General features: G+C 42.5%; 1 protein-coding gene across 2 annotated transcripts; it reads right to left on the bottom strand.

The window, feature by feature from the left end:
- Window positions 1-251,223: 251,223 nt before the first annotated feature.
- On the bottom strand, window positions 251,224-974,541 carry ARL15 (ADP ribosylation factor like GTPase 15). 2 transcript variants are annotated; one of them, XM_030193123.1, is made up of 6 exons: window positions 974,344-974,541; window positions 922,659-922,715; window positions 707,914-708,058; window positions 689,134-689,193; window positions 606,527-606,735; window positions 251,224-253,632 (listed from the first exon to the last, which is right to left on the bottom strand). In XM_030193123.1, exons 1-6 carry the CDS (start codon window positions 974,353-974,355, stop codon window positions 253,480-253,482), a joined length of 636 nt encoding a protein of 211 aa, XP_030048983.1. In that variant the 5' UTR covers window positions 974,356-974,541; the 3' UTR covers window positions 251,224-253,479. The 2 variants fall into 2 exon arrangements, with proteins under 2 accessions (XP_030048983.1, XP_030048984.1); XM_030193124.1 differs by lacking the exon at window positions 922,659-922,715.
- Window positions 974,542-1,016,261: the final 41,720 nt, after the last annotated feature.

Genomic DNA, 1,016,261 nt, shown 5'->3' on the forward strand with positions numbered 1-1,016,261 from the left:
GCAGTGAGAAAAAGGCTGTATTTTTTGCTGCAAAAGAAATGCCTGTGCGGTAAGTAAACCACTTGCCGTGTAGCCATTTCGGAGGGGGAGCGTTTATCAACATCCATGTTTTTGTAGCACTGGAAATGGCATACCCTGGGGGTAGGAACTACTGCTGAGCTCCTGCGGTAGCCCGGCGGTAGTTCTGGATTGGTGCACAGCATGCCTGTTGTTTTGTTTTTTTAGACACTGAGAGGAAACATTTTGAATGTGAAAATCAGGCTTTTTCCTGATGTTGCTAACTGAGAGGGAATCCTAGCCAAGATATAAGTAGTCATTGGGAAGGGATCCCCTTAAAATTAAGCAATAGCAAGTGCAGGGCCTCAGTGCAGTTTGAAGACAAGTTTAATAGGACTAGCTTTAACAAGACATGGAGGTTCAATAACACTGACCTTAGTTGCGATAAGCAAGTTAAATGTATTCACTCTTACAGTAGTCCATTAGTCCATATAAGGTTCAAATAGGCATGAGCATAAAGCATGAATCTATGAGACATAAGGTATAAGACTAGATATCCAGGAATACAAAGAAATTCAACAGCTGAAATCATGAGACAAGCATCCAGGAATACATTGGAACAAAGGCCGTCTTAAATCTGAGACATAGTCTAGGAATCCAGAACAGGAAAGCACAGATAAATTACAGATAGGTCCAGAAGCAGAGCAGATAACCCCCCTCCCCACTCTCTGGGCTGACCCCTCCAGGACCAATGAGGTTAGGGCACACCCATAGCAAGGAGACACAGAAGCACATCTGCCTATTCAAGACAGAAAAGAGAGATAGGAAGACAGTTCTCATTTAACCAAGACAAGAGGAACAGGAACACAGCTCCCTCTAGAGGAGCAGACGCAAGTGTCTAGCTGCAGCAAGGGCTGCCTGTCTTGGTATATATACACCAACCCCCTGCTGGTACACATACTAAAGCATTTCAGAACAGGGATAGACAGTTCTTATGGATAGGTCCAATGTGCTCCAACTTGGATCTTCATTTATTTTGAAATTTCTTTGTAAATATCATGTTAAATATAACTATTTTTCCTATCTTTTCTTGACCCTCGACAGTTGTCAGTGTTTCTGAGTGTCAAAATTGTGCAGGAGGGACTCTTCAAGTTATTTTTTATTTCTATGCCCTAAGGTTTCTCTTAGTATTCTGTATTGTTACATAGGAATGTATTTATTCTTGGATAGTGGTACTGCTCTTTCCATTTAATTGAGGTCTGGGATTTCAACTATTTGATTTGGTTTTCTTCTTATTTTGTTTCTTTCCTTTTGTTTTATGCTACACTTGACTGTAGATTTCCTGTTGAATTTTTTCACGAAGTAAAACTATAAAAACATGCATGAATCTGACCAAGTGAACTTTGCTCCTTGAAAGCTCATGCCTCAATAAATTCGTTCAACTATAAGATGCCACTTACCTCTCAATTTTGTGATGTAATTAAAATTTACATAAATAAATAAAGTTGGCCAGGTAACCTAAAAAAATCTAAATTATAAAAATAGCAATGAACTGCTACATACATTAGGAAAAGAATGGTCTGAATTCTGAGGAATGCCTGCAGCAACAGAACTTTACCAATAAATTGTATTATGCTATAATAAGTATTCTGTTTGTGCTTATGAAACATTAATAACTATCTGCATTTATATAACCAAGAGATAGTGTTAATAGTTGTCTAGTTCTCAACTACAAATTTTCTGACTTCTACTCAGCCTAAGTACCACAAATGTTTGGGAGGGGTTTTTTATGATTTCTTATACTGCATATTGATTGTATTGCACTCATCTTACAGATTGCATTTCTATATAGCTATCAAGTAGTCTGATATGGTGTAATTCTTATATCGAAGTCAAGCACAAACAGAAGAAAAAAACTCTACTGAGGGAAAGCACCAGGCAGCAAACAGTAGAGGAAAAAACCTCTAGCAGATGGTGTCCAGGGAAAATCTTTTTCACACAGTGCTTTGAGAGTCAGTTTGTGACCAAACTGATTATATAGGAGAGATTGCTAATAGCAGACTTTGTTTCATGACTTGTCTAGGAATATGTTTGACACGATAAATTCCTAGACCCATGATGCAGGCCGTTGGGGCCGAAACATGAGTTGTTTCGGGTCCCCTTTACTGTTATTGAAGACTGTTGTTGTTAAATAAAGTAATTCTTATATGACCAACAACAAAAGGAGGGAAGTCAAAATTCCACAATAATGCAACAGCAGCAAAAGGAGGGTGGAGAAAAAAACATGTCAAGTGATGTGCAATTCCAAACAGCCTTTATTTAAAATGACCCAACACGGTCACCATGTTTCGGCTGGAAAGCCTGCATTAGGAGTCTATGAGAACAGAAAGGCTGACTAATGGAGACGCAGTTTCACAGAGTGTTAAAAACAGTTGAATAAAACTTGCGAGCTAAGTACAAAATAAATACAAATGGTAATCCAAGACAAGCAGCTTGCAAATGTGGTACAGTATTAATAGCTCATAAATAAACTAGTCCTCCATTAGTCAGCCTTTCTGTTCTCATAAGCTCCTGGTGCAGTAATTCTTATATGCCACTATGAAAGACTTTATTTCAGGCTTGTCCAAACAGGCAGGGCTGGCTCAACAATTAGGCAAGACTAGGCTATTATTGCCCAAGCTAGTGACTTCTGAGAGACAGCAAAGAGCAACTGCAGTCAAAGCAAAACAATAGATCCTGTCAACCACACCAACACAAAGAACCATCAATAACTACTTTTACCTGCAGAAAGGGTGGGCAGTTTTCAAATAGACTATTTACCGGGGTAATTTACTTTTGGAAGCTGCCTAGGTTAATTAGCTGTTTGGAAATTGTCCACTCTTCTTGCAGGTAAAAGTAGGTATTGATGGTTCTTTGTGTTTCACTGCAGCTGGTCTGTGCTGCCTCATACAAGATGCAGTCTTGGGCAGCGGCCTAGTCCTGCCTAATGGTTAGGCCACTGGGTCCTAAACCTGATCCTGGAGGCACCCCAGCCAGTCAGGTTTTCAGGATATCCACAATGAATATTCACAAGCTAGATTTGCATGAGGTGGAGGTAGTGCATGTAAATCTCTCTCATGATCATTGTAGGTATTCTGAAAACCTGGCTGGCTGGGGTGCCTCCAGGATCAGGTTTGGGAACCACTGGGTTAAGCCAACCCTGCCTGTTTAAGGACAAGAGTCTGAAATATAGCTTTTCATACTGGCATATAATCATACACACACAAAAGTTTAATGTTTAAAAGCATGCTGAATTGGGGGGGGGGGGGGCAGGGGAGAGATTAGGGGCCTGAAAGTTAATTAAGGGGGAGGGGATGTAAAGTGGAAAGTTCTCCTAGATCACCCAGTACCCCCACTCTGGCCCTGAAAACAGGTAGTAAAAACAAAATAGTAGTTACAATGTAAAGAAATATTGTTTAAGGGTCATTCTCCGAGGACAAGCAGGCTGCTTGTTCTCACTGATGGGTGACGTCCACGGCAGCCCCTCCAATCGGAAACTTCACTAGCAAAGTCCTTTGCTAGCCCTCGCGCGCCCCGCGCGCACCGCGCATGCGCGGCCGTCTTCCCGCCCGAAACCGGCTCGAGCCGGCCAGTCTTCTTTTGTCCGCACTCGGTACGGTCGTGTTTCGCCGTGTCGAGCCCCGGAAAGTCGACCTCGCGCGTCCAATTTGTTTGAACGTGTTTTTTTCCTTCGGGAAAGCTTTGTCCTAGTCGGGAAGTGCTCCGGAAACCCCCCGCCGGGTTTCGTGTAAATCCTCCCCGTACTTCCAGCTTTTTTGCCCCGGTAAGTTTTCTTTCGTCGTCGGGGTAGGCCTTTTTTCGGCCTCGGTCGAGATTTTTTCTCCCTCTAAATTTGGTGCTTCGAATTTCGCCATTTCGGCTTTTGATTTCGCCGGCGTGATTTTTCCGCCCATGACATCGAAGCCTTCCAGCGGCTTCAAGAAGTGCACCCAGTGCGCCCGGGTTATCTCGCTCACTGATCGACACTCGTCGTGTCTTCAGTGTCTGGGGGCCGAGCACCGCCCTCAGAACTGCAGTCTGTGTTCCCTGCTTCAAAGGCGGACTCAGGTAGCGAGACTAGCCCAGTGGAACGTGTTGTTCTCGGGCTCTTCGTCGGCATCGGCACCGGGATCTTCGAGTGCATCGACGTCGTCAGCGTCCAGACCATCTTCCTCGGCCGCCCCTGCATCGAGTGCATCGAGGCCATCGGGCCTCTGCATCGGCGCCGAGACATCGGATAGCTGCATCGACGTCGGTGGTACCAGGACCTCGTCTGCTGATGTCGTCGGACGGTGGTGCATCGGGTGGAGTGCAGGTGAGGGCTGTCCATTCCCCTGCTGGTGGCGGTGAGCCCTCGGGTGGGTCTCCGCCTACCCTGAGGGCTCCTGCGGTACAGCCCCCCCGAGATCGACCTTCTTCAGTCTCGGCCCCGAGGAAGCGACGGGTGGATTCGACGTCCTCCTCGTCGGTGCCGGGGAGCTCCGGTGACATGCTTCGGAAGAAATCGAAGAAGCATCGACACCGGTCTCCTCCCCGTGTCGGCACCGAGAGCTCTGGGTCGCCGAGGGATTCGGCACCCAGCAGGCATCGGCACCGAGAGGACCGCTCACCCTCTGTTCAGGAGGTGTCGATGCGCTCCGCTCTGGACAGCCCGGAACAGCCTCCACGCCCGGAACAGGTACTGACGTCGACGCCTGCATCGACCTCTCAGCCTTTCTCTGCAGCCGCTCTAAACGAGAGCCTCCGGGCCGTTCTCCCAGAGATTCTGGGAGAGCTGTTGCGCCCTACCCCTCCGGTACCGGCGGTGCTTGCGCCACCGGTACCGTCGAGCGTGGCGCCGGCTGGCCCATCGCCCAGGTTGAGGTCCCCGACGTCGGTACCGCGTGCGGTACCGACCGCGGCCACCTCCCAGGAAGGCTCCCCGACTACGTCGGCGGAGGGAGCTTCGCCGATGCGGGCGAGGGAGTCTACCTCTCGACGCCCCCATCGTGGACAGGGTTCCACGGAGTCGAGCAGGGCGAGGTTGCAGACACAGGTCCGTGAACTTGTGTCTGACACCGAGGGTGAGGCCTCGTGGGAGGAAGAGGAAGATCCCAGATATTTCTCTGACGAGGAGTCTGGGGGTCTTCCGTCTGATCCCACTCCCTCTCCTGAGAGACAGCTTTCTCCTCCCGAGAGTCTGTCTTTTGCCTCCTTTGTCCGGGAGATGTCTACGGCCATCCCCTTCCCGGTGGTTGTGGAGGACGAGCCCAGGGCTGAAATGTTTGAGCTCCTGGACTATCCTTCTCCACCTAAGGAAGCGTCCACTGTTCCCTTGCACCATGTCCTGAAGAAGACATTGCTTGCGAACTGGACCAAACCATTAACTAATCCCCACATTCCCAAGAAGATCGAGTCCCAGTACCGGATCCATGGGGACCCAGAGCTGATGCGCACTCAGTTGCCTCATGACTCTGGAGTTGTGGATTTGGCCCTAAAGAAGGCTAAGAGTTCTAGGGAACATGCTTCGGCGCCCCCGGGCAAGGACGCTAGAACCTTAGACTCCTTTGGGAGGAAGGCCTACCATTCCTCTATGCTCGTGTCCAAGATCCAGTCTTACCAGCTCTACACGAGCATACACATGCGGAATAATGTGCGGCAGTTGGCGGGCTTGGTTGATGCTCTTCCCCCTGAGCAAGCCAAGCCTTTTCAGGAGGTGGTCAGGCAGCTGAAGGCGTGCAGAAAATTCCTGGCCAGAGGAGTTTATGACACTTTTGATGTTGCGTCCAGGGCCGCTGCTCAAGGTGTGGTGATGCGCAGGCTCTCATGGCTGCGTGCCGCCGACCTGGAGAATAGAGTCCAGCAGCGGATTACGGACTTGCCTTGCCGTGCGGATAACATTTTTGGCGAAAAAGTCGAGCAGGTGGTAGAGTCTCTCCACCAGCGGGACACCGCATTCGACAAGTTCGCCCGCCGGCAGCCTTCAGCTTCTACCTCTACAGGTAGACGATTTTTCGGGGGAAGGAAGACTGTTCCCTATACTTCTGGCAAGCGTAGGTACAATCCTCCTTCCCGACAGCCTGCGGCCCAGGCTAAGCCCCAGCGCGCTCGCTCTCGTCAGCAGCGTGCGAATCAGCAAGGCCCCGCGGCTCCCCAGCAAAAGCAAGGGGCGAGCTTTTGACTGGCTCCAGCAGAGCATAGCCGACATCCAAGTGTCAGTGCCGGGCGACCTGCCTGTCGGAGGGAGGTTGAAAGCTTTTCACCAAAGGTGGCCTCTTATAACCTCCGATCAGTGGGTTCTCCAAATAGTCCGGCAAGGATACACCCTCAATTTGGCCTCTCAACCTCCAAATTGTCCACCGGGAGCTCAGTCCTACAGCTTCCAGCACAAGCAGGTACTTGCAGAGGAACTCTCCGCCCTTCTCAGCGCCAATGCGGTCGAGCCCGTGCCATCCGGGCAAGAAGGGCTGGGGTTCTACTCCAGGTACTTCCTTGTGGAAAAGAAAACAGGGGGGATGCGTCCCATCCTAGACCTAAGGGCCCTGAACAAATATCTCGTAAAAGAAAAGTTCAGGATGCTTTCCCTGGGCACCCTTCTCCCCATGATTCAGCAAAACGATTGGCTATGCTCTCTGGACTTGAAGGATGCCTACACACACATCCCGATACTGCCAGCTCACAGACAGTATCTGCGATTTCAGCTGGGCGCACGCCACTTCCAGTACTGTGTGCTACCCTTTGGGCTCGCCTCTGCGCCCAGGGTGTTCACAAAGTGCCTAGCTGTGGTAGCAGCGGCGCTTCGCAGGCTGGGGGTGCACGTGTTCCCATATCTCGACGATTGGCTGGTGAAGAACACATCCGAGGCAGGAGCCCTGCAGTCCATGCAGATGACTATTCGCCTCCTGGAGCTACTGGGGTTTGTGATAAATTACCCAAAGTCCCATCTTCTCCCAGTGCAGAAACTCGAATTCATCGGAGCCCTGCTGGATTCTCGGACGGCTCGCGCCTATCTCCCAGAGGCGAGGGCCAACAACTTGTTGTCCCTCGCCTCGCGGGTGCGAGCGTCCCAGCAGATCACAGCTCGGCAGATGTTGAGATTGCTGGGCCACATGGCCTCCACAGTTCATGTGACTCCCATGGCCCGCCTTCACATGAGATCTGCTCAATGGACCCTAGCCTCCCAGTGGTATCAGGCCGCTGGGGGTCTAGAGGACGTGATCCACCTGTCCACGAGTTTTCTCGAATCCCTGTTTTGGTGGACGATTTGCTCCAATTTGACTCTGGGACGTCCCTTCCAAATTCCTCAGCCACAAAAAGTGCTGACCACGGATGCGTCTCTCCTGGGATGGGGAGCTCATGTCGATGGGCTTCACACCCAAGGAAGTTGGTCCCTCCAAGAACGCGATCTACAGATCAATCTTCTGGAGTTGCGAGCGATCTGGAACGCTCTGAAGGCTTTCAGAGATCGGCTGTCCCACCAAATTATCCAAATTCAGACAGACAATCAGGTTGCCATGTACTATGTCAACAAGCAGGGGGGCACCGGATCTCGCCCCCTGTGTCAGGAAGCCGTCAGCATGTTGCTCTGGGCTCGCCGTCAGGGCATGGTGCTCCAAGCCACATATCTGGCAGGCGTAAACAACAGTCTGGCCGACAGGTTGAGCAGGATTATGCAACCTCACGAGTGGTCGCTCAATTCCCGTGTGGTGCGACAGATCTTCCAGGCGTGGGGCACCCCCCTGGTGGATCTCTTCGCATCTCAAGTGAACCACAAGGTCCCTCAGTTCTGTTCCAGGCTTCAGGCCCACGGCAGACTGGCGTCGGATGCCTTCCTCCTGGATTGGGGGGAAGGTCTGCTGTATGCTTATCCTCCCATACCTCTGGTGGGGAAGACTTTGTTGAAACTCAAGCAAGACCGAGGCACCATGATTCTGATTGCTCCCTTTTGGCCGCGTCAGATCTGGTTCCCTCTTCTTCTGGAGTTATCCTCCGAAGAACCGTGGAGATTGGAGTGTTTTCCGACCCTCATCACGCAGGACGACGGGGCTCTTCTGCATCCCAACCTCCAGTCCCTGGCTCTCACGGCCTGGATGTTGAGGGCGTAGACTTTGCCTCTTTGGGTCTGCCAGAGGGTGTCTCCCGCATCTTGCTTGCTTCCAGGAAAGACTCCACTAAGAGAAGTTACTTCTTTCATTGGAGGAGGTTTGCCGTCTGGTGTGACAGCAAGGCCCTAGATCCTCGCTCTTGTCCTACACAGACCCTGCTTGAATACCTTCTGCACTTGTCTGAGTCTGGTCTGAAGACCAACTCCGTAAGGGTTCACCTTAGTGCAATCAGTGCATACCATTACCAAGTGGAAGGTAAGCCGATCTCAGGACAGCCTTTAGTTGTTCGCTTCATGAGAGGTTTGCTTTTGTCAAAGCCCCCTGTCAAGCCTCCTACAGTGTCATGGGATCTCAATGTCGTTCTCACCCAGCTGATGAAACCTCCTTTTGAGCCACTGAATTCCTGCCATCCGAAGTACTTGACCTGGAAGGTCATTTTCTTGGTGGCAGTTACTTCGGCTCGTAGAGTCAGTGAGCTTCAGGCCCTGGTAGCCCAGGCCCCTTACACCAAATTTCATCACAACAGAGTAGTCCTCCGCACTCACCCTAAGTTTCTGCCAAAGGTCGTGTCGGAGTTCCATCTGAACCAGTCAATTGTCTTGCCAACATTCTTTCCCCGTCCTCATTCCTGCCCTGCTGAACGTCAGCTGCACACATTGGACTGCAAGAGAGCATTGGCCTTCTACCTGGAGCGGACACAGCCCACCAGACAGTCCGCCCAATTGTTTGTTTCTTTTGACCCCAATAGGAGGGGAGTGGCTGTAGGGAAACGCACCATATCCAATTGGCTAGCAGATTGCATTTCCTTCACTTACGCCCAGGCGGGGCTGGCTCTTGAGGGTCATGTCACGGCTCATAATGTTAGAGCCATGGCTGCGTCGGTAGCCCACTTGAAGTCAGCCTCCATTGAAGAAATTTGCAAAGCTGCGACGTGGTCATCTGTCCACACATTCACATCTCATTACTGCCTGCAGCAGGATACCCGACGCGACAGTCGGTTCGGGCAGTCAGTTCTTCAGAACCTGTTTGGGCTTTAGGATCCAACTCCACCCCCCGAGGGCCCTGTTTGTTCTGTTCCAGGCTACACTCTCAGTTAGTTGGTAAATTTTTTAGGTCAATCTCAGTTATGTCCTCGCCGTTGCGAGGCCCAATTGACCAATGTTATTGTTTTGAGTGAGCCTGGGGGCTAGGGATACCCCATCAGTGAGAACAAGCAGCCTGCTTGTCCTCGGAGAAAGCGAATGCTACATACCTGTAGAAGGTATTCTCCGAGGACAGCAGGCTGATTGTTCTCACAAAACCCGCCCGCCTCCCCTTTGGAGTTGTTCTTCCCTTGAAGTGTATTGTCTTGCTACATACTGGACTGGCCGGCTCGAGCCGGTTTCGGGCGGGAAGACGGCCGCGCATGCGCGGTGCGCGCGGGCGCGCGAGGGCTAGCAAAGGACTTTGCTAGTGAAGTTTCCGATTGGAGGGGCTGCCGTGGACGTCACCCATCAGTGAGAACAATCAGCCTGCTGTCCTCGGAGAATACCTTCTACAGGTATGTAGCATTCGCTTTGCCCACTGCCCACTAACAGCTTTAAACTTGCTACATTTTTTTGTGAAAAGACAATAAAGCAACAAAAAATTCTTATCACATAATATTTCACTTTTATTTTACAGCAAAGTCAAGCATTGACTACAAACAGAAAATATGCAACTAAAAGATGAGTTAGTACTGAGTTCAAACTTGTTTCATCCCCCACTCCCTTTTCCCATCAATCATCTATGCCCCCTCCTCCTTTTGGCAGTAGCATATTCCTGTGAACTGTGTTGGTCCTAATTCCTTAGGGGCTCCCTGTCTTTTCTGCCTTTCTCACAGTCCTCAAAGCCTAGCAGCAGGGAAGAAAAGGAAAACCATGAATGACCTCCTCCAGAGTGAGGATTAAAAGAAATGCCATCCCTGGCACCTAGTTACATCAGTTTCAAATGCTCAGTAGTAGCTCTGGTGGGTAAATACTAGATAAGGATCTGACAAACCTAGAAGTCTATTCACATCTGCTGTTTTGTGGCCCTAGAGGAAAGTTTGTAGGAAATCCAGTTTTTGCCAAATAGAGTAATCTGTTTAGGGTGTTCAAATAGAATGGTTCAAAGGTAGAAATTTAGAATGCTCAGCATAGCAAAATGTCATACATACCCTTATAAATGTCTCTATTCCACCCCAGTTTTGACTCCCAAGGGGTTACTTATCCAAACATCTATGCTGCTTTTATTTGCCCATCCCTAGAATCTTCAACCCTAAATATATTTATTGTAGCTCAATACATCAGTATTATTGGATGGCTAATTGGAGCAATTTTTTTTCCTTTTCCTATCATGATCAAAATAGAAAATCAAGCTCAAACAGCCATGTTTACTCAATCACATCTCATGAAATTGAAAGGTAACAAAAATAGCTATCCAATAAAAACCACTGGTTACACTTTAAAGATAATTTTAAAAAGCATTTTACTCACATTATTCTATTGTCTGAAAATTTTCCTCCTTCAATGTAGCTGAGTTTATGTGGTGTTCTACAACGCACATACTTTTTAGACATATCGAGAGGAGATGTTCCCAGAAGTGTGTTTAGGTCGGGGATGAAAAATAATACATGTATATTAAAACATATACGTGAATACATTTTATTTCTTTAAAAACTATTTGTATCTGCCAATCACTATCATTTATAGGTGATAAACAATATAACATAAAAAATATTAAATCAAAACAGCACAAAAATAAACATTTAAAACCATAAGAAAATACATGAAATAGTAATACTTAAAATATTACCAAACAAAATAAAGCAATCATAACTTTCCTGCAAAGGCACATAAAAAAAGAATATTTTAACCTTTTCCCAAAAGACTAACAAACAGTTAACAATCTAACAAGGTCTGTTTTACATACAATATAGAGATCAGAATTGGGAGGAACAGGTCTGGATATGTTCAGTTCCAGAGGTATGATAGAAAAGACTCTGCCAACATAGAGCCTTTTCTAAAATAACTGATGGAATGCACGTGTATTTGCTGGCATGTACTGCAGGAGTAGCAATTTAACAAATATACATGAGTATAAAATGAATTCCCCAAACCCACTGCCACATGGAAGTGGCAATTTGCAACTTCCACATGTATGAACATAACATAAGAAGAGCCATACTGGGTCAGACCAATGGTCCAGCTAGCCCAGTATTCCAGTAGTGGCCAATCCAGGTCACAAGTACCTGGCAGAAATCCAAGTAGTAGCAACATTCCATGCTACCAATCCCGGGGAAAGCAGCGTTTCCCCCTATGTCCATCTAAATAACAGACTACAGACTTTTCCTCCAGGAACTTGTCCAAACCTTTTTTGAACCCAGATATGCTAACCATTCTCTGGCAACAAGTTCCAGAGCTTAACTATTCTTTGAGTGAAAAAATATTTCCTCCTTTTTGTTTTAAAAGTATTTCCATGTAATTTCATTGAATGTCCCCCTGGTCTTTGTACTTTTTGAAAGAGTGAAAAAGATTGATTCACTTTTACCCATGCTACTCCACTAAGGATTTTGTAGACCTCAATCATATCCCCCCCCCCCCCCCCCCAGCCATCTCTTTTTCCAAGCTGAAGAACCTTAACCTGTTTAGCCTTTCCTCATATGGGAGAAGTTCCATCCCCTTTATCATTTTTAACATAGTAACATAGTAAATGACAGCTGATAAAGACCTATACGGTCCATCCAGTCTGCCCAACAAGATAAACTCATTTTACATGGTATGTGTTACTTTATATGTATACCCGAGTTTGATTTGTCCTTGCCTTTCTCAGGGCACAGATCGTAGAAGTCTGCCTAGTACTGTTCTTGTACTAAGTTCTAAGGTAGACCTAAATGTTGAGATTTGGGCGCCTCCAACCGTATTATTGAAACGAAAGACGGACGCCCATCTTGTTTCGATAATAGTGGTTTCCCCGCCCATTCGCCGGGACGTCCTTAGAGATGGGCGCCCTTAGAGATGGTCATCCCCGTTCGATTATGCCCCTCCAAGTTACAAGTATTTTAAAGAAATAATACTTATTTTAATCCATCCTGAACTGCTGCTGTTACTGGTAGGTTAAAATTATTAAATTAAATGAAATTAAGTTAAACACTACAAGAAAAACCATACAAATAAACCAAAAGCCCAAACTAGCTGTTCAAACAATTAAGGGACCCTTTTACTAAAGCTTAATGCATACTAACAGACATTAACATGCACTGTGCCATGTGGTCCATAGATGTAAAATAAGTCACACAGCATTTAGTGCCTGCTAAGCTTCACAAAGAACAGAGAGACACCGGGAATGAGGAACCAGTGCCCTCTCCCCATTTTACACTGGAATCCTATTGCAACACACATTTTCCCCCTTTAAAACCAGACACTGCCTCTCTCCACTCTTCCTCCACAAACCAGGCTCATACTCTCCTCACAGACATATACACTCATGCCCCCTCCCTGTCCTTCTACACACTTTCCCCACCTTTCCTCTTCCAGTCCCAGAGCCCTAATGTACTTAATACCCATCTCCCACTCCCACTAAGCTAGCTACTATATATTATCCCACTCTCTGATTATCAAAAGGACCAACTCAAAAGCACCTGCTCATTCATCCTGTCCTGCAAAGAGGCTAATGCAATTTTATATCTTCTTGCAGATACAACACTATGTAGGTACCATGCAGGCAGCCCTGAACAGTTAAAGCAAAAAAGAAGGTTCATGGATAAGGTGGAGGAAGCATGAGCAGGGAGAAATTTTACATTGTAATGATATTGGATTTGTTGAGAAGAGTTCTAGGATGACGTGCCTGAGGCGCTGGCCCAGTACTTGCAGGGTGAGCTCGGTTGTGGGGTGGCACCATGGGATATGGAATGATTGTTTGAGGATATGCACAGCATCACAATGGATAAGGGGTTGCAAGAAATGCAGTTTAAACTGCTCTACCACTGCTACACCGATACAGTAAAGAGATGTAAAATGGGGTTAGCTGTTTCTGAGGAAAGTGTGGGATAGAATGAGGGGCGGAATATGCTAGTGCATACCTTTTTATTGTGCAGAAAAGTGGACAGTTTTTGATAAGGAGCCTGTGATGTCATATATATATATAAATGCATGGGGACTCCATTGCCCTTTCCAGGGAGGGTTTTGCTATTAGAGAATTTCTCAGGTTTAGGGAAGCCTGGTGCTTGGAATTTCTCAACATTTCTTTATTGGTGGCTTGCAAATGTGTATTCTTGGCTTTGTTAAATGAAAAGCCATCCACTTGGCTGGACAGAAGGTCTGAGCTATTGCTGTTACATAAGTACATAAGTAATGCCATACTGGGAAAAGACCAAGGGTCCATTGAGCCCAGCATCCTGTCCACGACAGCGGCCAATCCAGGCCAAGGGCACCTGGCAAGCTTCCCAAACGTACAAACATTCTATACATGTTATTCCTGGAATTGTGGATGTTTCCCAAGTCCATTTAGTAGCGATTTATGGACTTGTCCTTTAGGAAACCATCCAACCCCTTTTTAAACTCTGCTAAGCTATCTGCCTTCACCACTTTCTCCGGCAACGAATTCCAGAATTTAATTATACGTTGGGTGAAGAAAAATTTTCTCCGATTTGTTTTAAATTTACTACACTGTAGTTTCATCATATGCCCCCTAGTCCTAGTATTTTTGGAAAGCATGAACAGACGCTTCACATCCACCTGTTCCACTCCACTCATTATTTTATATACCTCTATCATGTCTCCTCTAAGCCGTCTCTTCTCCAAGCTGAATAGCCCTAGCCTCCTTAATCTTTCTTCATAGGGAAGTCGTCCCTTCCCCATTATCATTTTAGTCGCCCTTCGCTGCACCTTTTCTAATTCTACTATATCTTTCTTGAGATGCGGCGACCAGAATTGAACACAATACTCAAGGTGCAGTTGTATGGAGCGATACAACGGCATTATAACAGCCTCACACCTGTTTTCCATACCTTTCCTAATAATACCCAACATTCTATTCGCTTTCCTAGTCGCAGCAGCACACTGAGCAGAAGGTTTCAGCATATTATCGACTACAACACCCAGATCCCTTTCTTGGTCCGTAACTCCTAACGTGGAACCTTGCATGACGTAGCTATAATTTGGGTTCTTTTTTCCCACATGCATCACCTTGCACTTGCTCACATTAAACGTCATCTGCCATTTAGTCGCCCAGTCTCCCAGAATGTTAGTTCTGTTTGATAACCACAGAATGGGAACAGAATATATAGCAGCTTGGTAGGCTTTCTGTGAGGGGCTGCTCATCACTAAACAGGCGGAGGTTGGGTGTTCAGTCAGCAGATTCTTATCAGGAGCAATATTTGTTATTTATATAGAATCTTTGGAGGCAAAATCATTTTGAGAAGGTCCAATCTTCCCAGTAATGAAAGTGAGAGATCTCACAATGTCTCTTGTTTGCACACACTATGTAGATGCTCTTGTATGTCCAAGACTTACAGCTTTCCCATCTCCCTGAGGATCCAAAACACTAAATATTTTAACTTGTCCATCTCCCAGTGCAAGGGAAAGGGGCCACACATGTACTTTTTTCCCCTCACATTTAGGAAGAGCAGTTGTCAGCTATGCAATTTTCCCAGGTAATTACTATTTTTTTGTTACATTTGTACCCTGTGCTTTCCCACTCATGGCAGGCTCAATGCGGCAATGGAGGGTTAAGTGACTTGCCCAGAGTCACAAGGAGCTGCCTGTGCCTGAAGTGGGAATCAAACTCAGTTCCTCAGTTCCCCAAGACCAAAGTCCACCACCCTAACCACTAGGCCACTCCTTTGGAAACTGATCTCTTCATTTGTAATGATTTGAAATATAAATAAAAAGTCTGAGGGAGAAGTGGCCCATTGGTTAGAACAATTGGCTGAGAACCAGGAAGCCAAGGGTTGAAATACTGTTTCGACCATTAACACTCCTTGCGACCTTGAGCAAGTCACTATCTCCCACTGCCTAAGGCACTCACTTAATTTGAATCAGGGACATTTTGGGGCTCATTTTCAAAGCACTTAGACTTACAAAGTTCCATTGGTTACCATGTAACTTTTTAAGTCTAAGTGCTTTGAAATACGCCTCATTGTACCTTATACATATCAGCACTGTATAGCACTGGGGTGAATGTAATCCAGCCTCAGAGGAGGAGGTTTTTTTTTATTTTATCTTATTTTTTCTTTTCTTTTTCTTTTTAGTTTTATGTTCTTACTAATGGAAAAGTGCAAGAGAGAGTACTGGGTATGTGTGTTCTGACTTGATCTAGTCTAAGCTAGCTATCTGTGCCAGTCTCATGGGATGTATATGCACTGTGGATGAACTTTATGTTGGCATTTATGGTATTTGTTCATGGTTGGCAACGTTTTGTGCTTGCAATATATGTATTCTGTTCTGGTTGTATCTTTCTCTTGTCAATAAAAATATAAAAAAAAAGATTTTAACTTTTCAATAGTACTAAACCACCTAGCAGTAGTCTTACTAAGCTGCAGTAAAATCTGGGCTTAATGACATTTTTAGAGCTTTTCACATTGTGTTGAATGCAGGCTGTAACTAATATTCCATCAGCAAGAGGTACCCGTAAAGAATTAAAGTAAGAGTACAAACCGCCTTCTGTGTAGGAGGTCTAAATGTTCTTGCATTAACTCTGCATTATCCAGAACAGTGTTTCCCAAGTCCGGTCCTATGCATGAAAGATATTTGCATATAATGGAGGCAGTGTATGCAAATCATGTTCATGCATATTTATTATGGATATCCTGAAAATCTTACTGGCATGGGGTACTCCAGGACTGGACTTGAGAAACACTGATCCAGATAACTTGAGACTGCCCACGACATGACTCCCTCCAAAAATATTTATTAAAAATTGGTAATGAGCTTTAATAGCATTCTGTGGTAGCCTATTAGCTTGCAATAACTACACATTAAGGGTTTAACGCCCTTTAGTAAAATGACCCCCAGTCTTAGTACTGTTGGAAAGTTTCACCCCATTTTTATTTATTAATAAAAATAAAATTATGGAACACATAGACAAACATGGTTAAAGGGACAGATTCAGCAAGGGTTCAGCTAAGGGAAATCTTGCCTCTTCAATTTGCTTCATTTCTTTGAAGGCATGAATAAACATGTCAATAAAAGTGAGCCAGTTGTAGGGCTAGTTTTAGACAGGCTGGGGCCCAGGCAGAAATTAAGGAGGGCCCCCCACCAATCTCCTCACCCACCACTGCTACCACATATGAAACAACTTTAAATGACTTCTTCACACACAAAACACAGACAGGCCTTAACCAAATGCAGAACAAAGGGTCAGAAATTAGAAAAATGGAAATATGAACACCGATATTGAAACATAGCAAGTACTGTAACACTAAATAAATATGCACTTCCTTTTTGTATTGAACACAATTGGTAGCATTACTATGGGGGGCCTGGGTTCCCTCCACTTTGGGCTGAGACCCCCCCCCAAAATTAGCCATCACCCTCACTAATTATCTTGCCATCCCTTCTTGGCAAGTCCCACATGGTTCCACAATTTCCACTATGTCTTCTCCCTCTCCCTCCCTCCCTCCCTCCCTTCATTGTTGGAGCCCAATATTTACACTCCACATCCTCCCCACCACCACCACCACCACCTTGGCCTAACATCTCCCTATCCCTTTTTCTCCACACCCCTATCATCTTCCTGTCCCATCTTTCTACCCTCCTGCCTCCCTCCCCCATTATCAATCACATCTCTTCCTCTCTTTCTCTCCCCTCCACAGTCTAACATTACTCCCTCCCTCCCTCCCTCCCTCTCTCTTTCCTGCTGCTGTTGTTCTCCTCCCACCCTATCCCACATACCTCCCACACTATCCCTCATAACAGGATGGAAGGTAGTCAGGAAAGGGATGAAGACCTCGGATTGGGGTGGCAATTACTACTACTACTACTACTACTATTTAGCATTTCTATAGCGCTACAAGGCATACGCAGCGCTGCACAAACATAGAAGAAAGACAGTCCCTGCTCAAAGAGCTTACAATCTAATAGACAAAAAATAAATAAAGTAAGCAAATCAAATCAATTAATGTGAACGGGAAGGAAGAGAGGAGGGTAGGTGGAGGCGAGTGGTTACAAGTGGTTACAAGTCAAAAGCAATGTTAAAGAGGTGGGCTTTCAGTCTAGATTTAAAGGTGGCCAAGGATGAGGCAAGACGTAGGGGCTCAGGAAGTTTATTCCAGGCGTAGGGTGCAGCGAGACAGAAGGCGCGAAGTCTGGAGTTGGCAGTAGTGGAGAAGGGAACAGATAAGAAGGATTTATCCATGGAGCGGAGTGCACGGGAAGGGGTGTAGGGAAGGACGAGTGTGGAGAGATACTGGGGAGCAGCAGAGTGAATACATTTATAGGTTAGTAGAAGAAGTTTGAACAGGATGCGAAAACGGATAGGGAGCCAGTGAAGGGTCTTGAGGAGAGGGGTAGTATGAGTAAAGCGACCCTGGCGGAAGATGAGACGGGCAGCAGAGTTTTGAACCGACTGGAGAGGGGAGAGGTGACTAAGTGGGAGGCCAGCAAGAAGCAGATTGCAGTAGTCTAAACGAGAGGTGACAAGGGTGTGGATGAGGGTTTTGGTAGAGTGCTCGGAAAGAAAGGGGCGGATTTTACGGATGTTGTAAAGAAAGAAACGACAGGTCTTGGCGGTCTGCTGGATATGAGCAGAGAAGGAGAGAGAAGAGTCAAAGATGACCCCAAGGTTTCGAGCTGAGGAGACAGGGAGAATGAGAGAGCCATCAACAGAAATAGAAAACGGGGGGAGCGGGGAGGTGGGTTTGGGGGGGAAAATGAGAAGCTCAGTTTTGGTCATATTTAATTTCAGGTGACGTTGAGACATCCAGGCAGCAATGTCAGACAAGCACGCTGAAACTTTGGTTTGGATGCAAGGTGAGATATCAGGGGTAGAAAGGTAGATTTGGGAGTCATCAGCATAGAGATGGTAGGAAAAGCCATGGGATGAGATTAATGAACCAAGGGAAGAAGTGTAGATAGAAAAGAGGAGGGGACCAAGAACAGAACCCTGAGGTACGCCGACAGGCAGAGGGATAGAAGTAGAAGAGGATCCACCAGAGTGAACACTAAAGGTGCGGAGGGAGAGGTAGGAAGAGAACCAGGAAAGGACAGAGCCCTGGAATCCAAGTGAGGACAGGGTATCGAGAAGTATGCTGTGATCGACAGTGTCAAAAGCAGCGGAAAGATCAAGAAGAATGAGGATGGAATATTGACCTCTGGATTTAGCCAGTAATAGGTCATTGGAGACTTTAGTAAGCGCAGTTTCGGTTGAGTGGAGAGGGCGAAAACCAGATTGTAATGGGTCAAGAATATCATGTGAGGAGAGAAAATCAAGGCAGCGGCGGTGAACAGCACGCTCAAGTAATTTGGAGAGAAAAGGAAGGAGGGAGATGGGTCGGTAATTAGAGGGACAAGTAGGGTCAAGTGAAGGCTTCTTAAGGAGAGGTGTGACCACAGCATGTTTAAAGGCAGTAGGGACAGTTGCAGTGGAAAATGAGAGGTTGAGAATGTGACAGATAAAAGGAATAAGAGTAGGAGAGATGGCATTAAGAAGGTAGGTGGGAATGAGATCAGAGGAACAGGTGGTACATTTTGAGGAAGAAAGGAGAAGTGTAGTTTCCTCAATAGTAACTTCAGGAAAGGAGGAAAGGGAATGAGGGGAAGGAGAGAGAGGGGAACGGACTAGTGGAGGGAGAGGTGGTGAGGTAGAGAAAGCAAGGTTTATCTTTTGAACCTTGTTGTGAAAGAATTCAGCAAGGGTCTGAGGAGATAATGAAGGGGGAGTTGGGGGAGGGGCACCTTGAGGAGAGAGTTCAATGTGGTGAAGAGAAGTCGAGGATTAGAGCCAAGAGAGTTGGTCAGTTGGATATAATAATCCTGTTTGGCACGTAAAAGAGCAGATTGGAAGGAGGTCAGCATGAACTTAAAGTGTAAGAAATCAGCAAGGGCCCGAGATTTCCGCCAGAGGCATTCGGCGGAGCGGGTACAGGAACGTAGGTAGCGGATATTAGAAGTCAGCCAAGGTTGGGGTTTTGTACGCCTTACAGGGCGGGTTATCAAAGGTGCAAGAGTGTCTAAGGCAGAGGATAGAGTATTGTTGTAAGAAGAAACAGCCTCGTTGACAGACGTGGATGGTGCCACAGTAGAGAGGAGGTTTGAAACATGGGAGGATAGAGATGAAGGGTCAATATCGTGAAGATTCCTAGATAAATTAGATAGGATAGGACGGGACTGGGAGGGGGGAATAAGGGGGAAGAGATGGTGCCCTGTTTGCACCCCATCCCTCCCCCCCCCCCCCCCCCCCCCCCCCAATGCCAGCCCTGGCTGGTTGATGTAGTCTATCTAGATTTTCAGAAAACTTTTGATAAAGTTCTTTATGAGAGACTCCTGAGAAAATTAATGAGTCATGGGATAAGAGGCAATGTTTTGTTTTGGATTAGGAATTGGTTATTGGACAGAAAACAGAGGGTAGGATTAAATGGTCATTTCTCTCAGTGAAGGAAGGTAAATAGTGGAGAGCCGCAGGGATCTGTACTGGGACTGATGCTATTTAACATATTTATAAATGATCTGGAAATTGAAACAAGTGAGGTGATTAAATTTGCACATGGCACAAAACTATTCAAAGTTGTTAAAACACATATGGACTGTGAATAATTGCAGGAAAATTCAAATGGCAAATGAAATTTAATGTGGACAAATGCAAAGTGATGCATATTGGGAAGAATAATCCAAATCATAGTTACCTGATGCCAGGGCCCACCTTGGGAGTCAGCACCCAAGAAAAAAATCTAGGTATCATTGTAGACAATATACTGAAATCTTATGCCACTTTGCAGTGGTAGCAAAGAAGCAAAGGGAAGGGATAGTAAATAAGACCAAGAATAGAAACATAGAAACATGATGGCAGATAAGGGCCAAATGGTCCATCCAGTCTGCCCTTCCTCAGTAACCACTAACTCCTCCTTTTCCTAAGGGATCCCACGTGCCTGTGCTACACTTTCTTAAATTCTGACACATTCTTCATCTCCACAACCTCTACTGGGAGGCCATTCCATTCATCCACCACACTGTCCATGAAAGAGTATTTTCTTAGATTCCTCCTAAGCCTATATCTGCTTAACTTCATCCTATGCCCTCTCATTCCAGACTTTTCCTTCATTTGAAAAAGGCTCACTTTCTATAAATTAATGCCACTGAGGTATTTAAACCTCTCTCTCATATCCCCTCTCTTCCACCATATACATGTTGAGGTTCATGAGCTTGTCCCTATGTGTTTTATAATAGAGACCGCTTACCAAATTAGTAGCCACCATATGGACTGACTCCATTCTGTTTATATCTTTCTATAGGTGCAGTCTCCAGAATTGCTCATAGTACTTTAAAAGCGGCCTCACCAGAGACTTATACAAGGGCATTATCACCTCTTTTTCCCTGCTGGTCATCCCTCTCCTTATGCACCCAAGCATCCTTCTGACTTTGACCGTCACCTTTTCTACCTGTTTTACCACCATAAGATCATCAGATACAATCACTCCCAAGTCCCACTCTTCATTCGTACACAGAATGTCACCTACTATATTGTACCGTGCCTTTGGATTCTTGTAACCCAAGTGCATGACTCTGCATTTCTTAGCATTAAATCTTACTTGCCAATTACTGGACCATTTAAAAGCTTTACTAGATCCTTCTTCATGTCATCCACACCCTCCGGGATGTCCACCCTATTACAGAGTTTGGTATCATCCACAAAGAGACAAACTTTACCGGACAGCCCTTCCACAATATCACTCACAAAGATGTTAAAAAGAGCCAGCCTGAGGACCAATCCCAGCGGTATACCACTGATAACATCCCTTTCCTCAGAGCAAGCTCCATTTACCACTACAGTCTGTCTCCTCCCATTTAACCAGTTTTTAACCCAGTCAGTCACTTTAGGTTCCATACCAAGGACACTCAGTTTATTAATCAGTCACCTGTGCGGAACCACGTCAAAGGCTTTGCTAAAACCCAAGTATACCACATCTAGTGCCCCTCCCATGTCCAATTGTTTGGTCACTCAGTCAAAGAAATCAATCAGGTTTGTCTGACATGACCTGCTTCTAGTGAAGCCATGCTGCCTCGGGTCCTGCAGGCCATTCGTTTTAAGAAGCCTCACAATCCTCCGCTTTAGAAACGTTTCCATTAGTTTACTCACCACCATAGACGGTCGGTAGCCCAACTGTTTGGGGAGGCTAAAGGGGGCGGAGCTTACCTCCATACGCTCCGTGGCAGCGACGTCAATGAAGAAAAAGACTACAGGCTAGCCGCCAGCTTCTCCCTTCTCTCTGCACACAGTGTCCCGTGATGCATTTCCTGTTTCCGCCAGAGCAGAGAGAAGGGAGAAGCTGACGGCGAGCCTGTAGTCTTTTTCTTCATTGACGTCACTGCCACGGAAATAAAAGATGAAAATCCGCGGGGCAGGAGGGTGGGCTCCACAACAAGCGGAAGTCGACGATTCGGCTGGGGAGGCTTAGCCTCCCCAAGCCTCTTATACGGGGCGCCTATGCTCACCACCAAGGTTAGACTGAGAGGTCTGTAATTCCCAACCTCCTTCTTACTTCTGCTCATATATATTGATGGCAGTAGCCAGTATGAGGGAGGTAGGAATACTGTAATGCCTCTGTACTGCTCCACGGTGCAACTTCACCTTGAGTATTGCATCCAATTCTCGTAGCCATATCTCAAAAAAGATATAGGGAATTAGAAAAGGTTCAAAAAAGAGCAACCAAAATGATAAAGGGGATGGAAAATCTCTCATATGAGGAAAGGCTAAAGAGGTTAGGGCTCTTCAGCTTGGAAAAGAGATGGCTGAGGGGAGATATGATTGAGGTCAGGTAAAAGTGAATTGATTTTTCACTCTGTCAAAAAGTACAAAGAGTAGGGAACACTCAATGAAGTTACATGGAAATATTTTTAAAACAAATAGGTGGAAATATTTTTTCACTCAATGAATAGTTAAACTCTGGACATCATTGCCAGAGAATGTAGAAACAGCAGTTAGTGTATCTGGGTTTAAAAAAAGGTTTGGAGAAGTTCCTGGAGGAAAAGTCTGTAGTCTGCTATTAAGATAGACATAGGGAAGCCACAGATTGCCCTGGAATTGGTAGCATGGAGCATTGCTACTATTTGGATTTCTGCCAGGTGTTTGTGACCTGCTTTGGACACTGTTGGAGACAGGAAACTGGACTGGATGGACCTTTGGTCTGACCCAGTATGCCATGTTCTTTTATTTATCTCTCACCTATCGCTGAACAATATTACATACATAATTATAAAACATACCTAACAATAGGTATTGCAACAATAAAAGATCAACATCCATATCCATAAAGACTAAAATTTCACCCAAAACCTCCAATTACAGAAACTCTCTGCTTCAGCCACTAAATGCTTTATTAAATAAATGGACTTTAATAGACTTTATAAAAGTCAAATAATTTTGCTCCTTTCTATTATTCAGAGGTAACTGGTTCCAAACCAAAAGGGCCAATACTGAAAAATCCAGCAACCTGGTGAACAACCAGAAAACTGCTTGAGAAGGACACTCCAACAGAACCTGTAAGCTTGAACGTAACACATGAGCAGGCACATAATTACAAATTAACTCTGCCAAAAGACAATATCCTTGTTTTTACAAGTTTATCCACATAAGCATAAAACTTGAAACTTGATCAGGAGACAGTACATATCTTCCAGTGCTGGAGACATACAATCTCTAAAAGAATAACCCATAACTAACTTTGCTGCTGCATTTTGTGCCAGTTGTAATGACTTAATGCTTTCCGCAGGCAAACCCACATATATAGATACAGATATATGTGTAAACCATTTTTTATTGAAGAAATAGTGCAGAACAGTATAAACATCATACTGCAAACCAGTGAACAATTTCCAAGAAAAAAAACATATAGAAACCCCCACCCTGCATCTGACAACAGAAGACATATTCAGACATATTCGATATGACGTCTAAGTCCAACTTTGGACGTTTTGTTCAAAACATCCAGAATCCAAATAGCAAATATAGCCATTTTCAAATCATCAAAATGTCTATTTTTTTTTTTATTGGCCACTTGCTAGATGTTTTTGTGCTCTGTGCATTTATCTTTTTGGTCCATTTTCGCAAAAAAAAAAAAAAAAAAAAAAAAAGGCTAAGTGAAAAATGCTCAAAATCAAGCCATTGGGATGTATGGGGGGGGGGGGGGGGCAGCGTTCTTAGTAGACTGGCCACACAGACATCCCAGCAGAACAATGGGGCACTGCAGTGAACTTCACCTAAAAGCTCCTAGGTACACATATCACCATTGCTCCCTTAAATTATAGAGTGAGCCCTCCAAAACTCAGCAAAAACCTACTATACCAAACTGTACACCACTACAGTAGCCCTTATGGCTTCAGGTGTCATCTATATGACATCTATATGAAAATGATAAAGGGGATGGGACGACTTCCCTATGAGGAAAGGCTAAAGCAGCTAGGGCTCTTCAGCTTGGAGAAAAGGCAGCTGAGGGGAGATATGATAGAGGTCTATAAAATAATGAGTGGAGTTGAACGGGTAGACGTGAAGCGTCTGTTTACTGCAACAAAGTTTTGGCAGAGGTGCTGGAAGGCAAAACAATGCCCATGAGACAAAAATGAAATGATCTCAATGGAGGGAGAAAGACCTGTGTCAGTACAATAGGATGGTATAAGTGAGCAGACTGGGTGGGCCAAATGGGTCTTGTCTGTCGTGTTGGGGGGGATTGTAGGTTTGCTTCAGGGAGGGCGGGAGGGAGGGAGTTGTCGTTTTTTGTTTTTTTTTTTAAATCTGACCTTTCCTGACAGTGTGTGAGCCAATCACCACTCTCTCTCTCTAACTGGAAGGGTGCCATTTAGCAATGAGCTGCAGATTACTGCCACAGTTTTAACGTGGCAGTAATTTGCATGTTCAGCAAAAACTGTCAAAATCTGTCTCTAAGGGGTCCTATTACTAAGGTGCACCGAAAAGTGGCCTGCTGTGATGTAGATGCACGTATTGAACACATGCAGGTTCATTTTTAATCACACCTGCAAAAAAGGCCTTTTTTTTGGCCGAAAATGGACGCGGCAAAATGAAAATTGGCGCACATCCATTTTGGGCCTGAGATCTTACCACCACCCATTGACTTAGTTGTAAGGTCTCACTTGTTAACTGGGTGGTAATCATCAACATGCATACAATGCCAATTACTGCCCGGTTAGTGCCGCGCACTGGAAATTTTCTGGCTCATGTGGAGGGGCATAATCGAACGGAGACGACTATCTGTAAGGGCGCCCATCTCTAAGGATGTCCCAGGAAAGGGGCGGGGAAACCGCTATTATCGAACGGAGACGACCATCTTTCGTTTCGATAATACGGTCGGGGATGCCCAAATCTCAACATTTAGGTGGACCTTAGAGATGGTCGTCCCCGGTTTTCAGCCATAATGGAAACCGAGGATGCCCATCTCAAAAATGACCAAATCCAAGGCATTTGGTCATGGGAGGAGCCAGCATTCGTAGTGCACTGGTCCCCTCACATGCCAGGACACCAACCGGGTACCATAGGGGGCACTGCAGTGGACTTCACAAATTGATCCCAGGTGCATAGCTCCCTTACCTTCGGTGCTGAGCCCCCCCCCCCCCCAAAACCCACTCCCTACAACTGTACACCACTACCATAGCACTAAGGGGTGAAGGGGGGCACCTACATGTGGGTACAGTGGGTTTCTGGTGGGTTTTGAAGGGCTCACATTTACCACCACAAGTGTAACAGGTTATCACGATGGTGACTATTTTCCTTGGCTGTGCTCACCTCGCCCTCTGGTGGCCAGAACCAGTGGCTGCCATAGACTGTCTTGCTGTTTCCCTACACATTCCAGACTTTCATTCCAGTCCGGTGCAGATATTCTAGCCCGCCAGACTTGGTTGGAAGTTTGGCAGCTAGCCTCACCCTTATCTGCCTTGAGATTCCTGTAGCTGAGCCTCAGCTGCTGATTGCCTTTATTAGGCACCTGGCCCTTTCAGCAGGGCCTTTGCATCGCCAAAGGTCCAGGTTGGTGTTTGTGCTGTTAGCACTTCTGCCTTGTCTTGCCTTGTTTCTTTGTTAGTATTCCTAGTTTGTGTTTCCTGCCTGCTTGACACCCTGTACCTTGAACCCTGTTCTAGCCAAGCTTATGTTTGTTTACTGCCTGCTTGAGACCTTGTACCTTGAACCCTGTTCTAGCCAAGCTTGTGTTTGTTTCCTGCCTGTTTGAGTCCCTGTATCCTGTACCCTGTCGAGTCAAGTTTGTCTTGATCCACTCTATCCAGTAAGTCCTGCCGGCTGCCTGCACCTAGGGGCTCAACCCCTGGGGAACGGCAGTCAAGTGTAGATGAAGCCTAGTTCCAGTCCAGTGTATCCCAGGTCGTGTGTTCCGGCTTGCCCAGTGCTGTTGGGGAGTTTTGCCTGCCGCTGCTGCTCCTCGGCAGTGGTCCAAGGGCTCACAACCCAGTGTTTCCGTGAGAAGTCTGACACAGGTGGGGGGGATGGGCCTGGGTCCGCCTGCCTGAAGTGCACTGCAGTACCCACTAAAACTGCTCCAGAGACCTGCATACTGCTGTCATGGAGCTGGGCATGACATTTGAGGCTGGCAAAAAAAAAATTTTAAGTTTTTTTTAGGGTGGGAGGGGGTTGGTGACCACTGGGGGAGTAAGGGGAGTTCATCCCTGATTCCCTCCAGTGGTCATCTGGTCAGTTCGGGCACCTTTTCGAGGCTTGGTCATGAAAAAAATGGACCAAATAAAGTTGGCCAAATGTTCATCAGGGACGCCCTTCTTTTTTCCATTATCGGCTGAGGACGCCCATCTCTTAAGCATGCCCCAGTCCCGCCTTCACTATGCCTCCGACACCCCCCCCCCCCCCCCCCCCGTGAACTTTGGTCGTCCCCGCGAGGACTGCAGTTGAGGACGCCCAAAATCGGCTTTCGATTATGCCCATTTGGGTGACCCTGAGAGAAGAACACCCATCTCCCGATTTGTGTCGGAAGATGGGCGCCCTTCTCTTTCGAAAATGCCCCTGATAGTGGGCGCACATAAAAAGTTAAATTACTGCTCTTACTGCGTGATAGCCAGGCGATAGTTCTGAATTGGCTCACGTTGGGCAAGCATAGGCACCTACACGGATTAATAAAAGGGTCCCTAATTGTGGTTGAATATATATATGGGCAAAGTTCATCAGTTGACATTACACAGCTAACTGTCTGCTTTGCAGACACTGAATATCAACTCCATAGGAGTGCATGGGGCTGAAGACCACAGTAGTAGTATTAAAATGAGACGGATACTAGGCAGATTTGATGCACCTTGCAGTCTATATCTAACCCCCCAACTCTCTGTGACTGTTACCTACTAGAGCCACAATATATTAGATTTTTTTCTAAAATGCAGCTGCTTGTGAAGAAGTATCCTAGACAGAAGACTAAGCTTACTTACAGCTTGTGTCAAAATTCATTTGTTGATTCAATCAAAAGTATTGCACAAGAGTTGTTCATGTTTCAGTTGATAGACAACATGGTTGCACATCATTTGGAGAGAACGATTATAAACACCCTCCTCTTTGCACTCTTGCTATATTGGGTGGAGTTTGGACAGAGCGAATAAGTATGTGCACTGATTATGAAATATGATAATGTATGCACGTACTTGCAAAATGTGGGTGCGGTCATTTCATAGAGAGAGACAAAGCACTTTGTTTATTTAGGATTTATTAAGAAATTCACCCAAGGAGATATACAGCAAAAATAAGCCAAGTCTACTGATCTTAACTGCTCTCCTTTCTTTTAAAAGGAGATTGAATGGTGACTTTTAACCTAGCACATCAAAGACGCTGAATAGACTCAGATAGTTAAACCTGCAGAAATTAGTCAGTGCAAAAAGAACTGGAAATGAAAACATAACTAGTAAAAGTTTGAAGAGGTTATAAATCTTCACTCTCTGCAATGTATATGTAAGATGCTGTGATCCAAGCAGCAGAGAGTCTGTAAGGAGTGGTTGAAGATTGTGCAATTGCAGCACAATACCTAAGTAAAAGTCTTCGCCCACACAGTTCTTGTACAGAGCAAATCTTCTCTCTTTAACAAATCATCAAGCATACCTGAAACAAATATTGATTCATTTCAGCAGCCATACAGCTGTTGATGTTACCTTTTGATTGTGAAATATTCTGTGGAACTTTATAGAAGGCTGAAAGACAGATCCAGATGTGTTACAACTAATGCAGATAACTACCTGAAACTGAAGCAAAATCAACCCTGCTTTGTGCCAGGGATTAAACTAATTACAACCTTTTTAATGTGAACCTGTTTTAGCACTGAGTTGTATGATGCAGTAAGCAACTTTGAAATGTACTTGAAACATTTTTTCAGTGAAAGGAAGTCATAGAGACATGGAAAATGGCTGTTATAAAATTGTGTGTGGGTATACCTGAGCCAGAAGTAAGTGAACTGCAGGATTGTGCTTAGCTTTAGGTGGCATGTGAATAGGCATCCTCGAGGGCGCTGTTTGAGCACGGATGCGATGAGGTGTCAGTGTACACATATACAGTGAAACCTCGGTTTTCGTTGACTTCGGACTTCGTCGTTTTCAGTTTTCGTCAAATTTGTTTGCAAAAAATTTGTCTTGCTTTTCGTCTGTTGTCTCGGATTTCGTCAGCGTGCCCATGCTGCTAATTTAGCATTCTCCCGCGGCGTTCTTCTGGGGCGTTCTCCTGTGGCATTGTTTCTCGTTTTGCCCACACTGTTGATTTTGGTTCAGTGCCTCTGCATAAATGACTGTGGCTTCAAAATAAGAATTTTGTCGTTTTGCCCACACTGTTGATGTAAAAAAAATTCTTGTTGCCTCGGTTTTCGTTGGTTTCGGATTTCGCCGATTATTTTTGAATGGATTATCAACGAAAACCGAGGTTTTACTGTACTTATGGTTAAAGATCAGGGGTTCTCAACCCAGTCCTCAGGGACACACCTAGCCAGTCAGGTTTTCAGGATATCCACAATGAGTATGCATAAGATGAAATTGCATGCACTAACTCCATTGTATGCAAATCTATCTTATACATATTCATTGTGGGTATCCTGAAAACCTGACTGGCTAGGTCTGTCCTGAGGACTGGGTTGAGAATCAATGGGATAGATATATAGAATATATACACAAATTTACACCTTTAAAGCAGGTGTAAATCTGTGTACTACTACGGATCATTGTACAAACCTATTTCATAAAGGCACAAAGGTACCACAGAAGTTGCCTTTATAATGCGGGTGCTTTTTGAGGAATTTCACTTAGTTGTGCCAATATGATATTTACCGTCAATGTGGGGCTCAAAATTCATAGAAGCAGAAGAAACATTAGAAACTATTGCTTCACAGAAAGAATGGTGGATACATGGAACAGCCTCCCAGTGGAAGTGGTGGGAGCAAAAATGGTATCAGAATTCAAGAAAGCATGGGAATTAGTGCATGATGTGCTTTAGTGCTTTAGTTGCAAAGAAATGAAAGGAAAGCTAGAGATAAATTAAGACATTATGGACCGAATTCTATATATGGTGCCAAAAAAACTGTGCATAGCGCTATTCTTTAAACCTTGCCTAAAGTTAGACACAGTTTATAGAATACATGTAGCGCTCATCCCCACAACTAAAGTGACCATTTATATCAACTAAAACCTGATGTAAATGCCTGCACCTAACTTAGGCGCAGGTCAGGGGCATAGCCAGACTTCAGCAGGAGGGGGGTCCAGAGCTCGAGGTGAGGGGGCACATTTTAGCCTCCCCCGGCACGTTTGACCCCCCCCCCAGCACTGCCGCCCCTCCCCCATCCCTTTCAACCCCCCTCCCGCCGCTGCCAAGTTCCAACCCTCCCCCGCCACTGCCAGGTACCTTTGCTGGTGGGGGTACCCAACCTATGTCAGCCAAAGTCCCCTTCAGGGCCGGTCTCTGAGTCCAGCGCGTTCGCTGATCTGAATTCTGTTTCTGTGAGTCCTGACGTCCTGCGCATTCCTACGTGAAGGACGTCAGGACTCACAGAAACAGAATCCAGATCAGCAATGCACCAGAGACCGGCGCTAAAGAGGACTTCAGCTGGCGGGGGTTGGGGACCCCCGCCTGCAAAGGCACCTGACGGCGGCAGTGGGGGGTTCAAATGTGGTGAGGGAGGGTCGGCAGCAGGGGGGGGTGAAAGCAGGGAGGCCAAGGCTAAATTCATGCCCCCATGGCCCCACCTAGCTACGCCCCTGGTGCACATCGGGCATATTTTATAACAATGTGTATATTTTTAGGAACGCTCATGATCCACCCATGCCTCTTCATGACCATGCCCTCTTTTGAGATCCAAGCTTTAGAATTTACGCGCACCACTGTACAGAATATGCTTAGAAAATTGAGTGCATAAATTCTAATTAGTGCCAATTAGTGCCAATAATGGCTTGTTATTGGCCAATTACCAGTGCCAATAGGCTGTTAATTAAGTTGCGTGCACAATTTGGCATCACTGCCAAATTTGCATGTGCAACTTTAGTCGCCATATATAGAATCTGAGCTTATGGGAATAAGGATTTTCACATGTAAACCCTATTTGCTATGTTTACATGTGTAAAAGGCCTCCTATAAAATTCAATAGAATACACATGTAGACAAAGTGCATTCTTATACGTAACCCACATGTAGTTATGTATTTTTAAAAAATATGCACATGCACACATACTTTCCCTGTATGCATTTACACTTCTTCCTTGTGCAGGTATAAATGTACACAAATGCCTTTTTAGCCACTCTTTTTGCAAGTTTTTGTAGCTAAGTTATGAAAATAATATTTATGATGGAAAATAGCAGAGCAACAATGAACTATCACACAACAATCTGCTGTTAGATAACATGTATCACAGAATGTGTAACGGTCCTCCACCAACGCAGTCCATTCCTTTCAGGGCCACTTGTCGTGGGCCTGCTGGGGCACTGACCCCAACCCCTGTGGAGTCTCAGAGGCAGCATCCTTCCACACCTGTGTACACCCTCCTCCTGGACAGCGCACGTATGCCATGGCCCGCTAGATTGGGGTTGGCAGCAGAACATCAGAGGAAGGACGCGCCTGGGAGTAAACGGGGTTCAGCACTCTTAAGGAAGCTCAGCCCCATTTACAGTGCCTTTGCAACAAGAAAGCCTTGTTCCCAGTTCCTGAAAGCCTTGTTCCTGGTTCCAGCATAACCTGCCTGGCTCCAGAGTTCCAGACTTGCCTAGCTCCTGAGTTCCAGCTGCGCCTAGCTCCTGTGCATGGGCGTAGTTTGGGGGGGGGCGAGGGAGCATTGCCCCCCCCCCAAATGCAGGGCTGGCACAACCCGGTTGCAGGCAGCTCATGGCCCCCCTGCCGGCCCTCAGCTCCCTGATAGTCCTCCTCTCCGTTCCTGCCGCCCTGCATTTAAACCTTTTATTTTAAGTTGCAGCAGTGGCAATGAAAAAAGCTGCACAGCAGGCTCATCTCCAGCCTTTCCCTTCCCTGTCAGTGCCCCGCCTTCATGGAAACAGGAAATACATCATCAGAGGAAGGTGGGACACAGAGGGAAGGGAAAGGCTGGAGGCAAGCCTGCTGTGCATTTTTTTTTTCACTGCTACTGCTGCAACTTAAAATAAAAGGTTTAAATGCAGGGCAGCAGGAATGGAGAGGAGGGCTGTCGGGGAGCTGAGGGCGGGCAGGTGGGGCTGGGTTGGAACTCAAACTCGGGTACTGAAAAGGGGGGGCTGAGGAAAATCACTGGACATGGATTGGAGGGGAGGATAGGGAGTAAAGGAGAATCGTTGGACATTGATAGGAGGGGAGGGCAGAGGAGAGTCGCTGGACATGGATGGGAGGTGAGAGCAGGAGAGAGAGAGGAAAAATCACTGGACATGGATGGGAGGGGAGGGGCAGAGGAGAATCACTGGACATGGATGGGAGGGGAGGGCAGGGGAGAGAAGAGAAATCGCTGGACATGGATGGATGGAGGGGGCAGGGGAGAGAAGAAATTTGATGGATATGGATGGAGGAGAGGGCAGGGGAGAATGGAGAGTTGCTAGACATGGATGGATGGATGGAGGGGAGGGCAGGGGAAAGGAGAGTTGCTGGACACAGATGGATAGAGGGGTGGGAAGACAGGAAGGAGATGCACATGGATGGAGGGGAGGAAAGAGTGGAGAAATGCTGGACATGGATGGAGTGGAGGGCAGGGAAAAGAGGAGAAATGTTATAAAGGATGGAGGGAAGGAAAGACGAAGGAGATGCACATGGATGGAGGGGAAGAGAGAGAGAGGAGAAATGCTAGACATGGATGGAGGGGAGAGAAGACAGAGGAAGTAGATGCACATGGATAGAGGGGAGGGGAGTGAGGAGAAATGCTGGATATGGATGGAGGGAAAACTGCTGAATTTAAGGGCTGGATCGGAACACTTTGAGGGCAGATGCTGAAAGTGGAGGAAGGATAGGGACAAGGTTACAGATGGTAGACAGGACGCATAAGGACACAGGAGGATGGTGGATATGGTGAGAGAAAAAATATCAAATGGAAAGAAGGTGCTGCATAAAACAGAAGACACTGGGACCAAAGCAAATAGAAAAACTAAATGCTCAGACAACAAAGGTAGAAAGAAGTATTTTATTCAGAATTTATTAATTGGACTGTGTTAGCTTTTGGAAATGTGCATCTGTGATATTTTGCATGTACGTTTCAATTTCTCTAGTATTGCTGCATGCCGAGTCTGACTTCTTGAGGTAACTTTCCAGTTCAGTATTTTGACTTCATATTTTTTGACTTCCAGTTCCTTGTGTCATGTTATTTATTTATTTATTTATTACATTTGTACCCCGCACTTTCCCGCTCATCGCAGGCTCAATGCGGCTTACATAGTAACAAGAGAATGCAATCTCTAGTATCAAAATCAACAAAGGAGGTATGTGATAGGACAAATGAACAAGGAGTAAATGGGATAAAAGAGGTATGAGAGAAAGGGTAAGGATAGGTAAGGAGGTGGAGCGATAAAGGAGAAGTTGAGGAAGAGCATGGAGGGTAAGAAGGTTGGTAGGCGATATTATCTGAGTCATTGTTGTTAATGATTAGATGAACTGGTAAATAGATGGGTTGCTTATGTTTGCTTATGGCAGGTCAAGTCGTTCGGGTAAACCCATAGGCGTAGTTTGACTGTTTCATTTGGGGGGGCAAAGGATGGGCGGAGCATATTAGCATATTCATTTGCATATATACATATGCAAATGAATATGCTAATATGGAGGAAGGAATTGAAATTTACAGGCAAAATATCACAGATGCACATTTCAAAAAGCTGACATATTTCAATTAATAAATTCTGAATAAAATACTTTTTCTACCTTTGTTGTCTGATCATTTAGTTTTTCTATTCGCTTTGGTTCCAGTGTCTTGTTTTATGCAGTGTCTTCTTTCCAGTAGGCTTCCCTCTGCTCCCCACCCTCCCAGTCCCATACATCTCCTGCTCCTTCCCTCTGCCCCCCACTCCTCCCAGTCCCATCCATCTCCTGCTCCTTCCCTCTGCTCCCCTCCTCTCCGTCCCATCCATCTCCTGCTCCTTCCCTCTGCTCACCTCCTCTCCCAGTCCAATCCATCTCCTGGTCCTTCCCTCTGCTCCCAACCCTCCCAGTCCCATCCATCTCTTGCTCCTTCCCTCTGCTCCCCACCCTTCCCAGTCCCATCCATCTCCTGGTCCTTCCCTCTGCTCCCCACCCCTCTCAGTCCCATCCATCTTTTGCTCCTTCCCTCTGCTCCCCACCCCTCCCAGTCCTATCCATCTCCTGGTCCTTCCCTCTGCTCCCCACCCCTCCCAGTCCCATCCATCTCTTGCTCCTTCCCTCTGCTCCCCACCCCTCCCAGTCCCATCCATCTTCCCTCTGCTCCCCACCCCTCCCAGTTCCATCCATCTTCCTTCTGCTGCCCCCCCCCCGCGAGGTCCAAGATCGTGACTCCGTTTACCCCCCTCTCTTCCTCTCTCCCTCTGGCGCAGGCAACAGTCTTATTCAGTTTTTCTGTGTTCCTGGCAGCGGTAGCGATGTACACGCTGCCTTCAGTCTGCCCCGGAAGCCTTCTCTTCAAGTTCCTGTTCCCACCTATGCGGGAACAGGAACTTGAAGAGAAGGCTTCGGGGCAGAGACGAAGGCAGCGTGTACATCGCTACTGCTGCCAGGAACACAGAAAAACTGAAGAAGCATGCTTGCATTGCTTGCTGCCTGCGCCGGAGGGAGGGAGGAGGAGAGGGGGTAGGCGGACAAGCTCCTCTCCATCTGCTTGGCTTCCCTGCCCTCTCTGTCTGCGTTCCGATGGAAAGGAAATGACGTCAGAGGAAGGCGGGACGCAGACAGAGAGGGCAGGGAAGCCAAGCGGACGGAGAGGAGCGCGTTCCTGCTTGTTTTTTTTTAACTACTGGCGCGGCGGCGCCAGTCTCATGTTGTCATCATTTGGGGGGGCATTGACCCCCCTCGCCCCCCCCAGTCTACACCCATGGGGTAAACCTGTTTGAATAGATGGGTTTTCAATAGTTTCCTAAAGGGAAGATATTGATTAATTAACCGAATGTATCTGGGTAGAGCATTCCAGACTTGGGAACCCAGGTAGGGGAAGTTAGATGCATGATAGGTTTTGTATTTTAGTCCTTTGCAATTGGGAAGGTGCAGGTTAAGGTATGATCGTGAAGATGTAGACATGCTTCTGGTCGGAAGGTTTAATAGATTGACCATGTAACTTGGTGGTACTCCATGGATGATCTTGTGGATTAGTGTGATGGCCTTAAAGTTGACTCGTTCTCTAATAGGGAGCCAATGAAGTTTCATATGGAGGGGTGTTGCACTTTCAAATCTAGGTTTCCCATAAATAAGTCTAGCTGCCATGTTCTGGGCAGTTTGAAGTTTTTCATGATTTGGGCCTTACATCCAACGAAGATACTATTACAGTAATCAGTGTGGGTGAGTACCGTGGATTGTACCAAGTTGCGGAAGGTATTCAAGGGGAGATAAGGTTTCACACGTTTCAACATCCACATCATGTTGAACATTTTCTTTGTGATGGATGTCTGTTGTGTCATGTGTTTTTTATGTGTGATCAAGGTGCAGTATTCTGCTAGCATGTAGTATTTGCAACACTTTTTGTTTTGTTGTTTTCACTAGGTAGTGTATTGGTGTTTTAGAGCCCGGTGTAATTACAGTGCTGCCTTTCCACGTATAAGGTTGTAGCTCATCCTGAGCTTGGAATTAGTGCTGTTTTGGTTTGGTAAAGGTTATGAGTGTGTTTTTGCACAAGTTTGTGTATAGTGTTTTGCAGTGGAGAGATTGTGTGTTGGCCTTACTGAGGTGGCACCAAAACATCAGAAAGGGTTTTAGAGCCTAAATCATGACATACTACCTCTTGAAGGATCTTCTACATATAAAGCCTGTGCATTTCAAAGGTCAACACTGGCATGGTATGGGAAAGGAGGTGGGGAAATAATACCGGCGAGGAAGAGGGAGTGCTGGGTATGGAGGAAAGAAGGAAGGGAGGGAGAAAAAGCTGGCTTTTTTAGGAATAACCATAATGAATATGTATGATATATGCAAATGAATATGCTAATATGCCCTGCCCCATCCTTTGCCCCCCCCCCCCCAAATGAAACAGTCAAACTACACCCATGCTCCTGTGTTCCTGTCCCAGATGGCTTCTGTTTCCTGCTTGGTCCTTGGAGGTGATCTATCTGCCACAGTCAAGCCTCTGACAGGGGTCCAAGGGTTCATTACCACAAAACATAACAGAATGTTTGCTTTCTCTACCATTTGTACTTTATTTTGGTTTTTTTCATATATTTTTATTTGGAGAAAAAGACACCAGAGACAGATATGTATCCTTAAACGTCTTCTCCAATGGAGCTCATTTTGAAAACAAAAAAATTCAAAAAACATCATATGTTTGCAGAAGGATTTTTTCTTTCAAAAATGTCCAAGTTGCAATTTTCAGCAGCCTGATTTTAGACATTCTGTTCTATAGTTTGTCCAAATTTTAAGGGGATGTGTTTTGGGAGGCACATGGCACCAAAAGATAGATGTTTCTCTGCAATAATGGAACAAAATTAAAACATCTAGGGCCAAAATTAAGATGTTTTTGGCTAGGCCTGTTTCAATCATGACTAATTGACCAAAAGTTGCCCTTAATGATTAAATGACCACTGGAGGGATTAAATCATGACCCCCCCCTTACTCTCCAAGTGGTCACTGACCCCCTCCCAGCTCTAAGATGTGACAGTGACAGTACATACCATGGTCTTTGACAGCTTCAGATATAATGGCAATTCCTTTTAGAGCAGCAAGCAAGGTAGCCTAGAGGACAGTGCAGTGGGCTATAGAGAAGGGGATCCAAGCCCATATACCTCTCTAACAGGTACACTTGTAGTGGAATATGTGAGCTTTCAAAAAAAACACTAAATTTCTACTGTACCTACATATAGGTGACACCTGCAGGCATAAGGGCTGTTGTGGTGGCGTACAGTTGGGTATAAAAGGTTTTTGGTGGGTTTTGGAGGGCTCACCATACAGTACCTGTATACAATATGTAAGCCGCATTAAGCCTGCCATGAGTGGGAAAGCGCGGGGTACAAATGTAACAAAAATTTAAAAAAATAAAATATAAGGGGGTAATGGTGAGATGTATAACTGGGACCTTTTATGTGAAATCCACTGCAGTGTCCCCTAGGGTGCCCCATTGCTGTCCTGGGAAGTTCGCATGGCCAGTGGCGTACCAAGGTGGGGGCGGTCCGCCCCGGGTGCCAGTGGGTGGGGGGTGCTCCGCTCCCGCCGCCTCCTCCTTTAAACAAAAATCGGCGAAGCAGCATCGCAGGCAGCGCCTCGTCTGCCCTGCTGCTTGTGAAAAAATCAAATCTCTCCTTCATCTCCTCGTCTTGACGTCTTCACGTCGACTCGGGCCTTCCAATCAATCACTATGTCCCGCGCGGCGCCCGCCCTCGCGGAAGATACCTTAGAGGATGGCGGGACATAGTGATTGATTGGAAGGCCCGAGTCGACGTGAAGATGTCAAGACAAGGAGAAGGAGATTATTTGATTTTTTTACAAGCAGCAGGGCAGACGAGGCGCTGCCTGCGATGCTGCTTCGCCGATTCAGACAGTAGTGAGAACGGGACTGAGGTGGGGAAGGAGAGGGGCGAAAAGGGACTCGGGTGGGGGTGTTCAGAGGGGAAAAGGGGAGGGGAGAAGGGGACTGGGGTGGGGATCTCAGACAGGGGAGGGGATAAGGGGACTGGGGTGGGAGTCTCAAACAGGGGAGGGGGAGGGGAGAAGGGGACTGGAGTGGGGATCTCAGACGGGAGAAGGGAAGGGGAGGGGAGAAGGGGACTGGGGTGGGGGTGTTCAGAGGGGAAAAGGGGAGGGGAGAAGGGGACTGGGGTGGGGGTCTCAGACAGGAGAAGGGGAGGGGAGAAGGGGACTGGGGTGGGGGTGTTCAGAGGGGAGAAGAGGACTGGGGTGGGGGTCACAGACAGGAGAAGGGGAGGGGAGAAGGGGACTGGGGTGGGGGTGTTCAGAGGGGAGAAGGGGGCTGGAACTGGGGGCTGAAAAAAGGGGCATAGAGAGAGGGGACAGATCCTAGATGGAAGGGGGAGCGAGAGAGAGGGCAGACCCTGGATGGATGGGAGAGGGAGGGCAAATGGTGGATTGAAGGGGCAGAGAGAAAGGGCAGACAGTGGAGTGGATGGAAGGGAAAGGGCAGACAGTGAATGGAAGGGGCAGAGATAGAGGGCAGATGTGGATGGAAGAGGCAGGGGGAGAGGGCAGACATTGGATGAAGGGGACAGCAGAGAGGGCTGACAATGGATGGCAGAGAACGAAGACAGATGCTGGATGGAAGGAAGATGGTGAAAAGAAGATGAGGAAAGCAGAAACCAGAGACAACAAACTGTAAATAAAATATATATTTTTGTTTTTTGCTTTAGGATAAAGTAGTATTGTAGCTGTGTTAATAAATGTTTATAATAGAACATGTAAACAAGGTAATCTTTTTATTGGACTAATTTTAATACATTTTGACTAACTTTCGGAGAATAAAACCCCCTTCCTCAGGTCAGGATAGGATACTGTAACAGCACTATACTGTACTGACCCGAGGACGGAGGTTTTGGCCTCTGAAAGCTAAATGTATTAGTCCAATAAAATGGTATTATTTTACTTTCTATATTTGTTTTATTTCTATTTGTTAATTTGTAAAGTGGTGATTGGTACTTGTTAGTTTTTTTCAAATTTACATCTGCTGTCTTTATATTTTGCATAGTACTAGGGGACAGTTTCTGTTTCTGTGGTGTTGCATTGTATGCAGAGTCTGGCATTGGGGGTTCAGTTTAATTTTTGTCTAAATAGAAAGTTTATGATTACTTATTCTATAGTGGATTAGGGTGTATCTGTGTTTGTGAAAAAGACATGGCTTTCAGTTGGCATTGACTGTGCAGGATCTACGATCTGTACTATTCTGTCTGGTTTCGTTTTACAATAGGTGAATTGATGTTCTAGTGCTCACTGTAGTGTTTAAGATGCTTTCCTTTTCCTTGTGTGACTCGTAGAAATGACTGCTTATGGTATGGTAGAATTGCTCTATAGGTCCTGAGTGTTTTGTATTCTCGGCATGCCTAGTACTGGATTTTTTTTTTTTTTGGGGGGGGGGGTGTTAAAAAATGACCGGCCCCTGGTGTCAACTACCCTAGGTAGACCACTGCGTATGGCCAGTCTACTAAGAATGCTGCCCCCCCCCCCCCCCAATACATCCCAATGGTTTGTTTTTGTGTGTTTTTCACTTGGATGGGGGTTTTTTTTCTGAAAATGGTCCTAAAAGATATCCAACTTTTTGTTTCGAAAATGGCCATTTGCTAGATGTTTTTGTGCTCAGTGAGTCTGTTTTTCTGGTTTGAAAATGGTTATGTTTGCTACTGGATTTTTGGACGTTTTTCACAAAATGTCCCAAATCAGATTTAAACATCATATCAAAAATGCACCTCAATGGACTAGATTCTATATATGGCACCAAAAAAACTTTGCTTAGCGCTATTATATAAACCTCACCTAAAGTTGGGTGCAGTTTCTATGACTAAATTTAGTCACAACCATTTATGCCAACTAAACCTCGTGTAAAAGTGCATGACCTGCCCAACCCCTACCATGTCTATGTTCCCTTTTGAGATCTATATAGTCCGATTTATGCACATTGCTTTATAGAATAATCTTAGTGAGCTATGCATGTAAATCCTAATTAGTATCCACAAATTGGCTATGCGTGCTGATTTGCGCATGGAACTCTAGTCACCATATATAGAATCTGGGGGAATATGTCTAAAAAAAACTCCATTTGTTATGAAATCCAACTTCACATATTGGCCCTTTTACTAAGTTGCGTAGGCACCTACGTGTGTCCAATGCACTCCAAATTGGAGTTACTGCCCAGTTACCACATGTCCCTTGCAGTAATGTCAATTTTGGCATGCATCCGCTATGCGCGTCTGAAAAATATTTTTTATTTTCTGGTGCACGGCAGCAACATGTGTCAAGTGGCATTTTATGCGCGTAGACCATTACTGTTAGGTCATTGGATTGTGGAAAGGTCTCAGACCCAAAATGGATGCGCGGCAATTTTCATTTTGCCGCACATCCGTTTTCAGCAAAAAAAAGGGCATTTTTTGTAGGTGCGCTAAAAAATAATTCTGCATGCGCCCAAAACATACAGTGGGGGAAATAAGTATTTGATCCCTTGCTGATTTTGTAAGTTTGCCCACTGACAAAGACATGAGCAGCCCATAATTGAAGGGTAGGTTATTGGTAACAGTGAGAGATAGCACATCACAAATTAAATCCGGAAAATCACATTGTGGAAAGTATATGAATTTATTTGCATTCTGCAGAGGGAAATAAGTATTTAATCCCTCTGGCAAACAAGACCTAATACTTGGTGGCAAAACCCTTGTTGGCAAGCACAGCGGTCAGACGTCTTCTGTAGTTGATGATGAGGTTTGCACACATGTCAGGAGGAATTTTGGTCCACTCCTCTTTGCAGATCATCTCTAAATCATTAAGAGTTCTGGGCTGTCGCTTGGCAACTCGCAGCTTCAGCTCCCTCCATAAGTTTTCAATGGGATTAAGGTCTGGTGACTGGCTAGGCCACTCCATGACCCTAATGTGCTTCTTCCTGAGCCACTCCTTTGTTGCCTTGGCTGTATGTTTTGGGTCATTGTCGTGCTGGAAGACCCAGCCACGACCCATTTTTAAGGCCCTGGCGGAGGGAAGGAGGTTGTCACTCAGAATTGTACGGTACATGGCCCCATCCATTCTCCCATTGATGCGGTGAAGTAGTCCTGTGCCCTTAGCAGAGAAACACCCCCAAAACATAACATTTCCACCTCCATGCTTGACAGTGGGGACGGTGTTCTTTGGGTCATAGGCAGCATTTCTCTTCCTCCAAACACGGCGAGTTGAGTTCATGCCAAAGAGCTCAATTTTTGTCTCATCTGACCACAGCACCTTCTCCCAATCACTCTCGGCATCATCCAGGTATTCACTGGCAAACTTCAGACGGGCCGTCACATGTGCCTTCCGGAGCAGGGGGACCTTGCGGGCACTGCAGGATTGCAATCCGTTATGTCGTAATGTGTTACCAATGGTTTTCGTGGTGACAGTGGTCCCAGCTGTCTTGAGATCATTGACAAGTTCCCCCCTTGTAGTTGTAGGCTGATTTCTAACCTTCCTCATGATCAAGGATACCCCACGAGGTGAGATTTTGCGTGGAGCCCCAGATCTTTGTCGATTGACAGTCATTTTGTACTTCTTCCATTTTCTTACTATGGCACCAACAGTTGTCTCCTTCTCGCCCAGCGTCTTACTGATGGTTTTGTAGCCCATTCCAGCCTTGTGCAGGTGTATGATCTTGTCCCTGACATCCTTAGACAGCTCCTTGCTCTTGGCCATTTTGTAGAGGTTAGAGTCTGACTGATTCACTGAGTCTGTGGACAGGTGTCTTTCATACAGGTGACCATTGCCGACAGCTGTCTGTCATGCAGGTAACGAGTTGATTTGGAGCATCTACCTGGTCTGTAGGGGCCAGATCTCTTACTGGTTGGTGGGGGATCAAATACTTATTTCCCTCTGCAGAATGCAAATAAATTCATATACTTTCCACAATGTGATTTTCCGGATTTAATTTGTGATGTGCTATCTCTCACTGTTACCAATAACCTACCCTTCAATTATGGGCTGCTCATGTCTTTGTCAGTGGGCAAACTTACAAAATCAGCAAGGGATCAAATACTTATTTCCCCCACTGTACATCTACACTACTGCATGCCATTTTTTAGTGCACCTTAGTAAAAGGACCCCTTAATCTTATAACTCAAATATAATTATGATACATCAATAGCTTATATGTGTTGACTGAAGAATAACATCTTAAAATTTGGAAGAGTTGTTGGGAAAATGATTTCTACCTGTTTGTCAAAACAGCTTATGCTTTATCCGCTCATAAGGGCAGCTACATTTAGGGACCTTTTACTAAGCTGCGTTAGATGCTAATGCACACCTAATGCAGCTTAAAATGGCATACCACAAGATGCGGTAAATGCCATTTTAGCACACCCTAATCCACGCGCTAAAAAAGGTTCTATTTTTATGGGAAGGAGTGTGTCAGGAGGTGGAGAGTGGGCATTCCTATGCTAATCAGTTAGCACAACTACATTTCTGCATGCCAACTGGTTTAGCACAGGATTGCTGTGTGACCCCTTACCAGGGCTGCCGAGAGGGGGGGGGGGCAGGGGGGACAAAATTCCCCTGGCCCAGGCCTCCAAGGGGGGCCCGGCATCACAGTACCCTCCACCCGCCCCCCTCCATCCACCACCGGGCCGGGCCCCCCTGAATTCAAATCATAGCGCCTCACCTCGACCTCGCTCCATGTGAAAGAAGCGTAGCAGTGGCAGTCTGCAGATCGCCTCCCTTCGGGCCTTCCCTCCCTGTATCCCGCTCTCGTCTGACATAACTTGCGCGAGGGTGGGACACAGGGAGGGAAAGCCCGAAGGGAGGCAATCTGCAGACTGCTGCTGCTGCGCTTCTTTCACACGGAGTGAGGTCGAGGTGAGGCGCTATGATTTGAACTCATGGGGGCCCAGCCTGGTGGTGGACGGGGGGGGGGACGACGACGACCTCGGGGGGGGGGGCCCAGCCCAGTCTCATGGCAGCCCTGGCCCTTACCACAACATTACGGCACAGCCATAATACAAAAAATAGAAAATTGGCCATTTTACAGCTGCAGTAAAAATGGCAGCATGTGGGAAAAATGCACACAAGGATGTAGTAAGGTCATTTTTTGCTGCAGCTTAGTAAAAGTGCCCTTTAGTTATCAGCGTGGGATACCATTAGGACTCATTATGGTATTGCTAACCTCAGTTATTAGTAACTAGGTCTCATTGCATAGGATTAGGCATGTCCTAAAACAGCACAAGTTAGTGATAAAATAACACTGCCCACGTTGATAATTATGCCCCTCGGTGTGCTGGATCACAAACTAAAACCTTATTATCCAACGGAAGGCCCCCATTTTGCTGCAATGCTGCTTCAGCAGTAAAAATCTATGAATTTAAGCCTATTCCGTAAGGAAAGGTAGGGTGCCTACTTTTCATTGGAGAATATTAGCACAAATAGCTGGCAATACATTTAAATTTAAGGTACAGTCACGAACACCAGCCATATAGCTGGTGTGGATACCCATGCTAGATGTTAGCATGAATATGCATAAAAGAATGCTGTAAAATAGAATGTTGTGCATTGCCCAAATCCTATCCGTGTGCAAGCCCACCAGCAAAATACAGCCTATCAAATTAAGGCGTATACTTCTCTGCTAGTCAGTATTCTATAAGAGGTCATTTATGCATATGAGTGATTAGAATACTGCCATTTACACACCTTTCATACCTAAAACTAGGTGGCTCCTTCTAGAATTACCCTCAAAATGGCCAGCAGTTAATCAAGATTACTTCTCATAAAGAGAGAAAATAAACATTTATTTCTTGTTACTCTCTGTGCTCTCTCCCATATGTTAGTGCAACCTACTCTGAAACAGGCAAACATGGTAACTGCGTTTAAAAGAATGCTGAGATTCACATTGGTCCAATCATATTAATGGTCTTATCTCAGAGTTTATAAAATAGCCACATATGTGTACTTCACTTGTGTACATTTGCACCTACTCCTGAGCTGTCGTAAATGTCTGCAGATGCATTTTAGCCATGATTTCTGCAGGCTTTTGTGGCTATTTTACAAAGAATCATAGACATCTCTATTGTCTTTATAAAATAGCCCAAAAATAGATGCCTACCTGCCTTTCCTACATAGGCAACCTTGTTGTAAAATTACCCTCCACAACAGTAAAAATTTTAAGTAGACTAGATGGACCTTACAGTTCTTAATTGCTTTTACAGTCTTTGTCATCTTTTCTTCAAGCTTAAGGGCCCTATTTTGTTGATCATAGGGGAGCTTTTCCATAATCTTTTATCATACTTATTGCCTTTCTCTACCTTCAAATTCTGTTCTGCTATATTAGTTTCAGGTGGAATAAACAGAACTATACGTGAAGGCAGATTTTAGAAAGAATGTATAAATCAGAATTGAGATATCTAGGTCAGCACATGTCAAGTTCCACTAATATTTTAGAACAGGCTATGCCAACAAACAGTCTGTTCGAAATTGCATGCAGAAATGGATGTGTATGCGCCACTTATGTGCCGCAGGAGCATCCATTTTACATACAATGACATCTAAACTGTTAACAGGCTTAATACAGCAACATAAACATGTATGACAGCCATTTTAATATCATTCACATCTGTTTTCCGAAGCCATCACAGTGACCTATATTCTTTGCCAGTATTGCTTTTGGGGGACAAAAAACACTGGGGGATTAAAGAAAAGACTATCCCTAATCCATCCAATGGAGTTCAGCACAAAATGAGCAATTTTCTAAAACCTAGGCTTCCTGGAAGCAGGTGTAAATCTCAATATTCACATCAGCAGAAATAAATGTACATTCTCCCTCTGAAATGGGGAATGTATATGTATCTTTCAAATCCACCCTAGTCCCACCCAAAACATGCCCAGACCATATCCCCTTGCCATATGCACATATTCACATTTCTAAAACTGGGTGTTAGACATGATATGTAATATACAAATCTAAACAGCATTTTTTGCACATCCGAAATGCAAATGGGTCTTCTTAAATGACAGCTACAGTTGTCAAGGTGTAATCACACCCTGGATTTACAGTGTATAGTGGCATTATGAATAATTTATGATAGTCATAGTTTTGTTTGGTTTTGTTTTCTGAATTATTCCTATTGTTGTATTTGTTTTTTTAACCTCAGCGGCAGACTGATTGTATGATTTACAATGACTCCAAAGTCCCTTTTCTGACTATCTCTTTATGCAATACCTAGCTTTGTGTACATAGGGAGGGTAATTTACGAATCAATTTCTACAGGAAAACAATATTTTTTTAAAACATGAAAATGGGCTTTTATAAAATTGCCTACCCTTTATGGGAATAATTTTCTATAGATCACCTAAAGTTAGGTGCCAGGATGATGCATGCTAAATAGTAACATAGTAGATGACAGCAGAAAAAGACCTGCACGGTCCATCCAGTCTGCCCAACAAGATAAACTCATATGTGCTACTTTTTGTGTATACCTTACCTTGATTTGTACCTGTCCTTTTCAGGGCACAGACCGTATAAGTCTGCCCAGCACTATCCCCGCCTCCCAACCACCAGTCCCGGCACAGACCTTATAAGTCTGCCCAGCACCATCCCCGCCTCCCGCCACCGGCTCTGCCACCCAATCTCGGCTAAACTCCTTAGGATCCATTCCTTCTGAACAGGATTCCTTTATGTTTATCCCACGCATGTTTGAATTCCGTTACCGTTTTCATTTCCACCACCTCCCGCGGGAGGGCATTCCAAGCATCCACTACTCTCTCTGTGAAAAAATTCTATTTCAGCAATTAAGGCCTTAACTGCCATTATTGAATGCTAGTGTATGCCCACGGTTATACTACTACTTATCATTTCTATAGCGCTACTAGACGTACGCAGCGCTGTACACTTGAACATGAAGAGACAGTCCCTGCTCGACAGAGCTTACAATCTAATTAGGACAGACAAACAGGACAAACAAGAGATAAGGGAATATTAAGGTGAGGATGATAAAATAAGGGTTCTGAACAATTTTAGGTGCAAGCACTTGCTGCCGAATTCTATATAGCATGCCTATAGATCTGTGCCCAAATCCAGGGGTATTCTGTAACAATGTGCATAACTTAATTGGCTTAACAAGCTAATCAGCATTGATAACAGTACTTAACAAGCAATAATGAGCACTAATTGGTAATAATTAGAATTTACACTCACAACTCGCTAAGCATATTCATAAGTACATAAGTGTTGCCATACTGGGGCAGACCAAAGGTCCATCAGACCCAGTATCCTGTTTCCAACAGTGGCCAATCCAGGTTACATTTCTTTTATGAAGCTGTCCAATCCTTTTTAAATCCTGCTAAGCTAACTGCTTTTACCACATTCTCTGCCATTGAATTCCAGAGTTTAATTACTCATTGAGTGAAGAAATATTTTCTCCAATTTGTTTTAAATTTACTACTTTGTAACTTCATTGGGTGCCCCCTATTCCTAGTACTTTCAGAAAGACAAACAAGCGATTCACATCTACCCATTCCACTCCACTCAGTACTTTATATATCTCTATCATATCTCCCCTCAGCCATCCATTCTGTAATTAACTGTGCCTAAATTCTGATGTGCACAGTTCAAAAGGGGCGTGGCTATGGGTGGGGAATGAGCATTTTAGGGGTGTTCCAAATTTTACGTGCATAGTTATAGAATATGGCCCAGTGTGCGTAAATTTATGTGCAAGGATTTACACCATGTGTTTGTTAGTGTAAATGGAGGCACATAGTTTCAGGCACTGGGATATCAACTAAGCATATTCTATATACCATGCCTAAATATAGGCACCGCTTACAAAATACGTTTAGGCGGAAATGTTTAACGTACAGATTTTTTAGATGCCTTATATAGAATCTGTCCTTAATGCTGGTTCAATGGCTGGTGTAAATGCTTGTGCATAACTGCTGTCAGTTAGGCATGTAACTGATAGTATTCTATAACCTGTGTGAGTAAGTGCTAGGCATGCCCCTTTCAGGTCCATGCCCCCTTTGCAGCTGTGTGCTATGGATTTTGCACACTTAATTTATAGAATACTGACTAAGGGAAATTACTTGCATAACTGCAAATTAGTGCCAATTAATACCAGTTAACACCAATTATAGCTAATTACTGGTTGTTAATGCCAATTAGCAGCTAATTTAACAATATACACACAGAATTGGCACTATAGAATTAGAGGGCCTGTGGGTAAAAAAACAGAAGTACATGCAGAATAAGCATATCAGAATGGCTAGAAGTGATCTTACAGTTGGGATCTGCCTTCCAAGCAGTGCATTATCTTATAATGAGGATGTGTCTTTGGGATTTTGTGCCCATGGGAATATAGTTAGGATGACTCTTTTTAAGGGTGATTTGATATTTTGGACTGTATATATCTCTACTTCAGGAAGCAGGTGAAAGCTTGGCTCTTCAACCAGGCCTTTAATGGAAGAAGTAACTAACTTGTTAGTCTCACTCACACACACAAGGAGTGACTCGGGCTGCGCATACTGCAGCAGGACATGTTTATCTACTCCTACTCTAGCTGAGATATTATTTAACCATCTCTCTGACCTCATGTGCAACTTTCTTTAAATCAATCACCTTACTTTCTAACTCTTCCTACTTTCTTACCTATGTATATGTTACTTCTTTGCTTTACCCTTCATTATCAATTATAATGCTCTATTACGTATTGTATTGACATTGCTCTATTACGTATTGTATTGCCATACTTTTTATTGTTTTTGAATATACTGCTATAATTGCCTATTGCTCATGTTTGATCTATTCTTACTGTACACCGCCTTGAGTGAATTCCTTCAAAAAGGCGGTAAATAAATCCTAATAAATAAATAAATAAATATAGCTGGTGGCTGATGGTCAAAACGTTTGTTGGTAACTTTCCTGCCTGGAAGAACTATAGCAGTGCTATTAATGCTCTGGAAAAGGAGTAATGAATGAGTTGATCAAATTTGTGAATGACAAAAAATATTTAAATTAAAACAGAAACAGAGAATTCAAGATGGCATCTGCAGGTTAAGCTGGGTCAGAGGTGCACTTTACCTCATTGGCTTTCTTTGCATGTTATGGAGATATGAAAGGGCAGTCAGACACAGAGGTCTTCTCAATCTTCTGCTTTGCCTGGTCTGATTGATGGGTCTGTCACCCACACAGTAGAGTAGAGTAATGATCTTGTGATGAGCCTGTCTGTACTAGAAACTGCTAGAAGAGAGCAGGAACTGTTCTTTAATCTGGGCTCAGTGAAACTTCCAGCCTAGAGAGCCCTGCCTCCGTAAACACATGTGGTTATTTTGCCAACCCCTGTTGAACAGCCTGTGGTGCAAGAGGGAGCACTGGTTGATGGAAGGGAAGGGAAGGGAAGATGCCATGGTAAGAAGGTGCTTAGATAGTGAATGCTGAGGTTCAACAAGATGGCATTATTAAGAAAAGGATGGTAAATAAGACCAAGAATACTATAATGCTTCTGTATCGTTCCATGGTGCGACCTCACCTTGAGTATTGCATTCAGTTCTGGTAGCCTTATCTCAAAAAAGATATAGGGGAATTAGAAAAGGTTCAAAGAACAGCGACCAAAATGATAAAGGGGATGGAACCCCTCTCGTATGAGGAAAGACTAAAGAGATTAGGGCTTATCAGCTTGGAAAAGAGATGGCTGGGGCGAGATATGATGGAGATCTACAAAATCCTCAGTGGTGTAGGACAAGTAGAAGTGAATTGATTTTTTACTCTTTCAAAAAGTACAAAGACTAGGGAACACTCAATGAAGTTACATGGAAATACTTTCAAAACAAATAGGAGGAAATATTTTTTCACTCAACAAATAGTTAAGCTCTGGAACGCTTTGCTAGAGGATGTAGTAATAGCTGTTAGCATATCTGGGTTTAAAAAAGGTTTGAACAAGTTCCTGGAGAAAAAGTCCATAGTCAGCTATTGAGATAGACATAGGGAAGCCACTGCTTGCCCTGGGATTGGAAGCATGGAATGTTACTATTATTTGGGCTTCTGTCAGATACTTGTGACCTAGATTGGCCACTATTGGCAACAGGATTCTGGGCTAGATGGACCATTGTTCTGACCCAGTATGGCTATTCTTATGTTCACAGAGAAAATAATGCAGCCCCAAGGTGGATATATTTGTGTTGAAAGTTTCTAGAGATAAAGATAGCAGGGAGGCAGAAGGTTCACATGAGGACAACATTGCAAATATTTTGCCTCCCACATTGTTAGATAAAATATCAGTTATGTCTCTAGATATAAATAATTTTGTTGGCAATTTCAGGTTTGGCAAAGAGTACTTCCTATGGTTAACAGATATGACAAGTCACATTCATCAAGCGTGTGACACATGCATTCGGGCCCCTTCTCTAGCTCACATGCCTAAGAGTTGCAATCCCACACATTGTCAGATCGTCAGCAGGAGCACGGAGCCATCTTTCTCTCCCCTCACTTTCCTTCCCCTACTGCGGTACTTCTCAATGTGCCATGTTGACATCCTCACCCCCAGAGACCGGGATAGAAGCTGCAGGCAAAGAGCATCTTCTCCCCCTTCCCCCACAACATAAGCGGCACAAAGAAAATAACAGCTTGGAGCCTTAAGACCCATCCGCATGCTCAGTGCCTGCTGGTCCCACCTCCCTCTGACCTTAGAAGATGCATCAGAGAGGGCTGAAGGAGGACTAGCATGCACTGAAGCTCTGAGGTCCCGCACTGCCATTTTCAATCAGACCAGCACAGAAAAAAGTAAGATTGGGGGGACATTCTGGACACAAGAGGCAAAGTGCATAGGGAAATTGAGGGGGGGGGGGGGTCACTGGCTAGCTGTGAATATTCAACGCTGTGTTGGATAAGTTTGGCGACCAAATCAGGCTGCCCAAATAGCAGGCCTATCTTTGGTTGCTATACACTTAACTGGCCAGCACTAAATATTGGTTTAGCTGGTTAAGGTGGGAAGGGGAGATCAGGAGGATACACTAGGCACTGAGGAAGGTGGGAAGAGGAGATAGGAGGGACACAATGGGCATGAGGAGGGTAGAAGGGGAGATTGAGGGACACACTGGGCAAGGAGGAAGGTTTGAAAGGGAGATCAGGGTGATATTCTGTACATGGAGGAAGATGGGAGGAGAGTTTGGGGAGGAGGAAAATGGAATTGCAGCTCTTAGGCATGTGAGCTAGAGAAGGGGTCTAAATGCATGTGATTTGGCATATCTGTTAACCACAGGAAGTATTTTTTGCCAAATCTGAGATTGGAGAAACATGCTGGATATGGTGGAAGGGGAGATTGTGGGCATGCTGGACACAGAGAAATGTGGAAGGAGAGATTGGGGAACATGGAGGTATGGAGGGTGGAAAGGGAGATTGGGGGGTCATGTTGTACATGGTGAAAGGGATGTCCTGGTCATAGAATAATGAGGGAAGGGAAATGGGGGATCATGATGGACATGGACGAGGGTGGAAATGGAGATTGGGGTGACATGCTGGGCACAGAGGAGTGAAGGTGGAAGGAAAAATCAGGGGGAGGTTCTGGAGAGGAAGGATGGGAAGATAAGCGAGATGCCTGGTATCGATGGAAAGGAAAAGAGAGAGGATATGTTAGAAATGGGTGGGGAAAATAGATGAAGAAGTAGATAGAAGCAGTAAAAAGAGGGATCTGGAAGACAGCCATGGACAGCCAAAATAACAAACAAGCAGTTCTGGAATGTATCAAACCAAAAATCTCGCTGGAGGCCAAGGTAGCAAAACCAAAGCTCTCCTAGTTTGGTGACATCGTGCGAAGCAAGTCCCTCAAAAAAGACATCATGCTTGGAATGGTTAGTGACAAAAGAAAAAGAGGCCACCCAAGAATTTGCTGGAAAGATACTATCAAGGAAGATACTGGAATGAACATAGCAGAAATGAAAGAATCTGTGAGCGATCGGAAGGCATGGTGAACATTGATCCATAGAGTGAACGAGAGCCGTACTCAACAGATTGGATAAGGTAGGAAGGAGGAGGAAGACTGGAGGATGAGAAAGAGGAATAACATTTGAGAGGCAAAAAAAACTGTACTGGAGAAAGCTGAACATGAAAAAAATCAATGTCTGAGTGGAAGAAATTAAGATAGGAGGAGAGAAAAACATGGCAAATGAACAGGAGGCCCTTAACAGCAAGTTAACAGATAAGAAGGAGCAGAGGCTAGGACCACTGTGCTTAAAAAAAGACAGTCACCAGGCACAAAGGTAGAAAAATAATTTTATTTTCCATTTATTGACTTCAATGTGTCAGTTTTGTGAATTGACATCTGCTATCTTTATATATTGCACTGTACATAAGGAAATGCAACTTTTCCTATTTCTCTGGTGTTGTACTGCATATAGAATCTGGCTTCTTGAGGTTTCAAGCTAATTGTTTACATATTTCTACTCTTAGGGGCCCTTTTACTAAAGCTTAGTTTGTGCTAACGGAACTTAGTGTGCACTAGGGGCCCTGTGGCCCATAGGTATAAAATAGGACATGCAGCATTTACTGTAAATGTATTAATTCCATTAGCACTCACTAAGCTTTAGTGAAAGGACCCCTTAGTTTGTCGTCACTTATCCTGTATTTGGAGAGGGTTTATTTGTGTTTGCTTATGTTATCAAGGCCCTGATACTCTGTTAGTGTTGATTGTTTGTTGGGACCTGTAGTAGTAGTAATCCAGCTTGTTCAATTTTCCCAATAAGTGTATTAATGCTCTGGGCTCACCGCAATATTTACAATGCTGCTTTTTCCTAGGAAGGTCCTTGGTAGTGCTGTTATGGAATGGTAGATTTGTGTCGGGTTACCATATGGCTCCAGAAAAAGGAGGGCACATTGATCCAGTCCAGGTTTTGCTTCCTTTAAAAGCAATGGAAGTAAAACCCAGATTGGTTCAATCTGTCCTCCATTTTCTGGAGCCATATAGTAACATACATAGAGGGGCATAATTGAACGAAAACGTCTATCTCCATGGGCGTTTATCTCCGAGAACGGGTCCGTGAAGGGGCGGACCAAACCGTATTTTTGCACAAAATAGACGTCCATGTTTTATTCGACAATTTGTGAGCTGGGCATTTTTGTTTTTCAGCGATAATGGAAAATGAAAGCGCCCAGCTCAAAAACGAATAAATCCAAGGCATTTGTTCGTGGGAGGGGCCAGGATTCGTAGTGCACTGGTCCCCCTCACGTGCCAGGACACCAACCGGGCACCCTAGGGGGCACTTTTACAAAAACAAAAAAAAAGATAAAAGAGCTCCCAGGTGCATAGCACCCTTCCCTTCTGTGTTGAGCCCCCCAAATCCCCCTCAAAACCCACTGCCCACAAGTCTACACCATTACTATAGCCCTAAGGGGTGAAGGGGGGCACCTACATGTGGGTACAGTGGGTTTGGGGGGTTGGACGACTAATAAGCATTAAGCAGCACAATTGTAACAGGGGTGGGGGGGGATGGGCCTGGGTCCACCTGCCTGAAGTCCACTGCACCCCCTAACAACTGCTCCAGGGACCTGCATACTGCTGCCAGGGAGGTGGGTATGACATTTGATGGTGAAAATAAAAAGTTGTGAAACATCATTTTTTTGTGGTGGGAGGGGGTTAGTGACCACTGGGGGAGTCAGGGGAGGTCATCCCCGATTCCCTCTGGGGGTAATCTGGTCATTTAGGGCACTTTTGGGGGCCTTATTCGTGAAAAAACAGGGTCCAGGAAAAGTGCCCTAAATTCTAGCTACAAACGCATACTTTTTTTCCATTATCGGCGAAAGGCGCCCATCTCTGTTCGGGTGATAACCATGCCCCAGTCCCGCCTTCACCACGCCTCCGACATGCCCCCATCAACTTTGTACGCTTCTGCGATGGAGTGCAGTTGAAAACGTCCAAGTTCGGCTTTCGATTATACCGTGTTATTCGTTTTTGTGAGATAAACGTCCATCTCCCGATTTAGGTCGGAACTTGGGCGTTTTTCTCGTTCGATTATAAGCAGGATAGTAACATAGTAGATGACGGCAGAAAAAGACCTGCACGGTCCATCCAGTCTGCCCAACAAGATCAACTCATATGTGCTACTTTTTGTGTATACCCTACCTTGATTTGTACCTGTCCTCTTCAGGGCACAGACCGTATAAGTCTGCCCAGCACTATCCCCGCCTCCCAACCACCAGCCCCGCCTCCCACGCCATATGGTAACCCTACATATGGGTCCTAAGTGACTTTTGTAGGGTTTTGTATAAATTCATAACATTGGCACTGGCATCCACTTTCGTATTCACTCACAAATTAAATCAAACAGCAACAATTTTTAAAATGGAAGAAAACTTGGCCATAGCTTTACTTCATTAACAACCACTAAGAAATAATTACATGCAACTAAATATCAAGTGATCTTCAATTTACATTACCTTTCTATGAGCTTCTTTTACAAAGCCTCGCTAGCGATTCCCTCGCAGCAAATGAAAGGAAGCCCATAGAAACTGAATGGGCTTCCTCTCATTTGCCGCAATGAGAATCAGTAGCGCAGCTTTGAAAAAGAGGCCCTATGTTGCTAGTCGGTGCCAAATTAGTTGCCCCAATTTCAATAAAAAATATATTTATTTATTTATTTATCTTATATGTATTCCAGTGAGACCTGCGGTGTCAACAAGGCCTCACCTCGGCTTGTGGTGGTCTCGCACACCAGCATCTTATAGCCAAAGAAAATAAAAATTCAATCATAACTGCAAACAGCTTGCCAATTATTCATTGTTTTTCCGCAGCTTCGACCCCCTAACCCAACCTCAGATTAACAACCCAAACACCAAATCTAAATATAAAAGCACAGAACACTTTAAAAAATGTTTGCTCATTCCCAGTCCACCCACTTTTTGTGGGTTGTTATAATTTGCCTTTTGAAATGTTTGAAGGGGACAATGTTTTAAATTATCACCCTCATCCACGCTTCCACCACCCACCGCCCTAGCTCTTCTTCGCAAAATAACTCCACAGATTGAATGTTCCATTTCCTTCCCTACCCTTCCTTCTCAAAATTCCAAACAAGCCACCAGTTAACCTCTTCCTGTCACCACTGCTTCTATAATATAAATACCACAGCAAAAGTTCCCTTCACTCGTTTTAAGTGTAATTTTTTAATTTTAATTTCATATCCAGCAGCTCTCACCAAAATAATTAATTTAACCAGACTACTCTTGCCCTCCCTCTATTAAATTCCTCCTCTTTCACAAATTATTTTAAATAAAATTCCCATGTTAACCGCTCCTAATTTTTCTTCACATTCCACCCTACCCCTCCCACTTCTAGGATATCCTAAATAAGAAAGCATACACGTCAATTGGAGTGATGCCGATGTTATATCGCCCTCAGGTAATTCCTCTGGCTTCCTTAATATGCTTGCTACTAGAGAGAGGTTATGTTGTTACTTCTGAGATGAAACCAGAATCAGACTGATGTGGACTACGTTTTCTTTGATCTGGCACAATTAGAAAGATTTCTTATTGATAAAGAAGGTAAGTGATGTCTTATTGTGAGTTTGGTTATGATAGTTCAGGTTTGATGAGAATATTAGTATTGTTCTTGATTTCCTTAGATTAATATGTTTGTTTTTCTCTTCTTCTCATTGATGAGGATTTTGTGATATTTATGTATCAAGCTCTTTTAAGTACTGTGTAGTAAATTTTCAAAAGAACAAAACAAAAATAAAATTACCAGACAACAAAGGTAGGAAAAAATATTTTCTATTTATTGATTAGAATGTCAGTTTTTGGAATGTACATATGCTAGAGCTGGTTTAAGACTTGAAAGGGATCTGTGAGAGAAATCTCACTCATTTGGCCTTAAATCTCCAGCATTGTGGTGGTAAATCTCCAACTTTGGGATGGGCCACTCTTGGCATCTTTGGGTTAATTCTTTATCAGCGCAAATTAAATTTCTGGGAAATAAGACTGCTTTATTTGTTAAGTTGAATTTAGTTATGGAAAATAAAAACTGACAATAAACTGTTTCTCAAATGCAACAGGTTCAGTCAAGTTACTACAGATATTGCTGCAATTTGCTTTAAGCTTAAGAATGGTGAGAAAAGTATTATGAGGGTCAAATGAAAAATAATGCCTTCACTTTCATAACTTTTGTTTAAAAGAAGATATTGTAATGAATATAAAATGAAAATGATGCTTGAAACTTTCTCTTTTATTATATTTATTTACTTCTACATAGTCATCTCACATTTCTGCCAACAGTGGACCAGTTTTTGAAAGCCATCATGAATGAACTCCTCTGCTGAGAGCATCTCAGATTGCCTTGAATGCTTTCCTTTTCATTACTGCTAATGGCTCCTAAAAGAAAATGCAAAGGCCAGACTGCCTCTGTGGTATCCCAAAGCCCACGAGCTTTCAGCCTCAAATTATCACCTATGCTAAGCATCTCTCAGTCACAAACGATGTTGAGGAACCAGCACCACAAAGAACAGAGGTTAGCCTCAGCCTGTATTTAATACTCCTCTTCTTCAGCTGAATACCCTGGATGCAGTTCATGTGAGGGCATCTGTAGGTTTAGACTTGGCAGGAGAAGCTATAGAGGAAACATCTGTGGCTGTAAACCTGTTGACTCTGCAAGAAACTGACAGTGGAAGTGAGATGCCAGGCTGGGAATACACAACAGCAGCCAACACAAGTGAAGTAGTCCCTTGGCTTTGAATCAAGGAACGGCAGCAGAGAGAGAACATGATGCTTCAGTTACAGCAGGTAATCTACTATCAATACCTACTTCTGCAGTTTTCATGGAAAACCATTTGGGAGATGATAGTTAAGTTAGACTCAGCTATAACAAAATGTTCTTCTGATATAGACTCATTGATACAGACAGTTGGCTCTTTGTCTCAAAAGAAGAACAGTTTTTGTACAGAATATTATGAGAAATGGTTTGTGTGAAGACGAAGTAATTGTCTGGGGGCTATCCTGCTATTTGCCTTTTCTTGTTTTCTTTATGCTCCTAGTGTGATTACTCAAATAATTTCTGAACTTCTACCCCTTTATATTGTGGTCTAAGTAGAAGGGATTGTCTGGATTGGTAATGTTCCTCTTTAATTGTTTTCTTTTTTAAGTTTCTATGGAATTCTTTCTCATTAAATGTTTCTGTATTATTTGTGATTGTTTTGCATAACTTTAAATTAAAAACAAAGTACATGCATTCTTTGCATCGTGCATAATTTCACTACGGATGTGCATATATATAGGTTTACCAGCCAATTAAATCTTAATAACAGTTAACATCTGCTTAAGTGTACCAACAAGTGAAATGTACAAACCAAGCCAAGCCCTCCCCACACCAATGAGTTGGTTTGAGTAATAAGGAGACTAAAGGGAAGGTGTTTGTAATTTTTGTGCTTGATTGGAGGAGAGGAAGAGCACATATATATTTGTCATGTGTGTTGAGAAGTTTGAAGCTATATCCTCATCAACTGACAGGTTCTGGTTGTCAGCAAAAAGAACTGATGTGGTCTCTATCATTGTGTGAAGTATGAAATCTGGTGCAGGGCTTCCTAGGTAAATCCTAGTTCCACCCTGGTCTGAACCAATAAATAATAGTATGTGCCCCTGTTGTCCACGTTTCCCAAGCAGAGTCTAGGCAGCTGCCTAAACACCTTAACCAGAGGGTTATATTTTCATTCCTGGAAACAAATCACAACAGATTCCTGGGTCCTTAGTATGGTAAAAATTGGCTATTAGCTGAGTTATCTCACTCAACCTCCAGATCATCTTCTGTACCAGGGCCTTGAGAGGAGGGAACTGGGTGGGGGGAATTCCCTGGGCCTGGCCTCCAAGGAGGGTCTGGTGCCAGGCCTTTGGAGGGCCGTCACACCAACAATCACCACGGATATGGGAACAAAATGTTTTACCACCCCGTGGGAATGGTAAAAAGTTTTATTCCCACAGTAAAAAATGCTTTCCTCCCTTCCCTTCTTCTTCCTCCCCGTAGGTCTCACCTACAGGGTCCTACAGCCGGCAGTGACCTTTCTTCTGCCATGTCCCACCCTCACTGCTGCCATCCATCCAATCCAATTTGCTTGGCTGAAAATAAGATAGCTTCAAAACATCTTTTCATCATTCTTCTTCATCCCTCAATTTAACTCCAAACTATGAAGCGGCAGTAGACATTCCTATCTAATCTGACTTTGGGTGTCCCTTTGCTCCATTGGAATATTAATCTATCCTAACCACAAATGCCTCCAACACTGAGTGGGGAGCTCACATAGATTCTCACCTCACCCAGGGTATATGGTCAAGCTCCATCTGCTCTGAGACATGTGAGTCCTTAATTCAAACAGACAACCAAGCTATTGCAGTATGTCAACAAACATGGGAGTAAAAGGACCCCTCCATCTCTTTGACAGTGAGGTAAGGCCTTTCAAAGCTCTGGTAATTGACCCATCTGGGGCAGTGTTGTTGGGGATAAAGGTGCAACACTGTGCACCTATTTTGCGTCATATGCCGCCGTCTGCAGCTAGCAATTGGTCAAGCACTAATCAATTTTCAAGCGTCATTCTGCTAGTGGCATCTAACTGCGCTGCAATACCTTGAACCGCATCTCTGGTATAATTCACAAATCTCTGCTGATTGTAATATATGTAGTTAATCCAATCTACGTTCTTGTTGATAGTTGACCACCAAAAGAAGGCAGATTCGAATCCTGCAGCAATCTGGTTTCTGGTTTTGAACTCATCAGGGACCCCTCTTAGAACTCCAATTGCATCTATATAGACCCGATCATCAAAAGATCCAGGCATGGCATGTCTCTTCACTCGTGAGGAAGAGCTGCTGGAATGGTGTCTATGTTGTGACCTGAATTCCAAAACCTTTGCCATACCAGCTTTCAATCAGACTCTCTAATCCGATAATTTTACAGGATACCTTCTGGAATGGATGGTACCATAGTAAGATAACCCTGGTGTCACCCTATGAGATAGGGTGAAGAGGGGAATGTTAATATGTGTCCCAGCTTGAGACCCATCCACTGGAATAGTGGTAGGCCGAGTTACATAGCTTAAACTGCTGAAAAGCACTGACTAGGCCTAAAAATTTGATGATGGCCTTGTTGCTGAGCACCTGCAGAAGCAGGACTGCTTGATAAGCCTTATTAGAATTTAGTGTGACATTCAAAAGCAGTGTAAAAGCCAAGATCAAGGAATTGATGGCTAAAATCCTAAAACGTTTGGTTCAGAACATGGAGTCTGTTGCAGTTAAGATGGCATCTAGATACAAAAACAGATCTCTCTATATTAGGAGAGATGTTTACAAGTCCGGAAATTGACGTTATTAAGAAATATCAGAAAGGAGGGGCAGGTGGGCACCTGACCTGCGGTTAAGTATGATTTACAGATGAAAAAAAAAAAATAGAAAAAAAAAGTCTTTCTCCATTGAGTTGTATGGACTGCAAATACTATATAAGGAATGTAAATCTGAGTTAAAATCGGAGTCCTTCCCCGACGCCAGTCAGACGGCGAAGCTACGGTCCGTTGAACCCAGAATTTGACTGATTTGTGCACCAGCTGGCAGTTTCACTTGGTGAGAATAAAGACTATTTGTATCACTAAACTTCTCCAGCCTCAGTTTCAATCTTTTCCTTATCTATCTGCCTCTTTGAACTGTCTCACACAAATAACATACACACAAGTAAATTATCTTTCACTCATGTAGACATTATGTGGGAAAATAAATGGCCAAAGATTCACATAGATCCTAGAAGGCAGAAAGTCGAGGTCATGGGAATTAGGTTTGAACTGCGCCTTCTGTCACCCCCTCTACACCTCCGTGTCCGAAGGCGATCCTTTGGTCCCCTGTTCACCTCACCGTGGAAAGGGGTTCCACGGAGGTCTAGAGAGGGGTGGATAAAACAACTCCTCAATAAACACTGGTTAAGTGCCATATTCAGCACTTAACCAGCTATAAGTTGCTGCATACAGATAAGACTGAATTTTATGTGGTCCTATTGGTTAACCTGGCAGGTTAAGTGCTAAATTTCTGCCAGCCAAGTGCTCATTCCGCTCCTGGAATGCCCCAAAATAGTTGTTTTTCAGTTCAGCACTACCTAGATGTTAAGCATGCTGACACTGGGTTGCTCTAATGTTCTATAATGGAACCTAGGCACCTAGGTTTTGTTCTAGGATAGGCTCCTACTATATTGCCTTGGGGTACCTAAATGAAGACGCCTAGTTATAGGATTACCCTATCAACACTGGCCCTCTCTTTGCCAATGCCTGCCCCTAAGGAGTAGCTCCAGAATTCTCGAGGTCACAGAGATCGTATGCCTCCCCTTCCATGCCTGGTCACTTGGTCACAGATACAGTGATTAATATATCCACTTTAGTTTGACATTACATGAAAGGAGTGTATTACAAAAGGACTTCTTGCAGGAGGAACTGGAGCGAATCTTGACTCAGCACAATACCAAGGCCTCAAGGACTTTGATGTTGACCATGGCTACACTCCAACCAATCCTCAAGGCACATGCTTTATCCATTGCTCATTTGTTGATGCCAGTACCTTAAAGAGGTGCCGGTGTCAGAAGAGGTGTTGCTGTCCTCCAACCCATCGGGAAAAGAAGCACCCCCAGTGTCCAGGAAAGGGCTGTCTCAGAACTCTCATTCTGAGTCTGGAGTTGAGTCCAGTAGACTGAGGCAGACATAGACTCAGCCCACTCAAGTGTATTTTGCTGAGTCTGACTCAGACCACTCTTGAGCATCTGAAGTTGAGTCAGAGGAGATCATAGAGGAAGGCTTCCCCTCCCCACCTCAGGAAAGGAGAAACTTCCCACCAGAGGAACTCTTTTTTGTCAGTGTTTTGAGGGAGATGATTAAGACCATTCCATTTGATTTGGAGATAGAGGATGAGCCCAGAGCTGAGGTGTTGGATGTCCATGACTATGAAGATCCACCTGGGGAAGCCGTGACAAGCACAGATGAGGAATTGGGATACCCCTCTCTCTGTACACCTGTCCTTCAGAAGGAAGACAATGTATAGAGTCCAAAAGGCTCCCGGATTTGAAAATGCCCAGATTTGCAAGTGCAAAGTGATGCATGTGGGAAAGAGGAACCTGAACTATAGCTACATGATGCAAGGTTCCATATTAGGTGGCATCGCACAGGAAAAGGATCTAGGTGTCATCGTCTATGATATGTTCAGTCTTAGCTGCGGCGGCAGCTAAGAAAGGCAATAGAATGTTAGGTATTATTAGGAAAGGAATGGAAAACAAAACTAAGGATGTTATAATGCCTTTGTGTTGCTCCATCATGTGACTGCATCTCAAATACTGTATGCAATTCTGGTCACCACATCTCAAAAAATTAGAGGTGGAATAAGAAAAAAGATACAGAGAAGGGCAACGAAAATGATAAAGGGGATGGGACGACTTCCCTATGAGGAAAGGCTAAAGCAGCTAGGGCTCTTCAGCTTGGAGAAAAGACGGCTGAGGGGAGATGTAATAGAAGTCTATAAAATAATGAGTAGAGTGGAATGGGGAGATGTGAATCACTTGTTTACTCTTTCCAAAAATACTAGGACTAGGGGGAACGCAATGAAGCTACAAAGTAGTACATTTAAAGTAAATAGGAGAAAATATTTCTTCACTCAACGTGTAATTAAAATCTAGAATTTGTTGCCAGAGAATGTGGTAAAAGTAGTTAGCTTAGCGGAGTTTAAAAAAGGTTTAGCTAGCTTCCTAAAAGAAAAGTCCATAAGCCATTATTAAGATGGACTTGGAAAAATCCACTGCTTATTTCTAGAATAAGCAGCATAAGATGTATTGTACTGTTTTGGGATCTTGCCAGGTACTTGTAACCTGGATTGGACACTGTTGGAAACAGGATACTGGGCTTGATGGACCTTTGGTCTGTCCCAGTATGGCAACGCTTAAGTTCTTATGTAAGATTTTTTTGTGCTAGGTCCCGCATTACATTCTTTGACAGCATGATTGTACTCATCAGGGGTCTAACCAGAAGTGCATTTTGGGAGGGAGCCCAAACGTGAACCGAGGAGGCCATGTATTCTCTCCCTCTCCCCCCCCCCCCCCTCCCCGGTGCCATTGCAACATTGATGCATATCTTTGCTAGCAGAGATACCAAGCCACACCAGCTGAAGAGATCTCTTTCACAAGTCCTGACTGTGCTGTCAGAGCAGAACTGAAGTCAGCAGTGCACCTCAGTTACTGACATTACTGAACTGAGCATACACGAGAAAGCCAGCATCGGAGGCTCCTGTTGACTTTAGTGCTGCTCTGACAGCACAGGCAGGACTCGCAGAAGATCTCTCTTCAGTTGGTGGGGTTTGGCATTCCCGCCAATCATTAAAAGCAGAGGGGGCCCAGAGCCCTCATCCCCCTCCCTCCCACCGTGGCTAAGCCACTGGCACTCATGCTATCTGCTGAGGAATGTAATGCAGGCCCATATAGTATATGGCCTGTGTGGTACATGTAGGACAGATGATTACACCAGTGACAGAACACTGCCTTTGCACTTACAGCACTTTTGCACTTAAGGTGTGGTAAGGCCAAAAACTTGCTGCGCTTTAATAAAAGGATCCTAGTGTGTGCTGTTGAACCTAGAAAGAATATGTACATCAGTTATCCATCAGTTTCTCATCAATTATCCATTCTCACAGTCCTCTTGTGGGGAGAAATCATGAAGGCAGCTGAAGGACCCCAGATCTATCCACCCATGCCTGCTGTCCTTGCCTCTCTGCATTTAAACTGATTCTTCTTCAGCGCAGGAAATGCAGGATATATTGGCTACTTATGCATTTACCAATGAATATATTTGGAAACCAGTGTGACCCCTGATGAAGGTTATCCTAAACTTGGCCAGGTTGGGTCTAGTTTTTATTAAAGTTACATTTGACTGAACTTTTGCTGTCTCGTCCTTCCTTGGATCACTGTTGCTGTTTGTACTGCCAGTCATAAAGTAAACAACAGTTCTCTCAGCTCAAATATCTTGCATAAGCCAAATATACATATAAGTGCTATGAAAAATAAAGCTTGTGCCAAAGAATATTGTTGTTAAGTTTAGAAGACCTGAGTCCATCGGGGATGCATGGCACTCTGTGGTTCAAGCTGCATAGACTCAAGTAATAAAAACCATTCTGTCACACATTTGTAGAACAGTATAGTATTTGACAATAGTCTCACCTCCTGTGGTACATTCCACACAAGTCCATTCACAGTTTAACTGCATGCATGCTGTATTCCTGTTATCCTGTGATGATTGGAAACTGAGCCGAGAAATACACTTGTGCCAGTTCTTGGCACTATTCCCATTGAACAGTTCTGGGCACTATTCCCATTAAAATCAAAACAATCTATACATTAGGATAACCCAGATTTATAGTTAATTTTCATATATGTTTTCTTTTTAACCCCCCCCCCCCCCCCCAACACACACACTTTAAATTTCATTGGAGCTGATTCCCTATCTATATGTGGTTGTCTTCTTATGTATCAAGTAAGTTGGAAGGGAAACATGGGACAGCTGGTATTTTACCCAAATCTATGGGCAATTATGTAGAGTCAAGCTACTTTTGCCCAACAGAGACTGGTACCAACTGAGCTATTATTAGGGTTGGGCCAAAAAATAAAGGTTGTTGAAAATTAATAAATCAAACAATTTTTCTCAATATTATTGGAGTCTTAATAGGTTTGTGATACTTTTCAGAAGACCAAGAAAAAAAGATGTTAAAATAACATATGAACGCTCAGGACCTCAATGGTCCCTTTTACAGATCTTCAAATGTATCACAGTCTGCTAAGGCACCATTTTGCTCCAGGACCAATATACTTAGTAAAACTGCACCTCACACTATTCTTGTGTGCGCCAAAGATCAATTTCTCATAGTTTCCTCCCCTCCTTTCAGATTCACACCATTTAATTTTGGTATGGCTGTAACTCTAGGTTTTCAAGTTTGTAATGGAGTCTGTCTCTTCTGTATTCTCCTGATAGGGCATTGATGCTACTGGGACTGTGGAGAAAGGAGTAATCACAGAGAATAGACAGCATGTTGCAGACAGAAAAGAAAGAAACTAGGGAAAACATTATGCTGTGCCAAAAAGTAAAGGTACTGGTAGAGACAGGACACTGTGCCAAGAGGGAGGGAAGGAGGGAGGGAAGGGGAAAGATGAGTTAGGCCTCGTAGCTGATTGGGCCTGCTGAGCAATAGAAAGGCTATGGCTGACAGTCTGCTGACATGGAAGCATAGGAGAGAAGCCAGGGGAGACGCTTGGCTGGGCTATAAGGCAGAGGAGCTGGTGGAGATAATTGGCTAGGTGAGAGAGAGTCTGGGAAAGGAGCCAGGACAGACATTGCATTCAACTCAAAGGGAGAGAGAACTGCCAAGAAAACCAGTTGGCTGAGGCAAGTGGAAGAAGAATCAGAGAAAAATACTCTAAGTTAGGAGGGAGAAAGAAAAGAGTCAATGCAGTATGGGTCATGGTGGAGACTAGTGTGCTGGGCAGAGTGACTGAACAAGGAGAGAAAGAAAGATTCCTATACATCATAATAGATGTGATGCAGAAAGCTATATTTCCTTTTGTAAAAAAAAAAAAAAAGTCTTCTCCATATCACATTCTTGCTGCACCTCACAAATGGATTTTTTTCATTTATGTTCTAATACTCATGTGAATTTATACAATTATTTTTTTAATAATCCTAGTGTATTTCACAATTTTATATTTGTGAAACCTAAGCACAGTTAGTTCTAGAATGGACAGTTTAACTAATCAACAACTTTGAAAATGTCTAAAATGTCTATTATATCCGCACTTATGTGCCTTTCTAAAATAAGCTCCCAAAACAACCCCCGACAGCACATAAATTCTCTCACACAAATTTACACCTGCTCCAAGGTTGGCACATGGCCAAAAAAAAAAGCTAAAATAACTAAGATGTAATAAACTGTTTATTTTTTTTTTTTTTGAAAGACAATGAAAAACAGTATTGAAGAACACAAAGAGGAAAACCTCTTGATAATAATGGGGAGAGCTCTATTTTCATGTCTGTTCAGCAGACTGAAAAAAAAACCTGGAGTGATGAAGGGCTGCACATATTCAGAGCTTTACACTTTTTTTCTGAGTTTGGGAGAGCTGTTTTGTCCTGGCGATGCCTGATGGCTGCCCACTTGTATGCTTGTCGACAGAAAACTCTATATGTTATAATGGCTACTGAAATTAACTGCCATTTAGGGTAATGCACCTCCCCTGCTCTGTAGCAACTCCACACACACACACTCCTTATGCTCCAGCCGAATTTAGTTATCTGAGACATCCCCTCCTCTTCCCACCTACCCCTTACCAGTGATAGTCCAGGATCCAACATAAAAAGAAGCTACTTCTATGAAACACAGAAACATAAAAAAATGCCATCTGCTACTCCTTGCTTTCTCTTAGAGATCCTATGTACTTGTCCCAAGTTTTCTTTAATTCAGATACAGTCTTCGTCTCCACCACCTGCTCCAGGAGGTTGTCCCATGTTCACCACCCTTTTCGTGAAGAAGAATTTCCCCAGGTTACTTCTGAGTCTATCCTATTTCACCTTCATCCTATGCCACTTCATTCCAGATCTTTCTTTTAATTGAAAGAGACTCGCCTCCTGTGCATTTATGCATCTCTCCTTTCCCACCTCTCTTCCTACTATATATACTAAGCTCTTTAAGTCTGTCCCCATAGGCTTTACGAAAAAGACCATTGACCGTATTAGTAGCTGCTCTCTGGACTGACTCTGTTATGTTCCTATCTTTTTGAAGGTGTGCTCTCCAGAATTGTACACAGAACTCCAAATTATGATTCACCAGAGACTTACACAAGGAGATTATCATCTTCTTTTTCCTACTGGCCATTTCTCTCCCTATACACCCAAGCATCCTTCTGGCTTTCAATGTCACCTTTTCTACCTGTTGGGCCACCTTCAGCTCATCACATACAATCAAACCCAAGTACCGCTCCTCCTTCATGCACAAAAGTATTTCACCCCCTATACTCTACCACTCCTGTCAGTTTTTGTAGCCCAATTGCATAACCCTGCATTTTTCAGCACTAAATCTTAGCTGCCAAATTCTGAACCTTTTTTCAAGCTTCACTAGGGGGTCCTTTTACAAAGGCGCGCTGAAAAATGGCTTGCGGTAGTGTATGTGCGGGTTTTGGGCGTGCGCGATCCATTTTTTATCGCACCTGTAAAAAAGGCCTTTTTTTTTGCCCCAAAATGGACGTAAGGCAAAATGAAAATTGCCGTGCGTCCATTTTGGGTCTGAGCCATTCACCTGGTGGTAAAGACTCACACGGTAACCGAGCAGTAATGACCTATGTGTTCCAAATGCCACTTGGCATGCGTCCATTACACGTGCCCAAAAATAAAAAATATTTTTCTGACGTGCGTATCGGACACACGCCAAAAATGAAATCACCACAAGAGCCTCGTGGTAGTCTGGTGGCAACTCCATTTTGGTGCACGTAGACATGCAGCTTAGTAAAAGGACCCCTAGGTCCCATCAGGGGTGTCTACTGTATTGCAGACTTTGGTATCATCAGCAAAGAGGCAAACTTTACCAGGCAGCCCTTCAGCAATATCCCTTACAAAAGTGTTAAAAGAATTGGACCAAGAACTGGACTTTGATACACACCTATGTTAGCATCTTTTTCCTCAGAGTGAGGGCCACTTACCACTACCCTCTGTCATCTTCCACTCAATCAATTCCTAACCCAGTTAGCCACTTTAGTGCCTAAACCGAGCGCACTCAGTTTATTTCTAAGTCACCTATACAAGAATTGTGTCAAAAGCGTTACTAAAATCTAAGTACACCACATCTAGCACTTCTCCTCAATCCAAACCTTTGGTCACCCAGTCAAAGAAATGAATGATTTATCTGACAAGACCTGCCTCTAGTGAAACCATGCTGCCTTGGCTCCTGAAATACATTGGATTCCAGAAACCCCACTATTCCTTGTTTTAGAAGTGTTTCTATTAATTTACTTAGTACAAAAAACAGAAGAAACCAGTCTTCGCAAGGAAATCAACAAGAAACAAAACAGCAAAGATGACCAACAAAAGCAAAAAACAACAAATATAAAAATAAAAATAAAATATGTATATATAAAAAAAGTCAAAATTTAAAATTAATCATAAAATATGTATTTAAAAGATGAATCCATCAAAATCAAAAAATTACATAAAAAAGACGACACTTTGGATGTAAAAATGAAGAATCAACTTTATTAGCCAAACTGTAGCAGGGAGAAAAGGACTCGACACAGCTATGTTTCAGCCGTACTGGCCTGCGTCAGGAGTCTTCTCTGCTGTCTGTTGATTATTAATTCTATCCAAATATAAAAAGAATATGTATGTCTTACCAATAAACTGAAGGTATAGTGCTCAATTGTACTGGAAACAAAGTAGTTGCTCTGATTTCTCCGCTCATCAACTTTGTTTCCAGTACAATTGAGCACTATAGCTTCAGTTTATTGGTAAGACATACATATTCTTTTTATATTTGGATAGAATTAATAATCAACAGACAGCAGAGAAGACTCCTGACGCAGGCCAGTTTCCCTTTCTCCCTGCTACAGTTTGGCTAATAAAGTTGATTCTTCATTTTTACATCCAAAGTGTCGTCTTTTTTATGTAATTTTTTGATTTTGATGGATTCATCGTTTAAATACATATTTTATGATTAATTTTAAATTTTGACGTTTTTTATATATATTGTGATAAGGAAGAGGCTATCCTACCCTGGTTAGGCCCCTAGAGGGCGCTGTACCCCTGAAATGTCCAGGGAAAAGGGCTGGGTGAGTTGCTAAAGGGAGCCAGAAAGGGGAGGTATAGCTGGAGGTCGCTAGGACCGGGGAGAGTCCTGGAGGTGGAAACAGGTGCAGCAGGTTATGGGCTGGGTCCTGTTTGGCCATTAACTACTTAATACCCCACCTGGGTGGTGAGGAGGAGAAAGGAGAGCTAGCGGCTGAAGAAGAGAGCTGGGAGCTGGAGCTGGGAGCTGGAGAGCCCCATGTGAAGTACTGGCTGAGCCCTTTAGGCTGGTGGTGAACTGTGTGCAAAGCAAGGAAGCTGGCTGGGGTAAGAAGGCCCTAGATAACCAGGTAGTAGAACTGTGTGTTCTGAAGAGGTACTGTGTGTCCCAGCTGAAAAGACTTGGTGTCCAGAACAGTGAAGAGGTACTGTGTGTCCCAGGGGAAAAGACTGGGTGTCCGGGGACTCTGTGTCCGGGGACTGTAGGTCCGGGGACTGAGTTAGAACTGAGCCCAAAGGCCTGTGTGAGAGGGCTCAGGGGGAAGAAATCTATGGATATTGAACTGTGCAAGAAGAAATGTTTGAAAGGGAAGATTGCACTGAGTATAAAGAAATGAAATGGTTAAGCTGGAAGAACTGTTTAAGCTTGTGAAAGTGTTTTAAGCTGAAAGAAGTGTGCCCCAGAGGCTGGAATAAAGATGTGTATGAAAATAGCCTGATTGGTGAAACCTGACTATGTTTGCTGTTTGAGAAGCAGGTCACCCTGAGCAGAAAAGGGTGGTAGATTAATTTGCATAAATCTGCATATTGAGAACCAGCTCACCCTGAGTGAAAGAGGAATCTGGGAGCCTGAGGTGGGAGCTTCATCAGCACAATAGCCTCATCATTTTTCACAAAATATATATTTTATTTTTTTGTTTTTTGCTTTTGTTGGTCATCTTTGCTGTTTTGTTTCTTCTTCTTCTATTAATTTACTTACCATAGAGGTCAGACTAAACTGCCTGCAGATCTCAACCTCCTCTTCTGCTTTTGTGGAGATGGACTACATTTGCCCTTGTCCAGTCCTCCAGAACAACTCTTGACACTAGAGAAGCATGGAAAATATTCAACAGAAGCGCTGCCAGAACTTCCCTAAATTCCTTCAGTACCCTCAGATATCTGCCATCTGGCCCCATTGCTTTATCCACCTTTTGTTTAGCTAGCTCCTCACAAACATAGTCCTCTGAAAATCGTTCAGAGTCTAGCAAACTTCCATTCCTACTTGTATTTGTCTTCTCAGATTCTATTCCTGGCCCTTCATCTGTAAATACAGAACAGAAATATTTATTAAGCAACTTCACCTTATCCGTATTAGCTTCTACAGACTCCTCCCCTTCACTCTTGAATCTCACAATGCTACTTTTGCACTTCCTCCTATCACTAACATATGTAAAAAAAAAATCTTGTCCTCCCCATTTTACTGTATTACCTATTTTTTTCTTTCATTTGCATCTTTGCTTTCCTGAGCACTTTGCCAGGTTCTCTTAGCTTTTTTGTTGCCTGTCTTCCTCTTTCTGTGATCTCTTATAGTTTATGAAAGCTAATCTCTTTTCCCTTCAGCTATTACTTTTGAGACCCAAAATGGCCTTCTTTTCCTCTTTTTATGGTGCAACCAAAGTGTCATATTATATATAGGTACTTTCTCTGTCCCCAGTGGGCTCACAATTGAAGTTTTGAACCTGAGACAATGGAGAAAATTAAGTGACTTGCCCAGGGTCACAAAAACCGCAATGGAAATCAATCCCGGTTCCCCTGGTTCTAAAGCCACTGTGCTAATCATTAGGCTACTTCTCTATAAATAATGAGTGGAGTGGAATGAGTAGATGTGAATCACTTGTTTATTCTTTCCAAAAAGGGCTGCATTTCTGAAGTAGGCTCTGAAAAACTGAAAGACTGTTTATAGCTATTCTGCATGCTGTTCTCAGTTCTTTAATTTGTAATTTTTCCATTTGTATTTCTTATCTTTATATCAAATCCCATCTCCCTTTCATTACTTTTTATTCTTTAATTTTTTAGGGCTGCATTTTGATTAAAATTTGTAATTGCAATTAATTGCACAATTAAAGATATGTTTGGGGTTTTTTTCCCCCACTGCAGCTCTGGGCAATAGAGGGTTAAGTGACTTGACCAGAGTCACTAGGAGCTGCAGTGGAAAAAAATAAACAAATAACATACCTTTAATTGTGCAATTAATCACGATTAACATTTTTATCAAAATGTAGCCCTAAATTGCAAGGACTAGGGGGCACACAATGAAGTTAGTAAGTAGTACATTTAAAGCACATTTGAGAATATATTTCTTCTCTCAACCCATAATTAAGCTCTGGAATTTGTTGCCAGAGAATTTGGTAAAAGCCGCTGGCAAAGCAGGGTCTAGAAAAGGTTTGGAGAAATTCCTGGAAGAAAAGTTCATAAACCATTGTTAAGGTGGACTTGGGAGCATCCACTGGTTATTCCTGGGGTAAGTAGCATGGAATCTATTTATGACCTGCTGAGTGAAAAGGTACCAAAGTGGGGTATGTGACTTATTTATACCACAAGATAGAGGAAAATCAACAGCATAATTCTGCAAAATTTCAGCCTGAGGTATAAACTAATTACATCTTTAAAAAATGAGAAACATTTGTGTTGCAAACCATACGAGGAGAGACTTGCTGACCTCAACATGTATACCTTGGAGGAAAGGAGAAACAGGGGTGATATGATACAGACGTTCAAATGTTTGAAAGGTATTAATCCACAAACGAACCTTTTCCACAGTCGGGAAGGTGGTAGAACTAGAGGACATGAATTGAGGTTGAAGGGGGGCAGACTCAGGACTAATGTCAGAAAGTATTTTTTCACGGAGAGGGTGGTGGATATGTGGAATGGCCTCCCGCGGGAGGTGGTGGAGATGAAAATGGTAATAGAATTCAAACATGCGTGGGATAAACACAAAGGAATCCTGTTTAGAAGGAATGGTTCCGTGGAATCTTAGCGAAGATTGGGTGGCGACGTCGGTAATTGGAAACAAAACGGGAGCTGGGCAGACTTCTATGGTCTACGCCCTAATTGTGACTTAATAGGTAGGGATGGGCTGGAGTGTAAATTTTAAGGGGCTTCGATGTTAGCTTCAGAACTTAGTACAAGAACAGTACTGGGCAGACTTCTACGGTCTGTACCCTGAGAAAGGCAAGGACAAATCAAACTTGGGTATACATATAAAGTATCACATACCATGTAAAATGAGTTTATCTTGTTGGGCAGACTGGCTGGACTGTACAGCTCTTTATCTGCCGTCATTTACTATGCTACTATGTAATAAAAAAGTACATTTTTCAGAAAAATGCATTTGAAAAATAGAAATCTTAAAACATCTTTATCTCTGTAATCCAAAGTTGTGAAAAAATTGCATATTCCCTCTCTACTTACCCTATAGTACACTATTGGAAACAGGATACTGGGCTTGATGGACTTTCAGTCTGTCCCAGTATGGCAAGCTTATATACTTATGGTTCAGATAGGCATCAAAGTTACAAATTTTTTTTATATCAATAAGCATGGAAGGTTGGGATCCCTCTGCCTATGTTTTTGTACCTCATCTATTCTCATGCCGCCTCAGCTACACAAATGTGCATATTTGATTCCACTAGAAAAAGTAACCAGTACCCATAAAGTGAAAACATCAGAAAATACCTATTCTTGTACACTCAAATATCCCATATTAGCTCAAAAATAAAGACTTAAAACACCTTAAAATAGATGACCTAGGGGTCATGTGATGCACAGGACCTGAACAGATGCCCTGCACCACAGCTCCAGGGCATGCCTTGATAAAACTGCACAATTATTCACTTTAAAATTATCATCCCCTTCAAATACAGACCCTGATGAACCCATATTCTGAAGGAGATCAGCTTGCACTGCTTTTCTGGCCCATTGGTGGAGGGAATGTCAGATAAACCGCAGCGCGGGGCAAAGGAAAATGAGCAGCATCAGGAATCCAAGATGGCGGAGGGCCATGTGGCACCAATCTTTACCCTTCAGGAGACAGCAGTACAAGAACTAACCCTGGCAATTACCATGGTAATGGAAAACAAACTGGCAAAAATTCATACATCTATAGAAGAAATCAAGGAAGGCCTGGACCTCCATGCAAATCATATCCAGAGATCAGAAGACCATATTGCTCAGCAGGAGAACCAGATAGATAACTTTGAAGAAAGAATTCATACATTGGAAACTGCTAACAAAGCCCTTGCCAACCACTTGGAAGATCAAGAAAACAGAGGTCATCAAAATAATCTTTGGTTTATAGGTAAAGTGAAAGACTCTGACTTGCATTCTATGATCGAGCACTGGTTATCAGAGGTCTTAGGCCTGCAGGCCCTCAATCCACAGATGGTGTTAGAACATGCACATCACCTGGGGCAGCATAGAGAAAAGGATCAGAGACTTTGCCCGGTAATTGCTCATTTTCTTAACTATGCTATAAAAGAAAATGCTATAAAAGAAAGTGCTTTTACAATACCTACGAAGATGGGAAAGTGATTATTTTCCAGGATTTCTCGGCCCAGGTCTTGACCTGACATCAAACCATGGCTCCTTATTAAATGGAATTTAAGAATTTTGCTAATGTACCCGGCTCGAGCATGAGTGGTCTATAACAATAAAGTCTTATACATGGATTCCGCAAAAGAACTGGAATTGTTCGTGCAGAGTCTGTCACCGCAAGCAAGGCCTAAATCACATCCCTCCACGGGGAACCATGAAGGATAGACAACCTGACTATAGATCTATGGTCTTTTTGCCTATTGGATGGTTTGCATTGTTCCTAATCAATCTTTGCATCGTGATGCAGGGAGTTATGATCCGAAGATCTATGTCTATTAGTTGGTCGTCTTTGGGATTTAAAAGCAGTCTCATCATCATCATCTACCATCTATACTTTAGCTATTATATTGGTCTTTCTTTGTGTGGAACATTGAGCACCAGAGTCATTACAAATTCTTTCCCTGTCCGCCCTGAACACACAGAACAGGCCTAAACCATTTTTCAAGTTTTTAACGTGAAAGTTTCATTGAGATCCCCTCCAAATTATTGATCTATATAGAGAGATCCTATATGATGTGTTTTTTTGCTGGCTAGACTGTGAAGGGCTGGATTCGGACATCTTGGGTACAGGCCTTGCTTGCTTGCTCCAGCTTACATGACAGGGAGAATCTTATTATGCAGCTAATCGCTCCTTCTGGGTTTATTCTCAATGTTAATGTCTCTGGTAGATGTATTTGAAATGGAATTTCCAGTTATATTGCATTAAGTATGCTTCCTTTATGCCCAGGAGCTGGTGTATATATAAGGGGAACTAGGAAGACTGTACAGTCGAGGGGGGGGGGGAAATTTGAAGGGAGGGGGTTTGAAATAGAGGGAGGTGATTGTGTGGAATGTGTGCTGGGTGAGTGTGAGAATGAACATACGAATAGCCATACTGGGTCATGCCAGTGGTCCATCTAGCCCAGTATTCTGCTTCCAACAGTGGCAAATCCAGGTTACAAGTACCTTGCAGAAACCCAAATAGTAGAAACATTCCATTCTACCAATCGCAGGGCACGCAGTGGCTTCCCCCATGTCTATCTCAATAGCAGACTATAGAATTTTCCTCCAGAAACTTGTCCAAACCTTTTTTAAGTGCGTATACGCTAACTGCTGTTACCACATCCTCTGGCAGCGAGTCAAAGCTTAACTATTCTTTGAGTGAAAAAAATTCCTCCTATTTGTTTTAAAAGTATTTCCATGTAATTTCATTGTCTCCTAGTCTTTGTACTTTTTGAAAGAGTAAAAAAAATCGATCTACTTAGGATTTTGTAGACCTCAATCATATCCCCCCTCAGCTGTCTCTTTTCCAAACTGAAGAGCCCTAATCTCTTTAGCCTTTCCTCATATGAGAGGAGTTCCAACCCCTTTATCATTTTGGTTGTTCTTCTTTAAACCTTTTCTGATTCCGCTATATCTTTTTTGAGATACAGCAACCAGAATTGAACACAATACTCAAGGTGAGGTCGCACCATAAAGTGATGCAGAGGCATTATAATATTCTTGGTCACATTTACCATCCCTTTCCTAATAAGTCCTACATCCTTTTTGCTTTTTTGGCTGCTGCTGTATACTGGACAGAAGATTTTAACATATTGTCTTGGGTGCTGATTCCTGTGGTGGACCCTAACATCAGGTAACCATGATTTAGATTATTCTTCCCAATGTGCATCACTTTGCATTCATCCACATTAAATTTCATCTGCCATTTGATGCCCAGTTTCCCAGCTTCCTAAGGTCTAGCTGTAATTTTTCACAGTCCTCATGTGTTTTGACAACTTTAAATAGTTTTATGTCATCAACAAAATTAATCACCTCACTTGTCGTTCCGATTTCCAGATCTTTTATAAATATGTTAAATAGTACTGGTCCCAGTACAGATCCCTGTGGCACTCTACTAGTCACCCTCCTCCATTTAGAAAACTGGCTTATCACACCCGAGTTTGGCAACTTTTACAGTGCGGAACCCCCTACCAAGTTTTAAAAATTTGTTCCTTCGCTTTTTGGCATCTCTTTTTAAAGCTGGCAGCGGACCTGTCTTTTTCAAGACACGTTTGTTTTCATCATTGGAGTATTTGTTTCTTTGGAATCAGATACCCTCAACAGACCCCTGACGCGGGCATCTGTTGCCGAAACGCAGACCGTGTCATATCCTATTAATAAAGTGCAGCTGAGATGCTCTCATATTTGAAGGCTCCTTTTGCTTCTTTTTGGATATTAGCATTTAACCCTACCCTAATGATTTTTTACATTATTTTTATTCTTTCCTTATTGTGCAGTTAGACTGGATTCAGAGGTATTTTGGCTTATATGCAAGGCCAGTAGGGGGAAGGGGTTTGGCTGGGATGACCCCTAATCATGCATATTAGCGTGTATTATTTCTATTTAAAATAGTGTCTCTTTTGATAATGGCTAATTAGAAAATAGTATACTTAAACATTGATGGTTTTCTGCTGACCTATTTGAGAAAAGAAGGTGCAGATATGCATTTTTATAAGAAACCCATCTAAATAGTATAAAGCACTGTCAAGCTTATTAAGTTTGTTATTATTAGGGCTTTACTACCCCATGCATCGTATATCCATCTAGGCGGCTTACATTCTAAAAAGAAAATAAATAAAGTAAGAAAGAAAATAGACTGGGAAACGGGGGTAAACTAGACTGATACCATAAGGGGAGGGGGTGGAACTACAATATTAATAGGACAGCAGGAAAAAAACAAAAGGAGGGAGTAAGCTCTTATCCAGACACAGCCTCACAAGAGAACGGTCATATATGTAGGGTCTTGTCCTTAATTATATGCATCCTGAAAAAGGAATGTTTTCAAATCAATCTTAAATTGTTGTAGTGTTGTGCTGTCATGCAAAGTTTTGTTGGATTTTATTCCAGGTTTCGAGGCCCTTCACTGAAAAAATAGCTGCCCTTATGTTCATGAAACATTTCTCTAAATGAGGGAACCATTAGATGATGCTGAGACGCTGATCTCAAAGATCATGCAAGGATATAAAAAGTCAGTAAATTATGAAGGGATTGGGTAGGCCAACTATGCTTCTCCTCGTACAATTCCAGGCAAAGAGGGGTGGTACTACTACTTATCATTTCTATAGCGCTACTAGACGTACGCAGCGCTGTACACTTGAACATGAAGAGACAGTCCCTGCTTGACAGAGCTTACAATCTAATTAGGACAGACAAACAGGACAAATAAGGGATAAGGTAATATTAAAGTGAGGATGATAAAATAAGGGTTCTGAACAAGTGAATAAGGGTTAGGAGTTAAAAGCAGCATCAAAAAGGTGGGCTTTTAGCTTAGATTTGAAGACGGCCAGAGATGGAGCTTGACATACTGGCTCAGGAAGTCTATTCCAGATATATGGTGCAGAAAGATAAAAGAAACAGAGTCTGGAGTTAGCGGTGGAGAAGAAGGGTGCAGATAAGAGAGATTTACCCAGTGAATGGAGTTCCCGGGGAGGAGTGTAGGGAGAGATGAGAGTGGAGAGGTACTGAGGAGCTGCAGAGTGAATGCACTTATAAAAGTCAATAAGAGGAGTTTGAACTGTATGCAGAAACGGATAGGGAGCCAGTGAAGTGACTTGAGGAGAGGGCTCATATGAGCATAGCAACATTGGCGGAATATTAGTCATGCAGCAGAATTTTTAACAGATTGAAGAGGAGAGAGATGGCTAAGTGGGAGACCTGTGAGAAGCAAGTTGCAATAGTCTAAGCGAGAGGTGATAAGAGTGTGGATGAGGGTTCTGGTAGTGTGCTCAGAAAGAAAAGGGCAAATTTTGGTGACATTATAGAGAAAGAAACAACATGTTTTAGCAGTCTGCTGAATATGTGCAGAGAAGAAGAGGGAGGTGTTGAAGATGACCCCAAGGTTACGAGCTGATGAGACAGGAAAGATGAGAGTGTTATACACAGAAATAGAGAATGGGGGAAGAGGAGAGGTTGGTTTAGGGGGAAAGGTAAGATGCTCATGTTTAGTTTCAGATGGCGGTGAGACATTCAGGCAGCAATGTCAGACAGGCAGGCTGATACTTTGGCCTGGATTCCTGCTGAGATTTCTGGTATGGAGAGGTAGATCTGGGAGTCGTCAGCATAAAGATATACTGAAAACCATGGGATGAGATCAGAGTACCAAGGGAAGAAGTATAGATGGAGAAAAGAAGAGGTCCTAGGACAGATCCCTGAGGTACACCAACTGACAGTGGGATAGAAGTAGAGGAGGATCCACCAGAGTATACACTAAAAATACGCTGGGAGAGATAAGAAGAAAAGTATCTTGGATAGGAAAGGGAGAAGGGAGCTGTTCACCGTCATTGGGGCGATAGTTGGAAGGACAGGTAGGGTCCAATGAAGGTTTTTTAAGTAGTGGTGTGACTACGACATGTTTGAAGGCATCAGGAACAGTCGCAGTGGAAAGTGAAAGATTGAGTATATGACAGATAAAAGGGATGACAGTAGAAGAGATAGTGTTAAGTAGATAGGTGGGAATAGGATCAGAGGAACAGGTAGTTAGTTTCGAGGAAGAAAGAAGATTTGTAGTTTCCTCTTCAGTGATTTCAGAAAAGGAAGAAAAGGAGGCGGGGTTGGAGGGTTGAGAGAATGGACTAAGGGAAGGAGAGGTGGAGGTGACCTGGTTGTGAATTCAAGGTTAATCTTGTGAACCTTATCATGAAAGTACTCAGCCAGAGTCTGGGGAGAAAGTGAAGGGGGAGCTGGAGGTGAAGGCACTTTGAGGCGAGAGTTCAGTGTGGCAAAGAGACGTTGAGGGTTTGAGCAAAGAGAATTTGTCAACTGGATGTAATAGTCCTGTTTGGCAAGTAAAAGAGCAGACTGGAAGGAGGTCAGCAAGAATTTGAAATGTATGATAATAAATGTATGGTAATACTTATACGTAAAAGAATCCCTTTTAATAAATAGAAAAAACTGCAGGACTCTGAGGGAAGCTTTATAATTGTAATGGGAGAGCTTTGGGGAAAGAAACTGACTCTTGGAAACATCTATGCCCCTAATGTGTATAACCATGGTTTTTGTTCTAAATTGTAGGACATGTTTCTTCGTTTACACATTATCAGTTTATCATAGGGGGGAATTTAACATTACAGCGAACCCCCAAATAGATTGCAAACCTGCAAAGTCCCCAGTGCAAGGAGTACATGATCAGGAATACATTTTCTAATGCAAGAGCTAGAACTTTTTGATACATGGTGAACCTTACATCTGGGGGAATTAGACTTACTTTTTATTCCCATCCTCATTATATCTATACTAGATTGGATTACATGTTCTTGGCAGATTCTCTCTTCCCCCCCCCCCCCCCCCCCCCCGCCTAACAAAAAATCAGAAATAACTAACCCAGTACTCTCTGACCATGCATGAACATTATCTTACAGTTTATACAAGCGTCACAAGAGCATATTTGGAAAATGTTGCCGAGTTTGTATGAGGACAATAATTTCCATCTATATTTAAAGAAGCAGTGGCAACATTATGAGCTCACTAATTCTCTGCATGATGTGAGCCCTGTTCTATATTGGGAAGCTGCAAAAGTAGTTATACAGGATCACATTCTGGCCTATTCGGCCATGCTGAAAAAGAAACAGGAAGGGGCCTTGCTATTACTTTCCAAAGAATTACAAAAACTTAGGGCAGTGGCGTTCCTAGGGGCGCTGACACCCGGGGCGGATCACCGATGTGCCCCCCCCCCCGTGCAGCGTGACCCCCACCCCGGTGAAAGAACCCCCTCACCCCCGGGTGCATGCCGGTCAGCGTCGTTGTTCCCATGCTCCCTCTGCCCTGGAACAGGTTACTTCCTGTTCTGGGGCAGAGGGAGCATGGAAACGAACGAAGCTGACTGGCACCCCCCCAGCAGCGTGCACCCGGGGCGGACCGCCCCCACCCCCCCCCCCCCCCTTGGTACGCCACTGACTTAGGGTCCTATATATTTCTCAATTAATTCCTGCAATAAGGATTAAAATGGGGGAGACTAAGAGACAGATCAACACTCTGCTGACACAAACAGCGGAGTGTAGTACACATCTACAAAAATACCAATTGCATAGATGAGGTAACAAAACTGGGAAACTTCTAGCCAGGCTACTGCAACTATATAAAACAAGGTATGTTACAACCAGCATAAAAGACAATATGGGTAGAAATTATACCTCCCAACAGGATATTGTCTCACAATTTGTTAATTTTTACAAATGTATATATAGTGCTCAGGCCTATAACGAAGAAGCTCGTAACAAATATTTTGAACATCTACCTAAGCTGAACCAGGATCAAGCACAATCCCTTAGTGTACCTGTCACTTCTGGGGAAATACAGGGGGAGATCAAGAGGCTGAAGCTGGCAAAATCACCGGGCCCAGATGGATTGGGCCCTGTCTTTTATAAAATCCTGTTAATGTTTCATCCACCCTGTAACATATGTTTGCAGGGCTATTACAAGACGTTCCTCCAGAATCTACTCATAACAGGTCATTGTTCCCAAGCCTGGTAGACCCACTGATCAACTGGGGTCATACCGTCCAATTTACCTGCTGAATCAGGATGTGAAATTGCTAGCTAGCATTTTGGCAGCATGACTGAATAAATATCTTGCCTACCTCATTCATGAAGATCAGATGGGTTTTATCCCAGGAAGGTATGCATCCATAAACCTATTTAAAGTCCTGCAGGTACTTGACCAGACAGAAGATAGGGTCATGAATGCCAGTTTATATGGGGAAAAGGCCTTTGATATGGTCTCTTGGAAATATCTTTTCTGGGTGCTTGAGAGGTATGGCATCTCAGGTGCATTTGTAGATCAAGAACATAAGAAAATAAGTGTTGCATACTGGGACAGATAGAAGGTTAATCAAGCTCAGTATCCTGTTTCCTACAGTGGCCAATCCAGGTTACAAGTACTTGACAAGATCCCAAAACAGTACAATAGATTTTATGCTGCTTATCCAAGAAATAAGCAGTGGATTTTCCCCAAGTCCATCTTAATAATGGCTTATGGAATTTTCTTTTAGGAAGGTACCCAAACCTGTCAGGCCCGCCAAGTGGAGATGTGAGCCCTTGTGCCCGATGAAGGAAGAATCCCCACCGAGCTGTCGGCCAACCCCGAGTTCCCCTTGTGTCTCTCTCCGTTCCCCAGGGGTTGAGCCCCCAGGTGCGGGAAGCCAACAGCAGGAAGAACTGAGTCCAGAACAAAGTCCACGGGGCACAGCCAGGCAGCGGGCAAAGAAGGACCAGGAGCAAACAGTGGTCAATACCAGGCAGCAGACAGTAGAAAATCCAGGATCAGGCAAAGGTCAATACCAGGCAACAAATAGAAGCAAATGCAGAAGCACTGCAACTACCCAGAGAACTGAATAGAAGCCGAAGCGTGGGAAGACTGGTGGCAAGGCTTTAAATAGTGCAGGAATTAGGCCCAAACATGCACAGTTGTCTTCAAGATGGCTGCCCCAAACGGAGATGCCCTCAAGCCCAAACATGGACTTCCTTCCTGTGGCTGCCCAACACCAAGATGGCCGCTCCATCCTAAGACACCCACCTCTGAGATGGCCGCCCTCTCCTGGATATGCCCAAATCCAAGATGGTCGCCATCTCCTCAGATGCCCATACTCTGCGCAAGCAGGGAACATGACACAAACCTTTTTAAAACCCTGCTAAGGTAACTGCTTGTACCACATTCTCTGGCAATGAATTCCAGAGTTTAATTACTCTACTCAAGTCCAAGGGCTAGCCTAGTGGTTAGTACAGCAGACTTTGAGCCTGGGGAACTGGGTTCGATTCCCACTGCAGCTGCTTATGACTGTGGGCAAGTCACTTAACCCTCCATTGCCCCAGGTACATATAAGTACCTGTATATACTATGTAAACCACTTTCAATGTAGTTACAAAAAACACAGAAAGGCAGTATATCAAGTCCCATTCCCTTTCCATTTAGCAGTGGAAAATCAGAAGCGATTCCTAGTTGGGGGGGATACGGGATGCAGGGAAAGCATGTTTGCCGATGATGTGCTCCTCTGTGTGGCCCAAGCAGATATCTATAGGAAGTGCCTGATGTCCTTAACAGACACTTTTGGAACATTGAATTCTCAGGGTTCAAAATCAATTATAAGACAGAAGCCTAACTGCTTGGTTCTAATGGGCAAGGGCCCTGGCATGACCATTTGGGAATGGGTACAGCTAAAGGAAAGTTGAAATACTTGGGAATTATTTAAAGTTGCGACTCAAAGGTGCTCTATGCTAGTTATATCACAGCTGCCATAGCCAAGATTAGGTCTCTTTGCTCCCGTTGGCAGTCCTTGCCACTTTTCCTTTAGTGTTGTACTGCCTTGATAAAGATGGTTCTTTTTCCCAAGCTTTCGTATCCAGTTCATGTTATGCCTATTTAGATCACTAAAAAAAGATGACTTTCTTTTTTTCTGCCAATAGGTATTTTATATGGAATTCTAAGGCAGCTCAAATTAGTTTCCAAAAACTGTCTAAAGCTAAAGAAACTGGAGGTCTTAACTTGCCAGATTTGTGACTATATAATGTCGCTGCCCTCTTTAGATGGATTCACAAAGCCTTAATGGACCAATAGCAATAATCTCCTGGAGGGCTCATAGCAGAATGTTGCAAACCCATATCAGTGTCTACTTTCTTACATGAATTTTCTCATCTCTTTCTCTGGCTCCTATGGTATGATGTTACAGGACTCGTTCTGAGTCTGATTGCAATGACTTTATTTATTTTGATTTAATATTTTATGGTATTTTATTTATACATTCTCATTGGGCATACTTCATGTATTTCTTTCTGGGGTTATGATCCACCAATATTAGCATAATAACATATATGCTAGAAGTAATGCACCTAAAGTTACTTTTGTGTGATTGGGGAGTGAATGTGTTGAGTTTGGGATGTATGTGTGTTTTATAGGGTTTGGTTATGGGTTGTTCTTCAAAAAAGGGGTAGTATTGTGCCTTATTCTCTACTTTTATAATTCATTACTGTTCCATACTAGTTTGGTACGAAACCCTGTATGATGTACTACTGCCTTAATTAACATGATATTTAAAAAAAAATAGAAGCCCTAAATATATGTCACTCAGCAGTATTCAAGGAATTTGCTCATCATATTAGTACATAAGTACATAAGTATTGCCACACTGGGATAGACCAAAGGTCCATCAAGCCCAGCATACTGTTTCCAACAGTGGCCAATCCAGGTCACAAATACCTGGCCAGATCCTGAAAAAGTTCAATACATTTTATGCTACTTATCCCAGAAATAAGCAGTGGATTTTCCCCAAGTCAATTTAATAATGATCTATGGACTTTTCCTTTAGGAAGCCATCCAGACCTTTTTTAAACCCCACTAAGCTAGCCGCCTTTACCACAGATATTTCAAACAAGATTGCACAATGTATTTGTCTTTTGGAGGAATAGATTTCTTCTCATCTTCTAAAATCGAACAAAGATAAAACCAAATTTCTTCTATTTTAAGAGCAGCTAATCCTCAATTTAAATTTGAATCTAGACTGAAAATATTAGGAGTGATCCTTACTAATAGTTAAAGTCCAGATTTGCAGGTTCAAGCCTTGGTTAATAAAAAAAATTTGTGATGAAAAAGTTAAGAAGAGTAAGAAATTACTTTGATTTGGATGCTTTTAAGCTAATTGTGCAAAGTTTTATAATAGGTCAGATACAGTAGACTACTGTAATAGTGTCTATCTGGGATATTCTAAGTCTGCTGAAAAGGATTCAGATGATTCAGGATTCAGCTGCTTGCCTGATATATTCTTGGCTCATAAAATTGATAGGGCTTCACCATTTCTGATTAGGCTTCATTGTTGCCGGTAGAAGCTCGACTTCATTTTAAATTGTGTATCTTTGGTTTTAAAATACTTTATGTCAAGGTCCCCACATATATGAAAAATTTCATTAGCCTGTCGCACTTATGGAGCACCACTACCAGAAACCCTTTTTTTGTTGCAATTTCCTAGCCCCAGAGGCAGTGGCATAGCCACAGGTGGGCCTGGGTGGGCCGGGGCCCATCCACTTAGGGCTCAGGCCCACCCAATAGCAGCAGCACATATTTAGTGCTAGCTAGTGGGGATCCCAAGCTTCGCCAGCTGAAGACCTCCCCCTGATGGTGCTGAAAACACTGCTTTCCACTTCAGCAGTCTAAGCTTCCTAAGCTGCTAATACTGGCCTCATCGCATTGGGGGGGGGGGGGGGGGGGGGGGGAGGAGAACACTTGGTGCCCACCCACTTCTTGACTAGGCCCACCTAAAATCTGCTGTCTGGCTACGCCCCTGCAGGATTGCGTTCAAAGCAGTTTTTTTTTAACTACTTTTCAGTATCTGGTGGCACAAATATGGAATTCTCTTCCAAATTAGAATTTGAATAATTTCAGATTATGTGGATTTTAGAACAAATTTTAAAACATATTTTTAAATAAATATTTTGTAGAATGAGGCTGTGCAGTAGTGAGATGCTAGAATGCTGAATTTAATTTTAGGACTCATGTTTGTTTCTTCAGTATTGTTTGAACTCTTTATTATATGTTATCCACACTGAACTGTAAGGTAGCTGTGGAATATAAGAGTGTATCAGTAACTGCCTATCAGGACTTCACATGTATGAGTGATGATTTTATGTTTCAATCATTTTTATTATTTGAACCCAATACAGTAACAAAGGAGAGGATAAATCCAAAGATAAATTGAAAGCCGTATGCATAGTGCATCACATAACTCTAGTAAGTCAATAACCAACAGCAACTCCTCCCCCCCAAACCCTTCCCCAACTTTCCTTCCCCCTCTCCCCCAAGCATGGTTCTGTTAAATAACAATAAAAGTGATTGATGAGCACATATTCAGACAAAAATAACATTTAAATGAAGAATTAACAATTGAGCAACCGACTTCTGGCCAGAGGTGTAAAAGTCTGCAAAAAGGGCTCTCAAACATTACAACAACGTTTGCCCATTGCATCAGAAAAATCATGTACCTGGAGGCTGTCCACTCGTAGTTGAGAAGTCATGTAGGCGTGTCAATGCTGTTGTGAAGGCGCCCCTGGGGACAACCATAAAAATAATATGGTTTTGAGGCCCATCAAGATCACCAGGCTCAGATAATCTCTATATCCCTGTGGTACAGGGTCGTCAAATATATACTCATCTAACAACAGTGCCAGCAGGCATTCAACAGTTAAAGACCATAATCTGTGAAATCCATTATGCAGTGCACTCCAAATCCATTGCACAGTCGAGCAGGACCAAAACATACGGCATAAAGAAGCTTCAGGAAGGTCACATTTCAGACAATGTCTAGTTGTATCCAGTCCTAGCAGCATGATGTGGGGAAAAATAAAGCCATAGAGCAAATTTGTAGAGAAGTTCACATAGAAGAACATTAGGTGTGCGCTTAGGAGTAGAAAGAATAAAGGCCTGAAGCTTGGATGATTGTAACTGAAATGAATGCTCTTAGTCCAAGCATCCGCCATCTTACCATAATCCACATCTGCAGTTGTATCTTGTAAATAGCGATGATGAAATGTTAAAGGTACTGATTGTTGTGACCCCAAGGTGTATGCCTTAGAGATGGTCTCCTGGACATCTTCTGTTAGATTTTCCCAAGCCAATGATTGAACATAATGCCTCAGCTGGAAATAAGCAAAGTAATCACGAGGCAGAAGGCCATATTCACGCTGTAGGTCCTCAGAAGGTCTTGTGTGTCCATCCTCAGTCACAACCTGCAATAAATATGTTATCCCATTTCCTTACCATTGATCAAACACATCTGCTTTGGTGCCCTGGAGGGAAAGAAGGGTTGTCACGTATGGGTATGAATGGTGTCTCATGGGGTAGAAAATGGTAATGCTTGCAAACCCATCTCCACACTGCCCTGCCTGCTTTTAAAATAGGGTGTGTCCTAAAAATCCCTGGGGGGGATCCAACCTGTGCCATGGAGAAGATAGCTAAAATGTACCCCCAGGACAAGATGAGTCTCAAGGTCAATGATAGAAAAAACCTGGGTGCCCCAAAACCAGTCATTTAGGTGGTGCATTCCAGCTGCTACACTTAAGTATCAGAGATTTAATAAGCCCATTCCCCTGTGAGAGATTGGTATATACATGTAATCATGTCTCAGATCTACATCTCCACCCCTGAAACCTCTACCATAATCCAGGACAAAATTTCTTCCTGCTTGTCTGACATTACTGCTTGGATGTCTCAATGCCATTTGAAGCTAAACATGACTAAAACTGAACTTCTCATTTTTCCCCCTAAACCTAGCTCCCCTCTTCCATAATTCTCTATCTCTGTTAATGGCTCTCACATCCTCCCTGTCTCCTTGGCTCGTAACCTTGGAGTCATCTTTGATTCCTCTCTCTCCTTCTCTGCGCATATTCAACAGATTGCCAAAACCTGTCGTTTCTTTATCTATAACATTAGCAAAATTCGCCCCTTCCTTTCTGAATATGCTACCAGAACCCTTATCCACACCCTTGTCACCTCTCGCTTGGATTATTGCAATTTACTTCTCACTGGTCTTCCGCTCAGCCATCTCTCTCTCCTCTTCAACCTGTTCAAAATTCTGCTGCACGACTTATTTTCCACCAAAATCATTATACCCACACTAGCCCACTCCTCAAGTCACTTCACTGGCTTCCTATCCATTTCCGCATACAGTTCAAACTCCTCTTATTCACCTATAAGTGCATTCACTCTGCAGCTCCTCAGTACCTCTCCAATCTCATCTCTCCCTACATTCCTCCCCGGGAACTCCATTCACTGGGTAAATCTCTCTTATCTGCACCATTCTCCTCCATCACTAACTCCAGATTCCATTCCTTTTATCTTGCTGCACCATATGCCTGGAATAGACTTCCTGAGCCAGTACGTCAAGCTCCATCTCTGGCCGTCTTCAAATCTAAGCTAAAAGACCACCTTTTTGATGCTGCTTTTAACTCCTAACCCTTATTCACTTGTTCAGAACCCTTATTTTATCATCCTCACTTTAATATTCCCTTATATCTTGTTTGTCCTGTTTGTCTGTCCTAATTAGATTGTAAGCTCTGTCGAGCAGGGACTGTCTCTTATGTTCAAGTGTACAGCGCTGCATATGTCTAGTAGCGCTATAGAAATGATAAGTAGTAGTAGAAGTACGTAGGTCATTACCACCCGGTTACCTCGTGAGACTTTACCACTAGGTCAATGGCTGGTGGTAAGGTCTCAGACCCAAAATGGACATGCGGCAATTTTGATTTTGCCGCACGTCCATTTTCGGCAAAAATTTTAAAAAGGCCTTTTTTTACAGGTGCGCTGAAAAATATTTTGTGTGTGCCCAAAACCCACACCTACACTACCGCAGGCCATTTTTCAGCGCAACTTAGTAAAAGGACTCCAAAGTCCATACTCCAGTGTTTGCAAGATTTCATTCTTGAGCTCCAACAGTGCTAACACCAAATTTTCAAACAAAGGTTTTCCTTATTTTGCAGCTGTAAGTAAAATCATCTTTATATTATGATCTTTTAAACTGTAAAGTTTGATGTTAATAAATTGCAGTAAATTAAAAAAAAATAAAATGATCTTAAATATTTTTTTTCTAAAATACAGAAGAGCTTTACAGGGAAAAACTAGGCTTATGAGTGATGGTAACTAAGAGAAGGCAAAACTAAAAAATATATACGTCTGCAACTGAAGTGCAGGAAGATACATTTTGAGAGGAAGGTTTGAGGATACAACTGTGTTAAAAGTACATGAGCTGTGAATGATTTCATTTTAATCTAGAGGTTAGATTTTTAAGAACAATCAGTCTACCTGCTAGCATAAATCACCAAATGGGATTGTAATGTGCCCAGGACTGTGGAAGACATGTATTGTTAAGGGCAGACTGAAGTTGACAGATATATAAACCCCACAAAAAAGGTTCTCAGGAGAAGGGAGAAAAAAGCCCAGAAAGCATCCATGGCATGCTGCGTAATTTAAGTTCAGTCTCTTCTTCAAAGGCTCACTTTCTGAGGGGTTGCCTGGCCTCCAGTTCTCAGAGAAGCAGCCCTCTCCTGAGAGTAGAGGCATGCCAGGGCAGGACACACACTCGTTTTCCACTATTTATCATCAACTGTCCTTCCTCGCTGAGACCTCCCAGTGCCCTCTTAGCACTCGCCGGACATTTTCAAAAGGACACAGTGTGGAATAACAGAAGATGCAGCATAGCACAGCTCAACAACAATAAAACAACACTGAGCTCCGATTGAGGTATGTTAGGATTCTCTTACCAATATATCACACAAGAGACATCCACATGCCCCAAAGCTGATTTTCTCTCCTTCCTCATCAATTTTAATATAAAACAAAGGAAAAATAGCAAACCTACAAATGTATTTATTTATTTGTAGCATTTGTATCCCACATTTTCCCACCAATTTGCAGGCTGAATGTGGCTTACATTTGCCGTAATGGCGGTTGCCATTTCCGGGTAACAGAATTACAAATGGTGTTGCGTTAAGGTGCATACATACATGGTAACATACATGGAACATAACATACATGGAACAGATCATGGTATATATATACCATGTGCATGCATACATGGTAAAGAAGAATACATTATGGTGTTGCATGAAGGTTCCTGAGTAATAATTGGATTATAACATACATTAGGTCGTCGACTATGGAGAGATCATATTCGACATAAGGACTGAAGTGGTAGTGCTTGTTCACTAATAGCAAAGAGGTTAATCAGTCAAGTGATAAGATTTTGGTTGTGTCTAGGTCGTGCATAGTTTTATTATTTAGTATTTAAGATGGATGTTTATGGTATGCCTTCTTGAACAGATCTGTTTTCAGTAGCCTTCGGAAGATAGTTTGATTGATTGATTGATTGGCATAGGCATAGGAGCCAACTCTGTGGGTGCTCTGGGTGCTTGAGCACCCCCAATATTGAGAAAATTCCTTGTATGTGTCCAGGGAGGGATTATTTCCACTGGGCTTAGCACCCCCAATAATTTTGAAAAGTTGGCTCCTATAGGTAACGGTTCTAAGCAGAGTTTGAATATTGTACAGTGCAGAGCATGCTATTTTTGGTAACCTGTGATGTCTGGTAAACTGCCTTGGTGAACAGAGATTATAGAAGCAGAGCAATAATACAACATGGGCACAGCTGCTGGAAAAGAGAGGGAACTGTCCCTGCATAAAATCCCTGATGTCAAATCTTGGTTTATTTCTGCTCTCTGCAGGAATGGCAGGTTTTGCAGTCAGATTGTGCGGGGTGATCAGAAGAAGACCATTACAGACAGAGAGATAAGAAGAAACGGTGATCCTAAGGAAAACTATAAATAGGAAAGGGAAAGATGCTCTTTTTAAAAGGTCCTATTTACTAAAGTGCATACCAATGACAAGACCTCTCTGTTAATTGTTCATGGACTTCTCAGCATTTGGGGGAGGATTGCCCTGCAGTTAACACAAAGGAAAAGCCACAGGATATTTAAAGTTTCTTATCATTTTCTTTTTTTTTAAACTGTGTTTCTTGCCTGCTGTTAAGATCTGTGCATTTATTATTCAGTCCTACTTGTAGACATGGTTTGGTTTATCAATAAAGATTTTTATATTTATTTATTTAAATAAAAAAAGGAAATGCCTGGTAATGGCCTCAGTTTCAACTGTAAGACATGGTACCCAACCATTCCATACCTCAAAATGGTATTTTTCACATTAGCTATTGAATATGAAAATTAGCACATTCTGATATTTAACACACAGGTGGCACCAAGCAGTAAGCTCAGGGGTCCTTTTATCAAGCTGTGGGAAAAAGGGTCCTGCATTAGCTGCAGGAGCTGTTTTTCCTGCATTCCAGGGCCAGGGTCCTTTTTACCACTGCAGGTAAAAAGCCCCCAGACAAACATGGCTACTGAAAACACACTTTTTTTCGACAGACTTTTGATGTATAGGCTCAGGTTGATTCTGTGACGAGAGACTGGGGATAGTAGATGTGAGTTGTATGTATGATTATTTATGTTTGGATTCTGGTTTTGAATCTTTGTTGCTGTATGTACGCTTTTGCCTTTTTCTTGTGTGATTGGTACGTGATTAATAAAGGTGGTTAGTCCTTTCCTATCCTTATTGGTCCTTTTCTGTTTTTCCTGTTTTTATTATGTTTTATTGTTTTTAATGTAAACTGCTTTAATTTGCTTTCAATGAGAGCAGTATAGCAAATTTAATAAATGATAACATGCAATACTGTGTAACGTATACACGCAAGTGGGAGCCCCACCATGTATACACTCCCTTGAATTTGTCCGCTATTCGATTACATTTGCCATTACAGAATACCTCATAGGCTCCTTTCTGGCACTTTTGTGGGTAATTGTACTGATACATGTGTAAGTGCTAGTATTTAAATATTTGTGCATGCACAGGAGTCTGCGAATGTGAGTGCCTAGATTATAGAATTGCCCTTCAACTGTTTTTCCCTGACTCAGAATTTCTAGACTCTGAGGAGGTAATTATTTTTAACTGAGCACATGTGTACATAGTATGCATCTATTTTTCCTTGCAATTCAAAACTACATCAGTACAAATATACCTCCATTATAAATATAGCATGTCATAGATTACGACAGTGAGAGTTCTCACACATACATTTTCAAATTATCATAGTTTTAAATTTTTCAAATTTTTAAATTCTTAAACTTTTAAATTTAGAATTTTAGGAAGGAAAAAGCCTCAGAATCTGTAGACGGCACCAGGCGGTACTCTCTTATGTCCAGGTACCTGTGAATTTTCAAAATGAAAGTATGCACATGCTTCTATTTTGAAAATGTCCCCAGAGAATTTATGCATTTACATTTACACCTGCTCTCAACCATGTATAATTTTCCTGGGTTCATTTATGTGCATACATGTATGTTTTATAAAGTATACACATAAATACAACCCCCCCCCCCCCAACCCCAATCCCATCCCCATCCCCAGAAATGCTTCTCTCAAGGCCAAGGAAAGTTGCACACATACAAGTTGTACATGCATTACTTTATGAACAATTTTACAACAAATGTTTATTTCTCTACACAAAGCATTGCTTTATGCCCAGAAAGGGATTTCAAAATTGTCCTTTAGTGCAATACTTGAAAGTGATATACCTTATTATTCATAATCTCATACCTTCTTCCAAGGCGATTTTCATTCAGGTACAGTTAGTGCTTTCCCTCTCCTTTGTGGGCTCATCTTTGTTTTTACCTGAGGGTTAAGGGGCCCTTTTACTAAGCTACGGTAAAAGGGGCCCTGCACTAGCGGCAGCAGCCATTTTTGCCACACTCCAGGGCCCCTTTTACCACAACAGGTAAAAAGGCCGAAAAAAGAACTGGCCGTGTGGTAAGTGTCAGCAATCGAAGTTCACACTTGCCGTGCAGCCATTTGAGGGGAAGCACTTACCACCACTCATTGATGTGGCGTCAGGGGCCCCTGTGCTAACCTGGCAGTAATCAGGCAGTAATTACCGCCAAGTAACCCTCTGACATACCTAAGTTTACAAGGAGCTACAGTGGAATTCAAACCAGGCTCTCCTGGTTCTTAGTCCACTGCTCTAACCATTAAACTAATCCTCCATCGGTGAATAGGCCTGTCTGAAATTTGCCCACCTCAGCTTATGTAAAAGTACACACAGACGTCTATGATTTCCACACGTTTTATCCATTTTAAACATAAACATAAATTTCCTGTCAATGTCATTAGGTCATGCTTGTGTGGGAGTGAAGGAGTAGCCTAGTGCTTAGTGCAGCAAACTTTGATCCTGGGGAATTGGGTTCAATTCCCACTACAGCTCCTTGTGACTCTGGTGAAGTCACGCAGGGGCCCTTTTACTAAGCCATGTAAGTGTCTACGCGTGCTCAACACACACCAAAATGGAGTTACCACCCAGCTATTGCGTGACTCTTGTGGTAATTTCATTTTTGGCGTACGTCCGATATGCGCGGGCAAAAAATAATTTTTTTTTGGACATGTGTATCGGTCACACGCCAAGTGGCATCTGATGTGTGTAGGTCATTACCACCCGGTTACCACATGAGACTTTACCGCTAGGTCAATGGCTGGTGGTAAGGTCGCACATGGTAATTTCGATTTTTCCACACGTCCATTTTCGGCAAAAGTTTTTATAAAAGGTCTTTTTTACAGGCACACTGAAAAATGGATCGGCACATGCCCAAAACCCACGCCTACACTACCTCAAGCCATTTTTCAGTGCACCTTAGTAAAAGGACCCCTTAACCCTCTATTGCCCTAAGTACAAATAAGTACCTGTATATAATATGCAAACTGCTTTGAATGTAGTTGCAAAAATGACAGAAAGGCAGTATATCAAGTCCCATTCCTCCCCCCACTGTGTGTTATATAAGTCTTATATGTTGTTTGATCCCAGACAACTGATAGATTTTCTTGTGTCTAGAGAAGAGGAAAAAGTCCAAGTATCTGTTCCACAATCCATCGAGGTCGGCTAGAATTAGCAGGGAGCAGGTTCGCATCTTGATGATTTGATTTAATATTTCCTTTAGTTTTGAAAGTGTAATCTTGGATCATTTATTGTGGTCAAATGTTTAAGTATTTGATTTCCTAATTTTGCACAGATAATTGTGTATTATTGTCATTTGTAATATTGAAATCATGAAAATAAAAAGTTTTTTTTTTAAATGTGTTTAGGTCAGGGCAGGAAAATAATCGGATTGATATTTAAAGCGATTTAACTGGCCAGAAACAGCTCCTGGTCAGTGAAATCACCTGTATGGGGCTAACCGCTAATTTTCAGCAGCTCTTACCATTTAGTGCTGAATTGTGAACTGACTATTTTGGGAATGTTCCAAAGCAGAGTCAGCACTTGGTCAGTTAAGTGCTGATATTCAGCACTTAGCAGGCCATGTTAACTGCATAAATGGGACCACATAAAAGGCTGTCCTTTCTTTAGGGTACTTTTACTAAGTGGCCTGGGGGAGTGTGGGCTCATGTTTCGGGCATGTGCCAGGCCATTCTTTTTACCGCAGCTGGGAAAAAAAGGCTTTTTTTAATGGGCCGGAAATGGGTATGCGCTGAAATTAAAACTAGCTCGTGCCTACTTATGGCCTGAGTCCTTACTGCCACCCATTGACCTAGCGGTAAGGGCTCCCATGCTACCCACGCAGTAACCATGCAGTGAGTGCCAACTGCTGATTACCGCAAGGGAACGCAACCCCACCACACACACACAAAGAGTAGAAAATTATTTTCTACCATGGGATTCGGCACGCACCCAACTCAGAATTACCGCTGGACACACACGCTAGCTCGGCAGTAGTGCTGAGTATGTGCTACCTGCATGTCATGCCATACTGGGAAAGACCAAAGGTCCATCGAGCCCAGCATCCTGTTTCCAACAGTGGCCAATCCAGGTCACAAATACCCGGCAAGATCCCAAAAATGTACAAAACATTTTATACTGATTATCCCAGAAATAGTGGATTTCCCCAAGTCCATTTAATAACGGTCTGTGGACTTTTCCTTTAGGAAGCCGTCCAAACCTTTTTAAACTCCGCTAAGCTAATTGCCTTTACTACATTCTCTGGCAATGAATTCCAGAGTTTAATTACATTTCCGTTGAGTGAAGATACTGTGCTTGGAGTTAGCATGGAAATACTTATCCTGGGATTCTATATGGCACGACTTAAGTTGCATAAGCAAATCCAGTCGTATTCTGGAGTTGTGCATGCAACTTAATTACTTAACAAGCCAATCAGCACTGATAATTGCTACTTAACAAGCAATTATTGACACGAATTGCCATTAATTAGAATTTATGTGCAAACTGTCTAAACATATTCTATAACATGATATGCATCAATTCTAAGTCACATAGTTGAAAAGGGGGCATATCTATGGGTGTGGAATGAGTGGGTAGTGGGCATTTACCTCTAATTATATGTTATTGGTAGTTGAAGATTTTTCACTCTCTCTCTATACATGGTACAGCATAGCTGCTTGATACCAGTGCTTCTGTTAGCAATGCCAATCTTGTCTTTTTCTTCTTTACTACAATGTCAAGATTTCTTGAATGAAACTTTTTTGTTGATAGGAATGAGAATGTCCCAGGTGATCATAACATCATCATTCTGCATAACTCCAACAGGTGATGATCCCTGTTTCTGGCATAATGATGTTAATGATGTTATAGTGTTTTCCCTGTTTTCAGTGGACATGACGTGCTACTTTATGGTGCCTTTCCGTCTACAGGCCATATGACATCGACATGTCACATGGAACAAGATGGGTAACCATTTCCAGTTCTCTTTTACAAAGTCTAGCTCTTTTACTGGAGGGTTTCCATGCAATCTGTGGCCATCTTGTTTTAGACCACTGTCCTGTGCTACAGTTATCAGCTTGTGATTGCTGAAGTAATTCTGTGCATCTCCCACTGGATTTGTGCTTTAACCAACTGTCTTTCTTTGTTTGCTGGTCCAGCACTTTAAAGAGCTGCTTTCTTTAGTTGCAAATTCTTTTGCCTTTTTGGCTATACATATTGGTACACTCTCACTCATCTCTTCAACTGGTCCAAGATTACGCATGGAAGCCAATTTTGGTTGTTCACTTTTGTGTTCAGCACTTTTAGAATATTTGGATCAGTTGATACCTGAAGATCCTTAATAGCAAATCTATACCACCTTCAGCTCTTGGGATGTCTTTTTTTATGGAGCTGTCACCAAAAGCATTCATTTTGTTCAAATTATGAGAGTAATTAATCTCACTCTAAGTCAGGGTATGTTGAGTATGATCCTTTTGTAATACTAAATGTATATTCTCTTATACATTTCCAACATTCATGATGTATTGTTAGCCACATTGAGCCTGCAAAGAGGTGGGAAAATGTGGGATACAAATGCAATAAATAAATAAATAAAATAAAATAAATAAATATTCAAAAACACTTATCCATATACCCAGGATTCTATATATCACACCTCGATTTCTGCATGGAAATTGAAGCATATTCCATAATAATGTGCATAACTTAATTAGTTAACAAGTTAATCAGCACTGATAATTGGATGCTAACAAGCAATTATCAGCACTAACTGGCATTAATTAGAATTTATGCACACTACTTGCAGAGCGTATTCTGTAACGTGGTGCTCGTACATTCTAAGTTGCATAGTTGAAAAGTGGGCATAGTTATGGGAGTGGAATGGGCAGGTTGTGGGTGTTTCTAAAATCTATGCGTGTTGTTTTAGAATACGTCCACTCCGTGCCTAAATTAGGCATCAGGATTTGCAGCAGGTTTTAGTTGGCATAATTGACCACGACTGCATTTAGTTGTACAGAGCAGCATTCGGCGTATTCTATAACATTGCTTAAATTAAAGTTAACTTTATAGAATACACTTTGATTTCCACATGGAAATTGAGGCGAGATATATAGAATCTAGCCCATAGTGGGTGGGATGTAGGCCAGACTCCCACTTACACATCTAAATTACAGAATACCGTAAGTTATATGCATTTCTGCTCCACCTAGGTCAGCCATTCCCAACCCAGTCCTCAGAGGACACCTAGTGTCATCGGGTTTTCAGGATATCCACAATGAATATGCATGAGATAGAGTTGCATGCACTGCTGCAATTGCATGCAAATCTAACCCATGAATATTCATTGTAGATATACTGAAAACCCCATGGGACCAAGGACTGGGTTAGGAATGGCAGACTTAGGCACTTGCATTTACAGTAAATGTGAGTGCTTAAATATTAGGTGTCTCTATACTGGATTATGCTAGTATTCTTGAATGGATCCCAGGTGCCTAGGTTCCTTGTTAGAACAGGCTCCTAAAGTGCACTCTCAGGGTGCCTAATTGGAGGTGCCCTGTTGTAGAATTTCCCTGTTAATGCCTGTGATGACTGACTGACTATCCACTCACTCTATATTATAGATTGTTAGTTCTATAATGCTCTGTTGGGCAGACTAGATAGACCTGCAGGTCTTTATCTGCCATCATTTACTATGTTACTATCCTGCTTATTTTCGAAGGAGTTTACCGGCCATCTTCCGACACAAATCAGGAGATGGCCAGCCATCTCCTGAACCTGGCCAAATCGGTATAATCAAAAGCCGATTTTGGCCGGCTCCAACTGCTTTCCATCTCAGAGCCGGCCTAAGTTAAAGGGGGCATTTCCACTGGGTACAGAAGGCGGGACAGGGGCATGGTTACGAGGCCGGCTTCGGCCAATAATGGAAAAAAAGAAGGCCGGCTCTAACGAGCACTTCGCCGGCATCACTTGGTCCATTTATTTTTAGGACCAAGCCTCAAAAAAGTGCCCCAATTGACCAGATGACCACTGGAGGGAATCGGGGATCACCTCCCCTTACTCCCCCAATGGTCACCAACCCCCTCCCACCCAAAAACAAAAATTAAAACACATTTTTTTGCCAGCCTCTATGCCAACCTGAAATGTCTTACCCAGCTCCCTGACAGCAGTATGCAGGTCCCTGGAGCAGTTTTTAGTGGGTGCAGTGCACTTCAGGCAGGTGGACCTAGGCCCCCACTTGTGGTGGTAAATGGGAGCCCTCCACCCCCCCCAAAACCCACTGTACCCACATATAGGTGCCCCCTTCACCCCTTAGGGCTATGGTAGTGGTGTAGAGTTGTACAGAGTGGGTTTTGGGGGTATTTGGGGGCTTAGCACCCAAGGTAAGGGATCTATGCACATGGGAGCAATTTTTGAAGTCCACTGCAGTGCCCCCTAGGGTGCCCGGTTGGTGCCCTGGCATGTCAGGGGGACCAGTGCACTACAAATGCTGGCTCCTCCCACAACCAAATGCCTTGGAGTTAGCCGGGTTTGAGATCGCCGGCATTAGTTTCCATTATCGCCAGAAACCAATGCCGGCCATCTCCAAAGCTGGCCCAAATGCTGAGATTTGGCCGGCTCCAACCGTATTATCGAAACGAAAGATAGCCGACAATCTTATTTCAATAATACAGTTGGGATGCCGCTTTACGGCACCGGCCATATAGATGGCCGGCACCGTTCGATTATGCCCGTCTATGGCACCCACTTTTCCCAATGCCTTTGTCATACCCATCATGCCCCTACATCTTGCCCCATCCTTGGCCACCTTTAAATCTAGACTGAAAGCCCACCTCTTTAACATTGCTTTTGACTCGTAACCACTTGTAACCACTCGCCTCCACCTACCCTCCTCTCCTCCTTCCTGTACACATTAATTGATTTGATTTGCATACTTTATTTTTTGTCTATTAGATTGTAAGCTCTTTGAGCAGGGACTGTCTTTCTTCTATGTTTGTGCAGCGCTGCGTACGCCTTGTAGCGCTATAGAAATGCTAAATAGTAGTAGTAGTTGTTTATGTCTCAACTGCACTTAAGATGTTTTATTGTATTGTACTGACATTGTGAGCATCATATCTGTGTTATTTGAATGTTGTAATGCATGCCTTTTAAAGTGTTTCATTTGTATTGTGCTGAAATCATGTATATCATATGTATGCTATATGAATGTTCCTATCATGCTACCTATGAATATTATTGTGTATGTTTTGTAGTCTGCTGACATTAATCATATTTCTGCTATACCAATGTTCTACTGTGCTGTTTCTTATACTGCATCACATCATTGCTATTATTAATTTGCCAGTCTCCAGGTTTAATTGATTTTATTTTGTGCATACATTGAACCGGTTGACAGCACAAGTATGTTTTAGATTTTATTCAATAAACTTTGTCCTTTAAAAAAGTTATTTTTCCAATGTTTAGTTAATTGAGTTTTTTCAACAGGCTATTTTTCGGCTGGGTCTCCAGCAGAAGCCATTTGCGAAACGGGTCCCAGTCGGGACCTTAGCTGACTTTAGGAGAGAACCGACATGGGGCATAGCGAGCACAATGGGTGTTATCGCCTGAAGATTGGATTCTCCATGTATTTGACTACAAGCCGAGCCACTGGTGGTGCTGTTAAATCTTCACACAGTAAAAGCTGCATTGCTTAGCGCCCAAAGTTAAGTGGGATTTCTAATTTTGATACATTATTTGTTTGGTAGATATTACAGATGACAATTAAAGTTTTTGATATTATTAAAGCTATCAAACAATATGTGGAGGTTTTTTAGACCAATGATTACTTATTGACTGACCACAATGTTAAGTGGCTATATTCAAATTTGTTGATAACGGTCTTTGTGAGGTCTTTTCCTGCTTGTTTTTGAAAAAGCTATTTACATATCCTGTTATTTTTGTGAAAATTCACCAGTGTTTGTTTAGACTTTTTCAGATTTTTTTTAATATGGTGTAATTGATCTAACCCCTTTTCTTGTTGTACATACATTTAATCATTTTACTATTGTTATGCTGTTAACATAATGTATGTACGTTTATCTGAAGCTATATCTGTTGTACATTGCCTTGGGTGAATTTCTTCATAAAGGTGGTTATTAAATCCCTATAAATAAATAAACAAGTAAGTGCATTAAAGATATTTAGACCACATCTATAAAGAAAACAGTCAGTAGGAGCTGGATATGATCTACTTCTCTGCTTTGGGAGGCGTATAACAGCGTGAACCATTTAACTTTCCAGACTGATTGTGTCCATAGAGGTAGGGGAATAAGTGCCATAAGGTGGTGGAGGGAGTGAAAAAGACAGAAGAGACAAAGGTACTTGTCTGGGAAATGTATGTGCATTGGCAAGCTAAGCTAGACATAAAGGAATGGAAGACGGCAAAAGGTTGGAAAGGTGGGGGAGAAATATTTGTACCAGGATACTCAAAAGAAACCCTGCAAGTGGGGGTGGGGAGGAATCAATGGTTGAAAAGTAAAAGCTCAGAAGTGAATGGGTTAATGCATGGCCAGAGTGGAAAGAAAGAAAGAAAGTAGACCGACAGTCTTTCCAGCTTGTTTGAAGGAGATGCGACCTGGCAGCACTGAAAAGCTTGCAGATTAATGGAGAAAAGGCAGAATCTGACAGCTTTTCCGCTGGTTTCAGTGTTCCTGGGTGGGCCAAGTGGTCTTGAATGTCACTCGCTACTTAATCTTGTGTATCTGAAACAGACTGACGTGTTTGGGGAGTCCTGCTTTCTCTGTATAGACATCAATTGGAAAGACAGATAAAAGGAAGCTGCATTGAATTACTCCTTTACGCCTTTTACCGAGCACTTTCTGCCTACAAAATAATTAGTGGCCCCATCAAACAGAACCATTTCACTTTTGATGCTTAAGAAGGACCAGAAGTGCTAAGTATTACAAGCTTGGAGCTTTGCAAAATTACTCCAACTTATGTTTACAGGCTGGAGTACAGTCACGTGGAAAAGTGTTGGACATTCTTTCATTGTTTCACATTCCCCAAGTAAATTATTTCAATTCTAAAAGTCCTTACTTGCAAAAATGCTCCCTCGCACTATTTAGTATTCATTAATATCAAATTGAGAATATTTTTGTTTGAACTCAACATTCACAGGCCAGTTGAAAAATAACCTGTTTTGTTTCCAGATAAGACTTGTTAGATTGCCTTTCCATAAGCAAATATCGGAGCAGTTTACAGAGTTTCAGCCCTTACTGCTTTCAAAATCAAAGAAGAAAATAGAAAAGTATAATTAAAGCTATTAATAAAACAATCAAACTATCAACCAAAATACCTTAGGAACTCATACCAAAAGAGAAAACAATTTCTACGGGCAAAGTACAAGACAGTTATTCATTATTGACCTGATTTTATTACAGGACACCAATGTGAGAAATCTATTTTATAAAGGCATCATAGACACCTGTGTATGATAGGCTCCCAGATCCAGAACCAATAGCACAGAAATGCCAACACACAAATTTACACGTGCTCTGAACAAGGTGCAAGCATATGTATATACTTTAGATGTACAATGCCCATTATTTAAATATTTCTCCAAAATTTATAGGCAATAAATCTGGAACCATCCACAATTCATGTTACAAAAACAATGATGTTTCCTCAATATAAACTCCTCACCTCAGATCTCAGCGGTGCAGCTAGCCAACTTATCAATACTTTTGAATTGACAAGTCTTACGTCTCCACCTCATCATCGGTCATTAAGGTGTAACCATCTATAATTCATTCATTGATATCTTAACTGATCTTCAAATCTCATATGTTCATATTATCTTATTTCTATTAAATACAGGGCTATTTTTGAGGGGGTACTTGGGGGGTACTCAGTACCGGCACCTTTTCCATTGTCTGCTAAAATTGACCCATGGTCCCCAAGTTTTAATAAAAGAGCTCAGGCTCCACACACCAATTCTGCCTTGTCATATATTCTGTGACTGGTTGCAGGGGGCCTGGCTATTGTGGGGTGGGTTCTTCAGTGATCACCCCAGCCCTGAAGGGTGGCCTGGCACCTTTTTCACTAGAAAAAATGCACTGATTAAATATCAAACATGATATGCATACTCATCTTTTAAATGCAGTATATGCTTTAACTCAGGGGTATTTAAAGGACTTTGTAGCACTGATTTTTATTTGTATGTTCACTAGAGTGGGTATGAGCACTTTTTATATGTTTTTTTAGATAATCTTTTGATCACGTCTTGATACAGCGTTAAATATCATATACTGCATTTAAAACATAAGTATGCATATCATGTTTGATATTTAATAGAAATAAGATCATATGAAAATATGAGATTTGAAGAAGATCAGTTAAGATATCAATGAAAGAATTGCAGATGATTACACCTGAATGACCAATGATGAGGTGGGGCATTTCAAAAGTATTGATAAGTTGGTGAGCTACACCGCTGAGATCTGAGGTGAGGAATTTATATTGAGGAAACATCATTCTTTTTGTAACATTATGCATTTATATTGTAATACTGCCTCTGCACCACCCTTACTAGACATAAGAGCAGACTGCATAAAAATGGGCATAGGGGTCGATATTCAAAGTGATTTAAACAGCCAAACATGGCTCCTGGCGGGTTAAATCACCTGTTCATGGCTATCTGCTAATTTTCAGTGGTCTGTAACCGGTTTGTGCTGCTGAAAATAACTGGTTAGTGCCAAACTGAAAACCGGCTATTTTGAGTGTGTTCTGGGGGCGGAGTCGGCACTTGGCTAGTTAAGATAATATTCAGCACTTAACTGGGCAGGTTAACTCCATACATAGGACAGCATAAAATTCAGTCCTATCTTTAAGCAGTCATCCATAGCTGGTTAAGTGCTGTATATCGCATTTAACCAGCTATGCGTTAGCTGGCTCCAAAACCCCATAAATTCAATGCTGGCAGCCAGACATGGCCCAGCATTAAGTTTCCAGGTTCAATGTTGGCGGTGATCAGCAAAACACTGATAGCTTCCAGCTGCAAGGTGAATATTGGGCCCATACTATTTATGCACATATATAATAGTGCAGTGTTTTTTAAGAGCCCTTTGAACAGGGAACAATGCATTATATATTACTGATAATAGATCTGCAATTCCATTTTTTTATTTTTCTCTGTACTTTGGAGTGTATACCAGTTGGCCCACCAAAAGGAGAAAGGATAGATAGAAACCAAACCCTGTATACAAATGATCTACTGTACTAGCCTAGGAAGTCTTACAAAGGGTCGGTAAGCCCAATGTGGGCTTACCAAACGCTAAATTGGGACTACCGCCAGCCCAACGCGGCCACTATCTGTTGTTCCACACCTAGCATGCATCATTTCTGGGGGGAAAGAAATCCCCGGGAAATGGCTTTCACGGTGGTAACCCAGCAGTAATCTGCCATCACCGCTCGCTGTCCAGTTACTGCCGGGTTACCATGGGAACCCTTATCGCCACCTCAGTGGATGGCGGTAAGGGCTCCCTGATGCATGGCCATGCGGTAAGAGTTCTCTTACCGCATGGCCATGTTTGTCTGGGGGCTTTTTACCCACTGCGGCAAAAAGGGTCCCAGCACGTGGGAAAAACAGCCCCCGCCGCTAGTGCAGGGCTCTTTTTCCCCACAGCTTGGTAAAAGGACCCCCTAGTGCTTCATGTAAGGACTACAAATCAGATACATGTTATGTCCAAGAGCAATTATAGGAAAAGGAAGAAAAAGCCTCAGAAGGGTCTAGATAACACATATACTTTTTAAGTGCTTCTGCGTTTCAGTCATGGGCAAAAAACCTCCCAAAATAGCTACTCAAAGTTTTTTTTATTAAACCATTTCTTGGCAAAGTCAATCCCAGTGGAAAAAAACAAGAAAAACTTAACTGTGTTTCAAAATGAGATTTTTCCCACTTCTGATGGTGGTTAGCGTTTCGACAAACTGCACCAGGAAAGTCCAGGACATTACCTGAAATGGCATATAGTGGCAGATAAAGTTTTTCATATCAAAACATTATTATGAATATGCTGTACCTACATACTCAAAATGGCACCCATTCTAATTCAAAAATACTCTCAACGTTCTTAGTACATCAGTACATAAGTATTGCCATACCGGAACAGACCAAAGGTCCATCAAGCCCAGCTTGGCAAACATGGCCACGAGCCTTTAACTCCTCCATTTTCAATCCTAAACTTTATTGAGTTCAAAATAAGATAAAAGCATTTCCGATACATGGTTGATAGTTTTTTGGGTTCAAAGATGCATATATTTCCTGACACATCAAGGGAATCGCAGATTGGGAGGTGTGAGGTCTTGGCTTTTAAGCCAGGAATCATTGCCCTAGGTGGGACCTTCCTAGCGCGATTCCCTTGTAAGTGTTTTATTTCCTTATTACTTATTTGTTTGAACCTAAGAAATTATAAGAGTTTGTGGAAACAGATGAAGAATCCTCTGCAGCAACTTCCTTCAGTTACCACTGTACCGGCTGCAATAACCGATTAACCTTCCTTCCTCAGAAAATGTGAAGTGTAAGATTAACCATTTTGAGTTTTTCTTATTTTCTTTAAGATTGTTTTCCTGATCTTGGATCTTCCAATTGTGGACAATTATGTAAATATATATTGTTGAGAGAAAATGTTTTCCTTTTTATATTAATTTCTGTATTTCTTTACATTTATGTGATAAATGTGAATGTAATTAAGTAAAATGATAAATAAATAAATAAAATAAGATAAAAGCAACCTAATGAAAAAAATATGCTACCATTCCATTCTGGAATTCAACTTGTAGGGTTCAACAATATTAAGATGAAAAAATCCAATGCTGTTCCAAATGGAGTAATTGCAACTCACGATCACCTCCTCTCTTCTTTGGAGCAACATGATCTAAAACAAAACAGTTCAAAGAACTGAACCCATGTCCATATTATCAGTAGTGGGACATAAGTGGTGAAGAATTTTTATATAAGGCATGAGTACAGTTAGCTCAGCTTTATTATTGGTGTCTGATGGTCCAAAAAAAAATGTTCAGCGTGAGGGTACTCTGACTTTCACATCATAGAAAGTTGAAATCACAGACAAGATGGACCAATGTCTATGCAAAACTTTGACGATTTGATTACTCTATGAAGAAAAATTCAATATTCATGTGTGACATTCAGATCATCGTTGTTTACAGATCAAGAGAGATGAAACAAAAGGTCACAGTTATTAAATAATACTCACTTATACACTCTCTTTGGATACCCTCAAGCATACAATCTCTTCTTAAGATCTATAGCTTGCTTCTTATATTCCGTAGAGGTAGAGCAGAAATGACGGTATCTCAAAATCTGTGAAAATGGCAAACTTACTTTTGCATTTGCTTTTCTCTTTTCCACTATAGACATTTCAAGATCCTGTGGGATATTGAGGCCCTCAGGGCCATCTGGAGGACCTAGCCTGACCTGCTGCAGCAGATATGCCAGCAGCTGGTGGCTGAAGGAGGAATATAGCAGCTGTACCTGCAGCATATGTAGAATGTAGGTACTTCTGATGTCAATGAGGACAACAAAGTATTATGACCACTGCAGGCTCATGCGATTAGATGCATGCTCACACCATGCAGCAAGGACACAGACCCTTTATAAGATGTGCACAACCTCACTGTTGTAACAAATAACTTATTGAGATTGTTTACATATTTTAAATGGCTAATCCAAGTTTATTTTGGCTACCTGATCTGCTGTTGATTGCATCTCCACAGGAAAGCTACATGTTATTCCCATATCACCTATCAGTTTAAGGCCATATGACACAGAACCCCATCTGTACACTTATACACACCCTTTTTTCCATGTTATAATGCAAACTGCATTTTAAACACCATCTATAGGCATGGGTACTTCAAGCTGTGCAGAGATTAGAGGGGTCAGGGATGTCATCACCTGGACAGCTGGTGAAACAGCTAATTTGCAATACCAATGGGATCCATCTACAATCTCAAATGTTGACTATACAATCCCTAGCCAATTCATTATATAGGATATGTTAGGAAAGCATATAGGACTGTGTCTGCTGTGGCCTATTTATAGACTAAAGGAAGAGTCAAATAGAGACATCTACACAAAACACTGATGCAGATTAAAATACCTGACACAATGAGTCCAGTACAAAAGAGGATAGAAAGAGACCAAATATGTTACTTATTCGAAATAAACTCTTTCTTCTAGTTAAGACTGAATAGTACTTAATCAAATTACACCACAAGATGGAGTACAATCAAACAATTGGAAGGGGAAAAGCCTCAGTACCCTTCCTCCACCCTATATATTTATTTTTGTTACATTTGTACCCCATGCTTTCCCATTCATGGCAGACTCAATGTGGCAGGCAATGGAGGGTTAAGTGACTTGCCCAGAGTCACAAAGAGCTACCTGTGCTGGGAATCAAACTCAGTTCCCCAGGAGCAAAGTCCACCACCCTAACCACTAGGCCACTCCTCCACTCACTATTTGCTTTAAAGGTGGCAGGATTTAAACAGGATTCAAACTCTTCACACGCATTTTTTTTTAAACCTTCCAAAAAAAACGATTGTCAAAACTCCACTTTGTCTTCAAAGTTAAATGGAACAAAACTTTTGACTTCAAGAGAAAAAACATAAAAGAAAAAACTTAGCTTTGGTAAAAGGTGCTTGTCCACTGCCAAATATCAATCCATTTAGTTTGTTTGTTACCATTTTCCTCATTTTATTGTAGTCTCTTTTTTTTTTCAAAATCTTTTTATTGATTTCCCAAAGTTTGACAAAAAAGACAATACAGCAATGAAATTTAACTACAGAGAAGCAAATGCTAGCACAGTAGATTTCCTTAATGTCCTCCCTCCATTTATTAATTCAAATTTGATCATATTATGATCACTTTTGCCAAGAGGCCCCCAGCACTGTTACCTCTCGCACCAAATCCTGTGCTCCACTAAGGAATGGATCTAGAATTGCTCCACTTCTTATCGATTCTTGAACCAGCTGCTCCATAAAGTAGTCAATTATTTTGTCCTGGAAATTTACCTCCCTAGCTTGTCCTGACATGACCCAGTCAATATTGGGTTAATTGAAACCACACAAAACCAAAATGTTCTTCTTAAAAAGCACAGCTAAGTAAATTACACACTGGCTGAAACAATCAGCTATAATCTTTAACTAAAAATTGCCTGAGAGTGTACATGCTTTCAATTGGGCACCTAAAAAACATAGAAGGCAATTCTAGAACTTGCTGGCTTCATACAGTCACCCTGAGGCTGTGCAGTAGGAGCACTTCTATCACAGAACCTGTTACAGAATACTAGCAAAACTCAGAGGTCCTTTTACTAAGGCACACTGCAAAATAGACTGTGCTACTGTAGGTATGTGCAGTGGCATACCAAGGGGGGGCAGTCCGCCCCGGGTGCATGCCGCTGGGGGGGTGCCGTGCGCCTGTTGGCCGAGTCTGCTCGTTCCCTCCCTGCTGCTCCCTCTGCGCGGAACAGGTTACTTCCTGTTCCGGGGCAGAGGGAGCAGCAGGGAACGAGCGGACTCGGAGCCGACAGGTGCGCGGCACCCCCCCCCCCCCTCCCCAGCAGATAAAAATGCACCCGGGGTGGGGGTGTAATTTCACTGGGGGGGGGGGGGCGCATCGGCGATCTGCCCCAGGTGTCAGCCAGCCTAGGAATGCCACTCGGTATGTGTTTTGGACACACACAGGTCCATTTTTCAGCGCGCCAGTAAAAAAAGCCTTTTTTTGGCCAAAAATGGACGTGCAGCAAAATAAAAATTGGTGCATATCCATTTTGGGCCTGAGGCCTTACCGCCACCAATTGACTTAGCGGTAAGGTCTCAATCATTAACCAGGCGATAATCATCAGCACGCATACGCTGCCAATTACTGCCCAGTTAGCACTGCACAGTAGAAAATAAAAAAATATTTTTCACCACGCGTATCAGACATGCGTAAAAAATGGAATTACCACCCAGGGCACGCGGTAGCCAGGTAGTAATTCCAAATTGACGTGCTTTGGACACACATAGGCGCCTATCAGGCTTATTTTCGAAAGTGATCGCCGGTGATCTTCTGATATAAATCGGGAGATGGCCAGCGATCTCGCAAAAGCGGCAAAATCGGTATAATTGAAAGCTGCTTTTTTGACACCATTGCCGCTTTCCCGTCGCCGAGCCGGCGAAAGTTCTAGGGGGCGTGTCGGCGGCGAAGCGAAGGTGGGACATGTGCGGGCATGGGTGTGGCTACCAGATGGCTGGCTTTTGCGGATAATGGAAAAAAAAAGCAGCATTAATCAGTATTTCGCCGCTTTTACTTGGTCCTTTTATTTTCACGACCAAGCCTCAAAAAGGTGCCCTAACTGACCAGATGACCACCGGAGGGAATGGGGAATGACCTCCCCGTAGTCCCCCAGTGGTCACCAACCCCCTCCCACACTAAAACAATAAAAATAAAAACCTTTTTTTGCCAGCCTGTATGCCACCCTCGAATGTCATACCCAGCTCCCTGACAGCAGTATGCAGATCCCTGGAACAGTTTATGTTGGTTACAGTGGACTTCAGGCAGGTGGACTCAGGCCCATCCCCCCCACCTGTTACACTTGTGGTGGTAAGTGTTGAGCCCTCCACCCCCCCCCCCAAAAACCCACTGTAACCACATGTAGGTGCCCCCCCTTCACCCATAAGGGCTATGGTAGTGGTTTAGAGTTGTGGGTTTTGGGAGAATTTGGGGGGCTCAGCACCCAAGGTAAGGGAGCTATGCACCTGGGAGGTATTTGTATATTTTTAAAAAAATTTTAGAAGTGCCCCCTAGGGTGCCCGGTTGCTGTCCTGGCATGTCAGGGGAACCAGTGCACTACAAATGCTGGCTCCTCCCACAACCAAATGCCTTGGATGTCGCCGGGTTGGAGATTGCCGGCATTTTTTTCCATTATCGCTGAAAAACAAAACCGGCCATCTCAAACCCGGCGAACTCTGGCATTTGGCCGGGCTAAACCATAGTATCGAAAAAAAAAGATGGCCGGCCATCTTTTTCAATAATACGGTTCCGGCCAGCTGTAGCTACCGCCACCAAAATAGATCGCCGGCGATCTATTTCGCCAGCGACATTCGATTATGCCCCTCCATGTGCCTTTGTAAAAAGGCCCTCAGTGATCTGCACAGCTAATAGTTAGATCAGCCATAGAGCAGGCTTAAGTACAGGTACCTAAATGCAGCAGGCACACATGCAACTTACAGTATTCTGTAAATTATGCATGTGGATTAGGGGGCACTCAAAGAAGATACTAAGTAGTAAATTTAAAATGAATTGGAGAAAATATTTCTTCACTCAACAAGTAATTATACTCTGGAATTCATTGCCAGAGAATGTGGTAAAAGCAGTTCGTTTAGCAGGGTTTTAAAAAGGTTTGGATTATTTCCTAAAAGAAAAGTCCATAAGCCATTATTAAGACTTAGAAAAATCCACTGCGTATTCTAGGATAGCGTATTCTAGGATAAGCAGCATAAAATCTGTTTTACTGTTCTGGGATCTTGTCAGGTACTTTTGACCTGGATTGGCCACTGTTGGAAACAGGATACTGGGCTTGATGGACCTTTGGTTTGTCCCAGTATGTGGAAGCCTGGCCCATGTTCCCCACATGCTTCACACCTGTGCATGCCCCTATATGGTAACTTGACTCATAGTATTAGTACTGCAAGACTACTGCTAGGGGTCACCAACACCATTTTGAACCTGGCACTGGAAGAAGTAGGAGCAAATGGGGATTGCTGCTGCCCTGAACCCACTAGATACCAGGGGTTAATAAAAGTAGGCCAATGGGGCCTGTGAGAGGTTGGGAGTGCTTTGGGTATACTTGGGGTTGGGGTCTTTGGGATAACATAGTAAAACGGCAGAAAAAGATCTGAATGATCTATCCAGTCTGCCCAAACAGACATAAGGCAGGAGGTTAGAAAAGAAATTGTGACTGGAAAGGTGGCCCTGGAAACAGAGTTAAGAGCACAGATAGGGGAAAGCAGAGCCAAAGATTGGGAACAAAATGATTGGAATAAAAAAAATCACCAGACTACAAAGGTAGAAAAAATTATTTCAGTTTCAGCTTAGCAATTGAATTATATTGATGTTGAGAATTTGCATCTGTCAGCTGTATTTGCACTGTACAGGAGGACATATTCTATTTCTCTAGTGTTGCATGCTATGCAGAGTCTGGTATCTCTGTTTTCAGTTTTTGATTGCATGTTTTTTGCAATTCCATATTTTGTATCCAGTGAAAGTCATGCTCTGCATCTGCAACTAACATGAAGGATCCTGTTGGCATATGGCGTCTGTGTCCATCTTCCTTTAGTGTCCCAGTAGCAGGTATATTGGTGTTCTAATGTATTTCAGTAGCATAATTAAATGGAATAACTACTTCTGAAGGTTACAGGTACGGGTGGGGATGGAGGAGAATACTTGTGGAGATGGAATGGATCTTAGCAGGGACAGACGGGTATGGGTTAGATTCCAGTGGTGTGCCTTGACAATTTTTGCACCTTGTAAGTGTGCTGCAAGGTGAAAAGGGTTGAAAATCACTGGCTTATGGTGTTCTATGCAAGCTGCATTATTCAGTTTACAAAGTAATAAGCTGTTTTGCACCTGATTACTATGTAACCTGTGGTACCCCTTTACAGACATATAATGTGAGTTAGTGCCCTTTAACACATATTATGGGGATCATTTTCAATGCACTTAGACTTACAAGGTTCCACAGGTTATTATGAAACTTTGTGAGTTTCAGTCCCTCTAAGGGACAAATAAGGCACATTAGGACTGTAACACACCTTAATAACTGCACCCTTATTCTGCTCTCTGAATAACATAGGACAGCCTTTATGCTGTGCTCTGTTATCTGGATAGTGGGCTGAATATCACTGCTATCCAGATAATTCCTGGGACTGGCCATGCTCTGCCCAAATCTGCTCCAGCATTATCTGAATAGATATGAGGAGGTTGGTAATGATGTTCAGCTGAACTATCCAGATGGTACTGCTGAAAATCACTGGATAGACCCGGTCAGTGACATTTATCTGGATAGCATGGGGCCGAGCCGGATATTCAAGGTTGGGCCCTTTCCGGTGACCAGCATTGAATATCCAGGATTTTTTTGGCCAGTTTCAACTTAACTGGCTAAGTCAATATTCATTGCTGGCCGGTTAAGTTGAAACCAGCCAAAGATAGGCCTGCTATTTCGGCTGCCCAATTTGGCCGCCAAACTTAGCCGGTGATCGCTGAATATTAGCATATTGCTGGTTATATCGCATAATGTAGCTGGTTATATGCTAAATGTTGACCACGAATATTCAGCTAGAGATAACCGGCTCTCTCCCACTGAATATTTTCAGGTAGTCAATTAAGTGCTATTTAACCAGCCAGGAGCCATTCCTGGCCAGTTAAATAACATTAAATATCGAGCAGCGTGTGTTTTTAAAATTGAGGATATATTTTTTGTTTGATGTGTGGCATGTGTGGTGTTAGGAAGATTTTCTGACCAGTGATGGTTTTCCTTGTGGAAACTATTGCATTTATTGTGAAAAACTTCATTTTCAAGGTCTCACAGAGGTCTTGTCTCCATTTCTATATCACTCTTGTTCCAATATTTCTGTAGTCTCTGAATGCTCTTGGGTGGTGTGACTTTTTAAATATCTGGCATATAGGTAAATAAGATCAGAAGCACACGTCTGTCTGTCTGTCTGTCTGTCTGTCTGTCTGTCTATCCATCCATCCATGTCAGAAGGGTGCACACATGCGTGTGAATGTCCATATATATTTCACTGCACTCATATTTCCATGATTCCTGATAGCCTGTAGAAGTGCCGGCAAAGTTACCCTCCCCCACCCCCCAACACCTGGTGAAAAGACTGGCCCAGACCCAGATTTTCAAGTTTCAAATTTATTTAGTCCTTGATATACCACCCAGAGACAACTTTCTGGGTGGTGTATATATTAAATCGCTGATGCTCACAGGCTCTCATAAAAACAACTTCCTCTCTGCCAATCAAGTCCACACAGGAGCAACAATATCCTGCTCCTATTTGCCTCTCTTTTTCCTCTACATTTTCACTCTATTCAAGCTGACTCCACCCCCATACCATAAATCTTTGTCATTCTTCACTCATTCCATTCGTATCCTACATCTCACCACACCCCTCACCTACCAGATACCTTACCTACACCCTTACCCACCATACAACAACCCTCCTCCCTCACCCATCACACACCCCTCAGCCATCCTCACTAAACACTTATCCAAAACATCAAGGGAGGAGGAGAGTGGGTGAGTGCAATGGGACAGGGGACAGTGCAAGGGGGGGAAAGAATATGGGGAAAGAGGTGGGATGATAGAACGGGAGCAGGAGAAGAAGGTTGAGAGAGCTGTATCTGGTTAACATAGGGTCACTTAGTAAAGACTTTTGCCTTTCACTGTACCTGAATCTCCACAGATGAAAAGCAAGAATTGTTGTTCAGTGACCCACTATGTTATCCAGGCCCATGTCTTCTCTATCACACATTCCACACCCCAATCTATATATCTCCCCTCATGCACCACACATCCTACATATTGACCACCTCCCTTGCGCTGTCCTCTGACCCTGTGTATTCACTTCCTCTTTATCCCCCCCCCCCCCCCTTCCTTCTCATTTGTATTAACATAGTAACATAGAAAATGATGGCAGATAAAGACCTGTATGGTCCATCCAGTCTGCCCAACAAGATAAACTCATTTTACATGGTACTGTATGCGATACTTTATATGTATATCTGAGTTTGATTTGTCCTTGCCCTTCTCAACTCTGTTCTTGTACTAAAAGTTCTGAAGGTAACTTCACAGCCCCTTAAAATTTACACTCCAGCCCATCCATATCTATTCAGTCACGATCAGGGCACAGACTGTAGAAGTCTACCCAGCACTGGTTTTTGCTTCCCAATTACCGGTGTTGCCACCCAATCTCCACTAAGATTCCGTGGATCCATTCCTTCTAAATAAGATTCCTTTGTGTTTATCCCAAGCATGTTTGAATTCCATTACTGTTTTCATCTCCATCACCTCCCGTGGGAGGGCATTCCACATATCTACCACCCTTTCCGTGAAAAATACTTCCTGACATTACTCCTGAATCTGCTCACCTTCAACCTCAATTCATGTCCTCTAGATCTACTACCTTCCCATCTCCAGAAAAGGTTTGTTTGCAAATTAATACCTTTCAAATATTTGAACATCTGTATCATGTCACCCCTGTTTCTCCTTTCCTCCAAGGTATTGTAACCAGGTCACTCTTCCATGTGGGACTGAGGCTTCAGCTGACTCTAGCACGCTGGACCATCCAGTTCACCTCTTTGTTAAGACTGGCTTCTTCTCACTCTGTCTCTCTCTCTGCTAGTCTGAGCCAGTAAAACCCTCCGTCTCTCTCTCCACATGCTTCCAGAGACTCCAACACACTCAAAGTTCTTAGAAAAGTCACAGGCTTTATTGCTCAAGTTCTTTTAACACAGTATTAGTCTTCACTTAAATCACCTCCTTCAGCATGAATAGTTCAGCTCATTATTAACAGTCATCATGTCACATAGTTCAGTCCTATTTCCAACATGACAGTTGCTGATTCTACTTACAAACACAATCTAACCCCCAGCAGCACTATCTTTTATGAGCAGACAGTTTCTGGGTTAGTTGCTTCCACCAGCCTCCTCTCCACTGGTTCACTTTTGCCTCCCCCAACATCCACGGTCTAGGCAATAGAGGCCACAAAAGCTTTTACCTTTTCCCCTTGAGTTTGAGCCAAACCAACCACCTCCGTACATTCTTCCCCCTCTTCTTCCTCCACTTCCTCTTTATTGCACTCCATATCCTCCTCCTCCTCCCCAAGCTCCCCCAGCTGTTCCTCATTCCCCGGATCAGAACACATCTCCTAATCATTCACCATTTTTATAGCTTTCCCTCCCTCTTGTCTCTGCATAGTGTGCCATAGACCCCATGTCCTATTTGCTGCACAATGACCCTCTCCCATCCACCACACACCTTACCAATTACATACCTCACTCTTCACCCACCTCACAGATGACACATCCTCTTACCCACCACACACCCACTCAGTGCCGCTCCCACATCGCATATCCTACATCCACCCTCCACACATTCTAGCCTACTCCATCCCTACCAGCACTGAAGAAAGGATGGGAAGGCTGGGCCAGCTTGCTCCCACTAGTCCTTTCAGCCACTCCAGCATCATTGAAGAAGGCACACTGAAGATCAGGAGGGGCAGAGGAGTTAATTGCAGGAGCCAGTGAAAGTGACCAGCGCCTGAATCCTTGCTGGTAAAGACTGCATCATCCTCAGTCAAAGTTCCAGCTCGAATACTTCCCCCATCAGCACAAGAGGATGGGAGAGAATGAGTAATGGTGACAGGGAGGGGGCTGTAGTGAGTTTTCAGTGTCTGAACTAATGAACTAGCCCTTCTGCTGAGTTTCAGCAGGTCCACACTAGTTATTGTATAATATAAGATCATTAATTGATTTAATTTCTGATGACTAAAATTGGAACTGATTACTTACAGAAGAATTACATTACAACACTAATCATTTAGTGTACTCCTTCCAAAAACGATTTCTCCCTAGAGCAAAAAGCCCTTATTCCGCTCAGTTTATCATCTTCACATTTCTATAGGGGCAGCCAATAACATGATGCAGTGACCATTCAAATGGTTTAATCACAATTAGCTGATGCAAATCCTCCTAGTGTCAGCTGTCCACCCTGATGACTTTATTGCAAGGACAGTAGAACATGAGAAGCACATGTTAGAAATCCAGAAAGAAATGAAGACACTGTCAAACAGTTCCAAAAAGTAGGGCATAGCAATTATATGGTTCATTATATTATTCGTGATATTTTGCTACGGGTTTTCCATAGTCTGGCCGGGTACTTCAAAGGAAATAATACTTAGCCATAACAAGCCTCAGGAACACCTGCTATGTAGAGCAGTGTTAATACTTCATCTCTCTAAATCTTCTGTCCTTCTGGAGAAGACAGCAGGCATAAAGTGAATGATGAATCACTGTAGTGCAAGCATCACAGGCCTCCATTATTTTTTTGAAATAGTGGGACTCTCAGACATCCCACTATTTTTAAATGAACAGCTGTTCATTTCTGGCTGGGCATGTCTGTGGAAAAGGAGCTACAGACATATTAATCTTGCCAGGACGTTTAATCCTACAGCTTGGGCAGTGGTCATAATGTAATCATGTTCCCAGCAGGGACAACCTTCATACCGTTCAGGTTCTTAATCTTAGCCAAAAAGGCAAGAAAGAGCAGCTATCAGCACACAACTCAGACCTCACAGCTGGATCGTAGCCAAAAGGCTGGGAAGCAATGCAAAAGCAGGCAACTGCATTATCCTGTGTCCTGTTTACCGAACCTTTATCAGTCAAATGTGGAAAAGGCATATTGTTATGTTGTTAATGAGGAAGAAGGACAGTAGACTCTGAAGTGTTTTACTAGTTTTGAATAAGTGGTTTCACACCCAAATTTGTTCAGTTGTATTTTACAGAATTGGAAAAAAATGAAGGTTATCAATAGAAATCAAACAAAATAAAACATGGAAAAGAAAATAAGATGATACCTTTTTTATTGGACATAACTTAATACATTTCTTGATTAGCGTTTGAAGGTTGCCCTTCTTCGTCAGATCGGAAATAAGCAAATGTGTTAGTTGATAGTATGTATAAGTGAAGCATCAAAACATTTCAATGACAGTCTAGCAAGGTGGGGGTGGGTACCAGCAAATTAACTATATATTGTTAAAGATTTTTTACCATACTGCTTTGTTTTCTTCATTCTTTTCCAACTCTGTTTTCTGACTGTCAACTGTCTGTTGATTTTTGCACCTCACTTTGACGTATTTTATGCAGTGGCTGCACCATCATTAGGCAAGACCAGGCAGTCACCTAGGGTAGCAGCTTTTTTTGAGGAGGGAAACTAGCAAATAATAACTTCCCTAACCCCCCTTTTACAAAGCAGTGCGGCAGTGCCAACAGCCCATTCACTTTGAAAGGGCTATGTCAGCATTACCACACCGGCAGTCGCTAGTGTGGCTTTGTAAAAGGGGGGGGGGGGGGTTAGTGACCACTGCCCTTGTCTATTTTGTACAACACTGCTCATCCTTCGTAATGTCTCTATGGGCCCTGTTACTAAGGTGCATTAGTGTTTTTAGTGCGCCTACACTTAGCACGCGTGCTAACCATGTAGGCGCCTATAGAGATATTGTAGGCACGTACATGGTTAACACGCATACATGGTTAACGCGTGTTAAAAACATTAAAGTACCTATAACGCTGTTTAGTAACAGGGCCCTTAGTTCTGTAGTTAATTTTGTGGTCTTGTTTCTATTTCATTATTATTATTATTATTATTATTATTATGCTGCAATTGTAAGCTAGATCCTATTGTGTGTTCCTAGTCATATCCCTTAATTTTATTTTTAATTGATACATTTTGTAAACTACTTAGATGTACCAATGATGGGTGGTATATCAAATAAAGCTGAATTATGACAATAAATAGCAGCTTCACTCAAAGGAAAAGAACAGATCCTGACAGCCACACAAACTCAAGAACCATGTTTTATTTATTTATTGGGATTTATTAACCACGTTTATAAAGAGATTCACTCAAGGAGGTGTACTGTACATACGATTTAACATCAAACTTACTGTTAGAAATATGCAATCTGTCCCTAAAATCGAGTGTAGTACCGGAAGACTGGAGGGTAGCCAATGTTACTCCGATTTTTAAGAAGGGTTCCAGAGGAGATCCGGGAAATTATAGACCGGTGAGTCTGACGTCGGTGCCGGGCAAGATGGTGGAGGCTATTATTAAGAATAAAATTGCAGAGCATATACAAAAACATGGACTGATGAGACAAAGTCAGCACGGATTTAGTGAAGGGAAGTCTTGCCTCACCAATCTAATGCATTTTTTTGAGGGGGTAAGCAAACATGTGGACAATGGGGAGCCGGTTGATATTGTATATCTGGATTTTCAGAAGGCGTTTGACAAAGTGCCGCACGAAAGACTCCTGAAGAAATTGCTGAGTCATGGAATCGGAGGTAGGGTATTATTATGGATTAAGAACTGGTTGAAAGATAGGAAGCAGAGAGTAGGATTGCGTGGCCAGTATTCTCAGTGGAGGAGGGTAGTTAGTGGGGTCCCGCAGGTCTGTGCTGGGTCCGTTGCTTTTTAATGTATTTATAAATGACCTAGAGATGGGAATAACTAGTGAGGTAATTAAATTCGCCGATGACACAAAATTATTCAGGGTCGTCAAGTCGCAGGAGGAATGTGAACGATTACAGGAGGACCTTGCGAGACTGGGAGAACGGGCGTGCAAGTGGCAGATGAAGTTCAATGTTGACAAGTGCAAAGTGATGCATGTGGGTAAGAGGAACCCGAATTATAGCTACGTCTTGCAAGGTTCCGCGTTAGGAGTTACGGATCAAGAAAGGGATCTGGGTGTCGTCGTCGATGATACGCTGAAACCTTCTACTCAGTGTGCTGCTGCGGCTAGGAAAGCGAATAGAATGTTGGGTGTTATTAGGAAGGGTATGGAGTCCAGGTGTGCGGATGTTATAATGCCGTTGTATCGCTCCATGGTGCGACCGCACCTGGAGTATTGTGTTCAGTACTGGTCTCCGTATCTCAAAAAAGATATAGTAGAATTGGAAAAGGTACAGCGAAGGGCGACGAAAATGATAGTGGGGATGGGACGACTTTCCTATGAAGAGAGGCTGAGAAGGCTAGGGCTTTTCAGCTTGGAGAAGAGACGGCTGAGGGGAGATATGATAGAAGTGTATAAAATAATGAGTGGAATGGATCGGGTGGATGTGAAGCGACTGTTCACGCTATCCAAAAATACTAGGACTAGAGGGCATGAGTTGAAGCTACAGTGTGGTAAATTTAAAACGAATCGGAGAAAATTTTTCTTCACCCAACGTGTAATTAGACTCTGGAATTCGTTGCCGGAGAACGTGGTACGGGCGGTTAGCTTGACGGAGTTTAAAAAGGGGTTAGATAGATTCCTAAAGGACAAGTCCATAGACCGATATTAAATGGACTTGGAAAAATTCCGCATTTTTAGGTATAACTTGTCTGGAATGTTTTTACGTTTGGGGAGCGTGCCAGGTGCCCTTGACCTGGATTGGCCACTGTCGGTGACAGGATGCTGGGCTAGATGGACCTTTGGTCTTTCCCAGTATGGCACTACTTATGTACTTATGTTAACAATAGTAAAATGAACAAGTATAAACGTAGACAGAATGAAAGAGGAAAACTTGAAAGCAGCATATTGAAACCTAATAAGACTACCTTGAAACAGGATCAAAAATATACATATTTAACAGCACTGAAATTCAAATAACAGAGATATAATACGATATATGCATAATAGCGAAGGAATTTTTAATGAGCACACAAATAACATTGCTATGATACTAATGCTTTTCTATAATACAGTTTACCATATAGCTCTACCTTATAGAACAGTGTTTCCCAAGTCAGTTCTGAGCCAGGTCCTCAGGATACTCACAACGATGTCCAATTATGCATTTTTACGTCATTGTGGAGTTGTGATCATCACAATTGTTGAGTTGCATTATCAAGACTTGGTTTGGGAGGGTGAGCTAGGGACCTGAAATTTATTGAGAGGTGGGGGTAGGGTGTAAAGCTGAAGATTCACCTATCCAGTATTCTTGCAGCACCCTGGTTTTGTGGATGATAGTATTTATTTAAAAAATAAGCTGATTCTAGTCTTGTTTAGTCTGCTATTACTTTTTAAAATAAAACTACTGATTTTTCCCAAATGTTATGTACTGAAGACGTGATGGCTGGCATGTTATCAGTTCCGTTAGTGTAGCTGGTTTATGTGTGCTTATTACTTATCAAATAGCTCACTAAAGTCAGATGCAAATTAAAGAAAATCTTCAGTGTTATCTACTATTGTTCTGTGGTTTAATGACTGAGTCACGTAACATAATGGTCATTTAAATACAGTAGAAACTAAAGCCCAGAGGTGCTGGTGTAGTGTGACAAGCTTTCAAGAATTACACTTCATTGATTTGATGAAGGGCATTATAAGCCTGGAAAAACTAGTCACCAGTGTATTAAGTTACTCTAATACAGTGTTTCCCAAGCCTGTCCTGGGAACAGCAGAGGCGATGCATGCAAATTCATTTCATTAAAGTTCACCACAGAATGGCTAGTACAGAGATTCCCAAACTTCCCCCCCCCCCCCCCCCAGGTATTCTGGGGAAAAAGGTTTTCATGGGGGTGCACCTTTAATCCCCTGTGCATAGAAAGAGCTGCTATGTACTTAGGGTTACCATATTTGGTCCCCCCAAAGGGAGAACACATGCCCTGCCCTGCCCCCACCACACCGATTGAAAATGGCCGACGAGAGTTGAAGCGGCCTCGCAAGTCTTCATCTCTCGGTGGCCATTTTGAATCGGCACCGGGACCGTCAACACTCAGCATTACAAGGGGAACAGGATGCAGGGCAGTGCTCCGGGCAGGAAAGAGGAGGCTCTTTCCTGCCCCGAAGAGGTCTCTAGACTAAGTAGAGTAAGAGAAGGGGGAGGCTAGAATAGGACACCATTATACCCGCCTGCCAGCCTGCCCGTTTGTACAGAAATCCGGACAAATGGGCAGGCTGGCAAAACCCGCCCGGTTGCCCGGCCAAAACCGGACATATGGTAACCCTACATGTACTCACTGCTGTCTGCTTCTCCTGCCAGCTTGTTCAGCTACTGTTGAGGCCCGGTGCCAGTATCTTACTCCCTCTGCTGTACTCCCTCGGTCTATCTCCTGCTCCTGTGTGTCGGGCCCCAGGTTGTTGCGTGTTAACATGTTAACTCTGCTCTGCCGCCGGCCATGGGTTGGATCCTTCTTCCTGTCACATCAAGAGGTCTCAGCACTCCACCAAAAAAAGGAGTCCTCCTCCCTTCAGGATGGGTCCTCAACTCTAGATGGCCCAACAGGGCCAATGTCTGTTGTACCCTATTGACAGCTCCTAGAGTCCTTGGTTCTGGGCTACCCTCACACACAGGGTGAACAATCAAGTTCAAATCCAGACATTTGCATCACCACTGTATGTTTTGAGATCAGTTTGCAATAGGGTAAATTCCAACTTTGTATTCCTCCCACAATACCTCATAATGCAGCAATTTTAACTGTCTATCAGCCATATAAAAATGAGGTTTCAGAGAATCCAGTACCTTCTTTCAGTCACTGGCTTGGTAAGGGCTTCCTAGCCTTAGGAGTTCTGAGATCCCGGATAGTTCCTCCCCTTGGTATAGTTTTTTCTTATATATTAGGAACTGTCCCCAACTCCATAGCTGCCAACCAGAAAGCTATAAGTATATCTTCAAAGGTGTCTGGGAATCCCCCCTTTTATTCTTACATTTTCATACTTTTGGGTTCTACCCAATTGGCTGCATCAGAGCATTCCATAAACTCCACTTTGGACAATTGGTCCTCCCCTAGTATCTCAGACCCCTACACTTCCATAGGGGTAGGTTCTTCTAGCCTTTCGGGTCCCATTAGGAGTTCCATGCCCCTGGACCTACTGAGCCATTACATATTGTTTATGGATCTAGGGAGGCTCATTTTCCTCAGTGTTTCTCTCTCTGCTAACCCTGCAAAGTCTCCTAGACACCTATGACCTTCCTCACAAAATGGTGATAGTGGGCTAAAAACTTACCAAATGTGATGACATCATCCAATGTCAACACCATGGAAAGCAGACTGTGAAGTACCTCAAGGATCACCACTATCACCACTCCTCTTCAACCTAATGATGACCCCACTAGCCAAGTCTCTATCCAATCAAGGCCTTAACCCTTTCATATATGCTGATGACGTCACATTGTACATCCCTTACAAAAATAATCTAACAGAAATCACCAAAGAAATCAAACTCAGCTTAGACATCATGAACTCATGGGTGAAAGCATTTCAACTAAAACTTAACACAGAAAAAACACACTGTCTTATCCTCTCATCCCAATATAACACAACCAAACCCAGCAACATAACTACCCCAGATTACACCCTCCCTATCTCAGACAACCTGAAAATTCTGGGAGTTATAATCGACTGAAATCTCACACTAGAGAGCCAAGTGAAAGCTACAACAAAGAAAATGTTTCATTCAGTGTGGAAGCTCAAACGAGTGAAACCTTTTTTCCCAAGGGAAATATTTCGCAACTTGGTACAAATCAACCTATGCATCCAGCTTATCTTATATAAGCATGCAACTATGGAACGCACTACCAATAGCTGTGAAAACAACATACAACCACCTAAATTTCTGGAAACTCCTAAAGACTAACCTATTCGAAAAGGCATACCCTAACGATCCAACCTAAATGCCTCACTACAAGATAAAAGTCCGTATTGGATATAACCTAACCCTTCTTCCTTACAACCCCCAATATGCCTATCACACTTGATCATTACTCTGCCATAACCTCACTTTGTATTTGTTCATACCGGTATTGGTGATCGCCTCTACTGTACTATGTAAGCCACATTGAGCCTGCAAATAGGTGGGAAAATGTGGGATACAAATGTAACAAATCCTATATAATAATTCTCACCTCCAACGTTCTGACTTGCCTAGGAACGTGGCTCATTCCGAGTTGGTCTGCTAGGCTCCGTAGATCAGGCTGACATCACCGTAGCCATTATGATGTCAACTTCAAAACCCAGGGGGAAAAAAACCCATGCCTCACAGCTGATCCATGTCCAGAGGAGGGTCGCTGGACATGGGTGGCTGGAGGGGGGCAGGGGAGAGAGGAGGGTCGCTGGACATGGGTGGCTGTGGGGGGGCAGGGGAGAGGGGAGGGTCGCTGGATATGGGTGGCTGCAGGGGGGGCAGGGGGTCGCTGGACATGGGTGGCTGCAGGGGGGCAGGGGAGAGAGGAGGGTCGCTGGACATGAGTGGCAGGAGGGGGGCAGGGGAGAGAGGAGGTTCACTGGACATGGGTGGCTGCAGTGGGCACGGGGAGAGGAGGGTCGCTGGACATGGGTGGCTGCAGGGGAGCCGAGGAAAACCTTGCTAGCGCTCATTTCATTTGTGTCAGAAATGGGCCTTTTTTTACTAGTAAATAAATAAAATAACAAACAGCCAATCAATTGGCTGTTTGTTATTGGATGATGTCATCACATTTGGTATGTTTTTGTGAGCGTTTTTAACTCACTATCGCCATTTTGTGATTTTGTTGTGAAAATGCTTGATTTTTCCTCCTGAAGAAGAATACGAAACAGGGGGATTCCCGGTTCCTGTAGAGAATTGATATCCAGTGTGCTGGGATGCCATGCTGAATTATGACTACATAATGAACTGCCTGCAGTGATTTGGGTGTTTTTCAGTGGTCTTACAGCTGTGAAGATAAGTGTACTGTGCACATGGATTTTGTGTTCTTGAATTTTATATATATAGATAGTGCCTTTTGGAATGTTATTTCACCTGTATTCATATTTTGTTGGCTGGTTGGTTTTTTGGGAACACAATTTTTACTCTCTTGTTGTAGAGAGTTGTTTTCTGTGTTCCTTTTTTCAAATAAACGCCAACTGGAACCTGTGATGGAAGCCCATTTCAGGATGATTACTGTTTAGTGTCTCCTGGGACAGTTGAGGTTTCATTTATTTAATGTCATTAGTCTTTTACAGGGTACTAACATCCATTGGTATGTTATAGCAAATATAGGGGCCCTTTTACTAAGCCGTGTAAGAATCTATGCACGCCAAAATGGAGTTACTGCCCAACTTCCATGTGGCACTTGTGATAATTTCATTTGGCTGGCGGTAAGGTCTCAGACCCAAAATGGACGCGGCAATTTTGATTTTGCTGCACGTCCGTTTTCGGCAAAAAAAGGCATTTTTTGTAGGTGCACTGAAAAATAATTATGTGTGTGACCAAAACATGCGTCTACACTACCGCAGGCCATTTTTCAGCGCACCTTAGTAAAAGGACCCCATAGATTTTTTTTATATTTCAGGTTAATTCAGAACATACTTGTTTATGTTCCAGCACATAAAAGTTTATGTTTCCATGCCAACCCTGTTAATATTGCAGACATTTATAAGCAAAAATGGATGCTCCAGCCATACATAACAGGCACATGAATGTCCATTTCCTATATAATAATTCTCACCTCCAACGTTCTATGCTGCCTGGGACCGTGGCTCCTTTGGTCTGCTAGGCACCATCAGTGACGTGATCCCCTCATGCCCCTGCCACTGAGTTCCAGACTCCGCCCTCCCTCTGATTTCAACACCCCCCTCCACATTACGGACTCCTGGACCCCCCTGCCGCAACCCTGTCGACCCCCCCTTCCTAACGAAAACACTCCCCCGCCACCGTCGTGTACCTGTGCTGATGGGGGACCCCAAACCCCGACAGCCGAAGTCCTATTCTTGGCTGCGCGGTGTTGCTTGATGAATGATCATCTGTTCAAGTTTCTGTGCGTGCATCTGACATCAGACGCACGCACTGAAACTTGAACAGATGATCATTCAACAAGCAATGCCAGCGCAGATAAGAACAGAACTTCGGCTGTCGGGGGTTGGGGTCCCCCATCAGCACAGGTACGCGATGGGGCGGGGGACAGTTTTTGGCGGAAAGGAGGGGTCGACAAGGTCGCGGCAGGGGGGTCCAGGGGTCCATAATGTGGAGGGGGGGTGTTGAAATCAGAGGGAGGTCGGAGTCTGGAACTCAGTGGGAGGGGCATGAGGAGGGCATGAGGGTCGCGGTAGATCCTGTTGTAAAATACTAGCAGAACTTGAGATGTCCTGATTTGGATGTCTCAATTCCAATTTGTATGTCCTTTCTAAAATGACAAGCCTGGATATCTAATCTGGCAATTGCAATTTTGTGATACTTAAAAGCCATTCATTTTTTCTCTCTGTATCCTGTGAAAAATCATTCTCAGTTAGCAGCCGATATTCTGTACTCATTATACACTCAGCTCTCTCTGGTTAGGTAGTCCTATAGTAAGAAACCAAGTAGGAAATGACACAATGACTTCTAGTGGTTTTGATGTCAAAACCAATCTTTATTGAACAAGCACCACTACAGGGCCTGGCATAGGACCATGTTTCGATAAATAAAACCGCCTACCTCAGGGGTCAAAAAACTCTGTGCCAGGCTCAAGTTCTGCAGGATCCCGCACATGGCTGGTGCAAATTAGTTTCTATTTCCTAAAGCACCCCTCCTCCTCAGAGCGATAAAGCAACAGCTCAAGGAGGCTACCCGAGGTGAATCCCACTCCCTGCATGTGCCTCTCTGATGCCCTCCTTGCATAAGGAGATTCACCTTGAGCGACCTCTTTAAGCCGTTACCCTTTCACTCTGAGGGGAGGGGGTGCTTTATTAGAAAGTAGAGGCTGATTTGCATTGGACGTGTGTGGGATCCTGCAGTACTCAAGCCAACACAGAATGCTATGACCCCTGAGGCAGGCGGTTTTATCCACCAAAACATGGTCCCGAGTCAGATCCTTTAATGGTGCTTGTTCAATAAAGATTGGCTTTGACATCATATGCCCACTGGAAGTCATTGTGCCATCCCCTACTTCTTCCTTAGTTCCTTTGACACATCATAGGGTTTCATTTCCTACCTTTTCCTGTGTATAGTCCTATAGTATACATTTTTCTCAAGTTGAAATCTGTACTTGTATTCCTAAAGGCATGTCTCTCTATGCAGGTTTAGCTTATTTTCCTAGTATAAACTACATTTCTCAATAATATATCTAGGGACTGCTACAAGATTTGCAAGGGTTAGTTTACATGTTGGAAAAAGAAAAAAAAGAGAATGATGACAATTAGAGACAGAGAATTAAATTAAATTACCAGGCATTATGTTTGATAGAAAAACGATGCCATTCAATTTAATAGTTTTATGCAGACATTGAACACCAGCCAAATTTCTGGTCTTGGACTTAGCAAGATAAAAGAAAAAGAAGACATATGTCCCCCCACTCCCACCCCATCTTCCACCCCAAAGAAGAAATAATATAAATATTCTTAATTTTATTTTTTACCAATTTCATGAACAAAGGATCATTTTAAAATAATATTTATTTTCTTGTTATTTTCTTCTCCCTCTTGCTAATTGCTAAAATTCACTCTCTCTGGTTTGTACCTCTAATCTGTGCTACAGATGGAAATTTAGAGTTGTACTAGATCTACTTGGGTATGTTCTTCAGAACTGACTTGGGTTCACTGAGGTAAAGCCAAAATTCCACAAGGCTAAAATAGTAGACAGATTGACTGTTCTTCATAAATCCATTGCTCCTCAGTAGAATTAACGTTGACAGTAAGTTTGCTGCATCTTTAACCAGATGTAAGGGAGTCTGAGGAGTAGGGGACACATAGACTATCGCAGAAGATTTTAAGAGAAATATATTTTCTCAGCAGCAGTAAGGCTGGGTCATTTGAAGCTGATGGTAATCACTGTAAGAAACACTTTCCCCATCATTCTAAATTTAGGACCAGACTCTATTTATGGTGCCTGAAAAGTCAGTGCCAAAAAATTACCACTTAGGCATAATCTATAAACTGTGCCTAGATTTAGGCGTGGTTTATAGATTACGCCTAAGTGGATTTATAGAATAGACCTAGCGGCCATGCCAGCACCTAACTCCAGGCACATCCATTTATGCCAAGGAAAACTTGGTGTAAATACTGGTGCCTAAGTTAGGCCCAGAGCAGGTGTATTCTAGAACCATGAGCGTAAATGTTTTTGAATGCCCATGAACCGCCCATTCCACACCCAAGGCCGCTCCATCTTTTTACAGCACGCATTAGAATTCATACACACCACTTTACAGAATATGTTTAGCAAGCAGTGCAAGTAAATTCTAATTAATGCCAATTAGTGCTAATTGGTTAATATCCAATTATCAGTGCTGATTAGCTTGTTAATCAATTAGGTTGTTAACTAATTAGGTTATGCACATTATTATGGAATACGCTTTAATTTCCATGTGAAAATCTCAGAATCCAGGGGTTAATGCCTAAATTTAAGCACCATTTGAGCACTTAAATCTATAGAAATACAGTCATTCAAGTACGTGTACACTTAACTATGTGAATGGCAGAACCACGCCTAACTGGTAGTCTGTAATTATGTGCTAAAATGTTATAGCATGTAATTGTCAGAGGGGTGTTCACAGGGCAGAGTCAGCATTTCTGCATGGAACTTATAAAATACTGTAAGTTATGCACATAACTACTGCATTTAAGTGCGCTCATTTACTCCAGCTATAGACCTGGCCTAAATGTTTATTCCTAAATTTATGCCCACTATCAATCCATAAGAATATTAGCACGTGTTAGTGTTTTTATAGAATAGGCTTACTGCCCATGGAACTGTGGCACCTTATATATAGAACTGTCTCCTTTAAAGGTAATTTTATAAGGTATTCTGTGTGAAACACAGCATTTTAATTTCATAGATTTCAATTTATAAAATTGCCTATGGTTTATATATGTAAACTTAGGGGATAGTTACTAGCATGGGTTAAGGAGATACCACAGGAGTTCTGCCACTTAAACACATGTTAAAAGGCAAAATCCTCTGTTATTTCCATGTCCTGCATAACAATGAGATGCACAGCATATAAGTGCATGCAAAGCACATCATTATTATGCAAAGTAAATAATGCAGCTTGGGTTGAGCTTTGGAAACTGCATTACTCATGGAAAAATAATGCCTTTGGGGTCCTTGTGCTAAGCCACAGTAAAACGTGGCTTGCTATAATGTAGGCATGGGTTTTGGGTGCCCGCTGAAATATTTTTCAGCGCATGTACCAAAAATTCAGTTTTTAAAATTTTCCCCGAAATAGACTTGTGGCAAACTCAAAATTGCCGCACGTCCATTTTGGGTGTCTGACCTTACCGCCAGCCATAGACCTAGCGGTAAGGAATCTGTGCGGTAACGACCTACGTGCATCAGATGCCACTTGGCACGTGGCAGAAAATAAAAAATATTTTTCAGATGCACGTAGCGGACACGCGCCAAAAATGAAATTACCACAAGAGGCACACGGTAGTCAGGCGGTAAGTTCATTTTGGCACATGTTGGGCACACGTAGAGCCTTGCACAGCTTAGTAAAAGGGGCCCTTTATTTGGCAGCTTGACTCATAGCAGTAGTACTGAGAAACTACCACTAGGAGAAAATCAGAGCTATTTTGAATTCTGGCAGCAAAGGAGGCAGAAACAATGGGATCATTAGATACCAGGGATAGAGCCACTAGATCTGAGGGACTGTTCCACAGTGAGTGGAAAGTTCTGTTCTGGGGGGTGGGGGGATCTCATAGGGGGGGAGGTAAAGAATGGTAGAATGTCTGTTGGGAGTATCTGATTAGAGGGATCTTTGTTGGCAGGTGGAATGGGAGTGGATGCTACAATTTGAAAACCTCTGGCCCCTTTAAGATGGCCCTAGGGGAGGGAGGACATTGACCAGTACATAAAGTATAAATAATGCAGATAAGATTTATAGCAAGTTGCATTATTCTTTTACCGCAGGAATTATTAACCTGCAGGTTAGTGACTCCCCGTTAAATTAAGATGTGGTAAAATGTGATGCTTTACTGCATCTTAGAGGTTAAACCTCTCATATATATATATAACCTGTATGTTTCTTCCACCTGCGTGGAGGCTTTCATAGGCATATGGTTTGGGTGGGATTTGCATTTATATAAATATTTTATAACATATGTGAAATTGCATAAAATAGCATAGCAAAATTGCATATACCTCAGACCAGGTGTAATGTTGTTGGGGATAGCATTAAAAAAAACACCTAAATTAACGTACAATAGCATACATTAACCATATCATTAAGAAATATAGATAAGAGGCAATGAAACACAAAATAACAACCCCGGCCTTCATAATGTTAGCCCCACAAACTCTATTGCATCACCTTAGAACTTCACAACCACAACGTAAGCTGAGCTATCAATTAAATCAAGGAAAGAGCCATATTTTTAATAATTTATGAAACAACAAGTAATTTAGCTGTTGTCTGATCTTAGCTGGCAATATATTCTATAATGTGGGGCCAAAAACCAAAAAAGACTGCACTTGGATCTTAGCTCTTCTACTTCTTCCACATGATGGCACAGAAATCAATGCTCCTTAACTGGATCTGAGCAATCAAGTGGGAATATACCACATCACTTTGTTAGCCACATCAATTGGGCCCTAACCTCATATAACCTAAAAAAAAAAAAAAACAATAAAAGCGGTGCCTTGTACAACAGCGCCCAGGTATATAGACACACCTATGTGTGTAGGTATGAGCACTTAAGAGCATAAGCGTTCCCATACTGGGACAGACTGAAGATCCATTAAGCCCAGTATCCTGTTTCCAATAGTGGTCAATCCAGGTCACAAGTACCTGGCAAGATCCCAGAACAGTAAAATAGATTTTATGCTGCTTATCCTAGAAATAAGCAGTGGATTTTCCCCAAGTCTATCTTAATATTGGCTTATGGACTTGACTTTTAGAAAATTATCCAAACCTTTTTAAACCCTGCTAAGCTAACTTGCACCAGCTATAGAGCCTAACTGCCAGTGATAGTAACATAACATAGTAAATGACGGCAGAAAAAGACCTGCACGGTCCATCCAGTCTGCCCAACAAAATAAACTCATATGTGCTACTTTTTCTTTATACCCTACTTTGATTTGTACCTGTCCTCTTCAGGGCACAGACCGTATAAGTCTGCCCAGCACTATCCCCGCCTCCCAACCACCAGCCCCGCCTCCCACCACCAGCTCTGGCACAGACCGTATAAGTCTGCCCAGCACTATCCCCGCCTCCCAACCACCAGCCCCGCCTCCCACCACCAGCTCTGGCACAGACCGTATAAGTCTGCCCAGCACTATCCCCGCCGCCCAACCACCAGCCCCGCCCCGCCTCCCACACTGGCTCTGGCACAGACCGTGTAAGTCTGCCCAGCACTATCTCCGCCTCCCAACCACCAGCCCCGCCTCCCACCACCGGCTCTGGCACAGACTGTATATGAAATGAAAGGGACACTTTCTCCTGTGCCTCTAGCGATGCATGTGTTGTAGGTAAATATGCCCTCCTAACTACGATCCACACAGAAACCATGCATGTGCCCACTTGTAAACTTCAGGCTATGTAAGATATGCAAGTATTTACAGAATAGCATGTATTTATTTAGATTTTGCTCACACCTTTTTCAGTAGTAGCTCAAGGTGAGTTACATTCAGGTACTCGGGCTATTTCTCTGTCCTAGGAGGGCTCACAATCTAAGTTTGTACCTGAGGCAATGGAGGGTTAAGTGGCTTGCCCAAGATCACAAGGAGCAGCAGTGGGATTTGAACCAGCCACCTCTGGATTGCAAGACCGGTGCTCTAACCACTAGGCCACTTCTCCACTCCACTGTAGGTGTGTATGTGACGTGTGATGTGTGCACAAATGCACCTCTATGCTGGTATTTTAAATATTTATGCATGTAATTGGCACTTATTTTATAGAATCACCCCTGAGTTCCCTTTATAATATAACTTTTGTATATATTTGCTGCACGCACACAGAGGAATTCTATATATGGTACCAAATGTTAGGCGTTACTTCTGCACCAGATTTTCAAGGTGGAAAAGCATTTTAATGGTTGAAAAATGCCAATATGGGACAGAAATGGCAAATCCATGTGAAAACACTCTTACAAGCTCATTTATAGAATAGCACCTAATGGCCCCTTTTACAAAACTGCGGTAAAAGGGGCCCTGCAGTAACCGGCATATGGATTTGCTGCACGCCAAGGCCCCCTTTTACTGCATTGGGCAAAAAGCTTTAAAAAAAAAAAGAAAGAAAGAAATGACCATGTGGTAAGTGAACCACTTGCCATGCGGCCATATCCTGAGGGAAGCCTTTAATGCCACCTATTTAGGAGGCAGCAGGGGCTCCGGCACTAACCCAATGGTAACCAGGCAGTGTGCAGGTCTGCCCGATTACTTCTGGGTAAGACCCCATCACTAAAAAATAAAACATATATTTTTTAAGCACTGGAAATGGTGCGCTGGAGGCATTCACTACCGCTGGGTTCCTGCTGTAGCCCGACAGTAGTGCCGAAATGACATGTGGAAAAGCAGCAGTACGGGTACTGCCATTTTGTAAAGGGACCTAAGTCTTTCCAGTTGGATCTGCAAAGGGGGCATGGCTATGAGAGGAACATGGGCAGGTCAGGGGTGTTCCCTTAAAATGCATGCAGTGTTATAGAATAATGTGGATCCACACCCAACTTGCATGCCAGAATTTACACCTGTTTTCAGCTGGTTTAATTCCTGGATCCTGGTGCCCATGGCATAACTATGGGGAGCCACGGGGGCCTGGGCCCCCCAAATTGGCTCCAGGACCCCTGGTTTGGCTGGTGGGGGTCCCAAACTCCCACCAGCTGAGGCGTGTGTCCCACACTGCTCTTACATTGCCTGGCATCCTGTCCTGTTTTCAATGACGTGTACACTCGTTTTAATGAAACTGAGCATACACGATGCTGAAAAACAGGATAGGGCACCAGGCAATCTGAGACCAACGCAGGACAAACACCCCTGCCAGCCAAGGTACCTTCCAGCGGCAGCGGGGAGGAGCGGCGGCGGTGGCAGCGGGGAGGCAGAAGTGGCGGTGGGAGGGCAACAACGGGGAGGTGGATCAAAATGTGCCCCCCCCCCCCCACCTTGGACTCTGGCCCCCCTCCCGTTGAGGTCTGGCTATGCCCCTGCCTGGTGCTATATGCTATTCTATAAAGGGCATCAGTCTCAGAATGCTTGTTACAGAAAACCGTTCAGCATCGATTTTTGGGGGGCGCTAAATTTTGATCACCATTTGCCAAATCCAGCCCAGTATGAGGATTTCTTTTTAATGAAATTAGCCTTAGGGCACCAGGCAAATATTTTGCTCCGTTAAAGCAGCGGTAAAACTAGAAACAAACACACACACACAACAGAAAAACAACTCTTCTACAATAATTCATTGAAAGTATACCTTAAATTAGGATATGTACTTAATATATATTCATTGTATTCCTTAACAAAGCAATGATATTATGCAACATGAACCTTGCATTTTAATCTGGATGAGAGAAGGCAAACAACAAACTTGGGAGTTGGATCGTGCAGCTTCAGTCGAGGGAAAAACCATTGTTGCTGATCTGGTATTATTTAATTATGAAGACCATTAAAATTTCTCAAGGACACCACACACATTGCTGGTTTTCAGAAACATCATGAATCATTCCTTTCTGCTTATATTTAAATTAATATTTAGGAAATTCATCAAGCCTTCTGCAAATTGCCTACTTTCACAACCATTTGTTAAAAAAAAAAAAAAAAACCTCCCACGTAAAATAAAACAAAACAGAAAAACTTAATACAAAGAAAACAGTGGATTCATTGCAATAAAAAGAACCAAATGGAGACAGTTCATTTTCTAGATAATTAATGACAGAAGGCATTTTTTTAACCATTATATCCACTTGGCCTTCAGGCTACGTTAGCCAATTTATCTGATCAGAAGTGCCGTAATAGGACGTAAGAATAAGGAAATATAGCCAATCTATTTACAATTCTGTCAACATACACTGCATAAAGATATTTGTTTCTTTTCTTTGTAGCCACAAGAAAAAAAATGAATATAAATGAACTATTTTACAGCACAACACATGCGTCATATGTTTAATTGTGTAAAATAAAAACAACTCATCTTGGCAAAGATATTGAGAAAAACTTGCTCTAGTGTGGATCACAAGGAAACAGACCACCAATGGAAAGTTTGACACATGCTGGATTTAATCCATTAGCCATTTTCTTTTCTTTTTGAAAGCAGTGAAGCAAGACACATTTTAGAGAAATCATATGGAAGGCTGACCCAGGAACTCAGTGGCAAAAGGTCCCCTATACCTATCCGATCTTCTGCTCCACTAGAGCTGAGGATTCTGCAGAAGGGATAAAGGGGAGCTGTGGTCATTTTTTCAGAGGTACTCCTAGTGGCCAGATTCAGGGTACCAGAAGTGGTACATGTCCCTCAGCCCAGGACCTCATTGCAAAGACCAGACTAGGGGGCCCTTTTACTAAGCTGCGTAGGCACCTACTTACACCCAACGTGCGGCAAATTGGAGTTACCGCCCAGTTACCACATGGCCCTTGTGGTAATTTCAATTTTGGCACGCGTCCGCTACGCACATCTGAAAAATATTTTTTATTTTCTAATGCGCATAGACCATTACCACCCGGTTACCGCATGAGACCATACCGCTAGGTCAATGGCTTGTGGTAAGATCTCAGACCCAAAATGGACGCATGACAATTTTGATTTTGCCACATGTCCGTTTTCGGCAAAAAAAGGCTTTTTTGTAGGTGTGTTGAAAAATAATTCTGCACGCACCCAAAACATGCGTCTACACTACCGCAGGCCATTTTTCAGAGCTCCTTAGTAAAAGGACCCCTAGATGGATTATGCAGGAGACATAAGGAAAAAATTCCTGGGTAATTGTGAAGTAAGGCTCCTAGAGTTAAGATCAAGCCCTAATTCCACTTTAGCTAGAAACTAGGGAGAAGAGGGAAGTGTCAAGTAAAAACAAAAGCAAAAAAAAAAAACGTTATATGGAATAATAACTAATTTGCTGAATAAATTTGTAGGACAGTGTCCACTCCAATTTGTTTCCTTTCCCTTCAGGATCTTCTCCCCAAAATGCCATTAATCCTCTGGCTGTTAATATAACTTATTAAATGGGAATTCAGCCTTTAGTTTTGTGTTGATGCCTTACTGAATCAAAAAACTTAAACATTCTCAAAAGGTACAAATTCTAGGGTAGGTTTATGAGTAAATCAATGGCAAAATCTTTCTGTGACCCAACTGAAGGAGTGACGGTACCTGATGGACAGTGATTGAGATGCATGGGCTTCAAACACGCTTTTCATATAGTTTTAGAATGGATGAGAGTCTTGGGCAATTTGACCTCAGAACAATTTATCAAACAGTGATGGAGTTGCTCCTTTCTGCATGAAATATGAAGTATGATCGCAGACAGAGACCACCAGACCTACCTAATTTGCTCATTTTCTTTTCCCACTGAAATGTCTTAGTCAACGTGATTTCTCATTTTATGGGGCCCTTTTACAAAGTGGCAGTAAGCCCAACACGGGCTTACCACTCGCTAAAAGGGAAGTACCACCGGGCTACCGCAGCAGTCCAGCAGTAGTTCCCAACACGCGCCATTTCCAGCGCTACAAAGTGCTCCCACCCGAAATGGGTGCATGACAAAATGCTTCACTTGCCACACGTTCATTTCTTTAAAAAAATAAAACCTGCATTTTACCCGCTGTGGTAAAAGGGGGCCTTGGTGAGTGTCAAAAACATGCTCCGATGTCAGCGCAGGCCCCCTTTTGCCACAGCTTCATAAAATGACCTCTAAGTGACAATGAGGCCCATAGGAAATGGGCTTAGTGCGTCCATACGCGGGCCTTTCCCATGCGCTAAGCCCATTCCTAGGGCCATCTTTACTAAGCCGTGCTCTAGGCATGCTAACATTTTTAGCACGTGCTAAAAATTAGCACACACTAGCACTAGAGACACCCATAAGAATATATGGGTGTCTCTAGCATTAGCATGCGCTAAAAATGCTAGCGTGCCTTAGTAAACAGGGCTCCTAGTGAGGCTGTCAAAAAGACTTCTTGCTATTTCTTGAATATATGGCCTTGCATGGTTAGCAATAGTGCATGGTCATTTCAAAAAATGAATGTGAGAGCACTTACAGCCTCCTATTTAGGAGGCTCTAAGGGTCCCGTATTATGAACACACTAACCAGTTAGCATGGCACTAAGGGGTGAATGCTATATATGGTGTTGAAAAAATCATTGCTGAAAAAGCGCTAGTCTGTAAGCCATGCTTAAATGTAGGTGTGGTTTATAGCATAGCGCTTATGCCCAGGAATCGTGCCTAACTTTAGGCATGGCCATTTGCACCAACTGAAATGTGGTACAAATGTGCATGCCCTAACTGGGTGCATTTCCTCCTTATTCTAAAACAATGTGCGTAAATGCTAGGAACACCCCTGTTCCGCCCATGACCCCCTCCCCCAATTCTGTGCCCCCTTTTTATACTCGTGCCTAAATTTACGCATATAAAATCCAATTACATCTAATTAGTGCCAATAAATGCTTATTAAAAAGTCAATTACTGGTACTAATTAGCTTGTCATTTAATTAAATTGTATGCACAAATTGGGCATACCCAATTTTTGGTGATTTTTAGAGAATTACGGGATAAATGATGAGCACATTCATACCTGTTCTCCACGTCTGACATGCCCCTCCAAAAAAAAAAATACAACAAAATAAATACCCCATGCTTAGTGCAGGCAGATGGCAAATCTAACACAAAACACTTTAACGTGTCCTTTGTAGGCCATTTTTGCTGTGTTAGGCATGCATTAGTGCCTAATGCAGCTTAGTAAAAGGGCCCAAATGTTTGCAACAAAGCTGAAAACATTTCAGATAAGTGTGCTACTATGAAATTATCCCCCTCTGTACAGTGTACATCCATCCTATATAATAAAAAGCACCTCCAACGTTCTGAAGCTGAGAAAGTGAAGCCTTGAAGCATTCGCGCTCCTGCTGTATCCATCTCCTGAAATGACATCACATACTTCTGTGTTCGTAAAGACCAATCACTGGAAGGGAATGCTGCAGAGTTGCCAGGCAAAGGAACGCAACATCACATGTATGAGTGTGTCGTCGTCCCTCCCTTCCTCCCTCCCTCTCTTCCAGTTCCAGGCCCCCTACCTCCAAATTTTAAAAGTCAACTTCACTTACGAAGTTGGGTTTATGGCAGCCGACAGCAGCAGCGGTAACAGTCGTGCAGGCTCGACCCTTCTCTCTCAGCTCTGGTCCCGTCCTTGCGGGAACAGGAAATGAGGGCGGGACCAGAGCTGAGAGAGAGAGAAGGGCCGAGTCTGCACGGCTTTTACCGCTGCTGCTGCTGCTGCCGGCCGCCGTAAACCCGACTTCGTAAGTGAAGATGACTTTTAAAATTTGAAGGTAGGGGGCTTGGAACTGGAAGGGAGGGAGGGAGGAAGGGAGGGATGACGACACTCTCATGCATGTGACATTGCCTTCCAAGGGGGGGATCCTGGAACTGGGAGGGAGGGAGGGGGAACCTAAAACTTGGCAGGAAGGAGGGAGAGAGGGGGGAACCTGAAACTCGGAGGGAGGGGGGGGAAACCTGAAACTTGGTCCCCTGGAACTCGGAGGGAGGCAGGGGACGACCCTGGAACTCGGAGGGAGGGGACGACCCTGGAACTCAAAGGGATGACCCTGGAACTCAGAGAGAGGGAGGGAGGGGACGACTCTGGAACTCGGAGAGAGGGAGGGGAGGACGACCCTGGAACTTGGAGGGAGGGAGGGAGAGGACGACCCTGGAACTTGGAGGGAGGGAGGGAGGGGATGCCCCTTAATCTCGGAGGGAGGGGACGACACTGGATCTCGTAGGGAGGGAGGGGGCGACCCTGGAACTCGGAGGGAGGGGGGATGACCCTGGAACTCGGAGGGAGGATGACCCTGGAACTCAGAGGGAGGGACAACGACCATGGAACTCGGAGGGACAACGACCCTGGAACTCGAAGAGAGGGAGGGAGGGGACGGCCCTGGAACTCGGAGAGAGGGAGGGAGGGAGGGGACGACCCTGGAGCTCGGAGGGAGGGAGGAGGGCCCATGGCACACACACTCATTCTCACACACACACTCTCTCTCTCACAGACACACTCGCATCCAGTCTCTCTCTCTCTCTGTCACACACACACACTCGCACATTATTATTATTATTATTACATTGGTACCCCGCGCTTTCCCACACATAGCAGGCTCAATGCAGCTTACATAGTAAAAAAAACAATACAATTCACTCTCTCTCACACAGTCACTCTCACACACACTCTCTCAAACATACACACTCCAAGGAAAACCTTGCTAGCACCCGTTTCATTGGTTTCAGAAACGGGCCTTTTTTCCTAGTATTTTATAAAATATGCACCTACTCCTAGGAATACCTACGTGTAGTTTGCAATATTTTTTCAGAGAAATACTGAATTGCCAGGAGCTTTCTACAGGCCAAAGACCTGATTAATGAGTCTTGTTCAGAACAGCTAGATAGGTAACCTATAAAAATTACATATTATGAACACCAGAAGGAAGTTCTCTGGCATGATGCAAGTACTACAGCAAGAATTAGCAGTTCATTTGGGAGACTTGAGATCATACTCCACCTACCCTGACTTAGGAGTGAGGTTCATTGCTGACATGGTATGCAGAAAACTAACCCATTGGAGATATTGTCCCCCTCCCCCAAGAGAAGAAGTTGCTATATTTACACAAGTAAATATATTTATCTTATCATCATTTATAAAAGATCTTGGATGCATCAAATTAACTTCTCTAACATCTCGGATTTTATAAGTCTGTAAGTAGTCATCTATAAACATTTCAAGATTCAATATGGTTCCAAATTTAGTTAGCTCTATTGTTCTATGGAAAACAAAGAGATGAAACATGTGTTTTGCAATTTTTCTTGAAAGGCTGTGTGATCTGTTTTGCTATATAAAAGACAAGATAATCATATTATTTCCCAGCATTATACCTTATTTTAGGGGTTGGGAGTTATCTATTCTTATTAATGCTCCTTAATTTCCTGTGTCTTGATCGGTTCCACAAAATGTAATATTAAAAATGAAAACAAAAAGGGGGGAAATAAAGCAACAGCATGATGGACAAAACTCCATATGGACAGGTAATTCATGTATTCATTCAATTCAAGACATTCAGAAGACAATGCCATTACCAACTGTCATTGACACAAACCAGTACTTTTCCTCAATTAATTTCAGGCATGTATGAAAAAAAACAACAACTTGGAATCTTCTGTGATCATATGGATGGATTTAATTAGGGAAAATGAAAAGCAGATAATCATCTTGGGTGTCTTCTACTAAATGCTTTACTAAACAGCATATGCCACATGTATGGACAGAGATTTAATAGAAGATATTCAAAATATATCTGTGAAAGGGGGAAGTACAATTGATAGGTGATTTTAATATGGAAGATGCTGATTGGGTATCCTTATTGCAGGGTCTTTTAGAAGCAGGGAGATCCTGGAATCTCTACAGGGGGAACTATTCCAGTAGTTGGTAATGGAACCCATGTGGTATGGGGCCATACTGGACTTAGTCCTTATTAATGGGGAGAGTGTTTCTGATGTAATAAGAGGTGATCATCTGGCATCCAGTGCTCATCAGATGGTGTGATATGTTATTAAGATAGATATGAAGAGAGTTCATTCAAAAGTGAAGGTTCTAGACTTCAAAAAAACTAACTTTGTTCAAATGGGGGATTACCTCAAGGAATTGTTGTCTGGATGGGAATGTCTAGAAGAAGTTGGAAAGCAGTGGGCAAAACTGAAAAAAAAAACTATCATAAGGGCAACAAACCTTTTTGTAAGGAAAGTAATTAAAAGTAAGAGGAAAAGCAGGAAGCTTTGGTTCTCAAAAATAGTAGCTGAAAAGTAAGGAAATGAGGTTAGCCTTTATAAACTACAAGAGATCACAGAAAGAGGAAGACAGCTGATAATATCTGGAAAAGCTAAGAGAAGCTGGTAGAGTAGTCAGGAAAGCAAAAATGCAAATGGAAGAAAACAAAATAGCCAATACTGTAAAATGGGGGGGACAAGACATTTTTAGATATGTTAGTGATAGGAGGAAGTGCAAAAATGGCATTGTGAGACTCAAAGGTGAAGGGGAGGAACATGTAGAAGCTGATAAAGATACGGTGGAATTGCTTAACATAGGAACATAAGCATTGCCATATTGGGATGGAATGCATTTCCATCAAACCCAGTATCCTGTTTCCAACAGTGGCCAATCCAGGTCACAAGTACCTGGCAAGATCCCAAAACAGTACAATACTTTTTATGCTGCTTATCTTAGAAATAAGCAGTGGATTTTCTCAAATCCATCTTAATAATGGCTTATGTTCTTTGCTTATAGGAAGATATCCAAACCTTTTAAAAACCCCGCTAAGCTAACTGCTTTTACCACATTTTCTGGCAATGAATACCAGAACTGAGTGAAGAAATATTTTCTCTGATTTGTTTTAAATTTAGTACTTTGTAGCTTCATTGCATGCCCCCTGTTGTGTTCATAGCTGAAGAACCAGGAGCAAGACGACAGAAGACAACATAAATAGGAATGGAGGGGTGGTAATCCCTGAACAATTTTCAAAGAACTACGTTCATGAGGTGCTTGCCAAACTAAAGGTGGACAAAGCGATGGGGCCAGATGTCATATATTCTAGTGTACTGAAGGAAATTAGGGAAGCTCTAGTAGCTCTGCTGGCTGACCTTTTCAATGCTTCTGTAAAGCTGGAAGTTGTCCCAGAGGACTAAGAACAAAGCAGATGTGGTCCCTCTCCACAAAAGCTGAAGTAAGGAAGAGGCTGGGAACTACAGGTTGATAAGTCTGACTTCTGTGGTAAGTAAATTAATGGAAACACTTTTAAAACAGAGAATAGTACAGTTTTTAGAATCCAATGGATTACAGGACCTGAGGCAACATGGTTTCATTAGAGGCAGGTCTTGTCAGACAAATCTGAAGAGGTGTGAGCTAAATCTAATCATAACAAACCTAAATACAATGGTTTGCCTTTACACAGTGCTTTGAAAATTATGCAACGATCTTTACATTTAAATCTGGCTTTAACTAAAGCTAGAGTAAATAAAAAGAACTGAAGTCATGCTTTTCTGCCTTGTCCCCTAACAATAATCATGTGGCTGTGTTTTGTATTACTTGAAGCCTTTTAAAACTAGACTTTGGAAGTTCTTGACATAGGGAAATGCAATGGACCATCCTGCTGGTATTAGTGAGTGGGCCACTAAAGTTAATTTAATGGGATTAAAAAATGGCTTTAGGTTGACAAATCATTTGCAATTAAAGACAGACTTTTTAAATTTTGCTTTTGGACCCCAGGAGCCGGGTCTGCAAAGGTAACTAAAGTGGCCTGCTTGTTTGTTTGTTCAGAATTATCTTCTTGGTCTTTTTTGTCTATATTTGGCGTTCTTTTCTGTTTTATTTTATCTGATTTTGTTTTAGATTGTACACAGCTTAGATCTGCTTGATCAGTACATGCAGTATAAAAAGCGTTAATAAACCAAAAACAAGAATGTACCTTCTTACCAATTTTTAATCCCATTTTTAATTCATTATGCAATTTTGTCCCCTAAACTAACCTGCAAATCATACATTATCCTTTGATAGCCAAAAAGCACTAGAAACAAAAAGTTATAATTGATAATTATTTTAGACAGTCACATGGCATCAGATTTCTAATGATTTAAAATAAGTAGTCAGCAATAGTAAGACCTTTATTTAAGTTGCCTAGTGCTAGACTCACACAAGTTGATGTGAGTCTAATAACGAATCAAAGTCTGTACCTGGATATGATTCACCACTCCCCTTTCAGTCATTCTCTTATGGATTGGAAATGGGTTTGGGATGGTCCATGGCAGCAAAGATTCTCTCTTGTTCCGGAATAATATCTTGCGCTTGCAGCCTATACATTGCTTTCCCTTAACCTTTCCTGGAATATGATAAGAATAGCCTTTATCTAGTCTTTCCTCGTTATACATATAAAGCTGAAGTTTAACCAACAGCAAATCAAATGACAGCTTGATATATGGAGAGAAATCTTGTCCTGAACAGTAGATAATTAGAGGGGGCATGAAAGGATAGGGAATGGCCTAGTGGTTAGGGTGGTGGACTTTGGTCCTGGGGAACAGAGGAACTGAGTTTGATTCCCGGCACAGGCAGCTCCTTGTGACTCTGGGCAAGTTACTTAACCCGCCATTGCCCCATGTAAGCCGCATTGAGCCTGCCATGAGTGGGAAAGTGCGGGGTACAAATGTAACAAAAAAAATAAGAATCTGTCCTCTTACACAGTCATATCTATTTGATAATAATGGAGATCTATAGTCTGTTGGCCTTATTCTGACAAAGAAATAAAGCTTTCAAAAGTTTTACAAAGCATTGGGATTTATCAGGCAACTGGGATGGGAATGTTATATGTATGCTGGTGATGCTCAAGTAATTATTCCCATGGTTCTTTTTATTTTGACAAACCCTCTAAATCAAAAATCATAAAATGACCCACTATAATTTCAAAAATATGTATGAACGACAAGGATATATGAGGAAGAAAAAAGCCTCAAAGAGCTCCAGATTAACGTATCTATAGAGCTAAAGACGGTCACACTGATCTGTTCTTCATCTTTGGCTTAAAAAACCTTCCTAATGCATAGAAAATAACTGTGTGAATTGCAGCAAACTGTCCATGTGCAAAGCATCAACCCCACATACACATTGCTTATATTCGCTAATGTCTACTCCAACACAGTGCTGAATTCAGGGTTAATACTTAGCTCAAAAAAACTTGAAAAGGTGTCCCTCCTGAAGTCTTTATTCCTGCATCAACCAGTCCTCCAAACAAGGGTGCACCTCCCAAGTCAAACCCTATGCCTGCTCGGAGCTAGCGTTAGGATGTCTGAGCAGTGATGATGGCAGTGATACCCAGGTTTATGGAACTTGTCATTGCTAATGGTCAGGCACAGAGGGCAGGGAGTTACCATCCTTCAGAGGAGATATTACTGGAACTGCTACATGCATCAAAGGCTATGCTCATAAAGCATGCCAGTCAGACCTGCATAACAAATAAATGTGCTTCTGGTTATAAATACTGTAGCAAAGTGACTACTTATGATAGGTACCAACCCTGACTCAAGGTGTTGTAGCACTCAACTTACAAGAAAGCACTGTCTAATTTAAGAAACGCAGAAGCCAGCCAAATTTTAAGGGAGAGATTTATTCCCCTTCAGCTGCCCTTACCAGCATCTGGCAGCTCTTCCTCCTCCCTCCTTCCTTCCTCCTCTCTGGCATTCTGGGCTTGATGCAGAACTCTTGAACGCATGTGTCAGGTACCATCCTACCCCTTTACTTTCTAATCCTCAAAGCTAACAGCGTGCATATCGTCTGCATACTATTAGCGTCAAGCAGTAGGAAGTAATTCCTTGCACTGTTGTGGCAATATTTTAGTTTTGGGGTCTAAATGTATACTTAGCAAAAGAAATTGCATTTTATAATACCGACCAGTGAGTCATCTCAGGAGTAGCCCCCACACTCTGGAATTCTCTCCCAGAGGGGCTACACCTAACTGAAGACTGCTACTCTACTTCAAGAAGCAGGTAAAAGCCTGGCTCTTCTCCCGAGCCGTTAATGCATGTGACAAATGATTATTCACTCACTTTCTCCATGTGTGAATACTAGATCCAGCGCTGCCCCTTCCATTGTGTGTGCCCAGTGTCATTTCTATTGTGCCGACAGTGTGTTTATCATATTTATGTTATGACTGTTCTAATACATTGCCTATTAAAGGGTTTCATTTATATTGTGCTATCATAAATATTATATCAGTATTATATGAATATTCCTCTGTGCAGTTTTAATGTGTGTATTTCTGTCACTGTATCATGTTATTCCTATTATTTGATTCAATTTGCCTGTCTCCAAATTTAGCTCAGTGATTCTAGATATGCTATTTTGTCATTTTACTATTGTTATGCTATCACCAAAGCTGTAAGTTTATGTCAAGTTGTAATCTGCTACATACTGCCTTGGGTGACTCTCTCCATAAAGGTGGATAATAAATCCCATTAAATAAATACAATCTTCCTGCATTGTAGATTACGTGCAAAAGTTTACAACAAACCTGGCCATGTCTATGATATGTTTTTCACAAACAGGCTTCATGTGGTAAAATATGTAAAAAAAAAAAAACAAATGCCAGAGTTATGGTGGGTTTCAATGCACAAACCCTCTTTTCTGAAACAATATCGCGGCTTAGTACATCAGCTTCTTGGTTACTCAGTAGCATTTTCTTGTGAAAAATGTAGGGCAGCCTAAAGCTACCCTCAATTTTCTTAAATGGTTTGACTTTCTAATAGAAACTTTTCAAGTTAGAACATCTGGCATTGCGTACTTGGGTTTGGGTAATTACTATACCAGGATTTATGTGATTTTAATTAAGAGCAATTTCAGTTTTGGAAGCCTTTCTTGTAGTGCAGTCCAAAGCATCTGCAATATAGACAACATGTTGCATTAAAATTAGAAATGACAGTGGTGTAAGTTTGATCCAGGAGGTGCTTGCAGACAGATACTTTGCTTCCACAGTGCACGCAAGTAGAATTCATGATCAAAAGTTGATGACTTCTTCTGTATAAACTAGTTGATTTACCCAATGTTGCTGGGGAAATCCAATATCTAATAGTTAACATATTAGAAAAAGATCAAGGAAAGTCAAAAACAAACAAGACTTTAATTAATTCTGTTAAAGCAAACAGTAGGTAATACAACTGTCCAAACCCCATCCTTTTATGTGAAAAAAATAAAAAAGTTACAGAAGTTCAAGCATGTAATTTTTGCAGACTGCTTCTGGACCCATGACATGAAAAATTGCTCATTCTCAGAATTTGAGATCTGCTACTTTAGTCACTTTTTCCCAGAGAGGGTCACATATTGGATCAGATTTTTATTGCAAAGCAATGTTTTAAAACAGGGCCGCGGCAGGTCCACTGCTGCCCCCCCCCCCATCATGCTGCTGCCACCCCAATCACTGCCGCCTTCCTGATTGCTGTCGCCCCCTCCATTGCTGCACCCCCCCCGATTCTTGCCGCTGTCATAACAGGATTAAAATACCTTGGCTGGCGGGGATCCCCAGGCCCCACCAGCAGAAGAAGTCTTCCTCCAGTGCTAACTGCCAGCCCCTGTGGCTGCTTTTCCTCTCAGGTCATGCTCGGTTTCAAAATCGAGCATGCGCACCTCGGAGGAAAAGCAGCCGCTCAGTCATGGCCAGAAGAGCAGTGCTGGAGGAAGCTTTGGGTCCCCCCCAGCCTCCAAAGGGGGGCTCAGTGCCGGAGTTTTCTCTCTCCTCCTGTCGGGACACGATTACTCCTACGTCTTGCCCCATCCTTGGCCACCTTTAAATCTAGACTGAAAGCCCACCCCTTTAACATTGCTTTTGACACGTAACCACTTGTAACCACTCGCCTCCACCTACCCTCCTCTCCTCCTTCTTGTACACATTAATTGATTTGATTTGCTTACTTTATTTTTTGTCTATTAGATTGTAAGCTCTTTGAGCAGGGACTGTCTTTCTTCTATGTTTGTGCAGCGCTGCGTATGCCTTGTAGCGCTATAGAAATGCTAAATAGTAGTAGTAGTAGGGTCCCATCAGGAGCAGGAGAGAGAGACCCTGGCGCTGGGCCCCCCTTGGAGGCCTGGGCCTGGGGAATTTTGCCCCCCCCCCGGCCCCCCTCTCGGCAGTCCTGTTTTTAAATACTGTCTACAAGCCTGAAAGCTACAAAAGCAGTGTACATTCAGGTTCAGTAGGTATTTTTCTGTCCATAAAGAGCTCAAAATCTAAGGGGTCCTTTTACCAAGCTGTGGGAAAAACGGCCCTGCGCTTCTGTTTTTCCCACGTGCCAGGGCCCTTTATACCTCAGCGGGTAAAAAAAGCCCCCAGATACATATGGCCATGCGGTAACCCAGAGGTCTGTAGGATGCCTCCAGCTGCTGATGCAGGGACTCACCAAGCATGCTTAGTTCTTGTGCAAAACGAACATGCACTAGGAGAAGTTCTGGCATCGGCAGCTGGAGACACGCTGTCAACTCCCTCATTACAGCAGTAGCAGAAGGAGGGGAATGGCTCAGACACCACATTTCTCTGGCTGGCGGGGCTTCGGCATTCTCACCAGCAATTGAACGGGATGTTGCAAGTTCAGAGGGGGTCTGAGCCCAAAGTGGGGGACCCAGGCCTCCAAGGCCCCCTGTGGCTATGCCACTGCCTCAGGCATTTACCCCTATTAACCACATGTGTGTGGGAGGGGAGGGGGGTTGTCATTTCATGCCTTCCTTACGTAAGTTTTCCTTGTGATGTATTAGCTAAGTTTCCTGTATAGTGAGCAGTAGCCTGTACCTCAGTGGTGGGTAGTTAAACTAAACCCTTTGATGAGCATCTGTTCCTCACAGAATCTATATGCAGGAAGGAGTGTTTTGTAAAGTAAGTCTGAACAGGATGTGGCATAGGATAATGTAATAAAACACTATGAGAGTTCCTGAACTGAGGGGTTTAGTGTCTTTCTGCAGCTCTAACTTGGCTGACAGTGGCCAGAACTCAACAGCTAGGCCGTGTTCATCCTTATGTGACTAGTACTGGAGTGCAGGGGTCCGCATCCTATTTCATCAGCCAACTCTGCTGAGAGGGTGGCCAGGACCCAGGGAGGAGTGCCAGGACAATGCAGTGAAGGAGTTAGTCCTTGCATGGCTGACAGTCATGAAAAAGTATCCAGTAACCATAGTAGCTCTTCCATTGAACCACTAGAGAAGGGAAAGGAGCAGGGGCATAGTCAGACTTCGGCAGGAGGGGGGTCCAGAGCCTGAGGTGAGGGGGCACATTTTAGCCCCCCCCCCCCCCGGCACCATTGACGACACCCCCCGCTGCCGCCAGCACCACCAACAACAACTTTGACCCCCCTGCCAATGACCCTCTCGCCCCCCCTTCGCCCGCCGTCGCCATTGCCTACCTTTGCTGGTGGGGGAACCCAACCCCTGCCAGCCGAGGTCCTCTTCTTCTTTCGTTTTGTTTCTGAGTCTGATGTATGTCAGACTCACAGAAACAGAAAGAAGCCTTGCGATCTGCAGGGCTTCATTCTGTTTCTGTGAGTCTGACGTCCTGCATGTTGTACGTGCAGGACGTCAGACTCAGAAACAAAACGAAGGAAGAAAACCGGCTGGCGGGGGTTGGGGTTCCCCGCCAGCAAAGGTAGCAGACGGCGACGGCGGGTTGGCAGCGGGAGGGGGGGGTTTAGAGGGTCATCGGCAGGGGGATCCAGGGCCAAATCTATGGGGGCCCAGGCCCCCATGGCCCCATAGTAGCTACGCCCCTGGAAAGGAGTATCAGAGAAGGAATTATTCTGTGTTCCCATAGGTAACATGGAGAAAGAATACTAGAAAGGAGGAGGAGATAAAGAGGAAGTAGGGCTCAACAGAGAGTGCAGCATAAAATTCAGCAGCAGCAACTGCTGGATGCTGTGAATCTCTGAGAGGAAGACAATAACATTTTTTTCTCAAGTCCTGCGCATATTGTAACCCTCTTGTATAATATCTAGAGCTGTACTGAATAACACATTTTACTATTCGGGCAAATACTAATAATGAACAATATTATTCGGCCAAATACAAATACCGAATATGAATAATGGGCATTGAGCGTTAATCTAACAAATAGTAAAAGAAGCATGGTGAAATCAGAGATCAAGTGTTTAGGATTTAGCACAGTAGAACCCCGGATTATCATAGTCAAATTGAAACCACTATTCGGTCAAATATGAATAATATATTCAGGGCTGAATCCAATTGAATATGGATATTCAGTAGAGTCCTAAACTATGTATACAAATCTCAGCCAAGGTGATATTATAATTGAGGTATGGATGGAAATAAAGGAGAAATACATTGTTCTGCCCCATGTTTTTGTATATATTAGGCATTGTTTATTCCTGGCTCTGTGCCCTTGAACTAAAAAAAAAACCTGCAATCCTGTAGTTCCCTATAATGGGCTATTTCAGAGCATGTGTCCAGTTCCCTGTGTCTTATGGGATTCTTTCTATTGGCTTGCCTTGTTCTATATGCATGCTGGCCTAGTTACCTCCCCCCCACCCCCACCCCATTCTCGTTCCATCAGGTCTGAGAGTTAGCCTGCAGTATATATCCTCTGTGAACTGAAACTGCCTAAGCTATATTCTGTCATAAGATCCTTTCAAGTTACTCTATCAAGATTTCACCAGTGTAAAAGTGTAAACAGCATTACTTACTCTGCATGTTGTTGAATTTTTCCCAGCTTCTCTGTTGCATGGAGAGAGAGCTGGTTGATAATAGACTCCCAGTTTGCAAGGCAAAAACTCTTGTTCAGCACATCTAAGCTTTTAGTTATTTCTCCTTGTTTGATTACTACATTAAAGAATATTGTGGTTCTCAAGAGTTCTGATTCTTCTCATAGTGATGTTCTATACTCTGGTTTAAATTGTATGCCAATCACCCAGTGAGAGAGCATGTGGTACATAGTCGCCATACACCACAATAGGATAAAAAGGTGACAACATGTAGCTTAGACACTTGGGCTACAGATGGTGGTGGTGATAGTGCACACAATGCAGATGGATATAGCACCCCTACTGCAGATGAAGGACTTGTTCATGGACCTACTGCATCTGGACAGAGGTTAATGAAAAAGTTAAGAGAATTAACTACAATTAACTGGACTCCTGAGGATAAAGAGGAGACAACATGCTGCTATCTTTATGCTACACACCCTAAATTTAAACCAAGAGGGTATATGGAGAGAGTTCACCAAACACTGGAGGAAAAAGGAATTTTGCCAGTTGCCTATACATGTTATATCTAATGAACCACAGAAGGAAAACTTTCTTTGGCACAATGCAAATAATACAGTTATTTATACTACAGTGTTAGCAGTACATTTCAGAGAATGAGACCATACTCTGCATACCTTGGCATAGGAATACGGTTCATTAATGACATGGTATGCACAAAAGTACCTGAGGAGAGAAGAAACTGGTTAATCACTGAAGAGAAAAGAGTGGTGAAATGTTTTTGCTAGAAGATGTTGTTTGAGTTCTTACCCCTGCGTGGTAATCAATAAGATTTAAGCAGACAGAAGATGCTCCTGTCCACATAAACCCTACTCAACAGGCTCCCCCTGGATAGTTACACCACTCTTCATAAAACCTTCATTGGACTCTACCTGCCCTTCCAATTATCGCCCTATCTCCCTCCTCCCTTTCCTATCCAAGATACTTGAACGTGCTCTTCACCACTGTTGTCCTGATGTTCTTTCATCTCAAGCTATTCTTGATCCACTTCAATCTGGCTTTTGCCCTCTATATTCAACTGAAGCAGCTCTTGCTAAAGTCTCAAATGACCTATTCCTGGCCAGATCCAAAGGTCTCTATTCTATCCTCATCCTTCTCAATCTATCTTCTGCTTTTGACACTGTTGATCACCGCCTACTCCTTGATACGCTGTCCTCATTTGGATTTTAGGGCTCTGTTCTTTCTTCTTCTCTCTCCCATCGCACGTTTAGTGTATGCTCTGGTGGATCCTCCTCCACTTCTATCCCACTGTGTTGGTGTACTTCAGGGCTCTGTCTTGGGACCTCTTCTTTTCTCCATCTATACTTCTTCCCTTGGTGCTCTGATCTCCTTCCATGGCTTTCAGTATCACCTTTAAGCTGATGACCCCCAGATCTACCTCTCCACACCAGAAATTTCAGCAGGAATCCAGGCCCAAGTCTCAACCTGCCTGTCTGACATTGCTGCTGGATGTCCACCACCATCTGAAACTAAACATAGCCAAGACTAAGCTTCTTATCTTTCCCCCTAAACACACCTCTCCTCTTCCCCCATTTTCTGTTCTCTGCCTCATCAACTCAGAAACCTTGGGGTCCTCTTTGACTCGTTTCTCTCTTTCTCCTGCATATATCCAACAGACTGCTAAAACCTGGTCGCATCTTTCTCTATAACGTCACCAAAATTTTTCCCTTTCTTCTGAGCACATACCAAAATCCTTATTCACACTCTTATCACCTCTTGTCTTAACTACTGCAACTTGATTCTCAAAGGTCTCCTCCCACTAGCCATTTTCTCTCCCCTTCAATCTTTTCAAAATTCTACTGCACGACTTATATTCAACCAGTGTTTCTATGCTCATGAAAGCCCTCTCCTCAAGTCACTTCATTGGCTCCCTATCCATTTCCACATACAATTCACAAACTCCTCTTATTGACGTACAAGTGCATTCACTCTGCAGCTCCTCAGTACCTCTCCACTCTTATCTCTCCCTACACTCCTTCCTGGGAACTCCATTCATCAGATAGATCTCTCTTATCTGTACCCTTCTCCTCCACTGCCAACTCCAGACTCCCTTCCATTTATCTTGCTGCACCATATGCCTGGAATAGACTTCCAGCGCCAGTACGCCAAGCTCCATCTCTGGCCATCTTCAAATCTAGTCTAAAAGTCTACCTTTTTGAGGCTGCTTTTAATTCCTAACTCCTATTAACTTGTTCAGTACCCATGTCTGTTTTATCATTCCCACCTTAAATAATTCCCTTATCCTTTATTTGTCCTGTTTGTCTGTCTTGATTAGATTGTAGGCTCTGTCGAGCCATCTATTAGTGCTATATAAATGATAAGTAGTAGTAGTAGTGCATTCAGTGGCACTTTAGTGACCATCAAAGTACAGTGTGCAATTAGTGAGGGACGGTCTGTGGGCAGAATCAGGGAGGAGCCAGCAGTTACTCAGTGCTGGTGCCCACAAAGCTAACCAGGCATCCCTTTCAATTTTCAAGTTTCTTTATCATTTGTTATATCGCCCATCAAAGACCATCTGAGCGGTTTACATATACATATAAATTCAATAGAGTGTAAGGGGTGAAAAGAATTCCATTAAGAAAGGAAAGTTAAAGAAAAAAGAAATGAAGATAGCAAGCTTGCAGTGGGTGCCTGCTTAGCTAAATATCGACTGGGACCCACATAAACTTCCAGGTCAGCAGCTGACCTAGATATTCAATGCTACTGCTCTGACATGACCCCAGCACAGAATAGCTGGGTTCCATTCAGCCCATGGTAATCAGGTGGTGTGTGTTTATTCAGAGACTGGTCCAGACTGTTGACTGTCTGGAGTGCCTAGGGAGTACAATGACCAGTACAACACAGTAGGAGGACCTTGAAAGTTAACTCTCCCTCTGCCCAAAACAGTCCCAAGTTTCAGGAGCCTGGAAATTTGCCCCTGTAAACCTGTAAATTCGCTCAGCCAATCAGGCCACTGAACATACATTTCTACCTTAGTAGTTTTCCCCTAAAGAATGCAATATGTAATTTAACAGTTGTGCAGTACTACAAACATATCACCCTCTTTCATAACTAGCATATTTTTGCAGACTAAGGAGTCCTTTTACTAAGGTGTGCTGAAAAATGGCCTGCGGTAGTGTAGGCATGTGTTTTGGGTGTGCACAGATTCATTTTTCAGCTCACCAGCAAAAAAAATGCCTTTTTTATATTTTTGCTGAAAATGGACATGCGGCAAAATCAAAATTGGCACGCGTCCATTTTCGGTCTGAAACCTTATGCCAGCCATTGACCTAGCAGTAAAGTCTCACGCAGTAACCGGGCGGTAATGACCTACATGAGTCAAATGCCACTTGGCGCGCGTCCGATACATACGTCAAAAATAAAAATGATGTTCTCAGACATGCATATCGACGCATGCCAAAAAGTAAATTACAGCAAGAGCCACGCGGTAGCCGGGCGGGTAACTCCATTTGGGCACAACGTTGGACAGGCATAGAAGTCCTTACGCGGCTTAGTAAAAGGGCCCCTTAGCGTCTCTTAGTTATAAAAATCCTGATTTAATTTTAAATACAGGATAAAACATAGCAGAAAATATGATTCAAAAAAGAAAAATTAATTAGCCCATAAAAATGCTATGAAATACCGATCTGAATGCATAAAACCCAAAGAAAATAAATGGTGAGGCCGTTAGCTATGCAGTTATTAGTTACATTTATTCAGAACAGGTTTTGTGTGTGCAGCAGTGGCGTTCCTAGGGCCTGACACCCGGGGTGGATCGCCGATGGGGCGGATCGCCGATGCGCCCCGCCCCCTGGGTGCAGCGTTCCCCCCCCCCCCCCCCCCCCCCCGGAACAGCGTGACCCCCCAGCGAAATAACATATAAAACAAGAAATTACATTTAAAGCATCGAGTACAATAACCCTTCCGGACACTACTTCTTCAATTCTTGTGTCAATGAGCTTTTGCTTTCAGTCAGGGAAGCTTCCTTCATCTAAGCAATATCATTTAGTGGACATGCGTAAGAAAGTCGTTGTCGGGGCCCTTTCATTGGAATCATTAGGGGTGATATGAGATTGACTGAGACTTACTGAAAGCACTGGGCCTGATAATCAGTCGGCAGTGGGCAGCGCTTTGCTGTCTGCCAGTGGCATTAAAACCCAGATATTCAAAGCCGAGCCCTTCTGGCGACCGGCAGTGACTATCTATGATGTTTTAACCACAACTAACCATCTATGCTGATATCCGGTGCTAACCGGTTAATTTTTTAGCAGTTAAAGATAGGATGGCTATTTATGCGGTCCTATTTGACTGCTAAACATATCCAGTTGGGCACTGAATATCGGCACCTAACCAGGTAAGTCATGTGATATAGCCAGTTATGCACTAGGCACTAACTGGGAATATTCAGCAGAGATAACTGGTTATCTGCCACTGAATATTGGTAGTTAGTCACTGATATGCATTTAACTGGTCTGTAGTTGTGTCTGGCCAGTGAAACTGTTTTTTGCTCAGACATTTAACAAATGAAAATTTGTTGATGATTTTAAGGGTCCTTTTACTAAGCTGTGGTAAGCTCAAACGTGTGCTTACCGCAGAGAAAGAGGGATGTGCTGAGGTGTCCTGCAGTAATTTTGACCCCTGCACATCCACACCACACACTAAAAAGCTTTTCTAATTTTTTAAGGAAGTGCGTGTCTATGCTAATTATAATGGCCATGTACTAATGTAACATTAATGCCGGGAATGGAAAATCAGCTATTTTCCAGCCACAGGAATAAAAATGGCTTTAGCACATGGGAAAGACCTGCATAAGGGACACACTAAGGCCACTTTTTCCATACCTTTTTAAAAGGACCCCTTAGTGCATAATGCTGTGATGTGTTTTAAGGGGCCCTTTTACTGAGGCATATAGGTGCCTACATGTGTACAACACGTGTCAAATTAGAACCTCGGTTTTTGTCGATAATCCATCCGAAAACAATTGGTGAAATCCGAAACCGACGAAAACCGAGGCAATTAACGAGGACGCCCAAAATCGGGAGAAGGATGTCCATCTTCCAATACAAATTAGGAGATGGACGTCCTTCTTTTTCGACGAAATCCGAGGCAACCGACGAAAACCGAGACAAATTTCTAGTTGAAAAAATCAACGAAATCCGAAACTGACGAAAACCGACGTCAACAAAAACCGAGGTTTCACTGTACCTCCCGGGGACCGCGTGCCTCAGGCGGTAATTCTATTTTTGACATGCATACCAAACGTGCGGCAGACAATATTTTCTACCATGTGGTGCTAACCGGGCAGTAATCGGCAGTGTACGCACACTGATGATTACTGCCCGGTTAACGCATGAGACCTTACCACTAAGTCAATGGGTGGCAGTAAGGTCTCAGACCCAAAATGGATGTGCACTTGTTTTAATTTTGCCACACGTCCATTTTTGGCCACAAAAAAAGGTCTTTTTTGTATGCACACTGAAAAATGGACCTGCTCGCATCCAATTCACGTGTTTATACCAGCGCAGGCCATTTTTTAGCATGCCTTAGTAAAAGAGCCCCCTAAGTACTGTATGATGTTGTCTGTTGTTTTACCTCACCTAGGGGCCCTTTCACTAAAGGGTTGGTGTGCGGTAACAGGCATGCCACACACCAATCCAGAACTACGGCAGGTGCCGGGCAGTAGTTCCCACCCCCAGAGCGTGCCATTTCTAGCTCTATGTAATTTTTTAGATTTTGTAGCGCCAGAACTTAACTGGTGGTAACCGCTGGGTTAGCGTGGGAGCCCTTACCGCCATCTCAGTGAGTGGCGGTAAGGGCCCCACACTAAATGGCCATGTGGTAAGTGGTTCACTTACCACACAGTCATTTCTTTTCCTCAAAAATGGCCGTCCTTTTACCCGTTGTGGTAAAAGGGGCATCAGTGACATGATGACGCTAGCACAGGCCCCCTTTTACCACAGCTTAGTAAAAGTACCCCCTAGAACAGTGTATTGTGCGATGATAGATATTTTAATAATAAATATAAATAAAATTATTGCTGTCTGAAGGGATTGATTAGTGACAAGTGCTTGGGTTTTGCTACACATTAAAAACCGACATTTGGTGAGAAAAAGTTTATATTCACCACATCTTGAAAAAATTAATTTGTGCTACTTAGAAGGAGGAATCATAAATATTGGACTATGTCTCTCAGGTCTGCCACAGAGCTGTCCCCCTGGACTGATTCATCCAGATAGACATGTGACATTTGTATGAATCACAGAATCCCAAAAGCTGAATATGTTGAGGCACATCTTATTGTATACTCTATTCAAAAAGCCAAATCGAACATTTTTCGTTCACAGTTCTATCATTTTAAAAAGCTACCTGGTTTTTAGACATGTGGAGGTCAATTCCATATTTGGGTGTCTAGGTAGCTCCTATTCTATAAAGGAAAGTAAGCACCTACTTCCCTTTGTAGAATACTAGGGGGTCAATATTCAGCCAGTGGGTTTCAACATTTTGCTGACTGCTGCCGATGTTATGTTAACTAGCCAAGTGCTGACTCTGCCCTGGAAAGCTCCCAAAATAGCTGGTTTTCAGATAAGCATTCACCAGACATTTTCAGTGGCACTAACCAGTGAAAATGATCAGTTAGCCTGAATCAGCGATTTAACTGGCCAGGAGCCATTTCTGGATGGTTAAATCATTTTGAATATTGACCCATAGGTATATAATCATTTATACTATTAGGCGCAAGCACCTACCCGAGCCATAGAACTGATGTAAGTTACAAGAGATATATGCTGTAAGTTACATGTGTAAATGTGAGTCCCACCCAGACTCCGCCTATGTATACCCACACCTGTCAGATCACGCATTTGTGGTTGTAAAACATTGCAGGCTTTGTCAAGGAAATCCCAGGTTTGATGACTATCAACGTTCTTCTAAACAATCAACGAACTGTGTTATGCTTCATCTAAGATCAAACAGTTATAATTAAACCCAACATTCTTAAATGGTCACTGGTCAAAAGATTTTAGTGATTCATCTGTGAAACATATTTAACAACAAAATGCTTCATGTCTAACACTAGCCTTTGCCAGACACAGCATTTCTTCAAAATGTTCATTGGAAACAGACATTTACTTTAGGACTTCAAAAAAAAAAATGCTTATTTGTATAGTAGCTGCGTTCTTCTTCTCCACCAGCACAAATTCACTGATGTTCAAACATGGCGCCCTTGCTTTAAAGAATGCTAATTAAATCATGACATCATCTAGACACTAAAATTGAAAGAATCGCTGCCCATTGTATTCCCGTGTTTAAGCCCTTAGGTTCCAAGGCATGTAATTTAAAGACCCAACTTTTGCTCTAACTGAAGAATATGCCTTGCCCTATCCTCTCCCCTAATAATGGTTTCCACTTGATCAATAACAAAACATCGGAATTGAATAAATTCATGCTTGGTTAAACTACAATGTCCCACCAATGGAGATCCTGTTTTTAACCTCTTAATACAAGATTTGTGTTCCAACAATCATTGAGACAGTCATTAGATAAAGTTATATTTCTTCACCACAATATTTACAACCACATATTTGTTTTGAAAAGCAGTTTTCAATTTGGGTGGCTGAGTTCTTGAAAATTTGAAGAGATCATGTATTTGCACAACAGTGGTGCGTAGGTGGACTTTTGGCATTTGTGCCAGTATTCTCATAATTTACATGCATATTAGATGCATAAATGTTGGCACCAACTTTACAAAAGTACCACTAATTGCTTTGATAGTCCTCTACTGTTTCCTATGTCATTTAGGAGCATTTCTCTTTTAAGGTCAAGATCATTTCTCTTTCATGGCGAGAAATGGAAAATTATGTATGTGAATTTCCTCACATCAGCTAGCTGTCTGAAAATTGCTGTCCCCAATGGGTAAGAGTGCACATATTGTTCCACAACTTTTATCCACATTAGGAGAGGAATTACAAGGGCCAATCCCAAGGTCAAGGGAGAAAAATTTCATGCGTATAAATAAAGCTCCAGATTAATCTCAGGGCTGATCAATGTGGGTCTTCATGTCATCCCATCCAGACCCCTGTGTGTTATTTTATTTTTATTTATTTTTGTTACATTTGTACCCCGTGCTTTCCCACTCATGGCAGGCTCAATGCGGCAGGCAATGGAGGGTTAAGTGACTTGCCCAGAGTCACAAGGAGCTGCTGTGCCGGGAATCAAACTCAGTTCCTCAGTTCCCCAGGACCAAAGTCCACCACCCTAACCACTAGGCCACTCCTGGAAGGAGGCTGGTGATTGGTCCTTGTTGGACCACAAGCGGACAGGAGCAAAGCTTTTTGCCACCCACCCTGCTCTAGTTGCTGGGTGTTTTTTGAGAATGGTGAGAACAGATGGTTCTCCTAGCATGATGGTGGAAATTTGAGCCCTTATGATTTCTAGCTCAAATCGAATGGGGCCTTGGAATTTTTGAACATGGATGCCTTTGGTTCTCTAGCATTACTACTGGAAAATGGTACCAGCCATCAAGTTAAAAATGGGTGGGCCTTTGACCTGAATTATCTGGAATCACTGCAGGAGTTTTGGAAGTCCCAGAATGTGAAAGCAATGTTTTACAGACAGATTAGGACATTCCCATCAAGTCTGGTGATTGACTATGATTTATTATGTTTTGGGCTGGAAAGGGCTAACCAACCTTTAAATGTTCAGTTATATTGAAACGTAGTGTTGGGTTGTAACTAAGGGGTCCTTTTACTAAGGTGCACTGAAAAATGGTCTGCGGTAGTGTAGGCGCGTGCAGATCCATTTTTCAGTGGGCCTGCAAAAAATGCTTTTTTAAATTTTTTTGCCAAACATGGACATGCAGCAAAATAAAAATTGGTCTGAAATTGACTTAGCAGTAAGGTCTCATGCGTTAACTGGGTGGTAATGACCTATGTGCGTCAAATGCCACTTGGCAGGCATAGCGGACACGCGCCAGAAAATAAAAAATATTTTTCAGACGCGCGCCAAAAACAAAATTACCGCAAGAGCCACGTGGTAGCCGAGCGGTAACTCCAAATTGGCGTGCATGGGGTACACGTAGATGCTTAAGCGTCTTATAAAAGGGCTCCTACGTTTGTGAATAAACATATATGTGTGCATTTTATTTCGGGGATGGATGGAAAAGCCTTTTTTGTATTTGTTTCATTTATGGCTGTGCGCTAACCTTACCATTAGCGTGTAACCATTAAAAAAATTTACCATGGGAGCCCTTACTGCTTCATGTTATCCAGTTAGCGCACATGCTAACTGATTACCACTTCCACACCCACTCACTGCCATGACATGCCCCCTCAAAAAAACTTACAAAAAAATAAATACCACAGCTTAGCACAAGCAGATGCCAAAAGCAATGTAGGACACTTTAGCATCTCCTGTGTTAGGCCATTTTTGCTGCGTTAGATGTACGTTAGCACCTAACGCAGCTTAGAAAGAGGGTACATATATTTGCTTCCCTTCCCTTCCCTTCCCTTCCTTTCCCCACTCAATTTAGAGTTACAAAGTTAGCAGCAAAATAATTTTTTAATTAATAAACCCTTAGAAATGTGCGTAAAGGGGTCCTTTTACTAAGGTACTCTGAAAAATGGCCTGCGCTGGTGTAGATACATGTATTGGATGTGCGCAGGTCCATTTTTCAGCATGCCTGCAAAAATAAGCCTTTTTATTTATTTATTTTTTTGCCGAAAATGGACGGGCAGCAAAATAAAAATCAGCACGCGTCCATTTTGGGCCTGAGACCTTACCGCCACCCAATGACTTAGAGGTAAGGTCTCACGTGTTAACCGGATGGTAATTGTCAGCAAGTACACTGCCGATTACCGCCCAGACAGCGCCACGCAGTAGAAAATAAAATTTATTTTCTGTCACGCGTTTTAGACACGCGTAGAAATTATCTATCTATCTACTTATCATTTCTATAGTGCTACAAGGCATACGCAGTGCTGTACACCATATTACTTCCAGGGGCACGTGGTAGCGGGGCGGTAGTTCTAAGTTGGTGCACACTGTATGAGTCTTAGTAAAAGGGCCCCAATATGAACACATTGCATATTTCTCCTCAATGAGAAAGAAACATTGCCCCTTTGGAGATTCCCAGAAACAATGTTAGCCTCATACATCAACTTTGAGCAATACAACCCTCTTGCATTTACTGTTGTCCCGGTGGCTCAGTATTTTTATTTTTTTATTTTACTATAACCAATTACTACTTCATATTTGGGAAGTATGAAGACAAAGGAAATTTGTAACAGCACTTTATGGTAGATTAGGCAAGAATATGACCAACCGTACAATAAACTTTTGACCTCACAAACTGTGTGAAAATTTGCAGTGATCACAAATCTCTCCACCTCTTCCCTTTTGTTTGCTCTGCTCAAGCCACTGTCTCCTCTTCCCCCACTGCTAATGTCAATTGCTCCCACCCCAGGTAGGACAATCACAATAGAACCAGGGCATGGTGTAATTAACTGATCCACACAGCCTCTCCTGTGAACATCACTCAGCTTGCTTGTAATGTCTGAAGCAAGACAGAGAAGGAATAACTCATATTACTCCTATCCCCTGCAGTGGTTTTATACTTAAATAAAACATTCATTATTTATCTGCCATTTGTAACACATTTCAGTGAAATAACATTATCACATTTTCCATGTTTTTAAGGAGTGTTAAGCAGAAAAAAAAATCAGAAAGCTTCACAGTGATTATAAAACAATGTAGATCACACACATGCAAACTGTATTACAGCAAGCAAATTATGCTGCATCAAAGAATATAAAATAAAAACTGCCATACTATCGTTTACTATAATGTACTAACAGTCAGAACAGACTAAAGGCTAAGCTTTATTTCCTCATCCACACAATGAAAAAAAACTAAACCGTTTAGATTATAATGAGAAACTCAAACGGTTTTGTACATGCTGGCAAAGCTTCTGTTTTAATTTTCTCTGTTTACTAAAATCACAAAGTAAGGGGTCCTTTTACAAAGGCGCGCTGAAAATGGCTTGCAGTAGTGTAGGCGCGGGTTTTGGGCGTGCACTGATCCACTTTTTAAGCAGGCCTGTAAAAAGGCCTTTTAAATATTTCTCAAAATGCACGTGCAGCAAAAATGAAAATTGCCAAGCGTCCATTTTGGGTCTGAGACATTACCATTATCCATTGACCTTACCATTATCCATTGACCTAGCAGTAAAGACTCAAGCGGTAACTGGGCTGTAATGACCTACGGCACCAAATGCCACTTTTTGCGCGTCCGTTACACGCGCGCCCGAAAATAAAAAATATTTTTCAGTTGCGCGTATCAGACGCACGCCAAAAATGAAATTACCGCAAGAGCCATGCGGTAGTTGGGCGGTAACTCCATTTTGACTCGTGTAGAGGCTTATGCGGCTTATTAAAAAGGCCCCTAAAACACTTTTAAAAAAAACAACCTCAAAATAGAACACGCTTGTTTTGGCTAGAAAACGCTGTTGTTACCAGACTTCAAACTTTGGAACACTTCTAGTGCTGAAATCTGGGGGTTACCATATTCTGATGTGGGATTTTCCCATGCATTGAGCCCAGATTTAAAGTAGCACTTTTATAGGCCATTTTCAATATTTTGAATTTCAGGTCATGTGCTAACGTCCGCATTAGCATGCAGTACCTGTACAAAGTTAATGTGGGAGTCCTTACCACCTCTCATTAGGAGATGGTAAAAGCTCCGGTGTTAACTCTGCATCAGCCAGTTAGCATGCGCTAATCATAATATGCTAACTGGTTAATGCTTCTACACCCATGCTCCGCCCATGGCATATCCCCTCCAAAAATATTTTGAAATAATAGCCAACAGGCAGTTGCCAATTTTTCTTGCTAAGCACATGCTAGGGGTTAACACCCTTTAGTAAAAGGACCCCTTTCAGAGTTATTTCCTGTGGGCCAGGCTTGTGGATCCCTCTAATTTCTAATGTGCATTTTTGAATTTTATATAACGCTGGCTGTCATTATATTCCACTATTTTCAGATGATTTATGACTTAATGGAAAAGCAAAAGGGGTACACAGTTCAGAGCTAAAGACATCATTTTCTTAGTACAACCCATAACATTCCTGACCTAAATTTTTACTCTGGTTTTTGTTTGTTTGCTTTAAACTAATTATGACTAACGTCAACCCATAAAATTATTTCCATATAGAGTTTTTATTATTATTATTATATTTATTTATTTTAAAGCATTGTTGGCTTGGATCATCCAACTTCAGGCTAAAGAAATATCTATGGGAAAAAGACATTCACTGCAATTTAGGTGGAGGAATAACAGTAAAATGTGTGCTACTAGAAGGTGAGTGTGAAAGAAGGAATGCTGGGTGGATGAATGTTAGTGGAAATGTGCTGGGTTGGCAAATGTTAATAAATGATCATAGGGCTGCTGAGAGGGGGGGCAGGGGGGACAAAATTCCCCGGGCCCGGGCCTCCAAGGGGGACCCGGCGCTGGGATCAGGCCACCGGCACTGCAGTCCCCGGTCTCACCTGTCTGCCTCCTCAGCTCCGGGCCCCCTGCATACGAAGCGGCAGTCACAGATCGCCTCCCTTCGGGCCTTCCCTTCCTGTGTCCCGCCCTCGCGGAAACCGGAAGTTACATCAGATGAGGGCGGGACACAGGGAGGGAAGGCCAGTGAGTAGTCTCAAAAAAAATTACTGCCAGGTAAACACTGGCACTACAAAACGTAGAAAATATTTTTGTAGCACCAGAAATGGCATGCGCGGGGGGTGGGAACTACCGCCAGGCTGGTGTGGTAGCCTGGCTGTAGTTCCTGTTTGGCACACGGTAAGTCAGTGGTGGGCTTGCCACTGCTTAGTAAAAGGGTCCATATCCAGCTTATTTTCGAAAGAGAAAGACGCCCATATTTCGACCCAAATCGGGAGAGGGGCGTCTTTCTCCCGTGTGCGACCAAATCGGTATAATCAAAAGCTGATTTTGGTCGTCTTCAACTGCACTCCGTCGCAGGAACGAACAAAGTTGACGTGGGCGTGTTGGAGGCTTGGCGAAGGCGGGACTGGGGCGTAGTTATCAGCCGAGGAGAGATGAGCGTCTTTAGCTGATAATCGAAACAAGAAGGGCGTTTTGGACGAGAATTTGGTCCGTTTTATTTGGACCCTTTTTTTCAGGTCCAAGTCCCAAAAAAGTGCCCCAACTGACCAGATGACCACCGGAGGGAATCGGGGATCACCTCCCCTGACTCCCCAGTGGTCACTAACCCCCTCCCACCAAAAAAAAACACTTTAAAAACTTTTTTTCCCAGCCTGTATGCCAGCCTCAAATGCCGTATCCACCTCCATGACAGCAGAATGTGTTCTATCCTGTGACAGCCTTTCCCTGGTTTTGATGTGGGTCTCGAGTGAGTGTGACACGTTTTCTGTTATGCGCACTGCAGAGTCACATCAGCAATGCATTGTGGTGGGTGTAGGGTATTGGGCTCCGTGATTCCAGTAGCTTGTGTTAAATGCTCACGATGTTGGTAGTTGGTAGGCTCTACTCCCATGATGCTTTTTCCCCTGCTTACTGGGTCAGAGTGTGCCCTGTTTTGTTTCCGGTAGTCCATGAGTTAGTGGCCATTTTTGTAACACAGTTTTAGATCCCTTTCATGTGTTAGCCATGTTACAGAACTTAGTTCTTCCCTTGAATGTTACTGAAAGAGGGCATTGTACAGCATTCTGCCAGCTCTGACCTACTGCTAATCTCAGTACCAGGAAGACTCTTTGCCAGTGGGAAAAAACCTCTGATCTGCAGTTAACTGTGAGTAAACGTGCTTATTCAAATAAAGGACTTTTTCAAAGAGATTAGTCTTCAGGTGTCAACTGGTGTGCCAAGGTTGTATAGCAGCAACAAGTCCTAGAGGCCTGCGTGTATGCAGGTCCCTGGAGCACTTTTAGTGAGTACCGCAGTGCACTTCAGGCAGGCCGACCCAGGCCCATCCCACCCTACCTGTAACACTTGTGTTGGTAAATGGGAGGCCTCCAAAACCCACTGTACCCACATGTAGGTGGCCCATTCACCCCTAAGAGCTATGGTAGTGTTGTACATTTGTGGGTAGTGGGTTTTGGGGGAGGGGGTTGGGGGCTCAGCACCCGTGGTAAGGGAGCTATGCATGTGTGAACGTTTTCTGAAGTCCACCGCACTGACCTCTAGGGTGTCCAGTTGGTGTCCTGGCATATCAGGGGGGCAAGTGTACTACGAATCCTGGCCCCTCCGACGACCAAATGGCTTGGATTAGGACGTTTCTGAGCTGGGCGTTTTTATTTTCCATTATCGCTAAAAAAAAAAAACCAAACGCCCGGCTCACAAACGACTAAATCCATGGCATTTTGGTCCATACAAACCGTATTTTCGAAACGAAAGATGGACGCCCATTTTTTCAAAAATATGGTCTGTCCCACCCCTTCACGTACCCGTTCTCAGACATAGAGGCCCATGGAGATGGGCGTTTGCGTTCGATTATGCCCCTCCACTCCATTTACATGTGCCCTTACAGAATAAAAGGGAAAGGGAAATGGGACTTGATATACCGCCTTTCTGAGGTTTTTTTTGCAACTACATTCAAAGTGGTTTACATATATTCAGGTACTTATTTTGTACCAAGGGCTGCAGTGGGAATTGAACTCAGTTCCCCAGGATCAAAGTCCACTGCACTAACCACTAGGCTACTCAAGAAAGCGACAGTAGTCAAGTGATGCATACATGGGGATGCCCTGTAATAGAATTGCACTTTTAGTACATGTATTAGCATGCATTAGCTGTTAATGGAGGAGTAGCCTAGTAGTTAGTGCAGCAGACTTTGATCCTGGGGAACCGGGTTTGATTCCCACTGCAGCTCCTTGTGACTCTGGGCAAGTCACTTAACCCTCCATTGCCCTAGGTATACTATCCAGCTTATTTTCGAGAGAGAAAACGCCTATAGTGCGACCTAAATCGGGAGGTAGACGTTTGTCTCGCAAAGGCGCCCAAATCGGTATAATCAAAAGCTGATTTTGGGCGTTTCCAACTGCACTCCGTCGCAGAAACGAATAAAGTTGACGGAGGCGGAACTGGGGCGTGGTTATCAGCCGAGGAGAGATGGGCGTCTTTAGCTGATAATCGAAAAAAAATGCGTTTTTAACCACGATTTTGGGTCAGTTTTTTTGGACCCTTTTTTTTCACGAACAAGTCCCAAAAAAGTGCTCCAACTGCCCAAATGACCACTGGAGGGAATCGGGGATGACCTCCCCGGACTCCCCCAGTGGTCACTAACCCCCTCCCACCAAAAAAAACCCCCACTTTAAAAACTTTTTTTCCAGCCTCTATACCAGCCTCAAATGCCGTACCCACCTCCGTGACAATAGAATGTGTTCGATCCTGTCACAGCCTTTCCCTGGGTCAGATGTGGCTCTCGGGTGCAGTACAGGGTCACATCAGCATTGTGGTGGGTGTAGGGTATTGGGCTCCGTGATTTCATTAGCTTGTGTTACAGTCTCACGATTTGGTAGTTGGTAGGCTCTTCTCCCATGGTGCTTTTCTCCCTGCCTACTGGGTGAGAGTGTGCCCTGTTGTGTTTCCTGTTGTAGTCCATGTGGTAGTGGCCATTTTTGTAAGCCAGTTTTAGTTCCCTTTCCTGTGTTAGCCACGTTAGAGAACTTAGTTCTTACCTTGAATGTGGCTGAAAGAGGGCATTGTACAGCATTCTGCCAGCTCTGACCTACTGCTTATCTCAGTACCAGGGAGACTCGTTGCCAGTGGGGCACAACCTCTGATCTGCAGTTAACTGTGAGTAAAGGCAGTTATTCCAATAAAGGATGTTTTTGAAGAGATTAGTCTTCAGGTGTCAACTGGTGTGCCAATGTTATATAGCAGCAACTATCTAACAAATTTATAAATGATCTGGAAATTGGAATGACAAGTGAGATTGTTTTAACAACCATTCACAGTGTTAAAACATATGGACTATGAAAAATTTCAGGAAGAGACCTTAGGAAGTTTGGAAGACTGGGCATCCAAATGGCTGATGAAAGTTAATGTGGACAAATGCAAAGTTATGCACATTGGGAAGAATAATCCAATCATAGTTACCTGCTAGGGTACACTCTTGGAGTCAGCACCCCCAAAAAAAGATCTAGGTGTCATTGTAGACAATACACTGAAATCTTCCGCTCATGCGTGGCGGTGGCAGCCAAAAACGCAAATAGGATGTTAGAAATTATTAGGAAGGGATAGTAAATAAGTCCAAGAATACTATATTGACTCTGTATGCTTCACGGTGCGACCTCACCTTGAGTATCTCAAAAAGATAGCAGAATTAAAAAAAGGTTCAAAGAAGAGTGACCAAAATGATAAAGGAGATGGGAATGAAAGGCTACAGAGGTTAGGGCTCTTCAGCTTGGAAAAGAGATGGCTGAGGGAAGATGTGATTGAGGTCCTCAAAATCCTGAGTGGTGCAGAAGTGAATTGATTTTTTACTCTTTCAAAAAGTATTAAGACTAGGAGACACCTAATGAAGTTCCATGGAAATACTTTAAAACAAAACGAGGAAATATTTTATTCACTCACGAATAGTTAAACTCTGGAACTTGTTGCTGGAGGATATGGTAACAGCAGTAGAGGGTCGGGACACTGGTGACCAGGGCCCGTATGAAAAAGGAGCATAAGCCCGTTTGGGGTTGATTATCGCTGAAGAGCAGGACATGGAGAGGTGTTGTATAAAGTGTACCCTATTTGGATCAACATTCTGTAATACTTCATCAAAAATTAAGTCAAGCTTATGGGGACCTGTTATCAATTTCTATGGTTTGAACAGACTGAACTGCTGGTTGTAGAGGTTAATAAAAGTTTCAGTTATTTTCATATAAACTACCGGACTGTGGAGTGAGTTAATTTTGGACAGCACCTTGGAGGTTAATTGCTCATTGGGGCTGGTTAAACTATCTGCCAGCTTACATCCCACAGGGGGCTTGAGCTCAAGACTGAGTTTCTGAGGAGAATAGGGTCTCCAAACCCACTAACCATTTCTTTTTCTCAGGTGGAGGCACCGAGCATCAACGGTGAGGTAAAGAGTCTGAAGGAGTCTGCCAGTTGAGAAGCTCTCTGCCCGCTCAGACCAATGGACCCAGGCACCAACGTAAGGGGGCGTTTCACTGTGAAAACACTGTAAATGCTGTCCACAAGTGGATGTGCATTTCTATTCCATGGGGAATACTTTTAGTTACAAAGTTGGGTCCTGATGGGTGGAGGAAGGGGATATGCAGACAACCAAAGATGTGGAATATCATCAGAATCCCACGGGGAAGCCACATAGCAGGAAAACAGGAGTGGGAAATGGATCCAGGCACCTCAAACACAGACCAAGGAACAATCAAAATGAGATTAAAACTTTGGCAGTATTCACTATGCTCATAGTGTTGTTTGATGCAATGCTTAAGACGCGTTTCAAGTTTATTGGCTGTACTTCTGCATTTTGTTTGGAGATATGTCATGCTTATGATATATTTGACCCCTGACGCAGGGCTTGTGTTGGGTCTATTTATTAAAGATTTCTTGATTGTTCCAGTCCTTAAGACCCTTTTGTGCGTTTTTTGTGCTGTCTTTGCTTTTGTACTTTGGACCACTCTCTTGCTACCAGAATTAATTCCACACCATTCTAAAGACCAAGTCCATAGTTTGTTCCACATTCCTACTTCACATAACCCTGTGATTTGAAAAATAACTCTACAGTCTCCCTTTCTGCATTTCTCCTATATTGCTCCACAATTACATAGAAAATAGAAAATTAAGTCAGATAAGACCATGTGGCCTATCCAGTCTGTTCATCCATACCATCTACTGTCCCTTCCTCTCCCTTACAGATCCTATGTACTTATCCCAAGTTTTCTTGATTCAAATAACAGTCTTCATTTTAGCTACCTCCACCAACCTTCCATGAAGAAGTATTTCCTCATATTTTTTCCTGAGTCTGTCTCCTTTCACCTTCATCCTATGACCCCTCATTCTAGAGCTTCCTTTCAACTGAAAGAGAATTGCATCCTGTGCATTTATGCCACAGAGGTATTAAACATCTCTATCATCTCTCCTCTTCTGCCTAACTTATTGAGATTAAGTCTGACTTATACTCTTATGATAAAGACCACTGGCCATTTTAGCAGTTGCTCTCTGGATCGAGCTTATCCTGTTTATAAATTTATAAAGATGTGGTCTTCATAACTGTACCCAATAGTCTAAGGGCCCCTTTTACGAAGGGCTTGCTGCGCGGCAACCTGAACTACTGCCGGCCCAACGTAGCCACCAGTGGTAGTTCCAAGCTTGAGCATGCACCATTTCCGGTGCACCAAAAAATATTTTTGGAATATTTGCCATGGCACTAACCTGGCAGTACTTGCTGCCTGGTTACTGTCAGGTTACCATGAGAGCCCTTACCGCCACCTCAATGCATCCTTGCCACGACTCCTTTTCACCTTAATTCTCTCCCATTTCTTACCTCTTCCTCTGCTCCAGCATTCTTCTTTCCCACCTCAATGGCCTTTTGCATGGCCATGTGGTAAGTGTAATCTTAATGCATGGCCATTTTTTGGGGGGGCGGGGAGACTTTTTACCTGCTGCAGTATAAAGGGCCCTGGTATTGGGGAAAAAAAGCCCCTGCTGCTACCACAGGGCCCTTTTTACCACAGCTTGGTACAAGGACCCCTAAATGAGGTCACATCAGAGACTTTTATAGAAGCATATCACCTCCTTTTTCCTGTTAACCATTCCTCACCTTATGCACCCAAGCATCCTTCTAGCTTTTGCTGCTGCCTTTTTTTTTAATCTGTTTGGCCATCTTAAGATCATCACAAATGATCAACCCCAAGACCTGCTCCTTTTTCATGGACATAAGTACTTCACTCCTAAACTGTACCACTCCCTCTGGTTTGTGTAGCACAAATGCATGAGACTGCATTTTTTAGCGTTAAATGTTAGCTGCCAAATTCTGGACCATGCTTCAAACTTTGCTAGGTTCCTCCTCACATTATCCACATCATCAGAGCTGTCTATCTCTTTTCTCTCTGCCAAATCTCTCACCCCTTACTCACTCTCTCTCTCTTCCCTCGTTCTCTTCCTCTTCTTTAGGCCTCCACTCTTGCTCCATATCCTCATTCCAACAACCCATTCATTTCCCATGTTCATTTCCCCTTCTCTCACTCACCACATGTACTTAGGCTGCATCTTGCTTGCCCATACTCACTCTCCTGATATTTTCCTCCTCACTCACTTCTATGATCTAACCCACTGAAGTTCCTTGTGACTCTGGGCAAGTCACTTAATCCTCCATTGCCCCAGGTACAATAAGTACCTGTAAACCTATATAAACCACTTTGATGCAGTTGCAAAAACCACAGAAAGGCGGTATATCAAGTCCCATTTCCTTTTCATCACTCAGGACTGTGCATTCCTCCTTATGTGCTATCTATCCTTAATCACCCTTTCACCCATTTCTCGATCTCCTTCACACCCCTTCTCCTTCTAGCCTTACCCCCTCTGCTTTCACTCTTCAAACCCAATCCTTCTATATTTCCTCTCCTGCTCTTCCCAAGCCAAGCTTTCATCTTCCATTCATTACCTTAAACACAACACTCTTTCCTCTTCCATCACAGTTTGATCCTGGCACTCTCACCTCCTCCCTCTCCAGCTTATTTCCAGAAATGAATCTTTAGACACCCTCTCCCCACACCTATGTCACCCATCCTTGCCACGACTCCTTTTCACCTTAATTCTCTCCCATTTCTTACCCTCTTCCTCTGGCTCCAGCATTCTTCTTTTCCCAGCTCAGATTGTGATTCCTCTGTGGACAGGGAAGTATCTTCTAAACAGTGGTTGAAAAAAGGCATAAGCAACTTCCAAGTTCCTTGCCCTGCTTTGCCCCCCTCCCCCACTCTTGGCTACTTACTGAAGACCTTCCCTCTTGTCCTTTCCCCCAGCTATCCCCTAAGACTCTTTCCTAAGTGCTATTCTATGATATTCTCTTCCTGCATATTTCCCTGTTCTCCTTCCTCTCATTGTCTCTTCAGCTCCTCCTACACTTCTCGCAACATCCATTTCTAAGTGTCATCCCCTGCCCTGTTTTTCCATCCTCAATGTCTGCCTCTCTCTACCCCTGTGGACCCCTTGCCCAGTTACCTTCACTTACAGCACCTTTCCAAATGCTCTCATTCTTTCCCTCTTTCCCCTCAAAATCCCTTGCAAAGCTTTCAAGCCGCATACTTTTTCCTTTCCCTTCCACCATATCATTATAGTACTCGATCAGTGCAGCTATTCTCCCTACTGTCAGGAATGCCTGGAAACTCATTCTCAGAATTATCGCCTTGCTTGCCTCCTGGTTATATGGAGCAGCAGTCAATGAAGGTATATGAGACAGTATGACCTTTGGCTTCAGAGGACATTCATAAACCATGCTTTTCCCCCATTTGCTCTCCATGCTGGTTCAGGTAATCATCCCGACTTCATTACCATGATGATTCAGGCTCTTCATTGTAGCCATCAATGTTTCTTCTCTAAACATATTTGGATTCCTTAAGGCCACAATCTTGCTCTCTTGGTGTTGTTCACATGGATCCAGTAGCAGCAGAGCTTCTCAGAGGTGAAGTCAGCCTGCTCTTTTTCTCAGCAGCTGCACTTTGGTTGTCACCATTCTGGTAGGCTCTCTGTGATGGTCTTCCTGATCACCTAGGTGTCTAAGGATCTCATGTTGAGTTGGTATTTCAGAGGGGAATGAAAAGATAGCACTAGTGTTGCCATGCATTTACTTCTCAGCTATGAATAATTATTTTTCCATTTTCCATCTCCTAGATATTGACTTGCACCAAAGCCCACTAGGAGGATGATACAGGACAATCTCATGAGAGATGGCTTTCTTTTTTTCATATCATTCAGAAGGGTTTCACATGACAATTCACATAAGTCTGAGTGAGCTGAAAACTTGTGATATTTGATGTACTTATGCAAGGAGAATACATTGAAAAAAGAGAAAGCTGTGGCAGGGATTTAGCTTACTGTTCTGAGAGTTGACCTCCACATTATCATGTTCTCTGCTGTTAGTCTGTGCACATGTGATTTACTGCCCTTATTGTGAATTACCTGTGGCTGTGGACATTTTTGTAAATACCTCAAGACTCTTTCAATAAAAAGAGCCACCAATACTATTCTCAGTTTGAATTAATTTCCTGGGAGTGGACAATATAGCTCATACATCTTATTTTCCTCAAGAAAATATTCTGTCACAGAGGGCCCTTGTCAGCCCTATGCAATGAAGGCTATACATTCAGCTGGTCCATTATACCACCTGTTCAACTACAACCACTTACCCAGTAAACCAGGAAGGGATTGGAACCAGCCTACCCCAAAGATGTCAGATGCAAAATTTACAAGTGCTGGTAATATAGTAAAGGTTGGACCAGTTGACCACCCAGTCTGTCCAGTTATGTCTAACTACACTAGACTAGCAATGAACATCTCCCAGTTGCCACCTCCACAAGCTCGACCTCCTGCAGGATACAATCCTGCTTATAATCGAAAGAGAAAAACACCTATATTGCGACCCAAATCGGGAGATGGCGTCTTTCTCCCGTGGGCGCCCAAATCGGTATAATTGAAAGCCAATTTTGGGCGTTTCCAACTGCAATCCATTGCGGAAACGGGTAAAGTTGACGGGGGCGTGGTGAAGGTGGAACTGGGGCGTGGTTATCGGCCGAGGAGAGATGGGCGTCTTTAAGCTGATAATCGAAAAAAAAAGGCGTTTTTACCACGATTTTGGGTCACTTTTTGTGGACCCTTTTTTTTACGAACAAGTCCCAAAAAAGTGCCCCAACTGACCAGATGACCACTGGAGGGAATCGGAGATGACCTCCCCGGACTCCCCCAGTGGTCACTAACCCCCTCCCACCAAAAAAAACCCACTTTAAAAACTTTTTTCCAGCCTCAAATGCCGTACCCACCTCCATGACAGCAGAATGTGTTCTATCCTGTGACAGCCTTTCCCTGGTTCTGATGTGGCTCTCGGGTGAGTGTGACACCTTTCTGCTATGCGCACTGCAGAGTCACATCGGCAATGCATTGTGGTGGGTGTAGGGTATTGGACTCCGTGATGCCACTAGCTTGTGGCAAATGCTCACGATGTTGGTAGTTGGTAGGCTCTAATTCCATAGTGCTTTTCCCCCTGCTTACTGGGTCAGAGTGTGCCCTGTTTTGTTTCTGGTAGTCCATGAGGTAGTAGCCATTTTTGTAAGCCAGTTTTAGATCCCTTTCACGAGTTAGCCACGTTACAGAACTTAGTTCTTACCTTGAATGTGGCTGAAAGAGGGCATTGTACACCATTCTGCCAGCTCTGACCTACTGCTAATCTCAGTACCAGGGAGACTCGTTGCCAGTGGGGCACAACCTCTGATCTGCAGTTAACTGTAAGCATGCTTATTCCAATAAAGGATGTTTTCGGAGAGATTAGTCTTCAGGTGTCAACTGGTGTGCCAATGTTATATAGCAGCAACAAGTCCTAGAGGCCTGCGTGTATGCAGGTCCCTGGAGCACTTTTAGTGGGTACCGCAGTGCACTTCAGCCAGGTGGACCCAGGCCCATCCCCCCCCCACCCGCAACACTTGTGCTGGTAAATGGGAGGCCTCCAAAACCCACTGTACCCACATGTAGGTGTCCCCTTCACCCCTAAGAGCTATGGTAGTGTTGTACATTTGTGGGTAGTGGGTTTTGGGGGAGGGGGTTAGGAGCTCAGCACCCATGGTAAGGGAGCTATGCATGTGGGAGCTTTTTCTGAAGTCCACCACACTGACCTCTAGGGTGCCCAGTTGGTGTCCTGGCATATCAGGGGGGCGAGTGTACTACGAATCCTGGCCCCTCCCACGACCAAATGGCTCAGATTAGGACGTTTTTGAGCTGGGCGTTTTTAGTTTGCATTATCGCTAAAAAAAACAAACGCCCAGCTCAAAAACGTCCATTTTTTCAAAAATACGGTTCGGCCCGCCCCTTCACGGACCCGTTCTCGGAGATAAACGTCCATGGAGATAGGCGTTTCCGTTCGATTATGCCCCTCCACGTAAACCGCTTTGAATGTAGTTGCAAAAACCACAGAGAGGCAGTATCCCTAAATGGTCAGTATTACCATGCAGCCATGACAGTGATCATTAATTTGCATGCTAATTGCATCCCAAAGTATGGGGTGGAAACTGGGCAGGTAATACATTGAAAGAATATGGTACTTTTCCACACACTGCCAAGGTTGCCAATAGCACAGGTGTAGAAAACACATCCACTGATATAAAAAAAACATCCCACCCCTGATCAGCCTTCCAACCTACCCCCAATTAGTCTTAGCCCCCCCCTTTCAGCCTTCAACTTGCACTTCCCTGATCACCCCCCACCCCACACACACCAGGGATATCCATAGTGGGTTACTGACAGTCCAGGAGTTGTCCCCAGCCAGCCGAGGTTCAAAATGGCAGCTTTTACTCCTAGTGGTAGCATTGGAGTACTACTGCTAGGGGTCAAGCTGCCAAAGAAGCCACCATTTGGAACCCAGCCAGCAATGGGAACATACAGGCTCCTGCCCCACCACTAAACCACCAGGGAAGCCCCTAGTCTGTGCAGTTGAGGGATTGATGCTGCTTTTAACTCCTAACTCCTGTTCATTTGTTCAGGACCCTTATTTTATCATCCTCACTTTAATATTCCCTTATCTCTTGTTTGTCCTGTTTGTCTGTCCTAATTAGATTGTAAGCTCTGTCGAGCAGGGACTGTCTCTTCATGTTCAAGTGTACAGCGCTGCGTACGTCTAGTAGCGCTATAGAAATGATAAGTAGTAGTAGTTGATGGATGTGGGCTGTGTGCCTCTTTGGGTGGGCTGGGCTGAGAGTTGTGTGCCTCATTGAAAGAATGGGGGTGATAAAGTGATGATTGAGGCAAAGCTCTTTGAGAACACTGTGGTGGAGGGGTGGAAGGTGAGAAGTATACTAATGCTGATCAGTGGGTGTGATGCTCAGGGGATTGTTTTTTTAACACATGGGGCTGCAGTAACTGCCTCAGCAGATAGCATGGATGCATATACTGTGCTATTTGCCAATGCATTTATTATGCAGTAAATGCCTGCTCTATGCAGTATCTGCAGGGCAGATGTTGGCCATACCCACAACAGCTTCCATACAGATTTTCAAGTTACCTTGGTTAATATTTGAAGTTAACAGATAGTATCTGTAATACTTTACTGTACTATAGTACACAAGCCCCTTATTTTTATTGCTAACGATTGCTCCTATTTGTAATTATTGGTCCAAGACCTTCCAGTGAAACTGATATTACTACTATTATTATTATTATTTACAAATACTTGAAATATCTTACATTAAAAAAATGCATCAAAACCGTATACATTGTAAATTATTAATCTATATATCATCTCCAACTCTCTCAAACAAAAATATTCTCTTTTCATAAGCATCATAGGACAATCATCCTTATTTCATTACCCTTATATCACAAACATCAAAATGCATCATAAGGCATATTGTCTTCATCCTCATCCATTAAAAATAGTACCTCTCATTCACCCCAACACCACAAGACATAGCAATATAACCCCTCTAAGATAATACTTGCATTTATTGTACTTTGCACTCGTCAAATTATCTCCAATAATTTCCAACAGTGCATCTCAACAGCCTCTGTTCCAGCTTGAGTTTTATTTTATCTAACTGCTTCAAGCCATCAAGGAAGCACTTCAACTTGCAGGTTTATTAGTTCACTGGAAAGACTTTGACAGATGATTACAACTAGCAGTGAAAATAAACGCTGTACATAGTTCACTGTTCTGAGGTTCCTGTAGCTACTGTAGATAAATAACTAGAGATACACAAGCAGATAGATACATTGAAGTTTATTGGATAAGCAGTTTTTTGATATTTTATAAAGCCAAGATATGCACCTGCTTGACTTTATAAAATAATCCTGCAACTCTAACCCAGCGCTGCCCAACCTCAACTTCTCAGAACGCTTACAAATATACCACATAAAAGTACATGCTATGTGGCAGTAGCACATAATTTCATGCATGTCAACCCCTGGGCAAATTTGTAAGAGCCTACTCTGCATGGAAAACTTCTTCGTTACTGCACCGAACAAAAGATTAAGATGCTGGATATTGCTCTGCTGACCTGAGATTCTTAGACAATTAGCATCTCATGATGTCATCTCCTGAAAGAATTCTCATGTGCTTTTCATTCCATTAGAGCAACTCTCCCGCTGGATGGCCATTGTTCATTTTTAGTATTGATTTTCTAATGACTTTCATTTGGAATCCTTACACACCAACATATGAAAAACTGACATCAGATGCCGAATCTTGAATACATTTTAACTTTCAATCATGACCAGTTTTCATTTGGTATGTATTCTAGCTAACACCTATAAGTGGTGCCCTTTGCTATCTGTCTGCTTCAGCTTGTCAAAAATTCAGTTTGCCACTGTAAATTGGTTAGGGAAATGAAGCTGTGCCTGATTAAAGTCTCTCTGGTGATAAAGGTCATCATGTGAAAATGAGACCTTAGTCTTCATCAGCATATCACTTCTGTGATTCAATATTTTCTCATTCCACACTTCATAAAATCATTGTTTTCTACATATACTTAAGGCAAATGAAAGCACGAGTCAGGCTTTTCCTTTTTGTAAGTAATGTCATCAGACAATTTGCTGACATCATTAGACAATAACTCTCTCTTTGAATGCATCACCTACAGAACAAACTGTCTGATCATCATATACAAGAAAGCAGGTAGGCAAACAATATACAAGATCCAGCACGGCATACAAAAAGAAAGTTTTTTTTTTTAAAGTCCAATTTATTACCACTAAAACCATGAATAAATAAATAAATGCCTGACACAGCCATGTTTTATCCTCACAAAGAGCTGCGTCAGGGCTTGAGATCGAAATGTTAATAAACATATAAAGGTATATTAGTGTAAATTATAAAATAAACATAAATATCAGCTATAAACACAGACCATATATAAAAACGCATATACTTGTTAACCATCCATATATGTTCATATATGCCACTTAATCATGAATTGAGAGATAAAATAACTGATACATACCCCAGTGCTATAGTCAGAAAAATTCACCTACTGGTTTTAAAGAGCTGAAACCAAAAACAACATATATATAAAAGTCATACGTCAAATCTTTCTAAATACCAAACATTGTACACTTAGGGCCCTGTTTACTAAGCCGTGTCATAGGCGAGCTAGCGTTTTTAGAATGTGCTAAAAATTAGCACACACTACTGCTAGATACACCCATAGGAATATATGGACGACTGTAGCATTTAGCGCATGCTAATGTTAGCTAAAAATGCTAGCGCACCTTAGTAAATGGGACCCTTAGACTTGCTGTGGGGTGCCACATGATACACTTCATACCTAGAAGTACTGCTTGAGATTCTTCAAATGTACTTCCCTGAATTTTGTATTAACTAATCAGTAATAACAAAGAATAGAAGAGAGGTAATATTATCCTTAAATGTTCCACAAACCATCCAAAGTATTCATTCAGCAAAAAGCAGGGAAAGAGCTTGGTACCACAGGCGGCCCAAGGCAAGATGCCGCCTGAGGTAGGGATAAGATGTTGCCCCCCTCCCCTGGGCCACAGTCTGGCACCTCACCCCTTCCTTCCTCCACCCCATTTCCCGAGTTTACCTTCTTTTCCCATTTTCCAAAATGTAACTGCAGCAGCGACTCTCATACACTGCCCTGCTGCTGGCACTGGCCTCTTCTCTACTGCGGTCTGCCTCTGAGGAAACAGGAAATTACGTTAGAGAGGCAGCCCACGGTAAAGGGAAGAGGCCGGTGCCAGCAGCAGGGCAGTGTATGGGAATTACTGCTGCCCCTGCCTTTTGGAAAATGGAACATAAAACAAACTTGGGGAAGGGGTGGAGGAAGGAAGGGGGGAATGCCACTCCACAAAGAGTTTTGCCTGACACCCCCGCTTCCGTTGGCCTAATGGTAGGGCCTCCACTGCTTAGTGCACACATACGTCCTCTCCTGAAAAGCAGCAACAACAGCAGTAAGTGCTGAATTAAACAAAGTTAATCTACAGCTTGCTTGATATAGAGGCTGTAAAAGGTCAAAGGGTAACCAAATCTCAAACAAGATATATAAATAAAGTTGCTCTACAAAAAAAAGGAAAAAAGGAGCTCACTGATCTATAATATTTCTTCTTTGAAATGAAGAAATCATATGAACTAAACATGCATAACCATATGTGTATATGGGTAGCATATCACTAATAAGTAGCATATAAAATAGTTAAAACTGTAACTAATGTAAATTATAAACTTAAATAAATAAATGAAACTCAGCCATAGAATTTTGATAACACATATAGGTACTCAACAGTATGTAGAAAATCACAGAAGGACAGAAAGGTCCATCTCTTGATTCAAGCCTTTTGGTGTGAAAGTCTGGAATCTACAAATCAGTCTCTGATCAGTACTCAATAGGATCATGTCAAGGTCACGTCCTCTCCATGAGGTCTTTGGACTTGTCAGTACAAAGAATTTATAATCCTCAAATACATGGCTGGTCAGTAAAGAGGGTTCCACCAGTGGTTTATCCTTAATATGTCTTTTAATCGCATTTCTATGCTCAAATGATCCTGGTGTTAAAACTTCGCTTTGTTTGTCTTGCCAATGTCCATGAGCTTGCAGGGGCAGACAGCCTCATGCACAACTCCCCCAGTCTTGCAGTTAGAAAATTGTCTCAGCAGAAACCTATCCCCTGTCACTGGGTGTATGAATTCCTTGATTTCTAAGTTCACTGAACAAACTGAACAAAAAAACCACATTTAAAATGTCCTAGTGGTAATTTCCTTGCAGATGGGTTGGCACGTGGTAGAGCTGATGGTACAAGAATATCCCTTAGGTTCTTCTCTCTTTTGTGTGCTACCAAAAGACCACTATTGGAGAAATGCTTAATGCCCTGAACAATGTGCCAATGTTTTCTTGATATACCTACCAGACTATTGGGCTCATTTTCAAAAGAGAAAAACGTCCAAATTTTCTCACAAAAACATCCAAATTGGCATTTTCAAAACCAATTTGTAGACATTTTACTATGAAGTCCATCAGAAGTGTGTTTAAATCACAAGGGGGCATGTCAAGGGTGGGATTTGGGCATTCCTAACACTTAGATGTTTTTCAGCCATAATGGAACAGAACAAAACATTCCAAGACAAACACTAAGACGTTTTGAGCTAGACCTGTTTTTACAACGAATAAGGCACAAAAAGGTGCACTAAATGACCACATGACCACTGGAGGGAATCAGGGGTGACTTCCCCTTATTCCCCCAGTGGTCACTAACCTCCTCCCACCCCCTAAAAATGTGATGAAAAACATTACTTGCCAGCCTCAGATATTATACTCAGGTCCATTAGAACAGCATGCAGGTCCCTGGAGTAGTCTAGCTGTGGGTGCAGTGCACTGCAGACAGGTGGACCCAGGCCCATTCCTCCCCCTACCTGTTACACTTGTGGAGTAAACTGTGAGCCCTCCAAAACTCACCAGAAACCCACTGTACCCACATATAGGTGCCCCCCTTCACCTGTAAGGGCTATGGTTGTTGTGTACAGTTGGGGTAGTGGGTATTGGGGGGGCTTAGCAGACAAGATAAAGGAACAATGGTGAGATGTGTACCTGGGAGCATTTTATGAAGTCCACTGCAGTGCCCCCTAGGGTGCCTTATTGCTTTCCTGGGATGTCTGGGGGGCCAGTCTACTAAAAATTCTGGCTCCTCCTACATTCCAATGACTTGATTTTGTGCGTTTTGCACTTGGACGTTTTTTTGTTTGAAAATGGACCAAAAAACAAAACATCCAAATTGCAAAACACTGTTCAAAATATTATTTTCGAAAACAAAAGATAGACGTTTTTCTTTTTCGAAAATGACCTTCTTTCCTATTCAGATTGTGGACGTTTTTTGCACAATGTCCAAAGTCGGACTTAGACGTCATATCGAAAATGCCCCTCCACATGACATATGATTAAATGTGAGTGGACAATCGTCTCTTTATCTGCTTTCTTCTTAACTTTAAGGAGATCTTTCCTATCTACCTGTGATGCACACTGGAAGCAGGCATTAATACAGACATCAGGATTCTCCTTTTCCTTAAACCTATTGCTCACTTCTCTAGATCTTACTTTGAATGTTGTCTGGTCTGTGCAAAGTCTTTTAAGCCTAAGAAACTGGCTATATGGCAAATTTGTTTTAAGTGCTCTACTGTACAGTAGTTGTCACGGTACATTACTTAAAATGAATTTGCCATATAGCCAGTATCCTGAGGCCTGCATTAATGACTTCTGCCAGCATGCATCATGAGTAAATAGACAGGGAGTACTTAATTACCACTGGTTGGTGTGCGGTTGGTGGGTTGGTGCACTGATTGGTGTGCACTGATGCCCGATTACTGCCGGGTTACCGCTGTGCTAACCATTTCTGGGATTTTTATTTTTTCCCTGGAAATGGTGCACGCTTGACCCAGAACTATTGCCGGTAGCAGCGTTGGGCCAGCAATAGTCCTGGAATAGTGTGCAATAAGCCCACATTGGGCTTACCGCCACATCATAAAAGGGCCCCTAAGTGTTTTTATTTACCTCTAAGCTTTTGAAATGTTTCTATGGAGGTTCTCCTCTTTTATTTTTATTAAGAATGATTTATTTTTGGATGTTTGACGCTGTTATGGACCAACGCAGCAATTCTTAGGCTGGCTGATGTTGTCTGGTAGACCAGCGAGGTCCCCCCCCCCCTCCTTTTTTTTTAGAACAACTTTATTTATATATCTTGTTTGAGATTTGACCTTTTGTAGCCTCTATATCAAGGAAGCTGTAGATTCACTCTGTTTGATTCAGGACTTACTGCTGTTGCTGCTGTTTTTCAGAGAGAAGATATGTGTGTATTAAGCTTTCTTTCTGCTTTTTACTGAATGGATACTTTGAATGGCTTATGGAACATTTAAGGATAATATTCCCTCTATTCTATTCTATGTTATTACTGATTATTTAATACAAAATTTAGGTAAGTGCATTTGAAGATCCTCAAGCAATATTTTTAGGTATGGAAGTGTATCATGTGGTACCCTAAAACATGTCAATTATAATATGTTTAGTATTTCTGAAGATTTGAAATATGACTTTTATATATATGTTGTTTTTGTTTCAGCTGTTTAAACCAGTAGGTGAAATTTTCTGACTATACCATTGGGATATGTACCTGTTACTTTATCTCTCATTTCATAATTAAGTGGCATATATGTGAACATATATGGATGGTTAACAACTGTATGTGTTTTTATACATGGTCTGTGTTTATAACTGAGATTTATGTTTATTTTATAATTTACACTAATATGCTTTTATGTGTTTATTAACATTTTGATATCAAACCACTGAAGCAGCCCTTTATGAGGGTGAAACATGGCCATGACAGGCTTTTATTTATTTATAGTTTTACTATATTGACATTTTTTTAACTTTATTTTCCTGGTGATTTGCTTCTTTTTGTATGCCATGCCTGATCATCATATACTCCAGGATATATCAAATCCTCTGGCACAAATTGCTGGTGTTTGAGAGATTCTCTTTTTTCCACATCAAGAATCTGACTATTGTAACCTTCTTCCATCATGAGGATAACTTTATACAGAGTTCTTAGTGGGGGAAAATGTCTAATTAGACCTATTTAGAAATACACAAGTATAAAAGGCTTAGAGGGGCATAATCGAAAGGGACGCCCAAGTTTTGCTGAGGATGTCCTCGCAAAATGTCCCAGCGAAGGGGCGGGGAAACCCGTATTATCAAAACAAGATGGGCGTCCATTTTTTGTTTCGATAATACGGTTGGGGACACCCAAATCTTGAAATTTAGGTCGTCCTTAGAGATGGTCGCTGACATGCCAGGACACCAACCGGGCACCCTAGGGGGCACTGCAGTGGACTTCATAAATTGCTCCCAAGTACATAGCTGAGCCCCACAAAACCCACTTCCCACAACTGTACACCACTACCATAGCCCTTACAGGTGAAGGGGGGCACCTAGATATGGCTACAGTGGGTTTGTGGTGGGTTTTGGAGGGCTCACATTTACAAGTGTTACAGGTAGGAGGGGGATGGGCCTGGGTCCGCCAGGGACCTGCATACTGCTGCGATGGACCTGAGTATGACATTTGAGGCTGGAATAGAGGCTGGCACAAAATATTTTTAAACATTTTTTTTTAGGGTGGGAGGGGGTTAGTGACCACTGAGGGGAGTAAGGGGAGGTCATCCCTGAGTCCCTCCTGTGGTCATCTGGTCAGTTTGGGCACCTTTTTTGGGCCTTGGTCGTAAGAAAAAAAGGACCAGGTAAAGTCTCCAAATGCTCATCAGGGACGCCCTTTTTTTCCATTATGGGTCGAGGACGCCCATGTGTTAGGCACGCCCAAGTCCTGCCTTCACTACGCCTCCGTCACACCTCTGTGAACCTTGGTCGTCCCCACGACAGAAAGCAGTTGGGCACGCCCAAAATCGACTTTCGATTATGCCGATTTAGGCAACCTTGTGAGAAGGATGCCCGTCTTCCGATTTGTGTTGAAAGATGGGCGTCCTTCTCTTTCGAAAATAAGCCTGTTAGTGTACAGAAGGACCACTGTTATGTGCATGCCCACTGCTAACTCTGCTGGTCCCGCCCCCTTTGATGCAGACTTCCTATTTCAGAGGAGAGGGATTGACAACTAAAAAATATGCGTTTTTACCTCCAATGCAATATGCCACACACATGGCAATGGTTCCACATCTTTTCTGTTGTTGTTTCTGCCAACACAGACTGCGAAGACAGCAGGCCCAGCAGAAGTGGCAGCAAGCAGGAGAGAAAGAGGAACAAATGATCCTGGATAGGGGAGAAGAGGGACACACAGAGAGGGGGACAGGGTGATGCAATTTAGTGGAAAGAGAGAGATAGTGAGAGAGACAGAGCAATGCTGAATGACAGGAGGAGACAGAGACAGATAGAGAGGAGATGCTAGATGGCAGGGGGAAGAGAAGGGATGCTGGATGTGGTAGGAGATAAAGAGATAGAGACAAAGAGGAGATGCTGGATGGCAAGGGAGAGAGAGAAAGAAAGAGGAGATGCTGGATGGCAGAGGGGAGAGAGACAGAGGAGATGCTGGACATTAGGGACAGAGAGAGAGAGAGACAGAAAGGAAATGTCTGTCAAATGGCAGGGAGAGAGAGGACAGAGTTAGTGAAATACTGGGGAATAAGAGGAAGCAAAATTGAAGGGCTGGGTGAGAGAAAGAGATGGAAAGCTGTAGATAGATACAGTAAATAAAAGAGGAGATTGAAGACTGGACTGAATGAATGAAATCAGTGTAGACAGAGGAGTAGAAAATGGGGAAAAAGCTCAAACAAAAATATCAATGTCAGAGATGAATGTAGTAGAGGAAGTGAAGAAAACAGGAGGAGAGAGAAAAATAACACATGAACAGAAACCGGGACCTTCACAATTAGAAAAATTAAATGGCCAGACAACAAAGATTAAAAAAAGAATTTAGAGGGTCAAGATCAACACTTTTTTAAAATGCTGACATACTTTATCAGGAGGTTTAGACCTCAAAAAGGTAGACAAAAAAAGTCTACCAATAAAACATTTCACTTTATTTTCTATTTTTGCTTTATTTTTATTTATTTAAGGCCTTTTTTACCAAACCACGCTAGCGATTCCCAGCACAGCAATGTCAACAAAGCCCATTTCACTTTGAATGGGCTCTGTACGCATTGCCACACAGGTGTTGATAGTGTGGTTTAGTAAACAGGGCCCTTAGTGAGCAAAATATATTAGAGTACAGGGGAGCATGTATCACTGTTTCTATTTCTGTAGTGCTGCACTAGATGAAGAGTCTGGCTTCTTGAGGAGATCAGTTTAGTATTTGTCTTCGTATTTCTATTTTTCATTTGTAGTTACTTATTCTATACTTGATGAGGATCTATTTGTGATTCTGTGTGAAAGAAGCCAGGAATTCTGTTAGCATTGAATGTCTGTATAAGATCCATCTGAACTAATCTGGCTTGTATATTTATTTATTTATTTATGTTTGTTTGTTTGTTCGTTTGTTGCATTTATACCCTGCTCTTTCCCGCTCGGTAGCAGGCTCAGTGCGGCTTACATAGCATGGAATTACATAGTATCACAGAAAGAATACAGCTGTAGCAATAGTAGAGGTATGATATGGTTGTTAGGAAATAGGTTGAGATAGTTGAAATGGGCAGGGGAAGTAGGGGTAGGAGAGGTAGGAGTGGTGTAGAGTGGGTTCATAGTTAAGTCTGGTCATTTGGGTAGGTTTGTTTGAAGAGGTAAGTTTTTTGATGTTCTATGCCACTGCCTTTTCCTAGGTAGGCCCTTCCTGTTTGACTCCTGGAAGTTATTGCTATTATACCCCCTCCCCCCTTTTATAAAGCCATGGAGCAATGCCAACACAGCCCTTTCAGTTTGAATGGTCCATGTCATCATTACCGCACTAGCAGACACTAGCGAGGCTTTGTAAAAGGGGGGATAGTACGGTATATTTTGTTTTTGTTGCTTCAATATTTTGCTTCAGTATATTATTACAAAGCACAGCATTCTGATATAAAGTTGGTTTTTCCACTCGCAATGAAGAATTTGGCAGCCACCAGTTTTAATGTGGCAGAGGCTTGAGCACACAGTTTTTTTCCTCCTTTTCAATATTTTCAAGTGCTAAAGAAGATAATTAATTTTCTATCCTTGTATGAGGTGTGTTTGTTGCACTTGACTAAAATACTGTCAATTTTATAGTCCTCTTGTATATTTATGGTAGAATTGCTTTATAGGACCTGGGGGAAGGCCAACAATCGCTCAAAAGCGCATGGTTCGGAATAAGGTATCTTTCAAAGATATCACCAAAACAGGGAAGATAGGGAATCCCAATAGCAAGGTTGCAGTAGAGTGCATAGTATAAGATGTCTTTAAATAAAAAGCAGACAGATTTTCTAGATTGCACATTATCACTGTCAACTGCTACACAAGATGTAAATGTCACTGTCAACTGCTACACAAGATGTAAATGGGAACAACAAACCTAGTTTGAAATGTCTATATGTGAATGCCAGAAGTCTAAGAAATAAAATGGGAGCGTTAGAATATATTGCTCTAAATGAAAAAATAGATATAATAGGCATTTCTGAGACCTGGTGGAAGGAGGATAACCAGTGGGACACTGTCATACTAGGATACAAATTAAATCACAGTGATAGGGTGGATCGAATTGGTGGAGGGGTAGCATTGTATGTTCAAGAGGGCCTTGAATAATAGACTAAAAAATCTACAGGACACGAAACACATCTTGGAATCCCTATGGATTGAAATTCCATGTGTAAAGGAGAAAAGGATGTGTTAGGAGTGTACTACTGTCCACCTGGCCAGGATGAAGAGACAGATTTAGAAATGTTATCAGTAATTAGGGAGACCAACAAACTGGGGAGCATGATAATAATGGGTGATTTAAATTACCTCAATATTAACTGAATAAATGTAACATCAGTGCATGCTAGAGAGGTGAAATTTCTTGATGGAATCAAGGACTACTTTATGGAGCAGCTGGTTCAGGATCCAACAAGAGGGGGAACAATGCTAGACCTAGCCCTTAGTGGAGCGATTGATCTAGTGCAGGAGGTAACGGTGCAGGGGCCTCTTGATAACAGTGATCATAACATGATCAGATTTGATATAAGCTCTGGAGTAAATACACACAGGAAATCCAATACATTAGCATTTAACTTTAAAAAATGAGACTGTGATAAAATGAGAAGACCGGTAAAAAAAAAAAAAAACACATAAAGGAACAGTTGCAAAGTTCAAAAATTCACATCAGGCTTGGATGCTGTTCAAAAATAAAATCCTGGAAGCCCAGGCCAAATATATTCCATGTATTAAAAAATGAGGAAGGAAGACCAAACGACAGCCGGCATGGTTAAAAAGTGAGATGAAGGAAGCTTTTTAGAGCTAAAAGAAAATCCTTCAGAACATGGAAGAAGGATCTGAATGAAAATAATAGGAAACTGCTTAAAAAATAGCAAGCCAAATGCAATGTGCTGATAAGAAAGGGAAAGAGAGACTTTGAAAAGAATATTGCATTGGAGGTAAAAACGCATATTTTTTAGTTATATTAAAAGCAAGAAGCCAGCAAAAGAATTGGTTGGACCGCTAGATGACTGAGTGGTAAAAGGGGCACTCAGGGAATACAAGGTCCTAACAGAGAGATTAAATGAATTCTTTGCTTCAGTCTTCACTGAGGAAGATGTGGGAGAGATATCAATGCCAGAAATGGTATTCAATGCTGACAAGTAAGAGAAACTGAGTCAAATCTCTGTAAACCTGGAAGATGTAATGGGGCAATTTGACAAACTGAAGAGTAGCAAATCGCCAGAACCAGATAGTATACATCCCAGAGTATTGAAAGAATTGAAAAATGAACTTGCAGAACTATTGTTAGTAATATGTAATTAATCTTTAAAATCAAGGATGATACTGGAAGATTGGAGGGTGGCCAACATAACGCCGATTTTTAAAAATGGTTCCAGAGGTGATCTGGGAAATTACAGACCGGTGAGTCTGACGTCGGTGGTGGGCAAAATGGTACAGACCATTAAAAAGAACAAAATTACAGAGCATATTCAAAAGCATGGATTAATGAGACAAGGCCAACATGTATTTAGTGAAGGGAAATCTTGCCTCACCAATCTACTATATTTCTTTGAAGGGGTGAACAAACATGTGGATAAAGGTGAGCCGGTCGATATTGTGTATCTGGATTTTCAAAAGGCATTTGACAAAGTACCTCATGAAAGACTCCAGAGGAAATAGGAACGTCATGGGATAGGAGGTAGTGTTCTACTATGGATTAAAAATTGGTAAAAGGATAGAAAACAGAGAAAAGGGTTAAATGGTCAGTGTTCTCAATGGAGAAGGGTACATAGTGGGGCTCCGCAGGGGTCTGTGTTGGGTCCACTGCTTTTTAACATATTTATAAATGATCTAGATATGGGAATAACTAGTGAGGTAATTAAATTTGCTGACAACACAAAGTTATTCAAAGTTGTTAAATCGCAAGAGGATTGTGAAAAATTGCAAGACGACCTTGCGAGACTGGGAGACTGGACATCCAAATAACAGATGATGTTTAATGTGAGCAAGTGCAAAGTGATGCATGTGGGAAAGAAGAACCCAAACTATAGCTACGTCATGCAAGATTCACCGACTAGGAAAAGGATCTAGGCATCATCAATGATGATACGTTGAAAGCCACTGCTCAGTGTGCGATGGTGGCTAAGAAAGCAAAAAGAATGTTATGTATTATTATGAAAGGAATGGAAAACAAAAATTAGGATGTTATAATGCCTTTATATTGCTCCATGATGTTACTGCACCTCGAATATCGTATGCAGTTCTGGTCACCGCATCTCAAAAAAGATACAGTATAATTAAAAAAGGTACAGAGAAGGGCGACAAAAATAATAAAGGGGATGGGATGGCTTCCCTATGAGGAAAAGCTAAAGTGGCTAGGGCTCTTCAGCTTGGAGAAAAGACAGCTGAGGGGAGATATGATAGAGGTCTATAAAATAATGAGTGGAGTGGAAAGGGTAGACGTGAATCGCGTGTTTACTCTTTCCAAAAATACTAGGACTAGGGGGCACACAATGAAGCTACAAAGTAGTAAATTTAAAACTAATCAGAGAAAATATTTCTTCACTCAACATGTAATTAGCTTAGCGGGGTTTAAAAAAGGTTTGGCTAGCTTCCTAAAAGAAAAGTCCATAAGCCATTATTGAATTGGACTTGGGGAAAATCCACTGCTTATTTCTAGGATAAGCAGCATTAATTGTATTGTACTGTTTTTGGATCTTGCCAGGTACTTGTAACCTGGATTGGCCACTGTTGGAAACAGGATGCTGGGTTTGATGGACCTTCGATTTGATGGTATGTTCTTACCTGTAACATTATCAGGTAAGAACATAATTTTTCCGTATTGCAACAGGTTACATTACAAAGGAGAGGTGATATCTCAGGGATTCTTTTACAATTGGAACAGAGATATATTTACCAGTGGAGGACAGTTCAACCGGGTGATTTAAACAATGAAGTGGAATGGAGTGTTCTCTAAATGGATGGATGCTAGCTCTATATTAAGCACATGCACTGGTGTTTTTTGGCAGTTGGAAGACAAAGCAGAGTCTGGATTTGGGGTATCCCAGCTTGAGAATCTTCTTTGCAGAAATTTGAACATTTGGATTTCAGGTTGGACATGATCAGAATAATGATTATGCAGTGTTAGTTTTGAATAATTTTTGAATTGTATAAGGAAGATAATTATGGGAGAAATTTTGACAAACTTATGCTTTGTTTGTAGAATCTCCTGAAGACACTAGAGAGAGCGAAACATGGCACCATGTAGAGATTCTGAACATGCGGATGAAAAGTTTTGATTTATCATTTGGAAGGATCTGTTTGTGATTTTATAGCACATTTATCAGCACTGTATATCATTATTTATTGGTTTGGAAGTAGCACCCACAAGTGGACATCGCCATCACTGTTGCGCAGAAATTGAAATCTACAGCTAGCAGCTAAGTACTTTGAACTAAGTTTTATTCATGTTAGTGGAATGTTACAACAAATTCTTTTAAAATTTATATTGACTGATTTATAATTGATTCCTTGCCATGGCCACTGTGAGCAGCAGCTGCGATGAATGGATGGTGATTGCTCGCCCATTTGTTGTCTAAGCATCACAAATTCTGAGCACCAAAAATTTTTTTTTAAGGATTTATTGTTTTGGTTATAGTTTCTATATTTAGTGCACAATAAAACTATGTAATAAACATATCAAAAATCTTGATATCCAGATAATGAAATGTGCTTCATTTATTCACTAGATTATGCTATGGTGCCTGAACCAATTATGTATTTCTAAATAACTAAACGAAAATGTCTGTTTTATTACAAGAAAATTGCAGTAACAAATTGGAATAGCATGTCAAGGATAAAGAGTGGAAAAGTTATTATGCAAACATAAAATAACTTTCATTAAACTTCAGACAAAGTAAATCCATCTAAAATTGTCAAATAACTTTTACTATCCTGTCACATCTGCTTTTATGTAAAATGGTTTTTATAGTCCCCTTCTGACCCAGTTACAGGGATAGAGGGAGAATGAGTCCCTTTTAAGTGGTCTTGTAGATGTTAAAATGGATTTGTGATTGCAGGGAACAGAAAGTATACCACACATAAAGGAATGCCACAGACTGAGCTGGCATTCCCAATAGCTTGTATTTCTGGGGTGTTGAGTTAGAATGTTTGCAGGTATTTACAATATACAGAAACTACAATCTCAAGGTTGTCGTCACAATAGCTGTGCACAAGATTAATGTCGAAAAAAGTTCTATAAACCAATGCAAGACCCCCTCCCTTCTTGTCTTGTCTTGGGCAGTTAATGGCCTTGTAACCAGCAGGCATTGAAATATACACATTGTGTAGTCTTGTAATCCATAGGGGCATCATTAACCCACCTGAGGGGGATCTTGACTAGCTTCTGAGTTCTTATTCTTTTCTCTGTCTAGATGTTTCCCTTCTAACCCTAACATGCACTGGTATGGCTTTTGGGCATGTGAGCATATAGTCAATCAGGTTCCCATGATTTCATGTGTGTGCGTGTTTTGTTTTTTGGGCCCCCATGACCAATTGGTAATTATGGGGATAAGAGACAGGTTGTCAACACTAACCTCCTCCTCAGGTGGCCCTGACAGGCCTCCCAAACCCAGAATCAGAATCAAAGTCAACACATTTTAGCAATAAACCTGCATTCAGCAGCCATCGCATTGAGAAAAAGAAAAGGTCTAGCTGAGTACTTCCAGTTTAGAATGATGAGGAGGCATGACTTGTGATAGCTTCAAAGCACTGCTCAAAGTCGCTGCGCAAAGGCATGCACTAATGTGCGTACCTTTGGCTTGCGCCTTAGGCTGCATGCTGAGCAACAGTGCACTGCTGGCCACTGCAGGATATTCCTGCAGCATCTGTTGACACAGGAGTGGGCAGAGCCTGCCCCCATGCTCTTATCTCAGCTGACCAGAGATCGAGCGGAGCTTGCACCTGCACCCCACTGCTGCTCTCAATGGCTGGAGGAGCATCTGTAGGGCTTTGTGGCATGGCATGAAGATGGTGTAGCGGAGCTCCAGCAAAGTTGAGAGTAACAAAAGAGGAGGAGGCTCCGAATCAGGGAATCTCGTGGTGTCTGTTGTCACAGGAATGGGCGAAGCTTGCTCCCATGCTCTATCTCAGCTAGCCAGAGGTTGAATGGAGCTTGCTCCCGCACCCCGCTGCTGCTCTCAGTGGCTGGAGGAAGGTCCATGGGGCTTCATGTCATGGCGACAGTGTAGTGGAGCTCCAGCAAAGTTGAGAGTAACAAAAGAGGAGGAGTATCCGGATCGTGCAATCCTGCGGCATCTGTCACAACAGGAGTGGGTGGAGCCTGCTCCCATGCTCTAGCTCATCTGGCCAGAGATCAAGCAGAGCTTGTTCCTGCACCAGCTGCGACTCTCGGTGGGCAGAGAAGAGTCCGTGGGGCTTTGTGGCACGGCGTGGAGAGGGGTAAGCACTGGTACTACAAGAAATAGAAATATTTTTGTAGCACCAGAAATGGCATGCGCTAGGGGTAGGAACTACCACCCGGGCTCCTGTGGTAGCCTGGCAACAGTTCCTGGATTTGGCGTGTGGCAAGCCTCGTTGCCATCCCTTTAGTAAAAATGCCCCTAAGTCCGTGTTATCCAGTTAGCACATGCTAATCAGGAACACACCAGCTGAATAACTCTTCCACAGCCATTCACTGCCCATGGTACACCTCCCTCTCCCCCAATTTTTTTTTAAACCATGTGATTAGTGAACATTGACAGGCAAATCACTGCAAAATTGAGTGGAGTGGAGGAGTGGCCTAGTGGTTAGAGTGGTGGACTTTGGTCCTGGGGAACTGGGTTCAATTCCCCCTGCAGGCACAGGCAGCTCCTTGTGACTCTGGGCAAGTCACTTTACCCTCCATTGCCCCAGGTACAAATAAGTACCTAAGCCCCATTGAGCCTGCCATGAGTGGAAAAGCACAGGGTACAAATAAAATAAAAAAAATGCTTTAACGCATTTTGCAGTAAGCCTTTATCCCTGGTGTTAAACATGCATTAGCACTTAACACAGTTTTGTATAAGGACCCCTAAATGCTGTGGTAAGTTTAAAGTGATTATAATCCTGAACTAGTATAGTTTAAGTTATCAGTAGGACATTCAGGGCCCTATAGCCTTGAATGGGCCAAGCATTTTAATCATACATTATTTTGTTTTTCATTCAGTTATATGTTCTGAAAACTGTCTCTGTGAAATGTTAGGTAAACGTAATTTGTTCAAATAGTCCTCAAGTGAGCCCCCAATTTACAATTCCTTTTTGAGATTCCTAGTAGAAAAACAGGATGGTTGTATTTTCAGTCTCTCTGAATACCCAATTCCTCTGGAATCCTTACTCCTGCTGACTCTCCCAGCTCTCCAGGAGAAGTCTCCAGAAACTCTGAGATCCTAGTATACCAGTGATCTTCAGCCTGGACCTTGGGAATCCCCAAGTAAACTGGTTTTCAGGATACCCACAAGAGGTATATCTGCACACGACACACTGGATGCACTTGCATGTATATATTTGTTAAAAAGCAGCGGTTCCAGCACAGACCCCTGGGGACCCCACTAACTATCCTTCTCCATTGAGAATACTGACCATTTAACCCTACTCTCTGTTTTCTATCTTTTAACCAGTTTTTAATCCACAATAGAACACTACCTCCTATCCCATGACTCTCCAATTTCCTCTGGCGTCTTTCATGAGGTACTTGTCAAACGCCTTTGGAAAATCCAGATACACCATATCAACTGGCTCACCTTTATCCACATGTTTGTTCATCCCTTCAAAGAAATGTAGTAGATTGGTGAGGCAAGATTTCTCTTCACTAAATCCATGCTGACTTTCATGCTTATTTCGAAAGAAGAAGGACGACCATCTTTCAACACAAATCGCAAGATGGGCGTCCTTCTCACAGGGTCACCCAAATCGGCATAATTGAAAGCCGATTTTGGGCATCCTCAACTGCTTTCCGTCGCGGGGATGACAAAAGTTCACAGGGGCGTGTCGGAGGCGTAGCGAAGGCGGGACTGGGGCATGCCTAACACATGGGCATCCTCAATAATGGAAAAAGAAGGGCGTCCCTGACAAACACTTGGATGACTTACCTGGTCCTTTTTTCTTACGACCAAGCCACAAACATGTGCCCTAAATGACCAGATGACCATTGGAGGGAATCGGGGATGACCTCCCCTTACTCCCCCAGTGGTCACTAACCCCCTACCACCCTCCAAATTTTTTTTTAAATATTTTTTCCAGCCTCTATGCCAGCCTCAAATATCATACCCAGCTCCATGACAGCAGTATGCAGGTCCCTGGAGCAGTTTCAGTGGGTGCAATGCACTTCAGGCAGGCGGACCCAGGCCCATTCCCCCTATCTGTTACACTTGTGGTGGTAAATGTGAGCCCTTCAAAACCCACCAGAAACCCACTGTACCTACATGTAGGTGCCCCAATTCACCTATAAGGGCTATGGTAGTGGTGTACAGTTGTGGGGAGTGGGATTTGGGGGGGGGGGTTGGGGGGCTCAGCACACAAGGTAATGGAGCTATGCACCTGGGAGCAATTTATATGCCCGGTTGGTGTCCTGGCATGTCACGGTGACCAGTGCACTATGAATGCTGGCTCCTCCCATGACCAAAGGGCTTGGATTTGATCGTTTCTGAGATGGGTGTCCTCGGTTTCCATTATCGCCGAAAATCGGGGATGACCATCTCTAAGGACGACCATCTCTAAGGTCTACCTAAATTTCGCGATTTGGGCATCCCTGACTGTATTATTGAAACGAAGATGGATGCCAATCTTGATTTGATAATACGGGTTTCCCCACCCCTTTGCCGTTACGTCCTGCGAAGACATCCTCAGGAAAACTTGGGCGCCCTTTTCGATTATGCCCCTCTATGTCTCATTAATCCATGCTTTGAATATGCTCTGTAATTTTGTTCTTAATAATAGTCTCTACCATTTTGCCCGGCACTGACGTGAGACTCACCGGTCTATAATTTCCGGATCTCCTCTGGAACCTTTTTTAAAAATCGGCGTTACATTGGCCACCCTCCAATCTTCCAGTATCATGCTCGATTTTAAGAGAGAAATTACATATTACTAACAATATCTCCGCAAGCTCATTTTTCAGTTCTATCAGTATTCTGGATGGAATACCATCCGGTCCAAGAGATTTGCTACTCTTCAGTTTGTAGAACTGTCCCATTACATCCTCCAGGTTTACAGAGAATTCATTAAGTTTCTCCGACTCATCAGCTTCGAATACCATTCCGGCACTGGTATCCCACCCAAATTTTCCTCGGTGAAGACCGAAGCAAAGAATTCATTTAATCTCTTCCACTACGGTTTTGTCTTCCCTGATCGCCCCTTTTACTCCTTGGTCATCTAGCGGTCCAACCGATTCTTTGCTGGCTGCCTGCTTTTAATATACCTAAAAAAAATTTTTACTATCCAGCTTATAATTCGAACGAGAATAACGCCCAAGTTCCGACCTAAATCGGGAGATGGGCGTTCTTCTCACAAAAACAAATAAAGCGGTATAATCGAAAGCCGAACTTTGGACGCTTTCAACTGCACTCCGTCGCGGATGCGGACAAAGTTGACGGGGGCGTATCGAAGGCGTGTCGAAGGCGGAACTGGGGCGTGGTTATCGGGCGAACAGAGATGGGCGCCCTTCGCCGATAATGGAACAGTTTTGAGCTAGAATTTAGGACACTTTTCCTGGACCCTGTTTTTTGACGAATAAGGCCCCCAAAAGTGCCCTAAATGACCAGATGACCCCCAGAGGGAGTCGGGGATGACCTCCCCTGACTCCCCCAGTGGTCACTAACCCCCCTCCCACCACAACAAATGATGTTTCACAACTTTTTACTTTCACCCTCAAATGTCATACCCTCCTCCCAAGCAGCAGTATGCAGGTCCCTGGAGCAGTTGTTAGGGGGTGCAGTGGACGTCAGGCAGGTGGACCCCAGGCCCATCCCCCCCCCTACCTGTTACAATTGTGCTGCTTAATTGCTACTAGTCGTCCAACCCCCCCAAACCCACTGTACCCACATGTAGGTGCCCCCCTTCACCTCTTAGGGCTATAGTAATGATGTAGACTTGTGGGCAGTGGGTTTTGAGGGGGATTTGGGGGCTCAACACCCAAGGGAAGGGTGCTTATGCACCTGGGAGCTCTTTTACCTTTTATTTGTTTTTGTAAAAGTGCCCCCTAGGGTGCCCGGTTGGTGTCCTGGCATGTGAGGGGGACCAGTGCACTATGAATCCTGGCCCCTCCCACGAACAAATGCCTTGGATTTATTCGTTTTGAGCTGGGCGATTTCATATTCCATTATCGCTGAAAAAGCAAAAACGCCCAGCTCACACCTTGACGAATAAAACATGGGCGTCTTTTTCTTTTAAAAAATACGATCCGCCCCGCCCCTTCACGGACCCGTTCTCGGAGGATAACGCCCATGGAGATAGGCGTTTCTGTTCCATTATGCCCCTCTATGTGTTTTTGCCTCCAACGTAATCTTTTTTTCTAAGTTCCTCTTAGCCTTCCTTATCAGCGCTTTGCATTTGACTTGACATTCCTTATGCTGTTTCTTATTATTTTCAGTCGGTTCCTTCTTCCATTTTCTGAAGGATTTTCTTTTAGCTCTAATAGCTTCCTTCATGAAGCACTAATGTTCTCTGCTGCGAACTCTAAACGCTGCACAACATCCGACTGAGTATTTATTCCTGACCATTTCATGACTTGTTCTTAGTTGATCTTGATGGTCCTACTGCCCTCTTTTACTACTACTGGTTGTGGATCTCACTAGACTCTCCTGTACCATTGTCTAAGCAAAATAAATATGCATGAAATAGTTACAATCAAGAGAGTGCATGGAAATCTATTTAATGCAGGTTCGTTGTGGATGTCCTGAAAACCAGATGGATTCCAGGACTGACTTGAGAAACACTGGTGTAAATAGTGTGTGATTGTTGTAATGATGTTAAATATCTATGCTGGGAGGCACAGCAAGTAGAAACAATGGCTGTATTGCTAAGCAGGAGACAGAAAGTGCATCCATGTTATCTATTAGTACACTTACTGCATGGCAATAATTTTTTCTGTGAGGTAACTGTATGGGAAGTTGCTGGGAACATGTCCAACATTTACTGCACAGGCTTTCCACTTATCAAGCAAAGCAGAACAAAAAGCACAGAAAGACCTTCAGGAGCAGGACAACAGGAAAAGACCCAATTCTTATTAGAAGGACCTGACACGGGCCGTGTTTCAGTGACTCTACACCTGCATCAGGAGTCGCATAAGTTTACAGATCTGTCAATAAAAGGACTCACTACAAATACAAGCCTACTATCAATATCAAGGTATATACTGTCAGGGCGTATTAAAAAAGTGTCTTAGGGCCCCTTTTATGAAGCTGCAGCAAAAGGGGGCCTGCACTGGCGTCGGCACATATTTTCGACGTGCGCTGAGGCCGCCTTTTACTGCAGTGGGTAAAAGGCAGGTCTTTCTTTTTTTCAGGAAATGGCCATGCGACAAGTGAAGGACCCTGCCGCTTGGCCATTTCGGGGGGGGGGGGAGCACTTACCGCCACACCATTGAGGTACAGGTAAGGGCTCCCACGTTAACCCGGTGGTAACCAGGCAATGCACATTGCACGTTCAATTACCACTGGGTACACACCGGTGCTATAAAAATAAAAATATTTTTGTAGCGCTGGATGTGACACGCGCTGGGGGTAGGAACTACCACAGGGCTGCTGCAGTAGCCCGGCGGTATTTCCCTTTTAGTGAGCGGTAAGCCCAACGTGGGCCCTTAGTCTGGTGGACTCTAATGCTCTAAAAAAAACCTGCAACGCGTCCTTTATTGATAGTTAAGCTCATTTATTGGGTCTTTTCCCATTGTCCCTGCTCCTGAAGTTCTTTCTTTGCTTTTTGTTGCTGCTTTCTTGATTGGTGTACTTTACCACACTTTAATGAAAGGACCCCAATCTATTGTTCAAATATTTCCTATTATTTAACAGATAATCTGTTACAGCCCTCCCCTCTCCCCCCACCCCTTCATTTGATGGACAATGTTTTCTGTTTTAGCCAACAGTTTTACTAAGCTGCGGTAAAAGGGCACCTGTGGTAGCATCAACGCATGTCTTTGATGCTCACCGACAGCCCTTTTACCGCAGTGGGTAAAAGGCTGAGTTTTTTTAAAAGGAAATGGCCCCGCACTAATCACAGGAATTGGTGAGTGGCCATTTCCAGGGGGAGCCCTTACCCCCACCTATTCTGGTGACAGTAAGGACTCCTGCAGTAACCGGGCAGCGCTGCTGAGAAAGCCCTGGCACTACAAAAATCCAAAATATTATTTTAGTGCCGGAAATGGTGTGCAGATGGGGGGGGGGGGGGGGGGGGACTACTGCTGGGCTCCTACAGCAAGCCATTTGGAAAAGAGCCTATAAATTTCCTCCAGCAGCACTGTATTCCAATCTTCCTCTCAAAGAATCTCTGTTTGATTGGGGTGATGGAAGATTCTAAAATATGAGTAGACTTTGATTTCTTGACAACATGTGAATTTTAAAGAGAAACTGAAAAGTCTTTTCACTCTTGGAAGAGTTCCTTAAGAGCCCAAGCTAAGTCCTATTTTGATACGTGAACACAGCACTTTTGAAAAATAAATCAATAGCTGTTCTCCAGTAACTCTAAAGGTTCATAATTGTTTGTACATTTGCCTCATTAATGTGTATGCTTCCTCATATGCAAGTTTGCTTAATTTGTCTTTGCTAAAATTATTTTTTCAGCTGTGGGACTAATAGATGGGAGGCTTCAACACACATGCCTAATGCCTTTAATGTAACTGATTGCTTTTCCAGCCATATAAGTAGTTTAAAAGGTCATGATCAACAACATTTTAGTGATACATCATTCGTACCTTGTGAATCAGTCTGTGTTTGCAATTTGGGTAGTGATTCTAGCTCACAGTTTTTAAAGATTTACTTTGCTGTTATACACACTCTTCTTCAATTCTTCTTCTTTATTCTCTACTCACTCTGTGCAGTTGCCCTACCTCTTCTCTTACACTTGGAACTCTTAATTCTGCTTCTGAAAGATTCGTTTGCTCCCTGCCCACAGCTATGTTAGCTTCACAAGGGTTTCTAACTTCCAGCTTTGTTTCAGTCCCATGTCACTGGGCTCCTCACTAGCTAGCAAGCAGTAAGATTCTCTTCTTCGGAAGAAGCCTCTAATTGTTCCTATTCTCCTGGATCCCTGGGCCCAGGCTAGTGCCATTATTTCCCTTACATTAGGAGTTCTCTTCTGCCCTGGTAAATGCTTAGGTAGTCACTGTTTTCCTTGCTCCCCTTGACTGTGATATTCTTAAGGGCCCAGCCCATACAGTACCTCACACTCACATAGAAACACAGAAATCTGAAGGCAGTAAAAAACCACAAGGCCTACCCAGTCTGCTCAACTATGAAATCTGATGAACAAAAAAGTGCATATTTGACGTCACAGTAGGCTTGCTGACCTGACGGCGTCCGCTGTTCAGCATATTCTCTATTGAGGATTTCATAGGAGTTCCACAGCAGGTTTACATTTTTTTCTCTTGAGTTAAGCTTTTCCTGCCACAACACAGAGATCACTTGACCCTGAGGCAGGCCTTTGGGCCAAAACACGGCTGTGTTGGGTCGATTTTATGCTGGGATTATTTTATGCTGTTCATAATAAAAACTTCTTGATATCCTCTTTGAGTTCACCTCACTTATTTGTTCATTGTTCACGTGAGGTTTCGTCTCCTCTTTTTCTTGTTTCAACTATGAAATCTACCACCCCTTCCTCTACCTTAGACATCCCATTTACTTGTCCCAAGCTTTCTTGAATTCAGATACAGTCTATCTCCACCACCTCTACTGGGAGGCTGTTCTATGATTCCTGAATCTGTCCCCTTTCACCTTCATCCTATGCCCCCTCATTCCAGAGCTTCTTTTCAATTGAAAGAGACTTGTGCCCTGTGCATTTATACCACAAATGTATTTATTATGTCTCTATCATATCTCCCCTTTGTCACCATCCTTCCAAAGTATACAAATTGAGATCTTTAAGGCTGTCCCCATGCACTTTATGAAGACCACTGACCATTTTAGTAGCCATCTTCCATCCTGTTTATTTCTTTTTGAAAGTGCAGTCTCCAGAATTGTACACAGTTCTCAAAATAAGGTCTCACCAGAGACATATACAGAAGCATTATCACCTCCTTTTTCCTGCTGGCTATTCCTCTCCCTATACACCCAATCATCCTTTTAGCTTATTCTACCTGTTTCGCCACCGTAAGATCATCATACAATCACATCCAAGTCCCCCTCCTTTTTTGTACACAAAAGTATTTCCCACCTAAACTATACCATTCCCTCAGGTTTTTGTAGCCCAAATGCATGACCCTGCATTTTTAAACATTAAATTTTAGGTCCAAAACTTGGCAGCTTTCTTCAAGATTCATTAGGCCCCCTCCTCATGGTATCCACACAATCAGGGATGTCTACCCTATTGCAGATTTTGGTTTCATCCACAAAGAGGCAAGCCCTTCTGCAATATCACATACAAAAATGTTTAAAAGAACCGACCAAGTTTCAAACCATGCAGAGGTAACATCCCTTTCCTCAGAGTGAGCTCCATTTATCACTACACTCTGTTCCTTCCACTCATTTCATTGAGACATTACTCTTAATTTCAGCAAGCAGCTCATCCAGTTGCTGCATACAAAGGGTCTCCTGAAGAAGCCTCGGTGAAACGGGTGCCTGTTGAGACCCCATTCATTTACAGATATGAGATCCAGCTTGCTCATGGATATAGCTAAGGGGTCTTTTACTAAAGGTTAGCTCGAGTTATCTGCAGCAGGGCCCATAGGAATAAAATGGGCTCTGCTGCAGATAACTCAAGCTAACCTTTAGTAAAATACCCCCCTAAGTGTAGGTGAAAAGTTTCAGCTTTTTGTCACTTTTTTGGGCTGAATTTATGAAGCATATCAGTGAAGATTTGAAGTATAGGTTGAAGTACACAATGATGTGTTGAAATGTTGAAAAGTAATGAAGTGTTTTGAAATATTCACTGAATAGAATTAAGTTTTCAAAACAACCCAGCAGGACTAAGAATAATGTCTCAATGAAATGAATTGAATTCTAATATCATCAGTGTTTTAAGCTATAAGACTATAAAATTATAAAATCACTTAGTGGATGGTAAGGAAGCTTTTTTGACACATGATCGATTTGTCACTAAAAGTATGTGGCTGTAAGCTCTTTGCGATCGCTGAGGTTTTTTCCTCCTGCCACCTTTCCAGTGTTTATTCATAGTAACATAGTAACATAGTAAATGACGGCAGAAAAAGACCTGCATGGTCCATCCAGTCTGCCCAACAAGATAAACTCATATATGCTACTTTTTGTGTATACCCTACTTTGATTTGTACCTGTCCTCCTCAGGGCACAGACCGTATAAGTCTGCCCAGCACTATCCTCGCTTCCCAACCACCAGCCCCGCCTCCCACCACCGGCTCTGGCACAGACCGTATAAGTCTGCCCAGCACTATCCTCGCCTCCTGCCACCGGCTCTGCCACCCAATCTCGGCTAAGCTCCTTAGGATCCATTCCTTCTGAACAGGATTACTTTATGTTCCTTTATATTCATGTATTGATTTTGATTGAGACATATATTGTCAATGGTCTAATGGTCTATTTATCTCTTGTTTGTCTGTCCTAATTAGATTGTAAGATCTGTCGAGCAGGGACTGTCTCTTCATTTTCAAGTGTACAGCGCTGCGTACGTCTAGTAGCACTTTAGAAATGATAAGTAGTAGTAGTAGTAAGTGTGGTTGCAATTCTTTTTGAACATTATTTGTGGAACACTTTTTTGCCATTTCTTTTTTTTTTTTTTTTGAGTGTTCTCGTATGTCTAAAAATTTTCTTTCCAAAGAGGTTGTGTTACATCCTGTTGAGAAACCTGTCCATCTGGTTTCTCAACAGGATATAACACATAGAGATATTTGGTCAATTGTTTCATGTACAGAGGCACTACTAAGAAATATGGTGTCTCAGTTGTGTTCTTTTACTACAAAATCTATTTCTAAGTTTCAACAGGTTGATAGTAAATTAGAGCAAGTTTCCTCGCAAATGTTGATGGTAGAATACAAGATTTCTTCCTTGCAAAGTACAAGTATTTCTGCCATAAAAGTCTCATTCTGCATCGTAAGATAGAGACTATGGAGAATATTGAAACAAATAGGAACCTTTGTTTTCTAAAATTTCCTATTACTCATTATCTTTCTGCAGAAATACTTGCGAGGAAATATTTTAAGGAAGCTCTTGGTTTGCCAAATTCTGAAACTATTGTGTTGGTTAATTTTTACTATATTTCAAAAAGAGGAGTGGCTCAGGAGGGAAATCAAGTTTCTGTGGGTCTATTGGAGAGTGCGGATTTAACCGCTTTTCTAGAGGACTCCTGATTACTTTACTTCAGGAAAAAAACAATGCTTTTCTGTGGGAAGACCATACTAGTTTTTCTGGATGTTTCCTGGAATACTCAGATGTTGAAGAAAGCCTTTCTGGCCTTAAAGGGCCATGTTATAGTGTTAAGAGCTACTTTCTTCTGTGCTTCCCCTGTAAGTGTTATATTTCATTTCAGAGGATGTAGTATATTTTCTTTTGACTCTGGACATCTTGAGAAATGTATGCAGAAGCATAGTGTTTTATAATGGGTATAATGGGCATGAGGGGGTTTTGAGTTCTGTGAATATGAATTGTCCCTAAGGAGTCTGTTTACTAAGCCACGCTAGGAGCTGTCCCGGCGCTAATGCCGGCAGAGCTCAATCATTTTGAATGGGCTTTGTTGGAATTAGCACCGGGACAGCCACCAGCATGGCTTAGAAAACAGGAGCGTAAGATTGTAGGGAAATTTTGTATATTTTCTCTCTTATTTCTTTTATTCTGATTACTGAAATTTGAGATTTTTCTCTTCTCCCTTGAAGTGTACTGTAGTATAATGAGGGCTGTTTTGTACTTGTTCTTTTTCCTTTTTTTTTTGGATAATGGATTCTTATATTTCTTTTGTGTATTATAGGAAATGTATAATTTTATAAAAGCAAATTTAAAAAAAAGAATTTTCTTGTCCCTCCATTTTACCGCATTGGCTATTTTTACTCCCATTTGCATCTTTGCCCTCTTGACTATTTTACCAGCTTCTAGTAACTTTTCCAGATATGGTCATCTGTCTTCCTCTTTCTGTGATCTCTTGTAGTTTATGAAAGCTAACTACTTTTTCCTTACCTTTTCAGTTAGTACTTTTGAGAACCAATGTGGCCTTCTTTTCCTCTTACTTTCATTTATTTTCCTTCAAAAAAGGTTTGCTGCCCTTAAAGTAGCTTCTTTTAGTTTTGCCCATCCACTGCTTTCCAACTTCTTCCAGATGTTCTCATTTAGCTAACAGCTCCTTGAGGTAATCCCCCATCTCAACAAAGTTAGGTTGTTTGAAGTCTAGAACCTTCATTTTTGAATTAACTGTCTCCATCCCTTTTTTAATACTGAACCATACCATCCGGTGATCACTGGATGCCAGATAATCACCCACTATAACATCAGAAACACTGTCCCCATTCTTAAACACTTCCCTGGAGAAACAGAAAGAAAGTTGTCTGCTTTTGGGAGTCAGAAAAATAAAGTACTCACCAAAAACCCGATTCTCCTCTCTTTGAACTGTTCTTTTAGCTTTGCCCTGAGACCGAGGGGTTCTTCAAGGTCCCACCCAGACGAGGACTGGTGGCTGCTGGTCAGTGCTTGTGCTGGGTAGCAGAAAAGAACCAAAAGACCCTATCCCTCCAAAGTGGGACCTTAAATAACCTATGGAACCTCTCACCTGGGCATCCAGCTGAAAATAAATTCTATATAGTTATCTTCTGGGCTGATTCCAGAGCAAGCCCATCCCTGAATAGGCATAAAGTACCTTTTCAAGAAATTCTATTTTATTTGTTACATTTGTACCCCACATTTTCCCACCTATTTGCAGGCTCATTGTGGCTTACATAATATCGTATAGGCGATCGCCAGTTCCGGTGTGAACAAATACAAGGTGATGTTGTGGTAGAATAAGGATCACGTGTAACAGACACATTAGGGAATCATAGAGAGGAAGAGTTATTATATGTCCATTACGAGCTTTGGTTTTGTTGTGTTGCAGGGTACAGGCATTTAAGTTGGGTCGGTAGGGTATGCCTTTTTGAACAGGTTAGTTTTTGGTGATTTCCCGAAGTTTAGGTGGTCATACTTTGATTTCACGGCTTTTGGTAGTGCGTTCCAGAGTTGTGTGCTTATGTAAGAAAAGCTGGATGCATAAATTGATTTGTATTTGAGTCCTTTGCAGCTTGGGTAGTGGAGATTTAGGTATGTTCGTGTTGATCCTGTTGTGTTTCTGGTTGGTAGGTCTATGAGGTCTGTCATGTATCCCGGGGCTTCGCCGTAGATAATTTTGTGAACCAGGGTGCAGATTTTGAAAGCAATACGTTCTTTGATTGGGAGCCAGTGCAGTTTTTCTCGGAGGGGTTTGGCGCTTTTGAATCGCGTTTTTCCAAATATAAGTCTGGCTGCCATGTTTTGAGCGGTCTGAAGTTTCTTTATGATTTGTTCCTTGCATCCCGCATGGTTAACTAAATGTGATACTGTTAGTCCACACTACTTTATAAATGTAATACATCATTGAAATCTCTCATAACTGTTAATTGTAAGCCACATTCAACCGAAACTTGTTTTTGGGAAATTGTGGGATACAAGAATGAATGAATGAATAAATAAATAAATAAATAAAAGAGAAAATTTACCCCATTCTGCAAGAGCTTTAGTAACACGAGTCACAAAAGAAAAAAGATCAATATCAGAGATAACGCAAAGGAGGAAATTAAAAAGCCATAAGGGGAAAAAAATAGAAAGAAGGTACTTAAAAATGAGTTAAACAAGAGGAAAGCAGAAGAATATATCAGGACAATTACTTACCTAAAACATATTTTATGTTCAGATCAGTGATTAAGGGGTGTATATTAAGATGTGTTATTTTACTGTTAACCCCAGTTATTACTAACTAGGTCTCTTTGCAGAAAGCAGGACCTGTGCTAAAATAACATGAGTTAGTGGTGAAATAACACGCGTTCATATTCAAAGCATATGAATATTTAAAAAGACTGAAATGGACATCCACGTCCTTAAAATGTCCAAATTCCAATTTTACAAATGCAGAATAGGGACATCCAACACTGCAGTACATCCAACTAGCAAGGAGGCATGTTTTGGGCAGGATTAGGAAGGGCCTGAAATCTGAATGTCCAACAGTGATTACCAAAGGGGATGACACGTCCATGCCTAAAAAGAAGGACATCCTTATTTAGACCTGTTTCAGGAACGTCCAGGTTACAGAAAGGTGATCTGATAGAGCAGCCATTCACTGGAGGGATTAATGCATGATACCTCCTTAATGCCCCAGTGGTTGCTGTCCTCCTCCCTCTCCCCTGAAAGTTAAACCAGAAGGGGATACCAGGCTCTATGACAGCTTCAGGTGGTTGTGCAGTGGACTGTAAACCAAGGGACCTAGGTTCAAATCCCACTTCTGCTCTTTTTTTTTTTTAATTGTGAGCCCTCCAGAAACAGAAAAATACCAGGGGATTCTCTCCCTAAGGTGCGCTGAAAATGGCTTGCGGTAGTGTAGGCGTGGGTTTTCGGCACGCGCCAATCCATTTTTCAGCGTGAATGTAAAAAAGCCCTTTTTAAAAATTTTTGACAAAAATGGACGTGCAGCAAAATCAAAATTGCCGTGCATCCATTTTGGGTCTGAGACCTTACCACCAGCCTTTGAACTAGGAGTAAATTCTCATGCGGTAACCGGGCAGTAATGACCTATGTGTGCCAAATGCCACTTGGTGCGCATAGCTGACGTGCTCCAGAAAATAAAAATTATTTTTCAGGCATGCATAGCGGATGTGCGCCAAAAAAGAAATTACCGCAAGGGCCACGCGGTAGCCATGTGGTAACTCCATTTTGGCACGCATAGAGGCTTACACAGCTTAGTAAAAGGGCCTCCTAGACAGGAAAAAGAATACATAGATCAGTTCCTTGGTTCTCAAAAGAACTATTGAAACTTAAAAAAGAAAAGCGACAGATTGAGGACTAGGGAGTATAGCTAATGGAATACAGAACAAAACGATCCACAGGAGGAAAAAGAAATTTTACTCAGAAGCCACTACTGTAGCAGAGAATCTTCAAAAGAACCTTTCCCAATGGTAAATAAACTGCTAAATAAATTTCAAATGACCTCTACATTTACTATGTTTAAATCTCCTTTTCAAGAACAAACATCACCACAAAGATCTCAGCATGACCATTAGCTCCACTCTACATTAACTGATCCCATCATTAGACAGATTGCAGTGCAAGAATGATAGGCTGGTGGTCAATTTCTCATTGTTGGACAAGAAAGAGTGATAAATTCCCAGGTTACTGCATTTCAAGAAGACGCTAATTGGGATTCTGAGAAGACCATAGCACAGAGAGGGGCATTTTCGAAAGAAACGTCCAAGTTGCGATTTGAATATCCTTGCAAAATGGCGAAATCCAGGGGCGAGGAAGCCCATATTTTCAAAACAAGATGGACATCCATCTTTTGTTTCGAAAATACCGTCAGAGACGTCCAAAATCCTTAAATTTGGACATCCCTAGATTTGGACTTTCATAGACATGGACATTTCTGACTTTGGGCGATTTTCGAAACCAAAGACGTCTGTGTCAAAAATGTCCTAATGCAAGCCATTTGGTCATCAGAGGAGCCAGCATTTGTAGTGCACTGGTCCCCCTACATGCCAGGACACCAACCGAGCACCCTAGGGGGCACTGCAGTGGACTTCATAAAATGCTCCCTGGAACATAGCTCCCTTACCTTGTGTGCAGAGCCCCCCAAAATCCACTCCCCACAATTGTACATCACTTACGGGTGAAGGGGGCACCTAGATGTGGGTACAGCAGGTTTGTGGTGGGTTTTGGAGAGCTCGCTGTTTCCTCCACAAACATAACAGATAGGGGGAGTATGGGCCTGGGTCCACCTGTCTGAAGTGCACTGTAGTACCCACTAAAACTGCTCCTGGGACCTTCATGCACTGTCGTGGACCTGAGTATGACATCAGAGGATGGCATAGAGGCTGGCACGACATATTTTGAAAGATGTATTTTGAGGGTGGGAGGGGGTTAGTGACCACTGGGGGAGTAATGGGAGGTCATCCCTGATTCCCTCCGGTGGTCATCTGGTCATTTCGGGCACCTTTTCGTGCCTTATTCGTAAGAAAAACAGGTCCGATGAAAATGTCCAAGTGTTCATCAGGGACGTCCTTGATTTTGTCGATTATCGATTATTTTCTATTTTCTACTGCATGGCACTTACCTGGCAGTAATCAGCAGTTTCTGCATGCTCGCTGCTTACTGTCCAGTTAGCATATGAGACCCAGGGACGTAGCCAGACTTCGGCGGGAGGGGGGTCCATAGCCTGATGTGAGGGGGCACATTTGAGCCCCCCCCCGGTGCCGCCGACCCCCTGCCATTGCTGACTTTGCCTCCCCCCCGCCGCCAACCCTCTCAACCCCCCCTCCCACCGCCAACCCGCTGTCACCTACCTTTGTTGGCGGGGACCCCAACCCCCGCCAGCCGAGGTCCTCTTCTTCTCGCTGTACATGCAGGACGTCAGAAACAGAAGGAAGCCTTTTACGAGAAGAGGACCTCGGCTGGTGGGGGTTAGGGTCCCCGCCAGCAAAGGTAGGCGACAGTGGGTTGGCGGCGGGAGGGGGGTCGGGCGGGTCATCGTCGGGGGTCCAGGGCCAAATCTATGGGGGACCAGCCCCCCAGGCCCCATATAGCTATGCCACTGATGAGACCATACTGTTAAATCAATGAATAGCGGTAAGGTCTCAGGCTGAAAATGGACACACACTGGTTTTAATTTTGCCGCACATCCATTTTTGACCACAAAAAAATGCCTTTTTTTCCCAGCCATGCTGAAAACATTGACCTGCGCACATCAAAAACATGCGCCTACACCAGTGCAAGCAACTTTTAGGTGCGCCTTAGTAAAAGGGACCCTTAGACTTGTTAGATCGTTTTAACTGTCCAAGCAGAGCAAAGCGGTGTACAGACTACAATAATTAGAAAAGGGAAATGAACTCCATTAGCAGTAGTAATTAGACACACAAAGAAAGTAAAAAGAAAAGAGGATGTCAAGGGGGGGGGGGGGGGGAAGGTGACAGGGAGTAGCTGGTGGCCAAGGTCAATCTGCCTCTCCAAAAAGTCTATTTAAACAGCCAGGTCTTTAACTCAGATTTAAAATTCTTAAGTGAGAGATTTCCACAGAGTGAAAGGAGAAAATTGTTCCAGGTGTGAGGTGCAAGAAAGAAGATGAGATGGAGATTAAATAGTGGATAAGATGTGTAATATGGGAGTTATTTTGGATACCAAAATAAGAATGAAAGATCAAGTTACTAAACTGATCAGCTTGATTTTTTTCTAAATTCAGGCTTGTGAGACGGCTGCGTGATCTTCTACATTCTTTTAATTTTAGAATGGCTCTATAGTCCTTGATATTTCCCTGCTTCGATTACTGCAATAGTTTGTTACTTGGTCTTCCGAAAACATCTTTAAAAGCTTTACAAGCAGCACAGAATGCTACTGCAAGGATATTGATGCGTGTAGCTAGGTACACTCATATCACTCCTCTCGTTAAATATTTTCACTGGTTACAGAAAGAGCAATGAATGCATTTTAAAATTGTTTGATTGGTTTATAAAGCACTTCACCAAATGCTTTCACCTATTCTTGCTTCTAATTACCAGCTTGTTAGATCTTTTCATTCTAGTTCCCAAGACTCACTTGAGGTTTCTTTTTTCATCTTATCTGACTTGAGACTAGTAGGAAATCTATGTTCAGAATTATGGGACCTAAACTATGGAACAAATTACCTGTATCTTTTTATAGTATTACTTCTTTAGTTCACTTTAAAAAAGAACTTAATACATGGCTGCTTAAAGAGGCATATGGTATTGAGACTCATTAATTAGTGTATCTATCCTGATTAGTACATGATTTTAAATACTGTTTTTATTTGCTTGTATGTGATATTTCTGTTAACTATTATGTATGTTTTTTGTAGTCCAGAAATGTGGATAGAGCCGGATATAAATTTGTTAAATGAATAAATACATATCAAATAAATATGAAATATGAAATCTGCATGGAGGATGTTACATCGTAGGAGTGAGACTGCACTCGCCTCTTGAGAGCTCATGGCATTGTCTCCTGTATTAATTACCTGTTAGTGACCTAGTAATGTTCTCTAGAGTAACATCAGTGGACATTGGTTCTTTGTAGTTTCTGACCATAGTCCAGTGTGGATTGAATTTACTCGAAGGAAGGTAGGGAAGCTCACCGAGGCCATCAAAGTTTCTATTGTTTTTAAGGTCATAAAACTTTATTAATTTTTAGAAAAATAAGAGAACAATGAACATTAACAATAACATACTCCACATTGACTGGAGATGTCCATTATAGGGATAAAGGGGTTTTACCCATTTTTAAGTAAGAACTAGGAGGAATATTTCCAAAGTATTTAGGAAAATGGGAGCCCCATGTCCCATACTTTACTGGGAGACTGCTAAAGTGGTTTCCAGAGGTTAAATTATTGCATTCACAAATAGGAAGCATAAGGAGCTGGACACTTGCTGGATATTTATTTATTTGGATTTATTAACTGCCTTTATGAAGAGATTCACCCAAGGCAGTGTGCAGCAGGTACAGTTTAACATAAAACTTACAATTTTGTTAACAGCATAACAATAGTAAAATAACCAAGAATAAACTAAATACAATAAATGAGTTAAACTTGAAAACAGTAAATTGAAACCAGTAATAGAACTACCGTGAAACAGTATTAAAAAAATATGCACATTTAACAGCACTGGAATTGGTGTAAATGGATGCTAGTTTTAGGCACTAGGATATCAACTAAGCATATTCTATATACCACGCCTCAATCTAGGCGCCGGGGCAGAGGGAGCAGGGAACCAGCGGAGCTGACAGCCGCACGGCTGCTTTCTGCACCCCCCCCCCCCCCAGCGGCGTGCACCTGGGACAGACCGCCCCACCCTCGGTACGCCACTGTTTGAGAGAGACTGAAGGTAGGGCAAGGGATGTTGAGAGAGAGAAAGACTATCAGGGATATGATGTCACTGGCACTTGCTGGTCAGCAGCATTGTAACTCTCTATGGGAAGATATTTTTTTAGCTCTCATTCAGTCACTTTAGATCCAAAATGATTCTCACTTAAAAATTAGTGAAGACCACTAATAGGCCTACTGAGTCATATAGATTTTCTTTGATTTTGTGCGTCTTGTTTCCCTCTACATTGAAATTGAATATATTTTGTCCTGTATTGCTGTTTTACTATGGTTTTATGATATTTAATACACATTTTCAAAAGTATTTACTAAATAATCTAAAAAGCATGTGAATAGTACAAACCAGCAAAATATCTCATATACAGAAAGTAGAACACATCCTATATAATAAAACATACCTCCAACATTCTGAAGCTGACTGCATGGCTGAGGCATTCCTGCTTTCTGTATCCATCTCCTGAATTGACATCACGTACTTCCAGGTTTGTCACAAGCAGAAGTGACCAACCACATGAGGTTTCTCGGCTTCAGAATGTTGGAGGTGCATTCTATTAAACAGGATTGGTCAGTTCCTTGAAGCACAGCCAGAGCTCAGCATCCTGCACAGTAAGGCTCAGAGAGGGGGGGGCCTGACACCAGAGAGAGGGAGGGAGGGGGGCATGACACCAGAGAGGGGGGGAGGTATCTCTGTCACACACACTCTCTCACTCTCTCAAGTCAATGTCTTTCTCTCTCTCACTCTCACACACAGTCACTCACACACTCTCTTGGTCTCACACAGTCTCACAGAGAGTCTGTGTGTCTCTCTCTCACACTGTGTCTCACATACGCACTTGCACACACTCGCACCCAGACTCACTCCCTCTCTCTCACACACACTCACACAGTCACTCTCTCTCTCACACACAGTCACTCTCACATACACTCTCTCAAACATACACACTCCGAGGAAAACCTTGCTAGCGCCCGTTTCATTTGTGTCAGAAACGGGCCTTTTTTTACTAGTTTTCCATAAAATAACAACATATTTGCTCATTATGTTTGTGCTGTCAAGGGACTGAAAGAAATGTCTACTAAGTTTATGTTGCAACAGTATATACAACCTGTCTCCTTTCTTAGAGACCTGACTGTATAATGTGTGATAATTATGCTGTCATTCATATAACACAGTTAAGAAATACAGGTTGTGTAATATGTGCCAGTTTCAGTTTCAAGGAAAACAGAATACAGCAGGGGTAGGGTTACCATATGGCTCCAGAAAAAGAAGGACAGATTGAGCCAGTCCGGGTTTTATTTCCATTGCTGGCTCAATCTGTCCTCCTTTTTCTGGAGCCATATGGTAACCCTAGGCAGGGGCCACTAGACTACCAGAGAAATATGTGTTGGTAGGAGGATCGAGCCAGCTTCTGTTCTTTTCTTGAAAAGTCCAGAAGATCCACCTGTCCAGTATCAATCTGCCTGTCTACTACTGAGTTCAGAGCAGAAGTATTATTCCATTGGTTTAAAGTAGAGGCACTGGGAATTCAAGCAAGCATCCCGTACTGCTGAATTATCAAGGGCCCTTCACAATGAAAGTACCTAAGATCCCTTGTAATTGAAGACTACAGTACACAGGGAGTTTTTAAGATGTGTACTTTACACGTATATCTGAATATAAAATGTACTCATGAAGTTGCCCTCCCCAAAACATGCGTCCTTTTGATGCTGATAAAATAAACATGTAAGGGAACATACGGTACTTTCTAGCTACATTTGAGAAGCCCAATTTTCGGTCAGACCATTTCACTATCATAGTAGCTAAAGTTCATGATTTACTGACATATCTTTGATTTTCCTCATGTAGGGCTCCCACATATAGCATAAGTTAGAGGAAAGTGCCATGTTTGATACAGCACCTCCTTGGAAATTTGCTCCAATGGTTGATTTCTGGATCCATATTAACAAGAGAGTGACTGTGAATATTGGAGTTGATTTTAGACAATGCGAGAGCTTTCTCATTTCATTCATTTCTTTCAGTATTTATCTAAAAGAGTGCACTGCCGACTGAACTAATTTTTCTCATGTTTTAATGTATCAAGTTCTCTGCCTGATTTCTTTTAAAAGGGGGATTTTTAAATTATAAGTTTATATTGCTGGGTTAGCTGTTGGGTAACTTTTTATTGCTTTTGTAGATGGTGATTTTTAACTAGTATATCTGCTGGTTCTAGGTCTTTCTTTTTTTTTTTATCATCAGTTCAAAAGAAGAGGCGAACTATTTATACTCTTTGAAGTCACAGCACTGCTGAAGTGTGAGTTAGCTCGGTTGGGAGTCAGGATCAAAGCTTTACAATGCTTATAGACCTCAGAAACCTCTGCAATCAAAAGAGAAACACTTTGAAAAACGAGATATTATTTCTGACTTTATTACATCAAGTGTTCTGCCCGATTTCTTTTTTTTTTTAATTATAATTTTATAATGCTGAGTTAGCTGTTGGGATATATTTTTATTGCTTTTAACAGAAGGGATTTTTCAAAGAGCTTTCCATTTACTCTAGGACTTTCTGTTTTTTTAATCTCTAGCTCAAAGGGGAAGGCAGACTAATTATATTCTTGTCATAGCACTTCTGGGGTGTTAGAACCCCTCCCCCCACATACACACACTCCAACTCTCACTCACTACATCTTCTAAATGTTGCTACATAGACCCACTCACCAATCTGCTGAATTGAATTAGCTAGATGTTGGGAGTTGGATGGATGGGAAAATCGAGGAAAAAAATAAATCAAATTTGGTTTATCTGTTGCAAGAGAACATCAAAATTATATTTTAGGGGGCTGTGAATGGTAATATCTTATTAAATATTTGAGGTATATCTAAAAACATACTAAATTTCACACCTCAGGTACACTAGACCCTTTTTGGGGATTGTAGTAGTATATTATTTATTTATTGCATTTCTATCCCACATTTTCCCACCTGTTGGTAGGTTCAATGTGGCTTACATGAAACAATGGGGCGGTTACAATGTATCGGTTGGGTTAGCAATTCAATGGAGACAGTGAGAGTCTGTTGAGGTCTTTCACGGAAATATTGAATTAGGTTAAGTCCTTAGTGGATTCCATGTGGCTTGCATGCTTTGTGGTTAGTGGGTAGGATGAGAGTTGAATAAGCTTACAACAAGTCAAAGTAGGGTTACAGTTTGGGCTTCAGCCTTTTCCGTTCCAACTGTCTAGCTTGTGGTTAGGACCGATTGGTTCCCTGGAAAGTTAGGTTGTTTCGACGGGGATATGTTTTTTGAAAAGGTGTTTTCGGAAGGTTAGGTAGTTGTCTTTCAGTTTTAGGTCTTTGGGGAGTGTGTTCCAGGTTTTGGCGCTGATATAGGAAAAACTATTTACGAGAATCGATTTGTTTTTGATTGCATTGATATTTATATTGATAAAACACAATTATGAAGTTTAAAAGGATAAGATAAACTGCTGCAAGCCCCAATGACAGGTATGCAAGCAAGCAGGACTACAGACAGGGAATAAAAACATAGATGCTATATCTCACGTAAAAGAGACTAACTGATTCTTTTGACTCACAGGACAGCTGATGAAAACAGAGAAACTTTGATTGGTCTTTTTCTATTCTCTTTCAACAGGTACCAAAGTTCCTATAACTCAAACATGGCTTGGAAGCATTGTGTCACCAAAGCTATTGCTCCAACTACATCTTCTGCTTCTATCCAGACAGACTGTGTAAGCCAAGTTGAGGGATCAGTTCCATGTGCAAGATGTCTGAAGATTAAATTCCTCATGAAACAAGTGAAGGAACCAAGAGAGGAGGTGGTGAGGTTAAGAAGCATTTATGACAATAAGAAATACATCAATTTGTATAGTATCAAAGATCTCTAGAAAAAAGAAAGATCAAACTGAACTGAAAGAAAACAAGTAGGCACAGATTACCAGAGCCTGCAGAATCAACAATTGAATTCCATCGTACATCAAACTGAAGAGTTGATATGCAGCCCTGGAAGTAGAGGAAGCATGAACATCACAAGAATAGGAAGAAGCAAAGTTGCCAGAGCAGTGGCCACTTGGAAGCAAAAGATTGTGTGGTTGGTGACTTACTCTTGAGGGGTACAGTAATCCACCTGCCAACCAGACATGATGTCCCAGGAGGTGTGCAATATGTCTGGTGCCAAGATCCAAACATTATAGAGAGTTTGCCAAAACTTATCAAGCCTACTGACTATTATCTGATACTGCTCATCCATGTTGGCACAAAAGATACTGCTAGGTATCCCTCTAAATATCAACAGTGACTTTACGGATTAAAGAGAGTGAAGCATAAAGGGGCACAGGTAGTGTCCTTGTCAATCCTCCCTGTTGAGGGAAAAGGCTGGGACAAAGCAGCTCACATTCTGGAGATGAATGCATGACTGCACAGATGGTGTCATTGAGAGCATTTCGGTTTCATAGACAATGAAATGATTTTCCAAAGGCTGCCATTTTGTTTGAAGTTCAATCAACTGAAAATATGTAAAAGTTGAAATATGCAGCACATGTTCCTGAAGAAGCCAAATACGGGTGAAATGGCGGCCCCGTCGAACATAAACTAAGTGCTGTTGTTTATATATTCAGCGCTTCAACATTGATTTGCACATAAATTTTGCACTTTTGAATTTAGTTAAAGCACTAAAAATAAGATTGCATAAAAAAGCAAAAAAATAAGAAGTTTTAATCCATATGATAGAAACTAATCAAAGGTAAAAATCTGTACCTGTTGTAACCTAGGATTTTTAATCCGATAGGTTTCTGAGGGATTTTCTCCTTTTTAATCACTATATGAGTTTGGGAAGCTCATTATTTACTAGTGTTGTCAACGAGCTTGTATAGATTTACCTTATTGTCACATTAGTTTCTACTGCATCCTTTGCATAGTGTTGAAAACTATATTTTCAGCCCTCATATCCAGCAGCCCCACTGGCACTGTAGGTAGCGTGTGCCTGCGTGGTCATGGTGGCCAACTTTCAGACATTTTACCCACATAATTCACTTTGAAAACAGTGGTCTCCTGAGAGACTGATTGACTCTCACACCAGCCTGCTCTGCCATACTACCTTCTAGTTGTTTACCACTGAGCACTCTGAGGAAACCCAGTGTAAATATGAGCTTACGTTTATAAAACTCTCCCTGGTACATTCTTTTCCTTTTAAATCCAGAGGACTATTAAGGATAACAAGTAATTTCTTTCCTTTGGGCTCATGTGAGATGAGGAGGATTAATAGTAACATAGAGACAGAGTCTCATTTATGGTTTTTGTAACTGTTAACAAGCCAAATTAAATGTGATATTTAAAATATATATATATCTCCTTGTAGAATCAAAATTAGTATTTAAAATTACATTTATGAGCCTAAAATCTTTTGGTGGCCCCTGGTGTTTTCTCATGTCCACTTTGCGGCCCTTTACAAGGAAAAAGCTTGGAAAACACTACCTTAGGCTCTTGCTGCCAATCTTCTTTCTGTGTTTCTTCTGTATTCAGTACCCTGCTCCAGGTTCTGCATTTTGGGCAGCTAAGTCTTTGTGGCTACCAGCATTGGAGGGCTCAATCTGAAGGGAAGGCAGCAGCTACAGGCAGAACACCATGTCTTATCTCTCCTGGACGTAGAGGTGCTATATCCAGTGGACAGCCTGTCTGTGGACCTTATCTTTTTTCTGTCCTGGGTCCTCTTTTTACTTGGTATATACTACTACTACTACTAATCATTTCTATAGCGCTACTACTACTGCTAATCATTTCTATAGCGTTGCTAGACATACGCAGTGCTGTACATTATATGCAAGTACTTTCTCTATCCCTAGAGGGCTCACAATCTAAGTTTTTTGTACCTGGGGTAATGGAGGGTTGAGTGACTTGCCCAAGGTCACAAGGAGATGCAGTGAGAATTGAACCCAGGTTGCCAGGATCAAAGCCTGCTACACTAGCCATTAGGTTACTCCTCCAAATGCATAAAAAGTGTGCCCATTGGGAGCAAAGATATTGTGATGGCATGCCATGACCTCTTTGACAAGGAGCTCAACCTCGTCATCACTGAAATTGCTCTTCCTGCTTGGGTCCTTCTTTTTGGGTGCCATAGCAATTCTAGGATGTGGAGGTTTAAAAATCCCAAGATGCACATTTTTTATAGGGTACTGAAAATGTTTCAGCTGCAGCCACTTAGATGTTTGGGAAATGGACTCTTTTTTTGTTGTTGCTATTTTCAACCCTCAACATTGCCTTATCATTCCTAAGGGTGAAGTAGCTTCTCATCTACCTGAAATCTCCCACACCTGGGAAACTAACTTATTTGCTCTCCATTCTGTCTCTGTAGCATCAGGCAGTACGTTCCTGTACCCGCTCCGCCGAATGCCTCTGGCGGAAATCTCGGGCCCTTGCTGATTTCTTACACTTTAAGTTCATGCTGACCTCCTTCCAATCTGCTCTTTTACGTGCCAAACAGGATTATTATATCCAACTGACCAACTCTCTTGGCTCTAATCCTCGACTTCTCTTCACCACATTGAACTCTCTCCTCAAGATGCCCCCTCCCCCAACTCCCCCTTCATTATCTCCTCAGACCCTTGCTGAATTCTTTCACAACAAGGTTGAAAAGATAAACCTTGCTTTCTCTACCTCACCACCTCTCCCTCCACTAGTCCGTTCCCCTCTCTTTCCTTCCCCTCATTCCCTTTCCTCCTTTCCTGAAGTTACTATTGAGGAAACTACACTTCTCCTTTCTTCCTCAAAATGTACCACCTGTTCCTCTGATCCCATTCCCACCCACCTTCTTAATGCCATCTCTCCTGCTCTTATTCCTTTTATCTGTCACAATCTCAACCTCTCACTTTCCACTGCGACTGTCCCTGCTGCCTTTAAACATGCTGTGGTCACACCTCTCCTTAAGAAGCCTTCACTTGACCCTACTTGTCCCTCTATTTACTGACCCTTCTCCCTCCTTCCTTTTCTCTCCAAATTACTTGAGCATGCTGTTCACCGCCGCTGCCTTGATTTTCTCTCCTCACATGCTATTCTTGACCCACTACAATCTGGTTTTCGCCCTCTCCACTCAACCGAAACTGTGCTTACTAAAGTCTCCAATGACCTATTACTGGCTAAATCCAGAGGTCAATATTCCATCCTCATTCTTCTTGATCTTTCCGCTGCTTTTGACACTGTCGATCACAGCATACTTCTCGATACCCTGTCCTCACTTGGATTCCAGGGCTCTGTCCTTTCCTGGTTCTCTTCCTACCTCTCCCTCCGCACCTTTAATGTTCACTCTGGTGGATCCTCTTCTACTTCTATCCCTCTGCCTGTCGGCGTACCTCAGGGTTCTGTTCTTGGTCCCCTCCTCTTTTCTATCTACACTTCTTCCCTTGGTTCATTAATCTCATCCCATGGCTTTTCCTACCATCTCTATGCTGATGATAGTGGGGATGGGACGACTTTCCTATGAAGAGAGGCTGAGAAGGCTAGGGCTTTTCAGCTTGGAGAAGAGACGGCTGAGGGGAGATATGATAGAAGTGTATAAAATAATGAGTGGAATGGATCGGGTGGATGTGAAGCGACTGTTCACGCTATCCAAAAATACTAGGACTAGAGGGCATGAGTTGAAGCTACAGTGTGGTAAATTTAAAACGAATCCGAGAAAATTTTTCTTCACCCAACGTGTAATTAGACTCTGGAATTCATTGCCGGAGAACGTGGTACGGGCGGTTAGCTTGACGGAGTTTAAAAAGGGGTTAGATAGATTCCTAAAGGACAAGTCCATAGACCGCTATTAAATGGACTTGGAAAAATTCCGCATTTTTAGGTATAACTTGTCTGGAATGTTTTTACGTTTGGGGAGCGTGCCAGGTGCCCTTGACCTGGATTGGCCACTGTCGGTGACAGGATGCTGGGCTAGATGGACCTTTGGTCTTTCCCAGTATGGCACTACTTATGTACTTATGTACTTATATGACTCCCAAATCTACCTTTCTACTCCTGATATCTCACCTTGCATCCAAACCAAAGTTTCAGCGTGCTTGTCTGACATTGCTGTCTGGATGTCTCAACGCCACCTGAAATTAAATATGACCAAAACCGAGCTTCTCATTTTCCCCCCCAAACCCACCTCCCCGCTCCCCCCGTTTTCTATTTCTGTTGATGGCTCTCTCATTCTCCCTGTCTCCTCAGCTCAAAACCTTGGGGTCATCTTTGACTTTTCTCTCTCCTTCTCTGCTCATATCCAGCAGATTGCCAAGACCTGTCATTTCTTCCTTTACAACATCCGTAAAATCCGCCCCTTTCTTTCCGAGCACTCTACCAAAACCCTCATCCACACCCTTGTCACCTCTCGTTTAGACTACTGCAATCTGCTTTTTGCTGGCCTCCCACTTAGTCACCTCTCCCCTCTCCAGTCAGTTCAAAACTCTGCTGCCCGTCTCATCTTCCACCAGGGTCGCTTTACTCATACTACCCCTCTCCTCAAGACCCTTCACTGGCTCCCTATCCGTTTTCGCATCCTGTTCAAACTTCTTCTACTAACCTATAAATGTACTCACTCTGCTGCTCCCCAGTATCTCTCCACACTCGTCCTTCCCTACACCCCTTCCCGTGCACTCCGCTCCATGGATAAATCCTTCTTATCTGTTCCCTTCTCCACTACTGCCAACTCCAGACTTCGCGCCTTCTGTCTCGCTGCACCCTACGCCTGGAATAAACTTCCTGAGCCCCTACGTCTTGCCCCATCATTGGCCACCTTTAAATCTAGACTGAAAGCCCACCTCTTTAACATTGCTTTTGACTCGTAACCACTTGTAACCACTCGCCTCCACCTACCCTCCTCTCTTCCTTCCCGTTCACATTAATTGATTTGATTTGCTTACTTTATTTATTTTTTGTCTATTAGATTGTAAGCTCTTTGAGCAGGGACTGTCTTTCTTCTATGTTTGTGCAGCGCTGCGTATGCCTTGTAGCGCTATAGAAATGCTAAATAGTAGTAGTAGTAGTAGTGAACCCTGGAAGCCGTGAGCCAGCTGGATTCCCTTTTTGCCACTCTCTCCAGATAAGCAGAGACCTCTGATCCTACCCTTCCCCTTCTGCTAGGGAGATGACCTGATACCTGGTCTGCCTTATGTCTCTGCTAACAAAGGACTCCTTGCTTTTTGTAGGATCTGGCTTGCTGGAAAAAATACAACACAGGCACTGGTCAGCAGGAACACAAGGGATAGCAGTGGACTGTGATACAAATTGCTTTCATGCTATTTACCTATTTATTGTTTACAAACTGACACAATGGGACTGTGGGGATATGTGCAGTAGTGAATGTCATGGAGACATCCATTTCTGGCTACCTGCCTGACCTGCAAAGGGGGGGGGGGTGCTCCAAGAATGGGTATGTGCACCATGTTCTATGTTCTCCATCTTCAAAAGCCCTCGGCGTTGTTGGTTGTGGGCAAGGAAGCATACAGAACAGAGAATAAAGTATAGTCTAGCCACTATCTATGCACACCTGCTGGTTGGTACCAACCAAATGTCTAGTATGAGACAACACATCTTAACCTTGAGGAGCTCTATGAAGTCTGCCAAAAGTGTGTGAGGCTGCAGGGTGAAGGGGATTTATGAGGCTGGTATCCTGCTGCAAACTGTCAGGAACAGATAGAGAAATGCTTAGAGTAGGGGAATTCTGGCCAACATCAGTAGATAGATGGGCCCCCTACCTGGGGCCAACAATGCAAATATCTACCTAGGATCTTTGGCAAGGGACACCTGTGATGGGAACTTGGTTTCAGCCTCCAGCATGGAGCTGGACTAGAAGACCAGCTTGCTAGCTTTGCACCAATATTAATATCATGGACCGTGCAGCCTCATCAATTCCAGCTTTCCCTCAGACCAGTTATCTGTTGTCAGCATTGGTATAGGATAATGGACAGATTGTGAAACCCCAGAGGACAGATGGCTAGAGAGTGCAATGGTGATGTAGGTGGGCAGTCTGCCCTATACTGTGACCCACAATGCTGTTTCTGTGACCTTTGTATTCTCATATCTAGATAAATGTAGCTACCTTCAAAACCTTCCCCTAATCTCTGGAAGGCATTGGCTGAGTTCATGGCTGTAGGGCATCTGTAAGTGAGGTCCTTCCCAAGCTGAGTCCAAAGGCCAGATATTGCCCTGCCAGACCATAATCCCTGCACATCTCTCAGACATTTGTCTTGGCCATTTCCTTGCCAACTAAGGGGCCAGCCTGGACCTAGGAACTGGAAGGGCAATGTCTGCCTCATGACAGCTTGGAAACAGTCCCATTCCCAGATGCCCTATATCCATGATCTAGGAGGAGTGGAAAGGGAGATTGCAGTCCTGTGTGTTCCCCGCCCCTCCCCCTCATGAAACTAGGTAGCAAGTTGCATAAACCTTACACCTGTGTCAAATGCTATGGTGCCAACCTTAGTTCCACCTTTATCTCTGGCTGTGGCAGACACTAAAACATTTGCCATCACCTCATGTTAGCATGATGGTTTGGGGTGTGGCCTGGGATCCTGGGGGGACCAGGTTTGCATCCCACATGGCCTCCTTCTACTGCATGGCCCATTAGTTCCCTGTCTGTTAGTGCAACCTTCTAGTAGAACCCTTGACATTAAAGGGGAACTGCTCTGATTGTGGACACTGAGTGCCCTTTGGACACTTCTCTCCCCATCTGTCATCCTCTTCCCCCCGCCCGCCCCCATGCCCCCATTTCTGCAGTCTCCCTTTTCTCAGGGCTTGGCTAGTAGTGCTGGCACCACAACACCTGTCAGCCTTTCATATCAGGAAATCAACAAAGTTTTTACAGAGTGGAGACACAGTTCTTTGTATGCCAAAAACTGTAAACATTGTGTTTGTAAAAAATAAACAATAAAAACTACATACATGTTGGGCATTGTCCATTGAGGTTGACGCCACTCTTGATAGAGCATCCTCAGCTCCACAACAACCTGGACGAGCAGTTCACGTTGGGCCACCAGCTTCTGCTGCAAATCTCTATGCATGGTTGAGACTTGCAGTAGGAACTGGACTTGGGGGTCGAGGTGAATGGGCCCTCCAGTGGGCATGGTAGTCATTTCATGGGAGCCCTCAGCTGCTGTGCCTTCCAGTTTAGCTACCAAGGACTGTTCTCGTGCCATTTTTCCCCCTCTAGTGGGGGGCATGTCACTCCAGGGGTCCTCCCTCTCCTTGTCACCACAGGTTGCGGGAGGAATGGCACTTCCCAGGGCCTATTTCCAGTTCCTCCCATGCCGCCTTAGGGGTGTGCTAGTTCTGGGCAGGCTCTTCTGGGGTGGGCTGGTCCTGGGCACCCTGATCCATAGTGGGATGGTCCTGGTCAGGCTCTTCTGGGGCAGGCTGGTTCTGTGCAGGCTGTTCAGCAGCTGGAGGGTGCCCTGTGTGTATATAATTTTTGCAGCTGAGACCAACATATCCTACATGGTTTGCATAGCGGTGCAGCTGGTTCTCAAGAGGCAGGGGCAGTTGTTACCTGGGGCACATGTCTAAGGTGTAGCACCAACGCGATGCCATAGCAGGGAACTGCAAAGACAATGATATCAGAGTTGTTTGTCCTCTGAAAGGGTGGTCTGGCTATGGTCACACAGGATAGGTTCTGGGCCTGCTGGAGGGCCCTGGGTGAGTAGGCAGTGGCTGGGAGGTAGTATTGTACCAAGCTGTTGCATGGTTGGGCCACTGCTACCGTTTTTGTCAGGTATGTGGATATGCGTCCCCATGCCTATGTGTCCTACAGCTAGGTGGGAAATGGCAGGAGACCCTGTCGGGATCACTGATCCTTCTGGTCATCTCTGCTGGGACCCCCAGGAGAAAGGCAGTTTCCAGGCATCAAGGTGGGAAACTTAGTTTTGGGGGCATCTATCTGTGGGGTACTGATGTTATCCTTTTTAGTGCCCTCACTGAGTGGCTGCACATTACTCCATGACTCATGCCCATACTTTGGAGGTGCCCAGGAGGGAAGGGAAGTGTACACATAGGTGGGAGTTTCCATAGCGGGGGTTGGGGGCCTACTATAATTTGGAGATTTCAGGGGTCCCCAACTTGGGTCTTGAGGGATGTCTCACAGAGCAGCATATTGACCTTTGGAGCAGACAATGGTATATCTAATGAGTGTGGGTTAGGGGGCATGAGATATCATCCATTTGGGGGCCAACTAATGCTGTGATGGCCCTATGTTATCAGTGTACTCTCCTCCTTCAACACTCTTTTGTCATATTTGTGTTTGGTGTAGGAGTTAGGGCTGTGTGCCCTGAATGCAGGGAATGTGGGTTTGATTCCTACAGTGGGTGTTTGGGGTTACTGTTTTATTTCCTCTGCTGTAGTGGCTGCAATGTGCTAGGTTGGTGTGTGTAACATGCTGGGCACTTTTGTATTGGTCGCTGGAGGAAATTGATAAACACCCCTCCCTCCATGTTATCTCACAGGTTGTTTGTTGACTGCAACAGGGTTGTGGGCACACTGTAATGAGAGTAGCTGCATACTGAGGCCTTGATCGAAGACAGAACTGTTATAGGGGTGCCAAGTCTGTGGTACTTACATCAGGCCCTGAGGTGCTCCCTCATGTGCCGGATTAGGGCGGGGTCATGCACCTGTACCAGCAGCGGAGTGACTCAAAGTCCCGATGTGTCCTGAAGGGGGCCCCATAATTAGTTGTCATTGGATATTCTGTACATTCTAATTTCAGCAATGTTTTTTTTCTCTTTTATGACAAAGCAATAACATGTATTGCAACAATAAAGGAACCTCAGTGTATGTGACCCTGCCTATGTATGGTGCTTGCACATGACATGAGTGGTGCTGTGATCCTGGGGCACAATGCTGCAGACTCACCTTGCCAGGGTGCCTCTGATGCTTCTCCATGCCCTCATGGAGACATTGTGTGAGGCAGACCAGGAGTTCTGTCTGTGGGACTGTGGCTCCCTATGCACAGACATGATTGTGTTCACTTAGGGACGTTTCTCCACGTGCAGAGGTATATATGAATGTTTGTATATATGCATGTTTTATACATGGAGGGAACATCCTGCAATTGCTGCAGATGTTTTCTTGACTCAGGGACCAGTACTGCCATTGCACATTTTGTGTAGTGTATTTTCGATTGACGAAAACATTTATCTCCAACCATCTATGAAGTTTTTGATACATCTTCTTTCATAACTTTTTTTGGTATATTTTCGAATATCAGAAAATGTTTAGGTTTTTTTCTTCCATTATGGACTTCAGTTTTTAAATGTTTTCCTAGGAACGTTTATTTTGCTGTTTGAACATCATTTTGAAAATGCCCTGCCACATGTATTTATATATATATTTTATCTGTCTCTCTCTTTAGATAGATAGATAGATAGATAGATAGATAGATAGATAGATAGATAGATAGATATAGTTTCAAATAGATAGTTATATTATGGAATCAACCATGAAGATTTGTGTTCAATTCTGGTCACCGCATCTCAAAAAAGATATAGTAGAATTAGAAAAGGTACAGAGAAGGGCGACGAAAATGATATAGAGGATGGGACAACTTCCCTATGAGGAAAGGCCAAAGCGTCTAGAGCTCTTCAGCTTGGAGAAAAGATGGCTGAGAGGAGATATGATAGCAGTCTATAAAATAATGAGTGGAGTGGAACGGGTAGACGTGAATCATTTGTTTACTCTTTCCAAAAATACTAGGACTAGGGGGCATGAGATGAAGCTACAAAGTAGTAAATTTAATACAAATCAGAGAAAATGTTTCTTCACTCAACGTGTAATTAAACTCTGGAATTCGTTGCCAGAGAATGTGGTAAAGGCGGTTAGCTTAGCAGGGTTTTAAAAAAAGGTCTGGACGGCTTCCTAAAGGAAGAGTCCATAGACCACTATTAAATTGTCTTGGGGAAAATCCACTGCTATTTATGAGATAAGCAGCATAAAGTGTATTGAACTTTTCCAGGATCTAGCCGGGTATTTGTGACCTGGATTGGTCACTGTTGGAAACAGGATGTTGGACTTGATGGACCTTTGGTCTGTCCCAGTGTGGCAATACCTAATGTACTTATGTACTTATGATTTTAGGAGTATTGATAAACAATATGTTCTTCCTGGAACCACAGATAAATGCACTAGTCAAACATTCTAGAACACTGCGTGCCCAAAATGCCTCACACACAACCCACAAGGGAGGGGCATAGGCAGGTCAGGGGCATTCCAAATATTTAGGCGCAGTGTCATAGAATGCTGGGGTTATGTGTCCAACTACCTACTGTACTTGAATAAAACTCATCTTGAGTTACCAGCGAAAAGATGCGAGATAAATTTAATCAACAAATGTATAAATATCTAGTGGTTTTCCAGTTCAACTGTGCTTCACAGGAGTTCTGTCTCACTTGTCTCAGTATAATCTAGAGTTTCCAAGTCCAGTCCTGGAGAACCCCTTGCCAGTCAGCTTTTTCAGGATATCCACAGTGAATATGCATGAACTTGATTTGCATACATTGCCTCCATTATATGCAAATCTCTTTCATACATATTCATTGTAGATATCCTAAAAACCTGACTGGCAAGGGGTACTGCAGGATCAGACTTGGGAAACACTGGTATTATCTAATCTCTCCCTCCTCCCGCTTATATTTAGCGTAATATTCTATACTACCCAGTACCTCAGCCTCCTCATTAGTTGATTCTTGAAACACAAATCTTAATAGCCACCACTGCTATTGCTCCAAGTGAAAGTCGCCAAATCAAAACCCATTCATCTCAACTTACATCTAATCCAAAGGAACTTGAGCTAGACAAAGGCTGGAATGCAACAGGCAGAAATCAACAGTGCAGACTGACAGAAATGATTGCTGGAGACACCAGGTATCCTACTGCAGAGCCAACACTGAAGCAAAAAAAGGGTTATTTCTAAAAAATGATCAACCAAGGAAAAATCCTACTCTGAGAACTATTTAAGATAATTAATAAGGTATTATGACTCACTCCCTCTCTATCACCTGCCTTGGCACAAGAGACACCTTGTAATAACTTAACAAAATGTTTCTCTGACAAGATTGCAAACATCTAGAGAGAACTGGATTCTAATACTGAAAAGTATGTTGCTGACACACCAGGTTACACCTACCCACAATCTCACTGCTTTTTGTTTTCTACTAGAACATTGTTTCCCAACCCGCTCTTGAAAGCACACCTAGCTGATTCAGGTTTCAGGATTACCGCAATATGCACAGATGGATTTGCATATATAGCAGACAATATGTATAAATCCATCTCATGCATATTTATTATGACTTGGAAAATGCCCATATTCTTCTCTTGAATCTTAAAGCCACAATATGCTATGAGCACTCCTGCCCCCTCCTGGATCGTCAAGCAGAGTAAATCAGGGCTACTGGATCACTTCCAGCCCATTGTAAAAGTGTCCCCGAGGATCACCAACCAAACAGTTCAAGAAAAGCAATAATAATGAGACCAATCTTGTAGGTTGATTTTAAGTATTAGTGAGTAGTTTGACATAGCAGACAGAGCTTATTCTCAGAAGCAGACAGTTCATCTAAGACAATAAGAACATAAGAGCATAAGAGTTACCTTAGTGGGTCAGACCAGCATCCAGTTTCCAACAGTGGCCAGTCCAGGTTAAAGTAACTGTCAGAGTCCCAAAAAGTGGTACAATTCCATGCTACATAATCCCAAGGATAATCAGTGGCTTTCCCTAGGTCTACCTTAATAATGGCTTATGGATTTTTCCTCCAAGAATTTGTCCAAACCTTTTTCAAACCCGGCTACATTAGCTGTTTTTACCACTTGCGTTGGCAAAGAGTTTAACTATATGTTGAGTGCTAAAATATTTTTCCTATTTGTTGTGAATGTGCCACTATCCTGCTTATAATCGAACGAGAAAAACGCCCAAGTTCCGACCTAAATCGGGAGATGGATGTTTATCTCACAAAACCGAATAAAGCGGTATAATCGAAAGCCGATTTTTGGACGTTTTCAACTGCACTCCGTCGCGAATGCGGACAAAGTTTATGGGGGCGTATCAGAGGTGTGGCGAAGGCGGAACTGGGGCGTGGTTATCTGCCGAACAAAGATGGGCGCATTTCACTGATAATGGGAAAAAAGTATGCGTTTTTAGCTAGAATTTAGGACACTTTTCCTGGACCCTGTTTTTTCACGAATAAGGCCCCAAAAAGTGCCCTAAATGACCAGATGACCACTGGAGGGAATCGGGGATGACCTCCCCTGACTCCCCCAGTGGTCACTAACCCCCTCCCACCATAAAAAAAATGATGTTTCACAAATTTTTATTTTCACCCTCAAATGTCATACCCAGCTCCCTGGCAGCAGTATGCAGGTCACTGGAGGAGTTGTTAGGGGGTGCAGTGGACTTCAGGCAGGTGGACCCAGGCCCATCCCCCCTACCTGTTACAATTGTGCTGCTTAATGCTTATTAGTCGTCCAACCCCCCCAAACCCACTGTACCTACATGTAGGTGCCCCCCTTCACCCCTTAGGGCTATAGTAATGGTGTAGACTTGTGGGCAGTGGGTTTTGAGGGGGATTTGGAGGGCTCAACACACAAGGGAAGGGTGCTATGCACCTGGGAGCTCTTTTACCTGTTTTTTTGGTTTTGTAAAAGTGCCCCCTAGGGTGCCCGGTTGATGTCCTGGCATGTAAGGGGGACCAGAGCACTACGAATCCTGGCCCCTCCCACGAATAAATGTCTTGGATTTATTCGTTTTTGAGCTGGGCGCTTTCATTTTCCATTATCGCTGAAAAACAAAAACGCCCAGCTCACACATTGTTGAATAAAACATGGGCGTCTATTTTTTCCCAAAATACGGTTCGGTCCGCCCCTTCACGGACCCGTTCTCGGAGATAAACGCCCATGGAGATAGGCGTTTTCGTTCAATTATGCCCCTCCATGTAACTTCATGGAGTGTCCTCTAATCTTTGTACTTTTTGAAAGAGTAAATGATCGGTTCATATTTACCTGTTCCACTCCATTCAGGATTTTTTAGACTTCAATCTAATTTCCCCTCAGCCTTTTCTTCTCCAAGCTGAAGAGCCCTAAACTCTGTAGCCTTTCCTAATATGAGAATCCTTCCATCCCCTTAACCATTTTGGTTGTCCTTTTCTTTACCTTTTCTAGTTCTACTATATTTATTTTATATATTCCAGGCACAAAGGCATAAAGCAGTTAACAAGTTAACAATAAAAAAAAAGTTTAAACAATATTGCAGAAGCAAGAAAAGTAAAGTAAAATGTACGGGAGGGACTAGGCAGCCGTGGGGAAGACAGAAGAGAAAAGGTGTGTCTTCAGGGCTTGTTTGAAGGTTGCAATGGTGGGCTGGTTCCTGATGTGTAGTGGAAGGTTGTTCCATAACTGAGGTCCTAGGTGTCAGGTTCTCAGGTTCAGAGCCTGCGGGGCTGGGCTCTGGAGCAAACGTGAGCCCTTGGGCTGCTGACGAGGAGCAACAGCAGCAGGCAAAACCCACCAACCAACGCTGGGCAAGCACATCAACACCGGCAGGGACTGCAGGCACTGCCCAGTGAGCCGGAACACACGGACTGGAACACTGGACTGGAATTCCCCGGACTGGAGGACACAGGACTGGAACCCCCCCGGACTGAAGGACACTGGACTGGAACACCGGACTGGAGCACACCGGACTGGTCCACACAGCTTCACCTGCACTTAGCTACTAAGCCCCCCAGGAGTTGAGCTCCTGGGTTCGAGTAGCCGGCAGGACTTACTGGATACCGGATGACACAGGGACCAGGACTGGAAACAGAAGTACTCCTAAACCTAAACTGATCTACGTGCTCCCAAGCCCTAAACCAGCAGGAGTGTTCCTAACAGTAAACTGACAAAAGGACTTCCTAAGCCCTATACTAAACAGGAGCTCCTAAGCCCTGCTCAAGAAAGGGACTTCCTAAGCCCTAAACTAACAGAGCAGGGAACTAAACACAAAGCTAACACAGGTGCTACTAAGCACCAAGCTACAAGCAGAGCTCTACACTAACAAGCTAAACACAAAACTAACAAGCTACCTAAGCACTGCTCTAGCAAGCTAGATACAAAACTAACAAGGTGTTTTCTAAGCACTACTCTGGCAAGCAACCAGAAGAGCTCCTAGCACTAAAAGGGAAGACAGGGGAGCCACAAGGAAAAAAGCAGGGAAGCTAACACATAAGCCAAAAGTGATTCTAAATCACCAAACACCAAAAGCAAAGACTGCAATGCTCCCGATAGCACAAACACCAGAAGTACTTCTAACAGCAAACTCTGCAGTGTTCCTAACACCACCAAACCCTGAAGTACTTCTATCAGCAACAGAGCTTCCAAAGCCCTACACATAGCAATGCTTCCAAAACCAAGAGGGGAAAAGCAGGGGAACCATAAGGGAAAAGAAGGAAAGCTAAACACACAGTCACCAGTGCACACTGCACTAACACTAACCTGGACCTTAGCAAAAGCAAGCAGGGAAACTAGACACAAAGTCAGAAATGCACACTGCACCACCCTACCTAAAGCAAACACCACCGTTGCAAAGGCTCTGAAGGAAACAACACCACTTCCTTATCAAGGCCCTCCCTGATGATGTCACACTCCCTAGACCTAGGCAAAAGCACACTGACCCAGAGAGGCCCAACCCACACCAATGCAACACCGTGAAGCACTTGAAGCCAGTACACCCAAAGAGAGGTAGAGCTAACTCAGTCCACCCACACAGCTGTAGTAAAGTAAAACAATTAACCCCATGCTGCTGGAAGCTGCCAGCACAGAGAGACAGAGCCAGCTCAGAAAGGACAGAGAAAAGAAACAGAAGCCAGCTAAGAAGCTGACCCCCAGGAAAGAGGTAAGTTTGAGCGGGGTTCTGACCCCAATCATAACACTAGGTAGCTAAAAGCAGATTCGTTGGTGGAGGAAAGATGAATACATGCAGGCGGGGGGAGTGCAAGGAAGTTATTGTCTGTGGAGCGTAGGGAGGTATTAGGGATAAGGAGGTTGTTAAGGTAAGCAGGGGAAGATTGGGCTCTGGACTGTAGACTAACAGGAGGATTTTAAACTTGATACAAGTGGAAATCGGCAACCAGTGTTCCGAACTGAGCAAAGGAGTAACGTGGTAGAATCGGTGAGCATTATGAAGTAGTTTGGCTGCAATGGATTGGACAAGTTGTGACCAGAAATGCACACAATACTCAAGGTTCAGCCTCACCATCGAGCAATACAGAGAAATTATGATATTCTTGCCCTACCACACACTGCCCCACCCATCACACTCCACCCCACTCCTGTCACACCCCCTAAAGGTGTCCGATCATCCCTTCCCCTCCCTTTATCTTACTTTACTGCCCTGGTGGTCTAATGACCTCTTCGGGGCAGGAAAGAGCCCCCTTTTTCTGTCGGAGCAGCTGCAGACTGTCTTGCTGCCTCCCGTCCTTGCACCAATTCTAAATGGCTGCTGAGAGTTCAAGCAGTGACCTTGCAAGACTTCTCCGGAAATCTTGCAAGGCCGCCATGTGAATTCTCGGCAGCCATTTTCAATTGGCGCCAGGACCAAAGGCAGCAAGAGCAGTGGCATACCTAGGGTATTTGACACCTGGGGCCAGTCATTTTTTAACACCCCCTCCAAAGTCCAGTACTAGGCAAACACTCAGGACCTATAGAGCAATTCTACCATACCATAAGCAGCAATTTCTATGAGTCACACAATGGTGTACCGAGGTAAAGGAAGCATCTTAAACACTGCAGTGAGCACTAGAACATCAATTCACCTATTGTAAAATGAAACCAGCCAGAACAGTACAGATCATCATTCCTGCACAGTCAATGCCAACTGAAAGCCAGGTCTTTTTCACAGACATAGATACACCCTAATCCACTATAGAATAAGTAATCACAAACTTTCTATTTAGACAAAAATTAAACTGAACCCCCCCAAGATGCCAGATTCTGCATACAATGCAACACCATAGAAACAGAAAATGTCCCCTAGTACTGTGCAAAATATAAAGATAGCAGATGTAAATTTGAAAAAACTAACAAATAGCAATCACCACTTTACAAATTAACAAATAGAAATAAAACAAATATAGAAAATAAGATAATACCATTTTATTGACTAATACATTTAGCTTTCAGAGGCCAAAACCTCCTTCCTCAGGTCAATACAATATACTGCTGTTACGGTATCCTACCCTGATCTGAGGAAGGGGGTTTTGTTCTCTAAAAGTTAGCCAAAATGTATTAAAATTAGTCCAATAAAAGATTACCTTATTTCCATTTTCTATTTATAAACATTTATTAACACATCTACAATACTACTTTATCCTACAGTTTGTTGTCTCTGGTTTCTGTTTTCCTCATCTTCACTTCACTCTCTCTTCCATCCAGCATCTGCCTTCTCTCTCTCTCTCTCTCTCTCTCTCTCTCTCTCTCCCTGCCATCCAGTGTCTGCCTTCCCTCTCCCTGCCCCCTCCATCCACTGTCTGCTCTCTCTCTCTCTCTCTCCTTGACCCTTCCATCCACCATCTGCCCTCTCTCTCCCTGTGCCCCTTCCAATCACTATCTACCCTCTCTCTCACTTCCATCTAGCATCTGCCCGCTATCTCTGCCCCTTCCATCCAACAACTGCCCCTAGGCCTGGGGCCTTGATAAGCACAGCCACAGAGAGGTTTAAATGTGAAATAAAACAGCTTGTCTATGTGCATGAAAAAGAGTGACCTGTTCCTTTCACAGTTCAGGAGAAAACAAACACACCAAAAATTAGTTTTCTCCTATGGCCTGCTCCTGCAGAGCCACAGCATGTGCTAGTCTCTCTGGCCTGGAGTCCCAGAGTTAAAGTTCCATCTTCCAAAATTCAGTACACTTGGGCCAGGCTTCTGCAGGGGAGATATAAAGTGGAAGGCTTCCCTTCTGTCTTCCATGCCTCCCTGACTGAATTGTGCTGAGGGTTTTTATCCTGCTTTGAACATACCCTCCCTGCTCTACTCCTACTGAGTCATCTCTTCCCTGCTCTGTAGCCTGCCTTTTAAGATGTCTCTGTGACTGTGAGGGAATGCTGTTAAGGGGGAGTGGTAATGTCCTATAGACTCCCTCACATACCCTCCCCCTCAGTTCAATCGTACCTGGTTGAGTGTCCACAGCATCGTAAATCAGTGTTGTTATGATCTTAGCCCGCCCAGTATTGCACTTCAAAACTAAAGGATCTGAGACTCCTTATGGCAATCCATCCACTTAAGGAGTTTGTGATCTATGATTAGCAAAAAGTGGCATCCCAGTAAATAATACTGGAACACTTCCAATGCCCATTTGACATCTAAGGCCTTTTTCTCAATAACCACAAAGTTCCATTCCCAGGGAAATAGTTTTTGGCTAATGAAGTCCATACGATGTTCTTCTCCCTCGACCTTTTAGGCTAGGACTGCTCTGAGTCCGATGTCTGATACATCTGTCTATACCACAAAAGGCCAGCTGATGTCAAGGCTTGCTAGGACTGGTTTCAAGAAGATAGAACTCTTCAGGGTCTGGAAGGCCATGTCTAACTCCAGTGTCCAATGCCCCTTCTTGCATCTGTCTTCTGCAGAAAGCGGGTTAATGATGCTACTTTTTTAGCAAACCCTGGGTTGAAATGTAGGTAATATTGAACTAGCCCCAGGAATGCTCACACTCTCTTCTTAGACTGCAGTACAGGTACTTGTGTGATCACTTCCACCTTCGGGGCCTGGGGACTCACCTGCTCTTTTCCAACAGAATACCTCAAGTGCCAGACTTCTGGTCCTCCCCGAAAGCATTTCTTAAGATTCACTATTAATCTAGCTGTTCTCAGACTATTCAGGACTATTTCCACCTGGATTAGGTGGGTCTTTCTGTTCTTAATGTGTCTTAAGTGTCGATATTATCGAGATAGGTACCATATAACTGCCATGCAGTTTCAGCAGGCAGTCAACAAGGCATCTAAGTGTCACTGGAGCCCCAAGAATGCTGAAAGGTAGTACTGTAAACCGGAAAAGGCCTTACAATATTAAAAAGGCCATTTTCTCTTTGGCAGCCAGAGTGAGGGCCTGCACATACCCTTTAGTCATGTCCAGCATTGAGATGAACTGGGCTCCTCGCAGCCTTTCACAATGAGTTCATTGACCCAGGGCATCAGGTAGGCCTCAGGTTTGGAAATGGCATTCACTGTCCAGAAAATCTATGCAGAAGTGGATGCTCCTGTCCGGTTTAGGCACCAGCACAATAGGGGTGGACTCTTCAATAATCCCCAGTTCTAACCTCTCAGATATCTCCTTCACCACAACCTGTTAACGGGCTTCTGGAATCCAGTATGGGGGCTGCCAGTCCACCACTCCTGGGTCCATGCTGATATAATATGAGATGCGAGATGGGTCCAGCCCGGCATGCTGGAGAACATGCCCCCATTATGGCAGACGAACTGTTCCAAGACAGCTTTCTGTGCAGCAGAAAGCTGATTTCCAGTGGGACTTGTCATGACTCTGACTGCGTCGGACATCGGGTATGAAGTCATCTTCCTGGACTAGTGCTATAGTCCCCGGAGTCTATTGCTTTAATAGGTCACCATGAAAGATCTGTGCTTTACTTCTCTTGTCCAGTTGTGCCACTTTGTAGTTGACAGGTCTAGTCTTTTCTATTATTTCATAAGGCCCTTGTCAGATGCATAGCAGTTTACTTTCTGATGAGGGTAGCAGTACTAGAATTCTTTCCCCCCGCTGGAAGGTTCTCTGGATGGCCATCTGATTATAGGCTTGGGCTTGCCCCACCTGAGCCTTCTTCAAGCGAGTTTCACAGCCTTCCTGACTTTCCAGAGGCATTCTGGCATGCTGAGCACATAGTTCACCAAGTTTCTCCCAGAAGTAGGTTCTTCTTCCCAGCTTTCTTGGAAAACATTGAGAATCTCTTTGTGTCTTCTCCCATATAGTAACTCAAAGGGAGAGAACCACATCAAACTCTGGTGCACCTCACGAATGGTAAGTAAGGGAGGAGGATTCCCCAGTTCTTCCCATCTTCATCCACAATTTTTTTTCATGTGTTTCAATGTTTTGTTAAAATGTTCTACCAGCCCATCTGTCTGGGGATGATAAACAGACGGTTTTCACTTTCAGTAAATCACAGACCTGCTTCATGACTGACAATATGAAGGTTATCCCCTGGTCAGTCAGGATCTCCACTGGAATTCCCAAGTGGGACAAGACTTCCCGTAGTGCATTGACTACTGTAGTGACCTTCATGTTGTGCAATGGTAGCAAGTTGCATAGTCTAAGGTGACCAGGATGTATTTGTTGCCTCGGATGGTTCCACAAAATCGATGGCTATTATCTCAAATGGGGTTTCGACAATGAACATGGGAATGAGACAGGCTGGTGGAACCCTTGCAGGGTTGCTCAACTGGCAGATTGGGCATGGCTGGCAATAGAGATAGTCTTGTTTGTACAAGCTTGGCCAGAAGACCAGGCCATTATCCACTTTTGTGTCCCCCCCCCCCCCCCCAAGTGACCCCCTAACAGGTGGCTATGGGCTAACTGCTGTGAGGAACCCAGGAGGGTGAGGGAAGAAGGAGCTGGGGAAAGGAGTAGGGTGGTTGGTTTTCCCCACCCGAGGGTTAACCCCAAGTCCCAAAAGGGAGGGAAGCCGGGGAGGGCCACTCCACCAGGGAGGTATAGATATCTGAGAAACATGGAAAGGAGGAAGGACTACAAGTCCCAGGATCCTGTGCAATCCGCCAAGGAAAAGGAAAGGGAACAGACAGGGAACTACAGATCTCAGGATGCTGAAGGAGGGGGGAGGGATTGGGGAATAACAAATAAGCAGGGTAGGAACAGGTGGGGAATACAAAGGGAGAAGAACTAATGGACTGGGAGGCGACGGGAGGAGGAGGGGCGCTTCAAACCTCTGAGGCTGATGATCCGGAGCCTATGGAGTTGACTGCTCTGGCCCAGCTGCAGGGAAGGGAATTAAAAGGACTCCTAGCCAACCTGGCTTCTAAGCTGGTGAGCTGGGGGAGGCAAATCAAGCAGCTGTTCCAGCCCCAGCTGAAAGGGTTTTTCCAGAGACAGCTGAAGGTGTGCAGCTAAGTGAGAGAGTTTTGGAACTGTAGCCTTGCCCCGGGCTCCAAGGAAGAGGGCATTTGTTTGAACCTTTTGGACGGTGGCATTTCCCTGTGTTCAAGCATAAAGCCTCTTGGGACTTGGAGCTATTGCCTGGACCTGTGTTTGGAGAGGAAACGCATTTTGACTTTGAACGGTGGCCTTCCCTGGGCTTGAGAGAAAGTTATTCTGGAACCTTGACCTGCAGCCTTGACCTGGGCTTAAGGGGAGAAGACTTTGGACTTTTGAACTGTGGCATGTCCCTGTGCTTAAGGGAAAAAGGCATTTTTGGGACCCTTTAAAATGTCTCCTGCCCTTTGCTAAAAGGGGAGGGGAAACTCTGCAGGGCCAGTAGCATTTTGGCCTCCAATCCCTGGACTGGAGGATTCCCAAGCTGGTCAGGTGGAGGGCCATGATAAGGGAAAACTGTAGCCAACTTTGAATCAATAAACAGCACTGGTGCACAGGAGCCTGCATTTTGTGTTCTTTGAGTGGGATCAATGTACCTGTGGGGCAGAGCGTAGTGGTATTCTCCAGAAGAGGGACCCTGGAGTTCCAGAAGGCAGCCTGTGGACATTGCATAACCTGCTTGAGACACTAACAATTGTTCCACCTTTTCCCTTTCTAAGGATTCTTTAGCCACCTAGTATAACAAGTCACGTTTCAGTATAAAATATGGGTGAACTACCTTAGAGGGGTCCTGATTATCTACTGTTTTCCCCATCTACTATCACCATTGGGGCTCATGCCTTTCTAAGGAACTCATCTTTTAACTGAGCAGTCTTAAAAGTCCACAGATTGTCCTCTCCACTCCATTCAGGGGGGATTGGGGGTTTCCTATGTGTTTTCACCTGCACCTTGGTCCCCATCCACTGCAGTTCCTAAAGTTGAGGTGCAGCATAGGTTCTCCAGGCAGCGCTGCCAGTGGAGTATGGGTAACTTTGAATATTCTCCATATATAATCAGGATCCTCCAAAGAGAAAATTTCAGGGAAGAACTCTTCCTTCTTCTCTGGGCTAGCAGTTAGCTGTACCTGCTGTCACAGTCTAACCATGACTTCTTTCGTCCAAGGTTTCCCTCTCCATTGAGGGCTGCTGTGGGACTGTGGCTCACCCCTGTTAGCTGAGCACCGCCTTACAAGGGCTTGTGTGCATGCCATAGCCCTTTATTGGACTAGTGGCAGGAACCTCCAGGGTTGCGTCCATGATGACATCAAGGGCCTGGGCATATTTCATAGAAGCCTAGACCCTATTCTGGCACCTTTGCAACTTGGAGTTCCAGCCTTGCTTGTTCCTGAGTTCCAGGCTCACTAGTTCCTGTGTTCCAGCTGTACTAGTTCCTGAGTTCTGGCCTCAATCTGTCCGGAGTTCCAGCCTCACTCAGTCCCAAGTTCTAGCCTTGTTTTGACCTGAGTTCCAGCCTCACTTAGTCCTGAGTTCCAGCCTTGCGTGTTCCTGAAGTTCCAGCCTTGCTAGCTCCTGTATTCCTGCCTTGTCGAGTCCTGATTTCCAGTCTCACCTAGCTTTTGAGCAAAATCCACATAAATAAAACACTTAAATAAATAAATAAAACTACTTTAGATTTCGTATTTGGGTTTAAAAAGTATGTGTGTATGTAAGGTTTGGATAAATGAATTAAGACCATAGTAACAAAATAGATGACAGCAGATAAAGACCTGTACAGTCATCCAGTCAAAGTTTTAGGTAAATGCCCAAAATATGTAATACTTGGTTGCAATAATGAAACTGTGATGGATTATTTACATAGCAGGTAGCTATTTTCCACTGAAAATTATTATCTTTTTGTGAACTTGATGGTTAATAGTGTGCTGCTTGCTATGTTGTAGTTTGGTGGTATATTGCTTGCCTGGATAATAAAATCACACTTGCAAATATTTTTCTGTCACATCTTTAATTAACAAAAGCACGTGATTTCCACTAGCTCACATTCTCTGACAAAATAGAGAAGATAATTGTGTTCAGATTTGGGTAATTACTTTTAGGCTTTAGAAGGCACAGCAGGGCCTAGTTCAGTCTTTATTCCCACCCACCATCCCCAACTCCCACCTACCCCTAGCAATTCTCATAATTTATAGTCTTAACTAAAAGTTAAGCATAGTTTATAGAATAAACTCATGCGCTGTTCTCATATCTAAAACTTAGGTGCACCCATTTAGTCCAGCTAAAAACCAGGCCTAAATACCTGTGCCTAAGTTAGGTGCAGATCGTGTGTATTCTATAATAGTGCACATAATTTTTTTTTTTTTAACTCTTTTTATTAATAGGCAGATTAATTTTACAAATTTGTAAAACATATTTAACAGTTGGTCTCTTCTCAGAATAAACAAACATGAATGTTACTATATTTTCTCCCTCTCCCCCCCTCCCTCCCCCCTCCCTCTTCCCCCCCCCCCCCCCCCCCCCCCCCCCCCAGGAAGTTTACTGTTCCTGCTAGTGCATATCTATCTCTTAATGTTCAGTCCAATTTATAAATTCAATATCTTGCTTCGTGCTGATGGTGTCAATGTGTCCCAAAAAGGTGCCCAAGTTGAACAAAATACATCCCCTTTTTTTGAGGCTAAGTCCGATATTCCTGAGCGCTCCAAGGTACAAAATTGAATCATTGACGAGCGCCAATGTGCAATCGTGGGGCCAGCCGGATCCAACCACAGCTGCAATATCACCTTCCTTGCCATCAACATAGCTTTTTTTAGAAAGATTTTCATGCCTCGCGGTATAGGGTTCTGTATGTGGAAGATGTCAAACAATTGATCCGGTGATGGGCGCCAAACAGTTTCCCAAAAGGTAGAAACATGCCTGGTCAGGGCTATCCAAAATTGCTTGATTCTCCTGCAGGTCCAAAACATATGACCCAAATGGGCCTGCTCCTCTGAACATCTTGGGCATTTACTATTTTCCTCGCAGAGTAGCCCGATAGGCTCTGTGAGGAGAGATGTGTAATCGTAGTACAAATTTATAATGTAACTCCCACCAGCTGGCATTGTCTGTTAAATGGTAAACTGACATTAGACATGATTCTAACTGGTCCGGTCTCATATTTAAGACTAATTCTTGGCTCCATTTCTGTGCTTCTTTAGAGAGCTCATATTTTCCAATTCTATCTCTCAACATGCCATGAAAGTATTTTAGTGGAGTGCGGAGTTGGGCTTCTAAATCCAACATATCATTCAGTCTCTCCCACACTTCTGAGGTGAGCAACCTACTATCCAAGGACTGTACATAGTGGCGTATTTGGTAGTATGCAAATATGTCGCCCCCAGCCAGAGCAAATTCCTCACATAGACTCTGGAATGATTTAATAGTCCCCTGTTCCGTTATCACATGGAAGAGATATCGTATCCCTTTAGTGGCCCAAACTCGGAATACCCTCGATGTATCTCCCGCAGGGAAATCTAGATTCCCTTGAATTGGTAGTAGCGGGGATACCTCAGGGTTTATAGCACACATTCTACACATCAGCCTCCACGCCCTACGCAGAGGTCGAAAAATTAAATTTAAGTGTCTCGAGAGTTTGCTCCCTTTCCCGGGGAGTGGAGCCAATGGGCAAAATGCTGTGGCTTTAGAAGGGATATCTCTGATCTGGTACAGGTGAAAAATTGAGTTGATCTGAACCAGTCGGAGAGGTGACGAGCACTACTAGCTACTGAGAAGAGGCGTAAGTTCAACAACCCCAGTCCCCCTTTGACACGTGGTAACATGGCTCTCAAGAGTGAGATATGTGCTCTTTTCCCTTGCCAAAGAAATTAGTTAACTGTCTGCCCAACCATTTCTCATCTCTGTAACTCAACATGAGCGGCAGTGTTTGAAACATATAAATCCATTTTGGAAATAAAATCATATTGTACAATGCCACTCGTCCCAACAGTGATATAGGTAATCCGTGCCAGCCCCGCATTACTTCTTCAATTTTGCTTTTTTGGGCCTCTATATTTATATGGTATAGCTGTGATAAATCCGAGGGGATATATATCCCTAGATATTTAACTACTGTAGATTCCCACTTCAACTGAAAGGGACCGACCCAGCTATCTTTTATTTCAGAACTGAATTGGTAAGACCACTGACTTTTGATAATTTAGGGAAAATCCTGAGTAAAAGGTAAATTCATCTAATGTTGACAGTAATTGTGGTATAGAACTATTTGGTCGGGTGAGAGTGAGAAAAATATCATCTGCAAACGCTAATACCTTCACTGGTTGTTCCGGCAACTCAACCCCTGAAATGTCTAAATCTTGTTGTATAGTGCGCATAAGGGCTCTAGATAAAGCAAAAACAATAGTGGGGAAAGTGGACATCCTTGCCTCGTTCCCTGGGAGACTGCAAAAGAATTTGATTATGTCCATTTACCAGAATACTGGTAGTTGGATTGTAATATAAGGATTGGATAGCCTGTAAAAACCAACCTCCTATACCTATATGTGTAAGGACCTGAAATAAATAATCCCATTGAACCTTATCAAATGCTTTCCTCCGCATCTAGACTGACCAATGCTAATTGTTGCTTGTTAGATTGCATGGGCTATAGATAAAAGTACTTTCCTCACATTTAGGACGGAATGACGTCCTAGTGCACATAATTTTTTGAAAAGCCCACAACCCGCCCATTCCATGCCCATGGCCACGCCCCCTTTCCAACTGTGGACATTAGAATTTATGCACACCACATTACAGAATACGCCTAGAAAGTTGTGCATGTAAATTCCAATGAAAGCCAATTAGTGCCACTAATTGGTTAACTACCAATTATCGTGCTGATTGACTTGTTAATCAATTAAGTTGTGCATGCAATTAGTGCATACAACTTAAGGCACCATATATAGACTTTGGGGATATAGGTATAACAGTGAGCACATTAAATACTCCACTCCCCCGCAGCCCCTCCCTTCCATCCTTTCCTTGCATATGACATAGCTACACAATATTTGGTTCAAACTTGAATAAGAGCTGTAAGCCTATCTTCAAATAGCTCATGGGAAGATGCTTTCATTTATTTCTTACATATACTCTGTAAAGTGGTACCTCCATGGCCACAGCATTAAAGAGAGAGCAGGTTTTTGGGTCCATACCCTGCCATGTCAGTGAAACCTTCACATATTTTAAGATGCATTCTACAACCAAAAACATAGGGGTCAATATTCAAAGCCATTTAAATGGCCAGGAGAGGCTCCTGGCCATTTACATGGCTTGTGCGGGGCTATCCGAGGATATTCAGTGGCACTTAACTGGATAGGGTCACTGAACATCCCCTTCTAACCATCTTGTAACAATTTACATCCCATTTAAACAAGATGTAAAGGAAATTTCCAACGACATCAACCAAAGTCTCCATATCATGCATTCATGAGGGGATGCTTTTAGATTGAAACTTAATGCAGAAAAAACCCAATGCCTAATACTCACCTCTCAACATAACAAGAAAAACCTCACAGCCATTAACACACCAAATCTGAACCTTCCTATTTCAGACACCCTAAAAATTCTTGGAGTTACCATCGATCGACACCTAACACTCAAAAGCCATGCAAAAAACACAACCAAGAAGATGTTCCACTCAATGTGGAAATTAAAAAGAGTAAGACCTTTCTTCCCAAGGAATGTTTTCCATAATCTGGTACAATCAATGGTGCTCAGTCATCTAGATTACTGCAACGCACTCTATGCCGGCTGTAAAGAGCAAATAAACGTCAGACAGCCCAGAACACTGCAGCTAGACTCATATTCGGCAAACAAAATATGAAAGTGCCAAGCCCCTACGAGAAAAACTACACTGGCTCCCACGCAAAGAACGCATCACGTTCAAGATTTGCTCCCTAGTTCACAAAATCATTCATGGAGATACACCAGCCTACATGTCAGACCTGATAGACTTACCACCCAGGAATGCCAAAAGATCATCCCGCACATTTCTTGATCTGCACTTCCCTAACTGCAAAGGTCTAAAATACAAAGTAATGCCGTGTCAAACTTCACCTACTTAAGCACACAGTTATGGAACACACTGCTGCGCAACGTAAAAATGACCTACGAACTAACAAACTTCCACAAACTACTGAAGACCCATCTCTTCAGCAAGGCTTACCACAAAGATCAACCAATGTGAATATACATAAATCTCTACACGTAGTTAGAAATGTCTTATAATATCTGCTTGTCATACTACTATCATGTCTTACCATTATCATGTTACCAAACATTTTCTGAAATACTAAATGCCTATTTTTCTATTATATTTCCAGTATCCATGATGTATTGTAAGCCACATTGAGCCTGCAAAGAGGTGGGAAAATGTGGGATACAAATGCAATAAATAATAATAATAATAATAATAATAATATGGGGATGAAGTTAGGGCAGAGTGGAAACTTAGCCGATTAGCAGAGATTTTCAGTCTGCTAACAGGCTAAGTAACCACATAAAGTTAGGATTAAAAAACAGCTGTCCTAACTTTATGCAATGAGTTAACCAGAAACTGGTCTGAATATCGGCCAGTGCTCAGTTAACTTCTGGGTCGGCAGTCATACCCAAATATTTGATGGAGGGACCTGCACATGCCCTGGCATTGAATATCCAGAATTTGTTTAGCCCAGTGGTTCCCAAACTTGGTCCTGGAGGCACCCAGGCCAGTCAGGAGTGAGGGATATACTGAAAACCCAACTGGTTGGGGGTGTCTTCAGGACCAGGTTTGGGAGCGACTGGTTTAGCCCATGGCCAGAAAAGCTTACCAGCTACTTACTGTCACAGGCTATCAACCCTATAGAGTACTGTAATTCTATGGATACATCTGCCATTCTAGAGAGGTCAAAGACATACAAAGCAAGGAGTTTTTTTTTTTTCAAATCTATGATTGATTCAGCTGAGCTTTACTACCGAGAAATCATGTGTAGATTGCTCTTTGGCATTGAGATCTTTTTTTCTCCTTGCACAGTGTTTCTGCCTATATTGTGTTTTTGTTTTAGGATTACTCCTCATATAGAACATGAGGAATCAGACAACTTGTTAGGTACCCTATTCCTGGTGTGAGCCTGTGCACTATTCCTCATGCCTTGGCCTTCCTCTCCACCCTGCTCCACTACCCTGACAAAATCCTCCAGTGACAGAGGCTGCAAAAGGAACCCACAAGCAATATTCAGAGTGTGCAAAACCACATGCGAGAGCTTTTCTATAGTTGTTGCCTAGCTCTAATGCCTCGACACCCAATTCTCCCAGCCAGAGGCTCTCATTCACTATAGTCCAGCTCTCAGATCTCTGAGTATCAAGGCTAATTGATGAGCCATGTGAGCCAGATATGAAGGTATGTGTATACCCAAAAGAGAAACACCTAGTTACCTGTGGAGAAATATGGTAGCAGTGCAATTGTATAAAGCCATCAAAGGAATGCAGTATGGCATACTTGGTATCCATTCATTCATATCATGTGGCATAGCAGCAGTACAACAGTGCTATCACAATGTAGCCTGTAGAGTGAATTCAGCCTCTATGTAGAGAAAATAATTAGACAGAACATGATCTATGAGACTCACTCTCCAGGGATAGTAACATGTTAGGCACGAATTAGTGCCCACTGTAGAATGCTGATTTGTGATGCCAATAGCCAGAAGTGTTAATTAGCTCACCAACGCAGACATTATCGTAGCAGGGAGGCATAGGAAACATAGGTGTGCAGGCAGGGCTGCTGAGAGGGGGGCAAGGGGGACAAAATTCCCCAGGCCTCCAAGGGGGGCCCGGTGCCGGGGTCAGGCCGCCGGTGCTGCAGTCCCTGGTCTCACCTGCCTGCCCTCGGCTCCATCCGCCACCGGGCCCCCTGCATTAAAATCGGCAGCGCCTCAGCTCAGTTTGGAAAGGCAGATCACCTCCCTTTGGGCCCTCCCTGTGTCCCGCCCTCATGGAAACCAGAAGTTACATCAGATGAGGGCAGGACACAGTGAGGGAAGGCCCAAAGGGAGGCGATCTGCCTTTCCAAATGGAGCTGAAGCGCTGCCGATTTTAATGCAGGGGGGCCCGGTGGCAGACGGAGCTGAGGGCAGGCAGGTAAGACCGGGGAGTGCAGTGGCGGGGGGGGGGGGGGGAACCTTGCCCCGGGCAGGCTTAGTCTCTCAGCAGCCCTGTGTGCAGGGGTGATGTGATATGACATGGAGTTCAGATGGAGAGCACAGAGGAAAGGACCAGGGGCCAGCTGGAGCCCTATATGAGTGAGAGTTGGACCACAGCAATGAGATCCAACAACTGAGTAGGTACACAGGTGCACAAACCATGCACCTGTCAGCCTGAGTAGCCATGGCCACAGAGATGCCCAGTGGCACTTGGCACTAAGTTAACAGGAAAATGTTCTATGAGACTAATTGTAATGTGAATACATATCTCTCTGCAGGGTCTGTTTTAAGAGAGGTAGACTTTGGAACTGGGTGCCCTTTACACAGATATATAAGCATATACAACTGTCACACAATTTCTGTGCCAGTTCTATAATTATGTGCATTGAGGGCCCTTTTACTAAGGTGTGTAGGCACCTACGCGCAGCCAACATGCGTCAAATTGGAACTACTGCCTTTCTACCGCGTGCCCCAGGCGGTAATTCCATTTTTGACGTGCAGGGACTGTATTTCTTCTATGTTTGTGCAGCGCTGCGTACGCCTTGTAGCGCTATAGAAATGCTAAATAGTAGTAGTAGTAGCATCCAAAACACGTGGTAGAAAATATTTTCTATTTTCTACCACGTGGCACTTACCCGGCGGTAATCGGCAGTTTATGCATGCTGACGCTTAACACCCGGTTAGCGCTTGAGACCTTACTGCTAACTCAATGAGTGGTGTGGTAAGGTCTCAGGTTAAAAATGGACATGCGCTGGTTTTAATTTTTCCGCATGTCCATTTTCATCCACAAAAAAGGCCTTTTTTCCAGGCGCGCTGAAAAATGGACCAAAACACACACCTACACCAGTGCAGGCCATTTTTGGGGTGCCTTAGTAAAAGAGCCCCTTAATGTCTGCGCATACTCAGTTCATGCAGCCTGAAGTATGTCTCAGTACAAATGTAGGGAGAGCTTATACTTCTGAGAACAATCCATAGGAATTATGGCTGCTGGGCCCCTGGTCAACTCTAACCAAAAAATAGCACTATTAAGGGGTCCTCAAAATACTTATTGTACAACTAAATATTCTTGTAACACAATGGGTGGGCAGTAGGAAAACTATAAACCTCTTTGAAACAAAGCTGAGTAATTTGGCAAATGTAGAAAAAATATTTTGAACTGAATAAATAAATCTGAGCTGTATAAATTAGGGTCAAGTGAAATTTTCAAATCTGTATCAGAAGGATTTGAAAATTTGAGAATCTTCAAACTTTCTCTCAACTTGTTCGTTAAAAAAAAAAAAAAAGGAACCTGAATTCAAACTAGACTGAATTCACTTGATTCAAGTTTAACCACAAATTCAGGAGCAGGATGGAAAAGGAGAGCTGCATTTTTAATAAAACTGCACCATGTAAAACAAAGGAAAATAAAATAATCCCCTAATCTCCTATTCATAACAAAAATTGCAATGTCCCAAATGCCACATAATATAGTAGGTGAGGGAAGAAAAGACCAGTTGTCTCACCCGGGTAGCAGTGGAAGGCCTGATCACTCATAGGACGTTGCTTCTTACTCATATCAGGGTTTTTTTTCTTCTCCTTGGTTTTCTATCCATCTGAATAGATTAGCCTACAGGATCTCATATTTGTCTCAAACACAGTGAAGCCTACTAAAATTTGTCATATCTTTTATCTAGATTTTATCATCCTCAACTGTCCCAATATGATAATTCCATCCTGCATTTGTTCACTACTCAATATGAAATTCATACAGCCACAGAGTCTTTAAAAGACAGAAAAGGCTCCTGAACCAGATAGTCTAACTTCTATTTGGTAAGTCAGTTTCTTCACATTTTTTGAGGTTCTTTACATTCTTGAACTTCAAGTGTTATGTTTATTAACATGTAAGTAAAAATAACCACCATATAAATTGAGAAAAAAAAGGGAAATCCACTTTGTTGTATGTTCCAGTCTCAATCTCCCCTCACATCTCCCTGATCCTAGTAGCCCATCACAAAACTCTGTGAAACCATCCAAGGGTCAAAGACTCATGTGAAGAGATATGCTTGAGCCTGCTCTTAAATTTCATAAAGGATATCTCTAGTTTCAGATCTAGAGGCAAGTTATTAGTTTGGGGGCTATGAGGGGCATTTTCGATATGACATCTAACTCCGACTTTGGACATTTTACAAAAAACATCCAAAATCTGAACAGCAAAGAAGGTCATTTTCAAACAAGAAAACCATCTATCTTTTGTTTTCGAAAATAGGTTTTGTGATTTGATTGTTTTATTTTTTGGTTCATTAAAAAAAAAAGTCCAAGTGCAAAATGCACAAAATCAAGCCATTGGGATGTAGGAGGAGCCAGCATTTTTAGTATACTGGTCCCCCTGATATCCTAGGAGCGCAATAGGGCACCCTAAGGTACACTGCAGTGGATGTCATAAAAATACTCCCAGGTACACATCTGACCATTGCTCCCTTACCTTGTCTGCTAAGTCCCCTAAAACCTACAACCCCCAATTGTACACCACTACCATAGCCCTTATAGGTGAAGAGGGAACCTATATGTGGGTACAGTGGGTTTCTGGTGAGTTTTGGAGGGCTCACAGTTTCCTCCACAAGTGTAACAGGTAGGGGGAGAAATGGGCCTGGGTCCACCTGTCTGCAGTGCACTGCACCCACAACTAGACTACTCCAGGGAGCAGCATGCTGTTCTAATGGACCTGAGTATAACATCTGAGGCTGGCAAGTAATATTTTTCATCACATTTTTAGGGGGTGGGAGGAGGTTAGTGACCATTGGGGGAATAAGGGGAGGCCATCCCTCATTCCCTTCTGTGGTCATCTGGTTATTTAGGGCACCTTTTTGTACCTTATTCGTTATAAAAACAGGTCAAGCTCAAAACATCTTAGTTTTAGTCCGGGACGTTTTTCTTTTCTTCCATTATGGCTGAAAAACATCTAAGTCTCAGGAACGCCCAAGTCCTGCCCTGAACATGCCTCTGATACGCCCCCTTGAGATTTGGACACACTTCTGACGGATTTCAAAGAAAAACATCTAAAAATAGATTTCGAAAATACTGATTTGGACGTTTTTATGAGAAAAAAAAACATCCAAATGCTGCTTTATGCACTTTTTAGACATTTTTCTATTTTGAAAATGAGCCTGTATGACATGTAAGACTGAACTCCTTACGGAGTCACATCTAATGTGTCTAAAAGAAGGCATCTCTAGTAGGCCTCATTGAGAGAACCTTACAGTAGAGCTGTAGGCTATGAAAAGATACAATTGGAATAAAAGTAAACCAGTATAGCTGATCTTGTATATTAAAGTTAAAATCTTAAAATGAATTCTTGATAAGGTCAGTAACCATGTTCTTCTGTGAAAAGTGAGATTATGTGTTCTTATTTCCTAGCCCCAGAGACCCTTGTCTGCTACATTATGGATCAGCTGCAATCATCTGATGTCTGCTACCTGTATTCCAGGAACTGGTGCACTGCAGTAATCTGACAGGAAAGCACTACAGATATTAATCCACCCACTTATAATAAACCTCTTAAATAGACTGCAGATTGAACACATTATTCAAGCATATAGAAACATTTCTTTACTAGATCAGAGTATGTAATTGGAAGTTTAATTCATTGTCTAGCATTATGCCCAGAATCCTGAATGAACTATTTAATGGAATTTTTGAACCTGAGATATAGGACATCAGAAACAACTACATTTCCTTTCTAGGAAAAGAAAAGGGCACTTAAATTGTCTGGATTTAGTTTAAGCTTATTTGTCTGCAACCAGTAGGGATTGTTGTGGGTTATGAGCTTTTTGAAGGGACATTGTCTGAAAATAATCTGCATACATGAAAGTCCTAGAGTCTGTATCAAACTTGATAATAGGACTATGAAAAACTGAAAAGTATGGATGCTAGAATCATGCCTTGTGGTACACAACAGGGTAGAAAGTAGGGAGCTAAGAGATTATTCTGCCAATACACTGTAGAGGACCTATACAAATAAAGCCATATAAGGACTGTTCTAGTTAGATCTATATCTTGTAATTGGTTGAGGCATAGTATGATCAACCAAATAAAATTCTGAAGAAAGATCAAGTGAAAGAGAAGCATTTTCTAACCCTGATCTAAATTTGTCTGAATGAAAGTAGTCATTACTTAGTAACGCTACTTCTGCATTATGGTGCAAGCAAAAAACTATTTGGTTTATATGCGAGACACTAGTTTTTGCAAATAGTTGAGAAGTTGGCTTGCTATTATGTTTTCTGCCTCTTTGATGCAAATATTAATTTGGATATTGGTAACAGTTTGAGCAAGAGGAATCTGCAGTAGGAACTTTGCAAAGGTCACTGTAGTGGTTTTGGAAAATTCCCATCCATCCTCAAAATTACAGACCAATTACTCTTTCAAATGTCATTTATAATGAGATCTATGCTACAAAGCTGGCACTCCATTTGAGTGCAGTACCACCTAAGCTCATTTGCATACAGTATGATGAGTTGGAATATTACAATGATTGTTTCATAATATAATCCACATGGTGAATCTCCTTCCTCATCCAGCGATCATGTTATCACTTGATGCAGAAAACTCTTTTCACCGTGTAGCGAAGCGTGGGCTTTATTCCACATGATGGAATTGTTTGGCAGCTACTTCTTACACAGAGGGTCCAAGTTTTTGTTCTTCAGACCATTAGCATGAGTATTAGTTAATAACACTCTATCAGGTATTTTTTTTCTTCTTTATAGGCACTAAGCAGGGATATAAGAACATAAGAGTACCCGTAATGAGTCAGACCAATAGTCTATCTAACCCAGTATCCTGTTTCCAACAGTGGCCAAGCCAGGTCACAACTACCTGGCAGAAACCCAAATTGTGGCAAACATTCCATGCTACAAATCCCAGGGCAGCAGTTGCTTCCCCATGTTTGTCTCAATAGCAGACTATGGACCTTTCCTCCAGGAACTTGTCCAAACCTTTTTTAAACCCAGATATGCTAACTGCTGTTACCACATCCTTTGTCAAAGAGTTCCAGAGCTTAACTATTCATTGAGTGAAAAAATATTTCCTCCTATTTGTTTTAAAAGTATTTCCATGTAACTTCCTTGAGTGCCCCTAGTCTTTGTACTTTTGGAATGAATTTAAAAAAATTTGATTTACTTCTACCCATTCTACACCACTCAGAATTTTATAGAGCTCAATTATATCTCCCCTCATCCATCTCTTTTCCAAGCTGAAGAGCCCTAAACTCTTTAGCCTATCCTCATACGAGAGGTGTTCCATCCCCTTTATCATTTTGGTCACTCTTCTTTGAACCTTTTCTAATTTTGCTATATCTTTTTTGAGATATGGTGACCAGAATTCAATGCAATATTCAAGGCGCGGTTTGCACCATGGAGCGATACAGAGGAATTATGGTATATTTGGTCTTATTCACCATCCATTTCCTAATAATTCCTAGCATCCTGTTTGCTTTTTTTGACCGCCACCACACACTGAGCAGATTTCAGCATATTATCTACAACACCCAGATCTTTTTCTTGAATGCTGAACCCCAAGCTGGATCCTAGCATCAGGTAACATGCTTGGATTATTCTTTCCAAGGGCATCACCTTGCATTTGTCCACATTAACTTCATCTGCCATTTGGACACCCAGTCTTCCAATTTCCTAAGGTCTTCCTGCAATATTTCATAATCCACAAGTGATTTAACAACCTTGTGTCATCTGCAAATTTAATCACCTCACTCATCATTCTGATTTCTATAATTTATAAATATGTTAAATAGCACCGGTCCCAGTACTGATCCCTGCAGCACTCCACTATTCACCCTCCTCCATTGAGAGAAATGACCATTTAACCTTCCCCTCTGTTTTCTGTTCAATAACCAATTCCTAATCCACACCAGAACTTTGCCTCCTATCCCATGACCAATTTTCTCAGGAGTTTCTTATGAGGAACTTCATCAAAAGCTTTCTGAAAATCTAAATACACTACATCAACGGGCTCACCTTTATCCGCATATTTATTCACACCTTCAAAGAAACAAAGCAAATTGGTGAGGCAAGACTTCCCTTGGCTGAAACCATGTTTGTCTACGTGTTCTGTAATTTTATTCTTTATAATAGTTTCCGCTATTTTGCCCAGCATCGACATCAGGCTTACCGGTCTGTAATGTCTCAGATCACCCCTGGAACCCTTTTAAAAATCGGTGGCACATTGACCACCCTCCAATCTTCAGGTAGTACGTATGATTTTAATGACAGGTTATATATTACTAACAGATCAGCAATTTCATGCTTGAGTTCTTTGAGTACCTGTGGATGTATACCATATGGTCAAGGTGATGTACTACTCTTTAATTTGTCAATTTGGCTCAGTACATCTTCCAAGTTCACCGAGATTTCTTTCAGTACAGGCAGATCTCTTACACCTTCTTCCATAAAGACTTAAGCAAAGAATTCATTCACTTTCTTGCTATGGCCTTGTCCTCCCTGAGTGCACCTTTTGCTCCTTCATGATCTAACGGTCCCACGGATTCCCTCGCCGGATTCCTACTTCTGATGTACCTGAAAAACTTGTTGCTGTGAGATTTAGCCCCTGCAGAAAGTTTCTCTTCATATTCTCTTTTAGCCTTCTTTATTAATGCTTTGCATCTGACTTCCCAGTGCTTATGTTGCTTCTTATTTTCCTCATTTGGGTCCTTTTTCCATTCTTTGAAAGGACAATCTTTTGGCTGTAACAATGTAACAGACTCTTACTTCACCTTTTAACCATACTGGCTGTCATTTTCTCTTCTTTCCACCTTTGCAAATATGTGGAATGCATCTGGGCTGGGCTTCTCTCCCTACTTTTGAGTTTAGAGACCCTCCTATTAACAATCTGACAGCAACTTGTGATTGAAGGAGTAACATAGTAGATGACGACAGATAAGACGTGTATAGTCCATCCAGTCTGCCCAACAGATAAACTCATATGTGCTACTTTATATGTATGGGAAATGAAATGTATAAATTGTTCTCATAGGAAAATGATATTCTTTTATATGTACTTAACCCTCAGGAGTGGAGAAGTGGCCTAATGGTTAGTGCAGTGGGCTTTGAGCCCAATATCCTAGGTTCAATTCCCACTGGAGATCCTTGTGAACTTGGGTAAATCACTTAACCCTCCATTGCCTCAGGTACAAAAAACAAGATTGTGAGTCCTTTAGGGACAGAGAAAATTCCTGCTTATAATGTGTGACTGTTCTCCACCTTGAACTTGGTGGTTAAGCAGATTATAAATGCCAGAATTAAATCCCCAAGATTTTTTATCTTTGCACTTATTTCAGACTATTCTTTTGTCTCTGTTTAGAATAATTGCACATATGTCTGGCTACAAAGTTAATTGGCATTATACATTCACATCTATAAAGATTATAATTTAAGCTGGGCCCCACAGGGACTAAAATATTTAGTTCAATTCTAGAATGGTAGTACTCTTACTGTAGAGAAAAAATATTGGAATATATATTACAATCAACTAAAGACACAATTTTGCCATGGTTACCATTCACTCTCTCTCTCCCCCCGTGGGTCCAACTAAAATATATAGCTCCTTGAATTAACTATTATTAAAGATGATCCCAGATTTTTTGAACAAGAATGTTATCACCTAATAGGACCATATGTTAGTCAAATTTCTATGAGTTAAAAAGTCCCTAAAAAAGTTAAAGGAGCTTCAGGAATTAATCTTCCACATTTTTAATCATTGTAGGGTATTGATTTTGAGTATGGATTGTGCTCCATTCTGAAATTACTCATGAGCCTACATGGAAATTCTTGAAGATGAACTCACAAGGCTTTTCTCCTTGAAGTATAGTGATGTCTTACCGTCCTTTGTATGTATCATCCCATTCTAGAAAAAGTACACTCAACTCTGATAAAGTTAGAGTCCTTCTTGGAAATGCCACAGAAACAAAGCATACTTGTAATGGTTTAATCCATAATTTACATCAACAGACATGCAGTAGTCCACAAGAAGAGACTGCAATGTTATGCCTGCATCAAGGGTAGAGTTTCCACAGGAGTAGATCGCTAAATCTCACGAGCGAAGATGTAAGAAAATAAAGTGGGAAGTGGACCAATGACTTCAGGACATAGAGACTGAGATGATATTCACGAAGCAAACTTTATTGTAGACTCGACACAGTACTGTGTTTCAGCCACAGGCCTGCCTTAGGAGTCTTTAACAGTGTAAAAATTTTATTGTCGTTATTGAAGAAAGACGCTATTTGTCGTTACACTAGATTTGATCTTCATGATCTTTAAGGTTTTTTGGAGACAATAAAGCATTGGACATTTCTGTGTTAATCCTCTTGGTGCATTACCCAAGATGGACAACCTTTTAAACAACATTTTTACACTGTTAAAGACTCCTGAGGCAGGCCTGTGGCCGAAACACAGCACCGTGTCAAGTCTACAATAAAGTTTGCTTCGTGAATATCATCTCAGTCTCTATGTCCTGAAGTCATTGGTCCACTTCCCACTTTAGTTTCTTACATCTTATGCCTGCATCAAGGGTCATGAACACTGTTCCTTTTAAGTTGAGCTTGTGTCTCATCAGTGAGGGGTACTGGATTCCAGGGAACCTGCCTGAAAACACAATATTGAAGCACCCCCACCCACACTGGCAGCAGTGCAGTTGGAGGACTCCCGCTCAGCTTAAAGGGAACAGTGTGTGATCCCCTTAAGTCCCAACAATATACAGTGGTGTGAAAAAGTTTTTACCCCCTCCTGATTTTTTCACTGTTATTGAATATATGTCACACCGAATGGTTTCTGATCTTTAAACACAATGCAACATTAGACATAGGGAAGTTGAGTAAACAACACAGTTATTAAAGTATAAATGTATTCATTTATTTATTAGGATTTATTTACTGCCTTTTTGAAGGAATTCACTCAAGGCAGTGTACAGTAAGAATAAATCAAACATGAGCAATACACAATTACAGCAGTAAAAATATTTAAATAACAATACAAAATATGGCATAGTACTATTTAAAATGTCAACACAATAAACAGAACATTTTAATTGACAGTGTAGGGTATAAACAAAGATGGAGCATATAGATGGGTATGGGAGTAAGATGAGTTAGAAAATAAGGTGACTAATTTAAAGAGAGGTGCACATGAGGTCAGAGAGATGGTTAAATATTATCTCAGCTAGGGTAGGAGTGGATAAAAGGGAACCAAGTTATCCAGCATTCATAGCACCCATGTGAAAAAGTAAGTGCCCCCTTAGTTGCTCAATTGACCAAATGCAATTGATAATTAGATTCTGTTGATCACAGCCAGTCCTGCCGAATCTAAATCTTACTATATATTGAATCCTACCATCAGAGTGAAGCAGTCACCATGAAGTTCCTACAAAAACACTATGCCATGATCAAAGGAAATTCCAGGAGACAATAGAAAAAACAAGTATTGAAATTTATCACTCTGGAAAGGGTTACAAGGTTATTTCTAAAGCGTTGAGACTCCACTGAAGAGTGGTGAATCTTTCTAGGAGTGACTGGCCTTCCAAACTCACTCCAAGAGCACAGCAACAACTCATGCAGGAAGTCACAAAACATCCCATAAGAACTGTAGCCTCAGTTAAGTTCAGTGTTCATGACTCCACAATAAGAGACTGGGCAAAAATAGGATTCATGAGAGAGCAAGAAGGTAGAAACTGCTGTTATCCAAGGACAACATCAATGTTTGTCTCACATTTGCAAATATACACCAGGATGACCCCCTAGCCTTTTGGGATAATGTTCTATAGAGAGATGAGTCAAAAATGGAACTATTTGGACAACACAGGTCCCATTATGTCTGGCATAAGGCAAATACAGCATTCCACAGTTAAGAACATCATACATCATAGCAACAGTCAAACATGACATGTTGCTGGTGGTAATGTGACGGTGTGGTGATATTTTTGCTGCCTCAGGACCAGGCAAACTTGCCACTGCTGAAGGAACCATGAATTCTGCACTGTCCCAGAAAACTCTAAGGAGAATGTCCGATCATCTGTCCATGAGCTGAAACGTCAGCAAGTGAGATAAACACTTTTTCACATCGCTGTAGGTATCTCTGACTTCATCACTGTTTGACTTGCAGGTATTTTACAATGGCGGGAATTAAAGAGACTATGTATTAACTCACCCAGGTGATTCAAGCATTGGGTTATGAAGCATCACAATTTTATATAATTCTGCAACATTGGTTATGCTCTTATCTGATTTATTTTATTTTTTGTTACATTTGTACCCCGCGCTTTCCCACTCATGGCAGGCTCAATGCGGCTTACATGGGGCAATGGAGGGTTAAGTGACTTGCCAGAGTCACAAGGAGCTGACTGTGCCTGAAGTGGGAATTGAACTCAGTTCCTCAGTTCCCCAGGACCAAAGTCCACCACCCCAACCACTAGGCCACTCCTCCGCTCTTTGGACTTAGATTGTAAACTTTCTTCAGCTCAATACAAAAAATACTGGTATTACACTACTAGAACAGGGGCATAGTTTCCATTGAGTGAAATCGGCAAAAAGCCCAGGGCTGCTCACTGGTAGGAGCCATCTCCTGTTGCACTGAAAAGCCCACACCCGAATCCCTGCTCTCCTCCCTGTCTCTCTTTGTCCCTCCCCTGCCCTCGGGTCCACCTGTGGTCCTGCAAATGTTCCGTGGGCTGCGAGTCACAGAAGCAAAATATGTAGGCCTCCCTTGGCTAGCCCCAACACCTTCCTGTGCTGCATCCTGTCTCCTCTGATGGAAACTCCTGTGGGAGGGACTTGGCAGAGGGAAGGCATCAGGGTTGGCCAAGGAGGCCTGTGTGTAGCACTTCCACAGCCAGCAACCTGCCAAATGTTTGGAGGACTGCAGGGGGAAAGGGGGAGATGCCAGTTCTGCAGTAGGGGAAAGGTGAGATGCCAGACCCACAATATGAAGGGGGAGTGAGAGATGCCAGACCACAGAGGAGGGAGGAGAGATGAAGGACTTGGGGGGGGGGGTGAGGGAGAGATGCCAGACTCTTGGTGGGGGAGGAGGGAAATGCCAGACTGTAGGGGAGAGGGTAGAGAGATGCAAGACTTGCAGTGGGGAGGGGCGGAGAGAGAGATGCAAGACTGTAGGGGGGAGGGATATGCAAGCCCAGGGGTGGATGGTTTGGGAGGAAAGGAAAAGAGAGGGGATAAAAGATGCTAGGTATGGAGGAAGCAAAGGGACACAAAGGAGTAATGCTGATAACAGGGAGAGGGATAGGAGAACTGATAGGAGATACTGGACACAGGGGGAGGGATAGGGACATAGAGGAGAAATGTTGGACAGGGCAAGAGAGGGACACAGGGAAATGCTGAATATGGGAGGAGGATAGGGACACAGAGGGCAGATGCTGAGCATGGGGAGGGGAATACTGTGGGGAAGTACTGGACAGGACAGAGAGGGATGCAGAGGGAAAGTGGATGGTGGACATGATGAGAGAAGAAATGCCCAGTGGAACTAGAATTAGGAATACACCAGAGAAAAGCAGAAAAGAGACACTGGGACCAAAGGAAATGGAAAAATAAAATGCTCAGATAAAAGTATAAAAAGGTATTTTATTCTCAATTTATTAATTCAAATATCTCAGTTTTGGGTAATGTGCAACTCTGATAGTTTGAATTTCAGTTTCTATTTCTCTAGTTGTACTGTACATGCAAAGCCTGACTTCTTGAGGTTTCCAGTTCATGTTTGCCTTCATATTTCTGTTATTGAACTATGGTCCCCCTCCCCCTTTTCTAACTTGAGAGAAATGGTATTATAATAGTTTGTCAGATTCTGAAAACACAGAGGCCAATATTCCAAAGGATATGGCTGCTAAAATGGCACTTAGGCAGCTATCCAGCGCCGAATATCTCCGGTTAGTGGCTTAAAGACAGCTGGTTATATCGGGCAAGATAGTCTGCTATCCACTGATTTTAAAAGTCAAACTAGCCAAGTTTGGCTGCCAAATAGGTGGAATAACTTTGGCCGCTCTGACTTTAACCGGCCAGTGTTGAATATCGGACTGGCCACAGTTAAACCAGATATTCAATGCTGGTCACCGGAAATGGCCTGGCACTGAATATCTGGGTTCAGTGTGGACCGTGGGACACAGGACGACTATTTCCCACAATCTGAAAATCAGGTGGAAGGTGACCTGTCCAATAAAATTATGCTGTTGAAATCTTGTGCTCTAAAGCAGAACATTTATTTATTTGTTAGTATTGATTATCTCACCCTTTGCAAGAGCATCATGGCGGTTTACAAAATACCAGAGCTAATCAGCAGACACAGGACAATATTACAGCAAAATACAAACAAAAGAGGTTATATTGAACAGAAACAGGAGGAAGGGAATGAATAGTACAATATAACTAACAGTGAATATTGTATGTATTGATGGGATAGATGAGGCTGACTCTACGGGGGCAATGGGAGGGCAAATGGGGAAGTGATGCAGGAGAAAACTAAGTGTATTCCTTGCTGAAAACCAGGTCTTCGGAAAATATTTAGATTTCTTTGCAGAGGTTTCCGTGCAAGAGCAGGAGAGTTAATCGAATCCAGAGAGCAAGGCATCGAAAGGGCAGTAAGTGAGAAGAGTCTAACCATATCATAGAAACAAACAGGATAACCAAAAGATAGGTGTTGGATGAAAGAAGAGAGCAAGGGGGAGCATGGGGGATAAGCATTAAGGAAAGATAGCAAGGTATTTTGGTAAAGTATGCCTTGTGTGAAAGAAGAATTTTAAACTGAATTCTACAGTAATCAGAATCCAATGCTCTGCATGTTGGAGGGGGTTCACACGATCTTATTTTTTAGCTCCATAAAACAAACTTCATGGCTGTATTTAGTACCAGTTGTAGTCAACAAATAGAGTAAAGGGGGATAGTCAGCCAGCAGCAAATTGCAGTAATCTAAACAATTTAGAAAAAGAGCATGAAATAATATCTTTAGTACTTTATCATCTAAAAAAGTTTTCTTATTCCCCAAATAATTTTTTTTGACATTTTATTATCAATAGCAATTCAGATGATTTGGGGCTGTTGGAAGGATAGCAGCCTTCTCAATGTACACTTTTGCTGGAATTCATCTTTGGCCATAAAAAAGTATGAAGTATTTTTGCAGAAAAGAGGATTAGATATCCTGTGGTCTGGAAACCAGCAGAAATATTTCTCTCAGTGTATTACGAAGCATATTTCCCCTTGTGTATAGAGTTAAGCCAAGGTCACACCATGTTGATTGAACTTTAGTGTTTGGATGGCTATTACTCTGGTCTGGAATGTTTGTGAATGAGCTTGTCCATTGTAAATGATAAATATTACTAAAATAATAAAGAAACTTGGACATAACAAAAAGCATTACTGGTACAGCTATTTGATTTCCTATTGACCACAAAGGACTTGGACACATTTCAATCTGGCTTTAAGCCACAGTTTAGCATGGAAACTGCTCTAATAAGCCTAGTTTATGAAATATGGCTATGCATAGCAGCCATGCTGATAATTTTCAACCTCTCTGCAGCATTTTGACACCAATGAACATGAAATTCTTACCACCCACTTGAAGGACCTGCTGGCTTGGTGTTAGCCTGCTTCAAATCCTTGCTTCATAATTACAAGGACTATCTTACTGATGACAATATCATTACACTCTCATTCTCTCTTCTTTGAAGTACCATAAGGATCTATTTCCTCACCAACACTGTTCAGTATCTACAGGCTCCCTCCACTTCTCCCCTCCCCCAAGTGAATTCAATAAATCCTACCAGATCACTAACTTGGCCCAGACCCTTACAAAATAACTGCCAACCTGAATGTATGTCTGGGAAATACTTCCTACTGGTTGCATCAGAATAAACAGACTAAATCCACGAAAAGCTCTTTATCTGAAAAAAAAAAAAAAGACTTACATAGAAACAGAGAAAAATATAGGCAGATAAAAACCATATGGCCTATCCATTCTGTCCATCCAAACCATCCATTCTCCTTAGCACTCCTTTTGAGATCCTATGTACTTCTCCCAAGCTCGCTTGAATTCAGATACTGTCTTCACCTCCACCACTTCCACCAGGAGGCCATTCCATGAATTCACCATCCTTTCCATGAAGAAGCATTTCTTCAGGTTACTTCTGAGTCTATCCCCTTTTACCTTCATCCTATGCCCCCTCATAGAAACACAGAAAAACGTAGGCAGCTCAAGACCATATGACCTATCCAGTCTGCCCATCCATGCCATCTATTCTCCCTATTATTTGTCCTATCACATTTGGAGTGGAAAAGAGGGCTGCTAGAAGTTTCTGTATAAATGATTGCACCCGTGGCCATTGATAGTCGGGTATTGCCAGCCCAAGATAGCTTTTCTACTTCCGAGGTGATCCTCAAAGAAACAGTTCTTTCTTTTAGTTATCAGATTTATATCTAGGGATTTATACTGGACTCCCAGATCACAATCAAAGCTCTAGTCTTAGCAGTAGCTAAGTCAACTGTCTTTCAGCTATGTCAATTATGCCGTCTTTATTCCATCTATTGATAGATAGCCCTGCCTTTGTCACAGTCATCCAGGTCTGTGAGTTTTGCTTTACCTAAGGATCCCCAAAAACTCAATCAGCATGCTGCAGCTCACATGATTCTGAGTGCAACTGAATACCTGAGACTCACTCATATCTCAAAATGTCTGGGCTGGTCCCAACACACTAAAAGTTGAGTCATTTAAAATCCCAGGCTATTTTCTCATATTGTTTTTCCTTTTTGTGTTCTCTTCCTGGATTTTCTGTAGGATCCAAGTTGGTGAAGAAAGGATATTGTTTCTTTTGTGAAATTCTTTGTTCTGATTGTTTTTATATTTTCCTCTGTATCCTGTTTCTGTCCAAGTATTATTGCTTGTACATTTTTTTGTTAAAAAGTAAAATAAGTTTAAGATCTCAGTTCTGGCCTTCAAAAAAACCTCAAAGGCTCTGCACACTGATATGCTTCAGCTGTCATCTCATTCACACACCTTTCTACACCTCACATGTACTAGACAGCCATCTTGGGACCAGGTGCAGCCCTATGGAACTCTCTTCCCAATCTACTTCTCTGTTATTCATTTCTTTATTAGAAGTATTTTTTGGTTGCCATCTTAGCCCCCTGACAACTACAAGATACAGGGTTCTTTCACACTGTCATCAGCTCAAATGCCACAATACAGTTCTTTTCTCAAGTTCTGTCCCCTGGTTCTTAAAACACCGTATAAAACAATAAACCTTTATACTGCTGTGTTCTTTTTTAAGCCAAGTGGTATAGCAAATTTTAATAAACTAAAACTGCAAACTTAGTAGACTGGAGAGTCACATACTTTTGCAACAACCTTGTCTGGTGTTACTGAGGTCCCACTCCAGTGTTGCTCACGATTATCTAGTACGTGACTTTCTTTGGTATGTGACTCTTGAGGGCAATGTCTTTTGATTTGAAACAAGAATGCTATCTACCTTATTAGATACATCAGCCTGCATCTTGGTTTAGTTTATTGTTTTTGGACGCCTAATGCAGGCTTCGGCACCGAAACATGGCCCGTGTCGAGTCCTTCACGGCAACTAAATACTACTTGTTTTAATAAAGGACTTTTTAAGATATACTTGCACACCGTTGTGGCATTAGTTACCCAAAGCATATCAATTTTTTTTCCTTCTTGTTTTCTTACACTTTGTTATATATCTGTTATATTTATGATGTTGAATCTGATCTGTTGTAACTCTCTATTGAATGTATTTAGTGTATTTATAATGCACACTTCTGACTTGTAGCATGCTTTGCACTCTCTGGTTGGAAAAGTTTGAAATAAATATTGATGTTCAGACACCTCTCCTTTTAAATATGATTCCTTTCTTCTTTTATTCTACAGAGACTATGAGGACAATATTCAAAAGGGCAATATCTGATTAAAAATAACTACTATAAAATCTTGTGTGTGGAGAACCTAGATGCCTAAATCAAAGAGATAAAAGGTCTTTGTCCTTCATATGTCATTTTAATGTCACTGTATACACACTTAAGAACTGTATTATCTTGCTTAATCTTTATTTGTAGATGGATATTAACTTGGTAATTCATTATGAAATCAGAGAGAGAGTTAAAAAAAAACTGCTTCAATGAATTAGGCCAAAGTATTTATCATGGAAAGTAACATTTCCATTATATATATATATATATATTTTTTTTTTTACAGTTTTACAAAAAATTTCACTTATTTTTCATACTTAAGCTTTCATAGTAGTGTAGCACTCAGAAGGTGATGTATCCAGAATTTCCATGAAATCATTCTCATTATGGTCACAAAGCAATGTCAGGTTTTGCAGGAGTACACTGCACTCCTACTGGAAAGCACAGTAATTAATGAGAAGAGTCGAAACCAGGGCTTTGATTTTAAATACCAAACATGGGGATTCCACCATCTCCCTAGGTAATCTGTTCCACTGTTTAATTAACCTTAGAATTCAAAGGTTCTTCCTAATGCACACTCTTAATGCTAACCTGCTGCTTTAAATCCATCACTTTTTGTCTTATCCCCAATAGAAATGAAGAACTGACCACCATCTTCTCTATAACCCCTCCATGTATTTGAATTCGTTTTTTGAGTCACCCTCAGTCTTTCGTAGACAAAACAAACACAACTCCTTCAACCTTTCTGCACCGGTCAAATTACCTTCCTCATTTTTGTTTCTCACTCCCCCCACCACTACCTTTGAACTTTCCCAAAATATCAATGTGCTTATTGAGCCATGGGCACCAAAACCGAAGACAGCATTCTAAAAAAGATCTTGCTTGTCTTGTACAAAGAGAATTACTTGTCTCCTTTTGAATGAGATATTAATGTCAACATATCCTTGTATGCTGCTAGTTTTGTGGGGTTTTTGTTTTTGGTAATAACTACTATAGTTCTGATTTCTTTTCACTTTGTGACCTCTCACTTTCTGCAGTACAATAAACATCTATGCAGTAATAATTTTTCCCATAGGCATAGAGTAGTAACTATATTAAAAAGTGTTAAGTGGGGAAGGCACATATATGTATATACAGTGAAGAATGGTAAGGCATTTTGGGAAGTTAATGGACTGGATCTTTGTGAAATGAGAAGATTTTATAGACTATGTCCCTGAAGCAGTGTTCAATGAAACACTGGACATTAATTTTTGGACATGATGTTGCATGCTATGGATTCGAAGATGGAATATTGAGACTTTCCAGATATGAATGGGGATCAGATAAGTATTTTGTATGCTAAATAAGAGCACTGACAATTGGCACTCCCAATTTTAAAGATCCCTAATAATAAAAATAATATTAAAAAAATAAGATCAGGGTCTGTTTTGGTTGGATTTATTTATTTATTTTATAAAGGGCAATATATGCAACTATGTAGCTTTATAACATTATCTCTAGGAAAGTACTCATAATTGCAGGCATTTGTACCTGTTCTGACATTCGCTCAAATTTCTCATTTGACATTGCGAATATTATATAATGTGTATAAGTTACAGCTGTGCCCTAGGGAACACCTATGTGTATACTGCATAAAGTAAACTCACTTCAAGCTCATATACTTAACACAAGTCCATCAGATAAAACCATTCAAAATGTATAATTCTGAGCTTGTGGGGCTAGAAACTAAAGAAAACCTTTTTTTTTAAGAAGACTTCAGCTTGGTGGAGTCATGGGGCACTCTTTGGTTTTAGCTTCCACTCTCCAATCGTCACTTGTCTTCAAGCATATTTTCATATATTTTTGTTTTATATATGTTTTTTTTAAATATATTTTTTGTTAGTCTCTTTGCATAAAGTAGGCACTATCCTCCTCAGTCTATAACAGTTGACTAAAGTTAGGCGCCAATTTGCAGAAAGTTATAGAATACTAGAACTTATATGACTGAGTGTTACAGTTATGCATACAAGTGCTAGATGGATGCTAACTGGTATTCTATAACTTTAGAATGCAACTCACTTAGGATTAGATGCTATATATGGTAAAACAAATTGGTGCAAAAAAAACTGATTAGCCACACTTAAAGTTAGGTGCAGTTTATAGAATATTTCTTTTGACCCGGGAATCGTGCCTAACTTTGGGCGCAGCCATTTGCTCCAACTGAAACATAGTGTAAATGTATCCCCATTATTCTATGTTCTGGCCACGCCCCTCCCATTTCCATGCCCTCTTTTTCAAATTGTGCATAAAATTTAGGTTGGGATCCCACACCTAAATTGATGTACATAAAGTTCAATTACATTTAATTAGTTCCAATAATTGCTTGTTAAAAAGCCAATTATTGGCACTAATTAGCTTAGGGGCCCTTTTATTAAGGCAAAACGTGGCCTGCGGTAGTGTGGACGCATGTATTTAGCATGCTTGGGCCAGTTTTTAATGCGTCTGGGGAAAAAGGCTTTTTTTTCAATGGGCCGGGTAAAGGGCCTGGGGTAAAATTGAAACCAGCGTGTGCCTGTTTACGGCCTAAGCCCTTAATGCCATCCATTGGTCTGGCAGTGAGTGCTCATGCGCTACAAAGCACAGTGACTGGTCAGTGCACACCAACTGTTGATTATAATGCCTGAAACATCATGTGCGGTAAGAAATAAAACATTATTTGTCACAGCGTTATGGGCACGTGCCAAATCTGAAATTACCACCAGGGAGGTATGCTAGCCTGGCGGTAGTCTCATTTTGGCATGCATTGCATGCATGTAGAGCCTACCACGCCTTTGTAAAAGGACCTCTTATTTAATTAAATTGCTGTCACGGCCCTACAGTGACTGCTCCTGATCCGGTGCACTTCCGTCTTCCAAGGCCGCTGACCCTAACCCTGCGACTCTCTGAGGCAGCATCCTTCCTCATCCATGCATGCTCTTCCCCTGGGGAGCATGTGCATTCCATGGTTCCCCAAGACTGGAGTGGACATCAGAACGTCGGAGGAGGTGTGCGCCTGGTAGTCATAGCGCTTTTAAGGAAACTCAGCCCCAATTTCAGTGCCTCGCAACAAGCTAGCCTTTTCCAAGAAAGCCTTATTCCTGGTTTCTGCCCAGTGTTGCTCCTAGTTCCTGCCGAGTCTTGTTCTTAATTCCTGCCAAGCTGCACTCCTGGCTCCTGCCAAGCCAAGCCTCATTTCTGGCACCTTTTCTAGCAAAGCCCTGTTCCTGGTTCTTAGACAGAGTCTTGTTCCTGGTTCCAGCTCAAGCTGAGCCTCGATCCTGGTTCCTGCCTGGTCCAACCCCAGAGTTCCAGCTGTACCAGTTTTCTGCCTTTGTCTCTCTGCAAAGGCCTTGGGGGATGGATCTGTCTGTCACAGTTGGCCCCCCTCAGCCGTTTCTTTTCCAAGATGAAGAGCCCTAACCTCTTTAGCCTTTCCTCATATGAGAAGCATTCCATCCCCTCTATCATTTTGGTCACTCTTCTTTGAACCTTTTCTAATTCCATGTGACTGTGGTCCAAGGGCTCACTACTCTGAAACACAATTGCATGCGCAAATTGGGCACTTGCCCAAATTTGCATGCACAACTTTTAGTGACTTATTGAGGGGCATTCTCAGGGGCGCGTGGACATGTCCAACAATTAAACATATAGGTTACAGATACTGTAAGTCACGTGCTAAAGTGTCACAGTTAGGTGTGCGTATTTACACCTGCTTGTGACATAAGTGGGTGCGTAAATGATGACTTAGGCTAGTATTGTATAATGGAATCTGGGCACTCAGATGCTGTTATTGAATTCACGCTCAGCACGCTGCATCCTGGTGTCTAACTTTTGAAACCTTTTATAGAATTGCCCTCTATGGGGAACGTGCTGCTAGACTGAGCAATGTTGCATGTTGTAAGCGTACTACCTATGACCTGGTCAGCGATTACATGTGGGATTCAATAAATATTAAGTTGAGTGACGACTTATTGCAGAGGTTCTTAACCAGTGGTGTGAAAAGGGGTCAAACGGGGTGTGGAAAAGGGTCTTGAATTGTGAGACAATTTAATGAAGCTTTCTAGAGAAAGTGAGGCTGTTATTAGTAGTATAACAATGTACTACTGTAATTTTAGTGATACGGTAGTAGTCAGCAGTTAACAGTGACATATTTAGCTGTGGGTAGCCACTAGTGGACATGTGGTTTATGAAGGGGGGTATGATGGTTTCATTGATCAATTAAAGAGGTGTGGGAATCAAAAAAGGTTACGAACCTCTGAATTAAGTCATGTTTAATAAGCTGCCCACATTATATGTTTTGCAATTTCCTATCAAAATTTTCATACACTAGTTTCTCACATACAGTGCATGGCTGCTGAATATAAAGTGTGAAAACATTGTGTAAAAACATAATATTAAACCAGTATTCCTTATGTATTAATGTTTGGAATTGGTTCTAGAATTAAAGAATTGACTAGTTTCCTACTAGTTTCACATATATGTTTTATAAGATTCCTCTGCCACTGTTTATTTTCATCTAGGCAGCCGGTGGCAAAATGTTTTTGCAGATCTACTTATATGGGTCCATGGGCAAGTTATCATGAACGGTACAAGAGTGCATCCCGAATTGGGGGTTTACCAGTCTCATCACATGAAAGGCATTAAAGAGACCTACTGTAATAAGACACTACTAGATAATGAACTCAGCAGGAAAAGCACACTGCACAGTCATTTTGTAGGATTACAAAGAAAATATTAGGCTCAAGTGAAAGCACAACTGAAAGGCAAACTGGATAATTAATTGAATAGCGTACTGAAATGATAGGAGCGGCTTAGTGGTTAGAGCACCTGTCTTAACATCCAGAGGTGGGCGGTTCAAATCCCATTGCTGCTCCTTGTGATGTGGGTAAGTCGCTTAAACATCTATTGTCTCAGGTACAAACTTTTAGATTGTAAGCCCTCCAGGGACAAGGAAATACCCAGTGTATCTGGAATGTATCTCACCTTGAGCTACTGCTGAAAAGGTGTGAGCAAAATCCAAATAAATAAATAAATAAATGCTAATAGTGAAAACGTAAGTCAGCTGAGACAGTTCAACTTAGCATTTATTTTCAGTCGTAGATTATGGAAATCATGTAGAATCACAAACAGCGGAAGCTCCTCTGGTTTGGCAGCTGCACACAAGAATCAGTCAGCTATTTAGTACTGGTGATGTATTATCAGTAAAAAGTCAACGCAATATGTTAGTTAACTATCAACCAATATTCTTTGAAATATTTTAAAGGTATAAAGTTTTGTAATATAAATGAATTGCCATTACAAAAAGGCAAGTGTATCAGCTAGTAGGATACAAAAAGAAATCTGTAACCTCTATAAATACAACATAATACACTAGGATACTGACATAATACAGATCATTTGATATAGTTTCCAAATATATAACCTAAGACACCTGCGGCACCTTTCACAGCAAGAAAAGGACATTAATAAACACCAGAAAGAACTACTGAATAATACTTTACCAAGTCTGGAATTGAAAGTAAAAAAATATACAGTGATATCAGAAAAGGCAGCAAGTTGTCTAAGGACTGGTAGACAAACAAGGAAGCTTGTTGACAGTTATAAAGCATTAGGCGTCAGACAGAAGCTTGTCAAAAACAGCTGTTGTTGGGTACTGATTGATAGTGTTTTTGTTCTGACTGCTGTAACACTGCAGACAGCAATAGGTCTCAGAAGAGACCCAAAGCAGGCATATACACACACATGAAATGCACCCAAGAAAGTTATTTAACAGATGGCTAAGCAATACTAAACCACAGTCTCTTAAAAAAAAATAAGATAATATTCCACGTGTAATGAACTTGCATGGAAAATAATTCCTAATAATTAGATCTCTCTCATCTAGATGATAAACCTGCAGAAATAAAAACAGCATTTGAGATATTTGTAATACACATAAAAACCATGTGCTGTTCAGTTTGTATTTATTTAAAAGTTCAGGAAAACTTCACATTAAAAAAAAGTGTCGTGAGTTACTATGAACTTCTTTATACCTTCCTTAAAATGTAAAAGTGTTCAAATATTAAAGATGGTGAAGGGTTTACTAAAATGTACTGATAATATACTACAGTCTTATTAGTATGATGATCTAGAAGATCCCTTATTTAAAACGTTATCATTAGAAGTCATGCTATTACAGCACGCATCCAAAGTTATGCTTACATTTGCTGCTTTTTAAAATTACATTTTATAAAATTGCCATTTTACCGTAGAAACCAATACTTTCAAATATAAATGTGTATTCTAGGATGGCAGACATTTTTGTTTGCAAAATATTCTTTGTATTAAAAATCCCAAACCAAACTAATCTAGCCAATACAGCTACATACATTTGATTAATATATTAAATTAATGGTTGTGTCTGTTGAAGTGAAAACACTTCAGCAGTAATTAGTCCTGGTTGTGCCGGGAGTGCTTTTTACTTCTGGCAAACATCAAACTTGCTATGGGACTAGATCAGCTCTCGTCCAGAAAAGATACAGAAGCATCAGAGTGTTTTTCATACGTCTTCCCGCTTTAAAATCAAAGGTCTTTGCTGTGACATGAATTAGGCACCAAGAAAATGGCTAATTTACCTGCTACCTTTGGTTTCACCAACATTTTTGTCACACTTCAAACAACTGGGGCCATGTAAAGTGGTTCCCAATTGGAAGACTGAGACAGGAGAAAACAAAAGCAGCAAGCCGACTAGACACTTTCTGCGATCATAGCAAATGGAACTATTTTAGGAAACAAAGCGCTACCCCAGCGATTTCTCATGTTTATTAAGGACGTTTCTACTATATGCAGCAAATTTGAGTTTTTGATGTAAAAAAGATGCACTACTCTCTGTACGCAATTTCATGAAACACAACTTCTGTTCAATTTTAACACTAGTGTTTTCAAAGACCATGTTCTCCAGATAATTCATTTTGGGGAGAAAGGGGAGAGCACAGAGTATAGTATACTAAACGGTGTTAATTGTTTTTCTAAATATTTAGTCATGATATGATATAATTCTATAGGCAACTAAACTGTTCCAGAATTTCACTTTCACACAGAGGAAATTTCAATAAAAATACAGAAAAGTAACAATATACAATTAATCTGATCAGTGGTAGACAAAAAACAACTCCCTATTTCAGAAGTGTAAACTTAGCTTTAATGCAAATGATCATGTACTTGATTTGGAAACATTTTTTTTTTAATCTGACCATTTGGATTAAATTGAATAGGTGAAGCTTCTAGCAGCCTGGGCAGACATGAATAAAATAACTGAGAACTGGAGTTCTTCCCTGTCCTCTTCACATTCTCATGGGCTCAAGATCTTTCTCTTCCAACAAACTTATCAGCATTGTGAAGCTGTCTTTTACTGCTTCTGTATCATCCAAGGAACTGGGCTGAAGAATCCAATGCTTTCCGCGTGCCAATGGTTCGAGTTCAAAATATTTTTTGATCTGAAAGGAAAGAATATAAGCATGTAATCTGATCACTTTTACACATGTGTGTTTTTGGATTGGGCGTTTTTGGCAACAAGAATGTCTGTAACAACCACCTTTAAAATTAAACCCACAATCATCATTGTAATGTAGATTACAGGAGAGTTTATTGGTGAGGCAGATGACCAGCTTGTATGCTATCAGGTTTGATAAATTATTTTATATATTCAAGGCACAGGCTATAAACATTGAGGCAAATCATTAGATATCTAGTTAGGTGCCACAAAAATAATTTACATACAACAATCAGGTCTAAATACTGGCATTATTCATTTATCGCAGCTGTGATCAATTATATTGTATATTTTGCAGAAACAGCCACCCATACAATTAACTTTATCAGTTACCCTACTGTTCTTGCATCAGAGGTATAGAAAACTGAAAACAAAGTAAAACTATCAAAAGTGAAACAAAATGTTGCTTTCAAGGTGCAGGATGATAAAAGACATTCTGAATAAGTCTAATTATGTTCAACATAAAACTGTTAAATAAAAATATACTGGACTAGCCCCATGGCTCAGGCCACAGCACTGAGACACAGAAGATCTGAATTTGGCTACTCCATCAGTTGGGTTCAGTAAGGGTTGGGGATGCTATAAAAATGATGCACTCTGACCCACAGAAGAAAGGAAGACAGTTGCCCCTACTGGCTAATGAGTGGTGCTAAGGGTGCACTTTAATGATGGCTACTCTCTAGCCTTTGGATAGGCAAGAATACTCTCAGCCACGCCGACATACCACCTGCAAAGAGTAAGTAGACTCAGCTGGGAAGAACAAATAGAAGAAAGAAAGCATGGAACAATTAGTGTTAGTTTAATGCAAGTTCACTGATATTTGGTATTAACATGGGATTATAGATGCACTGAATCTTGTTTTTACTATACTACGTTTAGTCAAAACACCTGGTGCATAGGTCTAGACAGTTTACAATGCTAAAAGCAAAACTCGGAGCTAGAAAGGAATGCCACTGCATGGACAGAACAGAACGTCATTCTTTGACAGAGAGAAAAGTCAGGCAACACACACAAACCGTAGAGTACAAGCAGGCAACAAAGCTGCAAACCATCAACTAGGGGCAGAAGAGTTAAATGCTAAACCAAAGAAATAAATTTTAAGAAGGGATTTACGTTTTCTGAAAGATTGTTCAGAAGGTACTATTAAAGTTATTGAAAGTAGACAAGGATGCATCATCTGGAGACCAAACTACAACCAACCAAGAGACCGAGGCAAAAATTGCAAAGGTCTAAGCAACAATGCTTCATACATTCAACTACTCTACAACCTCACTATAAAATGATTGCAGAGTATTACTAACTATGGAACCAAACATTTAAGAAGATCTGCCTTCCCTCTGGGCTTATATACTATTGAAATAGGGCTGGCATGTGCTGTTGGGTAGCAAAGGCAGAAATCTGAAAGAGGTGGCAAAAAATGCAAGGCAAACTTTAACTGCTGTCAGTCCTCCATCTGTAGACCTCCATTACTACTTCCATCCTATTCACTTAACTCCGTTTTACTCCTCTGGGCATCCTTGAGTCTAGCTGCTGCTGGTGGTTGACCTACGAATGCAGTGACTGTGAGCAATCAGGTGCTTACAGTCCTTGTTGCAGTCCCACTGTTCTTACCCTCTCATATCCACCTTATTTTAAGGGGAGCACAGCCAGAAGAGGAAAAAGCCAGATCATCACACAAGTAATTGTAAACAAGTGATAGCACTCACAATCCTTGCATTTATAGGCATGGCTGCTGTCTGCAACCATGTCCAGAAACCTCCAATGCCATAGAGGATCTAAACAGACTTAAGGAAAGCAACAAGGAATGGGTCTTCCCATATTAGATCTGCTGAGTACTCCCAAGAGATTTGAATTGGCCACTGTCAGTCAAGATGTTCAGGTCAATGGAAGATTGCTCTGACCCAGCCTTGCACTTTTTATGCTCTCCTGATGGAAGCCCAGATGATTATAGCAGGGCCTGTTTGATTTCACCTACACCTGTAAAACTGTTTTCTAGAGTCAGTGAAAGTTATTTCAAAGAAAGCTATTTTAACTGTACTGTATTGTTTCTTCAATATGACTTATCCAAACTTGGCCACTTTTCAGAATTTGGATCAACAAATTAAATTTGAAGCACTACCAATGGAAACTTGTTCTAAACGATTCTGCCATCAAATCAGAGCAAAAACAAATTATTAGAATTTTATTTTATTTTTTTGTTACATTTGTACCCCGCGCTTTCCCGCTCATGGCAGGCTCAATGTGGCTTACATGGGGCAATGGAGGGTTAAGTGACTTGCCCAGAGTCACAAGGAGCTGTCTGTGCCTGAAGTGGGAATCAAACTCAGTTCCTCAGTTCCCCAGGACCAAAGTCCACCACCCTAACCACTTCTTACCTTTTTTGTTTTCATGAAGCAAACAAAAATTTGAATTTCATAAAAGCTTCACTTTCTTAGAGACTCTCATCGCAAGATAAAACTAAGTAAATTTTGGCGTTTCTCCTAGCCCTTATTTGAAATCTCTATTAGTATCATTTTTACACATCTAAAATACAGTAACACAAGTGGAGGGGCATTTTCAATATGACATCTACATCCACATTTGGACATTTTGTGAAAAACGTCCCAAAATTCAGTAGCGAACATGGCCATTTTCAAACCAGAAAAACGTCCAACTGCTTGTTTCAAAAATGGCCATTTGATAGACCTTTTTGTGATCAGTGTACCTATCTTTTAGGACCATTTTAGATAAAAAAAAATCCAAGAGAAAGACGCACAAAAACAAGCCACTGGCCACAGAGACATCACAGCAGAGCAGCGGGGCACCCTAGGGGGCACTGCAGTGGACTTCAAACAAAGGGTCCCAGGTACACATCTCACTATTACCCCCTTATATTGTATGGTGAGCCCTGCAAAACCCACCAAAAACGTACTGTACCCAATAGTACACCACTACAATAGTCCTTATGTCTGCAGCTGTCACCGATATATAGGTACATTAGGTTTTTGGTGGGTTTTGGAGGATTCAAATTTTCCATCACAAGTGTACCAGTTAGAATGGGAAATGAGCCTGGGTCCCCTTCTCTACAGTGCACTGCACCAATCACTAGGCTACTCCAGGGACCTGCTTGTTATTCTAATAGGACTGGCCATAACATCTGAAGCTGTCAGAGGCTGGGGGAGTAAAGGGGTTATGCCTTAATCCCTCCAGTGGTCATTTAGGACACCTTTTTTGTGACTGAAACAAGTCTAGCCAAAAAGTCTTAATTCTGGCCCTAAACATTTTCATTTAGTTTAATTATTGCAGAAAAATATCTATCATTTGGTGCCGCCCATGCCCTGCTCAACACATGCCCCCTTTAAATTTGGATGAATTGTGAGCAAAACATCTAAATTGGGGTGTCTAAAATTGCAACTTGGATGATTTTGAGAGAAAAACTTCCTTCTGCCACCTTATTTTTTTTTAATTTTTAAATGAGCCCCATAGCACAAGACAGCCCATACAGATTGTGAAGAAACGGTACGTTTTAAACCTGTAAAATGTATTGGACATTTTCCTGCCTTAATTATGTCCTGAAGTGTATTTCTCCTATTTGGCCAGCAGGTGGTGTTTCTTTGCTGTAAAGCTGTTACAGAGAACTGAATGTTCTTTTCTTTAGTTTAATATAAATAGGAAGAAGCAGTATACTTTTGAATGTGTTGTCTGGGCTCTGATTGACCCAGGAGCTCATTTCCTTTAGAGTGCACTGGTTTTGCCTCCAGTCTTAGCAAGGGAGAAAAGAGAGACAGATCTCTTTGCTGTGGCTCGATGAATTATATGTCCTGATCTTCCCAGGTGCTTTTTAGAAAGTAAACAGATCTTTAGTTAGTGTTATAATTGATCCATATTTCAGTTACCTGTTATTGTTTGCTGATTGCACATTTTTTGTTCATTGTTCAATATATTTTAAGACAATAAACAATTGTTTATTGCCTCTGCCTGTCTGGACTGAAAGAATCCTGGTGGTTTGTGTGTTGGGTCTGTGAGTGCTTTCTGGGAACTGTGGGACCACTGGGAGTGTGGCCCCAGTAACCTAGAAATCTCTGGGGATAATTTGAGAGCGGAAGACTCACCTAGAGGCAGTTGTGACCCAGTCGATGGGAGGAGGGTGCTAGTGTAGAGCACAAGCAGCAGGTGCAGGTGGACCTAAGCTGTGCTGGGGGCACAGCTTAGGTCCACCTTAGACCCATCCAGTTTGTCTGATCCACCAATTGGTGCCGGTTAAGCTGCACAAGCCTGGAGCGTTAAGTCCTACCTGCCTAATTTGATTCTTGCAGTGCTCGGTAGTGGAGTTAGTCTGCGGGAGCTGGGAGGACCTACTTTGACAGGGTAGTTTAGCAGCTCATCGCTGACTGCATCACAGCTGCTTTGTCTGCACTCTGCAGCTGCTCTCACTGGTGCCTGCTGCCCTGCCCCCTCCACACCCTCCCCCCCCCCCACGGCGTGAATGTGACTCGTCGGGCCCGGTCTCTTCCAACTGGGCCTGTGTACCACTGCCAGCACTGAGCTCCTCCTAGGACCCGTCCCAAATCTCGGTCGGATCCTAGGAGGAGCTCAGTACTGGCAGTGGAACACAGGCACAGTCGGAAGAGACCGGGCCCAACGAGCCGCATTCACGCTGCGGGGGGAGGGGGCGCATGGAGGACAGGGCAGTAGGCATCGGTGAGAGTAGCACGATGCTGTGTCACTTCAGCCTCAGACGGGCCTCAGCACTCCCCTACTGTCACAAACAGGGCCAGTTGCAGGATCCAGCGCAGTCTGCAGTGCTCTGCTCCATGGGCACACTGACTGCATAATGTGCATAACTGCAGTCTTTTGAGAAACAACAACATTCAAATCCAGGTAAAAGTAAATGTTTTAATTTTTATTATGTGTAATGCTGGACTGCTGGTGGGTTTCAGGGTGGAGATAGGCTCAATGCCCAGGTTAAAATAAAATTTTAAAAAAGGTTGTAGATTTCATGTTGATGTGGATGGTCTCTTTTTTAATTTTAACCTGGGCACTGCAGAGCCTATCCCCACCTAGAAACCCACCAACATTAAATACAAAAATGTTAAAAAAATTATTTTAACCTGGGCCTGGGTACTGCAGAGCCCAGGATTAAAAAAAAAATGTTTTGTATTAATGTAGGTGGATTTCTGGGTGGCGGTGGGCTCTGCCATGCGCAGGACATTAAATTTACAAAATGTTTTATATTTAATGCTAGTGTGCTTTAAGGTGGGGTGGGGTGAGATTAGGAAGGGCAGGGGAGATGCAAGATGGGGGATGGGTAGGGCTTAGGACAGGGCTGATGTTGGGCTACAGGGAGGGGTGGGGGTAGGGTAGGGCTAATGCCTAGCTACAAGATGGATGCTGGAGATCTTGTCATATGTTGAGGTGTTTGCCATTATAGTAGACTTATGTCTGGTCAAGTTTAAAATACGGGATAATGTAACTATATAAAAATATTGTTTTTTTTTCTATTAAGTAATGTATGTGGTTTATGTTGATGCAGGGCAGCTGTTGGACAGACTACTTAGAAATTCGTGATCAAATGCATTCTAAGGCATTATTTTGCAGTATTCCAAGAAACACTACTCATACTTATATACATACTGCCCACCCATATTAGCTCTGGGCCCACCCAAAATGTCAGGTCTGGCTACGCCACTGGCTGGGGGTAGACCCTCTAATTTGTCAAGAGGTAACCCCAGGCGGGAGGCTAGGCATTTCGTGACACAGATCAACTCCCCAATATTGTCTATTTGGTTGTTCCTGCCTACGAAGGAATTACTAAGGATATCCTCCCAGCTCAACTACCAGAAAAATTTCACTCCTTATCCAAATTAGTTTTGTCATCTTCATTTGATTCCATGCTGTGATGAAGATATGAGTTCCCAAAATTAAACCAACATTCATGCCTTCTTCTGCTTTGTCTCCTAATTTTTATTTTATTTTTGTTTTTTGTTACATTTGTACCCTGCGCTTTCCCATTCATGGCAGGCTCAATGCGGCTTACATATTGTATACAAGTACTTATTTGTACCTGGGGCAATGGAGGGTTAAGTGACTTGCCCAGAGTCACAAGGAGCTGCCTGTGCCTGAAGTGGGAATCGAACTCAGTTCCCCAGGACCAAAGTCCACCACCCTAACCACTAGGCCACTCCTCCACTCTTTACTCTGTTCTAACCATTGCCCTTCTATATTTGTTCCAAGTATGCTTAAAGACTGTCATGATATTGGTTTCTACCACCTTTGCTGGTAGGTTGATTCTAGTAGAAATATAGCACATATAACTGAAATGGCCTTTCTTCTCCCCCCCCCCCCCCCCAAAGAAATAGAGGAAATATTTAGAAAAAAAAGTATAATCTTATTCTTAGAAGAAAATGAAAAGAGGACACTAAGGAATAAGAAGACAGGGAGAAATATATAAATGAGAAAGTTTGCAGTTTAAGGATAATGAGTGTCACTGCTTCTTTAAATGAGATTCCAAGATTCAGTCCCTTTTGATATCTGGGTCTTCAAAAATACTATTTTTACAACTATTTGTCAGGTCAAACAGTTTTACGCTGTGTGGATATCAAATTTTAATCATAAGCTAATATTGCTATTGTTAACATACCAGTAGGTATCTGTTGCCCAAACAAAGTTTAGTTTGTACATTTTTTTTGTCTAAGATTATTTTTGTAAGAAATATTAGCTTTCCACATGATTACCAAAAGAGCCACAAAAATGCAAGAAACACTCTGATGCCTAAATGTGCAGTATGCGACTGGCTGGGGAATGTTGAAGACAAGTGAGAAACTATTATATTCAAAGTAACAATTAAAAATTAGAGGACTGTGATATCTGTGTGAGCCAATGTAAACATGATCCTTGCAACGCAGTCACGTGACAAGAATTTCTCGGCACGCACTAGTAAATGTCAATATTGTAAATCAGAGTAAGTACTTCATAGTGATAAACAATCTTGTAGCTCTTTTCTGTAGTTTGTCAAAAATAGACTTAATAGCTCATGGGCTTCAATTGTAACAACAGTTTTACAGCAAGTTAGTTGTAAAATTAGCCAATATCTAAAAAGCAGAAGGGAGCATGATGAAAATCTCAAACTGTCAGAATTAACAATGCTATCATATCTTCAAGTCAGTGTAGATACATTTTTAAGACCATCATATATCTACATTCATTAGCTTTATGCGTTTAATATATTCCACAAGTGCAAACAAAACCATTAACTCAGTGCATCCAATTTGGTAGGACTGGAATAATGGTAGATGGAACTGGGAGAGGAAAGAATGCAGTCAATGGCCAGTTTGCATACTAGCAGCTGTAGCTTTTGTGTTCTAAATATGGGAAGAAAGGAAGAGGAAGCTGTACAACATCATAATGCAACACAAGCTTTCAGTGCAGTCACTTGATAAAGAAACCTTGCTGGTGTTAAGCTGACAAATATGGCTGAGTAACCTGAAACTCTCAGACTTCTGAGCTACTAATGTCTGGCACACATTGCTCACTGGTAACACACTGCTGTCTGCTCAATTGACAAGTTTGCATTGTATGGTGTTACTTACTCAGAATGCTTCCAGTAGAGATGTGTACTTAAAATAGCTAGTAAACAAAACTTGCCTTTGAAAAATAATTTAACTGGTTTCACTCTCAATAAACTACAGTTTTCTGTTTATTATGGGGAAAATGATGGCACATTTTACTAGGCTAAAAAGGTTTTAGTATGAAAAGAGAAGACAAAAAAGCATAATTTATATGCTAAGCTAATTCATAGACAAATAAAAACTGCTGTGTGTTTAAAGCCATTGTGATTTATAATTTAATTGCACATTGGACACCTAGAAAGCTATAAAGCAGGATACAAGAAAGTAGAAACTTGAAATGACTTCTAATGTTTTTCATCTGAAAAATATCTTGTATAAAAATGGAGTTAAATTGCACACTATGTCCTTCAGAAACTTCTGATGCATGCATATATTATAGTGTGTATCACCCAGAGTGCGATAGCACCAGCAGGGCAATAGCCAGGGGCAGACAGTGTGAAAGCACAAATGCTGGAATTAATTAGTGTTGTCAATTTGTGCCTTAACCAACCATGTATTGCTACATAGTAGTTGGACTACAGATCCGAATCATGTACTAAGTCTGTTGAAGCACATCTTGATGAATTATGAAAAACCAAATTGTTGACTGGCTTAGAAAGGTATGAGGGAGTATCTTAATGAAGACATTAACCTTCACAAGTTTTAAACTGTGTAATAAAACGTGGTCACCTTCCCTGAATTATACTTAAAGCAAATATTTGGAAAACACAGAAATTTTGGTGAGCTTGTCCCACTTCCCTTTCAAGAACATTTATTTATTTATTTGTTGCATTTGTATCCCACATTTTCCCACCTATTTGCAGGCTCAAAGTGGCTTACAATTTTACATGGAAAACTTGCCTTGGTACATGAACTGAATGCAAAGATCATCTTCAAGTATTGCCTTCTTGTTACTGAGGGGTCCTTTTACTAAGCTGTGGCAAAACGCGGCCTGCGGTAGTGTGTGTGTGTTCTTGGCGCACGCTGGGTCATTTTTTCCTGTGACTAGGAGAAAGGGCTTTTTTTTTCAATGGGCCGGGAAAAAGGCCTGTGGTAAAGCTGAAACCAGCGTGTGCCTATTTACAGGCAGAGTCCTTAACGCCACCCATTGATCTAGCGTAAGGGCTTATGTGCTACACGCATGGTGACTGGTCAGCATGCACCAACTGCAGATTAATGCCGGAAATGCAACGTATGGTAGGAAATAATCTGTCCTGGCAATATGGGTGCATGCCAAATCCAAAATTACCGCATGGGGGGTGCGCTAGCCTGGCGATAGTCTCGTTTTGGCACGTGCATAGCACCTACCATGGCTTTGTAACAGGGCCCCCGAGAGAGTAATACTGATCTAAATTTCAGATCTCATTACAGGAAGGCTCTTAATATCACATGATCTGCTTACAAGATAAGCATGTTATGAAAGTTTTGTTTTTTCACATTGCTTACCTGCTGTACAACACCTATTGTGGATTTTTCTTTCCATTGTAGCAGTCAAAATGTTTTAAAACAATTAAACTTGTAACATTATGATTACCAATATACACGTTCATCCAACAGCAGAGCAGAGGATGCCCTTGAAGTAGATACATACATATATCTTTGAATTGATACTGGATTACAACACATGTTCCATTTCAAATGGGAGAGCAGCTGAATGAGTTCTGAAAATTTCACTGACCTCCAAGGCTTTAATACTCTGATTGTGTGCTTAGGATAGGCAGTATGGGGTGGGGATCAGGTTTCTTTTTCATGCAGCAGCTGTGGTAACTGCCTGCCTATAGTGCAGGTGCATTTAACCCCTCCTCTAAAGGAGGGGTTAAACGCACCCACACTTTTGAAACCCATGAGAATTAGTGAGCAATAAAGTACTGTATGCTACCTCAATGTGCAGTCTATAACCTCTGTCCATAATCTATCTAGTTTCCACCCTATAACATAGCATGCAGGCGGTACATTAGTACATGTGAAGTGACATACCTGTGCAGTAACAGTTATACGGATGGGGTGGGAGAAGTGTTCAGAGACAGGAGATGCCGGAGCATGGAAGGGGAGAGGGTGAAAGAGAGGGCTAGTCCTGGACCTGAGGATGAAGGGGCAAGAGGGATGTCAGATACATGGGGGGGGGGGGGGGGGGCAGTACTGGGCCCCTTACTGCCCTGTGCTCTCGGGCACTGCAAGGTTTGCTCAAATTGTCAGTCCGCCCCGGCAGGTGTTAATTTTGTATTTTCTATGTGTGAATGCTTTTATGTATGTTTTAAATATAATCTGCCTAGGTATAAGTGGGCTATAAATGTGATAAACTATATACATAATAATGAATGAAATAATGAAGAACAGGGATGAAAAAATATTGATACAATGTGGGCACAGGCCATATTTCTAAGAGCGAGGATGAAAAAAATTAAATACTATTGAACCTTTATTTTGCAAATGTAAACTTGTTCTCTGTTTGTTTTATATGAAAATAAGATTATCTCTGCTGAATCAGAACAAGGTCCTTTGAGCCCATAATTCTCTCTATGACAGTGGCCAGGCCAAGTAGCCACTATCATTTTTACTGAAGTGCATAACGTTTTGCACTTACTGTGTGGTAAATGCAAAGCCTGTGTGGAAACTGTTGGGGACGTTCCCAGATTCTTCCCATACAAAGGGCATTTCTATAAAGAGAAACAGCTATTTGTAGCCTATTCTGTAACAAAAAGTAAATGCCACCTACTTACACCAACCATGCTGATGCGTAGACTGCACAAGGCCATGTGGAGATTATAAAATTTTATAATCTATGCACATATGTGCCATGACCATGTAAACATTAACCCACAAAGTATGTGTCATCACATCTAGGTGCATATAGTATACCCCTTAGCTGGAAACTGCTCATTTACACAAAAATATGTTCATGTAGGCTCATAAATCATGAGAACACCAGCATTTACACACATTCTTGCCAGCTAAAACTAGGCAGCATCTTATAGAATTTTCCCCTCACTGTTACATCACAGAAAAAAACTGCTGCGCAGTGAATACAGCTGCAGATTTAGAAGGCAGTAAGTATATATTCAGTCTATGCTTGTTTTTTTCACTCATTACGTGCCCCATGACACCACATGAATTAGTGGGCCTTTTACAAAGACACGCTAGCATTTTTAGCTCTCACTAAGCATTCACTAAACACTAGAGACGCCCATATATTCCTATGGGCGTCTCTAGCGTTTAGTGCATGATAAAAACGCTACCGTGCTTTTGTAAAAGACCCCTTAGTGCATAAGACTAGTGTGGTGTGATAACTGTTATGGTAGAATTCAAGTGTTAACTACTTAGTGCATGATAGTAAAAAGGCCTCAAAGGGTTCTTATAGCACATTTCCAGCAACAAGCGAAGGCTTTCCAAAGTCTGCTTGGTTAATATATTTTTAGGGACTTTTCCTGTAGGAACTTATCCAAACCTCTTTTGAACCCCACTATGTTAATTGCCTTGACCATGTCTTCCAGCAACAGAGTCCATACTCTAATTATGTGGTGTGAAAAAATACTTTTTATGATTTGTTTTCAATCTGCTAGTTGTTAGTTTCATGGATGCCCTCTGGTTTTAGCGTTGTTTCAAAGGTTAAACAACTGCCACCTATTTGTTATTTTAACTGCTCGTTTTAGTCATACTTTTATTGGGAGAAGGGGAGAGGATGTTGATTTTGGGGTTTTTTGTTTTGCCCTCCACCTTCCTTCCCGGGACCCTAGAGCTGCAGACTGCTTTGGTCTTCTAACCCCTACAGGTCATAGCAGTGGCAGATGTCCTCTCAGGCCACAGCGGTTCATCTTGCACTGTGCTGCATACTGCAGAGCAAGTGTCAACCTTTAAAGTTTTGTTACCTCGATGGCCAGTATTTTTCTGCTCCTGATGAAGAGATGGAGGACATAAGGGGGGGGGGGGGGGAGACAAGGTGTGAGGGAGAATAAAAGGAGGAATGGATATATGAATGATTTACAGAGGGCAAAAGAAAAGATGTTTTTATTCAAAACAAAAAGACTGAATGAAAACAAAGTGATGTAGAACAGAAGAGAAGAGAAAACCAAGCAAGAAAGGGACAAAGAAAGAAGTTATTTGTGTGTAAGAAGGTATTCTCTGTGGACAGCCGGATTCAATTCCTCAAAAGTCAGTTGCATTGTTTAATGGACCCTGGTATGGAAACCTCTCTGCTTTTAAATAACTTATTTAGGAGGCAACTGTTTGGGGGGTGGGGCAGTTTAATTTCTGGGTTCGGTTTCTGTTCAAACCAAGTTGTCAATTTCGGTCGCAAATTTGGCTTTGGTTGGGATCTACTCACTACTGTGGACTTCTGGTTCAGGGAAAAATGTTGATAGAAAGGAATTTGGATAAGTGTGCAGAATCACCCTATGTTGAAAATCTTTGTATAATGTGGATCAGTCACTAAGGCTTGCAGCTCACTGACTCTATGCATGTTGAAGTGGTACTTTAGCTCATAGGAATGTAGTAGCTCAAAGGGCTTTCATCAGTTGGGTTAGAACAACACTATGGTCCCAAGGTGCACCCAGTGACTTAATGGAAGGTTTCAATAGACGCAATCTTGGCATAAACTGAACTAAAGGCTGTAAAGAGATAGGCTTACCTTCTACATAGTGGTGATAAGTTGCAACCGCATTAAGGTGAACCCTAATAGAGTTACATAAGTACATAAGTGTTACCATACAGGGACAGACTGATGGTTCGTCAAGCCCAGTATCCTGTTTCCAACCGTGGCCAATCCAGGTCACAAGTACTTGGCAAGATCCCAAAACTGTACAATACATTTTATGCTGCTTATCCCACATTCTCTGGCAACGAATTCCAGAGTTTAATTACATGTTGAGTGAAGAAATATTTTCTCTGATTCATTTTAAACCTGATTTGCAAAGATATAGAAGGATTCAAGTTGTTTTTGCAGAGGATAGGCAAAAGAAGGAAGGGCTTTACTATCACAACACAGTCAAACCTACTCTACTTAAAAACTAAGACCATTTAATGGGGTCTCTCCTAGAAGTCAAAAGGATTTGCAACTCACTATCAGGCAGATTCAAGCTGGCTATATTCGTTCTTTCAACATCTATGATGTGAGGGACAGGAACTGGAAGTTGGAATACATTTGTCCCTTATGACTAGGTAAACAGTGTTGGAGAATTCTCAAGTTTGATTTGTCTCCTTAAGCTTAACTCCTGAAGAAGAGAAAACCAAACTTATCCCGGGATCGCCGAAAGTCAAAGACGTCCACTTCTAGGGACGTCCAAATTTAAGGATTTGGATGTCTCTGACGATATTTTCGAAATGAAAGATGGAGGTCCATCTTTTTTCAAAAATATGGTTTTCCCCGCCCTTGGATTTGGACGTTTTGCAAAGACATCCAAATCTCAACTTGGACGTTTCTTTCGAAAATGCCCCTCTATATGACTGAAAAATCTCAACATGTCCCCATGTTGATGCCTGCTGACTCATTAAAATCTCCTGAACCACAGAAACAAAGTGATGACCCTTTCTGGCAGGAGAAATGTTTTTGTGAGTCATGTCTAGCGGCAATCATGAAAATTACTTCAGTACCTAGATAGACTGTTATGTGCACTGATCTTTGAGCCCCTTCCTGATATGGGCTCTTGAATATTTATCCAGACAGGGAATGTACTCCCAGATTGCACAGATATGTGGTTAACACTGCTAGACATTCTGTGGACACAGGTGGAGCTAGGATAAATAGCAGGATGTGATACTGACAGTGGTGGCTACCTATCAGAAATCTGAAATACATCTGATGATTGGGATGTATGCCTAATGTGGCTGGCTGCATGCTTCCTTGAAGTCCAGAGAACATAAAAGAACCTTCTTTTTGAATGAAGAGAATCAGGATAGAAGCCATCTTCAACTTCTTCTGGAAGACTGGAGGGTAGCCAATGTAACACCGATTTTTAAAAAAGGTTCCAGAGATCATCCAGGAAATCATAGACCGGTGAACCTGACGTTGGTGCCGGGAAAAATGGTAGCGACTATTACAAAGAACAAAATTACTGACCATATTCAAAAGCATGCATTAATGAGACAAAGCCAACATGGATTGAGTGAAGGGAAATCTTGCCTCATCAATCTATTACATTTCTTTGAAGGAGTGAACAAACGTGGATAAAGGTGAGCTGGTCAATATTGTATATCTGGATTTTCAAAAGGAATTTGACAAAGTATCTCATGAAAGACTCCAGAGGAAATTGGAAAGTCATAGGATAGGAGGTAGTGTCCTATTGTGGATTACAAACACCTTTCTCTTAATAGAATCCAAATCTAAAGGGTGAGCATCTGTTCCTACACATACAGTACCAAAGAGTGGGTTCTAGTACTTTTGACTCTTGAGAGCAGTTTTCAATCACCACAGAGTGGTAAGGAAACTGCTGCTTCCTGAATCCAGGATCCTTCTGGATTCTATAAATCAGGGCTTTCCAAACCTGTTCAAGGGATCCCCATCCATCATCAGTCTGGTTGTCAGGATATTCACAATGAATATGCATGAGACCAATTTGCATATACTAAGTCTCCATGTCTGCAAATTGATCTCATGCATATTTATTGTGAATATCCTGAAAACCACATTGGCTGTTGGGGTTCTGCCACTTCCTCCTGAGTCACTTCAGGTACATCAGTGGCTTGGTCTTGTGTCCTTGGAAGCTGTCACATCCCTCTTGACATTGAGGAGGATGAGTGGTACTCATCTGGGGGCACTTGGAAGATATGGTGACTGACAGCACCTTTGAGCTCTTGACACCATGTTCAGATCAGGCCCAATGCTGATGCTTGCTAGCCTTTGTTCCATGTACAACAGCAATAGCCTTGAATGTTGATAAAGAAAACTAGAGCTGTATCAAATTTTACTATTTGGCTAAATACAAATAATGAAAAATATTATTCAGCTGAATACTGAATACAAATAATAGGCACTGAGCTTTAACATAAATAATAAAAGAAGCAACATGAAATCAGAGATCAAGTGTTTATTTCAGTAGGATTTCGCACAATAGAGTCCCGGATTTTTCATATTTGAATTTAAATGACTATACAGCCGAATACGGATAATGTATTCGGGCCCCATTCAGGGCCGAATCACATCTAATATGAATATTTGGTATAGTCCTAGCAGAAATCACCGAATCCTCCTCTTTTAGGAGGATATTGGATGATGTCCAATCCTGATGACCTCTGACTCCTCAGTGTCAATGTATCCATCTAGTACAGTTCTTGGACCTTTGCAACAATGCCTCTGATGCTAAAAATAATGGATCAGACTCAGAAGTACTGAAGAGCCTCTCTCTCTGTTCTACACAGCCACTAATTCCTCTGTCATTTGACAGCACAGATTATAAAATTGAGGGTTCAGGATCAGGCTCCAGTCACTACAAGCACCAATTATCCACACCAGACATGTTTTTTTTTTGCCTACATTTTTTAAAGCCACTTGGGGGCATGTTTCTGGGCCATTATCACTGAAAAAGTAACCACAGGAAAAACAAATGGCTCAATTTTAACTAAAAGAATGGTCAACAAGCACCAAAAATGGGTGACTGAAGGCAAATGTAGAAAAATAAGAAAAAAATGGACACCCAAAGTATGAATAAAGTACATGTTTAAGTCATATTAAAGAAAAAAATGTGAAGCACAGTGGAATAATGTCTCATTGGCTCTGCAGAAAAACAGACTGATGAGGCCCGATGTGATGACACTGTGCAGGAAGTCATGCACATTGTGATAGGTCACTAAAAACTTCTAGAAACTAAGCTAAGGCGCTTTTTCCTGCGTTGGAACGACTTCATCCACTTCATCCTGCTTGTCATTAGAAAAAGTGAAATTAAGGACAGAATTATAAGAAGTTTAATATAAATATTAAGCTACTTTACGGCATTTTGAATAAACTGCTACTTTTTTTTTAATCACCACTGTAATGCAAAGTTGTTTTTCTCAGGCAGACATTGCTATGCAAACATCTCAGGCTCAAATATTTCCTTGCAACAGAACTCAAAGGTTTTTAGTGTCTCATGAACAGAAACAAGGTCATCTACTTCCATTTTTTCCTGTTTTACCTATTCATTTAACAAAGGCAGCTTGGAGGCTACTATATTCGCACATATAAAAAGCACCTCAGAAATACATAAATGTGCCGATTGTTTTGAACAATTTCTACTCAAAGCAAAAGGAAACTACATTTCATGTAGAAAAAAACAGACTATGGGCTCTGGTTTTCTAAGAAGGGTGAGAACAGGTCTTGGTCAGGGGGAAAGGTCCCAGTAGATGCAGAAAAATGAATTCCTGAAATATCAGATTCCTCCTGAGAAAAGAATTACTCTGTTTACTATTATAATTTGAGTAATGGTCAAGAAAAGCAGCTGAAAGCATGAGACCATTTCATATAATGCTTGTAACTGAACCAACAGTCTGAAATATAATACTGGGAGATATAATATTGACCCTATCTTAACAACTTATTAAAAATGCCTGCTTAAAATTGATAACTCATTTAGTCAAATTATGGTTTAGAACTTTTAAGCAGATTTGCTTTAATCAACAAATATGCAACCACTGATGCTTCAGCTTGGAGACTGAGAAAAGGAGATACAAACACAAGTATTCTGATCCAGGGTTTTCCAGGTGGGTCACACTTCCAGATTAGAATTACAATTTTAGAAATTTAGGGGATCTTTTACTAAGCCACGGTAGCGTTTTTAGCTCTTGGTAGAAATCAGATGGCGGTAAACACTGAGATGTCTCTGTGTTTACCGCCAGCTGATTCGTATCATGAGCTAAAAACATAAACCGTGGTTTAGTAAAAGACCCCCTCAATGCTATTGTAAACCAAAATGAAATTTCTCTCCTTGGCTGATACCTTAATTACTTTCTTCTCGTCGCTGATAACATTTCAAATCAGAAAACACAAATCTGAAATTTGACCCTCATTGTGTACCACAATCCTCCAGATTCCTGTTTCCCTGAAAATAAGACAGTGTCTTATATTAATTTTTGCTCCCAAAGATGCGCTAGGTCTTATTTTCAGGGGATGTCTTATTTTCGTGGAAACACGGTAACATGATTGGATTATTGCAGTTCTTTACTCCAAGGCTTACCTCAATATCAGCTGCAGAGGCTATAAGCTGTTCAAAATACCGTACTACAGTAAAATTGCAGCTTCTTAGAGAAAATGGCCACTGCAACTTTTAGCAGTAGCTTCCTAGAATTTCAGCAGCCTTTTTAATTTTACAGCAGCAGGACAAGAAGTCAGCATTAAGTAAATTAAGGGGAAGCCTTGATACGGTTTGGTGAAACATGAGTCGGCACAACAATCCCCCTACAACGAAAAAGGAGACTGAGCAATACAGCGCACAGAATCTACATTTACTTACCGTAAGATAAGTACAGCATTCTAAGTAAGCTTAGTCCTTAGGGTTCCTAATATCCCCTTCTCCCTCTTCCCCCCATGTACATTCTGTTGGGACACTCACCCAGTTTTAAAGATGTCAGGAGGCTGCCGAACGTCTGTGGGGAAGGGCAGCGGCGGCTTGACTTCAGCCTCTCCCTTCAATGTCCCGCCTTCGCGGAAACAGGAAACACCTCATCAGAGGAAGGCCGGGCACTGACGGGAGAGACTGGACTCGAGCTGCCGCTGCAACATAAAATAACAGCTGAGCTTTAAACGCAGGGCGGCGTGTCCGGAACGGAAGGTAATATGTCGGGGAGTTGAGGGCGGGCTCAGCCGGGGGGCGGGAGGCGGAAGATACAATTTGGAGCTAGGTCTTACTTTTGGGGGAGGCCTATTTATCAATTCAGCAAAACCTCTATTAGGTCTTATTTTCAGGGGATGTCTTATTTTCGGGGAAACAGGGTAGAGACTGGCTGGATCAGGGATTGCTATGGATCATTCAATACAGAATTAGTAGTTCAGACAGAGGATTATTAGTACAACTATATTAGATACAGCTTTCCAAAACCTCAGATGAAAAATAAAGTGGCAGGAAACATATTTTGAGGTTAATTGCTCCTGCCAGAAAAAAAAAAGCTTTTATATTACTGGCTCTCAGGCATGGGAGGGTCACATTTCCCTTGGCAATTTCTTCTCCTTCCCTGCCAGTATCCTTGTTTCTTTTCCATCAGACACTTAGCACTGAAATTTTAGGTTTGGCAGTATTCCCAGAAGGGCATAAAACATTTTTTTAATCCACCGTTCATTCTCAGTGCATGCCTCTCACTGCCTCCCCCTCTTTTATGTCTGCCTATTGGATGTCTCCGTTACAAGAAATCCTTGGCTACGCCTCTGGCAGACACATCTAGTAAAACATAACAAGGATTCACAGGCTGCAATGTTGAGATAGGGATGGGTCAATCCTTTTCAATTACCAAATAACTTTTCAACATATTACTGGTGTTCCAGTTTTGGATAAATATTCCAGATGTCATTTGTAATAAAATACTCCATCCTCTGAACTATTTGGTAGGGCAAAACTGAATACGTATGAATACATGTGTGGGTAAAATTCTAGCACGCTTGCTGACAGAAGTGCTGATTCACTTTGAATACATTTAAAACACCTATAGGGCATATGGTAAAGAAAAGTTAGCAGAAAGTATTTACTTGGAATATATTTTTGAAACTGGACAACATATACAACAAACGCTATACTGACCATAGCACAGAGCTGGGTAAGAATGTTCAGAGGACACTGAAGGATGTTAATAAGTGAAAGTCCCAAACTCACATATCAGAGACAACCAATTATCCTGTCTGAAGCCCTGCTTGTAAAACTATCAGTTACTTGTAAAATGGTCTGCTACACACGAGCAAGATGTTGTTTAAATGGCATGTTTACAGACTAAATGCATTCACCATGAAATTGATTCTGTTAAAGCATTATTTATAAAACTTGATCTGAGTTAAAATGCACCTACTGAAAATGAGAAGTAGTCTTGGTGTTACAAAGTGCAGAATTCAGGTCTGAGTTCTGTATTTTATAAGGTCAGAGGGTACTGGAATGAGAAACTCATCAGCCACAGATAACTGTGTCTAGGGTAGCAGTCACTAGATGAAATGACTTAATATAATTAGACTATTGAACTATTGCTAAGCAAGAGGTACAGCAAAATTTATACTATTCGCTCACAACAGTCTGTGCAGCTGCAAAACTGCTGATGAGTTGTATGGTTGACACTAAGATAAAGAGTTGGAAATCCCCCAAACCACAATTGTTAACAAGCACGTGAGGTAGCACCAATATTTGTAGATATTTCATTCTCTGTGCCAAGATTTCATATCTGAAACCCTTTTTTTCATTTTTCAAATATGTTTTATAATAAAGTTTTCAGCCCTCTCGTAGAGGCACCATTACCCAGTCAGGTGTTCAGGATTACAACAATGAATATGCATTACAGATTTACATACATTGTGTTTTCAGTATTTGCAAATGTTATCTTATGCATATTAAGTGTTATAATATGAAAACCTAATTGGCTAGATATTCATCCATTACACGTCCCTTTTATATTAAAGATCCTGGAAAAGTCTGTTGCAGCCCAACTGACAAAGTTCTAAAAAGAATTCTCTACGTCCTTGTCAAACTGGATTTCGTACTCAACATTGAACTGAAAAAGCCTCATTGGTCTCACTAACTATATTAGAGTAATCTTGGATAATGGGAGAAATGCTGTTCTTATATCCCTTGATCGCTTTGCGGCCTTCAACCTTGTCAATCATTCTTTACTTCTCCAAAACCTTGCTGAATTTTACATCTTTCATGTTGCTCTTCTTTGGTTTAACTCATACTCCATCAGTCATTCCTTTGCTGTATACTACTCTGGTAGTCTTCTCACCACTCAAGGATTGTTTTCTGGCATTCCATAGTACTGGCATTCTGGCATTCTTGGTCCAGTACTTCTCAACATCTTCCTTGCTCAGCTTATCCAATCTCTTGACCTCACACTCCCCCACATTCATTCACACTATCTTGAAAATGTGGATATTATTGCAGACTGGTTCTTTGGTAATGAATTAAAACTGCATACTCCCAAATGTGATTAAGAAAACTGATGACTTCACATTTCCATGTTGCCCTGCCTCCTCCATCAATCAAAGGCATTCTGTTGCAATTTAAGAACTCTATGTTACTCATTTTCAAAAGAGAAAAAAAATCTGAAAAATGTAATAAAGTGGCAGAAGGAAGTTTTTCTTGCAAAAACGTCTAAGTTGTGATTTTTGAAATTCTGATCGGAGACCTTTTCTCCACAGTTCATCCAAATTTCAAGGGTGCATGTTGGAGGTGTGCTTTGGGCAGGACCTGGGTGTTTCCGAAAGTTAGACACTTTTCTGCTATAACGGAACACAACCAAAACATCTGGGGCAAAAATTGAGAAGGTTTTGCCTAGACCTGTTACAAAAGGTGCCCTAAATTACAGATGACCACTGGAGAGATTAAGGTTTGACCCCCCCCTTTAATCCCTGAGTGGTCAATGACCCCACCTCCAAAGATGTGAGAGTGACAGTACTTATCAGGCTCTACGACAGGTTGAGATATAATGGCAATTCTTATTAGAGCAGCAAGCTCGTCCCAGGAGTAAGCTACTGGTCAGTGCACTGGAATGTAGAGAAGGGGACCCAGGGCCATATCCTACCCTAACTGGTACACTTGTGGTGGCAAGTGTGAGCCCTCCAAAAACCACTAAATACCTGTACCTACATATAGGTGACACCTGTAGGCTTGAGGATTATTGTAGTGGTGCACAGTGAGGTACAGCTGGGGTTTTTTTCTGTTCTTGGAGGGCTCACAATACAATATAAGGGGGTTTTGGTAAAAGTTGTACTTGGGACCTTTTATGTGAAGTCCACTGCAGTGACCCCTATGCTGTTCCACTGCGGTGCTGGGGTGTCTGTTCAGCTAGTCTACTAAAAGTGATGGTCCTCAGACATCCCAATGGCTTGTTTTTGTGCGTTTTCCCCTAGGACGAGGGTTTTTTTTTTCCAGAAATGGTACCTAAAGAATGATGCACTGAGCACAAAAACGTCTAGAAAATGTTGATTTTTGAACCAAAAAAACCAAACATTTTCCTGGTTTGAAAATCACTGTATTAGTCACTCGATTTTTGGACTTTTTTCACAAAATGGACTTAGACATCATATCGAAAATGCCCTCTATATAAATAATGAGTGACATGTTAGACAAACAGCTCACCTTTCATCTCACAGCTCTCGAGTGGTCTCCAGTTGCTTTTCTACTTTGTGCCAAAGCCCCAGCCTACATGTCGGATCTAATAGACTTACCACCAAGAAACGCCAAAAGATCATCCCGAACTTTCCTCAACCTCCACTTCCCTAATTGCAAGGGCTTGAAATACAAAACACTGCACGCGTCAACCTTTTCCTACATGAGCACGCAGTATTGGAATTCATTGCCACGCAACCTGAAAACGATCCACGAGCAAAAAACCTTCCGCAAACTACTGAAGACCCACCTCTTTGAGGAAATTTACGGAAAGAACCAAAACACATAAAACCGCACTCACTGTTCAACAATGCATCACTACAGCCACTCTGAATTCCCATCCCCTACCTCACTTTCTCATCTCCCGCAAACTTACCTCACTCATACCTTACTCACAGAAAATGTATACCAAATGCTTGCCTGTTATTATATACCGCCCCTCCTGTTTCCCGCGGGTTCCCTCCAATGTATCGCCCCTTTCAGTTTCCCGTTCTTTCCTTCCAATGTCTCAATGATCTTTCCATTATTATATCCTTGTTACAAAACTTGTCTTTCATAACGCTTCATAATGTAATCCATTACTGAGCTGTAACAAATGTATTTCCAGTTTCATAACGTATTGTAAGCCACACTGAACCCGCAAAAAGGTGGGAAAATGTGGGGTACAAATGCAATAAATAAATAAATCAATAAATAAAGACCAAGGTCCATCGAGTCCAGCGTCCTGTTTCCAACAGTGGCCAATCCAGGTCACAAATACCTGGCAAGATCCCAAAAATGTACAAAACATTTTATACTGCTTTATCCCAGAAATAGTGGATTTTCCCCAAGTCCATTTAATAACGGTCTATGGACTTTTCCTTTAGGAAGCCGTCCAAGCCTTTTTAAAACTCCGCTAAGCTAACCCGCATTTACCACATTCTCTGGCAACAAATTCCAGAGTTTAATACATGTTAAGTGAAGAAAAATTTTCTCCGATTCGTTTTAAATTTACTACATTGTAGCTTCATCGCATGCCCCCTAGTCCTAGTATTTTGGAAAGCGTGAACAGATGCTTCACATCTACCCGTTCAACTCCACTCATTATTTTATAGACCTCTATCATATCTCCCCTCAGCCACCTTTTCTCCAAGCTGAAGAGCCCTAGCTGCTTTAGCCTTTCCTCATAGGGAAGTCATCCCATCCCCTTTATCATTTTCGTCGCCCTTCTCTGCACCTTTTCTAATTCCACTATATCTTTTTTGAGATGCGGCGACCAGAATTGAACACAATATTCGAGGTGCGGTCGCACCATGGGGCAATACAAAGGCATTATAACATCCTCATTTTTGTTTTCCATTCCTTTGCTAATTATACCTAACATTCTACTTGCTTTCTTAGCCACATCAGCACACTGAGCAGAAGGTTTCAACGTATCATCAACGACGACACCTAGATCCCTTTTTTGGTCCGTGACTCCTAATGTGGAACCTTGCATGACTTAGCTATAATTCGGGTTCCTCTTCCCACATGCATCACTTTGCACTTGCTCACATTAAACGTCATCTGCCATTTAGAGGCCCAGTCTCCCAGTCTCGTAAGGTCCTCTTGTAATTTTTCACAATCCTCCCGCGATTTAGCGACTTTGAATAACTTTGTGTCATCAGCAAATTTAATTACCTCACTAGTTACTCCCATCTCTAGATCATTTATAATATGTTAAAAAGCAGCGGTCCAGCACAGAGCCCTGGGGAACCCCACTAATTACCCTTCTCCATTGAGAATACTGTCCATTTAACCCTACTCTCTGTTTTCTATCTTTGAACCAGTTTTTAATCCACAATAGAACACTACCTCCTATCCCATGACTCTCCAATTCCTCTGGCGTCTTTCATGAGATACTTGTCAAACGCCTTCTGAAAATCCAGATACACAATATCAACCGGCTCCCCTTTATCCACATGTTGTTCACCACTTCAAAGAAATGTAAAAGATTGGTGAGGCAAGATTTCCCTTCACTAATCCATGTTGACTTTGCTTATCCGGAGTGCTCCCAAAGAGTTCTCCTCCCTCTCTCATTACATTCAAATCTTTACTTAAACCATTTTATTCTTATTCTGTTTATACTGCCCTGGAGACTCTGAGTACTCTGCCCTAAACTATATGCTAACCCATTATGTTCTACCTGTCCATCTCTTTTAAGCTTATTGTAGCTTCCCATATTTTCTTTTTTGATTCTCGTATGTCTGTTATTCTCCTTCTACTTTTCCCTAGTTTTTATTTTATTTTATAAGAGGTACATCAAATAAATGCTGAACCGAAATTACAGTCAGAAAAACTGTCCTAAAGCATGGCTCTAATGCAGGTGTCAACTAGGATGAATGATTTATTGGCATGCTATCCACAGAAAGGCATTACCAAGACTTATATTACTGGTCAATATTGACAGTCTCCAAAATGATGAGGCACATTTAATTGTTTTACCCAATTTCCTGGGTATTATCATGGATATTAATAAACCCTGCCTATAGGCAAATACTCAGGTTGCAGGTAGGGATAGATTTGTAGTTACTTGACCCATCTCTGTCTTAATAGAACTTTATAAAGAAACACATTTTAAAAGAGATAGTAAGTATGAATTCTATAACAGCAAGTACACATTTACACTCTTAAGTTTAGGTAGCGACTACACCATGTCAAATGCTGTCATTTGTATGTGTAACTGACATTATTCTAGCTTAGCATGCTCCTGCCAAGCCCAGGCCCCTCCTACACCCCTGCCCTTTTCACAGTTACACGCTATAAAATTTAGGCTCTTACATTATAGAAATAGCGCCTCAGTGCAGATACGTGCATACTACAAATCAGTACCAATTAGCACCAATTATCACTGATAACTGGTTGTCAGTGCAATTTGTGCCTTATTAATCAAGTAAGTTATGTAACTGACAGTATTCTATAATGTCTAAGTTCAAATTTGAATGCTAAGCCCCAGATTCTACATACTGTAACTACATTTGTGCACGCAAATCAGCACACATTAATAATTTGTGCACACAAATTAACTGATGAGCCAATCAGCATCAATAAAATGCTGTTAATAACCAATTATTGGCATTAGTTTGCCTTAATTGGGATTTACACACACATCATATATAACAATGTGTGCGGAAATACTATAGAACATAAATACAAGTATGGCTCTGGAGGTGCTTTGGGGGCGCTCTCACAATTTACATGCCTTGTTTTCTTAAGCGCTGGCATTCACACCTTGCTTTCAGCAGGTATAATTGCCGGCGCCTTAAGTTAGGAGCCGTTTATGCACTTAGCTTCTATTCTAAAAAAAGGGCATAGATCTTTTATAGAATAGCGCTCAGCGCTTACATTTTTTGGCACCAACTACAGAATCCAGTCCTAAGTGCAAAAATCTGCACATAAGATTACAGAATAATAATATTATTTATGATTGGGCGTCCCCAACCGTATTATCAAAACGAAGATGGATGACCATCTTGTTTCTATAATACGGGTTGCCCTGCCCCTTTACGGGGCCGTCCTTAGAGATGAGTGGCCCCGTTCGAATTATCCCCCCTCTCTGTCACCTACGAACCTTAATGCAATATAACTCTGTATTTCTCATTCCTGGAACAATGTAAGCCACATTGAGCCTGCAAATAGGGGGGAAAATGTGGGATACAAATGCAACAAATAAATAAACCGCTTTGAATGTAGTTGCAAAAACCTCAGAAAGGCGGTATATCAAGTCACATTTCCCTTTCCCCAAGCTGCGCTAGTGGTTGCTGTGCGCTAATGCCAACACACTCCATTCACTTTGAATGGGCTGTGTTGGTATTGCTGCGTGGCTTAGTAAACAGGGTATGAGACTCTTGATTATCTGACTAGGAAAATAAGCTTTCTGCTATGGAAATGTCTCTCTCTCAGATAAAGGAGATACAGTCATGCTTGTTACAAAATAAACACTTATTGACTCAAAAAATTAAAAATGTAGAAAATGGAGCCAGTTCCTTGAATATGCGCTTGCTGAACTTTCCATATGTGAGGCTTAGTTCTCTTCAAGATAGTCTCTCTAAAAAATTTATAGAACCTATCAGTTATCCTGAGACAGATTTACCACTGCTTCAAAGACTGTATTTTTTGCCTCCTGCTTTGCCAAATCAAATGAATCAAACTAATGTACCAGAAGATCCAGCCGTAGCTGGCCTTTCCTCAGATAGTTGAAACTAACTGCAGTTCTGTGAAGTATCACAAGAACATAAGCGTTGCCATACTGGGATAGACCGAAGGTCCATCAGTCCAGTATACTGTTTCCAACAACAGCCAATCCAGGTCACAAGCACCTGGCAAGATCTCAGAAGCAGTAAAACAGATTTTATGCTGCTGAGGAGATAATATCTTATAGAGCCTATGCTACTTACTTTTGTTTTCTTGTAAGAAGGCATTGCTGAGACTTTTTTTTTTGTTACATTTGTACCCCGCGTTTTCCCACTCATGGCAGGCTCAATGCGGCTTACATGGGGACAATGGAGGGTTAAGTGACTTGCCCAGAGTCACAAGGAGCTGCCTGTGCACTGAAGTGGGAAATCAAACTCAGCTCCTCAGTTCCCCAGGACCAAAGTCCACCACACCTAACCACTAGAGCTTCTGATGTCTCCTTTATGGAGTCCCTCAGGGTTCTGTCCTTGGACCCCCTTCTTTCTCTATCTACACCTCTCTCCCTGGGCTCCCTGATTAGTCTCATGGCTTCCAATTATCATCTTTATGCTGACGACACCAGCTTTACTCTCCCCACACTGACATCACTGCGGAAAACCCAGGCCAAAGTATCGGCCCTGCTCATCCGACATTGCTGCATGGATGTCCAACCGCCACTGAAACTGAACATGGCCAAAGACCGAACTTCTTGTTTTCCCACCCAAACCCACTTCTCCTCTACCTCCACTCTCTATTTCGGTTGATAACACCCTCATCATCCCCGTCCAATCTGCCCGCCAACCTCGTGTCATCTTCGACTCCTCCCTCTCCTTCTCTGCGCATATCCAGCAGATAGCCAGACCTGTCGCTTCTTCCTCTATACATTAGCAAAATCCACCCTTTCCTCTCTTAGCAACACCACCCGTACTCTCATCCACTCTCTCGTTACCTCTCGAATTGACTACTGCAACCTACTCCTCACTGGTCTCCCACTTAGCCACCTATCCCCCTTCAGTCCATTCAAGAACTCTGCTGCACGTCTTATATTCCACCTGACCGATACACTCATGGTCACCCCTCTCAAGTCACTTCATTGGCTTCCAATCGGTACCGCATTCAATCAAGCTTCTGCTACTAACCTACAAATGTACTCGATTCTGCAGCCACCTCCTTACCTCTCTACCCTCATCTCCCCTTCACGTTCCTACCCATAACTCCGCTCTCAAGACAAATCCCCTCCTTTCAGTACCCTCTCCACCACCACCAACTCCAGGCTCCGCCCTTTCTGCCTCGCCTCACCCCACGCGTGGAACAAACTCCCCGAGCCCATACGCCAGGCCCCCTCCCTGCCCATCTTCAAATCTCTGCTAAAGCCCACCTCTTCAATGTCGCTTTCGGCAACTAACCTCTACACCTCTACCAGGAAAGCTAGACTGCCCCAACTTGACATTTCGTCCTTTAGATTGTAAGCTCCTTTGAGCAGGGACGTCCTTCTTTGCTTATTTTGTACAGCTCTGCGTAACCCCCTACGTAGCGCTCTAGAAATGTTAAGTAGTAGTAGTATGTTCTTGCTGGACACAAGGAACAAAAAAGAAAAAAATTGTGCTTATGAAACAGGAGGTTTTGGCCTTGGGGGCACAAATTTTGGTTACAGTTTCTGAGTTCTGAGAGAACAGGATATTCTCTAGGTAAGTGAACATTATTTTGCTCTGTACTTTCGTGATTTCAAGTTGGGTAAGAGGAAAAATTGTAAGTTATGATCTATCTACTGGAACAGGTAGTAATGAGACCATGCAAAACCTGGCCTATGCTGGAAAAAACTGTTAACGTTATGTGTTTTCTTTTACTTACTATTCCTGGAGTATAAGTAGATCTAATAAGAATTGATATTTCATCAGTTATGTGGAAAACCTAAGAGTAGCCATACTGGGTCAGACCAATGGCCCATCTAGCCCAGTATCCTGTTTTCCAAACAGTGGCCAAGCCAGGTCACAAGTACCTAACAGAAACCCAATTAGCAGCAACATTCCATGCTACCAATCCTGGAGCAAGCATTTGCTTCCCCCATGTCTGTCTCAATAGCACTATGGACTTTTCCTTCAAGAATTTGTCTATACCTTTTTTAAACCCAGATGCGCTACTCCATAGGGCCTATATATCCCAATATCTAAATCTGCACTACCCAAGCTGCAAAGGACTTAAATACAAAACAACTTACGCATCTAGTTTTACCTACATAAGCACACAACTGTGGAACGCATTACCAAAAGCCTTGAAAACGACATACAACCACCTAAACTTCCGGAAATCACTAAAAACCAACCTGTTTAAAAAGGCATACCCTACTGATCCAACTAAATGCCTAATCTCTGCAACACAACCAAACTAAAGCACGTAATGTACATAACACAACTCTTCCGTTCTCCGATTCCCTAATGTGGCTGTACCAAATGAACTTGATCTTACCACAACATCACCCTGTATTTGTTCACACCGGAGCCTGCAAAGGCCTCTCCGGTACTATGTAAGCCACATTGAGCCTACAAATAGGTGAGAAAATGTGGGATACAAATGTAACAAATAAATAAATAAAAGCAGTTTGAATTTTAAAAAGCAAACTTTGGGCTTGTTTTACAAAGCTGCGCTAGAGATTCTGGTGTGGTAAATGCAACAAAGCCCATTCAATTCCTATGGGGTGCATCGCATTTGCCTCACCAGAATTGCTAGCATAGCATTGTAAAAGAAGCCCTTTATTAAATAATTAGTGTAAAACCCTTTCTCCCATAGTTTAAAACTTAAATTTCAACCTCTAGCAGAATGTTCAACTATTACAGCCTAGAGCATTAAAGGAATAGTAGTAGAGTAGGGCTCAAAAAAGATAGCAGAATTAGAAAAGGTTCAGAGAAGAGCGACCAAAATGATAAATGGAATGGAACTCCTCCTGTATGAAGAAAAAAAGAGGTTAGGGATCTTCAGCTGGGAAAAGAGATGGCTGAGGGGGGACACGATTGAGGTCTATAAAATCATGAGTGGTGTAGAATGGGTAAAAGTGAATAGATTTTTCACTTTTTCTTACCCACTAAAACTGCTCCAGGGACCTGCATACTGCTATCATGGAGCTGGGTATGATATTTGAGGCTCGCATAGAGGCTGGAAAAAAATATTTTAAAAAATTTTATTTTAGGGTGGGAGGGGGTTAGTGACCACTGGGGGAGTAGGGGAAGTCATCCCCGATTCCCTCCAGAGGTCATCTGGGGCACATTTTTGTGGCTTGGTAATAATAAAAAAAAAGGACCAAGTAAAGTCGGCCAAGTGTTCGTCAGGGACGCCCTTCTTTTTTCCATTATCGGCCGAGGACGCCCATGTGTTAAGCACGCCCCAGTCCCGCCTTCGATATGCTTCCGACATGCCCCCGTGAACTTTGGTCGTCCCCGCGATGGAAAGCAGTTCAGGGCGCCCAAAATCGGCTTTTCTTTTAAGGACTTGTCCAAACCTTTATTAAACCCTGCTAACTGCTTTTACCACATTCTCTAGCAACAAATTCTAGAGTGTAATTACAAATTGAGTGAATAAATATTTTCTCTGATTTGTTTTAAATGTACTACTTAGTAGCTTCATTGTATGTCCTTTAATCTTTCTATTTTTGAAAAGAGTAAACAAGTGATTCACATCTACCCACTCCATTCCACTTAGTATTTTATAGACTTTATTATTATATCTCCCCTCAGATGTCTCTTCTCCAAGCTGAAGAGGCCTAGCCTCTTTAACCTTTCCTCATACAGAAATTGTCCCCATCCTCTTTATCATTTCTGTATCTTTTCTAATTCCACTATATCTTTTTAGAGATGCGGTGACCAAAACTGCACACAATATTTGAGGTGCGGTTGCACCATGGAGCTATACAAACTGTTGAAATAGGCAGTCTCCCTCCCTTGTGGAGGCACATGTGTGCAGTCTATGACTCCCAGGACAGATGGAAAATGGCCAATAGAACTGAGTCATTGTTTGGTGCTTGTGCTACACAGTGTGATGAAAGGCTATATTGTCAAAGATGTGGGTGGAAAGACAATGAGTTGCGTGATGCACTGTAAGATGGAAGACTGGCTAAGGCCCACAGTGACAGCCAGTACAGACTAGAAACTGCCAGTGGTGAAAACGGCTAGGGATATAGTGATCTTTAGGTGTACAGGCATGAGCTGTCCCCTGTATATGGCAGAGAAGAGGCTTTAGGTCTTGGATGGTGTATGGCAGCCTTCTTGAAGTGGAACTTGGTGAGGCACTTTCATCTGCGAGGTCTAGGAATTGGGTCCTGGGCCTATATATCCTGTGATAAGGAGGCTGTCTCATGGTTCTCCTCTCTTTCCTCTGTGCCTCATACAAGATGGTCTGCACAGCCCATTCATTTAGGTCACTCATGACTCCTACCATCAGCAACCAAGTAGACAACATTCACAAACTCAGCAACAAGACCAAGGACACAAACATAGACACAGCCAGACACACAGATGTTGGGACTATGAGGAAGCAGGGCACACCCAGAAAGACACACCGTGGGGCAGGGAGAGCACACAGATGGAGGTTGAGTGGGGCACAGGTAGGGGGAGGGGTTTGGGGAATGATATGGCCAGGAGGTTTGCAGGATGGTAGTACAGGTAAATGAGAGGATTAAGACATAGTGGAAGAATAAAGAGGATTAAGACATAGTGAAATATCACACCTGTATGGTGGGAGGCGGGGATAGTGCTGGGCAGACTTGTACGGTCTGTGCCCTGAAAAAGACAGGTACAAATCAAGGTAAGGTATACACAAAAAAGTGGCACATTTCTTGGGCAGACTGGATGGACCGTGCAGGTCTTTTTCTAATGTCATCTACTATGTTACTATGTAGATATGACAAAGAGACCAAGAACTTGCATTCAGTTTTCCTGCAGCCACCACAAATGCAAGTAATCCCAAAAGATGGATGAGGTTGGCGTTTGTTCATCCTTTACAGCAGCTGCAAATGTTGGTGTTTATGTGTCCCCCTTTTTTATATATTCCGAATATTTAATGTACAATTTATTTGAGTCAAGGAAATCACTAATATCATAGAGTCCCCAAATACAGAAAGAAGAAAATATATGTATATGTACTATATATTGTTTTATTATTTACATGTATATACTTAGTGAATTTTAATTTCTATATATTATTTTTATGGTTTATTTTATGACTATAATATATATGTCCTTGGACATTTTTATGTATATATTTTTTATGTTGAATTTATTTTTTGATTATTCTTTGAATATTTGTCGTATTTATTGTTTTTAGACTCCTGAGGCAGGCCTGTGGCCGAAACTGTGTCGAGTCTTTGAATAAAGTGGTACTTTGAAATCCTTTATCCCGTTTCCCTGGAGTCATTGGTCCACTTCCCACTCTCTTTACACTGGTGTTTATGTGTCTCATCCTGCACACTAGCATCCTTTGTGAAATTGGGTATGCATGTATAGAGCTCAATACCACATGCCCCTTATATGCACAGTGAAATCCAAATGTAACCAGGCCGTCAATTTGTACATCTTGCCCCTTGTGAAATTGTGTTTTTGACATGGATGCCAGTTCAAAATCTAAAATGAAAATACGTGTCCAAGCATCATTAAAATACATTTTACAAAGTAGATCTAATACATCAGATATAGCAGTTATTTTCAGCAATGGAAAGTCACGCTGTGTTTATTGTGGAGCAACCTGTATAATAAATAATATAGCACACATGAGAATTAAGACTTTGGATCAAACTAAAAATAGTCTAAGAGAAAAATTAAGCATTAACACAAAAAGAAGTTTTTTTTACAATGGCAGTAGGTTAAATGACTTCTGACAAAGGTACAGTAGGACTAAAAAGGCTGTATACTTTGTTAGTTTGCTGGGTGTGAATCTTCAAAGTAAATCACTTTTGAAGGTCTTTTCATATACAGTGCTTTTGTAAGCCTGATCAGACTCATTCAGTGAACTCCTTTCATGATTAGAAACAAGGCTACCCATGACATTACAATGACATTTAACTGTGTTTTCTCACCATTCTACCTTGGTTTACATTTGGCATGTCTGGTACAGAAGCTGACTTGCATCAAAGCTAGACATTTGATTTTTCAACAATTGCTCAATTCCAATGGATCTGAAGCAGCATTTAACTAAAGGACTGAATGAAACACCAGACGCTCTCTGCTTTGGATTCAGTATCCTATGGGCATCCAATTGCTCTGTTCTATACAAAACAAAACAATGAAGGCTAGACCTATTTCATCTATAAGTTGTGCTGTGAAGCTAATATGCAAGGAACAATGCATGATGGGGAAAGAATACAGACGCTGGTTTTTCTTAATAAAACTTTTAATGATTGTTGGAATTATTGAAAAGTGTAATTTATCAAGTGCCCCTGTGCTGACATTGTTACAAGTAGAATTCAAATATAGCCCTATTCATTAGAACCTCGCTGAGTAATTTAAACATACCTTCCTTAATATGCTCGGCTGGATATAGTGCTTCAGTAAAAACAAAGAAAACATTGTGGAAAGATTTTGTCAACCACTTGACCACACATGTAGCTCCACAGGAAACCACAGCAGTGGATATTCACTATAAGCAGCAATATTGAAAAGGCAGCTCTGTCTTTGGCTTGGGATGCAGTCAAGTTGACAAGATACAAAAACGTTTTCCACTACATCATGATGAACTATATGATGTATGGAGAGAGTTGAGGAAAACAGTAATGTGATTGCTGAACCAACGGAACTGTTTGCATTATGATGATATGTCCAATTGGGGTCAGACACAAAATAAATATATCACAGAAATGCCAGTGGGAGTGGATCATAGGCATCTGAAAATACCCACAATAATGGACCAATCTCTATTGGATTCTATAAATAATTGAAAATACAAAACACATTTCAGACTAAATTTAAACAGAATATGAACTGTATATAAATATCAATTTTAACAAAATCCAATATTTATTCCATGCTGCTGCCCTTACATGGAGAATGAGGTACAGGAAACTATCACTCTAAAAACAGGCAGTATGTTCTCTTCGGAAAATATTTTTGCTGTAATAATAATGCTAAAATTACCCCCCTAACAAATGCAGGTAGGCATCCATCACTCTTTATACACTGTCTATTTCAGCACGCAGAGTAATTTCAACATCTAGTCCAAGAACATCGATTGCCTCATGTAACAATACCAGACTTGTAAAGGAAATCTAATACAGGTCCCTCTGGGATACACAGACATGAAGGCTTGGAAAGGAAAACAATGACTGTGAACTCACTGGTGAGGGCATAACAGCTCAAAATTCCATTTAGTACAGGACAGGTAAAGGATAAACATCAGTCTAGTGTCTGCACTCATTCATCAAGAATAAAAAACACACAGGTCTAAATGGATTCACAAAATGATGCACAAGATACAATTTAATAAAACATCTCTAATCGTATAACAATCAAGTGCTGGGAAACATGAATGAGTTAAGATAGATCACCCATGAACTCAAGCAAATTAAGTAATAACAGTTAAGTATAACAACACTGTAGATAGACTCAACACCTATGAAGCTCCTACTGGTATCTTCTACTGCATAAGGCAGGGTTGGATGAAAGATTTCTGGCTCCCTTAACATTTTAAAAGTCTATATACTGTACATGAGATGTTTTTCTTCATCTCTGATGATGGGTTGAGGTCCTAGGTATCTTCTTTTCCTTTTCACCTTCCTCAATTAGTATACATATGCCTTTGTCTTGCCTGCTCCACTAGCACAACTTCATTCCTTCTCTCTTCTTGCTAGGATGGACATGGGAAGATCCCTTTTTAAATAACCTCGCAGATACATGGGGACAAAGCACTCATACAGGAACTGATGTTACTCTCATGGTATGACACACAACCAAAATTGGGGTATATTAAGTAAATCAAGTATTTACTTAATAAAAATGTACAAAACCAAAATTAACTGAATTATAAATGCTTAAGAAAGATGTATAAATGGTCAACATTGCTTTTGACTAATAGCCACTTGTAACCACTCGCCTCCACCTACCCTCCTCTCCCTCCTTCCTGTACACATTAATTGATTTGCTTACTTTATTTTTTGTCCATTAGATTGTAAGCTCTTTGAGCAGGGACTGTCTTTCTCCTATGTTTGTGCAGCGCTGCGTATGCCTTGTAGCGCTATAGAAATGCTAAATAGTAGTAGTAGTAGCAGCTAGGGTTGAAGCCTTGTCGATTGACACTACAAATTTCAAACTTGTGTTAATTCACTCCCTTTCTGAATAAAAGGTCTTAATACATACAGCAGCTATCATTTTTGCAGTTTCTGATCTACTGTGAAATCACACACATCAAAGTCACATTGTTAATAATTTGAAGGAAGAACAAACCCATTAAAGGGCATTTATTTTAATAAAATAAAAATATTCATCTTAGTGCTCACCTTTATTGAATTTATGATCTACTGGCTCACTGGGATTTAAAACAAGATACATAAATGAAATGTTTTAACCATTAAAGCAAAAGTCTGACTAAATAAATGATAGGGTCAATGACTGCGATATAACCCTTTCATTAATGTTAACTGTAGACACTCAGAACAGAAAAGCAGCAGGAAAACTATATTTGTCTGACCTTCTGTTAGATTTGTTACAAGATATGTGTTACTCGACAGTTAACATCTGGATTTAGAAGACCAAATGAAAATTTGGCAAGCTGCCATGCCCTCTTATCTACCCTTTGACAAAACAAACTTCCTAACTTCCTTATTGTTGTATGACAAGTTTTAATGGATCCAAATGCACGAATACTATGGAAAATATTTCCTTTTTTTTCAACTTCTGCTCAGAAGCCTTGATGCTGACGTGTTTTCTTAGTGGCAAGCAGCTAAAATAATGTAAGTGTCAAAAGCGATGCATAGGTGAGTTGATAGTTTTTAAAGGGCCACTTAATTTAACACTGGATTAATTTTCTCCAATATCCCTAGAGATAATGAAAAGTTAGTTGAATCACTTAAAGTTACTTCTTCTGTTTTTTCCTGCGACAATGTTGACCTGTTTAATGGATTAAAGTTTACTTCCAAGCTTTCTTAAAGAAGCTACAACTCTACTATAATAAAAAGCACCTCCAACGTTCTGAAGCTGACTCCGTGGCTTCAGTAAAGGGTTCGTAAGATCGTCAGTCTGTCACATCTCTCTCTGCCCCGCCCTCGCGTCCAAACGTGATGACGTCGAGGGCGGACCCCGCCCCCGCGTCAAAACATTATGATGCGGGGGCAGGGCACAGAAATATGTGATACACTTCTGAATGATACGAACCCTTCAATACAAAGATTTATAACAACGGCACCTACGTGTCACAAGCTAACAAAATAGCATACCGGTAAACGACAGTCCTCTGCTAAAACGCCAAACAACTGTGAAGTGGTAGCAAAGCTCGAGCAGGAGGACACGGAAAATAAAGAATATAAAATAAGAAAAAATTAAAAGAAGAAGCAAAGGTAGCGGGAATCCGATGGCAGGTACAAACGGCAGAACTAAGCTGAAAAGAAAAATAGCGCTAGGGCACAGCCAATGCAAATAAAGAGTCACAGACTGCATATCGTCACCTAAAAACAACAAAACATAAGAACAGAAAACTGGAGCAGAAAGTCGTAGAGGGGGGAGGGGGTCCCGAGACCTGAGAGGGGGGAGGGGGTCCCGAGACCTGGGAGGGGGGAGGAGGGGGCCCTGAGACAACAGAGGGACGGGGAGGGGGGTATCTGTCACACACACACTCTCTCTCTCACAGTCAGTGTCTTTCTCTCACTCTCACACAGTCTCTCACACTATGAGGCATATTTTCAAAGCACTTTGGGAGGCTAAGTTCCATAGGTTTCTATGGAACTTTGGGAGGCTAAGTGCTTTGAAAATATACCACTATGTCTCACACTGTATTACATACTCACTCTCACACACTCTCGGTCTCACACAGTCTCGGTCTCACAGAGAGTCTGTGTATCGCACATACTCTGTCACACTCTCTCTGTCTCACACACACACACTCTCTCTCTCACACACAGTGTATCTCTGTGAAATACCCTCTCTCTCACATACGCACTCGCACACACTCTCATTCAAACACACACACACTCTCTCTCACAGACACACTCGCACCCAGTCTCACTCTCTTATCTGTCACACACACACACTCACACAGTCACTCTCACACACACTCTCTCAAACATACACACTCCAAGGAAAACCTTGCTAGCGCCCGTTTCATTTGTGTCAGAAACGGGCCTTTTTTACTAGTTCTTCCATTAAAAAAAAAAAAGATGCCAAGAGGTATGATGAGTAATCCATTTCAAACATCCCTTTAAATGGTGACCCAGTCATGGCCATTCTTGGGTGTCAATGGTTTATTAGACAAGGGCCAGGCTGGTTTAGGTTTGAGTGTAAGACTGGGGGGGTCTTTTACTAAAGCTTAGCTCGAGTTATCTGCACCAGGGCCCATAGGAATAAGATGGGCCCTGTTGCAGATAACCCAAGCTAAACGTTAGTAAAAGAACCCCTGAGCTGTTTTGTAGTTAAGCTAGATATGGTTTATGACTATCTAGATAAAAACATTGCAGTTGTTTTAATTGCTTTAGATTTGTCATCAGTCTTTGACTTTGTGGATCCTGCTCTGATGTTTTGTAGATGTTCTGGATTAGGTATAGCAGGAAAAGCTTTACTTCAGATTGTGTCTTTCCTGACAGACCATGCATTTTGGAGGAGTCTGGTCAGGGATTAAAGTTATGAAATGGAGAGTACCTTAAGGTTTTCCATCTATCTTCCTACTATATAACATCTTTTTGCAAACTTTAGGGTAACTACTCTGGTTCCTTTATTTTATTTTTGCTATAACTTTTTTTTTTCTTTGGCTTATGCTGATGATTTACAGTTGCTTAATTGATCGATGACTAAGAGAGGGCAACTGAAAATCTAAGTAACTGCTTGGTTCAGATTTTGATTTGAATGAAATCTAGTGGGCTTGTTATTAATGTGCACACCCCTCCCCCCCAATGTTTGTACTTTTGTGGGAGAAATTGGTTTGAGACTATCTGTGATTCTATTAAATTGTCAGGTCTTCGCTTGGGACAAGAAGAGGCAGGGCAAGAACAATTATCCCATAACCTAATTGACTTTTAGTAGACTGTATATGGTTAAGTAACTCAAACCTTATACTGACTTATAGGCATTTCTTATAGCTATACAGGATATGGTTTGTACTGTTTTAGGATATTGCAATGTGCTATATATGGGTTTTTAACTATAAACACAGCAAGAGGTTGTCTCCCTTAATATACAACATTAATATCTAGAAAAATAGGAAGATCTGCTTACAGAAGTATACATATGTCAAGCTAAAACTGTTACAATTTGACTACTGCATGTATATAGAGGAAAAAGGCCCCGAGAAGCCCCCAGCTCTACTTAGCTTCAGGCACAACCAGTCCTTGAGGCACACCTAGTCCCATCAGGTCTTCAGGACCTCCTCAATGAATATGCATGAGACAGATTTACATACCAAGGAGGCAGTACATGGAAATGTATCTCATGCATATTTATTGTGGATATCCTGAAAACATGATAGGACTAGATGTGCCTCAAGGACTGGGTTGAGAAGCACTGCTTTAGGGTACTAAGAAGAGACAAACTGCACATTCTGCTTTAGTAAACTTGCACTGGTTACCAATCGCATTGTATTTATGTATGTCTTATACACCCCCCCAACCCCCCCCCAACTGCATGACATAATATACATATTAAAATTAAAAGAATAAACATCATTATCAAAAATAAGTTAAAGCAAACATAAAAACCTTGTAACAGAGACTAAAAGTGAAAAACTTACTCTTCATCAGTATATTAAAGAACACAAAAAAGTAATATAGACTTCTAAAACATTATCCACCTTCTAACCATAAACAAGATCACCAACCCTTTAAAACTTTCACCTTCCCCCATTCTCTCACAATGCTAAACTGTACATTAGCCACCAGTCTATCTGCCAACCATCTTCAGTAATTTACAGAACTTCAGAGATAATAATGTTTAAGTGGCTAGTCTTGATTTTTAAAGCTCTGAATTTCAAAATCCCAAGCATTTGTAGCCTTACGTCCCTAACAGACATCTGCATTTAGCTCAAGGTCTTCTTTTTCTTTTTTTAACCATTTTTCCTCCTGGTTTCATGTGCTTGGTAGAGGAGTGTGGTAGCCGTGTTAGTCCACTCTTAAGGTTATCAATAGAAATCAAACAAAATAAAACATGGAAAAGAAAATAAGATGATACCTTTTTTATTGGACATAACTTAATACATTTCTTGATTAGCTTTCGAAGGTTGCCCTTCTTCGTCAGATCGGAAATAAGCAAATGTGCTAGCTGACAGTGTATATAAGTGAAAACATTCAAGCATTACTATGACAGTCTGACAGGGTGGGAGGATGGGGGTGGGTCGGAGGTATGCATGGGGACATCAAAGCATATCATTGTGCTTGGTAAAATGGAAGGATAGGGCTTTTTCTGTGACTGCACCTAAGGTTTGGAATAAGTTGCAAGATGAACTGCACCGGGATGAAAACCAGTTGGTGTTTAGGAACCAGATTAAAATAATGCTTCCCCCCCCCCCACCCCAAGGAAATTTTATCTTAAATGAAGCAGTGTGCAGTTGTTACTGTTGTGGCTAGGTCTAGCATAACTTTGTATATCTACGTTTATGGGTTATGTATGTGTTAAAAATTCTATGTTAGTGGATGACTTTTTAATTGTTATATGCTTAAACCACTTCAAATGACTTTGAGCCACATTGGTGGTATCTCAGTATTTAATAAATTGCACAGGAATCCACAGTGATTTCTAATGTCCAATTGTGAGCACCAAACCATAGCCTTTTTTTCTTTTCTATGAAAAAAACAACTCTGCAGTAGATTTGAATTCTCAGACTTCACTAATTGCTCATAATAAATCTGTTGCTACCACTTAGATTTAATAGAGCTGAAAGTTTCTAACAGTAGGCTGCATATATGTCAGCTCTTTCAGTTGTTAAATGGATGTCTTGATTTTCTCTTTATGTGTCTGAATCTGAAAAAACTATGCAGGTATTACTAAATCTAACCTTAGGCACCTTCAAACCCTTCAAAATACTGCGGAACATAACATCGGCTGGGCAAAGCACCATGAGCACACCATACCGCTTCTTAAACGTCTTCATTAGTTGCTAATTGAATTTACAATTAAATTCATGATTCTTATTTGACACACATGGTTCTACATACTAATACTCCTGCTTATCTTACGTCTTTGATCATTCCTGATAAGCCATCTCATACCCTCTGATCTTTGAATGAGAATAGGCTGGTCCTACCACAAACAGCTAAAGTGAGATGGGAATCAACAGGTCCAGGGCTTTTTATTTTCTTTCACCTGTGTTTTGGAACTCTCCTCCTCAGCATCTTCTCCTAGAAAGCTCCTATTCTTTATGTCACGCCTCTTTGAAGACATTTCTTTCACTTGTAATTTGATACTTGATTTTCAGTGGGTTTCTCCTGCAGTGGGAGAGCTTGCCTTGTGGGACAATTGAGCTGTTGATGAGTGTTTTTACTTTTCTTTCCGAGTGTATGGTTGGATGGTTGGTCTTTCATATCAATACATGGAGTTCCTTTTATACTCTTAATAGTTTTTATACTTGTGAACCACTTTGATTTGTTTACAAGGGAAGTGGTATAGTAAACCGATAAATGATAAAAGGCATGGGTCAACAGATCCAAATCTTAGAGATTTGAATGAAAAATAAATTAAACAAAATAAATCGACTTAACATAGTTAGATTTGTGCTCACTGAAAAACATAAGAACAAAAGATCTACCATAATAGTTAGATCAGTAGTCTTCACTACTTTTTAAGTCAGGGATGTGTTGGATCGAAATGAGCTGATGGAATGCGTCAAACATCTTCCCATGCTCATCAGCAGTGTTGTGGCCCTGCATGTGTCAGTGACATCCATCCCTACTAGCCTACCTTCAAACCTTTCGTTGGGTATATCTTCAAGAAGCTGGGAATTTCTAAATGCATCCTCTTTGTCAATTGTAAAATGCCTTGTCCCTCAGGCATGTGGCTCTTCCCCACATCTACTTTCCTCTTTCGGTCATGAGCTTGGGTAGAGAGGCAGAAAATAACAGGGGGGAGGAAAGAATGATGATGACATCCATCCCAAAGGTCTCCAGGGGCTGCCATTGGCCCTTGCACTGAAGAACACTGAATTAGATCATACACTTATATATATAAGTCTTTCATGGTGTCTTCCCTTTTTCAGATCTCCATAACATTAGGTAAAAAAAAAAACATCTTAGTGTTAACATTTCATTGTTATTAGCCATTACCCTTTAAGAATTGACAGGAGCCACTATGGACTTATTTTGCATAGCTGTGCTAGTGATTTCCATGCGGCAAATGAGAGAAAGCCCATAGGAATTTAATGGGTTTCCTCTCATTTACCGTGCAGGAACCACTAGAGCGGCTTTGTGAAAGAAGCCCTATGTGACCTGTCTGGTTGACTACTGGCTCTGAACTGGATGAACAGTACTATCAGTCTTCATTGTTGCATGCAGCTTGGGAGCCAGAACCACCTGCACCTCAATAGCAGAGTTTGATTCCATTGCAGGTCTTTTAGATTTGATGTATCATTAGTCATATCTGTAGTTAAAGCATTTCGAGGAAGCAGTTTAATGAGACATTTGGTCATCTGCATTGAGTACTTTGAGGCCCTTTTACTAAGCTGCAGCAAGTGCTAGCATGCGCTTACCGTGGGACGTGCTCAGGCATCCTGCAGGAAGTCTCAAATCAGTGTGTATTAAATGCGTGCTAAAAATATTTTTGTTGGAAGGGGCACATCTGGGGAGTGGGGGGTCAGAGTGTGGGTGTTCCTGCATTAATTGGTTAGCAAGGATACATTACCATGTACTTACTGGTTAGCCCAGGATTGCTGCGTGAGTCCTTACGCCTGCAAAATGGGTGTCAGTAAGTGCTCACATGATAGTTTCTTTTAAGGGCCATATACTAATGGCAACATTAGTTCATGGCAATAAAAAAATTCTAAAATTGGTCATTTTATTTCTGTTGTAGAAACAGCCTTAGCGCATGGGAAAATCCCACACAAGAGTACATTAAGGTCACTTTTTACCACAGCTTAGTAAAAGGACCCCTTTGTTTTGTGAGCACCAAGTTAGATCTTGATGTTTGATTTTCTAATTACAGTGGGTGGCATGTTTCAGTGTTCCTCTCCATCCAGTTTTTGTTCAGTGCAAACTCCAGGGAACACAATGTCTCATATGCTGTTTCCATGTCTGGCTATTTTAGAAAAAGATTATCAAAGTAAGTAAAGTTATAGTCCATGAGAACTAAACTGTGTTTCTGGCTGTTTTAAGATGCCAGTGAGACTGCTCTTTGGTCTAGGGAGAATAAAGGCTTACCACGATACATTTGATGTCATATTCTGATGCTAAACGTGAAAAGTAATGTTAATAAAATGAGGACTATTATCAATAAAAATATTTCTGGCATTACAAAAATGGCTTTCAGTTTTTTCACCCTTTGCTTATTTGTGTTATCAGTCATACAGATAATCTCCAAAGACAGGCTGATCCCTGGCTATCATACCCAGGGCTTTTTTTCAGGGGGTACTGAGTACCAGCACAGTCCGTTTCTATTGCTTGCTAAAATTGCCCCATGGTCCCCAAGTATTATTAAAAGAGACCAGGCTCTGCACACCAGTGCTGCCTGTGCATAGATTCTGTGGCTGGTTGCAGAGTGCCTGGCTATTGTGGGATAAGTCCCTCAACGATATCTCACCCCTGAAGGAGAGCCTGGTATTTGAGTACCGGCACCTTTTTTGCTAGAAAAAACACACTGATCATACCACAGGCTTTTCATAAGGCCCAGCTGTCCTTTATGTATCAGAATTTTCTCCCTCATGGGCGTCATTTTTTCTTAGGTTTCTTTATAGATGTTTAATTATATAAAATGAGAAAAAATATATTTTCTTTGACCCACCTCAACTGGAAATGTTTTCAGCTAGAAAGGGAAAAAAAAAGAAAAAGGTAGTATTTAGGCCTAAAGAGTGTTAGATCTGTATATGGATAGAGTATCCTGATTTCTTGAATTTTTCCTCATATTATCTCTCTGTATTCCCATTAATGTGGACTATTTTATTTCTTGTTTTTCTTTGTGAAGTTGCAAATGAAAATAATAAAATTATTTTTAAAAATGTCCTCACTTATGGAATATGTTATGTTACGCTATACTACATGGGGTTTATAGCCTGCCAACTTTCTGTTCTAGGATTCAAGGCAGGATACAGATCCAAATAATTACTGATACAATCATCAGTAATTACAATAAAATAACTAAAGAAACAGCAAAAAATACAATGAAAAATAGGATCAAATTAAGTCTTTAAAGACTCATGAAAGAAAAAAAAGATTTCTCAAAAGACGAATACCCCGAGGAAGACAACTCCAAAGGCGAATAGCAAAAAAGTTAAATAAATGAGAAAAAATGCTTTAAAACTAATTTGTTTAGTGGAGGGAAGAGCTACAATAAAAGAATTACAAGCCTGAGATTGTAAAATTTTAAAAGATTGTTAAAGATCTTCAGCATAGGCACTATGAAAAAATTTAAATATCAGGCATAGCGCCTTAAAGACTATTCTTGCCTGAACTGGCAACCAATGTAATTCAGAGAGCAATGGAGAAACATGATCGAACCGTGATTTGTGGAAAATTAATTTAGCTGTGGTGTTCTGAATCAGCTGCAGTTTAGAAATATACTTTGTTGCAACCCCTAAATATAAAGAATTACAATAATCCAGGATAGATAAGACAGACAGTTTAATTATTACTCTAAAATGAGCTTGGAGAAAGTATGAATGAACCAATCTAAGTTGATTAAGTTTAAAATAGGCCTTCCAAATTATTTACTTGTGATTTCACAGATAATGAGGAATCAAGTATGACACCCAACACTCTAGATTCTTTTTCCACCATTAATGTTCTCCCTCCAAAACAATTGATAGAGGAATATTTGATTCACATAAACCAAACCAAAGAAGATTGGTTTTGTCTGTATTCAATTTGATTTGCATATGAATAGACCAATTCACAATTTTTCTTAAACAATGTATTGGCCATGAGTCAGTAACATAGTAAATCATGGCAGATAAAGACCTGAATGGTCCATCCAGTCTGCCCAACAAGATAAACTCATTAATCTTTATAGTGCAATATTAGCTTCTTACATTCTGAAAGGTATATACTATTTTAACACTGTACAATGATTACTGCAAAATCCTCTATTTTGGTTTACTAGCAAAAGGCAGAACATTTGCAACTAATTCAAAATGCTGCTGTTAGACCAGAGATGTTTCACCCACTCCGACCATTCTTCACTGGTTACTTGATGTCCAACATGTGGGATTTAAAGCTTTAACTTTAGCACTGAAGGCCAGCATAGAACAGGTCCACATATTTGGCTCAGAGTCTGATCCCTTACCCTCTTAAGAACACAGTGAGCAAAGTAATATCTGATGACTGCATCACCAAATGTTTCTAACAAAATTGGTGGAATAAACCATAGCAATGGTAATGGTGCTAAAATAAAACAAAATGCCTGCAGAAAATAAGCTTATTCTTTTATTATAATGACTATAATTTACAAAATCAGATTGCAGCTTATATTTGTAGAGAGAGTTTTTGAAATTTGCATTTTCTGGGTATTTCAGGAGGAATCTGTAACTAGGAAATAAGAATCTGTTTATACTGGGGCTGATATTCAAAGACACTTATTAGGTTATCAGCCACTGTTAATCAGAAAGTGCTGGCATGAGACTAACTTGATAGTGCCACTGAATATTTCCTCTGACTGCCTTTCACCATTTGCAAAAATACTGTCCTAAATTCATGGGTAACTATCCAGCTAGCGATCTGAATATCACCGCTAACTGGATAGCACTTCCAGGTCTGTGCTAAAGTCAAATTTTCAACACCAGCCAGTATTTGGGTAGCGGTGTTGAATATCCGGGAGGGGAGACATGATAGAGATATATAAAATAATGAGTGGAGTGGAACAGGTGGATGTGAAGCGTCTGTTCACGCTTTCCAAAAATACTAGGACTAGGGGGCATGCGATGAAACTACAGTGTAGTAAATTTAAAACAAATCGGAGAAAATTTTTCTTCACCCAACGTGTAATTAAACTCTGGAATTCGTTGCCGGAGAAAGTGGTGAAGGCGGTTAGCTTAGCAGAGTTTAAAAAGGGGTTGGACGGTTTCCTAAAGGACAAGTCCATAAACCGCTACTAAATGGACTTGGAAAAATCCAAAAAATCCAGGAAATAACATGTATAGAATGTTTGTACGTTTGGGAAGCTTGCCAGGTGCCCTTGGCCTGGATTGGCCGCTGTCGTGGACAGGATGCTGGGCTCGATGGACCCTTGGTCTTTTCCCAGTATGGCATTACTTATGTACTTATGTACTTATGCACTTTAACCACGGTGGCCAGCAATTTTTTCATCACTAACTACTGCCATTAAATATTGACTCCATTATCTTGCTTCTTGCATATCGTAGGGGGTGAGGAAGTCAGGTGATCTGTTTATGTTCAAATCTGCCAGATGACTATGATTTTGATGTATGTTAAATAAGGGCAACATATAGAAATGCTGGGTACATCTCTGAAAGATTTCCACCAGAGATTGTTGTGTCTTTATCAGTAATAGCTATGTCTAGTTGTTTTAGTAGAGGAGGAGAATAACAAGAATGGCCCTGCAGCAGCTGCAAGGGCACAGGAGCTATATAGATTGTTCTCAGCAGTTTCAGCAAATACTGTATATTTTCTTTTGCAGCAGCACTTTGCAATCGTTCACAGAAGTTAGTATCAGTTCGCTGGATGGTAGAATTCTATTTGGAACTTTGTCCCAATTGTGCTTATTTATTTATTGCATTTGTATCCCACATTTTCTCACCTATTTGCAGGCTCAATGTGGCTTACAGAGTACCATCAAGGCTTTGCCCAGTCGGTTGATAGCAAATACAAGGTTGTATAGTGATCGAATGAGGTATATTGGGAGTGTCGGAAGGGATGAAGATTGTGTGTGTCCAGTACGATCATTAGGCATGCTGTGTTTCTGGGTGAAGAGGTTTACGCAAGATCGTTTGGGTAGGCCTTTTTGGAAGAGGTTGGTTTTAGTGATTTCCTGAAAGTTCATGTTTTTTAGATGTCTTATGTTTGTAGATATCTTTGAAACCCCTTTTTTAAAAAACATTTCTGTTGTCTAATGAGCATTGCTATATTATTTGATTTTATATTCCAGGTGTTTATTTCTGTTATGCTGTAACCCGCCCTGAATGATTAACGAAGAATAGGAAAAATATTGAAACAAACTTGAGAAGGGAAATGGTTCATAACACGGTTCACTCATCACATCCTTCGGTGTCTACATGGGTGGAAAGGAGGAAAGTAAGTTCAAAGCAGAAGAAAGAGTAGGTGAACTGTTAAGGTCAATCAATCAAATTTATTTATATCCTGCCTATCAATCAATTTCTTAGCAAGTTACACTAGTAACATTCATTAAATCAATAACAAAACAACAGCCAACACTCATATTTTATATAAAGTTTTAGCAAATAAAAAAGGTTTTTAACATTTAACACAAACTAAAAGCCTTTTTCTGACACATGTCCTCTGGAAATATGTTCCACAGCTTGACCAGCAATTGAGGAGGCATTACAAATTCTTTCTGTGAGGAGTGCAGTACTCATGATGGCTCATATTGCTGGAACACAGGCCAAATCAGTATTAGTTGTGACAATGACAGCTTTGAAGGTTAAACATAGATATTTAAATTGTAATTCTTTGAGATGTGGTTATTTAAAATCTTTTGATTCTTTGAACATCAGACGTGCGATGATAGACAACTGTGACCGTTTGAAATGGTGAAGGTCATGACTTTTCTGAGCACAAATAATTTCATTTAAAAATTTTAGGAAAAAAATATATAAATTGATTAGCTTGAATTCAGTTGTTAACGATTTAGCCTGTTCACAAGTAGGCCTAAATATTAGTGCATCAATACAGGTACAAATCCTGCTTCCTGCTCCAGCTCTGCCTAAACTCCTCTCCTGAGCATACCTATTGAACTAAATATGCAAGGACTTGCACTGTGCACACCTTTAGACATTACCTAATTTTATAAGAAGCATTTTACATGTGCAAAAGGTTTATAAAATTAACCTCAAAAAGCATGGTTTGAGAAAATTCTTAATGGACTTAAGGTAAAGCTGATGGCAGGCCCAGGGACATGAATAAGGCTTTTCAACATCTATATAAATAATTCTCACCGCCAACGTCAGTGAAGCACTGAATCTACTGATCCTAGGGTAGGCTGTCAGCACAACTTCATCCTCCTATGGCAGGCCAGGACATGACTAAGGCTTTTCAACATCTATATAAATAATTCTCACCGCCGAACGTTCAGTGAAGCACTGAATCTACTGATCCTAGGGTAGGCTGTCAGCACAACTCATCCTCCTAGGCTGTCACCACTACTCACCCTCACTCAAAGACCCGCCCTCAGCCACACCCCTTCCGGACATAATTCACAACCCCAACGTTCTAATGAAGCCACATTTTTCCTCTCCACTTCCATCATGGTGTAGATCACAGGGGCACCATGGACTGTCTGCCCCGCCCTCGCGTCAAACTTCATGACGTCAAGGGCGGGAGCCATGGAGGACCAACACGGACGCACCAAGCACCGATACACGAGCTGCAATGGGGTCTCATGTCACCACACACACACAAAGCGCTTTCAATCATTTAAGCTGACTGCAGTCATTCCCCTTCTCTCTCAGCGAGCCGTCCAACCGCCTGGACCTACTGCCGCACCCCCAGGTCAATGCTCTCTCCCTCCTCCCCCCCCCCCGATGGTGACGCACCTCCTCCCCGCCCCCCCCCTGACGTGAGCAGGCATCGCTTTCAAACAATTCACCTGACTGAAGTCCTCCTGATTGTAAAGAAGCACAGAAGAGCAGAGGGCTGGCTCGCCTTCAGCGTTCCCCTGCTTTCTCAGCGCCCCGCCCTCATTCCTGTTTACTGTTGTCCGGGACGCTGACAGAGCAGGGGAACGTTGAAGGCGAGCACTGCCCTCTGCTCTTCTGTGCTTCTTTTACACTCAGCGGACTTCAGTCAGGTGAAATTAGTTGAAAAGCGATGCCTGCTCCACCTCGGGGGGGTGGGGGAGGATGTCGGCGACTTCCACAAAACTTGATAGCAAACTTTAATAAGGACAGCCGGATTGAGGAGAAGGTCTTACTGTTAGTAACACCCTAACAACATTACCATTGGATTTCAGTTCTTGCCTGGCAAGGACATATTATGTAACCCCTCTGGCAGTTTTACTTTACCATGGAAGCACCGCATAGCACACACGCACACACACACACACGCACGACACACACACAAACAGCTACACTCAAACTGACACATGCATATGACTAATTTAATTAGGCTTTCCACAAAGGTTAACTTTCATTTTCTTTCTTCACTGTTTTAACACATAATGGGAACACTATGATGACAGATCAGGCTGTAACGAGCCTCCAGCCATGATCTACTTCTTGCTCTAATACACTAGAAAGGAATATTTAATCCAAATGGCTGAAAGGGAGCAGTTGCCCAGGGACCACTGTTATATCTAAAGGCCTCTTTAACTAGGGGGGGGGGGGGGGGCTACCGCACACGCACACTCTCATTCTTTCTCACCACACACACTCTCACACAGACAGCCTCACTCTGTCACTCACACTTTCACTCTGTCTCTCTGTCTCACACACTCACTGGCACACAACCCTCTCTCAAACATACACACTAAGGAAAAAAACCTTGCTAGCGCCCGTTTCATTGCTCTCAGAAACGGGCCTTCTTTACTAGTCTATATATAAAAAGCCCATGGATTGCAACACATTATTACAATATAGGTGCTTTTATCAAAGAAATTTATGGGACAATATCCCTAGTGGTCAATCTTTGCAATTATGCTACATATGAGAAATGGTTCATGCCACTGGTATGCAGCGAAAATTTCATGAGTAAGGTTATCTGTCATCAGTTGTCAAGAAAGCATGTAAAGGGGCATTTTTTGCCCAACGTGAACTTTAACTTCAATTAGCACAAACTCAGCACTCTGATTCTGTGCTTTGTATTTTACCATACTCTTCTCGTTATCATGATATTCAACGGCTTGTTAAAAAATATTATGTTACCGATACATTCAATTTTTCAAAATTTGCCTAACATTACATTCCAACGTGGAAAGAATTTGAAAGATATACTAACCAGATCATACCTGTCTCCTGAAATACAAGGAAACCCTTTTACAAAGCTGTGTAGGAGCCTACGCATGTCCAACGCGTGTCAAATTGGCACAACCGCCAGGCTACCACATGCCCCGGGCGGTAATTCCACTTTTGGCACGCACACAAAACACACGGTAGAAAATATTTTCTATTTTCTACCGTATGGTGCTTACCTGGCGGTAATCAGCAGTTGACGTGGATTGAACACTTACCGCCCGCTTAGCACGTGAGACTTTACCACTAAGTCAATGGGTGGCGGTAAGGTCTCAGGTCGAAAATGGACGTGCGCTTGTTTTAATTTTGCCGCATGTCCATTTTCCACCACAAAAACAATGTCTTTTTTCCACCAGTATGTGTCCAAAACACGTGCCTACACCAGCACAGGCCACTTTTAGGTGCGCCTTAGTAAAAGGGCCCCATATTTCCTTTAAGCCAATATGGCCACCGGAGGTGTGGTCATTGTATAGATAGCGAATACATTATGGAAACTGATCGGATATTTCATCCCAATGGTCATATTTGAGATCAGTTTTACTTGACTGACTGTAATTTATCTCAAGTCATATGATAATGTGCTTGTGTGCATTGATATATATTGGCCACACTAGCTATAAAATAAAGCTCAGAATTGGAGAACATCTCAGTAACATTCACAGTGACAGGGAAAATGCCCTGCTAGTTTCATATGGATATATCATGTCATTCTACACAGATATTGTGCTTTGTGGCTGTTGACACTATCATACTCTCTCATGGAAGGGATGCTTCTCAGATATTTCATAAGAAGTAATAACACTGTATATTTACATGGTATACTGTCATTCCTTTTGGCTTGAATACTGAAATTGTCTTTTATTAATAATTTTCTATTTTTATGTTTAAGTATAATTTTAAAATAAAAGGCATTAACCTTCTATTAGTTGAGTGTGGATTACTTGCTCCATTACCATGTGAGTGCTTGTGATTATTATTATTGGGTGACATCGTCAATTAGTAGCATTTTTCAACAGCTGAACTTTGTAAATGGAATGGTGCTGTATATCAAGTACTATTCCTACTTGATGGTTCCTTATTTTTATTTTTCATTGATATATGAGATACTTGATGTTTTTGATAAAAAATTTAAGTACATATTTCAATTTTACTTTTCTAGCATTTTTTAAAACTTCAATATTGATAACATTTTAAATATAGTCTAACTGACAAAACATGCAAAATGACTCCAACAGGCTCGAGTACAAAAATATGCCATTACATCTTTCATTAACATAGAATCAGTAAACTCGCCAAGTCCCCTATTCTCTGTAACACTCCTCCCCCCCCCATACATCCAAATCACAAGCTAATACTGTTGTAAAACCTCACCAAAATGATTCAGAAGGATTCTGTCTTTTATGCACAGCTATGGTGAGTTTTTTCCAATTAAACAACATACTGTAATCTATGCAACCATCTATCCTTGGAAAAAGGAGTGGGTGATGTCCAATCTGAGGCTATAAGAGTGCCCTTTTACCAAGCTGAGGGAAAAAGGGCCCTGCGTTGGCAGAGGGGATCATTTCTTCCTGTGTGCCAGGGCCCTTTTTACTGTAGCGGGTAAAAAGACCCCAGGCACACATGACCATGCGGTAAGAGAATTTGCCATTAGGTAAGAGAATTGAGGTGGCGATAAGGGCTCCTGCGCTAACAGGGTAGCACGCGGTGATGCATGATTACCGCAGGGTTATTGTCGCGCAAGCCTTCTCCAGGGGTTTTCTTTTTCCCCCAGAAATGGTACACGCTCTGGTGGGGCTACTGCCATAGCTGTGTTTGGCCGTTGGCTGTCCTGAAACAGTGAGTGGTAAGATATGCTTAGTAAAGCAGCAGTCCACAAAGGGGTCCATAATCCCCATGGAATGCCATCTAATGGAAGCTGTTTTAAATAGTGCTATTCAATACTTATGTAGGGTTTAGGAGCATCACACCTCCTCCAATCCCATGGATGGCGAACCTGGGCAGCAAGAATATAGGTATTCAGATCAAGGACCCCTAACCCTCCCAGTTACTTTTGTTTAGAGAGAATAGACTGCCGCCATAACAGTGTGCTCCTAGGAATCAATATAGAGAGGCCCTGAAATAAATACAGCCACTGAGGTAAAACATTCATCTTTAATTATGGCAAATACGCCCAATCATGAATGTGTACCCCTGTTCCAATCCCTCAAACCCCTTTGCAATTATAAGAAGAACGGCTGCGAGGGTCAAACTTTACATCAGCATGGATGCTGTTTAAAAATACTATCCTGGAAAGCCCAGGCCAAAATATATTCCATGTATTAAAAAAGGAGGGAGGAAGACCAAACTACAGCCGGCATGGTTAAAAAGTGAGGTGAAGGAAGCTATTATAGCTAAAAGAAAATCCTTCAGAAAATGGAAGCAGGAACCGACTGAAAGTAATAAGAAGAAGCATAAGGAATGTCAAGTCAAATGCAAAGCACTTTTGGAAGGTAAAGAGGGACTTTGAAAAAATGATTGCATTGGAGGCACAAACACATAGTAAAATTTTTTATAGGTTGTAACCAGGTACCTCTAGGTGCAGCCAAGGACAGAACAATCTCCTCCAGCCACGGGCTCCCGGTACAGTCAAGAAATAAATGTCCACCAGCAACTTCAATCTTAAGGACTTTATTCCATGCAGGTTTCTAGTACACCTGATACACAGTTCCAACAGCAGCATTCACCTTCAATCTTAAGCACACGTAAGCCACCTGAAAGTGTGTGGCAAATAGTCCCCTTTAAGCAGTAGGCTATCAGCACATACCAGGATTCCATAAAGGCTCACAGTCAGCTCAAGTCTGGGCTCTTTATCCAGTGCACAATAAACAGTAGTTCAATTCCCAATAGAAGCAGTTCTTTCAGTTCATGATCACAGTTAAATCACAAGCAGCAGTTTCTACCTTCTACTCTCTTTACCTTCAGGAGAGTTCAATACTTTAGGACTTCTCATACCCAAGGGATTTCACCCTGCATCAGCTTCACAAATTCAATACATTAGGGACCTCCCTTACCCAAGGGTTTTCAGCCTGCAAATACTTTTAGGACTTCCTCACACCCAAGGGACCTCTCTTACCCAAGGGAGTTCAGCCTGCAACTGCTTCTCTCCTCCTGGGACTCCTTCCCACCTGCCTAATCAATCCCTGGCTTCTGCTTCTCACAACCAATCATTCTCCTTTCCATTAGCTTCCTCCCCCACACCCATGACCCTGAGTTAAGCATTAGACTAATGATGACTCCTGCACACAGGGTTTCCTATCTCTCTTTCCCCCTAGTGGCGCCAATCTACACATCCTGCCAGCTTACAACCCATGCTTCTCCCATTGCAGCTAGGAGTCCAGTCCGGGTTCCTCATCTCACCCCCTGGCTCCTTGCCTGCAATGCCTTCTGGACTTGTATTCAGACTGAAACTGCCTTAACTCAACTATCCTGGATGAGACTTTATCACAAGGTACATTAAAAAGCAGAAGCCGGCTCAAGAATCGGTTGGACTGCTAGATGACCAAAGGGTAAAAGGGGCAATCAGGGAAGACAAAGCCATAGTGGAGAAATTAAATGAATTCTTTGCTTCGGTCTTCACAAGATTTGGGAGAGATACTGATGCCAGAAATGGTATTCAAAGCTGACGAGTCGGAGAAACTGAATGAAATCTCTATAAACCTAGAGGATGTAATGGGGCAATTTGACAACTTGAAGAGCAGCAATCTCCTGGACCGGATGGTATTCATCCCAGAGTACTGACAGAATTGCAAAATGAACTGGCAGATAGTAATATGTAATTTTATCCTTAAAATCGAGTGTGGTACCAGGAAGATTGGGGGGTAGTACATGTAACGTCATTATTTAAAAAGGTTCCAGAGGGGATCCGGGAAATTATAGACTGGTGAGCCTGACATCGGTGCCAGGCAAAATGGTACAGACTGTTATAAAGAACAAAATTACAGAGCATATTCAAAAGCATGGATTACATGAATTTAGTGAAGGGAAATCTTGCCTCATCAATCTATTACATTTCCTTGAAGGGGTGAACAAACATGTGGATAAAGGCAAGCCAGTTGATATTGTGTATCTGGATTTTCAAAAGGCATTTGACAAAGTACCTCATGAAAGACTGCAGAAGAAATTGGAGAGTCATGGGATAGGAGGTAGTGTCCTATTGTGGATTATAAACTGGTTAAAGGATAGAAAACAGAGAGTAGGGTTAAATGGTCAGTATTCTTAATGGAGAAGGGTAGATAGTGGGGTTCCCCAGGGGTCTGTGCTGGGACCGCTGCTTTGTAACATATTTATTAATGATCTAGAGATGGAAGTAACTAGTGAGGTAATTAAATTTGCTGACAACACAAAGTTATCAAAGTTGTTAAATCACACAGAGGATTGTGAAAATTACAACAGGACCTTATGAGACTAGGAGACTGGGCATCTATGACGTTTAATGTGAAGAAGGCAAAGTGATGCATGTGGGAAAGAGGAACCCGACTATAGCTACATAATGCAAGGTTCTATGTTAGGAGTCACTGACCAAGAAAGGGATCTCGGCGTCGTTGTTGATGATATGTTGAAACCTTCTGCTCAGTGTGCTGCGGCTGCTATGAAAGCAACAGAATGTTAGGTATTATTAGGAAAGGAATGGAAAACAAAGTGAGGACATTATAATGCCTTTGTATCGATCCATGATGCGACCGCACCTCGAATCTTGTGTTCAATTCTGGTCACTGCATCTCAAAAAAGATATAGTAGAATTAGAAAAGATATAAAGAAGGGTGACAAATATAATAAAGGGAATGGGATGACTTCCCTATGAGGAAAGGCTGAAACGTCTAGGGCACTTCAGCTTGGAGAAAAGACAGCTAAGGGGAGATATGATAAAGGTTTATAAAATAATGAGAGGAGTGGAATGGGTACACATGAATCGTTTGTTTATTCTTTCAAAAAATACTAGGACTAGGGGGCATGCGATGAAGCTACAAAGTAGTAAATTTAATACGAATTGGAGAAAATATTTCTTCACTTGTGTAATTAAACTGTGGAAGTTGTTGCTAGAGAATGTGCTAAAGGCGGTTAGCTTAGTGGGGTTTAAAAAGGGTCTGGACGCTTCCTAAAGAAAAAAGTCCATAGACCATTATTAAATTGACTTGGGGAAAATCCACTACTATTTCTGGGATAAGCAGCATAAAATGTATTTAACTTTTCGGGATCTTGCCAGATATTTGTGACCTGGATTGGCCACTGTTGGAAACAGGATGCTGGGCTTGATGGACCTTTGGTTTGTCCCAGTGTGGCAATACTTATGTACTTATGTGATCAATGGGGTATAATTGGCCTTATAGAGATCTAAATAATTGGCAGTGATCTGAACCCCAATATTTGATCTGAAATTTTTCACCCATTTAACGCGAAAATTATCCTTAATACTATCCCATATGGCTAGGACCAAAGTCTGATTGAGGACTTCTGTCTTGTCAATGTTAGCCTTGAAACCAGACACCATCCCGTAAGCATTCATATCCTACAAAGTTGCTGGGAGCAACACCCTAGCTGAGTTAGACAGAATTACATCATCCACGAACATAGATATTTTGTGTATTGATGTGCCCAACTGAGTCCCCAATGATATCTGGATTGTCTCTCATTTTCTAGGCAAACCATAAAGCCTAACATGACATACAGAGCCCTATTATACTATTTATTTTATTTTGTTACATTTGTACCCCGCGCTTTCCCACCCATGGCAGGCTCAATGCGGCTTACATGGGGCAATGGAGGGTTAAGTGACTTGTCCAGAGTCACAAGGAGCTGCCTGTGCCTGAAGTGGGAATTGAACTCAGTTCCTCAGTTCCCCAGGACCAAAGTCCACCACCCTAACCACTAGGCCACTCCTCCACACCCTAGTAGTCCCAACAATAATCTTCTTTAGATCCATAAAAGCCTTTAAATGGTCTGGCATAAAGAAAACATATTTCACTCCTAAGTAGCGGAACATACATTTACAAGGATAAGCTAAGAGAAAAGTAGCCCCAAGAGCTTTTGTATCTTTCCTCAGTGCTAAAAAGGCTTTTCTCCTTTCCTGTGAAAATAAAGTCTGAGAGTGACATTCAGGTTCTTTTCAAAAACGAAAGAGATCAACAAAGTGGCTCTCTGAGACATCTGAAATAGAGACTTCAAGTATAGGAAAAATATTATTCACAACAATCTTCTCATCTTGTGGTTTTCCAACCTGTTGTTCTCCAGATGTAGATTTTAAAATAGTAAGATAATATGCCTTATTTAAAGAAGGTATAGCTTCTGAGGACAGTTTTAGAATTTCAATGGCATATTTACAAAATACATCTGCTGCAGTCATCTCAGGTGGTTTAGGAACCGTAAATTCAATCTTCTATTATAGTTTTCACATTTTTCCAATTTTCTATGAATCAAAACATTATCTTTCATCAAAGTCACAAAACAGATTTTAAAGATACAATCTACTCATGAACTTCAGACAGCTTATTTGAATTATCCCGCTTAATATCAGCAACAGTCTTAGATAATGAATCCATCTTACTCACAAGAGTGGAAACGTCAGCTGAAGATTTAGTTACCATACCTTCCAGCTTACAGAGGACTCTCCAGATTTTGTTGAGTGTCACTGCCCCTGGAGCTTCACTGGCTCCCAAATTGGTTTTCCACCAGCAGCCAATAACTCCAGCCTGGGCCCCAGGCTAGACCCTACACTTGTAGCCACACCGGGCTCAGGGGAAACCTGACCTCAAGCTGAAGCCACTGCCGGGCAAGGAGGAACTACCGGTTCAGGTCTCCACAGCACTGCTGCTCCCTCAGTCATGCGCTCAACGGGAGATCACACTCCAGCATCTTATGGGTTTCTAGTAGTGAAGCACTCAATTATCTGCTGTATCAGCGAAGAGGTTCGAGCTGGTGGGGGAACACATCTCACCACTCCTTTACGTTTTGTGTGAGGCATATTTCCAAGAGGACAGGTAAACCAGCAAACACTGAGCTTACCACGTCATAGCTCACGCTGGCAAGCAGTGCCCTCATTTTCACAAAATTGCATTCCATTGTCCTTCAGCCACTTAGTTACTGGTTCCAATTTGAGGATAAGTCTACAAATTTCAGAGGCCCTATTAGGGTCAAATATTGCAAAAATCTGAATGTCGTCCCCATAGATGTAAGGGATGAAGCCCATTTTCAAAATGAGTATTGCCAGAGGGGCCAAAAAATATTAAGAAGGGTAGAAGCCAATAGTGAACCCTGAGCACACCACAGATCAATGGAAGGGACTCAATGTTTTGCCAGAGAATATGGTAAGAGCAACTGGAGAAGTAAGATTGAAACCACAGCTAAGCCTCACCAGTGATTCTTATGTCCCTTACCTCCCTGTTTACTAAGCTGTTTCTTGGTAGCATATATTTCTCTCTTATAAAGATAGACCATGTGTTTATAAGTATAGAGAGATTTGCTATTCTGTATTTTCTCCACCTCCTTTCGTGATGATGCAGGTGGCTTCTTATTGAGCACAATTTAGCTGTGAAACTTCTTGGAAGGCTTTGCCTAGCCTACAACCGATGGTGCTAATGTATTGAATGCCTTTTGCAAAGACATTCCATGATTCTGCCTGATCATCTAGGGATAACAGTTGGAAGCTATCATTTGTAAGATTCAGTGTCTTGGTTCTGGGATAGGAGAAGGACTGGTCCAAGGAGCATAGGATACCATCTTCAAAAGAAGGTGGTTTGAGGAGGGGGGCGTGTCAAGATGGCGGTTGAGCTGGTGGAAGCTCTGCAGCGTCTCTGAATCTTTCCCTGGTGGCTAAGTTTTTGGTACTCCTATGAGTAAAGAAACTGTTTGTACTCTTTAAACATGCCGCACACTAAGCGAAAAGGAGAAGTAAAGGGCTTACTGGCGACAAACCTGGAAACTCCTCTATTTCAGATGATGCTAGACAGATATACTACCAGCACTCCACGGCAGACTGGTTCGAGTCAAACTCCCGCGGTAGGAGACGTTGGTGGATCGTCTTTTCTACAGGGAGTAGAAACATCATTATCCTCACCAGAGATCAATCCTCCGCCTTGCCCAGCAGCTCTCAGAAGTGGGCTAGATTTTCTGGAGGCGTCCGGAGATGGCGTGAGAGGAGACCTTGTTGCCGGAGCCCAGGCTGAGACACTGGGAGAGTTACACAAAGTTGAACTAAAAGTTCCTGAGGCGGTTACTTTGGATTCTATTTGGAAGGCTATACAGAAGTTGACCATTACCGTTGCTCCAATCGTGAGTAAATTGGATTCTTTAACATCTGCACTAGAGACTTTTAAAAAAGACTCAGAAAAAATTAATGGTGCTGTTCAACAGGAATTGTCTACTCTAAAAGTAAAAACCGATTTGTTGGTAAAAGATAAACTGATGGTACACCGAAAGATAGAGCAGTTTGAAAATTATAACAGGCGTTTGAACTTACGATTTTTGAATTTTCCTGTTTCCTCTGAAATAAACGCGCTGGCTATGTTTAAAAAATATCTGACGGAAAACCTTCAATACTCCCCGGATTTAATTCCCCCAGTTAACAAAATTTATTATTTACCTGATCTAAAGCGTGGGGAGAAATTGAAGGAATTACAGGGACTGCAAGATTTAACAGCTCTTCTAGAACATTCTGTAACCGAGACTTTCCAAAGGAGAACATTACTTGTATCGTTGGTTTTTGAACAGGATTTGAACTCCATTTTAAAAATGTTCTTTAAAAATTCAACAAAACTTTTCCTCGGAGATAGGATATGGATCTACCCGGATGTGGTGAAAACCACACAAGATAGAAGAAAAGCATTTTTGGCTCTTAGAGAAGAGACACGATTGTTGGGGGCAAGATTTATTTTGTCTTATCCTTGTAAATGTTTGGTTAATTATTTAGATAAGAAATATGTCTTCTTTGATCCGGAACAGTTGAAAGTTTTTCTTGAAATGAAGAAAGTGACCAAATAGTCTCTGAATATAAGAAAGATCAAGATTGAGAAAAAAAATTTAAGTGAAGTGTCCCAGGCCACTTTGTTTATAATATTTTCTTGTATTTATAATATTTTCCACCAGTGTTACTTAACGCCCCCTATTTCTTATTAGTAGGTGGTCTAAGAAAGAGCTATATTTTCCTCCTTTACTTATCTCTGAATGTTAAGAGTAGGTAAATTCCTAATGTTTATTGTTTCTGCTCTGTATTTCCGTAACATGATGTAATGCTTGTAAATTAATGTTGAAATTATAAATAAATAATTAAAAAAAAAAAATGGTGGTTTGAATAGATACAGAAATCTGAGAACAGGAGGGGAAGAATTTCAAGAATTGTGTCTTAGTAAATATCCCATCTCAAGTGTAGCCATCAATATGTGTTGGTACAAAAGTATGATGGCAAAATTCCAAGTCCTCCAAAAAAGATAAAAAAAAATCCCTTGTAAAGGTTACTTTAACATCCTCAATATGTATATTGAAATCCCTGAGGATCATTAAGCTAGTAGACTCAAGTGAGTAATGGGCAATTATATTCTGAATATAGATGTCAGGGGATGATAAAATAGGAGGGGATCAATAGCTAATGGGGACAGGGACCTAAGATACATGTGTTCCACGTCATTGTGAGGGCAGGAGCTACCAACCTTAATCAGAAAGGAAAAATGAAATAACATTGCCAGGTCCCCACCCTTCTTACCAGATTAAAAACTAGTTGGCTCACTCAGTCTGTCCAAATTCTTCTTCTCTGGTTCTCTACCACAATGGATAAGCTAATACACAAAAGTTCCTGCACCCAAGGCAATACCAGCTCCCTCCATGTCTCTCCTATTCCACTCCTAAACTCTATCACCAAAATTGATTCCCCCTCTCCCCAACATTCATCTCAAGCATTTCTCAACCCTGCTATCAATTCTCTGCCATCTATGTCAACAGACCTACCCAGGATTTATCTTCTTTGATTTCCACAATATCTAATGCTCAATACATGCTCCAAACAGAAACAATCCAACACCTGTGAGGTTGTTATCCAAAACATCTAGCCTCCCTATACTAATTGAGGCTTGAGTTTTAACTCAATGAAGATTCCCTCAGTATTCTTAGACACCTGATGCAAACTGATGCTGTCTGGGGTTGTAATCATGGTTGCTCCATGCAAATTACCCCTGTTTTCCTGGAAACTATTACCTTAAGCCTATTGACATATATTCTCTCTGGCCTTCTAAAAATTACTTGAGAGTAAACACATGCTGAAGCCCCTTCGTTCCTTCATTTCCTTTACTTATTATCCCCCATATTCCCTTAACACTGAACTCTGTTTCTACACAAACTTTACATTATATATACAAGAACATAAGAAATGCTATACTGGGTAAGACCAAAGGCCCATCAAGTCCGGTATGCTTCTTTGACAGTGGCCAATCGTGGTCACAAGTTCCTGATAGAATCCTCCAAAAGATCCAGTTGTCTTGCTCATGGTCAAGGATAAGCCAAGGTTTTTAGTATATTAACTTTTCCTCTGGGAACTTGTCTAAACCTTTTTAAAACACAGTTATGCTAATGCATTTCACCATATTCTCTGGAAACAAATTTCACAGTTTAAGTCATGGTTTTTATTGCCAGTCTGCTGGTAGGCTATTCTAGGCATCTACCCACTCAGTAAAGAATTATCTTCTCATGCTTCCTTTGCATCTTCCTTCCTGCAAATTCATATCATGGCCCCTGGGGTCCTAGAAGTTTTCTTGAAGTTTTATCTTCTATTTAAAATTTGAAGTCTGAAAACATTTCAATGTGCTTATCATGCTCCTACATCCTTGTATCATCTAAATATCCTTTCTAAACCACTTTTATCTTCTTGGTGTCTTTATGAAGGTATGACATCTAGAACAGAACACAATGGTTGAAGTGAGGCCTCACAAGTGACCTACACAGAGGCAACATTATTATCAAACTGAATTTTTCCTGTTGCTTTATGTTGCTTTATTACATTGGCCTGCAATCTTCAGATCATCTAAGATGATTACCCCAGAACTCTTTTTTTATATGACAGAAATCACCAACAAAATCAAGCTCGGCCTGATCATCATGGATTCATGGGCAAATGCATTTCAACTAAAACTCAATAAAGAAAAAACTCATTGTAGTTAGTGGGGTCCCGCAGGGGTCTGTGCTGGGTCCGTTGCTTTTTAATGTATTTATAAATGACCTAGAGATGGGAATAACTAGTGAGGTAATTAAATTCGCCGATGACACAAAATTATTCAGGGTCGTCAAGTCGCAGGAGGAATGTGAACGATTACAGGAGGACCTTGCGAGACTGGGAGAATGGGCGTGCAAGTGGCAGATGAAGTTCAATGTTGACAAGTGCAAAGTGATGCATGTGGGTAAGAGGAACCCGAATTATAGCTATGTCTTGCAAGGTTCCGCGTTAGGAGTTACGGATCAAGAAAGGGATCTGGGTGTCGTCGTCGATGATACGCTGAAACCTTCTGCTCAGTGTGCTGCTGCGGCTAGGAAAGCGAATAGAATGTTGGGTGTTATTAGGAAGGGTATGGAGTCCAGGTGTGCGGATGTTATAATGCCGTTGTATCGCTCCATGGTGCGACCGCACCTGGAGTATTGTGTTCAGTACTGGTCTCCGTATCTCAAAAAAGATATAGTAGAATTGGAAAAGGTACAGCGAAGGGCGACGAAAATGATAGTGGGGATGGGACGACTTTCCTACGAAGAGAGGCTGAGAAGGCTAGGGCTTTTCAGCTTGGAGAAGAGACGGCTGAGGGGAGATATGATAGAAGTGTATAAAATAATGAGTGGAATGGATCGGGTGGATGTGAAGCGACTGTTCACGCTATCCAAAAATACTAGGACTAGAGGGCATGAGTTGAAGCTACAGTGTGGTAAATTTAAAACGAATCGGAGAAAATTTTTCTTCACCCAACGTGTAATTAGACTCTGGAATTCGTTGCCGGAGAACGTGGTACGGGCGGTTAGCTTGACGGAGTTTAAAAAGGGGTTAGATAGATTCCTAAAGGACAAGTCCATAGACCGCTATTAAATGGACTTGGAAAAATTCCGCATTTTTAGGTATAACTTGTCTGGAATGTTTTTACGTTTGGGGAGCGTGCCAGGTGCCCTTGACCTGGATTGGCCACTGTCGGTGACAGGATGCTGGGCTAGATGGACCTTTGGTCTTTCCCAGTATGGCACTACTTATGTACTTATGTACTTATCCTCTCATCCCAACACAGCGTGGACATCCCCACAAGTAACAACACCCCAGATCACACCCTTCCTATCTCAAACAGCTTGAAAATCCTCAGCGTTACAATGGACCATAACTTAACACTAGAGAGCCAAGTGGCATCCACCACAAAGAAAATGTTCCACTCAATATGGAAACTCAAACGCATGAAGCAATTCTTCCCGAGGGAAACATTTTGCAACCTGATACAATCAATGGTACTAAGCCACTTAGATTACTGCGGGATGTAAAGAACAAACCTTAAAGAAACTTCAGACCGCTCAAAACACGGCAGCTAGGCTTATATTTGGTAAAACGCACTTTGAAAATGCAAAACCCCTTCGCGAAAAACTACACTGGCTCCCAATCAAAGAACGCATCACCTTCAAAATTTGCACCCTGGTTCACAAAATCATCTATGGAGAAGCCCCGAGTTACATAACAGACTTGATCGACTTACCATTTAGAAATACATCCGAATCAACACGATCTTATCTAAATCTGCACTACCCAAGCTGCAAAGGAGCGAATGATACATACCTGTAGCAGGTGTTCTCCGAGGACAGCAGGCTGATTGTTCTCACGACTGAGTTGACGTCCACGGCAGCTCCCACCAACCGGAACAAAAACTTCACGGGTGGTCCCGCACGCAGGGTACGCCCACCGCGCATGCGCGGCCGTCTTCCCGCCCGTGCGCGACCGTTCCCGCTCAGTTGAATGACAAGCAAAGGAATGAGGAAAAAACGCAACTCCAAAGGGGAGGAGGGAGGGTAGGTGAGAACAATCAGCCTGCTGTCCTCGGAGAACACCTGCTACAGGTATGTATCATTCGCTTTCTCCGAGGACAAGCAGGCTGCTTGTTCTCACGACTGGGGTATCCCTAGCTCTCAGGCTCACTCAAAACAAGAACCCAGGTCAATTGAACCTCGCAACGGCGAGGGCATAACAGAAATTGACCTACGAAGAACAACTAACTGAGAGTGCAGCCTGCACAGAACAAATCGGGTCCTGGAGGGTGGAGTTGGATTCAAACCCCAAACAGATTCTGCAGCACCGACTGCCCGAACCGACTGTCGCGTTGGGTATCCTGCTGGAAGCAGTAATGTGATGTGAATGTGTGGACAGATGACCACGTTGCAGCCTTGCAAATCTCTTCAATAGTGGCTGACTTCAAGTGGGCCACTGACGCTGCCATGGCTCTAACACTATGAGCCATGACATGACCCTCAAGAGCCAGCCCAGCCTGGGCGTAAGTGAAGGAAATGCAATCTGCTAGCCAATTGGAGATGGTGCGTTTCCCGACAGCGACCCCTTTCCTATTGGGGTCGAAAGAAACAAACAATTGGGCGGACTGTCTGTGGGGCTGTGTCCGCTCCAGATAGAAGGCCAACGCTCGCTTGCAATCCAATGTGTGCAACTGACGTTCAGCAGGGCGGGTATGCGGTCTGGGAAAGAATGTTGGCAAGACAATTGACTGGTTAAGATGGAACTCCGACACCACCTTTGGCAGAAACTTAGGGTGAGTGCGGAGGACTACTCTGTTGTGATGAAATTTGGTATACGGAGCATGAGCTACCAGGGCCTGCAGCTCACTGACTCTACGAGCTGAAGTAACTGCCACCAAGAAAATGACCTTCCAGGTCAAGTACTTCAGATGGCATGAATGCAGTGGCTCAAAAGGAGGTTTCATCAGCTGGGTGAGGACTACGTTGAGATCCCATGACACTGCAGGAGGCTTGACAGGGGGCCTTGACAAAAGCAAGCCTCTCATGAATCGAACAACTAAAGGCTCTCCAGAGATGGCTTTACCCTCTCTACACGATGATGATAAGCACTAATCGCACTAAGGTGATTCCTTACTGAGTTGGTCTTGAGACCAGACTCTGATAAGTGCAGAAGGTATTCAAGCAGGTTCTGTGCAGGGCAAGAACGAGGTTCTAGGGCTTTGCTCTCACACCAGACGACAAACCTCCTCCACTTGAAAAAGTAACTCTTTTTAGTGGAATCCTTTCTAGAAGCAAGCAAGACCCGGGAGACACCCTCAGACAAACCCAACGAAGCAAAATCTACGCCCTCAACATCCAGGCCGTGAGAGCCAGAGACTGAAGGTTGGGGTGCAGAAGCGCTCCGTCGTTCTGCGAAATGAGAGTCAGAAAACACTCCAATCTCCACGGTTCTTCGGAGGACAACTCCAGAAGTAGAGGGAACCAGATCTGACGGGGCCAAAAAGGCGCTATCCGAATCATGGTGCCGTGGTCTTGCTTGAGCTTCAGTAAGGTCTTCCCCACCAAAGGTATGGGAGGATAAGCATACAGGAGGCCGGTCCCCCAATGGAGGAGAAAGGCATCCGACGCCAGTCTGCCGTGTGCCTGTAGTCTGGAACAGAACAGAGGCAGCTTGTGGTTGGTCTGAGAGGCGAAAAGGTCCACAGTGGGAGTGCCCCACTCTTGGAAGATCTTGCGTACCACTCTGGAATGGAGCGACCACTCGTGCGGTTGCATAACTGCTCAGTCTGTCGGCCAGACTGTTGTTTACGCCTGCCAGGTATGTGGCTTGGAGAAGCATGCCGAACTGGTAGGCCCAACGCCACATCCTGAAGGCTTCCTGACACAGGGGGCGAGATCCGGTGCCCCCTGCTTGTTGATGTAATACATTGCAACCTAGTTGTCTGTCCGAATTTGGATAATTTGGTAGGACAGCAGATCTCTGAAGGCCTTCAGTGCGTTCCAGACTGCTCGGAGCTCCAGGAGATTGATCTGAAGATCTTGTTCCTGGAGGGACCACAGCCCCTGGGTGTGGAGCCCATCGACATGAGCTCCCCATCCCAGGCGAGATGCATCCGTCGTCAGCACCTTCGTGGGCTGTGGAATTTGGAATGGACGTCCCAGAGTCAAATTGCGAATTGCGGCAACTGGGGGACAGGTGGATGGCATCTTCTAGATTCCCGGTAGCCTGACACCACTGGGAAACTAGGGTCCATTGAGCAGGTCTCATGTGAAGGCGAGCCATGGGAGTCACATGAACTGTGGAGGCCATATGACCCAGGAGTCTCAACATGTGCCGAGCCGTGACCTGCTGAGACGCTCTGGTCTGGGAAGCTAGGGACAGGAGATTCTGCGCCCTTGCTTCGGGAAGAAAGGCCTGAGCCGTCTGTGAATTCAGCAGAGCTCCTATGAATTCCAGAGATTGGACTGGCTGGAGATGGGACTTTGGGTAATTTATCACAAACCCCCAGCAGCTCCAGGAGGTGAATAGTGCACTGCATGGACCGAAGGGCTCCTGCCTCCGAGGTGTTCTTGACCAGCCAATCGTCGAGATACGGGAACATGTGCACTCCCAGCTTGCGTAGGTACGCCGCAACCACCACGAGACACTTCGTGAACACCCGTGGGGCAGAGGCGAGCCCAAAGGGCAGCACACAATACTGAAAGTGCCGTGTCCCCAGACGGAATCGGAGATACTGTCTGTGAGCTGGCAGTATCGGGATGTGAGTGTAAGCGTCCTTTAAATCCAGGGAACATGGCCAATCATCTTTCTGAATCATTGGTAGAAGGGTGCCCAAGGAAAGCATCCTGAACTTCTCTTTGACCAGGTATGTGTTCAGGCCTCTCAGGTCTAGGATGGGGCGCATCCCCCCTGTTTTCTTTTCCACAAGGAAGTACCTGGAATAGAATCCCTGCCCTTCCTGCCCGGGTGGCACGGGCTCGACCGCATTGGCGCTGAGAAGGGCGGAGAGTTCCTCTGCAAGTACCTGCTTGTGATGGGAGCTGAAGGATTGGGCTCCCGGTGGGCAATTTGGTGGAGTGGAGGCCAAATTCAGGGTGTATCCACACCGCACTATTTGGAGAACCCACTGGTCGGAGGTTATCAGAGGCCACCTTTGGTGAAAAACTTTCAACCTCCCTCCGACCGGTAGGTCGTCCGGTACGGACACTTTGATGGTGGCTATGTTCCCATGGATCCAGTCAAAAGCCCGTCCCCGGCTTTTGTTGTGGAGGCGCAGGGGGCTGCTTAGGCGCACGCTGTTGACGGGAACGAGCACGCTGGGACTGTCCCTGTGCCTGAGGAGGCCCTCGGGCAGGCTGGGTGTACCTACGCTTGTTGTAGGTGTAGGGCGCAGCCTGCCTGGCCCGGGAAAAACGTCCACCTCCTGAGGTGGATGCTGAAGGCGCCCGGTGGGAGAGCTTGTTGAGGGCGGTTTCCCGCTGATGTAGTTGGTCCACCAACTGCTCGACCTTCTCGCCGAAAATATTATCCCCCCGGCAAGGGACATCTGCCAGCCGTTGCTGGGTGCGGTTGTCCAGGTCAGAGGCATGCAGCCATGAGAGTCTGCGCATCACTATACCTTGGGCCGCAGCTCGGGATGCCACATCATAGGTGTCATAGATACCCCTGGACAGGAATTTTCTGCACGCCTTCAGCTGCCTGACCACCTCCTGAAAGGGCCTGGACTGCTCCGGAGGGAGCTTGTCGACCAGGTCCGCCAGTTGCTTCACATTGTTCCGCATGTGAATGCTCGTGTAGAGCTGGTAAGACTGGATGCGGGTCACGAGCATGGAAGATTGGTAGGCCTTCCTCCCAAACGAGTCCAGAGTGCGAGACTCCCGCCCCGGGGGCGCCGAGGCAGTATCCCTAGAACTCCGTGCTCTCTTGAGAGCAGAGTCCACGACCGCCGAGTCATGAGGCAATTGGGGCCGCATCAACTCTGGGTCAGAGTGAATCCTGTATTGGGACTCCGCTTTCTTGGGGATGGTGGGGTTAGATAAGGGCTTCAGCCAGTTCCGAAGCAGTGTCTCTTTGAGGACATTGTGCAACGGCACCGTGGAAGACTCTCTAGGTGGTGATGGATAGTCGAGGACCTCGAGCATCTCAGCCCTCGGCTCATCCACAGAGACCACGGGGAAGGGAATGCAAATAGACATGTCCCTGACGAAGGAGGCGAAGGAGAGGCTCTCAGGAGGCGAGAGCTTCCTCTCCGGTGAAGAAGTGGGGTCGGAGGGAAGGCCCTCAGACTCCTCTGAGGAGAAATATCTGGGGTCCTCCTCCTCCCCCCACGAGGCCTCTTCCTCGGTGTCGGACATGAGCTCTTGCAGCTCTGACCTGAACCGGGCCCGTCTCGACTGCGAGGAACCATATCCTCGATGGTGGCGTCGAGCGGTGGACTCCCGCGTCGGCGGGGATGAAGCTCCCTCCATTGACGTCGATGGGGATTCCACCTGCGTGGTGGTCGACACCGGTGCCGCAAGCGGCGTCGGTGTCGGAGGCCTCGGCATCGGGCTGGAGCACACTGGCACCTCCATCAACGGCACCGGGGGGAGAAGCCTGGTGCATCAGCCCTTCCAAAATCCCTGGAAGGATGGCTCGGAGGCACTCGTCAAGGCCCGCTGTCGGGAAAGGCAGGGGGGCCGGTGTGGGTGTCGGTGCCGAAAGCTGCTCGGGTCCAGGAGACTGTACCGAAGCACCCATGGACTGACGCAGCGACACCTCTTCGACCGAGGGGGAATGCTCCTCTCGGCACTGCCGCTTCCTCGGCGTCAAGTCATCTCTGGAGGCGCCGGAGCTGGTGGTCCCATGCGCCGTGGGCGACCGATGACGGTGCTTTTTAGCTTTCTTCCGGAGATCGTCATCGGCGCCGGGTGGTAGAGATGAAGAGGAGGTAGAACCCCCCCCGGCCTCGAGGAATCGGGTCTGACAGGGTTCGGTCTCGATGGCCCTGGGTAGAGGGAGTGGCCGGGGCCGATTGCCCACGCGGCCGCTCATACCCGCCGTCGCCGGCAGACCGGCGGGCCAACGGTACCTGTACTCCTGGGGTCGGTGCCATCGTCGGTGCCAATTTCGTCGTCGACGTCAAGGGGCCGGCGCAAGTTCCAAAAAGAAGGTCCCGAAGAACTTGCCTCGCCACCTGTGTCCGCTTCCGCAAGCCGAGACACAAGGTGCACGTCTTGGTATTATGCTCCGGCCCAAGGCACTGGAGGCACCAAGCGTGGGTATCGGTTTGCGAGATCTGCCGGCCGCACCGACCACACTTCTTAAATCCGCTCGGGACCTTCGAGGACATCGACGGAGAAATCGCGTCGGCGAAATCAAAGTCGTCTATGGTGGCAGTGAAAAGCACACCCGAAAATAAACGACCGCGCGGCCACAAGGCCGCAACGAGGCGCCCCCGCGGCTAAAGACGACAAGGGGACAACTTTTTTTTTTTTTTTTAAGGAAAAAGAAACGCGAACACGTACAAAAGAAGAGAAAAACTCAGAGAAAAAACTGGTTTCTGTTGCTGACAGAGAGAGAGAGACGATAACACGTCTCTCTCCAGCGCGGAATTGAAAAAAAACTGAGCGGGAACAGTCGCACACAGGCGGGAAGACGGCCGCGCATGCGCGGTGGGCGTACCCTGCGTGCGGGACCGGCTGCAAAGTTTTTGTTCCGGTTGGTGGGGGCTGCCGTGGACATCAACCCAGTCGTGAGAACAAGCAGCCTGCTTGTCCTCGGAGGACCTTAAATACAAAACAACTTACACATCTAGTTTTTCCTACATAAGCACACAACTGTGGAACGCATTACCAAAAGACTTGAAAATGACGTATGACCACCTAAACGTCCGGAAATCACTAAAAACCAACCTGTTTAAAAAGGCATACCTTACTGATCCAATTTAAATGCCTAATCTCTGCAAAACAACCAAACTAAATCATGTAATGGACATAACACAACTCTTCCGTTCTCCGATTCCCTAATGTGGCTGTGCCACATGAACTTGATCTTACCACAATATCACCCTGTATTTGTTCACACTGGAGCCTGCAAAGGCCTCTCCGGTACTATGTAAGCCACATTGAGCCTACAAATAGCTGGGAAAATGTGGGATACAAATGTAACAAATAAATAAATATGGCAGTTCTGCGTTCTTAGTTCTCTAACTGATATGTGTCGACTGATTTTTTTAATATATGATTTTATACTTTTCCAATGTACGCTGATCCTAGCCCCTATAGATTTGTATGCATACACTTCTTCTGAAAAAAGGAATGCTAGACAGTCATACATGCAAATGAGACAAACCAAGGACTGGTTCAACCTGAACCTAATTCCTGCAGACCCTTGATAGCCCTAATTAAGAGCACTGCATATGAAACTCTGTTTATGCTGGAATTACTGTTGGATTATTGAGGAAGTTACAGCTGGTTCAAAATACAGCTGCACGCATGATTTTTAGGAAGTCTAAATCTAAACATGTCTCTCCTCTGTTTAGAACACTTCACTGGCTCCCTCTTTGGGACAGAACTGATTTTAAAATTTCTTGTTTTGTTTTTAAAATATTTCAAGGAGATATACCAGGAGAATTTATTTCATTAGAACTTTTCTCAAGTAAGTTCACTCAAAGACAGGCTCAGACTTTCATGCTGATGCTTCCTTCTTTTAAAGCAATTTATTTTACAAAAATACTTGAACAATTGCCTTAAAAGACAGCATCAACATGGAACCTTCTACTGGATGTAATTAGAAACACCGATTCTTACTTTTTGTTCGTAGCAGTTTGAATAAATCATATCGAAAATGCCCCTCATAATATTATTGCATGATTATATTTTAGTCTATATGGTTCCTATTTTTAGGCTATTTATATTTGTTGTTAATCACCTTGAACGATAGTGTGTGGAACGATAGTGTGTGGACAGTCTATAAATGATTTAAATATGTAAGTAATTATCAGGCTTATTTTCGAAAGAGAAGGGCACCCATCTTCCGACACAAATCGCAAGATGGGCATCCTTCTCACAGGGTCGCCCAAATCGGCATAATCGAAAGCAGATTTTGGGCATCCTCAACTGCTTTCTGTAGCGGGGACGACCAAAGTTCACGGGGGCGTGGCGGAGACATAGCGAAGGCGGGACTGGGGCGTGCCTAACACATAGGCGCCCTCAGCCGATAATGGAAAAAGGAAGGGCGTCCCTGACGAACACTTGGACAACTTTACCTGGTCCTTTTTTCTTACGACCAAGCCACAAAAATGTGCCCTAAATGACCAGATGACCACCGGAGGGAATCGGGGATGACCTCCCCTTACTCCCCCAGTGGTCACTAACCCCCTACCACCCTCAAAAAAAATAAAAAAATATTTTTTCCAGCCTCTATGCCAGCCTCAAATGTCATACCCAGCTCCATGACAGCAGTATGCAGGTCCCTGGAGCAGTTTTAGTGGGTGCAGTGCACTTCAGGCAGGCGGACCCAGGCTCACCCCCCCACCTGTTACACTTGTGGTGGTAAATGTGAGCTCTCCAAAACCCACCAGAAACCCACTGTACCCACATCTAGGTGCCCTCCTTCACCCATAAGGGCTATGGTAGTGGTGTACAGTTGTGGGGAGTTGGTTTTGGGGGGGGCTCAACACACAAGGGAGCTATGCACCTGGAAGCAATTTCGGAAGTCCACTGCAGTGCCCCCTAGGGTGTCCAACCTGGCATGTCAGGGGGACCTGTGCACTATGAATGCTGGCTCCTCCCATGACCAAAGGGCTTAGATTTGGTCATTTCTTCGATGGGCGTCCTCGGTTTCCATTATTGGCGAAAATTGGGGACGACCATTTCTAAGGTTGACCTAAATTTTGCGATTTGGATGTCCCTGACCGCATTATCAAAACGAAAGATGGACGCCCATCTTGTTTCGATAATATGGGTTTTCCTGTCCCTTCGCCGGGACGTCCTGCGAGGACGTCCTCAGGAAAACTTGGGTGCCCCTTTCTATTATGCCCCTCTATGTCTTCAACCTACACTAACAGATTTAATGCTCTGTGCTACAATGAGCAAATTCAGGTGGTGAAAATCAGCTTGTTTCATTACATATTTTCAGCAAATTTATAAGTAGTAAAGCAAATACAGAATCTAATATTTTGGTTCAGACTATCATATTTCTAATTCAAATTACTAAGGAAAACAATCTGCTTGGGATTCTGCATACCCGGGACTGGCATGGCCTTTCATCAAGCATAGCATTCCACATACATGATCTATCAATGGAATTATTCAGCATTCAAGAATGTTCAGAAGATAAAAGGATCATTCTTTCTAAACTTACTGGAATAAAGCCCAGATCACAGATCATATCTATCATCTCTTTCCTGTAAGAGAATCTCTTTCATAATAGCAAAAAAGTTTTAGAAGTCATACAAAGCTTTAAATAAAGTCATCTGTAGGTCCCTTCAGAAAATGGTCTCTTACTATTCAGTTACAATTTTATTTTATGGTGTGAAAATATGACAATCATACTCTGTGATGTGCCATGGGTAACTAAGCTAAAATTTCAAAAGGAAACTCCCTGGGGACTAGCACATTGAAAATCATGCAGTAGACTGGTGCACTTGCAAAGTATGTCGACTAAAGAATTTGCTCCATTCTGCCCCCTTTCCCTGCATGTGGTAGGGCAATTTTCAAAGGGTCTCCCTATCAGAAGCAAGCCCTTTTGAAAATTGCTCCCCAAAATAATTTGTGACATACTTATGCAAATTTTAAAAAGTATTGTGATTAGCATCAAATGCATCTATTTCTGCAAATATACAACTGGAACGGTCTGTAAAGATAACATAGTAACATAGTAAATGATGGCAGATAAAGACCTGTACGTTCCATCCAGTCTGCCCAACAAGATAAACTCATTTTACATGGTATGTGATACTTTATATGTATACCCGAGTTTGATTTGTCCTTGCCTCTCTCAGGGCACAGACCATAGAAGTCTGCCCAGTACTGTTCTTGTACTAAGTTCTGAAGCTAACATCGAAGCCCCTTAAAATTTACACTCCAGCCCATCCCTATCTATTCAGTCATGATCAGGGCGTAGACCGTAGAAGTCTGCCCAGCTCCCATTTTGTTTCCAATTACTGGCGTCGCCACCCAATCTCTGCTAAGATTCTACGGAACCATTCCTTCTAAACAGGATTCCTTTGTGTTTATCCCACGCATATTTGAATTCCATTACCGTTTTCATCTCCACCACCTCCTGCGGGAGGGCATTCCACATATCCACCACCTTCTCCGTGAAAAAATACTTCCTGACATTAGTCCTGAGTCTGCCCCCCTTCAATCTCAATTCATGTCCTCTAGTTCTACCCTCTTCCTGTCTCCGGAAAAGGTTCGTTTGCAGATTAATACATTTCAAATATTTGAATGTCTGTATCTCCTTTCCTCCAAGGTATACATGTTCAGGTCAGCAAGTCTCTCCTCGTACGTTTTGCAACGCAAATCCCATACCATTTTCGTAGCTTTTCTTTGCACCGCTTCCAGTCTTTTTACATCTTTAGCAAGATACGGCTTCCAAAACTGAACACAATACTCCAAGTGGGGCCTCACCAATGACTTGTAGAGGGGCATCAACACCTCCTTTCTTCTGCTGGTTATGCCCCTCTCTACGCTGCCCAGCATCCTTCTGGCCACGGCCGTCACCTTGTCGCGTTGTTTCTTCACCTTCAGATCCTCCGACACCAACACCCCAAGGTCTCTCTCCTGAGTCACGCTTACTAATCTCTCCCCTCCTATCAGGTATCTCTCTTTTGGGTTTCCGCACCCCAAGTGCATCACTCTACACTTCCTGGCATTAAATTTTAACTAATAATATTCCTTAGGTCAAGTCCAATCAATAAATACCTCCTATATACTTAATCAGTGTAACAATGTTATGTATATTTTTTGAAATGTGCTCAGTCCGTACCCATTACACCCATTGCATCCCCAAGTGGAGCATGTGGTAGTGTCACAGATGGAACCATCATAGCACATTCTATGTTCTGCCTCCTTTAAAGTGTATGCGCACACATCTGCATCTGCTAATTGTAACACAAATCTCAAATACCAAATGTGGTGGCATTTGAACTGAGTGTGCTTATATGCATATATTAGGTTTAATTGTGATCTGTGCCACATGGTTTTGATGTATTGGTATTTGAGATTTGTGTTATAATTAGCAGATGCAGGTGTTTGCGCATACACTTTAAAGGAGGCGGAACATAGAATGTGGTATGATGGTTCCATCTCTGACACTACCACATGCTCCCCTTGGGAATGCAATGGGTGTAATGGGTACGGACTGAGCACATTTCAAAAAATATACATAACATTGTTACACTGATTAAGTATATAGGAGGTATTTATTGATTGGACTTGACCTAAGGAATATTATTGGTAATGTTGGACTTAGGTAATTTATTATTGTTTTCTTCCATTTGATTAGTTTGTTTATTAAATTTTAACTGCCAGACCCTCAACCATTCTTCTAACGTTCGGAGATCCCTTCTCATCGTTTCTACTCCCTCCATAGTATCCACTCTATTGGCTATTTTTGTGTCATCCGCAAAAAGGCACACCTTTCCTTCCAACCCTTTAGCAATATCTCCCACAAATATATTAAACAGAATAGGCCCCAGCACCGACCCCTGACAAACTCCACTGCTCACCTTCCTTTCCTCCGAGCGGATTCCATTTACCACCACCCTCTGCCACCTGTTGGTCAACCAATTCCTTATCCAGTTCACCACTTTTTGTCCTAAGTTCAACCCTTTCAGCTTATTCACGAGTCTTCTGTGGGGGACCGTATCAAAGGCTTTACTGAAGTCCAAGTAGATTACATCTAGCGCACGTCCCTCATCCAGTTCTTTGGTCACCCAGTCAAAAAAAGTTAATAAGATTCGTTTGGCAGGATTTTCCTTTGGTAAAGCCATGTTGCCTGGGGTCCTGTAACCCGTCGGTTTCTAGAAAGTTAACTATTCTTTCTTTCAGCAGCAACTCCATTATTTTTCCTACCACCGACGTGAGACTTACTGGTTTGTAGTTTCCCACTTCTTCCCTGTCTCCACTTTTGTGAAGAGGGACCACATCCACTCGTCTCCAATCTCGCGGAACCTCTCCCGTCTCTAAAGATCTATTAAATAAATCTTTAAGAGGTCCCACCAGGACCTCTCTGAGCTCCTTCAGTATCCTGGGATGTATCCCATCCGGCCCCATAGCTTTGTTCACCTTCAGAATCTTCAGCTGTTTATAACCTCTTTCTTCCATAAACGGCGCAGTATCCAGTTCATTCCCAAACGTTCCCTCAGCAGCCAACTGTGGTCCTTCTCCAGGATTTTCCTCCATGAACACCAAAGAGAAATAATTGTTTAGCACATTCGCTTTATCTTCATCACTCTCCACATAGCCATTCTCATTATCTTTCAGTCTTGCAATTCCATTCCTATCTCTTCTCCTTTCTCCAATATATCTAAAAAAAAAGTCTTGTCACCTCTCTTTACATCTTTAGCCATTTTTTCTGCTCGTGCTTTCGCTAGCCGTATTTCCCTCTTCGCTTCTTTCAGTTTAATCCGATAATCTTTTCTGTGATCCTCTCGTTGCGTTCTTTTATTTATTTATTTATGTTAATTTATATACCGTATCTTATTGCATCTGCAAAACAGAACGGTTTACATATATATAAAAAATTGGTATATACAAATAAACAGACATAGGAATTCCATTCATGACAGGAAAGCACAGCAATCAAGATAAACTACATAATAAATCAATACAAGTTAAAAATCTAATATCCAGTTAAGCTATCCCATTTTTCTTTGTCTTTTTGACCTTATCTCATTATGCTAAGTTCTGTTCTACGTAGCTTATAAAGAGAAAGGTTTTCAGAAGTTTTCGGTAATGGAGATAAGATTTCTCTAATCTGATCTCCTTTGGAAGGCTATTCCAAAGGGAGGGTGACAGGTAGAAAAAAGCCGATCTCCGTGTAGATTCCCACCTAGCCTTAGTAAGAGGGGGAATGACTAACCTGTTATCTGTTAGGGATCTGAGAGTTCGCATAGCGGTGTAGGGGATTGTTAAATTCGACAAGTAGCTAGGGTTTAATGTGTGAAAGGCTTTGTGTGTCAGGACAAGAGCCTTAAACTTTATTCTTGCTTCGACCGGGAGCCAGTGCAGATGATGCAATAAAGGTGTTGCTCGATCATCCCTCCGGGCCCTACAGATCATACGTGCTGCTGTATTTTGAATTCTTTGTAATCGCTTTAAGTTTGCTTGAGTAATCCCAGCATATACAATGTTACAGTAGTCTAAACGTGAAGTAATATATGCCGATGTCAGCGTTTTGAGAGAGTCCTTACTTATTGTATTTCTTGAACAAAGCGAATGCTACATACCTGTAGAAGGTATTCTCCGAGGACAGCAGGCTGATTGTTCTCACTGATGGGTGACGTCCACGGCAGCCCCTCCAATCGGAAACTTCTCTAGCAAAGTCCTTTGCTAGTCCTCGCGCGCCCGCGCGCACCGCGCATGCGCGGCCGTCTTCCCGCCCGAAACCGGCTCGAGCCGGCCAGTCCAGTATGTAGCAAGACAATACACTTCAAGGGAAGCCACAACTCCAAAGGGGAGGCGGGCAGGTTTGTGAGAACAATCAGCCTGCTGTCCTCGGAGAATACCTTCTACAGGTATGTAGCATTTGCTTTCTCCGAGGACAAGCAGTCTGCTTGTTCTCACTGATGGGGTATTCCTAGCCCCCAGGCTCACTCAAAACAACAACCATGGTCAATTGGGCCTCACAACGGCGAGGACATAACTGAGATTGACCTAAAAAATTTACCAACTAACTGAGAGTGCAGCCTGGAACAGAACAAACAAGGGCCTAGGGGGGTGGAGTTGGATTCTAAACCCCGAACAGATTCTGAAGCACTGACTGCCCGAACCGACTGTCGCGTCGGGTATCCTGCTGCAGGCAGTAATGAGATGTGAATGTGTGGACAGATGACCACGTCGCAGCTTTGCAAATCTCTTCAATAGTGGCTGACTTCAAGTGGGCTACCGACGCTGCCATGGCTCTAACATTATGAGCCGTGACATGACCCTCAAGAGCCAGCCCAGCCTGGGCGTAAGTGAAGGAAATGCAATCTGCTAGCCAATTGGATATGGTGCGTTTTCCCACAGCCACTCCCCTCCTGTTGGGATCAAAAGAAACAAACAATTGGGCAGACTGTCTGTTGGGCTGTGTCCGCTCCAGATAGAAGGCCAATGCTCTCTTGCAGTCCAATGTGTGCAGCTGACGTTCAGCAGGGCAGGAATGAGGACGGGGAAAGAATGTTGGCAAGACAATTGACTGATTCGGATGGAACTCCGACACAAGCTTTGGAAAGAACTTAGGGTGAGTGTGGAGGACTACTCTGTTATGATGAAATTTGGTGTAAAGGGCCTGGGCTACCAGGGCCTGATGCTCACTGACTCTACGAGCTGAAGTAACTGCCACCAAGAAAATGACCTTCCAGGTCAAGTACTTCAGATGGCAGGAATTCAGTGGCTCAAAAGGAGGTTTCATCAGCTGGGTGAGAACGACATTGAGATCCCATGACACTGTAGGAGGCTTGACAGGGGGCTTTGACAAAAGCAAACCTCTCATGAAGCGAACAACTAAAGGCTGTCCTGAGATCGGCTTACCTTCCACACGGTAATGGTATGCACTGATTGCACTAAGGTGAACCCTTACAGAGTTGGTCTTGAGACCAGACTCAGACAAGTGCAGAAGGTATTCAAGCAGGGTCTGTGTAGGACAAGAGCGAGGATCTAGGGCCTTGCTGTCACACCAGACGGCAAACCTCCTCCATAGAAAGAAGTAACTCCTCTTAGTGGAATCTTTCCTGGAAGCAAGCAAGATGCGGGAGACACCCTCTGACAGACCCAAAGAGGCAAAGTCTACGCTCTCAACATCCAGGCCGTGAGAGCCAGGGACCGGAGGCTGGGATGCAGCAGCGCCCCTTCGTCCTGTGTGATGAGGGTCGGAAAACACTCCAATCTCCACGGTTCTTCGGAGGACAACTCCAGAAGAAGAGGGAACCAGATCTGACGCGGCCAAAAAGGAGCAATCAGAATCATGGTGCCTCGGTCTTGCTTGAGTTTCAACAAAGTCTTCCCCACCAGAGGTATGGGAGGATAAGCATACAGCAGACCCTCCCCCCAGTCCAGGAGGAAGGCATCCGATGCCAGTCTGCCGTGGGCCTGAAGCCTGGAACAGAACTGAGGGACCTTGTGGTTGGCTCAAGATGCGAAGAGATCTACCAAGGGGGTGCCCCACACCTGGAAGATCTGTCGCACTACACGGGAATTGAGCGACCACTCGTGAGGTTGCATAATCCTGCTCAACCTGTCGGCCAGACTGTTGTTTACGCCTGCCAGATATGTGGCTTGGAGCACCATGCTGTGACGGCGAGCCCAGAGCCACATGCTGATGGCTTCCTGACACAGGGGGCGAGATCCGGTGCCCCCCTGCTTGTTGACGTAATACATGGCAACCTGGTTGTCTGTCTGAATTTGGATAATTTGGTGGGACAGCCGATCTCTGAAAGCCTTCAGAGCGTTCCAGATCGCTCGTAACTCCAGAAGATTGATCTGCAGATCGCGTTCCTGGAGGGACCAACTTCCTTGGGTGTGAAGCCAATCGACATGAGCTCCCCACCCCAGGAGAGACGCATCCGTGGTCAGCACTTTTTGTGGCTGAGGAATTTGGAAAGGACGTCCCAGAGTCAAATTGGACCAAATCGTCCACCAATACAGGGATTTGAGAAAACTCGTGGACAGGTGGATCACGTCTTCTAGATCCCCAACAGCCTGAAAGCACTGGGAAGCTAGGGTCCACTGAGCAGATCTCATGTGAAGGCGGGCCATGGGAGTCACATGAACTGTGGAGGCCATGTGGCCCAGCAATCTCAACATCTGCCGAGCTGTGATCTGCTGGGACGCTCGCACCCGCGAGACGAGGGACAACAAGTTGTTGGCTCTCGTCTCTGGGAGATAGGTGCGAGCCGTCCGAGAATCCAGCAGAGCTCCTATGAATTCGAGTTTCTGCACTGGGAGAAGATGGGACTTTGGATAATTTATCACAAACCCCAGTAGCTCCAGGAGACGAATAGTCATCTGCATGGACTGCAGGGCTCCTGCCTCGGATGTGTTCTTTACCAGCCAATCGTCGAGATATGGGAACACGTGTACCCCCAGTCTGCGAAGTGCCACTGCTACTACAGCCAAGTACTTCGTGAACACTCTGGGCGCAGAGGCGAGCCCAAAGGGTAGCACACAGTACTGGAAGTGACGTGTGCCCAACTGAAATCGCAGATACTGTCTGTGAGCTGGCAGTATCGGGATGCGCGTGTAGGCGTCCTTCAAGTCCAGAGAGCATAGCCAATCGTTTTCCTGAATCATGGGGAGAAGGGTGCCCAGGGAAAGCATCCTGAACTTTTCTTTGACCAGATATTTGTTCAGGGCCCTTAGGTCTAGGATGGGACGCATCCCCCCTGTTTTCTTTTCCACAAGGAAGTACCTGGAATAGAATCCCAGCCCTTCTTGCCTGGATGGCACGGGCTCGACCGCATTGGCGCTGAGAAGGGTGGAGAGTTCCTCTGCAAGTACCTGCTTGTGTTGGAAGCTGTAAGACTGAGCTCCCGGTGGACAATTTGGAGGTTTCGAAGCCAAATTGAGGGCGTATCCTTGCCGGACTATTTGGAGAACCCACTGATCGGAGGTTATGAGAGGCCACCTTAGGTGAAAAGCTTTCAACCTCCCTCCGACTGGCAGGTCGCCCGGCACTGACACTTGGATGTCGGCTATGCTCTGCTGGAGCCAGTCAAAAGCTCGCCCCTTGCTTTTGCTGGGGAGCCGAGGGGCCTTGCTGAGGCGCACGCTGCTGACGAGAGCGCGCGCGCTGGGGCGTAGCCTGGGCCGCAGGCTGTCGAGAAGGAGGATTGTACCTAAGCTTGCCAGAAGAGTAGGGAACAGTCTTCCTTCCCCCAAAAAATCTTCTACCTGTAGAGGTAGAGGCTGAAGGCTGCCGGCGGGAGAACTTGTCGAATGCGGTGTCCCGCTGGTGGAGCTGCTCTACCACCTGCTCGACTTTTTCTCCAAAAATATTATCCGCACGGCAAGGCGAGTCCGCAATCCGCTGCTGGATTCTATTCTCCAGGTCGGAGGCACGCAGCCATGAGAGTCTGCACATCACCACACCTTGAGCAGCGGCCCTGGACGCAACATCAAAGGTGTCATACACCCCTCTGGCCAGGAATTTTCTGCACGCCTTCAGCTGCCTGACCACCTCCTGAAATGGCTTGGCTTGCTCAGGGGGGAGTTTGTCCACCAAGCCCGCCAACTGCCGCACATTGTTCCGCATGTGTATGCTCGTGTAGAGCTGGTAAGACTGAATTTTGGCCACGAGCATAGAGGAATGGTAGGCCTTCCTCCCAAAGGAGTCTAAGGTTCTAGAGTCTTTGCCCGGGGGCGCCGAAGCATGCTCTCTAGAACTCTTAGCCTTCTTTAGGGCCAAATCCACAACTCCAGAGTCGTGAAGCAACTGAGTGTGCATCAGCTCTGGGTCCCCATGGATCCGGTACTGGGACTCGATCTTCTTGGGAATGTGGGGATTAGTTAAAGGCTTGGTCCAGTTCGCCAGCAATGTCTTTTTTAGGACATGATGCATGGGTACTGTGGACGCTTCCTTAGGTGGAGAAGGATAGTCCAGGAGCTCAAACATTTCAGCCCTGGGCTCGTCCTCCACAACCACCGGGAAGGGGATAGCCGTAGACATCTCCCGGACAAAGGAAGCGAAAGACAGGCTCTCAGGAGGAGAAAGCTGTCTTTCAGGAGAGGGAGTGGGATCGGAAGGAAGACCCTCAGACTCCTCGTCAGAGAAATATCTGATGTCTTCTTCCTCTTCCCACGAGGCCTCACCATCGGTGTCAGACACAAGTTCACGGACCTGTGTCTGCAACCGTGCCCGGCTCGACTCCGTGGAACCACGGCCACGGTGGAAGCGTCGAGAAGTAGACTCCCTCGCCCGCACCGGCAAAGCTCCCTCCGCCGATGTGGTCGGGGAGCCCTCCTGGGAGGCTACCGCACTCGGTACCGCAAGCGGCACCGATGTCGGAGACCTCACCCCGGACAATGGGCCAGCCGGCGCCTGGCTCGACGGTACCGGTGGCGCAAGCACCCCCGGTACCGGAGGGGTAGGGCGCAACAGCTCCCCCAGGATCTCTGGGAGAACAGCCCGGAGGCTCTCGTGCAGAGCGGCTGTGGAAAAAGACATGGAAGCCGATGCAGGAGTCAATGTCAGAACCTGTTCCGGGCGTGGAGGCTGTTCCGGGCTGTCCAAAAGGGAGCGCATCGACACCTCTTAAACAGAGGGCGAGCGGTCCTCTCGGTGCCGATGCTTACTGGGTGCCGACTCCCTCGGCGACCCAGAGCTGTCGGTGCCGACACGGGAAGGGGACCGGTGACGATGCTTCTTCGATTTTTTGGAACGAAGCACGTCACCGGAGCTTCCCGGCACCGACGAGGAGGACGTAGAATCCAGCCGTCTCTTCCTCGGGGCCGAGGCCGAAGAAGGTCGGTCTCGGGGGGGCTGTACCGCAGGAGCCCTCAGGGTAGGGGGAGACCCACCCGAAGGCTCACCACCACCAGCAGGGGAATGGACAGCCCTCACCTGCACTCCAGATGAAGCACCACCGTCCGACGACATCAGTAGACGAGGAGGTCTCGATACCACCGACGCCGACGCAGCCCTCCGATGTTGCCCCGATGCAGAGGGCCGATGCCTCGATGCACTCGATGCAATCGGGGGCGAGGATGAAGGTACGGGCGCCGACGACGTCGAAGCAGTCGATACTCCCGGTGCCGATGCCGACGAAGAGCCCGAGAACAAAACGTTCCACTGGGCTAACCTCGTTACCTGAGTCCGCTTTTGCAAAAGAGAACACAGACTACAGGCCTGAGGGCGGTGCCCAGCCCCCAGACACTGAAGACACGACGCGTGCCTGTCAGTGAGCGAGATTACCCGGGCACACTGGGTGCACTTCTTGAAGCCGCTGGAAGACTTCGATGTCATGGGCGGAAAAATTGCGCCGGCGAGATCAAAACTCGAAATGGCGAAATTGGCACCGGAAAAATAGGGGGAAGAAAAACTTCGACCGAGGCCTAAATAGGGCCTATCCCGACGACGAAAGAAAACTTACCGGGGCAAAACTAGAAGTACGGGAAGGGAGAAAACCATACAGGTCTCCTTCTGACACCTTTTTTTTTTGTTTGTTTTTTTAGAACGAAGTCGATAAACGACGTGCGAGGTCAACTTTGGGGCGCGAACGGCGAAACACGACCGTACCAAGCGCGGACAAAAGAAGACTGGCTGGCACAAGCCGGTTCGGGCGGGAAGACGGCCGCGCATGCGCGGTGCGCATCGGCGGCGCGAGGACTAGCAAAGGACTTTGCTAGAAAGTGTTCCGATTGGAGGGGCTGCCGTGGACGTCACCCATCAGTGAGAACAAGCAGCCTGCTTGTCCTCAGACAATTATTATTTTATAGACCTCCATCATATCTCCCCTCAGCCATCTTTTCTCCAAGCTGAAGAGCCCTAGCCGCGTCAGCCTTTCTTCATAGGGAAGTCATCCCATCCCCTTTATCATTTTCGTCGCCCTTCTCTTTACCTTTTCTATTCCACTATATCTTTTTTGAGATGCGGTGACCAGAAATATTTGAGGTGTAGTCTCATCATGGACTGATACAAAGGCATTATAACGTCCACGTTTTTGTTTTCCATTCCTTTCCTAATAATACCTAACATTCTATTTGCCTTCTTAGCTGCCACAGCACACTGAGCAGAGGGTTTCAACATATCATCAACGATGATGCCGAGATCACTTTCTTGGTCGGTGACTCCTAACGTGGAACCTTGCATTACGTAACTATAATTCGGGTTCCTCTTTCCCACATGCATCACTTTGCACTTGCTCACATTAAATGTCATCTGCCATTTAGACGCCCTGTCTCCCAGTCTTGTAAAGTCCTCTTGTAATATTTCACAATCCTCCCGCGATTTAACTACTTTGAATAACTTTGTGTCATCAGCAAATTTAATTACCTCACTAGTTACCCCCCATCTCTAGGTCATTTATATATTTAAAAGCAGTGGTCCCAGCACAGACCCCTGGGGAACCCCACTTTAAATTAGTTACCTTATTTTCTAATTCCTCTTACTCACTTACCTATCTATATGTGACATCTTTGCTTATACCCTACACTGCCAATTAAAATGTTCTATTACGTATTCTGTTGACATTGCAAATAGTATACTATGCCATACTTTGTATTGTTTGAATATTTTTACTGCTGTAATTGTCTATTGCTCGTTTGATTTATTCTTACTGTACACCACCTTCAGTGAATTCCTTCAAAAAGGCGGTAAATAAATCATAATAAATAAAATAAAATAAATAAGTTGCTAGTTCTTGAACTGTGGTGTCGGCTCCAGATGAAGCTAATTTTAGCGAAGTCACTGAGGTCTTTTCCCTCTTGGTAAATGAAGATTGAACTTTGATGCATAAATAATATATCTGAACTGTTATTCTCTCTTGATAAAGGACTCTTTAGTAGTATTGGTAGTATACATAGAGGCATATTTTCAAAGCACTTAGCCTCCCAAAGTTCCATAGAAACCTATGGAACTTAGCCTCCCAAAGTGCTTTGAAAATAAGCCTATTAGGGTCTGAGTCTATACTTCCATTTATTGAGTTAGTAGTATACACATCCATTAAAATACTGGGCAGTGATAGGTTATTCTTTAGGTCTGCACAAAGTAGCAGATTTGATTAGGAAGCTATAAAGAAAACTAAAGGGCCAGGAAAAGGATTTCAGAGAACTATAGAGAGTTTTGTTTACAGTGTTAGTAGCAGAATTTTTCCTTCAGTTTTATTCAGTAAAATACTGGTGTGGACATAACCTAGAAACAGAGTTGCATAAATTGAATGAAAAAAAAAAATCCTTAGCATATGTACAAAAATGATTTCAGTAATATACTTTATACTGTATACCCTCCAAAACTGATATTTAGTCTGTCTAGGAAAACTTTATTTTATCCCTCAAAATAAATTATTCATTCCATCATACTAATACCTCAGAAATATAACCAGTTTAACGTATTCCAACTGACAATGAAGTACATATACAGACATACAGAAGAAGATTAAAAAATTCAATCTTTACTAATCCAAGTATCACACCAGCACTGATACTATTATACGCCAAGACCCAACCAGCCATATTTATCAACGCATAATCTTAATTTTTCATACTTCATGGTTGGATTGACAAATTATAATACTCCACTTGTGCATTCCATTTTATATGTGAAATTACTCTAATATCAAAAATAAAAACTCTCTCTAAATGTGAGGTGGAAAATAAAATGCGTTTGCAAACAACACCCACTCACTGCTTTATTAAAGCACATTATGTACCAGTTGTTACAAGTTTCAGCATTTTAATTGCAACTACAAATATCACCAGACTAGTTAGCTATCCAATAAAATGTTTATCATTGTACATTTTGGGCAACTGTAATGCACTGAGTCACCCAGACATAATTAAGGTGGTCTTTTACTAAGGTGCACTAGTGTTTTGTTAGCTCACGCTAGAAATCAGCTGGTGCTAAACACTGAGACGCCCAAAGGAATATAATGGGCATCTCAGCATTTAGCGCCAGCTGATTTCTAGCGCGAGCTAAAAACGCTAGCACACCTTAGTAAAAGACCCCCTAAATGTGTTTCTCCAGAGTGATGTAAAGATGAACTTGTTACTCAGCTTTGTAATAATACACTGTGCTGCTCCAAAAATCCTGGGTTACAAAATACTGAATAACAAAATTAACTCATTATGAGGAGTCGTTGCCGTGGGCTGTGGCATAAGCTATGGAACTTAGGTAACATTAGCGACGAGTACACAGCACCTCAGCGGATAATATGGCAAAGTGAGTTACTATGTATATGTTAATGACCTGTTGAAAGTTACAATACTGAGCGAAATGTTATGCCTGCATGCGGGCAGGATTACAGAACAAGATGGACACGGCTAGTCTCCTGGCTTGGACGGCCAGGGGGCCAATAGCTTTGGTGAAAGTGGTAAATGCATCCTTGTACGGGATGCATTTAATTGGACAGCGTGCTATAGCAGACAGCACTGAGGAGGAACAGGGTGCTTGGACGGCACAGCCTGTAGTAATATAAGCAAGAAGGGCTGTGTACTCGGAGGGAGATGTTTATCAATGATGTTTATCAATGATGTTTACCAATGATTGTTTATGTGAAGGTTTACGGTAAATAAAATTTTGGGACCTGGCTGCGGCCTAAATAAATCCACATTCGTTAAAGAAATTGGCTTCTGGTGTGGTGTTTGGATAGAAGGGGGTGACTGAGTGAATGCCGAATGCCCGTGTTGATGGAAAGGCTCACCCTTTAAGGGGAGCCGATTGCAACCGGGCTGAAGGCTCAGGAAGAACCTGGGGGGGGGGGGGGGGGGGGGGGAGAGGGAGGGAGGAGTGGGAGTGGATAGGAAGGATAAGAGATTGAAGGGTGATGGGAAAAGGGGCGGGTAGGGAGGAGGGGTGAAGAAGGGCTGTGAAGGGAGACACAGCGCCATTTGGATTTCAGCAAGCAGAGGGAGCAGTGTTGACCCGCCCTCCCGCCCATGAGGTACGGGGGAAGGGTCGTTGTCGCAGCAAGGCATAAGCTATGGAACTTAGGTAACATTAGCGACGAGTACACAGCACCTCAGCGGATAATATGGCAAAGTGAGTTACTATGTATATGTTAATGACCTGTTGAAAGTTACAATACTGAGCGAAATGTTATGCCTGCATGCGGGCAGGATTACAGAACAAGATGGACACGGCTAGTCTCCTGGCTTGGACGGCCAGGGGGCCAATAGCTTTGGTGAAAGTGGTAAATGCATCCTTGTACGGGATGCATTTAATTGGACAGCGTGCTATAGCAGACAGCACTGAGGAGGAACAGGGTGCTTGGACGGCACAGCCTGTAGTAATATAAGCAAGAAGGGCTGTGTACTCGGAGGGAGATGTTTATCAATGATGTTTATCAATGATGTTTACCAATGATTGTTTATGTGAAGGTTTACGGTAAATAAAATTTTGGGACCTGGCTGCGGCCTAAATAAATCCACATTCGTTAAAGAAATTGGCTTCTGGTGTGGTGTTTGGATAGAAGGGGGTGACTGAGTGAATGCCGAATGCCCGTGTTGCTCATTATTTATATTTTAGTTATGTCACTTTAAGTTCTGTAAACATTTTTAATTCTCTGTAATTTTATCTTCTCCTTTAATTTTATATTATACTATTTCTTCAGGATGTGTACATTTACTTAGGACCCTTACAGTCAGTGGTGTAGTAAGAGAGGATGGCGCCTGGGGCAGAGAGGGAGGATGGCACCCTGCCCCTTACTACACCACTGTTGACCTCTGCTCTTCTCCCCCTCTGCTCCACCAGCAGAAACCCTCCTGCCTGTGCGCTGGGCCATCCACTACCACCAGTGTAATGCTGGGTTTTTGGTCAACTTAACATGCGCGAGGGAGGCCCATCCTCCTGCACATGTGTGAAAATTGTGCATGCACAAGGGAGGGGAGGAGCCTCACTCAAGCATGCTCATTTGTACAAAAACCCAGCATTGCGTTGGGGGGGGTGGGGGGAATGGACGGCACTGCCCATGGGCAGGAGGGCTTCTGCTGGTCTGCTAGCGGGACTTGGGGACCCCCACCAGCCAAGTACCTCAATGTTGGTGGGGGGCCTGGGCAGGGTTACCATATGGCTTCAGAAAAAGGAGGACAGATTGAGCCAGTATGGGTTTTTACTTCCATTGCTTTCAATGGAAGCAAAACCCGAACTTGATCAATGTGTCATCCCTTTTTTGGAGCCATATGGTAACCCTAGGCCTGGGGCACCTGGGCGCCCCTGTCAAGACAGTGACCGGGGAGGTCCATCCCCCTGCCCCCCCTTACTACACCACTGCTTACAGTGTTTTACCAGTCATAGATGCATCCATGAATAAAATCATGAAAAACACATATGGTACATACAGGATTGTCAACTGGCCAGTTCTGAGCTGGCCTGGTTGGTTTTCCAATGGCCAGGATGGCTGCCAGCAGACCCTAAAAACTGGCAGTACAAAAGCCGTTTTTTAAAATCTCTCTCCATCCCTGTGCATCAGCGGCAGCAATTAAAGCACTCTGCCTCAGGACGTACTCAAGTCCATTCCTCTTCCTCTCCAAAGTCCCGCCCTCACAGAAACAGGAAAATTGCATCTGAGGAGGTGGGACACTGGAAAGGAAAAGGAATGGTCTTGAGCTCGGCCAGAGGCAGAGTGCTTAATCAATGCCTCTCAGTTTCTGATGAATGCAGTTTGGAAGACTCGGATGGGGAGTGTGCGGGAAATGCTAGATCAATGGGGGGGGGGGGGGGGGAGGGAGCTGGAGATGTGTTGACAGGCGGGGTGGGGATGAGGAGAGAGGGAGATGCAGCTATGATGGATGGGGGGATTAGAATTTGGAGGATGATATGCTGGACCTAGGTTTATTTTTCTTGGGGGGGGGGGAAGAGAGGAGGAGATAGAAATATGCTGGACCTAGGATTGGGGGAGGGGGTGATGGAGATATGCTGGACCTAGGCTTGGGATGGGTGGAATGGAGACATGCTAGAACTGGGATGAGGGGATAGAGATATGCTGGACCCAGTTTTTTTTTTTTTTTTTTGGGGGGGGGGGGAGAACGATGGAGATATGCTACACCAGGTTGGAGGGGGGAAAATGGAGATATGCAGGCCGAGATGGGGGGGGGATGGAGATGTGCTGGACTCACTGGGAAAGGGAGAGAGACCAGGTTACACTAACAGAGATAGGGACACAGAGGGGACAGTTGAATATGAGGGGAAGATAGGCACACAAAGAGGACATAAACTAAACATGTAGTAAAGATAGGAACAAGGACGCAGAGGAGAGATGCTGGACAGAACAAATAATGACACAAAGAGAAGATGGATGGTGAACAGGAGAGAGGAGAATTTTCAAGTGGATAGGACACCCTAGAAAGACAGGAAAAACAAAGAAAAGCACAAGAGACACTTGGATCAAATCAAGTGGAAAAATAAAATGCTCAGACTACAAAGGTAGAAAAAAGTATTTTATTTTCTATTTATTAATAACATAAGAATTGCCATATTGAGACAGACCGAAGGTCCATCAATCCCAGCATCCTGTTTCCAACAATGGCCCATCCAGGTTACACGTACTTGGCAAGATCCCAAAAAAGTACAATACATTTTATGTTGCTTATCCTAGAAATAAGCAGTGGATTTTCCCCAAGTCTATTTTAATAATGGCTTATGGACTTTTCTTTTAGGAAGCTATCCAAACCTTTTTTTTTGTGTCAACTTTCGGAAATATGTATCTCTGATATCTTCAGTTTCTCTGTCTCTAGTATTGCTGTATATGCAAGTCTGATTTCTTGAGGTTTATAGTTTTTTTTGCCTTCATATCACTATTACTAATATGTACTCCCTTGTTTCATATTTGCTGAGGGTTTGCCTGTGTTTTGCATATGTGATCAAGATGCAGTATTCTGCTAGCATGTAGTTTCTATGCAGAGATCTGTAGCACTCCTGTTTGTTCTGTTTTCTCACTAGGCAACTATTGGTGTTTAAGGGCCTGGTGTAATATTTATAGTGCTGCCTTTTCGTGGATAAAGTTGTAGCTTTTTGAGTCCTGGAGGATAGTGCTATTATGGTATGGTAAGGTGTTTCTCCAAAGTGTTTTTCAATGGAGGGACTGTGTTTTGGCTTTCCTGAGGGGGCATCAAAACTAACATAATTTTAGATTGTCATAACATCAGACAGTTTGTGAAACAATCAGAAATATATGTATGTCATTTCTTTTTTCTGAGATGGCAACCCTAATGCGGATGGTTGGGTGTACAAGGGGGAGGAAACGTGGAATAAGGTGCAACAGTAGGTGAGGCAAGGAACTTGGGGTGGGCATGAAGCATAGCAGGTGTCTGGATTTTCTTTGTCAAAAAGCTGGCAACCCTAGGTATGTAACATCCAATTGCAGCATAATAAATAGGCAGAAAATAAAGCAGCAGGAAAAGCCAGTTGGCTTAACTAAATTTTATTAGAAATAAAGGTATAAAAAGGTGGTCTTTAGTGGTGTACGTATAAATATTTTCTTAACAAATGCTTGGAATAATTTCATTTTTGGCGCATGTCCGATATGCGTGTCCTTTTATTTTTGGATGTGTGTATTGGATGTGTGCCAAGTGGCACTTGATGCGCGTAGGTCATTACCGCCCAGTTACCGCGCGAGTCTTTACCGCATATCCACTTTCAGCAAAAATTTTAAAAAGGCCTTTTATACAGGCACGCTGAAAAATGGATCGGTGCACGCCCAAAACCTGCGCCTACACTATTGCAAGTCATTTTTCAGTGCGCCTTTGTAAAGGGACCCCTTAGTTTTTATAGCAGTTAAATTAATACCACTACAGCCTATATGTTAGTCTACATCAGTGATGGCGAACCTTTCAGAGACCGAATGCCCAAACAGCAACCCAAAATCTAATTATTTATCGCAAAGTGCCACCAGGGCAATTTAACCTGAATAACAGGTGCTGGTACTCATTATGACTCCATCCCTATGATAGCCAAACCCCTTACACCAGCCATGGCGCATATAAACAGACATCATTGAATAACATGATTTTTTTTTCATTATGAATCATTTCTGTAAGCTGTTACAGCTCCAGTATACCCAGTGCAAAATAAGACAGCAGATGTAAATTCTCAAATTGGACATATTCCAAACACTAAAATGAAAATAAAATGATTTTTTCTACCTTTGTTGTCTGGTGATTTTGTTTTTCTATCCATATTGGTCCTAGTCTCTGATTCTGCTGCTATCTGTTCTCTTAACTCCGTTTCCAGGGCTTCCTTCCTTCCTTCCCTCCCTCCCAACCACCCACCCAGCACCAGGCCTCTCTCCCTCCCATCAGGCATCCCTGCCACCCTCCCACCAAGCACCAGGTATCCCACCCTCCAAGCACCAGGCATCCCTCCCTCCCCATCAGGCATCCCTCCCACCCAGCACCAAGCCTCCCACCCACCAAGCACCAGGCATCCCTCCCTTCCTCCCACCAGGCATCAGGCATCCCTCCCACCATCCCACCCAGCACCAGGCCTCTCACCCACCAGGCATCCCTCCCTCCCTCCCACCAGGCATCCCTCCCACCAGGCATCAGGCAGGCATCCCTCCCTCCCACCCACCAGGCATCCTTCCCTCCTACCAGACACCAGGCATCCCACCCACCCAGCACCAGGCATCAGGCCTCCCACCTGGCATCAGGCCGCATGAGCACCAGGTCACCTGCCCGCCCCCCCTCCAAGCACCAGGGGCCCCCCTCCGAAATTTAAAAGTCATACCTGGTCGGGGTTAAGGCGGCGTCGGCAGTGAAAAGCACTGGCTCGGCACGCCTTCAGCTTTCCCTTCTGTCTCTCAAGCGCTGGTCCCGCCCTCATTTCCTGTTTCCATAAGGGCCAGCGCTTTTCACTGCCGCTGCCGACGCTGCCTTAACCCCGACCAGGTATGACTTTTACATTTCGGAGGGGGGACCCTGGTGCTCGGAGGGAGGGAGGGCGAGCCGGCGACCTGGTGCTCGGGTGGCCTGATTGGCTGAGGCGACGGCGCGTGTGCCAACAGAGAGGGCTCTGCGTGCCATAGGTTCGCCATCACTGGTCTACATCATAGAAAGTAAGCAGAAGACTAGAGGCAGTATGGGACTAGGACATAGGAGTATGGTATAAATGAAAAAAAAGGAAGAGACGAAAAAAATCAGGAATACGATATAATGATGCAAGAAAAAAAACCTTGAACTTCAATGTTGAAATACTATAAAACAAACAATGCTGAGAATAATCTTGGATCCACTCAGAACAATAAAAAGACATTTATTAACAAGGCCAACATATATTGCCCATCCAGATGTAAGAAACATACTAGAAAAAAAGCTTATTCACTCGGGTCCTGGATCCCTATGTGAGAAATAGACACCAGCCTTGAGAGTTTGATTAGGATTTGCAACAAAGAGATACTATAGCATACTGGATTAAGAAACATGATTAGAACCATTCTACCAACCAAGGAGCTGTGTGTTTCAGTGGGTTCACAGAAAAGAGCCCTGGAACCTACAGCACATGCAAATGTAAAGTATGTGTCTATAGCTTGTTTCTATCCCCCCCCCCCCCCCCCCGTTTCTGTTACATGCCCTTGAGCAGCTTGAAATGTGTAATATTTATCACAGATAATAATTATATGTAATAAAAGACCCAGGAAGTTGCACTTACAAAGGAATTTCCATTCTTTCTGAAAGACTGAAAACTCCAAAACTACAACAAGTAATTTCTCAATTTATTTTTATATTGCTTTGATTTCTTATGTGATGTATGTCTACACTACCAGTTTATCCTGCTAAGACTGGCACTTCTAATTTGACAGGAACACAGTCCTTAGTCACAAATTAGGATCCATAAATCTAGAATACGCTGAAATAAATGAGAAAAACAAGCACAGATACATGAAGGCATTTGTTTTTTCTTCTTCCAAAAGTTTTACTTTTCCAAGTTGAACTTTAAATCCAGAAATGCTAGCCTGATGGAAAAACAATTGCTAGTATGAGCCAAAGAATACCATCATAAAAATGATTTTTAATTCATATAAGAATGCGAGTCCGTCAGGATCGCTTAAAACAGGCATACAAAGGCTCTTAGAACTAAAAGAGAATGCGTAAACTTTCCATCATAAAAAGGAAAAAGGTGTATGGTAAATTTTCAGATCGCAAAAAGATTAAAACAACCAACTAAAATACAGATCCTTGTGATGCTATCTTGAGATTAAATGGCTGACATAAGTGTGTCATCACGAGGTCTTTAATTAGTGAATAAATAATAAGCTATTTCTTAGGCATCTGTCTGCTGTAACTCAATAAAGTGGTGACCTCTGGCTGTTTTGACTACTAGCATAGACTTTTGTAATCAGTTTGATTCTTCCTTTAAAATATGGTTTATTCTGAGTAACCTGAAAGATAGCTGTGTTGGTCTATAGCAGCATGAATGACAAGAGGCTGGTGTCACATTATAGACTAACCAATTTATTGAAGAATAAGTTTTCGAGGATAGCAATCTACTTTGTCAGATGCATAAAATGTAATGGAAGACGTGGGTATATATACAAATGAACACAATTTCCAACCCAACACTCTTACTTCCAGTTCTACCCAAATTTGCAGCTCAGGGGCTCTTTTACTAAGCTGCGCAGGTGCCTACTGCACCCAACGTGTGCCAATTCGGATCTATCGCCCGGATACCACGTGGCCTGGGCGGTAATTTCATTTTTTACACGCGTCCACTATCCATGCTGGCATGTGGTGCTAACCGGGCAGTAAATCAGCATTGTATGCATTCAGATGATTACCGCTTGATTTACGCATGAGACATTACCGCTAAGTCAATGGGTGGCGGTAAGGTCTCAGGCCCAAAATGGATGCGTGCCAATTTTTATTTTGCTGTGCATTCATTTTCAACCAAAAAAAGGCCTTTTTTGCAGAAACGCTGAAAAATGGACCTGCACGTGTCACAATATACACGTCTACAATGGCGCAGGCCATTTTTCACCGCACCTTAGTAAAAGGACCCCTCAGTAACTTAACTTTGCCTGTAATCTTGTTAACGTTCAGTGAATATTGTACCCTTACTTTTGCACAATTATCTTTTCCAATTTACATTTGCTTAATTTTATAAGAACATACATAATATAATAACATAAGAGTAGCCATACTGGGCCAGACCAATGGACCATCTAGTACAGTATCCTGTTTTCCAAACAGTGGCCAAAGTCAGGTCACAAGTACTTGGCAGAAACCCAAATTGTGGCAACACTCCGTACTATATGATGTAACTTAGGTTACCTTTGGCATTTTCATTTTTCCTTGCCCTTTTCCTTTTATTTATTTTGTAAACAGCTTAGATAATTGTATTGATGGGCAGTATATCAAATAAAGGTGACCAATGGTTACTGTAACAATATACACAAATAGGGAGCAGAGAAAGCCAGAAAAGCAGTATTGGATCATAAAGTTTAATTGATCAATCAATCACCCATCAAAGCTATGTTCTGGCAATTGATGCCTGTGTCAGGGGTCCACAATCTAAAATAACAGGGAGAAAAAAGTGCGGCAAAGAAGAGCAATGCTTTCTCAGTTAACACTGATGCTGCACGTACTCAGTGTAGTTATATGGCTTTAAGCTTCCCATGGCAATTTGTTTTTCATGAAAAAATAATAGTTTAGAAATCAGGGTAAAATAAAGATAATCCTAATAAAATCTTAACCATATTTTGACCCTCGGTTTGCGTGGCCAAACTTAATATACAGAATATAGAAAGCAGTCGCCTAGGATGATCTGCATGAAAAATGTCAGGATTTAATTACTACTGGAAGAGCACTCATAAGCTGAGCACGTTAAATGTGGCAAGTGCTCTGTTTGTCCTAACTCTATGAACATTTTAACATTTCAATACCTTGTGTCAAAGAAATTGTATACCCTAAAACAGTAATTCCCAAACCTAGTCCTGGAGGCACCCCAGCCAGTCAAGTTTTCAGGATATCATCTAGAGTGGAGGTAATGCATGCAAATCTCTCTCATGAATATTCATTGTGGATATCCTGAAAACCTGACTGACTGGGATGCCTCCAGAACCAGGTTTGGGAACCACTGCCTTAAAACATATATTGAACTGAAACAACACCAATGAAACATATGTAATTATGTGCCCTTGACCCAAAGCTTTATGTGGTCAAAACCACTAGGAAACGTAAGACTGAGTTGTAAGAACGCAGAAGTTGTATAAAGAGAGAATTCTGAACAGGGCCCATAGTTAGTTGACATTTGTCTATTATTCAAGCATAGGTTTAATGAATTATTCTCTTTTGTAATCAAGACCATTAAACTATTATGGAGAGTAACACTGACGAGCTCCTTTTATGTGAGATGTAGTGGCTTATTTTTGAATTAAATACAGTCACACCAGCAGGATTTAATCAAGATACTGATTTAAGTGTACTTTTATAATTGCTTGCTTTTATTTTTTTACAGGAAGCTCTTACTTCTTTCTCCATTTAAGATCTGGTTTTATCTTAACTTTAGGTTTTAAAATTTATGAACTCATTCTTTACACAATCATGGGGCTCATTTCTACAACAGGAAAAACATCCAAAAAGTGGCACAAGGAGGCAGATGGACTTTTTTTGTCAAAATGTCCAAATCACTATTTTCAAAACCCATTTAAAAAACATTTTTTATGCTGTTCGTATGTAGTGCATCCAAATCACAAGGGGGCATGTTGAGGGTGGGATTTGGGTATTCCTAAAACTTGGGCATTTTTCTGCTATAATGGAACAAAGGAAAAATGTCCAGGGCTAAAAGACGTTTTGGTCTAGACCTGTTTCAATCATGAGTGACAAAAAGGAGCCCTAAATGACCACTGGAGGGATTAAGACATGATCCCCCCTTCTTCCGCCACTAGTCACTGACCCCCTCCCACCACCCAAAGATGTGAAAGGAACAATACATACCAGCCTCTATGACAGCTTCAGATGTTATGGCAACTCCTATTAGAACAGCAAGCAGGTCCCTGGACTGGACAGGTGGTCGGTGAAGTGCACTGTAAAGAAAGGAAACCAGGCCCAAATCCCACTCTAATTGGTACACTTGGGGTGGAAAGTGTGAGCCCTCCAAAACCCACCAAAATCCTACTATACCCATATATAGGTGACACCTGCAGTCAAAAGGGCTATTGTAGTGGTATACAGTTGGATACAGTAGGTCTTTAGTGGGTTTTGGAGGGCTCCCCAAACAATATAAGGGGGTAACAGTTAGATGTGTACCTGGGACCTTTTCTGTAAAGTGCACTGCAGTGCCCCCTAGGGATGTCTGTGTGGCCCATCTACTAAGAATGCTGATCACTCATACATTCCAAGGCTTGTTTTAGTGTGTTTTTCCCGTGGATGTTTTTTTTCTTCCCGACAACAGTCCAAAAAATTGATGCACTGAGCACAAAAACATCGAGCAAATGGCCACTTTCAAAACAAATAGATGTTTTTCTAGTTCAAAAATCGCTATGTTCACCACTTGATTTTTGGATGTTCTCAGTAAAACATCCAAAATTGGATTTAAATGTCATATTGAAAATGCCCCTCCATCTGTCATAAGACTAGAGATTATCAAATAATCAAAGAAATACCCACAAGTTTAGGGCAAAATTCAGGGGGACTTTTACTAAAGCTTAGCTCTAGTTATCTACAGCAGGGCCCATTTTATTCCTATGGTTCCTGCTGCAGATAGCTCGAGCTAAGGTTTAGTAAAAGACTCCCTCGGTAAACCTCAAACTTTAAATCAAACGATATTAATTTAAGTGATGGGCCATCATAAGAAGTGCAGAATCATAGATAACCCAATGGCTTAAAAATCACCACATGAATTTTCATCATCAGTCCATGAGTGGGAAAGCGCGGGGTACAAATGTAACAATTCTGTGCTCATATCGAGTGAATTTTTAAAAATTTTAAGGACAAGTGGTTAACCTTATTTCATATTCTTCAAAACTGCTTGTGATTGCCTTTTTCTCCTCTACACATTTTGAATGATGTTTAGACGCTCATGTGATCTTTGCCTTTCAGATCTGATTTGGATTGGCACCTTCATTGCTGTGAGATCCCTTCAAAACATGGTATCACGTCAGATATTTGGTAGCTTAGATTTTGAAGAATATGAAATGATGCTAACCACTTGTCCTTAATTGAAAACACATTTTTTGTGTGATATGAGCATAAAATTGGACTTGAGTACACATATTGGACTGATGAGCACAGTTCATTGGTGAATTTTAAGCTGTTAGGATATAAAATAAGGATCTCTTGCAGCTTGATTTTGAAAGAATATAAAATGATGCTTGCTACTTATTCTTAAGTTTAAAAAAAATTACACAATATCCCCCAGATTCTATAAAGAGTGACTAAAGTTGCGCGAACAAATCAGCACACACAGTTGATTTGTACGCACAACTTAATTGCTTTACAAGCAAATCAGTGGCAACAATTGGCTGCTAGCAACCTATTATTGGCATTAATTGGCCTTAATTAGGATTTAAGCGCCAATCATATTCTATAACAATCTGCGCATAAATTTGGAGGGCGTGGCGGGATTGGGCGTTCCAAAATTTCATGCAAGAAAATACAGAATTCGGCCGAACAGTGACTACTTTAGGCACTGGTATTTACAGCTGCTTTTAGTAGGCAAAATTGCTGGCATCTAAAGTTAGGCATAGTTTATGCCCTAAGCGCTATTCTATAAAGGACGCATACCCTTTATAGAATAGCGCTCAGCGTGTAAAAGTTTCAGTGTCGAGTTTTAGACACCAGTTATAGAATTTACCTCTATGAGCACAAATTCTAGTGCACATTTTGGACTGAGGAGGAACATTTGTGTAGTAAATTTTAAGCCACTGGGCTATGATTCTTCACCACTTCTTTTGATGGTCCATCATTTAAATTATTATTTTTTCATGTACAGTTTGAGATTTATTGAATTTTGTTTAATAAGAATGTAAACTGGCACATCTGCATCTTCTAATTATGGGGTCCTTTTTCAAAGCAGCGGAAAGAATTGGCCTGAGTGCGCCCTTACACAGGTCTTTCCCATACTCAAAGGCCATTATTACAGCGACCATAAGAAACCCTTATTTTCCATTAATTTCATTTATGGCTGTGCACTAATGTTCCAAATCCAACAAAATAGTCATTTATGAAAAGTATTTTCTTCTGAATATGGGGTCTTGATAAATTCCCTGAGGCAGCGGTCAGAGAGTGGTAGCAAAATGCCAGCTACCACTGGAGTGATAGCCTGACCCAGTAAAAATGAAAGTTAAGTTTTTTTGATAGAGAGTGTTGTCTACTATTTAACGTTTTGGCATTTTTTGCATGATTTATTCATTAATAGCGGTGATATTTGGGAAGGTATTTTATGCTGCAGACTGCATTTGGACCGTGAGTATATAATCCACTGAGTTCTGTATTTACATGCATGAAATCTTTGGTCTTCCTTTCTCCTTTTTTAATACATGGAATATATTTGGCCTGGGCTTCCAGGATGGTATTTTTGAACAGCATCCATGCCTGATGTAAATTTTTGACCTTCACAGCTGCTCCTCCAAGTTTTTTTTCACCGTTCTTCTCATTTCATCATAGTCTCCCTTTTGAACGCTAAATGCTAACGTATTGGATTTCCATCAGAGTACATCTGTACTTCCTTCCCCCAAGCATCTGTCCCCTTCTCCCTAAGCACCTACCTTCCTGCTTTTTTTCTCTTATCCCTACATCTTTCTTGCTCTTTTCTTCCTCCATTGCATTCTGCCTCCTATATATCCCCAGCTTGTCCCATTGGACAGCTCAGTTAATCATTTAAGAATGTGGAGTAAAGATTATTCAATTGCTTTTGACTGTCTCTCTGAGGCAGTGCAAACACCAAGAACAGGTTCAAAACTTGCAATGCTGGCATTTAATCTATTCTGATAATGGGCAAGAGTTTGAACTTACTCATGTTATTGGTGCAGACTTGGGAAAACATTAAGCAGCAGCATGAGCTCTGCAGCTATTCTCCCTCCCCATCTTCACTATTTCTGCTCTCCTCTCTTGCTCCTGTGTAGTAATGCCCCCTATGGATGTCACCTGGGAATCAGGACCCCTTTTCCATAATCCCTTCAGTGTACCACTGATGGATTTTGTTCCCCCGATGCATGGATTTTAGACTTTTTTTTGCATTAATACTCAGCTTTCAAACCTTTGCCCACTCTTTTAGTTATTCATATCCCTTGCACTTTATTTTTCTACCTTATTTCTACACTCTATTATCTGTGAACAAGAATAGTCCCTCCCCCGTCCCACTACAATATTACCAATAAAATGGATGAAAACAAGCCTCTGTGTGCACAATTGAAATGGTAGATCCTTACCTAAGGGGTCCTTTTACTAAGCCACGTTGCGCCCAAAGCACACCAAAATTGAATTAACGCCTGACTACCACGTGGCTCTTGCAGTAATTTCATTTTTGGCGCATGTCCGATATGCACGTCTGAAAAATATTTTTTATTTTCGGATGCGCACCAAGTGGCATTTGACGCGCGTAGGTCATTACCACCAGGATTCTTTACCGCTAAGTCAATGGTTGGCGGTAAGATCTCAGACCCAAAATGGACATGCAGCAATTTTGATTTTGCAGCACGTCCACTTTTGGCAAAAAAAGGCCTTTTTCACAGGCGCGCTGAGAAATGGATTGGCATGCGCCCAAAACCTGCACCTACACTACCGCAAGCCATTTTTCAGCGCACCTTAGGGAAAGGACCCCTAAGTTTCCTATTGCTTATTATCCCATGCAGTGAATCACAACAACCAATCTGTGTGTTATTGCAGAACTATGAGCTGAGAATTCATATAACAACTGAAATCAAAGTACAAGGGCAGAGAGAGAAATGGAATTGGAAATTAGATTCTTGTCCTCCTAGTCTCATGACCTGATTTTGTTTTCTGTTTACTTCCACTTTGTCTCTAGATTCTTTCACAAGCATTTTTTCACATGTCCTGGTAGTATAGTACCTGCTTCATCTAAGGTCTATTTTTCTACATCTAATCTTAACCATCTTTACATTCTTCAGAAAGTGAGAAGTGTCAACAGGTGGTATTTCAATTTCATACATACAACAAGGATTGATATGAGTTAAAATACACTCACGTTGCTCAAGCATTTTTTGTATGTTTGCAAAAAAGAAAAAAAACACAATTCTCTCATGGACAGACCCTCTCTTTACTATGTTTCATTATAGAACAGCTATTACATATGTGTATAATATAACTCACTCTGGGGCCCTTTTACTCAGTTGCAGTAGGCATCACCAAGCGCTTTTAACACAGCTTAAAATAGTATACTGCAGGATGCGCTCAGGCATCCTGTGGTAACAGCCAAATTAGTGCACGCTAATTTGGGCACTAAAAAATATTTGTAATTTGGGGGAAGGGGGGCATGTTAAGGGGCAGAGCGGGACATTCTTGCGATATAGTTAGCGCATGCTGTTTAGTGCAGGATAACCACATGAGCACTTACTGCATTCAAAATGGCAGTAAGTGTTCATGTGGTAATTTTTTTTTAATGGCCATGCACTAAAAGCAACATTAGCGCAATGGCCATTAATAGAAAAAAATAGAAAATCAGCCATATTTCAGCTGTGGTAAAAATGGCCTTAGTGTGTGGGAAAGACCTGCATAAGAGTGGCTAAGGCCAATTTTTGCCACAGCTTAGTAAAAGGACCCCTTTGTTCAATATGGATAAATATTGTCGACGTTTCATTTTCTTTAAAGAAGTAAAATATGCACCCAACATTACATGGGAAAGCAAACAGGAATTTTTTTAAAAATTTAACTAGAAGTGCAGCATTGTTGCTAGAAGTCCTGTAAATAGCATGGTAACAGTTTATTAAGATCTACTTGGTTTGACAGTATGCTAATTTTTATTGTGTCACTTTCTATTACCTCTTACTTCACTGTAGTGCTTCTCAACCCCTTCCTGGAGGCACAGTAGCCAGTCGGATTTTCAGGAGTACCACAATTAATATGATCAAGATAAATCTGCATATAGTGGAGACTCATTATATGTAATTTTATTTTACATATATTCGCTGTGGTGATAATGAAACTTCGACTGGCAAAGTGTGCCTGCAGGAGAGGGTTGAGAAGTATTGGTTTACTTGATTAAAATGTGCTCTTTTCAGCTGGATGAAATGTTTACCAGGCAACATGTTTGTGGAACCCTCTCTTCTGAAAACTGGAACATGTCAACCCACACAGTTCCCAGACATCAACAAGACAACTGAAGGCTCTGGTATTAACAGAGAATTATGCAGTTTTTTTTCCAAATAAGTATTTTTATTATTATTATTATTTGTATCCCACATTTTCCCACCAATTTGCAGGCTCAATGTGGCTTACATTTGCCGTAATGGCGGTTACCATTTCCGGGTAACAGAATTACAAATGGTGTTGCGTTAAAGTGCATACATACATGGTAACATAAATGAAACATAACATACATGGAACAGTGTATATATATATATATATATATATATATATATATATATATATATATACCATGTGCATACATACATGGTAAAGAAGAATACATTATGGTATTGCATGAAGGTTCCTGAGTAATAATTGGATTATAACATACATTAGGTCATCGACTATGGAGAGACCATATTCGACATAAGGATTGAAGTGGTAGTGCTTGTTCACTAATAGCAAAGAGGTTAATCAGTCAAGCGATAAGATTTTGGTTGTGTCTAGGTCGTGTATAGTTTTATTATTTAGTATTTAAGATGGATATTTATGGTATGCCTTCTTGAACAGATCTGTTTTCAGTAGCCTTCGGAAGATAGTTAGGTCTTGTGTTGTTTTTATGGCCTTCGGTAGTGCGTTCCATAGCTGGGTACAAATGTATGAGAAACTGGTTGCGTATGTGGATTTATATTTTAGTCCTTTGCAGTTAGGGTAGTGGAGATTGAGGAATGTGCGTGCTGATCTTTTTGCGTTCCTAGTAGGCAAGTCTATAAGGTCTGACATGTAGGTCCGGGCTTCCCCGTGAACGATTTTGTGGACCAGGGTGTAAACTTTGAACGCAATTCGTTCTTTTAGTGGGAGCCAGTGTAGTTTTTCTCTTAGGGGTTTGGCGCTTTCGTATTTCTCTTTCCCAAATATGAGTCTGGCTGCTGTGTTTTCAGCGGTTTGAAGCTTCTTAATCATTTGTTCTTTGCATCCGGCATAAATGGCTTTGCAATAGTCTAGATGGCTTAGCACCATTGATTGTACTAGGCTGCGGAATACTTCGGTTTGATCCTTTTAAGTTTCCACATTGAGTAGAACATTTTCTTTGCTGTGTTTTCGTATGATCTTTGACTGTGAGATTTCGGTCAATTGTGACTCCCAGGATTTTCAAGCTGTCTGAGACCGGAAGGGTGTAGTCTGGGGTATTTATGTTATTGGGTTTGTTTGTATTGTATTGTGAGGACAGGATGAGACATTGGGGTACTTAAACCTACATTTTAATTTCAAAAATATAACTGCACTATCAAATACCAGTTTTCAGAAAGAATGAATTTTTGATTAATACAAATTTTCCTGCACCCACCTTTGCACTTATCCTTTAGTGTTTCTCTGTTACTTGACCATTTAGCATTATAAAACAAATTTCCACTTTTACATAGGCATGGATCTTTTTCTCATCTGTTAAAATATCCAACTGTTCTGCAAACAGGAATGACACCCAGGACAGTCAGCTACGTAGTATCAAGAACAAATTATTTACAGGCCTCAGTGGTCAATATGAAATGTTTCACAACTAAAACATTTATGAAACTTAACTGGCAAGCAGCAACCAGACAGTAAGCCAATTCAAACATTATTTTTGGGGCTTATTCTTTTTCTTTATTATGAACACCCAAGAGACCTTACAACTATTTTACAACAGAGCTTTTAGGCCTCAGAACTCTTCTATTATGTTTAATACACTTCAAAATCAATTTTCAGTTTGTGTGGCATGCATCCATTGGGATCATGACATCAGTTTAAAAGTGACGTCGACTTATTTCCCTCTCCTCAGGTGAAAAGGGGTTCAGGAAGTAGGAAAACAGTGACTTATTCATTGTTGCCAGGCTGAATTTGAAAAGCTGCTTACATAGGGGTGCTTTTACTAAGCCGTGTAAGCGTCTATGCGCGCCATATGCGCCAAAATGGAGTTACTGCCCGACTACCGCATGGCTCTTGCGATAATTTCATTTTTGGTGTGCATCCGATATGCATATCTGAAAAATAATTTTTATTTTCGGGCACGCATAACAGACGCACACCGTGGCATTTCATGCTGATAGGTCATTACCGCCTAGTTACTGCGCGAGTCTTTACCGCTAGGTCAATGGCTGGCGGTAAGGTCTTAGACCCAAAATGGACGTGCGGCAATTTTCATTTTGCCGCACGTCCATTTTCGGCAAAAATAAAAAAGGCCTTTTTAAAAGGAGCGCTAAAAATGGATCGGCGTGCACCCAAAACCTGCGCCTACACTGCCACATGCCATATCTTAGCACACCTTTGAAAAAGGACACCACAGTTGGCAACCTGTGGACATGATAGCCAATCTGCAGTGTCAAGGTAAGGGGTAATGTGCTGAGTCCTGGGGAAAAAAAACAATTACTATTATTGTAGCGGTCAATAGCCAAATTGCAGTACTTTGAACCTTAGAGGAAGTACTTCTGCAGCCCTCAACATTACTTGAGCTGTGTAGGTATACTATTTAAAGAGACAGGATACTAGAAAAAAAAAAAAAGCAAAGCAACGGAAAAACAAAAACCCACAACTTTTTCTCTGGCAATCACACAACTTCTTTTCATCTTAGTATTCATACAGTATCAGGATGATATTAAATGATGGTAATCAATACAGCAGCATCCCACTGTACTTAGACTCACATTGGTAACACTAGCCAAACCACAGCTCTTCAAAGCTTCAATACTTATTTCTCCTCATAAATAAATTAAAACAGAAAAGGAAAAAAATGGGAATCTTAATTTTATGTATCTAAAAAAACTGTTTAGTAGTATTTCTTTAAAGAACTATTTTAAAAAATTCATATGTATTTTTATTGAACACAACAGTTCAACTGAAGAGTGATATAAGAAATAAACTTTGCAAAATGTTCAGTTACTTATCTCTAATACCAGATGTAGCCTTGTTTGAATTCATTTATGTTATATATGATCAAGATTAATAAAATGTTCTCTGCCATCTTATCAAAAATTCAAAACAGGACCCACAGCTCTCAGCTCTGCCTCTGGTCCCACCCTCATTTCTTTTTTCCGCAAGGGCGGGACCAGAGGCAGAGCTGAGAGCGAAGCGAAGAGAAGGGAAGGCAGCCCGCTGAAGCGCCGACTCGCTGAGCCTGCTCGCCTTTCACTGCTGCCGCCGGGACCCCGGTAAGATGACTTTTAAATTCTGGGCAGCATGCAGGAAGGCGAGGGGCAGGCGAAGCACTGTTGTGGGAGTGGGAGAAGAGGTTGGGCTGGAACTCGAGTCGGAGGGAGGGCGGGCCACCGGGCCTGGAACGGAGGAGGGAGGGGGGGGTCTGGAACTCAGAGGAGAGGGAGGAGGCCCTGGAACTCGGAGGAGGGGGGGAGAGGGAAGGAGGGGGGATAGGGAGGGGGAGGGAGGGAGGGAGGAGGGAGGGGGAATGCACCACCTGAACTGGATGTCTGACAAAGGGTATTGGTAATGGAATCCTCACACAGGAAAGGAAGATGAGTAGTGGAGTGCCTCAGGGATTGATACTGGGGCAAATTCTATTTAATATATTTGTGAATGATGTTGCCAAAGGTTAGAAGGAAAATTTTGCTTTTTTGCGGACAACATAAAGATCTTCAACAGAGTGGACACCCCAGAGGGAGTATAAAACATGAGAGGAGAACTATAAAAATGAAAAGAATGGTCTATGCTCTGGCAGGTAAAATGTAATGCAAAGAATTACACAGTGATGCACTTGGGATGCAGAAATCCAAAGGAGATGTACAAGATAGGAGGCAAGAGACTGATAAGTATGGTTCAGGAGAGGGACCTTGGAGTGATAGTGTCTGAGGATCTCAAGGTGGCCATAGTCAAAAGGATACTAGGCTAGAGAGAGAGAGAGAGCGAGAGAGAACCAGCAGAAGAAAGCAGATGTTAATGCCCCTGTTAAATCATCTGTGAGGCTCCGCTTGGGGAACTGTGTTCAATTTTGGAGACCAAATAATGCTAAGGATGTAAAAAGACTAGAATTACTTCAGGGAAACATAATGAAAATGGTATGGGCTTTGCAACAAATGAAGTATGAGAAAAGACGATGCCCTGAATATGAATACCCAAGAGGAAAGGAGGGATGGGAAGATATGATATGATCAATTTTTGAGTTAGAATCCTTTTGCCTACCACAGAAAGATGTAGTCCATCACTACGGTATAGCCTCTTGCTCTTTTACTGATTGCCCCAGCCACCTATATATCTAAAACCTTCTTGTTTATGCCAGGTTTGCAGCCCAGTTTTAAAGCTGGTTGTGCGTTATAGTCTCTCATCTCTTTTACCTCAGAAAACGCTATAGTATTGACTATGGATTTAAGTCTGTCCCTCAAAATTTAGAAATCTCTCTGCAATGCAGAGATGTTATTTCTAACCAGGACATTTGTTCATTTTCTCCTTTTCTGATGTCACCAACAATTGGATTTGTGTTCCTGCTAGCTGAGAATACTAGGAGGCATTTAACCTTTTCCTGTCCCTTGAACTGTGAATCCAAGTTGATTCCTCTAACAGATGGGCTCATTTTCGAAAAAGAAGGATGTCCATCTTTTGACATAAATCGGAAGATGGACGTCCTTCTCCCAGAGATGTCTAAATCGGTATAATCGAAACCCGATTTTGGACATCTCCAACTGCAGTCCGTCGCAAGGACGTCCAAATTTCAAGGGGGTGCGTCGGAGGCATAGCGAAGGCGGGACTTGAGCGTGTCTAACGCTTGGACGTCTTTGACCCAAAATCGAAAAAAAACAAGGATGTCCCTGAACTTGGACGTTTTCACCTGGACCTGTTTTTCTTATGAATAACTACTACTACTACTATTTAGCATTTCTATAGCTCTACAAAGAAGGCACAAAAAGGTGCCCAGAATGGCCAATTGACCACCGGAGGGAATCGGGGATGACCTCCCGTTCTCCCCCAGTGGTCACTAATCCCCTCCCACCCTCAAAAAACATCTTTAAACACATGTCGTGCCAGCCTCAAATGTCATAGTCGGGTCCATGACGGCGCATGCAGGTCACTGGAGCAGTTTTAGTGGGTACTGCAGTGCACTTCAGACAAGCGGACCCAGGCCCATACCCCCCACCTGTTACATCTGTGGAGGAAACAGCAAACTCTCCAAAACCCACCACAAACCCACTGTACCACATCTACGTGCCCCCCTTCACCCGTAAGGGCTATGGTAGTGGTGTACAGTTGTGGGGAATGGGTTTTGGGGGGTGGGGGGGGCTCAGCACACAAGGTAAGAGAGCCATATTCCTGGGAACATTTTATGAAGTCCACTGCAGTGCCCCCTAGGGTGCCCGGTTGGTGTCCTGGTATGTCAGGGGGACCAGCGCACTACAAATGCTGGCTCCTCCCCCATCCAAATGGCTTGCATTAGGATGTTTTTGACATGGACGTCTTTGGTTTCAAAAATCGTCGAACATCAGAAACATCCATGTCTAGGGACGTCCAAATCTAGGGATGACCAAATTTAAGGATTTGGATATCTCTGACGGTATTTTTGAAATGAAAGATGGATATCCGTCTTTTTTTGAAAATATAGGTTTCCCCGCCCCTGGATTTTGCCGTTTTGCAAGGACATCCAAATTGCAACTTGGACGTTTCTTTCGAAAATGCCCCTCAGAGTATCCCAGCAGCACTAGCTTTTTGTTTGAGGGCTATTTTGACATTGTCTAAGAAATATCTGTACAGTTGGAGGCTTATTTTCAAAGCACTTAGCCTTCCAAAGTTCCATAGAAACCTATGGAACTTTGGAAGGCTAAGTGCTTTGAAAATATGCCTTTTGGTGTCACTTTTCTTTACTGAACACACTTTAGATTTTATTCCTAGATCATATGCACTTTCCAGGGCAGAGAAGGCATTATTCAGGGGTTGTCTATTTTTTTATGGAATGGGGGTGGATAGGTTTCACATTGAACCCTGGGGAGGCTCATTTTAGTACAGTTATTTTCTTCACTCAGTTAGGTCAATTCTGTTTTTTTCAAAGAAGAATTGGAGACAGATGGGGCAAGCTTTAAGTCTCTAAATTGACTCCCTAAGAATTAAGGCACTATAGCTATTGCAATAAATAATAGTCATTGTGATTATTTGAGTGTATATAGAGCAGTTATATAATAAGGAGAAAAATTAGAAAGACACTTAATTGAAGGGGAGAGGCTATGGATTAGGCAGACTATAGGAAAAGCCACCCTGGGGGAGTGGGTTGAGGGTAGAGATTTAAAAAAAAATATTTATTAAAAGCCTGTAGAGAAAACAGAGAAGCCAGAGACATTTTAGAGTTCAGTATCTAAAAAGCAGCAGTTTATCAATAAACTGGAATAAAGGACAGCATAGACAAGATTAGAGCGCTGCTTTCCTGTTTAACAAGCAAAACAGTATTTCTACAGCATAATCACAACAGAGTAATACTGGTAGCAAAATATATCAAAGTAAAAACAAAGTTAGATAGAGAAAATGATAAAAGAAGCCAGAAGATGTTTAGCTTCAGGAGGCAGCATGCAGGTGTACCGGTAATAAGAATCATTGTCACTGTGGCAGCAGGGAAGAAAGAAGTGCCATGCCGGTTATCGTGGTGGTGGTGGGGGGGAGAGAAACGTCTGCATTATACAGTGATATAGGACAGGTTCTGGGTACTCTCCTTAAGGCATGAAGTGAGTTAGAGACGTAGAAAAACAGGGACATCTAATAATTTTCTGTGTTCATCTGTTAACCCTATGTCCCACATAATAGTTAACTGACTTGGGATTGGACAAGAGCTTTTTCTATACAGATGCTGTTGGCTGTATTCTTTTACTTTTGACACTGGACCTCATTTTTCTTTTAAACACAAGTATTACAGTACATGCTTTGAATCTGTGAATATATTGTGGAAACCTATTTGACCCCTGACGAAGGTGTTTCCAAAACTTGGCCAGGTTGGGTCCGGATTCCATTCGGATAAACTCTTTCTGTGTATCGCTGCTGCTATTTGGTTGTCTGTCCCCCATAATAGTTAACCTACATCTATTAAGAAAATCTTTACTAAGTGAGCTTTAAGCATTTTGCGGAATCTTAGGTATTTGTTTTTCTGTCTTATGTCTCTAGGTAATGAGTTCCATATTTTTGTGGCCAGGTAGGAGAATCCTGTTGAGTGGACGGATTTGTATCAGACACCCTTATTACTGGGGAGATGTAATAGTAAAAACTGTCTGGTGTCTTTCAGAGCATTATTCAGTGGAAGAATTGACACGGGACTGAAGTAGTCTGAGGCTATTCCATACAGTAATTGAAAAACTGTTACAGAAATTTTAAAGTAGACTCTTGCTTTTACAGGTAGCCAATGCAGAGCTATTAAAAACGGGGTGACTCTTTGGTACCATGGCACCCTGAAAATCAGATGTGCAGCTGTGTTTTGGGCAGTCTGTAGTTTCTTTATGCTGGATTCCTTGCACCCGGCAGATTGCAGTAATCTATCAGTGATACTATGATTGATTGAACTAGGATTTGTAATGTGTTTGTGGAGAAAAGGCTTCTAATTTTTCTCAGTTTCCAAAGAGTCCTAAATACCTTTGTGGTGACAGCAAATATCTGTTCGTAAAGTGTCGAGTGTTGCTCTATGATAAACCCAAGGACCTTTAAGCTATTTTCAAGAGCATAGCTTGTGTTCCCTAACATAATGATCTTTTCTATATTTGGATGGTAAATGTTGTTTAACGCAAGCAGTTGGGTCTTTTCTCTGTTTAGTTTTAGTTGGAAAGTGGAGGCCCAAGTGTCTATTGTGTCCCGGCCTTGTTGAACATTGTTTTGTATATTAGTGACGTTCCCTGTATAGGGAATATAGATCATATCATCATCCACATATATGTGAGAGCTGAAGTCTCTTTTTTTCTAATTCTTTGCCCAGAGGTGCCATTAAGATATTAAACAGTATTGGTGAGAATGGGGAGCCTTGTGGTACTCCACATATCAGCGACCAGGGAGGTGATAGAGCATTAGCCATCTTGACCTTATATGATCATGTGCTAAGGAAGCCTTTGAACCATCTCATTACTGCTCCTCCTATTCCAATGCTGTCTAGTATTTAGAGTGTCGAGATCTACCACGTTGAAGGCACTGGACATGTCAAATTAGAGCACAAGGACCTTCCTCCTCATGCTGAGTTCCTTTCTAACATTGCTCACAAGTGATATTAGTGTAGATTCTGTGCTGTAGTATGCTCTAAATCCTGATTGAGAGTGGTGTAGGATGGAATGATGCGACAGATACTCCATCAGATGTTGGGATACCAGCCCTTCCATTGTCTTAAGCAGTAGTGGAATAGAGGCAACTGGTCTGCAGTTTGAAGTGCCACTGATCTTGGCTGTAATGTTTTTAGAAATTGGGGGTTACAATTATGCTGCTGTTTTTGCTGGGGAAAGTTCCTTCATGTAACAGGGTGGATATATGTTCTGCAATTATCTCCAAAAACCAACCAGGTGTATCCCTCATGATGTTATTAGGGCATGCATCAAGCACACAATGTGATTTTGCATATTTATGCAGTAAAGTTTGGATTTCCAGTGTAGTTGGCTTATTTAATGAGACCCAGGATTTATCTGCCTGTAAGGGCTCACTGTAATAGCCCTTGTAAATAGAAATCTGGTTGAGGTAATTCCAGTTGCACATTATATGAAAGATAAGCTAACACATTTCACCTGTTAAAATGTTTCTCTATATATTTTGCAATGCTGAGTATTTCATGGTAAAAACCTGGAATAACTTTAAAAAGCTCTATCGTTTGCTTTGAATTCACTTTCCCATTATCATAATAAAGAAGTAAACAGAATTCTGGAAAAATTAAGGGGCCATATTTAACTAATATCTTGAACTGAACTTCATTCAATCAACAGCCCATCAGTTATTTTCTTCTCTGTTCCAAAGTGAACAGACTGTCCTGTTAAGATGATCTGCTAAGATTCATATTCTCATAGTCTTCCTTAGCAAATACTACAGTTGTTTATTCATACAATACAGGCAAGTACATTTCTGAAGCATTAAAACATGCACTGGGTGTGCTTTGTAATATAAACCTAGATGCCAAGTGACTTCAATACCCTAAGAAGTACAGCAATGTCTCACAATGTATTTATATTCTGATTGTTAAAGTCTGTTGAAAGCTTTGAGATAAATTTTGAAAGAAAAACCTTCTCTATACTCGGAGTAAGATTGCAAATAAATGGTACTTAACAGTCATCTTGCATACTATGGAAAAGGAATCTCTGTTTCACCTGGAAACATTCTTATTCAGAAGAGTGTTCCCAGTTACACCATAGGGGCCCTTCAGCCAAAGTGCATTAAGCAGTTAGCATTGAAATTATTGTGCACTAGCATGATAATCAGCACATGCTAACGGCATCGGGTAACTATTACCAGGAGGGAATTGGATGGGACATAGGGTGGTAATGGAACCTGCATCTCAGGCATGGAACTTTAACACACTATGGGGTCCTTTTACAAAGGCACGTAAGGGCCTACGCGTGTCCAGTGAGCACCATATTGGCATTACTGCTCAGCTACTGCGTGCCATGCTAAAAACACTAGGTAGAAAATATTTTTTATTTTCTACTACGTGGCGCTTTCCTGGTGGTAAATGGCAGTGGGTGCATGCTGCATGCCTACTGCACGGGTAGCATGTGAGACCTTACCGCTAAGTCAGTGAGTGGCAGTAAGGTCTCAGGCCGAAAATGGACGAACGCTGGTTTTTATTTTGCAGCATATCTATTTCCGGCCCCTTAAAAAAGGCCCTTTTTTCAGGATGTGGTAAAAACTGCCTTGGTGCATGCCCACAAGATTCGCTCGCACTGCCGCAGGCCAGTTTTTGCTGTGGCTTAGTAAAACAGCCTCTATGTTACTGTTGCAATTAGGTGGATGCACTTACTGCCCCCTAACTGTGAATTCACTTAAAACATGTGAAGAACTTCTCATTGTGGCAACTGTATGGGAACATGCTGAAATGCGTGATAACTTACCATGCTTGTGTATTAACAGTGAGCATTCATTCACATGTTACCTGCTTAACACAGTTTAGCAAAGGGATCCCTGTGATTCTTAGAAAGTCTATACTGAATTCAACACCTATTACCCAGAGTGAGTACAAGTCTTCTTTCTGTAAACTGCTTTAAATGGTTAACAATAAACAGTACACACACTTTTATCTGACTATTGCAAAGTTATTCCTTAGGCAGCTTATGTTTGGGGAAGTGATGTGTGCAGTTTGGATCTTCAAAACTATGTCAGTTATTCTTCCTGGATCGAGTGCCCAAAGAAAAAGCATAAGTACATAAGCACTGCTGTAGTGGGACAGACTGATGGTTCATTAAGCCCAGTATCCTGCTGTGGCCAATCCATGCGAAAATTTCAGCAGGTACTTTTTCCTACAGCAATTAATCAATGCAAACTACACAGATAGTTTTGCTTTGATTATTGGTGTACACCCATAGTGGCTGAGATATAATAGTAACATAGTAATGACGGCAGGTAAAGACCTGAACGGTCCATCCAGTCTGCCCAACAAGATAAACTCATTTTACATGGTATATGTGTACCTGAGTTTGATTTGTCCTTGCCTTTCTCGGGGCACAGACCGTAAAAGTCTGCCCAGCACTGTTCTTGTACTAAAAGTTCTGAAGCTAACATCGAAGCCCCTTAAAATTTACACTCCAGTCCATCCCTATCTATTCAGTTATGATCAGGGCGTAGACCGTAGAAGTCTGCCCAACACTGGTTTTGCTTCCCAAATTACAGCGTCACCACCAAATCTCCGTTAAGATGCTGTTGTACTATTACACTGAATTGTCTTCTGTTATTCTCTTTTAAATTTAATAAAAATACGACCAAAAAAAAAAGATTTCGTAGATCCATTCCTTCTAAACAGGATTCCTTTGTGTTTATCCCACATATGTTTGAATTCCATTACTGTTTTCATCACCACCACCTCCCGCTGGAGGGCATTCCACATATCTACCATCCTTTCCGTGAAAAAATACTTCCTGACATTACTCCAGAGTCTGCCCCCCTTCAACCTCAATTCATGTCCTCTAGTTTTACCACTTTCCCGTCTCCGGAAAAGGTTCGTTTGCGGATTAATACGTTTCAAATATTTGAATGTCTGTATCATGTCACCCTTGTTTCTCCTTACCACCAAGGTATACATGTTCAGGTCAGCAAGTCTCTCCTCGTACGGTTTGCAATGCAAATCACATACCAGTTTTGTAGCTTTACGCTATCAGAATTGAAAACACGAACCAATCCCACGTGTGTTTGTGCTTAACTGTAAACCCATCTTCCAAACATGGCTACCCCTAGGAGTACAAGAGAACTGTAGAGAGAAGCAGTAAATAGCTGGCTAATATAGCTTAGCTGACAAGAATTATTGCAGCAAGAATATGCTTTAATTTGCTAAAATACAGAAGCATTGTTTAATTGGAAGTTTATTGTAAATTGTGAAGAGCTGCAGAAGATTTTACTGATGCATGGATTTATCTTGTAATGAGTTCAAAGTGCAAATGTTAAGTATACTAGCTTAGCTTTCAGCTTTTCAATAGTCACAATTACGACTGTTTCAGACCAGAAAATATATGGCTAAGCAAATGTAAACATTTCTGTAAATAACGAGCAAGTAACGAAATGTACCTGAATGTAACTCACTTTGAGCTACCACTGAAAAAGGTGTGAGCAAAACTCAAATAAATAAAATAAATACATATTCCTTAGTACAGAAGGTTAAATGTGCCAGCAAAGGGTGCTCTCCCTCCTCCCTCCACTTTTTATCAGTTGAAGATATTGAATTTATGTCTCGCTTGAATACTTAAACTCACAAAGGCAAAAAAAAAAAAACTGCAAATCACATTTCATTTATTTATTCCAGCATGTCTGAAGATTATTTACCTAACTATTCCAAAGTCTTTTGTTCTCATGCCAAATACTGCCTGCTGGTACAGCACTTCACAATCAAAACAACATAAGAGAAAATTTGGACTTTTCTCCAGCAACAGCATTAAAGTATTTTACAGATCTAGAAGCCATAGTATTATTACTTCATCATAGGGTGTTCAATATGTGAGTTCATTAAATTGAAGGGACAGAGAGATACAGGTGAGCCACTCAAATAAGGGGGGGGGGGGGGGGGGGGAGGCAAGTTTCAGTACAGTGTGCAAACCTGGCACTTGGGAGGTACACACTAACAGTTGTGTGCTGATTACGACGCATAATTCATTAAAATGATGGAACATATGCACATGAATGCCAGAATGCTGCCAACGTGCTTGCGAGCGTCCTCTCAGCCTGCCGGTATCACGTCACCACCACCCCCCCCCCCCCCCCCCCCCGCTGCCAATGTGCTATTCAGCAAATATATATATATATATATCATATATAGTGCAAATGTTACAGGTAGAATACTGTAAGTTACATGAATATCTCTGAAACTTAGGTGCACACACATACACCAGCTCTATGCTTGTGCCTATCTTATAGGTGCATATTTTCCCTCTTATTCTATAAAGGAAAGCAAATGTCTACGTTCTTTTATTGAACAGGCTCCTACAAGGCATCCAGTCACAGAATCACCTCCTTAATGTCGAATACTTGGGCCTATCCTCTAATGGGTTGTCAGTATCTGAATGATGAAGAAAATCTATCTTGCAGTAATTATTTTACAGACCGTAAAAAGGCCAGAAAAAAAAAGCTAATATGCCCTGAGAATCATGCCCAGAAAGCAATACCTCCATCCCCAAACACACACAGAATGAATGAACAAGTAAATGAAAAGCTATTGCTTCCTAGAATCATGGTCTCTGATCAATCACGGTGAAATGCTGACATGTAATTTATTTTCTTTTAGTTGGGGGGGGGGGGGATTTACACTTTTTAACACTAACATGATACAACTATATATTTGAGGAAGGTGGTCCTTCTTCCATGCTTATATAACAAAAGCTTCAATTAGACTCTATGACCTGGATATTCAGTTGGTCCTACAATAGCACCTACTATGGTGCTATTCATTTAATTAGTGCGACTGACTATTTGTTTTCTTTAAAGATATTTATTAACTGCCTTTAAGAAGAGATTCACTCAAGGTGTCTGACTAGCAAAGTTAGACCTGCTATTTTACTGGTCCGATTTTAAATGTGTCACTCATCCATTTAGCAGTTGAATACTGCCACTAAAAGTATAAGTGATGGCTCGGTCTTTGTCCTTCATCAATATCGGCCCCTACCTGTATGTTAAGAATTATTATTATTTATTTGTTACATTTGTATCCCACATTTTCCCACCTTTTGCAGGCTCAATGTGGCTTACATATAACCGTTAACGGCGTTACTGATTACGGTCTTAACAAATACATGGTATGAATGAATACAAAGTGATATTGTAGTAGAATGGGGTACATGTACGGTAGGTACAGTTGGGGGAACTTATAGAGGAAAAGGGGGAAGAAGAGTCAGGTAATATTCCTTATGGTCTTTGGTTGCATTGTGTCGCAGGTGAACAAGCATTTTTATGTTGGGTCGGTGTCCATAAGAACTCTGTTAGAGAGCATGTGTGTCTCACTCGATTAACTCTGAGTATTGTTAAGATATAGCTTACTGATGTTATTTGTTTGATATTGTATAATGTTATTTTATTACATTTGTTTGATTTAATACCCGCTTTGGTTGAAAGCGGGATATAAATGTGAAATAAAAATTTAGCGAGTTACAGTATATAGCCTGAGTTTATCTTCATAGGGCTAAAAATATACACTAAAGTAAGCTGTGGATTTGCTAACTTGCTGGCAAACACATTTATTTATTTCAACATTTATAATCCGCCTGTTAACTAGGTGGTGAACAAGGTAATACAAATGCACAAAAACATATAAAAATAAACAACTATATAAAAACAAGACAAAACAAAAATCATCTGATTCTTATATACCCCCCTCCTAAAAAAAGGCTTCAGCTGCTTCATAAAACCACCAGGATATGCAGAGCAAAAAAATATTTAAATACCAAAATATGCTCTTGCTAATAAAAAAAGCCTTCAACTGCTTCTTAAAACTACAAAGGTCATGCAACATTCACAGTCTCAATAGCAATTTTGTTTGAATATCAGGCCCTATATCTATTTAATGATAGGTTCAATATTTGTCTAAAGAAAACTTCTTGAGCATCACTGAAAGAATGTAGGAAGGCACGATTTGAGTTATGACATTTAAAAAAAGACACATATAGTAAGTATAGACTCATCACCTAATATCATAAATTTGAAAACGGGTCTCATTACACTTACAAAACAGCTTGAACAATGTTTGCCCCTGGCTACAGAGGAGCAAATGATTAGCAAACATTTGCTTGCACAGAGATCCCTGGGATGATGTCCAAAACTATATTTCATGCTAGCTCAGCTGTGCAGATATGTCTGGAAAGGATGAAGAATGCCAACTGCGCTGTCCAAAATTTTTAGTCATATGGAATTTTAAAGAAAGAAGTAATAAAGTAAAAAAAGAACTAAATTCAGCACTTATTCTAAAAATTGTTTGATGTGAGAAAGATTTATGGTTCTAAAGGAAAAGGCTAGCCATGGGAAACGCATGTGCCTCATTTTGCCATATTAGATTTCATAAAGGACTGCTTTCAATGGCATCATATAAAAACATACTATACTTTTAAAACCTAAGGTCCGAGCTACATATGTTACTTAGATCCCAGCTTACCCACATTATTTTTGATCTGAAGGGAGTGACAAGTTGAAGATACTTATGGAAACTGGCACCTATGGAAACCCTTATGGAAACTGGCACCTATGGAAACTCTTATGGAAACTGGCACCTATGGAAACCCTTATGGAAACTCGCACCTATGTGAACAATTGCCCTCCCTCCCTGGCACTCCCAAAGTATGGAGTGGAGGAGTGGCCTAGTGGTTAGAGCACTGGTCTTGAAATCCAGAGGTGGCTGGTTCCAAATCCCACTGCTGCTCCTTGTGGTGAAGGCGTGGAATAGCCTCCCGGTGCAGGTGGTGGAGTTGAGGACTGTTCCAGAATTTAAAAAGGCATGGGATAAGCATGTGGGATCGCTTAGGAACAGGAAGAATTAGGGGTTACAGAGGATGGGCAGACTGGATGGGTCATATGGCCTTTATCTGCCGTCATGTTTCTATGTTTGTGATCTTGGGCAAGTCACATAAGCCTCCATTGCCTCAGGTACAAAATTAGATTGTGAGTCCTCCAAGGACAGTGAAATACCCCAGTGTACTTGAATGTAACTCACCTTGAGCTACTACTGAAAAAGGTGTGAGAAAATTCTAAATAAATAAATAAATATTCTCTGCTTCAGCTCCCATCTTTTAATCTGGGTGTTACCATGCAGTGGCCATTAGCGTGAACTCACACTAAGGGTTACCACACACTAAAACCAGATAATGTGGTAAAAAAACCTGGTAGCTTCTTAGAGCAGGTAGAAGCAGGATCGGGGAAGTGGGGGGTATGAGTGGCTGGCAAGAGTGAATGGGGATCACTCCTACTCCAATGAGGCCAGTAGACCACCAGGGATTGTAAGGTAGGCTCCCGGGGGTGGGAGAACAGAAACCTTGTTTGTGGAGGGGGGGGGCAGGGCACTTTTCTGTTCGTGAGGGGAGGGGCAGAGTGAGGCTGGAATAGGGCCCACTTTTGTTCGGGGGGAGGGAGTGCTGGTACCATTTTTGGTTTTTACCAGAACCCCAGGGAGAATTTCAGGTGCAGATTTGGTTTCAGCTGAAACCGAACAAACAGTTTCAGTCACTCTATAGTGTCCAGCTTTAAATGAACCAAATAGTGACTCCAATCTCTGTTCCAACTTCCATCCAGTATAAAATTTGTTGTGATTTTCTGAGGCATCCTGCACCTTACTTTAGCCAAGTGGGCTTCCGCCATGGTCATGACAGAGAACCTGCTTGGCAGTCATGATGTGGGAAAACATGATACAACTTGGACACTGGAAGCATTTGTTTCCATGGAACCTCAGCACTACCTTTGACCTAGTAGAGCAGGCCATAGACTTTCTTGGTTGCTGTGCTGATACATTGGGAAAAAGCAGCCTATAGGGTTAGCTATGATGGATCACTATGGTCAGTTTCAGAAAGTATTCAAGACATGGCTTTTTCCAGATGTAGGATGAATGCACTGGTTTAGGATTTTGCTGCTGTTCAGAGATTACCATAGGTAATGTTTCTGTGCTGCAGTTGGGGGTGGGGGGTGAGGGGGAAATATTGTAACCACATTCTCTCACAATGAGTTTCAGAGTTCAAATATTCTTTGACTGAAAAAAATATTTTCTCCCATTTGTTTTGGGGTTTATTTTATTAGGGGGGGGGGGGGGTTAAAGTTTTTATTATTAATGCAGAGAACACAAATACAAACAACCAACAAAGCAGCAAAAGGCAAGCACAGGGCCACAAATTCAATGTACAAAGAACATCCCCCTCAACCCGGCAATATGTCCATAGCAGAGAAATCACCATTCCCCAATACTGGAGTGCTTTAGAGCATTCCCACCAGATGTGAGCATAAGTACTGGAGCCTGCCATCCCTGTCCCATACATTCTCTGCAAGTGCTCAGACGTGTAATACCACTGGTATAACATCTTGCAACCATGTTCAATGAGGTCTGAAGCAATGGAGACCCTAAGCAAATGAGCGTCGTCCATTGCCCCTCAGTATAGTCAACACCCATTAAGGCCTCCCATTTGGCATCAAAGATCCTAACACTGGGGGAAGATAAAAACAAGGCTTTGCAAATGTGGAAAACAAGCCCCGAACCACTGCCCATGTGGAAAATCTTTCTAAGCTGCAAATAGTAGAAAAAGTCTGAGCTATGCAATCCATATTCATCCTGTGGAGCCTCAAAGAAGAAGAGAGTACCCAAAACCCAAAGCCCCTTCCCCTCCCATCTGCAAACAAACTGCCTGAGTATCACTAGAGGCAAACCTGGGGGCATATGGGATAACAGTGTGAAAAAAGTAACACTGAAGAGGAAAAAAAACATTGCCTAATAAGAGTGCGAGACCTGGAGAATGAAAGCAGAAACCCCTGGAGCACATGTACCCACCTACCACAGCTCGTTTAAATAAAGCCACAGAAGCGACTGCAGGGGTAGGGGACCCAGCAAAGTCTGCTCCAATTGTACCCAAAGCTTATGAGGGGTAACAACCCACTCAAATAATGCAGTCAATTCAGCAGCATCGCAGTAGAAAAAAATCAGGGATTCCCATCCCACCATGCACCCGATCAAGACACAGGTCACCGAAGCCATCTGTGTCTTCATCGGGTCCCCTACCCCTGCAGGCTTTTTTACGTGCAGCAAAACAAATAAAGTGGGGTAATACCACCATCTTGACAGCACTAATTCACCTGACTCAAGACCATTCATAATAAGGGAGGATAGTTGACCTCAAACAACCAAGCCAAATTTGCGAGGACATTCGCATCAAGATACCGGATCTGGGTGTCAGCCCACCGAAAAGGGAAGGGGATTGGAGAGCTGCCAAAGTGAAAGGTTTACCGGCTCAGATTTGGCAAAATTTCACCATAAAGCCAGGCACCGTCCCAGAAGCCAAAAGTTTAGCCATGATAGCTGTGGGTCCTCGACTGTAAAAAGCACATCATCTGCATAGAGAAGCACTTTATGCTCCTGTTTCGCAACTTGGATATCACTAATGGCCACATCCTCCCGTACACTCTGAGCAAATGGCTCCATCACTAAGGCAAAAATTAAAGAAGACAAAGGGCATCCCTGTTGGGTGCCCCGCTGAAGCAGAAAAGGAGTCGTATAGATGCCATTAATCTTAAGGAAGACCACAAGATTGACGTAAATAAGTTCCAACCAAAGCATAAAAGAACCAGTAAAACTAACCTTATGTAGGGTCACCAGCATAAAAGGCCAAGATCTTTGCATTGGTGAAATGACTTGTTTTTCATGATAGTGCATTTGCCAACTAGTAAGATTGTGAACTCCACAGAATGGACAGCAGTGCCATCCAGTGAAATTTTGCCTATCTAATTTCTGACACAAAAAAATGTGCATTGGACTCAAACATCAATCACTACTACTACTACTACTATTTAGCATTTCTATAGCGCTACAAGGCATACGCAGTACTGTACAAACATAGAAGAAAGACAGTCCCTGCTCAAAGAGCTTACAATCTAATAGACAAAAAATAAATAAAGTAAGCAAATCAAATCAATTAATGTGAACGGGAAGGAAGAGAGGAGGGTAGGTGGAGGCGAGTGGTTACAAGTGGTTACAAGTCAAAAGCAATGTTAAAGAGGTGGGTTTTCAGTCTAGATTTAAAGGTGGCCAAGGATGGGGCAAGACGTAGGGGCTCAGTGGTGTGTGGGAGAGGAAACCATAACCCCCATAAACCAAAGAGAAGGCAAAAGTGCAAAAAGTCAAACACCTACATAACAGTACTAAAAAGATCACCTCATTGCCACACCAAAACTATCCCTAGACCACCCTTGGAAACTATAGAACTGGTGAATGCCAGATCAGCTGCAAAGAAATCCTTGGTGATCCATGATGCCATAAATGAACAGCATCTTGACATCCTAGGAATAAGTGAAACCTGGCTAAATGAAAGTGGGGGTTTACCACTGGCTGAACTATACCCAACAGGTTTCAATATCCAACATCAACCAAGACCAGGAAGACGGGGTGGAGGGGTATCAGTCTTGATTTGGGATACAATCAAACTGCACAGAATATCAATCCCCCAGCTACATGTATCTGAAACTCTTTTAATACAACTTGAAGAGGAGAAACCAATATGGCTGCTCATGGTTTACAGAGCACCTCGTAACAACACATTATCTGTGCAAGAAATCCTAGACCTGATTATTCGTGACCCTGAATTACCCTAGGCTGGTGATCATGGGAGACTTCAATCTACACATCAAAACCCCAGATACCACCACAGCTGCCTTCTTGGAGACGATGACAGCACTAGGATTTACACAGGTGATCAATTCTCCAACCCACAAAAAGGGTCACATACTAGACTTGGTATTCTACAAAGGGGTTGATATCCCAGAATTCTGGGATAACAGTATTGAAATAACACCCCTATCATGGTCAGACCATTTTCTAATTAAATTCTCCATAAGTGGCCACCTAAAACAAATGGCACCTCCCAGAGTTTGGAAGGAGATCAGAGACAAAAAAAAAAAAAAAGCTGACCACTGAGAATTTCCTAGAGGCCTTGGACTATCCACATGTAGATGAAAAGACAACACTGTCAGAACAAGTTGACATCTGGAATACACACTTAGCCAAGACCTTAGAGAAAACAGCACCACTACAAAAGATCTTATGCCCCACTCACAAACGCTCACCTTGGCTTTCTCCAGAACATCCTTAAACGTGAAGGACAAACACTGGAAAACTCTCTTTCTAATGGGCAGCTACCAACAGCATTAAAAACAGCAGTGGTCCACCCTCTGCTGAAGAAAAACAACCTTGATCAGAACAAACTTGAAAATTACAGGCCAGTATCTAACATCCCGTTTCTAGGGAAACTCATAGAACAGTCTGTGTTCAACTTAATGACTGGTTAGAAAAGAGAAACTGGCTAGATCCATGTCAATCTGGATTCAGACCTGGTTATAGTACAGAAATGGTCCTTGTATCCCTACTAGGTGATCTTCACAGAAACTGAGACAAGGGATTCGCCTCAATGTTAGTATTGCTTGATTTCTCTGCAGCTTTTGACACCGTATCATGATATCATGCTAGCACGACTGATAGAAACAGGTATCAATGGAACAGTACTTGCTTGGTTCAGGATCCTACCTATCAGACAGGCAACAATCCATAATGTTTGGAACCAACTCATCACCACCATGGACACTGACCTGCAGGCTACCACAAGGATACTGTCACCTGTTCTGTTCAATATCTACCTCAAATCACTAGCTGAGCTGATTCGGTCAATGGACACTCAGTTCTACATCTATGCGGATGATATGCAGCTTCTCATACCCTTTGAACCTGACTTACCTACAGCCTTGAATAAATTGATTACCTAACATCAATTCAAGAATGGGCTAAACACAACAAACTTTGCCTGAACCCAGTTAGATTCAACACTTACTCTGATTCCCCAAATCCAAGCAACTTTCAAGAGCTGCTTCTACTATTTGCGACAGATACTGTTACGCTCTGCTACACTTCTCCAGGATGGGTTGGTTTCTATTTCCTAACCTAGCAGCCGTCATCCGGGTTGGATCATGGACAGCAGCCATCTTGGCTAGCTCAGGAGGGGGCAGCCATCTTGGAGTAACGAGGTCAGGAAGGAAGCCCATATTTGGATGTAGGCACCTCTGCTGATGGGGGCAGCCATCTTGGAACAGCTGCTCATGGTTGAGCCTAATTCCTGCTCTATTTAAAGCCCTGTTTCCAGTCCTTCCATGCTTCGGCTTCTATTCCCTTAGAGGTTGTGGTCTTCATCTGTTCCAGTGTTTTCCTGTGTTCCTGACCTTGGATTGTTTACTGACCACGCGTTGTGTTGCTGCCTGCCCAGACTTTCGGATTGCTCTCTGTTTTGCTGCTTCACTGACTCTTTGCTCCTGGACTGTGTCTGCCTGCCTGCCAGCCTGGTCAGCGGTTGTGCAACCCCGTCGGTTCCGGAAGTCCTGGTGGCCGCCTGCACCTGGGGGCTCAACTCCCAGGGAACGGTGGTCGCTCCCCAGGTGAAGCTAGGGGTTGTCTGGCTGCCTGATCGAGTGCGGTGCCACTTCATCTTCGCCGTGCTCAGTCGGGGCACAAGGGGTTACATTCACCAGGTCATAACAGATACGCTGCCTCTCTCCTTACATCTAGAAGGTAAATCTTATCCCAATTGTACATGCCATGATAACATCGACTGGATTACTGCAATGCACTGTACAATGGTCTGACTACAAAGGGCCTGCACCAGCTCCAGTTGATTCAGAATGCAGCAGCAAGACTCATAGAAGGTTGCAAGCGACGTGACCATATCACACCATTTTTGCAAAAACGTCATTGGCTACCAGTACAATACAGGGCTAAATTTAAAATTCTATGTCTGATCTTCAAGGTCTTGAAAGGAAATGGCCCTGAGTACCTGAAAAACAGGATGATCCTCCAGACACTGCCAAGGACACTAAGGTCCTCCCAAGGACTTTCACTAACCACACCCTCTCCAAAAGACATTACACGATGTGATACCCGCAAGCAAGCCTTCTCCGGAGTAGCCCCCACACTCTGGAATGCACTGCATGAAAGGCTACGCTTAACACAAGACTATCTCTACTTCAGGAAGCAGGTGAAAGCTTGGCTCTTCAACCAGGCCTTTACTGGAAGAAGGTAAAATTATGTCGTACCTGATAATTTTCTTTCCATTAGTCCCTCAGATCAATCCAGAGACTTGTGGGTTATGTCCCTCCACTAGCAGGTTAGATAGAGAGAACACCGAAGTTCGCCCACAAGAGGGCGTGTGCAGCCAGCCTCACTTCAGTATACGATACTAAAGCAGTAAGAAATCATTTGAACCATAGTTCACTCTCCTGCCTCTCAAAAAGAGCAAATAATCTGAAGGAAAACCCTCCAGCTGCTTCACAGTAACAACTGTTTTCCAAGAACTTGTTGAATCCAAACTTCCAGACCAACAGAAGAACGCGAACCTAAACCACATGAACTATACCAAACTCTGCCATATATACATCATACAGAATCAGCTAATGCGCACCCCAGGGAGGGCCTCTGGATTGATCTGAGGGACTAATGGAAAGAAAATTATCAGGTAAGACATAATTTTACCTTCCATAGCGTCCCCAGATCAATCCAGAGACTTGTGGGATGTACCAAAGCAGTCCTCAAGAAGGGTGGGACCGCATACTCCCTGAAGACAGCACCGAAGCACTGAAAAACGCATCCTGACACGCCGCGACATAAAGTCGGTAATGTCTAGCAAAAGTGTGTACCGACGCCCAAGTAGCCACCCTAGAAATCTCGTCTAACGGCACCAGCGGATACTCCGCAACGGACGTGGCCTGAGCTCTAGTTGAATGCGCGCAAATCTGAAGAGGAATCGGCTTCCCCGTGGAAGATACGCAGAACCGATCGTTTCCCGTAGCCATCGAGCGATCGTAGCCTTAGAAGCTATCTGTCCCTTTTGTGTGTCCCGCAAACAGGAAAAAGAGCTGAACTGACTTCCGGAAGGAATTAGTAACCTCTAAATATGCGAGAAGAGCCCTTTGACATCCAAACAACGCAACTGGCGAAAATCCTCCGGGTAATCTTCCTGCTTGAAGGTTGGTAAATGCACTTCCTGATTAAAGGTGAAAACGCGAAATCACCTTCAGCAGAAACAACGGAACCGTACGGACCAAGACTTCAGCTTCCGAAAAACGCAGAAAGGGATCCCTGCACGACAGAGTCTGCAGCTCCGATACCCTTCTGGCCGAAGCCATGGCCACCAAAACCACCGTCTTCAACATGAGATCCTTCAAAGACGTCTTACTCAGAGGCTCAAATGGGGCCCACTGTAACGCCCTCAGTACTAGGTTCAAACTCCATTCCAGTACCACTGGCATCTGAGGGGGTCAAACATGACTAACACCCCGGAGAAAACGAACCACATCCGGATGAGCGACCAACGAACGACCACCTAACTGGCCTCAGAAACAGGCCAATGCTGCCACCTGTACCTTAGGAGAGCTCAAAGAGAGGGCCTTTTCAAGCCCCTCTTGCAAGAAGGCTAAGATGGACACGAGAGGAGCCGACTCCGGCAAAATGGCTCAGGACGAGCACCAAGCAACAAAAGTTCACCAGACTCTAGCGTACGCTGAAGAAGTAGATCGCTTGCACGCTTGCAGCATCGTCCCAATCACTGACTCCAAAAACCCTCTGCGTCTGAGCTGTGACCGCTCAATAGCCAAGCCGTAAGACCAAACGGAATGGAATCCTGCATGATCACTGACCCCTGAATCAGAAGATCTGGAACGTCCGACAGCCGCAAGGGTCGTCTATCAACAGACGCACCAAATCCGCATACCAAGGACGCCTGGGCCAATCCGGAGCCACCGGAATGACCACTCCTGAATGCTGCGCGATCCTGCCTTTCACCCGACCAAGCATGGGCCATGGAGGAAAGACATACAGGAGATCCTGCGACCACCTTTGCAATAGGAATTTGGACCCGAATTCCCTGCCCCTGCTGAAAAAGCGAGGCACTTTGGCATTGGAATAACGGGCCATTAGATCCAGTACTGGCATCCCCCAACGAGATGTGATCCGGTCGAACATTACTGGAGAGAGCTCCCACTCCCCCACATTCAACTATTTCCGGCTGAGGAAATTCGCCTGCACATTCAGGACTCCCGCGATGAGAGCCGCTGACAAAATAAATAGCCACGTTTCCGCCCAGCGGCAAAAGGCAAGCGCCTCCGTTGACAACTGAGCGCTCCGAGTGCCCCCTTGACGACTGACATAAGCTACCGCTGTCACATTGTCGCAAAGGGCTCGTACCGACTGGTTCAGCACCAAAGTCTCAAAGGCTTGCAGTGCCAGCCGAATCGCCTGCAATTCCAGAAGATTGATTGACAACCGAGCCTCCGATGGACTCTGATGAAGCAGGTTGGAACTACAAAACAAAGGGAACAAATTCCCATTCCCCAATTGCAACTGGGGACAGACTCGACTGTGCCTAAATGAAGAAACGTTGGCAAGGTGGCAAGAACTGCCTGACAGCGTTTGAGCTTGCATGTAGACTCCAAGAAAAATCTGTAGAGAAGTCCAGGTTGTAACTGTGCAATAGAAAAACTAAGACACATCTGAGCTGAGGTAATCTTGGTCCACTCCTCCTGAAACCAGCATAGGAGTCCTGCCTGAGGAGTGAACTGAGACTCCAGCACTGGAAGATGCAGCAGGCATAGGCTGACCTGGAGTTGAAACAGAGCTCATTCTACCAGCAGCCAGATGGGGCTTGTCGTAGTGGAAGTGGAAACCCTGAAAGTGGTTTTCCTGGCCCCACAAAACCTATGACAAAACCAAGTGGATTAAAAATCAGCCTTAAACTCATTCCCTGGCAATCTCTGAGACTTGGAAGTCCCTCAGGTCTTTACCCAACTGCCCTAGATCTTCTCCTGTCCCAAGATTACTTCCAAAAGGCAGATTGCCAAATATGACTTGGAAGCCACATCAGTGGTCTGATGCCTAAGCCAGCGCTAACTTCTTACAGATAGAGACAAGAATTGGCTAGTGTGACTGTGCCCTATAACTGCTGTGCATTGGAGCTAACAAGTATGGCTGAGAACCAGAGACAGATGATGTAGCAGAATATGGCTGTTGCACCATTGCATGCTACAAAAAGCAAGCTGCAGTGGGTCGTGAAACAGCAGCCCTAGAGCTCTGTGCTTACTCTCAGCTGACTGCAACAACTATTAAGCTACCTCTACACTGAAGTAGCTCCTGGACCACTCCCCATGAAATTTAGGTACTCCCATACCATGAAAAGATGCCAAAAACACCATAGAAGCAATTAGAGGTACCGGGTATGCTGCAGATACCAGGTAGCTGAGGCTAATATGCAAAGGTGTGGCCAGTATCAGTGTGCAAAGAGAGAGAGAGAGAGAGAGAGAGAGAGAAGGGCAATCTTTAGTACTGAAGAGTTCTGAAAACTGTTCCAGTCATGTAAGAACTACTTGGCCAGGCAAGCAATAAGAGAATGAAATAAAATATGCCCCACTGGAAATCTAGTTGAGCCCACAGTTTCTAATAGGAAGGATAAAACCAGCCTTGAACCTGTAACCTTCAGGCTGAAAGGCCAGCCACACTCCTCAATAAAACTAGTTTGATGTAAACAATACACACATACCAAATGCCACCAGGGGAGCACAGAGAGTGCAGGATTACCATGGAAACAGAGAGAAACCTGAGAGGCCTGCACTAGCCTCAAAATGTAACATTTCTCACAGAAACATGGAGTCAACAGCCCTAAGCCTGACTAACTAAACAAACTGTACTGCCATGCTCTGAGAAAGGGGAAGAGGGAAAGAGTGAAAAACCTAGAGTAGGATCCCTAATCCTGATCCCTTTGTCCCTTCCATTAATGATGTACACACACCCTGAACCTCATTAAGGAGGGTCCAAAAATATTCTTACTGTAAATTTTAGATTGTAAGCTCTTTTGAGCAGGGATTGTCTCTCTCTATGTTGGATGTTCAGCGCTGTGTGCGTCTGGTAGTGCTATACAAATGAAAATAATAATAATAATAATCACCTAATGAAGCACAGGCATCTCTACCAGAAGACTTTCAGATAGTCAGTACTTTCCAAGCTGCAGCTAAAGGCTCTCACTGCCACAGCACAGCTGCAGGGGACTAATGAATCTCCGACCTCGCCCCTGGAAAGCTGTGGAAGACTCAAAGCTGTGGGAGACCTGAGTACTCCCACAGGAGTCTGCAAACTTCCCCAGGCCTCCTTTCTTAGAAGCCCTTAAATAACCAATCTGAAGAAACTGGGAGTGATCCACACCAGTTCCCCAGTCACATTTCTGAAAAATCTACATATAAAACTGCCTGAATTGCAAGCACATCAGGGCCCAGGGGAGCACTGGGTCTTCAGCATTGCCATGTGGAGTGGCAAGAAAGATGGTGCCATCACGTGCGCATGCACACCCAAGAAAACAACTGCCCTGCGCCCCCCAAAATGAGCTGGGAGGGAAGGAGCACACCGCTCCACGGAGTTGGGCTGTACAGTAGAACACCAGCATGGGAAACTGCAGCAGCCCAGTGGCTCCCACACTGGGAGCCACTTTTGCTCTGCCCACTGGCGCAGATGGTATAGTGAGTACTCACCCCCTGGGGAGTCGCTGTCACATGCCAAGTCGGTCCTCACACCATCCAGCTGGTACTGCAAGCCGGCATGAGCTTGCCGTGCTGGACAAATCTCAGACTGAGGAGATTTTTTTTTTTTTTTTAAAGGTAGGAGAGGACGCCGGAGAAAAAGAAACCTCAGACTCATTTTAAAGTCAGGACAGCGAGAACCCCAAACCCCAATCAGGTAGAGAAAAGGGGTTGAAGGGGGAGGAAGGGAGGGACCTGGCACTACCAGGTGTGCACCCAAGTCCCATAACCGGGACACCTCAGACCCCAGTCACTCAACTAGACCCAGGGGACCAGGCCAGGAGCCAATCAATCCAGAGCTGCACAGATATGACCATCCAACGTGCCCCGCAGCGCGAACACCTTTTGACGGACTCTGACGCCGACATCGGCACTAAGACCGGCTCCCAGCCCAGCGCTCACGTACCTCTGAAGCCTGGAACTCTGAGGACTGAGAAAACACTGCTTAGCCTGCAGGGATCTGTGTTTGTGTCTCTGTGAAGTTTTTTTTTTTAAGAGGCAGGAGAGAAACACCGACAGACGAATCCCTAAGCAGCAGTAGGCTGGTGGGGGGAGATGGGTAGGGACCTGGCACCACCAGGTGTAACCCCAACGTGCGCAAAGCACATCAACCCCAAATTTGCTGCTGGTGGGGGGAGACGGGTAGGGACCTGGCACCACCAGGTGTAACCCCAACGTGCGCAAAGCACCTCAACCCCAAATCAAGCTCAACAACCCCCGAGGGAACGGGATAGGAGCCAAATCACTTCAGAGCTGCACAGCATGTCTCTTCACCTGCTAGATAGAGAGAATACTGAAGTGAGGCTGGCTTCACATGCCCTCTTGTGGGCGAACTTCGGTGTTCTCTCTATCTAACCTGCTAGTGGAGGGACATAACCCACAAGTCTCTGGATTGATCTGGGGACGCTATGGAAGTAACTATCTCGCTAGTCTCACTCACACACACAAGGAGTACTCAGGCTCCTACTCTAGCTGAGATAACATTTAACCATTTCTCTGACCTCATGTGCAACTTTCTTTAAATCAATCACCTTACTTTCTAACTCTTCCTACTTTCTTACCCTTCCATATGTTACATCTTTGCTTTACCCTTCGCTATCACCTATAATGTTCTATTACATATTGTGTTGACATTGTAAATAGTATACGATGCCATACTTTGTATTGTTTTTGAATATTTTTACTGCTGTAATTGTCTATTGCTCATGCTTGATCTATTCTTACTGTACACCAACTTGAGTGAATTCCTTCAAAAAGGCGGTAAATAAATCCTAATAAATAAATAATAAATAAATAAATAAATACAAAGAGTAGGTAAAGTAACCAATAACAAGATGTTATATTGGTTACTTTACCTACTCTTTCTATCAATGCAAACAAGACATTTCACCAATCCTTCTGAATTATCCCTGTGATATACAGCCCTAGGCACTATCCATACGAGTTACCTACCAGATACCAAAATAATCATTTTACTTTAGAATCTCAGTACCTGGTTCATAATGCTCCAAACATCTTACTTCCTACTAAGTATCATAATAAAAATTTTTTCAAAAACCTCATACAACAAACATATACTCACAAAAGTCCCATTGTCAAATACTGATAAGATAAGCATTCCTGCCTGCCCCTAACCATAGATTATACCAATGCTCGCTCGGTTGTCAACAAAACTGAAATCATCAAAGATTGGATAACTGAAGCTCACTTCAGTCTAGCCCTTATCTCTAAAACATGGCTACATGCAAAAAATGATCTAGCAATCCTAGACATGTGTCCACCTGGATATTCCATTCTTAATTTCCCCAGAGCCAAAAAAGGAGGCGGTGGCTTAACTATTATTTCTAAATCATTCCTCCAAGTAAAACCTACTACTGAATTGCAATCCCCTAACCTAGAAATTTTTGCCTGCTCTATAACAGACAATTCCCTATCTAAATCTATTTGCCTCCTATTAATATATCATCCTCCCAATAGCTGGAACCTGGCCGAGGCCACACTTACTGAATTTATATCCAACATATGTGTCAATAATGACAATATCATTACGTTTGGAGATATTAACTTATATCTTGAAAATGCTACTAATCTACATACTAAACATTCCTTGATTTCCTTAATGCCTGTCAATTCTCACTCTTCAACGGAATGTCTTCCCACTTCAAAGGACATCAGAAAGATTTATTAGCAACCAAATTTACAGACCCTATTAATTTTCATGTATCTGAACCACAATGGTCCCCGATACCTTGATCAGATCATAGCAGCCTTTCTTTCAAAGTAAACTGGAAAGAATCCACCAATTCATCTAAGCCTACTAACACATCACATACCTTCAAAACCAGAGGTACAATTGACCCTCATGAACAACTTGGTAGCTTACTTTCCTCTATTCCAACTACTAATTTCATCCAACAATGGAACAACACTTACAACTGTTCTAGACAAACTTGCACCAATTACAAACAAATCCCGACCCAAAACGAAGTTAAATCCATGGTTTAACGAAGACCTTCTACAAACGAAACGTAAATGTAGAAGACCAGAAAGAATTTGGATTAAAAACAAATCCAATGAACAATGGACTAATTGGAAAACACTCCTAAAATCATACAAGAGCATGATTATCAATGAAAAAAAACACTTACTATTCAAAACTTATAGGAAAAAAGGTTAGTCCATGAAAACTTTACACACTAGTAAATAAGCTATTGAATACTCAACCTGTAACTACTACAAATGAACCCACTCCAACAGCTGATCAATTGGCATCATATTTCAAGCAGAAAATAACTAAAATCAGATAAGAACTAAATAACTCAATAGATCATTTTCTTAATTTATATGATCCTTCACCACTATGCTCCCAAGAAGACAGAATCTGGTCAGCCTTTCATCCACTTACAAATGGTCAAGTCAAATGCACACTTCACAATGTCTACTTGATAACTGCCCTAGTTACTTTCTCAAATCAGCCCTAATTTACTCATAAGCATGCAAACATAACTTTAATGTTATCTCAGGGCCTATTCCCCCCCTCAAAATGGCAACATTATTTTGACTCCCATATTGAAGAATACCCAAACCGGCCTAAATATGCGTGGGATATGCATAGAGGAATCCTGTGCAGAAGGAATGGATCCTCAGAAGCTTAGCTGAAATTGGGTGGCGGAGCAGTTGGGGGGAAGAGGGGGTGGTGGTTGGGAGGCAAGGATAGGGGAGGGCAGACTTATACGGTCTGTACCAGAGCCGGTGATGGGAGGCGGGACTGGTGGTTGGGAGGCGGGAAATACTGCTGGGCAGACTTATATGGTCTGTGCCCTGAAAAGGACAGGTACAAATTCAAGGTAAGGTATACACATATGAGTTTGTCTTGGGCAGACTGGATGGACCATGCAGGTCTTTTTCTGCCGTCATCTTCTATGTTACTATGTAACTACAGACTAGTGGCTTCAATCCCATTATTGGTAAAGGTAATGGAGGGGTTAATCACGCACCGAATAATGGAATATCTCCAACTTCACTCCATTTTACATAGGTCACAATCTGGTTTTAGACCTTCTCACAGTCCTGAAACTGTTCTCACCACCCTCCTAGCTAAATTTAGATGAGAATTTAGCTTTCCTAATAAATATTAATACTCCAATCTGATATGTCCAGTGCCTTTGACACTGTGGTTAATAATATCCTTCTAAACATTCTTGACCATTATGGAATCTGTGGAGATGTGCTAAAATGGTTCTCAGGCTTCCTAAGGTCTAGATCATACCAAATGAAACAATCAGGTATAATTTCATCAGCAAGGTCCCCTGTTTGTGGAGTGCCCCAGGGCTCTCCATTGTCCCCCATCCTATTTAACATCATGTTGAGTGTATTAGGCAATTTACTGGAGAAAAATGGTCTCCCAACATTCATTTATGCAGATGATGTTACCATCTATATTCCATTCACTAAAGAAATAAATGAAATTACTCATATCATCAGATTAGGCATCTCTCTAATGGAATCTTGGACATCCAATTTTAAATTAAAACACAACAATGATAAAACTAAATTATTAATAGTTACTAATCCACACTATAAATCTTAAATCATTTACCATTGAGAACATCACATACCTCCTTGACTCAACTATGAAAATCTTAGGAGTCACAATTGACCAATTCCTCACTCTAGATAACCAAATTTCCAAAGTGGTCTCAAGTGTTTTCAATTCATTATGGAAATTAAGGCGACTAAGATCATTCTTTGCAAAATCAGTCTTCTGTACCCTAGTTCAATCCCTAGTCCTAACAAAATTTGATTACTGCAACTCTATTTATGCTGGACTTAAAAGGGATCTCCTCAAAAAACTATAAACCGCTCAGAATACTGCCACACGTCTCATATTCAGACTACCATGCTTCACCAAAGCAACTCCCCTTCTGTTTGAATTGCATTGGCTGCCAATAAAAGACAGAATATCATTCATGCTATGTACCCTCATTCACAAAAGTTTGTATGGTTTGGCCCCAATATACATGAATAACCTCACTGAGTTACTCTCATGTAATGCCTCTAAATCATCTAGTAAATATCTTATCCTACGTTTCCTGAATTGAAAGAAAGTAACCTACAAAACAATCCTTAAGTCTAGCCTTTAAGGAAATAAGCACTCTCGTCAAATAAACTCATGGCATTAATTTTTACCTCATCCCACCTCCCACTACTCCTATCTATCCCAGTTAATCCTAGCCCTTTTCCTCCATATTTCAATTATCTAGCTTAAATCACTAAGTATTTAATTACAGAGATGTATTTATTTTATTTATATCCCATATTATCCCAATAGATCAGGATCAATGTGGCTAATAGTTTATTGTAATTAACAGTACAACATGATGCAGGATAGTATACATTAAGCAGTAATAACAAAGTAAATGAGGATTGAGTATTACAATATGTGATATGGAAACTAATTTATAGTCATACATGTATAACAACAATTAGAATGGAACTAAGAAATTGGAATACTATACAATTAGGGATTTAAATTAATTATGATCATCCATGAGAGGTTTTAAGGTATTTCCAGAATACCAAGTAATCAGGTTCCCATCTGATGAATTTTGAGAGGAAATTCCACCATTTGTTACAGAGGTAAGGGAATCCTGACATGTAGATTGACTTGTAGATCACATATTTGCAATTGGGATAGTGGAGGGATAAATAATCTCTTGAACCAGGGAGAGCACTGTGAAGGGGGAGATCGATTAAAGGTTGCATATATTCAAGGGTTAAGCCATACAGAGTTTTGAAAACAAAAATGTACACAGTTTGAATGTTATTTAACTGAAGACATTCAAAATATAGCTGTGAAACGGGAAGTACTACTGTCACGAAATGCCTAGCCACCTGCCTGGGGTTAACCTGTGGCCACTTATATGGTCTATCCTTAGCACAGCTCAGGTCTGCCTGCACCTGCCACTTGTGCTCTATACTAGCACCCTCCTCCCACTGACTGGGTCACAACCATCTCTGGGTAAGTCTCACACTCTCAAATTATCCCCAGTGATTTGTAGGTTACTGAGGCCACACTCCCAGTGGTCCCACAGTTCCCAGAAAGCACTCACAGACCCAACACACAAACCACTAGGATTCTTTATCAGCCCAGACAGGCAGAGGCAATAAACTATTGTTTACTAGTAAAAAAGGCCCGTTTCTCGAAGAAATGAAACGGGCGCTAGCAAGGTTTTCCTCGGAGTGTGTATGTTTGAGAGAGCGTGTGTGAGAGTGACTATGTGAGAGAGAGAGAGAGAAAGAGAGAGCGAAAGAGAGAGTGAATATGTGAGTGTGTGACAGAGAGAGAGAGAGCGAGACTGGGTGCGACTACGTCTGTGAGAGAGAGTGTGTGTGTGTGTGAGAATGAGAGTGTGTGCCAGGGTTCCCCCCCTCCGTCCGAGTGCAGGGGTCGTCCCCCTCCCTCCCTTCATCTGAGTTCCAGTGTCGTCATCATCCCCCTCCCTCCCTCTGAGTTCAAGGGTCATCCCCCCTCCCTCTGAGTTCCAGGGTCGTCCCCCCCTCCCTCCCTCCGAGTTCCAGGGTCCTTCCTCCCTCCGAGTTCCAGAGTCTTCCTTCTCTCCCTCCCTCCAAGTTCCAGGGTTGTCCCCTCCCTTCCTCCGAGTTTCAGGTTCCCCCTTCCTCCCTCCCACCCAGTTCCACGCCCCCTCCGTACGTATGTTAAAATTCAGACAGGTCTCTGCCGAGGTGCTGGGGGGGAGGTGCTAATCGCTGTCAACCTAACGACACACTGCTTCTCCCGTCCACCAGCTGAAAGGCAACAGCGGGGGGCTTACGCAACCACGGGTACTCACCAGGATAAACTTCGCCTCCTGGTGTTGTGTCTGTCATGCGTGTGACGTGGCGTTGGCGTACCCCTCCACTCACTGCTCCGCCCTCGATGTCATCACGTTTTGACCCGAGGGCAGGGCAGAGAGAGATGGTGAGTCGGATGGTTACACACTTACGAACCCTTCACTGAAGCCACGGAGTCAGCTTCAGAACGTTGAGGGTGCTTTTTATTATAGTAGATTGTCTTAAAAATATATTGAACAATGAACAAAAAATGTGCAATCAGCAAACAATAACAGGTAACTGAAATATGGATCAATTATAATATTAAACATCTGTTTACTTTCTATAAAGTACCTGAGGAGATCAGGACATATAGCTGCTCACCAGTTATCAAATATAACTGTTTTTTACAGGGTTTCAGCAAAGAGCTTTCTCTTTCTCTTCTACTGGGCTGAAACTGGGGAAAACACCAGTACAGTTCAAAAGAAAGGAGCTCCCCAGCCAATCAGAGCACAGTCAACAAGTTTTAAAATTATACTGTGTTCACAGTACTACAGATTCACTTCTTCACGGAGTGAAACTAAAAGAGGGCATTCACTTTTCTATAACAGCTTTAACATAAAACACGCACCACCTGCTGGCCAAACTAGAGAAATGTACTTCAGAATTAATTTAGGCAGTTTACAGACTTAAAACACACTGTTCTGTCACAACTACTAAGAGGTGATTTTAATATGCCAGATGTTAATTAGGGTATCCCTATTGTGGGGTCTTTTAGAAGCAGAGAGATCCTGGATTCTCTACAGGAAGAACTATTCCAGCAGTTGGTAACAGAACCCACGCAGGATAGGATCATACCGGACTTAGTGCTTACTAAAGGAGAGAGTGTGTCTGATGTTATAGTAGGTGATCATCTGACATCCAGTAATCACCCAATGGTGTGGTTTAATATTAAGATAGGAGTGGAGAGGGTTCATTCAAAAGTGAAGGTTCAAAAATTGGTGGATTACTTCTAGGAACTGTTGTCTGGATGGGGACATCTGGAAAAAGTTGGAAAGCAGTGGGCAAAAATGAAAGGAGTTATTGTAAGGGCAGCAAACCTTTTTGTAAGGAAAGTAAATTAAGAGGAAAAATAGGCCGCTTTGATTCTCAAAAGTAGTAGCTGAGAATGTAAAGAAAAAGAAGTTAGTCTTTATAAACTACAAAAGATAGCAGAAAGAGGAAGAGAGGCGACAATATTTGCAAAAGCTAACAGAAGGTGGTAAAGTAGTCCAGAAAGCAAAGATGCAAATGGAAGAAAAAAAAATAATCAATACAGTAAAAAGGGGGGGGGGGCGGGGGGGGGGGGGGGGGGGGAAGGGAGGACAAGACATTTTTTAGATATGTCAGTGATAGGAGGAAGTGCAAAAGTGGCATTCTAAGACTCAAAGGTGAAGGGGAGGAATATGTAGCAGATGATAAATAGAAGGCAGAATTGCATAACAAATATTTATGTTCAGTGTTCACAGCAGAAGGGCAGGGAGCAGGACTGCAGAAGAAAAACACAAATAGGAATAAAGGGTTGGTAGTCCTTGAACGATGTTTAGAGAATTGTATTCATGAGGAGCTGGCTAAACAAAAGGTCGACAAAGCGATGGGACCAGATGGCATACATCTGAGGGTACTGAAGGAACTTAGGAAAGTTCTAGTGGCTCCGCTGTCTGACCTTTTCAATGCTTCTCTAGAGTCGGGAGTGGTCCTGGAGGACTGGAGAACAGCAGATGTGGTCCCTCTCCACAAAAGCAGAAGTAAAGAGGAGGTTGGGAGCTACAGGCCGGTAAGTCTGACTTCTGTGGTAAGTAAATTAATGGAAATACTTTTAAAACAGAGAATAGTAAAACTTTTGGAATCCAATGGATAACAGGACCTGAGGCAACACGGTTTCACTAGAGGCAGGTCTTGTCAGACAAAGCTGATTAATTTCTTTGACTGGGTGACCAGACAGTTGGATCAAGGGAGAGCGATTAATGTAGTGTATTTAGATTAGTGTCAACTTCCATTCAACAAGTTCTTAAGTCAGTCACTTTACGGACCCATAACGCGGGCACTCAGTTTATTTATTAGTTGTCTATGCAGAACCGTGTCATAGGCTTTGCTAATGAACTTACTGCCTTCTGCCCCTACAATACTGAGGATCCTGAAAGGGCTATGTAGAAGTCCAATATACATTATGATGGGACATACTTCCTAGATTACAGCCAGGCGCTTAACTTATTTTTGAGCACATGTGGACTTCCTTCCTTTTGCCATAGCAAGGCAGTGTGCTCATTTCCTACTTTTAATACTATGGTGTAGGGCAAATCATACATTCCAATGCTTGAGGTACCCTCTTAAAATGGAAGCTCTGTGGAGTAAAGAGTCATTCTGATAAAATTAATTTGTTCTGAAGAAATTTGGGGCTGGATTTATTAATAGGTGCTACTAGCTTACTAAACACTAACATTATTGAGTGTTGTTTGGCACAGGCCCCATTTTATGCAAGGGAACCTATTTACTAATAAAACACATTTGCTGTATAAATGCACAGCTAACATGGGAACACACTTTAGTAAATCTGGCCCTTGGTTTTGCACACTAAAGAAAATGCCAAATACTAATAAAAGGTTTGAGGCCAAGGTAGTCATAGCAAAGGCCAGTCTAAGAGCTCAAACTTTCTTCTAAGATGTACATGGTTCCCAAATTGTGCCCTTAAAGCTTAAGATGTTATTTTTATTTGGCAAATCTCAACAAATATTTTTTTTGCTGGAAACCGAGAAAAGACTGAGTAAATTGAGCCCAGAGTGAACTAAAGCAAAAGGGCAGCCAGATAAGATTGAAACAACTCTTGAGACAAAAACAGTAATCATTGTTCTATGAAAAAAAAAGAAGAAAACAATGGTTGTCTGAAGAATCTCAGAAGCATATTAGCAAAATTAGTAATTTTTGACTGTCTTCCTAAGCATAGTCATTGATAGTAAACAGATGTATATACCGGCAAATGTTCCAGCAAAGTTAAAAAGGAAGCACTTAAGAACATGAAGATATTAACTACATACAAGATCATTGCTTTCTCCTTTAGATACTGTGGTTTAGCAAAAAGACAGGCCTAATTAAAACTGGCATAGCAGATCAGAATGCCACACTATAAAAGTACTTCAAGATGAGAGACTATCACAAAGATTAAAGCCCAGAGCTGTATATCAGTTTGGTTCCATTATCACTACAGTTCTGGGTGACTTTCAGCAATTTATTTAAGCTTCCTGTATATTACCCTACACTGTAATCTCTTTGGAGCAGACACACTGTAAAATGCTCCACGGAATTAAACAGGATTTTGAAATTCTACTCGCCTGATGATCTGCATGGATTCACCCCTCCTGTTAGAGATATGCTCTTGATGGTTAATTGTCCATGCAGAGAAGACGTGAACCCCTGGTGTGTACAGAAATGCTGTGAAGATTGCAAGAGAGAGTCCCTTGGAGTCTATATATGGTGCCCAAAATTAGGAGCACATCAGACATACTCCATAATTGCATGTGTAACTTAATTGACAAATGAGCAGTTAATTGCAATAACTGGGTGCTAACAATCAATTACTGGTACTAATGGGCAGCAATTTCAATTTACATGTGCATCTTCCTAGCCGGCATTCCATAAAGATGCACGCATACATTTTTATGCATGCATCCAAAAAGGGGGTGTGGCCATGGGAGGAGCATGGGTAGATTGGGGGCATTCCTAGAATTTGTGTGCAGTTTTAAGCATGAAGATTTACACCTCAAAAAAGATGGCCATTGTCTCGACCTCGTTCTCGTCTCTTCCTGCTCACCTTCCAATTTCTGCACCTCAGTCCTTCCTATCTCAGATCATCACCTAATTACCCTCACACTTCATCACCCTCCCCCTCAACCTCGCCCAACTATAACCACGGCCTTCAGGAATCTCCAAGCTGTCGACCCCCCTACCCTATCCTCCCACATCTCCAATCTCTTCCCTTCCATCTCGTCTTCTGAATCTGTCGACAGGCTGTCTCTACCTAAAATGAAACTCTCTCCACCGCTCTGGATACCCTAGCACCATCTGTCTCTTGCCCCACTAAGCGCACTAATCCGCAGCCCTGGTTAACCCCTGCATCCGTTACCTTCGCTCCTGCACCCGATCTGCTGAACGACTCTGGAGGAAATCTCGCACCCTATCAGACTTCACCATTACAAATTCATGCTATCCTCCTTCCAGTCCTCCCTATTCCTTGCCAAACAGGAATATTATTCTCAATTAACCAATTCTCTTGGCTCCAACCCTCGTCGCCTCTTTGCCACCTCAACTCCCTACTTAAAGTATCCTCCGCTCCACCCTCCCTCACTCTCTCCTCAATCACTAGCTGACCACTTCCGCGATAAAGTGCAGAAGATCAACCTTGAATTCACTTCCAAGCCTTCTCCTCCCTGTGACTTCTTAACCCACTCCCTCAACCAACCTAACCCGGCCTCCTTTTCCTCCTTCCCTGAGATCACCGAAGAGGAAACTGCTCGCCTTCTTTCTTCCTCCAAGTGCACCACCTGTCCCTCGGATCCCATTCCCACCAATCTGCTTACCAACATCTCTCCTACAGTTATCCCCTCAATCTGTCACATCCTCAACCTCTCTCTCTCCACTGCTACTGTCCCTGACACCTTCAAGCACGCAGTAGTCACACCACTTCTCAAAAAACCCATCACTTGACCCCAACCTGTCCCTCCAACTACCGCCCCATCTCTCTTCTACCCTTCCTCTCCAAATTACTTGAACGTGCTGTCCACAGCCGTTGCTTTGACTTCCTCTCCTCTCAGGCTGTCCTCGACCCGCTTCAATCTGGCTTTCGCCCACTACACTCGACAGAAACAGCACTCTCTAAAGTCTGCAATGACCTGTTCCTCGCCAAATCCAAAGGCCATTACTCCATCCTCATCCTCCTCGACCTATCCGCCGCCTTTGACACCGTCAATCATATTTTACTTCTTGACACACTGTCCTCATTTGGGTTCCAGGGCTCCGTCCTCTCCTGGTTCTCCTCGTATCTTTCCCAACGCACCTTCAGAGTATCTTCTAATGGCTCCTCTTCCACCCCCGTCCCGCTCTCTGTTGGGGTTCCCCAAGATTGTCCTTGGACCCGCTTCTCTTCTCGATATACACCTCTTCCCTAGGCTCGTTGATCTCATCTCATGGTTTCCAGTACCATCTCTATGCCGATGACACCCAGCTTTACCTCTCCACTCCCGACATCACAGTTGAAACCCAGGCCAAAGTTTCAGCCTGCCTTTCCGACATCGCTGCCTGGATGTCCAACCGGCATCTGAAACTGAACATGGCAAAGACTGAGCTCCTTATCTTTCCACCCAAACCCTCTTCTCCTCTTCCCCCACTTTCCGTCTCTGTTGACAACACCCTCATCCTCCCGTCTCTTCAGCACGCAATCTCGGAGTCATCTTCGATTCCTCCCTCTCCTTCTCTGCCCATATCCAACAGACAGCTAAGACCTGTCGCTTCTTCCTCTATAATATTAGCAAAATTCGCCCATTCCTCTCTGAACAGACCACCCGCACCCTCGTCCACTCGCTCGTTACCTCTCGTCTTGACTATTGCAACCTTCTCCTCGCTGGCCTCCCGCTTAGCCACCTATCCCCCCTTCAATCTGTCCAAATTCCGCCGCACGTCTTATCTACCGCGTGAACCGATACTCTCATATCACCCCCCTCCTCAAGTCGCTTCACTGGCTCCCAATCCACTACCGTATACAGTTCAAGCTTCTCCTATTGACCTTCAAGTGTACTCAATCTGCTGCCCCCCATTACCTCTCTACCCTCCTCTCCCCGTATGTTCCCACCCGTAACCTCCGCTCTCAGGACAATCACTCCTATCTGTACCCTTCTCCACCACCGCTAACTCCAGACTCCGCCCCTTCTGCCTCGCATCACCTTATGCCTGGAACAGACTTCCCGAGCCCATACGCCATGCGCCCTCCCTGCCCATCTTCAAGTCCTTACTCAAGGCCCATCTCTTCTCCCTTGCTTTTGGCGCCTAACACCTTCCCCATTCCTGTTACCTACACTGACTACGTAGTCTGTTACGTTAGATTGTAAGCTCTCTTGAGCAGAGACTGTCCCTCCCCGTGTTTAAACTTGTACAGCGCTGCGTAACCCTGGCAGCGCTATAGAAATGCTAAGTAGTAGTAGTAGTAGTAGTAATATAGAGGAATTAGAAAAGATTCAAAGAAGAGCAACCAAAATGACAAAGGGGTGGAACTCCTCTTGTATGAGGAAAGGCTAAAGAGGTTACGGCTCTTCAGTTTGGAAAAAGAGACAGATGAGGGGAGAAATGATTGAGGTCTACAAATTCTGAGTGGTGTAGAACAAGTAGAAGAAAATTGATTTTTTACTCGTTTCAAAAGTACAAAGACTAGGGGACACTCAAGGAAGTTACATGGAAATACTTTTAATACAAATAGGAGGAAATATTGTTTCACTCAAAGAATAGCTAAGCTCTGAAACTCTTTGATGGAGGATGTGGTAACAGCGGTTATCATATCTGGGTTTAAAAAAAGGTATGGACAAGTTACTGGAGGAAGAATCCATAGTATGCTACTGAGGCAGACATGGGGAAGAAAATGCTTGCCCTTGGATTGGTAGCATGGAATGTTGCCACAATTTGGGTTTCTGCCAGGTACTTGTGACCTGGCTTGGCCACTGTTGGAAACAGGATACTGGACTAGATGGACAATGGTCTGACCCAGTATGGCTACTCTTATGTTCTTATGTAGGTTTCAGTTGGTGTAAATTCTCGTGCCCATCTTGGGAATGTGTCCCAGTGCTAAACAGTATTCTATAAATATTGCCCAACTCAGAGCGGAGTTTATAGAATAGAGAATAGAACTTTTTTCAGCATCCAAATTTGGGCGCCATTTATAGAATCTAGTCCGTTGAGGGTAATTTTCCAATAGATCACCCAGATTGTGAGGGCAAGGGCACGTTATTTGTAACTTGTTTTGTAAAGAGACATAGGTGCTTATGTACCTTTATAAAATTGCTCCCCCAAAAAACAGCAAAAAATTGTGGCTAAACTCCATCTTCATATTGGAGTATGGACTCTTCTTTTAGGAAGTTATCCAAACCTTTTTTTAAACCCTTCTAAGCTAACTGCTTTTACCACATTCTCTGGCAATGAATTCCAGTCTTTAATTATACATTGAGTGAAGAAATATTTTCTCTGATTTGTTTTAAATGTACTACTTTGTAGCTTCATTGCATGCTCCCTAGTTCTTGTATTTTTGGAAAGAGTAAACAAGCGATTCATGTCTACCTGTTCCACTCTCCTCAGTATTATATAGACATCTATCATATCGTCCCTCAACCATTTTTTTCTAAGCTGAAAGATCCTAGCCTCTTTAGCCTTTCCTCGTAGGGAAGTTGTCCCACCCCACTTTATCATTTTTGTCGCCCTTCTCTGTACCTTTTCTAATTCCGCTATATCTTTTTTGAGATGTGGTGACCAGAACAGCACACAGTATTTGAGGTACGATACAAAGGCAATATAACATTCTCAGTTTTGATTTCCATTCCTTTCCTAATAATTCCTAACATTCTATTTGCTTTCTTAGCCGCTGCTGCACAGTAGCAGAGGAGTTCAATGTATAATTGACGATGACACCTAGATCCTTTTCCTGGGAGGGGACTCCTAATGTGAAATCTTGCATCATGTAGCTGTAGTTCGGGGTACTCTTTCCTACATGCATCACTTTGTACTTGCTTACATTAAATGTTATCTGCCATTTGGATGCCCAGTCTCCCAGTCTCGTATGGTGCTCTTGAAATTTTTCACAATCCTCTTGTGATTTAACAACTTTAAATAACTTTGTGTCATCAGCAAATTTAATTACCTCACTAGTTATTCCCATCTCTAGAACATTTATAAATATGTTAAAAAGCAGGGGTGCCAGCACAAACTCTTGGGGAACCCCATTATCTACCTTTCTCCATTGAGAAAGTGAAGTGATTCGAAAGTGCTTTCAATCTTTTATTTCTCCAATTTATGACTTCAAGACAGTGAGGGTCCCAGAAAACAGACAAGAGATCTACAAATTCCAAGATGGACAACAAAACAGCACATTGATAGTGCAATGAAAGGTCCAAGTTTATTCACCATGTAAAAACATAAATAAATAAATAAATAAATAAATAAAGCCTGACATGGCCATGTTCACTCTAAGGGCTGCGTCAAGGGCTATAAAAACCAAGATGTGTTTTCCAAACGTATCACCTAATGGTAAAATATTCACTCCAAAGCAGGAGCAATTCATGGTGAATTGAGATAGACACATGGAGATTTAAAAAGGAATCAGAAAAACAATACACCTACTATTCCACTGTATTTAGTGGCGACGCACATGGTTGGTGTAGCTGGAGGGGATCTCTGGGCCCTGCCAGCTGAAGACTCCTTTCTCTATGGTGTTCCCTGATCAGTCTCAACCCCGCAGCAGTCAGCAGTGTGTTTCCAGCCACTGACACTAGCACTTCCCCTCCTCCACCACCTCTTGCATATGCTCAGTTCAACTGGCACCAACGCACACGCATTCACAGGGATGACAGTTGAACTGAGCATGCAAAGTGGGGCAGTGCTGGTGTTGGCAGCTGGATATGTGCTGGTGACTGGCGCAGGGACAAGACTTATCAGGCTTTGGGGGATTCCAGAAGATTCTTCAGCTGGTGGGGCCCAAGGTATTTATCTTTACCCGGGGGGGGGGGGGGGGTGGACAGAGAGGAAATGCATGGGTCATGTCTTCCCAGTCCACCCCCCCAGGCCCACCCAAAAACTGAAGCCTGACTATGCTACTGCATTGTATATGACACTTAATGACTGATTTATTGCTGACAGAGAAGACAGCAGCTAAGGGGTTGAGGAAAACGGGAGTGGAACCTATCGTATGGTCTGACCACCCAGCAATATTGGTGGGGTTCAGGATAAATCGAAAGTTTCTGGGCAGAGGATCTGCAACTTCAATGAATCGTTGTTAGAGGATGAAGCGATGAGCCACATGGTCTTATAAGTTATACAAGAGTACTTTCAAACTAATGATAATGGGAAGGATGCAAATCCTATATTAGAGGGATTCTCATTTCCCTGGGCACATATCAAAAGGCAAATAAAGTCAGTTGATTGCTTATTAATATATAAATATAATAAGTGATAAGTACTCATAAAACTGTGTTGTCACTCGCAACTAGCATTGTTTATTGTGACATCTATTCATCATCCACACTTTTCAAATTATTAATGCGCTAATGGAGCCAAACTTATTCAATATGCATTAGCAAGAAAAGGTCTGTAATAATTATCTTTAGAAAAGAGGCTCAGTATAGCAGGAACTATGAAGGGCGATGAAAAATCTGCTGCCAAGTGACTTTGGTGATCCAATGTCCATGAAGTGAAAATTATATAAAAATTCACTTGCTTCTAATCCATATATATATTACTGTCTTCACAAACTCAGTTCCTTTAAAGTCTCGCCGCATTCACATCTTCCGCTGCCCTCTACACACGACCATGTTTGCTTATGCAGTGTCCTTCAGGAGGGTGTCACTGGTAAAACTTTCAGCCTGGCTCTTGGTTTTTGGCTGCATCCTTAACACGTGCCCCAGCTGAAAGTTTTACCAGAGCAGTTCTCGGATGAAGCTGCATAAGCGAAACACAGTAGCGTGTAGAGGGCAGCTGAAGATCTGAGGTGACTGGAGTTTAAAGGCTGAGTTTTTGAGGGCAGTAATTTTATATATGGATTAAGAAGCAAGTTAATTTTTACTCTACTAGAGTAGTATTGCTAAATAATGGAAATGACCAACCATACAGCAATAGAATACATCGCTGTGAACTGAATACACAAGGTGAAGGAAAACAAAAAAGCTTGGGATCCCTTCATAACATGGTGTAATTTATAGGATACTTGTTAGGGATGTGTAGGCTGAGGGGATATGGAAGGGTAGGGTAGGAGGGAATGTTGTATATAACTGAGAAGGATCTGGGGTGTTGGAGTGACAACTTTGCAACCTTTGTGATTTATATTTATGCAAACTTTCATTGAGTTGTTTCCAATTGTCCTTTAATAACTGTGATATTGAATTCTTCTCCATAAATTACAAATAATAAAAAAAAAGATAACAGTAAAATAAGATTATTTACAGTTCAGCTATAGCTTCCCAATTAATTCCATTGTGACAGTCACTTGGTACCATAATTTAGATAGTCCTGCAAGATGAACTGGTTCAACATGGGAAAAGTCTCCATATTACCTCCAACAACCAACTTCCTAGAGGTATCCTACTGTTAGTACAACAGAGAGTATCACCACATCTTCCTAAAACTGTATTAACACTGGTGCTGAGCCAGGTAGACTAGCTCACTCATCTCTCCTTCCAGCACTCTGCTGGTGTCTTCAGTTATAAATCAGCTGCAGGAAGTCTATGCGATGTACACAACATGCATCGTTCCAGAGATAAACTACATGCTTCAAGGAAAGGAGTCAAATATTTGCTCAAATAATCCACTCCTAATGAGACTACATTGAAAGTCTTCGCAGTCTGACATGTAGCAAATAGACATCCAATGGTCCTATAACCGGCAATCTAGCTATTCCTGTTCTGGGCAAGTGAATGAACACCTGGGTTTGCGCCAGTAGAACAGCAAGACTCTCCCTCTGGTGACTAGTGTGATAACCATCTTGATTCCTTGATTTTTTTTCCTTAATGGGTGGTCAGGTTAAGCACCCTCCAAACCTCAGATACCATATAGCTGATTTCAATGAGACATTATGATGACTAGTAATAAGTCGCAATTTCATTTTTTGAGTTTTTAGAACATCTGGGCATGGTGATTTGTTACTGATCAGTTAATTTATCTATCACATCTTTCTCTGAATCATTACCCCTGATGTCCTCCTAATTAAAGAGCAAAGAAAAGAATTAATTTATATTTTCTGCCATTACCTTGCCCCCCCTCCTCGCCATCTAGTGATCTGATCAATTCCCTCATAGGCTTTGCTCAAAAGTATATGACATTTCTTACAAACAAGCGTCAAAAAAAGCTTCTGTAGCTCTTTCACTGCCTCCCTATTATAAAACATCTCTATCATTAAAACTACCTATACATTTACTACAGAATAATATATTTATATCAGTGTATGAATGTTTTCTTTTGTGTGTTTCCTTGGAAGTAAAGAAACAATGTAAGAACTTATGAACATAAGAATAGCCTTACTGGGTCAGATCAGTGGTCTATCTAGCCCAAGTATCCTAATCCAGCATTTTTAGTATTTGTGCATATAACATGTATGGAAAATCTGGGTTTGACTTCTGAGCCTGTGTGTTCCTCAGATTAGCTGGGTATATTGTGGTGGCAGTTTTCACATGGTTAGAGTCAGAGTCTCTGCCTTTGCACAACAGTGACAGCTAATGGTCAGGTTTACAGTGAACACATGCCAGTTATGGATGGAGCAGAAGTCTTGGCTAAAGGCTGCTGCTGCTGCTGCAGTGACTGAGCTACAAGAATTACATGGAGGGGCATAATCGAACGAAAACGTCTATCTCCATGGGCGTTTATCTCAAGAACGGGTCCGTGAAGGGGCGGACCGAACCGTATTTTCGCAAAAAATAGACGTCCATGTTTTATTCGACAATTTGTGAGCTAGGCGTTTTTGTTTTTCAGCGATAATGGAAAATGAAAGCGCCCAGCTCAAAAACAAATAAATCCAAGGCATTTGTTCGTGGGAGGGGCCAGGATTCGTAGTGCACTGGTCCCCCTCATATGCCAGGACACCAACTGGGCACCATAGGGGGCACTTTTACAAAAACAAAAAAAAAGGTAAGAGATCTCCCAGGTGCATAGCACCTTTCCCCTTGTGTGTTGAGCCCCCCCCCCCCAAATCTCCCTCAAAACCCACTGCCCACAAGTCTACACCATTATTATAGCCCTAAGGGGTGAAGGGGGGCACCTACATGTGGGTACAGTGGGTTTGGGGGGGTTGGATGACTAATAAGCATTAAGCAGCAACAATTGTTAACAGGTAGGGGGGGATGGGCCTGGGTCCACCTGCCTGAAGTTCACTGCACCCCCTAACAACTGCTCCAGGGACTTGCATACTGCTGCCAGGGAGGTGGGTATGACATTTGATGGTGAAAATAAAAAGTTGTGAAACATCATTTTTTTGTGGTGGGAGGGGGTTAGTGACCACTGGGGGAGTCAGGGGAGGTCATCCCCGATTCCATCCGATGGTCATCTGGTCATTTAGAGCACTTTTTTGGGACCTGTTCGTGTGAAAAAAGGGTCCAACAAAAGTGTCCTAAATGTTCGCTACAAACGCCTTTATTTTTTCGATTATCACCCTAACGCGTACATCTCTCCTCGGTCGATAACCACGCCCAGTTCCACCTTTGCCACACCTCTGACACGCCCCCATCAACTTTGTACGCTTCCGCGACGGAGTGCAGTTGAAAACGTCCAAAATCGGCTTTCGATTATACCGATTTATTCATTTTTGTGAGATAAACGTCTATCTCCCGATTTGGGTCGAAATCTAGGCGTTTTTTCTCTTTCGAGAAGGTGGATAGTAACATAGTAGGTGACGGCAGAAAAAGACCTGTACGGTCCATCCAGTCTGCCCAACAAGATAAACTCATATGCGCTACTTTATATGTATACCTGACCTTGATTTGTATCTACCATTTTCAGGGTACAGACCGTAGAAGTCTGCCCAGTACTAGCTCCGCCTCCCAACCACCGGTGCTGCCACTCAATCTCCGCTAAGCTTCTGAGGATCCATTCCTTCTGAACAGGATTCCTTTATGTTTATCCCACGCATTTTTGAATTCCGTTGCCGTTTTCATCTCCACCACCTTCCGCAGGAGGGCATTCTAAGCATCCACCACTCTCTCTGTGAAAAAATACTTCCTGACATTTTTCTGAGTCTGCCCCCTTCAACCTCATTTCATGTCCTCTTAGTTCTACCGCCTTCCCATCTCAGGTGGAGGTGGGTGATGATTCCACAGGTGATTTTGAATAAATGTTCACGGTCTGTAGCTCAAGAGAAGTCAGTTTCAGGACCCCAGTTATATGAAACTGCTGAATCAGAAAGAAACCTGCCTAAAAAGTTTTTTTTTTTAACCTATTTGAACCTTAAGATACTAGGTAGTAATGCCATCAATACAATAGATCTCCATTTAGTATAAGACCACTTAAAAAGTACTTTGATTTCATTCTTGCAGTAAACATCTCAATAAGAACAGCAATATTTTTTTTATGAAATGCTATTTTAAATCAGTCTATACCATCAGTTACACTGCAGTTGAACAAAATGGCTATTTAATTGTTAACTGGCTTAATTTTAAAGTGATTACAACATCTTTAAACTAAAATCTTGAAAAACTTAATTTTGTTGCTTTTGGCATTTGAAACAGTAGCATTTCCTCTTTGAATTATCAAGTGACCTCACGGAAAGGTGATATTATTTTCCTGACGAAGAGACCTTAAATATGCAAAACAACCTATTCTAACTCATGGTTTTTTTTGCTTTGTTTTTCATTTTCGCCTCTACTTCCCCAAATCTATTTTTTTTCTTTATATTAGAAAAATTCCTACTTTTTAGATATTGTACAGATGCTCCCTTCAGATTCAATAGTTGTTGCTGCAACTAGCAAAGAGATAGTTATTTCATAAATTTAAGAGTTTATATCATTATGGTAATAAGTTTTGCTTTGTTCAATCTTCTACTTTTAGACGAAACGCTAACAAAGTGTGGCTGACACAGAAAGTCTTGCAACTGAATGTCTTTTTTGTTTTAGACACCCAATTCCCTTTAGATACTAGACAGATAGTCTGGTTGAAGAAAAGAGTTCTAAAAAGGTTCTCATGCATGAAAAGACTGAAAGGTTTAAGTTGTGGAGGGTTTTTGGGGGGAGGCTTCCACTCCTTTCTTTGTTGTACCAGAGCAAAGCCTTGACACCTTGCCTGCTTCTAATGCATGGGACAGGGAGGGAGGGCGGGCAATTTAGTAACAAAAGCAGTGGATCGGGGATGTAGCTTAATAAAAGGAGACACTTGGGTAATGGCAGCAGGTTGACCAGGCCCTAAATACACTATTATTTGACAGTGTTGATCCTCAACAAGGTTGTTAAATGCTACACATAGTTTAGATTAGGAAACAGTGTGGCATACCAGCTTGAATTTTTGAATAAGGTTCTGCATGAATTAGCTTGCTTATATATTTATTGGGATTTGGCTCACACCTTTTTCAGTTATATACGGCATAATGATTCCCTTCAAAATCAAAAGAATTCTGTAATTTAGTTCATGCTGCATGTGAAACACATATATGCTTAGCACACTGTGTGATTCATATGTTTTTCCACATGATATCCAGTCAATTAGATATGTAGACAGTACATTTTTGCATTTCTGCTATTTTTATGACAATTTAGCTAAGAAAAATTGATAGTAGATTGCTTTTGGCCATTTTTATAAGCTAGTAAAATGTTGTTATTCTTACCCAACTGTATATCATACACTGTAAAAGAAAAACACATAAAAGTAATCAAACTGTCCATAACACAAGTGGACACGTACCTGACATCAAAATCTCTTTTGGAATATATAAACTCCCCCTTAAATCACAAGTCAGGAACCTTGGAATACAGTTAGATTCAACACTTACTCTGAGTCCCCAAATCTAAGCAACCTTCAAGAGCTGCTTCTAGTATTTACGACAACTACGCTGCCTCTCTCCTTACACTGAGAAGGAAAATCTTATCCCAGTTGTGCATGCCATGATAACATCAAGACCTACAATGGTTTGACTACAAAGGGTCTGCACCAGCTCCAATTGATTCAGAATGCTGCGGCAAGACTAATAGAAGGTTGCAAGTGATGTGACCACATCACACTATTTTTGCAAACACTTGATCGGCTACCAGTACAATACAGGCCTAAATTTAAAAATATGATCTTCAAGGTCCTTAAAGGAAATGGCCCCAAGTACTTGAAGAACAGGATGACCCTCTACACACTTTCAAGAACACTAAGGTCTCCCAAGGGTATCCCTAACCACACCCCTCTCCAAAAGACATTACATGATGTTATACCACAAGCGAGCCTTCTCCGGAGTAGCCTCCACTCTCTGGAATAGATGCCCTGAAAGGCACCAAAATACAAGAATATCTCTACTCAGGACCAGGTTATACTGGATTATACTGTATTTTTTATGTAAAATGCTTGTTTCTTGGCATGTGCTAGAAATGTTAGTGTGCCCCCGCAAAAGGGGCCTCAAGTGAGGTTTTGCCACTGACCTGCAAAGAGGCTTTATTATCTCCTTTATTGGCTGGTTATGCTTTTCCCTGTGCACTTCAGCATTCTTCTAATTCTGGCTGCTTCTTTCCTGTACTGTGTCTCTACATTGAGATTGTCAAATATGATTACTCCCTAGGTTTTAAGGGTTTGCATTCACATTTACAAGCATTCATTCAGGTTTTTTTGGGGTGACCACCAAAAAATTAAAATGTGCCCAAATTGCTTGTATGTCATATACCTACAATGCATGCCTTGGAAAAAATGAATAGATTTAGATTTATTATTTATAACCCATCCTTATCTAGGGCAAGGTACAAAATATACACACAATCACACAGACCTAAAAACACAACAAAATAGTATGTACTTCAGAGTCCATAAGCAGGCAGCAAGAAGGTCTCAAGCACAACCTTAAACTTAACCAGCAGTAACATAAAAGCCAACACATCAAATGTGCCTTCAATTGATGCTTAAATGCCAACAGGTCAAACAAGTATGAAAAAGTGCCCCCCCCCCCCCCAAAAAAAAAAAAAAACAATTGGGAAAGATCATTTTAAGCATGCACATGCTGAACCTTTTTTTTGTCTATGCACACCTCAACTAGGTGTCTTGAACGTTGTGCACATCACTGTATCATGCTCTTCATGGACTTGCAATCTAAGGGGGTCTTTTACTAGGGGCAGACTGACTATTTGGGCAACCGGGCAGTGCCCAAGGGCCCAGTGGCTCTGCCCCAATTTGACATTCCGTCCTTTAGATTGTAAGCTCCTTTGAGCAGGGACCGTCCTTCTTTGTTAATTTGTACAGCGCTGCGTAACCCTAGTAGCGCTCTAGAAATGTTAAGTAGTAGTAGGGGGTCCAGAGGCTCTGCCCAGTTGCCTGCCACTGTCACACACTACAGCCCTTGCTGTCGGTCCCACCTTGAAAGGCCCTGGTGGTCCAGTGGCCTCCTCAGGAGCAGGAAAGAATACCACCCCCGCCTGCCCGCTGCCGCCGTGTTTTAAAAATGTTCTGCCCTATACGTTTTATGGCAGAGACCACTTACCAATTTTGTACCTGCCCTTTGGACTTCCATCCTGTTTATATCTTTCCATAGGTGTGGTCTCCAGAATTGAATGCAGTACTCCAAATGGGGTCTCACCAGAGATTTATACAAGGGAACTATCACCTCTTTTTCCTGCTAGGCATCCCTCTCCTTATGTACCCAAACATCCTTCTGGCTTTGACCATCGTCTTTACTACTTGTTTGGCCACCTTGAGGTCATCAGACACAATAACCCCCAAGTCCTGCTCTTCTTTCATACAGAGAAGCACTTCACCCCCTATATGGTACCCTTCCCTTGGATTCTTGTAACCCAATAATCCATCATTACTTCTCCTCCCTAGTTATCATCCATTATCCTTTCCTTTAATGTTTTTAGTCTCATGCATTACATCAATGGTCTCTAATGTTCCTCATACGTCACACTAACACTATCTGCTTTTGTCTCACCTAGAATGTAAACTGAACTAAACCCTGGAAAGGGGATATTAGCGATATACAAGAACTGAATTGAATGTATACTGCTTCAAGAGCTTTTGGGATTGCAGGCAGTATATAAGAAATAAAATAAAGAATAAAAATAAATAAAATGCACGAAAACTGAGACTGAATGTACACAGGGCTATAGAAAATAGTGAAGAAATATCTGTTGTCTTGGGAGTTTTAGGAGCATAAAAATAGAGGTACTGCTATTAAGTGCCAAATAACATACCGGCTTTATCTGTAGTAATACTGCTTCTCTTCCGTCCAAATCAGGGTGATACCATACATACAAAGTATTTAAAAACAAACAAACCAAAAGGATAGGAAGAACTACTGTCCTGTAGAAGGTTGTAAGTAGGTTTATGGAAAACTACAAATGGAAACAGCACTGAAAGCTAAGTAATTGCAGTTTATTATCTCTGCAAAGGTAAAATGTAGATCTACCTTAACTGATTACAAATCTAATGCTTCATTTATTGAGGCTAATAATTTAGATTCTCTTTAGGCTGCAATACCACAGTCTTTGAAATAATTTCCCGTGATTGGGTTGTCGCTTCTGAAGACAGTAACACTTACTCTCCTTTGTAAGCAATGTTAAAAAGAAAACATCACACTCATTTCATGAGAACCAGAGTTCTAAATTACTGCCAAATGAAATGGTATGCGATAAACATAATTCCAGTGATTATCCACTAATAAAACATTAATGAATTTAAAACTAACGTGCCAATGAAACATCCTCATTGAAATACAGTAGGTTGGATTCAGTCCCAGAGATTTGGGTCTCAACTAGGCAAATCCTATATAATAATTCTCACCTCCAACAGGATGTGCCTGGGACAGTGCCTGCCGGAAGTGGTCTGTTAGGCAGGCTCGCACTGACCTCAGTGACAGACAATCTGGCAAAGCAAAAAAATCTGAGTGCTGGCCATTAGGACACAGGGTTGATAGGAGAGTTTTAAAAGACTGAAGGAACCGAAAGTGTTAAATGGGGGGAGGGGGGAGTTCTGAACAACTGAAAGACGAACATTTGGGAAAGGAAAACAATCTGAATGCTGGCCATTACGACACAGGGTAGATAGGAGAGTTTTAAAAGACTGAAGGAAACGAAAGTGTTAAACTGGAGAAGTGGTGGTGGGGAGGGGGGGGTTGTGAATGACTGAAAGACATGCAAATTTGGGACAGGAAAACAATCTCAATGCTGGCCATTAGCACACAGGGAAGGGGGGGGGGACAAGTTCTGAATGAATGAAAGAAATGAAAATTTACGAGAGGAACACAATCTGAATGCCGGGCATTTGTACACAGGGTAGATAGGACACTTTTTTAAAAAATGAAGGACGTGAAAGTATTACATCTTGGGGAGGGGTGAGGAGGAAAGCGGTGGGGTATCCAGATACTGGGCTTTAGGGCCACGGGGGTACATAGACTTTTGAAAGCCTTAAGGAACCCAAAGTGTGGGAAGGAGGAGGAAAAGGAGGGGATGGAACGGGGTGAGGGGCATTAGGAACAGGGGAGGGGGCCCTGTCACACACTCTCATTCTCACACACAGTCACACAGACAGTCTCACTCTGTCACACACCCGCACATTCACTCTGGCTCTCTCTCTCAAACATACACACTCCCAGGAAAACCTTGCTAGCGCCCGTTTCATTCGTTCCAGAAGCGGGCCTTTTTTACTAGTATACAAATAAGCTGGTTTTTCCAACCTATCTACTGTCATGGAGAAGGAACAGCACATCTATATACTCCATTGTCGGGCTCCAGTCTTGCCTCCAAAGGATATTCAACCATCTAGCAATGCAGCTTTTATTTATCTACCCAAGTCTCTACTAAGGATGTGCACTCGGCAAAATGTTCTGTTCATCTGGCCTTCTCGCACAATTTTCAGATGATTTTTCAGTCCATTAAAAAAAAGTTTTTAAACATGAACTAATCAACTTAATCAACTAAACATACTAAATTTAGTTCACACTAAGAGGTGTAGTTATCACAAATCCCATTTTATACAATGAGACCTAGGGGCCCTTTTACTAAAGTGCATTAAGCACTTAATGCCAGGTTTACCCAATGCTAATTGCTAAGACACAGAAAATTTAAGGGGCTTTGCAATATTTTTGTAGTTAGCATGCGATAAACTAGATGTTAAGTGCATTTTGTGTTGGGGTTGTGGCATGGGAGGAGAGTGGGCGTAGAAAATATTTGGCAGTTAACGCACTGCACTTATCATGCCGCTGTTTAATGCAGAGTGTATTGTGGAACACTTACTGTCTCCTTAATAGGAGGTGTTAAGTGCTTCTGCGTTAATCAGGAGCAGGTACCACATGTTTGTCTGAATGTTAATGCATGACCTACAATACAAATAGTGGGAATGCCCCAATAGATGCTACATTAAATTTGCAAACAAAACAAAAAAGTGAGGTATAAACCAAGAGGATATCAACCAGTCTTTATTGGTAACAGCTAAAAGGTGACTCGACATGGCTGTGTTTTGGCACAACTGGCCTGCCTCAGGGATCAAGTAGATCTTTGTTGTGATGTAGAACTGTTTAACAACAAAGAACAATGTACCCAAGGTTCTATATGTGGTATCCTCAATGAATTAATGAGCGTTGAATCACAGGAGCAGTCCAATCGGCAATGATTTGTCAAGCAAAAGTTTTGAACTGGCTACACTGTTCTTTGTTGTTAAACAGTTCTACATCACAACAAAGATCTACTTGACCCCTGAGGCAGGCCAATTGTGCCAAAACATGACCACGTCGGGTCACCTTTTAGCTGTTACCAATAAAGACTGGTTGATACCTCACTTTTTTGTTTGATTCTCATGTTAAGCCACAGTAAAAGGGCCCCCAGTTATTAATAACTGGGTTAACAGTAAAATAATATATCTTAACAGTAGCCCACAGTGAGAATTCCCTTCTACTTCTCTTTAAGGCATACTAACGAATCAAATGAACACTAATAAATGTATAAGCCTATTCTCTACCCAGAAAATAATTTACCCCTCCTTACAGCATGATTAAATAAATCCCAGTGGCCTCCCTACTGATTGCACAACACCTGTTATTTCTTAGAGAGGACAATATATGTTTTTAATTTTCTTTATTTCCCCCCATGGAAACCAGATCACACCTCTTTCTTTCCTTTTGCTCTAATTATTTCCATGGGAACTTGGAAAAGAAAGTCCCATGTCTGAGCACTCTACCACCACTTACAAAGGGAAAAAAAAACATGATTACTGCACCAAACTACCGCCTATGTTTACTAAGGTGTGTTATAGGCGTGTTAGCGTTTTAAACACGTGTAAATGGTTTATGCGCATTAAACGCTAACGCACCCATAGAAATGTATAGGCACGTTAGAAATGCTAACACACCTTAGTAAACATACCTCTTCATTGTTTGTCCATTGATTCCAATGGTCCCTACCTATCTGGCATGGATCCCAAAATAACTGCCCCTTCTTTAATAGAATTCATACATCATCTTCACATTCACTCCTAAATACCTACACTATACACATGCACTAAAACAACATTAAAGTTATCCAAGTAATAGTCACAGAATATATCAATCATACACATTTAAAAATAATCTAAAAACATAAACCAAAACTCCAAACTGTTTAATTTCACCCTTTTCTGGGGCTGAGAAAGGAGAGGAGTTGCCATGCTCCTGGAGACACAGCATGAGTATAGTCAAAGAAAGCTACAGTGAAGGGAAGGAAGCACAGTTACAATTTTACAGTTGGTCAAATCTTCCCATCCAGTGCAAGTCCCAAGGAATGTATGCAACTACCTACTAGTGGTTTGTCTGGAATGCATGGCATGCGAAGCCAGTGCAGTTTGTTTAGATAAGTCCAAACACTAATATATCTATTCAATCTGTGTATTAGTCTTGCAGCTGTATTCTATATGATTTGCAGTTTTTTTTTTCTGATATTGACATTTAATACCAAGAAATAGAACGTTACAGTAATCCAAGTGAGGTAGGACTAACATTTGGACTAATAGTGCAAAGGCTTTTTGGTTGAAGAATGGTCTGACTAGATGTAGCTGTCTCATTTTGAATAGTGTTTTCTTCCATAGCTGATTAATATGGAAAGAGTAGGTGAGTGAAGAATCAAACAATACACCTAATACTCTGGTTTCAGATTCGACTGTAAAGCTTTGACCACTGGACAAAGATATTGATGATGGGACCTTAACTCCTTGATTTCAGAACCACAGGACCTTGACTATTTGCACATTCAGTTTCAATTTATTAGTCAGGGCCCAATGACCCTATATCCCCTCTCTCCTTATCCCAACCACTTACACCAACACTACCCACTAACTCTCTGACTAAATCAACCCACCAGCCCTTCCATTTCTGACTTACCTGTTAACAAGTCCACTGACTCTTCTCCACCTGAAGGTCCAGGAACTGCTTCTGGCTGTGACGGATGGCCAGCATGATGATTCCAAACCTTAGAATCCCCAAAATAAATCCTATTCTTCCGTCCTTCCTTACTCCCCTTAACCCCAATCTTATTACCCTTCCCAACTCTCCCCCCTCTGAGAAATCCCATACTGCAGTGAGGAGATTAGATAAGGAAAAACAGGCTCATCGCAGTAGGGGGGGAAGGGGCTAATCCGTTAGAGGCGTGGGAGTCGGATTCTTCGGATTCCTTAGAGACATTATCATCCTCATTTTCGGAATCTGAGATTGAGGGAGTGAATACCAATAGGTTAGGGTTGGGAATTAGTACAGAGTAAGCTATCCCTAATTTGCATGTTAAATCTCAGCAAGAGGTTGGGGCACAAGTGTCTTGGCGAGGACATACACTTTGTGCAATTGCGCCACTGGATTGTCAAGTGTTGCAAACGTTGAGATGCAAGATTCTTCTGGGTAAATACACAGATTTATATTCTTTGCTTGCTAACTATATTAAGGTCTCAGAGAATAAGAAGACTGGAGAGAGTAAAGAGTATTCTAGCAAGAGAAAATCCCAGGTGCCCAAAACAATTTTCAATTGGATGCTGGCATTTAATATTTATGTCAGTCTTTTGGGGGAAGTAAAACCAGCATCGTATCCAAGTTCGCTTAGTTATTTGGATTTGATTCTGAGAGCCTATCGCACCTTTCGGAGGCGGGTTTGGTTGAATTACAACAAGCAATTTCGGAAGTCATTGGCGAAGGACAAATCTGCCTTTTATGGAGCACTGTGGGTTAGTGAGTTGGTAAGCCCTAACAAGTGGGACAAGGGGCACTGCGGTTACTTCAGAGTGATGTTTTATTGAGTCATGATATGGTCTGCTTCCACATTCATTGCTCCAAGATGGATCATTTGGGCACAGGGGTTTAGGTTTCCTTGTGGATGGTCCCTGGTTTAATTACTTCCCCATGGCAGAATACCATGTTTTTGTTGGCACAACTGAAAGGAGCAGTATTTTGGTTAGTTCATTCTAATGGAACACCATTAACAAATTTTCAGTTTTGAGTGGTATTCACTACTACTACTACTATTTAGCATTTCTATAGCGCTACAAGGCATACGCAGCGCTGCACAAACATAGAAGAAAGACAGTCCCTGCTCAAAGAGCTTACAATCTTATAGACAAAAAATAAATAAAGTAAGCAAATCAAATCAATTAATGTGGACGGGAAGGAAGAGAGGAGGGTAGGTGGAGGCGAGTGGTTACAAGTGGTTACGAGTCAAAAGCAATGTTAAAGAGGTGGGCTTTCAGTCTAGATTTAAAGGTGGCCAAGGATGGGGCAAGACGTAGGGGCTCAGGAAGTTTATTCCAGGCGTAGGGTGCAGCGAGACAAAAGGCGCGAAGTCTGGAGTTGGCAGTAGTGGAGAAGGGAACAGATAAGAAGGATTTATCCATGGAGCGGAGTGCACGGGAAGGGGTGTAGGGAAGGACGAGTGTGGAGAGATACTGGGGAGCAGCAGAGTGAGTACATTTATAGGTTAGTAGAAGAAGTTTGAACAGGATGCGAAAACGGATAGGGAGCTAGTGAAGGGTCTTGAGTAGAGGGGTAGTATGAGTAAAGCGACCCTGGCGGAAGATGAGATGGGCAGCAGAGTTTTGAACCGACTGGAGAGGGGAGAGGTGACTAAGTGGGAGGCCAGCAAGAAGCAGATTGCAGTAGTCTAAACAAGAGGTGACAAGGGTGTGGATGAGGGTTTTGGTAGAGTGCTCGGAAAGAAAGGGGCGGATTTTACGGATGTTGTAAAGAAAGAAACGACAGGTCTTGGCAATCTGCTAGATATGAGCAGAGAAGGAGAGAGAAGAGTCAAAGATGACCCCAAGGTTTCGAGCTGAGGAGACAGGGAGAATGAGAGAGCCATCAACAGAAATAGAAAACGGGGGGAGCGGGGAGGTGGGTTGGGGGGGAAAATGAGAAGCTCGGTTTTGGTCATATTTAATTTCAGGTGGCGTTGAGACATCCAGACAGCAATGTCAGACAAGCACGCTGAAACTTTGGTTTGGATGCAAGGTGAGATATCAGGGGTAGAAAGGTAGATTTGGGAGTCATCAGCATAGAGATGGTAGGAAAAGCCATGGGATGAGATTAATGAACCAAGGGAAGAAGTGTAGATAGAAAAGAGGAGGGGACCAAGAACAGAACCCTGAGGTACGCTGACAGGCAGAGGGATAGAAGTAGAAGAGGATCCACCAGAGTGAACACTAAAGGTGCGGAGGGAGAGGTAGGAAGAGATAATGAGTAAAGAACTGTGGTTGGGACCTGCAGTATTTTGGGACACATTTGTTCCATATAGGGGTGCTACGGATGCAGCAATGTGTGGAGCACCAGTGGAGCTAATTTGGAGGGTGGGGAGATGGTATTCACACAGATATAAGGGTTATGTTTTTTTTTGTTACATTTGTACCTCGCGCTTTTCCCACTCATGGCAGGCTCAATGCGGCTTACATGGGGCAATGGAGGGTTAAGTGACTTGCCCAGAGTCACAAGGAGCTGCCTGTGCCTGAAGTGGGAATCGAACTCAGTTCCTCAGGACCAAAGTCTACCACCCTAACCACTAGGCCACTCCTCCACGCCAGTGACATAGAATCTCTCACATTAATCTGTTTCTCTGTTTCCATTTCAGGTCCGCCTTCTTCAGAGATTGAGTTTGGATCTGTGGGCATTTGTTTGTTCATGCAATCCTGATGGGGCCTGAATCTGGCTTTGGCTCATTTGGGCATCAGAACTTGATGGCTGGGGATCAGAGGTACTCTGGTCTGGATGATCAAATGCAAACCTGGGCACTAGAGACCATTTAGCTCTGGACGCTCATGTCTGCCTGCACGGGATGATCAGAGGGGCGCCAGGGAATACTGCAGAGCTCATTTAAATTATATTTAAATGAGCTGTGCGGTATTCCGCCCATATAATCAAAGTACTGTGTTCTGATCATACAGGCGGAACAGCGCCTTAACCCCATGCCAGCTCGGAGCTGGCATTAGGGTTAAGGCACTCTTCCTCCTCCCCCTAATACATTCTGGGCAGCCTGGGCTGTCACTGTCAGGATGCACTGGGCGGGGTACCTCTAATCCTTTCAGGGGGTGGCGTCCTCTGCAGTTGGGGAGGGGGGGGTTGAGTCAGGTCAGTGTTCGGGAGATGCTAGACCACCAAGGCCTCTGTCTAGGGGAGAGTTGGGGGTTCTGGAGGTTCACTGGACCTCCAGCCGCATTGGTATGTTTAACAGTCCGGACCTGTCAAACAACTTCTGCGGGAGGATTGTGCCTTGGGCACATGCCCAGACACAATCCTCCTGCAGAAGTAGCCTGATGATCAAAACTAATAGCATGCATAAATCTGCATGCTATTAGTTTTGATCATTGTGGAATTGTTTCGTCATGCTGTTACAGCACTAATTTTACAGAACTGTTCGGAACAGTACAGGGAAACGATCATCGGGACCTCTGTGGGAGCAGTGGTTGCCCCTCCTTCTGCAAGCAATGCTGTTTTCCCATGCCTACTATTATCATGGTGCATTTAGGTGGAAATGATTTGTGTTCTGTTAAAGGAGTGGAGCTGAAGCGAGCTTGTCTGGTAGCATACTGCTGTTTTCCGGTGGCTGGATTCATTTGGTCTCAGTTTATGCTATGCTATGCTATTAGAGTCTTCTGTCCCACTAATTCCCTCATTTCTAAGGTTCAAAGCAGGTTTACATAACATATATTACATAATAAATTAAAAATTACCCCTCATATAAAATTGTCACCATGTATGATTCAAAAAAAACTTTCAAACAACCACGTCTTAATTGCCTTCCTAAAAATTTTGTAAGATGGACTATGACGGATAAGTACAGGCACTGAATTCCACACCTCAACTGCACAATAACAATAGGATCCTTGATTACTTCATTTTTATTGCACACCTTTGATAGATGGAAAACACACAGAGATAAAATGTTCAAGGTTATGTCTTCCAAACTGCCCGCCTAACAAATCAATTAACAAAGGGAACTTTTCTGGTACATTTCCAGCCAATGTCTTAAAAACCAGACAACATGCCTTAAATTTAACACACAATTCTACAGGCAACAAAGTGTCACATGGCCAAACCTAGATTTCAAATAAATTAATCTCGCAGCCATATTCTGACCTAATCTCAACTTCCTCAAGTTTTGTTGATAAACCAGTATATAGCTCATCACAATAATCCAGTTATGACAATATCACAGATTGATTATCATCCTATAATGTTACTGAAAAAAATAAGAATGAATCAGTCGCAATTGTCTTAATTTAAAAAAAGATTTGTTAACCACTAGATTTACTTATGCCTTTAAAATTCAGAGCAGAATCCAACACCACACCCAATAAGTCAAAGACCATCGTTTGACCTATTCTAATATCTCTGTTAATCTAAGCACAAAATGATTCCAATTAGAATAGATAGGAATTAGAAATATCATCAGCATATGAAAACAGCTGCTCTCCATATTGCAGTGAGATCAAATTTAAAGTACTCATATAAATATTGTATAATATAGCAGATATTGGCGAACCCTGTTTTACCCCACATGGAGGAACCTTTAAGCACTTGATATTGTCTGTTTTTTTTTTAAAAATCCTCAAACCATTACAACACAACTCCATATTATTCCTAGAAGAGTTTGGAAAGATGCTAAACAAGTGAAGGCCATCAAGAAGCTTTGGAGATGGGTTAATTCTAGGGGTTTCTCAATTCGTCAGTACGATGGGCAGTTTAATTCTGATCCATGATTTAATTCCACTGGATTGTCCAGGGTTATTCAGATGGAGTGAATTTATTGGACATTTAATTAGATATTTTTCTATCGGGAATCCATGATTTGTTAGAAGCCAGTGTTCAGTCTAACCAGTCAGCAGCTCTGGGAGTTGGGGGTGCGGTGACAAGCAAGGCTGTGATTGCTAGTGGCGGGGTTCACAGAACAAATATAAGTGGCAGAGTTGCTGGAGAAAGGGCTCCATGAGGGTTTGAAGTGGGGGATTGATAGAATGGTTCATGTGCAGCACTGTCATGGACCTTTGGGGGGGGGGGAGACAGGATCTTGCAGCACCTCAGATCTTGTCGGGCAGGGTTATGATCAGTTATTCAAGTGTTATTGTTACTTCATTACCAACTAACACAAGTGTTGTGATTCATCAGTTACTAAGGGCTTCTTTTACAAAGCTGTGCTAGCGATTCCTGCGCAGCAAATAAGAGGAAGCCCACAGGAATTTAATGGGCTTCCTCTCATTTGCCACACCGAGAAATCGGTAGTGCAGCATTGTAAAAGAGGATCTAAGTTTGAAACAGTGATGGCAAGTGGTATTGCAACAGTGGAAGTGATAATTAATAAAGCTGGGACTGGTTATTGCCATTTAATTCTGTGTTAGGCTGAAATTATTTTGGTTTGGAGTGAAGAATGAGGTGTAGATATACGAATGCCTATATTATGCAATATACACATAGGCCGTAATGGAGGTAATGAATAAAAGGAGAGCTGGCACTTATATAGATACTTTATAAACACACAGAGAATTTAATGTAATATCTAATCATATATTCCACTCTTTTGGTCCCTATTTCCTTCTCCAGATTAGCACTTTGGGATTAAATTATTTCCCCCAAACACTAATACCCAATTGGTATATGGAAAGGAATGGAAGATGATTATAATCAACCAAAGAGACTAACCATAACATAATCTACCTGTAACTAGGTTTATAAAAAAATTAATTGTACTTTGAAATACAATTAATCTGATACACTTCCTCAGTTTTAGGTGCAAGATTAGATTTTTCTTTTCTGTATTTTTACCCTTCAACAATTTAATTTCTGTAATCTGTAAAGGATGCTACTTTGTTCTATTTGTAATATATTTAATGTAATTCAATTTACTCAAAGAAATTGCAGTTTTCAGCAAAGTGTGACAAAAAAAAAGTTTAGCTTGTGTTTTTATAATTTGTCACCTCTTGGCTTTCTTTTGGATGGCATGTCATTAAGTCTTTAATTTGGTGTTTCCTGCTGTCTGCATTAGGATATATGCTGTCTTAAATCCAAAGGGCTCCAGACATTGACGGTGGGTAAAAATCTGTGAACCATAAGTAAATTCTTATATGGAACATACAAAAAAGATTGTGCTTCAGTCAGACTTAAGCCATTACTTTCTTCAAAAGAAGAAAAGACACAAGTTAAGAAAAAGGCACCGCCAAAGACCTTCTGCCCAAATGTGCATCTCCATGAAGTTTCCTGCTGAGTGCATATGAATGCACTGCGATCTGGGAAAAGGATCCAAATAGGATTTCAAACATCCAAAAATTTTAACTCAAACATTTAGGTATTTCACCATGCTGCTGTTCATTCATTCACGATTTTTTTGTCTTAGTTTAAAGAGATGCTTAACAAAGGGAGAGGAGCTCCTCATGTATTTACATTCCAAAACTAAGCTCCCCTTCACCAACCTTTCCCCCCACCCTCTCAGTCAGTCATCCCTTCACAGCTAAACAAACCATAAAGTCCAGACCAGTGTTCTCCAAATAACATCACAAATATAGTAAGCAAAAAGAGAGAACAGATTATTCTTAATAATAAAAGTTGCTTTGCAGTATTAAAGCTCTCCACTTTGCTTTGACTATGATACAGATACTATGCAAGTAAGAGACCAGATCAATATCTGTATTGCTCTGGCTCTACTACAATCTTTTCATTAGCTTCCAGTCATTAGTAGCTATTTGTATTTTATTAAGATGCTGCATATACAGACATTTGCCTCTGAAGGCAGATCTTTAAAATGGAAAAGATCTGGCAACAAGCTCTAGCAGAGACCAGTAAAGGTACAGTTACAGGAATTCTCCAGTTTGCTAAGGATAGTGTTGAGTTATCATAATAAACAGAGCTCCACATGTAAGAAATTGCATCCCCTAAGGGGCATAAGGTCTAGCTTAAAGGTGTGCACTCAATTTATTTTATTTTTCTAAATATATACACATACACCTAGAGGGGCATAATCGAACGCGAACGCCTATCTCCATGGGCGTCTATGTCCGAAAATGGGTACGTGAAGAGGCGGGACAGCCCATATTTTGGAAACAAATGGACGTCCATCTTTTTTTTTCGATAATACAGTTTGTACGGACCAAATGCCATGGATTTGTTCGTTTCTGAGCTGGGCGTTTTTTTTTTTTTTTTAGCGATAATGGAAACTAAAAACGCCCAGCTCAAAAACATCCTAATCCGAGCCATTTGGTCATGGGAGGGGTGAGGATTCGTAGTACACTGGCCCCCCTGATATGCCAGGACACCAACTGGGCACCCTAGAGGTCAGTGCGGTGGACTTCAGAAAAAGCTCCCACATGCATAGCTCCCTTACCACGGGTGCTGAGCATCCAACCCTACTACCCACAAATGTACAACACTACCATAGCTCTTAGGGGTGAAGGGGGCACCTATATGTGGGTACAGTGGGTTTTGGAGGCCTCCCATTTACCAGCACAAGTGTTACAGGTAGGGGGGGATGGGCCTGGGTCCACATGCCTGAAGTGCACTGCGGTACCCACTAAAAGTGTTCCAGGGACCTGCATACACGCAGGCCTCTAGGACTTGTTGCTGCTGTATAACTTTGGCACACCAGTTGACACCTGAAGACTAATCTCTTTGAAAAAGTCCTTTATTGGAATAAGCACATTTACTCACAGTTAACTAGAGATCAGAGGTTGTGCCCCACTGGCAACGAGTCTCCCTGGTACTGAGATTAGCAGTAGGTCAGAGCTGGCAGAATGCTGTACAATGCCCTCTTTCAGCAACATTCAAGGTAAGAACTAGGTTCTGTAACGTGGCTAACACATGAAAGGGATCTAAAACTGGCTTACAAAAATGGCCACTACCTCATGGACTACCGGAAACAAAACAGGGCACACTCTGACCCAGTAAGCAGAGGGAAAAGCACCATGGGAGTACAGCCTACCAACTACCAACATCGTGAGCATTTACCACAAGCTAGTGCAATCACGGAGCCCAATACCCTACACCCACCACAATGCATTGCGGATGTGACTCTGCAGTGGGCATAACAGAAAAGGTGTCACACTCACCCGAGAGCCACATCAAAACCAGGGAAAGGCTGTCAGAGGATAGAACACATTCTGCTGTCATGGAGGTGGATACGGCATTTGAGGCTGGCATAGAGGTTGGAAAACAAATTTTATAAAGTGGGTTTTTTTTTGGTGGGAGGGGGTTATTGACCACTGGGGGAGTCCGGGGAGGTCATCCCCGATTCCCTCCAGTGGTCATCTGGGCAGTTGGGGCACTTTTTTGGGACTTGTTCGTGAAAAAAAGGGTCCAAAAAAGTGACCCAAAATTGTGCTAAAAACGCCTTTTTTAAAAATTATCAGCTAAAGACGCCCATCTCTCCTTGGCCGATAACCACGCCCCTGACATGCCGCCGTCAACTTTACCCGTTTCTGTGACGGATTGCAGTTGGAAACGCCCAAAATCAGCTTTCGATTATACCGATTTGGGCGCCCACGGGAGAAAGACACCCATCTCCCGATTTGGGTCGAAATATGGGTGTCTTCAGTTGTCAACTGTTGTGCCAAGGTTATACAGCAGCAACAAGTCCTAGAGGTCTGCGTGTATGCAGGTCCCTGGAGCACTTTTAGTGGGTACTGCAGTGCACTTCAGGCAGGCAGACACTTGTGGTGGTAAATGGGAGGCCTCTAAAACCCACTGTACCCACATGTAGTTGCCCCCTTCACCCCTAAGAGCTATGGTAGTGTTGTACATTTGTCCCTCCCACGACCAAATGGCTTGGATTGGGACGTTTCTGAACTGGGCGTTTTTAGTTTCCATTATCGCAAAACCCCCCCCCAAAAAATGCTTATCTCAGAAGGGACCAAATCCATGGCATTTGGTCCGTCCAAACCGTATTTTCGAAATGAAAGATGGACGCCCATCTTTTTCGATAATACGGTCTGTCCCGCCTCTTCACATACCCGTTTTCAAACACAGACGCCCATGGAGATGGGCGTTCGCGTTCGATTATGCCCCTCAATATAATCATAACTAAATAAATTATATATGAAACCAAACAGATCTTTAGAATGGATACTGTTAATTTATGCTAGGTATGGATGCTCATTACATGTTTGTTCAAAATCTAAAAACAACCTTAAACAATGGGTAAAAAAGAAAGGGAAAAGGCCTCAGAAGTCCGTGGTAATACAGCACCCAACAGACCGGACCGTGGAATGCTCAAATTGAGTTTGATACGAGTTATATCCACTAGACCCCAATCGATCATTCACCAAAAACCCTTTCAAAAACTTTCATTGTCACTTTAACTTATACCATAAATGATTAGAAACTTTAAGACAAACTTTCAATCTGTTCCCATGTAGCATGCAACTTATCTTCCAAAGTTTCTTATACAGCAATATCCACAAATCCTCGGCTTTAATACTTGCATGTTTTGTACTGATTGTGGATATTTAATATGGCAAATTATAGGCATTGTTTAATGGACACTTGATGTTTCAATTTTGTGAACTGTTTTTTGACCAATGATTTTTCTGAGCTGCCCTTTATAAAGGCTGTTGCCTGTGGGGTTACTCTTGTTTTTCACTGAGGTCTTTTTTTCTCCACATTACTTCATTTTTAGATGTCATTTTCTATCTGCCTCGGTATATGCTTCTAGGTAAATTGTTTTGTATATATTGGGGAATTGAAATCACCCATTATTATACCGTTGCCCAATTTGCCAGCTTTCCTAATTTTTGTAAACATTTCTTCATCTCTCTGTTCGTTCTGTCCTGGTGGACAGTAGTACAGCCCTACAGGAATAGTCCTTCCCTTCACACATGGAATTTCTATCCATAATGATTCCACACTGCTCTATGTTTTCATGTAAAATATTTATTTGACTCAATTCTCTTTTTAATGTATAGGGCAACCCCCACTCCAATCTGATCCCCTCTATCACTGTAATATAATTTGTACCCTGTTAACACAGTGTTCCATTGATTGTCCTCCTTCCAAGTCTCTAAGATGCCCATTATATATATATCTCATCATTTAGTGCTATATACTCTCTCTCTCTCTCTCCTATCTTATGTTGCCTTAAAAACGTTTTGATTAATTTACTGACTGGCCTGTAGTTCCCAACCTCTTCCTTACTTCCGCTTTTGTGGAGAGGGACCAAATCTGCTCTTCTCCAGTCCTTCGGGACCACGTCCAACTCTAGAGAAGCATTGAAAAGGTCAGCCAGCAGAGCTGCTAGAACTTCGCTAAATTCCTTCAGCAACCTTGGATGTATGCGATCCAGCCCCATTGCTTTGTCCATGTTTAGTTTAGCCACCTCCTCACAAACACAGCCCTCTGAAAATCATTGTGGGACTACCACCCTTCAATTCCTACTTATGTTTGTCTTTTGTAGTCCTGCTCCCGGACTTTCTGCTGTGAACACAGAACAGATGTATTTGTTAAGCAACTCCACCATATCAACTTCTGCATATTCCTCCCCTTCACCTCTGAGTGTCACAATGTCACTTTTGCACTTCCCCCATCACTAACATATCTAAAAAATATCTTGTCTTCCCCATTTTTACCGTTTTTTATTCCATTTGTATATTTGCTTTCCTGATTACTTTACCAGCTTCTTTTACCTTTTCCAGTATTGTTACCTGTCTTCCTCCTTCTGTGATCTCATGGAGGTTATTAAAGCTAACCTCTTTTTCCTTACCTTTTCAGCTACTACTTTTGAGAACCAAAGTGGCCTCGTTTTCCTACATAAGTACATAAGCACCGCCATACTGGGAAAAGACCAAGGGTCCATCAAGCCCAGCATCCTGTCTCCGACAGCGGCCAATCCAGGCTTCAAGAACCCGGCAACCCCCCCCCCCCCCCCCCAAAAAAAAAAAATTAATAATGTTCAATGGACTTTTGCCTCAGGAATCTGTCCAAACCCCCTTTAAATTCTGTAAGGCCAGCTGCTATCACTACATTCCTCTTACTTTTAGTTTACAAAAAGGGTTGTTGCCCTTACAATGTGCTCCTTCCAGTTTTGCCTACTGCTTTCCAACTTCAAGGAAAATGGCAACATCCTACTAACCCCCATACCAAAAGATACCAAGAAAAAAAACAAATGAACTCACCAATTACCGCCCAGTAGCTTCTATCCCACTTGTAGTCAAGCTGATGGAAAGTATGGTAACCAAACAACTTACCGAATACATACACAAATTCTCTATACCACATGAATCTCAATTGGGATTTCGCTCCCGCCACAGCACTGAAACAGTGTTAACCACCCTCCTGGCCAAATTCAAGTAGGAATTAGCAACAGGCAATAGCATACTTCTCCTCCAATTCGACATGTCTAGTGCATTCGACATGGTACCATAATATACTACTAAGACTCCTAGACTACTTCGGGATTGGTGGAAATATACTCAACTGGATCAAGGGTCTCCTAACCACCAGAACATACCAAGTGAAATCAAATTCAAATATATCATCACCGTGGAAAGCAGACTGTGCTTTCCACGGATCACCACAAGGATCACCACCATCACCGATCCTCTTCAACCTAATGATGACCCCATTAGCCAAGTCCTTAGCCACTCAGGGCCTCAACCCATTCATCTATGCAGACGATGTCACTACATACATTCCTTTCAAACATGATCTGACAGAAATCACCAACGAAATCAACCTTGGTTTGCACACCATGAACTCATGGGCAAATGCATTCCAACTAAAACTCAATACAGAAAAAAACACACTGCCTCATCCTCTCATCCCAATACAATATGTACATACCCACAAACTTAATCACCCCAGATTACGCCCTCCCTATTTCAGATAACCTGAAAATTCTCGGTGTCATAATCGACAGGAACCTCACACTTGACAGACAGTTAACTCTACAATCAAGAAAATGTTCCACTCTATGTGGAAACTTAAACACGTGAAAACGTTCTTCCCGAGGGCAACATTTCACAACCTGAAACAATCAATGGTACTAAGCCATGCCGACTACTGCAACGGAATTTATGCAGGATGCAAAGAACAACTCATAAAGAAGCTACAGACCGCTCAGAACACGGCAGCCAGGCTTATATTTGGAAAATCACGATTCGAAAGTGCCAAACCCCTTCGAGAAAAACTACATTGGCTCCCAATCAAAGAACGTATTAGTTTCAAAATCTGCACCTGGGTCCACAAAATTATCTATGGCGATGCCTCGGAATATATGACTGACCTCATAGACCTGCCAACCAGAAACCAACCAGATCATCACGAACATACCTAAATCTTCACCACCTTAGCTGCAAAGGTCTCAAGTACAAATCAATTTATGGATCCAACTTCTCCTATATAAGCACGCAACTCTGGAATGCACTACCAAAAGCCGTAAAAACAACGTACGACCACCTCAACTTCCGGATATCACTAAAGACCAACCTGTTCGAAAAGGCATACCCTACTGATCCAACTTAATTCCTGAACCCAGCAACACAAAGAAACCAATACTTGTAATGAACACTATATAACTCCTCTTCTCTATGATCCCCTAATGTATCTATAACACATTTATCTCATTGACAATAACACCACTCTGTATTTGTTTCATCACCGGAGGTGGATAACGCCTCACGGTACTATGTAAGCCACATTGAGCTTGCAAATAGGTGGGAAAATGTGGGGTACAAATGTAACAAATAAATAAACATTAGACAAAAAGGAGGACAGCAAATAGTTTATCTAAAAGAAAGACCTGCAGGAACATCTCAGATGAAGGTGACCCATTACAAACCACAGTGTGGGTCTAGGTTCCTTAGGATTGCTTAAACATTCTGAACACTGAATATAGTTAGCTTTTTGCAAAATATTTCCCTGTTAATTCGGTGTATTAAGTAGGAAGTTTGCGCTCTTCAGTTGGATTCCACTCATTCTCCCAGCTCTGAGTCTCATTTAGCATCCTTGTTTGTAGCTGGCACTATTATTTTTATTCAAACCTTCATCAAATGTGTTTGCCTGTCTACTTTATTAGATATAAGCTCCAGAAAGCAGGAACTAACATGTGCATTGATAAAGCACTGCCTATATCTGGTAGCGCTATACAAAATGTGAACAATAAAAAACATTAAAAAAAAACATATACATGTCGATATTAGCAGGACTTATCAGCGTAGAAATGGTACCTACCTAGATAAGTTCTACTTACTGGGTTCATAACTGGATTTTCAGCAGCAAATGCTGCTGCCTATCCAGACTGTCTCAGCACTATCTGGGTAGTGCCAGGGCAGTCTTGGAACTGAGCAATGGCAATATTCAGTCCCCTAACTGTGCATCTATCTAGATAAAGCTAGGACAGAAAAACAGCTCTTACTATATAGAGGTATTTATCCAGGTACCGGTATGAATATCGCCCGTAACCAGATAAGCCCAAGTGGTTGCTCTATAGGCATGTATTCAGCACTGGTGATTGGGTATGGCTTGGCACTGAATAGCTTGGCTGCTTCAGGTTTTAACACTTGCATTAAAAAAAATGCTGTCCACTATGGGCTGAATATTGCGAGGGGGGATGTAGGGGGAAGGGAGAAATAGAGTCTATAATGCAATACTATACCCTTTATGAACTAACACAAGACATTTACAAAGACATTTCTGACAAATATTAAAGAGTGGTGAAAAGCTGTCTAGAACTAAACAGAGTATTACCTACCTTTTAATAGTTACGGTTTATTAAAATTTGATATACCGCCTGGCCTTATCACACATCAAGGTGGTATCTAAAGGGGTCTTTTACAAAGGCGCGGTAGCGTTTTTAGCACACGCTAATAATTAGCACGCACTAAACTCTAGAGACGCCCACAGGAATACATGGGCGTCTCTAGCATTTAGCGCAGATTTATTTTTAGCATGCGCTAAAAATGCTAGCGCGCCTTTGTAAAAGGCCCACTTTATGCACTAGTGACATATTTATCTTTCAAAATGAAGAAAGACTTTCCTAGGTAGCTTTGTGGAGTAATGTAGAGTATTAGATCTTTGCTACCACAGGTATTAATATGCAAATCAGCTTGATGCCCCATCTGACTGATAAAGTAACCATAATCTATGAGGATTATCTCACAAGGTGCTTACATATTTTTTTGTTACATTTTTGATTTGTCTGTTAGTTATTACATCTATTTCCATTTAACCCCACTTTTTACCATTCATTGAGTAACTAGTATATTAATGGACAAAAACTATCCTAATCTAAAAGATTAGATACGTAGTAGTCTACCATGTATTTTTAACCACTAAACCAAAATGTCTGTTAGGATGTTAACAGTGCAGTTGTCATTTCAACCTTTATTAAACACCAACTGTAGGATGTTCAGGATCTCCACAATAGAATCATAACATGAAGATACCCCCCCCCCCCCATATATCATGAAATAGATAAAATGTAGAAAAATACATCTTAATTCTATACATGGTGCTCAAAATTGTGCACACAAATATGGCCACGTACCCAATTTGAACAACAATTAGCAGTCCATTTAGTGATGATAATTGGGCACTAATACTCAATTATCAGCGTTAATTGGCATTATTGAAATTTGTGCATGCATCGTTGGGCATCAGGATCCATGTGGCCACGGGAAGGACATAGACAGATCAGGGAATTCCTGGACTTTACAAGCAGTTTCATTGAATAAAAGTACAGCCGTGCATAATTTAGGGGTGAAAATTTGCACCAGGTTTTACTTGCTGTACATCCTTGCACCCAAAATTGGGCACAGATCCCGGCACCAAATGCTATTCTATACACGGCACTCAGAGTTAGATGCTATTTATAAAATAGATCTTAGCGTTAATTTTTATAGGCACCGAAATTTGGTTTCCATTGATAGAATTGAGTCCATAATGTATAATACATTTGAAGAAATGAACTAAGTGCATCCATTTTTAATGTCTCTTCAATAAATGGTATCAAAATCTATAAAGTTTTGTGTTTTCTCCACGACAAACACAGCTACTGGAACTCTGCACAAACAGGCACTAGACCAGTGGCGTAGTAAGGGCGGGGCGGTGGGGGCGGGCCGCCCCGGGTGCACGCTGCTGGAGGTTGCAGAGAGCAGCTGCGCGCCTGTCGGCTCTGCTGGTTCCTTTCTCCCTCTGCCCCGGAACAGGTTACTTCCTATTCTGGGGCAGAGGGAGCAGGGAGTCAGCAGAGCCGACAGGCGCGCGGCTGCTCTTTGCACCCTCCAGCAGCCAAGAATGCACTCGGGGGGTGGGGCTTGATGTTGCTGGGGAGGGGGGGGGGTGTCATTGCGCTGGGGGGGGGCTTGATGCGCCGGGAAGGGGGGTGTCATGCTGCACCCTGTGGGGACGGATGCCGATGCACCCGGGGAGGGGGGGCACGTAGTGGCGATCTGCCCCGGGTGGCAGCCGAACTAGGATCGCCACTGCACTAGACAGAAATAAAGCCAAAATTTCACCCACTTTGTGTCTACAGAATAATCAAGAATGAAGGGACTAGGAACAAGCTGTGTTTTAGAATGAAGAGTTCTCAGTACCACCTTTAATTTACCTCCTCCAAACCTCACAACACAAATTTAAAGGCACAGAAACCAGGAAGAATATCCCCAGCTCTGTTTCTATAAACTTAGAGGACACACATTTTAAGAAGCTTCTATCATATTCATGTAACAGCAAGCGACTGATGATTTCAATAATTCTTTTGTGCCTTCCAATACCCTGAAAATAATCAGGCTCTTGTCTACCGGCACAGTGTGGCAATCCTTGACCTTAAATGGCTCACAAAAAAATATCAGTAACAGAAGCCTTTTTTTTTAAAGATATAACAGAATATTCTCATTGTGATTATATTATTTAAGCATTGTTCACTTTTCTATATCCCTTAAAACATCATGCAGTTTTTGTAAAATAGAAATACTACTAGTGAGTAATGGGTCCTTTTTGTCAGTTTCAGCATATTACCATTCTGAATTTATATAAATCCCTGAACCAGGAGAAGTATGCCTTAGGGGAGGAAAAGTCAATTACTCTGATTCCAAACTGTGTTTCTGTCATTGTCATGTTACATGTCTTATGCGTGGCCTCTATTCTCACATCTCAAAATAAGATTAAAGCTCTGACTCTTGACTCTCAAGCTACTGGCTAGAATCAAGGGCTCACTTTTATACATATTCAAAAGAAAAATACATTCACTAGAATGGTATCCACTGACTTAGGTGCATAAAAACAGACTGTCTGATTAACTCTCAACAGGTGGTATAAAGAGAGGGTTTAGCATAGTAAGGTAACTTAGGAAATGATGGCACATAACATGAATATGGTCTGTCCAGTCTGCCCAACTTCAATTTCTGCACTTCAGTATGTGTTTATATAAATTCACACATGCAGTTCAACACTACCTCTCTTATTCCCCATCACAAAATGTGAGTATGAGGCACTATTTAAAAAATCAGGCCTCCAATAAAGCACTGAGATAAACTGTGTGGTATGGTAGTTATAACCATAAACAGCAGCACCAGGCTTCATGTAGGCTGGAGAGACCTGTATAGGGGGACCATGACTGAAAGCTAAACTTGGGGAGGATCTATGGATTATTACTGTGATGGTTCTCATCAGTAGACGAGACCCAGGAGTCGCGAGAAGACTAGGTCTACAGACAGATTCCCTACAGGGTGTGGCTCCTCAGGTAAAGGGGAAAATAAGGCGGAGGTCTTCTACCTCTAGTGCCCATCTCCCTTTCGGGATTAGCCCTCTGGTGCTGGTGGCTGCCAGGTCTTTGCTGCCTAAACCTAGAATCCAAGGAGAGAACCAGAAAGCAGAGGAACCTCTATGGAGACACAAGGGCTGGGCACTCACTGATGAGAAGCAAGTACATATTAAGTAAATAAGTACTGCCATACTGGGAAAGACCAAAGATCCATCAAGCCCAGCATCCTGTTTCCAACAGTGGCCAATACAGGTCACAAATACCCGGCAAGATCCCAAAAATGTACAAAACATTTTATACTGTTTATCCCAGAAATAGTGGATTTTCCCCAAGTCCATTTAGTCCATTTAATAATGGTCTATGGACTTTTCCTTTAGGAAGCCGTCCAAACCTTTTTTAAACTCTGCTAAGCTACCCGCCTTTATCACATTCTCTGGCAATGAATTCCAGAGTTTAATTACACATTGAGTGAAGAAAAAGTTTCTCCGATTCATTTTAAATTTACTACATTGTAGCTTCATCGCATGCCCCCTAGTCCTAGTATTTTTGGAAAGCGTGAACAGATGCTTCACATCTACCCGTTCAACTCCACTCATTATTTTATAGACCTCTATCATATCTCCCCTCAGCCACCTTTTCTCCAAGCTGAAGAGCCCTAGCTGCTTTAGCCAAGTAATCCCATCCCCTTTATCATTTTCGTCGCCCTTCTCTGCACCTTTTCTAATTCCACTATATCTTTTTTGAGATGCGGCGACCAGAATTGAACACAATATTCGAGGTGCGGTCGCATCATGGGGCAATACAAAGGCATTATAACATCCTCATTTTTGTTTTCCATTCCTTTCCTAATAATACCTAACATTCTATTTGCTTTCTTAGCCGCAGCAGCACACTGAACAGAAGGTTTCAACGTATCATCAACGACGACACCTATATCCCTTTCTTGGTCCGTGACTCCTAACGTGGAACCTTGCATGACATAGCTATAATTCGGGTTCCTCTTTTCCACATGCATCACTTTGTACTTGCTCACATTAAAAGTCACCTGCCATTTAGATGCCCAGTCTCGTAAGGTCCTCTTGTAAGTTTTCACAATCATCCCATGATTTAACGACTTTGAATAACTTTGTGTCATCAGCAAATTTAATTACCTCACTAGTTACTCCCATCTCTAGGTCATTTATAAATATGTTAAAAAGCAGCGGTCCCAGTACAGACCCCTGGGGAACCCCAGTAACTACCCTTCTCCATTGAGAATACTGACAATTTAACCTTACTCTCTGTTTTCTATCTTTTAACCAGTTTTTAATCCACAATAGAACACTACCTCCTATCCCACGACTCTCCAATTTCCTCTGGAGTCTTTCATGAGGTAGGAGTTAAGGCAGAGGTCCAGGAGGAACTAGAGAAGGACCAAGAAACATCTAATGAGACAAACAGAATCCGGCTAGAAGCAGGCAGCCAGAGCTAAGTAATACAGATCAAGTTCTGACAAGGAAATCAGTGATGTGCTTTATATAAGAGTTCAAACATGAACAAAATGGCCTCTGGCAGGAAACAGCAACCATGGTATGAACAAGCTTGGTCAGCCTGCCTGGTGAGGCACACTGATACCAACTGATACCGACGACCTCGGGTGGGGGGTGGGGCCCCCGGGGGCGGCCTTGTCCCGGGCCTGGCCCAGTCTCTCGGCGGCCCTGGGAAATAGACAGAAGGCACCCAAATCTTCAAAGGTTTTCAAAAATACAAGCAACTAGGGAACATCACACAATTCAGCTGGTAGTGAATCCCATAGAGATAGTCCAGCATAACAAAATACCCTATTTCTAGTAGTTAATTTAACAACACTCAAAGATGGTAATTGAATTAAACATCAGATGAAAGCAGTGCAGTGGGTGGGTAGACTGGGTCCCAGCAGCTGAAAAACTAGAATGGCTTCCAGGTGACAGGCAAAGAAAAAAGGAAGAAAACAAAAACCTCACACAATCGTGAGCAGCAGAACAAAAAGTGAGGTGGATACCAGGAGGATGTCAAAGTATGCGGGGATCTTTATTATAGTAGTCATATAAAACTTCACTGGTTTTCCAGAGAGATATTTGTTGCATTGCAGAGCTATCACTGTCTCTCATTTGAGAAGACATGGCATTTCACATAGCTAAGGACTTTGACATCCTTTGGTTTCAAGTCTCCTTTTTATTCACTTCAGTCCAACAAACTTGTTTGACCCCTGAGGCAGGCTTATGTGCCGAAACACGGCCGTGTCAGGTCGTTTTATACGACTACTACAATAAAGATCCCTGCACACTTTGACATCCTCTTCACTTTTTTGTTCTGCTGTTCCAGGTGACAGCAGCATGGCAGCAGGCAGGGAGACTGGGCTCTGCCTGCCAAACAAGAGAATGAAGTACAAGTAGGGAATGAAGAGGAGGAAGGGGACTAAAGAGGAGCACGGGGTGACTGAAACAGACCTCCTCCCCCCAAGCACTTAAACTCTCTCCATCAATCTCAAATCACACCCCCTCTCCCGATTCACTTGCTCTTCCTGGCAGTGCTTGTTCAGGTTTCCCTGTACTCACTCAACCCATTGCCACTCATAAATTCCAATCCATTTACTCATTTATTCAAGCTGCTCTCCTGCCACCAACTCCCACTCACTCAGCACCCTTGACAAGTATACCATCATCTATTCACTGAATCAGCCCCTCTACCACTAATCCTCCCATTCACTCACTGAGTTTACTCTGACACTTATAAACCTCCTCCCCTGCACTCACTGAGCTCATATGCCACTCATAATCCGTCATATACCCACTCATTCAGCCTTCTCACCCAATAACTCTCTTGCAGAGCCCCACCAGCCGCTAATAACTATCACATCGACTCAATCACTTAGATACCACCACCACCACTACCACCACGCATAACCTCCCCATCCATTCATAAATCTCCTTTCAAATCAACTGTTCCATCTACTCACTCATTTATCCCATGCAGGAATTCCGTCAGCAAAATACACCTATGCACTTCACGACTTGTTAAACTGACCCCACCTATCATTAGAATAATACAATATCAACTTTGTTGCAATATGCATAATCTGCATTGTACCCCTTTACCAAGATGCAAAGGTGCTCTCTTGAAGTCCCCAACATCCTAAATGTGGCAGAGGAAATGAAATGAGCTTGCCTGCACTATCAAGAAAGGGCAAGAAGTAACAATAAAAACAGTTCCCATATTTCAATTACTACACTGGCACATTTAAATATTCACTCATTTCATTCTTTTATTTCAGGTACCTTAAATGTTACATGTCAATATACTTTTTTTCCCTGTATTATTCTAGAAAATCATATAAAGAATTGCTTACATTTTAAGTCAACCACGGTTGACTGCAAATTACTTTTCTTTAGTACAAAAAGAATAAGATGTAGCATTCATAAACTTTTCTTCCTGGTGTTTGTCTTATGTTTTTTATTGTACTGGACACCACAATATTAGTTCAGTAGACCTGAACATTGCGACATACTGTTAAAACCTACTTTTGTTTATAGAATGATGCATCTTAATTCTTCTGGGACCTTCATATTTTGTCTTGTATCTGAGTGATATTAAAATTCCAAACTCTGTGCTTAGATTACAGAGGTACTGTCAAGAGTAGAAAAGAAAAGAATTTAATCATCACTGACATTTGTTTACAGTGGTGATGGAGTAATTTACACAAGCAAACTGAAGCAATAGGATTGATCCTTCATCTAGAGTCTTTTCCTGTAGAGCTGTTTAAGTCTGCTAAAAATGTTTGCTATGGTGTCCTTAATGAACACAAATTTCAGCCACTGTGGACGCCAAACAGTTATTGAAAAGATTCAGAAATATATAAAAATTATGTAAATGAAGGCATGTAATGCTTCAACTTCAAACAGTTCCCTATAATTCATGAAAGTGAGAAGGGTTGGAACGGGCTCCAAATGGATAAGCAGTCAAAAGCCAATGAATTAAAAACAAACAAACCCCAAAATGGTAATATTTGCAACACGAAGTGGAAGAGGATGTGGGATGCTTGATCAATGAAACCAAACATTGGAAAGGTGTATTCTTCAAGAAATTAACATTTATTTAATCAAAAGACTACCACATTCCTTTATGTTCTTAAGTAGGATATGTTACTGCATAAAATAGTTATTGACCAATATACAGCCCATGGTGGTCAGCATTTTTTTAAAATGCTGACAGCTGCAGGCAGAATTAGCCTCAGATATTCAATGTATGGCTATGTCCAGGTACTGGAATTGAATATCTGGGACTTATTCAAGATAAGGAAGCTGCCAGGGCTTATACGAGTCCTGGCTGATATTCAGCCAGACTCGCATAATGTGTCCTCTGTTCTTCTGAATTCCCCTTTCTCCCACACAAACCCTGATCTTCCCCTCCCACCCCAGATGTAAGTAAGAGCTGGCTGAGCCCCTATCCATCACCTCCCCACAGGCCCCCCCTGGACCCACCTCTTAAATGCCTGGTGGTCCAGTGGGGTCTTATGGACAGTGGTGATGCCCAATTGCTCCCGCCCATCATGACAGCTACTGCAAAATTGCTGCCTCTACCACTACTGGCAGCCTAGCGGTAGTTGCTAGAACCACGAGGCTTCCACTAGAGGTTGATATTCCTCCACTCCAAAAACCAAACAAACACCACCCCCTCCCCACTTATTAAACAACCTACTATATCTAACTTGTACCACAAAATGCTGTGATGCTAAAGACAGAACATGTGATTATTTGATAATTAATGCTGGGCAATATATAGAAATAAAACGAAACAAAGAAAATAAGATGATACCTTTTTTATGGGACTAACCCAGTGGTTCCCAAACTTGGTCCTACAGAGACCCCAACCAGTCAGGATTTTAAGATACCCACAATGAATATTCATGAGAGAGATCTGCAGGCACTGTCTGCAAATCTCTCTCATGAATATTCATTGTGGGTATCCTGGCTGGGATGCCTGCAGGACCAGGTTTGGGAACCACTGGACTAACCTAATACATTTTTTATTATTGAATGGGCTTCCTCTCATCTGCTGCATAGAAAATCAGTCGCGCAGCTTTGTAAAAGCATAGCGACACTGGCCGTATATAAGTCGTGCAGCAGAATTTCGAACAGATTGAAGAGGAGAAAGATGGCTAAGTGGGAGATCTGTGAGAAGCAAGTTGCAATAGTCTAGGTGAGAGGTGATAAGAGTGTGGATAAGGGTTCTGGTAGTGTGCTCAGAAAGGAAAAAGCGAATTTTGCTGATATTATAGAAAAAGAAACGATAGGTTTTAGTACTCTGCTGAAAATGTGCAGAGAAGGAGAGAGTGGAGTCGAAGATGACCCCAAGGTTACAAGCTGATGAAACAGAGAGGATGAGTGTTACCCACAGAAAACCTATTGCAGTACAAAGAAAAGAAAACGATAAAGTCCCCATTGCAGTGACAGACAATCCAGAGCTGGAAAAACTTAGAAGAATCATAAAAGATCTACAGCCACTATTCATGGAGGATGAATTACTGAAAGAGATATTCCCAGCTCCACCTACACTGGCCTTTTCACAACCACCTAATTTGAAACAAAAGTTAGTGAAAAGCAAGCTTCCAACAGAAATTCAAAAAGAAGAGAATGGCACATGTCTCTGCAGTATACCATGCTGAAAACTGTGCCAACACATTTCACAGGCTACAACAATCACTCACATAGGAAAAACATTCAACATAAGGGGACCCTATACATACTGATCTTCAATTGTGGTATATATGCAAAAAATGTGGAGGAGTGGCCTAGTGGTTAGGGTGGTGGACTTTGGTCCTGGGGAACTGAGTTTGATTCCCACTTCAGGCACAGGCAGCTCCTTGTGACTCTGGGCAAGTCACTTAACCCTCCATTGCCCCAGGTACAAATAAGTACCTGTATACAATATGTAAGCCGCATTGAGCCTGCCATGAGTGGGAAAGCGCGGGGTACAAATGTAACAAAAATAAAAAAAAATTAAAATATTGGAGAGACAAGCCAGATACTAAAGACCAGTATCAATTTACACAGATATCATATTAAACATTATAGTACCAACTAGGATGTCACCTCTGTGGGACTGCACTTCACAAAACCAGAACACTGCATTAATGATTTTGCGGTGAGAATACTAAACGAAAAATTTAAGACAATCATTTCTATAGCGCTGCTAGACATATGCAGCGCTGTACATATTATATGCAGGTACTTTCTTTTTCCCTAGAAAGCTCACAATCTAATTTTTTTGTATCTGGGCCACTGAAGGGTTAAGGGCTATTAGCCCTCTCCTCAAATCACTTCACTGGCTCCCTATCCGTCTCCGCATACAGTTCAAACTCCTCTTATTGACTTACAAATGCATTCACTCTGCAGCTCCTCAGTACCTCTCCACTCTCATCTCTCCATACACTCCTCCCCGGGAACTCCGTTCACTGGGTAAATCTCTCTTATCTGCACCCTTCTCCTCCACCGTTAACTCCAGACTCCGTTCCTTTTATATTGCTGAACCATATGCCTGCAATAGACTCCCTGAGCCGGTACGTCAAGCTCAATCTCTGGCCGTCTTCAAATCTAGGCTAAAAGCCCTCCTTTTTGATGCTGCTTTTAACTCCTAACCCTTACTCACTTGTTCGGTACCCATACTTTTCATTCCCACATTAGTAATTTCCTTATCTCTTATTTGTCCTGTTTGTCTGTCCTAATTAGATTGTAAGCTCTTTCAAGCAGAGACTGTCTCTTCATGTTCAAATGTACAGCGCTGCGTATGTCTTGTAGCTCTATAGAAATGATAAGTAGTAGTAGTAGTAGGTTTTCTCTGGGTACTTTAAAGGAGGAGGCAATATTCTTGGAGAATATTTTGGGGTTGTAGCCTTTTTGTTTGAAGAATTCATTCAGGATATTGAGGTGTTTATATCTGTCTCTTGGGTCAAAATCCTGACTGAATCCTTAGTCTGATATTTGACAACATTTGCTCATTTCTAATCAAAAAAATGTATTGTCAGTCCAGTAAAAAAGGTATAATCTTATTTTCTTTATGCTTTGTTTTATTTATATATATATTATCTTTAAAACTGGACAAACACGGCTACTACACCATTTTACTAGCTGGGATATGCAACTACCAGGCAAAATATCTTGATGTTTAGAGTATCAGCATGCAAACTTCATGGGATGGGGGTGACTTTCTAGTTGTTTGTGATCTAGTAATAAATTTCAAATGCCAAAAGACAGTAGCTTGGGTGAGTAAAGTAGTGGCCTTTAATCTCTGTGGATATGGGCTGAAGAAGGGAGTTGAGTTCACTGGTTTCAGGTGCCTTGTGGATGTATTTTAGCCTATATTCTAAGGATAAAAAAAGACAACAGGCTACTGTGTGGTGTTTTTTTTTTTTTTTGGGGGGGGGGGGGGGCTACCTATGTAAGCTATAGAGATATGTTGGTGGGGATATAAGGATTCTGATTTTTTATTCCAGATCCTATGAGCAGGCACATGCATACACTGTATCCTGGAAAGCAGTCTACAATAGCTCAGGCTGGAAATTCTCCTTACAAATCATCAAACTTTATTGCTTGACAAGTACTTAAATGGCACGTGGTAGCTGATAGAGCTGTGTGTACCATGGATACCAGTCAACAGCTTTGCTCTCTTACATTCATCAATACTTCCATTTTCCTAAAATGCAAGTCAAAAATTTTAAAAGCCAAAACGTTGATATAGTATGATCTAAAATCTGAGGTTCTTCTGGTTGAGAAATGAATGGTTTCAATGTTTGTCAAGATCGATTTAATGTAAAATTTATCAAACTTGTTCATGTGTAACACGTGTTCATATCACTAAATATCGCTTTAAAGAAACAAGCAACATGAATAACATTCTATCGTAATTTAGAATATGAAAAAAACTGTTTGTTTCAAAATGGTTAGGATGTCTTCTGTCAACACCTTTGACAGAAGTTTTAGAAACAATTTAGTAGCAGACCTCATTGAAAACTGATGGGAAATAACCTTAATAATTCTGGCTCTCAGTGTATTGTAGCAACCCTTGCTGGGCAGACTAACTTCAGGAAACTTAGCAATGTCTAACAAACGGCTGAGAGTTCATCACTGTTTGTTTTTACATTGAAATTTTGTACATCTAAGGTCAGTAACAGAGAGAGATAACTTTAATCATAGAAGTCTGGAGCCCTGAGCAACTGTCTTTTACAGCAACATAAATCAAACCACTGTTTTTCTAAACTGGCACTGTAATGGCAAAGTAATAATGAGAGGTCAATCCTTGCTACTCAGCGGCTACACTATTCAAAATAAAGACACAGCCAGAGGAGAACCAATTACAGGGACACAATACCTAAGTCACATACTAACTTTACATAAAATATTAAAGTTACTGTGCCATGTAAGTAACATATAAAAAGAGCATCTACACAACTACATTTACATTTTGTCAGTAGAAAGAATACATTCATTCTTTGGTTTTAAACTAATCAGTCATTTACTGGTGCAATTCTACAGTACTTCCGACAAACTTAAATGCTTGCCATAGCTATTCACAAGATGGAAAATAAGGCCATCAATAAGGCTGTTTTTGTTTTTTGGGGTGAGGAAAGAATGTCACTGATAGCCTTTAAAGGGTATATGAAAAACAATGCTGAATATGATACTAATGAAATGAATATTAAGATAAATAAATACCAAACAGGGAAACAAAGCTGGGCATTCAAATGACAGATGACATTTAATGTGAGCAAGTGCAAAGTGATGCATGTGGGAAAGAGGAACCTTATCTACAGTTACATGATGCAAGGTTCCACATTAGGAGTCACCACCTGGAAAAAGGATCTAGGTGTCATCATTAACAATTTTCATAATCCAAGCTGTAATTGGTATTTTCTGGTGTTTACTTTTAGTGAAAGAACTGTTAGTCTAATTATGCACTTTAAGGGCAATTGTATAACTAAGCGCTCAGGGTTACAGGTGCCTTTACACATGTAAATTAGGGAAGGTAGCAGTTGCACGTGCAAGCACCCTACGTGCTATTCTATAAGGATGCACGTTAAGTGCTATAGTGTGCAATTGCAAGGAAGGGCGTGAATGGGTGGTGCTTACAGTTACGTAACTTACAATATACTGTAAGTTATACTTGCTCTTGCTGGTGCTGTGACTGGTTTATGTGTGCCTACATGTTAGGCATGTCGGAGCTGGCTTTCTTTAAATTAGTCATCTTATTTTTTAGCTCCTCTTACTCTCTTGCCTATTTGTTCCATCTTTGCTTATACCTACGCTGTTTATTAAAGTGTTCTATTACGTATTGTGTTGACATTGTAAACAGTATAGTATGCCATACTTTGAACTGTTTATTTGAATATTGTTACTGCTGTAATTGTCTATTGTGTTTGATTTATACTTACTGTGCACCGCCTTGAGTGAATATTTTCAAAAAGGCAGTAAATAAATCCCAATAAATAAATATGTTTAAACCCTGTGCTCAGTGTGCAGTGGCGGTGAAGAAAGCAAATAGAATGTTAGGTATTATTAGGACAGGAATGGAAAACAAAAATGAGGATAATAAAATGTCTTTGTATTGTTCCATGGTGCGATTGCACCTTGAATACTGTGTGCAAGTCTGGTCACCGCATCTCAAAAAAGATATAATGGAATTAGAAAAGGTACAGAGAAGAGTGACGAATGATAAAGGGGATGGGATGACTTCCCTAGGAGGAAAGGCTGAAGTGGCTAGAGCTCTTCAGCATGGAGAAAAGACAGCTGAGGAGGATATCATAGAGATCTATAAAATAATGAGTGGAGTGGAACGGGTAAACGTGAATCGCTTGTTTGCTCTTTACAAAAATACTACAATTAGGTGACACACAATGAAGCTACAAGTAGTACATTTAAAACAAATCAGAGAAAATATTTCTTCACTCAACATGTAATTAAACTCCGGAATTTTTTTTGTCAGAGAATGTGGTAAAAGCAGTTAGCTTAGCACGGTTTAAAAAAAGGTTTGGACATCTTCCAAAAAGAAAAGTCCATAAGCCACTATTAAGCTGGAACTAGGAAACTCAATTGCTTATTTCTAGGATAAGCAGCATAAAATGTAATGTACTATTTTGGGATCTTACCAGGTACTTGTGACCTGGATTGGTCACTGTTGGAAACAGGATGCTGGGCTTGATAGACATTTGGTCTGTCCCAGTATGGCAACACTTATGTTAAGAAAGAGAAGGAAACTTGCTGCATTATGGTACCATAATTAATTGATTAGTTTAAAATATTTATAACCCACTTAATCCAAATTGTTCTAGGCAGCCTACAAATACAACTTTCATAATAAAAAAAAAAATAACAAAATAGACAATAAAACAAATACAAATAGAATTAACACCTGAATTCCAAAAATCATTCATAATCAACGCTTCCATAAAAAATAGTCAAAATTGCATTCCAAAATAATTGATTTGATAACCATCCAGCAGTGACTCAGTCTCCGTATGCTTGTCGAAACAGTAATGTTTTCAGTTTGTGCTTTAACAAAGGAATAATGAAGACCAGAGAGTAATTAATGATTTGCTTTTCTGTAAGTATACAACTATGTTGCCAGACTAGGAATCTGAGCCTATGCAGTATATATTTTGATTACTATGAATTATGGATACATCAGTAAATGAAATAATGTAAGTTGCCTTGATGGAGATAAATAACTGGGACAAGTTACTTGACTTTTTGCTTCTTTCTGGAGCATATTTTGTATGTGTAGCTTGCAAAATTACGTAATAAAATATAAAATGAATGACAACATGAAATAAACAAAAACTCTGCTCTAATTTCTGTTGTCTTCAGTGACATTTTAATATATCTGTACTCTCACGATACTAGAATAACCAGCAGAAAATACACAAGATGCTACATTCTAAAAAGTAATTGAATTGTCATTCATAAACCTTATAAAATTATTTTTTTCGCTTCTAATCCTATTTTAGTTTTCTTTCATACTTTTTGTTAATTTACTAGCATATAGTAGTTCTTTTTTGACATTTTGATCTTGCTCATTTATAGAGTAAAAATGATTTGGGAATCTTGCCAATACCCCTTTGTTCTTGGATTTCCTTGATATACTTATGAATAAATAACTCAGCTACACTCAGTAAACCTACCTATTTTCACAAGTCTTCTGTTAACTCTAAAGTCAAACTGTCAGGTTCTAGGAGGACAGACTTATGTAGATCAAATGAAGTCATGTTCAGTGTTTACCCAGACAGGAACAGGAACTGCAGGGGTGAGCAAAAGGGCAACATTCCCTTCAGCTTCAACACTAGAATTAAAGAACAGGCACCTGCTAATGATGCATTAAGATTAATTAGGAAGTCAGGTGAATACAGAGATATGGGGATTCCTGCATTCTTTTGGTAATACTTCCATATTTGGATATAAAATTGAGCAAACTATCTTGTCTTTTTAAAAATTATACATATAAATAGGCATATATGTGGCGATGGAAACAGAATTAATATGTCTGCAAGGCACACAGGGAATTCTCACGCTGGGAAAACAAGCAAACCCTTAACACTTTTAAACTGTAGTGTCTTGAATGTGAACAATCTCTTTGCTTTCAAGTGCACAGACCTCATAGTATGTCTTGTGCATATTTTTTTTGAAAATCAATTTTTATTCAAAATAGGAACACAACCAAAACACTAATGAAAGCAAATACAAAAGGTTACATCTTAAAACTCCTATTTAGATTTCCTGGACAACATTTCCAAACCATGGAAACAAAGGGGTCCTTTTACAAAGTGCGTCAAAAAATGGCCTGTGCTATTGTAGGCATGTGTATTGGATGCGCACAGGTCCATTTTTCAGTGCGCCTGCCAAAAAGGTCTTTTTTTTGGCCGAAAATGTATGTGCGGCAAAATAAAATTTGCCTAGCATCCATTTTGGGCCTGAGACCCTACCACCACCCAGTGACTTAGCAATAAGGTCTCACACGTTAACTGGGCGGTAATTGTCAGCACGCATATACTGCCGATTACCACTCAGTTAGCACTACATAGGAGAAAATAAAAAATATTTTCAGCCAGGCGTATTGGACGCACATAAAAAATGGAATTACTGCCCGGGGCATGCGGTAGCTAGGTGGTAGTTCCAAATTGACGCATGTAGGCGCCTACGCACCTTAGTTAAAAGGCCCCAAAGGGAGGGAGAGACTGCTTCCCACTGCTCACTCACTGAATGTGTAGAATTAATGGAATATCTGTAAACTATTACTAAAAATCAGCCAATGCTGGATAGACCAAGCTTCAAACTTCCTGCAAGCTGACCTCAACAAGTGTTAATAGACATGGATTCTTTGATTAAGGCAAAATACTGTGTGTGAAGAACAAAGTATGGGAGGTTTTCAGACATATTTTTGTTTTCTCAGCATTAAAAAAAACCCAATAAAAATAGATGATCAATGATTTTTCTTGTAAGATAAAATGTCACATTCATCACACTTGCAATTTTAAAGGCTGCAAATTCTCTTCAATTTTGTTAAATAAACTTTTTTCTTTCTTTTAATTTTTTTAAAAAGAATATACTTATTTATATGGATTTATTTTATTTATTGGGATTTATTAAATGTCTTTAAGAAGAGATTCACCCAAGGCGGTGTATAGCACATACAGTTTAACATAAAACTTACAATTTTGTTAACAGCATAACAACAGTAAAATAACCAAGAATAAACAAATACAATAAATGAGGTAAACCTGAAAACAGTAAATTGAAACCTAATAATAGCATTACCGTGAAACAGTTTCAAAAATATACACATTTAACAGCACTGGAATTCAAATACCAGAGATATAATACAATCCTATATAATAATACACACTGTTCTAACCTGCCTGGGACATGGCAGGCAAGGGGTGGAGTAGGGAATTACTCCTCCCCCTGCCTGGGAATCAGCTGTCAGTGCGCCGCTCCCTGCCACTTCGGAGCAAGTGGCAGGGAGTGGGACAACACAGACACCCCCCCTTGCCGCATCACCAACCCCCCCACCCGACGAACATCAACACCCCTGCCTACAAAACAGCTCTCAGTGCCCCCCCCATCAGCGCAACACCCAAGCTCCCACCCCCCCTCGGCGCATCACCCAAGCCCATAGCCCCCCCTCCGGCCACACCAACCCCCCTCGCCACCTGCAGCCGCCAATACTAACACTGTCCAGCCGCTGCTGCATCTCCTGTTGAGCAGCAGCGGCCTGGACAAAAAGAAAAAAACAAAAAAAAATTTCAAACCTGAAACAGTGCTCCGTAGACAGCCAGCTGGCATTGGCTGTCGTCTCTGCAGCCGCTCCTCCTCTCCCCTGCACGTCACTGCCCCTGGAGGAAGACCCCGGAGGAGCGCAGCGACGTCACGGGGGAGAGGAGGAGCGGCTGCAGAGACGACAGCCAATGCCAGCTGGCTGTCTACGGAGCACTGTTTCAGGTTTGAAATGATTTCTTGCTTTTTTCTTTTTGTCCGGGCCGCTGCTGCTTAACAGGAGAAGCAGCAGTGGCTGGACAGTGTTAGTATTGGCGGCTGTGGGTGGCGAGGGGGTTTATGTGCCCGGGGGGGGGGGGGGAGGAGGGGAGGGGCTTGGGTGATGCGCCGAGGGGGGGGGGGCTCTGGAACTCAAGAGGGAGGGAGGGAGGGAGGGGGGATTACCTTGCTAGCGCCCGTTTCATCTGTTTCGGAAACGGGCCTTTTTTACTAGTGTTAGAATAATACTGATACACCTAATAAGCATGCATTAGATCATTCAACTAACAGATATGATGCTTAAGATTTTCTACAATATGGCTTACCACAGAGCTGAGGGACCAAGAGCAGATATATGATGGGTACAAGATGCGTGGTACAGAGTCAGTTGGGATAATTTGATGGTTAGGTAAACTCAAGGCAAGTTTGTTGTATAGTTACGCAAGAGATAAGAAACTGATCTAAGTTAAAGTGTGTGTGGCAAGCTAGTCCAGGTGCAGAACGAGTGTATAGTCAGTCACCCTATGTATTAAAGGCTTGGGAGAAGAGCCAGTTTATATGATATAGACTAAAGTATATGCTGTTTCATCAAGGGCACTATTTAGTAAACTGCAGTATACTTTTGTAATTACCTTGGGTTAACAGCTAAAATTAACTGTAACTGTAAAGCCTCCATTCCTTGGGGGCATTCCTAACATTCTGCCATTCAGTTAACACAAAAGGCAGTTCTATACAATACATTAAGTACACAGCAGATAACATGATGCCCTTACCTACACCTATTCAGATGCTGCATTGTGTTATCTGCCACATTAACCCTTTGGCTCTGGAACTCATTCTGAGGGGCTATACCTAATTCAAGACTTCAGGAAGCAAGCAAAAGCTTGTCTCATCTCCCAAGCCTTTTAATACATGTGGTAACCAACTATCCACTCACTCTGTGTCTTGATTTGCCTTCCGCAACCCTGCCACTAAGACCACTTCCTCATACCTTATTCAACGGTACATACTCTGTCTTCAGTTTAGCCACCTATCTATACCATTAATTTTGACTTACCCAGCTTATCTGTCTATGTCTCAACTGCTCTTGCCCCTTCAGGTACCTATTAAACTGTTTTATTGTATCGTACTGACATTATGAGCATCATATCTGTTATTGATTGTTCTGTGTGCCTATTAAGGTATATCATTTGTATTGTGCTGACATGGTATCATATCTGTTATATGAATGTCCTTTCCATGCTGCCTATTATGATATCATTTGTAGTCTGATGACAAGCATTATAATTCTATTATATGATTGTTCTACTGTGCTGGTACTGTATCATGTTACTCCTATTTCTAGGATTCAATTTGCCATCTCCAACTTCTTGTTGAGGGTTCCTTTTTACCAACCTGCAGTAAAAGGGGCCTTGCGCTAGCGGCGGGGACTGTTTTTGCAGCACAACACTGAGGCCTTTTTTACTACAGCAGGTAAAAAGGCAGAAATGGCAATGTGGTAAGATTTCACTTACCATGCGGCCATGCGGGGGAGGGGGGACACTTACAGCCACACATTGAGGTGGCAGTAAGGGCTCCTACGCTAACCTGGTGGTAACTCGGTAGTGTGCGGCACTGCCCGATTACAGTGGGTTAGCACCTGTGGAAATATTTTTCAAATATTTTCACTAGTGCCGGAAATGCAAGGCGCTAGGGGTGGAACTACTGCCGGCACTTGTGTTGGGCCAGTGGTAGCTCCAGATTGGCATGTAGTAAGCCCGAAGTGGCTGAATGTATTTATGCTTATGTTTGCTGTAACTGTAAGTTTTATGTGAAGCTGTACCTGCCTTGGGTGAATCTTTTCTTAAAGGTGGTTAATAAATTGCACTAAATAAATAATTCAATATTCACTTGGTGCTTACTGTAGAATACAATTCAAAATACTAATAAAGGAAGCTGAACTCTCCTTCGTGCAGTTATAATGCATTATGATGGCAGAGGAAAAGCCTTCAGAGCTCCGCATTCATATTTGATATTATCAGTGTGAAGGCTTCACTATCCAGAATTCACAACTTGAACACACGTTTCTGAAATGTGAATTTCTGGTGAGCTTCTTCATAAGTCGAAAAAACCTCTGGTTTATTTTATGTTTTCTTATTATCAACTTTTATCTATTTCAATCCATTATGTTGTACATAATCCTCAGTAAGATTCAAGATACCAAATACGAGGTACTTATCTTGTTAGTAGCATGAGCTTCAGGGCACGCTCTACAGCGAGCCCCTGTTTCGCCAATGCTTCTTTAGGAATGTTACCCTCTATTTTCTGTAAGTACCCTATAAAAAAGTTTTACAACAAAATATTCTTAACAAATAAGAAGGAGAGATATGAAAGTCAATGGAATAGCCTTAATTTTTCCACTCCTACCTTGTGCTGTACCCAGTCGGGTTTCTATGAGGAATATTACTAACATGATGGTGCCCTGCTTTTAAACGGATGCCTCGAAAATTTATTTTTTATAGAAAGGCTTTCCATTCTATTCGGCTGTTTAGCCCTTTGGGTATTATTGTGTTAAGCCTGTTAATCCAGCATTGTTCACGTTGAACTAGTCTGCGATCCCTGTCTCCTCCCCATATGCAAGCAGGAATATGATCAATTATGAAACATTTATAATCCCAGAATGTATGTGCTACCAAAGAACGAGCAATTCTACAAAAAGGATTAACGTTCGTTCCTTGTGACCCCTTTGACTTCTTTCAATTTCAAATAGATACAGAAAGATTTATTCGGACCTTGAGTTTAAAACTTTATTTTTCAGATAAAGAAATCATGTTGGACAGGTCCATCAAAAAGAATAAATCGACATGGAACCCTCTTGATCCGGTAGATCCTTTGTTGTCAACTTTTAAAAAATTGGTAATAGAGGATACTCTCAAAGCTATGTCTAAGCGTAAGCATTGTTACAATTTAACCAAAGACGAATGGAAGGCTCTCAAAACGTTAAGAACAGATGAAAATATCATCATACGCCGAGCGGACAAGAGCGGGGCTTTGGTTATATTAGACAAAAAAAATTACGAAGATGAAATTAGAAAACAGTTAGCGGATAAAGAGATATATATTCCCCTGCAATCAGACCCTACAGAGGAAATATGAAATATGATCTTAGAAGTTTGTGGAGAAGGACTGGAAGAAGGGTTCCTGACTAAACAAGAATGTGCATTTCAAACAAGGAGCACCCGTTGGTCCCATTCTTTTACACAGTCCCAAAGTTTCACAAAAACATACATACCCCTGTCCTAGAAGACTGATAGTGGCTTCCATGGAGTCGATCCTTGAACCCCTCTCTCAAAATATCGATTGGTTCCTACAGCCAATAGTAGAAGAAAGTTCTACATATGCCAGCATAACGCATTATAACTGAATGAAGGAGAGTTCAGCTTGCTTTATTAGAATTTTGAACTAAATAAATAATGCATAGTTAACTATAATATGTATTCCCATCCCTTCCATGTTAGGCAGTTAACATGGAAATTAATATATGCTAATTACTAAGGCACTGTAGGGCTCTTTCACTAAGCCGCATAAGCGTCTACGTGTACCCAAAGTGCACCAAAATGGAGTTACCGCATGGCTACCATGGCTCTTGTGGTAATTTCATTTTTGGCAAGCAGCTGAAAAATAATTTTTATTTTCTGCCATGCATATCAGATGCGTGCAAAATGGCATTTGGCATGGATAGGTCATTACCACCCAGCTCTTCTACTGCTTTGTATGTTATTTAATGCTAAATCAGTGTGTACTAAATTAGATTTGATTGGGGCTGCAGGTGTAGGACTAGCTATGATTTCTGATCCCTTATTCCACCATCTGGTTATAAATCTCTATTGTTCAAAACAATTCAAAAAGGAGGTGGGGTTTTAGTCCTGTACATGAGTTTGCTATCTGTCACACTAATGAATGGTATTTCTGACAATGGTTTTGAGCTTTTATCTTTTGTGGTGGTGGTGGTGGTGGGCTAAAATGTGCCCCCTCACCTCGGGCTCTGGACCCCCCTCCTGCCGAAGTCTGGCTACACCCCTGGTAAACAGGTAGCAGTAAGGGCTCCTACACTAATGGTCGCATGCTAATTGGGAAATTAGTGCATGCCCATTAATGGAAAAATTGAAATTGCAGCTATTTTACCACTGTGCTATAAGTGGCCTCAGCGCATAGGAAATTCATGTGCTATAAACAGCGCTTTTTAGCATGCTTAGTAAAAGAGCCCCTGTTTTTATAACAAATCATTTCATCACATAAACTACTGTTTTCTTCACACAAATGACTAATAACATTTCTTACCTTTTGGACCTGTAAATACCTCTTGGTATTTATAGAGTTTCTGTTTAATATTTTTAAAAATAGTAAAAACATATTTGATATTCTTTGGAACAAAATATATTTCATATACAGAACATAAAATACTCAAGAGATGAGTAGAATCAGTACAAGGTCTGTAAGCAATAGAAGTTGGTAGTAGTGTCACAGGAAAGTGGGAGTGATATATCAGGCAGGAGATCTGCACCTTTTCCCAAATCTGCTGGGAAAGAAAATCCATATTTGTCAAGGAGACATGAGAAAATTGTTGAATTGAACCAGGATGAAATTTGAGCATCTCACAAAGACAACTCTGGTCCCTGAAAGTTCATGTTCAATAAATTGGTTAGTCTACAAGGTGCCACCTGCCTCTGTCAATTTTTAACTTGTACTACCTCAATCTTTTGGTAAATCTTGTGAATGATCATTACAAGTCGAATAAGATCTATTGCTATAGGATTAACTTAATCTAATTTAATCAGTTCTAGCAACTGGTTTTAGCATGTTTTATATAAAAAAAAACTCCATCCGAATAGCAGTGAATTTTACATTTTTTCGTATCGACTACTATGGACTTATGAGGCAAACCTCAGTGAAATCATTTTAAAAAGTGGAAATAAGACAATTCAGTATGATACTACTCAATTGCCCTCCCTTGTTCCTTTCTCACCCAGTACTTCCCTCGCCCTTAATTGTCTTGTCTGTCTGTATTTTTAGATTGTAAGCTCTATTGAGCAGGGACTGTCTGTCTGTCTCAGGTGTTCAGTGCTGCGTGCATCTGGTAGCGCTATACAAATGCTAATAATAATAATAATGATACTTCTGATTTCATGTTTTAGATAGTGTCCCACTCTCATTTTTCACTGTGATTTATGTTACCTGTTATTTTTATTTACACTATTCTGTGTAGAATGTTCTACATATGCAAAAAGATTAAAACAATGATTTGGGGAGGAGGGAGTTATCAATGTAGGCTACTGTTGTGTTATTTTACTGTTAATGAGACCTGTGGTAAAATAACATGTCTTAATGATAGCCCAGCTGATAATTATGCCCCTCAGTTTTGTAACAATGCTACTGTAGTTTGCAACACACATTTTTATATAAAGATTATTTACATTATTTGATCAAATTTTTATTGCTTATATTTCTATTTTTGAAACCATGCTGAAATTACATCAGAAAGATTTTACATCTGCACAGCACAGAGTTTTTATGAGAAAACTACTTAACAGAATGAGAGAAAGACAAAATCTCTGAGCTCCAAGAGCTAATAAAATGAGCACAAAAAAGAAATGGCGTTCTGAAAATTACATAAGGAAGACATGTAACAGTAGAAGGAAATGGAAAGGATTATCTCAGAATTTATTTTCTGTAATGCTTTAACATTATTATAATAGACCACATTGATTTTGTCTACTGTCTATATACAATCACTAATTGGCAAAATCCCACAAACAAGCAGCCAAATGAAACAGACATATCTGGTTAAATATTCAAAAGCATTTATCCTGTTAACTTTGGGAGTTAACTCAATAAATGTTTGTAAATGGTCTGGGCTCATAAAACTCATAACATGTCTAGCCAAAAGTTATTCATTTAAAATGAGAAGCTGGAAATGTGGTGAGGCAGATGTGATGTTCCATTTTGCATAGGATGTCTAGGTAGGAATTGAGATGCCCAGGTTGGGACATTCATGATTCCACAAAAATTTTACAAAAGGCTATGCTGAATGCAGAGCCTTTTGTAAAATAGCTATAAGGATACTAGCAAATACATGGTGTAAGGCAGGGAAAGATCTATTCTGTTGTTCATCATATTGGACCATTTCATTGTTGAAAATCGATATAAAAACTGTAGAAATAATTCTGGCCAGTATATTGAATAGGGTAATCATTAAGTTAGCACACAAGGACCAGTCTGGCTAGGCTGGGGATAATGTGAAACGGCTGTTAAATCTTATAGGGAGAGACACCATTCAAAAACTGCCAGCTATACTGTTGACTATTGATACCGAATAAACATTTGATAACGTTGCATGGGGTGTAATGCTTTCTTTGCGCCAACAATTTTGAATTGCATTACAGCGCTGCATATGTTGTTAACCCCTGTGCTTACCTATGATAAAATAAATATGGGAGAATGAACAATTATCTTAGACCACCACCACCAAGATGGCTGACAGACTCTAAGCATCTTGAGACAGCTTGCTGTGGAACACTTCACTTGACAGCGCAATTAGGTGGTGCATCATGATCCCGGCCACTTAATGACACCACTTCTGTCTGGATCTTTTAAAGCACACCAAATATCTGAAGCCACCATTATCTTAGACCACCACCGAGACAGCAGACAAACAATTTTGAGGCAGCTTGCCATGGAATACTTCAATTGGCAGCACAATGTGGCCCTGCTCTCTTGATGACACCACTTCCACTTGGATCTTCTTCTAAAGCTCTAAACATTTGAGGCACATCATCAAACGACATACCCAAAGGGCATGTTCTGCCCCTTTGTGAGCAGCTTTGGGGGCAACCTTTGTTTTAGCAGGTCTTAATCATGGCCAATCAGTTGGTAACTTTTTACCTTTCATAGTTATTTATCTTTGTGATGTAGTAATCATAGCAATTTCTTACTTAGTGATAAGTGCTCTTTTGTGCATTTACTTATTTATATTGCTTATTGGGAGGGAATCCAATTAATATAAATATTTTTGAAACTCAGTCTTGTATTTTACCCTATCTTGGGAGGGTACTCCTATCCTTTTAGAAACCGATTAGTCAAACAGCACAGGAATTTGATATACTGTGAACAGGTCTAGCATATTTCTGTTATTCAGGGTCATGGCTCTTCTACTGCTAGAAAGAATCGAGCCCCTGTTAAGAACAAAACTTACTCTCTTGCTGACCTTGACAGAACAACTATGCTTTGTATGTTATTTAATGCTGAATCAGTGTGTACTAAATTAGATTTGATTGGGGCTGCAGGTGTAGGATTAGCTATGATTTCTGATCCCTTATCCCACCATCTGGCTATAAATCTCTATTGTTCAAAACAATTCAAAAAGAGGTGGGGTTTTAGTCCTCTACATGAGTTCGCTATCTGTCACACTAATGAATGGTATTTGATTTTGAGCTTTTATGGTAGAATTTTCCTCCAAATGTGAACCTATAGGGCTTTTATTGGTTTATCACTCCGCTGCCACTTGGTTTTATGTCAATGGCTACCTTGAAGGAACAAATAGCTCAACAGTGTCTTCAATTCAAGCAGAACGTTATTTTAGATTATTTTAATTTGCATTTAGAAAATTCTAGTGATCCAATGACTTTGTAATTTATTGATTTTATGACCTCACTTAGTGTTGGCTCCCTACATCACCTACCTATATGGATGGTCATGCCCTAAATGGGGTGTTTATATCTGATCCAGCCAGCACAATCCAGTTGGTTGATGTGGTTTCAGTGATCACTATCACTTGGAATTTAATTTGCTTATGCCGCCTGATTCCATAAGATGAGCGCATAAGGCAGTATGAAAAAAAGTTAGAGTTGGATTTAATAAAGATGCTTTTATTACTCAATCTACCCAACTATTCAGTAAACTAATAATCACCAATTTTGAACATATGATCAAAGATGGGTATTGTGATACCCCAAGCGATGGTTGAGAGTGGGCCTACAAAATAACATAACTGGACAGAGGTATATAAAGAAAAAAGGGTGTTTATTAACAAATTCCTGAGGCCTGTTATGTCACAGGGCCTGGAACACAAGGTGAAGCACCTCTGTGGTTCAGTAAATAGTCTTTAGCAGGCCTCTGGCTGCCACACCCCAAACACAGCCTGTAAGTTCTCCTCGGTTCAACTCTGTGTTCCAGGTCTGGCTTAGCCAGATCTAAAAGCAAGGCTTGCTAGTCTCAAATCAGGAAGCAGCATATGCTGGGGCTTCTGTTCTTCCTTCCCTGGGTCTCCTTAACCTCAGTCTGGCTCTGCCTTTTATTTCCTGGTTCTGACTCCACCCCACCAGGTTCACTTCTTCCCAGTCTTTCAAATTATCACCATTATAGCTTATTGAAAACAGCAGCGGTGACTTAGCTTTTGTTAGAAGGGTTGATGCTGACAAAAGGTAAGTCACCGCTGCTGTTTTCAATAAGTTATAATGCAGATATTTTGAAAGACTGAATTGATGAGATAAAAAAACTCTTTTAAAGAAAACGACTGAAAAATGTATTAAAAGAAAATAAAGGGAGGTGGAGGTTTTTCTAGACTAATGATGGCAGTAATTCAGTAGACAACAAGACATTTGAGTGACAGGCAAGGTGCAGATAAAACTGAAGTCTCTTCCTCCATGTTTCAGTTAAAAGTATCCAGTAGCAATAAATATTGGGTATAAATAAGATTGCTATTTAGGTTGAATGTGTTGTTTTCAGTAAGCTTGCCAGCCAAGATAATATTGCGTATGTTACGTTGGATCCATTCTCATTTTTCCTTGGATGACTTGTAAAAAATTACTCATGCTTTCATTTTCTCAAGAATCGATTATTGCAATGTCACATTCTCGAGGACCTTGGCATTCTGTCAAGCTTCTTCCCCGGGAGCACTGGGTTTGTGAGCCCTTGGGCCACTACCGTGGAGCGGCAGTGGCAGGCAAGGTCACCTTCAAGGTAGAGACGAGGCAAGACTGGACTAGAACCCCAGACTGGAGTTCTGAACAGGAATACTCAGGACTGGAACACACTGGACGGGTGCGCGCTGGAGTGGAGCCCGCTGGACTGGAACACACTGGAGTGGAGCCCGCTGGACTGCAACACACTGGACCTAGGCTTCACCTGCGCTTAGCCACCGTTCCCCGAGGGTTGAGCCCTCAGGTTCGGGCGGCCGGCAGGGCTTACAGGAAAATTGGAACTGGAACTAGCAGGCAGGAACAACAGGAGTCAGGATACAGAAGTGCCCCCAGGCACCTAGGCGAAAGCAAGGCAGACAGGCAGGGAATGTCCGGGTTCCGGCAATAGTCAGGACTGACCGCAGACAGAGAATATCCGGGTCCAGGCAGTAGGCAGGTCAGACAGCGGGCAGAGAGTAGTCAGATTCAGGCAATGGTCAGGTCAAGGAGCAAGACTATGGCTGGAGCTCCAGTAACAAGGAGTACTGGCAACGGACAGAACTAGGACTGAAGCTCCAGAAGCAAAAGAAAACACACACGGGAAAACACAAGAAGACTAGAAAAGCTGTACAAGCTAACCGGAAAGCTATGCCCAAGCTAACCAGTCACAAGCTAGAAACTCACACTAAGCAACACACAGGAGAACTAGGAAAGCTGTACACAAGCTAACAAGCAAAGCTGTGCCCAAGTTAACTAGTCATACGCTAGAAACTCACACTAAGCAAACACTGGAGAACTAGTAAAGCCGTACACAGGCTAACAAGCAAAGCTGTGCCCAAGCTAACTAGTCATACGCTAGGAACTCACATTAAGCAAACACAGGAGAACTAGTAAAGCAGTACACAGGCTAACAAGCAAAGCTGTGCCCAAGCTAACTAGTCATACGCTAGGAACTCACACTGAACTGGACAATGTAGCAGTGCACAGAGCACTCTAACATACCAGGGACCTTAGACGATGCAAAGGCAAAGGCTGCAGTCTCTAAGTGCTTAATAAAGCCCTTCAATACCAGAGGCACAGCTGCAGCAATCTCTAAGTAACTACGGAGGCTGTTCAGGCACAAACCAAAGAGCAGGCAGAAAGCACAGTGAAACACAGAGGCTTCCCACACCCAGGTGTAGTGTAGTGAAGCAATTAGAGTCATGCTGGAAGCAGCCAGCACAGAGAGAGAGAGAGAGAGAGAGAGAGAGAGAGAGAGAGAGAGAGAGAGAGCTAACCCAGGCAACACCCACAGGTGCAGTATAGTGAAGAAATTAGTGTCATGCTGCTGGATGCAGCCAGCACAGGGAGCCAGAGCTAGCTCAGAAAGGACAGACAGAAGAAGCAGGAGCCAGCTAGGCAGCTGACCCCCAGGAACAAAGTAAGTCTGAGGGTGGTCACGGCCACAGACGTGACATGCAATTCATTATATTTAGGTTTAACTAAGAATTCTATTTCTAGGATCCAGCCGTTGCAAATACATCTGCAAGGATCTTGCTTTATAAATCTAAATTTGAGAGCATATCAATTCAACTTACAGCTTTACATTGGGCTCCCCATAATAGCTAGGATAGAATGTAAAAAATCTGTGTCTAGTTCACAAAATAATAAACGGTAACTGTTCTGGTTACTTGATTTCTTTAGTTACACTTAGACAGTCAACATTCTAGTATACTGATCCATAAAAATCAACTTCTGGTTCCGTCATAGTCCTTTTTGAGATTAAGGTCATCTTGCAAGAATTTTTTTTTACAGCGGTTTTATCTTGGAATATGATGCCTATTGAACATACATTAGAACAAGACTTGAAATTTTGAAGGCAACTGAAATTTTGGTTCTGTCAAGTATATAACAATTAAGGAAATATAATTTTCTGTGTTGCTTAGTTAGTTAGATTTTAATTTGTTTAGGTAGTTTATGTTTTAACACTATTCTGTTACTTTGTAAACCATCCAGAGCCATCGATAGAGACAGAATATAAAAATCTTATGTTATGCTAACCATACCAGTTCTCTAATACATCAAATAAATGAACAATTAAGACAATAAGCCTGATAGATATTCAGTATGGGGCCCTTTTAATAAAGACCATTAGAGTCTGGGTTTAGTGCATCTTAACATAGGACTTTCCTGTGCGCTAAGCCAAGATTCAATGTGGCAGTATTAAAGGTTGTTTTATTTTTTATTTGCCTCTCCTGCACTAACTTTTTCTTTAGTGAGTGAGACTTGCAAAAATTAACACGGGAGCACTCACTGCATCCTATTTAGGAGGTGCTAACTGGGCCCTATTTAGGACGCGCTTTCATGCCCATTCTCTGCCCATGACCTACCGCCTCTCAAAAAAATATATATTAAAAACAAAATAATGCAAGCTAACAGGAAAAATACTGAAAAATGCTTTAACACATTTTGTGGTAGCCATTTTTTCAAATGCAATACATATGTTAGGGCTTAACATCCTTTAGTAAAAGGGTTCCTATATGAACTGGGTCCACCAGTTCAATGAGCATTATTAATGAAAATGCTGTTATTTTTGTAATCATTCTTGCTCATTACTTCATCATAATTCTTCTATTAGTCTATAATAATTGAATGTGCTATATTGTGTGCAATGTTCGACGCCAAAATCAGTTCCTCAATATACATCCAAATTGTCTCTGATATAACACAGTCTGCTATATAAAATGCAATAAAAATAGCAATCCCAGTGATGTAATTTTATTGTGCTGTACCTTACTGTGCTTTCAAACAAAAAGGGCAACGGAACTTATCTGCTTAAATCAAAACATTATCTTCATTTTTATAGCTGACACCTCGACTGCCTATCCATTGAGCAGTTTTTGAGAATATGTCACACTTGTTGTCCATTTCAGAATATAATCATTCATCGTTTATTTATTTACTATACCGTCACTTATTGAAATAGCAAATCAGAACGGTTTACATTTAAAAAAGTATACATTACAATATATTTTAGTTTAAAAATAGGAAATCCATCATTGATAGGACAGCACAAACAAAAACATCCACACTGAAGAACTAAACAAACATTATACCATTCATACACAATTTCATGAGGTTATAGAGCTGCTTATAAAGTTTGAGCATCCTTTATATCTGTGTGGTTTTCTCTCTCATTATCATATGGTATTTTCTTTTTTTCTCCATATTTTTATTAAAGGTTTTCAAAGTACAACAGGAGCAAACAGTACACAACAGAAGTGAATACACAAAAGCGAACTAAAACACACACAAAAAAAACACCATGGCATCTGAGGGAAAATATAAGAACATTCCATGACAATACCTAGAGGCAGAGGTTAGGTAGTGCTAAGGGAAGCCTGACAAAACAAGTCTAATCGAGCCCAAGTCTTCAAGACAGACTTCACTCTATGATATTTATGGGCAAGAATTAGCTCATATTTCCTTATGACACAAATGTAGCTCCACCATTCATTATAATTCAGATTTGCATTATTTTTCCAATGGGAAACAATTAAATGCATAACGACAGCTAGCAGTATATTAAACAGTTTCTTATCTGACTCTGGAAGGGAGATAGAAGGAGAAGAGGCATGCAAAATCACAATTTCATAGGAGATTGCTGCAGTCTCAGGCAAGTGAAAAATAACACACAACTTCGCCCAAATAAGTCGCTAGTATGCTCTGACGTTTTTGCAGAAAAAAAACCATATGTGCAAGGGATCCATCCTGCTCCTGACAAGACCAACATTGGAATGTAGTACTCTTAGTAATTCGTGCAACTCGAGCAGGCGTCCAGTAGGCTCTGTGGAAAACAAAGTATGAGGATTGGGATATCGCTGCTGACTTTGTGGGACGCATGGAGTCAATCCAGAAGGTATACCAGTCGAATTCTGACGTGTCAATACTCAGATCCTGCTCCCAGGACTGCTTTAGCAGAGCAACAGTGTCAGCGTACAAATTCTGAAGCTTTTTATACAATAGAGATGCCTTCTTATCCCTGGATGCAATGGTGAGGCAGGAGGAGACAAAATCCGAAGGGGCAGTTGTAACAGAATTGGAGACTTGAAGGGTCAAAATATGAGTAGAGATGTCCCTCCATGCTCCAGAAAGCCGCAGGTGATAACAGATTACCAGCAACAAACAAATGAGACAGCAACCAAATACCTTTTCACATCCATGCCACTTTCTGAGACTGCAGGAGAACAGACGGAAAACCTGAGGTATACCAAAGAGGGAATTCCTCTAGTGAGGCAGAGTGGACCCTAAGACCAGCCCTAAACGTACGGATATCAGAAGCAGAGGCGGAATCATATGGTATTTTCAATACATTTTGAAAAAATACGTTTTTAATGCTTTACGAAAGCAAGAATATGATTCTTCCATTCTAATTGATTTCAGAAGGCAGTTCCACAGCGCAGGGGATAAAAAAACAAAGCTGAAGCTAGCGTAGATTCCCGTCTAGCCCTTAAGGTTGAAGGAATCACTAATCTATTATCTGAAAGTGAACAAAGCGTACGTGTCGGTGAGTATGGAATAGTAAGATTTGCAAGATATGATGGGGTTAATAAATGAAGTGCTTTATATGTCAGAATGAGAACCTTGAATTTTACTCTAACTTCAATCGGAAGCCAATGAATATAATGTAAGGTCATATACTAAGCGAAAGGTTTAAACAACCTGGTTATCTTCATAGGGTTATGAGTTTTTCTGAAAGCTCTATATGCTATTCCTCTGTTGTTACTTCAAGATTGACTGAAGGAATCACTGCATAAACATGTCTGCATTCTCACATATTCTATTTTGGCATCTCATCTAGCAAAGGGCATCTACTGACATTGTCATATATTAACCTTACATCTAATTTATTTCAGGAAGGTCTGTGTGTGGCATTTTCCTGAGGAAAGAATTTGTCAGATATGATGGTACATTCTTGATTTAAATTTATAAGAAGCATTCATATCAATGAAAAGGAAAACACACCTTGTGGACATTGCACTTTTTGCACGTTGTCTGACTTGTCATGAATGGGCAAATCCTATTACATAATAAGGAATACTGATTGCAGACCAGGGCTACCTGTGATTCTAAATGAGTATTTTATGTTATTTGTCATACAATATAATCTGAACGAGATGGACTGTTGACAATATCAGATTGTGTTTCACTGAATAGAAGAGCTGCATTAATAATCGATTTCAGACTTCCTCTATGATCCTTCATTGCTTAGACAAAGAACATACATTTACACAATTAGCATGGCTGATCACTGAAAAGATTTTTGACAAACATAAAGGCAACAGACTATTTCAATAGTCACTCCATTTTCAGATGTTTGAATTCCAGGCAGAAAAACCAAAGGGGCTCAATGACTCTGACCAGTAGTTCTATTGTTAGTTTACATTGAACCCGAGTTTTATTGTTAATATAATAATCTGTTAGCCTCATTGAACCCGATTTGATTGGGAAAATGTGGGTTATAAATAAATAAATAAATAAATAAATATTATTTAGTCCATTATTTAAAGAGCTTGCTGTTGATAAAGTTGTTCACTCATGTTGCTGATGTCATTACTACTACTACTACTACTATTTAGCATTTCTATAGCGCTACAAGGCATACGCAGCGCTGTACAAACATAGAAGAAAGACAGTCCCTGCTCAAAGAGCTTACAATCTAATAGACAAAAAATAAATAAAGTAAGCAAATCAAATCAATTAATGTGAACGGGAAGGAAGAGAGGAGGGTAGGTGGAGGCGAGTGGTTACAAGTGGTTACGAGTCAAAAGCAATGTTAAAGAGGTGGGTTTTCAGTCTAGATTTAAAGGTGGCCAAGGATGGGGCAAGACGTAGGGGCTCAGGAAGTTTATTCCAGGCGTAGGGTGCAGCGAGATAGAAGGCGCGAAGTCTGGAGTTGGCAGTAGTGGAGAAGGGAACAGATAAGAAGGATTTATCCATGGAGCGGAGTGCACGGGAAGGGGTGTAGGGAAGGACGAGTGTGGAGAGATACTGGGGAGCAGCATAGTGAATACATTTATAGGTTAGTAGAAGAAGTTTGAACAGGATGCGAAAACGGATAGGGAGCCAGTGAAGGGTCTTGAGGAGAGGGGTAGTATGAGTAAAGCGACCCTGGCGGAAGATGAGACGGGCAGCAGAGTTTTGAACCGACTGGAGAGGGGAGAGGTGACTAAGTGGGAGGCCAGCAAGAAGCAGATTGCAGTAGTCTAAACGAGAGGTGACAAGGGTGTGGATGAGGGTTTTGGTAGAGTGCTCGGAAAGAAAGGGGCGGATTTTACGGATGTTGTAAAGAAAGAAACGACAGGTCTTGGCGGTCTGCTGGATATGAGCAGAGAAGGAGAGAGAAGAGTCAAAGATGACCCCAAGGTTTCGAGCTGAGGAGACAGGGAGAATGAGAGAGCCATCAACAGAAATAGAAAACGGGGGGAGCGGGGAGGTGGGTTTGGGGGGGAAAATGAGAAGCTCGGTTTTGGTCATATTTAATTTCAGGTGGCGTTGAGACATCCAGGCAGCAATGTCAGACAAGCACGCTGAAACTTTGGTTTGGATGCAAGGTGAGATATCAGGGGTAGAAAGGTAGATTTGGGAGTCATCAGCATAGAGGTGGTAGGAAAAGCCATGGGATGAGATTAATGAACCAAGGGAAGAAGTGTAGATAGAAAAGAGGAGGGGACCAAGAACAGAACCCTGAGGTACACCGACAGGCAGAGGGATAGAAGTAGAAGAGGATCCACCAGAGTGAACACTAAAGGTGCGGAGGGAGAGGTAGGAAGAGAACCAGGAAAGGACAGAGCCCTGGAATCCAAGTGAGGACAGGGTATCGAGAAGTATGCTGTGATCGACAGTGTCAAAAGCAGCGGAAAGATCAAGAAGAATGAGGATGGAATATTGACCTCTGGATTTAGCCAGTAATAGGTCATTGGAGACTTTAGTAAGCGCAGTTTCAGTTGAGTGGAGAGGGCGAAAACCAGATTGTAATGGGTCAAGAATAGCATGTGAGGAGAGAAAATCAAGGCAGCGGCGGTGAACAGCACGCTCAAGTAATTTGGAGAGAAAAGGAAGGAGGGAGATGGGTCGGTAATTAGAGGGACAAGTAGGGTCAAGTGAAGGCTTCTTAAGGAGAGGTGTGACCACAGCATGTTTAAAGGAAGCAGGGACAGTCGCAGTGGAAAGTGAGAGGTTGAGAATGTGACAGATAAAAGGAATAAGAGTAGGAGAGATGGCATTAAGAAGGTGGGTGGGAATGGGATCAGAGGAACAGGTGGTACATTTTGAGGAAGAAAGGAGAAGTGTAGTTTCCTCAATAGTAACTTCAGGAAAGGAGGAAAGGGAATGAGGGGAAGGAGAGAGAGGGGAACGGACTAGTGGAGGGAGAGCTGGTGAGGTAGAGAAAGCAAGGTTTATCTTTTGAACCTTGTTGTGAAAGAATTCAGCAAGGGTCTGAGGAGATAATGAAGGGGGAGTTGGGGGAGGGGGCACCTTGAGGAGAGAGTTCAATGTGGTGAAGAGAAGTCGAGGATTAGAGCCAAGAGAGTTGGTCAGTTGGATATAATAATCCTGTTTGGCACGTAAGAGAGCAGATTGGAAGGAGGTCAGCATGAACTTAAAGTGTAAGAAATCAGCAAGGGCCCGAGATTTCCGCCAGAGGCGTTCGGCGGAGCGGGTACAGGAACGTAGGTAGCGGATATTAGAAGTCAGCCAAGGTTGGGGTTTTGTACGCCTTACAGGGCGGGTCATCAAAGGTGCAAGAGTGTCTAAGGCAGAGGATAGAGTATTGTTGTAAGAAGAAACAGCCTCGTTGACAGACGTGGATGGTGCCACAGTAGAGAGGAGGTTTGAAACATGGGAGGATAGAGATGAAGGGTCAATGTCGTGAAGATTCCTAGATAAATTAGATAGGATAGGACGGGACTGGGAGGGAGGAGATTTAAGTGTGAAAGTTATAAGATGGTGATCAGAGAGGGGAAGATCGGAGGCAAGGAAACTAGAGGGTGAACAGTTGGAGGAGAAGATGAGATCAAGACAGTGACCATTTTGATGAGTGGGGGAGGTGGAGCATAGTTGGAGATTATGGCAATGTTTAAATTTCAAAAGGCCAGGCAGTCCATCATGATTCATAGCAAGCAAAGATGATCTTTTGAATACTGCAGTACATGATAGTTGTTTCTAATGAAGTTGTTATAAAATAGGGTGCTTTGTAGAGCAGAAATGGGTCCCTTTACAGAGCGGCAATAAGCCCAATGCGGGCTTATTGCTTGCTCTTTCTGGACTACCGTCGGTCCAGTGCAGTCACCAGCGGTAGTCTCGCGCTGATAAGAAAGGAAACAGACTTTAAAAAGAAGATTGCATCGGAGGCAAAAATGCATAACAAAACCTTTTTTTTTGTTATATTAGAAGCAAGAAGCTGGTAAAAGAATCAGTTGGACCACTAAATGTCAGAGGGATAAAAGGGACACTCAGGGAACAAAAGGACGTAGTAGAGAGATTAAAGAGCCCTTTTACCAAGTTGCGGGAAAAAGGGCCCTGCGTTGGCAGTGGGGGCCGTTATTCCCTTGCACCAGGGCACTTTTTACTGCAGTGGGTAAAAAGACCCCAGGCACACATGGCCATGCAGTAAGAGAACTCTTACTGCATGACCATCTGATGGGGTAGCCCTTACCCGTCACCCACCGAGGTGGTAATAAGGGCTCTCTCGCTAAGCCAGCAGTACCAGGCAGTGCGCAGCGATACCCGATTACCACCGGGTTACTGCTGCAGAAGCCATTTCCTGGGGTTTTCTTTTTCCCCCAGAAATGGCGCGCTCGGGGTGGGACTACTGCCAGTGGCCGCGATGGGCGGCTATAGTCTCAAAAGAGCGTTGGGTTTACCGCTGCTCCACAAAAGGGCCCCTAAATGAATTCTTTGCTTCAGTTTTTACTGAAAAGGATGTGGGAGAGATGCCGATGCCAGAAATGGTATTCAATGTTGATGAGTCAGAGAAACAAACAAATTTCTACAAACTTGAAAGATGTAATAGGGCAATTTGACAAACTGAAGACTAGCAAACCACCTGGCCGGATGGTATGCATCCTAAAGCATTGATAGAATTCAAAAATGAACTTGCAGAACTACTATTAGTAATATGTAATTTATCTTTAAAATCAAGAATGGTACTGGAAGATTGAAGGGTGGTCAATGTAATGCCAATTTTTAAAAAGGGCTCCAGAGATGATCTGGGAAATTATAGACCAGTGAGTCTTGTCATCGGTGCCAGGCAAAATGGTAAAGACTAATATAAAGAACAAAATTACAGAGCAAATACATAAGCATGGATTAATGAGACAAAGCCAACATGGGTTTAGTCAAGATTGGCCTAGTGGTTAAGGTGGTGGACTTTGGTCCTGGGGAACTGAGGAACTCAGTTCGATTCCCACTTCAGGCACAGGCAGCAACTTGTGACTCTGGGCAAGTCACTTAACCCTCCACTGCCCCAGGTACAAATAAGTACCTGTATACAATATGTAAGCCGCATTGAGCCTGCCATGAGTGGGAAAGCGCAGGGTACAAATGTAACAAAAAAAACCTACATTTCTTTGAAGAGGTAAATAAACATGTGGATAAAGATAAGCTGGTCGATATTGTGTATCTGGATTTTCAAAAGGTATTTGACAAACTACCTCATGAAAGACTCCTGAGGAAATTAGAAAGTCATGTAATAGGATGTGGAGGAGTAGCCTAGTGGTTAGTGCAGCGGACTTTGATCCTGGGGAACTGGGTTCAATTCTCATTGCAGCTCCTTCTGACTGTGGGCAAGTCACTTAACCCTCCATTGCCCCAGGTACAAAATAAGTACCTGTATATATGTAAACCGCTTTGAATGTAGTTGCAAAAATACTACAGAAAGGTGGTATATCAAGTCCCATTTCCCTTTCACTTTCCCTAACGTTTACTGTGAATTAAAAACTGGTGAAAAAATAGAAAACAGAGAGTAGGATTAAAGGGTCAGTATTCTCAATGGAAAAAAGTAGATAGTAGGCTTCCCCAGGGGTCTGTGCTAGGACTGCTTCTTTTTAACATATTAATAAATGATCTAGAGATGGAAATAACCAATGAGGTAATTAAATTTGCTCATCACACAAAATTAAACAAAGTTGTTAAGTCGCAAAAGGATTGTGAAAAATTTCAAGAGGACCTTATGAGGCTGAGAGCATCCAAATGGCAGATGACGTTTAATGTGAGCAAGTGCAAAGTGATGCATGTGGGAAAGAGGAACCCAAACTATAGCTACGTGATGCAAGATTCCATATTAGGAGTCACAGCCCAGGAAAAGGATCTAGGTGTCATCGTTGATGATACATTGAAACCCTCTCTGCTCAATGTGCAGTAGCAGCTAAGAAAGCAAATAGAATGGTTAGGAATTATTAGGAAAGAAATAGAAAACAAAAATAAGAATGTTATAATGCCTTTGTATCACTCCATGATGCAACCGCACTTTGAGTCTGGCCACAGAATCTCAAAAAAGATATAGCAGAATTAGAAAAAAGTGCAATGAAGGGTGACGAAAATGATAAAGGGGATGGGACAACTTCCCTATAAGGAAAAACTAAAGTGACTAGAGATGGCTGAGGGGAGATATGATAGAGGTCTATAAAATACTGAGTCGAGTGGAATGGGTAGAGTTAAATCATTTGTTTACGCTTTCCAAAAATACTAGGACAAGGGGGCACGCAAAACCTCAACACTTGCAGAATATCCTTCCAATAAGTCTGAATTGAGACTAGTGTTTATGTATATACAGAATAAGGTGAATAAGTTAGTTATGTTAGAAGCCCTATGGTGGTTTGGAATTGCAAAAAATCCTGATTTTAACAAGCTGGGATATACATGACCAAATCACAAGTACATGCATATTGCAAAGGGTTTGTGGTCCAGGCATCTTTTGGCAAGGATTAAAATATATCTGGAGAAATGCACATTTATGTCCCTGAAGATCAATGTCAGGATTTGCATGTGCCCCCAGGGATATCTAGGTTACATAAAGATGCTCATGTTGTATAGTGCTCTTCTGGAGGGATTAGGGGAGGTTAGTCCCTTAATCTCCTAGTGTTTTTTGTTTCTCACGAAAGTGATACTAGCAAACGATATCGGGCTTTTTGGCACCTTGTAGAAATATGGAGGTGTATATTTTTAAAACGGTAGACCTTTATGTGTATGATCTATCACATACACATGTATATTCTAAAATCCTGACATACACATGTATGTTGCCATGTTGATATTTTAGATGTTGACAACTGTCAAATGGGTGCTACCGCCGCCCGTTGTTAGCACATCATGTCCATACCTGTACATATTGAGAGGTGGTACTTCTGAGGGGTATGCTTAGATTGGGAGCAAAAAACTATACTTTATTTTTCATTTCATTTTAAAAAATATGGGCAGAAAAAGGAGGTACAAATATTGATAGGTACTTTGTATCTGCAATAAGTTGCAACTTTTGCTCTGAATATTTGTATAAGCCTGGATATAAAAAGTTAAATTATCTACTGACTTTTTTCCAGTGAACGCAGTTTGAAAGTCATCCCTTTCAAGTGAAACACCATAAAGATATGAAATACCATGAGACTTAGGGGTTCTTCTACTGAAGGGCGTTCAGCACTTAACACACGAATTGACACTTATTAATCACGCCCAAACAAGTGCTCCAAATTTTAGTGTATTGGGGTTTAGTGATTAGCATGTTCTAATTTAGGGGTGGGAACTAGGTGGGGCATGGGTAGCATATTGCTGTTGGTGTGGCAAACATACTGCATGCTAATGGTCAAATGTGCTGTTGGCCCAGGATCACTTAGCGCGGGTATGAACAGAGGATGGGATGGGCATGGCATGTTAATTTTTGCAGTTAAGTGCAAAAAAGTGCACTGTAGTAGAAGGAGCCACTCACTAAAACCATTCCCACATTGCAACAGATTTAAAACACAATATAAAAGAAATGAAAATATACAACATAAAGGGCTAGATGTGCATTACAGTGTTAATATGCATCACTAGAAATAGGTCACACTGCATATAGGGAACCTGCAATATTTAATGTACATTACTGTACGTGATAGCACCTTTTTGAAAATCTAGCCCAAAAACCTAAACCAGCTAATCCTGTTTCCTAGAGAAACTGACCTTATGCTCATCAGTGATAGCTCTGTATGTCACCGCTGGTGTAAGATATTTATACTTTACCTGACTTCAGCTTCACTGAGAAAAATAAGGAAAAGTGAATAAAGCCATAATAATGGCCATTAGTTCCAATATTTTTTAAGAAAAAAGTTATTGACAGACAATATGATCAAGAAATGGCTTGGCTTTACTGCGAATATTAATTTCTAATAATGATTAAAAACTTTGATGGCCTATAACAAAAACAAATTTGCATTCTGAAAGATCATACACAGAACACATACCACAGTCTAGTAATCAAAAATGCAAAGCAAAAGCCTTTTCCAGTCAGCGCACCTTAAAACAAAAAGTTCTAGCTAACTATCCTATTTAAAATATCCTTTCAGCTATGAACTTAAATGCCCTTGGTTCTTAAATCAATACAGTCTGTTGGTAAGATATTCACTATTTAAGAGTAATGTTCCAGCAGGGTCATCCTGAAACACCATGTGCTAAGTCAGTTCAGTATGTGGCACTGGCATCAAAGCATCTGCTCCCCCAAATGGTCACAAGGTAGAACAACAGATGTGACTTGGAACTTAAAATGTACGAACTATGATTAATCTTTAAAGAAACAAACCAGAGGCCATGTCGGTACACTTGTATAAAATAGCAGTGCAAGGTACAGAACAATAACAGTAGGTAGAGTTCTAGAAACTAAGTGATGAAGAATTTAATTGTCAAAATAAAATATCTTAACATTATAACCCTCCAAAAAATGAAGGTAAGAAAGCGCCTTACAAAGTGCAGTTGCTTATTACTGAAAAACTTCCTTAGTAGGGTACTTTACATGGGAGTAATATAATAAGAGGATGCCTCTTTTATGTGTATTTTATAAATGTAGTGAACAAATCAAATAAAGTAAACCCTGCATCAAACAATGGATCTACTGGGTGACTCTTCATCACAAGAAGTGGCTTTCCAGATTACTTAAGTTGAGAGTTTGTATATTTTTGAATAAATTTTGAGCACTGAACATAGCACTAAGAAACTCTGAGAGTAGCACACTGTTTGCTGGATTCTATATATTGCGCCTAGCGTTCTGCGCCTAAATCTAAGTGCATTCCATAACAATGCATGTAACTTAATTGGCTTAACAAGTCAATCAGCATTGTTAATACCACTTAACAAGCAATAATGAGCACTAATTGGCAATAATTAGAATGCACATAACTCGCTATGCATATGCTTTAACTCACAGCGCCTAAATTCTAATGCGCATATCCAAAAAGGAGTGTGGCTATAGTCAGGGAAGTGGGTATTTTGTGGGTGTTCCCAAATTTACACGAGTTGTTATAGAATGTGGCCCAGTCCGAATAAATCTATGCACAGGGAATTACGGCACATTTTAGGTGCTGGGATATCAATTAAGCGTTTTCTATATACCATGCCTAAATCTCATAGAATACACTTAGGTGAAAATGATTTCTGCGTGGATTTTCCAGGTGCCATATTTAGAATTTCCCCCCCCCCCCCCCCATGTGTATTTTGCTTATATTGTGCTAAATTATTCATTGTACTACAAAATGACATTTCCTGAAGGTGTTTGGACTAATATTGAACCAGGATTCTTTGTAAGTGCATAAAAAATTGTGATAAAAATAATTCTGTCTGTTAACAGCAAGTGTGGAAGTCCTACAGTACTATGAAAGCATGAGGATTAATATGCTTTAACAGCTAATGAGGCGATTTAAATAGTTTGAACTCTGTATGGAATTTCATGGGCCTTATGAATGAAACACCCAGCAGATAGCTGAAAGAGCTATTAGTTTTTCTGATGACCCCATCTCTATAATTAAGGGGACCTTTTACTAAAGTTTAGCATGCACCAATGGACATTAGCGTGCACTAAATGCTGCATGTCCAATTTTATACCTATGGGCCACATGGCACTTAGCTCATGCTAATGTCCATTAGCGCCTGCTAAGCTTTAGTATAAAGGCCCCTAAGTTTAACTACCAGTAGAGTTGAAACACAGAACAGTGAGGTGATATGTGTACAAGAACATGGGCATCATCATACTGCAACCCAGTCCTTGGGACACACTTCTAGCCAGTCAGGTATCAGGTTACCCACAATGAATATGCATGAGATAAATTTGCATGCACTGCATCCCTTGCATGCAAATTTCTCTCATGCATATTCACTGTAGATATCCTGAAACCCATAGAGCACAGTATCCTGTTTCCCACAGTAGCCAATCCACGTAACAAGTACCTTGCAAAATCCCAAAAGAGTAAAACTGATTTTATGCTGCTTATCCCAAATCTACCTTAATAATGGTTTATGGATTTTTCTCTTAGAAACTCTGTAAACCCTACCATGTTCTTTGCCAACAAATTCCAGAGTTTCATTACATGTTGAGTAAAGAAATAGTTTTTCCGATTTGTTTTAAATATACTACTTAATAGCTTCATTCTGTGCCACCTAGTCCTTGTAATTCTGGAATGAGTATCAAGCGATTCACTTCTACCTTTTCCACTCCGCACAGTAGTTTATAGATCTCTATCATATCTCCCCTCAGTCATCTCTTCTCCAAGCTGAAAAGCCCTACTCTCTTTAGCCTTTCCTCATAGGAAGTCATCTCATTCCCTTTATCATTTTTGCTGTCTCTCTCTCTGTACCTTTGCTAATTCCGCTATATCTTTTTTGAGATGCAGTAACCAGAATTGCACACAAATATTTGAGGTGCAGTCGCACTGTGAAGCAATACAAAGGCATTATAATGTTCTAATCATTTCTAACATTCTATTTGCTTTCTTAGCTGCTGCTGCACACTGAGCAGACAAAGACCCCTAATTCCTTTTCCTGGGTGGTGACTCCTAATGTGGAACCTCACTTGTTATTCCTGCTTCCTGATCATTTATGTTAAAAAGCAGTGGTCCCAGCAGAGATCACTGGGGAACTCCACTATTTACCCTTCTTCATTGAGAATACTGGAAAAGGGGTGGGATTTGATATACTGCCTTTCTGTGGTTACAATCAAAGTGATTTACATATTATATAAAGGTTATTATTTTGTACCCAGAGTCACCAGGAGCTACAGTGGGAACTGAACCCACTTCCCTAGGTTCTCAGCCCACTGTACTAGCCATTAGGCTACTCTTCCACTATTGACCACTTAACCCTACTCTCTCTGTTTTCCATCTTTTAACCAATTCTTAATCCACAATAGAATACTACCTCCTATCCTGAACTTTTAATTTCCTCAGGAGTCACTTATGAGGTACTCTGCCAAATGCCTTCTGAAAATCCAGATATACAATATCAAACGGCTCATGCTTATTCTTCACAGAAATGTAGCAGATTGGTGAAATAAGATTTTCCTTGGCTAAACCCCAGCCTATGTATATAAGCAGTAATTTTGTCCCGCAAAATGCAACCTAAGTGCCTAAACACTCAGAATCTGCCTCAGTATTGCATAGATTCTCACGTGCAAATTTACACCTCCTCAAAAGAAAGTGTAAATATATCCATGTACACATATACATCAGAAATCCACCCCACTGCCTAAACTTTGTTTGTGGGATATCCTAAGCACAGCGTGCACTTGTATGTGCAATCCTTTCACTATGTACTTATAAATGCATATATGACGGTACAATTTATAGAACCTCTGTTCTGCATCTGAAACAGGCTTAATGTGGCATGACAACAAAATTCACAATTGTCTAATCTGCAGTTTATGAACTGCCTTTCTGGTCAATCCAATATGGTTTATAATAAAGCAAAATACATAAATGCAATCAAAATAGTTACCAATTAGTAAAGTATATATACACAGAAAATTGGTGCTCTTTTCAGTGTATATCTGAAGAGCGCATCACGCTTTTTCCAACGCCCAGCATACAGAAGAGTGTATTGGTACCTCTTAAGAAACATTCAATTCATGGTGGTAAACACATTTTAATGGTAAACTATACACACCACAGTCTGTGGAACTAGGACAGAACTTATGCAACAAGAGAAGTGGCATCAAGCAGCGCTCATTGGTGCATCACTGGATACAGAACTGCATTCTGCCAACATATGTGGTCTCATAGTCCTAAACATTCCAAATACCTCAGGAAATACAAACAAAAGAAAGACATCCTCAAATTATCAAATGAATTTACTGTAGATGCATATTAGTGATAAGCAGCAATATTTTGCACATTCTGGCATGCTAAAGACTTTGCAGTATAAATGTCAGTTGAAAGCAATATTTCACCTTGTTAACTTCTTGATTCCAATCTGAAGAGGCAATCAAAACAATGAATAAGTTTCCAGGATAAGCTTTCTTCATTTCAGACAGTACTTTGTGTTTTATGTATCTATACATATGTTGTGTCTTGTCTTGAATATAATATGGAGAGACAGGTTATAAACTGTAAAAACAAATAAATGCATGACCTTCCCCTTCTCCATCCATGAGCTGGTAATTTTCTTTTCTTTTTTTTTTTGTTGGTTAACACCTCTTCCTCATCTGGACCGACTTCAAATATGTGACAACAAAGAAATCAAATACTAAAACAGCCCCAGCTACATATCCACTGCATGACAGTGTAATTTCTTCTGCCTTAAGGCAATGTCTAGCACTGAAATCACAACCTGTTTACTTCTATTTAGTGCTATACTATATTTTTAAGGATTAACTCTTGGATTTCCGCACAAATGTACATCAATTTGCACTCAAGATTCATTCTGAACTTAAAGCAAACTGTTTCCTGTGGCAGATTATTGGTAGACTAGAACAAAAGTCTGTGAAAAATCACAGGATAGAATTCCATAACTCCTATTCGCCCCCACTACATGTCCATGTCACGTTTTCAAAGCTGGAACTGGGTTTGTGAGCCCTTGGGCCACTGCCAAGGAGCAGCAGTGGCAGGCAAAACCACCCCACACCAGAGACTAGGCAGAACAGGACTAGAAACCCGGACTGGAGTTGCAGCAGAGGCAAACAGGCAGGAATAAGCAGAGCAGGCACACTTCAACTCCACCTGCGCTTGGCCGCTTTTCACCAGGAATTGAGCCCCTGGCTGCAGGTGGCCAGCAGGACTTACTGGGCAAGGCAGGACTGGATACCCACTAGGCTGAACCAGGACTGAGGGTCAGAGGGGAAAGGAACATACAGGGGCAGCAGGGCAAGGAAGGGAAAGCTAAAGGGCAGGACTGAAAGCTGCAAGCAGCCACTAAAACAGGGAACAAAACACTGATAAACAAGACACAGAACTGAAAGCTGCAGAACAGCCACTAAAGACACAAACAGACAAGGACTCGACACAAAACTACAACCCAGAGTCAGGACTAGCAAACTAACAACAACCTAATCTAACTACCCACTGACTAACTAAAACAGACAAGAAGCAAGGCAAGGAACTAGACTGAGCAGAAGTGCAAACAGCACCCCAACAAACCTCAGGGCCTTAGACGATGCAAAGGCAAAGCAGAAAGATTTCAGAATGGCTAATAAGCCCAACAGCAGTTGAGGCTAAGCTGCAGCAATCACCAGGCACTATGGGAGCTGTGCAGATTCCAACAAAAGGAACAAGTCTTGCAGTCTGGCAGATCCGGACCGGACTGAAATCCGGAACGGGTGACAATAACCAGCCAGTTCAATGCAGCCACCAGGTCTGGCCACAAGGTGGCGAGATGCCTGAGAGCCTGAAACAGGGGCAGAATCGTAACAGTCCACCCCATCCTGCCTACCTTCCAGCCCTCTCCCTCTATGAAAACAATGTTAAACCCTACTCTGAGGTGACTTTCTAACAGGTCAGGTCCCCCATGTCCTCCTGGTTCTCTCCTTTGCTGCAGGGGGCAGAAATGATGCCCAATTGCTTGTGCCCCACCAGCTACTTCACTGAAGATGGTGTTGTAAGAGCCTTTGCTCATGTATATGTTCCATCTTTGCTTATACCCTATGAAAATGTTTTATTATGTATTGTGTTGACATTGTAAGTAGTACACGATATGCTATACTTTGTATAATTTAAATATTTTACTGCTGTAATTGTTTATTGCTTATGTTTTATTCTTACTGTACACCACCTTGAGTGAATCCTTCAAAAAGGCAGTAAATAAATCCTAATAACTCTAAATAAATTGTTCTACCTCCACTACTGTGTGTACATGTTTACATTCAGTTTGTATTATATTGACAGCCTAAAGCTAATGGAAGATACTTTTTGCTTGGTACTGCAACCTTTGCACTTATAAATGTTGCATATGATCTGCTTTGCTCATACTTTAGCCAAGTGTAACCTTTGACTCTACTGATCAACTTCAGAACGCCTTGCCCGGTGGTCGATCCTCTGCATGCCCCCCCCCCTTCCCCAAGAGAAAATCTGCATCTTGTCTCTGTTCTTCAGGTAAAATAACATGAGCCACCTTTCCCCCTTACCTCCCCCTACCCCCCGCATCTATTCACTTGTTCTGTATTCAATAATGATACTCATCACTTCAGCATATACCTGCATTCACTTGCAGTTATTGGTAGAAAATTCAGACAATCTGCAAAACTCGTTTCAAAGATGCATGCAGTAAATTTTTTGTTCATTACTTATCTGTATTAAATGGTTGGAAACTAAGAGAGTCTCTTTTATGAACACTGGACTGGATGTTAGAGTGGTTTAACTAACTTAGGGGGTCTTTTACTAAAGCTTAGCTCGAGATATCTGCAGCAGGGCCCATTTTATTCCTATGGGCCCTCCTGCAGATAACTCGAGCAGTGGCGTACCAAGGGGGGGGGGGGCAGTGGGGGCGGTCTGCCTCGGGTGCACGCCGTTGGGTAGGTGCCACGCGCCTGTTGGCCGAGTCCACTCGTTCCCTCCCTGCTGCTCCCTCTGCGCGGAGCAGGTTACTTCCTTTCCGGGGCAGAGGGAGCAGCAGGGAACGAGCGGACTCGGAGCCTATAGGCGCGTGGCACCCCCCAGCAGGTAAAAATGCACCCGGGGGGGTATAATTTCGCCGGGGGGGGGGGAGTCGCGCTGCACCCGGGGGGGGGGGGGGGGGGCGCATCGGCGATACGCCCCGGGTGTCAGCCAGCCTAGGAACGCCACTGAACTCGAGCTAAGCTTTAGTAAAAGACCCCCTTAGGTATTGTACTGGGAAATGCAGTATGGGACTGGTGACAGAATTGTCAGCAAATTTTTAAGCAGATTTTTCAAGATTCTGCACAAATTATATAACAAATGTGTATAGTTTTTTTTTTTTTAATTTTTTTATTTATAAATTTCAGTTTTACAAGCATACAAAACTTGTTCAAAGAAAAATTGAAATTTAGAGGTTACAGAAATTCAGGAAAATCTATTTTCATCATAAATATTCCTCTAATCAATATAAGTCCACCATGCGAGAGTTCAAAAATACAAATAAGTTGAAGCAAATAAACAGGCAATTTAAATTTAAAGAGAGTGAATAGACGCATCTAGCCGTTATTATATTACTATTGAACATTATTACTAGTTGGAAAACTAGTTCCAACTATCCTTTTAGATGTTATAAAAGTCTCAAGTTGAATAAGATCAAAAAACGCAAACTTTTCGGTTTGGTAAGTGACTAAGCATTTGCAAGGGAATTTAAGGAAAAATGTTGCCCCCAAAGTGAGCACTTCTTGTTTCTTCTGTAGAAATTTCTTCCGGCGCAGCTGTGTTTCCCTTGATACATCCGGAAAGATGCTGATCTTTAAGCCTTTAAAAAGTTTTGCTGAATTTTTATAGAATAATCTTAATATCCAAGTTTTATCCGGAGATAAAACTACCGTAACTATCAGAGTAGCAGGTGTTACTTGTTCAGTGTCCGAAAGCTCTAAAAGAGCTGATACATCCAAAGGTTGGGATTCTAATTGTTGTAAATTTCTAGATGGAATATAAAATACTTGTGCCAGAGGAGGCATATCCTCTTCCTTTATTTGAAGAATTTCTTTAAAGTATAACTTTAACATCTCTTTAGGAGCTATAGTGTTCAAATAAGGAAAATTAAGAAATCGAAGGTTGTTACTTCTGGAAAAATTTTCCATTATTTCCGCTTTTCGTCTTAAATTGCTTAAATCTTTCACAACTACATTTTGAACTTCCTGTAGTTGTTGAATATCTTTGGCTTGTTGTCCCACCTGTAAATTTAAATATTATACTTTATCTTCCAACTTTTCAACATCTTGTTTAACCTTCTGCATTTGGGGTACTAAAGCTTTGCCCAAATCCATTATAAGTATCCAAAGGGATTCAAGAGTCACTTCGGGGGGTTTGATTTGTGTTAAATCAAATGAGAAGGCTCCTACCTCCGTCAGTTGTTGTTGCAATACGTTTCCTGGTCGGCTTGAGCTAAATCTCTCCTCCGTTGATATTCCGTTCAGCTCAGTTTTTTCCTGATCTTCAATGGCCCCCGGCGTCCCTACTGCTACCTCTCCTTCCGGAGTTCGACTCTGAGACGCCGCTACCAAAGGAGAAAACTCGCGAAACACAGGCGGGGGAGGAGGTGTTCGAGCGTCCGGGCTCAATGAAACTTCCAGCTCAAGTGTCTCTCGCATGCCTTCAACTGCTGCGGGAGGCAACAGCGAGCCGCCCGTCGGCGTACTAGCGGCCTGGGCCCGCTGTAGGAACGGTTCAATAGTGCCGCTTCGAATCGGGGTTCCAAGTCGCTGAGGGCTGATAGCCGCGGCTTTCCCTCTTCTTTTCGGCATTATAAGGTAATATTAGGCAAAAACCAGTTTCACCCAAACTCAAAAGAAAAGTTCCTCAGGAGCTACAATGATGCGTCTATCCTCCTCGGCAGCCATTTTGAACTCCCGCCCTAGTTTTTTTTTTTTTTTTTACAAAGTTTTATATCATTAAATATGTGCACAATGTTAATTTTTATTGGGAATCTTTTAAATTGTCATTAAACATGTAAACTGCACCAAATATCTAAAGCCTATTTATGTAGCAAAAACTTGCAATCAGTTACAGACTCAGGGGCCCTTTTACAAAGGCGTGCTGAAAAATGGCCTGCGGTAGTGTAGACGCGTGTTCTGGGAGCACAGAATCATTTTTCAGCGCACCTGTAAAAAATACTTTTTAAAATTTTTGCTGAAAATGGACGTGCGGCAAAATGAAAATTGCCACGTGTCCATTTTGGGTCTGAGACCTTACTGCCAGCCATTGACCTAGTGATAAAGTCTCACAAGGTAACCGGTCGATAATAACCTACTGCATTAAATGCCACTTGGCGCGCATCCAACACGCTCGTCTGAAAATAAAAATGATTTTTCGGACGTGTGTATCATGTGTGTGCCAAAAATTAAATTACCGCAAGAACCATGTGGTAGCTGGGCGGTAACTCCATTTTGGCGCATGTTGGGCACGTGTAGATGCTTACGCAGCTTAGTAAAAGGCCTAAATGTCATGTATGTCTTGAATTAAAACAACTTTTTTTTTAATTGAATAATTTTCAAATTGCATTATACAAAGAAAATACAAAGGAAAAGGCATAATAGACCACATAAGCTAAGTGGAACTAATCATAACCAATGTCTAAAGACTTCGGCAAGAGGAGAGGGCATGAGTTTAAACACTTCACATCAACAAAAAGAATGAGAAGTAAATAAAGTTAACCTCAAAACATAGCCTGTTCCCAAAAAGCAGCTACTTTTTTTCACATTTCTTTGGGAAAATTCTCATCTTCTTCTGAGTGAGTACATGTATGCTAAAGTATTATTCAGCATCAGCAGAATCTCTCATACATTATAATTAAAAATAAATTAAATTAATAAATGATAGAAATTAAATAGTGTACTTTTTTTAACAGAATGAATAAATAAAACAATGGCACAGTGGCAGAAAAAGAACAGCCTGTTCAAGAACCCACATACAACACTATAGAGAAATATCCCAAAGGGAATTTATTTGAAACATTTCTAAACTGCACTGTTGATTAAAAAAATAAGAAACCATGAAATAATTTGTATTAATAAATACATAAAATACCATACTAAGGTGCCTAACCATGCAGTGCAAGGGATCCCACAGAGATTGTATGCTGAAGCCTAGGGAAGGAAGGCATTGCCACCCTTGTGGCCATTCCTGCCAATTAAGCAGCACCACAGTGGGTGCACCCTGAAAGGTTCCTTGAGTCACCTACAGTATGCTGTCTTGGGAAGGTATGTGGTCACATACCACTGAAGGAAGAAAAGTAAAGGAAAAGACCAAATTCTGACACACAAATTAACCCTTAAATATGTAAAACAGCAATTATAAAAAGCAATAGAGTATCTCTGCTTTGGATGAATTAGCAACAACTATATCAATACCAACAAAAGCCTGCAGTTTTCTCTTCTGCCCAACATAGGCCGATAGCAGTTTTGCTGCTCACTTATTTTAAATTCCTTCCATCCACTAGAATGACTGGTTCTCTTTCCTACTGGTGGGAAACAGACAGACAATCAGCCTGCACCACAAGGAGAGGGAACAGCTGTTTTCAGCAAAATGCTAACAATTTAACTGAAATCTGCAGCAGGGTGCCAGCCAGTAAGTGTTTAGACTTCAGTGAGGTGCTAATTATGCAGCCTGTCCTGTGGTCTCAGAGCCATTCCAGACTAGAGGCTTTAAGTGTAACCTACTTACTTCTGTCAAATGGGTGAGCAGTATCTTTTATAATAATCAGATACAGATTACTTTATTGGCTTGACAATCTTATCTGTATTGCCAAAGTAATATATTTAAGGGTAAAGGTGAAAAAGTAAAGAAAAAAGAAAGGAGAAGATAATTTACAAGCAACAGTAACAAAAGATGGGTAAGTAACAATTCTCAAGCTCTGGCCCTAGTCTGCCATGTCCCTGATCAGATCATATTTCTTGCAGGGTAGTAGGATATGACATATTTTGCAGCTATAACTGTTTCTCCTCTTTTCCCTCAGGTTTATATTGGGTTTCCCTCCCCTCCGAAGGGACACCACCTTGTAGAGGTGGAGAGGCTTGTTTGTTTCAATGACTTAGAGGGCTATGCTGAAGGGTTACCCATATCAGACAGGTCTCTGAGAAGAACCCAAAGAGTGTCCCAAACTTGGAGAGTGTCCCAAACTTGGTAAGATGGTGACCTGAAGTTCGTATGCCCAACGGCCCAGCTGCCCTCTGAAGTTTTGTCTTCTTTACGTAAATTTCCTCTCTGCAATTGCAGTTACCTTAACTGAGAGGAAGGGGACAACCGGCGGTCAGCCGCCGATGGCCAGCGTTTTATCCCCTGAGCAGCAAGTACGGGACCGCTGCGCGACAAACTGCCCACAGATGAAAGGGTTGGCAAGTCCTTTGATTAACGCCAGTGAAGGAGCGTCGATGCTCTTGGACCTGGAAAAAACAAATCCATCACTCCCGAATTATTCAACCACCAGTCCAAAGGAGTGGAGGAGTGAGTTAGAGGTATATGCTGAAACGGAGGACGTTTACAGCAGAACCCGAATCGGCGGAACCACTCCTAAACACCTATGAGAAATCAACTTGGAGTTTTTGCCTCCCGTGGAGGTTAAATTGAATACCATCTGGAAGGCGCTTCGGGACCTAACGGTGGCAGTAAATAATTTTGTTTCAGATATAATTTTATTAGAGAGTTACATGGACAATTCAACTGAACCCTTTGAGAGTAAAAAATTGATATAACAAGTGATTCTACATGAGCAAGAAGTGGTTATGATAATAGGCCAGAAATTTGAATAATAAAATGAATATTATTACAGATGATTAATATCGAGATTATTGTTTTTCCCCAGAGTTCTGGGTATGACTCCTAAAGTTTTCCTCAGAAATATTTCCTCAAATTATTGCTTTAAAAGGAGTGAAGCCTGTGAAAACGGATTACTTTAATCACTGGAATTTTGAATTAGAGACTTAAGTATAAGTATTGTTAAATAACTTCTGGTTTTTAAAAGAGAAAGAATGTAATCAGATGTATTATTTCTAACTAATATTGGACAATAAGTATGTTTTTCAATGAAATGATTTGACTATACACCGTATTGGCCTTGAAGAAGCCAACCAGATGATCAATGTGGAATAATGAATTAGACGAGTAATATCTGGGGATAATCAGGTTAATACCATGGTTTTTTTTTCTGTTTACTGTTTAATTGATCTCCTTATCTTGTTTCACTCTCCCTATTTAGTGGTCTAAGCAAGAGAATAGAATTACCTGACTGAAATAATTCCTACATATTACTTTCTCTGTATTTCCAGCAAGTTGTTTTATCGCTTGCAAAAATTTAAATGGTTATAAATAAAAAGTTTTTAAAAAAATATTGGGTTTCCCTGCTCATTTGTTTGTAGGGAGTCTTTGATTTTAGTTTTGGTAAATATGTATCTCTGATGTCCTGCTATTTTGCACTGTGCAATAGGAAATGCATTTCTATTTCTCCAGTATTGCACTGGTTTCTTAGGGTTTCCTGTGAAATATTTGTGAGTTTCTGGAGAAACATAGTAGATGATGGCAGATAGAAACCTGTATGATCCATCCAGTCTGCCCAACAAGATCAGCTCATAACATAATGTATGATGTGATACTACATATGTACACTTGATCTTGATTTATCCTTGCCATTTTCATGGCATAGACTGTCGAAGTCTGCCTGTTACTGGCCTTGTTCTCCAACTTCTGAAGTTGCCATTGAAGTCCCACTCCAGCCCATCCAAATCTGTCCAGCCTCAATCAGGGAATAGACCGTAGAAGTCTGTTCAGCACTGGTCTATCTGTCTAGCCACAATCACGATCAGTCCTAAGAGCACACTGCTTTTTTCAAACAGGTGATCTGCCTGATTTATTTTAAAACAATGGGGATTTATTTTAAACACAATTCTATATTGCTAGGGTAGTTGTTGGGTTATTTTTTTTATAGCTTTTATAGAAGGGGAATTTTTTAAGGAGCTTATTTGCTTGCTCTATGGCTTTCTTTTTTTCAACCTCAAGTGCAAGGGTGGAGGCAAATTATACTCTTTGAAGTCACAGAACTTCTGCAGCATTAGATCCCATCTTCCTAATTCTGCTGTATAGATCCACTCACGAATTAGCTCAATTGAATTAAATAGAAGTATTTGGTAAAGGTTAAAAGCAAAAATCAATGAAGTAAATAGGTTAAATTTTAGTTACCTGTTAAAAGAGAATAAGTGATTGTAGTTTTAACCATGTAGACTTACTTCAAAACACTGTAAATGCAGAAGTATATCTTATCCCTCTCTAAAGGGATAGGATATATTGCTGCATAACTGAATAGCTGGTGAGCAAGCAATATTTTTTCTCCTTTTACTTAACAGCTATCAAAGCTCTACAGTTAAAGTATGGCTGGGAAACACCGCAAAAACTGTGTCCCCATTTTAGCTTTGGCCTCCAACCAGATGGACAACATGAATGATCTAAGGTGAGGGACTGGTTCCGTGTGCAAGATTCCTGCAGTTTAAATCCTTCATGAAGCAAATGGAGGAAAAGAGAAAAGGTGCCAAGGCTGAGAAGCATGTGTGGCAATGAGAAATACATCAGTGAAATGTTTCTTGATGCATCAAGCATCTCCAGGAGAGGGGAAGATGAAACTTCAATGAAAGAGGACAACTGGACACAAATCACCAAAGCTTGCAGAACTCAAACCCCAATTTCACCTTCCCTCAAACTGAAGAACCAGTATGCAGACCTAGAAGTGGATCAACCCCCCCAAAATACTGAACCAGTAATTACTAAGACACAAAGCGTAGTGGAGGTTGGTCACTCTCACCTGTGTCCATGTACTGACTGGACACGATGTCCTGGCAGGTATGTTCTCTACCTGATGCCAAGATTCTAGATGTTATAGAGAGGTTTTTTTTTTCAGTGTCTTCAAGACTACCGAGTATTATTCGATGCTGCTCATCCATGTTGGCTTGAATGATACCACTAAGCATCCCTCTGAATGTGCTAAAAGTGATTTCATGAGAAATCTAGAGGTTACCCTGCATACTGCATTGTCTATGAAATTTTATATGAAGAAAACTAATTCTGCCTTCAATACATACCATCCTACAATCAGATTCAAAATTGACTACTCCCCAGAAAAAGTCAATTTCTTGGACACCACGGTCTCAATCACTGATGGCTGTATACAAACATCTATATACAAGAAACCCACAGACAGATGCACCTACCTCCACAACTCCAGCTTCCATCCTTCACATACAAAAAGATCCATCATTTACAGCCAAGCCACAAGATACCACCGTATCTGCTCTGACCCAGGGGACAGAGACAGACACCTTAAAAGCCTGAGTGCATCCTTCAAACAGAAAGGCTACAACCCCAAAATAATCTCCAAGAATATTGCCTCCTCCCTCAAAACACCCAGGGAGAATCTGCTACAGTACAAGGAGAAAAAATCCACAGACAGAATCCCCCTTGTAGTGACATACAATCCAGAGCTGGAAAAACTGAGAAAAATCATAAGAGATCTACAACCTATACTCCAGGAGGATGAATTACTGAAAGAGATATTATCATCCCCACCAGTACTGGCCTTCCAACAGCCACCCAACTTAAAACACAAGCTAATCAGAAGTAAACTTCCATCACAGACTGAAAAGGAACAGAAGGGCACACTTCCCTGTAATTTATCCAGTTGCAAACTATGCCAAAATATTTCACAGGACCCCAAAGTCATCCACAAAGGAAAGATATTCAACATAAAGGGATCTTTCACTTGCTCATCTTCCAATGTGTATCATTCAGTGTAAAAAATGTAACGAAGGATGCTATATTGGAGAAACAGGCCAGATGCTTAAGACAAGATTCAATTTACATAGACATCACATGAACAATGCTGGTGCCAGTAGGGTTCCCACACCTGTTGGTCAACATTTTACAGGACCAGGACACTGTACCAGTGACTTCACAGTGAGAATCCTGAAAGGTAACTTTAAAACCATACAAGAACGTAAGACCTTTGAAGTCAGAATGATTGAATATTTTAACACCCAACAGAAAGGACTTAACAAGGATCTGGGGTTCCTAGCCCATTATAAACCATAAAGCTGTATGTCTCTGTTGATCACCCTCCCCTCACCTATCCACACCCATCCTGTTAGAATATCAATGATATGCTTTGATGTCCCCATGCATACCTCCTACCCACCCCCATCCTCCCACCCTGTCAGACTGTCATAGTAATGCTTGAATGTTTTCACTTATATACACTGTCAGCTAGCACATTTGCTTATTTCCGATCTGAGGAAGAAGGGCGACCTTCGAAAGCTAATCAAGAAATGTATTAAGTTACGTCCAATAAAAAAGGTATCATCTTATTTTCTTTTCCATGTTTTATTTTGTTTGATTTCTATTGATAATTTTAATAAGGTGAAATGTTTGTGCAACCTTCATGATTTTTTGAGTGAAACTTTGTGTACAGTATTTCCCATTGTTTGATTACTGCAATGCTTTATTATTAAGGTTACCTATGCACTTGATTAGAGCTATTCAAAAGGTTTAGAATGCTGAGATTGAAAGATTGATCTCTGGAATCCAGCATCGAGAACATCTCACACCAATTTTGATGCACTTATCCTGGTTGCCAGTGTTGTGGAGGATTTGTTTCAAAACTGCCTTGTTGATTTCTGGAGGATTTGTTTCAAAATTGCTTTGTTGATTTTTAAAGCATTGCATAATGTTTCCTGTCTGTTTGACATCTACTTTGAGAATTTATAGACCTGTCAGAAGTTTAAGATCATTGGGGAAAATTTTTCTCGATGTGCCAGTCAGAATGGATGTTTATAGAGATTCGATTTTTAAGATTGCTGACTCATTTTGGAACTCATTTATACAGCATTTATGACAGATTGATATCAATAACTACTTTCTTTAGCAACAAGCTTTCTCTTAAATACTATCTTTAAGATGATGACTAAGTCAGGTAATGGCATTTTATTTTAAAGTTTTTATAATTTTATGGGGTTTTTAAAAAGTATTGTGCATGTTGATTGCAAGCTGTCCAGAAGTGTAGATGGTGCAGGATAGAAGATTTAAAAAATATATAATAATAATAATTAAATTAATTGAGAAAATCAGGAAGGGGAAAATCTTCTTCAAATCAGTTTATCCACCATGTGGTGAAGTTTATCAGTGATATAAAGCAACTGCAGAATACTTTTTGACAGCATGTGAAAAATGCCACAGTAGTAAAAAATTCTTATTACACACCACCTTAATATTGGGCCTTCCTGTTCCTGGGTCACAGGATTGAATTCAACAGTAAAGGGGTGGAAAGGACCCAAAATCAAATGATCAGTCAGCCACACAAGGGTAAGATGCTCCGAAATGGCATTTGTTCCGGCAGCATGTTTAAAAGCTTGTCAAGATATCTAAATGTTCCATCAATCAATTAATATATTACTGAACACCAATAGATTGACCCCTGAAGAAGGCTGTTCTAGCCGAAACACGGACCGTGTTGGGTCTGAATAAAGGGTTCCTTCAGAGCATCTTACCCTTGTGTGGCTGACTGATCATTTGATTTTGGGTCCTAACCACCCCTTTACTGTTGTGTTCCGTTCCTGTGGAGAGTGTGAACCCCATTTGTCTTTGTCACAATATTGAATTAACATTAAGGCCCTGTTCATCTAATATGGTTAGATCCTCTAAGAATTTTTTTTTCTGGAAATGAAGAAAATGAGCCAAGATAGGTGAGCACGTCATCTTCAAATTTCCATGTCATACACTGATAGTTCATCAAGACGTTTGTCATATTTTTATCCTATTCAATTTAGAAATGTTTTGAGAGATAAACCTTTATAATAACAACTTCATTCTTTTTTGATTTGTATCAAGATGTGCAGTACACTTCTTATACAGCCATACTTGTAAATTGCAGATTTTGGGTAGGCTGTACAGTTATTTTGTGCTTTGATTGAATGAGTGGTTATTTATTTATAATACATTTATTGATCCTTCCAGATTGGGTACACATTAACATCAGAAACAATACAAACCAAACATAAAAATATGCACTTTACAATTTTTTTTTACATATGAAGGTTATAAAGGCTTCCCAAATAACAAATTCCATCCTTTTTCTTCTCTGTGAACTTGAGAAGACATTCTGCTTATTATGATCCATTCTTTTTATTATTTCACAATTGGAATTTGTGTAATACAAGATTTTGCTTGGATGTAGATTTGTTAATTTTTGAGAAATAAAGAGGCCCTTTTACTAAGCAGCACTATAAAGCAGCCTGCACTATCCCAAGCATGGGTTTTTCCTGTACACTAAAGCCATTTTTAGCACTGCCAGTAAATGGCCAATTTTCTGATTTCTGAAATAATGGCCACACACTAATTTTCCCATTAGCTGCTCCATAAAGCTGTCCTTGATTTCATCAAGGATTTTTACCTCCCTAGCGTGCCCTGATGTTACATTTATCCAGTCAATATCAGGATAATTGAAATCACCTATTATTATTGTGTTGCCCAGTTTGTTTGGTTCCCTAATTTCCTTTAACATTTCTACATCCATCTATTCATCCTGGCCAGGCGGACGGTAGTACACTCCTATCACTATCCTTTTCCCTTTTACACATGGAATTTCAATCCATAGGGTTTCCAAGATGTATTTTGTTTCCTGCAGTATTTTCAATCTATTTGATTCAAGGCTCTCCTAAACATACAATGCTACCTCTTCATCAATTCGATCCACCCTATCACTACGATATAATTTGTACCCCGTTATGACAGTGTCCCACTGGCTATCCTCCTTCCACCAGGTCTCAGAGATGCCTATTATATCTAATTTTTCATTTACTGCATCTTATTTCTTAGGCTTCTGGCATTTGCATATAGACAAACTATGTTTGTTGTTCCTATTTACATCATGCTCAATACTTGACAGTATTAATTTGCAATATTTTGTCTGATTTTTATTTTTATTTAAGGACACCTGATCTACTATGGTCTCTTTTGCAACCTCAGGATACCCTATTTTTCCCTGTTTTGGCGATATCTTTGAAAGATACTTTATCCTGAACCATGTGCTTTTGAGTGACTGTCGGCCTTCCCCTAGTTTCTAGTTTAAAAGCTGCTCTATCTCCTTTTTAAATGTCGATGCCAGCAGCCTGGTTCCACCTTGGTTAAGGTGGAGCCCATCCTTTCGGAAAAGGCTCCTCCTTCCCTAGAATATTGCCCAGTTCCTAACAAATCTAAAACCCTCCTCCTTGCACCATCGTCTCATCCATGTATTCAGACTCCGAAGCTCTGCCTGTCTCTTGGGCCCTGCACGTGGAACGGGTAGCACTTCAGAAAATGCTACCCTAGAGGTTCTGGATTTGAGCTTTCTACCTAAGAGCCTAAATTTGGCTTCCAGAACCTCTGTCCCACATTTTCCTATGTCACTGGTACCCACATGTACCAAGACTAGGAATGTCTTGTATTCTACAATCTCTCCAAATAGATTCATCCTGATCAGAAACAACATCAGTTGGGTGGAATTACAAAGTACAGAGAGAACACAAAGTGAAACATTAATATAAACAAACCCTGAACCAATCCATATCTATACCAGAAAATATATGATTCTTCAAATGTTTCCTAAATAAAAGGTAGGAATGAGAACGTCTGATATAATTTGGTAATCCATTCCTAACTTTGGCAGCCAGATATTTAAAACGAGGACTCAAAATGTTTTTTCAACTTGACATTTCTACAACTTAGAAATGCCAAAGTATAAAAAAATGTGTTAGATTACCTCCTTGTTGTTGGGTTTTTTTTTCCATTTTAGTTTCCTTCTCAGGTCTCCCTCTAGAGTTCCCTATGCTAAAATCATGACTGGCACGGCACTCCTATGGGCTCAGCATAGCAGCAATTGAGTTTACTGAGAGTCATAAAGTAGTAGTAAATATGTAGGAAATTTCTCAAACTTTCTCATTAACACATTAGGAGTTCAATAAAAATCTAAATACTACATTAAGAGTCTTAATGATTTGCTTGATCTGCAGCAGAATTATCAAAACACATGTGCTGTAACTGCTGTTGATAATATGCCATTTAACTTGTGTACTTCTGTACTGAAGAACAGAAGCTGATCCCTACTTCATGAATTTTTATTACTGTATGTAAGGTATGTGCAGCACAATATAATTCTTGGAGAGAGTCTGAAAAAAATGTGGTTAAAGTTCTTAGTACAGACCACCATAATGGTGGGCCTTCCTGCCCTTGGGTCACAGGATTCAATTAACATTAAGACCCTGTCACAGAGTAAAGCTCCAGCTTTCATCTATTTCAGATGATCTCTTCAAAGCTTCATTGTAAGATTCACTTGCTCTAATTAACAGAGATCCAACTTAATTAGCTTTTTGTAAGCTGACCATGTCACATGGCACCTATTTTACTGCGATGTTAAATGACAGCTATCCAGATCAATGAATAACACACTATACCATAATAATGGTTTCCCCTCCAAATTCTAATCTTAAGAATCAGGTGCTAACTGTGGTGTGGCACTGCTTGCCAAGAACCCGCTGATTCTAAACAAAACAGAGTATAAGGGATAGTTCCCCCCCCCCCCCCAATATTCAGCTTTTGCTATCCGCCGCCAGTGTTAAACCTGGATATTCAAAGCTGGGCCATTTTCCGCAACCGGCATTGAATATTCGGTTTCATTTTTTGACCATGGCAACTTGATTGGTTAAGCTGATATTTAGCACTAAACCAGTTCAGTGCTTAGCAGTTAAAGATAGGCCTGTCATTTATGCAGCCTATTTTAACAGTTAAACATAGCCGGTTTGATATTAAATATCCACACCTAATCGGATATGTCACGCAATACAGCTGGTTAGCGGCTAGCCACTAACGGCGGATATTCAGAAGGAGATAACCTGCTGGTTAAATAGTTTTGAATAAGGCGCGTTAAACGCTAACATGCCAATACATTCCTATAGGCGCATTAGCGTTTAATGTGCGTTAAAAATGCTAACATGCCTATAGTGCGCCTTTGTAAACAAAGGCATTATAAATGTGAAAATTGGACATGTGTATTCACAAAAAAAATATCTGTGCATGTATTAGAAATTTTGGACAGATATTCATGCTAGGCAGAAAATAAAATATTTCTGCTAACCAATCAGCAGCCAAATTCAGCAGGTAAGAACACAATGAAAGCCCACCAAATTGTGGTACTGATGGGGCAGTTTTAAAGTAAAATGAAAAACCTTAAAACCTACTGTTTTAAAATGTGTTTTTCTAATCAAGTCAGCACCCTTGAGGGCAGATGTAATCAGATGGTTGTCTTTCACTACTTTATACATGCCTTTTGTTTTGGTTTCCAGATGGTAAAACTCTGAGTATTACCACCTAAGGTAGCCCATAAGAGGTGGGGGACCTCTAACCTTTCATATTTGTTGAATCTGTCCAGCCATGATCAGGGCACAAACCACAGAAGTCTGCCCAGCATTGGCTTTGCTTCCCAATTACTGGTATTGCCATCTAATCACTGCTAAGCAAGTTTGGTTCTATGACTTCTATACAGGATTCCTTTGAGGAGCCAAACAAGCTTAGGGTGATTAGATGGCAACACCAGTAACTGGGAAGCAAAGCCAGTGCTGGGCAGAATAAAAACTATCAGCCACATATAGCTGTCAGAAGTCAAACCAGTTACAACCTCTGTCACTTTTATACCCTCAGGCACCAATTTAAAACCACAATAATTTTTTTTTTTAAGATGACAAAGTCTTTGGCATGATGATTCATCAGGATACAACCAGGAAGCTCTGGAATATAAAATGACATATCTCAGGAGAAAGATGAAGAACAGATCTCAGGCAGAGGACAGATAGGGATATAGAAATAGAGAATTGGGGGAAACATGGAACAGAGGAAGAAGAAGGAAAGGGAGGGCATGTAGATCATATGGTAGCATAAAGGAGAAAGAGGGGATTCTTGTATTGGGAAGGGGTTCTCTGGATGTGTAAAAGTAGCAATTATCCGCTCATAACCGAGAGCCTCCAATTTTCACATATCAAAAAAAAAATTGTTCCGGTGATGTCATTGATAAGATGACAGCCTAGACCCGGAGCTCTGATCAGACCAGACTAATAAAGTGGTATACAAGCTTTCACTCAGCAGTAACTTCATTCCCAACGAGGTTGCTCACAATCAGAGACCATTCTGTATATCCTGCGATGTCTAAGCGGCAGACTGGTGAGATAAAACACACTTTTGAGCCGACAGCTGTATGGATATGGTGGAGCCACATGGCAAGCATGACCTAGATACCGCTGGGTCCGACAATGGAGATCCCCTGCACTCAGTGGAGCTCGCTCATTTCAATCTCCCTCACACATCGGGAAAGCTTACAAAATGTGATAAGAAACTCTTTATAAAGGATCTAAAGTGTTCCCTACAACAAGATACTGTGACCCATTTAAACGAACCGAAGGCCCTAATTTAAGATTGGGGGGGGGGGGGGGGGGGGCTGGAGGACATGGGGTTGCGGGTTGAGGAAAAGGAGCAGTGCTATTAGGAACATGACCAAAAGCTTACCAATATTGCAAACAGACTTCATAATTTGCTATCTATTGTGGACACTAACTGAGGAAGTAGAAGTTCTCAAGAATAGGCTCCATCGCCGTAATGTTCATTTTCGGAGCAAATTGGAAACTGACACTGAGGAGGACTGCTGACTCATCATTCAGGACATCTGTTGACAAATACAGGCAATGGGCTCCCCACCTACAGTGGCTACCCTTGCTATCCTTCTGGTCAGAGTACACAGGGCATTGGGGGCCGAAAGCTGAATTGTCCTGAGATATTATTACGCGCTTCCACTCCTATGGGACTAAAGAAGAAATCATGAAAAACAGTGCATAAGGATTGCCCTGTTCAGTATCATGGTCATCCAGTGGAAATTTATCAAGATCTTTCACAGAACACATTGCAGAGGCGCCGTGACTTTAAAGATATCACCCATCTGGTACGCAGAGATATAAATGGCTCTTCCCATTTGCCATTTCTTTTACTGGCAGTGAAAGGACTTATAGATTCAATACTCCTGCAGAGGCACGCAGAGAACTGCACAAATTAGCATAATGGAAGGATCTAGAGTAGGAGAAGTCTGGATCCATCTTACTTTGAGAACAGACCCCAAGGTGGCAGAGAGTCCCAGAGCGCAATAGCCATCTGAAGTGCCACTCTTTGGAACTGGACAAAGACAATAATTAAGAGTGACTCTATTCCCTGTGTTTCTCCTGTTTGCACTTGCCTAATTATCCTTCGGGAGCTTTAGTCAGATTTTTCATTTTGGAGGCATTTGAGTGAGGCCTACAATTCCAGATATAATTGCTAATACTGATTCAGTTGTTAACAGCTATATTTAACTTTTTGTTAGGGGATATTTGGATATGGGGGGGGGGGGGTTGTTTTTAAGTGGTATGGAATTGTGCTTTTCATCCTCTAGCTCTTTACATTTGCCACTGTTTTGTCCTGTTGTTATCTATGTGGATTTTTATGATTATTCTGTGGTGTCAAGTATGAGGCCTGTGTGCTATGCGCCATTCTAGTTCATTTTCAGCCTTAGTTTCGAAAGTGATGGGCGCCCAGATTACGATCCAAATCGGGAGATAGGCGCCCATCTCGCAAATCGGTATAATTGAAAGCCAATTTTGGGCGTCTTCAACTGCACTCCGTCGCGGGAACTAACAAAGTTGACGGGGGCATGTCGGAGGCGTGGTGAAGGTGGGACTGGGGTGTGTTTATCGGCCGAGGCGAAATGGGCACCTTCGGCCGATAATCGAAAAAACAAAGGCGTTTTTAGTGCAAATTTAGGTCACTTTTTTTGGACCCTTTTTTTTCACGAACAAGTCCCAAAAAAGTGCCCTAAATGACCAGATGACCACCGGAGGGAATCGGGGATGACCACCCCTGACTCCCACAGTGGTCACTAACCCCCTCCCACCAAAATAAAGCAACTTTAACAACTTTTTTTGCCAGCCTGTATGCCACCGTCAAATGCCTTACCCAGCTCCATCATAGCAGTATGCAGGTCCCTGGAGCAGTTGTTAGTGGGTGCAGTGGACTTCAGGCAGGTGGAACCAGGCCCATCCCCCCCTACCTATTACACTTGTGGTGGTAAATGGGAGCCCTCCAAACCGTCCCAAAACCCACTGTACCCACATGTAGGTGCCCCCCTTCAGCCATAAGGGCTATGGTAATGGTGTAGAGTTGTGGGCAGTGGGTTTTGGGGGGAATTTGAGGGGCTCAGCACCCAAAGGAACAGAGCTATGGACTTGGGAGGTATTTGACTGTTTTTTTTTAATTGTTACAAGTGCCCCCTAGGGTGCCCGGTTGGTGTCCTGGCATGTGAGGGGGACCAGTGCACTACAAATCCTGGCCCCTCCCACAACCAAATGCCTTGGATTTGTTCGTTTTTGAGCAGGGCGCCTTCGATTTCCATTATCGCTGAACAACGAAACCGCCCAGCTCAAATCCACACAACTCTGATGCATTTGCCGGTCACAAACCATATTATCGAAAAAAAAAGATGGGCAGCCATTTTTTCCGAAAATACAGTCTGTCCCGCCCCTTCACGTACCCGTTCTCAGACATAGACGCCCATGGAGATGGGCGTTCGCGTTCGATTATGCCCCTCTTTCTCTCCCTGCTTCCTCATGTCTCCACTTAATTTTCTCTCTTGGAACGTGGGTGGGATAAATTCCCCCATCAAGAGGAAAACCATGTTAACAGCTCTAAGACGTCAGGGGTAGTAAAGCTGCAAAAGACTAACCTGAGTGCTGAAGAACACTGCAAGCTTCGCAGGGAATGGGCTGGTCACTGATATGCCACTGTTGCACCTGTGACCTGGACAGCAGGTACAGCCATTCTAATGCACAGGTTCATACTGTTCCAACAGCACAATTTTATGGCAGATCCGCGGGGAAGGTGCTCCTGCATGGTTCTTTCTATGGGATCCCCTATGATGTGGTGTCCGGATATGCTCCCTCTATTTATCAAAGATTTTTCTTCCCCAAATTAGCTAGGGTCCTTAATGGTCTTCTCTGCTGCACTTCCCTTAGTTGGTGAGGACTTCAATGCTGTGACTATTCCTGCTATTGACAGAAAATCAGCTGCCACGCGGAGATCACAAACCCATCATTGGGGAAAGGATGTGCTTTGCCCCAGCTTCAATTTATTGGATATCTGGCAGGTCTTTCATCCAGGGGAATGGGAATATACACATATTTCACAGGCACGTCTCTCTGAAAGTGGACTGGATTATCTTTTGCTACCGGAAGCAGCAATAGGTCACGTAGCCTCGATTGAAATAGCCCATGTGGACATTTCAGATCATGATATTGCTCATTTAGCTTTGACCTCCCTAGGAAAGAGCAATGGCCCCTGCGGTGGAGTAGCCTAGTGGTTAGTGCAGCGGACTTTGATCCTGGGGAACTGGGTTCGATTCCCACTGCAGCTCCTCTTGTGACTCTGAGCAAGTCACTTAACCCTCCACTGCCCAAGGTACAAATAAATACCTGTATATACTATGTAAACCACTTTGAATGTAGTTGCAAAAACCACAGAAATGCAGTATATCAAGTCCCATTCCCTTTGGGACTGCAGGAGGGTAAGAATTTTAGTAAGTATTTGGGGGATAATGAGACCAGTATTGTACATTTAATTCCATGCATGCTGATAGTCCAGCTCTCTTTTGGGAAGAAGGTAAAGCAGTTTTGAGAGAAGAAATTATATCCTATCTAAAGTCTAAACAATACAATCATTGCCCAACTTCATAAACAATTTGCTAAGGTCCATAGTGCTGTGGCAAAGCATTTGACTGTAGATAGCAGAACACATTATGTGGAGTTGCAAAGCACCCATAATACCTTGAAATATGGCCGTCACTGCATCTTTAAATACGGAAATCGCATGAGCACTTGCCTGGCCCATTTGGTCAGGGATGCTCAGGGACCCCAATTCAACCCCTTTTTGAAAGACCCTGCTGGTTATAAATGAAAGGATAACCAATCCATTTTGAAGATGATATATAATTATTATAAACATTTATATACAGCCCAACCCACTGACTCTTTGACAAACTCAGCCTTTCTTAGGGATGTAGCACTCCCTACTCTTAGTGAGGCAGACTTAAATCTTTTGAAAGCTCACTTCACAAAGGGGACGTTCTTCATGTCATAAAAACATCTGCACCGGCCAAGGCTCCCAACCCGGACAGTTTGCCACTGAAATTCCATAGGATCCTGCACCCAAGGTGGTTCCTACCTTTTTGGACATCTATAGTGATACACTTATTAAAGGGACCTTACCAGACACTATGAGAGGGGCCACAGTACTTTCCATCTTGAAACCAAGCACAGATCCGTTGCTGAAAAGCTCCTACATACCTACATCTTTACTTAATGTAGATTTGAAGATATATGCTAAATGTTTGGTCAATTGATCGGTGGAAGTCATACCCCAACTGGTGGGATCCCATCAATTATGCTTTGTGAAAGGGAGGAACGTAGTGGCCAATGTGAGACATTTAATTAGCACTATAGAGGCTGCTGGCACACAAAAGCTTGATTCTTTCATTGTAAGCTATAGAAAAAGCTTTTCACACAGTTTCTTGGCAGTATCTTTGCTATGTACTATGTAGATTTGGATTCTGGGGTCCTATATTGCAAATGATTACTTTATTCTACTCCCTGGGCACAGGTTCTGGTGAATGGAATTCTTCCTCCCAGAATTAATATCCAGAGGGGAACATGCCAGGGATGTCCCCTTTCCTCGATATTGTTTTTATTGTGTATAGAGCCTTTGGCTTTAAAATTAATTGGGCAAAAGTCTATTGGGGGCATACCACTTGGTAAGGAAGAGTTTAAATTGGCTCTTTTTGCTGATGACCTTCTTATGACCTATACTTCTCCCGGTTTCCCTCCCTAGAACTTTAGATGTGCTCTTGGAATATGGACAACTGTCTGGATGGTGGATAAATGTGGACAAGTTTGAGACATTATGCTTGACAGAAGGCTTAGATCAACAGTGGAGAGGAACTTTTCTCCTCCGCTAGGCAGATAGTCAACTAAAGTAATTAGGCCTTCTTATTTCTTGGGACTTGTTTTCTCTTTATTCCATGAATGTTTCCTGCCTATTACTTGACACCAAATCTGATTGTGATTGCTGGGACAGAATTGCATTAATAAAAATGGTGCTATTGCCTAAATGGTTATACCTTCTGATTGTCCTAACACGAACTGATTTGACAAAATATAATAATATTACCAGAAAGTCTATATGGAGGCTTGGCTTAATAGTTTGAAAGATGGTCCCTGATTAGCTCATAGTATCCAACTCCAGGAGCTGCAGATAGCTTCGTTCTGTTTCTGTGAGTCTGACGTCCTGCATGTTGTCGTGCAGGACATTAGAAACAGAACGAAGCCTTCGTGGGAAGAAGAGGACCTCGGCTGGTGGGGATTGGGGTCCCCCGCCAGCAAAGGTAGCTCACGGTGACGGCAGGGGAGGGTTGTTGGCGGGAGGGGGGGTCGAGAGGGTTGGCAGCGGGAGGGGGGGTAGAGAGGGTCGTCCGCAGGGGGGTCCAAGGCCAAATCTATGGGGGTCCAGGCCCCCATGGCCCCACGTAGCCACGTAACTGCTATAAAGCAAAGGTATATGGGATTATAATACATGGCACTATACAGCATTAGCAACCTGACATTAAGATGCAGACAGTTATTCCAACTTTTGTAGCTAAAGCCTATTATTTGAAGCTGTGACCTTGATACAGACGAAGACTGTTGACAAGGATCCCGATGTGCTTTTTCCCTCCCCTTCTCTCCTCCCAGCTCCTGCTCTCCATAGTTTCTATGTTTGATTCCTTGTTTGTATGGTGTGAATGAGGTACATCTTTCCTGTCTAATTAATAGAGTTCCTTTCATACTTTTACTTTGTTTTGTTTCATTTTATTGTGCACCGCTCAGGTCTGCCAGTTAGTTCGAGTGGTTTATTACAGTCTAATAAAATAAATAAATAAATAAATACGGTTGTTATCAGCATCGATGTCATGGCCAGAACAGCCAAGGACTCTTTGGGCCAGATGCACTAAACTTAACGAGCCATTAACGAGCAAGTAGTAAACCCTGGCATGCACTAAAGACTTCTCCGAGCCATTTTCCGATGACGGTAGCAGCTAATGAAAACGGAATGCAGATGAGCAAATTGTGTAGAAACCCTATAGTAATGAGATGCACTAACCTTTTCCAATTGCCTTAACACTGGAAAATCTAACGAGAGGTCTGTACCTGTCGTTGGGGCTGCACGGGATTGAAAAACGTCTATAAATGTTACAAAACAAAATCGGGGAAAAAACTGATCGTCAGGGTCATCCTTTATGGACGTGCTTCACTCAGCTGAGAGACCTGGAAGTCTGTCACAGCGCGTTTAGCTCAGCCCCCCCCCCTGAGGTTGCCGCCACTCCCCCCTGCATTGAAATGACAGCTTCCCACAGCCCCGGCCTCCCTACCCCCGCCACCCTCCTTGAGGTCGTCGCCGCCACTCCCCCTCCACCTGCCCCCCTCCGTCTGCCACCGGGCCGGGCCCTCACAGTGCCTCTCACCTCCGTGTGAAGGTGCTGCAGCAAGCAACAGCTGATCGCTTCCCTTCGGACTTCCCTCCTTTCCTCCCTGGCCCGCCCTCATCTGACGTAAGTTACTTACGTAAGTTACTTACGTCAGACGAGGGTCAGCCAGGGAGGAAAGGAGGGAAGTTCGAAGGGAGGCAATCAGCTGTTGCCTGCTTCAGTGCCTTCACACGGAGGTGAGAGGCGCTGTGAGGGCCCGGCTCAGTGGCGGAGTGGGTAGTGGCGGCGGTGACGACATCAGGGGGAGCGGAGGGGGCGGTGCCTCAGGGGTGCGGAGGATGGCGGGGAGGCCGTGGCAGCGGGAAGCTGTCATTTCAATGCAGGGAGGGGGGGAGCGGCGATGATCTCGGGGGGGGGGGGGGGCGAAGGATGTCCATAAAGGAAGTCCATAGGCACAGCTCGTCTTTTTTATATATAATGAAGGATGTCCATAAAGGACGTCCTTGGCATGCGCAGATCATCCAGCATAACGCTTGGCTGCTCTGTGCATGCTCGACTGGCTGACTATTAACGATGGAATAGAGAATGCAAGTGAGCTACAATGAGCAGCTCATTTGCATTCCTGTTCCTTGATGCATGCCCGTTCCTTACCGATTCGCTAAGGGAATCAGTAAGGGAAGGGCTTTAACGATTTTTTAGTGCATCTTGCCCTTTGAATCTCCCATACAGCTGGAGAGACGCTGTAGCTGGCAAACCAAAGGAAATTTGAAAACATTAAAAACTAGGCTAAAATGCTAACAGGTAAAAAAAGGATCACACAACAGCTAAAGGAAAATGATTTTTATTGAGAAAAAAAATATTGCCTTGAGGCTTGCTCCAGCGACTCACATCTCACCGGTTTCCCCAAAATCAGTGGCCCCAGATGACAGCGGCACGTGGGAAGTGGGGCACATATGTGGTGAAGCATCTTAAAAGCATCTAGTACTTACTAAACTGGAGAAGCTTTCCCATGCAGGCACTATCACCCATGTTAAGAGGAATGGCTATCCTGCTTCTCCTCGGAGAAACTACTTTTAGACAAGATTTATTTTGGGTATATATCTGGTGCTATATTGACAGCAATTAAGTATCAGAAGTTGTTAATGCATCCAGTAATTATGTAGATAGACAAAAAATTTTCAAAAGCCATTTGGAAGGCAAAATGGGCTGTCTGAAAAATGACTACCCTGTGTATGAATAAAAGGACATACCTACAGAAAAATCAAGTGCAATCTCTGTGGGCACTTTTTCCTTAAACAGTATAAATACCAAAGAAAGGCTTCAGTGAAGTACCTTTAATTTTGTTTAAACAAAAAATAAACATTTTCACTTAAAAACTGATAATTAAAAGTTATCAGAAAACAAGCTGCAAAATGTTACTGAGTGAAAAGAATAAAGCAAACAGTTGCTGTACCTCAAAAGACTAAATTGGCAGGCTGACTTCAGTCTGTCTTCCAAATACTCTGTACTCACTGAACACTGCTGTGAGGAGGAGGATTGGATATGAACAGAAGAGAGACATGTTTATAGCTGTGTATATCCATGTGCATAGGAAGTACTTTGAGGGAAGAAACAGATTCGTACTGTGGTCATGGCCCTCAAAAGGAAAACAAATTAGGAGATGGAGAGGGAGGGAGGGAGAGAGAGAGAGACTGCCCTTTCTGCATCTTGTAATTTTATTTTGTTATAGTATGCTGTTTTTTTAACCACTTTATAGTTGAAACAGATAAACTGTCATACCAATATAGTTTTCTGAAAATGAGTTCTTTGTTCCAGGATAGAGAGGAGTAGCAAAATTCTACCTATGTCTCAATGTGACATTGCCTGTACCTCAGCCAAGATATACCATAGTCATTAATTTCATGGTAGCTTATATACAATATTCCATTAAACATATAAATGCAGTTTACAGTACAAACCAAAAAGTCAGTACAGACACAATTCAACCACTATATTATCCAAGTCTTTCAATGAGGCTGTCTCTTCCTATACTACTATTCTTTCTTCTGCACTGGATACTCTCACTCCTCCTATTCCCTGTTTGTAAGGTTTAACAAACCCCAGCCTTGGCTGACCTCTAGAATCTGCTACCTGTGTTCCTGTGTCTGATCTGCTGAGCGCTTTTGGCTGAAATCCCGTGCCCATGCGACGTCATACATTTCAAATTCTTGTTGACCTCCTTCCAGTCTGCTCTTTCACTTGCAAAACAGGGCTCCTACATCCAGTTGACAAACTCTCTTGGCTCAAACCCTCTACGTCTCTGCCACACTGAACTCTCTACTCAAAGGGGTAGATGCATCAAGCAAACGTAAAAAAATCAAAATCGTTAAAGGCCCTAACGATTTTTAAAAAACGAAGAATGCACCAAAAAAAAAAAGTCACACATGCTCAGATTGGTATAGAAACGTACAATGTATCAAAGAATCACAATACACATCGTTAATCGGCCCCCAAATCATGCGCAGAGCAGCCAAGCGTTATGTTAGCTGCTCTGCGCATGCCACAAACAGTCAAAACACAGTCAAATCACAAGCACATGGCTCCCAAATCAAAACAAAAAAAAAAAAAAAAAGGGTCGGGAGGGGGCAAGGGCGCTCATCAGGAGCGTCCTGTACGGACGGCCTTGCCCCCCCCCCCTGCTCCCCACTTTCCGCCGCTCCCCCCACCCCGAAAAAGCAAAATTCAAGCAGCCCCTGCCCCCCTCCCTTCCTCACTACTCTCTCACCTCAGCTCCGCCTCCCGACATCCTCCGTCCTGTGCCCCGCCCCCTTTTGGGGTCGTCGCCGCCATTCCCCTCCTCCATTGGGCCCCCCTCCCTCTTACCGGGCCCGTGCAGCGCCTCTCTCCTCTGTCCGAAGGCGCTGCACGGGCAAGAAGACAGCTGATGCCTGCCTTCGCCCAGCTTCGATGGCGCGTCTTTCTCCTGCTTTCTCCTGCTGGGCCCGCCCCTGTCTGACGTCAGTAACTACGTAGGTTACTGACGTCAGACAGGGGCGGGCCCAGCAGGAGAAAGACGCGCCATCGAAGCTGGGCGAAGGCAGGCATCAGCTGTCTTCTTGCCCGTGCAGCGCCTTCGGACAGAGGAGAGAGGCGCTGCACGGGCCCGGTAAGAGGGAGGGGGGCCCGATGGAGGAGGGGAATGGCGGCGACGACCCCAAAAGGGGGCGGGGCACAGGACGGAGGATGTCGGGAGGCGGAGCTGAGGTGAGAGAGTAGTGAGGAAGGGAGGGGGGCAGGGGCTGCTTGAATTTTGCTTTTTCGGGGTGGGGGGAGCGGCGGAAAGTGGGGAGCAGCGGGGGGGGGGGCAAGGCCGTCCATACAGGACGCCTCGGACGAGCGCCCTTGCCCCCTCCCGACCCTTTTTTTATTTTTTTATTTAATGAGTTTTCTGAGGTCCTTTGGACCAATCACAGCGCTTTTAGCTCTGCTAATGCGCTGGGATTGGCTCAAAGTTTGTTTGTTTTTTAACTTTACACTTTTTCCTGGCACAGAGCTGTCCTAACGAGAGGTCCAGACCTCTCGTTAGATTTCCTGCCTTTTTCCTGCGTAAAGGCAATCGGAAAAGGTTAGTGCATGTCGTTTCAATGGGGTTTTCACACTAATTGCTCATCTCCATTCCGTTTTCGTTAGCTGCTGGCTTCCTCGGTAAAAGCCCTTTGATGCATGCAACGGATCAAATTTTCCTCGTTGGAGAGTCATTAAAGGCTCATTTAGCTTTAGTGCATCTGCCCCAAAGTGCCTTCACCTCCAACTCCCTCTTCACTTTCTCCCCAGACTCTGGCTGAGTACTATCATGATAAGGTTCGTAAGATTAACCTTGAGTTCTTAACCAAGTCACCTCCACCTCTCCTTCCCCCAGACCATTCTCTCAACTCTCGTTCAACCCCTGCCTCCTTTTCTGAAATCACTGAAGAGGTAACTGCATATCTTCTTTTCTCCTCCAGACTGACTACCTGTCCCTCTGATCCTATTCCTACCCATCTACTTAGCACTATCTCTCCTACTGTCGTCCCTTCTATCTGTCATTTCCTCTATCTTTCACTTTCCACTGCATTTGTTCCTGATGCCTTCAAACATGCCGGTTGAGGCCACTCGTAAAGCCACATATGGTGACCCTGCACATGCTATGGACTGCCCTTGAGAGTTTGCACCAGGTTTGTTTCTCATTTGTTTCAATTTCTACAACCTCTTCTGTTAAACTGCAGAACTTGGAGACTAAAGTTAACTCCTGCATCGCCTGGGTTGACATGTTGGATAAAACTACTGCTGACATTAAATCTCAATCACTTCTAATACGAGTTAAATCACTAATGTTGAGGAAAATTGAAAACTTAGAAAACTTTCAAAGAGGTCTGAATTTAAGATATTTAACTTTCCACAATCAAGATTGACCCCAGTGAGAGATTTCTTTTATAATTTTTTTGAAAACTGTGTTAAAGTATCTGGAAGCGGCTTCACCATCTCTGCAAAAATATTTTTGTGACCTCAACAAGAAAAAAAATACTTGATGCCCCTGAAGAATATTTCAGAAATTTTGGAATCTTCAAAAGTAAATGTAACAGCTAGAGCTACATTATTAGTTTCTTTGAATACTATCAATATAGAGACTCAATACTGAAATTGTATTACAAGATAGCAGATACCTTATATATAGGAGAGAAGGTGCAGGTGATTCCTAATGTCTCTAAGTGGATGCAATCTAGAAGGAAGAAGTTATTGGATTTATATTCTACCCTTACCTCTTTAGGAGATTCCTTTCAATTTAGATTTTCTTGTAAATGTCTGGTGGGATATCAAAATGTTTGGTATATTTTCCACAATTTGGTTCAATTAAGATTTTTTCTTGAAGAAAAAGGTGTTTCTCTTCCTTGACACCCAGCTTGTTAGGGTCAATTTTGGTCTGTTAGTTATATGAGAGGTGTTTCTTACTTTTTTTTTCTCCTTTCAACTATTTTTCTTATAATGTATATCCATCTTCCAATGGATTTACTTTCTTGGTTCCCTTCTTAATGTGGGTCAAGTTAAAGATATGTTTCCTATATGTTCTTGTATATAACAATTTGATTGTATTGTATTGCAATGCTCTGGATTTCTTATCAAAGTGTTTGATGTATTATGTTAATATGCAAATAAAAAACATGCCATAGTTACACCACTCCTCAAAAGTCTTCATTGGACCCTACCTGTCCTTCCAACTATTGCCCCATCTCTCTCCTCCCTTTCCTATCCAAGCTACTTAAACGTGTCCTATTCACTGCTGATGTCTTGACTTTCTTTCATCTCAAGCTATTTTTGATTCACTTCAATCTGGATTTCGCCCTCTACATTGACCATGTCGAGCGCATTCAACAAGGTCAACCACAATATATTACTAAAACTCTTAGACTATTTCGGGATTACTGGAAACATACTTAACTGGATTAAGGGTTTTCTAACCACCAGAACATACCAAGTGAAATCAAACCTAAACATATCACCACCTTGGAAAGCAGACTGTGGAATACCTCAAGGATCACAACTATCACCAATACTATTCAACATAATGATGATCCCACTAGCCAAATTCTTATCTAAGCAAGGCCTCAATCCATTCATCTATTGCAGACGACGTTACTATATACATTCCCTTCAGACATGATCTAACAGAAATCACCAATAAAATCAAACTTGGATTCAACATCATGGACTCATGGGCAAACTGTTTTCAACTGAAACTGAACACAGAAAAAACACACTGCCTCATCCTCTCATCTCAACACAATATGTACAAACCCACAACCTTAACCACTCCAGAACACACCCTCCCCATTTCAGACAACTTGAAAATACTTGGCATCATAATTGACTGCAATCTTACGCTCGAAAGCCAAGTGAACTCCACAATAAAGAAAATATTCTGCTCAATGTGGAAACTTAAACAAGTATAACCTTTCCTCCTGAGGGACTCATTTCGTAACCTAATACAATCAATGGTACTAAGCCACACAGACTACTGCAATGGAATTTATGCGGGATGCAAAGTACAACTCACAAAGAAACTTCAGACCACTCAAAACACAGCAGCCAGGCTGATATTTGGCAAATCGCGATTCAACAGTGCCAAACCCCTCCGAGAAAAACTGCACTGGCTTCCAGTCAAAGAGCACATCACTTTCAAAATCTGCACCCTGGTCCACAAAATCATCTACGGCCAAGTCCCAGGTTACATGACAGACCTCATAGACCTACCACTCAGAAACATAACCAGATCATCCCGAACATACCTAAACCTCCACTACCCAAACTGCAAAGGACTTAAATACAAAGCAGTCTATGCATCCAGCTTCTCGTACATAAGCACACAACTATGGAACGCACTACCAAAAGCTGTGAAAACAACATATGACCATCTAAACTTCAGGAAATCATTAAAAACCAACCTGTTCAAAAAGGCATACCCCACCGACACAACAAAACCACTTACACACTGCAACACAGCAAAACCAAAGATCCCCATTGTAATGGACACTATTTAACCTTCCTCTCTTCTATCCCCATGTATCTATATTCGACTTTATCACCTTGTATTTGTTTCTCTACTGGAATTGGCGAATGCCTTTACAGTATTATGTAAGCCACATTGAGCCTGCAAATAGGTGGGAAAATGTGGGATACAAATGAGATAAATAAATAAAATACATTCAACTGAAACAGGCCTTGCTAAAGTCTCCAATTACTTGTTCCTGCCCAGATCCAAAGGTCACTATTTTATCCTCATCCTTCTCGATCTATCTGCTGCTTTTGACACTATTGATCACCGCCTACAGCGAAGATACTTACCTGTAGCAGGTATTCTCCGAGGACAGCAGACTGATTGTTCTCACATGTGGGTCGATGTAAATGGTGGCCCAGGAATCGGATATTTTGAAAGCAAAATAAACAAAAGGTTTTGCCAGAGAGTTCTGGTGCACGAATCATGCACACAGCGCAGGCAACTTCCCGCCCATCGCACGAGCGTGTACCTCAATTAAATCAAAAAAACAAACAAATAAACTAACAACTCCTCCAAAGGGGAAGTGGGTAGGTTTGTGAGAACAAACAGCCTTCTGTCCTCAGAGAAAACCTGCTACAGGTAAGTATGTTCGCTTTCTGCGAGGACAAGCAGGCTGCTTGTTCTCACATGTGGAGTATCCCTAGCACCCAGGCTCACTCAAAACAATGAACATTGGTCAATTGGGCCTACCCATAGATTGACCTGAAACCATAAACAACTACAGAGAGTGCAGCCTGGAACAGAACAAAAATGGGTTTAGGGGGGTAGAGTTGGATCCTAAAACCCGAACAGATTCTGCAGCACCGACTGCCCAAACCGACTGTCGCGTCGGATGTCCTGCTGAAGGCAGTACTGAGATGTGAATGTGTGTACTGATGACCACGTTGCAGCCTTGCAAATCTCTTCAATGGAGGCTGACTAAGTGAGCCACTGACGCAGCCATGACTCTAACATTATGAGCCATGACATGGCCCTCTAGAGTCAGCCCAGCTTGGGCATAAGTGAAGGAAATGCAATCTGCTAGCCAATTGGAGATTGTGCGTTTTCCGATGGTGACTCCCCTCCTGTTGGGGTCGAAAGAAACAAACAACTAGGCGGACTGTCTGAAGGGCTTTGTCCACGCCACGTAAAAAGTCAATGCTCTCTTGCAGTCCAAGGTATGCAAACTGCTTTCGCCAGGGTGGGTATGAGGACGGGGAAAAATGTTGGCAAGACAATTGACTGGTTCAGATGGAACTCCGACACCACCTTCGGAAGGAACTTAAGGTGCGTGCGGAGGATTACTCTGTTGTGATGAAACTTAATATAAGGTGCATGAACTACCAAGGCCTGAAGCTCACTGACTCTACGAGCTGAAGTAACAGCCACCTAGAAAACGACCTTCCAGGTCAAGTACTTCAGATGGCAGGAATTCAGTGGCTCAAAAGGAGCTTTAATCAGCAGGGTGAGAATGACATTGAGATCCCATGACACCAGTGGAGGTTTGACCGGGGGCTTTGACAAAAGCAAACCTCCCATGAAGTGAACAACTAAAGGCTGTCCAGAGATAGGCTTACCCTCTACACGGTGATGATAACCACTAATCGCACTAAGGTGAACTCTTACGGAGTTGGTCTTGAGACCAGACTCTGGCAAGTGTAGAAGGTATTCAAGCAGGGTCTGCATAGGACAAGAAAGAGGATCTAGGGCCTTGCTGTCACACCAGATGGAAAACCTCCTCCATTTGAAACAGTAACACTTCTTCGTGGAATCTTTCCTGGAAGAAAGCAAGACTCGGGAGACATCCTTTGAAAGACCCAAGGAGGCGAATTCTAAGCTCTCAACATTCAGGCCGTGAGAGCCAGAGACTGGAGGTTGGGATGTATAAATGACCCCTTGTTTTGAGTGATGAGGGTTGGAAAACACTCCAATCTCCACGGTTCTTCGAAGGAAAACTCCAGAAGAAGTGGGAACCAAATCTGGCGCGGCCAGAAGGGTGCAATCAGGATCATGGTTCCGCAGTCTTCCTTGAGTTTCAGCAAAGTCTTCCCTACTAGAGGTATGGGAGGATACGCACAAAGAAAGCCTGTTTCCCAATGTAGGAGAAAGGCATCTGACGCTAGTCTGTCATGGGCCTGAAGCCTGGAACAGAACTGAGGGACCTTGTGATTGATCTGAGTGGCAAAAAGATCCACCGAGGGGGTGCCCCATGCTCAGAAGATCTTGCGGACAATGTCCATGTTCAGTGACCACTCGTGAGGTTGCATTATCCTGCTCAATCTGTTGGACAGACTGTTGTTTACGCCTGCCAGATAAGTGGCTTGGAGAAACATGCCATGACGGCGAGCCCAAAGCCACATCTGGACGTCTTCATAACACAGAGGGTGAGATCTGGTGCTCCCCTGCTTGTTGGTATAGTACATAGCAACCTGATTGTCTGTCTGTATCACTATGATTTGGTTGGACAGCCGATCTCTGAAAGCTTTTAGAGCGTCCCAGATCGCTCGCAATTCCAGGAGATTGATCTGAAGTTCCTTTTCCTGAAAGGACCAAGCTCCTTGAGTGTGAAGCCTATCGACATGAGCCCCCAACCCCAGGAGGGATGCATCTGCCGTCAGCACTTTTTGTGGCTGAGGAATTTGGAATGGATGTCCCAAGGTGAAATTGGTCCGAATCATCCACCACTGCAGAGCATTCCGGAAGTCGGTGGACAGTTGGATCACATCCTCTAGATTTCCTGTAGCTTCGCACCACTGGGAGGCTAGGGTCCATTGAGCTGATCTCATGTGCAGACGAGCCATGGGAGTTACATGAACTGTGTAGGCCATATGCCCCAGGAGTCTCAACAACTGCCGAGTCGTGATCTGTTGAGATGCTCATACTAAGGACACTATGGAGAGGAGGTTGTCCGCCGTTGCCTCAGGAAGATAAGCATGAGCTGTGTTCATGTTCAATAGAGCTCCAATGAATTCCAATTCCTAAACTGGGGTGAGAAAGGACTTGGAATAATTTATCACAAACCCCAGTAGTTCTAGCACCTGAATAGTCATTCTTATAGATTGCTGAGCGCCTGTCTTCGAGGTGCTCTTCACCAGCCAATCGTCGAGATAAGGGAACACATGCACTCCTAGTCTGCGTAGTGACACTGCAACTACCGCCAGACACTCTGTGAACACTCTGGGCGCGGACGCCAGACCAAAGGGCAGTACACAGTAGTGAAAGTGCTGTGTTCCCAGTCGAAATGAAAGATACTTCCTGTGAGCTGGAAGTATCAGGATATATGTGTAAGCATCCCTTAATTCCAGAGAGAATAGCCATTCGTTCTCTTGAATCATGGGAAGATGGGTGCCCAGAGAAACCATCCTGAACTTTTCTCGGATAAGAAATTTGTTCAGGGCCCTTAGGTCTAGGATGGGACACATCCCCCCCCTGTTTTCTTTCACACAAGGAAGTACCTGGAATAGAATCCCAGCCCTTGTTCCCATGGTGGAACGGGTTTGACCGCTTGGGCCTGTAGAAGAGCGGAGAGTTCCTCTGCGAGTATCTGCTTGTGCTGGGAGCTGTAGGATTGAGCTCCCAGTGGGCAATTTGGAGGTTTGGATTCCAGATTGAGGGTGTATCCTAACCGGACTATTTAAAGAACCCACCAGTCGGAGGTTATAAGAGGCCGCCTTTGGTGAAAAAATATCAACCTCACCCAACCGGCAAGTCATCCGGCACGGACACTTTTATTAAGGCTATGCTTAACTGGAGCCAGTCAAAAACCTGTCCCTTGCTTTTGCTGGGGAGCAGTATGGGCCTTAGATGCACGCTGTTAACAAGAACAAGCGCGCAGGGGCTGAGCCTGGGTAGGCTGCCGAGAAGCAGGAGTATACCTATGCCTAGGATAAGAATAGGGAGCACTCCTTTTCCCTCCAAAATACCTCCTAGATGAGGAGGCAGTAGCAGAAGGCGCCTGGTGGGAGAGAGAATCCATAGCATCATTATGCTTCTTGATCTGATCAACAAGATCCTCTACTTTTTCTCCAAAAAGGTTGTCCCCTCGGCAAGGAACATCTGCCATCTGCTGCTGGACAGAATGATCCAGGTCAGAGACACGCAGCCATGAGAGTCTGCGCATCATTATACCTTGAGCAGCAATCCTGGATGTTCTTCCTCCACCCCCATCCCGCTCTCTGTTGGAGTTCCTCAGGGATCTGTCCTTGGACCCCTTGTCTTCTCAATCTACACCTCTTCCCTGGGCTCCCTAATCTCATCTCATGGTTTCCAATATCATCTTTATGCTGATGACACCCAGCTTTATCTCTCCACACCAGACATCACTGCCGAAACCCAGGCCAAAGTATAGGCCTGCTTATCCGACATTGCTGCCTGGATGTCCAACCGCCACCTGAAACTGAACATGGCCAAGACCGAGCTTATTGTCTTCCCTCCCTCTCCCTCCACTCTCCATCTCAGTTGATAACACCCTCATCGTCCCCGTCTCATCTGCCCGCAACCTCGGAGTCATCTTCGACTCCTCCCTCTCCTTCTCTGCGCATAGCCAGCAGATAGCCAAGATCTGTCGCTTCTTCCTCTATAACATTAGCAAAATTCGCCCTTTCCTCTCTGAGCACACCACCCGAACTCTCATCCACTCTCTCATTACCTCTCACCTTGACTACTGCAACCTACTCCTCACTGGCCTCCCACTTAGCCATCTATCCCCCCTTCAGTCTGTTCAGAACTCTGCTGCATGTCTTATCTTCTGCCTGGACCGATATACTCATATCACCCCTCTCCTCAAGTCACTTCACTGGCTTCCGATCAAGTACCGCATTCAGTTCAAGCTTCTCCTACTAACCTACAAATGCACTCGATCTGTAACCCCTCCTTACCTCTCTACCCTCATCTCCCCTTACGTTCCTACCCGTAACCTCCGCTCTCAAGACAAATCCCTCTTTTCAGAACCCTTCTCCACCACCGCCAACTCCAGGCTCTGGCCTTTCTGCCTCGCCTCACCCCATGCTTGGAATAAACTCCCTGAGCCCATACGCCAGGCCCCCTCCCTGCCCATCTTCAAATCCTTACTCAAAGCCCATTTCTTCAATGTCGCCTTTGGCAACTAACCACTTTACCTCTATTCAGGAAATCTAGACTGCCCCAACTTGACATTTCGTCCTTTAGATTGTAAGCTCCTTTGAGCAGGGACTGTCCTTCTTTGTTAAACTGTACAGCGCTGCGTAACCCTAGTAGCGCTCTAGAAATATTAAGTAGTAGTAGGAGGAGTAGTAGGTCAGAGACACGCAACCATGAGAGTCTGCGCATCACTATACCTTGAGCAGCGATCCTGGATGTCACATCAAAAGTGTGAAAAGTAACCCTGGCTAGGAACTTGCAACATGCCTTCTGCTGCCTGACCACCTGGCGAAAAGGCTCTGCCAGCTCCGTAGGGAGTGCATCAACCAAGCTGGACAGTTGACGTATCGAGTCCCGCAAGTGGATACTCGTGAAGAGCTGGTATGACTGGATCTTGGTAGCGAGCACAGCGGCTTGATACGTCTTCCTCCCAAAAGAATCAAGAGTCCTAGCTTCTCTGCCTGGGGGCGCCGAAGCATAGTCTCTAGTACTCTTGGGTCTCTTGAGGGCGGAGTCCACCACCATGGCACTGTGGAGTAACTGAGACCTCATCAACCCAGGTTCACCGTGGATCCGATACTGGGATTCAGCTTTTTTCGGGACCACAGGGCCAGAGGGGCTGACCAGTTTTGCATAAAGACTTCCTTCAGTACCTTATGCAGAGGAACTGTCACAGCCTTTTTAGGTGGAGAAGAATAATCCAGGACCTCGAGCATCTTAGTCCTAGGCTCATCCTCAACCTCCACAGGGAAGGGAATAGCCGTAGCCATTTCCCGGACAAAAGAGGAGAAGGACAGATTCTCCAGTGGAGATAGTCTCCTTTCTGGTCGAAGAAGGTTCAGAGGGAATCCCATAGGACTCATCAGAAAAGAAGTACGTGGGATCCTCATCTGACTCCCACGAACGCTCCTGCTCAGTGTCAGATAAAACCTGAGTTAAGGTGCTTCGACACTGAACCTGCCTCAACGCCGAGGAACGATGTCCTCTGTGGTGATGTCGAGAGGCTGATGCCCAGTCCGACTGCGGTGAAGCTCCATCCACCGACATCGAAGGGGAGTCGACCTGGGTGGCAGGCGGCATCGCGGTAGGGGACCTCACCACAGGTAAAGGGCCAGTCACCGCTGCAGCAGATGGTACAGAAGACGCAAGTACCCCCGACACCGAAGTTCACTGACGTAGCAGTTCCTCCAGAAGTTCTGGAAACAAGGCCTGGATGCGCTCGTCGAGAACCGCCATCGGAGAAGGCTGCGGGGTCGGTGGAACAGGTGGTGTCAGAATCCGTGGAGGCTCGGGAGAAGGTACCGGGCTGCTAGGAGACTGACACATCGGCACCTCCCTGTATTGAGGGGGAGCAGTCCTCTCAGCGCCGATGCTTCTCGGGTGCCGATTCTCTCCACGCCCCAGAGCTCCCGGTACCATGTGTCGAGGGAGAACGATGATGGGGCTTCTTTGCCTTCGTTTGATGCCCGTCATCGAGACTCCTCGGTACCGATGAAGAAAACGTGGAATCCTCACGTCTTCTCGAGGCCGGGTCCGACGAAGGGTGGTCCCGGGGGGGCATGCATAACAGGAGGCCTCGAGGCAGGTGGAGACCCACTCGATGCCTCACTGCTCCCAGCGCGAGTTGGTCTCTCAGCAGCCATTACCCTTGCTCCCGATGTCGATGCTCCTGTCGATGCCGACCTCGGTACCGATTTCGATGTCGAAGGACCGGACTGAGCCCCAAAAAGCTTCTCTCGTTGGGCATCTCGAGACACTTGGGTCCGTTTCTTCATACGAAGACACAGACTACAAGTGGTTGGGCTATGGTCGGGCCCAAGACACTGGATACACCAGGCGTGGGTATCTGTACCTTTGGTAGGTGTCAGTTGCTCAGTAGTGTGCTTCTCCTCTACTTTGTTCTTCGTTGCTGACTCTGCCTGTACCTGGATTACTCTTGTGTCTGCTGCCTGCCTACTGACCTTGCCTGTACCTGGATTACTCTTGTGTCTGCTGCCTGCCTACTGACTTTGCCTGTACCTGGATTACTCTCGTACCTGCTGCCTGCCTACTGACTCTGCCTTTACCTGGATCACTCTCTTGCCTGCTGCCTGTCTGGCTGTCACATTCATCACCCCGCTTCCTGCTCCATCTCGTAAGCCCTGCAGGCCGCCGACACCTAGGGGCTCAACCTCTGGGGAATGGCGGTCAGCGCAGGTGAAACCCGGGGTTGTCCAGCCGCCAAGCAGAACCTGGTCCGAGTACCGGGCTCGGCAGCGCTCTACTTGGTACAAGAACTCTCAGGTCTGACAAGCTGTTACTGCTAGGGAAATGGTCTACAAACACTCTTTAGTGTCCAATGAGGGACCCATAGAACTACATAAAGTTGGCATCCCAGATCTAGGGCCAAGCACAAAGTCCCCTAGTAAGGGATGTGAGGTCCTAGTAAGGGATGTGTTTATACCACGGCCCAATCACCAAAATTCCAAGCAGGACCCTAAACCCTCCAGCACATCTGAGATCCTCAATACATGGAAAGCAGACTGTGGAGTACCACAAGGATCACCGCTATCACTGATCCTCTTCAACCTAATGATGACCCCACTAGCCAAGTCCTTATCCAACCATCGCCTTAACCCTTTCATCTATGCAGACGATGTCACAATATACATTCCATACAAACACGAACTGACAGAAATCACCAACGAAATCAAGCTCAGCTTAAACATCAAGGTCTCAACATCAAGGACTCATGGGCAAATGCAATTCAACTAAAACTCAATAAAGAAAAAACACACTCTCATATCCTCTCATCCCAATACAGTGCGGACAACCCCACAAGTATCAACACCCCAGACTACACCCTCCCTATCTCAGACAGCCTGAAAATCCTCGGCGTTACAATGGACCGTAACTTAACATTAGAGAGCCAAGTGAAATCCACAACAAAGAAAATGTTCTACTCAATGTGGAAACTCAAACGCGTGAAACCATTCTTCCTCATGGAAACATTTAGCAGCCTGATACAATCAATGGTACTAAGCCAAGTAGACTACTGCAATGGAATCTATGTGGAATGCAAAGAACAAACCTTAAAGAAACTCCAGACTGCACAAAACACGGCAGCTAGGCTTATATTTGGGAAAACACGTTTTGAAAGCGCAAAACCCCTCTGTGAAAAACTACACTGGCTCCCAATCAAATAACGTATTGGCTTCAAAATCTGTACCCTGGTTCACAAAATTATCTACGGTGAAGCACCGGGATACATGACAGACCTCATTGACCTACCAACCAGAAACACATCCGAATCAACACGAACATATCGAAGTCTGCACTACCCAAGCTGCAAAGGACATAAATACAAATCAACTTACGCATCCAGTTTTTCCTACATAAGCACACAACTGTGGAATGCATTACCAAAAGCCTTGAAAACAACGTTCGACCACCTAAACTTCTGGAAATCACTAAAAATTAACCTGTTTAAAAAGGCATACCCTACCGATCCAACTTAAATGCCTGATCTCTGCAACACAAGAAAAGTAAAGTATGTAATGGGCATAACACAACTCTTCTGTTGACTGTTCCAAATGAACTCTATCTTATCACAACATCACTTTGTATTTGTTCATACCGGAGTCCGCGAACGCCTCTCCGGTACTATGTAAGCCACATTGAGCCTGCAAATAGGTGGGAAAATGTGGGACACAAATGTAACAAATAAAATAAATAAATATTCTGCCAGTGTCGCTATGCTCATATTAATCCTCTCCTCAACTCACTTCATTGGCTCTCTATCCATTTCTGAATGCAATTCAAACTCCTCTTATTGACTTATAAGTGCATTCACTCCGAAGCTCCTCAGTACCACTTCACTCCTACACTCCTCCCTGGGAACTCCATTCATTGGGCAAATCTCTCTTATCTGTAACCTTCTCCATTTCTTTTATTTTGCTGCACCATATGCCTGCAATAGACTTCCCAAGCCAGTACGTCAAGCTCCATTTCTGGCCGTTTTCAAATCTAGGCTAAAAGTCCAACTTTTTGAGGCTGCTTTTTAACTGCTAACCCCTATTCACTTGTTTAGTATCCATGTCTGTTTTATCATTCTCACCTTAAGTAATTCCCTTATCTCTTATCTGTCCTGTTTGTCGAGCAGGGGACTGTCTCTTCATGTTCAAGTGTACAGCGCTGTGTACATCTAGTAGTGCTATAGAAATGATAAGTAGTAGTAGTAGTACTACTACTTATCATTTCTATAGCACTACTAGGCGTATGCAGCGCTGTACACTTGAACATGAAGAGACAGTCCCTGATCAACAGAGCTTACAATCTAATTAGGACAGACAAACAGGACAAACAAGAAAAGGGAATATTAAAGTGAGGATGATAAAATAAGGGTTCTGAACAAGTGACCAAGAGTTAGGAGTTAAAAGTAGCATCAAAAAGGTGAGCTTTTAGCCTAGATTTGAAGACGGCCAGAGATGGAGCTTGACGTACCGGCTCAGGAAGTCTATTCCAGGCATAAGGTGCTGCAGGATAAAAGGAACTGAGTCTGGAGTTAGCAGTGGAGGAGAAGGGTGCAGATAAGAGAGATTTACCCAGTGAACGGAGTTCCCGGGAAGGAATGTAGGGAGAGATGACAGTGGAGAGGTACTGAGGAGCTGCAGAGTGAATGAACTTATAGGTCAATAAGAGGAGTTTGAACTGTTTGCGGAAACGGCTAGGAAGCCAGTGAAGTGACTTGAGGAGGAGGCTAATATGAGCATAACGACACTGGCGGAATATTAGTCGTGCAGCAGAATTTTGAACAGATTGAAGAGGAGAGATATGGCTAAGTGGGAGACCTGTGAGAAGCAAGTTGCAATAGTCTAAGTGAGAGGTGATAAGAGTGTGGATGAGGGTTCTGGTAGTGTGCTCAGAAAGGAAAGGGCAAATTTTGGTGATATTATAGAGAATGTTAAGAGCTGATGAGACAGGAAGGATGGGAGTGTTATCCACAGAAATAGAGAATGGGGGAGAAGGAGAGGTTGGTTTAGGGGGAAAGATAAGAAGCTCAGTCTTGGTCATGTTTAGTTTCAGATGGTGCTGAGACATCCAGGCAGCAATGTCAGACAGGTAGGCTGATACTTTGGCCTGGATTTTGGCTGAGATTTCTGGTGTGGAGAGGTAGATCTGGGAGTCATCAGCGTAAAGATGATACTGAAAACCATGGGATGAGATCAGAGTACCAAGGGAAGAAGTATAGATGGAGAAAAGAAGAGGTACCAGGACAGATCCCTGAGGTACACCAACTGACAGTGGGATAGAAGTAGAAGAGGATCCACTAGAGTATACACTAAAGGTACGCTGGGAGAGATAAGAAGAAAACCAGGAAAGAACAGAGCCCTGAAATCCAAGTGAGGACAGCGTATCAAGGAGTAGGCTGTGATCAACAGTGTCAAAAGCAGCAGATAGATCGAGAAGGATGAGGATAAAATAGAGACCTTTGGATCTGGCCAGGAACAGATCATTGGAGACTTTGGCAAGCGCTGTTTCAGTTGAATGAAGGGGGCGAAAGCCAGATTGAAGTGGATCAAGAATAGCTTGAGATGAAAGAAAGTCAAGGCAATGGCGGTGAACAGCAAGTTCAAGTATCTTGGATAGGAAAGGGAGGAGGGAGATGGGGCGATAGTTGGAAGGACAGGTAGGGTCCAATGAAGGTTTTTTTAAGGAGTGGTGTGACTACGGCATGTTTGAAGGCATCAGGGACAGTCGCAGTGGACAGTGAAAGATTGAGGATATGACAAATAAACGGGATGACAGTAGGAGAGATAGTGTTAAGCAGATGGGTGGGAATAGGATCAGAGGAACAGGTAGTTAGTTTCGAGGAGAAAAGAAGATGTGTAGCTTTCTCTTCAGTGATTTCAGAAAAGGAAGAAAAGGAGGCAGGGGTTGGAGGGTTGAGAGAATGGGCTAAGGGAAGGAGAGGTGGAGGTGACCTGGTTGAGAATTCAAGTTTAATCTTGTGAACCTTATCATGAAAGAACTCAGCCAGAGTCTGGGGGGAAAGTGAAAGGGGGGTTGGAGGTGAAGGCACTTTGAGGAGAGAGTTCAGTGTGGCAATGAGATGACAAGGGTTTGAGTCAAGAGAATTTGTCAACTGGATGTAATAGTCCTGTTTGGCAAGAAAAAGAGCAGACTGGAAGGAGGTTAGCAAGAACTTGAAATGTATGAAGTCAGCATGGGCACGGGATTTCGGCCAACGGCGTTCGGCAGAGCAGGCACAGGAACGTAGGTAGCAGATTCTAGAGGTCAGCCAAGGTTGGGGTTTGGTATGTTTTACAGAACGGGGAATGGGAAGAGCGAGAGTATCCAGAGCAGAGGAGAGAATAGTATTATAGGAAGAGACAGCCTCATTGACAGACTTGGATAACATAGTGGTAAAGAGATTTGAAACATTGGAGGACAGAGTAGAAGGGTCAATAGCCTGAAGATTCCTAAATGTATTGGTTAAGATTGGACAGGACTGGGGAGGACGGTGTTTAAGTAGTAGTAGTAAACTATAGCTGGAACAAGGGGAAAAGGCCTGTGATTGGGAGCAGAGCCTTTCATTGTGTTTTTCTTTAACCAGCTGTGGCTGGTTAAGGTTGAGAAGTTAAAAAAATAAAAAAGCATAAAAGCAAACAGGATATTTTATTTGCACGATCGACAGTGACTTAAGGAGCAGCTTCTGTAATGTGGAACAACTGAGCTAAATACCCAAGGTAAAAAAAAAAAAGAGAGAAATAAAGACAGTAAACTGTTGTCACTAAAACTCTATGGAGACTGGTAAAACCTAGCCTGAAGAGGTTGGTTAACTATAGTAAAGATAGCAAACAGGAGGCACACATGCATAGGTACAAACAGGAGCTTGTGCTCAATTAAGCTATGGATATTTAAAGGAGCAGTATCCCTGTTAGAACTTTGGGATACCATTACAATTGACATTTTTGCGAGTAATTTCTCACAGACCTTGGGATTTACTGACTACTAGACCAACAAGTTCACCATGCAGGGACGAACTGACCATTGGCACAATAGGGCAGTGTCTGAGGACCACAATAGTAAGGGGGCCCGCTGTGCTGTAACCTCTATTTAGTTTAATCCTTTTGATAGGTGATTAGGGCCCCATGACTCATTTTGCCCGAGGGCCCAGATCACCGTCAGTCTGCCCATGTTACCATGGCATTTAAATTTATACCTGAATATTCAGTTCTGGGCTGTACCTAGATAACTGTGCTGGATATCTAAATATAAGCTAAAAGGAAGTGAATGAAAAGTACAAACACAAAGAGGCAAGTGCTACAGGATCAATACAGAACAAAGAAAAATAGCACCAAAACCCCTCAAAAATTCAGTTGATAAAACCAAGTTTATTCTTTTAATGGAGGAATGGCCTAAGAACCAGGGGAACTGTGTTTAATTCCCACTGCAGCTCTTTGTGACTCTGGGCAAGTTACTTAACCATCCCTCCATTGCCCCAGGTACAAAATAAGTATCTGTATATAATATGTAAACCGCTTTGAATTTAACTACAGAAAGGCGGTATATCAAATCCCATCGTTTCTTTATTCATTCACCAACATCCTTATTAAGGGGAATGTCCGACATAGCCACATTTCACCACACTGCATCATGGGTCAAAACTTGTCTTTGGATATTACCTGTACAACAGAAACATGAAGGCAGATAAAGACCATATGGCCAATGCAGTGTGCCCATCCATGCCATCTACTATCCCTTCCTCTCCCCTAGAGATCCTATGTACCTGTCCCAAGCTTTCTTGAATTCAGATACAGTTTTCATGTCCACTAGTGGTTAGAGCACCGGTCTTGCAATCCAGAGGTGACCGGTTCAAATTCCGCTGCTGCTCCTTTGTGATCTTGGGCAAGTCACTTAACCCTCCATTGCCCCAGGCACAAACTTAGATTGTCAGCCCTCCTGAGACAGAAAAATATCCAGTGTACCTGAATGTAACTCACCTTGCGCTACTACTGAAAAAGGTGTGAGCAAAATCTAAATAAATAAATCTCTATCATATCTCCTCTCTTTCTTCCAAAGTATACATATTGAGATCTTTAAGTCAGTCCTTATATGCTTTATGATGGTATATTAAAAGCATGAAGCCAGCAAAAGAATTGGTTGGACCGCTAGATGACCGAGGGGTAAAAGGGGCAATCAGGGAACACAAGCCATAGCGGAAAGATTCAATGAATTCTTTGCTTTGGTCTTCACCGAGGAAGATGTGGGAGAGATACGGATACCGGTGCCAGAAATTGTATTCAAAGCTGATGAGTGAGAGAAACTGAATGAAATCTCTATAAACCTGGAGGATGTAATGGCTCAATTTGTCAAATTGAAGAGTAGCAAATCTCCTGGACTGGATGGTATTCATCCCCGAGTACTGATAGAATTGAAAAATGAACTTGCAGAACTATTGTAATATGCAATTTATCTTTAAAATCAAGCATGGTACTGGAAGATTGGAGGGTGGCCAATGTAATGCCAATTTTTAAAAACAGGTTCCAGAGGAGATCCAGGAAATTATAGACTGGTGAGCCTGATGTCGGTGATGGGCAAAATGGCAGAGACTATTATAAAGAACAAAATTACAGAGTATATTCAAAAGCATGGATTAATGAGACAAAGCCAACATGGATTTAGTGAAGGGAAATCTTGCCTTACCAATCTATTACATTTCTTTGAAAGGGTGAACAAACATGTTGGTAAAGGTGAGTCGGTCAATATTGTGTATCTGGATTTTCAAAAGGCTTTTGATAAAGTACCTCATAAAAGACTCCAGAGGAAATTGGAGAGTTGTGGGATAGGAGGTAGTGTCCTATTGTGGATTAAAACCTGGTTAAAGGATAGAAAACAGAGAGTAGGGTTAAATGGTCAGCATTCTCAATGGAGAAGGGTAGATAGTGGGGTTCTCCAAGGATCTGTGCTGGGACTGCTGCTTTTTAACATATTTATAAATGATCTAGATATGGTAATTAAATTTGCTGACAAAACAAAGTTATTTAAAGTTGTTAAATCACAAGAGGATTGTGAAAAGTTACAAAGAGGACCTTACGAGACTGGGAGACTGGGCATCTAAATGGTAGATGGCATTTAAAGTGAGAAAGTGTAAAGTGATGCATGTGGGAAAGAGGAACCCGAATTACAGCTACGTAATGAAAGGTTCCACATTAGGAGTCACCGACCAGGAAAGGGATCTAGGCCTCATCGATGATGATATGTTGAAACCCACTGCTCAGTGTGCAATGGTGGCTAAGAAACCCAATAGAATGTTATGTATTATTAAGAAAGGAATGGAAAACAGAAATGAGGACTTTATAATGCCTTTGTATTGCTCCATGGCGTGACTGCACCTTGAATATTGTGTTCAATTCTGGTCACTACATCTAAAAAAAAGATATAGTGGAATTGGAAAAGATTCAGAGAAGGGCGATGAAAATAATAAAGAGGATGGGTTGACTTCCATATGAGGAAAGGCTAAAGTGGCTAGGGCTCTTCAGCTTGGAGACAAGACAGCTGAGGAGAGATATGGTAGAGGTCTATAAAATAATGAGTGAAACGGGTAGACGTGAATTGCTTGTATACTCTCTCCAAAAATACTAAGTCTAGGGGGCACACAATGAAGCTACAAAGTAGTAAATTTGAAACGAATCAGAGAAAATGTTTTTTCACTCAGTGTGTAATTAAACTCTGGAATTCGTTGCCAGAGAATGTAGTAAAAGCAGTTAGTTTAGCAGGGTTTAAAAAGGTTTGGGTGGCTTCCTAAACGAAAAGTCCATAGACCATTACTAAAATGGACTTGGGGAAAATCCACTGCTTATTTCTAGGATAAAGCAACATAAAATGTATTGTACATTTTTGGGATCTTGCCAGGCACTTGTGACCTGGATTGGTCACTGTTGGAAACAGGATGCTGGGTTTGATGGACCCTCGGTCTGTCCTAGTATGGCAATACTTATATACTTATATCTCCTTTTTCCCTCTGGCCATTCCTCTCCCTTTACACCTTAAAAATTCCTATTTTTGAGAAACAAAAATTTTGAATAAATTATTGCGGTCCTAGTAGAAATTTACGTAGGGCTGCTCATAAGGGGTTTTTGCCTATAAAAATTCATCGAGGGCCACCAGAAAGGGTTTTTTTTGCCTATGATGAAGAGAAGACCAGACGGTCTATTTTAGCTCCGACAGATTGATATTTGATCTGGGAGCTCTTTGAGGCTTTTCCCCATATACCATTCTAATTTTGTAATTTTGTATCAGGTGGAAGTTCCAATATTTAGAAGTAGTATACATCTATATATTTTTACATCATTGTGGAATTCAGTTGATCATTTTTACTGAGTTCAATTATCAAAGTCTTGGTTGGGGAAGAGAGGAGATGACTAGGGGCCTGAAAACTGGAGGGGGGGGGGGGGCAAAAAACATCTCACATAAGGGCTTTCACTGATACAGATGTCAGGAATTTTAAAGGAAGGAAAAAAAGATTAGAAGACGCCCAAAGCTTTGTACAAAGACAGAACATGAGATAAGTGAAACTGAACCTTGAGGGATTCCAACTTAGAGAGAACAGAAACCCTGGGAAGGAGAGAGCAGAGAAGCAAAGGGGTAAGAATTAGGGTTACCATATGTCCGGATTTCCCCGGACATGTCCTCTTTTTGAGGACATGTCCGGGGCGTCTGGGGGGTTTTGGCCGCTCGCCCGTTTGTCCGGATTTCTGGACAAGCGGGAAGCGGATGGAGTATAAACCTCACAGTTTTCACTAGCAATAACGTTACTCCGCTGGCCAATATGCCGGCAAGCTCTGCCCACTGCCTTCAACCCAGATAATGGGCCAGCCGCCAGATAGGATATGCTGCCTCCTGTCACTAAACTTCCTTCCTTGTTCGCAACTAACGATCTTCATTACCCAGAAATCCTTTTCCGGTTCTTTTCTCATCCTTCTTTCTTTGACCTTAAGTAGCATTTGTCCAATGGGGGTGTTGATAACGCATACGAATGCTGTGATTGGTCTGTTCGGATAACGTGAAATGTTAACAGAGGTGAAGAGATTGTTTGGTGACTGAGGGGCGAACGGGGAAGCTGCGGTTGGATTCGCAGAAGAGGAAAAGGCGGTGAGAAACTGGGACTGAGACCGGGACTGGGAAGGAGAGCAGGAGTCTGGTGCATGGGTGGATGTGAGAAAGGGAAGCGGGAGTCTCGGGGCACAGGGATGCGGGTTGATATGGGGAAGGGGAGTGGCCTCCTTATATTTCCTGTACGTTGCATTGCCTTTTATATGTGAACAGTGAACACATTTCAAGAAATTAACCTATTTTCGGAGACTTGTTCCTCTTAGTTTATGAAGGGATGTGTAAGGAGGGAGCATATGGAGGACTAGAGAAAGTTTTTCTAAGGGGTGGGTATATCCTATCTAGTCTCAAAAATCATGATTTCCTCATAATTGTATTTTTAAAAATATGTTACTAGAAAGATTTGACACATTCCCCTTCCCCCATCCTGAGTTCCAAAGTCTCAAATTTGATGCTAATAGAACTTTTTGATGTTACTCCATATACCAAGGAGCATTCATAATAAACACAAATTTAAAAACATAGGGCTTGATATTCGAAAGAGTTTCTCTGCTGAGCTGACATCTGGTAATATTCTGTGACACACTGGCACTTAAGCTGATAGTCCACTCCTGTTGAATATTGTCACTGTCTAGTAGTTAGTGCTGGGGTGGTGATGGAATTTAATTGGTTAATGGTAATATTAAGCCCCACCTGTTTACTAAGCCATGCTAGAGGCTGCTGGTGTGCTAATTCCGACACAGCCTATTCACTTTCAATGGGCAGTATTGGTGTTGCCACGCTGTAGCCACTAGTGCAGCTGAGTAAATGGGGGGGGGGGGGGGGGGGGTAAGTTTGCTAACCAGCTGAGTAAGTGGATAAATAAAGTTAGGACAACAACAAGGCTGTTCTAACTTCATCTGCTGAGCTAACTGGGCACAGATCTGATTATTAGCCAGTGCCTGGTTAACTTCCAAGTGACTGCACATACCTAGATATTCAGTACTGGTGCCCGGACATGGCCCAGCATTGGAATATCTGGAGTTAATGTAGCCTGTGGCTTTTGAAAAATTCTCTGCTAAAAGAGCACATCAACTGATCATTAAATAATTGAATCAATTCAATACAATTTTGATGATAGATAACACAAACACCACTAAAATTTACAAGTGTTTATTGTAATGAGTTATTTTGCTAACATATCATCCCAAAATGAACATGCTAACAAGCAATCAAAACGACATACTGTCACAAAAAAGCAATACTGCTTTCCATTGCGTCCCACAGATCAATCCAGAGACTTGTGGGTTATGGCCCTCAACCTAGGGTTACCATATGTCCAGATTTACTACCTGGACATGTCCTCTTTTTGAGGACATGTCCGGGTGTCCGGTCGGGTTTTGCCAGTCTGCCCGTTTGTCCGGATTTCTGGACAAACGGGTGGGCGGGCAGCGGGCCTATCCTAGCCTCCCCTTCCCTTACTTACTATCTACTGCCCTGGTGATCTAGTGACCTTTTCGGGGCAGGAAAGAGCCCCCTCTTTCCTGCCCGGAGCACTGCATCCTGTTGCTCTGACGGTCTTGGGATTCAAAATGGCAGCCAAGAGTTGAAGCGGCCTCGCGAGACTTCAACTCTTGGTGGCCATTTTGAATCCCGAGACTGTCACAGCAACAGGATGCAGGGCAAGGACAGAGCTCCGGGCAGGAAAGAGGGGGCTCTTTCCTGCCCCGAAGAGGTCACTAGACCTCCAGGGCAGTAGATAGTAAGTAAGGGGAGGGGAGGTGACCCGGGGGGAGGGGAGGGGAATATGTGACAGGGGGCGGGGTGAGGATGTGAAAGGGGAGGGGAGTGGGCTGGGCAGGGGCTGGGCATGTGTCCTCTTTTTGAGAGGACAAAATATGGTAACCCTAGTAAGAATAGAATGCTGAATGCTTAGCAATAAACAGAGGATTAAATTCTGCGAAACAAATAGCAGAAAGTAACATTTTCTATTTAACAAACTGTGCTCTAGCTCTGCAGAAATATTTTTATCATGTGTGGCCACAGAGGTTTGCTTCTCTGCCAATATTTATCCATCAATAATTTTACCAATTCCTCTTCACAGTAAGCCAAAGATGGAAGGCAGATAGTCTGCTACTATAAAGCAAGTCCTCTGACTCATGGTATGATGCATTTTAAATTACAGTCTTACTTTTTTTTTTATTTAAAGCATTTTATTTCCAAGCTGACTGCCAACAAATGTTTGGTTATCAAATTAACTTCATTTTCTGTTCTCAACAATTGTATAGTGCAGCACATCCAAATGTCTTCTTCACTCCACAGATACTAGAACAAGAACTGTTGACTGTTGTGAAATTAAATTAAAACATTTCTTTTTACAAATGGAAACTCACACAGACATATTAACCAAAATATTATTTAAGGGTGGTCATGGACGAATCTAGGAAGCTAACAGCTCTTTCCAATTTTGCATTAAAAAACCCCTAAATTATACTTACCTTCTCCCTCATCTTTCCACCTAAAGCAACTTTTTAACCACACTAAATAACATAATAAACCATGGCCACTTAAATATTTGCTGATAAAAAAGAACATTTAACTATTCAACAATAGCAAACAGACAGATGACTAGATTAAGATATGTCAATGCACATATGGCAAATGGATAAATTATACACATCTGGCTTACGTTTGGCAAGAGGCAGAGTTAAGTGGCTATAGCCAAGTTCAGCAATCTGTCATTAACAATATATGAATTCATTTTATTAGAACAGCCAGGGTTCAGTCATATTTTTATTTTTTCATAATCTTTCCAGCTCTTAACCAGCATAAATAACAGGGATTATTTTGAATGCTTCACCACTCAAGAGTACTCATGATTTTGGATTACTGTATAAAATCTAATAAAAGTACAAATAAGACTAACTTTAGAAGGCCTGTTTGTTTAGACTACTACAGTAAGTCACATCTTCTGGAATAATATATATTTCTTAAAAACCTAGGAAATAAACTTAATTTGATTGTACCTAAACATTTGGAAATGTAATAATTTAGTCATTTTTAATGACTGCAGATATAATTACAGGGAACCAAACTAATCAAATACAAATCAAAACACATATAGATAACATAAATTACTGGTAGAGAAAACCACTAAAATATCTAACTTTGACTGGAAACCCCGCATAAAGACTGATTGCACCTACCTCAAAATTTTGTGCTGGTCATAATATCATAAGAACTGGTGCTGCCCCTTACCTGCTCTCACACTGCCACTTTGATCCCGAGCCTTGCTCTTACTTTTTTCTCACCTGACTTGTTATAGAATTTCAGACTAATGCATTCTCTTGGTAAACTATGGTGCTGGCAAAATCAAGGGGATGGTGCACAGGGGGAAAAGGTAAGGCACTATGAGAAGACAAGAGTGGAAAACAGATCTTTGGATAGAAAGAGGGGGGAACACAGGGAGAGAAATAGGAGAAGAGAAGGCAATGAAGGCACAAAACAAGATACATGTAAGAAGGAACTGGAAGAGGTGATATTAGAAAGAATGGAGTATGGAACAACAAAAAAAACCTAAGACATGAAAGATAAAAATAGGATGAAAACAGAAAAGAAAAAAAGAAAAAAAATAGGGACCTATTTACTAAGCAGCACTGGTGTTCACTGTGGTTTTTAATGCACACTACCAAGGCAATGCATTAACTGTTCGTACACACTACTAGCCACATTAAATAATGAACAGGGAAATTCCTACATGGGAATGTGCAGACGCTGCACCTTGCTCTAAATCAGGGGTTCTCAACTCAGTCCTCTGGACATACTCATCAAATCAGGTTTTCAGGATACCCACATGAGATGAATTTGCATGTGATAACTCCATTCTATGCAAACCTATCTCATGCATATTCATGGTGGGTAGCCTGAAAACCTGGCTGGCTAGGTGTGTCCCAAGGACTGGGAAGAGAACCCCTGCTTTAAAAACAGGTCATTATCATGTGCTAACTGCTAAAGCAGCAGATAATCTGGAACAGTTAGCTACATCTTCTGGAGTGCTGAGGCAGGAACTGCTACTGTGGCAATTTATATATACCTGTTTAGAAATTGCCCTAAAATTTTGGGAAAAGTGAGATTTGGGTTAAACTGATAAATTCTGTGTCTGTTTAAATTCTGGGTTGTTTTCTGTAGCCAGTACAGGCCTAGCTTAGCAGCAAAAACCTTCCAATTCATGTCTATTAAAGCCAGTCCAGTTTAATCTTTGTTTCCCACCCCAAGTTCAATCTTCGATTTATAGGCTAAGTTTATTAAGTGGATATGAGAACAATTTTTCACATCAAGGTTTAAGTGACCATTATTATCAATAAGTTTTTAGCCCTTAGGAATAGATTTTATTTTACTGGCACTGCGGGTGACAATTCTACAAGGAGGGCAACAATAGATTACAGCAGATAAAGACCCTAACAGTCTGTCTAACAGTCACAATCATTATCACATTATTATTAAAACAATGAATGTGGTGTAAAATATGTATACTTGATCCTGATATTTCTTTGCCATTTTTGGGACATAGACCATAGGAGTCTGCCTGGTACTGACCTTATGTCCCAACTACTGGAGTTGCCACTCCAGTCTATCTTTAGTACTTTCGAGACACAGGCTGTAGACATCCGCCCAGCACTGGTCTTAGTTCCTCAAAGCTGGAGTCACTGTCTAAGCAACGCTCAACAAGTCAATATTCATGAGGTCATTTAAGTTTTGTTTTGATACCCTCCTCTTTCTAATTAGGGATTCTCTGTGAAAACTATGAAGTAGTCTGACCACTTAAGGCAGCTGGATAGCTGTTGGTCATTAGGATACGTGGAGCACAGCAAGCTTGAACAATCTCTGCTTCGTTCCGTTCTAGAAATGAATTTCTGTTTCTTACCGTGAAATAATATAGCTGTACACCGCTTTGATGACTTGGCCTTAGGTAGTTAATCAAATAAGTGCAACCTTGAACCCTGGAGCCTTGGAGCACGTCCATTTTTGGCAAAAATTAAAAGAAGGCATGTTTTGCAGGCTCGCTGAAAAACGGATCTGAGCGTGCCCAAAACATGCGCCTACACTACCGCAGGCCATTTTTCAGCACATCTTAGCAGGGGCGTAGCCAGACTTCGGCAGGAGGGGGGTCCAGAGCCCGAGGTGAGGGGGCACATTTTAGCCCCCCCCCCCGGCAGCGCCGACCCCCCCCCCGCCATTGCCGACTTTGCCCCCCCTCTCACCGTCAACCCGCCGTCGCCTACCTTTGCTGGCGGGGGACCCCAACCCTCGTCAGCCAAGGTTCTCATCTTCTCGCAAAAGGCTTCCTTCTGTTTCTGACGTTGTACGTGCAGGACGTCAGACTCGCAGAACGAAGCCTTGCAGATCAGCTGCGGGTTGGCGGCGGGAGGGGGGTCCAGGGCCAAATCTACGGGGGCCCAGGCCCCCCTGGCCACACGTAGCCACTTTCCCTCCAGGCCCGCCCACCCAACACAGACTTGCCAAGTCTCCTGCGAAACACGCGGCGCCAGCTCCCATTTCCGCCACTGCTGCTTCTCCTGTTGAGCAGCAGCAGCTACAAAAACAAAAAGAGCTAATTAAACAACCAAAATTGTTTTAAAAAAGCAAGCGCGGCACCGCAGGCAGCCATCAGGCATTGGCTGTCGGCTCTGCAGCCACTCCTCTCGCCTCTCACGTCGCTGCGCTCCTCCGGGGTCCTGCTCCAGGGACAGTGACGTGAGAGGCGAGAGGAGCGGCTGCAGAGCCGACAGCCAATGCCTGATGGCTGCCTGCGGTGCCACGCTTGCTTTTTAAAAACAGGAGAAGCAGCAGTGTCCGGAAATGGGAACTGGCACCGCGTGTTTCATGGGAGACTTGGTAGGTCTGTGTTGGGTGGGCAGGCCTGGATGGAAAGAAGGGGATAGAGAGAGACACTGGATGGAATAATCGGGAGAGAGGGGTAAACGGATGGAAGGATGGGGAGAGAAAGAGGGAAAACGGAAGGATGGGGAGAGAAAGACACGATGGAAGGATGGGGAGAGAAAGGGGGAGATGGACGAATGGATGCAGACAGAAAGGGGAGGGACTGGAAGGATGTGGAGAGAGAAGGGAAACTGAACAGAAAAGGGTAGCGAGATAGAGAGACATTAGATGGAAGGATCAGGAGAGAGGGTAGATGGGTGGAAGGATGGGGAGAGAAAGAGGGAAGACGCTGGATGGAAGGGTAGGGAGAAAGAGAAGACACTGAATGGAAGGATGCAGAGAGAAAGAGGGGAGACACTGGAAGGATGGGGAGAGAAAGAGGGGAGACACTGGAAGGATGGGGAGAGAAAGAGGGAGACACTGGAAGGATGGGGAGAGAAAGAGGAGAGCTGCTGGATGGAAAAGGGGAGTAGAGTAAGACTGGAGAATAAGAGGAAGGGGCATGGGGAGAACAAGGGTGAGAAAAAGATGAAAAGCCATAAGTAGATGAAAGAAAAAGAAGGAAATTAAAGAATGGATAGTAAGAATGAATTAAATCTGGACAGAGAGAGAGAGAGGCTGAAAATATTGAAGAAAGCAAAGAAAAAGGAGAGAAAAATGACAAATGGCGCAGAAGAGTTAAGCGAAAATGAAGGAAAGCAGAATCTAGAGACTGGGAGCAACACAATGAGAAAATGTAAATGGCCATATAACAAAGGTAAAGAAAATAATTTTATTTTTAATTTAGGGTAAAGTAATATGGTACCTGTGTTAATAACGTTTCAGAGACCAATACTTCCTTAGGTCAGGAGAGGATACCATAACAGCATTATACTGACCTGAGGCAGGAGGTTTTGGCCTCTGAAAGCTCATTGAAAAGGGTGTTAGGCTATTAAATAAATTATGTTCTGAAACCTGATGCACTGAAAAGCAGCACTTTACCCCTGTGTGACAAATGCATCTGATTAGTGTGACTAAATTTTGCTGGGGGAGGGGGGTAGAGAGAAACTTTTGTGCCCACCCACTTTGGGTTCAGGCCCATCCAAAATTGGCAGTCTGGCTACGCCACTGCCACCACCTCCTTTGGGAAGGTACTAACACTTAGGTGTCAAGAACACATGAAAATGACCAAAATATCAACATATACATACAATGTTGATATTCTAGCAACACACTTTTACACCTGCCCTATAGCTGTTTTAAATGGTAAATGCTTAAAATAAACACACGTTTTTGCCCTGCTATCCTAGTATTCTGTAAAGGAAAGTAGACACCTACTTTCCTTTACAGCAGAGGTTCTCAACCCAGTCCTCGGGACACACCCACCAGTCAGGTTTTCAGGGTATCCACAATGAATACGCATGAGATAGATTTATATAAAATGGAGGCAGTGTATGCAAATTTCTTTCATGCACATTCATTGAGAATATCTTGAAAACCAGAGTGGCTGGGTGTGTCCTGTGACTGGGTTGAGAACCCCTGCTTTATAGAATAGGCTGCAAATAGGCATCTTCTCAGTGCCTAAAAATAAGCACCTCTGTACAGAATTACCCTCCATATGTCCAGTTCATTGTGGATTTTTGCCTAAACACAAGTAATCACTGAGGTAGTTTCCTAAAACATTATAGGGTCAATATAGAGCTTAACTATATGTTAAGTGAAAATAAAAATATTTTCTCCTATTTGTTTTAAATGTGCTACTATGTAACTTCATGTAGTATCCCCTAACATTTCTACTTTTTTAAAGAGTAAAGAATCTATTCAAATTTACTCATTCCACTCCACTCGGGATTTTATAGACCTCTATCATACCTCCTCTAGCTGTCTCTTCTCCAGGCTAAACAGCCCTAATCTCTTACCTCTTTTGAAAGTGGTTCCATCCCTTAACCATTCTGGTGGCTCTTCTCAATACATTTTCCAGTGTAACAATATCATTTTCAAGATGTGGCGACCAGAATTGCATACAATGGAGCAATAAAGAGGCATTTTTTAAATTTCCTTTTATTCTACTTTCAACCAAAGCAGAATATCTATATATATAAAAGGCACCACTGAAGCCTCCAGCCGGAAGTGTGAAGCGCCAGAGATATCCGGTTTCCCCATGAGTGAAGGAAAACAGTACAGCAAGAAATCCCAGGAAACAGTGAAGGACTCAGAGGGGGGAGGGGAAAGGGATGCCCTCACTCTCTCTGTAACAAAAACACAGAACAGCAGGAAACAACACTGAAGGACTGGACTCGGAGGGGGAGGGAGAGAGGGCAGAGGGCAGGGACACACACACTCCCACATGCACACTCTGAAGAAAACCTTGCTAGCCCCCGTTTCATTTGCATCAGAAATGGGGTTTTTTTACTAGTATAAGATTAAAACGAACATGGAATAAGAAAAAAGGCGACTCTGCACTCAATGATTGGAAGCAACTACAAAGAAAATACAAATACACCATCAGACAAATTAAAAGATCATATTATAAAAGTAAAATCGGACCAGACTACAAGGATACACATAAACTCTTCCAACTCGTAAACAAACTACTAAATACCACACCGGTTACTTCTAACAACATAGGCACCCCATCAGCAAACAATCTTGAGAATTACAAAGAGAAAATTATAAAGCTACGACTCATGATACCTATCAACACAACTGATTATGTAAACCTCCTTGAGTGTTTAGACCCAATACCTGGGGAACATCCAGCAGACTGATCATGGACCAACTTTGACACACTCTCGATCGATAACATCTCCCAATCGCTTAAAAGATACGTCAAGTCGCAATGCAAATTAGACATCTGCCCTAGTAACCTTATAAGATCTGTCCCTCAACAACTCAAAACAGACCTCACGAGGCACTTGAACTGCATGCTACAAAATGGTCTCTTCCCAAAGGATAAAGGAAACATTCTACTTACTCCTTTACCTAAAGATGCAAAGAAAAGTACAAGTGACTTAACCAACTACCGTCCAGTAGCATCTATCCCGCTGATAACCAAACTTATGGAAGGCGTAGTGACGAAACAGCTCAATAACTACCTAAATAAATACTCAATTCTGCACGAATCTCAATCAGGATTTCGATCGAACTACAGCACTGAAACAGTAGTAGTGACTTTAATGAATAAATTTAAACAAACAATTGCAAATGGCAACAACATACTTCTCTTACAATTTGACATGTAATACTGGAAGACTGGAGGGTAGCCAATGTTACTCCGATTTTTAAGAAAGGTTCCAGAGGAGATCCGGGAAATTATAGACCAGTGAGTCTGACGTCGGTGCCGGGCAAGATGGTGGAGGCTATTATTAAGAATAAAATTGCAGAGCATATACAAAAACATGGACTGATGAGACAAAGTCAGCACGGATTTAGTGAAGGGAAGTCTTGCCTCACCAATCTAATGCATTTTTTTGAGGGGGTAAGCAAACATGTGGACAATGGGGAGCCGGTTGATATTGTATATCTGGATTTTCAGAAGGCGTTTGACAAAGTGCCGCACGAAAGACTCCTGAAGAAATTGCAGAGTCATGGAATCGGAGGTAGGGTATTATTATGGATTAAGAACTGGTTGAAAGATAGGAAGCAGAGAGTAGGATTGCGTGGCCAGTATTCTCAGTGGAGGAGGGTAGTTAGTGGGGTCCCGCAGGGGTCTGTGCTGGGTCCGTTGCTTTTTAATGTATTTATAAATGACCTAGAGATGGGAATAACTAGTGAGGTAATTAAATTCGCTGATGACACAAAATTATTCAGGGTCGTCAAGTCGCAGGAGGAATGTGAACGATTACAGGAGGACCTTGCGAGACTGGGAGAATGGGCGTGCAAGTGGCAGATGAAGTTCAATGTTGACAAGTGCAAAGTGATGCATGTGGGTAAGAGGAACCCGAATTATAGCTACGTCTTGCAAGGTTCCGCGTTAGGAGTTACGGATCAAGAAAGGGATCTGGGTGTCGTCGTCGATGATACGCTGAAACCTTCTGCTCAGTGTGCTGCTGCGGCTAGGAAAGCGAATAGAATGTTGGGTGTTATTAGGAAGGGTATGGAGTCCAGGTGTGCGGATGTTATAATGCCGTTGTATCGCTCCATGGTGCGACCGCACCTGGAGTATTGTGTTCAGTACTGGTCTCCGTATCTCAAAAAAGATATAGTAGAATTGGAAAAGGTACAGCGAAGGGCGACGAAAATGATAGTGGGGATGGGACGACTTTCCTATGAAGAGAGGCTGAGAAGGCTAGGGCTTTTCAGCTTGGAGAAGAGACGGCTGAGGGGAGATATGATAGAAGTGTATAAAATAATGAGTGGAATGGATCGGGTGGATGTGAAGCGACTGTTCACGCTATCCAAAAATACTAGGACTAGAGGGCATGAGTTGAAGCTACAGTGTGGTAAATTTAAAACGAATCGGAGAAAATTTTCTTCACCCAACGTGTAATTAGACTCTGGAATTCATTGCCGGAGAACGTGGTATGGGCGGTTAGCTTGACGGAGTTTAAAAAGGGGTTAGATAGATTCCTAAAGGACAAGTCCATAGACCGCTATTAAATGGACTTGGAAAAATTCCGCATTTTTAGGTATAACTTGTCTGGAATGTTTTTACGTTTGGGGAGCGTGCCAGGTGCCCTTGACCTGGATTGGCCACTGTCGGTGACAGGATGCTGGGCTAGATGGACCTTTGGTCTTTCCCAGTATGGCACTACTTATGTACTTATGTACTTATGTACTTATGTCCAGTGCCTTCGACATGGTCAACCATGGAATATTACTACACATCCTAGAATACTTTGGAGTTGGCGGTAACGTTCTTAACTGGTTTAGAGGATTCCTGACCAAAAGATCATACCAAGTAACAACTAACAAGGCTATATCAGCCCCATGGATACCTGAATGTGGAGTCCCCCAAGAATCCCCCCTCTCACCAACCCTCTTCAACCTAATGATGATACCCCTAGCCAAGCTACTAGCCAACCAAAACCTTAATCCATACATATATGCAGATGATGTCACGATCTACATCCCGTTCAAACATGATCTAAAGGAAATCACCAACGATATCAACCAAAGCTTCCAAATCATGCATTCCTGGGCGGATGCATTTCAGCTAAAACTTAACGCAGAAAAAACACAATGTCTTATACTCACCTCACAACATAACACAAATAAATTCACCACCATAACCATACCAAACTTTTCCCTTCCCGTCTCAAACACTCTGAAAATTCTTGGAGTTACCATTGATCGAAATCTCACACTCGAAAACCACGTGAAGAATACAACTAAGAAGATGTTCCACTCCATGTGGAAACTCAAAAGAGTAAAACCTTTCTTCCCAAGGGCCATTTTTCATAACCTGGTACAGTCAATGCTACTAAGTCACCTGGACTATTGCAATGCACTCTACGCTGGCTGTAAAGAACAGACCATCAAGAAACTTCAAACAGCCCAGAATACTGCAGCTAGACTCATATTTGGAAAAACAAAATATGAAAGTGCAAAACCCCTAAGAGAGAAATTACACTGGCTCCCACTCAAAGAACGTATCACGTTCAAGATCTGCACGATTGTTCATAAAATCATTTACGGAGATGCCCCGACCTACATGCTAGACCTTGTGGACCTGCCACCCAGAAATGCTAAAAGATCTGCCCGCACATTTCTTAATCTACACTTCCCCAGCTGTAAAGGATTAAAATACAGAATAACACATGCGACCAGCTTTTCCTACATGAGCACGCAGCTGTGGAATGCATTACCAACTAACTTGAAAACAATTAATGAAATAACTAACTTTCGCAAATCTCTGAAAATTTCTCTCTTCAACAAGGCCTACCACGAGAATCCATAGCTTAACTATAACACATCACGACTCCACCCTTATTCTGAATGTCTTCTTTCTATAACTGTCTGCTTAGTTCTTTTTTGTCATCCTTGATCTCTTTGTAACACCAATTGTATCTTTTACCCTGGAATAGCGATGCCATAACAGGTCTTTGTAAGCAACATTGAGCCTGCAAATAGGTGGGAAAATGTGGGATACAAGTGCAATAAATAAATAAAAACAAATAAACCATTATGATATTCTTTGATTTATTCTCTATTCCTCTTCTAATAATATCTAACATTCTGTTTGCACTATTGACTGCCACCACACACTGAGCAGAAGATTTCAACCACACCACCACTTAAATCCTTTTCTTCGGTGATGACTATCAAGCTCATTTTCAAAGCACTTAGCCTCCCAAAGTTCCATAGAAACCTATGGAACTTAGCCTCCCAAAGTGCTTTGAAAATATGCCTCAAAGTGGATCATAGCATCATGTAGCTATAATTGGGGCTATTCTTCACAATGTGCATCCCTTTATACTTGTCCATGTTAAATTTCATCTGCCATTTGAATGCTCAATCTTCTAGCCTCCCAAGGTCCTCCTGCAATTTTGTGCAGTCCACATGCAATTTACCAACTTTGAATATTGTTGTGTCATCTGCAGATCTGATCATCTCACTCATCCCCATTTCCTGTTCACAAAGATATATTAAAAAGTACCAGAACAGAACCTTGAGGCGCTCTACTACTTAGATTCCTTCATTTAGAGAGTTAGCCATTAGAGAATGACACGGGGACAAAGTTTGTCCCCGTCCCATCCCCGTGGGTTCTGTCTCCGTCCCCAACCCGTCCCTGCAGGTTCTGACTCCGTCCCCATCTCCGCCCCCATGGGCTCTGTCCTTATCTGCAGAAGCCTTGAACAATTATGATTTTATATTTGAATCTTTTACTAAAGTATAAAAAGGAACAATATGCTGTGCAACTGTTGTGTATAAATTACAAATAGAAAACAATAATAACGGCAAGCAGCTATAATAACCTTCCTCACCACCACCCTTCCAACCCCAGCTAAATTCTAGTACCCCAAGGAATCCTAATCCACCCTGTTAAAATGTTCAGGGGTACAAAATACAACCAGTTCTGTATGCCCTAGAGGAGAGAAATATGCCATATAAAGCACTGTTATGATTTTTAATCTGTGAATAAGAAGTCATCAACAATCTCAGGATTCAGTCTAGCTCTCCTGTCTTGCACAGTCCCTCCTGCAATAGAAGATGTAATCTTAGATGATGTGCAGGTAGTAGGATGTACAGGATCCCCCAAGCAAATTTCGCTAGTTGTGGCCAGCATGTTGCTTGTTTTTCCAAAAAATAAAAATACAATTGTCTGCATCACTCAAACATAAATAGAAGTCCAGTTCATTAACAGGCATCAAAGTAGAAAGTGACATGAAGACAAAGTTTGTCCCCGTCCTCGTGGGCTCTGTACCCATCCCGTCCCCGTGGGATCTGTCCCCGCCCCATCCCCATCCCTGCAGTTACTGCGGGTCCCCATCCCCTTGTCATTTTCTATTGGCCATTTAATGTTAAGCTCTCTTTTTTCTATCTTTCAACTAGTTCTCCATTCATAGTAGAACATGACTTTTTAATTTTTCTAGGTCTTTCATGATGAGCTTTGTCAAAAGCTTTCTGAAAATCCTGATACACTACATCAATCCGCCTCACCTTTATGGGCCTGTTTATTCATGCCTTCAAAAAAATAGTTGCAAATTGGTGAGGCAAGACTTTCGTTGGCTGAATCCATGTTGACTCTGTTCCATTAAACTATGTTTTTAGTAATTTTGTTCTTTATAATAGTTTCTAACATTCTGCCTTTTTGTTCTTTATAATAGTTTCTAACATTCTGCCTGGCTTAACAGTCAATAGTTTCCCAGATCCCCCTGCCCCATGTCCCCGGAACACTTTTTAAAAAATTGGTATTGCTTTGGCCACATTCCAATTGTCAGCTACTGTGGATGATTTTAATGACAGGATGCAAATATATAAGTACATAAGTGTTGCCTTACTGGGACAGACCGAAGGCCCATCAAGCCCAGCATCCTGTTTCCAACGGTAGCAAATCCAGGTCACAAGTACCTGGCAAGATCCCACAACAGTGCATTTTATGCTGCTTATCCTAGAAATAAGCAGTGGATTTTCCCCAAAGCCATTTTAATAATGGCTTATGGACTCTTCTTTTAGTAAGCTATCCACATCTATTTTAAACCCTACTAAGCTAACTGCCTTTACCACATTCTCTGGCAACGAAATCCAGTGTTTAATTACACGTTGAGTGAAGAAATATTTTCTCCAATTCGTTTTAAATTTACTACTTTGTAGCTTCATTGCATGCCCCCTAGTCCTAGTATTTTTGAAAACAGTAAACAAGCAATTGATGTCTACCCGTTCCACTCCACTCAGTATTTTAAAGACCTCTATCATATCTCCCCTCAGTTGTCTTTTCTCCAAGCTGAAGAGCCCAAGCTGTTTCAGCCTTTCCTCATACAGAAGTCGTCCCACCCCCTTTATCATTTTCGTCGCCCTTCTCTGTACCTTTTCTAATTCCACTATATCTTTTATGAGATGTAGCGACCAGAATTGCACATAGTATTTAATGTGCGTGCGGTCGCACCATGGAGCGATACAAAGGCATTATAACATACTCATTTTTATTTTCCATTCCTTTCCTAATAATACCTAACATTCTATTTGTTTTCTTCACTGCCACAGCAGAGGGTTTCAAAATATCATCAATGATGACTCCTAGATCCTTTTCCTGGTCGGTGACTCCTAATGAGGAACCTTGCATCACATAGCTACAGTTCAGGTTCCTCTTTCCCACATGTTTCATTTTGCACTTGCTCACATTAAACATCATCTGCCATTTGGATGCCCAGTCTCCCAGTATCATAAGGTCATCTTGCAATTTTTCACAATCCGCTTGCAAGTTAACAACTTTTAATAACTTTGTGTCTTAGTCACTAGTTATTCCTATATCTAGATCATTTATAAATATGTTAAAAAGCAGCGGTCCCAACACAGACCCCTGCGGAACCCCACTATCTACCAGTCTCCATTGAAAATACTGACCATTTACCCTGCTCTGTTTTCTATCCTTTAACCAGTTTTTAATCCACAATAGAAAACTACCTCCTATGCCATGACTTTCCAATTTCCTCTGGAGTCTTTCATGAGGTACTTTGTCAAATGCCTTTTGAAAATCCAGATACACAATATCGACAGGCTCACCTTTATCCACATGTCATTCACCCCTTCAAAGAAATGTAGTAGATTGGTGAGGCAAGATTTCCCTTCACTAAATCCATGTTGGCTTTGTCTCATTAATCCATGCTTTTGAATATGCTCTGTAATTTTGTTCTTTATAATAGTCTCTACATTTTGCACGACACCGACGTCAGGCTCACCAGTCTGTAATTTCCTGGATCACCTCTAGAACCCTTTAAAAAAATGGGCGTTACATTGGCCACTCTCCAATCTTCCGGTACCATGCTTACCAATGGTAGAGCTGCAAGGTAAAATTAGTCCTCACCAAGACTCAAAGGTGAGCCAGACTCGTGCACAGGCCATAGAAGTGAAGTGTTTCCATGCTTACAACATAGTTGTAATGACCCTGTCTGGATAACCTTTTCACCTCAGATAAGCCCAATCAATAGCCAAGCCGTAAGAGCAAAGTGGGAGGGAGCCTCCATAGGTACTGGTCCCTGCATCAACAGACCCCTGTGAACGGGCAGGAGCAGAGGTCGGTCGATCTTGAGATGAATGAAGTCTGTGTATCACAGATGCCTGGACTAATCTGGAGCCACCACGATTACTGGACGCAGGTGTCTCACAATGCCTCAGCACTGATCCCCCTGAAGAATACCTGAAATCCGTCTCTGATACCATGGAGGAGTCATCACCATCTGTCAGCGGCTACTGACTCGGTCGCTTAGGCAAACATGGCTGCAGTAGCACTTGTGGTCCCTGGAAGGCCAAGGGCCCGGAAGAAACTTGAGGAACTCCGGACTGCTTTAACAGAAAGGCTTTGTGCAATAAAAGCACAGTTTCAGGAGAAAAGGGTGCAGATATCATGTCTCTCACCTCTGCCCTGTCTGTAAATTCTGTGGCTGTCTGCCATGGCATGTTGCACTGCCAAGGAGCATCCTGCTGGGAGATCAAAGGCCTGCTAAGAGGAAGCAAAAATGGCACCAGCTAGCGCACGCGCCGGCACCAAACCCAATGTTCTAGCCAAAAGCACATCGGGGACTACACCTGTTTTGGTCAACTCGACCCTCTCAGCTGACTCTGGTGCCACTGAACCCGGCACGCTAAGCCGTGCACACAGCTTACAGTTTCTCAATGCTTCTCTCCGGTTCCCACACCGGGAGCAGCGCTTAACTGCCTCCAACAGGTTCGACATAGTCTTCCCTGGAAGGGATGACTCAAATGAATCCCTCCTCATGCTACCACGAGAGTAGCTCAGCGCTCCTTCGCTTGCTCTCTTTATTTATTTTTAAATGGCTTACCTCAGGCGAAATCAGTCTCTTAATCAGTGGGTTCTTTTTTTTTTTTTTTTTTAAGAAGCAGGAGAAGAACTGAAGACACCGAGCGCCCTGCCCAAGGCCAAAAGGGGGGGGAGGGGAAAAGAGGGAGGGACCCGGCCCCACCTGGTGTACCCTGGCTATCCCACACAAGGTGATCTCAACCCCAAATCTAGGCTACAACACCACCCTGGGAAGGGATAGCAGCCAGATCAATTCAGAGCTGCAGAAGAATAACCCTCCACCTGCTAGATAGAGAGAATACTGAGGTTTAGGCTGCTGCATGTAACCAGATATAATCAAACCTCTGAAGTTCTCTATATCGTTACCTGCTGGTACAGGGACATAACCCACAAGTTTCTGGATTAATCTGTGGGACACTATGGAATTTCATTTTTTAGTTCTTTCGATACCATAGGGTGTATTCCATCTGGTCCAGGTGATTTGTTGCTCCTTAACTTGTTGATTTGGCTTATTATATCCTCTATATTCACCAATTTTCATAGGCATCAGCTCTGTGGGTGCTGTAGGTGTCTGAGCACCCCCAATATTTTCCCCTGTAAGTCTGTAGATCTGGGGCAGCAAGCTCCATACTGCAGACCTACAGGAAAACATAGAAAGGAAGTGCCTCTGTATCCTTAGCTACTGCTCCTGCCTCCTCCTGCAGTCTGTTAGCTGGCTCCTGACCCCCCCTTCCCCCGCAGCCTGTCCAACAGACTGCAGGGGAGGAGGGAGTTGCCTTCCCCACTAGCAGCTACTAGGCTGCAGCAAGTGCAGCAGACACTGACAAAAGGGGCAGATTCAGATAACTTTATTGACATGCCAATTTTACCTATGTTGCCAAAGTAATACCTATAGCAGTTAAGGTAAAAACAGACAGAGAGGTACTGGGAGAGGAATAAATGGAGCAAGGAAGGGGTGAAGGGAATGGAAAAGGGGTCACTGATTAGGGGAGACAATGCTGCTCTGAAATGCTGGAAGATGCAGAAAGGAGCTGAAAAGGGAAGAGAGGCTGGGCGATGAGGACAGGGACTGATAGTTAAGCTGTGAAGGTGAGAGGAATTCAGGGAGAGAGCATGGGCTGTGTGGGAGAAGGTTGCTAGCAGAAGGAGACATGATCTTGGAGAGAGGAAGAAGAGCAGGCAGGGGGACACAAGCTGCAGACAGAAGAGAAGCTAGAAGACATGGAGAATAGGTGGTAGGGACTGGGAAAAGAGCAACTGAGGGAAGGGGCGGGGTTCATGGTAGACAGAACAGACATGAAGGTCAGAAAAGAGTGAGAAGTGGAGGAGAGAGAAAGAGTAGAAGAAAGCGAGATGAGAAAAGCTGTAGAGAGAAACCATGGACAAAAAAAATATATATATATATGTAAGAAAGAGAAATAATGATGACATGGGAGGAAGACTAGAAGAGAATCCTTAAAAGAAGGAACTTGAGGACAGAGAGAACCCCAAGATCAAATAGAGACAGAGGACTGAAATTAAACTACAGACACAAAGGCTGGAAATTTGTTTAAGTTTTTAGTAAAGACTTCTGTGCCAGCTGGGCTGGATCAGGGCAATAGCTATATTTTGCTCTTCTTTTCCAGCCCTGGAAAATTCATGTGAAATTTTACTAGAAGGACATTGGGGGAGCAGCAGGGGATTGTGCTAGTATTTGATGCCACAGTCTGAAAAATATCTATTTACTTATTTATGACATTTGTAAACCAAACAAGCTCAGGTTCAATGTGGCTTACATTCAAGAAAAACATCAAAAATATGATACAGTCAGATAATTATAACATTTTAATATATTAGGAATAATTCTATTTGTCATGAAGCTAGGCTAGAGTATTTGGCAGCTCTGAAATGCAGAGATCTACGACTGAGTTTGAAATTGAAAGAGGAATAGAGAGTAGCACCATCTCCCTTTTTTCACAAAAATAAGTCATTCCTTTCTTACATCTTATGGGAGACAGTGAGGTTGGACTAAGTGGACTCGTTATGCTGCATTGTCCCAAAGAAATAGCATGGCAGCAGCAAGAAGATGTTAAAAGAGAGATGAGTTCAGTTTGGAAGGCAATAAGGGTTCACTGACCTCCAACTATATATGTTTTTTGGTTTGGTTTCCTTCTTGGCTCAGCTACTAAGCTCTGCCTTTCCATTCTCACGCCCAGCACAGCTAGCTTTTGGGGTGTGTGACCTGTGTGCCTGTGCAGGGCACCATAAGTGAGAAGGTACTGCTATAGTGGTGTGTCACCTCTATATCCTTCCATATCACATAGGCCAGGGAAAGAGGGGAGTGAGGGGATAATGGTGATGTGCAGAGAATGGAGGAGAAAGAAGGGGATGTTTGGTAAAAGGAGATAATAAGAGGGATGTTGTGCTGGAGTAACTACTAATAACAGAGGTGGTATTGTGTCAAAGTTGTTACCACGAAATGAGGTGCCAATTTCCATTTTTGCAGAAGGCACTAGAATCAGTGCTAACTCAGCTCCCCAAGCCAACCAGTAACTCTGTTAACTGCTAGAGCTTTAGCAGGTGAGCTGGCACACAGTGGGTTGATATGTTATGCATGCCTTTGGGATCACTGATTTTGTGCTTAGCATGTAATCTTTGAGATTTTCAGTCTAATGGCAGGAAGCAGAATGTACAAATGTGGCCCTAGGGATTGTGGAGCAACTGATTGCTGAGCTTCCAAGGTTTGTGCTTACAGGTGGTGGAGCAGCTCATAGAGCCTTTCTGGATGTGGAACGGCTATTATATTTCAGTTTGTGAGTTTTAGATAAAAATGGTGTCTGGGGCTCTGCTATGAGTATTTGACTCTATGGCAAGCTTCTTTTCAAGTTCTGTTTTAGCCTTCTTTATCAATGCTTTGCATTTAACTTGAAAGTACTTAGGCTTCTTCCCGTTTTCTTAATTGGAATCGCCCCCCCCCCCCCATTTTTTAGATGTTCTTTCGGTTTTAATCAGTGGTGTAGCCACAGGTTAGGGCTCAGGCCTGCCCAACAGTAGCACACGTTAGCAGTAGCTGGTGGGGATCTCAAGCTCGGCCAGCTCAAGATTTCCCCCTGATGGTAACGAAAATGCTACTCTCCACAATAACGGCACCTGCGCATGCTCAGTTTTCAGTGCATGCCTGCTGCAGACTACCAAGATGGAAAGAAGCGTTTTCTCATCAGCTGAGATATTTTTTTGGGTGGTGGTTGGGGGGGGGGGGGGGGGGGAGAGAACACTTGGTGCCCACTGCCCACCCACTTCTTGCCTAGGCCCACCCAAAATCTGTTGTCTGGCTACGCCCCTGGTTTTAATAGCCTCTTTCACCTCATCTTTTAACCATGCTGGCTGTCATCTGGCTTTCCTTCCACTTTTGATACATGGAATACATCTGGTCTGGGATTTCAAGATGGTATTTTTAAACGATGTCCATGTCCAATATAAACTCAACTTTACAGATGCTTTTAAACCATTTTCATTGTTATATATATTATAGTTGCTTTTTCAAAAAGTTAAATGCTGAAGCAGTAGGTCTCCTTCTTGCCTCTACACATTAATTGATTGCTTGCTTTATTATTACTGTCTATTAGATTGTAAGCTCTTTGAGCAGGGACTGTCTTTCTTCTATGTTTGTGCAGCGCTGCGTATGCTTTTTAGCGCTATATAAATGCTAAATAGTAGTAGTAGTAGTAATCTTCACTCCAGTTAGTAACTTAAATTTGATCATGTTATTATCATTATTGCCAAGCAGCACCAACAACATTACCTCTTGAACCAAGTCCAGTATTCTACTAAGGCTTAGACTTAAAATAGCTCCCCTTTTAAGCAGAGGCAGTGCTCTAAACTGATGTTATAACAAAACTTTAAATGCTAAGCTATACTATAAAACAGTGTACATATGAAACATTAGCTAAACTATATTCTAAACTATGGGGCCCTTTCACTAAGCCGTGTAAGCGTTTACACGTGTCCAACGCATGCCATAATGGAGTTACTGCACGGCTCCCATGTGGCTCTTGCAGTAATTTCATTTTTGGTGTGCATCCAATATGCGCGTATGAAAAATAATTTTTATTTTTGGACGTGTGACGCACATAGATCATTACCACCCGGGTATCACATAAGTCTTTACCACTAGATCAATGGCTGGTGGTAAGGTCACAGACCCAAAATGGATGTGCAGCAATTTTGATTTTGCCGCACGTCCACTTTCAGCAAAAAGTTTTTAAAAAGGCTTTTTTTTTCACAGGTGCGCTAAAAAATGGATTGGCGCACACCCAAAACCTGCACCTACACTACTGCAAGCCATTTTTCAGCGCACCTTAATAAAAGGGCCCCTATCTTTGTTTAATAAGCAGAATAAGTTTAAAATGACACTGAATTTATTTAACCCCAAATCTACCTTTTACCAAGTTTGAATGCAATTTTGCAGAAGGTCAATACTCAATGTTAAGTTTTCCTCCACTCATTAAGTCCTGTCTCAGCACATCAGAGGCTTTCCTCTTTTGAATGTATGTAAAAAAGTTTTTGTATTAGTTTTACATCTATAGCAAGCGTCTTCACACAAAGTACATTCTGGCTCCCTTATGACTGTATATGTCCAGGCACACATGATCCCAAAAAGGTATGTCAAGGCTCACAGCACTGTAAGTCTAAGATCAGTCTTCATGGAAGAGATCTGCAAAACTATGATGTGGGCCTATGTTCACAAACGCCCATCACATTACTATTTGAAGAGACCTTCTTGATGCAACAGTAGAATTGTTCAATCTATCCAGTGGAATTTAGCACTGAAGTCCATTCCCCACAAGGACTACCCTTTGAAATAGAATAAATGAAGTACTTTATATAATCCAGGACACTCAAACTGGATCTTTGGCGTTCCAGTCTAAGTTTCCTGACGACAAATGCCTTACAGATGGGGATGCCAAATTGTACTTTGTCTCAAGATGTCAAGTGACAGCATATTAGGAAGAGGAAAACCATTAAGTCTTTGGTTACACAAATATTCAAGTTCAATAGTGGGACTGTTAAAAACAAGTATAAATTTAAAAAGTTGAAATATCTAGTTTCAAGATGGATAGCAGCGCAGGGAACGTGCAGAGAGTTCTTTCTTAGTATATAATAAATCTCTTCATATTTTGAAAAAAAAAAGTCTAAATACCACTCAATTAGAGCAAGTGAGCATTTGTAGTAGCTTCTTTCTGTAGGGTGGTCTGTGATGATAGAACGCAGGTGAAATTCAATTACTGAGACAACTGGACAAAGGGTATATTTTCTCTGGATCATTCTTCTTAACTCATTCTACAGCAAAACTAGCCCAGTACATGTTAAAAGGACTATACAATGGTTTGTAAAAGGCTTATCGAACTAAACATTGCACACAGTTTCTCATTAGAAGTCTATTTGCGGACACATTTAAATTATCAAAAGGGGAGAAAATGTATTACATTGGACAGAAAGGTTCATGTTCTCAGCCAAAACATGAGTAATGATTCAGGCTATTTCTAAATAATGATTTTTTAAAATCACAAAACAGCAGCACTCGAGCATACCTCTTGTACAAATTGGGTCCAAACCAAAGCAAAGGCAATGTTTGCTTTCTGGGACAGATAGAGGACTTCACACTCTAAATTGAAAGGTATGGTATATCATGCTGCCTACTGTCTAGCACAAAAGTAATTTACTACCAAGCTCAACAAAGTATTTAGATAAACCAAAGCTAGTGCACTCTCTGAGCAAGACCCATTATAGATACTATTAAATAAACCCATCTAGGGAGTCCAAAGCTTTTTATTACTATTTTTTATTTTATTTTAATATATATCACTTGACTATGAACTCAAGACATTTATATACACATCTATACAATTAAAAAAAATCAAATGGAAAACTGATGTACAGTGGTGGAAATAAGTATTTGATCCCTTGCTGATTTTGTAAGTTTGCCCACTGACAAAGACATGAGCAGCCCATAATTGAAGGGTAGGTTATTGGTAACAGTGAGAGATAGCACATCACAAATTAAATCCGGAAAATCACATTGTGGAAAGTATATGAATTTATTTGCATTCTGCAGAGGGAAATAAGTATTTGATCCCCCACCAACCAGTAAGAGATCTGGCCCCTACAGACCAGGTAGATGCTCCAAATCAACTCGTTACCTGCATGACAGACAGCTGTCGGCAATGGTCACCTGTATGAAAGACACCTGTCCACAGACTCAGTGAATCAGTCAGACTCTAAACTCTACAAAATGGCCAAGAGCAAGGAACTGTCTAAGGATGTCAGGGACAAGATCATACACCTGCACAAGGCTGGAATGGGCTACAAAACCATCAGTAAGACGCTGGGCGAGAAGGAGACAACTGTTGGTGCCATAGTAAGAAAATGGAAGAAGTACAAAATGACTGTCAATCGACAAAGATCTGGGGCTCCACGCAAAATCTCACTTCGTGGGGTATCCTTGATCATGAGGAAGGTTAGAAATCAGCCTACAACTACAAGGGGGGAACTTGTCAATGATCTCAAGGCAGCTGGGACCACTGTCACCACGAAAACCATTGGTAACACATTACGACATAACGGATTGCAATCCTGCAGTGCCCGCAAGGTCCCCCTACTCCGGAAGGCACATGTGACGGCCCGTCTGAAGTTTGCCAGTGAACACCTGGATGATGCCGAGAGTGATTGGGAGAAGGTGCTGTGGTCAGATGAGACAAAAATTGAGCTCTTTGGCATGAACTCAACTCGCCGTGTTTGGAGGAAGAGAAATGCTGCCTATGACCCAAAGAACACCGTCCCCACTGTCAAGCATGGAGGTGGAAATGTTATGTTTTGGGGGTGTTTCTCTGCTAAGGGCACAGGACTACTTCACCGCATCAATGGGAGAATGGATGGGGCCATGTACCGTACAATTCTGAGTGACAACCTCCTTCCCTCCGCCAGGGCCTTGAAAATGGGTCGTGGCTGGGTCTTCCAGCACGACAATGACCCAAAACATACAGCCAAGGCAACAAAGGAGTGGCTCAGGAAGAAGCACATTAGGGTCATGGAGTGGCCTAGCCAGTCACCAGACCTTAATCCCATTGAAAACTTATGGAGGGAGCTGAAGCTGCGAGTTGCCAAGCGACAGCCCAGAACTCTTAATGATTTAGAGATGATCTGCAAAGAGGAGTGGACCAAAATTCCTCCTGACATGTGTGCAAACCTCATCATCAACTACAGAAGACGTCTGACCGCTGTGCTTGCCAACAAGGGTTTTGCCACCAAGTATTAGGTCTTGTTTGCCAGAGGGATTAAATACTTATTTCCCTCTGCAGAATGCAAATAAATTCATATACTTTCCACAATGTGATTTTCCGGATTTAATTTGTGATGTGCTATCTCTCACTGTTACCAATAACCTACCCTTCAATTATGGGCTGCTCATGTCTTTCTCAGTGGGCAAACTTACAAAATCAGCAAGGGATCAAATACTTATTTCCACCACTGTATATTTGGTTGTGTGTGAATGTGGGCATAAACAGAGAGCAAGTAGGAAAAATATACACATAACAGAGCTGAAAGATGTCAGACATCAGGTGGCCTGTGTGCCTACAATTTAGCACATAGTGCTCAAATTCATCCCAACTGTGAAGAATAGAATAATGTAGGCAATTAAAGATCATATGGCCTATCCAGTCTGGCACTGCATGTCATCTACTCTCCCTAGCATTTCCTTAGAGATCCTATGTACTTGTCCCAAGCTCTCTTGAATTCTGATAGTGGAGGAGTGGCCTAGTGGTTAGGGTGGTGGACTTTGGTCCTGGGGAACTGAGGAACTGAGTTCAATTCCTGGCACAGGCAGCTCCTTGTGACTCTGGGCAAGTCACTTAACCCTCCATTGCCCGCCGCATTGAGCCTGCCATGAGTGGGAAAGCGCGGGGTACAAATGTAACAAAAAAAAAAATACTGTTTTCATCTCCACTACTGGATCTGTAAGAGCAGGTCTGTTCAAGAGTCATGCCAGTTCTCAGCATGGGCTGTCACCCCGCTGCCTCTGCTGCTGGGGGGGGGGGGGGGGGGGTGCACAGGATAGCAAGAGCTGCCACAACCGCTGTTGCTAGCCCATGTCGCATAAAGATACCACTACTGCCAGCCAGATGCTGTTGAAGGCCAGCCCAGGTGAGATGCTGTCAGTCCTGCAACTCTGGACCTGGGTTGGGGAAAGATACCACTGCTCCTGCTGAGGAGCCTGGAGACAGGGAATAGAGAAAAAATGGGGAAGGATAGATACAGCCTGAGAAAGAAGGAATTTTAAAAAAATAAACAAAATGAGCAAACTTGAAAAATATTTTAAAATTAACTAAAGGTGGGAAACATTTAGACGAAACAAGTTGAAAAGTGCATTGTGACAAAATGGTGACTTTCCTTTCCTTTATTGGTAGACTCAGGCATGTCTGTGGGGTGAAGAGATGTAGTAAAATGTGTCTCAGCAGGTGGTAATGAATGAGAGCTGTGGTAAGGTGTGTAAGTTTGTGTTCAGCAGTAAGGTGTAGGTATTTGTGTAGTTGTTACAAAATATAACTGCATGGTTTTTGCTTGAATCCATCGTGTGGAGGAGTGGCCTAGTGGTTAGGGTGGTGGACTTTGGTCCTGAGGAACTGAGTTCGATTCCCACTTCAGGCACAGGCAGCTCCTTGTGACTCTGGGCAAGTTACTTAACCCTCCACTGCCCCATGTAAGCCGCATTGAGCCTGCCATGAGTGGGAAAGCGCAGGGTACAAATGTAACAAAAATAAAATAAATAAAAAATGTTAAACAACTGTTGCATCATAATAACATAGTAGATGACGGCAGATAAAGACCTGTACAGTCCATCCAGACTGCCCAACAAGATAAACTCATAGGATAAGGTATGATGTGATACTTCATATGCATACTTGATCTTGATTTGTTCTTGCCATTTTCAGGGTACAGATCATACAAGTCTGCTTGGCACTGGCCTTGTTCTCCAACTTCATTTTCATTGGTTTCCAACAAACTGTAGGGTAATACTCAAAATTTTAATTTTGACTTTTCAGGTCTTTCATAATAACACTCCTCAATATTTCGCGATGTAGCCATTCTATATATTCCAGTTCACTTACTTAGAGCCGTAAATGATTACAGGTTAGTTCTTCCTAAACCTTTGATGGATAAATTTGAATCTACATGACATTCAGCATTTTATTTTTTGGCCCTTTGATTATGGAATGACCCTACCTCTACACTTATGCAGTGAACTCAAATTTAAAGCTGAATTAAAGACCCAACTTTTCAGGTTAGCAGTCGAAGCTGAGGACTAAATGATCAAAGGGGACCGGATCCTATTTTTCTAATTTACAGAAGTACCGTATTTTAATTTGATTTGTATCTATCATGTTTTATGGTTTTAAATGTTTTGGTTTTTTGTTTTTAGAATTAATGACTTGGTATGTGTGGTTAAATTCTTTTCTATCGAAGATATTATAGTTCCTTTCTGAAACTTTAATATAAGAACATAGAATACTGGGTTAGATGGGCCATTGGTATGACCAGGTATGGCTATTCTTGTTTCCAACAGTGGCTATTTCACTCAGAATCCCAAATAGTGGAAAGATTAATGCTGCTGATCTCAGAGACAAGCAGTAGTTTTCACCATATCCATCTCAATAGCAGACTATGGACTTTTCCTCCAGGAACATGTCCAAATCTTTTTTAAACCCACATACACTAACTGGTGATACCACATCCTCTGGCAACAAGTTCCAGAGCTTAACTATTCTTTGAGTGAAAAAATATTTCCTCTTGTTTGTTTTAAAAGTAGTACTATATAACTTCCTTGAGTGTCCCCTAGTCTTTGTAATTTTTGAAATAGTTAAAAAAATGGATTTATTACCTGTTCTACACCACTCAGTATTTTGTAGACCTCAATCATATTTCCCATATCCGTCTCTTTTCCAAGCTGAAGAGTCCTAACCTTTTAAGCCTTTCCTCATTTGAGAGGAGTTCCATCTCCTTAATCATTTGGTAAATCTTCGAAACTTTTCTAATTCCCCTATATCTCTTTTAAGATACGGTGAACAGAATTGCATACAAATCTCAAGGTATGGTCGCTAGAGCGATAGAGGCATTATAATATTCTTTTTCTTATTTTCTATCCCTTTCCTAATAATTCCTAGCATTCTGTTTGTTTGTTTTTTGACTGCCGCCACACACTGGGAAGAAGATTTCAGTGTATTGTCCATGATGACACCTAAATATTTTTCTTGGGTGCTGACTCGTAGGGTGGAATCAAGTATCAAATAACTATGATTTGGACTGTTCTTCCCAATGTGGAGTGGAGGAGTGGCCTAGTGGTTAGGGTGGTGGACTTTGGTCCTGGGGAACTGAGGAACTGAGTTCGATTCCCAGCACAGGCAGCTCCTTGTGACTCTGGGCAAGTCACTTAACCCTCCATCGCCTGCCGCATTGAGCCTGCCATGAGTGGGAAAGCGTGGGGTACAAATGCAATAAAAATAAATAAAAATGTGCATCACGTTGCACTAGTCCACATTAAATCTCATCTGTCATTTGGATGCTCATTCTTTTAACTTCCTAAGGTCTCCCCTGCAGGTTTTCGCAATCCGCGTGCGTTTTAACAACTTTGAATATTTTTATGTCATCTGCAAATTTAATCACCTCACTCATCGCCCCTATTTCCAGATCATTAATAAATATGTTAAATAGCACTGGTCCCAGTACAGATCCCTGGGGCACTCCACAATTCATCCTCCTCCATTGAGAGAATTAGCCATTTAACCTATGTTTTCTACCCATAAACCAATTTGTAATCCAAAACAAAATATTGCCACCTATCCCGTGGATTTTAATTTTCTCAGGAGTCTCTCATGAGGGACTTTGTCAAACTCTTTCTGAAAATCAAGATATACAACAACAATCGGCTCACCTTTATGTACACATTTATTCATGCATTCAAGACATGAAGCAAATTGGTGAAGCAAGACTTCCCTTGGCTGTCCCATTAAACCATGTTTGTCTATGTGTTCAGTGATTTTATTCTTTACAATAGATTGCACTATTTTGCTCAGCACTGACGTCAAGCTTACTGGTCTGTAATTTCCCAATCACCCTTAGATTCTCCTTTTTAAAAACAGGCATTACATTTGCCTCCCTCCAATCTTCAGGTACTATGGATGATTTTAACAATAGGTTATAGATCATTAACAGCAGATCTGTAATTTCATATTTGAGTTCTTTTAGTACCATGGGGTGTATTACCATCTGGTCAGGGTGATTTACTACGCTTTAATTTTCAGTACATCTTCCAGGTTCACCATTTCTTTCAGTTGGCATTGTCACCTTTGAAAACTATCTCTGGTACAGGTAGATACATCTTCTTCAGTAAAGACCCAGCCTCTCTGCTATGGCCCTGTCCTCCCTGAGTGCCCCTTTTACTCCTTGATGATCGAACATCCCACAGATTCCCTCACAGGCTTTCTGTTTCCGATATACCTGAAAAAGTTATTAAGATAAGCGTTTGCTTTCAAGGCAAGTTTCTCTTTGCATTCTCTTCTGGCCTTCTTTATCAATGCTTTGCATCTTGCTTGCCAGTGCTTATGTTGCTTCATTTGGATTTTTTTTTTTCCATATTGTGAAGGATGTTATTTTGACTCTAAAAGCCTCTTTCACGTCTCCCTTTAAACATGCTGGCTGTCATTTGCTCTTCCTTCAATCTTTATTAATATGTGGAATACAACTGGTCTGGGTTTCCAAAATGGTATTTTTAAACAACATCCATGCCTCATTTAAAGTCCTAACCTTTGCAGCTGAGACTTTCAGCTTTTTTAAAAACTATTTTCCACATTTTAACAGTTACTCTTTCAAAAATTAAATGCTGCTACAGAAGATTTCTTTAATGACTGCTCTCCAGTTAATAAGTCAAATTTGATCCGATCACTGTTTCCCAGCAGACTCAACACTGTTACCTCTTGTACTAGGTCCTGCATTCCATTAAGGACAGGATCTAAAATAGCTCCCCTTCTTGTCGGTTCCTATAAACTGCTTAGACTTGCTTGATTAGACAAGGCAGTATAGAAATTTTTAATTTGTGCCCAGCACCCATCATATTTTTATGATCATTATTGAGCACCCTTAATTATTTTGAAAAGTTAACTCCCATGCCTTGCTTTGAAACTGTTTCAAATGGCATTTGTGACCTCTCATGGTAGTCTCATGAGATTCGCTGCCACCACTTTAAACCATGTAGTCGGCACAGGATACAGGCAGCAGAAGTGCAGAGGCAGCGGCGGGTAAGGGCAACCAGGCAGAGCCTCTGGGCCCTCTGGAGCCTCTTGGCCCTTGGGCACTGCACGGTTGCCCGAATGGTCCATCTGCCCCTGCCACTCATCTTCCCTCTGTGTCTCTGTCCCTCTCTTCCTCCTTCCATGTTCAGCATCTGCCCTCTCAGTGTCCCTATTCTCCTCCTCTATATTCATCATCTCTCCAGCAGCATACCTACCTTATATGGCACCTAGAGCAGAGTATCCCCACCCTGGACAATGCATATCCCCTTCTCCAAGCAAGGGGGTAAGTGGAGCAGGCACATAGCTGCCAGCTCTGCCAGTCCCTTGCTCCCTTTGAACCAACTTCTTGTTACAGACAGGGGACTGGCAGAGCCGACATCAAGGTGCCTGCTCTGCACATCCCCTCATTGCAGGCACCCAGGGCAGACCGCCCCACCCTAGGTAAGCTACATCATCTCTCCTCTGTGTCCCTAGCTTGACCTATCCTGCACTCCCAACCTGTGTCCATATCCCTTCCCCTGTGATCAGAACTGGTCTTCTGTGTCCCTATTTCCTCTGTCCAGAATTGCCCCTCTGTGACCCTGTCCTTATGCCTCCTCCATGTTCAGCATCTCTTCTCTGTCCCCTTTCCTCCCACACCCCATACCCTGGGACCAATACCTGTGCTCCTCTCTTCTCACCCCCCCCCCCAACGGTCCAGCGTCTTTCCCCTCCTCTTTTCCAGTCCAACCAGTCTCAGTCTCTCTCTCTCTCTCCCTCCCTTCCACCTCCCCCCATCCAGTGTCTTTCCCCCTCTTCCTCTCATCCAGTCTAGTCAGTCTCAGTCTCTTTCTCTCCTCCCCTGGTCCAGCATCTATCACTCTTCCTCTACATCCTGGATCTAGCACTTTTCCTGTCTGTCCCACCCAATCCAGCAAGGGAGTACTGGCACATCTCCCTCCGTCCCACAGATCCAGCGTCTCTCCCCTTTCCACCCCTCCCCCGATGCTCTCTTCTCCAAGGTCTATTGTCTTCCCCTCCTTCAATCTAGTCTCTCCCCCCTCCCTTCCTGGTCCAGTATCTATCCATATCCCCCTCCTTCTCCCTCTTCCTCCTGGGTCCAGGACCTTGTCCTATCTGCCTACCCCCTCCAGGCCAAGCAGAGCAGCACTTATTGCATCTCTATCTACCTGGGTCCAGCACGAAGTGGCACTGTAACAAGTAAAACAGCATGCTTATGGCATATCCCATCTTCAAATCTTTGCTCAAAGCCCACCTCTTCAATGTTGCTTTCGGCACCTAACCTTTATACCCATTCAAGAAATTTAGATTGCCCCAATTTGACTGACTGTACATTTGTCCTTTAGATTGTAAGCTCCTTGAGCTGGTACCGTCCTTCTATGTTAAACTGTACAGCGCTGCTTAACCCCAGTAGTGCTTTAGAAATGTTAAGTAGTAGTAGTATATACAGTAGGTACCTTATTTTATATCTGGAGAGTTAGATTTTATAATGGAGAGTTAGAGTGACAAGGAGCTGCAGTGGGAAATAAATAAAATAAATATCTTTAACTATGCAACTAATCGTGATTAAAATGTTTTAATCAAAATTCAGCCCTAGCATTTACTAATCAAAAATTCTAAAAACAGGAGAAAAAAAGGAAAGGAAAAACAAAAAATATTTTTACCAAACTACAATTTCAAAACAAACCAAACATCCCAAATTTAACCACATAATACTTCCCCCCTCCTTTTTTTTTTGTAACAAAAGAATATATTTTAAAAGAGTCTTCATATATAATAAGTCAGGGGTAAGCAGCCTTTTTAGTAGCATTCAGAGTTTCTGTTACACCTACAGTAATAGGCATTCAGACACCAATAAAGCTATAATTTTATGTCAAGCTGTATCTGCTGTACAAAGACTGGGGTGAATCTTTTCATAAAAGCAATTATAAATAAACAAATAAATAAACCCCAATAAATAAAAAAAAATTAAGAGATTAGAGGGCAGCTGAAGGTATGGTACCTGAAGCTAAAATGTAAAATCTCAGTGAAAATAACATTCAATATAATTTTCTCCTCTTCACAGTATACAGCTCTACATTTTTAAGACACATGCCCTAGGGAGCATTTTTTGTTTGTTTGTGCCTCTATTTATTGTCAAAAACATCTCCATTCAAAGCATAAAACAATTAACTACATGCACATTGTGAAATGCAGTATTACAATCCCATGAGCACAACTATCCCCCCCCCAAACCACTCCAATCCACTACTGCATATTAAAACTAACAGGGTTTCCAGAAGGAGGTCAGGCTCACTTGTGCCGAAGTGAGAACCAAAGCCATTAATATTTTAGCTCCATCCTCTTAACGCCAATGCAGGCCCATTCAGCACAAGGACATACATATCGAGAGGCAAGCAAACATGCAGTATATCACTGAGGAACACTAATACCAGGTTTCAGTAGTCCTGAGCTTTACAATACTTTCACCATATGTGAGAAAGATGTCTCTATGAGCACAGCCTCTCCAAACACAGACCTATTCCCGGTCCTTGATCACTTGAAGACTGTATAATTATAGTACAGCAAGAGGCCCTCACTGGATGCCCACCGGAAGGGTGGAAGGCCAGATTTTAGGACTCAGGCTGTAAAAATACCAGCTTGGTTTAAAAATCTATGATGGGCTGAGCAAGGACGTGCTTTTCCTGTAAGTTAATATGTGTCCCCGCTTGGGATCCATCCACTGGAATAGTGGTGGGTCAATTTACATACCTTAAACAGCTTAAACTGCTAAAAGGCACTGACTAGGCCTAAAAATCTGATGATGGCCTTGTTGCTAAGCACCTGCAGAAGCAGGGCTGCTTGATAAGCCTCATTAGAATTTAGTGTGACATTCAAAAGCAGTGCAAAAACCAAGATCAAGGAATTGATGGCTAAAAACCTAAGCCAGATCACAAGATGATATGACAGATTTGTCCATGTTTGGATGTTTGGATGTCCGTAACTAGGGAAGTGTTTACAAAAAGGGAAATTGCACAATAACTTGCAATAGCTAAAACGGAAAGAAGGGCACCTGACCGGGTATGATTCAGAGAGATTGAGCAAGATTAGAAAAAAAGTCCCTTCCCATAGACTTGTATTAGGACCAGATACTATATAAGAGAAGGGCATCAGATAGATCATTGGAGGTTCTCCCCAACGCATCTAGGACGCAGAGCTCCGGTCAGCTGAATCCAGAATTTGTCTGATGAATGTACCTGATTAAAGTCTGATTTGCAAATAAACTCCTCATTCCAAATGATGATTTGTGGGCTTCACTTAATGATGAAAGGCTGTAAGTATAAATGCTTTTGCTACATCAGGCTATCATTCGCTGCATTGTATAACCTGTAGCCTAAATCCAGTTTGTCATAAGGCTGGTATCTATTCCTTGCCAATGCTGAGAGAGACGTTAGGTCTAAGGGACCCGCATTAGTCCGCCTCTCAGCACTGGCAAGGAATAGATACCAGCCTTATGACAAACTGGATTTAGGCTACAGGTTATACAATGCAGCGAATGATAGCCTGATGTAGCAAAAGCATTTATACTTACAGCCTTTCATCATTAAGTGAAGCCCACAAATCATCATTTGGAATGAGGAGTTTATTTGCAAGACGTACAGAAGTACCATTCAACAGGATTACATTACAATTCAATTTTTTCTTATAGTCCGCAACAACCACCAAATTCTGACTAACTCAGACAAATCTTGAGGAATTACAAGTAACAAGATAGAGAGGTGCGGTAGCCGAGTTAGTCCACTTTTAAAGGTAATCAATAGAAATAAAACAAAATAAAACATGGAAAAGAAAATAAGATGATACCTTTTTTATTGGACATAACTTAAATCATCTTATTTTCTTTTCCATGTTTTATTTTGTTTTATTTCTATTGATTACCTTTATAAGTAACAAAATAGAAATTTCAGATACAAAAATGTTTTTAAAAGCTTTCTAAATTGGCCATAGATGGTTACAATTCTTAGCTACACTGGAAACTTATTCTAAATCGGAGCAGCCAGAAAAGGTGGTGGAAAAAACTGACTTCAGACAGCCATTCCTTAAACTTGAATAGTGTAATAATAAAGGATCTGTAGAATTCTGGACCTATCAAAATTAGGAAAGCCTATTAATTCTAACATGTAAGTACATAAGTATTGCAATACTGGGACAGACAGAAGGTCCATCAAGCCCAGCATCCTGTTTCCAACAAAGGCCAATTCAGGTCAAAAGTACCTGGCAAGATCCCAAAACAGTACAATACATTTTATGCTGCTTATCCTAGAAATAAGCAGTGGATTTTCCCCAAGTCCATTTTAATAATGGTCTATAGACTTTTCCTTTAGGAAGCCATCCAAACCTTTTTAAAACCCCACTAAGCTAACTGCTTTTAATATATTAACAAATTCCAGAGTTTAATTACACATTGAGTGAAGAAAAATTTTCTCCGATTTGTTTTAAATTTCCTACTTTGTAGCTTCACTGAATGCCTCCCAGTCTTAGTATTTTATTTTATAGACCTCTATCATATCTCCCCTCAGCTGTATTTTCTCCAAACTGAAGAGCCCTAACTGCTTTAGCCTTTCCTCATAGGGAAGTCATCCCATCCCCTTTATCATTTTCGTTGCCCTTCTCTGTACCTTTTCTAATTCCACTATATCTTTTTTGAGATGTGGTGACCTGAATTGCACACAATATTTGAGGTTCGGTCGTACCATGGAGCGATACAAAGGCATTATAACATCCTCATTTTTGTTTCTCATTCCTTTCCTGATAATACCTAACATTCTATTTGCTTTCTTAGTCACTGAAGCACACTGAGCAGAGGGTTTCAATGTATAATTAATGACGACTAGATCCCTTGCATTACGTAGCTATAATTTGGGTTCCCACATGCATTACTTTGCACTTGCTCACATTAAATGTCATCTGCCATTTAGATGCCCAGTCTCCCAGTCTTGTAAGGACTTCTTGTAATTTTTTATAATCCTCTTGCGATTTAACAACTTTGAATAACTTTGTATTGTCAGCCAATTTAATTACCTCAATAGTTACTCCCATCTCTAGATCATTTATAAATATGTTAAAAAGCAGTGGTCCCAGCATAGACCCCTGAGGAACCCCACTATCTATCCTTCTCCATTGAGAATACTGACCATTTAACCCTACTCTTTCATTTAACCAGTTTTTAATCCACAACAGGACTCTACCTCCTATCCCATGATTCTCCAGTTTCCTCTGGAGTCTTTCATGAGGTACTTTGTCAAACACCTTTTGAAAATTCAGATACACAATATTGACCGGCTCACCTTTATCCACATGTTTGTTCAGCCCTTCAAAGTAATGTATTACATTGGGGAGGCAAGATTTCCGTTTACTAAATCCATGTTGGCTTTGTCTCATTAATCTATGCTTTTGAATTTGCTCTATAATTTTGTTCTTTATAATACTCTATACCATTTTGCCCGGCACCGACGCCTGGCTCACCAGTCTATAATTTCCTGTATCGCCTCTGGAATCTTTTTAAAAAATTGGCGCTACATTGGCCAAGATCATTTACTTATAACTAATAATAGTGTTGAAAGTTCATTTTTCAATTCTATCAGTATAGTAGCGCTATAGAAATGATAAGTAGTAGTAGTAGTAGTAGTAGTACTCTGGGATGAATATCATCTGGTCCAGGAAATTTGCTACTCTTCTATTTGTCAAATGGAGTAATACCATAAGCACCTCATAATTTCATGTGATCAGCCTACAGGAAATGCCACCGGCAAGTTTCCAACATATTTGTTGCACCAACATAAACAATGAGGTACGAAAGGAAAACAGAATTGACTCTGGCAACTCTTCTTCTTGGGTTGGGTTGTATGTTCCTGGAGCTGCAATGTGTGGGGCTGTACAAGAAGACTTGGAACGCTGTTTCATCCTATTCTAGAACAATTAAGTCATATCTTAATGGGAAGAGAATGGAAAGAAGGCACTGAGGTTCCCTGCATGGAGTGGCAGATAAAAACCTAAATGTGGGCAGACTGGATAGGCCATTCCAGTTCTTATCTGCTATGATGTGGTCTGTTGTGTGTTAAGGGAAAATTCTCCCATTTCTGAAACCTTCACTGAATACAACTATGAAAATTTTCCCTCAAAACATCTAGTACTTAAAAGGGTCAAAATCGTCAAAATCTAGAGTAAGCGTTAATTAGTAAATTACTAAAGATACAATTCTATGAACAGTGTGTGCACTTCTGTAAAATAAAGAATAAACAAAATGAAAACCACTAAGCCCAGCTTGTCCAGAAAAAAAGAATATGATTCTGAATCATCTCTATAACACAGTGCTTAGGATAATTAGTATCAACAGATACCTGAAGGTTTCCAAAAATCAAGCAAAATGAACAGAGTAAACAAGTTGGCATCCATGGTAGACTGCTTCCCATTAGCCTGGATTAACAGCATCAATAATACTGCCAGATGGCCCATGTTCAGTTCTACAATCTTGGCTAATTTTGATTTTTTACATCTATATTCTTATCCCGATTAGACTATTGGAATCTATCTATTCCAATATTGGATTAGAGTATTGGAAAGGAGAAACAGGGGTGATATGATAGAGTCGTTCAAATATTTGAAAAGTATTAATCCGCAATCGAACCTTTTCCGGAGGTGCGAAGGCAGTAGAACGAGAGGACATGAAATGAGATTGAAGGGGGGCAGACTCAAGAAAAATGTCAGGAAGTATTTTTTCACGGAGAGAGTAGTGGATGCTTGGAATGCCCTCCCGCGGGAGGTGGTGGAAATGAAAACGGTAACGGAATTCAAACATGCGTGGGATAAGTATAAAGGAATCCTGCGCAGAAGGAATGGATCCTCAGGAGCTTAGTCGAGATCGGGTGGCAGAGCCGGTGGTGGGAGGCGGGGCTGGTGGTTGGGAGGCAGGGATAGTGCTGGGCAGACTTATACGGTCTGTGCCCCGAAGAGCACAGGTACAAATCAAAGTAGGGTATACACACATATGAGTTTATCTTGTTGGGCAGACTGGATGGACCATGCAGGTCTTTTTCTGCCGTCATTTACTATGTTATTGGAATCTATCTTGCTCTTGTAGTCCTAAACGTTTTCCTTCTACAACCTATCCCTCAATTTCTATTAATTGAAATATAGACCATAGTTTAGTGCTATAATCTTTGTTGATAAAACTGCAGTTGTGCAAATTCTATTTCTAATATCCAAAGCTGATTTAAAATCACCACAGGATGAGAGAAAATGTTTGTTTTGATGAGCAGTAAAGTCAATGGTGTTCATTCTGGTGAAGGTAATGTGATTGGGTTTGGTATTAGGACCAATTCTTTCAAACAGGTTTATCAGTGACACTACAGAAAGACCAGATAAAAGAGATTCAGTTGTTTGTAAATGAACATAGACATCTGTAACACTGTAGACATCAGGAAGGTTGAAGAGAATGAATTGCAGTTGAAAAAATATTAAATAGTAAAAGGTTTGAAAGCAAGATCTCAGAGCATACAAGTTTAAAATTATGTACCAGGACACAGAAATCCATTAGTTATTTATCAATATAAGAATAGCCACATGGGGTCAGACCAACGGTCCATCATAGCCCAGTATCCTGTTTCTAACAGTGACCAATCCGGGTTATAAGTACCTGGAAGAAACCCAAATAGTAGCAACATTCCATGTTACCATTTCCAGAGCAAGCAGTGGCTTCTCCATGTCTATCTCAACAGCAAACTCAGCAGATCCAACACTGTTACCTCTCGTACCATGCCCTGTATTTCACTAAGGACTAGATCTAAAATAGCTCCCCCCTTCTTGTCGGTTCTTGAACCAGTTGATCCAAGAAACAGTCATTTATTACATCTAAGAATTTTACCTCCCTAGCACTCCTTGATTTATCTAGTCAATATTGGGGTAATTGAAATCACCCATCATTATAATGTTGTCCAATTTGCCAGCTTTCCTAATTTCTGTAAACATTTGTTCATCTGTCTGTTCATTCTGTTCTGGTGGATGGTAGTACAGAACTAGCAGCATACTCTTTCCCTTCACACATGGAATTTCTATCCTCAAGGATTCTATGCTGCTATCTGTTTCACACAGAATATTTATTTAGTGTGGCTCAATTCCCTCTTTAACATATAGCACAACCCCCCCCCCCCCCCCCCCAATTTAATCCATTCTATCAGTGTTTCTCAAGACCAAAGTACTTTTTAGGGTAACACCTTTTATTCAGGGTTATCAAATTTTCAAATTGAAACTTGACTCCCCTATGACAAGAGAATTCCTTTGGAACGATGGCATGGAAACCATCATAGATAAGATATAAATTGTATGACCAGCTCTGAGCTAGTATAAATACCCAGACTGGGTGGGGGGGGGGGGGGGGGGGAGGGAGATTGGTGTCCTGTCTTTGGTTTAAATCCCTGGCCACTATGCATAAATGCTAGGAGACCAGGGTGTGGTTCAGAGTCCTGTCATTTCCCTCAACACCCATGAAAGAGGACTAAAGTAACTTAACTTCCAAGCTGCAGCATCTGTTTTTCTGCTAAAAGAAAAGGCCTTTGACTAGCATAGTCTCTGATCCTAAAGAACATAAGTGGAGTCAGTCTCAGAGTATAGAAAGCTGATGGACTGTTCAAAGGAGCACAGATATGGAGACATGTCTTCCTCCACTGATTAGAGCAGAAAGAGGAAAAGGAGAGGAGGTGCTACATAACCCTGCTGGACTACAAGAACCACTAAGGAAAAGCCCCTCATCAGCAGATATCTGTCTGAGGAAAACAGCTTTAACTGTAATTAATAATAGTGAAATACAGAGTCAGAGATTTAGCCAAAGACTTTTTTTTTTTTAAGCAGAAAAACAAATGCTGCAGCTTGGAGGTTAAAAGGTACTTCAATCTTCTTGCATGGGTGTTGAGGGAAATCACCATGGACTCTGGCCCACTAGCATTTAGGCATAGTGACTGGGGATTTGAACCAAAAATATGACACACCCCACCCCTTGTGCAAGGCATTTATATTAGTCCAGATTTTCCCTCAAAGGGATGTGTTCTCCTACCATGTGAATCAGGAAGGAAGACACAACTCCTGTTCTGGAAAGTGTAGGTGACAGGCAAAACTCCATTATTTTGGTAGAGAAACTAAAGGTTCCAGTACTGCTCAACACACAGAACCTTAGTGGTCTCTACATAAAATTGTAACTTTTGAGACAGATGGAGAATAGTAATGGAAAAAGGGTTGAGAGATCACGTAAAAAACAAGATAGGGGCTCAGAGAATCTGGTGTTGGGTTACATAAGGAATTATGGACTAGGCATATTCTATGCCTAACTTTAGGCACAGTTTATAGAATACGCCTAGGGCTCATCCACACGACTAAATCTAGTTGTGGAAATTTATGTCAAGTAAAACTTGGTGTAAATGTCAGAGATTAAGCTAGGCACAGAGCGAGTGTATTCTATAATAGCACGTGTAATTTTTAGTAATGCCCATGATCTGCCCATTCTATACCCATGGCCACATCCCCTTTTTGGCAGCACACAGAATTTATACGCATCACTTTATAGAAAAGGCTTAGCAAGATGTGTGTGTAAATTCTAATTAAAGCCAATTAGTGTCAATAATTACCTGTTAATTGGCAATTATCAGCACTGACTGGCTCGTTAGCAAGATATGTTGCATGCACAAATGCAGAATATAATGGACTGTATGCAAAACTTAAGTCACACTATATAGAATCTGGGGGTATATGCTCACCTACCCAAATAGAAGAATCGAAATTGGGCAGAACAGTCTGGCAATTTGGTCTTTCTTTCATCATATACTATGTCATTATTTTCAGCTCATCTTGCAAAAATTTGCTTCTGGAAATTACAAGAGTTTTTTTCCATGATATTTGTTGCGGTACCTTAGTGTGTACAATGTACTCTAACAGCTTAATATTCAGAAATAAGATCCACAAATTCCTTTCAGTATTCCAATACACTCTTACAAAAGCTCATAGCCAGCTACAGAGCAAACTGGTTAATGATTAATTCCTCTCAGTCAATTAATACAAGTCTGTACAATTATGCTCTATTTCCTCAGTATTTGTCTGAAGCAGCAACTCTGACCTGCTTCACATTTGGCACATACACTCCCTCCCTCCCCCCCCCCCCAAAGTCTACAGTACTGAAATTTCGTTGGAGACCCTCATTAAAAGGGTAGAAAATCACAGTTTTGCACCGTGGTCTGCGCTTTGGTTGCTAGCTTTGCTCTGATAAGGGGTTGAACCACTCACATATTAGTATCTTGGTGATTTAATGCAATGAACATTTTATACAGCTTCAGTGACCTCTCAAAACTTATACATGCCAATTTCCTTCTGCACGTCTGCATGCCACATACTGCTCCTCCACTCTATCTTTCGACTAATTTCTGAGCATGCTCATAGCATCAAGGCCACACCAAACAAATGTGCTCAGCAGGACCAAAGCAAACATTACAAAGTAACTAGGTTGAAATTAGGTTGGCAGGAAGAGAAAGCCAGAGTCGGCATCCAAAATCTAGCATCCCGTTCAACATTTTGAACTTTTCTATATACCTATTCCTCTTTTTCCATTTCAATCATATAATTGTCAAGTAAAAGAGTAAAATTTGGGCCTACCCTTCAGTTTCTTCCCATGGACTTACAGATAAGTTTGCATTCTACCCATAGAAAATGATTCTGGTATTTGATTGTGTGGAATGGCCCTATTTATTCCATATATTGGCATGATTTGGATTTGAGGATACACAAAATTCTAATGTTTGGATGAAAGTAACAGACCAGCAGCTCATTTCAATAGGAATAATTTATCTGTGCCCTTCTTTCCCACTAAGGGCATAAGACAATGCTGCCCATTATCTCCAGCTACTGTGCCTCTCACAATTGCAGAAAAGCAAAATAAAGGTAGCCACATTGAGCCTGCAAAGAGGTGGGAAAATGTGGGATACAAATGCAATAAATAAATAAATTAAATAAATAAATTAAAAGATTTTCCACTCAATAGTTAGAGTTTCTGCACACTAAGTCAATTTCTAAGGTTTTAACAGTGATCAACACATTCTGAAAAGTATCTGGATACAAAATAAACCTACCCAAATTAAAACTGCCTGATGGTCGGCAGTAGGTTGAGATCCTGAGGAACCAGGTTCAATTCCCTCTGCAGCTCCGTGGAACCTGGGCAAGTCACTTAGCCCTCCATTGCCCCAGGTACAATATATAACTTAGGGGGTCTTTAACTAAAGGTTAGCTCAAGTTATCTGCAGCAGGTCCCATTATATTCTATGGGCCCTGCTGCAGATAACTCAAGCTAATTTTTAGTAAAAGACCCCCTTAGATTGTGAGCCCATTAGGGACAGTGTAAAGTACCTGTAGTAGAAATTGTAAACCGCATAGTCGCTTCAGGGATCACTTGTGGTATATCAAATGCTAAAAATAAATAAATATAAACAAATAAATGGTAAAAAAAGAAACTGCTTTATCTGCTCGGTCCTGGGATCAAAAGTGAGCTATCCCAATTTCCATTCCAATCGGCAGACAAACATATCAAATAATTAGTGAGGTGACTATTTAATTTGTTTGCTCTTAACAGTGGAGAAAATCCTGTTTATGTTCAACTGAATTAACTCCTTCACATCTATATCCATTAGTATGCCTAAATATCTTGGTGGGGTAGACTTGAGGGCATTAAAATAAGTGCTCTTAAAGTTATCTTATAAGTATGACACCTTTTATATTTCCAAGAACCAAGTAGAAGGGTAAAAGGCCACAAATTGCTCTCACCAACTAATTCATGCCAAAGGATAAGGAGGGATGAACTTTCCTGATTGAACATTTGTGTTAAAGCACAAGATGGCTTCAGAAGAGAAGAGAAGAGAAGAGAGCAGTCTGAACCACATTGGTTAAAGTAGGAGAGATTAATGATGTCTTCGTATCTCATTTATATAATACCTGGCAAGTCATTAATTACTAAACAAAGTTTATACAACATATGAGACACCTTATCACATATTCCAGTATTTTACTAGACTTGCAGAAGTTTCCTGGCAACAGTCCAAAGAAATACCTATTTGGAATAATTCTAGATTCAAAAATACAGACCATGATGATTAACTGGCCTGATCAGCAAATTAAAGGAATATGGTCCCTTAAACACTTATTAAATGAAGGGAAACAGGACTGTTTTTCTTTGTTTTTTAATTGAGGATTCTGTACAATTTAAAGGATATTTATTGATTCCAAAGGCTCCAACTCCATTACTGTATTCTGAAAGCTAAATTTATATTTCCTTCACTTGTCAGAAGAATCTGCTTAATCTTGATGTGTAAAGGAATACTGGCATCTTTGAACGTGATCTCTAACTTTTATCAGTATATCAAAATCTACAAGGATTGAAAAAGTATGGCAAAATAATCTTTGATTGAGAAGGCTTGGTCAAGTTTTTTGGGCTAATAGAATAAGATCTACTATGTCAGCTTCTCTAACTCAGTCTATGTTCTTTGTAGCACATAAGAGATCACAAACAGCAACACATACTGCTACTACTAATCATTTCTATAGTGCTACTAAGCGTACGCAGCACTGTACACATTATGTACAGATACTTTCTCTGTCCCTAGAGGGCTCACAATCTAAACTTTTTGTACCTGGCGCAATGGAGTGTTAAGTGACTTGTCCAAGATCACAAGGAGCTGCAGTGGGAATCGAACCCAGGTTTCCAGGATCAAAGCCCGCTGCACTAACCATTAAGCCACTCCTCCACTCAAACACATAGAGATTAGACTGTGTCTAACAAAAGATGACAGATTCTGGTCTTAAAAATAAGAAAAGGGGGCATCGACATGATTTTTTTTTTCTTCCCTCATCTGAAGCAGTACTGGATCAACATCTAGGACAAAATTATCATCATCTTAAATATTCAGGCGGTCTTCAGATATTAACATTTTTAAGTCTCTTGCATTACAGAGTCATGTCTAACCCAAAGAAAAATCAACTGGATATTATCATTTCCCAAGCAGTTAAACTCATTTTAGAAAGCTTTAAAAAAGTGTTGAAATGTTAGATATGGACAAACAGTGGAATATATCATGTCTTACATACCAACATGAAGTGGATGCCACTAGGAAAATCAGTCTCACACAGTTTTTCAAAATATGGAATCTAAGTAAACAAATGGTTTTTACCTACAGTGGTGGAAATAAGTATTTGATCCCTTGCTGATTTTGTAAGTTTGCCCACTGACAAAGACATGAGCAGCCCATAATTGAAGGGTAGGTTATTGGTAACAGTGAGAGATAGCACATCACAAATTAAATCCGGAAAATCACATTGTGGAAAGTATATGAATTTATTTGCATTCTGCAGAGGGAAATAAGTATTTAATCCCTCTGGCAAACAAGACCTAATACTTGGTGGCAAAACCCTTGTTGGCAAGCACAGCGGTCAGACGTCTTCTGTAGTTGATGATGAGGTTTGCACACATGTCAGGAGGAATTTTGGTCCACTCCTCTTTGCAGATCATCTCTAAATCATTAAGAGTTCTGGGCTGTCGCTTGGCAACTCGCAGCTTCAGCTCCCTCCATAAGTTTTCAATGGGATTAAGGTCTGGTGACTGGCTAGGCCACTCCATGACCCTAATGTGCTTCTTCCTGAGCCACTCCTTTGTTGCCTTGGCTGTATGTTTTGGGTCATTGTCGTGCTGGAAGACCCAGCCACGACCCATTTTTAAGGCCCTGGCGGAGGGAAGGAGGTTGTCACTCAGAATTGTACGGTACATGGCCCCATCCATTCTCCCATTGATGCGGTGAAGTAGTCCTGTGCCCTTAGCAGAGAAACACCCCCAAAACATAACATTTCCACCTCCATGCTTGACAGTGGGGACGGTGTTCTTTGGGTCATAGGCAGCATTTCTCTTCCTCCAAACACGGCGAGTTGAGTTCATGCCAAAGAGCTCAATTTTTGTCTCATCTGACCACAGCACCTTCTCCCAATCACTCTCGGCATCATCCAGGTGTTCACTGGCAAACTTCAGACGGGCCGTCACATGTGCCTTCCGGAGCAGGGGGACCTTGCGGGCACTGCAGGATTGCAATCCGTTATGTCGTAATGTGTTACCAATGGTTTTCGTGGTGACAGTGGTCCCAGCTGCCTTGAGATCATTGACAAGTTCCCCCCTTGTAGTTGTAGGCTGATTTCTAACCTTCCTCATGATCAAGGATACCCCACGAGGTGAGATTTTGCGTGGAGCCCCAGATCTTTGTTGATTGACAGTCATTTTGTACTTCTTTCATTTTCTTACTATGGCACCAACAGTTGTCTCCTTCTCGCCCAGCGTCTTACTGATGGTTTTGTAGCCCATTCCAGCCTTGTGCAGGTGTATGATCTTGTCCCTGACATCCTTAGACAGCTCCTTGCTCTTGGCCATTTTGTAGAGGTTAGAGTCTGACTGATTCACTGAGTCTGTGGACAGGTGTCTTTCATACAGGTGACCATTGCCGACAGCTGTCTGTCATGCAGGTAACGAGTTGATTTGGAGCATCTACCTGGTCTGTAGGGGCCAGATCTCTTACTGGTTGGTGGGGGATCAAATACTTATTTCCCTCTGCAGAATGCAAATAAATTCATATACTTTCCACAATGTGATTTTCCGGATTTAATTTGTGATGTGCTATCTCTCACTGTTACCAATAACCTACCCTTCAATTATGGGCTGCTCATGTCTTTGTCAGTGGGCAAACTTACAAAATCAGCAAGGGATCAAATACTTATTTCCACCACTGTATCATAGGATCCCCTTAACTAAGCAGAACTAGAGCTTATTGTGCCCTTACTCAGGTCTTTCCCATATACTAAGTCCATTTCTAGCATGGCCATAAAATAGCCTTTTTTCTATTTCTTTACATTGTTACCATTAGCATGTGGCCATTTAAAAAAAAGATAAATGTGGGAGCCCTTATGGCCTATTTAGGAGGGTTATGTTATGTTATACAGATCTTCTATTCCACAGTTATTAAATTTTGGTTCAATGCGGATTACAATACAAAATCTGGAAACAATAACCTAGGAGGTTACAAACTTAAGACTCAAGTCCTAACTAGATAACAGGAATTCTAAATAATGAAAGACAATGATCCTAAATTTTGCCATTATGCTAATGTAGATTATTTTGCAGATGCTAGATATTTACAAAACAAAAAAGTCTTAAGAGCCTTTTTGAAAGTCAAATACGGATCTCCATCAGCAAGGAATTCCATACAGAGACAGCTTGGTAATGCAAAGATGAGTCAAATAATCTTCAAAATGTAATCTGCCTCACAGAAGGATAACATAACATCTGATTACCGGTTTTACCCACTGAAATATTGTGTAAAAGTTTAATCAAATCACCCGGATATAGTGGTGCTGTGCCATACATGATTTTAAAAATAATAGCACACAATTTAAACCATACCCAAGTATCATCAGAAAGCCAGTGCAACTCTTCAAGTTGCTGGCTCAAACCTATGGGCTGAACATATATCAGCCATGCCGCAGTGTTCTGAATGAGTTGCAATCATTTCATCAGGATCTTTGAGCAACCAATATAAATAATATTGCAATAATCTAATCTGGACAGATCTACGCCTGAACTAATAGTCTAAACTTGGCTGGTTCAAAGTAACTGCGTACTATCTGTAGTTTCCTCATCATGTGGAAAGACTTTCTAATTAATCATTTCACATGAACATTAACAGTTGACAAATTATCTATTTCCACTCCCAGAATTTTGGAACAAAATTCAAAATTTGTTAGTTGCAATAGAGAACTGCTTGGGAACTGCAAATGAATCAAATGGACCCAACCAAAGAAACTTCATTTTGTCAGTTTAGTTTAAGTCACCTCGTCATTATCCAGTCTTCAATCAATTCCTGTGAAAAGTCCATGTTAACCAGTTAGTGCGGAGTAATTGTCTGCATGCTAGCTGGTAGATGCTCACGTGCACAATCTCTGCCCCTGATGTGCACCCTCCAAAAAAGAAATACTGCATGCTTAGTGTACGCAGAATGCCAAACTTTAGAACCATTTCTTCTGTGTTAGTGTGCATTAGCGCCTAACGAAGCTATTTTCCTCTTAGCAATACATCATACACATCACGCATATGGTCAACTCAGTATTCGCTGATGTTTATAAAGCTATTTTGTTATTGTTTTTGTAATTTAAAATCTGAAGTGATTTTACTAAAAGAAAAAAAGTTTACACTTGTGTTTATCTTCCTTAAATAATGTTTGTTTGTGTTCTTTTTTAGTTTACTCAAACATTTCTGATAACATTACAGAATAAGGGATGTGATTTTTTTTCTCTCTACAGTATGTATTTTCATTCTCTCTCACCATGAGAAATCACATCAGAAAATTCAAATTTAAAACAAATTAGAATGTGTCTCATCTTTTACATCTTCACGGAATTAAATCAGAGGTTTCCACAGAGAACTAAAATTTATCCTTTTATCCCTTAATAAATAAGGGGATCATTTACTATCAGCACACACTGTCATTACCATGTTCTACTTGCCATAGTTTTCTTTCCAACAGTCCTGATGTGTGAACAGGGCCATTGCAGTAAGCTTGTGTTAGAGCCGTGTGAACCGATACTTAGCGCATAACTTCCTAATACAAGCCTAACACAAAATTTTAATTTCTCAATGCAATAAGTAAACAGCCTGCAAATTACTGCAGCATTAAAAAGTGTTTGCACACTGTTGCAGTAATATGCAGCGGTTTGCTGACTGAAGAGAAAAATGTCTCCCTTTCTTTCAGTGCTTGGCAGAGTTTGGATAGTCTGCACCAAATAAGATAAGGATGCCCTCACTTGTCTGACTGGTCCCATGTAGTGCATCCCAGGATCCTGCCTGCTGACTTGAGGTGCGTGGGGGGGGGGGGGGGGGGAAGTGTGTGGTCCACTACACTACCAGGGATTTGGGGGGATTACCAGGGGAAGGTATAGGGAGGATCTAGGGAATCAACTCTGAAGTTAGGGATGAGGGATTAGGGGGCTTACTAGACACTAGAGATTTTTTTTTTTGGGGGGGGGGGGTAGAGGGATTAAGGGATCAGGTTGACTGACTTGGGAGTATGGGACTGGGGGGGGGGGTAATCTTTAGGGTTCGAGGTAGAATGGTCTAGGGGATTGTTGATTTGAAATTAAGTTCTTCATTTCACCTCAGATCACCAAAGCCAAGTTGCAGACCCTTTACCCCTGCTAAGTGCTCAGGCTTTCAAACCTTATCACACTTCTCTGCATCTGAACTGAATTAGCCTTATTACATGATTTTGAATATGCTGTGAGCTCAAGGCTTCGTGCAGGGTTAGCTTCTGCACTAAACCCATTTCTGCACCATGCACCCTATCCTGTGCAAAGCCTGAGGACACTTTACTGCATCGACTTCACTGTTAGTAAATGGCTTTAAGTCATCAATTTAAGGCCTCCTATAAATCTGAATATCTAATATCTCCATTAAAGGTTTCCAAATTGCTTTGGGGAGGGCGGGAAAGGAGGGGGGAGAGAGTGTGAAGGTTTGACCTGCTTCCCTTTATAAAAATGAAGCGGCATACTGCTATTAAGTAGTATACTTTATATAAACTTTTGAACTATCTTTTAAGCAAATCTTTTGTAGAGGGGACAAATATTTATTTTTTAAAGGTTTGACAATTATAACACACCAGCACCAGCTACAGGGTATGATGTCCCTTTATTCTTATTTTGCATTTTTAAATCTTTAAACATTTTCAAAGCTTGTTTTGTAACGCTGAACAGTGTATATGACTGCATATGCACTGTAACCATATTAGAGGTGTGTTTAAAATCTTTGGGTATAGCTTTGTCATACATTTAATAGAATGGTTCCCCTGGGTTCAGTGGGTGTGTTTGCTGGGGGATTAACCTCTGTTTCTTGTTTGTTGTGGATGCTTAGGAACAGCTACACTGATGGGGCCAAGTAGACAGCTGCCAGCAGAAAAAGAACAGCTCCAGTACTCCCTAACCTGAAAACAAAGAGCACCACATATTTTAAAGCTACTTTTATCTCAAAATAGAAAATATCCATAAAGGAGTATTTCAACAGTATTGATTTGGGGGTTGGCAATGCTGAAATGCAGCAGTATAATTATAACATACAACAATATATTCAACTGGAAACTATGTAAATAGTACCATTAAGCTTCATGTTTTGTTCCTTTTTATTTAATTTTATGACATGAAACACCAATTCAAGTTGTTCACAGCTCTTTTTTATATTATGTAGACATAGCTATTAGGGAGCTATGGAAAATGAAAGCGCCATGGGGCCCTTTTACTAAGTGGCGGTAAGCCCAATGCAAGCTTACTGCTCGGCAATCCGAAGATACCGCCAGCCCAGCGCCGGCAGCAGTTCCACCCCAGCGTGTGGCATTTCCGGTGTTACCACTAGGTTAACGCGGGAGGCCCTTAACGCCACTTCAGTGGGGTGCAGTACGTTGAATCTTACCGCATGGCTTTTTCTTTTTTTCAGCCTTTTTACACACTGCGGTATCAAGGGCCTCAGTGCATGGTCCTTTCTACAGCAGCATAGTAAAAAGGTCCCTATATTGACAAAGAGGCCCATTCATTAAAAGGGAAGTTCAATGACAAGGACCCTAATAAAAGAGCTTCCTATGGTATCTAATTTAAGCCTATTTCACAAAGAAAAGTAGCTACCTACTTTTTTTAATAGCATACTGGCAGAAGTGGCTGATATGCGCTTACATACAAGGCCCTATAACTGGTGTAAGTGCCCATGTCAGATGTTAGCATGAATGTACCTACATGATAAAATTCTAACAAGCGTACATGCACACTCCGCCCATGTGCACACAGTTTTCCGCTCGTCGGTATCCTATATGAGGTTATTTATGTACACATAAATGAGCAAAATTCAACCATCTACACACTTTCCAGCTGCCTCAAACTAGGCAGTGCCTTATAGAATTACCCCCTAAAGTGTATGCAACTGAACCGTTGACCTTAAGTCTGAGTTTTGGGAGTAGGAGGAGGATGAGAGGTGCTGGGTTAAGGCTACTTTAAAACTGTAGGTTATATAAAAAGCAGGGCATTAGAGGTTGGGTTCAAAGAGCAAAGAAACAGGGCAGTTTCAAAATGGGGAATGGGAGAGTGCAAGTTAGCTTGGAGTGTACTGTTTATTCAGACTATGGTCTGGAAAAAGTCATGATAAAGCGAGCAGTTGGTAAAAAGAAAGGTTTCCCAAGTTGCTCCTGGAGTACCCCCTTGCCCAGTCAGGTTTTCAGGATATCCACAATGAATATGCATAAACTTGATTTTCATACCCTACCTCCATTATAAGCAAATCGCTTTCATGCATATTCATTGTGGATATCCTGAAAACTTGACTGGGCAAGGGAGTACTCCAGGAGTATTGGTTGATTTGTAGTGAGTACTTCAGGAGTGACTTGGGAAACACTGGTATACAGCATGGGGTGGTTATTACTTCATAAATACAGAAGAACAGCCATACTAGGTCAGACCGATGGGTCTATCTAGTCCAGTATCCGGCTTCCAATTCAGGTCATTAGTACCTGACAGAATCCCAAAGATTCTTGCATTTGTGGAGGGAGCGTCTTTTCGCTGGTGTGTTGCTTGTTAGCAACTTTAAATATACATGCGACTACTAGTGTTAACCCCGGACTCAGGTCTCTGAACGAAATGCCACTGGTTTCACAGTGTGGGCGTTCGGTGATCTCTCATTTTGAATTGCTAGCATGAAGTGCATGAGTACAATTTAAGATAAGTGGTCACTTCTTTTGTTTTTCCATATATTGAGTGTTTAATAAAAATTAAATTAGAAGAAAGGACGCTTGGGCAAATGATGCTGCACTGTAAACTTTGATCTGAAACAGCTGTGCACTATAAGAGATCATAACTATTTTTCTTATTTACATCTGATGCCTCTGTCTCTTTAATTTTATTGTACTTCATTTGATACAAATTGGTAAAATTTCTTTTAGAATCTGCATCTTTTCCACATTTCTCCCTATTTCTTGGTTTTTAGAATCCCAAAGAGCAGCAAGATTCCATGCTACAGATCCCAAGGATAAATAGTGGCTTTCCACATGTCTATTTTAATAGCATATTCTAGAGTTTTCCTCCAGAACTTGTGCAAACCTTTTTTTTAAACCTAGATTTTAAACCTAGATAGGCTAACTGCTGTTACCACATTCTCTGGCAATGAGTTCCAGAGCTTAATTAAAAAAATTGTCCTATTCACTTTAAAAGTATTACCATGCACCTTCATGGCGTGTCCCCCCAGTCTTTGTATTTTTTTCAAAGAGTAAACAATCTCTTCATGTTAACCCATTCTGCTCCACTCAGAATTTTGTAGACCACCATCATATCCCTTCTCAGCTGCCTCTTTTCAAGCTGAAGAGTCCTAGAGGCATATTTTCAAAGCACTTAGCCTTCCAAAGTTCCATAGGTTTCTATGGAACTTTGGAAGGCTAAGTGCTTTGAAAATATGCCTCCTAACCTCTTAAGCCTTTCCTTATATGAGAGCAGTTTCATCCTCTTATCATTTTGGTTGCCCTTTTCTAATTCTGTTTTAATGTTTTTATGATACAATAGCCAGAATTGCACACAATACTCAAGGTGAGGTTGCACCATGGAGTGATACAGAGGTGTAGAAAGAATACAGATTATGAATATTTTTATAAATATTTTAACGGTACTCTAGAAAACACATGAAAGGAATACATACTTTCATTTCAGTCAAATCAAGAATCATCATCAGCTGGCAAAAATAGTGCATGAAAAGGGTGTGTTCATATTTTGATATATCATTTTAATAAATCAAATGAGCTAAAAACTATAACATCAGCCAGGCAATACAAATCTCCCCTCTCTGAGGCCCTTAAAATGAGACACAGACCACACAACGTTGTGGAAGAAGATAGACCGCAGCCTTCTTTATAAAAACTGCAAGTTATAAAAATTATTGCTCACGTTGTACACTCGTCAATTCAGTTTAAACTGCTGTGACCTTACCTCAAAAATCCTTACTTCATCAGGATTCTAATTGCACTGATTTTCTGATCTGTTATACACCTAGATGCTCTTTGCGTTCTCCTTCAGTCTCTTTGTTATCCTTTTCGGATAATGCTAGATTACAATGTATGAGAGCTCGAGCTTTTGAGTTTTTTGGTCCTCATTTCTGGAATTATATTCCCCTGGATTTTATATTGCTAAGTAACTTTCTTACTTGTATAAAGAATGTAAAATCTTGGATCCTTCAACAAGCATTTGGTGCTTGGGTCTACAGCAGGGGTGTCCGAACCTTAGCCCTCGCCAGGTTGGGTTTTTAGGATTTCCTCAATGAATATGCATGAGATCTGTTTGCATACAATAGAGGCAGTACATACAAATAGATCTAATGCATATTCACTAAGGAAATCCTGAAAACCTGACTGGACTGTGACCCTCAAGATTTACTCAAGAGAGGTTATCCATTTAAAGTCCTCAAGACAGTATTTCGCAGAGCCCGCTACATTAATTGTGACCTTCTTTTTTTGCCTAGACATACAGCTGGTGAAGAAAATAAGATGGTGTGTGTGATGCACCACACTACGGGAGGTGAATGGCTAGCGAGCATATTGCATGAGCACTGGGACATCATGAGGTTACACTCTGTTTTCCAGAATCAGGAATTGATGATTGCATTTTCTAGGGGTAGGAACATGAAGGAAATTATTAGCCCGTTGGAATTACCCCCTGTGCTGGGCGCTTCATCTGAACCTGTTAAGATTGGCCATTACAGATGTGGCCATTGTAAGACTTGCACCATCACCTTGCAGGGGGAAGTATTTACTAACCTGACTGATCAGAGATGTTATCGTTCTACCTGTTACTCGGATTGCAAGTCATCACACGTTGTGAACATGCTACAGTGTCCGTGCCCGAAATTGTATGTAGGAAAGACGACCAGACCTCTGAATATTCGGATGAACCAACATAGACACAGCATCGTTCACCAGAGGGTGGAAGTGCCTTTGGTGACCCATTGCCGGTCATCCCTACACACCCTGGACGACTTTGCCATTAGAGTGATTGACTGTGTGGTTCCCCGACTACGGGGGGGGGGGGGGGGGTGTGACTTAGACAGATGTTTGCTACAACTAGAACGCTGGATATTCCGCCTACAGTCTGTGGAACCCCTTGGGTTGAACTCTAAGATTGATTGGACTGTATTTTTTTAAAAGCTTGAATGGAGCCATGTGTTTGTGGGTCGGAGGATTGTTTGGGGTTTTGTTCTTCAATTTTATTCTTAATTCATTCTGTTTTTCCCTTTTTTTCCTTGCACTTTTTTTTGTTGTCCATTTTTTGTAATTGTTTTCACTTTTCACCGCATGCTGCTCGTTTTTTCAGTGCCTCATGCCTTACATTATTTCAGCCCTGCATTTAGACTGACACAGGAGTTGTTTGTTTTTGTGATCAGATGTAGCCATTTTGATTGGTCATTAGGGACGCACTAGTGGGCATCCGGTGTATAATAGGTACCATTTGTCGAGGCACTTCATGTAGCAGCAGAGTTTTGAGCGTTTAGAGAGGCAGATTTTTTGAGTATGAGTTGCCTGGGTTTTTCTCAGTATGGGTGGCACGGCATGTGAAGTACACATGGGTGGACTTAAGCTTAGCTAATTATTCTTTGTTGGCGTTGCAGGTTTTTCCACAGACCCACTGAAGCAGTGACCATCAGCCAGGATTTTGGCGTCCTTATCCCTTGAAGAAGCCCCATGGCAAAATGGGTCCGTCGGGTGTGGATGCCTGCCTAAGACGCTGTATGCTGCCTAGCCAACTAAGTTGTTTTTTTCTTTCGTTTTTTTAAGAACTTGCAACTATGTTACTTAAAGCACACTTAAGCAAATTTAAAAACAAACAAAAATTAGTAACGCTGTCAAATTCACGCACAGGTTGGATCGGGGGCTTTTCAGACCTATGATTAAAGAATTTACAGTGACGTCCAAGTGTGGAAGAATTTCAGCAATTTTGCTGTGTGTCATGTTTTTCTGAGATCTTTTCCACCGTTTTTCCATGTTTTTCTTGCTGAACCTGTATTGTTAATAGACTCGTTTCTGGACTATTGTTGTGGTACACAGGCTTGAAGCAAGCTCCCCCTTGGATCTTTGTTACCTGACATTTATATCCCACATTATCCCAAACAAGTTTGAGTTCAATGTGGCTTACAATAAACAGTACTACTACTACTACTAGTACTTAACATTTCTAAAGCGCTACTAGGGTTACGCAGCGCTGTACAATTTAACATGGAAGGACAGTCCCTGCTCAAGGAGCTTACAATCTAAACACAAGTGTAGAGTCCATCTGATAGGGAATTCTATATTTCACAAAAGGTTAGGTGCCGAAAGCAGCATTGAAGAGGTGAGTTTTAAGCAGTGATTTGAAAATGGGAAGGATACATAACAAAGAATAATGCATAATGCATTCTGAAGCTAATGTCAAAGCCCCTTAAAATTTACACTGTAGCCCAGTGACGGCAAACCTATGGCACACGTGCCAGAGAGGGCACGCAGGGCCCTCTCTGTTGGCATGCGTGCCCAGCCACTTTCCCTCCATCCTTTGTTCAGGAGCGGAGCTGCCTGTAATGGCAGCACTCGCAGCAGTGGCGGCTACAAAAAGAAAAAGCAAAAATGTTTTTTAAAACCAAGCACGGCACCGCAGGCAGCCATCACGCATTGTCTGTTTGGCTCTGCAGCCACTCCTCCTCTTGCCTCTCACGTCGCTGCACTCCTCCGGGGGCGACGTGAGAGGCGAGAGGAGGAGCGGCTGCAGAGCCAAACAGCCAATGCATGATGGCTGCCTGTGGTGCCTGTTGGAGTGTCAACTGAAGAAGTTAGGCCCTCTCAGTTCAGTCCCAGGGCTCACCCCGACAAAGTAAGTAAAGAGATTTTAAAATTCGGATGGAGGGAGGGATGGGGCCTGGAACTCGAAGGAAGGGAGGGAGGGAGAGGGGAGGGAGAGACCCTGGAACTGGGAGGGAGAGGGGAATCCTGTGGAACTGGGAGGGAGGGAGGACGGGGACCCTGGAACTGGGAGGGAAGGAGGGAGGAGGGGACCCTGGAACTCGGGGGGAGGGAGGGAGGGCCGACTCTGGAACTGGGAGGGAGGGAGGGGGCCTGGAACTGGGAGGGAGGTGGAGGGGGAAAAGGGGAGGGGGGATGAGAGGGAGGGGGGAATGGCACTTTGCAATAAATAATTAGATTTTGGGTTGCTGTTTGGGCACTCGGTTTCTGAAAGGTTTGCCATCACTGCTCTAGCCCATCCATTCCTATTCAGTCATGATCAGGGCATAGACCATAGACGTCTGTCCAGTCTGCCCAGCACTGGGTTTGCTTTCCAGTTATTGGTGTTGCCACCCAATCTCTGCTAAGATTCCGTGGACCCATTCTTTCTAAACAGGATTCCTTTGTGTTTATCCCACGCATGTTTGAATTCCATTACCGATTTCATCTACACCACCTCCCATGGGAGGGCATAGGGTGGTGGATACATTTCTCCATTTCTAGACTATTTGACAGTGGATGGATGGAACCCCAAAAAGTTTAGAAATGATCTTGCAACCCTGTCCAAACAGTTAAGCATCAACCATTCTTTTTCCATAGATATCTGATATTTATTTTGATAACAAAATAATGAATCCTAAATTTATGAGGAACATCAAACTCAGGGGTCCTTTTACTAAGCTGCAGTAACAGCTGTAAAAACCCTAATTTTCTATTTATTTCATTATTGAGGACATAGTTTGGCTGGACTCATGAAGTACACACATAGTTTATAAAATATGGATCTAAGAACGAGTATTTTAGCCAACACGCTGTGGGTTTTGTGAGCTATTTCATGAAGACACATAAGCATCAATGTGTCTATATAACACAGCTCAACATAGGCACCTAAGTTGAACCTCCCACCAAGATTTGGAGGTCAAGCAGGCACTTGTTTTTACCTATTTTAAAAGACACATAGGTGCTTATATGTCTATATACAATTGCTCCGAAAAGCTACCAAAATCACAGCTATAATGAAGCCCATACATTTACACCAGCTCAGGTGTAAATAAACATATATATGTACAATATACCTAAAAGTGTGTCTTTTACGAAGTCTGTGCATAAATCATGGCTCTGCCCTCACTCTCTCTAGAACCTACCTCCAAACACACAGTCTACAAAAATACATGCATTCTTGACATAACATGCACTTATACGTGTAGGGAAATTATATAAGTAGCATTTTATATATGTACACTGCCACATAAATGTAAAAATTTCTTTATAAAATTACCCCATAAGCGCAATTTCTAGTGTAAGATAAAAAGAGAGAACTGTAATCTAGGGTCTTGGTAATATAATAATTATAAGGCCCATTTACTAAGCAACAGCAAAATTTGGGCTTAGCACGGGCTAATGTGGAACCTTCTTGAGTACTAAGCCCAGGTTTACCAAGGCAGTAATTATGATTTTTTTTCCAATTTGTTTTTTGCAAATCCTGCACTAATTTTTCCATTAGTGCACAGGACTTGGGGAAAAAAAAACCTAACATGGGAGCACTGACTGCCTCTTATTTAGGGGGCGCTAAGTGCTCCCACATTCACTCTGGGTTATCCAATTAGAATGCGCTAATTTAAAGGTTTACATGCTCATTCTCTGCCCACAACATACCCCCTCAAAAATTATTATTAAAAAACTTAAAACAGCAGTATGCTGATAGGCAAATTACTATCTAACACAAACATGTTTTCTGGTAAGCCCTTTTTTCCTATGTTAAGCATGTATAGTGCTTAATGCAATTTAGTAAAAAGGCCCCTATGTCTGTAGTGTAGCCTGTGCTCTAATACAGACCACCCTAGGGGATTACCAAACCTTTTCACTCTTGTTTTTACAAGATTAATGGAGCTCAACTAAATTTAAATCGAACACTGTGCTTATGAAATTTCTACTGAGCTCCGGTTCAATTGAGAACTGATGTGACACATCAATTTCACTTTCCAAGCTAAATTTTAAGCCTAAAAATCTCTCTATCTCTCTCTGGATGTTTTCTTTAGGCAGTGGTCAATCCTATCTTGCAATACATTATAGACTATGTGAATTAGAATAAACTAGCAAAAGCTTAACTATTTGGAGGCATCAGAAGTATTGCCAACAGGGGAAGTGTTGAAGTAGTACAAATAACTTGATGTTCTATTGCCATCTGCTCTCTAAGGGGGTCTTTTACTAAAACTTAGCTCAGGTTATCTGCAGCAGGGCCCACAGGAATAAAATGAGGTCGGCTAAAGATAGCTCAAACTAAGATTTAATAAAATAAATTTTAAAAAATCCCTATATGCTGTCTGTATAAGCATAAGGGAAGTCAAAAGGCTGGCAAAGCCAAAAGAGTATAAACAATTTTTAAAAAATAGAAAATGAAATCAACACCTAAAGTCTTGTCCACTGTATTTATTTTTAAAGAAAATGTCTTTAAAGTAGTAAAAATCTTCCAACCATATTAACCAAAAGTCTTTTAAAAATCTTGGTTCTGTTCATCTTAAAAAAAAGATGGAGATGTTCCGCGAGTCTTACTGGGTGACATCTGTCAACATGACAAATATGTGGCATGATGCAGCATTCTTTAAAAAAAAAAACTATTACAAAATGTTACATCTAAAAAACAAACTTTATTCGCTAGGTCTTCTCTCAATAAAAGTAGAAATGCCTGATTTTTTTTCTCTCAGAAATGACTAGAATAAAATCAAATTGCAGATGTTATGCTATTAAGCTCTACACAGGGTTTCACCAGTACTACTAGATTAAGAACATCCTATCAATCTCAAAATGATAAGCACAGGCAAATAATTAAAGAGTCCACAGAGCTAATAAAGAAAGTGCAATGACCTTGCTAGTGTCTGACCTTTCTATCACACTCTAGCTCATTGTAAAACACTCAACCATGAAAAGAAGCTTTTTTTATGTGTATTTATAGCAGAATTTTATAATGTACCTTTCATGTTTAAAAGCGATACTGGTACTGCTGTATATCTTCATTGTAAACTCTACATGAATTGCCCAAACTTTCTAATTTACAACTTTCAGTGAAGCAATGCTTTGAATACTGGGATTTTCAAACTTGCAGTTTAATGACAACCCTGTCTTTGGCCTATTCTGACCTGTTGTGAAGTAAATCAGGCAAACTAATGCGGGCTAACAAGTCTTTTTCACACTGTTCGATCACCCTGCATCTCTTTTCTCCACTAACACAGGCGCTCTCCCACTCTCTGTCTAGCCGTCCTCCCTCAAAGCAAACAAAATGGTCACTGTAACCCCACATCATTGCTCATTAGATCACAGGTTAGTGAAGTGGAACTGCATCCTCCCCCCACCACTCCCATCCCAGTTCCCAAAGGAGAACTATACTTCAAAAATCTGTCCATGTCAAATGGAGAGAAAAAAAACCCCGAGCTTGGGGTCACCCAGATCAATGATCAAAAGAAGCTAAGAATGATGAAGAGAAAGTTTTTTTTTTAATCTTTAATCCCCTCCTCAGACTTCTGTAAAATAAATCAGAATACAAAGATACTACACAATTTCTCCCACTTGACAGCAGCATACCACTATCATCCTTACATGAAACAACTTGCTTTGAGCAGGTATTTAAGCATTACATAAACTCAATGCTCTGGAAAACGACCATTTTTTTCTGAATGGCATTTGGAAAGGGCACAGATGAACACAGCAGAAGATTAAACAAAACAAAAATTATCTGAACACTTCTACTGCAAGTTTCTGAAACATGAGGAAATAAATACCAAACACATGTGCAATAATAAACTACACTGAAACTGACTTAAGTCTCAAGTTGGATGCTATTAGTCTCTGCAACTTTGATAAAGCAAGTTTATGCCTTCTCAACTCCAAGCAGCTGGCCTTTCAATAGTTATGACTTGCAACACAAATAATGCTGCCTAAATTTTTGGGGGTTTGTGGATTCCTTATACCACTGCTGGATTGAAAACTCTCTACTGAAAAAGAAATTCAAGTGAAATGCCAAAAGAGTTCAGAAGAGGGAAAGTTTACTTATCTCACATGCATCACATTTTAACACTAACTAGTTTTTGCAAGGAAGAAAAAAAAAATGGAAATGTATCAACATGTACACTTGTGGGGAAAATCAATATACAGCAAAATGTTCTAGAGAAGTGACCACAGATTTTTCCTGGATAGGGAAGAGATGGTTGGAATAATAGGGCCAACTAGGCCTAAATATAAAGTTAAAATCCTTTAATACAAAACATCCTGTGCTAAAAAGCAGCCCATAGTCTCTGTAATATGTTCACTATTGGAGGCCCGGAATTGCCTAAAATGAAAAGAATCTGTTCTGAAATACTGATTAATTTTGTTTTCCTGAATATTTGGCAACATATTGCAAGAAATTATGTCTGAGGACAATGCATGTTACATCAGATGCGTCTAAGAAGTGAATCTACTTGTAAAATATACCACTAAAAAGAAATGTTAAAATAGTCTTCAATCAATACCTCTTTGATCTGAACTTCGCACCAGGGCACGTGAAAGGGCTCTGTCTCAGAAAACTGCAGACTCATCAGCTTTACCTGTTTGCACGAGGGAATGTTTTGAATGAAACATGAATCACTGATTGGAACATAGTATTTTTCTAGTTGACCGACACTCTGAAACACTATTTTCTGGGAAATAAGGGAAAAGAAGAAGGCAAGCAAGAGCGCTATATTTCTTTAGGGTTCCTTGATACAACGAATACAGATGTCAGTTTACTGCAATTCAGTACTAGGCATTCCACATTGCTTGATATGTTGTCAAATTATTCCTTTCGTTTCCTCCTTCTGCGACATCTATTAATGATCTTTTGGGATTTCACAAGGCTATTAAAACCTACCGGTTTTAATTTAGTATTCTGATGAGTTGTAATGAAGGTTGCTGGGCAAGAACTGTTATTTAATGATTCTTTGGGACCTTGTAGTGTTGTTAAAATGCATTTATTTTAATTTAGGGGTATGTTTACTAAGGTGCGTTACCGTTTTTAATGCACCTGTAAATTTAAGGCGTGTTAAAGGTTAACACGCCTATACATTTCTATGGGCATGTTAGCGTTTAACGTGCTTAAACCATTTAGACGTGTTAAAAACACTAACGCGCCCATAACGCTGTTTAGTAAACCTATCCCTTAGTATTTTAATGACTTGTATCGAAAGGTGTCAGACTAGAACTGTCATTTATTTTCATTGTTTTATTATATATGCAACTTTCTGAGAATTGTCGGGAGGATGAGCGAAATAATGGAATAAATAACTAAAGGGGTCTTTTACTTAAGCTTAGCTCGAGTTATCTGCAGCACAGCCCATTTTATTTCTATAGGCCCTGCTACAGATAACTCGAGCTAAGCCTTAATAAAAGAACCCCTAACTATCTGGTAAACTCATTCTTCCCTCTTGCGCCCCTCCCCCCCAAAAAAGTACCATAAAAATACAGCTATTGTTTGTGAAGACAAAATGGTGATGGACTTGTTTTTTGTTGTATTTGGTTTAAAAGATGGACATAATACCTTCCAGTGTCAGAAAGAAGTGCTCTGGATAGCACTATGAGGAAAAAGAGATCTCATCCACATTCAAAGAAAGCTGGAGATAAAAATCCATTCTATTTGTAGAGACGCATCAGTTTAATTGATAGAATTCCAATTTTATTTCATCTCTGTAAAGAAAAATCTTTTCAAAAATCAGGAGAGATTCCTCTCCTTTGCTTGGATCCAGTCTCTCTTGTTCTCTCTACATATTGCAGGTACAAGATGGTAGCAATAGCTCCAGCCCATTTTGTTGATCCTAAAATTCTTGCTGCAGACTCATGTCATTTTGTGATCAGATCATTGCCCGTTTCATTTCCCATCTATAACAAACCACCCCAACAATTTAACTAAAAAAAGAAAATACTGAAATGAAAACAAAAGGCCTAGTGGTTAGAGTGGTGGACTTTGGTCCTGGGGAACTGGGTTCGATTCCCACTGCAGGCACAGGCAGCTCCTTGTGACTCTGGGCAAGTCACTTAACCCTCCATTGCCCCACGTACAAATACAGTCCCTGTATATAATATGTAAGCCGCATTGAACCTGCTATGAGTGGGAAAGCACTGGGTACAAATGTAAGAAAAATAAAATAAAAATAAAAATTCTGGTTTAACGTAAAATTACCAGTTTGACATAATACAACATATTTTTTTCAATCCTTCCTACTTGTCAAATATTTTAAAATGAAGACATCTGCTTCTCATAACTGTTGACCTAATTTATTAAAAAAACAGCCTGCTCTTTTGTGCCAGCAGCAAATAAAAGTTGGTAACATAGGCCCTCGGTTTCTAAATACATAATGATGTTAAGGTAATAAACAGAAATAAATCAAAACACAGAAAAGAAAATACCTTTTTATTGGACTAATTTAATACATTTTTTGATTAGCTTTCAAAGGTAACCCTTCTTCTTCAGATCAGAAATATTCAATTTATTTCTGATCTGAAGAAGGGTTACCTTCAAAAGGGAATAAAAAATGTATTCAGTCCAATAAAAAACGATTATGTTCTTATTTTCTTTTCTCTGTTTTGATTTATTTCTATATATTACCTTTAAGTGGCCTAACACAGCTACCACACCACTTTACTAATGACGTTAAAATAGAACAAAAACAACAAACAAAGCAAAACAAAAACAGTAAAAGGCAATCTGACTCACTACAGATTGCCTTTTACTACCTGATATTTGATATAATCTGCAGTATTTATAGTATTTATCTTTAGTGAATGTCTTTTTCATTGGTAGCTCAAAGCATCTTACATTCAGAAACAGCAAGCATTTCCCAGAAGGCTTATAATCCAGGGGTGCTGCCACCTATTACTATTTAACTTCTGTTAAGCTTTTCTTCATGGGAAGTGAAATAGACTTGCTGAATGCTGTTGCAACTTGGCGAAGGAGCACAACTGAAACCTAATTACAGAAAAATGACTGCCAATCCTCCTATCACACTGGAGAGGGGAGATACTGGAATTCTGGTTGGAGGGCAGAGGAGAGGTGAGATGCTGGATTGTTGGGGGGGGGGGGGGGGGGGGGAGAAAGGACAGATGGGAGATACTGGATTTTTGGTCGAGGGAATGAGACAGGAGAAACAGAGTGTGCGGGTGGGGGGAAAGGAGATGCTAGACTTCAGGGTTGGGGGAAGAAAGATGGGAAATGCTGGTCATGATGGAAGCAGGTGGGAGAGTCATGGGGGGGGGGGGTCTTGGCATGAAGCATATATGCAGAAAAAAATGGAGAAAAGAGCTTAAAAGAAAACAAATGTCAAAGACAGATGTAAGGGAATACACAGGAATAAAAGGAAAGGAAAGGAAAATAAGGTGATACATTTTTTGACAAGCTTTTGAAGGAAAGAGCCACCTTCTTCAGGTCGGTTACGATCAATCAGTTGATAATTCCAGTCCTCAGTTATTATCACAACTCACTATTTACTAAACTAGTTGTTCACTTATGAATATATCAATATTTACAGACTGTCTGAATTTCTCTATCACTACAGAATATTATTTTCAATACTGACGCCCTCAATACTATGTATCTTAAATTACAATCTGTAAGCCACGTATAAATGCCATAATAATAATAATAAATGTAGTGAAACAGGTAAAGCATTCCAATGACAGTCTTGAGGGAGAGGTAATGGGGGGATGAGGAAGGAGTGAAGGAAGAAACAGGGACAAGAGGATAGGTAATCAGTAGGTGACAAAGCAGTATAATTTTATACCTCCTCCTTGAGACTGTCATTGGAATGCTATATTAATTTGATATTGTCATCTTTTGATCAGAACAGACCTGAATAAGGTGGCTCTGCCTTCGTAAGCATGTCAAAAGATGTATTAAGTTAGTCCAATAGGAAAGGTATCACCTTCTTTTATTTTGTTCCTATTTATTACGGTTAAAAATGAACTAGCATGGCAACCACACTACTTTATCCAAGATGTAAAAGCAGAATGGATAAAGACAGGAGGACAGGCGAGAAATGCCAATGAACAGCACATTCTACAAAGAATTAGGAGAAAACAGACAAAAAGCATCAAGACAGACTGGGAACTAAAGTGACTGAACCACTAAAATACCCAGAGCAGTAGAAAAAGTATTTAATTTTGAATCTAGCTTTGGGAAACATGCATCTCTGTTTCTATTTCTCCAGTGTCACAGTGCATGCAGAGTTTGTCTTCTTGTTCTGCAGAGTTTTATCTTTGTGACTGAGGTGCGTTATTCTGCTAGTGTTACTTCTTGGGTAGGGATCTTTAGCAGCCCTGCTTGTTCTGCTTTCCCAACAGGAGGCACATTGCTGTTCCAGCCCAATATAGCTGTAGCTAAGTACGGTTAGTGCTGTACAAGTTCTGGCAGTAGTGTTAGTAAGGCAGATTTGCTAGAAGCTCCAAACAGAATTTTTTCAAGGGTTTTTATTACATTATAATGTATTTGGCTAGTTGGGATTGGGGGGAAGTTGTGAAGAAATCTGGTACTCGTATTCCAATCCCACTGTATGTGTAAAGGGTATTCAGACTCATGACGTTTTTGTTAGGACAATCATCTCAGGAGTAGAGGGGAAGATTAACAGCAGAGTAATAATTTGCACAGGGCAGCAAAAAATATATTAATTAAAAATAAATAAAAAAATAAAAAGCACCAGCCCTGGTAAAAAGCACTGGTAAGTGCTTGAAATACTCAAGCTTAAAATATTTTAAACTGGCACCAACAATACACGACAGCTGTTGCAGACTATTTAGAAATCCACTGTCATGTGCACTTGAAAGCATTATTTGTTGATAAGAGTATATCTAGAACAGTTTAGATCTCTATGCTTAGTGCCCCTCCCTCCAGATTAACCTTAGCCCTCCCCCCAATATAAGTTTTGGCTATGCTATTGTTGCAATATAAGGGCTTCATTTACTAACATGCATCAATGTGAATGTTGTGCTTATTCAGTAAATAGGTTTGTACCTGAGACCATAGAGTTTGAAGAGACTTGCCCAAGGTCACAAACAATGCCAGCGTGATTTGAAACCTGGTTTCCCTGGCTCTTAGCCTGCTGCTGTAACTACTAAGCTATTTCTCCACACTTCAATTATATGTGAAGACTAGACTGGTTCTAAATTAAATCTAATTAACAAATTATTTGTTAAAAACATGTTTTTATCAAATGTTTTACTAGCAAAGAGTAGATACTTAACACTAAATATAATCCATTCAAAATATTTCTACAGCAATTTTTCTTTAGCTTTATTTAAGTGCAGAGGAGACAGACATTCAAATATGTCAAACCTTTGGAAAATCCTCATCTGGAACATATGGATTTTGTTGGTTGGCAAGATGGCAATACAGTCATTTTTGGGAGCTAGCCAGTGGCGTGCAGTGACATTTTTAGAGGGGATTCAGTAGATGTGCTAAACATATGTGCAGTGCATATCTTTGACTAAGGTTAATGTACTCACTGTTTGTGCTAAACAATGTCACGTTTTGGCACGTTACCTATAACATTTGCCACTTCCCTTATGTGTTAACTTGAAGAAACTAAAGTTTTGTATCACCATCACCTTTTCGAAATCTATCCTTCAGAGTTATACACAGATTGATGACTAGCACTTTTCCATTGCTCACAAAAATTAAAAGTATTATTTCCTCATTATAACACCGCAGGAGGTAGAAACGGTGGGTGCACTGGGCTATATAAACCTAAAGAAGCAGCACAGCCGCAGCAGGAAGAGGTGGTAGAAAACCACTGACAAACCTGGAGGGAGGGGTAGAAGAGACATGTGGAGGGGGATAATCGAACAGGGACAACTATCTCTAAGGGCGCCCATCTCTAAGGACGGCGGCGCGAAGGGGCGGGGTAACCCATATTATCGAAACAAGATGGGCGTCCATCTTTTGTTTCAATAATACGGTCAGGGACACCCAAATCTCAACATTTAGGTCGACCTAACAGATAGTCTCCTGAATCCTGAGCACATCTGACACGATCCCCCAAACATTTGGAGATCCAATGTAGCCACTGAAGGTCCTGTGAGGTGGGATTTCTCCTTTGCATCAATTGTGCTGTCTGTTCTATTGCCGAGAAGGGATGAGACCAACTGAATCAAAGGTAAAATAGTATGTTGGTACTAGGGCAAAGAATCCCTTGAATACCTGGCTGCATGCCACTGGAGCTAGCCCAAGGAGGAGAAAGAAACATCTTCAGCCTCAAGCCCATAAAGGTCAAGAGTAAGATGGTTGAAGGGGAAGTAAAAAGGGAAGGGGATAGGATTTGATATACTGCATTTCTGTGGTTACAATCAAAGCAGTTTACATATTATATACAGGCACTTATTTTGTACCTGGGACAATAGAGGGTTAAGCGAGTAGCCCAGAGTCACACGGAGCTGCAGTGGGAATAGAACCCCATTTCCCTGGTTCTCAGGCCACTGCCCTAACCATTAGGATACTTATCCAGAAAGCAAAGAGAAGGAATATAAATGCTGAGTGTGATACAGAGACAAATGGAGGAGGGCCACATGAGGATGAGGGGGCAAGTGCAGTTCCTCTCTGGCAAGTAAGTCCTGGAGGTATTTTTGAATCCCTGCTCAAAAGCATAATTCACTCACAAGAAGCAAGAACTCTTCCATGGAGGTTCTGGTCGAAGGCTGAGAGGGAGTACACTCAGGATTAACACTAGAAAATATTTATTCACAGAAACAGTGCAGGTAGTGGAGACAGAGTAAAATTTAATGAAAGCATGGTATAAGCATGTTTAGTTGCAATTAAATAACATCAGAAGTTAAAGATCATGAGGGATCTATGTCAGTGCAATTGAAAAAATAGTGAGCAGACTAGATGGCCCCTACAATCCTTGCCTGCCAACATAATAAAAAGCAGTGTAATCTTGTATAATTGGGGGGGGGGGGGGGGGGGGGGGAGAGGACCAGAGAGGCAGGGGAGCTCAGCTATGGGCTGAAGAGCAAGAGAAAAATATAGCAACACTTACTTTCTTCATACTGCATCACACTATAGATCTGAGCAAATAAAACAATAAAATAAATTAAGAAAACTGGACTACCAGTTAATGATGGGAGATGGGAACTCTCAGTGCCTTTTGCATCATAAAGATGGCAATAGATATTAGCACCAACCAATTAAAAAGAAATACCTTGTTTTCTGTTTGGCACATAAAATTATTTCAGGAAAGATTTTTTTTTTTAAACAAATGAGGGTTTGCTATATTTCTATTCATAACTCTGCTGTCAGGTCATAGGCACCGCATTGTTCCAAGATGCTAGCCAGCCGACAGTTCACAGTTCATTCAGGGTGCTTGTCTGTCTTGGTACCACTATTCATCCTGTGGCTGAGACGGGAGAATGCTTTCTCTATTCTTTATAAAAGTGCTGCTACAGACCACACAGATTCGATTTTAGAAGAAATAATAGACAGAGACTGCCCTCTACATTACCTTCAATGCAACAATTCTGTACGGTCCACTTGCTACTTACACAGCTCAAGAAAGTTAACCTCAGTCCGGCAAGATATAAAAGGTGTTTTAGTGGGGGTTTTTTAGTGTTTTTTTTATATATATCAAGGACAAAACTGAATAGTATCAAACAAGCTGAAACAATTTAACTAAAAATTTAAAAAATCTGAAATAAAAACAAAAGGTCACTTATTGCAAAAATGTCATGATTAAATGCATTAATAACAGTTTAACATAATACAATATATCTTTTCAAACATTCCTATTTGAAAAATGATAAAATGAAGACATCTGCGTCTCAAAATTATGAACCTAGTTTATAAAAGAAAAAAAAAACATTCTTCCCTTCTGTACCAGCAGAAACAAAGTTTGATAATGTAGGCCCTGGGTTTCAAATGGTGTTAAAGAAAACAAAAACAAAAGACAAAATAGAAGTGAGAGTCAGCCTGGTGTCTTGAATGACTTGGGTTCAGCTGTCAGCTCAGGTCTTTTGCTGGCCAGGTTGGCAGAGATTTAGGATACTTTGGAGACAGTGTTCACAGCTCTTAGGGGTGACCAAGAGAATCATAGTTATTGTATAATGGTGACACCTAGTGGTTGGATTGAGGGCCCATAATTACAGGGATCAGAAAGGAGAACTGGTGCATGATCCTAAGCCAAGGACTTTCACTGCAAGGAGACTGGGCAATTAGTATACGGAGTATATAAAACAGAAATCGTCGTAATTGAAGCCTCATGGCAACAGATTCTAGTACAGCTACTACTACTATAAATCATTTCTATAGAAGCCCAAGGAACAGGACAAAACTGGCCACCTCAAAATGAATGGATACATAAATAAATAAAACTCTGAAACTTAGGGCCCTGTTTACTAAGACGTGCTAATGCTAGAGACACCTTATATTCCTGTGGGTGTATCTAGTAAACAGGGCCCTAAGTTTAATTTGGCACTTACAGTCTGCTTATCCAGCCTGCCAGTACAAGGTAGATTACAATAAAAATATTCACATTAAAAACATGTTACAATTCAAAGCAGTTCACACAGAAAAAGAATAGTAAAAAAATATAGTGGGTCTTTTACTAAAGCTTAGCTCAAGCTATCTGTAGTATGGCCCATTGGAATAAAAAGGCCACTGATGCAGATAACTCGAACTAAGCTTTAGTAAATAAAAAAAACTCCCATAATCTTAAAATTACAGCATTAAAAAAATAAAATTCCAAAGACCTTCTAGACTGTACTCATTTTTACGATCCATAATTACAATAACTTATCTCAGTAAAACAGATAATCCTAATAATTAAGCCTCTCAACTGTCTGATAACTGACTAAAAGGCCATAACTTCTGTTTCTTATGAAAGATCAAATAGTTTGGGCACAAACAAACTCGAATAAGACAGGGGCACACCCTTGAATGGCACTCTTTGACTAGACAATACTCTAAACTGATTGGCAGAAGGCACTACCCAATCTATACCGTGTTGTGACCTGAACTCCCACATAAGCACATAGGGGCAAATTCTATATGTAGGTGACTCCTTTTCGGTGCCCCGAGGTTGTGCGGTAAAAGCCTACACTACTACAGAACTTGGTGGAAATGTCTATGCCAGAATGTGTGTAAAACATAGTATTGTTCTGCTCAAACTCCACCTATGTGCATGCTCACTAGCAAAGTATGCACAATCGAAAAATGGCGTGCACTTTTTGGCTAGTTAGTATTCTATAAGAGGTCACTTAATGTATCTAAATTACTAAAATACCACCATTTATCTAAAACTAGGCTGATCCTTATAGACTTACCCCTATATTGCTCCATATATTGTGAAAGACATTGGGTCCTATGACCCTTATTTTTTGAAGCATCCTCACATCTAAATAGCAGCATTTTAAACACCTGCAGAGACCCAGATCTCTGAATACCATTTGAGAACAGGGGCCATTCAGACATGGATGAACTGTCTAAGTCCAGATGGCAAGAGGAATGTTGCAAGGGGGGGAACAGGGAATGGCCAAGGTGGGATAGCAATACAGACATGCATTTCCTATTTCACATAGGTAATCCACGTTTGTCTTGGGAAACTTGGATGTTGGAATTTAACACCTGCTCTGAGGCACGTCTATAGCAGCCTCCTGCTGATTCCCCTTTTAAGCCCAAAACCAGTGGTGTGCTGGAGCAGGCTCTCACAGGCTCTCGAGAGCCGTTTGTTAAGTTTTTAAGAATTTTGGGAGCCGGTTCTCCATGGCTACTTTAACAAATGGATCCCAAAATGTGGGCTTGGGCCCCTCCTGAATTCTCTTTTACTTTGCTGGCGAGAGAGAGCCCCCTGTTAACAATTTACTAGCACACCCCAAGACCCTCCACCCCCGACCCAGTTCCCGTGCTTACTGAGGGTACCTGGTGTCTAATGAGGTGCAAGGCTTACTCGTTCTGTCTTGTGGCCACCAGGTCTCCAAAACAGCCACTAAGACTTCTAGCTTCCATATATTGAGCAGGGGTTGGGAGTTGGGTGTCATATGGGGAGGGTTGGGAAAGTTGGCACTGGGGTGGGGACATGATCATGGAGCAGTGATTTCAAAAAGCTACACCCACATCTATATGTGTGTGTGGGGGAGGGGGAGTATTTTTTTTTTTTATTGCTCCACATATAGCTTTCTAAAATTGCTGTTCCTTCTGGACATCGAGGGACTTGAAAGTGCAGTCCTGCTCCTATTTTATATTTGACAGAATTCCACACATCCTGACTTGCACTTTTCAAATTACCCTTTCAACATCCTTTCTAAAATGCAGCTCTATACCTCTAAGTAATTAAAAACAAAAACAAAAAAAATGTAAGGAGCAGCTCAAAAATAATCCTCTGTAGAATTGGAAACCAACATAAGGAAAAAAGAGGAGGAATAGCCCTTTCCCTCATTTTACCGCTGGTGATCATCTTTGTAGCAGTATTTTGAACTTGCAGAAAATGAGCTGATGTCTTTTTTTTTTTTTTTGAGGCCTATGATAGCCTTAATACCACAAAATTGAATCATGTATGATCTGCCTCATATGCAATTGGCAAAACAAAGATTTAACCTGCCTGCTCATGTGTAAATTGTTAAATGCTTTCTTAATAGCTGCATTTACTTGATTCTCCAAGGTTAGTGAAGAATCAATCAAAACAGAGCATCTATTCAACAATGCATTTATCACATTAAAAGCAACTCTCATAAAAACCTTAAAAGAAACATACCCTGGGATTCTATATATTGTGCCTTAATTTCTACGTGGAAATCGAAGCATATTCTATAACAATGTGTATAACTTAATTGTTTAACTAATCACCGCTGCTAATTGGATGTTAACAAGCAATTAGCATTGGCATTAAGATTTACACACACAACTTGCTACGCGCATTCTGTAACGTGATGCACATAAATTTTAAGTCGCATAGTTGAAAAGGGGGCGTGGACATTGCCAGGGCATTGACGTTTCTAAAATCTATGCACATTGTTATAGAATACACCCGCTCTGCGCCTAATTTAACATAGTAACATAGTAGATGACGGCAGAAAAAGACCTGCATGGTCCATCTAGTCTGCCCAAGATAAACTCATATCTTGAATTTGTACCTGTCTTTTTCAGGGCACAGACCGTATAAGTCTGCCCAGCAGTATTTCCCGCCTCCCAACCACCAGTCCCGTCTCCCATCACCGGCTCTGGTACAGACCGTATAAGTCTGCCCTCCCCTATCCTAGCCTCCCAACCACCAACCCCTCTTCCCCCCACCTGCTCCGCCACCCAATTTCAGCTAAGCTTCTGAGGAAGCATTGGGATTTACATCAAATAAAGCATGGCGTAAATGGCCATGACTACAATTGGTTGCGTGGAGAGGCGCTTGGCATAGTTCTATATACTGCATGGAAATTTAAGCCTATTCCATAAAACTTAGGTGTACTATAAAGAACACTCAGTGTATTTTTTTTCTGCATGGATTTTTCAGGCACCATATATAGAATCTAGCCCATAATATATTAAAAGGTAATTTTATAACTGGTTGCCTAGGTTGAATGGACAAAAGGATACCCATTTTTAGCCTATTTTATAAAGACACATGGAGAGGCATTTTCAAAAGGACATCCAAGTCAGAATAGGGATGTCCATCATGAAATATGTCAAGATTTTCTGTTTGAAAATACGTGACAAGGACTGCTGCACATCCAGACATCCACCGTGAACAGCCATTTTACAAACTGGAACGTCCAAATTATGAAAGGGGGGAAACAAGGGACGTGAACGTCTGGATGGCAGCATTTTTAGAAAATGGCCACAAAGATGTTCTTGCAGAGCAGAGGGATAGGTTATTGCAATGAACCTGTAAGCCAAGGGACCCAAGTTCAAATCCCACTTTAACTCTTTTTTTTGTAATTGTGAGCCCTCCAGGAACAGAAAAAACCCCTACCATACTTGAATGTACACCACATCAATAACCTTCAGGCTTGCAGGTGTCTTACATATTTAGGTTCAGTAGGTATTCTGTTCTGGATGGTACACAATTTTAAAAATTAAAAAAAAAGAGTAAAAGTGGGATTTAAACCTGGGTCCTTGGGGTTACAGTTTACTGCACTAACACTAGGCTACTCCTCAGACTTGTTTACTGCTTTGCTAATAACGCCCATAATACCTGAAGCTGTCACAAAGCATGGTATTCCTTTCCAGTTTCACTTTCAGGAGACAGGGAGGGGAACAGCAACCACTGGGGGATTAAGGAGATATTATGCCTTAATCTAGCACTTCCCAAACTGTGCGCCACAGCGAACTCCAGGGGTGCCATGGAGGGAGATAGGATAAGGGCACACATGCGCATGCCACAGAGAATCCTGGGCTCTGCAAGAGCAGTGAATCCTGCCCACCACCACTGCTGTTGAGAAAGGTACTGCAACTGCACCCACAAAGCTGCTCCTGCTTCAACGGGTCCAAGGCAGTGGCAGGCAATGTGTGGGAATTGCTGTCACTGCCGGGGATCCATTGAAGCAAAGGGAGAATTGTGGGTGGGGTGGGGGAGGGAAGGAGAGATGCTGCAGGAGGAATGAGGGGCATAATTGTTGGACATGGGTTGGAGAGGGAGGAAGAGAATGATACAGCTTCCAAGCAGGAGACGCTATTGTTAATCTGTTCCCCATGCTGACTCTGAAGCAGCTAGAGCTTGTAATGAGCACAGCGAAATGCTGGCCACCGTTGGTCGGGGATAAAGAAGCTGTGGCAACCGTGCATACTTTAGACCGTCAAAAAAGCTAAGTAGCTCGCCATCTATCTTCTGTTAGATGTATATATATGAAGAGTTGGTTGATACAGAGCAGCAACCTATATCAGGAGTATAATGGACTAATGAAGAGGTTTCCCTGCACCATTTCTCCTTTGTTTTTCATTTGCGACCTTGGGGTGGTTTTTTGCCCATGAGGAGGAGCAGATCCTCTTAAGACCGAGTGATTGGTCAACGGGATCAACTGTTGCTTGTGTTATCGTTTTTGATCCAGGCACCTTGAGGCTTTTCCCCCCCATCAATCACAAATGATATATAATTGGGCATGACTACATGTGAGCACATGTTATTCTCCTTTTTACTAAGCAGTGGGAGTTGTGAGTGCCAGTATAGGTGATTTATAGCTACTTCCACCACCACCCTATACTGTACCAGTAAAACTTGAGTTAGGAACAGATGTAATCAAATACTTAGGGCCTTGTTTACTAAGCCGTGTTGTAGGCGCGCTAGCCTTTTTAGCATGCGCTATTAATGCTAGACACACTCATATATTCCTATGGGTGTCTCTAGTGTTAGCATGCACTCATTTTTAGGGCGCGCTAAAAATACAGGCAATGGATTCCACATAGATACTGCCTGATACTAAAAAGAAGGATGAAAAAAATCCTTTTAAATCTAATGTTTCTAATAAAAGGGAGACATAGTAAAGCTAGATTACATGTTATTACACCCAGTTGACTAATTCCCTCAGCTCTAACCCTCGTCGTCTCTTCCCCACCCTTAACTCCCTCCTCAAAGTGCCCTTCGCTCCCCCCCCCCCCCCCCCCCATCACTCTCTCCTCAATCACTGGCTGATTACTTCTGCGACAAGGTGCAGAAGATCAACCTCAAATTCACCACCAAACCATCTCCTCCTCTTCACCCTTTAATCCACTCCCTCAACCAACCAACCAACCCAGGCCTCCTTCTCCTCTTTTCCTGATATCACCGAAGAGGAAACCGCCCATCTTCTCTCCTCCTCGAAATGCACCACCTGTTGCTCTGACCCCATCCCCACCAACTTACTCAACACCATCTCTCCTACTGTCACCCCCCCCCATTTGTCATATCCTCAACCTCTCTCTCTCCACTGCAACTGTCCCTGACATCTTCAAGCACCACTCTTCAAAAAAACATCACGACCCTACCTGTCCCTCCTACCTTTCCTCTCCAAGATACTTGAATGCGCCATTCATAGCCGTTGCCTTGATTTTCTATCCTCTCATGCCATCCTCGATCTGCTTCAATCCGGCTTTCGCCACCTACACTCGACAGAAACGGCACTATCTAAAGTCTGCAATGACCTGTTCCTTGCCAAATCCAAAGGCCACTACTCCATCCTCATCCTCCTCGACCTATCCGCTGCTTTTGACACTGCCAATCACAATTTATTTCTTGCCACACTGTCCTCATTTAGGTTCCAGGGCTCTGTCCTCTGCTGGTTCTCTTCTTATCTCTCCCACCGTACCTTCAGAGTACATTCTCATGGTTCTTCTATGTTTGTGCAGCGCTGCGTATGCCTTGTAGCGCTATAGAAATGCTAAATAGTAGTAGTAGTAGTTCTTCCTCCACCCCCATCCCGCTCTCTGTTGGAGTTCCTCAGGGATCTGTCCTTGGTCCCCTTCTTTTTCAATCTACACCTCTTCCCTGGGCTCCCTGATCTCATCTCACGGTTTCCAATATCATCTTTATGCTGACGACACCCAGCTTTATCTCTCCAAACCAGACATCACTGCGGAAACCCAGGCAAAGGTATCGGCCTGCTTATCCAACATTGCTGCCTGGATGTCCAACCGCCACCTGAAACTGAACATGGCCAAGACCGAGCTTATCGTCTTCCCACCCAAACCAACTTCTCCTCTCCCTCCACTCTCTATCTCAGTTGATAACACCCTCATCCTCCCCATCTCATCTGCCCGCAACCTCGGAGTCATCTTCGACTCATCCCTCTCCTTCTCTGCGCATATCCAGCAGATAGCCAAGACCTGTCACTTCTTCCTCTATAACATTAGCAAAATTCGCCCTTTCCTCTCTGAGCACACCACCCGAACTCTCATCCACTCTCTCATTATCTCTCGCCTTGACTACTGCAACCTACTCCTCACTGGCCTCCCACTTAGCCATCTATCCCCCCTTCAGTCCGTTCAGAACTCTGCTGCACATCTTATCTTCCGCCTGGACCGATATACTCATATCACCCCTCTCCTCAAGTCACTGCACTGGCTTCCGATTAGGTACTGCATACAGTTCAAGCTTCTCCTACTAACCTACAAATGCACTCGATCTGCAGCCCCTCCCTAACTCTCTACCCTCATCTCCCCCTGTGTTCCTACCCGTAACCTCCGCTCTCAAGACAAATCCATCCTTTCAGTACCCTTCTCCACCACCGCCAACTCCAGGCTCCGCCCTTTCTGCCTCACCTCACCCCATGCTTGGAACAAACTCCCTGAGCCCATTCGCCAGGGCCCCTCCCTGCCCATCTTCAAATCCTTGCTCAAAGCCCACCTCTTCAATGTCGCCTTCAGCACCTAACCACCATACCTCTATTCAGGTAATCTAGACTGCCCCAACTTGACATTTCGTCCTTTAGATTGTAAGCTCCTTTGAGCAGGGACTGTCCTTCTTGTTAAACTGCACAGTGCTGCGTAACCCTAGTAGCGCTCTAGAAATGTTAAGTAGTAGTAATTATGAACTGCAACATATAAGATGGAGCTTCTCCATATAGAATTTTAAAAACCAGAGTACATATCTTGAATTGAACTCTGGCGTGTATTGGGAGCCAGTGAAGTTCATAGTATGTAGAAATTGTACAGTCATATTTACATAATGAATAGATCCAGTCTCACTGCTGAAAACCAAGTTAACTACTTTTAACAGGTGTAGTCCATGAACAGCTAGAAATAAGTCCTCACATCACAGATGTGGTCTCTTATTGAACCCAGCACAGGAAAGCTTCTGCAGCTTCAATCCAGTCATGAAGCTTTGAAAAGCCTACAATCATCCTGGGGGGGGGGGGGGGGGGGGGGGCGGTCCGCCCCGGGTGCACGACGCTGGGGGGGGGTGCCGCACGCGCCTGTCCGTCGTTTGTTCCATGCTCCCTCTGCCCCAGAATAGGTTACTTCCTGTTCCGGGACAGAGGGAGCATGGAACGAACGACGGACAGGCGCACGCGGTGGCACCCCCCCCCCCCCCAGCGGCGTGCACCCGGGCGGGGGGTTCTTTCGCGGGGGGGGGGGGGGGTTGCACTGCATCCAGGGGGGGCACTGCATCTAGGGGGGGCGCTGCACCCGGGGGGCGGGGCGCATCGGTGATCTGCCCTGGGTGTCAGCCCCCCTAGGAACGTCACTGCCTACAATGCATGTGTCTAACGTCTTGCTCACTACTGTTTCATGGGGACTCTTATTCTTTATTAAAGCTAAGAGTAAAACACAATGCCTTGGCGGTGGGTATGTGAAGACTTGTATTCTGCTGTCCACAGACCATACTTGCTACAGGTAAGGAACTTGGTTACTTTCTATCCTGTTTGTCCTCAGAGAAGATAGCAAGTCCTCACAACACTGGATTCCTTAGCTACAGGCTGCCTTAAACAGACAAAGGGTAATACAGTAACCATGAAAGATGTTAAAACATGTAGACACCGCTCCTAAAGACATGTTTGCTAAATTCTTGAAGGAAATATATAAGTATTCTGAGCAAACAATTCCCCCCAACTCAAAAAATGTATTACTTGGATGTGAAGACTCCTCCATCACAGGATAATTCTAAACAGGATATATCATCCGAAGCACTGGACTTGACAAACTTTAGAACAGTCGAAGGACAATACAGAGACTAGAGCAACCTTGATAGTATCTTTCATTTTTCTGCAAGATAAAGAATCTTTATTGAGACTTTATTTTAAAAACATGTGTCCTGAATTTAAAGGAAGCAAGGTCTCTATATTTCCAGACATTGCTCGATGGACTCAACAAAGATGGAAAAAATTCCTGCTTATGAAACAGGAATCTTTGAATATAGGAGCAGTCTTCCAATTATGTTTTCCTTGTAAATGTGTCTTGATATTTAAAGAGAAGAAATATGTGTTTTTTGAGCCGGATCAATTGAGGTCATTTCTTGATAAGAAGGGAGACTAGGGTTAATTTCAGATAAATGAGTCCTATATAAATATAGATAACCACTGCTTGTTTTCCTTTAACCTAAAGTGTTTTAACACCAACTTCCTTTGGTATATTATATCTTGAATCTCTCTACTTGTGGACTATAATAACCAGCCGAATATATATTCTTTGTTTGTAAACTTATCTATTCAGTTAGAATATGTTTTCTTTTTTGTCTTTAAAGGCTGATATATCTTGTCAAAGAGTTATTCTTTGTATATTTTATATTAAAATAATAAATAAAGGAACAAAAATTAAAAAAAAAACATGTAGACACCAATATGTTTTTGATGACAACTAGCTTTTTCTATATTTTTTTCCTTTTTGGCAGCTGGAAGTAAAGAAAATGGGACTGGGGAGATGTGAGTTGGATTCTAATCCTAAAAGAGATTCTGGAGAATAGATTGGCCAAACTTAATGCCGCATTGGGAGTCTCTTTCTAAGTAGCAGTGAGATGTGAATATATGAACAGAAGTCCAAGCCAATGCACTAGTGATACCACCATAGCTCTGACATTATAAGTCTTAGCATCACCCTCAATAGTGAAGCCTGTTTGAGCATAGGTAAAGGAAATGCAGTCTACCACCCAACTGGATAGAGTGCATCTGGTAACGGCAGACCCTGGTCCGATAGGGTCAAAAGAAACAAAAGCTGCATGAGCTTTGCAAGTGCTTTTGTCCACTCCAAAATAGAAGGTTAAGGCTCATTTGCAAACTAAAAGTGTGCAAGCTGTTTTTTTTCCTTTGGAGGTGTGAAACCTGGGGCAAAATACTGGCAGAACACTTGACTAAGATGGAACTTTGACACAACCTTGCTGGCCTCCCACTTAGTCACCTCTCCCCTCTCCAGTCGGTCCAAAACTCTGCTGCCCGTCTCGTCCTCCGCCAGGGTCGCTTTACTCATACTACCCCTCTTCTCAAGACCCTTCACTGGCTCCCTATCCGTTTTCGCATCCTGTTCAAACTTCTTCTACTAACCTATAAATGTACTCACTCTGCTGCTCCCCAGTATCTCTCCACACTCGTCCTTCCCTACACCCCTTCCCGTGCACTCCGCTCCATGGATAAATCCTTCTTATCTGTTCCCTTCTCCACTACTGCCAACTCCAGACTTCGCGCCTTCTGTCTCGCTGCACCCTACACCTGGAATAAACTTCCTGAGCCCCTACATCTTGCCCCATCCTTGGCCACCTTTAAATCTAGACTGAAAGCCCACCTCTTTAACATTGCTTTTGACTCGTAACCACTTGTAACCACTCGGCTCCACCTACCCTCCTCTCTTCCTTCCCGTTCACATTAATTGATTTGATTACTTTATTTTTTTGTCTATTAGATTGTAAGCTCTTTGAGCAGGGACTCTCTTTCTTCTATGTTTGTGCAGCACTGCGTACACCTTGTAGCGCCTATAGAAATGCTAAATAGTAGTAGTAGTACAACCTTGGAAAAGATGAGTGAGCTTAATCCTCTACTGTAAAGCTTCACAGTCACTAGAGCAGGGGGGGAGCAACCTTAGCCCTCGCCAGGTTGGGTTTTCAGGATTTCCACAATGAATATGCATGAGATCTATTTGCATACAATAGAGGCAGTGATTGCAAATAGATCTCATACATATTCACTGGGGAAATCCTGAAAATATGATTGGGTTGTGTCCCTTGAGGACCAAGGTTGGACCACTCCTGAACTACAGCCTGAAGCTCACTTACACTGCATGCTGAAGTTACCACCTCCAAAAATGAGACCTACCTGGTCAGATAATTCAAATCACAGATGTCCAGTGGTGCAAAGGGAGCTTTTATTCAACTGGGTTAAAGCAACGCTGAGATCCCATGACACTACAGAAGGCTTGATTGAGGATTTAACAGAAGCAAGCCCTGCATAATTCAAAACTAAAGGCTGAATAAAGATAGGTTTACATTCTACATGGTGATGATATGTGTCAGCTGCACTAAGGTGTAGGTTTTCAAACCTGATTCAGATCATTGCAGATGGTATTCAAGTAGTTTTTTGTGTGTGTAGAACAAGAAAAAGGTCAATCTAGGGCTTTGTCGGGCAGAATTAGGGATGCCAAAGTTACCATCTCTACATCCAAGATATGTGGGCAAGAGCCTCAATATCAGAATGCAAAAGTCTCCTGTGCTTGCATGATGAGAGCTCAAGAATTCCCCAGTTTTATGAGACATCTTATGGAATATTCAAGAAAAGGAGGGGACCACAATTGTCTTGGCTGAAAGGGAGCTAGGGCATCCTAGTGTTCTACGCATTTCAGGACAGTCTTTGTTGTTAGAAGTATTGGATGATGCACATACAAAAGATTCTTATCTCAATCGAGGGGAAGGTATTCGATGATAGTTTCCTGTGTATTCCTATCCTGAAACAGAACTCAGGTGCCTTTCTTTTCTAAGTAATAATCTACAGAGGGTGTTCTCCCTTGCCACATACTTGACCCTGAGGATCAGCCCAAGACAGAAAGCCAAGTTCTGACAGTTTCCCAGCACTGGAGATTGGGATCCTTTTGCTCCCTGTTTATTGACATAATGCATAGTAATGTCATTATCAGTCTGTACTAACAGATCTCCGAAAACCTTTAGTGTGTTCAGACCACACTTAATACCAGGAAATTTATCCAATGAAGTTTCTCTTGGGAAGGCCATAATCCCTGAAAGTGGAGTCCATCTACTTATTTGGATGCATCTGTGGTAAGTACTATTTGGAATGGCAGGATTACAAGGGGATGAACTGAACAATCCACCACGGTCCCAGAGAGATTTGGTAACAAACAACATCTAGGAACTCCTAAGTGGCCTGAGTATATTAAGCATGTCTAATTTTGAGATGTTCAAAAGGAGTGACATATACTGTTGTGGCCAAATGTCCCAACATTCTCCACCCCCCATTTCTTCTTGGGGGCAATGTCTCCAATTCTGTTAGTTTTGTATATACAATGACAGTAATGGACCTCACTCCTAAACCAGGATACGTGGAGTATAATCTCAGTCTCTCAAATTTACTGCTAGCATTTGCTGTAGTACTTGCACCGTGCCAAAGATGTGAATTCCAGAAGCAAGCTAAAATGTATAGCAAATTATCAAGCTTGTGGCACCCAATATGATGTGGAATATTTCTATATCTTTCTTCCGCATAATCTTGGTCTCTGACAGCATTGCTTAGTATCTGAAGATCTTTTTTTTTTCACTCGATGAATAGAACAATCACTAGACACTAAGACCTCTATTACCAAAGCTGTTTGTTCTTACATTTTTCTCTTTTACTATGAGGTCTGGCTTTCATCCATCAAGCTTGTTATCAGTTACAATTGGAAAGTCCCAGGTGATCATAAACTCTTTATTTACTATAATTCTCCTAGGGTCATGACCCAGTGTTTTATTGATACAGTGATACTGTAATTTTTACAAAGTTTCCAATGGATGAGATGCATTATTTTATTGCGCCTTTTCACATATAAACCTCCCATCAGAATTTTTGCAGCCAGCTTTAAGCTGTATAACCATTTTCTTCTCTTCCTTGCAGAATCTATGTATGTCAGTTTTCCCAGGTTTTTTTTTCCAATGCTTGCTGTGATCATCTCATTCAAACTGCACTATCAATCTCTCATCCTTTGGTTTTGGTTCACCTGTCCATAACTACTCATGTTTGATCAACATATGGTTTTTGGAGTAATACCTTGTATTTACACTGTTTTGGTTCATTTGCCATCTGTTACTCCTTGTTTACTGACCTAACTCTTTAATGAATTTTTTCTCGTTTTGCAAATTCTGTTATTTCTTTCTTTGTGTATACTTTGGATTCTCACTCATGCCTTCTACTCAAGGCAATGCTTGTATAAGTTTAACGATGGAGATGGATTCAGGATGTTTTCATTCATCACTAATTTTTCATATTTGGATGTGTTGAAGCTGTTAAATATTAATATCACTGAGCTTCTTCCTGAGTTGCACTCTGGATTAGACACTTGCCAGACAGAGAAACATGTGCGGTCCAACTTTGCGTAGATAACAGTGCTACTGGGGCAATATTCAGGGAGCTAATGTGAGGGACAAAGGGCAGAAGGCAAAAACGAGGTCCAATTCCTCACGGATACAGCAGTGAATAGAAGGTGAGGTCTGAAAACAAGAGGGGAGTCCAAGATGTCAAAGTCACATGAATTTATTATAAAGGGTAGTTAAAACAGACATAAAATCTGGTAAGTATCAGGTGTCACAAGACTCATCACAGCTATTTTTCAGCATAAAGGCCTGCCTCAGGAGTCCATTATAACCATGGATACTGTGAATTCAACATGGTTTGGTTGGTTTGATTTATTGTACTTCCTATACCACCATACCTAACTGGTACATCACAGCAGTTTACAATTTAAAAATAAAACACAAAAATAGGAGGAAAGGAACTACAATATCATTGGATAGGAAAGATACAGACACGGGCTATTTGTCAGGAACTCTATGATCGGGGTTTCATTAAAGCTCCCCCAGCACCAAAAGACTCTTCCATACTGTCTTACTGTTTAAAGCACTACACTCAGATTTGAGCATTGTCACCGACTCGGACTATGTATTTGCTTCCTTGCATTCCCATGTTCGTAAATGGAACCAGAGGGGTATGATCTCCTCTACCGGGCAACCCCTAAGTCACTTACCTTTGTGGACTGTTTGCTGTTGGACTCGTGTGCATGATCCTACTGTGTATAGGTTTGCCCACTACCTTGTTTACCTATACTGCTGACAGTAGCCTCTTTGACACTTACTGCCCTTCCCACTGGCAACGTTACCTTGCCAGCCGGAAACGCTACGGTACTTGCAACTACTTCTGTACTTGCAACTACCCCAGCAGTACTTGCAACTACTTCTGTACTTGCATCCACTCCTGCTCCACCACCTACTACAGCAGCCTACACAAAGCTCCAACAGTACACCCCATTCACACGCCTGTTTGGATATAGATCCCCCCCCCCCCAGACGATCTCAAAGATCGGCCCCATTGCCACCAGTCATCCCACCCCCTGGGCAGACACATCTGCCACGACAGACTCTTCAACTGGCAATCCTTCAGAGCCCATTGAAACCTCTGCGACTACTCCTTTCCTCACTGATCCTCCTGTTTTGTATTCTACAAGTGTTCCCAATCCTATCAGTAGCTCGGTCCATATTTTCCCCACTCGTACAACTACTTTTGAGGATAATATTACCTTGCTTGAATTACGACCCACCCCTCCTCCTTATTCTTTGGTTCCTGCTAGTGACGCTCCTCCTCCCACGAATACTACTTTAGCCACGGCAAACATCACCGTCCCAGCCACTTGTCCTCCCAGGCCAGACACTCCGCCTTCTCCACCGGATTCTCCCCCACCGTCGCCTTTAAATTTAGGAGCACACTTGATCCCTGAACCCCCGGAATACCTTTTTGATCTAAGAGAATTAATTCATCCTCATTGGGACCCAGCCCCAGAAGACGATCCCAATTGGGACCCCTTCACCCGATACCACACACTGTGTGAACCTTTGCTTGACAGTTGGACATTAGGTCCTAGCCGTACGGTTACACACACCCAGGTACTATTTGCAGGAACCTTAGGCTTACAAATTGAACAAACAGACGATCTCCTAATAAGACCACAAACTGGTGACGTTGTAGATTTTTGGGTAATCACATACGCCATACTGGGCACTGACTGGATTCCCTTCCTGTTCATCAGAGAGGTTGGATTGGAACCCTTGGAAGCATATAGTCTTTTCGAAATCCCAGATCCTACTGAAATAGGGGCTATTAGAATTTACCCCCCATACCCAAATTACACTTAATGATATATCAAGCCTTGATATATTTTGGAATAAAACCCTTGGGATAATTTTGTTGCTCACCTTAATCATTCGCCGTCACTTACCCTGCGTACAATCTTGATACAGTGCTTCATTATGAAAACTACCAACATGAAGTGCTTAGCCCTCCTGTTGTGTGTGCTCACCACACCCATGATACATGGAACACAGTACCTAGCAAATTTTCTAGAACAATTTACAACCACTTTTGAAATAACATTACCCACTACCAAGGACACAATCACAATCACCCTTGATGCGTGTACTTACACAAGGTGTGGGGAACATCCTGTGCAGCAATATTTGTCAGCTTTTGAAGTATACCTGTGTCCCTTCCCCAATTGTGGAAGTTGGGCACAAGTATGGTGGTATACAGGTTCATGGGTTCCCTACTCAGGTAGTGAGATTCCAGATCTAAAAAGGAGCATTTCCATCATGAAATTGCGAGTCACTGGCCTCTGCCACATGACTAAATGTAATCAAGTGGCTATCACTTTCAGAGGAGTAACGGCTGTTACATACAGAACTTATTCCATAGGAATTGATGCCACAGGTAGAGATCCCATAGGAAAATTCAAGATTGTTCCACCCCCAGCCCAACCTACAGCGACCAATCCTTTGGTGCCAACAAAGATCCCAGAAATAAAAATCCCTTACCAGATTGTTCCAATTAATGATTCTAAAGATTTGGTGGCACTAGAAACAGGATTTGGAGAGACAAACCTATGGCTCGAATGGGCACCTTATACTACAAAGAGTTTGAATGTCTCTAATTGTTATTTTTGTTCTCATGCAAGAGCAGAACCAACAGTAGTTCCTTTCCCTTTAGATCTCCACAATGATCCAGATGGATTTTGGTGTATGTTGCAATTATTGCAGGTTAAAGACCACCTAAATCAGTCTTGTCAACATCTTGACGAGCACCACCCCTACTTACCCCCTCGGATGAGGGTTCCACCTGCATTCAGGATTCCAAATCCTGCTACCAGATATCATACATGTCTGGAACGATATGGGGTGAAAAAGACACGGTTTTTAGGAAACTTAACCAATTGTAATACAACCTTAGGAGATGGGACTCTGCAAAATCTGAACCTAACACAGTTCTCACAAGCTAGAGCAGACATATGGTGGTACTGTGGAACCCGTACTATCCGCCATACACTTCCTAACAATTGGACAGGCAAATGTGCCCTAGTCAAATTGGTCATTCCAATCATTATAGCATCTTTGCTTCCCCCTCACAGCAGCTCTTCCTCACGAGTGAAGAGAAATGCAATGCCTGGATCTTTTGATGATCGGGTCTATATAGATGCTATTGGAGTTCCAAGAGGGGTTCCTGATGAGTTTAAAGCCAGAAACCAGATAGCCGCAGGATTTGAATCAGTTTTCTTTTGGTGGGCAACTATCAATAAGAATCTAGACTGGATCAATTATATATATTACAACCAGCAAAGATTTGTGAACTACACTAGGGATGCAGTTCAAGGCATTGCAACACAATTAGACGCCACTAGCAGAATGACGTTGGAAAATAGATTAGTTCTTGACCAACTTCTAGCAGCCGATGGAGGGGTGTGCCAAAAGATAGGTACACAGTGTTGCACCTTTATCCCCAATAATACAGCTCCAGATGGGTCAATTACCAGAGCTTTAGAAGGTTTAGCCTCACTGTCACAAGAATTGGCAGAAAACTCTGGCGTTGATATATCCTGGACAGGTTGGATGGATAGAGCGTTTGGTAAATGGAAAACATTTATCATTTCAGCGGCCACGACTATAATCATAGTGGTAGCAATTTTTGTTTTAGTAGGATGTTGCATAATCCCTTGTGCTAGAGGCTTAGTAGAACGCTTAATTGAAACCGCAATAATGAAAAAGACAACAGCAGGACAATATGCCCTGTACGTAAATCTCCTTCCCAACACCACAGGAGATAACACATTGGACTATCTCCCTCTGAGAAGAACCAATCGCTATGCAACTGTTGGATACACTGGAGAGATGTCTGCAACTGTATAATCAGATAATAGCACACAGGGATATAATATAACCATATAAAGCTTTATAAGATGATGTGATAAATTGTGCAAAGCTATGCAAATGTATAATTAAGATATAATCAGTATATAACCAAACAATTTTTGATTGATAGCAATGTATATATAGTCACATAGATAAGAATAAGATAAAACCTGCATATTAAAAGGTTGAAGAAAAATAATATTATAGTATAAGTTTTAGTAGGATTGACATAATTGAAGTGCTACCAAGATGATAATTTCAAACCGAAAACTAAACAAATTGTACCAGTTGATCTTAAGACTCAGATAATTTGATGGCCTCATAGAATACCTTCTGGAACGGATGGTACCAAGGTACGTTAACCCTGGTGTCACCCTATGGGATAGGGTGAAGAGGGGAATGTTAATATATGGCCTGGCTTTAAGGCTACCACTGGAATAGTGATGGCCAAAGCTATGCAGCCTAAAACAACTGAAAAAGTACTGACTAGGCCAAACAACAAGTAAATGATTTAATATTTGAGAATCTGCAAAAAGCAGGTCTGAACAATGAGTCCTGCCACAAATTGGTACAATTTTTAAATCAAATACAGCACCTGTAATGAAAGAATGATGGATCAGATGAATAAAATGGGGCTTATTATTTTTGTATAAAATGATACAGAGGTCATACAGAGTTCATAAGATGGTATGAAAAGTATTGCAACAGGGAGATGTGACACTGGTATCTCAACCGCAAGATAAGAAAAACAACTTGTTCCCAAAACATGCTGATAAGACCGCATGGGAAAGTATCATGTAAGAAATTGAGAGCAAGGTATCTCACCATGTACTTCTATGGAGAGGTTTGTGTATAAAAGAGGGGAGATTTTGCCTTAGTTTCGGAGTCCTCCCCAACGCTTCTCTCAGACGGCAGGGCGCTGTGCAGATGAACCCAGAATCTGTCTGATTTCTGTATTTGTATCAACTTGAAGACTTGTCTTAGGGTAAGGAATAAAATGTACCTAACTATTTAAACCTATCTCTGTCTCTATTTTTATTGATTCTATCTTCTCTTTACCTTACATTTAGCCTACAAGGTAGATCCCATACAAGTGACACTCAGTTTTGGACAGAAAGCAGTAGTTATGGGAATTAGTTTTCAATTACGGCTCCTAATGCCACCCCAGAACAGACCCCCTTGTGATTGGGTGACAATGGAGGTTAGAGAAACTATACAGAACCTGTTATATGAAATAAGTACCTTTAGTCCCCCAGTGTGAAAGGGGCAGAAAGAGGTCTTTAAGAAAGGGACATTTAAACAATAATCATACCAGATGTACTCATGAATCAGAGGAGGGAGAGCAAGGTTAGGAGAGCCAACAGGGCAACAACAGGAGAAGGAGACAATCCATAGGGAAAGCTGGAACAGTCAAACTGGCCTAATCTAGAGAAAAAGCCTTTTTGAAAAGCCATGTCTTCAATAAAGGCAAGTTTTGAAAGATTGCTCGGCATGAAGGGGTAGGGAAAAAGAATTCCATAGAAAAGGAAGCTAAGTAAAACGCACGCTGCCTAGTTAATTCCAGCTGGGCGTTTCTTGGGCTAGGAAGAATGAAACAAAAATAATTTATTAAACAAAGTAACCAAACTGGGGAATAGGGAATTGTGAAGTTTGATAAGTAAAGAGGGACATCCATCTTAAAAGTGTTGAAAGTCAAAGTGAGTAGCTTGAAAATTATCTGCTGTTCTATGAGGAGCCAGTGAAAGTTCTGAAATAGAGGTATGATGTGATCAGATCTATGAGCATGACAAAGGAGACGAATAGCAGTGTTTTGAAGTGACTGTAGACGCTTAAGGTTGTCCGATTGCAACCAATGTTACAATCTAGTCTTGTGATCAACAGAGATAAAATGAATGAATCAAAAAAAGAATGATCAAAACAGAGTGGAGCTTTCTGCATGATATAAAACCACGATTTACAGAGACAAGCAATTTTTTTTTTGTGGGGGGGGGGGGGGGGGGGGGGGGGGGTTAAAAGAAATACTTGAGTCAAGAGTGATACCTAGATATCAAAAAGACTCCACCGGGGAAATGGGGATACCAAAGAGATCAGTGTGTAAGACGGTGCAGAAAGACCACCTGTAAACCAACAAGTTTTCTGGGGATTTAGAACCAATTAAAATTTTAAAATGTCTGCTACAAATCAGTACTTTCCTCAGATTTCTCCTATCGGACCTAATTGTTGGAACTCTCTCCATAAATCTGTCAGATTCCATTCTAATTATATGCAATTTAAAAAGAAGTTAAAAATTCATCTCTTTCCAAATTCATTTCAAATTTCTAAACATTAGTCTATGCTTTTTGATCTACTTATATTATGTCTTTATCAAACTGTACATTGTTATAACCTTTCTGTTAATCTGTTATTCCTTGTTACTCAATCCCATGTATTGTGACCAATGTAATTTTTCATTCTATATTCATTCAATCTGTATTGTAAGCTACATTGAACTCAAGACTTTTTGGGATATGGGATATAAATGTCACAAATAAATACATCTATTCACAGAAAGCCAAGATGAAACCTTGCCCAAACATTCTTGAGGAGAATCAATGTGCAGGAAAATAAGAAGGATGTCATCTACGTAAAAGCGAAAAGAAACCCCTGTAGCCTGAATAAGGGTAGCTAATGGAGACAGAAACAGACTGAACAACAGTGGTAACAGGAACCCTACAGGAGAGAGACTGAGAAAAGGAGACTGAAACTGAAGTGTCTACATACTACTGCCAGAATTCTGTGCCAAAAAATTCAAAAGTGTACACAAAAAATGTCAACATTCTGCAAGTTTGTCATAATTTAACCAATATTACTGCCCCCCCCCCCCCCCCATACACAGATACTATCTATATTTCTCCTGGCTCCCTCCTAGCACCTATAGCATCTATATTTTTTCTAGCTCCCTCCTTGCAGTGGCCAAGCCAGGTCACAACTACCTGGCAGAAACCCAATTAGCACCAACATTCCATGCTACCAATCCCGGGGTGAGCAGTTGCAGCCCCATGTCTGTCTCAATAGCAGACTATGGACTTTTCCTCCAGGAATTTGTCCAAACTTTTCTTAAACCCAGATACGCTAACCACTGTTACTGCATTCTCCGGCAAAGAGTTCCAGAGCTTAACTATTTGTTGAGTGAAAAAAGTTTACTCCTATTTGTTTTAAAAGTATTTCCATGTAATTTCGAGTGTCCCCTAATCCTTCTACTTTTGGAACGAGTAAAAAATCAATTTACTTCTAATCGTTTTACACCATTCAGGATTTTGTAGATCTCAACTATATCTCCCCTCATCTATCTCTTTTCTAAGCTGAAGAGCCCTAACCTCTTTAGCCTTTCCTCATACAAGAGGAGTTCTCTCTCTTTTATCATTTTGGTCGCTCTTTTTTGAGATATGGCGACCAGAACTGAATGCAATATTCAAGGTGCGGTCGCACCATGGAGTGATACAAAGACATTATAGTTACAAAGGAGTATAGTTATTTGAGTTACAGAATACAACAGCAATGTAAAACTTCTCTCATAATATTCCTTGCACAATATTACAGCATAAGTCAAACTATCAAAATAAATGTTGTTGTTTGTCTTCTAGATTTTTGTCAGTCTTCTTATTATAGCCAAACGGGAGGATGAGGTCTTCCACATTCTCATCTGCACAATCCTGAGGATTCTATGAATGGATAATGTTACAGTTTCTTTGGCTGAGTCAAGGAATTGGAAGATGCCCAGTGTTTCTTCTCCATGTCTAATTTATATGGAACAGTTTCAGATATTTCCCTGATAAAATCAAAATCAACAAATGAGATTTCCTCAGTTAGGAACTTTTCCTTTCATATGGTGGAGATGGATCTGAAGGCAAACCAGTCAAGCAGTCCTCTTATAATCTCAAAAGTGCTGTCTCAAGCTCTGAAAAATATTCCAGAACAGAAGTCTGATCTCAATCTCTATTCATCAATGTGAAAGGGCCTCAGATAAGAGAACTGAAACACTGATTACACGATGATGGACTACAACACAGCTAGCATCAACCCCAAGCCCTTTTTAGACTTGGGTGTTGGTGTCTCCCATCCAGGCAGCGTGTGGATCTTGAGGACCAGCTGAATTTCCCAATGCACAGATGTCAACAGTGTTGAAGCCACAGCATTGCATCAATCAGTCCAGCAACTCACCAAATTTCCTCATGAGCTGCTCCTCAAAGGCTGACATTGTCAATGGCATAAGGAATACAGTAGAGTGGTCACATTCTCCTGAGCAGTCTTCAGAGACCAGAGGAAGGGAGGGTACTTCAAAAGACATCAGCAATCTTGGTGCCTCAATGCTCTCAATGTTGTGTTCTGGCCTGTGCTCAGTGTTCAGCATCATTGGCTCTTGACATCATTGACAAGGACAATCCTTTCCCTGGGCAGGAATCATAGGGTGTCTGATCCCAATGCCCTCTACCATTGCTCAATGGTGAGGGTAATTGATGCACTCTCAATGCCAATATATCCCTAGCATCCAATGCTGAACTCATGTGAACAGATTCATCTGATGCTAGGGTTGATAGACTGGATTTAGAGGCAAAAATAAATCTATGCTCACTGTGAGGCATATTTTCAAAGCACTTTGGGAGGCTAAGTTCCATAGGTTTCTATGGAACTTTGGGAGGCTAAGTGCTTTGAAAATGAGCCTGTGTGTCAATAAGATCTCTCCGACATCTATCAACACAAATTACATCAAGACGATTTATGGTCAGGCCCCAAGCTCTGTAAGCACTAACTATAAGTATCTAGAACATATATGGTCTTGCTGCACTTTGCACGTTTTAAAGCCCCTGGTGCATTTTTTTCTGAACACAGATACCTGACCAGATGCCCCAGTCCCAAAAGGGGGGCCTAATTGAATGAACATGAAAAAATACAGAAAATGTAGCCCTGGCTGATAGATCTGGTTGATATCCTAAGGCATTACTAGGACACTGAGAACCGAACAGAAGCAAGAGCACTTGAGGAAAATTAAGTAAAGTTCAAAAACTCAACCCCCCCCCCCCCCCAAAAAAAAAAAAGAAAAAACATTGAAACAAACAAAAAAAAACTCCCAAAAGGCTTGATGAGGAGCTCTGTGCAACAGCAAAAGGCACAGAGTGATGCACATGCACAATAGGCTTTTCAGTAGGGACTGAAACTGGGGAAGCTTTCCTGCGTTGGGCTTCACTGATGTCATTACCCATGTTGTGAGGACTTACTGTTCTACTTGTCTGCAGAGAAACAGCAATATTAGTTGTGCTTTGTAACTTCTAGAAAAATTTGGCGACTAACTTCTTCAGTTTCAAGCCAGAATTTTCTGACAATAATTTAGAAATAAAGGAAATATAACCCAGTTCTATAAAGTATACACTAAGCTGAAGAAATACTACTTGTGGTATTTCAGTGATTAAATTTTCATAGCTTAACGTTTCTAGAGCAACACCCTTTCTAACAGTGTGTCTTATATGTAACAGGGTGAGAGAGAAAATGTAAAATAAATCATTTTATTTTTGTTATCTGCAGCAGTCTGGAGAATCTGTACCATCCATAAATCATAACACTATCAACAAAAGTCGAGAGAACCTAGCCAAGTTATCTGAGAAGGAAAAAAGGGCAGTTGTTATATATTTTGGCACAATAGCAAAACACACCATATCTTAATTTTCTATGGTATTTCAGACAATGAGAACACTACCTATCACAGAGACCTCAAGATAAGACGCATACATCAAAGTCACAAATTATAGCTCGTGCCCACAGTATAACGTAATACAATATATTAAGAGTATCATGCAATTGTTGGCGTATATCATCTTTAATGTTAAGGCTGATTATCTAATACTGCATGATTACTACTGAGCTCAAGCTCTAAATTCCAACATTTCATTTTAGTTGATATGCATCACTGTTGAAAGCCAAACAGAACAAATAACACAAACAAAACCAGTCCTGTTGTGAAAGTGCATCCTGAAACAGAAAAGAATGGGCTTAGGAGGGTGGAGTTAAATTCTAGATTTCAAACAAACTCTGCAGAACTCGTCTGACCAAACCAGTTATCGCGTTGGGTATTCTGCTTAAGGCAGTAGTGAGATGTGGACTGAAGACCACGTTGCAGCTTTGCAAATCTCTTCAATAGAGGCTGACCATAAGTGGGCTACTGATGCAGCCATGACTCTGACATTGTGACCCATGACATGAGCCTCCAGAGTCAGCCCAGCCTGGGCATAAGTGAAAGAGATGCATTCTGCTAGCCAACTGGATAAAGTGTGTTTACCGATGGCTGCCCCCATGCTGTTTGGATCAAAAGAAAAAAAAAGCTGGGTGTTCTGTCTATGGGCTTTAGTGCACTCCAGAAAGAAGGCCGAGGCTTGCTTGTGGTCCAAATTATGCAGTGTGCTTTTGTCAGGATGGACATGAGGCTTTAGGAAAAATTTTGGCAGGACAACTGACTGATTAAGATGCAACTCCAACACCAGTTTAATAAGGAACTTAGGACGCATGTGGAGAACTACTCTGTTATGATGAAACTTAGTGCAAGGTGGATCAGCTACTAGGGCCTGCAACTCACTGATTCTGCAAGCTGAAGTGACTTCTAGGTCAGGTACTTCAGATGGCAGGAGTCAAGTGGCTCGAAAGGAGTGTTCATCATGAGATCCCATGGCACAAACAGAGGTCTGACCGGGGGGGGGGGGGGGGGGTTGGGGGCTTCGTCAACTGCAAATCTCTCATGAAGCAAATAACTAGAGGCTGTACAGAGATGGGCTTACCTTCTACATGGTGATGGTAAGCAGTAATTGCAATGAAGTGAGCACTTACAGAGTTGGTTTTTAGAACAGATTTAGAAAGGTGCTGAAGGTACTCAAGCAGTTTTTGTAGAGGACAAGAGAGAGAATCTAGGGCCCTGCCCTTACACCAGATGGCAAACCTCTTCCTTTCAAAAGTATAGCATCTCTTACTGGAATCATTCTTGGAAGGCAGCAGGATTCTGGAGACACCCTCAAGCAGCTGAAGGGATGAAAATTCTACGTTCTAAATACCCAAGAATGAGGGTCAGGGACTGGAGGTTGGGATGCAAAAGAGAACCTTCGTTCTGCATGATGAGGGTCAGAAAACACTCCAATCTCCAAGGATCTTTGGAGAAAAACTCTAGAAGAAGAGGGAACCATATTTACCTCAGCCAGTATGGCACTATGAAGATTATGGAGTCTCATTCCTCCTTGAGTTACAAAAAAGTTTTTTCAGTCAGAATGGGAGGATACACATGCAGGAGGCCTTTTCCCCAACCTAGGAGAAGGGCATCTGACACCAATCTGTCATGTGACTTAAATCTGGAACAGTACTGAGGGACTTGTTGAGATGATGGCAAAATGATCCATTGAGGCGCTTTCCTACTCTTGGAAGATCTTGCGAGAATTGCTGTGCTAAGAGACCACTCATGCAGCTGCATCATTCTGCTCAGTCTGTCTGCCAGATTGTTATCCTTGCTGGCTAGGTATGTTGCTCTGAGCAACACCCCATGGTGGGAGGCCCATTTCCACATCCCAATAGCTTCCTGACACAGGGGGTAGGAGCCCGTATCCCACTGCTTGTTGATGGCAACCTGATTGTCTGTTTGAACAGAACAATTTGGTTCAACAGTTGATCTCTGAAAGCCTTTAGAGCGTTTCCAAATCGCCTGCAGCTCTAGATTGATGTGAAGCTGTGTCTCCTGAGTGGACCAGGACCCTGGGTGTGAAGCCCACCTACATGAGCACCCCATCCCAGATTGGATACATCTGTAGTCAAAATCTTCTAAGAGGAGGAATTTGGAATGGAAGTCCCAGAGTCAAATTGGTTTGAACTATTCACCAGAGAAGTGATTGTGATAACTCTGGAGTAACTGAGATGATATCCTCAAAGTTCCCCATGGCCTGACACCACTGGGAAGCTAAGGTCCACTGGACCCCTCACAAATGGTAGCAAGCCATGGGTGTGACATGCACTGTGGAGGCCATGTGGCCCAAAACCTCAACATCTGCTACGCTGAGACCTGCTGGCTGTGCTGAATATGAGAGGCGATAGAAATGAGTGCATCCACCCGCACCTGAGGCGCTATAAACCACGTCTAGCAGGGCTCCAATGTACACCAATTGCTATACTGGGAGCAGGTGGATAGTTGATAATGAACCCTAGTAGCTCCAACACCTGAATATCTCTCTGTATTGATTTATGAGCACCTTCCTTTGATGTGCTCTTTCTCAGCCAATCATCCAGGTAGGGAAATGTATGTACTCCCAGTCTGTGTAGCGACGCTACGATTACTAAAGGCATTTTGTAAACACTCTGGGCAAAACATGATACTAGTAGTGGTGCTTCCCTACTCAGCGTGCCAAAAGGTCTCACATACAGAGCCTTCTGAGTTTTCTGTGTTTTCTTCTGCATTTGAGCACAAAGAGAACAATGAGAGGACTTATGGTCAGGGCCTAGGACAGGTTAGGCACACATCATGAATGAAGTACATTTTGAGATGGCAACTGAATCCTAGAAATATGAGCAGTAAGATATAATACCAGCAGAGCAGATCATATAATAGAAATATGATACACATCAGCAGAGTACAAATGATGCAAAAGTAGGCAGTATGGAAATAACATTCATATAACCGAAATGATACAATGTCAACATAACACAGTGACATACCTTAACAGACATGCAAATAGATCAACAGATATGTTGCTCATAATGTCAGAACAATACAATGAAACATTTTAATAGATTGTAAGCTCTTTGAGCAGGGACTGTCTTTCTTCTATGTTTGTGCAGCGCTGCGTATGCCTTGTAGCGCTATAGAAATGCTAAATAGTAGTAGTAGTGAGGGGACAAGGAGCAATTGAGACATATTGGCAGACAAGCTGAGTAGGGCAAAGTCAATGGTTTAAATAGATAGGTGGCTAAACTGAAAAAAAATCATATGTACAGTTGAATAAAGTAAGAGGAACTGGTCTTAGTTACAGGGTCTGCGTTAGGCTAGTCCAGATGCAGAGTGAGTGGATAGTCAGTCACCACATGTATTAAAGGCTTGGGAGAAAAGACAGTAGGCTTTTGCCTACTTCCATAAGTAGTGGTAGTCTTGAATTAGGTGTAGCCCCTCCGAGAGTGAGTTCCAGAGTGTAGGGGATACTTCTGAGAACGCTTGCTGGCAGGTATCACATTGTGTGATTTCTTTTGATAAGGACATAGGTGTCGGAACAGGGAGACCCACGGGTGCCATGGCACCCTCCCAAAAAACAAAATTTAGCCATGCTGCCATTTCATCTTCCCTTCTCTAACAGTCAGAAGGCAGTAGGAAGTTAAATGCATAACTTCCTACATCCTTTTCCCCCTCCATCCTGGTTCCAGCGTCTCTCCGCATTCATTCCTCCTCCACCCCTCCCCTCCTCATGGTCCCTCTCACATTTTCCTCTTGCTACTGTTAGTGGCTCTGCAACAACTGAATCAGTCTGCCTCTGGCTTCAAACCTTCCCTATGACGTGTCCCACCCTCACTGACGTGACTTCCTGTTTCTGTGAGGGTGGGTCACGTTACAGGGAAGGCCTGAAGCAGGCTGATTCAATTGAAGCAGTGGCAGAATGAGGGAGCAGGGCATTGCAACTGGAGCTCGAGCATGCCACTCTTGGTAGCCACCTGCTACTGCTGTTGCCTCTGGTGCGCGCTCCTGCCGCAGGTTTGCGAGGAGACCTCACTAGATCCCAAGGCTCATGGCGAGGATGGAGAAACCTTTCTTTAGGCTTGCATGAGTGCCCACCAGGCGGATCACAGGTGTTCTGGGGAGATCTGGCATGATACATGGGGGGGGGGGGGGCTGTAGGGTGAGAGATGCACACAGAGGAGCGATGTGAGTAGGGATGAGGAGTGCGATTGAAATAGAGGACACATGGGAGTATGGAGTGCATGGGGTGAGGAGTTGGGTGCACACAGAGGACTGATGTGAGAAGTGAGCAATGGGGTGCAGACGGAGGACTGATGTGAGAAGGGTGCAGGGGGGTGAGAAGTGGGGTGCACGCAGAGGACTGATGTGAGAAGGGTGCAGGGGTGAGAAGTGGGGTGTATGCAGAGGACTGATATGAATGGGGTGCAAAGAGATTGGAAGTGGGGTGTATGCAGAGGACTGATGCGAGCAGAGTGCATGGGGTGTGAAGTGGGGTGCACACAGAGTACTAATGTCAATGGGATACATGGACTCTAAAGCTATCTCAGTTGGATAGGCAAGTGCCTTAAAAGGTGGAGGAGAAAAGATTTTTTTTTTTTACATTTGTCACACATTATGTATTAAGGTTATATACCATGTATATGAAGAATGAATGGAAGAAATACTATAATTAGTAGTATTATGGGTGCGGGGTCTAGTGCGGAGCTGGGGCGGAGTCTAGGGCAGCGCTGGGGGAGGGGTCGAGCTTGGGTACCCCCAAACAAAAAGACGTTCTGCTTTCCCTGGATAAGGGTACAGACAGTGACATTCCTTGAGAGGACCACAGAGCCTCATAGGTGGGTAGAGGCAGTGGCGTAGCCAAGGGGGCACCAGGGGAGTGGCCGCTCCCCCAAATGGACTTCCGACGGCACCGGCACATTTTAAATGCAACAGATCACGTATAAAATAGGTGCCAGTGCCGTCGGAAGTCCGCTCTCCATTCCCCCGGCGCCTTCAACCTGGCTACGCTTCTGGGTACAAGGCTAACTTATTCTTTAAGTACTTTGCCCTATTTTGTCTGAGGACCTTGAAAATCAAAGATAGAGCTTTACATACATGAAGACCAAAACTGCTTTTTCAGTTTCTGTCAAAACTGAAACAGCTACTGAAACTGCCTAAACACGTTCTGCTGAAATCGAAAATGCAGCCACAACTTATTTGCCTGGTTTCAGCTGAAACCAAAACTGAAAACTAAGGATTGGTTGTGTGAATGTGAACCAATGAGGTCCACTGAGGATTGTCAGAATTTGCAGTCAGCAGTCCTCTGCTAAACCCAGAAGAGATTATTATCCTTAGTCCTAGGAACTGCAAAGCACAAGCTAACAACTGGGAGAGCCATTTTAACAAGGACTTCTCAACAAGTCTGGCACATTTAAGTTTCAAGTCAATGCAGATGTAGTTAAATATTCCCTGAGACAGGAACTTTGTGAGAATGTGTAAGAAAAAAAAAATCATGATTACCAGCTTTTTATGCTTACCCAAACTGTGCACAAACAACAAGAGAAAGTAGCATTGAGATGTTTCCCGTTTTGTATTTAGTTATAAACCTAAGTAAAGACAAATGTGATACAAAGGAGTCCAGACACTGTCTACACTGCAGACATATACCAGCCTGAAGCACAATCCAAAATAAAAAAAAGTACACTGATCCAGGGCTACCGAGACACACAGCTGGGCCCAAGACAGGACTGGGCTGCCGTAAATGCCCCACCCCCACCCTACCTGGGCCGCACCCCCGCTGTCCCTGCACCTGTCTGCTCCCTTGCTCTGTCCTGTCCTGCACTGTTCCGAGAGTCAGGACCCAGATGATTGCATTAACGCAATATTGTGTTAATACAATCATCCGGGTACTGGGCTGCATGCAGGAGAGGACAGACCCAAAAGCAGGCATGGCGAAGGACATGCCCGGGGAATTTTGCCACCCCCCTGTCCCTCCCCCTTGGCAGCCCTGCACTGATCTCACTGATTGTAAGGAATATATGCATTGAAGAATTACAATCAAGAGCAATACACTTTTCAAATTATTTTCTAATATATAAACTTAATTTCATTGTAATATTTCCCTAGTAACACTATAAGCTGACCAGTACTTGTGCTTGAAAACAATCACTGCAGGTTCCTTTCTCATAGAATCTAGCTTCTGCAAGCCACGAGTTTGGATAAAATGCTGCATATCTTCATCATACCCAACACAGTCTGGAAATTCTTTAGAATCACAGTATCCAAGCCATAATATATATACCAATACTCTCTTAAATTCTACAAGAATCTTTAAGTTCTGTGCAGATAACATGATCTTCAAGAAGTCCAGGCAATCCCTAAAAAATTTAAATTTGCTAAACATTTTATAATTAAAAGTAACATAAAAATATTGTGTAAATAATGAGCTTTCAAGTTTTTCCTAAATAAAGTATGAGTCCTAAACTGGGTAAGAAGAGAATTCCAAACCTCAGCAGCCAAATATGTGAAATTAGCTGAAAACATGTTTTAAAACGCAATCCCCTAGGGTTAGGAAATGGCAAAAGTAAAGGATTTATACCTCTCTAAGGGGTCCTCTTACCAAACCGTGCTAAAAAGTGGCCGGTGCTAGTGTCAGAGCACGGGTTTTCCGTGCACTGTGGCCACTTTTAGCGTGGCGGTAAAATGGCCGCCAAGCTATATTTTATTGTAATGGCCATTACCGCCACCTATTTAGGAGGTGGTAAGGGCTCCCATGCTACTTCCACAGTAATCGGGTAGCATGCAGTAATGTGCCTGTGCTACCCGATTAGCACAGGCATGCCTATTCTCCACCCATGGGCACGCCTCCCACTCTGGAAAATAAAAAATATTTTCCAGTGCTGGATTAGCTCACTGAGCTAGAAACTACCGCATGTCCTTTTAGCTTGCAGTAGGCCAGCATTAGGCCTACTGCGCCTTAATAAAATGCCCCTAAATCAAGTCAAAATTGGAAAATCATGCGTAAGATGGAGCATTACCATATAATCGTGCATAATTAAAACAATACAAGCCTTTACTGGTAACCAATGCAGTTCTAACAACAAAGGAGTACTCTTTCAAATTTATGAGTAGAAAAAATTAGCCGTGCCGTTGTGTTTTGGATCATCTGGATCTTTTTCAATAGAAACTGCAAACATCCCAAATAGACAATATTACAATAGTCTAACTGTCCGAGAATAAGACTTACTTTGAAGGCTGAAGGAGCTAAACAACCCCTAATTCTCCTTAACATTTTCATCATTAAAAATGTTTTTTTATTTTTTCACTAGTGCAATTATCTGCAATTCAAGACAGAGTATTAGATAAAATAACTCCCCAAAATCTTTAAACAAGAATCAAATTTAAAATCACAATTGGTTAATTTAAGGATATTATAATTCCATATGTCTGATGGCTGCCCAATCATTTAAATAATGAAAGACCATATTTTACTTCCAAGTAAAACAGCCTCTGTGCACACAGACCTCAACTAAAGAAAAAAAACTAAAAGCCACAGTGCTTTTACAATGGCTGACACAGCACCACATATGCAGTGACAGCTGATGTCATATCTGCACAGAGAGGCTGAGAAGCTCATCATCCCAAATGTATAGACTTAAATTCCTGCTAAACTTTTGTATCAAAAAGTATTTGGAACACTTTATTTACCATATAAACTGCTATGCAGGATCATAACTGCATTACTTGCAATCATATGACACAAACAAAAAGAATACAAATAGTAACCCCCACCCCAGACTATCTTACAATCCCTGATGGTCTAGTGGTATATTCAGGACATGTGATCCCCAGTCCGGTGGGGGAGGGAAGGGAGGGAGAACAGAGACTGGTGTGGGGAGAGAAGTGGGTGGGGTGGGGGTAGGGTGGGAAGCGAAGGGAGGGGAGAAAGTGCAAATAAAAAAAAAAATGTGCCGGCCCCACCAGTTCAAAACTGCATATGTGCCATTTTAAAAAAAACATCCAGCTCCCCCTGCACCCCCCCCTAGCTACGCCACTGAAGGAACATAGCTGTTTACAATAAAATTAAAAACAAATAAAACAAGGAAAGGAACGCCAATTATATGAGCAATGGTAAGATAAGGCAAGAGACAGGAACAAATAATATCAACTCAAACAATCATAGTTCACAGGTTGCAGGAGCTTCTTCAGTTCACAGCTAACATACCTCTAATGGACCACCAAATGCACACTGAAAAAAATGGGTTTTTAATAAAGACTTAAATTTAATAAAAGACATCGCAGAACGAACCTCAGATGGCAAGTCATTCCAGAGTTTTGGGCAATAAAAAATAAGGCACATTTCTGGGTTTTTCATAATGAGCCTGCTTAGGTGGAGGCAAAACAAAACATCGAAGGGTCAATGGCAGGTTTCTAAGCTCTTCATGTTCAAGTGTACAGCGCTGCATACGTCTAGTAGTGCTATAGAAATGATAAGTAGTAGTAAGGCATAATCATTGAGGACAAGTTAGAAGGAGCACAGACTCTCAAAATGGCTGCTGTGACCTCATATAGCAGTCTTGTGACATTGCCACTAGAGGTCATGGCAGCCATTTTGTGAGCAGAGCCAGAATGGACATAAGCAACCGGGGGATCGCTCCTGCCCTGACTACACCCCTAGACCACCAGGGATAGGGTTACCATAAGTCCTCTTTTAAGAGGACATGTCCTCCAAGTTTTGTTTTGTTAATTTTTAGGAAAATATTCTTCTTTTCCTTTTATGTGCCTATGACCAACAGACCAACCCACATAATAAGAACACCATCTCTGGCCTATTAGTCTGTCTGGAAACATGGGGGTGCTAAAAAGCGAGAAAGGCATTGCTGATCTCCTCTCTGTTTCCCTGTTGGTTGAATCTGTCAAAGGAATTTTGTTTGCACACCACAACTTTAAGCATATATCATGTAAAGACTTTCACACATATTTCAGAAGCCAGCCAAAGTTATTGAGGGATATCCACTCTTCTGATAAGTACACTTGGGCTTAGACTTAGTCAAACTCAATTCCAGAAGTTTTTGAAAAGCAGACTGTCAACTGCTGTACTGTAAGTAGGGTTATCATATGTCTGGGTTTACCCGGACATGTCCGGGCAACCGGGCGGGTTTTGCCAATCTGCCTGTTTGTCCAGAAATCCGGACAAACGGGCAGATTGCTAGCCTCCCCTCCCCTTAGTTACTACTGTGGTCTAGTGACCTCTTCCGCCTTCGGGGCAGGAAAGAGCCCAAACCAACATCCTTCCTGTTGGTGATCTCAGCGCCGATTCAAAATGGCCGCCGAGAGTTAAAGTGACCTCGCGAGACTTCAACTCTCGGCGTCCATTTTGAATCAGCGCCGAGATCACCAACTGGAAGGATGCGTGTAGGGCAGCGCTCCAGCAGGAAAGAGGGGGCTCTTTCCTGCCCCAAAGAGGTCACTAGACCACCAAGGCAGTAGTAAGGTAAGGGGAGGGGGGTGATGGGGAAGGGGGGTGACGGTGTGTGTGACAGGGGGAGGGGAAAATGTGACAGGGGCAAAGCGAGGGTGTGAAAGGGGGCGGGGTGTGGGGGGGGCATGTGTCCACCTTTTTGGGAGACAAAATATGGTAATCCTAACTGTAAGTCAGTCACTATTTGATGTGTGTTCATTAACTAAAAACCATTTACACATTTGCTATGATTAAATACTTCTTTAGCACAGGCAGCAACTATTTTTATTTTGTGTGTCCTCTTTTTTTGTCTCAGCAAATATGGTGACCCTAACCAGGGATTTTAAGATAGACCTGAAGGGGGTATCTACAGGTGGGCAGAGGTGAGAGGCAACTCCTTATCAGAGGGGAGGGGAGTAGGGAAGAAGGGAGATAAACAGGACAAAACACAACTTTTGGCTTCCAACAAAAACAAATGGTCAGTTTCAGCCAAAATCGAAGCCAAGCAGAAAAAGGATTTTAGGCCACTTTTGGCACCAAAACCGAAATTTGGTCAGCCTCTAATTTTAAATGTGGCTCTGTAAAGTACTGGTAGCCAGTGCAGTTTTTGCATGATGTGTATAATGTGGTTAAACTGTTTGCAGCCCTTTATCAGATTAAATTTTTAGTTAGTTCCAAACTAAAAAGTATACTACCCTGCATGGTATGAGTATTCATCTGCCTGATTACCTTTGTCAAGGGAATTTTTAGGCTGCATTTTGACTGGGACCGTAGTGATCTCAGATGTGTACTGCTGAATATATTTTCCAAGATATATGGGTCCAATATTTTTAAACAGAACAATAAGTTTGAACAAAATCCTAAACGTAATGAATAGCTAACATAAGGATATTAAAAGAGGGTGGCCCTAGTCCTCCTTTTATCTCCTTCAAACATTTTGGCAGCTGTGTTTTTTTATCAGCTGGAGACAGGCCATAATTTTTTGACAGAGGTCCAAATACATCACCGTTGCAATAATCTAGATAAGATAGCACCGTCTGCAATATCCATCACAAGTTCAATTGCAACAAGTAAGTTTTAATTTATCTTAAAAGGTGAAGAGTCAACCCCCCCCCCCCCCAACAACTTTTTTTTTATTCCTATATTATCCTAATCTTTCATTATAACTTCAGAGTCAATAATGACTCAAGACTATAAAACTAAACTTGTCTGATTCACCATTTCCATGTCCGGTAGCTGTTTATCAGGATTTCCCACCAACAGAATGTCTGCCTTTGTGGGCTTTTAAAAAGAAGGCTATTACTCCTCCAAAGACCAAACTTATGCAGACAGGCCTCAATGATGTTAAAGGTCTATTAACAGAATCCATTCATAGTACATGAATCTGAATAATGCTAGCATTGCAAAAGCAGTGGTGCACATAGGTCAGCTGCCACCAGGCGTGGGTCGCTGCTACACCCTGCCCCAGCGCATCAGCCCCCCCCTCGGCACATCACCCTTACTACCTGGGGGTTCACGGCACAGTCATGCAGCTGTTGGGTCCGCCGGTCCCCTGCCTCTAACAGGAAGTAATGTCAGAGGGGGCAGGGAACTGGCAGAGCCAACAGTCCAGGATTCCTTGTGCACTCTCTTGCTGCCTGCACCCAGGGCGGACCGTCCCCACCACCCCACCTTTGGTATACTAGAGAACAAAAGTGAATTAGACACTAGGGGGTCTTTTACTAAAGCTTAGCTCGAGTTATCTGCAGCAGGGCCCATTTTATTCCTACGGGCCCTGCTGCAGATAACACAAGCTAAGCTATAGTAAAAGATCCCCTAGACTTGCTCCTAAACTACTGCAGCTAAAATTTTGACCTTAGCAATTTAAACAGGGATAGAGGTGTGTAACCGGTATAGATTGGCAGGTACAAATCCGGCTGTCTGGTTGGGCAGACTGGATGGACCATACAATCTGTTGTCATTTACTATGGGTCAGGATCATGCATTTGATATATTGCCTTTCTGTGGTATAACCAAAGCAATTTATATATTATATACAGGTACTTCTACAGTCCCTAGTGAGCTCACAGCAATCTATGTTTTGTACCTGGGGCAATGGAGGATTAAGTGACTTGTCCAGAGTCAAAATGAGCCACAGTAGGAATTGAACCCAGTTCCCCTGGTTCTCAGCCTACTGCACTAACCATTAAGCTACTCCTCCACAATAGTGTTCTTTAAAAACTACGGATTAAAAGTTATAACCCCAGTTTTTCTATGTTGTGAAAAAGTTCCAGTCTAGGCATTATGGGAGTTATTTACCAAGCTGTGTTAGGTGTTTAACACGGCTTTTAATGCACATTAACAAATAGTCAAAATGATAGTCATTTAACTGGCAATTAATGTTCTAATGTGGAAATTCCTATTATGGGGTATGGTATGGGTGGAGACTGTGCCTTACAATTAGCATGGAGATTGTTACTGCTTATTAACTGCTAACAGAGCAGAAAATGCAGTGCAGTTAGTTGCACTTCCAAAGGTGTAGATGACTGCATTCTGTGTTGTCTACCAGGCTACTGAAATGCAGTCGAGATTACTGCTCTGCGCTAACTGCAAGGCTGCCAACCTAAAGTGCTGGGAATGCACCCAACAGTTAATGGAAAACTTTTGCCCTAATTTTTCTTAACTTTGGCTATTAAAATGCATTGGGTGCAAAAGCTTACTGCAGCATAGTAAACTGGTCCCTATATATTTTGTCACTTTTGTAATATTTATCAATGCACATACTTATAATTGTTATAAAGTGAGCCACAGGCACATATCAATCCAATAATTTGTATATCACGCCCACTACTTGGGTTAAAGCCAAAATGACACATCGGAGACTATTATTTGCCCACACATTTCTGTAAAGTCAGGAAATGTACCTGGACATGCATACGTGTATTCTCTGCTCATCTAATCTTTCACCCCAAGGCTGTCATACAGCAATTACATACTGAGCAGTGATGATTCCATGCATCAACAAGCTACAGTATGCAGCTGAACAGCACATTTTGTTCTGTATGGTGTTTTACATTGCCTGCAGAAATTATTGAATGGCATCTTAAAACATGACGCAGTTGAAACGTTTAGCTTTGGTAACAAACAGATAAAGAGTGCTACATTCTAGTTAAAACTTGTAGAAAAATACTAGTAGTTAACTGAAGTATAAAGCCCTGAGCCATGTGAGCTTATCTCTTTCATCTTAAACAGGCCGTGTTCCAGTTAGCATGGCTAACTTTTGGGCCTTTTATGAATGTGATAAAAACAAGCTCAAAACCTCAATATAAATACCTGTACAATTAATATAGCGCAAGGTGGTCTGCAATTTCATCATAAGCAAACACTTCAAATCAACAAAAATTAGAGACTCCTGATACTCTCTAGTAACAACAACAAGAATACTCATGCACAGCTCAGTTTAAAAATGTTGATCTTATAAATGATTTGCAATGTCAAATATGACAAAAGATGTTAAACCTCACATTGCCTGGCCTCAGTAGTAGATTTACAAATTTCCCATACAATACAAAGGAACGTCCTAAAACTGTGGGTCACAACCCCCCCCCCCCCCCCCTTGTTCTGCCCAGGGTTCACGTGCTTTCTGTGGTCAAGCAAATGAAGGTTGCAGCTGCAGAAAAAATGAGGAAGACTGCTCTACAGTTTTGCATATTCTCAAACCAGTGGATAACAATGGAGGGAAGGGGGAACACCACCTATAGCAGACTACAACATGGTAGCAACCTGGTAAGCCCCTTCAAACTCAGATGAATAACTGCACAATCAGAAAATATCAAATAGTTTCAACAAATCAGTATTAAAATGCTGATTTGCCATTCAAATGTATTATTCAACAATTAAGCAAAAATAAATATCTTGTCCTGAAACATGGAATGGGAGTGAGAAAGCAATAGACATATCATTTTTGACAGACAGCTAAAAATGTGCAAATGGTGCGAATATGCAATATAAATTATGTGCATTTTTCAAGCTTATAATCCAGTATTCAGGCTATTATGAGCACATTTTCCATGTACAATGTTTAAAAATGTTTTATTTTTATTGTTTCTTGGGGTTTTTGCAGCTTTGTATGGCCGTCTAGATCCCCTTTATAAGGGTATATTGCTGATTATAAATGTTAAATAAAATTAAGCATACCTCTTGAACTGAGCGGGCAGCTGGCTTGTCTTGATGATTGGCCAGTATTAAAAATGGCAACGTACATAACTGTGGATGCTGAAGAGCTGAATGTAGTTCATTTCTGGCAATTTCTAGATCATCTTCAGAGGCAGCGCTGTCCAGTACAAATATCACTCCTTGAGACCCCTGGTAGTAGCGACTCCAATATTTCCTAATATTGGCAGCCCCTTTCAACAAAACAACAAAATGAACAGTCATTAATAGTACACTGGTGATGTTGGTCTCTCAACTTTCCTATTTACATTTGTGCCTCAACTAAATACAGTAACTTCTTGACGAAGGCAGTTAATGGTTTGGCACTCGTGGGAGCTCCAGAGACCACAGATGAACTCTGTAAGGAGGTGAGATCAAAAGAATGCTGGGAGATATTGAGGCATATTTTCAAAGCACTTAGCCTTACAAAGTTCCATAGGTTTCTATGGAACTTTGGAAGGCTAAGTGCTTTGAAAATGAGCAGTCTCTGGGAGACCTGAACTGACAGGATGTGAACTAAAATTAAAATCAAACACTTAAAATGAAAGGAATGCTGATTGAGAACCTGTGGCACAAGTTGCCAGTGGAAATATCCAAATGGCAGCCAAAGCCAAAGCTCAGTCAATTGAATATCATTGTATTTTGACACATTTTGTCAAATAGTGGCAAAATATGACAGTGGATCATCCCCTCCCCAGCTTTCACCCAGTCTCACTCTCATTTGTGTAACCCCCCCCCCCCCCACCAGCCTTCACCCAGTCTCTCTCTCATGTAACCCCCCTCAGTCTTTACCCAGTCTCTCTCTCTCTCATGTAACTCCTCCTCAGCCTTTACCTAGTCTCTCTTGCTCATGCAACCCTCTCTCAACCTTTACCCAGCGGGCCATAAGTTGGACATGCCTGGTCTACACGAACATTCTGTAATCCAAGAGGCAATATACTTGCTGGAATTCAAGACGATGAATGAATGCAACTACTGTTAACATTTCTATCCTCTATGATTGAATCCATCTATTCACTTTTAGAAACACTAAATTCTGAAAATGACTGTCACTCATGTGGGTGCGCTTTAGAGTCATTATTAAACCAGCACAGCTAAAATGGTGTTCAACAGCTGCACTGGCAGGAAATGCAGCGTTCAGTCTGATAAAAAGTTCCTTTAAATCAGGCCAGGGCTGCAATACTGCTGTCATCACCTGGCTGGGTCTGCAGGTATTGATCAAAGGAATCTTTGTCTGAAACAGTTGACTTCTTTATAGCAAAGAATGTTTTATTATCATCATCATCATCGCTGTTATCTGCTTTAGAAGCAATCAAATCATGTGAAGATTGAATAGGAATCACATGAGGCAGGTGTCTTGACATATTGAAGACCCTTGTCCAAAGTGCTCTGTCAGTCCACCCTGTGCAAAACTTGGGACGCAGGATTGCTGCTGCAATTGCTTCTGAATCATCAAATAAATCAGAGAAGCGTTGATCAATTACATTTATGAGATCAGTCACAAGAGGCTTGCAAGCTGTTGTTGATGCTTTCTTATCAATGAGTGTCTGACAAAGCCTGGTAAGGAAGTAGGCCATGAACATCTTTTTTGATTGCAAGATGCTCAAAGATTGAGAAACAGGTTTCATTACAGAAACAATCACCCAAGAAAGTCAACTCACCTGCAGTCAAGTCTTGGAACTTGCAATTTAGTGCAAACAACATCGAATATATCTTCACCATGCCGATGGATCAATCAAATAAGTCTCTCAACTGCCATGTATACAGAGTTCCATCATATCTGGTTTGGTTTCTTGAGACCCAGCCCAAATGAATCAGTTACTTCATCAGCAGCCAATGGAGATCGTCCATATTTGTTCCAAAATCCTTTGCATTTGGCAAATGCACTCCAAGATATTTTCCTGTAGGCCAAACCACTTTCAGTTTTGTCAGCATCAGTAGTAGACACCAGGTTTAACGTATGGCAGGCATATCACTGATAACAAGGAAGCTCGTAGACATGATTTCCACTGGAGTTGAAAGTTCCATAGAAATCCAATGCCTCAACTTCTTTATCATGTAACTCATCATTTGCATCTTCATTCTCATCATCAGACTGCCAGACAAGCAGACTTTAGCTCTAAAGACGCTTTATTAATCCAGTGGACAGAAACTCCAATGTAAGATTTTCCATGGGATGACTAACAGTCTGTTGTGGTAGAGACATATGTGTGTTCACGAAGAACCGCAAGCAGCTTCATTTTCATCTCCACTGAAGAATCACAGATTTTTCTTTTTCAATGAGACCCGACTGATCACTGTTCTGTTTGGCTGGAGACCAGTAACCAGCTCAACAAATGCAGCAACTCCACTATTCTCATAGGCTGTGTTCTCTGAACAGCAAAATTGCTTGCTTAATGAGGTTTGCATTAGCAGAACTCTGTTCCAGTTTTTGTTGCTTACTTCTTTGGTTTATCAAGGAATTATATTTTACTTCTTGCCATATGTTGCCAGTTGGTGAGGATGAACTTTCTGCACATGTTTTTGAAATTTGATGGTGAATTAGCAAATGCTCGACATTCCATGTATTTTGGCGTGCATAATAAAGATACGACAATGACACTATTTCCATCTATACTTTTCAGTTTAAACATTAATGTCAATTATTGCCATGGATGTTCCATATTGTCAAATGACTCATGATTAACCTGGAGGAAGAAGAATTCAAAGAGAGGTGTATAGAGATTATGCTGTTATGTTGCTAGCAAACCTTTATTCCAGTTTCTGCTGCGTCATTTGGTTTACTGAGGAATCATATTTTACTTACAATTAATAAATTCAAAACATTATCCTTCCCCGTGTTCATTATAAAATATATCATATACAAAAATAAAAGTAAAAACGTATGTTTGACAAAGCAAAATATTCCCATATAATTAAACATAATAATAAAAAAAACATAACAAATGATAAACAACAAGTATCTAACCATGTTTCCCTTTTCTACTGGGGGCCACCACCCTTCCCTACCCCTCCATTCCTCCTTGTAGCCCAGCATCAACCCTGCCCTTCCCCTGGCATAATGGCATTTCCCCTCCCTTCCCAATCTGGCAATCCCCCACCCAGTGGCCTACTAGCATTACAAATAAAACTTTTCTTTTTTTCTTTTTACCTTGGCTGGAGTAGAGACAGAGAGAGCTAAGGGAAGCTGCAACTGTAGTGGAGGCTCCCGAGTCTTGAGCAGCAGGAAATAAGGCAGGGGAGAAGGGCTCACCCTTAGCTACCAGCCTGCTCAAAGCTTTTTTTTTTGTCCAATGTGAAGCCACAGTATTGAAAAACTGAAGATCAAGATAGGCAGTCTCCACTCTCTAGCAGGGTAAAGACAGAGCCTCAGCGGTTGATACAAACAACCTCGGGCAGGCTGTGAGGTCCCAGCAGTTGATAGGCAATCTCTGGTGGGTTATGGCGCCTTCTGTCTGCTGCATCCCACCCATTCGGAGGAGGCAGGATGCGGCAGAGAGAAGGCCCCATAGTCCGCTGGAGGTTTGCCTGTCTTCACTGCTGCAACCTTGTAGTCCACTGGAGGTTGTCTGTGTTAACGGCTATGGCTAACAGCTATGGAAGGGATGTTAAGGACTGCATGAGGGGAGGCAGAGTAATGCTATTGCTAGACACACGGAGTCAGGAAAGGAAAAACGGCAAGAGAGAGAGACCTCTTAACTGCTACAGCTGCTGGAGACTGAAGGCAAATTAAAAGGACCCCCATGGGGGGGAACAGGAGGGAAGATGTCAGAGCCATGTGAAAAGGAGGAGGGGGAAGGAAAATTTAGTATTTCAGCCTGTCACGACTGTGGTCATGACCCCACTTTCAGTCTCACCTTGTCTCCCGGCGGTCAGCTTCAGAGGTGGCTCCAGTCTGTATTTTCCTTGCATTGTTGCCTCTGCTACCACTCCTTTTGTGTTTGAAGCCTCACTCTGGTTTTCTGTGGGTTTCAAGCCTCACAGTGGTATTCTGTGTGTTTCAAGCCTATTTCCGGTAGTCATGATATCATCAGTGAAGGCCCTCACAAGGAAGGTGAGGACATTCATTCAGGGCCTTTGCAAAGCCAAAGGTCTCCAGGTTTGTCGGTGTGCTTATGTAGCACTTCTGCTCTGTTTCCTAGTCGGTGTACTTGTGTAGCGCTTCTGCTCTGTTTCCTAGTCGGTGTGCTTGTGTAGCACTTCTGTCTTGTTTCCTAGATAGTGTGCCTGTGTGGCACTTCTACTACTACTACTACTACTATTTAGCATTTCTATAGTGCTACAAGGCATACGCAGCGCTGCACAAACATAGAAGAAAGACAGTCCCTGCTCAAAGAGCTTACAATCTAATAGACAAAAAATAAATAAAGTAAGCAAATCAAATCAATTAATGTGGACGGGAAGAAAGAGAGGAGGGTAGGTGGAGTCGAATGGTTACAAGTGGTTACGAGTCAAAAGCAATGTTGAAGAGGTGGGCTTTCAGTCTAGATTTAAAGGTGGCCAAGGATGGGGCAAGACGTAGGGGCTCAGGAAGTTTATTCCAGGCGTAGGGTGCAGCGAGACAGAAGGCGCGAAGTCTGGAGTTGGCAGTAGTGGAGAAGGGAACAGATAAGAAGGATTTATTAATGGAGCGGAGTGCACGGGAAGGGGTGTAGGGAAGGACGAGTGTGGAGAGATACTGGGGAGCAGCAGAGTGAGTACATTTATAGGTTAGTAGAAGAAGTTTGAACAGGATGCGAAAACGGATAGGGAGCAAGTGAAGAGTCTTGAGGAGAGGGGTAGTATGAGTAAAGCGACCCTGGCGGAAGATGAGACGGGCAGCAGAGTTTTGAACCGACTGGAGAGGGGAGAGGTGACTAAGTGGGAGGCCAGCAAAAAGCAGATTGCAGTAGTCTAAACGAGAGGTGACAAGGGTGTGGATGAGGGTTCTGGTAGAGTGCTTGGAAAGAAAGGGGCGGATTTTACGGATGTTGTAAAGAAAGAAACGACAGGTCTTGGCAATCTGCTGGATATGAGCAGAGAAGGAGAGAGAAGAGTCAAAGATGACCCCAAGGTTTTGAGCTGAGGAGACAGGGAGAATGAGAGAGCCATCAACAGAAATAGAAAACGGGGGGAGCGGGGAGGTGGGTTTGGGGGGGAAAATGAGAAGCTCAGTTTTGGTCATATTTAATTTCAGGTGGCGTTGAGACATCCAGACAGCAATGTCAGACAAGCACGCTGAAACTTTGGTTTGGATGCAAGATGAGATATCACTTCTGCCTTAATTCATTTGTCTGTCTGTGTGCTAGTTAGCATTTCTACCTTAGTTCATCTGTCTGTCTGTGTGCTAGGGTTAGCACTTCTACCTTAGTTCATCTGTCTATCTCTGTGCTAGGGTTAGCACTTCTACCTTAGTTCATCTGTCTATCTGTGTGCTAGGGTTAGCACTTACAATTAAAAGTGCTCATGCTTGTCTTGTACTCTGTAATAAGTAAAAGTAATGAAATGTTTACTTAAGTATTGTAACGCGTTTCTTTTACTTTGTTACTATATAACACTGGCCGGGGGGGGGGGGGGGGGGGTCTTAGTTTTCAAACCCCTCAAGGGATCTGAGAGCTTGCAAACAATACTATTGTCTTAAGGGATTATCAGAATTTTGGCACAGTCTTCGAAAACTGATAGAGGCTAATGCGTTTGCTGTGCAAGTTCCTGAGTAGAAACCACAGTAAAATATTCATCTAGTAGTTTATAATATCTGGAAAGGTAGTCTATGCCAGGGGAACAGATAAATAAACTGGGAAAGGTAACTGCAGTGCCACCAGTAATGTAACCTGTTTTAAGGTTATGCCAGAGGGCTATATGTTACTAATCAGGAGCCGAAGGGTAATAACGCTCCGATTACATTAAGATTGAGGATGCCTGTGACAAGCAGAGACACAGGAGCAGTAATTAAGAAGCTATGATTAGGAAAGCTTTATAGGTTTTTGTAAATACAATTTGAATTAAGTTATAGAAACAGTTGTAAGTTTCTGTAGAAGTTAACTATACATATACTGTAATATTAAAGCCCATAGGGTCAAACAGCTAAGCCTAGGGAATGTTATTGTTGGTATCTGCATTATGGATTAGGTTGTGCAAAGGAATTCTATAGAAGATGTGGAAGTTGCTAATTAGAAGCCCATGGTGTAATCATGTTATCTTAAAATTGTACATAACAGCATGTAAACACTATATCGGTGTCCTGCCTCATTTATGAACATGGAAATTATTGTTGAGATCTTGAATTAGAGAGCAAAGCTAAAGGAACCAGTTTGTGAGAGTACAGGCAGCATACTGTATATCAAAACACTCATTCTTTGAATAGAAAGGGATCTTTATTCTAATCAAATTAAAAAAAAAATCAATTAAAAATGAATAATACAGAATGCACATTTAGAGGAATAAAATAAGTAGAAAACTTTGTCACAAGCCTTAAGGTGGTAGGTAACCAAATCCAAATCATTAGCTCCGACTTACGCCCACACAATATTCACCCATTCAACACTGGTGATAACAGATATTATTGCAACTGAAGGAAGAAAATTAAAAATTAACTGAATAAATTTCAGCAACCTTTATGTTTAGGAAGTCTATTCAGAAATTATGTTTGAAATATAATCAGTATAAACAAGTTATTTGATAAGTATTTATTTTATATTGTTTGCAATTGTTGACACTATTAGAAAATCATACAATACTATCATAAAAATAGAATGGCGGCCATTAGCTTGCCTGTAATTTTCTCTTTCAACCCTTATAGCAGAATCATGGTAGCAGTTTATTAACTGATATAGAAAGCATTTTCTGTTTTTAATAAAATTAGATTCTGCTTTACATTTTCTCACTTTCTACATGTTTATTATTTAAAGTTTACTATCCGTCACAAAACGAACTTTCCTATGACAAATTACAATGTTGTTCACAGTATCAGGACAAAATACTTAAGCAAAAATAAATACATACTTTTAATACTTAAGTAAAAGTACAGTGAAGAACACATTAAAAATGTACTTAAGTGAAAGTAAAAAGTTATCACCTACCATAACACTTTTTGAATACAAAGTAAAAAGTACTATAGCTACAATGAATGCAACTATTGTTAACATTTTTACCTCAACACTCTTGCTCTACAATTAAATTCACTTTGCTTTTAGTAAAACTAAATTTTGAAAATAACTGTCACTCATGCATGTGAGTGTGCTTATGAGTCATTAATCCAGTGTGGCTACAAAGGAGTTCAACAACTGCACTAGCAGGAAGTGAATTGTTCAGTCTGATAAAAAGTCCCTTCAAATCATGTCAGGCTGCAATATTACCAATGTCTTTTGGTACTGATCAAGGAAATCTGTCTGAAACACCTAACTTCCATATAGCAAAGAATGCTTTATTGTCATCTACATTGTATCTTCATCTTTGTTACCTTCATCATGCTGTCCAATTACAAAGAAGGTTTTCTCAAAGTTGGAATTAATGTCTGTTGTTATTTTAACAATTTTTCCTCTGATGGCAAGCTCTGTTTGAATATCTTTGAGAACTGATGCAAGAATGTCGAATGTATGGGAACCCTTCAGTCTTTAAGGCCAGATAAGCAGACTTCCTCTCCAAAGACTTATGATCCAATGGACAGTTATCCCAATGTAAGATTTTCTGCAGGATGACACATCTGTTGTGGTAGAGACATATGTTTGTTCACCTAAAACAGTAACCAGCTTCATCTCTGCTTCAAAGTGACCCAACTCATCACTATTTGGATGGAGACCAATAACTAGTTCAGAAAACACAGGCAACTCCACTGTTCTCATAGGCTGTATTTAATGAGCAGCAAAATTTAAACTTAGATAATCCACTGTTTGCGTGATGAGGTTTGCAATAGCAAAATCCTCTTCCAGGTTTTAGTGTTTCATTTGGTCAACTGAAAAATCATCACTTACGTCTTGCTTCCACTTTTACTTTTAACTGCAAGCATCAGATGTAACTGAGTACAAGTAGCAAAGATTGATGAAATCATTACTTCAGTAAAAGTAACAAACATTTCCTGTACTTCTTTACAAGTAAAAATGACAAAAAAACTTTCATTTAAGTACAGTAACTAGTTACATTTAATTACATCCCCCTTTACAAAGCTGCACGGTAATGCCGACACAGCCCACTTACTTTGAATGGGCTGTCGGCATTACCGCACGGCAACCGCTAGCATAGTTTTATAAAAAAGGAGGAGGGAGTTAGTAACTATACAACACTAACAAATTACATTCATTTTTAAGTTTTGCTATATCCTTTTAAGCAGGACCTGCAGGAAATGCAAAGAGATTCAGCATGTACCCTTCCCTTCCCCTGTCCATTCCTCCTCCTTTTAATATAGTAACATAGTAGATGAGTGCAGATAAAGACCTGTAATGTCCATCCAGTCTGCCCAACAAGATAAACTCATGGCATAAGATATGATGTGATACTACATATGTATACTTGATCTTGATTTGCTGAGATCCACCTTAGGAGTCAGGACCCAAGAAAAAGATCTAGGTATCATCATAGACAATACGCTGAATCTTCTGCCCAGTATGTGGTGGCGGCCAAAAAAGCAAACAGGATGCTAGGAATTATTAGGAAAAGGATAGAAAATAAGACAAAAGAGACAAATGCCTCTGTTTTGCTCCATGGTGCGACCATACCTTGAGTATTGTTTGTAATTCTGGTCGCTGTATCTTAAAGATATAGCAGAATTAGAAAGGTTCTAACAAGGGCAACCAAAATGATTAAGGGGGTGGAACTTCTCATTTGAGGAAAGGCTTAGGAAGTTAGGATTCTTCAGCTTGGAAAAGAGATAGCTGAGGGGAAACATGATATAGATCTACCCAATACTTACTGGTGTAGAACGTACATAAGTACATAAGTAATGCCACACTGGGAAAAGACCAAGGGTCCATCGAGCCCAGCATCCTGTCCACGACAGCGGCCAATCTAGGCCAAGGGCACCTGGCAAGCTTCCCAAACGTACATTCTATACATGTTATTCCTGGAATTGTGGATTTTTCCAAAGTCCATTTAGTAGCGGTTTATGGACTTGTCCTTTAGGAAACCGTCTAACCCCTTTTTAAACTCTGCTAAGCTAACCACCTTCACCACGTTCTCCGGCAACGAATTCCAGAGTTTAATTACGCGTTGGGTGAAGAAAACCTTTCTCCGATTTGTTTTAAATTTACTACACTGTAGTTTCATCGCATGCCCCCTAGTCCTAGTATTTTTGGAAAGCGTGAACAGATGCTTCACATCCACCTGTTCCACTCCACTCATTATTTTATATACCTCTATCATGTCTCCTCTCAGCCGTCTCTTCTCCAAGCTGAAAAGCTCTAGCCTCCTTAGTCTTTCTTCATAGGGAAGTCATCCCATCCCCGCTATCATTTTAGATGCCCTTCGCCTTGCAACAGTGAAGTCGCCTTTCACTGTTGCAAAAAGTACAAAGACTAGGGAACACCCAAGGAAGATACATGCTACTACTTTTAAAATGAACAGGAAGAAATATTTTTCACTCAACAAATAATTGAGCTCTGGAACTCGTTGCCAGAGGATATGGTTTTCAGTGATTAATGTACCTAGGTTTAAAAAAAAAAGGTCTGGATAAGTTCCTGGAGGAAAAGTACATAGTCTGCTACTGAGACAGACATGGGGAAAGCCACTGCTTGTCCCTGGGATTGGTAGCCTGAATCTTGCTAATATTTGGGATTCTCATTGGTCTGACCCAGTATGGCTACTCTTATGTTCTTAACATTCACCAAAAAATGTTTGCTAAATATAGATGGCTGTGTCAGACTGGGAGCGGATGAAAAAAAACCAATTACCAAAACAGGCCTCAAAGCTGAAAGAGTCCAAGTTGCCTCTTCAAAGGCATCAACTCCATACAGAGTCCCTAGTTATTATCATAGTCCTCTTTTTAAACAAACCTAAAGAAAAAAGGAAGCAAGCCAAAAAACTCCACAAAATCAAAACCAATGGATAAAAATAATTGCTCCCCCCCAAAAAAAAAAATGGAGTAAGAACTGCCAAAAAAGCTTACAGTCTCACACAGTCCTCAAAAAAAACAATGACAATTGCTTAAAATCACATCTGAAATCACACATGCAGACAGCTCTACCCAGATACATTCGATCAACTAGTGAATACCTTCCCTTTAGGAAACTATTGAAAACCCATCTATTCAAACAGATTTACCCAAATGACTTGACCTACCATAAGCAAACATAAGCAACCCATCCATTTACCGGTTCATCTAATCATTAACAACAATGGCTCAGAAATGACCTCCTACCAATCTTCTTACCCTCCATGCTCCTCTCCTACCTCTTCTTCATCGCTCCACTTCCTTACCTATCCCTTCTCTCATACCTCTTTTATCCCATTTACCCTTGTTCATTTGTCCTACCACATACCTCCTTTGTTGATTCAGATACTACAGATTGTATTCTCTTGTTACTATGTAAGCCGCAGTAAGCCTGCGATGAGCGGGAAAGCGCGGGATACAAATGTAATAATTAAATAAATACCTACCAACGTTGCATCAGGGCATGCTAGGGAAGTAAAATTTCTAGATGTAATCAATGATTGCTTCTAGGAGCAACTGGTCCAGGAACCAACGATAGGGAGGAGCTATTTTGGATCTAATCTTTTGTGGAATGCGGGGCATAGTATGAGAGGTAATGGTGTTGGATCCACTGGGAAACAGTGACCATAACGATCAAATTTGAACTGATATCTGGAGTAAGGATATTAAGGAAATCTATTTTAGAAGCTTTTAATTTTTGAAAGGGTGACTATGACAAAATGAGGAAAACGGTTACAAAGATGATGAAAAGGTTCAGCTGCAAAAGTTAGGCCTTTAAATCAGGCGTGGACATTATTTAAAAATACATTGTGGAAGCCCAGACTAGATGTATTCCACATATTAGCAAAGGTGAAAAAAAGAGCAAACAACAGCCAGTGTGGTTAAAAGGTGAGGCGAAAGAGGATTATTAGAGCCAAAAGAATATCCTTCAAAAAATGGAAAAAATATCCGAATGAAGAAAAGAAGAAGCAACATAAGCACTGTCAAGCCAGATGCAAAGCACTGATAAAGAAGGCTAAAAGAGAATATGAAGAAAAACGTTTGGTATGGTATAAGTGCAGTTTTGACATACGAGTATTTTCTTGAAGTATAATACCCTTGTTTTAGCCTTTTTTTGTGTGTTTAATTTGTTAGCAGACTAGATTTTTGTTTAAAGTACATATTTTCCGTTTTTCATGCTGTTCTTTAAATGGTCATATGCAAATGACATCACTTTTTTTGCATATTTAATAGTGTTCTTAGACTTCTTTGAACTACTATTTCAGAAGGCTGCTATTTAGAAGAAAGCTGTGATGTCCTTGCCTCCTGGTTATTGTTCTGCAACGATGCATGCAACTCTTTAGCTGAAGCTGGTCTATGTACTGCTAATACTAAACTTTTTAGGTTAATATTTTTTTTTGCTTTAGTTATGCAAATAGAACCATTATTTCAAATCACTGTGTCTAAATTGCACACCATTTGTGACATTTTTATTGAATGTGAAGTCCCATTTTGTATAGAATGTCTAGCCAGGGATTGGGATGTCCAGATCAGGACATTTCCAATTCCCTAAAGGCCCCTTTTTACAAAGATGCGCTAGCATTTTTAGTGTGCACTAAATGATAAGACGCCCATAATATTCCTATGGGCATCTTAGTGTTTAGCACATGTGAATTTTCAGCCCATGCTAAAAAAGCTAGGTTGCCTTTGTAAAAGACCCCCTAAGTATTTTACAAAAGGCTCTGCTGAATGAAGAGCTGTAAAATATGTATAAAGACACCAGGAAACAAACACATATTTGTTGGCACATCCAATGGCAACAGCTTTCACAAAAAAATATATATATATTTTGAAAAAAAACAGCGCCACCAAGCAGGGCTTAGCATGTGTTAAGTGCAGATCTTGCAACATACATGTATTTTTCACCACTTTTTATATACAGTGGGGGAAATAAGTATTTGATCCCTTGCTGATTTTGTAAGTTTGCCCACTGACAAAGACATGAGCAGCCCATAATTGAAGGGTAGGTTATTGGTAACAGTGAGAGATAGCACATCACAAATTAAATCCGGAAAATCACATTGTGGAAAGTATATGAATTTATTTGCATTCTGCAGAGGGAAATAAGTATTTAATCCCTCTGGCAAACAAGACCTAATACTTGGTGGCAAAACCCTTGTTGGCAAGCACAGCGGTCAGACGTCTTCTGTAGTTGATGATGAGGTTTGCACACATGTCAGGAGGAATTTTGGTCCACTCCTCTTTGCAGATCATCTCTAAATCATTAAGAGTTCTGGGCTGTCGCTTGGCAACTCGCAGCTTCAGCTCCCTCCATAAGTTTTCAATGGGATTAAGGTCTGGTGACTGGCTAGGCCACTCCATGACCCTAATGTGCTTCTTCCTGAGCCACTCCTTTGTTGCCTTGGCTGTATGTTTTGGGTCATTGTCGTGCTGGAAGACCCAGCCACGACCCATTTTTAAGGCCCTGGCGGAGGGAAGGAGGTTGTCACTCAGAATTGTACGGTACATGGCCCCATCCATTCTCCCATTGATGCGGTGAAGTAGTCCTGTGCCCTTAGCAGAGAAACACCCCCAAAACATAACATTTCCACCTCCATGCTTGACAGTGGGGACGGTGTTCTTTGGGTCATAGGCAGCATTTCTCTTCCTCCAAACACGGCGAGTTGAGTTCATGCCAAAGAGCTCAATTTTTGTCTCATCTGACCACAGCACCTTCTCCCAATCACTCTCGGCATCATCCAGGTGTTCACTGGCAAACTTCAGACGGGCCGTCACATGTGCCTTCCGGAGCAGGGGGACCTTGCGGGCACTGCAGGATTGCAATCCGTTATGTCGTAATGTGTTACCAATGGTTTTCGTGGTGACAGTGGTCCCAGCTGCCTTGAGATCATTGACAAGTTCCCCCCTTGTAGTTGTAGGCTGATTTCTAACCTTCCTCATGATCAAGGATACCCCACGAGGTGAGATTTTGCGTGGAGCCCCAGATCTTTGTCGATTGACAGTCATTTTGTACTTCTTCCATTTTCTTACTATGGCACCAACAGTTGTCTCCTTCTCGCCCAGCGTCTTACTGATGGTTTTGTAGCCCATTCCAGCCTTGTGCAGGTGTATGATCTTGTCCCTGACATCCTTAGACAGCTCCTTGCTCTTGGCCATTTTGTAGAGGTTAGAGTCTGACTGATTCACTGAGTCTGTGGACAGGTGTCTTTCATACAGGTGACCATTGCCGACAGCTGTCTGTCATGCAGGTAACGAGTTGATTTGGAGCATCTACCTGGTCTGTAGGGGCCAGATCTCTTACTGGTTGGTGGGGGATCAAATACTTATTTCCCTCTGCAGAATGCAAATAAATTCATATACTTTCCACAATGTGATTTTCCGGATTTAATTTGTGATGTGCTATCTCTCACTGTTACCAATAACCTACCCTTCAATTATGGGCTGCTCATGTCTTTGTCAGTGGGCAAACTTACAAAATCAGCAAGGGATCAAATACTTATTTCCCCCACTGTATAAAGTGCTGGATTTTAGAAAGGTAGATGTACAAGAGGAGCTAATGGAGCAGTAAGGTGAGTGAAGTAATTCTTTGTTTGGACTTTTTGAAATGGTATCAGGGCCGCCGAGAGGGGGGGACAGGGGGGACAAAAGTCCCCGCGCTGCCACAGTTCGGCCCACCCGCTGTCCGTCGCTCCCACAACTAACCTGAAGTGCCTTCATCTTCGACGCAAGCAGCAGCAGCAGCAGGGCAGGCCACTCCTTACTTCCTTGTCCCGCCCTCGCCTGACGTAACGTCCGCGAGGGCGGGGCAGGGAAGGAAGGAGAGGTCTGCCCTGTTGCTGCTGCTGCTTGCGTCGAAGATGAAGGTGCTTCAGGTTAGTTCAGAGGGCCTGGCACTGGCAGCGGGTGGAGGGGGGCCCGGCGACCTCGGGTGGGGGGGGGGGGGGAGTATCTATAATGTCGAAGAAAATATTATTTACAAGTGTTGGAATGTGTCTGGAGAGTTCATAGTCCAAAAGGTATAAATAAATATTCAAAATATTCTTACTGTTTGAAAGGCTGTCTTCCATTCATTGTCCAAATCCTGCAAAGATGGTATACCCCACTCAGATCAAATTTTATAAAGATCTTAGCTGAAGTGAGGCACTTCAATGGCTTACTGATTAAAGGATAGCAGGCATTTGCTATGGGCTATGAGTTATTCAAAGCTTACTAGTCCACAGAAAGGAATAAGGATCCATTATTCTTTGGTACAAAGAAAATGGGTACCCCTGCAGATGAAGTAGAGGGCTAGACAAACTCCTTTTCCAAGTTCTTTCAGGTACCCCACAGTGCTTGTAATTCAGGTTCTGAGAAAGAGTATATTCTCCCAAAGCCTCTCAGTATCTTGTTGAAAGACTAAGGATAACCACATAGAGTAAGTAGTGGTTAAGTATGAACTGTTATCTTGTTGAAAAAGAATGTTGTATATTCACTAAATACCTTAATTCTGAGTTTCGTCATTGTTCCAGACCATAGAAAAATGTTTCTGAAGGATATTTTTAGAAAATAACTGTGCTATAGAAACTAGTGATAACCAAATTATGTCCAAAATCATGATATTTAGCCATAATGGAATAAGCTGCTTCAATGTATGTGGGGGAAATTTTCTACAATTCTCCTTCCACAGGGTCCACTATCATCTCTTCAGATGGAACTCCTTATATCTGAATTCAACTAGTATTTTGTGAAAGGTTGTTTATCAACATTCGTTCCAACCCCACTTGCACAATGGGTCCTAAAATCTTTACAGTACTGCCACCCAGAGTCCAACATTAATTATCCTTTAGTCTTTCAATTTTGTTCTGTAGTTCAATTTTTAATTCATCTGACCATGGACCTTGTACACCTTTAGATAGTAATCTGGGGTTCTTTATGACTGTGGAGCTCCATCCATCCACTCTCAGTCTACAAATGTAAAAACCTAAGGCTACAAATAACTCTATACGGAAGCAATCATACTGATAAGATCACCCCAACAGCAAACTGAAAAATCATTTACAAATTCATAAACAGACTAATATCTAAATATGTACAGGTCTTTCTTATTGTGCTTGATGTGAGGGTTCATGAGTCAACCATCAGGAAAAAGTAATGAATGATGTTCATAGGAGGATAGCTACCATTTTCCTCTAAAAAGAAATCTGCTGGTAACACTAGGCTCACCAAAGAGCATCTGGATGGCCAAAGCAATTTCTAGAAGATTGTTCTATAATGAGATGAATTGAAAAAACACTCTTTCAATCACAATAAACATTATCTAGGGAAAACCAAACACCAACTTCCAAAGTAAGCGCCTTATCCTGACTGTTAAACATAGTGGTGGAGGTACGATGGTATGGGCCTGCTCTGCTGCATCAATAGATCTAGATGCCCTGCCATCATTGATGGAACCATGAATTCTGGTTTAAGTCAGACAGTTCTCTAGGAGGATGTCAAATCAACTGGCTGAGCTAAAGCTGAGACAAAAGTGGATCAGGCAGCAAGACTACAGAACAGGTGAAGAAGAGATTTTATGTTCTACACTGTCAAGTCAAAGTCTTGACAGAAACCTTACTGAAAGGTTATCTTCAAGACTGAAGGCAACCTTACTGAAAGGTTGTCTTCAAGACCTGAAGGCAAGGAAGCCCTCAACATCACAGAGTTAAAACAGTTCTGCATAAACCCTCCTGCTGAGCTGATTGAAAGTTACAGCCATGGAAGACACTTTTAGATTGAATCAGCATCAAGCACCCTTTCCCCTGCACTGGTATTCAGCACCGAAAATGAGTTGCAGTGGTTCGCATCACAAGTAGGCATGGTTACTGAAGAGGAGCGCTGTCGAGAGTGCTAGAATGCCCAGGTTATCGCAGCAGGAAAGAACTCCAATTCAACAGATGGCAGATTTATCAGCTAGTACACCAAGCTCTGGAGGCTTGGGAGACTGTTTATCTTTGCAACAAGCTCTGTCAAGTGAAGTTAATCTGGAGTCTTTGAAGACCCTTGATAAGACCTCAAAATATCTCCTTGGTGTGGGAAGCTGTAACATCTCTGCATGTTGCAATTATCTCTTTGACTAAGGTGGTTATAGCTTCTAGCTCTAATGCTACAAATACTGATGATAAAATACGCAGACACAACTTCAAAATGTTAAAGAGAAGATGCCTGAGATACATAAGGTGCATTCAGTCCTGGTTAAGACAAAATAATTATACAAAGATGGACTGAGAACATGGAAAATTCAGAGATATTTGAAATTGTACTTCTTTTTTCAGTTCATGTCTTTAAGAAGTATTTTGAAGAAGTTGTGCTAATTCCTAAGGAGGTTATACCCAAATTACTATTTCTTCGAAGACTAAGGGAGTTATTTACTAAAGCTTAGTTCGAGTTATCTGCAGCAGGGCCCAAAGGAATAAAATGGGCCCTGCTAAAGATAACTCGAGCTAAGCTTTAGTAAACAACCCCCTAAGTATTTTACCTTCAGAATCTAATTAAGGAGCTGACCATGTTTTGAATTTAGAAGATATCTCTCAGGACAGTTTAAATTTAATGAACTTTTTAAAGAGATCTGTAACTGAAGTTATTAGTCATGCAACGCTTCTTGTGACCTTTGTTTTTCCGCAGGATTGTGACCAAGTTTATGAAATTGTTTTTTCACCACAGACATGAGCTCTCTCTACAGGACAAAAAAATGTGGGTTTTTCCAGAATTGATTAAGCCAATGCAAGAGCACAGAAATTTCTAATCAGTGGCGTACCAAGGGGGGGGGGGGGGGGGGTGGGGGTGGGGGTGGTCCGCCCCGGGTGCACACCGTGGAGGGGGGGGGGTGCCGTGCACTGGTCAGCTTCGTTTGTTTCCATGCTCCCTCTGCCCTGGAACAGGAAATAACCTGTTCCGAGGCAGAGGGAGCATGGAAACGAACGAAGCTGACCGGCGCGCGGTACCCCCCCCCCCCCAGCGGCGTGCACCCGGGGGAGGGGGGTTCTGTCGCCCGTGGGGGGGGTTCGCTGCACCCGGGGGGCGGGGCACATCGGCGATCTGCCCCGGGTGTCAGCCCCCCTAGGAACGCCACTGTTTCTAATCAAACAAGTGTTGGCCCTAGGTGGCATATTCTTCTTAGGATTTCCTTGCAAATGTGTGATTTATTCCTCTTTGAAAATTTATTTATTTATTTATTTTTAACCAGAGCAATTGAAATTTTTTTAGATGCAAAGAGATTGGAGAGTCCTGTGCGAGCTGTTGAAGATAGTAATGTAAGGTTAGAAGCTTTAAGTATTAGATAATGTAATAGTTTTCTTTAGATTTGTCTTTTAGTTATTTTCCCTTAAGCTTCAGGGAATTTTTTGCTCTCTTGGATCTCTTTTCCAATTTGTGGTCTATGTAGCATTAGTTAATATCTTTGGTTTATTTATTTACCTTTTTATCACTATTATTTTATGAAAGTGCTTTTCTGTCGCAAGTGTAATACTTGTAAATTTTGTTAAAAGGCAAATTAAAAAAAAAAGAAAAACTGGATGCGCTAACGAGAAAACTCTTCAATATCCATGAGGTTATGTATAATAATCAGTGCATGCTAAGACTGTATATTTCCAGAGCTGAAAGAGTAATGGGTCTCACAGAAATAGATTATACCTATCGAGCTACAATCAAAGGCCTCCAGGCTTATTTAACTGTGTCATTAGATTCTGTAAGAAGGAGCTGGAAATGGTTACTCATTTTTGTAGCTGGCTGTGACATTCTGATGGCAGAAAATGTCTGTACAGAAAAGCACAACAAGGTGGTGCATCTCATCCATTGGAAACTTTCTAAACACAACATTGCTATACCGGAAAAGCAACGGGATCATAATCCTAAAAGAACCACATAGAATGAAGAGGTTGTGATCACCTGGGATATCCCCATTCCAAAAGATAAGCTGAGTGCCAGAAAACCAGGCATAGTGCTGAAAGAGAAAAATAACAGAACAGCCTTGATTATAGAGGTGTCATTTCCAAATGATTACTCGGTGAATCGTGCAGCGAGAGAAAAGATCTTTAAGTGTCAAGAAATGCAGTCTAAGACCAAGAAAAAGTGGCAGAAGGATACAGAAAAAATTGCCCATTGTTTTGGGTGCACAGGCTTCTTTAAAAAGGATTTCGAAGCACACTTAGATAAATTGTGTATACATATAACATCTAATGAACTGCAGAAGGAAGCTCTCTTTGGCACAATGCAAGTACTTCTGTGAGCATTAGCGATAAATTTGAGAGACTGAGATCATATACACCGCATAATCTGGTTTAGGAGTGAGGTTCATTACTGTTATGGTATGTGCAACAATAACCTATTTGGAGACATTGCCCCCAGAATTTCCAAGCACACCTGGATAATTTTCCTATACTCGTAACATCTTATGAATTCCAGAAGAAAGCTCTGTTTGGCACAATGCAAGTACTACGGTGAGCGATAGCATTAAATTTGCGAGATTGAGGCATACTCCACTTACCCTGGCTTAGGAATGAGGCTCATTACTGTCATGGTATGCACAAAAATAACCCATTTGGAGACATTGCTTCCAGAACCATACTGGGGCTGAGAAAACAATGAAGAGAAGAGGCATATTTATTTAAAGCATTACCCACACTATCCTACCAAATCTAGGTGGGTTTCTACAGAAACATGCATAAAAATCAACAAAAACAAACAAAACTGAGACAGAACAAACAAATGATAATTCACACATTAAATTCTCCAAAATAAAAAAGTCTGAGCTCCACGTCCATCAAATACATACACATTTCAATCAAGATATAGAATAAGCTTGATCAAACAATAAGTCTAGAGCTGCTTTCTGGACTATAACAAAGTCAATTCATCGTAGTTCGAGAAGTAAGGAGTTCCATAAGCAGGCACCCTCAATATAAAAGATGGATGAACAACAGATATCTAATCTAATTTGTTTAAAAGAAGGTATGTCAAGTCATAGTTTATCTCCAGAATATAAAGAGCGGAGAGTCAGTAGATCCTAAGAACAGAAGGAAAAGCAAGAGGGGCTACATTGTTCCAGGCTCTGTAGACTATACATAGTGCTTTGAATTTAACCTGTCATTGGACAGGCAACCAATAGAGGATTTTCAAAATAGGAGTATGTGCTCAGTGTGAGAGACCATAGATCAAATGGTCTGTAGAATTTTGAGCTACTTAAAGTGCCTTGATCAAGTAGTTAGGAACACCAAGATACAGAGAATTATAATAATCCAATAAAAGTAATACAAACTCCTGAAGATCAGTCCGAAAGTTACTTTCAGAAAGGAGACTTAAGATGCCTAAACAATCAAACTTTTAAGAAAATGTTTTGTAGAACACTATTAATCTGATATTTGAAGGACAGTGAAGAATCAACCAATATACTTATGAATTTGCATTTTTGAAAAATAGGAAACTCCAAATCATCAACTTGAACCATAAAAGAAACTTCACAAGCATTATCATAATTAGATAGAAATAGAATTTTTGTCTTTTGGGCATTCAATTTGACTCTATTTTCTCTCATCCTTCACCATTTGAAGACACATCGCAAGAAATTTCAGATCATCGAAAACAGATGTTGGAATTTGGAAATAAAACTGAATGACATCTGTATAGTCGAGAATGGACACCAAAATAGGACAGCACATGACAAATCAAAGTCATGAAAAGATTAAAAAAAAAAACACAACAGACAGTGCTAACCCTTGAGGAACTCCAGCAATAATGGGAATCCATTCCGACTTTTCAGAATGGATCCCATTATTGCTGGAGTTCGCACAATAACTACAATTTGAAAGAAATAATTTGAACCAGTTCCAAACATTCCAAAATCTTTTATGCAACTAAGCAAGAGATTGTGGTGAATAGTGTCAAAGAATGCTGTGATGTCTAAAATATCCATAAAATGTTGACTACCCAACTCAAAACCAGCTCAAATAGAGTCAGATACACTGTTTCAGTCTGAAACCTTATTGAATTATATCAAGGGTAAATATAAATCAGCCACACTCTCCAAGGAACATTACACCTCATATAAATTAGATCCAAGGGGCTGTAGCAACTCTTTCTATAATGTAGCTGTCTGTCAGTTTTTTTGTGAAGTATATTTTGTGACTGTTTTCCCATACTCTGCCTAGCTGTAGGTGGAGTGTAAAGTTTTTAAATTAATGAATAAATAAAAATTAATTTGCCAAAACAAGTTTCCACATGCAGTGAGAACGTATATGTGTTTTGGTCTCATAGCACATGTAGCCTTTTGTGAAGAGGGAGAGCAAGGACCCTGGAAGAAGCATTCTGATTTGAGCCATTTGTCAGTTCCATTAGCCATTACCACACACCCAGATATTCCTCCTAATTAAGCAGTAATAGGAAACACTGTATGACAGCAAGCATCCAGAATCCAGTTCCATCATTAAACCTTGACAGGCATTCAGACAAGCAGAAAAAAAATAAGTGAAAATCCACCTACCCGCAAAGGAAAGCAACCATTAGGATATACAAAGAAGAAAAAGCTCTCTAAGCAACTAGATAGGCAAACAAAGAAACACAAGTGGCAAATACGCAAGTACAGTGGCAAATACGCAAATAGTGTGGAAAATAAAAAGTGTTACTCCAAGAACTGTACTTGGATAAGCCCAGATACATGAATGATTAAGGAATGGTGACTTGAAACCCATAGATGAGAGACTGCAGCCCAGGGCAGTGGATTATGGACAAGCTTTCTTGAACGCAGATAATGTCTTTGTCTTCACCACCTCCATTGGGAGGCCGTTCCATCAACATGTATTTCCCTAGGTTACTCCTGAGTCTGTCCACTTTCATCTGCATTATATGCTCCCTCATTGCAGAGTTTCCTTTCAATTAAAAGACTCATCTCCTGTGCATTTATGCCATGGAGTATTTAAAAACATCTATCATAGCTCCCCTCTCCTTTCTTGCAATGAATATATATTGAGATATTTAAGTCTGTCCCATTAGGTTTTTTGAGAAAGACCATTGACTATTTTAGCAGCCGTTCCCTGGACTGACTATCTCGTTTAAATATTTTTGAAGGTGTAGTCTCCACCAGTGGCGTAGGAAGGGGGGGGGGCGGTCCGCCCCGGGTGCACGCCGCTGAGGGGTGTCGGCTCCGCGCTGGTTCACTGCCCTCTCTGCCCCGGAACAGGTTACTTCCTGTTCCGGGAAAGAGAGAGCAGTGAACCAGCGCGGAGATGACACACCCCAGCAACGTGCAGTCGGGGCGGATCGGCCCTCCCGCCCGTCCCTCGCCGCAGGCATGTGCTCCGGGGGGGGGGAGGTGTGTGCTCCAGCGGGAGGAGGGTGCGCCATGCTGCACCCGGGGGGGGGGGGGGTGCGCAGCGGTGATCCGCCCTGGGTGTCAGCTCCCCTCACTACGGCTTGTACAAAGCACTGTAAATGAGGTCTAACTAGAGACTTATATAGAGGCATTACAGCCTCCTATTTACTGCTGACCATTTCTCTCCCAATGCACCCAAGCATCCTTCTGGATTTCAGTGTCACCTTTTTCTACCTGTTTGGCCACCTTAAGATTATTACATGCGATCATCCCCAAGTCCTGTTCCTCTTTCATGCACAGAAGTACTTCACCCCTTAACAGTACCGTTTCCCTGGGTTTTTTAAGCCTAAATGCATGATCCTGCATTTTTCAGCATTAAATCTCAGCTGCTAAATTCTAGACCAAGCTTCACTGGGTCTTCCTTATGTTATCCACACCATCAGGAGTGTCTACCCTATTGCAGATTTTGGTATCATCCACCAGGCAATCATTCAGCAAGATTGTTTACAAAAATGTAAAAAAAAAAAAAAAAAACCTTATACCTATTGAACCACACCATCCGGTGATCACACTACATGCTAGATGATCACCCACTATAAACATCAGAAACACTCTCCCCATTCGTTGTATAGCCCATCCCACATGGTTTCCATTACCAACCCCTAGAGCAGCTCTCACTGTAGAGAATGCAGGATCCCTTTCAAAAGGGGATCCTCCAATCAACATTTGGCATATTAAAATCAACTATTAGTAATACTTTTCGTTTTACAGCTATCTTTTGAATTTCTTCAGTTAAATTTCTGTCCATTTCTTCTGCCTATGAAGGAGGCCTATATCAATGTAAGTAGAATTCTGTTCCCTCTTTCCAGATCAACCCACAGTGTTTCTTCCTTACCATGTAAGTCCAGCAATTCTTTAATATTATCTTTACTTTAAATCTGTTTTATTTGCATCTCAAGCAACAAAGCACGCAAAGGTAATCCAAAACAAAGTCATACTCAATTTATGTTAAGCTCCTTGTTCATATATCAACAGTTCTCGGTTTCTTTAGAAAAGCTCTCAAAGCTTATCTAAATCCCCACACAAGAGGCCTTAATTCTTATAGCCTCTCATCTTGCTAGCTAAATTTTCCTCATTCCAACAGAATCAACCTAGAACCCTTTTCTATCCCCCCAACTACTTTCTTTCTTGATCCATCAGAGTCATGTTATGTTTTATCATGTCTTCTATTCCACCACTTCCTCCACAGTTCAGGGAGGAATACATCAACAAAAGACTGAACCACTGCATCCAAAATAGAACAACTATACTATGACACAGTGAAACAAAGAATACATAATGATCAATAATTAAGCTTCAAATTTGAGAAGCCAAATTTGTGAAAAAAAAAGAGCCTTTAGATTTTTCCTAAAATTTAGGTAATATCTGCAGGCCCTAAGAAATAAAGGTAATGAATTCAAATTTCTGCCATTTGGTATTGTAATAATGCAGTAAAATGTTTAACTAACTTGGTAACTTTCAGAAAATGCAACGGGAACTGATTCTGGGTGTTATATCATGAAGAGGTGTTGTGCAGCAAGGGAGCCTCAACACAATATACTATCAAAGATAAGGTGATCAAAATTGCAACTTACTCAAAATAAGGCTCCAAATTATCTGGGCTAATGATTGAATATAAGTATCCCACAGCACCAAAAACCTCCTTCTACGCTTAAGAGTAAGATTTGCCTCGTTAGTTTTCAACATCATAAGAGCATGTAGTTGGCTCCTCCTCCATCGCCAAAATGATAGGGCATTCATTTGCACCCACTGTTGAAGAATACATTTCTTCCCCACTAGGGCAGCCTTCCAAACAAATTCCCTTTCCCCAAATTCCCAAGTCCCTTATACTGGTCAACACTAATATTTCTAAGGTGTCTTCAATCCTTCCCCTCGCCCAGAAGGTTTTGATTTTAGGACAGTCCCAAAAAGCATCAAATAATGTGCTCTTTCACTTTTCACATTTCCCATACATTGGACACTCTACTAGCTTTGCTTTGTAAGCTTGTGTTTGGGAGATGTAGTCTCTGTGGAGCATCCTGTATTGACATTCCTGTAGATCAGCATTATGCACTATAGATGGGATCTCCTTAACCAGTTTCAACACATTAAATCACCCCAAGAAGTGTCCCTTTTCCTGTTCCTATGAACATTGTAATGGTCCATAATCCTCGGAATTGCCCACAATCTGCAAAGACTTACGTAGCCCTGAGAAAGAAACTCTATGATCTAAGTCTATAAGTAATAAGTCTCTCAATTTGTTCCCAATATGAAGCTGGAAATTTTGGAGGCCCAGGGAGCTAATATAATGCACTAACTGATAGTAGGTATAATGATTTCCCCTACCATTAGGCAAGTGCTACTGAAGGTCCACATAGGACTTCAGCAGTCCATCCTCATGTATAAAATGCTCTACCAGTGTAGAACCCCTCTATCTCAGTGTCATTCTCCAAGCCCTGGGGTGAAAGCAGCATTTCTCTGAATGGGAAGCCAATTAGTAAGTTCTGGATTACCTCCCCACATCTTAGTTAACTCTCTCCAAGTGTCACACGGCAGCTGCAATGCACAACTCTGCTTCACTTGGACCACTTCGGTGGCCCGTAGAGGCGAAATACTTTAAGAAGAAAATCATACAACTGCGACTCAAAATACCTGTCAGCCCAATTGAATAACTACTAGAGTGCCTAGAACCAGACCCTGGAGTCTATCTAGCAGACAGGATCTGAACTGAATTTACTACACTACCAGAAGACCTTGTTTCACAAACACTTAAAAAATTCGCCAAATCTCACTGCAAACTAGACATATACCCAAACAACCTCATGAAGTCAGCCCCTCAACACTTTATAACGGACCTAACAAATCATATGAACTTCATGTTACAAAATGGCCTCTTCCCATGGGAGAAAGGTAACATCCTACTTACCCCCATTCCCATGGATGCAAAGAAAAATGCTAATGAACTATCGAAGTACAGACCAGTAGCATCCATTCCCTTAATCACCAAAATAACAGAAGGGGTGGTGACCAAACAACTCACAGAATATCTATACAAGTTCTCAATACTACATGATTCTCAGTCAGGATTTCGCTCTAATCACAGCACTGAAACCGTACTAGTTATGCTCCTGACCAAATTCAAACAATTGATAGCAAATGGCAACAACATACTACTGTTACAATTCGACATGTCAAGCGCATTTGACATGGTCGACCATGGAATCTTATTACACATCCTCGAATACTTCGGACTCGGAGGCAACGTTCTAAATTGGTTTAAGGGCTTCCTAACCACTCGCTCATATCAAGTGACATCAAACTCGATTACATCAGCTACATGGACACCTGAATGCGGAGTTCCACAGGGATCCCCCCTCTCACCAACCATATTCAATCTAATGATGACACCCCTGGCTAAACTACTATCGAACCAGAATCTAAACCCTTACATATACGCTGATGATGTAATGATTTATATCACATTCAAACAAGATCTAAGAGAAATCTCCCATGAAATCAACCAAAGCCTACATATTATGAACTCCTGGGCAGACGCATTTAAACTGAAACTCAACGCAGAAAAAATCCAATGCCTAGTACTCACCTCGCAATACAACAAGACTGAATTCACCACCATCAACACACCTAAACTAAGTCTACCAATCTCGGGTACCCTCAAAATTCTTGGAGTCACCATCGACCGACACCTAACACTTGAGAATCACGCAAAAAACATAACTAAAAAGATGTTTCATTCAATGTGGAAATTAAAAAGAATCAGACCATTTTTTCCACGGAGTGTCTTCCGCAACCTGGTACAATCATTGGTACTTAGTCATCTGGACTATTGCAACTCACTTTACGCTGGCTGCAAAGAGCAAATACTTAAAAAACTCCAGACAGCCCAGAACACGGCAGCCAGACTAATATTCGGCAAACCAAAATATGAAAGCGCTAAACCCCTACGTGAAAAACTGCACTGGCTCCCACTCAAAGAACGCATCACATTCAAACTCTGTACCCTAGTCCATAAAATTATCCATGGTGACGCCCCAGCATATATGGCAGATCTAATAGAACTACCACTCAGAAACGCAAAAAAATCTTCTCGCACATTCCTTAATCTTCATCCTCCCAAGTGCAAAGGCTTGAAATACAAATCAATGCATGCATCAACCTTTTCGTATACAAGCACACAGCTCTGGAATGCGCTGCCACACAACCTGAAAACGGTCTATGAATTGACCAACTTCTGCAAACTACTGAAAACTTATCTCTTTGACAACATATATCATAAAGATCAACACGTATAACTGCACTATCTCTAATATATCCAGAAATGTTCTCTAATGTCTTTTGCTTTAAAACTATCATGTATTTCACATATCTCTAATATATCCAGATATGCTCTTTAATGTCTTTTGCTCTAAAATCATCATGTATTTCACCACCATGTAACCCAAAACCCTCTGTTAAACCAATTGTATGTTCTCTTCTACCTCCATCACCCTTGAAGAATTGTAAGCCACATTGAGCCTGCAAAGAGGTGGGATAAATGTGGGATACAAATGCAATAAATAAAATAAAAAAATAAAATATTTCCTGCGACTTTGGATTATGACATAAGCTTTGTTCTTTGTCTTAGAACCAGAAAACAATGGCAGTTCCATTCTTTCTGCACTTTATCTTGAAAACAGCATTCATTACACCACAAGATTCCTGAGGTAGGTGCTTAGGCGTCAAAACACAGCTGCTGTGTCGAATCGTTTGATGCTTTGTAATAAAGACCTATAATTGCATATACTACTACCTCATTGTTTGGAAACAGCCAGCCTACCCTACTCTTCCTTTGCTTCCTCCTCAGTGTAGCTGTCAGCAGCTTATATTCTGCATATAAAAGTTAGTTGAAATGCCAGGGAGTCAGGTATTCCTGCTCCACCAGCAGAGGAGTATAATCCTGAGACTGAATAAGCCAATCTTTTATATGATGGGTCAGGCAGGCTTGATTACATATATTTTTTCATATCTGTTATGCATTTTCAATTTCCATAAAATAAAGCTGGTTTCATTTTGAGCTCTCCCCCCTCCCCCAATAAAATATCCCCACACGTGTATTCCACTTCTTCAGGTCCTTTTTTTAGTAAACAAATGGGGAGAACCTACAGAACATATAGCCACTTGGGGAAAAATAATCATTCAGTATAAGCTATGTTATGATTCTACTGAGAAATGCAGGGGAATGACTGGTACTCGCTTCTGATTGGCCTGTCAGGGATTGAACTGACGTCTGAGGCAGCCGATGTCAGAAGTCAGACCTATTTAAACTTACCTCTCCCTACAGCCGATGCTCTAGCGTTAATTCCTGTCAGCTGAGCTCTGGTTCTCTTACTCTGTCTGTGCTCGTGGCACAGTGTGTATTTTGAGGAGTTTTGCCTGCCCTCCTTTTGTTTGTGGTCTCCGTGTGTGTGTGTGTTGGTTGTAACCAGCGTGCCCTTGATTGCTTCTGTGCAGTGCAGCTGGGTTTGTCTTCTGCCTTGTTTCTCCCTGCTTCTGTGAGGTAGCCTTTCTGTTCATGGTAAGCTCCTTCCTGCTTTGTTTAAATTTCTCTTTACTCAGTGTTAACCCTTTATGTGCAGAGCTTGGTATTTGCCTTCTGTGAGGCAGCCTTTCTATCTGTAGTAAGCTCGTTCCTGCTTTGTTTGCTTATGTTTCACTTTATTCCGTGTTAAACCTTTATGTGAAGTGCTTGGTATTTGCCTTCTGTGAGCGCTACCTCTGTTAGGCAGCCTTTTTCTGGTGCCTGCCTTATCCCTTTCTGCACTCTTGTGTGCCTGCTTCTTTCCTGTCCTTATTTGAAAGCAGCCTTTTCCTTCAGTCTGTTTTTCCCTGTTTAACCATTCCTGTGGAGCCTCGCTCTTGTAGATTCCGTGTCTATAGTGTCCCATTCTGTCCCCGGCTTTCCCTTTTTCCCTGTGGGCTTTTGCCCTCCGCTACCTGAGCTTCTGTGTAGCCTTTGTTTGTATTCTCTCCCTCTGGTTGTAGGCTGTATCCACCAGTTTTGTCTGTCGCCCTTCCCTTTGTGTCACTGGCTGGTGCTGTGTGCGTTGCTTGAGCTCCAGTCCCTTCAGGGACCCCTCGTTGTTCTTCCCTAGTGTATGATTCGGTTCCAGTTCAGCTGTGAGACCTTGCGGCCCACCTGAGTGGTCTATCTCCCTTTTCTGGTGGTGCTTGTGGATTGTCTTAGTGTGCAGGGCTTTGTGACCCGTGGTATTGCTTAGCACCTGTTTGGTCTACCCTAGGCCTTGGCCAAGGTCCTTGCTAAGCCTCGGCCTAGGCACAAGGACTCACAATCAGATTAACAAGCTAATTCTGCTCCTTAGCGACAGGGGCAATTGCTTCAAAATCGCCAATTGGTTTTGGGTAATATCCAATAAATGGTTCATATTAAGATAGTCTAGAGTCTTAACATCCATGGACAACATGACCCCCGAGTACTGAAAAGAGTCCTCTGCCTATTTAATGGGAATGAATCCCCCTATTCCCTCCTCAGGCCCTTTCCGAATGCTAAAGCTTCAGATTTTGATAAATAATATTAACTTTAACATATAATACTACTCCTCCTACCCTTTTTCCTTCCCTATCCTTCCTATACAGACTATAACCTAGTATAACTATATATCCCAGTCATGGCTCTCTGTGACCCATCTCTCTGTGACCACCATCCAAGTCAGCCTCTTCCATCGCAGCCTCTTTTGTCTTACAAAAGACATCTATTGGTTCTGGAAAAACAAAACAAAACAAACAAACAAACAAAAAAAAAACCCTGGAAACTGTTATTCATCTTGTAGTTGGCTGCATTATGCTGGTGGCAGAAAATGTCTATACAGAAATTTCTATACAACAAAAGTGGCACATCTCGCTCTTTGAAAACTTTGTAAGCATTACAAGAATGTACAAGAAAAGCACGGATATCATGGCCCTAAGAGAACTGTGGAAAATGAAGAGGTTATGATAACTTGGGACATCCCCATCCCAACTGATAAAAAGATAGATGCAAGGAAGCTGGACATAGTGGAAAAGAAAAAAGCACCAAAACAGCATTTGATCATAGAGGTGTCAGTCCCAAGCAATTATTCTGTGAATCATGTGGAGAGAGAAAAGATCCTGATGTACTAATAAATGCAGTTTGAGACCAAGAAAATTTGGCAAAAAGATACAGAAATATTTCCCATTGTTCTGGGTATCATAGGCTTGAATAAAAAGAATTTCTAAGCACTTCTGGATAGGTTGCTTACACATGTTACATCTTACGAACTCCAGAGGGAAGCTTTCTTTGGCAGATTTAAGTACTATGGTGAGCGTTATCAGTAAATTTGAGAGACTGAGATCATACTCCACATATCCTGGCTTAGCAGTTAGTTTCATTAGTGTCACAATATATGCAATACTAATCCATTTAGAAAAATTGCCTTGAGAGTGATAGAGGAGGCTGAACAACTGAAGTGAGAAAGAGGTCATAGATGTAAGGAGCAGCAATATGGTACAGTGGCAGACTGCAGGACTGTAGTACCCTAGAGATACAGGGGAGGGGAGTGAAGGGGAAACGTGTTAACAGGAACACCACATTTATGTAAGGCCATGCAGTGACTGCTCCATTTAGGGCTCAGCTGTCACCTCCACCCCACAATGCATTACTCTCTGCTCCCACCACATCTATGTCTTGTATATAGAGGCTACATCAGAGAGCAAAACATTGACGGAGATGAAAAAAAGGAGGTGCAAGGATCTCTGTTGATCAGCAATGACTCAACCTCTCTCTCTCTCTCTCTCTCTCTCAATGCAGATAGAGACTTTGTAGAAGAGGGCCAGGTACCTGCTCAAATGGCTCAAAGAGGTCCAGGCCAGTGGCGTAGCCAGACCTGACATTTTGGGTGGGCCCAGATCTAATATGGGTGGGCACTATGTATATAAGTATGATATCACCGAGGAGGAAACCGCCCGCCTTCTTTCCTCCTCGAAATGCACTACTTGTTCCTCTGATCCCATCCCCACCAACTTACTTAACACCATCTCTCATACTGTCACCCCCTCCATCTGTCATATCCTCACCCTCTCTCTCTTCACTGCAACTGTCCCTGACACCTTCAAGCATGCCGTAGTCACACCTCTCCTCAAAAAACCATCACTTGACCCTACCTGTCCCTCCAACTACCGCCCCATCCCCCTCCTACCCTTCCTCTCCAAAATACTTGAGCGTGCTGTTCACAGCCGCTGCCTTGATTTTCTCTCCTCTCATGCCATCCTCGACCGCTTCAATCCGGTTTTCGCCGTCTACACTCGACAGAAACGGCACTCTCTAAAGTCTGTAATGACCTGTTCCTTGCCAAATCCAGAGGCCACTATGCCATCCTCATCCTCCTTGATCTATCCGCCGCTTTTGACACTGTCAATCATGATTTACTTCTTGCCACACTGTCCTCATTTGGGTTCCAGGGTTCTGTCCTCTGCTGGTTCTCCTCCTATCTCTCCCACCGCACCTTCAGAGTACACTCTCATGGATCTTCCTCCACCCCCATCCCGCTCTCTGTTGGAGTTCCCCAGGGATCTGTCCTTGGACCCCTTCTTTTTTCAATCTACACCTCTTCCCTGGGCTCACTGATCTCATCTCATGGTTTCCAGCATCATCTTTATGCCGATGATACCCAGCTGTATCTCTCCACACCAGACATCATCGCGGAGACTCAGGCCAAGGTATCGGCCTGCTTATCCGACATTGCTGCATGGATGTCCAACCGCCACCTGAAATTGAACATGGCCAAGACCAAGCTTATTGTCTTTCCACCAAAACCCACTTCTCCTCTTCCTCCACTCTCTATCTCAGTTGATGGCACCCTCATCCTCCCCGTCTCATCTGCCCGCAACCTCGGAGTCATCTTCGACTCCTCCCTCTCCTTCTCTGCGCATATCCAGCAGATAGCCAAGACCTGTCGCTTCTTTCTCTTTAACATCAGCAAAATTCACCCTTTCCTCTCAGAGTACAACACCCGTACTCTCGTCCACACTCATTACCTCTCGCCTTGACTATTGCAACCTACTCCTCACTGGCCTCCCACTTCTATCCCCCCTTCAATCCATTCAGAACTCTGCTGCATGTCTTATATTCCGCCTGAACCGATATACTCATATCACCCCTCTCCTCAGGTCACTTCACTGGCTTCCAATCAGATACCGCATACAGTTCAAGCTTCTCCTTCTTACCTACAAATGCACTCAGTCTGCAGCCCCTCATTACCTCTCTACCCTCATTTCCCCTTACGTTCCCGCCCGTAACCTCCACTAACAGGACAAATCCCTCCTCTCAGTACCCTTCTCCACCACCGCCAACTCCAGGCTCCGCTCATTCTGCCTCGCCTCACCCTATGCTTGGAATAAATTTCCTGAGCCCTTACGCCAAGCCCCCTCCCTACCCATCTTCAAATCTTTGCTCAAAGCCCACCTCTTCAATGTTGCTTTCGGCACCTAACCTTTATACCTTTCAGGAAATCTAGACTGCCCCAATTTGACTGACTGTACATTTGTCCTTTAGATTGTAAGCTCCTGTGAGCAGGGACTGTCCTTCTATGTTAAATTGTACAGCGCTGCGTAACCCTAGTAGCGCTTTAGAAATGTCAAGTAGTAGTAGAGTAGTGTTTCTTGGAATACTACAAAATAATGCCTTAGAATGCATTTGATCATGAATTTCTTAGTCCGCCCAACAGCTGCCCTGCATCAACATAAACCACATACATACTTAATAGAAAAAAAACAATATTTTTATATAGTTACATTATCCCGTATCTTAAACTTGACCAGACATAAGTCTACTATAATGGCAAACACCTCAACATATGACAAGATCTCCACCATCCATCTTGTAGCTAGGCATTAGCCCTACCCTACCCCCACCCCTCCCTGTAGCCCAACATCAGCCCTGTCCTAAGCCGTACCCATCCCCCGTCTTGCATCTCCCCTGCCCTTCCTAATCTCACCCCCCACCCCCACTTAAAGCACACTCGCATTAAATATAAAACATTTTGTAAATTTAATGTCCTGCACATGGCAGAGCCCACCTCCACCCAGAAACCCACCTACATTAATACAAAACATTTTTTTTTAAATCCTAGGCTCTGCAGTACCCAGGCCCAGGTTAAAATAATTTTTTTAACATTTATGCATTTAATGTTGGTGGGTTTCTAGGTAGGAATAGGCTCTGCGGTGCCAGGTTAAAATTAAAATTAAAAAAAGAGACCATCTACATCAACATGAAATCTACAACCTTTTTTAAAATTTTATTTTAACCTGGGCACTGAGCCTATCCCCACCCTGAAACCCACCAGCAGTCCAGCATTACACATAAAAAAAATGAAAACATTTGCTTTTACCTGGGTTTGAATGTTGTTGTTTCTCAAAAGACTGCATTTATGCACATTATGCAGTCAGTGTGCCCATGGAGCAGAGCACTGCAGAATGCGCTGGATCCTGCAACTGGCCCTGTTTGTGACAGTAGGGGAGTGCTGAGGCCCGTCTGAGGCTGAAGTGACACAGCATCGTGCTACTTTCACCGATGCCTGCTGCCCTGTCCTCCACGCACCCCCTCCCCACACAGCGTGAATGCGGCTCGTTGGGCCCGGTCTCTTCCGACTGTGCCTGTGTTCCACTGCCTGTACTGAGCTCCTCCTAGGATCCGACTCAGATTTGGGATGGGTCCTGGGAGGAGCTCAGTGCTGGCAGTGGTACACAGGCAAAGTCGGAAGAGCCCGGCCCGACGAGTCGCATTCACGCCGTGTGGGGGGGGGGGGGGGAGCGTGGAGGGGGCAGGGCAGCAGGCACCGGTGAGAGCAGCTGCAGAGTGCAGACAAAGCAGCCGCGATGCAGTCAGCGATGAGCTGCTAAACTACCCTGTCAAAGTAGGTCCTCCCAGCTCCCGCAGACTAACTCCACTGCTGAGCACTGCAAGAATCAAATTAGGCAGGTAGGACTTAACGCTCCAGGCTTGTGCAGCTTAACCGGCATCAATTGGTGGATCAGACAAACTGGGTGGGTCTAAGGCAAGATTGGGTGGGCCTGGGCCCACCCGTAGCTACGCCCTGGTCCAGGCATCGATGTAAGAGGAAGCAGTTCAGTACCAAGTGCTCATATATGCCAACACAAGTTGAGAATAAGTATATGGAATGCAGTCACCACAGCATACTCTGCCCTTCCCCCAGTTGCAGCAGGTATAATGGAGCAGCCAACCTGCCACGGTGAGAACCCACTTTCAGTGTATGCCAGCTAAGAGCACAACATGCTCAGCAGTCACAACAATTTACTCGTTCTGGGCACCTCATCCAATTACCACATATACTCCTCTAGTATACTCACAACACTGTTTCCCATCCATTTATTTCAGGGGTATTGAACCATCTAATGAGTTGACTAGACCATCTATCTACTGGTCATCTCAAAAAGGTCTCCAGTTGCTGATGCTGTGGTTGACAATGTACTGATTGCTCCATAGTTCCTGTGGCCCAGCACTTGTTTTCCATCAGTGCCAATGTCAATGTCAGGAAACTCAGCCCAGAACCCAAACACAAAGCTCCCACCTGTAAGTCTGGCCTCATAGCTTCCAATTCCATTGCTTTAGGACAACACCTACCCCTTATCCGCTTCCCCTAGTACCTAAGGTCTCTCTACCATTGGCTCTGTCTAAGCATCCTAACAACTCAGAGGATATATGTCCAATTCAGTGCCAACAACATAGAAAAACCTCATGTTAGTTTCCTTCTCATATACATATCCCAGCTATAAGGCTCATACCATGTGTAGAAGGACAACAATGTAAAGACAATGATGACAATTTCAGCTTTCTGCCCACCAGGACCGTGCATGTATACAGCCTTTTCTATGTTTCAAACTCACAAAATAAACTTGAAAGATCTCTGAGATGCAAGGCCTGGCCCCATGCCCACCATGAGAACTGATCCCCCTCTCCTGCCACTCACAAGATGAGCTGCCAATTGTGAGCCTTCTAAGTCCTATCTCCCAACTACATCTCACTGATCTCCTCACCTTTTCCTTCCCCCACCGCACCAACCAGCCTTTACAAACTACAAGAAATCAGAGAAAGAGGAATATAATATGTGGAAAAGCTAAGAGAAGCTGGTAATCAGGAAAGCAAAGGTGCAAACGGAAGAACAAAACCAGCCAATACAGTAAAATGGGAGGGGGGGAGAGACAAAACATTTTTTAGATATGTTAGCGATAGGAAGAAGTGCAAAAGTGGCATTGTGAGAGTCAAAGGTGCGTACGCCTTGTAGCGCTATAGAAATGCTAAATAGTAGTAGTAGTAAGGAGAGGAATATGTGAACAGTGATTTTCAACCTTTGTCATCTCACGGCACACTTACAAGCCGTAAAAAGATTGTCAAGGCACACCACTGGAATCTAACCCATACCCATCTGTCCCCTTCAAGATCTATTCCATCCCCGCATGTACCTGTAACATTCAGAAGTAGTTATTTCATTTAATAATGCTACTAAAATACATTAGAACACCAATATATCTGCTACTGGGAAATTTGGACAAGTGGACTGATACAGATTCCTGCACAGACACCACATACCAGCAGAATCCTTCACCTCAGTTGCAAATGCAGAAAGTAACTCTTGCCTGATACAAAATAGGGAACTGCAAAAATTATGCAGACAACGCCTGAAAGCAGAGACACCAGACTCTGCATGTCATGCAACACTATAGAAAGAGAAAGAAATGAATATCCTCCTGTACAGTGCAAATAAAGCCGACAGATGTAAATTCAATATAATTCAATCGCTAAGCTGAAAAAAAAAATCATTTTTTCCTAACATTGTAGTCTGGTGACTTTATTATTCCAATCATCTTGCTCCCAATCTTTGGCTCTGCTGTTCTCTGGCTGTGCTCTTAACTTTGTTTCCAGGGCTTCCTTTCCATTTGCAATTTCTTTTCTATCCTCCTGCCCTGTCTGTTTGGTTCTGATCTTTCATGTTCAGCTTTCTTCAATTTCTCTGCCTCCTTCTCAAACCTATCCTGTATTCCCTCTCTCTTCCCTTCATGTACAGCCTGTCTCCCCTTCCCTTCCCTCCCATACATATGCAGCCTGTCTCCCTTCTTCCCTCCCAAACATGTGCAGCCTGTCTCCCCCTCTTCCCTCCCAAACATATGCAGCCTGTCTCCCCCCTTCCCTCCCACACACGTGCAGCCTGTCTCCTCCTCTTCCCTCCCACACACGTGCAGCCTGTCTCCCCTCTTCCCTCCCACACATGTGCAGCCTGTCTCCGCCTCTTCCCTCCCCCACACATGTACAGCCTGTCACACATGTGCAGCCTGTCTCCCCTTCCTTCCCACACATATGCAGCCTGTCTCCCCTCTTCCCTCCTACACATGTAACTGAAAAGTCACTTTGGTGTTCAGTCAGTATGTTTCATACTTTTAAAATACACATTGTTTGGAACTGTATATAGATATATACATTATTTTTACATATATGTGGCATTTTTCAGCACTTATTATTGATTTTAATTGTACTGTATTTCACCATTTGAACTGTTGGTTCTATTGAGCAACAGAGGCACAGTTCTATGCAAAAGGTTTTTTTACCAGCGCCGTCCAGGTATTAACACTTACATATTACAACCATCTTTCCTTCACATAGTCTTTATTTGATCTCTTCAATCTGCTTTAATATGATTGATCACACATATTTTTTTAATTTATGACTTTTATTAAATGCCTCTTGAAAATCCAGATACACAATATTGACGGCTCACCTTTATCCATGTTTGTTCACCCCTTCAAATAAATGTAATAGATTGATGAGGCAAAATTTCCCTTCACTAAATCCATGCTGGCCTTGTCTCATTAATCCATGCTTTTGAATATGCTCTGTAATTTTGTTCTTTATAAGAGTCTGTACCATTTTGCCCAGCACTGACATCAGGCTCACAGGTCTATAATTTCCCGGATCACCTATGGAACCTTATTTAAACATCGGTGTTACACTGGCCACCCTCCAATCTTCCAGTACCAGGCTTGATTTTAATGATAAATCACATATTACTGACAATGGTTCTGCAAGTTCATGTTTCAATTCTATCAGTACTCTGGGATGAATACCATCCGGTCCAGGCAATTGGCTACTCTTCAATTTCTCAAATTGTGCCATTACATCTTCCAGGTTTACAGAGATTTCATTCAGTTTCTCTGAATTGTCAGCTTTGAATATCTTTGCTGGCACCAGTATTTCTCCCAAATCTTCCTCAGTGAAGACTGAATTCATTTAATTTCTTCACTATGGCTTTGTCTTCCCTGAGTGCCCCTTTTACCCCTCAGTCATCTAATGGTCCATCTGATTCTTTTGCCAGCTTCTTGCTTTTAATAAACCTAAAAAAATGTTTACTATGTGTTTTTACCTCCAACGCAATCTTTTTTTCAAAGTCCCTCCTTGTCTTCCTTATCAGCGCTTTGTATTTGACTTGCCATTCCTTATGCTGTTTCTTATTAATTTCAGTTAGATCCTTCTTCCATTTTCTGAAGGACTTTCTTTTAGCTCTAATAGCTTCCCTTTACCTCACTTTTTAACCATGCTGGCTGTCGTTTGGTCTTCATTCCTTCTTTTTTAATACATGGAATATATTTGGCCTGAGCTTCCAGAATGGTATTTTTGAACAGCATCCAAGCCTGATGTAAATTTTTGAACTTCGCAGCTGCTCCTCTAATTTTTTTTTCACTGTTATTCTCACTTTATCATAGTCTTCTTTTTGAAAGTTAAATACTAACGTATTGGATTTCCTGTGTGTATTTACTCCAAAGCCAATATCAAATCTGATCATATTATGATCACTGTTCTCAAACGGCCCCATCACCATTACCCCCTGCATCAGATCATGTGTTCCACTAAGGAATAGGTCTAGAATTTTTCCTCCTCTTGTTGGCTCCTGTACCATCTGCTCCATAAAGCAGTCCTTGATTTCGTCAAGGAATTTTATCTCCCTAACACGCCCTGATGTTATATTTACCCAGTCAATATCGGGGTAATCAAAATCATCCATTATTACTGCATTCCCCAGTTTGTTACCCTCCCTAATTTCTGATATTTCTACAGCTGTCTGTTCATTCTGGCCAGGTGGATGATAGTACACTATCACTATCCTTTTCCCCTTAACACATGTAATTTCAATCAATAGGGATTCTAAGATGTGTTTTGTTTCCTGTAGAATTTTCAATCTATTTGATTCAAGGTATTCCTTAACATACAATGCTACCCCTCCACCAATTCGATCCATCCTATCACTATGATATAATTTGTATCCTGGGACAGTGTCCCATTGGTTATCCTCCTTCCACCAGGTCTCAGAGATGCCTATTATATCTAATTTTTCATTAGAGCAATACATTCTAATTCTCCCTTCTAATTTCTTAGACTTCTGGCATTCACATACAGACATTTCAAACTATGTTTGTTGTTCCTATTTACATCTTGCTCAGCAGTTGACAGAGATAATTTGCAATTTTTTGTCTGCTTTTTATTTAAAGACACCTGGAGGCATATTTTCAAAGCACTTAGCCTCCCAAAGTTCCTACCTTGCCTTTAATGCAACACTGAAGGCATGCTGCCTCTCTCATCTGCCTGAAGCATCTCTCTGTAGCATCCCACTCGGAAACAGGCAGTTCCATCAGAGGAAGCAGGACACTACAGAGAGGCTTCGAGCAGGTGAGAGAAGTAGTATGCCTGCGGTGCTGCAGCGCTAAAGGCAAGGTCAGAAGGCAGAGGGGCAGGCAGAAGGAAAGTGAAATAATGCGAACCACAAGCAAGGGAGGCAGCCTTCCATTCCAACAGGCCACCTCTTCCTGGCCACAACACTGCTGCCCAGAGCCTTTCCTGCCTTGCCCCAGACACGAAGTGCTACGGGCTCATACCTCCGCGGTTACTTCCAAGTTGCAGGTATGTGGTTCCGCCTTTCCCACACCACCAGCATCCTTAGAAGCTCTTCTAATTGGCAGCTTCCTCTTTCTACAGCAGAAGGGCTGACCCAGGACCCGGCAACCAGTTTCTGTAGCCTAGGTGAGCCCTAAACAGGGCCTTGCTGGATGGTTGCAGGTGAGGGAGAGAGCCTTGCTATTAACGTGTGTTAAAATTTTTAATGCATGTTAAATGTTTAACATCTTAATTGCTTTATTACACTAGTAATAATGCTTCAGAGCATGTAAAAGTTTGTTTTAAATGAGTATCGTTATCTTAAACAGCAAACCAGGTACTGTCAGCATGCTGACTAGAATCATGAGTCCAAACTCCAAACTCTAATTCTCTATACATGCCAATGTCAGAAAAACCTAACAAGGCTGTGACATAGCAAACTATTTGGCATGAGGAAAAAACTACTGATATAATTAACCATTACCTTTGTTTTCCATGAAAGAAACATTTCTCAAAACTAAGTTTGCTTCAGGGCCTACTAATTTTATAGCACACTCTCTAAATCCCTAACTGTGAAATTCTGGATGGAATTCCTGGATGAAAATTGAAATTTGCAAGGTTCTCAGACTAGCTTGCGGGCAAAGGCAAGCTCAGGCCTACTAAAGATTTTAAAAGTCATTAAAGGACTCAGACATTCTACTTACTAAAGAAAAGCCAACTACAAGATAGCTATTAATTACAAACGAGGTGCTTGAATATCCACAGACTTTTTTTTGTTGTTCACAATCTCTGCCTGCTGAGACTACATACCAAATGTTTTCTACCAGTTCATGCCTATTTGAATTTCTTTAACATATCTTCTAACCATCTGCCTGGGTGCCTGACTGGGATGAAAGCAGCCACCAGGAATTGAGACCCTATCTAGGTTCACTACTGGCAAAAGTACATATGAGAATGGAGTGGATGTAGCACCGTTCACGGAAGAGAGTGTGTATGAACAACTAGGAAACCTAAAGGTGGACAAAGCCATGGGACCGGACGGGATCCACCCCAGGATATTGAGGGAGCTCAGAGAGGTTCTGGCGGGTCCTCTTAAAGATTTGCTTAATAAATCCTTGGAGACGGGAGAGGTTCCGTGGCACTGGAGAATGGCGGATGTGGTCCCTCTTCACAAAAGTGGTGATAGGGAAGAAGCTGGAAACTACAAGCCGGTAAGCCTCACTTCAGTTATTGGAAAAGTAATGGAAGCGATGCTGAAGGAAAGGATAGTGAATTTCCTGGAAGCCAATAAGTTACAAGATCCGAGACAACATGGTTTTACCAAAGGGAAATCGTGACAAACGAATCTCATTGAATTCTTTGACTGGGTGACCGGAGAATTGAATCAGGGATGTGCTATAGACGTAATCTACTTAGATTTCAGCAAAGCTTTTCACATGGTTCCCCACAGGAGGCTCTTAAATAAACTGGACAGGCTGAAGATAGGACCTGATGTGGTGAACTGGATTAGGAACTGGTTGACAGACAGAGGCCAGAGGGTGGTGGTTAATGGAATTCGCTCGGATGAGGGAAAGGTGAGTAGTGGAGTGCATCAGGGATCGGTGCTGGGGCCAATTCTGTTCAATATATTTGTGAGTGACATTGCCAAAGGGTTAGAAGGTAAAGTTTGCCTTTTTGAGGACGATACTAAGATTTGTAACAGAGTGGACACCCGGGAGGGAGTGGAAAACATGAAAAACGATCTGCGGAACTAGAAGAATGGTCTAACGTTTGGCAATTAAAATTCAAAGCGAAGAAATGCAAAGTGACGTACTTAGGGAGCAGAAATCGACGGGAGACGTATGTGCTAGGCGGTGAGAGTCTGATATGTACGGGTAGGGAGAGGGATCTTGGGGTGATAGTATCTGAGGTTCTGAAGGCGACGAAAGAGTGCGAGAAGACGGTGGCCGTAGCTAGAAGGTTGCTAGGTTGTACAGAGAGAGGTGTGACCAGCAGAAGAAAGGAAGTGTTGATGCCCCTGTATAAGTTGCTGGTGAGGCCCCACCTGGAGTATTGTGTTCAGTTTTGGAGGCCATATCTTGCTAAGGATGTAAAAAGAATTGAAGCGGTGCAAAGAAAAGCTACGAGAATGGTATGGGATTTGCATTACAAGATGTATGAGGAGAGACTTGCTGACCTGGACATGTATACCCTGGAGGAAAGGAGAAGCAGGGGTGATATGATACAGACGTTCAAATATTTGAAAGGTATTAATCCGCAAATGAACCTTTTCGGGAGATGGGAAGGCGGTAGAACTAGAGGACATGAAATGAGATTGAAGGGGGGCATACTCAAGAAAAATGTCAGGAAGTACTTTTTCACGGAGAGAGTGGTGGATGCTTGGAATGCCCTCCTGCAGGAGGTGGTGGAGATGAAAACGGTAACAGAATTTAAAAATGCGTGGGATAAACATAAAGGAATTCTGTTCAGAAGGAAGGGATCCTCAGAAGTTTAGCGGAGATTGGGTGGCAGAGCCGGTGGAGGCGGGCCTAGTGCTGGGCAGACTTCTATGGTCTGTGCCATGAGGATAGCAGATACTAATCAAGGTCAGGTATACACAAAAGGTAGCACATCTGAGTTTATCTTGTTGGGCAGACTGAATGGACCGTGCAGGTCTTTCTCTGCTGTCATCTACTATGTTATAATGTTACTATGTTACTTGTTACAATGTTACTATGTTACTGTCAAAAAGCCAGTCACCAAGAACTGGAAAGCAGGTGCAGAACGCTATACAATGACTGTTTGTTCCTGCACAGTATCTTAACTTAACCTGTAGCGCTACAGAAATGCTAAATAGTAGTAGTAGACTTACTCCCAGCACAGATTTCTGGGGCATCGACTAGCTTTTGAAGTTGGGCACCCCTCGACATGGGCCACAAAACAAATATCCATTCACATATCAGTGCTCGTCTCCTCCACTCCAGCTTGGGTGTAAGCCGGGGCCAGACTAATTCCGGTAGGCCGTAGGGTATTAAGCCAGGCTTTACTGGGTACTCTTTGATAGTCTGGGAACAGACCTCACTTTCACTTCAAAGGAATACTTGCCACTCCAAGGACTGTATTTTATGCAACAGCAAACTTTACTAAACTTCTACAACAGGAAGTTCAAATCCTTTAGCTACTTTTTGATCCAAACTTGACATCTTTGTAGGAACAGTCAAAAGTCAAATTAGGGATATGTTGTAAATCTCCACTATTAAGGGAGCTGCAGTGGCTTCCGCTGCAAGTGCATATAATTTTTAAATCCTGTTGTATTATTTTAAGATTTGGTATGGTTTAACAGCGTTGCAGGTTATTCATCTGGTATCTTGTTCATCTAGCTTAAGTTCTAGCCCAACTTCACATTGGATGGACTTAATTAGCCCATTGTTCAAGGGAATCAGATTTTTAAAAGTTCTGGCGAACTCTTTCATATCGAACTGTTCAAGTTTGGAATAATTTACCACTTAGCCTAAAGAATCAACCTTCTTATGTGTTATTTCTGAAGGGTTTGAAAACTTTTCTTTTTGAAAAATTTGTGAACTCAAAATTGATATGATTTTGTTTTTGATTCATAGAGTTTTGATAACAGTACCCAAACCTCTGGTTTTAGTCTTTGTATGGAACAGTCACAAACCAACTTAGGGGATATGGTGTAAATCCCATAATCCAAATGTGCAGATCTTACAGTATGTACATATTTATAGTTCCTCCTGTCCATCCTTTCTGAGTGTAACAACCTAAGGCTGTGCCTGCAGCACTTTTGCAGCCAGCTGATCTTCCTTTGGATCATACCTCCCTGTTTGTCCACACTCCTCTTGTCTAAAGGAGTACCTCGCTGGGTTACCACATTTGGCTCCGAATAGGTTCTTCCTTGTTCCTACTCCCAGCCTGGGATCTCCAATTTCCCACCTGGAGTAGTCCTCCACTTCATGATTAATGCTTTACTGGCAGAAACCTTCCTCTTTGGTCAGCCTTAGTTTCTTGAACCCATCCAGGACACCCTCCTTTCCACAAGGGTCCTGGAAGGAGTAGAGGCAATCAAAGATCTTGTGCAAACCCCAACAATACATTTATTAAATTTAAACTCCTCCCCTACTGTCATTCAAACAACCAGAAACATTTCCCTCTGTAACTTACCCAGGAACCCACTCCCTTGGGCTGGATCCTTTACTTCCCACAACCTCAGAACCCTCCCCTTAGTAACTCTGGAGAGTTCTCTCATGCTCTTTAGTAATCCCCACTATAGTGGGGGATTACATTAACATGAGAAACCTAACATGAAGAAGTGGGGTTGAAGTCTGCTGAAGACAGGAACAAAAGAACAAAATCTAAAAAAAAATTTGAAACACGGCAATATGTGTGTTATTAGGTTACCTTCTTTATAATATCTATTCAACAATGAATTATCTATTCTACATGAAGTTCTGGTAAAATATATCATAGCAAGAACCCATTTTGCTTACATTTATATTTGGAGAAGTAAGAAGACTCTACAAAATTTGAATCACATTTGCTTTCTCAGGAATGAAATATAACCTTAAAGAAAATGAACAAGGTGTGGAAAACACGAGGAGGGATATAACAAAGCTAGAGAAAGGGTTAGAAATTGGCAGCTAACTGCTATTACTTAAAAAATGCAGGGCTATACATTCAAGGCTGCAAAAACCCAAGGGAGTAGTACAGTATGGAGGTAAAGTAATTCTATGCACAAAAGAAGAGCAAGATCTGGGAGTATGGTGGCAAGCATCTGATGATCTTAAGGAACCCAAACTGGTTGAAAAGGCAAAGGAAAAATAAAGATGATTCAGTAGATAGGGAAAGGAACTGCCAGCAGGAGAAAAGAGGTGATAGCTCCAGTGGTGAGACCTCATTTGGAGTACTGTGTACAACTGTAAAGGCCAGACCTTCAAAAGGATATAAACTAGATGGAGTCAGTCAAGAGGGCATATGGGGCCAAATTTAAAGATATAAATAGGAATACCCTGGAGGAAAGGAAGGAGATAGGAGCTATGATAGAGATGTTTAAATGCATCCATAAAGATGCTTAGGGGGCCAGACTCATTCAGTTCAAAGGAAGCTCTGGAATAAGGTGTTATTGATTGCAGATAAAAGGGGATAAACTCAGAAATAATCTAAGAGATTTTCCCCCTATGGAAAGAGTAGTGGATCTTTAGAAGACTCCCCCAGTGGAAGTGATAAAAACAAGGACTATGCCTGAATTAAAGAAAACATAAAGCAAACACAAAGGATCTCTGAGAAAGCTTAACAATTGCTGTGGACAGGACTTTATCTGCCATCATTTTCTGTGTTTCTATTTTTATAATTGTTTCAACAACTGAATTATGTAAACACTGCTTCAATTCCATAAACTATAACAAACTGAAATAAAATCAAACTGTTTAGTCAGATTCCCATGAAGATCAGTAACATTTGGATTTTAAGGAAAACACCATAGAAGATGATTATATTACACACATAGACATCTGAGAGAATTTTTTTTTAATTTGAAAAATTCAGAATAAGGTGCTTCTGGCAAAAAGTCACTAAGGATCAGTTAACATGACAATGAGTCAAATATATAAAAGGCCAGGAACCCTAAAATTTTATCAAATTAATTGAGTTAATTAATGTTATGATTCCATAGGCTAGAAGAAGGGAGATCTTGGATTCTCTGCAGGAAGACCCATACTGGCAACTGGTAATGGAACCCATGCAGGAGGAATACCACTGGACCTGGTGCTTATGGATGGGGAGTGTGTTTCTGATGTCATATTGGAGGTTAGGAGTTGGATTACTACATTTGTAAACACTACTTTGAAAATTGATTATTTTCAATATGCTATTGGTGAGATAAATATTCTAACTCCCATACAGAAGTTCACAAATTTAGATTTCACGCTGCAGGCTAGTTATCGACTGGTTGCTAGCATCCCATTGTTCACTAAATCAGTGGAGGCAGTTGTTGCACAGCAACTTTCAAGTTATCTAGATAACCATCAAGTATTACTTCCATTTCAGTTGGATTTAAAGCAGCATTACATAGCACTGAGATTTTGCTGCTAACATTAGTGACTAAAGTTAAATGTACTACCTAGTACTGGTTCTCAGGTTATACTGCTTCAATTTGATGTTGGTGGCATTTGACATGGTGGATCATACATTATTGCTTGCCAGACTTGAAGAGATAGTCATTACAGGACTAGTACTGAAATGGTTTAAGAGATTCATAGTCTATCAAAAATATGTTGTCAAGATGAAAGGGAATTTATCAAACGTTTGGCAACCACCCTGTGGAGTCCCGCCTTCACCAATTCTTTTCAATGTTTTTGTGAGTTCTCTCAAATCTCTCCTTTTGGCTACAGCTCAAGTCTTCTACTCATATGCGGATGATATTTTCATTCTGGTCCCGGTATCTGACAATCTGAATTTTACTTTGTCTAAAATAACTTTGTGTATACAGAAGCTCAGAGCCTGGGCATTATCTCTATGTTAAAGTTACACACAAGCAGAACTAAGGTCCTTTGGTTCATTAATCATGTTGAATATTTACTTGAACTAATTCATATTGGACAACACATAAATTTGTCTATCTTTTGAAGCACAGATTAACAACCTGTTTAGGAAAGTTTTTCTTTTTTTTTAAAATTTATAATTAATCAAACTTACATATACATAAAGCAGAAAAAACAATTAGTCCACATCAATGAGGACAAAGCTGATACAAATAAAGGAAAAGAAAACATAAGTCGGCAATTAGATGTAAAATATCAAATCTTAGCATCCCAAATTCTAAGACCCAATTACTGATAACAATATCCCCATCTTGTTGACAAACCAGAAAAATTTATCACTTTTTCAAGTTATCTTAATTTTCAATTCTGAAATTAAGACAACAGATCATTAGATCTCATTTCCATGAATACAATTTTAGGTTATTGGTGCAGAGTCTTATAGAGTCTCAACTGAATTACTGAAATGTTTTATAATTGGATATACCAGTGAAGTTGAAGAATCATTTGCAATTGTTACAAACTATTATTGCAGCTCATATGATTTCTAGAATGAGTACAATTGATCATGTGTCTCCACTATTAAGGGAGCTACAGTGGCTTCCGCTGCAAGTGCATATAATTTTTAAGATTTGGTATGGTTTTAACAGCATTGCAGGTTATTCGTCTGGTATCTTGCTCATCTAGATTAAGTACTAACCTAACTTTACATTAGGTAGACTTAATTAGCCCATCATTTAAGGGAATCAGATTTTAAAAAGTTCTAGAGAACTCTTTCATATCGAGCTATTCAAGTTAGGAATAATTTACAACTTAGCCTAAAGAATCAACCTTTTTATGTGTTATTTCTGAAGGGTTTGAAAACTTTTCTTTTTGAGAAATTTGTGAACTCAGAAGCCTAAACTGATATGGTTTTGTTTTTTATTCATAGATTTTTTAACAAATGTGATTGTAACATATTAAGGTAGTTTTAAAGCATGTAAGTCACTTTGGACTTTTACAGAGAATAAGCACTTTAGAAGTGTCAATTTAGATTAGATTAGACATCATGATCACCTGGTATTCCGTGATCAACAAAAGGAGTGGCTCAATATTAGGACACAGATAGGCATGCATGGTTCACTTAAAAGTGAGGGTCCTAGACTTCAGCAAACCTAACTTGGGGGTCCTTTTACTAAGGTCTGCCGAAAAACAGCCTGCGCTGCTGTAGATGCGTGTACTGGATGTGTGCAGGTCCATTTTTCAGTGCACCTGCAAAAAAGGCCTTTTTTTGGCCGAAAATGGATGTGCTGCAAAATGAAAATTGGCGTGCGTCCATTTTGGACCTGAGACCTTACTGCCACTCATTCACTTAGCAGTGAGGACTCATGTGTTAACTGGGCAGTAGTTGTCAGCGTGCATACAATGCCAATTACCGCCTGATTAGCACCGTGCACTGGAAAATAAAATATATTTTCTGGTGCACATACTGGACAAGCATAAAAAATGAAATTACAACCCAGGCTATGCGGTAGCCGGGTGGTAGTTCCGAATTGGCGCGCATAGGTGCCCATGTGGCTAAGTAAAAGGGCCCCTTAGTAAAGATGGAAAAATACCTCAAGGAGTCATTAGCTGGATGGGACCATCTTTCGGAAGTAGAAACTTAATAGGCAAAACTGAAAGGAGACTTTAAGGACAATAAAACCTTTTTGTTAGAAAATAAGAAAAAGAAGCCACTATGATTTTTCACAGTAGCAGCTGAAAAGGTAAGGAAAAAAATTAGCATTCATAAGTCACAAGACGTCACATAAAGAGGAAAATAAGCAATAGAATCTAGCTAACAGAAACTGGTAAAGTAGTCAAAAAGCAAATATGTAAATAGAAAAAAAATAGCTAATGTAGTACAATGGAGAGAGAAGACTTTTTTTCTAAGACATATTAGTGAAAGGAAGAAGTGCAAAAGTGGCATTTGTAAACACTTCCCCCTTCGCTTTGCTGTGCTTCGACTTTCCCAGTCCTAGGCCCAACGCCACACCAGGTTTACTAGGAAACTCTGGATGCTTGGCAGTTCAAAGGATAGCAAACCAGTCAGAAATTTCCTGTATTTAATTAGGAACAGTCTCTTCCCGGGCTTAGTACATAGCTCCAGCACTCTCGTAGTTTCGACTCAGCAACATAACAGAAAAACAAGCTATTTTCCCACAGGTATTAACCCAGCCCTGAGTCCCACAGTCCAAATCCTTCCCTCCCTGAGTTCATCAAGTCCACTAATCCTTGGGCAAAAGTTCCAGCACTTTCCCCAGCAAAAAGGCTCCCCAAGGTCCATTCAGCAAAAAGTCCCAAAGTTCTTTCGCCCAAAAGTTCATTCAGCAAAAAAGGTTCTGCTGCATGCTTCACACTCACCGAGGCAAACCCTCACCTCTGAACAACCTGAGGAAAGGGGACCCCCTCCCATTCATACCAGCCACTAACTGCTGGTATCCTCCCCAAGGGTCATGCTTGAGCCCAGGGCCAGGTGGAAGCTACTTCCCCAGGGAACCCGCTCAGATACTTCTCTGGGCTTTTCGCTCAATGAATTGAATTAACCCGTTCATCAAGGTTGCTAACAGGCCCTGAGATTACCCCTTTTCTACCCGGGCTAAGGCAGAAATATATCCATGGGCTCTACCTACATTCCTTCACCAACCTCTTTGGCCTCGGTAATCACCTCCTCAGGCATCCATTCCATAGGATCTATCTGTCTCTTGTCAGCTGCTCTCAATCTTTATCATGAACCTGCTCAAAAGCCTCTTCCTCCTCCCCCCTTGGGAACCTGGGAGTTGTAGTCTGGTTCACCTTCTCTAAGGGAGTCTAGTGGCCTCCTCTGAGAGTCAGGGGTATTGCAGCGCTGGTTAGCCTTTCTAGAGGGTTCAGGTGATCCTTCCCGAGGATGCTGGGATCGGTAGTCCCTCCATTGTTCCCATCCATGCCAGCCTTTCCAGCGCCCCAGTCCGGAGTTCCAGTTCCTGGATCTGCCTACCCCCTCACAAGTGTCACACATTCTAAAACTCAAGGGTGAAAGAGGGACTGATCAGGATAAAACAGAATTACTTATGTCATAAGAGATAATCCCTTCTCAACTGATCACACAGTCCATTCAAGGAACTCAGACAAAACACATAAGTGACTTCAAAAAATCTGATCATTGAAGTGAATACAGTTAAGATCTATGAGGCTATGAAGACAGAATTTAAGATTTAAAAACTCTTCCCCAATAAAGAAAGGTTGTGAATGGGGGTACAAGTAGAAACAAGAGAAAAGAGGTAAAAGAAAACTGCAGAGTAAAGGTACTTTTAGATGAACAGAGGTATTTGTTTGCAGAAGTAGTTAGAAAGCCAACACGGTAGCTTGAGATGTGTTGCATGGTCATAAACCTGGAGGAAGATTCTGAACATATATGGCCCATGGCTCAGAGAGTGACTGAAGAGAAGAGGATTACAGTAGTTTAAGTGGGAGAGTGGATACGAATGTTGACAGTGTATTCAGAAAGCAAGAACGGATTTCAATGATATTATAGGGGTGGGCAACATTTATACAGAAAGGTCACATGAATGTCAGTACTATCCCTAGTGGGAACAACATTATATAATGTCGGAACCAGAAACGCACAGACCTCCAGTGAAAAATTTAAATCATTTATAATTTTTCATTTTACAAGGATCACTTGCAAACAGTAATACAGAGATGATTGCACATTAATACAATATAAGAAGAAAGCAATCCCAACTAAATATATGGATTATATACAATCTTTCTCTTTCTTAGACCACAAAGTGAAGAAAAATAGGGAGAGTGAAATAAGACAAGGAGATCAATTAAACAGTAAACAGAAAAAAAGAAATCATGGTATTAACCTGATTATCACCAGATATTACTCATCTAATACATTATTCCACATTGATCATCTGGTTGGCTTCCTCAAAACCAAATAAGGCATATAGTCAATTCATTTCATTGAGAACATACTTATTGTCCAGGTTTTAGTTAGAAATAATACATCTGATTACATTCTCTCTCTTTTAAAAACCAGAAATTATTTAACGATACATATACTCAAGTCTCTAATTCAAATCTCACTGATTAAAGCAATCCCAGTTTTCACACGCTTCACTCCTTTCGAAATAAAAATTAAGGAAATATTTCTGAGGAAAACTTTAGGAGTCATACCTGGAACTCTGGGAAAAACAATAATCTCGACACACCCACAAAAACATCCACTTTATTATTCAAAGTTTCTGGTCCATTATCATTTTCAAGATCATAACCACTTCTTGCTCAAGTCTCTAATTCAAATCTCACTGATTAAAGCAATCCCAGTTTTCACACGCTTCATCCTTTCGAAATAAAAATTAAGGAAATATTTCTGAGGAAAACTTTAGGAGTCATACCTGGAACTCTGGGAAAAACAATAATCTCGACACACCCACAAAAACATCCACCTTATTATTCAAAGTTTCTGGTCCATTATCATTTTCAAGATCATAACCACTTCTTGCTTGTACAGAACTTCATCTGTCATATCAATTTTTTCACTCTCAGAGGGTTCAGTCAAATTGTCCATGCAACTCTCCAATAAGATCATATCTGAAACAAAGTTATTTACTACCGCCGTTAGGTCCCGAAGCGCCTTCCAGATGGTATTCAATGTAACCTCCAAGGAAGCCAAAATCTCCAAGATGATTTCTCCTCCGTTTCAGCATATGCCTCTAACTCACTCCTCCACTCCTTTGGACATGGTGGTTGAATAATTCGGGAGCGATGGAGTTGTTTTTCCAGGTCCAACAGCGTCGATGCTCCTTCGCCGGCGCTAATCAAAGGACTCGCCAACCCTTTCATCTGTGGGCAGTTCGATGCGCAGCAGTCCCGTACTTGCTGCTCAGGGGATAAAACGCTGGCCATCAGCGGCTGACCGCCGGTTGTTTCCTTCCTCTCAGTTAAGGAAAATGCAATTGCAGAGAGGAAATTTACATAAAGAAGACAGAACCTCAGAGGGCAGCTGGGCCGTTGGGCATACGAACTCCAGGTCACCATCTCACCACTCTCCCAGTTTGGGACACTCTTTGTCTGGTTTCTCCTCAGAGGTCTGTCTGATATGGGTAGCCCTTCAGCATAGCCCTCTGAGTCATTGAAACACGGAAGCCCCTCCACCACTACAAGGTGGTGTCCCTTCGGAGGGGCCTCCAGTGAAAAATAAATAAAATATAACTTAAAACAATGGAAACAAACTGCTAAAGTGGTTATTCTGAACATATTTGTGAAATACGGTATTTAAAATCACCAAAACTCTGATTAATGGCGTTTTATACTTCCCATGGACTCGTGGGCTGCATAAAATTCAATGGAGGGCTGCATTCCGCCCGCAGGTAAGTAGAGAGAAGCATCAAAGATGAATATATGAACAGTTACTAGTTTCCACACTATTATTACTTCTTTGCATTTTTACTTTGATTACCAGACAGAGTCAGACTATAAAATGTGTATGTATAGGAATATGAATTCATAGCAACAGAAAATCTCTCAGGTACTGACAAAGAATACTTATAAATATCAAAGCATAGAAGATACACTGTTAAAAAAAAATAATCATTTGCACTCAATGCTGACCTTGTAGATACCTTTCTTCATTTTACTGGCAAATTTCTTGTCATTTTGCAAAGCACCAATTCCTGCAGGAGATCAGTTCTTGGATTTACTGAGGCTACTGAATTCTAGAGGCACGTCCCATTACTAAGCTGCCTTTGGCTGCAAGAACTCAATCTGGGGCATTTTGTTTTGTTCTCGTTTGATTCTGACAATAACTTGCTGATTTAATGTGGTCACTGTATTTTTTATGCTTTATATGGCGTTTGGAAAAGAAATAATAATAAAAAAAACAGCGATTCACAAACATTTTCGGCCCACCATTCCCATGGATCTATAAATTTATTACAGCGCTCCCCCCCTCACCCACTGAGGCTATTACTCAAAACACATTTTCTAAATTTTGATAAAAGTTTTTATTTAATTACTAACATAAATAGTATCGCTTAATAATATTAATGATGAAATTGAAATTTGTATTTAATTTGCAACACAAAAGCAATTCATATTTTTCAAAAAAACAATTTTAATAAAATAGTGTACCTACTTGATCTATTGAACATGTTTAATGGGAAGGATGGGCTTGATGAAGCGATACAAATGAAATGAAAAAACAAATGAAATCACCAGCTACCATCCAGTAGCATCCATCCCGCTGTCAGTCAAATTGATGGAAAGCATGGGAGCCAAACAACTTACAGATTATATAAACAAATTCTCAATATTACACGAATCACAGTCAGGTTTTCGCCCCCTCCACAGCACAGAAACAGTACTACTCACTCTCCTAGCCAAATTCAAGCAGGAAATAGCAATAGGCAAAAACATCCTCCTCCTCCTCCAATTCGACATGTCTAGTGCATTCGACATGGCAAACCACAACATATTAATAAGATTACTAGATAAGTTCAGGATTAGTGGAAACATACTTAGCTGGATCAAGGGTTTCCTAACCACAAGAACAGATCAAGTACAATCAAACTCAAACATATCATCACCATGGAAAGCAGACTGCGGAGTACCACAAGGATCACCACTATCACCGATCCTCTTCAACCTAATGATGACCCCACTAGCCAAGTCCTTATCCAACCAAGGCCTTAACCCCTTCATCTATGCAGACGATGTCACAATATACATTCCTTACAAATCTAAGCTGACAGAAATTACCAACGAAATCAAGATCAGCTTGAACATCATGCCTCTTGGGCAAATGCATTTCAACTAAAACTTAACAAAGAAAAAAACACCCTGTCATATCCTCTCATCCCAACATACCGCACAACCCCACAATTATCAACACCCCAGATTACACCTTCCTTATCTCAGACAGCCTGAAAATCCTCGGCGACCTAACACAAGACAGCGAAGTGGCATCCACAACAAAGAAAATGTTCCACTCAATGTGGAAACTCAAACGCATGAAACAATTCTTCCCGAGGGAAACATTTCGCAACCTGATACAATCAATGGTACTAAGCCATGTAGACTACTGCAATGGAATTTATGCGGGATGCAAAGAACAAACCTTAAAGAAACTTCAGACGGCTCAAAACACGGCAGCTAGGCTTATCTTCAGAAAAACGCGATTTGAAAGCGCAAAACCCCTCCGCGAAAAACTACACTGGCTCCCAATCAAAGAATGTATTGCTTTCAAAATCTGCACTCTGGTTCACAAAATTATCAACGGTGAAGCCCTGGGATAAATGACAGACTTGATTGACCTACCAACTAGAAACACATCCGAATCAACACGAATGTACCTAAATCTGCACTACCCAGGCTGCAAAGGCCTCAAATACAAATCAACTTACGTGCCCAGTTTTTCCTACATAAGCACACAACTGTGGAACGCATTACCAAAAGCCTTGAAAACTACGTACAACCATCTAAACTTTTGGAAAAAAATAAAAACTAACCTGTTTAAAAAGGCATACCCTACCAATCCAACATAAATGCCTGATCTCTGCAACACAACAAAACTAAAGTACGTAATGGATATAACACAACTCTTCCGTTGTATGATTCCCTAATGTGGCTGTGCCACATGAACTTTATCTTACCACGATATCACTTTGTATTTGTTTACACCGGCAAAGGCCTCTCCAGTACTATGTAAGCCACATTGAGCCTACAAAAAGGTGGGAAAATGTGGGGGGATACAAATGTAACAAATAAATAAATAAATACCAGTTTCTCAATATCTGGTTCCCCACATTCAACTATTTGAAGTTGATTTCTTTGTTCAGTCAGAAGTTGGGTCACCACACTAAAACCATGTTCTACCAAATACAATGTTGGAAATGCAACAAGCAATTTGTTTTTTTTTATAGTGCAGGATAGTGATCTGAAATTTCTTTCTGTAACCAAAACTGTGGATAGCTTTCTTAAATTTAGGTTTTAGTTACAAATAATTTTGTAATTCATTCGTTTCTTCGTCTAATACCAATGTTATTGCTCCAACTTCCTCAATTCTTGAAAATGGATTGATAACCCAATCTGGAATATAACTGACTGCAACTGTAACAAATATATGCATCACAGTTGGTGAATATTTGATAATTATGATTGTGTTCTTATAATGAATGTGTAAGCAGGTAAATAGTGTTATAGGTGGGGCTATTTGCGAAGCTACCATGTTGATAAAATGGAAAAAAATATACTTTAACAAATATAAAATCTTACTTCTTTAGCGGTTCGAATCTTTTTCTGTGGCAAGTACGGGTCGTCTGCTCAAGGTTATGCATCAATACTTAACCAAGCTTACCAGCTAAAAATACAAAACTAAAGGACATCTACTCGTTGTAATGCTTTTAACACTTACCCAAGTGGCAGGTCATACTACTGACTTCTCATGATTCATGCAATGATGCATGTTTTGTATGCAACGGTACAAACATATACACCATTGATTCACTCGCAATGGCGCAAACATATGCTCATATGCATAAGCAGGTAAATAGTGTTATAGACAGGCCTATTCACCAAGCTATTTCATCCAATACATCATTAACAGCACTTTTCCAAGCATTTAATTCAAACTTTTGAGGTATAGGATTTAATTTTATATTTACCAATTGCCAAAAATCTAACAGGTCAATCTTTTTCTTTTGTAATGCTACTTGGGCATTGTTGAGAGAGATTAACATTTACAGTGAAAGCTCTCAAGTAGAAAATAAGACAAAAATGATCTAACCAGATCAAATGCTCCCAACAATGTGGCTTAAAAAAATATAAACTGAAGCCCTAGTATAGGCAAAAAAATCTTATCATGTGTAGATATTAATGAGTATAAAGTAAGATTTAAAGATGTTAGAAACTGCAAAAATTGTAATACATAAGGATCCGCTACATCCTCAAGATGTAAACTGAGGTCACCCAGTATCACTATATCAGTAAAGTACATGGCAAACTGAGTAATCATTTCAAATATTTTTTGCTGAGCTGATTTTTAGAAAGTCTAGATATCAGGATTAAACCTAATGTACCATTCTTTGTCCAATCCATAAACTGACAAACCATTAACTCCAAAGTTTCATCACAGAACTTGACAATCAATCTAATGTTAAAAAAACATTGCTATAAATCAGAGCAAGCCTACCACCCCTCCTATCCTGCCTAGGATAGTTAATGGCTTTAAAACCAGGTGGACGTATAGATAAAATATATGGTCAGCTGAAATCAGGAATCCATGTTTCAGTAATAAAGCCACAATGATCAAAACTAATAGCATGCAAATTTATGAGTGCTATTAGTTTTGATCATGGGGGTACTTCCATGGGAGGATTGTGCCTGGACATGCGCCCAAAGGCATAATCCTCCCATAGAAGTTGTTTGACAGGTCCCGGCTGTCAAAAAAAAAAAACGGACCTGTCAAACAGAAGGTCGTCCCCCAAACCCCCAAGACAATTTTCTCTGGTGGAGCAGTGGCCGTCTATCTCCCCACCAGACACGGGGGGGGGGGGGGGGGGGGCTGGAGGCAGCCCGCCCTGCCCGATGCATCCTATGATGAAATTGCCCCTTTTAAAGAAAAACAATTAAGGAATACTAATAATCCATGGTTTAATAAGTCACTTGCAATTTAAAAAAAGGCATTGCAGAAGGTTTGAGTGAATTTGGATAGAGTAAGGATAATCATTCCTTTTTAAATCGGAAAAAAGAAATTAAGGAGTATAAATCACAAATTGTTTTGGCCCAAAGAGGTTTCTATGATCAGGAGAATAAGAACACTGACAATTCTTGTAAAGCTCTTTTCAAGGTTTTTGATAGTCTAATTAATACAGATGAGTTGTTTATGTCTTCTAAATTTCTACAACGTAGTGCAGAGGATTTAGAACAGTTTTTTCAGACTAAAGTTAATAAAATTAGACATTCAATCTTTTCCAGAGGTTAAATTAGGTAACTCTGTAATACTGTCTTTGCCTGGCCAAATAAATAATATCCCTATGGATAGAGTTTGGAACAGTTTCAACAAAGTTTCTCTTGAGTCAGTCATGAAGACCCTCACAAACTCTCTAAGAAGTCATGTTCTTTAGATATATGTCCCTCGTATTTGCTGCAGGAAGTTCCTTCATACACGTTACATATGCTTACTGAGTTTGTAAATACAGTTCTGCAATTCGGTTATTATCCCCAAAATCTATCAGATATTACTTTAACCACTCTCCCGAAATCCTTAGATGCTGACTTGACTGCAGTAGAAAACTATTGCCCAATTGTGAGCATTCAATGAATGGCTAAGTTGCTGGAGGTTTTTGGTAAATGATCAATTTCAAATTTTTATTGTGTCATATAGGATTAAATTCTATATATCACTCCTAAAAATTTGGCACTGAAATCATATTCACTTAGGTGTATTCTATAAAGTATGCAAATTAATCTCATGAATATTCATTGCAGAAAACCTGTCACACACAGTGCTGCTGACCTTTAAGTAGGCCATGAACAGGTACAAGGACTCTGTATATTTTAGAAGGCCAAAAATGTCAGATCTTGGTTCTGTTTCCTGTGGAAGCAGAAAAGGAATTTCTTTAGCTATCTTATGATCAAATTTTGTATATGAAACGTCCTTATATAGAGACTCATTCCACAACAAAGGAGGAGAAGGGAGAGATAGGATTCCTCTAGCTGCATATCCAAAGATCTTGGAAGTCCTTTATATTAGATGGGAGTGAGTCTGGAGAGAAGGGAAGAAGCGACACAGGTTCATGCTCAGATTCTGTTCTGAAGTAGATACCAATAGGATCTGAATGAGTGTCTATGCGCTGACAAATGGGCAGAGGAATAAGAGGACTTGCCTGTGGTGCAAAAGAACTTTAGATAGGGTTATAATCCTTCACAAAATTAGCAAAACATTTTGTAGAAAATAATAGGAATACTATGGAAACTGAAAAGAATTTAAAATTAAAATTCTTCAGCCTCTGTAACCAACACTGGCATACATAGCGTAGGCTGCTGTGCAACGAACTGCACAGCGATAGGCTGGTCTGAGCTGAACATGTCTTTCTTTCACAGTAACAGGAAGGTCAACAAATTGCTGCTGGTGTTGTGCAGAAAGTAAAGCTATGGGCTTCCACTTAGTTTGTGCTGGTATATGCTTTGTCAGCATTTCGGCAGGGGTTAATGAAAGCAGTTTTTCCTCAGGCTTTTGCAGGCAATCTAAAATCAGCCGTGTTGTATGCTGGAAAACTCAGGGAGTATTTCATCTGTCTTTTTTAAACTATTTATTCAAAGATAGGAAATAAAATACAGAAAAAATTTTCAGTCAAAATTTGCCATAGTTTCTTTTGAAGACTGAATAGTGTACAACAATAACACACAGCAAACAACAGTCCACAATCCCTAGCTCCTTCCCCCCACAATCTGTTTTGAGTAATGTCTGGCAGTTCCCTTTGGCAACTGGACTCTTAAGATGCCTGCACCTAGAAGTTGATGGCCTTGCTGTAGAAGATATTCAACTGGTTTGCACATGAAGGAGTCTCTTGCACAGATTTGTTTTGTAGAATTTTCCAAAAAGTTGCTGTTTCTTAGCTTTCAAATGCTCTCAAAGCTAATTCAGACATCTCTATGTGCTCATTGTGACATTCATATTTGCACATGAGGCACTCAGAATAAATGTCAAATTCTGGATCTTTCTAGTACATTTTGAGCAAAGTCTAAATCTTGCTTTTAGTGGTATTAATATTCTCTTTCCGTTTTCTTTTAGACAAATAAGGAAGGAACTGATGAAAACAACTACAGTATTCAGAAAACGTTTTTTGAGAGAACTTTGCTATGAATTAATTTGTCAGATCACAAAAACAAAACTGAGGAGCTGAGGAGACTGCTGATAGCAGAAAAGGCATAAGTACTTACAGTGGTGGAAATAAGTATTTGATCCCTTGCTGATTTTGTAAGTGTGCCCACTGACAAAGACATGAGCAGCCCATAATTGAAGGGTAGGTTATTGGTAACAGTGAGAGATAGCACATCACAAATTAAATCCGGAAAATCACATTGTGGAAAGTATATGAATTTATTTGCATTCTGCAGAGGGAAATAAGTATTTGATCCCCCACCAACCAGTAAGAGATCTGGCCCCTACAGACCAGGTAGATGCTCCAAATCAACTCGTTACCTGCATGACAGACAGCTGTCGGCAATGGTCACCTGTATGAAAGACACCTGTCCACAGACTCAGTGAATCAGTCAGACTCTAACCTCTACAAAATGGCCAAGAGCAAGGAGCTGTCTAAGGATGTCAGGGACAAGATCATACACCTGCACAAGGCTGGAATGGGCTACAAAACCATCAGTAAGACGCTGGGCGAGAAGGAGACAACTGTTGGTGCCATAGTAAGAAAATGGAAGAAGTACAAAATGACTGTCAATCGACAAAGATCTGGGGCTCCACGCAAAATCTCACCTCGTGGGGTATCCTTGATCATGAGGAAGGTTAGAAATCAGCCTACAACTACAAGGGGGGAACTTGTCAATGATCTCAAGGCAGCTGGGACCACTGTCACCACGAAAACCATTGGTAACACATTACGACATAACGGATTGCAATCCTGCAGTGCCCGCAAGTTCCCCCTGCTCCGGAAGGCACATGTGACGGCCCGTCTGAAGTTTGCCAGTGAACACCTGGATGATGCCGAGAGTGATTGGGAGAAGGTGCTGTGGTCAGATGAGACAAAAATTGAGCTCTTTGGCATGAACTCAACTCGCCGTGTTTGGAGGAAGAGAAATGCTGCCTATGACCCAAAGAACACCGTCCCCACTGTCAAGCATGGAGGTGGAAATGTTATGTTTTGGGGGTATTTCTCTGCTAAGGGCACAGGACTACTTCACCGCATCAATGGGAGAATGGATGGGGCCATGTACCGTACAATTCTGAGTGACAACCTCCTTCCCTCCGCCAGGGCCTTAAAAATGGGTCGTGGCTGGGTCTTCCAGCACGACAATGACCCAAAACATACAGCCAAGGCAACAAAGAAGTGGCTCAGGAAGAAGCACATTAGGGTCATGGAGTGGCCTAGCCAGTCACCAGACCTTAATCCCATTGAAAACTTATGGAGGGAGCTGAAGCTGCGAGTTGCCAAGCGACAGCCCAGAACTCTTAATGATTTAGAGATGATCTGCAAAGAGGAGTGGACCAAAATTCCTCCTGACATGTGTGCAAACCTCATCATCAACTACAGAAGACGTCTGACCGCTGTGCTTGCCAACAAGGGTTTTGCCACCAAGTATTTGGTCTTGTTTGCCAGAGGGATTAAATACTTATTTCCCTCTGCAGAATGCAAATAAATTCATATACTTTCCACAATGTGATTTTCCGGATTTAATTTGTGATGTGCTATCTCTCACTGTTACCAATAACCTACCCTTCAATTATGGGCTGCTCATGTCTTTGTCAGTGGGCACACTTACAAAATCAGCAAGGGATCAAATACTTATTTCCACCACTGTAAGTATGTAAGCATCTCCATTCTGGAACAGACCAAGGTCCATAAGCCCAGCATCCTATTTTCAACAGTGACCAATCAAGGTCAGAAGTGCCTGGCAAGATCCCCAAAATAGATTTGGGGATTTTCGCTCCTTCTGTCTTGCTGCGCCCTATGCCTGGAATAGATTTCCTGAGCCCCTACGTCTTGCCCCATCCTTGACCATCTTTAAATCTAGATTGAAAGCCCACCTCTTTAACATTGCTTTTGACTCATAACCACTTGTATCTACTCACCTCCACCTACCCTCCTCTCCTCTTTCCTCTACACAGTAATTGATTCGTTTGCTTTATTTTTTGTCTACTAGATTGTAAGCTCTTTGAGCAGGGACTGTCTTTCTTCTATGTTTATGCAGCGCTGCGTACGCTTTGTAGCGCTATAGAAATGCTAAATAGTAGTAGTAGTAGATTTAATGCTGTATATCCCAAAACTAAGCAGTGGATTTTCCCAAGCACATCTTAATAATGGTTTATGGACTTTTAAGAACCTGTCCCAGCCTTTTTTTTTTTTAAACATTGCTACACTAATTGCTTTTACCACATTTTCTGACAACGAATTTCAGAGCTTAATTGCATGTTGAGTGAAAAAATGTTCTCTGATTTGTTCTAAATGTACTACTTAGTAATGTCATTGCATGACCCCTTTTCCATATACCTTTAGAAAGAGTAAAACAGCAATCCACATCTACCCCTTCAAATGTCTCTTCCAAGCTGACGAGCCCTAGCTTCTTTAACCTTTCCTCATAGGGGAGTCATTCCAGCCCCATCATTTTAGTCACCCTTCTGTGTACACTTTCTAATTCCATTATATCATTTTTGCACACAATATTCTAAGTGCAGTTGCACCAGGGAGAAAAACAAAGGCATTATAATATTCCCTGTTTTATTCTCAATTCCTTTCCTAATAATTCGTAACATTCTATTTGCTTTCTTGGCCGTTGCGGCACACTGAGCTGAGGATTTCAACATCCAGGAACCACTGGATGATATCATCCACTTGGGTGCCTGACTCAATCCTGCTTGTCAACGGAAAACATGCTTTACATGTGAAAAATGCAATTACCCCTTTCACGGTAAATTTCATAATGTAAATTTTAAGACTGACATAAATCCAAGTATACATGCATAACTTCTTTATCAGAAGGAAAACAGATTAAGATGGTTCTAACTGTTAGAAATAACAGGGAAAAAAACTAAGGAAAATTTCTATTTTTACTACATTCTTCAACAGTGAGTCTTGTTGGGATGCATGTCAGCAGTACTTTAGAGATAACCACTTTGAAGCTCTCCTCTTACAAAGACTTTAAGGAGTCTATTTGTTCAATCTATAGTGTTTCAGGAAGGCAGCTATTAAACAGCACACAAATGCTTTTGCAGATTTCCTCTATCAATGCTGTATAGTACTCGATCACCCGTTCAGCTTTAATTTAATACCCGGAAGATATCTTCTATGCTTCAGTTATATAACATATCCAGCTATTAAAGGAGTATTAGAGGTTGATACTCCTCTCTTACAGATGCCAAAGAAAATAACTGGTGTTGCCTTTAAAAAATATCCTGTCTTTTCCAAGAACAACTTTAGAATGTTTGACATCTAAGGAATGTACATTTCTTTTCTTCGAGTTCTTAGTCTCTGAACAAAACAAGGATGGAGTATTTATTGATTTAAATAAAAGTTGGACTCATTCTAAGAACAAAACTTGGAATAGTCATAAACACAATCTTGTTTCTGAAAAACTGAAAAAAAAGATGACAAAAATAGTGTTCAGTTCACTTACTCTTAATGATACACATACTGAGAGCAATTTTCAAAGGCATTTCCCATACATAAACCAGTTTTTGAAAGAGGGTTATTGAAAGCAGTATTAAGGTCCATGTGAGACAGTGTGGAACATGGCCAGGTTCCCATAGGATCACTCCCTCACTAAGACTAAGAGTGAGCCACCTTAGGGTAGATGGATTTACACCTGCTGAGTCAGTGGGGCGGGGTTCAGGCAGGGAGGTGGTTAAATGCCCTGAAGTAGAACAGATCAGAGAGGCACCCAGTTCAGAAGTCTCCAAAGTGGAGGCCCCAAGGGAGTGGGAACTGAGGCTACAATACCTAACAGAAGTGCCAGGGAAGAGAAGTAGCCAAAGCTCAGTAGTTTCCCTGGGGTGGAATTCTCAGCTTCCAATGATTAGATGTGTGTGTAAAGAAGACTGCCAAGATAGGAGATAATCTTGAATTGTATTCAGAAAGTATATGAATTGGGTGTGTGTTCAGAAGGGACCTGAAACAGCATTAGTTGCCACAATGTTTGGGCCTGGAGTATTGACTGGGGCTATATTATGAGAGAGGGATTTTATTAGTGCTGGATTAAAGCTTGTGAAGTAACAGGTGTGCAAATGCTGAAACATAGCAATAAAATATTTCCTTTTGCTTGCAAACCCTGTGTGTGTGACTGTTTGTGACGGTTCCAAGCCACACCCTCGATCAAATTACTACAGTCCACAATAAAGAGAGAATCAGATTATCAATCCCTTAAAGATGAAAACAAAAGTAAGCAGATTGGTTTTATAATGATAGTGCATAAATACCAAAAATTATCACTTTATATGCTGGCAGGACATCAAAAATGATAGATTTAAGATGCAGGTTACGGAACTTTCAGATGAGCAAAAGTTCCCAATCCGTCCAAATCTTACCACATAATCTCTTTCTTTCTTTTTTGTTTGTTTTTACAACATAATTTCAATTACATACTTTTATATCCTGTAAAAAAAAATGCCCGGGTTCAAAATGTGTCCATACTTAGTACAAACAATTGCACATAAATGCTGCAATCCACAAATGAAATAAAATCACAAACTGAGGCTGTCGCATTCTTTGTCCTTGCACACTTGACACATCGTGATACTCTTAACAATGCTTGAAAGAAGACGACTAGACACAGCTAATTAGAAACAAGTGCAGATTTGTTGATTTATTTATGACCACAGCACGACTTCATTAACAAATTTCACTAATCATTCCAAATAAAAAAACAGTCAACTAAGAGAACATATAACACAGACATGAGCAGTCATAACAAAGATGACAAAGCCATTAAGGTACACAGCACTCAGATCCATCATAGTCATCTTATTTTGGACATGTGCATGGTGTACAGACCATCAAAATCACTCCTTCAATATCAATCTTCTCTATTGAGGATGTCGCTGTGAAATCATCACTTTCTCTGTCCCTTCTAGCCACATAAACAATACATATTGTTCTTTGGATTTGATGACAAAGGCTCAACCCCCTCTGAAAATGCTATCCTATAATTTATATGATAACTGTCCCTGGCTGTAAAAGCCAAAACCCACCTTATTTTCACCAGGCCGTGCCTTGGACCTTACATGCCATGTCATGTGCTGCAATAGAAGAGAGAAGAGAGTTCCCAGTTGTCCGGCAGTTCCCCCCCCCCCCCCCCCCCCCCCCAGGAACAGTGAGCTATATCAACACCAAGCGGAGAGGGCAGGGATGGTGAACATTTAGTTTGTTCACTGTTGCCATAGAAAAGCAGCTCTTCCATTGTATTCTCCTCTCTAATCTTCTGCTTTAGCTCCAACCCCCACCCCTTCACATAATGGGTACGGCACTCCTGCAGGGGGCCACGGGATTAGACTGCATTCAAATTTCCTGCCTACAAACTTACCCCCCCAATCCCCTTCTAAATTTTCCCTGAACCTTTTTCTGTAAACCCACATCCCTTCTATCTTAGAAGAATTCTAGTCAGTCTTATTAACTCCCATCTTTTCTTCTTCAACCCCACATTCTTCCTTCCCCCCCCTGTGTGTTCCAGCCTCCATCTATTTGCATCTCAGCTGTCTTACTGAGGCAACTGAATCACTATAATTATCTATGGCAGTGCTGCCCAAAACTTCTTCGTGGAGCCCAACACCAACACAATAAGAGCTATAACTGCCTCATTCACAAAGGCAGGTGTTTTGGCAAAATTTGCCTGCTTCCAGGGCAAAGATCAATTTTTCAATGCAAAGTAAAATGTGGCATCAACACACCTAATTGGAGGCACCAAGTTAAAGAATTGCCCCCTTAGGCTCTATGAATTTGCCTGTTTGCCAATGCCTTAATCCGATCCTTTCCAGAGCTAGCAAAAAAATAAGAAAATTGTACTATTCAGCTAACAGGTTACAGTAGAATTAACAAAGAAAATGAAATATACATCAAAATTGCTAAATGTCAGCTCATCAGGAACAACAAATTATTGGTGTGGTGTAGTATATTTCTCTGGGGTATGGGCTATTTGTGTTTCTATATGTTTTGTGTGGGTATATATGTTTATATTTATTAGTCAATTTGATATACCACCTCAAGTAAACAGCACCGGAGTGGTTTTCATACAACATAATTAGTTAGAAAATAACTCTATTGCAATATGATGACAGCCTAATAATGGTACTAACCAGGCAAGAACCACTGGTCCAAGCATCATTTCCAGCAGCTAACCCTACGATACCATATCTGATTTGGAAAGCACTTTGATGAGTCTTTAGTGCTACTTTACAAATCTGTAATGATGGTACTAAGCGAAGAGGTGTTGGTAAATTCCACAATATTGACACTGGAAAGAAAAATGCAGGTTGTTGTGCAGTGTCAAGTCTAGCTTGGATCACTGAGGACATACAAAGCAAATTATTCTCCATGAGCGGAGCATCCACACTGGAAAAAACTGAATATATAGCGCAGAAATATAGAGGGGTCTATCAGTATATTGGGCTTTATAAGCTAAGATTAAAACCTTATACTGATTATGGAAAGAAACCGGGAGCCAATTATTATAGAATAATAGTAGAGTAATATGATCAAATTTGGTACACTTACAAAAAACTCCTTTTATCAGTATTTTGGATGAATTCCAAAAATTTCAAGTCCTCTCCCGTAAATGGCAAAAACAGATCAGGATCAAAGCTGGAGTAGGCTTCGACGGCAACTCCAGTAGTTGGGAAGTAGGGCTGTTGTAAGGCAGACGTCTACAGTCTGTGCCCTAAGATTAGCAGGGAGAGACAGAGATGTGAAGGGGCATTTACGATATGTCATGCCCAGCGCTCCCACCAGCTGCCATCTAGGTGCTGTGGAGGACTTGCAGTCCATCTGCATATCCTCACAGCCTTCTCCAAGGTGACTCTATTGTAATCCTTTATACTGTGCTATCAATAAACAATTACAGAAATGACTCCAATTATTGCTGAATACATCTGCAAGATTAATTTTTAATCGAGGTAAATTTAATGAAGTCACTCCTTTACTGAATAGCTTACATTGGTTAAAAATTTAATCTCGCATCTATTTTAAAGTTGCTTGTCTGATATACAAAAGCTTGTAAGGCTTAAATTCAGAATCAGTTGGAGCACTTCTTCCTTTAGCAAATAATATGTCAGCTCAGAAGCTAGAAAAAATTATCATTGGATTTTCCTTCTATTAAAAAGATGACCTCAAAGTCAATTTGGGAACATTCTTTTGTTTTCCAGGGCACCAAGATATAGAATGCTATCCCTGTTGAAGTTCTTATTATTATACCATATATTTCTTTTCACAAAGCATTTAAAACATACCTGTTTTTACATCAACAATCCTGATTACTTAATATTGAGATTATAAATTGAATATGTTTCTGTAAATTCTATCCGACTGGGATTCTCTGTTGAAAATGTTGTAATCCGCTTTGCACTTTCATGGTTAAAGGCGGAAAAGAAATCACAAAATAGAATACAATACAACATGATAGTGTAGGTGAGTGTTTGAGCCCTAGGTCTGTACACAAACAACTGAGACAACTTTGAAGAACAAACAAAAATCCTTTACTCAGGAAAAAAATGCAAAACAAAAAAACAAAATGTACTCTTAAGGTGGCTGATATGTCCAGGGTTATTGTAGTCTAGCTCTTTGAATATATTGTAATTATTACCTTATTTTAATTTTGAGTAACTATGCCCTTTATTCTGGTAGTCTATTGATGCTTAACTTTCTGATGATGGCTTTAGTATATTTCTTTTTTTGTATATTTTGTGTATATTTCCATGGTATATTTTGTGTATATTTTCTTGTTTACTTTAATTTGTGAATTAATCTTTAAATCAAAAATAAAAAGTTCAAAAAACATAAAAATTAAAAGCTTGTCCTACCTTGCAGCCAAAGCCAACAACTTAACAAAAGGTTCCTTATGCATATGCAGTGGAGGTGTAGTGGGAGAGCTTTTCTTCCTGTTATGGGCATCCCTGACATACCCCAACTCTATGTTTTTATCTTCCCTGACTGGACCATGACCTTCTGGCTGAATTCCCCAGGCCTGATCTGTGAAGGTGGCCCGGTAGGGAATATGTTTATTGAGAACCAGGGTTTTCTCATACACTCCCTCATATCTCAGCACACAACTAATGTATGGTAGAAGATTAAAGGTAAAAATGACCAAAAATACAGGATTTTAAAATTCTGGCAGAACACAACAAAATCTCTAACTACTTTTTTATCCAATAGGAGCAGATTCCAGAAACTATGCATGGTTCCTGGAAAAAGACCCCGTTCTATATTTTACTATGCTAATTAATTTTGTATACAAAGCCAACTGCCAATTATATCACTTTTCTTGACTGCAATAGCTAAGAGGGCTGATACCTGGTAATTTCCTTCCCAAGAGAAAACCGACCCTAGACTATAGAAAGCACAAAAAGTAAAGTATAAAGTTTTAAATTTAAAAAAAAATTTGAGAAGCATGTAAGCGATGTATACAAAACAGAAAGATCAAGAGATAGGAATATTATAAAAAGATAAAAGGAAAGAGAAGGGAATAAGCCATTTGATACACACAATGCTGAAATGCTAGAGCAGTCATCCTTCTCCCAAGGATTTGTTTGGAGCATATCTGTAATCTGATGCTCCAATGCATAGTGCCCATAGAAATAAATTTCTGGATCTAGAGTAGGGGTTCTCAACCCAATCCTCGGGACACACCAAGCCAGTCAGGTTTTCAAGATACCCACAATGAATATGCATGACTTGAAAACCCGACTGTGCAATGTTTTGAGAAAGGTTGATAAACCATGAAACGCTCATGCTCAGTAAATGGAAGCCACACCAAAGTTCCATCAAAATAAAGAAAAGTGCAAGATGGAAACAGAATTTTCAGAGATGAATGGGAACAAAAGTACTTCTTCATTCCTAGCCACACCAAAATGATATGCCTACTTTGCTGAGAAATCATCTCGGTTTTCAAATCATGCAATTTGAACAACATTATACCACAAAACATCTGAATCTCCTCTCCTCATGTCCACTTTGCAGCTCTTTACATGAAAAAAGGTTGGCGACCACTGTCATACTGGAACAGAACAAAGGTCCATCAAGTACTATATCCTGTTTCCAACAGTGGCCAACCCAGGTCACAGGTACCCGACAGGATCCCAAAAGAGTAATAGATTCCAATGCTGTTTATCCAAGGAATAACTAGTAGGGCCACCTTAACAACGGTTTATGGACTTTTTGTCCAGGAACTTGTTCAAACCCTGCAAGACTAATGGCTTTTTACCACATTCTCTTACAATGAATTAACAGAGCTTAATTATGCATTGTGTGAATAAATATTTTATCTGATTTTTTTAAATGTAGGGCCTGAGTTTCAAAAGGGTTTTACCACACAGGAGAGACTCCAGCCCAATTAAACCACATTGAGCAGGCCAGTTGCCGATATTCAGTGGCACTTAAATTGGGCAACCGGTCACATCAAAACTGGGCAGTAATGGGATGGTTCAGGGGTGGAATTGGGGATGAGCCAGGAGTTATGCAGGTGCTGGCAATATTCAGTGCCAACGCCCACATAACAAAGCAACTAGATAGTCAGATAGGACCACACAAAAAGATAGTCCTTACATTAGTCACCTACTTTACATACTGGTACTGAATATGATCCGGCACCTACTTTAAAATTCCTGTGCTCTCCTCTCCAATCCCCCACCCCAAACAGTGGCATACCCTCACTGAACCCCCCCCCCTCCCCAAGTAAAGGGCCCTTCCGAAACCCACCACCCAACACAACTGTACCACCTTCCAAACTCCTCCCACACACCACTAGGCATTTTCCTTATATTGAAAGCTGACCATTAGACTACCACTAGAGGTTGTGGTGCCAATTTGTATCTGATGCCAGTATGGTGAGGAGCAAGGGGGTTTTGCTCCTGCCCAGCTTACCCCCCCCCCACCCCCCTTAACCATAAGGGACACAAGAGTAGGTGCAGGAGGGGGCTGGAAAGTGAACGATTGTGAGGACGCTTTATGAGGGAGGAGGTATATGGGGAGTCAAGGAGGATGGTTTCTCTTGGGGAGGGGCAGTATCTTCTTAGGGGAATCCAGGAAGGGTCCAATGCTCAAAGGAAGGGAGGAGGATCAGACGCAGGGGGGTGGAGACCTTATTTGGTCCTGACCAATATTCAGCCGAAACCTGCATAAGGTTCCTATGCAGCTCCTGGTTGAATATTGCCTGGGACCCACATAAATGTCAGCAGCCAGCCCATGTCTGGTCATCCCTAGATATTCAATGCTGGTGCATGGACATGGCCCAACAATGAATATTCAGGTCTAATTTAGCCAGCAAAGGTCTGTGCTTAAATAACCGCTGAGCACCACCAGCTGAATATTGACCAGGTACTACTTAGTAACTTCACTGCATGCCCCCTAGTCCTTGTATTTTGGGGAACAGTAAACATCCACTCCACTCACCATTTTATAGACCTCTATTGTGTCTCCCCCCTTAGCTCTCTCTTCTCTAAGCTGAACAGCCCTAACCTCTATAGCGTTCCATCAAAGGGGCAATGTTCCAACCCCTTTATCATTTTAGTAGCCCTGTTCTGTCCTCTGACAACCTTGCACTAGTTTATAATGTGTCCCCTAAAATGTGTTTAATGCTTTTACCGTTATTCTCACTTCTAAGGACTTTCACTGCTGCAGTTCCCACTGCAAAGATGCGTGAGCAATGCATTGTGTGTAATCTAGTTCAAAGGTGATGCAGCCACACTTGCCTATCTGTATAAGAACTGTACTATTGGTTGTGCTGCTTCCTAGACTTCCTCTCTTTCTCAGCCAAGCCATTCTTACTATCTCTGTCCTGAGAGGTCAGCCAGGTACGACCTTTCCCTCCAATCGAAGGCTGCCCTCTAGGACCACCCCTTGCTACCCGATGGCAGGCTCTGTCCCCATTGGTCTTTACCTCCTCCTCCCTAGACCTGTGTGAGCCTTCTTGACTTCCCTGTCCCTTTCGCCATGAGGCATTCTCCATCTTGCTTCAGTCAGCACTTGTCCTGCTTCACTCCTTGGAACAAACTTGGTTTTTTACTTTGAATATACCTTCTTAATGAGAAATTGCACTTTCCAGTCACCCAGCTCTGAGATACTTCTATCTGTTCAACTATTTCCCACCTCTGCAATAAAGCTGCCTCCAACCACTGATACAGCTCTCAGAATTACAGAATCTCTGTGCCCTAGGGAAACACTTCTGAACATCATAACTGTGAGTAAATTATCTGTATTCATTCAATAAAAGGAAACTTCAGAAAATATTGAGACTTCAGGTGTGCATTGGTGTGCCAAGGTTATACTTCAGGATATTGAGGCTTTGCAGTTAAACAAGTCTTAAGAGGCTTGACAAGCCCTTCTCTTTACCTTTTCTAATTCAGCTATATATTTGAGATGCAGTGACCAGAACTGCATACAGTATTGAAGGTGGGACTGCACCATGGAGCAATATTGAGGCAATGTGATACTCTCTGTTTTATTCTCCATTTCTTTCCTAGTAATTCCTAATATTCTATTTGTGTTGGTTTTTTGTTGGTTTTTTGGAAGTCAATGCACACTGAGAAGAGGATTTCAATGTATCATCAACAATGATACCTAGATCTTTTATGTGGAACCCAGCATCATGTAGGTATAGACTGAGTTGCTCTTTCTTACATGTATCATTTTGCACTTGCTGATATTTAATATCATGCCATTTAGATATCCAGTCTCCCAGTCTTGTATTACCTTCTTTCAAATTTTCACTATCATCTTATGATTTAATAACTTTGGGTCACCAGCAAATTTAATCACCTCACTCATTATTCCAGTTTCAAGGTAATTTATCAATATGTTAAAAAGCAGTGGTGGTGGTGAAGAGAATGGGATTTGATATACCATACTTCTGTGGTTACAATCAAAGTGGTTTACAAATTATATATATAGGTACTTATTTTGGATCTGGGGCAATGGAGGATTAAGTGACTTGCCCAGAGTCACAAGGAGCTGCAGTAGGAATCAAAGAGTTCCCATTTCCTGACCATGAGAAGGATTTTCTTATTTGTGTAAAGTTTCTTGTAGTGGTGATGCTGTTTGTTTCATCAATACACTCATATACATATGCAAATTGAACAATGCTGTGACCCCTGATGCAGGTGCTTGGTCGCCAAAACACAGCCTGTGTTGAGTCTCTACAATAAACAGCCTTCCTTTGTCTTGTTTCTGAAAGTTCACTTGTGCCTTCTTCTTTGCTGCTGTTTTTTTAAAAGGCATTTTTTGAGTCAAAGTATCTCGACTTATAGTTGAGTATATATGGTACTAACAAGAATCTGTGGCTAAACTGCCAAGTTAATATAAACAGAAGAAAAAGACCTCAGATACCCAAATATATAGCATATATGTCTTCTCATATGTAACCATCTCTGGGAAAAGGTGACTAAAGTCACCAGAAACAAAAAATGAGGTTTTAATCAATTCTGTTAGAGCAAATAATTTTTAATACTCCAAACCCCATTCTTTTATGTGAAAAAATAAAAAAGTTACAGAAGTTCAAACATGTAACATTTTCAGACTGCTTATGGACCCATGACATGAAAAACTGGCCATTCTCAACATTTAGAACCTGAGACATTAGTCACCTTTTCCCAGAGACAGTCACTTATGGGTTGCTCCAGGTTCATTCATTGGTCTAAAAAACCTCAATGCTAATTATTATTGCTCCTTTTTTTATCGTTTATTAGAATTTGATCTACCATTCCTCATTGAAACAAATTGAAACGGTGTACAAGATAAAATACAAAATAAAACAGGGAAAAGAACTCAATACTAATGATAGGAAAGGGCTCAGTCACACAAGCCACAAATATACAGACACTCATATCTCAAATAATACAGTTGGCTAAACGTACAGAAGAAACAACACAAGATACATTAATATATGCAGTAATAAAATTAAAATAAAAAACCCAACAAATCAATAGAATACAATAGTGCTGGCCTCGCTGCAGGGCACCTGACTGAAATAATCATAATACTAGGCAAAGGCCAATTCAAACAAATATTTTGGGATATTGCCAGGTATTTGTGACCTGGATTGGCCACTGTTGGAAACAGGATGCTGGGCTTGATGAACCTTTGGTCTTTCCCAGTATAGCAATACTTATGTACTTATGTTTTGAGTGCCTTGCAGTAACAAATCTTCTAATCTCAAATTTTTGGGCCGCGAGTTCCAAAGGGCAGGGGCAAGAAACTAGAATGCTGATGCTCTTATGGACTCCCAACGTGCTTTAGTGGGAGGGGGTAGAACAAGCCTGTTATTGGTTAAAGAGCGATGGGTACATGCTGGTGTATAAGGTATTATTAGTGATGCAAGATAAGAAGGAGAACCAGTACATAATGCCTTGTGCGTCAATACAAGAATTTTAAATTTAATACGGTATTCTATTGGGAGCCAATGAAGCCGTTGCAAAAGCGGAGATACATGATCATGACGTTTTGCTTTGCAAAAAATACAAGCCACGGTGTTCTGAACTGTTTGAAGTCGCTTCAAGTTGGTGTTGGTTACACCCAAGTAAACAGAGTTACAATTATTGTAACATGAATTTATATACATATAGAAAAGGGTGATAAGAGATGAGGTATCTACTCTGCTGCAAAATTATGGAATAATACTCCTATACGTATTAGGGCTATGGGTTATCATCTTTTTAGACATTTTCTTAAGACTATCTGTTTCTGTTTCTGAAATATCTGTAAATCTGTCTGGTTAGTTTTTGAGTTTATAGTTTTTGTAACCTGCTTTGAATTCTAGTTTGGATTAAGAGGGATATAAGAGCCGGAAATTAAATGAAATAAAATATGGACTGATTGAGCACTTAACTTTCAAGCTACCCCTTCAACAATTTGATCCACCCTATCACTGTGATATAATTTGTACCATGATATGACAATGTCTCACTGTCCACCAGGTCTCAGAGATGCCTATTACATCTACCATTTCAATGAATGCTCCCCATCTTTTGTTTTAGACTTCTAACATTCATATACAGACACTTCAAACAATGTTTTTTTTGTTTCTATTAACAACCTGCTCAGTAGTTGTGATGGTGATAATTTGAAGTCTTTCAAGTCTGTCTGCTTTTTACAATACAATACAGGGATTTATATTCTGCATCTTTCCAAAACATTTAGTGTGGATAACAAAAGAATACCTAAGAGGAAAAATAATTCCTAATGAAACTATAAAACATTATTACTAATAACAATTCATACTTTCAAATATTTCTTAAATAAAAAGTTTTCAACAATTTCCAAAACCTAAGATAGGAATATTCTACTCATATCTAATTGTAAGGAATTTCAAAATTGAACAGCCTGGTAAAAAAAAAAAAAAAGAAAGTGGTAAAATGTATTTTATATCTTACATTTTTTGCTGAGAGAAAATGAGGCAATAAGCTATCTCTGACTCAAGAATATCTGAAGGGGACAGAAGGAGGAAGCAGACAAGGAAAATAACTCTGAGATAAACCATATATGATCCTAAAAACTGCTGTGCAAATTTAAAAACAAAAACCACACAAGCTTGAATAGGCAGCCAGTGAAGTTTGATTAAAAGAGGAGTAACCCTTTCCATGGGTTGAGCATTAAAAATTAATCTGGCAGCTGCGCTTTGTAAAGTTCGCAAACGTGTAAGAGAGGTTTCAGTGCAACCTACATATAGAAGGTTGAGGTAATCCAGGGAGGAAGCAATAGCTTAAGTAAAATAAGATGATCAGGTAGAAAATATTTTTTAACCTTTATAATCACTTTTAATTTCTTTAAAAAACTGCTTAGATCAGTTGAGCTATCTGATCCTTCATTGCTACATGAGAATTTAAAAGAACCCCTGATACACGTAGAGAAGATTCAAGTCTGAATTCCATATTATTCATCAATCTTTGCAGTTGGAAAAAGTGAAGGAGGTTACTTTATTTGGAGGAGTCAAACCTTCACTAGGTAAATCAACTTTACATACCACTGACTGAGGCAAAATAGAAATCTCCTTAGGTAGCAGTAGCAACAGTGTTCCAGGAGTGGGGACATTCCTGCTCAGAGGATTAAGGAAACCCTCCAAGTCACCACTCAAATCCAATTGACTTAAGTCATAGGTGGGGGCAGGGTGGGTTGATCCCTGAAACTGAGAATCCTGACACAGGAGTGGAAGAGGACAATAAAATAGTGGAGTCTTTAGGAACTGGGGGAATATGTTTATCCATCAGGCCAGAGGATTTTACACTACTCCTAGCATGCCTTCTGACAGTTTTCTGTTTCCTCATAGTAAGGAAATAAAGTACAAAACTACCTGAAACGAGGTGCTATGGCTCCTGGCTTCTCTTAGGCTTCAAAGGAACATGCCCTTTTGGCCATGCCCCTATAGCCACATGCCATAGTAGTAGGCGCACTTTTGATCTCCCAGGCCGGCCTCTTCAAAAAATGTCACAGACCAGCTCCCTCCTGTGGAAACAGGCTGTCCTTCCATGTTAAATTGTACAGCGCTGCGTAACCCTAGTAGCGCTTTAGAAATGTTAAGTAGTAGTAGTAGTAGCCCCGAAAGGCCTCTCACCATCACAGATAATTTAGTGCGTCTCCTCTCTCCCAGGCCGTCAGACTCACAGTAGCAGGTGCACTTTTGATCTCCCAGGCCGGCCTCTTCAGAAAATGTCACAGACCAGCTCCCTCTTGTGGAAACAGGCTCCTCTCAGCCCCGAAAGGCCTCTCACCATTACAGATAGTTTAGCGTGTCTCCTCTCTCCCAGGCCGTCACAGTAGCAGGTACGCTTTTGATCTCCCAGGCCAGCCTCTTCAGATGACGTCACGAATCGGCTCTCTCCTGTAGAAATAGGCTCCTCCTGGCCCCAAAAGACCTCTCACCTCACAGATTGTGTATCGTATCTCCTCTGTACCGGGACTTCGGGGATTAAGTATAGTTTGGTTTTGCATAGACAACTGGAGGCTATGCAGAACCAAATAAAGAGTAGGACTTTACAAATATTGAATTTCCCTGTATGTCCCTTAATAGTGCCCGAGTTACTATTTCAGCAATATTTAGGAAGTATCATTGTTATCAGAATCTGACAAAATTATTATTGCTTCATCTTATTATTTACCTAAATTGGCTGTGCAAGTTGCTCAGATCGAGGGTGCTGCTGATATACCTGGTCCAGTTGAATCCTTTAATTTTACAAACTTTTTGGAAACTTCTCAAGACCAACAGCGTGACACCCTTCTAGTAACTTTCATGCTGGAACAAGACAAGATTCTAATGATGAAATTTTATTTTAAGAAGAAAGATTACGTGGCATGCAAAGACGTAGAAAGCTTTTCTTGCAGATAAAGTCTAGGGTACTTGCTATTGGGGCAACTTTTTTTTTTTTTTGGAAGATCCTCTGCAAGTGCTTAGTTAAATTTTCTGAAAAGAATTATGTTTTCTTTGATCCAAGTCAATTACAGCCTTTTTATTGGATAAAGATTCGAAATCATGATGATATTGATTTTCTTGTTGTCGGTTAGATGGGGGTAGTTAAGAAAGGGGCCTGATTGTAATTGGTGTAATATGTGCAAAGGTTTGCTGATTGCCTGATGGTTATAGTAGTTATGTTTCTTTTGTTAATGTTCTTCTTCTCTTTTTCCATTGATATGGACTAGATTGTTCTTCCTTTTCTTTCTTGCTATATTTGTAAAATTTGAAAATGATTAATAAATTTAAAAAAAAAAGGGGGGGGGGGGGGGGGGAAATGGTGAAGGAGGACCAAACTAACTTTGCTTTGCTTTATTCATATTCAGCTTTAACCAAGCAGAGATGAACCAATTCTCAACAGCACTAAAACCATCCTGAATATGAGGCAAAATTTCCTGCAAAGAAGATTCAACAGGAATTAATACAGTAATGTCATCAGCTAAGTATAAAAAGACAGCCCCAAAGTCTTCAGCTTCTGAATAAAGGTTGCCATTACAATGTTGAAAAAAATAGGAGAGAGTAGAGAGCCTTGAGGGACTCTTCATTTCGGGGCCCTTTTACAAAGGTGTAGGAGGGTTAACGTACTGGTAGTGGGTGCCCAATTGGCACTAACACTGGGGTACTGGCGGTAACTACACGTTTGGCATGTGCCGAATCCTGCGGTAGAAAATAATTTTCCATTTTCTACCACAGGGGGCACTCCCATTGGTGACCGGGAGCGCGCACCGGGTGCATGCTGCATGGCTACCACGTGGGTAGCATGTGAACCTTTACCACTAGGTCAATGGGTGGTGGTAAGGGCTCAGGTCATAAATAGACACGCACTAGTTTTAAAATTAGCACAGGCCTATTTCCAGGCCCATTAAAAAATAGACTTTTTCCCAGCCTCGGCCTAAAAGATGTGCCCACACTACCGCAGGACACTTTTTACCACAGCTTTGTAAAAGGACCCCTTCGTGCTCCATTGTGCAGAATCTTTATTTGCCCATTTGACTCTAGGATCTATACAGAGACACCACCAGGAAAGCATTCTGCCAGTTATGCCAATTGAGCTTAATAAATAAAGCAATAGTTCATAGTCAATCAAATCGAAAGCTGCAGACAGATCAAATTGTAATATTTTTCAATGACCATGGGCTAGTTGGGTCATTATCTCTGAAAGAAATGTGCCTAGAAGCATTTCTGTACTGAAACCTTTACAAAAAGCAGGCAGAATAGCAGAAAGAATGAGTATCTAGATAGGTGAATAACTGAGCAACAGCAATGCTTTCAGCTCTTTTTATAAAAAGGATACCTGCAATTGGCCTAAAATTTGATGGTTCAACATTTCTTACATTAGGGTTCTTAGATATAGGTGTCAAAATAATCTTCTTCCAAGAACTTGGAAAAAAATCTAGGGCCCTGTTTACTAAGCCACGCTGTAGGCATGTAAACTTTTTAGCGTACACTAGCATGCATTAACTGTAGAGATACCCATAGGAATATAATGGGTGTCTCTATCATTAGCGTGCGTTAAAATATTAGCACACCTACAGCACAACTTAGTCAACAGGGCCCCTAGATTAAAAGATTCAGATAGCATAGTGAATAGCCAAACAAAAAACATAAGAGGTGCAGAGTCATATAGATAAGCAGGACAAATATCCAAAGTGCATTGCGACATAGAAAAATGCTTCCACTGGATGTGAACATCAGTACCAGTTTTAAAAAAAAAAAGAGAGATTTTACTAAATACAATCAGCGGAAACACACGAAAGCGAATGCTACATACCTGTAGAAGGTATTCTCCTAGGACAGCAGACTGATTGTTCTCACTGATGGGTGACGTCCACGGCAGCCCCTCCAATCGGAAACTTCACTAGCAAAGGCCTTTGCTAGTCCTCGCGCGCCCATGCGCACCGCGCATGCGCGGCCGTCTTCCCGCCCGAACCGGCTCGTGTTCGTCAGTCCCATATGTAGCAAGACAAAGACAAGGGAAGACACAACTCCAAAGGGGAGGCGGGCGGGTTTGTGAGAACAATCAGCCTGCTGTCCTCGGAGAATACCTTCTACAGGTATGTAGCATTCGCTTTCTCCAAGGACAAGCAGGCTGCTTGTTCTCACTGATGGGGTATCCCTAGCCCCCAGGCTCACTCAAAACAACAAACATGGTCAATTGGGCCTTTGCAACGGCGAGGACATAACTGAGATTGACCTAACAACTTATCCAACTGAGTGTAGCCTGGAAAAGAATAAACATGGGCCTAGGGGGGTGGAGTTGGATTCTAAACCCCGAACAGATTCTGAAGCACTGACTGCCCGAACCGACTGTCGCGTCGGGTATCCTGCTGCAGGCAGTAATGAGATGTGAATGTGTGGACAGATGACCACGTCGCAGCTTTGCAAATCTCTTCAATAGTGGCTGACTTCAAGTGGGCCACTGACGCTGCCATGGCTCTAACATTATGAGCCGTGACATGACCCTCAAGAGCCACCCCAGCCTGGGCGTAAGTGAAGGAAATGCAATCTGCTAGCCAATTGGATATGGTGCGTTTCCCCACAACCACTCCCCTCCTGTTGGGATCAAAAGAAACAAACAATTGGGCAGACTGTCTGTTGGGCTGTGTCCGCTCCAGATAGAAGGCCAATGCTCTTTTGCAGTCCAATGTGTGCAGCTGACGTTCAGCAGGGCAGGAATGAGGACGGGGAAAAAATGTTGGCAAGACATTTGACTGGTTCAGATGGAACTCCGACACTACTTTCGGCAAGAACTTAGGGTGAGTGCGGAGGACTACTCTGTTATGATGAAATTTGGTGTAAGGGGCCTGGGCTTCCAGGGCCTGAAGCTCACTGACTCTACGAGCTGAAGTAACTGCCACCAAGAAAATGACCTTCCAGGTCAAGTACTTCAGATGGCAGGAATTCAGTGGCTCAAAAGGAGGTTTCATCAGCTGGGTGAGAACGACATTGAGATCCCATGACACTGTAGGAGGTTTGACGGGGGGCTTTGACAAAAGCAAACCTCTCATGAAGCGAACAACTAAAGGCTGTCTTGAGATCGGCTTACCTTCCACACGGTAATGGTATGCACTGATTGCACTAAGGTGAACCCTTACAGAGTTGGTATTGAGACCAGACTCAGACAAGTGCAGAAGGTAGTCAAGCAGGGTCTGTGTAGGACAAGAGCGAGGATCTAAGGCCTTGCTGTCACACCAGACGGCAAACCTCCTCCATAAAAAGAAGTAACTCCTCTTAGTGGAATCTTTCCTGGAAGCAAGCAAGATACGGGAGACACCCTCTGACAGACCCAAAGAGGCAAAGTCTACGCTCTCAACATCCAGGCTGTGAGAGCCAGGGACCGGAGGCTGGGATGCAGAAGCGCCCCTTCGTCCTGTGTGATGAGGGTCGGAAAACACTCCAATCTCCACGGTTCTTCGCAGGACAACTCTAGAAGAAGAGGGAACCAGATCTGACTCGGCCAAAACGGAGCAATCAGAATCATGGTGCCTCGGTCTTGCTTGAGTTTCAACAAAGTCTTCCCCACCAGAGGTATGGGAGGACAAGCATACAGCAGACCTTCCCCCCAGTCTAGGAGGAAGGCATCCGATGCCAGTCTGCCATGGGCCTGAAATCTGGAACAGAACTGAGGGACTTTGTGGTTGGCTCAAGATGCAAAGAGATCTACCAAGGGGGTGCCCCACACCTGGAAGATCTGACGCACTACTCTGGAGTTGAGCGACCACTCGTGAGGTTGCATAATCCTGCTCAGCCGGTCGGCCAGACTGTTGTTTATGCCTGCCAGATATGTGGCTTAGAGCAACATGCCGTGACGGCGAGCCCACAGCCACATGCTGACGGCTTCCTGACACAGGGGGCGAGATCCGGTGCCCCCCTGCTTGTTGATGTAACACATGGCAACCTGGTTGTCTGTCTGAATTTGGATAATTTGGTGGGACAGCCGATCACTGAAAGCCTTCAGAGCGTTCCAGACCGCTCGTAACTCCAGGAGATTGATCTGCAGATCGCGTTCCTGGGGGGACCAGCTTCCCTGGGTGTGAAGCCCATCGACATGAGCTCCCCACCCCAGGAGAGACGCATCCATAGTCAGCACTTTTTGTGGCTGAGGAATTTGGAAAGGACGTCCCAGCGTCAAATTGGACCAAATTGTCCACCAATACAGGGATTTGAGAAAACTCGTGAACAGGTGGATCACGTCTTCTAGATCCCCAGCAGCCTGAAACCACTGGGAAGCTAGGGTCCATTGAGCAGATCGCATGTGAAGGCGGGCCATGGGAGTCACATGAACTGTGGAGGCCATGTGGCCCAGCAATCTCAACATCTGCCGAGCTGTGTTCTGCTGAGACACTCGCACCCTAGAGACGAGGGACAACAAGTTGTTGGCTCTCGTCTCTGGGAGATAGGCACGAGCCGTCCGAGAATCCAGCAGAGCTCCTATGAATTCGAGTCTCTGTACTGGGAGAAGATGGGACTTTGGATAATTTATCACAAACCCCAGTAGCTCCAGGAGGCGAATAGTCATCTGCATGGACTGTAGAGCTCCTGCCTCGGATGTGTTCTTCACCAGCCAATCGTCGAGATAGGGGAACACATGTACTCCCAGCCTGCGAAGCGCCGCTGCTACTACAGCCAGGCACTTCGTGAACACTCTGGGCGCAGAGGCGAGCCCAAAGGGTAGCACATAGTACTGGAAGTGACGTGTGCCCAGCTGAAATCGCAGATACTGCCTGTGAGCTGGCAGTATCGGGATGTGCGTGTAGGCATCCTTCAAGTCCAGAGAGCATAGCCAGTCGTTTTCCTGAATCATGGGGAAAAGGGTGCCCAGAGAAAGCATCCTGAACTTTTCCTTGACCAGATATTTGTTCAGGGCCCTTAGGTCTAGGATGGGACGCATCCCCCATTTTCTTTTCCACAAGGAAGTACCTGGAATAGAATCCCAGCCCTTCTTGCCCGGATGGCATGGGCTCGACCGCATTGGCGCTGAGAAGGGCGGAGAGTTCCTCTGCAAGTACCTGCTTGTGCTGGAAGCTTTAGGACTGAGCTCCCGGTGGGCAATTTGGAGGTTTCGAGGCCAAATTGAGGGTGTATATTTGCCGGACTATTTGAAGAACCCAACGGTCGGAGGTTATGAGAGGCCACCTTTGGTGAAAAACTTTCAACCTCCCCCCGACCGGCAGGTCGCCCGGCACTGATACATTGATGTCGGCTATGCTCTGCTGGAGCCAGTCAAAAGCTCGGCCCTTGCTTTTGCTGGGGAGCCGTGGGGCCTTGCTGAGGCGCACGCTGCTGATGAGAGCGAGCGCGCTGGGGCTTAGCCTGGGCTGCAGGCTGTTGAGAAGGAGGATTGTACCTACGCTTACCAGAAGAGTAGGGAACAGTCTTCCTTCCCCCATAAAAATGTCTACCTGAGGAGGTAGATGCTGAAGGCTGCCGGCGGGAGAACTTGTCGAAAGCGGTATCCCGCTGGTGGAGCTGCTCTACCACCTGTTCGACTTTCTCTCCAAAAATGTTGTCCGCTCGGCAAGGGGAGTCCGCAATCCGCTGCTGGATCCTATTCTCCAGGTCGGAGGCACGCAGCCATGAGAGTCTGCATACCTTGAGCAGCGGCCCTGGACGCAACATCAAAGGTATCATATACCCCTCTGGCCAGGAATTTTCTGCACGCCTTCAGCTGCCTGACCACCTCCTGAAATGGCTTGGCTTGCTCAGGAGTGAGCTTGTCCACCAAGCCCGCCAACTGCCGCATATTGTTCCGCATATGGATGCTCGTGTAGAGCTGGTAAGACTGAATTTTGGCCACGAGCATGGAAGAATGGTAGGCCTTCCTCCCAAAGGAGTCTAAGGTTCTAGAGTCTTTGCCCGGGGGCGCCGAAGCATGCTCCCTAGAACTCTTAGCCTTCTTTAGGGCCAGATCCACCACACCAGAGTCGTGAGGCAACTGCATGCGCATCAGCTCTGGGTCCCCATGGATCCGGTACTGGGACTCGATCTTCTTGGGAATGTGGGGATTACTTAGAGGCTTGGTCCAGTTCGCCAGCAATGTCTTTTTGAGGACATGATGCATGGGTACTGTGGACGCTTCCTTAGGTGGAGAAGGATAGTCCAAGAGCTCAAACATTTCAGTCCTGGGCTCATCCTCCACGACCACCGGGAAGGGGATGGCCGTAGACATCTCTCGGACAAAGGCCGCAAAAGACAGACTCTCGGGAGGAGAAAGTTGCCTCTCAGGGGAGGGAGTGGGATCAGAAGGAAGGCCATCAGACTCCTCGTCAGAGAAATATCTGATGTCCTCGTCCTCCTCCCACGAGGCCTCACCATCGGTATCAGACACAAGTTCATGAACCTGTGTCTGAAGCCGTGCCCGACTCGACTCCGTGGAAACACGGCCACGGTGGGATCGTCGAGAAGTAGACTTCCTCGCCCGCACCGGCGAAGCTCCCTCCGCCGACGTCGTCGGGGAGCCTTCCTGGGAGGCGGCCACAGTCGATGTCGGAGACCTCACCCCGGACAAGGGGCCAGCCGGCGCCTCACTCGACAGTACCGGAGGCGCAAGCACCCCCGGTACCGGAGGGGAAGGGCGCAACAGCTCTCCCAGGATCTCGAGGAGAACGGCCAGGAGACTCTCGTGCAGAGCGGCTGTGGAGAAAGACATGGAAGCCGATGCAGGCGTCGAGGTCAGAGTCTGTTCCGGGCGTGGAGGCTGTTCCGGGCTGTCCAAGGTGGAGCGCATCGACACCTCCTGAACAGAGGGTGAGCGGTCCTCTCGGTGCCGATGCCTACTGGGTGCCGACTCCCTCGGCGACCCAGAGCTCTCGGTACCGACGCGAGAAGGGGACCGGTGTCGATGCTTCTTCGATTTTTTCAGACGAAGCATGTCACCGGAGCTTCCCGGTACCGACAAGGAGGACGTAGAATCCAGCCGTCGCTTCCTCGGGGCCGAGGCCGAAGAAGGTCGGTCTCAGGGGGGCTGTACCGCAGGAGCCCTCAGGGTAGGAGGAGACCCACCCGAAGGCTCACCGCCACCAGCAGGGGAATGGACAGCTCTCACCTGCACTCCAGTCGAAGCACCACCGTCCGACGACATCAGCAACAGCGGAGGTTCCGATACCACCGACGCCGATGCAGCCTTCCGATGTCTCGGTACCGACGATGCAGAGGGTCGATACCTCGATGCAATAGATACAGTCGATGCCGAGGTCGAAGGTCTTGATGCTGTCGACGTCGATGCACTCGATGACTCCGGTGCTGTTGTCGACGAAGAGCCCGAGAACAACACATTCCACTGGGCCAATCTCGCAACCTGAGTCCTCTTCTGTAAAAGAGCACAAAGACTACAGGCCTGCGGGCGGTGCCCAGCCCCCAGACACTGAAGACACGAAGCGTGCCTATCAGTGAGCGAGATTACCCGGGTGCACTGGGTGCACTTCTTGAAGCCGCTGGGAGACTTCGATGACATGGGCGGAAAAATCACGCCGGCGAAATCAAAATTCGTAATGGCGACGAAGGGCACCAAAAATAAGGGAGAGAGAAAAACCCGTACCGAGGCCCCAAAAAAGGCCTACCCCGAAAGCGAAAGGAAACTTACGTTGGGGAAACAAACTGGACACACGGGAAGGGACAAGACCGAAGTCTTCTCTATTTTTTTTTTTTTTGCGAAATCGCGAAGACGCGCGAGGGTCAACTTTGAGGGGCGCGAAACGGCGCAAACACGACCGTCCCGAGCGCAGACAAAAGAAGACTGACGAACACGAGCCAGTTTGGGCGGGAAGACGGCCGCGCATGCGCGGTGCGCATGGGCGCGCGAGGACTAGCAAAGGCCTTTGCTAGCGAAGTTTCCGATTGGAGGGGCTGCCGTGGACGTCACGCATCAGTGAGAACAAGCAGCCTGCTTGTCCTCGGAGAATGGTCAATATCAAAAGGCAATTGAAAACCCTCAATATCTGTTAAACATAATTCAGTTTCAGAAGATAATTTATTTAGTTTGGACATATCTGCTAAATTTTGACTAGACCATTTCTGTTTCAGCTGAACTTAGGGCAAGAAGAGATTGAAATTAGAAACGGTTTGAGAAGATCTTGAAAAGTTTTTTTTGGATCAGGTAACGAAGTCCCGATCAAATGTGAACAGTAAGATCTCTTTGGGTTAATAATTTGACTTTGATAGGGATATGACAGCTCCTTCCAAACAACTTGAAGATCCACGTCTTGAGAATTTCTCCAAATCCACTTTAAGTGCCTATATTCTCTATTTAAATAGAGAATCTCTTCAGTAAACCAAGGGCTAAGGGGCCCTTTTACCAAACTGTAGTAAAAAGTGGATTTAGCGTTAATGCTTACTGCAACTTGGTAGAAGGGTGCCTAATAATTTTCTTAGAAATTGGATATTTAGTCAGAGAAGCTATTTTATTCAAATGATCCAAAATTATATTAAGAACATAAGAATAGCCCTACTGGGTCAGACCAATGGGCCATCTAGCCCAGCCTGCTTCCAGCAGTGGCCAATTCAGGTCACAAGTAGCCGGCAGAATCCCAGATAGTAGCAAGATTTATACTACTAATCCCAGGGACCAGAGGTAGCTTTCCCTATGTCTAGCTCAATAGTAGGCTATGGACTTTTCTTCCCCAAAACAGCAGATTTTATTTAAAGGCAACTGGTCTACTTTTGCCTTTATTGCAACCTCTCTAATGGGATATCCTAACTTTCCTATTTTGATAGTATCTTTCAAAGATACCTCATTCCAAACCATGTACTCTGGAGTCCCAAGGTTCTAGTTTAAAAGCCGCTCTATTTCCTTTTAGTTGATACCTGAAGACTGTTTCCGCCCTGGAGAGCCCATCTTTCCAGAATAGACTTTCCCCTTCCCAGAATGTTGCCTAGTTTCTACACCATCATCTCATTCATGCATTGAGACTCCAGAATTCTGCTTGCCTTGCAGGCCTTGTGTGTGAAATGGGCAACATTTCTGAGAAAGCTACCCTGAAAGTACTGGATTCAGACTGAATTTCAACTTTCCGACAGCCTAAATTTGGTTTCCAGAACTTCTCTCCCACATTCTCCTATGTCATTGGTAGTCATCATCATCTCAAGATAGAACTGTATTATTTCATGCATGACAGACATTAAAATCTCACACTGAAATAGGACTTTATATTTTGCAAGTATAAATGCTTGAATATAGTCAGTGTTCACAGCCTTGATGGAGACTATAGAAGGAAATCAAAATGTTTACGTATACTACTTACATTAACAAATTTATGCATAAATCAGAATAATGTACCTGTTTAATGTTTTTTTATCTGTATTACAGTCTAGTGAATTTTCAGTGGAGCTATAACATCAATTATAACAATATTATATGTAAATAAAAAATACATGTCATTAATTAGAATATCATTTTCTTACTTTCTATGGCAGTGGTTATCAGTCTTTGGAACATACCCAGCCAGTCAGGCTGTCAGGAAACTCACAAAGAACATTTACAAAATAGGATTTGCTTACATTGGAGACAGTACATATAAGGTACATGGAAATCTCTCAAGACTATTCATTGTGGGTAATGCAGTGGCGTAGCCAGAAGACAATTTTTGGGTGGGCCAGCGGGTTGGATGGGTGGGCACTACAACCCCACCCCCCCACCCCCCCACGCAGCGCACAGCACCTTTAAAGTTATTGACGCTGCCTACACTCACCTTCACCCACCGTGGAGCTGACTCGTCTCCTGCACTTCATGGTCTCCGTCTCCCACTGCCGCGGCAGCGCTCTATCGGCGCTGCCTGCCTGACAGCTTACAGACGCGGTGCGACGACGTCCTGCTCCGGGACCTTCCCTCTGCCGCGTGCAATCCACCCTGCGTAAACAGGAAGTTGAATCAACGCGGCAGAGGGAAGGCCCCGGAGCAGGAGGACGTTGCGTCGCGTCTGTCAGCTGTCAGGCAGGCAGCACTGATAGCAAATTGAAAGCGCTGCCGTGAGGGTGGGAGACAGACACCGCGAAGTGCAGGAGAGGAGGCAGCGCTACGGCGGGGGTGGGAGAAGGTGAGGATGGGCCTGGGGTAATGTGAAAATCAGACTGGCTATATATGTTCCAAGGACCAGATTAACAACCACTGCTCTACAGTAAACTATAATGAGAACAATAAATTGACAATATTTCTGAGACATTTATATATTAAGCCACAAATTTTAAAAAAATCAATCAGACATGTAGAACAGTAAGGAAAGCAATTTTAAAAAATACCTCCAAGTTCTTTTACATTCAAGATGGCATTCTGGAACGGAACTGCTTTTATGCTAAAACCTACAATTAAAGGTAAAAAGAGTAGAGTGTTAGAGACTCAACTTGTGCATCTGTAGCAAACAGTAACTTTTCTTTTATGCCCAATCAAAATGCAAGCTCTTCTTGTAAACCTTTTATAAGTATTGCTATTAAGAAGCAGCATTTTATTGTCACGAATTCATATATCCCCATTCTGAAATGATTTTGTGCATGTGGACATATACCCAAAAGAAGAGAAGAAATATACTGTATCTAAGTCAGATTTTATGTTCTTCTAGGTTTCTAATAGATGCCAGAACTTATTCTGATAGAAACCCAAAAATAAGGAAAAACAAAAAAGGGAGAGCAAATCACACTGTCTACAACAAACCCCACAGATTACAATTATACAATAATTAGGGCCCTGTTTACTAAGGCGCGCTAGCATTTTTAGTGAGCACTAAAATTTAGAATGCGCCAACGCTAGAGACACCCATATATTCTTATGGGTGTCTCTAGCATTAGTGTGCACTAAAAACGATAACATGCCTACAGCGCAGCTTAGTAAACAGGGCCCTTACAATTGTGTTCATATTATTTGAGACGGACTAGAACTCATCCACTATCAAGGACATAATGTCTCAATGGTTATAATCACTGCACAAATTAAAATAGTATCCAAACATGTCAAAAAAGTGTTTAAATTAAAAAAGTAATTAAACAGTTCATATAAAGTCACCGCACAAATATGTTACTCTCCAAAGAAACATTTCAAAAACTGCACTTAGTTTATAATGTCTGGGGTGCCCAACATTGCAGCTTCTTCAGGATGATCACGGCTTCAACAGTCAATGATCTTCAAAATATGAGGGTACTTTTGATTCAAAAATTTAAGTCTGAGACTATCAAGCTTCTTTTCAAAAGAGAAGGACGCCCATCTTTCGACACAAATCGCAAGATGGGTGTCCTTCTCACCGGGTCGCCCAAACTGGTATAATGGAAAGCCGATTTTGGGCGTCCCCAACTGCTTTCCATCACGGGGACAACCAAAGTTCCCAGGGGCGTGTCAGAGGCATAGCGAAGGCGGGACTTGGGCGTGCCTAACACATGGGCGTCCTCAACACATAATGGAAAAAAAGAGCGTCCCTGAAGAACATTTGGACGACTTTACCTGGTCCTTTTTTTTCTTACGACCAAACCACAAAAAGGTGCTCGAACTGACCAGATGACCACCGGAGGGAATCGGGGATGACCTCCCCTTACTCCCCCCCAGTAGTCACTAACCCCATCCCACCCTCAAAAACAAATTTTAAAAATATTTTTTGACAGCCTCTATGCCAGCCTCAAATATCATACCCAGCTCCATGACAGCAGTATGCAGGTCCCTGGAGCAGTTTTAGTGGGTGCAGTGCACTTCAGGCAGGCGGACCCAGGCCCATCCCCCCCCCACCTGTTACACTTGTGGTGGTAAATGTGAGCCCTTCAAAACCCACCACAAACCCACTGTACCCACATGTAGGTGCCCCCCTTCACCCATAAGGGCTATGGTAGTGGTGTATAGTTGTGGGGAGTGGGTTTTGGGGGGCTCAGCACACAAGGTAAGGGAGCTATGTACCTGGGAGCTTTTTCTGAAATCCACTGCAGTGCCCCCTAGGGTGCCCGGTTGGTGTCCTGGCATGTCAGGGGGACCAGTGCACTACTAATGCTGACTCCTCCCACGACCAAAGGGCTTGGATTTGGTTGTTTCTGAGATGGGCGGCCTTAGTTTCCATTATCGTAGAAAATCAGAAACGACCAAGTCTAAAGACAACCATCTCTAGGGACGACCTAAATGTTAAGATTTGGGTATCCCCGACCATATTATCGAAACGAAAGATGGACACCCATCTTGTTTTGATAATATGGGTTTCCCCGCCCCTTCACCGGGACGTCCTGCGAGGACGTCCCTCAGGAAAAACTTGGGCACCCCTTTTGATTATGCCCCTCTATGTGTCCATGGAAGTGGATGAGTTCAAATAATATGAGGACTTATTCTGACACATCTCCAACACAGCCCAGCAGAGTAAAGGGGCAAACAATAAGTCTGAATATGAACTATTCATAAAATCTAGGCACTACAAAGAAAATCTATTAAAACAAATCTTAGAAAAGTAATTTCGGTTCTCATGAATATGCCTCTGTGCACATATACCTATCTCACTATAGCAAGGGTTACTAGTTATTTCCAATTTTCATCCACAGCCCCTAATTTGAGAGTCAGTGTGCCACACCATACCAATATAAATCCAGCACAAAAGAGCCACCTCCTCTTCTCCCACAACTGCTGTTTCCCCCAGCGCATTGTGGATCTTAGTTCCCTCGGGCTCCCTCCCTCCCAAAGAAAACAATCACCACTTCATCCCAGACTTTATCACTCCCTTCTTGAATCCCATCTTCTTCTTCAGACCTCAGTATTAATGACTATAGACTAAATTCTATAAATGGTGCCCAAATAAATAAATGTGCACCCAACTGTAGGTGTGGATATTTACAGCTGTATTCCATAAAGGGCGCCATCTGTTTTGCACCCTTTACTGAATACATCATAAATATCCATGGCCAATTCCAGCGTTGTACCTAATTTCCATGCTGATCATTTCATGACGATTTGTTCCGCATGGAAGCTTTGGCAGTTATTTTGGTGCTGACATCAGCATGTATTACATGACACTGTCGGGTAGGCGGCACTGGTTCATAGGAGGTCAGTGCAAAATGTAGCATGTGGTGATGGAGGGTGAGGTGAACAGCTCAAGGTGATGGGTACCGCTGGTGGGATTTGAATCAGCCACCCCTGAATGTCAACTCAACTGTTCTAACCACTAGGCTACCTCATCCGCTCCATCTCCTCCATTCCCCCAAAACGTGTCAGGAATCTGTACAGATCCATTTGGAGGGCAGCATGTTCATGTCAGAAGGTAAGACTGCCATTGTCATATAGGTCACATCTTGGAAATAAGAACATGGAAGCCACCACAACAGCTTCTTCCTCCATGTCATGAGACAAATATACAGATGTTGACAAGGCAATCTACACAGCAGCATGTTGAGTTGCAGGCAGGAGAGTTTTCTAACATGGTTATGTCAATCTCCACTGTGAATAGCTTCACAGCATTGTGAAACATCCTTGCCACTCAATCATTCTTCTTCTTTCCCACCCATTGTCTCCATATAGACTGAGGATTTGGGGAAATGTGGCCTCTACCTGCAACAGCACAAGCAGGACTATCTCCAGCGGGTGAAATGGCAGCTGCAAGTACAGGCAGGTGAGTAACACTGCAGTGCCAAATGCACACACCATGGGCTCCCTTTCTGTCTCACTCATCTGTATAGCAGCCACTTGGGGGCAGGTAACCATCTATGGTGCCACAAAGCACAGGTGCTCAATAAGGTCCCCTAATATGGTAAAGGTCCCTGGGTCAGATGTAGCGCAGACAGCGCCTCAGGTAGTAGGCCTACCTGAAACCCCCATATACCATGGTGAACTCCCAAAATACAACACCATTTCAGCTGTTCCCTGCAATGAGGGTAAATTTCCTGTCTCATCTGTGCTGGCATTTTCAGTGGAGCTGGCAGGTTAAGGGTGGAGCATCCCAAGCTTATATGAGTGATGTGAACCAGACTTCCTGTTTCTATATGCAGCCTTACTGGCTGAAGGTGGTCTAAGGGCAGCATAGGTTCTGGTGCATTATGGGATTGGCAGTGCTTATCTCAATTGTGATATAAAAACGTGTTGGAGCCCTTTATAGCACTTCACATTCCATACCGGGGTTATTTGTGGGAGGCCAGAGATGTAAGATGTAAGCCTATCCGGTGCTATGGATCCATGTTAGTCAAACTTTGGAGCTATGGATCCATGTTAGTCAAACTTTGGAGCTCTGCCTGGACCATTAGACCAATGGTTAGGACAGTGACCTAGGAGCTGGGGGAACTGGGTTCAAGTTTCACTTCAGCAACTGCTGACCCACTCACCTAACCCCTACTGCTTTAGCTTTGGCAAAGCTATGATTCAGTCAACCAGGGACAGGGAGGATGCTTTGATAAAAAAATGTCTGGAAACTTTATACCTTGTGTCACAGAACAATCCCATTGAAAGAAAATATCCCTTGACAAAACAGCCCCTGTAACAAAATAGCCCATAGCCCTTCACAAAAATAAGTATAGTAAAAACGCTGTCTCCTTCCCTCTGAGAGTCCAGCATCTCTTCTCCCCCTCTATCCCACCTCCCAACAAGGTCCAACATGTCTCCCTTTTCCTCCTGCTACTCTCCATGGATCACTATCTCTCCCGCCCTTCCCCCCCCCCCCCTCCCTGGTAATCTGCCAATATTCCTGTGGTCCACCGGCAGAATCACCAAGCTGCTTTGGCTGGCCCTGGAAGCATTCTCTCTGTTGTGTCCTGCCTACATGGACATAGGAAGTTGCATCAGATGGGGTAGGACACAACAGAGAGAATGCTTCTGGGGCAAAGGATAAACATACCTCAGCTCAAAGCAGCAAGGGGAATCAGAAAGACACACAGTTGAAAAAGCAGATAAAATATTCAGGGGCAGGCTCTTGTCAGGGGGCTCATTTGTCAGGGGCCAAATTGTGGGCAGGCCCTTTTGTCAGGGGCTGATTTGCCTGAGGCTATTTTGTTGTGGGCTTTTTTGTCTGGTATTTTTCAGGGCTATTTTGTTTTGGGGCCTTTTTGTCGGGGCTATTTTGACCACATACCCAAACCCCTACAAAAATCACTCAAGACCTATAAGGCATTCTACCATACACTAATTTCCAGAAGTCACACAACAAGGGCCTACCTAAGAAAAGGCAGCACACTAAATATTGCAGTGGGCTATACACTATTAGGAAAACTAAATAAGCCGGATGAATAGGTATCGATCCTACAAAGATAACCAATACCTTTTTCACACAAACAGAATACAGATACACCCCTCCTCACCTATAAAATAGAAAACCACAAACTAAGAATATAAATATATACACAAAAATTAAACTGAATCCCCAAGACATCAGACTCTGCATATAGTACAATACCAGAGAAAGAAAAACAGTGATACATGTTCTCCTGTACTGTGCAAAATAAAGAAAACAGATATACAGTAACTTTCCAAAACTGATATATTCCAATCACATTACTAATTAACAAACTAATATAAAACAAATAATTAAAAATAAGATCATACTTTTTTGACTTGTCTTTCACAGGCCAAAACTTCCTTCCTCAGGTCAGGCTCTATCCTGACCCGAGGAAGGAGGTTTTGGCCTCAAAGTGCTAGCTAAAGAATGTATCTATTCCAATGAAAAGATATCACCTTACTTTCCATTTTTCACTTTATTTTAATAAAGCTACCATACTTCTTCACCCTAAATTAAAAATATTTTTTCCTACCTTTGCCTTGCCATTTAACTTTTCTAATCATGTAGGTCCCAGGCTCTGGTTACTGCTTTCCTGTCTTCTCTTAGCTCTCTTTCCAAGGTTTCCGGTTTGTTTGCTTTTTTTTCTCTCTCTCTTCCTGTCTTCTTCCCTTCCTCCACTACATCCATCTCTGACATTGATCTTTTCCTTTCTGCCTCTATGGCCACTCAAATTTCATTCACTCTTAATATCTAGTCTTCAATCTCTCTTTATTCACTGCATATACCTAAAGCTTTCTATATCTTTCACTCTACGCAGACCCTCTCATTCCTTCTCTCTTATTCCTCAGTCTCTTCTCCCCCTCCCTTCCACATTACCCCATCTTCCTCTCTCTCTGTCTCACTTCCAGTATTATCCCCATCTCTCTACTCTGTGTCCCCCTCTCCTATCCAACATTACACAATCTTTCTTTCTCCACATCCAGTATTAGCCCGTCTCTCTGTCTCTTTATCTCATCTAGCTTTACCTCATCTCTCTCTTTCTGTCTCTTCTCCCCACTACCCCATCTCTTTCTTTGTGTGTTTGTGTGTCTCTTCTCCTCCATCCAGCATGCCAACATAGTATTTGAGTACCAAAAAACAAATGTAACTCAACTTGAGACGCTGTTTATATCAGGTACAAAAATCTGTGCAGATCTTTGGCAGCATCAAATCCACACCTTTTGCAGAATATACTTTCTACACTGATTTTTATGACACCCCCCCCCCCCCCCCCCACTCCACCCTATCCCCGCCTCTTTTTTTCCATGCACACCTGGCTTGAATCTTTATAGGATTGCATTTAGCGTGTAAATTGGGCATTGATTTTTTTCATAGAATTAGGGGTGTGTGTGTGTGTGTGTGTATGTATATATAACATATATACATAAATGTTCCTAATTATGAGTACCAGAGGTGACTGACAGCATTCCTATCATCTTACTGCCATGGACCTCAGTTCTCCCACAACTCATGTAAACTACTGTAGCTGATCTTCAGGCAGGAACCAGCACTAAGAACAGTCAGAAGACTGAGACTCAACTAACATGATCATTGGCATCCATCCTTCTATCTCCATACTAGAGGCAGGGCTTACTAACTATGCTGGCTCACTCCTATCTTCATTTATTGTTATTTGTGCCATTGCTAGGTCCAAAACCAGTGGCAAGACTTTTCCCGTGCTTCAGTAAAGTCACTTAGTGGGAAAGGGTGTTCATGAGGTCCAGAGGACTGTGAAGTGTATAGGGATGGAGAGAGGTAACAATGAAATTTGTGATTGAGGGCCTCACTGCCGCCTGCCTCCCCCAACTCAGATGAACTGCTCACTCACTATAGTTACAATTTATTATATTTGCTATACTGCTTGGCTTAATATAAGAACACAGTGGTGTGCAATCAAAATTTTAAAAGTAGGAAAGAACTCCAAATCTGGATAGCACGGCACATTCACGGTAGACCATTCTTTCTTACACCCATAACAAAATAACAAGAAGGAAGAAAAAGTCATGGACTCAATCTCACCTAATTCCCCTGGTAAGTTACACCAAAAGCAACTGTAATGTGCCTTAAAGTAGTCTCTTAAACCATCTTAAAGACTCCACAGCCTGTAGAGCTACAGAGGCAAAGAATTCCACGGGATTGGGGCCATATAAAAAAAATGCCCCTGCTCGTGTGGATGCCCAATGAGCCCTACTAGTTGCAAGGCAGTTTCTGACTTTAAAGCCCTCCAACTACTGGTATCATAAGACCAGGTGTTCCACATTCATCCATTAAAAAAAAAAACAACAACCTGGTAACCTTTCTGTAATTCTGTTTCCCAAACCTGTCATCAGGGAATCCCAGAAATGTTCTCAGGATATCCACAGGGAACATGCAGGAGATAAATCTGTATACCAAAAGAGGCAGCACATGTAAATGTCTGACAAGTACACTCATTGTAAGTATCTTGATAACAAAACTGCCTAGGGGTCCCTGCTATAGTTTACTTTCACCATACACAAATAACAGTGAGTTAGAAATATTATGATTGTTTAAGCTGCTGAAGTTTGAAAGCAATACATGACATTTTCTCACAGATGATCACATTTACATCAGAGTTTAAAATTAAGTCAGGCATTATACAGCATATTTCTCGATATGGCAATCATATGCAAAGTAAAAATAGTTAAATTGTTTTACTGTAGAGAAAATATTGGATATTAAGAGGCGAGAGATTAGTTCTCCTTGTGAGCTGCATTACTCAGCCTTTAAAATTTTACAGCAGATCACACAGAGCTAAGAACATGAGAATTTATAATGAAAGTAATCAAGAACTTGAAGCATAAATTAAGAAAGTGAAAGATTAATGAATTCTTTTGTGTCAGATAAGAAATACAAACATCTTTTGTTTGGGAGGCCAAGATGGCATCTGTGAGGATTCAGGTTTGCTGAGCTCCATATCTGGATCAAGGTTTACCCTCAGAGTATGAGGAAGAAGCAGGTGAAATTGTGGATTTACCATCCCAGCCCTGGTGAGCCTTCCTGACTTATGCAGGCAACCCTTGAATCCTGTGGAGTTCGGCCACATAGAGAAGTACCAGAAGCTTTGGGCGGCCCCAATGGCTGCGTGGGGCATAATTTGAATGGGGCTTTGTTAATTCCAACACCTCCAGCCTATTTGTGGGGGGGGGGGGGGTAAATAAAGCATCTGGATGAGCTAGTGTATTTTCTCCGATTGGTGCTAGCCCACTGATTCCTTCCTGTGAACTGCAGCATTTGGAAAAACCAGATATACTGGTATTAGACGCTCTTTGGGAAGCACTCCAATCTCTGGATAATTCTGTTAAGGAACAAATTTCTCAAGTTTCTTCTGAAGTGTGGAAACTCAAATACCTGAAATACAAGATTTTAGAGAGGCCCAAGTAAAGGAAAGACACTATAGAAAGAAGGATGGAATACCTAAACATCAAAGTAGGAAGAACAATTTAAGATTCTCACATTTCCCTATGTCACTCTTGGTTCTTCCTATAGATATGCTATGGAGATACTTTAGAGGGGTCTTGGGTTTGCCCATGAATAATTTGCCACCTATTAAGTGGGATGTATATTTGTCTCTATCTCCTAGTAGGAAATTTGAGGCTAGCAGGTAGGCACAAGAGGTCTGAAGAAGACTCTCTAAATTTGACTGAATTCTTAGAGAGCTCTATGAAGCCAACTATAGGAAGAACTACCCTTCACACCACCTTTGCGCTTGAGCTGGACCGGAAACCAGATATGTAAATGAACTATTTTTGAGGTCACATATTTCCTGATATGTCTAAGATGACTCAAGTCTATAAGGATCCTTGTGCTGGGGGGGGGGGGTACATTTGCTTTGAAATTTCCTTGTTGCCATTTTGTTTTATTTGAAGAGAGATGATATTTTGTTTGTGATCTCAAACAGTTAGTTGAATTTGTGTTTGCAAGAGAATCTCCAGTTAGGATTTAGGTGTCTGCATTAAATAATTCTTAACTAGCTATCATCAAGGAACTTTTGTAGCTCCCTCCTGGGGATGTAATATGTTTATATTTCCTCCGAAATGTATTTATCCTATTTGGTCTCAAATATTGAGGGTAAAGTATGTTTATTCCCCTTGAATTTAATGTAGTACCTTTCTATAGTTTTCATTATTAGCTTATCATTCAACTGTGCTTAGACCTTAATTATATAAAAAAAACTTGGGGCTCTGTCTTTATTATGGGCGTCTACACAGTTAGCACATGCTAAAAGCACTAACGCGTCTCTAGCTCTTAGTTTAAATACATTTTTAGAAACCTCTTATCTGACTCTACTCAACTGCTGACAGAATATTTAGAAATAGCAAGCCAGACAAAAACAAAAATTGTATTGCACCTTTTAAAAGATGTCTTATTTTTAATGATAGCTAAATGTCAGAGAGAATATACAGTAACATTATCCATTGTGGCACACTCAAAGTCTTAACACTAAGATTCAAAAAGTCAACCTATCTAGCTCACTTTCTAGAATCTAAACTATAAATACTGTCCTATCTACAAAGTAACACTGTTTTAAGCAGGAGAGAGGAAAGAAGATTAATAATGAACTAAAACCATCTGCTTAATGTTTGGCAGTCATAAAAAACAACCAAACGTGATACTGAGTTGTATGTAGGAGGCAGCAGCGTCTTGATTGGCAACCTTTATTTTGGCATCTTTTAGACTATAATCAGACTACTTTTAGATAACAGCAAATGTACTTTAGCATTGAAAGGGATAGGGGAGCCTGTGAAACAAAACAATTCAGGGACTATAGAAATTATTTTTAAAAAGAGCAAAATTAGACTTGCACATTGAGCAGACCCTTAATTTTCAACATGGTGCAAACTGATGTTTATTAAAGGGGTTAGCATGTACTGTTAAATGATCCTGATAATTAATTTAAAGATAAAATAGCTTTGTTAACAGAATCCACCTACACAGGCAGAAAAGTTAACTCTCTTTTGGAGAAGTAGCCTAGTGGTTAGTGCAGCGGACTTTGATCCTGGGGAACCGAGTTCGATTTCCACTGCAGCTCCTTGTGACTATGGGCAAGTTACTTAACCCTCCATCGCCCCGGGTACAAAATAAATACCTGTATACAGTATGTAAACCACTTTGATTGTAATCACAGAAAGGTGGTATATCAAGTCCCATTCCCTTTCCCCTTAATTAAAAAAGGGTAATGTCAGCTTAAGATATCTATAGTCCCTTCTAAGGACAAGGTTAACATGACCAAAAATTTTTCTTCATGAGCAAAAGTTTTAGTTACATTACCCTGTGAGCACAACTTACTAGAGAAAAATTAGAAATGGAGGTAGGTAATAATAATGCATTTTCATTTATACATTAGAGATGTGCATTTCCCAAAGCTGACATAATTCATAAGAATAGCCATACTGAGTCAGACCCATGGTCCATCTAGCCCAGTATCCTGCTTCCAACAGTGGCCAATACAGATCACAAGTACCTGGCAGAATCCCAAAGAGAAGAAATATTCCATACTATACATCCCAGGGATAAGTAGTGGCTTTCCCCAGGTCTACCTTAATAGCAGATTATGGACTTTTCCTCCAGAAACTTGTCCAAACCTTTTTTAAACCCAAATAACTCTAACCTATTACCACATCATCTGGCAATATGTTCCAAAGATTAATTATTTGTTCAGTAAAAAAGAAGATTTTCTCTTTCTAGACATCATACCCCCCCCCCCCCCCCGAGCCATCTCCTCACTAATCAGAAAAGCCCTAACCTCGTCAACCTTTCCTTATATGAAAGGTGTTCCAGCCCCTTAATCTGTTTGGTTGTCTTTCTTGAATGTTTTTCTAATTCTGCCATATATGTTTAGAGATGAAAGGACCAGAATTGCACACAATACTCAAGATGAGGTCGCACCCTGGAGCAATAGAGGCATTATAATATTATGTCTTATTTTCCATTCCTTTCCTAATAATTGCTAGCATTCTGCGCACTTTTTTGGTTGCCACCACACACTGGACAGAATATTTCAGCATACTGTCCGCAAAGACACCTAGATCTTTTTCTTGGATGTTGACTCATAAGGTGGAAACTAGCATAAAATATGATTTGGATTATTCTTCCCAATGTGCATCATTTTGCACTTGTCCATATTAAATCTCATCTGCTATTTGGATGTCCAATCTTCTAATTTCCTAAGGACTTCCAGCAATTTTTCACAGTCTGCATGCGTTTTAACAACTTTGAATAGTTTTTGAGTCATCTGCAAATTTAATCACCTCACTTGTTGTTCCGGTTTCCAGATCATTATAAATATGCTAAATACCACCACTTCCAGTACAGATCCCTGGAGCACGCCACTATTCACCCTTCTCCATTGAGAGAAACTGCCATTGAACCCTATCCTCAGTTTTCTGTGTTTTAACTAGTTCCTAGTCCACAACAGAATATTGCCTCCTATTATATGGCTTTTTTCATTTTTTTCAGTAGTCTCTCATTGGGACGTTTTCAAATGCTTTCTGAAAATTTACATATACTACATCAATCGGCTCACCTCCTTCAAAGAAATGAAGCAAATTGGTGAGTCAAGATTTCCCTTGGCTGAAACCATCTTGACTTTATCCCACTAAACTATGTTTGTCTATGTGTTGAGTATTTTTGGGGTCCTTTTTCTAAAATGCAGTAAAAAGTGGCCATACAAAGGGTTTTTTTTCCAAGCACTAAGGACTTTTTTTTTTTACCACAGCCATTAGCATGCAAAAAAGTTTGCCAAATTACCACATATGAACTTACCACCACCCATTTTGTAGGCAATAAAGGCTCATGCACTATCTGTGACCTAACCCATTAGAATGAAGTAATGTAGCTGCTATAGCTTGTTAGTATAGGAACACCCACTCTCTGCCCCGGCACACCCCCTCAAAAATATATTTATTAGCACACGGTTAATATGCGTACATTTGGCAGTTACCACAAGACACCTGACCGCATTCCACAGTATGCTATTTTAAATTGCATTAGATATGCGTTAGCACTTAATGCAGCTTATTAAAAGGGCTCCATTATTCTTTATAATAGTTTATTGTCATTTTGCTTGACACTGACATTAGGCTTACCAGTCTGCAATCTACCAGATCACTCCTGAAACCTTTTTTAAAAATTGGCATTACACTGGTCAACTTTGAATCTTCAGGTACCATGGACAACTGTAATGACAGGCTACAGATCAGTAATAGTAAAATCAGCAATTTCATGTTTGAATTCTTTCAGTACCCTGGTGTGTATAGCATCCGGACCAAGTGATTTACTATTCTTTTACCTGCAGACTTGGCTCAGACTCGGCTCATGCAGATTTATTTCAGTTCCTCCATATCGTCACCGCTGAAAACTATTTCTGGCACAGATAGATCTTACATCCTCTTTAGTAAAGACGGAAGCAAAGTTATTTAAAGTAGTTAAATCGCTGGATGATTGTGAAGAATTACAAGAGGACCTTACAAGACTGGGCGACTGGGCATCTAAATAGCAGATGATGTTTGATGTGAGGAAGTTCAAAGTGATGCATGTGGGAAAAAGGAACCTGAATTATAGCTACGTCATGCAAGGTTCCATGTTCGGATCCACTGACCAAGAAAGGGATCTAGGTGTTGTCGTTGATGATACGTTGAAACCTTCTGCTCAGTATGCTGCTGCGGCTAAGAAAGCAAATAGAATGTTAGGTATTATTAGGAAAGGAATGGAAAACAAAAATGAGGACGTTATAATGCCTTTGTATCACTCCATGGTGCAACCACACCTCGAATATTGTGTTCAACTCCGGTCGCCGCATCTCAAAAATGATACAGTGTAATTAGAAAAGGTGCAGAGAAGGGCGACAAAAATGGGGACGGGACGACTTCCCTATGAGGAAAGGCTAAAGCGGCTGGGGCTCTTCAGCTTGGACAAAAGACGGCTGAGGGGAGATATGCTAGAGGTCTATAAAATAATGAGTGGAGTGGAACGGGTAGACGTGAAGCGACCAAAAATACTAGGACTAGGGAGCATGCGATTAAGCTACAAAGTAATACATTTAAAATTAATCAGAGAAATGTTTTCTTCACTCAACATGTAATTCAACTCTGGAATTCGTTGCCAGAAAATGTGGTAAAGGTGGTTAGCTTACCAGAGTTTAAAAAAAGGTTTGGACGGCTTCCTAAAGGAAAAGTCCATAGACCATTATTAAAATTGGACTTGGGGAAAATCCGGGATAAGCAATGTAAAATGTTTTGTACTTTTTTGGGATCTTGCCAGGTATTTGTGACCTGGATTGGCCATTGTTGGAGCGGCTGCTCCTTCCAATTAATAAATTCAAAATAAAATACTTTTTCCTAACTTGTTGTCTGGGCATTTTATGTTCCATTCGCTCTGGTACCAGTGTTTTCCTTCTGCGTTCCTCTAGCTTTCATAATTTTTTTCCAGGGACTGCTATCCATTTGCCATTTCTCCACTCTCCTGTCTAGTTCAGTTCCTCCTCTACATTCTCATTCTACATTTTCTATATTTCTGTCCTCCTGCTAAATTTAAAACTGTTCTTTTGCCTTGTAGTTTTTTTATGCTAAAATTGCCTAGCCCTTTTAGTTCAAGGTTGACTGTTCAATAAAGATGTTTTTATTTAAAAGATCTGTATCAGAATCTTCTTCGTACTGCCGAGTTGACTGGTTTAATTTAATATAATTTGGCTCTCACTATACCTGATAACTAGAAAATTCTGTGTCTTTAAGAGAGGGACTGCTTCCTGGGAATTCCTGAGAAGCACACACTTTGTGATTTGAAGCACTGCAAGCCTGAAAGCTAAGCTTTTCTGAATTTAGATATTTTCAGATTTTTCTGTTTGGTTTGATTCATAGATTCTAAACTGCTCTCTTACCTGTGTACCCCCTTCTCTTTCTTCCTTACTAGAAAAATTTTCTGATTTTGCCTCCATCTATCCTATAATTTGCTATGTTTCTGTCCTCCTGCTGATTTTATTGTAATCCGCCTGGCCAACAATAGCAAGTTTGGAGCACAGAGAACATTCTAGAAGCTTTGGGGAGGGACTCAAGACTTTGGTTCGAACTGTAGTTTTTCCTGAAGTTATTCCTACATATTAATAGAGAAGTTCAACAAGTGGCTTGAAGCCTGATGTACAGAAGGTGGTTTTAGATACATACTCTGTGCTCTTATATTTCAAATATTATATGGTACTGCCCCTGATTACATGCAACCCCTCATTACTCTTCCTTTTTGCAATGCCACCTTTGGTGCAAGAGACTATTTGCATATCCATTTCCCACCAGTAAGAAAGTACTATATAAGTCAATCTATTCGGCCACTTTTTCTTACCAGGGTATCAAATAGTGGAATTCCTTGCTGAAAATTACAAGATCATAGCATGATTATTTAGTATTCTGCAATTTTTTTAATCTTTCCTTTTTAAAAAAATATTTTATTTGATAATGATACCTAGTTCATGCTACCTGGCTGAATTTGCCTTGACTGAATTCATCTTCCTTTCCTTTCTCTACCTTCAGATTTTGTGTGTCAGTAGTTCTCTGTTTTTCTTCTCCTTTGGAGCTGCAATGTTTTATGAATTCTATTTTGTATTGTGCTGATTCTTCTTGCTTATTAGCCATACTGAACTCAAATTTGTATGGGAAAATGTTGGATATAAATGTCATAAATAAATAGGATAGGGCAGTGCAGGGAAAAATAACAGACTGTAATGATGGGCCGCATCTTTCTGTAACAGGAAAAAGGATCCTTGGGGAGAAATTTAGACAGCATGTTTTTAGACATTTAAACTAGACAGTGGGGGTGACAAAAGAAAGCAAGGGAATTCAGAAAGTCATTCCCAACAAAAACATGACAACGATAGTGAAGGTAATGTTAATCTAGAAAACCACTTAAACAACTCACTTAACACAGAGAAAGCAATGAGCACAATTGCTCGTAAGACTTGCAAGTCCTGATGTTTGAGGCAGACCTGAATATTGTTGCTATTACAGAAACATGGTTCAATGATTCCCATGAATGGGATGCAACCATGCCATGCTATAATCTTTTTAGGAAGGATAGTGAGGACCAAAGAGGTGGAAGAGTGGCACTGTATGTGAAAAACAGTATCAGAGCAGCTGAAATACAGAGAACGTGGGGAAAAGAAGAAGAAATGAAATAGATCTTCCTGGAAAGAGAAAATGGAACCTGTATCTACATCGGTGTTATCTACAGAGCACCTGCACAAGGATGGACAAGGACACGATATCCATAAGCTTGGAGTGAAAGAGGAGGTGCTGTTGATGAAAGATTCAACTTGCCTGTTGTGGATTGGCATGTCCCATCGGTAGAATTAGAAAAAAGCATAGATATCGGGGATGCATGTCAAAGTGCTTTGCTCAGACAAATGGTGATGGAACCCATGAACGAAGGGATCTACTGTTCACAAATGGAGGAAATGTTTCCAATGCTCAAGTGGGTGCCCACCTAGGCAATAGTGATGATCATACCATATCGTTTGATATAAAAGCAAAAGTGGAGTGCAGACAAACAAAACTCAAAGTACTGGATTTCAAGCATGCTGATTTGGTAAAATAGGGGAGTACCTGAAGAAAGGGTTGATGGACTGGGTGGACGCAGGAGAAGTGGAAGGGTAGTGGTCCAAACTGAAAGCTGTTGTAAATATGGAAACAGATCTTTATGTAAGGAAAGTAAACAAAAACAAGCAAAACAGGAACCCTATATGGTTCTCCAAACAAGTGGCCAAAAAAATAAGGGCGAAATCAGCTGCATTCATGAAACACAGAAGAACGCAAAAAGAGGATCATGGAAAGATTACCAGATTAAACTCAAGGAAGCAAAGAGGGAAATATGGTTAGTAAAAGCACAAGCAGAAAAACCTGGCTACAGATGTAAAGAGGTGACAAAACCTTTTTCAGATATATTGGGGAAAGAAGAAAGGCTAGAATGGAAATGAGAGTTAAAGCTGATGAGAACTGATATGGAGAGATTGAGAAGGAAAAGGCAGACATCCTAAACAAATGCTTCTGTTCTGTGTTCAGAGGAAAATCCTGGAGAAGGACTGTGGTTGGCTGATGAGAGCATATCAGGGAACGGAGTGGATATTGCACTGTTCATTGTAGAAAGCATTTATAAACAACTTGAAAATCTGAAAGTGGACAAAGCTATGGGGCTGGATGGGATACATCTCAGAATACCGAGGGAACTCTGAGAAATCCTGGCAGAACCTCTTAAGGATTTATTTAATAGATCTTTAGAAATAGGAGAGGTTCTGTGGGACTGAAGAAGAGCAGATGAGGTCCCTCTTCACAAAAGTGGAGACAGGGAAGAAGTGGGAAACTACAGGCCAGTAAGCCTCACGTTGACAGTAGGAAAAATAATGGAGTTGCTGCTGAAGGAAAAGATAGTTAACTTTCTAGAATCCAAAGGGTTGCAGGATCCAAGGCAACATGGTTTTGAAGAAGGAAAATCCTGACTCCGATTTCTCTTTGGGTGACCGAAGAACTGGATAAAGGACACCTGCTAGATGTCATCTACTTGGATTTCAGCAAAGCCTTTGATATAGTTCCTCACAGAAGACTCCTGAATAAGTTGAGAGGGCTGAACTTAGGACCCAAGGTAGCAAACTGGATTGGAAACTGATTGACTAACAGGCAACAGAAGGTGGTGGTAAATGGAACTTGTTTGGAGGAAGGGAAGGTGAGTAGTGGAGTGCCCAGGGGTCGGAACTGGATCTGGTTCTGTTTACTATAGTTGTGAGAGACATTGCTGAAGGGTTAGAAGGAAAAGTTTGCCTTTTTGAAGATGACATTAACATAGCCAATAGAGTCGATACAGTGGAGGAAGTAGAAACCATGAGAAGAGATCTCCAAAGATTAGAATGGTCAAAGGTCTGGCAGTTAAAACTTAATGCAAAGAACTGCAGAGCAATGCAGAAATCCAAAAGAGATGTACGGGATAGAGGCGAGAGATCAATGAGCACAGCTCAGGAGAGGTACCTTGGAGTGATGGTATGAGGATCTCAAGATGACAAAACAATGTGACAAGGCAGTGGCCACGGCCAGAAGGATGCTAGGCTGCATAGAGAGGGGTAGAACCAGCAGAAGAAAGAAAGTGTACCAAATATTCATATTCTGTTCAATTTGGCCCTGAATAGTGCCCCAAATACATTATTCGTATTCAGCCAAATAGTTATTTTATTTATTCTTTATTTGTATTTTGTTCACATCTTTTTCAGTAGTGTACACTGGGAGTTTCCTTGTACCTGGAGGGCTCAAAATCTGAGTTTGTACCTGAGGCCATGTGAGGCAAACAGTTATTTAAATTTGAATATGAATAATCCAGGGCACCACTGTGCTAAATGAACACTTGATCTCCGATTTAACATTGCTTCTTTTATTATTTGCTATATTAAAGCTCAATGCCCATTATTCATATTCTGTATTTGAATTTGGCTAAATAATAAAATATGCTATTTGGTAAAGCTCTAGTGTTGATGCCCCTGTATAAGTCGTTGGTGAGGCCCCACTTGTAATATTGTGTTCAGTTTTGGCATAGCCGCCAAGGGGGGTGGGGGGAAGGCAAAATTCCCTGGGCCTCCAGGGGGGGCCCGGCGCAGGGGTCTCTCTCTCTTGCTTCTGATGGGACCCGGGTGATCGCATCCTGACAGAAGCAGAAGAAAAAAAAACCTCCCTTGCATTGCCTGCCTATCAGATGCTGAGCGGCGGTGGCAATGATAATTCTGTCCCAGGCTCGGCTCAGTCTCTCGGCGGCCCTGAGTTTTGGAGGTTGTATCTTGCTAAAGATGTAAAAAGACGAAGCGGTTCAGAGACAAGCAAGCAAGCAACAAAAAATGGTATGGGTTTGCACCACCACCAGGCCTGATCACCCTGGAGTTAAGAAGAGACAGCAGTGATATGATACAGACATTCACATATTTGAAAGGTATTAATATACAAACAAACCTTTTCCAGAGATGGGAAGGCAGTAGAACTAGAGAACATGAATTTAGAAAAACGTTTTCACAGAGACGGTGGTAGACACCTGGAATGCTCTGCCACAGGAGGTGGTGGAGATGAAAACAGTAACGGAATTCAAAAATACATCGGATAAACACAAAGTAATCCTGTATGGAAAGAATGGAGCCAAACAAACTAAGTGGTGATTAGATGGCAACTCTAGTAATTGGGAAGCACAGCCAGTGCCGGGCAGACATTTACAGTCTGTACCCTGACTGGACAGATTTGGATGGGCCAGAGTGGGACTGATGATAGCTTAGGTTGAGAACAAGGCCAGTGCCAGGCAGACTTCTATGGTCTGTACCCTGAAGATGGCAAGGACAAATCAAGTTCAAGTATACACATGTAGTATCACATCATACCTTATGCTATGAGTTTATCTTGTTGGGCAGACTGAATGGACCATACAGGTCTTCATCTGCCATCATCTGCTACGTTACCTGGCATTTCTTCCACAGGGCTCTGTTTCCACTATCAACTTCACAAATAAATTTCCCTTACAAAAATCTTAACAAAAAAATAAAATATTTGGATGGAACAACTGCCATTGGACCTTACTACAGAAAGGAAGGATGTATAATTATTTTAAAAAACACACACATAACAGTTACAATTTTGATTATTATAGATCATAACTCTCATCCAATTGCTGTTTTCATGAAATCTAAAACATTCTTACAAAAGTCAGGAAACAAAATGAAGTTTTAATATAAGCTAAAAGAACTGAATACAGTGCATTTCAAAAATAGCAACTTTGGCATAAAAGTAACTGGATGTCTCTACCATACCTGTTGTGGGCACAATATTATCTGGGCTCTCACTGCAAAGCTGCGATAATAGGCTAGTCTTGCCAGAACCCGTGAGACCTATACAAACTACATCATACTCAGGTCGTGGCGGTGGCGGACCCTTGCAGCAAAGAGTTCTAAAACACTGAGAAAGAAAAGGATAAAATAAGTAGTCTCATTAAACAAACAGTAAAACTGAATTATATAAGAAAGAACTCAAGAGACTGCAGTGAAATAAAATGGAAAAACTTGACTATTAGAAATGGCATGCAATGATAAAAAATATAACAAGTGTTAAGTCTAAGAAATAATTAACATATAACATTGTATAAACTAGTCTGTCTACGTAAGTTTTCAAATAAAATCTACTGCAATTAAAAAGTGTCAGACTGGCCATACAGAAAACCAAACCAAATACTGCTATTATAAGTGTAAGCACACTCTTATTTATTTATTTAAAAATGTATGCCCCATTTTAAACAAAGTGGGATACAAAATACAAATACAATAAATAAATAAACAAACAGCTTAAATTAGACAAAAAAAAGATCCAAGATCCTATCCAGTCAAAGACCAGCACTGCAAGAAAAAGAAAATCATATTTCATCTTATAGTTCTGAATAAGCCCTCACTAAACAATGAATCTTTAGTAGTTTCTGAAATTGTGACATATTAGTGCAGTATCTCAAATATCCTGGCACATCATTTCAAAGAAAAGGTACAGCAACTGCAAACACTCTATTTTGCGTTTTTGCCCAATGGCATGTTGTAACATTTGGAGCATATAATTGCTTAGCTGAGAGACATCACAAAGTTCAAGATGGAACACACAATTTCAGCATTTATCCTTTGATGCTAATGAGGCTATTCAATTTCCAGATTTGGGTTTTTTCTTAATTTTTATTTGGAAAGTTGCATATATACATAGAACACAAAAATCAAGGCAAACAAATACAAGCTTCCACCAAGAGAAAAAGAAAAAAAAAATCTAAACATATCAATGCTCCAAAACATCTAGTTCACATAAAGCAGAAAAAGATCAGATCAAATGTATATCTTGAAAGAACAAATATAATTACCAGAAAAGATAAAAACAAACCTGATATTTCTATTTCAACAGGCAACAATGGTGCCCTGTCTCGGATTGGCCACAGGAGGAAGCTCTGGATCCCAATGTCCATGCTAAAGCTTGAATGGAAATAATAAAAGTGGTGTTTCCCCTTTAAGAGTTGACAGACATAGGAACTGTCAGAGAAAGGGGGGGAGGTCATTGTCCTTTTAAGAAAATTTGAGCCTAATTGGTAAGAGGAGATGGCAGACCTCCTTATAAGTGGGGAAGCACAGAGCCTCTAGACCAGGGGTCCTCAATAGAGAGCTGCACGGGAACAGGGCTAGCAGGAATCCCGCGGGGATGGACCCAGGTCCTGTGGGGTTCCCGCGGAAATGTAGGCGAGCCTTCCCTACCCCTTCCGCCGAAGCCTTGTGAGGCCACCGTTGAAGTCTCAGCAGCCATTTTAAAGAAGCTGTGGCAGCGAGCGGATCAGTGGCAGCAAGCAACCCAGAACTGTCAAACAAGTATGGGAGGGATTGTGCCTGAGCTCATGCTCAGGCACAATCCTGCACTTTACCCTATGATCAGATATAATAGCGCGCATAAATCTGCATGCTATTATTTCTGACCGTAGGGAAGGTAAAACCCTGCACTGTTCAAGCGCTATTTATAGAGCGCTCTTTGGAACAGCGTGGGGTTTTCAATCATCTGGACAGAAGTGAGCTAGAAAGCTTCCAATTAAACAAGCTATTGTCCCCAACAGTACAGACCAGACTCAGATAGGTGTAGAAGTATTCAAGCAAGAAATGGGATCGAGGGCCTTGCCCTCACACCAGATGGCAAACCTCCTCCATTTAAAAGAGTAACACCTTTTAGTGGAATCTTTCCTGGAACTCAGCAAGACCTGGTAGACAGCCTCTGAAAGACCCAAGGAAGCAAATTTTAGACTCTCAACATCCAAGCTGTGAGGGCCAGAGTCTGAAGGTTGGGATTGCAGAAGAGATCCCTCTTTCTGAATGATAAGGGTCAGAAAACAATCCAAACTCTATGGTTCTTCAGAGGATAACTCCAGAAGAAGAGGGAACCAGATCTGCCAAGGCCAGTAACGTGCAATCAGATTCATGGTCCCACAGTCTTGATTGATTTTCAGCAAAGTCTTCCCCACGAGAGGTATGGGATGATACGCATACAGAAGACCTGTCCTACAATGAAGGAGGAAGGCATCCGACACTAGTCTTATCTGCAGCCTGGAACAGAACTGAGAGACTTTGTGATTGATGTGAGTGGCAGAGATCCACCGAGGGGTTGTCCCATTCTCAGATCATATCTCAGGCAACATCCATGTTGAGGGACCACTCATGCGGTTGCATAATCCTGCTTAGTCTGTCAGTCAGGCAGTTATTTTTGCCAGCGAGATAAGTGGATCAAAGGCCCATGCCATGCCGGCGAGACCAATGCCACATCCGGACAGCCTCCTGCACAGAGGGCGTGTTCCGGTGCCCCCCTACTTGTTGGTGTAATACATGGCAATCTGATTGTCCATTTGAATGAGTACAATTTTGTGAGACAGTCTATCTCTGAAAACATTTAGAGTGTTCCAGATCACTTGAAGTTCCAGAAAATTGATCTGGAGATCTGTTTCCTGGACAGCCCAAGCACCTTGATTGTGAAGCCCATCGACATGAGCACCCCAACCCAGGAGAGATGCATCCATCATCAGCACTTTTTGCGGCTGAGGACTTTGGAATAGAAGTCCATTGTCAAATTGGATCGAATGGCCCATCAAAACAGGGAGCGAGCAAACTCCAGAGACACTCAGATGACATCTTACAGACCTCCTGTGGCTTGGCACCACTGAGAGGTCAGGGTCCATTGGGCAGTTCTCATGTGGAGGTGTCACATAAATTGTGGATGCCATGTGTCCCAATAACCTCAACATCTGCCGAGCTGTTGGCACCAAGTCAGAAACACGCAGCCATGAGAGTCTGCGCATTGCTATACTTTGAACAGAGATCGTGGATGCTACATCAAAAGTGTCACATGCGCCCCTGGCCAAGAACTTCCGACACGCCTTCTGCTGCTTGGCCAACTGGCGCAGCAACTCAACCTGCTCCTGTGGGAGAGAGCCAGCCAAGTCTAGCATCTTGCGCACCAAGTCCTGCAGATAGAAGCTCATGAAGAACTGGTATGACTGAATGCGTGAAACGAGCATAGAGGCCTGGAACATCTTCCTCCCAAGAGTCCAAGGTCCTAGCTTCTCTGCCTGGGGGTGCCAAAGCATAGCTTCTAGAACTCCTGGCTCTTTTGAGGGTGGATTCCACCACCATGGAATGATGAGGCAACTGGGGCTTATCAAAATCAGGGGTACTGTGAATCCGGTACATAGTATCGATCTTCTTCGGCAGTGCCAGAACATACAGAGGGGACTCCCAATTCTGGACGAGAACCTCCTGCAGTACTTTGTGGAGAGGGACAGTAACAGCCTCTCTAGGAGGAAACTCGTAGTCCAAGACCTTGAGCATCTTAGCCCTGGGCTGATCCTCCTCCCTCAAAGGAAATGGAATGGCAGCAGCCATTTCCTTCACAAAAGAGGGAAAAGAAAGACCTGTGAGAGAAGTATGACCTCCGCTGCTCTCCACCAAAATACCTCCTGGATGAGAAGGCCTAAGTGGAAGTGGGCTTGGAGAGTGACTTCATTATATCCAAGTGTTTCTTGATGAGGTCAGCAGCCTCCTGCACTTTGTCACAAAAAGATTATCTCCATTGCACAGAACCTCCATGAGGTCTGCAGTCAGGTGAGTCCGTAGATCCCAAACCCCGCATAAGAGGCTCTGGATATCATATCAAGTTTTACAATTTTATAATATACTGCCTATTACAAAACTCAAATTGAAAATATCAAAAATATCATAGTTCACACCCTATGTATTTTCTATACTCCCACTCTTTGGCTCCTAGCTGACAAGAGTTCATCGCCCTTCTCCTAGGGGAGATTGTCTGTGAACTCCATCACATTGGGCACAAGGTTCCGCACATGCAAGCTCATTAAGAGCTTTGAGAGATGTAAGCATAGCATTCTGAAAAAGTTTTTCCCCAAATGACTAAGGTCCTTGACGCCTATCCTGAAGGCATCAAGGAGTGAGTGGTCACACTCTTGGCCCTTTTGAGAGCACATTCGACCACCAAGGAATGGTAAGGAAGCTGGAGCTTCTTGGATCCTAGAGCCTTCTTAATGCTATGTACAGAATTGACCTCTTGTTGACCTCCTAAATACAGAGAGAGGGTCTCCCACATCTTCATCTACACTAGCATCAAGATTCATGCACAGGGACTGACAAATTCTACTTTCAGGTATCATCAAACTTGAGAATGTCCAATTTCTCTACACTGGGCTCATCCTCAATATCCAACTCAAATTAGATGGGCTCAAGAGAAAAATTTCTCATGAACAGAGTTTCTCTCATATGGTGAGGAGGGATCTGAGAGAAGACCAAGAGATCTCTTCTCCAAGACCTCTGGTGCTTCCTCAGATGCCCAGGAGTGCTCAGATTCCAACTTATAAATGTATTCTCCCCGGAGATGTCCAAGTCTCTGCCAGTTTCAAATGACTGACACAATGGTCATGCCTAGGCCAAGGGCACTGAGACACTGGGGATTCCCTGTGTGCCAGAGAAGCTACCTCCCACAAAGGGCTGGAAATCAACACCGACAAAGTGTGTACCAATCCTGATGCCCCTCTTGGCTTCAGTGTCAATGGAGCATTGAGGCACTGGGGATTCCCTGTGTGCCAGAGAAGCTTCCTGCCACAAAGGGCTGGAAATCAACACCAACAAAGTGTGTGCCTATCCTGATGCCCCTCGAGGCCTCAGTGTCAATGCACCACCATTCCTAGCCTCAGCATCAATGCCTTTGATGGTATAATTTCTTGTCACGCAAAGAAACATTCCATGTGTTCCAGGAATCTGCCCATAAACTGTTCTTCAAGGGCCACTATTGACAATGACTTGGACTCAGTACAGTCACTTCCTTCAGACACACTTGTAGTATATCAGAGGCCATGTCTTAGCTCCCTGGAGGCTGATGCATCCCCATCCAGTGCCAAAGAAGGTGAGCTATCCTCATGTCAGGGACACTTCAAGGATACTGGTGACCTTGGCACCACGATGCTCCTGGCGCCATGCTTTGAGGAGGAGCAATTCTGGTAACACCTTGGCCTCTGCCTGATGTCCCCCTTGGCCTCTGCCTGATGTCCCACATCAGCATCCTTCAGCACCAACAAAGACAAGGATGAATCCTTCTTCACCCTTGGGCAGGGGGGGAGGGCATGGGGAAATAAGAGGAAGCCCAATCCTGACAGCTTCTATCTATGTCAAGGGAGCTCCCAGTATCTGATGCAACTCCTGGTGCCATGGACACCAATGCTCCCAAAGTCAAGGTTGATGGACTGGACTTCTCAGTGCCAAAATTCTTTTCAAGCTGCTTCTCATGATCTGATGCTTCTCCTTGACATTTGCAAACCAGAGTTTCCAAGAGGAATTATGATCACGTCCCAGACACTGCAGGCACCAGTTGTGGGTGTCTGTGATGGACATGGTACTGTTGCACTGGATACACTTAAAGCTACTGAAAGCTTTCTGATTGGTCATGTCAGAAAACACAGCCAAAGCAAAATCAAACAACTTGACTGTGAAAAATTTTAATGGCTGGCTGCCCAAGGCCTAAGAGGGCCTTGACAGCTGAAAGAAATACAGAAAACCTAAGAGATTAAAACCCTAAAGGGAAAATACTGGGAAAGGAGGCCCTATGTGGCAGCGACAGAACTTACAACCACAACAGACAAATTCTTAGGAAAAACACACCAAAGACAAATCATGACAGGAGGCTAAGAAGCATGCCTATAATGCTCCGCAAAGAAGCCAAAGGCCTTTTTAAAAATCAATAGACACAGTTACAAATGGTGCAGGAAGACAGTCCTCTTCTCAATTCCTGGTAAAGAAACTGATTTCAAGAAAATCAACTGCATCGATCCTCAGAAGGAGGGGCACTAAGAGACCCAGTGCATTTGAAAAAAAAGTTAACTAGGAAAAAAAATCTTATCATATTATTTATTTTATTTATTTATCACATTTGTACCCCTTGCTTTCCCGCTCATCGCAGGCTCAATGCGGCTTACATAGTAACAAGAGAATACAATCTGTAGTATCAGAATCAACAAAGGAGGTATGTGATAGAACAAATGAGCAAGGAGTAAATGGGATAGAAGAGGTATGGGAGAAAGGATAGGGATAGGTAAGGAGGTGGAGCGATAAAGGAGAAGTTGGGGAAGAGCATGAAGGGTAAGACGGTTGGTAGTAAATATTTTCTGAATCATTGTTGTTATTGATTAGTTGAACTGGTAAATAAATGGGTTGCATATGTTTGTTTGTGGTAGGTCATTCGGGTAAACATGTTTGAATAGATGGGTTTTCAATAGTTTCCTAAAGGGAAACTCCAAATAGCAGGGGCTCTCTCCTCTACTTCTGTATGATGTTCAATAGGTCTGCTAGCACTATAAACAGTAACAATAATTGTACATGTTTTTGAAGGGCAAAATTGTAATGTAATGCATTGAATTTTTTTTAACTTACTGTACTCAAACTGTAAATTCCCAAATTGTCTTGGTCTTTAGTCTTTTGTGATCCATGCTAAACTGTGAAGGCTTTTGTGGAAAACAAATTAATGTAATATAATGTAATATGCAATCCCCTTTATAAAAGCCCACCTTTCTGAGGATGCTTTTAACTCCTAGCTCCTGTTCACTTATTCAGTACTCATGTCTGTTTTAATCATTCCCAGTAATTCCCTAATCCCTTATTCATCCTGTCTGTCTTGACTAGATTGTAAGCTCTGTCGAGCAGGGACCGTCTTTGACATGTTTAGTGCACAGCGCTGCGTATGTCTACTAGCACTATAGAAATGATAAGTAGTAGGGGAGTGGTGTGTCTCAGGTTGTTGACTTCTACTGAATTCATCCTTTTGTTTGGCTACAATCATAGTCTGTTTATAAATACCTTATATGCATCATCATGGGTTCTGATGAGGATCAGTTAAGCAACAATCTAATGGAAAGAAATGAAAATCACAAAGAAAGCAGGGCCAGACTAATTCTTACATTTTATTTAAAAAATCTGTCATGAGTTGACTAGTATATTTTAGATAATCTACTGTAGAATAAGAACAGGATTGCTAACACTGAAATTGGTTTTTTGTTTTTGTTAAACTTAGATAACTGTATTTTGCTTCTTAGATGTAGCAACATTTAGATCAGATTCTTAAAGAAGACATACAAAAATAATCTTAAGTTTGGAAATATAGTCAGTTCTAAGAACAACGGATTCTTTTCCACATATCTGCACACAGATGATCTTTCTGCTAACACATGATTGCTCTAATACCTTGTGACTGAACATAAACAGTCCTCAAGGTTTATTTTAAACAAAGAAATTAAAATTGACATGTTGGCCTTGTAGCTTAGACTGTATCACTGCAGGCTCATGTTTGAGCAAGTCACTTCCACAGCCAGCCAGCTGCAGCTACTATGGCAGCTCCTGTCAGCCTTGTGCTGAAGGATTGTATTGTAGGGGATTTCCTTCCAGCCCTTGTGGCTAGTGAAGCTGTCTGGAGCTGCATTAGAGAAGTTTAAGGGCATCCTATAAAATAAAGAAAACAGAAAATACTACTAAAAACAGAGAAAACTAAATATATAAAGTTGCCCTAAGATATTAACCACAGTGAAACCTACTTTTTTCTTACTGCTAATTTTAAAAAATCTACCAAAAAAAAAAAAAAACCAGGGAAAAAAATTCTTCTATAAGCCAATTCTGGAAATATTATATATCAACTAAGACAATCAAGACTAGGATTAGACAAAATAAATGATATAAAAAAAATGTTTTTATATAATGTGTAGTTATATGCTCAGACCCAGGTATCTTCTACAGAGAGCCACCTACCAACCCATCATTGCACATATAAAAAATGTAATGGCATCAATTGCTGTTTTCTTAATGAGAGTTCTCAGTATTAGCCAAAAGAGATAGAAATAAACACAAAAACATATCTGATGATGGAGTTTAAATGTCCAGATTCTGCATATGCAATGAAAGCTGTTTTATAAAAGATCAGGTGATCATGTCGCTTCCGTCATATTTCCCATGTGATTTAGAAACAGTTCCATTTAGTGAAAACACAAAAAAACTGTTCCCTTATCTCTCTTAATGGGATACCCAGTCTCCCAGTCTCTTAAGGTCCTCTTGCAATTTTTCACAATCCTCTTGCAACTTGTGGAGGAGTGGCCTTGTGGTTAGGCTGGTGGACTTTGGTCCTGGGGAACTGAGGAACTGAGTTCGATTCCCACTTCAGGCACAGGCAGCCCCTTGTGACTCTGGGCAAGTCACTTAACCCTCCATTGCCCCAGGTACAAACAAGTACCTGTATACAATATGTAAGCCGCATTGAGCCTGCCATGAGTGGGAAAGTGCCGGGTACAAACGTAACAAAAAAAAAAACTTAACACCTTTGAATAACTTTGAGGGGCATAATCGAAAGGGGCGTCCAAGTTTTCCTGAGGATGACCTCGCAGGGCGTCCTGGCGAAGGGGTAGGGAAACCCTTATTATCGAAACAAGATGGGCGGCCATCTTTCGTTTCAATAATACAGTCGGGGACGCCAAAATCGCAAAATTTAGGTCGCCCTTAGAGACAGTCGTCCCTGATTTTCAGCGATAATGGAAACCGAGGACGCCCATCTCAGAAACAACCAAATCCAAGCCATTTGGTCATGGGAGGAGCCAGCATTCGTAGTGCACTGGTCTCCCTGACATGCCAGGACACCAACCGAGCACCCTAGAGGGCACTGCAGTGGACTTCACAAATTGCTCCCAGGTCCATAACTCCCTTACCTTCGGTGCTGAGCCCCCAACCCCCAAAACCCACTCCCCACAACTGTACACCACTACCATAGCCCTAAGGGGTGAAGGGGGACACCTACATGTGGGTACAGTGGGTTTCTGGTGGGTTGTGAAAGGCTCACATTTACCACCACAAGTATAACAGGTAGAGGGGGATGGGTCTCAGTCCAACTGCCTGAAGTGCACTGCAACCACTAAAACTGCTCCAGGGACCTGCATACTGCTGTCATGGAGCTGGGTATGATATTTGAGGCTGGCATAGAGGCTGGAAAAAATATTTTAAAAGGTTTTTTTAGGGTGGGAGGGGGTTGGTGACCACTGGGGGAGTATGTCTCCCACATCTTCCTGGGTGAAAACCAAAGCAAAATACTTATTTAATCTCTCCGCTATGGCCTTGTCTTTCCTGAGTGCCCCATTTACCCCACATTCATCTAGTGGTCCAACCAATTCTTTTGCCAGCTTTTTGCTTCTAATATACCCAAAAAGGTTTCAGGTCCAATACAAAATCCTGACCATGACCCATGTGTCTCCACTGCTGGAAGCGCATCGATCTAGAGACATTTTGGACACATTCCCCTTCCCTCCAGTTTTCCCTACTCCTTCCGTCCATTCCTACTCTTCCCCAATATCTGTTGTAGGTTTTTCTGCTGTATTAGCTTCATTTTACTGCATTGGCGTCTGCCTCTGTGGTGCGTTGTAAGCCACATTGAGCCTGATACTGTAGGGAAACTGTGGGGGTACAAATGAGATAATAAATAAAATAAATAAATAAAAACTCTTATATTTTGCCAACCTCCCATTATGGCCAAATATCTATTGCCTTAGTTCCCTAATCGGGATCTATGTTCCAGGACCCAACACCTTCTGACGATCCCGCTGGCTACTTTGCGGAAAACAATGCTGTCACTGGGCCAATTCTTTGAAATTCTCTCCCTATTGGTATGTGCCAATTGCAATCAAATTCAGAGTATAAGGCAGTTCTTAAAACCTATCTAATTAGACAAGTATACTGGGGTGTTCCCTGTTCTTTGAAATCTGAATCTTTCCAGGCTCCTTTTGTTTTCCCCCTTTTTCATTCCCCCCCCCCACCACAGCTGTTAGGATTGTGAAGCTGTGAATGTGAGACTTGACCTGTTGTATTATAACCTTCCCTTTTCTTTTCCCAACTGTGAGCTGATGGTCCGGGACCATCATCCCATCCCTTCCTTGTGCCTTTGTCCTTTTCCCTTTCCCCTCTTTCATATGATTATTGTAGTTCCCTTTCCTAAATCTCTCATATTATAATTATTGTAAACCATTATGATGGCTCACACCCTTTTGCATTATGTCAAGAAGAAACTTGAAAATTTGGGAATTTTTTTTTTTTTTAATAATCTTGTTTATTGGAAAAACTCAGAAAACTAATCAACAAGATAAATTTGTGCATGAAACTTACAATCAACGTGCATAGCAATGAACAAGCCAGAAAATTCACCTTTTTATTATAATTTTTTCCCACCCCCGATGTCTGCATCAAAACTTTGTCCACTTCTGCAAAGAACAGTCAATTAAGATATCTGAGTCTGATGGTTTTCCTTACGGCAGACCCAGATCAAAATCAGTCAAAAGAGCAGAGAAGAACAGGATCTTCCAGCTAATAATTAAGACTACAGCTAAATGCCAGGTGTGGCATCACTCTCAAAACAGGTTCCCAGATCTTCAGAAAAGAAACCCAACAAGCAACATCATACCACCTCACTCTGTGTTACTCAACAACCATCATGGGATAGACAAGGTTCAACCACTGCATCATTGAGGGTAGGGAGGCACTGCACCATTGCAATAAAACGTACTTCCGAGATAATAAAAACAAATAGTACAGAAGTTTGTTCTCTGAGGCAGCAGTGGTGTATCCAACGGTACCTGGACAAAATAGCACTGACAAAATAGCCCCGACAAAAAAAGCTCCTGACATAATAGTCCATGACATAACAGCCACTGTCAAAATGGCCTGCCCACAATATAACTCTTGACAAGATAGCCCCCTGACAAAAGGACCCAATCAGGCTGTCCAGAACATGGGACTGCATTTTTTCCTAATAATCTAACCTTGCCAAACAGGATAACGTTGGTAAGACTATGAAAATGATGACAAAATTTGGTTATGACTTAGTCATTCCAAGATGTAAGATACAAGTAATAATGGTCAGAGATTAAGTAAGGGAAGAGAGAAGGAGAGTGTTAGGCAGGATAGTGTTAACGGTGGACTTGAATAGCTGGGTAGGATGAGTTTACTCTGGCTATGGGTTCTCTTTGTAGGCCTTGTTGAATAGGTGTGTCTTCAAAGATTTGCGGAAATTAGTTATTTCGTCAATAGTTTTCAGGGCCTTAGGTAGTGCATTCCACAACTGTGTTGGTGGTGTGTATCAGCTTGTATTTTAGTCCTTTACAGCTGGGAAAGTGTAAATTGCGAAATTTGCGGGCTGATCTTATAGCATTTCTGGGAGGCAGGTCCACGAGGTTTAACATGTAGATTGGGGCGTCTGCTTGAATGATTTTGTGTACAATCGTGCAGATTTTGAATGCAATGCTTTCCCTGAGTGGGAGCCAGTGCAACTTCTCTCTTAGGGGTTTTGCACTTTCATATTTGGTTTTTCCAAACATGAGTCTGGCGGCGGTGTTCTGGGCTGTTTGGAGCTTTTTGATAGTCTTTTCTTTACAGCCAGCGTACAATGCGTTGCAATAGTCCAGATGACTTATTACCATAGACTGTATCAGGGTACGGAAGATGTATCTCGGGAAGAAAGGTTTTACTCTTTTGAGTTTCCACATGGAGTGGAACATCTTTTTCATCGTATTCTTCACGTAGGTATCAAGTGTGAGGTGTCGATCAATGGTAACTCCAAGAATTTTCAGGTTTTGTGAGACGGGAAGTGAGCAGTATGGTGTGGTTATGGTGGAGTAGTTGTTTGTGTGTTGTGAGGTAAGTACAAGACATTGTGTCTTTTCTGTGTTGAGTTTAGTTGGAATGCATCCGCCCAGGAGTGCATGATTTGGAGGCTATGGTTGATGTCGTTGGTGATTTCTTTTAGATCATGTTTGAACGAGATGTAGATCGTAACATCGTCTGCGTAAATGTAGGGGTTGAGGTTCTGATTGGCTAGAAGTTTGGCCAAAGGTATCATCATTAAGTTGAAGAGAGTTGGTGAGAGGGGGGATCCTTGTGGGACTCCACATTCAGGTATCCATGGAGGTGATGTGTCCACGTTCGTTGTTACTTGATATGATCTTGTGGTCAGGAATCCTTTAAACCATTTAAGAACTGTACCTCCTACTCCGAAGTAGTCTAGTATATGTAATAGTATTCCATGGTCGACCATGTCAAAGGCGCTGGACATGTCAAATTGTAGGAGGAGTATGTTGTTACCAGTTGCAATTGTTCGTTTGAATGAATTCATTGCGGACACTAGTACAGTTTCGGTGCTGGGATTTGACTGAAATCCTGATTGAGACTCATGTAGAATTGAATGTTTATTTAGGTATTCAGTGAGTTGTTTCGTCACTATGCCCTCCATGAGTTTGGTTATGAGCAGAATAGATGCTACTGGGCGATAGTTGGTTATGTCCATTGTGCTTTTCTTAGCATCTTTTGGCAGCGGAGTAAGATGTTTCCTTTATCCGTGGGAAAGAGACCATTTTGAAGCCTGTGGTTTACATGATTCGTGAGGTCTTTTTTGAATTGTTTGGTGGCGGCTCTTATTAGGCTAGTAGGACACATGTCTAATTTGCACTGTGACTTGGCGTATTTTCCAAGCCATTGTGAGATTTAATCTACCAATATCGTGTCAACGTTGGTCCATGTTCGATCAGCTGGGCATTCCCTGGGTTTTGTGTCTAGACATTCAAGGATGCTTGTGTACTCATTAATATTGGTAGGTATCATGCGTCGGAGCTTTATAATTTTTTCATTGAAGTAGTTTGCAAGTTTGGTTGCGGATGGGGTTCAATATTATTAGAGGTAATCTGTGTAGTGTTTAGGAGCTTGCTTACGAGTGAGAAGAGTTTCTGTGTATCCTTGTAGTTTGGTCCTATTATGGTTTTGTAGTACATTCTTTTAGTCTGTCTGATAGTGTATTTGTATTTTCTTTGTAGCTGTTACCATAACGCATTCTTCTTTACCATGTATGTATGCACCTTGATGCAATGCCTTTTGTAATTCTGTTATCCAGTAATGGCAACCGCCATTATGGCAAATGTAAGCCACATTGAGCCTGCAAATTGGTGGGAAAATGTTGGATACAAACGCTACAAATAAATAAATAAATAAATAAATAAATAAATAAATAAATAAATAATTGCAGAAACCACAACCTCCTATAAGGACTAAGGGTAGCTGAATTTTAATCTTCACCATGTTATTAAGGGAGGGAAAAAAACTTGTGACATTTTATTACATTTAAATAGTCTTTTTATACTTTTTGTGACTTATGAAAATCTGTTTATAATTTGTAAAAATCACCCCCCCCCCCCCCCAAAAAAAAAAAAAAAGCTGTGAGTTGACTAAGCACTTACCTTATTTCACGCCATAAAATATACTTTGGAGTTTTTAAGACCAATGAAAGAAACTTGAATCACATTAGAGACAAAAGAAAAGTTATATGAAGGCATTTTTGTCTAATGGTTTCTGAGGTTATTTTTCTCTCTTAATAACAGGGTAAATATTAAAATTCAACTACATTTAATCATAGCAGTACTCCCATTAGTTCCCATTATCATCACTACTGAACTCATTAAACTTACTCTACCAAAGGCCTCCAGAAAAATAAGGTCTTAAGATTCTTTGGGAAGCAGAAGTAATCTGCTTCCTACCTAAGTTCCAGGGTGATGCATTCCAGAAAACTAGGCCTGCTACTGAAACCACTTTTGCTTGTATTACCAACTTTACAATAGTCAGCAAGCTAAGATGTGACAGGCCAGCTAACCACAATAGATAGTGGGGGCATTAAGCTATAAATATCTTCTGCAAATACACAGGGGCCTCCCCACAAATTACTTGACATCAAGATTTTAAGTCTTATATTATATTTAAAAGCCAATCGACATTATTATTATTATTAACATTTGTATAGCGCTACCAGACGCACGCAGCGCTGAACACCCGACACAGAGAGCTTACATAATCTCTCTTAAGGAATAATGGTTTCCTGATTAAGTACACCTGCTAAAAACAGGTGCAGCCGCAGTCTTTCTGGAGACTGCACCTTCAAGGATATACAACACAATGGAGTCTATCCAGAGGGTAGCTGTTAAATGGTTTGTGATCATCATAAAGCATATGGGTACAGACTTTTAAAAATAAATACGTATACCCTGAAAGAAAGCCAGGAGAGGGGAGATGAAATACACAACATTTAAACATAAACATGGTATAATATATATATATATATATATATATATATATATATATATATATATATATATATAGACGAGACATTAGATGAGGTCATATGATGAGGATGAAAGGGTACAGACTCGGAAGTAATCCAAGAAAGCATTTCTATTTGGAAATTTTGGGTGGTGAATGTGTGGAACAGCCTCTTGGTGGGGGTCACGAAGACACAGATGGTATGTTAATTTAATAAACCATGTGACAAGAAGGGAGGATCTCTGAGGGAAAGAAAGTAGTTGGTGTGGATGGGCAAACTGTTTTTTTATCTGCCATCACTTTTTGTGTTCTGGTGTTTGGATCAGTGAGTTCTGTTCCTAATACTATTTTCAGAATTTGTCAGAAAATTTATCAAATTCCAGATGTCCAGAACTCCAGACACTTGCTACACAGCAAATAAATTATGAAAGTTGCTTTCTTTTTTCTTATTATGATTTTTTCCTTTTGATCATTTTTTTATTTAAAACTAAATAAATCAAGAAACTATACAGTGTGATTTGTTTACCTCACAGAAACTGCTTTAACCATGGTCTATGTTAAATATATTTATCAGTTATGACAATATTGTCATAGCTTATAACCCAATGTACATTAAGTGTAATTTGTCTGCTCATTTTGCAAAATTGTTCAGATATATAATATGATTGAATCACTGAACTCCTTTTTAATCTAGTAGCATGTGCCCCAGTGATTAATCTGTTTTCTGTCATCGTTTATAGGTCAATTTCTAATGTTTTAACTGTATTCCACTGATGGGAGTATATATCCCGTCACAGAGATCTGAGAAACCCAGAGAAGAGTAAATGCTAACAACAGAACTTAATCCCCAGCAGAAAAGAAAGATTAGGGTGAAGCAGGAACCACAGAATTAAAACCTCAACAGAGGGAGCTACGTAGGGCAGCTTCCAAGCCAATCACAGAAACTGAAGAGTTAAAGCCTGAGCGGGGACAGATAGGAGGGAATACATCCAATCAGAGAGGGTAGAAACAGGAGGAAGAGTAGGAGGAGTCAACAGCCCTATAAAAAGAAGAAGACAGGAGCAGAACTCAGTCTCTACGAGATACTGACTAATGTGGAGCTCCTGACCAGAAGACCTGCAAGCACCAGAACTGTCTTGGTACTTCTCTATTGTTGGACTGTGGCATTGAGATGGACTGTTTGAGAATTATTTGGTCTGAACTGGAACTGGTTTTGTTTTGTTGAAAATTACCTGCCAGGAGGAGAATGTATCCCTGTAATGAGAAATAGACTTCAGGAGATGTGAAGGTGATGGAAGGCAGACTAGTAAGCCTGACCTGTCTTTTTCATTTGATGTGATTATTTGGAAACCTTTTTGAACCAAGCTATCCCTGAGGATTGTTGCCACAGAGGAAAGGTTTTGTTTTTTGCATACTGGTATGAACAGGGAAGGGTGATCAAAACCCACAGATAAGTACAAGCGCTCAGGTAAGTGAAGCACTAAATACCTGTACACAAACAAGAAAAAGGGGCAACATATGGAACACAGTATATATTAATGCCCAAAGTAAGGGAAATAAGGTTTTAGATCTAGAGGGTGTGATGGCAGAGGCTGATTTGGATTTAGTAGCTATCACAGAGGCATGGCACACAGAGAACCACGACTGGGATACAGTTACACCAGGCTATAATCTGCTCAGGAAAGACAGGAATGGAAGAAAGGAGGAGGAGTGGCATTATATGTTAAAGATAATATTAAAGCCACACAATTAGAGGACCTACAAGGTAGGGAAGAAAGAATGGCAAATGTATTTACAGACAGAAGAAAAGAGCAGAGATTTAATTGAAGACATTCAAAATATAGCTGTGAAAGGGGAAATACTATTAATAGGTGATTTTCATATGTCAGATATTGAATGGAGTATCCCTATTGTGGGGTCCTTTAGAAGCAGGGCGATCCTGGATTCTCTACAGGAGGAACTATTTCAGCAGTTGATAATGGAGCCCACAAGGGATGGGGCCATACTGGACTTGGTGCATACTAATGGGGAGAGTGTTATGGTATAATATTAAGATAGGTGTGGAGAGGGTTCATTCAAAAGTAAAGGTTCTAGGCGTCAAAAAAACAAACTTCCTTCTGATGGGGGATTACCTCAAGGAATTGTCTGGATAGAAACATCTGGAAGTTGGAAAGCAGTGGGCAAAACTGAAAGGAGCTATTGTAAGGGTAGCAAACCTTTTTCTATAGAATAAGAGGAAAAGGAAGCCGCTCTGGTTATCAAAAAAAAAGAGGTTAGCCTTTTAAACTACAAGAGACTGCAGAAAAAGGAAGACAGGCGACAATATCTGCAAAAGCTAAGAGAAGCTGGTAGAATAGTCAGGAAAGCAAAGATAAAAACAGAAGAAAAAATAGTCATTATGGTAAAACAGGGGGACAATATATTTTTTAGATGTGTTAGTGATAAGAGGAAGTGCAAAAGTGGAATTGTGAGACTCAAAGCTGAAGAGGAGGAATACAGTATGTAGAAGCTGATAAAGATGAGACAGAATTGCTTAACAAATATTTCTGTTCTATGTTCACAGCTGAAGAGTCGGGAGCAGAACTGCAGAAGATACACAAATAGGAATGGAGGGGTGGTAGTCCCTTAACTATTTTCAGAGGACTGTGTTCATGAGGAGCTGCTAAACTAAAGGTGGACAAAGCGATGGGGTTGGATGGCTTACATGCAAGGGTACTGAAGGAACTTAGGGAAGTTCTAGTGGCTCCACTGGCTGACCTTTTCAATGCTTCTCTAGAGTGGGGAGTGGTCCTGGAAGACTGGAGAACAGCAGATGTGGCCCCTTTCCAAAAAAGCGGAAGGAAGAGGTTGAGAACTACAGGCAAGAAAGTCTGACTTCTGTGGTAAGTAAATTAATGGAAATGCTTTTCAAACAGAGAATAGTAACATTTTTGGAATCAGCTGGATTACAGAACCTGAGGCAACTTGGTTTTATTACAGGCAGGTCTTGTCAGAAAAATCTGATTAATTTCTTTGAGTGTTTGACCAGAGAGTTGGATTGAGGGAAAGTGCAACATTGTGGTTTATTTAGATTTTAGCAAAGCCATTGACATGGTTCCACATAGACTACTAATAAATAAACTGAGTGTCCTCAGTAAGGGCCCAAAAGTGACTGACTTGGTTATGAACTGGTTGAGTCAAAGATGACAGAGGGTAATGGTAAATGGAGTTCATGTGAGGAAAAGGATATTACCAGTGGTGTACTGCAAGGTTCGGCTCTTGGGCCGGTTTTTAAAACATTTTTGTTACTGAATGGCTGTCTGGCAAGGTTTGCCTCTTTACAGATGATACCAAAACATGCAATAGGGTTGACACCTCTGATGGTGTGGATAACATGATGAAGGGATTAGCGAAGCTAGAGGAACAGTCTGGAATTTAGCAGCTACAATTCGGACTGCAAAAACCCAAGGGAACAGTACAGTTTAGGGGTGAAGAACTTTTGTGCACAGCAGAGGAGCAGGACTTGGGTGTGATAATGTTTGATGATCTTAAGGTGGCCAAACAGGTAGAAAAGGTGACGGCAAAAGCTAGAAGGATGTTTAGGTACATAGGAAGAGGAATGGCCAGTAGGGAGGGAAAAAAGGCAATGATGCCCCTGTATAAGACTCTGGTGAGACCTCATTTAGAATATTGTGTAGAATTCTGGAGATTGCACCTTCAGAAAGATATAAACAGGATGGAGTCGGTCTAGAAGAGAGGCTGAGAAGGCTAGGGCTTTTCAGCTTGGAGAAGAGACGGCTGAGGGGAGATATGATAGAAGTGTATAAAATAATGAGTGGAATGGATCGGGTGGATGTGAAGCGACTGTTCACGCTATCCAAAAATACTAGGACTAGAGGGCATGAGTTGAAGCTACAGTGTGGTAAATTTAAAACGAATCGGAGAAAATATTTCTTCACCCAACGTGTAATTAGACTCTGGAATTCGTTGCCGGAGAACGTGGTACGGGCAGGTTAGCTTGACGGAGTTTAAAAAGGGATTAGATAGATTCCTAAAGGACAAGTCCATAGACCGCTATTAAATGGACTTGGAAAAATTCCGCATTTTTAGGTATAACTTGTCTGGAATGTTTTTACGTTTGGGGAGCGTGCCAGGTGCTCTTGACCTGGATTGGCCACTGTCGGTGACAGGATGCTGGGCTAGATGGACCTTTGGTCTTTCCCAGTATGGCACTACTTATGTACTTATGTACTTATGTACTAGAGGGCTGCTACTAAAATGGCCAGTGGTCTCATCAAAGTGTATGGGGACAGGCTTAAAGATCTCATTATGTATACTTTGGAAGAAAGGTGGGAGAGGGGAGATATGATAGAGACATTTAAATATCTATGCTGCATAAATGCACAGGAGAGTCTCTTTCACTTGAAAGGAAGCTCTGGAATGAGGGGGCATAGGATGAAGATTAAATGGAAGAGACTCAGAAGTAGCCTAAGGAAATACTTCTTTATGGAAAGGGTGCTTCCCGGTGGAGATGAAAACAGTATCTGAATTCAAGAGAGTTTGGGAGAAGTACATAGGATCTCTAAGGGAGTGATAAGGAGAGTAGATGGCATGAATGGGCAGACTGGATAGGCCATATGGTCTTTATATACCTATATTTTCCTATGTTTCTATGTTTTGCATCAACTATGCAGTAGCAATTTGTGAACCTGAATGGCATGCAGCAATTTTTGAGGCAAACCAAGAAAAAGTCCATTTCAATATGGAAAAATAAAAGCTTGAACAACAGTTCTGAAATTATAAGGACTCAAAAATTCACATAAATGACACAGCAGCTTAAGCTTAAAAAATACTCTTTGAACAACCACTTTCAAATGTGGATTCACTGACAAAGTGGAATCTAAATAACATCCAAATAGTGCAAGTCTCTTAAGACAGGAATATCAATTCCATCAAATGAGAATGAATTAGGAGCATTGTAGTCTAGTGCACATGAAAGAAATAATATTTAAGTCTTGGGCAGGTTTGGACAAAGCCTATTAACAGGTAACTATGAATTTAAAGTTCTCAAACATACAGCCAAAAAAGCAAAAGAATAAGATATAGATGTTTCAATTGGGGGGGGGGGGGGTATGTATGCAGTCTGCATATAGGTGACAATATACCCCTAAACAGCCATGGTGCCATATAAATGTTAAAAAGCAGGGCAGATAGCAATGAGCCTTGTGGTACACTTGATTGAATGTCTTTCCAACATGATTTATCAATATCCAATACAAACTTGAAATTTTCAATCAGACAAATGAGATTTGAACCAATTCCAAACATTACTAGACATTTCCAAAGCAGTCAAGCAGTGTAGTAAAAGATTATGAGTCAACGTATCAAATGCTGCAGTAATATCAGGTGTGACCATCAGATAGTCCAAACTCTGAGCATATAAAATCAAATACAAATAACAAGGTTTCACTATTGTGTTTGAGACGAAATTCCAACTAGTAGAGATCAAAAATCCCTCTCTCATCAATAAAAGATTGTAATTGAGATCAAACTCTTTTCTCGGGGACTAACACTAAGAATAGGGCTGTAGCTATCGAGATTCAACCAGTCAACCTTTCAGCCTTTCAAAAGTGGTCTCACAATTGCTTGTTTTAGCTTGGAGGGTACTAAACCCTTGTAAAGTGAATTGTTTACAATAAAAGTATTAAAGGGAACAATACCATTTCCTACTGTTAAAATTACAATAGAACAATTACTCAAAATACAAGAGGTGTTATTCAAAGATTTAATAACTTCTGAAACCTAAGTAACTGTAACTTTAGAAAAAGTATCCCATTATATAGTTGAATCAAAATCCACATTCACATTAGGGGTTGTAAAACAATCAAATAAGGAAACTATGTTAGCAACTTTCTCTACATACCTATCCGAAAATTTCTGACAACTACGCAAATCAGATTAAAAAGATGATGAAATCGACGTCATTTTAGAAACCACTCTAAATAATTCCTGAGAACCAGATGAAGTTGTCTGAATCTGATTATCAAAATAAGGTTTTATCGACTTAATGGAATTCCGATAATTTTCTAAAGCTGCTAAATATTCCACCTTACTTTCAGAGCTAGTTGTTTTTCTCCAAACATGTTCTAATTTTCACAATGTTCACTTCTCTTCTCTAAGATGTGATGTATACCAAGGTACGACATGATTTTGTTTTCTTTCTTTCTTTGATTTTTTTTAATACCAAAGCAGTCTTTAGGGCAATCTCATCTAAAGACATTAATCAAGACAAATTCCACAAATCAACAGCACTTCTTAGGGCACATACTGTAAGATGAATGTAGACTGGAGAAGTAGAGAGGAAGCATTATGTTCTCTTTGCTGGCAAAGATATCAATTTGAGGGTTCTCCAGCCTTGAAAGAGAGACATTAGAATATCTGGACTCAGGAAGCATTCATGGGGTTGAAAAACCCTGCTGAGCAAGTCAGCTAACTGATTTTTTTGGACCAGGTATCTAAGTGGCCTGTATCTGGATAGAACTGGCCATTGCAAAATCCCATATTTTTGTTACTTCTTGGTAGAAAAGAAAACAGCCTGATCCCCTTTGCTTGTTGAAGTAGAAAACTTCTACTTGCTTGTCCGTTTGAATTAGTAAACAGCAGGTGAGAAGACTGTAAAAGAATACTTATAGGACATAGAAAATTGATCTGAGTTCCTAACAAGAACTGGCTTAAATCAAGAGTTTGCTGATATCTTGACCATTTTGTAAATGGCTGGTTGTCCAATAAGCTCCCCATCCTCAAGCTGAAGCATCTGTATTCACGACTGACTGATGCCACCACCTGCAAAATCCACTTAGGACAAAACTTTCTTAAGCAAGGACCATTAATCAGTAAACAAATTCTCTCAGCAAATGAACACTTAACAAAAATCTTCAATCTGTCACCATAAATCTTCATAATAACACTCATCAATGAATGCTTTAATTTTTTATCAACTTTTCTCATACATGATATATATCCATTTTTTGTGGACCCTCAGAAACATAGCTAGTCAAGAGAATATACCTACTGTAGAAAATTGTAGCACGATGGTTGGACCTCTCTCGACTCTGACAAAGTGACAAAACCTGGCCATGTTAGCAGAGTGTCCGGATCTGACAGCTAGCAAAAGCTAAGTAGCTGAATGATTTTTAACAAATATACTTATGAGTTTTCAAAATATTATAGTTTGAAAGTGAAGGTAAAACTTGGACAGATGACGAATGGGCAGCGATTGCATTAGAAGATTTATAGTGAAAGATTGAAGATATTTGTTAAGTGTTCAGTTGCTGAGAGAACATATGTTTGCCACACTGCAAAAGGCACACCCAGAGACAGGCTGGGCCTGTGTGTCCACCAAGGTAGGAGAAGTCAAAGCTGAAAAAGTGGACAGAATATGCAGGGAGGTTGGGAGCATTTATTCTACTAGAACTTGAAATCCCACTGTGAATGTCACATTTTCAAATGAGCTAAGGCTGCAAGATCAACAGTGGCAGCCATCTACCTCAATATCTGTAGGTAAACTCTTGACTGTTACCTTGGATGCCGATATTATGTAATAACATGGGCCATGATCATTTGGATTCTGTCCTCTGGAAGAAACACCCTGGCCAATGTAGTGTCCAGATAACTCTTTTAAAAGAAATTATATTGATTGGACAAAGGGCAGACTTATGATGTTTGATATTGAACCCCAGATACTGAAGAAGAAGTTGGATTGTCATCTGCGGAAGAATTAAGGTCTGAGCCTCTAGAAGCCAATTAACCAGGTAAGGAAAATCTAGAAGGCTCTGTCTGTGAAGGTGGGCAGTTACCATAACAAAGAACTTGGAAAATACCCTGGGTGCTGAGGACAGTCCGAGAGGAAGGACTTTTTTGAAGGATGGCTTGGAATATGTATATACACTTCTTTGAGATACAGGGGAAACATCCAGTCTCCTTTGAGTAAAGGAAGAATTGATGGTGGTCATTCTGAATTTCTCTTTGAGCAGGTAATGGCTCAGTTCCCATTGATTCCTCTCTTGAGGTTGGATGGGTTCTACAACACTGACCTGGAGAAGTGGATCTCCTCCAACATAGCTAGATGATCAAAGGAGATTTTGTCCATGATATAGGCTGATCCAAGGGACAGCTGGTGAATCCAATAATAATCTCTAATAATAGAAAGAACCCATGGGTCCATGGTGATTTTCTGACAAGTCAACAAAAAAAAAACTGTGTAATTTGTCTCCCATAGGTAGGGCAGGATAAATGTTTTGAATAGACTAGATGTGAGGAGCATTGTCAAAAAGAAGGCTGTTGCTTAAGCTGGGTAGGGGTCGCCTGCTTAGATTAAATCCTTTCCCTCTCTCTAGACTTAGGTGCTGCATTGTGCCTATTGAGGTTTTTGGTAGTGAAACCTCTTCTGGTAATAATAGCCATGTCTACCAGAGGTTATGTCTAGCAGAGGTGGCCAATATAGAGGGTCGAATAGTCAAGAAATACTAAAGTATGGAGCAATAGTTTCTAATCATGTCTACGGTCAGGGCTGGTCCTAGGGTTTCTGGCGCCCTCCTGCAGCCTATTAGTCCGCGCCCCTACCCATCCAGGGGTGGGATCACTATGGCTCCGCCCCTACAGTAGTCACACCCCTTTTACTAGCCATGGCATAATTAAAAATATTACACCTGTCTTCCCTTCCCTCCCCTCCATCTATGTCCAACAATTCTCTCCCTGCCCTCCCCTCCATCCACTCATGTCCAGCAACTCCCCTGCCCTCCATCCATCTATCCATCCATATCCAGCAATTCTCCTCTCCCCAGCTGCCCCCCTCCATCCATCCATCCATATCCAGCAATTCTCCTCTTTCTCCCCTGCCCTCCCCTCCATGTCCAGCAATTTCTCCTCTCTCCCTGGACCCTGTCCTCCCATCCATGTCCATCCTTGTCCATCGATGCTCCTCTCTCCCCTTCCCTCCTCCATCCATCCATATCCAGCAATTCTCCTCCCTCCCCTCCCCTACATGTCCAGCAATTTCTCGTCTCTCCCTGGGCCCTGCCCTCCCATCCATGTCCATCTTTGTCCATCGATGCTCCTCTCTCCCCTTCCCTCCTCCATCCATCCATCCATATCCAGCAATTCTCTTCCCTCCCCTCCATGTCCAGCAATTTCTCCTGTCTCCCTGGGCCCTGCCCTCCCATCCATGTCCATCGATCAATGCTCCTCTCTCCCCTGCCCTCCCGTTCCCAAGTCCACCTGCCCGCCCTCTTCTCTGGTTTAAATCTTGTGTTTAAATTCACCTCCGATGTCGCAGCAGCTGCGCAGCATCAGTGAAAGCGCTGCTGCCGGTCTCCCAGCCTTCCCTTTGCTCGTTCGTTCCCTCAGTGTCCCGCCTTCTTCTGACTTCATTTCCTTGCGAGGGCGGGACACTGAGAAGGGAACGAACGAGCGAAGGGAAAACTAGAGACGTCAGGCAGCAGCACTTTCATTGATGCTGCGCAGCTGCTGCGACATCGGAGATAAATTTAAATATAAGATTTAAATGCCCTAGGTCGGTGCGGGTACCGGAACAGGAAACCGAAGGCAGGGCTGCTGTCGGGGTCCGGGAGCTGAGGTAAGCGGCGAGGGTCAACATGGCGCGGCGGCACCCTCCTGCCATGCTTATCTCGCTTACTGGGTTGGACCGGCCCTGTCTACTCTCATCTCAACTGTTTCTCTAAAATGAGGGTCTCGAATACAAGTAGCAACTGCTAAATTGGAATGGAAATCATCTTGTAAAGCTGAGGCATACAACCACAAACAGACAAGTTTCAAAAGAATCATAAGCAGTCCTGATGAAGTGCATGCCACATCCATCAGCTTCCACTTTTATGGATGCTAGCTGCTGAGATCGTGTAGAGAGCTATGAAGATGGCATGCACCTTGTGAAAGATAGTATGTATATACTGCACCATATAGAGCTGGTGAGTGGCTATACTTTCAGAGACCACAGCCCTTTGAAACACTTTCTTTACAACATGAATCTATCAATCTAGAATCCTTGTAATGTGGAGTATTACAAAAATCTCTATTTTTTGGCTTTGTGCATTGCTGCTTCCATAACTGACCAGTGTGATAGCTGGACATTATTACATCCTGGAGATGGTTGGCCTTTGTACTTAATATTTCATCAAATGATGTACTCCTTAATTATTGATCAATTAGTTTTTATTTCTACATACCTACAAAACCATACATACATTTAGAAATTATCTAACAAGAGTCTAAGGAACTCACTCACTCAACCTTTCGCTCCACTATCCTATCGCAGCTCTATGTAAATCATTAATTTCACATCACTGCTTAAATCTGTCAACATGAAATCTCAAGTTCTTAATAATGTCCATGAATTTTCATGTTATACTCCCATTATTGATCTTCATGCAGTGTCAAATATCCTATACTGTCAGTTCGTTTGATTCAGTAATTCATTGATGTGCAGCAGAAAAACTCCACTACTTATGCTGAAGAAAGATGTGGCAAGATGTGAGAACGTATAGCAATGTTTCATATAAACAATGTCAAAGTGTTCGTAAGCTGGCTAACAATAAGGAAATAACTATATGAAGAGTGGACAAGGGGGGTTCCACAGTTATTATGGATACTTCTAAATATACAGCTGAGGGATTGCAACAATTAGGTCAGAGTGAATTTTACGAGAAGCTGGATTATGACCCCACACTTAATTTAAAACAGAGAATTATTGAATGTGTGGACCAGGCTGTCTTGGATGGGGTTTTGACTGTTAAAGAGCAGAGGTTTTTGTGCCATCCGTGTCCTCGGACACCGTATATTTACTTTGTTCCGAAGATCCATAAATCGCTGAGTGACCCCCCCCCCCCCCGAGGGCGTCCGATCGTATCTACGAGAGATTCCGTCCTGGAACCGTTATCGAAATATCTGGATCGGTTTCTTAGACCGTTAGTCAGCCAAGCGGAATCCTATGTTAGGGACTCCATTCATTTCATACAGATATTGGAGAACGTAAACTTGGACAATGATATGACAGTGAATTCTACATGATTGGATTAGATGTAGTTGCCTTATATACTAACCTTCCTCAAAATAAGGTCATTGAGATGGCTTGTAATAAGCTTGCCTCCATTACATCTTCCCCGTCTAAACTGAAGATATTACGGCAATTTCTTACGTGGGTTATCTGCTGTAATTACTTCCAATTTCTAGGGGAATTCTATGTACAAAGGAGCGGTGTAGTGATGGGAGCTACTGTAGCTCCGTCCCTCGCCTGTCTATACATGACCTGGCTTGAAGATACACATGCATATGCCTCTCCATGGTGTGCTAATTTGATGCTATGGAAGAGGTATATACGTAGATGATGTCATCTTGTTTTGGCGGGGTTCCAAGGAAGAAGCCTTGAAGTTTATCGATATGCTCAATGGAGCGGATCCTCATGTTAAATTCACTTCCCGCATCGTTGAATATGATATAGAGTTCCTTGATATTCGGGTCATTAGGTCAGTAGAGAATGGCCTCTCTACTACGATCTATAGAAAACAAACAGATTGTAATACGTTGCTTCATGTCACAAGTTTCCATCATGCTGCTTTAAAGCGAGGCATCCCAGTCAGCCAGTTTCTAAGATTACGGAGGTTATGTTCTACCACGGCAGAGTTTAAGGCTAAAGCCAATAGCATGACGCAATGATTCCTGACAAGAGGATACCCAATGAACATCAATAAGAAGGCATATAAACGTGCTTTATATGCCCACCGTCCATGGTTGCTACTACCCAAACAGCTGAACACCTCTGCCCCTGTTTCGTGTGTCTTACCGTTCTCTCGATGTGCCACTAGGATTGGTCATTCCATACATAAATTCTGGCATGTTCTTGGGGTTCATTCAGAATTTGCTGAGCACCCCAAAATTGCATATTCACGCATGACAAATGTAAGAGAATTGTTACAAAGACCCATGGTCAACAAGGAAGGGGGAGGTCACTCCCAGTGTGGAAACTGTGTCTATTGTAAATTTTCCCTTTCCACTGAATGGTTGATGATCCCGGGGACCACCAAGAAGTATTTTCTGAGCAATAAGACTTCGTGCATCAGTGAGGGGGTTGTGTACTGTATCATGTGCCCGTGTGATTTATATTACATAGGGCATACTAAGCGCCAATTTAAAAATAGGCTAGCAGAACACATTAGTAACCTTAAAATTGGCAAAAAAGATGCACCTTTGGTAGCCCATTGGGCGTAGCAAAAGCACACTGTAGATGATTTGAAATGTGTTGTGCTGGAGCAAAGATGCCCGAAGAGGGGAGGTGGTGATGTCAGTACGCAACTGTTCTCTCTAGAACAACGCTTCATTTTTACGTGGGGCACGGTGTTTCCTCTGGGTCTTAACCTAGAAGTGGAATGGATTTGAGTTTAGAGATTGAGATCAGGTGAATTTGATTGGCCTTTAAGCCTTATATAAAGGGGTCACATAATTAGACTGGATCAGTGAGAGAAAGGTGCGGGATTCTCTTGGTCCTGCTTGGAAAGCTGGTTTCCAGTCCCGAAGGTAGGCATCCTTTATTATGTATTAATATAGATTGAGGAATACATTCAATTAATGTGTTAGCAAGTATTTGAGTGAGAAAAAAAATATATATTTACGCTTTAATATTATAGGGGATGGAAGTTGCTCCTCCTGATGAAGGGCAACATGAAATGCGGTCTCGCATAGAGGAGCTAAAGTGTGGTCAGCTGTACTAACTTTGTCTGGAGTCTGACGGAAGCTCTCTTCAAGTCGCGCTTTGCTATATGCGTAAGCCTATGAAGATACTGAGTTTTTGTGAACTTTACCTTCAGCATAAGTAGTGGAGTTTTTCTGCTACACATTAATGAATTACTGAATCAAACGAACTGACGGTATAGGATATTTGACACTGCCTGAAGATCAATAATGGGAGTATAACATGAAAATTCATGGACATTATTAAGAACTTTTGAGATTTCATGTTGACAGATTTAAGCAGTGATGTGAAATTAATGATTTACATAAAGCCACAATAGGATAGTGGAGTGAAAGGTTGAGTGAGTAAATTCCTTAGACTCTTGTTAGATAATTTCTAAATGTATGTATGGTTTTGGAGGTATGTAGAAATAAAAACTAATTGATCTATAATTAAGGAGTACATCATTTGATGAAAGATTATATGTGAGTACTCTGGGTTAAAAAATTCCCCCAGATTGTGATAGCTTTGTACTTAATAACCGAGCACTTACAGACTGGCTCAAAGAAAAGTGGAGTTTATCACATGTGGAACTGTGGCAGTACCATGTCCAGGTACCACCACTTTATCTTCGGAGTCTCTATAGATTTTAAAAGGCCAAGGACAATTAGATTGAGCACTGCTTCCTGTTGAAAAGGAAACAGTATCTTTGGATATGAAATGTCCTCATACAGGAACTCATTCTTTGGAGGTGGAAAAGAAATACCTCTATTTTTATTCCTCTATTCCTCATGCTCACTGGATGAAAGCTGTTTATCAAAATAGTCTAGTACAGGAGTAGACAATTCCAGTCCTTAAGAGCCTCAGGAAGGTCAGGTTTTTGGGTTATCCACAATGAATATAAATGAGAGATTGCATGCACTGCCTCCTTGGTATGCAAAATCTATCTCCTGCATATTTATTGTGGATATTCTGAAAACCTAATCTACCTGGGTCAGAATTGCCTACTTCTGGTCTAGTAAGCCCTCTACATTAGATGGAAGAGAATCTAAAGAAGATGGAGGAAGGAAATGAGCCTGTTTGTGCTCCAAGTCTGAAGAGGACAATAAGGAGACAATAGGATCTGAACAGGCATAAGACCAAACGAGTGCAATGGTTCCTTAAGCTGTGACATAGAGGGAACCTCCGAAGCATCTTTAACATATTCATCCACAAAGTCTTCAAACATCCTTTGAAAAGATGAATGGGAATGCTCAGGCAGTTAAAAAGATGTTGCTAAGAAAGATTCATCAGTACTGTAACCAATATAGGAGAGCTAGGAGGATGCTGCACAGATGATAGTGCAGTGGTAGGATGTTCTATGTTGAAGGAAATAGTCACAGGATTAGGCAGCTTCAGAGACATATTGACACTGTACTTAGCTTTTTGCATAAAAAGGATATCTAAGCACCTCTCTTTTCAGAAGGAAAGTATTCCTTGGTCTGCTTCTGCTTAACTAGCTTTTTGGATGGAGTTGATACAAGCAACCTCAGTTCGGGTGGCTGCAGGTGCTCAGGAAACAGTTGTGCTGTGAGCTTAGATATGTAAGGTTCTCTGCTCTTTTGAGCAACTGGACTCTTAATGGCCATTGCAGCAAGAGGAAGATTTTTCATCGTAGATTGACTGGTCTGCACAGACTACTTCTGCCCAGAAGCTTTTTTGCTTGACTTTCCAAAAGAAACTTCTTTTCAGTATCCGAATGTCCTGAGTTAAGACAATTTTTTTTGTGCTCTTAGCGGCATTTGAGCAAAATTGTTTACAGTCTTTTTTGGTCACGCAGGACCACGGCACAAAAGGTATTTCGTGTGCATTTAAGTTCTGAATTTTCTGTTACATTTCAACATGGGCAAAAGCCTGACTTAAGTGAGACAGAAAGAGTTTTAATAAACTCAACAAAAAATGTCTAAGAACAAAACATGCAGGAGAATTTTGTGTCACATTTTGACATGGGCAAAAGCCTGACTTAAGTGAGACTGAAAGAGAGAGTTTTAATAAACTAAAAAAAATGTCTGAGAACATAAAGGAGAATTTTGTTTCAAGTACATTCAGCTAAGCATAAAAAAATAAAAAATGGAAGAGTTTAGGAGATTACTGCATGTAGGAAGGCTGTGCATTCTCAGAACTTTACACTGAGCTCTGGTAGATCAATTCAGTCCCTGTATCATCAGATGATGTCACACACTTGAGTGCCTAACTCAATCCTGCTGGTTGACAGCTAAATACTGTTTCTACATAAAAAATCCATTGACTGTATAACCTTGCCCCCACCTCACTCCACATAAAATTCCACTAAATGTATAGCCTTGCCCCCACCCCATTCCACATCAGACTAGAAGATAGGGAAATCATCTCTTTCACCCAAGATGGCTCCTGGACATCCTATCTAGGGAAGGTAAGTAAGGGTCCATTACATAAATAATTTTGTGCATCAGATTTCTTCATATTTTTTCAAGCAAACATTTTAATATATATGCCATGCACTATATTGCTATTCAAATAAAATGTATTATTATTTCTCAGATTTTCCCATTTCCTCCAATTTCTTTACCATCAATTCACAGTTTCTAGGAAATTTACATCTCTCAAGGGAAGTACTTTTTTGGGTGGAGGAAGAGGATGACTGAGCTGGGAACGGTAACACTAGAGAATGAATGAGGCTGGAGAGATAGATGGAGGCTGATAAAGAAGACAAGTAGTTAAAGAATAGATTTGAGGAATAAAAGTTTACAATATTGGGGAGTAACCAAAATTAAAGCTGCACAATTATTAACCCTGAAAGCTAAGTAAATTAGAAGATAAAAGAAAAAGGAATCAAGGATAACAGCAAAATAGGTGGTAGTTACAGATATCCCACTATATCTGTTTGAGGACATCTCATACTCAAAGTTCTGTACTGTGACCCCTTTATAAATTTTATATTGTAAATTATAAACTTCATGTGAAAGCTACATACCTAATGATAATGAAAATGAAAAGTATGGTTAAGTCTTGATAAGTGCTATTAAAAAAAAAACCCATGCACAGATAACCAGTTCCTTCATTTTTTATGCTCAGAACTTAGTGGGTATATCCCACAAGCCTAAGACACATTTAGGTATTCCTTCTTAGCATGCCAATTAGTCTCAAAGGCAATGCAGATTCATAGACTTCAGCCACCCAGCACTGTCTGAATCTGCCTAATCAGACACAAACTGTAAATGCATCATTCAGAGGGAAAGGCGACATCTGTTGGAAAATGAACAAGAGACCATTTTCAATGTCCTAACCAGGCAAAAGAAGAGTAGTGATGTGAAAAATGCTACTGAATTGGCTACCTAAAATCTTTTATCTGATGCGACTAAAAAACCCTGAAAGAAAGCTAACTTTTTACAAAACCTAAATTAGAAAACAGGTGGTGTTCTCAGCAGGCTTGCTTACTTAATCCCATGAAGGCAAGACAAGATCCTGGAGTACAACTGCTCCTAGGAGTGCACAATATTCATATGAATAGTCCCATCATGACCAGATTCTCTGAAATCCCCATGTCTCAAATTTTAGGCACTTACACAATAATAACAAAAGCTCTATTGAAGGAGAAGAGACTCATTTAACAGCCCCCAGACAAAATTAAATAAGTATGAACTGATTAGGAATCCCCAAAAGACCCCTACAAAATTCTCACACTACAGACCCGCACAGATTTACAAAAGAGTATATATAACAAATTATCAACATTGCTTAAGAAAAGTCAGGCACAAGAGTAGACTTTCACACTTACAGAGATACCGAGTGGCTGAATCACACCGAATCAATTAAGAAAAACAAGGTTTCCAAAAACAAAATTGCAAATAGCACCCTTATAATCAGCAGACAAACTATTTCCTAAATCTGCAACATCACAGCACTTATACTGAAAATATTTTATGGTACAGCATTCTATAGACACTGAAGTAAAGGTTCATCTGAACTGTGATGAGGGAACCTATCTAAAACCCTGACCCTCACAACAGTGTTTCCTCAGGTTAGTGGGGTCACATCTGTAACACCAACATTCACAAATAAAAATGGCCTCCAAAATAAGTAAGACAATGAATGCGCCACAGTGATAAAGGAGACTATCCAAAGGTTATCTCCCCGCATGATTCCCCAGTGATGACCTTGCAGAATGGCTTCTATACTAAAAGCGTTCATCAATACAGATTTATTCATGAAACCAATTTTTCCAGTCCAGAATTTAAAGACATACTAAGTTGAAAAAAAATGAAATGTATTTACGCCACTGTAATTTACAGTTACTAAATGCAAGTGTAACCAAATTGCTATCACTTTTTAAGATTTTAGTTACTGTTCTAGCAAGTGTTTTTGAAGTTTTACGATGATGGAATGCTCTATAGCTCATAGACTGATATTTGTTTCCAGATGTTGCATAGGAGCAGCCAGAAAGTGATACTAAAAGCAAGACACACAGCACCTCAACAGGAATTAGTTCAACTGGACAACCCAATTCTACTGCTCTAATTTGTGCTGTGTCACACCCATAAAATGATATCATTAGTTTTAAAGTTCCTGTCTCACCAGCAGAGACTGTATAAACCATGCAATTTTTTTGTACAGTGCAAGCATTAAAAAATCTGTACTTTATACCAATATTCTCAAACTTTGGAGGTCATGACCATCCTTCCTTTTTTCTTCTCTGGTAAAATTAGTTTTAAATTACAGTATAAAGTAATTAGGGGGCTCTTTCACTAAAAATGCACTAAACTTTGCAAGTAACGCAGCTTAACATGGGAATTTCCCACACCGTAACTGCTAACTTAGAGATACGTCTGGTGAAAGCGCAAGTGGAAGAACAAATGGCTAGAAACACCACCATTCGACAAAAATTTCTTTAGGTATATTAGTAAAAGGAGGAAGACTAAAAAGGGAATTATGAGACCGAAAGATGCTGTGAACCGCTATGTAGATAATGATGAAGAAAAAGCAAATTTGCTAAACAGATACTTTTGTTCTGTTTTCACAGAAGAAAATCCTGGAGAAGGACCACGATTGACTGGCAAAAGTACATATGAGAATGGAGCAACATTCACAGAACAGAGTGTGTATGAACAACTTAAAAATCTAAAGGTGGACAAAGTCATGGGACTAGACGGGATCCACCCCAGGATATTGAGGAAGCTCAGAGAGGTTCTGGCAGGTCCTCTTAAAGATTTGTTTAATAAATCCTTAGAGATGGGAGAGGTTCCGTGGGATTGGAAAAGAGCGGATGTGCTCCCTCTTCACACAAGTGGTGATAGGGAAGAAGCCGGAAACTACAGGCCGGTAAGCCTCACTTCGGTTATTGGAAAAATAATAGAAGCGATGCTGAAGGAAAGGATAGTGAATTTCCTGGAAGCCAATAAGTTGCAAGATCCGAGACAACATGGTTTTACCAAAGGCAAATCGTGCCAAAAGAATCTCATTGAATTCTTTGACTGGGTGACCGGAGAACTGAATCATGGACGTGCTATAGACATAATCTACTTAGATTTCAGCAAAGCTTTTGACACGGTTACCCACAGGAGGCTCCTGAATAAACTTGACAGGCTGAAGATAGGACCCGATGTGGTGAACTGGATTAGGAACTAGTTGACGGACAAACGCCAGAGGATGGTGGTTAATGGAATTCACTCGGATGAGGGAAAGGTGAGTACTGGAGTGCCTCAGGGATCGGTGCTGGGGCTGATTCTGTTCAATATATTTGTGAGTGGCATTGCCGAAGGGTTAGAAGGTAAACTTTGCCTTTTTGCGAATGATACCAAGATTTGTAACAGAGTGGACACCCCGGAGGGAGTGAAAAACATGAAAAAGGATCTGCAGAAGCTAGAAGAATGGTCTAATGTTTGGCAATTAAAGTTCAATGCAAAGAAATGCAAAGTGATGCACTTAGGGAGTAGAAATCCATAGGAGACGTATGTGTTACGCGGTGAGAGTCTGACATAGACGGGGAGAGGGATCTTGGGGTGATAGTATCTGAGGATCTGAAGGCGACAAAACAGTGTGACAAGGTGGTGGACGTAGCCAGAAGACTGCTAGGCTATATAGAGAAAGGTGTGACCAGCAGAAGAAAGGAGGTGTTGATGCCCCTGTACAAGTCGCTGGTAAGGCCCCACCTGGAGTATTGTGTTCAGTTTTGGAGGCCGTATCTTGCTAAGGATGTAAAAAGAACTGAAGTGGTGCAAAGAAAAGCTACAGAAATGGTATGGGATTTGCATTACAAGACGTATGAGGAAAGACTTGCTGACCTGAACATGTATACCCCAGGGGCGTAGCTACGGGTGGGCCTGGATGGGCCCAGGCCCACCCAGTTTAGCCTCAGGCCCGCCCAGAAGCAGATGCTTACCGCGACCGTCTCCCACCCCTGCCGCAGCGCTTCATTTAATGTTGTCGGCGCTGCTGTAACAGTTTCCCACCCCCGCGGCGGCACGCTTTACACTTTACCTGACAGCAACGCTACAGATGCAGAGCTGACGTCCGACGTCCTGCTCCGGGGCCTTCCACGTCCCGCCTCGGTAACAGGAAGTTACATCAGCGTGGAAGGCCCCGGAGCAGGACGTCGGACGTCAGCTCTGCATCTGTAGCGTTGCTGTCAGGTAAAGTGTAAAGCGCCGCCGCGGGGGTGGGAAATTGTAACTGCAGCGCCGACAACATTAAATAAAGTGCTGCGGCAGGGGTGGGAGAGGGTGAGGAAGTCAGTGGAGTGCTGCGTGCTGGCCCAGAAGTAAGGGGAGGCAGGGAGGGGAGGGAACAGAAGGGTGCTGGACTTGCCAGGGGCAGAGGGTTGGAGGGAAGGGAGAGAGGTTTTGGGATTTGCAGAGGGGAGGTTGGAAGGAAGGGAAGAGGTTTTGGATTTGCAGAGGGGAGGTTGGAAGGAAGGGGAGAGGTTTTGGAATTTGCAGAGGGGAGGTTGGAGGGAAGGGAAGAGGTTTTGGATTTGCAGAGGGGATGTTGGAAGGAAGGAGAGAGGTTTTGGGATTTGCAGAGGGGAGGTTGGAAGGAAGGGGCAAGGTTTTGGAATTTGCAGAGGGAAGGGAAGAGGTTTTGGATTTGCAGTGGGAAGGGAAGAGGTTTTGGATTTGCAGAGAGGAGGGAAGAGGTTTTGGATTTGCAGAGGGGAGGGGAAGAGGTTTTGGATTTGCAGAGGGGAGGTTGGAAGGAAGGAGAGAGGTTTTGGGATTTGCAGAGGGGAGGTTTGAAGGAAGGGGAGAGGTTGGAAGGAAGGGGAGATGTTTTGGATATATAGGGGGGTGGAAGGAAGGGGAGAGGTGCTGGATATGCAGAGGGTTGAAGTGAAGGGGAGAGGTGCTGGACATGTATGGGGGCTGGATGAAAGGGAAAGAGGTGCTGAACATGTAGGGGGGGCTGGATGAAAGGGAGACAGATGCTGGACGTGTGGGGTGGGGGGGGCTGAAGGAGAGGTGCTGGATATGCAGATGATGATATGCAGAGGGAAGGGAGAGAGATGCAGGGAGAAAGAGCCAGATGCATAAGGGGAAGGAAAGAGAGGAAGAGAAGCTGGTTGGGGGGTGGGATCAGAGAGGAGAGGGACACATTGGTGTGGAGGAGGGAGAAAGGGGACATAGGGAAGTATACAGATATAGAAGGGAGATGATGGGCATTAGGTGGAAGCATGGGGACAGGGACACAAATGTGAGATGCTGTATGGAGATGGCACATGGGCACAGAGGGGTAATGCTTGACCAAGGGGGGGGGGGGAACTGGGATATGGAATAGAGATAAAATGCTGGACACTGGAGAGGGGGGTATATGGAGACAGGGTGGGGGTAGAGATACTAGACAAGGGAGAGAATAGGATCGCAGAAGGGATATGCTGGGCATGGGGTGCATAGGTGCACAGAGGAATGGTGATGGATGAGGGGATATGAACACAGGGGAGATACTGAACAAGGAAATATAGGAAAACAGAGATGGGAGATGGATGATGGACATGAAGAAAGAAGAAATGTCAAATAGGAGACCCTGGCAAGTGAGTTAAGAGAAGACAGAGGGAAGCAGAAACCAGAGACTGGGACCAATATGATTTGAGAAAAAATGACCAGACAACAAAAAGGTATAAAAAAAATATTTTATTTTCAATGTTGTGAATATAATATGTTGGATTTGGAATGTACATCTTGCCAAAGTTGATGGTAAACATGGCTGGGGTCCAGGACAGAAATCTAGGAAAGGACCCCAAAGTCCATTACCAGGCTGCGCCTTCAGCTTCCAGCATGCAGGCTTTCTCTGGCCAAGGAACCAAGCACAATTGCCCTAGTTGCATCCCCTAACACCATCCCTGGCATGTGCCATCTTTATATTTTGCACAGGAGCAAATGCCTTTCTTTCTTGTTTCTCTGGTGTTGTACTACATGCAAGGTCTAGTTTCTTGGGGTTTCCGTTTAATTTATATTTCTAGAGTTTGTGGTCACTTATTCTGTATTTGGCATTTGTGTCTTGTGTGTGTGACTGAGGTATTCTGTTAGCATGAAGTTTCTATGTAGCATTCTGTAGTAATTTGGCTTGTTCAGCTTTCCTGATAAATGTATTTGTATTTTAGGGCCCTACTATAATATTTAAGGCACTTCTTTTTCATAGGTAGGATCTTTGTTTTTGGAAGTTAGTGTTGGCATGGTAGATTTGCTCTAGGTTCTGAGTGACTTTTGTTTTATAGATTTTTTTAAAGTTAATTTATAATATGTCTGTAATTGAGATTACACTAGAAAACAAAATTTCTTTATATGATGAGTTTTATGGAGAATTGTCCTTGCTGTGCTCTGTATCCATTGTTGGTGGACAGCCAGGAGGTTCTCTGGATGCAGAATGTGTTTGGCTTCAATACCATATATGTGTTGGAGGACCATGGCTCAGTGGGGCTGAATAGTGCAGTCTATTGTACTTCCCTTAGCTCTCAATTGGTCTGCAGCCACTGAAACCTGCACTGCAACCCTCATTGAAGTTATGGGGAGAGGGGTAGGGACAGAGCATGGGTGCATCAGGTTTGCTGTTTTTTTCTTTTTCAAAAAAGTTGGCAACTCTAGTGCCCACCCATCCAACCTGTTGGCCCACCCAAAAATTGCCTTCTGGCTACGCCACTGGTATACCCTGGAAGAAAGGAGAAACAGGGGCGATATGATACAGACGTTCAAATATTTGAAAGGTATTAATCCGCAAACTAACCTTTTCCAGAGATGGGAAGGCGGTAGAACTAGAGGGCATGAAATGAGATTGAAGGGGAGCAGACTTAAGAAAAATGTCAGGAAGTATTTTTTCACGGAGAGAGTGGTGGATACTTGGAATGCCCTCCCGCGGGAGGTGGTGATGAAAATGGTAACGGAATTCAAAAATGCGTGGGATAAACATAAAGGAATCCTGTTCAGAAGGAATGGATCCTCAGAAGCTTAGCAGAGATTAGGTGGCAGTACTGGTGGTGGGAGGCGGGGCTAGTGCTGGGCAGACTTCTATGGTCTGTGCCCTGAAAATGGTAGATACAAATGAAGGTCAGGTATACACATAAAGTAGCACATATGAGTTTATCTTGTTGGGCAGACTGGATGGACCATACGGGTCTTTCTCTGCCATCATCTACTATGTTACTATGGTTTTTTTTTTGTGCATTTTTCTTTAGCTCCCCTGTTAACTCTGTATTAACCAGTTAGCATGCGATAATCATAACACGTTAGCTGGTTAATGCAAACATGCTCAATCTCCACCCATGCCATGTCCCCTTCCAAAAATATTTTCTAAAAATTCTTATCGTGTAGTTTAGCACATACAAATAGGCTAAATACCGCAAAATGCTTTAATGCATTTGTGTGGTAACCTGTTCTCCCACGCTAATTGCGCATTAAGAGTTTAGCATCCTTTTGTAAAAGGGCTTTTAGGTCAAAACTTGGAATTCTCTTTACAATCCATTCCACAACCACGAGCTTGAGAACTACTGCCTTACACTATAATATACAGCAGAGGTTTCCACACCTGTCCTGAGGGAACTCCAGCCAGTCATGCTTTCAGGATATTCACTGACTCCTTGGTATGAGATAGATCTGCATTCCAAGAAGGCAGTGTATGCAAATCAATCTCATGAATATTCATTGTGGATATCCTAAAAACCTGGTCACTTTTTATGTGAATAACGTCATTTTTCATGTGAATAAATACATTTTTTGGTATCCTCATTCATTCTCCTCACTTTTTTGCTTCATATCTCACGGTTTCGTGAGGGTTTTTACCTCCTTTATGTTTTGTCTAAGTAGTATACTATCCAGCTTATAATCGAAAGACAAAAACGCCTATATTGCGACCTAAATCGGGAGAAAGGCGTTTATCTCTCAAAAACGAATAACGCGGTATAATCGAAAGCCGAACTTGGACGTTTTCAACTGCACTCCATCGCGGAAGCGTACAAAGTTGACGGGGGCGTGTCGGAGGTGTGGTGAAGGCGGGACTGGGGCATGGTTATCACCCAAACAGAGATGGGCGCCTTTCGCCGATAACGGAAAAAAAGTATGCGTTTGTAGCTAGAATTTAGGGCACTTTTCCTGGACCCTGTTTTTTCACGAATAAGTGCCCTAAATGACCAGATTACCACCAGAGGGAATCGGGGATGACCTCCCCTGACTCCCCCAGTGGTCACTAACCCCCTCCCACCACAAAAAATGATGTTTCACAACTTTTTATTTTCACCCTCAAATGTCATACCCACCTCCCTGGCAGCAGTATGCAGGTCCCTGGAGCAGTTGTTAGGGGGTGCAGTGGACTTCAGGCAGGTGGACCCAGGCCCATCCCCCCCTACCTGTTACAATTGTGCTGCTTAATGCTTAGTCGTCCAACCCCCCCAAACCCACTGTACCCACATGTAGGTGCTCCCCTTCACCCCTTAGGGCTATAGTAATGGTGTAGACTTGTGGGCAGTGGGTTTTGAGGGGGATTTGGGGGGCTCAACACACAAGGGAAGGGTGCTATGCACCTGGGAGCTCTTTTACCTTTTTTTTTGTTTTTGTAAAAGTGCCCCCTAGGGTGCCCGGTTGGTGTCCTGGCATGTGAGGGGGACCAGTGCACTACGACTCCTGGCCCCTCCCACGAACAAATGCCTTGCATTTATTCGTTTTTGAGCTGGGCGCTTTCATTTTCCATTATCACTGAAAAACAAAAATGCCCAGCTCACGAATTGTCGAATAAAACATGGACATTATTTTTTTTCGAAAATACGGTTCGGTCCGCCCCTTCACGGACCCGTTCTCGGAGATAAACGCCCATGGAGATAGACGTTTTCGTTCAATTATGCCCCTCTATACCATACTTTGTATATTTGAATATTTTTACTGCTGTAAGTGCCTATTGCTCATGTTTGATTTATTATTACTGTACACTGCCTTGAGTGAATGCCTTCAAAAAGGCAGCAAATATATTCTAATAAATAAAATAATAAATAAATAAAATTCAGGGGGAAGTTCCATGAGGTATGCTTTCCCCATCAAGCATCTACTTCCTGCACTGCCACACCCCTGTCTTTGCTGGGCTACCTCTTAGTGATTTAGCTATGCATTTCATTTTTATGGTTATATATTCTACTATGAAACCCAAAGAATGAACCATATTGCTTTCTTAACAGTTGCTATGTACAGTCGTGTAATTACTGAATAATGTAGCTTGCCATTGGTTGCTATGCATACTGCTTCCTACAGGTGGCAGTATGCATAGACAGTGACATCTAATGGTTAAACATATTAACACACTTTGTTTTACTTTGTTCTCTCCACACTATTCAAACTAGGTCAGAAAGAGACACAGAGAACAGACATATAGACATGCATGGATAGGAACTGGAAAGAATTCCACAAATGATGTTCTTGGGGACCATGGGTCAATTTTGGCAATTGAAAAAGGTGCTGGTACTCAGTAACCCCAAGTACCCCCTCAAAAAAAGCCCTGCTCCTACCCTAGCTGAGATAATATTCAAGCACCTTTCTGACTTCAGGTGCAATTTTCTGACTTCAGGGGCAAGCTTTCTTTAAAGTAGTCCCCTCTAACTCCTTATGCCGTCTATTAAAATGTTTTATTGTATTGGCTTTGTAATGTAGTATACTATATGCCATACCTTGTATTGCTATTTGAATATTTTTACTGCTGTAATTGTCTGTTGCTTATGTTTAACTTATTCTTGCTGTACACCACTTTGAGTGAAGTTCTTCAAAAAGGTGGTAAATAAATCCTAATAAATATATATATGGGACTTTTAAACAGACCTCCAAAGTGGAAGAAGGTAGATTCATGTACAATAAAAGGCACCAACAAGATGGCACGCAAAAGAGAGCTCTTGCTTGTAGATGACTTCAGTGTATCACATGTGAACTAGAACTTATCTGCTGCAACATCACAGCTAGGAGTGGAGAAAGTATAGTCAAGTGAGTATTGTATTAGGTGGTTCAATATTAAATTCCAACCTGGACTGAATGTCCTATTTATTGGACTGCATGAAAAACAGTAATAGTAACAGTGTTACAGAGGCCCTATTAGAGATATCAATAAAAAGGAGAAAGAGAAGCTAATGCAGAGAAAGATGGCGAGAATGAAGAGAAAAAAAAGGGAGCTCATCTATGATGGCAGCAGCAGTAGATAAAGGAGTAATGGAGATGATAAATCCACTTACAGACAAAAAGGGGATAGTTAAGACAAAGGTTGAAAGTGAAATTGCTTAGATCCAAGTTTCCATTCATTTAAAAATTTGATATACTGCCCATTTGGATGACCTTCTAGGTGGTTTATAAACTAAATTAAAATAAAAATGAAAGGAATGCCATTTCTGATAGAAGTATAAAAAAAATATGTAATCTAAAAATAGAACAGCAAAAAGGCTAAAACATAAATAAACATATAAGCATATTTCCGGGGCTGTTCAATCTGGCTCCAACCATTGGGCCAATAAACAACAGGAGCACAAGCAAAGTAAAAGATTAGAAGAAAATTAACACAAGGCAGTAATCTTAGAAAGTAAAGAAATTTGGCATAATGAAAGAAAAAGCAATACGGAATGTAAAAGGAGTACAAATTTATTTACCTAGGAGGAAGTTCTTGACAAGGAGGTTGAAGAAAACAGGAGATGGGGTGACATCAAGAAACCTGAAGCCAATTAGGTTAATGTAGGTTTCCCCTTCCCCGCACAGTCAGCACAGTCATCATCTAGTACACTCAAAACAAGGCAAGCAAACCTATGACCTGCTGCATTCTCGTTGTTATTTATTGTTGGTATCATTTTTATTTAATCTCACATATTTTCAAACATGCTGGTTTGTGCAGCATACGGATGTACACAGAGAAAGTATTGGTTTTATCGGTTAGAGTACTAATTTGTTCTACATTATAAATCGTTGTCATTAGGAGGGGCTGGCTATTCGTGCAAAGATGTTTTCGCCTAGGTAAAGGACCACCAAAACAGACATCATGTTAAGAGAATCAGGCAGTTAACAATCAGACTTACTATTTATAAGCACAATTAAAAAAAAAAAAACATTAACTGGGTTGAAACTGGGAGCATTTAATATCTTTTTTTCCTGTGCCTACATCAATAGAAAACGATGGCACACGGGAACTTGCTTCTTTTTGTTTTGTGGAATGCAGTGGTATATTATAAAAATGCACTTGCTTTTGTTTTCATTACTACTATTTCACAGATATGTATTGAATAATGAGATAGGGGTGTTATGACTGGAGATGTGTGAGCCCTTGTGCCCCGACTGAGCACAGCGAAGATGGAGAGATGCCGTACTCGGTCAGGCAGCCAGACAACCCCTAGCTTCACCTGGGAAGCGACCACCGTTCAACCGAGAGTTGAGCCCTCAGCTGCAGGTGGCCACCAGGACTTCTGGAACCGGCGGGGTTGCACAGCCGCTGACCAGGATGCAGGAATACAGACACAGTCCAGCACCAGAACTCCGAATAGGCAAGAATAGTCAAAAAACAGTCCAGGGTCAAGGCAGGCAGCAAACAAGTGAAATCCAAGAAGTAACCAAGGTCCGGTACACAGGAAATCAGGGAAGATAGCCGGTGAACAGCACTCTGACAGCAACTCCTCAGAACAATTGAGGCCGAAGCAAAGAAGGCCTGGAGGCAGTGCTTTAAATAGTGAAGCAATCAGAGCAAACCAAACTCAGGTGCATCCAACATGGCAGCCCCCATAGCAGATCCTCCCACGACCAGATATGGAGTTCCTTCCTGTTCTCGTTTAGACAAGATGGCTGCCCCCTCCTGAGCTAGCCAAGATGGCTGCTGCTCCTGCTCCAAGCCGGATGACGGCTGCCAGGTTAGGAAACAGAAACCGACCCATCCCGGAGAAGTGTAGCAGAGCGTAACAAGGGGCTTCCTTCATGCAGAAGTTCTGTCCAGAGGCAGTATAAATATGCCAACATTGTCCCGTTCAGCACACTATTAGCCGCCAAGTTCATACAAAGTTAATTATGTTCAGTGGAAAATAAATCTGTTGGCTCAGACTGCATGCTATATGAATATTTCATCACTGTTTCATTATTGATACCAAGTATTCCATATTAAGGGCATTTGCTGTAAACTTTGTTTTAATTCGTTTATCCAGTCCTTACATGTACATAGTTTCACTTTATAAACCCAAAGGTGAATCCTAAGGGTGGTTGAACAATTAGATATAAACTGTGCTGCTGTTGTTGTTGTTTGTTTGTTTGTTTTACATGTTTTGGAGTACTTTGGGTCCTGATAATCTGTACATCTGCTGTCTGAAATTTTGGAAGATGGAAATGAGAAAATAAAAATAAAATTTTGGATGTACTCTGTAGAAATTGTTGTTTACTTTTCCAGTGTATAAATGCATGCCTGTTCTGGTGGATGCATGTGATAATATTTGAATAACTGTCTATACTTATGGCTATGATTTCTGATCATGCGGCATTATTAAAAGACTGACTTTTAAATGTCCAGCTGGGTATATATGGTAATCTCATCTTTGTTAAATGTTTCAGACATATTAATGTACTTGCTCCCATGATATAACTGAATTTTATTATTCTATCTCACTGTATTTTCAAATGTAAGCCACATTGAACCCAACTTTGTTTGGGATAATGTGGGATATAAATGTAAAAAAAAGCTTTTAAAAATCCTTTATCCTTCACCTTTTAAGACACTGCTTATCCAGCTGGATGGTGTTGGCACAATGAAAGCAAGTTAATTAAAAAAAACCTGCTCCTTAGCTGGGCCCTAGTATTACCACATTGAAAATGCGACCATATCATGCCTCTATGGTTATGTTCGACTAATAAGTTAAATGATTAAACAGCTATCTTGAAAGGCTTTGGATGCATGACTAAGGACACAAACATACATTTATTTATTCAATATTACAATTTCTCACGTACAGCCTTAAAACAACCTTTTAGGGTGGATAGTATTATCGATCAGATAGAAGAGATAAGAACAAAATATAAGAAAACCAATGGACTGCATTAGGGGCTTATTGCCCATTTAGTTATGTTTAAACAAAAGAAATCTGCATAAAACAAAATATTTATTTTTATTTTGACTTATAAAACCACTTGTCCCTGAAACTTGTCTAAACAGAATAATGAATTTGTGTATCTAAAGTGTAAACTTCTACAAAACAGATGAAGATGTGATTCTATGTGCCTCAATGAAAGGAGAGTTTAATTCTACTTCCATTTAATTTAAATATATTCCATCATCTTTATAACACCAGACTTCCCAACGCAGATTACAACAACAGTTAAGATGAATCCATCAGAAAACAGGATATCCTCACTGAAATGTGGCCATCTGTATTGTATAGAACAGTGTACAAAAGTGAGCACAAAATACAGAGTTTATAACTGCTTTTGCTACCAGCTACAATAATGTTAAGCTGTTTTAATGATATTCAATTTTTATTTCGTGATATGTAGACTATAGGAAGCTTTCAAAATTAAAAAGCTGTCAAATAATTAAAAAAAATATTTTGTCCTCCACCTTTTAAGGCACTGCCTATCCAACTGGAACAGGTTTAGACTTTTTACAGATGGATCACGTATAGGCAGTCTCTTATTTCTAATAATCCTTGGCTGTTTTCAGTAGCATTTGCTATTGTTTTGGGGGGAAGCAAAATGGTGTCATGTTCTACCTACTGCTTGATAGCTTCGCCTACTGGCTTCAGCTCATATAATGCACTAGATAGGTTCACTTTGGGGCTCATTTTCAAAGTACTTAGACTTACAAAGTTCTATAGGTTACTATGCAACTTTGTAAGGCTAAGTGCTTTGAAAATATACCTCAAATTTGTCTCCTGTCCATCCAACCTCCTTGGTTCTTGAGGTACTATAATGGAAAAAGAGATAGGACCCAACAGGGTACACGTGGAGGGGCATAATTGAATGGGGCGCCCAAGTTTTCCTGAGGACGTCCTCGCAGGACGTCCCCGCAAAGGGGCAGGGAAACCCATATCATCGAAACAAGATGGGGGGGGCCATCTTTCATTTCAATAATACGGTTGGGGACGCCCAAATCTCAATATTTAGGTCGACCATAGAGATGGTCGTCCCCGATTTTCGGCGATAATGGAAACCGAGGATGCCCATCTCAGAAACGACCAAATCCAAGCCATTTGGTCTGGGAGGAGTCAGCATTCGTAGTGCACTGGTCCCCCTGACATGCCAGGACACCAACCGTGCACCCTAGGGAGCACTGCAGTGGACTTCAGAAAAGGCTCCCAGGTGCATAGCTCCCTTACCTTGTGTGCTGAGCCCCCCAAAACCCACTCCCCACAACTGTACACCACTACCATAGCCCTTAGGGATGAAGGGGGCACCTAGATGTGGGTACAGTGGGTTTGTGGTGGGTCTTGGAGGGCTCACATTTACCACCACAAGTATAACAGGTAGGGGTAGGATGGGCCTGGGTCCGCCTGCCTGAAGTGCACTGCAGTACCCACTAAAACTGCTCCAGGGACCTGCATATTGTTGTCATGGAGCTGGGTATGATATTTGAGGCAAGCATATAGGCTGGAAAAAATATTTTAAAAAATATATTTTTAGGGTGGGAGGGGGTTAGTGACCACTAGGGGAGTAAGAGGAGGTCATCCCCGACTCCCTCCGGTGGTCATCTGGTCATTTAGGGCACATTTTTGTGGCTTGGTCATTAAAAAAAAAAAGATCAAGTAAAGTCGGCCAAGTGTTCGTCAGGGACGCCCTTCTTTTTTCCATTTTCGGCCAAGGACGCCCATGTGTTAAGCACGCCCCAGTCCCGTCTTCACTATGCTGTGTTAAGCATGCCCCAGTCCTGCCTTCGCTATGCTTCCGACATGCTCCCGTGAACTTTGGTCGTCCCCGCGACGGAAAGCAGTTGAGGACGCCCAAAATCGGCTTTCGATTATACCGATTGGGGCAACCCTGGGAGAAGGACGCCCATCTCCCGATTTGTGTCGAAAGATAAGTACATAAGTAATGTCACACTGGGAAAAGACCAAGGGTCCATCGAGCCCAGCATCCTGTCCACGAGAGTGGACAGCGCCCTTCTCTTTCGAAAATAAGACCAAACCAACAGATGTGATCCCTTTGTACCAGGGGTTCTCAACCTAGTCCTCGGGACACACCTAGCCAGTCAGGTTTTCAGGATAGCCACAATGAATATGTATGAGATAGATTTTCATGCTCTACCTCCACTGTATGCAAATTTATCTCATGTGTATTCATTGTGGCTATCTCGACTGGCCAGGTGTGTCCTGAGGACTGGGTTGAGAATCCCTGCTTTATACAAATGTAGGAGCAAGGAAGCGGCAATTAATGCAGGTCTATCACTAACTTCAGTAGTAAACAAATCTATAAAAATAAAATTTTAAAAATAGAAAACAGCAGCATATAAGCACCATCCCCTGGATTCTATATATCGCGCTGAGATATATGCGTGAAAATCAAAGCATATTCCATAACAATGCGCATAACCTAATTAGTTAACATGCTAATCAGCACTAATTACCATTAATTAGAATTTACGCACACTATTTGCTAAGCGTATTCTATAATGTGGTGTGTGTAAATTCTAATGCATGCTGACAAAAAGGGGGTTTGGCCATGGGAATGGGATGGGTGGTTTGTGGGTGTTCTGAAAATTTACACGCAGGATTACAGAACACACCTGCTCCGTGCCTAACTTAGGTATTTACACCAATTTTACTTGGCATAAATGGATGCTCCTAGAGTTAGGCATTGGCATGGCTGCTAGATGTATTCTATAAACATGCCCAGGTGTTCTATAAACTGCACCTAAATGTAGGCAGAAAATTAGCCAGCACCAGTCTTTCAGGCGCCATAAATAGAATCTAGTCCCATATGGTCTACTCGGTCTGCTTAGCCACATTACCTACTAAGTTCTACAATCCCTTCCTCTTCCACAGAGATCTTTTAAGCTTATCCTATGCTTATTTGATTTCAGATAATGTCCTTGTCTCCACCATCCCCTTTCACCTTCACCTACTACCCCTTGTTCCAAAGCTTCCTTTTAATGGAGATATTTACATAGTAATATAGTAAATGACGGCAGATAAAGACCTGAATGGTCTATCCAGTCTGTCCAACAGTCACACTAACTATCAAGTCATGATTAAACCAACAGTGAATGTGATATAAAATACTTGATTATTGACTCTCTTTGGCATTTCTAGGCCATAGACGTTGAAGTCCGCCCAGCTTTGCCCTTAGTTTCCAACTATTGAAGCTGCCATTGAAGCCCACTCCAGCCTATCCAAATCAGTCTTGTCAACTGCAGGATACAGACTGTAAAAGTCTGCCTGGCACTGTCCTCACTTTCCAAATTACTGGAGTTTCCATCAAAGCCCTCTCCAGCCCATCCTAAACCAGACTGCCATATACAGGACCCAGACAGTAAAAGCCTGCCCAGTACCAGCCGCATTTCTTCACAGCCAGAGTCGCCATCTAAAGGGTCACTTGACATGCAAACACACATGCAACCATTTAAGTTTTGTTTTTTTAATACCATTCATTTTCTAATTGGTAGTCAATAGTAGTTAAACATGTCTTCCCCTGCGCCCCTATTCTCCTGTTCTATAACCTAGGCACCTAACTTATCTCGAATGTAACTCCAAAGGGAGCATAGCCAGGGGATGGGCATGAGCAGATAAGGGGAATTCCCAGGATTTAGTCGTGCAGTTATAGAATACTTGCATTTCCACATCTGACAGATAATTTACACCAGCTTCTGATTGGCATAAGTGCTCACACCCAAAGTAAAGTGTAAAATTGCATGCTAAGTTAGTAGCCTATAAAAACAGTTCTGCACAGAACTATCTTTATAGAATTCATGCTTACTGCGCATCATACCAGTGCCCAACTTGTGCAGGCCTTTACCGAATACCTCCCTTTATGCATGAGATATTTGCATATACCAGGTCTTCAGGGTATGCGGGCTTCTCTCATATATATTCATTGTGGCTATCCTAGAAGACAGACTGGCTGTCAGGTTACCAGGGCAGGTTTGTAAAACTCTGACCTATGCCCAAGAAGGCTTTCAGTGATGGACAGGAGAGGAGACATACTTGGGTAGCTGAGTGTCTACCATTGGCAGGTGCAACATTAACCAATAATGGGCCAGCAAGAAGCTGAAAGAGATAGAAAAGAAGTTGGCAGTAGTATGTGAGAAAGGTGGAACATAACAGCAAATTCTGAAATAGCAAAGTTGCTTACCTGTAGCAGCTGTTCTTCAAGGACAGCAGGACAGGTATCCTTATATCTGGGTGATGTCATCCTATTGAGCCCGCTGCGGGACTCTACCCAGTGTTCTGTAACAATAAGAGGCTTTTGGCAACAGCCCCATCGCGAATGCTCGAGTGCCTTCCCGCCTGATGTGCGAGCGTGGGACCATCAGTAACATATAATAGTTGGAAAAGAATTCAACTCTTAGGGGAGGTGGGAGGGTTATAAGGATACCTGCCCTGTCGTCTTCTGAGAACACCTGCTACAGGTAAGTACCTTCACCTTCTCCGAGGACAAACAGGACAGTGTCATCCTAACATATGGGAATCCTTAGCTATCAGTCTCACTGGAAACAAAAGTAGGAGAATAGTCTCTCGCAATGCCAAGACTATACTGAACAAATTAACCTCAAAACAAATGGAAACTGATGTGGAAGTGCAGCCTGGAACTGAATATAATGAGTCCTAGAAGGGTGGAGTTGGATTCCAGACACCAAAGAAATTCTGCAGGACTCTCTGATCAAACCGACTGTCACATTGGATATCATGCTTGAGACAGTAATGAGATGTGAATGTGTGAACTGAAGACCACATTGCAGCTTTACAAATCTCCTCAATGAAGGCTGACCTCATGGGCTATCGACAAAGCCATGGCTCTGATATAATGAGCCGTGACATGACCCTCCAGAGTCATCCCAGCCTGGGCATTAGTGAAGCAGATGCAATCTGCTAGCCAATTGGATAAAGTGTGCTTACCAATGGCTATCCCCATCCTGTTGAGACCAAAAGAAACAAAAAGATGGGTGGACTCTCTATGGGCTTTAACTTCCTTCCAGATAGAAGGCTAAGGTTCGCTTGCAGTCTAAGGTATGTAGTGCACCTTCGCCAAGATGGGCATGCGGTTTTGGTAAGAATGTTGACAGAAGAATTGACTGATTAAAATGGAACTCAGAAACTACCTTAGTAAAAAAAACAGGATGTGTGCGGAGGACTACCCTGCTATGATGAAATTTATTATAAAGCGAATCAGCTACTACGGCCTGAAGCTCACTCACTCTGCGAGCTGAAGCGACTGCCACCAATAACAGGACCTTCCAAGATCAGGTACTTCAGCTGACAGGAGTCTAGTGGTTCAAGAGGAGCTTTCATCAGTTGGGTGAGGACAACGTTGAGATCCCAAGACACTGTTGGAGGTTAGATTGGGGGTGGGAGGGGGCTTTGTCAACATCAAACCTCTCAAAGCAAACTAGAGGTTGTACAGAGATGGGCTTGTCCTCTGCACGAGTACGATAAGCACTAACTGCAGAGAGGAGAACCCTTACAGAGTTGGTTTTTAAACCAGACTCAGAGAGGCATAGGAGGTACTCAAGCAGAATTTGTGTAGGACAAGTGGATCTAGGGCCTTGCCTTCACACCAGATGACAAACCTTCTCCATTTAAAAGAATAGAACCTCTTAGTGGAATTTTTCCTTTAAGCCAGCAAAATTCTGGAGACACCCTCAGGCAGGTGCAAGGATGCGCATTCTACACTCAACATCCAGGCCATGAGGGCCAGGGTCTGAAGGTTGGGATGCAGAAGGGACTCCTCGTTCTGCATTATGAGGGTCAGAAAACAGTCTAATCTCCATGGAACATCAGAGGACAACACCAGAACTATAGAGAACCAGATCTGCCCCAGCCAGTACGGTGCTATTAAAATCATGGTTCCATGATCTTGCTTGAGTTTCAACAAAGTCTTCCCTACTAGAAGAATGGGAGGATAAGCATACAGTAAAACCCTCCTCCCTAATGCAGGTGGAAGACATCTGATCTCAGTCTGTCGTGTGACCTGAGTCTGGAGCAGTACTGAGGGATTCTGTTTATTTTATTTATATCCCGCCTTTATCCAAAGCGGGTAACAAACATACACAAGCAATAAAAACATGAATACACAAAGAGGCATATTTTCAAAGCACTTTGGGAGGCTAAGTTCCATATGTTTCTATGGAACTTTGGGAGGCTAAGTGCTTTGAAAATAAGCCTCATAGCCATCATTAAAAACAACCACAGTCAATCAACAACAATCTACTTCATTCTTCCAAAAAGGCCTTCACAAAATAATGATGAGTAGCAAAGAGATCCACCGAGGAGGGTGCCCCACACTCAGATGATCTCACTGCCTATGCCCATATTGAGAGAGCACTCGTGTGGGTGCATGATCCTGCTCAGCCTGTCTGCCTGTCAATTGTCTATTCCCACTAGATATGTGGCTCTGAGCATCATATTGTAAGTTAGAGCTCACTGCCACATCCGAACTGATTCCTGACATAAGGGGTATGAACCAATACCCCACCCGCCACTTGTTTATATAATATAGTGAAACCTGATTGTCCATTTTAATTAGAATAATTTGATTTATCAGATGATCTCTGGAAACCTTTAGAGCATTCCATATCGCCCAGAGTTCCAGGAGATTGATGTGAAGTGACTGCTCCTGGAAGGACCAAGTCCTCTGAGTGTGTAGCTCATCTACATGAGCCCGCCAGCCAAAGTATGATGCAACCATGGTCAAGATATTTTGGGGCGGCAGGATTTGGAATGGTAGTTCTTGGATCCTTGGACCAAATTAGCCACCAGAGTTGCGATTGCTTGAGCTGTGTTGTGTCCTGGATGACATCGCCAAGATTCCCAGTTGCCTGATGCCACTGACAAGCTATGGTCTACTGGGTTCACCTGAAATGGAGACATGCCAAGGGGGTGTGACATGCATTGTTGAGGACATGTGACCTAGCAATCTCAACAGATGCTAAGCTGATACCTGCTTGCTGCTGCGAACCTGGTCAGCAATTGACATTAGAGTAGTCATTCAAACCTGAGGAAGGAAGGCCTGAGCTTGCACTATGTTTAGCAGAGTCCCTATATACTCCAATTGTTGAACGGGTTACAGATGGGACTTAAGTTGATTACAAATTCCATCAGCTCCAACACCTGGATAGTCCTCTGCATTGATTTTTGAGAATGAACCTGGTCAGCCATTGACATTAGAGCAGTCACTCGAACGTGAGGAAGGAAGGCCTGAGCTTGCACTGTGTTTAGCAGAGTCCCTATATACTCCACTTGTTGAACAGGTTGGAGATAGGACTTTGGGTAGTTGATTACAAACCCCAGAAGCTCCAACACCCAGATAGTCCTCTGCATGGATTCTTGAGCACCATCCTGCAACGTGCTCTTGACCAACCAATCATCCAGGTAAGGAAGCACATGCATTTCCAGTCTGTGTAGCGATGCTGTGAATACTGCAAGACATTTGGTAAAGACCCTGAGAATGGACACGAAGCCACATGAAAGAACCTGGTACTAAAAGTGGTGCTTCCCAACTATAAATCTCAGGTACTTCTGGTGGCTAAGAAGTATCTGTATCTGTGTACATGCATCCTTTGCGTCCACAGTGCATAGCCAATTGTTTTTCTGAATTATGGGGAGAAGGGTGCCCAGGGAAACCACCCTAAACTTCTCTTTGACTAAATATTTGTTCAGGGTCCTTAGGTCTAGAATGGGGTGAAATCCTCCCATTTTCTTGATGACAAGGAAGTACCTGGAATAGAATCCCTGCCCTTCCTACCCTGGTGGAATGGGCTCAACTGCGTGGGCTCGGAGAAGAGCAGTGAGTTCTTCCGCAAGTACCAGCTCATGCTGACCAATAAGAAGAGACACTCATGGTGGGCAAGTTGGTAGTGTTTGTTGCCAATTGAGAGCGTATCCCACTCAAACTATTTGGAGTACCCGCCGGTTGGAGGTTATAAGGGACCACATTTCTTGGTAAAAATTCAGCCTTCATCCTACTGGTAGGTCATCTAGAATGGATACTTTGACTGGGCTATGCTTCTTTGGAGTCAGTCAAAAGCTCACCCCACTTTTGAGTGGGGAGCAGGCTGTGACTTCTAGCAGACCCAAAGACATTGGGTCTGGGGCTGCTGCTGGGGATGGGCTGAAGAAGTAAACCTACACCTTTGCAGTAACAGGTACTTCTTCTAGGTGTAGGGTCCTAATAAAACTTTTTTGGTGCTCTTATTCTTTGTGGTTTTTATCTGGCCTATTTTGGTTTTCTTCCGCCTTCTTTGTTGTTTCATGTATTTTTTGCGGGAGACTTGGCCCCTCTTTTTGTTGGTTTGACACTTCTTCTAAGCCTACCAGAAAACCTCCTAGTACAGGATGACGTAGAAACAGGCTGACGGAAAAGGGACTGGGTGGTATCAGTGCGTTTTTTGATGAGGTCAGCAACCTCTTCCACCTTGTCCCCAAAAACATAGTCTCCCCGGCAAGGTACATCGCTAGCCTCTCCTGAACCACAGGTTCAAGTTCAGACACACACAGCCATGAGAGTCTGCACATCACCATAACTAAAGAGGAGGGTCTGGACACAACATCAAAAGTATCATATGCGCCCCGGCCAAACATTTCTTGGTCAGCTGGCGAAGCTCAGCAGCTTGCTCCTGGGAGAGTATCTGCAAAGTTTAGTACACTGCAGACCAAAGATGCAAGTGAATGTTCGTATAGAGCTGATAATCCTGGAGTCTGAAGATGAACATTGAGGCCTGATAAACTTTTCTTCCAAAGGAATCTAGGGTCCAAGCCTCTGTGCCTGGGGGCTCTAAGGCAAAAGACCTGAAACTCCAAGCTCTCTTAAGTGCGGACTCAACTACCACGCAATAGTGTGGCAACTGGGCCTTCTCGAATCTGGGAGCTTTCTGGATCCAATACATGGAATCCACCTTCTTTGTTGCAACCTGCACAGAAAGAAGGGTTCCTAGTTCTTCAACTGTGAATTCTGGAGAGTCCTGTGCAATGGAACTATCACAGCAGTTCTGGATGGAGAATCAAACTCTAGGGCCTCAAATAACTCAGCCCTAGGTTCATCCTCCATTTCCAACTTAAAAGGAATGGCATCCACCATTTCCTTAAAATGGGTAAAAGAGAGGGGGGCTCAGGTGGAGACTTCCTCCTCTCATTAGGTGGAGAGGAATCTGAGGGTATGCTATAAGACCCCTCCTCCAAGAGGTAGTCCAGCTATTCCTCAAACTCAGGAAATAATCTTGATGAGACTGCTGTGACTAACCCTGTCTCAGCTGGCTGGAGATATGTCCCGGCCTCGGGGTCAGGTGCTGAGGCATAGGAGTTGGAGATCACTCCACAGGGGTGTTATAGACCTTGAGGTCTGACTGACTGACTGCCATGGCTGGTGTAAGCACCCTCGATGCCCGAGCACTGGGGAGCTATAGTAATCTTGCTAACTCCTCTCTCAACCAGTCATTGAGGACATGAATCTGTAAGACTGGGGCCGGTGCTGGTATGGAGACAGCCCTGCTGAGTTGTCAGTGATGTATTGGAAGCAGGGTCCCGGGGGCACAGAGGCTGTGGAGACAACACCAGAATTGCAGAAGGGAAGCAGTCATCTCGGTGCAGATGATTCTCAGGTGCAGGTGATGCCAATGCCTCGGAGATCCTGTCACTGTGTGTTGAAAGGGACCACGGCAACGCTTCTTGGCCTTCCCTGATGCTCGACATCAATGTCCCTCGGTGCCGACAAGGACAACACTGAATCCACTCGTGTCCTAGGTGTCTGGTCCATTGCTGATTGGTCCCGGGGCTTGCTACTGGTGCCCAATGTCAAGGGAGGTGGAGAACTCCTCTATGCCGGTGCACCCCCAGTGTTGGAGAAAGCCCTGGCTCACTCTCAGTCCTGAGCCGTTACCATTAGGCCACTGGACTACACATAGAATGGGTAAAAGTGAATCGATTTTTCACTCTTTCAAAAACTACAAAGACTAGGGGACACTCAATGAAATTACATGGAAATACTTTTAAAACAAATAGGAGGAAACATTTTTTCACTCAAACAATAATTAAGCTCTGGAACTCATTGCCAGAGGATGTGGTGCCAGTAGTTAGCATATCTGGGTTTTAAAAAGATTTGGACAAGTTCCTGGAAGAAAAGTCTATAGTCTGTTATTAAGATGGGCATGAGGGAAGCCACTGCTTGCCCCAGGATTGGTAGCATGGAATGTTGCTACTAATTGAGTTTCTGCCAGGTACTTGTGACCTGGATTGGCCACTGTTGAAAGCAGGATACTGGGCTAGATGGACCATTGGTTTGACCCAGTACGGATATTCTTATGTTATGTGGTCTACCTGGGTTTCAGTAAAGCCTTTGACACAGTTCCTTATAAGAGGCTCACAGATAAACTGAGCAGTCTGGGATGGATCTCAAAGTGGTGACATGGATCAGAAAGTGATTGACAGATTACAGAGGGTAAGGGGAAATGAAGAGAAAGGTAAGTAGAGGAGTGACTCAGGGATCAGTCCTGAGATTGGTTGTGTTCTATATCTTTGTAAGCAATAATGTTAAATACTTTGAAGAATAAGTTTGCCTTTTTGTGGCAACACAGTCACACAGTGGGCACCCTAGATGGAGTAGACAATATGAGAAGAGATCTAACAAAAATTGGAATACTAGTCAAACTTAGGATTTAATGCGAACAAATGCAGAGTAATGCATTTAGGATACAGGAGTTGAATGAAATAGGTGAGAGAAGATGCTGTTCACAGACCAGAAGACGAACCTTGGGGTGATAATGTGTAATGAAATCAAGATAGCAAAACAATATAAGACAGTGGCCAAAGCCAGATGAATGCTAAGTAAACAAAGAAAAGCATAACCAGCACCAAAAAAAGAGGAAGGGATGATGCCTCTGTACAGACTGTTGTTGGAGCTTCCGGTAGAATACTGTGTTCAGATTTGGAGGCCTTACCTCAGTAAAGTGGTCTAGAAGAAAGCAATCAAAATGGTATAGGATCTGCACAAGATATACAAGAAGAGACTTGAAGACCTAAATATGCATACCCTAGAGGCCAGCAGGGAAATGAGAAATTTGATACAGATGTTCAAACAGAAGGTAGACTCGGGAGTAATATCAGAAAAACATTTTGCACAGATAAGGTGATGGGTACCTAGAATGCTCTGCCACAGAAAGCAGCAAAGCCAAAAATAATGAAGAAAATTAAAAAGTGGGATATATTTAAAGAATCCCTAAATAAAAAGCATATGAAAAGCAAGCATTGAGGACTTTAGCTCAAACCTTCACTTCTTAATATGGCATTGGGGGAGGGAGATAACCTGCCTACAGTGGCAGTTACAACGCTAACCACCTTGCTGGGCACACCAGAAGGGCTATTTCAGTCTCACTGATGCCATATAGCACAGATACTTACCTGTAGCAGGTATTCTCTGAGGACTGCAGGTTGATTGTTCTCACATGTGGGTCGACGTCTGTGTCGGCCCAGGAATCAGCATTTTGCAAGCAAAATATAAAAAATGTTTTGCCAGAGTTTTCTGGCGCGCGTACAGCGCGCACAGTACATGTGCGGACCGATTTCCCACCCGTCGCATGAACGCGTTCCTCAGTTAAATCAAAAAGAATAAAAAGAAACAAATAACTCCAAAGGGGAGGTGGGCAGGTTTGTGAGAACAATCAGCCTGCTGTCCTCAGAGAATACCTGCTACAGGGAAGTATCTTCACTTTCTCCGAGGACAAGCAGGCTGCTTCTTCTCATATGTGGAGTATCCCTAGCAACCAGGCTCACTCAAAACAACGAACATTGGTCAATTGGGCCTCGCAACGGCGAGGACATAACTTAGATTGACCTGAAACCATAAACAACTAACTGAGAGTGCAGCCTGGAACAGAACAAAAATGGGTCTAGAGGGGTGGAGCTGGATTCTAAACCTGAACAGATTCTGCAGCACTGACTGCCAAAACCAACTGTCACCTCAGGTATCCTGCTGAAGGCAGTAGTGAGATGTGAATGTGTGGACTGATGACCACGTTGCAGCCTTGCAAATCTCTTCAAGGGAGGCTGACTTTAAGTGAGCCACTGATGCAGCCATAGCTCTGACATTGTGAGCTGTGACATAGCCCTCTAGAGTCAACCCAGCTTGGGCATAAGTGAAGGAAATGCAATCTGCTAGTCAATTTGAGATTGTGCGTTTTCCGATGGCGACTCCCTTCCTGTTGGGATCGAAAGAAACAAACAGCTGGGCAGACTGTCTAAAGGGCTTTGTCCGCTCCACGTAAAAGGCCAATGCTCTCTTGCAGTCCAAGGTGTGCAAATTGCCTTCGCCAGAGCGGGTATGAGGGTGTGTGCGGAGAACTACTCTGTTATGATGAAATTTGATATAAGGTGCATGTACTACTAAGGCCTGAAGCTCACTGACCCTACGAGCTGAAGTAACAGCCACCAAGAAAACAACCTTCCAGGTCAAGTACTTCAGATGGCAGGAATTCAGTGGCTCAAAAGGAGCTTTCATCAGCTGGGTGAGAACGACACTGAGATCCAATGACACTGGTGGAGGTTTGACCGGGGGTTTTGACAAAAGCAAACCTCTCATGAACAACTAAAGGCTGTTCAGAGATAGGCTTACCCTCTACACGGCGATGATAAGCACTAATCGCACTAAGGTGAACTCTTATGGAGTTGGTCTTGAGACCAGACTCTGACAAGTGTAGAAGGTATTCAAGCAGGGTCTGTGTAGGACAAGAAAGAGGATCTAGGGCCTTGCTGTCACACCAGACGGCAAACCTCCTCCATTTGAAAAAGTAACACTTCTTCGTGGAATCTTTTCTGGAAGCAAGCAAGACCCGGGAGACACCCTCAGAAAGACCCAAGGAGGTGAGTTCTAAGCTCTCAACATTCAGGCCGTGAGAGCCACAGACTGGAGGCTAGGATGAAGAAGCGACCCCTCATTCTGAGTGATGAGGGTTGAAAAACAATCCAATCTCCAAGGTTCTTTGGAGGACAACTCCAGAAGAAGAAGGAACCAAATCTGATGCGGCCAGAAATGTGCAATCAGGATCATGGTTCCGCAGTCTTGCTTGAGTTTCAGCAAAGTCTTCCCTACTAGAGGAATGGGAGGATACGCATACAGAAGGCCTGTTCCCCAATGTAGGAGAAAGGCATCTGATGCTAGTCTGTCATGGGCCTGAAGCCAGGAACAGAACTAAGGGACCTTGTGATTAGTGTCAGAGTTCCATCTTAATCAGTCAATTGTTCTACCAACATGTTTTCTGAAACCACTTGCCCATCCTGGCGAATGTTTACTGCATATCTTAGATTGCAAGTGAGCCTTAGCCTTCTATCCGAAGCGGTCTAAAGCCCCATAGCCAGCCCACCCAGCTTTTTGTTCTTTTGACCCAAACTAGATAGGGGTATCCATCGGCAGATGTACAGTTTCTAATTGGCTAGCAGATTGTGTCTCCTTAACTTATGCCCAGGCTGCACTGACTCTAGGGGGCCATGTCTAAGCTCATAATGTCAGAGCCATGGTGATATTGGTAGCTCACTTGAGGTCAGCCTCCATAGAGGAGATTTGCAAAGCTGGGACATGGTCTTCTCTCCACACATTCACATCTCATTACTCCCTTGAGCAGGATACCTGACATGACAGTATATTCAGTCATACAGTTCTGCAGAATTTGTTTGATGTCTAGAATCCAACTCCACCTCCCTTCTAGGTCCAGTTTTGGTCTGTTTCAGGCTGCACCTCCACAACTAGAAAGTATATAGTTTTCAGGTTGATTGACCTGAAGACCTCAACATTTTGCACCTGTATTGTCTTAGCATTGTTTTCAATGAGCCTGGTACCTAGGGATTCCCAAATGTGAGAATACAACTGCTCTGCTTGTCCTCGGAGAAAGTGAAATTACTCACCTGTAACAGATGTTCTCCGAGGACAGCAGGCCAAGTATTCTCACAAACCCTCCCATCTCCCCTTGGAGTTGAATTCTTTAGCTATATTATCTAACTGAGGCACATATGTGGTGAGACGCTGCTAGAAACTTCTACAATCTTCTCGCTAGTCAGTGTCCTCTCTGGGTTCCATCGGGTGACGTCACCCAACTGTGAAAATACTTGGCCTGCTATCCTCGGAGAACATCTCCTACAAGTGAGTAACTTCACTATTATCCAGTAACAGTTTATGAGAATTAAGGAGAGTGACGGAGAAGCAGACTTTAGAATTATCAACGGTAATGCAAGTGAACCATTTAGATTCAGTATTTATTGTATTATAGGCCATACAGCATTCCAAAATTGTTTAATAACTGGGCAATCAGAGATCATATGTAAAAATGATCCCTGATCATTATTACAGTGCCATCAAATATTAGAACACTACAATACTATACAAATTTATACTCCTTTATGTACCAACTAGGATCAATGCAGTAACAATTTAAATGAAAAACTAGGCCATCACTAGTAAAAAAAAAAAATAAAAAAAAAACCTCAAAATATAATTAACTTAACCATATTTATCTCTAAAACAATAATCAACAATTAAATTTGCTGATGACACAAAGTTATTCAAAGTCGTTAAATCACCGGAGGATTGTGAAAAATTACAAGCGGACCTTACGAGACTGGGAGACTGGGCGTCTAAATGGCAGATGACGTTTAATGTGAGCACGTGCAAAGTGATGCATGTGGGAAAGAGGAACCCGAATTATAGCTACGTCATGCATGGTTCCACGTTAGGAGTCATGGACCAAGAAAGGGATCTAGGTGTCGTCGTTGATGATATGTTGAAACCTTCTGCTCAGTGTGCTGCTGCGGCTAAGAAAACAAATGAATGTTAGGTATTATTAGGAAAGGAATGAAAAAGAAAAATGAGGGTGTTATAATGCCTTTGTATTGCTCCATGGTGCGACCGCACCTCGAATATTGTGTTCAATTCTGGTCGCCGCATCTCAAAAAAGATATAGTGGAATTAGAAAAGGTGCAGAGACGGGCGACGAAAATGATAAAGGGAATGGGACGACTTCCCTATGAGGAAAGGCTAAAGCGGCTAGGGCTCTTCAGCTTGGAGAAAAGCCGGCTGAGGGGAGATATGATAGAGGTCTATAAAATAATGAGTTGAGTTGAACGGGTAAATGTGAAGTGTCTGTTCACGCTTTCCAAAAATACTAGGACTAGGGGCATGCGAGGAAGCTACAATTAGTAAATTTAAAACGAATCGGAGAAAATTTTTCTTCACTCAACTTGTAATTTAAACTCTGGAATTCGTTGCCAGAGAATGTGGTAAAGGTGGTTAGCTTAGCGGAGTTTAAAAAAGGTTTGGACGGCTTCTCAAAGGAAAAGTCCATAGACTGTTATTAAAAGGACTTGGGGAAAATCCACTACTTCTGGGATAAAAAGTATAAAATGTTTTGTACTTTTTTGGTATCTTGCCAGGTATTTGTGATCTGGATTGGCCACTGTTGGAAACAGGATGCTGGGCTCGATGGACCTTTGGTCTTTCCCAGTATGGCAATACTTATGTACTTATACTTATGTACTTATGTACTTATCTGAGTGACAAAAAGATCCACCGATGGGGTGCCCCACGCTCGGAAGATCCTGCAGACTACACCTATGTTCAGTGGCCACTCATGAGGTTGCATTATCCTGCTCAACCTGTCGGCCAGACTGTTGTTTACGTCTGCAAGATAAGTGGCTCGGAGAAACATGCTGTGACGGTGAGCCCAAAGCCACATCTGGACGGCTTCCTGACACAGAGGGCGAGATCCGGTGCCCCCCTGCTTGTTGGTGTAAAACATGGCAACCTGTCTCAATTAATATTACACGATTGGACAGCCGATCTCTGAAAGCCTTTAGAGCGTTCCAGATCGCTCTTAATTCCAGGAGGTTGATCTGCAGACCTCTTTTCTGAAAGGACCAGGCTCCCTGAGTGTGGAGCCCATTTACATGAGCCCCCCACCCCAGGAGAGATGCATCTATCGTCAGCACTTTTCGTGGCTGAGGAACTTGAAATGGTTGCCCCATGGTCAAATTGAATCGAATCGTCCACCACTGAAGAGAATTTCGAAATTTGGTGGACAGTTGGATTACATCCTCTAGATCCTCTGCAGCTTGAAACCACTGGGAAGCTAGGGACCATTGAGCTGATCTCATATGTAGGCGTGCCATGGGCGTTCCATGAACTGTGGAAGCCATGTGTCCCAGAAGTCTCAACATCTACCGAGCCGTGACCTGCTCAGACGCTAGAACCATGAACACCAGGGACAGAACGTTGTCCACCCTTGCCTCGGGAAGATAAGCTCAAGCTGTCTGAGTGTCCAGCAGAGCTCCAATGAATTCCAATTTTTGGACTGGGGTGAGATGGGACTTGGGATAATTGATGACGAACCCCAGTAGCTCCAGCACCCGAATAGTCATTCGCATGGACTCCAGAGCACCTTCCTTGGAGGTGCTCTTCACCAGCCAATCGTCGAGATAAGGAAACAAATGCAATCCCAGCCTGCATAGCAACACTGCGACTACAGCTAGGCATTTTGTAAACACTCTGGGCGCAGACGCCAGCCCAAAAGGTAGTACACGGTACATAAAGTGCTGTGTTTCCAGCCGAAATCGAAGATACTTCCTGTGAGCTGGAAGTATCGAGATGTGTGTGTAAGCATCCTTTAGGTCCAGAGAGCATAGCCAATCGTTTTCTGAATCATGGGAAGAAGGATGCCCAGGGAAAGCATCCTGAACTTTTCTCGAAAAAGAAATTTGTTCAGGGCCCTTAGGACTAGGATGGGACACATCCCCCCTGTTTTCTTTTGCACTGGGAAGTACCTGGAATAGAATCCCAGTCCTTCTTCCCCTGGTGGAACGGGTTCGACCACTTGGGCCTGTAGAAGGACAGAGAGTTCCTCTGCAAGTACCTGCTTGTGCTGGGAGCTGTAGGATTGAGCTCCAGGTGGGCAATTTGGAGGTTTGGATTCCAGACTGAGGGTGTATCCTAACCGGACAATTTGAAGAACCCACCGGTCGGAGGTTATAAGAGGCTACCTTTGGTGAAAAAACATTAACCTCCCCCCAACCGGCAAGTCATCCGGTATGGACACATTTACAGAGGCTATGCTGAACTGGAGCCAGTCAAAAGCCCGTCCCTCGCTTTTGCTGGGGAGCTGCAGTGGCCTTAGGCGCACGCTGTTGATGAGAATGAGCACGTGGACTGAGCCTGGGCAGGCTGCCGAGAAGCAGAAGTGTACCTACGCCTAGCATAGGAATAGGAAGCACTCCTCTTCCCTCCAAAAAACCTCCTAGATGAGGAGGTAGTAGCAGAAGACGCCCGGCGGGAGAGAGAATCCATAGCACCATTGTGCTTCTTGATCTGGTCAACAAGATCCTCTACTTTCTCACCAAAAAGGTTATCCCCCCGGCAAGAAACATCCACCATCCGCTGCTGGACCGAATGATCCAGGTCAGAGACACGCAGCCATGAGAGTCTGTGCATCACTATACCTTGGGCAGCGATCCTGGATTCTACATCAAAAGTGTTGAATGTACCCCTGGCCAGGAATTTATGACACACCTTCTGCTGCCTGACCACCTGGCAAAAAGGCTCAGCCTGCTCCGGAGGGAGTGCATCAACCAAGCTGGACAGTTGCCTCACCGAGCTCCGCAAGTGGACACTCGTGAAGAGCTGGTATGTTTGGATCTTGGCAGCGAACATAGTGGCCTGATACGTCTTCCTCCCAAAAGAGTTCAAGGTTCTAGATTCTCTACCCGAGGGTGCCGAGGCATAATCCCTAGTGCTCTTGGCTCTTTTGAGGGCGGAGTCCACCACCATGGAATTGTAAGGTAGCTGAGACTTCAACAATCCAGGCTTACCGTGGATCAGACATTGGGATTCAGTTTTTTGGGGGATCACGGGATTAGACAGAGGCAACGACCAGTTTCGTATAAGGACTTCCTTCAGTACATTATGCAAAGGAGCTGTTGCAGCCTCTCTAGGCAAAGAAGGATAATCCAGGACCTCAAGCATCTCAGCCCTGGGCTCATCCTCAATCTCCATAGGAAACAGAATAGCCGCAGCCATTTCCCAGACAAAGGAAGTAAAGTATAGACTCTCCGGTGGAGAAAGTCTCCTTTCTGATGAAGGGGAAAGTTCAGAGGAAATCCCATAGGACTCGTCAGAAGAAAAGTACCTGGGATCTTCCTCTTCCTCCCACGAACGCTCATCTTCAGTATCGGACAAGACATCTCTCAGAGCAGTCCGAAACTGAGCCTGCCTCAATGACGAGGAATGACGTCCTCGATGGCAGTGTCGAGAAGTCGACACCCGCCTGGACTCCGGTGAAGCTTCCTCCTCCGACGTCAAAGGGGAGTCAACCTGAGTGGCAGGCGGCACCAAGGTCGGGGACCTCACCACAGGCAAAGGGCCAGATGCCGCTGCAGCAGACGGTACGGAAGGCGCAAGCACCCCCGACACCGAAGCAGACTGATGCAGCAATCCTTCCAGAAGTTCTGGAAGCAGGGCCCTGATGCACTCGTCGAGAGCCGCCATCAGACAAGGCTGCGGGGTTGGTAAAGGAGCCGGTGGCAGAATCTGTCGAGGCTCGGGAGCAGGTACCGGGCTGCCAGAAGACTGCCGCAACGGCACCTCCTGAATAAAGGAGGAGCGATCCTCTCGGCACCGACACTTCTCGGGTGCCGATTCCCTCGACGCCCCAGAGCTCCCGGCACCATGTGTCGAAGGAGAACGATGACGGTGCTTCTTCGCCTTCGCTCGACGCACATTATCGAGACTCCTCAGTACCGATGAGGACATGGAATCCTCACGCCTCCTAGGGGCCGGGTCCGATGAAGGTCGGTCCAAGGGAGCCTGCATAGCAGGAGGCCTCGAGGCAGGTGGAGACCCACTCGATGCCTCACTGCTCCCAGCGCAAATAGGTCTTTCAGCAGCCATTACCTCTGCTCCCAACGTCGATGCTTCCCTCGAAGTCGATGTCGACACCGCCGACCTCTGTACCGATGTCGAAGGACCGAGCCCCAAAAAGCTTTTCTCATTGGGCTTCTCAAGACGCTTGGGTCCGTTTCTTCATACGAACATACAGACTACAAGCGGCTGGGCTATGGTTGGGCCCAAGGCATTGGATACACCAGGCGTGGGTATCGGTACCTGAGATGGTCCAGTTGCACTGAGTACAACGTTTGAAGCCGCTGGGAGTCTTCAATGACACGGAAGGAAAAACAGCTTCGGCGAAATCAAAAGATGCGATTGTGCCTGTTAAAAGAAAAAAAGGTACAAAAATAAGGGAACAACCCGTCCGCTCGGCGTCGAAACCAAAGGAAACTTTAAAAGGTGGACAAAAGTAAAGGAAACTACGGGAACCTTTTTTTTTTTTTTTACGGTAGAATTAAAAATAAAATAAAGAAAAATAAGGCAAAGAGCAAAAAAAAACTGTCAAAGACTCTTTCCCGGGCCTGAGAGGTGCGCAGAAAACTCTACAGCACCTCAACATGGAAAAAAGAAATCTGAGGAACACGTTCACGCGACGGATGAGGAAATTGGTCTGCGTAAGCGCACCAGAAGACTCTAGCAAAACTTTTTTAATATTTTGCTTGCAAAATGCCGATTCCTGGGCCAACGCAGACGTCAACCCACATGTGAGAACAAGCAGCCTGCTTGTCCTCGGAGAAAATAAGATACTATATTACTACTTACAGGGAGGAAGGGATGTTCCCCACGGCTCCTCTATTAATCCTGCATGTCAGCTGCAGGGACAGGTGGGTTTCTTTTGTTTTTGTTTGTTTTTTATTTTTTTTTTACTGGTAGCAAAAATCAAATCAAGTAGCAACAGGCAAGAATATTTTTCAGTCCCTGCTCAGCTATACTAGGGGGGTCTCATACTTAATACATATGGCCCAATGTATCAAACTGCAATCTCACAAAGTATTTTGTAAATTTACTTTAATGCTTTTTAACACTCCATGTTGAGATTTCCAGGTGCTGACGTATTTGGATTCTCAGTCATTTCAATTCTAAAACTTTTTTTTTTAACTCTTGAAACATTTCTGTTTTTGTCTACTATCCAGTGGTCACTTGACTATACAAGCTAATAGCTAAAATCTTAAATCTTTCGAGGCATGATCAAAGGAGGTCAGTCAGACTTGGAAAAACATTTCCTCTGGGAATGGACACACTAGTTGTCAAAAAGTAATTCCCACCATAGGAAGGGAAGATCTCATATTACCACAGTGTAATAACAAGAACGTGCAAAATAAATAGTGTAATTCACCTACATGTTTTTCTTTTCTTAAAAGAAACTAATGAGAGGCATGACATGGATATCATCCCTCTTATCACCTTACTTAAAAAAATGTACCTAATCAATTTAGCTCTGAAGCCAAGAAATTATATATTAAATTCATTTCAAAACCACTGGATCTATAATTCAAAAATGGGTTCTGCTCAGTTACTATTTTTTTTTCCTTTTTAGTCACAGACTATGTTCTGTGGAAGACAAAATAACTTTGGAGGTGTAAATCTTCATGTCAATGACAGGAAAGCTTTGGTGAACCATTACCATAAATCTGACAAACGCTAATTTGATGGGTGGCTGTATCTGTCTGCTGCAAGGCCAGTCTAGACAGTCTATTGAGAAATCCTAAAACACCACTGTTTGTTCCCTGTAACACCATCTGGATATGGCCATAAGAGTCGACCCAATGCCATTCACACATGGATCAAAGCACATGCTAATGCCATCATGAAGTCATACACATAAAAAATTCAATCTGAGAACTCAAAGCAATTTTCCTAAGTCCTCAGTTTAGAAACCTCAGATTTAGCTTGACGTATACTAAGTGCACAGAGAGAGAGGGAGGGAGGGAGGGTGAGAGAAAGAAGAAAAAAAAAAGCTGGGAGAGGACAGAAAAAAAAAAAAAGACCAGAATATTTAATGAGATTGGCCTTCCAGAGGAATGTTAGGCCACCCATTGTATTGGAAAAGGCTCATGTCACACTTTAGTCACGGAACTTATCAGGGTGTCCCTATACAAAAATTGATCTAAGAGCTTTTATAATTACCTGAGTCTAACCACTAAAAGCACGAAGAAATCTGATAACAACTCTAAGGTATAAAATTTAGTATTTATTACCCTGCTACTCTGTGTAAGCAGAACTTTTGAATACTATACAAGATATTAGAACTTTTTTATTCCAGCTCATTAATGTCTATGGCATTACATCAAAGCAGCAAAGGCTCTTATTAAACTTCTGTGACTGTGCAACAAATGTAAGAGGAGATATGGCTGTGAAAAGTTTAGAAATATAATCAATCTCCAACCTTTTTACAGCCTTGTTTACATCTCCTAAAGAGAATATTACTGTGGAAAGTTGAGCCATAAAATATTTGAAGCCCACAAAACGCTAAGAAGTGTGGCAAGTACATTTAATAAAAATGAAGCTTAATAAAATCCAAACATTTTCACTTAAAATGCAATGTTTGTTAATCTCCTGGCATTAATGCAGTAAAATCCTAATTTGTTTGTTATCGGTTTATACCTCCTCATGCTTACTGGGTGATAGCAACTCATTTCACAATGCTTATTCTTTTGTAATGAAATCTAAATTTAAATTGCATATTATCTACTTAATCTCTATTGAATATTTTGATGAATGGGTGAATACACTTGTTATTAATTTGAAAATTTAATAAAAGTTTTGCTATTAAAAAATCTTAATTTATAGTCAAAATGTACACAAAATATTTTAAGCAAATTGTAAGCTGTAGAGCAACTATTTCACTTCATTTCTCATGTATTTACATCAATATTTCCTGGTGATATTTTAGTGGCATTCTGAAGTTTTGTCTTAAACATTTTAACAGACTAATGATCAGCAAGGATTAAAGATATTATTCAGTCAGAATGTCTGTCCAGAGTAAGCAATGATAGAAAATAAACATGTAGGGGATAATTTTATAAAGGTTTTTTCATGGGTAGAGCCTAATTTACTGCAGAAATAAGTCATATAAAATTGCATGGCCATTTACACACATAAATGTACATGCACCAAGATGGAACATACTTATATACATACCATATACAGGTAACTCCCTGTGGGCAGAGTTGCGATCTATGGGTATATTCTATAAAACATGTGGGAACATGCATAGAGTCTGCTGTATATATTGCAAGTTGATACATTTAACAGAACTAAACTGATTAGTTAATTTTTTTAAAATAAGGTGGTAAGAGGGATGATCTCCATGTTATGCTTCTCATTAGTTTCTTTTAAGAAAAGAAAAATAAGAGCCTCCTCATAGGCTCTTGCATAAACTGGACAGGCTGAAGCTAGGACCTAAAGTGGTGAACTGGATTAGAAACTGGTTGACAGACAGATGCCAGAGGGTGGTGGTCAATGGAATTCACTCAGAGGAAGGCAAGGTGAGAAGTGGAGTGCCTCAAGGATCGGTGCTGGGGCTGATTCTGTTCAATATATTTGTGAGCAACATTGCCAAAGAGTTAAAAGTTAAGGTTTGCATTTTTGTGGATGGAACCAAGATTTGTAGGGAGTGGAAATAATCAAAAAAAGAGCTGCAAAAGTTAGAAGAATGGTCTAATATTTGGCTATTAGATGCATTTGGGGAGTTGAAATCCAAGGGAGTCGTATGTCCTAGGCGGTGAGAGGCCGATATGCACCAACAGGAAGAGGGAGCATGGGGTGATTATGTCCAAGGATCTGAAGGTGACAAAAGTGTGACACGGCGGTGGCCGTAGTCAGTAGGATGCTAGGCTGCATAGAGAAACAGCCTCCAAAACTGAACACAATACTCTAGGTGGGGCCTCACCAACAACTAGCCCCTGTAGAAGTAGTTGGTGAGGCCCCACCTGGAGTATTTTTGCTAAGGATTTTAAAAGAATTGAAGCGGCCCAGAGAAAGGCAAAAAAATGTTATGGGGCTTGCGCCAAAAGTCCTATGAGAAGAGACTGAAAGACCAGAATATGTATACCCTGAAGGAAAGAAGGGACAGGGGAGACATGATACAGACATTTAAATACTTGAAAGGAATTAACATAGAAACAAATCTTTCCAGAGAAGGGGAAATGGTGAAACTAGAGGGCATGAATTGAGGCTGCAGGGTGGTAAACTTAAGAGAAATGTCAGGAAATTATTTTTCAGCGAGAGAGAGTGATCGATGCCTGGAATGCCCTCCCATGACAAAAACAGTGACGGAATTCAAAAGGGTATGAGATGAACACAGAGGATCTCTAATTAGAAAACGGATGGTATTAAAAAAAAAAACAACAACTTAAATGGCTGCATGTGTGTGGATGTGTCAAATGGTGCCAAGATGGTGAGTCTGTCTGTGAAGAACTAAGTGAAAAACACTCTGGGGTTCAAAATATATGGTTTCTTCTTGTACTGTGATATCAAAAGTATATTAGAAACCTAAATTCACATCAACATCATATGATGTTGATGTGAATTTAGGTTTCTAATATACTTTTGTGAAGAACTAAGGCCAGTGCCGGGCAGACTGGCATGGTAATAATAATAATACATGGCATTTGTATTCCACACAGACCATCACAGTTCAGTATGGCTCACAAAACAAAAACAAACAAACAAAAAAAAAAAAGAATAAACTGGACCAGCTCCAGGATTATTACAGATCATTTAGGTAAAAAAAAAAAGTTTATAAAAAAACTAATTCAAACTTAAATATTTTCTAAATAAAAAGGTTTTCAACAGCTTTTGACAGTCAATAGAAATAGAATAAAATAAAACAAAGAAAAGAAAATAAGATGATACCTTTTTTATTGGACTAACAATACATTTTTTGATTAGCTTTTGAAGGTAGCCGTTCTTCGTCAGATCAGAAATAAGCAAATTTTGATAAGTAACAGCATATATAACTGAAACATCAAAGTATTTCAGTGACAGTCTGAAAGGATGAGGGAGGGGTGGGCTAGGTGAGAAACAGAGAGGGCTGAGAGGATGGAGGACAGGGAGATATGCATGGTGATCAGAGGGGGACAAAGCAGTGAAATTTCATGGGCAGCATCCCAATATGCTAACCTCCTTATGGCTGAACTGGAAGAGACATTTCTGAATACATATCAGACCACACCCCTAAAATACTACCGGTATATTGATGACATTTTTATGATTTAGACCAAGGAAGAAACTCTAAAACAATTTACAGTTCTTTCAATACATACCATCCTACAATCAGATTCAAAATTGACTACTCCCCAGACAAAGTCAATTTTTTGGACACCACAGTCTCAATCAGCAATGGCTACATACAAACATCCATATATAGGAAACCCACAGACAAATGCAGCTACCTCCACAACTCCAGCTTCCACCCTTCACACACAAAAAAATCCATTAGCCACAGCCAAGCCACAAGATACCACCGTATCTGCTCTGACCCAGTGAACAGAGATAGGCACCTCAAAATCCTGACTACATCCTTCGAACAGAAAGGCTACAACCCCAAAATAATCTCCAAGAATATTGCCTCCTCCCTCAAAACACCCAGGGAAAATCTGCTACAAGGAAAAGAAAGCCACAGACACAACCCCCATCCTCTCAGCCCTCTCTGTTTCTCACCTAGCCCACCCCTCCTTCATCCTTTCAGACTGTCACTGAAATACGTTGATGTTTCACTTATATATGCTGTTACTTATAAAAATTTGCTTATTTCTGATCTGATGAAGAAGGGCTACCTTCGAAAGCTAATAAAATAAATGTATTAAGATAGTCCAATAAAAAAGGTATCATCTTATTTTCTTTTCTATGCTTTATTTTATTCTATTTCTATTGACTGGCTTTAGAAGTGGACTAACACGGCTACCACATCTCTCTACTCAACAGCTTTTGAAAAACTATGTAATTGGATTGCAATCTAATTTCATTAGGTAGTTCATTCCAATTACTCACTGCCACATAAGCATATGTACCAGTAAAAGCTTCTTATACACCACCTTTTTTGGTCTGTGTCCTATATATGGCAATTCGGTTTAGGATGGGCTACAAAGGGCTTCAATAGCAAACTCAGTAGCTGGAACATGAGGACAGTCCCAGGCAGACTTTTATGGTCTGTGACTCACAAATGACAAGAAGAATTCAAATAGGTTGGAAGGGCTTCAACAGCAACTTCAGTGTAAAAAAAAAAAAAAAATACCAAAGAACCACCCCCCCCCCCCCCCCCCACCTTACTGGCTACCTATAAAAGCCACAATAAACTTTAAACTCGCCTTACTTTTATTTTCCATCTTACAGGGCCTGGTACCTGACTACATGTATAACCTCATTGATCTCCCACCAAAAACAAACACACTGAAGGGCACCAGGAACTTTGTCCTTCTTCACTTCCCCAACTGCAGAGTAACAACTTACAAGTCCATTTTCAGAACAGGATTCTCCTTCCTGGCTTCTAACTGATGTAAGAAGGTTGCCTATCAATCCTTCCAAAAATGCTTAAAGGCTCACCTGCTTATGAAATTTCTGATAGAGAATGGATAAACAATCAAATCCAAATCCCTCTAGTACTTGACCCCCCCCCCCCCCCCCCCCCCACACACACACACACACACATACATTTCTCTCTCTTATCCTCTGCTCCTTTCTCCCTATACTGATACTTACTCTACCTCCACCCCACCTGAACTTCCCTACATTGCATTGCCATTGTACAAAACACCAAGCAGGATCTGAATGGGGAGTTGGGTAATTAGGTAATAAAATTTAGGAAGGATCATCATTTTGAAGATTGCAACCCTCCCTTCCAACTTAGAGTAAGTTTTTCCCAGAAAATTATTTCCTCTTTAATCCTACTCAGCATTGGTAGGTAACCAAGATAAAGCAAATTCTCTGGTTTGGTAGACAAATGGACTCCAAGGTATCTAAACCTGTTTGTAACCCATTTAAAAGGAAAACTCTTTCTTCCATTCCGCTGGTGAAATCCTATCCCCAAACCCTCCAATCTTCACAACATTTAAACGGAACTCGTAAAACTTAGAATATTCTTTTATCTCCTGCAAGAGGAAAAGCATGGAGCACTGCATTACACATAATAATCAGGGTATCGTCCGCATATAACATCCCTTTATGCTTTCCTCTCCCAATCTGGATTGGGACTGTATTTGCATTTAGCCTGATGTGCATCATCGGTTCAATTGCCAGCGCAAATAGCATAAGGAAGAGAGGGCACCCCTGGCGAATCCCTTTATACAGCCGGAACTTTGGAAACTGGATTCCATTAACCATAATACTAAAGTAAGGTCTCAAGTATAGAGCCTGGACCCTGCCAGTGAAACTCTCCCCCATACCCATGTTCTTCAACAGGGTGAGCAGGAAACTCTACTCCACCCTATTGAAGGCTTTTCAGCATCAAATGCAAGTTAAGAGTGAAAAATGTTGATGACCTGTCTCATATGATCAGAAATTAGACTACGATTTACAAATCCCATTTGATCTGGGTGTATTATTTTGGGCAAAACATCCTCTAACCTAGTGGTAGTGCCTTAGCTTTGATCTTTATGTCACAATTCGATAGGGCAATGGGCCCATAAATCTCACATTTCTCAATGGGTTTCCTTTCTTTATATAGGACCATTACATTTCCCTTATACATTGATTCAGGAAGCCCCAACCCACCTACAGCCTCATTCATTACTCTTGCCAGTATCCCACTGACCTCTTCAGCTAACAGTTGATAATACTCTACTGGAAATCCATCCTCCCCACTAACCTTCCCCCTGGTTAATTTCTTGATGACTTCCAGCACTTCTTCCGTGGTAATAGGCCTGTTTAAAAGTTGCCCGTCACCTTCCTCCGCTGCTGATAGATGAGCTCTCTATGTATTTTCTTATAGAATCAGGGTCCCCCAGTCCCTCCAAAGAATACAGGTGCTGATAGAATGTTCTAAATTGCTCCGCTATCCCAGCATTGGTCTTATGTATTTCACCATTCCCCCCCCCCCAACTATCTCTCGGACTAGTTTAGAGGATCTCAGCAAGAAGTTTCATGGCTTTATTACTGCATTCTAAGAAGGTCCGATGTGTCATTCTCATATGGAATTCCATTTCTCTATTTCTAGTACTATCAGTTGTTTATAAGTATGCTTACCATCCACTTGAGCGTGTGTTTTTTGCCATTTCTCTAGCTCTACTTTCATGGCCTGCAACTCTGTTTCACATGCATTCTTTTGGTGGGCGGCCAACTGCAGTAACTGTACCCTCATAAAAGCTTTGCCTGCATCCAAGAGTTTCTTCACTACTGTACCATCCTTATCATTAAATAAGAATTCTTCCCAAACCACCTTCAGTTGTTCTTTTACCCTTTCTTCCCCAAAAGTCCCACATTTAATTGCCAGTGTCCTTTTGAACCCTCCTCTTCCCCCTCCAAATCAATTACTATAGTTACCACCATGTGATCAGAAATACATATGGGGTCTATGCCCTCTGAAGCAACTCTGCTACTGGAAGCCATTTTCGCCAATATAAAATCAATCCAGGAGTATGTTTTATAATGTTGAGAGAAACAGGAATACTCTCTACTCTCTGAATTGGATTGTCTCCATATGTCCACATAGGCTATCACTTCCTGCAGCACCCTTCCTTCCCACTTCCACCACTTCCATTTTTCTATGACCTATCAAGTTCTGTTAAGTGGAAGGAGTCAGAAGGTAGTAATAAATGGTGTTTAGTTCAAAGAAAGGATATTATCAGTGGTGTACCACAGAGATTGGTCCTTGGGCCAGCTCTTTTTGACATCTTTGTGAGTAATATTGCAGAAGGAATGTCTCTGTGAATGATACCAAACTCTGTAATAGGGTGGACACCCCAGAGGGTGTTGATAGCATGAGGAGAGATCTAGCGAAGCTTGAAGAATGGTCCAGCAATTGGCAACTAAGATTAATGCTAAAATATGCAGGGCCATGCACTTGGGTTACAAAATTCCAAGAGAACGGTATAGTATACGGGGGTGAAGTACTTCTGTGTACAGAAGAAGAGAGGGATTTAGGGATGATTGTATATGATCTTAAAGTGGCTAAACGGGTAGAAAAAGGCAATGGTCAAAGCCAAAAGGATGTTCAGGTGCATAGGGAGAGGAATGGCCAGCAGGAAAAAAAGAAGTGCTAGTGCCCTTATATAAGTCTCTGGTGAGGCCCCATTTAAAATACTGTGTACAATTCTGGAGACTGCACCTAAAAAAAAAGAAATAAACAGGATGGAGTCGGTCCATAGGGTGGCTACAAAATTGGTCAGTGGTCTTTGCCATAAAGCATATGGGACAGACTTCTAGACCTTAATATGTATACGATGGAAGAAAGGCAGGATACAGGGGATATAATAGAGATGTTTAAATACCTTCATGGCATTAATGTACAGGAGGTGAGCCTTTTTCAAATGAAAGAAATCTCTGGTATGAGAGGGCATGGGCCGAAGACAAGAGGTTACAGGCTCAAGAGTAATCAAAGAAAATGGATGCATGGAAAGGCCTCCCGGTGGAGGTCGTGGAGACAAGTACTGTGTCTGAATTTAAGAAAGCGTGAGACAGACATGTGGCTTCCCTTAGGGAAAGAGGAGATAGTGGTTACCGAGGATGGGCAGATTAGATAGGCCATTTGGCCCTTACCTGCTGTCATGTTTCTAATTACAATCTCCCTCAACTACCCAAAACATTTTGCCACCTTCTCAAATTCCCCAAACCAGTCCCTGGGAAAAAAAAAAACCATTTTCTCTGTTCAGGGTAGATAAATTTGAAATGCTTATGTCTTTTTCACTTATTCTTCCTGACACCACAGCACCCATTCTTCCACATCTCTCCCTTCATCATACTTCACTAAAGACAGGTTTTTATTTAACAATATGACACGTCACGTTTTTGGGTTTGTTTGGTTTTTTTTACTGTTGAAAGAAGAGGCTATAAAGTCTCCACATCATCCTGCCTGCGATTTAGCATGTTCCTGAGCGGAGAGTTTAGTCTCCTGTAACAGAATATCTGCTTTTTTTTTTTTTTGCATTTTCAGATGTTGCATCATCCATTTTCATTTCACAGGTCCATTATGCCCACCAGTGTTCAGAATGATAATCCTGAGACCCATTCTTTAATTACTTCTATCCCTGTACTCGTATCCTCCCAACAGATAGTCCAATGAACCTCCCACACCTTACCCAGTATACTCCCCGTCTTCTAATTATCCCCCAAGTCCCAGCAAACTGCCCCCATCGCCATCAATTGAAAAAAATATAAAACACAGAACAAGGACCCCCCCCCCCCTTAGAGTACACAAGTGAACCTGCCTCCCCTCCTCCGACATACCAAGACCCAGTCCCACTCCCAGCACTAAAAACATCTCAAATAGCCAAACATGCATCAATCCATTTGCCAAGCAATCTAAAAACTCTAGAAATAGTCATAGAAAAAAAAAGACACACAAATATTTATTTATTAGGATTTATTTATTAGGATTTATTAACCACCTTTATGAAAAGTTTCACCGAAGGTGGTGTATAGCATATACAATTTGAGATAAAACTTATTTTGTTAAAAGCAAACATAAGCATAAATATATTCAATGAAGTAAACTTGGAGATGGTAATTGAATCCTAGAAATAGGAGTAATATGATACAGTACCAGCACAGTAGAATCATATAATAAAAATATAATACAGATCAGCAGTATACAAATGAAAGCATAATAGATAGTATGGAAAGAACATTCATATGACAGATATGATAGTCACCATGTCAGCACAACATAAATGACATACCTTCATAGCATGCAATAAGATCAATCAAACATATGATGCTCATAAAGTCGGTACAATACAATGAAACATTTTAATACATATCCAAGGGGGCAAGTGAAGTTGAAACATATAGACAGACAAGCTGGGTAGGGCAAAGTCAATGGGATAAACAGGTGGCTATATTGAAGAAAAATTATATGTACAGTTCAATAAAATATTATTTACAAGGTGTGTGGAAGGTTAGTCCAGAAGCAGAGTGGATAGTCAGTCACCACATGTATTAAAGGCTTGAGAGAAGAGGCAAACGTTTGTCTTCTTCCTGAAGTAGTGTAAGAGCTGGTGAGCCGTATACCAAATCCACAAACAACAGCTTGCAATTACACTCTACTGAGGTACAATACAGTCAATCCCAGGGAACATAGCCAGAAGTTGATTTGAGGGTGGGGCAAAATTTTCCTCTGTCTCCCCTCCCCCTGCTGCTGCCGCCGCCATTGCCACCCACCCTCTCAAAGATCAGGGATGCTCAAGCCCCACCAGCCAAAGTTTTGCTGCCAGAGCCCTGCTTGTCCTATCAGAGTTGTTGCTCAGCCTTCCTGCTGTAACTCAGAAGGCCCTAAAAAGGGGAATAAGCAGCCAATATTGAGGATGTACTGAGGGTTCCTCCTGTCCTCTTTGGCAATGATGGATTTTCTTTCTAGGCTCTTCCCCTTGCAGGAGTGCATGACGGCAGCCAACAACAGTAGGTAGCAAGGGGACACAAAGTATATCCAAAGCTCAAGGATTAAAGAGGGGGAGTAAAATGCCTGAAAGGAGGGGGAAAGAGGTTAGCCAAAACATCAAGCTTGTAAGGTTTTAACAAAGAATGAAGGGAGAATCATGTTACTGCCCTGCAAATGTCTTCCAAAGATACAACCTTCGCTTCAGTCCAGGACGCAGCATGCAACCTGGTACAGTAGGCCCTATGAACCTAAGGAACCTCTTTCCTCTGAAAAATGTAAGTGGACTCAATAGTCAACTTAATCCAGTGTGCAGTCATGGACTTCGACATCACATGTTCTTTGCAAAGACCATGAAACAGGACAGAGATGATCCAACATACAAAACGGATTAGTGGCCTCCAAATAGCACAGAAGCACTTTGTGTTATGGACAGCCCGGCTCCCAACACCAAGGACCTCCGAAAGGCAGGAACTGAAACCATCTTGCTCAAGTGAAAGGGAGAAACCAGAAAAGAAGGAACAGTATACAGCAAAAATGTATCAGAAGAAAGGAGGACAAATAAGAGTCTCTGCAAGACAGTGCCTGCACTCCCAAGTCCTTCCAGCTGAACAGACAACCTCAAGGAAAACCACTTTATGCATGAGGACTTTCAGCAGGGCTCACTAAAGGGGCTCAAGGGGAAGTCCACTAAAGGCCAACAACAAATGAAGGTCCCATTGGGGTAACACCTCCCAAATGTGGGATGAATCAACTGAACCACTAGCAAAAGACACACCATATTCAGCTTGACCACAATAAAGGATATTCCAAATTTGCTTCTGAAGTAAGTGCTGCCACCTTGACTTTCAGCAAATTAGCACCAACTCTTGATTCAGGCTGCCCTGCACAAATAACAAGATGGTTGGAAAGCTCACTTGGCAGGAGAACACCCCCGGCTAGAGCACCAGGTCTCAAAATACCCCTCCACAACCTGATATATGCCAGAGATGCTGAGGATTTCCATGCTTTCAGAAGCATAGCAATGATGGAGTAAGAAAACCCCTTCCTTCTCAGATATCACCTTTCAAGGACCAAGGTATAAGCCAGAATGGATCCAGATCATCCATCAGAATTAGCCCTTGGAGAAGCCCAGGTCCACTAACCAAAGGACGTAGAGGACCCATAAGGAACTGAATCAAGTCCGTTTACCAAAAACAGCACGGCCAATCTGGCACAATCAAAATGATCAGAGGTGGGAGTCTCATAATTCTACATCCCACCCAACCTATAAGGGGTCATGACGGAAAGATGTAGAGGATCTGAAGCTTAGGCCATGGCTGCACCAGAACCCTAGGGCTCATGGACCAGGGCTCTCTCCTCCAGCTGAAGAGTTGAGGGTATTTGTAATTCTGGCAGGTCACCATCAGGTCAATCACTGGAACTACCCAGCACTCTACCACCAGGCGAAAGGCCACTAGGACTAAGCTTCCTCTCCCCCAGGTCCAGTGTCTGCTGAGAAAGTCCACTGTCCGCTGAGAAAGTCCACTTGTCCGTCCCTGCTACATGAGCCAACCAAGGGTGCCAACATGTGCAGGTCCACCCATGCACAAAGTTTGTTCATCTCCAGGGAGGCCACTGCACTCTTGGAACATCCTTGTTTCATGACATATGCTATGGCTGGGTGTTATCAGACGAAGCATGAACTGCTTAACCCTGAATCAGAGGGAGGAAGTAAAGCAAAGCCAGGCAAATAACTCTGGCCTGCAGGTGATTTATGGATCCTTGGCCTCTTGGACTGACCAGTGCCCAAAACCACTGTATAAAAACAGTGGGCTCTCCAGTGCCTGAGACTCAAATCTGTAGTCACCACAATCCAGTCCAGTGGGTTCAAAGGAATCTCCTCAAGAGGTGGTGTGGGACTGACCCTCACACTAGCTGACTCCAGAATGATGCTGGCAGGGGAAGATGAGCCTCAAACCAGTTGACACTGTAGGTACCAAAACAACAAAGCAAACTGCAGAGGCTACATGTGGCCCTCATCTACAGAACAACCTTCAAGGTCACTGCCATGAAACTGAGCAACTACAGGTAGTCTCAGGCACTCAGAAGGCCTGGAACTGTGACTGAAGCTTACTCACTCAGGTTTGCAGAAGAGAGAGCAAATTGAGATGAGTATTGAATCCAATTCCCAGAAACTCAAGGACCAAAGATAAGTCCCTTAACTGCTAGCCTATGGAACTGTAATACAGACTTTAAATGCTAAACAAACATTTTTAAAAACCCTATTTCTTAAACTGCCTTTGCTAAAAAAAAAAGTAGAGTAACTTAATTGGCAAAGGCAGTTTAAGGAATAAGGTTTTGTTTTTTCTAGCATTTAGTTCTATAGGCTACCAGTTAAGGGACTATTCTAGAGTCTACCACAGAATCAGTGTAGAGCAGAGCTAACAGTCACAGGAAACCCCAGTTTAGAGTTTTAACTTTAGTTTGCAGCACAGCTTAGCCTTTTCAAATAAAGGATGACAGAGCTGACAGTCAGCACTAGGTTCATCTCTGGTACTGGAAAATTTATTCTCAGCCAAATCACAAACCATTCTACAGATTATGAATTATTACAATGGATATGGAGATACAGAAAAACCACAGGGGAATACATATACAAATATACAGAGGTAGTTAGGTAAATATTGCAGTGAAAAAGAAATCCATTATGGATGGAGCTGATCTGGTGCTTACGAATGGAGAGTAAGTTTCTGACGTCAAGGTGGCGGGCCATTTAGCATCTAGCAATCATTGTATGGTATGGTTCAATATTAAAACCGAAGAAAGGGCTCACTCGAGATTGAAGGTCCTGGATTTCAAAGGAACTAACTTTGCCGAGATGGGGGAATTTCTCAAGGTACAGTTAGCGGGATGGAAACAGCTGAAGGATGTAGAACAGCAATGGACAAGACTGAAAGGAGATATATTAAAGGCAACATTTGTTAGAAAATTACATAAAAGTAAGAGGAAAAGAAGGCCTCTCTGGTACTCGAATGTAGTGGCTGAAAAGGTAAGGAAAAGGAGGCTAGCCTTTGCACGTTATAAGACACTCAGAAAGATGAAGACAGGAGAGCATACCTAAATAAGCGAAGAGAAGCTGGAAAAGCTATCAGGAAAGTGAAGTGGCAAATGGAGGAAAAGATAGCTTACACGGTAAAATTGGGGGACAAGACCTCTTTCAAATATGTAAGTGACAAGAGGAAGTGCCATAATAGCATTGTGAGGCTCAAAGCTGAGGGAGAGAAATATCTGGAAGATGATAAGGTAAAAGTTGAACTGCTTAACGACTATTTTAGCTCTGTGTTCACGAATGAAAGACCGGGGGTAGGGCTGCAGAAAACAAAGGCTAAAGGGGATGGATGTTTGGTAGACCAAGACCTGTTTATGGAGGACTGTGTTCGTGAGGAGCATGCCAAACTAAAAGTAGACAGAGCGATGGGGCCTGATGGGATACATTCGAGGGTGCTTAAGGAACTCAGAGAAGTTCTGTTGGCTCCGCTGATGGACCTCTTCAATGCTTCCTTAGTTGGTCCCGGTAGACTGGAGAAGGGCGGATGTAGTTCCTTTGCACAAGACTGGAAGTAAGGAAGAGGTTGGGAATTACAGACCTGTCAGTCTGACCTCGGTGGTGAGTAAGCTAATGGAAACGCTTCTAAAAAGGATGATTGTGACATTTCTTGAACTACATGGAATGCGGGACCAGAGGCAGCATGGCTTCATTAGTGGCAGGCCGTGTCAGATGAATCTGACTGTCTTCTTCGACTGGGTGACCAAACAGTTGGATGTGGGAGGGGCGCTTGATGTGGTATACTTGAATTTCAGCAAAGCATTTGACACGGTTCCACACAGGCGACTGATAAATAAATTCAGTGCCCTCGGTGTGAGATCTAGAGTAACTAATTGGGTAAAAAATTGGTTGTATGGTAGGAGACAGAGGGTGGTGGAAAATGGAGCTTGCTCTGAAGAAAAGGTCGTCGTCAGTGGAGTACCACAGGGATCGGTCCTAGGGCCGGCTCTTTTTAACGTCTTTGTGAGCGATATTGAGGAAGGGCTGTCTGGTAAGGTTTGTCTCTTTGCGGATGATACTAAACTCTGCAACAGGGTGGACACCCTGGAGGGTGTGAATGACATGAGGAAGGAACTAGTGAAGCTAGAGGAATGGACCGATATTTGGCAACTAAGGTTTAATCCCAAAAAATGCAGGGTCATGCACTTGGGTCGCAAAAATCCGAGGGAACGGTACAGTATAGGGGGTGTAGTGCTTCAGTGTGCGAAGGAAGAGCGGGACTTGGAGGTGATTGTGTCTGACGACCTTAAAGCTTTCAAACAGGTAGAAAAAGCGACGGCCAAAGCCAGAAGGATGCTTGGGTGCATAAAGAGAGGCATGACCAGCAGGAAAAAGGAGGTGATAGTGCCGTTGTATAAGTCTCTGGTGATGCCTCATTTGGAGTACTGCGTGCAGTTCAGGAGACCGCACCTACGGAAAGATATAAACAGGATGGAGTCGGTCCAGAGGGCGGCTATGAAATTAGTAAGCGGTCTTGAATGCAAAAATTATAGGGACAGGCTTATGAACCTGAACATGTATACGTGGGAAGAGAGGAGGGAGAGAGGAGACATGATAGAAACGTTTAAATATCTCAAGGGCATTTCTGTACAGGAAGAGAGCCTTTTTCAAATGAAGGAGAGCTCTGGAACGAAGGTGCATACGACAAAGTTAAGAGGGAACAGGCTTAGCAGTAACCTAAGGAAGTATTATTTCACAGAAAGGGTGGTGGAGGCGTGGAATGGCCTCCCGGTGAAGGTAGAGGAGTTGAGGACTGTTTCAGAATTTAAAAAGGCATGGGATAAGCATGTGGGATTGCTTAGGAAAAGGAAGAATTAGGGGTTACAGAAGATGGGCAGACTGGATGGGTCATATGGCCTTTATCTGCCGTCATGTTTCTATGTTTCTATAATGGATTTAGTGCAATATTTGTTAACATATCCTAAAATATATTTATGGATTAATTTCACCCGAGAATATTCTAAGACTGCAGTTTCCAAAGCTAAATCTTAGAATCTCCATCTTCTTTTTTGTGGATGTCATCTCATTCTGTTCTTTGTCATTGCAGCAACTACTGATATTATTCCTTTGCTAACTTCTCTGTCATCTGTCTTTAAGTACATAAGTAATGCCACACTGGGAAAAGACCAAGGGTCCATCAAGCCCAGCATCCTGTCCACGACAGCGGCCAATCCAGGCTAAGGGCACCTGGCAAGCTTCCCAAACATACAAACATTCTATACATGTTATTCCTGGAATTGTGGATTTTTCCCAAGTCCATTTAGTAGTGGTTTATGGACTTGTCCTTTAGGAAACCGTCTAACCCCTTTTTAAACTCTGCCAAGCTAACCGCCTTCACTACGTTCTCCGGCAACGAATTCCAGTACCACACTCGATTTTAAGGATAAATTGCTTATCACTAATAGTAGCTCCGCAAGCTCATTTTTCAGTTCTATCGGTACTGTAGGATGAATACCATCTGGTCCAAGAGATTCAACTGAGGCTCTTATGCTGTCTTTATTGACACATTAACAATCTCATTTCTACACACTGAGTGTTACAGCTTTATGTTATAGTGTGACTAATTGGCTGATATCCACTGTCTAATAATTTCTCATTATCAACTAGACTGGAATATCTGACTCCTGAGTCAGGTGCTTGCGGCACCAAAACACAAGACTGAGTCAAGTCCATTCAGTCTTCTTGATATTTTGGACTTATCAGCCTTTGTATTTACTTATTTTAGTATTATCAATAAATTGTTTCCCCTGGTTGGAATTACATTGGTCTCCCAAAATTGTTTTTCTTTGTTCTTGTGTTGTGCTTTGGGGGCAGTCTTCTTTTTTCATTTATTCAACTGAGACCAGCTCAGTCATCACCTAAGGTTCTGCCCTAAGTGCAGTGGCGTAGTCACAGGTGAGCCTGGGTGGCCTGGGGTCCACCCAATTTGGACTCAGGCCCACCAAAAATTGTGGTATTCTTGCTGTGGCTGCCAGGGGGATCCCTTAACCCCGGAGGCTAAATTCTTCCTTATTCCTCCTCCTCAGGCAGCTAGTGTCGATCAAACGGCAGCTAGCAACACTTGCCTCAAACTGACGCTGATACTGGCCCCCTCTGCACATTCTCAGTTTTCATGCATGCTCAAGCACTGAGCAGGTATGGCCTGCCAGCGATGGCAACAGCCCAGGTAGAGTGCAACTACCAATTGGAAGAGTGCTGCCTACCCAAAGAGGAGGTGGTCTTCAACTGGTGGGATTTAGGGATCCTTCTAGTTCAGGTATTAAATATTTTGGGTTAGGAGAGGAACGAAGAACAGAGAGCAGGGCTGTGGAGGAATTCCATGCCAACCCACCTTGGGCTCAGGCCCACCCAAAATCACCCATCTAGCTACACTCCTGCCTGATGCATTCATGAGGTGTTTTGGGTCCAATACATTCCTGCAGAGTAATTGGAGGGAGGGGAAAGACATTGTGGATGGACACGACCTCTGGAGGGCCATGTTACTAATCATGTCAGTCTTACTGAGTGCCTGCCCCCCTCACCGTATGAGTCAGTCAATAGCCAGACACTTTCAGGCATCCACAGACTGTCTCAGACAGAGATAATTTTAGGCAATTGAAGACAGTTGGCATCCATAAGTGTACCTGCAGATGGGTGTTGCACAGTTTTCTTTGGATATGTCAGTTATTGTCTGGCATCACTTGTCCAGCACTGGGGGGGGGGGGGGGGGGAGATCATGGTCACCAATGATTTTATTGCTGTGGGCCTCTGCCTTGCATCCTCTTTACTTAGGAGGTAAAAGCCACCTGTACTGACCAGACTATCTCTGGTTAACTTCTGTTCCTTATCACTCTACTAGACCAGTCCAGACCTACCCATGGGTTTGTAGGTACTTTTTGCCGTGTGTGTGACGAGGAGCTCACTGGCATGCAGGAGGAGGCTAGGGGTAGCACACTGGACTCTCCCCCAAGACCCAGATCAGAGCTTTGTGGAGGCCTCTATGCCCAATGTGATAGGGCTAAACTCAGTGGGAGCAGTGGCCAATTTAGTAAGTACATCCCTTTGAGAGTTATGTTTATGTTTATTTGGTTCTGCACCTAAACTGGCCTCTTTGAAAAGTTGACAGGCCGGAATGCTTATATTTATAATCAAAATGTCACTGAAGTCCTAAATTTAGGGGAATAAATGGTGGCAACAGGTGCGGATTTGGAGAGGTGAATGAGTTTATCATTGATTTTCATAACTCTAGGCTCATAAATCTTGGCAAATGAACAGAAGGCCTAATTGTAACATAGTAACATAGTAGATGACGGCAGAAAAAGACCTGCTACTTTTTGTGTATACCTTGATTTGTACCTGTCCTCTTCAGGGTACAGACCGTATAAGTCTGCCCAGCACTATCCCCGCCTCCCAACCACCAGCCCCGCCTCCCACCACCGGCTCTGGCACAGACCGAATAAGTCTGCCCAGCACTATCCCCGCCTTCCAACCACCAGTCCCACCTCCCACCACCGGCTCTGGCACAGACCGTATAAGTCTGCCCAGCACTATCCCCGCCTCCAAACAACCAGTCCCGCCTCCCACCACCGGCTCTGGCACAGACCATGTAAGTGTGCCCAGCATTGTCCCCGCCTCCCAACCACCAGCCCCGCCTTGTATAAGCATAATTTTTAGGTTCCTAAATTAAGATAAATTCTTTTCAGCTGAGAATTCCAAGAGATCAGGTTCTATTTATTGGGCCTTCTGACACCCCCCCCCCCCCCCCCCCCCACACACACACACCCATGCACCCTCCAGCTTCTCCTGGACTCTTTCAATATTTTGAGAACTGAAAGCAAGAAAGCACTCTGCCATGATAGCATCTTGAATCCTCCCATCAGTTGTTTCAGCCTTCCTCCACCCAGGTCCTGCCTGACCATGGGATATTACACAATTATACATGATTATGCATGTGCTCATTAATTATGTACAAAACTAAGTCAAACAACCTACTGTGAATGCTCCAATCTAACCATCCCTCTCCCCAGAAAAAAATTATGGATGCACATAATCATATAATTCCTCAGAGTGTAATGACAGTTGCATTAAAAACTTAGACTCTCCGCTTTCTGCTATTTCTTGGGCACTTAAGACACACACTTCTTGACAAAAAGCTTCATTTTCCCATCCCATTAAGTAACTGTATCATAGGCTTTCTGCTAATAATCTTTTCAGCAATGTTACCATTCCAGGGACTCAAAATCCCACTGCCATAGCCAGATCTTCATGGTCTATTCCTCTGCTTCTGGTGTTAACACCCTGAAACAAAGCCACTGAAAAAAAAGAGAGTGTAGAAACTATACTATTTTCATAGCTAGACACATTAATTGCCTTCAAAGCAGCATTTATTAAGCAAGTCAATAAACCTCTCACAGAACCCCGTGTCCTATAATGGATTCTGAGAAAGAAAATTTGTGGTGTGGACAACCATTAGGTTACCCCAAAAAGGAAATATAAATACTGTGTTGCAACTAGCTTTCCCATTTATGCAGCTACTAAAACACAAAGTCTCTATATAGGCCTAACTTTTGCCATTCCTTTGGAAATTCCTTGGCACACCACTGCAATGTATATACCAAAACCCTTCCTCCAGATGAAAGTCATTACCGTGAATTTATCATTATATTTTACCTAACCAAGAATTTCTCCCAAATGAACTATGCCGTAATATTTTGGTGACTTCTCTTAATTACCAGTGGTGGTCTTAACTATTCTCCTTACAAAAGGCCTGCTCCAACAGCTTTTGAGAAGTTGCATTCACAGAGGTATAACTTTTTGCCTTTTATCTGACAAATGATTTCTCACGGTGTCCTCAATTTGCTAGGTGAAAGGCATGCTTCCCTATCAACTCTACTTCTATACCTAATAAACAAGGGGACTTTCGGTCTGAAGCACACCAGATATATTTAAGTGATACTTTGGAACTTCCCCCCTTTTCTCTCCCAAAAAACAGCCCTGGTGTGAGAAAAAAAAATAAAAAATTATCAACTAAATAATGCTTAAACCAGCAAAGTAATGTCACCAGTATCACCTAGTTTTGTTACTGGCGGTTAAATTGAAGGCGGCCAGTCTGCCCTAGAATTCCCCGTTGTCTATTGTTGAAAAGATTTAGAGACTCTAAGGTGGAGATTTTGTAAACAGGAGATTTTGTAAACAGTATAGTAAATTAGAAGAGACAACTGAGACCCCAGTTGCCCGTGTTAAAGTGGAAGGCCACATTAGTTATCTTAAAGATAGCAGGAATGAGAAAGTGCTGAGGTATGACTTTTACAGAAAACTTACTGAGAAAAAATTTACAGGACCAAGAAACAGGAGCTGATGCTGCAATATAAGAATCCACAGGGTACTGGATGGATAGAAAGAATCCCATGCTAGAAAGTTTGTGAGAGCTGTTAAGCATACTCTCCATCTTCGCCACACTAGGAAATTCAAATAAGCTCATTGAGAAATTTGTCCTAAACCTAAACAAAGTGACCTACCCAGTGCACTGAAGGTATATAAGGTATGGAAAACTACATAGAGAGCCCAGAAAAATGGACTTCTAAATGCATACTAAAGATAGATAAGGGTATTTCCAGACTTGTCAGGAAACAACATGCAAAAAAAAAAATGTGTAAATACCAGTACATCTTACAGAAGTATAGATATAAGGTAGGGATTTGGTTCCCAGCATTTCACGGTAGTACTGAATGAGGTGAGGACATTTTTTGCTACTCCTATAGATGCAGCAAAACATTTTTAGCAGGTCTCAATATGATGATAGTGAGCACAGAACCCACCACAAAGAAACATGAAAGGATACAGTACACTGAGTGAAAGTCAGTCACCATGGTGTGTATGAAGGGGGAGGTAACATTGGGAGGGAGGCAATAAAAAGGATAGCAATCTTAAGAAATAATGCTGCCACTTTTAAGTCTGCAATATTAAATGTGAGTAGGATAAACAGCCTGGATCAATACAAAGAGGATACTGAAATATTTAGAGACCATAAGAAAGATAAAACAATACTTTAAAAAATGTGTTTATTGGATAAAAAGCACCAAACACTGGTTCAAGGGGATTTTAACAATGTGTAACCCGGGTCTCATGTTCCAACTGACTCAACTCGGTCCAACCCAAGGTCACAGGGAAAACATATTTCTCTCAAATGTTCTATTCTCGTCTCCACTCAGCTCACCATTCATTTAATCGCAGGTTCCACCATTCGAGCTTGGGAGTAGATCAAGGTTCCGGAATAGAGATCTGGGGGTTTGGGAGTATCAAAGAGAACTTTGGGTTACTGCTTCTCTCAATCCAGGAGCATCCAATTCTCCTCTCTTACCAAAAATAAACACACTGTACACTGGTAGTTTTATCAAAACCAACAACTTTACCGGAACTTCTGCAGCCAGCAGTCAACACTCCAACTCTTTCTTTAAACAGTTTTATTCAAGATCAGTTGTGACAATCTTCACCTCTTTTCCTCCTACTTCAGGTGATTCACAGCTGCACATATTTACATCCCTCCTGTCCTTTACCCATCCTTTCATGACAGGAATAAATTCAAGCTTGTTTCCAATACTCCTGATTTCCACTCCAATTCCTTTCAGGCACACAACCATTAGACTGTCTTCCTTCCAGCAGTGTGCCTCTCAGGGTTATACTCCAGTCTTGGGAAGGCTTCCCCTCTTCTATCCCGCTTCCAGGCTGTAATTCCCTTGTCCACCTGAAGCTCAACTTTCTTCTCCATTGCCACTTATTGGGGCAGCAATGACTCTTATAACCAAAGCCTGTATTTATTTATTCACTCCAGGATCCCTCAATACTACCAAGGATCCTGTCAGGGGTACAGGCAACCAAAGACCTTGTGTACCTCACTCCAGACTCTTATTATTTTCCAAACTCCACTCCTGCTGACACTCTCCACAGGGAAACACTTTCTCTCTGCGACTTATTTCAACACCACTCCCTCAGGCTGGGATTCTTCCCACCCAGGGACATCCCAAGTCTCCAATCATCTAGCAGGGGCCTCCCTCCCCCCAGGGCCTTTGAAACCTCTAACAATACGAATTTTAGTAATACTTGTATCATGGGATATTGTGTTTTATTTTACATTCAATTCAAAGAAGGGTGAGGTGGTGATTATAATCAATACAAAAATCCCTTTATATAATGTGAGATAGGGAAAGATGATCAGGTAAGAACGGTGTGGATTATGACCAGAGTAGATCAGACAAATTTGAGTTTTGAACTCATACACTCCTAATGGAGCGAACGGAGGTTTTTTTTTCAAAATTTGATTCTGAGGTGAGAGATAAAGGTTTATGCAATATAGGAAGAGACCAACTTATGTTTTAACCTACAGTACCGCTGCTGTAGGTTATTCTTTTCCATCATCAAAAAGTAAAAAGAGATTACACCTCTTTGAATTAGGGTTACCATTTCAAGCAGCAAGATTATGGACTATTATTTCACCCATATTTAAATCTTCTTAGTCCTATATTCTTTTTAGGAAAAATTTGAAAACTTTCTTGTTTCAGAAATATGTATCTCACACTAATTACTGATCTCACTATTTTTTCTTAATTATTGAATTTATTTTTTTTTTTAATTATTTATTAATTTAACAATTTACAAAGATATACATCTTGTATAGGAAAAACAGAGATAGTAATATTCAAATAAGAGATTCTTTCCCCCAAAACCAAAAATTATTGAATTTATTATTATACCCCTTCTTCCCAGTTAAATGAAACTGGCTTCTTAAAAATTGTAACCCGCTCAGAACTGCGGGGCAATAGCAGGATAGAAAACAGATTTGCCATTACCGTATGGATAGGTCAAGGTCTATTCATAAATGGAAAGACAGGGAGAGGCTAGAGTTACAGTATGGCATGAAAATATTTAACCTGATATGTGGAGGAAACAGAATGCAAAATGATAGAGAATATACTTTTTACTCAGTTCAAAATTATTCATACTCAAGAACTGACTACCTGGTAGGCAGAAGTGGAAGAGTATCCTAGTGGTTATAACACTAGGCTGTCAATCAGAAAAGCCCAGTTCAAATCCCACTGACGCTCCTTATGATTCTGGCTTAAGTCACTTAACCCTCCTTTGCTTCAGTACTAATTTAGTGTAGATCCCCTATGGGTGAGGTTTAGTGCAGATGGTAAGAGTATGTAATCACGGTGTAAAAGCCCCACACTCAACACTCACCAATTGAGGAAACACAGAGAAAAATAAGGAAATTCTATATTTGGTATAGTGTGCAATTCAAGATGTTAATAAATGAATTTCCCTTGGTGATGGTTCAAATTTTACCAACGATGACAATATTGCACACTAGACTTGAAATTAACATAATTTATTGTGCAAAGTGTTTCTTTAAAAATTCAATATATAATTGTAATAATTTCATTAATAAAACAGCTGTTCAATTGTATTAAAATATCAAATGTAAAAGATTTGTTTTCCCTTCAGAACAAACAGTAGACATTTATAACCTGCAACATTTTTTCTCACTTTCAGGTAAGTATTTTTAGTCTCTGAACCACTGTAGATGTTTGTACTTAGCTGTTTTGTAGACCTTTCTTGTATAGTGTTAACTTTGGTCTTTCTTTAACGTTGGTGCACTTGTTGCTTTGATGTTGCCAGTACTTTGGTTCAACGCTGCCAGGGAGCAGGAACCTGGAACTTGGATACCTACTATACTATACTTTAATAAACTCAAAAAATACAAAACCCTATACCCTAGCTATTGGCATTGGTACATAACCCCCTTATCCGCTTGCAGGGAGAATTATGTTTTTTTTTTTCTAGCTAGCTACCCCAGCCAAAGAAACGGATAATTCTGGGTCCCTATACTTTCCCTCCCATAGCTTCTTTCAGTAGAATATTTAATATGTGAGTATATTAAATTATATTTTCAACACCAGACTTCTCCCTGGAAATTATTTTGACATCAGCTTGCACTGCCATCAGAATGCAGTGCAATTAGTCTTTTCCTTCAATTAGTCATGTATTTTAACATTCAGTGCAGCTTGTCACTTTCCAAACTCTTTCTTAAAATCAATCAGATTTAATAGAATTTTAAAGTGTACTGCAACCAGCACTGTTACAAAAATATTAACTGGAACACCTTATCAGATGGACCAGCCTTTTTAGCACATTATAACTTTAATATCCTAGCAGGATTTATTGTGCTACTTCAATTCCAACACCAAGACTTTTCAAACAGCCATCAATCATTTCCCTAAAGCCCCTAAAATCGCGACAGGCTTTTAAAATTAAGTAATTACTTTCAATTACATTCCTCACACTCACATACAGGCTTTATAACACTTCAAATCTGTCCTAACACAGATTTTTGTATGACAGCTGAGCATATCACTAGCACACGTCTGCTCAGCGTCAAACTCACCTCCCAACTGCCCAGCAAGCCGTTGCCAAGGCAATCAGGCCAGCTTGCTCAGCTGTTCTCCCAGTGATGTCACTTTAGAACCCTCTCCCTAGCTCTAACCCTCAGCACACACACCCAGGTAAAACCCCTTTTAAAGGGGACACACTCTTATTTTTTTCCAACCCTTTACACATCTCCGCCCCAACATAAATGTCGTCCCGACATTTGTCTCTATCTACAATAACATATTATATCACACAACTTCATGGTGAGTTAATATAAATAAAAATTTTCCCTTAAGTATTGTGGTGGTACTCCCCTGTTTTCCCTAAGAAATCGACGCGAGCCAGAAACCGCTTGTCGATCTTCAGAACCAGGAACTCCTTCAACAGACACTTCTCTGATGTCAGGATCTAGGACTGGATTTTCTTGTTCTTCCACCAGCAAGTAGATACAATCGGGCTGTTCCTCTATCTCATCCACACCTTCTTCCTCACAAACCAAATCCGATTCCTCCGAAAAACTTTCAATAGGCAGAGGCATTTTCTTTAGCTGATCCCTGTGCACCCTTTTGACATTAGTATTGTGCTCATTTTTGATCCCAACCACATTCCCATCCAATTGTATTACTTCATAAATTGCATCTTCCCAATCATTTTGGATCTCATGTCTTCCTGAGTACCTCCCAACCTTCAACAGGACTCTGTCACCCAACCGTAGCTGAGAGCCTGCCGCCCACCTGTCATAATATTTTTTCCTCATCTCTCCACTTTTGGCCATGGATTGCGGAGCTATTTGACATGCTTTATCCCATTTTAAATGGATAAACTTGGATGTCCAAGTTCCTGAGACATCCATTCTTTGCTTTTCTCATATTCATTAACTTTATTAGTCAGTAATTTTGTCTCTTCCCGCATTGTGGAGACCTCTTTTTCAACTTGCTGAATTTGCTTTTTGGCATCAGCCAGTTTCTCCTTCAAATCTGTATACTCTTCAGCTTTCCTCTGCAGATCTATTGTTAGAGTTTTCATTTGAGCAGAGCTATCTTCAAGTTCCTTCCTCAAATGTTCAATTCCTTCTTTCTTTATTTCCTCCTCTCTGTTCTTCTCTTGAAGGGAGTGTTGAACAGATTGTAATTTATTCTGCAAATCCTCCAGTTTAATTTCTTGTTTATTTAATTCTGTATTTCTTTTCTCTAATTGCTGGTACTTCTCCTGCATACTTCCCAGACCTGTATATGTCTGAGGAGAAGTCAACTGAATTTTCTCCTTATGATCTCTTTCAGATTCCAAAAAGTCTTTCAGATTAATTACATCTACATCTACTAGTTTACCCATTTCATCATTTTTTTCATTCAACCTTTTTTCCCCTTTTGAGCTTAAGCAGGTCATGTCTTGCAGCCAACCCTTAATATGTTGCAAAACATTGGTTCCAATGATCCCGGGTATCTTTTCCTCTCCGGACTGCGCATCCCAAGGGTCATCCCGAATGATGAAAATTCCCGTTTGTGGGATCCTCTGCCCAAAGCACTCCACATCCACCTCCAGACATCCAACGACGGGAATTTCTAACCCATTCGCTGCAGTCAAGGTTATCCAGGCCGCATCCTTCAACCGCTTCCCTTCTGCCAAGTTCTGGTAGAAGAAAGTGGCCGTTAAAGTGGTCACCGCGGATCCGGTGTCGATTAGACAGCGAACCGGAACCCCACCGATCCATACCTCCATTATGGGCTTAGGGCCCACTGCATTTTCCTTTAATCCATCTATAGAGGATGTTTCATCTATAACCACCACTTTCACTCCCCCTCTGGAAGTGGAAGGTCTCGGGGACTCCGATCTCGTCTCCATTTTTTTCTCTACCTTTCGTACTACGGTATGACTTGTCTCTTCGTCATCTTCCTGATTATTTGTCATTTTTTCTTTTTTATTTCCCACTATTTTCTCACTTTGACAAAACCGGCTAATATGTCCCGGCTCGTTACACTTGAAGCAAATTATGTCTTCTCTATTATTTCTTCGGGATCCTCTCCAATCTGAAGATCCATAGTTCCCACTCTGGCGATTATCGTTTCTTCTCCACCTCGAAGATTCTCGCCTGGTATCTTCCTCTCTATCCCGTATCACATTAAATAATTCCTGTTGCTGTAGGCTTAAACTCCTACCCATCTTATCAACTGCCTGAGTCAGCTGTTGAATAGCCAACAGTGTCTGATCTGCTTCCACTGCAGTGGCTCTCACCAACCCCTCATTTCTTCTTGGCAACATTCGCAGCCTATCCCGATCTCCATCCCCAAAAATTCTCTCTTCCTCCTCAGCTCCCTCAATAGCCGCTGCAAGTAGTTCTTGGAACGTGAAACCTGGATTTTCTTTGTTCTTTCTCTTCATCTCCCGATGCAGACTATCGCTTTTTAATCCCATTATTAACTGATCTTTGAGCGCATCCTCCACGTCCAGGATTGCCTGTGGCTTCCGGGCCAAAATTCTATTCATTCGTTCAAACAGGTCACAGCCAAAGGCGCGCACCGACTCCCCGGGTAGCTGTTTCCTACCATAAAACTCATGCTTCCTTAAATTCAAGGGCGCTCGGTCTCCAAATTCCTTCAACAATCTTTGAAACATATCCTCCACATGCCTCTGGTCTCCGGTGTACAATTTCATAACATCACTTGCTGCTCCTTTTAAGTGATCTTGGACCACTTCCCACTGGTCTTCGAGTGGCACTCTCAAAATTTTCAAAGCTGATTTGGTCATCTTTATCCACTCTTCCACGGTTGGTTCCCCCACTTTCAGAGGCTGTCCTGAAAAATCCAATATCCGTTTGTCCCGAGGGATGTACAAAGCAGGATACCGCATACTTTCTTCCGGACGCGAAGTACTAGCGTCCCCCTGACCTCCCCGAAATGTCCAGATTACTTCTGCTTGTTCTCGAGTCAGTCTCTCTTGCTCTCCCAACCGTTGGCGTAGGCTCTCCATCTCAGATCTCCAGTCTTCCATGGTCCTGGCTCACAACAATCTCTCCAAGGAAAACAGGGTTTCACACACTTATTAATTTTCAAAAAGCACCACCACCCTCCAGGAACAAGGGCAAATATGACCTTTTGCTCCCTCTAAGAAAAAAACTTGAATTATAATGTTCAACAATAAAATATTCAAAATCAGAATGTTCAGAAATAGAACATTCTGAATTAGAATGTTCAGATATCCTGTGTCCGTGACGCCATTTGTAGATCCCCTATGGGTGAGGTTTAGTGCAGATGGTAAGAGTATGTAATCACGGTGTAAAAGCCCCACACTCAACACTCACCAATTGAGGAAACACAGAGAAAAATAAGGAAATTCTATATTTGGTATAGTGTGCAATTCAAGATGTTAATAAATGAATTTCCCTTGGTGATGGTTCAAATTTTACCAACGATGACAATATTGCACACTAGACTTGAAATTAACATAATTTATTGTGCAAAGTGTTTCTTTAAAAATTCAATATATAATTGTAATAATTTCATTAATAAAACAGCTGTTCAATTGTATTAAAATATCAAATGTAAAAGATTTGTTTTCCCTTCAGAACAAACAGTAGACATTTATAACCTGCAACATTTTTTCTCACTTTCAGGTAAGTATTTTTAGTCTCTGAACCACTGTAGATGTTTGTACTTAGCTGTTTTGTAGACCTTTCTTGTATAGTGTTAACTTTGGTCTTTCTTTAACGTTGGTGCACTTGTTGCTTTGATGTTGCCAGTACTTTGGTTCAACGCTGCCAGGGAGCAGGAACCTGGAACTTGGATACCTACTATACTATACTTTAATAAACTCAAAAAATACAAAACCCTATACCCTAGCTATTGGCATTGGTACATAACCCCCTTATCCGCTTGCAGGGAGAATTATGTTTTTTTTTCCTAGCTAGCTACCCCAGCCAAAGAAACGGATAATTCTGGGTCCCTATACTTTCCCTCCCATAGCTTCTTTCAGTAGAATATTTAATATGTGAGTATATTAAATTATATTTTCAACACCAGACTTCTCCCTGGAAATTATTTTGACATCAGCTTGCACTGCCATCAGAATGCAGTGCAATTAGTCTTTTCCTTCAATTAGTCATGTATTTTAACATTCAGTGCAGCTTGTCACTTTCCAAACTCTTTCTTAAAATCAATCAGATTTAATAGAATTTTAAAGTGTACTGCAACCAGCACTGTTACAAAAATATTAACTGGAACACCTTATCAGATGGACCAGCCTTTTTAGCACATTATAACTTTAATATCCTAGCAGGATTTATTGTGCTACTTCAATTCCAACACCAAGACTTTTCAAACAGCCATCAATCATTTCCCTAAAGCCCCTAAAATCGCGACAGGCTTTTAAAATTAAGTAATTACTTTCAATTACATTCCTCACACTCACATACAGGCTTTATAACACTTCAAATCTGTCCTAACACAGATTTTTGTATGACAGCTGAGCATATCACTAGCACACGTCTGCTCAGCGTCAAACTCACCTCCCAACTGCCCAGCAAGCCGTTGCCAAGGCAATCAGGCCAGCTTGCTCAGCTGTTCTCCCAGTGATGTCACTTTAGAACCCTCTCCCTAGCTCTAACCCTCAGCACACACACCCAGGTAAAACCCCTTTTAAAGGGGACACACTCTTATTTTTTTCCAACCCTTTACATTAGATCGTAAGCCCTCTGGGAACAGGGAAAATATCAACTGTACCTGAATGTCATTCACCTTGAGTTAGTATGAAAAAGGTGTGAGCTAAATACAAATAGTTACTTCTGTTCTGTTAAAATACACCCATTTATAATTTTAGATCACACAATGATATCAGTTGAGATTTGTGTGGATGCAGCTTCCTTAAGTAGCAGAAGGTGGTGGGCAAATGTGAGCTTATTGCAAAAATTGGACACAATATCAGTTCTTGAGGAATGTGTTCTCTATTCAACTACAAACGATAGGGAAAACATGAAGACAGGTAACGTATGGGATGCCAGTAAAGCATACTTGTAAGGGGGTCCTAATAAAGTGGGCTTATGAAAGGAGGGAAAAGAGAAGAAAATAGAACTTCTGAATAAAGCTTTGATATATGTTTCTGATATTTTCTAGACACTGTACTTGAAAAGTGATGACTTTCTTTATTTTCACATCCAGCAATTCACCTGACAAATTGTTTGTCTTTGTTCTGCTTGGTCTCATTGAATTCTTTATTTGAGTATTTTGTTATACACATTTTTTTTTTTACTTAGTACTTTTCAAAGTTAATAAAGATACTTGGACACAAAAAAAGAGCTGGAAGAGCTGCAGAGGATTCGAAAGCACAAAAAAAGATGACAAACGCACAAATGATACTTTGTAACAGGGCTAACAGAGTCCTTTAATTAAAACAAGGCACGATTTGACATGGGCTGTGTTTTGGCCGGCTAGGCCTTCAATAAGAGTCTAATGTCGCTAGAAAAGTCTCGAATGCTGACACAGTTCTAGCCTTCAATTCAAATCGCAACAAAAGTCAGCGCTAAGTGAACCATTTAACCACAGTATTGCCTGGTTTGCAATGGGAGACCCCAGCAGGAAGTGGTGAGATCATCCCTTTATACCCACGTTCATTAAAATGTGGAGAGAATGTAGAGATAGAGAATGATTAATTAGGAATAATTTTCCCTATAGTCTTAACAGAGATTTTGAAACTGTGTATCTAACAGGGCTACAAGAGGATTTGGCTATGGTAGGTATGATTAAATTGAGAGATTTGTTTGTTCAGGCGAATCTTTTCTCAATGTTGGATCACAGACTTTTTTTTCAGTATTTCTAGTTGAGACATGAGTTACTTGGGTCAGATGCTGTGTGGAATTTGAATAGATTGACAAATGAGTTGGAGACTATTCTGTTCAAAATGAAAAGTCACAAGAGATACTAGCAAAATTGTATGCTGCTCTCTTCCAATTTTTTGCCCATACTGACCAGATACATAAAGAACACTGAAATAGGGATTTACAAATACACCTGGAATAAGGAACAGTGGAGAAGAGTTCATTTATATGCCAGTAAGTGCTCTTTTGCAATGAATTACAGGAAGTTGCAATTTAAGTTGGTGGGTCAGTTACATAAAACCCCAATCCTGTTATACTTCATACAACCAGATGATGGAAAAGGTATACACAGGAGGGTACTTATTCCTACTTCTGGTGTGAGTGCAACAAGATCCAAATATTTTAGTCTGAAATTCATATGAAAATTCAGCAGAATACTCAGATGATTCCAACAGAACCTAAAATATTTGGGGGGGGGGGGGGATTATTTCCCATTTAAACTAAGTACAAAAGTAACTTATTTTATATCTATTCATGGCTGCCAAAATGGCAATAGCCAGGAGCCAAAGAAGTAATCTGTAAGACTCAGGGAACAGAGGATGAATCCTAAGGGGAGTGCCCCCTTGCACATTCAGACTGTCCCTTGATCCAGAGTGTGGAATTCAGTGCCCACCTGCAGGCTGAGAACAAGGGAGCCACGTGCTTGTTCAGGAGAAAAGTAATAAGCAGCTGAAGAACGGATCACTGCAGTCTTGTAGAGCGCCCAGATGACCTGGAATTCCCAAAGGGTGAAAGGGAGAGTTGGTCCCTGGCTGACCAAGCACCTCGAGCGTGCAGCGTGGGAAAAGAACTGCAAACTGTAGGTGGGATGCATCCACTGCCAGCACTGTGTGAAGATAGGAAACCCAGGAGTATAAAGGACCAGAAAGTCCACTAAAAAAGAAAGCAAGAAGGCATGGGGGACACATGGCCTATATTGTACAGAGGTATCAGGCCCGACAGCACTTGAGTTATCAGAATCCAGTAGATGGCTTGCACCTAAAATGAGGCACGAGTATCAGACGTGCACAGAAAAACCTCCAGCAACTACCAAGGAGTGGCCAGTAGATGGGCTGGAAAACGGGTGGCAAGCGCAGCAAGATTGGGTTCCCTCCAGGTATAGGGAGGGACGGCAACACTAGAGGAGTTAACCTCAGGATTCCAAAAATCCAAAATGGGAGACAACACATAAGAAACCGGTTGAAAAGAAACCGTGAGGTTGAAAACAAACCCCAGGAGGTGAAATCACGTAGAAATGTAACCCAAATGAACCTCTGAGCAGTGATCATGAACGTACTTTCCACTAACCAACCAGCTAGAAAATAAAATACTTCGACTCGCAGGCAGTGCATGGACGCTGCGAGTACAGGTAGGCACATGGTGAAAACCCTGGTAGCCGATGTGAGGTCCCAATAAAACTTTGTTTGGAGCTCTTACTCCTGTGTTTTTGCTGGTCACTTGGACTTGTTTTTCTTCCACCTTTTGTTAGGTCAAAAGGTAGTACACAGAACTGGGAGTGGATTGTGAGGAGGCGCAAGAATAAACAGACATCATGGAGAAAGAAGGTTCATATAGAGGTAAACCACAAGTCTGAAAGAAGCTGTTCGCACTGACAGCTGAAAAAAGATGCTCTCAACAGTATATTAAGCAGCTAGGGCCATGCTTCGAAAAAGAGCAGCCCCCCCCCTCGACCGATAGGGTGTCCAGGACGGAGCTGTCTCTGCAGCCAATATCTCCAGAGACAGTGAAAAGCTCGTTCCTTGCCATGGCTAGAGAATTGTGCAGGATTAAAGTGCATGCCAAGAAGAAGAAAAGCGCTAGATTGAGCCCAGCAAGGCCAGTGAGTAAAAATGATGTACCCACTCCACTGCACATCCAACCACCATGGAGCAAAAAAGCTACTGGCTTACAAACTAGGAAAACCAAGAAATAGGTACAGGGATGCTCTTCTCCCTGGGGACCCCCAAATCTTCTCAGAAACATCAGGGAGAGGTGAAGAAGGAGGAATATCCCAGTTCCCCCAGAAGGAGATGCAAAGTCCCAAGAGCTCAAACGATGTGAGCTCCGGGTCAAACCTCCACTCGAACAAGAAAGTGGGATGGCAACCACCATAACTTCTGTAGAAGGCAAGGTCCCACAGATGGAGACAGCCTTCACTCCGGTGGAGGTATGAGGGTCAGATGGTATACCACAAGATTTCTGCTCAGAAGAGCACCAGAGATCTACTACTGACGTACTTGCGCCTGTCACTGATGTCAGCCAGGAACTCCTCCCTAAGGGGATTGAAATCAAAGATGTGTTGACCGGGAAGTACCAGACCCAACAGGAGTGTCAAGGAGAGGAAAAATGCCGGCACTGACCGGCGAGGCAATCGGTGCCAGTGCCGCATGCGACACCAGCACCACGGGTCTCGCCACAAGCCATGTGGACTGACTCAAGAGGCATGGCGAGCGCAAGCATCTGCAATGTCAAGGCCCACTGACAGGGAACAAATTAAAAGCCCATATAAGTATATAAGTACTGCCACACTGGGAAAAGACCAAAGGTCCATCAAGCCCAGCACTCTGTCTCCGACAGCGGCCAATCCAGGCCCCAAGAACCTGGCAAAAACCCAAATTTAATAATGATCAATGGACTTTCCCTTCAGGAATCTGTCCAGACCCCCTTTAAACTCAGCAAGGCCAGCTGCCATCACTACCTTCTCTGGCAATGAGTTCCAGAGTCTAACTACACGCTGAGTAAAGAAAAACTTTCTCCGATTTGTTTTAAACCTACCACATTCTAATTTCATCTTGTGTCCCCTGGTTCTATTATTGTTAGAAAGTGTAAACAAATGCTTCACATCTGTCCACTCTACCCCACTCATTATTTTGTAGACCTCTATCATATCACCCCTCAGCTGCCTTTTCTCCAGGCTAAAGAGTCCTAGCCTTCTTAACCTCTCCTCATAGGGTAGTTGTCCCATCCCTTTTATCATTTTTGTCGCCCTTCTCTGCACCTTCTCCAATTCCTTTATATCTTTTTTGAGATGAGGCGACCAGAACTGAACACAATACTTCAGGTACGGTCACACCATGGAGCGATATAACAGCATTATAACATCCTCATGCTTGTTTTCCATCCCTTTTCTAATAATATTCAACATTCTGTTCGCCTTCTTAGCCGCCGCAGCACACTGAGCTGAAGATTTCAACGTCCTATCCACGATGAGTCCCAGATCCCTTTCTTGGTCCGTAACTACTAAAGCGGAACCTTGCATGACATAGCTGTAATTAGGGTTCCTCCTTCCCACATGTATCACTTTGCACTTGTGAATGTTGAACTTCATCTGCCATTTGGACGCCCAATCCCCCAGTCTCATGAGGTCTTCTTGCAATCTTTCACACTCCTCCTGCGACGAGACGATCCTGGATAACTTTGTGTCATCTGCGAATTTAAATACCTCACTAGTTACACCCATCTCAAGGTCATTTATAAATATGTTAAAAAGCAGCGGTCCCAGCACAGACCCCCCCCCCCCTGAGGGACCCCACTAACTACCCTTCTCCATCGAGAATAATGACCATTCAACCCTACTCTCTGCTTCCTATCTTTTAACCAGCTTTTAATCCATAATAATACACTGCCTCTGATCCCATGACTCTCCAGTTTCCTTTGGAGTCTTTCATGAGGTACTTTGTCAAACGCCTTCTGAAAACCTAGATACACAATATCCACTGGCTCCCCTTTGTCCACATATTTGTTCACCCCCTCGAAAAAATGCAGTAGATTTGTGAGGCAAGACTTCCCTTCACTAAATCCGTGCTGACTTTATCTCAGTAGCCCATGCTTTTGTATGTGCTCTGTAATTTTATTCGTATATGTCAAGGCAAGCTGCAACAGCAGTAGGGTTGCAGGCTGAGGGCCACACAGGTAAAAGGAGGAGCGTAGCAAATGCAAGCAGCCTTGACGCCGATGCACTCCACAGAGAATCAGATGTGCCCCAAAAGTTAAAGCCCAGATGGGGCTAGGTGGAGAAGCATGGATGGTACACGAACCCTGGATGCCAATGCACTCTGAAGGACCCTCAGCTACTTCCGCAGCATGTCGCGTCATCAACATGGCATTGAGATCAAAGTCGAATAGTACAATGCCTGGGAGACACCGAAGGCCAAAGCTCAACACCTGAAAAACTTGGTATCGATGACAATCCTCAACGCCGATCAATTAAACCACCAACAACATCAATGCTTCAGTACCCGCAACGTTGCTCTGTATCAGCATCAATTAGTCGGCACAGACAACTGAAACAAGAGGTCAGCGCTAGATACTCTTAATAGTGACCAAAAGTGAGACAGATGTTGATGCAACTGGCGACATCGACACCACAAGCAGCGATGCAGAAGTTGAGGCCTCGGACAGCGCCAAAAAGAGTTTCCTGCGAGCCATTGTGACTAAAAGTAAAAGACTTAGAACCCAGTTAGAAGGCACAAAACCACAAAGTGGCTGGAAGAATGGAAGAATTCGATGGTGCCTCAGTAAAAAAAAAAAAAAAAGTACCAGAGACAAAGGAAGAAGAAAAAGTCCCACCGCAGCTCAGGCCTAACTGCGGCCCACACAGCTGAAGGAAAGACATAAAAAGAAAGAAAAAATAAACTAAACTAAAGAGTGAATGGGAAGAAAAACAACCCAATCGAAGAAGAAACAAACAAAAAAAAAAAGGCACAAAAGAAACTCCATTAGAGAACTGGACTGGCAGCTGCAAGGAGAGTGGAATAAAACAAGTCCTCTCTTCACTGCAGAAAAAATTAACTGATGCTCCTGTGTTCATGCAGTGGGCGGGAAGGCACTTATGCATGCACAGTGGAGCGTGACTCGTGCTTCAAAGTCTGTTTTAAAAGCTCGATACAAGCTCCGGACCAGGCAATGCGGGACCGTATTACCCACGTGTGAGAATATTAGCCTGCTTGTCCTCAGAGAATGCAATATTCCTGATGCTTTGTCTATTAGTTGTGATTATGTATACTGCTAAATGTGTTAGAAGTATGGTATAACGTGTCGTCCACAAAATAAAAATTAACAATTAAGAAAAAAAGAGAAAAGCAAAGCCCAGTTATGCCCCTCTGTCTTGATAAAAACTAACAGGAGTAGCCTATTAGAGTAGCTGACTGAGAACGAGGAAAGCCAGAGTTAAAATCCCACTCACACTCCTTGTGATCTTGAGCAAGTCACTTAACCCTCCTTTGTCTCAGGTACAGCAGACTATAAACCTTCTAGGGTCAGGAAAATACCTACTTTATATGAATGTAACTCACCTTGAGATACTACTTAACAAAAGACATGAACTAAATCCAGATTACCTTCCCTTTATTAATAAATAATTGTAGAAAGAGACATATAGTTTGGACTCCTGTGAACTAATAAACAAACAATCAACCAAAGAGCAAATAACCTTCTCTTTGCTAACTTCCCATTCCATTATTCATTGTGATTAAGTACTCTACTTTGCAAACAGTATAACCTACTGGCTAGCATTTACCAGACAAAAGTTAATGGGTAAATTGGCAGTAATCTGAAAGCTGACTCAATGTCTGCTGTCATCACTCTAGCCTCTTGTTCTCATAGCCTAATCATTTCAACTGCTTTATCAACTAAGCAGAGATCTAGGTCCAGAGACACATTCACTGAACCATTCTCCAGATGGGCCGGGTGATGTACAATCCCCGATGCCCCAAGCTCCTTCTCAGGTACAACAGAGCCTGATATTGAGTCAGTGCAGTGGCTGAAATAAGTTGGCATTTAACCTATCCTGCATATTCAATGCTGCAATCCATATAGATAGCAGAACTTAATATACAGCTAAATATTGCCATTAAATGGATTATTTCTTATCATAGCCTCGTCAGACCAAAAACGTGGCCCCTTCTCATATAGCAGTTTCATGCCAGTCACATGTTTGACCTGATTCTACCAATATAAGTTTTGAAAATCTACAGATAGGGAACTTGCATATTCACTGTCATTAAACATACAACTTTTTTATAATGGCCCCCTGAATTCTTCCATGGGATTTTGTCAAACAGATCCTCCACTCTGCCTAGAAAATGCTATTTCATTTACTCCAGCATTATCTTCTGCTTATTTCAGAGATTAGTTTGAATCTGTATCACCTCTGTGATTACTACATAGAATCCGAGAAACTTCTATAATCAATCAACGTTGTTTATCTATAGGACAGCCCGATGAACAAATCAAACTGTTCAACTTTATTTTTAGATGAGTTCTGCCCTCTACTTCATTTTCTCGAGTATCAAAATTGCTGTTCTTGCTCAGTAGCATTTTAATGTGGGGCATGTGTATTTGAATCTAAATGTGTTAACATATTCACCATAACCTTTCCCTAGCTAAAAAGTTTGCAAAGGCCTCTGCTAAAGGGATTTTTCTTCCAAAGCCTGCACACTTTATCAAGGTATGTGTCTTTCGCACAGATAAAAGGGTTACTACTTGGTTGATATATGTTTGTTATCAAGCCAGAGGACTCTACAACCTGAGTATATAGCATACCCCTGCCATACAGGTGGACAAAGCCATGGGACCAGACGGGATCCACCCCAGAATACTGAGGGAGCTCAGAGAGGTTCTGGCAGGTCCTCTTAAAGATTTGTTTAATAAATCCTTGGAGACGGGAGAGGTTCCGAGGGATTGAAGAACGGCAGATGTGGTCCCTCTTCACAAAAGTGGTGATAGGGAAGAAGCTGGAAACTACAGGCTGGTAAGCCTCACTTCGGTTATTGGAAAAGTAATGGAAGCGATGCTGAAGGAAAGGATAGTGAATTTCCTGGAAGCCAATAAGTTGCAAGATCCGAGACAACATGGTTTTACCAGAGGGAAATCGTGCCAAACGAATCTCATTGAATTCTTTGATTGGGTAACTGGAGAATTGAATCATCGACATGCTATAGACGTAATCTACTTTGATTTTAGCAAAGCTCTTGACACGGTTCCCCACAGGAGGCTCTTAAATAAACGCGATGGGCTGAAGATAGGTCCCAAAGTGGTGAACAGGATTAGGAACTGGTTGACCGACAGACGACAGAGGATGGTGGTAAATGGAGTTCGGTCGGAGGAGAGAAAGGTGAGTAGTGGAGTGCCTCAAGGATCGGTGCTGGGGCCGATTCTGTTCAATATATTTGTGAGTGACATTGCCGGAGGGTTAGAAGGTAAAGTTTGCCTATTTGCGGATGATACTAAGATTTGTAACAGAGTGGACACCCGGGAGGGAGTGGAAAGCATGAAAAAGGATCTGAGGAAGCTAGAAGAATGGTCTAAGGTTTGGCAATTAAAATTCAATGCAAAGAAATGCAAAGTGATGCACTTAGGGAGTAGAAACCCACGAGAGACTTATGTGTTAGGCGGTGAGAGTCCGATAGGTACTGAGGGGGAGAGGGATCTTGGGGTGATAGTATCCGAGGATCTGAAGGCGACGAAACAGTGTGACAAGGCAGTGGCCGTAGCGAGAAGGTTGCTAGGCTGTATAGAGAGAGATGTGATCAGCAGAAGAAAGGAAGTGTTGATGCCCCTGTACAAGTCGTTGGTGAGGCCCCACCTGGAGTATTGTGTTCATTTTTGGAGGCCGTACCTTGCGAAGGATGTTAAAAAAATGGAAGCGGTGCAAAGAAAAGCTACGAGAATGGTATGGGAATTGTGTTCCAAGACGTATGAAGAGAGACTTGCTGACCTGAACATGTATACCCTGGAGGAAAGGAGGAACAGGGGTGATATGATACAGACGTTCAAATATTTGAAAGGTATTAATCCACAAACAAATCTTTTCCGGAGATGGGAAGGCAGTAGAACGAGAGGACATGAAATGAGATTGAAGGGGGGCAGACTCAGGAAAGATGTCAGGAAGTATTTTTTCACAGAGAGGGTGGTGGATGCGTGGAATGCCCTCACGCGGGAGGTGGTGGAGATGAAAACGGTAACGGAATTCAAACATGCATGGGATATACATAAAGGAATCCTGTGCAGAAGGAATGGATCCTCAGAAGCTTAGCCGAAATTGGGTGGCGGAGCAGGTGGGGGGAAGAGGGGTTGGTGGTTGGGAGGCGAGGATAGTGGAGGGCAGACTTATACGATCTGTGCCAGAGCCGGTGATGGGAGGCAGGACTGATGGTTGGGAGGCAGGGAATCCTGCTGGGCAGACTTATACGGTCTGTGCCCTGAAAAGACAGGAACAAATCAAGGTAAGGTATACACATATGAATTTATCTTGTTGGGCAGACTGGATGGACCATGCAGGTCTTTTTCTGCTGTCATCTACTATGTTACTATGTTACTATGTATGGCAGAGGTGTTCAATGTTAGTCCTCAAGAGTCATAACCCATTCGGGTTTTCAGGATTTCCTCACAATATGCATGAGATCTATTTGCATTCACTACTTCCATTGAGTGCAAATGGATCTCATGCATATTCAGTGAGGAAATCCTGAAAACCCAACTAGGTTACAGCCTTCAAGGAATAAAGCTGAGCACCCCTGCTGTATGTCATCATCTTTTCTGGTCAAAGACTGATATCCTTCCTATTCCATTCCAACATTGTTACCATTTTATACCTAAACTTCTCATCATAACTGTGTCATATCATGTCTTGCCCTAATATCTAAATAAATTCTGTAAGCACAGCCTATTTTTTCCTCATATTTGAATGTAGTATTTTTTTTAAGTATTTTCCCTAGTATGTTTGCCAACATCCTGAAGCAGGGTACTAGTTAGCTATATTCCTGTGACATGATTTTCAGTGGTGCTATGAAGGTTAAGTTACTTGCCCAGAATTACAAGCAGCTACAGTGGAAATTGAACCCAGTTCCCCTGGTTGTCAGGACACTTAACTAATGATTAGGCTACTTTTCTACTCTCAACACATTTCTCATTAAAGTTGTTCATAAAGCTTGGAGACAAAAGAGGCCAGGGGACTATTAGATGTACAAAAGTTCAATCTTGCCTGTGATATTTGTCACCTCTGTGATTACTACTGGGGTACCAGTCATTTCTTCTGTACAACATCTGAAATTCAAATGTGTAAACCACTTCACTTTAGTTGTTTTCTTCATGCAAGACCATCTGGTCTAGATTCTTCTTTGAACCCACACGTCCTTCTAAAGCCACTGAAATAGTCATGGTAGTGGATATGCACATTTTTTTAAAACGTCTAGAATTACATCTAGTACATTTGTGGTAATTTGTATTTTCAGCCAGGCTGCATAGGGTTACCAGATGGTTCCAGGTCATGGAGGTCAGATTGAGCCAGTCAGGGGTTTACTTCAATTGAAAGCAATAGAAGTAAACCAGGACTGGCTCAAGCACAAACGACTGCTCAGGCTTTTAGAACTTGGAATAAGAAAGGACTTATATCTCTGTTTCAGTTTGTAGAAGAGCAAAGGAAAATTAAAAGCTTTCAAGAACTCCAAATTGAACATCAATTTGAGGCTCACAAGTTATATGGCTATTTATAGCTATGCCACTATGTTAATACTCTCCCACCTAGTTGTCTCCAGGAAGAAAAATATGAAGATTTAACCAGTGCCCTTTGCTCATCAGCACAGATAAAAGTTCAGATGGTGAAAACCATCATATATATTAGCAAAGTAAAGAAGCTAACAGCAATAAGGATTCTTTGGCAGGCCAGTGAACAGATGATATAAATTACAAGATCACAGGGGGGGGGGGGGGGGGTGTTAACAGGGGACTGCTTAATGTTGGGAAAGTAACTGACAATATGATCCTATGGGAAATGCAATATAATTTTCTCTGAAGAGCATATATTTGGCCACATAGGATCTTTAGGGCTTGACTGACCACAGTAGATGCTTGTCCCAGATGTGGAGTAGCAGACGCAGGCCTGGGCCACATGCTCTAGAACAGTTGTTCTGGGGGGAAATATGTCAGCAACTTACAGACCTGTACTTCAAAGCCTAGCCTTCTATTTGATCACATGACAAATACGAGTCCTTATTAAAAGGGAGTGTGTGCTTTTTTTTCGTAAAGTATTATTATTGGCCAGAAAATGTATTTTGATACAATGGATCTCTGATGAGAGATCCACAGGTTGAACTTTGGTATATTTAGCTAATACAGTTCTTAACAATGGAATGCTTGAGTGTCAACTACTTGAACTATTCAGTGGTTATCTTTCAAGGTACCTGAAACTATTCTGGGATACCCTATCACTGTATGCATGAGGTAAGACATTGCATAATTACAGAGCCAACATATCCCTAGTAATTTCCAAGCATTCTATTTCTATGGGTTCAGATGGGTGAACAGGAGGTTTTATATAAGTATTGCCATACTGGGCCATGTACTGCCAGACAAGTCCAGCATTCTGTTTCCAACAGTGGCCAATCCAGGTCACAAGTACCTGGCAAGATCCCAAAAAAGTACACTACATTTTATGCTACTTATCCTAGAATTAAGCAATGGATTTTCCCCAAGTCCATTTTAATAATTGTCTATGGACTTTTCCTTCAGGAAGCCATCCAAACCTTTTTTTAACCCCCGCTAAGCTAACTGCTTTTACTGAATTCTCTAGCAACAAATTCCAGAGTTTAATTACATGTTGAGTGAAGAAACATTTTCTCCAATTACTTTTAAATTTCCTACTTTGTAGCTTCATCAAGTGCCCCCTAGTCCTAGTATTTTTGAAAAAAGTAAACAAGCAAGTCAGATCTATCCATTCCACTCCACTCATTATTTTATAGACCTCTATCATATCTCCCCTCAGCAGTCTTTTCTCCAAGCTGAAGAGCCCTAGCTGCTTCAGCCTTTCCTCACGGGAAAGTCGTCCCATCCCCTTTATCATTTTTGTCGCCCTTCTCTGTACCTTTTCTAATTCCACTATATCTTTTTTGAGAAGTGGTGACCAGAATTGAACACAATATTCAAGGTGTGGTCGCACCATGGAGTGATATAAAGGCATTATAACGTCCTCATTTTTGTTTTCCATTCCTTTCCTAATAATACCTAACATCCTATTTGCCTTCATAACCGCCGCAGCACACTGAGCAGAGGGTTTCAATGTATCATCAACGATGATACCAAGATCTCTTTCCTGGTCGGTGACTCTTAATGTGGAACCTTACATTACGTAGCTATAATTCGGGTTCCTCTTTCCACATGCATCACTTTGCACTTGCTCACATCAAACATCATCTGCCATTTAGATGCCCAGTCTCGTAAGGTCCTCTTGTAATTTTTCACAATCCTCTCGCGATTAAACAACTTTGAATAACTTTGTGTCATCAGCAAATTTAATTACCTCACTGGTTACTCCCATCTCTAGATCATTTATAAATATGTTAAAAAGCACCAGTCCCAGCACAGACCACTGGGGAACCCAACTATCTACCCCTTCTCCATTGAGAATACTGACCATTTAAACCTACTCTTTGTTTTCTATCTTTTAACCAGTTTTTAATCCACAATAGGACACTACCTCTTATCCCATGACTTTCCATTTTCCTCTGGAGTCTTTCATGAGGTACTTTGTCAATCGCCTTTTGAAAATCCAGATACTCTATCAGGTGAATTTTCGAAAGAGAAGGACGCCCATCTTACGACACAAATCGAGAGATGGGCATCCTTCTCTCAGGGTCGCCCAAATCGGCATAATCGAAAGCCGATTTTGGGTGTCCTCAACTGCTTTCAGTCGCAGGGACGACCAAAAGACGGGACTGGGGCGTGATTTAGAGATGGGTGTCCTCGGCCGATAATGGAAAAAAGAAGGGCATCCCTGACGAGCATTTGGCCGACTTTACTTGGTCCATTTTTTTTCACAACCAAGCCTCGAAAAGGTGCCCGAACTGACCAGATGACCACCGGAGGGAATCGGGGATGACCTCCTCTTACTCCCCCAGTTGTCAACAGCCCCTCCCACCCTAAAAAAAAAAAAACAATTATGCCAGCCTCAAATGTCATACCCAGCTCCATCACAGCAATATGCAGGTTCCTGGAGCAGTTTTTAGTGGGTGCAGTGCACTTCAGGCAGGCGGACCCAGGCCCATCCCCCCTTCACCTGTTACACTTGTGGTGGTAAATGTGAGCCCTCCAACCCCCCCCCCCCCAAACCCACTGTACCCACATGTAGGTGCCCCCTTTACCCCTTAGGGCTATGGTAGTGGTGTACAGTTGTGGGGAGTGGATTTTGGAGGGGGGGTTGGGGGGCTCAGCACCGAAGGTAAGGGAGGTATGCAGCTGGGAGCAATTTGTGAAGTCCACTTCAGTGCCCCCTAGGGTGCCCGGTTGGTGTCCTGGCATGTGAGGGGGACCAGTGCACCACAAATGGTGGTTCCTCCCACGACCAAATAGCTTGGATTTGGTCGTTTTTGAGATGGGCGTCCTCGGTTTCCATTATCGCCGAAAACCGGGGACGACCATCTCAAAAATAACCTAAGGACAACCATCTCTAAGGTCGACCTAAATTTCGTGATTTGGGCGTCCCCAACCGTATTATCGAAACGAAAGATGGACGCCCATCTTGTTTCGATAATACAGGTTGCCCCACCCCTTTACGAGGCCATCCTGCGAGGACGTCCTCGTGACAACTTGGGCGCCCCGTTCAATTATGCCCCTCCACATCAACCGGCTCGCCTTTAACCACATGTTTGTTCACCCCTTAAAATAAATGTAATAGATTGGTGAGGCAAGATTTCCCTTCACTACATCCATGTTGGCTTTGTCTCATTAATCCATGCTTTTGAACATGCTCTGTAATTTTGTTCTTTATAATAGTCTCTACCATTTTACCTGGTACCAACGTCAGGCTCACCGGTCTATAAATTTGCGGATCTCCTCTGGAACCTTTTTTTAAAAATCGGCAATACATTGGCCACCCTTCAATCTTCCGGTACCATGCTCGATTTTACAGATAAATTACATACTACTAACAATAGTTCTGCAAGTTCATTTTTCAATTCTATCAGTACTCTGGGATGAATACCACCCAGTCCAGGAGATTTGAGGGTGAAGATAGGATTTACTGTTTAATTATCTATATGATAGGAAGTAGCTGGAAGAAGTCACTCTGATTGGTTTTCACAATGAAGTTTCATTGCCATGCGTGGAAAGGCCAACCATGTTGTGGCTTGTAAGTAAAGTTCTTATGTTGAATGTTTGTACTCCAGAACTTGCAATTAATGTTTTGTAGCTGTATATGGGGTCAGGAGGAATGACGTTTTGAGATATTAGAGTGGGGACTGAAGAGGAAATAAGGATAGTTCTTATCAGGTATAAGGTTGGTTTTAGTATGAAACTGGTCACAGAATGAACTTGTGACATACTATTCTCTGTATTTGTTCAAACATTTTGCATTTTTTTAGATGTGATTTAATTTCCTATTCAAAAATAAAGTAAAAGAAATACAATTCCTATATGTCTGTGTGCTTATTCTATAATTTTATTCCCTCATCACCCCCAAAATGTGAACTGCAAAGGAACGCATAGAGCAAATATATTACAAGTTGGTTGGCAAAGTGAAAGGAACACCTAATGGGGAGATCGTGGCCATCCTGCATGTGTGTCTGCATGGTCTTTCAACTCAGAAACCAGCAAACATACTGGTATAAAAATTGAGATGAAAGAGTTGGGAAGGAAGGTTACACCATGTGGTGCTGCTGCAATGTAGGTCTTTTATGTTAGTGGGGTTTTTGTTTTGGCAAAATGGGTATTCCAACCAGTGATAATGCATCTAAACAAGAGCTTTAATATGCACTGCTCTGCTGCTATTCATGTTAAAGCATAAGACTGTGTAACCAAACTGAATTACCCTGCAGCAGAAGGAACAGAAGCTCTATACAGCCAATGTACTATTATTGGGTCAACAAATGCCATTCCCACATGTGTAGACCCAGTGGGAATACATAGCCATTACTTGTTTTTGTATCCTTGTCTTTTCAAGTACTGTCCGGGTGACCTCTCCCACTTCTAATCACCCAAACTACACGTTTGAGATTTCTCAGACTACAGCAGTCCTGCAGTTGTTCTCAGTTCCCATATAGCTAAACTTACAGAGGGGAAAGAACAATTCCCAAGAGGAGGAGGTTGTGTTTGTGTCAACTGCTGACTTCAGAAAACACCTGTTATAAGTAAGCAACTTTGCTTTCTCAGAAAACAGACAGGTTCACTACATTTTGCAAGTGGGGCTTCCTAGGTATGACTGTCTTCAACATAAAAGGGGAGAACACAATTGTTACCAATGAGCAAGAAAAATGTCTGATTCTTTAGTGAGGGGGACCCCGTGTGTGTGTGTGTGTGTGTGTGTGTGTGTGTGTGTCGATTAAATGCAACGGTCTGACACCAAAGAAATACATGTAGTTAACCGGAGTGTGCACTTAACCGTTGTGACCCAAAGAAGCTTGATATCTGATAAACATATGTACAGTACTGTTTATTATACGTACAGTATACAGTCTCAGTTACCTGACGTTATACAGTCTCCGTTAACTGACATTAGGCTTACTTGAAGTAATCAGTCATAGTCCTCTGTACACTCATGTGTCTGTGAATTCCATAGACTACGTCTGCCAGACGGTAAAAACTGTCATAGCACTGACATCCAGTGGCCTCCAGATAGGCCCGCATGGTGTTGAGACTCTCCAGCGCTCTTGCAAAAGTGACAGGAGGTTGTTGAATTTCGTCAGCATGTGCCTCGCTGCTCATTTCACCATCTGTTTCATCATCAGCCGTTGCCTGAATGTAGGCGCATATATGGACATCAGTGCTGCCGTCAGCTGTTTGTAGATCGTAATCAACAGCTATGTAGTGATGAAACTCTTCAGTAACACCGGCTGGGATGTCAATAGCCTGTTCATCTGATGCGTGTGCAACAGCTGCATCTGTTTCGTCCCTCTCCACATCCCTAACAAAGCTTGCCCACTTGTAGCAGTTCACAATGGTTGCCTGTGTAACATGATTCTGGGCTTCTTTCTGCATATGTAGGGAATCCAACAGTGATAGATTACGAGCCAGTTCAACAGCACATTTATCCTTGCCAGTCTGGTCATCCATAATGCTCATCAGACGATGTAGCACAAGAGCCCGATAATGTTGTTTGAAATTGGCTATTATGCCCTGATCCATAGGTTGGATCAGAGAGGTAGTGTTTGGTGGCAGGAAGACCACCTTGACATTAGACAGCCTGACATCATCACTGTGTGCAGCACAATTATCACAAAGCAACAAAATGTGTGCCCACATTCTAGTGTCTAACTTCTTTAGCCACTGCTTCCAAATTTCCCCAGTCATCCATGAATTTGCGTTAGCCTCGTATGACACAGGAAGTCGCTTTCCATCAGAAATCGCTCTCCAGTAGAGACCATTTTCGTCAGCATTGAAAATGTCACGAGGTGCAAACTCATTCAAGATGGTAAAAAGAACTGAAACAACCCAATTTTCAGCACCAAAGTCATCAACGTCTTGTTTTTCACCATGCTGTTTCTTGAATTTTATGTTGTTCCTCTCCTTCCATTTTTCCAACCATCCAACAGTGGCTTTGAATTCAGTTAGTCCCAGACTTTCCGCTAGCTGATTAGCTTTCTCCATAAGCAGTGGATCACTGACAGGAAACTGTCTGCTCCTGACTTGAGAAAACAACTGAAGAGCATCTTCTACCTCCTCAGCTTTTCCCGTCCGTTTTCGTTTCCGGTGTGGATTTGTATTGTTTTGCCAGTCTTCCAGAAGCTAGTCTTTCTGCTTCAAGATATGTGAAATTTCACTAGGATTGACACCATATTCTTTAGCAATAGATGCTTGACTTTGTTTTCTAATTTTTTAAGAACTTCTATTCGTTCAGCCAGTGTTAAAGTCTTACAGTTGCGCGACGACGACAACTCCAGTGTACACTCTAACAACATTCTTTTGCTTATTCTACCTGTGGCAGTTAAAGAGGTGGTAAATTTGAAATCTCGTTGGTTGTCACGCGCCAATCAGCTTCCATATTCCGTGCACGCACTTATATAGAGTCTTTCCTGCAGAGGAGCGGTCTTAAAGGCACTTCTGCCAAAAGATATACCACCATCTGCTCATTGAACTTACTTTGAAATGGTCTACTCAGTGTTTTGTTTCTTTTGTCCGCTATAGGCATGATAAAGCTGTGGCAAAATGCACCATTTCTGGTTGGATAGTAGACAGCACTTCCTTCTGTTATGCCCAATCAGGATTAACCTTAGATGGGAATGTTAAAGACTACTGTATTAGGGCCATGGTTATGTCCTTTGCCATTATAAAGTAAATATCCCTTAAAATGTGCAAGGCACTGATGTGGAGTTCACATATTCACATCACATTATCACCTGGACATGAAATGTCATGGTAGTTAGGTTGAACTGTCTTTGTGGTCTTGGTAAAAATGTTAAAATATAGTTGAGGAACACGGAGAGGAATACCGGATGAAACTGAAGGAAGCCAAGAGAGAGATACGTCTGGCGAAAGCGCGTGCGGAAGAACAAATGGCTAGAAAGGTAAGGAGGGGTGACAAAAATTTCTTCAGGTATATTAGTGAAAGGAAAATGACTAAAAAGGGAATTGTGAGACTGAAAGATGCTGTGAACCGCTAAGTAGAAAATGATGAAGAAAAGGCAAATTTGCTAAATAGATACTTTTGTTCTATTTTCACAGAAGAAAATCCTGGAGAAGGACCGAGATGGACTGACAAAAGTACATGTGACAGTGGAGTGGATTTAGCACCGTTCACGAAAGAGAGTGTGTATGAACAACTAGGAAACCTAAAGGTGGACAAAGCCATGGGACCGGACAGGATCCACCCCAGGATATTGAGGGAGCTCAGAGAGGTTCTGGCTGGTCCTCTTAAAGATTTGTTTAATAAATCCTTGGAGACGGGAGAGGTTCCATGCGATTGGAGAACGGCAGAGGTGGTCCCGCTTCACAAAAGTGGTGATAGGGAAGAAGCTGGAAACTACAGGCCAGTAAGCCTCACTTCGGTTATTGGAAAAGTAATGGAAGCGATGCTAAAGGACAGGATAGTGAATTTCCTGGAAGCCAATAAGTTGCAAGATCCGAAACAATATGGTTTTACCAAAGGGAAATCGTGTCAAATGAATCTCATTGAATTCTTTGACTGGGTGACCGGAGAATTGAATCAAGGACATGCTATGGACGTAATCTACTTAGATTTCAGCAAAGCTTTTGACACGGTTCCCCACAGGAGGCTCTTAAATAAACTGGATGGGCTGAAGATAGGACCCGAAGTGGTGAACTGGATTAGGAACTGGTTGACGGACAGACGCCAGAGGGTGGTGGTGAGTGGAATTCGCTCGGAGGAGCGAAAGGTAAGTAGTGGAGTGCCTCAAGGATCGGTGCTGGGGCCGATTCTGTTCAATATATTTGTGAGTGACATTGCCAAAGGGTTATAAGGTAAAGTTTGCCTATTTGCGGATGATACTAAGATCTGTAACAGAGTGGACACCCCGGAGGGAGTGGAAAACATGAAAAAGGACCTACGGAAGCTAGAAGAATGGTCTAAGGTTTGGCAATTAAAATTCAATGCAAAGAAATGCAAAGTGATGCACTTAGGAAGTAGAAATCCATGGGAGACGTATGTGTTAGGCGGGGAGAGTCTGATAGGTACGGGCGGAGAGAGGGATCTTGGGGTGATAGTATCTGAGGATTTGAAGGCGACGAAACAGTGTGACAAGGCGGTGGCCGTAGCTAGAAGGTTGTTAGGCTGTATAGAGAGAGGTGTGACCAGCAGAAGAAAGGGGGTGTTGATGCCCCTGTATAAGTCGTTGGTGAGGCCCCACCTGGAGTATTGTGTTCAGTTTTGGAGGCCGTATCTTGTTAAGGATGTAAAAAGAATTGAAGCGGTGCAAAGAAAAGCTACGAGAATGGTATGGGATTTGCGTTACAAGACGTAAGAGGAGAGACTTGCTGAACTAAACGTGTATACTCTGGAGGAAAGGAGAAACAGGGGTGATATGATACAGACGTTCAAATATTTGAAAGGTATTAATCCGCAAACGAACCTTTTCCGGAGATGGGAAGGTGGTAGAACGAGAGGACATGAAATGAGATTGAAGGGGGGCAGACTCAAGAAAAATGTCAGGAAGTATTTTTTCACGGAGAGAGTAGTGGATGCTTGGAATGCCCTCCCGCGGGAGGTGGTGGAAATGAAAACGGTAACGGAATTCAAACATGCGTGGGATAAGCATAAAGGAATCCTGTGCCGAAGGAATGGATCCTCAGGAGCTTAGTCAAGATCGGGAGGCAGGGCTGGTGGTTGGGAGGCGGGGATAGGGCTGGGCAGACTTATACGGTCTGTGCCGGAGCCGGTGGTGGGAAGCGGGACTGGTGGTTGGGAGGCGGGGATAGTGCTGGACAGACTTGTACGGTCTGTGCCAGAGCCGGTGGTTGGGAGGCAGGGCTGGTGGTGGGGAGGTGAGGATAGTGCTGGGCAGACTTATACGGTCTGTGCCTGTGCCAGAGCCGGTGGTTGGGAGGTGGGGCTGGTGGTTGGGAGGCGGGGATAGTGCGGGGCAGACTTATACGGTCTGTGCCCTGAAGAGCACAGGTACAAATCAAAGTAGGGTATACACAAAAAGCAGCAAATATGAGTTATCTTGTTGGGCAGACTGGATGGACCGTGCAGGTCTTTTTCTGCCGTCATCTACTATGTTACTATGTTACTCCATCTGAGGTACAGACAAGAACAGGAGGTATCCAGCAGTCCAGTCTTTAAGAGTATCAAGATGGGAACAGCACATGAGTTCAAGAAGATATAGGTGCATAAGGGGTCGTGGTGATTTATGGGAGCATAAGGTGCCACTAGGGGGGTGTAAAGGGGCATGGGGAGCATAAGAGGGTGTGATCTGGGCAAAAATGCAATACAGACATGCATTCCCTATTTCGCACACAGAATCCATGTCTGCACTGAGAAACCTATACATTGGTATGTACACCTGTTCTGAGGTTCATGTAAGTTCTTACTGTAGGGAATGCTATAAATCTGGGGTTCCTGCAATGTCAGCACCTCCACCCCCACCCTCCTAACGGTCTTTCATTTTCTTTGTTGTAAATTCTAATGTGAAACATAGTAACTGACCTGGGTATCATATACAGCGATACCTACTTAACTGTGTAGATTGCTATTGGCTGTTATGGGTACTGCAGGCAAGTGATGTGAAGCACAGCAATACTTGTTACTGTGGGACAGTGGCACCCTTTGGTTAAACCAGTGGTTCCTAAACCTGGTCCAGGAAAGCACCCCAGCCAATCAGGTTTTCAGTAAATCCACAATGAATATTTGTGAGATTTGCATGAGATAGAAGCAGTGCATGCAAATCTCTCTCATGAATATTCATTGTGGGTATCCTGAAAACCTGACTAGCCAGGGTGCCTCCAGGACCAGGTTTGAGAACCACTGGGTTAAACCATAAAACCCATCCTTTAAAATCTGTTGACAGTGACATCTAGTGGTTAAATATGTTATCATACTTGGGTTCAATTTATTTTTCTTTCCAGATCAATGTTTGGGTGCCACTTCATTCACATGTCCCCACCTTTCTCCTCTCCAAGTCAATGGCAGACACACGCATGCAAACACATACGCACACTGTCTGGAAAGAATTCTAGAAGCCATGCTCTGCATGTTTTCCTTACTTTGTTTCAAGTTTACAGTATCATATTTGCAGAGCTCAAAGTCTCTGCCTACAGATTTAAGGTGTGATGAGAATTATTCCACTGGCAGAAAAAGCCTCCAGTTGAGTTTCTGATGGGATTAATGCCCCAACAGAGCTCATAAGTAATCCAACCTGCAGATATTAAGATCAGATCTCTTCAGAAAAAATGAAAACCGAAAACACTAATACTACACTGGTATTTACTACAGAGGTCCTGAAGCAAATAAAGCTGTCATATTAAGTGAAATACAATTGCCTAATAGAGTTTCTGGCCAATGTTACAACTCCACTAAAAAAAAAATAAAAAAAATTAAATCGGACATCTACAGATTCTACCCTTCCTCCTTTCAAAACATATGCTTTAAATCAGATTTCTATAATTAAGGGCCCTGTTTACTAAGAAATGCTAATTTTTTAGCGCACGCTGAAAATTAGTGTGTACTAACAATAGAGACACCCATAAGAATATAATGGGTGTCTCTATCGTTAGCATGAGCTAAAAGGTTAGCGCACCTACAACGCGGCTTAGTAAACAGGGCCCTAAGTTTTCTAAATCATTTAAAAGAAGGGGGTATAAAAACTGATAATCTTACTAAGAAAAAAAGATTTTATTTAATTTGATTTGGAAATTAAGGAAGAAGGTAATAAAATAATATAGTGAACCTATGTAGACTTGTACAAGTTGCACCTCAAAACTTATCAGAAAATATGTCATCCAGTCACAACACAATTTGTAGCTGAATAAAAACGATACTTAAGCAAAACATTTCATCTTCTTTACATGAGAACTTAACCCACAAAAACCTAGAAAGCAGAACTCTGCAATCAATCTGCGAAACTGTCTTTGCCTACACTGCCCTAAACTCTGGAACGCCTTGCCAATAAACACAAGATCAAAACCCTCTTACCCAGCATTTTAAAAAGTTGCTCAAAACTTGGTTATTTACACATACTTATACCACATAATCTTTTTCTCCTATATTCTATTTTCTTACCCACTTTCTTTCTTTTCCCTGTTCTATTTTACTTTCTGTCATTTCTTGGGTTTTTTAAAACTTTGTAAACCACTTCAATGCAATTTTGCGAGTGGCAGTATGAAGTCCATGTAAATAAAAAATAAATAAATAACAGACTTGTCTTTTTTTAACAAGTGAGAGAATGATTAAATAGGCTGATGTATGAAGATCCAGGTTGACCAGCTGAGTTAAGGGTGCAGAAGGCCTGCCACCATAACCATAATTTCCAAGTAGATATGGCATGCAACGAAGCCATTAACATGGGGGGAAAAAGGGAAATTCTTGCCCAAATCAATCACAGGCAAAGTACTTAAAAAGCTCTCTCACCTGAAGGACCTTACCTTCCAGGTGTGGTCCGTTTATCTCCATTAACAGGTGTGCCAGAGCATAGAAGACTATTTAGTACAAATGAAAAGCCACCTTAGCAGAGCAAACTATTTACTACTGTTCCATATATATATATATTTTTTTTATTTCCTTAGAACTAATAGGGTACACAGGGTTGTATGAAACATGTGTGAATAAGATGATACAGTGAATAACTAGCAGTAAATATGTACAATGAGTAACAAGCATGCCCCCCCCCCCCCCCCCAGATAAATACAATTATGAATCATTTATTTTATCAGATTTTAAAAAAGACTGGGGAGAAACCCCAGTAAAGTTTTATAGTATTTCATTCACCTCTCAGAAATTCAACTGCTCTAACAAAACTACAGCTCCATGTACAGTGATCTAGGCATGCATGATATTTTCTTGTAGCAGCTTTAGAAATCCAAAAGGCAAACACCATTTTCAACTGAGGTCTCAGTATGAAACTTGAAAGGAACATGCCTGCCACCTACTGGCCCCAAGAAAAATGTTTCCACAGTTAAAAATAATAATAATAATGAACAAGCTGCCAGAAATCCATGGATACCACGAATATGAAGCACTTATAACTGATCTTATCTGCACTTCCCAAAATATTGTTCTATGTTCATACCAAAAAATTGTAGTGCTAGAACTTTAATCGAAAACTACTATGTCTTACCAGACTGTCAGGTATTTAGAACCACCACCATTACTACGACTTAATTATTTCTATAGCGTTACTAGATGTATGCAGTGCTGTACACATTATATGCAGGCACTTTCTCTGTCCCTAGTGGTCTCACAATCTAAGGTGGGGGGGGGGGGTTGGTACCTGGGGCAACGGAGGGTTAAGTGACTTGACCAGCGTCACAAGGAGCTGCAGTGGGAATCAAACCCTGGTCCCCAGAATCTCGGCTCACTGCACTAACCATTGGGTTACTCCTAATGCACAGTAAAGCCACAGAAGCAGCAGAAACATGCACATACAATCATCATTATTTTTCTAGCAGGACCCATATGGGAGGGGACCCCAAAACAAAATCTTTTTTAATTTGCATGAAGTCTTTATGTAATCATTAAGGCATTCCTGTACAAAGGATACTACACATGCAAAACCAGCTTACTTCTTACAATGGAAATGTAAGGACACAGTCTCTATGCAAACTCTCAGAAAGTACATAGAGAAACATCAGCAGAACAAGAATTCCAGATGGCACAATGGGCAAGGATTGGGGGGGGGGGGGAATGGGAGCGGAGTCCTCCAACAGAACAGCTGTCTTGAGGGGTTACCTTTCTGAAAGTCAGCCTGGCTTCTCAGGCACATTGAATAATTTGTATAACGAAAATAAAATATACCTTCTCCCATACATTCTTTCTTTAAGCCCATTTCCCCCACACACTCTATTCCTCCAGCTCCTCTCTCTGGCATACTCTCTTTCAACTCTATCCTATCTAGTCCCAATTCTCATGCAAACCTTGCCAGTCAGCCTCTATAATCCTGTCTCCACTTTGTACCCATTAAAGCTGCACTACCCCCTATATTTGCTCCTCAAGTTTGATGGCAGTGCTACCCCACCTCTCAGCAACTTTGTGTTCTTCAGTGCCCATCTCCTGCTCAGTCTTATGAAAATAGTGAAGGCCTTTTGGCAACATGCAGCTCAGACTTAAAATAAAACAGAAATGAAGGATCTAGCCCCAGTAGCAAGATTCAAGGTAAATAGGGGGGGGGGTGGAGATAGAGATAGAACACCACCCTCAGGTTTGATGGGGGGCCACCACTGGCCCATAAGCCTTGCAATGAAGAGCACTGGCCTATACAGGCACATATCTTAACACAAAATATGCATATTTAATTAAAAAGTTCCCTAAATCATCAACTGGTGAAATGAGACTGTCCTTGCAACCTGTGAAATGAGACTATCCTTGCAACCTGTAGCCTTGGTTGAGTGAAAAAGGGTGACTAAAATGATAAAGGAGATGGGACGACTTCCCAATGAGGAAAGGCTGAAGCGGCTAGGGCTCTTCAGCTTGGAGAAAAGACAGTTGAGGGGAGATATGATAGAGGTCTATAAAATACTGAGTGGAGCGGAACGGGTAGACAAGAATCATTTGTTTACTCTTTCCAAAAATACTAGGAGTAGGGGGCATGGAATGAAGCTACAAAGTAGTAAATTTAAAATGAATCGGAGAAAATGTTTCTTCACTCAACATGTAATTAAACTCTGGAATTTTTTTGCCAGAGACTGTGGTAAAGGCGGTTAGCTTAGCTTTAAAAAAAGGTTTGGACAGCTTCCTAAAGGTAAAGTTCATAGACCATTATTAAATGGACTTGAGGAAAATCCACTGCTTATTTCTAGGATAAGCAACATAAAATGTATTGTACTTTTTTGGGATCTTGCCAAGTATTTATGACCTGGATTGGCCACTGTTGGAAACAGGGTGCTGGGCTTGCTGGACCTTTGATGTGTCCCAGTATGGCAATACTTATGTACTTATGAACTTAATGTAAACAGAGGGGTATAAGCCACAGGGAAGCAACCAGAATTTGTCCAATTTGTGGAGTGTGCAGGGGAGGTCCTGGCTGTACACTGGAACAACATAGTTAGAATGGGTAGAGTGTAGCTTGGGGACAGGCAAAGAGGTATATGGGGGTCTGTGTGCGCAAGTATAAGTGGTATGCTTCTCATTCCTCTTCTTCCCTCTCCCCTAGGCCTGCGCCAATTGTCTCTGCTCTGCCCATCTTAGTCTCCAGCCCCCACCTACATTCTAGGTACTGTTTCATAGTGCTGGTTGTCAAGGTCCATGCTCCCTACCTGCTGCATCTGTGACTTCATGCTGTGCCATAAGTTATGAGGTTACTGGGGCCCTGTCTCCTGTCATGTTGCACCACAGCTCATTTGCCTTCCTCAACCAATGGGGCATCAGCAACAAGTTTTCTTCCTGCCAGCCACTGTATAAATTCATTGACTACTGGGATCTGGGGCTCCCCGACAGCTAACATTTATGTTGCTCAGTGCCACCACTGCCTGCACGTCTCCCTATGTCTGTGGGGCCTGGGCTCCTCACAGGTTTCAGCTCTCCATGCTGTCACTTGGGCCTAGGCTTCCTGACAGTCATGCTCTTTTCACTGTTAAGACAGCCAGCAGGCACACCATACTCCACACAAAGCACCTTTCTCTGCATATGCGTACAGCACATGGGACACCTGTGAAACACCCAAACAATTCCATTAAAACAGAATACATACACAGATAAATGGATAGATGAGCTCTTAGTTAGCAGGCACTCTTCCTACTGTGAACATTCCTTAAAAAAAAAAAAAGTTATATGTGTATAGTTCTCTGTGTAACTGTCCCCATGGATCAGTCACAGAATGATCCTGCAGTATATGCTTATCAAGAAAGGAATAAGAGGAAAAATGAATGCCTGGGAAGTCTGGCAGGGAAAAAAACGTATAAAGAAAAAGTTTCATTTTTCTCCATACGTATTTCAACACGCACTGAAAACAAAGAACCGAGAACTGCTGGAGGGACACAGGATGAGTCAGAAAGAGTAATCTTGATGTGCCATTTCTTATTTAACACAAATAAACATCAAACTGTGGGCCAGATGTACTGCAGGGATCTTCCAATTTTGTGTCTAAGAAGAGGGGAAAAGCTTTGTCCATCTGGCCCTAAATCTGGCACAGAATGAGCTTAACTGCCTAGAGCATTCCAGGAAAGAACCAACTGAAACAATGAAGTATCCAAAGAGAATTAGTCATCTTTTTTTTTTTTTTTTTTTTAAATACTGTACTGAAGTCTAGATGCTGAAAGAACAGCATCATCTCCACAGACCGCCCTGTTAACAGCACAGAGGTCTGGTTCTGGGAGAAGCTAACTCTGTAGCACAACATTAGGAGCACATGACTGGCCAGGCTACTTTCTTGAAATATGGAAACAGCAACTCCTGAGCTACAAGAAAAATCAAAAGGATCCATCAAACTATGAAAGGGCTACAAAATACATTTTTCACAGCTTATGGAAGCTTAAGAAACCATATACCTTTATTGTTCATTAGATTCTTGATATACATCTTTCTGTGGTATAAACAACGCAGTTTACATATTACATACAGGTACCTTTATCTGGCCCCAGTGGGCTCACAATCTGTTTTGTATCTGGGGCAAATTGTTCACCTTTTGTTGCATTATAACCTGGAAGTACAATGCATTAAAACTGTTTGTTCTATGAACCATACATTTGATTCCATAACAGCCAAGTGAAAATGTATTTCTGACATCCTTATAAAATGAAGTAACAAAAAAGAGAAAACCATGGAACAACCTGTTTCCTCCTATACTGTTGCAGAAAATCTGAATACATTAAGCTCATTTGCAACTAACTTCCTTCAAATGCACATGCCAATGGTGAAATTATGCCTTACCTGATAATTTCCTTTCCTTTAGTCAGCTATACATGTATACAGCTATACATGTTTAGTCAATACATGTTCTGAACATGTATGTGTTATTCCTTCCTACCAGCAGATGGTGGTAGAGAAAAAGCAAGGCTTTTCCAGTAAATTCACTGGTATAGCCTGCTGGTGCTCTGGGAAAGTTCCAGTACATATATTCCAAAGCAGAGGGTCCCTCTGTAATGTACACCCAAGCCCTATCAACCACTGCAGCTGCAAAATATGCAAGCATAACATCACAGAGTGGAAATTGTATCACTGCGTCAAGCAAGCATAACGCCACTGAGTGACACTCCAGGGATTGCCTCATTGCTTCTCACATTACCTTGTCTCTTATCTATTTTTTTTTTGCTGAATGAAAACGAGCAGAGAACACACCGAGAGTCACAGGCTTTAGTCCAGTGTAGCCAACTAAAGGAAAGGAAATTATCAGGCAAGACATAATTTCACTTTCTTTGTCGTCTGAGGCTGTATTGTTCTGAATATGTGGGATATACCCAAGCAGAACTACTGGATAAGGGAAGACAAAGCCCCCCACCCCCACCCCCCAAGGACAGCTCTGCCAAAGTCTAGGCAAGCATATCCAACCTGTAATGTTTCACAAAGGAATGCAGCAACAACCACGTCACTACCCTATAGACCTCCTCCGAAGCGACCTTCCAGGCTACTGCCGAAGATGTTGCCTGAGTCCTCGTCAAGTGAGTTTTCAAACCCGGGGGCAATGGCCGATTTCTACAAATACAGGCAGCCTCTAGGTCGCCTTGATCCACTCTGTGATTGTGGCCTTAGAGGCTGCCTAACCCTTATGAGGGCCATGGAAAAGAATGAAAAAAATGATCAGACAGACAAAATTCATGGCTTTCTTCCAAGCAACATCCTCCAGACATCCAACTTGTGTAGTTTCTGAGCATTAGGATTGGACCCCTCTTCCAGAAAAGAATGTAAAAAAAAGAGGTGGTTCGCATGGAATACCAAGACCACCATGGGCAGGAGGGAACTGTGCAGATCAACACTGAATCTTCCAAAAAGAAGAGAAGCAGATCCTGACAGGAAAATGCATGCAACTCCGACACCCTGCGGACCACCTTGAAAGTAAGGTCCTTAATCGAGGCACGCCACAAGGGCTCACAGGGTGCCCCTGGAGAGCATCTGAAGAACCAAGTTCAGTGTACTCTTAGGCTTCTGCAACTAGCATCATGATTGTTGCAGTTATCCAGGTCTTGCCACATCTGAGTAAGTGGAACTGGCATTTCAGCCATCATGCTGTGGCTTTCTACAGGGTATGCTGTCAGATCTGCTGTTTGTCTTTAATATATATATATATATATATATATATATATATATATATATATATATATATATTATATAGTGGGGTCTCAAACCTGATTGGCTAGGGTTTGAGGTGGGTAGTTTCCTCAGGAAGGATTTTGTTGGGAAACTGAGCTGGGATTTTGGCGGTGAAAGGAAGGTTAGCAATGGACTTTCTATCCCTTCTCCAGCATTTGTCCTTTCCTCTTTTTCCCCCACCTCTTTTCCACCTTAGTCTTATCCCAGCATCTCTCCCCTCTACTTCTCTCCTAGAAAGAAAGCAGAGACTAGAGAATGGCATGGGAAGGGGGAACCATAGTAACTGTGGGGATGGGGACAGAGCTCACGGGACGGGGTGGCGACGGGGACAGATCCCACAGGGGCATGGTGGGGATGAGGACAGAGCTCACAGGGACGGGGACAAACTTTGTCCCCATGTCATATTCTAGTTGGAAGGGTAGAGGGTGGTGATGAGGAGAGTTATTATAGATGCTCATTGTTATTATTGTTTTCTATTTGTAATTTATATACAACAGTTGCACAGCATATTGTTCCTTTTTATACTTTAATAAAAAGATATAAATATAAAATTATAAGTGTTCAAAGGCTTCTATAGATGACAACAGAGCCCGCGGGGACGGGGACAGAACCTGTGCGGACGGGGCAGGGATGGAGACAGGGCCTGCAGGGATGGGGTGGGGACGGAGACAGAACCAACGAGGATGAGGCGGGGACAAACTTTGTCCCCGTGTCATTCTCTACCAGAGACCATATGAGAGAAAAATGAGCAGTACTTGGGAAACACACACAGATAGAATTAGGAGGGGCAAAAGCAAAGACGGCAGAAAAAAAAGGGGGATCTTTTCCTCCAGTGAAATTCCAGGAAGTCAATCAAGGTAAAATGGAGTCCTTGCTCTGTGCTGAGAAGGGAGCCTTAAAAAGATGCCTTAAATTGAGTTTTGGGTACCAGAGGCACTAAAGACTGATGAAGACCAAAGGAAATGTGATTTAGCAAGGTTATCATGTTCTGAAAAATTTTAAAGATGGAAGGAAATCGGTTGGTGGTTGCTTTTTTAGAAGTATGGTGTGGGGTGAGTCTAGAAACATCAGAACTAAAGAAAATGAATTACAATAACTGAAGTTAAGCTTCAACTCTAAATTCTACTGACGTACATTTCAGAAGCTACTCTGTTTACTTGTGTACAGTAAGATCAGCCATGGTAGATATCCCTAACCTGAAGTTGTCTGCCACAGAACACAAAGTTCAAGTATAAGTGAGGAAGGTGAGAAAACTGTATTGCTGCCATTTGCAAACTTTACCCAAATTAAAGAAAGAAGTAAAATACTGCAATTGCTTCTGTTTTACAAGAGCGTTCTGTGAAGCAGAGACTGTTCTAATTTCTGTAGAGTTGTGACATACTAACTGGTTCTCTCTTTATATTAGTCACCAAGAGAAATAAAAGAACCGTTGTCATATTTTTATCATACAAGAAAAGAGAAATACAGCCAAAAAGACAAGAGAAGCTGTAGACCAAAGAAGCCTCGATTTATCTTTCAGTTCATAATCACTTAGAGCAACTTCAAAGCTTAACAGACATTTTCTGCTTTTATGCGTAAGTTGGCTCCAGGAATTTTTTTCATTGTGTAAAATCATTCTCAAGTAGCCAAATGTTGCATGTCCATAAAGCTCTCACGTTTTAAGCATTGGTTCCCCTAAAATTGCTCTTTTTAATGTCACACACAGTCAGCACATCATACTAAATGTTTTCTCCCATATTTGGCTATGGGAAAAATTAATACATAGAGGCATATTTTCAAAGCACTTTGGGAGGCTAAGTTCCATAGGTTTCTATGGAACTTTGGGAGGCTAAGTGCTTTGAAAATGAGCTTGATAGGGTTCTAAATGTACATAAAGTGTACAGTCGCAAAGCCTGAAGAAAACAGTGGCTGCATGTGTTTTAAAAAATTAAGCAATTTTTAACACAGATTATAGTCTTTTTCTGCCGTCATCTACTACGTTACTATGTATATAACCAAGAATAACAAGCAATTTGTTGATATGAAAGATCTGGTGATCGTTACTAACTAGGGGCCTCATTAAGTAATTAAAGCATGTTAATGTACATTAACAAAGTTAAATGCATACTAAGTAACTAAGGCCCCCAGGAGAACGGCGGGGCTTGTGTTATTTAATGTGCATTAATTTCCATTAATGCACATTAACATGTATTAATCTGTGTTAACACAAATTAGTAAATGAGGCCCTATGCATTTATGTACTTGAATGAATATAAAAATGATCAAAGCTAAAAAAATAAAAAGTGAAAGTTGCAGAAAGATCTTAGGAAATTGGAAGACTGGACATCCAAATGGCAGATGAAATTTAATGAGAACAAACGCAAAATAATGCACACTGGGAAGAAAAGTCTGAATCATAATTACCTGATGCTAGGGTCCACCTTGTGTGTCAGCACCCCAGAAAAAAATCTAGGCATCGTTGTAGACAATAAGTTGAAATCTTATGCCCAGTGTGCAGCAGCGGCCAAAAAAAGCAAACAGGTTGCTAGGAATTATTAAGAAAGGGATAGAGAATAAGACCAAGAATACCATAATGCCTCCATATTGCTCCATGGTGCGACCTTACATTGAATACTGCGTTCAGTTCTGGTTGCCATATCTCAAAAAAGATATAGCGGAATTAGAGAAGGTCCAAAGAAGAGTAGCCAAAATGATAAAGGGGATGGAATATGGCCCATATGAGGAAAGGCTAAAGAGGTCAGGGCTTTTCAACTTGGAAAAGAGACGGCTGACGGAACGAGTAGAAGTGAATCGATTTTTTTACTCTTTCATGCACAAAGGCACTCAATGAAGTTGCATGGAAATACTTATACAACAAATAGGTGGAAATATTTTTTCACTCAATCAACAGTTAAGCTCTGAATCTCATTGCTGGAGGATGTGGTAACAGTGGTTAGCTATCTAGGTTTAAAAGAAGTTTGGACAAGTTTCTGGAGGAAAAATCCATAGTCTGCTATTGAGACAGACATGGGGAAACCACTGCCTGCTTGTCCTGGGACTGGTAGCATGATATGTTACTACTAATTGGGTTTCTGTCAAGTACTTATGACCTCGATTGGTCACTGTTGGAAACAGCCTACTAGGCTAGATGGACTATTGGTCTGACCCAGTATGGTTAATCTTATGTTCCAATCTGTGATTAGTGATCTGAGGGCTACCATTTTACAGCTCACCTATTGGACAACGAGAAGACAATTCTAGTAGCTTTGTGTACAACATAGCTACATTTTGGAGTTCACCTTCTTTGTGAATGAAACTTGATAAAATTTGAAGAAAGGAACAAATATGTTACATTTAAAATCCAGATTCAGGTATTTCACAGATTTCATTATTTGTCTTCTCAGACGCATGCTTATGGTAAGTTCAGTTCAGGAAGAAAAGGCCTTACAGTTTAAGATCCCTCTTTACTAACCTGCAGTAAAATGGTATGTTTGGGTGCTACTTTACTGCAGAAATATTTGCTACAATAATCTTCCACTTTGTTTATGCTTGTAACCATTCTATTGAAAATTGCCCTAAAAACTCATTTATTTGAAAAATCATTAAGCTGCTGATTCTGCAATGGCTGTGATCCTTTTCTTGGAACGTAAGAGAGGGAATCCATAGCACAACCAAGCAGAACAGGTGAGCAAAAAAAGCTCAGGAAGCCATTAAGAAAAGGGGAGTCAAACCAGGACTTTATTAAACAGACCCGACACAGTCCGTGTTTCAGCGAAACTACCTACATCAGGGGGTCTTGTGTAGAAACAATCTCCAGTTAAATGTCGTTCAGTCAGTAAAAAGATGACAAGATACAATCTTGCTTAAAGACAACAGAGATGCTTATGAATGGCGGGGAGCATATGGACACACAGTAATTGTACTACCACGCAGACCAAACTTCTTTCAAGCAGCAAAATGCAAGTGCACGATAGTGCTTTTACTGTGTGGCCCTAAGCTCTGTGCCATTCATAGACATCTCTGTAGTCATTAAGCAAGGTTGAATGACATATAATTGGAGATTGTTTCTTCATAAGACCCCTGACAAAAGGCGATTTCGCCAAACACAGACCGTGTCGGGCTGTTTAATAAAGTCCTGGTTTAAAGGGGGTTTTCCTAGTATTTCAGGACTAAATCTTTAATTAAAAATTTCCTTCCTTTCTTGGGGTCACATGATGCCGCGGTGGTAAGCGGTTGTGTGCGAGACGAGCTCCCGACCTCCATTCGCGTTCCCTGCCCCTTTTTTGTTATTTCCCAGCAGTGATCTGATCTAAAGTTCAGGCTAAGTGGCGAGCGGAGAACACCAGATGACTTAGAGGTGCAAATCAGGCATATATATGGCAACTAAAGCTCACAGAAAGCTACCGGACAGATCGAGGCAGTAAGACGCAGGCAAGATGGTGGAGAGCGATAGGCAAGGCCCGTCATCGGTCAGTTCGACCTGGGTGGCAGAAATAGTCACAGAGATGACGCTCACTATAGAATCCTCACTGGATAAAAAAAAAACTGTAAAATGTTACAGATAAGTTGGATTCGTTAGATGGGCGGATGGAAGCAATCCGCAGGGAGTTCTTGGCTAACAACCAGCGGGTCACAGACCTGGAGGACCACGTGCAGCAAATGGAGATGGCGAACGAGGCGCTTAAAGCTAAGATCTCTGACCTGGAATATAAACTAGATGATATCGAAAATAGATCCAGGAGAGGAAATTTGAGGTTAGTGGGGCTACCGGAAACCATCTCTGATGCGGAGCTGAGAGGCTTTTTAAAAGTGGTTAGTTAATACACTGCAACTACACTCCGAAGCGGGGCCTTTGCGTATTGAGAGAGCGCACAGGCTGGGCCCTCGAAGACAACTGGAGGCTAGACCTAGAGTGGTTATATTTAAGCTCCTAAATTATGTACATAAAATGGAAGTGCTACAGGCCATTAGAGCGCTGGGTCCCCTGACTTATGAAAATAATACAATTCTATGTTTCCAAGATTTTTCAATGCGGGTGTCAGCTCTGAGGAAAGCTTATGTGCCACTGTGCTCGGACCTACACAAAAGACATGTTCAGTTTGTGCTGTTGTACCCAGCCCGCCTGAAAGTATTTATGGATGGCAAACCGCATTTCTTTGATACCCCAGAGGCAGCAAAAAAACTATTAAGATACTGACTGCCTGAGGACAATCTTGAGGCTAACTTTAATGAAAGATGTTATGACAATACCTGGGACTCTCCCACCAAGCTGAGGAATATGGTTCCTTTTTTTTTTTTTTTAAATACATGTGGAGATGCAGTGAGGGCGGAATTTATTTCCTTGGACTTAAAGAAGCCCAGCTAACTACCAGACAGAGGGGGTTGGGGATAGGACACACTGCTCGCTGGAGGAAGCGGATTGTTGTACTGGGCAAAACCTGGTTATTAGAATGCTTGCCCAACATGAGTAGGAGCCTCTGAAACTTGGACCATATGTTGGTGTGTTTAGTTAATCAGATGAGACGACAGAGGCATACCTGAACTTTTATTGTGCGCAGAAGACTACACAGTGTTGGAAGTTGGTTGGTCCTCCCCCTTACCCCCCCCCCCCCCCCCCTTCCCTTTTTTTTTTTTTTTTACCATGATGAAGACACCAGGATCTGGATTGTTGGGTGGGGAATGGACTCATGATGGTATGGGTGTGTGAAGCATGTCTGTGTTTGAGCATGGATATGGAGCGGGAAGGGTCACATTGTTTAATACTGCTTTCCCCCGCTGCATATGTACTAGCTGGTATACACATGTATATGCTAATCCCCCCCCCCTTTTTTTGTTGAGTGCGTGAGAGGGAGGGAGAGGATGGGATGGAAATTATTTTGGAAGGGTGTGGGATTATTGTGGTTTGATCTGGTGGGGGATGCGGAGAGGGGGAGATAGTCTCACGGTGACCTTTCTGTAGTAGTTCATGCCCAGGAGGGAGGGCATAGACGAAGACAGCTCCAGAAGTGGGCTGTTGGAATACCAGGTTGGGGGGGGGGGAGAAGAGAGGGGGGGTTGGGGTTAATTTTGTTTTGACTTGTTGGATGTTGGAATTTTGTGTAACAGGTTTTTTTTTGGTCTGGCAGAGGCAACAATGGAAGGGAAGTGGACTACAAACCTCTATTTTGGGGGAGGGGAGACTGGAGGCTGGGACGGTCTACCCTCACTTATACAAGCTCTTGGGCATGTGTTTTTGCTGCATTAAGGGATGCACTTGATGCCACTTAAATTTGTGTCCTGGAATGTCAATGGAGTGACTTCCCCCATCAAGAGGCAAAAACTGCTGCAAGTACTAAACCGTCATTAGGCGGATGTGCCCTTTTTACAATGTTAATATTTTTTAAAGTCCTGGTTTGAGCCCCTTTTTTTTTTAAAGCTCCTTGTGCTTTTTTTGCTCACCTCTGATCCTTTTCTTGGCAACAGGGCACCAGCAGGAACTGTAAGCACTCAGGTGAACAAAAATTCTGCTCTGTTTGAAAATACAGTACAGTCTCAATTGTTTGATGTAACCCGGAACGAACAATTGTTGGGTAGTACAAAAAACAATGGCAATCCCTCAAACAATGCATAAACAAATTTCAAAAATTCTTTAACAGCACTATAGCACATTCTGCGGCACAAGTGGAGCACTAAAACAATACTGTAATCAATGTACTATATCGTAAAATAAAACCAATACAGAATTGTAAAAACACAATCAGAAAGATTATATACCTAGTAGCAATGCAACTGGTAAGCATAAATTATAAAATTGTTTTGTAAAATTTTGTGATTAATATTTGTTTTCCCATTTTACTTCTTTTCCTCATTGGAAGGTCATGCCGGAAACTCAGTAACATTACATCAGGAGTTGTCACTTCTTCTTGTTATTCCACATATGCCAGTACAACCTCAATTGCCTTCATGCCTTCACTATGATTGACCTTTACAATTATATGTTCAGTCTCACTCGAGATGTCTTCATCAGCACCATCTCCATTCCCATTCCCGTTCACCATAGCAATCACATCATTGTCAGTTAGCTCTTCTTGCTTGTCTACCTGCATCCATTCTTGTACGTCATCCTCACAAGCATTCTCAGAGCCTGGTATTTCTGTAACAAAGGAAGGAAATCTTCCTCAGCTTCTCCTTTTTCAGCGTCATGTCCTTGTTCATTTTCATTCTCAGGAATTAACATTCTCCATGATTTTTCTAGAGTTGGAGGTTCAATTTTATCCTATGATTGAGCAATACAGTAGATAACATCTTTGATGTTCGCTTTTCTTAAAACTTCAATCATTCCTTTCCCTTCATCCAGTGTACAAACACGTGTTATAAGAAGCTTATGTCAATATTTTTTCTTAAAGGCTTCCAGTATGCCCAGGTCCATTGGCTAACACAATAACATGACACTGGGAGGAAGAAAAAGCACTCCAATGTCGGCACTTCTCAGTTCGTCCTCGTCAAGATGAGATGGTGTATTATCCAAGATAAGGGCTGCTTTCCTAGGCAGGTTTCTCATTTTCAAGAAGTTTTCTACTGATGAAACAAACTCCTTGAAAAAGCAGTTTTGAAAAATGTTTTTGTCCACCCAGGGATTCCTCTCATTTCTATAGGACACCGGAAATGCAGCAGGAGTCATATTTTTAAAGGCCCTAGGATTTTTTTTTTTGACTTGCCAATGAAAGTCAGTGGTAATTTATGTTTACCTGTTACATTGCTACAGGCCAGAATAGTCGCTCTTTCTTTACTCCGTTTATAACCTGGAGCTGAGGCCTCGAGCCAGGATGCATGAGTTCTTGATGGCAGCATTTTAAAATTTAACCTGGTTTGATCACAGTTGTATATCTGGTCCCTTGAGACACTTTCCTTTTTAAGGAGATGCTGAAATTTTGTTTTGAATGTGACAAATTCCTCAGAGTTCGCTGACAGCTTTTCCCCAGCAATGTAGAGCTGCCTGCTTTATTCCATATCTTTTTTCCAACAATCAAGCCACCCAATACTAGCAGTGAAATCAGGGTCACCTTCACTGAATTCATTCTGAAAGAACAGTATTTTCTCTTGCAATATAGGCCCTGATATAGATATGCCCTTGTCTCTTTGCTGTTTGAACCTCAGGAATAAGGCTTCACTTACCTTCTCATATTCGCATTTTTTCATAGTTTTTATAGTGTCCAATGAAAACGTAGAGACACAATTTGAGGCCCATTTTTCAAGCTCACTGCGGTGCCTTTTCCAGTCAAGAACTGTTACTCTCCCCTCTCCTATTTCTGTTGCAGTTTTTTGGATGGTATCACCCCTGTCAATTCTTTTTAAAGCTTCAGTTTCTGCTCTATAGATAAAACTTTTTTCCTCTTTCGACTGGCTGCTTCAGAACTGATTTTCTACTGATCTGAAGGTGAAGAATAAAAATACAGTACTGTAGTGTATTATGTATCTATTGCAGAAAAAGAGTAAAACTCGCTGCGCCGTAAAAGCGGGGTTCCAGCCCAAAATGGTGCTGCTTTGTGATAAAAGCGGGGTCCTGAGGTCGTAACTGATTGTTTCAGGTGTGAAACTTCCCTCTGTGCTACGCCAGAAAATGGAAAGAGAAGACATGCGGTTCTTAACGGCGATGTGATGACTTCACTGGAGGAGGGGGGGTCTGTCGGATATGACGGATGGTTGGATTAGCGAAGGTTGGATAATTGAGACTGTAGTGGTTTTTTTTCTTTACTCTTGTTTATATTGTGGAATTGTAAACTGCCCAGATGGCATTACCAGTGACACAGTACATCAAATATTTAAAAAACTTGAAAATAATATAGTGTTTATCAAGTCATTCCTAGAGAACCCCATAACCAGTTGGGTTTTCAGGATATTCACAATGTGGCAAACTGTGTGAGATTAAAGGGGACTGCCTTGAAACAGAAAGACACGTGTCGACACTAATCCCCTTTCTGATATTTAGAACACTACTCAAGGTAAGTAAATCTATATAATAACTAGTGAATAATGGTGATTAATACAAGTATATAAAAGAGTTTTTAGAAATTAAAAAAAAATTATAAAAACATGAAAAAAAGTTTTATACAAAATAGTTGCATGGACTGAAGACAGCATAAGGTGTTTGACCTGCTTCCAGTCTTTCATGGAAGTTCACCTCTGATGGTCCGTTGCCCTTTACAAAGTGGAGATTTAGAAAACAGAGATAGCAGTATAGTTGGTTATTTTTCATTTCCGTTGTCATCAAATGAACCGGCTAAGTGCTCATGAAAGTGTTCTCCATGAATACCACAAACTGGACATTTTAGGTCAGAAATAAATTTAATAAAAATACTACGACCAAACACTAAATGATCAGACAAAAAAAAAAAAAAAGAAATGCTAGAACAACTTCTAATATCAGCTGTTTCACAGGCAGAGATTTTCACTTGTGAACAAGTAGTTGCCCATCATTACAGCTCAACCACCTTCATCATCATAAGGGCAATTCTATAACCTCAACACCTACATTTACGGTTACATAAACATTTAGAATACTAGCACTTAGTTGCTAGCAGGATGCCAAGACGCTATTCTGCAAATACCCACTCAACTTATAGAGCATGTAGTTTGCAAGGGAGTGTGTATACAAGGGTGGAGCATTGGCAGGACTTAGGCAGGGTTCCCACTTAAGTGGGTAACTTACAGAATATTTAAGATACACATGCATCCCTGCTGCATTTAGGTGCCCACGCTTACGCGTTTTATCAAATCAAATCGAACTAGGGCTTAACTAAACGCTATTTTGCATCTAGTGCAATTTACAACACGATGCTAATATGCATAAGTAAGAAGATAAGCCTATGGTTACTGAGGGAAAAACAGGAGATCATAATCAGGTCTGTAATGGTCTCGGGAGTTTTGAGATGTCTTTGGAGATGAGCAGTCGTTTATGGCTAATGTGAAGTGCAGGTGCCTCAATGTTAGGTGTACCCATACCAGGTTAAGTTTGTATTTTATAATAGGCACCTACCACGTAGCATCAGGGCATCTAAAGGGTGCCCACTTATGAAATTGCTTATCACTTATCATCAAACTGCCCTGTAATGAATAAGGCCAGAAGTAGACACTTTACAAGAATTTTCTTTCGTTTCCATGCCATGATTAAGTAGAAGGCTCCCTCTGGTGGTACAATGATAAACTGCATTACTTTTAAACACTGATCTTATGTCAATTTTGAGGTACGCAAAAATACAAATAAACAAATAAGGAAAAATGTTTCTTTCGATTAATTTAACACATTTATGAGCAGGTATGTCCCCTTCAACAAGTTAATCCAAGTGGCTTAATATGGCAACCACATTACCTTAATCAAGATGAACTCAGAAAAAAATATGAAGAATGAAACTACACTGGCTTCCACTTAAGGAACGCATCACTTTTAAGGTATGCACACTAGTCCACAAGATCATTCACGGCGAAGCCCCAGCCTACATGTCCGAGTTGATTGACCTACCACCCAGAAATGCTAGGAGATCTTCCCGAACATACCTCAACCTCCATTTCCCTACTTGCAAGGGCGTGAAATACAAGACGCTACACGCGTCAACCTTTTCTCACACGAGCACGCAGCTTTGGAACACATTGCCACGCAACTTAAGAGCGATCCACGAACAAGCATCCTTCCGCAGATTACTGAAGACCCATCTATTTGAGACAATTTACGGAAAGAACCAAAACACATATAGTCCACACTCACTGTTCATCAATGCATCATACATCCACTTATGATCTCTCATCCCCCATAATTCCACATTACTCATACATTTACTCACAGAAATATGTACACCATGTGCCTTTGTGTCTTAACACTGCCCTTAAGCTTCCCATTGTCTCCTCCCAATGTCTCAATGTTGATGTCCCATTGTGATAATCCTAATGATAATTCGATTATCTTGCATAACTTGTACAATGTAACCCATAACCAAGTTGTAACAAATGTATTTTCATTATTCATATCTTATTGTAAGCCACACTGAGCCGGCAAAGAGGTGGGAAAATGTGGGATACAAATGCAAATAATAAATAAACAATAAATAATCAACAGCTTGACTACCTTCATTAGGTTCGCTCAATTAAAGATGTTTGTTTCTCCAGAACATTTAATAGTAGTAAATATATGCTATCAAGTTATGCACAGTTTGCAAGATTTAGATTTTGGATTAGCTCACACCTTAATTAGTTGTAGCTCAAGGCAAGTTACCTTCAGGTACACCAAGTATTTTCTTGTCCCTGGATGGTTGACAATCTATCTAGCCCACTATAAACTATAAGTTATATTTCACTGCTTATCACCCTCTCCTCCCCTCCCCTCCCCACAAACATCCTGCTAGACTATGGAATGCTTTGAAGTCCCCATACACATCTCCTACCCACCCTGCTAGACCATCTATGAGGGACTGATATATACACTGTCAGCTAACACATTTGCTTATTTCTGATCTGATGAAGAAGGGCAACCTTCGAAAGCTAATCAAGAAATGTATTAAGTTATGTCCAATAAAAAAGGCATCATCTTATTTTCTTTTCCATGTTTTAATTTTGTTTGATTTCTATTGATTACAATCTATCTTGGTACTTGTAAAGTCACGGAATCCTGTAAATCCAAGTTAATAGAGGTTTAAGGGGTCCTTTTATTAAGCCATGTAAGCGTCTACGCATGCCCTACAAGCACCAAAATGGAGTTACCACCTGACTACCATGTGGCTCTTGTGGTAATTTCATTTTTGGCGTGATTCCGATATGCACGTCTGAAAAATATTTTTTATTTTCGGACGTGCGTAGATCATTACCGCCTAGATTCTTTGCCGCTAGGTCAGTGGCTGGCGGTAAGCTCTCAGACCCAAAATGGACGCGCGGCAATTTTGATTTTGCCACACATCCATTTTCGGCAAAAAAAGGACTTTTTCACAGGTGCGCTGAAAATGGATTTCTGCGCCTACACTACCGCAAGCCATTTTTCAGCACGCCTTTGGAAAAGGACCCCTAAGTGACTTATCCAAGATCACAAGTAGCCTCAGTGGGATTTTATCTGAGCTACCCCCTGGTTCTCAGCCTGCTACTCTAACCATTATGCTACTCCTCCACAGGGTCACATTTCTGCCTCTAAGAGTTTATAACCAAAGTCTGACCAGTAACTAGTTCAGAGTTATAAATGGTGGTGCCCAGACAGGAAAATTGAACTCGGTCCTGTGCACTCACAGCGCTTTACTCCAACCAAAATGCTAGGCAACAGACTCCATTTTACATCTTCAAAACCAGCTGAAAGATTTTAACTTCTTTACAAGAAAAATCTCAGTCATACACATCCCTACTCTCCATATCGCTTGCCTCAATCCTTCTTTCCCTGTCCTGGAATAGGAAACGTAAAGCCCTTTGGGAACAATACTTAAAAGCAGACTGTGGGCAGTAGTCAGGTCTAGCTGCTCCAAATCATTCATCATCAACTCCGTTACACATTTTTAGAACTATGTCACTCCTGATGCAGGCATTATTTGCCAAAACGCAGCTGTGTCAGATCTTTATATTGTGCCACAGACCCTGGTTGATGAATATACACTGTGTACGGAAAAAAAGTGAGCTCCCTAAACATTTTGCTGCAACAACTACTGCAAACCAGCACAAAGAGTTTCCAACACAGTCAATATCCACCTTAACAGTCCAAATGTTTAAATCTGATCTTTTAGCACCGTATCCTTTTCAACCCTTGAGTATTTTAATTAAAACTCAATCTTCTTTTGACAATACTTTGTTTGTTTATCAACAAGCAGTAATATCACAGATGACGTCAGCGAGTAAGTAATTATGTCATGGCAGAAACTGACATTTGTGACAGCAGTTTGAAAAGACGGTTGCTTGTTCAGGTGTATCTAAAATCATCGTTTAGGACAGCTTATCAGAGGGCCCAATCTGCCATTAGATATTATTTACTGCAATATAACTAGGTCAAAATATATAGTAGAACTGATTCATCAACATTGGCATTCACTGCAATTACATCAGGAGCTTAGTGACTCTCTGTGGATTGCTTACACCAGGTGGGGGGGAATATTGGTGAATTACTGTAAAATTCATAGGCCATACTCACATCGTTCATGGTGTTCTATGACATAAGTACATGACTGGATTTACTCTAGAACTGGAAAATGTTTTATATCTCATTTTCATACTTCATATAATTCCAGTTTTGTGATCTCTTATACTATGTCTTTGCAACTTAGGCTATGTGGGGAGTACTCAGCGAGTGGTAAAATTAAGCCTTGACGAGTATCACTGTAGAGTGAACACCAAAACAATATCTGCTCCATTGGTTGGTTGCTTTCTACAATTTCAGTATAAGTTTGAGAATTTTTGATGGTGAGTCACAGATGCAATCTCAATGATCTTGTTAAAAGGGGACAGTGTTCATCAACTAACCTACAGAGAACAATGGTAGACTTTTACATTATGAACACTATCATCTAATGGTCATCACTAATAATAAAAATATTGCTGAATGATCTATTTGAAAATGAAGTCTGCTGAATGGCTATTTTGGTATTATATATTGACTATATTTAATTTCCTGTAAACTGCCTGCAAGCCTGAAAGCTATCAAAACAGCATAGGTTCGGGTACAATAGGCAGCCAACACCATTTTGTCTTAGAACCACTGAAAGATGTTGGAAGAATCACTAAAAAGACACTTGCAAACGGTGACTACAGTAGACTGTAAGGACCTTTTGAAAGTTAAAAGATTTTCAAACCTCACTGATGCACAGTGATTTTATTCAGAACATGAATTCACAACAGGGATATTTGCTAAAATACTCAATTTGGACTTGTGACAACTGAACCATAATGACTATTAAAAGTGTGATGCTATATATTTACTTTTATTTATTCACTAACTATAATAACCACTTTTGGGACCAAAAAAGTACTTTTGAGGATCATCACCCTTGAGATATATGTATACATTTTCTAGATAGATAGATAGACAGACAGACAGAGACAGACAGACATGTTTTATCGGTCTGGCTGGATTGGGTAGTATCACCTCAGGGCTCTCTGGATAGCTGCAGTCCTTTTTTCCTTGTGAAAGAGACAGCCCCTGAATGCTTGGCTTCTCAGCTGGGAGGCTTCAAATTCAAAACTATCCAGAACTCCTTTAGTCCATAGTTCCAATATTCTACCCCATTTCCCCACCCCCACCCCCACCCCCAAAATAGGGGTTTCTGTGCCCCAAAGGCCAGTCTGGGATTCTCCACTGAGATTCAGTTTACTATTGTGTTCATTCTTCAGCATATCAGCAAATAAAAGGAGGGGGGAAAAAACCTTTCCCCTCCCCAAAGTTAGAGTTTCAAACCCTTGTGCCTCTTCTCCCCCTTCCCCCAACACTCCTGTTCAAACTTGAATCCCAATAAGTAGAGGCTCTTTTTCTTTGCCAGCTACAAACAAAAAAAAAACTGCTTGGCTTTACAAACCTTGCCTGGCAGGTTGGCAGAACCACTCAATCTCCTCATAGCAGGGCTGACTTTACATTTATTTATTTAATTAAAACATTTCTAACCCCACACAAGCCATACAGCTCTTGCTGGTTTACAACAAGTACATTCACAGTGATGAAATGACAAATCATAACAAAAACATTACCATCACGTACATACTACCCCAAGGACTCCACACAGTAAGCAAACTAACATCAACTGCACATTACTCACTAGTTTACCAAAGAAGATAAGACTCCTACCTAAATAGAGGCTTGCTGGTCACCAAATGCTCCTAAGAATAGCAATGTTTTAAGCTCACTTCTAAATTGATTTAAGGCCTTCAAAGACAACTCATTCCACAATTTTGGCCCATCAACTTTAAAAGACGACCCGTGATATTCATCTACCTTGATAGCTTGAAAAGGTGGCACTTCCAAAAAGTTAGCGTTAGAAGACCTCAAAGCTCTTGCAGGTTGGTACACTTGTAAGGAACATCCACTGTGCCCACCCCCCTCCACTAGCAGCACCCGAGTCACTTCTTGCTTAAAAGAGCAGGCTTGTAGTCCTGTTTAAAAAAAACCCCACCATAGCCAGCTCTCACACAGTTCAAAAACACATCACGTGAGCTAACCTGCAGGTCTTTACAAAACTGCTCCCACAACATTTGCTTCCTCCCATTCTATGTCTTCTGTACCCAGGGAAGGAGGACTGAAGCACTCTCCCTCTCCATATTAGAAGTTTCAACAGTCAGGGGACTCCACCCCTTCCAGGGAGGTTCCATTACATACTGACAGGTAAGCCAGGGGTTCTCTGGATCCTCCCCGTCTTTGCTCCTAGTAACCCCCTTTCCCTTGTCAATCTAGGAACATTCCTCCCTGCAGATTTGGATTCAGTAGCATGCTTTGCTCTGGCCCTCCCCCTAACCCTATTCCTTAATGGATCTTGCAGAGAGGAATTTTCCACAGGCAGATTCTAATTTCTCCAAGGATTTGGGCCCATCCCTTGCATAATCCCCTGTAATTTCTTCACTATACTCACACACACACATACTTTTTGAGATATCTTTCAAATATTGGAACCAGTGATTAGACTGAATGATAAAGAGTTAGTATTAGAACATAAGACTGTCTGCCACTACTCCTTTTCTCTATGATGGTCCTCATATTGCCTAGTAAATTTTATACCAAATACACACATTTTTACTGTAAATTTAGTCATATTGATTGAGCTTTTCTGATTGTTCCAGTGCTAACATTGCATAGGAGACACGTGTACAAATATTTTTTGTTGTTTTTCAATCCATATTTTCTCAAAAAATATCATATTATTTCAGCCCTGATCATACTGCCCTTTGAAAAGCAAATGTAATCACATTATAATCAAGATAAAATTAGGGATTTTAGGAAGGGTTTTTTCGTCATATATTAATTTTTGGATAAACATCAAACATTCTACATAACAAGAACTCTAAATATTTTCTATCCAAAAGAATTAGCATAAGTAGATTTAATTTGAAAAAAAATATATAACAATGAAGTCAAATAAAGCTGCCTTATCACAGGTGAAGGCTAAAAATCCCATGAATGAACACAGGAAACAGATGTTAGGACAAGGTGCAGCAATGCTCCAGACTTACAGCTGTTTTTAAGAAGGGAAAGAGGGTGTGACATTTTAGCTTGTTCAAGTTCATTCTCTTCTCACATCCCTCCCCGCTTCCTTTAAAAAAAAAAAAGGTTGTTTAGTCATGTGCTAGTTGTAAAGCCTTCAGTGCCCAAGGACTGATAAATTTGTCACTGGTAAAGAAAGGATTCAACAGAATTTTCAGATGTGCTTAGTTTGAAAAAAGTTAAAACAAAAAAAGCAGCCACAGGAGCAAACTGTTTGGTGGTGCTAAATGCAGAACAAATCACCCTTCCCCAGACTGAGTGAAGGAGCTTGCTTGATACTGGGGCGCTCAGTGTCAACACCTAGGACGACAAATAAACCTACACACTGAGACAAGCAAGTTTTGTTCTTAATGGACGCACAGTGCAGTACGACACTGGACAGCTAGGCTGAGAAAGTAGATGACAGAAGGAGAGGGGAAGAAGGCAGCAGTGCAGTGCAAAAGCGACATCTACTGACAGGAAAGAGCATTAACAGATTCAGTAACGGTAGAAGCATTCCTTCTAGTTTTCATCATTACCATGAGTAAGCAGCAGAAAAATGGGAATGGGGAGAAAGAGGAATAAATATTAAATAAAAACTTCAACAGTCTACACGCTCTTCCACATCCTCTGACAGCCTGATCCTTGAGTGGCACTGCAGCACTTACTGCTCCCCTTTTAAGGCAACACACAGTGAAGTGTGCAAACAGATTAAATAAGAACTGCAAATATTTCAAAAGATCTTCTCAAAGCTTAGAAAAGTCCACAAAGCAGGACTAAAAGGTGCAGAGAAGGGCGACGAAAATGATAAAGGGGATGGGACGACTTCCCTATGAGGAAAGGCTAAAGCGGCTAGGGCTCTTCAGCTTGGAGAAAAGGCGGCTGAGGGGAGATATGATACAGGTCTATAAAATAATGAGTAGAGTTGAATGCGTCTGTTCACGCTTTCCAAAAATACCAGGACTAGGGGGCATGCGATGAAGCTACAATGTAGTAAATTTAAAACGAATTGGAGAAAATTTTTCTTCACTCAACGTGTAATTAAACTCTGAAATTCGTCGTCAAAGAATGTGGTAAAGGCAGTTAGCTTAGCGGAGTTTTAAAAAGGTTTGGACGGCTTCCTAAAGGAAAAGTCCATAGACCGCTATTAAATGAACTTGGGGAAAATCCACTATTTCTGGGATAAACAGTATAAAATGTTTTGTACATTTTTGGGATCTTGCCGGGTATTTGTGACCTGGATTGGCCACTGTTGGAAACAGGATGCTGGGCTCGATGGACCTTTGGTCTTTCCCAGTATGCAATACTTATGTACTTATGTAAAGGTGAAGCTTGAGCTCTGAGGAAGCTGACTTCTGCCAGGCCTGCAGAGGGGCTATTAGCCTCTCAACTGAGGCATGAAGTAGTGAAGGTAGCCAGCAGCTGAACTAGACCCATACTAGAAAAATTATACATAAACTATATTTAATACTAATTTGGGTCATTATTATAGAGTGTCCTTGCAGAATGGAGAGTGAAACATGACAGTCTCTGTGACGGGGCTGATGTTCCTTAACGAAACTGAGTCTTTTAGCCTACCTTACACAAAGGGCACTTATGCTATCATCCTGTCTGTGCACAAGCTTACAAGTGTCACAGATATTGAACACTATTTAAAATTAAAAAAAAAAAAGATTCCTAGATGCATGCACAATTATTCTCTTAATAAATTTTCAGTCTTGCACCCAATATATCAAGGATCCACAAGAATCATGACAGGGGTTTATATATGGGTGGAAAGAATCCATGTATTCCATGAATGCAATTACACCACCTAAAAACTATTTCATTTTCTATCCAAACAGCAATTTTTTTTATATAGCCCAGTCACACAAATGTGACTTACAGGCTAGTCAGTTTGTCTCCAGATTTACAATCAATCACTATCAGTGAGAGCTCAAAATTAGAAGGAGCATCATGGGAAAGGGAGTTTGCAACGGGTCCACACTGTGAGCTCATATTTAAGAAACATTTTCTGGGTGTAGTTCCCAGGTATCATGCCCAAGGGTAAGTGAGCCCTTAAGCCACTGTCAAATTGGAACTGCCTACCTAACCCTAAGGCCAGTTAGGCCCCAACTGGCAGCAGACGAGTTGGCCCTGGCTGCGGTAAGCCGAAACAGGATGCTGGAAGCCGGAGCTGGTAGGTAGCTGAAGCTGGAAGTGGAGCAGAAAGCTGAAGAAAGGCAGAGAACAGTAGTCGACTTGTTGCAGAGGCGGTGAAAGCTTTTCCCAGCTCTCTAAAAGGCCTCTGATCTCTGACATTATCGAGGGATGTTCCAGGACATGCTGGCTCCAAAACAGAAGCGCGCACGCGTGCGCCCCCCCCCCCCCCCCCCCCCCCCGTGCGCATGTGCCTAGGAGTGCTGGCAACGGCCGGCAGGGGCTGAACATTCTCCATCTGCAGCGGCTCCCTGAATGCTGAAAATAACAGCGTGAGCCCGCCCTGCCAAGAATGCAGGCGGAGAGCCCGGAGCCTGATGATGTGAGCCGGGTTGTAGAGGGGCACAGCAGTGGCCTTAACAGTACCTCCCCACCAAAGAACCCCTCCCTCCAATCCATCTGGATTTGGGTCTATGGGGAAAGATATGATGATGTCTCTTGATCAGCAAGGGGGCATGGATATGGGTTGCCAGCTCCCGAGAGTCCACTTCGGAGCCATAGCCCTTCCAAGCAATGAGATATTGAAGTCTGCCGCGCACCCTCCTGGATTCTAGAATATTCTGTACCTCATATTCTTTGTCCAGATATGCGGCTACAGCAAAAGTTGTTGGCGGCTTACTCCTTCTCCGATTCAATACCACAAGTTTCAGAAGGGACACACGGTAGGTGTTATGGATCTGCAACCTAGAAGGTAATTTCAGTTGATAGGAGACAGTTCCAACATGATGAATGACTGGATATGGCCTCATAAACCAGGAAGCAAATTTAACAGAAGGAGTTTTCAATAGAAGATTCTGGGTAGATAGCCAGACTATGTCTCCAGGTTGAAAATGGAGAGCAGGACGCCGCCTCTTGTCAGACTGTTTCTTATGCCACTCCATTGCTTGAATCACGAGTTTTTTTGTCTTCTTCCACAGACTATGGAGAGACAATGTCATAGCGGCATGACTGTTACAAGTATAGGCAAAGGCAACCTGGGGTGCCACCCAAACACAATCTGAAAAGGAGACGACCCAGAGGACTCAGCTATAATGGTTATGTCCAGGAGACAGTACCGAAGTACCCGCGGACTGACGCAGAGACACCTCTTCAACCGAGGGGGAACGCTCCTCCCGGCACTGCCGCTTCCTGGGCGTCGAGTCGTCCCTCGAAGTACCGGAGCTGGCAGTCCCGTGCGCCGTGGGCAACCGATGACGGTGCTTCTTTGCTTTCTTTCGATGCCCGTCATCAGCGCTCGGCGGAAGAGACGAGGAGGAGGTAGAACCCCCCCCCCCCCCGGCCTCGAGGAATCGGATCCGACAGGGTTCGGTCCCGATGGCCCTGGGTAGAGGGAGTAGACGGGGCAGACTGCCCGCGCGGCCGCTCACCCCCGCCGTCACCAGCAGGCCGGCGGGCCAACGGTACCTGTACTCCTGGGGTCAGTGCCAGAGTCGGCGCCGATTTCGTTGACATTGGTACCGGTACCGAAGACCCGGCCGTCGACACCGATGCCGTCGAGGTCGACGTCGAAGGGCCGGCGCAAGTTCCAAAAAGACGGTCCCGAAGAACTTGCCTCGCCACCTGTGTCCGCTTCCTTAAGCCGAGACACAAGGTGCACGTCTTGGAATTATGCTCTGGGCCGAGGCACTGGAGGCACCAAGCGTGGGTATCGGACTGCGAGATCTGCCGGCCGCACCGACCACACTTTTTGAATCCGCTCGGAAAAAATCGCGTCGGCGAGGTCAAAGTCGTCGATGGTGGCAGTGAAAAGCACACCCAAAAAAGAAACGACTCGCGGCTAGGAACGACAAGGACACCTTTTTTTTTTTTTTTTTTAGTTCTTAAGAAAAAAAGACTACGCGAACGCGTACGCGAAACAAGAAAAAAACGCGGCTAGACCGCAATCCGGTTTCCGGGGCTGACAAAGAGAGAGACGACAACACGTCTCTCTCCAGTGTGGAATAGAAAAAAACTGAGCGGGAATGGTCGCACACGGGCGGGAAGACGGCCGCGCATGCGCGGTGGGCGTGCCCTGCGTGCGGGACCCCCCGCAAAGTTTTTTTCCAGTTGGTGGGGTGGACGTCAACCCACAACTATAGCTATGTGATACAAGATTCCACATAGGAGTCACCACCGAGGAAAAGGATCTAGGTTTCATTGTTGATGATATGTTGAAACCCTCTGCTCACCGTGCAGTGGTGGCTAAGAAAGCAAATAGAATGTTAGGCATTATTAGGAGAGGAATGGAAAACAAAAATGAGAATGTTAAAATGCCTTTGTATCACTCCATGGTGCAACTGCAATTCTGATCACATTTCAAAAAAAGATTTAGTAGAATTAGAAAAGGTACAGAGAAGGGCAATGAAATAAGTGGAGGAGTGGCCTAGTGGTTAGGGTGGTGGACTTTGGTCCTGGGGAACTGAGGAACTGAGTTCGATTCCCACTTCAGGCACAGGCAGCTCCTTGTGACTCTGGGCAAGTCACTTAACCCTCCATTGCCCCATGTAAGCCGCATTGAGCCTGCCATGAGTGGGAAAGCGCGGGGTACAAATGTAACAAAAATAAAAAAAAAATAAATAAGGGGGATGGGATGACTTCCCTATGAGGAAAGGCTAAAGCAGCTAGAGCTCTTCAGCTTGGAGAAGAGATGGCTGAGGTGAGATATGATAGAGGTGTCTCTCTTTGTTAAATTGTACAGCGCTGCGTAACCCTAGTAGCGCTCTAGAAATGTTAAGTAGTAGTAGTATATAAAATACTGAGTGAAGTGAAAAGGGTAAACGTGAATCACTTGTTTACTCTTTCCAAAAATACTAGGACTAAGGGGCACATAAGGAAGCTACTAAGTACATGTACTTAAACTCTAAAATTTGTTGCCAGAGAATGTGGTCAAAGCAGTTAACTTAGCAGGGTTTAAAAAAAGGTTTGGATAATTTCCTACAAGAAGTCCCTAAGTCATTATTAAGATGGACTTGGGAAAATCCACTGCTTATTTCTAGGATAAGCAGAATGAAATCTGTTTTACTCGTTTGAGATCTTGCCAGGTACTTTTGACCTGGATTGGCCACTGTTGGAAACAGGATAGTCAGCTTGATGGACCTTTGATCTGTCCCAGTATGGCAACATTTATGTTCTTATGAACAAAATTATGCACATATTGAAAAAAAAATGTCTTACATTGTGTTTCCCTGCCAGTAATTTCATCATCATCTCAATGGCTAAGAAAAAGACCACAAGCTTCTGATAATCTTCAAAAAGCCCCTATTGTGTGCACCCGTGACTTTTACACTATACTGTTGATGTTGCAACACTACGACCTCAATCCTATTTATAAGCCAGATCCTGAGATGTTTATTAATGATAACTCAGAGCCACTGCAGACAACCATCAGCAGTCTAGCGCTGGTACAGAACACCTCAGGGTTTTTAGAGTACAACAAGAACTAACAGTGCATAAAGTTATTCAAAGTTGTTAAATTGCAAGAGGATTGTGAAATACTGCATGAGGACCCTATGAGACTGGGCATCCAAATGGCAGATAACATTTAATGTGAATAAGTGTAAAGTGATGCATGTGGGAAACATGATGTAAGGTTCCATATTTGGAGTCACCGACCAGGAAAAGGATCTAGATGTCATAGTTGAAGATATGTTGAAACCCTGTGCTCAGTGTGCAGCGGCAGCTAAGAAAGCAAATAGAATGTTAGAAATTATTAGGAAAGGAATAAAAACAAAAATGAGAATGGTATAATGCCTTTTTATCGCTCCATGGTGCGACCGTAGCTCAAATACTGTGTGCAATTCTGGTCACCCCATCTCAAAAAAATATATAGCAGAATCAGAAAATGATAAAGGGTATGGGATGACTTCCCTATGAGGAAAGGCTAGGACTCTTCAGCTTGGAGAAGAGACAGCTGAGGGGAGATATAATACAGGTCTATAAAATACTGAGTGGCATGGAATAGGTAGATATGAATCGCTTGTTTATTCTTTCCAAGAATACTAGGACCAGGAGGCAACAATGAAGCTACTAAGTAGTAAATTCAAAACAAACCAGGGAAAATATTTCTTCACTCAACATGTAATTAAACTCTGGAATTCGTTGCTAGAGAATGTGATAAAAGCAGTTAGCTTAGCAGGATTTAAAAAAGCTTTTGATAATTTCCTAAAAGAAAAGTCCATAAGCCATTATTAAGATAGACTTGGGAAAATTCACTGCTTATTTCCAGGATAAGCAGCAAAAAAAAAAATCTGTTTTTCTGTTCTGGAATCTAGCCAGGTACTTGTGACCTGGATTGACTACTGCTGTAAACAGGATACTGGGCTTGATGGACTTTCATTCTGTCCCAATATGGCAAAGCTTATGTTCTTAAATCAGATTATCTGAATTTCACAGACAGGAGACTGTACTAGATCATACAGCATACCACAAGAAATGAGACCTTGCAAGTACTTTAGACTGTAGATGGATGGCCAGACTTGAAAAAGGAAACACAAGCTGAAATTAGAAGAATACTAGGCCTTTCTTGGATGAAATCAGCATACAAAATAGCATTCTATACAAGGGCCCATGGTTATTATACCCAAATCACTTGATCAGAGATGTTAACGCGTGTACTTTCAAGCCAAGTGAAGCAGGTTACCGGCTGGCCTGCAATCCTCTTTGCTGGCTTAACATGCAAAATGAAATCAAAGACTTTTTGAGTACTTGTTCCACCTGCAGTGAATACGCATGTGAGCAGTACAAGAAAACAATAATTATCGCATGACATACCAATGCAGCCTTAGCAGATTGTCTGCATAGACCTATTTAAACTTTGCTGGAAGAGGGTCTCTGTTGATAAAGACTCACTATTCAAGACTTCTGGGAAACTGAACTGCTTCCAGACTTGTCTGCTGAAGTTACAATCAAGTGCTGCAAGAAATAGTTTGCATGTTATGACCAACCTGATTGAGCCTTCAATTTGCTTCCATCGATTTACTTCCAAGCAATTTAAAAAGTTTTCTGCTGAGTGGGAATTTGAATACATTACTACATCACCAAGGCACCCTACAAGTTAATGTGATGGCAAAGCTCTATCTGCTGTGAACCAATGCAGGAAAGCAAAACGGGATGGTGAAGAGCATGGAAAGCTATACTACACTGGAAGAACACACCAACAGAGGGCATAGATAACAGTCCAGCAGAGCGCCAAATATCAAGTAAACTGAAGACATGCCTCCCAGTAGCCACCAAGCCACTTGAACCCTGTATGGTACAAGGTATATCAGGGTCTGCTTTTAACATAAATGGTAAGTTTTAAGTCAAGCTATGACATATCTGCAAGAGATTGGCCTGAATTGAATATAATGGACTCAGTCTGAATGAAACCATTGCCAGAAGATCATTTCAACCATTGGCAGTTGGGTACCTGCAGGGCAGGTCTTAGGCAAGGGCAACAGGGGCAGCCGCACAGGACCTTGAGCTTCCAGGGGACCCAAGCATCTCCCACATGACAGCATCAGCACGTGTCTCGGTCTTGCCTCGGAACTGGGAACCCCACCTCGGAACACCCACGCTCCAACATGTTCCCTCAGCCTAGCTCAACCTGACCTGTCGCAGCACAGCAACCAGTTCTCCCCTGTCTGTGCCTGATTAGCTAGATGCCATAAGTAACTCAAGTTACTCCCGGAATCTGGCCAATCAGGAACGCCCTTTTAGGCACCAGAGAGGGCTCCCTGACCAATCACAGCTGCACTTCTGTAGCAGCTCAGCCACGTGAAAAAACTGTGGCAGCGTCCAGAGAATTGAAGCTATGATTTTGAATGCGAACAATGCGGTTGGTGCCCAACTGCTCTCGGGAGTCAAACCACTGTCTTCCTGCTGCTGCTGTGAACGTGATCCAGTTGGGGTTAGTTCTCAGCCCAGCTGCTCTTGGGCCTCTTTCCTCCTCCTGTACCCCCCACCCCTGGAAGGTCAAAACTCGATGGACTGGTAATTGGTAAGTAAGCAGACAAATAACACCATATCTTGGCCCTTCTGATTTCATATTATATTAACACAGCTAAGAACTGCAGGTTGATTAATCTTAAAGTCAGAGATGCCCCTTGGTGAAACCATATAAAGTCAAATAATATAGTGTTTGACAGAACTGTTCACAGAAGGACAACAGAGAACAGTACTTTCAACCATGAGACCCAACTTTTCAAGATTATTGGGGGGTGCTAAACCTAATAGAAATGGATTACCCCTCCCTGGACACAGTCATGGAGTTTGCACAATATTGGGGGTGCTCAAGCACAGCACCCGCAAAGCTGGCACCTATGCTTTCAACCAAGGTTTTTTAAAAATCTAAATTCTCCTTTTTCTTTCAGTTCCAGTCTTTTATCCAACCAATTACTTAAAAAACAAAATCAGTACAGAACCTAGAGGTTGTATTTACTTGTACAGTCCTTGAATGAACCAGACCATCATTTCAACTCTCTTATTGGTCTGAATGGTGCTACACTTGTAATTCAAAATGGATCATAAAGGTACGCCGAGTTAAATTCAAACACAAAAAAAAAGAGAATTTTAAATGCGTTTCTCAGAGACAATCAGAGAGAGACAGTGTGTGTGTTTTTCAGAGAGAGGGTCAAAGAAAGAAAGGAGTGTGTGCGGGTTCGTCATAGAGATACAGAGACAGTGAAGGTGTGTATGTGTGTTTCTCATAGACAACCAGACAGATATCTAATGTGTATGTTTCTCAGAGACAGAAAGAGTGGTATGTTTCTCAGGGAAAGGGTCAGAGAAAGTGAATGTGTGCACTTCTCAGAGGAAATATTGAGAATTTCTTTAGGGGAAAAAATATATATGTTTCCTGATATTTCCAAGGAGACCCAGAAACACTATGCAATTTTTGCTTCAACACCTTGAGGTGCTCCGAGTGCAAAATTTTACTTAAAATTCCCCAATAAATGTGTTGTGATTTTGACTTTAGGGAAATTATGTTTTTGGGAACCTATGCACTTCATGTATTTTTTGGGCTACTAGGGGATCTCCCGTGTTGCTTCTCCAGATTGGTGGGTTATAATAATAGAGGAATTTGAAAGTACTCTGCCCACATACCTGGATCTTTTCTTAATTAATCAATCTTTTTTCCTTTATTTTCCTCTATGTTGGTTATTTTCAATACTTAATACTAGGTTTCCTACGATAGCACTGTGCACATTTGAATCAGTTTTTCTATACAAGTTTTGCTTGATTTGTCTTTATTTGAAATTTCATAAATAAAAAAATAATAATAATAAACTTCTTGTCAACATGGGGCAGGGCTAGGCAAGAGGCCGGGGGGGCCACACCGAATTGGTTTGCACAGGGCCCCACAATTGCTAAGACCGGCCCAGGGTACCCGTGCACAATAGGTCACACCACAGTCTTATCTAATGGATGCTGACAAACTCTCTATCATATAAACCTGTGAGGGAGTGAGCAGACAACTTCACAAGGACAAAACACTCATACACACACACACACACACACAGTTCAATGGAAGAGTTACGCGTGCTCTCCAGCTCCAGTACATTCCCAAGCACAGAGACCACAGGAGTTGCAGGGAACAGCAAAAATGAGAAAGCCAAGCTAGTGAGCACACCTGTCATAAGTATGATACCAGTACGCTTCCATGTTGGATAACAGCCCACCGATGCCAGGGATCAGCAACTGCATGCACGGAAAAGCACTGTCTATACTCAACAGTGTCTGGCAGTCAAAGCTCAGTGACTTGATCAGTAGGACATTTACAAAAGGAAGCTGTGAATAGCTCAAAGAAAAAAAAGGGGAGAGGTTACAAAATGTTTACTCTGCCACCTAGTGGCTCATTGTTAATCTCACTATTTTCCTACTTCCTGGTTGTTGTCACCTTTAACTTTTACTTATAATAAATACATCAATCCCCTGCTCCAGCTGTATTTAGGGGCCCTTTTACTAAAGGGTTGGTGTGCGGCAACAGGCTTGCCATGCACCAATCCGGAACTACGCCAGGCTACCACAGGAGCATGGAGGTAGTTCCCACCCCCAGCGTGCACCATTTCCGGTGCTACAAAAATCGTCTAATTTTTGGAGGTAATCAGGCAGCGCCATGTGCTGCCCAGTTACCGCCAGGTTAGCGTGGGAGCCCTTACCGCCACCTCAATGAGTGGCAGTATGTGCTCCCTCCCCCCCAAAATGGCCATTTCTTTTTCAGAAAACAAGACAGCCTTTTACCTACTGAAGTAAAAGGGGGCCTCGGCACGCATAATAAACACGCACTGATGCTAGCGCAGGCCCCCTTTTACCGCAGCTTAGTAAAAGAAGCCCTTAATGCGTCTTTATTTCTAACTCTGAAACAGATACTGGGGGGGAAGGGAGAGGGGGGAGTAGGGTAACTGTAAACAGGGCCAGCTGAACCATCAAACAGATTAGGCGGTCACCCAGCCTGGCGGGAGGGGGGGGGGGGGGGCGGCAGAAAACAGCAGCTGCAGTCAAGACAATCCAGCAAATGCTGACATTTACACAAGGTCAAAGAACTGTCAGTTTTCCTGTCCAGGAATGATGAGCAATTTTCAAATAGGTCACTTACCCAGAAAACTGCACAATGCAGGGCTGGTCTTAGGCAGAGGCGACAGAGGCGGCCGCATAGGGCCCCGCGCTTAGGGGGGCCCTGCATGGCGTGCCTCAACTCTGCCTCACTCCGACCGATCCCCGCTCGGACAACCGCATCATGATCCCACTCGGCCGCTGCCGCTCCTGCCACGTTGTGGCACGGTGCCCACCCCCCTCTGAGCCCGCCGTCAGCAGCCTCCCTGGACCCCGACAGTTGCATCAACGGCCCCGACAGACAGTTGCAGCGCCAGCACGACGGCCCCGGCTCCCGACAGAGAGTTGCAGCGACGGCTCACCCCAGCATTTCACTTCCCGCTTAATGTCCCGCCTTCTGATGAGGTATTTCCTGTTTGGCAGGCGGGAGTCACTGAGCGGGAAAGCTGCCTGGAGCCTGATCGGAGGTGAGCCAGTGTGCGAGTGAGTGCGACTTAAAAATAAATAAAGACAGTCAAGTGGGGCTCGAGCAAGTTTGTGCCACTGCCATTCAAAGGTAAGCCAGGTATGATGATAGCTTTTCTTATAAGGAAGTTTCAAACCCCTTTTGTGCCATTTTAAAGGTAAATACTATTGCAGTAGTCTATTATTCTCCCATCAGTGATTAAGTCAAAATTCAGTGTTTTATGAAGGGCAGTGACAGAAAAAGATCAAGAGGTTACCTAAAGTGGTACATGTATGTGAGGGGTCGGGACAGGGGCAAGTGGAGAGGGCTAGTAGACTTTACTGTTAATTTGCCCAAAGTTATTGAAAACCTAAAGAATCCCAAGTGAGCAGACTAAAAATTGTCAATCTAAAGGTACTTATCTTGCTAAGCTGGCCAGATCATGTGTATTTAGAAGAATTTGAGTTTCCAAAGCAAATAGCATTGTAGCCTCCAGAAAGAGGGGCATTTCTCTAAGCATGTTCAGCTTAGGAGAGGAAAAGAGCACATATAAAATCCCATTTCCAAGGAACCTTTTAAAATTAAAAAAATAGGGGAATTTGAAAGTACTGGATCTTTCTTAGTATTTTTCCTTTATTCTCCTTTGTTATGAGAATTGGAACTACTAATTGTAGTGGACTTGAACTGAATTTCTGGGGATGGGGGGTTCATGATAGCATTGTGCTTATTATTTCAATCAGTTTTTTTGTACAAGTAGTACAAGTTTAGCTTCATTTGTCTTTATTTGAAATTTCATAAATAAAAAAAATTCTAAAAATGGAATAATCTTATCAATGGGGTGGAGCTAGCATGGGGTAGGGCTAGGGTGGGGAGGGGCTAGGATGGGGCCCCACCAAATTGGTCTGCACAGGGCCCCGCACTTGCTAAGACCGGCCCTAGCACAATGTACACCCTGGAGGAAAGGAGGAACAGGGGTGATATGATACAGACGTTCAAATATTTGAAAGGTATTAATCCGCAAACGAATCTTTTCCGGAGATGGGAAGGCGGTAGAACGAGAAGACATGAAATGAGATTGAAGGGGGGCAGACTCAGGAAAGATGTCAGGAAGTATTTTTTCACGGAGAGGGTGGTGGACGCTTGGAATGCCCTCCCGCGGGAGGTGGTGGAGATGAAAATGGTAACGGAGTTCAAACATGCGTGGGATATGCATAGAGGAATCCTGTGCAGAAGGAATGGATCCTCAGAAGCTTAGCTGAAATTGGGTGGCGGAGCAGGTGGAGAGAAGAGGGGTTGGTGGTTGGGAGGCGAGGATAGGGGAGGGCAGACTTATATGGTCTGTACCAGAGCCGGTGATGGGAGGCGGGAAATACTGCTGGGCAGACTTATATGGTCTGTGCCCTGAAAAGGACAGGTACAAATTCAAGGTAAGGTATACACATATGAGTTTGTCTTGGATGGACCATGCAGGTCTTTTTCTGCCGTCATCTACTATGTAATGTTTTTATTTTTATATATACAGTATCAATCTAAACCTATGAAACAAAGTTTAATATTTTAAAGTGTGATGTCCAATTATGTGTTTTCACAGGATTCTTTTGGAAGGACTGGTGTTGTCCTTCCAAAAGAAGTGATGATTGTTCAGTTTAATTATCAAAATCTCAGTGGAAGGCCAAGTTCAGATAGATACTTAACACCCTTGCACCAGGCCTTAGCTGTAAAGCACGCTCTCAATACCAGTGATGCACATACATTTCCAGCTGAAGGAATGTATGTTACCAGCACAAATATAGAACTTACTAAACTTCAGTACTCACTAGAGCAGGGCTTCCCAAACCTGCACTGGGGACCCTACTGCTTCAGGTTTGCAGGATACATACAATGAATATACATAAAATGAATTTGCATGCATTAGGTCTCCAACATATGCAAAATGATCTCATGCATATGGACTATGGTTATCCTGACTGGCTGCAGGCTCCCCAAAGCAGATTTTGGAAGCCATGCACTAGAGATTAGTAAACCCTGTGGGGGCTGAGAAGTTAATACATTCCACTTTCTATCCAACTTAATTATCAGGAATTTTAGCACTGTGATCTTTTATTCTCATTAACAGACAAATAACCAAACATTACAAAAGAACATAAGTTTTGCCATACTGGGACAGACAGAAGGTTCATCAAGCCCAGTATCCTGTTTCCAATAGTGGCTAATCCAGGTCACAAGTACCTGATAGGATCCCAGAAAAGTAAAACTAATTTTATGCTGCTTATCCAAGGAATATCAAAAAATATTCACAGAATGTGTAAATGCAAATATGATAGTCTTAAAGGCTGTTAGACTAAAGTGAGGAAGAGTCTCTCATATAATACACGATGGTATTTCTTTCACTCAACAGGTGAATCCATTGCCCATGTTAATGTCTTAATCATTGGCTCAACCTCCACCATCCCAATTATATTAACAAAAAAAGACTTGCACAACTTTTTAAATGTGCTTCTCAATAATGCACACTGCACTTATCTTAGGCAGGTTGGTGCGCTGCCTAAGATAAGTGCAGTGTGCATTATTGAGAAGCACATTTAAAAAGTTGTGCAAGTCTTTTTTTGTTAATATAATTGGGATGGTGGAGGTTGAGTCAATGATTAAGACATTAACACGGGCAATGGATTCACCTGTTGAGTGAAAGAAATACCATCGTGTATTATATAAAACTCTTCCTCACTTTAGTCTAACAGCCTTTAAGACTATCATATTTGCATTTACACATTCTGTGAATATTTTTTGTTATTTTGCTTTATGGGACAGAGTGATGGTTCAAAATTATTTAACAGTTAGTACTATCCAAGGAATAAGCAGTGGATTTTCCCATGTCCGTCATAATAATGACTTATGCACTGCTTTTGGATGCTTGGTTGCTGAAATCATTGTTTCCTGAGATGCCACACACGAAAAGAAAGGGGGTAACGAAAGGTCAACTGCCGGCGGCCAGAACCTCCTCTCCAGTGCAGCAAACATTAGAGCGCTACGTGGTGACTCAACCTTGTGCGACCGGAGGAGCGGGACCCGTATTGGACGCTGATGCGGAAGTATTGGCGATTCAGGGTCTAGATATCACGCTGTCGCCCCCGGGTGTTATTCCACCTCCATGCCCTGCCAAATCAAGGGGAGAGCAAGGAGGGCTAGACGAGACGGAAGGCGCCAACGGAAACCCTCAGCCTGGCAGTGCATCCCTTGACTTTGGTAAGGAGAAAAACGTGGAAGAAGCTTTTCCTAAGGAAATAACTTTGGTTTCAATATGGAAGGTCCTTCAAGATTTAAAATCTACTGTTGATAAATCCGCACAAGAGACCACTTCAATAGTTAATCAGATGACTTTATTAACGGATTCCTTGGAAAAGGTACGCTCTGAGACTTTGGAAAAAATTTCATTGAATCAGGAGGAGATTAAATTGGTAAAAAATGCAACGGACTCTTTGGTAAAAGATAAACTGCTGATTCATAAAAAAATAGAAAATTTAGAAAATTACAATAGAAGACTCACTTTGAGGCTACTGAATTTCCCAATAGTTCCAGGAATAACAGCAACAGATTTATTTAAAAAATACCTAATGGAGAATTTAGGTATATCTCCACAAGCTATTCCTCCTTGCAATAAAGTTTATTACCTGCCGTTACCTAAAAAAAAAAGTGGTTCCTGGACAAGTGGGAAATGAAATAGATCTTCAAAATTTAACAGCAATTCTAGAAAAATCGATTATTGAGGTGGAGACACGTGGAACATTAATTGTTTCCTTAATATTTGACCAAGATCTTAGCTCCTTGATGAGACTCTATTTTAAGAACTCAATGAAACCATTCTATGGTAAAAAAAATATGGATCTACCCTGATGTTACTAGAGCTACGCAGGAGAGGAGAAGGCAGTTTTTGTTGTTGAGGGACAAAGTGAGAGAGATGGGTGCAACATTTCTGTTAGCCTATCCCTGTAAATGTGTAGTAAAATATATGGGTAATAAGTATATTTTCTATGATCCTAATCAATTGCAGATTTTTGTTGATAGGAAAAGCTTAAATAAGGAATAATGGTATAAAGATATAACAAGGTAATATCAGATGTTAAGCCACTATAATGGACATTTTTGTCCTTTGTTTGAGGATTTTCTTTTTGTTTCTTTATTTCTAATCACTCCCCCCTTCCCTGTACATATATTGTGGTCTAAGAAAGAGTGCTATTGTTACCTTTTGGAGCCGAATTAGGTTCAAGATTGTTTTATGTTAATTTCTCTCTGTGTTTCAACAAGTATGATTTTTTTGGCAACTTGTATAAATGATTAAAGTAAAAAAAAAATAATAATAATAATAATAATAATGACTTATGGACTTTTCTTTTAGGAAATTATCCAAACCATTTTTAAACTCTGGTAAGCTAACTGCTTTTACAACATTCTCTGGCAACAAATTCCAGAGTTTAATTACACGCTGAGTGAAGAAATATTTTCTCCTGTTTGTTTTAAATTTGCTACTTAGTAGCTTCATTATGTGCCCCCTAGTCCTAGTATTATTGGAAAGAGCAAACAAATGATTCACGTCTACCCATTCCACTCTACTCAGTATTTTATAGACCTCAATCATATCTCCCCCGCCATCTCTTCTCCAAGCTGCACAGCCCTAGCTGCTTTAGTCTTTCCTCAGAGGGAAGTAGTCACATCCCCTTTATCATTTTCGTCACCCTTCTCTGTACCTTTTCTAATTCTGCTATATCTTTTCTGAGATGCAGTGGCCAGAATTACACACAGCATTATAAGATTCTCATTTTTGTTTCCATTCCTTTCCTAGTAATTCCTAACATTCTTTTTGCTTTCTTAGCCACCACTGCACACTGAGCAGAGGGTTTCAATGTGTTATCAACGATGACACTTAGATCCTTTTCCTGGGCAGTGACTCCTAATGTGGAACACAGCAGCACCTAGCTATGGTTTGGGTTCCTCTTTCCCACATGTATCACTTTGCACTTGCTCACATTAAACGTCATCTGTCACTTGGATGCCCAGTCTCATAGGGTTCTCTTGCAATTTTTCACAATCCTCTTGCGATTTAAAACTTTGAATTCAAACTTTGTGTCATCAGCAAATTTAATTACCTCAATAGCTATTCCCATCTCTAGATCATTTATAAATATGTTAAAAAGCAGCGGCCCCAGCAACAAACCCCTACGTGGGGCCACGGGGGCCTGGGCCCCCATAGATTTGGCCCTGGACCCCCCTGCCGACTACCCTCCCCCACCGCCGCCGTGGGCTACCTTTGCTGGCGGGGGACCCCAATCCCCGCCAGCCGAGGGCCTCTTCTTCCCGCAAAGGCTTCGTTCTGTTTCTGACGTCAGACTCACAGAAACAGAACAAAGCTTTGCAAGATGGCTTTGTTCTGTTTCTGTGAGTCTGATGTCCTGATCTGAAGAAAGGCCTTGGAAGAGAGGTCTCTTGGAAGTCCTCTGGCTCATCCTCAGATGCCCAGGAATGGTCCAACTCAGACTCGGCAAAATACTCTTGACTCTGCACCTGCCTTGGGTGACTGTACAGATTTCCAGGTGGGAGCGGCAAGATATGGTGCTCTCTAGTACTCCAGGGTAGCTTCCTCCCCCAACATGCTGGAGAGACAGACCTCATTAGTAGGTGCCGGTGCCGGCTCCGAAGCTCAGCAAAACACCAGCACTGACAACCACCCAACAAAGTGTGGGTCTCCAAGAAGGGCCAGAACAATGTCTTAGTTGATGTAAGTGTCCTCGATGCCTCAGCGTCACGGCGCTCCAGGTTGCACCCAGCTCTTCTTGTAGCACGGCCCAGAACTGCTCAAAGAGAGCAAGCATCAGTAAAGGCAAGGCCAATTCCAGTGTGGAGACAGCCTGTGAAGATGTAGGCGCCAAACTGGAAGCTGGTGCATTGCAATCGCTTTGACAGAGGGGAAGTGGTCCTTTCAGCACTGACACTTCTCGGGTACTGGTGACACCGGTGCTCCAGAGCTCCTAGTATCAAGCTTTGAGAAGCACCAATGCCGATACTTCTTCATCTTCATTCGATGCCAGGCATCGGGATCCCTCAGTGCCAACAAGGACGATGTGGAACCTATGCATGTCCTCAGAGTCAGGTCCAAGATGCTTGGTGTCAAGGCAGGGGGGAGACCTACTCAGCACCAATGCATCACCAGTGTCTGGTGCAGTTCCAGAAGCAATGGGGATCGATGCTCTCAATGCCAAAGATGATGTATCAGACTTCCTTGTGTTGAAAAGTCTCTTACACACAGAACACAGTTGTTTTCTGCATTTTACCACAGAGAGAACAATCAGAGGACTTGTCATGATCAGGGCTCAGACATAAGAGGCACAGGTCATGTGGGTTGGTCACAGACATGGTCCTATTATACCATGTGTACCTCTTAAACCCACTGGCAGGTTTCTGAGTCATCACGGTAAAAACAGTCACAGCAAAATCAAATGGCTCAATGATAGAAAAAAGGGAAATGAAACCTTACAGGTTTTTTTGTTGTTGATTTTTTTTTTTTTTTTTTTTTTTAAGATAACCCAGCTGGAGCTCAGGCCTAAAAATGGCCGGGAGGCATGAAAAAAAATGAAAGGAAACAGAAGGGCTGAAAACGTAATAAAAAACCGGACGGGAAATAAACAAAATAAGAAAAATCCTGCACTACTCACAAAAAAAGAGAAGAGGCAGGAAAGCAAAAAGTGAAATAAAGATCACAGCTCACTACCACAACGTAAGATATGTCTTATTAGCTCCATAGAGAAAGTGAAACTGCAGATCTCAGGCAGGCAGGAAAGCACTCATGAACGTAAACTGTGAGCCTACCAAAGGCTTCTTTAAGAATGTAGGAACTCTGGGTAGCGCCTGCACCGGGGCTCCATTGGGAAACGTCACCCATTTGTGAGAAGCCTATGGCTTGCTTGTCCTCGGAGAAAGTTATACAGTACAAAGAATAAACGTTTCAAGCCTGACCACAATATTTAGTCAGACTTGGGGCTAGATGCACTAAACCTTAACGACCCTCTAACAACCCTTTAACGAACGAAATTCCCAACCGTTGCATGCATTAAAGGCCTTTTTCCAACGAAGCAAGCAGCTAACGAAAACGGAGTAACTACCATTGTAATGTGGGCGATTCGGGATGCACTAACAATACCGACGATTACACTGAATCATTTTCCGCAACATATTTAACGTGTGGTCAGAGCAGTCGTAAAGGCCTGAGCTGTCATCTTCCCGCTGCCCCCTGTACCAGAAAAATCAAAGCTGGCATGTTTAAACATGAAAAGTGAGAAAAAAAAATAAAACCACCACAAACACTGGCTCCCCGCTTTCCCCTGCATTACTAAAAAAATAAACATACCTTAAAAAAGGATCGGGAGGGGGCAAAGGCGCTCATCAGAAGCATCCTGTATGGACGGCCTTGCCCCCCCCCCCCCCCCAGATCGCCGCTGTTCCACGCTTCCACCCTTCACTAAATTAAAAACTGAAAATAAAAAGTTAAACTTTAGCAGCGCCGGAGCCCCCTCCCTTCCTGTGTTGATCTTCTTCTTTTCCCAACACTGCTCCGCCTCCCGCCATCCTCCGCCCCTTGCTCCGCCCCCCCCCCCCCCCCCCGAGTTCATCGCCGCCGTTCCCCCCCTCCGCCCTACCGGCCCTGCAGCGCCTCTCACCTTTGTGTGAAGGTGCTGCATGAGATGAAACAACGGATCGTCGATCCCTTCTGCCTCCACCGACGTCTCTCTCCTTCTTCCTCATGTGCACGCCCTCCTCTGACGCAAACAGCGGCGGAGGAAAGTCAGCGATAGCAGCGGGCAGGCAACACTGCCTGCCCCGAAGAATTCGATAGTCAAGGTAGGATCTGTGAGGGACCGGATCCGGAGGGCGGAGGGAGGGAGAGCCGGCTCGCCCTTTCCAACAACCGGCTCGCAAGTCCGGCCAAAATTTAACAACCGGATCTTGCGAGCCGGCTCCAGCAGACCACTGTATGTACCTTCAGACCAGACCACATGTGCCAAGGGGGGGGGAATTCACCACCAGGCACCAGCCGATGCTCGGGTCCAGAATGGCACATTATTTCTGCTCTCAACACATCATACCCATAAGATACTCCAGTAGTAGCTCAAACACGTAGAAGCTCTTTTCTGAACCAGTGTGTCTTCCTTGCTACAATATCAGCCCCCAAAGCATGCAAACTGACAGCATATAGGGCATGCAACCAGGCCCTATTTTGTGCAGCACACACACTGCAAAACAGCACTTTTCCCTCTTTCCTCTCTCGAGCCTCATCCTGCTTTGAGGCTTACTAGTCTATCTTACAACCGAGCTGAGCAAGGTAAACAGAGCACATACTAAGCAGCAGATGCGACTCACTAGAAGTGCTGGAAGCAGCAGAGGTAGAGCTCTGGCAACCACATGCAGCAACCAAAGTAACTAATGAGTTGATGTAAAATAGCACAGTAAGGTCTAAGCAGTGCATAGTGCCAGGCTGTGCACACTTTTTTTGTGCATAGAGCTTACCAAAATGACGTAGGATGTTTTGTGCAGTAACTACACCCATTTTACTGAGAGCTGAAAAACAATGAGTGAGGCAAACATGCTAAGTAGAAGAACATAAAACCCCATATCCTCTCATAAACATACTCCTTAGAAGTGACCTATACCAAGTTTTAATCGTTTTGCCTAGAACATTCATTCTTTCTTTCTTTAAACATCTACTTCACATAACCTTGGTTAAGATGGTTGAACAAGCAGTTCCTCAGGCTAATTATGATTGATCAAGTCTATGATCCAAACTATGCATTTTTCCTGCTACGGTCAAGTTTCAGCAAGGTCAACAGTACTAGATAAATCCAGCAAAACTGATCAACCAAAACAAATCTAACTTAATGATTGTCTTTCTATTGTTGCAAAAGTTACAGACCATTGGTAAAATTACTGGCACAGCAGTATCTCACAGACCAGAAAGGTTCCCACAAACAAGTTATTTTTTTGTCAGGGTGAGAGGTCTCGAAGTGATTTACCTTCATTCGGGACTCAGAAAACTGTCCTGTAAGAATGTATTCACTATTGAAAAAAAATATATAGCAATACAAGCTTTAAAAATAGCTGCTAAGGCTCTGGGGGTAGATTTTATAAAGCATTTTCTGGAAGTAATGCATATTTTACATGTGGAAACTATTATAAAATTGTGCAAGGTTATATGTGCACAAAAAGTAGACATACAAAAACACAGCCCCTACTTTTATAAAATATATACATAGACGTACCCAGGGGCATAGTCTGGGAAACGCAGGGACCATATTGTGATGTACATGTATACTTATAAAGCATGCACATACAGTACATGCACAAAGATATAGATTTGTAGGAAAGCTTTTTTTTTTTTTTTTGCACTACTAGAGCAGTTATAAAAGGAACATAAGACTCCCAAAGCTGTTTGTATAAAATTGATCTATTTTTTGAACTTTTAAATGTATACTTGCATCAGATGGAAAATGCCTGATGTACACTGGATAGCTGGTGCAGCCTTTCTACTTTGGACCAATTTTACCTATGGGCCCTGGGCAGCTGCACCATTAGCCCATAGATAGAAACAGCCTTGGAACCCCCTTATGAAATTACCCCTTCTTTCCATCTTGACAGCTGTGAAAAAACCTTTTAGAAAAGGTGAATCAATAAGAAAGAACAAAGATGGACTTACATAAGAAGTGTGAAGCTAAAACCAGCCAGGCTGTTTCCACAGCTGAAATATTTATGTATTTACAATTACTTATATTCCACTGATCACTACAGGTCCTCAGCAAAATCAAAATGAACATAATATAATAAAACCAGATATGAGGAGGCAATATGGCATCCAAGAGGGAATCATCTTTCTGTGGCCACTCATTTTTTTCTCTCCATAATTATTTCGAGAACAACTTTTAAATGCCAAAAGTAAGAGTATGCCTCACTGTCATATAAGAAGCATTAAGAACAAAAGTGGTCCATCAAGCCCAGTATCCTGTTTCCAACAGTGGTCAATACAGGCCACCACCCTTAGTCCAGAGATACAAAGTCCATCATCAGCTCTAGTGTTGCTGGAATACCAATAGGAGGGTCCTTATTCTACCTCTGAGATTGTGGAAGTCCCAGAGTGGGAGTCTAGGTGGTCCATGCAAACGTAGATTTTGGAAGTGGACAGCAGTACAGTTGGAACAAATCTGGGGGGAACCTCGTATCATGAGTTGAAGCAGTTGGACCTCTAGGCTGAGTTGTTGGTACTGCCCAATAAACCAGTGGTAATTACCTTGGAGTGTTTATGGGATGCTCTGGCAAAATTGGAGACTTCTTTATTTCAAAAGTTTGTAATTTTGTCTACTCAGATCCAGACATCTACAGCACAGTTAATTTGCTAGAGCAGAAGATAGTTAGTTACAGCAGAAAACAGTTTATTTGGGGAAAATGGGTTGAGGTATCAGAAGGCAAGATTACGAAGTCTTGTGATAAATAGACTTTGCTTATTATTTATTTTATTTATTGCATTTGTATCCCACATTTTCCCACCTATTTGCGGGCTCAGTGTGGCTTAAGGATAATGTCTTGGTTCACCAAGGATCTGAGAACTCAAATAATATTCTAGGGCATAGGACACTATCCAGCTTATAATCAAAAGTAACCGCCGACTATTTCCCGACACAAATCGGGATACGGCTGGCAATTTCGCAAAAGCGGCGAAAAGCGTATAATCGAAAGCTACATTTGTGATAGCTTCGCCGCTTTCCCTTCGCCTCACCGGCGAAAGTTCAAAGGGGCGTGTTGGCGGCGAAGCGAAGGCGGGACATGGGCAGGCTTGGGCGTGGCTACCAGATGGCCAGCTTTCGTGGATAATGGAAAAATAAAACCCGGCGATAAGCAGTATTTCACCGGGTTTACTTGGTCCTTTTATTTTCACGACCAAGCCTCAAAAAGGTGCCCCAACTGACCAGATGACCACCGGAGGGAATGGGGGATGACCTCCTCTTACTCCCCCAGTGGTCGCCAACCCCCTCCCACACTAAAATTATTAAAATACAAACCTTTTTTGCCAGCCTGTATGCCAGCCTCAAATGTCATACCCAGCACCCTGACAGCAGTATGCAGGTCCCTGGAACAGTTGTTGTTGGTTGCAGTGGACTGCAGAAAGGCAGAGCCAGGCCCATCCCCCCCCTACCTGTTCCACTTGTGGTGGGTAATGTTGAGCCCTCCCAAACCTCCAAAACCCACTGTACCCACATGTAGGTGCCCCCCCTTCAGCCCTTAGGGCTAGGGTAATGGTGCACACTTGTGGGCAGTGGGTTTTGGGGGGGATTTGGGGGACTCAGCACACAAGGGAAGGGTGCTATGCACCTGGAAGCTAATTTGGTTGTTTATAAAAGATGTTTGAAGTGCCCCCTAGGGTGCCTGGTTGGTGTCCTGGCATGTGAGGGGGACCATTGCACTACAAATGCTGGCTCCTCCCACAGCCAAATGCCTTGGATTTCGCCGGGTTTGAGATCGCCGGCAGTTTTTTCCATTATCGCGGAAAAACAAAAGTGGCGATCTCAAACCAGGCGAAATCCAAGGCAGTTCGCCGGCCCACACCGTATGATCGAAAAAAAAGATGGCTGGCCATCTTTTTTGAAAATACGGTTCCGGCCAGCTGTTGCGCCGCCGCCAAAATAGATCGCCGGTGAGGTATTTCGCCGGCGACGTTCGATTATTCCCCTCTATGCTTCATTAATTTTCCTTAGGTCCTGATATCTTTTAAACCAGTATTCTTCAATGTAAGGCCTGTGGAACACTGATGGCCCCCAGGAACCTTTGGGATGGCTCCCACCCTCATGCTGGCTTTGTTTTTTTAGTTGCTGGCAAGTCTTCATACTAATGCTGGGACTCTCTCTACTTTTTTTCCTCTCTTCCCCACATCTGTGGGTCCATCATCTATCCCTACCTCCCTCCCTCGCCCACTCTCACAGTAATCCAATCAGTTGTGTCTCTTCACCAGTAGCAAGTACGTCGGGCTGTCCAGCTGGCCCCAGGGGCCTTCCTTCTGATGAAACCTCCTGTTGCGCATGGGTAGGATATGATAGAGGGAAGGTCCACAGGGCCAAGCAGAGACAGCCTATCACTGCTGGAAGACATGCAAAGGTTGGATGACGGCAAGAGGAGGAATGGGAAGGAGATAGGGAGATATGCCAGATGTGCAGGGAAGAGGGGGGGGGGGGAAATGCTGCACATGAATGGAGGGGGAGGGGGAGGGGAAGAGAAGAGAAGAGAAGAGAAGAGAAGAGGGAGGAAATGATGCACACAGATGGAAGGGAGAGGAAGAGATGGAAAACCAGATTTGAGCAGACAGACGAAAGAAAGCTGAATATGAAAGATCAGTGTCAAAGATGGATGTTTTGATTTGGTGTGGTATGGAGTCCAAATTACAGTCATTTATACAGTACCTTAACCAGCTGGATGTTAATATCACCTTTGACACTAAGACTGGACGTGAAAGAATCAACGTTTTGTATATTACAGTGCATATCTTTATTGAGAAAGTTTAGCACTACGTTTTGGTAAGTCATTAGATCGATGCACTACACAAGTCATCATCCCAAACGTTTACTGGACAACATTCCCACAGGCCAATGTTTACAGCAAATGTCACTTGTGTTCTACAATTGAAAAATTTAAAATACATGCCAATATGATGGCTCATAGATTTTTACAGCGAGGATATGCTCTAAAAGTTATAAAGAAGGCTTACAAAAGCGCATTGTATGAACACAGACATTGGCTCCTGGGCCAAGAACATCGATCCAATCAAACATATAAATGGCAAGTGACCGACTCACTTGCAAATGCGCAGTAGAGACTTCCCTCTCTATCCCGCCCCCGCGTCAAGACGTGATAACGGAACAGAGGGGGGAAACTGCGCGGAAGGAGAGAAAGGGAACCGCGGAGGTCACTACCACTCCCCCCCACCAGGTTGCCGCTACTGCTCCCCCCCCCCCTGGAGTCACCGCCGCCCCCCCTCCACCCGGGCCCTCTCTTCTCCACTGAACTTACATCACCGAAATCGAAGCAGGCACATCAGCTCCCGTCGGCCTTCCTTCCCTGCCTGTGTCCCGCCCTCGCAGACGTTACATCACAAGAGGGCAGGACACAGGTAGGGAAGGAAGGCCGACAGGAGCTGATCTGCCTGCTGCGGTTTCTGCGCTGTAAGTTCAACAGCGAAGAGAGGGCCTGGCCCAGGTGGAAGGGGGGCGGCGGCGGCGGCGGTGACTCCAGGGGGGAGGGAGGGGATGGCAGGAAGGTCTCAGAAGGAGGGGGGCTAGGAGCTGGCTGGGGGGGAGGGACGGAGGGGTGCCTTGGAGCTGGGAGGGAGGCACAGAGGGCCTTGGAGCTGGCAGGGAAGGAGGGAGGATGCTGGACATGGGAGGTCAGAAGGAGGGGGGCCTTGGAGCTGGGAGGGATGGACAGAAGGGGGCCTTTGAGCTGGCTAGGAGGGAGGGAGGGAGGGACAGAGGGGGGCCCTTGCAGCTGGGAGGGAATGGGGCCTTGGAACTGGGAGGGAGGGCAGGGGGCCTTGGAGCTGGGAGGGGGGCTCTTACAGCTGGGAGGGAATGGGGCCTTGGAACTGGGAGGGAGGGCAGGGGGCCTTGGAGCTGGGAGGGAGGGACGGAGGGGGGCCTTGGAACTGGCAGGGAAGGAGGGAGAGCAGGGGGCCTTGCAGCTGCGAGGGGAGGGGGGCCTTGCAAAAAAAAAAACATACCAATACTCGCCCGTTTTAACGGGCTTAACGGCTAGTAATGAAGATAATCTGGTACATGTATATTAGTCACAGCACAGAGATTACTTTGATTTTGTAGTGGGTACTGTACTTCTTATTGTTTGTCCCTAGTATTTATATTTTTGTTTAAAGAAGGGTGTAGGCAGGAAGCAAAGAAGATAGGAGGAAAGAAAAGAAACAGCAAATAGACAAGAGACCCTGGAAACATTCAGAGTACAAACAGAGGGAAGAAGAACCAGAGACTTGAAACAAAAGGATTAGACAAATAAAATCACCAGTCAACAAAGGTATGAAAAATGATTTTATTTCGGTTTAGTGACTGAAATATATTTTTGAGAATTCACATCTGCTGTCTTTAAATTTTACATTGTACAGGAGAAAATGCATTTCTATTTCTCTGGTGCTGCACTGCATGCAGCGCTTGGCATGTTATATATTTCCAAGGCTTTATATACTGCCAATTGCACAGTATGTGTGCCAGTAGGCAGTCTACAAAGTGTAAACAAATTAGCAGGAGTTAAGGATTAGAAGAAGAGGCCAAAAAAAAAAGAAGACAGTTATGAATAGTATAGAAGGGTGTGCAGGGCCTAGAGCAGGGGTTCTCAACCCAGTCCTCGTGACACACCCAGCCAGCCACGTTTTCAGGATACCCACAATGAGTATGCATGACATAGATTTGCATGTAATGGAGGCGGTGCATACAAATCTTTCTTATGCATATTCATTGTTGGTATCCTGAAAACGTGACTGCCTGGGTGTGTCTCAAGGACTGGGCTGAGTGATGAGGAAGTATCAGAAGGAGCTCTAGATGTTAGATCCAAAACTTTGCTTGAATGCCGGTTTTACCAGATTGTTTAAACTTAGGGTAGGATGGTTCAAGTCTAATTTCGGGGGGGGGGGGGGGGGGGGGAGTGAATTCCAGAGATGAGGACAAGCATAACAGAAGGTAAATTTCCGTGAAGAGTCAAGACAACAAAGTAGAGACAGGGGAGGTAAAACAATGCAAAGCATGTTGTACCAAGCACAGAATGTGTGAGGGTGTACAAAGGATTAAGAGGTTAATGGTGTAGTCTGGGGATGATGGTAGTCGGCTTTTGAAAACCACAGTGAGCAAATTTGAACTGATGTGTGTAGAGATAGGTAGCCGATGTAACATCTTAGGGTTTCAGCTTAATTTTTGTCTACATTTTTTAGTTTGTGATCACATCCTGTATTTGAAGAGGGGCTGTGTTCTGTATGTGTAATCGAGGCCAGGTGTTCTAGTGGGGATCGATCTTGGCACACACTGGTCAGTGTCATGGCCCTGTGTGGGAAAGTATTTGGTGACCCTCTCAGCACTTTTGGACCCAAAGCAGATCGGATTTAAAAATTAACAATCACCTCTGTTTTAAATTATATCTTTTGGAGGTGACAGATCAATCGTATTCTGTCCCAACAATTTATCTACCGCTGTTTGTTTAAAAAGATACTGGTCAACCATTAGCTCCTGTGACTGAAGTTTTTGGATGTTTTGAATTTAACAAACACTACCACACACTAATTTACCATCTGTTAATAGAGGGGACTAAGTTTATCTGAATCAGTGGAAGGTGAACTGACTTTCTTAAAGTCGCAAACAGCATCAGCCTGTACATGTGGTTCAAAGTTTGTTCTCGTGTTTATCTTCTATATATATAAAAGGCACCACTGAAGCCTCCAGCCGGAAGTGTGAAGCGCCAGAGATATCCGGTTTCCCCATGAGTGAAAGAAAACAGCACAGCAGGAAATCCCATGAAACAGTGAAGGACTCAGAGGGGGGAGGGGAGAGAGATGCCCTCACTCTCTCTGTAACAAAAACACAGAACAGCGGGAAACAACACTGAAGGACTGGACTCAAAGTGGGGAGGAGGAGGGAGAGAGGGCAGGGACACACACACTCCCACATGCACACTCTGAAGAAAACCTTGCTAGCCCCCGTTTCATTTGCATCAGAAACGGGGTTTTTTTTACTAGTTGTCTAATAAACTGGTATGCATGTTTGTTTTGCTTGTGCATATCACAGTTCCAGCTTTTATACACTGCATGTCCAGACTGTCCTTACTGCTCGGGTATATCTGCTTTTATGGTTCGGATTTTCTGTTTTAGATATAGTTTAATTTTGTATGCAAAGGAAAGGAATGTGCAACTTGTATATTAAGTGAGAGACTGTCCTGCCTTTTATAGTTTCTTTCAATTCACATTTATTTATCCTAGTTTGAGAACATAAGTGTTGCCATTCAGGGACAGACCGAAGGTCCATCAAGCCCAGTAACCTATTTCTAACACTGGCCAATCCAGGTCACAAATACTTGGCAAGATCCCAGGACAGTAAAACAGATTTTTATCATGCTTATCCTAGAAATAAGGAGTGGATTTTCCGAAGTCCATCTTAATAATAACAACATAAGAATAGCCATACTGGGTCAGACCAATGGTCCTTCTAGCCCAGTATCCTGTTTCCAATAGTGGCCAAGCCAGGTCACAAGTACCTGGCAAAACCCCAAATAGTGTCAACATTCCATGCTACCAATTCCAGGACAAGCAGTAGCTTCCCCCATGTCTGTCTCAATAACAGACTATGGACTTTTCCTTCAGGAGGAGTGGAGCAGTGGCCTAGTGGTTAGGGTGGTGGACTTTGGACCTGGGGAACTGAGGAACTGAGTTCAATTCCCACTTCAGGCACAGGCAGCTCCTTGTGACTCTGGGCAAGTCACTTAACCCTCCACTGCCCCATGTAAGCTGCATTGAGCCTGCCATGAGTGGGAAAGCGCAGGGTACAAATGTAACAAAAAAAATCTGTTTGAAACCCAGATACACTAACCATTGTTACCACATCCTCCGGCAATGAGTTCCAGAGCTTACATATTCACTGAGTGAAAAAATATTTCTTCCTATTTGTTTCAAAAGTATTTCCATGTAACTTCCTTGAGTGTCTCCTAGTCTTTAGAGTAAAAAATTGATTCATTTCTACTCATTCTACACTACTCAGGATTTTTGTAGGCCTCAATCATATCTCCCCACAGCCATATCTTTTCCAAGCTGAAGAGCCTTAACCTCTTTAGCCTTTCCTCATATGAGAGGAGTTCCATCCCCTTAATCAGTTTAGTCACTCTTCTTTGAACCTTTTCTAATTCCACTATATCTTTTTTTTTAATACAGTTACCAGAAATGAACGCACCATGAAGCGATACAGAGGCATTATAGTATTCTCAGTATTATTTACCATCCCCTTCCAAATAATTCCTAGAATCCTGTTTGCTTTTGTGACCACCATCACACACTGGGCAGAAGATTTCAATGTATAATCTATGACGCCTAGATCTTTTTCTTGGGTGCTGACCCCCAAGATGGACCCTAGTATCAAGTAACTATGATTTGGATTGTTCTTCCCAATGTACATCACTTTGCATTTATCCACATTAATGCCTTATGGACTTTTCTTTTAAGAAACTTTTCAAACCATTTTTAAACCCTGCTAAACTAACTGTTTTTACTATATTCTCTGGCAACAAATTCCAGAATTTAATTACACGTTGAGTGAAGAAATATTTTCTCCATTTTGTTTAAAATGTACTACGTAGTAGCTTCATTGCATGGCCCCTAGTCCTAATATCCCATGGATAGCCAAAATAACAAACCAAGCAGTTCTGGAACATATCAAACCAAAAATCTCACTGGAGGCCAAGGTAGCAAAACAAAAGCTCTCCTATTTTGGTCACATCATATGACGCAAGTCCCTCAAAAAATACATCATGTTTGGAAAGGTTAGTGGCAAAAGAAAAAGAGGCAGCCCAAGAATTCACTGGATAAATACTATCAAGAAAGATACCGTCCCATCCTCTTTATCATTCGTCACCCTTCTCTGTACCTTTTATAATTCTGCTATATCGTTTTTGAGATGTGGTGACCAGAACTGCACACAGTATTCAAGGTACAGTCGTACTATGAAGTGATACAATCTCATTTTTGTTCTCCATTCATTTCCTAATAATTCCAAACATTCTTTTTGCTTTCAGCCACTGCTGCACACTGGGCAGAGGGTATCAATATATCATCAACTATGACACCTTGATCCTTTTCCTGGGAGGTGACTCCTAATATGGAACCTTGCATTACGCATCTATAGTTTGGGTTTCTCTTTCCCGAATGCATCACATTGCATTTGCTCACATTAAACGTTATCTGCCATTTGAAGCCCAGTCTCATATGGTCCTCTTACAATTTTTCACAATCCTCTTGCGATTTAACAACTTTGAATAACTTTCTATAATCAGCAAATTTAATTACCTCACTAGTTATTCCCATCTCTAGATCATTTATAAATAATAAGTTAAAAAGCTGCAGTCCCAGCACAGACCCCTGGGAAACCCCATTATCTACCTTTCTCCATTGAGAATACTGACCATTTAACCCTACTCTGTATTCTATCTTTTAACCAGTTTTGAATCCACAATAGAACACCATCTCCAATCCCATGACTGACTCTCCAATTTCCTCTGGAGTCTTTCATGAGGTACTTTGTCAAATGCCTTTCGAAAATCCAGATACACAATATCAACCGGCTCACGTTTATCCACGTTTGGTGAGGCAAGATTTCCCTTCATTAAATCCATGTTGGCTTTGTCTCATTAATCCATGCTTTTGAATTTGCTCTGTAATTTTGTTCTTTATAATAGTCTCTACCATTTTGCCAGGCACTGACGTCTGGCTCACCAGTCTATAATAATTTCCCAGATCACTTCTGGAACCCTTTTAAAAATTGTCGTTATATTGGGCACCCTTCATTCTTCTGGTACCATGCTTGATTTTAAAGATAAATTACATATTATTGACAACTAGTAAAAAAAAGGCCGGTTTCTCAAAGAAATGAAACGGGCGCTAGCAAGGTTTTCCTCGGAGTGTGTATGTTTGACAGTGTGTGTGAGAGTGACTGTGTGAGAGAGAGAGAGAGAGAGAGAGAGAGAGAGAGTGAATGTGCGAGTGTGTGTGACAGAGAGAGTGAGACTGGGTGCGCGTGTGTCTGTGTGAGAGAGAGAGAGTGTGTGTGTGTGTGAGATTGAGAGTGTGTGCCAGGGGCGCCTCCCTCCCTCCCAGTTCCAGTGTCCCCCCTCCCTCCGTGTTCCAGGGTCGTCGTCCCCCCTCCCTCCGAGTTCCAGGGTCGTCCCCCTCCCCCTCCCTGCCTCCGAGTTTCAGGGTCCCCCCTCCCTCCCTCCAAGTTTCACGGTCTCCCTCCCTCCGAGTTCCAGGGTCCCCCCTCCCTCCCTCCCAGTTCCAGGGTCGTCGTCCCTCCCTTCCTCCCTCCCTTCCAGTTCCAGGCCCCATCCCTCTGATTTTTAAAAGTTACCTTCACTTACCAAGTCAGGGTTACGGCGGCAGCCAGCAGCGGTAAAACGCGTGCAGGCTCGGCCCTTCTCTTTCTTTCTCAACTGTGGTCCCACCCTTGCAGAAACAGGATATGAGGGCAGGACCACAGCTGAGAGAGAGAGAAGGGCCGAGCCTGCAAGCGTTTTACCGCTGCTGCTGCTGCCGGCCGCTGTAACCCTGACTTGGTAAGTGAAGATGACTTTTAAAAATCGGAGGGAGGGGGCCTGGAACTGGAAGGGAGAGAGGAAGGGAGGGACGACGACACCCTCATGCGTGTGATGTGCCCTTCCCTCTCACTGTTCCGCCCTCGACGTCATCACGTTTTGACACGAGCGCGGGACAGAGAGAGATAGTGACAGCCAGCACAAACCTTACAAACCCTTCACTGCCACGGAGTCAGCTTCAGAACGTTGGAGGTGCTTTTTATTATAGTAGATACCTCTGCAAGCTCAGTTTTCAATTCTATCAGTACTCTGGGATATATACCATTCAGTCCAGGCGATTTGCTATTCTTCAATTTGTCAAATTACCCAATTACATCTTCCAGGTTTACAGAGATTTGTTTCAGTTTCTCTGACTCATCAGCATTGAATACCATTTCTGGCACTGGTATCTCTCCCACATCTTCGTTGGTGAAGACCGAGGCAAAGAAATCATGTAATCTCTCCACTATGGCCTTGTCTTCCCTGAGTGCCCCTTTCACTCCTTAGTCATCTAGTGGTCCAACTGATTCTTTTACCAGCTTCTTGCTTCTAATATACCTTAAAAGTTTTTACTTTCAGGCTTATTTTCAAAAGAGGGCACCCATCTTTCGACACAAATTGGAAGATGGGCATCCTTCTCACAGGGTCACACAAATCGTCATAATCGAAAGCCGATTTTGGGTGTCCTCAACTGCTTTCCGTCGCGGGGATGACCAAAGTTCACGGGGGTGTCAGAAACATAGCGAACACGGGACTGAGGCGTGCTTAATACATGGGCATCCTCGGCCGAGAATAGAAAAAAGAAGGGCGTCCCTGACGAACACTTGGACGACTTTACTTGGTCCTTTTTTTTTTTACGACGAAGCCACAAAAATGTGCCCTAAATGACCAGATGACCACTACTACTACTATTTAGCATTTCTATAGCGCTACAAGGCGTACGCAGCGCTGCACAAACATAGAAGAAAGACAGTCCCTGCTCAAAGAGCTTACAATCTAATGACCACCAGAGAGAATCAGGGATGACCTCCCCTTACTCCCCCAGTGGTCACTAACCCCCTTCTACCCTAAAAAAAAAATTAAAATATTTTTTCCAGCTTCTATGCCAGCCTCAAATATCATACCCAGCTCCATGACAGCAGTATGCAGGTCCCTGGAGTAGTTTCAGTGGGTACTGTAGTGCACTTCAAGCAGGCGGACCCAGGCCCATCCCCCCTAGCTGTTACACTTGTGGTGGTAAATGTGAGCCCTTCAAAACCCACCAGAAACCCACTGTGCCCACATCTAAGTGTCCCCCTTCACCCCTTAGGACTATGGTAGTGTTGTACAGTTGTGGGGCGTGGGTTTTGGGGGGCTCAGCACACAAGGTAAGGGAGCTATGCACCTGGGAGCAATTTATGAAGTCCACTGCAGTGCCCCCTAGGGTGCCCGGTTGGTGTCCTGGCATGTCAGGGGGACCAGTGCACTACGAATGCTGGCTCCTCCCATGACCAAATGGCTTGCATTTGGTCGTTTCTGAGATGGCCGTCCTCGGTTTCCATTATCGCCGAAAATCGGGGACGACCATCTCTAAGGACAACCTAAATATTGAGATTTCGGCGTCCCTGAACATATTATCGAAACGAAAGATGGACGCCCATCTTGTTTCGATAATATGGGTTTCCCTGCCCTTCGCGGGGACATCCTCAGGAAAAACTTGGGCGCCCTGTTCGATTATGCCCCTCCACATGTTTCTGCCTCCAACACAATCTTCTTTTCAATTTCTGTATATATTTACAAACATTCCCACCTCACATTGCTTTATATTTAGCATTTCTTCTTGTTCTGCTGTGGGTTTTCTAGACTGTGAATAGGCCATACAGCATGAAGGGGCATTTGTGATATGACGTCTAAATTCAACTCTGTACATTTTGCTGAAAATACATGAGGGTGGTTCTATGGATTAATTTGGGTATATTACAGTAGTATGCACTACGTTTAGTAGATAGGTTAACTGACTTGATTGCCTTATTATTTTTTGGGATTGTTAGTAGTGACCTTTTCCCTTGATGTGGGCTAGTTTGATATGGAAACTTTGTGCTATTGTGTTTTCTTAAATTCCAATTTACATGTTCTTTTGGTGGATATATATAAAGCTAAAATTGGAAAACAAATCCAACTCTGGACATTTTGCTGAGAACGCCCAAAAATTCAGTCATGAACATGGCCTTTTTCAAACATGAAAACATTTGTCTTGCTGTTTCAAAAATGGCCATTTCCTAGATGTATTTAGACATTTTGTGCTCTGCGCATTTTTCTATTTAAAAAAAAATGCAAGGGAAAAACATGCAAAAACAATCCTTTGGGACATATAGGGGGCCACCGTTCTTAGTAGACTGGCACCACAGACATCCCCAGCAGAACAGTGAGGCACCCTAGGGGGCGCTGCTATGAACTTCACATAAAAGGTCCCAGGTACTCTTCTTACTGTTACCCCCTTATATTGTATGGGGAGCCCTCCAAAATCCACGGTGCCCAACTGTACACCACTACAATATAGGGTTACCATATGGCTCCAGAAAAAGGAGGACGGATTGAGCCAGCCGGGTTTTACTTCCATTGCTTTCAATGGAAGTAATTGAGCCAGCCGGGTTTTACTTCCATTGCTTTGAAAGCAATGGAAGTAAAACCCAGCTGTCTCAATCCATCCTCCTTTTTCTGGAGCCATATGGTAACCCTACTACAATAGAACCTAGGCCTGCAGGTGTCACCTATAAATGGGTACACTAGGTTTTTGGTGGGTTTTGGAAGGTTCACACTTTCCATCACAAGTGTAACAGTTAAATATGGGCCTGGGTCCCCTTCTCTTACAGTGCACTGCACTGACCACTAGGCTACTCCAGGGACCTGCTGACTGCTCTAATAGGACTGACCAAAACATCTGACGGTGTCATAGAGGCTACTATATACTGTTTCTTTCACATCCTTGGCAGGTGGAAAGGGGTCATCGACCTCCAAAGAAGTAAGGGGAGTCATTTGGTCATTTAGGCCTTCTTTTTATGACTTACGTGTGAACCAGGTCCAAACCAAAACATCCAACTTTTAGCCCTGGAACCTTTTGCTTTATTCCATTATGGCAGAAAAATGACCAAGTTGTAGGGACACTCAAATGCCACCCCCAACATGCCCCCTTGATTTGGACACACTGAAGATGAACTGCATAGAAAAACATCTTAAATGGGTTTCAAAAATAGCAATTTGGATGTGTTGCAAGAAAAAAATGCCCATCTGCCATTTTGTGCCTCTTTTTGGATGTTTTCTAGTTGAAAATTAGCACCTTAATCTCTCAAAATAGACTAATTTCTCCAACTCAAGTTCTCTATCAATAGACATGTGCAAGAACACATTTGAGTATATCCTATAACAGAACAGATGTTTTACTTTGTGCAGGAAATCTGTTTAGAATTGTTTTGTTAATTGGTTATTTTCCCCTTTCAGCGGCATCACAACATGGTGGGTCTCCAATTAGGATCTGAAGTACAGAAGGACTATACAGACAAGAAGAAAGCCTTCCGCTTCCACAACAGATGCCAATAAGGATGTTACAACTTGTAAAAAATACAAAGGGGTTACAGAAAAATACAATTTTACTCTGAATTTTAATAACTGCAATTTTTTCATTTCAACTTTTCCTTATAACTATTGAGTTCAGTCATCTCTTCAAAGTTAAATTAATGAGGGGGAGGAGTGGAAAATATTTAGACGCATAGGGCAAAAATAGTTAGGGAATCAGGGAAAATTTTCTCTTTTATAATCAAAAGTTTTTTGCTTTTACACTTTAATCAAAGAACGCATTGCTTTCAAAATCTGCACTATGGTTCACAAAATAATCTACGGTGAAGCCCCGGGATACATGGACAGACTTGATCGACCAACCAACTAGAAACACATTAAATTATCACAAACATACCTAAACCTGCACTACCCAAGCTGCAAAGGACTCAAATACAAATCAACTTACGCATCCAGTTTTTCCTACATAAGCACACAACTGTTGGAATGCACTAACAAAAGCCTTGAAAAACCACGTAAGACCATCTACACTTCCGGAGAACACTAAAAACTTACCTGTTTAAAAAGGCATACCCCACCAATCCCAACATAAATGCATGAACTCTGCAACAAAAAAAAAACAAAAAAAATAGACATAACACAACCCTTCCAGCTACGATTCCCTTATGTGGCTATACCATATGAACTTTATCTTACCACAACTTGACTATGTTGTTTACAACCCGAGTCCGCAATCACCTCTCCGGTACTATGTAAGCCACATTGCGCCTGCAAATAGTGGGGAAATGTGGGATCCAAATGTAACAAATAAAAAAATAAAATAAAATATTTCGTTTGCTTATTGTGTCTTTGATTGAGGGAGGGGGACAGCATGGAGTTTGCTTTTAGATACTTCCGCATTTTCAGGCTCCTTTCTTTCTTGCTCTCAGCTTCTTCTCCCCATAAGGCCTCCTTATCTCTATTCACAACATTTCTGCTCTAGTATGTTCCTAAATGAACAGGCATGTCAAACTCACCCCCTCCCTACCAGTCTCTATATAATAACAGGAAGCAGGGTGGTGGCTGAAAATATCCATCAGGAACATCAGAGTTTACTTACAGAAAACAAACATTAAATATTAGGCAATTAAGGTCAAATAAGAAGCAACGCGACCTCAAAGTCTCAATTCAAAGCAGGAAACAGTGCTTTATGTTTACTATTTTGAACGCATCTTAGAGAGGAAGTTATTAATGTGGCTAATGGGATTATCGTACTAAAAGTCATGCTATTTTAGCACAGGGTCTCAATGCATAAAAAGTAACCCATCTTAATGGTAGCCCCATTGATAACTTATCCTCTTAGTCTGATATTCCACAAGAATTAGGAGGTCTGCTCATTTCCATGATCTTCTGTGATAGGTTCATTAATTTTGTGTTGTATGACTTTTCATTTGTCCAGTGATAGTGGCATAGCCATCTAGTGTGAATGAGAAAGCCCCCTCTCAGAATTTCCCAGACTAAATATTTCCACTTCACAGTATCCATTTAAAAGGAATCTTTAATAATCTTAAATAAGATATTGCCAAAATTGGGAATCATAGTATTTATTTTGATGTACTCTGGGTTGACCATGGGGCTCACTTCAAAGCACTTAGACTTACAAATTCTATGGTTATATGGACACTTTGTAAGTCTAAGTGCTTTGAAAATATGCCATCCATGTAATCTCGCTTCCAGGCAGATGATCAAAAGCCCCGCGCTGTTCCAAACAGCTCTCTAAAATAGCGCTGGAACAGCGCAGGGCGCTATTAGACCTATGATCAGAGATAATGCATGCAAATTTAAGCAGCGCAATTATCTCTGATTATGGGGTAGAAGTGCGGGAGAATTGTGCCTGAGCATGCGCTCAGCACAATCTTCCCCCACTTGTTTGACAGGTCTGGGCTGGAGACCAATGAAAAGAGGACGTCCATAAATCAGAAGATGGACGTCCTCAACTGCCCTGTTACAGGGACGGCCAAATTTCAAGGGGGTGTCGGAGGTATAGCGACGGGGCAGCTGAGGACGTCCAAAGTTTTGCCGTTTCGGCAATGGGCAGTTAAGGACGTCCAAAATTGGATGTTTCTATGAGAAAGACGTCTTTCTCATAGAAACATCCAATTTTGGATGTCCCTAACTGTCCATTGCTGAAACGGCGAAAATTTGGACGTCCCTCAACTGCCCCGTCACATGAAACGTCCAAATTTGGATGTCCCTCAACTGCCCTCGCTGGCAGGTTTGCTGTAGGGGGGAATGGGGGCCTGCAGCATTCCTCCCCAATGATCTGCAAACCTTAATGCCAGCTCAAACTGGCGTAGGGTTTGTTGCGGCCAGCGACCCAATCCTTGGCATGCTGGATGCTGATCATGGGGATGAATGCGGTAAGCGCTGATTCGCATGCATTGCAGGCTACTTGCGCTAAGAGCCCTGTTTAGCATGCAATTGCAGGCTACATGTGCTAAGAGCCCTCGAGCGCGTTGTTTCACGCGCTCGAGGGCTCTGATCATGGGGCGGTAGCAAACGCTGGCGCTAGTATGGCACTAACAGGCTCTAGCGCCGGCGTTTGCTTTTGATTATCTGCCTGTTAATGTTCTTATGTTTGAACTAGCAAATTCAAGTTTGGTGAGTTTTACATTCTAATGCACTTCTGGTTATAAACAGTCGGCTCCATTGATTGACACCTCCTCCCCGACTCTGCCCACGGACCACCCAGCACTACACAATGTTGTAGCAGTCAGATGGGATATTTAACAACACTGTGCAGTTAAGTGCCACTTAGTATCCAGGACCAGCTTACTGATTGGGGTTCAAGCAAGCAGGAGCCTCTGCTGCCAACTTAAAAACCACTTTGAAAATCTACACCATAGTTTCTATTATTTCCCCCTTTTAACTAGCAGTTTCCTGCGTCTCAAATTGAAATTGGCCCCGACTGGGACTACAGCATTATAAGCTTTCCTTCACAAATCTCAGTTTCTCCCACCCCCACTTCTCATTTTTAACTTCCTCCCCACACAGAGTTGCATCCCTGTAGCAGTCCGATACAGACCACGGCCTTCCAGAATCCAACACAAATGCACTGCTAGCCAACGACTTTATATTGCTGCTATGCAGCAGCTGAAACTCCCCTCGATTCAGCTTCTCTATGCTCACTCATAGCAACAATAAAGCTGAGCTTGAGCTCTAAACCACTCTTAGATGCTGAATAATACTCACAACTGTATTTCAATACTAAAAGCACACAATCCACTTCCTATCAGAACTGTAAATGCCCTTCTTCATCTACCAACGTAACTGAGTTCTATGTATTTTTCTTTAATTTTGAAAACGTTTTGGAGCAATCTGGAATCAGACAGATACACTTTTTGCAGCACACAGATTTGAAGATCCTATGCATACCTTTATAATGAACGCAGTAGCTTGATTATAATAGTCTGAGACCTTTCCTATGAAGCAGATGAAGCATTTTCAGCTACTACAGAATACAACTTGTTAGTCACACATACAAGGAGCGACACCAGCTGCACATACTGTAGCAGGACATTTTTATCTACTCCTACCATAGCTGAGCTTATACTCAAGCACCCTTCTTGTCTTCACGTGTAACTCTCTTTAAATTAGTTCCCATATTTTCTAATTCCTGTTACTCTTTTATATATCTATATGTTCCATCTTTGCTTACACCTTAGTCTGTCTACATTGTAATGTAGCATACTATGCCATACCTTGTATTGGTATTTGAATATTTCTACTACTGCAATAGCTATTGCCTGTATTTGAATTATTCTTGATGAACACTGCCTTGAGTGAATTCCTTCAAAAAGGCAGTAAATAAATTTTAACAAACTTGGAAAATACAATTGATGTGGGGGTTTAACGATCCTGGAAGAAGCACTGCGACAGGACCTGCTGCTGTGGGGAGGAAAGCTTTACTGGTATTACTTGCTGGGGAAACTGTGTTCAAAGTAGGGATAGAGTGGAATTGGGATTAAAAAGGTAATTTCAATGTATTCTATATATTACTCTGCTTATCTAACAAAAGCAGTTTAGAGCTAAGTTTAGCAGTTAAAGTTGCTTCTAAAAGCAGTTAGAACTAGATATTCACAAGTATGAACCTACCTTTCTTTTTGTTTCTATTGATAGAGATGTCTTTGAAATGGCTAAAGTTAAAAAGTCTAAACTGAGGCTTCCTGTGGCTATTATACTAATACTACAGTAACTGTAAAATAGCCCACTTAAATGCTAGCCTATGGAACTGGAACAGAGATTTTATATGGTAAAAAAAAATATATATATATATATTCCTTAAACTCCTTTGCTAAGTGAACACAGTAACTTAAAATAAAGTTCCCGAGGTTACCTATTTAATTCTAAGTCTACCTTTCCCCAAGTTTAAAAACAAGTTCCCAGCAAATTCTTACCAATGAAGATTCCCTCTCACCAGATACAGAAGCACCATCACCTCCTTTTTCCTGCTGTCCAGTCTTCTCCCTATGCACCCAAGCATCCTTCTGGCTTTTGTCATCACCTTTTCTACACATTTGGTCACCTTAAAATCATCAGATACAATCACCCCCATCTCCCACGCTTCTTTCCTGAACAGAAGTACTTTACTCCCTATACTGTACCTTTTCCCTCTGATTTTTGCAGTCCAAATGCATGATGCCAAATTCTAAGATCCCTCTCAATGTCAATTCACACATGTCAGGGTTGGCTGGACATAGGACGGGGGTAAGGAAGGAGAGATAAGACACTGAACCTGAAGGGGGAAGGGGTTAGGGGAGAAAGACATAAGACATAAGCATCGCCATGCTAGGACAGACCAAGGGTCCATCGAGCCCAGCACCCTGTCTCTGACAGTGGCCAAAAGAACAAGCATTTCATCCCGCCCATCCCAGAAATAGTGGATTATTCCTACATCCATTCAATAACATTCTATGTCCTTTTCCTCCAGGAAGCCATCTAACCTTTAATTCCAATAAGCCAACTGCCCCAACCACCTTATCCGGCAACAAATTCCACAGTCTAACCACGCATTGAGTGAAGAAAAACTTCCTCCAATTCATTTTAAATTTACTACACTGCAGCTTCATCGCATGCCCCCTTGTCCTAGTATTTTTGGAAAGCGTAAACAGAAGCTCCACATCAACCCATTCCATTCCACTCATTATCTTATAGACCTCTATCATATCTCCCCTCAGCCGCCTTTTCTCCAAGCTGAAGAACCCCAGCCTCTTCAGGCTTTCCTCATAGGAAAGGGCAGAGGAAATGTTGGAAGGGAGGCAGAAGGAGTAGGGAAGGAAAGGTGAGATGAATTACTGGATCTGAGGGAGGATAGGGAGAGAAGATGATGTCTACCTGTGGGGGATGGGGGATATAAAGAGAGGACAAGGAAATACTGGACAAGAGGAAGTAGGGCCTTGAGCTACCTGCAGGGTGAGTGGAGATAGGAGCACATTTCTGAAAATTCACCTGCTGCAGGTCCACAGCCCTCGAGGGCTGATGCCATTGATGACTATGTATTTTGATATTACTTACCTGAACAGCCTTCTCTTCCACTTAGAGAATGACATGGGGACAAAGTTTGTCCCCGTCCCCACCCACAAATTGCGTGTCAGTTTCCGACACTGTACTAGTTCAACACCCACAGTTCTTGACAAAGCTCAAGCAGGACACATATAAACAAAGCTTTCAGGAGCTGTGCACCACACATGTGCAAGACTTCCTGTGTCAGCTTTGTTGTGCAGGATCACCTTACAGGGTGCAGCCATGGTGGACCATTTTGGAGTCAGGCCTACCCAGTTAACAGCAGCACAAACAAATGAGATGAGAACTGGAGGCAGTGTCAAATGCCTGCACTGCCTGGTGTCCAACCATGTTACACCCAGAGGTCCACCTGAGTTCCATATAAAGCTATTATTTGGACAGACGCCAGCAGCTATGGGAGTTAGGACTGCTGTCTTTAGAGAAAGCGAAACTGCTCATCTCTAACAGGTGTTCTCCAAGGACAGAAACATATCCTCACAAAACTCACCCACCTCCTGTAGGCGTTGGCTTCTCCAAATAGCTTTATATGGAACTGAGGAGATGGTCCCACACATACAGTGCACTGCTCTGGAAAGTTCTGTTAACATATGACTGGCCCAAGCTCCATTAAATAACATTACCCACTTGTGAGGACTCTTGTCCTCATAAAATTCTTGATGCAGGTAAGCAACCATGCTTTCTGAGCACCAGGAATTAAAAAAAAAAAAAAAAAGCACACATACAACAACATGACACGTGTACATGTTATATAACATTAACAATACAAACTGATATTTATATCTCTGGTCTTAAAATTGTGAACTATAACTTCTGCTTTCCAAATAACACTTTATAAATACATTAAAACTAGAGGTGGGCATTTGGTGCACTATTAAAGCGATTATTATTTTTTAACTTTTAACTACAATTCAATTTTTTAAGCATGATCAAAATTTTTAACTCCTGTCTGTTGCTCAGCATTTCTTTCTCTCCCCTGCCTATCCTATTTCACCTTGCCACAATGCAGCAGAGAGAAAGCATTGGCATCAGTTGCAAGTAGTATGTGGGAATCACTGCCGGAGACCCAATGGAGAGCCAGATAAATATTAAGATAAATGGGGGATGCTGGACCTGTATGCTGGGGGTGGGAAGGGGGGTCAGCAGCAGGAGAGGAGAGAAATGGCTGTCTGTGTGTCAGGGGTAACAGGTTTAGCAGCAGAAAGGGAGACTTCGGGGTATATGTACAGGGAAAGGATGCACCAGGAGACAGGTAGGTACCTGTATGGAGGGGAGGGGGAGCAATATGCTGTGGGAAGGAAGCGTGTGCAACTTTTCATTACATTCAGCAGATTTTAAAAAATGTCTGTGCAGTGGGAATTTACCAGTACCAATTCATCCAGCCCAGAGGTGTGACTAATCAGGTGATTAAAATTTTTAATACAACAATTTTCATTAAAATTTGTAATTGTTGCCCACCCCTAATTGAATAACATGTGAAGGATAATCAGCCACGCTGAGCATCTGTTCAAAAGGATGCTTGGTTCAATGTTTTAAAAAAATTGAAAAGCACGTGCCCAAAATGCATGCCGTGCTTAAGCGTGACCATGCGATAAAAATGTTTAATCGCACAATTGTGATTAAAACTTTTAATCATTGCCCACCCCTAATTAAATCATTAATAGCAGCTTCCATTAAAATAATGGATTTTCCAAACGCCAATGCACTCTTAGCAGATTTTCTCTCTATTGAAATGCACAATTATGAAAATTCAGATATGAATCTGTCTCTGTTGTAGTTTCAGCAAAACTCAAAGTGTACAATTTACACCACTACCACTGGTTTGTTTACAGACAAATAGAGACTTCCCACAAAGACTGACCAACCTTATGTGGTTATGCTGTACACACTAAAAGGTTTATAAAATAATTAGAAAGACGAGGAAGCTAATTATTTTTTGTTCTGTGGGAAGGCAAGGGAACCCTTCATTTTGTTCCTGAAATTGTTTTGTAAATATAAAGGGACAGACATACATCTGTGAATATCTGCAATGGGCCGTACTGCTTGAGCAATTCTCAAATATGAAAAGCAGTATAAAAAAGAAAAATAAATAAAAGAAACCTGCAAAAAGGATTTCCTAATCATGTAATCATTTTGCTGTAATTTTAATGTACATTTGATCAAAAAGTGAGATTTTTACTGGCTCTCCACACAGAAGGCATGAACTTTATTTAGCTTTTTGCTTATGCAATGCATATGACTGCTTAACCTGCATAACAAATATATGTGTAAGTTACACCAGTTTTCTAAAGGAACATATGCACATACTTTACTTATGAAAATTTCTGCAACCTCCACTAGCAGTAAGCTGAGGAAAGGGTTAGGGGTGATGGAGAGTTGGAACCTGGCACCCAAGGGGGAGCAGGAGGAAAACATCCATTCTCAGTGATGTACCTAGCTTGGTTGCCAACCAAAGCAGGTTGCTGCTGCACCCCCCCCCCCCCCCCAGCGTATCTCACACCCACGAAGCGCATCACCCCCACCACCCTTCTTCCTAGCACGGGAGTGCATGGAGCAGTTGCATGGCTGTTGGCTCTGCCAGTTCCCTGCCCCAGAACAGGAAGTAACGTCAGAGGGGACAGGGGACCAGCAGAGCTGACAGCCGTGCATCTGCACTATGCTCCCCCTTTCTGCCTGCACCGGAGGCAGACCACTCCTCACTGCCCCACCCTTGATACACTACTGTCCATTCTTACTCACTGTTGCTGGCAGCAGCCCCGTGGAACAGTTGACAGTCGCTGCCTCAGCGGGCCAAGTACTGGGAACCAAGATCTGAGATCCCTTGACCCATCCTGGTCATGGTGCTGCTGGGGAGAACTCCCCCTGGAACAGTTGACAGTCGCTGCCTCAGCGGGCCAAGTACTGGGAACCAAGATCTGAGATCCCTTGACCCATCCTGGTCATGGTGCTGCTGGGGAGAACTCCCCCTGTTCAATCAGGGGAAAGGTCCATAGACCAAACCCTGAGAGCTCATTTGGCCAACAAACCAAAAACTAGATTAAGTAATCAGGCTCAAAAAAAAAATAAAACAACTTGCTGCACCAGTTCATCTGCACCATCTACTGGAGACAGAAAAATACCAATCATATATCAAAAAGTATGGGGAAAAAAAGCTCTGCATAATCCAGTGAACACACAAATTTATAGTTAAAGGATCTTCTAACACATTTAAAAACAAAAACACTATCATCCACAACCCTACTTACATAATACTGTGTGAAGTTCAACCGAAATCTTGTTTCTTAACAGGAGGAAAAAGACCTCAGATGTCCCAGCCTTGACACATACTTTTCAATCTTAGGGGTCCTTTTACTAAGGTACGCTAACGATTAGTGCACTGACAGATGATCAAAACCCCATGCTGTTCCAAACAGCGCTCCAAAAATAGCACTGGAACAGCGCGGAGCATTATTAGACCTATGATTAGAGATAACTGCTTGCAAATTTAAGCATACAATTATCTCTGATCATGGGGTAGAAGTGCAGGAGAACTGTATCTGAGCACGTGCTCAGCACAATCCTCCCATACTTGTTTGACAGGTCTGGGCTGTCAAAAGTCCAAACCTGTCAAACACAGGGGCTGCAGGTCCATGGGACCACCAGGCCCCAACTACCCCTGCCCAGAGCAACGGAGGCTGGAGGTCCGGCGGACCTCCAGTCCCCCCGACGATCCCCCCCCCCTCAAGGTTCAGGGAGGGCTGCAGATCCAGTGGGTCTCCAGCCCCCCCTAACTCCCACAGCAAAGGGTCCCTGGTGGCCTAGTGAGTGACCAACCAACCCCCCCCCCCCCCAGCAACAGGGGGCTGGAGATCCGCCCCGACGATCCCCCCCCCCCCCCCAAGGTTCAGGGAGGGCTGGAGATCCAGTGGGTCTCCAGCCCCCCTAGTCCCCCAGAAAGGGGTCCCTGGTGGTCCAGTCCCCCCTACCCCCTACCTTGTGGGTTGGAGGGGGGAGGGTAGCCTCCCTCCCTCCTCTTCCTGCGACGCCGCAAAATGGCAGCGCCCAGCCCTGCCCAGTGTATCCTGGGATGCGCTGGGCAGGACTATACTCCATATAAGGGATCTCCAGCCCTCCCTGAACCTGGGGGGAGGGGGGATCATCGGGGGGGGGGGGGACCTCCAGCCCCCATGTTGCTGGGGGGGGGGGGAGGTTGGTTGGTTGGTTGGTCGCCCACTAGGCCACCAGGGACCCTTTGCTGGGGGAGATAGGCGGGGCTGGAGACCCACCAGATCTCCAGCCCTCCCTGAACCTGGGAGGGGATCATTGGGGGGGACCGCCAGCCCCCCTGTCGTTGGTGTGGGGGGTTGGTTGGTCGCCCACTAAGCCACCAGGGACTTTTTGCTGGGGGAGTTAGGGGAGGGCTGGAGACTCATCGGATCTCCAGCCCTCTCTGAACCTGGGGGGGGGGGGGATCGTCGAGGGGACCAGAGGTCCACTGGACCTCCAGCCCCGTCACTGGCAGGTTTGCTGTTGGAGGGAATGGGGGCCTGCCAGCATAACAGGGCTCACCATTCTTCCCCAATGATCTGCAAACCCTAACGCCAGCTCGGAGCTGGCGTAGGGTTTGCCACGACCAGCGACCCCAATCTTTGGCACGCTGGCCGCTGATTCATTGGGGATGAATATGTTTAGCCCTGTTTAGCATGCATTTGCATGCTAGTTGCATTCAGAGCCTCGAGCACGTTGTTCACGTGCTTGAGGGCTCTGATTATGGGGCGCTAGCAAACGCCGGCGCTAGTATGGCGCTAACAGCCTCTAGTGCCGGCGTTTGCTTCTGATCATCCCCCTGTAAATGATAGGACGCCCATAGGAATATAATGGGTGTCATATTTTGCATGCGCTAATCGTTAGCCCACCTTATTAAAAGGATCCCCTTAGTGTCTAGCCATATGGACTCAATTCAAGTCATTGGTCATAAAAAACTCCTTATACGCCATAATTTCATTCATACACACCAAAACCTATTCAAATATAAAATGTATCATTATACGTTTCCGTTTGCAGTAGTAAAGTCCAAGAAGGAAGCACTTAACTTAAATGCCACCCACCAAGTTCCAGGGCTGCATTACCCTTTAATCCTGGTGCTAACATTACTGAAATGTTAGTATTTCCTCTGCTTCCATCTGCATGTTTGGGAGCATAACCTATTCATTTAGGCTGGTCAAATAGAATAAGAAAATTTCCCTGTTTATTTTGAAAACAATTTTAAAACAGGTTGCCTAGATTGAGAGGGTAAGCAGGTGCCTATTTTTAGCCAGTTTTATAAATACACATAGGTGCATCTGTAGCTTTAGAAAATTCTAGAAGTAAACAGGTTAGAAATTGTGGCTAGTTTTGAAGCCATGGACATTTATGCCTGCTCAGGTACAGACATAAGCATAAATACATTAAAGTATACATTTGTGAGTGTATTTATATGAGCATGTGTACTCTGTGACTTTTGCTCACCCTCTGCCTCAGAACACAGTACAGGCAGGTTGTGCAAAAGTATGTGCTGTTTTGTCATCATACATTTTTTACATGCACAATCCCTAAACTAGTTATATAAAGCAAAGATACTTATCTGTAACAGGTATTCTCCGAGGACAGCAGGTCATTCATTCTCACTTGTGGACGATGTTAGCCCGGTGCATAGCCTAAACAAGCTACTACAGCTTTAAGAGCACACAGTCTTCCCGCCCGCAGCCAAAGCGTAGGACCATCAGTACAATGCATAGCATACCACTAAAAGGAGACAACTCCAAGCGTAGGTGGGAGGGTAAGTGAGAATGAATGACCTGCTGTCCTCAGAGAATACCTGCTACAGGTAAAGTAGCTTGCTTTCTTGAGGACAACCACATGTGGAAATCCCTAGCTACCAGGCTCACTGAAAAACAACCACCACTGGTCAACTGGGCCTCGGAACAGTGAGACAAAATAGCAAAATGAAACTATATACCAGGGGTTCCCAAACTTTTTCAGTTCACGGGCATTCCCCCCCCCCCCTCGGCCACAAGGGTCTCCACATCCCCCCCGCCACATAGGTCTTCCCTTCCTGCAGCTGCCTCCTCTCACACCAGCACACCTTCCCCAAATCCAGCATCACCCCATCTTCCTTCCTGCAGGTCCAGGATCACTGCCGCTTCTTTCTCCTTCCCCCGCCGCGCTGGCAGTGCTTGCAGCTTACATTTTCAGGCTGTCCACGATTCACACAGGCACTCCCAGTGCCTTCTCAGTCAGCTGTGTCTGGCCCTCTCTGACACAACTTCCTGTTGCAAGGGCCGGACATGGCAGAGGGAAGTCCCCGCAGTGCCTGTGTGAACCATGGAAGCCCGAAAATGTAAGCTGCAAGCACTGCAGCAGCGGCGCGGGGGGAAGAAGTAGAAAGTGGAAGATGCCGGACCTGCAGGAGGAGAAAGTAAGAGAGCGATGTGATGCGGCACCCCTGAGAGTTCACTGCGGCGCACCAAGGTGCCATGGCACACAGTTTGGAACGCTGCTGTATACCAACTGCTTGAAAGTGTAGCCCGGAACAGAACAAAATGGGCCTAGGAGGGTGGAGTTGGATTCTAGACCCCAAATAAATTCTGCAGAACTGTCCGTCCAAACCGACTATCATGTTGGGTATCTTGCTCAAGGAACTAATGAGATGTGAATGGGTGTAATGAAGACACATCACAGCATTGCAAATTCTTCATTGAGATTGACCTCAAGTGGACTACTGACGCAGCCAAGCCTCTGACATTGTGACCCTTGATGTAACCCTCAAGAGTCAGCCCAGTCTGGACATAAGGGAATGAAATGCAATCTGCCAGCCAATTGGAGATTGAGTACTTCCCAATAGCAACCCCCATCCTGTTGGGATCAAAAGAAACAAAAAGCTGGGTGGACTATCCGTAGGGCCTAGTCCACTCCAACTAAAAGGTCGATGCTTGCTTGCAGTTCAAGTTGTGCAGTGCGCTTTCGCCAGAATGGGCACGTGGTATGTGAAAGAATGTTGGAAGAACGATCGACTAGTGTAGATGGAACTCCAACACAACCTTAGCCAGAACTTAGGGTGCGTGCAGAGAACAATTCTGTTAAGATGAAATTTTGTACAAGGCAGATCTGTCACCAGAGCCTGACTCATCAACTCTGCAAGCTGAAGTAACAGCCACTAAAAACAAGACCTTCCAGGTCAAGTACGTCAGATGACAGGAATCCAGTGGCTCACAAGGAACTTTCATCAGCTGGATGAGTACAACCACTGAGGTCCCATGGACACGACGCACAGTTTGACAGGGGGCTTTGTCAGTACCCATGTTTTATCATTCCCATCTTAGTATTTCCCTATCCCTGTTTGTCGTCCTAATTAGATTGTAAGTTCTGTCGAGCAGGAACTGTCTCTTCATGTTCAAGTGTACAGCGCTGCATACATCTAGTAGCGCTATAGAAATGATAAGTAGTAGTAGTAGGCTGTCCAGTATGGTCACCTTGACAGCAGCTGTGATCTGCTGGATCCAGTCAAAAGCTCACCCCTTGCTTAGACTGTGGAGCAACAGGGGCCTTAGGTGCACACTGATGACGAGAATAAGCTTGCTAGGGTTGAGCCTAAGCAGGCTGGCAAGAGGAAGTGACATACCTACGTCTCTGTGAGTAGTAGGCACCCCTCTTTGACTTGCCAAAAGACCTCCTGAGGAGGCTGGTGCAGAAGATACCTAGCGGGAGACAGAAGAGATAGTATCAGTAAGCTTTTTGATTTGGTCAGCAACCTCCCCAACCTTCTCTCCAAAAAGGCTATCCCACCAGCAAGGAGCATCCGCCAATCTCTGCTGAACCGACTGCTCCAAGTCATAAACACACAGCCATGAGAGTCTGTGCATTGCTATACTTTGAGCAGAGATCCTGGAAGCCACGTTGAAAGTGTCATAGGCGCCCTGGCCAAGAATTTTCAACACACCTTCTGCTGCTTGTCCAATTGTTGCACTGACTCGGCCTACTCCGGTGGGAGAGAGTCTGCCAAGTCCATCAAATTTTGCACAGAGTCCCACAAATAGACGCTTTTAATATATGATTGTATATCGGACACAAGCATTGAGTCCTGGAACATCTTCCTCCCAAAAGAGTCCAAGGTCCTAGCTTCTCTGCATGGGGGCGCTGAGGTATAGTCTCTAGAACTTCTGGCTCTTTTGAGAGCGGACTCCACTACCATGGATTTGTGAGAAAACTAAGGCTCATCAAAACCAGGTGTACTGTGGATCCATTACTTGGTGTCAATCGTCTTGGGCATGACAGGGACCGACCGAGGAGACTCCCAGTTCCAATCGAGGACTTCCTTGAGTACCTCATGGAGAGGGACAGTCACAGCCTCCCTAGGAGGAGACATGTAGTCCAGGACCTCTAGCATCTTAGCCCTGAGGTCATCCTCCACTTCCAAATGAAATGGAACAGCCTCAGCCATTTCCTTTACAAAAGAAGGGAATGAAAGGCTCTCTGGAGGAGACTTTCTCCTTTCAAGTGGAGAAGGTTCAGAGGGGATACCATAGGACTCATCTGAGGAGAAGTACCGTGGATCCTCCTCTGATTCCCATAAGCGTTCCTCATCGGTGTCAATCAGAAACTCCTTGTGGGAGGGCTGAGATCATGCCTACCTCAACTTTGAGAGGCTGTGTTCCCGAGAGGGGCGTCAAAGAGTCAGCTCCCACCTTGACTCCGGTGAAGCTTCCTCTGGAGGCTGCACTACAGGCTGAGGGTCAGGTGGAGCCGCATTGGGCTGTACTGTAGGCTTACGCACCCCCCAACACTAATGCACAGCACTGAAAGATGCCATCCAGCAGATCAGGGAGCAAGGCCCGGATACGCTCATTGAGGGCCAACACTAGGAAAGACTGGTGTGTCGGCTCTGAGATAGGCTGCAGAACAGATGGGGCTGAGACAGGAGTCGGGTCCTGGCTGCCTGGAGACAGGCGCACTGGCACCTCCTAAATAGAGGGGAAGTGATCCTCCCAGCGCCGACACTTCTTGGGTGCCCAAGTCCCTCGATGCCCCAGAGCTCCCGGCACCTTGTGACAAGAACGACCAATGCCGATGCTTCTTGGCCTTCGCCCGAAGCTCTGTGCAAAGACTCCTCAGTGCCGACGAGGATGACGTCGAATCCTCTTGTCGCCTCAGGGTCAGATTCGAAGTTGGCCGGTCCCGGGGGCCCTGTCCAGCAGTCGGCGTCAAGGAATGTGGAGACCCACTCAACATACTATGCTCCCAGTGTCTCTGGGTCTCGAGGCAGCCATAGGGACCGATGAGGTCTTCAACATGGATGACCTTGATGCCTCGTTAAGCCTCCCTGGACAGTTGCGTCCTTTTCTTCATAGAAAGACAAAGGACACAATTAGCAGGGCTATGGTTGGGCCCTAGACACCGCAGACACCAAGAATAGGTGTCCGCGCTACAGACTGTCTGATTGCACTGGGTACAGTGCTTAAAGCAACTGGGAGCTTGAGAGGACATGGACGGAAAAACTTCCAATGCTAAATCAAAAGACACGATGGTGCCTCAAAAAAGGGGCAAGGCACCAGGAAAAAAAAAAAAAAAAAGACAGGAAAGACCCAACCAGAGGCCAGATCTAAACACGGCCTAGCAGATGGAAAATAAAGAAAACTTAAAAATTGGACAAAAACTATAAAGGTGCGGGAAGAGAAGGATAAACAAATGCCCAAATAGGCACAGCAAAAAAACACTGGAAGCTCTTCAGACCGGGCATGAACAGAAGTCAGAAACTCAGTCTTCTCCTCACCGCAGTAAAAAAGGAACTACGGTAGCCTCACATGAGCAGCAGGCAGGAAGGCCCCAGCGCATGCGCGGTGCCTCACGCTCTACAAAAGCTCTTATGGCTGGTTATAAAGCCCGGATCATGCAACGCGGCGCCACATTACCCACTTGTGAGAATTAATGCCCTTCTTGTCCTCGGAGAATTAAGTTTACCCAATTTAAGAACTATTCTTGAAGGAGGAGCTGGGATGGGGTTTGCATTTACATGCATTTACTTGAAAATTCAGCTATATGCAAGCATGTAAATTAACTCAGAAGAACTGTACATGTCACGTGCATTGGTTTTCTGGGTAATTTTCAAAGCAAAAGTGTATGTGAAGTCCACACAGAGCAAAATATATGCATATATTTAAGTGTAGTTGTAACATTACCCCAAAGTGATTAGGGGGAACCTCAATGTCTTCCCTTTGCACTGTAAGCCCATCTACCTGCCTAGATAAGGCTACATTTAACATCAAGGAGGAGACTGTACTTTGGCATGAAGCTTTAAGCACAGGGACTTGAAAAAGGAAAAGCTAATTATTAATTCGTGTTGGGTAAGTGAGTCAGTACTGTGCTTTAACTACAGGATGTTTCTAATCATTTTAGAAAGGCACTATAATTAGGAGTCTCAATAATGTTCCCTGTGAAGTCAAGGATCAGGCTTCTAGTTACTCTAGTTTCGTTCCCCACCTCAATGAAGAAAAAGCTTTTTAGACAAGTGACCTTATTTACTTCTTATGCATTCTTAAGCGCTAACTTTTGATGCTAAATTACAGAATGATGGGAGCTCACAGTTATGTGCCCATTACGTGCGTTTAAGATAATGGTATTTTCATCCATACCACCTAAGCTTATTCTGCAAATACATACATAGCATATATTTGTAAAGGGATGGGCACATGAGTAGAGCATGGGCAAGGCTCCCACTTACACACGTAGCTTACAGAATACTATAAGTTACATCTATATTTCCAATACGTAGGTGCCAACACTTACACCAGCACAAGGACTGGCATAAGTGCTTATGCCTAACATTTAAGCATGCATATACCCAGTTAGGCTAGTATTTTATAACAAAACGTAAGTGCCTATGATATTTTCTAGAATAGGATTCTACCATATGCCCTGTTATATAATTGCACCATATATACTGCAACCTCTGTTGTTGATTAAGGGAATGGCCCATTTTTTTTCTTTTATCTAAGGTAAGGTACCTGGCAAGGGTACCTGCTCTCATTACTATTATTTACCCTAGCAATAGAATCTTTTACTATCTTGGTGCAAAATATAACTGGCACGCAAGGAACTACAGTGGTGGAGGAAAGAATTCCACGTTGTACATACATGATACCTTGATCTATGTACAAGATCTGGTTGTTTCACTACCCTAGGCCATGGGCTTCATGACAGACTTTGTGAATTCATTTTACAGAGTGGTATTACTGTTCTATTAAAATTTATACTCTATTCCAATCTGTAGTTAAGGAGACACTAAAATTTCAGATCATGTAGAAATTTAAATATTTAGCAGTGACAATATCAAAAGATATGACAACTCTTTTCCTTAAATTATGATGTTAAGAAAACTTAAAAACAGACCTTTTGAAATGGAAGGACATGGCATAGAAAAAAAAGTGAGTTGTGATGGGGAGTGTGTGAAATTGTGAAGAATATGGTGGTGCTGGAGAAGAGGTAAGCAGAAAAGAATATGGTGGTAGATTGAACGGCTCCTGAAGACGCCTATGGCGAAACACAAGCTTTGTATAGAGCTGTTTTGAAGAAGCATCTTTCAATGTGATTGAAAATCTTTACCTCTGGGAAGAGGATCTGCAGGTCAATACATGGAAAAGAAGACGGTGTTCGTCGGTATTGTAGCAATGGACATTTGAATGTTATTGTGTCAAGGACTTGATTATATAGGATTATCAAAGTGATTATGTTTTTCAGCTTGATGGACAATTGAGGGTATTTCAACATTTTAATACAGGAAAGTGTATAGCATTCTCTGGATAGTGGCAGTTAAGAGTGAATATTTTGATATCAAGAGGCTATGGAAGAAATGAAGTATGTAATTTATAAATAAGTTTGTAATGAATAAGAACTATAGAGCCATAACAAGCCATAAGTATGTCAAATTGATCCAGAGAACTTTTAGTGATGTTTGCTAAATGTAATATGGAAGGTTTTGCAGTAAGATTTTGCACATCAAACATATAAATGGCAAGAGGCGTACTCACTCGCAAATGCGCAGTAGAGACCCTCTCTGTCCCGCCCCCGCGTCAATACGTGATGACGGGGGCGGGACAGAGAGGGAACCTGTGCACCTGCGAGTGAGGGAACCGCCGTCGACACCGCTCCCCCCAGGGTTGCCGCTACCGCTCCCCCCACCCACCCGGAGTCGCCGCCGTCACCCACCCTCCACCCGGCCCAGGTACCTGGCTTCACTATTCAAACCGCCGGAACGCAGCACACAGCTCATCTGAGCTGCCGTTGGCCTTCCTTACCTGCCTGTGTCCCGCCCTCGCCGACGTTACGTCACACGAGAGCGGAACACACGCAGAGAAGAAGGAAGGCCGACGGCAGCTCAGATGAGCTGTGTGCTGCGTTCCGGCGGTTTGAATAGTGAAGCCAGGTACCCGGCCCGAGTGGAGGGGTGGCGGAGGGGACTCGGGGGGGGGGGCGGCAGCGGCGGCGACTCCGGGGGGGCGGGGCGGCGGCGACCTATCGGGGGGGGCCTTTCAAACTCCCCCCTTCCTTTACTAGCCCGTTTTTATGGGCTCAACGGCTAGTGTTTATAATAAAACATTTAAAAAAAGTATTCTTTGTAAAGTGAGAAATTGGTCAATTGTGACTCCTAAGATTTTCATAGTTGAGTCAAGGGAATATGTGATGTTCTCATTGGTAAATGATTTAAGATTTATAGTGTGATTAGGATTAGTAACTATTAAGAATTTAGTTTTATCGGTGTTGAGTTTTAATGTGAAATTGGATGCCCAAGATTCCATTACAGAGATACCTAATCTGATGATATGAGTAATTTCATTTATTTCTTTAGTAAATAGAATATATATGGTAACATCATCTGAATAAATGAATGTTGGGAAAACATTTTTCTCCAGTAAATTGCCTAATGGAATCAACATGATGTTAAATAGGGTAGGTGACAATGGAGAGCCCTGGGGCATTCTACAAACAGAGGACCATGCTGATGAAACTGTACCTGTTTCACTTGGTATGATCTAGACCTTAGGAAGTCTGAGAACCATTTTAACGCAGCTCCAAAGACTCAGCAATGGTCAAGGATGTTTAGAAGGATATTATTATCAACAGGGTCAAAGGCCCTGGACATATCAAATTAGAGTATTAATGTTTTATTACCAAAGCTTAGTTCTCATCTAAATTTAGCTAGGAGGGTGATGGGAACAATGTCAGTACTGTGAGAAGGTCTAAAACCGGATTGTGAGCTATGTAAAATTAAGTGACAATGGAGATAGTCCATTAGTTGGTGCTTGACTAACCCCTCCATTACCTTTACCAATTATGAGATTGAAGCCACTGGTCTGTAGTTAGAGACTACACTTAGGCTGGTTTAGAAATGGGGTTCTAGGGTTTAAATCAAAAAGAGGGGAAACAAAAGGCTGGAAACTGAGTAAAACAGAAGAGGGAATGGGTTGACTGGGGAGGAGTATGTGAAAGATGGATTTAGGCATAAGCATAATCTGAGGGTGGTATGCAGAGGTGGTGTCCCTGTAATGGTATCAGTTTAAATTATCAGGATTATTGATTGTGTTGGATCAGATAAAGATATATATATCAATATATTTGTCCAGCTTTAAAAACTGGCTTTCATTTCAAGCCCATCTTCCCCCCCCCCCCCCCCCTCCCTTTTCCTTGGGAAACCTTTGATAAGCAAAAGCTTGGCTAGGCGTTCACCTAAAACCATTAACACCTCTACTACTTAACAAAAGGACAAACAAGTAAGAGGCTGCTTCAAAAGTTTAACTTTCTTCCTCTGATCAAAAGCCTGGCTGGTCAACAGAACAAAGGATCAAAGGTAACCAGTAGATACAAGGAGACAGAAAACCTGTGAAGGTGGGAATCCACATACCTATTGACAAAAGGAAAGTATAATGTGTATCTGCTACAGAGATTGAGACAAGAAGCCTTTTGCTTCAAAAGACCATTTGTCAGCAAAATCCAGACAGGAAGTCTTGAGGTGTCATAAGACATGAGACCAAGATACCACAATGCTTTGCAACTACCCAGGGTCGAGTGCAAACCAGGAAGCAAATGCACACAGGACATGCACTCATATTTCTCTGCAAACAGACTGTATAAAAAGCCTGGAAAAGCCCAGCTCTCTATCTTCTTGGGAATCTGTTGCTCTTGGGACCTGCTTCTTCTTGGGATCTGCTGCTCTGGGGACCTACAGCTCTACCCTTCTCTCCTGTAACCATGTGCCATGTGCTCATCACTCAGCTTTGTAATAAGGACTTGTAAGTAACTAATAATTCATATTTACCTTACTTAAGCACAGATTCTCTGTAAGACTCGTACCTCTCACTGCAATTGTATAGATAACCTCCTTTTGAAACTAAATATATGGTCTGTTCTTTCTTAAACCTGGTAATGCAGGTTAATGTAATCCAATAAATATACTTAATGCCTTTCATTCAGTGTAATCGTGAATCTTGTTGCTTTAATCGGCAACTGGTGGAGAATTATTCAATATATATCTTACAACTTATAAAGATTAGCTAGTGCTCAAGCAATTCCCCCAAGTATAAATCATTTCTTGTTACATCCCCATATACTGAGTGATAATGATAACTTATCCCCCTCTTCTCACTGCCAATATGGCTTCCTTACTCTTTCTACCCATTGCCCCTTCCCCCAAGTAAGCAGGTCAACTACACTTATGGTAAGAGGTGAATAAAAGGAGATGGAGGACTGGACAGTGAAAGAGGAAAACAAAGTAGCGAAATCTAGCCATCAGTGGATAGAGACGCAGGACAGAAAATGTGGAAAAAAAGATGAAAGAGAAAGATCAATGCCAAAGACAGAAGTAGAGCATGAAGGGAGTAGACAGAGGAAAGAAAGAAAAAAAGGAGACCCTGGAAAAGGATAAGGAAAAGACCAATAAAAGAGAACAGACAGAGATTAGGGTCTCCCCAATTAGAACAATTGCCCATACAATAGAATTGAGAAAAATCAATTTTTGGTAACTGGAAAAATATCCGTTTTTGGGAATGTACATTTATTACATCTTTGTATTTTATGCAGTAGCAGTCTGGTTTTCAGGATATCCCTAACGAATGTGTGGACAATATATTTCAATATGATATATCCTGAAAACCTGACCAGTTTGTAGCCCTCCAAGATTGAAGTTCGACAGCCTGCTCCATTTTTTTTTTCATTGAAAATGTATTGGCTTCATTGGTCACACAGCACTCCTTTCCACCATGAATTTTCACCAACAGAATTCTGTGTCTGAATCTTACAGCATTCATGTTTACCACATAACTTACTTGCTAGACCTGTTCTTCCATAATCAATGTGGAATCTGGATGTCTTTGTAAAAAAATAAAAAAAAATGGACTCTGTAGGATGGTTTATGTATATACTGTGCTCCCTAAACATTTTAATTTATGGTGTGCACAAGTTTGTGCGTGTGTGTATGTGTGCGTCTAATCAGACAGAAAGATGAGAAGGGAAAGCAGTTTGAAAAGTGCACTCCTCAATCACTATGTTACAGTGAGTCAGTGTACTGCTTCACCCACAGAAAGGTACTTTTTTTTTTGTAGGCTTTCGGTTTCTCTTATCTCAGCCCCCCCTCCCAACACACACACATAGAGCTACCATAAAAAAGGACACAAGAAATAAAAATGGTTGCTACCTTTGCTAAAGCAAATGTATAAACAGCTTTTAGTTAATGAACACACATCAGTGACTGACTATACAGCAGTAGATAAAGTGAATGATACATACCTGTAGCAGGTGTTCTCCGAGGACAGCAGGCTGATTGTTCTCACGACTGGGTGACGTCCGCGGCAGCCCCCACCAACCGGAAGAAGCTTCGCGGGCGGTCCGCACGCGGGGCACGCCCACCGCGCATGCGCGGCCGTCTTCCCGCTCGTGCGTGACCGTTCCCGCCAGTTGAATGACAAGCAAGAAACAACATGAAAACGCAACTCCAAAGGGGAGGAGGGAGGGTAGGTGAGAACAATCAGCCTCCTGTCCTCGGAGAACACCTGCTACAGGTATGTATCATTCACTTTCTCCGAGGACAAGCAGGCTGCTTGTTCTCACGACTGGTTTATCCCTAGCTCTCAGCCTCACTCAAAACAAGAACCCAGGTCAATTGAACCTCGCAACGGCGAGGGTATAACAGAAATTGACCTACGAAGAACAACTAACTGAGAGTGCAGCCTGACCAGAATAAATTCGGGTCCTGGAGGGTGGAGTTGGATTTACACCCCAAACAGATTCTGCAGCACCGACTGCCCGAACCGACTGTCGCGTCGGGTATCCTGCTGGAGGCAGTAATGTGATGTGAATGTGTGGACAGATGACCACGTCGCAGCCTTGCAAATCTCTTCAATAGTGGCTGACTTCAGGTGGGCCACCGACGCTGCCATGGCTCTAACACTATGAGCCGTGACATGACCCTCAAGAGCCAGCCCAGCCTGGGCGTAAGTGAAGGAAATGCAATCTGCTAGCCAATTGGAGATGGTGCGTTTCCCGACAGCGACCCCTAGCCTGTTAGGGTCGAAAGAAATAAACAATTGGGCGGACTGTCTGTGGGGCTGTGTCCGCTCCAAGTAGAAGGCCAATGCTCTCTTGCAGTCCAATGTGTGCAACTGACGTTCAGCAGGGCGGGTATGCGGCCTGGGAAAGAATGTTGGCAAGACGATTGACTGGTTAAGATGGAACTCCGACACCACCTTCGGCAGGAACTTTGGGTGGGTGCGGAGCACTACTCTGTTGTGATGAAATTTGGTATAAGGAGCATGAGCTACCAGGGCTTGAAGCTCACTGACCCTACGAGCTGAAGTAACTGCCACCAAGAAAATGACCTTCCAGGTCAAGTACTTCAGATGGCAGGTATTCAGTGGCTCAAAAGGAGGTTTCATCAGCTGGGTGAGGACGACGTTGAGATCCCATGACACTGTAGGAGGCTTGATAGGGGGCTTTGACAAAAGCAAGCCTCTCATGAATCGAACGACTAAAGGCTCTCCAGAGATGACTTTACCTTCCACACGATAATGGTAAGCACTAATCGCACTAAGGTGATTCCTTACTGAGTTGGTCTTGAGGCCAGACTCTGACAAGTGCAGAAGGTATTCAAGCAGGTTCTGTGCAGGGCAAGAACGAGGTTCTAGGGCCTTGCTCTCACACCAAACGACAAACCTCCTCCACTTGAAAAAGTAACTCTTTTTAGTGGAATCCTTCCTAGAGGCAAGCAAGACACGGGAGACACCCTCAGACAGACCCAACGCAGTGAAGTCCACGCCCTCAACATCCAGGCCGTGAGAGCCAGGGACTGAAGGTTGGGGTGCAGCAACGCTCCGTCGTTCTGCGAGATGAGAGTCGGAAAACACTCCAATCTCCACGGTTCTTCTGAGGACAACTCCAGAAGAAGAGGGAACCAGATCTGACGGGGCCAAAAGGGCGCTATCAGAATCATGGTGCTGTGGTCTTGCTTGAGCTTCAGTAAGGTCTTCCCCACCAAAGGTATGGGAGGATAAGCATACAGGAGGCCGGTCCCCCAATGGAGGAGAAAGGCATCCGACGCCAGTCTGCCGTGTGCCTGTAGTCTGGAACAGAACAGAGGCAGCTTGTGGTTGGTCTGAGCGGCGAAAAGGTCCACCGAGGGGGTGCCCCACTCTCGGAAGATCTTGCGTACCACTCTGGAATGAAGCGACCACTCGTGCGGTTGCATGACTCTGCTCAGTCTGTCGGCCAGACTGTTGTTTACACCTGCCAGGTATGTGGCTTGGAGGAGCATGCCGGACTGGCAAGCCCACCGCCACATGCCGACGGCTTCCTGACACAAGGGGCGAGATCCGGTGCCCCCCTGCTTGTTGGTGTAATACATTGCAACCTGATTGTCTGTCCGAATTTGAATAATTTGGTAGGACAGCCGGTCTCTGAAAGCCTTCAGTGCGTTCCAGATCGCTCGGAGCTCCAGGAGGTTGATCTGCAGATCCTTTTCCTGGAGGGACCACAGACCCTGGGTGTGAAGCCCATCGACATGAGCTCCCCACCCCAGGCGAGATGCATCCGTCGTCAGCACTTTCGTGGGCTGCGGAATTTGGAATGGACGTCCCAGGGTCAAATTGGTCCGGATGGTCCACCAGAGCAGTGAAGTGCGGCAACTGGTGGAGAGGCGGATGACATCTTCTAGATTCCCGGTGGCTTGAACCCACTGGGAAGCTAGGGTCCATTGAGCAGATCTCATGTGAAGACGAGCCATGGGAGTCACATGGACTGTGGAGGCCATATGACCCAGAAGTCTCAACATCTGCCGAGCTCTGACCTGCTGAGACGCTCTGGTCTGCGAAGCCAGGGACAAGAGGTTGTTGGCCCTCGCTTCGGGAAGGGAGGCCTGAGCCGTCTGGGTATTCAGCAGAGCTCCTATGAATTCCAGAGACTGGGTTGGCTGGAGATGGGACTTTGGGTAATTTATCACAAACCCCAGCAGCTCCAGGAGTTGAGTAGTGCACTGCATGGACCGGAGGGCTCCTGCCTCCGAGGTGTTCTTGACCAGCCAATCGTCGAGATATGGGAACACGTACACTCCCAGCTTGCGTAGATACGCCGCCACCACCACGAGGCACTTTGTAAACACTCGTGGGGCAGAGGCGAGCCCAAAGGGCAGCACACAATACTGAAAGTGCCGTGCGCCCAGGCGGAATCTGAGATACTGTCTGTGAGCTGGCAGTATCGGGATGTGAGTGTATGCATCCTTTAAATCCAGGGAACATAGCCAATCGTTTTTCTGAATCATTGGCAGAAGGGTGCCCAAGGAAAGCATCCTGAACTTTTCTTTGACCAGGAATTTGTTCAGGCCTCTCAGGTCTAGAATGGGACGCATCCCCCCTGTTTTCTTTTCCACAAGGAAGTACCTGGAATAGAATCCCTGCCCTTCCTACCCGGGTGGTACGGGCTCGACCGCATTGGCGCTGAGAAGGGCGGAGAGTTCCTCTGCAAGTACCTGCTTGTGATGGGAGCTGAAGGATTGAGCTCCCGGAGGACAATTTGGTGGCAGGGAGGCCAAATTCAGGGCGTATCCGCACCGCACTATTTGTAGAACCCACTGGTCGGAGGTTATAAGAGGCCACCTTTGGTGAAAAAATTTTAACCTCCCTCCGACCGGCAGATCGTCCGGTACGGACACTTTGAGGGCGGCTATGATCCCGTGGATCCAGTCAAAAGCCCGTCCCCGGCTTTTGCTGTGGAGGCGCAGGGGGCTGCTTAGGCGCACGCTGTTGACGAGAACGAGCGCGCTGGGGCTGTCCCTGTGCCTGACGAGGCCTTCGGGCCGGCTGGGTGTACCTACGCCTTGCAAAGGAATAGGGTGCAGCCTGCCGAGCCCGGGAAAAACATCCACCTGCTGAGGTGGATGCTGAAGGCGCCCGGTGGGAGAGCTTGTCGAGGGCGGTTTCCCGCTGATGCAGTTGGTCCACCAGCTGCTCGACCTTCTCACCAAAAATGTTATCCCCCCGGCAAGGGACATCGGCCTATCTCTGCTGGGTGCGGTTGTCCAGGTCAGAGGCACGCAGCCATGAGAGCCTGCGCATCACTATACCTTGGGCCGCAGCACGAGATGCCACGTCACAGGTGTCATAGATACCCCTGGACAGGAACTTTCTGCACGCCTTCAGCTGCCTGACCACCTCCTGATAAGGCCTGGACTGCTCCGGCGGGAGCTTATCGACCAGGTCCGCCAGCTGCTTCACATTGTTCCGCATGTGGATGCTCGTATAGAGCTGGTATGACTGGATGCGGGTCACGAGCATGGAGGATTGGTAGGCCTTCCTCCCAAACGAGTCCAGAGTGCGAGACTCCCGCCCCGGGGGCGCCGAGGCGGTATCCCTCGAACTCCGTGCCCTCTTGAGAGCAGAATCCACGACCGCCGAGTCGTGGGGCAATTGTGGCCGCATTAACTCTGGGTCCGAGTGGATCCTGTACTGGGACTCTGCTTTCTTGGGGATGGTGGGATTAGATAATGGTCGCATCCAGTTCCGAAGCAGTGTCTCCTTGAGGACATTGTGCAGCGGCACTGTGGTGGACTCTCTAGATGGTGATGGATAGTCGAGGACCTCGAGCATCTCAGCCCTCGGCTCATCCACGGAGACCACAGGAAAGGGAATGCAAATAGACATATCCCGCACAAAGGAGGCAAAAGAGAGACTCTCAGGAGGCGAGAGCTTCCTCTCAGGTGAAGGCGTGGGGTCCGAGGGAAGACCCGCAGACTCCTCTGAGGAGAAATATCTGGGGTCCTCCTCTTCCCCCCACGAGGCCTCTTCCTCGGTATCGGACATAAGCTCATGTAGCTGAGTCCTGAACCGGGCCCGGCTCGACGTCGAGGCGCCGAGGCCTCGATGTCATCGAGCGGTGGACTCCCGCGCCGGCGGGGACGAAGCTCCCTCCATCGACGTCGACGGGGACTCCACCTGCGTGGCGGTCGAGACCGGCGCCGCAAGCGGCGGCGGCGTCAACGGCCTCGGCACCGGGCTAGAGCTCGCCGGCGCCACAGTCATCGGCGCCAAGGGCGCAAGCACCCCCGGCGCCGGCACAGCCTGGCGCATCAGCCCTTCCAGGATCCCCGGAAGGATGGCTCGGAGGCACTCGTCCAGGCCCGCTGTCGGGAAAGACGTGGGGGCCGGTAGAGGCATCGGTGCCGGAAGCTGCTCGGGTCCAGGAGACTGCACCGAAGTGCTGGGACCCTGACGTGGCGGTACCTCCACCACCGAGGGGGACCTCTCCTCTCGACGTGGACGCTTTGGCGTCGACTCCTCTCCGGTACCGAGAGCCGGATGCGTCGAGGGCGACTGGTGACGATGCTTCTTTGCCTTCTTACGGTGCCCGTCACCGGTGCCGGGTGGTATGGAGGAGGAGGAGGTCGATCCCCCTCGGTCCCGAGGAACCGGGTCAGACAGGGTTCGGTCCCGAGGGCCACGGGCTGAAGGAGTGACCGGGGCCGACTGCCCACGCGGTCTCTCACCTCTACCCTCAACGGAGGACCGGCGAGCCGACGGGACCTGTTCTCCTGGGGTCGATGTCATCGGTGCCGATTTTACGGGCATCGATACCGGTACCGAAGGACCGGGCGTCGATACCGATGCCGTCGAAGTCGACGCCGAGGGGTCGGCGCAAGTTCCAAAAAGGCGGTCCCGCAGAACTTGCCTCGCAACCTGAGTCCGTTTCCGGAGACCGAGACACAGAGAACACGACTTGATATTGTGCTCCGGCCCGAGGCACTGGAAGCACCAAGCGTGGGTGTTGGTCTGCGAGATCGGCCGGCCGCACCGACCACAATTCTTAAATCCACTCGGGACCTTCGAGGACATCGATGGAAAAATCGCGTCGGCGAAGTTAAAGTCGTCGATGGTGGCGGAAATCACACCTCGAAAAAATAAATCGATCGCGCGGCCACAAGGCCGCAACGCGACGCCCTCGCTAGAAACGAGGGAAAAGGGAGCGCGTGCTCTTTTTTTTTTTTTTTTTGAAGAAAAGAAAAACTGGAGCACGCGGAAACCGAGAAACAAAAGTTAAACAAAATCGCGTAAACGCGACGGCCTTTCCGGGGCTGCGAAGGGAGAGCGGCGACGGCACGACTCTCCTCAGGCGCGGAAAAGAAAAGACTGGCGGGAACGGTCACGCACGAGCGGGAAGATGGCCGCGCATGCGCGGTGGGCGTGCCCCGCGTGCGGACCGCCCGCGAAGCTTCTTCCGGTTGGTGGGGGCTGCCGCGGACGTCACCCAGTCGTGAGAACAAGCAGCCTGCTTGTCCTCGGAGAACCTATTTTTCAAACATTTCTAGATTTGAGACAGGGCCGTAGAGGGGAGTGCGGGGGGTGGGGGGGTAAAATTCCTTGGGTTCAGACTCCAAGGGGGGGGGGGCAGTGCCAGCAAGCTTGCTTCCTGCCTTCCTGCTTCCAGGTCTGTCTCTCTCCTGCTCTGAGTGTGCCAGGACCCAGACAATAACCCGGGTTATCACGTTAACACAATCATCTGAATCCCGACTCCCGGCACACAGGAGCAGGAGACAATAGACCAAGGGAGGAGGCACAGGAAGGTAAGGGGGCGGTGGCCCAAATGGGGGGCAAAGCACAGAGGCCCAAGTGGGGAGTGGGGGAACAGTTGGTCGGTGACTCAGCAGTCCTGCCCCAGGCCCAGCTGTGTCTCTCAGCGGCCCTGATTTGAGCTTCAAGTCTGAGCCCAATTTATCAGATGAGCAGATATCCCTCAACAACTCTGGCTGGCTTCTGAGATGCATGTGAAAGTCCTTGCATGACAACATTCCTTTGATAAATTCAACCAGCAGGGAAACAGATCAGCAATGCCTTTCTCTCTCTTTAGCACCCTCATGTGTCCAGACTAACAGGCCAGAGATGGTTTCTCTCATTATGTGGACAGGTGGGTAGGTTACACATATTTAAAAAAAAAAAAAAAAAGAGGATATTTTCCTAAAAATTAAAAAAATCTTGAGGATATATCTGACAAAGTCCAAAAGAGGGACATGGCCTCTTAAAAGAGAATGTATGGTAACCCTACCCCCACCACATGGAGAAACTTCACTTCTACAGTACAGAAGCTTCTTCCAGATCAACTTCTCTCTTCCTATCACTATAGCTGCCTTCCAGTCCTCCATCCCCTCTGCCTTCCCATTGGCTGGATCCTACCTACAGTCTGTGCTGCTAGTTACAATGGAAGCAAGCAGGGCAGACTCACTTTACAAGGGGGAGGGAGGGCAGGGGAATTATGTCTAGAGAATGTGGGATATAAATCTTGCTATAATAATAATAAAAAAGACTTAATTTGGTCCCGTGTAGGGGTTGCTGTGAGGGCCTTGCTTTGAGGGTGGAGAAGTTTGGAGCGTGTTGCGTCACTTATGTATTGAGTAGTTTTTCGGAGGGGACAGTTTATTGGGGAGTGGAGCAGTTGCAGGGGGTTAGTTTTTGGGAGTGGAGCAATTGTGGGGATGGGGCAGTTTGTGGGATGGTGAGGTGGTAGTTTATGTTTATTTCTGACTTGATATATTGCTTTTACTCAACAAAAACATCAAAGCAGTTAACAGTACAAATAAAAACACAAAATCTTCCAGAAAGGAACGCGAGTGTTGATAGAAAAAAGATCATCATACATACAAGACACAAACAAACCAGTCAGGTGAGAAGGGAAAAGGGGACAGCAAGACGAGGAGGAAAAAACACAGAGAGAGTTTTGTGAATACATTCCCAACAGGAGCTGGCCAGTTAAGGCTAGAATGAAAAGCCAACTGGAAATAATGAGCTTCCAGTTGTTGGTTTTTTGTTTTTTTAATTTACCAGAGAGAGTTCCAACCTTATGTCTTCATGCAAACTGTTCCAGTGATGAGAAGTCCAGATAATGTCTGATTGATTGAAGCCAGTGTAGCCAGAGAAAAACAGTTTTTATAACCTGCAAAATTTGCTTGTTGAAGGAAGGATTAGAATCAATGTGGACACCAAGATAGTGAAAGGAGTCCACTGGGGTAATAAGATGGTCAAAATGTGTCAGAGGTATAGTTGGTTTGCTAAGTAATCCAGCAAGCTGTTGTTTTTCAGTTGGGGAGGGTAATTTTGAGGAGTGGGCACTGTTCGGGGGACTATTTGCAGATTGGTGGACCAGTTATGGGGACTATTTTTGGTGGGAGGAGCAGTCTGCGGGATGGTGAGAGAGTTGTGGACTAGTTTTTGGGGGAGGTATTTTGCAGGGTGGTGGTGCAGTTGCAGGGCTAGGGCAGTTGTGGGGGGGGGGGGGTATTAGGACAGTTTGCAGGATGGTAGTGCAGTTAAAGGAGGATCATTTTTGGAGGTGGGGCTGTTTAGTGAGAGGAGCAGTTTGTGACTTGGTGTGGCAATTGTAGGGGTAGCTTTTGGAATGGTACAGTTTGCAAAGTTATGGCGTAATTGCGAGGGGTATTTTTGGGGTGTCAGGCAGTTAAGCAGGGTGGTGGTGTAGTTACAGTGGGGGAGATGATTTTGGGAAAGAGGCAGTTTGGATGGTGATGCAGCATTAGTGGGGACAGTGTAGGATAGTGGCAAAGTTGAAGGAAACAGTTTGTGAGGTATGGGGCAAGTATCAGGAACTAGTGTTTGGGAGGTGAGGGCATTTTATGATGTAAGGGGAGTTGCACAGGGTAGTGAGGCAGTTTTCAGAGTGCTAGGGTATTTGGGAGGGATAATTATTGGGTGTGGGCAGTTTGTGAGGGTTGTGGCAGTTATGTGGAATGGGACAGTTTGCAGGATGGTGTTGCAGTTGTGGGGGTAGTTTTGGGGATACAGCAGTTTGCAGTGTGGTGGAGCAGTTGTAGAGGGGTAGTTTTTGGAGATGGTTTTTGGGTGGTGTGGCAAATGTAGTTTTTAGGCTCTGGAGGCAGTTTGAGGATTTGGAAGAGTAGGGAATTCCATCTTTTAAACTACCTTGTCTTGTTCCAACTGCTACATTTCACTCTAAGTTTCTATACTACAGAAGTTGGAACTCCTTTTCCCACAGAAATGTTTTTGGTCATATTTTGGAAATGCTAGTCTGACTGGCCCATTTTCAAACTCAGTATGTCTTTTCACTATTTTTCCCCCACATGCCAAGTTTCATCCCATTCAATTTTTGGAGTGTTATTTTGCCCCTAGACATTCTCAACCCTTTTCATATAACTATTTCCAACTTCCATTGGGTTGGACAGAAGAAAAATGGTGGCTGAATAAAACATTTGTCATAAATGTCCAGCGTTGTTTGTTTGGGAAGCAACCGCTGTAATCTTCTTACCATTAGATGATACCAAAAGAAGAGGTACCACCTTATCCTCATCCCAAGGAAGGATCAGCTGCTAGGCCAAGAGAATCATTTCCATAGGTAAATGGAAGTACAGAAGCAGAGGAATCATGCTCTCACCTTTGCCCACCTCAATCCCACAACTAACTGAAAAAACAAACAAACAACAAAAGAAGAGCGGGAGAGCCAGGGATCGCACAAGTCAACAACAAGTGTGCTGCTGTTAAAAAAGGTGAGATAAGTAAGTAAGAAGCAGAGCAACTGTAAGCTGTAGAGAAGGTAAGGCAGGCGGTGAGTTCTGATGTAGGAATAGGGAGCGGGAGAAAACTTTTAGAAAAACAAATGTTTTCAAAAGTGCTACTGTTTCTCACAAAGTAAACAAATTGCCGTTTTTAATTATATATTGGGGGGGATATATTTCTTAGTAATTAATTAATTCCCATTCTGGCTTCAAACTTAGCAATAATGTTAAAGTGCTTTAAAGGGAGTCCCAAATGTATCACTTACTAACAGAAGTGTAACATGAGTCTTGATCCTGTGGCATCCTGTGTCTCTAGAAGTAAATAGTATGTGTATTTATATAAATATATTGATGATGCCATTGCCCCTATTAAACCTTGTTGGTAGGAGTCTGGGTCTGTCTTCTGTCCTTTATGCAGGACAGGTGGGACTTATGGCCAGAATGCCTAGATCAAAAGAAAAGGAGTCTAGGACCAAGGTAGCCTATGAACAAATGAAAAAAAAAAAAGTGCTTCCAAGGTAAGTAGGAATTATGGTTTTTCTCACCAAATCTCTCTATGTTAGAGAAGCTCAATGGACCAAATGTTGGAGCAAGAATTTCATTTTTCTGTCACCACAGATGCATGAGATATTCCATGAATCAGGGTAGTCAAAGGGGATCCAGCAAACCCAGAAAAGAGGAGAAACTCAGAGTTACTAGAACAGAAAACATTGGAAAAAGAGCCTAACCAGGAAGAGAAGACTGCATGGTTAGGTAGCATGGAAAGTGTCTCAGGAAGTCCATAGCCCTATTCTGCATTACACTTGTGCTAATTATCCTTGATTTTTTTTTCTATCTTGAAGATCTGCTCATTAATGAAATATTATATCTTACCTGATAATTTTAGATGCAACAGATGAATCCAGAGACTAATGGGTTGTGACCATCTACCAGCAGATAGAGATAAAGAACGCTGAACTGAAGTGCCTTATGGGACAGAATGCTCCTTGGCCGGTTAGTATTCGAGTAACAAAGAAGAGGAAAGAAACAGAATAAAAACACACCAAAAAACAACATTTCTCCTTTCCCACTGGGAATGAACCCATAACTGATGAATAACTTGATTGCAGGAAACATCCTGAAACATATAAATATGCAAGAACTACAAGGTCCAGCAGGGAGAACCAACCAAGTCTCCGTTGGACAGGCAGGGTGGGCCTCTGGATTCATCCGCTGCATCTAAAGGAAAGAAAACTATCAAGTAAGACATAATTTCTCATTCCTTACCAACAGCAGCAGATGAATCCAGAGACTAATGGGATGTAACAAAACAGTCAGACAATAGGGTGGGCATCTGACGCTTCCACCGCCAGAACTGAGGCCCCAAAGGAAGTGTCTGTGTGTGCCATGACATCCAAACAATAATGTTTGATAAATGTATAAACCAAGAACCATGTCGCAGCCCTGCAAATTTTGTCCAAAGAAAATAGATGCAACTCCACCCACGAAGCCACGACTGCCTGAGTAGAATGCGCTCCGAAACCTGCAGGAAGTGTCTTGCTCACCAGAACATAAGTGGACGAGATAGCGTCGTTTACCCTGCGAGCAACCATCACCTTTGATGCTTAGTCTTATTTCCGAGGACCCACCATAGGAATGGACAAGTGATCGTACCGGCAAAACTCATTAGTAACTTTCAGATAATGGAGAAGCACTCGACAGACATCAAGAAGTCGTAAGCTGGAAAAATCCAGAGGATACAACTCCGCTTGAAAAGCAGGAAGAAACATGGGATAATATGGTGAAAGAAAGATACCAACTTCAGCAAAAGGAACTAATTGTGCGAAGTCACCCCTGTGGATGAAAAACATAGAAACAGGTCCCTACACAATAATGCCTGCAGCTTCCATACCCAGCGTGCCGACGAGATTGTTACCAGAAACACTGTCTTCACAGTCAGATCTTTCAAAGAAGCCTGACGAAAGGGCTCAAAAGAAGCCTTCTGGAGTGCAAGAAGACCCAAACTGAGGTCCCACTGTGGACACAGTGGGCGCACCGGAGGCCAGAGATGATGCACTCCTTTCAAAAAACGCACGACGTCAGGATGGGACACTAAGGAGGAATAAAGGAGCCTGCCTCTATAACATGCCAAGGTTGACACTTGCAGCTTCAGAGAATTGTATGCCAAACCCTTCCGTAGGCCCTCCTGCAGAAAAGCCAAAATCTGAGGGAGAGAAGACCGCAAATGAAAAACTCCCCTGTCTGCACACCAAAACTTGAAAAGTCGCCACACCCACGCATAAGCCAGAGGTGGAGTGCTTTTTCACTTGAAGAAGAGTTGCAATTACTTCCGGCGAATAACCTTTCCTTCTCAAATCTGCCCGCTCGATAGCCAAGCAGTAAGAGGAAAGGGGGAGGGATCTTCCATCTGGACTGGTCCTTGAACCAACAAGCCGGGGCGAAGAGTCAATCGAAGTGGTTCATCTATCTGCAAACAAACAAGATCCACATACCACGGGCGGCGTGGCCAATCTAGGGCAACGAGGATCACTCGGCCTGGGTGGTGACAAAGTCGTTGAAGAACCTGGCCTATGATGGGCAATGGAGGAAAGACATACAGAAGAAGATCCACCGGCCACAGCTGCAAAAGTGCATCTATGCCTTCCACCCAGTAATCTCTTTGTCTGCTGTAAAGTCCCGGAGCCTTGGTATTGGAGTGGGTCACCATGAGGTCTATGATCTTTCGGAACGCTGACTCCGCTAGCTCCCATTCCCCTGGATCCAAGACATTCCTTCTCAGGTAACCCGCCTGTACGTTCCGAACTACCGCAATGTGTGCCACCAAAAGCTGTTGTAGATGTGCTTCTGCCCAACGAATGAGAAAGCGAGCCTCGAGAGCTAGAGCTGCACTGCGCGTGCCCCCCTGGAGGAAGGCAGACAATACCAGTACTACTACTACTACTTAACATTTCTAGAGCGCTACCAGGGTTACGCAGCGCAGTACAATTTAACAAAGAGAGACAGTCCCTGCTCAAAGAGCTTATAATCTAATAGACAAGTGAACGGTCGGTCCGATAGGGGCAGTCAAATTGGGGCAGTCTGGATTCACTGAACGGTAAGGGTTAGGTGCCGAACGCAGCATTGAAGAGGTGGGCTTTAAGCAAAGACTTGAAGACGGGCAGGGAGGGGGCTTGGCGTAAGGGTTCAGGAAGGTTGTTCCAAGCATAGGGTGAGGCGAGGCAGAATGAGCGGAGCCTGGAGTATGCAGTAGAGGATGCATCAAGGGACAAACACACAAGAAACGAACAGAGCAGGCACCAGTTCATGGAAAAGGTCCATTAGCAGCTAAAGAAAACTGAAAGTGCAAGCAAATCTTTTTCAAAGACAGGGAAGCTATAGAACTAGAGGACATGAAATGAGGACTGAAAGGAAGTAAACTTAAAAGCAACACCAGGAAATACTTTTTCACGGAAAGAGTAGTGGATGCCTGGAAAGCCCTCCTGGTGGTGGTGGGGACAAAAACAGTGGCAGAATTCTATAGCAAGATGATGAAAAAAATAACTTGCACATTTCCATAAATGATGTCTGCGGCAGGAGATAGGGAATGATCGGAACAGGATGAAATAGGAGAAGCAGAAAAGAACAGGAACTTCTGCATATGATGGGAAAAGGAATAGCAAAGCCAAGGAAAAGGGATGGAAGTCAGGAGGGCCAAAAGGCACAAGATAAGAGGTGAGTTTATGGGCTGATGAGAGGTGACTGAAGGTGAAGAAAATCATTTGGAGGGGGGGAAGGACTGCCTATATACAAGAGATATTATGACCATTTATGAACAGTTAATATAAAAAGTTAACTTGAACTTGAACACTGCAAGAAAAGCACCTAAACATAAACCCTCACCATACCAAAGTGCTGCTGAATGCCTGCTAGGATTGATGGAGACAGAATAAATTGAAAAGCTAGAAGTAAGGAGGACCTGGAATGTGGGGGACTTACATCCTGCTGTTGAGAGAAATGTTCCCGATTGTAGCAGTTCTGGAGTTAATTCGCCTTCTTTTTGTAAAAATGATATGTAAAAACCTTTTCTCATTTCAACAGTCTCTCAGCTATACTATTTTCCCTAGGCAGCTAGTGCAAGCGAGACACTAGCAATGTAATAAAAACAGTAGACTGCACAGAGGGATTATACTGATCTTACTTTCTGATAAGTACTACAGCCCTCAGACGGCAGGGGGAGCCATATTCTGCTGAGACACATGCAATTTGGAATACATCCTGATACCAGAAGGGCAGCAACAAGATATCTGCAAGCATCCTGAGCCTTAGAAATATTTTTTTAAACTTGTTCGGCATAAAAAAAATTAATCTTCTTTTATAGCTCATTCTAAACATAAGAAACATAATATGTAAGACCTGTGCAGATGGTCCTTCCTGTTAAGGTACAGTTTGTGAAAATTTCGGGCAATTTTGTTTTCTGCACTGTTCTGGAAAGTCTGAATAGTACATGCTTCACAAAGTCATTTTTATGGCTACTCAAAATAATATATCCGTATTATATTATATTTGTACATTACAGTCCCCCTTTATTGAAGTTCAGTAAGATTTTTCAGTTACTGGGTGGTAACTGCAAAGCCTCTCTGTCAGAAGGGCTGCTGTGCTAACAGAAAAAGTTACTAGAGCACATGAACTGCATGGCAGATAGCAAGCACTGCAGTTTAATGCCACATCTTGAGGTGGCGTTAACAGCTTTGCATTATCTGCCATATTAATAAGCAGTTAGCAATCTGTGTTAACAATAAAGAACCAGTTCCTGCCCATTCCCCACTCCAAAATATTTCCTGCATTAGCTATTTAATGCAGGAATTAGTACTTAGTAATCCCAATGTTAAACAGCTAACACAGTTTAGCAAATAGGCTCCTACATCTGCAAAGATATGAGAGACCTTATTTCTTAAGCAAGTTCTGGCACTGCACCAAATTTCAGAAAGTGTTATGAGCAGTTACTTTGAATACATAGTAAATCTTTATTGCCTCCTCCTCCTCTTTACCCTAACATTAACTTAAAGAAGTACTGTCTCATCCTCATGCTGGCCATCAAACTATTCTCTCCTGTAAGTGAGCAAGCATTTTAACATAGTACATGACTAATCTACCTTCAAGTTCTCTGAAGAGCTAAGGAAGGAGGGCTGGGAGGTGTTATTTTCATGGGCAATTTATTTTTTTTTTCACCAGGGCTTTGGACTTGTGAATCTTGCTTCCGGCAAGGAATCTTCTGTACTAGGACAGCTGAGGAAATGAAGGTCCCTGGAGAAGATGGAGCTCAATGGGAAATCACTTCTCATCATAGCAGCTAAATGAGTCTCAAATGTTCAACATTAATTAAAGACAGAAACACCTTACTCTATGCAGGAGCACTGCTGCAAAGTGGTGTTCGTTTCAAAGGTTATATTTGTAAAGACCCTTTTTGAATTGCAGGTTAGAGGGTAGCAGGCTGTCACACACGTAATAGCAGAAATTATGTTTAACCTGACCCTGCCTTTGCTTTATCATCAGGCAGACACTTGGACAGAGCCAATTTTTTTTAATAGTAAAAAGTCTAAACTTGACATTTGTTTATTTACAAATGGCTGGCAGTCAGCTCAGCAGAACCATAGGACAGTTTTCCTACATGGTACTGGAAATTCTGTGGTGTTTCTGTATAAGTGCGAGTAGTTTTTAGAGGACTGAGTCTTTGTTTTCTCCATATTTTAGAGAATGAGATTAATTGAGATGACCACTATAAAAGTGAATCTTGCCATTAAAAGAAAATACTGCTGCTTTCAATATTCTGAAGCACAGAATTATTAACGTTAAGAAGTTAAGAATTTAACTAGAACATTTACTTTTCTGCTCAGTTTTTCAATACAGCTAGACTGGCTCAACCACTTGGCAGGCTAGGCAATCATCTAGAGTGTCAGCCAGAGGTGTAACCAGACCTTGAGGTGGGAGGGGGCCAGAGCCCAAGGTGGGGGGGCACATTTTGGTCCCCCCCCCCCCCCGCCTCTGCTGTAACATCTTTGCTGGCGAGGGTCCCCAACCCCCACCAGCTGAAGACTTCGTCCAGCGCTGGTCTATGGTGCTGTCGCACTGCCTGCCCTGCTCTCTCTTCCCCTCGCATCTGGCATGCTCAATTTCACTAAAAGAAGCATGCCCGACATGAGGGGAAGAAAGAGCATGGCAGGCAATGCGGTGGTGCCGCCAAAACCAACACTGGACAAAGTCTTCAGCTGGCTGGGGTTGGGGGCCCCCACAGCCAACCAGGGACCCAGAGCAAATTTGGTGGGCCAGGCCCCCGTGGCCCCACCTAGCTAAACCACTGGTGTCAGCAGACAGCAGCTGCAGTCAAAGCAAGAAACAATAGATCTTGGCCTTAGCACTAACTCAAAGAACTATAAGCAGGGTAATTTTACTTACAGGGAGGATGGGCAATTTTAAAATAACTAATTTAGGAGGTCCTTTTACTAAGGCATGGTAGGCCTAAGGCGGGCCTACCGCATACTAAACACATACTACCACGGTGGTAGTGTGCTGCCTAGCACACACTAATCCTGCATTGAAAAACATTTTTTTATTTTTCAGCATGGGAGGTGTGGCCATGGGCAGAGAATAAGCATGCCTGAACTAATCGGGTTGCGTGGCAACATTACCACACAATACCCAATTAAGGGGTCTTTTACTAAAGATTAGCTCGAGTTACCTGCAGCAATGCTCACAGGAATAAAATGGAACTTGTTGCAGATTAGTCGAGCTAACCTTTAGTAAAATACCCCTTTACTGTGGGAGTAGCATGGGAGTCCTTATCGCCACCTAAATAGGTGGCAGTAAGGGCTCTCCCATGGTAATGGCTACGCTCTAATGGGGAAATTAGCAAATGGCCATAAAAAAAAACCACAGCCATTTTACTGGCAAACTAAAGGTGGCTGCAGTCTGTGGGAAACCCACATGCTAAAGGTAACGTGGGCCGCTTTTTAGCGTGCCTTTGTAAAAGGACCCCTTACCCAGGTAAACAGCTTTTTGAATCTGCCCTCATATATATATGCATATGTAAAACAAAATGTACTCTTTTCACGTGCAATGTTCAATTATGTATTTTTATAGATAATTCTGGGAGAGGTTGTGTTGGGTTAATCATGATTTCTGATCTCAGGGTGGAGGCCTAGGAACATGAAAGTTAATTGAAAGGGGGTGCAAGAATGAAGGTTCACCTAGAGTACCTAATACCCTGGCACTCAGCCTGCACTACAGCAGTTAAGTTTACTTAGATCTAAAAAGGCCTTGTCAGCAAAAACTGTACAAGAATTTCTATATATATATTTTAATTATGTGGAGGTAATTTACTGTCATGTAGCTTCTCTCCCATTAGAATTATCTTTCCACAAGATAGAGAGGCCTGGAATTCAAGTGAAAGCAGCAACAGTAGCAACTACAGAATAGTACCTAGCAGAGATAAGCAATTCAAGCAAGACCACGAAAAAAAAATCCTAAAAAACAGAAGCTAAATGAATTTATTACAGGTTGTTTTTAGCATGTACTGTTTTGCAAACAGCTTGTATTAGCTGCATACACTGCAAGCTAACACTGAAAACAAAACACAATTTCCAAAACTAAATAGAGAGGTGTGGTAGCCGTGTTAGTCCACTCTTAAGTTATCAATAGGAATCAAACAAAATAAAACATGGAAAAGAAAATAAGATGATACTTTTTTATTGGACATAACTTAATACATTTCTTGATTAGCTTTCGAAGGTTGCCCTATCAGCTATATACTATCAGCTACCACATTTGCTTATTTCCGATCTGACAAAGAAGGGCAACCTTCGAAAGCTAATCAAGAAATGTATTAAGTTATGTCCAATAAAAAAGATGATATCTTATTTTCTTTTCCATGTTTTATTTTGTTTGATTTCTATTGATAACCAAAACTAAATACAATTTTTAAAACCTAAAACAAAAAAACCTGGACCCCTCCCCCCCAAACCCCCATATGTGCTGAGTGCATGCAGCATAATATCCTTTTTGGGAAAAAAATATAGAAAATTTCAATGGGTTGAAAACTGGTACATACATTGTTATGTTGTAGAATAGCAACATAAACACACATTTATATTTGACACTTTAGAAATAAATGTGTATCTTCTTGATGCTGTCACAGAGACCAGTATTCCTTGCCAGTCTGTCATTTTGGGGGGGGGGGGGACATTAACGACCGGAGGGGGGGGGGATTAAGTGAGAAACATCTCCTAATCCTTCATGTGGAGTGCTGCTCAATCCGAGCAGTTTGCCAAAACCTAAACATGCTTGGTAACACATGTAAATCCTAACGTCAATATGTTACGACATGGACATTTATTCCCTTTCTGAAATAGGGAATAAACATGCATCTTCTAGGTACACCCTAGTCCCATCCAAAACATGCCCCTCTTGTCACCTGCACATACGGGTTTTTGACATGCATATCCCAGCTTTGTAAAATGGAAACAAATGGTTATGCAAGCTAAACATTTAAGTACCAGTTTCTGCATGTATCAAAATGAGAATAGCCCTTCTAAAATGACCACTACCAAATCACGAGAGGAACAGAATGGGTACATGGGGAACACAAACACACAGAAATGATAGTAGAGAAAGATCATATAAGCCTATCCAGTCTGCCCATCCAAACCAACAGCCCCAGTCTCTGCAACTCTATGTTTATGTTTATTAAAATTTGATGAAATGCTTTTTTAAAGCATAAATCAAAGTAATGAACAAAATACAAATCCAAACAATAACAAAAAAGAAACACCAACAATTTTAAAGTTGACAGTCAGTGCTTGACCCAAGCTTTCCTGAATTAAGATATCATCCTCATCTCTGCCACTTCCACTGGGAGTACCTTTTCTTTGAAGATTTGTTTTTTAATTACTCCCATGTTTGTTCTCTTTCACCCTCATCCTACGGCTTCTTTCCTTGTCACCATCATATCTCTCCTTTCCCACTTCTCCATGTTTAGATCTTTAATTCTGTCACCATCTGTTTTATGACAAAGACCATTCAACATTTTAGCAGCCAGCATCTGGACTGACTCTACCCACCTTATTATGTCTTTTTAAAGGTGTGGTCTCCAGAACTGCACATAGTACTCTAAATGAGGTCTCACCAGAGACTTTTAAAGAGGCACTATCACCTCCTGGTTTCTGCTGGCCATTCCTCTCCTAATACACTCAAGTATCACTGCCTTTTCCCATTACCTCATCTACCCACTTAACTACCTAAAGACCATCATATATGATAACCCCCAAGTCCCACTCTTCTGTGCACAGAACTTCATCCTCTATACTGTACTGCTCTCTTGTGTTTTTTTCCCAGGCCAAATGGCTAACTTTCTATAGTTTCACACTGAATGTTAGATGCCAAGAATTGCCATTTCAAATAAAACTAAGACTAGTGGATGTCCCATGAATAATAGGTAGCACATTTAAAACTTTTTCAGGCAATGCACAAGTAAGCTGTGGAATTTGTTGTTGCTTAAGAATACTGTATGGTTAAGGTAGTTAGCAAGCTAGATTTAGAAATGATTTAGACAATTTCCTAGAGAAAAAATCCTCAAACCATTATCAGTCATGGAGACTCTAACAAGTAACAGATACATTCCTTGGGATCCTGCTGGGTACATGTGACCTGGACTGGTTACTGTCAAAGACAGAATGCTGAGCACAATAGACATTTCATCTAAACCAATATGGTATATCTTATATTTTTATGATCTTAACCAGCTTTTCACCCAGTTTACAACTACTTTCCAACTTCCAGACTGACTAGCTAGTGCACCTTTTTTCTGAGAAAGTATGAAAGGCCATACTGAAACCCTACAGACAACACCAATATCATTCCCCTTCTTTTGCCCCCCCCCCCCAAAAAAAAAAAAAAAAAAAATACTAATCAGGTCATCTCCAATAATTCAATGAAGGCTGTCTGACTGGAGTTTCCTTTTTGAAATCATGATATATGAGATTCTGTTATCTGCTGGCTTCAAAGTTATACACTAGTCAATTCTGTAGCAGTGTTTCCATTACTTTGCTCACCATCAGTATCAAGTTAACGAGTCTCTACTATTCAACTTCTGCCCAGTTACCAGCCTCATGATGCAGTCTTAGATCTGCTTCTCTCCAGTCTCTTGGAGCCTTCTGTTTCAAATATTTCCCAAACTCAAGAACTCCCACTTGTCTGAAAGCCTACTTAACCCAAAGTATTGTCTCCTGATTTTACATTCATACAGGTATCAGTGATTGGTATACTGCAATAACTAATACACAAGTCACTAATTACACATCTCAGTTATCAAATTGGAATAAACTTTTAACTTATCAGTACGAGACCAAAGCCTTATTATCAAAGCTTTATTTGTTATCAATATTAAATCTGCATAAATCTATATTCCTTTCAAGGCTGGTCTTCCAGAAATTGCCCCAAGATTAGGCTTAAGTTAAACAGAGATAATAAATTTCTTGTGGTAACCAACCCCTTCGACTGTACCATATATAATAATTTTACCATTGACAATGCATCCTACCCCCTAGACACTACACTTATGGCATTGGGTGTATTAATTGGCAATCACCTATGTGCGAGCCTCAGGTTTCCTCAGTAGTGACAAAAATCCTTCAGGTCTCTTAGGAAGCTGAGGAGAATCAGATCATATTTCTCGCCTGACACCTTTAGACTACTAGTTCAATCCTTGGGTTTTGACTCAATTTGATTACTGCAATTCCAACTATGCTGGATGTACGGAAGGTATCCTAAAACGGCTGAAAATGGCCCAAAATACAGCAGCTAGGCTTGTCCTCACGTTATCACATCTTGATAGAGCCACTCTATTATGCAAACTGCACTGGCTTACCATTAAAGCCAGGATTTTATTTAAATTATATGGTTTTGTCTTTAAAATTTTAAATGCCATGATACCAGATTACATGCAGCCCTTAATAACTATTTCCCTATACAATATAACATCTGGTTCTAGGGACTACCTTAGACTTCATCTTGCAGATTGCAAGAGAGTGCGCTGTCGGTTCACTCCGCAGACTTTAGATACCAAGGTGCTAAGTGGTGGAACTCACTACCAATGGCAATCAAGAGTCAGCCTGATTACTTGGTAGTTCACAAAAGACTGAAAACTTTCCTCTTTGAGAGATTTCTACCCATTCATAGAGTGTTTTCGATTGTAACTGGCCATCAATGGTTTATTATTTATTTCTTACTTGTGCAACTCTGCTCTTACTTGATATTTTGTTTATGGTATTGTAAACCTTGCCTGTCATTTTATTTATTGTAGGTCACATTGAACTCAAGTATGTTCAGGATAATGTGAGGTATAAATGTCTAAATAAATAAATAAATCTATATATGGTCAGGTAATTTAAGAATTCCTAGCATTGCTATAAACTCCAGACCCATTCAAATCAAAACTCTTATTGTATGCTTAGAGGAGCATTTTCAATATGATATCTAATTTAAGATGTTTTGTTGAAAACACCCAAAAATCAAGCAGGGAACATACCAATTTTCAAAACAGAAAAACGTCTTTTTTTTTTTTAATGGCCATTTGCTAGATGTTTTTGTGCTCATTGCCTCTATCCTTTAGAACCATTAAAAAAAAAAGTTCAAGGCAAAAACGCACAAACAAGCCATTGGAATGTATGGGGAATGAACATCAAACATATAAATTGCGAGTGACCGTACTCACCCGCAAAGCGCAGTAGAGACCGAACATTAGGAGGGGGCGTGGAAATCAAAGGAGGACGTAATGCAGCCAATAGGGAGGGAGGGGAGGGGCGTGGAAAATGAAGGAGGACGTAATGCAGCCAATAGGGAGGGAGGGGAGGGGGCGTGGAAAACGAAGGAGGACGTAATGCAGCCAATAGGGAGGGAAGGAGGGGGCGTGGAAATCGGAGGAGGACATAATGCAGCTAATAGGGAGAGGAGGGCGTGGAAAACGGAGGAGAACGTAATGCAGCCAATAGGGAGCGAAGGAGGGGGCGTGGACATCGGTGGGGGAGGGAGGGAGAATGGAGAAGAGAACCACGATGTACAAGGGCACAACAGGAACGACGAAGCGGCCGAGGCAACAAAAAAAAACCCGCAGCAGAAACCAAGCAGGGATCAAAAAACGTTCTGGGGCCAGGGCTGGGAACAGAGGACGGTGGCTTGACATAGGGTGAGGGAAGAGGATAGAGGAGAGTTGCTGGACATGGGGGGAGGGCAGGGGACAGAGCAGAGCTGCTGCACATGGAGGTGAAATTAAAAAACTCGCCCGTTTTAACGGGCTTAACGGCTAGTTCTTAGACTAGCCTTCACCACATTCTCCTGCAACGAATTCCAGAGTTCAATTATGCGTTGGGTGAAGAAAACCTTTCTCCGATTTGTTTTAAATTTACTACACTGTAGTTTCATTGCATGCCCCCTAGTCCTAGTATTTTTGGCAAACGTGAACAGACGCTTCACATCAACCTGTTCCACTCCACTCATTATTTTATATACCTCTATCATGTCTCCCCTCAGCCGTCTCTTGTCCAAGCTGAAAAGCCCTAGCCTCCTTAGTCTTTCTTCATAGAGAAGTTGTCCCATCCCCGCTATCATTTTAGTCGCCCTTCGCTGCACTTTTTCCAATTCTACTATATCTTTCTTGAGATACGGCGACCAGAATTGAACACAATACTCAAGGTGCGGTCGCACCATGAAACGATACAACGGCATTATAACATCCTCACACCTGTTTTCCATACCTTTCCTAATAATACCCAACATTCTATTCGCTTTCCTAGCTGCAGCAGCACTGAGCAGAAGGTTTCAGTGTATTATCGATAATAGCCTCTACCATTTTCCCCGGGACTGACGTCAGACTCACCGGTCTATAATTTCCCGGATTTCCCCTGGAACCTTTTTTAAAAATTGGCGTTACATTGGCCACCCTCCAATCTTCCGGTACCACACTCGATTTTAAGGTTAAATTGCATATCACTAGCAGTAGCTCCGCAAGCTCATTTTTCAGTTCTATCAGTACTCTAGGATGAATACCATCCAGTCCAGGAGATTTGCTACTCTTCATTTTGCTGAACTGTCCCATTACGTCCTCCAGGTTTACCGTGAAGTCAGTAAGTTTCTCCGACTCGTCTGCTTGAAATACCATTTCCGACACCGGTATCCCACCCAAATCTTCCTCGGTGAAGACCAAAGCAAAGAATTCATTCAATCTCTATGCTACGTCTTTATCTTCCTTGATCGCCCCCTTTTACCCCTTGGTCACCCAGCGGTCCAACCGATTCTTTAGCTGGCTTCCTGCTTTTAATATACCGAAATATTTTTTGCTTTTTTTTTTTTGCCTCTAATGTTATCTTTTTTTCGTAATCCCTCTTGGCCTTCTTATCTGCGCATTGCATTTGCTCTGACACTCCTTATGCTGCTTCTTGTTATTTTCAGACAGTTCCTTCTTCCATTTTCTGAAGGCATTTCTTTTAGCCCTAATAGCTTCCTTCACCTAATTCGCAGAATATGTTTGGCCTGGGCCTCCAGGATGGTATTTTTGAACAGCGTCCATGCTTGTTGTACAGGCCCCCCTTTTTTTTTTTTTTTTAAATCGTTCTTCTCATTTTATCACAGTCTCCTTTTTTAAAGTTAAACGCTAACGTATTTGACTTCCAGTTACTTCAAGGTTGATATCAAAACTGATCATATTATGATCACTGTTATCAAGCGGCCCCAGTACCATAACGTCCCTCACCAGATCATGCGCTCCACTAAGGACCAAGTCTAGACTTTTTCCTTCTCTCGTCGGCTCCTGCACCAGCTGCTCCATAAAGCTGTCCTTGATTTCATCAAGGAATTGTACCTCTCTAGCGTGTCCCGATGTTACATTTACCCAGTCTATATTTAGATAATTGAAGTCACCCATTATTATCACATTGCCCATTTTGTTTGCATCTCTGATTTCTTTTATCATTTCTGCGTCTACCTGCTCATCCTGGCGAGGTGGACGGTAGTACACTCCTATCACCGTCCTTTTCCCTTTTATACATGGAATTTCAACCCACAATGATTCAAAGGTGTGATTTGTGTCCTGCTGAATTTGTAATCTATCTGAGTCAAGGCTCTCGTTAATATACAATGCTACCCCTCCACCAGTCCGGTCCACCCTATCACTACGATATACTTTGTACCCCGGTATGACAGTGTCCCACTGGTTATCCTCCTTCCACCAGGTCTCAGTAATGCCTATTATATCCAATTTTTCATTTAGTGCAATATATTCCAACTCTCCCATCTTATTTCTTAGACTCATAATGTTGTGTTCTTGTGGTGCAGGTTTGATAAATTTCCAAATGCATGCCTTAACTTACACTACACTTGCAGATTCTAATGTGATCTCACTCAAATTATTTTAACATGTAAGTTAAATAATATGCGACAAAAATGTGAACTATTCCAGCAAAATGATATAGGCATCTCTTACCGTATAAATGCCAATTCTACAAACAGCAAATGAGAGCTGGATACATTCGCACAGACTCTAAAAGATTAAAAGTAGAAGTAGGTTACCAGGAAATTGTATATAAAAGGTAACCATATTTTCCTTACAGAGAAATTTGCGTTTTATCTTTTTTCTTTAATCTACAAGTTAACTGTGGAAATTTGACATTATCTTCATAAGAGCCTCATTTACAGTATGCCCTAATCAATCAATCATGGTTAAATTGCCATTTGAAGTTTTTAAACACTGACAAATAACTTTTCTGTGTGATTCTACTAGCAACATGTACTACATGGAAGTGATGCATACTTGAACACTGCAAGAGAATCTAGGATCCCGTCAGGTATATGCCATCCTAACATTTACTGCCTAAAATCATTAAGTGATTTGAAAAGATTCCTAATACATGGGAAAGCATTACACTTCTTGGAAAGAAGATAATCTGGTTAGGAAATTTGTCCTTCTATGGCAAATACAATTGCAATGTGTGGCCATACAGCTGAATATGCAATCTGAATCATCTTCCTAGACTTGTGCAAGTTTATAGTGGCATATATTCACCATCTGGAATTTTTCATATTCATAAGGTGAAATTTAGTCATACCTCTTAATATCCTTAACTTTAGTTGGGATATACCATCCTTAGCAAGTGGGTGTACACCACAGCGAACTCTCAGGGGTAACGCGGCAAATCCCTCCTGCCGCCCACAATCCAGCATCGCTCTCTACTTTCCCCTCCTACAGGTCCGGAATCTGCCGCTTCCTCCGCCGCTGCTGCAGTGTTTGCAGCTTACATTTTCAGGTCATCTGAAATTCACACAGGCACTGCGGGGACTTCCCTCTGCCGTGTCCAGCCCTCACAACAGGAAGTTGCATCAAAAGGGCTGGATGCGGCACAAGGAAGGCCCTGGAATGCCTGTGTGAATCGCCGAAAACCCGAAAAAGTAAGCTGCAAGCACTGCAGTAGCGGCAGGGGAAGGAGAAGGAAGCGGCAGTGATCCTGGACCTGCAGGAAGGAAGGTAGCAAGCAATGCTGGATTTGGGGAGCAGGGGGGCTGCAGGGAAGGGAGAGATGTGCTGGACTACCTGGAAAGAAAGGGGCTGCAGGGAATGGTGTGCTGGACTTTCTGGGGCTGCAGAGAATGGAAAGGTGTGCTGGACTTATGGGAGGAGAGGGGCTGTAGGGAATGGTGTGCTGGACTTTCTAGGAAGAGGAGGGGGCTGCAGAGAATGGAGAGGTGTGCTGAACTTTTAGGAAGGACAGATGTGCTGGAGTGAGAGGAGGAGGCTGCAGGGAAAGGGAGACCTATGAGGTGGAGTGGGGAGGGGGAGTGTAGACCTATGTGGCCAGGGGGAAGGGGAGTGCCGCAAAAAACTGCTCGGACATTAAGGGTGCAATGAACCAGCAGATGGAGGTAGAGAAACTGAACTTCTCTAGTGACATCATCAGTTTAAGCTGCTGGTGCTCAGTGGGCAGCTCCAGTATGCCTATGCCAAAGCAGCAGAAGGTCCCATAGAGCAGTGTTTACCAAGTTCGGTCCTGGAGTACCCCTTTCCAGTCAGGTATTCAGAATATCCACAATAAAGATACATGAACTTTATTTGCATACACTGCCTCCATTATATGCAAATCTCTTTCATAAATATTCTTTGTGAATATCCTGAAAACCTGACTGACAAGGGATACTCCAGGACCGGACTTGGGAAACAGTGCCTTAGAGCACCCCATGCCCCACCAACCACTGCAGCAATAAAATATATATATATATGTGTGTGTATATATATATATATATATATATATATATATATATATATATATACAGTATATATATATATATATACATATACATATATATATATAGCTACTGCTTCCAAATTTCCCCAGTCATCCATGAATTTGCATTAGCCTCATATGACACAGGAAGTCGATTAACATTCTTGAAGCAACGGGGCTGTTTGCTCTTTCCAATGACGAGTGGTTCCAACTTCTCACTCCCATCCATATTGCAGCAAAGGAGGATCGTCAGTCAGTCCTTCGACGTTTTACTTCCTATAGTTTCGGCTTGTTTGAATGCAAGTGTTCCATCAGGAATCACTCGCCAGTAGAGACCGTTTTCGTCAGCACTGAAAATGTCACGAGGTGCAAACTCATTCAAGATGGTAGGAAGAACTGAAACAACTCAATTTTCAGCACCAAAGTCATCAGCGTCTTGTTTTTCACCGTGCTGTTTCCTGAATTTTATGTTGTTCCTCTCCTTCCATCTTTCCAACCATCCAACAGTGGCTTTGAATTCAGTTAGTACAAGACTTTCAGCTAGCTGATTAGCTTTCTCCATAAGCAGTGGACCACTGACAGGAAACTGTCTGCTCCTGACTTGAGAAAACCACCGAAAAAGAGCATCTTCTACATCCTCAGCTTTTCCCGCCCGTTTACGTTTCCTGTGTGGATTTGTATTGCTTTCCCAGTCTTCCAGAAGTTGATCTTTCTGCTTCAAGATACGTGAAATTTGACTGGGATAAATACCATATTCTTTAGCAATTTATGCTTGACTTTGTTTTCTAATTTTTTAAGAACTTCTATTCTGTATATTATGGGTACTACTATTACTACTAATCATTTCTATAGCACTAGTTATGAACTATGAAATATGAACCGTGGTTAAGACCTGTAAAAGCTAAGGCTTAACAGAGCATATAGGCTGACAGGCCTAAGTGAGTGTCTCTTAGTTGACCTCTTTACTGAATCAGAGCTCATGGTCTGCTAGCACATAAGTAAACACTATAAACTTAGTTGTGCACCCTAGAGCAGAGTCAAAAGGGGCAAAGGCCATAAATCGTGAGGCCCAGGAACTTATGATCTGATAAGACATTCCTCTGTGCAAACGGGCCTGGGAAAGGTGCAATTATGGATGAACAGAAGAATGTGAGATTAAGGGGGAGATGCACTAAACGTTTTTCATCGTTAAATGAGCCCTTAAGGAAGAATTTCCTATCCTTTCCATGCACTAAAGCCTATTTTTCGACGGTAGTAGCAGCTAACGAAACTGGAATGCAAATGAGAAATTACCATTGAAATGTAGACAATTCGGAATGCACTAACCATACCGACGATAGGAACGATTCACTTACCACCAGAAATTTAACGTCAGCTCAGACCTGTCGTTAAAGCCTGAGCTGTCATCTCCCCACTGCCCCCTGCACGATGAAAAACCAAATTGCTGGCATGTTTTAAAAGAAAAGTGGCTCCCTGCTTCCTGTGCCTAAAATAAAAAAGGAAACTAAATTAAAAAAGGATCGGAGGGGGCAAAGGCGCTCATCAGCAGCGTCCTGTATGGACGGCTTGGCTTGGCCTTGCCTTGCCCCCCCCCCCCCCTCCGAAGTCCCCGCTGCTCCCCGCTGCTCCGTTTGAGAAATAAATGCTTTTAAAAATAAACCTTTGCAGTTGCTGGGCTCCCCCTCCCTTCCTGTGTCTCTCTTCTTTAGTCGGCAATGCTCCGCCTCCTGCCCTCCTCCACCTCTGTGCCCCGCCCCCCCGATTTCGTCCCCGTTGCTCCCCCCCCCCCACCGGACCCCCCCTCCACCACAATGGCCGGTGCAGCGCCTCTCACCTAAGTTTGAAGGTGCTGCACAGGATGGATCAGCTATTCTTTAGCTCTTCTGTCTCCTCCGATGTCTCCTTTGTCTTCCTGTGTACGCCCTCCTCTGACGTCAGTTATCTACGTAGATAACTGACGTCAGAGGAGGGCGTACACAGGAAGACAAAGGAGACATCGGAGGAGACAGAAGAGCTAAAGAATAGCTGATCCATCCTGTGCAGCACCTTCAAACTTAGGTGAGAGGCGCTGCACCGGCCATTGTGGTGGAGGGGGGGTCCGGTGGGGGGGGGGAGCAACGGGGACGAAATCGGGGGGGCGGGGCACGGAGGGGGAGGAGGGCAGGAGGCGGAGCATTGCCGACTACAGAAGAGAGACACAGGAAGGGAGGGGGAGCCCAGCAACTGCAAAGGTTTATTTTTAAAAGCTTTTATTTCTCAAACGGAGCAGCGGGGAGCAGCGGGGACTTCGGAGGGGGGGGGGGGGGCAAGGCAAGGCCATCCATACAGGACGCTGCTGATGAGCGCCTTTGCCCCCTCCCGATCCTTTAATGTTTGTGGAGACATGCAGGGGAAAGTGGGGAGCCACGTGTTTGTGTTTTCTTTTTTTTTTCTTATGTTTCTGGCATGCGCAGAGCAGCCAGCATAACGCTTGGCTGCTTTGCGCATGCTTTACGAGCCGATTACCGACGGGGATTAGTGCATCGTTCTTTCCAATACCGCACCAAACTTTTTGGGGCTGTGTTTTTGGAGCATGCTTCGTTATTTGAGATTCGGTAAAGGTTTTTACGTTTCTGATTTTTTTACGTTTGCTTGATGCATCTACCCCTTAGTGACGTGGGATAGGTGGTAAGAACAGAATGATTTCTCAGGAAGATAAGTGCTAAAGCCTTGCTTAACACAAAAGGTATATAAACAGCTGTATCAGAGCATTACATTGGGGAGAGGCGGAGGAAGACCACATGTTTGGGTCCCCCGCACTCCCCACGAGAAACTAGAATTTGTAATTGCAAATTACTCTTGATAAATAATAAAAAAGAATTGCCTCTCTCATATTCTTGTAGTTTTGGTTTCTTTTACCTCTCCCAGTAGAGAATGGCTGGTTTACGCTAATTTGGGAGGGGATACAAGCAGCCTAAAAACAATTCGTTCAGCCAGTGTTAAAGTCTTACAGTTGCACGATGACGACGACTCCAGTGTACACTCTAACAACTTTCTTTCGCTTATTCTGCCTCTGGCAGTTAACCAATGAGATTTCAAATTTATCGCCCCTTTGTCACGTGCCAATCGGCTACATATTCCGTGCGTGCACTTATGCGGAGTCTTTCCTGCAGAGGAGCGGTCTTAAACCATGCATATAAGCGAATCTTGCACTTATCAGTGGTGCGCTAAACCAAAGTTTGTCCCCATAGAAATTGATGGCACCAAAATGGGACCAAAGTATGGCAGAAACAGAGCATGCGCTTATCCGACGTGCACTTAAATGGAGTGTACTGTGTGCATGTGTATGTATGTATATATATATATATATACACACACACATACACATACACTAGTAAAAAAATGCCCGTTTCTCACGCAAATGAAACGGGTGCTAGCAAGATTATCATGTAATGGCGATTATGTTTTTAAGGGAACCGTTAGGAGAAATGGGAAGGGTGTATAATGAGTAATATGCTCCAGGGGTATGAGATATAGATTTTTTTATTTTTTTTTTTATCTTTCTTTTTTGTGATTTTTATTTATAGTATTTTTTTAAAAGATAAAGAGTACGCAGACTCCATCCATGTCCAGCATTTCTCCTCTCGTCCCTCCCTTCCATCCATATGCATCTCCTTCCTGTCTTCCCTTCCCTCCATCCATCCATGTCCAGCAATTCTCCTCTCTCCCCTGCCCTTTCCTCCATCCATCCATGTCCAGCAATTCTCCTCACTCCCCTGCCCTCCCCTCCTCTCCAGCAATCTATTTTCCCCCTGCCCTCCTCTCCAATTCCAGCCATCTCTTCTCCCCCCCTGCCCTCCCATCCATGTCCAGCGATTCTCCCTGCCCTCCCTCAGCTCCTCCCCCCCTGCCGCGCATTTAACCCTTTTACTTTCAGGCACAGCGATGGCAGTGAAGAGGACAACACAGGAAATGCATCATCGCAGAAGTCGGGACACTGTGTGAGGGAAGGGAGAAGCTGGAGGCAAGCCCGCTGTGTTGTCCTCTTCACTGCCAATGCTACGCCTGAAAGGAAAATGGTTAAACACGCGCAAGGGGGGGGGGGAACGGAGAGGAGGGCTGTTGATCAGGGAGCTGAGGGCGGGAAGGAGCGGAGGGACCATCCGAGAGCTGCCTGGCGCATTTAGAGCGGCAGCAGCCAGGGGAAGGTCACGGTTGGGCTGGGGAGGCTTAGCCTCCCCAAGCCTCTTATACGGGGTGCCTATGACTGTCCTCCCATTCCTTCCATGTCCATCAATTCTCCTCTGCCCTGCCCTCCCGTCCCCTTCCCTCCCGTTGATGTCCTGCGATTCTCTCCTCCTGACATCATCTCGCTTGCAGCGTTCCCTTCCCCTTCATTGTTCCCCCCCTCTGAGGTCATTACATTTTGACGCAAGGGCAGGGCAACGAGTGGGAATGGATGTTACGAACCCAGGCATCCAGACGTAGAATGTTGGAGGTGCAAATTATTATATAAGACATATATGTATATATATATATATATATATATATATATATATAAACACCGCTGGAGAAGGAGGGTCTAAGGATGGTAACGCCTGACTAAAGGAAAGGAAATTAATTATGACTAAATGTCACCGTACAGGTCTTTTTCTGCTGTCACCTACTATGTTATGTATGTTATGTTACCTTCCTGAGCATCTGGACTGTACCATCTTTAAACAAGCAGGATGTACCCAAGCAGACTTACAGGGCAGGGGAAGACAAGACCTCCTGAATGACGGTCTTCCCAAATTCTGAACGGGCTCTAGCTAGCATATCCAATCTGTAATGCTCCACAAAGGAAAGTAGCAATGAACATGCCATCACCCAACAGATGTCCTTTGAAAAAACCAACCGGGCCTCCACCCAGGAAGTCACCTGTACCCAAGTCAAGTGAGTTCTCAAGCCTGGAGGAACTCATGTTCCTGAAAATGTAGGCTGTCTGATCCAATGGGCAATGGAAGATTTGGACACTCCCTAAACCTTTTTAGGTCCACGGAAAATAACAAAAACTGATCTGAGAGGCAAAACTCATTTGTCTCCTGCAAGTACCTAAGCGAAACTCTGTAGATATCAAGCTTGTGAAGCCACCTAGCAGCATAATCTGATCCCCCCCACCCCCCATGAGGGCAGACATACTTCCTGATTCACATGAAAAGGGAATATCTCCTTGGGAAGAACAGAAGGAACAGTGAAAATGGACACCAAATCCTCCAAGGAGGAGAGAAAGGGGTCTCAAAGGCAGAGGCTAAGGCTCCAAAACCCTCCTAGCCACCACATTTACTACCAGAAAGAGAGTCTTCAGAATGAGGTCCTTAAAGGAGGCTGACTTCAGAGGCTCAAAGTGTGAACCTAAAATAACATTCAGCAATAAAATTCAAATCCCAAGAGGAAAGAGATGGACAGATAGGACAAAAACGATAAAACCCTTCAAAAGGCAAGCGATGTTCCCATGAGCGGCAAGGGAAAAGTCCCAGGATTTTACCTCTGAAATGAGAGCTGCTAACTGAACCTTAAACACTTACAGTAGCAACCCCTGGTCCAACTCTTGTCACAGAACCTGAGAACCATGGGAATCTGTGCCTTCCAAGGGGAACGCGAGCATTAAGCACACCAGCTCTCACAAAACTTTCCAGGGAACTTAAAGACTTATGGGCCATAAGCAAGTGGAGATCACAGTGTGCAAAAAGCCTTTCCTCACTAAATGCCACCTTTCAAAAGGCCAACTGTAAGCCAGAAGGGATCTGGATCCTCCATTTTCCCCAGTCTCTGCCTGAGCAAGACTTACTCTCTGGCCAGGGGAAGCAGATCATCTACCAACAGGTGAACCAGATGTATATACCACGGCTTTCAAGGCCACCAGAAGCACCAGAAAAGGGATGTTGCATTACCCTACGCAGTAGCTGGCCTAACAGAGTTCAAAGGCTGGAAGATGGACAATAGCTCCTCCCCAAGCCTCTGCTCAACCAGGACACCTATCCCCTGGGAGGCTGACTTTCTGGCGAGTGAAGTGCTCCGCCTTGGTATTGCTGCTCAAGGCCATGAGGGCCCTACCAATATGCCCAAATCCCACTCCCCCAGGATCCAGCAGGGACCGACTGAGGAAGTCCATCTGAATGTTGTCTTTGTCAACTTGCCAACAGATCCCCCCTCTGCCCAGTGAGGCAGTGCTGCTGCCTCCAGGGTCAACATCTGACTCTTGGCTCCACTCTGCTTGTTGAAATAGGCCACCACGGTGGCACTGTCTGCCAGCACACAAATTGCCTTTCCCCTGTACCCGAGAGATGAATTCCACCTTCTCATGCACCTCCTTGAGAGCTGAGCATCCCCCTCCCCCCGCACAGGCACAGCAGTCTCTTTGGGAAACGTTGTGAGGAGGACGTCCACATTGGGTACTTCTAAAACCTATCCACCTTCTCTGGTGCAAAAGGATATAACCTCCCCCTCTGCTATCATCATGCAGAGGAACCCTTATGGAGCAGAAAAAAACTTTAGTAACTCTGAAATATACTCCAGAAAAGAGTCCTGTACACCCCACCCCCACCAGCCCTCAAGCCTTACAGTTCACTGCATAGGCCATAGCTCGTCCTGGGATGCTTCTCCAGCCATGTTTTTGGCTGGTGCTAAAGTCCCACCCCTGCTTTCCTGAAGAGAAAGAAACCAGAAAGGGGAGAGGGGGAAATTAGGCTCCTCTGAGTTAGTCCCCTCTGAGGCCTGCATCCAGAAGTGCACCTCCTCCACCAAAGCCTACATCCAGAAAAGCATCCTGAAAACTACCACAGATGTGTGCGCCGAGTTGGCAAGAAAGATCAGTGCTTCGGCCTAGTCACTCTGAACCCTGCAGAGTGTCTTCCTGTCTTGAGATGAGAAAGCAACTTCCTAGCCACTTATTTAAACCCCTTTCAGGGGAAGGAGGAAAACAGCAAGGAATTCTCACAGGCCATACAGTATCAGCCCGTCAGTATGCCCAGCCATATGCCAGTGCAGAGGCCTGCAGGACCTTCTGGCTGACAGTGGCCTGGGACCCTGGCAATTTCGCATCCCCCATCCAGCTCCATAGGGTGTGCTGTGCTTTCCTTCCCCCCACCTCCTGCTGCTGTTTTCTGTTTGTTTACTTAGCTGCATTCCCTATGCCAGGGAATAAAGCTAAACAAGGCAAATCCAATCCAGTTTTGTTTACCCGGAGCTGCAGGGGAGACTGGAGTAGCACTCAAAAGATGCAAGGGGTAGGTAGGAACCTACACCCCCCTATGGCATGGCCCCATGGGCCTGAGCCTTATTCCTCACCCAGTGGTCACCATCAAGCGATCACGGGGGGCAACAGAGCAGTGTTCAGACATACCAAGTCACACGCATCTAGCCCCATATGCTCCAGCTCACATGCCAAAGCCCCCTTCTCTTATGCGCTGGGGAAAGCCCAGAGTCCATGGACCTACCCGAACTGTTCGGGTATGTGTGGAGACTTGGGACTCTCTACACTTCATGAGGAGAAGGCTTTGGCGTGTGGTTGGAAAGCAGTGATCCCCCAATCACTGCTTCCTATGCTGGCTCTGCGATTCTAAATGGTGACCATGAACTCTCGTGAGACTAACACGAAAAGTCGCAGCCACAATTTTGAGCCTCGGAGCAGGCACAGGCAGCAGTGACTGGGGATCACTGCTGCCCAACCTAGTACCCTAGACCCCCAGGGCTTTGTGAGGAGGGGTGTAGCAAGGAGGCAGCGAGGTGCTGCATCGGAGGAGGGCAAGGAGGGAGAGGTGATGCAACAAGGGGGTATGGAGTGAGAGAGGTGCAGCATGGGGGGCAAGGAGGGAAAGAGGTACTGGATAGGTAGAGATCCAATGAGGGGGTGAGGAAGAAAGAGGGCATAGAGAGGGAAAGAGTTGCTGGACTTTGGGTAGGGGGGAGGACAAGGAAAAAGAGAGAGGTGTCACGAACTATGGGGAAAAAAAGAAGAGGGAGAGGTGCTGGTCCCGCAAAGGGAAGACAGAACAGGAGCAAGGGAAGAGAAAGGAATACTTGCTGGACCACTGGGGGAGGGGCAAAGGGAGGGAAAAGACAGGGAGAGATGCTAGCCAGGAGAGAGAGCGAGAAACAGGCACATGGGGGGGAGGGGAATAGGGACACAGAGATGGGAGATGCTCAACATGGTGGAAAAACAGGGGTGATGCTGGGTCATATAGATGAGGACTCAGAGAGAAGATGGATGGTGGACACGGAGAGGAAAAAAGTGACAAATGGACAAGGAAACTCTGGCAAGACAGTTAAGAGAAGAAAGCAGAAACCAACACAATAAGAAAAATAAAATGACCAGACAACAAAGGTAGAAAAAAAACTGTTATTTTCTATTTGATCGGAGTACATCAGTTTTTGGAATGTACATCTGCCAGAATTAGTTTTAAACATGGCTGGGGCCCGCAAGAAAAACCTCACTCATTGGCCTTCAATCTCCAGCACTGGGCCACCCTTAGCGTCTCTGAGTGCTCTGCTCTCGACCAGGTCTGGTCGCAGGATCCAGGAACCTGGGAGCCAGCTGTTAGGCTCAACCAAACATCTGCCCTGCTGGGAGCTATTCCAGGGACCAGGAGCACCAGCCTAAACAATCTACCATTCTTTCCACTAAACATCAGCAGGTTATGCAGGTGATGCCACTGGGAAAGATCGGTTTCTCATCCCTTCCTGCCAGCAAATGAAGGTAAACACCTGCCTGTAAAGGATGTTACAGCTCAGAAGCTAAGGAAGAGTAGTACTGTATTTTCTCCAATGTCCAATTGCTGCCACACAAAAATATTCCAGGGGTTCTGAAAACAGAAGTTGTTCCCAGCAACCCAAAAAGTACTTAGGCCCAGACCCGGAGCTGAGACACTCTTTTCTTAAATAGAGGTTTTCTGAATTAAAAGTTGAACTGCTTGATCTATCTTCATATGCCATAACCTGGACTGGACCAAACTGATAGTCCTTGCTATCTCCAGACCTCTCTGAGTCAGCTGTGGACCTCAGAGATCATGAACTTCATGTGGCCACATACCCTGGGAAAAGCACTAATCCTACACTTTAAACTCAAGTAATCCGTGTTGAGAATGTAATAAAATTCCATTGAAAACCTGGTTAAATGCTAATTTCCAAAAAAACGACTTCTTTCTTGGATGAGGTGAAGGAGGGGGGAAAAAAAAAGTTGTTTACTTGTACTTGTTTTCTTCGAGGATAGTAGGATAAGCAACTACACTCCAATAGCATCAATCTCTATATATAAAAGGCAACCCCAACGTTCTAATGAAGCCTCCACGGAAGTTGAGGCGCCCGAGATATCCGGTGTGCCCATGAGTGTCTGCACCGCCCTCGCGTCAAAACGTGATGACGTCGAGGGCGGAGCAATGACACTCGAGGGCCGAAATGGAAACGGCACAGGCACGGAGGAGCAGCAAAAAAAAAAAACCCTCCCCACACAGAGCGAACCACGAACAACGTCCGACTGTCACACAGAGGCAGGCAAGCAGCTCGGAGGGACGGAGGGAGGGGGCCCCTACCATTATAGAACCTTGCTAGCGCCCGTTTCATTGCGCTCAGAAATGGGCCTTTTTTCCTAGTGTTAACATAATTCCTAGAAAGCTATGGCAAAGCTTAGGTGACTAGCATGTGTGTGATTTCTCACTCATCCACTGCTATGCCAATGTCACCTCAGTCCTATATAGGAGCTTCAATAGAACAACTCTATTAGGGGAGGAGGATGGGCACAAATAGCTACTTATCCTATATTTAAAGAACACCTATTAGTGGAGAGCAATTCAGTTTTCTCTAGGGATGAGCAGAATAATACATCCACACACATAGACATCCCTAGCTAAAGGTTGTCTTCCAAAACAAAACAAAAAAAGAGGGAATGGGGTAATAGGAAAACTGCCTACAGATGAGAAAACATAGTTTTGGTTAGAACTTTTCGCATTTTTTTTTCAAAGGGAAAGTGACCCAAAATAATATAAAAGGCCCCAAAAGTTGAATTTACAAAAAAAAAAAAAAAAGACTTTGAATGTCTAAATATAGTATTGTATCAAGACTCAACAGTACTAGGATATGTATGTATTGACATTTTCAAGGCAGCAAAGTGAAATTCAGTCATCAATGGATTCAGACACTAAAACAGTCCTTAGATGCAACAATGGCTCAAAAGCTCAGAACTTTTTTATTTATTTATTTGTTTGTTACATTTGTATCCCACATTTTCCCACCTTTATGTTCCTTTAGCCTCAGAACTACCCAAGAAAAAAAGAGGGAAATTAAATATACTATCAAATTAGAGTGTTTACTTGGATACAGCAATTTCAGACCTGTTGGGACCAAAAGAAACAAAAAAAAAAAAAAAAAAAAAAAAAGAAATTGGGTGACCTTTCTTGGTATGCTTCAGATAATAGTAATAGCTCATTTGCAATGCAGTCTGTGCAGGGTTAGTTCATCTTATGAACATACATCCTGCAAAAAATGTTGATGAAACAACTAATAGAAATGAATTCAAATACTTGGTAGCAAAAGAGCATTAAAGAAGCCTGTTCAATTCTTTCTCAAGAATTGCTGCAACCAAAATAGGTGGTGTCTCAGAAGGTGAAGAGAGTCCTCCTAAGAAGCCAGGAGGAATGTATTGACTGTAATAGTGCGACTCCTAGAAACATCTGCAGCTGCCATATCACTATTCTCAGATCCTGGCATTGAAGGGGACTAATGCTAAAAGACACCAATTTCTTCCAACAGCATTTTTAGTATAGACCCTCCTTAGGTCTAAATCCAAGAAGAATTCTCGTGTCAAGTGAAGAGTGTGAGAAGGTTCCATGCACTCAGGTCTCTTTTTGGATCATTACACCATGGAAGACTAACATTTCTTCAACATCAAATAATCACTTGTGTCCAATGAAGTTGCTGGTCCTTTAATATTGAAGCCATCAGTACTGATAATTATTCATCAGACTTCAATATCCTTTAGTAGATGTCTAATAAGTACTGTTTTCTGAGATCGATAGTCCTAAGTGTCATTCTTGAGCAGATGTCACAGTTATACACATTATTCTTTCAAACAGCTCAAGCAATTATTAGGATGATCCATGACAATCATCTCACAGTTGTAGAGCAGGCATCTCTTGAAGCTTCTGTCTTTTTCCTTGGCTGTGGTGACAAGAACAGGCACACAGAAATTCTGATAAACAAACAAGTAGAAGCTGACTGTGGCCATTTCAGAAGTAGCACTGAGGGAGTAAGAAAACAAATATTGGGTTCAGCAACTAACATTTAAAAAAGTAAGAACAAAATGCCAGAAAATCTGGAGGAGAAAAAAAAAAAAGAACAAAGGCGGTTACCAGTAGTTGAAAGAGACGGAGAGAGGGGCAACAGAGGAGAGCTAGTCACAGTAGAAAACTTTTTTTATCTCGAGGAAATAAAGCAGTATAGACTTGGACATATGTCATTTTGCCAAGATCTGTTCAATCTTTACATGTTTTTGTTGGTTACTATATCTCATCAAACCTTTGGATTCCTAATGCAGGCATAATTGCTGAAAAACTGGCATGTAAGGTCCTTGGAACCATTCTTTTGGATACTGAATAAAACCAACTTTTATTGGAACTCTGATCTCCTCAGTCATTCCCCTCTGGGTCCACCTCATTTTGTCTTCTAATCAAAAGAATTAAAGGACATTCTCTGATCGATCCAAGATGGCGTCTGAAGCAGATGTGCGTTCTGTTAGCGCCAGACTACCAGAGAAATGCCAATAGCCTGGGGTTTCCTTGGAACCAATGATGGGGAAAAAGAAAGGAAAGACTACTGTGCCTACCTCCTCAGGTCACACAGGCCTTCCAACCATGCGACAGGCGACCCTGGATACGATGGTCCTACGAACGCCGGCATCCATGCTGAATGCTTCGGTAACTCCGCATCAAGACCTGGAACATAGTGCTGAGGAAGCGACGCTGAGTCCTCCCTCGCATACAGCCCCCCCGCGACCCGGAGGTGAAAGAGAGGCATCGGAGGAGCAGCAACCAGGAGCACCCAGAGATGGTTTAGCCCTGGAAGCTGAAGCAGGAGGCCCTGATTGCCACTTCTTCCCCTGTGAATATATCAGATGCAGAAGGACAGGGTATGAAATTCATACCCTTACCAACTTCACAACAGGGTGAAACCTCCGAATGTTTTCGAGGTGTAAGAAGACTGGCTGTTATAACCCATGAAAGTATATGGGAAGCGATTCAAGGTATGAGTCTCACTCTGCAACAAAACTTGGCTAGTACAAGAGGAGAAATGGCAGAGATTAAACAATCGCAGGAACATATTACAACGCCATTCGAGGCTATGGACACCAAAGTTCAGGTACTGGAAAATGAAATTCAGACTTTCAAAAACTTTTCATCTGCTGTTTCTAAAGATAAATCTTTCCAGTCTCGTAAAACTGAGTATTTGGAAAATCAAATTCGAAGAAATAATTTGAGGTTGCTAAGTTTTCCAAAGTCTCCTTTGATTTCCCCTTTGGATATGTTTAAAAAATACTTAATGGAAGTTTTACTTATCTCCTCAGATAATCTCCCACCCATTACAAGGGTTCAGTACATATCGGGTGCTAGAAATGTAAGAGATCTTGCTTCTACTGATATGAATTTAACTGATTTTCTCCAAAACTCATTAGAAGTTATAACGGAGAGAACCACACTCTTGGTAACATTTGCTCTCGAATTTGATCGAAATAATATCTTCAAATCGAAATAATATCTTCAAATTGTATTTCTGCCATATTAATGATAACTTTCTAGGTGCAAAAATTCAAATATTCCCTGACCTGGCCAGGGATACCCAGAAAAGACAAAGAATTTCTTCAGCTTAAATCCAGAGTACTTAATTTGGGAGGAACGTTTCTGCTTAGGTATCCTTGTCGTTGTATGATTGTATATAATTCTTCAAATTACCTTTTCTTGACCCAGGAAAGATACCTGAATTTATTTCTAGTAAAGAGTTCTTAATACCTGAATGACAACTGTGTACCGGCTGCGCTCAATATGTATGCTTCTGCTTCTAGCACTTATTTGCTTTTCTTTTTTACTATTGTTTAATTTCTTTGTACTTGGATCATATTGTGGACTAAATATTGAATAATGTTTTCTTTTAATGCTTAATGTTTCTGAAATATTTCCTTATTTCCATATTTATGTTTAATGGCATGAATGTAAAATGAAAACCTTATAAATAAAGAATTTAAACGGAGTACTACAGAGGACATATTCATGGATTGCGGAACATTGCTTGCTTCATTTCGACCGGCATCCATACCAAGCTGGCAGCACAGGTTGGCGATTCAATACTTTGTGGCTGCAAAACTAGGATTGGCTCGAGCGTGGAAACAAGTAGAGACACCATCCCTACAAGTGGTAACAGGAAAGTGGACCTTCTTTACCAAATGTCTAAGTTAACAGCTATGCGAAGAGGGTCCTTGCTATCTTTCAATAAGGTTTGGACTCTTTATGAACAATATATTGATCACACTCAGTCACCACCTGGGTAGGGAGGGAGGGCAGGAATGCGGAATGTTGGGGGGGGGGGGGGGGGGAATCAACAAATGAAAAAGCAAATTGTACCTGTAGTTTTGGCTGTTTATATGCTGTTTATTTGATAACAATTTCAATAAAAAAAAATTTAAAAAATAAATAAGAATTTTAAAAAATAAAGGACATTCTCTGAAAAGCCTTACAGACTTTTTCTACCACTTTACAGGAATGCTATCTATAGTGGTACCATCAGATGACACCTGTGTGTGGCTAGTTCATCGTCCAAGAATGATACGCATCATATAAATTTATTTTCAGTCTTCAAAGGCCTAACTCATTAAAGAAATGGCTTTGATGTCCAAACAAAGAAAACCCATAAGAAAATGTCAGGGCTCTTGGGCCTTACTACATACTTACAGTTTGTAATTTACAAAATCTGTTCAGGAACACTAGCTGTCTGGTTGGTACTCAAGGTAACGCTTTCCCCTCTCTCCAATTTATTCCTTCACTCAAACTTGATTTATCCACCCTTCTCAGAGATCCAGGACACAGTGCAACAATAAGACAACATAATATGACAAAATAAAATCATGGGACAAAACATAAAAATGGAACATTCTAATGGGACCCACAAAAGCAATAAAAAAGAGTCAAATCTTGGTTAGTTTCCGAAACAGTGGGAAAGAGAGGAAAATTTGCCTCTGTCAGAATTTCACTTCTGAGCGCAAGACAGTAGCTGTGATCTTTCCCCATTCAAGCTAGCAGAAAAGACAAATGCAGGCAGAAACAGGACATCTTTCAGTTTTAAATTGCTGGTCTCAATTAACTCCCCAAGCATTAGGTCATTACTACTAAGGAAGTGTAATAGACTATGTGATTGAATTATAAAGTACCCAAAAACTGCAACCACAGGTGATACAAGAAAAGAAATCCTCGCTCAGACTAAAAATAGAGCAAAAAAAGACAGTACTGGAGACCACAAACACATCTTACTACTAAAACACAGATAAGTTTTATAATTCTACTAAGGAGAAGCAAGAGCAATAACCATTAATAATTCAATTATGGAAATACAAGTGTTCATGTACCCGAGAACTATCCGGCAGGATATGGATGAAGACTTGGGAGAGTCATTAATCATGGTAGCTATCATCATGTTTTGATGATTAATCTGGCTGCTAGTTTGGTTCTTTCTGGGCTACAGGTTCTGTAATTAACCAGAAGCCCAAGCAAGAACACAGGAACTCATATAGCTGAGTCTGTGTGACAGGAGACCTAGAAAGCCAGATGTCTGTGCAATGGCCACGTTAGTATTCACTATTTAGATAATTATAGATCAGGTTTATTCAAGGTCAGTCCTCAAGGACTGCGAGTAGACCAGGAAAATGTGGGAGGGAAATTTGGCATCTGGAAACCAAATTTAGGCTCTTAGGTAGAAAACTTAAGTCCAGATCCTCCAGGGTAGCATTTTCAAAAACGCTCCCTGATCCAATTGCAAGACCCAAGAAGCAGGCAGAGCTCCGAAGTCTCAATGAATGGTTGAGACAATGGTGCATAGATGAGGGATTTTTAGACTTGTTAGGAACTGGGCAACATTCTGGGAAAGGGGGATATTGTTCCAATGGACGGACTCCACCTTAATCGGGATGGAACCAGGCTGTTGGCGCTAACTTTTTAAAAAGGAGATAGAGCAGATTTTAAACTAGAATGGGGTGGGAAGCCGACAGTCGCCCAGCAGCGCATGGCTCGGTGTGGAATATCCTTGAAGGATACTATTAAACAGGACATTCAGGAAATCCCAGTGAAGAGGTTTCAACAATGCTGAAAGAAAGCCAGGTGTGTTTAAGGAGAGAGCAGGATAAAGGATGCACATGATCCCTCAACTTCTAAGCAGCTTGTAGATGCAAGGAAAAAACACAATTTGAAGTGCCTGTATACAAATGCTAGAAGGCTAAAAAAATAAGATGGGAGAGTTAAGGTATATAGCACTAAATGATGAGGTATAATAGGCATCTCTGAGACTTGGTGGAATGATGACAAATCAATGGGACACTGTGTTAACAGGGTACAAATTGTATTGCAATGATAGAGAGGATCAAATTGGAGGGAGGTTGCGCTATATATAAAAAGGGATTTCAATCAAATAAAATAAGCAATTCCACATGAAACAGACAGCAGCATGGAATCATTATGGATAGAAATTCCATGTGTAAAGGGAAGGAGTATTCTTCTAGGGCTGTACTACGATCCACAGGGTCAGAACGAACACACAGATGAAGAAATGTATCCAGAAATTAGGAAAGCTAGCAAACTGGGTGACAGTATAATAATGGGTGATTTCAATTACCCCAATATTGACTGGATAAATGTTACATTAGGGAGCGCCATGGAGATAAAATATCTAGATGTAATAAAAGATTTATTCTTGTAGCAATTGGTCCAGTAACTGACAAGAGGGGAGCCATTTTAGATCTCGTCCTTGGAGGCATGCAGGGCATAGTATGAGAGGTAATGGTGCTCGGACCCCTGGGAAACAGTAATCATAACATGATCAAGTTTGAGCTACTATCTGGAATGAAGCCACGTAGAAAATTTCATTTTCAAAAGGGCGACCATAATAAAATGAGGAAAATGGCTAAAAAGAAGAAATAAGGATCGGCTGCAAAGGTTAGGACACTAAGAGGCTTATTTTCAAAGCACTTAGCCTCCCAAAGTTCCATAGAAACCTATGGAACTTAGCCTCCCAAAGTGCTTTGAAAATATGCCTCTAAGGGGCTCATTTTCAAAAACCCTTAGCCTTCCAAAGTTCCATAGGTTTCTATGGAACTTTGGAAGGCTAAGTGCTTTGAAATATGCCTCAATATCAGGCATGAACATTGTTCAAAAATAAAATCTTAGAAGCACAGACCAGAGGCATTCCACATATTACAACGGTGGAAGAAGAGAAAACGACAGCCAGCATGGTATAAAGGTGACTTGAAAGAGGCTATGTCACCCCAAAAGGATGTCCTTCAAAGATGTGAAAAGAACCCAAATGAAGAAAATTAGAAGCAACATAAGCACTGGCAAAGGCTAAAAGAGAATATGAAGAGAAGCTCACAGAAAAAACTTTTCAGGTACATCAGAAGCAGAAAGACTGCGAGGGAATCTGTGGGACTGTTAGATCACGAAGGAACAAAAGGGGCACTCAGGGAGCACAAGAACATAGCGGAGAAACTAAATGAATTTTTTGCTTTGGACTTAAGGAAGAAGATGTAAGAGATCTACCTGTACCAAAAATGGTTTTCAAGGGTGAAGTTGCGGGAGGAACTGAAAGAAATCTCAGTGAATCTGGAAGACCTATTGAGCCAAATCGACAAATTAAAGAGTAGTAAATCACTTGGTACTCGAAGAACTCAAGCATGAAATTGCTGATGTTAGTAATATATAATCTGTCATTAAATTGTCAGTAGTACCTGAAGATTGAAGGGCTGCCAATGTAATGCCAATTTTTAAAAAAGGTTCCAGGGGTGATCCGGGGAAATTACAGACCAGTAAGCCTACATCAGTGTCAGGTAAATAGTGGAAACTATTATAAAGAAAAAAATTACAGAACACATACATACATATGGTTTAATGGGACAGAGTCAGCATGGGTTCAGTCAAAGGAAGTCTTGCCTCACCAATTTGCTTCATTTCTTTGATGCCGTGAATAGACATGTGGATAAACGTGAGCAAGTTGATGTAGTGTATCTAGATTTTCAGAAAGCTTTTAACAAAGTCCCTCATGAGAGACTCCTGAGAAAATTAGAGTCATGGGAAAGGAGGCAATGTTCTGGTGCAGATTAGGAATTGGTTATTGGACAGAAAACAGAGGGTAGGGTTAAATGGTCATTTCTCTCAATGGAGGAGGGTGAATAGTGGAGTGTCACAGGGATCAGTACTGGGACTGGTGCTATTTAACATTTATAAATGATATGAAATTTGGAATGATGAGTAAAGCGATTAAATCTGCAGATGGCACAAAACTATTCAGGGCTGTGAAACACATGCGGACTGTGAAAAACTACAGGAAGACCTTAGGAAATTGGAAGACTGGGCATCCAAATTGCAGGTAAAATTTAATATGGACAAATGCAAAGTGATGCACACTGGAAAGAATAATCCAAATCATGGTTACCTGATGCTAGGGTCCACCTTGGGGGTCAGCACAAAAGAAAAAGATCTAGGAGTCATTGTAGATAATACGCTGAAATCTTCTGCTCAGTGTGTGATGGTGGACAAAATAGCAAACAGAATGATAGGAATTATTAGGAAAGGGATGGTGAATAAGACCAAAAATACTATAATACCCCTGTATGGTGCGATCTCACCTCGAGTACTGTGTTCAGTTTTGGTCGCTGTATCTCAAAAAAGATATAACGGAATTAGAAAAGGTTCAAAGAAGAGCAACCAAAATGATAAAGGGGATGGAACTCTTCTCATATGAGGAAAGGCTAAAGAGGTTAGGGCTCTTCAGCTTGGAAAAGAGACGGATGAGGGGAAATGTGATTGAGGTCTACAAAATCCTGAGTGGTGTAGAACGAGAAGAAGCGAGTCAATTTTTTATTTGTTCGAAAAGTACAAAGACTAGGAGACACTCAAGGAAGTACATGGAAATATTTTTAATACAAATAGGAGAAAATATTTTTTTCACGTCAACAAATAGTTAAGTTCTGGAACTCTTTGCCGGAGGATGTAGTAACAGCGGTTAGCGTACCTGGGTTTAAAAAAAGGTTGGACAAATTCCTGGAGGAAAAGTCCATAGTCTGCTATTGGGGCAGACACGGGGAAGCTACTGCTTGCCCTGGGATTGGTAGCATGGAATGTTGCCACAATTTGGGTTTCTGCCAGGTACTTGTGACCTGGCTTGGCCACTGTTGGAAACAGGATACTGAGCTAGATGGACCATTGGACTGACCTAGTATGGCTATTCTTATGTTCTTATGAGATCTACATACAATGGATGTAGTGCACATGCAAATCTCTCTTGTGCATATTCATTAGGGATATCCTGAAAACCTGGCCTGTTTGAGGCCCACGAAGACTGAACTTGGAAAAGTCTGTACAGACTCGTGTGTCAGGCAAGGTGGGCAATTGCAGGAAAGTAAAGACACGATCTTCTAACCAAGGTGGTGAAATGCAAAGAATAAAATGCAAGACTATCCTGAATAAGATGGGCTGGATCATCTTTTTCTGCTATTATTTATTATATTCAGTTGGATACATCATCACTACTTCATTTTGTCTTTTAAAAGGAGAACTTACATGTAGAAACCCTAAAAATGTGAGACGGCTATAACAATACTTCAGTTTGGGATTATGAATTTCATTACATAAAATGAAAAATATATCAGCATCAGTATTGGCCCTACACAGCCCAAAAGTTAATAAAATGTGGCTAACAAATATAATTAAAAGTTTGAGAAGGAGATATTAGACCCAAAAACACCACACTGACTCACACAGTAGCCAGTGACCAGAGAGGGTGGGTATCAAAGCAGAGAAGGGGAAATGCCACAAATGAGGATGATTGTTAGGACAGGAGAAGTAAAAAGGATGAAACTAGTTGAAAAACCCTATGGTATCACTGGCTAAGCAGAAAGGGGTGTGTGCATGATTATAGCCAAAGTCAACCAACCGAAACACATAACCAAGCCGATTCTGATTGTTCCTTTTTGTAGTCTCCATAGCACATCACTACAAGAGTGTGTACAAGCAAACATAAGCAAGAATAAAAGAAAATGCTTTAACCTATCTAAAGTTAGCCAGGAGTAACACAGATCTGTACAGCTGTAATGCAAAGCCCAAAAGAAGCAGTTCCCAATAGTGAAACGGCTTCCATACTTTTCTCTTTCCTCTGACTGAACCAGAGTGAAAAGCAGCATGCTGCCATGGGTGCGGTCAGAAGTATGACCAAAAGCAACAAACCAGCATATTCTTACAGGGATCGGGTACTTTTAGGTCTCGAAATAAACTGTGCCTCCAGAGAATATAAACAAAGCACAACTTGGAAGAACTCAAGCAACTGAGGTGGAAGCAGCGGAATAGCTTTTGAAAAGGCTCTTGAGGGGTGAAACAATGTTGTCTGCTAAGTAAAACAAACAGGTTTACAAAAAAAGGCCAGTCTTCCGTGGGAATTTAAAATATACTCAGGAAACATGCAAACCCTCTACTCACACTTCCAGAAACAAAAAAAAAAAAAAAAAAAGAACATTTAGTTGTTAGCCTTAGCCATCTTTACTACATATCTACTGACACTATACCATGAGAGTATTCCTCGTGTATGACGACAGAACACAGCAGGTTAATCCACTACAATCCTACAGCATCATGAGTTAAAATGTATAATAACATAAAAGTCAAAAGGTTGAGGCCAATAAAAGACAAATGATTTAGAACTGGGCATGCCCCTTATAGTTTTAACTGCTAGGTTTTACTGCCATGCTTCTGATTCCTGACATATTCCTTTGTAACTGACAATATAAAATTACTGGCCAGAATACAGGACTCACCAGTAACAATATATAAATAGCTGGTAAACTGCACCATTATTTAAAAAAAAAAAAAGCTCACTTCAACATGCCATCAAGATTATTACAGTACAGCTGTGAATAAACATGTGGCTAAAGGGAGCCGGTTGAAGTAGTGTATCTAGATTTTCAGGAAAGCATTTGACAAAGCTCCTCATGAGAAATTCCTGAGAAAATTAAAAACCCATGGGATAGGAGCAATGTTCTGTTGTGGATTAGGAATTGGCTGATGAATAGAAAAGAGGGTAGTGTTAAACGGCTACTTCTCTCAGTGGAGGAGGGTGAATAGTTGAGCGCACCAGTGATCTGTATTGGGACTAGTGCTATTTAACATATTTATTAATGATTTGAAATGGGGAACGACAAGTGAGGTGATTAAATTTGCAGACAACAGAAAACTATACACACTTATACCAGTTCCTTATATCTTGTTTAACTGTACAAAAAAACTTTAGCCACACGTTTATTTAGCCAACTGACTCTGTTACTACGCATCTTGTCCCCACCTATATATCTGCATTTGGTCCCTCAGCTATATGGTACGCTGTATTGTAGAAAAGCTATCACAGGAATGTTATTTGAATGTTCTAACTGTATGCTTATTAGATATTTCATTAGTATTATGCTGTTATTTGAATTTCAGTGCTGTTAAATGTGTATATTTTGATCCCGTTTCATGGTAGTCCTAGTATTAGGTTTCAATTTGCTGTTTTCAAGTTTACCTCATTCATAGTCTGCTATTTTGCCATTTTACTATCATGCTGTTGAAAAAAATTGTAAGTTTATGTTAAACTGTACCTGCTGTACACCACCTTGGGTGATCTCTTCATAAAGGTGGTTAATAAACCCCAATAAAATAATAAAACTATTCATAATTGTTAAAACACATGCAAATTGTGCAAAACTACAGGAATACCTTAGGGGGTCTTTTATTAAACCACAGTAGTATTTTAGCTTGCGGTAGAAATCAGTTGGCGGTAAATGCCGAGACGCCCACAGAAATATATAGGTGTCTCAGCATTTACTGCCAACTGATTCTACTGCAGCTTAGTAAAAGACCTCCTTAGAAGCTGGAAGATTGGGCATCCAATGGCAGATATAGGACTCCATTCTATATATGGCGACAAAAAAGTGCTATTCTATAAGCCGTGCTTAAAGTTAGGTGCAGTTACAGAATAGCACTTACACCCTGGAATCGCACCTAAATTTAGGAAGTGGTCATTTCCACCAGTTGAAACGTGGTGTAAATAAACATACCTCCATTAGGCACATATCCCCATTATTGTATAACAACCCATATTCATTTTAGGAACGCCGCATTCCGGCACCCAGTCATAACAGCCCTGACAAAATAGCCCCGACAAAAAGCCCTAACAAACAGCCTTGTAACAAAATAAACACTTGACATTTCACACCCTAACAAAATAGCCCTTGACAAAATGGCCCCTCCCACAAAAACAACCCCCTAAGAAAAAATAACACATCACAAAAATATAATAAACTGAAATATTCACTGATAAAGACTCCTACCAGCATTCAATTGCATAAAGCATATATAAACAAAATTATATAGCTACAAACAGGTATTTATTTATTTATTTATTTATTTATTGTATTTGTACCCCACATTTTCCCACCTTTTTGCAGGCTCAATGTGGCTTACAGAGTATGGAAATGAGAACGTCGTTACATGATTTAAGAAAACAGTCAATCATAAGCTAAGGTGAAAGACGAATTCAGATGGAAAGGTGTTAGGTAAGGTCGGTGTGAGAGGTGTTTTAGGTGTACTTGGGTAGTTTAAGGAATGATTTGTTTCATTGAGGGTGATCTGTTCTGCTATTTAAAGAAACTATTCTTCTATCAACATGCTAATTAAAAAAAACAATATTGGCATAATTTTCATAGTCTTACTAACCTTATCCTGTTTGGCAAGGTAAGATTATTAGAAAAAAATACAGTCCCATATTATGGGCAGCCTGATCGGGCCCTTTTGTCATGAGGCTAACTTGTCAAAGGGTTATATTGTGGACAGGCTGTTTTGACAGTGGCTGTTATGTCAGGGACTATTATGTCGGGAGCTTTTTTTTGTTTGGAGCTTTTTTGTCGGAGCTATTTTGACCAAGTACCCCGCATTCCGCCCATGACCCTCCCATTTCTGTGCCCCTTTTTTCAAATCATATGTAAATATTAGGCACAAATTAGCTTGTTATTTAATTAAATTGTACACCAAATTTGTGAACAACAATGTTTGGCCACTTTACAGAATTAGGAGCTAATATGGACAAGTGCAAAGTGATGCACATTAGGAAGAATAATCCAAATCATAGTTATTTGATGCCAGATTCCACCCTAGTAACCAGCACCCAAAGAAAAAGATCTAGGTGTCATCATGGACAATACATTGAAATCTTCTGCCCAGTGTGTGGCAGCAGCCAAAAATAGCAGACAGGATGCTAGGAATTATTAGGAAAGCAATACAAAATTAGAGAAAGAATATTATAATGCCTCTATGCTTCTGTATCGCTCCATGGTGCGACCACACTGTGTGCAATTCTAGTTGCCGTATCTTACAGAATTAGAAAAGGTTTAAAGAAGGGCGACCAAAATGAGTTAATGAACTCCTCTCACACAAGGAAAGGCTTAAGAGGTTAGGACTCTTCAGCTTGGAAAAGAGTGGCTGAGAGGGGGTTATGACAGTGGTCTACAAATATTGAGTAGTGTAGAACAGGTAAACGTAAATAAACTAGTAAAAAAGGCCCGTTTCTGACACAAATGAAACGGGCGCTAGCAAGGTTTTCCTCGGAGTGTGTATGTTTGGGAGAGTGTATGTGAGAGTGACTGTTTGAGAGTCAGAGTGAAAGTGTGAGTGTGTGAGAGAGAGAGTGAGTCTGGGTGTGAGTGTGTTTGTGAGAGAGTGTGTGTGTGAGAATGAGAGTGTGTGCAAGTGTGTATGTGAGACACAGTGTGAGAGAGAGTGTGTGTGTGTGGGCGAGAGAGAGAGTGTGTGTGAGACACAGATTCTCTGTGAGAGTGAGTGTATGAGACCAAGCGAGTGTGTGAGTGACTGTGTGGCACATAGAGAGTGAATCTGATACAGTGTGAGATAGAGTGTGTGAGAGTGGGAGTCAGAAAGACATTGTATATGAGAGAGAGAGTGTGAGCCCTGCCTCCCAATCCTGCCCATCTGTGCCCGGCCCCCTCCATTCATCCTTTTCCAGCAATTCCCCTCTCTCCCTGAGCCCTGCCCTGCAATCCATGCCCATCCATGTTCCTCTGTCACCTGCCCCCTCCATCATCCCTATCCAGCAATTTCCCTCTCTCCCTGAGGCCTGCCCTGCAATCCATATCCATCCATGCTCATCTGTCCCCTCCATTCATCCCTATCCAGCAATTCCCCTCTCCCTGAGTCCTGCCCTTCCAATCCATGCTCCTCTGTCACCTGGCCCCTCCATTCATCCCTATCCAGCAATTCCCCTCTCTCCCTGAGGCCTGCCCTGCAATCCATATGCATCCATGCCCATCTGTCCCCTCCATTCATCCCTATCCAGCACTTCCCCTCTCCCTGAGTCTCTGCCCTTCCAATCCATGGCCATCCATGCTCCTTTGTCACCTGGCCCCTCCATTCATCCTATCCAGCAATTCCCCTCTCTCCTTGAGGCCTGCCCTGCAATCCATATCCATCCATGCCCATCTGTCCCCTCCATTCATCCCTATCCAGCAATTCCGCTCTCTCCTGAGTCCATGCCCATCCATGCTCCTCTGTCCCCTGCCCCCTCCATTCATCCCTTTCCAGCAATTCCCCTCTCTCCCTGAGCCCTGCCCTCCCCTCCCAATCCATGGCCATCCATGCTCCTCTGTCCCCTGCTGCCTCCATTCAGCCTTTTCCAGCAAGTCCCCTCTCTCCCTTCCATGACCCCCCTCACATCCATGCTCCTCTCTCTCCCATGTCCAGCCTGGCCCGCCCTCTTCTCCCCCCCCCCCCCTTCGCATCCATGCTGTCGTTTCTCCCCTGCCCTCCCGCTCCCATTGTTGTACTTACTGGCCACCCTCTTCTGTCCCCCCCACATGCGTGTTTTTTTTTTTTTTTCTTCTTGTTAAATTTACCTCCGTGGCGGTTCCGGCAGCGAAGCGTCAGGGAAGGAGGCAGTGCTCCCGACGTCTAGGTTTCCCTTCGCTGTGTTCCGCCTTCTTTTGACGTCATCCTTGATGTCAGAAGAAGGCGGAGCACAGCGAAGGGAAGGCTAGACGTCGAGAGCGCCGCCTCCTTCCCGACGCTTCGCTGCCGAGCGATGCGATTGGTTGAGTGTCATTGCTCCGCCCTCGACGTCATCACGTTTGAGACGCGTGGGCGGGGCAGACACAAAGCGATCTCACCCCCTTCACTTTTAGAATGTTGGCTAAGAGAGGCTTCATTAGAACGTTGGAGGTGCGTTTTATATAGAGAGATGTTTTACTCTTACAAAAAGTACACAGACTAGGGGATACTCAAGGAAGTTGAACAGGAGGAATATTTTTTCACTAAACGAATAGTTAGCTATTTAAAAAATTATATTCCACCTACAACTAAGCGAAGCACACAAAAAAAGCATACATAATAAAAACACAGACAGACAGAATACTCTTAGCAAGTCCATAGCAAAAGTATCAACCCCACACCTTCACTAACAAATGTGTTTTCAAACCCTTATGAAAACGTTCCATACTTCTGCATGTTCTTAAAATCCAGGCAAGTCATTCCAAATCATGTGTTAACCGGGTGGTAATCATTAGTGCATGTACAATGACGATTACCGCCCAGTTAGTGCCCGCGCGCCAGAAATTTCCGGGATGCGTAGTGGCGCGTGTAGAAAATTTAATTACCACACCAGCTAATTCAAAATTGACGCACCTAGAACGCATGTACGCACCTACATGGCTTAGTAAAAAGGCCCCTTGATGCATCAATCGTGCAATCTTAAATTGCACACGAGATACAACTGGTAACCAGTGCAAAAACGAATCACTGGCGACACAAGCTCAAACTGAGGTATTCCAGCCAGTAATCTTGCTGCAGCATTCTGGATAGTCTGCAATGCCAGCTTTGTAACTCATTGCCAGATGATATGGTATAGCGGTTAGTATATCTGGGTTTAAAAAAAGATTTTGACAAATTCCTGGAGGAAAAGTCCACAGTCTGCTATTGAAATAGACATGGGGAAAGACATTGCTTGTGCCTAGGATCATCTTGCTACTATTCGGGATTCTGTCAGGTACTTGTGACCTGAACTGGCCAGTGCTATAGCAGGATACTGGGCAAGATGCCCCATTGGTCTGACCCAATATGGTTATTCGTATTTTCGTATGGTGCTGAGAAGGAAATGTTTACTTGTGCTGAGAGACCAACTTAAGAATATTAACACCTGGTTTGTGCCTTATTGTCCTGCCTGTGTGTGCCTTTGTATGTTGTGATTGTAATTTTTAGGACCCTACAGGACTACAAGATTTCATTGGCCAAAATGACCAGTAGCAAGAAAAAGGAACAACAATTATAAATCAATTACTGCTGCATGCTGACCAGCAGGGACCACTCCACTCCAGCTTTAAGTGCTCTTTGCATTGCTGCTGACCAAAGTCTCCAAGCCATTCACGTTAGATGCAATCATTGATCTGCCTTGGCCTGACTCTGGAGTTGGCTTCCATTGCAAAGTTCAAAGACTTTCTTATAGGCTAGCTTTTCTGGACTTTGTGTGACCTCCCAATTGTTTGCTTCTCTCAGTAGTACCCTCCTTTCCTCTCCTATACACTCTGAGGAACAGTGTATTTGTGTGGCATTGTTTGCATGGCTGCTATATGTTAGGGATCTGGGAGGGAGACGGTAGGGAGGATATACGAGTATTAAGCAATATCCTCTAGGCTGGTTTTGTCTGAAAGAGTGATTGAATATACATTAGAGAGTTTATGGGGAAACATTAGTAAATATATAGGTTTTTATTTATGGAGATGCAGCCTAGCAGAGATTATGAGGGTTGGTGGCTCCAGACTTCAAAGCTAATAGCTTATGTTATGCCAACCTTAATACTGCAAGCAGGCTGGACGCAGAAATCCTTGGGGTGTTGCATTTATGTTTAACTATAATTTCTGTGACTACTCGATGGTAAACAGAGGAACAAGAAAAAAAAACGAATCACTGGCAGTAACTACTGTGTGACTGTTAGCTGATGTTGGTTTGGGTTGTGGTTATTTTATAGGCGATGCTGGTGTGATGATTGTTTTATTTAATATATACTGTACTGTTGAGAGCCTGTGGAAGAGAACATGATTGATATTTCTCTGCATTACCACTGCACATACATCTCGGCTGCAGTGATCAAGATGTAGATATTTTGTAGATGCTTGTTTGTTAATTAGGAAGGTGCAGTCTTTATGTGAATGATATGGGAGGGTCTCTGGTATCCAGACTAGGGGGAAACTACTGTTTAATCACCGTCAGCTCCCCTTGGAGCAGTCTTCTCTAGTTGATACCCCCCACCCCCCCCCTGTATTAACAAGGCTGCCTGTTACAATTGTTGTTGCACTATGTACATATGGTGATTAATGTAAGGAAACTATGTGAAAAATTATGTCACTGAATGTGAAGGGCATGAATAACCTCATGAAAAGAACATACACACAAAATCCAGACATTATAACTCATTTGAATTTTACTCACTCTGTGAAGATGTCAGACAACATGGTGATATTGAGGCCCCATAGCTTGGGATTATGTAGTCATGGTCCCCCTTGTTTATGACATGGAGGGGCAGATTGTAAGTCATTAAAATGATGATTATCCCCAAAATAAATTGCACTCGAGCATGAACCCCTTTTATTTCCCACTTGTTTCTATACAAAAATACAGGTTATACTACCCAGATTTTTATGGCACAACAAACATCTTAGAACTACCATGTGTAAACTGAAATTACTCAAACCAATAGGAGGTATGAATTTTCTTGACTTTATGCATTACAGTCTGGTCTTAAATACAGATACCCAAGCTCATATGAATCTTATATTTCTGGAAAATAATTTTTATATTTTATCATTTTCCAATTCTCTAATTTCAGTTCAAAAATTAAATCCTCTGTGCCTTACTTTTCTATCATAAGCATAAAAAAAAATTCCAAAATATTTTAATATCCAAAACTTAAAGAATTTCTCTGTCAACAGTCCCAGTCCAAAAGGAATCCTCCGATGATACGGCCATTACTCATGCTGCTTCATCAGGGAACTCGTATAACATTTTACTGCTGTATGAATCCACAGAGATCTGTATGATCCTGGATTTATCTTTCAATTTCTCTTCTCTACAAGAACATTATTCTGATACAGCCAATATGGTATGGTGCTGAAAATAAGAGGTATGGCCTACATTGGGAGAACTAACATCAATTAATATCACCAAGGGGTCTTAGTCACACAGAGGAGGAAGCTAGAGGAGAAACCAACTGTTTAATATCCCGCTGGCTAATTTACCTTTTTTTTCAGGTACATAACCGCACTTTATCCAGGAGCAGCACACTGGATCAGCTGCTGATAGGCTCTTTTTCATAAGGCTGAAGTTGGCCTTTCATCATTTCACTTAAAGCAAACATCTAGAATCCAATGAATTGCAAGATCTGAGGCAGTATAATTTTACTAGAAGTAAGTCTTCTCATATGAACCTTATCAGTTTTGACCAGGGAGTTGGATCAGGAGAAGAGCGCTAATGTGGTGTACTTAGATTTCAGCTGAGTATCCTTGGTATGAGCCCTAAAGTGACTGGGTTAGGAGCTGGCTCAGCAGGAAGCAACAACAGGAAGCAGTAAACAGAGTTCATTATGCAAAAAGGGTTATTACCGGTGAGGGGTTGCAGGGATTCATTCATAGCAGGTTTTTTTACTAAGGTGCCCTAACAATTAGCACCCACTAAATGCCACGCAGCCCACTGTATACACCTATGGGCTGCATGGCACTCAATGCACACTAATTCGTTAGCAAGTGCTAATCCATTAGTGCACCTTAGTAAAATGACCCCTTAGTCTGTTACTTTTCAACATTTCCATAAGTGATATTGCAGAAATTTGCTTTTTTTTCTGATAATTCCAAAATCTTTAAACAAGGTAGACCACCTGGAAGGTGTGGACACTTTCCAGGTGGGTCTACCTTGTTCAAAGATTTGGATCAAGCAAAGTTTGAGGAATGATCTGGAATATTTCTAAAAAAAAAAAAAAAATGCAAGGCCATACATCTGAATGCAGAAACCTAAGGGAGCAGCACAGAATAGGGTGAAATACCTCTCTATACAAAAGAGCACGACCTAAGAGACATCCTATCTAATAGTATTGAAATGGCCAAATAGGTAAATATAGTAAATGCCAGTAGGAAGGTGATCTCTGGAGGAGATCTCATTTGGAATACTGTGTATATTTCTAGTTTATATCACAAAACTGTGGTCTCCTGATGGAGTCAGTCCATTAATGCAACTACTAAAATGGTTGATGGTCTTTTCCAGAAAAGTATATGGAGGACAGACTCAAGGATTTAGGAAATGCAAGATAGCAGCGATATGATACAGACAAATTTAAGGTATAAATACACAAGAGGTGGCCCTTCAATTGAAAGAAACCCTGGAACGTGGGGGTCACAGGAAGAGGGTGCAAGACGGTAGACAAGACTACTTACTCTAAGGCAATTTCTTCACGTAAACTGTGGTGGATGCTTGGAACAGTAGAGGAAAAGGACAGCGTATGAAATCAAGAAGCCATGGGACAAGCACAGTTGATCCCTAAGAAAGAGAAGGATTTATAGAGCCTCAGTAGTTGGTAAGACGGGCTGACTGGATAGACCATATGGTCTTTATTTGCAATCATTTTCTCTGCTTTTGTTTTTTTTTTCACCACCAGTTGCCCAGAAGAAAGGATCACCACCATATTATATGTCATTCCGATAACTGAAAATTGTTTCTTCCTCTGCTAGGATATACTACAGAAAAGTTGCACAGTAGCAAAAGCATGCTGTAGAATTATTGCAGACAGGGAAAGGATCCAAGGGCACACCTCTATTAAGCTTATGGAACAGTTAGCAGGGGTATACCTCTAATGAATTCAAGGTAGAATTACGAGTGTTAATTGGTCTGAACTTCTACTGAACTTCTAGGGTTAAATTAAGAGTTTAGTGTAATTACTAACTGGTAATAGAGCAATTTTTTTGTTTTCGCCATGTGCTGGAGGATTGTAAAATCCTAGCAGCAGTGAGACAGCTACACAGCTGAAAATGACAAGGGACAGTGGAGAAGGTGGCCCCTAGCACTTGAATGTTTATTAAATGAATAATCCTCTTGGTGGCTGTAGGGGAGTTAATGGTATAAAAATTGATGAAAATTGATGAAACAGTTAAGATGTATATAAATGCATAAGCTGTATTATTATGATTCTAGAATGTTTGTCTTCTATAACTCTGTTTCAAATGTTTGATCATGAATAAAAATTGTTTAAACATAAATGAATAATCCTCTTAACGCAACAAAACCAGAGAGTTTTCCTAAGAGAGACTCTGCTTTCTTTTAAGGAAGTTATTTAACCTACGTGGACTCAAGAAGTTGTCACAGTAAAATACTGTTACAACCAGCTGCCTGTTACAAGCAGTAAGAAGTGTATAAACAAAAAGTCATTTCCACCAAAATATGACATTTGTTACACACAAACTCATCAGTCCCGTCCGTCCCCCCCCCCCCCCCCAAAAAAAAAATTAGCCACTGTTGAAAGCAGGATACTGGGCCAGAGAGACCATTGGTCTGACCCAGTATGGCTTTTCTTATGAAGTCCATCACAGACAGCTGTGTGCCAGCTGCTTCCTCAGAGACTCAAAAGAAAATTCTCTCTTTCTCCAGATAGTGCTTCGCATTTCAGCTCTTGCCCTGTCCTACTCAGTAACAGATGCATTGCAACTATCATATATTGTTGATAACTGGCCCAAACACAGTCATGGGTATAACTGGAATCCTCCCATTCAACTGTCCTCCTCTGGCTTCCTGCTTGTGCTAATCTCACTCCCACACATTTGATAGTTAATGATGACCTACAACCTGATTATAGTAATAATGATTTCACCCTACCTACAACTCTACAACAACCTACTTAACTCATCTAAGGACCCAACTTTCCTAATGGAATAAGCTCTCTGAACTCGATTGTCTTATGGACAGTGGTTATGAACATTCAGGTATAATACGTCCCTGCTCAAACAGCTTAAAATCTAAGCGAGTATCTGAGGAAATGGAAGATAAAGTGACTTGACCAAAGACACAAAGATTGTCAATGGCAACCCATTTCCTCTCCTCTAGTAACAATGAATAAGAATCAGAAGAAATCTAAAACAAGTTCAAGAGTTAACTTACTAGCTTTGAACTACAATGAAAACCATCCCTGCTAAACAAGTTCAGGACAGACAAAGGCCACTTATGCAGCTATCTTTCACCAGTGTGATCTCAGAGCCAACCCCCTAAGTACTTGTAGTGAGAAACAGTTATACACTATTTTATTCATTTTATTTTTCTTCAACTTATTTTTCGTAAATCAGCTCAACGCAAGAAAAATTGAAAACACTAATATCAGTCAATATACATAACACATTATGCACAAAATCCTAAATATCAAGAAAATATTAAATACAGTAAATCAAAATTCTATATTATAGACAGTAGTTGGTACAGTCGATGTTTACCATCTCCAGGTGACCAACAAACATGAAGCATCTGCACATTGCAAAGGTCATTTGCATTCCACTTGTCCCTTGAAGTACCCCCTGGCTCTCATGTGTATTGCTCCTACCAATTCTGCAGCCCTACAGCTTTCCTTTGTCATATGGCCCCAGAGCGTCCACCATAGTCTTTGTGTGTCTTGGCACATGTGCACACCCCACCAGTTACTGACAGACATCATTTGGCACTAAGCACATACACAAAAAACCACAATGCTTACTCCTTGAAGGTCAGAGTTCATTAGTGCTATATTCCTGCTGGTAGCATTCCCAAGTTGGCCAGACTATGGTACCCTCTTGTAGAAGTATAGCACATCAGATACAAATAACACATGTGAAGATTACTTTCATCAGGGCAGGAAGGTTGGAGATGGGCAATGTTACACAAGTAAGGTTATGAAGAAGTTGACTCGTACTCAGCTTGCAGTATTTTTGGATGAGACAGATCCTCTACAACCTGCTCCATGGGCAGCAGTATTGAGACAGTCTTTTTAGCCATGATGGAAAGTATCAGGAGGCGGACAGATGAGGGATAAATCTAACTGTATCCATAAAGTATTGCATCAGCCACTTATGACTCTGTCCACCATGGGAAGCTGTTGTGTAGTTACTGATATTGGCATTAATGACTAAGTATTAGAAGGGTTCCTCCTCTTCTTTTTATTTATTTTTTTAAAGAGGTATCAGTATGTGGTTTGGAATGAGATGATGTCAGAGATTTGCCCTTTGTGTCAGGGAGTGCCACATGGTTTTTAAATCCTCCCCAGTGTTATTAAATCTGTACTTGTCCCTGCTAGCTTGGAAGCCTGATGAATATGAAGTAGATTTTCTTTCTATGCAGACAATATTTAATTGTGGTGTATTGTATGGAAGGGATCGGGTTCAATGTACTGAGCATACAGATAGTTCTTTGAGTATGATAGTAGGGTGGCTGCAAGGTAATGCACTTGTGTAAATTTTGACACATTCACAGAATGTGGTGGCAAGGTGAGACAAATCCTCTGCTGTTTACACCCCACTGTGGAAAGCATCTCATCAGGATGCAAGAGCCTCCATTAATCTTGAGATCCAGTCAATCAGAATTAGAGCTGACTAGGGACCTGCATGGAACGGAATTCACAGGAATCCCCTCTGGGGCTACAGGGTTCTCATGGGAATGGAAGCAGTTCTGCGGAGTTCCCGTGGAAGTGTAAGCTGCACCTGCGCCGAACTCTCACCTACCAAGTTCTTGGAGTGTCGCCCTCCTCCTTGCTTTAACAGTGCAGATGCGGAAAGTCTTCCATTAAGGAAGTGGTATGAGCCGGTGGTGGGAGGCGGGGCTAGTGATTGGGAGGTGGAGCTAGTGCTGGGCAGACTTCTACGGTCTGTGCCCTGAAAATAGCAGATACAAATCAAGGTCAGGTATACACAAAAAGGTAGCACATATGAGTTTATCTTGTTGGGCAGACTGGATGGACCATGCAGGTCTTTCTCTGTCGTCATCTACTATGTTACTATGGTAGACACAAACAGTAATGGAATTCAAAAAGGCATGGAATGAACACAGAGGATCTCTAATTAGAAAATGGAAGGTATAAAAAACTTAAACGGCTTCATGTGTGTGGATGTGTCAAGTGAGGTTTAGATGGCAACTCCAGCTGTGATGAACTAGTGCAGACACTGGGCAGACCTCTGTTTCTCGAATATGGCAAATGTGGTTTAGGATGGGCTGGAAAGGGTTTAGACAGCAGCTTCAGTAGAATGGAATATGAGGACAGTGCTGCATAGACTTTAATGGTCTGTGTCCCACAAATGAGAAGACGAATAAGCTGGAGTGGGTTTTGACGGCAACTCCAGCAGTTGAAACATAGGATGCAGCCAGGTGGACTTCTCAGAAACACCAAAGACCATAATCAAGTATATACTATCACGTTCACTGTTGATTTAATCATGAATTGATAATGAGTGTGACTATTGGGCACACTGGATGAACCGTTCAGTTCTTTATCTGCTGTCATATTACTATTAATCCTCTCTGCTTCTGGGCTGATGTGCAGACCTCAGCTCTGACACAGGCACTAGCATCAGATGTCACCAGAACTACTGGCACATGAATGACGTGACCACTCAGCACACAGTGCCAGCGAACCAGAGGACAAATCTTACATGTGCGCACCAGAGTGTTCCAACTTCCCATTTCTTCCTTTCTTGCAGTGCTGAGACACAAAGAGCTGACCAGAATTTTTTTTTAATGTATCATTAAATTCTTATGAAACACAAAACCAGGGTATCGATATTCCAATATACAGTAGCTGTATCAATTGTGGTATTAAATTTGCCAAACACAACTATCAAGTATCAAAATCTTTATTACTTATCAAAATATTGCACAATACATATACTATCAAAAAACCTAAAAATCTTCACACCAACATCATCTCTCCATTTCAATCACACCAAACATACCAGCATTCAATATTCCCAATCTCACAATACTTATTCTATAGCATATTGTCCTTAACTGAACCATACATCCAATATATTGTATCATGAAGTACATAATAAGGCAGGTAACAGAATACATAAATTATTCAAGATTTATCTCAACAGTCCTTCAATAGTCCTTAAGCCTTAAAGGTGATGACTGAATAAAGATTGGCCGCAAAAAAAAGCAGCCCATCCGCAGTCATCAATTCCAAGTTCCCCAATTATGCAAAAGTCCACCTCAAGGCTAAGGAACTTGTGAAATCCAGAACGGTGTAATTTTCAAAACACTGTATACATCAAACACAGGGTTTAGATGGCTGGATCTCCACCATATAAACTGTTACCAACGTCCTATACATCAGGGTGTGACCGTAGCCAGTCACAAAAGTTCTTCAAAATACAGAAATACTTCTTTTACTCAACTGGACCCTGTTGTCTTGTAATGACCCTACACAGTCCATGTTTCGCTTAACCAAGCATCATTAGGGCTCGATCAAAACAGGTCACAGAGAACTCACTCAAGCTCCCATACTCAAAGATCTGTGCAATTGAAAAACAAAATCAAGATAACACCATCACACAAATCTTAACACACTCACACAGCACAAAAGAAAATGTTATACACAAAACTTGTATAAAAGCAATCAAGCTGAAATTCTTACTAGCCAAAATTCTTATGAGAATGGGTGAGGATGGGTTAAATTTTTGCCGGAATGGGTGGGGATGGGCAGGGACGGTTAGATTTCTGTCCCCATGCAACTCTTTAGACCAGACCCCATGTCTTCCCCTTGTTGTGGCTGTGGTTTGTTCTTGTTTTAAATCAATTACAGCTGATCCAAAGATTATAGCTTCTATCCTGTGAGAATTTGCTCACCATAATTTTGGTGATGCTAGTGGGAAGAATGGATTATTATACTTTCTTGCTTCTTAGCTGCCCTCAATATTGCCTGTATAGGCTTCAGCTCACTCATTTATTGCATTTGTATCCCACCTTATCCCACCTCTTTGCAGGCTCAAAGATAAGCAGCTAGAATTGTGATTAGAGGGTCATGCCATATCAGTGGGGTCACATATTATTTACACTAGTGAACAGTGTTGCTTGTTAGAGTTTAAGGTTGTTTGGTATATTGAACTACATATAGGGCTAGCTACCTTATCTAGTTTCTGGGACTAATCGCCCTATTCATCTTCAGAGCTCCGGCTCCTCAAAAACAGGTTTTCTGATACCTCACTTAGAAGAGATCCAGTTATTATCCATAAGATGGGGCTGTTTTAGTTACATGGGACCAAGAAGTTAGAACAAGTTACCAAAGGTTTCAAACGACCTTCAGGGCATGGCTATTTGGCCGACGTTTGGGACAGAGAGTAAGAAGAGCTGGGGTTGTGATAGGTTGGTAAGTTTATGTATTGTTTAGTTGATGAGCGGGGGAAGATCTGCAAATTAATACTTGCTCTTTTTAATGTTTAAATGCTATTGTTGAGTCATTGGTGGATTAAATGCACTGTCATTTTGATTGGACTTGTAGAGGGGGCTGGAAAGTTGCATTTAACTGATTTCATTGTTTTCTGTTTATTTCAAAAATGTATAACCCACATAATCGACCATTTTCAGTAAGGTACATATATACATGCATAACAAAATCCATGTAACAGATAAAGACAAACAGAATAAGCATATATACCTAAACTAAATTACAGAGTCTTGTCTATTTCAACAAATAAACTTTAGCTTAGGCTATCATGACATATCATTTTATTTATCACCAAAAGCCCGTGGCCCAGTTTACTAAGGTGCCCTAGCGTTTTCAGTGTGTGCTAAAATCAACGTGCGCTAAATGCTAGAGACGTCCATATATTCCAATGCGTGTCTCTAGTGTTGGCACATACTCATTTTTAGCGTGCACTAAAAATTCTAGTGTGCCTATAGCACGGCTTAGTAAACAGGGCCCTGTGTGGTTTATTATTGTGAACAGTCTGGTATCTTTTTGATAACTGGCAGTAAATCAACTCAAATTTGTTTGTATGAAGCTAATTCCACGAATGCTGACCCACCATAACCAAGCAATCTGTTGTGCTCCCAATATCAATACAGTTTAGAGTCTGCATAAAGTTTCCACATACTTTCACAATCCTTATTCAAAATAGATTTCATGTGTCCCATTTGCCATCTGTAAATAATTATGTACAAATGTAAACACAAAACATTAATATACCATATAACTACTCATGCAGATAGTATGAATTTTACTGTGTTTCTCCAATTACTGTGGGGGAGGAGGAAAACAGCAATTTCAAGAGGCAAAAAAAAAAACAAAAACAAACACTGTGTTCTATTGTTGTAGCACCAAGTCCAATTAATGTTTATACTGTTTTAGTTTGAGCATGATTGATTTTTTTTAATACAATACACCAACTAATTAATTTCTATTATGAAAAGAAATGTCAAGACTATGGATGAATCATTCAATAATGAATTTGTTTCAGGCTGCTGCATATTCATTGCACGGAATCTCTACACTCATACCTGAAGACACAGAATCTTCTGCACATATAGCAAAAATAACAAGATTAACCCAGTGTGTTAACAGGTAATGTAATCATACTATGGAAAGCATGCTCGGTACAGAAGGGAACAAAATAGTACACAAACTAACAACGGAGCATTCCAACTTGCAAACCGCATGCTACTCCCAGGGACCTTATAGCAGCAAGAAGGGGAGAGGACTAATTCTAGTGGAGGTTGCTCATGGTTTCATACTGCATAGTAGAAAAGAGCAGAGTAGGCAGAACAAAGTAAAAAAAAAAAAAAGTTTAAGAATGCAGTCAACCTGCATTCTTACTGGTCTCTCTCTCTGTTTATAGGTACATTGTGCTCCTGTCTGTCTGTAAATCTGAAGACATGACGTTTTAGTTTAGTTCAAATGCAAATGTATGAAGCTACCACTCTTAGCAGTGCAGTACCATGTGTCCTGTCTGTCCTATCCTTATCCCTTATTTGTCCTGTCTGTCTGTCCTGATTTAGATTGTAAGCTCTTTTGAGCAGGGACTGTCTTTTCTTCATGTTAAATTGTGAAGCGCTGTGTACGACTGGTAGTGCTATAGAAATGATTTGTAGTAGTAGTTGTAGTAGAAGTGTTGGTGCGAATTCCAAGCAATGTCAGCAGAAGAGGAGAACCCAGGTCCCCACAGTGGGCTGCTCTCGTAGCTCAGCTCGGAATACCCCAGGCTTGATCCCCACACCTGATTTCTGCTCCCTGATGTTGGGTTAGGGGGAGGGGATAGGGTCTCATCCATCACTCAATAATGATACAGTGCCTACAGGCCAACTCAGTTGCTGAGGGAGCCATGGTTTGTAGCCTATGGTGAAGGATTGCCCATGCAATGACTGGAATAGGTTTTCTTCCTCTATATACTCATGAATTAATGCTCATGGAACCACTGCAGGCTATTAGAGGTTGGTTCAAATTCAGGAGAAAGCCCAAAAGAACTAGGACAAAAATGTCAGACCAACAAAAAAGAAATATTTGCCTGTCCATTGCACCTACCCCCACTACAGTACCCTGTACTCCACCATCCAGACAGTGCCACTGCCAGCCTAACTTTCCCATTGCTGATAGGCCTGGCTAATGATTCACCTGCCATCTTTGCACTACCAGCCACATAGATTTTTTCATTTCTGACCTGCACAGTCCTAGGGCAGTGGAGGAAACAGAGAATTCAGAAAAGAGAGGTTTTCAAAAAGTGTGTTATGAAGGAGGCAGCAACACAGAAAAACACACTGTGGCAAATATCAGATAGAAACATAGAAACGTAAACTATTCCGCCACTGAACAAAGTATATTATATACCAATGAAAAAGCCTCCTGAAACCTCTCTTCCAGTAATTCCACCTGAAGAGCCAGGATTGAATATATCTAAATTACTAGAAACAACTTTGGACTCAAACTCTGAAAGAGCGACCCTAATTGCATCGTTTATTTTTCAACAAGATTTGGACGCGGTCATGCGTATACACTTCAAGAAAATGCAGACTCTGTTCAGGGGAAAGAGGGTTTGGATATATCCCAATATTATAAAGCAGACCCAAGAAAGGAGGAAGCTGTTTCTTGCAATGAGGACAGAAGCGACATCTCTAGGAGCCTCCTTCTACTTAAATTTTCCTTGTAAATGTGTTATTAAATATTTGGGTCTTAAGTATTATTTCTACCAGCCTGAACAGTTGAAGGCATTTATAAATATGAAGAAACTTGGTAAACCGTAGGTCTTGATGAATAATAATTGTTAATAAGTTAGGTATACATGCAATGCATATTTCCTATTTAATTTTGTTCTACTTTGTGTAGTCTTCGTATTTGCTTAGACTACCCCCCACTAATTGTGGTCTAAAGAAGATAATTTTGTTTTTTAAATTTCTTGGTAAAAATGTTTTACTTAAATTTATATTTTCCTTTCTGTATTACTTATTCAAATGTAACTGTATTGTTAATTTGATTAAAAATTAATAAAGATCTAAAAAATAAAAAAAAAAAGAAACATAGAAACGTAACGGCAGATAAAGGCCTTATGATCCATCCAGTCTGTCCATCCTCTGTAACCCCATCTACTGTAAAGGGCATCTTAGAAGACTTTGGGGCTTACCGGCAGGACAATATATACAGTGGGGGAAATAAGTATTTGATCCCTTGCTGATTTTGTAAGTTTGCCCACTGACAAAGACATGAGCAGCCCATAATTGAAGGGTAGGTTATTGGTAACAGTGAGAGATAGCACATCACAAATTAAATCCGGAAAATCACATTGTGGAAAGTATATGAATTTATTTGCATTCTGCAGAGGGAAATAAGTATTTGATCCCCCACCACCAGTAAGAGGATCTGGCCCCTACAGACCAGGTAGATGCTCCCAAATCAACTCGTTACCTGCATGACAGACAGCTGTCGGCAATGGTCAGCCTGTATGAAAGACACCTGTCCACAGACTCAGTGAATCAGTCAGACTCTAACCTCTACAAAATGGCCAGAGCAAGGAGCTGTCTAAGGATGTCAGGGACAAGATCATACACCTGCACAAGGCTGGAATGGGGCTACAAAACCATCAGTAAGGACGCTGGGCGAGAAGGAGACAACTGTTGGTGCCGATAGTAAGAAAATGAAGAAGTACAAAATGACTGTCAATCGACAAAGATCTGGGCTCCACGCAAAATCTCACCCTCGTGGGGTATCCTTGATCATGAGGAAGGCTAGAAATCAGCCTACAACAACAAGGGGGGAACTTGTCAATGATCTCAAGGCAGCTGGGACCACTGTCACCACGAAAACATTGGTAACACATTACGACATAACGGATTGCAATCCTGCAGTGCCCGCAAGGTCCCCTGCTCCGGAAGGCACATGTGACGGCCCGTCTGAAGTTTGCCAGTGAACACCTGGATGATGCCGAGAGTGATTGGGAGAAGGTGCTGTGGTCAGATGAGACAAAAATTGAGCTCTTTGGCATGAACTCAACTCGCCGTGTTTGGAGGAAGAGAAATGCTGCCTATGACCCAAAGAACACCGTCCCCACTGTCAAGCATGGAGGTGGAAATGTTATGTTTTGGGGGTGTTTTCTCTGCTAAGGGCACAGGACTACTTCACCGCATCAATGGGAGAATGGATGGGGCCATGTACCGTACAATTCTGAGTGACAACCTCCTTCCCTCCGCCAGGGCCTTAAAAAGGGGTCGTGCTGGGTCTTCCAGCACGACAATGAACCCAAAACATACAGCCAAGGCAAACAAAGGAGTGGCTCAGGAAGAAGCACATTAGGGTCATGGAGTGGCCCTAGCCAGTCCACCAGACCTTAATCCCATTGAAAACTTATGGAGGGAGCTGAAGCTGCGAGTTGCCAAGCGACAGCCCAGAACTCTTAATGATTTAGAGATGATCTGCAAAGAGGAGTGGACCAAAATTCCTCCTGACATGTGTGCAAACCTCATCATCAACTACAGAAGACGTCTGACCGCTGTGCTTGCCAACAAGGGTTTTGCCACCAAGTATAGGTCTTGTTTGCCAGAGGGATCAAATACTTATTTCCCTCTGCAGAATGCAATAAATTCATATACTTTCCACAATGTGATTTTCCGGATTAATTTGTGATGTGCTATCTCTCACTGTTACCAATAACCTACCCTTCAATTATGGGCTGGCTCATGTCTTTGTCAGTGGGCAAACTTACAAATCAGCAAGGGATCAAATACTTATTTCCCCCACTGTATATGACTGACAAGAGAGCTAACGTGACGGGCTGCATTCATCAGCAGTGGATATCGTGTGCTGCCATAACTTGAACCTTGTATTATTCATGGACTTGAAGGACGATGGCTCTGATTCTGCAGAAGTGGGCTGATAAAGGTTTTCAAAAGACATCATCACACATCAAGCACTCAAGAATGCATCAGAAGCTTGAGACTAGCCTTAAACAGGTTTGGTTTCAGCTAGATGGAACAGCATCTATACAATGCTAGACTCATAAGTAAAAACACACGTCATAAACAACTGGCAACTGAATTCAATGATAAAAAAAACTGCAGAAGCTGCTTTTGGATTTGAATGAAGCCATGTTAAATTACATCATTTGCCTCTTGTCTGCCTTTGATATAGCAATAACAGTCTTTTCTGCTGATCAAACCCCTACCACTTGCAATGTCCTTCCAACTCATGCCCAGTTGTTGAAGCATCTGAATGCTACTGCAACTGATTCATCCATTGTTGCTAGCATGAAGGAGCATTTCCAAAATCTGATTGAGACTTATTTTCGGATTCATCCACTACACAACGCTGCTTCCCATCTACACCCATGTCTGAAAGACAATCCAATTATCTTCACAGAGGTTGTTAAAATAAAGGCAACAGAATCTTTGAGAAGGTTATACCAGCAGCTTGAAATGGAAGACTCAAGTCCATCAACATCTCGAGATCCTTCACAATCCACACTTTCAGAAAGCGTCACATCTGTGGAAGAGTCCGGGCCGAGCTCCTCCAAATGAAGATGGATGTCAGCATTAGAAGTTTTCTAAGCGACTTTTATGGAACAATGTCTCCTAATATGGCTGTTGTTCACGAATTTGACAGTTATTTATGTTCGACTGATGATGCTGACAATGATGTTTTATCATTTTGGAAAAATAAGGAAAAGTGCTGGCCAAAGCTAGCAAAACTTGCACAGGGGATCCTGTGTATTCCTGCTACCAGCACGTCTTCAGAGAGGGCATTTTCTGTTGCAGAAAGAACAGTGGAAGAAAGGAGAGCTCAATTGAATCCCAATATTGTGTATGACTTACTATTCATCTACGGACTAAAAAACTAGTTCAAAAGTATAGGGAGTGCTTCATATTTGCTGAATGCAAAGGTGTTTCTTGTAGTGGGGTGGGGAGGGAGTGTATGGGAGGGGCTCATTTGTGAAAGAGGAGGAGGGAAGGAAGATGGGGGGGATTTATCTTCTATTTTTGCTTTATTAATGACAGTTCAGAATATTGTTTGTGCATTTTCATTTTATACTGTAATAAAAAGATTTAAGTATAAATCAACTGTTTGAAGCTTCTGTGGATAGGGACAGAGTTGGCGGGGACGGGGACAGCACCATTACCTGAAGCATTAGTGTGTAGGAGGTGGGGGGCAGCAGATAGCACTTCTACCCCCAAATTACACCTATGAAACCTAGGTTAGGATTATCAAATTGTCTCTGGGCTTGCACTAGTTTGGGAAAATAAAAGAAAATGAGGGTATGTGAAGCAGTCAGATTAACTAACTTCCCAGAAATTTCAGATATGCTGAAGGCTGGCTGCCTCCAGTGATCTCTGGTCTACACACAGTTTTATATCAGAGCTACATTTTCCAGTTTGGATAAAAACAATGGATCTCTGATGCCTTACAGGTTTCCACTGCTTGAAGTTCTCTGTTTCCTGAATGGCATCTATAAAGTAGAAAGGTATTAAGGGGTAAAACAGTCTCACCTTACCTCAATTAGATCCTTAGTAACTGCAGGCGAAATACCTGTGCATTTGATTAACCATATTTCCAAACAATTGCTCAAAGTAGTATACCTAAAACATGCACAACCAGGTTCATTTCACAAGGCAGCTTTCTGGATAGCAAAAATTCCTCTGCTGATCTGAACCAATGGTCACTGGTACTGTACTCCCCCATCCCCAAGGTTATACGAGCTCTGCTTGAGCCCCATATCTCTTTTGAATCAATCATCTCCATGTTATTCTGATCTGAAAAACTCCTGCTGACTCCAAAATACATTCTAAGCAGATAGATGGCACACGCCAGTCCTGCAAATGGGCTCGGCTTTAAGGATTACTGAACCATGTCAATTGCTTTAGTGGCTCTAGGTTACAAGTAAATGAATCTCATGAATATTCATGGTGACACTCCTTAAACATAGCTTTGATACTATTCAAAGTCTGTCATGTTAACCTTAAAAGAACATTGCACTGGAAATACAAGGCCTTATTGCCTTGACAATGCCTCTGCCTCCAGCATTTTCATCTAATGCCCGAATTTGTACCCAGCAGATTTCTGAAAATCTCTGGCTTAAATCTGAAAGGTGTCAAAGAACATGAAAAATATCTAAATACAAAAGTGATCAGACAAATTAAATCCATATTATTGTCAGAATAAAAAAAACAAAAACACACCTTTACAGTTAGTCAGCATTTAAGATTTCAGTGTATAAATGGGATGTTATTCCTTAAATGAGTTTCATGGCCCTCTGCAAGAAAAAGGGGACACTAACTTCAAAGGGCAAAACAAAACACTAAGGGCCCCTTTTACCAAGCAGCGCTAAAAGTGGCCTGCGCTATCCTCAGCATGGGTTTTTACCACTCATTGAGGTCACTTAACACGGTGGTAAAATTAAACCATTTTCCATTTTTCCTATTAATGGGCATGCACTAATTTCCCTATTAGCACATGGCAATTAGTGCATGAGCCCTTACCGCCACCTATTTTATAGGCAGTAAGGGCTCAGGCACTAACCATACGTTAATCAGTTTGTGCGCAGCGATCTAGCTGCGCTAACCGATTAGCACAGAACATGCCTACTAAACCTCTGCCCCCAGACACACCCTCAGCACTAAAAATTATTTTTAGCGTGTGAGAAGTGCACGCCAGTCCCAAAACTACCGGGGACACCTGAGTGCGCCCTGCGGTACAGCAAAGTTTCTCACCTGTAGCAGGTGTTCCCTGAGGACAACAGGCCAAGTATTCTCACATCTAGGTGATGTCATCTGACGGAGCCTAGTGCAGACACTGTCTAGCAAGATGATTGTAGAATTTTCTAACAGCATCCCACCAAGCATGTGCTGGTGCCTTCCCACCCGACGCACAAGCATGGTGTCATGTCCCCTACCTCAACGCAAGTAGTGTCCTCTGGCTGCGCAAGGTCCTGGCAACCCACACACTTGACTGGTTCAGCCTTGAGCCATGTCTGTGTACTTCTTCTCTGGCTGCAGGCTCCTTGATTGCCTTGCTCTCATGCACCTGGATCCTCTCTCTCTGCCTGGCTTCCAGGCTCTTTAATTGCCTTGCTACCACGCACCTGTGTTGACTTTCTCTCTGCCTACCTACTACTACTACTACTAATAATAATAATAATAGCATTTATATAGCGCTACCAGACGCACGCAGTGCTGAACATTTGACATAGAGAGACAGTCCCTGCTCAAAGAGCTTACAATCTAGGTAAAACAGACAAGACATTATGGGCAAGGTAATTACAGGGAAAAGAGGAATAGGGGAGGAGGAGGGCAAATGAGTAGCGACTAGGAGCCAAAGGCAGCAGTGAAAAGGTGAGCCTTCAGCTTAGATTTAAAAACAGGTAGAGATGGAGCTAGACGTATGGGCTCAGGAAGACGGTTCCAGGCATAAGGTGCAACAAGATAGAAGGAACAAAGTCTGGAGTTAGCGGTGGAGGAGAAGGGGGACAACAAGAGAGACTTGCTCAGAGAGCGGAGTTCACGGGGAGGAATGTAGGGAGAGATGAGAAAGGAGAGGTAACGAGGGGTCATAGAGTGGATGCATTTAAAGGTCAGTAAGAGAAGTTTGAACTGTATACGGAAGCGGTCAGGAAGCCAGTGAAGAGACTTGAGAAGTAGGCTAGTGTGGGCATAGCGATTCTGGTGGAAAATAAGTCGAGAAGCAAAATTCTGGACAGATTGGAGAGGAGAAAGATGATTGAGTGGGAGACCAGTGAGAAGTAAATTGCAATAGTCCAAGCGAGAAGTAACAAGGGTGTGAATAAGGGTTTTGGTGGCATGTACCTGACCTATGGAAGCTCTCTTCTTCAGCTGGTTCCTCTCTATGTCAGAAAGCCTGCGCTATTTCTGGGACGCTTTCCCTCTGCCTCATTGCTTCGGCTTCTACTTGGGTAAGCGTTTCTCTTCAGAGAACTCTTCTGTTTGCTGCCTGCCTGTAAAGACCCTGCTTGTACCTGGATTACTCTTCTGTTTGCTGCCTGCCTGTAAAGACCCTGCTTGTACCTGGATTACTCTTTTGTTTACTGCCTGCCTGGATATCCTGCCTGGACCTGGTTACTCCTGGGTCAGTTACCCGCCTGTATACCTGCCTGGACCCAAGACACTCCTTAGCCTACTGCCTGTCACTCTGTTGTGACCCGCTCCTGAACTTCTACCTTCTGCTTTCCTCTGGCTGGTCTCTATGGGCGCCCCTTTCCTGGCCTCTCAGTATAAGTCCTGTCGGCCGCCCGCACCTGGGGGCTCAACCCTCGGGGAACGGCGGTCACCACAGGTGAACTTCGGGGTTGCTCAGCCGCCAAGCAGAACCCGGGTCCGTGTCTTTTCACACCAGCAGCACACTGCTCGGCACAAGAACTCACCATAGCTGACACACGGGTCCCTTAGTCATGTAAAATAACTAAAGAATGCAACTCCAAGGAGAGGTGGAAGGGTATGTGAGAATATGTGGCCTGCTGTCCTCGGAAAACATCTGTTACATGTGTAACTTTGTTTTCTCCAAGGACAAGCAGGCCAGTTGTCTTCTCACATCTGGGAATCCCTAGCTACCACGCTCACGGAAGACAATAATGCTAGGACAATAGGGACTCAAAACATTGAAGCTTCAAAGTCAATTAACCTGAAACTATTCACATACTAATTATGAAGGTGCAGCCTGGAACCAAAGAAAACTGGGGGTGGACTTGGATTCTAGACACCAAACAAATTCTTCAGGATTGACTGACTGAACCGGCTGTCACGTCTGGTATCCTGCTGAAGGAAATAATGAGATTTTAATGTGCGGATAGAAGACCACATTGTAGCATGAGAAAAAATGCTGCAGCTAAAATGTTTCTAGATATTTGCAGAATTAAAGCCTGACTTTTGGTTACTCATGAAAAAAAAAACTGACAACAAAAACTATAAAGTAAAATACATTACATTCTCCATTTCAGCCAAGCCAGTTTGGTGTTTTTTTTTATTTCATAAACATACATAGCAAATCAAACTAAACAGAAAAACCACAATCTGACCAATAGTTCACCCTTAAGGGAGACATGGACCCAGTGTCAACAAGAAATGATAAGGGCCAATTATATATAGAATCCCAAAATCCCTTCTAATGCAAAGGAGACAAAGAAAGAAAAATTTAAAGGAAAAAAAATTAAAAAACAAACAAACCAGTAAACATATCTCCTATTCAAGGAAGTTATGTAACATTCCAAACAGACTTACTAAGCAGGCAATTTTTTCTTTAAAAAAATTCTAATTGGATAGGTTCAAAGAAAATATGTGTGTCCTTTTACCAAGCTGCGGTAACATTAGCTCTCCCTTACGCAGTTCATTTACATATGCTAAGGCCATTTTTACTGTGGTCGTAAAAAAACCCAATTTTCTATTTATTTTATTAATGGCCGTGCTTTAATATTGCCATTAGCAGGCAGCCATTTTCAAAATTGCCACAGGAGCACTTACCACCACCTATTTTGTAGGCAGTTAAGGGCTCCCACGTTATCCGAGTACTAACTGGTTTACGAAAGAATGCGCACTCTCCACTCAACACACCCCCTAAAAAAATCCCAAAAGAACATTTACCGCACAGTTACCACAAATACACAGAAAAACTAACACATGATGTTCTAGTGCATCCTGTGTTAGGCCATTTTTTGCTGCATTAGGTCTATTAAATGACACCAGACACTTTTAAGGAAACTTCAGGAAAAAAGTGCCTCCTGTCATTAAAACTCAAGGTTTCAACTGGAGGAAACCCTTCCTTTGAAGTTGTGTAGGTCTAGTTACATCTGAAAATGAAATAAACCTGTTTCTTACCAAAATAGAACAAAAGCTAACCAAAAAGATGCTGGCGACCCCTAGCTGTAGTCTCACAGTACTACTACTAGGAATTAAGCTGCCTTATAAGGGCCTATTTGGCGGCTTAACTCCTAGCAATAGTATTGCGAGACTACTGTTAGGTGTCACCTGCCTCATTTTGAACCTGTCCTATACCCCCCCCCCCCCCCCCCCCCCACCTTCACCTCACTCCCCAGATTCAAGGAATTCCAAATGATAAACTGAGTGTGTGGGGAGGCTTTGTTGGAAATGGTGGGGCACTTCAGGGCATGTTATGATGAGACAGCATAGGGAGGGGGGGTGATTTAGACTGCCCGGTCATTTTAAGATGTGGCAAGAAGGATCAGGTTATAGCCTGGCAGACATGCTTCCAGCCAGGGAAAATAATGCAGCCTGAGGTGTTATTCGATTTACATACTAAAGAGGTGTTTTGCATGCAATTGCAAGTTTTGCATCTCATTACTATGTATCCTGCAGTTACTAATATAATGCAAATTACAGGGCAAGCGCACCTTAATAACTATCCCCCCCCCCCCCCCCAAGTTGTACATTTTATAATTCTATCCTAGAATTCTAAAAAAAAAGCTATCTACAGTGTTAACTGATCCAGTTCTCCTAATTCGTTTGGCCTTCTCTAGAACTCCCAGGTAAAAAATGTAAATTAGCAAACAACAGTGTGCGCCTGAGAATGTATCAAACTGCTCTGATACACTTCCTCAATAATTCCAAAGCTGTTAATGAAGGATAAACTGGCAAGTTCAATCATCTCAAATTCCTTGATCTTGGTTAATTTTACATTCTTTCCAGCTTGGCAGGTTATACCACACTGTCCTTAATATGGGCACCTTCAACTGCCTGCACAGTTGACCAACTTCTCAACACGTTTACTCTGCAAACTTCTGCACAGCCTCCTTAGAAAATACACACAGTTGAGTCAAAGCTCCCTTTACATAAATCTCAGTCCTGGTTACTATCAACCATCTGGAGGGAGACCACTTGAGGCAGAGAAGCCATTCTACATAATCCAAGTCCCACTGCATCTCCCAGACTAAGGATTACTGAGAGGGATCCACAAGAAAAACACTGTTCCCCACTTATAGGTGGTAAATGAAAAGCTCCCAGCACTTCCAGGGTTGGCTGATGGTGGAAGGGGGGGGTGCAGATGGGAGGGCTGATTCACCCAGACCTCCAGTCAGGCAAGAATAACTTGTAGAGCAGGAGGGGGGCAAGTGCTAAAAGGCAGCAAGGAGAGAAGAAGGACAAATGCTTTGGCGGCACATTGCAAAAGAGGTGGTGGCTGCTTGATGGGTGGGGGCTTAGAATGCTAATAAGGTATTAGGCATTGCAATGGTTGTAGCTCAAGGATATAGGGAGGAGTGAAAGAAAAACCCGGACCATAGCAGGGACGGGGTGTGATGCAATATAAAGCAGGGCATCCCCAATTAATATACATGAGAAAAATAGGCATGTTTGTGGATTTCACTCACATATACTTATTGCAGATATCCTGAAAACCCAACAGACTGGTTTCTCCAGTACAGGTTTGGTAAGCCCTGGTATACAGCAGACTATAGGGACCATGTGGGAGACCAAACCTAGGATGAGAAAAGGGATGGAAGGAAAGAGAAAAAAGAGAGGGGAGGGACAGGGGGAAAAAAAGAGGGAGAGGATGAGAGGACTCTGAATAACAGACAGTGCAATGGGGAGAGGAATTGACCCCAGAAGGAAAGGTGATGGTGAGAACAGACCAGATAGTGGCACGAGGGGGAGTGACATAATGAATCAGGAATGGGGGGGAGGGGATTCAGGAATAGGAAGAAAAGGAAAGGGGAGAACAAGAGAGAAAAAAAATACTGGATAGGTCTAGGAGGAAAGAGAGAGGAGCCAGAATTGGAGGGGGGGGAAGACAAATTAAGGACTGAAAAAGGGAAAACACAAGAAGAGGTGAGAGACCCTGGATTTGTGGGGAGAAGAATGAACCCTGTGAGATAATGGATGAAGAAAGAGTTGAGGAATGCAGAGGCAAGCTCACAGGAATTGGGAGAAGGAAGAGGAGAGAATCAAAGGAAAGGGACATACAGACTGAATGAAGAAAAAAGTATTTTAAAATTTTATCCTGAAGAAAAGAAACAAAGAAGGAAAGACAATACTAAAATAAACTACTCACTCACTACTTACACTACAGATAAAAATCCCATACTCACCTTCAAGAATACTGTCCCCCCCCCACCCCCACTAGCAGGGTTTTCAATGTGCACACCTTTGCTGGCTTTGATGATTAGGCAGGGGGCGGGATCTGAAAGGATGCCCTTCAGGAGTAAAGGAGTAGCCTAGTGGTTAGTGCAGCAGTTTTTGATCCTGGGGAACTGGGTTCGATTCCCACTGCAGCTCCTTGTGACTCTGGGAAATATATAGGTACAAATAAGAACCTGTATATACTATGTAAACTACTACTACTACTTAACATTTCTAGAGCGCTACTAGGGTTACGCAGCGCTGTACAATTTAACAAAGAGAGACAGTCCCTGCTCAAAGAGCTTACAATCTAATAGACAAGTGAACGGTCGGTCCGATAGGGGCAGTCAAATTGGGGCATTCTGGATTCATATATACTATGTAAACCGCTTCAAATGTAGTTGCAAAAAACACAGAAAGGAGGTATATCAAGTCCCATTCCCTTTTCCTGTCAGTGGGAAGGAAGGGGTTGAAAATAATCCATAAACCATTATGTGTTTTGCTGTGCCACAAAGACTACGCAAACTTGGCAGTGTGAAACAAGAAGTTTGAGAAGCAGTGGATTAAAAGGCTTCTTCCTTTTGTAGTTACAGAAGACAATAATATTCCATCTATAGGTAAAACCCTAAATATGACCAGATCAAACAAGGGAGGAAGTGAAAACCATATATTTGCATAGGTTTAATGTTACCCTATTAAATATGATTAGATCCTCATTTGTTTCTGGCAATTATCAACAGCACACACACAAGGACTACAGAGAAGCTAGCACCTAAGTCTGGACTAAACTAATGCACATTAAAAAAAAAAAAAAAGTTATCAAGCCTTTGGACGGATGGACAGACAGATGAACTGGTCTCTAAGCACTTTTTAGATGTGCCAAAAAGCACAGTAGAAAAATTAAGTCCCTGTTATAGGGACTTCAACTACTAAAGATGTTAAAAGTCAAAACTTGTATATTACCAGATTTACATTTATCATACCTTTTACATCACACTAAAAAAAAAGGCCCATAACCCATATTTAAGGCCAGCCCACAGAACTATGGCACAAAGTATCCAAGATCAGATCATTCGCTTTGGTCATACCAAAGAAAATCATGGTATATATCAAGGATTTCATAACAAACATCCCATCTGTCAGACCAGGATAGGATAAGATGGTGCACTCAGGCCCAAGAAGACAGTTACTGCTGCTGTAGTTGACCCTGGCAGCTGATAAGCAAAACAAAAGGCCATCTCAAAGAGGCAATAATCCAACCCTCAGGCCAGCAAAAGTTCCCCAGTCAGGGTGAGGGACTGGGACGGAAAACGCCTGCCAAAGCATGAGAATGGGACAGGAAGGAAATAAAAACATAACCAAAGTTCACAATACAAAACTGAACGCTAATCTATTCATGCACGGTAAGAAAACTTAACACCAAGGCAGCTGTTGCCTGCAGTTGACATATCACTATGAGGCTGCTCAGTGTAAAGACACACCTGCAAGACTTTAGCCTTCTAGCAAAACAGCCCTACAGCAAGTGCATTACCTGAGTGTAGGAAAATCATCTCCACAGCTCTTTAAATGAATTCAGGCAATCATGCCCAACAGTGTGATCGCAAGTGCTTGTTTAATGATGGCTATACTTAATGCCCATAACAACTTCAGGTGGTGAAAATCATAACAAAGCACATGTAGAAAACTCTCAATGTTTACCATGGTGCTGAACTATAAGGGCTCATAAACTCTCACCATCCTAAGTACAATGGGGGGGCGGGGGCTGGCCCAAGCGTTACAGAGGTAAAGGAGCAGAGCGCTGCCAGGATCTTATCTCCAGCCATCTAATAGCAGAGCAAGGGCGCGCTCTGCCTTCACCCTTCCCCTCATCGGCCCTTAATGGCCCTGTCAATCTGATAAGCGTGTGAAATACGCCGCTTTCACTGCAGGCAGCCAAGGCATAGGGGAGGGCGGCGCGGCGGGCTGTCCCGGACTGGGGTGACAGCCAGGGACCAATACTAACCAGGTAATCCATGGACTCATGTAGCGAGCCGGACGGGCTCCTGCCCGTCAAAGCGCAGAAAGGATCGGGGTTCTCTGTGCCGTCTCCGCAGGAGAGGGCTACCAAGGTGTAGTGCCCGTAGGGCGCTGGGCACCCAGCTGTCAGCTCCACGGAGTCCCGGGCACAGAAGACGCGGCAGCCGCTCTACTCACACCGCCTGTAGGAGCAGAAAGCGCCCCCGCCCCCACCGAGTACCGAGACCACGTCACGTGATCAGGGAGGCGCTGTGCGACCAGGGCGGCCATTTTCTGTTTGGGCAGAGACGAGGCAGTTGGATCAATGAGGCAGGAAAGAACTGAAAACGAAACGAAACTAAGGTCGCGGTGTAAACTGACTATTGCCTCTAAAGCCAGAGCACGGACAGTATATTTTAGACAATGTTTCGGGGTTTCAATATGTGAAACTTTTTCCTTTTTTGACAAATTTCCGCTATCAGAATCTGATAGGGCAAGTACCCGAACAGATTGTTTCCAACTGTACGTTTTCCGGAACAATGTTTTGGTGTATCTCGTGGAACTTGTTGTAAGCTCTGCCTGAATCAAAGATGGCAGCTGCGCTTTCCACTTGTCCGCTCTACAGTTCGGACTATTTATGTTTACTGTTGTGGGTTGTGGCCCACCTGGTCATACACGTGGAGAAGATAAGCCATGGTTTGGAAGGACTGGTTGGGACTTTATCTTATTTTAGGGGTGGGCAACCACAGTTTTTGAGGGCCACAACCCAGTCAGGGCTTTCAAGATTTCCACAATGAATATGCATGTAGTCTATTTGTATACAAAGGAACCAGTATATGCAAATCAATCTCATGTATACTCATTGTGAAAATCATAAAAACCTGACTGGAGTGTGGCCAGAGGCATAGCTAGGTGAGTAACCAGGCAGGGGAAAGTCTGCACCCCCAAACTGACTTCCAATGGTGCCCGTGCCTATTTTTCACACAATCTGTCACTTGAAAAATAGGCACTGGTGCCATTGGCAGACTACTCTCCTCCTGACGCCTCAACCTGTTTATTCATCTGAGTGTGTCCTTTGAGGACTGTGGTTGCCCATATCTGTCTCATTTGCTCTCAAAGAGATAGGGTTACCATATGGCTCCAGAAAAAACGAGGACAGATTGAGCCAATCGGGGTTTCCATTACTTTCAATCTCAAATACATTGAGATCTTAAGGCTCGAACAACGTCAGTCCCATATGCTTCTACCAGTGGTTCTCAAGTCTGGACACACCCAGCTTGAGATAAATGTGTATACATTACATTACAGTATACTGCTATACCACTGATACCTTCAGATTTAGTGGTTTACAATAATTAAAAAAACTTAAGACCACGGGAGGTGGTGGAAATGAAAACGGTAACGGAATTCAAACATGCGTGGGATAAGCATAAAGGAATCCTGTGCCGAAGGAATGGATCCTCAGGAGCTTAGTCAAGATCGGGAGGCGGGGCTGGAGGTTGGGAGGCGGGGATAGGGCTGGGCAGACTTATACGGTCTGTGCCAGAGCCGGTGGTGAGAAGCGGGACTGGTGGTTGGGAGGCGGGGATAGTGCTGGACAGACTTGTACGGTCTGTGCCAGAGCCGGGGTTGGGAGGCAGGGCTGGGGAGGTGAGGATAGTGCTGGGCAGACTTATACGGTCTGTGCTGTGCCAGAGCCGGTGGTTGGGAGGTGGGGCTGGTGGTTGGGAGGCAGGGATAGTGCGGGGCAGACTTATACGGTCTGTGCCCTGAAGAGCATAGGTACAAATCAAAGTAGGGTATACACAAAAAGCAGCAAATATGAGTTATCTTGTTGGGCAGACTGGATGGACCGTGCAGGTCTTTTTCTGCCGTCATCTACTATGTAACTATATTACATAAGTATTGCCATACTGGGACTGACCAAAGGTCCATCAAGCCCAGCATACTGTTTCCAACAGTGGCCAATCCAGGTGACAAGTACCTGACAAGATCCCAAAAAATATATTTTATGCTGCTTATTCTCAGTGCATGTTTTCTAGCAAAAAAGGTGCTGGTACTCAAATGCTACGTCACCCTTCAGGTGTGGGGTGATCACTGAAGGACCCACTGCAGAATAGCCAGGCCTTCTGCAACCAGTCATAGAATCTATGACAAGGCAGAATTGGCATGCAGGGCCTGACCTCTTTCATTAAATCTTGGGGTCTATGGGACAATTTTAGCAGACAATGGAAAAGGTACTCAGTACCCCCTCAAAAAAAGCCCTGCTTATTCTAGAAATAAGCACTGGATTTTCCCCAAGTTCATTTTAATAATAGTCTATGGACTTTTCCTTTAGGAAGCCAGCCAAACCCTTTTTAAACCCCGCTAAGCAAACTGTTTTTACTACATTCTCTTGCAACAAATTCCAGAGTTTACTTACACGTTGAGTGAAGAAATATTTTCTCTGATTTGTTTAAATTTACTACTTTCTAGCTTCATTATGTACTCCCTAGTCTTAGTATTTTTGGAAAAAGTAAACAAGCGATTCACGTCTACCCATTGCATTCCACTCATTATTTTATAGACCTCTTATCATATCTCCCCTCAGCCGTCTTTTCTCCAAGCTGAAGAGCCCTAGCCACTTTAACCTTTCCTCATAGGGAAGTCATCCCATCCCTTTTATCATTTTCGTCGCCCTTCTCTATACCTTTTCTAATTCCACTATATTTTTTTTGAAATGCGGTGACCAGAACTGAACACAGCATTCGAGCTGCGATCACACCACGGAGCGATACAAAGGCATTATAGCCTCCTCATTTTTGTTTTCCATTCCTTTCCTAATAATACCTAACATTCTATTTGCTTTCTTAGCTGCCGCTGCACACTGATTAGAGGGTTTCAACGTATCATCAAGAATGACACCTAGATCCCTTTCCTGGTCGGTGACTCCTAATGTGGAACCTTGCATTACATAACTATAATTCAGGTTCCTTTTTCCCACATGCATCACTTTGTACTTGCTCACATTAAACGTCATCTGTCATTTAGATGCCTAGTCTCCTAGTCTCATAAGGTCTTCTTGTAATTTTTCACAATCCTCTTGCGATGTAACAACTTTGAATAACTTTGTGTCGTCAGCAAATTTCATTACCTCACTAGTTACTCCCGTCTGTAGATCATTTATAAATATGTTAACAAGCAGCCATCCCAGCACAGATCCAGTCTCTTGTGAAGCAAAAAACAGAGAATTTTATTCTAGAACTAATTTTAACAACCTTCTGAATAAACATAACTGAGCAGCAAAACAAATATTAAAATCACACCAGGACCTCGCTGCTTGAACTGCAAGAAGTCTATCAAACATTTTAAGTCTCTTTACTCCCTTAATAGATGGAAGGATGAAAAGTAAATTCTGAAATGATCTTCTATGCCTATTATTTTGGAAATAAATTCCATATGATCCTACTACTTATCATTTCTATAGCGCTACTAGATGTACGCAGCGCTGTACTCTATAAATTGTGCGTTCATTTAGAATCTTATATAGAACGCAAAAGAATTTTAACATAATCTACACTTCTATAGGTAGTAGATTCAGCGGTGAGATCAATGTACATATTTTCAAATAAAGCATTTATATTTATTCTCTAGAAGATGAGATGTTATACTCGTGATTAGGGAAAAGGCTGCAAGACTCTTTCAATTCTATATTTCCAGAGTATCTATTTCAGGGCAACCTCGGTCCTCAAAGCACACAACCTAGTCAAGTTTTCAGGATTTCTCTAATGAATATGCATTACCCTTCAACTGAGTAAAGTTTCCTGCCTAGTTACATCCAATCTATCATAACTTAGTAACTATTGGGCTCATTTTCAAAATAGAAAAACATCTAAAAAGTGGCATAAAGCAGCATTTGGATGTTTTTCTGACAAAAACATCCAAATCGGTATTTTCGAAACCTATTTTTAGACTTTTTTCTATGAAGTACGTTGAAATCTCAAGAGGGCATGTCAGGGGAGTATTCAGGGCAGGACCTGGTCGTTCCTAAGACTTAGACGTTTTTCAGCCATAATGAAACACAACAAAAATGTCCAGGACTTAAACCAAGGTGTTTTGAGTAGACCTGTTTTTATAATGAATAAGGCACAAAAAAGTGCCCTAAATAACCAGATGACCACTGGAGGGAATCAGGGCTGAAAAACATTACTTGCCAGCCTCTATGCCAACCTCAGGTGTTATACTCAGGTTCATTAAAATAGCATGCAGGTCCCTGGAGAGGTCTAGTAGTGGTGCAGTGCACTGCAGACAGGCGGGCCCAGGCTCATACCTCCCCCTACCTGTTACACTTGTGGAGGAAACTGAGCTCTCCAAAACTCACCAGAAACCCACTGTACCCACATATAGGTGTCCCCTTCGCTCGTAAGGGCTATGGTAGTGGGTAGTGGGTTTTGGGTGCTCAGCAGACAAGGTAAGGGAGCAATGGTGAGATGTGTACCTGGGAGCTTTTTATGAAGTCCACTGCAGTGTCCCCTAGGATGCCCTATTGCGGTCTTGGGATGTCAGGGGGACCAGTCTACTAAAAATGCTGGCTCCTACATCCCAATGGCTTGATTTTGTGCGTTTTGCACTTGGACGGGTTTTATTTTCAAAAATGGACAAAAAAAAAACTAAATCACAAAAGGGGGCATAATCGAACAGAAACGTCTATTTCCATGGGCGTTTATCTCCGAGAACGGGTCCGTGAAGGAGCGGACCGAAGCATATTTTCGAAAAACATGGACCTTTATCTTTTTTTGAGCTGGGCGTTTTTGTTTTTCAGCGATAATGGAAACCGAAAGCACCCAGCTCAAAAACGAATAACTCCAAGACATTTATTCGTGGGAGGGGCCAGGATTCGTAGTGCACTGGTTCCCCTCACATGCCAGGACACCAACCGGGCACCCTAGGGGGCACTTTTACAAAAAAAAAAACCAAGGTAAAACAGCTCCCAGGTGCATAGCACCCTTCCCTTGTGTGTTGAGCCCCCCAAATCCCCCTCAAAACCCACTGCCCACAAGTCTACACCATTACTATAGCCCTAAGGGGTGAAGGGGGGCACCTACATGTGGGTACAGTGGGTTTGGGGGGGCGGTTTGGAGGGCTCCCATTTACCAGCACAAGTGTAACAGGTGGAGGGGATGGGCCTGGGTCCACCTGCCTGAAGTCCACTGCACCCCCTAATAACTGCTCCAGTGACCTGCATACTGCTGCCAGGGAGGTGGGTATGACATTTGAGGGTGAAAATAAAAAGTTGTGAAATGGCATATTTTTTGGTGGGAAGGGGTTTGTGACCACTGGGGAAGTCAGGGGAGGTCATCCCCGATTCCCTCCAGTGGTCATCTGGTCATTTAGGGCACTTTTTGGGGCCTTATTTGTGGAAAAACAGGGTCCAGGAAAAGTGCCCTAAATTCTTGCTAAAAACGCATATTTTTTTTCCATTATCAGCGAAAGGCGCCCATCTCTGATCGCCCGATAACCACGCCCCAGTTCCGCCTTCGACACGCCCCCATCAACTTTGTCCGCATCCGCGACAGAGTGCAGTTGAAAACGTCCAAATTCGGCTTTCGATTATACCGCTTTATTCGTTTTTGTGAGATAAACGTCTATCTCCCAATTTGGGTCACAATATAGGCGTTTTTCTATTTCGATTATAAGCAGGAAAACATCCAAAAAACAAAATGTCCAAATCATAAAACAGTATTTTCAAAAAAAGATAGACATTTTTCTTTTTTGAAAATGCCCCTCTTTCCTATTTAGATTTTGGACGTTTTTTGCAAAACGTCCAAAGTCAGACTTAGACGTCGTATTGAAAATGCCCCTCCACATCTCTTATAGCATATCAAAATTTTTATTCAAAATTTTATGATCTAATAGGTGGACACATAAATCCTTATGTAGAAGGTCAAAAACCACAGTCTGGTCATATAGATGATAATAATGATACTCCAAAGATCCACCTTCTAAAATAACAATTACCACAATTGTTCCTTCAATATGTTCATCCAATGTGACTTTGTAAACTCCACCAGATAAAGGCGTGTTTTCTTACAACTGCTGAATTGTCCACGGGCCAACCAAGTCGCCTCCAAATTTTGTTGAGTTTCCCACAACAGTCTTTCAAACTATGCCACCTTTGGATTTCTTGTTTTATAGTTCAGTGATAAGAGAGATAAAGTTACATACAATCTAATAAAAAAAAAACAAAGCAAAGAACATTAATAGCATTTATTATTATTTACCTGTTTTATGTTCGCAAGGTTATACTTGTAAATGATATATTGAAAATATAAATAAAGAATTAAAAAAAAAAAAAGAAAAAAAAAAAAAAAAATAAAAATAAAAACCACAGCATAAAATAGAGTAAACAAGAGCAATAGAAAAGGGGAGAGTTACATGGGGAGAAGCACAGCAGGCATGGGCGTAGTTTGACAGTTTCATTTTGGGGGGGGGGGCAAAGAGTGGGGTGTGGCACATTACCATATTAATTTGCATACATACATCTTATTCATTATAGTTATTCAAAACACTGAATATGAAGCCAGTATATATATATATATATATATATATATATATATATATATATATATATATATATATATATATATATATATATAGCAAAAAAGGTGCCGGTACTTAAATGCTAGGCCACTCTTCAGTGGTGGGGTGATCACTGAGGGACCCGCCCCACAATAGCCAGGCCCCCTGCAACCAGTCACAGAATATATGACAAGGCAGAATTGGTGTGTAGAGCCTGAGCTTTTTCATTAAAACTTGGGGACCATGGGTCAATTTTAGCAGACAACGGAAAAAAGCCCTGTGTGTGTGTATATATATATATATATAGGGGGGCCACAAAAAAAAACATTCAGACAAAAACTGAAATGGAGATCCCCCACCCCCCATCCAAGAAAGCCAGACTCTACAAGCAGGGCAATACTGGTAAGAGAGAAACAGAAATGTTGATTTTTTTTTTCCTGTACTCTGCAAAATACAAAACTAAAAAACTAAATAAATAAATTACATTTCACAAAGCAGGCACATCTCAATCCTTAAAAAATATTAAATAAAAATATGTTTTTCTTTTCTACCTTTGTTGTCTGAGCACTTTATTTCTCTGATTGGGCCGTTCCCCCTCTCTTCCATTTTCCATGTGTCAGTCTTCTAAATTCTTTTCTAGGTTGGCTTTTCCATTTCTTCTCTCTCCTCTTGTTGTCTTCCTTTCCTTTTCTACATCTGTCTGGTACTGCTCTTTTGTTTTATCAGTCCTAGCTCGATCCCTGTCTCACCTTCCTTCCCTTGCCTCCAAGGCCATTCTTCCATCTCTTACCTTATACCCCATGTCCTATTGCCTCTCTTTCACAATCTTTTCAGCCCCATTTCCACCCTCACTCAACCCATTCAGAGACCCATCCTCTTTCTCACATACCCTTCCCAAGTACCCCCATCCCCTTTCAATGCCTTATCCTCTCTCCAGTCTTCCAGGTCATTTGCATTATGTCTCAACCGCTCTCCACAGTCAAACCCTTTTCTCTTATCCCTCATTTAACACTTTCACTCATTCTCCCAATCCATCAATATATCCACACTCATACTTAAAATTGCCACGTATTCACTATCTCCTCAAAACTCCCACTTCCATCTCTCCTATCCATAATTCTCATAAGTACATAAGTATTGCCATACTGGGAAAGACCAAAGGTCCATCAAGCCCAGCATCCTGTTTCTAACAGTGGCCAATCCAGATCACAAATACCTGGCAAGATCCCCAAAATGTACAAAACATTTTATACTGCTTATCCCAGAAATAGTGGATTTTCCCCAAGTCCATTTAATAACGGTCTATGGACTTTTCCTTTAGGAAGCCGTCCAAACCTTTTTTAAACTCCGCTAAGCTAACCGCCTTTACCACATTCTCTGGAAATTAATTCCAGAGTTTAATTACACATTGAGTGAAGAAAAGTTTTCTCCAATTCGTTTTAAATTTACTACATTGTAGCTTCATCGCATGCCCCCTAGTCCTAGTATTTTTGGAAAGCATGAACAGACGCTTCACATCTACCTGTTCAACTCCACTCATTATTTTATAGACCTCTATCATATCTCCCCTCAGCCGCCTTTTCTCCAAGCTGAAGAGCCCTAGCCACTTTAGCCTTTCCTCATAGGGAAGTCGTCCCATCCCCTTTATCATTTTTGTCGCCCTTCTCTGCTCCTTTTCTAATTCCACTATATCTTTTTTGAGATATGGCGACCAGAATTCAACACAATATTTGAGGTGCGGTCGCACCATGGAGCGATACAAAGGCATTATAACGTCCTTATTTTTGTTTTCCATTCCTTTCCTAATAATACCTAACATTCTATTTGCTTTCTTAGCCGCAGCAGCACACTAAGCAGAAGGTTTCAACGTACCATCAATGATGACACCTAGATCCCTTTCTTGGTCCGTGACTCCTAACGTGGAACCTTGCATGACATAGCTATAATTCGGGTTCCTTTTTCCCACATGCATCACTTTGCACTTGCTTACATTAAACGTCATTAGCCATTTAGATGCCCAGTCTCCCAGTCTCGTAAGGTCCTCTTGTAATTTTTCATAATCCTCCCGCAATTTAACGACTTTAAATAACTTTGTGTCATCAGCAAATTTAATTACCTCACTAGTTACTCCCATCTCTAGGTCATTTATAAATATGTTAAAAAGCTGCTCTGCTCCCCAATATTTCTTCTTCACTCAACATGCAATTAAACTCTGAAATTCGTTGCCAGAGAATGTTATAAAAGCAATTAGCATAGCAGGGCTTAAAAAAGGTTTGGATAATTTCCGAAAAATCCATAAGCCATTATTAAAGATGGACTTGGGAAAATCCACTGCTTATTTCTAGGATATACAATACAAGGACTAGTAGAAACTCAATGTGTGTGAGTTGGGGCTTGCTAATTTGTTATAGGGAAAGCCTCATACAGTCGCCAGGGTTGTATATATCACCTCTCTCGGTAAACCCCTGTTTTTACGACAATTATAATCATCGACAGTCCCTTCCTCCACCCACTGCTTTGTTCTGTGTTTTCTCTAAATATTTTTTCTTATTTCACTTTTTTTGTTTGTTATCTTGTGGAGGTATCAGCTTAATCAATCAATTCAAGATCTCAGCGTACACAATACGAACTCATGTGTTGAGCACTTAAGGCTAGGCTGTACTTGTATACAGTATTGAATCTTTACTTAGCTTGAATTTCCAGGTGCTGATAATGCCCTGACAGGTGCCTGTTTCGCTGGACGTGGCTTTCTCAAGGGATCAATAGCACTCTGGTCAGCGGAGCAGCCTTCCCTTCCTCATATAACAAATTAGCAAGACAAAACTCGCACACATTGAGTTTCTACTAGTCCTTGTATTGTATATTTATAGCATTATAGTAGATCATTGCTATTCAACATTGACAGTATTTCTAGGATAAGCAGCATAAAATCTGTTTTTTACTGTTTTGGGATCTTGCCAGGTACTTGTGACCTGGAATGGCTATTGTTGGAAACAGGCTATTGGGCTTGATGGACATTGGTCTGTCTCAGTATGGGAATGCTTATGTTCTTATGTAATCTAATCAGTCAGGTTTTCAGGATATCCACAATGAATATTCATGAAATATATTTGCATCCAATGGAGATAGTACATCCATATCTTGAAAACCAGACTGGGGTGTGTGTCCTGAGGACTGGGGTTGAGAATCACTGCTTCAGTGATTCTCAACCTGAACTTTCTGCACATCCCTGAAACCTGAGGCACCTAGAAGAGAAATTATTTCTGTCTCCATGGTTTTTATTTTCAACTTTATATCCCCTCTTAGAAACTGCTTGTTTGTCTGTTGCTTGCCACTGCCATCTCTTGTAAGGTCCTTAGAATAGCAGGCTTCCTCATTAATTTTAATCCTTGTTCTAGATGGCCTTAGAGGTTACTTTTGCATCATGACTGTGTGAGTATACTTTTCTAAAAGAGCAGGATATGATAGGTGTCTACAATCCAAAGTCTGAGTTTGGATCACCACAGTATGATGGGTTCACCTCTGTTTTGCAGTGATGGTATGGATAATGTTTAACAAATGATAGATCAGCTATAAGTGTGTGGTAATTTAAACTAGATAGCTGAGCATAGAACTCCCACAGTTATGCACTATACTATTCACTTTCTCTCATCCTCTACCCATATGGCAATCAGAGATTTTTTTTGAACAAATATATATACTCTAGGGACTGTTTTCCTTAAATGTACAGGCATACCTGCCCCCAATCAAGGTGTGGTCCCTATATGAAAAGAAGTAGTGAGCTGTGCTAGGTGTAATTGAGGACCTGTATGTTTAAAAGGTTTCACCTGAATGCTCCTTGAAAAGTTAAAAAAAACCCAGTTTGTCTACTCAGAACAGCAAAGAAACTACAGGACAATCAATTTATCCTGTATTTTAATGGATTTCTCTTAGAAAAAGGGGATAATTAAGCAAAGATATTTTATATAAATGAGAAACATTATAGGAAAGGAACGTCTGTTCTCACTCTGGGAACAATATATTTATGTGTGTATAATGTGGAAGGGAGTAGGATTGGCTGGGTAGATATGTAATTGAAATTCAGTTCAGAGCAGAATAGCCAAAATTATTTTAAACTAGTAAATAAGGCCCATTTCTGACACAAATGAAACGGGTGCTAGCAAGGTTTTCCTCGGAGTGTGTATGTTTGAGAGAGTGTGTGTGAAAGTGGCTGTGTGAGAGAAAGAGAGTGAATGTGCGAGTGTGTGTGTGTGACAGAGAGAGAGTGAGTCTGGGTGCCAGTGTGTCTGTGTGAGAATGAGAGTGTGTGCGAGTGCGTATGTGAGACACAGTGAGTGTGAGAGAGAGAGAGTGTGTATGTAATTGAAATTCAGTTCAGAGTAGAATAGCCAAAATTATTTTAAACTAGTAAATAAGGCCCATTTCTGACACAAATGAAACTGGCGCTAGCAAGGTTTTCCTCGGAGTGTGTATGTTTGAGAGAGTGTGTGTGAAAGTGACTGTGTGAGAGAGAGAGTGAATGTGTGAGTGTGTGTGACAGAGAGAGAGTGAGTCTGGGTGCCAGTGTGTCTGTGAGAGAGAGTGTGTGTGTGAGAATGAGAGTGTGTGCAAGTGCGTATGTGAGACACAGTGAGTGTGAGAGAGTGTGTTTCACACAGATACACTGTGTGTGAGAGAGTGTGTGTGAGAGACAGAGTGTGAGAGAGTATGTGTGCGATACACAGACTCTCTATGAGACCGAGAGAGTGTATGAGACCGAGTGTGTGAGACCGAGAGTGTGTGAGAGTGACTGTGTGACACATAGAGAGTGAATGTGATACAGTGTGAAACATAGTGTGAGAGAGTGTGTGTGAGAGAGAGCGAGTGTATGTGTGACAGAGATACCTCCCCCTCCCTCTGTGTTCTGAGAACCCCCTCCCCCTCTGGTATGAGGCCCCCCTCCCCCCTCTGATCTCAGGATCCCCTCCCCTGTGGTCTCAGGACTCCCTGCCTCTCCCCCCCCCCTGCGTGGTTGGCAGCACCGTGCGAGTGTGTGTGTGTGACAGAGAGAGAGTGAGACTGGGTGCGAGTGTGTCTGTAAGGGAGAGAGTGTGTGTGATTGTCCTCTGTCCCCTGCCCTCCTGCAGCCACCCAGCGATTCTCCTCTGTCCCCTGGCCCCCCTCCAGCCACCCAGCGATTCTCGTCTCCCCTGCCCCCTCCAGCCACCCAGCTATTCTCCTGTCTCCCCTGCCCCCCCTCCAGCCACCCAGCGATTCTCCACTATCCCCTGCCCCCCTCGAGCCATCCAGCGATTCTCCTCTCTCCCCTGCCTCTCCAGCCACCCAGCAATTATTCCCTGCCCCCCCTTCAGCCACCCAGCGATTCTGTTCTCTCCCCTGCCCCCCTCCAGCCACCCAGCGATTCTCCTCTATCCCCTGCCCCCCTCCAGCCATCCTGCAATTCTCCTCTGTCCCCTGCCCCCCCCCTCCAGCCACCCTGTGATTCTCCTCTGTCCCCTGCCCCCCCTCCAGCCACCCAGCGATTGTCCTCTGTCCCCTGATTAGCTCTGTCGAAGCAGCGGCGTTATTGAAAGCCCTGGCCGTCTCTAGCCTGCTCATCTCCAGCCTTCGCGTTCGTTCCCTCAGTCCTGCCTTCTGATTACCCGCCCTCGACGTCATCACATTTTGACGCAAGGGTGGGGCAGAGAGAGATGTGACAGCAGGGGTGTATCTGGAGTCTGGCGGTAGGGGGGCCAGAGCCAGAGGGAGGGGGCACATTTTAGCCCCCACCACCACCACCGACTCTCTCCACCCCCTCCCGCCGTCAACACTCCCCCGCTGCTTACCTTTGCTGGCGGGGGGCCCCAACCCGCGCCAGCCGAGGTCCGCTTCCTCCTGCCTTTAAAAATATTTCTTCTGGATTCAATCAACAGCGTTACTTACAGCATGACCACGGAGGAGTCGGACGAAGAAGAAATATGAAGAGTTCGGGTCGGCTGGCGGGGGTTGGGGTCCCTCGCCAGCGGAAGAAATATTTTTAAAGGCAGGAGGAAGCGGACCTCGGCTGGCGGGGGTTGGGGCCCCCTGCCAGCAAAGGTAAGCAGCGGGGGAGGGTTGACAGCGGGAGGGGGGCCAGGGCAAAATCTGCGGGGGCCCAGGCCCCTGTGGACCCATGCAGATACACCCCTGTGTGACAGACTTAAGAATGTTACGAACCCTTCACTGAAGCTGTTATGGTATAAGCAAATTGTCAGAATTATCAGAGTTATTGATTTTACCAATATAAAAATGCAGCTTTTAAAAGATGTATTGAAACTGCATTTCAATATCTTTTTTCCCCTTGTCCCTGGGAATTTCTGGTAGCAGGGCTAGTCAATTACAAACACTTAACAAAGATAAAAGAGAGATATATAGCTTCCTCTGCCCTCCCACCTAACAAAAGCTTGACTAAGGTGGGTACCTGGACGCTCATCAGGACATCTCTGAAAACCAAAGACCCAAGAGACCGAAAGTCTGGAGAACCCATTGAAGACCAAGAACTCAGAGGAAAAGCATAAACAGGACATTTGCTTGTCAAAGGTATACCTGCCCCTCCCATCAACTATCAGACAAATGGACGCCAGGACATCTGCAGATCATGTGAACAGACTACAATAACCATAATGCCTTGCAAGTTATCCAGTGCAAACCAGGAAGCAGGTGCTGGGACTCTGTGATCATATCCTCCTGCAGCTTGCAAGATATAAAAGCAAAAACTGTTTCCCCAAGATTCTCTCTCTTCAGCTGCAAGCAACTCAGATCCACTCACTGCAGAAGCCCTGCTCCTGTCCTGAACATGTGCTCATCAATCAGCTGGACCACAGCATGCTTGTAACAAGGACTTGTAAGTTAACCTACCTGCTACTTTGTTCTATTTTATGCACAAATTCTCTGTTCTAAGATCCTTTTAAAAACCTACCTCTCGTGTGCAATTGTATATTAAATCAACCTTTTTGAAGCTAAAAATACGGTCTCTTTGTGTTCTGAGTATATGGTATCTTTTATATATACTTAATTTATTTAATTTATTGCAATTATCACCTTTGGTGATTGGTGGAGAAATTAATATCCTAAAACTTATCAATACAGCGCCTGCTCTTAAATTATAAACAGTAGCGAGTGCTCTAGAGCTCTTTCCCCCAAAATAAATAATTTCTTGTAACAAAGCCACAGAGTCAGCTTCAGAACGTTGGAAGTGAGTTTGTTCCCTCAGTCCTGCCTTCTGATCACCCATTCTCGACGTCATCACGTTTTGACGTGAGGGTGGGGCACAGAGAGATGTGACACACTTACGAACCTTACGAACCCTTCACTGAAGCCACGGAGTCAGCTTCAGAACGTTGGAGGTGCTTTATATTATAGTAGATGTTCAAAATGAATTAGCCCAAACTGGAACCCAATCTTCCTTTGAATTATAAGAAACAAACAAGCACTGAATTTTCTAAAACTTTAACCCAAATATTTGAATTCAATTGCCAAACACTCCTTTGAGATGTTCCTGCTTTTTTCCACTGTGATAAGCTAAAGTAAGCAACTGGAACCAGCAATCACATATAACCTATAACAGAAATTCAAAGTAATTAACTAGCCAAAGATCAGAATGTAGGGTGGTTGCCAGTTCTGTGCAGAAAAAAAGCTTATTCTACAAACATATCTCATGTGACTAACACATCTGGTTTCTTTGGGATATGAACTCAACACCCCTGAACAACAAGTCACCTGTCTTCACCATTAGGCCACCAGAGTTGTTCTGGGATGGTAGCTCATGTGCATCTGTATTGCTGTCTTAGGAGTTTCAAACAACTATTCAAATCAAGAGGATCTCATTCACTTAAACACAACAGGTGAACAACCTCACATTCCAAAGTGAATGTAAAATGAATTCTTGAAAAGTTTTGCATACATATATAAACCTCCTCAAACAATGTTTAAAATTTTCAATAGATTTTTTTGTAAGTATCCAAAAAATACAAAAACAAATGGGAGGAAAAGACCTCATCAAACTGAGGCTTCAACCTTCAACAAAACAATATTTGTTACAGCCATCAGTTAAAAAAGTAATCACTGGTTTAAAAAACCTCCCAAATCCAACATTGCATCATATATTTGTGTTTATTATCAATAACCTTTTAAATTAATTATGTTTAGAAAGGTGCCAAAAACCCCATTTATCTTCGTGGATTGAAAACGCCATTGTGGGGCTCTGCCTTATCTGGTTGAATCAGTCTGTTTATTTTTTTGAAAAATTTTATGTATGGGAATGTCCATTTGTGACCACATAACATAGGAATTTTTTATTTGCAGGTACCAGTGCAGTGAGGTCTCTTGAAAAGACAAAACGGGCACTGACTTGCTCCTGTGCCTGTGTTTATGTGGTGTTGTGCATAAGACGAGCAGGGCTACATGATGGTATTTTGAATCCACATGAAAATAAGTGACGGTTTTTGGTGCCTTTCTAAATGAAATTAATTTTAAAAGTTATTGATAATAAACACAAATATATGATGCAGTGTTGGATTTGGGAGGTTTTTCAGACCAGTGATTACATTTTTTTAACTGATGGCTGTAACAAATATTGTTTTGTTGAAGGTTGCAGCCTCAGTTTGATGAGGGCTTTTCCTCCCATTATTTGCATTTTTTGGATATTTAAAAAAAAATCTATTGAAAACTTTAAAAACTGTTATGTTATGTTATACAGGTTCTTTTATTCCGCCTATACCTATTCAGTTCAAGGATGGATCACAATAGATGAGGCCTGGACCAGTCAGTCCAGTTACTACAAATAATTAAAGTAATACTAAACTTTAAAAAAATCACACCTTAACAAACCATAAACTAAACATTAGATAAATCTGCCTTACAAAACAGAAAAACTTTTAGATACTTTCTGAATTGGAGATAATGGATACACAATCTCATAGACAGTGGGAGTTGGTGCCAAAGGTTAAATAACTGATATTGAATAGACAAAGTAAGATGTTTGATAGATTTTAAATTCTTATACATTGGAAATCTAAGTTGAAAAAGATTCCAAGTATTAAAAAATTAGAAGATCCTTGTAACAATGATACTAAATTCAACATATAATGAGGAATTTCCCCAGTAAGAATTTTAAAAGTAGTAATACCTTTATTCTCTCATTACCTGGTAATCAATGGAGCTTAGAAAAATAAGATTGAAGTGAGTCAAATTGACATAATCCAAAAATCAGTCTAACTGCAAAATGTTATACAGGCTGTAATAGATGGATCAATAATTTTGAATAAATAGCTAACGGACTACACTAATCAAGTGGAGGAGTAGCCTAGTGCTTAGTGCAGTGGACTTTGATTCTGGGGAACTGGCTTCAATTCCCACTGCAGCACCTTGTGACTCTAGGCAAGTCACTTAACCCTCCATTGCCCCAGGTACAAATAAGTACCTGTACATACTATATAAACCACTTAGAATGTAGTTGCAAAAACCACAGAAAGGCACTATATCAAGTTCCCTTCAGAGAGAATTAAAGATTGAATCTAGGCTAAAGTATTTTCTAAAAATCCTCAACTTTCTTAACATTATAAAAGAATGTTTAACAATTGACTGTGTCCAGCTGCTCGGGATCGTGGAAAACCCAGTTTCGGACATTGACCCGTTTATCACGCTCTCTGAATATCGCCGCAACCTTGTCTTGAATCCAGCTTTGAGGGATACTCCTGAAGCTGCCGCTGAGAGGAGACATCTTGGGAATTCCACGCTATGGGCTCAGCTGGAGTCCAGTCCAGTCCCAGCGGCGCGTCCAGCCAAACCTCTGAGTCCAGTTCAAGCCTCCAATTCCAGTTCAAGTGGTGCTTCCACTCAAGCCTCGGAGTCCAGTCCGAGTGACGCTTTGAACCGAGCCTCCAATTCCAGTTCAAGTGGCTCTTCCACTCAAGCCTCAGAGTCCAGTCCGAGTGACGCTTCGAACCAAGCCTCCAATTCCAGTTCAAGTGGCGCTTCCACTCAAGCCTCGGAGTCCAGTCTGAGGGACACTTCTGACCGAGCCTCCGATTCGAGTCCAAGAGGGGCTTCTAGCCGAGTCTCTGATTCCAGTCCAGGTGGCACCTCCACGCAAGCCTCGGAGTCCAGTCCGAGGGACGCTGTCAACTGAGCCTCCTAATACCAGTTTGCATCCCAGTTCCAACCCAATTTTTGATCTGGATCTGCTTATGACGCTCCATGACTACCGTGTTAAACTTTTGTCTGATCCAGCCCTGAAGGATACTCCTGAAGCTGCAGCGGAGAGGAAGCGTGTCTCATGGCTGGGGTTCGTAGAAAACCCAGTTTCTGCTATTGATCCTGCTACCAAGCTGTTCTTTTACCGCTTCTAACTCCTCTCTGATCCAGCCCTGTGGGATACTCCTGAGGCCCAAGCAGAAAAAAGGTGGCTTAGTAGTCCCACACCGAGGGCCGAGTCCAGCCGAGATGGTGGGTCCACTCCGAGGTCAGAGTCCAGCTGAAAAATTAAATAGAACCATAAGCTTCCCTTCCCTTCACTCTGATTCATACTGCTGCCTCCATGGATGGAAACAAAATGAAACCACATGAGGAGCCATAGTCCTTAGCATGCTGCTAGCTCTGCAAGTCTCTCTTTTCCTCCTTCTCCTTCTCCTTCCCCCCCCCCCCCCCCCCCCCCCCCCAATACAGGAGATTACATAACAGTTTGAACATCCTGTATCCAGTGACGGGTATGAATTGAGACACTTTTCAAATTGTAAGACAGAGTGTGTGGTTTATGTGGTCATTTGTCCTTGTAAACTACTATATATCTACAAAACCATGAGAGCGCTTAATAAACACATTATAGAGCACAGAAGTGCAGTGAAAAGAAAGGTGATGGAGAAATCACTAGTCGAACATATGATGTCTCACCAACATGACTTTAATCAATTACTGGTGGCAGTAAAAGGGGGCCTTGACCACCACAGGGGCCTTATTTATATTTATTCTTAAAGTTTCAATTGGCACGTTATCATGTAAGATTGATTAGGTTTTAACTCATCTATATGGTAATCTCCTAGCCATATTTATGAAAGTATTAAGTTTCACTTTAAGTTCTGAGACTTTTTACCACATTCCACATTGAATATTATCAATTCCTTGCTGTTTGCTCCTGATGATGTCATCAGCGTCATTGGAATGCAAGAAAGATGGCCACTGGGACGCATAAAAAAAATTCAACATATTTTATGGCGGTTTTGATACAGAATAGCAATGTTAGGTGGGCAGAGCATGTATAACCTTAACCCATGCTCAGTTTTATAAAAATCACATTTTTAAATTCAATTCTGTTTTAGTTTTTAATGTTTTTTCTTGTAAATTCCCTCCTGAAGGATCTATTTGCCAATAAGAATCTTTTTAGCTTTCATGTACATTTAATAATGTTTTAGTTCCACACTGCCCACAACCTTTGACTTCTGGCTGTAGGCAATAAAGCTAGTCCCTAAAACAACATGGCAGATTCTGCTGTATTGCTGGTAAGGAGAAGTACTGCTGCTCTGTCTGGAGAGTGCTGAGTTTGAATTTTAAAAAAATTCATTTTGCGATCTTGTATCACTATTTTATTGAACTGAACAAATATATGTTTTCACTTTTATTATATTATTTTTTTGAAAAAACCCTTCAGGTTTGAGGATTGTATTTGGTTTTAGGGGAAGTTGTGACATAAATCCCCTCTAGGTATGTGTTCCTTTGAGTGTTCGTTCCATCTGTTCATTATGCTGCTTCACACACATAAGCATGTCTGGCTACTGAATTATATTTTTTTTCCAGAAATCTGTTTATTGAATTTTAACAGAGGTATAATGAGAAAATAACAAGTATGAACAGTAACAAAAAGTACAATAACAATACCTAATGTAATACAAAGGTTGTGAGTATTTATTACAGGAGATGAAGTTGTGAAAGAAGAAATATGGACAATGAATCAAGCTGGCAATATATTTGTCTACAGGAGCTCAAGTCTTTTTAAAGTTGGCAAAGTGATGAGATCTTAAAGCTGCGTGTTCTTCATATTTTTGAATGGCACAGAGGTAACTCCACCATTCTTGCATAGTTAGATGTAAAGCACAATTACATGGAGAGCTAAAGAGGCATATTTTCAAAGCACTTTGGGAGGCTAAGTTCCATAGGTTTCTATGGAACTTTGGGAGGCTAAGTGCTTTGAAAATATGCCTCAAAGTCATCATGGTATTAAAAAATTTTAGGCAATTATCCTTGATGAAAAGGTTTGGAGTGGAAGAATGAAAGATTAACAGATCATATGGTGGAACAGCTGGTGAGGAGATGGATAGAATTGTTGATATCATTTGCCATATTTGAGTCCAATAGTCTCGAACATTTGCACATTCAAATAGCAGGTGTAAAAGGGATCTTTCAGGGCAGAACATGACCAGCAGGAAGGAGGGAGAGTAGATCTTTGATTTTGCCATTTTGTCAGGGGTCCGATATGCCTTATGAAGAACAAAAAATGTGGACTGGGTAATGCCACCTGACAAATGTTAGAAATTGATGCAAATCAGACATTGGTTGTGTTGATTGTTTTACCTTAAGATGTCTGTACTTTGACACAGTTTGAATTGCAATAAACAAGAATTATAAAAAAAATGAAAATAATTTTGAAGTTGTACTATTAACAGGAATGGAGGCTACGGGATTATCATAGAGGAGTGTGACCATTTTTATAAATTTGGGACCTATTCTGAACCATTGTAGGGAATGGAAAATGTATTGCCATTCAATCCTGTCAAACACCTTCTCAGCGTTTAAGGAGACTGCAATTAGGGAAGGGAAATGGGACTTGATATACTGCCTTTCTGTGGTATTTTGCAATTACATTCAAAGTGGTTTACATACTGTATATACAGGTACTTATTTTGTACCTGGGGCAATGGAGGATTAAGTGACTTGCCCATAGTCACAAGGAGCTGCAGTGGGAATTGAACCCAGTTCCCCAGGATCAAAGTCTGCTGCACTAACCACTAGGTTACTCCTCCACTGAGAGATTGGGTGCTTGACAGGATGTTCCAGAAGAATCTGGAGTTGTCATTTGGGAGGTATTGGGGAGTAAAACCATTCTGATCTCTATGAATGAGAGTAGGAAGGATGGTCTGGAGTCTGGAGGCTAAAACATTGGAAAAATTTTATTGTTTATGTTGATAAGTGATATTAACTTTCTACTCTGTTATGATCTCTATCGGGTTTAGGGATAACAACTATTGTGGATTTTAGAAAGGTGCCCTTTGCCGTATCTTCAGCAAGGAAGTGATTATAAAATTGAAGAAGTTTAGGGACGAGAATATATGAAAATGCTAAATACAATTCTATGGTGAAACTGTCATTACCAGGTGATTTATTTTTTGGAAGGGCCTTAATAGCAGTGAGTACTTCTTTTTCGGTGAGGTTCTCTTCTAAATGAGATAGCAAATGGGAGGGGATTTTGGGTGGAGAAATAGATTGTGTGAAATCTTGAAAAAGACAAGCCCGAGAGCCTGGGGCCCGATTAAATGAGGGCTGGGCCATTCGAGCAGGCACGGGCAGGAGAGAATTCTGGGAGGGGGCAGGCCCTGTAGGTCCGGCGGGCTTTTTCTCATCTGTGATTGGACAGGGTAATGGCAGGGGCTTGCCTCTGAGCCCATCGGGCAGAGGGATTGGCCGGGAGAGGTGGGCAGAGGCAGGACAAGGATGTTCATTATTAGGTTGCCCCCCTCCAAGGATCAGGGCATTCCTGCTCCTCGGAGGCGGCTTTTGGAGCAGCTTGGCTGGGAAGTCTATATTTTCCAGCTTCAAGCACTGGCTGTCCAACTTCAACAGCCTTAGAATTGTTACAACTGGACCAGCAGACTTTGATCCTAGGGAACTGGGTTCAATTCCCACTGCAACAAGAGGATCAACACCATGAATACAGCAGCTCCTAGGTTTATTTACTTTGTTTTGAGTACAGTAGAGATGAGGCAGTGCAGGGAAGTGGGAAAGGATTTTAACTGAATTGTCTTGCTTATAGTGGACTACTACTACTACTATTTAGCATTTCTATAGCGCTACAAGGCGTACGCAGCACTGCACAAATAGTGGACTGGATACACTTCTATTAACCCTCCTTGGGGGGATCGTTACAGCATGGGGCCAGGGGGTGAGGAGCTCCCATGAGATTCTCACCACACTAATTTGCTGAATGGCAATTTTTCAAATTCCTTTGGTGGGTGGTGCCCCCCCCCCCCCCCTGGCAGGTGGGAGCCCCTTCTGGCCAGGACCATGGCAGCCTTGTTATTGGCCCCCTGCCTCGGTTTCGCATCCTCTGCATTGCAGGGGTTGGTCTCTTCTTGGGTGCAACGGTAGGGGTTCGGGGCGTTCCCGGGGTTGGGTGAGAGGTGGGAATGGGGGCAGTAGTTATGGGTATGGATCCTGCTGCTGTCCCTGTTGTTGTTTTTTGCAGGTGCGATTGGTGCGGTGTCTGGTGTGGGAGTGGTCTCACAGGTTGCGGAGGCGGATCCGTGACCATCGGTGGCCGGTACAAGCAGCTTGGCCAGCACAGGGCTTGCTTGGGCGATGGCTCCTATGGTTATGGTGGGGCAGTGCATCCTGGGAGGTCATCGGGAGATAGCCACTGCTGTGGTCCCAGGGACTTCACTGGCAGGAGCTGGAGCTTCAGGAGCAGGTAATAAACCTTCTACACGGGAACAGGGTACTAGCTGTCAAATGAAGGAGATGGGGGAGAGGCATGGAGCTTCTCTCTCCTATATAGCTGGATAGTTACGGTCTTTACTGTGTTTTGTTGGTGTCGGGGGGGGGGGACGACTCACGGTTCTGGGGCAGTATGGCTTTCTGTTGGTATGCATAGATTTGGTGCCTGAGGCCTGCTGTGGGGTGGCAGGTGGTTGTGGTTCAGTTAAGATGCTGCGTATTGAGGCACGGTGGAGGAGAACATCATGTGTCCAGGAGGGGGGCCACCTCGGTGGCTGCGCATTCCTTTCGTCCCTCCGGTTGCAGCAGAAAGTGCCCTTAGGTCGGGATCCACCGTGTCCTCTGACAGCAGTGAGAGGTTCAGGGGATCATCCTGTCTCCTTTACAGATTGCAAGTTGCTAGTGTCTGTCCCTCTGGCAAGCCAGGAAATTCCACAGTCAGTTGTCCTCCGAAGGGAGCGAGGGGCGCCCCCTCTTCGGCCAGAAAGCTATAAGTGGTTGCTTTGGGCACTGTTTTGTTCTGGGGTTCAGAGACCCCTGGGTTCTGTCTGGTACTGGAGTTCAGCTGTCCAGTGGCAGAGAGAACCTCTAAGAAGGCTGGATTGACCTCAAATCTGACTCCATCTCTAAATAGCACTAGTACTGAGGTAATCAAGAAGTTGTGAAGTTCTAAAAGAAATTACCACTGAGAGAGATGTTAGGTCTAAGGGACCCACATTAGTCCGCCTCTCAGCACTGGCAAGGAAAAGATACCAGCCTTATGACAAACTGGATTTAGGCTACAGGTTATACAATGCGGCGAAAGAAAGCCTGATAAAGCAGAAGCATTTATACTTACAGCCTTTGATCATTAAGTGAAGCCCACAGAACATCATTTGGGATGAGGAGTTTATTTGCCAAGATACAAGCCAAATCAGTGGTTAACAACAGGCATATACAATCAAGTAGTTATAGGTATATAATAATCCAGCTGCAAACAGGTGCTATCTGAATCCTAGTCTTTTATAATTTCTTTTACCAATCAAAAGGTTTTACATGGGAAAGCAATTAGGTAATCTGTGAGTTCTGCTGGTCACATTGGTTTCCCCTGGAGAGAGAGAGAGCAACCATGGCCCCTCTCTAACTTAAACCAGGAAACACACTGATTTTTATAGGTGCACACAGGATATGGATAATATGACAGTAGATATACCTGATTGGATCTATGCTAATGTCATGGTTACCACTGATTGGCTATACTAATGAGTAGCTCTATCGTGAGAACATGTTCTCTTACCTAGCTTGCTTAACTTAAGCAAGACCCTGCACCTGGCTATACTGACCACAACTTCTCCTTTTCCCACCATGTTGCAGAACATAATGTCACTCTGTCCGTTAGACCCCCACCTCTGTGTTTCCTGTTGTTCTCTGCAGTGCTCCAACACTGGGAGTTCAAGTCAGAGTCACACAGGCCTGTAAGCTTTTCCCTCATTTTAGAGCCTGAACCAAAGTCTAGGCAGGGGACCAAGGCTCATAGTTGAAGCATTTTTATACAGCACCTACTTCTGGTGAGGGTCAATGCTTTGCTGCTATGGCCGCGTCGTTACCTCGATAGTGAGGCAGAAGAGATACTTGAGGGATTCCAGGAAGAGTTTGCTGTTCCATTACTGCTTTCTCCTCTGGCAGTTAGACCGGGCAAGGTGTTGTGGCAGTTCAGACTCGCTCCTACCCCTCCCACCCGATCAGTCGATCGGAGAGTGCTGGCAGTCCAAAGAATTTAGCTCTGTCTGTCTATGCGGCAAGGGGGCAGAATTGGCAAATGGAGTTATTGCGTTTGTTTCTTTGGCTGTTGCCGTTCCATCCTTCCTTTCACTGTTGGGGTTCCAGGTTGAGAGGTCCTTTATGTTGCTGGGTGTATGCTGATGGGCTGTTGTATCCCTTGCAAATATTTTGCGTGCTTCAGCTCTTTGGCGCATGGGGTGTCAGCCAGTGGATGACTCTGATCAGTCTGGGGCGCTCTAGAATTCGTTGCTGGAGTATGTGGTAAAGACGGTTAGCTTAGTGGAGTTTTAAAAAAAGGTTTGGATGGCTTCCTAAAGGAAAAGTCCATAGACCATTATTAAATTGGACTTGGGGAAAATCCACTATTTCTGGGATAAGCAGTATAGAATGTTTTGTACTTTTTGGGATCTTGCCAGGTATTTGTGACCTGGATTGGCCACTGTTGGAAACAGGATGCTGGGCTGGATGGACCTTTGGTCTTTCCCAGTATGGCAATACTTATTTATTTATGTAGAACGATTTTCTATTCAGTGGGGCATCAGACGGTTGTCGCGTTCTCGAGGACCTTGGCATTCTGTCAGGCTTCTTCCCCAAGAGCACTGGGTTTGTAAGTCCTTGGACCTCTACCGAGGAGTGGCAGTGGCAGGCAAGGTCACCTTCAAGGTAGAGACGAGGCAAGACTGGACTGGAACCCCGGACTGGAGTTCTGCACAGGAATACACAGGACTGGAACGCACCGGACGGGTGCGCACTGGACTGGAACCCACTGGACTGGAACCCACGGGACTGGAACCTGCTGGACAGGAACACACTGGACCTAGGCTTCACCTATGCTTAGCCACTGTTCCCCGAGGGTTGAGCCCTCAGGTTCGGGCAGCCGGCAGGGCTTACAGGAAAACCGGAACTGGAACTAGCAGGCAGGAACAACAGGAGTCAGGATACAGAAGTGCCCCCAGGCACATAGGTGCCCGGTATAAGAGGCTTGGAGAGGCTAAGCATCCCCCCTGCTGCAGCAGAATGGATCAGCTGTGGAGTCCAGCTGCTCTGAGGGGATTAAATTGTTGATTTACCTCCATCCTCACAGCACGAGCTGCAGTGAAAGCCCTCTAGCAGTTGTAGAAATTGGTTTATGGTTTGTTTACCTTACTGCTGGGAAAGCAGGGGGGGTTGGCTGGAGGTGTCCTGGGTTGCTAGGGAGATATTTAAGGAGGATGACTTCCTGACCTGCACTGAGGACAGATAGCAGCAGAACGGATACTGGGCCAGCATGATCAGAAAAAGTCACTAGACAACAAAGGTAGAAAAGATCATTTTATTTTCATTATAGTGTTTGGAATATGTCCACTTTGAGAATCAGGTGCTCAACATTAAAAGTTTATATTTATTTACTTATTTATGGCATTTTATCCCACATTAAACATGAATTAGGATGTTTTGTGGCTCTACATGAGAATTGTGATAGTATGATCCCTTGTTTCATATTGTTGACGGTCTGCATTTTCCGTATGGGTGGTATATTGGTGTATTAGGTTCTGCCCAGTGTAATATTTATGGTACAGTAAGGTTCTGAGTGTGTTTTTGGACAAAGTTGTGCATAGTGTTTTGCAGTTGAGCGTTTGTGGTTAGAATATGCTTTGAGCAACCACTTTATTCTTTGACATATGATACATATCTAATATCTAAATTTAATAAAAGGTATTAATTGTGACTTTTATTTTTATTTATTTATTTTTTCTGCATGTTATCAGACAATTATGGATTTAAGCTCCACCCCTGGCCCCGCCCTAACCCCGCCCCCTTCAGCCTCCCCAAACAGTTGGGCCACCGACCGCCTATGCCCAGGCACCTAGGCGAAAGCAAGGCAGACAGGCAGGGAATGACAGGGTTCCGGCAATAGTCAGGTCTGACCGCAGGCAGAGAATATCCGGGTCCAGGCAGTAGTCAGGTCAGACAGCGGGCAGAGAGTAGTCAGATTCAGGCAATGGTCAGGTCAAGGAGCAAGACTATGGCTGGAGCTCCAGTAGCAAGGAGTACTGGCAGCAGACAGGACTAGGGCTGAAGCTCCAGAACCAAAGGAAAACACACACGGGAAAACCAGAAAGCAAAACACAAGACTAGAAAAGCTGTACACAAGCTATGCCCAAGCTAACCAGTCACAAGTTAGAAACTCACACTAAGCAAAACACAGGAGAACTAGGAAAGCTGTGCACAAGCTAACAAGCAAAGCTGTGCCCAAGCTAACCAGTCACAAGCTAGAAACTCACACTAAGCAAAACACAGGAGAACTAGGAAAGCTGTACACAAGCTAACAAGCAAAGCTGTGCCCAAGCTACTAGTAACAAGCTAGAACTCACACTGAACTGGACAATGTAGCAGTGCACAGAGCACTCTAACATACCAGGGACCTTAGACGATGCAAAGACAAAGGCTGCAGTCTCTAAGTGCTTAATAAAGCCCTTCAACACCAGAGGCGCAGCTGCAGCAATCCCTAAGTAACTACGGAGGCTGTTCAGGCACAAACCAAGGAGCAGGCAGAAAGCACAGTGAAGCAATTAGAGTCATGCTGGAAGCAGCCAGCACAGAGAGAGAGAGAGAGAGAGAGAGAGAGAGAGAGCTAACCCAGGCAACACCCACAGGTGCAGTATAGTGAGGCAATTAGTGTCATGCTGCTGGATGCAGCCAGCACAGGGAGCCAGAGCTAGCTCAGAAAGGACAGACAGAAGAAACAGGAGCCAGCTAGGAAGCTGACCCCCAGGAACAAGGTAAGTCTGAGGGTGGTCACGGCCACAGACGTGACAACGGTATTGATTGTGGCTGTTTCTTGAGAGAGTTCATGCCCAATTTCGCTCGACGGGTATTTTGATGGGCTGGGTATTTTCCAGACATCTAGCCTTTGCGACATCAGGGCTGCAGGATTTGCATCATTATGTGCTTTAGCTGCGGGAATTCGGCTGGACTTCCGGATGTAATTTTTGTTCTCCATTATGGGAGGTTGGCATTCCAGAATGCGGAGGCATCTGATGTTGTCCTGGAGTTGTTTACGGATGCAGCAAGCGGTCTGGATTGGGGTCTATTGTGCCGGTTCTTGGTAGGCGCCCCCACAGCCGGAGTACAGGGGGGGGGTGTACGGTTAACGAAGGAGCTCACCCCTTTTGGAATTTTTCCCCTTTTGTGGTTGATTTTGAGTTACAGTGCTTTCGAGTCGTGGCCTGAACAACTCTGAAGTGGAGTACTTTGGTGTGGCGACCGTTGTGGCATGGTGGAGGTGGCTCACAAGCTGCTAGCTTACTGTCTTGCTGGCGAACTCTGCACAGGGAATTTGCCCTCTGTGGTACCCGACTGACTGTGCACTTGCAGGCTCGGCATGTCCCAGTAGGCTGCCATTAGTCTCGCTAATACTCTTTCCCGTTCAACTTCGGGTTTTCGTGCTTTCATTCCGGAAGCAGACAGGGAAAGTTTGCAGACGGCAGTTCCTCCTGGGCAGTCTGGCAACCTGAAGTGTGGGAGAAGTGGAGAGCCTCAGTTGCACCATATACTTGGTCGGCATGTTTGACTGGTTGGTGAGTTTTCTAAGTAGTGGAGGGCTGGGGCCTTCTGGATTGGCATTGGCTGAGCTGTTGGTGGCATGTCTTTCATGTGAAAAAGTGCTTGGGCGGGTCTCTGAGCGCTGTCTGGTCATCAGGCTGGCTTTGCCTTTTCAGCGAGGCATTTGGCTGGGTCAGCTGTTATACTGTTGCGATTGGCAGATCCTGGAACAGTGGGGATAGTCACCCCCCCCCCCCCCCCGGGCCTGATGCACTGCAGCCGATTACACAGGAGTGGCTGGTCAGCCTATCCAGCTTCTGTGGCGCGCCTTTTAAGGTTGCTTTTGCATTGGCCTTTTCTAGGGCCTTCATGGTGAGGAGTATTTTTTAGGTCAGTCTAGGACTGTGGTGGTGCTGAGTCGATATTTAGTGGAATGTGGGTATTCCCTGGGGAGCTGTTGCGCCTTAGCCTGCTGCGCTCAATGACCGGTCAGGACACAGGATGCACCCTTGGGTTCAAAGGGGTCTCTGGTATTAATCTCCTGTACAACGTCTTGGTAGGGGACGTTTTGGTGGGGACCCCCTCCAGTTCCTCACTCCTTGTTAGTTCATGGGGATGGCTCGACTTTGACACACTACCAATTTTGGTGGCAGTGGGCAGATGTCAGGCGATGTAGGGGTGGACCCTGGGCAGGCTTAGGTGTCGGTCATCCGTGGTATTGGCAGGTGTTTGGCAAAGGCTTTCAGGGGCTATATTGGGCCCCCCCTTGCTTGGGAGTATTGGAGCAGGTGGGTTCCACTCCTTTCATACTTTGGACCTTTCTTCTTGTCCTTTTGTTTGTTGGGTCTATGGGGGGGGGGGGGGTTTGCGATGTCCTCTTGCTCCCACTGGTGGGTTGTTTTTGTAGCAGCTGTTTGCCCAATGCAGCCGATTTGGCGTATGGGCCGCCCTTTTTGTTCCCTGGGCTGGATGCAGGGTAATGCATCATCTTGGAGGATTTCAGTTGGGCCTGGCACAGTGGAGAAGTCGCATATCTTGGGTGGTGGAATGCAGCATGGGCTGGGGTCATCTCCTGCCTTTTCTTTATCGGTGGGCACCAACCTGTGGCACCCACATGTATTAATCCTCCACTTGGGAGATGTGGTGGATAGGTGGACGGGCAAGAGAATGATCGATACTGTCAAAGTTGACTTGTGATGTGGGTTTTCCTAGTTTCCTTTGCGGAATTTGCATGCTCGGACATTATTCTCAGGCTTTGCAGATTACCTACTCGTGGGTGACAGTGGGGATTGCACATATGAATCACCATAAGGGGGGCTGGATGGTGGCGAGGGGGGGGCTATTACATTAAACATGCATAGGTTCACATGCGGTGCTTGAGTTTGTTCGCCTGGGACAGGGACATCTGTCAGCTGTGAGCACGGATCTTATCCTAAAATGATAATCGGATATTGTCCAGAAGGATAGTCCGGACTTCTTTGTTCAGTGTCATTTGGGGAGCCTTGGTAGGTCGCAGCTTTCCTTTTATTTGGGGGGGGGGAGTCCTTGACGGGTGTCAAGGGCCCCCTGAGGGGAAAAACCCGAGCTACAGGAGCAGGGGCTCATGGGGGATGAGCTAGGTCATTCAAAGACGGGTCGGGTGACCCTGATCAAAGGTGTGGAGGTCCACACAGGCTGGGTCTATTTCTGTCATGGCGGAGACGGAACAGGAAGATTGGCAGCAACCACTGGAAGCAGATGTACTGCTTTGCTGACATAGTGAGTGGTGGATTGGGGGGGCGGGGTTTTGTATGTTGTTACCATTTTGCCAGCTGTAGCTCGGGGGAGGGGGGAGGGGTATGTATTCCCTGTTGGGATATGTTTGAAAGTTGTTAATAAATTAAACTGCGGCCTACTGTTATCCCAAGTTGAAGTGTATGTGAGTTTTATTGATTAAGGTATTGTAAGGGGAAGGTAGGTGGGGGAGATGGGAAAAGGGGGAGGGGTTTGGTAGGTGTCCTGCCGAACAGGTCCCAGATCCGAGTGTTAAGAGGAGGGGGAGAAATTGATTTCAGAACTATACAGTTGTTTATAGAAGCCCTGAAATTGTTGAGCTATGGCTGTGTCAGTGATGAGAGGGGTATCTGAATTATCCAGTATTTGAACAACTTTGGACCTTTTTGTCTGGCTTTTAGATATTGCGCTAATAAGCAACTGGACTTATTATTCTCAGTGTAGTATTTGGATTTTTGGGAGTGGATACAGGATAAGGCTTCCTGTGTCAGCAATATGTTATACACTATAGAAACAATGCATGGGTATTGGATGAAATAATCATACAAAATATAATTCAAATACAATCCTCAATTAGATCAAAATCTACATTAGACATCCACTAATATATCAATAATAGTGGGTGGAAAAAGCCTCAAAGAGCTCCAGGGTAACCCCTTCAGAGCTAAAAACCGTTCATCACTGGCAAAAAATAAACCAGTCCACATATATAAGTGCAGCAGTTTACGTATGCAATTAAAATTTACAACTTTCTAAATGATATAGATATAATCAAAGTGCACTTATCTTGCCCCCTCCAGCTTAAACAGAAAAGTCCCCCAACTGATGTTGGATAGCATTTCGCACTGCTGTCTCAAAGTCAGGGCTTCTGCAAAGAAAAAAGAGGCATAACATTGCATATGTAGATTGTTGCACTTATATATGTGGAGTGGCTTTTTGCCAGTGACGAAGAGTTTTTAGCTCTGAAGGGGTTACCCTGGAACTCTTTGAGGCTTTCTCCACGCACTATTATTAATATATTAACGGATGTCTAATGCAGATTTCAGTCCAATTGAGGATTATATTTAAATTATATTTTGAGTAATGTATTATATTCATATTTAGTATTTTGTAGGGTAGAGTAGGAAGAGAGGAGCTTATCTAAGCTATATTGATTTTCTAAGGCCCTATTTACTAAGGTGTGCTAAAAATGATCACACGTTAACTGTGTAGATGCCCATACGAATATATGGACATCTACACGGTTAGCGTGCTAATGCTTAGCATGTGCTAAAAATGCCTTTAGTGCAGCTTAGTAAGCAGGGCCCCTAGTGTTTTAATAAAACTTTGTAAAACCAAAATCGTTTTTTTTTTTTTCCTTTCTTTGTTTTTCCAAGCAGTAAGTTAATATTGGAGTGGAGGAGTTGCCTAGTGGTTAGGGTGGTGGACTTTGGTCCCGGGGAACTGAGGAACTGAGTTCGAATCCCACTTCAGGCACAGGCAGCTCCTTGTGACTCTGGGCAAGTCACTTAACCCTCCATTGCCCTATGTAAGCCGCATTGAGCCTGCCATGAGTGGGAAAGCGCGGGGTACAAATGTAACAAAAAAAAAAAATAATGGCACTTCTGGCGGTAGCCTTAAAGGCATCCTACCAGTTATGTACCATGACTTCAGTACAGGGGTTATTGACAAAATAATCGGAGATTACTTTTTTCGTGTAGTTTATAAAGGTAATATCGTGTAAGAGAAAAGATTGAAATCTCCAGGGGGTCTATTATTAAGGGTTACAGAGGAGGTTAAATAAATAGAGACAGGGGAATGATCAGAGAAAACTGATCCAAAAATTTCAGTTTTTGAGATATCAGGGAGCAGGGAAGATGAAATTAGAAAGAAATCTATTCTAGAGAAGCTGGCATGAGGAGGAGAATAAAAAGTGTATTCTCTTGTGGAGGGGTTCCAGATTCTCCTGGGGTCTATCAGACCATGAGTCTTTTTAAGATGGCCACTGGCTAGAAGGGTTAGATTGTCTAAGCGGGCATTTGGATTGTCTGTCCAGGACAGTGTCTTGAACTTGATTGAAGTCTCCACCAATGATGACATTCGGGGATCCTAATTGGAGGAGGGTGGAGTATAAATCGTTAAAAAAATTCAGGTGAGCCCGAGTTAGGGCCATATATGTTCAGCAATGTGTGTGAGATTTCTGAAACTTGAATTTATAGAAGCAGGCATCTGCCTAGGTTGTCAGATGACCGATGAACTATTGTGGCAGAAAAGTCTTTTTTTGAGAAGTATGGCTATGCCTTTGCATTTATGTTGAGCTGGGGAGTAGGCAGCAAGTGTAAAAAGAGTATCTTTAAGGCGAGTATGGGCTGCTTCAATTACGTGTGATTCCTGTAGCATAATAATATCAGGATTAAGAGTCCTGAGATATAAAAACAGGTTTTTTTTCCATTTAATGGGATTATTTAACCCATTTACATTTAGGGAAACAACATGCATAATTAGAATGGGATAAGAATAATATCTGAGTCAAGGCAGCAGAGCAAAGAGCAAAGTGATGCATGTGGGAAAGAGGAACCCGAACTATAGCTGCATAATATTAGGTTCCACGTTAGGAGTCACTGATGAAGAAAGGGATGTTGGCGTCGTTGTTGATGATATGTTGAAACCCTCTGCTCAGTGTGCTGCGGCGGCTAAGAAAGCAAATAGAATCTTAGGTATTATTAGGAAAGGAATGGAAAACAAAAGTGAGGATGTTATAATGCCTTTGTATCAGTCCATGGTACGACCGCACCTCGAATATTGTTGTCACTGTTGCAGGAATGGATGCATGAATTACCCCTATTGTTAGCAGAATCTGTGGTACTTCAGGAGTCAAACAGCACACATCAAAATGAGGGAGAAATCTTCTTTATTTGCCAGCAAACAAAGTAGAACATCAGCATTAAGTCTCTTCTTCTCTCTCTCAGCTCTCTGGATGTTATGGCTTCTGTCTCAGCTCCTTCTCTTCTTCTTCTTCTGTCTTCTTCTTCTTCTGTCTGTTCCTTCAGCTCTCTTTCTCCTGTCTGTTCTTTCTGACGTAAGCTGCTTCTACTCCCACCTAAATACAGTCCTAACCTCTAGCCCCCCTTACTCTCCAGATGGTAAAGAATGGATTGGTTACCTTGCCTCAGCCAGTCATTACTTTAAAATATCAGTTACATAGGTTTAATATTTCTCAAACTGACCCATGACCTGGGGCCTCTCAGACCAGACATTTTGGCTCCCCTCTCTTGGCATTTTATTATGATTAATTTCTCAGCTATAGCTTAAACTGAATTCATTTAGGGACTAAGGGACATTCTCATATTCCTAGTCAACTTCATACTAACTGGGTTCTGGCATTCATTAAGGGGTCAAGAGCCAGTCTTACTTAATGGCATACAGCTATGGTTTGTTATTACTTTCAGGAGGCCAGTCCTACACTTAGCTATAATTAATCAAGACGTTCTTGACCTTTTTCACCCACCAGCTCCATACATAGAACTAGCTAGGACTATGGTTAAGTCAAACCATATGCTGATCTTTTCACTGCAGGCCCTACTCAGAAAGTCAGACAGAGAGTTGAACAGACATTCCACACAGAATTATTAATTTACACAGAATACAGCATATTCTAAAGTAAGCATCCTTATAAGACATATCTAAACATCAGGAATATCTAGAATTATTTAGAATCTAACTATTTCCTTCTAAACATTTTAAACTAATCTTAAACAAACTGCCTGCTTTTAAACTACTGTATGTCTGGCTCATTCCTTTGTTCATTCATAATAGTATCCCCTCAAGATTTAATAGTATACAGATGTGCTAGCATTAACAATCCATCATTCACAAAGGACAGAGTTTCATTTCTCACTGACCTTTCTAACCTTTAGCTTAGCCAAGCTAGACATTGAAGTAAATTAAATCCAGCTTGCATTCCTTCACTTGCAGGACTGAGAATTTAAAATAGTATTTGAGCACCTTTAAACAGAATTAACCCTTAATATGATTTCTCAGAATTAATCAATTTCTTTTGCCCACTGCCTCATCACGACTGTGGTTGTGATCCCTCTCTGACTCACCTTATGTCCCGATGGTCAGCTGCTGAGCTGGCTACCGTCTGTATTGTTTCTTTCCTGTGTGATTCAAGCCTCACTTGGGATCAGTGTATTTCCTACCTCTGTCCTGTAGGGTCTCCACTTCCTGCATGTTTCAAGTCTCACTTTGGGTTCAGTGTATTTCCTGCCTCTGTCCTGTAGGGTTCCACTTCCTGTGTGTTTCAAGCCTCACTTTGGTGTTCAGTGTGTGTCCTGCCTCTGTCCTGCTTATAAGGAAGTGGTGCACTTTCATTTAGTGCCTTTGCAATGCCAAAGGTCTCCAGGTTAGTCCATGTGCAGTGAAGCACTTCTGCCTTGTTCATAGACTGTGTACCTGTGGGCACTTCTGTCTTGATTTCTTGTTGCTTGGTTTATTGTCTGTGTGCTTGTGGGCACTTCTGCCTTGATTTCTTGTTGCTTTGTTCATAGCCTGTGGGCCCGTAGGCACTTCTGTTTTGATTCCTTGTTTAGGGTGCCGTGTACACTTTTGCTTCTATTCTTTTCAGTCTGTTTGTGTGCTAGGTTCAGCCTTCAGCCATAGTTCTGTTGGTTGTCTGTGTGGGTCAGCTTTGTGTCCTGCTTGTGTCTGCCCTGTTTGTCTTCAGCTCCAGTCCCCTTCCTGCTTGTCTCTTCCCTGTTTGCTTTCAGCTTCTGTTCCTGCCAACCTTGTTTGAGTATCCTGAAATCCTGCTTGAGTATCCTGAATCCGGTTCCTGCCAAGCTTGTTTGAAAATCCTGAACCTTGCTTGAGTATCCTGCTTCAGTATTCTGTATCCTGTTCTAGCCAAGCTTGTTTGAAAATCCTGAATCCTGCTTGAGTATCCTGAATCCTGTTCCAGCATCCTGTATCCTGTTCCAGCCAAGCTTGTTTGAAAATCCTGAATCCTGCTTGAGTATCCTGAATCCTGTTTCAGACAAGCTTGTTTGAAAATCCTGAAGCCTGCTTGAGTATCCTGAATCCTGTTCCTGCCAAGCTTGTTCCAGTATCCTGAATCCTGTTCCTGTCAAGCCAAGTCTGTCCCAGCATCTGGTTCCTGCCAAGCCAAGCTTGTTAGTCCAGTCCTGCTTGGGGGTTTTTGCCTCCTGCTGCCGCTCGATGACAGTAGGCCAAGGGCTCACGTTGTTCCAGAGTCCGTGACTATTTGTTTAAATCCTGGGACCGTGACAATTGTGTTCAATTCTGGTCGCCGCATCTCAAAAAAGATATAGTGGAATTAGAAAAGGTACAGAGAAGGGCAAAGAAAATGATAAAGGGGATGGGATGACTTCCCTATGACGAAAGGCTGAAGCGTCTAGGGCTCTTCAGGTTGAAGAAAAGACAGCTGAGGGGAGATATGATAGAGGTCTATAAGTAATGAGTGGAGTGGTAGACGTGAATCGTTTGTTTACTCTTTCCAAAAACACTAGGACTAAGGGGTATGCAATGAAGCTACAAAGTAGTAAATTTAATACGAATCAGAGAAAATGTTTCTTCACTCAACATGTAATTAAACTCTGGAATTCGTTGCCAGAGAATGTGGTAAAGGTGGTCAGCTTAGCAGGGTTTAAAAAAGATCTGGATGGCTTCCTAAAGGAAAAGTCCATAGACCATTATTAAATTGACTTGGGGGAAATCCACTGCTATTCTGGGATAAGCAGCAGCATAAAATGTATTGAACTTTTTTGGGATCTTGCCAGGTATTTGTGACCTGGATTGGCCACTGTTGGAAGCAGGATGCTGGGCTTGATGGACCTTTGGTCTGTCCCAGTGTGGCAATACTTATGTAAAGTCAAAGAGAAACAAATTGGTGAGTGTAAGAGTTAGACAGCGGATGGTAATGATTTCTGCATCTCCACAGGGCAGATAAGATTGCAATGCATTAGGTAAACATGAAAACAAAGAAGTCTGCCTAATCTTTGAAGCCCAAGCAGAAAGCTAACTAGCATATCTGGTGTAAAGGAGGTCTAGAAATATGAGTCTCCAAGAAGCCGCTGCAAGGATAATATGGGGAACACAAACACATAAAAAACAGTGTATGAAAGAGAAGTACTAATATATTTAGACTAGAGCGAATGACGGAGCACATTACAGTAATGTTATAATTTTATAATGATCGTAAATTATGGAGTGGCTAACATTGTTTGAGAAGGCAGCTAATTGCATCTCACAATGCGAAAAAAGATCAAGTATACATAGAAGAGAAAATAAGTAATGCTGCTTAGGAGAGAAACAGGAAATTATGATAAGACATACTTGTAATGTATACTTTATGTGAGTATAATGATAAAAGATGATATATCAGTGTAGTAGACAGCAGATGTCAAAACTGAATTCAGCTTTAAGAGGCAATTCTATGTAAAGAGCTGAGTCTAGATCAGCAAGTGAGTTAAGCAGTGATTCATGCAGTTTAAAGAGAATAATCAGTGCAAAGCAGCATGCATAGCTAGCAGGAAACATTTAATAAGAACATCATTCAGTGACAGTAAAGCCTGCAAAAAATCATGTATGACAACATGGAAGTAAAGCAGACTTCATACAGTGACAATAAAGCATGGGGAGTGGCGTGCATGACAATCAACAGTGAATAACATAAGGCACAATGAGGATCATGCTTTCAACTATAAAAGAAAAAAAACTGTGAGAATTAGCCATATAATATAACACAATACTAACTGACAAAAGTCAAAAGCCAGTGAACAAGATAATATGAACAACAAGAGCAAATGATTTTAAATGCAAGGCATGCCATGGAGGCAAAATGGGTGCCAACATATTGATTAGCAGTAAGTAGGAAGATGGCATGCAAAACGTGCAGGTGGCACAGATCAAACCATGCTTGTAGAGCTATCAGGTCAGTAAAAGATCGTGTTGTGAATTGTGGCTCTCATCCAGGTGGATAAGAGAGCCTGAACTGAGCACTTAGGGGCCCTCTTACTAAGCTGCGTAGGTGCCTACAGGTGTCTAAAGCATGTCAGTTTGGAACTACTGCCCGGCTACTGCATGGCCCAAGTGGTAATTCCATTTTTTGCACACGTTCGATACGTGCAACAAAAAATATTTTTATTTTCTAACATGTAGCGTTAACCAGGCGGTAATCAGCAGTGTACATGTGCTGACGATTATCGCCCGGTTAACGCATGAGACATTACCACTAAGTCAATGGGTGCTGGTAAGGTCTCACACCCAAAATGGACGCGCCAATTTTAATTTTGCCACACGTCCATTTTTCGGCCCCAAAAAGGCCCTTTTTTACAGGCGTGCTGAAAATGGATCTGTGCGCGTCCAAACACATGCCTACACCAGCGCAGGCCATTTTTCAACACATCTTAGTAAAGGTAAGAGAAATTTTTTCTTCTTCTGTATTGTCTTGTTGAGTTTGGGGGAAAATATAACCTTCAATCTATCATGATGAATGGTGTTTTGAGTTTGGTTTTTGAAGAATGAGGAGAGCGTGTTGATAGTGCAAGAAACGTAGTACAATGGGCTGGGAAATTTCCAATTACCTGTGTGTGATGAAGGTACAAGGTGTGCATTTTCCAAAAGACAATTATGTAGTTGCCCTCAGCGCCCTCTGATATTCTAAGGATCTGAAAGTTGTTTCTACAGGAGTGATTGTTTAAATCTTGATCTCCTGATGAAGCAAGTTAAAGTCTTTGTTTTCTGATGAAAGACCTTATTGGCTACTGAATTAGCACAGCACTTGTCCTCAAGGGTTTCCATACAGGCGGAAGTTTCAGTGAGGCTTGTTTTCAATAGCCTGCTTTTCTTCTTTTAGTTCATTGACAGAACTGAAATTGTTTTGCAGGCCCTTTAATCGAAAGGATTTTGCCCATTATGGAGTGCAGGGTGACGGCAGTCGGGAGGCTGCGGAGCCTGTTTTAAGTCTTTTAGATGCAGGCAGAGAAGGGAGGGTGATCCAGTCTCTGCTTTTTGATTTTTCAATGACATCCTTGATAAAGACTGTATATAAAAGCAGAGGGAAGAAGAAATATAAGTTTTTGACAAAGCATTTGACAAAGTAGCTCATGAAAGACTCCAGAGAAATGAAGAGTCAGTCATGGGATAGGAGTAGTGTTCTATTGTGGATTAAAACTGGAGAGTAGGGTTAAATGGTCAGTATTCTCAATGGAGAAGGATAGATGGTGGGGTTCCCAGGGCTCTGTGCTGGGATCCTTTTTAATATATTTATAAATGATCTAGAGATGGGAGTAACTAGTGAGGTAATTAAATTTGCTGATGACATAAAGTATTTAAAGTTGTTAAATCGCAAGAGGATTGTGAAAAATTACAAGAGGACCTTACAAGACTGGGAGACTGGGCATCTAAATGTTTAATGTGAGCAAGTGCAAAGTGATGCATGTGGAAAAGAGGAACCCAATTATAGCTATGTAATGCAAGGTTCCATATTAGGAGTCATCGACCAGGAAGGATCTAGGTGTCATCGTTGATCATACGTTGAAACCATCTGCTCAGTGTGCGGCAGCAGCTAAGAAAGCAAATAGAATGTTAGGTATTATTAGGAAGGAATGGAAAACAAAATGTGCAATTCTGGTCACCACATCTCAAAAAGATATAATGGAATTAGAAAAAGTACAGAGGAGGGCGACGAAAATGATAAAGGGGAAGAGATGACTTCCCTATGAGGAAAGGCTAAAGCGGCTAGGCCTCTTCAGCTTGGAGAAAAGATGGCTGAGGAGAGATATGATAGAGGTCTATAAAATAATGAGTGGATTGGAATGGGTAGACGTGAATCGCTTATTTATCCTTTCCAAAAACACTAGGACTAGGGGGCACACAATGAAGCTACAAAGTAGTAAATTTAAAATGAATCAGAGAAATATTTCTTCACTCAACGTGTAATTAAACTCTGGAATTCATTGTCAGAGAATGTAGTAAAAATAGTTAGCTTAGCGGGGTTTAAAAAAGGATTGGCTAGCTTCCTAAAAGAAAAGTCCATAAGCCATTATTAAAATGGACTTGGGGAAAATCTACTGCTTATTTCTTGGAAAAGCAGCAAAAAATGTATTGTACTGTTTTGGGATCTTGCCAGGTACTTGTAACCTGGATTGGCCACTGTTGGAAACAGGATGCTGGGCTTGATGGACCTTCGGTCTGTCCCAGTATGGCAATATTTATGTTTCTTAAGGATAGCACTTGTAATCACGGGATTCTTAGATTAGGAGGAGAGAGCTACATGGCTTATGTGTCCATATTTTCTTCGAGCTCACCAGCACCCCCCCGCTGAATTATCTTTAAGTGTGTTGATATGAGCTGTTATCCAATATATTTGTGTAACTCTCATGCTATCTGGGATCTTTTACACCCTTCTCACAAGTACATATTATAATTTTCATTCTCATGTCACACGTGTTTGTGTACTTTTAAATACTTTGTCATATATATTTTGTAATTTTAAATATGTTTTTTTAATTTCATATTTATTTGATTTTTATGATTGTTCATTATTACTGATACCATTTTTTGGTTTTTAATTATATGTTCAGATTAAGAGCCCTAGCCCCTGATGCAGCCTGTTGAGGTGAAATGTGGCCATGTTGGGTGCTTTGTTTGATTAACTTGCACTTTTCTACATCTGCTGGTCTGCTCTGATTCCTGCTGTGATTGTTTGCAGATCACTGCCTCTCTGTACTTCTATGCCTTTGTGAGTCGGGCCTATCCTGTCTGATCATAAGTACATAAGTGTTGCCATACTGGGACAGACCGAAAGTCTATCAAGCCCAGCATCCTGTTTCCAATAGTGGCCAATCCAGGTTATAAGTACCTGGTAAGATCCCAAAACAGTACAATACATTTTATGCTGCTTATCCTAGAAATAAAGCAGTGGATTTTCCCCAAGCCCATCTTAATGTCATGGACGGTGAGCCTTGTGTCGGTCCCGAAGACCAACAGTCTATAAACCCAGTGTTTCACCTGCAATGACCACCATTCTGCAGAAGTTGAGCCCCTGGGTTCTGGCAGCCAACAGGACTTTCAGAGGATGGGCTCTGGGACCTTGGTAGGGCTGCTGCAGATAACTATCGGAAGCAGCATCAGTACCTCGCTGAGGTCGGAGTCATGCCGCATGCAAGGCAGCGTCGGTATACAGCAGTAGTCAGGGACAGGCAACCAGTAAGGCAGTGTCAGTACCCAGCAGTGGTTAGAGGCAGGTAGCAGCAAGGGCAGCATCAGTTTCCAGCAGTAGTCAGAGGCAGGCAATAGACAAGGCAGTGTCAGTAGCCAGCAATGGTCAGAGGCAGGCAGCAGGCAAGGTAGTGTCAGTATCCAGCAGTGGTCTGAGACAGGCAGTAGACAAGATAATGTCTGTATCTATCAGTGGTCTGAGAGGGGCAGTAGACAAGGCAGCATTAGTATCCAGCAATGGTCAGAGGCAGGCAGCAGGCAAGGCAGCGTCAGTATCCAGCAGTCTGAGACAGGCAGTAGACAAGGTAATGTCTGTATCCATCAGTGGTCTGAGAGGGGCAGTAGACAAGACAACGCCTTGACAATGGTCTGAGGGGGGCAGTAGACAAGACAACGTCTTGACAATGGTCAGAGGCAGCATCAGGAAACAAGACAAAACAGCAGATCACCGAAGCTCTCCAAAGAGTTAGTAATTGAGGTGCCGAACCGTGATGGAATCCCCACTAAAGAAAGGAGGGCATCTGAGGTCACAACTGACCTCATCCATGGGCGGTGAACCCCGGAATGTGCACCTTGACCCACACTGTGGGAAAGACCCCGGCATGGTACTGCACCAGAAGGAGAGAGAGCAAGTCAGAGATCGCCGTGTGCTGGAGAACCAGAGGAGCACCGGTGACCGTGACCCCTGCCAGAGGAGCACCTGTGACCGCGAACCCTGGAGGTGGCAAACCCTGACCCAGGTAATGAACCCCTACAGCTTCCTGTTTTGTGACAGTACCCTTCCCTCAAGAACACCTCTTCCCCGATGCGGTCCAGGATTGGAGGGATGACGAGAATGGAAGTCACTGATTAAAGTTGGAGCATGGACGTTCCCTGCTGGCTCCCAAGAATTGTCCTCTGGGTTGAAGTTTCTCCAGGACAGAAGATAGTACAGCCGACCTGCCTGATGTTTCGAGTCTAGACTCTCCACAACCTCGAATTCAGGGTCCGGGGTAGAGTTGGTTATCGGGGACCGCAGTCACTCAGGATGCCATCTTGAGAAGAGAAAGGGTTGGAGGAGGGAAACGTGGAAAGCATTGTATATTCTCATATTGGAGGGTAGACCGAGTCAGCTCCCACCCAATTCTGTACAGGAAAAGGCCCAATGAAGCATGGCACAAATTTATAGGATGGCAGACATAGACGAAGATACTTAGTATTAAACCAGACTTTTTGTCCCGGTTGGAAGATCGGTGCCTCACGTTTTTTGGTCAGCAGAATGTTTATATCTTGCAGAAGCATCTTGGAGATGGTTTTGTACTTTATCCCAGATGTTTCGAATATCTAGGAGAGTCCGTGGACTGTGGGTGGCTCCAGGGATGGGTAAAGGCAGGTGAGGGTGTTGACCATAAACAACATAAAAAGGAGACATTTGAGAAGATTCATGGATGTTATTGTTATAGGCGAATTCTGCCCAGGGGAGTAGAGATGACCAAATGTCCTGTTGGTTATTAACATACATCTGTAGAAAACACTTGAGGGTCTGATTAACTCATTTGGACTGTCCATTCATCTGTGGTGGTAGGCCAAGGAGAACTGTGTGAAAATACCCAAGGTAGAACACAAACGTCTCCAAAATTGAGAGGTAAATTGGGTTCCCCATGAAGATGGAATATATGTTGAACAAGGCCTGGGCCAAGATCGCGGCTAATGGGAGAGCCATCATAGGTATGAAATGAGCCATTTTGGAGAGTCAGTCAACAACCACCCAAATGACTGTATTATCATTGGAGGGGGGTAAATACATGATAAACTCCATAGATATCTCCTGCCAGGGTACTTGGGGAGCGGGCAAAGGCTGTAGAAACCCCCAAGGCCTGGCGTGTGAGCTCTTGTTTCAGCCGCAGGTAGGGCAAGTTCAGACAAACTGTTGCACATCTTGCTCCAATCACGTCCATCAATAGCAACATGAAACCAGATGTAGTGTCTTCCAATACCCTTCATGTCCAGTTATACGTGAAGATGTCCCACTGCAGGACAGTGCATCTGAGCTGAAGTGGTACTAGGGTGGCTCCAGGTGGAGGAGTGATTCTGGCTGTGGCCACAATGCTGTCAGGATTTAGCATAGAATGATGCTTGTCTTGTTCCTCTGGTGGATCAAATGCTCTGGAGAAGGCATCAGCGTGAACATTCTTCTCTGCCGGTCTGAAAGTAAGACAAAAGTCGAAATGGGCAAAATATAAAGGCCATTGGTCCTCTCTGGGGTTCAGTCACTTAGTCTCCTGCAAGTTCAGGAGGTTCCTGTGGTCCATTATGACAGTAAATGGATGGGCTGCTTCCTCCAGAAAGTGCCTCCACTTCTGCAAAGCCAGGTTAAGGGCTAACAATTCTCAATCTCCAATTGTATAATTGCATTCTGTAGGAGAAACTTTCTTAGAAAAGAAGAAGCAAGGATAGAGCTTCCCAGTAAAGGAGGCCTAAGACAGGATGCCCCGTCTCCAAGGGCAGAGGCATTCATCTCCAAGATAAATGAATGCGTTATGTCTGGTCTTCAAAGGACAGGTGCAGATACAAAGGCCTGCTTCAAAAGATAGAAGGCTTTCGAGGCTTCGGGTGACCAGTTCTTAAATCAGCTCCTTTCTTAGTAAGTGCCATCAGAGGCATGGTGATAAGAGAATATCGGACAATAAACTGTCTGTAGTAGTTCGCGAACCCCAGAATGCATTGCAGAGCCCGTAGGCCCTGTGGCTGGGGCCAATATTGGATAGCTTGGCGTTTGTCCAGGTCCATTTGTAGACCTGATGCTGAAATTATGTACCCCAGATAGGGAATAGTAGACTGATGAAAGGAACATTTCTCGAGCTTGGCATACAGCTTATTCTCTCTAAGCTGCTGAAGGACAGTTTGCACATGTGCAAGATGCACCATTTTGGGAAGTATATCATCCAGATAAATGACTGAAGTGTATAGTAGAGTCGGAAGATATGGTTTATGAAGTTTTGAAAGACAGCAGGCACATTACAAAGGCCGAAAGGCATGACAAGGTATTCATAGTGACTGTCTTGTGTGTTGAATGCGGTCTTCCACTCATCACTTCTTCGGATCCAGGTAGGTTATACGCCCCCCTTAGGTCTAGTTTTGTGAATATGGTGGCGCCTTGCAAACAGTCGAACAGCTCAGGGATGAGTGGGAGGGGATATTTGTTCTTGATAGTAATATTGTTTAATCCACGGTAATCTATGCAGGGACAGAGACTTCATCCTTCTTAGAGACAAAGAAAAATCCTGCCACTGCCGGTGAGCTGGAGGGTCTGAGGAAACCCCTTTGCAGATTTTCCTGGATTTAATTGTTCATGGCTTGTGACTCAAGCTGAGATAGTGTGTAAACACG

Source organism: Microcaecilia unicolor, chromosome 2 (genome assembly GCF_901765095.1).
Source record: "Microcaecilia unicolor chromosome 2, aMicUni1.1, whole genome shotgun sequence".
Classification (NCBI taxonomy): Eukaryota; Metazoa; Chordata; class Amphibia; order Gymnophiona; family Siphonopidae; genus Microcaecilia; species Microcaecilia unicolor.

Bases quoted from the DNA above. Each gene is read 5' to 3' on its own strand.
- ARL15 (XM_030193123.1), bottom strand. The intron at 708,059-922,658 runs GTAAGAGATGCC...TTTCTTTCTCAG, and splicing joins GTAGAATTGGCATTTATACG to TGTTTTAGAACTCTTTGCTG. The intron at 689,194-707,913 runs GTATGGTAGAGA...CTTTAATTGTAG, and splicing joins TAATATTGTGCCCACAACAG to GTTTTAGCATAAAAGCAGTT.